This window comes from Rhynchophorus ferrugineus, unplaced genomic scaffold (genome assembly GCF_030347505.1).
Source record: "Rhynchophorus ferrugineus isolate W39M unplaced genomic scaffold, kcgeb_rfMv2 rfM3, whole genome shotgun sequence".
Classification (NCBI taxonomy): Eukaryota; Metazoa; Arthropoda; class Insecta; order Coleoptera; family Curculionidae; genus Rhynchophorus; species Rhynchophorus ferrugineus.
This window is the reverse complement of record NW_027472582.1, coordinates 60,541,972-61,540,005: the sequence shown is the minus strand read 5'-3', so window position 1 is coordinate 61,540,005 and position 998,034 is coordinate 60,541,972. Positions and strand designations below refer to the sequence as shown.

General features: G+C 30.7%; 40 protein-coding genes, 6 long non-coding RNA genes, 3 other non-coding genes and 1 pseudogene across 101 annotated transcripts; 24 read left to right on the top strand and 26 right to left on the bottom strand.

Moving 5' to 3' along the window:
• The first annotated feature begins 10,135 nt into the window (after window positions 1-10,135).
• On the top strand, window positions 10,136-82,446 carry LOC143192592 (protein Wnt-11b-1). Its single transcript, XM_076398024.1, has 7 exons — window positions 10,136-10,601; window positions 68,961-69,068; window positions 69,129-69,304; window positions 74,428-74,593; window positions 74,658-74,820; window positions 76,238-76,518; window positions 81,484-82,446. The coding sequence occupies exons 1-7, from the start codon at window positions 10,510-10,512 to the stop codon at window positions 81,656-81,658; spliced, it is 1,161 nt and encodes a 386-aa protein (XP_076254139.1). The 5' UTR covers window positions 10,136-10,509; the 3' UTR covers window positions 81,659-82,446.
• Uggt (UDP-glucose-glycoprotein glucosyltransferase) lies at window positions 82,231-88,942 on the bottom strand. Of its 2 annotated transcripts, none has more exons than XM_076398004.1 (24): window positions 88,752-88,942; window positions 88,441-88,698; window positions 88,160-88,389; window positions 87,918-88,106; window positions 87,691-87,863; window positions 87,440-87,635; window positions 87,187-87,385; window positions 86,898-87,133; window positions 86,597-86,845; window positions 86,360-86,542; window positions 85,952-86,179; window positions 85,729-85,899; window positions 85,441-85,632; window positions 85,138-85,384; window positions 84,802-85,087; window positions 84,515-84,724; window positions 84,232-84,456; window positions 83,992-84,159; window positions 83,766-83,937; window positions 83,525-83,707; window positions 83,326-83,467; window positions 83,012-83,262; window positions 82,482-82,647; window positions 82,231-82,418 (listed from the first exon to the last, which is right to left on the bottom strand). In XM_076398004.1, the coding sequence occupies exons 2-24, from the start codon at window positions 88,661-88,663 to the stop codon at window positions 82,390-82,392; spliced, it is 4,548 nt and encodes a 1,515-aa protein (XP_076254119.1). In that variant the 5' UTR covers window positions 88,664-88,698; window positions 88,752-88,942; the 3' UTR covers window positions 82,231-82,389. The 2 variants fall into 2 exon arrangements, with proteins under 2 accessions (XP_076254119.1, XP_076254118.1); XM_076398003.1 differs by having other exon boundaries at window positions 88,441-88,664.
• Window positions 88,890-96,690, top strand: LOC143192593 (uncharacterized). 6 transcript variants are annotated; one of them, XR_013004827.1, is made up of 4 exons: window positions 88,890-88,980; window positions 89,456-89,739; window positions 94,183-95,810; window positions 95,874-96,690. XR_013004827.1 is itself a non-coding variant. In XM_076398027.1 (4 exons), the coding sequence occupies exons 2-4, from the start codon at window positions 89,476-89,478 to the stop codon at window positions 96,020-96,022; spliced, it is 1,146 nt and encodes a 381-aa protein (XP_076254142.1). In that variant the 5' UTR covers window positions 88,890-88,980; window positions 89,456-89,475; the 3' UTR covers window positions 96,023-96,577. The 6 variants fall into 6 exon arrangements, 4 of the variants coding, with proteins under 4 accessions (XP_076254142.1, XP_076254141.1, XP_076254140.1 ...); XM_076398027.1 differs by having other exon boundaries at window positions 94,183-95,047; window positions 96,006-96,577; XR_013004826.1 differs by having other exon boundaries at window positions 88,906-89,077.
• Window positions 89,250-92,856, bottom strand: LOC143192596 (uncharacterized). Its single transcript, XR_013004828.1, has 3 exons — window positions 92,525-92,856; window positions 91,718-92,425; window positions 89,250-91,635 (listed from the first exon to the last, which is right to left on the bottom strand). It is a non-coding gene; the product is annotated as an uncharacterized LOC143192596 (long non-coding RNA).
• Window positions 96,691-96,934: 244 nt separating the features above from the next.
• On the bottom strand, window positions 96,935-111,680 carry LOC143192589 (MFS-type transporter SLC18B1). 10 transcript variants are annotated; one of them, XM_076398017.1, is made up of 14 exons: window positions 111,542-111,680; window positions 111,397-111,479; window positions 105,713-105,946; window positions 104,629-104,860; window positions 104,406-104,479; window positions 104,204-104,351; window positions 104,002-104,070; window positions 102,967-103,057; window positions 102,768-102,910; window positions 101,728-101,921; window positions 101,580-101,675; window positions 101,345-101,513; window positions 99,836-100,054; window positions 96,935-97,068 (listed from the first exon to the last, which is right to left on the bottom strand). In XM_076398017.1, the coding sequence occupies exons 3-14, from the start codon at window positions 105,925-105,927 to the stop codon at window positions 96,988-96,990; spliced, it is 1,731 nt and encodes a 576-aa protein (XP_076254132.1). In that variant the 5' UTR covers window positions 105,928-105,946; window positions 111,397-111,479; window positions 111,542-111,680; the 3' UTR covers window positions 96,935-96,987. The 10 variants fall into 10 exon arrangements, with proteins under 10 accessions (XP_076254132.1, XP_076254133.1, XP_076254134.1 ...); XM_076398011.1 differs by lacking the exon at window positions 96,935-97,068 and adding an exon at window positions 99,523-99,722 and having other exon boundaries at window positions 105,713-105,938; XM_076398014.1 differs by lacking the exon at window positions 96,935-97,068 and adding an exon at window positions 99,523-99,722 and having other exon boundaries at window positions 105,713-105,935.
• Window positions 111,681-116,790: 5,110 nt separating this feature from the next.
• LOC143194271 (MFS-type transporter SLC18B1) lies at window positions 116,791-140,982 on the bottom strand. Of its 4 annotated transcripts, none has more exons than XM_076400935.1 (10): window positions 140,766-140,982; window positions 122,154-122,361; window positions 122,026-122,099; window positions 121,823-121,970; window positions 121,689-121,757; window positions 120,381-120,471; window positions 119,372-119,508; window positions 119,084-119,277; window positions 118,931-119,026; window positions 116,791-117,314 (listed from the first exon to the last, which is right to left on the bottom strand). In XM_076400935.1, exons 1-10 carry the CDS (start codon window positions 140,864-140,866, stop codon window positions 116,969-116,971), a joined length of 1,464 nt encoding a protein of 487 aa, XP_076257050.1. In that variant the 5' UTR covers window positions 140,867-140,982; the 3' UTR covers window positions 116,791-116,968. The 4 variants fall into 4 exon arrangements, with proteins under 4 accessions (XP_076257050.1, XP_076257054.1, XP_076257053.1 ...); XM_076400939.1 differs by having other exon boundaries at window positions 140,762-140,915; XM_076400938.1 differs by lacking the exon at window positions 140,766-140,982 and adding an exon at window positions 137,699-137,913.
• Window positions 140,983-146,911: 5,929 nt separating this feature from the next.
• Mccc1 (Methylcrotonoyl-CoA carboxylase 1) lies at window positions 146,912-156,848 on the bottom strand. Of its 3 annotated transcripts, none has more exons than XM_076398005.1 (10): window positions 156,692-156,848; window positions 155,704-155,881; window positions 154,686-154,903; window positions 154,480-154,628; window positions 150,249-150,481; window positions 150,000-150,183; window positions 148,713-149,035; window positions 147,638-147,938; window positions 147,333-147,532; window positions 146,912-147,272 (listed from the first exon to the last, which is right to left on the bottom strand). In XM_076398005.1, the coding sequence occupies exons 1-10, from the start codon at window positions 156,721-156,723 to the stop codon at window positions 146,970-146,972; spliced, it is 2,121 nt and encodes a 706-aa protein (XP_076254120.1). In that variant the 5' UTR covers window positions 156,724-156,848; the 3' UTR covers window positions 146,912-146,969. The 3 variants fall into 3 exon arrangements, with proteins under 3 accessions (XP_076254120.1, XP_076254122.1, XP_076254121.1); XM_076398007.1 differs by having other exon boundaries at window positions 146,912-147,048; window positions 147,345-147,532; XM_076398006.1 differs by lacking the exon at window positions 156,692-156,848 and adding an exon at window positions 155,996-156,128.
• Window positions 156,849-160,355: 3,507 nt separating this feature from the next.
• On the bottom strand, window positions 160,356-164,578 carry LOC143192594 (uncharacterized). The gene is made up of 2 exons (XM_076398029.1): window positions 164,257-164,578; window positions 160,356-161,255 (listed from the first exon to the last, which is right to left on the bottom strand). Exons 1-2 carry the CDS (start codon window positions 164,387-164,389, stop codon window positions 160,411-160,413), a joined length of 978 nt encoding a protein of 325 aa, XP_076254144.1. The 5' UTR covers window positions 164,390-164,578; the 3' UTR covers window positions 160,356-160,410.
• On the top strand, window positions 161,485-164,093 carry LOC143192699 (uncharacterized; annotated as a pseudogene).
• A 1,712-nt stretch (window positions 164,579-166,290) lies between the features above and the next one.
• Window positions 166,291-167,125, top strand: AIMP3 (aaRS-interacting multifunctional protein 3). The gene is made up of 4 exons (XM_076398030.1): window positions 166,291-166,434; window positions 166,488-166,676; window positions 166,736-166,831; window positions 166,889-167,125. The coding sequence occupies exons 1-4, from the start codon at window positions 166,351-166,353 to the stop codon at window positions 167,036-167,038; spliced, it is 519 nt and encodes a 172-aa protein (XP_076254145.1). The 5' UTR covers window positions 166,291-166,350; the 3' UTR covers window positions 167,039-167,125.
• A 212-nt stretch (window positions 167,126-167,337) lies between these two features.
• On the bottom strand, window positions 167,338-170,631 carry TM9SF2 (Transmembrane 9 superfamily protein member 2). The gene is made up of 4 exons (XM_076398008.1): window positions 170,085-170,631; window positions 169,457-170,028; window positions 168,848-169,154; window positions 167,338-168,792 (listed from the first exon to the last, which is right to left on the bottom strand). Exons 1-4 carry the CDS (start codon window positions 170,211-170,213, stop codon window positions 167,830-167,832), a joined length of 1,971 nt encoding a protein of 656 aa, XP_076254123.1. The 5' UTR covers window positions 170,214-170,631; the 3' UTR covers window positions 167,338-167,829.
• Window positions 170,632-171,243: 612 nt separating this feature from the next.
• Acn (apoptotic chromatin condensation inducer acinus) lies at window positions 171,244-177,714 on the top strand. Its single transcript, XM_076400325.1, has 7 exons — window positions 171,244-171,384; window positions 171,552-173,004; window positions 173,064-173,628; window positions 173,768-173,924; window positions 173,979-174,135; window positions 174,189-174,307; window positions 176,912-177,714. The coding sequence occupies exons 2-7, from the start codon at window positions 171,564-171,566 to the stop codon at window positions 177,044-177,046; spliced, it is 2,574 nt and encodes an 857-aa protein (XP_076256440.1). The 5' UTR covers window positions 171,244-171,384; window positions 171,552-171,563; the 3' UTR covers window positions 177,047-177,714.
• A 1,254-nt stretch (window positions 177,715-178,968) lies between these two features.
• LOC143192591 (uncharacterized) lies at window positions 178,969-183,424 on the bottom strand. 5 transcript variants are annotated; one of them, XR_013004824.1, is made up of 9 exons: window positions 183,275-183,424; window positions 182,979-183,119; window positions 182,739-182,918; window positions 182,377-182,668; window positions 182,028-182,285; window positions 181,794-181,956; window positions 180,022-180,211; window positions 179,486-179,514; window positions 178,969-179,114 (listed from the first exon to the last, which is right to left on the bottom strand). XR_013004824.1 is itself a non-coding variant. In XM_076398020.1 (9 exons), the coding sequence occupies exons 1-8, from the start codon at window positions 183,299-183,301 to the stop codon at window positions 179,487-179,489; spliced, it is 1,293 nt and encodes a 430-aa protein (XP_076254135.1). In that variant the 5' UTR covers window positions 183,302-183,424; the 3' UTR covers window positions 178,969-179,114; window position 179,486. The 5 variants fall into 5 exon arrangements, 3 of the variants coding, with proteins under 3 accessions (XP_076254135.1, XP_076254137.1, XP_076254136.1); XM_076398020.1 differs by having other exon boundaries at window positions 180,022-180,225; XR_013004825.1 differs by lacking the exon at window positions 179,486-179,514.
• Window positions 183,425-186,031: 2,607 nt separating this feature from the next.
• On the bottom strand, window positions 186,032-188,716 carry Tpr2 (Tetratricopeptide repeat protein 2). The gene is made up of 9 exons (XM_076398001.1): window positions 188,578-188,716; window positions 187,952-188,167; window positions 187,618-187,890; window positions 187,431-187,563; window positions 187,185-187,378; window positions 186,979-187,125; window positions 186,762-186,920; window positions 186,527-186,705; window positions 186,032-186,450 (listed from the first exon to the last, which is right to left on the bottom strand). The coding sequence occupies exons 1-9, from the start codon at window positions 188,649-188,651 to the stop codon at window positions 186,353-186,355; spliced, it is 1,473 nt and encodes a 490-aa protein (XP_076254116.1). The 5' UTR covers window positions 188,652-188,716; the 3' UTR covers window positions 186,032-186,352.
• Window positions 188,717-188,893: 177 nt separating this feature from the next.
• On the top strand, window positions 188,894-189,748 carry LOC143192583 (uncharacterized). Its single transcript, XR_013004822.1, has 3 exons — window positions 188,894-189,136; window positions 189,191-189,417; window positions 189,469-189,748. It is a non-coding gene; the product is annotated as an uncharacterized LOC143192583 (long non-coding RNA).
• mRpL10 (mitochondrial ribosomal protein L10) lies at window positions 189,701-190,696 on the bottom strand. The gene is made up of 3 exons (XM_076398002.1): window positions 190,565-190,696; window positions 190,003-190,500; window positions 189,701-189,942 (listed from the first exon to the last, which is right to left on the bottom strand). The coding sequence occupies exons 1-3, from the start codon at window positions 190,584-190,586 to the stop codon at window positions 189,740-189,742; spliced, it is 723 nt and encodes a 240-aa protein (XP_076254117.1). The 5' UTR covers window positions 190,587-190,696; the 3' UTR covers window positions 189,701-189,739.
• A 31-nt stretch (window positions 190,697-190,727) lies between these two features.
• LOC143193695 (hydrocephalus-inducing protein) lies at window positions 190,728-264,605 on the bottom strand. The gene is made up of 61 exons (XM_076400010.1): window positions 264,485-264,605; window positions 264,229-264,426; window positions 263,929-264,127; window positions 258,430-258,725; window positions 254,644-255,003; window positions 251,256-251,493; window positions 250,529-250,733; window positions 250,411-250,475; window positions 247,930-248,081; window positions 247,637-247,876; window positions 246,624-246,748; window positions 246,386-246,569; window positions 243,949-244,304; window positions 242,736-243,001; window positions 242,026-242,255; window positions 240,246-240,440; window positions 239,878-240,184; window positions 239,641-239,825; window positions 238,310-238,528; window positions 238,017-238,256; window positions 235,298-235,842; window positions 233,680-234,042; window positions 233,376-233,618; window positions 232,413-232,468; window positions 232,181-232,348; window positions 231,835-232,029; window positions 230,296-230,829; window positions 228,234-228,352; window positions 227,970-228,099; window positions 227,655-227,917; window positions 227,358-227,466; window positions 227,005-227,304; window positions 224,430-224,956; window positions 223,404-223,588; window positions 222,880-223,125; window positions 221,707-221,858; window positions 221,413-221,551; window positions 221,064-221,361; window positions 220,137-220,373; window positions 218,695-218,998; window positions 216,902-217,050; window positions 216,521-216,844; window positions 214,636-214,814; window positions 214,396-214,582; window positions 213,710-213,851; window positions 212,643-212,979; window positions 212,127-212,582; window positions 210,868-211,063; window positions 209,947-210,171; window positions 209,726-209,895; window positions 207,492-207,905; window positions 206,151-206,282; window positions 205,929-206,094; window positions 205,707-205,876; window positions 205,512-205,647; window positions 201,774-201,919; window positions 201,574-201,718; window positions 197,475-198,020; window positions 191,321-191,545; window positions 191,111-191,256; window positions 190,728-191,056 (listed from the first exon to the last, which is right to left on the bottom strand). Exons 1-61 carry the CDS (start codon window positions 264,581-264,583, stop codon window positions 190,735-190,737), a joined length of 14,385 nt encoding a protein of 4,794 aa, XP_076256125.1. The 5' UTR covers window positions 264,584-264,605; the 3' UTR covers window positions 190,728-190,734.
• On the bottom strand, window positions 263,322-263,860 carry LOC143192584 (uncharacterized). The gene is made up of 2 exons (XR_013004823.1): window positions 263,633-263,860; window positions 263,322-263,551 (listed from the first exon to the last, which is right to left on the bottom strand). It is a non-coding gene; the product is annotated as an uncharacterized LOC143192584 (long non-coding RNA).
• A 948-nt stretch (window positions 264,606-265,553) lies between the features above and the next one.
• Window positions 265,554-266,958, top strand: PQBP1 (Poly-glutamine tract binding protein 1). 2 transcript variants are annotated; one of them, XM_076397996.1, is made up of 4 exons: window positions 265,554-265,710; window positions 265,768-265,984; window positions 266,117-266,407; window positions 266,476-266,958. In XM_076397996.1, exons 1-4 carry the CDS (start codon window positions 265,656-265,658, stop codon window positions 266,729-266,731), a joined length of 819 nt encoding a protein of 272 aa, XP_076254111.1. In that variant the 5' UTR covers window positions 265,554-265,655; the 3' UTR covers window positions 266,732-266,958. The 2 variants fall into 2 exon arrangements, with proteins under 2 accessions (XP_076254111.1, XP_076254110.1); XM_076397995.1 differs by having other exon boundaries at window positions 265,583-265,984.
• On the bottom strand, window positions 266,946-274,353 carry LOC143192574 (uncharacterized). 2 transcript variants are annotated; one of them, XM_076397991.1, is made up of 16 exons: window positions 274,125-274,353; window positions 273,701-273,898; window positions 273,509-273,645; window positions 273,281-273,443; window positions 272,996-273,220; window positions 272,747-272,938; window positions 272,431-272,538; window positions 272,280-272,378; window positions 271,383-271,539; window positions 271,146-271,259; window positions 270,790-271,025; window positions 270,545-270,732; window positions 270,291-270,486; window positions 270,066-270,233; window positions 268,894-269,126; window positions 266,946-268,825 (listed from the first exon to the last, which is right to left on the bottom strand). In XM_076397991.1, the coding sequence occupies exons 1-16, from the start codon at window positions 274,278-274,280 to the stop codon at window positions 268,321-268,323; spliced, it is 3,075 nt and encodes a 1,024-aa protein (XP_076254106.1). In that variant the 5' UTR covers window positions 274,281-274,353; the 3' UTR covers window positions 266,946-268,320. The 2 variants fall into 2 exon arrangements, with proteins under 2 accessions (XP_076254106.1, XP_076254107.1); XM_076397992.1 differs by lacking the exon at window positions 272,431-272,538.
• Window positions 274,354-274,579: 226 nt separating this feature from the next.
• On the top strand, window positions 274,580-275,437 carry LOC143192580 (small integral membrane protein 8). 2 transcript variants are annotated; one of them, XM_076398000.1, is made up of 3 exons: window positions 274,580-274,780; window positions 274,839-274,995; window positions 275,262-275,437. In XM_076398000.1, exons 1-2 carry the CDS (start codon window positions 274,685-274,687, stop codon window positions 274,992-274,994), a joined length of 252 nt encoding a protein of 83 aa, XP_076254115.1. In that variant the 5' UTR covers window positions 274,580-274,684; the 3' UTR covers window position 274,995; window positions 275,262-275,437. The 2 variants fall into 2 exon arrangements, with proteins under 2 accessions (XP_076254115.1, XP_076254114.1); XM_076397999.1 differs by lacking the exon at window positions 275,262-275,437 and having other exon boundaries at window positions 274,839-275,260.
• Window positions 275,197-287,160, bottom strand: LOC143193694 (uncharacterized). The gene is made up of 14 exons (XM_076400009.1): window positions 287,018-287,160; window positions 286,841-286,949; window positions 286,309-286,693; window positions 286,001-286,259; window positions 285,664-285,941; window positions 285,394-285,598; window positions 285,163-285,295; window positions 278,086-278,244; window positions 277,560-277,959; window positions 277,252-277,510; window positions 276,915-277,192; window positions 276,645-276,849; window positions 276,200-276,561; window positions 275,197-275,665 (listed from the first exon to the last, which is right to left on the bottom strand). The coding sequence occupies exons 1-14, from the start codon at window positions 287,116-287,118 to the stop codon at window positions 275,313-275,315; spliced, it is 3,486 nt and encodes a 1,161-aa protein (XP_076256124.1). The 5' UTR covers window positions 287,119-287,160; the 3' UTR covers window positions 275,197-275,312.
• Window positions 278,821-279,443, bottom strand: LOC143192579 (succinate dehydrogenase assembly factor 4, mitochondrial). The gene is made up of 2 exons (XM_076397997.1): window positions 279,286-279,443; window positions 278,821-279,233 (listed from the first exon to the last, which is right to left on the bottom strand). The coding sequence occupies exons 1-2, from the start codon at window positions 279,356-279,358 to the stop codon at window positions 278,977-278,979; spliced, it is 330 nt and encodes a 109-aa protein (XP_076254112.1). The 5' UTR covers window positions 279,359-279,443; the 3' UTR covers window positions 278,821-278,976.
• LOC143192576 (Fanconi anemia group D2 protein) lies at window positions 279,528-280,997 on the top strand. The gene is made up of 2 exons (XM_076397994.1): window positions 279,528-280,019; window positions 280,073-280,997. Exons 1-2 carry the CDS (start codon window positions 279,676-279,678, stop codon window positions 280,995-280,997), a joined length of 1,269 nt encoding a protein of 422 aa, XP_076254109.1. The 5' UTR covers window positions 279,528-279,675.
• On the top strand, window positions 281,096-283,826 carry LOC143192575 (Fanconi anemia complementation group D2). Its single transcript, XM_076397993.1, has one exon. It carries the CDS (start codon window positions 281,096-281,098, stop codon window positions 283,736-283,738), a length of 2,643 nt encoding a protein of 880 aa, XP_076254108.1. The 3' UTR covers window positions 283,739-283,826.
• Window positions 287,161-297,747: 10,587 nt separating the features above from the next.
• LOC143192981 (uncharacterized) lies at window positions 297,748-406,537 on the top strand. 8 transcript variants are annotated; one of them, XM_076398867.1, is made up of 16 exons: window positions 297,766-298,082; window positions 306,687-306,880; window positions 343,469-343,701; window positions 346,031-346,207; window positions 347,590-347,673; window positions 368,969-369,156; window positions 372,377-372,613; window positions 372,664-372,879; window positions 374,026-374,302; window positions 374,871-374,988; window positions 375,610-375,701; window positions 375,956-376,076; window positions 388,429-388,492; window positions 400,998-403,892; window positions 403,951-404,069; window positions 406,101-406,537. In XM_076398867.1, exons 2-15 carry the CDS (start codon window positions 306,699-306,701, stop codon window positions 404,026-404,028), a joined length of 4,962 nt encoding a protein of 1,653 aa, XP_076254982.1. In that variant the 5' UTR covers window positions 297,766-298,082; window positions 306,687-306,698; the 3' UTR covers window positions 404,029-404,069; window positions 406,101-406,537. The 8 variants fall into 8 exon arrangements, with proteins under 8 accessions (XP_076254985.1, XP_076254982.1, XP_076254984.1 ...); XM_076398869.1 differs by having other exon boundaries at window positions 403,954-404,069; window positions 406,101-406,240; XM_076398868.1 differs by lacking the exon at window positions 406,101-406,537 and adding an exon at window positions 405,229-405,338.
• Window positions 406,538-410,557: 4,020 nt separating this feature from the next.
• LOC143193600 (thioester-containing protein 1 allele R1) lies at window positions 410,558-445,693 on the top strand. Of its 2 annotated transcripts, none has more exons than XM_076399919.1 (20): window positions 410,558-410,866; window positions 424,627-424,819; window positions 427,516-427,749; window positions 429,037-429,287; window positions 429,346-429,676; window positions 431,862-432,050; window positions 432,108-432,285; window positions 432,343-432,521; window positions 434,484-434,756; window positions 437,320-437,374; window positions 437,433-437,951; window positions 438,008-438,168; window positions 438,225-438,409; window positions 438,467-438,679; window positions 439,533-439,752; window positions 442,696-442,889; window positions 442,946-443,285; window positions 444,585-444,760; window positions 444,831-445,111; window positions 445,169-445,693. In XM_076399919.1, exons 1-20 carry the CDS (start codon window positions 410,808-410,810, stop codon window positions 445,402-445,404), a joined length of 4,467 nt encoding a protein of 1,488 aa, XP_076256034.1. In that variant the 5' UTR covers window positions 410,558-410,807; the 3' UTR covers window positions 445,405-445,693. The 2 variants fall into 2 exon arrangements, with proteins under 2 accessions (XP_076256034.1, XP_076256035.1); XM_076399920.1 differs by lacking the exon at window positions 410,558-410,866 and adding an exon at window positions 415,092-415,189.
• A 700-nt stretch (window positions 445,694-446,393) lies between these two features.
• Window positions 446,394-450,815, top strand: ath (ATP-dependent RNA helicase DHX33). Its single transcript, XM_076400650.1, has 8 exons — window positions 446,394-447,044; window positions 447,097-447,342; window positions 447,394-447,578; window positions 447,634-447,903; window positions 448,115-448,515; window positions 448,576-448,841; window positions 448,901-449,029; window positions 450,223-450,815. Exons 1-8 carry the CDS (start codon window positions 446,589-446,591, stop codon window positions 450,421-450,423), a joined length of 2,154 nt encoding a protein of 717 aa, XP_076256765.1. The 5' UTR covers window positions 446,394-446,588; the 3' UTR covers window positions 450,424-450,815.
• A 9,832-nt stretch (window positions 450,816-460,647) lies between these two features.
• LOC143192989 (larval cuticle protein LCP-17) lies at window positions 460,648-465,379 on the top strand. The gene is made up of 3 exons (XM_076398890.1): window positions 460,648-460,784; window positions 464,527-464,645; window positions 465,014-465,379. The coding sequence occupies exons 1-3, from the start codon at window positions 460,776-460,778 to the stop codon at window positions 465,282-465,284; spliced, it is 399 nt and encodes a 132-aa protein (XP_076255005.1). The 5' UTR covers window positions 460,648-460,775; the 3' UTR covers window positions 465,285-465,379.
• A 5,356-nt stretch (window positions 465,380-470,735) lies between these two features.
• dysc (whirlin protein dyschronic) lies at window positions 470,736-817,602 on the top strand. Of its 3 annotated transcripts, XM_076398876.1 has the most exons (17): window positions 470,736-470,872; window positions 556,766-557,078; window positions 571,439-571,771; window positions 591,901-592,031; window positions 604,888-604,911; window positions 620,375-620,584; window positions 629,047-629,172; window positions 633,258-633,430; window positions 636,983-637,181; window positions 640,149-640,283; window positions 655,673-655,732; window positions 657,438-657,547; window positions 662,021-662,087; window positions 668,108-668,221; window positions 809,118-809,381; window positions 809,441-809,596; window positions 817,401-817,602. In XM_076398876.1, exons 2-17 carry the CDS (start codon window positions 556,784-556,786, stop codon window positions 817,464-817,466), a joined length of 2,463 nt encoding a protein of 820 aa, XP_076254991.1. In that variant the 5' UTR covers window positions 470,736-470,872; window positions 556,766-556,783; the 3' UTR covers window positions 817,467-817,602. The 3 variants fall into 3 exon arrangements, with proteins under 3 accessions (XP_076254991.1, XP_076254992.1, XP_076254993.1); XM_076398877.1 differs by lacking the exon at window positions 604,888-604,911; XM_076398878.1 differs by lacking the exons at window positions 657,438-657,547; window positions 662,021-662,087.
• On the bottom strand, window positions 505,956-513,013 carry LOC143193308 (uncharacterized). The gene is made up of 4 exons (XM_076399457.1): window positions 511,623-513,013; window positions 509,530-509,613; window positions 507,192-507,260; window positions 505,956-506,438 (listed from the first exon to the last, which is right to left on the bottom strand). Exons 1-4 carry the CDS (start codon window positions 511,861-511,863, stop codon window positions 506,206-506,208), a joined length of 627 nt encoding a protein of 208 aa, XP_076255572.1. The 5' UTR covers window positions 511,864-513,013; the 3' UTR covers window positions 505,956-506,205.
• On the bottom strand, window positions 522,884-548,043 carry LOC143192480 (uncharacterized). The gene is made up of 34 exons (XM_076397859.1): window positions 547,967-548,043; window positions 547,388-547,480; window positions 546,812-546,889; window positions 546,186-546,263; window positions 544,199-544,276; window positions 543,865-543,942; window positions 543,486-543,563; window positions 542,970-543,047; window positions 542,454-542,537; window positions 541,939-542,022; window positions 541,162-541,239; window positions 540,285-540,362; window positions 539,880-539,954; window positions 539,395-539,469; window positions 538,908-538,982; window positions 538,422-538,496; window positions 537,449-537,523; window positions 536,964-537,038; window positions 536,477-536,551; window positions 535,990-536,064; window positions 535,503-535,577; window positions 535,016-535,090; window positions 534,529-534,603; window positions 534,042-534,116; window positions 533,555-533,629; window positions 533,068-533,142; window positions 532,581-532,655; window positions 532,095-532,169; window positions 531,609-531,683; window positions 531,114-531,191; window positions 530,539-530,616; window positions 528,435-528,518; window positions 525,139-525,216; window positions 522,884-524,060 (listed from the first exon to the last, which is right to left on the bottom strand). Exons 2-34 carry the CDS (start codon window positions 547,413-547,415, stop codon window positions 523,804-523,806), a joined length of 2,670 nt encoding a protein of 889 aa, XP_076253974.1. The 5' UTR covers window positions 547,416-547,480; window positions 547,967-548,043; the 3' UTR covers window positions 522,884-523,803.
• On the top strand, window positions 525,219-526,595 carry LOC143192482 (uncharacterized). Its single transcript, XR_013004784.1, has 4 exons — window positions 525,219-526,197; window positions 526,253-526,276; window positions 526,327-526,415; window positions 526,468-526,595. It is a non-coding gene; the product is annotated as an uncharacterized LOC143192482 (long non-coding RNA).
• LOC143192990 (uncharacterized) lies at window positions 674,647-743,857 on the bottom strand. Of its 4 annotated transcripts, XM_076398891.1 has the most exons (4): window positions 743,716-743,857; window positions 723,395-723,460; window positions 703,355-703,407; window positions 674,647-675,517 (listed from the first exon to the last, which is right to left on the bottom strand). In XM_076398891.1, exon 4 carries the CDS (start codon window positions 675,500-675,502, stop codon window positions 675,290-675,292), a length of 213 nt encoding a protein of 70 aa, XP_076255006.1. In that variant the 5' UTR covers window positions 675,503-675,517; window positions 703,355-703,407; window positions 723,395-723,460; window positions 743,716-743,857; the 3' UTR covers window positions 674,647-675,289. The 4 variants fall into 4 exon arrangements, with proteins under 4 accessions (XP_076255006.1, XP_076255007.1, XP_076255008.1 ...); XM_076398892.1 differs by lacking the exon at window positions 703,355-703,407; XM_076398893.1 differs by lacking the exon at window positions 723,395-723,460 and having other exon boundaries at window positions 743,716-743,846.
• Window positions 750,161-750,253, bottom strand: TRNAY-GUA (transfer RNA tyrosine (anticodon GUA)). The gene is made up of 2 exons: window positions 750,217-750,253; window positions 750,161-750,196 (listed from the first exon to the last, which is right to left on the bottom strand). It is a non-coding gene; the product is annotated as a tRNA-Tyr (tRNA).
• Window positions 817,603-827,331: 9,729 nt separating the features above from the next.
• On the top strand, window positions 827,332-839,556 carry LOC143192985 (isocitrate dehydrogenase [NAD] subunit gamma, mitochondrial). The gene is made up of 6 exons (XM_076398883.1): window positions 827,332-827,617; window positions 833,400-833,572; window positions 834,508-834,667; window positions 837,122-837,281; window positions 838,897-839,168; window positions 839,231-839,556. Exons 1-6 carry the CDS (start codon window positions 827,437-827,439, stop codon window positions 839,461-839,463), a joined length of 1,179 nt encoding a protein of 392 aa, XP_076254998.1. The 5' UTR covers window positions 827,332-827,436; the 3' UTR covers window positions 839,464-839,556.
• A 669-nt stretch (window positions 839,557-840,225) lies between these two features.
• Window positions 840,226-844,230, bottom strand: Stam (Signal transducing adaptor molecule). 2 transcript variants are annotated; one of them, XM_076398880.1, is made up of 10 exons: window positions 843,998-844,230; window positions 843,513-843,673; window positions 843,205-843,444; window positions 842,543-842,651; window positions 842,289-842,480; window positions 842,047-842,163; window positions 841,820-841,993; window positions 841,550-841,755; window positions 841,199-841,488; window positions 840,226-841,145 (listed from the first exon to the last, which is right to left on the bottom strand). In XM_076398880.1, exons 1-10 carry the CDS (start codon window positions 844,044-844,046, stop codon window positions 841,007-841,009), a joined length of 1,677 nt encoding a protein of 558 aa, XP_076254995.1. In that variant the 5' UTR covers window positions 844,047-844,230; the 3' UTR covers window positions 840,226-841,006. The 2 variants fall into 2 exon arrangements, with proteins under 2 accessions (XP_076254995.1, XP_076254996.1); XM_076398881.1 differs by lacking the exon at window positions 843,205-843,444 and having other exon boundaries at window positions 843,998-844,221.
• A 183-nt stretch (window positions 844,231-844,413) lies between these two features.
• LOC143192988 (uncharacterized) lies at window positions 844,414-845,243 on the top strand. Of its 2 annotated transcripts, none has more exons than XM_076398889.1 (2): window positions 844,414-844,702; window positions 844,760-845,243. In XM_076398889.1, the coding sequence occupies exons 1-2, from the start codon at window positions 844,513-844,515 to the stop codon at window positions 845,197-845,199; spliced, it is 630 nt and encodes a 209-aa protein (XP_076255004.1). In that variant the 5' UTR covers window positions 844,414-844,512; the 3' UTR covers window positions 845,200-845,243. The 2 variants fall into 2 exon arrangements, with proteins under 2 accessions (XP_076255004.1, XP_076255003.1); XM_076398888.1 differs by having other exon boundaries at window positions 844,420-844,702; window positions 844,757-845,243.
• Window positions 845,244-845,337: 94 nt separating this feature from the next.
• On the bottom strand, window positions 845,338-851,020 carry LOC143192986 (tumor protein D54). Of its 3 annotated transcripts, none has more exons than XM_076398886.1 (5): window positions 850,861-851,020; window positions 848,735-848,984; window positions 846,550-846,609; window positions 846,268-846,397; window positions 845,338-846,209 (listed from the first exon to the last, which is right to left on the bottom strand). In XM_076398886.1, the coding sequence occupies exons 1-5, from the start codon at window positions 850,883-850,885 to the stop codon at window positions 846,096-846,098; spliced, it is 579 nt and encodes a 192-aa protein (XP_076255001.1). In that variant the 5' UTR covers window positions 850,886-851,020; the 3' UTR covers window positions 845,338-846,095. The 3 variants fall into 3 exon arrangements, with proteins under 3 accessions (XP_076255001.1, XP_076254999.1, XP_076255000.1); XM_076398884.1 differs by lacking the exon at window positions 850,861-851,020 and adding an exon at window positions 849,925-850,446; XM_076398885.1 differs by lacking the exon at window positions 850,861-851,020 and adding an exon at window positions 849,925-850,437 and having other exon boundaries at window positions 846,086-846,179.
• A 268-nt stretch (window positions 851,021-851,288) lies between these two features.
• mRpS26 (mitochondrial ribosomal protein S26) lies at window positions 851,289-852,208 on the top strand. The gene is made up of 3 exons (XM_076398887.1): window positions 851,289-851,502; window positions 851,564-851,811; window positions 851,872-852,208. Exons 1-3 carry the CDS (start codon window positions 851,357-851,359, stop codon window positions 852,129-852,131), a joined length of 654 nt encoding a protein of 217 aa, XP_076255002.1. The 5' UTR covers window positions 851,289-851,356; the 3' UTR covers window positions 852,132-852,208.
• Window positions 852,209-852,306: 98 nt separating this feature from the next.
• LOC143192983 (nose resistant to fluoxetine protein 6) lies at window positions 852,307-899,500 on the bottom strand. The gene is made up of 12 exons (XM_076398879.1): window positions 898,995-899,500; window positions 873,474-873,635; window positions 864,631-864,851; window positions 854,356-854,561; window positions 854,207-854,280; window positions 853,967-854,151; window positions 853,725-853,914; window positions 853,525-853,664; window positions 853,262-853,455; window positions 853,077-853,203; window positions 852,837-853,026; window positions 852,307-852,771 (listed from the first exon to the last, which is right to left on the bottom strand). The coding sequence occupies exons 1-12, from the start codon at window positions 899,272-899,274 to the stop codon at window positions 852,482-852,484; spliced, it is 2,259 nt and encodes a 752-aa protein (XP_076254994.1). The 5' UTR covers window positions 899,275-899,500; the 3' UTR covers window positions 852,307-852,481.
• TRNAG-UCC (transfer RNA glycine (anticodon UCC)) lies at window positions 873,702-873,773 on the top strand. Its single transcript has one exon. It is a non-coding gene; the product is annotated as a tRNA-Gly (tRNA).
• A 14,514-nt stretch (window positions 899,501-914,014) lies between the features above and the next one.
• Window positions 914,015-914,087, top strand: TRNAK-CUU (transfer RNA lysine (anticodon CUU)). The gene has a single exon. It is a non-coding gene; the product is annotated as a tRNA-Lys (tRNA).
• A 162-nt stretch (window positions 914,088-914,249) lies between these two features.
• On the top strand, window positions 914,250-916,164 carry LOC143192973 (uncharacterized). The gene is made up of 6 exons (XM_076398862.1): window positions 914,250-914,447; window positions 914,515-914,809; window positions 914,871-915,368; window positions 915,422-915,594; window positions 915,708-915,947; window positions 916,054-916,164. Exons 1-5 carry the CDS (start codon window positions 914,349-914,351, stop codon window positions 915,918-915,920), a joined length of 1,278 nt encoding a protein of 425 aa, XP_076254977.1. The 5' UTR covers window positions 914,250-914,348; the 3' UTR covers window positions 915,921-915,947; window positions 916,054-916,164.
• Window positions 916,165-916,229: 65 nt separating this feature from the next.
• Window positions 916,230-937,821, bottom strand: LOC143192971 (extended synaptotagmin-2). Of its 5 annotated transcripts, XM_076398856.1 has the most exons (21): window positions 937,631-937,738; window positions 937,468-937,573; window positions 935,754-935,960; window positions 931,205-931,399; window positions 926,907-926,948; window positions 926,730-926,855; window positions 925,584-925,660; window positions 925,446-925,515; window positions 921,839-921,975; window positions 921,661-921,781; window positions 921,448-921,606; window positions 921,305-921,390; window positions 919,149-919,287; window positions 918,542-918,628; window positions 918,323-918,488; window positions 918,123-918,265; window positions 917,839-918,062; window positions 917,022-917,108; window positions 916,844-916,940; window positions 916,640-916,774; window positions 916,230-916,555 (listed from the first exon to the last, which is right to left on the bottom strand). In XM_076398856.1, exons 3-21 carry the CDS (start codon window positions 935,952-935,954, stop codon window positions 916,469-916,471), a joined length of 2,379 nt encoding a protein of 792 aa, XP_076254971.1. In that variant the 5' UTR covers window positions 935,955-935,960; window positions 937,468-937,573; window positions 937,631-937,738; the 3' UTR covers window positions 916,230-916,468. The 5 variants fall into 5 exon arrangements, with proteins under 5 accessions (XP_076254971.1, XP_076254969.1, XP_076254973.1 ...); XM_076398854.1 differs by having other exon boundaries at window positions 937,468-937,821; XM_076398858.1 differs by having other exon boundaries at window positions 917,022-917,105; window positions 937,468-937,821.
• Window positions 936,217-963,833, top strand: LOC143192978 (uncharacterized). 3 transcript variants are annotated; one of them, XR_013004915.1, is made up of 4 exons: window positions 936,217-936,346; window positions 936,400-936,556; window positions 959,732-959,840; window positions 959,943-963,833. It is a non-coding gene; the product is annotated as an uncharacterized LOC143192978 (long non-coding RNA). The 3 variants fall into 3 exon arrangements; XR_013004916.1 differs by having other exon boundaries at window positions 961,754-961,893; XR_013004917.1 differs by having other exon boundaries at window positions 959,732-959,820; window positions 961,754-961,849.
• On the bottom strand, window positions 939,874-975,693 carry LOC143192972 (extended synaptotagmin-2). Of its 3 annotated transcripts, XM_076398860.1 has the most exons (22): window positions 975,429-975,524; window positions 975,343-975,366; window positions 973,304-973,391; window positions 973,043-973,237; window positions 971,272-971,454; window positions 970,723-970,796; window positions 968,003-968,069; window positions 967,798-967,943; window positions 966,059-966,179; window positions 965,791-965,961; window positions 962,111-962,196; window positions 961,153-961,201; window positions 960,804-960,893; window positions 959,381-959,470; window positions 959,134-959,323; window positions 958,957-959,078; window positions 955,991-956,063; window positions 955,784-955,892; window positions 948,692-948,781; window positions 942,535-942,622; window positions 942,238-942,372; window positions 939,874-940,165 (listed from the first exon to the last, which is right to left on the bottom strand). In XM_076398860.1, the coding sequence occupies exons 3-22, from the start codon at window positions 973,340-973,342 to the stop codon at window positions 940,082-940,084; spliced, it is 2,202 nt and encodes a 733-aa protein (XP_076254975.1). In that variant the 5' UTR covers window positions 973,343-973,391; window positions 975,343-975,366; window positions 975,429-975,524; the 3' UTR covers window positions 939,874-940,081. The 3 variants fall into 3 exon arrangements, with proteins under 3 accessions (XP_076254975.1, XP_076254974.1, XP_076254976.1); XM_076398859.1 differs by having other exon boundaries at window positions 975,343-975,693; XM_076398861.1 differs by lacking the exon at window positions 975,343-975,366 and having other exon boundaries at window positions 975,429-975,561.
• A 3,364-nt stretch (window positions 975,694-979,057) lies between these two features.
• On the bottom strand, window positions 979,058-979,460 carry LOC143192980 (uncharacterized). Its single transcript, XR_013004919.1, has 2 exons — window positions 979,324-979,460; window positions 979,058-979,269 (listed from the first exon to the last, which is right to left on the bottom strand). It is a non-coding gene; the product is annotated as an uncharacterized LOC143192980 (long non-coding RNA).
• Window positions 979,461-979,938: 478 nt separating this feature from the next.
• LOC143192976 (uncharacterized) lies at window positions 979,939-981,717 on the top strand. Its single transcript, XM_076398864.1, has 8 exons — window positions 979,939-980,101; window positions 980,166-980,286; window positions 980,426-980,628; window positions 980,682-980,735; window positions 980,790-980,943; window positions 980,996-981,184; window positions 981,241-981,455; window positions 981,512-981,717. The coding sequence occupies exons 1-8, from the start codon at window positions 980,040-980,042 to the stop codon at window positions 981,666-981,668; spliced, it is 1,155 nt and encodes a 384-aa protein (XP_076254979.1). The 5' UTR covers window positions 979,939-980,039; the 3' UTR covers window positions 981,669-981,717.
• A 156-nt stretch (window positions 981,718-981,873) lies between these two features.
• Coq3 (ubiquinone biosynthesis protein COQ3, mitochondrial) lies at window positions 981,874-983,278 on the bottom strand. Its single transcript, XM_076398865.1, has 5 exons — window positions 983,143-983,278; window positions 982,901-982,958; window positions 982,571-982,803; window positions 982,069-982,479; window positions 981,874-982,013 (listed from the first exon to the last, which is right to left on the bottom strand). The coding sequence occupies exons 2-5, from the start codon at window positions 982,948-982,950 to the stop codon at window positions 981,898-981,900; spliced, it is 810 nt and encodes a 269-aa protein (XP_076254980.1). The 5' UTR covers window positions 982,951-982,958; window positions 983,143-983,278; the 3' UTR covers window positions 981,874-981,897.
• Between the last annotated feature and the right edge of the window lie 14,756 nt (window positions 983,279-998,034).

Genomic DNA, 998,034 nt, shown 5'->3' with positions numbered 1-998,034 from the left:
AGTTTGGTTAATAAGTAACTAAAATATTGGAGAACTTTGATAGAACTAATTAAAAGTAAATTGTTTAACCTGAATCTGAAAATAAATTTAAATCAACATTTGGGAAAATTATTTATTACAGCAATGTGCACAAATATTTCCAAGAATTTTAAACGTTTATCATATTAAATGACTTTTATTTTCTTGATTATTATTCCAGATGCATCTATTCCTTCTAAGTGTTATTAACATATCATTGCAATAATTTATTACATAGCTCATAAATCACTTTTTGCATAGATAATCAGAAGTGTTATAGTCGTAGACAAGTTAATTTTGGTTGTTTTTCTTCGAATTTAAGTACATATAATTTGTTTTTGATGACAATCGGAACTTAATTTATTTGTCTACACGTTATTTTAGTATGGAGTACTATATATATTAGATATAGGAGAAATCAGTTTTTAAAATCGTTTTTGTTGAATCAAGTCGTAGATTAAACATTTGTAAAGAAATATTGAAGCCTGAGCTACATGTTGGACGCTCTATATTATTGTCACAATCAATTAAGACAATATATAATCGATTATGTACATTCAACGTTTTCAGAGGGTTATTCATTTGAGCTATTATTAGAATTCACTCAAAAACGTCTAAAGTTTATATTTTTATTTAATACTTCAATAAATATGTAGCATATTGCAAAGTCATAAAAGATTTGTCTTGGATTTATGCAGTAACATTATGTTAGACAAAAGGTAGAACAGTTCTTATTCAAAATCAAATAACTGGATAGGTACTGGTTAGTCGAACCATACTCCCTATTTAACACACGATTTAAGAATTTAGTTTTTCAATCAATTATAAAGACTTATAGAGTGAAAATATGGAGTTGCACTAAAATATCAAGCTCACTAGTAATACAAAGCTGCCAAAAGAAAGTTCTTTGATTAGTTACCAATGCATATCGCCAAGTGACCAAGTAAATGAAGAACCTCGTCATTCTTGTGTATTGATGCAAGTATAAAAAACGATAGTAATAAACTAATTTGTAGTAGGAGGACCGTCCGATTACCTTTAGTGCTGCGGGACCAAGCCGGTTACATATTATTTTATTTTCTCTACTTTTAAAATTAAAGGTGTTTATAACAAACTCTTCATGTTAAATTTATTATATTATAGATAATGAAAATTGTATCAAAGAATATTAATATGAATTTTGAGGGAAATTCTACATTAATCTGCGACTTCTAGATAATTTATTCTATGTATATTATATTCTTCAAATAAACGTATAATTTAAATGAAATGGCAACGTTGCGTACCAGGTATTTCAAAAATTAGGCTTGTAATTTTACGTTACTCAATTTATGACATTTTCTGTTGAGGTAAAGAGATTTATTTGTATACGTTATATTAAACGTTTGTTTTATATCAGCGTTGATTAATACACATTTTGTGTCGTTCAATCATCATATCAAAAGATCACTTACCACTAACACATTCGAATCTAAAATAGTAAGCTCCTGATAATATGATCGACAAGCATATACCGACACGTACAGTCTAAGTAAATTAATAAAAGAGTATTTGCCGATGTCCATTGTCTTTCAACAGGTTTTCCGTATAACGAGTGTTCTAATGAGTAAAACGCTTATTGATATTGCGTGTGGTAGATACACAGAACGGACAAATCTCTTAAGCGTTTATGCGTGTCAGGACCGTGTGTTCTCGTCTTCAGAAAATATGACTTTTGGAATTCAAACCGTATTACTTGGTTTGTGTTTTAAGTCATTTCAATATACGCTTCAGATATTTGATAAATATTTACAGAGTCGGTGAAATTATTACAGAGATAGGTAGACACGAAATTAGGGAAGGGACAATAAAAATTATTACATGGTCCCACAAGCAACAGTTATATAGTAACACGTTTCCATATTTTCTCTCAATTAGTCCAAGGGTAATTCTTGATATTGAACTTGATATCGTACATATGAATGGGTTCTTCATTCACTATATATGTAAAATAACAATTAATCAAAATATATAGTAGAAAATTCATAATTCGTATACTACAAAGTTTCACATCATTATTAGAATATAGATAATTAATATCTGAATGCAGTATTTAATTTCTGCCAAAATAATTTGTACAATTGGTAATGTGTCAATTAACATCCAAATATTCACGAAAATTTTCAAATGTTTTTGTCAGTTAATTAAATTCAGCAGATAGCTTGACAGTTTGTAGCACATTGTTGATTTTTTATGTTAATATTTCTTACGTTACAGCGGAGTCATGATACAAATAATATATCTGTCAAAATGAATACATATTGGTTTCTAAATCGAAATAACATAAGGCATTCTACATAAAGTTAAAAATCGCCTTCATAACCAGGATCAATCTCACAGCCTAATATTAAGTATAAATGATAGCTGATTGTTTGTAATTTCACTAATAATGATGTAACACATGGGCTGAAATGTCCAGGGCGTAACAAAGAAAACACAGTTTCTTTTTGTTCAAAATTAGCTTTACTCGACTTAATCTCCATAAAGAGCCACACAATCACTCAAGCGCTACTTTAACATTTCAATACCACTTTTGTAGAACGATTTATGTTTTGCCTCAAAATAGGCTTGTCACCATTTGCTGTCCACTCAGCTGACGATCGTGTGTGTTTGAATGTTTCATCCATTGTCACATATCGACGCAAAAATTACGGTTTGTTATGTTTAAACATGACCAAACACTGTTCAGAATCATCACCAAGTTTTTGTTTTTAGTTAACAGTGAGCAAACGCGGCACCCATTTTGAACAGAGTTTTCTCATAGTCAAACGCTCATGCAATATAAAACCAATACGTTATTTTGATATCTTTATGATGTTAGCAACTCATTTTTCGATTGTTCAAAACGATTTTGTGGATGTTTTAAAGTTTTCGGGTGTTCCCACCTCATTTGGACGTCCATTGTGTTCTGCATGATGGGTGTCTCTACGATCACGTTTGAAGTCAGCAAACTAACGTTTATTGTTGTTTCTGATGGAATGAAGCCCTAATAACACTTTTCAAGCCATTACTTCGCTTGAAAGGTATTTTTCCCATCAAGAAGAAGTGCAAAATTAAAACACGAAATTGTTCTTGATCTATTATTTTGAAAATATAAAAAGCAGTGTCACTCTTAGTACAACAACTCAGAAACTTATATATATTTTAACAGCTTTCTATTGAAAGTTCGTACTAACTGAAAAAGTGACTAAAGCAATAAAACTAGCGTCATCTATGTATAAGGCCCGAGACTTTTCAACCCATGTGTTATGTAGTCTATGATAAAGCTGAGACTATATGAAAATTATGCCAGGTTTCTTGCCGGTAAGTTTGATTAGATTTGACTTTGCATATTTTTAAATAAAAACAAGAGACTAAGTGGTGGCGTTGCAGGTTGCATAAAAATATATTAGCGTTATTTTTTCGAGATGCAAAAAGAATTTTTCGTGAAAAAGAAAGTGAAAAATTTCGTTAAAAATATTCGTTAGATACTTGACAGAAGAAAGAAATAATATCGACAATACAACCTGACAACCCAGTAAAAAAATTAATCGTATAAATTAGTGAATAAAAATACGAAATTTCACTCCATACTGCTTTAACTATATTAACTATATTTACTTTTACTTGACTTAACCCTGGGAGAGGTTATAAATGAATGGCAAAATACATTTCAAACCATAAAATCGTATTTTTCCTACTACCATAAGTCAGAATAATAGATTCAACAGTCAGCGATAGAATCAACTCTGATGTTTAAACTAATTTAACATTAATTAACTAACTTATATATTTAAACAGTTTTGGATTTATAAAACTGTTGATTTGATCAACTGCTCCCCAATAGTAAGGATAACCATGGAGTTTTTAAATATTGTTTTCAGTTGATAATCATGTTAATTAATACCTCTACATATTTTAAATTGTGTTACCAAATCAACTGTAGTTGGGAGCTCAAGGGATATTTTGAACGAAAATATGAGTTCGCTTCCTGATTTTCTTTTACGACAAATCAAAAATAGAATCAATCGAAAATCCGAATAGAGTATATATATCAGAATATCAAAATAGAGTAATTCAATTAATCAATATTAATTACGACAATTTTGCTATTGATGGATAAGCAATAACACTTTGGAAATATGTTGATCCTCAAGTAATACACACAATGTTAAGTCATCTGTAACAGTGATGCATTCGATTTTTGAAAAGTAATTATAAAAATATAATTTTGTATATTAGTTATGACATTTTATTGGTTCATACATCTGACTCATACATGAAAATAGAACGTTTTTTATTGTTTATTAACCACTGTATTACAAATATATTAATAAATAATGATATGAGGTTATATTATTTAATATTCATAATGCAGTTTTAATAAGAAAAGTGATTCGTGATTTTTTGTTATGAATGTATCTATAAATATAGTTTTGTATTCACATACTAATATACTTAAAAAAAACTTATTATTTGTTAGACCTAATTATTTGTTGTATTATGAAGTATATTCCCAATTAAGCGTTTATGTGGACTAGATTTAACATGGACTTCAATTGTTCTTCCTGCCGCGAATTGTACACCCTTGCCGATACTTGTTTATGCTCCTGCACATAGTAAAAACTAAAGTATCGTAGTAGTGGGAAGACCATAGAGGTGTCTTAATTACTACACAACTATTATAACGTATCGTAGAACAAACCAATAATAATTAATCTCCCAATAGCTAGAATTTAAATCCAATCAAATTTCAATAAAAATTTAAAATTGCTTCAATTTTCTAGCACAAAAAACAGACCAAAATTAGTTCGACTTATTTCAATCTACTGAAATACTACAAGAATAAACAAATATTAAGGGAAAAAGGCGAACGCAACAACATATCAGGAAATACTTCTTAGCATGTTAAATACTGCAACTCCTGGATAACATTGAAATAAGACGTTGACTCAAAACCAAACCGCTTGAACACGTGTAAAGCGTTTCTAATAGAAAAAGTGGCAATTAACAGGAAAACAAAGTGTAATTCCTTAAAAATGATCCATTCCTTCTAGATAAATACCGAATTTTAAGTCACTGTAAAGACAATCAAGGTAAAGAGCTGCTGAAAATTATTGAGTGAAAGTTATAAATTTAAAAGTAAATATAATGTGTATTAACAATGCTTGTATGGCAATATAATATCTATTAACAATGCTTGGAAATAACAATGTATAAAATAAAGTATTAAATTTACTAACAGTTTTCATTAGTTGTTTTTATAATAAAACTAGCGACCCGCCCCGGCTTCGCACGGGTGCAATGCTGATACTAAATTAAATACACTACAGAAAAAATATGAACGTTGTATATAAAAACATAGCGGCCCGCTCCGACTTTGCACGGGCATAAAATATATATGCCTATGTCACTCAATGAAAACATGATTAAAATCGATCCAGTATTTTTGGTTCATTCATTACTGCCCTTGGCCTGCACGCATTAAATTTGGAGTAAAACAATTCCTCTTCCCCTATACTTACTATGAAGATTTCCTGCTATCTTTGGAATATCTAAATTCATACAATTTTTATTACATTACACATTTTTAAACGCAAATTTTAAATTTGTAATATCTCCGAAAATATTTGTTTAATTTACATGCTGTAAGGAACCATATTGATCTATATTAATTGCACACTGTATTTAAGGTACTTAATTCGATAAGGTTTAATGCCGTATTGCTTAAAATAGCTTCGTAAATAAGCCATTTTCTCACGTAAAAAGTAAACAATAAAAATGGTTAATGTGGGTTATCCCTAAAAGATAAACATATACCATCGCGGACTTTTTGTAGACCTTTTTATGGTGTACAATACTGTAGTACATTAATTTGATCTAACTCGTAGGGTTAGGCAGCGTTTTTGCTAAAGCCTAAAAAAATAGGTTAATTTACGACATCACCTTAGAAACCTCTAATATTAGCAATGTTGCCTTAGTATATTATGCATGTATTATACATACAAACCTTCCTATCTATCTATTGAAATCTATTGAATCACTCTATCTATTGAAAAAAACCGCATCAAAATCCGTTGCGTAGTTTTAAAGATTTAAGCGCACATAGGGATATAGGGACAGAAAAGGCGACTTTGTTTTATACTATGTAGTGATAAATTACGATTTGTAGAAAATAGATAAATCGTTAATACATTTATTTAAGTTATAATAGTATTTTCGTTCCGTTTTGTTATTTTCTAAAAATATAATATAATTTCTCTAAAAACGTCCAAAATACATCGTATTATTAGGCGCTTGCATAGGTTCTGATCATTTTTCCTTTAAAATATGTTTCCCACCTTTCTGGTTTTATGGGGCTACTCTGGGTTCGGAAAAACTTTCCATTCTAATTGCAACTGTATTGTTCATAACTCTTGCAATGTTTGGCTGAGCGTGGATATCACATGAGGATAACTTGACGTTAGCTACTCATTACTGCTGGTCTTCTTTACAACAATACGTCGCTCAATTAATGTCGGTAGACATATAAAGCAATAATTTCTTTCGATTTTAGCAGCTCGTAATATATTACACCTTGCTGATCTCACCAAAATCACAGCAAGATTTTATAGTTATGATTATTCCGTTTCGGTGCCTATGTATATTGCTTGTATATGAAGATCAATTTCAACATACGAGATTTTTATGATCCATTTGATTTGAGATGAAATTTTCAATAAATTACTGTGATAGTCATACCTCTCCTTTTGGATATTTCCCATCGTAGATAAACATCTGTATTCATCAGCTGCTAAGCTATCTAAAAGTTTTTGAGCTGATTTTAGTGCAAAAACTTAACATCAAAGTTTTCACTCTTAAATCGTTCACTAAAAGTATCCAGAAGTGTTATTAGCACCTGTATACATTGTGTAGCTCAATAATATTAAACCTATTATTAAACTATTATTTTACACAAACAGTGTTAAATCAATTGAATTTGGCATTTAGAGTAAGTTATTTAATGTGTCTTTTGATGACCAATTCACCAACAGATTTTGCTGATTAAAATACATGCAAGCATGCGTAGTTTAATGTAACTTATGGTATAATAAAACTTCTCAAAACTGCATTTCTGTTTAAGCGAGTGAGTTTTAAGATAGTGAGTCTTATTCAATTATAATTATGAATATTTACGGCGATAATGTTCTATCAGAAACGTTGAGCACGTTGGCTTATATGTCTAGGTCATCTAGAAACATTTCAGGTTATTGAATTGCAAAAACTATTGAATACAAACGCTACGTAAACTCAAGAAAAAATGAGAGTTAATTTATTTTTATAACTCGAAATATAGAATATCATATTAGACAACTGTCATTTGTTTTTAGGTGATAAGCATCAACAGCAATATAGAATCGGATTTTGAAAAGAAGATAATCTTATATAATCGGTGGTAGCAGAAAGATATTCTGCAAATCATACAGAACTAAAGGCATTATTTCCATACCTAACTGGAAACTCTTTCCCCACCTGTCACATTTTCCAAGCTTGGTTCCTTGCGATTTTTTAAAAATAATTTGAATATTACTTGCTTTCATAATGCTGTTATATTTAAATTTCATAATGATGTTATGTTTTAATAATCGAAACCCTTTGAAATGGCTTGCAGTTTTCCCTAATTAGTGAGCCTAATTCAGAAAGAATTTATTGATTTATAAAAATACACCAATACATAACAAAAAAATCAAAAAGTTCAGTATCAATTATTAATATTGCAAATATTTTCGTAGGTTTTTATTAAATTAATTAGTTTACTCAACTTTCATTTTGTTTTATAAAATATTCATCAGCATGTCAATACTGGAATTATTTACAAACTAAACGGAACCATTATACGTATATGTATTTCTGTGGTTAAAAAACTCACTGCAAATATAATTTTTAACATCATATTTTATTCAAATAACATACGTGCTACGTTAAATTCTATTATAATGTTTATAATTCAAATTGTATTGATATTAATTCATATTTATCCATGATTTAAATTAGAATACATGTTTAATTCTACAGTAGATGCGCTAGATAAAACGTTAAATTAACTAGTATTACAATGTTATAATTTATAGAAATCAATAAGTACTTAAATGAAAACTAAAACGACATATGAACAAAGATATCAAATACAAAAAACAACTCCAAATATCTTATGTCTTTCTTCTTATTTATTATCGTGGATTACAAAATAATTTTGAGGTTCATAATTAAAAATTTGTACTGATACCAATATATATAGATATAGTTATTATTTAAATTAAGATCTATATTTTAATTATAGTAAATGTTTCATAAAAATTAAATGAATTTTTTATATAATTCTGTATTTTTTATAAATCATATTTATAATCATACTTACACACAAACAATTCAAAAAAAGTCTGAATTATTTTAATGTTTATAATTTAAAATTGTACTTATATTAATTTATATTCACCTAATTTTTTATTATTAAAATGTATGTTTTAATTTTACTATATATACCAAAAACTTAAAAATCAGAAGAATAAATATATCAAACACAACATATCAGTTGAAATTATCCTATTTCTTTCTGCCGGATATGTTTTTCTTCCGTGCATTATTACATGATTTTGGTGTTTATAATTTGAAATTCTATTGATATCAGTTCATATTTACCTAATTAATATGTTAACTAAAAATAAAAAAATAAAAAAATATATGAAATGTTAATGTAATTTTATAATATATACAAATTTATTAAAAAATTCCTATCTTAATAGAAACCTTAAGTGAAATAGGAGAAAAATGTATCAAACATATGAAAACAATTGAAAATGTCATATTTCTTCCTGTTAGACATTTCTTATTTTTGTGTAATACTAAAAGATTTTAATATTTATAATTTAAGATTATACTAATTTGAATTGAAAAAAATAGATACAAAAATATATTATTATGTATTATTATAATAATACAATTATATACTTTATAGAGATTAGTAATTTCTTTGACAGGAAGTTTTGTTGACAAAAATATACGGATGTTGATTTATATGCAAAATAAAGATTATGTTTAAATGAAGTAATAACTCTAATTTTTATTAAACTAATTATAATATTTGGAGTAATAAATAATTTACTAGCGTTTGTCTAGTCTGGACCTACTGTTTAACATGGGCTCCGAACCATAGTCATCGGCTTTATGCTAAGACTAAGACATTCTCTCTTTCCCAGCCTTACCCAGCCTTGTTACTGAGGTGGTTGTGATGATTTTCTTATTGGATTTGGCGCCTTATGGAGAAATACAATCATAAACAAACACAAACATATGTTTACGATCATATTCCAGTAGGATTTGAACCCGCAACAGTATGATATAAGAACGTTCTTCTCGCCTTGACTACTACGCCAAATAAATCGGCAATATTACAGTTATTATATTATATTTTTGAATTAGTAACAGTTGTTTAGCAAAAATTCGAAATCAATTGAAAATATCATTTTTCTTCTGGCCAAACATTTATTATTTTGGTCTATTACTGAATTATTTTAATGCTTATAATTTAAAATTATACTCATACCAATTCATATTTACCTAATTGTTTTTTAATTAAGTTAAATACATGTTTTAATTTTACTATGCATTACGTAAACAGTTAAATAAATTGATACAATTATATACTTCACATATATATTTGTATTGAAGGAAGTTCTTTAACAGAAGGAACATTTAAACGACATATGCGAACGAATATATCAAAGACAAGAAAACAATTGAAAATTTCTTGTTCCTTCCTGTCAGTCATATCTTATTTTTGTCTATTACTAAATGATTTTGAAGTTATAATTTAAAATTGTACTCATACCGATTAATATTTGTCTAATTATTTTTTTAATAAAATACCTGTTTGAACTTTAATATATATTGTATAGAAAGCTAACGAATTGTTAATACAATTGTATACTTTATAAAAATGAAGAATGACATACGAGAACGAATATATCAAACGCAAGAAAACAATTGAAAATATCGTATTTCTTCCTGCCAGATATTTCTTATTTTCGTCAATTACTAAACGGTTCGAGACCAACCAGTCAGTCACTTCGGTAACGCATCGAGTAAAAAAGCGCGCCGCTTCCTAAAAAGATACAAAACACCGGAGCTTTTCCCAGGTGATTTCCGCTCCGTTCCTCTCTTTCGTGGACTTTTTGGGTATAACGTCCCTTCAGATTCCACCTCGCATACCTCAGCGCCAGTCGAAGCCGAACACATCACCGCACAAGAAACGCTCTCGAGCCATGGCGCGTTTCTGATTGGGCTCAGTCACGTGTCGGTTGCCGGTCAGCATGCTTCCAATTTCGTGCGGCCAAAGAGTCGACTGATTCCACCGGAAAGACATCGAACATTATGACTGCGTACCGCCAAAACTATCCCGTATCCGAAACGTCGCTCTAAAATGTTTTCGATATAATGGATATACAAAAAAAGCCATGGATGTTCCTCGTCTGTCTACTAGTTTTTGCTGGATGGTTGATGGGGATAGCGGAGAGTATACGATGGCTGTAAGTGTTAATCCAATTTTCTTTGAAAACGCCGCAAACGGTTCGGAACTTTATCCTATTTTTAGTCAATTGGCGATTCTCGTTCGTTACAATTGCGTTCGGTAATATTTGATGACAAAAACAACTGTGTACAGTTCAATGAACATAATTAACTTCAATATAAACAAGATTATGCAAAACACCCGAATACATTTGCAATTTAAATAAAAATTATCGTGTAAATTTTGAAAGAATTCATTAATTCTTCATTAACAGTAAAATTTTTAAAAATCAAGTGAATTTTTGTTTCCTCTTAAAATTTCTTCTACACTATATTAAAATTCACCCGTCATATGTCATTATACAAAAACAATTTACACTTCAATTATATTATTTTAAAGTAGTCAGTTAATCGATTTTGCTAGTATTAGTTTCTAGAATATAAACATATAAAGTGTAACTAAGGAAATATTTGTTGAACTAAACTAAAATATATTCAAAACAACATATGGTTCATTTTATATGACTAAATCAGCAATTATTACAGCAAGCAAAATTAAATTTAAAAAAGTTATCGATGATTATTTCTTACAATCAATCTATTTACCTTCTTATTTATATCATTGCAGCTGTTAATATCGTTAAATTTGGAACATATTAATAAAGAATATTTTGATTAGTGTCAGTTTTAAGCTGTATTAATTCCCATTTATTCCTAGAAACGCATAATTAATAGGAACATATGTTTAAATTATATGAATTAATAAATTACAATTCTTAGAATATTCATTACCATGTATTAAACTTTGTTACCAAAAAAATTAATAATATAACACTCGATTGGTTGGTTACACCATGTATTATTAATTTATTTCATAGACTTTATCAGTAATTTTTCAATATGAATAACAAATTGACATTTTATTAGGGTAATTGCGTTTTTGTAATTTTAATAAAAATATATTTTCGAATAAAGGCAACTTTTGCCAGGGAAATGCTGCAACTAAATAAGTTTACTTGCCTTATAATAATAAGAAAGTAATGAATGATTTTAATGTTTATAATTTGAAATTGTAGTCATACCAATTCATATTTATCTAGTTATTTTTTAAATAAGAATACATGTGTTAAATTTGCTATATATTACGTAAAGTATAAAATGAAATATTAATAAAATTATGTTCTTTATAGATATCAGGAATTCGACTTAAAAGAAGGAACACTTAAACGATATGCGACAATAAACATGCTAAACACAAGAAAACTGTTGAAAATATTGTGTTTCTTCTTGCCAAATATTTATTATTTTTATCTATGAATGATTTTAATATTTATAATTGAATATGTATAATTATAAATAATTTAGAGTACCAGATAAACCGGAGAAACCATTATACAATGCTTGCTAAACTATGTCTATTAGTTATTAAGGAATTTATTAAAAGTATTTTGGCGAGCATAAATAATTTGGAATTTTAATATTTAATAAATGAGTAAAAACTGTAGTATCTCAGAAAGAGATTGGAAATAGATTGAAAACTCGCAAAACACTTTATAATATCCCGATATGATCATCGTGAATTCATCGACTATTTTTCGAGTTTTGAAGATACAAATAGATCCAAGCTGTACCGAAAGAAGTAAAACAATTGTCAAATTAAAATCTTAACATATACCATACCATAATTACGGTTAACTATATAGGTATTTCAACATCTATGATCTTTACCTGCAACATCAACCTGCTAAACTAATAGAGTGATTCTGATTCATTTCTGATTTTTTGTTCAGATAGAGAAATTAAAGTAAACCACCTTCAGTTATCTGCTCAGATAACACTTGTGTGAATTATTTGCTAGATAACCAGCCGAGAAAAACTTTATTTCAAAGAAACAGGCAAGTTCGGTTGAAATGTGGGAAAGACCATATTGAATCAAAAATTAGTGTAGTTTCCAATAACTTGATATCTCTACAGTGATAACAATAGCCAGTAATAAAAAATTATATTCCATATTAACATGGACATATTAACGATCACAAACCAGTTGCATTAAACAAATTTATATAAAATAAATGTTTCCGGTAGACTTATTTGCTAATATTTAATAAACAAATAATGTTAATAGAATTAATCAGTCTCGTGGATATCCAAGAAAAATAAAAAATAAGGTTGCATAAACAAAAATAGGGATATATTAAATCGTTTTTGAACTTCGGGTTTTAATGAATGATTATATATAAAAAGTATTAGTAATTTGTGGGTTGAATAAATATTATATTTGAAAGTATTTTGTATTTATCTAACACTAATTACTCTGCTTTTATTATCAACCAAGTAGTTATATAACTATATAATTTAAAGATTTTTTTGATCTATGAATGGTATCATATATAGTATCATACTATTTTTACTTTACATGCATATTTGCGATTGAGGAATTGCTATAACATTAAGCGCCTTTAACATTAGGTCTACCATAGCCCGAAGAAAAAGAAATTTATTATTTTTTCTTCATATTTTTCAAAGTCAATTTGATCAAGGGTCTTTTGCCACTTTTCTGGTAAATCTATTCAGTAACTGCAGAGAAACTAAAGTGATTTTAACAACACGATTTAAAAACCAACTTTACAGCATTAAGATAGATATGCAGAATTCAGAACAAAAGAGAGTCGCACCACACAAGATCGGATTCGGTGACGAAAGCATCAAAAAACTCCAGCCAATTTCTCAAGTATTTCTGAGTTACTTAAGATTTATATCTATTACTTAGTTTATTACTTATAATATTTAGCTTGATAGAGATGGAATTATGGCTGTTTTCTTCAAACATATTGAAGAAAGTAATTGTTATTGGAATACAAAATCAAACAACACATGAAACAACTCAGCCCATTCCACTTTTCACTTTTAGATCATGTAAAGACCAAATATCACGATTTTTTATTCTCTAGTTTTATGTAAATGGGTTTATGTTTGAATGAAAACAATTCTAATACTAGTGTTTATAATTTTAATATGTTTCCGGAAGAACAAAAGCAAAATCGATTTTCCAAACGAAATAACTTTTTTATAATAAATTTCACTTATTATAGAATGGCTTCATTGATTAAGCATCACTGCAAATTTTAAAGCAGTTGTTGGAAAAAGGCGAAAAGGCGAAACTACTTTTTCCCCAACCTTAATATCCTGACTTAACCATCCCAATATTTCACAACATATTTTCCATATATTTTTAATTTCAACTCGAATAAAAGTATACATATACGTATGCTAATTCTTATTCTTATTTACGATGTCTTAAAAACTATTAAATATCAATAAAATTAAAACCATAAAATTAAAAGGTAATCAAATCATGTATTTTAATTTTCTTAATTTCGAGAATATCTAAAATTCTAGCTGGACCTAGCTATAAAAATAATAAAAGAATATTTTAAAATAGTTTTTAAATGTTCTTAAATATTAGAAATAATAATACAATTGTGCATATATAATTACCAAATCATGTATAATGCTGAATCAGTACGGTACTAATCGTTAAATTAATAGTAGTCATGTTCCTATAAAATAAAAAAGGAACACAAAATAAAATTATAATATATAATAATTATCAATTTATAGTAAATAAAACCTACTCCAACAAAAATAGAGTCACTGAAAATTAAATTAAGGAATGGCTAAGGAACCACTATTTTTAATTAATCAATAAAATAAATGATCTCTCCTCAGAAATTCCAAGAGACTTATAGCTTTATAACGATAATAGATTATTATAGAGGTGAGTTCGAGAAATACCATCTATTTGTCAACAATGAAACGAAAATGTCGCCATTTTAATATATCATTTTTGATAAGAACTATTTTCTTTAATATATTGTTACTAGTCGTTGCAACCTAACTTGTTTCCAAAGTAACTTAAAACTAATACATATCTAGAAAGGCCGATTGACCATTACTTATTCTCTAGCGAAATACAATAAAATAAGTTAGTAAATTATGATAAGTTAGTAGTACTTTTCAGTGTTTTTAGAAATTAGAAAACTATACTACAGAACTACACAAGATCACATGGCTTGGTAATCTCGAGTATTACTAGTTCAGTGTTTTCCAGGAGCTACAGCACTTCGATGTTTTATATGTGCGTTGTCATGTCTTGTTGCGAATCTCTTAATGTCCTCAATAACAGATAGAATCCGAAAACATCGGTGTAAGTAATTGTTCCTCAGAACATTATTTCGAAATACTTGTAACATGATATTATCTTTCATATAAATATATCGAATATTTCATACAAACATTCCAGCGGATATTTAGATGAAAATCAGTGAACAAATATTGAAAAAACGACACTAGTATTTAACCACCATGGCCACCACAAGAATTAATATAAAATTTAAAGAAAGTTTAATTTTTCCGTTATTGCACAACTTAGTGTTAAAACTGTGGAATATTTATGCTTATTATAATTAATTAAAACAAATAATTTTACTGATGTTCTTATATCTGTTGTAATAACAGCATTTTTAAACATTTTCCGGTTTTGCAGATATATTCAGAAATTAAGTGGTTTATAAATGTATAAACGCACTTGTCATACGCTACCTATTTTTCAACCCACACTTTTCCTATTCTAAATTTGTTAAATTAGTCTTCATTATCTTGCATTCTTGCAGCTTTTATGTATCTGGATGTTAGTGGGTTCGTTTTAAATACTTCCGCAATTGATACAGATTTCAACGTAATTATTCGTATTTATTATTGATTAATTAATTAATTAAATAATTATGTATTTATGCGTATAATGTTTATTTCACCAAACATGTTCAAATGCATCTAATATGCAATTAACTACCCACCTAAATTATTTATGTGCAATTTATGAATCACTTCCCATACACGTTTCATTCATAATATGGAAATTTACACGGCCTACGTTAATTTTTTCCCCTAAAACAATTGCGCGTAAAAATAAATGATAAAATTACATGCGGTTAAGATTTCACGATTCGTATCTAAACGAAAAGTTTCCTTGTACTGAAGATATTGCATTGTGAATAAATACATACTGATTTGAATTGTATTTAATTTATATTTTAAAGATTTAGTTTGAGGAATATATGTGCACGACCATTAGCTGACATCATCTGAAACTATTTTAAGTTTGCGACTTACGGGATTGTTTATATCCGAATTATTGTCCTCCAGAGTGGTGTATGTTTATTGAATTTGTTCCATAGAAATACCATATAAAAAACAATATACCGTAAGGGATAATGTCTTGGATGCTCCATAATTCAAAAATCTAAGTTAATACAAGATAATAGATGTGTACACAGGCCTGTGAACATAAACGTGTACCTATCATTAGACAGCCTTATCCGAATACTAGATGGATACTGGCCACAACATACAGTTCAATCAAATCGTAGTTTTAGCCACTCCATAAGACTATTTTAAGAGAAAACATTGAGTGGGTTTTTCAGACAGTGGGAAGATTCATACACCAAAACAATATCAGCAAAGAGAACAATTTTGAAGAAAATGTAGAAGACAAATATTATAAAATGTATAATGAAAACTACATATTTTGCAGAATGATGTTTAATGAAGGAATAAGCATCAAGATATACTTGTAACATCATTTAAAATGTTAAGCATTTTTAGTAGATCACCAGTCAATCAAATTGGTTTATTTATGGTTAAGTAGCATATTTTCGAATGAATTGAATATATTTGATGGCACTTGCTGTACATTTTTAATTCATAAGTCAATTAAATATTACTTTAAATAACTAGTAATTAGACTTTAAAACTTTACCAAGTCAACCAACCACTTAGTCCAGCATTACATGTTTAGCCCATATAAAATTCCTATATCCTATAACAATTCAATTCTTCTTTTCCAGAGCGGATACTGTTTTCGCAATTTCTTTTCAATAACACAGTGTAGATTCGTTCTTAATGTATAAGAACCTCATAGTTCTGTTTAATCCTTAAATAGTACCTAGTCAAATATGCTTGAGCATCACTTTGTTCTCTCCCAAACATCATCCATAACAGGACAATTGAAAATTCCCCGGTCTGACACATAGATGGCGGTACTAGAATTAAATCCATATGTTTTTTGATTAGCCCTAACCCTCAAAAGATGCCTATATAAATTTGAAAGCTCTCGGATCATTAGTTTGTGAATTATAGCATTTTGAGTGAAGTAGCTTTTGTTACTGTGAAAAAAATGGGTAAAAAGGAATTAATAAATCCACAAAATGATTTTGAATGACCATAAATTGAAATTGAGTGAAATAGTAAAAACTTTAAAGATATCAATTGAACGTATAAATCATATCATTCATGAATATTTGGGTATGAGAAAGCTCTGTGAAACTGGGTGCCGTGCGAGCTCACTTTTAACCAAAACAATGATGAGTTGATGATTCGGAGCAGTGTTCATCATTTCACTCCGAAGTCCAATCGACAGTCACCCGAGTGACTGCACACGATGAACCCGCTCCAAAGCATGGGAAAACGCAATAGTCGGCTGGCAAGGTTATGGCGTCTGTATTTTGGGATGCCCATGGAATAATTTTCCTTGACTACCTTGAAAAAGGAAGGATCATCAACAGAGACTATTACATAGCGTTATTGGACCGTTTCAAGGACCGAATCGCCGAAAAACGACCCCATTTGGAGAGAAAAAAGAGCTGCTTCACCAAGGCAATACACTGTGTCACAAGTCAGTGAAAACGATGGCAAAAATCCATGAATTGTTCTTCAAATTGCTTCCTCATTCACCGTATTCTCTAGATCTGGCCCCAGCGACTAATTCTTGGTCTCAGATCTCAAAAGAATGCTTGCTGGGGAGAAATTTTCGTCAAATGAAGAGGTGATCACCGAAGCTGAGGCCTATTTTGAAGCAAAGGACAAATGGTACTACAAAAATGGTATCGAAAAGTTGGAGGGTTGCTATAATCGGTGTATCACCCTTGAAGGGAATGATGTTCAATAAAATAAAACTAATTTCGTCAAGAAAATGCGTTTTACTGCGGTAGACCGAGGACTATTCAATTGCCCTGTTATGTTGTCTTTCATTTCTAACATTTGTTTCCTTTCCCGGTTCTCCTAATAATTTATATACTAAATTTTATTACCTGTTTTAATCAATAACATAACTGAGTAGGTTTTATTATTAGTAACCATAAATGTGAAAAATCATAATTCTATATAGTGGTAGAATTGTTTTCGCCATTATTTTATTATTATATCGAAAGTCATAGTCATACACATATATACATATACAAATTTAACACATTATGATGATAGAAAATATGCTATTCACTTTTATTTAAATTTTGCATAGATTTCTTATATTAGAAATATTTCTAAAGTTTTCTGCCTTTTTTTCTATTTTCCTTCCATCACTTTATCATCACAGCGTCATTCGCTAATAATTTACATACTTTGTAAATCCCACGCAATTATTATATAGGTCAGATCATTCTTTTTACATAGTTGCCATCATATCAAATTCAATACAGAATTTTCAGGAACTCCAAATAATGTTTAAGGTACATGTATATTTGAGATTGCCACTCATACTCAAATGGAGTCTTCACATGTATGTTATTAACATTCTATGGGCAACGTCTTGTTTAACAAGAAATCTACGTATAGTATTCTTTGACAATTCAATTCGTAGGATAGACAATGTCTGTCCGTATGGATGGTTCTTCCTGTGGTGGATTAACTTGTGGATTATCTTTATCATCTCTTTATCATCATGTTACCACAATGCTAATGTTAAATAACGTTTTTAACATGTTTCCCATCTCCCTAGCAATATGCACCAATTCTCACACTTCATACTCCATACGGCATCGGTCTGGACAAGTGGTAATCAAAAGGCGTTATGTATGCTGGAGGTGGAAGAACATCCTATTGGAGCTGCAACAGTGTATTCTTCACAACTCTTGCAATATATGGTCAAACAACGTGTGTGGTGGTGATGTGGTTGTTATGATAGAAGATGACTTGCGTCTGTTGATAATGACTTTCTATTGATGGTCTCTTTTGCAATAAGACATTTCGCAACTTGTTCAACTGACATTATAGAAATAATAGTTTTAGCCTCTCATCCTCCTAATACAATACACCTTGCTGATTCGATGAAGGCTTTATATTTTTATGATTATAACGATATGCGATTATGACAATGAAAATCCGTTTCAGTGCCGATATTAATGACTCTCCTAGACTAACCCATAACTTTTTGCCTTTGGGATTGTGATAGCAGATTCCCTTTTTATTACTAGTCACAATAAACTACACGAAACTCCTCTTTATTTAACTTGATTTTCAGCAAATTCTTGCCAGTACCCCTTTTGAATCTTTCTTATTGCATGTAAATGTCCGAAAATAGTTGATTTGAATTGTTAAGCTGCCTGAAAGTTCTTTGAGAATTGGAGTTGGGTTGTCATCCAATAAATCTAGAAATTCGTTGTCTTCGAAATTTTGAAGTCCTCCAAGCTACTCTTTGTTATTGAAATCAAAAACAGCATTTTTAAATCATTGAAACCATAAGTTTTTAAAACCGTTTGATGGACTTGATGTCGAAAATAAAATTTTGAGCGTTTCATGACTAGCCTCTGAATAACTCAATAATATTAAATCGATAACTGTTATTTTATGTAGAGAAATTTTAAAACTATTGAATTTAGCAGTTAGGTTAGATTAATTCGCAGTTGATTTCATTGATATTTCACATTTTCACCAATACATAACATATGATCAAAATATATACAAGCACCTGATATCAGATAATAAAAGACGAATATTTTTATTTAAATAAATTTTACAGAATTAAAATAATAATACACCCTGTATGGCGATTAATTGACCAAGATACACAACCGAATTTTACTTTAAGTAGTTTAAATTGAGATTCAATTATTTTTTGGAAGTCTATCATTTCAAATGTATTATGACTTTATGACCTATTTCTAATTCCTGCCATACATTTCTCCTCGTTAAGTAAGCTTCGAGACAAATAGAATGTAATAAAATCATAATAAAGGAATTAGATAAATTCGTCCAACCCTGTTAAGCTAATCAACTGAAATTACGAAATATTTTCAAGCGAAATCGTTCTTTAAGATTCTCTCATAACAAAAGCTGCTGTTTATTTAATTCTCTTAGTGAATACAGTTATGCAAATGGGATATGGTCATTATAATCTCCAAAACGAGTCGTTTCAAAAACTTTAATTAATACATGTCTTATGAATAGGCGAAGAATTTCGAGTACACAAATAATACATTTTATAACACAGTGATTCAACAAAGAAAGATTCGAAAAGGAAGAATATTTAATTTTAACTGTTCCAAATAGTAAGTTATGAAACTTATCTTTTAGATACCGTAACTTACACAATATATGTTAAAGTTCTCTAATTACTTTTATTACGTGTAATTTTACTGTGCAAACAATATGTTGTTCTTAGTTCTGTTTTTGTGAAAATTGTGAAAATATACTTTCTATACAATTAGTTATGAATGTCCTGGTAAATTCAAAAAGTTGGAGTTAGAAAAAGTATTGTGGAAACTTGTTATAAATGATAGTTGATGTACTTGACAAGAAGATTAGAAGAAAAGCAGTGGTTAAAAATAACTTTTAATTAGTCAATTTTAGCAACTATAATAATGGCAGTATGAATATTTATGTTCACATTGTCTCTTCGATTTAGCTAATATCCTGAGTAGACGTTTTGTCGTTAGTTACACCATTAACAATAAATAAAATTGTATTTCAATTTTCGCCTTTAGTGTCGGTGCCCAATTTATAGTGCCTATCTGGTTGATATGTCAACATTTAATAATCCCGCAATTTTTTCTTATATTCGGCATGGACATTTAATTCATAAGTCAGCAGTAATGCTTTCAATGTATTCATTCATATTCATACATATGTTTCAAAGATTGTCAAAATTCATTTTCAGTAAATTGTCAGTAAATTGATACGAATATCCACCGAATGTTATCTGTTATCTATTATTTAGTTACAGCAATCTGTTCGGCACGTTTCACCATTCAGTCATCATTTGGTCAGTTATGCTTTGATGTTATTTTTATAATGGATAAATATATGTAACAAATCAATTTCAGTGAATAAACTTTATCAAACGCTTTTAAGACTTCTCTGACTATGCTGTGTTATACACTCACATTTGTTTCCATTAGGTCAAACGTCATATTAAATATTATGAGGCATTACATTTTTTTCCAGCAAGACTACTTAGAAGCTTGCGCGAATTTCTGACAATAAATACCATCGAATAACTACAGTATTCATTTAATATGAATCTACTCTTTTGCAGTCAATAGAAGACATAAAAGAGAATAATTGACGAGAACTAAATTTCATTGCAGAAAATTTGTCTAAAAAATACTAAAATGACCTATATAGTACAATGCATATAATATTAATGTATATAAAAATTATTTCTTATATTTTCATTTGTTATAATATATTTATTATACTGTGGAATTAATGAGAAATGAATATGAAATATTTCCGAGATGCACATGTAGTAATGTTTGTAGATATAAAAGTTAAATCAATTTTCTTTAAAACAAATACACAGCTAAGACAACTGATTACGCTAAGATTACGAAAAGTTCCAAACTATTTTTTTTATTAATCTCGTCGAACTTCAACAATCTGCCCGTGGGCAATAAGTATTATAGTATATGATTTCACACTACTAACATGTAGAAGATCGCTTCATTAAGTGATCTGCTGTACAAACTTAATAATTTGAATCTTATTCTAGATACTATTCTAACTTATTCTAAGCTCTATCTTTACTTATTCTAAAAACTATTCTAACTTATTCTAGAGATTATTATATCTCACTCCATGTGTCTGCTAATCAGTTTGTATGGTAGTTTACGTTTGAGCCTACACACTTCACTGTTATCACGTACATTTAACTGTTTGACGAATGAATTGGGATGCATTAATAGTCTTTCAGAATACTAACACTTCGAATCACACTCACTATAGGTTCTTAGGGAATATCCCGCTGAATCAGCTTGTTGGAGACTTAATATAGGACATCGATAATGACTCTCAACACTTTATCCTGGAACCTGAACCTAAACCTGAACCTGAGACATCATTAGTCTGATCAAAGTATTTGATATAAAGCAGCCTATCATAAAATTCGGCATTTGATAACAACGTAACATTTATGTGTTACAGGCTTTATAAAAACTTGCATATGTTACATATATTTTTATATTTATTGAATCCAAAGCCGAGTAAACCTCATTTATACCAACATTTATTACACTTCAATTAGAATTATTACGTGAGCGTTAAATATTCAAAAAGAACTATTATTATATAAATTAAAAATACAATAATGCGTGGATAGCCTCTAAGTATGAAATATTCTTCCGATATAGTATCTAGTATATAGTGGTCAGTAATAGATAACTTAAAAACAGGACTTAACTTTCCAGAACAGAAAGACTCATTCTCTCACAGTAAATGACCAACTTCTATTGGGAAACGGAGCAAAGCCATTTATTAAAACTTAATAATTAATGGATAAAAATTAAGATAAATTTCGATTAAACTAGTAGCACATTCAATTAAACGTCCTCAATAGCCGACGCTTTGTTAAAAACCCATCGACCGAATCACATGTCCGAATTTCCTAATTCAATTATATTCGTTTTGACCGAATTTCTTTCTTTAACTTTGAACGACCGGCATAGCAAAAGCTCAATAGAATCGGTAACTGAGGTTAACCGAAACTAAAGCACGCGGCAAACCAAATCAAAGTGAAACGTAAGGTGTCCGACAAAGGTGTCTAAACAACGTGCATCTAGTTTTGTGAGAAAAACCACTGCGTCCAATTAAAAACGTAATGCGGCATGACACGCCCCTTATAAACTGTAAAAGTCAATCTTGTAGATCATCATAAAGCTCGTCGAATGTTTTCTAATCCGCTAGGATGGTTCATTGTTTAAAACTGGTCTGTAGGAAATTGACCACAATTTCATTACGGTTTGATTGTCTGTGACTAATCGTCGCACCATTGAAAATTACTACGGTGTCATTAAACGTCCCTGCAACAGCAATCAAACACAGATTTTTAATTACGTATCATATAGCTATCACTACGCGAAGAACTACTAAATGACTGTCCATGGGGTTTTGATATATTATTATCTACCGTAAAACGTGGGACGTCGCTTACTGCTGGTTTTTTGTAATTATTTTTCGCGAAATTTTTCTTGTGAGAGAAAGTATGTTATAGTCTATTCAAAATAGCAGTGAACTCTCGTCATCTGAATTGATAATTTTGATATTTTCAATTATTATTATATGCTTTTAAAAATTATATTATCTTAAAAGCAACGTCTGGAAGTTCCATTTGACCTCTTCGTGGATTATCTTTACATCATTTAAATCCGAATCAGCCTGCCAATATATTATATTTCCAATTATATTTCCTAACAGTCCGCGAAATAAAGCTCTATATTCCTCCAAAGATCTGCATATCTCTAAGCCTTCTATAATTGTTGTTAACATTACCTAACTTCTAAGTTGATCATTTTGAAATTTCTCATTCCTTCTTTTCAGATCGGTGTAGCATAAGTTTCAAAATATTTAAAAAGCTCGAAAATGGATCGCTGCCAAACCAACATCGTTCTTTGACATCGCATAATAACAATGTTGCCTATAAGATGGGAAAGATTGTAAAAAATATTTTGATAATAAATTTATGGTGTATATTGTACCCATTGTTATCAGAAAATGCATTTATAAAGTGAAAAAATATCTATATTTATTTTTTTCAATTGTTTATCAATATTGTTCTCGATGAGGATCTATACATTTTACACACACTTGGAAAGGGACCATGTTTTTATGTAACTATATAATTTATTTAAAATATACCAAAAGTAATTATCTTCTTTATGACTTCATGCAGTTCACTAGATCTTGAAATTAGAATATCACTTGAATGTCAAGGACTATGGTTCGTGTCAAGCGGCCCACTGACTGATAAACCACCGAATTAAACCCTAGTTGGTGAAAAAGATACTCTTAAATATATTAGAAAAAATAGTTTATATCTTAACTACATATTGCACTTTCATACGACTATTAGACAAAAATAATTAGCTATTTTTAGTATCAAAATTTCAATTGATTAAACAGTAAGTCTTTAGGAAGTTTTCATAGCCTCATACCAACCGAACTATAGCTCATTTCAAATTCATATTCAAAGACGATTTGTATTTATATGCACGTCTTCTAAATTAACATCCTAAAGATAATTTTTATTAACAGTAAGTTATCAACATAACGTAATTAACCGTACATTGAAGATTATTCGATCTTTTAAATATAAAAACCTATTGTATAAGGTATTAACAAGTGAAGAATGAAGGTGCTAAAAGGCATTTCTTCAGCCACCCATATAAATAAAACTGTTAATTTTATGGCGAGGTATGCAGTCTATTGTTCAACATCTTCATTAAATGTTAAAGAGTACTGCTTTTACTTTATTATCTATTTTAACAGCTATATATTGCTAGCACATCGGATTGAAGATATTCGGTTTAAATAACATATCAAAGTTTTCATCTATAATTTTTTATTATCAATTAATTATTACATTGTTACTAGTCGTTTCCATCTAACCTACAATTTGTCTTTATGATAACTTAAATCGAGGTATATAACTAGGAGGACCCATCGACCCTATCTCAGTCTCTGATGAAATAATGTTTATACATGTCAGTGCTGTATTTTTTACTATATGCACCTTTCAACACAACACTACACAAGATCAGATGATTTGATTCTTTTGAGTCTGTGTCCTGTTCTGGTGGTATCCAAAAGCTGCAATACTTCAATATTCCCATGAGATTCCTCATGCCCCCTTGCAATTCTCTTGATTTCCGACTGACTGTGGGTATCTGAAGGTCTCGATGTAGGTAAGTCCTATAGTATTTGGGTGCATCCACAATAACTCTCAGGACTTTATTCTGAATCATTTATATTTTATTTATGTTACTTTTTGCAGAACATCCCCATAATTGAACACCGAATGTCCATATAGGTTTCAGTATTTGCTTATATAATAGCAATTTATTATGTACTGATAATTGTGATTTTCTTGCAATTAGCCGGTACAATTTCTTATATTTCAATTCTTTTCTTTTCTTACTTATATATTCCTTCGAGCGAAATTTTGCATCAAGATTCATTCCGAGACATTTAGCGTTGTTGCTATATGGAATTAATTAGTATTATTTAAGGTTATTGGTACTTATACGGTCTGTTTATAGGTGAACTGCACATGTACAAATTTACTTTCACTAATTCTTATTTTCCATGCTTGTGTCCAATTATTTATATTATCACTTGCCTGTTGTTAGTTTTGGTAAGGCGTCTTCACTATTGAGATATAATCGCAGTATCATCATCAAATGTAGCCATCGTAATATTTTCCCTTTGTGGTATATCATAAGTGGAGAGTAGATAAAGCATTGGTTCCAGCACACTTCCTTGTGGTACACCTGCTTTAGCTTCTTTTATTGTAGAGTAAGCTTCTTCTTGTTTGATTCTAAACATTCTGGTTGTAATGTACGATTTTAATAGTTCAATACGTTATTTTGATAAAATTTTCTGTAGTTTATGAACAAAGCCTTCACATGCCGAACCTTATCGAAGGCTTATTCTACATCTAAGAATATAGCTGAGCATATTATTTTTTACTTCGGTAGGCTTTTTCAATAACATCTGTTATTCTGTGCACCTGGTCAATTGTTGAATGCTTGTTAATAAATCCAAACTGGTGTGTTGGTATTAAGTTTTTTCTTTCTATGATTCATATATAATGATATTTTTTATATTTTCTGGTTTTAATTTATATTTAGATATTTTAGATATTCTCTGGATCTAGTTTAGTAGACCATGACTGAAATACTTGCTTTTTATCAATATCGCTATATAGTCCTCATTGGTTTATTGTTTTCTGGTAGTATTTGTTTTGTTTTTTGATTATATTTTATATTCTCTTATTTACGAATTAAGGTTAATCTGAGCTGAACCTAACAATTAACGTGGAATCCACATTAAACCTACCAACTGACAAGTGACCAACTTAAGGAACGATCCCAGAAGACATCCGGTCTTACCAGTTTGGCGTGACTGGGATGAATTTTGAATTTCCCTAACCCGCGGCTATCCCAACATTAGAACAGTAGGAAGACTGTCCCATCACCTTGACCTCTACAAATACCAAGTCAGCTTAGTGTCAAGTATACTTATTATAGAATAACAAAAATATGGTTAAACCTGTACAAAAATAATTTTTCTACATCTTGATTCTGCATCTGAATTGGAAGTGATACTTAGAGAAACTATTTAGTATTTAAACTCGTTATTATCGATCTTAAGAAGAATTCTAACTTTTTTAATTAACTAAAATTCTCATTGTCAACATTTACATTTCTTTTACTTGTGTATCTCCCATAGTATGTTGTGTTGCTTAGAATTGAACATCATCAGAATCAACTACGAATCATATATTACTTATGTTTAAGCTAATTTAAATAATAAAATTAATATAATTATTTTGCGGCAAAATTCAAGTAGGTAGGCTAAATTCAGTTCTGGTAATGCGATGTATTGAGTAATATAAGAAAACCTATGCAGATCATAGTCAAAATTAAACAGCACTACTGGTTAGTCAGAAGATATAGTTTATACAAAGTTTTTTTGTACATAGGTCATCAAGATGTTTAATGTTTTGCCTGTCGCAATTTGTAAATACGTTTTAAAATGAGAGAGTATTGTCCTTCTCGTTATATTCTAGTTAAAAAGAAACACAGTGCTATCTTATTGGTCCGAACGCGTAAACAAATGAGCCTGTCAAAGTCGTCCGGTTGTTAGACGTATCCAAAATTCTTGAAATCAATAGTGATAAGAGGTTATAACTCTAACATCTAAACTATTTTGACTATATAATTAACTGTAGTTTTTAGATGTACTATAATGTTACAATAAATTATATTTGATAATATTTTTGTTCAATTATTTTATTTAGATTAGAATTTTACTGTATGTCAAAGCCAAACTGAACAAAAACTTAGATGTGATGCGGCAAGATTGGGACGTTTTGACGTCACAAATTTATATGATGCATGTACAAAATAACTTTGAATAGACTATATTTCCAACTTGACATTAAATCAACTTGAGGTGCAACAACTCATGGAATTAAACTCTGCAAAAACAATTCTTCGAATAATTACCAATACTTATCGCTACTTAACCAACAACCTTTCACACAAATCATAAAAGAAGGTTACTACTAGCAACGCACAGAAATTAAAGCAAACTAAACAACACAAATTCTTTATAGAGGCTTGAGGGTAACTATTAACTTTAACTTAAGTTAGTTTAATTATACTTTAATTTATGTTTGTTTATTTATTGTTATGCTTTATGAATTGTTCCGAATACATCATAATGAAAAGTGCAATAAGTGTAATAAATTAAATTATATTATATATATTATATGCCCTGTATAATAAGGCTATTATTAGGCGATTGTATGTAAGTCCAGAAGTATTTTGAATGCTAATAAAATATATTATTATTTTTCAGGTAGGATCATTATTCGATTATTGTTAACCCTTATAACCCCTTTATTGTTATGTTTTATGAATTGTTCCGAATACATCATAATTAAAAGTGGAATAAGTGTAATAAATTAAATTATATTATATATATATATATATATATATATATATATATATATATATATATATATCATATATATATATATATATATATATATATATATATATATATATATATATATATATATTCAGGTAGGATCATTATTCGATTATTGTTAACCCGCTGGATAATTTGTGATTTTTGTAGACCTCAATTAACGTCAATTTTAATTCTTTAATGAAATTTTGCAACGATGAAGGCTATTTGACATGCAATATAAAGATATACCAGTCAAACTATTGGTTTTAATTTGAGTTCTCAACGGTGCTGGAGTTTTAGCGCTACTCCCATAAGAGAAAACGACACGCTTATTTAGTAATTTTGAAAGTAATTTATTAGAGATGATAAATATATCAATTAATAAATATTAATACTTATAACCATCGCTTTATCTGCATTAACTTACCTGTTATTAAATGTTTTTATTTGATAATATTATATGACAATATTTCCATTAATATATGATGTTTAACGTAGCTGTCTTGATGCAAATTTCTATGAAGATTATAAACAATTTTAATACAAAGCCCAAAAAATCTCGTCATATATTATTTACAGCCCACTAAAATGCCATACTGACTATACTACCAATCAATACTTTACGTTTGCATAAATAAAGCTGAAAGTCTAAAATATATGCAATCAGTTCCAAAACCGCGTTCTTCTAGTGACAGCTTCAATACGTCCCCATTGTTCGACGATTAGGCATGAACACTCGAAACACTATTCGACTCTCCTGGTCCGTTCTGAACGGCCATTTTACAAAAAAAAACGGTTTCTCATTGCGGATTTAAAAACCATTCAATAAATTTACGACGATCCAGAGGATTAGGATTGTTATTACAAACGTGAAGTATTGTGTTAAATCCTCAATTGAATGTGACGTAAATCATGTATCGTTAGTCAATCCGAATTTTACAGTGTGGTCATAACAAACCGTTTAGGTATATTATATATCTAATATTAGCATTCGTATCAAAGAATCACAAAACTATTGTTTTATAATAATAATATATGATAGATTCCAAAAATAATTTATTCTTGAATACTAAGTTTTTTAAAAAATATCCAAATTCGCCATATTAAATTAAGCACTAATCACCATCATTTCCGCATCCAATGTCTGAACAACTTGGCGCGCTTCAATTTTATTTGGACTATTCATCTCATGTTTTTTCTACCAACGGAAAGAAAAGATAACGAAAAAATTGAATTGAAATACAGTATAATATTGAAGAAAACCAAGTACAAAATATTAACGCTATCTAAAAAGTACTCAATGTTAACACAATCACCAATTGGGACCTGTTAGAATAGTATTATTGAAATCATATTTGCTAAAACATATCAAAATTGTATTGGTGGAAAATCTACTGAAAAATTTTGGAATGATAATTTTAAGATACGTATAAGATATAAGATAATATATATTTGACAGGGCTACCAAAATGTTAATTTTACGTAGTTCATAGTAACGACAATACAAATAAGTTTACATTATATCTATCTGATGGTGGATATTTGATTTTATGAAACTTTTTCCAGTTCTGTGGAACAAAAAAGTACATCCGGTATTATACCAAATTGCTTAGTTTCTTTTACTTTATTTCACCTCAGTGAGAATATTTGGGTTCATACATTGTATATACGTAAATATGGTTTGAAATATTTGTAATTTCTGTCTCTTTTAATCTTGATAAAATCACACTGTTCAATCCAATATGTAACTGAAGTATAGCTCGTTGAACTATTTGATGTACAAGAAATCAGATATTTAATACTAGCTTTTTGTAATCTATAACATTTGTCTGACACTTGTCGAAGGATTGTATTAAATTAATATTTTCCTTTATATGTTATTTAAAGAATAACACCATAGTAAAACACATTTTTTTGGCAAAATTAGTTTTTTTTTATTCAACATAATTCGCTTCAAGGGTTATACACTGATTATAGCGACCCTCCAACTTTTCGATACCATTTTTGTAGTAAGATTTGTCCTTTGCTTCAAAATAGGGTTCAGATTCGGCGACCAACTCTTCATTCAATGAAAATTTCTTCCCAGCATACATTATTTTGATATCTGAGAAGAGGAAATAGTCTCTGGGGGCCAGATCTGGAGAATACGGTGGATGAGGAAGTAATTCGAAGCCCAATTCATAGATCTTTGCCATTGTTTTCACTGAATTGGGACACGGTGCATTGTCTTCGTGAAGCAGCACTTTCTTTTTCTTCAAAGGCGGCCGTTTCCGCCGATTTCGTCCTTCGAAAGTTCCAAAAACGTTACGTAATATTCGCTGTTGCTGGTCCTTTCTTTTTCAAGGTAGTCAATGAAAATTATTCCATGCACATCCCAAAATACAGACACCATAAACTTGCCAGCCGACTGTTGCATTTTCCCACGCTTTGGAAAGGGTTCATCGTGTGCAATCCTCTCGGATAAACCGTCGATTGGTATTCGGAGTGAAATGATGAAGCCATTTTTCATCCATTGCCACTTATCAACTTGGGTTTATTACCCTTGAACATCTTCTAACACTGCTCCGAATCATCAACTAGTCGTTGTTTTTGGTCAAAAGTGATCTTGCTCGGCACCCTCTTTGCACAGAGCTTTCTCATACCCAAATATTCGTGAATAGTATGATGTACACGTTCAATTGATATCTTTAAAGTGTTTGCTATTTGATTCAATTTGAAATTACGGTTATTCAAAATCATTTTGTGGATTTTTTTTATGCTTTCGTCGGTAACAATTTCTTTTGGGCGTCTACTGCGTTCACCGTCTTCGGTGCTCATTTCACCATGTCTAAACTTAGCATACCAATCCTTGATGATTGTTTTTCCTGGAGCACTGTCCGCAGTTTTGATTCAACTGTATTTTTTCTCTTCAAAAAGCAATACTTTATCAACACGTGAAATTCCTTTTTTTCCATTTTTTTTCACAATAACAAAAGTTGCTTCATTAAAAATGCTATAATTCACAAACTAATGATTCGACCAATTACTGTCATCGACCAATTACTGGTTACGTGTCAAATTTATACACGAATCTTTAGAAAGTTAGGGCTAACTAAAAAACATATAGATTTAATTATTAGACTCATTTGGTCCATATTTTATTTAAATTTGTTTAAAATTTCTATTTGGTTCATCTAGTGTACAGGCACGGTTAACACACCGATAATTATAAAAACCTTCAGTTTCTTGAAATAATTTATTAGTAAAAACACCTAAATATCCCAGCAATAAAGAATGTTGGTTGAGAATCATGTTGGAATCATCAGAGCTTCGTGAACATATTACTGATTAATATATATTATTAGCTGATGATAATGTATGAGATCAAATCAATAAAGTTAATTATATTTCTTATTCGTCTACGTGTTATTAAATATTATATCCTAACTGTAACAGTTTCATAAAATAAATCTGATAGACCAGAATAGACACTTAACGGTAAAAGAATCGATGACCAAACAACCAAAAATAAAAGAGAAGGCGTAAAACGGTATTATGTTAATACACATGTATTGAGAAGACAACAATACAATTATCTATCTCGGAAAGCTCAGATTTTATTATTGGTAATCTACAATTAGACAAACAACCTTTTATCCAATTCAATAGGTAACTAGTTTAATATTATATTACTCACATATTGTTAGCAATTTATTTGCTTTTTCTATCTTATATAATGTTTAAATAACTTTTACAATACGTCAGTAGTTAAAACTAGCTATTTAGTACATTAAATACAATAAGTTTTGCTTATTTAAGTAATGTTATGGTCCATGACAATTTCTAATAATATATGATATATTAACATCATTGCAATGATGAAAATTGAACAAATTATTACAAAAAATAAAAATAACTGTAATACACAATGCCCAAAAAATATTTTCCTATATTATTCACAACCCGTCAAAATACTATAATAATGGTTAATATTTTTCAATTAATATATATAGTTAAAGCTAATATTCACTTTTTCAAAATCTAATACATTTGAAAAATGTCGGAAAATACTATATATTAAACATTAAATATACAGACTTTAGTTTTCAAAACCCTTTTTATAAATGGTTTCTGATATAAACCACCTCTTTCCATGAATTTATTTTATATATCTTCATTTGATTCCGGAGGGTATACCGCAGTTGATCGATGACTTCTGAAATAAATCGTGTGTTGTATTATTTCAGCCTGAAATGTGTCCACTAAAAACAAACAAACGTAGTCGTGCAAGCTCTTTAGAAGACAGCATATTTCCTAAAGCTAGAATAACAAGTATCCAGTGCAATATCCATCTTATTTCATATTTCCATTATGTATAACTTTCACATGATTTTTAGTCGATTTCGCTTACTAAAACGATTTTTAATCCTACATAACGATTTGCTAAAAGACACACAAATAAATACCATATATTAAAAAGTTATACTTTTACCCGAATTTGAATCCCTATAGATATTATAAAATATTGGTGTCCCATAAACCTATATCTATATATTCTGATCTAGAAGCATACATTTTTGTTATTTTGTTTTATATCCAACTATCTATCTAGATCTTCGCTCAATACACGAAAAATAATACCATAATATTTTATAAATATTTATAGATATCGTGAAACTTTACAAGACAAAGTGAAAAGAAAATGAAATAGCAAAGTATGAGATAAAATAAGAAAATACTACTTAATACCATAGAAAGCGATGTCATCTAAAACAAAAAAGATTTTTAATTAATTGTGGCTCTTATCTGAAATGGAAGCGTCCTATTAATATTTGTAACAGTAAAATAGTAATTTTGATACAAAATAGATATTGTGGAGGACTCTTGTTCCCATTTTTCTTGATTTGCTAAGTTTTTGTTATCGATTATTAACCTTCTTCATGCCCAACACTCAGAGAACTTTAGCCACCAAGAAAATCCATCTTTAGTGATTGACAGTAGCCATTGTCGAATATGAGATTAGCAAATAACTCCTATTATTTAGATAACTCCCTCTCTCTTGTTAAAATAATTTAAATATCATAGATTCCGAAAAAAATCTAAATTTAAATTATTTAAAATTAATGCGTTCGAAATAGATGCTACAACTAATATCTAGTTGAGGAACACGTTGCAGAAGCTGAACGGGTTTCTTACGACTTCTGTGGCAAGTCAAACAAAGACTTTATGATTGAAAACGCAACAAACATCCTTCATTCATGGTTCCTGATGATAACGATCTGAAAACCATCCAAAATTTTTTGGGGTCAATTGTCATCAGTGGCGAAGTTTGGTGAAGATAGCAACAGTAATGTATTGGATGAAAAATATAAAATTATCTCAACTGCCAGCTATGAATTGATACTGATGATAATAATCGAAATGGCTGTCACTGTAACTTTATCCACTAATATATTAAGGTCTGTTGTTATTGGAAACTACGTTACTTACGTCTTTCAGACGATATAATTTCAGATCTGTTTTAGGAGAAACTATTATAGCCCCTTAACCAGCTACTGTAAACATGCCTATTGACCTTCTATGTAGTGACATCTTCGCAATCACTATGGTTTTTCGAAACTAATGTTATTTGAAAACTAGTTGACCTACTGTATCGACATTAATTAAAAACATATTAATTAAATCCTACTAATGCAGGAATATATATCTATTGCAAGGTCACATTTTTGATACATTTTTACTAGAATAAATAATGAAAATAATAGTAAAATACATTGTAACATCAGCACTTAAATCTAATTTGGTATGGCGGCAAAGTTCTTTTCTCTTTGAACTAACAGTTTCTGATCTTATTTCTTTAACTCGTAACATTTTTTTTTCGTTTCTCTATAGGTTCTTTTGTAGGCTTTTACCCAAACTAATAACCGTATAATTCTATTTTCTTTGCGTAACAATAGTTTTCGCCTAGTAATTCTTGCATATAATGAATTCTTTTAAAAATAAATTTACCGTTATTGTGCTGATTTCCATTTGTTTAGAATGAATGATTTTAATGACTTATTTAGCATATAATTACATTTTACATTCAAATCACGTGATTATCAACAAATATGAATATTGTGAATGACTGACTATTATTGATAATTTACACTGATGTTACTTTTTTTAATTTGTTAGAAATCCCTTTTCTGATATCGTTCTTCGAGTATTGTAATTATAGATAAATATTTTTCTATATTGCAATGAGACTCCGGATATTGTAAAATGAATTTAAAATCTTCATAAGATTTCTAGTTGTTTATTTGCTTGCCTTACCCTTATATATTAACGACAAATTCTATCTTAGATTATTAAGATAGCAGATGTAGATGTCTTTACATTAAAGAAGTGAATTAAAAGCTTGCGCAAATAATAAGGTGAGTATCCGCAACAACTAAAAATGGAGGACTTGATATTATAAATTGAAGAAGCCACTAGAAACAATATAAAAAAATTGAATAGCTCTAAAAATGTAAAACAACCTTGTAGAAGTAATTAGGCTAAATTCAAATAAACAAATCAATACGACGGTTTCATCAAGCAAAATCCAATTGTATTTGAATACATAGCATATTAAAGTGATTCAGACAAAATCTGCTCACGCGACATCCACCCTTTGTAGAAAGACTTGACCCCAGTAAATATTATAAACACCCCAAGCAAAAAATGTCAAATGTCTTGTAATGCACTTGGATCGATATTTATTCATCGATATTAGGCATAGATATTGCTCTTATGGAGTCAGTTCTTACAACTATTTGGGTAGTATTAGAGAATCCAACATAACCATCCTTCCAAAAGTTTCCAAAATAAAGTGCTGGGTGCCATCGTTGAAATTCTATATCTCTAACAAACTAATTCATGCGTTTTCCCTCCAGAAGCAATAGCGAGTGTCGTTCAAAGTGACACCGTAAGGTACTCTGAAAGAGTATCAGTTCACAACGATGCTATCTAATTAAATGTGTGCGATGTTGGTGAAGTGCGTATACTAAACATATACTACCATCCGACCTTATTAATAGACACATGGAATAGTCTTTAGAATAGGATAAATAGTATGCTGAATTTAGATAATTATACATAATCCTGTCGTTCTAGTGCTTCCCGTAGTAATCGTTCACAATCCCTTACAAATTAATATTCTAACACCATTAAGAAAAAAAGTTGCGCGAAATAAAATATATCTTAAGGATAACAGATGGAAGTACCTTTATAATTGTATTCATAAATTTGAGCATGTATAAGTTGCTCTTGGATGCAGAATTTGCTCAAAACAGATTAAACAAGTCGAAATTCCTAGTGCTGTTCGCTCGAAGTAAAAATGATTTCACAATATCCCTGTATCAAAAATATTCTCTGCAATGGGGACATAATTTGATTAGACCGATACAAAAGGACGAAAAATAATTCGTAGTGAAGTAAGTAAGTAGTAAAAAGGGTCGAAAAAATTAGAGAAAAAAAAAATCTATAGTCTATTCAAAGTTATATTGTACATACGTCATCTAAATTTGTGTGTATCTTTAACATAAAACAAAATTCTAATCTAAATAAATTAATTGAACAAAAATGTTATCAGATATAATTTATTTTAACATTATAGTATACCTAAAAACTACAGTTAATTATACAGCCACAATATTTTATAAGTTGAAGTTATAAGCTCTTATCACTATTGCTTTGAAGAATTTTGCATACATCTGACAACCGGACGACTTTGACAGGCTCATTCGTTTACGTGTTCGAACTGATCAGACAACATTGTGTCTTTTTTTTAACTAGAATAAAATTAAAAGGAAGGAATACACTAGTACTATATAATTTTTTATTAAGTTATAATTGAAACAAAATCAATAAATAAAAACGTAAACAAACCCAAATTGTTTCCTTTAAAACAAAAAACAGATTAATATAAAAAGATTAATAAGATTAATAATATGTATATATATATATATATATATATATATATATATATATATATATATATATATATATATATACATATAAATAAATAATAATTACCTACTAGCCAGATTGTTGAACCACTAACAAAAGATGCAACGTTCTTATAAATATATTATATCATTAGACCCTAACTATTCGTAGGACTCTTACTAAGTCACACACGAAAATAATATTCTAAAATAAAGTAACACTTCATGTCTAATACCGAACCACCCTGTACGGTTAGGAATCATAACAAAAATGCAGCGTCCGAAGCTCGCCGTAAATAACAAAAGCGGAACGCGTGAAGACGCCACAGTCGGCACCTAATATTCACTGATCCGCCCCTAATTACTGGTCGCCCTCTTGATTTACCTGCTTGATTACAAGGGGAGTTTTCGGAACGACTTTAATTTATGGCGCCCGGTGTGAGATACGTCTTTATTCAAGATATTCTTCTTTATAAAGTGGTTTAAGGTCCCTTTGTAGAGTGAGCGTTTCCGTGGAAATTTTACCGGCGTTATGTAATATGACATGTCTGTATTTAATATATCTAGAAAAAGAGATAAACAGATTATAACATCTGCTGTTTGTATTTGCTATTATACAAATATTTTCTTTTTAAATTAACTAATTATATTATCAAATATCAAAAACTTAATATACATCAATCAGAGATTTATATTTTTAACTTTAATTAATTTAATTAATATAATAATATAATTAAGTTAACTAATATCATTGATGCTGGACTTTTAAACAACAGACAAGACCTGCAAAAAAATTTAGATTAATAAACAAGAAATGTGAATTGAAACCTAGTAGGATGAATCTAAAAGTCAGAGGATCTTTTATAAGATCAGAAATTATATCGTAAAATGGCAAACCAAACTTAATATTCCAAAATTAAGCAATTGCTGTAACAATATTTCTAAGCGTATACAGGGTATAGACAAAATAATATGAATACCATGCAATATAGTACATATTGAATTGCTCAATTTACATTATGTCGTATAGGTTAACAAGAGTTTAATTCTGGAGAATCATGGCATGCATACAAAGATTTGAATTTGCAACGTAGCCAGTGCTTACAAATTAATCGTATTTTTGAAGAAAGAATGTGAATAGAATAAAACATATTGAATTCACAAGTTTACTATTTATATTGAGACCTAAAATATAATCCTATAAAAAATGAAATATGAAGAACCTTTTATAAAAAATATTTCATTTTAAAATAATGTTGAAAGAAAAAAAGAGAAAATAATACAATATGTAATTATTTTTCAATATTATAAACATTACAAACATTACAATTATTAGCTAAGCTACCAAAGAAGTGGTGTAATGATCATAAAACTTGGACACTTGATGATTGGAAGAATGCAGTTTGGTTCGATGAATTATTGATTTACGTTCATTCCTACAAACGGCCGAGTTTTTGTATAGAGTACACTCAAAACAAGCCTATAATCCAGACAGCCTGCTTCCTACAGTGCCTAAGCATGGAGGAGGTTCCTCTATGATTCAACATCTTCCATGGTTAATTTCTTACACTACCATATTCCAAGTAATTATACGCCCTTGTACACAGCTAAAAACTTTTGGTTTTAGGAGCATCAGAATAGCATATCAAATACCTTACCTGGCCAGTACAGTGGCCAGACCTCAACATAATAGTTATGGGAAGTTTTAGAACAGAGAATGACGGGTAGAAGCAATTGGCGAATGTTTTGGTACAATAATAGAATAATATTCCGTCGGAAACTATTCAAACATTCTAGTGTTTGAAAAGCAAATTGCAAAAAATACCTGAAAACTACTCTACATGCACAAAAGTAAAGAAGATACAAAAACAAGGCACTATATTTAAGCTTAAAAAGAGAAATAATAAATTACCTAAAGTAGTATCATGTTTTAAAACATTTAAAATGCAAATAGTTGCTTATATATTAAAATAACTAAAATCCTATTTTGCTTTCAAAACTTTACCAAATATGTTAGTATGAACATAATTAAATGTCCAGTTTGATTAGTCACATCAATTTTTAATCGACTAACGAAAATTCACTTGATATACGATCATTAAGATACGTGTTTTATTTTTTAAAGAACAACGAAAATTACATTTTAACCGCGCAACCTTGAAACTTGTGTATTTAATGTGTTTTAAACTAGTTGATATATTATCTTCCGTGTACCTGTGAGTCAAATTAGGATAATACACAATAATTATTCCAGTTTTATATACTTGCGGTTAGACTACATAATTGGTTCAGGGTTCATTTAAATTATGTGTTATATTGCAGAGAAACGTTTTTTACGCCATTCTATATACTGTAAATAATAATCTTAAATTAATCTTCAATATAAAAATAGATTATGATAAGATGATAAAAATTCTATTATGTTTAATGTGGCTATAAATATTTAACTCAATGATATGATTCATGAAACAAAATATGATTCACCATATATCTTTCTTAGTTTTTTTTTAGTACCCATTACTGGTTTCAAAAAAAATTCTTGCTGACTTACTGCGACAGCTAAACCCATTATGTAGCAGTTTTTATAATTATTACAGTAATCTAGTTTAATGTCCAGTTCTTTTTGCCAATTACCGTCGTGGGTCATTGTCGTAAATTTATGTTTGTGATTGTTTAAAATTTGTGAATGTTCTAGACAAGAGAAAATGATCCCAGTCACGCCAGTAACCAGGCTGGGTAAGACCAGATGTCTTCTGGGATGATTTCTAAAGTTGGTCACTCGCCAGTTGGTAGGCTTAATGCTGAGGACCGTTTTTCGGAGCCCACGTTAAACTTTAGGCCCAGTCCAGATAAACCCATAGTTGGTAAAAGGAGACTTTAAAATACATATAAAAAAATTCGCCATATTTTTTAAATAGATACTACCAGATATTTTTCATCAATTTCTTTATTCTGCTAATCTAAAAGCTTGTAACAAAAATCTTATTTCATTTTCTTACCAATTCATACTAACCATCTAACTAACATCCTCTTGATCATTTTTACCGAATCTTTACCGTCTTGTTTTCAATCAAAACCATCCTAATGAAACCAAATCTCCTCATACTAATGAAACAACGTACAAAAATCCTTTTAGCTATTATTCATTGTATTGTGCCAGTTCCACTATGTAACCAGCATTCCGAAACTCTACATTTCAACACAAACTCATACCTGACACCTAATGTTTGAGGTGCTTTTAAATATATTAGGTCTGATGCCAAAAAGCAAGAGCTAAATTATAGGCCAAGCACCTCTTCGACCCTACATTATTTATCATTAAAATGATCTTTTGAACCCAGTTGTGATGTTTTAGGTTTTCATCCCAATATTTTTGACGCAATCATAATGACATGTCGGTCATAAATCTGATTTTCTCGCCATTCCAGATATGATCTGACGAATGATTTAAAATGACAAATTGATACCAACGATTTTACATCGGCGCTATATGTTTTTATTTCCATTTATTCAAATTTTAAGCCCAGCAAACATCAGTTGCGGAAATAAAAGGAAGAAGATGAAATGCTAGAAATACATATTATTTCTGACTCAACTGAAACAAATCGTCCCGAGCGGCTTCAAATCCGTTAAAATAGTGAATTTAGTATTGAAGGATAAATACGTAGTGTAAGGTAGGGATATATCGATATATGAGTATATCGATATTTTAAGAAATATTTTGAAGTATAAAAAATATCGCTTTTTTTAGCACAGTCAGGAAAAACTACTCCAAAAAAATATCGGAAAATATCAGCGGACCAAAAATTAATATATCGGCCCAAAATTACGGTATAAGGCCGAAAATATATGGAAACACAGAGTTGAAGGTTCATTTGAGATTGTTGTAAATTGAAATTAATATGTTTTAGTTGAATTTAAAATGAAAATATTTCAAATTCAATTGGATCATTTGAAAACAAACTGTTATTATAGGAGTAAGAATGCAATTAAATAATTTTGTAATATAGGAACCTTCTGTTACATATTGCAAAAACGTGAAAGTTGATATAGAACTCGTAATATTCTCCTCACTCATTGTATTCACCAGACATTGTTCCATCTTTCGGTTAATAACTCATTCTTAAGAAACCGAAATCCGCTGGATACTTGATGATATTGAAAAAAATCCGTATACCTCCTAAAACATAAAAAAGTCAGAGCTAATAATGATCAATACTTAATAAAATATATTGTACCAATTTCTCTAAATAGAACTTACCACAAAGTTATAAGAAAGTCACTCAAAATATCGTATTTAATTATATTGTACTCGGATATTTATCTAATTTAATTTATTAACTAAAAACTTTAAATCTAACTGTTAAAAGAAGACTCTAAGTTCTCGGGTAACTGAATTTCAGGAAGTCACACGCTATAATTCTTATAACATTGATTAAATCAAACTAATAGCAAACCAGTTATATGAATGGTAGTGCGTGTTACTGTTGATTTTCAAGGTTATCGAAGAAACTACAGGCGAAATAAATGGTTTCATTGCAGTCGGTAGACGTGTGCTGTATCATTTCTAACTCCGGTTAGCGTTATATTTTTATTTTCGAAAGAACATACGTGTAAGACGCATTATGTTAATAACCTAGTGTCTTTTCTAATATAGATACATTTTTGTAGACTTATAAATTGTAACAACTCAATTATTAATAATAAACAGAATTTATTACTAGTCGTTTCCATCTAACCTACAATTTGTCTTTATAATAACTTAAATCTAGATATATAACTAGGAGGACCCATCGATCCTATCTCAGTCTCTGGTGAAATATTATTTATACATGTCACTGCTGTATTCTTTATTATATGCACCTCACTACACAACACTACAGAAGATCAGATGGTCTGTTTATTTTGAATCTGTGTCCTGTTCTGGTGGTATCCAGAAGCTACAATATTTCAATATTATCATGAGAATGGAGTCTTTCCTCATGCCTCCTTGCAATTCTCTTGATTTCTTGACTGACTGTGGGTATCTGAAGGTCTCAATGTAGGTAATCAGTCCTATAGTATTTGGGTGCGCCAACAATACCTCTCAGGACTTTGTTCTGAAAAATTAGTATATTATTTATGTTACTCTAAGCAGAATATCCCCATAATTGAACTCCGAATGTCCATATACGTTTCAGTATTTGTTTATATAATAGCAATTTATTGATTGATACCGATAATTTCGATTTACTTCCAATTAGCCAGTGCATTTTCCTATATTTCAATTCCAGTTCTCTTCTTTTCTTCTTTATACGTTCCTTCCAGCGAAGTTTTGCATCTAGTTTCATTCCGAGATATTTAACGGTGCTGCTATATAGAATAATAGTATTATTTAATGTTATTGGTGCTTGTACGGTTTGTTTATAGATGAACTGCACATGTACAGATTTACTCTCATTAATTCTTATTTTCGAAGCTTGTATTCTGTTATTCTGTGGACCTTGTCAATTGCTGAGTGTTTGTTAATAAACCCCAACTAGTGTATTGGTATTAGGTTTTTTTCTCTCTATGATCGGTTTTATTCTCTTCAACAGGAGTTTTTCAAAAACCCTAGATAGGTAGCAGTGATATAGGTCTATAGGCTTTTATTTCGTTTGCTTGCATTATAATTTCCGCCATCTTCCAAATGTCTGGGACATGTTTTTATCTAAATGCTGTATTGATCAAGTTGGTGAGTTTTATAATTACCTTTCTTGGTAGTTTTTGCAGTAATTAAATTGAATTCATCATGTTAGACCTAAAGCCTGAGTAGGTCATATTCAAAATTAAACCACTGTACTGGTTGGAAGAATCTCCTAACTTGACCTATGATCAACTACATTAATTTACTAGTCAATTATAAAGTATATTTATAGCCTATAACCCTATAAGTAAATCCACAAGTTATCCAAGATGCACAGAAAATCAGAAGATTGAAACAAACTAAACGACACGAACTTGTATAATTAGTTACAATTAACACTACACAGTCTTTGAGACTTGTTAGTCTAATTAAGTTTCAATTTACCAAACTTATACTGATGTTTTTATTCCGCACTCTTCTGATCCAAGTACAAAGAAAACTATTACAAATTTATAATAAAAATTGTACTAAACAGATTTAGCAGGTCAATAGAAGTCCGCAACCTAACGTAGTAATACTTTTTTGGCAAAATTGGTTTTTTTATTTAACATAATTCCGTTCAAGGTTGATACACTGATTATAGCGAAATTTTTTTCTCAGCGAGCATTTTTTTAAATTTGAGAACAGGAAATAGTCACTAGGGCTCAGATCTGGAGAATAAGGTGGACGAGGAAGCAATTCGAAACCTAATTCATGGATTTTTGTCATCGTTTTCAGTGACTTGTAACACGGTGGATTATCTTGGTGAAGCAGCACGTGAGCTTGAAATGATCCAATGACTCTATATAACAGTCGCTGTTAATTGTCCTTCCTTTTTCAAGGTAGTCATTGAAAATTATTCCAGCGCATCCCAAAATACAGACGCCATAACCTTGCCAGCCGCGTTTTCTGTTGCGTTTTCCCACACTTTGGAGCGAGTTCACCGTGTGCAGTCCACTCGGATGACTATCGATTGCTCCATTGTTTCATCTATTGTCACATATCGACGCAAAAACTCGGGTTATTATGCTTGATCATCTTCAAGAACTGCTCCGAATCATCAATCCGTCATTGTTTTTGGTCAAAATTGAGCTCACGCGACACCCTCGTGTACAGAGCTTTCTCATACCCAAATATTCGTGAATGATTTGATGTACAGATTCATTTGATATCTTTAGAGTGTCTGTTATTTCATTCAATTTCAATTTACGGTCATTCAAAATAATTTTGTGGATTTTTTAAATGGTTTCGTCGGTAACATCTTATTTTGGGCATCCATTGCGTTCACAGTCTTGGATGGTTGATTTTCCTGGGGCTGTGACCGGAAACTCGCCGTCAAATCAAGTTTTTGCTTCAACCGTATTTTTTCCCTTCAAAAAGCAATACTTTATCAACATGGGAAACTCCTTTTTATCTATTTTTTCCACAATAACAAAAGTTTCTTCACTCAAACTGCAATAATTCACAAACTAATGGTCCGACAGCTGTAAAATTCTTACACGCATCTTTTGAGGGTTAGGCCTAACTAAAAAACATATGAATGCATTTGTAGTAGCGCGATCTATGTGTCAGGCCGACTTTTCAATTGACCTGTTACCTTCATAAGCTTTTTTAATAACTTTTTTTATTTTATGCATCTGATCAATCGTCGTGTGTTTGTTTCACGGTTTTTTCTCTCTATTATAATAATTAAAGATAAAAAAGTTCCCGTTAAAGAACTGTTTTATCATTCATTTCGACTCAATTATCTGTTGGGAAACACTCACGAAACATCAGATAGTGAGAAGGGAAGCGATTAAGCTTGACAACGAGCTCGACACAACGAAAATGAGTTTCGCGCCCATTAATAATACTTTGAGAAAAATTCGGAAACTGCAAGTGGATTTTATCTCAATTTTCCAGGACAGCGTGCCGCCGTAATTTACCTGAACGTCGACATTTCCAGCCCGTAAATTACCCCCACGTTTGGTTTTCTCCGGTCGAGTTTTAAATGGTGCGTTTGACGCTCCAACACAGTCAAGTCGCATGATGCGAAATTATTTTTAATTCACCCGGATGGGGTTGGCACGCAAGAGCCGCATTAGATACTGTCAAGTGTCCAGACAAGATGAATACTTACTGTTAAACAATAAAGATTTATTGCGGCCTAGATAGATCTAGACCACAGGAGGCGAATCTCTAATCGAGGGTGATTTATATATGGATACGGAAAACGGTGACGGGAACAAATGCTGATCCTCTGGGGGGTATCAAACGCCTCTCTCTGATTTAGCATATGGACAATAGAAAATTAACACTGAACTTTCTCGTTTAATATTAAGATATATTGTTCTTTCGCGTGATTAACAAGCAACAAAACTCGTTCCAACCTTAACCTACCCCAATTAACAATACGTGATTCATTTATTAGCTGGAACTTCTAGAATACAACAATATTTATGGAACTTATCTAAATTTTACTATATTCCTCTGGCACCGTGACTACATATGCTAATGACGCTACAATAATTTAAATAGTAGTGAATAAGCAAACCAAAAAACTGCAATATGTCTGTTGAATTATTAAAGAGAGACAACAATGTTGCAAATAAAATTAATACTCTCTATCTGACTACAGGCCCATCAGCCTTCTCAGTGCCATTTCTGAGCTTGCATAGAGGGTAATACTCTACGGTCTCAACTCTTTCACAAAGGAAAACAACATCATTCCTGATGAACTCATCCGTCCATCAGGTTACCCGTTTGGCCTCACGAATCAATCACGCTCGTGACCAACGTAAATAACTTGGAGCAGTCCTTCTAGGCCTAACTAAAGCCTTCGACAAGGTCTGGCATGACGGTTTGATCGCAAAATGCGTGCGGTTAGACCCCTCCTCATCGCTCCCATCAAGTCCTACCTATCGGACAGATCTTTCCACGTCAAGATCAGAAAAATACATTCCAATCGAAAACAAATCGATGCTGGCGTACCTCAAGGTTCCCCGCTGGCTCCAGCCTTATTTAACCTCTTTATTTCAGATCTGCCGAGAAAAGACCACATTGACGTCGCGTTTTACGCTAATGACACTGCTTTCCTCACGGCCGCCAAGTTTGAAGTTACAATTGATGAATATTTATAGAAGCAGCTCGATCATGCGGTCAAACGGTTCAAATTCTGGAGGTTGCAAATCAGTGCCCTGAAAACCCAGGCCATCATTTTCCATAAGAAGCTTTACGCACTGCGCTTCTCGTAACTTAAGATCGACACCGTAAGAAGGTTCGGGGATATCAAACCTGCTATCCTCTCTGATCTTCCCCTGTAGCAGACTTCCCATCCCCATCAAATGCTTATTTTACAAGATGTTAATTCGATCCGTACTCCTCTACGGATCTAATGTCTACTTCAAGTTTGTTACACCCAACCAGGTCAAACGGCTTCTAGTTTTTCAAAATAAGCTCCTCAGGCGAATCTTAAATATCAAAATCAAAATCAAAATCAAATTTATAAGGAAACTGATACTCCAGAAATCAAGCACTTCATATCTCAGTCTTTCCTCAAACAACAGCTCAAGTTCTTCTGAAAACGCGCTTGTTCGCGAGCTGGTCGACATGCTGGTAGCTTAACACCGCCTCGCCGCTAACCTTCTTCCCCTTTTCCAGGCTGAAACAACCTCATCCGTGGCGGTAATCATAACTTTTGCCTCCATACGGCAGTATCCAGTCGTGTGTTAACTCAAGTTCGCGAATCGCCGAATCTTCGTGCCTAAGAACGGCTGTCCGCTCAGCGGGTGCCATATCCCCAAATTTAATGCAGTAGCATTAGCGATCCACAGCGGTCAACTGTGAGGCGATTTTGGTTTAGTGTATTGGTAAGTCCAGAGGCAGTCCTACATAACCCGGTCCATCTTGTCACTCCAGGGCAAGTCTCCGCGACCACGTATGCGTCTTGCATTCCACCGCCTGGTTTTAGGCCAGAACAAAAAAAATACGAAATACTCAAAGACGAATTTGTTTATTTGAATGAATAATATAAACATATGTACCATTAAACATATTATATCGATACGTAATGGTGAAAGAATTATGAATTTGACGAAAATGACTAAATCGTCTGTCTGCTTTAGGATAATTCTGATTCCGTCATCGGACCCAACTGATAATTATATTCACGACATATAATAATTCTATCTGCTCTTGATTCCTAACATTCATTCTTGATACTTCTTCTTTCTTCCTAATTCTGATTATATCTATTATTCTCGTTAATTATGTACTTTTAACATTTTACGGTGTCTGTTCTTGCTTCTGTAACTATTTAATGTTAATTTTGTTGCAAATTATGTTGCTCTGTTTTTAGTCCTTTAATTATTTCTAATTATATTGCCAATTATTTAGTCAATTCCGATTCCAATTGTTGATGCATCGTGTTTTATCACTGAAGCTCCTCCATCAGGTTCTTGGTGGTGGCTAAGAAGGTTGGTTCAAGAATCCCCTTTCTGTATCCGGATTCGTTTAGAATTTCGGGAAGGGAAAGACTCTTCCAGCTAGGAACTTCTCACTCCGATGAAACACGTGCGTTACAGGCTGTTAATTAATGCTCGAAAACTCTACGATTTCGGGGCATTCCAGAAGAACCATAGAGAATTAAAAAATTATAATTTTCATAAACTTAAAATTAAACAAATTTTTTTAATATAAATAAACGTAATTATGTCGCAACAAGGTCTTTGGCCTTTTTTTAACAACACGTTATTTATTTTGTTCAATTTACATAGGTAGTTGACATATTCAATAATAGTTTCATTCAGTTTTAACAACTCGTTTAAATATTTTTATCGTCATAGTACATCATAGAAAACTCTCCTTCTCTACATGGAAAGCAATGCAGCCATGTTAAAAAGGAACAGATAGAATAGATTTTGCTTCCTTTTAAATATCACGCATTTGATGTATGGAGACGTATGGAAATAGATTATTTGTCAACCACTAAGCTGTCTGAATGTTCATTAAGAGATTAAGTTAGGTTTTGCTCCAAGTAGTCTTACATTCCATTGTCTTCGAACTGGAGAACAAATCGTTGAAACCAAAACTGACTCTTTGGATATGATAGAGTAGCATCACATAAAAATGATTAATAGGATTTGGCAGCAGATTTTTTAAAACTAACTACTACTGTTGCAAACTAAACAACAAAATTAATAAATGTCGATAATGTAATTTAGAGTGTTTCATGACTAACGTCTATATACAGTGAATAACTCCCTAATACTAAAAGGAGAATTATTCTTTAATGTAAATAAATGTCAGACCTTCGAATTTAACAGTTAAATTGTTGAACAGTTGTTGACATTAACGCTTTAACATTTCGCCAATACAGACGATGAATTAAATAATTTGAACACCTAAAATATACATATATTCATATATAAACGGATACATATACATATACTTTATTATTATTATATATTTATTAGTCTTGGGTAACCTTTTTTTTATACAGCTGTAATTCTTCTCGGAATATATTTATGAAATGTCAGTTGTTTCATCTTCAGTAATGTTCAAGATTAAAATACTCACTACCCCTCACTATCTTTTTCTAAAACGTCTGGCGACTGTGCATACCACGAAAGATGCTTGATGATATTCTGATGCTCTTCAAACCAAAACTTTTTGCTGCATTTGACAACTGAGTATTGCAATCATATGTGCTGTATCATTTACACAGCAGCAGTGTGGCCAACATGCAATAAGATGTACTATATTGCTGGTCTTCATATTATTTGTCTATACTACGTAGATATCATTAATCGAAATACATGTAAGCACCTAATTTTTCAGAATAAAATCCTTAGTAGTATCATGAATATACCCTGGCATTAGAACAATAATTACACAACTCGAGATCTTTGGGTTACTTTTATAGGTAATTTCTAAGAAGATGAACAGCGCTCAAAATGAAAATTGATTGAATTTATTAAAGTAAATTAATATCATCTAAAAAGTCACAGATTCAAACAAAATCGTAAAACCAAAGTTTGATTTTGTGTATTTGTATGATGAAATGTACTTGATAGGAAATTTTTAAAAAACTATAGAAGTGTTAATTAATACACTAACAAGGTGTTATTCCTTTAAAAATTAAGTACGAACGTATAGATAAATATATATTTATAAGTTATTGTAAAGACAAGTTTGAAGCTAGTCGGCAACGAGTAGTAACTGTATATTAACAATAATAAAAATATATTTCTCTGTTTATACAACAGTACTTTTCAACAATGCAAATGAGCAGTTCGAACAGTAATGAAAAGTTACATGAGTCAAAACAAGAGAAAATATTTTAATATATTTCTTACGCCGCCTTTAAAAAATAATCTGAAATATTGAACCTATACTTTCAACTTATAAGCTATCACAAGAACAACGATATATCTATTGATGTAATTATCAGCTACATTTATCCTAATAAAATGTTACTATTCACTTGTACAGTTAACAAACATTCACTATTTAACCATTGATGCAACAGTATAGTTGATATACTAAACGAATTTTCATAGTTTACATCATTGATTCCTACAAATAATTTAAGAAGTCAGTTTTAGGTTCATTTAACATCAGTTCAGGTTCAGTGATTCATACTAAAAGACATAAAGTCAATTAATCAAGCCATTTTCAAGCTATTTTAACCCCAAACTAAACCAGCTCAAAAGAAGCACTTTTTTGCATATTGACAAAGTTGAATTTCTTCCAGCTTACTAATTGATTTTTCTAAATTTAATATCTAATTCTTCTTTTTCTCTTTTACGTTAACTTTTTAGTGTGGCTTCGTATCCAAAGTCATTTTCAAGTATTAGCAAATGCATGTATTTATGTATTTATACTAACAGAGATATAGGATCTCATTTAGATTCATAGCAGATTTGATCTCATTCAATTTGATTCTCCATTGTTTGATCCAACCGTTAATTTTGTTTATTGATCTTCAAAAAATGTTTCTTGACCGGCTTCAAAAGTATTGAAATGAGTAATGATTTTTTCATTTAAAGGATTTTGCATTGTACTTTTGGCAATTTTTGTTATTATGTGGTATTCAATAGTAGAAGCAATAATTGGTAGTGATTGCAGTGGGTGTAGTAGATATTTTCAAACTCTATTATTGTGAAAAACACGTTTAAATCGCAATTGAAACATAGAACTATAAGAAAAATACAACGAACTAAATGGAACTAGGAGGAAGGAATTTAACATCATCTTACTTAACTAAACCCATTTTTTTAAAAGTATATCTTAAAGTTCTTGAGAATTTTCTATCCTGTATATGTCATAAATATTGTAGTTACATCCAAGAAAAGTAAATATTATAATATGTTAATTTAAATGTAAAGAAGTGCTATTTTATGGTATTTATTGGGTATAAAACTGTAACCCACTTTTTCCTTTAACGTATTGTTTGAATGCCGTAGTAAAAGACAGTAAATACATATACATATAAGTTTTATTGCTTTTTCTCTAGTCAGTGTTATATCCTGCCGGTGAATGTAAAGCAGAAGTAACGGTTCACATATAGTCTAATTTTCCTTTTAAGCTTTAAATTTCATGCATAACAATGGATAATTAAATAAACAAAAGAGTATTTAATAAATATGCTTGGTTTTTAAAATTGTACTGTAATAAAAAATTTAAAAATACAACCAATTTGGTATCATTAGCAATCAATAATGAGTAATATTTAGTGAAAGTATAATCATTGTGATGAATTTTTCGAAATATTGTATAAAAGATTTAGATGTTTTCAATTTTTCATTTTGGAATAATCAAATCTAACTGATCTATATGATTGAATATTTGATTTTAACAAGTCATGAAGAAGAATTTCATGTGATATGGTGTATTATTGTACTTTATATAAGAATATATAAAATAATATAAAAAAAATCGATATTTGAATTAGTAACGCCGAAAGACCTAACAAAAGTTATTAAAACTGACATTAACCCCAGGAAATCACCAAGCTACGATTTAATAACCGGAGAATTACTGCAAAAGCTACCAAGAAAGGGAATTATAAAACTCACCAATATGATCAATACAGCATTTAGATTAAAACATGTCCCAGACATTTGGAAGATGGCGGAAATTATAATGATCCCAAAACCTGGGAAGTCACCAAACGAAATAAAAGCCTATAGACCTATATAATTGCTGCCAGTAATATCTAAGGTTTATGAAAAATTCCTGTTGAAAAGGATAAAACCTACCAAAGAAAGAAAAAATTTTAAACACCAGTTTGGGTTTATGAACAAGCACTCAACAATTGACCAGGTCCACAGAATAACAGATGTTACTGAAAAAGCCTACGAAAGTAAAAAAGTATGTTCAGCTATATTCTTAGATGTAGCACAAGAGTTCGAAAAGATTTGGCATGAAGGCCTTGTTCATAAACTACAAAAAATGCTACCAAAACAACACACCGAACTATTAAAATCATACATAACAATCAGAATGTTAGAGTCAAACAAGAAGAAGCTTACTCTACAATAAAAAAGCCAAAGCAGGTGCACCACAAGAAAGTCTACAGGGACCAATGCTTTGTCTACTTTACACTTGTGATACCACAAATGGAAAATATCACGATGGATATATTTGCCGATGATACTGCGATTATAGCTGTCGGAGACAATAGTGAAGAAGCCTCACGAAAATTACAACAGGTAAGTGACAATACAAATAATTGGACACAAGCTTGGAAAATAAAAATTAATGAAAGTAAATCTGTACAGTTCACCTATAAACAGATCGTAAAAGCAGCAATAACATTATATAGTACTATCATTCCATATAGCAACAACGCTAAATATCTCGGAATGAATCTCGATGCAAAACTTCCCTGGAAGGAACACATAAAGAAGAAAAGAAAAGAACTGGAATTGAAATATAGGAAAATGTACTGGCTAATTAGAAGAAAATCACCATTATCAGTACATAATAAATTGCTATTATATAAGCAAATACTGAAACCTACATGGACATACGGAGTTCAATTATAGGGATGTTCTGCAAAAAGTAACATAAATAAAATACAAATTTTTCAGAACAGTCCTGAGAGGTATTGTGGGTGCACCCAAATACTATAGGAGGAATTACCTACATCGAGACCTTCAGATACCCAGTCAGTCACTAAATCAAGAGAATTGAAAGGGGGCATGAGGAAACACTCCATTCTCATGAGAATATTGAAATATTGCAGCTTTTGGATACTACCAGAACAGGATACAGGCTCAAAAGAATCAAACCATCTGACATGTATAAACATTATTTCACCAGAGACTGAGATAGGGCCGATGGCTCCTCCTAGTTATATACCTAGATTTAAGTTATCATAAAGACAAATTGTAGGTTAGACGGAAACGACTAGTAACATTGTATTAATTAAATAATAAAAAAAATATAAGAAAACTATATGTGCATTAAGAAATATAACAAAAGTAAGATGATAAATGTTATCTATATATAGACAAAACCATATAATTAGAAAATCTATAGAAATAATATGATTTTTAAAACAGTTGATAATACATTTTTATTTGTTTAAATTAATTATGTTTTGCAAAACATCTGAATCGGTTCAAGGAAAGGAATAGTGTTGCATCGGGATTATATATTGCCCATACAACAGCGGAAACAATTCTGAAAACAGAATTACTGTAATAGAATATCCTGCTGGATCCTTAGTAAGTTGGTAAAATTTGACTTCTGCCTATTTTTAGCTGGAACAATATTTACGAGGAGAATGTTTCTAACGAGAAAAAGTGATTAATATTTCCATTAACCTTATTTTGATACGAGTGTTTCTAAATACAATGTGACTGAACACTTTTAATATATAGAACAAAAATAATTATTCGTTTATTATATATACCAAAGTTTATATATAATCAATAACAATAACTTTTTTTTATTACTCTTCGTGAGTCCACAATCTGCCCTATTGGCAATAAGTATTTCTTATATCTATATAATATATACATGGCATGTAGAAAATCACTTCATTAAGCAATCTTCTGTATAAAATATTATCTTAATTAATTAGTCTTATTTTAAAGTCTACATATGTCCAGTAATCAGATCAGGTGGTGTTAAACCTTTTAGTCTACGCACTTCACTATCACGTCGCATATTTAGCTGATTAGTGAGTACATTGGGATGCACTGACACTCTTTCGAAGTACTTCACACAAACACGTTGAATTACACTCGTTATAGGTTCTAGAGGAATATCGCGAATAACAACAACTGAATATTCAAACATAGCAGCTATTTTAATCAATACTAAGTTCTTCAATAAGTCCACAAAAGAATAAAAATTAATTTTAATGATAAAAACTACTACATTTTTCATATTCATAGTAATAATACGTTCATTCATAGTAGTACTAATAGTAGTAGTATCTACAAGTGAAAATGCGAAATATCTATGTAAATACTTATTAACTAACCTGGCTACTAAATTAGATTGTTTTCACATTTCTCTGCATAGAGTGCCAATTTTGCATCTCGTATTATTTAGCTATTCAGTTTATATAGACATTAATTGTTTTTGCTGCTTATTTGAACAAGTAATATATCATCAAACTGATACCGGCTGCCTAATATCATCAAACACTTTTATAAAGTGGTGATTTTGATACCGTTGATGCTAAAAAATTGTGCTACTACAGCAATCTCAAGCGTAAAATGTCGTAGCTTGTCCAAGTAAGCCATCCAAATCGATACTAAAACGAAACTTCGTGACCATAAAATCTTGATTTGCATATGGTGAGATCAGCAAAGTGTGGTGTACTATGAGTTGTTAAATGCAAATCAAACTGTTGTTGCAGATATACACTGACACAAATTGGATAAATTTTACGATGTACTATTATACAAATACTAATAACAACATCCGACCACAAGTTCCAAAAGTAGTGATGGATACACGGCGACCTTAGCAAACATAGCGCCTTCTGTACCACTTATTAAAATATTTGCAACATAGCTTGTTAGAAACACGATTTTGAAATGCTGAAGAAATGCGATCATTGGATCGCTGCCAATCCAACATGATTTTTCGACACTTCATCGCCATATTGTCGCAAAGATAGGAAAAAGTTGTACAAAATTATGGAAAATATTTCGATTAATATATTTTGCACCAATTTTTCTAAATAAATGTTTTTTTAATAAGAAAAAGTGTTCAAAATATATGCAGCATCCAATATTTTATAATCGATTATTAAAACCACTCATAATTCTGCTACGATAACCTAAAACATTATAATATTACATGAAATGAAAATTATGTGATAAATATTTCTCAATAAAAACAATAATTATTATTGATAAAAGGCCCTTCATGTCAAATAATGTACCTAACATTAAATTTTACCCATATATGTACGTTTTCCATGATCTTTATATCACGAAGAAATTAGTTAACATTTAATCAAATACCCATCGATTACAACTTTTCTTACATTTAGTCGTAACATTAGCCTCCGGGGACTACCTAACATAACCCTTCGGGCCCATTAAATATTCCCTCATCCAGAATCAGCGTTCGAATTCGCCCTGGATACCGAGTCCAATCTAGACCGTTATAAATCGTTATTGTTTAACGCTAAATATTTATCGTCTTGACACGTGACAGTATCAAATGTTGTTTTCGCGTGCCACCTCCCTTCGGGGGAATTAAAAATAATTTCGCATCATGCGACTGGATTGTTCAAGCAGCGCTGACTGTATCGGCCATTTAAAACTGGGCGAGAGAAGCCGACCATGGGGGTAATTTATTGACTGAAAACGTCGACGTTCAGGTAAATTACGGCGGCATGGTGTTCTGGAAAATTGAGATAAAATCCACTTGCAGTTTTCATAACATTTCTCAAAGTTATATTAATGGTCGCGAGGCTTATTTCCGTTGTGTCGGGGCGGAAACCGGCTTCGGCTCTAATCGCATCCGCTTTCTTATTTATCTCAATACCCTTTCGCTGTAAATAATTCCTTATAGCTGAATAATTACCAGTAACGTTTTAAAAAATTATCATCAAATATTTCCCTATTAATCACTGAGGATTTATTTCAACAATGCCATAGATGGAATATACAATTAGGTGCCCGCGTATATTCTAATCCTCCCAAAATACTACTCCTCATTTTATACTACTTTTTCCCACATTTCTACCAACCTAGTGATACATTGTCGAAAGAATATTGTTGATTTAACAGCGATCCAATCATGGATCGATTTTCGCACTTCTTCAGCATTTGGAAACCGTGTGCAAAAGAAGTCATATTACATCGATCTGAACAAGTGGTAATCAGAAAGCACTATGTCGATTGCACTACACCTTACTGATACTAACACATACACAACAATACGTCAGTAGTAGAACTTTTCAAGGCCGGTCTCAATACGCCATAAATAATTGGTAGTGAGTTGCCCTTCTTTTAGATCATTTGCATCTTACGTAAACACTCGAAAAAATTCAATCTATCAACTGCTACATTGTATGAAAGTTCTTTGAGACTTTGAGCTGTATTTTCATTCAAAAAGTCTTACTATTCATTGTTTTCAAACCTTTTTGGTCTTCCAGGTCGGTTCTTTATCATAGATGACAAAATCATCACTAAAATCACAATTTAAATCGTTAAAAATAAAACTGATAATGGGAAAATGACAGAACAGCATGACACCACATGTTTTTAGAAGTGCTTGATGGGCTTCGGCAGTAGAGTACTTCATATCAAACAGCAAAAATAAATCATGTTGCGTTTATTGTTGAAAATGTAATTTTGAGCATTCCAGCGTCTGTATACGTCTAAATGGTGAACTGATATTTCATGTAATTTTTGCAACTTGTGGCCAAGTGTTGTACTGCAAGAAGGCGACTAAGGGTTTATTACTCGTTATTGGTCTTTTTCGCAGTTCCATTAGGTTTTAGTAGATCGTAATACACCACACCTTGCTGATATCGCCATATGCACAGCAAGAGACACTTCGGTATCGTTGTGGATGGCTCTCTTGGACTACTACAACTTTTTACACTTGGTATTGTTGTAGCCCATCCGTTTTTATCGTCAGTTTTTATCATCAACCAAAACCGACAATTAAGAAATAACAGAGAAGTATCATCACAAGTTTTTAAAAGTATTTGAAGGACTGTAATAGCAGATTTCTTCAAATCAAACAATAAAAGTAATGAATGTAATTAATAAGTCAGTAATACTAATTGGAAAATTGTTTTTTTATGTATAGTACTGTTAAAACCATTGAATTTAATAATTAAGTTAATTTAAAAAACAATTGTTTACGTTGATACTTTACATTTCCAGTAATAGATATCGATGATCAAAATTAATCAAAATAAACTAAAGCAAGAATATTTATAAAATGAAACTCCAACTTATGACAATGTTTGTTTGTTCCGAATTAAACACATAATTTTTTGGTATATAATAGAGATCGAAATCACAAGCAATTTAGTTTCGAAAAAGGTATATTTATTTCATCGCGTGTCTAATCCGGTACTGGATAACCTACGGAATCGTTATGTTAGCGCCTGCTTTAAAATATGACAAATGATGTGCTTATAAGATTTGAATCACCATTAAAAGAAAATTGGATCGGCAGTACAGCCCGTATGATCTATTTAACAAGTCGTCACTTTTCTTTCTTTCAAAATTATATAATTTTGAATAAACTGTTTTAATTCCTCATTGTATTAATCTCCTTTGAATTTACTCAGTATATCGGAACGGGCAACTGTTTTAGAAAAGAACACGTTCTACATTTATTCAAAGCATTCATCAACATAGCTTACTATAGTTTGAACATCAGTATCATAGTTCTAGATACAAGGCCACCAAAAGCGCACTAAAATAGTTCTTAGTACCTCTAACCGATAACTATTTGAACCAGAAAGATTGAAGCACTTAAAAACAGTGAACAATTTCGTAACGGAAATACCACCTATCATGGCCCACTGGAGTTTGGATTCACGCATCTCAGTTCACCTAAATCTCTTTGAAGTTACTCAAAATAACTCTAGCCAAAATGCCTGGACTAATGAGTTTTTGAGAACATCAAATTTTAGGAAATCACTATATAACATGAACACCGTGAGGTTTTGATAGAAGTATTGTAATTCAAAAAATCAGATTCGTATAATACGTACCTATAATACAAATAGTTATATGTGTTTGGTCGTTTCTTTAAGAAAGAGGTATTCATATTACCATTTTAATGCCTGTTTTAAAAGATGACCTAAAATAATAGGATATAGCGGTATTGAAATAATATTAGATATGTTATCTTTCTTTTAAAATAAAATAGATTCAAATTATTTCTTTTAACCTCTACGCATTTCAAGGCTTATATACTAATCCGAATCGCAAGAAAAGCATATGAAAAAAACCGTTTTACTGCGCATTTTTGATAATCGTTTCTTTACAGAATTGATTTTATTGTAAGTCTAATAAATTATAAAAAGTGTGCTCTGGCCAATATCTAAATAAGGTTCTCACAAAATATTTGCATGCCATTTTTTTAACAACGTCCATTTCATATCTTGAACCATTCCATATATAGATGGATACCTTATAATCACTAATTTTAACTTTAATATATTAAATATCTAATTAAGTACATTTGTTCTATTTTCCTTGGTGTGCTGTCAACTTGCTATCATTTTATTCAGTACTGCCTTACTAAATAATTATAATTTTTCTTATTGGAGGCAAATAAGTATTTCTTGGCGAATTTTATTTACGAAACAAACAATACTTCTTGATATTCTTGATTTTATTCTTTTTTTTATTTTCTTTCTTTTTCCAAACCTCGCATGCAATTGTTGCAAAATATTCTTAGATAATAGTAACAGGTCAATTGACAAGTCCCCGGCTTGCCATAGTAAAACACATTTTTTTGACCAAATTAGTTTTTTTTTATTCAACATAATTTCCTTCAAGGCTGATACACCGACTATAGCGACCTTCCAACTTTTTGATACCATGTTTGTAATACGATTTGTTCTTTGTTTCAAAATAGGCCTCAGTTTCGGCGATCACATTTTCATTCGACGAAAATTTCTTCCCAGCGAGCATTCTTTTGAGATCTGAGAACAGAAAATAATCGCTGGGGGCCAGATCTGGAGAATACGGTGGATGAGAAAGCAATTCGATGCCCAATTAATGGATTTTTGACATCGTTTTCACTGACTTGTGACACGGTGCATTGTCTTGGTGAAGCAGCACTTTCTTTTTCTTCAAAGGCTGCCGTTTTTCGGCGATTTCGTCCTTCAAAAAAATATAAATTATTCCATGCGCATTCCAAAATACAGACGCCATAAACTTGCCAGCCGTCTGTTGCGTTTTCCCACGCTTTGGAGCGGGTTTATCGTGTGCAGTCCACTCGGATGACTGTCGATTGGACTTCGGAGTGAAACGATGGAGCCATGTTTCATCCGTTGTCATATATCGATGCAAAAATTCTGGTTTATTACGCTTGATCATCTTCAAACACTGCTCCGAATCATCAACTCGTCGTTGTTTTTGCTCAAAAGTGAGCTCGCGCGGCATCCACTTTGCACAGAGCTTTCTCATACCCAAATATCCGTGAATGATATGATGTACACATTCAATTGATATCTTTAGAGTGTCTGATATTTCATTCAATTTAGATTTACGGTCATTCAAGATCATTTTGTGGATTTTTTTAATGTTTTCGTCGGTAACAACACCCTTTGAGCATCCACCGCGTTCACCGTCTTCGGTGCTCATTTCACCACGTCTAAACTTAGCATAACAATCCTTGATAGTTGATTTTCTTTGGGTCAGTGTCCGGAAACTCGGCATCAAGCCAAGTTTTTGTTTCAACTTTATTTTTTCCCTTCAAAAAGCAATATTTTATGAACACGCGAAATTCCTTTTTGTCCATTTTTTTCACAATAACAAAAGTTGCTTCACTCAAAATGCTATAATTCACAAACTAATGCTCCGACAGCTGTCAAATGTACACACGCATCTTTTGAGGATTAAGGCTAACTAAAAATATATGGATTTAATTCTAGTACCGCCATCTATGTGTCAGACCGGGGACTTTTCAATTGACTTGTTATTTGTAGCATATCATAAAAAGTCACAAAAACTAGGACTGTACGTATAACAATATATTCACTAGAATAACTAGAACTTGCTCTTTTAGCAATAATTAATTTTGAAATGTTAGATGTTGAAATTCATTTGTAATATCATACATAACTGAGAATATCTTTCATTGCTACTTTTTCCCGTTTTTAGGGCAAAAGATGAATCCTCTATCGAAATAATTTTCACTCAAAGAGCCATCTCATGGCTCTTTGTCATGATGTCTGGCATTCATGTCTTTCACTCTTTGCATAAATTGTAATTAGTAACGATCCCCAATTAAGGTGTCAATTGGCCTTAAGTAGTAGTAAGTAGGCGCCTTTACCCTACCATATTGACACATATTAGATTCACAACAGTATGTTATTTCGTCGGGCCTCACCCATAGCTCTCCAGATTATGGGATTATGGATTATTCCTTTTATCGTTAAACCAACAGGTCGCATATTAAAAAACACCTCTAATGACCCTCGGATTTAGTTCGTAAGGGAGCCATTTCTATTTTTTTTTAATCTCAAGGTTTCTATGTGTTTGACTTCTATAATAAAACAACTATTAAATATTAAGATAACTATCAAAAAATTTACTTGATGAACGTTCCTGTTGACTAGAACTATCATCAAGTATATTATAATATGTTTAATCAGTGATCTTTATTTATTGTCTTAAACTTACAAACTTGCAAATTATTTAATATATCGTATTAATCAGTGGTATTTTTAGAAGATACCGTTAAATGCCTAGTTTAAAAATACATTCGATATTATAAATTTTCCAAAAAATCAACCAGTTTGGTTACGTTATAGCACTGAAAACATTAAAAATTCATTTCCTGCATTTTTATCGATGAAAAATGTGATGTTTTTAATGATTTATGCAAATATAATTTTTTTAATATTAACGCCAAATAAATAAAAACATTTTTGCGCAAAATTGTGCTGGCATTAGAAAATGGCTATATAGATAATACAAAAAATCGATTATTAATCAGTTCAAATTTACAAGAAACTACAAAATAATGGCTACAATGTTTTAGGACCAAATGCACTGTTCAATATATTTGTTTATATAAATACAGGTACCAAAATATAACTGTAATAAATTAAGCCAGCAAAAACCACTATTTCATCAATTATTCAGCTATAAAAATGTTATTAGGATTGTTAAGAAACTAGAAAAAAGAATCGTATCTTTTAATTAAATTTAGACTCAATACCAAAAGTTTTTTTTTGAGAAAAATAGCAAAATGTATTTTGAATTCAGATAATATATCCACATGCTATGACGTTGAAGTTTACATATTATAACTAATTTAGGATTTAGGACGAAAGCAATAATAAATGATGTAGGCTATCTTCCAATGGAAGCTTTTTCTTATTCAACCTACTTGGCAACAATTAGTTCCTGCAAATATAACCTTGGCGCCTCTTTTGGCATATTTCATAGGCATTTCACAAAATATTAGTAACGCATAAAACAATATGCCCTTCTGGCTCTTCCAAATATATTAGTTTTGCAGACTATGCTTATCTTTTTTCCATCTAGGATTTTCCTAAATCCAACAATGATCTAAATGCAATAACATCGGCTGACATTTAACATCGGCTGACGTCTTCGTCTTGAATATTAGCCTTTATCTTAGCCATTTGCCCCGTCAAGTTTCTCGTGATTTTAACTTATATATTCATCTATAATTTTTCTCCAATTCTTCTGGCTAATCGACAGGCTAATAATAGTAAATCATTAAAAGTGAGCTCTCCTGCTCTTCGTTCCTTTAAAATCTAGACATATATGTATGTTATATATGTTCTATAATACGACCCATCCAACACTAATTATTAAAACTCTGTTTAGTCTGGCTGTGAGAGGTGATGAGTGAAGTATTTGGCGTTAAGCGTTTCGTTTATATTAAAATAGGATTGAATCAGCGGTATTAATTGTACCGTCATCTTAAACGAATTTTCTGTGAACTAGCCTAGTCCAGTGGAATTTGTAGAAACTTGAGGTGCATAATATGTTCCATTCCATGTAGGCTATATCATTGAAATTTGGGTAAAAACACTGTAATGCAGAAGAATGTTAAAAGCAAACTCTCGCACGAAGGTACAGTCGACAGAGATAAATAATTTTACTATAAGTGTAAGTTGTCCAGACGGAACTATATGCATACATATTCCTTTAGTCGTTTTGTCAGGAGGGAGATGCTAAATAGTGTGTCCAACGCTTTTTATACTGACATAAAAGATACAAAGATCTCTAAATATGACAAATATAAAGATGAAAAATAATAAAATACAGAAGTCAAAGATACATGATAATTATCACAGCATAAAAAATAAGGATATAAAGGAACATTTACTGATAAATATAAAATAGAATATCAACGGATTCTCATCACAATATTGACGTTTGGTTTTGAGACGTTTTTCGACATTACTACTGTATTCAAATAATATAAATATAAATTGTGTGTAATTGTCAAGTGGCGGATTTACCAAGAGTAATAACAGGAATACAGGCCAAAGGGGGGGAGATGGTTTGCTGGCGGAATTTGGCCCAAAAACATATTTGTTCGTACAAAAATAGAAAAATAAAACGTAGATACATACATTAAGAAAACGACTCTTGAGTTTAATAAAAATCAGAACATTTTAGCACTATAGAGCTTTTCAGGGATTTAATCAATTTAATCGATTTAAGTCAACAAACGCTGAACATCTTAACTCCCTTATGCATAAAGTCAAAACTAATGAACAGAATTTCAAATAACGATATAATTGATGATTTTGTATTTAAAATCGCGATAAAAGATAATGTAAAACCTTCCTAACTTATTATCATTATCAACCGCATTGTTAACAGATCATATAATAGGGATATTATTCCTATAACAGATCAGTTGAATATGAAAACATATTTTTTTATTCAACATAATTCCCTCCAAGGGTAATACACTGACTATAGAGAACCTCCAACGTTTCGATACCATTTTTGTAGTACGATTTGTCGACGAAAATTTCTTCCCAGCGAGCATTCTTTTGAGATCTGGAAATAGTCGATGATGCCAGATCCGGAGAATACAGTGGATGAAAAAGCAATTCAAGGCCCAATTCATGGATTTTTGTCATCGTTTTCACTAACTTATGACACGGTGCATTGTCTTGGTGAAGCAGCACTTTCTTTTTCTTTAAATGCGGCCATTTTCGGCGATTTCGTCCTTCAAACGGTCTAATAACGCTATGTAATAGTCGCTGTTGATGGTCCTTCCTTTTTTAACGTAGTAAATGAAGATTATTCGATGCGCATCCCAAAATACAGACGCCATAACCTTACCAGCCGACTGTTGCGTTTTCCCACGCTTTGGAGCGGGAAATGATGGAGCCATGTTTCATCCATTGTCACATATCAGCGCAAAAACTCAGGTTTATTAAGCTTGATCATCTTCAAACACTGCTCCGAATCATCAGCTGGTTATTGTTTTTGGTCAAAAGTGAGATCGTTTTTTTGCTCATTTCACCACATCTAAACTTAGCATACCATTCCTTGATGGTTGATTTTTCAAGCCAAGTTTTTGCTTGAACTGTATTTTTTTCCCTCCAAAAACCAATATTTTATTAACAAGCGAAATTCCTTTTTATCCATTTTTTTACAACAAAAAAAGTTGCTTCACTCAAAATGCTATAATTCACAAACTAATGATTCGACAGCTTTCAAATTTATATACGCATCTAACTAAAAAACATATGCATTTAATTCTACTATTCTACATAATTTGATATAAGCTGTATTGTATAAGTAATTTTTAGGCATGCCTTACCCCACCTTATCAATAGATCGAGCTTTTCTTAGCTCAGAAATATACTCAAAATCTATTTCTTGTGTAATCTTTACTAAATAATAGTTTGTAAAAATATTCTAGGAACTGACACAACCATCCCGTAGTTCATAATCAAACCAATAACAAGAAAAAAGTGATCCAATGAGGACGATAGGAGCACAAATTATAAAGTTGCAATTTCATTGGCGATTAGTGTGATTTTATACTACAGTTTCGAATTGCAGAGGTCATTAGTGTGGTAAAATTTGAATAATTTAATGGCGGCAAATGTGCAAATCCGCTATTTATAAAACATTAAAGAGTTATTCTAGTCTAGAAATTAAAAAAAATCATACTTTCAAAGGTTATCCCGTTAAGAATATACCCTAAGGACAATTCTTCAAAATTTATTTTCTTTTTTATTATCTATTTATTTTAAAGGCATTTTTCTCGAAACTGCTTTTTTCAAGAAAGCTGACATGATATCTCAAGTTTTACTGAACATATATCTTACATACGTAACTTATCTGCACATCGTACCAGAGTAAAAAGTTAAACAAAATGAATGTATAGAGAAGTCTCACACCATTTCAAACAACTCAACTATATCTCCGAAAGTAATTTAAATTTTGAAAACTCCCCTTAAGACCATATTCCTTAAAAGATTTTTTGAAATACTAGGGTGGAATACCTCTTTATGTCATCATATTCTGAATGCAGATTTAACTTTTATGTTATGGTATTTAACATTTTTTTAAAACCAAAAGTCTGTTAAAAAATATTTCACCAGTATGTTACTGGGGTGATGAACGAATACATATGAATGAAGGTAATTGTGTCCCAAATTGTTGCGTGCACTAATTGTATAATAAACTGGTTATGTCAACGGGTGATTTCGAGCCAACAAAGCATCATAAGTCACCGTGGAGACCTTTATCGCATATTTTTAATGGACACGTACGTCGATAATTATCCATCTAGACAGATTCTTCCCTCGATACTCTTCCTACGCGTCGGGACGTTGGGACGGGCCCATGTTTGCCCGCGAGTGTCATTGCTCAACGCCCGAGACAATAGTCGTACAGGAAACGTATCATTTCTGGCTTATTTGAAGAGAATAATTGCAGCTGTAAACCTGAATCGACATTTTTCTCCCCGATAATTTATTTGGATGTGTGATTTAGTCGATAATGCGTGTGTGGGCATACGTTCACGCCCAACTCTTTGATAGCGCAGTTTATGGATGTTTGCTTTCACGGGGCGCACGAGACCAGACTTCAAAGAAAAATCACAAAAACGAATTATTCCGTGTTTACGGTTTGCGTTTATGTAAATAATATCTTCACTTAAAAGTACACGAAATAAACATACGAGAAATTGTTTAGTGATGTTTATTAGTTTATTATTGACACTCTAAACTAACACGCACATACATACTTTATTGAAAAACTTCAGAATTACGAGATTTACTAAATATTCTGTCGGTTATTTTTAAAAACACAATATTTGCGTTAGTATTAGATATAAATAATCTTTATAATTGTTTTATTGTTACCTTGCAGATCAGTATGTTTTTATTATATTTTTAATTAACCCTAGTACTGTATTAATGTATAAATTAATTTATGACTATTTTTCTATTATATTTGGATCAATTTCGGTGTAAACATATCAGTATGTATTTTATAGATTATAATTAAAATTAATTTAGTCTAACTTAGCTAATATGAGTGGCGTAGCATAGTAGGGGCGACTGGGCGAAATTTCACAATAGCTACCAATAATATCTAGTAAATATTTTGTATTTTGTAATAATTTCAATTTTGTAATAATATTTTTGACACACGTATGATTCGGACCAATTGAAATAAGTACAGAAATTTTCATTACTTATTCTATGACGAAATTATTTATATTTGGATAGCTTATGACTAACATTCAGCGAAAATGACAATATCAGACTTCTATCATTTAAAAAACAGTATTTAAAATTGTAAAACAATTGGAAATTAGGTTACACTATGGGTAAGTCCCTACAGAGAGGTACATGAGTAATGCTGAAAAAATTCAATGTAATTTAATGTAAACTATGATTGTAGTGATAATAAGTACATGTTGTAATTCTTAAATGAGACCGAAGATGATAGTATCGTTAGATAGTATCATTGACTTAACAAATAATTAATATAATTAATTAATTATATTAATAATTATATACATGTATATTTATTCATTTATTCGGATGTGTTTTCGGAGATAGAGATTATCAATATTAAGGTTTCATCTTTCTAGACATACCGTTGACATTTTAACTGGCATGCCATCCTTTTTTCTGAGATATCTTCCTAAACGGTGATTCCTAATACCGCAATTTCCAAAGACGTATCACTACATAGTATAAAACAAAGTCGCCTTTTCTGTCCCTATATCCCTATGTGCGCTTAAATCTTTAAAACTACGCAACTGATTTTGATGCGGTTTTTTTCAATAGATAGAGTGATTCAAGAGGAAGGTTTATATGTATAATACATGCATAATATACTAAGGCAACATTGCTAATTTTAGAGGTTTCTAACGTGATGTCGTAAATTAACCTATTTTTTAGGCTTATTTAGCAATTAGCAAAAACGCTGCCTAACCCTACGAGTTAGATCAAATTAATGTACTACAGTATTGTACACCATAAAAAGGTCTACAAAAAAGTCCGCGATGGTATATGTTTATCTTTTAGGGATAACCCACATTAACCATTTTTATTGTTTACTTTTTACGTGAGAAAACGGCTTATTTACGAAGCTATTTTAAGCAATACGGCATTAATCCTTATCGAATTAAGTACCTTAAATACAGTGTGCAATTAATATAGATCAATATGGTTCCTTACAGCATGTAAATTAAACAAATATTTTCGGAGATATTACAAATTTAAAATTTGCGTTTAAAAATGTGTAATGTAATAAAAATTGTATGAATTTAGATATTCCAAAGATAGCAGGAAATCTTCATAGTAAGTATAGGGGAAGAGGAGTTGTTTTACTCCAAATTTAATGCGTGCAGGCCAAGGGCAGTAATGAATGAACCAAAAATACTGGATCGATTTTAATCATGTTTTCATTGAGTGACATAGGCATATATATTTTATGCCCGTGCAAAGTCGGAGCGGGCCGCTATGTTTTTATATACAACGTTCATATTTTTTCTGTAGTGTATTTAATTTAGTATCAGCATTGCACCCGTGCGAAGCCGGGGCGGGTCGCTAGTTGTATATAATTCTACTTTCTATTGTTTATAACAAATATTCTAGATGTTTAATAGTATTTAAAAGATTTCCTTCTAATCTGAAACTCCTTTATATAAATACACAACTGGCAATTATTATATTATATGCTTACAATAACCTGTCATCTGGACCAACTAATTCACTATGGGGAAAAACATGGTGAAACTATATCTATGTTTATTATCTCAGTCATATTTGATACAATTTTCAGGAATAAATACGCAATCAGTAATTCCCCAAGCGAGTCTTTAATACGTCGACATCTGACAGCGTAAGAAAGATTTTTTTTTCAAAATTGGCATTATTCATCAACGTAATCTCCATCAAGGGTCACACAATCATTCCAGTGCCGCTCTAACATTTCAATACCACTTTTGTAGAACGATTTATCTTTTATCTCAAAATAGGTCTGTCATCTGTTGCTGTCCACTCAAATAACAATCGTATTGATTACGGAGTAAAGTGATGGATCGATGCAAAAATTTCGGTATGTTACATTTAAACATGGCCAAACATTGCTCAGAATCATCAACACGTTCTTGTTTTTGGTCAACAGTGAACAAACGCCGCACCCAACAGAGCTTCCTCACTGTTAAATGCTCATGCAATATAAAATCAAGACATTCTTTTGATATCTTTACAATGTTAGCTAACTCACGCAACTTCACTTTCCGATCATTCAACGATTTTGTGGATTTTTTGATATGATTTCTGGTGTTATCACCTCATTTGGGCGTCCACTTCGTTTTACATTATCGCTGTCTGTACAACCACGTTTGAAGTCAGCAAACCAACGTTTTATTGTTATTTCTGATAAAACGGAGTTCTTATAATACTTTTCAAGACGTTGCTTCGCTTGAACCGTATTTTTCCCATCAAGAAGCAGTGTAAAGTTAAGACACGAAATTGTTTTTGATATTTTCTTTTAAAAATATAAGTAGTGTCACTATTAGCATAATAACTCGTCAACTAGCGTCATCTATGTGTTAGGCCCGGTAATTTTCAGTCCATGTGTTATTTCTTATGACTGATAAAATTTTTCGAAGGTATAATCGTATATAAAAGTGACTATTTAGTTATTTGGATGAATGATGGAGCCATGTTTCATCCATTGTTACATATCAGCGCAAAAACTTGGCTTTATTACGCTTGATCATCTTGAAACTCTTGGTTATTGTTTTTGGTCAAAAGTGAGATCGCGCGGCACCCACTTTGCACAGAGCCTTCTCATACCCAAATATTTGTCAATGATATGATCTACACGTTCAGTAGATATGTTTAGAGTGTCTGCTACTTCATTCAGTTTCAATTTACGGTTATTGAAAATCATTTTGTTGATTTTTTAAATGTATTCCTGGGTAAACAATCTCTTTTGGACGTCCATTGCGTTCACCGTCTTCGATGCTCATTTCACCACGTCTAAACTTAGCACACCATTCCTTGATGGTTGATTTTCCTAGAACAGTGTCCGGAAAGTCGGTATCAAGCCAAGTTTTTGCTTGAACTGTATTTTTCCCTCCAAAAACCAATATTTTATTAACAAGCGAAATTCCTTTTTATCCATTTTTTTACAACAACAAAACTTGCTTCACTTAAAATGCTATAATTCACAAACTAATGATTCGACAGCTTTCAAATGTATAGACACATCTAACTAAAAACATATGGATTTAATTCTACTATTCTAGTAATTTTTAGGCATGCCTTACCCGACCTTATCAGTAGATCGAGCTTTTCTTAGCTCAGAAATATACTCAAAATCTATTTCTTGTGTAATCTTTACTAAATAATAGTTTGTAAAAATATTCTAGGAACTGACACAACCATCCCGTAGTTCATAATCAAACCAATAACAAGAAAAAAGTGATCCAATGAGGACGATAGGAGCACAAATTATAAAGTTGCAATTTCATTGGCGATTAGTGTGATTTTATACTACAGTTTCGAATTGCAGAGGTCATTAGGGTGGTAAAATTTGAATAATTTACTGGCGGCAAATGTGTAAATCCGCTATTTATAAAACATTAAGGAGGTATTCTAATCTAGAAATTTGAAAAAAAAATCATACTTTCAAAGGTTAACCCTTTAAGAATATACCCTAAAGACAATTCTTCAAAATTTATTCTCTTTTTATTATCTGTCTATTTTAAAGGCATTAGTTATTTGGATGCCTATTTGGGTCAATTATAGACCAGAAAGGCCAAAACCTCTCTATTTATTTTTTGTCGTTTCTATTGATTATCAAAATATATCGATTATGACCAAATTCAAAATGTGGCATACCGTTTCACAATATTTGTATTAACTCTGTTACATGTCAGGTTGTTAGTATTAATCTAGTACAAAGTATTACCAGGTTTTGTTATGTGAGAAAAGCAAAGTACTTTGCATCTTCCATCAAACTACTTACGCGAGCTGATCTGGTCTCATGTGTTGCCGGCGGCAGTTTATATACGAGAAGTAGAGCACAAGGAAGCAAAACCTGAAGATGGCTGATGAGATTCTATCGACACCACATCAAGACATTAAAAGTTTTACAAGTCAAGAGAGAAAATTGTTTTATTATGCATCATTTTCTTATGTATATTTTCAGTTCTATAAGTAAAATAATTTCCTATAATATTATGACAACTATATTACATATACTTAAAGGAAAGGTTGTAACCGATATGATCCTATATCATGGACTTATTTGGGGACTTACCTATTACACAAATCGTATCAAATATAACTGAATAAATACTGATAAAAAATAATAAATTCCTATTATGTTTTCCCCAACGTGCGTTAGTTGGTATTGCTGACATATTAATGTAAACATATAATATAATAACTACCAGCTGCGTATTTATATAAAGGAATTTGAAATTAAAAAATTGATTGTCTAGTAACCTTTAAAATCTTGTTAAACATCTATAAACTATTTTCAATATAGTACCGCGAAATTAGAGTATTGCAAATAGCCGTTTACGAAAATATTTTAGATGAAAAGATTAAAAGGCAGTCGAATTATCAATTTTATGAGCTAAAAGAAGAAACCACAAAGAGTGATAAATAATCTCCATGTTCAAAAACTCTCTAATAAATCTGCACTGAACTAGTTAGTTAAAACTACTATTAAATGTCCAGGTGTTGAGAATAAGTAGACTATTTTGCATTCAATCAACTGAAAATATTCCAACAATAAAATTCCATTGCTTTGACAATTCGTGAAACCTAAAGTTTTATGTTGACATGGCATACATTATAATTCAATATCCAATAAAGTCAGTTTATTCAATCAGTTCTGGGTAAAAGGTATACGTTAAGTTAAAATTATTTTTGGACTTGAATTCAAATTTCAATTATTGATTAATAAAACAATTAATAATTGGCACAATTACCCTTCCCTAATATATACATTAAACATATATTATAGTTGTACAAATATAAGATTTTTAAGGGTAATGCATTTTTGTCAATAATTATTCCAACTAATAATATTTAATTTATTTTTCTTTTTAAAGGTTATCCAGTTTTCATCTCAAATGTAGAATTCATATATATTAACTAACCACATGTTACTAACTGTTCTCGAAAAATCGAGGTGGCATCAACGTTTTGATTAAACAACATTTAAATATTTTTAGCACTATTTACACTAATACCAAATTCTCACAAATTTGAACTCTGTATACGTTTAATTTTTCAAAAGCTATTGCAGTTTAGCGGATTTTTACAATTCTTGGAGATTAGAATAACACGACTAATTACATTTATACCTTAAACTGTTGTTTTAATGATTCCAGTAATTATTCTTATTTCGAAAAAACAATAGTAATAACTAATAATAATTTTGAGAAATCAGGAATCAAATTATTATCACACGTCATATTCATCATATATCATTATTTTTCAACCTATATATCAGAATTTTTAGACGTGATTCACATCAGCTTATTATGTTTATATAGTGTGTTTGCCCCTAAATGAGATAACGCAACTATTTTGTTAGTAAACAAAGGTACTTTCAAAATGAATTGGCTTCATATGGAACATGTAGATCGCATTAGCCAGCTATCATCATTGAGATGTTCAAAATGCGGTACCACTATAATTCCTGTTAATGGTACCGTTGTTTGTATAAGAACAATATTTTCGTTGATAGAAAAAGTAACCATTACGATTGTTATAATTAGTCCATAATACCATCAGATCAAAAAAATATATAACAAATATGGTTTAAAGGAAATGCTCTTGGTAATAATATAATATTGCAATCAGTAGTAAAAACTAATTATACATTCTGGGTAACCTACTTTAATGGTAGTTAATTCATCAAACATACAATCATCTTGTCATAAATAGTTATATTGATACAAATTCGGTATTCAATAGTATAAAATACAGTTTGTGATTTCTTGAAAGTAATTTGTTTTTCAGATATTGCTATAACCAAGAATAAACAAATAACAATCAACATTTTGTTATTAATCATATAATTAGTTATTACGGTATATTAATATATTTTTAAGAAATAAGGACGTGTAAAAATAACAAAAAAACAATATAAATAAAAAAATAAAATATGTTAAAAACTTATAACTTTGACAAATATTGATTTTAAAAAAAAGTGAGAATTAGAGAATATGGAATATATTAAGATAGGATAAATTAGCTATAAAATATAACTTATATTACATTCTAGCTTAATATATGTTAATGTGCTCATATATTTCAGATCTCTCCAACATTCCCATCTAAACTGGAATATCAGTTCCATGAACAATAACCACGGTCGTGGTATAAGGTCTGGTATCAGATCACCTTGCACCCTAGCCAGGCGAAGGTAACAAAACGATAGTAATATAATTATTAAAAGGAGTTAAAATTTAACTGTATATTACAGATATGGACTAGTCAAGATTCAAGCCAAGCTATGTCGAAACTCCTTGGAAACCATGCCACATATTCAAAATGCAGCACTACTGGCATCTGATACTTGCCGAAAAATGTTTAGTGACCGAAGATGGAACTGTTCCTCCATTGTTACCGCGCCTTATTTAACGCCAGATCTCACAAGAGGTAAGTAATTTTTTTACATACATTTTCTTTTTACTGTTTATCTCCACTGTTTTGAAATGAATTTTAGCTACTATTTTGTGACATTTTTCTGCTATCTCATGAAAAAATGCAAGTTTATTAACTTTAAATTAAATATTGTTAACTTAAGACGTTATAACAAACAATTATTTAGGTATATATAATTTATAACACTGAAAATGTCATTTCAAATAGTTTCAATATAGCGATTTCATTGTTTCACGGGCAAATCTGGAAGAATTTTCAGTGGTAAATTGTAAGTGACGATGAAAAATAGATTTACTACAGAATTCAAAGTGAAAACATTCATGGGTTAATCCACAACAACTAAGGACATCGACATCAAAGTAGAATATCCATGGCCATAAAACATTTCCTGGTATATTAGCAAAGTGTAGTGTACTACTAAAACTGACTGATGTCAATCGAATAAACTGAACTACGTATTGCTGTAAAATAGACCAGCAATAAACAAACTAAATAGCCTATTCTAAAACAGACATTGCAAGAATTGTGAAGGATGCACTATAGCAGCTCGAATAAAAAATTCTACCACAACCAGTGTATTCTACCACAACTAGCGATAACGCCTTCTGATTACCAGATCGATGCTTGGCTGGCAAACAGTTTCGAAATCCTGAAGAAGTGCGAAAGAAATATCGTTCTTTCGACAGATCACTATGTTGTCTGAAAGATGGGAAATTATAGAAAAGATAGAAAATATTCTTATTGATAAATATTGTACCAATTTTTCTTAATAAAGGTTTTTTTTAAGTGGGCAAATGGTTAGAATATATCCGCACCTAATATAAGAAAAGTGATCAATGTATCACTGATTAGTGTTTGAAATGTACATGAATAAATGAGCTTTAGAAAAAAATATCTGCTTTAAACTTCAAGAAAATTTAAGAAAAACTTTTTTATTAAAAAACAAAACAATAGTAGAACTTTGTCACAATGATTCAAAATGTATATACAGTGACCGATATAATATACCATAAATTATACCATTTTTTGGAAATCGTTTAACTCCGATTTTTATTAATTTATAAAAAAATGCAATACAATACAAAATACAACAGGGATAAATACAATTTTCTACAGTTATTATCTATTAATTATATACCCACCTTTAATTGTTTCGACTCTCATCTTGGAAATTGTCAGCACTGAACCATAATACCATATTCAGAAAGTTTCATTCAAGGAATAACTAAGCTATTAATTTCCAATCTATCTAACATTTGTTCACAATTTGATCATTTGTCAATTTCTTCTTCGATGTTTCTGATCGAGTTAATTCAAACCGAAGGTGTTATTAATCATTCCTGTTTCCAGCATGAAGAACAATATATCTTCAATGAATTATTAATAAATATTATGACTAATAGAACCTAGTCAATTGTTATTCCAGTGTTTACATTTTTCCATCAACATTTGTTGTTTTGACACTATTTTTATTATCATCTTGGCATGAGGGGCCATTTTGTATATTGGATCAATACCAATATAACTAATATACCAATATATATTGGACTTGTGGGACCAATATATATGGTGTGATATGCGGTGTAACAACACAATTAAAACCTTTTTTAATAAAACTACGGAAACTTATAATATTTAATATCATCAATACCTACCTCTGCCGACTTGGTTGGTGCAGTAGTAATGGCTACAGGTCGGTCCGCCTACTGTTGTGATAGTCACGGGCTCGGATCCTGCATACCGGTATTCTAAGATGTAGAATTCGACATGCCTCAAAGTAGCTACACTCTTATCTTAGCTGTTTTCTTGGCATGCTATAGTAAAACACATTTTTTTGGCAAAATTAGTTTTTTTTATTCAACTTAATTCCTTTCAAGGGTGATACACTGATTATAGCGACCCTCAAACTTTTCGATACCATTTTTGTAGTACGATTTGTCCTTTGCTTCAAAATAGGCCTCAGTTTCGGCTACTACCTCTTCATTCGACGAAAATGTCTTCCCAGCGAGTATTCTTTTAAGATCTGAGAACAGGATATAATCGCTGGGAGCCAGATCTGGAGAATACGGTGGATGTGGAAGCAATTCAAAGTCCAATTCATGGATTTTTACCATCGTTTTCATTGACTTGTCAAACGGTTCAATTCCGCTATGTAATAGTCGTTGTTAATGGCCCTTCCTTTTTCAAGGTATTCATTGAAAAATATTCCATGTGCATCCCAAAATATAAACGCCATAAACTTGCCAGCCGACTGTTGCGTTTTCCCACGCTTTGGAGTGGGTTCATCGTGTGCAGTCCACCCGGATGACTGTCGATTGGACTTCGGAGTGAAATATGGAGACATTTTTTTTCCATTGTCACATATCGACGCAAAAACTCGGGTTTATTACGCTTAATCATGTTCAAACACTGCTCCGAACCATCAACTCGTCGTTGTTTTTGGTCAAAAGTGAGCTCGCGCGGCACCCACTTTGCACAGAGCTTTCTCATACCCAAATATTCGTGAATGATATGATGTACACGTTCAGTTGATATCTTTAGAGTGTCTGCTACTTCATTCAATTTCAATTTACGGTCATTCAAAATCATTTTGTGGATTTTTTAAATGTTTTTGTCGGTAACAATCTCATTTGGGCGTCCACCGCGTTCACCGTCTTCGGTGCTCATTTCACCACGTTTAAATTTAGCATACCAATCCTTGATGGTTGCTTTTCCTGGGGCAGTGTCCGGAAACTCAACATCAAGCCAAGTTTTTGCTTCAACTGTATTTTTGCACTTCAAAAAGCAATATTTTATCAACACGCGAAATTCCTTTTTATCCATTTTTTCACAATAACAAAAGTTGCTTCACTCAAAATGCTATAATTCACAAACTAATGATCCGACAGCTGTCAAATTTATACGCGCATCTTTTGAGGGTTAGCGCTAACTAAAAACAATATGGACTTAATTCTAATGGCGCCATCTATGTGTCAGGCCGGGGACTTGTGATTATGATGAACTTGCATTATATTCTTTAGCAATAAAATATACCCTTAGAATTTATTATTCCGGCAAAGTTCGGAGCTGATTCGGCTGGTGCTACGAAATCTATAATCTTTTTTTGGGGGGTGGTGTTTCGTCGAAGACAACAGGAAATTACACGGTCATTAAACGAAAAAAAAAACTTTTCCAGCGAAACGCACACTTTACCGTTTCGTCTCACGTTCCGCCGATGTCGACGCAACAAAACGGCGGCGCTCGCAAAAAGTCCTTTATCATAGAAAACTAAGAAAATGCAGTTTCATTAGGCGCAAAACGGGAGAAAAGCCATGAAAGGGAGCCCGATTCATGTGAGACGGGATCTCTTTTTATTTACTTCGGTTACCTCCATTCAGGACTCGCGTGTCTGGAATTCGAGATGACTGACGATGGTGAAATTCGGGGAGACACGCGGGGAGAGTTATTTTAACCGGCGGTTGAAAACAGCTCGGTTCTCACTCACTGTCTCTCTCTCTTTCGTGTATTCTTTTTCGTCGGAAGATGGAACGTTAATTATATCGATGTGAAAGAAATTATTATGTGTCAGTATCTTTTGTTATACAGTTCTTAGTTCGTATATATTCCACAATTATATTGGGTATTGTAATTAATTCGTAGCGTTTTTCTTATAAATGAAAAAAGCTAAAATCCTTCCAATAAAACAGATAATTAACGAATTACGAAATTACAACGTTATAATGTTGCCGCATACACTTTAATGCATATATTATCTAATCATTTAAACTACAGTTAATTATACAGCCACAATATAAACTGCCGGCTTGGTTGGCGCAGTGGCAAAGGCGACAGAAGGGTCCTTCTATTGTTTCGATAGTCGCGGGTTCGAATCCTGTTGGGGCATGGTCGTAAATTTATGTTTCTGGTTGTTTAACATTTGTGATTGTCCTTAGGCAAGAGTGCAAAATCCGACAAGGAAAATGATCCCAGTCACGCCCGTAACCAGGCTGGATAACACCGGATGTCTTCTGGGATGATTTCTAAATTGGTCACTCGACAGTCGGTAGGCTTAATGCCGAGGACCGTGGTTCTGAGTCCGCGTTAAACTGTAGGTACAGTCCAGATAAACCCTCGTTGCCAAAGGGAGACTTTAAAATATTAAAAAAAAAACTATATAAGCAATTTAAGTTGGAGTTAATTTATTGTACTTACATTGCACTCTTTTCTAAACCACCTGTGAGGTAGAGCTCTATGCGCGTTTTTTTTTACGTAGTTGTATCCACTGGAAGCCTAATCCACCTAATTGACAATTGTATATCCACATAATATATTTTACTTTCATTAGAGAGCATATTTACATTTTTACGTTTAATTCTTGTTTCTTTTGTTGCAGTGTTTCCTTGTCAAGTAATTTTGATATTACTGTGTGTATCTTTGTGTCCTCTATTAGTATTTGTTGTACAGCTTTCTTTACAAAATTAGCAGCATCTTCTCTAATATACTTGCCATATCTGCAAAACAGAATTCACTCTCTCCTCTTACAACAATTACACACATATCTTTCACACCCTACAATGCGATTTTTTAAGTTATACTATATTAATTATCTATTCACCTTTAGTTGTTTCCACTCTCATTATTCTGTCTTGGTAATTTTCAGCATTAGAACATGATCCAACATCCCCAAAGATTTAATTCAGTTACTATCACTTTCTTTCTGAGTCACTGTTCAAGTCAATGATCTCTTAATCTGTTAATTTCTAATGTATGGGACCATTTGTCAATTTCATCTTCTCTATCTATCTAACGGAGTGTACCCAAATCGAAGCTGTTATTTTAGACATGCTTCTTTCTTGAGTGTGTCTTTTTTTCACGCTTATTTCTAAGAAAAGTAAATTATATAAGACGCAAACATTTAATTAATATTTATAAAGCGACAAAATATTCACTCAGCTCCTGGAATAAAGCCATGCTTCTTAATGTAACAACAGTAATACATATACTATATATTACAATTAATAAAAAATATTTTAATTAACAAAACCTAAACGTTATTTTTTTTCCTTAATGAAACTTACACTATCATTAGTAAAAGCACCAGCATATACTATATATCATAATTTATCTTATTATTCCAGCCACAAGAGAACAAGCTTATGTCTACGCGATCAGTTCGGCAGCGCTAATATACACCTTAGCCCGTGCCTGTTCTAGTGGTACGTTGCACCAGTGTACTTGTGCAAACAAGCCCAACAATGCACCCGCTGAAAATTTTCAATGGGGAGGATGTGGGGATAACGTTAAGTAAGTTCTGAAGGAATTACAAAGTTACACGTAACCAAATTATTACAATTAACCAATATTGCAGGTGGGCATCGCAATTTGCTAAAAGATTCATAGATAACGTGGAGAAACATGCTCTCTTAAAAAAAGAGACAACGAAAAGAGCCAAAGACTTAAAAGACGAGAACAAACTACAAAAAAACGAACTTGCCATTGTTAACTTGCACAATATTAGAGTAGGAAGAAAAGTGAGTATGTAAAACTTAAATTACTTACATCTTATCATTCATAAAATCCTTCTAATGAGGTGTACTGGTGGTACAGAGTACTATTTTATTACTAACTGTGAATAATAAAGTTTTCTTTTCTTGCCTTACAGTTATTTTTAGATTTAACTTCTAAAATAGCTGAACTCGCATTGCGCAAGTTACGCGCATTTGATTCTCCTAAATAATTATGACTGCTTTTGCTTTCAGACCGCTTTCTGTGATTTTAACCCACATCTTTCTCGGATTTTTTCACCCAAAAGATTGTTCCGCTTTCGTTCGACAGGCCATTGCTCATACCATTATAATCTACGTCCGTAAATTTGTTCCTCAACTACGTACTAATTGTTGTTTTTTAAAATAATGTCTTCATTTATAATGAAATCTTGGAGAAAAACATGTAGAATTTGCCTTAAGAATCGTATTTGAGTAAGTATCGCAGCTTCCACACGAACCATTTAAGAGAAGGACCAATTCCTGCAGCTTGACCTATTCGGCTTATTATTTCTGCAGTAAATGGCAGTCTTTCCCTGTATATTGGTTATCCAAAGTACATAAACTCCTGTACATGCTCCAACTGAATCCCGTTGAGGCTTACAATAACAGGCTATCCAATCTGTTGTCAATACTTGGGTATTTTCTTTCATTAATTTCCAAGCAGTATGGCTGTATACTGCGAATTATATCATAAATACATAAATAAAGGGCATATAACAACAACATACATATCAATATCAGATCGGTCAAAGAGTTTGTACCATCATATTAACCATATTATATTTGCTGTTTCAATTGTTAATCTCTAGTTTCTAACCCATACTCCAGTAAAATAATTGCTTTTAATTTCTAATAGTACAAATAGAAGCGATTTTTAAGGCCTTATAATTAGCTCTTTGAAAAATAAATTTTCCTTAAGAATTTTTCAATCAAAAGGCCAACAGTTTCTTTTTCTTTAATACCTGAACGAAAAAGTTACTATATTTTTTCAAAGGTAACTGTTTAGCATAATATACATCACATATGCTAAACTATAATTATGATGTACACAAATTTAAAGAAATAGAATACATAAATTCAGACAAGCTCATAACACTTGTTATGAGTTATTTATTGTATTACCTCTATCTGTACATTTTTGAGAAAGTACTATTCAGTATTTATACCATCTAAAATTAAAGCTAACGAAAATAAGCTAGTATTAAATAATCTTTTTATTGTTTTCGTTAAAACAGCTCTCGAATATAATTATTGAATAGCGAATGCATCATTTAAGTCCATAAAATGGCAGAACCATTTGAACCCTAAGTAGTATAATCGCTTAACAATAAAACCACTATCTAGTATCCAGTATTAAACTTTGCAATATTGCATATATACACAATTTGTTTGTTAATTTTAGCTAATTACGGCCAGTTTGCATACGCAATGTAAATGTCATGGAGTTTCCGGATCATGCAACATAAAAACATGTTGGAAGGCGCTACCATCCATGACAGACATAGGAAAAGCTCTTCTGGAGAAGTTCACTAAAGCGAAGGTGTTAACACGACACGGAATAGAACGCCTTGAAGAAAAAACCGGAAAGAAACAAGGTTTGTCTGACCAACTCGTCTTCCTATCCAAATCTCCAGACTATTGCACCAAAGATGAGAAATTAGGCAGCTTCGGAACGGTGGGAAGGTAACTTATAATTAAATATTAGTTTAATATAATATAACGTAGGCCAAACTGTCAATAACCTATGCATCAAAGTCAATAATATTTATTAATTAGATAACACGTAATTGTGTAAGATATTGACTAATTAACAAAATAGGTTTTATTAAAATGATATTTAAATATCTTAATGTTGCAAAATTGTTACCTTTTGAACAGGTTACTTCATACAGATTAAAGGAACTTCACAATAATAACACAAAAAATATATGCTGATTGAAAATCTCTAAAATTAAGGTTATGTTTTGAAAAATGATCAATCTTCAAATGACGTTTTGCATCAGACAATTGCAACACAAATTATTAAGGCGTCTTCTGAAGGTTGCAAAACTTATGTACACTTACCAATGTGTTAGGGAAAAAGTCAAAATTATTCAACTATGTCATACTATAGCGCAATCGAAAGTTTCATAAGTCATGCCATTCGTTTATTCGGTTAACTACATTTTGAAAATGAAGATTCCAGAAAGCAATTTTCGACACATCTTGCTTGTTACTTTCAAAAAAGGAGAAATACAGCACAGGCTCATCGAAAATCAAAATATATAGTCCTTCCAATAAAACAGCCAATGCACATTACAGATGACGTCTAATTTGCTGTCATATATAGTTTTGTAAGAATATAAAATTCGTTTTAAACCTGGAGCGGATTTTCCTTTATCATTTTACCCTAGTTAAAAAGAGACAGAATGCACTCCGATGCATAGGAACATGTAACAGAATCAGTCTACAAAATTCTGTTTGTGTTTATACTGTTCGACTCTGTTGCCAAACCTCTACAAAATTCTTCAAAACATTAGTGATAATAATTCGAGGATACTAGCCGGCAAACATTATGAACTAAAATTCTAAGTTAACGTGGCAACATTGCGACGCGCTGACAAATTTTAGTAACATGCATTACCTATTTTATCGGATAGACTGTATTTAAAGGTATTGAGTTAGACTGGCATATTTCATCTTGCGACTTTTTACATAGACCATAAAACAGTTTTAAACCATTTACATGAATCTAATCAAAAGAAACTCGTTCACATAAATGAACAGAGAACAATTTAATATACCGTATTTGAAAGAAATGGGATAAAAGGAAATCGAGCCACTTTTAAGGAATTAGTACAGGTATGATAAATAGATCATGTGCACGGAGAACATCCACAAACGGTTTTAAGGCCTAATGCCAAACAAATAGAATTTTCAAAAAATTGAAAAAAATTAAATTATTTCTTCCCAACCCATTATAATAGGCTAGATGACTGTAATAAAGAATTACAAAAATATTATAATTAGAATAATAATAATATACTATAGAGAGATTATTAAAAATACATTTACTTTAAAATTAAAAGTGGGATAATTATGATATACCGAAAATAAAAACAAAAAATTTCAAAATTCGCCATTTAAAATACAACTATCAAAAGCGCTACGAAACATTGACGTCACTTACCGTTTCCTAACTACCATTTCACAGTAACAAAAATGGTTTTGGGCAACCAACAGAAAGAAAATGTAAATGAAAAAATTAAACTGGGATTTCAAGGCAAATAAGCTAAATTTCATTAGAATCAATTCGTTGATAGTGACTGTACTCTGTGACCGTAACTAAAATAATAATTTTAAAAAGAATACTAGAACTTTTATAGAATTGAAATGAGTGAGTATTCCATGCATACTATCCATGAAATGTGGTAGAATAATGAAGAACATTAAGTAAAAATACTATCAATATAACACACTAAGGAGAAAAAAATTAATCAGTACAGGTAGTAACTCTAAAGAGTACCCAATAACTGTGAGAATAGTATTATTGAAATCAAATGTCACATATTTGCTAAGACAATTCCAAATTGTTTGGATGGAAAACTTAGTGAACAATTTTATGATGATATAGATGGAAATGTTTTGGACACGGCTACCAATATATCCATTATACATAGTTAAACAAAATTATTAGGACACAATAAAGAAATTAGACCCAAACTCAAATGTTATCAACATTGTTATTTATACCAGCACAAGAAATAGTTTCAACTATATACATTTGATGATGCATCTTCTTATTGTTTCAAATTACCTTGTAATATTTTGAAGTTCATTTTAATAATAGCCTAACAATCTTACAAGAATGTGAACTACAATACTTTGTCAAATACTTTACAAAATATGAGTTTAGACATGGTTTAATATATCAAGTAGATTTATAGATGATGAGATTTGATTGACACTTGTTGAAGGCTTGAATTTAATTAATATTCTTCGTTGTATTTGGCGTATATTTGGCAGTTATGAACAACAGTGAATGTTCAGTGAGTTCAGTTAGAAACCAATTTTCTTCTGTCTAGTTGGTATTCGAATAAATATACACAATAAAAAAACCAAATGAGGCTTAACCTTAAATGTTATCAATTGTGTTATTTACCTCGATATTACGTTAATTACACTTCAGACATAATTAAAGTTACTTAAAATAGTAAATACTAACATGTCGGAATTATACTAGCTGTTTCTCGCCTTGCAAGATTTTTCTGCCTTGGAACGAAAATACACAACTTGTTCACGACACAATACAAACCAAAACAACTACGTCACACGTAAATTTGGAGCATTTTAGCGCGCATTTAATATTTCATTATTTGAAACATCAATTTTTCTTTCAAATCGATTTTTTGCAGAAATAACTTTTAGTCCGGGTAAGGTAAATTCTTAGAATTGTTATAAAGTGGTTTTTCAAAAATTCTAACCTATTTCACACACTTCTGATAATAGAAATGTTACTAGTCATTTCTAATGATCCAAGTACTATAATACTTATCAAAAAGAAGGTCTACCGCTCTGAAACTTCATTAAAACCATTTCGAATAACCCAGGTATATACCGCACAGAAAAAGTAGGGCATACCTTTCCACAACTGCATTAAAGTATACACCTTTGGAGGTGTGCTGAGTGATTTTACAGAAAAAATTGTTGGTTTCGATAGTTTTTCTAAGATTTATTGCCGTTAATTACAGATAATAATCGTTTCGGCAGTGGTAGAGAAAAAAACTAGACGGTCATCCGTGGCGGTATGTATTTGTGTGGATGTGGCCAAATTAACATTCCTCGCCTGCGATTTGTTCTTTCTCCCAGAAATATCCCTTCACGGAGATAAATTAATTTCCCGAAACACATTATAAAGGCATTATAATAGGTATAATTTACTAAATTATATGACGTAGAAGAGATGCACCTGTTACAAAAATCTTTGGAGTGATTATAATTGTAGATATATAAATAAAAACAAAACGAACCTAAAATATAGCTTACATCCCCATATACAAAAAAAATAACAATAAATCCCCAATATAGATTGACTTAAAAATAATTAGTCTAATACGAGGATTGTATAATAGGAATTATAAGCCCGCCAACTTATCGAATGTTTTCCAAATAAGTCTCAAACAAACAAAACCTTCTGTGTCAATCAAAGATCGTTGAAAGTAAACATCAGTCAAAACAAAAATAAGAGTATATTAAACCCTAATATTTAATAATGTTAGTGCAGAAGCAATAACAAAACAAAACAAAGAAAATTGAGAACAAAAAAAATGAGAACCATTTTAGATCCAACAACATAGTAGAAATGAATACAAATGAGTGTAAAATTAGGGATAGGAGACTGGTTCACTTCAATAGCTTGCCTATCATATGACCAACTCTCTCAGTCATTCATTAATTAATACTTATTTGAAACCTGTCACAGAGCATTATGCCCTTCAGTCACCCTCTCGATTAGAGCTACTATCCCATATGAAACTTTGCTGTACCATTTTTTAATTGAACTCTAAAGAAATATTCATTCATCCCTTGAATCTAAATATTTTTAAAACTAAATCGTTTTAGCAATGATATCATTTTGTCAATCAATATCCATCAATTATGAATACTCAATGAATGCTTCTTTTCGTTTCAAACTCACTATATGGTTATTATTTGCTCTTTGGTGTGCTGAGATAAATTTATGTCCCATTATTTATGCCTCCAGCAATACCTTTGAATATGACCGCACGTATACATTTGTCAATTGTAAGCAAAGGCAGTAATCTTACACACAGTCGAAATACCTACAAAAACAACTTCATTTTCACCTGTAAGTATTTTCTGTTCAAAAATGCCTAAAACTATAAACCTGAAGGATCTTCGCAAAACATACTTATACTATGCAAGTTTGCAAGTGAAAACAAAAAAAACACCATTCTAATATCAATTTCAATCCATCATTTGTTCCCAAATTAACAAATCAACCAAAATTATTGTTAGAAGTATATTTACCAAAATTATACCTTTAATATAAAATTAGCAACTTCATCTATGCCCTGGTATGTATCATACAGCTTTAGTAATTTTAGATTCTAATTCATGCTTCAATTTTTTCCAATAAATAATGTTTAAACCAAATGTTAAACTTGGCGCTATGTTTTAATTTTAAATAAATATTAATTCATTTCAGCACAATTAAGCAACCGAATAAATAAATCAGTGTTACATTCGACTAACTGCCTTACTACAAGAAATACAGTTAAAGCTGATTGGCAACAACTGTCCCAATTTATTGATTCGATATAACAATAAAGCATCAAAGACCGAGACGCTGCCATAGTTGTTATTTATACACTTCCAATTTGTTCTGAACTCCACTGAATCTCTAATTAATTTAACCATTAAATGTGTTTAACTGGAGAGCCTGTCATTATTGCTAGTTAACTGATTAATATTTATAGGCTTTAATAACAACACTACACCACTAAACCAGGTTATTCATCGTTGCGAATGTAGAACAACCGTCTAAACTATTTAAAATAACGAAACGATTTTGTATAATTAGATATAAGATATTATTTATAAAAATATATTATTGTAATATAATTTAATTATGATTTACATTTTTAGACACTGCAACGTATCGTCACCAGGTTTGGATAGCTGTCAACAACTTTGCTGTGGACGAGGCTACAAAACCGTAGTGGAAGAGAAGATCGAAAGATGCCAGTGCAAGTTTTACAACTGCTGCTATGTGAAGTGTAAAATTTGTCGAACAATGACCAGAATTCATGAATGCTTATAATGGCATTTTTTTAACATTCAAGAACAAAATGTGTAGAGTGCGATTCAAAGCAATGATTTGATTCAATAAAACTACTATAATAAATATAGATATGTATATTATGTTTATACAAATTATATAAAATTAGTCACGTGTAATAGAAACAATATTCAAATATTTTACTTGATTTTTACTGGATTGTTGCAAGAACTAGAATTGTTTGTTTGTTAAAAATAATATAACAGTACAATTTATTTATAATTGTTAAATACTTTTTTACTGGTTCCTAAATTATTGTTTGTCTATTAACATCGATTGTTTTTTATTCCATATTAATCTCATCAAATAATCAATCTCGATATTTCTGTAGCAATCCATTTTTCAATTAATACAAATATTTTCGAAATTTAACTACACCAAACCTATTAAGAGACACTTAAAGCTTATACTTAGAACTCCATAAAGAGTATTTAAATTTTTTGGCATAGTTGCTTCATTGTGTTTTATTTGAAACCAAGACAACGAGGTAGTCATTAAAACATTCCATTATTTAGCACTGTAAAATAAATCATATTCGCAATTAAACAAAAAACGAGGGTTCCATGTATTTATTTATTACAAACGATGTAACACAATTGAACACTGTAAATAATAAGTCTTATCAACAGTTCGTGACAATTAATTTACTTAACCACATAAATCATAAATCTGTACATAGTTGAATTTACATTAATTTATTTTCAATCACTAATCTATAGTTCCGAATGTATATCAGTCGTATCTATAATAAAGCAGCAATAATTAGTAAAGTTTATTCTATATTTGTGTCCCGAAACAACCCTACCTTGATGGATGGCACTTTGATCATGACTTTCTATGGAATCATCATCAAACAATCCGGAATCGATTTTCTTCTGCAATTCACGAACTTCTTCATCGTAACCTTTCCATTCAGGCAATATTCGAATTGCCGCAGACAATTTCGCTTCTTTCGTTAGTGGATTGTTACACTAAAGTACCGTTGAAAAAACAATATTAGGGATGAAATTTTAGAGATTAATAAATGAACTAATTAAAATATCGTTAAACATTACAGCAAACCAACGTCTGGAACCTCTTGAAAGTTATTACAAATATAAAATACAGATTATAAGTAATGGCAGTCAGCAGACAAATTGTTTTAAATTGATAGTTGTTTTTTGTTCATACGCCTCCTTGTAAATTTTTTCTGGTACAAAATAAACAGAATAATTTTGATAATAATGACGGTAATTGTGTGCAAATGCCTGCTCTCCTGATTGTTTTCAGAAAATTATTGTTGTAATTGAAAAAAATACAGAAAACATACACAAAACAACAATCTAAAAAACTTACCAAATCAATAGTTTTAGCTTTTGCTTTCGATGCATCGTCGCACCAAGTTTCACACCATAACCATTCTTGTGGCAGAGATTTAATGGCTACCTGATGAATCATATTATTGGGCAAGTCTTGATCTAAGTTTGAAAGACTGTTTGGATCTTGACTAAGTGCCTGATATTGACCACGAAGCCTATCACCCGCTGCTATCCTCCTAAATCTCTTCAGATCGACAACATACAACGCGGAAATGTGATATTTCCTCCCTAATTCACCAAGATTATAAAATATGAGCCTTTAAATTAAGAATTCAATATTTGTTCTCTTACCTTGTAGGTGGTTTCGCCAATATCCTTGCTTCCAAAATCTGAAACCATCCATTTCTTTACGCGAATCGCAAAACGGAGTGTACCCATAAGGAGCCCCGCCCAAATCCAGATCTCGTAGTTCCTTAAGATCGGTCCTAACGACCTACCAAATTAAATCAGTTAATAGAAACCCTATTACACAAATATTCAATGATGTTACTTGATCAGCATCAACAAAAATTATCTTTTTAACATCCAGCGGGAACAAAACGTCAAGGAAGAGGATCTTATAGCCCCAAATAATTCGCTGCTTTTCAGTTTGTTGAATTAGCCACCTTGGCCACTTATATTGAACTAACTCATATTCGAAACCATATTCTTTGGCCATGTATGGCAGGAAATCCTTTAAAACATCATCATAAGCAATAACATCTACTATTTACTAAATATATGTAAAATACCTTTATTTGAGGAGATAAGTAGTTTTTCAAAAACCAAAATTTAACTGGAGTTTTTGTATTTTTTAATACAGATAACATCATGATTCTTAAAAAGCGCTCATACAAATGACCAGAAGCAACTGAAAATATATTCAGTTTCTCTTCCTTATCTTCTTCCTTACCACTAAATGAACTAAAAAAAATAAATGTGAAATTATATTGTTTTATGTTCGTAAGAGAAATTTACCTAGTTATTGAATTCCATATCCCAGCATTATCATCATCATCTGACAATAGATCTACATTATACTTATCTGGTTTCTTCTGTACCCTTAATTTTACAATATGTGATCTTAGTGAACTAATAAGTACTTTAATATCAGTTGAATTTTGTGGGCTATCTGTGTTATCATGACTGAAAAATTAATGAAGTCATAAATCCTGCTGTTCTTTAATATTAGAGAGGTAATACTGAAATATATCCTACCTTACAATATCATAAATCTCTGCACTTCTTCCTTGTCTTAATCTAAGAAGCCAAGCACCTGGATTGGCTTTCAACTGAAAGTATCCTAAATTAGCCATAACAATGGTATCAACAATAACAGGATTGCTTTCTGTGCCTAATGTTATTTGGAGACCTCTTGGCGGACTACCAGTAGTTTGTTCAAAGCAATGTCCTTCCAAAAGGAGATATTCTAATTCATATTCACTAAAATCGAATTTATGGTAATTAGTAAAGTAAGAATTATAATACAAGTGTGTAGTACCTGTGTACATTACTTTCTGCATTTTCTAGACGAATGTTATCCAAATCATATACTGATCTTACCACTTCAACCAACCAATTTTCAGGTACATGATAATTTTGTGTTAATAATGGAGACACAGGCATGTTATTAAACCTTGCCATTGGTCCAGCCAATTGACCTCCATCTTCTGAAAATTGTATTTCAGATTCCAGAACAAACCGATAGAAACTGTAATGAAAGTACACATTGTAGTTATGGTGATTATATAAGTATGAAATATGGTTTCCTATATTATAAAGGCTTACCTTTTAACTGGCATGTCGCTATTTTTTTCTACACTGTTCAGAAACACCTTTATATTGCAATTTAATATATCACTTAAGACTTGTAAAATAGGACCTAATTTTTGGGCACCCCTTGATACTGGATCGACAACAGCAACCAAGTCGAAAGCCACCCGATCGGGATGTTGTGCAGGAATTTTTAATACCGAATGTTCGTCAGAACTGTAAGAGATATCAAAGCGAGACTTGCTGGAGGATTTCGCTACTAATAGCGATTCGATTTTCAATATTGTGTCACTGGTAATCGCTAAAAATATTATTGATTTACATTAGAAAAACATTCTTATAACTACTTACTGTCCTCCTCATCATCAGCGGCTTGAATAACTTTATTAATTTTATCCAAATAGGTTGCACTAGTAAACCTCTCCAACAATGAAAAATCTTCTCCAGTAAAAGACTCATCATCATCCAAAGGTCCCAGCACTCGCCCATTAGCAACCACAGCCCTTTCTCCTTCTTTAAGATTTAAAACTCTTTGGCTGTATACTCTTAACATTTTTAAATTTAACTCCTGAGCATCTATTTTGTGCCAAATTTCAGACTATAAAAATTAGATTTATCATATTTACTTTAATAAATTCTTAGTAAAGAACTTACGGGTATATTCATGTGATCACCTTTCTCTAGATTTTCAATAGCATTTTTGTCTTTCAAAAGCGATAAAACTATACTTAATGAATTTTCGGCTGGCAATGATTCAAGTAATGCAAGAACGACCTTATTGAATAAATTTTTCTTATTGCCATTGACGTTAGGAATGAAACTAACCCTGACATCACTTTCTAATTTCTATAACAAAAAAACAATGAAAAATCCGTGTTTCTGTATTAAAATTTCTTAAAAACTAGAACAACCAGAAATTTAACATAACAGGAATAAACTTACCATATGTTGCAAAGCATCTAAAAGAAGCTGCCTGAATTTTGAACAATCTAAATCGCCAACAACCCAATATGATATAGAATGATATTTCCTTCCTTTTTTAGCTGAAGTAAAATATTTAATGTTTTCAACGGCAGTAGCGGTCATATCTTGATTATTTAATTTTAAGAGACCCTTAAAAAAACGGCCGTAACAACATTTATACAAAAAAAATGGTTTTCCTTACGTCTAAATTGGTGGTGCTGATCGCTTTACCAGACATATCCAAATAAAATGATTTGTCGCGATTCAATACCCTCTCATTTAATCTTGGCATAACATTTGGCTGATCCATAAGGAAATTAATGACTTCCTGACCTTCCGAAAGTTTTCCTTTATATACAGCTTTTTGAAGAAATGCTGTTTGATGCATAATTTCCTGAATAACTGCTTCTTCAAAATCATCAATGTTCACCTGAAAAAATATTCAAATAAACAACATGAGTATTTTTGAGTATTAATATTATATTATCAGAAAATATTATCTAAAATATTTCTTATAAAATTTTAAATTTATTTTTATTATCTTGAAATTAAACATCTTGCCCTTATATATTAAGTCAAGCAGGTGGGTTAAATATAAGTTAACAAATACCTTTTGTTGTGGTAATGGAATACCATTAAGCAGGGCTTGAGGAAAAACAGAGAGACCAGTTCTTTCAATAAAATCTTTGGAAAGCTGTCTACCAAAATCATAATCGGAATCCTCGCCTAATATATCATTGGGATCATCGCTGTATTGATTTCTTAATTCTCGTTTAATATCTTCAATAGCAACCTAAAATATTATCAAGTATAACATCTTGCTTGTATTAAATATTGAATATCCTACCTTTTTTCCATCACTGTCTTTTAATAAACCCCTTAAAAAGGAAAATGCTGTTAATGCGCCTTTATTTTGTTGAACATAATTGTAGGCACACAACATCGCTACACCTGCATCTTGTAAACCCGTCACTGATTTATCATCATTGACATTAAACACCACTCCCACTCGAATGGGTGAAACATGTACTACAAAAGATTCCAATAATTTAAATAACTGATTCACACTAGTATCAGCTGGATCAACAATAAGGACCTAAAAAACCATTTTGTAGTCATATTCTATGATAATTTTAAACAGATCTTACTAAATTAAATAAATTCCTTCTGATTTGTCTAATCATTCCTGGAAAAGTAGGCCTTAACAATTCCATTAAACTACTTGACCAATATCTATATTTTGAATCTTTTTCAATATCATTCAGCCAATTTATTGATGAGTCTCTAATATCAATAGCAAAATCAGAAGATGAACCACTTTCACTAAAGTCTAAATGTAGTAGTGATTTCATTATTTTATTGCTTAAGCCCAATGAATGAAGTCCTTTAAAAACAGTATTAGAAAAATTATGATGAAAAATTGAAGAAATGAGTTACCTTCCATTGTTCTTAACTCTTGCCTTAGTACATCTAAAATACCATAAATATCCACAACATCAATATCATAAAACATTCCATTAATGAACAGAGCTGTATCAGCAGGTTGGAGGTTTAAAGTGGATGCAAAAATATCAGAATTTATTTTCATTTCCCTTTTCAAATCTGGACTTACTATTGTTTGGACTAAATTTTTTGCCTGCAAAAAAAGTATCATATGATTTTAAATAACATACAAAATTTGTAAACACACCTGCATTGGAAAGTTTTGTGCAATATTAGTAAAAACTTTTAAGCTCTCTTCTTTTGGAGCATTCATAATTCTCTCAGCGGCTTGCAAACTGAGTTCTTGAAACTGCCAAACCTTTAAAGCTGCAAGTTCATTTGATGAGTCCTCTAAATGTTGCTTAAATTTATCCAACTTCTTTCTTAGGTCAGGAAACAATTTTCTTAAAGAAACCATTATTTAATTTTAAACATAAAAGCATAATTATCTAATATTACTTAAGTTTAGCAAAATCAAATCCTTCTATTTCAATATCCTCTTCCTCCTGTGATGTTTCTTCTGAAGCTTGATTATCTTTTACTTCACTGTCATCTTGTGATTTATATTCAGTAGACTTCATTTGCAATTCTACTCCATACCCAGAAAGTCTTAATCTTTTATCAGATTTACTCTATAAATGATAATGCAATATGATCTAAATATATTAAAATGAAAAATAATTTACTTTAATATTGTGCCTTAAAATGTAATCTATTTTTCTTTCCATTGCATTTTCTTTTAACAACTGGTGAAACTTTGAAAAACAAGCTGTTCCTAATTCTCCATACAAGATCACTGCTAGTGATATATTTGCTGAACCTGGATAATGATTATCAACCTTATATAACTCTGGTGTCTTATAATTTTCTGGAGGCTGTAATATACTTATTGTACTCTCATAATTTTTATGCAAAAATACTTAATTACATTATTAATAAAAGATAAAACTTCCTCTAAATTACAACTTAAGTTTCCTCCAAGTTCTGCAACACACTCACAGTCTGGCAAATTCCTTTCAACAGCCATTTGATTAAACATTTGAACTTTGGGTGAATATATATGTAGAGACAAAGAAAACTTCAAAATAGATAATTGTAAAGGTGTTAATAATGTTTCTGCATGTTGCAATAATACATTATATCGGCTTTTATCATTTTCTAAAAGAATAATATTAGATCAACATATTTTTACATAGCATAACTTAGTACCTATTGTATTTAATGAAGGATTTATTTCTGAAATAGAATCCACATAATCCCAAAAATATTGATGATTTTCTTCTGCTAAATATTCTGCTACCTCCAAAACTAGAGGGGTTCTTTCCCATTTAGCTTCAAGTAAAGTAGTTACTGATTTTGATTTTCTCTTAGTATTTACTATTAAAATTAAAGTAAAAATGATGAAAAACCTAAAAATTGCTATTAGGTCCATCCTGAAAAATAATAACACCTTTGATACGTTCCAACCTATAAATTACCGGAAAGTATGTAATTGCACTAAAATAAAATTTATATATTACCTGAATTTCTAAAAATCTATTACTTAATAATAAACGCAATGCAGATTGGTATTTAATTTAAAATAACATTGAAATTCATTTAAAACATGATTTAAAATTTGTTTTACTTAGAACGTCAACAAATCAGCTGTGTCTGTCAAAACTATACTTAACCAATAAGAAGTTGACAACGAGCTGATTAATAGCGCTCTGGATACCTGAATTAAAAAAACAATTGTTAATAAAGCAGGTAGATAAAGATTATGTTATCAATATCTGGTATAAATAAATTACAACATACTGTACAAAATGCATGTATATTGATACAGAATTTTAATTTATAAACGGTACGTATCGAGTGTATTTTTGGTTGGCTATTTATAATCTTAGGTAATATCTATAAGTCTATTGATAGCTTTGCCTAATAGAATTGAATTATTATGTTACTAAACTCAAAGTTTTCAGCAAAGTGAATTAAGTTTAATGATATATTGTGCCATATTATAATTTTACAAAATATACTAATTTTTTAATTAATAATCCGTTTTATAAAAATATAATGTTAGACTTTGGAAATACGTTATTAAAATATTAACTAAATGGTTTAATTTTTAACAATAAGCAAATATATTAAATTTAAATTGTTAATAAATATTTGATTTCAATACTAGTAAGAATTTTCTTTTCTGCTATAAATTATTATGGTGCTAACTTTCCTTTTACAGAAAAAAATATAACGAAAGATATGTCTGTTGGTGATATGCTTCTAGACGATAGTTGGTTTATCCAGAATACGCTACCTTATGTTTTCATGTGGTTAAATGCTCAGGATCTCTTAAGCTGCAGCATGGTATGCAAGTCTTGGAATGCGTTAGCGTTAGAAACGAGATTCTGGCAATCAGCGAAGTTTGAAAATTGTCTTTTAAATTTTAATGATATGGCTGAATTTTTGTGCAAACAAAAAACATGTCACTTAAATTTAGTTAATTGCTTATATATGCTGAATAAGGTAAGTGTATATAATAGTAAGTTTATAAATATGAATTTCATTTAATGAAGTTAACATGTTAGGTGCTTGCGTGTATTTTAATCATTTCTTGTATTTTAAAAGACATTTATTGTTAAAATATATATTAACACAACTTTTTGCATCAAATGTTTTTGATAACATGGCGATGCCTTGTCGAAAAAAAAAAACGATCCAAGCGGCGATAGAATCATTAATTTATTTTCGCACTATTTCAGCATTTCGAAACCGTGTGCCAGCCAAGCCATGCTGCATCGATCTGTATAAGTGCTACGAGGAAAGAATTTATGTTGTTATTTATCTATTACTCGCTATCACTGATCTTCCTGCAACAATACGTCTTTCATTTTATTCAATTAATGTCGGTAGACATCTACAATAACAGTTTCATTGGGTTTTACCACTGTTCTGAGCTAGCTTTTTGTGCTTTAAATTGTCCTAGTAGATCTGCTTTTCATATCGGGAAACGGTGAAGCCATGAAACCGCGATATTAAAACTGTTCGAAATGACATTTTCATTCAACTCATGTGGTGTGCATTTTTTCTCCATTTTGGACCTTTCCCATCCCATGTGAACGTTTGGAAAAAACAACTTGCTTCATCAAATACTCAGCTATCCGAAAGTTCTTTGAGAGTTTAAGATTCGTCCAATGAGTCTTGCTATTGATTGAGGTCATTATTTATCAGATACATTAAAATCACCACTTTTAAATTATTGAATCCAAAACGTACCATTGGTGTATAACGAAGTACGTATCATATGTTTCTAAAAGTGTTCAGGCTTTGGTAGCAGCTTCCTTCAAACCAAATAACGAAAGTATTGAATGTCGAAGCACTATTGAGCTTTTCATACAGACTAGCGCCTGTATATACTAAATCACTCAAAATATGAATACCGTTGAATTTAATAATTAGGTTAGGTTATTTAACAGTTGTCTACATTGATACTTAGCATTTTCATCAATGGATATCGCTGATCAAAATATATGTAAGCAGCTATTATGTTTAATACATCTTAAAATTAAAGAGTTTTTTTCTGTTATTGGCATATATGATGATGTTATGAAATTATAATATCTACTATCAAGCTACTTTAAAATAATTAATTATATTGTTAATGATGTAGCCAGAAGGCTTTCTCTATCCTTCTAAAAGTGGCAATGTGTGCAGCTTTAAGATCCCGTGGGGTTCTCTACGGACTTTTGACTCTGTAGTGTTGTTTCCCAAACCGATACAGCAACTCATTCGAACCGTAATAATTTGTCTTTCAGACTTCTTGCAAATTGTACCCAACCAATAAGGTCATTTCACGCCTCACAGAGAGATCTACATGAAGTATCTATTTTATTTTTTATGTATTTTTAGAGATACGAATGTTTTCCAACTATTAATTCAATATAAGAATTAAAATCAAATTTGTTTTCTTTAACTAAAACGTTCTAAAATGTCTATAGCATTACACATCTCTTGCTCAATAGACAAGATAACCAGATTGGTTAGCTTTAAACTCTCATTGTTGATCTCTTTTTTATATACATATTTTAAAGTCCTCTAAAGAGGGCTTATCCTGGACTGGATCGACAGTTTTACATGGGCCACGGTCGACATAGGCGAGTGAACAACTTAGAAATCATTCCAGAAGACATCCGGTCTTACCCAGCTTGGTTACTGGTGTAACTGGGATCATTTTCCTTGTCGGATTTTGCACTATTACCTAGGACAATCATAAATATTAAACAATCACAAACATAAATTTACGACCATGCCCCAGCTGGATTTGAACCCGCAACTATCGCAACAGTAGGTCGATCGTCCTGTCGCCTTTACCACTGCGCCAATCAAGCCGGCCACTGTTAATATTAAATAATGTTTGATTAACTTTAATTTTTTAAAATTATTTATTATAACAATCTAGCAAATTAATACTAATAATATATTTGTTTTTATCCTAATTTGCTACGATTTTAAAATTACAAAGTACCTATTCTACGACGAACACTTTAGGCTTAACATTTATGCCACTGTTTTTAATGTTCATTGAGTTTTATTTATAACTTCACTTAACTAGATAAAATGATTTACTCCTTTTAACCTTCTGGCTAAGCCATCAGTATCTAGGAGCTGGACAAACTCAACATCGATGTGCCTCTTTTTATGTTCATGTTCACAAAACCTCGAAATACCTTGTTTTGATTTTTTTTTGTATGATACTTCAATTGCTTTGGTTGGTACAACCAAAAAGTTGAGCACCATAAGTCCACACTGATTTTAATAATTGCTGGTAAAGCAAAAGTTTGTTATATAACAAACCGAAAGAGCTAAATGTCTAACTAAAAACCGCCACATTTTTTTATACTTCAGCTTGAGTTCTTCACATTTTTTCTTGTCATGTGTCTTCCACCTAAGTTTAACATCAAAGGTCATGCCAAGATATTTAGCTGTATTTACTACAGTACAACAGATAAACATTTGTCTCAATACATGTCCCTGTTGCATACCTGTTTGTATTTTCCTCAAAACAGAATAAGTATCCTCTTGTTTCACTTTGAATCATTCAGTCAGTCAGTTATATATGACTCTAAGATGTTTAAATATTGGTCAAGGAGAAGCATTTTAATCGTATGCTTTAAACCCTAATGCCAAACTTTATCGAAAGCTGGAGCAACGCCTAAAATATTACAGAACAAATTTTATTTTCTTCTAGTGATTTTCATGGCGTTGGTGATTCTGTGAACCTGATGAATCGTGAAATGTTATTTCCTGAAACCAAGTTAATAAGAAGGAATAAAATGAATATTTTTCCTCAGTGATTAGTTTTTATCCTTTTCAATAGAAGTTTTTCAAATAATTTGGACAATATCAGCAATAGTTGTCGGCTGGTATGACGCTCTTGCATGAGGTGACTATCCTGATTTAGGAATCATAATTACTTCAGCCACTTTCCACAGATGTGTTACGTAATTTAGTCTGAATGAAGCATTTGTTAAGTTGATGAGCTTTTCTTTTTTTGCGTTAATATTATTTTTTATTTCTTTTTTAAATTAATTTAGAGTAACAAATAGAATTTACATACTTTGCTGCTCAATGACTTAGGGTAATGATTCAACATCATCCATTCTATGGGGTTGAAACATTTTTCGAGGTAGCTAATTTTGTAGCCTTCTCCTAATTATGTTTGACCCAGCTTCCATCCTCATTTTTTATCGGAGGTGTATGCATGATATGTCTCTTTCAGTTTCTAGTAGCTCCCCACAGCAAATACTCAGCACTCAGTAAGTATTTAATTGTATGTCTTAGTTCGGATTTAAGTTTATTTAACTTATCTTGCTGAGCTCTGTAAAAATACCACCATCGTCGCTGTTCTTTTTTCTGATATCAATTCCGGAAATTCTTTAGGATAGCTATTACCGTTTAGTTTCCTTTTAATTTCTGAAGTATTTTGCCACTCTGAGATCTGAATATTCTTGATCAATTTCCCCACCACAAAATTGAGTTCTTCAATTCGCATCTCCTTCAATCGCTGTCTCCCAAGTTGATTCCTTCCTCCAACGTTACTCTAAAACTCATTTAATTGGTTTTTCTATTAACCATATAACAATTACTTACATTGCAATTGACTCATTACAACCAAGAGTAGGTAGTTGTTAAAGACTATTCAGTCATATCGTTGTGAAATGATTTCGAGAGGTAAACGCACATATTGCCCAACGGATCCAGATAATACTCCGGGCCTGGTGGATTTCTACATTATTAGAATTTTATTATAATATTGGTCCTGCCTGTCTATAAGAAAATTCATCCGCCAAATTCCATAGCCGCTGAAATCGCTCACAGATTTTCACAATGATTTCTACGATATATAATCTAAAAGACAAGTTAGCATCTCTGGTTTCGTCATCAAAATATCCCTTCTTGTTATGCGCCTCTGAAGTTCAATGTGAATGCCAACTTTTTCACATATATTTTTCTACAATTTACAGCGCTATCTGGTCATTCCTGTGGTGTATCTATCAGTACCATCTGTAAAGCTCATTCCGCAAAAAAATTCAGTGCACATTTCCATTGGCCCAAAAGTGTATATAAAATGTTATTGTCATTTCTTGTGAAATTTTGCCGCCTGCATTACGCTACGCCAGTTTGGCTTAGGGCCAATAAAACTTAAATTTTCTTATTCCCAAATAATTTAATTATCTCCGTCGTTCTTTAACAATAAGATCAAAATTAATTGAAACCAAAATCGATATCTTAATAAACAACAACCTACCGCAAGTCTTTGCTAAATCTAAGCAAGAGAATAATAAATTAAATAAAAATGCGGTTCTTTTTAGCGTGTGTTACAACAATAAATAGCCCTAAAATACTTTGTATTTACTCTACTGTGCTAGCTCTCTGTATATTTTTCTTCTAATTCATAAATCTTTTTAGAACCTAATAGAAGCATTAAAGACGCTAAAAAATCTCACCACATTAGAACTATCAGCAGCCACGCTGAATTTAATCGAACAGCTACCAGAAATCAACTCGAATCTACACATTATCAGAGCAAATGTCATATGCGGTGTAGTAGGGAGCAACCTGAATTTAGACTTCTTGAAACGTTTACCACGCCTGTACGAATTGAAGCTCCACTGCGATCGCCAACTGACGGGAGAATTTGAATACTTGAACTACTGTCGAAATTTGCGCCATCTCTGTCTGGTTGGAGTGAAGAACTTGAAATCGATGAATATATCGGAATCGGAGGCCACGGGATGCGAGCGTTTGAAGTCTCTGGCTTTGGGCGATTGTTTTCAGTTGCCTAACACTTTCGGAGAGTTGTTCATTAAAAAATTTAGCAACTTAGAGCACCTCCGATTGGAGAACTGCCGGGATTCTCATATAGCTAGTATTCTATATTCAATAAGCGACCTGAAGCTTCTTCGAACACTGGAACTGATTGAAATAAATGCCGACAAAAACTTCTCTGAATCGTTGGGTTACTGTACTCAAATTACCGACCTGGTGGTCGTTCCAAATCTCCATAGATATCACATGGCCACATATAATCATCGGATTTTTCTTGGGGTCGTCTCGCTACGAGACAACTTGAAGCATTTTACTTGGGGTTTCTCCCCAAAGTATTTGAGTTACGTAAACAAAGTACTGGAACAAGAAAACAGCATTCCGTTCCAGTGCGAATTATTAGATCCAATCAATACCAACATTTTCGTTGCAATAGATAATATGAATTTATTACTAAAACAAAAAATGAAAAATACTTGTGTTAAAATCGAGTGTAAAGAATATACAGGTGATGTATTTTTATAAAATAAGACTTAATAAGTTTAAGATTTATTTAACATTTAAAATTTTAATATTTTAAAATTTATTTAACATTGTATAACAAATTTTATTAACAGCTAAAATTCCAAGACTTGTTAGTAAAACAAAACTTTATTATATACTACCAGCGCTGAATATCTACCCCATAATCAATATATCTTTTTGTATTTTAGCTTGACTTCTTGACATTTTTTCTTGACTGGCTTATGTATTCTTTTGTTTGCGAAATCAATATGCACTGATTTATTTTTATTCATTTTGACGCGCCAATTGGCTGTCCGGCATTGTACTTCGGTTATAGCTATTTACAAGTTTTCGGTTGATTCATTGTTTTTATCTCCAATATCTAGGATTGTAACATCATCTGAAAATGTAGCAACAACATTTTCATTGTAAATCCCGAGCATACAGCAGATAAAGGACTGGTCCTAATAAGTGTATTAGCGTATGTATGGGAAGTGTCCCTGTGATACACCTGATTGTATATTACTCAAGTCAGAATAGGCATCTTCTCGTTTGACTCTGAAGTAACAGTCAGTTATATATGACTCCAACATTTCTGAATATTAGTCAGGGAGAAGCATTTTAATCTTATTCTTTAAACCCTCATGCCAAACTTTATCGAAATCTGGAGAAATATCTAAAATATTGCAGAACAAATTTTATTTTCTTTTAGTGATTTTTCTATGACATTGGTGATTCTAATCAATCGTGGAATGTAATTTCCTGAAGTTAAATTCATGACCCGGAATAAGATGATTTTCCTCAATTATTAGATTTATCCCTTTCAATAGAAGTTTTTCAAATTTGTCGAAATTCTGTCGAGTTGCGATTGTGTCGAAATTTGAGCAATATTTGCTTGGTTGGAATTGATTGGAAAAAAATTAAAGATACTTGTGTTAAAGTAAATTGTAAAGAATATAGAGGTGATTTATTTTTATAAAATAAGACTTAATAAGTTTAAGATAATTAAATTTTATAATAAGTTATATTCTGGCAGTTCTAAAATTCCAAATTAAGGTACTAACAAATAATATTTACATGCCTTAAATCCTTATCTTATTATTATTATTCATGACTTATATTAGACAACATGAACACATAATTTTTGTAATTTTTTAACACTTAGAAATTATCCTCGTTATTTATTAATAAGGAATAAAGAAAATGAAGAACTAAAGAGAAAAGGCATACCTGTTTTCTTGTTATGGATTGTTTTTGACCTTACAATACCCTTTGACTCTATATATTACATTTTCACTAAAAATAACTAAAATTATTATTCTAGTTTTTAATATTATTATATTTTAATAATATTTTTAATTTTAATATTATTAATTTTTAACCATTGTGTTAACATTTCTTTCTTTAATTATTTAATTTTTGTTGTTGTTACATTAGATTGTTTTAAAATTTTAAATATATGAAATTATTAATATTTTATTGCACTTGTATAAATGCTATTTTATAACAAATGTATAGTAATATATTATGTAACTTAAAAGTTCGAGTTTTAGTAAGTGATACAGCTTTTAAGACAATGCCTATTTTCAAATATCTTCATAAATTTCAGACGATTCTGTGTTTATTCAATAAAGCAAGTGAGATAGATCTAGGTTTTTTATTATAATGTTTTAAAACCTCCTTTTTACTAACTAGGATTTATCTGGACTGGAGGTACTGCTTAACGTGTGCCTAACCATGACCCTCAGGACTGATCCCACCAGCTGGCGGGTGATCAATTTAAATATCATCTCAGAAGACATCATTAAATTGGCAATATATTCAAATAACCATAAGTGTTTTCTCTTCAGACTGAAGAATTAATATGAATTGGGGAATTAACTAAAGACAATTATGCATTGATACGCTTATATTAAATCTACAGTGTAAATAAAAAATATAGTTTTATACTTCACAGGATCCTTTTGCTGTTATTGATACTGTTCCTCTTATATCTGTCACTTGATCTACATCTATATCTCCCAACTAAAAATCAGACAATATTAAATCTATATTTATATTAGTAAAATTAACTTTAACCAACGCATAACTTGTTTTTCGAAAAGTCGTTGTTTTATTTTGTATGTAACATTGTATAGTTTAGATAATACATCTATGTTAAGAAATATATTTGCAGAATCTTGATTGATTTTAAAACATGTTTTTCGTGACGTTTTGGATTTTTATTATTATCTAGACTCTCTTTTTACCAACTAGGATTTACTCGGACTGTATCTTCTGATGTGGGATCCGGTCTTCAGCATTAAGCCTGCCGAGGTGGCGAATGACCAACTTAGAGATCATCCCAGAAGACGTCTGGTCTTACCCAGCCTGGGGTAACTGAGGACACTCTTGCCTATGAACAGTCACTAAAATAAATTTATAACCATGCCTTGGCGGGATTCGAACTCGCGACTTTCATAGTAGTAAGGGAACTGTCATGTCTCATTGACCACTGCTGCTATCAAGTCGGCTATTTCGAGATATAAATAAATAATTATAAGTATATAAGTATTATTTATTTATTATTGTTGTTTTTCAAAATTTCTTCTTGAAAGCACTTTCAAAAAACCAATTAATGAAGTGTATAAAAATATGCGTTTTTGGAAATAACTACTAAAATTACTTCTTAAGTTGCAGAGAATAGTGAAGAAAAATATGTTTTCTGATACCAAATCAAGACATATGGCGGACAATCCCCCATGAAGTAACGATATTACTATTTTTCCGATATATTTATCATCATCATCTATGGAGTGAATATTTATAGGTAAGGTCAAATTATGTTAATCAGTTCTCACTATTAATAATTTAATTCATATCGGAAATAACAAATAATAATTGCTGGAGATGCTGATAATTTTCAAGTTAATGTTTATCCAAAATGCATTTACCTTGGAAAACTTTCGATAAGAAAACGATTTAATAATTTAAAATGTATTAAAAATGTGCTTTTTCGTTAAATCAAAATTATTGCTAACATATGAATTCTGTCAGATATTTTAAGAGAATTCAGCTAGAAGTGAAAGAAACTAAATCTGACAAATAGAGTGGCAATTTTAAATTAAAACTAAGCCGGGTTGGTGACGCAGTTTTAAAGGCGATAGGACAGTCCTCCTACTGTTACGATAGCCGCGGGTTCGAATCCTGCTGGTCCATGGTCGTAAATTTTAGTTTGTGATTGTCCTAGGCAAGAGTGTAAAATCCAACAAGGAAAATGATCCCAATCACGCCAGTAACCAGGCTGGGTAAGACCGGATATCTTCTGGGAAGATTTTTGAAGTTGGTCACTCGCCATTCGGTAGGATTAATGCTGAGGACCGTGGTTCAGACCCCACCTTAAACTGCAGGTTCAGTCCAGATAAACCCATAGTTGGTAAAAGGAGACTTTAAAATATATTTTTAAAAAAATTAAAACTATATAAAAAGATATTGTTGAAATTAATTCAATAAATTGAATTTACTTTCATAAATCAGGTCATTTCTCGTGAATTTTTAGATCCAAGTGAGCCAAATAGTTTCAATAGCCTAAGTTTATTGTTTTTTTATTTTAGAGGTAATTCACGTACAAAATATCTTTTACATTCCAAAATTCTGATAAAAACACTTTCTTGGTTAAGTTTTAGAATCTAATTCGGAACTTGGATAACTTACTAAGTAGAAGAAGTACTCATGCTATGTCATGGTGGTGGTCTCATCCAGAGTAATGAAATGTTACACAAAATCATCTTAAACCTTTTAATATTAGTCTTTTAATATTAATCGGGTTTTACTAATTTTTTTATTGAATGTTCCGAAGTTATCCCATAGAACAGCCAAAATATAGTTCATATTGCTTAAAGAAGTCCTTAAAGCTTCTATTAAATCTCACACAAACACAAAACTTATTTAATAACTACGTATTAATAGAAAATATGTTCAGTTTCACTATACTAGCTAAATAGCAACACTAATTTAACATAATCCCAGTAAATAAGAAGCCGCCATTATTTTAACATTTCGACAAAAGCAAAAGCAAACGAATCTATTAAAATGTCACTTATATCATTCTTAAAAATTATTAAAAGTAAACATGATATTTTAATTATTAATTTTTAAAAAATATATTATTTTTATTTAGGTATATTTATTCAGATTTCTTTACAATAACGTTAGATAAATAAAATATTAATTTACAACAAACTATATCAATATTCAATTGACAAATTAGAGAGCCAACTTAACGACAAACATTCTAAGTTCCAAAAGCAACATGTCTCTGAACTTATATTAAAGACAACATATATCATATAATTTGCACATATATCACAATATCTCAAAAGTCAAAGACATATAAACAAAATACTTCAACGAATATTAATTTAGATAACTATTACAAACAATAAGAGGACGGAAAAACACAAGCTAAATTTATAGTTAAAATCATTGTTATTATAAAGTAATTATTAAAGACTAATTTTAAATGGCATATTTAAATCTTACATATTTACAAATATCCAACAAATAAACTCATTTTAATTACTACAGACAGAGTCGAATTGGACTTAACATAGGCGCTCATCAATTTCTTTAGAATACGACTTTTCGAAAAACGGGCCCATCAAACGAACATCAAGCAGACCTGGGCTTAATGGACTTACCTGGAATAAATAAAAATTATGTTAGAAAAATAAAATTATTTTATTCTAATGGTTCATAATGCATTTTGTGGATAACACGCGTCTGTTTGTTAAATATATATGGAAATAAATACCTGGTTATCCTGTCTTCTGCTCTGTTCATAGTACTGGACTTTTTCATGCGTATACGCTCTATAATTGGATCCTATGGACGATAGTAAAAGGGGCGTTGATTCGGTACTCTCGGTTTCACTAACTTGACTTCTCCAAGAACCACTTATGCCACTATCCGACGCGTCCTCACTGTTCTTCCAGGCACATTTAAGTAGAAAGAAGAAAAGAGCTAAAACACCCTAAAAATTATATATTTTAATACGGTATAATAGCTTTTCTTAACGTGTTTATGACACTAATCATCATGTGAACCTTTCATGAAGATGAAGTTTATCAAATTCCGTGACATAACAGGTCGATTGAAAAGTACCCGGCCTACCATTATTTTTTTATTCAACATAATTCCCTTCAAGGGTGATTCATTGATTATAGTGACCCTCCAACTTTTCGATACCATTTTTGTAGTTCGATTTGTCCTTTGCTTCAAAATAGGCCTCAGTTTGGGCGATCACCTCCATTCGACGAAAATTTCTTCCCAGCGAGTATTCTTTTGACATGTGAGAACAGGAAATAGTTGCTGGTGGACAGATCTGGTGAATACGGTAGATGAGGAAGCAATTCGAAGCTCAATTCATGGATTTTTGCTACCGTTTTCACTGACTTGCGACACGGTGCATTGTCTTGTTGAAGCAGTACTTCCTTTTTTTCAAATGCGGCCGTTTTCGGCGATTTCGCCCTTCAAACGGTCCAATAAAGCTATATAATAGTCGCTGTTGATGATCCTTCCCTTTTCAAGGTAGTCAATGAAAATTATTCCATGCGCATCCCAAAATACAGACGCCATAAATTTGCCAACCGACTGTTGCGTTTTCCCACGTTTTTAAGCGGGTTCATCGTGTACAATCCACTCGGATGACTGTCGATTAGACTTCGAAATGAAATAATGGAGCCATATTTTATCCATTGTCACATACCGATGCAAAAACTCGTGTTTATTATGCTTGATCATCTTCAAATACTGCTCCGAATCATCAACTCGTCGTTGTTTTTGGTCAAAAGTGAATTCGCGCGGCACCCACCTTGCACAGAGATTTCTCATACCCAAATATTCGTGAATGATATGATGTACACGTTCAGTTGATATCTTTAGAGTGTCTACTATTTCATTCAATTTTAATTTACGATCATTCAAAATCATTTTGTGGATTTTTTAAATATTTTCGTCGGTAACAAGCTCATTTGGGCGTCCACTGCGTTCACCGTCTTCGGTGCTCATTGCACCACGTCTAAACTTAGTGTACCAATCCTTGATAGTTGATTTTCCTGAGGCAGTGCCAAGCTTTTGCTTCAAAGTTGCATCACTCAAAATGCTATACTTCACAAAGAAATGATTCGACAGCTGTCAAATTTATACACGTATCTTTTGACGGCTTAGACTAACTAAAAAAACATATGGATTTAATTCTAGTAGCGCCATATATTTGTCAGACCGGCGACTTTTCAATTGACCTGTCATACCGCAATATTACCATTAAAAATGTTGCTGCAGCCATTACAGTTGCTGACATTGGAAATCCATAATTTTGTAACATGAATCCACCAAGCAAAGGTCCTACTACTTCCCCGAGGGAGTACATACTGGACCATACCCCAGCAACAACACTATAAGTTGTAATTGAATCTACACATCCGCCATTGCTAAAGTAATAAAATGAAATCAATTTCATTATCGCATATTATATATAAAATATTATGTTCGCTTACATTGCACTATTTAAGACCCCTTGAAACGTTGGCATTAGCGCTAAAGCTACTGATATACCGAGGAGAGATAAAGCAGTCAAGTTCAACCACAAAGAGCTGCAAAATGTATCCATGTTTAACTTTAGTTATAATTATATAATATGCATACCTCTGAATACCAGGAATATATGGACAAGGTCCCAACAAAAGCAGCCCGACAGTGCACATGAAGAGTCCAATTACCATCATCGACCAGTGATTGCTAACTTTGTCAGCTAACCATCCCCAAGCTGGACTTGATATGCCATAAAGGGCAGAGAAGAGTAGAAATATCAAACCGATTTTTTCTGGACTTAAGTTAAACTACAGAAAAAAAATAGTTGTAGTCTTTTTATATACTTTGTCTATTTACAAGACAAAAATATTTTCAGTTTACGATCATTAACATGAAACATCAGAAAAATATAACTATTACTGACCTTTTATCAAATGTTTGTAGTAAACTACATCCAACAATTGTAAGAGAAAACCTGACAAAGCTCTATGAAAAAATTATGGACTATAATATGCTTATATATATTTTGAAAAAATAATAGGCTTGATGAAGAATTTATAATTTCATTAAATGGAATATAAAAATGTTAAAGATATGCAAAGAAAACATTTGTAAGACAAGACATTCTTAACAATGTGTGTAAACACAATAGTTCGATAAGATATATCTGTTCCTATTTATACTTCTGAACTAATTATGATAGAAACTGAATTTATTATTAAATATTCCCAGTGAAAATCAATTCACTTTCATACATTCGAATCAAGTTTCATAGCAGTTTCATCCTCTCAAATTCAATTAATTGCAAAACACGCTTCTTCATATGTATTAACTATGACTATTATAAGTTACTATAAACAATACAAATCGTCTTCAAATTACAAAATGCTCTGAAGAAGGTTGTGTGAAACAACTCCAATAAAAAGTCAAATCGTGTCTGACAATAGTTGGTGGGCTTGGTAGGGCTATGATGTTACAAGTAATTGTCATACCACCTGATGAAGACATCAGTTGAGTAAGAAAATGATGAAAATGAACTCTCAATTGTAGCAAATGAAGCAGAACCCTCTGTTAATTAAATTTTTTAACGTATATATTTAATTAATTTATAATAAATATTAGTTATATTTATATAATTAATTTTAGGTACTTACTTGTCGTAAATGTGGTTCCAAAGTTGGGTCTAAAAACGACCAAATACTGGAAACAATCACCACTACCAAGCCAGTGATTATTACTGCCGGTACTCTGATCAATTTAACCACAGATGTCTTCTTATTTGACACATTATCAAAATCTGATAAATTAATTTTTGTTTACATTAATTATATACTGGGACTATATATTAAATACCTTCAACACTGGGTAAAAGCCACAGGTTTAGCGGCACGATAACAATCATACTGATTCCCAAAACGAAGAATGGTAGATCGAAACCTCCTAACTATCTAGATCCAAATATTATTATTAGAAAACAATGAACATATAAAAATAAATATTTTCAACTTAAGATTATTTTGGTAAACAATTAGTTTGTAAATAATGTTTAAAATTTATATCATTAATATATGATGGTATAGTTGCTCTTTCATGATGATGATTCAAATTGTTCTAATTATAAAGTTCTATAACTCTGCTTTTTTGTGTTACTTCTCTGTCTTCAGTTCTATTGTAAAGATATTTTCAAATAGTCTGTCTTTTGTTAAAATTATTAGCATAATATTCCGCACACCTCAACTAAAAATCTTTCATATAGTTAAATGAAAATATGTGGTAAACTGAACAAAGACGTACATAAAACATGGCATTATTTGGTGTTTTTGAAACAAGTTTATGCAAAAACTGTAAGTACTATAAGGATAAGAAATATATTTATTATCATATCATAAAATGGTCCTAGTTATAGTTTATACGTGAATAATTTGGTGGAAATGAGAGTACACAAGCAGATAGAATCTATAATAAAACTAATTCTTAAAGAAAAAAGAAGCTCCATCATGGTGCTTCTTTCGATGAAGGTAAAAGTGGTATATCTTTAACATTATTGAAGGACATATTCTACTGTTAGTACGTATCTTTACTAAACAATAGCACCAACACTTCTTGAGCCTATATAACCGATATAACTTAAAATGTTGTTCCTAGTTCAAAAGAACAATAAAAGATCATCTGCAAGGTATGCCCAAAAAAAAAGGCAAATTATAATTGTATTGTATCTAATAATCTGAACTATATAAAGAAAGAATATTATCTTTAAAATGAGAGATAGAACTGTACTACTCAAACGTTGCTAATCACTTAATTTTTACGTTTGATTTATAGTATGTTAATTACTTATTGCTTAAACCATATTTCAAGATTATATTTCCCTACAATTATGGTATATACCGAATATAAAAAGCCTCCTAGTACTGGCCCAATACTCATTCCTAATCCCACGAAGGTTTCCAGAATTCCCTAAAAATAAAGTGCTTTAATAAAATTGAGAATACTAAATTTGATGTTATAATATATTATATTATTGTGTTATACCATAAATATTATGTCTAATACAAATCAGAAAATTTAAGAAATAGAAGCTGCAACTTACAATTACTGAACCTATATTATTTGGAAATGTATTTACTACAAATACATAACTTGCTGTTGAAAAGGCACTTGCTCCTAGGGCTTCAAATCCTCGAATTACCAAGCAAAGTACTGTAAACATTGTGTAATCATGAATATATTCCAGCATCCTTAAAGAGAAAGGTTATTAATGTTATTATGTTAACAGTATTTATCCATCTTACCCAAATAGCAAGTTACAAGATCCTGCAATAAACATGCCTAACAGGAATAAAAATTTTGCACCAAAACTTGGCAACTAAAACAAATTACATACAATATTACTATATAAGTATTTCAAACATGAACAATGTTCTTCATAATTGACACGAATATATATTAGGCACACAACTATCGAACGTATAATCTAAGAATAACAAGAGACTACATTAAATAAATATCACTTACAATTTTTCCAAAAATTGGTGAGGATATAAACATTACTAGAGCGTAAAAACTGAAAATAAATCCTGTGGTTGTCTCAGACAGGCCTTTCTCAGCAGCTTCTTTCGGAAAAAACGGTGCCATAATGGACATGGAACAAAAACAAAAGAAGTCCACCAACGCCAACATAGCTAGCGTCAACTTCTGAATTTTGGTGAAACTTTTGATCGCTGAGGTTTCCAAGTGAGATGTTGTCCTACAATAATTGATTATAATACTCTCACATATATCTACTCCATAATAAATATTCAAAACTAATTAATTTAAAGTTACTTTAATACCCTTCATCCTATGGCATAATTATTAAACCTATTCATTTCTAGTTTAGAACATGTCTCTTAAATTAAAGTAAAATTGAATAACGCAAGCAGACAACGTTAAATATCTGGGAATGCATTTCGATCGACGTTTGACATGGACAAACATATAGTTACAAAATGCAAGCAACTTGGGCTTAAACTAGACCAAATATATTGGCTGATAGGGCGCAAATCTAAATTATCATTAGATAATAAGGTTTTGCTGTATAAGTCAATACTTAAGCCCATTTGGACCTATGGTATTCAACTATCGGGTACTACTAGCAAATCTAACATAGATATCCTCCAGAGGTTCCAGAGTAAAGTGTTGCGAGTCATTGTCGATGCCCCATATTACGTGTCCAACAAACTGATTCAGTGTGATATCCCCATAGAACCCATAGGCTCAAACGCAAACTGCTATACGAATTGATTAATAGACACATAGAGTGAGATTTAATAGTATCTAGATCTAAGCTAGAATAGTTTTTAGAATAAGTTAGGATATACTTTAAAATAAGTTAGAATAGTATCTAGAATAAGATTTGGATTATAAGTTGTACAGTAGATCACTTACTGAAGTGATCTACTACATGTTAGGATAGTTATATTATATAACTGAAATCATACAGTAATACTTATTGCCCACGGGCAGATTGTTAACGTTCTGGGCGATTAATAAAAAAAATCTAGTTTAAAATACAAAAAGGAATATATTTATATATTTATAAATAGTTATAAAAACTTACCTCAATAATCTTTCTTTTATCCGTCTAATTTCTCCTGGTGTGTAGTTATCTACGACAATATTCGATAGAGATTTGCTCTTCCTGGATGTTGGATATAATCGGGGTTCGTCCATAGCAGAGAGTGAAGAATAAGCGAAACTGCTGGAACATGGACTGGGACTCTCAGATGATAAGGAGAGTGCCGATTTGGACGACGTATCTTCAATTTTGTCCATTGTTAATTCTACTACAATACTGTAATTAAGCCTTGTTTTAACTCAGTATGATTCTTAAATATTTAATATATCTTTAACTGACTTCAAAAAAGGAGAAGGTTCTATGTTCGACTGTATATATTTTTTTAATGTATGATCGCCGATTTGTCCGCCCATTATGGGCCAATTTTCAACATTTTTTTTTATTCTAAAGAGTGCACTTTTGTTGGAACCAAGTCAGGATCTGATGGGGGAAGAGGGTAAAATAGAGGAAAAACCTCAAATTTCAAAGGCACGTATAATGGGTTCACATTGAGTTTAAAGTGATCAGTTGATAGTAGTTAAAATATTATTGTAAATGGATAAATAGGTTTAATTAGGTATTAAGATAAATTTTGTGTATATAGTAGAATATAAAATACGTGTAAAAATAAATAAAAAATATTTTATTACACTCGCAATTTATTTTAGTTATTTATTTATAGTTAGCCATTAATGGCTACTCATTAATAACACTTCAAATGTAAATTTAAAAAAAATATATTAACGGACAAAGATCTCTTAGAAGGATCATTTTTCTAGAAATAACTGCACTACTAAATTATGTTCATTAAATATCAGATTCAAATCATTTCGAGTGTATTTTCTTTGCCTAGTAGGCGATTGAGGTCAACATCTGACATCGCCCAATCAAACCAAACAAAGCTCTTTAGCTTCAAACAAAGTTAGTATTCAAAAATCAGTCACCATTAGAGTAAAATTTTTGGTATGCAAAAGAATTTCTGTTTATAAATTACCTTCAAATCGATTATTAGAGTAATATTTTGGGCTAATTGTATATAAAGATCTATGAAAAAGACAATTTTCATCAAAAAAATAGATATATTTTACAGATTTAATTAATTTAATTTTAGATAGGGATAGGATCTATAAATTGGAAGATTGAAATATACTGAAAAATAAAGTCCCAATTAAAACTATAAATTACTCTTTTGCAATACCATTTCGGCATATTTTGATTTTATTTCTTCTTTGTTGCAAGTTTCTAAACTAAATTGTTGACACTAAAATTTAGATAACGTTGAAATAATCGTTTCTTGTTAAAACTTTCAATGATACTAACTTGTATTTTAATATGTAACTGGCGGGAGGAAACTAATAGAATTTTGATGTGAAAATCTTGGCCCTTAAACATAAAGGACGTATGATAATAAAATATAATTACCAATATCGACACCAAAATGAAAAATCCAGTTAAAATTACCGTATTTTAAACTAAATACCACATCTAACATTTTAGCAATTGTCTACTTTTAAAAACATTTAGAAAACTTTTTCAAAAGTAAATTAAACACAGGAAAAACCCTATTCCTAATATCGTGGAGAATTTCCACGTTCCTTATGCCATTTTTAGGTTCAGATTACAAAACTTTATTAAAAAAGGGCCTTATTAACTTAATAAAACTGTTTGTAATTAATATTCCAACAAGATGGTAAAGTATCAATAAGTAGTAGTTAATTGTTTAAGATTACTTTTTTACAGCTTTACATTATTTACAGCATCATCTCAATTAATTTAAATATAAAACAAATATTATTGTCTAAATATACGCTGATATGATAAATATGAATAGTTATTACTATTAATAAACCTTATAAAAAGTCATTATTTTATAATTACTTACAAATACTCGTCAATATTACAGCAGTCAATATAAATCAAAACACATAGTAAAAATAAAAATCGTTTCACACCACAAAAACGGTTCCAGACGAACTAGTATCAGGTATAAATGTTCTGAACAGAAACAGGCACCGATTGAATATGAAACTGTAGTAACACAGAAGTATAAACAAACGTAATCAAGTTTATCTCTGTTTTTATCGGACCTACAAATGTTCCCATAGAAATTAAACACGATTATAAAGAAATACTAACATTGGTTCTCGTTTCTTATTGTTTGTTTTATCTTTTCAAGGTATAAGGTTGAAACGATCTAGTTTTCTTATAGGCTCATTGCTTAAAAATTAATGTACGATATGGATTAATTTCTGGACATTGGATGATGGAGTAGTAGTAACGCAATTAGTGTTGGCCTACCATTCTAAGCGGAATGTTTTATCAAATTTCTAAATACAAAAATAATGTGCAACTTCGTGCATATTGATCGTGCTAAAGGTTATAAAATTATCTATATAATGTGTCGAAAGATATTAATAAATATTGGCGTTTATATAACATTTACCAGAAACTGTTTTATTTATATTATCTGTATTTTCTAATAACACATGGGCTGAAAACCCCGGGCCTAACACATAGATGGCGCTAGTTTTATTGCATTTACCACTTTTTTCACTTAGTACTAACATTCAAAAGAAAGCTGTTAAAATTTCGTGATATTCCACTCATAAGTTTGTTGAGTTATTGTGTTAAGAGTAACAGTACTTTTGTTAATATCAAAATAATGTGTCAAAAACAATTTCGTGTTTTAATTTTACACTGCTTCTTGATAAGAAAAAATACCGTTCAAGCGAAGCAATGGATTGAAAAGTGTTATAAGGACTCTGCTCCGTCAGAAAGAAAAATAAAAAGTTGGTTTGCTGAATTCAAAGGTGGTCGTAGAGATACCGATGATGCAGAACGCAGTGGACGTCAAAAAAATCTACAAAATCGTTTTGAATCATCGAAAAGTGAAGTTGGGTTAGTTAGCTAACATCGTAAAGCTATCAAAAGAACGTGCTGGTTTAATATTACATGAGCATTAGACTATGAGAAAGCTCTGTTCATAGTGGTTGCCGCGTTTGCTCACCGTTGACCAAAAACAAAAATGTTTTGTTGATTCTGAGCAGTGTCTGGCCATATTTAAATGTAACAAACTGCAATTTTTGCGTCGATATGTAACAATGGATGAAACTGAACGCTGAAACATGGATCTATCACTGCACTCCGAAATCAGAACGATCATCATCTGAGTGGACAGCAACCGGTGACCGGCAAAAGATAAATCGTTCTACAAAAGTGGTACTAAAATGTTAGAGCGGAGCTGGAATGATTGTGTGGCTCTTGAGAAAATTATGTTGATGAATAAGGCCAATTTTAAACAAAAAAAAAACGCATTTTCTTTGTTACGCCTGAGCCTTTTCAGCCCATGTGTTAGTTATCTTTCTACGCCATTGTAATCTGTCTAATCGTTACTTGGACATAACACATGACACAAAGAGCTCGAGTAAATATGATTTGACTGAAATGATCATCATCACCAATCCATAGTAATCTCTCAAGGACAATGTTAGTCGCCTGCTTTTCAAATCTCTTTCTATAATCTTGATCCAAGTCTTTTTCGGACCTATTTACTGAACCTTTCAACTAAAACATCGATTTCACCAAAAGTCTTTCCAAAAGTAAGGAATCGTCGTTCACTTTTCATACAACCGACATGTCCAAAGCATTATGTTCTGCCTCTCTGTATTTATTCATCAAATGAGCTCTGATTGTCTCATCTTAAATGAATAACTTCATTTCTAATGTCTTGTTTATATTTTTATTTTTAATTCATAATTTGTCTCAAATGAAGCTATTATTACCCAAAATTACTATTATTTCTTGTCATAATATTATAAGTAGTTATAAATGATTTTTCCAAATAATTTCAGTTTATTTTACTTGGTAAGAGAGAATAACAACAATTTTATTTATTTGACCTAAATATTTGATAACATATGGAACATTTTATGGTTTTATATGAAAAATATAATGAAAACCATAATAAAATTAATGGTAATAAACTAACAATAGATGTGAACATTTTTAAGGTTCGAGAGGATATGATTTACCTCATAATTCATTAAATTCCGAATCTATTCCGATCCTATTGATTGCGTCTTCTCTTGATTTTCGTAAACCTAGCACATAGCCTTCAAATTTCATAAGACTCTAGCGCTTACTTGAAGAATTCTAACTTTGAGACAACTCTTGTTGAAAGATAATAGTCTGTGTTCAAAATCTATGACCGAATTCAAAGAATTTAGCTTCGAATTGTTTTTATATGCATCGTATAGTTCACATCTAGCTCCCCGTATCTACTAGCTGTATGTAAATATCAAAATAATATTCCAGAGCGTGTGGTTTGGATTAAAGTTGTTAGATTGTTAATTAGGTCCGCTAAAACCGAAGGAAACCAAACTTTCAAGTTTTCAAACAAAAAACAAAATTGAATGCCATCAATATTATTATTATTATTATTTTATATATTTTAAAGTCTCCTTTTACCAACTATGGGTTTATCTGGACTGGGCCTAAACTTTAACGTGGGCTCCGAACCACGATTCTCAGCATTGTGCCTACCGACTGGCGAGTGACTAACTTTAGAAATCATCCCAGAAGACATCCGGTCTTACCCAGCCTGGTTACTGGCGTGACTGGGATCATTTTCATTGTTGGATTTTACACTCTTGCCTAGGATATTCAAAAATTTTAAACAATCACAAACATAAATTTACCACCATTCCCCAGGAGGATTCGAAAGCGCGGCTATCGCAACAGTAGGAGGACCGTCCCAGCGCCTTTATTACTGCGCCACCAAGCCAAAATTGTATAAATATATATGAAATCCATATGTTGTAAATATTTAAGTATATAATTTAATTATGTATAACATATAAGTAAAAACCAAATATATATAAACAAATAATCATAAATATAAATATACAAGGACACATACACATAACAATATAAATAATTTTACAAAAATATTAATAATCATGAATAAAAACAGGTGTTGGTTTTAATGTTTTCGATTTGGAATATAGAAACGGTTGACAAACAAAACAAATTGGTCAGTCAAAAAGTCCAAAGATGATAATATTAACACCACTGAAAATTCAGATCAAACTAAATCTGATCGATTATCGAAGATTATCGATTGTATTGATGCTTCTGTGCAAGCAATGAAATAAAGATATATTTATCTCTAAAAATTCTTAATTTTTAGTCCTTACATATAAGCATGTATAAGCAAAAGGCCACATATATCATTGATTAGTGATTGATTTAAAATTTTTATGAATTAAAAACACGAATAAGACTTAGAAGAATGCGTCTACTAATTGTTAAGCGTATCTGAAACATGAAAATCCATTACCAATCCTATTATCTTTCAGTATCAATAAAGATTATAATGTATTCTACAATAACTTAAACAACATACCAGTTATTGAATGAAACTTATACTTAATGTTGATTCTTATCTCATTTACTTGCATTGAAATTGTAGTTATTTAACAAAACTTAAAGGCATATATCTGAATATAATCTATAATAAACCTAATAAGTAAACGCGTAATAATTATGTTGCAAATATTTGTTCTTGTTCTTGTTGTTCTTTTTATGATAAAATGTTGTTAAATATATCATAAATATACTGATTATATATAGACGTAAACAAAAAATACATAAATGATCCGGGAATTTAGGATTTTATATTTAAATACCTTAATTTTTTTATTCTTAATATCCTATTGATCTAGTCTGTTTCTGTCACATTCAAGTATCAGAAAACAATCACGTACTGCTCCTGGAAAGGTAATATTGATGGAGGATTAACCGCACTAGATTCATTATTTTCATATCACCTACTTTTGATCACTCTACATTGAATAACTTTTTTTGTTGGTTTAGTAGGTAGATATTTGATATGGTAACTAAGTGACATGCTCTTATTGGAACCAGTGAACGCTAACATTATTTATGCTGTTATTATGAACGCGAATAAAAGATAGCGCGATACAAAAAAAGGGTATTGTGCGACGTTGCTTGTTGTTTTGATATATTTTGTAATATTTACAAATACAAGGTGTACACACTATATGCATGCATCTTTAGAAGTGTTATCAGTTTAATTCGACTATATTTCGGAGTTTACAGAAAATATAAGTAGAATTGTCAACGAAGTAAAATTGTAGGTAATATTAGCATTCAAACGATATAATGCAAGTGACCATTTGAAACGTTTATTTCAACATATCAAGTAATCTTTGTACCTATGATTTTGTTCTGTGGTTTAAAAAGTTACAATTTACTTAAAGTCCAAAAACTAGAACTGATTTTGTCTGAACCTAATATGTTTATATGTAACGACAACAATTTTTTTTACATAGAGACCTTTAGAGAGAAATATATCTTTATTTTATTGGTTGCAGATCATTTTCACAGACGCATCAGTACAGCTGATAATCGATCATGGTTTCATTTTATTTCAATTTCCAATGGTGTTAATTATCATCTTTGAACTTTTTGACTGACCAAATTGTTTTGTTTATCAACGGTTTCTATATTCCAAATCGAAAACATTAAAATCAAAACTGATATTTTTATGTTTAAAACTTAAACTTATGTTTTTATCCACGATTACTAATGATTTTTTAAAATTATTTAGTGTTTTAATTATTTAATTATTTATTAAGTATATAATTTTAGTTTAATGTCCTTTATATTTATGATTATTTGTTTATATTTTGGGTTATGCGTGTTAAATATTTACAAATCGATATCCATATATATTTATACAATTTTATTTATACTCTATAAAATCCAAGGTATTGATATGTTGTTAATAAATAATAATAATATTCTTTGTTGGTATTCAATTTTACATTTTGTTTGACCTAATTAACAATCTAAAAACTTTTAGATAAAATTTGTCAAATTATTATGTTATTCTAAATATTAGTTTACAGTATAAAGTTAAATATAGAAATAATAATAGTTGGAAGATTAAAAACTGAATTCGACAACTCGTCGTAATGAGAGAAATTGTAACAGGGAGTTACTTTATTGCGTTGCAGAGATTTGGAGAATCAGTGATGCAATAAAAAAGGACAGGATGAGAAGAAAAATATTAGAAAGGACCTCAACATTGAATCAGTGAAAAAATACATAGAAATGAGAGAACTTAGACACGCATGGCGGACACAAGACAATGAAGGTAATGAGCATATGGGAAGCGAGAACGGAGAAGAGAAACATCAGAGGGCGACCTAAGCGAACCTGGGATGCATGTATAGGAAAGGGAGAGAACAAAAACACCGATCGAAGACAAGACAGTAGACAATAAGCAAACTATGTGGTATAAAAGGCGACTAAAATGTCCAATGCCAGAATTCGTTTGCTCATATTATTTTCGGTAAGCTCGCCATTGATCACTGTTAAGATATTAAGAATATCATGTAATGGCCAAAACTCCAAGAATCTGAATCTCAGAGGCGGTTCAAAAGTTCACATGGACGCCTATGCAGGTGATTGTAAGTATTTGGAAGTATTGGAAAGGAATTTTTCGTCGTGAGCTAAAAATTATGAAAAAAAAATCGATATCACTTTATCCGGAACCTAACGTTAGACGATAACGTTAATTTAATTAATTAGTTTTAACGTCAATTGATGGTAGATATACCAAAACTAAACACTTTTATAAATTTTACTCAAAAATTTGACCGTCAAAAACTGTCAGCTAAGAAGTAAAAACCGCCCAAATATAACTTGGACTGAAAACAGAAATGTCCTTTTTGTTATCGGTCAAGGGATTTTTTATTATCTTAAGAAATGCAATTCTCAATTTTAGTACAATTAGTAAAAATGTTAGTGCTGATTTTCTAGGACGAATGTAGGACGATTTTTAGAGCACTTCAAATAGATTAATTAACTAAATTTAACAGATGACTAATATAATTTGATTCAGACAACTAAAACATATTTAGGTATTTGTGAATGTTGTGATATATACAAGTATTTTGAGGATTACTTTATAAAACTGTTATTTGTTTTTGTTGGATTGAAAGTTCTAAACATTCAAAGTAATGGCCACAAATCTACTCGTCAAAATGTAGCAGGAATGTAAGATTGAAAATGTAATCAGGTAAGTTACGCCTTTTTTGACGCTTGGTAGTCTAGTCTAATACAATTATTTGAATAATTGATGATCATTATGATGTAATCTGTATCTCTTACGCAACATTTTAAATTTTATAATAATATTAATATTAATAAAATGCTCGACTAGGTTGGCGTAGTAGTAAAGGTGATAGGACGGTCCTCCTCCTGTTGAGATAGTCGCAGGTTCTAATCCTGCTGGAGTATTTTTGAAAATGTATGTTTGTGATTATTTAACATTTGTGATTGTCCCTACGCAACAGTGACCCGATATCTTCTGGGATGATCTCCAAAGTTGGTCACTCGCCAGTCGGTAGGCTTAATGCCAAGGACCGTGGTTCGGAGCCCACGTTAAGCCGTGAATCTCCTTGAGTTGAGTGAATCCAAAATATTGATATAACTAAAAATCTATATATATACATACTCATAAAATGTCTCTGAAAAAGATGTTTAGTGGAAGCAAACGTATAAATTCGATATAAAAATCATCTGTAATACCTTCTTTTCTATGTCTATATTTCATAATGATATAAATTAGTCTCGACATATCGTACTTTTACAAACATATTAGTTACCACGAATTTGTATTTTAAATGAGTGAAATAGATTTACTGTATATGTGCGCAAACCCATAATAAACTTAAACTGTGCTGTTAAGTCTTTTTCATTATAGAAAGAGTTTTAAATCATTTTAGCTCACTTTTTCGCTACGATTCGCTTGATAATTGTTACATAATATTCTGAATATAATAAATATTCAATTCTAATAAATACTAAATACAATTAATTTAAATTTTCTGAAAATAATAAATCTTATTTGATTGAGAGTATCTGTCTACTTCCTAATGCTTCTAATACCTGCGACTTTTCACCTTATATTTTGATTCATTGTTCCATCATCAACTTAAACTTTCAATTAATTACATTTTAATGTATGAGTTTACATTTTATTATATAATTCTTGTTGTTTCTAAGATGAAATATGTTGTTATAAGGAAATGTCATCAATGTTCTATACCAATGCAACCTATTTAAGTAAGACTTGTAATATTATTAAAAGATACATAATGCACACTATCTGTTTGTGGGTGAATAGCCGCAACACTTCTTTCTTGTCTTAATTAATATGACTAACACAATATTGAATATTTACCAAAATAATTATTTGATAGTATTATCAAACCTTATATTGCAAGGCCGTATATTTTTATCTGGTCTTGAAACTTTTAACAATTCTAACTGCATTCCTAATACTAAATGTATTGATATAAGTAATTATAAACAGATTTTCTTTGCATTAAAGCACCTTCACCATTTCTAAATAGTATTCATTTTTGAAATTAAAGAATTATAAGAACTAATAATTCTATTTTTGTGGGCACACATAAGGTACCACACCCTGTCTGGTGCTACATACGTATTACCCATTATTTAAAATTATATATAAAAAGTATTAGTCATACTGGTCGGATATAATTATATTATTATCGTTTATATTTTGTTATATGAAACCTTTGTTAAACAACGTAAACAACGATGTACTACCATCAGTGCCGGATTAGCCCATGGACAATCACGTCATGGAGTACCAGGAACAGCTCCAAAAATGTGTTTAAATACGAGTTTCCTTATGAATAAGGGACCCACAGTCGTGGATTGCTTAATTTTAAGTCGACACTGACTGCTACAATATTCATTCTAGGTTAATTGAGATGGTGGCTACAGATGACGTAACCTTATGTGATACTGTACTGATTACTTCTCTAACTATATTTATATCAGAGATTTACTGTTGAGATTTTTACTCACCAGGATTATAAGGAGTAAAGAAAATACTCATTTTAAGACACCAGTATGTCGAAATATGAGTCAACAAAACACTATTTATGGAAAAGTAGATAAAAACTGTAAAATGTGAAAGTTACAAAATTATTTTGTAGCCTTTCTGCATGTAAAAAAGAAATTCTCTTGTCTTTTTTTGTTGTTAAAAGCATCATTTATAGTTCTCATCGATCTTCTACGTCTGTTTAATTTAGCTCGCATTTCGCTATTGCCTATATGCTATTGCCACCAAGACATTCTCAGAAGATCAAAAGATGATGAGAAGATGTTTCTCCAATCAATACTAAAATTTCATGTAACTTATGTATGGCTTTTAATCTCTTTATTTTGATTGTTCTTTCGACATTTTACTGAAAATAATATTATATATAATATTATTATACAAGGTTCTTCAGAAATAGTTGAAATTTGTTTAAATTACATTTTATTATTTATTATGAATACATTAATTCCAGTAATTCTATATTTATCCATTCCTAAACTAGTGGTTTTGATTTTCAATGCATTAATGTTTTAGCGCATGGGCCTAAAATCAGGGGGCACTAAACCTACCAAATAAGTTGCAATAATTCATAGCCCAATTCACACATTTCCGCTATATTCATATGAGCTGCCTAAAAAGGTATACTGTTTTAATGTAAATATATCTTATCTTGCTTTGTTTAAACGTCTGCTTTGTTTAAACGATTTTTTTGCATCCATTTAGCTTAAAAATTCTTCTTTCTTATCGATTTAGGGGCAAAGCGCGAACAAAACTGCTTTAATATCCCAAATATATTGGCATATTTAGAAGCCGATTCGTTTCAGAACCGGATTCATAACATTCCTAAATATATGAATATACTTCATTTCAATTAATTTTAATTCAATTAAATTTAATTCGGCTATATTACTAGCAAAAGCTTAATCTACTTTACAGAAAACTTTCTGAAAATCCACACATTAACCAACTTAATACACTGTTGGATGAGTTGTTCAAGGCGACATAATAGTGACTTTTAATCCAATCCAAACATAGTCTCTTATCAAAACAACAGTCATATTTCAGTTTAAGAGGTTGTTATTTTCAGGGACAATACATACGGTCATATTAACACATAATACGTTAATTAACTTACTAGCGACTTTGAAATAATAATTTATTGAAAAAATAATACATCAGTTATCAAAAATATTAAATATTTACAATAATGTAATACCGTTTCTTCATAAAATGAAGTTGTGTCGATTTACAGACAAAATAAGTCGAGTTATAACTTAATAATCTATTCGTAATTAAAACTAATATAAATAAAATTATAATCTACTACAGATATCTATACTATTCTCATGTGATATTGTCGAATCTGCCGAGGTTTTTACGTTGTTTCGCTCTATACAAAACACGACATTACCTATGCCTTTGGGGGGCGTGCTTTCGATCGGTTTTGATCTGGATTTCCCCAGTTTGAAATAAACCAGCGCTATGATGCCGACGATGAAATTTAAGGCAGCAAATACGGTCGAGACGGTAGGAAACCCGAAATGTTCCATTAGAGCTCCTCCTAATACTGGTCCGACAACTTCGCCCAGCGAGTATACGGAAGACCACAAACCTGCTATAACGCTGTGTGTTCCTAAACATTCTTTAAATCCATTTTTCCTGTAACACAGTAATTTTATATCACTTATCTCTAATGATAATCGGTTACGAAAAAATCATTTATTTAACATTATTGAAAGTAAATTTATTTATATGATGCCTAATATAATTTTGTGTTTAGTAAAACTCAAGAAGAGCTACATCGATTTAACTAATTTCTATTTTTAAATATTTGCAGAAGTCCATGGTGGGTTTATATGGTGAGATAATATGTTTTGTCATTGTCGTGTAATTTGGTTGTCATTGTCGTTGGTGCTCAAATATTGGCGGATGCTATCACAAATGTATTTTGTGACTAAAAATGTTGAATAGGGCTGGACGGGGTTATTCGATCAGGGTTTCGTTCAAGTCAGCGTAGGGTCGATTCAAATAAAAAATATTAGAAAGAAACTATTCCTAAATCAGTTGTTTATTTATTTTACCGCATATTAGCATGAAAAAACTTTAGTAAATCCGCTGTCTACTATACTAAATTTACTCTAAAATAAAAAGGCCACAGGCAGGGTCTATTGAACCAACTAAAGGAGTCACCTGAACCAAGGTGTTACCCTCCTTAACAAAAACATAAATGAAATAAACCTTTAATTGAAAAAAGTAACTTTATGCAACACTATTGACACCAGAAGTATATTTAATGTGATGTAACTAACGCATTATACCCACACTTCTCTTGAGGGACAATCTGCATAAAACTTGAGGCACACAAGATAAACATAATCATAATTTGCGATGTCTAAAGGAAGCAGAGTTTTTTATATTCTTCCTATTGACTTTTTTTATTAATTTTCTTAAAACCAACTTTTAAAAATTATTTTCTACCCTGATTTTTTTCTTTAATTTCTCTATCTTCCTGCTAGTTTTAATTTTTATTCCAAAATAAGGGGATTTTTTTATGACTGTCCCTCAAAACAGCACTATTTTCTCGTGTTTGTTACTTCACGGGCCCTTTGTAGAGATATGTTAATGTAGAAATACACAATTATTTAAACGTAGCGTGACTAAATATTATACATTAAAATCATATAACATGAAAGTACTGCAAGCAAACATCATAATAAAAATTAGGGATCGCTTGAACAACTATAGGTTGCTACCTGTATTATCTGCGAGGCTCAATAGACCCAACTTTATGGGCCAATTATTATTATTGGCTGTTATTATTAGGGACTGTTGTCGAAAGCACAATTATAATATACAATGTATTTAAATATTGAAGATAATTTGTAACCACTGGCCGTTTCATACTTTACCATGATTTATATTTTATACAAGTGTAGGTATATCGATAATGTAGTCTTATAATTGACCGATAAACCAATATCTTTGAGTTTAGGTCAAGTAAAGAGTATCTTCCGACTAACCATTACAATTGAAGTCTAATATGCTCACTTTTTTATTAGCATGATGTTTTCAATCTCTACAAATGATTGAGCAATCTGTTTTTAAACAACGAGAAAGAGACAAGAGAAATTCTCTGAAGAAAATGGAGAGAGAGACTCTGAAGAAGATGTATGCCGATATACATCGGGTTTAAAATATATATATATATATATATATATATATATATATATATATATATATATATAGAAGTCAAATTTTTATTTCAGTATACTTACATTGAACTGTCCAAAATATATTGATATGTAGGCATCAGCGACATCGCTATGAACACACCCAAAGCTAACAAAACAACAATATTTAACCATATCGAGCTGAAACATAAGCATAGAACTAATAAAATACACCAAATTTTACAGGGAAACACTTACTCGTCTAACCAGACAAACAAGGGCGACGGTCCTAGAAACAGTAAAGTCACCGAACTACAGAGCAAACTCGAAGTCATCAACCAAGTATAATTCTTCAACTTGTCAGTTAACCACCCTACTAATGGGCTGAATATACCGTATGTGGCAGCTAATAGTAGAAACATCAATCCCACTTGACTGGGGCTCAAATTAAACTAAAAATTAGTACATATTCAGTCAAAATGTTGCAATATATAAAGCATAATAACAATTTTATTACAACATTAAAATAAATATAGCCTGACTTACCTTCCTTAAATGGGGCTCGAGTGTTGGATCCAAATAAGAGTTTGTCATTGACGTAATAATTGTTATTAGACACGTTATTAATACTGAAGGTAGTTTTAATAAATTCATTAGTGATCCACTTTTTTCTAAATCGGTTTCTGAAAATTCAAAAACATATTTTAAAATTTTAAGATTAAGATTAAGTCATAGAGTATAGATAAACAATGTAGAAATGGGATTTTTTGCCTGATTTCGCTTATCTATAAGAATACAGATACAGGTTCCCAGATTCTCTTAATTTATCTAGTGTCTTCCTTGCACTGTAAGTGACCCCACCTTCAAACCCATTGTCTTTTTTCCTAATACTCCACTAATTTTGTTTAGTGTTTTTATCTATTACCTTATCTAGTGGTTCTCATCATGTTCGTCTTCTCACTTTTCTAAGATACATTTATATATTTTTTTAATACTAGTCTCGTCGCCGAACATTTTAGTTTATATATAGTTTTGTGTAAGTCCATTTTTGTTTCGCTTGATATCTCCTTTTGTTAATAAATTTAGCATTTACTAAAAAATATAAATCCATACTTTTCCTATTTCATCAATAATTTCCTTCTTCTGGTTTCGGTTGATTTAAATCTCTATTCTCAGATATTGAAAGGATAGAATACATTCTGACACTTATTAAATTTGGAGTTGCTCTACTAATAGCACTTTTCTTTTGTCTTTGTTCAATATCATTCCATATTATCATTATGATTTAGGACCGTAGTATATCTCGTTACAATTTTCAGTAGATAATATTAACATCTAACATTTCTTTATTACTATATTTTTTCAGTCCTGTAGTAATCTTGCGTGAATTCTAAAGATGTTTGGTTTGATTACAACACTTGAGCTCGTCATAGATATTTCTCTTCTACCATTATTCGTGTTAAAACTTAAAACCGAATAAGAAGTGGCTGACTAATTAATAGTAAATGAAAAAAGGCTTAAAAGAAAATAATTTGTTAAAGCATAAAACACTTACTCTGGGGCTTTTCCAATAGAAAGATATTCAGACATGCTATCAAAACTGTTGCAATTCCTACCACGTAAAATGGTAATCCAAACCCTCCAACCTTCCTAGAAGAAATTTTATTTAATTATATACTAAATACACATAAATAATAACAAACAATGTTTATTCTCGATTTCCCAATAAAGATGTTCTATAGGAACTCTATCTTTAGACTTTGGTTCTTTCAACAGCATGTTAGATCAAATATATAATATCAATATCAATTACCACATAGTAGAATCACGGTTCAATTTCATGTTAGTCGGCAGGATCTTTTAAAAATAATACTCATCTGCAATCGATTCTAAACAACGTCTTAAAAACAGTTTTTTAAATTTAGGAAATTTCCGGCGCTTTTTAAACAAAGTTGCGAAAAATCAATTCTTTGTGAAAAGCTACACTATCTTAATTAAAAAACTGGCCATAGTTATATTCTTTTGAGATGTATACATTCATATATTATATATTATTCAAATAATTGTTGAGAAAATAAAATGAAATTAAAATATTGTTGAGAGCTTAGCCTGGAGAAAGGATTTCGTAATAAACAAAACCACGATATTCATAAAAAATGCCAACAATTTTGATATTCAACTTCTTTGATGTGGTTTCAGTTTTGACTTATCATTAGGACAATATTCATTTAATTGGTTGGAATTTTCTAGGTCATATGATGCTGTTTGAATAGTTAAAAATCATGGTCATTAATTAGGTAACATGAAACTTTCTATGAACTATTTGAATTAGCTCAAGTGATAAGTTGGGAAAGTAACTAAAGTGTCTAATTCTTACTTCATATTGTGTACACCAACTAATTGATTTATATGATTTGGTTCTAATCTATAGAAAGAGGTTAAACATGATCTCTATAATACTCTACATATCATTTGGCGTCTCTAAATAATGTATGCTAACCAAAAACAATTGTTCTGTATCATCACCAAATATATTTTTTCAATTTCAAAGATTTGAGATAGTGAAGTTCACTTTTTAAAACGTTTTCACTCATGTTAAAAATCCAAAAATGTACTTGTGTTGCTGAACGATTTATGCGAACTAGTTTTTTTCGCTACTAAACTTACGGATTTCAAATTTATTACCCATTCTAACTAAATAACGAAAAATTAACGTGATTTGAAAAATAATAAAAAGTCTTAGTATTTTTTGATCAGAGTAAAATAAAAAGCAACCGCCTTGGTATGTTCTAAACAATATTATTTTAGTACATCATCAAATCTGTTTTATCCTAATTATTTTAAAATTATGAGAGTACCATACCGTATATAGCACTCCTCCGACAGCCGGTCCAGCACTCATTCCAAGCCCCACAAAAGTTTCCAAGAGTCCCTGAAACCAATATCATAAAATAATCATATCATATTAAAGAAATATGGAGATAACTAGAAACTTACCCTTACAGCTCCAGCATTATCTGGAAATATATTTATTATTAATACATATCCAGCAGTAGAATAAGCGCTAGAACCTAGAGCTTCCAAGCCTCTAATAAAAAAGGATAATACGACAAAAGAGACATAACTATCCACCTTATCTAGTAGTCTGAAACAAATAATAGGTTGAATGTTGTTAACAGATACGAATTTTGCAGACCTACCCAAAAATAATACTAGAAATCCCTGAGACAAATAGTCCGTAAATAAAAATATATTTAGCTCCTATTTTTGGTAACTAAAACCCAAATAAGTAGAAAAAATATTATAATATTCAGTGTTTCTTACTTACAATTTTACCAAACACCGGTGAAGATAAAAAAACTACCAAGGCATAGTAACCGAACACGAATCCTGACATTGTTTCCGACATTCCTTTCTTCATTGCAACAGCAGGATAGAATGGTGACATGATGGACATTGAACAGAAGCTCATAAAATCTGCAGCCGCCAAAATAGCCAGCGAAACTTTTTGTTTACATGTAAATTTACTTTTCTTTCTGGAACAACAAAATAACATGGTTATGATTTATCGAAACTATTATAAAATATAAACTAATAATGGAATGGTATATTCTCTGAATATACTTTAGTATTTATTTAAAGACTAATACAACAGCAATACAAGACTAATAAAGCAGGAAGCACATCAGTATAATTTTTTAACAGTAATAGTATGAAAAAATCGTGTTGGAACCAATCGAATGAAAAATGACATTTAAAATCACTTAAAAACTACAGCATTAAACAATAATAACCTAAGGTCAATCATTTGCTTAATCATGGTTTAACATGCATGTTTTTCATTAGTAACCATTTTTTCTAGAATGCATTTAAGAAAAATAGTTTCAGATACTAAGAATGAACTGAAAAGATAAATTTTTTATCAAGTTTATTTTTTCATAGAGTTTAAAAAATTAAACAAGGTAGAGTAAATCGTAATAAATAAAATATATTTCAAGCTATAGAAATAGTATATTCCTACTATCTTTTTGATAACAAATATATATTTTCCAGATAATTAAATACTAATTCAGCGGTGCGAAATTGTAAGAAAGAATATTTTCATATTCTTGCAAACACAAAGGAAGGAATGAACGCGGGAAATTTTAAAATTAACTTCATAGAGTAATAGAGAAGCAACTCAATAGGGGACTCTGGCGCAAAGTTTTGCTTTGCCCAACATCCAGAGGGAGCCATAATGGGCCATTTAAGTAATTTGATTGGTCAATTTAAATCTCTATTATAGGCACCTGTAAGAAAAATATTTTACTGTGAAGATATTTGATTGGCTCATTAGTAATGTTTGGCACGTGAGAGCCAGACAAACCAGTCTGCGTAATTGACCAATGAAATTTAAATAAAAACAATTTTTTTCTGAAATAATTTTATTAAATTAAATTCAATTAAATATACACATATATATAATATTTATATATATATATATATATATATATATATATATATATATATATATATATAAATATAAGCAAAAAACTTTGGTGCATTGCAAATCAAAATTATCTCTTCCATCTTTCCGTTAATACTTTTAATATTTTATCCGAAAGATCATTATAGAATGTAGTATTGAAGGGTTTTAAATTTACTTTTTTTTAAGAATTTGACAAAAATTTTGTTATATTATCTACGTGGCAAAATCGCTGAATAAAATAAGACATGGCTCAAAGACCTACTGACAGTATAATATGGGTGGGTCATAGAATTTTTCATTCTTTAAAATAAAAGGTGATAATTACCAAGAAATTGTTCAAAAATTGTGAAGCCTTATCAAATGAAGGTGATGACAGGTTTAATCAGAACATATTACATATAGGAAGACGCTACAATTAAATTAAAATGCATAAATGAAAATCTTGCCAACATTTGTTGGTGAATTCTAGTAATATACTAAATGAAAAAACTATAAACTAATTGTTGTAAAATAAAGGTTGTAAAATAAATGTTTAACAAAAAATAAAAATTATTATTATTTCAATTAAACTTAATATGAAAAGTATGTATACATTTTTTCTTGATCATTCATTCTTCTTTCTATATAATGTATTTCTAATCCAAATATTCCTTTTGTAGATCAGATACCAATTTATATAATGTATTTTTTGTTTTTATGTAGATGAAGACGTCGATTAAAATGATTATTTCTTAAAGCTTTTCAACTGCCATATAACACTTTCATATTGTTGTTTTTATAACACATCACTGAATAAGTTCTACGCCTGACATATAGATGACTCCACCCCTTCCTAAATATAACCTAGTGGTTCAATACAAGTAACCTAGTAGTTATAACCAAATTTACGCTTCGACGCTTCGAATTGGTTTGCTATCCACCATATAGCCAAAATTTGGCCTCCTGTATTAGTAGTTTGCAGACCTTAATAGAACGTTACAAGGAAAGAACTTGACAAATATTTGTTTTATTAGTTTATATAACTTCAAACCAACATCAAGAGTTCCATCAAACAAGAAATGACTAATCAAAGGTACAATTGCTTTTAATTAAGGAATAAAAGAAACACTTTCAATAGTACTCCAAAGTATTTATAATATCCCTTGAGAATACCAATAATTATCAAAATTATTGACGGTAACCCAGAAGTTTCTTCAAAACTATTTATTGATTTGTTGATTAAAAAACATCAAGTAAACGAAATTACGAAATACGGAAACGAAAGCAAACTAGGGAAAGGGCAGTCTAAATCCAGCTAAAGTGATACTGGAACAGAATCCAGGCTTAGAGAATCATCATTATTTCGTAGAACGCAGAGTGTAGAAAGAAAAACAGTAAAGGACACTCCAGTCACCAGTCACAAATAAAGACAACACTGTGAATAGGTTTGGATTAAATTTTTAAAAAAATGTTCCATTCTATTATTATTGTAACGTAATAACGCATTTTTGTTTTTACCTCTATTCAAAATGACTAATCCCAATCATAATAGCAATTATTATTTAACTAATTTGATATATGCAAACAACTCAACCACCAACGACATTGTTATTGCGGAATAACAAACAGAAACCTTATATAAATGATCAACAAACATGAAAATATTAATCGATCAGGGTTTATACCAAATGTTACTTACAAGGTTGGAATAAGAATTTTCAATAGTGCACATCAAGAAGAAAAATACGTTTTATTGACCATCGTAGGTCATCGAGAAAGCGTCTCAACCTTTCGACTGTATTTGTTAATTTTCATGTATCTATACAATAATTCAGTAGGCATAATTAAAAACAAATTAGTCAAGATATTACATTGATTCTAAATAATCATTATAACAGCATCAATGAAATTTAACAGGATCAAAAAAACTTCTTTAATGTATTTATTGTTATTTATGTACTTTCAGTGTAAATTTTTATAGACGGTTGCTAAAAATAGAATTTAATACTAGTGCTGGTTTACACTTAGATAAACTAAAAAACAAGATCAATGAGAGTTAAGTACTTCGCTACATATTTCGTAAAAAGTGTCAAAATCGTTTATATGCCATATTAATTATGAATTCAATATTGTACACTGGTGCAGTACAACAGATATAACAATCAAGCAATAAAAAATCACAAATTACCGAATTTCAGAAAAAAAATCAATTCAATATAAATATATCAATATGATTCAAACTCATAAAAATCAATATCCACTTGAATACGAAAAAAAATTAACAAAAAAAAATAAACCGACTTCAAAAAATAAATAAGGAACTCACTAAAAATTAAACGTTGTTAATTTTGTTTTGTACAAATTTTGTCCGGACAATAACGAACCCAACAAAAAAAGAATTATACAACCTGCTGCAGTGATTCTGAAATTATGGGCATACATACCTTTCGGCAATAAATTTTTATTCCTATAGATTAATCCGAATTCATTACGTGACAGCAAGTTATCTATAACATAGATCGGCCCCAAAATACTTACCAAAAGCCTGTGAAGCCCTCGGGAATATTTCAGGAAAGTACCAATGTGTACCGCAAAGTTATTACCGGTTTTTCTGCCAGATGTTTCTAGACTTAAGTATGCGATATTATGATTTAACACGTATGTCGTTTTATTCTACTGACGCCAAGCTTCAAAGTTATACATGTTATATTTTGAAAAAGTAAAAAGTGGTGATTTCGATGTGCACAACAAGAAACGTTTTGCTAGACCGAAAGGGTTTGAAGATATAAAGCTGCAAGAGTGATTGAATAAAGACCCAACCCAAACTCAAAAACAATCGACAGAAATGTTAAATGTGGTCCAAGAAATGATCAGCTACCGGTTACCAGCAGTGTGGAATATCCAAAAGATAGGAATATGGGTGACACATCAATTAAATGACAGGCAAATGGAAAATCGAAAAATCGTCTGTAAAATGTTACTTCAAAGGTATGATCAGAAGTAATTTCTGTATTAAATAATTACGGGCTATGAAAATGGAGTTAATTTTGAAAACTTTAAGCGTAAAAAATCATGGTTATCACCTAGTGAAGCCAGCCGATCGACTCCAATGTCATATCGTTTTGGTCACAAGACTAGAGTGGCGCAGTATGTTACGACCTAGTAAAACAGTTAATAGCGATCGCTACCGATAACAAATGATCAATTTGAACCATATATTGATCGAAAAACGTCCATAATAGGCCCGAAGACACGTTAAAAGCCTCTTACAGCTCGATAACGCACCGTCTTATAAAGCAAAACCGATCAAGGAAGCAGTGAAAGCACTTGGATGGAACATATTATCGCACCCGCCATACTCTCCAGACCTCGCCCCGTCCGACTACCAACTTTTCGCATAAATAGGACACGCACGTGCAGAGAAGAACCAATTTCGAAGAAGTTGGAAAATCGCTCAATAAATGGTTTTTCTCAAAGAACAGACAGTTTTTTCGGGATGGCATCTATAAATTGCCTGAAAGATGGGCAAGATATATAGAATCAAATGACGAATACTTTAAATAAATTAGTCTTTTTATTTTTTTTAAATTATGTAGTTTTTTCGAAAATCTAGCCGGTTATGACTTTCCAGTTCACATTTCAGTTTCAGTGTAAATTTTAAATATTTAAATACATTTAAATACTATATATAAAGATAAAATTAAGATTTTAAAATTCATTTAAGATTTTATGGATACTAAAATTACTGCTTAATATAAACAACAGACTTACAGTCAGAAACTTTATCGTGAACATAAAAACTTTTAGAACTGTTAATAGTATTAAATATAATATTTTAATAATACACATCAAATAGTGAATCTATTATTTTCAGACAATTATCAATAAATTATAATGATTTAAAACCTATAAAAATAGATAAAAAATCAACAAAAAAATCAGGAAATGTTTAACAAGTATTAAATAACTGCTAAAGTAATAAAAAAGGCATATTGATTCAAAATTCATAATATTGCTTTATCTGAAAAAAAAATATTTGAAAAACAATGATATGTGTATTTAACAATACATATACGCTCATAAAATTTTATGGCCAAGAACTGCAAATATACTTATATAACTTAATAATTAAGGTAATAGTGCTGTTTCAATTGCTCGTATTTCTTCATACGAGTATATATTACAGAAACATTCTTTTTCTTTTATTATGTTTCATTATTTTAATGTTTCTATAACAGTTCAAGCAAAATATTTGACTAAAAATTGAAATCTATATTATTATTTAAATTTGCTTATTTAAAAAGTCACGTAGTAATGATACTAAAGTCATTGAAGCAACTTGTTTCAATGAAAAGTCTTCGAAAAAAACTAAAAGATTAAGAGGAAATTGCCGAGGAACAGAAACCTGAAATGCTAAACGATTCGGCGTCGATAATTCAAGAATAACAAGAAACACAAATTGTTCCTGGTCCGGTGATAATATAATAACGTATGGAACCACTATATATGAAAGGCCTATGATTATTTACTTCATTAAATACTCATAAAATATTATCGTGGTATACAACAACATACAAAAGAGACGTATTCTCTATTTAACGTACAGAATACGTTTCTTTATAATGAAAAAAAGACAAATGTATGTAATGTAAAAAATTTAATAGTGTTAACGTATATGTTCACATAACCAAATACGTTTCAAAACAGCTTTAAGTAGTCATTTATTATTATCATTTAGTGTTATTTATCTCATAGGCTAGTAATTATTTACAATCAATCAATTAAAGTCAATAATTTCATCGTGTTAACTCCTACAACAAAATCGATAGATAAAGTTTATTTCGTCAGTTCATATTACTAATTTTATTTATCATCCCTTAGTTGCTGTCATTATTATGTTGAAAGTTCTAGATTATTACATAAATATATCGTAAGTCATGTAGTTTTATATCTAAATTAAATTATTGTTTAATTAAATTAAAATCATTTCGGGCCATTAAATTAAAATCATCTCAGGCCATCTTCAGGCATAGTTGGTCAAATAAATTGAGAAAATAGTTGCACTTCACCTCGACCACTTTTCAATGCATTATACGACTCATATTTCTCTTATATGCATTAAACTCTCTAGGCAAAATTTCAGACAAATTCTTTGTTCCGTATTTTAGCAGCAGAAAAATCGGCAAATGAACTGACAAAATCAAGCATTGCCAACAGCAAACTGAATAACATATGACGTTCAAAAGTCACGTCAATATTGAGAATAATTAGCGATATAAACAATTTTAACAATCTCTATTATACAACCAAATAATGTATAAAATGTACACCTTTAGACTATACGGTCATCCAAGCGATAAGTAAATGTTAAAAAGCTGCAAATAAATTGCAGTCTGTAACAACACGACGATTTGATATCAAGACATCAGACAAAAACAAATTAATTTATCAACTTTACAAGGAAAAATGAGCACCATACATAAATTAAAATAAACAATGGCCAGATATATTGTACAAATTTAACAAAAAACATTGTTATCACATCAAATACAAAACCTCGCAAAAAAAAACAAACTCTGGTATTGCTAAATGAAACAATAATCATTGTAATCCAACAATCATAATGAGAGAATAATAGTAAATAACAGTATGTAATTTAAAAAAAATTGAAGTTGAGTAAGACTCAAAAGATAAGTTACATGATTAACATTTGCTATAGGAAACATTAAATTATGGAATATACTAGAAAATGCTTTTACATACATTTAAATATATTTTATATTAAAATATATTAGCGGAATATTATATGGAGTTAAATCCATATGTTTTTTAGTTAGCCCTAACCCTCAAAAGATGCATGTATAAATTTGACAGCTGTCGGATCATTAGTTTGTGAATTATAACATTTTGAGTCAAGCAACTCTTGTTACTGTAAAAAATGGATAAAAGGGAATTTCGCGTGTTAATAAAATATTGTTTTTTGAAAGGAAAAAATATAATTGAAGCAAAAACTTGGCTTGATGCCGAGTTTCCGGGCACTGCCTCAGGAAAATCAACCATCAAGAATTGATATATTAAGTTTAGACGTGGTGAAATGAGCACCGAAGTCGGTGAACACAGTGGACTCCCAAAAGAGGTTGTTACCGACGAAAACACTTAAAATATCCACAAAATAATTTTGAATGACCGTAAATTGAAATTAAACAGACACTCTAGAGATATCAACTGAACGTGTACATCATATTATTCATGAATATTTGAGTATGAGAAAGCTATGTGCAAAGTAGGTTCCGCGCGAGTTCACTTTTGACCAAAAACAATGACGAGTTAATGATTCGGAGCAGTATTTGAAGATGATCTAGCGTAATAACCCTGAGTTTTTGCGTCGATATGTGACTATGGATGAAACATGGCTCCATTATTTCACTCCGAAGTCCAATCGATAGTCATCCGAGTGGACTGCAGACGATGAACCCACTCCAAAGCGTGGGAAAACGCAACAGTCGTCTGGCAAGGTTATGGCGTCTGTATTTTAGGATGCGCATGGAATAATTTTCATTGGCTACCTTGAAAAAGGAAGGGCCATCAAGAGCGACTATTACATAGCGTTATTGGACCGTTTGAAGGACGAAATTGCCGAAAAACGGCCGCATTTGAAAAAAAAGAAAGTGCTGCTTCATCAAGACAATACACCTTGTCAAGTCAGTGAAAACGATGGCAAAAATCCATGAGTTCGGGGACTTTTCAATTGACCTGTTATATGTTAAAAATAGTAAAAAGTGGAAATCGTATATTGTTCATTATGAATCTTTTGAGCTAAAGTGTTAACATTTATTAGGCCTTTTATGAGGCTAAAGCCACAGACATTGAAATTCCTATAAAAACTCTATAACTATCAAATAACCTGATTTGGCTTTGAAATCAAAGGATCTAAAATGCATTCAAAAATAAAATTCAACGATTGTTTTGAAGACTTAAAAAATATAAGGAATTGCTTTGAAGGGAACCAAATAAATTTGATTAAATAAATAATCAGTCTGCGTTTTATTTCAATGCCACAGTAAATAAAATTGTCAAAAACAAACTGTACTGTTGGTGGTAGTAAACATAACGTTAATAAAGCAACTAAATATTCAATACATAATACATAAGCACATTAACTATACAATATATATTTAAATGAATTTTCGAGTACAACTCGAGATTTATATTCATGGTCATCAATCACCTGTGAAGTAGTTAAATGCATTCCTTTAAATTATCGGTTAAATGAAGTTACTTAGATTATCTCAACTTGTATTAGATGCATATATATATTATGAGCATTATTTCACATAAAAAATGTATATATTGATAAAACAGATACGTAATATATTAACTAAAACATTTTCTATCGGTTTCTTCAATTTTTTCCATCCTTCTGGTATTATTCATCGATTTGATATATTTTAGCATTCCTTCAGTATTTAAAAACTGTAATCCAACCAAGTCATGCTGCATCGATCTAAACAAGCATTAATCCGAAGACACTATATCTGGTAAATATTCTTAGTGTCACAGAACTTCCCATTCGAGCTGCAATACTGTATCCTTCACTTGCAATGCCTGTCCAAGCGTTGTCGTGTCAAAAGATCACTTTGCGCCTCTTACCTACTATTGCTGATTTTCTCTAAAACACCACGCCACTCAATTAGTCCCATTGACGTAGATAAACATCTACAGTAACAGTCTCATTCGGTTTTAGCAACTCATAAAACACTACACTTTGCTGATTATAAAAGTAAAATTTTATTAGTCATGAATCGCTTCGGTTTCGATATGGATGGATCTTCTGAACTAACCCACGACCTTTTGCACTCGTTATTGTCGTACTAGATCTTCTTTTCATTTCCAGCCATAATGCGCCATAGAAAACTCATCTTTTCACTTGACAAACGTGAAAACTGTCATGTTGAAAAGAGTAAGAGGAAATTGCTGAGGATCAGAAGACATCAATATCATTAGTTTAAAATCATTGAAATCCAAACCACCAACTATAATAAAAAGGCGCAACATCGTCATAAGTATCTCAATGTGTTTGATGGGGTTAGGCAACAAATTACTTCAGATCAAACAAAAATTGTAATGAATATCAAAAATACCATTTGAAATTTAATACCTATATGCTCATAACATTTCATGGTTAACAACTGCAAATATACTTATATAACTTAATAACTAATGAGATAGTGCTATTTCGTTTGCTCATATTTCTTCATATATCTCTTTGCTTTTATTACATTTTATTATTTTAAGGTTTCCAGAATAGTTCAAGCTTTGAAAAATATCTTACTAAAAATTGATATCTGTATTGATTATTTAAATTTACTTATTTAACAAATTTCGTGGTAATTATACTAAAGTCATTGAAACAAATTGTTCATCGTAAGAAATGAAAAAGAGTAAGAGGAAGTTGCTGAGGATCAGAAGACATCAATATCGTTAGTTTAAAATCATTGAAATCCAAACCACCAACTGGGATAAAAAGGCGCAACATCATCATAAACTTCTCAATGTGTTTAATGGGATTAGGCAACATTTTTTTCATATCAAACAACAATTGTAATGAATATATAAAATGCAATTTTGAGCCTTCCAGAATTAGATGATCAAAATACATTCAAACACCTAATAGTATATGTACTTCTCAATTTAAACATTGCTTTTTTTAATATGGATAGATATATTTTAAAACTGTGTAGATAGATTATTAGGTTTAACATGTTCTAACAGTGTGTTTCTGTGAATAATCCCGCACAAAGTTTTCATACGTTGTAGCGCGACCTCCATCCTAGGAAGCGAAGAATTCTGAATTATTTGCTCATTAAAATGCCAAAATCTTGGTTATTAACATTTTTAACGATGCTAGTGTTTAAACTGAACAGGTGTTTCCAATAAAATAATGAAATATGCCCGTTCATACAAACATGTTTTTATTAAGATTATAACAAGAAAATGTGTATATTTAACTTAAAAGTTAATAATATATGATTATGAAACAACTATTTTAATTTCTTCGTATATTAAGTGATTAATTAAAACTAAATGTATATAAATAACACTATGAAACATAATTGATATATAATTTACATTATATATTTATTTATAACTCTTAATAGCAGTAAGTCAGTTTCAATTATATCCACTAGAGCTCTTCATTTTATTATGACTGGAAGCAGGAAACTTTTGATTACTTAGAAACATGAAAACTTTAGTTTCAAATGGCGATTGAAGACGTATATTAAAAAAACCTAACATTGAAAGATATCAAATTTATTCAAATATTTGGTGTTGAGAATGTTGCAATACTGATAAGTCCCTATGTCAATAAAGAACTGTTGACAAAACCTGAATACACTACAACTATTAGTAAAATTTTGAAAACGAATAACATAAAAAAACCTTAACCATCGAAAATGGCAGTAAATTTGTAGTAGACTACATTATTTACTTGATAAAGGTGGATTTTTGAATCGCAACAATCGACCAAGTGCGTGTGTTGTTACAGAGGTTCCATTCGCAAAACCATTTGAATAAAAAAATTGCTGCGTTGCAATAATTCTTGGACGTTTCACAGGCACTTGCTCGGATATGATATTTAGGACTAATCCACAACATGAACGAATTGTTAACGCATGTCAATTGCTGGGGTATACAACAAAGAACTGTAAGATGACCTCGACATCAAATGCATCTACGAAGTTATCCAAAATTTCGTTTTAAAATATGAAAGATAACTATAACTTGGTAGCAATACACTTACTAAATAAAAGTAGATAATTATAATTATATTATATCACACCAAACCCGATGAACTTGTAACATATAGCGTATTAATCTTAATTTTAGCTTAAGTAGCCTAATTTAATTTTAATTTGATCAATACATATTGATATATTTATGCAGCACCCGTCTTGCTTGAGTATAGATGCAAATATAACATAACATTAGTAACAATTAATTTGTAAATTAATATTGTATTAAGCATATCTAATATAAGATGGCAAAAAAAATTACTGAAATATAAGCAAAAGACCCTTTCTCAGCTCCAAAGACAGTGCCAATACTTAGTGCTTAATTAACTTAACGTAAGATAGATATACTTTATAGATACTGTGAATATTCTTCTCAAACAGTTAGCGGTGAATATCTGATGAACTTAATAAGAAGCTCAGTTTGAGATAAATCATACATTTCTTCAATTTAAATAAAATGGTCAATCCACATATAGAACGATAATCACAATTAATTAATACCAAATGATGTGTGCAATGGAAAACCTCAAAATGTCTGCCTATAACGTAAATGTAATTAGAATTCGTAGACCTAGTCTTCCTAACGTATAAATCGCAAAAGAATTATTAGACAACAATATGTCGAAGTAAAACCGGGATTTTAAAAATGGTTACTGGTACGTAATACGAACATTTAACTATATACAAACATAATTATTTTCATAAAATACTAAAAGGACTTGTATAGTCGCTTACGCACTGTATTTACTGACGATAGAATAATCTTATTCCAAATATACCAGACAATATATACTTAGCAAACATTATTTTAAAAGCCTTTTATTTTAAAAATTTAAAAATGTATTTAATTAAAATAATTTCATAAAGATACCTACTTTTTAGGTGGCGAATAAATCGGTTCTTTATATAAATCACCCGATTTGTGATAACTTAAAACATCCATAGCTAACTTTTGATTAAAACTATAACAAGCTAACAAGCTTAACAAAACTAAAGTTGAAATAGTTCTTAAAACCAGAGAGCATCTACAGTTACCAGTTCTAAAATGTATTAACCGTAAACTTCAAAAATGAATGTGGCGCGTGTTATAAAGGTCGACCCGCAACTGGTAGCCGAACTATAGTCAAAGAAAAAACGATAGCGACTAAATATAGTCTGTAGTAAGCTGTGATTTACGTTACAAAAACAACTTTAAGTTCATTTTAAGTTAAATCAAGCTTATTTTATTATCCATAAGAAAACACCACTGTCAAAAAATATGTTAGCTGACAATTGATACTAATCACACCAAGATATCACGATGTTTTCAATAAATTCATTGAAATTTTGTGGAAATATAACATACATTTAAAAATCAATCAACAAAGCAGCATTTTTCTTTATGTGTTAAAGACTTTTGATAAGGCCTAAAATGAGGGACTTCATTATTAATTAATAAAATTTGCCAATGCACTTGGCAAAAACAAGTAGTTCGTAAAATCTTACAGGCTTATAAATTAATTTTAAAGAATTTAAAGGAGATGGTGTGACTGTGAATCAATCGCATCGGGTACATTTGTAACGAACTTCATGTTGAATCCTCACTGATAGGCTTCACTTTTATTTCGTCGAAGTGTGAGAAAAACATTTTTCAGTTCACTGAAAATGTGTGAATTTGTACTAAGTAAATCGAATTTGCTGAAGGTTTTACTTTTTAATATATGGATTGACTTTTTGTTCTCAGTTGGCTTTATTCATCAACATAATCTTCATCAAGAGCCACACGATCATTCCAGCGCCGCTCTAGCATTTCAAGACCACTTTTGTAGAACAATTTTTCTTTTGCCTAAAAACAGACCTGTGGCCAATTGCTGTCCACTCAGATGACAATCATATTGATTCCGGAGTGAAGTGATGGATCCATGTCACACATCGTTGCAAAAATTCCGGTTTGCTACGTTCAGACATTACCAAACACCGCTCAGAATCATCAACACGATCTTGTTTTTGGTCAACAGTGAGCAAACGCGGCACCCACGGGGAACAAAGCTTTCTCATATCTCTTTTTCATCTCTTTTCGATCGTTCAAGAGGATTTTAATGTTTTCTAATGTTCACCACGTCCATTGCGTTCTGCATCATCGGTGTCTACGACCTCTCTACGTTTGAAGTCAACAAAACAATATTCTATTGTTGTTTTCGATGGAGCGGAGTCCTTATAATATTTCCAAAAAGTTGCTTCGCTTGGACGGTATTTTCCCATCAATAAGCATTGTAAAACTGAAACTCTCAGCAAAACCAGAGCAGCTTTCTTTTGAAGGCTACTACCCACTGAAAACGCATTGAATGCAATAAAACTAGCGCCATCTATGTGTTAGGTCGGGAACTTTTCAGCCTACATGTTACTTCAATTTTAATTTTAAAAAGGCGCCTGATGATTTTGACACAGAAGACATAGATCGTTCTGGACATCCAAAAAATGACGACGATTTCAAAATATTACATTACTACTACTAATTGATGGATTTGAACCCAGCACTGTGAGAAAAACGGCCCAAGTACGACAGATTACTCAACAGAATACAACAAGACACAAAAATATTACTCCTCAGCATGACGACAACGCTCGTAAATTTAAACGCTCGCACATTGTAAAACCATTCTTGGAAACATTAAAATGGAAAGTGCTACCATACCCGTTGTATTCTCCACACCTGTCTCCTTCTTTCTGATTACTAATTGTTCCAACATACGAGGCGTGAGCGTGATCTGTCGTGATCTGAGGCGTATCGATTCGTAGATAGCCCTAATAGATATATCATTCATTCGAAATAGAATCCGTAAATTACCTAAAAGATAGGAAAAGTAGCGACTATCGATGGACAAAAATTAAAATACTCGCTACCGATTTTTCACAATAAAACTTCAGATTAAAAAATATTTATTTCGGATAGAGCATCGAAAATTAAAGAAATAAAAGCTAGAGTTCTGAGGGGTAGTATGTTGAAAATGGTCCTTTGCTTGAAATACACCGGCTATGTTCCTTACTTGCGATATAACACAGCAGTTAATCAGTCATTGTTGAAGTTGTTGCAGTTATTAATTGATATACTAAAATTAGTTTTAACAAATAACTTTATTTAATACACCTATCTAAATAGTTAGATACTTTATATAAACGAACTAATGAATTAATCTATATACAATAACAAACAAAAACAACGTACAACGTGGTTTTTCTCTTGACTTACTCTTGTATATATCTGCCAACTATATATCTCTAAAGTTGCTAGAGAGACTAGTAACATTTCATTATTTTACTTAACACAGATTCCTTCTTTTAACTATAGAAGAAATATTTACTTTAACAGTCAGGTTTGCAAATAAAAGAAATTAACACATATGTCTTTGCGGATATCTTCATTTCCAACATACTATACTACATAAGTATTGGATCATACTGATATTGGATTTCTTTCTGCAACCCCATACTGACAACCACTGAGATATATACATATATATATATATATATATATATATATATATATATATATATATATATATATATATATGTATATATATATATATATGTATATATATATATATATATATATATATATATATATATGTATATATATATATATATATATATATATATATGTATATATATATATATATATGTATATATATATATATATATATATATATCCACTCAGTAATGTGACAGTTGTTTGTAATCTATTTACATTTGTTTCAATGTTGTTCTTTGAAGTGAGTAGTGCGAGTATCATCATCAATAGGGATAACACTGGTATAGAGTAAATACACCTTGAATATATTGTACCTTGTATGTCCGTATAGATGGGTTCCGTATCTGAATATTCAAGGCCGTACCTTATCCTAATATTACAATTATAAATATAGGATTTGAAAATCTGTCTGAACTAGCTAAGTATTTTGTTTGCTAATTTGTATTCTAGTTTCTTGTGCTATACTTTATCAAAGGCTTGGGTACCGTTGATATGATATGATATGACTAATAGCAATGATATTGATCGACATGACGCTTGATAATATTTACATATTTACATCGAGATAAAACCGTGATCAATAATTACATTAAAGTTAGGAACGTGCTATTGATTGAGATTGAATAATTCTGTCAACAGTTAACTGATGGTTTTTCTTGCAATTGAGAAACCAGCTTTATGACTATTTCGTCGTCGTTTGTAATATCGGCACTCTAATAATATTCAATTTAAATTGTCATTGCTTGTACAAACTGTTAATTTTATTTACTAATGTTTGCAATTTTATTGCCTCTTCTAAAGACACCAAAACACAAGTAAGATTGCTTGAATACAGAAACATTAAAGTATTCTAATTAATCAACTTTAAAATAATATAGTCATTAGTATATACATCATTAGTATACATTAGTGTATATGTGCCCTGTTTAAACATACATTTTTGAGAGTGCCAGAAAGACTACTTGTAATTTGTGTGCTATGTGTATAATAATTTATTTATTAATAAAATATAATAAATATACTTTGTTAACATATTTCGAAAAATATAAAATTGTAAATTGAATTAATTTAAATTAACGGAACAAAAATATTATATGAGAAATTCAAAATGTTACATATCTTACTTTATCTGAGAAGAGGTCCTATCAACAGCCTCAACGTCCAAGCCATTTTGTGACACATCCATTGTTTAAATATTGCAATTTCACTAGCTATCGCCAAAAAAAACTTTAATTTAAACGATACTGCTTCGGACAATTTAACGGATGATTCAATCCATATAACTAATTCAATAACACCAGATGTTGCGTCTAACAACCGATAATGTTTTTATCAAACTGGCCAAAAGTACGCAGACATCGCCAAATGCTAGTTACTGCACGGGTTATTCTCAAATATTTTGAAAGCAATTTTGATAAAGTAATCAAGAAGATAAAAGTCTTTATACATTTAACGAGCGTTGAAATTCACAAAGAATCCGACTGATTTAAGATTATTATTACTATATTATAGATATCACTTAACGGTATTTATACGGATATCCATTTTTATGTTTAATTACTATTTACTTAGGATTTCAAAGATTCGATATCAACTATTCTTAGTTACAGTATTTCAAGTTAAAACTAGAAGGGTCTATAACAATAGAATGACCGATTAGTTAAAGGAAGTATTTAGAATTCCAATTTTGAATATTGGTTTAACGAAAATATACTTTTGATTTTTTCCAAATATTTCCAAAGTCGAATATATTTATATACATTTCAAACATTAGTCGATGATATATTTGCCCTTTTGATTGATGACCTTTTACAACTTTCCCGAAAAAAAATATGATTCCATCATTATAGAACTTTTTTGGAAGAAGATTACTAGGCGAAACACTGAATAAGTGATCTTCACAAGCCTATTTTGAAACTAACTTTACACCATTAATTATCTGTCTCAATATTTGTCGAATCATTAAAGATATACCTTGTTCTAATGTATGTTAAATGTTCATCAACTCTTTCAACGCTGATCAAAGCAAAGTTCAACTTTAATATCCAAGTTTCCGAAAAGAAAAGGAGCTAAACAATTCTGATACTTAACCACCACTTTAGAGTCCACTTAAGTACTCTAAACTCACTGAAAAAAAAACTAAGCATAACGAAAATTACTTCTGTAATATCCATTTTCAAATTTCAACTTTTGACTAAGTAAACGAATGCTTTTATATCTAGAGTGCTCTTTGGACAATTACCTTTCAAACATGCTATATATATGGTATGTTTTCATTGAATAAGTATTACTAGAGATATAATACGTTAAAGTGACAATTACAATCACAAGTATAATTTTACACCAAGCCTACATTTTTAAGTTTAATGTTGCATAAAAATGATTCAGCATTATCAATTAACTCAAAAGCGTCAACATATTAAAATGATAAAATGTTTTTGGTTAAAACGTTAGTCAGTAACACCTCAATAAAAATATCAGTATGAACTTATTAACTTAATTTAACTTAACTCAACGTATGAAGCAATTAAGCATAATAGGCCTCATTAACGTAAATTTAGTTCTTGAAATTTTATTGTTAATTATTTAATGATAATAGGACCTAATCAATTATATCTAAAAGTAATGAGGGATATAAATAAACAATTCAAATTTTAAATTGTGATTTCGAAACAGCAACATATTTTGGTCATATGCGATCATATCATTATTTTTCAATTTATCATCCAAATGCTTATTCTTCATTGATTGTTGTGAAAATTATATTACGTGAATACCTAAAAAATAACATTATATTTCAATTTTATAAAGACTAGTATTTTTACTTCAATGGTTCTTTTAACATTGTTAACACATTCATTTAACATTATTTTAACACATTTTCATTTGACAACTGTCTACAAGATTTGTAAATTCAACCAACCATCCAATATCATATTGTAAAATTAAAATAAATTTAAAGAAACTGTAATAAAATCACATCGAAAATAAAATGAAGGTCTTGTATTTTATAACGATGTTAAAATTATTAATGAAAATCTATCAGGTATTTTTAAAAATTGTATACGTCAGAATATCACTAATGACAAGTTATAAATAAAGTGAAAATTAATGAGTCACAAACAACCGTTATAAAATTCAATTTAGATTGAATATAAGTAAAAACCCGTAAAATTACGAAATAACATACATATTACGTAAATACATTTTGAAAGATTTTATCATTTGATAAGAATTAAACTTTAAGAAAAAACAGGCGAGGCCAATGTCATTTATGAATTACATTAGTTGTAAAAATACTTGAAATTAATTAGTTATGTTAGAAACTTTTAACCTTATTTACACCTGAATAGATTTAAGAAGGCAGACAATATACATTGGTTAAAAAAAATTACACCGTATTCTCCAGATCTGACCCCAGCGACTATTTCCTGTTTCCAAATCTCAAAAGAATGCTCGTTGGGAAGAAATGTTCGTCGAATGAAGAGGTGATTGCCGAAACTAAGGCCTATTTTGAAGCAAAGGACAAATCGTACTACAAAAATGGTATCGAAAAGTTGGAGGGTCGCTATAATCAGTGTATCACCCTTGAAGGGAATTATGTTGAATAAAAAAAAACTAATTTTGCCAAAAAAATTTGTTTTACTATGGTAGACCTTCAATTGACCTGTTAGGTGGCATAAAACTGCTGATAAAGAGTGAGAGAGATAGATGATTCCAAAGAGTCATCCACATCGACATCATAACGCAATGATCATAGACATAAAGTCTTGCTGTCCATACGGTAGGATTAGCAAGGTGTAGTGTATTACGAGCTACTAAAACTGAATAAAACTGCAAATGTCTACCGACGTCAATTGAATAAATTGAACAACGTTTTGTTATCTAAAAAGACCAGAAATAGTAAGATGCATTAGACTATTGCAGCTCGAATGGGAAGTTCAACCACAGAGTAGTCACCAGGCAAAGCGATCAGAATGAAAATGATCAGAATATATGCAAGCACCTAATTTTATTATTTTTTAAAAATTTATATAAATAATCTAGGAATTGATTTCAATACCTAATAATACTAATAGTAATATTGTTCTAATGTTGTAAACAAATAAGTAATTCAAGAAAAGATTACAATCAAGATGTGCAGTACTAATTAAGAACATAATTTACTTGTGTTATATAATATACACTTACGTTTTGGAGCATGTGGAACATTTGATACCAATTTTCCCATTGTTCTCAGTATTTTCAATTTTCCTCGTCAAAGAATTAACGTTTTTATCCATAGTACTCATTATGCCCCCAAAACTATTTTTTCATAACTTTTCCACTATAATTCTTAATATAAATCAAATGAAAATATATTCTTTTCACACGTGCAAAAAGGAAAAAAGTTTTAGAACATCGAAGAAGCTATGTCTGTTATAGATAACCGATTTTAGAGAACGCAACACAATCGCTTTACCGTAGAACCAAGATAATAATATATAGGTAGTGAAAATGGTTGGTTTTATTTTGATATTACCTATGGTGGAAGGGAAGGACAGCGGGTAGATGTGCGGTTGGAATTTTTAAAAGCTCTACCTGTACAGACAGACAATAAAACCGTATTGGTTTTCTGTATAAGATAAAGCATATATTTATGAGTATAACAATAAATCAGAAACAAAACAAACAAATTTACCCAAATTATGAAAATACAAAAATTATACCTAGTATATGAATATGTATAAAATTGCTATTTAAAATATCGCATACAATACCGTTTACAATTACGAATGTAAAAACATATAATTTGTCATTCGTTATAATTAATGAATTTGTAAAATAAGATAGTACATTGCTTTAAAGAACTGTATTAATGCTGAAATATATACTTATATATGTACAATAATCAGTAGATACTAGACTGAATAATTTAACCACAAAATATACTAAGCATTTGAAATATACTAAGTACACAAAAATATTAAGCGTGGTACATATTCATAAAGGATTGTTGGATGGCATAGATGGGGTTAATAATGTTTTGGCAAGAAGTAAAAATGAGATATAGTCAAAAAGCGTCTGTAAAATGTGATTTACAGTAAAATATTATAAAATTATTATATGTATATTATATGTAATACAATATACACTTATGTGGGGCGTGGTATCAAAAATTCAAAAGTGGTGATTTCGATGCGCGAAGACTAAGAACGTTCTGGTATACCGAAATAGTTTGAAGATGCGAAACTACAAAAGTTACCAGTATCCAAACTCAAAAACAATTGGCAGAAGCGTAAAATGTAACCTCAGAAACGATTAGCGACCAATTACGAGCATGGAGAAAATTCAAAAGATGGGAAGATGCTACATCAGCGAATGACAACAAATGGAAAATTGAAAAATCGTCTGGGAAATGCTGCTTGAAAGGTATGATCGGAAGTCATTATCGAATAGTGCATAAGCGCAAAAAATCATGAGTATCACCTGGTGAAGCCGGTCGATCGACTCCAAAAGCGTTTTGGTCTCAAGACAATGCTCTGTGTATAGTGGGACCAGAGTGGCGTGGTGTATTACGAACTATTGTTTTTTTTATTATTATTTAATTATTACTTTTTTACTAGTCGTTTCCATCTAACCGACAATTTGTCTTTTCGCATCAATGGAACCCACGCTTGCAGAGTAACACCTCGCCAAGTTCGAAGAAATTAGAAAATAGCTCGATGAATGGTTCAGCTCAAAGGACAAACATATTTTTGGGATGGCATCCATAAATTGCCTGAAAGATGGGCAAGATGTAACAGAATCAAATTGCCAATACTTTGCTAAATACATTTTTTAATTTTCTTGAAAATCAGGTAGTTTTTTTTTTCGAAAAAAAACGGTAATGACATTCCGGTACACCTGATAAATAGAATGAATAACATTTGAATTTAGTTTGGTTATGTATGACGTTTTAATGGAATTGAAGGTTGAATAACGTAATTCAAAATAAAGTCATACTTGTATTAATAGATATTTTCTATGTTGATCAAATTTACTAAATTCGTTTCTTCTTCACTAAATAACTTAATAATATAAAAGCTTCTAACTGATGTGTTGAAAACATTAATGAAGATAAAAGAAACAAAACAAAGTTGATGTGAAATATGATGTATTTCGATATCGAAGTAACATCATCGATATATTGAATTTTAATTATATATTTCTGGTAACATCTATGTACTTTGTATACTCCAAACATGTACAATATTGTCTGCAACAATGACATTGCCCATTCATTACATATTCTTATCAAAAGTATATGCTTATACATTGTCTTTTTAATAGCCACTAGGAGCCATTACATTAATATTGATACATACAAATGTAGCATACCCTACCAAATAGTGTTAGATAACTAATCAGTCATTATATGAGCTATGAAGATTACCCTGTCCTGGTAACATCTCAACTCTCAAATTTCAGGTTATTCTCACTTTTAAAGTAAAAGGAAACATTAACTATACAACCAGCACATAATTCAGTTATTGGGTAGTTAAAATAAATTAAATTAATTCATTCTTATTTTAACAAATACTTCTCGTAAAGGTTGATATTAATTCCCTCGAATTAAACAAAATGTCAAATATATTGAATTGCAAAATGTAGTTCTAATGAATAAAAATCATATACTAGGAAGGAATTAATACTATTTATTTGATATTGTCAAAATAATATAAAATTATATGAGGCATTGAAAACATCTAAGCCCTTAAACTGGCAGTTTTTTACGATATACTTAGTAGCGCAACATCGGAAAATAATGCCCGTCATATTAATGTAAATTGTCTGAAAAAATATCGACTTTTACAGCTTTAAACAAATAAATTAAAAAATATTTGATTTGCCAAAAAAAGCGATATTATACTTATACATTAACAACTGATTTAACACTAATGTAATCAAATACTTTAACAGATTCTGATACTAGCATATAACATTTTTATATTGCTGTAAAATAATATCTTTTGCGGTGCCACTCCCAAAGCAGTAAGTTTCAGGAACTAATATAAATGTCTAAACATATATATGTATATGCAATATATTTTTTTCTATAACAAACTGATAATAAAAATAGCCCACTAACAATACGTCAAAATTAATTATAAGATCTTCTTTGTATAAAATTGATTCATTGTTATGTTACTCATATTGTTGTACAGATTGGAATTTATCGAGATTCTATATATTGGTTACTCATTCGAATTATTTAACCAACACTCCAAGAACTACGTACTTGCGTGTATGTAGTTGCGTATATCTGGGATATTATTACCTTTTATATGACAGTACTTTATAAAGTTTCTCCAATCACTCTCCATTACTCGTTTTATTACTATACTTTATTACTATAATTTAACCATATACCATCCACCTTCATTTCTAAACAGATAGAGCCAGTCAATAATTATTTTATAGATACTAGAGTAATATATGAAGATAAAACCTGCATCTAATTAACTAGGTTTAGTAATTCTGACTTATGATTTAAAAAACAATATTTAAACTTACTTATCTCTAGTCTACTTCCAAGTTCTCTCGCCATTTTCTAATACTTCATATCATTTCAATTTGTGATTACATTTCATCAGATTTATTTTCAGTTCGATACAGTAAAGTCATACATAGAGAAAATTATTTCATACATCAATTACGAATATAGAGATAGATTGAAGCAATATCAAGGCGGTATAAACATCACTACATAGTATAAAACAAAGTCGCCTTTTCTGTCCCTATATCCCTATGGGCGCATAAATCTTTAAAACTACGCAACGGATTTTGATGCGGTTTTTTTCAATAGATAGAGTGATTCAAGAGGAAGGTTTATATGTATAATACATGCATAATATACTAAGGCAACATTGCTAATTTTAGAGGTTTCTAACGTGATATCGTAAATTAACCTATTTTTTTAGGCTTATTTAGCAATTAGCAAAAACGCTGCCTAACCCTACGAGTTAGATCAAATTAATGTATTACAGTATTGTACACCACAAAAAGGTCTACAAAAAAGTCCGCGATGGTATATGTTTATCTTTTAGGGATAACCCACATTAACCATTTTTATTGTTTACTTTTTACGTGAGAAAATGGCTTATTTACGAAGCTATTTTAAACAATACGGCATTAATCCTTATCGAATTAAGTACCTTAAATACAGTGTGCAATTAATATAGATCAATATGGTTCCTTACAGCATGTAAATTAAACAAATATTTTCGGAGATATTACAAATTTAAAATTTGCGTTTAAAAATGTGTAATGTAATAAAAATTGTATGAATTTAGATATTCCAAAGATAGCAGGAAATCTTCATAGTAAGTATAGGGGAAGAGGAATTGTTTTACTCCAAATTTAATGCGTGCAGGCCAAGGGCAGTAATGAATGAACCAAAAATACTGTATCGATTTTAATCATGTTTTCATTGAGTGACATAGGCATATATATTTTATGCCCGTGCAAAGTCGGAGCGGGCCGCTATGTTTTTATATACAACGTTCATATTTTTTCTGTAGTGTATTTAATTTAGTATCAGCATTGCACCCGTGCGAAGCGGGTCGCTAGTAGAAACTAAAGTTTCAAAAATATTTTAAAATTTGGTTCGTGAAATCTTTATTACTTTCTGACATCTTCGGGACATTGATTACTCCACTTCATAGACATTTTCGCCGGATCACAACATTTGTTACTACTGTTTATAATTCAAAATACCAGATTGTTCACGTCTTGTTACGGATGTATTACCAGAAGTGGCTACTAAATTAAACAAAACTACCAAAAAATAATCCTAGAGAAATACCTATCCATATGTAGGAATATGCTAAGGAAAATTCTTACCATTCATTTCTACTATTGCTTATTATAATATTAATGCATTTAACAAATTCATAAATATGTAAATGATTTATTTATATCTTCTGAATTACTTTGTATTGAATTTTACATAAATATTTTATTGTACACTAACCTTACACTAATTATCTTTCAAGATAGTAGAATCTCTTCGAATACAAAAAACGCAATCAAAATAATTTTAATTCTTATATACAACTTTAAAATAACTATTCATTCATAATATGTGTTTAGTTAAAACAGTTTAACAACGTTTCGTAATATACATCAAAATGGTACATCAATAAAGCTTTATTGTTATGATTATTATAAATTATTATGAAGAACTTATGTAATACATTAAAATAACATTTGAATTAAGAGATTAAAACATCAACAAATTAATAATGTCCCGTTTAATAACGCGGATGAAAACCCAGAAAAACTCTGCATCATACAACATATATGCGTCATAGAGTCTCATATCAGTGCATTTATTGGTAATTACTGTTTTTGAGATCTTCAAACGATGAAAATCATTTTAATTCTCACGCAATACTCAAAAAGTGGAATTCCCTCTGTCATAAACAATGTTTAAATCAATTTAATCAAATGGATATGGTTATTTGCTACCGAGTTAAAAGTATTTTTCTGTAAATTTGAATAACTAATGGTATAATTTTAAAATGGTGTTGTCTATATTAAGTCATTCACATAAAAAATATAAATCTGGTACTTCACATTTTGTTTTAGATGAAAAAATAATAAATAAGGGGTTTTAAAAATAAAATTATATATTATGATGTGAAATATACGCACTAAGTAATTTAACAATATGTACCTGTATGTTCTTTATAAGTATACAATATCATTTATAAAATTGATATTCCAGAAAATAACAGAAAGGAAATACATTTTCCATTTAAATTTAATCAATAATTTTTTATAATATTATATATATATATATATATATATATATATATATATATATATATATATATATATATATATATGAAAGTCTCCTCTTTACCAAGACGGGTTTATCTGGACTGGACCTACTTAGCGTGAGCGCCGACGGTCCTCGGCATTAAGCCTACCGAGTGGCGAATGACCAACATAGATCATCCCAGAAGACATCCTGCCTGGTTATTGGCATGGCTGGGATCATTTTCCTTGTCAGATCCTGCACTCTTGCCTCAATCAATCACAAATATGAATTACCTATATATTAATATAATCGCCTTTACCACTGCGCCAACCAAGCTGCCCAGATATTATATTATTTTTAATAATTGTAGGTTGACCAGCGCCTACACCAGAAAATAAACAACTAAAAATACAAGATTGATATTTTATCATCATTTATTATTTAATGTAAATTTGTGTACCAAATCACTAATATTCAATGGTATACAAATCTTTATTCAAAATTTTTATTTATTTCTTTATTCCATTCAACATTCAATTTAAACAATCACTTATTTATTCGTTGATTCTTTATTCAATAAAAAAACAATATTTTAAACAAAAAACTCATTAAGGCAGCTGCTCAGTTTCTTCAAATAATATTATTGTGTCATCTTTCAACACGTTATCTCCTACTTTGAACGGAACACTGGATATTTTACCGTCACGTGCAGCCTTTACGACGTGTTCCATTTTCATAGCGATCAAAACAAAAAGAGAATCTCCCTTTTTGACTTCATCGCCTGCTTTCACCAGCAATTTATCTAATATCCCAGGCATAGGTGCGACGGCTTTATTTGAACTTCCTTTAGTGTCCAAATCCTCATCTGTTAAAAATGATGTAGTTGGTACTGAAAATTGAATTTTTCCAGTCTAAAACATAAAATAACGTTTAGACGTTATAACTACAACACATTACTATTTTTAACTAACATTATCAAACACTGTCAAAATAGTATTATTGCTAAAAATGTTGACACTGCTTTGATGACCATCAATTGAAGTTATTAGTGTTGAGCCGCCTGCCTGCACATTCTCTAAAGATGCAGCAACATTCTTCCATACATTTTCATCACCACACAGTACTTCAAATTGCCCTCTTTCGTTTAAAAATTTGATTTTAATTATGTAATCTGAAATATAATAAACTGTTAACTAAACATATATTATAACCATTGTCAACTATTAAAGAATTATATATTATACATCTATGATACTTAAATCTTCTGAATACCCACCTTTATCAAGAAACTTCAAGAAAACTTCTCTAATATGATGGTGGTTAACGCGGAAATTAGATTCCAATACAAAAGGGTTAAATGTGTCCTCTCTTAATCTAGCTTGCTCATCTTCCTCGGATTGATCTAGAAACATCAAAGCTATGGCTGCTTGAATCAGTTGCGTCTCGCTTGGAACCACTTGTCGAAATAGGGTACTTTCATTATCCTTGATGAAATTAGTATGTACATTACCATCTTGAAATTCTTTATGATTAGCCAGATCTAATAGAAAGTTTACATTAGTCTCTAAACCTGCAACCTAAAGTGATGTATGGTTAGTTTTAATGGACTGGAACTTTCTTTTTTAATCTATATATAGAATATAAGGTTGGGGAAAAAGTAATTTCGGTTCTACTCATCCGGCGAATGTATTCATAAATAATATTAGTCTACGATATATGTTCTGATCTGTTTTAATCGATGATCTTTAGACTCCTTTCTGATAAACAGCTGTAATTTCACCACTGTAGAACTTTTAAGATGTTTTGGCGAAAACAAGTTTCACAAGCGAATTTTACAGAGATTGACAAATGGTAATCGGACGATACAAGATCCGGGCTATATGGTGGATGCATCAAAATTTTCTTACTAATTTTTTTTTTAATACTTACCCTGTTAGTAATGATTTATCTAAAGTTGACCTCATGGAAGACAAACAATCAAGTCTGGTTTAAATCAATTCAATAAAGAACCATTGGTTCATCTTTAACACTGAAATTTGCAGAAACAAAACGGAAAAACAATTGACATTAGCATTCAGCTTAGCACCCATAGCCATAAACACATTTCGAAAATAAAAAAGCAAATTGTATAAGACAAAAACCAAAAGTACCGTCGGAGTTTCCATTTTCAAATAACCATTACGTTCGACTACTTAAAAGAATGACGCTATTTGTATAAATTGCTGTAAACTGTTATCTTTCAAGGCTTACTAGAGATATGAAACATTATGGCCACCTGTTAGAAAACACAGAAATTACTTTTTCTCCAACTATTATACACTGTAATATACACACTGTAATATTATACACACATTGTAATCCAACAGTTTTGTGTTAAGCTTAGCTAAGGCTTCCAGCCGGTCATTGCCCCATACCACCAACTTAGCTATCATTGGATCATAAAATACTGATACTTCATCGCCTTGTCTCACTCCAGTCTCGATACGAACATCATCAGATGGTGTTGGAGTTCTTAAATATTCTAGGGGACCTGCACCCGGTAAAAAGCCTCCTTGAGGATCTTCTGCGTATATTCGGGCTTCAAAGGCGTGGCCTCGCAATGGGATATCCTCTTGTTTTAAGGGTAATTTCTCACCTGATGCCACCCTAATTTGCCATTCCACCAAATCAGTACCTTTAAAAAATAGCTATTCATTAATGTTTCATTTTAGGATCACCTCCGCCACAGAAAAAAAATTTACATATACCCACATAAAAAAGAAGTTTGTAGTTAGTTGTAAACCTTTAATTAGTATCTGTACCAGTGTTTTTGAAAACAAGTTAATTATTAATATATTTTAGGTGGAAATTAATAATAAATATATATATATATATATATATATATATATATATATATATATATATATATATATATATATATATATATATATATATATAATATATATGACTTGTAAAGTACAAGGTCAAGTTCATTTCGGTCAAGAATTTCTAATATGGGCTATCACTATGGTACTAAATATGGGTTAGCCCATATTCAGGTACTAGTACTTAGGTGGCTAAACATATGTTTGTAATGTTTGTTTATTTTTTCAAAATTGTACCAACAAGATCAAAAGTATCAAGAAAAAATAGAAAGTAGAACAAATGGTTAAAGCCATAAAAATGTACCCTAAAATCAACAAAAACTTACAAAGTACTAAGAACGACTTTGCAATGTTTAAGATTGAAAATTGAGCTTACGTCAGAAGAACCGGCTGCCATAATATTAGACAGGGAAACAGTGTTAGGTACACGGTTGAAAAATGTTTTTGTGGAATAGCTGATCTTTGCAGAATGGGATATATGTTGGCAGAGCGTAACTACTTACAAAATCATGGTTAACATGGTTAAGACTATTTCTGAAATGACACAAAGATAAAGCTGTAAAGCTTGTGTGTTTGTAAAGTAAGTGTAACAGAGCGACTCAACTAAATCGAATGTTTTAATTGCCCCACTACCTTCACCAAATCGATTCTAACAATTAATAAAGTGTTGATTTTTAAATAGTTTTTTACTTTTTAACCAAAAACAAAATGGTAGCCCATATTTAGTTACATTCCTCCACTATTTTATCAAAAATAATCAAAATTACAACTCACCCGTAATCATCTCTGTAATGGGATGTTCTACTTGAAGTCGTGTATTCATCTCCATAAAGTGGAATTTGTGTGTCTTTCGATCCAAAATAAATTCAACAGTCCCAGCACCTAGATAACCGACTGCCAAAGCTGCTCTCACGGCTGCAGCTCCAAGTTCGCGTCGTAGATCCCACGATATTCCAGGCTAGTTAAAATATCAATTTTCATTAGCGCGTTTTTGAACGATTACCTCAAAGTAAAAATACTTACTGCCGGAGCTTCCTCAATTATTTTTTGGTGTCTCCTTTGTACAGAACAATCTCGTTCGTACAAGTAAACCGCACTTCCGTAACTATCGGCGAAAACTTGAACCTCAACGTGCCGAGGTTCCTCGACGAATTTTTCCAACAGTACCACCGAATCGGAAAAGGCTTTCTGCGACTCGGTTTTAGCAGATTCCAAAGCTTCTTCGAAGTCATTTTCGGTATACGCTATCCTCATGCCTGAAATACAGAAAAACAAAATATAAATTTGTCTGTTATGTATAAGTTCATCTATCTCAATATTAGGTAACCGCATGTTTTTTTTTGGTTTAAAAAACTTTATTGAGAAGAAATGGTACAATATATGTTGCAAGTTTTTCTCAAGTTTCCGACAACATGGCGATACGGTGTCCAAAGGACTATTCGTCATTCAGTCATTGATCAATATACGCACTTCTTTAGCATTTCAAAACCATGTTCCAGTCAACAATGTATCCTTTACAGCTTTGGCAACGTATGCAAGATGACTTTGGGTATGTTACTCATACAGTAACAGTTACATTAGGTTTTACCATCTCGTAATACACGACACCTTGCTGATCCCACTATATCAAATATCAACAGCAAGACTTTATGACAATGACTATTTCACTTCGATGCCGATGTGGATGGTTCTCCTGGACTAACCCATGACCTTTTGTTCTCATTATTGAGGAAACAAGAAGGTTTGACAGAAAACTCTTCTTTTTTGGCTGGAAAGCAATGAAATCGCGATGTTGAAACGATTCGAAAGGTAATTTTCAGCTATCAATATCAATACCTGGAAACAACATTTATCAATTGCTAAGCTAATTGAAAATTAATTGAGCTGAGTTGTCTGAGCTAAATCTTGGAATAATTCATTGTCTTCTTTAGTAAACTTCGGTAACCTCCGCCTGATTTTACGACGTTGTCGTTTACAAACAATCCAGATGTAGAATCTAACGTACTACAACAGCTATCTTTTATTTGACCCTGGTAGGAACTCTTTTTTTGTAAGGTTAAGAATTTTGTCGTTTTTAGTTTATTTGTTCTTGTACTGTTCGTATTTTGATTATAAATGGTAGGCAGTATAAATCATCGATTTGTGAATATTTTCAAAAAAACTACTATAACACTTTTAATCTGAACAGACATATAAGTACATTCCATCTAGATGTATATCCATTTCCTTTTTATTTTTATTTTATTTTTATTGGATTCTATACCAAATTATAGTATCAATATTATTCTATACCAAAGTAAAAGTACAGATATGACCCGATGTCCTTTATGTGAGTATGCCTCATTAAAATCACAGCTCATTATGTCATTCCACAATATTTAGATTTGACTCGGTTATTGAAGATTTTTAAGGTGAGGGGTTCCTATTTTGGTAGAAATATTACTACTTCCAAATTTGATCGTAATCGATCAGGAATTCATAAGAGTGTATCAAAGGGTGAGAGATGAAATTTATTAAAATCAGATAAAAATATTATTGCAACCAAACTAGCTGCTAAAATTAGCAATCGTTAATCTGCAGACTCTGTGCGTTCGGGTATAATCGGGTTCGGGTGTACTCATGGCCGATCAATTTTTTTGCCATGTCGGCCTTTACGATGCAGCATCCAAGAGAAGTAAATCGTTGAGGTTAGACTTCTGGTAATAAAAGTTGTCTGCTGTTTCATAATTTTTTTCTATGTTCATTATTGGATATTGCATGTTTACTAGTGGGTATTAGATTATTGATTGAATATTAATCATGTTTTGAAGATGCAAATAAGGATATTTTTAAATTAACTACTTGGTTATTTGATTTTTAATTAAAAAGTGTGATAATTTTATAGAAGAATGTTGATGAACAATTTTGTTAGAATATTTGTGTTTATGTTCATATCAGTTATGAACTAATTTACTTGTAAAAATAACTTATTGATACTGACTAAATTAGTAGAATTAAATATAAGTTAATATATGCTATATAAAATTAAAACAGTGAATTTGAATGTGATGGCAAAAGCAACATCTTAATCTGATTTTATTTAAATGTTTTTGATTTAGACATCGACATGAAGAATAAATTTATCAAATTGTAAACATGAATGGAAGTATATTAAAGTAATATGTACGTTGACTTGATTGTTATTTTAACTAAAGAATGATATATACACTTTTTATAGTTCACAAGGGTAGAATTATAAAAGTAAATGAATAACAAGAATAAAAACACGTATCAAATTGTAAATTTTTATTGGGATTTTACAAATATTCATAGAAAGTTTTATAGTAATCTGCAAAAAATTATGGAAACGAACAAGTTATTTTCACTTTAGTTGTTAGAATGAATCTACGAATCCTTTTAGTTGTATCTAATCTATAAAAGTAATTAAATGATTAGTCAAGACATCACTGGACAAAACATGAACTCATTACCTATTTTATTTTAAACAGAAAGACTCTTTGTTCCACTTTTCTACCTTTAGAGTAGTAGCTGTTAGGTCATTAGGGTATCATTAATAATTCATATTATGTGTTTTTATGAAACAATTTGTCAACTCTTGTCAGAATATTTATCCTTGGAGTATTATTCCTCTACCACTCTAGCATTCTGGAAAATCCTATCAGCAGTTAGACCTGCAGTCAATTGATTTTTGTATTTATTCTCTTCGGCTTTTGTCCATTTTTATAACAAATCTCATATTAATGCCCTGCATGTATCTCAGTATATTCAGACGATACTTTACCTAAAATAGATGTTATTACTAACACATATAACGATTAAAATATACTTCTAATTTTTACCAGTCAATGCAATTTTTGTTATTATTCTTGACGGACAAACTCCATTAATGAATTGACTACCTCTAGCTGGTACTGCAGATGTGTTTTCATAATGTTAGTTGAAACAAAGGATTATACCAAGGAATGTTTTCTCGCGGAATTGACACACTAAATTTTCTCTATAAATGTAATATTTATTTTAATAAATTTATTCAAGATAATTTAAATAAAATCAATCAAAAATAAAAGGACTTACTTTTGGGCTTATATTTTTAAAACCAATTGTTATGGCTTTTATTATTAAAAATATGCTCAGCGATCTACCCCACTCGCAGGCAGCGTCAAAAATGGCGATCATTTTCGATTGCAAAACCCGATTTTACCCGAACGCACAGGGTCTACAGTTTAACGATATGATAATACTAATTAACGATATGTTTAATGATACTTTAAAGAAGATTTTATGCCAATCATAATAAATAAAGAACAATATCAAATGTTACAAGAATATAGCCATGAATGTATACGTGTATATTCTGCACACAAGCTAATATGTATCGATTTGAATTGCATTCCTTGCTTTTGTTGAATGAATTGGGAGACCTGTTTCCATGTTGTTTTTGCATATTGAAGAGATTGGATGAGAAAGCAATGAAAGTATTTTTAGTGCAGTGCAAGATATATTACTGAGTATTTTTAAAGATTAATGGATGTTTGTGTTTTTATATATTATATTGATAAATAAATTATATTTGTTACCTTACACATGTTTTATTTTCTCTTCTTTGTAAAATTAAATATGTGTATAAAAAGTTAAATAACTTATACATAATATATAAGCATAAAATAAAAGACAGTAAACTTACTTAAATTTGAACTTGAGGTTCAAGTGAGATTTTAGGTTAATTTGTGAATTCCAGAATATATATTATACTCTTCAAGTAAACGAATAATTTACTTATTTTGTTGTATGTTTATTGTTGTAGGTTTTAAATCTTGATGAATAATTACAAATTGTTTTGTTTTCTCTCTCAGGCTCTTCATATTACAGTTTTTATATTATTCTATGATTCTATTATTCTATATAGATTCTATGATATTAGGTGAACTTGTGAATTCAAGACAATTTATTCTATTTATATTATATTCTTTAAATATGCGTATAATTTTCAACATCTGACAACGTGGCAAATACAATTCATTGTGCGCATGCGGTGAATCTCCAGAACTAGACTTTTGTCACTGAGTATTATAATAAGACTAAATATAAATTGTTCTTTTATGTAGAAAAATGTGAAAACCATCTAATATAATTGTTAGGTAAGATTTCTTAACAGTTGTTTACATATATATCATACTTCGCATTTTTACCAATAGATATATCTAATCAAGATACATACAATCACCTAATGATGTAAAAAAAACATTTACTTTACCTTTTCCTCCTCCTCCTCTGACAGCTTTTATCATAACAGGAAATCCAATTTTTCGAGCTTGTTCTTTCAGATGTTCGATGGTTTGGTCTTCACCATGATAACCTTCGATGATAGGCACACCCGCTTTGGACATTATTTGTTTGGAAGTACTAAAAAATGTTGTTTTCTGAAAGCACGCTCTGATTTCTTTATCTCCGGGATTTTACCTTTTTATTCCCATATCTCTAATAGCCGCTGCTGGAGGACCGATAAATATTAATGATTCTTTTTGACAGTTTTCGGCGAATTCAACATTTTCAGAAAGGAAGCCATATCCAGGATGGATCGCTTGACAATGAGATTGTTTTGCAATTTCTAAAATTCTATCGCCTCTTAAGTAACTTTGTGACGATGGTGAAGGACCAATATTGAATGCTTCGGATGCCTGAGAAAGAAGCGTATGAATGGGCCTAACTATTGCATTGTTTGTACAAAAAATCATAGTTATCGTAAATTAATTCATTCTAAATATGTTATCATATATATAGCCATCATACAACGATTCTAAAATAAAGTTTACTTTGTTTAAAATCAAGTGATACAACGCTATATTTTTATAGACCTAATAACGAATGTAATTCAACGTTTTTGTGTGAAGTACTTCGAAAAAGTGTTAGTGCATCCCAATGTACTCAATCAGCTAAATACGCGAAGTGACAGTGAAGTGCGTGGACTAAAATCTCTAACACCGTCCGATCTGATTATTGGACACATATAGACTTCAGAATAATCTTTAGAATAAGACTAATTAATTAAAATAGTATTTTATGCAGGAGATCACTTAATGAAGTAATTTTAGACATGCCATGTATTTATAATAAAAACATAACAAATACTTATTGCCCCTGGGTAGATTATGGAACTACTAAGAGTAATCAAACATTTTTATGTAACTTGGAAAGTATAAATGTCATTTTAAGTCTTGCAAAGTGGATCGTTCTTTCGACACGGTATAGTCATGTTGCCAGAAATAAAAAAAATATATTGTAGAGAATGATAGAAAATATTTTGGTTAATATATATTGTATTTTTCAATTTTTTGCGATTTGTAAAAAAATGAAGTATGTATTCATTATAAAGTCTTCCTACTAGATAAAACTGTTGAAAAGGAATATTATTTAATTATTATGTGTGGTTTTTTTTTATTTCAATAGTAAATATTTTAAGAAAATGTAAATATCTTACCATTGACACATGTAAAGAATTTTTATCAGCGTCGCTGTACAGAGCGACTGTTTTAATGCCCATCTTCTTAGCAGTACGAATAACCCTACAAGCAATTTCTCCCCTATTTGCTATCAAAATTTTATCTATTCGTTTAATAGTACTTTTCCATCTCACCAAACTAGGGTATATTGTATTGCTAAAAATTTAAACAAAATTATCCTATTATTAAAAAGCTAATAATCATTATATAAAATAATATATTTATGTATGTGATGACTAAGCAATGCAGAGGTCATTTCAGAATGTTTACCCAGTTTTGTTACAGACATGAGAAATTAATCCACGTTATACATTATTTAAATACATAAAAATAGTCATGAACATTCTTGGTGGTATGTCGAACTAACCAAAATAATTATATATAAAATACACTTTAAAATATTAAATATAAACTTAAAATACTTTAACATCTTTCATTTAGCATCTAAAAATATAGCATCTTTCATAAAAAAAATTTATAAAATAAGACAACCCACAGCGCCATCTAATATTAGTTAATAAAACTTTTATTTAAACATATGTTACCACAACTACACCTAATAACAAACAGAATAAAGTACAATTTCATAATATGTTTTTAGTCTACATTAATAATGAGCTATAGGTATTTCCATTAAGTAAAACATTATTCAATTAAAAATAATAAATATCGAATAAATCGAAACATCTTAAAAATTTAGATTAATTTGCATATTAATTTATTAACCTGTATTACTTTTTTAAAACATTGACTTTTGACGTCAGTCGTCTTGACCCATTAGATTATTATCAAGCATTATCCCTACAAACAAGATAAATGAATGTAATTAAAATTACAATGTTTAGATTAATGTAAACACCTATTATAATTTAAAAAATTATGTATATATCATTAAATATTTCAAATGCCAGAATTTTTTTTATTTTCGATTTTATCAAACCGGTTTATTTATTGACGTTAACTTACCGAGTTATAATAATCGTTAAATGTCTATACATTTTGCTAGTTTAACAAAACAAGGCAATAAAAATAACAAATTTCTACTTATTTCAACAACGTATCTATGTTTACTGACAAAAAATATTATGTATTGGGACATATGAATTAACAAAAGCGATAATATACGTTAGTATAGAGGATTATTTTATAGTTTAATTTGGTACAAAATATTTTGAAATAACTTTGACAATGATTAATATATTACAATAAGGATATTATCATCGGATGACCTCGTTTTCATTACTTAAGCCTTACTTTGTATATTTAGTTGCATATTATAAAAACAATTTATCAGATTTAATACAATGCTGACGATATGTTTATCTCTTTTCCATATAATATTAATAATTCAAATATGAATTAGCTACTATTTAAATTAAAATATGTTATTTTTAACATGAACTTCTAAAATATTTTGTTTTGTTGTAATAGTATAATTTAATATAACTTAAACTCTATAATCTTCCTATGTATATCATTTTTATCCGGAATATACAGTATAAAGTACGAATTAATAGAAGTGCCAAAAACAATATTGGGCTAGTTTAAAATTGTAAATCAAATTGTTATTTCTGAATATTGGGCAAGTTTCAGATTGTAAATGTTCCTACATTTATTTTCCTTCCTACAGCTTGTAAGAAGAACCACCTTTAAAATTGTGGATTGAAGCTTCAGACTAGTGTTAGGCTTAATCGATTACTCTTCAGTATAAACGGTTGCATGATAATAATAATAAATTATATTGCATGCCATACTAGAATCCAATCCTAAATTTTAATTTTATATTCATATAAAATTTACAAAATTCCATTTATACATGATTAAGTCCAGACGCAAAATGGTACGGAGATTGCTGAGGTGACGAAGTGAAGGTGACCAGGAGTATACGCATGATAAATCTGCCTGACGCCAAAACCGCGCAAATACAATTATAATCACAAAACACCGAGGAAATAGAAAGTATATCTCCCATATATTACCTGTGAACAAGTTTAGCGTTCATTTGCCACCAGAGGGCGCGTCTGAGAGTCTGCGATATGTGTAGCGGGAAATTTAAAACATTTTATTGATAATAATAGCAGTAACAAAAATGCAAGAAAAGTTTTAAAATATATTTTATTTAAATATATGTAAAATTTATATTGCAAATATTATTTCAGAAGAGAATTCTTAGAATTTTTTGTTTAATGACAATATATTATACTAACAATGTATTAAAACGTAATATAACAGATTAACACAAAACTTATACTTTTAAATATACAAAGTTTAATAAACTATTGAATATGGAACATTTTATATTATCTTAAATATAACTCGGCCAAATACAGAGTACAGTACAAGATATATGTTGAAGACTAGTTATTTTGAAATGTCTTGCTTATAACAGTTGATCATTTTGAAAAATACAGGTATTTGGTAATACAAAATATTGGACAGAGTGCTTGTTAAGTTTTGTGCATAATCTGGGAATTAAATAGAACAGAAGATATCATTTACCAACAAAGTAAAAAGTCCCTGGCTTTGTCAAATTACATCTATCAAACTGCCGGGCTTTTATAACTTCACTGTTCAACTTACATTTCCTAACATATTTGGATCAATGTTTTCATTCTTCTATGCCACAGCTAAAATGGAGGTTTGTTATATTTTACAAATCAGTTACATATAATTAACATTATAAAATACTTACAATTTAAATAACAACTGGAAACCGCATCTCTGTTAAGCAATGCTCTTCTACATTTCGGTTTGTAGGTATCCTGTGTAAAATGTACATTACAAGCCCTTTTGCTCTTATTTAAGACCTCACAAGAGATTTCCATCAGTTTTTCATTATTTATTGCTAAAAGCCATTTCTGGCATAGAGCAGGATCCCTAGAAAAGCTGGGTATTTTATTTGAAATGGTACTACATCCAGGGACGCAACACCTGAGATGTCTTAAGATTTAAACAAATCATTTTAACTAAAAAGGCACCATAAAAACACAGTTAACAAAAAACAATATTTAACACGTAAGTTTATAAGTTTTAAGTTTGCTTTGTCAGACATGTTAAAAAATGCTCCAATTCGAAAGAGACGCTTTCAAAAAGCTTTGTCGAAAAAGTTTAAACACACGTACACTATGTCTACTTATTTTTTAGAATAGTCTTCTAAAAGCAAAAAGTGTCAAAGTTCAGCTTTGCTACCTTTAATTTATACCTCGAGCCACCTAGCGGAAAATTAAGAAACTAAAACACCATCGCATGCGCCCATTTAAGATACCCTTCTAAATGCTCAATATTTTGTGATTACAATCTTTTTTCTATGATTGCAGTTCACAAGGCTCAAGTTCTGGAGAATCTGCACGTGCACATAAGGGTTTAGTTTGCAACGTTGCCAGTGGTTGAAAATTATACGTATATTTGAAGAATATAATATTAATAAAATAAATTATCTTGAATACAAATTAACCTAGTCCCCCTTGAAATTCGGTTAAAATGTAAGTTTATTGGTATATTTTCTATACTATAATAAATGAAATCTGAAATGTTTCTTATAAATATGTTGAATTTTAAAAGGAAAAAATAATACAAATATGTAAGATAACAAATATAATGTATTCGTCAGTATATAAAAACAAACATATACTTATATTTACAATTATTCAAATATATATTTTAGTGGCAAATTCTAGATGGTCCCAGTCAACCAGTGACATCAATTAAATACATTATCTGGTTTCTCATCATTTTGGAACGGAATGGATTGTTCAAAGATATTCATCTGTATTGTCTTTCTTAGAAGACTTTTTCTTTCTAGTAACAAATAATTTTCTCTGAGGTACAATACTGTTCTTCATATTATCTTCATATTAATTTGGCTGAGTGCTTCTTTTATATAACATTCTACAACCTTTAGTGGTGATTCAATTGTATCCCATTGTCACCCCTACAAAAAATATCTATATTTACCGAAACAATTCGGTACCGAAAAAATATCGATATTTAAAAAAAATATCGATATATCATTTTCCATATTTTAAAAAATATATCTATATATCGCCGAAAAAAAATATATCGTTAATTTTTAGAAAAAATAAAAAATAGTGAACTATTAGCCTAAACATTTAAAATTATTTTAAAAAAATATCGAAAAACATCAATTTTAAAGGTTTATAAAAAATTATGTTTAATATATTTTGAAAAAATATCAAAAAATATCGGTTAAAAAACATATCGATATATAGACCAAAAAATATCGACCCAAAATATCGATGTTTTTTTCACAAAATATCGATATATCGATATTTTTTCTGCATCCCTAATCCATTGCATTTTTAATTGCCTCAAGTTGTTCGATTGTAATTCGTCGAATCCTGCCTCTCGATCGCTTGTAAATGACAGAGTCGCAAAATTAGGCGGAAATTACCGAAGTTTACCGAAAGCGGGTGGGATTCTCCAAAACTAAACACTATTTTGCAGTTCTCGCTTTAAGACTTATGAATAATTTATTTTAATTAAAGAACTTAATGACGAAAAATTCAACAATTATTTTCGACTAAATCGTGATCAATTTAGAGAGGTGCAAGTTAATAAATTATGGTTTAATGCTACGAGGTCCGTTGACATTGAAGAAAAACTAGCACTATTTCTAAGGTAATCCATTTAATTAATTAGCAATTAATTTAACATTGTTAACAAAATTATTTTTTTGATAAAATATAGTTAAAAATACTATCTGAATTGGCCGCGTTGTTTTCTTGTTCCTCATGAATGTTGCCAACAGGGCTCAAAAGTGAATTATCCGAATAGGAATACGATGGGCTCGAACTTGTGCTGCACGATGAAGAGTATGGAAGAGTATAGTGTAGCAGCGGTTGTTTGTGTCTAGGCTGCTGCTGAATATGGTTGAGCTGATGCTGGACAGCATACGTAGAACTGCTCAGTAATTTGGCCTCGACCGTTGAAACCGTCTTGAAAACGCGGTTTTTAACAATGTGCTGATCTAAGGATGACATTCTTTTAGTTGATTGGTACATTGACATAAAGAAGTGAAATAGGGGATCATTTTGTGTAGATTTCAATTCATGTAACATGCTTTTTCGCTTTTCTGTTCTTGCTTTACCGCTTTTTTCACGTCGCTTCATAATATCTTTATATAGGGCAGTGATTTTATCTTCTTTAATCTTTTTCCTTAATTTTTTTTGGGTTACAGTTGATGCCGGAGTCGCAGCTAACGTCGAAGGCAACGTTTCTGGAAGTCCATCTGGTTTAGCTTCATCGTTTACGGTTTCGTATTGCGTATATAAATAATCTTCTTCTACATTTACATTTTCTTCAGAATCTTGGATTGCTTCCGTATCTTCTCGGAGGTTTCCTTCTCTCGATCTATTGGCCATGTAAGGCTGCAGAAATCCCATCTGTTTTTGAAATTTCCATTCCTTAATATATTCTACCGCAGATCCATTTTTAAGATATCTCTGTTGTCGCCGGATTGCGTCTCTTAGTGAATGTCTGAGTTTTTCCCATAGAGTCTTTGCTTCATTTCCTACAACAATGGATTAATTTCAGAGCCTTACCAATACACAATTTTCTAAAAAAATCTATCAATATTTATAAGAAGACCATTTTACAAAGTTTGAGGACTTTTAATAGTTATTTATATACCAAGTGACTTAAATGAATGTTTGTTCATGAGAAGAAAATTTAACTCAATTTAAGCAAACACACAGGGTCAATGAGTTAATTTATTCGAATGAATAAACATTTTTTAACTCATGTGGTGTATACAAATTATTGTCATTGTCAACCTTAATCAATATTGTAGCCGGTTGAAATTGGTTAAAATAAATAAGCATTTGTAATTTTTTGTCATCCGAAAAAATGTTTACAAACAATTCCTAATAATTTTAAAAGTTGTTTTATTGTTACCAGGTACTTGGCTACAGGAAACAGCTACGGAAATACTGCATCAAGTTACAGAATGGATGATCGAATGGTGTCTAACATTGTGCGCGAAATATCTGAAGCAATTTGGAAAGTAATGCACCCGATATACTTGCCGGAATCCTCAGCAGAAGAGTGAAAATCAGTTGCCGTTAGTTTTGAAAGAAAATAGCGTGCTTTTTCCATTGTACTTTCTCGTACTTACTCGCTATTGGCTATCGTCGACCCTAATTATATTGCTGTTCATGTAAGAGCGCAAGGAAGATTTAGTGATGGAAACGTTTTAGGAATAAGCGTTCTAGCAGAGAAAATGTGGAGGCATACTTTACATCTTCCAGCACCTGCCACTTGCGGAGCCAATACCATACAATCTATTCAAATAACAGTGAAATCACGTCATCAATATGTTTAATGTATTACCTGTCGTAAATTGTAAATTAGACAATATTATACTTCACATTTTATTCTATTTAAAAAGAGCTAAAATGATGTCTGATAAATTTGGACATGTAATTGAATCAGCCTGCAAAAGTCGTCCGATGGTCAAATAGACACAACAGACTGCGTACCTAGTTACAGTTACTTCGAACAGGAACGAAATAATGGAGGACTCCTCTTGCAAGTAAAATTCGTTATTTTTTTTATCATTTTTACTATTAAATACCGTTGTTGCTGCGGTTTTTATTTAAAATATTTTTAGGGTTTATTGCAGCTGCACTGAAGATTAGTATGGACACGGTCACTGAAATATCTCAAAAAAGAAAAATATAATCTTGGATCGACCGAAAAAAGACTGTCCTTATACGAAAGGTTGGTCACCCCCTCAAGAGCCAAGTTGGTCAGTTGATCAGCTTGATGTTAGCTCTATCAGTCATCAAATATATGAAATGTATAAAAAGGGTGAGTAGTGATTTCAATATAACATGATTTAATACAAATATTTCAAAGGAAACTGTTAATTTGAAAAGTATCCATAGAAAGCTTAGAGATACCCACGAAGAGGTCGAATGGAACTTCTAGACATTGCATCTAAACGAATGCAATTTTTAAAAGCATATAAAACAATGACACTTATTATTTCAATATGTGTATTTAGATGAAACCGAAAATTTGAATATTTCAGAATGGTCACTCAATCACTCAAGATGATAATAAATATGGTGTTAAGAGAACAAAAGTTGATGGAAAAAGGTAAACGTTAGAATAATAATTGATTAGGTTTTATTAGCCATAACATTTCGTAATAGTCCATTGCAAATATATTGTTCTTCATGCTGGAAACAGGAATGGTTTATAATACCTTCGATTTCGATGAATTCGATCAGACACATTGAAGAAGAAATTGACAAATGATGGACTCGTGAACAAATGTTAGATAGATTGGAAATAAACAGCCCAGTTATTCGCTTGAATAAAACTTTCTGAATATGGGATTATAATTCAATACTGACAATTTTCAAGACCGAGTGATGGCAGTGGAAACAAGTAAATGTGAGTATATAATTAATATACGGTAACTGTAGGAAATCCTATTGTAGAATGTGAAAAATGTATGTGCATAGATATGTGTGCGATTATTCAGAATAAACATGAGCATTTGGTTAAAATGTGTGATCAGGGAGGTAATAACTGTTTTGCAGATATGGCAAAATTTATTAGGGTGAATGCAGTGACTAATTCCAGTTTTATCAAGAAATATGTATACAGGTAGTAACAGAACAAACTTAGAAGAAATATGGTGATACTTAAAATTACTTTAGGACACTGAACTGAAGAAAACAAGAACAAAATGTAAAATGTAAATATGCTATCTAATAAAAGTAGAATACATTACTTGAATGTACTGTTATATTGTTAATTAGGTGGATTAGGCTTCCTGGCATTACTCATAGTTGGTACGGGAAAGAATTTAATATAATAAAACACAACTCTAACCTACAAAATATTATAACAGCATAATTAATTGTAGTTTTAAATCCTTAATAATATATGCATTAGATGTACTATAATGTTAAAATAAATTATGATAACAGCATTTTTGTTTAATTATTTTATTTAGATTGGAATGTTGTACGTCAAAGCCAAAATGAACCAAAACTCGGAGTTGATGCGGCAACATTGCGGCATTTTGATGTCATCAATTCAGATGACGTAAATTCACTGTTTTGTTGAACGGATGTGTCTATGTGTTGGTAGGCGATGACGCGTTCCCATTATGTGAGAATTTAATGTAACATTATCCAAAACGTAGCGTCACGAATGGTTATGAAAATAAAGTCTTTAACTATAAACTATCCCGAGCGCGCCAAACCGTTGAATGCATTTTCTCGGTCGTTGCTCGCGTTTTCGCGTTTTTCGGACACCTTCTGAAATTGAAGTAGAAAGTGTCATTAATGTTGTGAAAGCTGGTTCTGTATTCCACAATTATTCAAGGAGTTAATCAGTACCTCGAAGTGAAGACGACGGGAAAGAAATAAGCTTTTACGATTAGACAGAATTTTACTTATTATTCTAACTCTCCAGGGGCGATACCTTGGCAGAGGAAAAGTGTTATTCGAGAAAAATATTAACATACACAATGTATATAAAATAAATAAACATACCACTTTCCATGCCTATTTCTGTGGCGATTTCCTTCCATATTTTAGTTTTGAGTTTTGTCTTCATGTAGTCTACATGACTTGTATCGTACAAAACTTGTCGAATCCGCACAGCTTCGATTAGTTTTTCTTCCATTTTAAACACTAACCGAAAAACTGCGACAAGAACGCTACATCTCGCAGGAACACGTTAGCCAAAACTGCGTCACGGCATGCTACGAAGCAATATTGCGCGATAGCTATCGTTCACAAAAAAATCGTACCCACAAAATCTCGCCGTGACTCACGCCACGTCACCTCACTACAAAATAGGCAGGCTTAGAACGCGACCTCCTCTGTATAGAACTGTAACCAAGTTGGGCTCGTCCGTGTCACCAGAGGGCGCGCACATCGGGTTTATTTACTACAAGGGGAATTAAAAAATAGGTTTAAATTTATTTATATTATAGGAGGTAATTAAAAAATATAATTTTAATAAACTATATTATTTAAATACTAGTTAATATTTGTTTAATCTAATATGACAACTGATAACTTATTTTCTAATTGTAAATAATTACTGCCTTAAATATTATACGCTAAAAAACTATAAATTAAAATAATGTGTCCAAAATATAATTTAATTTATTAAAGATAGTAATTATATGTTACAATTTTGATTTGGAAACCTTTACTTTTTTATGTCTTTTTTATCGGTTTCGCGATACAGAATTTTTGCCGTGCAACCTTCACATTTAATTAATTTTAATAACTTTGGGGCAATAAAACCTGACATATATGTTCTGATATTCTTTGCTATTTTATTTTTTTAATAAGATTTAATATATATACGAACTGTTATGGAAAGCATGGATGATAATGTTAAGGCTGTTGTAGATTTGTTGCCAGTTAACAGTTCCGTTGCAAAAAAATTGCGTAAGTTATCCAAACCTCCATCTGATATATCCTCTTCCAGAAGAGAAAGAAAAAAAATTGTTGATAATCAGGCTTTTGAATGCCGAAACGAAATGGTCAGGCCAGGTATCAGAGAAACTACTCTAATCCCGTAACTTCTAATATTTCCAAACTATCCTGCTGAAATTGTCTGATCAATACGATTTTTTTCTTCTCTAATAATTTTAACCAATTATTTTTAATTAACAACCAATTTAAATAAATACTACATACAATATTTTATAAAATGTATACTCATATATACCATGTATACTTCTAATCGAAAGAATGAAATCTGTCATATCAAAAATACGTCAAATCAAAAGAGAGAAATCTGTAGTTTTTTTATCGACTGCCATCTAGTGACATGGACGAAAATGAAAATCCTGCTTAGAGGTGTACTAGAGATGCAGAAAAATTTTAATATAGATTATATCGATATTTTCTTTAAAAAATATCGATATTTTTGGGCTATATATCGATATTTCTTTTTAAATACTTTTCAGAATAAATTCAATACAATTTTTGATACACATCACTATTCTTTAAGAGATTTAGAAAAAAAAAATATTTTTTAGACTAATATTTCAAGATTATATTCACTATAACATTTCAGTATTTTTATTTTTGCTTAAAAATTTCCATATATATTTTGTAAAATATCGATATTTTTTATTCCTTTTGCAAAAAAAATTCGATATTTTTTTTTCCTCCGATATATCGATATTTTTTTAAAAATGTAGAAAGCGATCTGTTGATATTTGATCGATTAATATTGATATATCGAAATGTGGCCAGCATCCCTGAGTTGTACCCATTTAAGTTTGTTTATTTATGTTTGCTTTGTGCACCTCACTAATCAGCGCCCAGTTTTTTCAATAGTATACTATTTAGTCACTAGCGCTGAGCTTAGTCGAAATAACCATACTAAGTTTTAATTTATCGGAAATATTTTTATGTTACTCACTTTAAAAATTCAAAATCCCATTGTTTCAATGCTATATAATAATTTTTTTATTCCAATATTACTGCCCATCAACATATTATTTATTCAATCTACAACACCAAAGATTCTAATACTTCCTGTATTCGAATGTTCTATTAATAGTTATAATCGATATATTTCGATATAATACTTTGATTATCATTGCCCGCAAGGTAAACATGGCATCGATTTCTGTGGATTATTTTAATAATTTGGCAAAATTTTTAAAAATACCTTTGGGTAAAATTTCTATTAAAGATAACGTATGTTTTTTTGGGTGCTTGTTTTTAATTTTGTAATTTACTTTATTTTTCAGGTATGTATTCGAACACATGACAATAAGACAACTATAGGTGTAATTAATATAATTTTTTCACTGTTGAAAGAATCAAAATTATGTTTAAAGCCTAATAATCACTTAGATGAGGCACAGATGCGACAGTGGTTAGAATACACAATAATATACTTAATACATAATAATCAAAATCTTCACTCAACATTTAAGGTTAGTTAGCTTTCATAACTATGTTGATATTTAAAAATGTCCTTTTTTTTATTGCAAAGGATTTAAATGAACACTTGGAAACAAAAACTTACCTTGTAAATGAACAATTTTCTATTGCTGATGCATTCCTATATTATGTTCTTGTAAAAACAATGGTAAGTAGACATGTTTTAAATATGTAATATACTAATAAATAAATTGCTTTATTTTAGATTAATTTATCCCCTCTAGATAAGGAGAAATACATACATGTTTCAAGATGGTTTGACAACGTTCAACAAGATTCTACCTTAAGACAGAGTAATAATTTAATAAATTTCAACACCAATTATTTAGCTACCTTGGTCCCGGCTAAACATTAATAGATCAAAGTGGAATCACCAGTAATATTGAAAAAACCAATAGTATTTATTGTTTTAATTTAAAGCAAATAAAAGTAATCTGGATGATTCATTGAAGTCTTAATATAATACGCATATTTAACGTTGAACTATTCTAGACATTTCTACATCACCAAAATCTGTTAAAAATTTACTCTCATCTTTATTTTAACCATTCGTTACCCATAAACAAAAATTTAAATATAACAATTTCTAGTACCAACAATATAAATTAGATTATTTTTATGTTTTAATTAAATATAGGAAATAACTAAAGCATATTTTTAATACAAACTAAAGTTATATTACAGTAAGGACTAATATTTTACAGTAGCAAAAACTTCCAATCACAACGTAAACATTCTCTAAAATGTGCTTTAGACAAAATTGAAGTCAATACTGATAATTATCCTCATTCCATATAATAATTTATGTATCTAAATAAATAGTTCAGGAAAAACTAGTGGTAAGTTTCTCAGCTGTTGTTAACAAAAACTTACATTCCAATAAATGTTACATGTACGGTATAAAAAATATATGTTTAAAAAGTGAATGTACAAAGACTAGAGAACATTTTGTTATACAAATCAATTAGTTGTTAACTAATATTTGCACATTAACCGTTTCATAAATAATTTTTAAATTCCAGGAACCATTTAAAATAGTCCTTTACAAATAATCATTACTACATCTTTCAAAGAGATAATAACAATCATTTTGAAAATAAAATAAGACATGATAAAAGATAAACATTTATATAGTTTTTTTACACTTCAGTCAACTTTAACGACACTGTAAATTTTCCTGATGAACCAAAAGCAAGCAAAAAATCCTATGGAACCAGTGAGTAAGTTGAATAAAAAGACCATAATCGTGGTATATCCGAAATACAAAAATGCAGAAGCTGCATCTTCAATTTGAAGTTTGGTATAGAAATAATAGCAACAATATAAGAATAAGTATATAGCTGTAAATCCGGAAGTCAAATAGGATCGCCACCACCAATGATAGTCTTCAGCGCATAAGTGGAAATAACAAAGGAGAATAGTTGTTTCAGCACAAGTTATCACAAGTATTATGAACACCAAAAACAGAAAACCAAACATGTAATACATTTGCGAGGACCAAATGGAGTTTAGAATGAAAAACAATTGAATAAAAATGCAGCCAAATGGTAACACGCCTCCCATAATGATTCCTGGTAATGGCTGAGTGTATACCGACTGTTCTGGAATTAGGCGTGGTATTTGATTAGTACGTACTGGATGCTCAATAGTGCGTTTACTGAATCCAATGAAGGCACCTACGAACGTTAAAGGTACCGAAACTAACCACCATAAGGCCAATAAGCCAACTAGGGTACTGAAAGGTATGGCTGCGGAACTACCTTTAGCCCATAAAACTAAATTCATAATAAAAAATAAACCAAAGACTATACCAGGAGCTAACATTGAAGTTAACAAAATGTTTGACTTCCACTTTTCACCACCAAAGCTTTTATAAATTCTAGCAGACACATATCCAGCTGGTGAGCCTAAAAGAACGTACAAAACCATCGCACATGTCATGAGTGCACCTCGGTTTGCTGGACTTAAAAATCCCAAACATGCAAAAGCTAATGTAACAAGAGTCATACAAAATACTTGGACTCCTGATCCTAATAACACAGACAGTAACATCCCTTTGCGTGGTGGCCTAAATACATCGCCATGAACCAGCTTCCAGCCAAATTCTTCCTGTAAAATTGACAATTTAATGTCAGTATATACAACCGATAAAAAGAGATCTTACCTGTGCATCTTCGCCATTATCAATTTGATTATATCTGGCAATATCTTTATATAATGTTCTTAATAAAATCATTCCAACCATGCCCGATAAAAACAAGACAATAACAAGAGAATTTAAAATACTGAACCATTGAATATTTGGGTAAGGCATAGATTCCAAAATGTAATCCCATCGGGATGACCATTTTACTGTATTATCTTGTATAAAAGTTACAGAATACGTGTAAGTAATTTCAAACTTTTCATCCTTTCCAAGCGGTTTAGGTGGAAAACGTAATAACTTTGAATTGGGCCCATCACAAGTACCACTGAAAAACAATAATTCAATTTAAAAAAATTAATAATAATTAAATAATATTATGAATTTACACATCACTTTATAATTCTAATATTAATATGTCAAGTAAGATTTTATTAAACAAAAATCCTTATATTGCTTATCAATTATCTAATATCAAAAAACAAAAAAATTACTGCTAACAGAGTTATCAAATAATACTTATACATGTAGCTACTGAGATTTTCTGTTTGTTTAGATATAAAAAGATCTAAACAGGTAGAATATTAATACCTAACTAAATTTATTTTTTGTCAAATAAGATATACTTACGCAGAATGATCAACACTTCTCGGTGTTACTTTTACTGATATTATACGTCCACCATTACTTCCAAATTGAGATCCCCAATCTTCTTTAACACCTGAATGATAAGTAATTCGAAGATCTACATGGTTGAATATATAATATGCATCTTCTTCTGCCATTTCTGGATCACAAGTTGTACGTTTGTTTCTGGTATAGCAACCCATTTTAAACCCAGTTGTGCAATAAACTTTACTGTCTCTTCTATTATCACTACAGTAAGTGACAGGCATATTGTCAACGATCCAATGATGTTTATAACTTAGACTAATGCCTTTCCTTAATGTAGCTAATAACATGTTATCTGTTTTATCATTGCCTTTATATTCCTTTTTACAAACGTCTACACAACTAGAGTTTTTCATGAACTCAATTTTATAAGGTGAGGGTCTTATTCTTTCACCAAACACAACCTGTCCTAAATTTTCTACGGGTGATTTAGAATCAGGTTTAGGTAAACAAAAATCAAAATGATTATATTCATAAGGTATAACAGACTCTTCTGTATTTAATCGATTAACATATAGTGTCACCTCCGACTGTAATATAAAAATTACGTATATAAATTATATTCCTGAAATAAGTGACAACTTACCTGGCAATCTTTAGTCTCATCTTCTTTTTTACAATAATTTACCGGAGCCAAACCTGGTAAATAAAAACAATGGACATAAATTATATTAAATAAGAGTAAAACCAACAAATTCAACTTCATTTTGTACATTTTTAGTACGGAGATAACATGGATTTGATATCTACTGAACGAAATTGCCTTAAAGGATTTCGAACGAAAATATATTCCGAAACCGGATTAACCAATAAATTTAGACAAAATAAGTGTTCTTTTAGTTTTTCAGTTGTAGGCTATAAAATAATCGAAACTCTAAATTGTGAAATTGTAAAATATTTAAATTAAACACCGACTAGACACGTTCATATTGACAATTGTTCTGTGTCAAGCTGTCATCACTTGCTTGGTCATTAAGCCCCCTATTGAACTTTAGTTATTAATTCAATTAAACGTTCATTATGATATTCTTGATCTAATACATCATAGCATTTAAAGTAATAATATATGTCTTATAATAATTTTTATAATTATTTATACAGCATGTTACCCATATATTAATTATATAGTACTAGTTCTATTTAGCGATTATTTAAAAATAATGCCTATAATTTCTATTATTCCAAATAATCATATAATGTCTGTTTTTATTTATCGATATATTATGTCGCTTTAGACATTCCTACAGTACTGTTGCGTTGGGGTATCGGCTACCAAGAAAATAACGATATATCGTTTTCGATGTTTAAACAAAATATATCGATATACGGAGAAAAAATCGACTTACAAAAATATCTTTATATCGATATATCCTTCAAAAAAATGTTGGCAAAAAATATCGATAACGATAAATCTCAACAGTAGGGATGTAGAAAAACGCATCCCTACTGTTGAGGCACCTCCGAGAAGTAAAACTGAACAATGAGTACTGAACATATCAATTTTTAATGTATTAAAAATATAAGAAATAAGTTTTTTTTTTAAATGTTATAGAAATTTTTTTGTTCCGACATATCAGTATTTTTATTTTTTCTTGAAAATATCGATATATATTTCATAAAAATATCTATACTTTTTCTAGCTGTTGCAAAAAATTGATTGAGACTTATTTTTCTAAAAATATTGGTTTTTGATTGGTTTCAGTCGATAGTTTCTAACGCCATCAATTTTGTAATATATGTCAAAATAGTCATATTTTGGAGTTTCTTTGGCGTTTGTCAGTTATTCTGATTCTGAGTAAACTGTTATTTTAGTAAAGTGTGTAGTGAAATAGTTATACTGCGATATATTTAATAATATATTGCATATTATCAATAATTTTAAGAAGGTATTTAATAAACACCTTTAATACTATATTTAACTTATTCTAATACCCCACATTTTCATAAGCTTTGCTTTATATCTTTCATAACCTTAAAAATTTTAATTTTATTCTGGTTTATTTTCATATTATTTATTTTATAGACATATTTTCATTAATATGCTTTGTTTTAGGTATCTTGAATAATGGTTAGGAAAAGTACAAGGTCCCTAAAAGCAGCCGAAAAAGCAAAACCTGAAACTCCTCGTCGTGGAACTAGAGCTTCTACCCGTCGTAGAAAAGGTACACCAAGCGAAGAATCTGATGATGAATATAAAAAACAATTGAACCAATCACCAGATAGGTCTGATAAAGATTCTTCAGATAATGATTCTCCTGATAGGGATTCTAAGAAACCATTTAAGAAAAGAATTCGTGGTAGAAATCGAGAATCACCAGTAGTTAAGGTAGATGATAATGAAGAAGTAAAAGAAGGAAAAAAGGGTAAAGGTAAGTCTAAAGGTAAAAATAAATCAAATGATACAGATAATGTGGAAATTGAAAATGACAATACACAGGTGACAATTGAGTCACCCAGCGTCATTAAAGAAGAACAAATAGATGAAAGTAATTCAGAACCAATAACATCAGAAAATATAACTACTGGTGAAAATAATAATGGAAATTCTAACGATGGAACCAATGACCAACAATGCGCTGAAGAGTCCAATGAAAATGAAGAAAATAAGGATAAAGATCAGGATGATGGAAGGAACTTACAAGTGGAGTCAGAACAGATAGAAAGTAATGATCCAAAAGAAGAAGAATGTGAGCTAAGAAATGAAGAAAAACCTAAAACTAAAGATTCAGATAATTCTGATTCAGAACAAAATAAGGATACAAAGCAGAATATGTACCCTGAAACTGAAAATCCTAGTATAATGGAGATTAATAAAGAATGTGCAAAACAAGATCTAGTTTCTACAGAAGAAAATCAAGAAAGTCAAGATATAAAACAAAATGATGAACCAAAGAAAAAAATTACATTAAAAAGGATTTCTGAAGTGAATGAACCAATTCAAGAACAAAAACAATCTGATTTTAATTCAGGAGAAAGTAAAGATATAATAGGGGACACATTTCAAGAAAATATAAATCTCGATACTGTTGAGATTAATAAACTTGAAGAACCAAGTAAGGAGGGATCTGATACTATTGGAAAAATTATCCAAAATATAACACCAAATGAGAAGAAGGAAGAGCCTAGAAAAAAAATATCATTAAAAAGGATTTCTGAAGTAAAGTCGTTTCAAGAAGAATTAAAAATCAATAAAGAGGTTACTGAAGAACTTCAAAAAGACTCTTGGTCTTCTTCGTACGAATTAAACAAAAAAAGTGGTAAAGATGATAAAGATAATAGATCAGACACATATGATGATAAAAATGTAAGAAAAAAGATTTCATTAAAGAGAAGAACCACAGATGAAAAGAAAGGACAGAATGAAATCAAACACGAAATTAACTTGGTTAGAAGTTCTTCTGTTGAAGAACAAAGCCCAGAGAAACAAAAGAGGCATTCTGAAACAGAAACAAGTAGTCCAACAGATATTAAGAAAACTGTTGAACCATTGCAAAAGGAACATGAAGGTAAGTTGAGGGTGTGTAATTATATTTATGTTATGTGTGCAACTGTGTATTTATTTTAGAAAAACCAAGATTGAAAAAGCCTACAAAAAGAATTACACTTATACGAAATTTAGTTCAAAAAGAATCAACTAATGTGCTTTTAAAAAATAAATGGGGTAAATGTAATGTAACAGAAATAGGAAACATAAAACTAAATATATTAAAAGACATATGTACAAGTATTGACTTTCTCCCTGAATCTGAAGTAAATCTTGAAATTGTTATAAAAGAAAGGAGAGGTTCAGAGAAGGAACGTCAAAAATCATTCAATGAAATGGAGGCTGAAGAAATGGAAAAAATAGAAGCTGAGCTCAATGCAGAACCAGAAGATTTTGAAGAAAAAGAAAATATTATTGCAATGAATAGAAAAATCAGTATCGTGGATGATACAGCGAGCAAGTTGAAGCCGCCACCAAGCCCTGCGAAAAATGCTGTTTCTGAAGTTTTATATATAACTAACTTGGTACGGCCTTTTACTGTAAAACAGCTACGGGAATTACTTGAGAGAACAGGAAAAATTCGGGAAGAGGGATTTTGGACTGATAGGATTAAATCCAAATGTTATGTCCATTATCAAACTACAGAGTAAGTAAACAGTGACAAAAACAATATCATTTTGTATTGAATAAAAATTCTAGTGTTCATAACATAAATTACTTATATTATGTATGTACACTATAATATATTTTTATATGTTCATTGATATAATTAAATTGTTAATTAGGGAAGCTGAAGCGACACGAAATGCTTTACATGGAGTTCATTGGCCTATAGGGAATGGTAAGCAACTCATCATTGAATTTGCCACAGTAGAAGATTTGGAAAATGCTAAACATCCACCAATTGTGCGTAAGGAAAAAACACCAGAACAAGAAAATATTGTAGGTTATCGTAATACAGATTATAAGACATCAATTAATAATTAGTTATTTTAGAAAATGGAAAAGGAAGATACTGCTGATGAAAGGAATGGGGACAGAACAGGACGAGACCGGGAGTGGGATGGAAAGGACGCGAATTTATCTAGGAATTCAAGATCTAGGAGTAGAGATAGACAAAGGAAACACATTCGGAGATCCTATACTCCCGAAGGTAATTTGTTCACGCGTTTTTTATTGAATTAGTTTTTAATTAAGTTTGTTTAGACTATCAAAACAAACGAAGAAAACGGGACGAACCTGTACCGCAAAAAGCGATGGATGATTTGTTTTTGAAAACGAAAGCAACACCAAGTATCTATTGGCAACCCCTTTCCCCAGAAGAAGTAAGTTTAGAATAATATAATCCTTGTATTTTGGCCTGGGAAAAAGTTCGTAATGTTTTTGTTTCGTCGATAAACATTGTTTATTGTCGTTGTTGAAACTTGAAATTACGATGAAAACGTAAATATACCAATTACGATGAGTCATATTCTGGTCACTGAAATAAAACTCTTGAGAAGATTTAGCAACATAATTTGAAGCGTCGATATAATGTAGAGCAAGCGTAAGGCTCAAGAGGTGAATGCTGATGTTACTAGAAGTCAAGCAATTAAAACATTTTTGCTGAAAACGGAACCGAATATATTGTATATTGGAACTTTTTCCAATATACAGTATATCTAGTAAGAAAGTTGAAATTTCAGAGTGCTATAAATAAAACAAAATTAGTTGTAAAAATATATTTATTAGCGTTGAGACACATCGAATAATTCATTCGTGGCTAGTTTTATACTTATAATTATACTTATTTTTGGCGTTCTTGCTTAGCTGCCTCACTAGTGATGTGATATATAAAGTATATGGTTTTAAGCCTTGTTTGTATTATGTTAAGAAACTAATTTTAACCGATAAATACTGAAATACTTTTGATTGAAAAGTAGTAGAAATAAATTATTAATATAATTAGTAAAATTAAATTAATAAATAATTTATTAAGTTAATATAATAAGTAGTCCATTAATCATTTCAAGTAAAGTTCTAATTGAATGAATTGTAGAAGCTTCACGACTGACTGAGTTTTGTGGAGCGGTCTGTAATGAAATTATTTTTAATTAAAGTTCCCTTTGGTACTTGAATTGATTTTATTGCAAAACTGTTAGTTATTGCTCAGCTACAGGTACTTTCGAGACTGATTTTTAAGTTGGGAGATAATTTGGAAATAATTTCTCGTCGTATGGTGGAAGAAGTTTTTAGGTATTTTTAATTTGTCGCATACATGTTATAAATAAGGATAAGAAATCCCAATATTAAACAGACCTTGGGAGTGACTATGCTAAAGGATATTATCGCTCTTTTTGGTCGCAGCCTTGTTTTGCAGGTGGTAACACTTTCGATAAACGGTTTGCCTGAAACCACCTAAAAGGAAGTACCTAACTCTCATAACGTTACTTAGTGGCCTTGCAAAAACATGGCGTATATGACTCGCGAAACTCGCTTTAAGCTATCGATGATATTTTTCCTTACATCCGCTAGTGGTGCAGATCCTTGAATTGTATAGTCTGGTTATATCGCGATGAAACAACATAATATTGGTCTGGATCCCCAGCCACAAGGGCATACCTGGGAATGAATTGACCGATGACCTCGGCATAAACGCTATGACGAGTGGTCAACAAATTGTAAATATTATATATTATAAGGATTTTTACCCATTTATAGATGGTTGGTAAATAGGCTATTGCAACTTGATTGAAACCTGCTGTAAGAGGAAAACAAGCTTTGGCCCATTAAAAAGACTTCTTTCCCCTGTTACACCTTTAAGGAATAGAAATTTGCAAGTAAAATTAAACAGGCTACTGATTGGTCACTACAAATTCACCCATTCCTTCCTAAAGAATCCACCTCTGTGTCCCAATTGTGAGTAACCAATGTCAGTCTTACATGTTTTGGTGAAATACAGAAATGTATTAACTATTAGAAGAATTCATGACTTACCTGATTCATTGAAGGTTGTATTCTTGCCTCAAAACCGACCCAAATTGTTTAATTTCCTCAAAGAAATCGGTCTGTGATTTAAAGTCTAATTTTAACCTATACATAGCTTATTGTAGGATGAATTTTACCTATACAACATTTTATTATTCATTTGTTCGATGTTTCTTGTGCGAGTTTGGTTGTTTTGCTTCTTAATCCTTTTTTTTAATTCTAAACATTATAAATATTAATTAGCTTATTGTTTTGGAATTCCTTGGACATGTAACTGTCGGTATTTAGCATGGGTTGTCGTTAATAATTCTCTAAAAATGCTAAAGCGTTGAGGAGACTCTAAACCACTAATATTTAAGAGTGCATATATTTAAAACTGTGTTTTTTTGTCTTTGTTTTTTTTGTGTATTTTGCTTGCGTTTGTATTTTGTGACATAATATAGCAAGAAATGTATATTTTATATTTCGGTCACCCTTGTTAAGCTGCACCCCTTTATAACAAAATAGTTAAGTAGTATATTCGACTCTCTTATGAATCATATTCATTCTTACACACCACACTCCTCTGCATCAGCGTGTATCAATTACCTAGGCTGTGCAACAATATTTAAATCTCAATCTTAGAATATTGTCCCTTAATTAGGTTAGTTACAATAGCTGTCATTTTTCTTGTTTACATACACTATCTTCTAAGAAATGTGGGATTCGTGAAGAGTGGAGGTTACGTTATTTAGTGTGCGTTGTCTAGGAAAGACTTCCCACGGACTACAGTCTATAAGTCGCTTTTTATTTTTCAATCAAAAAACGCACTCTTCAACTATTAAACCCGCAGGTTGAGTCAAGATTAATCGATAGGGCGTAATGCAAATTTAAGATACTGACGCCCATTGTCAGGATTATCATAGTACAATTTTTTAATATGTCAATAGTCTTCAATGTTTCATAATTCATTTTTTTTCCAGATCGCCTTAAAACAGCAACAAAGACAGGCTCGCCTAGAGGAAAATAAACGTCGTATGGAAGAAATGAGATCCTCTGGGCGTAGAGACACAACTAGAGAAAGAGACCGCCGAGATCGCAATTTTAGGCGGCGTTAACTTCCGTATCGATTCGCCACGAACGCGTATTATTCATTTTTTTTCTTTTTGTAGATAAGAGCGTGTTACTTGCGAGATTGAGTGTGTGAATGATATCAAATTTCACGTTTTCCTCCTCTTTTAGTTAACCGTTTATAATTTGTTAGGGAACATTTAATGCGTAACTTTCATAATTTCAGCGGAATAATGTTCATAATAAAATTGAACGTCAAAAATTATTCTCGCGTTTATTAATGCATCCCGCATTTTTATTAATATATACTGCTATTTTAAGGCAGAGGAAGGGTATTTTTTGTAGGCTATTGTCGGGGTTTTTTTACGTTCTCATTTTTTATGACGGGTGTTACGAGTGAACGCAACATAGAGAGAATGGATTATGTAATCCTAATTTTTATAGGATTTCCAGTTACACGTCCGATCCATAATATTTCGTCGAGGGAGTTTATTCTTGTGAGGTTTCGCCGAGATTTGGTACTGGTCAAGACAAGCAGGAAACATAGTTATGGATCCATTTTTAAAAATTATTTACCTTCTAAAGGTCATAAAGCCGTAGCACGACAAAATACATTAGTCATGTAAAAGAGTACGACTGTATCCCCGCATTGAATAGAATGACTATTGTACAATATTATTTCCTTGGCTTAAAAATAAATGTACACTTACAGCAAGTGTTTTTTTTATTTACCTGAGCGAAATCAAGTACGTTTTCACACATGGGCAGTGATATACTTAGTCTTTAAAGTATCCCAACCTGTTCTAACAATTTCGTCGCAAAATTGAGGATAAAAGTATATCTGTCAGGATCTTCGGATAAATTCATTTTAAGTAAATATTTAAATTTAATATGCTGTATGACTTCTTTTCATATGGAGTCATCTTTTGCTTGTTTTTGTTAGCGAGTCATGTGAAATTTGAATACTTAATAATGTTACTCGGCAACAGATGGCGATAGACAGAATTGAATATGATTTCAACTTTTACATCACAAATTCGAAACAGCGGGGTCGTTGTGACCATATATATTTAAGAATTGGTGAGGTAGTATTCATAAGCTTGCATAAGTTGCCTACTGTGGAAAATAGCAGATTGTTGATTTTTCTTAGTTTCCTTGAACGATAGTGCGCTGTATCCAGTGTAAATTTTGCAACATACGGTGGAGTATCGTCGTACGAGGTGACTTGGCAAATATTACTCGCTATTACAGTTTTATTACAGTCGTTTAGTTTGTTCAATTGACGTTCATAAACACAATGCACACACAACCTCGGCAGCAAATTTTTTCAAATCAAACAGTAATGAATGTCGATATTGCAATTTTGTGTAATTGCAAAATTTATAATGCAACGTTGCCGCATGAAATTTAAATTTTCATTTACTTTGGCTCTATATATACTGATAAAATAATGAAACAAAAATAACGTATTAAACTACAGTTAATTAAACAGCCCCAATACATGTAGGTAGATTAAAGTTGTTTTATTATATTTATATTGACATAAAGGCAGTACAGTATCAACACGAACCGATTTAGTTACATGCTCAGACGCATTAGACTTCATTGTCTTTTTTTTTAATAGAGTAATGCTAATTAGTAAAATGAGGGAGAAAAGTGCTCCGAGTTTAAAAGGGATTTTACCTTTCTATAAACTTAATTTGGTAATACATCCACGGTGTTGACGTGCATTGGCTGTTTTATTGGAAGGACTATACACTGAATAACTCAATAATATTAAATGGAAGAAAACTATTATGTTGCGAAGTGTCAAAATTCAGTAATGTAACAATTAGGTTAGGTTCTTTAACATTTATTTAAATGTATACTTCGCATTTTCACCAATAGATGTCGCTGATCAAAATACACGTAAGCAGATAAAACAAGAACCTCTCGATGTCATTTACATTATAAAATTAAATACTGGACAGTGAAAATAGAAATTTATTAGTGTCTTTATGCTTTATTAAAAAGAAGCACAATTTGACAATGAAAGTACATAATTTTTGCATATATAATATATCATACATACACACCACAGCCGGTATTCTATTAGATTATACAATAACCTCGGGTCTGAAAAAATGTATGAACTGTATCAATATTTTATTATATATAAAGTTCAAATAAATTGATTAATGTTATAAAACATATAACTCTAGCGAACTACAATATGATACTAAACTAAAAGGGCCTATAAAAATACGTTTAAATATCTACAAGGTGGAAATATTGTAAGAGAAAAATATATTTCTGAAATAAAGAACATATCAGACTAAAAATCTAATATATAAATAAAAAATAATAAAAATAAATCAGAATTGTACTCAACTGATGAACGTTGTTAAGATATAATTTTGTCAATACATTTGAGTATAATTCTGTAAAATTATAACGCTTCGTATTTGGTTTCTTAAAACGCAGCATTTTCCTATAGTTTCTATTACCTCACAAGCGTGTAGTTCGATTGTAGCAGCTATGAAGATATAAACAAATTAATAACTAATACTATAATAACAACTATTCAAAACCTATAATTAGCAAAATTCAACAATAAATTATAGATTATTCGGTTAATTTATCAATAACTTTGTAGTACTTAAACTTAACGGAAAAAATGCCGAAAATACGCTATATGGTTGAATTTTTGTTCGTTAGTTTACTTTCATATTATGAACATTAATGCATATAGCTTTTCTGCTGATCAATTCGATAAAGTGGATAATTGAGGATTTTAAGGAAATGACGACAAATTAATTGTTTCTACTTAATTAAAGAGAACTCATAGAACTATAAAATTTCAATGATATTAAATCTTAGATATGTTATAATTTCAAAATAATATATATTTTTAAGTGATATCATGATAATGTCTATTATTAACCGATATGTCGTACTATATAGTCTTGCTCGTTGTATTTTGAACATCTAGATTGCTATATTAATCAAAATTCCTAATCGATATATAATAAAATAGACGTACCTTTCTAGCAGTCTTCGTTTCAAATCTGGTGGATACGTAACGTAAATGTACTCGTTATCTTTATCTCCTCCTAAGTAATCCTCCGAGTACACGTGATGTCCTTCACCTGATCCCAATTCGCCTCGTAACAAATGTGCAGGTGATGGGGTTGATCGATCCGTTATACTGGCGCTTGTGACACTCACATCGTCTGTGCTGAAAAGGCTAATGTAGATTTATGTAAATAATCAGTGGACCATAAGGGACCTTTGAATATAATATTAACGGTTAATTAAGGGGATAACCTTTTACAATTTTAAACATAAAAATATCACATTTTGCGAATATGTTGGTACGATAAATATAGTAAATATCGAAATATTTAAAGAGTTATCGCATATAGTAAACTAACATGTCAATTGAAAAGTCTCTGGCCTGGCACATAGATGGCGCTACTAGAATTAAGTCCATATGTTTTTTAGTTAGCCTTAACCCTCAAAAGATGCGTGTATAAATTTGACAGCTGTCGGATCATTAGTTTGTGAATTATAGCATTTTGAGTGAAGCAACTTTTGTTATTGTGAAAAAATGGATAAAAAGGAATTTCGCGTGTTGATAAAAAATTGCTTTTTGAAAGGAAAAAATACAGTTGAAACAAAAACTTGGCTTGATGCCGAGTTTCCGAACACTGCCCCAGGAAAATCAACCATCAAGGATTGGTATACTAAGTTTAGACGTGGTGAAATGAGCACCGAAGACGGTGAACGCAGTAGACGACCAAAAGTTGTTTAAAAAATCCACAAAATGATTTTGAATGACCGTAAATTGAAATTGAATAAAATAGCAGACACTCTAAAAATATCAACTGAACGTGTACATCATATCATTCACGAATATTTGGGTATGAGAAAGCTCTGTGCAAAGTGGGTGCCGCGCGAGCTCACTTTTGACCAAAAGCAACGACTAGTTGATGATTCGAAGCAGTGTTTGAAGATTATCAAGCGTAATAAACCCAAGTTTTTGCGTCGATATGTGACAATGGATGAAACATGGCTCCATCATTTCACTCTGAAGTCTAATCGACAGTCATCCAAGTGGATTGCACACGATGAACCCGCCCCAAAGCGTGGGTACACGCAACAGTCGGCTGGCAAGGTTATGGCGTGTGTATTTTGGGATGCGCATGGAATAATTTTCATTGACTACCTTGAAAATGGAAGGACCATTAACAGCGTTATTAGACCGTTTGAAGGACGAAATCGCCGAAAAATGGCCGCAAGAAAAAGAAAGTGCTGCTTCACCAAGACAATGCACCGTGTCAAAAATCCATGAATTGGGCTTCCAATTGCTTCATCATCCACCGTATTCTCCAGATCTGACCCCAGCGACTATTTCCTGTTTTCAGATCTCAAAAGAATGCTCGCTGGGTAAAAATGTTCGTCGAATGAAGAGGTGATCGCTGAAACTGAGGCCTATTTTGAAGCAAAGGACAAATCGTACTATAAAAATCAAATCGTACTACAAAAATGGTACCGAAAAATTGGATGGTCGCTATAATCAGTGTATCACCCTTGAAGGGAATTATATTGAATAAAAAATGTTTGCTAGTTTTGCCAAAAAAAGTCTTTTACTATGGTAGACCGGGAACTTTTCAGTTGTGTTTCAGATGTCCTTTATTCACCTCTTAACTTTCCTAAATCTAACCCAGCAGTTCTAACCTTCAAACAACTTGTTAAAATTTGACATTTACTTTAAAAAGCATCCAAAAGGTTTCCCCCTAATCTACTACTTACTCAAATAGAACCCAAATAACGTAATAACACAAACACACTCCAAGGGATAGCACCATAAAAACCATACATAGTAAACCCCATGGAAACGATCGGATATCACTTTGCGAATCTTCCCAATACCTATCACACGTGAGATACCAACATATAGCTCTGTTAAGCTCATCTGAAAATAAAACATAAATAGTTAATAAATATATAAAAAATATACTAAATATATATGATCATTTTGTTTACCTTCGACTTCTTTAAAATCTTTTATACTTAGTTGTATTAGTAAACTTGCTATACAGTCCCTAACCAAGATCTCACATTTTGTCTTGATTTTCTGCAACTCTTCAGGTTTACAGTTTGCTTTTAGTTTCTGAATTTCGTTGATACGTTGCTGGCGGTTATTGGGTGCCGGTAAGGCCGAGTCCACCAAATCACTCTGACATATATTGTTGGAGCTGGTGTTCTGTTGTGTTTTATCAGCTTGATTGGACGAGCTGCTATCTGTTGAAAAAAAAATCAGGATGAAATTCAGTCTGTCATCAATGTTCTTTTAATGATAATCATTATTTAATGTAATTAGTTTCAGCCAGACCTTTTATGCCTGCAGCTTCGGGAGCTTCGGTCTTTTGGCACCGTTTTCCAATCGGAGTTTTATCTGATTTTGCAGACTTCCGTAAAAAGACAAAATTATCACTTTTTACTGTATATTTCGCGACGTCTCTTGGACCTGAAGGAGTCAAAGCTTTTGAATATGATGAGGCTTCTCTCCAAATTTCTATATCGGTATTCTCATGGTCCGATGAAACTGTTTTAAGATCAAGCGTATTAATAACATCGCACCTCATTATATCACAATAATCTGCTAGACATACTGCATCTTCTGCCTGAAATTATCGCAAAACAAGTTAAGTGAAACTGTTACCAATCAGATAACATTAAATAATAAATATTCACCATATTTGTATACCCTTTATGTCGATTGTCGAAGTGTATGTCCAAGAATTTTTCTTCAAAAAAAGATTTGCCACAAATCCCACACGTCCATTGTGAGGGTCTATGTTGTTTTTTGGCAGCTTGTTGTGGACCAAATATATCCCTTTGCGGATGAAAGGGGCATTCAATTGGTAGTTTGACCTAAAATTTTAATTGGGCCATAATATTTACCATTTAAACTTCATATCAGTGTAAATTCACCTTGTACTTATCTAATACTGGTATCCATTTAGTTTGAACTATTTTTCTAACAATTCTGGCATTTTCTCTTGGACAAGATATTTTAAATATTGTTGGTCCTGGCCATGGAATCAACGATAGCATCAACAAAGTGATGGCTACCTAGAAATAAATCAATTTTCAGTAAATAAAAAAACCACGAAAAATTACAATTTAATTATAGATTTATTAAGTGCCAATAAATAAGTAAAAATATCGATTTATCTGTTTTATTACAAAAATTCTAGCATTTCAAATATTCACTTGGATTGTCTTACCGGAAAATTTAAACAGTTAGTCTTCATTCATACTGTTTTGCTATGACATGGGTTTTAAAGTATTTTTTTCATTTATCTATTAACATTTCACTCTGCGGAGTTTTCTGAAGAAAAATTACCGATGGCGCAAACGCCATTTGGGGGCGCATGTCGAGCAGGAATACGTCGATTCCCGTAGGCATAAACGGTAACTATGGTAACTATTGTACACACCTATTTGAATTTAGAAATTAGTGGAAAATTTAATTAAGAATAGTGTTGGGATATATCATTTTAATATAGATTAAAGGGACCATATATCGCTGCGATGTTTTGCATCTTGTTATATAAATCGAATAAAGTAGAAAAATCAATACAAGCGGGATAATTATACACTCCCAGTTATTATTAAAGTAGCTCTATTGTTTAATTAGTTAATTAATACACTAAACATTATAAAAACAATACGTTTATAAATAATTAATTGTAATATTAAATATGTTGGATTATTAAAAATATATGTTTTTGAATGAAGCCCAAGTGATTTTTTTATATATCTTGAAGCCTCCTTTTTACCAACGAAAGTTTATCTGGACTGGGTCTATAGTTTAACGTGGGATGCAAACCACGGTCTTTGGCATTAAGCCTACCGACTGGCGAGTGACCAACTTAGAAATCAACCCAGAAAACATTCGGTCTTACCCAGTCTGGATATTGGCGTATAGTTCGTATCATTTTCCTTGTCGGATTTTATAGTCTTACCTAGGACAATCACCAACATAAATTTACAACCATGCCCCAGCAGGATTCGTACCCGCGATTATCGCAACAGTAGGTGGACTGCCCTGTCGCCTTCACCACTGCGCCAACCTCTTAGAATTATTAAGACCAATAATATTTAACTAGAGATATGACTTTCCTTTGGAACTCTTTTTTTTGTCGATTTTAACGTCATTTCACGATTATACAATTGTGCTTTTGCGCTTGGAACAGGATATTCCATACAAAGCATGTGGACAAACACAATTTTAGAGCTCTTTAAAATATAATGACTAGAAATATTTTCTACGGTTAAGTGGAGGATATCAAAATGATTTTTGTGTTTCTCTTTTTTACCAACTAGGAGTTATCTGGGTTGGACTTACTGCGTAATGTGGGTTCCAAATCATTTTTATATGGCTGAAATGCTTTTGACATATGGCTCTCATTGAAGGAATAACACAATTAAGTATATTATATCACGTATTACGAATTTTAACAATTGGGACTAGTCCAATTATTATTTGTAAAAAAATCTTATTTTCTGAGGTGCTAACAAGTGCACGTAAAAATTAATTTATTTTCCAGGTCTATTTCTTTGAACTTGAATTGTGTCTCGAACTAAGTCTTCTGTTTTTCTTATATGTCAGCAATAAAATATGTTTATATACAATAAAAAATTCGTCTTTTTCGGGGTGATCTTCGCTTTTTCCTTGGGAAATAATTTTGAATACATATAGCATTTAATACTGCCGGCTCAACCTTAATCCAATGTAAAACAACCCTTGTATCCAGACATATTTATCATTCATCGTATCTTCCAGACCGATATAAACATACCGTTTTTATGTTACAGGTAGCTGATATTATCATAAAGCGATAAAAACATGTTACAAAATATATCAAGAGTCTAATATATAAAATTACTTGGGTTTAAAAATACTTTTGTTGCTATGAAAAAAAAACCCGCTCTACCAATTATGGTTTATCTACGTTAACTCGCTACTTTATGTGGGCTTTGAACAAAACCACTGAGCTTTATTTGCCCACAGTATGGTTATTTGGTGGTTGCATTTGCAACTTATTGGCACTCATTGAAAAAATAACTTAACTATGTTTAATAGTGCTTTTGTTTATTGATAATGAAATCATCTTTCGATCTGTCACACTAATTTTAGTAACTGCGACATAGTCAATCATCTTATGTATTAAAATTTATGATCTTGGGCGTTCCTCGTATGTCTATTCTAGAGGTATACAGGCTATGTTTTTTGTGATGTTAAAACTTGTTATTTATTCCTACCTTGATACAAAATTCTCGAAGGAACATGTAAAATGGAAAAGGAAAGAAGTTAAGATGTAGGAAAATGTATTGGATAATTTGCTATTATATAAACAAAACTTGAAACCTGTACGGATATATGGAATACAATTACGAAGATGTTCCGAAGATGAAGAAGAGGTATTGTACGTGCACCGAGATGCTACAGGACTGATTACTTACATCGAGACCTTCAGATACTAACTGTCTCCCAAGAAATCAAGATAATTGCAAGTAGACATGGGGACAGACTCCATTCTCATGTCAATATCAAAGTAATACACAATACTCTCAAAAGAATAAAACCATTTGATCTTGTGTAGTGCAGTTCATAGAAAAATAGTAGTGTTAATATATAAACATTACACCAGCGACTAAGATAGGGCCAATGGGTCCTCCTAGTTATATACCTAGATTTAAGTTAATGTAAAGACAAATTGTAGGTTAGTCGGCAACGACTAGTAAAAATGTAATAAATAAATTTTAAAAAAATATTGAGGTCATTCTATATTCTTCGATACATTTCTACTATGTAAACTTGGTAAAGGTTTCTATACACCACTGAACTTTTTAGTGGGACTTTTTACACTTAAAGAGTATTGTGTAAACTCAAGTCTTTTTAAAGCATCCGTATATATAAACAATATAATTTTGTAAATAAAATGTATGTTTGATGTAGGTAAGTTTATTGGACATAAATGTAGGTAAGTTTATTGGACATAAATGCAAGACTATTGCAAAACATTAATATATACAATTTGAATAGACATATTTATTGCAGTAGTGTATGCCTAGTAAGCTATAAATTTTACAGTACAGTAGACATATGGAAAACAATATTTTAATATGTTACAGATAACGGATATCAACAGCTTGATTGAAAGCAATGCAATAAAAAAGATGCAATAAAATATCAGTAAATGAAAAAGAATTAAAAGTCTAATATAAATTACTAGAAAATGATTGTTTTTAAAAATATCTTTGTTATTGTGGGAATGTGATTTAAACAAAACTAAAATTTAACGAAATTGGAAAGAAAAATCATTCGGGAAGCCACTAGCAAAGGTGAACCCAGCATTTCCGAACATAGTCTCAAAGACTTGTGAAGGGTCTATATCTGTAACAAAACATAATTTGTTAATTATCACTTAACAGTTTAGGAGGAATAACATAACACATCATTACATTCTTACCTGATGAAACTCCATCAAAATCTTCCAAGTCCTGTCCACTATCATAGCGAGCTTTCTTCTTTGGATCAGACAGTACACCATAGGCTTCTCCTATTTCTTTAAATTTCTTTTCCTGTGCTTTTTTTTCATCATCAGTAGCATTTGCATGCCTGTCTGGATGATGTACTAAAGCTCTCTTTCTATAATTAAAATGGTATCTATAATTTTTTAACCTATAATAATACTTGATATTTACCTATATGCTTTTTTAATTTCATCATCATTGGCATTTCTATCTATGCCCAAAATTTTGTAATAATCTTTTCTCTTACTTTTCTTCAGGGCTAGCTTAGCATCTTGAAGGAGTCTTTTGTTCTCTTTACTTTTATCCATCTTACAGGCCTTTTCATAGTCTCTGGTAATAAACAGTTTATTATTTAATGAAATATAAAATGTCAGAAATAAAAGCTTACTTCACAGCTTCTTCAAATTCACCAATATCCATGTAACATTTTGCTCTTCTTAATAATGCCTTTAGATAAGTATCGTCTAATTTAAGTGCTTCAGTGCAATCAGCAATTGCTTCCTTTGGCTTAGTGAGTCTTGATAGTGCTGTAGCTCTAAAAAATTGGTAATATAAAAATAATGTTATCTGTTAATTCATCATATAATATTGTACCTATTGAAATACAACTTAGCATTTGTTTTCCTGTTGAAAGAATCAATCTGTAAAGCCTCAGAGTATAATTTAACAGCATCTTGGAATTTGCAAAGCCTGAATGCTTCATTTCCATCTTCTTTCTTTTTTTTTAACTGTTTGGCTTTTTTATATTGTTCCATTGCTTTGACATGATCAGGTGCAAGTCTTAATACCTATAAACACATTAAACTGGCTTTTTTTCTCTAAAACTTATTTATAACATACTTGTTGAAAGTGACTAAATGCTTTATCAATATTATCTTCATAATAAAGACATAAACCACGAACATATATAGCATCTGCACTGGCCTTGTTAAATTGTAGAATGTCATTAGCAATTTCTTGAGATTCTTGAAACCTAAAATGTGCACAAAATATAAAATACATGTATATTTTGTACAATTTGATTTACCTTCCCAATATGGCTAAACACTCTGCTTTAGTTAATTTATACTTTTCACATGAAGGTGCTTCGTCCAAACATCTATCCATGCAATAAACAACTTTTCGGAAATCTTTGGATTCATTTGCTTTAACTGCTTCCTTTTCATTGTATTTTATTTTCTCAATTGCTCTCATTTCAGCTGTTGTTGAACCTGGCTGTAACTGTTCTGCTTGTCTAACAGCATTTTCTGCTGTGACTAGATCACCAAGGGCTATTCCGCATTTGGCAATGCGATTAAATCTATTATAATTAAAATAATGGAAGTTATATATTACTACTATAATTTGTAAAACAATAGTACCCTTTAACAAAGCGAGAATCCAGCTGTGTACTTTTTCTAGCATCCTCCAGAGCATCTCTATAACGGTTTAACATAATGTAACAAGCAGCACGATTTCCATAATATGCTGCCATATCTGGACACAAATTGATGGCTTCGGTGTAGAATTGTAGAGCAGAGCGGTATTGCTTAACTTTAAATAATTGGTTTCCATTTTCTTTCTTTAGCTCGGCTAACCTTAATAAAAAGTAGTTTTAGTTTACCTTATATTAATATATATTATAAGCGAATTATTATGCGATATAATGCGTCCTAAAATGTTATTTATTTTAACTCTAGATCTTTCTGTGCAACGAATTTACTACTGGCATACTGAAAATTAAATATACAACCAATATAAATATTTTGAAGGATAAAATTATAATTATAGTAAAATTGGCATGTTATCAATTTTATTACACTTCATGAGTACAGAATTAATATAACAAATAAATTTATCAATGTGTCAACTGTTTAAAATAGGAATATTAACAAAAAAACGAACAATGAACATTGAAAATGTTATAGCAAAAAGTGTCTTGATTAAATTATTTACTACTTGAAATTATGAAAATAAAAATATTATAATTATTTTAAAATGGACTTACTGTTCTGTTGTTTTAGGAAAAATTTCTTCATTGTCATCCGAATCCATAATAACATCTTCTACAACCTCCACCATCTTGAAAATTGTGTCTGCTTATGTATCTGTTCCGATTCTGTCTATCGATTTGACATCTGCGTGCTCTCCATCAAACAGCGCCACCACTTTCAAAATTTGGCGGATATAATTGGTTTTTCGACCGAAATAAATCTAATACTTCAAATTTAAATAATTACTAACGTTGAACTCGCTTGTCAAAATGATTCATTCTGTCATTTATTTAAAAATGATAAATCCTAATCAATTGTACACCAAAAAGGAATTAGCAAATCATATATCTACTTTTCAACAATTTAATCTACCTAAAGTAAATGATTTATTGTGCAATGAAAACAACTTATCGGTCTTACCGGATATTGAAATCACCAATAAAATTGTGGCTTTCAATATACCCACAATAATATTAAAAGAACCTAAATTATCACAGTGGGAATATCTTGATGAGAAAAGTATACAAAAATTGTTGAACATTAAAAATAAGGCAGATTTAGAAGAATTTATAGGTATTTTTATCATTAAAATAATGGATAATTATTAATGTTAGGCATATATTTTAGCACTTTCTTCTGAAAAGATAAAAGACAATAACACAAAATATATTTTTATTAAATTAATATCAGATGTTATAAAATTCTGTAAAAAATATAATTTTAATAATGAAAAATGCGGTTGCGTTTTATCGCAATTTTATCTCACACACTTATATTTTACTGGAAATATAGACGTTTCTCCATTAAAAGTATATTTATATTTCAAAAATATAATGATGTGCCATAGTTTGCCGGTAATTGTATTTGAATACAATAAATAGAATAATACATAAGCATTTTTGTAGTTTCCTCCGAGTAGTAAGAAAATATTTACCATTAAAGAAACAACTGACATATTAGGATATTTTTATAGAATTTATTTGAGAAATTTACTTCTTATCCAATATTTATGCAAGCCAAATTATGCCCTATATTTGAACTATGACATTCAGCCTCCAATAATTTTAAACATTAAAGAGAAAGAAAAAAAGCCCAAGAAAAATGAAAGGAAAAAAGGAAACAAATAAAATATACATATATTTTATACAATTGTATTTTATAACAATAAACATTTATTTATTCTGATTCCTCTAGTTGCTTGCTTCTTTGTTGTAAGTGAGATACAAGGGTTGTCTGATGGCTATTTAAATTGCTTAATAAGTGTGAACCTACATTATTTAATGTTTGCACAAACAATGCTTGAGCTGCCTGAAGATCTGGAATTTCACTGTAGTATATGAGTTCATCTTTGCTGATTAATTTATTTTCATAAATAGCAGCTAAAAAATAAAAAATGTATCACGGTAAATTCAAATGTAGGTAAAAATAATTTTTATTACCTAATGGAATCAACTGTGGAAACTTGCGTAAAATTTTTAATAGTTTTTTAATTTTTGGTTCTGGACTAAATATAATCATATTGTGTGATATATAAAAATCTAAGATGGTTTCATAATGTGTTCCTTTAACAGCAAGAGACACAGTCTCCTTTCCGACTTTCTTAAAATGCATTCCTTCCTTATGTAACATCACATAAGCATTAAACTCATCTTCTTTAGTCATTGGGTTATAGTGGCAAAATGTCACTAATTTTGAAGTATTTAAAGACTTGTATAGCTCGTGTGCTATTATATTTTGAAAGGGATTAAATTCTTGTTCGGCTTTTTTCTTTGTGTTTAATTTCTCACAAATATCTTTTCCTTTTTGACTTAAAAACCATGGTTTTGTTAATGCAAGATATTTGGCCCTCTCAAAATGTGGTGCTCTAGGTCTCTGAATGTTTATTTTTCCTCTAAATCTTTTTATTTGTATTAAGGGGGTAAGCGTACTGCATATTGCTAAAAATAATATGGATCAGGTAAACAGAGTCATTATGAACATTTATATTGTATTTAATTATACCTTTTCTAGCTATTAATGCCATTTTTTAATTAATTATAAAGTTGAAATTGTTTTAAAAATTAGGTTAGATGGGTAATCCTCTTCCTTTTAATATTTTGGGTTATATATTTTTATTGATCATATATATATAAAACTATAAAAAAAATATGATTCTTTAGGTTTGATGGTATTCAAAGAGATGTATCATCAAATTGTAAATAATAAGACCAATATACTGAGGGATGTTCTGAACAATAAATTATCAATTTCCCAGTGATCGTATTTTGTAAGGGTTTTTCCTTTATGTTTATTTTGACATATATCTTGCTGCTTTTTTTAGCTTTTACGGTCTCCTGGTTCAAATCAACAGAGAACAGGTCTGGTTGTATTTGATAATTAAAAATTTTATCTTCATAAAAGGGGTTCTTAAATTCGATAATAGTTGGGTAATTATATTTAATTACAAACGGACCTCTGGGGGTTGGAATAATGCCTTCCCCCATCAATTTGTAACTAAAAAGAATATATTTTAATTATTTTATTATAAATTATTTCAAGATTACTTACGTATATTCACCACTTATAGGAGAACTTAAATATAAAATGGATTCTTGTATACCAATGTGAGATGGTTCAAAGCAGATGATAATTTTTTCAGACTGGCCAGGTAGGATCGGTGGACATCGTGTTATATAAAATTCGGCATTATCAATCTAAGGATAATTATAATAATAGAATAATTATCGACATATATACCCGTAGATAGATTTGGTATACCTTTACAGAAAATTCCAGTAATTGGTCAAATATATTATTAAATAATATTGTTCTAGAATTTGATTCGCCTAATTCAGCTTTAATTGAAATTGTGTCCATTAATTCGGCAGTGTCTGATTTTAGTTTTACATTATACAAGTATGTTCCCAGTTCTTCGCAATAGGCAGTTAGTATTATTTCTTTTTCTTCGACTAAAGTTGGCTTATAAATCAGATCTATTTTAACCTTGAAATTTTCTCATTTTAGTTTTTCATTAATAAGGATTTCAGACGAAATATTAGCAGAGTAACAGCAATCCGGTTTTTAAACCATTTTGTTTTCTATCCTCAATTCAGTTCAGTAAGATTCCAGCATTTCGAAAAAATGAAAGACATTTTGGAATTTATATATTTTCCTTTTAAAAAGGTTTACTTATGAGAAGCATTAGTAAAAAATTTTTAGACATATTTTATATTGATTAAAATATATTAGAAAATAAAATTATATTTTTACAAATTGACTTAATCTTAAAAGCGAAAAAATGTACAGATTTTTGGAAAAATACCAACCGAGAGAAATATGTCAGTATCACCAGTATCAAATGTAGATGTTCAAATGCTATGCAAATAGGTATTTTCATACTTGAAGCTAACGAAAACTAAAGAGCGTTAGGTCCTGACTGATTCCCATATTGAATTGTTATCTTTATTAGGATATACACCTAATTATGATTCCTTGATTAGAGATATACAAACTGTCTACCCATTAACGTTAAAGCAACAAAGTAAATTCGAAATCTGCCTTTATCTGTAACCACTCTGAATTAATAAATATTGTTAATTATTATCCATGTTCTTTTCATTCCCTTAAGGGTGAGTTTTTTGGCCCTTTGAATAATACGAGGTGTACTCAGTGAGTTGTTGATAGATCAGCAAAAAGATTTTTTTGCATGGAATGCTGCTATAAAAGTTGGGTCTAGAAATGTATTTTCTTCAAGAGACTAAATCTCGAAAACTTAACAAATGATTTAGGAAATAAAAAGCAATTCATACTAATTTTGAATCTATAATCTAAAAAAGTAGCTGTTAACTCATGTTAAAACGTCGCAATGTTGCCGCACTTCACATTTCATTTATTTGAACTTTGATATATAACAATATTCAATATAAATAAAATAATAAATAAAAAAATATATACATTATAATTTATTTTAACATTTTGAATCAGAGTGATCATAAATATTAAGCAGCTATTTTAAATTTATCCAAACAAGCAAAGCGCCAGAACAACGTTTGCGGATTTATAACCTCTTATGAGCACTAAAATTTTGAAGACGAATAAAATAAACGAAGGGAAGGAAACTATTGTCTGGTATTAAAACGAATTTACAAATTACAATAGGCAATACATTATACATCTAGGTTACGTGAGTTCATTGCTACTTTGGATAGGCTATAATTAATAACTTTGAATACATATTTTATTAACATTTTATCTACCAATACCTCGTTGGAATTCACCGTATATTAAAAAATAGTTTTTAAACACAGTAAGCATTTAATACCCTTTAGAGTACGCATATGACAACAACTTGACCGTGACACACTTTTAGTCCTTCCAATGAAACAGCCAATGCGCATCATTAACACTGTGCTCGTATTGCGAAAGTGAATTTATAAAAACGTATAATTCCTTTTCAGCTCGGAGCATTTTTCTTTCCTATTTTACTAATTAGCATTACTCTAGATAAAAATAGACAGAATGGAGTCTGATGGGTTCGAACATGTAACCAAATCGGTCTATAAAATTCGATTTGTGTTGGTACTGGTCTACACTGTTGTCATATGTCAATGTAAATATAATAAAACAACTCTAACCTAGAAACTATTGTGGCTGTTTAATTAACTGTAAAACTCAAATAGTATAGTAGTTTCCTTCAATAAATCAATATTCAAGTCCTTCAATAAATATGCATTAATATGTTATAATGTAAAAATAAACTATATTTTATAACGTTATAATAAAACAACTTTGACTTATTTTATTTACATTAGTATTTTTTTCTCAGAGTCAAAATAAACGAAAACTTAAATTTGATTGACTTAAACAACGTTTCATTATAAATTTTGATGACGTGCATTGGATGTTTTACTGGAAGGACTATACAGAAAAACTGGCCACTCCTGGTCTATTAGATAATCCTGAAAATATATTGCTCTAGTTGAAATTTGTATATATTTATTTTAGAAAAAACAAGCATCATGGTTTTGTTGGTTTAGAGATATACAGAGACTGTTTAAAATTAATAGAACATATTAGTTGTCTAAATGTTATTCGAATATGGGATCTAATTCGACAATTCATTATGAACAAACTTTAGTGGAAGTTTTTTAATAATTAGACCTATGGCTTCACATGAATTACAGAGCTCAGTTACTACGTTACTATACCTCGGTTGAGAATGTATTAATCGCTGATAATTCGTTAATCTTACCAACTATCAACGTGTAAATACTGCATTGACGTCACTGAGGATTATTAGTTTGTATCAGACCATTGTCGTCAAAGTAATCCTATAAATACTGACAGAAACATCAATCGTTTTTTTTATTTAAAATTTAAAACCGTGGATTATTTTTTTACTCACATAATATATATTTATAGATGTAGCTAGATTATATAAGTATTATAGGATGTACAAATAAGTTTTAAGGGTCTTGATAAAACTGAATAAACTTCAAAAAAAAAAGAAAAGTAGTTTCATATATTTTATTAAATTCAAATTGCAGTCATCGCTAGCTACTTTTTAGCTACTTTATTAGAAAAGAATTGTAAAAACTCATGAATTCGTCAGGTGAGATAAGGAATTCCATTTAAGCATTTCCATCTAGATTACAGCGGTTGTTGAAAAGACATTCGAAAAAAAGATATGAAAATAATTTTTTGTTGCGGCGAACTGACAAAAACTTAATTATAGTACTTGACGGATTCCCGAATATAATCAGCTAAATATTTCGGATTACATCTCGATGGTAGGTTAAATTGGAAACATCATGTCAGACAAAAAACGGAGCAGATTAGACTCAACTCAAGCAACTGTAATGGTTAGTCAAAAGATACTCGCACTGAAACTGCACGATGACCTCGAAATCAAATGGATATACGAAGTGAGCCAACATTTTGCTTTAAAACATGAAATAAGGTTGCTAAATCACAGCAACGTGGAAGCGGTACAGCTATTGGACAACACGCAGGAAATCAAAAGATTGAAGCGAACCAAACTACACGAACTTGTTTAATGTATGAGTGTATTTTTAACTTTAGCTTAAGTAATTTAGTTTTATTTTAATTTGGGAAATACATACTGATATTAATTCCTTACTCACCTTGCTAGTTTATTAGTGCAAGTACAACATAACAGTAGTCATAAATTAATTTGTAAATTAAGATTGTACTAAGCATATCTAATGTAAGATGTAATTGATAAAAAAAAAAACATCTAGATGTCATATACTATTTCATTTGTTTTTTTTTGTATTTCAGATCTATATTTAATTCCTAAGTCCATAGTAATGGCCAATGTAAAAAAATGAAATGTGAAAAAATGTGAAAATAAATGTGTTTCTGCATGTAAATATTTTCTTAAATTTGATGTATCTGTGCCTTCAACTTCATGCAAATAGAAACCAATACAACACGAAGAAGATGAAAAACTGAGCGTATATTTGGTAATATTGCAAACAAGAATTGTTACATATCTTTTTACTATTTTGCCGTTGCTATTATGTTATATTATCTAAATGCTATTGAACGGTACCTGGAATCTACTTAAATTTGTTGGTGAATGATCCTATATCACGATTTTTAAATTAATGACCAAATTTTGATCAAAATGATATATCATTTTGCAGGATTTGACCGAACGTTCCTATACTGCAATCTCAATTTATAACGATCTATAAGGACGACTTGGATTGTTTGGAACTCATTGGTCAATTTCGCTTTCTTTTAAATCATCTACCTTTCATTATATTTTTTCCTTTCGATACCAAATTCACCGACTGTAATATTTTGAAACCCTTTCGACAATTTTTATCACCTGTGTCACCATTGTCATATTATTCTAATTACATAGAGAAAAAATCCTAATACCTACATACCAGTTTGAGTTTCTTAAGAAACATTCAACATTTGACCAGGTGCATAGAAAAACAGGTAAGTGAAAAAGCTTACGAAGGTAAAACGGTATGTTCAGCTATATTCTTAGATCTAGGACAAGCCTTCAATAAGGCATGACGGCGTTATTCATAACATTACAGTCAGTATGTTTAGAGTTAAACAAGAAGAAGCCTACCCTATAAGATAAGCTGAAGCAGGTGGACTACAAGGAAGTGTATTAGTCCAATTGTTTACTTACTCTACATATCCTGTCGGGTACAATAGCGAAAAAATAAGAATTACAACGCAATAGGCAGGAGACAATACAAATAATTGGACTCAAATCTAGAAAATAAAATAAAAATACGAAAATAAATCTGTGCATGTGCAATTCACGTATAATCAGACCACACAGGCACTAATAATAATAAATAATAATATCATTCCAAACAACAACGCTAAGTAACTCGGAATGAATCTAGATGCAAAACTTCACTGGAAGGAACATATAAAGAAGAAAAGAAAAGAACTGGAATTGAAATATAGGAAAATGTACTGGCTAATTGGAAAAAAATCACAATCAGTACATAATAAATTGCTACTATACAACGAAGTATTGAAACCTATATCGACATACGGAATTCAATTATGTGAATGTTTTGTGAAAACTAATATAAATACAACAAAGTCCTGATAAGTATTATAGGTGCACCGAGATACTACAGGACTGATCACTTACATCGAAATTTTCAGATACCGACTGTCACTCAGGAAATTAAGATAATTGCATAGAGACAGGAGGACAACCTTAGTTCTCATGTCACTATCGAAATAATACAATTCTTGGATAACACCAGAACAGGACACATACGCACAAAATAATCAAACCATTTGATCTTGTGTAATGTGGTGTAGTGATGTTCATTTACATTACTATAAACATTATTTATATTATTAAGAACATAAACATTATTACAACAGAGACTAAGATAGGGCCAATGGGTTTTCCTAAATATATACCTCGATTTAGCAAGATCGATTTACGAACCTCGATCGAGACAAGAATTCGTACATCTTCGTCTGACATCACGAATGGAAAAAAACAGTCGAACCGTGCATTTGATTGAAAATAGTAATTACCATTTTCAGTCACTACTTTTTTTTGACTGTCGACTGTTTCGACTGTTTTGCGACTATCGAGTGTTTCGACTGTTTTCAGTCGATAGTTCCCAACGTTAGTTAGAACGTTATTGAGAACAGATTGTCCTCTATATGCTTTAATTTTATGAATCGCTTATACTTGAAGGTTATATTGTTGACAGATATCAAATCTTACTATGGCAGTATTACTTAGCCGATGGCACACTCTTTTGTTGGATACTATAGCTTATTTGTACATCTCATAATTACAACAAACATCATATTTGACAAAAAGCAAAACGCATTAGAACCAAAATAAAACAACTATACTGGTTAGTCGGAAAATACTCTCAACTTGATCTAAAATCAAAGAGGTTGATTTATAAGACAGTCATAAAGCCAGTTTGGACCTATGGGGTTGCACTAAAAATTCAAATCAACTAGTCATCCAACGCTGTCAAAATAAGGTTCTTCGATTAATTACCGACGCCTATCGCTACGTAACCAACGAAGACCTGGAAATCGAATGGATTTGGGAAGTTATCCAAGATTTCGCGAAAGAAGATTACTAAATCATACTAACGTGGAAGCAATACAACTGCTGGACAGCGCGCAGGATATCAGGAGATTGAAGCGAACCAAACCATACGAACTTATATAAAGTGTATACCTTTAGTGTAAACTATAGCTATAAGTTATTATAATTTTATAATTGAGGAATATATATTGATGTATTTTCTCGCACTCGTCTTGCTTGTCAATTAATTCAAGTACAAATGTAATGTGGTAATAAATTAATTTATAATTAAGATTGTGCTAAGCGTATCTAATAAAGATGTTATAAAAAAAATTACAACAAATCAAAAAACAGACTTACTGATGTATAAGGTTCTAATTTTTTGACTTTCTCGAAATATAGGGATTTCTCTGAGCATTCCATGGAATAAGTAATCGGTACGTCTATTATGTTTTCGAGAAGTAGTTGTTGGGTCTCTGACGACCGAATTTTTGTACGGAATGAGAACGTCTTCAACGGCTGACATGGAAGGGCCTTTAGGTTAAGATCATAATAAACGTATTCTTTAGTTTCGGGGTTTGTGAAGGTTACTCTTAGTTGGATTGGCCCTTCGTTTATAAGCGTTATGCCCCATTTGTAGGTCTTTAATTCCTTAGCGTCGAGTTGAATGGATTTAGTGCCGGAAATTTGATACAGTGTTTTTGGTGTTACCACCGATAGTACTTCCGTTGTAACATTGAATGTTTGCTTTGTGTTCAACCAATTTTCTAGTGGAAGAAATTCGAAGCAAGGTATTTTGCAACTGATTTCTTTTTCTATGACCTTCTCGGCTAGAGGAGGTAATGAATTTCCTATCAATTTATAGAGCTGTATACTTCCATCAGGTAATTTTATAAAAATGTCTCCCTGTAGAGAAAATAAATCTATATTATTATTCTATATCTATATATTATTAGTAATATAATACATGGGTTGAAAAATATATTCCGCAACAAAGAAAACGTGTTTTTTGGTTCAAAATTGGTTTTATTCATCAACGTAATCTTCATAAAGAGCTACACAATCGTTCAATGCCACTTTTGTAGGACGATTTATCTTTTGTCTCAAAGTACGTCTCAGTTTCAGCAATAGCCTCTTCATTCGAGCGAAATTTCTTATCGGTGAGATGATGATGTGAGTAGATGTGGGATCAATTTGAAGTTCAATTCATGTAGTTTTGCGATTGTCTTAATTGACTTGTGACACGGTGCGTTGTCTCGATGAAACACATTTTTTTTTCGTTGCCATATGCGGTCGTTTCTTTGCAATTTCGGCCTTTAAACGCTCCAATAATGCTACATAATATTCACTGTTGGTGGTATTTCCCTTCTCAAGATAGTCGATGCATATTACACCACGCACATCCTAAAATACTGAGTCCATAATATTTTCAGCCGATTGTTGTGTTTTCGGGCGCTTTGGACGAGGTTCACCAATTGCTGTCGACTCAGAAGACGATAATTTTGATTCCGGAGTGATGGATCTATGTTTCATCAATTGTCACATATCGACCGACTTTGAACAGAGCTTTATCAAAAATTATTATATCATAAGTCAAATGCTCATGCAATATAAAACCAACACGTTATTTTGATATCTTTATGATATTAGCTAACTTACGCAACTTCACTTTTCGATCATTCAAAACGATTTTGTGGATTTTTTTATGTTTTCTGGTGTTTCCACATTCCTCATTTGGAAGTTTAAAGTCAGCAAACCAACGTTTTATTGGTATTTCTGAAGAAGCGGAGTCTTGAGAACACTTTTCAAGCCATTGATTCGCTTGAACGGTATTTTTCCCATCAAGAAGCATTGTAAAATTAAAACACGAAATTGTTTTTGATCAATTGTTTTGAAAATAACGAAACTAGTGTCACTCTTAGCACAATAACTCACAAACTTATGAGTAGAATATCATGAAATTTTAACAGCTTTCTTCTGAAGGTTTTGTACTAACTGAATAAGTGTGATAAAACTAGCACCATTTTGTGTTATGGCCGGTACTTTTCAGCCCATGTGTTATCTTAAATTTTAGGTGCTTGCATATATTTTGATCATATTTTCATTTTAATATTGCATTTTTATTGAGAAAAATTGGTACACAATTTCTACAATTGTTGTTATTCTTCTGACAACACGGCAATCAAATATCAATCAATCAAATATCGAAAGAACGATGTTGATTGGCGGCGATCATCAAGTCATCCACCTCTTTTTCGCATTTTTTCAGCATTGCGAAAGCGTGTGCCAACCAATGCTGCATTGATATGATTAGTAGTAATCATCGAAAAAATAGAAATTCGTTAATTCTTTAAACACGTCTTGCTCAGTTTTAAAAGTAAATGGCGCTGCAATCGGAACATCTGATTGTCTAATTTAAATTGTTAGAATAAAAGCATTTGATTGGTTCGGTTAAATTGTCTGAATGCAATCATTCTTAAGTTTGTTGTTGGAAGTGATATAGTCTTTGGATCCATTTTGGACGCCATAAAATAGAAGGAAATCTTTATTTTGCGTTGTGCATATTTTCAGTGGTACTTTAATTTTTACTAAATTATTAATCAATATAAAAATTGATTACATGCACTCGTGATAGAGAAAAATGTTGTGTGTCTAAAGCCGCTACAGAAAGGAGACATCGTTTAAAGTAAAAAATATATTATCTAGATTAAAAACAATACAAATTTATCATCGTTATCGTGTGTGTATCACAGACATTTTAGTGAGGAATTCAGATCTACCTTTCCTTCACGAACAGGTCCTAGAGTAAATCGCCATATAACATTGTTTTTACCAGATACATATGAAGTTATCTATCTATTGTATGCTGTTCCGAAGGTGTGATAGTCAATGTGTAAAAGGTTATAGTTATTTAAGATCAATTTGGATAATGAGTCAAAATCTGATCATCTGATCTGATCTCAAAATGAGATCTTTTTTTTTTCATTTATTCTTATATTTATATTTGTATAGGATATGTTTTATTTTAATAAATTTATTTCAAAAATTATATTTGGTTTTTATTTGAAACCCATTGGCTAATAAATGTGACGTCATAGGGTAGTCACGTAAAATGGATGACCAATCAAAACAAAATATTTTCTATTTACAGTATTTTCTATATAACCAATTTAAACTAACCAATTAAGTGTGGCGTTTTTATCGCCTCTACTGATTGAACTGGGCGAAACATTGCTGCAGAGCTTACTATAGGAGTTACACCCCTCTGGTTGTAATCAGAACGTGTTATGCCTGGTGAATGTCAGTGAGTTCCATTCCATTCGAGCTGCAACAGTTCTTACAAGATGTGGTCCAGCGTTATCATGCAAGAGGATAACTTTGCTGCTGGTCTTTGTTACAACAATATATCGTTCAAAAGTAGTTCAATTTTGCGAGTTCCATGACCTTCCACCGAATTTAACAGTTAGGTTATTTAACTGTTTTGCCTACTGCCGTTTGGAAACAATAACGTAGCTTAAAAAACAATAAATCAGATAATATTTATATGATGATAGTTATGATTCGAAGTGCGAAGTATTCGAAGTGTATTAAGACTTTCATTTATTTTGTAAGGATCTTCAGAACTGTGCTGAGCTGGATGGGCACATATTTTTCACTATTCTATTAAGTTAATTATTAATATTAATCGATAATAATTCATTCTGAAACTAGCTTTGAAATTTTTGATTTTTAAAAACAAATATTCAGGGAATTAGGGAATTAGACTCAATCCAGAATGAGTAGCATTTTCCATGAATCATTTTTGGATAGTCTTCTTTGTTTGGATTTCCCAACAATTTTAATTATATGGCCGGGTTTATTATTACCAAAGCATACCAAAACAATCACGCTATCACTACTATGCTTAACAGTATGTACAGTACAGACTTATGAAGATATACAGAACTTATCTTCCTGTGTTGTCCTAGATTTGGGACGTCCGGATCTCTTCGAGTCTTCGAACTTCCTTCAGTAGTTCATTTTTGCGTAAGAGTACATTAATATATTTACGTGGCGCTCCGTTATTTTCTGCTACTATTACTGATTATAAAGTCATAATTAAAATATTAAACTATATTCAATATATAAACAATGACTTATACCGCCAAATCCAAGAAAACAGGAACCGGTGTTCCGGTCTTATTTCAAATTAGGGGAAAATTGATAAAAAACTAGTAATGTTGTTGATTATTACTCTAAGCGCATTAAAATAATAATTTTCAATTGCAGAATGCTTAGCTAAAGATTTATTATGCAGTATTTTTATGTCAACTACAAATAGGATGTTTCCCTAGTATGCTTCGCATTTTCACCAATAGAATATTGCTGATCAAAATACATGCAAGCACCTCATATAGTGTTGTTGATAGTTTGGATGCATTAAAAACATTTTTAATATACAATAAATAGTACAAATTACCTTATGTGGTTCAGATGTAGTCATCGTTTTTGGAGCATACTTAATCTCTACTGGAGTATCTTTTTGTGGCAAAGCCACCACCTCCCTGATGGCAGAGAATACATCGTTCGATGTATCCAATTTAATGTCCCAAGAGTCAAACGAGCTGCAATAAATTGACTGGTAGTTTTAACAAAACGCAGACGTGAATATTTATTTACTTGTTGTTGATATTGATTGTTTGCACGGTTTCTGACCTAACATTACAAGTGAATGTTATGGTATTTAATGGCTGCGGGATTTTAACCGAAGTTCCTTTTAATAGTAATATAAGGGGATCCTTATGTTCCTTAATTAAACACTGCGCCTGTAATAATAGCAACATTATTTGTGTTAGATAAAGGGACTAACCATTTTTATTATTTTTAAATAAGCAATAAGCAATAGGAATAAGAGTTTATAACATAAAAATGGTCAGGAAAATTAGAAGTCAGAGGTAAAAAATTAGGTCCTATCAAATTTCGATATCAATCGACTCATTTTTTGGTATCTTCATCATGGCTCAGACAGATCACGATTTATGTGCCGGAACAATTAGTAATCAGAAAGAGCAAGGTTTAGAGAATACGGTGGGAGGGACAGTATTTTTTATTTTATTGTTTCCACATATTTATTCACTCTGTGGTCGAGCGTTGTCGTACTGAAGAATAACATTGTTTTATTTTTTATAGTATTCCGACCTCTTTTCCGTAGTTCGCGATTAACCTTCCCCATTGATGATTTCATCAAATAATGATTTCAAATCATCGTCTTTAAATTTGTTTTCCTGTCCAGAATACTCTTTGTCTTCGGTATCATAATCGCCACATTTAAAACGACGAAACCAGTATTCACATGTTGAAATCCATGGAACATGATTGCCATAAGCTTCGCACAGCATTCGATAACCTTCAACAACATTTTCTCCAAGTTAGAGTAAAAAATAAAACAAAAAACCAAATGCGATTTAGTTGGTAAAAATTAACATATTTTCAAGGTATTGAAAAAATGTCTTGTTTACGACAAAATGAGATAAAGTGAAAAGTGAAATCTCTGTCAGTGGGATTTCAACATGAAGTTGATTGTACCCGATCCACATTAATGCCATATGTTGTAAATCTTTTAAAATTAATTTATAGACATTCTGACAGATTCTCAAAATTGTGAAATCTATCTTGGGCTGATATAAACTTCATTTGCATTGCTTGAATATACATAAGATATTGAATAGAAAGTATATCTCTATTGTTTATGAGTAAAGGTCGCTTTTAGTTCGTATTTTTATTTAAAATCATTTTATAATTACAACATTTCAAACTTGATGATTATGTATTGTCTTTATTGTGTTTTATAGTCTCTAAAAATTAAATAGTAAAAATATTTTATAAAAATTAATATTAATATAATTATTTAATAAAGTTTATTATATTACAAATGTTGTTGCAATAAATAAAATAATATAAACAAGGTAACATTTAACTAAATACGAAACATTTCAACGAACATCAAACATTTTTCATATTCGAGAAATAAGTTTCTCTATTGTCTTAAAACCACCTGTATTGTTTGGGATCAACTGATCGTAGCTAAGGATGTTTTGTTAAGAACGCGATTGTTTGAACTACTCTTTATGCAACTAAAAAATTTTAATTCTAAAATTATTCTAATAATTTTTTTCTCATCCACTGATTCCTTGCGTATTATAGATAACGTTATCAAGAATAATATTACATCATTAAATAGCCTCTTATATTAACATTCAAGATTTTTTTTATTTCTAATTCTTCATATTTAATTGAATAGTATAAAGGTTTAATTCAATAGTAAATATATGTCTTCATATTGTCTGCCGCTAATTTCCTTCAAAATATTGTAACTGTAAAATTAACCTAAAAAATCTAATCTAACTACTTTTCTACACGACAGACACCGTTCTGAATAATATACGAGGAATAAATTTATGCCAGAAACTGAAGAGTAAACGAAGAAGAGAGAAGCCTGCTCAAAAAATAAATTGATAATCGTATGGTGCGTTTTAAGTATGGTGATATCAGCATCCCATCTTACACTAGTACAATATTCTCAAACGCCGTTTTCGAATCTTTAGTTAGTTACAATAAAAGGCAAAGGAGAACAAACTGTACTTAATGGAGCACATGTATGTACATCACCTCAGTAATAAGTTAGAATAAAATTTATATGATTTTATATAAATAAGGGTTCTTTGGTTCTTTGGTTCGAAGTGAGTGTTTACTCCTGTTAAAATGGATTTATCAGTGAAAAAGAAATCCGTAAAGTGATTAGATTAGAAGCAAGGATATTGCGGTATTAAGATTTTTATATAATAGTAAATAGTAATAATAGATATATTAGTCAATCGGTAGGCTTAAGGGCACGTGTAGGTCCAGTTCAGATAAACCCCTTGTTGATAAAAGGTGATTTTAAAATATATTTAAAAAAAATTGATAATAGTGGTGGATTAAACAGCTTATCTGCTACAGACAAGTATTGGGTGTCGCAACACGTCAAACGCGTTAGGAGTCGAAGGGACAACAGAAGGGAAACAGAAAGATATTCAAAAAACAACTGATGAGGAAAAATTGGGGAGGGCATGACAATGAGGACGGCATGACAAATAAAAAATGCAAAGTGAAAAGGAGATGACGAAAAGCACCATAAACTGACAGGTAGTGTTGGGTGACCGAAACAAGGGGTCATACATTTATCTATAGTAGAGTACAAAAAGCAAGGGAGCATTGACAAGAGTAGGCTGTATAATAAGTAAGAAACTGGAACAAGAAACAGAAAAATTGACAATATATTCAAAAAAATATTACTAATAAAGATGAAATAGAAAAATGAAACAAAAATTATAATAATAACATAAGTTCAAGGCTAAAACGATACGATTGTTAACAAAGAAGAATTTTTGGGAGGATCTAACACAGTTAGCTGATGAAGCTGAAGGAAAATTAAACATTCTATATATATATACTAGCGACCCGCCCCGGCTTCGCACGGGTGCAATGCTGATACTAAATTAAATACACTACAGAAAAAATATGAACTTTGTATATAAAAACATAGCGGCCCGCTCCGACTTTGCACGGGCATAAAATATATATGCCTATGTCACTCAATGAAAACATGATTAAAATCGATCCAGTATTTTTGGTTCATTCATTACTGCCCTTGGCCTGCACGCATTAAATTTGGAGTAAAACAATTCCTCTTCCCCTATACTTACTATGAAGATTTCCTGCTATCTTTGGAATATCTAAATTCATACAATTTTTATTACATTACACATTTTTAAACGCAAATTTTAAATTTGTAATATCTCCGAAAATATTTGTTTAATTTACATGCTGTAAGGAACCATATTGATCTATATTAATTGCACACTGTATTTAAGGTACTTAATTCGATAAGGATTAATGCCGTATTGCTTAAAATAGCTTCTTAAATAAGCCATTTTCTCACGTAAAAAGTAAACAATAAAAATGGTTAATGTGGGTTATCCCTAAAAGATAAACATATACCATCGCGGACTTTTTTGTAGACCTTTTTATGGTGTACAATACTGTAGTACATTAATTTGATCTAACTCGTAGGGTTAGGCAGCGTTTTTGCTAATTGCTAAATAAGCCTAAAAAAATAGGTTAATTTACGACATCACGTTAGAAACTTCTAAAATTAGCAATGTTGCCTTAGTATATTATGCATGTATTATACATATAAACCTTCCTCTTGAATCACTCTATCTATTGAAAAAAACCGCATCAAAATCCGTTTTAAAGATTTAAGCGCACATAGGGATATAGGGACAGAAAAGGCGACTTTGTTTTATGTAGTGATATATATATATATATATATATATATTTATATATATATATAGATAAATAAAATATTTTACAAACCTTAGCCCGATATTCACATATTTCCTTAAGGGGCTTGAAGCATATTTTAAAAATCGCATCATTCTTTGGTAGTACAAATCCTTGCTTTGGCTCAATTGAGAATAAGTTCCCTTTATCTTCCAAGACCCAGCTATAACTAGAAATTATAATTCACCAGTTTAGTTTTGGCGCTTAAACATAAACAATGACATCAACCTTTCGGGCACATCTCCGACATTGTTAAGTTTAATGGTTCTGGACGCACAGTTTCCAGAAACAATACCAGAAAAAACAACTTCCTTCTCGCTCAGGATACATTCTGTCGAAATAGTGCTGCCTTTGATGATACAAAATGGTTCATGATGATCTTGAATCTCGAAGTAGATCTAGATCAAAGCATAAGAGTTTATGTTGTGTGTAAAGGATATAAATCCTAACCTCTTCCTGGAATTTCATCTTTTTCAATGCAGTGAAAGATATCTCCATCCTGGCCTTCCCGTGAGGAGCTATAGTGAAATTATTCGGTGTGATCGAGAAACAACTCAAAAATTCTTTTCTCTCTTCTTCTTTTTGTTTCAATAATGCTTCCGATTTTTTTAGTAACCTTCCGGCAAGTCAACAAGAAATTAATTGGGTTTAAGAAAGATATGTAGCTCTTACTCGAGTTCTAAAGCAGAGTCGTTTTTTGCCCTTTCTTTCTTGTTTTTCTTTTCCTTGCTTTCTTTGCTGTCCTTATCTTGTTTTGGTTTGTCATCTGATTTCTTTTTATTCTCGCTTTTCTTTGTTTTAGTGCTGGTGTAGTGTTTCATAAAATAATAAAATGTTGAGTGTATTCAAAGTTTTTTTGTACATACGTCATAAATATGTATAATGTATTGCGTGCCGCAACTTGTAAATTCGTTTTAGAATCAGACAATATTTTCCTTCTCATTTTATTCTAGTTAAAAATAGACACAATGCTGTCTGATTAGTTCGAATGCGTAACGAATTAACCTGACAAAGTCTGCAAAATTCTTGAAAGTAATAGTAATAGAGGTTATAACTCTAACTAAAATGTTAAAATAAATTATACTTAATAACATTTTTGTTCAATTATTTTATTTAGATTAGAATTTTTTGGTTTAAAGTTTTAGTTTTGGGTCTCAAAGCCAAACTGAACTAAAACTCAGAGTTGATGCGGCAACATTGCGACGTTAATTTATTGGCACCTAAACCAAACTCAAATTTTATGGATAATATTAAAATAACATCCCTCCAAAATCCCATAAAATCCCCTCCAAAAAATGTCAGTAATCTCAAATCCTAGAATATAAAATGTTTAAGTAAGAATTTTGTACTTATATTTATAATTGCCAGAATTTTGAATAATATTTCCCTATTCTTAATTTTAATTCTTACTAAAATTAAAGCTTTAAACATATTGTAAAGATTAAGACATAAAAGACATATTTGAAGTGATAAACATATTGTGGTACTTTCACTTATATAAATGCCATTTCTTTTTATGCTTGGCTTAAACCAAATTCAAGATATTATTATATACACTTTAGCTATCATAGTGTAAAAATCAGATCAGCTGAGGTATTCCTAAATTGCTTCCTAAATTCCAAGTGTAACATATATTCATCCTTGGTCTCAATATAATATAAAAATATTACATTTTAGGCGTTAAATTCTTATATTCACAAATAAAAAAGCTCTATGATACATCATTTGGAGTCAACTCTTACGGTAGCGAATATCCTTGCATTTAAATCATGGCTAATAATTTTTAATATTTGCTAATATACTAACGCATTTATTCCTTTATATTTAAACGATTTACTGTGCCAAAACGTATTTTTTTATCATGAATGTAGAAATAATTATTTCTGGTTCAAATTGAGAAACATATTAACAAGAGTCCTGTGTATTTATGCTACAAACACTAATTAAGACAGACTTTCAAGACAGCGAGATCCAACATAAAACTAAAAAAAAATAACATTGTTAAATACTTACTCTTTCACGGGCGGTGGTGGGATTACCGGCAATTTCAATTGGGTATTCGACAGCTGCTCGATTTTCTTTTCGTGGAATTTCAGCTTGTCGTAAAAATCAAAATAGACATGCATTTTACTTGGCGTGTCATTACAAAAGTAAAGTCGGTGCTTCTTCGTCGAACCCAACAAAACTTCTTCGAAGTCCACAAATTTGTCTTTGGCGTTGACTAAAGACAACTTAATGGGTACACACTGGCCACTAACAGTCACCGAATGCCTGATATCGCTTAGTTGAAATGGTATTTTGGTTTCATAGAATCCTTCTTTGGGTGGATAGAAATCAATCTGGATGTTCAAGGATTCTCCTGGATGAGCTGTTGCCGTATTGAAATCGATCGCCATATGTTCGTTGTTGTCGAACAGACTTTCGAGTCTGTCAAATATTACTTTATTAGAAGGCGTGTATATTTAATTAAAAATGGGGTTGGGAATTAAATGTGATGGATTTACTGAATTGACGCTATATCGTATCGGATATTTTTATTATTATATTCTATCATTAGGATATTAAATTACGAACTAACAAAACAGCATTTGATAATTTAAATTTTCTGGTTTAAGTCAAAGAAAAATGTTACCGAAAGTAAAAAAATTACAGGTAACATAAAACGTGCCATATTCGTTGATTCTTTACAATTTTAATTTTTCCAGTTATATTTTATTTCCCTTTGTGTCTTTCAGTACAAGTTTAAATGTGCACAATTGTAAAAAATGTTATGACAGCATTTAATACAGATCGAATATACATATTTATAGAAATAGGAAAGCATATAATGACAGAGTAACGATGCAATAAATATAATATTCTTAGAAAATGATTCGGTCACATGTACAGTCCACGAAAACGTTTATGGATATATTTAATTGGCACTACTGTCGTATTCATTAATCATATATACATTTTATGGTAATAACTCAAAATGAGTTAATTTTCAAAGCACAAATAATAGTTTTAACAATTGTAATTTAATAATAAGCTTTAAATGTATTCTTAAAAATCTGTCATATTTAACTCATGAACCTTATAAATTGAAATTTTTGGTAAGATGAATTTTAAACATCAAAACTGATATCTGCCAGGTATATATAATAAAAGTTCTTTCAGTCAGTTTTCGTGAGCTATTTTTAAACTTTAGAATATGTTCTACAAAATTTGAAACAAAGTGTTTCCCTTTCGATAGTGATTATTTATATAACAAAATTATTTGTAATAATATTATAAAAATTATTTTTTATATTATATAATGTATATGTAATGTAATGTTTTTTTATATTTATAATTATGAAGGTTATATGATAAATACTTGGGCTTGAGAGAAAAAAATATATGAATGTATCTATTTATCTATATCTATGAAAGGTATAGCATTTTTTTGGCAGATCCAAAAAGTTTTTTTTCGATTATATAATTTTTACAACTCAAAGACGTAAGAATAAGTTATGTTTATGATTAGGAGAACGCTAAAGTGTAGTAATATCTGAAGTATTCCGATGGTAGATATTTTTTACTTTTCACAACTTATCTATCTGATAGACCCTTGTTGATAGATCATTGTTATAAGTGAATCCTTTATGTGAATTAGAATTTTCGGCAAGTCTTTACGTCATGAGCTTATTTCCAGCAATACCAACATGCGACGTCAGCTATATGAATACGATGTGTTTTTTGTTATTGTGGACCATGATGAGATAAGTATATGGAATCCAGGACAAAACATAACAATATAGTATTCCAATGAGTGGAGGAATGTGATAAGGTCTCTCTTAATTTAATAACTTTTAATGAATCCACATGGTTATTTCTTTTAACGCCATCAGAATAGATAAATATATGGTGACTTGAAGCAGAGTACTGTGGATTTTTTGTAAGTTTAAAAAGCCGAATGTCATTTATTACAAAATGATAGCATTAAACTCACTAAATCCTGTAACTTCTCATAATGATTTAGCTTTACTGACTCAGTAATAAATAATAGATCAAACAAACATCGCGAAAATAGTATGTCCACTAATTGCCTGCCCATTATCGACTTAAACTTGCTAGTAACAGCAGATTCGCGTTTAAATTCTGCTTTCATTTTCATTGCTATTAAAAATTCATAAAATCTTAAAATAACAGAAGAACTCCTTGACCAGATACTTTTCATAAAACCATTGTATTTACCATTATAATAGAAAAATCGAAAAACTTACATTATGTCTTTAGTATCGGTGTTTCTAAAAACCAAATTAGTTTGATAATATTTACTATGTTTCTTTTGTGGAAAACAATATCCAAAGTCGTATTCATTAAATGAGAATGTATATAACGGATTTTCGCAAGTAATATTCACGTATATAACATACGTAGGCCCATACATTATCTGCAAACATATATTTTTTGTAGCGTACATTACAAAACGTCTCTTTTATACCTTTAATAATATTTTGAACTTATTAAGTTTTCCAAGACGAATCGAACGAAATTTTAAAACTGTTTTAGTTTTGGAACAGCCTTTTAAGAAGCCTTTCTCGTTATCCATTGTGATATTGAATAGATGTGCAAAAGATTGGGAATTATATTCCCAGGAATAAAACAATCCTGTTTCGCCAGTATTTGAAATGGTGAATGTGACTGATTCGGTTTTGCCTTTGTTTATCTGAAATGAATTAAACATTAGATTTTTTATTTACAGTAAAATTATTTTTCATCAATAATCATTACGATTATATGTTGACGATATTAGGTCAGCAACTTTCTGTTAAGGTTAAATTATAATTGTTTTTATAAAACTTAAATAAATATTACTAAATCTATTTATAATGTAATTAATGTAAAACAAAAAAAAATAAAAGAAGGTTTATTAGGCAATTTGTATGGATTTGATGCTCATTTCATTAAGCATTAAGCAACTTGAGGAGATTATTATTAACCGCTAATAATTGCTTTGATCATTGGATTTTTCTGCAACTTAATTTGCAAAAATATGATAAAAGCTTTCTCTAGAATTCTTAAAATATTTATATCTTAATATATTTGACATTCTTGACTTGTCCAATTAGTGAATTAGTGCAAATAGAAATCGAAGTCTTCGCAGTATTGTTTCCATCAGTCTAAATTATTACTTTAAAGTCATATGGGACCAACAGTTTCGTATTGATCGGGATGTATGAAGATTAACAAGTTTTGGTTTTCTGTTCCAAGGTAAAAATAACGGAAAAATATATGGTTTATCTTATTTATTGCCATCCAGCACGGATATAATTTCCGTACGTGGTATTCTGATTTTATGATTTATTTAATTTCCAGATTCAATTGTATAATCTTAGTTCAATTCAATAATATAGACACTTACCTGTCCAAGATCGATGACATTGTCAATTTGTTCTTGTAAATTAATGACTTCGTCCTTTATCTTTGTATAGGAAACTGAAGGTTCCACTTTCTTACAGATTGTTGTAACATGTAGGAACAAGGATGATTTCATTTTTTCAATACAGCATTTTATGTGAAACTTGTTGGTTGCAGCATTCGTTGTGACGAAACATAATCTGAAATCAAAATAAAATATTTTTCAAATATCCCCTTTTGAAATAAAATGTGGACATTTCTGAAACTTTAATCATGTTTTGCTTTTGATTCAAAATCAAAGATGTTGGTTATCATACGAGAGAAAATTGAGAAATATTAAACGGTGACTTTGCATGCTCAAAAATGTGCAATTGTTTTAACAGTTTACTGATGAAAACCGTAAAATATAAGGTTGGAGAAAAAGTAATTTCGGTTTTTCCTAATATAAGTCACATATAAGTCACTAGTAGTTCTAATTTAATTAAGCCATAATATAGGAGTAGCTAATTCAGCTGAATTCTCAATTTTCAAATATCCAAATCACAATAGTTTGAAAATACTTCCGACATTCATTTTTTAGCAGTTCTAGTACAACGAAAAGACAATTGTCCCTGAAAAGTCTGTTCTCTTTCAGGCTAGGTCATAACAGCACCCATCCCAAAAGTTATCTCAGGTTTTTCCTGAGATAGATACACCTTCAGGGATATAAATGAGAAGATCTATCAAATGTGTGATGAGATCCAATACGTCTCATATATTAGAAAAAGAGACAGAGAAAAAATCTAAAAAGCTTTCCTTGTAGTCCTCCGATTTGGTTTTGGAAAATAACAGACTGTACTGCCAGGGTACGAAAGAAACGCAATATCAAAGTTGTTTTCAAACCAAATAAAATACCCCATGCACTAGCTAGCCCAGCCAAAATCTATCTGCTAAAAGTAAGACAAGTGTACAAGGTTTTCTGTGAGATGGGAGTATGTACATAGGAGATACTGGAGAGATTATAAGTACAGAAATAATAAAACATCATATATATGTGGGCTATGGATATACGAGAGCTGTAAATACCCCAAAAAGTTATATCAGAGAAAATATCGATTCATATCAGAACAAACATTACTCAGCAAACTACGAAAAGATTTTTGGTCGATCACGTGTGATAAAATTGGTACTTGCTTAAAAAAGATAACTTTATTACGAGAGCTTTGATCTCCATGGTCCCATTCTCAATCAGTTCTGTTCGTTAAATGTTAAATAATTACTTACTTTATTTCCACTTTATTCTGGGCTCCCAGTTTGCCCGTGATTGGAAATATATCAATTTTATCCGTTTGATTTTCACCAAAAATCGTCTTCTTGTTAAATCTGAACGTAATTGGAAATTTTTCGTCATTAACCAGATAAACAGACCTTGTCGACTTAACGTTGGGAACCGTCGGTTTCAGAATAACATTATCTTCAGTAAAATATACTTTCGGTTCTCTACATACACCGTTAAGCAGGAAATCTTCAGCGATATTCTTTTCTGGAATACGCAGCATAAATTGTTCTTGAAATTGTCCTAACAGTTGAGGAATAAACGCAAATGACAACAGAACTTTCTTGTTCTTCTTTACTGTTCCTTTGGGGGTTTCACAGTTAAAATATGCAAACTGCTTGTTCTCTACTGGCGTTATAATGTAGGAAAACTCATCGTTGCTTGTATTATATAAATAAACCTTCCTAAAAAGAAGCAACAACAATAATGAATGTTTAAATAATATCATTACTGAATTAATTGACCTGATATTTTCTCGTCCGCTACCAATGCTTTCAAATTCCATACACAAATTTTTATTTAAGCATTCTCCATTTTCATATTCAATATAGAATGGGATGGACAAGGCTTCAGCGTTAACGTTAATATTTATATTACTTAAGTCCGGATGCAAGGAACTAATGGACGATGTTAAAATGAAACCATATTTTCCTGGCTTATCAGGATTGAACGAAACATCAAAACTTTGAGATGCCTCAGATTCTATTGCCGTTATCATTGGATCTATTGCAATAAAAGTTTCGTAGTGGGTGGTTGATTCATAAGAGAGCACTGATGCGCTGGTACTCCTCAATGTTCTAGCTACGAAATAAAAATAAATACAACAAAAATATTCGCTAAGCATGGTTTGGACCAATAGATGTCGAAATAAGGTAAGTGAAGCCAAACTTGCTAATTCCAACTTCACATACCAGTACCAGTTAGCATAAATAATGCTTAAACCTTTTATGCAAACTCTGAAGAATAATTGGGAATCATATATCAATCAGTTGTGGGATTCTACCAAATGTTCAAGAAACTTAAGGCATCAAGTTGAAAGATTGAACTCATTCAACCTATTTTTATTATAAATAGTAAAATGAAAGGCATTCTTTTGAATTAAAATTAAAAACAAATCAATACGTTGATAAAAGTGGAATGAAATGTTTATAAAAATATTAGATTCCTTTGCAGAAAATAAAACACTTAAAAACATGAAGCAGACAATCAACACGAAACAATAAACACTTCACCATATTGCAGAAATATTCTCGAAAATTTCAATGCAGTAGAAAATGTCACGGAAGTGAAATTTCTGGAATTTGTTAAGCAACAATCAGTGTTAAATAAAGGGAAAATTATGTAAATAATGTATTAAGTTCAACGATCATAAGTAACCTAAATAACGTATTAATGGAATAATTAATTTTAATTTAAAATAGTTAATATTTCTTAAGAGGTAATGACATATAAGTAAAAAATTAAATAAGCAACCTCATTAAATATCAGTAACATCCAAATAAACTAAGCGATATGAAAAAAAATAAATTACCTTCCCCTGAACTACGCTGGATGAGAGCTATGGATGAAGACGATCGTTTAACATCAATCATTTCTTCTTTTGGTATAACACTCCATTCTATATTTAACAGCCCTTTTCCTGTATTTATTACATCAAAGGATATCATTTTCTTCTACAAATATTAATAAAGTAAAATTCAAAGAACGTTTTTTAAATGTATTAAGAGAATTGTAAATAAATTTTTAATGGGTATATGAAGTTATATTTCATAAGACATTTTTAATTAGAAATGGTGATTTAGGTTAACAGTAACAGTTAGCAAAGAATAATTTAGCCAATCAAAAAAATGTAGGAGATAATTTAGCAGAGGATTTTTAATCAATCTGTTGGAACTGACCACTGAAAGAAGAACAGTAATTGTAAAAAAGTAAGGAAACCTACCAGTGGAAAAGCTGCAGTGGGAAGTTATACCATTTTTAATGAGATCATTTCTTCTAGCTATAATGTGCATATTATGAAGAAAATAGAAATATTAATTTTTGGATGGTCTCAAAAGATGAGTTATTTATCCGACAAGCAGTTTAAATGATGCCAAAACACATACAAATTAGTCAGTAGTAATAAAATAGTAGTTTAGTGACGTATTTGAAAATTATAAGCAATCAATTTAACACCAAATACCTCAAAATTAATATCCATATATAGTTTTTTTATACCTCTTTGATGTATATTGATCCAAAATCAATATTTTTCGTATCACAAATGTATGTGTTATAGTCAGCAAATACTGTAAAATATATCGGTATGATTTCAGAAGAATCTGGAACTACAATAATTGCTGGTTCGATCCCTTCCGAGATTACTTTTCCTTTAACATCAGAGGTACTGTCACATGAAAGTTTACTAGGAAATTTTTCGTTAGAGCATTAACTTTATTAAAATGGGTCTATAATAACCTGGCGGACTTGTTGCGGTTCTCTTCCATGTTCTCATTGCATAAAGAACCGTCCCGACTGTTGTTTGATAGATCAGACTCGGGCAACCACTGGACGTATTTCTGTCGGTCATCCCATGACAGATCTTGGTTATCTGGAGCAACATACTCAATCTCGCAAATGTTACAGACAATTTCCGCCTGAAAGTATAATGTATAATATAATATTTGTCTTATTAGTTGTAGCTGGAGTATTTTATTATCTAGAATATTTTAATACTAAGATTATTTTTTAACAAAACCTAAGAACTAGAGACGAAATTCAAGTAAAGTGATTCTGAATTTAATTATTAATAAAGTTATGTTATTTTATTAACATTAACTCGAAATATTTAAATAATATGAATTCTGATTGAATATTGCCTCAAATAGTAACCGGTTGGTTTAAATTGAAGCAAAACGAAAAACAGCCTGCGGTAGTTTACTTCTTCATTCAAGTAAGAATTAAATTTGTCTAATTACAGTTCGACAAACAAGCAAAAGCTTTATTTACCATTAAAATACTGCTAAAAGTCATCGCTTTTCAAGAATTTTCAATTTTGGATTTGACGGAAATAAAAAGAATAAATATCGAAAATTTATAATGATCGAAAATTTTTATTCAAAAATCAAATAATTTAAAATTAAATATTGAATTAATTTACTGAAGAACCTATTCTGTTACCAAAAGAATTATTTTTTATAGTAGTTACAATAGTCAGTGGCTTTTCTGTTTTCAATCTTTCAAAATAGATGGTATATCAAAAATATCAAAATATATAAATCATAAAATTAGTATATGATATAACCGGAGAAAGGGAATTTAAAAGGAAAAAATGCTTAACGATATTAATGGAATGAATTTTCATTAAACATATTTAAATTTTAATGACCTTACGAACTGATAAAATATATAGTGTTTAGAACCAAGAAATTGAAGAAGGGATTGAACCCTTGTAGCTGATTACCATCAATTGTGATGATGAGGGTAATTAACAAAAATATTCTAATGATATTAAATTATTTATAAAAATTAATTTATAATCATAGGCTGATATCTAGTTTGATATTGGTAATTTATTTCATAATATATGAGAAAAGACAGGAATTCGCCATGATAAGTTGAACAGCAGTCAGAGTGAATTAGGTCAGTTTTTTTTGGCCCGGTACCGGGTAGGGGAATCCTGTTACGGATACCTGGTCGGGAAGACCCGCAAGAATAAGCGAGTTGGATTGGTTATGTGGAGACTGCCTTTGGGCTACCCCCTCTGAATTAGGTCAGTGTCTAATAATGGATCTTACGAGAATGTTGGAAGCATTTTGCCTCTATCTAGATACTATATTTTTTATGTATTTGATAAATTGACTAAAAGAAGACCAACAAAAAAATGTTTCTTGTGGAAAATAGATAGGTTTATCAAGAAGATGTTGTTTTAACACCTTTTATATATTAGAACAATAATATATGTTAGATACGTTTTTTATAATTTTTTTAGATATTTTGATATTATTTTAACAAATCAAGAATGCAAACATTATTTTGTTTTGTGCGAACTTCCGACAATCTCTGCTTTTTATCGTTTTATGTCCTTTTGTACAGTACCATACACTGGTACAGTTTAGAATTCTTAAATTATATTAAGCTCTTTTTCCTGGAAACATTTTTGTTCCTAAAAAAACTTTTGAAAGGTTTTTCAAAATTAGTCCATCAAGTTATACAGTGATTACATAATGCTGTCAAATGGAACTACACCTAATTAACCAAACTTAGAGTCTTGGATTACCGCTTATTGTTTTCATAAGGCAGTTATTGTTATATACAGTGAGATAAATTTAGCACAACACAAATAATGTTTTAATCAACTTACCTTTATTTTACTTAACGGTACAGTGGTTTTAAATACCACCAGTACTTCCTTCCAGGCTCCTGGTTTTAAATGTCCCACTTCTGGAATAAAGCTTAAGGTCGAATTAAAAAATCTGAACTTGTATGTCTTCTGTTTCGATCTGTTTCGTATAGTAAACGACGTCCTAAATAATCTGTTCATTTCCTGGTGACCCAAATCTAAAATATAGCCCGTCGAGCTCTTGGTAGTAAGGGACGAGCTGGATGAGTCTTTCGTTTCCAGTTTCAAAGCTTTCAGTTTTTCCATTATTACGTTTGAATTGTAACTCGAAGCATGTAACTCAATCTATAATAGAGAAATTACAAATATAATATACATCAGTTGTAGTGAAATATTATTTACCTTTACAATCTCATATGGATTATTCACAATATGTACGTTTAACTTATTATCAACACTTTGTTCCTTCACTGGTTTAAATATGATCCGAACTTCAGCCAAATCATTGGGCTTTAAATTAATCATAAGGATTCGTTTTGTTTGATTTTCATCTACAATTATTAAATTGACAAATTCTTTAAAATATATTTCAAATAACTTATTTACTAAAATATAATATAACAAGACAAAATAAAAAAAACATGGCTTTCAAAAAAGTATGAAAACCAAGTACGTTGCTATTTTAACTCGACGAGATTGATGATGACAATTGATCCATGATTATCTCTGGAAACCGTGAATTTAAGAAATTTATTTTTAAAAGTCACTATTCCCTCTCTAAAAAATAAAAGCCAATCGGGCTTCAGAAAAGGGTTTTTGAGCTAGCACCAAGAATCCGAGAGAACATCAGGGATAAAAGGAGATGTCTTCATCGATTCAACAGTTTCACAGTTCTTCTCGCACCAAACTACAAATTCAACTCATCAGAGACATTGTCATCAAAAATCATCTTTTATTCATAATTTTTCGTGAATTCTATTTATATTCTACACTTACCTTTATCAAATTAGATACAAAATTGGATTGTTTCAATCTGTAATGTAAGTATTTTAAATGTATTTTTATTTTAATTCTATATTTTTATAATATATTTGATAGTAACTGTTTTAGAATCACGTCTTTGCAGATTAATTTGCGCCGGGAAAACAGAAAGAGTGAATAGTGGATTTATGTCTTAAAAAGAAATATTTCTGATACAGACAGAATATTTGCAGAACCTTATTCAATATTAAATAAATTTTAGTTTCGGATAAAACATAGTGACTGCAGTACAGACAGATCAAGCACACCTTACAGCATGTTCGAGAATGAATAATTAATAATAAGTTCATTACATAACGTTCATCGAAACTTTCTATAGGTCTAGGAATATTTTAAAGGTAATGATATCAATCTCAAAAACAAGCTCAGCAGTATGCTTTTTAGTAGCTTTAAAATATTTGTATTAAAAATTAGATTATTGGGAGAACTTACATTTTTATATTTACAAAATTCAATTAATGCAAGCTTCAAAAAATATATTGAAAGAATATTGAAATAACGTTAGTTTCAGTGACGAAAGCCATTTTCATTTAGAAATGTATATAAACTGTAGATTTTGGTACGATATTGGGATAAGATTGTTACATGACCCTAAGATTACTGATAACTGTTTAGTAGTGTAAGAATGAATGAAAAACAATTTAAAGCTAAAAAATAAAATTCCCTGAAAATATAAAAATATTGTGATATTTAAATATTTTTCTATAATTACTTCTGTTTTATTCATAATACTTTAAATGTTTTATGTTTCAATGAGACCATTGTAAAGAAGATTTTTAAAAGAAGATATTGAGATAAATATAATGATCATTTATCAAACAATTCCCCCTATCACTATCGAATAAGATGTTGTTTTATTTTCCGGTATTTGCCATCCAGCAAGAAGTTTTTATCAATATGCGTAACAAAAAATATAACAAATGCTTTCAAACTTTCTTGTCATCACTATTTCATTTCACTGATATTACAAGTTTTATGATTATGATCGTCTTTGAATTTTTAAGAATGTTTTATTACGATATTGTGATTAATATAAAGGCAGGCAAGCAATAGGTGGTGTTATTAAAATTTATTAAAGTAAAACTTTTCAATTTTGCAATGTATTATTACCTTTATCCAGCTGCGGTACTATTTGTATATAAGAATTTACTTACATGGCTCGCCTTGAAGATTGAGGTATTCTTTCGAACTTTCGTGGGGTATCATTTCAAAGGTTTCATTATCGTCGACAACTTCCATAATAACATTGCACTTTATCGGCCCACTATTAACTAGTTTCACCATATTATCGGTCGAATAACCGACGCAAGTTGGATCGAAATTTAATGTTCCTCTGTTATGTTGAAGCATAGGTTCCAGAACGGTTATTTGTGGTAAGCATGGCTCTCCCATTATGGCCACCGTTAATTTATTATTGCTTAGAGAATTACATGAAATTTCCAATTGACCTTGCGCTTTCTAAAATATTATAGAGAAATAGTGAGATTTTATATAGTATAGTTTAATAGTAATTTTTAAATATTGATATTAGTCATATTAATCTACCATAATTTTTTTTGATTTTATAATACTTTTGTATTTGATGATGTTGCTGCATAATTATTTATCTATTTGCTTGGATTAATTGATTGTACTTTGTAGGTCAAATCAATTTTATCATTTATTTGTCAATGCATATTTGTTATTTACTGACTAATTATTTTAATATTGGATCGTTAACCTCGATGATTGTTTGAGATTTTTTAGCTATAATATATATGAAAATAATTCAAAATAATATTTTTAAATTTGAATGAAACGACAGAGAAATCAGTGTCAGCATTCATCAGAAAAAGAAGCAATATACCGATTTTATACATGATGATAAAGTGAAAAGTTCTCGATTTGAGAATGAAGAACTGCAATTTTCGTTTAAAAAATATTTCATTTTCCTACATACTCTTCATTGACTTCAGCATAGTTGAGCCAAAGTTTCTACAACATCAGTATTCTTCCCCATAAGCGAGACTCTGGAAAGCTATGAAAATACGTATGTAGGATCCTCTCTATTTCACAATTGGATGCGAAGCATTTTCAGAAGGAAACAGAGTCTGGGTGTGTCATATCGAGATAATAAGGGGAAATGGACAAAATTTGTAAGAAAATCGTAACCCAAACCCCACAGATTTCTTGTTGCTAATGCACGCTCGTCTACAGGCTCTTTATTCTACTAAAATATGATTATTTTCTTCTCCAAACTAGACCTCTTTTCGCGAACTTTGGCATCCAGCTAGTCAATAATAATGTTCTGTCTTTTTTTAAGTAATCAATTAGCAGGATCCCTTTCACGTCCTAAAACATGCTAGATCACCTGAGCCATCGGCTTTTTCAGTAATGGAATCATGTCTATTCCATGAACAACAAAACCAGTCCGATCCCTATTAAACCGGTCCAGATTGCTGCGAATATCCTTTGTCCATCTGCTTTCGATCGTCATTCAGTAAATGTGATGGGGATGCGAAATGATCGTGATAAATAATGTTGAAAAAATATACAAAAAAACTGAGACCCGTTTAAAACTTATTTAATAAATAAAAAGAATATGATAATAAATTACCTGTAAAGACTTAGGTTTGTAACTTATTTCAAATGAACACGATTTACATGGTTCTAGTCTCGTCGTAGTTGGGGATACAGAAAAGGCGTTCTTGTCGTCATACACTTTAGCTGTCACAATGGCATCAACGAATCCAATATTTTTTAAGTATATCACGGAACTTTTGATCAGATTTACACAGACCAATTTAAAGTATAATGTCATTTCAGACTCAACGAATAAACAGTAGTTCTCAATCTGAAATATATCTGATGAAAATAGGGTTTGAAGTGTAATGATTATTCAATAGAAAGTTAAATATAGTTAAATAATCAACAAACATTTAATTTATGACAACGATCCACAATCATTACTCTAATTCAATATTCATTACTATGAGATATGGTGGAGAAACCTGTTATTTAATTAATCTGTATTTTTTATTCATGGGGTAGATATTTATTGAATGGGAGAAGGAGAAAGTAGATGGTAACTCAAGACAATATTGTACAACACTTTAGCTTTAGAAACTGAATTAGAGGTAGATAGAATTTAGATGTGACAGCTATAAGTGTGTTCAAAAAGTTTTGATTAAAGTATCAATTAATTTTAACGATGATTTATCAGGGCTATAGACTCAATAGCTACTGCATCTACTACTAATGGAACGAAAACAAGTTCAAATATAACTTTCAAATAATTATATTACAGAGGTTGTGTTGAGAAGAACGGAAGTCTTCGTTAAGAAGGTGCTGAGCAAGATAAATGGCAGGAACGTTGAAAAGAGAAGTAGTAATTTATTACTGAAAGAAGAATAATGTTAGAATGATATTATGTTCGTTTTAGTTGAAAATAATTCGGCCGAATAACCTGACCAATGACTACCATCCAGCATATCTGAAAAATCAGTTATTTCTATTGAATAATCCATAACATAATTGTTTATACGTTTTTAGTTTGCACGAAATCACCATATTGCTTGACGATAAATTGCTCAATGAATATCTTGTCGTATTCCTTGAAGTTTATTTTTGGTTCACAGCCAGTTCCCTTTAAAGTTAACATTTTCTTTTTATTTTTCTCGCTACACTCTGCTACGTTTAGTAAAATCTCTTCTTTATAATCTTCCAGTTCGCGAGGCATGAAATCCACGGAAATCTCAGCAGTTTCGTCTGGTTCCACCGTACCACTGGAAGAAACCACAGAGAAGCCACGGATATCCAGTTTGGTAATTTTCACTTTTTCCCTATAAAGAAAAAGTTTTTTTTAAGAGTTAAAAAATTAGGTGTGTTATTACTTTTTGGACTGTTTATTATCCTTGCTGGATTTACTTTTTTCGGATTTAGTTTTTTCCTTTTTGTTTGATTTAGGCGAGGTATCTTTACCTATGGATTTCGTATCTTTTGGTGAACTGCCACCTTTTTTCTTGATAGGTTCTTAAAACCATATAAATCTTAGCCAAGTAGTTGTACAGATTAAATTGAAAATCAGATAATACAGATTAAATAATTAAAATCGGTTAAAACAATATTAAAATCAATAGAGGCAATTAATATCCCGTCTTATTTTACTATAGCGATTTTATTCCTACCTTTCTTTTTTCCTTCTACATCCTTAGCGTTATGTACAATGACATAATTAAACGAGAATCGCCCATTGTTTGTTAATTGCAAGTTTATTCGTTTTGTACTCATTATTTGTACATTTCCAAAATTGATATGAGAATGAGGGCAGATCTTGAAACTAGAATAATTTAATGACTTTTAATATTTAATTCTGCCAAATTTTGGTACATCTTTGTTCAATTTATTCAAGTGCCATAACTGACTGTAACGCTGGTAGTCCAACATTATTCCATCTAATAGTCATAAAAGTAGAAATGTATTTAACCTACAACCTTGGCCTCTGTCTATGCACTAGATGTCAAAGATGAAGTAGTCCAATAGTACTATATCAGAAAGAAAAGATGATTCTGACTTTTAATATTTAGATTCTATTCAGTTCGCTAATATCATAAAACTGCTCGAAGAGGAGTGAAGAAATTAAGTATTGACGATCATTTGACAAAAGAAATAATTTAAATATAAGAAAGCAGATTACTCAAATAAGGATTATCGAAACAAATCTCAAAAATCACTTACAGGAGTGCTCTAATAGTCTGAAAACGATTTATGACGATTTTCATTATTTTGATAAAATCCGGCATAAGAATTTAAAAATAAATAAAATTGAAGAACATGCCTTGTTATATAAACTTTTATTATTCAGTATAATCATAATATACTTCAGTAAACTTCTTCCAATACATTTGCTCCATCGAAAGGCAAATCTGGAAATTTTTGAGTATTTTATTTGCCTTCTATTGCAAAGTTTATCCTTTTATGAATAAAAAGGTAACCAGTAAACATTTCTTGACTAAAAAACCGATCCTAAGACCTTTTTGATTGATTTCTGTACTGTTGTTTTTGATTCAGTATTATGATGGTAGATATATTTCTAGGACAAGCTACATAAGTGTTTTGTTCCGAATTAATGAATGTCATGATTTTAAATGTGGCTTTCTTCAAGCCAAAGCTTCAACTAAAATATTGGAAACACCTAATGGATTGCCAGAGGTTCTACTATACCTATCTCTGTTAAGTGATTCAATAATCAATCAAAAATAAGACAACGAACCTAATGGAACTAACACTAGTAGCACCTGTTATATGTTAATTTGTTATATTAGGTATTTATATTTTAATTAAGTACTTTAAAAGTTTACCTTGGCATAAAAGCGGAAATACTAGTCTTTATTATATAAGACTTTACGAGTTTTCCTGATTGTGTATTATCCACCATGTTCATGGCGAAAAGATGAAATAATTTGACAGAAAAATTTATCGCAGGATGTACTGTTACCGCGATAACTTCGGTTTTCTGCGATCCTAAGTTTACTGCTTGTGGTTGGATTTTGAAAAAGCTTCTTAAGTGATTATTAGCTTCCAGTGGATTATCTATCATCTGAAATCTAAACATATACAAGAATAATATGTTCTCGACCTGATAATGAATCTGTATTTTTTTATCGTTATTTTATACTACTGTGATCAAAATTTAGTCAGAGCATATTTCTGAGAAAAATCTCTTGAACAGGCTTCTTCTATGCACACAATGTATAATATTAAAGTAACATTCTTTATGGACAGGTTTATACTGTACAATATCCCGATGTTTACATCTTTATTATTTTTTGGTCACAGTACTAAATATAAAATTGATTAATTTAAAGTATGATTAAATACATACTGAAAGTTAACTTCACATTTTCCTTTATTTGCGATAGTGAAGTCATATTTGTGCTCAATGCCACCTTTTACTTCACCATAATCAATGAGGTCTTTAAACTCTAGTATATATTCCACAGAATCTCCATGTACTAATATAGTTTCAACGCAAAATGGTTCAGGATTTTCATTATTTACATCGTATACCTGTAAAGAATATGATGTGTCTCAATCAATAAAGCTTAGTCACAATCATAAGTCCTTAGTTTTTTAGAATAGTTTCCATTGAAAAAGGAACAATGACCATGGAGATCTGAATAAAATTGCATTGAATATTGATAATCTTCATTGCTCAAAATTTTTCACATTGGATTTGTGATTACTCAAAGAAGAACTAAAATCAAATATAACAGCAACAAAAGTTCCAAAAGATATAAAGAATCTAAAATCATTCTAACACCATTAGTGATACATCGTATGAGGCTCGAAGTTCATTTCGAGTAATGCTCGAGTTTTGGTCAAGTAATGCTTCCAATTCTTTATATTTGAACCTTTTTAGATAACAGTCATGTCCAAACAACTACTTCTTTCAAATTGTTAAGGATTAAGAATATTCAGCATTCGTTATTATCAAAAAAATAAAATATTAAACATTTTAAAATAAATATTAAAATTCTAAAAAAAAATTATTAAAAAAAATGTGTTAGCCGGTTTAATGGCGCAGTGGTCAATACTACAGGACGGTTCCCCAGCCGTTGCCATAGTGGCGGATTCAAGTCCTGCTAGGGCATGGATGTACTTTATGTTTGTGATTGTATCTGTAAAGGTCTTAATAGACAACAATGGAAATTAGACAAGGAGTAAACCCTACCAGTCACGCCAGTAACCAGGCAGGGTAAGACCGGATGTTTTCTGAGATGGTGTCCAAGTTGGTCACTGGCCAGTCGGTAGGTTTAATTCCGAGATAAACCCTCGTTGGTAAAAATATTGAAAACATATGTTAAAAACTGTTTGCTAATATAAATTCAAGTAACAAAGTATACAGTACCTTTACATATAAATATTTCTTTGAAAAGACCATTTCTTCTCGAGGACTGAATCGAAAAGTTATATCGCTGGTTGAATAAAGGGCCAAAAAACCTTTGGTTTCTGAAAAATCCAGAATTTCATTCGCCCATTCGTATTCCTCAAATTCCCAGCGCAAATTGATGGGTGACGAGTTAACCAATTTCACTGTCCTCTTCGCCGTATAGTTGACTGGTACTTTATCGAAACTGATCGATTTCGGGGAGACGCTGAACTCCAATTTACAGGGGCTACAGGCCAAGGTAAAATTGCAAATTTTGGGGTTGTTCTTAACCGAGATGTAGATGGAGGCAGTGACCGTGCCGATTTTCGTTGGTTTTATGATGATCTTCAGTTTTTCTTCGCATTTCGATAGGACTGTGACTGTTGAGGTATCGGTGAAGAAGAGGTCATTGCTAAAGGATACGGATACTTCAGCAATGGTTGAACGAAGATTGCGGAGTTTAATGAAGCAGCTGTATGCTTGACATTTCTCAGCATTTGGATTTACTGAAAATAAGAAAACAATATTATTGTTTCTTTTAACGTTATCTCTCATGCCCCAATAACTTTTTAGTCTGACATTTAAATGATACGTATAGAGTTATATTATTCTAGTTATTAGTTATAGTGATTTTAGTGAAAAATTTTTTGTTATTTTAAATGAATAAAATGATAACGAAGAAAAAAGTGACTTGATAAGCATTTTGGAAAGTTTGTATTAAAAGTCAATTGTTGATGATTGATTTGCTGAATTTAACATAGACGCAAACGGACAACGTGGGGCAAAAGTTCCGCTATCATTTTGATTACCTATAACTTTGTCCAAAGAAAAGATAAGTAAGTTTAGTTTTTATAAATAGTTTATTTAGTTTATTATAACTGAAAAGTTATATCGGCTAAATCGTGACCACGATTCGCTATGAAACTTTCGGCTCTTTTTAAGGCTTTTTTCATGACATCCTGCAATATCTAAGGCTGAATTTCTTCAATTTTGTGACGGATATTGTTTTTAAGATATTGAATCGTTTGAGGTTTATTCACATAAATTTTTATTTTTAAAAGCCCCATAAGAAAAAGTCTGGTGCTGTTAAATCCAGAGAACTGGCTGGCCATGCTAAATCGCCAGTTCGCGAAAAACGTCATTCAATAATTGAATTGTTGAAAGAGCTATGTGTGCTGTGGCCCTATCTTGCTGTAACCACGTGTCCGCTAGTCCTTGCTCCTCCATTACAGGCACAAGAAAATTTCGGATCATATCATGTTCATTATCATGTGTTCAACAGTAATAGTAACTGCAACACCTTGGTCATTTTCAAAAAAACAGGACCAATGATATTTCCAGCATGAAATTGTTTTAAGTGAGTTTCAACTCGTTGATCAGGATCTCTAAGTAACAATTTTTGGTCTAATTTAATTTTATACGGGAACATTTTCAAATCAGTTTTCAAAATTAGCCTTAAACTGCGCTCAGAGATGTGTAACTGGAAAATACGTCTCCGAATTGATGTTTTTGTCTGCTGTCGTACCATACTGTCGAAAATTCGCGTGTAAACGATAAATTATGGTTTTGTGCACTGAGTGCCTATAATGGAACGATTATTTTTAATAAATATTGTCACTATTTCTGCTTGTTCTTTGGACGTTTATACAACACAATGATTAAAGCGAAACTGAGCTAAACGTCACATAAACAAGGTGGCGCGCAGTTAAAATGGTACGAGGATTTTTGCCCCACTTTTCACAAATACCAATATTGCTGCTGTCAAAATAGATTTTGAAAACAATAAAGGAAGTTTACGTTAATTAGCTGACACCTGAAAGAGAGATCAGAAGGCCTAGGCCTAAAATTATAATATATTGATGATTTCTAAAGCAGAGCGCTGTTTGGAGCTGTTCAAGTAAAATAAAATTCAATCATTGATGTGGAATCTAAACCTCCGATTAACATCTCTGATTTTGATCTTGAGCAATTGTAAAGTCCAATCAATGGCTAGTGACCAACGGGGGATATACAAAATATATGAAAGATATATGTGGGATATATGAAAGGTATATAGCATATAAACACTAACTACATTTACACCAATACTGTTTCAGTTACGAAACCAAAATTCGTTCAAAATAAGAACTTCTGCCTAATCCTTATATCTGTAATTAGCAATGAATCCCAAATAAAGTTTGAAGAATTTTAAATTCAATGCTTCACCTCATCAGTAATGCAATAATGTGATGATATCTTTGAATTTATAGCTATCTTTAATTTTACTGAGTCACTTTGATCCAGTTATTATATGTGCGTGAAGAATTAACATTGGCTTAAAAGATAATCTTAATACTATATAATACAAACTTTTATTAATTGTCAAATTTTATTAATTGTATAAATAATTTTGTAATTAATCCAACCTTGACAACAACAACAATTCGAAAAATAAATTCAAATATATAAATTATAATAATAGTTTCTTCACAAACATTATGGGCAATAGTAATTTTGAAATTTGATCACTTCCATAAATACATTTCAAAAAAAGTAAAATTCTAAACAAACTTACCTATAACCGAACCAAAATCCAAAATTTGTTGATTTTTGATATAAACAAAATGATCGTACGACGCCTTTTCTCGATAGTCTTCCAAAACCTTGGAGAACATAACCTCCGGAGTAAAATCGATATCAGGTAACTCGCAAGTACCCGAACAATTGATTTCGTACGATACGTTGTTATTCACGGTATACACATTATATTTGTGCTTGAACTTGGACGGTTTCTGAGGAGAGAACACTACTTCGTACTTTACGATATCACCAGGTTCAAGAGCAGCCCTAGTGGTAAACTCCATGTCATCTTTATCTAAAATAAGTAAGTTTAATCAAATAAAAGCTTTGGGATATTCAATAAAGTACCTTTTAGTGGTAGAATATACGGTTCTGTAGATTTTGAGCTAGTACTACCCCTCCTTGAGTTTTTTCTTCGTTTTGATTTGATGTCTATTGAAGCTGATTTGCTTCTTGACTAAAAAGAATGGAAATTTTACAGCTATATTTGATAGGAACTAAATTTAATTGTTTAATGAATAAGATAACCATTTTTTTCTTTACCAAATTGTAAGATAACTCTTAAATATTTTTTTCTACAAGACTATAAAAAGGAATTTAGACTAAATAAAAATGAAACAAACTGTTGCATATTTATTGTATTACCTTTGTACTTTCTAAACTGGAGCTTCCTATCACTTTAAAGTCTCTAATGGTAAACACATTGGAATTAGTGTTTTCTTTATATAAACAGTTAGATATAACTGAAAATAGTGTTTCTGATTCTGTCCAGACTGGTTCTAAAGAATTTTTCACATATTTAATTGCTTTCTGCAAATCTTCGTACGTTTTTATAACAGATCTTAACATGTTGCAGAAATCTTTTTCCCTATTCGCATCACTATTTGCCATTATCCATATATGAAATCCTATTAAAATGTTACAGTAAATCGTAACGACTGTAGGGGCAACAAGACTTACCAACATCCATAACATTGTCATTATCATCCATATTGACATCAGATGATCGCTTGTTTGAATTTTTGAGCGTTTTAATTGATTCTTTAGTGTTGGTATCTTTTTTAGAAGGTTGAGCTTTTCCCACAAATGGCTATTAAAGAAAATTAATAATATAAAAAATAAAAATATATTATATGGTTGTGGTGAAAGACAAGGTATATTATACATTTTCCCAAGAAAAATTAAATTAAAAAGATATTATCTAATCATTTCCTGTTTAATTACCTTTCTTAAGGTACCCGTCTTTCGGTCCCAATATTGTGAGACATGATGAACCTCTCGCAGCAAGAGTTCGCATTTTTCAAAATCTTCTTTCATCGATTTGGTTACCGTTTTGAGTATCTCTAAATGTGTATACAGCGTGAATTAATGTAAATAAAATTTAATAAATTCATTAAAAATTTTCTAATTTTAAATAGCAACGTCTTCTTGAAACATATTTTTGACTTTTTCATTCAGTTTTTTTCACATAAAAAAATTGATTGAAATTTAAAAATTGAATTGTTTTCGCCTTGCGAGTACTAAATGTTGTCAGCAGCAATCTGACGTTTTCATTGAGATTGTTTATGTATTATGTTGTTTACAGTAACTGGAAAATAATTTCGGCAAAAAATGCAATTAACTCGTAGACATTTTCATCCATCTCGTGGACAATGGTGTATCGATGCACTAATTCTTTACACGATGATAAAGCATTAAGCTATTATACTCTAAAAAAAACAAGTAACGCAGAAATCATCGATGCAGTTCATTATTTTATAAAGCAAGACCGTCATATGACATCAAGTGAGATAGTGGTGTCCTTGTGCTTTAATATAACAAACATCAATAATTTACTGTATAATTATTTAGCTGTAATAAAGATTTATTCGCTTTCGATCCTACATAATCTGACAAATGTTTAAAGAATGATTTGTTCGAAGAGGCAAATATTATCTATCATATTCTTGTCTTATTGTCTTGTAACATATCATCTTGTATCATTTCAGTCAGTTTTTCAAAAAATGTGTTTTGGAGTTACTTGATTCGGAGAGAAAATAGTGCTATGAAATCTGGAAAAGGAAAAATGCACCGATTTTCATGCATTCATTTTCAAATATCCATGAATTTAATTTCGATCAACAATATTTGTTTTTTTTATTCATTACTTTGTTAAAAATACAAATAGAGAACCTCGTAGTAACTTTATCAGGATAGTTGAATACCATATAGTGTTTACTTGTATTGAATTAATTATTGAGTCTCATTTGGATTGCTTTTGAACGTTTTATAATGATGGTTTATAGGGCAGAAAAAATAATATGAACAATATGCAATATAATAAATCAAATATAATAATTAAATACAAAAAACAAGCGATGATTAAAATATGTAATCTCTCAGATTTTTAACGTTTTACTAGTGACAGTATCTATGGTCTATAGTAACTACTGCATACAAAAAATATAATAAAATATCATGAGCGAAAAGGAGTAAATAGCTAAACCCAAAGTTAACTGAGAGCGAAAAAAACTACAGCAACACTCAAAACCCACAAATAATTAGTGGTAGCTCCACAAAGCTAACCTTCATGGAAGGGTTGCCATTGTGAAACCCTTTATAACAGACACCTGATAATTTGAAGAATGTGGCATAGTCCGATGAATCATTTTTTACATTGTTTCCTACAAACGGCCGGGTTCATGTATGCAGAACCACAAAAGAAGCCTATGATCCGGACTGTTTACTTCCTACAGTGAAGCATGGGGGTATTCAACTGGTCGTCTCATTTATGACACTGGCAGGACTCCTTTCTTTGAATATCTCTACAAGGTTAATGATGAAGTGCTTACTATGACTAGTATATTGCTGTCAAATACTGCCATATCCCAAGATTATAATGTTCCCATACACACTGTTAAAAAGATCCAGTCGGGATTTGAAAAGCTTCAGAACATCTTTCCTAGTTAGCACAATTGCCGGATCTAAACAAAATTGAACTGTTTTGGGGAATCTTAAAGCAAAGAATGAGGAGTAAATTTCCAACGGCAACACCATTGTAGCAAATGGCGGATGTTGTTTTACAAAAATGGGACAACATTCCGTTTGAAACTATTCAAACAGTCTACCATACGAATTTATTCTGCGAAGAATTGCAGCTGGTTTAAAATCAAATAGCGACTCAACACTTAAATACTGTATAAATGTTAGGTCTCCATATTATTTTGTCCATCCTCTATATGAAAATTCGAGTTTAGAATATTGAAAAACCCCATGTAAATTACTTATTACACAAAATCGTACTTACTTTTAGTCAGATCACTTTCTTTTTTAGACTTAGAACTCGATTTTGAACCTTTCTCTGAAGCCTTTTTCCCGGATTTCTTCTCTGGGCTCCGCTTCTCTTCTTCAACTGGCTTCTTGACAACAATAAGATCCGTGTTGTTCTTATTTTCCTCAGGTACATACTGTTTGGCTAATTCATTTCTTACGAAGTCGTCGATTGTATAAGAAAAATATATAAAGTGTATATACTTTGCGGGTCCTGCAGCTCTCAGTAAACTATACAATGCAAGATTTTCTTTGGAGAAAAAGGTGCTGGTAAGACTTTCGATAACGATATAATTAAATTTCGATAGTTTTAGCTTCAATAAATCAACAAGGACATCTGGCGGAAGATTCAAGAAGCAATCGGTTGATATGTTTGATTTATTCTTAGCTTGACTCTTGTCTGAGGAGGCTTTGCTAGCATTGTCTTTGGTGCCTGGCTTCCTGGGCTGTTTCTTCGGTTTGGTAGTTAAAATGACTGTAATCTTGTCTAATATTTTGTAATAGGCATTATCTAAAACCAAATCGCAATATTCCAACTACAAAACATATCAACAAATGTTATTTGGCCCTGGATATTATATTATGTTTTTAGTACAGAATTTATATTTGCTTAAATTGATTATATATTTTGGTTAATAATGTTTGCTTAATTTTTATCTAACACTGTTAATAAATTGAGTTTTCGTAAATCCAAAACAAGCATATGCAGTTTAATTAAAAGAAGTTATTAGATTAAGAATCAGGACTATAAGTTGGATAAACAATTAAATCGAGATTTTCATTGTTCGCGTATTATTAACGTGGTAAGTAATATGATAATATTGATCACAATCAATCCTTAAGCAGCCTTCTGAGTACTTTTTCGATTATAGGTCTTCTGAAGATCTTATTTGTGATGTCTGTTATGTATCGTAAACAAATTTTTCCGGCTGGTTTTTCTTTTCTTTCTTCCTGTTTAACTTTAATTTCTATATAATTTTTAATTTCTAAATATATTTTATTTATGGATTCTTCGTAACGCTTTCCTCCCATGCATCCTTATTTTAAAAATCATGCTCCACATATATGAAGCACAATGGTGTGTAGCTTGCTGTGTTTATTATTCTCAGCTGGAGATCTTCCATGAATAGGTTTGTTACGATCGAGGATAATAGTGAATTCCACTTGTTTCTATATAATTTTTTAAGATGGCGTAGGCATTCTCTCAAACATTATCAAATTTACTCTGTTAAGATATACTTTCTTTTTTTCCTTGTATAGTATAATATTCTAATTATGTCTGTTTAATGTTTTAATTTGTGATTCAGTTTATCTTTGCTATCAGAATATCCAAAATTTGACAAACAAAACCAAAACAAATTGGTGCTGTAATTTTTTTACATCAAGTAAAACAAATAGCGTTCAAATCACCAAGAAATTAGATGATAACCAAAAAATAAAATATTTGTTTACAATAAAAAGAAATTTAAGAATATATCAATTTTAAAAATCTCTAATAAACAAATATAAATCTTACCTTCTTTGTTAAGTAAGCTTTCTGTTGAGGCCGTAAGACCAGTTCGTAATTCTGAATACATTTCCTCGATAACATTGAGTACTTGTTTGGCACAATCTTCGGTTTGCTCGATCAATGCTTCGATCATTAATTTATCAATGCTGTATACTGGATATGACAAATCGATACCTAGTTCATTAGCAGCTTTAAAATAATCTAGAAAATATTAAATACTTTTTTTAAAGAACATAATTACAGACAATAAATAAAATAGAAGATGTCATACTATGCTATTTTTGAGTGTGTGTTTATGGGTTATCTTGTTATTGCAGCATCACTTTTGTTACTTCATATTAATATCTCGTACCTGTATTTTTAGCTCCATGAGTAATAATTAGCACTAAGTTTCTTTCCAACTGTGAATCAGTAAGATTCTCTTGGGGTTCTATAATTTCAATATTATTAGAATAATCTTCTAAATTACACAAAGTAGACTCGTTTAGCTCAGATTCAAATTCTTCAACTTCAATAAATTCTACAATATATAACGTGTAAAATATAATACATTATATATTAAAATATTATATATACACGTTTACCTTTTAATAAAGAAAATAATTTCTCTGGAGTGTAATTGGCTAATGGATCATCATTGCTAAAAATTAGTTTAATATATATATATATATATATATATATATATATATATATATATATATATATATATATATATATATATTAAGGCTACTTAATCCTACTACTACACTTTACTATTATTTACTATACCAATATTATTATATTGAAATATATAACATTCATAAGGATACTATTGTCCCTATGTCATCTGTCGTTATCCTATCTAATTCCGATCTCACTCAAAAAAGTAAAAAATATCAAACAGTTTTTTCATTAAATTACGACTGTTTTTTACCACTTTTGTTGGAATTTCCGAATTTTTTATAAACTGTACTAATATTTTATAGAGGAGGCTTAGACTTTAAATTTAGTAGAACTTGAGAACTCATGTCAACCCTCTCGAAAGAAGTGGTCTCGCGATGTAGAAACGCGTTTAATGTTTCGTTTTTAGATGCTGTGTCACCTAAAACAGCAAAATCTCTGAAAATAATATATTTTTTGATAAATCCTTTTAACGAGATATTCTTCAAGGGCTAAGCTTTGGAAATATGAGTTTAGTTGGAAAATCGATTTTTTCAAATTTCTAGACTGGAATATCCCCTTAATAGATCCCATTAAATTAATAAGATGTGAACATGCAGTAAATCTGTTGTATATTTGTTTATAAATTGTATTGGTCAGTAAAATATGACGTCAGATATCACATTCCGTGTCTGCGTGTAAATTCTGTTTAACAATAAATAATTTGCCTTTAAAACAAAACCCTACTTTACAAGTACCTAAACTGAAATTACAACTAGACAATCAAGTCCACTGAACGGCGATTATAGTACCATCTAGTTACTTAAACATATATTGTAGAAAATTGGAACTCATTATTACCAATATCTCGATATATAATTTGGATTTAACGATGACAGCGAACTCACCTTTGGATATTCGATACAGATTCCGATATATTTGTTTCCTCTTCTTCCTCACTGCCCTCATCCGCATCGCTTAAAGATTTAGCCTGTCGAATTTTTTTCCTTAATCGATCCACTAAATTATTGTATACCTCCGTGAATAGACTGGGCAATTTCTCTCCAGCTTTCCGATATGGTATGAAAACGTGATTTACACCTTTACGCTTTAAAAATATTTCTATTAACTTTCTCTCTGTATCTGCTTCACTGGAATAACATCAAACATTCCATTGCCCATTTAATTTGATTAAACTGATCTTTTACTTACGTATTGAATGTGGGGAAACAAAATTCCAAACCGACATCGCTCAAGTTTTCAATACAAAAATTCACGGTTTCATAAAAATAACTCAGGGTAGGCGAAAACTCAAGTTCTATTGGGGTTATGGTCAGCATTGGCGTAATACCTTCACCAAGCAACTGTACCTGTATGGGAGCGTCGTTTCTTTCCACTTCTATTTTAAAGGATTGCTTATATTCCCCATCTTGGGCAGGGTAAAAGTATATGTTTAGTTTTGATTTTCCTCCAGGATTTAGTTCACCCTCCTTGGGGAAAATGAAAAAGCTCGTGTTGTATGCCTTTTTCTGAGAGGGACCAAGTGTCAGGAACCATTTACTGGCAACGTTACCACTAAAATTTATCAAATAACTCTTTTAAAATACAAATTAAACTGAAAAAAAAAGTTACACTGTTATATTTTAATTTGGAAGTAAATGAATTGCAAGTTTTTATAGTATAAACGTAATTTAAGTAAATAAGATTTTTGTAGAAGAGTTAGGAGAGGTGAAATAGCAGTAGAAAATAATTGCTTGGGAAATATTATTGATTGAAAATGCTATTGCCAATTTGTACTATAATAAACCAAAATTAAAAATTCACGGATTAGTATCAGATATAGTAACAAGTTTTTGTTTGGTGATATCAACAAGTGATGGCGTAATGCAGCATTATTTGTTAATAATTTAAGTGAAGAATTATTGCTGAAAAGCTAATCAATTGTAATTAACAGACGCTAATTAACTCTCTAATATTAGGCCGATTTAGCGCCTTCTTATTATCATCTGTTCAGATTAAAACAGCAAGATATCTGAAGGAGATTTTTTCGAGAAAACGAAGGTGCCAAACATCTTTATTTCGCCATTGTAGCTCTGGCGTTAAGATATAGTTTTGAATTAGACTATGACTGTTTTGGGGTAGAGATATTTTGACGACGTAGTAGACAGTACTGCATACTGTTATTGCACATATTGCTAATATATGTTTTTTGGATATTGGGAAAAAACTATCACAGGCATACGAAGGAGAAACTTTTCCGGACAAATTGAGTCTCCTAGTTTTTTAAATACCTCTGAAAATAGAGAAGCAGAAACAGTGAAAATCAAAAGATCCTAGAAGAAAGTCAATTAAATTACCACCGTGATCAAAAAAAGATCAAACGAAATGTATTTCTAAGATATATCCAAGAGAAGAAAGTGTTGTACAATCACTGAAGAAACAAAAGCTAACACGTCATTTCTAGATTGAAGAGGATCAATCCTTGAAAACTTTTCTAACACCACTATGATAGTGAAAAGTATGTTAATTAATCATAACCTCTCATCATGAGATTTATTTATTTATAATATTATTTATTTAGTGGTGTGTCACAAAAAACATGATAACACAATAAGCGACAGAAAATGTGGTAATGTTTCCTGAGATATGAGAAAAGGACAGAGAGAAAAATTGAAAATATCTGAGAGTTGCTATAGAAATATAAGAAAATATTTTGATTACTATATATTGTATTAATTTTTCACAACAAATACCTATTAAAGAGAAAAAATATAAGAATTAATTGCTGGATCTAATGTATAAATTATCTTAACTAATATGCTGAACTCACTTGTTCGATAATATGACAGTTTTTCTTAAAGAACTTCCACAGTGAACTTTATTGAACTGTATCACTTCATGTTGCACCTCCACAGTAGGCAAAGTTACTACAGCTTTCAATTGTAGAGTAATTATGGGTCCATGTCGAACCCTGAGACACAGAGTATCCGACACTTCCGTATCTAATACCGGACATTTCCTAAGGGTTGGTGAATACACCACGTACAATTGTGCAGATTCTCCAGGAGACAACACAACATCTTTGAATTCGATCTTGAATTCGTGCTCTATGAGGGAGAGCTTATTATCCTCCATTAGTTTTACGTCGGTTTTTATCGGGCCATAATTATAGAGCGTTACGGTGTAGCAAACCGGAACATCACGAACGGTGTATCCAAAGTCGACCAAATATGGCGACGGTACAAAATCGGGTACGTTTATTACCTTCTTTAAAAAAGTATGGGTGTTCAGAATCTTCTTATTAGCAGATACATGTTTCCAGGCTTGAATTCTCTCCATTGACATGGATATGTCCATCAGATTTGGGTACAGTTCCTTTAAGTTGATTAAATTATTACTATAGTTTCTAATGAAATAAAAATACACTGATCTAAGGATTAGTTAATTTGAATAATGTAATTGGCCTATTATTAAAATCATATGAAATTTATAATAATAACATAGGTTTTCATCGATGTAAGCTCTACTTTAACCTTAAATTAATTTTAAAATTTTAATATAAGTGCTTTTTTTATTGTATTATTGCTTCTGATGACAACTGGATATACTACAATAATCTAAAGGGAAAAAAGTCGTACGTAATATTCACGTGTTAAAATTAATGCTCTGTATCCCGTTGGAACTAAGAAGTATATTGCGTTGTAAATAAAAGCGAACAAAATTATTCATTAATTAATTAGTCTAGATCTAGCCTCTTCTGATTAGGATTTGTTTCAGTTGGTAAAGGCTGGTATAGGTTTATTTTATTTGAAGCACTCAATAATAATAGTGAAAATTCAGAGTAAAAAATCTCTTGCATGCAAAGTTTATATTAAAATTTAATAATTAAATATTACAAATTAATTTAATATTTAAAAAATACAATAATTGGCGTATTGAAGCCACGGATATAAAACCTACCCTGATATCGATAGACTGAGATTGCTAAATATATTGGTATGCATCTAAAATGAAGTTTAACTTGGAAAAGACAGATACTAGCTAAACGAAAACAATTTGGGCTTAAAATACTTGTCGCACCCAAATCGAAGTTACACTTAAATAATTATATAATTTTATATAAATCAATATTTAAGTCTATTTAGCCATATTAAATCCCACTATGGGGTACTGTTAGCAAAGCTAATATAGCCATCATTTAACGGTTCTAAGACAAAGTGTTGCATACCATAGTCGATACTCCATACTACACATCTAATAAAGACATATGGTACAATTCAAGATGTTAACTTATTCTAAAAATTATTCTAGCTTATTCTAGAGATTATTAAATCACACTCTATGTGTCTATTAATCAGTTCGTACGGAAGTTTGCGTTTGAGCCTACGCACTTCACTATCATCGCGCACATTTAACTGTTTGGGGAGTACATTGGGATGCACTAATAGTCTTTCAGAGTACTTCGTACTAACACTCCGAATCACACTCAGAATATCACGCTGAATTAGTTTGCTGGACACGTAATATGGGGCATCGACGATGACTCGCAACACTTTATTCTGGAACTTCTGGAGGATATCTATGTTAGATTTGCTAGTAGTACCTCAGTTCAATACCATAGGTCCAAATGGACTTAAGTATTGACTTAGACAGCAAAGCCTTATTAACTAATGATGATTTGGATTTACGCCCTATCAGCCAATATATTTGGTTTAGTTTAAGCCCAAGCTGCTTGCGTTTTGCAACTATATGTTTTTTCCATGTCAAACGTCGATAGAAATGCATTCCCAGATATTTAACATTGTCTGCTTGCGGAAGTTTATGATTATTCGATTTTACTGAGGGACATGTTCTTTTACAAAGGGTGAATGTCACATGTGTAGATTTTGTCTCATTTGCTTTGATACGCCACGTTTTCAACCACAATTCGACTTTGTTAAGATGAAGTTGGAGGTTTCTTGGGGCCTATATTGGATCCTCGTGTGATGATAAAACCGCTGTATCGTCAGCATATGTTGCAACAGTAGTGTTTCTTGAGGTCAGTATGTCAACTGTATACATAAGATATAACAATGGGCCAAGAACACTGCTCTGCGGAACACCCGAATATATTGGGTGTAGACCAGTATATTCGTCACCCTGTTTTACAATAAAATATCTGTCTGTTAGGTACAGAGAGAATATTAATAGTTGCATCAGTTGGCGTTAATTTTTCTAAATAGTTTTGAATTCCATAATTTTGTTCCTTATTTATCAACTCTTTTAGCTCTTTTGTGGCCTTGTTGAATTTTCCCTTGTTATCTTCTGTTCTGATTTGTTGATCTGGCAAAGTGATTGAGACATAATATACTTCAATCAAACGTTGTAAAAGCCATAAAAATATCAATATATATATATATATATATATATATATATATATATATATGCGTGTACAACATATATAAGTATAAAAAGTTAGTCGTACATTAATGATACATATTCGATAAGAATCATGATAGAGCAATTAAATAAAAAGTTAAAAACTATAAACAGTTATTAAAAACACTTACATTTTGTGGTATTACAACCCAATCATTCGTTTTTAAAAAATCTGTAGGATCATTGATGTCATCGGTACATTCCATAGTGTTAGTACGAATACCCTCTAAATATTTTGGAGTAATCCAAGATATAGCTTTATAAGAATCTTCATGATTTAAATTCATATCAGTTCGTGGTACGTGTAGAAAAATTTGGCTAAGGACCGCACATCCGCAAACCTTAACTGTGATAGGGTCTAAATATCCTAACTGAAACAGTTACAATAAGATACGTGTGTGTTTAAAAAATATATATCATTTACCTCCAGTGTAAACGATTTTGAAAAATAGCCTGGAATTCCCGGAAAATACTCCACTGTTAAATCAACGCTTTCGTTGGGTTCTAATAATCCATTTTGAGGTGTTACGTTAAAATAATCCCAGTCAAGAGTGCTGAATTCGTCTCCAAGCACTTTGAAAGAGAGATTGCAAAGGCCGTTGTTTGTTAATTTCAGTTGGTCAACACAGGTTTCGCAAAATATCTGATAAAGAGAACAAAAATTCTATCCATAATAACATTAACACTAATTATGAATAAATATTTAATTACATTGAGGTTTTAGTAAGTAGTAGCAGATTTAAATATGTATTAAACCATAAGTATTCTACTTTAATCGAATATTCATCCGTTAAAAAAAACTGTGTTCTACGTTTATGACATACGAGGGTTGCTATTTATATTTTTACATGTGCTTGAACACGTTTATAACACATTTTCCACTCTGATTGAGGCACCTCCAAACAGCTTCTTCAGGCACCGAAAAACGTAGGCCACACATTTTATTCTTGGTATACGTAAATTGGTCATTCAAACAGGTGGTTGCTTCAGCCGATGTGTGAGAGCTTACATTGTCATGATAAAGAATGATTCTTCGTTGCCGCTTCTTTTTTCGTACTTCATGAAACATTTCTTATTAAAAAAACGGTTATGTACCACCACGGTATATATGGTGCATCACAATTCACCGTTCTACTTAAATTTAAGGAAATGGTTGTCTCATGTCCAGTTATTCGGAAGAAACAGGCGATCATAAGCTTCAAAGTGCTTCGCGTACGAATTACTTTTGTCGGATTTGACTCAACTTAGAAGATTCATACAGTAGGTTGTTGTTTTGTCTGGAGCTCATACGCATAGATCCAAGATTGGTGAGCTGTATAGATGTTATACAGAACTTTTGATGTACTGCGATTTTAATTCTTGGCAATTTCTTTGCACTAATTGACGAGCATATTTTTCAATTTCAATTGGTCAAATTTCCAATTGCAAAAGTCAAATGGAGCCTAACAACATTACACAATATTGCCAAGATTCAAAATGCTCAATATGCTGCGTCAGTAAATTGATCTAAATACGTTAAGATATTTTTGTTCGTCCATTCTATTTATTTTATTAATTATATTATAAATAGTATCTAATATTAGACTTCTATTCAATAGACAACAGAAAGATTCAAGATGAAGGAAAAGGGCTACCATACGAAATGACCAAAAAAATGCGATTGCGACATTGTTTCAAAACTCCATTTGAATCAATGAGAATAATAATCAAATAAGTAATACATTTCTCCTTGAATATAAAAATATATGCACTTACTTTATTCCCAAAGTCAACAATATGCTTATCAAGCTTGTAAGAGAGCCTCGATGACTTCCCACATATTTTTAACAGTTCTTCTTCGCCATCATAAACCTTGCATATTGCACTGACTTTTAACTCAACATTCGGGGGTGGGTTGAATCCTACAGTAACTAACGAGTATTCAGCTGGTTCCAAGACGCCTAAGAAAAGAGAAGATGTATGTTTGCGTCTTAAATACAACTTACCTCTTACCTTCACTAGGTTCAATGGATAACCATTTAGTGATGTCGTGCGATTTAAAAGTTTTAAGGGGCAAATCAAAAAAATCGTTCTTCCCATTCACTTTTAGTAGAGGAAACAATATTTTTCGCATCTCTTCTCTATACTTTTTACTATCATACGTCAGATTGTTATCGTCAATACGAACTGATGCTTCTTCCGCATCTTCTTCATTTTGGAGCGGTTCATCATACTCGAGTATATCATTGTCCGTATAAAACCACGACTGAGAAAATACTGGGGCTCTTTGGCAATGGCTCTTCGTATGATCCGCTGTGTTCTTAATAAATATAATGTGATAATACGATGAAGAGGCATCAGTAATGGTTTATTTAGGTTACCTGTGGTTCCAAATGAGTAATTTCGATCAAACTTTCAGACCAGTACCATTTAAATGAAACCATTAATGCGCTTATATTCTTGATGACTACTATTTTGTATTTAGTAGATCCGAGAGGAACACATTTGAAATTAATAAGATTCGGGAAGAGTTTTATGGTTGGGAACATAACTTCACCATGTAAGTTGATAACATCCTGAAAAGTGAATGACGTGAAAAGTGAAAGAAAAAATTCAACTAATTCAACTTTAATTTTAAACTGCTTTTTAATGTTATATGGACCCCGCTCTATCAGAAACAAAAATTAAACGTTGGTTGGGTGATTTCTAACGTGGCCGTAGAGACACCGATGATGCAGAATGCAGGACATCCAAATGATTACCACCTCACCAGAACTCATCAAGAAAATCCATAAAATCGTTTGAATGATCGAAAAGTGAAATTGCGCGAGTTAGCTAACATCGTAAAGATATCAAAAGAACGTGTTGGTTGACTATGAGAAAGCTCTCTTCAAAATGAGTGCCGCGTTTGCTCATTGTTGATCAAAAACAAGAATGTGTTGATGATTACAAGCAATGTTTGTTCATGTTTAAACATAACAAACTGGATTTTTTTTTTACAAAAGTGGCATTGAAATGTTAGAGAAACGCTGGAATGAATGTGTGGCTCTTGATGGAGAGATTGCGTCAATAAATAAAGTCAAAAAAGAAATACCAAAAAAAAAACGCGTTTTCTTTCATACGATTTTTCAGCCCATGTGTTATTTATTTATATATGAAGAATATACAAAGAGAGTTATAACCAAAAAATGTAAAATTCAATAATTTAAAGAAAGATAAAGCAAGGATCTAGTCAAACTCTAGTCACCCCAAATAGAATTAAATGTATGAATCAACCATCACCAGTAAAGATCTCGTTATTGACCTCGACGAAGTACAAAAAAATATTTAGACAAAATGAAGAGCATTTCAAAAAATTCTGGTAGAAAATATAAAGAGAAGGCATTGACATATAGAAAAGATTCACATAAAAAAAACAAATAAAGTAACAAACATGTAAAAGTGTTTAAAGTTTCCTATAAAATTTCAAAAAATATAAGTTATAAATTCCAATGTTAAAAAGCCCATATTGATGAATACGAAGATACATTGTTATTTCTTTATCAGCCCAAAAAAGCTATAAATCTAATTTCTCCAGTGGAAGTTGCCATGAAATGATGGATTGATAATATTTCACTTGAATTATTGAAATAATTTCCAAAAAACAACAATCGACCAAGTGCATAGAGGAACAATAGTTATTGAAAAGATGTTTGAATAACGCCTCAGAGGAATTTGACCAGATATGATGTTTTGTACTAATCCACAAGATCAGTCAAATGTTGCCACATAATTATTGCCAATTGCTCATGTCTCTGAGTCGTGCCTTTTCGAAAAACAATTTAGAATGTCGTATGAAGAGGCATTCCCAACATTCAAATCTATTCCAGCTGGAGTTTCGCAGAGGAGTGTCTTGGGACCACCCTTATCTCTCTAGACTACCGATATCCCAACAGCAAAAGAAACAGAACTTGAAACACTGACTGATGACACAGTCATTATAGCAAAAAATAAATCCCTACCTACAGCTAGAGCTAGTGTTAATATTGACTTTAGTTTAAATTAATTTAATGCAATTTTAATTTGGAAAATTCTTTTTTTATTTTCTATTTCGAGGTAAATTCTCAAATCAACCCAAACTAACTATAAACTATAAACTATAAAGTTCTGACTGATACTTACTGATTTCGGATGATTTTCATATTCGAAAATTAGCTTTCCGTGTTGTTCATATCTTCTTTTCTCTTTTATTGTGGGACAATACTCTATGGCCGCTAGGTTTTGTGAGTTATTTTTCAGGTCGTGAATTATCTCGCGCGATTTCTCACCGCTATATTCCAAGGAGAAACTGTTCTCCACCTTCACGTTAACCTGAAGATCCAGTCCTGTTTCGTTCTGATAATGTATAATATCTAAAAAATTAACTATTAACTATTAACTATTAACTAAACTAAATTAAGTTGTTATTTGTGTGTTAATTAAGGTGTTTTGTAGCAAAACATTATGCTCAGTGTGAGGTTCTCCCTAAGTGCCTTAGAACACGATAACAATCTGATTAAATCCCTCCCATCCATAAACACCAGTAGTTTAGTTAAGTATTAGTAGTAGGTTCCCTGTCGGCCGCAAAACCTTTCTATTCTAAACCCGAAGCGACATCAGAAAAATACCATTTGTTTCTAGCTGGGCATCTTGGTAAAAAAAAAACAACCCTCTCTCTTTTCTCTACCCCTTGTAACAGTATTACTTCCATAGCGTTTAAGGACATCCCTGGCCTATGCTAATATCCTGTCCATCCTCTGGTCGACCATATGTATTCAAATGCCACATTAAACAGTTTTGAATAAATCAGTTTTTCTCTTCCCAAATCAATAAAAATTTACAAAATGAGATACCTGAGATATTTCCACTTTGCTGCGAACCCATTATGTTAAGACTGAAATGCAAGTCTGTCCTGGAAAATGTTACTTTAGGGTCGACAAATTCGGCCACTATTGCTATTTCCTTGATCAAACTGATCTGCTTTGACAAAGTACTAACAGAATAGCAATAGAATTTCTCTTCGACATACTTCGTATGCTTACAAATACCCTTGATCGTTACTTCTTTCTCTTCCCCAGAATCCAGCTCAAATAGGCAAGGTTCAAATTTAAAGATATATCTAAAATATAATAGTAGAGATTATTAATAGACTAATTTTTTCAATAAATTAGAAAAAAATCATATACATGTTTAGTTAGAAAAACAAACAAAATTAACTAATGTACTTTTAGCAATTTATAAGGGAGTTTATTATTTGTTTTTATTTCAAGTTTAAAAATAATCACAAAAATAGTGTAAACCTCACGGTACCATACTGTTAAGTACATATTGCTTAGTTCTAAGGATCCTCAGTAACTTACATGCATCAAGCAAATGTCACAATGAAGTTATGAACATGCCATGGTTACACATTGGATGAAAAATTGCGTTGCAATGCAACTGCAATATTCAATCATTAATCGATTAAGTACATCCTGTCTTGACCAGCAATGGCAGTATTTATGACCAACATCTTATTCGGATCGAAAAAAATTCAGATCAGATTAAATCAGATGTAGGAAAGAAGATTTTTATAATCAATCTGGACTGATAATAAATAAAATCAAACGTTTTAAATCAGAAAAATATGAGCAGTTGACTCACGAATTTAACCTTCTGAGTGATTAAATACAATTTTATTTTTAATAGTCAATCATTTATGTAACCTTGAATGAATGCTGGTACTCAAAATATTTACCAAATAGTCTATACCAAGTCAAAAACCCCTTTTGAATCTAATTCATTCAGTTTATTACATTTTAGATATATAAAAGCAAATCTCATATTAAATAAAATCATAATAACAATTAATTAAAAATGCCAATAAAAATTAAATATAAAGTTAATATAAATAATCTTCTTCAGATTTAGTTTAAAGAAGCCGAATACAATTCAAAAATAAATGTAAACAATTTAGTAAAGAAAACGAAATATTTAAAAGCTACAAATATTTTCAAATACCTAACCAAACCAAACCAAACTAATGATGGTATTGACACGTAATAAAAGAAAAAGGAAATTACTCACGGAACACTGGATTCTCCTTCCTCCGACAAGATTTTCACGTTAGTCCTCTTGGAAAATAACAATTTGTTGTGATAGCTACCCCTGTTCGTTACTTTGACATCTTGAACGAAGAGCTTGTAGGTTAAAATCATACCTAGATTCAATTCCGGAGATAGTTCTGGATCGCAAACTATCGAAGTACCGATTCCTTCGGCAGATACCTTCACGGATAGGACGTCGCCCTGATAAATTTCCACTAGGATGATGTCTTTTATTTTTCCGGGATCATTGAAAACGACTGATATGGCTAGTTTTCTAGTTTCCTCGGCGGCTAATTCTAAAGTACTATCTTCGATATTGAACGATGTTTTGTTTTTCTGCAATAGAAAAACTGATTATAGAGTTATATTTTCAGTGCTAGAGTACTTTGTGTTAGAGCTAGAAAAGACATATTATATGACTCCTGAAGTGTTTAACTAAGCCAGCTTGGTAGCTGCAGTGGTCAAGACGAATAACGGACCATCTACTGCTACTATAATCTCAGATTCGAATCCTGTCAAAGCATTGTTATAAATGTATCCTTGTATTTATTTCTAATTGTAATTGTCGTACGGAAAACCACCTTAGTCACATTAAAATCAGTGTGTGTAAAACTGGATGTTTTCTGATGAAATGGTCCCTAAGGTGGTCACTTATGAGCCGCTAAGCTTAATGCAGACGGCCGTAATACAGAGCGCACGTTAAACAGTAGTTCCAGTCACTAGAAATTCAAGAAGAATAATAATAAAAACACATGTTGTACTACTAAGTGGTGTAGGTTAATAATTTTTGGTATTTCTTGTCTCATGTTCTGTATGCAAATTCATCCCATTTTATCTCTATCACCGATACATTCGTCCCACGTTTGCTTAGGTCTGCGTGGGTCTACTTAGATTTGTTTGTCTGGTCTGTTAGGTTTGCCTTGTTTCCCAAACTCACTTAACTAATATTGTCTATTCCCTAAGATATAAGAGGTTGAACCCATCATCTTTATTATTCTTCTTACTCCTTCAAGCTATTTCATATTCATTGCTTAATTTTTTATGGTACTTATGTCTCGCTTTACTTGTTCTGTCTCTACTTTTTCACTTTGCATATTTATTTCTTCTGGCTATTTCGACATCATAACTTTTGTTTTGCACTTATCCAATATCATCCATTTTCCCTGGTACAGCGTTCCATCTGCTTTATGTAAGCGGCCTGGCAAAAGACTTGACTTTTCTATTTAATATTTCTTTATTATTTAATCCACAAATATTCTCAACAAAATTGGGCATACATTTCAACCTTATCTTATTTTTGCTTAAGTTATAAAAGTATTTGATTGAATCTACTTTTATCATTTTATGACAAAATATCCCATATTCATGAATACGAAGATTTATTATTATTCCGATTTATCAGCCCAAAATAGCTAGAAATCAAATATCTCCAGTGGAAGTTGTCATGACATGATGGATTGATGATATTTCATTTCAATTATTGAAATAATTTCCACAAATCAGCCATCGTCCAGGTGCATAGAGGAACAATAGTTATTGAAAAGGTGTTTGAACAACGTCTCAGAGAAATTTGGCCAGGTATAATATTTCGTACTAATACACAAGATAAGCCAAAGGTTGCCACAGACTAATTGTAAATTGCTGTGGTCGTGTTTTTTTCGAAAGATAATTTAGAGTGTCATATGAAGAGGCATTCCTAACATTCAAACCTATTCCAGCTGGAGTTTCGCAGAGGAGTTTCTTGGAACTACTCTTATATATGCTCTACACTAACGATATCCCAAAAGCAAAAGAAACAGAACTTAGAACACTGGCTGATGACACAGTCATTATAGCAAAAGATAAATCCCTACCTAGAGCTAGACCGAGTGTTACTATTTACTTTAATTGATTTCTTATTCTCTCTAATAATAGGATTATATTTATTGTATCATTATATCATTTGTATTTAACCTATATATTTATTGAATTACTTTTAAAAAATTTAAGACCTAAATAGCCAGGTCATTATTCCTACTTCTTTCAATATTCATTGGAAATGTAAAAAGTCAATTTTAAGCCAGAATTTGTTTTAGAAATATATATTAAAATTATAAATTATATAATAATTCTTTATTGATTTGTAAATAACATTTAAATAAAGATATTTTTATGAATTTACAATAATAAAAAAGTTAAATATTGAACAGAAATAAAATAACTCTTTTGAAAAGGAGCACACATTACTATCAATTATAAAATATTAGACAGTCGAATCCAAATGCATATATATAAGTGTTTATTTATAACGGAACATTCTATGCAATAAATTTTCCAGAATAAAAATATAATAATGACGGTAAAACACGATTTAATCGCAACACATAAACAAATAAGAACAAATTAATATGTTAATAAAAACTTTTCGATATACGTACACAATAAATTCTAACTCTGGCTGAAATAGGGGAATCGTTCACCAGCGTGAGATATTTTTCGTACCTCTTTAGAACGTTCACCTTTCCGAAATTAACTTCATCGGGATAATATGATATAACTGGGCCTTGGCCGTTACAATTTATAGTACATAATGTTTGATTGATATTTTGTCCAAGGAGAAAACTAAAAATATTTTGATATTCATTGCTTAAAATTTATTTCTAAAACCATACAAACCTTAATGGCAACTCATGAGGTCCCAACTGAGTAACGGTTATGGTAAGAGTTAATTTTACGCACTGGCGAGCTTCGAGATACAACTTGGATTTTTCTAGTTGGCACTTAATAGCATGATTAGCATTCTAAAATAACATCATTGTGATAATGTATATCTGTGAAATGTTATTATATTTTGTATATCTTCAGCGTTCTAGTAGATCTCCGAAAGATTTGTATAACTCAACAATCACAGGGTGTCAGAAACGGTTAAACTGCAGTAAAACAAGGTTACTTGCGTTGACGCTGGCTTTTGATAGAGTTTAAGCCTTTGAAAAACTATTTTTGAGCATCGATAAATTCCCGACTGTTTCCAAGAAATGTCTGCTTTAAACTGTGATTATATTTTAAGACAACTTTTCGAGAAAAAAACTAACAATAATTATTCTTCCCTACACAGCTTTTTTACTCATATAATCTACTGATAAAATGACAAGAAAGTAATATTATTGTTAACACGTCCAAAGTAAAAATTGCCTCAGTCACAAATGGTGTTAATTTAAAACTAACTAAAGGATTTAGATGGATAAATTTTTAAAAATCTCCTGAAAAGAAACCCAAAATGTGATACACTTGCCAATTTCTTTAGTGCGATCATTCATTAGCAACAGTCAAGATATGGAATTGTTCGATGAATTTGCGCTTAATTGCAAATATGCCGCAGAACTGAAGACACTGAAGAAGTTTGGTGACGTTTATGCTAACACTTCAGTGGTATATATGATTTACCATTGAGTAGATTTATGACTTCCAGGAAGTAGAAATATTCAAACAAAATTTCAGTAATGATGTAACAGTAACATATAGACAAGTTGAAAACGCAGTTGAAAATTGTTGATTTCAAAAAAAAGTTAAGTTACAAAGGTAGAAAACCATGAAACTAAGGAATGCCTGCTTGTTCAACGACTGAAATATATTTCGGCTAGTGAAGATGTCTAATAGAGAATCAAAACCAAAGCTAAACTTTAACTTACTGCTTCTGAATTATATTCAATAAATCCAGGTAAATCCGTCATATTGGTAATGGCGATGACCCGTCTATATCTACAGTTCAAGAAGCAAAACTTTATCATTATATTAGTGGGAGAGCACACCACTTTAGGGCAAGAGCAGATGCATCGCAATGGAATGTTGAGCACATATTTGCTAGACTTCCACATGGTAACAAGTATGTTGGCTGCAACCTCCGATTCTCTCTCGGAACAAAATGTCACCTGTAGCATAAAGCAAACTATTTGTTAGATCGAATTAAAGTTTTCATAGTTACCTTTATTAAGATATCTGATCTTGGTTCCACCAATCCACCGCTAGGATCAACTTCTAATCGGTATTTCATGTTTTTTCCGCTAATTGATATGTCGAAACTAATGGCCACTTTGGAATCATTGATTAAGAGAAATGTTTTCTCATGAACTAATCCTGTGACAAAGAAATTTAAGATGTAGAGAAACATTGACTTGAGATAGACTGCACCTTGCAATACATATTTTTAATGACTTTATTATATATGCATTAATTGTGAAGCCAGTCCTAATAGAAATAAAGCTTGTTATTATATGAAAACGATGAAAGATCTAACAATATAGAAAAGAAGTTACAAGAGAGACCACGGTTTAAAACATGTGTTAATTATCGCTTATAGAGTAATTTTACACATTATAATATTTTATACAAAAAAATGTTTTTTAGGAAATCACACAAAACTTCATTTTCACCGCTCAACAGTTATCTCCAGTAAAAGAAACAGTACCGAAGAAACTACAGACTCAAGCAGAAATGTTGCTAAATCGTCATTGCTTGCTTAATATCTGTGCAAAACAGAAATGCAAGAATAATAAGAATGTCTATCTGTCTATATTCGTTCTAAAAACAATTTTTGTAGGATGCCAGTTTATACGAAAGTTCGGATAGAGGTAATGTTTCGTGTTCATATTGTAAATTTCATTCGCAACGTTATGCTGTAAAATTCATGAAGAATGCGTATTTTTTCTCCTGTATTTTTTCTCCTGTATTTTTTGCTCTAATTTATTACTATCGCGAAAATAACTCCAGGGCTACATTTCAAATAATTTAAGTCTTTAAATAAAACAATTGAAATTATTTTGTTTATTTTGTTTGTTTTTACTCTATATTTATTGATTGATAAGATCTCACAAACTTCGTGTTTTATTTCCTAAAAAGCTTATGGTGTGTCATAGTACGCAAAATTACTCTGAATAAATGGATTAATAAACATTAATTATATATCTTTAATTAGTTTTTAAAAAATTGTTTGATTTCGAATCATTATACATTTGTATCTATAACTTTGTGCTGATTCAACTGGACCGGAACACTTCGAAATGAACGTATTGAATATATTAAATAATCGAACATAAAAAATAATAAATTATTTGGTATTTACTGAAGCAGGTGATAGTGGAAGATATGCTGAATACTTACATTCAACCAGTTTAACAGAGCTAAACACAATACAATGCTTCAATGTTGTAAAATGGTGGAGCAAGTCATTATTGGATAAATAACCTTCACCAAGTATCGTTACCTCTAACGATTAACCGCAACTATTCTAGTCTCAGATATTGTTAATGTTATTGTTATTACTAATATTAATTGCTCTTTATGGGCAGATATGTATTTAACTGATTCTAATTTCTTCCACAACCGCCATCGAGAAAAGCGAAAGCTTCAAAGAAAGTACTTCACCTGCGAATACCCCCTACTACTGTATTAATGAGCACTTGCTCCAATAAAATACTAATAATAACAAATAATTTGAGCTGTATAATTCTCTTTTGAATTCATTCAATTAAAAATAAAGATAACTGGTCAATGTTTGATTTCCAATCTTTCCGAACTTGCTCAAAGCATTCCTTAAAATAATTTTACTGGAATTTGGAGAAAAGTTCAGGTTTTGGTAGAAGTGGTAGTTTAGGGTAGGGATTTCGATAGTAAAGATAAAATATCGATAGTTGTAAATGACAGTATCGAACTTTTAGTTGCCAAGTAAAATATCGATATTAAAAACCTGGCGATTTTGAAGGAGAGTAACGAAATTTTGGCTTGGGATTTCCATTCCTTTATACGTTTATGTTGAATTGAGTTAACGTTTCTTAATCTAATCTAATAGAATTTGAGCAAAAACTTGCAGTACAGTGTTCGCGGTCATAATAGGCTAATTAAACCAAAATAATTGTTCAGCCTTGGACTACTGAAATTTGACACCAATACTTAGGGGACCATTCTGTAATATGGGTAAACACAATATAATTCAGTGGATCATCAAAGTAAAACTGGCGAACGAAGGTACAATTGAGATTCAAACCTAATTTTATTACAACTGAAACTTATCGAAATGGGACAACGACCACCTATATGGTGCTTCCTTTCTTCAGAAGGAGGGTGTTATGTAAAGCCACTGCATCAGGTTTTATCTAATGAGTCACATGTTTACTGTGTAAGGGTTTCTTTTACATTAGAATAGGATTAAACTGGTAGAGTTCTCTGTACTGTGGATTGAACAAATCGCTAGTTCTTTCTGTTACATTTTTATGAGCTTTCAAGTTAGCTTCAAATTAATTTTTTAGGCTCTTAAATAATTTAGACGTCCAATTCTTATATAAATGCTAATAGTAAAAGATGAAAGAGATTTTGACGGGAGTGATGAATTAATAGAGTAATAAGAAATAAAACATATAAAATAGAAATAAGCCTGTCGTTTGAAACATAACAAATCTTACATACTTACCCACAGATAGACGCCAATCCAACTGATTTGGTATGCACTTTAACAAAGGACAGATCACTTTACCCCTAAAATTTAACAATGTAGCAACTTGATATTAGATGCTGTATTACTATTTTACGATAAAAGACTTTGAAGTGTATCTCCTGACTCCACTATCCGAAAATCTATAGTTTCTAGGAATTCTCCATGGACCTCCGAACTAAAGATGATTAAGAATCCTTTCGAATCATTGGGCTCTAGCTTAAGTGACCGGGGTAGACAATATATCGAGCCTCCAAAACTTGAAGGTTTTTCTATAAACTCAACGGTCGCAGCTATTATGCCTAGTATTACAATAAAATTTGTATGAGTTTGACTTTCAATATATAATGGTTTTAATATATAATGGTGGTCCAGGATTAAAGTTCAAATAGTGTGCATTATTTTTCAATGCATCCCGCTCTATCCCAAAAATAGCTTTTAAAATTAAACATTAAAAAAACTTTGAGCTATTGACTCAAATGTGTAAAAGCATTGCCTAACTAAGATGAAACTCCTCTATTCCATCCTAACGGTATTGAATTGAAATACATACAATATGTTTATTCACAGAACCTTAACCATAGCTTATCGAAAAGTAATATATCACCACAAATGCAATATTGGAATCAACAGAAATTGTTAAGTCCACACTAATATCTCCCAAGAGACTTAAAGGTAACTTTTTTTTCAAATGAAGTAACAAGAAGACGCACAAATTTTGGTTGCAATTTTACAGAAGAGACATGTATTATATGAGTGATATGGTGTCTTCTGTATGTCTTTATTTTATAATCCACCCATAATTTCATATTGAATTTAGATACCTTCGTTAGTGACATCTATTTCATACTGATGTTTGTCGGTTAAATAGATTTGATTGGCATCAATGCTAGCGACGTTCAGCGTTACCTTCGGACCCAAACCTCTGCCTTGTAAATCCACTTTTATCCGGTTTTCCAAACCCTCGATGTCCAGATACGCGTTGCAGGAATAATATTTGGCTTCTTTCGGGGTGAAGATGGCCATGAATTCAAAATCCGAATAAGGTAAAATTTTTCCAATCTGCAACAATCGAAGCAAATCTGAAGCTGTAGAAGTATTAGCTGGCACAAAATATAGCGATAACCATCGAGAGCTATTCTCGAAGGTCATCGAAACTTAAATGTAAATATACTCATAAAAAGGAACACATTGTATAGAAACAATTAAATGGAAAATATTCAGAACAAATTGAAGGCCATTATTTGTACCTTTATTAAATAAAAACCATTACATATTTATTCAAGGAAATACTGCTCAATATTTGTCACAACTTTGGTCCATCTCTCAGACAACATAGGGATTTCACATCGATTATTTTCGTGTCTTTTTCTTTTCTGTCCTTGGTAAAGTTGCTGACATGTGAAAGAACGCCTCTAGGAAGGTCTCTAGACTTTAATTCGTATGGTAACAAATATCCTTCTTTTTGAACCATTTCCAGTGGATTTAATCGATGATAAATTATTTGTTGAGTAACCTTTAATAAGTGGGTAAGTTCTTAATGAGTTTAGCAACAATATTCGTCCAATAGAGTCTCTAATTTCGCATGTTAAAACATATTTAGTTATCCGGCTATTTCATGCGAAAATAATCTAGCTTGAAATTCTGGAGTCAATCCCAGCACTGTCTTTCACTAATCACTCGCCAACATATGCCTCTGGGTATGACTTTTAGGGCTAGTTGCTGGCGCGGAACTATTGTCAACTGTTGCTGAAGTTCTATCTTTTCGAAAGAAACTTTAGAGTCCCGCATGAAGGGGCATTGTCAACACTTAAAACTATTTCGGCTGGAGTTCTGCTGGGCATCACACATCTATCTGCACATTGTTGATATCCCAACAACAAGAGAAACAGCTTTTGGAACATTTGCCGAAAACACAGTTATTATGGCAAAATATATATATTTATTTAAAGCTATAGAAAGAGTACAACTGGTTGTCAACAATATCTACAAATATTCTAGAGATTGGAAATACAGTTTAACAGCTCCAAATCTGTCCGTGCAAATTTTAACTATGCTCGACTAAAATCAAGGAGATTAGTTTATCAGTCAGTCACAAAGCCAATTTGGACCTGACAGAGAGAGAGACATACATACTAATCTATTTATCCCGTACTCTCTTTGCTTATATTTTGATGCAAGTACAACAGAACAGTAGTAATAGATTAATTTGTTAATTAAAATTGTATTAAGTATATCTTATGTAACATATAATTCCACATTCCACACTGCTTCATCTGCAGTTTTTTTTAATTAAAAGCAAAAGGCGATGTTTCCCATCAATGACGCTTGTCTAATTCCAAAGTAATCAAGTTTACTCTTTGAGTGTACATCACGCTCAGAAGTTATTGGCAAAATGTTTTGCCTTGATATATCAAATTGTCCTTTGTCATTTTTAAGCCCCAGTTATCGCTGGTGCCATCTTTAGAAAACTATGAGTTGTAATTTGTGGCCGTGATAAATGTTTCCCCACCATCGTACCCTAATAATGTCACTACTGTTTTGTAACCTATAATAACGTATAAATCTTTTATGCCATCAAGAAACGGATAATTTCTCAACATAGAATAGCAAAATAAAAATATACATGAAAAATAAAACTTGTTGTTGGCTCTTGTTGTCCATTTAAAGTAGATAAAAAGCCGTTCTCCGTTCAATTGAGTAAACTTTTAACAAGAAAAAGAATGGCACTGAAACTAATTACACAGCAACATGTTAATTACAAATAAAACTAAATTGTGACAAAAATGAAATTTATTAGTGAAACCCTCAATAAGTAAGGACGATGATCGACAGTAATCAATAGAACCAAGTAATATTTTAACTAGCGTTGGTAACTATCGACTATCGACTGTTTAGTAATTGACTACTTTTTACTATCGACTGTTTTAGTCGACTTTTTTCCGTCGCTATTTTCGGTCCGACTGATTTAATTACTATTTACTATCGATTATTTCAGTCGTATACTTTTAGTTACTATTTTTTCTTCTACTAGTTTCATTCGACTGATATTTAACGTTCTAACTCTGTCGTCCTAGCCGCGACCTTGACAAAAATGTATCCAATTTATGCTTACATAGACTTATATGTAATATATATAGTTTTATGATTGTTTTGGTAGTTTGCTTCTAGATAACAATATATTGTATATTAATATAGCAGCATTTTGGAACGATATTTTTCAATATTGTTAATGTAATAAGGTAATGTAAAAATATTATAATTGTGAATAATAAATAGTAAAATACTTTTGACTATTTTTATGTCAATAATAGGTAATATCTCGATTAATCTCTGGACTTTTGTTAACAAATATTTCCGTTCAATAATGAATAAAGCATTTACTTTATTTAAAAAAGCTCTAGTAGTTATTGTGCGATCATTTTTAATTATGTCATGAATTAGTCTTTTTAATATGATAAGGTATATGTGTAATTTTTATTTAGTATTTATAGTTATTGTACATTTGGTTTATAGGTTTTGTTTAAGTTCTATTGTATTGTCTACATTTATTATAGTATACTATTTAAAAATAACAATTAATATATTAAAATACGATGAAACAATTGTGGGGTATCATTTCATTCCATAGAAAAATTCTATTCCTTTTTACAAATCGACAGAACATTCAAATATAAAGGTAATTCTACTTCGTTTAAAATGAAATAATTAATTGCGGGTTAATAGTATTCAGTATTTTTTTCCTCTTCTTTTTTAAAGATAGTACGTGAAAGAGAACGTACAACTCCGTCTCGCTCATACTACGGTTGGTATAATATAAGCTCATATAAAATTAACTGCTCCAAGCAATTATCTACGTCCTTTTGTTTTTCACAATTTATACAAGAAAGGGTTTAGTAATTACTATATAGTATATTATATATACTATATATATTATAGTATATTTAGTTTAGGAATAGTAATTACTATTTTCAGTCGCTAGTTTTTTAACTATCCACTGTTTCGACAGATTTGCGACCATCGACTGTTTTCACTCGATAGGTCCCAACGCTACTTTTAACTAAATATGTGCTTGAAATAAATTACGAAGGACTCTCTCACCGAATAAGAATATGGAAATAACAAAGAGAGAATAAGATAAAGCAAGCGTCTGGAGAAAAGACATTATAAAAACTGTTTAAAACTAATTGAATTAATTTTTTTAAATATTACCTTCGGTATGATCTCGAAATAAGGCGATCGATAAGAGAACGTATCAATTTCGCTTGTTAATAATTCACATTCGTTTTCATATATTCGCTGGTATATATCGGAATGTTGCTCTTGATTAACTATATCCAAATATTCCAATTTCTTGCATCGCATTTCCTCGTTCTCCTTCACATTACCGTACAGTTTCAGCATTTTCTTAAGCTGACGGTTCTCCTCCTCGGCATCATGTTGTTTCCATATAAACTTCAACGGATACTTGCTATCATTTCGCAGTGTCAGGACTTGATTGGTTGAGAGTCCCATGTAGACGTCGTCGAAATCAAGCGAATATGTATCGATGTATAACTTGACTATTTTTACCTAAGGAAAATAATTAGTGTATTATTATTTCTACAAGAAGCTTGTACCTCAAGGAAATATACTGGGGCCAATGCTTTATCTACTCTACACTTGTGATATACCAATAACACAAATAGAGAATATTACGATGGCTACATTTGCTAATGATACTGCGATTATAGCTGTCGGAGACAATAGTGCAGAAGCCACATCAAAATTACAACAGGCAAGTGACAACATAAACAATTGGACACAAGCTAAATATTTCGCAATGAATCTTTATACAAAACTTTGTTGGAATCAGTATCAATACATAATAAATTGCTATTATATAAGCAAATACTGAAACTTATATGGATATACGGAATTCAATTATGGGGATGTTCTGCAAAGAGTAATGTAAAAAAAAATACAATTTTTTCAGAACAAAGTCTTGAGAAGTATTTTGGGCGTAGCCTAATACCACAGGACTGACTACCTACATCGAGATCTTGATATATGCACAGTCAGTCAAGAAATCAAGAGAATTGCAAGGAAGCATGAGGAAAGACTCCATTCTCATGAGAATATTGAACTATTGCAACTTTTGGATATCACCATCACACATCAGCAGGACACAGACTTAAAAGAGTCAAACCATCAGATCTTGTGTGGTTTGTGTAGTGAGGTGTATATAATAAAAAATACAGCAGTGACATGTATAAACATTATTTCTCTTGCGATATAATAATCAAATCAAAAAATACAAATTATAAAAAATAGTATGTCTTATACTTTTAAGTATAATATACTTTTTAGCCGTGTATTTAAAATATAAAATACAGTATTTCAACTATTTTAATTCAAAATTCCAATTAATCTAGCCAGCCTATTAATCAGTGAATGAAGAATTTCATTTCATGCTTTAAATGACATCTACTTCTGGAGAATCGCGGTGTGCGCACAAGGATTTGAATTTGAAACGTAGCCAGTTCTTGTTAATTATAAGTATATTCGAAGAATATAATATAGATTGAATAAACTATCTTGCACTTACAAATTAACCTAATATTTCCGTTGAGGCTCAAGTTAAAGGCTCAAGTTAAAGTCCTTTTGTACATTTTTCATATCCTATTATAAAGAAAATGTAATACGATGACGTTAATATACATATTTAATTTTTAAAATAATTTTGTAATTATTTATCAATATATAAACATTAAAATAACAAGTCAAAGCTATATTTTTTGTAAATTATTCGTATATTTGAAGAGTATAAATATGTTCTCGAATTCACAAATTAACGTACATTTTGCACCTTCTATAATGTAACAAATGTATTATGAAGAATATTTTATGAACATATTTAATTTTAAAGGGAAAGAAAAAATTAAACAATATGTAAGATAAATATAATTTACTAGCGACCCGCCCCGGCTTCGCACGGGTGCAATGCTGATACTAAATTAAATACACTACAGAAAAAATATGAACGTTGTATATAAAAACATAGCGGTCCGCTCCGACTTTGCACGGGCGTAAAATATATATGCCTATGTCACTCAATGAAAACATGATTAAAATCGATCCAGTATTTTTGGTTCATTCATTACTGCCCTTGGCCTGCACGCATTAAATTTGGAGTAAAACAATTCCTCTTCCCCTATACTTACTATGAAGATTTCCTGCTATCTTTGGAATATCTAAATTCATACAATTTTTATTACATTACTCATTTTTAAACGCAAATTTTAAATTTGTAATATCTCCGAAAATATTTGTTTAATTTACATGCTGTAAGGAACCATATTGATCTATATTAATTGCACACTGTATTTAAGGTACTTAATTCGATAAGGATTAATGCCGTATTGCTTAAAATAGCTTCGTAAATAAGCCATTTTCTCACGTAAAAAGTAAACAATAAAATGGTTAAATCGCGGACTTTTTTGTAGACCTTTTTATGGTATACAATACTGTAGTACATTAATTTGATCTAACTCGTAGGGTTAGGCAGCGTTTTTGCTAATTGCTAAATAAGCCTAAAAAAATAGGTTAATTTACGACATCACGTTAGAAACCTCTAAAATTAGCAATGTTGCCTTAGTATATTATGCATGTATTATACATATAAACCTTCCTCTTGAATCACTCTATCTATTGAAAAAAACCGCATCAAAATCCGTTGCGTAGTTTTAAAGCTTTAAGCGCACATAGGGATATAGGGACAGAAAAGGCGACTTTGTTTTATACTATGTAGTGGCAAATTCTAGATGGTCTCAGTCAAACAGCATGCATTCGAAACAAATTGCTTTATATAATGGTTCTTATTCATATCTTAGTTAATTGTTTCAATTCGTTCAATGCAAGCAAGGAATGAAATTCGAAAGCATACGCGTCAAATCCGAGCGTATAATCTACACATATACAATGATGGCGATGTTCTTTTAACATTTCATATTGTCCTTCATTCATTATAATTAACATAAAATCTTCTTCTTTTAATGGGGGTAGGTATGAATGTTCCACCCATGCTTCAACACTTTTAGCGTCACTTTTATGCTTTGTGCCTAGAATTTTGCTGAATATTTGATATTATATTTCCAAATATCAGAGGTGTTATAATAGCTTTTTTCACAATATTCACGAATCGATGATTTATCCATAACTTCATACTATTTATAATCAAAACATGAATAGTACAAGAACAAATAAACTATAAGCAATAAAATTTAACCTCAAACCCAAAATAGCCGTTGTAGTTCGTTGGATTCTACCACTCAATTGCTTGTAAATGGCAACGTCGCAAAATCAAGCGGAAACTATCAATGTTTATCGAATGCCGGCTATAATTCCTCAAAATTAGCCACCACTGTTAATTGTACTAACAGACAAGGAGCCTCTTATGGAGAATAACGTGGCCACAGAGTATTACGTCTTCTATTTATAAATGCATATTCAATCCAATCGAATTGACTTGAGTGAAACAAAAAATTACTAGAATGGACATGCAGGTCGAAAAGGATATTCAATCTAATGAAAGCAAAATAAATTACTTGGATATACAATTGTTAATTGGGTGGATTATGACTCCAGGAGTACCACTACATAAAAAAGGCGACTAGAACTCTACCCCATAGGTGGTGTGGAACAGAGTTCAATGTAAGTATAATAAAACAGCTCTAACTGTTATGGCTGTATAATCAACGGTAGTTCAAGTCCTTCGATAATATATGCATTGGATATACTATATATATTTATATATATACGTATATATATTGATTTTGTTTCTTTATTTTATTGACATTAGAATTATTTTGTTATACGTCAAAGCCAAAACGAATTAAAACCTAAAATTGATACGGCAACATTGGGATGTTTTGAGAACATACATTTAGATGACGTGAGTTCACTGTTTTATTTAATGGACAGTAAATGAAATATTCCAGCAGTATTAAATATACTTACTTCACATTCTAATTCGACAGTTAGGCTTATTTGGTTCCTAAATATATACTGCATGTTTCTTTTTATTAGGCCAGCCTTTTGGGAAACACATCGGATAACTTCTTCGAAAATCCCATCTGGTGGTACGGTTGCAGTTTTGATCTCTATTGAGAATGGACTCTCTGCGACAGCTACGAATTGTAGGGGTACTTCGGATATGTTCTTCACAATCAGTGCCTTTTCGGAAGGTAACCGGACCATAGTGGGAGGCAGTATAATTTTATCTGGAGTGGTACTTATTGGTCGTGGACCTAATCCTATTAATGTGAATTATATATAAATAATAATCTGCTTAGTGAAAATTTTTCCTCCTAGTTTGAGAAAAACGGAAGCACCTGAAGGCGTGAATTTTGGCGTGGTTAAACATATGTAACTTAATAAATTGTGGTCAAATTTCGACCACAGGCTGATCACTAGTACACATAACAGGTTATATAATTTTTGTCGTTCGATAACAGAGGGCGCTATCAGGTTCGTTACTTACAAGTATCTTTTAATCTCAAATCTCTATCAGCTTCTGTTAAATTCCTTGCTGAAAGCACTATTTGAAAAATACTGCTACTCATTTAGAATAAAATATATCTAATATACAAAGCTATAAAGGCTTTGAATATCATATGTCATTATAATATTAAGTCTGTAACTTATCTCTCTACATATTAATAAATTAAACCAAGATTTTAGCCCCTTTTTAAGAATATTGTGAGTACAAAAGAATTATATAGAGAAAAGTACATGGAACTAAAATGTATATATAATATGTAATAAAAATACATTATAGTAAATTAAATAAAAAAACCTATAGACAAGCAACGATCCATAGTTTTCAATTCTGCTCTCCATCCCGACCGATATCTTACGCAGTACAATTATAAAACGAGGCGGTGGTGCCAACTCTACATTTAATACAGTAGATTCACATGTAGTAGCACTTTAACAAAAAAAATGCAAGCAATGCAATCTGACACGAAAAGTGATGCTGCTATGGTTTTATTATTAAGAGACATTATTTAAACTTTAATGTAACATATTCATAAAACATAAAGATAGAACAACAAAACTTGGCCAAAACTTTATACATATAATTTTTCTAATAAAATAACCAATGCCAATGATGTCGAAGGCAGTTTGTAAAAATGTAAAGTACGTTTTAAACTAGCAGATATTTCCTCCTCATTTTACCCTAGTTAAAAAGAGACAGAATGCTGCCTGATGCATCGGAACGTATAATTGAATTAGTCTATGAAATTATTTGTATTGGTACTGGTCAACCATGTTGTCAAATATCTAAAATATTCTTCACAACATTCATTATAGCAATTAGAGGTTACTAACCTCAAATGTTGTAAAGCAAAATACTAATTTAATGCGGCAACATTGCGAGGTGCTGACGTCATAAATTTTAATGACGCGCATTGGCAGAGAAGCCAAAAAAAACAGCCAACGCAATTCATAGATTACATCGAATATATAGTCTATTCAAAGTTCTTTTTAGTAATGCGTCATGGATATTTGAGACGTCGAAATATTGCAATGTTGCCGCATCAACTCTGAGTTTTGAAATAAAATAGTTGAACAAAAATGTTATGAAATATAATTTATTTAAGTCACAATAATTTATAGGTAAGAGTAAAAACCTCTTAACATTATTGCATTAAAGAATTTTGCGACAAAAGTTATTTCAGCTCATCATTTCGTTTGAAAATACCGAAAACAATAGATAGTCAGGGTCATAAATTGATTGCGGCTTTAAGAAAATATTTCGAAAAGGAACGAAATAATGGAGGCCCCCTTTTGCCTATAATTTCCGTTACAGGAGTAATTATATTATTGATAATATTAAATAAGTCCCACCAATTTATTGAAAATGTTTTTTAACGGGTTGCTGCCGCGATAAATATTAGTATGGGTACTATAACCAAATAACATAGCTTACAAAATGAAGAATAATATGTTAGATTCGCCCAAGAAAACCCGTCTACATACAAAGTTGGTAAAGAATCTTGACCATCAGTTCCGTGCTAGCTCTCGAAGAGAACGGTCGTGCCCGGTCCGCCGAAACTACCTGCGCTTCCGAGAATTACCCGAAACTTTCTCTGAGACGGTCGGTCCGTTATCACGTTTCCACCAGAGTCTACGCCGAAAAGGCGAATTTACTGCCAAGGCAATGGTGTCATGTACATCAGAGCCGACGTCGCCTCCTCACCATTATCCCAGATTTCTTAATTCTAATGGACCATCTTCCGAAGACAGCCGAGAATTGCTCATAGAAGATTTAAGAAAACAGAATGAAGACCTGCGAAACCTGCAGATAGCCGAAGTGAAAATGTTCGCTCAAGCACAGACAGACGTCCTGAACAAGCAGACGGAAAAGCTGGAAAAGAGCGAAAAGGCTTCCGAAGATCTTAAAGAAGAAATCAAAATTCTCACCGCTACATTTAGAGACTTCATGAAGTATCAAAAAGATGCCATGGAAATAAAGACTCCCGTTGCCACAGAAACCCAGACCCAGACACCAGCTAAACCGGCACAACGGTCAGACCAAACTGAAGACCCAGACGACGGTTTCACCTTGGTGGGAAGAGAGGGCCCATCACGCCACCTCAGGAAAGCCAGCTGCCGACGGCCGGCAACAAGGGGAAACAGGCAACTGCTTCCCACCTGCCGAGGCGCAGGTAAATAGCCAGGCCATTAACCAAACCTTAACCTCCACAGCAAAAAGAGTGCCAACCGTTTCGGCGACTGTTTCTCAAACTCGCCAAAGGAAAAAATTCCGCCTATAGTGCTCCGTAACAAGAAGAGGTTCATGGAGCTCATTAGAATCACGAAGGCACAATCAATTGATATTATAATCCGAAACAAAAAGGAGGGCATTTTCTTATTAGTCGCCACTAGCGACGATTACCGGAAACTCACTACCCTACTCGAAGAAAGAAATTATTTACCATTCCTTCTGTTATCCAGAGGAGAGAGCATTCTGGGTAATAATAAGAAACATCCCAGAATCACTCTGCATTGACGAGGTACGTGAACTTCTCTTTGACCAAGTCTTCCACCCCAAATTTGTGCAAAGATGGAAATTAAAATCTGGGATAGAACTACCAATTGTTCAGGTAGTTGTCCCTAGCGAAGAGCGACAGATCATCTCTATGACCAAACTCGGCATCATCACAGTGAGGGGGAAACGGCCAATCAGTGCAGTGCTTCAACTGCCAGCTTTTTGGGCATTCCAGCTCGTATTGCCGAGCCATTGCGAGAAATCTTTTCATTCAACTATACCGAATACCGATCACTCCGAACGCCATCGTAGCTTTAAGTGCAAATCTGGGCTACGGTCTTGCTCTGCTAGATGAACCCACCCATCACAGTTTCTCAAGGCGGAGCAATAGTCTTTGATTTCTTTATTCTTTGAGACGTAAATCGCCCTTCCGAAGTTGGAGTTCTTAACGAACTAGACTCTGATCATCGTCCGGTCCTTCTCAAACTCGGAAACTGCTCCACCACTCAAGTCCCACTAACAACTTGTCACTCCAGGGCAAATCTCCGCTACCAGGTATGCGTCATGCATTCCACCGCCTGGTTTTAGGCCAGAACAAAAAAAATAATCTTGACCATCTTGATATTGGCTCTATTCGAGACTATATATAAGAACAGTAAGTACACAAACTATTTTATCGATACATAATTTAATAAAATTATTTTAGAGAAAATTGTCGGTCTGGAAAGTATATATATAGCTTTTTGAGGGATATAAGACATCCTTTCATACACTCTTACATGGCATAGGGTTTAAATGGCGTAAAGATAACTTTCGGAGAGGTTTAATTGAATTTCCAGACATTGGCTTTAAAAGAATTCAGTTTTTAAAGGGATAAAATAAGACGAAGGAAGATAAACTATTTGAATGTGTGTATCTTGATGAAACTTGAATATTTCAAAATGGTTCATTGTGGCACTCTTGGCAAGACAGCAACAAAAAAGTGTAAAAAGGACAAAAAATGATAGAAAAAGGCAAAAGTTACAATAGCATTCGATTAGGTTTTGTTGGTCATTATATTTATTAATTAATTGAAGATATATTGCTGGTCGAGAAGGATATTCCATCAAAAACTGTTTGGATATGTGGAGGGAAGCATTGTCAACCATAAAACTGTTGGTTTGGATAAACTCGATAAGACATACAGAGGAAGTAGATGATAAATGGTGGAGTCGTGAATATGTTTTAGACAGATTACAAATGACCAGTTTAGTGATTAAATTGGACAGTGAGTCGGAAAGTGAAAGTGACTTAAGAAAACTTTCTATGGGATATGTGATAATGCTGTAGAATGCTGGAAATCTCTGAGACAGAGTGATGAGAGTGGAAACAACTAAAGATATGCACATAATTAATTGAATATAATTATAGAAAATATGTTATTGTAGGGCGTGAAAGATTTGTTTGTACAGATTTGACTGTAATTGTTCAAAAGTAAGCATGAGCATTAGGTTAGAACGCATGAGGAGAGAATGAATACTAACTGTATTGTAGATATGGTAAATGAATTAGACAGAATTCAGTCATTAATTTTATGAAGAATGGCGTACACAGTAGTAGCAGTAGCAGAAAAAATAAAATATACAGTGATACCAAGATGACTTGACAAGTAAACACATCACCGAAGGAAACAAGAACTAAACGTAAAAAGGTAAATATGCTCTCGAATTAAAATAAAATACGTAGATTCTCAAATACGTAAAACTGTTAATTAGGTGGATTAGGCCTCCAGGAGGATACCACTACATAAAAAAACGCGCCTAGAAATTCTACTTCATGGGTGGTGTGGAAGAGTTTAATATAAATAAAACAAATCTAACCTACAAACCATTATACTTATGTTCTTAATTGTAGTTTTAAGTCCTTCCATAATATATGTATTAGATGTACTATAATATTAAAATAAATTATATTTGATAACATTTTTGTTCAATTATTTTATTTAGATTAGAATTTTTTGTAAGTCAAACCCAAACTGAACTAAAACTCAGAGTTGATGCGGCAACATTGCAATGTTTCGACGTCACAAATATCCATGACGCATTACTAAAAAAACTTTGAATAGACTATAGTACCATATTCAGTTTGCAAAAATGTAAAATTACATTAAAATTACATTAAAATTACTCTGTAATTAGTTATTATAAATTAATCTGAATTGTGATATAGGGTGGGGCAAAATTCCTGCTACCATTGTCTCTATTTCTGCTCGTTCTTGTGTCGTATATTTATCCATAATAAAATTTGAAGGTTTACACAGCACAGTGGTTAAAGAGAAACTGAGCTAAACGTCACATAGCAAAATGGCGCGCAATCAAAATGGTAGCAGGACTTTTGCCCCACATTAGTGTCAAATTAAAATGGTAGAGGGAGTTTAGTCCGACCCAGCTTAATGGTATATTTATGATTATTATAATAGTTACCAAATATAGGTATTTGAAAAGATTCATCACGCGAGGTAACTCGTATAACGTTAATATAATCCCGGAATTTTTCGGTGGGCCTGAACGTAACCTTGATATTAATTGACATTCCTGGAGCTATTCTAGATTTGACATTGTCCTCTATAGTAACCGTAAAATGTCTGGACGCATCAAAAAAAACTTTAATATTCTTAGAGACCTAAAAATAAAGAAATATATAGGACACCCTACCTATACGTTTTGTTCGCAACACTTAATGCACAAGCCGAGTATACAGAATACAATATTAATAATATATACCTTACTTTGATTGGTAATTAAAACAGGGAAGGTGTACGCTTGTCCTCTATCAAAATTCTGAAATATTACAGCTTCTGGTATTCTATTAAATGCATCCGTTCTCGAGACCATCTTAAACCGTCGTTTGGGATTTTTTAATTTTTCGATTCTTTCTTCTGTAGAACATCTCAATTCCTTATGGATTTCTGATGGCTTTATCTATTTATTTCGGTTAGTATTCGTATTTTTTCATTAATCTAATTTTTTTAATGCTTACCTTTCCGCTTATAACCTCGTTATACGATTTATCTAATAAATAAGGTGCTACTAGTTTCAAATTAATAACATAATTATCTCTATTTGTATCAATATTCATTTTTGTAAAAACAGAAATATACTTTGACAAATATAAGTAAATTTTTGGAAGATTTTGTAACCATGGATATAAATAAATATTTTTGTAACAATAATATATATATATATATATATATATATATATATTTTACTATATATATATATATATATATATATATATATATATATATATATATATATATATTACTATATATATATTTTACTATATATATATATATATATATATATATATATATATATATTACTATATATATATATATATACATATATATATATATATATATATATATATATATATATATATATATATATATATATATATATATATATATATATATATATATTTTACTATTAGAAAATATAGAAATATTGATAGCCAGCTTGGTTGGCGCAGTGGTAAAAGCGACAGGACGGTCCACCTGCTGTTGCTATAGTTGCGCATTCGAATCCTGCTAGGGCATGGCCGTAAATTTATGTTTGTGATTGTCCTAGGCAACACTATAAAATGTGACTGTCTTGGCAAGAGTGCAAAATAAGGAAAATGATCCCAGTCACGCCACTAGCCAGGCTGAGTAAGACCGGATGTCTTCTGGGATGATATCGGTTGGTCAGTCGCCAGTCGGTAGGCTTAATGTTGAGGACCGTGGTTCGGAGCCCACGTTAAACGTTGCTAATGGGTTTTGTAGTATAATAAAAATCGGTCAAGAAAAAATATCGATATTTTTTAAGTATTGTAAAAAATAATATTTTTAATAAACACTTAAAATTAAGTAACGAAATGTACTAAACTTTAAAATTAAGTAGCAATTTTAAAGGTTTATTAGAAATATATTTATATAAAATATTTAAATATATTAATAATATTCAAGAAATATCTAAATAAATCATTATTTTTTTAAATATCGATATACGAAATATCGTTTTTTTTTCTCTGGTGGCCGACATCCCTACTATGAAAGATTACAAAGTTTGGGAAGCATCTCATTATAACCTATAATAGTAAATATTTTATAAACAGTAGATGTAGAGATAGTTACAAAATCTAATTGTCGGTTAACTAATATTAAGTAAAGATGCCGTTACCTCCAGCTTTAGCAGCGAAATTAACGAAAAGGGGAATAATAGCACGTAAGAAACGCCAAACTTGGCAATTAATTATATATTTATTTTGCTATTTTATTCCAGCCAAACAAAAACCGTTAGATACCCTGAAGAAAATAGATTATAAGGGTTTATCGACATGTCCAAATAAAAACAATATTTATCATGAATGTACTCATTGGTGTGAAACACATTGGAAAGGTATACTTACTCCAGAGTCAAAATATATGCGCAACATGCAAAAGGTATTAGTAAAATATCCCCTACCAAATAATTGGACTGAAGTATTTGATAAAGGAATGTAAGTATATTTTATTGCTTTTGTTAGTTGCTATAAGAATATAAGTATATTTTAGTATATAATAGGAATATTTTATTGCTTTTGTTTTATGTTTTTGTATATTTTGTTATTTTCACTCAATTACAATTATAGAGGCCGCTATTATTATTGGAATATGGAGACTGATATGGTGTCATGGTTGCCACCAAAACATCCAAAGGCAGTATTGACAAAAAGTGCCTCTAAATTAAGGGAAAGAAGAGTATTAGACAATAAAGAAGACAAAACAAAAGATGATTCCAGGAAGGAAAAAGATGGTGATAGGAATAGTGACAAGGAAAGGGATAAGGACTCAGACGATGATGACAGAAGTTATAGATCCAAACATTCAGATAGAAGTGCGAGAGAACGAGGAGATAGAGAAAGGGATCGAGATAAAGACAGGTACTGTTAATTATAACTAAATACAATACACAACAGATACAAGTCATCATTTTTTCTTTTATATATAGAGATGACAGACGAAAAAGAGATAGAGATGACCGATATCGCAGAGAGAAAGAAAAGAGACAGAAAAAAGATGACCAATTAGATCCCATGGATCCTGCTGCTTATTCAGATATACCACAAGGAACCTGGAGTGATGGTCTTGAAACTAATAAAATTAGAGCTGACAATACTGCATCTGGGGTTTTGTTCCAGCAAAGACCATATCCAGCTCCTGGAGCTGTTTTAGCTGCTAATAAAGAAAAAGAAAGAAGAAAATAAGTGCATTTTACAAAAAATATTAAATAATATAAGTGCATTTTACAAAGAATATTCTTAAAGAATAAGACTATCACATTGTATATATGTGTAATTGGCTTGATTTACTGTGCATTCAAATCATTATATAAATATATTTTGATGAACATTACAATAATGTTATTTATAATTTACTGGGCATAAAATGTTAGTAGGAATGATTAATTAAAATCTTATTCAGTTCATAAATATGGTACAGTTTTATTTTCTCAGTTTTAAAAATAAGTACACTACTAAGCTGATTTATAAAATACAACACTTGTTTCTTGTTTAAAATACGAATAGATATTGAATTATATTTACAACTTAAATCAAAACATCAAAAAATATAAAGAAGGAAATATTATACATCAAAGTAATTCAAACATCTGCATATTTATTTATAAAATAAATATACTTAGCAAATTGTATTAAAAATAAATATGTATATATTTCTTATTATAAAAAGTCTTTAGTCAGATGCTTATATTCATATTTAACAGAATAGCATAAACATAAACAATGTACATTTTTTACATAATTATATATCTAATAAAAAGTTGTTAAGGGCTATTTTAATTATTATATAAATATACACAAGAAATGGATTTGGAGTGCAGCTAAACCATCAATTGAATATTATGTGATGTTACACCAGGTCATTCAATACATCTAATTATAAATATCCTACATCGAAGGATGAAGTATATAAAAGAAATATTTCCTGAAATAAGTTTAAATAACATGTGTGATAAATAAAATTCACACCTCGCAAGACATTTTAGAAAACCTCTAGCTTTAAGACCTGTCATTTAATTTTAATACTACTATGAATTAAACAATTGATTCATTCATTTTATAAATTTGAATATAAGTGTAGTAACCCAAAAATATATATAAAGACAAACCTTTAATTAACTAAACAGTTCCTAATAAAATGTTAGTCCAAGATCGTATAAACGCTTGACTTTTCTATGAAAGTACACTACTGCAAGAATATTATGAAACATCCGTCGTAGAGGCAAAGTGAGAACTGTCGTACTACAAACTGTATGATAATATGAGTTTCTAATATTGTCAAAAATTTATATGGCAGCAAATGCTTACTAAAAATGTTCAAGTTCTTAAAATTAAAATGTTATATATGTTACTAGGAAAACTGTTTAAAGCTATTTTCCAAGGAATCAAATTGTTTAGGTTTGATCTCCTGTAGTTTTTATACAAAAACTATGATCTTATTGGACTAGAAGTCGAGCGGAATCCTTGAAACTGTTTACTGAAGCAACACACTTATAAGAACTATTAAAATGTTACACACTTTAATTATTAATTCAAGCTAGTGCTTTTACCTTTGGCGCAGCCAACTTTTCATAACAGCTAATTTTCGTTACCTGTAATATTGTACTTTCATAGACAATATTTCAGCTTTTATAAAATATGTAACTATAAAATAACTCACAGACCTTGAACTATACATACCTGGTAAAAATTACAAAAGGAATGCAATATATCTGGTTTAGCTTTATCAATGTTTCCATTGCCAGAAAGTTAACCATAATGAGATCAGTTAAGTCTTAATTAAAGGTTTGAAATGTGAAATTTTCGGCTGAGGTATATGTTGTGGATGTTTGTACTGTAGAAAATGTAACAGAATCACCTTCATGGAAGGTACCTGAGGTACTAACTATATCATTTTTATCTAGCTCATCTACTTGCGCTATATTAAAACTACCTATTTCTGTTTTTAGTTTAATTTCTTCCCCATTAGCCCCCTGTATGACAGTGGGTAGGGTAACTAAACCTAATTGTCCACCTGGTAATTCCACCAACTTATTGCCATCAATTATCAATGGTTGCCCATCATTTGGTAATTTGATGTTACTCATAATGCCCATGAGTATCCTCTGAGGCTGGCCTTGTAAATGTGTCAGTTGAGGTTGCTGTTCTATTGTTTGTTCTACCTGCTGCTGTTGCAGTTGTTGTTGTAATGTATCATCCTCTATTTTAACGGGTCTATTTTTTCCGAACGTTTTAAATTTAATTGGCATTGGTTCCACTGCTGTAGTTACAGGCTCAACTCTGATATAAAAAAAATCATTGTAAATGTTAATGTCAAAAACATTTGACCAATGTTCAAAATAAAGTACCTATGACCACCCTTTAAATCGGGTTGTGTTTCCATCCAATGACCGGTGGCTCGACGGTGGTTTTTAAGCTGTCCAGATTGTATAAACCTTGCGGGACAAACTCCACAGGCATATGGCCGTGCACCAGTATGCCTACGCATATGCAGAGCCAAATCGTTGGACTGTGTAAAAGCTCTAGTACAAATGCTACATACATAGGGCCTCTCACCGGTATGAACTCTACTGTGCCTAAGCTGATGAGGAAATCAAAAGTAACTATAATATAGAATAAAAATTTTTTTAATATTTTTAAAACTCATTTTGAATGTGTCCTCTATGATTTTGATAACTTTTATTATTAAATGTGTTATACATACACATCTTTTTGTTTGTACGATAATATTGTTTCAATTAGATGGAAAAAACGATGATTATAGTACCAATCTGTCACACAAAACAGCTGCTGGAATATTTTCCGCAACCAATGCTTATAGTACAATAGACTACCCAATGAAGGTTATAATTTCTGCTGCTTGCAGTTCTGTTGCTACGGGTTCATAAGGGCTTTATGCTCTTACAGGACTTTTATGTTTAATGTTTTTTTTAATTTTCTTAATATATATCTAGAAACAACCAATAATGTCCGCGTTTCGAAGAAATTCGTCTTCAGTTTACCTTAATTAGGAATTAGTAGGAATACTAGATTCACTTCAAAGTTACATTAAAAGCAGCAACAAAATAAAGCCTTAGGTTCTCTACATAGGTATACATGATTGGCTGGATTCACTGATAGGGATTTCTTAGGTAGAATTATTCACACTTGATAAATAAACCTGAAGAAGTAAAACAACACAGTTATTTTCTATTTTTTGAAAAACTTCCTGATAACCAAGACTAACAGCAACAAATCAACTTCATTCCTACATGAAAAATATACTCGATATTTTGAAATTAATGTTTTACCATGAGATTCATTACCTGTTTTGCTCTAAGAAAAATATAAATGGTCACATTAAGTGATGCTTCAAAATAACAGATAGTACTGCCCATAATCAAAAAGCTGCTACCAAAATCTTAAGTATAAATTGAAAACAGTTTTATAATGAATGGGAAATATTTTTGCCCGGTAGTATAATATATACAAAAATACATTAACTTTGATATAAATTCGCTTATATTCGACAAACACCTACCAGTTTATTGCTCTTGTTGAAGGACTTTCCGCATAATGTACATAAGTATGGTTTTTCACCAGAGTGGGTCCTTTCATGGCACTTGAGATCATGAGATCTCGGAAATCCTTTACCGCATACATTGCATTTATACGGTCTTTCGCCTGTATGTCGCCTCATATGGACGATCTAGGATAATATAAATCAACGAATGAATGAAAAATAATAAAATGCCAATATAATTACCATATTGCTAGAATTGTTGAATTCTTTTCCACAATATACACATAAATGCAACTTTGAGTTGTCTTTCAGACCAGTGTGTATCCTCTGGTGGGTTTTTAAATTATCTAGTCGGTTAAAAGCTTTTCCACATTCATTACAAACGTGCCTTTTATCCTGCATTAGATGAGTTTTGGTATGTCTAGCTAATAGATCAGATCTATAAAAAAAAAACACAGGCAGTTCTAATACCAAAATCTAAATTTAGTGAAAAATACCTTGCAAATAACAATTCACATATCGAACACTTATGCTGCCCTTCATCTGTTAAGGCTTGATGGAGTTTTAAATGACGAATTAAATGTTCTCCTCTACTAAATGGCTTATTACATGTGGTGCATATATACGGTTTGTTAATATGTTGTTGTTCTATGTGTTGTTTTAGCAGATCTTCTGTATAGAATGCCTAATAATGGTAAGTATTACAAAACTAGTTATATAAATTAAATAGCTCAAACTCCACCTGATCACACCGGTCACATTTGTGTGTTAACACAGCTCTATGAAGTGTCATGTGCCTCGTAAGGTGATTAGCTTTGGCAAATTGAGCTTCACATACATGACAAGAGTGAACTTTCATTTTTCTTTTGGAATCGACATCCTCTACAGTGGAAGCAACAAATTCTTCATTACCATCTAATTTTTCTATTACCTCCACCAACGGTTCACCATTGGTTTCTCGATTTTCATCGTTTCCTTCTGTAAATGTATATTGCAATAAAATAAAGAAAATGAAGCTAAACACTTCATAAACATATTGCTGAATTAAATTCTAAATTTGTGTTTTAAATACTATTATCTAAAAAAAATATATATTACGTTTTGTACTAATGTCTTCAAGTCCTGGTACACCAAATTCTTCATTTTCCAAAACTTTTGTTAAGGATTGATTTGGTAATGAATCACCATTGTTTCGGCAATTCGTATTCATTTCTAAAATTATTAAAATTACAATGGAAATACACATCAATTTAAAAATGTATTCTATAAATATCCTTTTAGCACTAACTCTATTTGCATAATTGGAAATATATTTAAAAGCTTAGATATAAATACCTTCATGTATCCGTAATTCATTATGATTATTAGAAAATTCCAGTTCGCTTTTTTCTAATTCACTTTCTATATCTGACATTCCATGTTCTACTTGCATATGGTGTAGAAAACTTTTTTTGTATTTAAATTTCCTATCGCAAAATTCACACTCTCTAATCTAAAATTAAATAGTGAGATTATATAAAAAATAGAACACATACAGTAACAGCTGCTTAATCGCATTTCCCTTATTTGTGCCTTAAAAAATTTCTCACTTAATCATAAATTATATCATACTTTGAGTACTACCGACTGTGCTGAAAGATATTTAGAAAGTGTAACCAAATAAACGATCAAAGCATATATGTCTTGATGTCAACACGACTAAATTAGATGAGTCTCTTCCAAACAGGTCATCTTGGAGGCTTAAAACTATAATGACAATATTTTACCTTCTGAGAGAATAGCCGCTCTAACCCGTAAAATAATAACGAAAAACAAGAAGCAAGTAACTCTGGTCTGAATATTATGTATCTAGTTTGCACCTTGTGAAATGTTTTATCAACATAAAATTATGCTATAAAAAAACTGTAGCATGTACTGAATGACATGACGAGAATGTCTTAGAACAGGCTGAAATGATAGACAAGGGCTTCTTAAATCGCAAGCCAAAGATTCAATCGAAACTGACTTGAAAAGATAATGTTAAATACATATTGTGTAACTTTATAAAAATTGACCACTATATTATCAAAAGGTAGACTGCTAACATCACAGGTGTATATTAAATCTTTAAACCTTCGCCTAAATTACACAACAATAATATCTGCTAAGAATTTCTCAATAAATTAATTTTGTTTTGAATGTATTATGTATTTTGAAAACATGGAGCTTATACTATAGATCATAAAGCAATACCTTCTTATCTCCTTTTGAAACATTTTTGTTGCTTAAAATACCATGGGCTTTTAGATGTCTATTTAGATGACTTTGTTTTGTAAATGACTTATCACAGAGCTAAAATTAAAAGAAAACTCATAAGTTTGAAGAAAAATTAATTAGTAATCACCTTGCAACTGGCTAAATCTGCACCTGTATGCCTTCTTAAGTGTATTCGAAGACCACAGTAGGTGGTTAGTATTTTATGACATTCTTTGCATTCATATAATGTTGAATCCTATAATGAGTATCATTATATAATAAAGGAAAATTATCCTGAATTACGAATGATACCAATATTGTTATGACAATAAATTAAATGGTATTTTAAAAGACCAACAAAAATTACATTTACTCTATTATTATTATTTGTACTGAAGTTATTTTAATGTAGCATTTTTTGCCAGTGCAATAATAATTTACTGTCATTTTAATACATAACTCACCTTTTTCTTTGGCCTCCCTCTTTTCCTTTTTGGCTGGACCTCTGTAGATTCTTCATTAGTCTTGTCCTCATAATCCTTGTAAACAAAATCCACATCATCATCATTATCTTGTTCAATATGTTCATTATCATTATCATGATCATCATCACTAAATGGAAATTGACTAAGAGGAATGTCCATTGTTTCTTCATCCTAAAATGTATGTACCTCTTAAAATAGACAGAATTGATAATTAAGGGTATAGTTTACCTTTGACTTGATATTTTTGTCAATGTTATCTTCTTCTGGTTGAATAACATCAACTTCATCAATTGTATTATTGATATTATCATGTTGGTTCTCCTTTAGGTATGTTTCAGCTTCAAGTTCAATACTTCTATCTATCTCATTTTTCACTAAATCATCATCTTTTTCATGTTTAATTTCTAATATAATTTTTTCTTTTTCTTGTTCTTGTAAACACTTCTTTTGGACCTTATAAGCAGTTTACTTTAAAGCCAGATTTTAAAAATAACAGATTTTATGTAATCCTACCTCATCAATGTGTTTTCTCATATGCTTAAATAAATCTACAGCCAGTGAAAACTTTTCAAAACATATTTTACAAGATACTTTATTTCCTTCTTTATCATGTGTTTTTATATGTCTCATTAAATGATTTCCACGATTATATTTTGTGGGACATATAGGACAGTATCTACATAGATGAACTAGTTACAATTATTTCATAAACATTTAGATATAAATTGTATTTTTTCTAACCTTAGATTGTCTCCTATGTGTGATTTAATATGATTTTGCAGTCCTTTCCTGGAAGGTAAAACTTGCAAACAATACACACATGTTAAAGCTGCTATATCAGTTTTAAATCTTTTAGCTAGAGGCAAATCATCTTCATCCTAAAAATATTAATATCTAGTATTCAAAAGCAAAATAAATTGAAATAATAAATACATCTTCAAAAATGTCTTCATGTACATCAGGTTGAATAATGATACTTTCTTCCTTTTTTGATTGGGAATCTGCTTTATTAGCTATTTCTCTTAATGCAGAATCTGATTTCTCACATTGTTGTTTAAACTCAAATGCAGAATTTAACTTAGACTCACAAGTAATACAAAGTAAAAATGGTAATCCATCTCCTGCTACAACCTAAAACGTTAATGTAATATTATTGGAGCCTAATAAATTAATTAATTTAAATATTAACTAAATCATAATGCTATATGTACATAATATTACTAAACCGCTTATAATCAATTTACAGAAAAAACTTTTTATTTATTTGAGAAAAAATACTTTTAATTACTTATTCATGACTTAGCATATCATATATTGTTACTTTGATTTTATTACTATTATAGTTATAATTATTTACCTCCAAAGAGGTGCAAGCCGTCAACATATCAGATAGAAGTATTGGTTCATCAGTTGATCCCGCAGTTTTTTCAAAAACATTATACATTTCGGCACGTTGACACATACAGGATCGACAAATTTTGTCTATCATTAACTGAATATCCTCAGAAATCATTATGGATATTTAGAAAAATTTATCGCTACGATGAAAACATAACTACCTATATGCCTATAAAATGACAATCAATGACAGCTAAAGGCTAAAGGAATTTGACAGAAAACAATACAAAAATTCTATATTCGCCCTTATACCTATTAAGAAGATTTTGTTTCGACTTGAATTATATTCATAGAGTAGTACATCTTCATCTGTTATCACGAATAGAAAAACAGATGAACCCTGCATTGACTGAAATAGTAGATACTATTATATTTTTTTACTATCGATTAATAAATAGTCGATAGTTCACAACGCCAACCATAGACAGTGTAGATATGGAGTGTACCTTCAATTTTTTTTCCATGTTTTAACCACAAAGTATTTTTAACTGATATAAAAATATAAATATACTAATCATAATGACAAATAAAGAAGTTAAACCTGGTGATGGAATTCGGTCATTACGAACTAGTAACTTATTTCGTGCAGTTAATTTTGAACTCTATGCTAAGCCCGTAAAACCTGATTGATATAACAGTATTTTAAAACATACATTTTACACGTGATTTTTAGAATATGGTAATTATGGGGTTGGGGTTAACTGCTCTAGCAGGTTGTTTAGGATATATTGCATACATGAGACATAAATATGAAAGCTTAGGGTATTATGGAGCACTAAAAGAAGACGGCAGCGAAGAGTTTCTAAAAAAGAAATCCAAGTGGGATTAATGTTAGTATATTGTTTTAGATTATTGAAAACTATAATTGTTAGGAATGTTGTAAAAGGCCAATACAAAGGAAATAAATAGCTTTTACGATTCTCATTATTGGCCAGTTACACTAAAAAATTTTGATACAAAACAAAGTAATAGTACCATAGACATTAACTTAAAAAAAAACAGGTAAAGGTATAAATTCAAAGTAAAATATATTCCTTTAGAATTTTTGTGTTTAATTTCAATATAACATAACATTAATAAAATATGTAACTTATAGTTTTAGTGTAGTAATTGCTTCAGCTTAACCCAAACAAAAGCTGTAATCATACTAAAGGTGTCCACGATGATAAGGATCATATATATATTTATCAGTCAAGATTCTAGTTCCTTCAGTAACAGTTACTTGCCGATTATCATTCACACCATTAATTAAACGATTATCAATCGCAACAAGTCTGTTATCATTTATAAGAGTCCTACTACTGTCCTGGACTAATATTCTATTAGGTTCTACCACATTTACAACTAGCCTTGGATCGTTTATTACTACTCTGGTTCCATCTGGTAATAGTGCTCTATTATCTGGTATCATGTGAGTTGCTTCTGTCAATAATCTTGAGGCATCATGTGTGTTGTCCGGCTGTAGCATTCTCATTGAATCAGGTTGCAAAAGACGTGTATCTAAAATGGCGACAATATTATTTACAAAAATAGTCCAACATCCTGTGAAAACTAAACTAACATAGTTTTATAAAAACTTAAAATCTCCCTATGAAAGTACACTAGTGGAACAATTACTGTTATGAAAAGTAAAAGTATGTCTAATGCCTCTGAAAGATAAGATGTCAAAGTAACAATCATCATACTATAAAGTCTCATTTTTTCAATACTTTTTATAAGGTAGTCTGATAATTAACATCTTCAATTGCCAAACACATGGTAGGTGGCAAACCCATATACAAAACTATAGCAGTTTGGTATAGTTTTATAGGCGTACAATTTATCATACTACCTTAAAAATAATAACACCCAACTGTTACATCTCTTATCTGTCAAACCAACCACGATCGATTTCATTTTATTACAGTTTTATACAGTTTAGGCCAGTTTTATTACCTATAGTAGTGTACCTTTGTAGAAAAAAATCAGTTTTTATAAAATAACATTAGTTTGAAGGTCTAGGACTACAAAATAATGTGTTAACTTTTCAATTACCAGATTGGGTAAGCCTGTTATTATGATCGATAACAATTTGTTGCGGAGGCTGAGTTTGCTGTTGCGGATGTTGCATTAACACTGGTTGTGAATTATATTTAATATCTATGTATTTAGTTTCTTTTTCTTGACTATATTTATTAGCATTTGTATGTACTTTCATATGGGTATTCAATGTACTAGATTGTGAAAATGCTTTGCCACAGGTCACACATACATATGGCCTCTCCCCAGAATGTACACGCATATGTCGAAGTAAAATAGTATTGACAGTGAAGCCTCTGTTACAAATGGTGCAAACATATGGCCTTTCACCTGTATGATTTCTCATATGATACTTAAGTTTCATTACTGTCGTGAACCTAAAAATGTTATTCAGTTTATTTAGCCCTATAAATATTGATATATTAATGCAATACATATGTCCAAAATAAAAAGAAATTACCTTTTTAAGCATACATTACATTCAATAGGTTTGTCAGTTCCATGTAACCTTTTATGACTTGTTAAATCACCAGACTGTCTAAAAGCTTTTCCACAAAAGTCACATACAAATGGCCTTTCATTTGTGTGGGTACGCATGTGTATTTTAAGACTAGCTTTAGATACATAACCATTTTTGCAGATCTCACATTTAAATGGCCTTTCTCCTAAAATTAAAGGACATATACAATTTGGTCTAATTTTAAGCATAATAAAGTTAATTTTACTTTACCTGTATGTGTTCTTAAATGCAAATCAAGATTAAATCTTTGTGGAAAACATTTTCCACATATATTACAAACAAAAGGTCGATCCCCTGAATGCTGTTTAATATGGATTGAAAGAGATTCAGCATTTGGAAATTCTGTTCTGCAATAATCACAAATGTGTTTTAACAACCCTGGATCGCCCTCTTTTTTCTCATGTATCTTCATATGTTTTAGCAAACTATTTTCAGCAAAACACCCTTTGTTACAAATTTTACATACAAATGGCTTTTCACCTGTGTGTCTAAAAATATACTTATTTGTAATAATAACAATATTACTATGATAAAACTTGCTAAATACCGCATTAAATGTCTCTGTAATAATGTAGGATGTATAAATCGTTTTTTACAAATTGCACATTCATGGGGTTTTTCTTCTTCAGGAATGTGCGTCCTCATATGATTATTTAAAAAATTCTCTTCAGTAAAACTTCTAGGGCATTGTTTACATTTGAATGGACGATCTTCTATATGAGTGCGTAAATGTTTGCGAAAGGCTTTGAAGTTTAAAAATTGTTTTTTACACACATTACAGGTATGAGCTGGACGTTTCCTTACACCTACAATAGAATTAGTGAGCAGCTAAACATATTATGTAGGAATGGGTACCATTTTTATCTGTCTCTTTAGAACATAGTTTTCTTTTTCTATCCTTATTTTTTTGGAGTTTGACTATTTTTAATAATTGTTTCTGTGCTACTAACTTTTCATTATTCTCAGTATTGCCATTTTGAGAAAAAATTGTTATCTCTTCATTGAAATCATCAGGTTCACTATCACTAGAAGAACTATTGCCGTTAAGTGAATCTAGAAGTAATGAGTCACTGAAAGACACAGTACTTTGAATAGAATCTTCCCTTTTAGGCGCTAATTTAATTGTAGGTTTTCCCAAATATTGGCGTAAATTTGTATCTGATTGTTCACATAGTTGTTTAAAGGAAAATGCTCTGCTAATTTGTAAAATACATTGAAGACAAACTAATGGAGGTAGACCATCTTCATTAATTACCTAAAAAATATATTTGATGATTTTCAAAATAAAAGTGGCATATACAAAAATATTTAAAATACATACATATCCAAATTATTAAAAATTAAAAATTTTATAATATAGTAAAATATCAGTAAATTCTACCTGAACATTAGTAAAGTTCATGAGCATATCAGCAATAGTCATATTTTGCCCTGTTGATTCGTCCGGTACAAAGACAGATCTCATTTCATCATTTTCTGTCAAACAAGTTCTACAAAGTTTATTTAAGTCAATTTGGATTACTGCATCAGGCTTAATGTCCTCCATTCAAACACTTATTTGAAAACAATCAAAACATAAACACAACAAAAGATGCACAATTACAGTAAATAAAATGGCGAAAACAGATTCTTCCACTGGTCGATTGTGTGGGAATTCTGTTTCGTGTAGTCACTCAAACTAAATGTTGCAGGTATATGTCCCTTATGTATATTGCTTTTAAGGTTGAATTTTGAACAATATTTTATTGACCGCTTGTGATGTACCACAGCCTAGACAGGACAGTACTCGATTATTTCTTATTTTAATATTGTTTTCATTTAATACCATTGAAATTGTTTTTCTCAATAACAAAGCAAATATTCATTTTGTAAACTTGTTATTATGTCTTGAATATAATATTTTTCAAAGATAGGCCATCAAATGGAAAATTGTATAGGTAATCAAAAATAGGACACTGAAGTGTATATGCTTAATTTAATTTTTAATATGATTATGACAATTAATTTACTATAGGTTCAAATTAATGCCATATATTTTAGCATTATATTTATATTAACTTTTTTAATAACTTAATACTTCAATTAAGAATTTTCATATTTAAAAAAAAAACAAGTATTAACTTAAAAAGCCTTAATTATTTGTTAAAAATGTACGAAATTATAATTCTTGGATTTCTAACATTTTATATATTTAATACTCTTAGAAAACAAAAGATTTATACATATAACAACAAAGACTCTGGAGTATTTTCTCATTACATTTGAAAGCAATTTAAAAATCAGTTACTCTTCCCTTTCTTTCCCAATCACCATATCTAGTAGGTTCTGGACCTTTAGGGCCTCCAATTTCTCCAGTATGAGGATTTGTACTGTTCGGCCATGGTTCTAAAGGTTCTTTTTCTTCATAAGGGTGTTTAGCTAATGGTTCATCTAATTTACCTATCGGAGTTTTTTCTCGAAGTTTTTTTTTAAATTCTTCCATCCGCGGACTGAGTTTTTCGTTGGATGAATAATAAACACAACATATATCTGTAATATATTCAATAAATTAACCTCAATATAAACCAAAAACAAATCTTACTTTTAGGTATATAGTTTAGTATTTTTATTAGTTTAAAATGTCTCAAATAATAATTTGAAGATATAATATTCATTTTAAAAACGTTTTTGTAAAATATTTATTTGTGTGTGCGACTTTTCTTCTTTTCAGGTTAACTTTCAATATCTTCTTATAATTCAAGGATTTTTTAAAGTTTTATATAAATAAAAGATCGTAAGACTAACTATAAGTTCAAGATAGGTTAACTATAGTAAAATGAGACATATAAAACATTGATGAAATGTAAATATATTTTAATTTTGAAAATATTCATTTTACCCAAGTGAAGTTAGATATATGGAGTTAGAAAAGAAATAGCGCGAAAACGTATAAGTCAAATAAGATTTAATTTTATTTGTAAACATTACTTTAATGATAATGGATATAAGTTCTCAAGGGAATAAAACTCTTTCGATTGCATCATCTCAGAACTTAACGGCGGACATAAAAAAACTAGAGAAGTTGTTTGAAGATGTTGGAATAGTCATAGATTTCAGATCTGAGAAAGGTACATCTTTAAAACAGGAACCGGCATTAATTGTCAGAGATTTAATAAAATATTTTGATAATGAAAATATATATCAATTAAACTGTTATATAAGAACAATGAGAATTATATGTAAAAAGGAGAAACACTGCAAGAAGTTTTTATTACCAACAGAACTAAGAAAGGATAACAACACAAAATTAAACATATTTCAAGACTGCCTATTTCGGTAAGTAATTAAAGGCAATTTTTTAATGTATGGTACAGTTTGTTATTTTTAAGGATATTTTTAAAAGTTCCTTGTCTTCAACATGACATTATCAATATTTTGTTGGAATCATTAACTTTAGTTGCAATGGATGAAACTCAGGATACATCATGGTTAAGGAATCTTTTAAAACCTCTGAGATATCTACCAGAGATTAAAAACAGCAAAGAGTTAACCAAGAAGCTGTTAGATATCGTAGAGATATCAACACTTACTTGTCAACTTGAAATTTTAGATGTTCTTCCACAAATAATTCTAGATAGTGACTGTGCCATTGCAGCTAAACAACTTATTTCATTATTGGATACTAATGATGAACTATCTGGAGCCATAATTGATTGTTTAAATGCGCTAAAATTAGAATGTGATGTTCGATATCAAATTCAGGATAGAATATTAGCAGTAATATTAGCTGGAGCTTCATTAAAAATATTTCCTGTCCTGGTGCAGTTTTTGTTAAATGATACTAAATCCCCAGATTTAGTTTCGTTACTGTTTAAAATTAAAAATGCTTTGAATAATATAATAAATTCCAATGAGGATAATGAGCAGGTAGAATCTAGGAAAATTGTAATATTTAATAATTTACAAATGTTAACTATGTCTCAGAAAGCAATATATGATGGTTGGTTAATTACTATAACCAATATTAAATCGCCAAATGATCATAAGCCAATAGATTTGTTAATAATGTTTATGTTACATTATATTTCTGATGCTCGTAAACGAGTAATTGAGGGTATATTTAGGAAACGTGTTAGCATGGGACTTTTCAAAATAGAGCTTTTGGAACAGGCTTTTACAAAATATTTGGTGCACCAATTACTAAAAGACTATATACATTCAATCATTGAAATTGGATCTTGTCTTATGAAAGCATCACAAGATCCTCTCTTTTCAAACATCCTTACACTGGAACTGTCTATAGGGGAGAAATAATTTCCTCCTTGATTTCATTAACAGCTTATGCAGATCCATTTGTTATCAACAGTACTTTGAGATTGCTATTATTGCTTGCCACAAAGGAGAAGAACAAAATGCAGATGCATGTTGCTTTATTAATGCAATTGTTGGAAAAGCTTGATTGTCTGGATTTAAAGAATGTGAAAATTGTATTTGATATACTGTGTATTTTAACATGCGAAAATTCTCAGGATTCTTTATCAGGTTTCAAAAACGAGATTCACATATTTATTCGTAAGCTGTTATCAAGTTCTGAACGAACTGTCAAACATAGAGGCATCATAAGTGCTCTGGTCATGGTTAAGCATATGGCTTCTGTCGATCCTGACCTAGATACGAGTTGCTCGATAGATGAATCATTATCCATAATAGATATTCCAGAAAATAATGCGAAAGAAGCAGCTTTCTTAGTTGAACTGATCAATACTTGTACCGGAAACTGTCCTGAATTGTTAGGGTTGTTTTACGATCAATTAGCGTCTATATTGGCGAGCCCATATTATTTCGATAAATATTTCTTGTATTGGTTATATGATACCTCTACGAGTCATTTTAAAGAACTTTTTATAACAGACACTGTACCTGATTCAAAGAATGATTTCACTTTTACTATGCAATATGCGAGCTGCGATTCGGAAGAGATGTTTCCATTAGCTGTAGATATTGCCAGTTATACAATTTGGAAAAAAAGTGATACGATATTGCTCTTAGCTCCTTTTTTTCGAGTTGTAAGGTTATTACACTCTAGACAACATAATGAAAATCTTTCGACGCTAGACGATTTATTAATATGTGGAATAGTTTTACCTGATGTGAGTGATCCGGAAACTTTGGATTTTGAAGGTACCAAACAAGTGGTTGATTGTCTTTTCCATAGTGCCAACTGGATTAGGGAATTAATTAGTGCATTTGTTACGCAAAAGAATGTAACGACACAACTCAGAGTTGTACAAAGACTGAAGGATTTAATTCATATAGAAGAAAAAATTAACAATTTTTTAAATTATGTTCCAGGCCATAATTTGCCAGTTAGCTATTTTGAGTCTCTAATGAACACAAGTAAACAAGTAGTTAAAGCAGAAGTTCAAAGTAACAAGAATCCCCGAAAGAAGCTAAAATCGAGTTCTATTATAAATGAAACTGCAGCTACAACTGCTGGTACTCAGCCTGCTTCGAAGCCCAGAAAAGGCACCAAAGCCTCTAAAGTGCCTACTTCTAAAATTCAATACAGAGAAATTGATACAGATGTAATTATTTTAATGAAGTATCCGCTAATTATAGATAATGAAGAACGACATAATTCATCGCAATCGATATCTTTAAACCTTGAGGAGGTGAAGTTTTTGCTGGAGGATTTCAAAACTAAAATATCAATACTGACTGAGAATAGAGATATTAGTTTACGGCACTTGAATGACGTCATTCCTGAACATTTTATTAAGGACTCGGTTCACATATTTCCATATATCAATGATTATTTGGATGTTATAGTTAAACATATTGGATATTTAATGAAAAACATGGATGATCGTCAAGATTTACCTAGTTGGTTTACAGAAGAGGCTTTAAATGTGAAGTTATGTTTCGGATATTTGTTAAATATATTCTATTTGGTTTTTAAATGGCCGGGATTTCAAATGAGTTCAAATTTGGATTTACTAAAACAACTATTAAAGGCTTTAACTTCAAAAAATAGCCAAGCAGTATATTCTGTTGGTAAATTAATAACTGATTTTGTTCTGAGGTTGGGAATGTATACTAAAGAATGTTCACATTTAAGCCAAGCAGTACATTTAATTAGAACTATGGAGGTGATGTATCAAATTGTAATGCCCAACGAGGAAATTAAAAAGAAGATGGCCAAAACTGCCGAAATATTATTAAACAGAAGATGGTACTCTTATGATGGGAATTTGGATAAAGGAAAAGAATGCAATGAAAATATAAATATATTAATTAGAATTTCTTTATGCACTTTCAATGTCAAGAAGACTTATGGCTTAGTGGAAACCATCAGAGCGCAAGTTGAAGATCTTACTTCCAATACTGATTGTCTTACATCACTCATGGCGATAAATAAACAGAATTTTCATGTTTTTTACTTAGGATTATGTAATGTTTTATTAGAAAGTGTTAAAACTGAAGTACATCACTTAACCAATAAGCAACATTTAGAGTTATGGAACAATGTAGCGCACACCATGCAAAGCCTGAAGGAAATTGCGAAATCTATAGAGACGAGAGCTAATTTGGTGTGTTTCTTAAAGAAATCAGTGGCAATACTAAAAGTATTTCTCAGTCACGGAGTACCAATTCTTGAGATAATGCTAAAAAATAAACCTACAGAAGTGTCAGGAATATTTCGAACGCTTCAGGAGAGTACACGATATTTACATTCTTTATGTTGTGAATCGAAAGTGAATAAAGATGCTAGAGTGGTAACATATATTCCAGCTTTTAGACATATTTTAGAATCACTGGTATATCGTGTAAAAGCAGCATTAGTGGCAAATAACCTATCAGAGGTGTTCATTTTGGGATCTTTGAAAAATAAACGTTTGGATGGCAAAGAGTTATCTCAAGAATCGGAGTCATCGTCTACCGGTGATGCTGATGACACTTACGAACATTTACCTAGTGATAACGAAGATATTAGCATTATAGTGGACGAAAGTACTGTTGATACGGAATCCCATAACAGTGAGGTTTATAATTAATATTTTATTGTGCGATATTAATATTTATTTAATTTTGTTGAGTTATTTTATTTTTATTAACCTAAATATATAATAGGTTGAGGAAAAAGTAGTTTTATTTTCTTTCCATATTTGTCAAGGACAATTTACCCATATGTATTTCGAACACTAATAAATGATGTGACATCTTAATCCATTACTTTTTTTCAATGTTCTGATAATATCTGACTTAAACTTCAGGGACGAAAATTCAAGTGATTTTTGTAAACCTTTTTGAAGCCAGTTTTACATCATTAAAATAATTTTGTAGAGTGAAACAAAAGGTACGTGGAGGTCATACATACACAACATCAAAACTCCCCAGCCAACCTTTCTCAATATTTGTTAATATGTCAAATATAATTATGTGTTGATTGCGATTATAAATCATACGATAAAATAACTAGTAGTTTAGGATATGTATAATAAAACATTGAATCAATGTTCTATTTTTCATTTTATTTTAAAATTATCAATTGTTTTAGTGACGCTTTGACGAAGTTACTCAATTTTCAGATTTTTTAAAATCAAATTTTGAGTACAATTTTAACGACGAATAATAGATAAAATTAAAAAGAACTTATTCAGAATGGGTAACAGATGTTGGCTAACAATTTTTGATACTCGGTTGTGATATGCAGTTGATTAAATAGGTTCACTTTATAGGATTAAATACGGCCTAAATTTCAGGGAGGAAAATTCAACCAAGTGATCGCTCTGAAAATGCACATGTAATGATTGAAAAACTTCGTCTAATTTTAATCAATATACACGGCTTCACACAACTATCAATTTTAAAATATCGACTAATATCAACTGTTATTAATATAACGTTATATAAATGAAAGCAATTAAATAATCTAGTTTACAGGATTAAGGGGTGGGCACAATAATAAAACGTACGTGATTTATTATATAATTTTATGCATTTCAGTAAATATGATCTGATGGTATACAAATTAGGATGTCCTAAACGCCATTACTTATTGTGATTTAATTTCTCAATTATCATTCAATCCCATTTTGATCCAAATTGAAAGTGAATATTCGACTATCATTTTGTATAAATTCTTATTAAATATTTTTTAAAATAAATTTGTAACAAATTACTTTTTGTGACGATTTGGTGAATGAAAAAATTACACTCAGAAATGTCTTTTGTTGATTTGGTACTATACTATTGACAGAACCTTATTTCATTGAAAGTCATAAATGAACTAGTTTATTAGATTAGTGGGTTGGTCCATTGAAGAATAAATATAAATTTTTTTCTATGTAATGTATACATTCTTAATTTCTTTTTCTTGGCTATATTTATTACCCTTTATATGTACTTTCATATGGGCATTCAATGCACTAGATTGCAAAAATGCTTTAGCAGAGGTCACACATAAATATGACCTCTATCCAGTATATATACGCATATGACGAAGTAGAATAGTATTGACAGTGAAGCTCCTGTTACAAATGGTGCAAACATATGGCCTTTCACCTGTATGATTTCTCATGTGATATTTAAGTTTCATTACTGTCGTGAATCTAAAAACGTTACTCAGTTTATTTACTGCTATATATTTTGAAATATTAATGCAATACATATGATGAATACATTGAATACATGAATGAAAAGACATTACCTTTTTAAGCATACATTACATTCGATGGGTTTGTCAGTTCCATGTAATCTCTTGTGACTTGTTAAATCACCAGATTGTCTAAACGCTTTTCCGCAAACGTCACAAGCGAATGGCCTTTCGTTTGTGTGGGTGCGCATGTGTGTTTTAAGACTAGCTTTAGATACATAACCATTTTTGCAGATCTCACATTTAAATGGCCTTTCTCCTAAAATGAAATTACATATAAAGTTTGGTCTAATTTTAAATGTAATAAAATTAAATTTGGTTTACCTGTATGTGTTCTTAAATGCAAATCAAGATTAAATCTTTGTGGAAAACACTTCCCACATATATTACAAACAAAAGGCCGATCCCCAGAGTGCTCTTTAATATGTATTGAAAGGGATTCAGCATTTGGAAACTCTGTTCTGCAATAATCACAGAGATGTTTTAACAACCCTGGATCACCATCTTTTTTCTCATGTATCTTCATATGTTTTAGCAAACTATTTTCAGCAAAACATCCTTTGTTGCAAATTTTGCATACAAATGGCTTTTCGCCCTTGTGTCTAAAAATGTACTTAATTGAAACAATAACAATATTACTGCGATAAAACTAGTTAAATACCGCATTAAATGTCTCTGTAATAAAGTAGGATGTATAAAGCGTTTTTTACAAATTGCACATTCATGGGGTTTTTCTTCTTCAGGAATGTGAGTCTTCATATGACTATTTAAAAACTTTACTTCAGTAAAACTTCTAGAGCATTCTTTACATTTGAATGGACAATCTTCTATATGAGTGTGTAAATGTTTGCTAAAGGCTTTGAAATTTAAAAATTGTTTTTTACACACATTACAGGTATGAGCTGAACAATTACTTACACCTACAATAAAAGCAGTGAGCAGCTGAACATATTATGTAGAAAAGTATACCATTTTTATCTGTCTCTTTAGAACACAGTTTTTTTTCTCTATCCTTATTATTTTGCAGTTTGACTATTTTTAATAATTGTTTCTGTGCTATTAACTTCTCATTATTCTCATTATTACCATCTTGAGAAATTTTTTTTATTTCTTCATTAAAATCATCAGGTTCACTATCAATCGAAGAACTGTTGCCATTAAGTGAATCTAGAAGTAATGAGTCACTGAAAGATACATCTTCCCTTTTAGGCTCAATTTTAATTGTAGGTTTTTCCAAATATTGGCGTAAATTTATATCTGATTGTTCACATAATTGTTTAAAGGAAAATGCTTTACTAATTTGTAAAATACATTGAAGACAAACTAATGAAGGAAGACCATCTTCATTATTTATCTAAAAATATATATTTAATGATTTTTAAAATAAAAGCGGTATACACAAAAAGATTTAAAATATACAAATGTATTTAAATTCAGCTATATATCCAAAATATTTAAAATTATAAATTTTATAGTATAATACAATATCAGTAAATTCTACCTGAACATTAGTAAAGTTCATAAGCATATCAGCAATAGTCATGTTTTGCTCTGTTGATTCGTCCGGTACAAAGACAGATTTCATTTCATCATTTTCTGTCAAACAAGTTCTACAAAGTTTATTTAAGTCAATTTGGATTACTGAATCAGGCTTAATGTTCTCCATTCAAACAATTACTTGATTAAAATAAAAACACAACAAAAGATGCACAAGTACAGTAAATAAATTGGCGAAAACAGATTCTTCCACTGGTCGGTTGTGTGAACATTCTGTTTCATGTAGTCGCGCAAATTTAATGATTAATTCTGGAGAATCCTATCGGTATTAGAAAATCTTCCGTAGTATACGCCTGATTATTCGACGTTGCCATTTGTAAACAACCGAGAGGTTGAATATTTATTTTCATTTTTGCTTTTAAAATTAAATGCATTTATAAAATATTAAATAACTTAGTCATAGTAAATAAGTTTAATATAATTGGCAGTAAATTTTGTTAAATTTGAAGTTGAGCTTTAGGTGAGATTTTAGGTTAATTTGTTAATTCCTGAATCTCTATATTATATCTATATTATTCTCTTTAATGTGTACGAATAATTTACAAGAACTATAACTTTGGTTTGTCATTATAGTGTTTATGTACTGATAAATAATTGCAAATTGTTTTATTTTCTCTTTTTTCTATTTAAAATTATTTTAAAATGAAAGATGTTTATAAAAAGTTTTTCAAATTACATTTTTTATATTACAGGGGACGAAAAATACATAAAAAATTTAACTTGGGTCTCAACAGAAATGTTAGTTTCTATGCATAGAAAAAATGTTAGGTTATAATTTAACTTATATTATATTCAGCAAATATACGTATAATTTTTTACTACTGGCAATGATGCAAACTCATAGCGCAGACTCCAGAACTAAATTCTTCTCAAAATAACGCTGCAGGCCTTTGTCCCTTATGTATATTATTTGTAAGGTTGATTTTCGAACGATATTTTATTGAACACTTGTGATATACCCCAGCCTATACAGGACTGTACTCAATTATTTCTATAAAAATTATATAGTAATTTTTTTTAATACCACTATAGTTTTTTTAACAACAAAGTAAATATGCATTTTATAAACTTGTTATTATGTCTATGAATAATATTTTTTACAGATAGGTCATCGAATTGCAAATTTGTATAGATAATCAAAAATAGAACACTGAAATGCATATGCTTAATTTAATTTTTAACTAATATTTTTAATATCAATAGTATGATTATTTTATTATAAGTTTATATTGACACCATATATTTTAGTATCGATATTAATATTATCTTTTTAAATAACTTAGTGCTTTTTAATAACTTAATAATTTATACATATAACAACATATACTTTAGAGTAATGTGGTAATGTAAGTTGTATTAAATTTTATTTTCTTTTAATATTACTGTAGTTGTCTTTTTAATAACAAAGTGAATATGCATGTTGGTAAACTTGTTATTATGTCTGGAATATAATATCTTTTGAAGATTGATGTAAAACATAAAAGCTATGCTCTGGTTATGGTTAAACACATGGCTTCCGTTGATCCTGATCTAGACACGTGTTGATCGATAGATGAATCATTATCCATAATAGATATTTCAGAAAATAATGCTTATACATGTTCACTGGTTTCTCCGTCTATTGTGGACCGATTTTCAAATTTTTTTTTATTCGAAATAGTGCATTTCCGAGTTGATCCCATTGGAACTAAGTCAGGATTTGATGGTGGAGTCTGTGGAAATCGAGGGAAACCCTCAAATTGTGTATAACGAGATTGCTGAGCTAATGTGACTGAAGACACAACTCCTCAACGATTAAGAGTTAGAATATATTTTTTTTATATTATGGGGACGCGCAGACATCTAATTATATACTGTGTCATATACACAAAATTAAATTACCAACAAAACCAATCTAATTTGTTGCTCGCACCGACTTCAAAGTGATCAGTTGGTAGTGGTTAAAATAATATTGTAAATAGATAAATAGCTATAGGTAAGTATAAATTGTGTGTATATTGTAGAATATAAAATACGTGTAGTAGATAGGTTAAATAAGGTTTTTGTTTATTTTTATTTAGTTATTACGATTATTATGTACATATTTTATTTTAAAATGCTTTTTTTTGTGTTAAATGTCTAAGTTTGATTATTTTTTTACTTTTTTTAAACATATTTTAAAGTCTCCTTTTACCATCTAGGGGTTTATCTGGACTGGACCCACAGTTTAACCTGGGCTCAGAACAACGGTCCTCAGCATTAAGCCTACCGATTGGCAAGTGACCAACTTTAGAAATCATCCCAGAAGACATCCGGTCTTACCCAGCCTGGTTACTGACGCGACTGGGATCATTTTCCTTGTCGGATTTTACACTCTTGTCAGGACAATCACAAATTTTAAACAATCACAAACATAAATTTACGATCATGTCCCAGCAGGATTCGACCCCGCGGCTATCGCAACAGTAGGAGGACCGTCCTATCGCCTTTACCACGGCGCCACCAAGCCGGCATTTTTTACTTTTTATTGAGTTCCTTTTGTTTTAAGTCGGTTCATCTTTTTTGTTAAAAATATTTTACTTGACTTTTGACGATCTTAATAGGCAAATAAAAATAGTATTTTATATTTAACGTGTAACCAAAGTTGGTTAATATGGTCCATTATTGATAGAAAGTTATTTAAATGAAAGTCATAACTGAACTAGTTCATAAGATTTATGGGTGGGCCCATTGAACGAATAATATAAAATGTTATGTAATGTATAAATTCTTAATAAATCTAACATAATATTTAAATTATGGAACAATAGACGTCATTATTTGTGGCGAGTTAAAGTCTATCCCTCTTGGAACCAAAGCTATAGAAAGTTTGCTAATTAATTCTATTTCAGTGATATGGTATTATTATTTTCGTGTAAAAAAGAAAGTATCATTAATCGATTTAGCTTATGTTTCTTTTCTTATTTAAGTATGCAAATAGGTTGATGGTATATATTAAAACAGATGTTTTTATTTTAATGTGGCAGTCAAAAATATATATTTCGGATTTTTCTTTAATCATGTTATGCAATATATATTTTTTGGAAATGTTCCCTTGAATGAAAAAATCTATAATACACGGTAATCTTATTGTTTCATATTGCATATAATTATATGGGCTAAGTACAGAAACCTCACAGTCTAAGATTTAAATAAGAAAATCGTTTTATGAACCAGTCCTTATCAAAAGCCAAATTTTAAACTACATATGAATGCAAACGGGGTGGACTAGAAGGAAATTTATTGAAAATGGACCTGAAAGAAAAAATATATTTTTTAATATTTTAACAATGGAAAGTTAAACATAATATTTGGTGAATATTGAATCATCAATATGACGCCCTTGGCGGTTGCGAAACTCTTCCAATCGGTTATGAGAGTTTCGGAAAACATTTATAAGCATTTCTGTGAAGACACTGATTTCATATCCTGCTTAATGTTCAGCTTCCATTGCTGCAACTTTATCATATTTTTGGAGTATATCTTGCTTTTGAAGTATCCCCATTTTTGTGAAATCAGTATCTGAAGAAATATATCCTTTACTATGCATATACTTTTATACAAGAGTCTAATTTTGGAAATTCATGGCAAGGGCACAATAATTTAAATTTACGTCGTTGCGTGTTCTTGCAAAATATATGTTTATTTGAAGAATATAATATAAATAGAAAATAACCTTTAATTTCCTTCGAAACTTAAATTAACATTTTTTGATCCATTTTCTTCATTTTATAAACATATCTAATTTTAAAATAATTTTGAAAGAAAAAAGAAAATGTAGTTTTTTATCAATATATAAAAATTACAATTACAAACCAAAGTTATAGTTCTTCTAATTATTACCTTGAACCTCAACTTTAAATTTAGTTAAGCTTATTGGTGCAATGTTCCCCTATGAAAATATTCCCCTATATAAATGTAATAATGAGGAACCTTTTATCAATATTTTTAATTTTAAAGTATAACTGAAAGAAAAAACGAGAAAAAGCCAATATGTTAAAGCAATAAGATAAATATTAGTGTTGCGAACCATCGACTGAAATCGACTGTCGACTGTTTAGTAATTGACTATTTTTTACTATCGACTGTTTCAGTCGCTATTTTTGGTTAGACTGATTTTACTACTTTTTACCAGTGACTGTTTCAGTCGACTATTTTCAGACGCTATTTTTGGCCCGACTGATTTTGTTACTATTTACTATCGACTGTTTTAGTCGTGTTTTTAACCTTTAGTTACTATTTTTAGTTCTACTAGTTTCATTCGACTGATTTTTAACGTTCTAGCTCTGTCGCCCTAGCCGCGACCTTGACAAAAATGTACCCAATTTAGGCTTACATAGATTTATATGTAATATATATAGTTTTATGTTTTTTTTGGTAGTTTCCTTGTAAATAACAATATATTGTATATTAATATAGCAGTATTTTGGAACGATATTTTTTAAGATTGTTAATGTAGTAGGGTAAAAAGTTTAAATTTGTGAATGATAAATAGTAAAATACTTTTGACTGTTTTTATGGCAATAATAGGTAATATTTCGATTACTCTCTCGATTTTTGTTAAAAAATATTTCCGTTTAATAATAAATAAAACATTTATTTAAAAAAGCTCTAGTATTTATTGTGCGATCATTTATTGTGCGATGTCATGAATTAGTTTTTTTTTCTATGGTTAGCTTTATGTTTAATTTTTATTTAGTATTTATGATTATTGTACATCTTTAGTTTTTAGGTTTTGTTTAAGTTCTATTGTATTGTCTATATTTATTATAGTATATTATTTGAAAATAGCAATTAATATATTAAAATACGATAAAATATTTGTGGGGTATTATTCCATTCCATAGAAAAATTCCATTCCTTTTTACAGGTCTACAGAATATTCAAATATAAAAGTAATTCTACTTCGTTTAAAATGAAATTATTAATAGCATGTTAATAGTATTCAGTAATTACTTTTCTCCTTTTCTATTTTAAAGTTAGTACCGTCTTGCTTATACTAACGTTGGAAAATATTAGCACATATAAAATTAACTGGTTCAAGCATTTATCCCCGTCCTTTCCTCTCTCACAATTTATACAGGAAAGAGTTCGTACATATTCGTCTTACATCACAAGGCATTGTCCGATCTGTTGTAATCTTCGATTACATTGACCATCAAACAAAATGAAATTCTATCCCTGTCAAAATTCTGATTCTCTATTTTGCTTTTGACCTTACTTACTTTATTATTTACTCGTGCTTCAGCACTTGGAGCATCATTTTTATGCCTTGTACCCATGAGATTCGAACAATTTGCTTGGTGAATAATCTTGCTGATTAGTCAATAAATCTATCTTGATACACTCTTATGAGTTCTTGATCGATTACAGTCAAATTTAGTTGTTCTTTGGATATCTTCAAAAGTTCTATGTTTCTTGTTTAATTTTAATGTTGTGGAATTACTTTATATCATTAATGAGGTTTGATTTTGATGACATATAGTCACATAAAGGACCTCGGGTAATATTTATTTGTACTTTTAATTTCGCAGGGTCAAGTATACCTAAAATATAATGAATTTGGTATAGAATTGTTGCAACATAAAAATAAAAATTGAATAGATACGTATCTGGATGGAATGTCTTCAATTATTTGATAGTTTATTAATACGTTGATCTTAGCAAAGCATGTTACCAAATAAATATATTGCCGGCTTGGTGGCGCAGTGGTAAAGGCAATGGGTATAAATTTATGTTTGTGATTGTTTAAAATTTGTAAATGTTCTAAGCAAGAGTGTAAAATCCGACAAGGAAAATGATTCCAGTCACGCCAGTAACCAGGCTGGGTAAGACCGGATGTCTTCTGGGATGATTTATAAAGTTCGTCACTCGCCAGTCGGTAGGCTTTAATGTTGAGGACCGTAGTTCGGAGCCCACTTTAAACTGTAGGTCCAGTCCAGATAAACCCATAATTGGTAAAAGGAGACTTAAAAATATATATAAAAAAATATTATAGTAATAATATATTGATGATTAATTAATGATAAATCAGTATGAATCGCAACTTGACGTATACAGCGATACCTTGTGATACCGTACACCCTGTAGCTGTGGCACCCATCAATATATTGATGGGTCTTAGTTAGCATTTACATGTACTTAGTTTCAATATATTCTTTTATAATTCAAACATATTAATAGATTACTTAACATTATTATTGGGAAATAATACTGTTTTCCATATTTTTGTTAGTCTTTGAATTTCTTATTAAAATACGTTTCTTACAGTCTTTACACAAATCAGTTTATTTCTCAGCGTCTTCATAAGTGCTGCTCGGTTATGTCGAAAGTCCGAATCGAAATAGGTAGTGTTTTTTTTAAATATATCTTCGCCTATATCTCCATCAATTATGGATGTTGGAAATTAATTTTTTTTTGTTCGAAAGAGTGCTCTTTCCAGGTGGTCCCATTGGAACCAAGTTAGGATCAGATGGGGGAAAGGGGGAAATCGAGGGAAAATCTAAAATTTCAAAAGCATGTACAATGTTATCCCTTATTTTTTATCTAAAATAATCAGATATTAGTGTATAATGGTATTGCTGAACTGATGTGACAAAAAATCGGAAGTAGTTCAATATAAAAGTCAATCAGTTTGTTTTTAAAGCACTAACCATATCATATGAGAAATCGTAGAAACATAGCAGGCAACTGTTTCTATGGTGTAATAGTTAGAACGTTAAACTCAGGAGGTGGCGGGTACGACTCCCAACAGAGCAGCAACTTTCTTTTTTTTTCAGTTTGGTTGTAACATTTGTCAAATCATCTAGATTAGGTAGTGGGCCCCAGTGCTTGAAGCGCTCCTTATTTTCTATCATTGGTTCTTTATTCTAGTTTTCCCTCATACAGGCTGCACCTTTACTTGCTCTACCCATTGTAGTAATAAAATAATAATATAATTGTAAATAAATTTAATAATTGTATTAAATAAAATAACTGTGTGATGTATTGAGTAAATATCTAACACTAAAAAGAGAAAAATAAAATATTTTTACAAAAAAAATTGAACCGACTTCAAAAATAAGTAAGGAACTCACTAATATGTAAAAATTATCAAACTTAACACAAAAAAAGACAATATTAAATCAATTTTATTCCAGCATTTATATCTTTTTTCATCAAATTTTATTGCTTTAACACTTTTTACTATCATCTTGCCATGAGTGACCCAATGCTCCATTCCGAAATATTTAAACGTCTCATATAAATACACAAATTGAAATAATAGGTCTTTCTTGATTTTATTATATGATTTTAAAAATTGTGTAGCGATCCCGAGGCATGTCGAATATTACATCGTGGAATAACTGCGTATAAAAAACCCAGAAATATAATCCCAGATGTTAAACACGGCCGGTTTGGTCTGTTCAAGCCTCGTCACCAGGTAACACAGCTGCCAGCCTTTTTTCTACCACTTGTATTTTCACATTTTAAAATTATTTTAATTAATAACGGTCACATAATGTAAACACCACTGTTTCATTTCGCTTTACCACCATTCACTGAGCCATATCATTTACCCTAAAATTTATTCTTTTAAAATCAATGTCTGGAAGTTACATTAGACCTCTTCGTGAGAAATGGTATCTTTACACCATTTCCTATATGACTTAACAGTATACGAAGGGATGTTACATGCCTCAACGAATATATATCATAGCTCCAAGATATCTATAGATACTTTCCATACGCTGACTGTATTTATACATTTTATATATTTGATCTGTGATGGTGCTAACATTAAACTGATTTTGATTCGTCACCCGTTTCTTATGAGGACCGTTACTTTTCGGTGAATCCAAGATTATATTTTTCATTTTTTGAGATATTTTAATGGCCATGCCCATACTAATATTCAGTGCAGCTGCAACACGCTAAAATACTTTCAATGAAAACCGTCGCAACTTAATACTTAACTGTAAAAATGCTTACCTCTCTAACGAATTTTACTGGCAGGAAGGGGCCTCCATTATCTCGTTCCTGTTTGAAGTAACTGATTAGAGACGGAATCTGTTCTGTCTGGCTTCAGCATTTTCACTCAGAGTAATAATAAGCAGCGATTTGAAATTTGTTAAAACAAGCAAAGCGTTAAAACAACGTTTGCCTCTACACAAAACATGGGCGCATGCGAAACAGTGTTTTATTTTGTTCATTTGCGGCTACGTGGCGTGAACTTTGGCTTTGCTCCCAAATTTGACATATTCAGCTTTCAAAGGATTGGCCTAGAAGATAAGAAATCGTAGTGTACGTGTGTTTATATTTGGTGGAAATAATCAAGAAATTACTGGATATTATAGACTTGTTGGTAATTATACACTTCTTATAAAGACAATTCGATTAATATACAAAACATTTCGGTTTAATTTTTTGCGACAAAGCTTTTCTTGAAAGCGTCTCTTTCAAATTGGATGCATTTTTCAACATGATCGATAAAAACTTAAAAAACTTATAAACTTATGCGTTAAATATTTTTATTTTGTTAACTGTATTTTTATGGTTCTTTTTTTAGTTAAAATGATGTGTTTAAATGCGTCCCAAGATATAATACCAATTGAAATAGAATAGAAAAATATAATAGAAAAACTGATGGGAATCTCTTGGGAGGTTTTAAATAACACCAAAAGGGTTTCTAGTGTACATTTTACACAGGCAGACTACAAACCGAAATGTAGAAGAGCATTGCTTAACAGGGATGGGGATGGACAGGAGTCTAGTTGTTATTTAAATTGTAAGTCTTTTATAATGTTAACTATATGTAACTGATTTGAAAAATATACCATACCTCTATTTTAGCTGTAGCATATTGATTTGAACTTGTTATTGTTTTATTAAGTTATTGAAGCCCGGTAGTATAATAAACTTTTTTAGTTTGTTGGTAAATGATGTCTCGACTGTTCTATTTAAATCCCCAGATTATGCCCAAAACTTATCAAGCAGTCTGTCCAATATTTTATATCACCAAATGCCTGTATTTTTCAACATAATTAACTGCACTAAGCGTTCTCAACGAGACGTGATTAGAAAGATAATAGTTAGGTGTTATTTGTTTTGGTGAATGAGAAAAGTGAACAGAATAGCAAAAGACAAAAATGAAACATTTTTTTATTTATTATATTATATTATTATATTAAATTATTATTTATATTCAAAATTATATTTATTTTATCTAAATATAACACAGCTTATATGGATGCTGGATATTTGGTAAGAAAAAATATTTAAAGACATTTCTAAATAAATAGTCTTCAACATATGTATTGTACTGTATTCTATTTTTGGCCGAGTTATATTTAAAATAATATGTAATGTTCCATATCAAATAGTTTATTAAACTTTGTATATTTAAAAGTATAAGTTTTGTATTACATTTGCTATATTACGTTTTAATGTACCGTTAGTATAATATATTGTCATTAAATATAGAAAATTATAAGAATGTAAATTTTACATATATTTAAATAAAATGTATTTTTAAACTTTTATTAGATTTTTATTTTTACTATTTTTATTATTACTAGTATTATTAATAAAATATTTTTTTAAATTTTTTAATTGTTTAAATATATTTTAAAGTTTCCTTTTACCAACTATGAGTTTATCCGGATTGGGCCTAAAGTTTAACGTAGGCTCCGAACCACGTCCTCAGCATTAAGCCTACCGAGTGGCGAGTGACCAACTTTAGAAATCATGCCAGAAGACATCCGGTCTTACCCAGTCTGGTTACTGGCGTGATTGGGATCATATTCCTTGTCGGATTTTACACTCTTGCCTAGAACATTCACAAATTTTAAACAATCACAAACGTAAATTTACGACCATGCCCCAGAAGGATTCGGACCCGCAGCTATCGCAACAGTCCAGGAGGACCGTCCCATCGCCTTTACCACTGCGCCACCAAGCCGGCAATAAAATATTTTAAATTTCCGGCTACTCATCAATATAACATTAATATGACTGACAATGCAGTCGCGCCCTCTGGTGGCAAATGAAAGCTAAACTTGTTCACAGATAATACATGGGATATACCCTTCTAATTACTCTGTATTTTGTGAATCTATAATTAATATTTTGAAGAATTTTGCAGACCTTTGATAACTGGACGACTTTTGCAAGCTGGTTCGGTTACATGTTTGACTTATCAGACAGCATTGTGGTCTTTTTCACGAGAATAAAATGAAAAGGAAAAATTCTATTTGATTCTAAAACTAATTTACAAATTGCGACGGACAATACATCAAACATCTTGATGACGTGAATTTTGAATAGATTATAGATACCAGTGATCGAAATACATGTAGTACCAAATTAATATCCTAAACCTGATTCCCAAAAAATTTGAATAATGTTTCGTCTAGGAATTGTCTCGTATTAAAAAGAAAGACTGTTAAGTTACTGTGAGATAGTAGTGAAAACTGTTTTTCTCCTTTAAAGACGAATCCATTATAAATCCATCCATTAGACTTTTCACCTATTGACTGCCACTTTTTCCGGTACTTCACATGAACTGCCCACTTGTATTCATACTCAGTTATCTTTATCTTCGAAATTCAGAATGAGTTAATGTGAAAGTATCGCATTAAAGTGGTTTTAAACGAGAAAAACCCGAAGACCTTATCGCGACAACATCGAGGAAACCAGCCCGTAATCTTCGTTATATTTTCTCTTTCTTTACGGGTTATTGTTAAGCGTTCTCCGTCGATAACGTAAAGGATAATAAGAACAAATCGAACGAGAACGTTAATCGCCGTTTGAAATCAAATTATACGGAAAGCGAGGAATAACAAATCGATAATTACGATCGCATTCTCTGCCCCGGGCGGCACGTGACCGTTCGCCAGGGCACGCCGTACGCGAAGAAATTGATTCATAACAGTGGAAGACTTTCCTCCGCGAGTCAATTTCTTGAACGTCGGCCTGTCGCGGAGGAATCGCCACCGACCAAATTTCGTATGTGTGCCTTGTTTACATTCGCAAGGTCGTTGACGACGGCGTAGACGGTACGTCAGTTCAGGTGGAGTCAGAGTAAGGTGTCCCGTGATTGCGGCTTGGTCGCTTTTGTTTTGCGCGGGTCGAGTGAAAGTGCAGTGGTTGTTTTGGATGGTTAATTTTTGGTGGATCGAGAACGAAAAGTAAATATGCTTTTTTTCATACTTTCTTTAGTCCAATTATTTGTGCTACTATCGACGATCTTCGATTACATAACAAGCATTTAGCACTAATTATGATATTATTGTTAATAATATTCCTATTCATGTATCGAATGGAAATTTTTATGTTTAATTCTCAGAGGTTTATATTTGGTTCGATTTTTAGTTGATATTTGATATTTTGATATTTTTTAGTTGATATATAGTGTATAAGATAACATATAACAAATTGTGGGTTGCCAATTCAACAATAAGAAACGCATATCTTAATACAAAAAGAAAAATCTACGAAGAAAAAAATTATTCACTTATATACTTGGACGTAGAGCAAGCTAGTTACCGAAGCAATACGTTGAACTACTATATCTTAATCAGGATGTTTGCAGTTAAATAAGAAGAAGCTTACTGAACAACGAAAGAAACAGAAGCAAGTTTACCCCAAAGCAGTGCTTTGGGCCGTGTTCTATATTCTATACATGTACTACATAAAGTGTTGAGAATACCACTTCATATAAGACTCGATTATACAAAAGCTTGTGAGACGTCCGCGAATATTGGAAATTTCAACAGCCGCTGTCACTCTGCTCACTTGATATTTTGTATATGTGATATATCACAAATTGAAAATGTTACTATGGATACATTTGGCGATGATATGTAATACTTGTTATTGGAGGCAATAACGAAAAAGCAACCACAAAACTGTAACATGCAGGTAACATATATAAAGAATAAAAGAATAAAAGTCAACGAGAGTAAATCAGTACGTATTGAATTTACTTAAAACCAAACTGTCCATATATACACTACAAATTCTAAGTGCCCTGGGATTAATCTTAACGCAAAATTTCGTTGGAAAGGGCATATTGAAAAGAAAACAAACTAACTGCAAGAGTGTACAAGCAGATACTAAAACTTATGTGGGCCTATGGTATTTAGTTATGAGGTTGTCCTGCGAGATATAATACCAATATAATAAAGTATTGGAGAATGAATACTGACAAATATTGAGGATGCACCCAGATACTACAAGAATATTTACTTACACTCAGACCTTCCAACTGTCATAGACTAAATTAAGAGATTTGCAATAAGACATCCATTCCCATGTTAGAGGGAATCCATTCTCATGTTAACACTGAAGTGGTGAAACTCTTGGACAACATTGAATTAGGACGCAGGTTCAAGAAAACCAAATTATGTGATGTAAATTGTAAAAATACTGAAGAGTGATACTAAATTTTATTTTATTTTGTTAGAGACAAAGGGGCTAATAAATTAATAAATTAAATAAAAAAAAACAATCTGTGAATCAAATCATCAATTTTCTACATCGCCTAGATTTGAATACATTTTAGCAGAAAGTTTAGTTTTTAAACAATTTCTGTTGTTATCTGCAGTTGTGCTTAAGATAAGATATAAAAATTTTTGGTCTGCTAATTCCACAATAAGAAATGTATCATTAAATAAAAAATAATCTGTGAATCAAAGCATCAATTTTGTTTCATGTTTTCTTTCTAATAAACATTGAATTGTATTTGGTCATTTGCATGGGACGTGGCACAATGTAACATTCAGAATAAAAAGTAAACGGCACACGAGGCTTCATTTTTCAGATTGTTGACAAGTAACAGTACCGGGTACAAGGAGCTGAAACTCCCTACCTACATATTTAGATATAATTAGTAAGAAGTTTTCAATTTCCGTATGTAGTTATTTGTTATTCAATTTATCTATGTTTTAAGATATTCCAAGCATAGAAATTCCAAGTTGATATTTTCTTCAGAAATTTCAGACTTATTGCAAATAAAGCCTTAATTGATCAGGCTATAATCAGTATTATAACAGTATTTTTTATAGATAATAAGTTTCTTTTCGATTCATTTCTACTAATATTCTCGAGATCTTCAGAATATTAACGATTTCTTGCTTTGTGGGGATGATACGCCCTTCCATCCCGCATTCAATGCTCATTTAATTAACGGAACACAAAAACGACATTACAGAAAATCAAAAGATCGAAACATAATTCGTAATTCAAGATTTGCGCATTTGTGGTTGTGTTTTTCAATAATATTTGATTGGTTTATTCACATTCGTTCACAGATGTTAATATATTGTTCATATAAAGCTGTTTGTGGTATCATCTTTGAAATTTTTAACAAGTTTTACAAGTTTGAGGTGTTTATATTTTGATTGCTTATTACCTTTCAATAATATCTATTTAACTTAATCACATTCATTAGTGGTGTTTTTAAAATTATTTACATCATTGTACAACAATTTGTAATCATCGTAATTTCAGAAAAAAAATCGTTGATTTCAAGATAATAATATTTTATTATGTTTGACGTGCGTTTTCAAATGACGACTATGGACTAGGAGAATGACATACGTTAGATAAAAACGTATAATATAATCTAAGATAATCTCAGTACATTTATAGTTTATTACTTTACTATTTGATACTTAACAGGTTTTATATGCCTTATAATTAGAATTGATTAGTATTCCATGATATCTGATATTAATCCCATTAAATGTATTAATTGTGCCTTTAACAGGTCAATTGAAAAGTCCCCGGCCTATCATAGTAAAACACATTTTTTGGCAAAACTAATTTTTTTCATTCAACATAATTCCCTTCAAGGGTGATACACTGATTATAGCGACCCTCCAATTTTTCGATACTATTTTTGTAGTACGATTTGCCCTTTGCTTCAAAATAGGCCTCAGTTTCGGCGATCACCTCTTCATTCGACGAAAATTTCTTCCTAGCGAGCATTCTTTTGAGATGCGAGAACAGAAAATAGTCGCTGGGGGCCAGATCTGGAGAATACGGTGGATAAGGAAGCAATTCGTGGATAAAGTCCAATTCATGGATTTCTGCCATCGTTTTCACTGACTTGTGACACGGTGCATTGAAACCCCATAACAAGTTGTTTGATATCATTACATATTCTTAAATAATCTTGCTAATTTAATATATACTCGTCTAAAAATATTAGCTATTTGATAAGAGGATAACATCTGCGTCATTTATTGCTGGTGTTTCGTCGTTTATAAGCATCCAAATTGTTTAGATTCATTTGATTTCGTCACTTAGGTTTAACTAACGTTTATTTTTTTAATATTAGTTATTTGTTTTCTAGGATATGTTAACAATTTCGCAATTAAAAGATAACATTTATATAAAGAATGACTACTATTATATTTAATCGAATTGTACAATACTCGTTAAATAAAACTATATTTGTCAATCTTTGAACATAAATTACTTTGGTATACATTTAAGGTATTATGCGAGTAAAACGATTTCCTCTAACTTGGTTGTTTCCTTTTAAACAATGTACTTGCTGTCGACAAATAGAATCGTAAATCTTGTCATAAAGTAGTCGTTAATACAAAGATTAGTTGCTCTTATCAGATTGCTAGTGCGGCAAACAATCGAGAATTTTATTGATAGAAATCTACGTTCTACATGTAGTCGAATAAACCGGACGTCGTTGAGTTAGATTCGGATATCACAGAGGTGTATGGTATGTATAGTCTATCCAGTAAAACAGTAAACCTGAGTCATCTAAATTTATGACGTCAACCGTTAACTTTGACTTTTGGTTTATTTTGGCTTTCAATCGAACATTCTAATGTAAATAACATAATGAAATAATAATGTTATATTGAATCTAATAGTAGTATGTAGTACATCTAATGTATTTATTATCAAAGGACCTAAACTACAATTAATTTAACAGCTACAATAGTTTGTAGGTTAGAGTTGTTTTATTATACTTATATTGAACTCTTTTGCAATCCATCTAATGTAACTAACTATCTGGAAAAAAGTTAATACTCATTCTCTCCACATACATATTAATCTAATGCTCATACATATTCTGAACAATTACACACGTATTTATGCACATAAATCCTTCATACTCTACAATACCATTTCCTACAATTATATAAAATTAATTATATACTCAGCTTTTGTTGTTTCGACTCTCATTACCCTGTCTTGGTAAGTATTAGCATTGAAACATAATCACTGTCACTTTTTAAGCCACTTTTCCAGTCAATAACTAAGCTGTTAATTTCCAATCTAACAGTAGTTCACAACTCTACCATTTGGCTCTTGGTTCTTATTCTGTGTGTTTAAGTTCATCCAAACCGAAGGATGTTATTGTAAACAATCTTTTTTCCCACATATCCAAAGTGTTCTTGCTTGTATATCTTTCTCAATCTGCATGTCATCACCTAACAATTAGATTTGAATGAAAATGTAGTGATAGAGAGGAAGATGTTATACTCTCTGGCCCTATTGTTCTTCATCGGTTCTATTGTATCTTCAAAAATAAATTTATGTTATGCAAGCCAAACCTTAATTACAGCTTTTGTCAATCTACTCGCTGGGATCTTCTACACCAGTATGCTATGGTATGAAGCAGTATCCATAACAATAACTGATGGTTCCTCTTAATTCTTTAATAGACGATTTTCAAATCAGAGCAAAAAACTTATGGACTTCTTGGACTTGGAGGAAAACACTAATTCTGCTCAAGGTATAAAACCATTCCATAAAAAATTGATTATTAAAAAATGTTTTGATTAACAAAATATAATTGAATGTTATTCTATCTTTTATTTTTTTCCATGAACTTTACGTGGAACGATGTTGTCTTTATACTCTTTTTATAAGCGCGTTGCCAAGGGTGGCCTAACTTTTCATTTTGATATATTTATGTCTATATACAAATTGAAATAACAAATCTTCCCTAATTTTATTCTATGTTTTTAAAAATGTTTTCCTTTTAAAAGCAATGTCTAGAGGTTCAGTTAAATCTCTTCGTGGGTTTAATTTTTACACTAATAAATATTATATTTCCTAACAGTGTATTAAGGGAGGACTTATATAACTCAAGAACTGCATATCCTTAAATTGTCTAGATGGATTCTTTCCAAACATTTGACTTTGTCCTATGGGCAATGTCCAAGAGACGAAATAGTGAGAAACAAGTTGTAAATTTGTAAATTCAAATTTTTGGTAGCAGAAATTCAAAAATAAGAATGAGTTAGCGGTATATGATAGGCCACAATGGTTTTATTAGATCTTTGCATATTTTTCACTTGAAACATGTTTGTTGGAAGAAATTGGTAAAATGCATATTAATAAGAATATTCGAACCGCGTCGAAAGAAGGATATTGGTTTGGAAGCGATCCTCAATCATCGATCCAGCCAGCCAAGTTATGCTGCATCGATCTGAATAAGTGGTAATCAGAAGGCGCTGTGTCTGGCGAGTACACTGGGGCGACAGAGCTTTCCATTGTGCATGATATATTTTTATTTAAAAAATATTTCTTAGATAATAAAGTTTTTTGAGAGTCTGAGCTGGATTTTCGTGTTTGTAAGTTTTGTAATTTATACACTTTTTGGTTTTTTAGGTTGTTCTTTGTCACTGACATCAAATTTATTATCACCATGTTTCTAAAATTGTCTGATGGGCTTCTGCAAAAATTAAAAAAAAGTAAAATAATGAAATAACTCTTTTGAGAGTTGCTCATTGATTAGCGTTTCGATATATGTCAAACATATCGAATGAACAACAAGATTAGGATGTTTAACAGTTGTTAACGTTAATTGTTCGCATGTAAGTTTTGCCCAGTGGGTAATGCCAATACAACAAGAGCTCGTAGCTTGTATTTCACTGATATCCGGTCATAAAAATGAATTTTTGGGGAGTTTGTCATGTTTGGCAAAAATTATATTCTTTATGACAATCTTAATGCAATGAAGCTGTGATGTTGAAACGGCTCGAAATAACATTAATGCAAAAAACAAAACAAATGCATTAAACAAATATGCAAAGCACGAACGAGCACAGTACATAAGCAACTGAATTTTTATAATACAACAATGAGCATGCGATTGTTTAAGCAACAATATATACATTATACATCACTTATTACAAAGCAACTTGAATTTGAGGACAGCCTTATATAACACTATTAATTAATATAATTACCCATACTAATAATATTAGTATTAATATATAATAATTATTCATTTAAAAGAAATCAGTTATATATCATTAATTAATAATAATTATATTGTAATTATTAAACTAATATATATACTTGGAAAATTTATTCTGTAAATGTAAATATAATATTTATCTAAAACACAATTTTAATATTTTAATTATTTACGAATTAGAATTAAGCATAATTAGTTTTATGTGTTTTTGATTAATATAGCATCAAGTAAGTTAATTCGTAGCGATAATATTAATGTAATGTACTTAGTCTGTAGCATATACATGTTAATATTACACTGTTCAATCAAAAATAAAAAATTCCTTCACATCACGGATCATTTCTTATAAACTTTTGGGTTATTTTTGGTTAGAAAAACTTTATATTAAAATTATTAGCTATTGTTTTTCTGAAAATGTCAATATATAAGTGAAACACTTTAAATAAAAGAATGTAATTGTAATTCTTTTCTAATCTTCTCTTGCAGACAGAACCACTGTAGATTCCAACGTTGAACTTTTGCTATCAATTTCCTTTTTGATTGATAAATCAAATATATCTTACCAAAATAGTCCAGTAATATTTAAATCATAGGACCAAAAAGTTAAACACGTCTGTTATTTAGTGAACATTTACCCTTCTATGTTCTTATTATTTTGTGATAATCTTGAAAGAGCTAAATTATTTTTATTTTTATAATAAACAAACTGTTACTAACAAGAGATTGCGGCTTGTTTTTCACTGATTACCTGGACATAGTAAAAACATTTTTGTAGCTTTTGTAATGGACGATAAAAGTATATCTTTTATACTCAACCTCAAACTTAATAAACCGTTGGTAAATACCGAGCGTGACAGTTAATATTGGCGAAGAACTTCAGCAAAAAGGCATTTATTGAATAAATAAGTTACACTGCTGCATGATCACGCCCGCCTTTAATATGATAAGTTCTTTTACATGTGACTACCATTTGCTTCGTAGTTACATACACTTATATGATTCCGGCCTCCAAAGGATCAAAATGTTTCATCACAAAGATATTAGAAACAGTTCATATACCTCCTATTATGCACTAGGCAGTGTGTTATTATTATACAGGGTTATGCCTATCATCAAAATAGATTTGACATTCGTTGATACAGATGTCTCTAAATCCTATATAGGAGTAGGCGCAATTATAGGTCCCAAAATAAACTCTATAGTCTGCATTCTATTTTTACTGTACTTACAGTTGAAATGTTCGCAACAGAGGAAGCTCTAAACCTCATAATATCGCTTAGAAACCATGCTAAAACATGACTTATATACTCTGACTCTCGAAATTCCCTTCAAGCTATTGATGATATGTTTTTCTCACATCTGCTAGTGGTGGAGATGTACATGAAATGTACAGTCAGGTTATCAGGTCAGGCGAAACAACATCATATTCGTCTAGATCCTCAACCTCAACGGCATACCTAGGAATGAATTGGCTGAGGACCTTGTTAAAGATGCAGTTTCAAGTGGTCAGCAAATTATAAATATTTTATATTATAAGGATCTTTACCCATTTATAGATGGTAGGGTAGATAGCCTAGTGCAACTTGAGTGGGACCTACTGGAAGAGGAAAAGACGCTTTAACCCATTAAAAAGGACTTCTTTTCTCCTGCTATCTCCTTCAGGAATAGATATTTGCAAGTAAAATTGAACAGGCTACTGGTTGGTCACTGCCAATTCACCCATTCCTCCCTAATGAATTGAAAAGACCTCTGTATCTCAATTATGATAAACCAATATCAGTCCCTCATGGTTTGGTGAAATACAAAAAATTATTAACTGTTACAAGAATTCATGATTTTTCTGATTCATTGATGCATGTGTTCTTATCTCAAAACTTGCCCAAATTGTTTGATTTCCCCAAAGAAATCGGCCTGTATTTTTAAAGCCTAATTTTAACCTGTAGATATAGCCCTTATTTTAGGGTGATTTCTATTTATACAAAATGTTATTATTTATTTGTTAGTTCAGATATTTGTTTTGTCTCGATGTTTGTTGTGTAGGTTTGGTTGTTGATTTAAAGTAAATTCGAATTTTTAGATTTTGAACATTGTATCTGTTAATTGGCTTATTGTTTTGGAATTCTTTGGAACGCTCAACTGTCGGAGGGTATTATTTAGCCTCGGTTGTCATTAATAATTTATGATCTGCGCTGATAGTCTTTGAAAATGCTAAAGATTTGGGGAGATTCTAAAGCAATAATATAAATCAATCAGTCAATTTGTTTTGGTTAATTTGAATTGGGGAATTACCCGTTTAAAACATTATTGATTCATCAATTACTTTACTGCGTCGTAGTCTTCAAATTTAATTCATATTAGAGAAATGGCAATGCATACATATTTCAAAATTTACGTTCGTTATCTCTTTATTATATGATACATGTGTAAACATTAAATCATACTCTTAATACATTACCATTTTAGTCGATATAACTTTTTTATTATATTTTTACTATATATATTAAAATATTCTTGATATAAGTATTAATTTAATGTTGTTATTTCTTTTCAGCTGAACAATTTTATGATTCCTCTTAGAATAAACTATGACTACACTAGTGGTGTTTTTATTGTAACCGGTGGTATAATAAAACATAACATGCCGGACGTAGCAGCAGTGGTAACAACTGGACTGGGTGTGAGTGTATTAGCCGGTGTGTTATCTGGGGTCTGCTATATTCTTGTTAATGGATTTGGCAGCAGGAGGTAAGTGGCAGACAATTTTCTTCATATATATTAAATTAACATTATGTTTTTCCTCTTGTGTATATGCAACTCTTTAATCTTTTAGTACGTTTCATTAATTTTTTATGATATAATACTGTTTAAATAATCTTTTTCTAAATTAGTAAGTAAATTGGAAAATGGTGGTAATAGATATATAAATTAATTATTTAATTATATAATTAACTTTAGTAATAAATAGGGTAGAGATATTTTATGTCTGAAGACATAAAAATTGATGCTTTCATTTTTTAATAAACGAAACATTATGACTGCTTTCGAATGAAAAATTTTGATTATTATTAAACTATTAACGAAGATTTTCTTATTTCTTAAAAGTAGTTCATGTACAATTTTAAACGATTTAACCTAAATTTATTAACCTAAATTAATGAAAACATTGGTGAGGTATTTCTAACTAGAATTAGGATTATCTATTAAAAGTAACTAATACAATCAAAAAGTTATTTTATTTTAAAGTTGTATATCTTCTGTTGAATTGTTAGGTTTCGGTCATCTTTTTGTTTTGGAAACAATTTTTTAAGCTAAGCTTTTTTGGCTAAAATAAGTATCTATGGAAAGGAAAATCAATATCAAATGTTTGGGCTTGTAATGTAGATTTGATGGACGATGGAAATATATATACTGCACATATATGTTTGTAATATAAATGTTTAGTTTTGGTTTCGATGACACTGGGTAATCTTTTTCGTCATTTATAGAGTGTTTTGAATCACTCGGATCTGTGTTACCGTTAAAAGGCGCGATAGGATATTTGTTTTATTGCGTATATAAACCGTATGTATTTTAACCTTTCGAATTTTCGTCGTTGTCTCGTCTGGATAGCTTATAATTGCTGTAAAATGTGTTTTTAATGATATTTCCATGTTATGGACATAGTCTTCCAAGTTTTGGTTACTCTAAAGTTCAACAGTCTATAGCTGAGAAACTGAGCCACTACAATTTGTCTTGGTGGCTGTTCCTGTTCAAACTCCAGCGGACTATGTTGATTCACAGCAACTTTAGCCGGCCTTTGGTGGCCTTACACCTTGAACTGTGATGCATGTGCCGAGAATCCACAGACTAGGGATGTTTTTAAAGATTGAATGTTTCTTACTTGTTATTGTTTATGACTAGGGTTCTATGAATACCTTCGATTCACCTTTCGTGATTTTACAGTTTCAGCTGGGATACTTTTGCCCGAACTCCACTTTAATATCAGTACTACTTAACAGGTCAATTGAAAAGTGCTCGGCCTACCATAGTAAAACACATTTATTTGGCAAAGTTAGTTTTTTTTGTGATACACTGATTATAGCGACCCTCCAACTTTTCGATACCATTTTTGTAGTACGATTTGTTTTTTTTGCTTCAAAATAGGCCTCAGTTTCGTCGATCACCTTTACATTCGACGAAAATTTCTTTCTAGCCAGCATTCTTTTCAGATCCGAGAATAGGAAATAGTCGTTGGGGGCCATATCTGGAGAATACGGTGGATGAGGAAGTAATTCGAAGCCCAATTCATGGATTTTTGACACGGTGCATTGTCTTGGCGAAGCAGCGTTTTTCAGCGATTTCGTCCTTCAAACGGTTCAATAACGCTATGTAATAGTCGCTGTTGATGGTTCTTCCTTTTTCAAGGTAGTCAATGAAAATTATTCCATGCACATCCCGAAATACAGACGCCATAACCTTGCCAGCCGACTGTTTTGTTTTCCCACGCTTTGGAGCGGGTTCATCGCGTGCAGTCCACTCGACTGTGTGTACAACTGTCGATACAATTGTCGATTGTTTTTGGTTAAAAGTGAGCTCGCATGGCATCCACTTTGCACAGAGCTTTCTCATACACAAATATTCATGAATGATATGATATACATGTTCAGTTGATATCTTTAGAGTGTCTGCTATTTCATTCAATTTAAATTTACGGTCATTCAAAATTATTTTGCGGATTTTTTTAATGTTTTCAACGGCAACAACCTCTTTTGGGCGTCCACGGCGTTCACCGTCTTCGGTACTCATTTCACCACATCTAAACTTAGCATACCAATACTTGATGGTTGATTTTCTAGGAGCAGTGTCTGGAACCCCGGCATCAAGCCAAGTTTTTGCTTTAACTGTATTTTTCCCTTCAAAAAGCAATATTTTATCAAAACGCGAAATTCCTTTTTATCCATTTTTTTCACAATAACAAAAGTTGCTTCACTCAAAATGCTATAATTCACAAACTAATGATCCGACAGCTGTCAAGTTTATACACGCATCTTTTGAGGGTTAGGATATTAACATATTAATATATGGATTTAATTCTAGTAGCGCCATCTATGTGTCAGGCTGGGGTTTTTTCAATTGACCTTTTAACTACCAATTACTATGCATTAACAATAATTAATTATTTAATATTATTGCTAAAATGTTCACGGAATATGCATTATAATTATTTAAAGCTATTTTAACTTATAACAACTTACATCATCGTTCGTATTACACTATAATTATTTGTTACATTATAACTTTGAAACAGTATATCTATTACTATTAAAATAGATTGGACACTAAAAGAAAATAAACAAATGCAAATTAGAGAATGTACCTATACAATTAGCAGGAATAGGCAAATTGGTATTTGCATCGCATTCTAAAAGTATAAGGAGTCGTTGATCTGATGTGAACTATTTCGTAACGCATAATATGTTAATGCACAATCTTAGATATAGCTTTTATGGTATAAATGTGCTCACATAACTGCAAGAATTATTAAATTACACCGTGAGCTATTCGTTTTGAGTGCAATTAACGTGGTTATGTATTTTGGATAATTATGATGAATGAACCGATCTTGACAAGGCTCATCGTCGAAAGGTTGGTGGCTAATGGATTAATCTTGAGTTTAAACAATTATGTATTATATAAATATTTTTATTGTTTGAGAGAGATAGTTTGTGAAATGAGATACCAATGGGAAATAGTTTATTATTATTTAAAATAAAAATGAATATTTTTAGAAATATTGTTCGTCCATAACTCTTCTTTTTTCTTCCACTTCTTTTTTTCTTTTGGAGTAGATGTTAATATCCTCTCAAAAAATTTTTGTCTTTAGATGCTCCAACCGATGCTGCAGATATCCATATATATATATATATATATATATATATATATATATATATATATATATACATAAAGAATTATATATATAGAACATAATCTGGTATGATATAATTTGCAGGTAATGCTCATGGCTTGCCGAGGTTAACCCATGATTTTGTATCCTTGAATATGTAATAGATCTCGCCTTTCTCGCTTGAATTTTCACGGTTAGGCAGATTCTATCGATTTGGTGGATTCATGGTGGTACTGAAGGTTGGATCAAACGCCCCTTTCTACACTTTGATTTATTAACATTAATAGAGTATAATATAAATACCTACTCAATAGTTACTATTCTTCTTGTCTTGTTAGAGAATGTACGGCCGAAAATTCCGAGACATTCATGTTTTCAGGCTTTTTAAGTAGAACGCAGTTCTTCATATTGTTTGTTGTCACATCAAGATCTAAGTAAGCTAATATATTAGACTCCTAAATTGTCTACATTCACAAAAGATCATTCATTAAACACCAAAAAAAGAAATAAAATTGACAATACAACTAAAATATTATTGCATCGCAACAAGATCCATATTTAAATAATTGATAATAATCCTATGCAAAAATTGTATTAAAATAGCAAGTTACAAATCAATGTCACAACATTTGAAAATATAACAAGTAAATAAAAAATTTAATTCTATTTACAGAGGTAAAGAATCTGAATCAATTATCAGATAACAATACTAATTTAGTCTAATCTCGAAATATAATATACATCTATCCTAAAAGTTGTTAATTCTGACCATCTAACTGATATTTAAAGCAATAATAAAATTAGTTGACCAATATGTATTTATATTTTTTTTACAAATAGTAAACTTTAATGGTGAAATATCATATGTTACATTGTATTGTTAGAATGAGAATTGCAGTAACAATAACATCACCTCTAACAATAACTTGTTAATATGCAATAATGTGGGATATAGCTATTATGTGTTATACTGTAAGTATGTTGTAGTATGTTATAGTTTAGAAACGATCAATAGAACATAACAATTAGAAACATTACAACGATTGAAATATGAGTGAAATTATTATTAGTGCTTAACTTTTCAGGTCAATCTGGATGTACATAATTTAACAATTGTATTGAAAGATGAAAGGAAAGAAGGACGAATTAATATTAAACTGAACGTTAAGAAAATTGAAGTTGATAACAATATCTGCTGCTGAATTTATAACAGTTTATTGTTACATCACACATCTATAAACGTTAACATTTAAAAAACATTAATCTCTTAGAACTTCAACAATCTGCCCGTGGGCAATAAGTATTATTATATGATTTCCGTTATATAATATAACTATCCCGACATGTAGAATATCGCTTCAGTAAGTGATCTGTTGTACAACTTATAATCTAAATCTTATTCTAAATACTATTCTAACTTATTTTAAAGTTTATCCTAACTTATTCTAAAGACTATTCCAACTTATTCGAGAGATTATTAAATCTCACTCCAGGTGTGTATTAATGATGTTCGTATGGTAGTCTTCGTTTGAGTCTATGTACTTCACTGTCATCGCGTGCCTTTAACTGTTAACCTGTTTAACTGTTAATAGTCTTTCAGAGTACTTCGCACTAACATTTCGAATCACACGTTGACGTTGACTCGCAACACTTTATTCTGGAACCTCTGGAGGATATCTATGTTATATTTGCTAGTTGTACCCCACAGTTCAATACCATAGGTCAAAATGGGCCTAAGTAATGACTTATATAGCAAAACCTTATTATCTAATACTAGATTTCAGATCAGCCAATACATTTGATTTAGTTTAAGCCCAAGTTGTTTGCATTTTGTCATTTTACGTTTTTTCCATGTCAAACATCGATCAGTATGCATTCCCAGATATTTAACGTTGTCTGCTTGGGGAAGTTCATGATTATTCAATTTTACTTAGGGACAAGTTTTCATTTGTTTTGATATGCCACGTTTTCAACCACAATTCGACTTTGTTAAGATGAAGTTGGATTTTTCTTGTGGATGATATTAGATCCTCGTGTGATGATAAAACCACTGTATCGTCAGCATGTGTTGCAAGAGTAGTGTTTCTTCAAGGCAGGTCAGCTGTATACAATAGATATAACAATGGGTCAAGAACACTGCCCTGCGGAACACATTTCTCTTTTCTGCGATTATTTTGAGTCCAGGTAACCGGCTTATAGGACGATTAACGTTTAACACAAGTAAAATATTGAAACTATGATTAAAAACGAGCTATTTTTACACGATAACGCTCGCCCACACGTTTGTTAAATCAGTTAAAAATGCATTTGAGGAGCTTCGCTGTGATATACTAGGTCCATTGCCCGTCGATATAGTTCCCTTTGGTATTTATTTAAAAACGCGTCTGTATTGTTTTTCAGTCTTTTTCGGTCAGAAAGGAATCAAAATAAATTAATTTTTTTCCTCGAGCAACATATATATTGTCTAAAATAACGTTAATGATTTATTATTAGTTTAGTATATTAATTTAGAGCCCTGACGTTGATGGGATTTCTCGAAACTATCCCATGAATATTAATAAAACTGTTCTGGATGTCTTCAAGTATATAAAATATATTTTTACATAAATTTATAGATTCGAAAAGACCTCGTCGTACGCTTATTTTTTTTAAATTTCATTAATATCTACAAATAGACAAAAATTTAATTGATTTAAATTTTTTGTATCCTAATATTACAATTCCAAGGAAAAGTTTCAAAAGGTGTTTATTAAATGAGAAATTCAAAATCTAAGTTATATAATATTTCTAATCATCACTCATTTGTATTTTCTTCGCATTCTGTTTTCTTTTGAAGCTCTTTTTGGGTTCTGCATTTTTAAGAATTTGGTACTGTGTGAAGCTGCTTGGATTTTGAATGATATAAATCAATTAACTAAAATTTAACTAAAATTTAAATTTCAATTAACCATGAGTTGGGAATGTTTAATTTTAAAAGTCATTGTATGATATTACAGAGATGTTAGCTGCAATGTCGTGTGTCATTTCCATTCCATATCGCTTTCACGTTATTGACCAGAAAATAGCATTCAAAATTTCGTTGGTATGATTGCCAAATTCTTCGAGACAAGTTTTTTATCTGTTGAAATTTTATCATAGTTGTAGCATACTTAAGAATACCTAAAATGCTATAAAAGCAGATTTACATTTTTAGATATTCCGAAGGCTCAAGGGGGAAAATTTTAAAGTTGATTATTGATTTTTTTTTATTGAAGTTGTTTTCTACATCTTATTATTGTATTCTGCAAATTTTAACATATAATAATTGTAAATACTGCAAGGTAGTATAACTCCTGAAACAAATAAATAATAAGTTAAATAGTTTGAGGTATAAGTGACCTGCAATTGATTACTTAACTTCGAACTGTCATTAACCCTCATGTAATTTTTGTACGCTGTCAAAACAAGGTTCTTCGATTGATTACCAATGCCTATCGCTATGTAACCACTGAAGAACTGCACGATGACCTGGAAATCAAATGGATTTGCGAAGTTATCCAAGATATCGCCTTGAAACATGAAAGAACATTACTAAATCATACTAACGTGGAAGCAATACAACTGCTGGACAACGCGCAGGATGTCAGGAGATTGAAGCGAATAAAACCATACGAACTTATATAAAGTATATACATTTAGTGTAAACTGTAGCTATAAGTTAATAATTAATAAATAATTATAACTTTATAATTGAGGAATACATACTGATGCATTTTTTTGCACTTGTCTTGCTTCTTAATTAATCCAAGTACATAGGAAAAGTAGTAATAACTTAATTGTAAATTAAGATTGTACTAAGCGTATCTAATAAAGATGTTATAAAAAAAAATGTAATTTTTGCCACTGATATCAAAATTGCCCCTCTCAAATCGTTGAAATCAAAGCTGACAGTTGAGATCGCCATAAATTTTTAAAAGTGTTTGATGGGCGTCAAAGAAATGAATATCGAAAATGCACTTTTGGGCGTTCCATGTTTCCGTATATTTTAAATAACTAAATTGTACTAAATGATAAATTGTTATTTTATGTAGAGAAAACCATAAAATTCAACAGTTGGGCCGGGTTGTACAACAGTTGTTTACATTGATATTTCGGATTTAATTTAATGCAAAAGAACCTTCACCAAAATATCGTGAACAATTTCTGAGAATTCTTTTGCTTTGTTTCATAGTTTTTAAGTGTATATGGTATTAAACAATTTTTTAAAAGTACTATCTAAAGAACAATAATGGGGAAATGGATGTTAATTACACCAGTCAAATGACTTGAATATGTTTCCATTTTTTCCTCAAGTGGTGAAATAGATCAAAACCAATTAAGAATAAATTTATTTTATTTATATTTTGAGAACATATTGTATATGTATTTAAGAGTTTATTTACAAATTTTCTACAAGTTTTTTTAATGACACAATGAAGGTGGCTGCCGCGCGTTATTTGTCTTCATCCAAGTGCGTAATTTGTGTATATTCTGGAGGTCACAATTTTCATCTAAAATAAATTTTTACAAAAAAAATATATTTTAAGTAATTTTTTAACTAAGTAAATTAATTTTTTAGTGTCTCTTCTATTTGTACTAAGATTAAAAGATATTTACATGCATTAAAATAGTGGTAAAAATGAAAATGTTTCTTAGTTTCTAGTTCACAAATAAACTATATATAAAGAATATATGTGTAAAGTTTCATAACGATTTGTTTAAAACTCAAAGAGCTAGAACATACACAAATTCGAAAAACATATTTTCGAGGAAAAAGCGTTTGAAAATCAAAGTAGCAGTGGAGGTAAGTTTACGGCAGTAATTAATTAATTTAAACAACTTATTAATTACTCAGCTATCCCCGCACCATAATTCAGTCCCTCATTAGCTTTACATGCATTAGTTTCGACTTGCTGCTGTTCTTTTCGAGCTTTTTGAGTTTCTTTACTGTCCAGGGAGCTGTTGCGATTTTGTCAGATTATGCTTCGATCGTCGACTTCTTGGGTATAATTGAAACTTTTGCTACCAGCGGTATTATTAAGCTCGTTCAGAATGGTTAAATTACTGGAAGTTCTTTAAATAAGCATACAGCGAATTATGCCGAGACCTCAACGATTTTTAAACCAGAATGTTTTGGAGCCAATCGCAATATTGTTGAATTGAGGCTTTCGTATGCATTTTGTGTATGACCGTCTAAATATCTCTCGAGTAAATCATCTTTCCTTAAATCTTCATTTTCTATATCTTCCTTTTTTCAATCTATTCTCTCTTCTCTTCTTCTTTCACTTTTTCCTCTTGTGCTTCATTTTCACTACAGTTATTTGATTGCCGATTCGTATACCGATTTCCGTGAAATGATATTTTACAACGTAATACTTCTATAAATTTATATCCAAATTTTCAACAGAAATAGAAACAAGGTATTACGTCACGCCCTCCACCTATTAGACTAAAGGACTCTCACTAAAACGCCTATTACCATTAATTTTTTTATTATTTAATTATTACATTGTTACTAGTCATTTCCGACTAACCTACAATTTGTCTTTATGATAACTTAAATCTAGGTATATAACTAGGAGGACCCATCGGCCCTATCTCAGTCTCTGGTGAAATAATGTTTATATATGTCACTGCTGTATTTTTTATTATATGAACGTCACTACACAGCACTACACAAGATCAGATGGTTTGATTCTTTTGAGTATGTGTCCTGTTCTGGTGCCATCCAAAAGCTGCAATACTTCAATATTCTCATGAGAATGGAGTCTTTCCTCATGCCCCTTTGCAATTCTCTTGCTTTCTTAACTTACTGTGGGTATCTGAAGGTCTAGATGTAGGTAATCAGTCCTATAGTATTTGGGTGCGCCCACAATACATCTCAGGACTTTGTTCTGAAAAATTTGTATTTTGTTTATGTTACTCTTTGCAGAACATCCCCATAATTGAACTCCGTATCTCCATATAGGTTTCAGTATTTGCTTATATAATAGCAATTTATTATGTACTGATAATTGTGATTTCTTCCAATTAGCCAGTACATTTTCCTATATTTCAATTCCAGTTATTTTCTTTTCTTCTGTATATGTTCCTTCCAGCGAAGTTTTGTATCAAGATTCATTCTGAGATATTTAGCGTTGCGGCTATATGGAATGATAGTATTATAGGTGAAGTATTATATATGATAGTATTATATATGAAGGTATTGTAGGTGAATTGCACATGCACAGATTTACTTTCGTTGATTTTTATTTTCCAAGCTTTTGTCCAATTATTTCTATCGTCACTTGCCTGTTGTAATTTTCGTGAGGCAACTTCACTATTGTCTCCGACAACTATAATCGCAGTATCATCAGCAAATGTAGCCATCGTAATATTCTTCATTGCTGGTATATCACAAGTGTAGAGTAGATAAAGCATTGGCCCCAGTATACTTCCTTGTGGTACACTTGCTTTAGCTTCATTTATTGTAGAGTAAGCTTCTTCTTGTTTGACTCTAAACATTCTGGTTGTAATGTACGGTTTTAATAGTTTGGTGTGTTGCTTTGGTAACATTATCTGTAGTTTATGAACAAGACCTTCATGCCAAACCTTATCGAAGGCTTGTGCTACATGTAAGAATAAAGCTGAGCATACTTTTTTAGTTTCGTAGGCTTTTTCGATAACATCTGTTATTCTATGGACCTGGGCAATTGTTGAATCCCTTGTTAATAAACCCAAACTGGTGTGTTGGTATTAGGTTTTTTCTCCTTATGATACTATTAAATGACTTTTTTATTTTGAAATTTTCAGACTATATCCTTGAATAGTTGTACTATCGATTTATGAAACAAAAGCTAGCCTCTACATGTATTTCCCCAGTAAACCAGGCACGGAATCAAAACATATTAGACGTTCAAAAATTGTCATGAAACAATGTTTCGTTATGATTTTCTCCCTTTAGACTCATAAATCACGCGGGACAACAAAACGCAGGTTGCGTAAACGATGTTTCGGCGCTATCAGCAGGGACACCGACAGTCCGTTATTATACTAACCTGCATCGTGCCATTTCCGGATCAATGGCCATCTATTAATGGCGCGATTCCGGCCCCCATCAATGTAAAATCGCTGCCAACCTGAATATTTGTAAACTTAAACCCGCACGGTTCATGTGTGAATTACCGTTGTGCATCAAAACTCGTTATTTTAGTGAGTCTAGTGGTTTTTAGATTCATCACACTTTTGCGGAATATGCAGCGGGAGTAACATAATGGGTTTTACACACTGTGAGTTTTTAACATTTCAAATACTCGATTAAATATTCATAAAGTAGTGATGTCAGTTCGTACGGACATATATTTACGCATGGTTAATTATTTCTGGTTCCTAAAAAATATGTCTAGTTTAGTTGATGGTAATTCCTGCATAATATTTGTGTTTTTCAAGTTAAACTGATCACGAAACTATTAATAAAAACTGATATATTCATGATAATTAATATCGGTTCTTATAAACATCACCTTCTTCTATATTTCTGTTAATATAATGATTTTCACAAATTGTAAGTTTAAAATTAAAGCGACAGCGTTTTTAGCAAAACGGTTCGAGACTAATGTTGACGTTCAATAATAGGAAATAAAATAAAAAATCCCGTTTTATACGCTAACCAGGCGTTAATTAACATTATTTTCTATTAAAATTAACTAATGACGCTTTATTTCAATCAAGCAATTTGCAAAACCTTTTCGGATTTCTTTGTGACTAAAATTTTTAGATCGAGAGGTTATGCTCTATTAATTGAAATAAATCCGGGAAATATGAAGGACACTCCAACATAATCATAATCGTTCCAGTACATCATTAACTGATTTCACAACAGCTTGATGAGGTTTTCTGGTGTCGTTTCAGGTATATATCTTTTATATAAATAAGCGATTTTCGGTCCTTCTTTTTGTCAAATCATGTGGTGTCTACTTCTTTGGCTTCTTATATATTAGGTTCTTGCGTGCGCATTCTATTCTGATCAAAATTTCACTTTCAAAAAATCATTTATTAAGAAAAAATATGGCGGAACATTCTGCTACTGTTTCTGTTTCTGTGTCTGTTACTGGCTACTCTTGCTGGTCTGTTTGTCTTACGTCCTTCAATTTATTCAATTGTTCTCGATAGGCAATTATCAACGATTGGTATACTAAGTTTAGACATGGTAAAATGAGCGCTGAAGACGGTGAATGCAGTGGATGATTAAAAAAGATTTTTGCCGACGAAAATATTTAAAAAATCCATAAAATGATTTTGAATGACCGTAAATTGAAATTGAATGAAATAGTAGACACTGTAAAGATATCAACTGAACGTGTACATCATATTATTTACGAATATTTGTGTATGAGAATGCTTTGTGTAAAGTGGGTGCCGCGCGAGCTCACTTTTGACCAAAAACAACGACCAGTTGATGATTCGGAGCAGTGTTTGAAGATAATCAAGCGTAATAGACGCGAGTTTTTCGTCGATATGTGACAATGGATGAAACATGGCTCCATCACTTCACTCCGAAGCCCAATATACAGTCATCCGAGTGGACAGCTCATGATGAACCCGCTCCAAAGCTTGCGAAAACGCAATAGTCGGCTGGCAAGGTTATAGCGTCTGCGTTTTGGGATGCGCATGGTATAATTTTCATTGGCTACCTTGAAAAAGGTAGCACCATCAACAGCTACTCTTACATAGCGTTATTGGACCGTTTGAAGGATGAAATCGCCGAAAAACTTCCGCATTTGAAGTAAAAGGAAGTGCTGTCACAAGTTAGTGAAGACGATGGCAAAAATCCATGAATTGGGCTTCGAATTGCTTCCTCAGTCACCGTACTCTCCAGATCTGCCCCCCAGCGAAATTTTCGTCGAATGAAGAGATGATCGTCAAATCTGAGGCCTATTTTGAAGCAAAGGAGGACAAATCGTACTACAGAAATAGTATTGAAAAGTTGATGGGTCGCTATAATCAGTGTATCACCCTTGAAGGGAATTATGTTGAATAGAAAAAACAACTAATTTTGCCAAACAAATGTGTTTTACTATGGTAGGCCGGGGACTTTTCAATTAATCTGTTATGTATTTTTGAATTTATGTGATTAACAAAAATTATTCTGTAAAATAGATTTAAAATAATGTCAAGTTCTTTTTTATTTTTATTTTTTTAATATATTTTAAAGTCTCCTTTTACCAACTATGGGTTTATCTGGACTGAGCCTAAAGTTTAATGTGGGCTCCGAACGACGGTCCTCAGCATTAAGCCTATCGACTGGCGAGTGACCAACTTTAGAAATCATCCCAGAAGACATCCGGTCTTACCCAGCCTGGTTACTGGCGTGAAATATCAAGTTTTAAGTATAATTAAAATTTGAATTGAACGTCATTGTTGAATATGCTATATATTGAATAGCATAATATATCGGTGATACATGATAATTAATTTAAATTCTAAAAATTGTCGCCTTCGTGTTTATTGCTGATGGCTGCTATTTTTATTATTCGTGAAAAACAGTTAACAGTTTTAATCATTATTGTATTTGTGACGCATCTTTGTAGTTATTTTTAAAATTATATCCGGATTCTATTTAGGGTTATATATCAGTAATATACTTTAGTTATTATATGAGGAACACGAATTCATTTCGATGGTTTTTTTGGTAATTTAAAGTAAGTCTATAAAATATTATTGTTATTAGCCATCAATTTCACTAATAATATTTAAAATTCTCGACAAGAGATCCATTTTTGAAGCTATCTAGTGAGTGGGGATATTCTCGATTATCTTCAGCGAATGAAGAGAAAAATGTTTGTTCAGCTATATTCTTGGACGTAGTGCAAGCCTTCAATAAAATGGTACAAGGGGAACTCATGTAGAAACTTTAATCTCAGCCAGGACGTTTCGAGTTAGGGCTGTCGAAAAAATATCAGTATCAGTATCAAAAAATATCGATATTGTCGGCCGGTATTTTCTTGACCGATATATCGATATTTTTCGATATTAAAAAAATATTTTTTAAACTTTATAAGAAACCATTTAATTAAGTTTAATAAATCTTTTAAATGTGTTCTTAATTTTAAAGGTTTAGTATATTATGAAACTTAATTTTAAAGGTTTAGTGGTACTTAATTGTACGGGTTTATCAAATTCCCGATATATCGTTATTTTTTTTTAAATATTGATATAATAACGATATAAAAACGATATAATGATATTTTTTTAAATAAAATTAAAAATATTTAGATTAAAATTACTTACACCGAGACGTTCATTGGGAATCATATTAACGGATAAACTGTCATAGAGGAAATTGAGAAATTGGTAACATGAAGAAAGACTCTATCCCCGTGTAAACATCGAAGTGTTGTAACTCGTGAAGAATAAGACTGAAATACGACGGATACTTAAAAGAAGCAAACTATGTGAGAGTTCTTCGATGTGTCGAAATAAAGCCCGAGGTTGGACGTAAATAAAAACGAAAGAATAGGTCATGTAAACTCAGCCTTTTATTTTTTCAACAGTTCATAGTTACACTTGCCTAGTTCAATATATTTTGCAATTCTGTCTGTTAAAACATATGCGTATTCATTTTACTATCGTTAACATCAATTCATACATCTAACAACGAAAGCGTTTAAACAAATAACAATTCAGTTTACTCAAAGACATACCCAAATATGATTTTAATATTTTCGCTATCACTGTAAAAATATTTGATATTTTTAAAGCAAGTGATAACGTTTTACTTCTATAAGTATAATATTGTTTTTTTCCTATTAAATATTTATAATTCTACAAAACAATGGCATGTGATTTTAATTATAATTTAATTATTATTGTTAAAATACAGAATATATCAAGTTAATAGTATTTAGTCGTGTTCATAGTTTATTTTGTTCCCAAGTTGGTATTTAATTGTAAATAATTCATCATTAATTTTTTACGTCGTTGGAAGTACATGCGTATGAATATTGTTTTCTTCCAATATAAGACACAAACATTGCATTTCACCAGTGAGGGTTCTCTTTAAAAAAATTCTTCGCCTTACAAAAATTTATACTAAAGAGTGTTTTTTTAAGGATGTGTTAAGATTGTCGCCTTTAAAATGTGAAAATAATGTCTTTTCATTCTGGTATGTAATGTCGAGAACTACAAAAAGCATGACAAAGATTTGATTAGCTCGGGTACAAATTCACTGAAGGAATCTGTTTTGCCGATCTTAGGTTTTGGAAATGTATAAGTATTGTTTTTAATGCTTTACAGAACTTGTTAATTTGATGGACATGATGCACTGTAAGAATCAAGTAGCGTAGACAAACCAAATATTAATATAGCCATTATAATTTGTCAAATGTTTTTTTAATATTAATTGTTTAACACAAATATTTCAGAAACCTGCTACTAGTAGTGAACTTAAATTACAATAAATAATAAATTAACTATAATCTAACAGTTATATAATTAGCAATAAGATTTTGAAATATAATAATAAATGAACAGGAACTATTTATGTAAGAAATATAATTAATAAAAACGTCTGAAATATTAAATGTTACATTATTTATAGTATGGGAGTTTAATAAATATAAATTATATAAATATCAACGGTATAGTTTCGGTAAAAATACTACATCCCAGATATAATGTTGACTCAATTATCACAGCATTTATATATCTAAGATCGCAGAGGTTCATTAAAAGTTATAATTCTTATAGTTATCACTTCCAATGCACAGAATAACACTAACAACAAAATAATATCCAATTGGTTCGTTTCGATTTTGTGGCAGCCAGCTCTCTTGATTTCTTGATTAAACGTGTTACATAGAAACGAATCTAAGAACATCTTGTTAACAAAGCACACTTTTTAACGTAACGTTACTTATTGTTGATATGAATCGTGAATATAACTGTACTAGTTCGCGTATGATTTGCGTAGCGATTTTAAAGCTTACCGTTTACAAATGGTCTGCTATGGACGTGCGGCTGAACATGTTAAGCTTTATTGTTAATAGAACGAGATTTCGATTTTTCTGAAGAAGCATATAGTTCCCATTGGTAAATACCCACTTTCAAATGACTAATAATAATTTAGAGAGTCTTATTATATACATAATAAGTACAATATGATATTTTTATTTACATAATATAATTTTTATTAATAGAAATGTACTGAAAAGATAGTGTAAGATAAATTACTAAGTTTACCCAGACCTGAATGAAGATTCTAGAAATGAAACCTTTATTTTTTACTTAATTTATTATTTCCCAATATCTATTATAACTATATATAGTGTGGGGCAAAAGTCCCGCTACCATTGATTTTCAATAAATATTGTTACTATTTCTGTTCGTTTTTAAAAAAATATAAAATAAAAATAAAAAGTTAAAAAAATAGCTTTCCATTTACTGTTACGGATTCTTTTTTTTTTTTTTTTTTTTTTTTTTTTTTTTTTTTTTTTTTTTATTACTCTTCGTGAGTCCACAATCTGCCCTATTGGCAATAAGTATTTCTTCTGTTTATATTATATATACATGGCATGTAGAAAATCACTTCATTAAGCAATCTTCTGTACAAAATATTATCTTAATTAATTAGACTTATTCTAATGCTTATTCTAAACTCTACATATGTCCAGTAATCAGATCAGGTGGTGTTAAACGTTTTAGTCTACGCACTTCACTATCACGTCGCATATTTAGCTGATTAGCGAGTACATTGGGATGCACTGACACTCTTTCGAAGTACTTCACACAAACACGTTGGATTACACTCGTTATAGGTTCTAGAGGAATATCGCGTTGTATCACTTTATTTGAAATATAGTACGGAGCATCAACAATGGCACGCAACACCTTATTTTGGAACCGTTGAATGATGGATGTATTAGATTTGCTAGCGGTACCCCATAGTTGAATTCCATATGTCCAAATGGGCTTGAGTATAGACTCATACAGCAATACCTTGTTATCTAATGATAACTTGGATTTGCGCCCAATGAGCCAATACATTTGATATAATTTTAGTCCTAGTTGTTTCCGTTTAGAGAGTATGTGCTTCTTCCAGGTTAGGCGTCGATCTAAATGCATACCAAGATATTTAACATGCTCTGCTTGGGGGAGTTGACAATGATTGATATTTACTGGTGGACATGTTTTTCTACGCAGGGTAAACGTTATATGCGTGGATTTTGATTCATTGGCTTTAATGCGCCATGTCTTCAACCATAATTGTATTTGCTCCAGGTGGGTTTGTAGGTTTATTGATGCTGTGACTGGATCTTTATGGGTTGCTAAGATTGCTGTATCGTCTGCATATGTTGCCACAGTAGTTATTTTTGTGGTGGGCAGATCAGCCGTATACAGAAGATACAGTACTGGACCCAGTACACTACCTTGCGGAACTCCTGAATATATGGGATTTAATTCGGTATGTTCATCGCCTTGATTTACGATAAAATGTCTGTCAGTGAGATACGATTTCAGTAGCTGATAGTCCGGATGAGGGAGAAGTTTCTTTAGTTTAACCTGCAAGCCCGTATGCCATACTTTGTCAAAAGCCTGAGATATGTCTAGGAAAGCAGCCGAACAATATCTTTTGGCATTTAGGTCAGCGTTTATTTGGTTTACAAGTCTATGCACTTGTTCTATAGTCCCATGCTTATTGCGAAAGCCAAACTGATGTTCTGGAATAATTTTTCTTTTTTCTATTATATATTTTAGTTTTTTTATGTATAATTTCTCTAAAACTTTCGAGATTATTGGTAATAAACTTATAGGTCGGTAGGAGGTCACATCTTCTGGTATTTTTCCTGGTTTAAGTATCATTAATATCTTAGCTACTTTCCAGATACTAGGGAAGTAATTAATTCGTAGCATAGCATTAAAAATATATGTTAATAGTTTTATAGCCTTTTCAGATAGTTCTTTTAAAATTTTGCCAGTAATTAAGTCGTAACCAGGAGCTTTTTTAATATTAATCTCTCTCATTATTGTATGTTTAACTTTTTTGACCGTTAATTTCTCGTGCGGTAAATCCATTTGAAATGGCGAATCTAGAAAGCTAGTAATTTTATTTTCGTCATCTTTATGTAGCTGAGACTGGAAAGGTTTAAAAACATTTTTTAAGTGTTTTGAGAAAATGTCGGCCTTCTCTTTATTGCTTCTCGCCCAATTATTTTCGCTTGTTTTAATAGGTGGGTTATGCTGCTGGGATCTCCTAAGCTTTTTTGTTGCTTTCCACAACGAATAGTCTGTAGCCTCAGTTGATGTCAAGTTTTCTAGGTATTCTTGAATGCCTTGGTTTTGTTCAATTTGGATTAGATCTCTCAGCTCTTTTATGGCCCTATTAAATTTTCTTTTATTCTCTTCAGTCCTTTGCTGTTGCCAATTTCGTCGTAACTTTCTTTTTTCTGCTATCTTTTTCTGTATTGTACATGATATATGTGTATTTTTTCTTGGAAATGTTTCACTGTTGGGAGTCGCGGAATATGCTGCCTCCTGTATATTTTTTGTAAGATTTATTGCTGCTATTTCTATATCCATCTCAGTTTGTAACGGTAAGTTTAGAGAGATATTTTGGTCTAAGTTTTCTCTAAATGAGGGCCAGTTAGTTCTATTATTGCACAGAGAAGGGGGTTTATCTTTGATGGTAATTTTTGAAGAAATTGTTACTATTATTGGTGAATGATCAGAAGACAGGTCGAAACATGATTCTGCCTGACACTTTTTTGGATCAATATTTTTTGTAATACAGAAATCTATTGTATCTGGTTTTTTATTTCTGTCTGAAGGCCAATATGTTGGTTCACCAGTAGAGATATGTTGTAAGTTATCTTTCCTTATGGCTTTGAGCAGTTCTCTACCTTTTGAGGTTATTATTCTTGAACCCCACATTAAATGTTTTGCATTATAATCTCCTCCTGCTATAAATCTATTACCTAGCGTACTGAAGAATTCTTGAAATTGTTCTGCCTTGTTGTTATGTTTGGGTGGGCAATAAATCGCAGAAATTGTTAATGGTCCATGGGCTTCGTCTATGGTTATACTGGTGGCTTGCAGGTAGTCTTTGCGGAATTTTTCTTTTTCGAAATGCTTTATATCATCTCGAATTATTATGGCTGTACCTCCATGTGCTTTATCATCAGGGTGATTTGTATGATAAAGCTTATATTTAGGAACTTTCAGATAATTCTTGTCCGTAAAGTGTGTTTCGGAAACCATCATAACGTCAATATTTTGTTCATTTACGAACATTTTTAGTTCCCTGGCGTGTTGTTGAAGCCCATTGGCATTCCAGACGGCGATTTTGTAGCTATTGGTTTCAGGCATTAGGCAAGTTTGCTGACGACGGTTGTGAGTAGACCAAGCATCGTACTCATTTGATCCATTAGTTTGGCCATCATATTTTCTAATCTTGAGATGTTGCTAGTTTCAGTAGGTTGAGATATTGTCTCTCGTTTTTGTGCTGAACCATTTTCAACTATTTGGGCATAAGTTATGTCTGGTTGACTTGTTCTGGTGGGTAGTGGTAGATTGGTAGTAGTGGATTGTTTTTGTTGATGCCTTTTTTCCCTTAAGGCAGGATAGAGTTTCTGCTGTAGTTGCTTGTGAACTGCGCAACCCTTGTAGTTCGCTGGATGATTTCCGTTACAGTTAACACATTTCACTTTTTCATCGCGAACTTTACGAGTACAATCTCCTGTCTTATGTTCTCCTGCACATTTTACGCATCTATATGATTTGCGACAGTAAGTCTTTGTGTGCCCGTGCGCTTGACACCTTGTGCATTGTGGTATAATTCTTTTTATATGTGGTGGTTCGCATTTAATAATATTATTTTCCAATTTGGTGATTTCATACACCGCCTTATTATTTCCATTAGGTTTTATGTCTATATAAAACATAGGCAGAGGTTTTTTTGTCGTGTGATGTCGTATATTGTGAATATTTACGACCTCGTGGCCTTTTTCAGCTAGTGCTACCTTGATGGTGTTAAAGTCCGTCCCGTGATGTAATCCTTTTAATACGAATTTAAATGTTCTCTCGGATTTTGGCCTGAATGTATGGTATTGGGTATTTCTTTCATCCAATTCTTTAATAAGAACTTTAAAGTGATCCGCTTCGAACAATTGGATTTTAATTGTTTCATAGCTCACTGTTTTAATTGTGTAGTTCGTAGTAATGGTTTTCAATAAGTCATGGATATTTTTTATTATTCCTACCTTATAGACTGTTATTGGTGGTGGTTTCGGAACAACTTTTTCAGGGCTTGGTTGTATGTTCTCTTCAATTTCTTCCGACAGGTTGCTAAAACTGTTTTTTGTCTCTATCGGTTTCTGCAACCAATAGTCACTGATTCTTGTTTGTTTCCTCGCGATTTCTTCTTCTGGACTTCTCAATCGTTTTTTGTTAATGACTGTAGTCCATTCTGATGGTGGAGTTTGCGTTATTGCTGTTTGTTCTAATCTTATATCAAAGTGTGCAGGTGATTTGGTTGAATCGCTATGGTTTGCCATTTTTTAATTTTTAATATTTTATTTAATTTACTTCCAGAGGATAAAAAAATAAAATAAATACATTGTTTATTTCACGCACTTCATTTTTCACTTACGTTATTTTAGCACTAGTTTTTTACTATAAATACTATAAATGAATTTCAAAAGGACTGTTGTAAAATAAGATGAAATAATTTTAAACACTAATAAAAATGAGATGCAGTCCTTTTGTCTGGTCACGTAAACACGTATTCACTACACTTTAGGTCCACTGAGAGACGGATAGCCGCATCTGTTATGCGTTTTTAACACTCTATTAAATAACCGTAATAAAATACTGGGTTTTTTTAAAAAAAGGTATCCTTTTATAGCTTGGACCGTATTGAAAATACGTCTTCACCCTACGAAGGTTGGAACTGAACTTGTTACGGATTCTAAATATAGAACATATTTTGAATAAAGCTACTCCGAAGCCTATTAAATACTTTTAAAAACTTGTTGATGCTGCTCCGTCATATTCCAGCCGGTGGTTGTTATTTTAATACAAAAAATAGTCATCAAAAGACCATGAATTCCAAGATGTATTGGATGCCAGCCTGACTGGGGTTGAAAACTGAATTTACAATGACAATTCAAGCGCAAAGAGTTCTAAGTTATTCTAGAAGTGTCAGCCACATCGGCAGCGAGACGCAATATTCTATAAACGGGCTAAAACCGAATTGAAACTATTATCAGAAATAGCGAGGAACATAAGTAAAGCCATCTCTTGGATAACAAGGATGTAGCCTGGTTTGGGTGACATCGTTCACTAGTATTGTTTGTTTGACATGATGGGGATTTGTAGAAAGTGATGGACATTTTTGTCGATAAATGCTTGAATGAAGAAAATTATCATAATACATGCACCTAATATAATTTTTTCTAGGTTAAAGAGTGTTTAGAGAGTGAATTTAGTTATAAAGGAAAAGTACTTCAAGCCATTATATTAATAATGTTTGTATAACTTTTTAATAAAACAATTTATCTTTTTGTGCTTTACTCTTTCCTGATCATCACTTTAACCGTCAGATTTGGACTATACGGTGGATAACAAAGCAATTTGAAGAGAAATTCGTTCAGTTTGACCATCAACTTGTGACACTGCTTTGAGATTATAACAAGAGTTTCACTAAAATCACTGCGTTTGAAGGTTGGGATGACTAGGTTAGGTTTAGTTGGGTTTAGGTATATATTGCTACAATAAAAATAATATATTTGTTTGCTTTAATAATAATATTGTGCAAGTGTTAAAATGCTTCATATATTCGTACATAGAAGAAAGTACTAGATAATGCTTTGTACATATAAACCTACATTAGTTATTAACAAATCATAAATAAATCTTTATGGATAATGGAAACAACATGATTACTGCGAAAAAAAGAGGAAAGGAAAATATTTCCTGTAATCAACCTTATTGTGTATTCAAGTATTAGTGCAGATTTAAGCAATTAGCATTCGAAGGAATTTCTAGTGCGAACAAAATGGAAATATTTCTAATTAACTAAAATTGCGAAACTGCAATCGTCGCTAAAATGTTAGCATAAAAATATAACCATAGTGCATAAAATAACTTAAGTGACTGCTAAACATTTTGTTAGCCCAATATAATTAAATTAACTAATTTATTGGACAAGGAATTAAATTTAGGAGGCAATAGTTTTTTATAATTTTTTTTATATTAAACATTTTTTTAATATATCGATGTTCTTTCAGCTATCGATGTTCTTTCAGCAGATTTTTTCAATCACCAAACAAAAAAGAAATTAAAACTTTTAATGAGAAATTAAAAAATTACCAAAGTAATCTTAACTGTTATGTTTGTATGTTAAATTGAAATTCCAAATCTCTGAAAAGGCTTTATAGAAAATATATTTTATACTATAGAAATGATTGATTTCACTTATTGTAGTAATATACCAATTTGAAGGACAATGGACATGACCATATCATATTTAAACATTAGGAAATGTCCATATATTCCCAACACAAGTGTTGCTATTTATATTTTTGGCTTTGGTATCACTTAAGTCTTATTAGACTCCATATGATGTTTTCATTGGCATTGTGGAATATAACCTTTTACAGAACTTTTTGTAATTTTGGGTATAAAATTAAATTTAGTCGTGACAATTTTCATGCTACTATTTTTCATAAGTTACGTACGACATTCTACATTACTGAAGAAATACTTTACATAACTAATTCGCTGTACGGCGTCTTCTTAGAAAGCAAGATCCACATAAAATATTGAGGCATCCTTGGTATCAAAGCAAGTTGCAGACAAGTATCAACAAAATATCGCAGGCATCATTGGATCATAACAAATTCTCAACAAGGGGATCGTTTCGATTCGAGAACAAAGTTTTGCATGGTTACTTCGGAATTGTTTGTTAGAATTTTTCGAAGAAATTTAAAAAACTCGAAGAAGAGTAGAACCATTTCTGATTACGACAATGCAAGCGATCACACATTAGCTAAAGCAACGGAATCTTTAATCTGTTGTACAGTCCTGATTTGGTACCCAAATACTTTCTCGTATGTAATACGCACGTGGCGAATCAATTTTCTACATGGGGTGAAGCGTAATTTTAATTTTGTTCACCGTTTTGTTTAAGTAGATTGTTCGGGATCAATCAGTGTGAACGCTTTTATCTTTCTTATTATCCACGTATGGTGCCAAGTTTATTGTGATATTTCTTGTGGTTTCTTGTTATTTATATCTGAAGATTGCACCGTCTTAATGCATTTTTTATTTGATATTTTCTAGAATGTAATCTGGTGTATATTCTAGCTTCTTGCTGAGATCTTGGTGGACTGTCTTAGCCACCGTATTACACCGTATCTCATAGTCTTCTGTTATATAGTTTGAATATATTGTTGGATATAATGCAGTGAACATTGAACTATAACGTTAAAATAAATTATTCTATGTGCATTAGAATGGTGTAATATATAAAAGCTAAAATTAAGTAAAAGCCAAAGTTAACATTGCGACGTTTTGACGCAATTTGAGAACACTTGAGTTCACTGATATTTTGGATAGGCTATAAATTTTTTTTGTTCTGCCCTAAAACCAGATGGTAGAATGCATGACGCATACCTGGTCGCGAAGACTTGCCCTTGGGTGGTAAGTTGGACCGGGTTATGTGGGATTGCCTTTGGGCTTACCAATGCACTAAATCTAAACCGTCTCACAGTTGAACCCTGTGGATAAGTACTTCTACTGCATTAAATTTGGGGATATGGCACTGATAGGACAGTCGTTATTCGGCACGAGGACCCAGCGAAATAACAGATAGTTAAACTATAGATTCGCGAACTTGAGTTAACACATGACTGTATGCTGTTGCATGGGGTCAAAAGTTATGACTGCAGCGACGGATGAGATCCTTTCAGCGTGGAAAAGGGAGAGGTTATCAGTGACGCGGTGTTAAGCTCCCAGCATGTCGACCAGCTCGCGAATAATAACTTGAGCTGAGTTATTGTTTGTTGAATTATTGAGATATGAAGTGCTTGATTTCTGAAGTGTCAGTTTCCCTATGAATTTGATTATTTCTGATAAACCATAGAGCGTTTAAGATTCTCCTGAGGAGCTTATTTTGGAAAACTTGAAGCCGTTTCACCTGGTTGGGTGTAACAAACTTGAAGTATATATTAAATCCGTAGAGAAGTACGAATCGAATTAACATCTTGTAAAATAAACATTTGATGGAGATGGAAAGTCTGCTAGAAGGGACTAGAGAATCCCCGAACCCTTCTGGATTGCTTTCTGCATTTGGGAATGCCAACCGAACCGGGTTTAGTCTTTAACTATATTTTTCAACTACCTTCTGGTTTAGATGATTTGGTGTTTTACGACATTAACCAGTAGTCGGATCATACATTGTCGATTGTTATAGCTAACTTCGTCAAGTGATTTCCAAGAATATAGTTTTCCCTTCCATTCTTAAAGAATTTGTTGTGTTTTATCTTGCTTTATGGATTTTACTAAACCAATAGCTTAGAAAAGAGCGTATGCATAATTGGGTTTCTAGAGATATCTACAGTTGCGTAGAATTTTCAGTACTCATCTTAATATATTTATTATAAGAAAAAGTTAAAGCGTTAGGAAAATGAGAACCAAAACTCAAATATCACAATAAATCAGAATTATATGATGAATTTTTTCATCGTTATAATGAAACGCATTTACTTAACGATATATTTACTCTGATTGCTATTTCTATGGTTACACCATCAGAATTTATAAGTTCTTTGGGTTAAAAACCTTTTAGTTTATCGTCGTGTTTCTTAAAGTCGTTGTCTTGTCTTTACTATCTTAACTAACTGATAACCCTACAGTTAGATATGGGTTGCATTAATCCGTGGATAACCCTCGATGAATAATTACCTTTTCAACAAAACGTATTGTAAATGATTTTCGATTGTTGTGGATAATACCTTCTCCACAATCTCTTTAATAATTGCTTTCTTGTCACTTTATTACTACATTGATTTAAATATTTATGGTTTAAAATTATTAATACGAAATAAACGTTACCCAAGTTGCTTTCTTCTGTATTGTTTTACGTTAGCAACAACAGCTGTTAAATACTTATTATTAATTTATTAGAAAACAATAAATATACCTGTTTCTATTATTTGTTATTAATAATATTATAAATAAGTGAAAACTGTTTCTTTAAAATTCAGATTATTTGTTTCTGTCTTGTTATTTTGAAATTTACATAACATTTTTTGTTTCTTTAACCAATGAAATTTTGCCACTTTCAGGATTGCCTCGTCATTGTGTATATTCACATAATATGAGGTTTTTCTTAATGTTAATTTTAGTCTGACAAAAGAATCTTGCCTAAGATACATACAAATTATATTTTAGGTTTTCTAAATTTAATAATATTAATATATTAGTTTCTGTTTATTTAATAACATAGTTTTTTTATAAATTACATCTTACATTCAATATGCCTTGAACAATCTTAATTCACAAATTAATTTATTATTACTATTCTGTTGTACTTGCATTAATATACAAGCAAGGCGTGTACGGGATTAATATATTAGTATGTATTTCCCAAATTGATGTTCCCACATGATGTTTTTTGTTTAATCTATCGAGATATGTTCCGATGTATTTAGCTGATTCTGCTTGAGTAATCGGGCATCTGTCAAGTGATATAATTAAGTTTTTGTCAATTCGCCGCAACGCAAAATTAACATGGACAGATTTGAAACTATTAAGCTGTATTTTTCAGTCTGTAGTCCATTTGTAGATCTTGTTGACCGCTACTTGTACTTGTTCTATAGCCTTAGACAGAGATACATCTTTTGCCGTTATAACTGTATCATCAGCAAATGTTCCAAGTGCTGTTTCTTTTGTTGTTGTGATATCAGCAGTATAGAGCAGATATAGAAATGGACCTCATGTGAGACTCTAAATTTTCTTTCGAAAATATATGATTCCACTAGTCGACACTAATTCCTCCGTAGCAATTTGCTCATTTTGTAGATTAATCCCAAATGCCATACTTGGTCAAAAGTTTGTGAGACATCCAGGAATATTGCAGGGCAGTATTTCTTTTCTTCAAATGCCTTCCCAACAACCGCTGTTACTCTGTGCGCTTGGTCGATTGTCGAATGGTGATTCCGAAATCTAAACTGGAATTCTGGTATTTCTATAAATTGTTTAATACGTATTAACAGCAGTTTCTCAAATAATTTTAATATCTAATAATATAGTGCCTACAAATACATTTTAGATATTTTTGTAATTTTGAAGTTTTATTCGGAGAAAATGATACTTGGTAATTTTTGGCAGCTTCATAAGAACATCTACTGGAAGAAGCAACTTTTGTGTATATGGAGTTTGTGACCGAATATACTCATGTTGCCCATAACAGTGTTTATTCATGGCATTACTGAACCGAACATTACCGAACATTATACATTCTCTGTAATTATATGACTTATAGTTTATTCAAAGTTTTTTTAGTCCTGCATCGTGGATATTTGTGACGTCGAGGCATTACAATGTTGCCGCATCAACTCTGAGTTTTAGCTCAGTTTGGCAATGACATAGAGGAAAATTAAAATCTAAATAAAATAAATGAATAAAAATGTTATCAAATATAATTTATTTTGACATTATAGTACATCTAATACATATATTATCGAAGGACTACAATTAAGAACACAGGTATAATAGTTTGCAGGTTAGACTTGTTTTGTTTACATTGAACTCTTTTCCACATCATCCATGAGGTAGAGTTTCTAGGCGCGTTTTTTTATGTAGTATTATCCTCCTGGAGGCCTTTTACATTTTTACATTTAGTTCTTGTTTCCTTTGATGGTGTGTTTACTTGGCAAGTCATCTTGGTATCACTGTATTTTTATTTCTTCTGCTACTACCATTGTACAACATTGTTGATAAAATTAATCACTGAATTCTGTCTAATGCATTTAACATATCTACAAAACAGTTAGTATTTATTCTCTCCTCATACGTTCTAATTTAGTGCTTAATTTTGAACAATTACAATCATATCTGTGCCCACACGCCCTAGAATACCATTTTCTACAGTTATATTCAATTAATTATGTGCATACCTTTAGTTGTTTCCACTCTCATCACTCTATCTCAGGAATTTCCAGCATTGCACAGCATTGTCACATATCCTGAATGTTTCCTTCAGTCACTTTCACTTTACGACTCACTGTCCAATTCAATCACTAAACTATTAATTTCTAATCTGTCTAAAACATGTTCACGATTGCACCATATATCAATTATTTCCTTTGTATGTCCTATCGAGTTCATCCAAACTGTAGGTGTTATGGTTGACAATGCTTCCTTTCACATATCCAAACGGATTTTGATGGAATATCCTTCCCAACCAGCAATATAATAATGACCAACAAAACCCAATTGAATGCTGTTGTAACTTTTACCTTTTTCCATCTATTTTTATTGTTTTACACTTTATTTGTTACTGTTTTGCCAAGAGTGCCACAATGAATTATTTTGAAATATTCAAGTTTCTTTATATTATTTTATACCTTTAATTGAATTCTTTTTAAGGTAATGTCTGGAAGTTTCATTAAACCTCTCTAAGGGTTATTTTTACACCATTTAAACCATGCTCAGAGAGACAATTTTCTCTAAAATAATTTTATTAAATTATGGTTATATCGATAAAATAGTTTGTGTATTTACTGTTCTTATATATTTCGTATATTTGGTCTTGAATAGAGCCAATATCAAGATGGTCAAGATTCGTCACCCACTTTGTATGTAAACGGATTTTCTTAGGTGAATCTAACGTATTATTTTTCATTTTGTAACCGATGTTATTCACAGTAATCACTGTAATATTTAGCATGGCAGAAATCCGCTAAAACATTTTCAATAAAATTATAAGTATATATTATTTAATATCATCAATAATTAGGTCTCTAACGGAATTTACCGGCCAAAGGGGGCCTCCGCTATCTCGTTCCTTTTCGAAATAACCTATTAAAGCCGCAATCAATTTGTGACCCTGAATAATTATTGTTTTTGGCATTTTCAAATAAATTAATATGATATATTAAGGAGCGACTTAAAATTTATCAAAATAAAACGCTAAAATAATGTTTGTCGGTTTATAACCTGTAATAATTCTAACTAATATTTTGAATAATTTAGCGTACATCTGACAACCGTAGGGCGACCAGCTGACAAACTTATGCAAAATTCTTGAAAGCAATTGTAATAAGAGGTTTAAACACTTACATATAAATTATTGTGGCTATATAATTAATTGTAGTATTTAGATATAATATAATGTTAAAATAAAATTTATTTTGGTAATTTTTTGTTCAATTATTTTATTTTGATTAGAATTCTTTTTATGTCAAAGCCAAACTGTATTAAAACTCAGAGTTGATGCGGCAACATTGTAAATGTTTAGACGTTACAAATAGAATATAATATAATTTTTATTTATATTTATAATTCTAATTATGTTTCTTAATGCATTTTATGTGAGTCATATATAGTATACTAACAGATATTTGCTGTGATTAATATATGTTTATAAACTCAGTTTGTCGTACCAGCTTTGCTATAATTTTTTAATTTCCTCTATCACTAATAAAAGACTAACGTTTTGTTACTTTTTATGAATTTCATATATAAGAAGTTAACAAATCTGTAAAAATATAATTATATAATTAGTAAATAATAAACAATGGATTTATAAAATCAATATGAAAAAAAAATGCCAAGGAATATTATTGGAATATTATGTGCCATTTCTATGAAACTATTCATCTCAAGAGGCTGAATTTATTGGCTTTACATAACACCTACAATAATTCTTGACTGTTTTTTAATTGTAGAATAAACAATACATAAATAAATGCTTTTTGCAAAAATAAAACAAACTGCAATTTCTGAAATCTGACTTTAAAATTATGGAAAATTGAGAACTTTACATTGAATGGACGGATTACCATTATTCGTATTTCGATGCGTGTTACTATTTAAAAATACCGATTTTGGAACTGTTTAATGAATCATAATTCTTATTTATAAGCAAGGAAATATACGTGATCGATGAACATTTATTATCGAATGTTTATTCCAAAGTTATTGAAATATCAGTCTTTTATTATGCGTGAATAAAATTACTTCCTATAAAAGTTATTGATTTAAGCGATATCTCTTTACTTTCACAGAAAAATATTTTACAAGGACCCCCTGAATTTTCTGATAAATCTATCAATGAAAGTTATATGGACATAGATGGAAATAAAGCTCTATTTGCTAAATACATTGTCTTTAATAAACCAACCTTCCGGTTGACAAAACAATAATCAGTATACATAGCTTCCAAGTTACCAAGGAATCTGTTTTTTTTTTCGAAGAATATTTGATAATTTTTGGCAGTTTTCTGTTTTTTTTTTACTTAACTTATCTGCGGAAGCAAGGTACATCTTATAGTATAAAAATTACATATTTTTACTACAATTATGTTTGCTAAACTGTGTAATCCTTTACACTTTATACACTTTATCTCTATTTGTTAATCTTGCAAAGAAATGTAAATCGGTAGATCAAAATAATGGCTGTGAGTTTTAGCAGAGGACAGATTATATAAAATACGGAATTATAGCTAAAAATATAATTTCAAATTATATTAAGCAATATTATGGCGTATTTATTTTAAAATTTACTCAATTCTTTTCTTCTTATAATACTATAATTCAGATTCACAAATATTTTATATTCTATATTGAAATTTATCTACCCATATATTTGACAATATTGGTATAACTTTTACCAGATGAATTATAGTTATTTTCAGGAGAAGTATTAACAATATATCTAAAGGTATCAATTACATCTAATATCATATTCTGAAAATTTAGACAATATCCTTTATCTGAATATCTTTGAAGTCGATTTATAATGTTATTTATATTATGGACTAAACATTTATTTACCCTGTGTACCCTTTTGAAAGAGATCTGCGTTCAATATCAAGCATTGGTTAAAAAATTTAAGGCTCTGTAAAATAAGTACGTAACTTAAAGTTGCCTTTTTTACATGTTCAAAAGGAATGGAAAAAGCACCAATGGAATGGAAAACCATTATATGTTTGATGCTTCATATAAAACTCATAATATAATTTCATACATAACATAACAACATATAAACGTGAATTTGACATAACATTAAATTCATTAAAAAAATCAAGACTCTTTTATTGTTCTAATTACTATAACTCACCATTTATCTCTTCAGCAGGCATAAGGAAAGGATTACATTAGCTTTAGAATGCATTAGTTATGCTTTTTAATTATTTATAGAAAAGTGAACAATAAACTTGAAAATTATATATTAAATTAAGAATGTTTCGATGCATTTTTAATTAGATATTTCTTTACTCTATTACTGCCTAATTTTTATTTATTGATTGTTTACTGTTTCAGTGGTATTCGTGTTTTCAAAATAAAACAATTATGAACAAAGTTTTATTAATTTATTTACTTATCCAGAAGTACGAATATTTATTATATATTAGGTATCAATTATCATCATCTTGTCTTAATAACATGTCTTAATGTAACTTATTATCGAATGAAATGAAACTTAATTAATTATATCACAATTTGGAGTTACCTAAACCAAACGAAACGTTTTTACATAGACGTTTTCTAACAAAACTAGTCTCTGTCAAAAAACATTGCCATCGGTGATCTGCGCCTCGAGGATTGAGTTCCGTGCATCTCGTTCTCTTCTTCGTAGGTCAGAATCTTGATTACCACCACTTCTAAAGTACACAGCAGGAACAGCATCATGAAAATGTCCAGATGGGTGGTGTTGCTTTTGTAATAGGTCCCGGCGGTATCACCCCGAGCCTCCACGGATTGAATGCTGACCAAAAAGGGCAGTATCAACATCTCGATCGCGGGTCGCACCTTCACTTGACAACTCCGCTGGTTTCGGAGATAAACGAGCGTACCCTTTTTTTCGTTCCCATGGGAGCTGGCGCCGGATCGGTCAACAACGGCCGCGCTGGTCCGGGTACCGTTCGATCGTACGAAAGTAAGAGTACTGTCGTTCATGCGGCATCACGTTACCCACAAATTTACTTTCTCACTTGGAAGTGGCACAAGCACTGCTGCGTCGGCATGTTAGATAACACATTGTATAATGGTTGCTCAAGACCCGCTTATTAGGTTAAGAGATTTCAGCTATTATGGAACGGATAATGGCTTTTGATGCAACCGGTTTTTTTCGCCGTAATTGTGGTGGATGATATGAAGATTTAGCGGCACTTCGGAAAACTGACACGTAATTCACGTGACATTAAAATTTTTGATATTTATATTTGAGATATTGTGTTTTATGTAATCGGTTACTGTATTTGACAAGTCATTAAAGAAATCTAAGTCTAACTAAGAAAAATATGGGTTTTATGTAATTAATTATTCTATTTAACACGTCGTTTAATAATTTTCTAACTTTTTTTTTCGAAAATGGAGCACGAGACTAGATAGTCATTGAGACTTTTGAGAAAAATTGGTACATACAAGGGTCACTATTTATATTTCGGGAATAGGAAAAAAACCAATAGTTAAGCTGCGAATATATTTTTATTGTTTTTCAAAGTACTTGCCACGATGAAAATCGTTGACTACGCAGGTTATTCTTCACGGATGGGAACAAAAAGAAGTCATTGGGTGCCAAATCAGGGATGTAGAGCGGATGACCCATCAATTCAAAGTTTTGAGTGCTCAAAAAGTCTCTTGTTTCAACCAGTTATGTACCAATCAGAATTTACTGTTCTACGATACTCTAGAGGCACTGTTACAATATGACCAAGTTTTCCCGAAGAGACAGGCCACCATTTTCTTTGGTTCAGCTTGGAACGCCCATACAGTCGTCGACTGCTGCTTAGTTTCAGGCTCATACGAATATATTCATGATTCACCTGTCACGATTTTATAAACGTCTCTCGAAGCACCGTAATTGAATTTCTTAAGAATTTCTTTGCACCACGAGCCTTTTTTGAGCGATTGTAAAATTGTGTGGTATCCAAGGCGAACATAACTTTCGCACAGTTAAGTGTTCATGTAAAATCGCACATATGCTGGTGGAATTAATGCTTAGGGATGCGTCATTCTCACAATAGTTGATCTTGCTTAATCATTTCGCATACAGCATCGGTGTTTTCTGGCACAACAGCCGATTTTGGACGACCTTCACGAAACTCGTCGGACAGCGAACTACGACCACGATTGAATTCACTAAACCAGCGATACACGGTGGTTTTTGATGTCTAAAATCGTAAAAAATCATCGCACGAAAATGTACACGATTCAGTTCCATTTTTTGCCGAGACGAAACTTTCAACTAAATATAAAATAAACAAATAGCTTTCGTGCAACAAAATGTTCTGAGTACGTATATCGTCAAACATGTCAAACTTTTCGATGGAACTGTTAGTGTTGCGAATTCCCGAAATATAAATAGTGAACTTCGTAATATATTAATCAAAATATATTTCATAATTTTCAACAACGTTTTCCCATCATTATGGCAAATACTTTTTATTTTTCTTAACATATTTTAAAACCTGCTTTTTACCGACGATAATTTATCTTGACTGGACCGACAGTTTAACGTGGGCTCCGAACTACGGTGGGCTCCGAACTACGGTCCTCGGCATTAAGCTTACCGACTGACCAATGACCAACTTAGAGACCATCTTAGAAGTCATCCGGTCTTACCCAGCCTGCTTAATATAAAGTACAACCATGCTCGAGCAGGATTCGAACGCGACTATCTCAATAGTAGTAGGACCGCTCTATTGCCTTGACAACTGCGCCAACGAAGCCGGCATATTTTAAGACTGTGTACGACTAAGCCATACTGCATCGATCTCAGGTAACCAGAAAGCGTTATGTCACTGTATGCGGTAGGAACTTCTGATTCGAACTATAACTTTTGTATCCTTCATAAATATTGTAACGTGTAGCCGAGCGATATCACGCAAGAGCATGACTTTGTATCTATTACTCCAAATTACCGTTCTATTTTTGCCACAATACGTTGAATTTGTTCAATTGATATCATTTTTAGCATCTTGTAATCCGAGCCTGTCCCTAACAATACTTTATTAGGGCATGAATATTCCTCTTTGTAATCGATATGAATCACTTTTCGCACTTTTCACCTTTTGCAATTGTCGTAGCAGATCTACTTTTCCACCAGTCACAATACAACTCATTTTGTTTTTGTTTAACAAGTAATGAAACTGTGATCCACAATTTTTTACCTTCTCGAAGACCCCTGGGAAACCTCTAATTTATAAATGTGTTTTATATACTTCGGCAACAAAAAATCTTTAAGTCAAACAACTAAAAGTTATAAATATTATAAATATAAACTAAAGTAGAAATTCCAAGTTTTGAGTGTTCCATGATTAATGTCTTCCATGAAGTCGTGAAACAATCATTTATTAGCAAAAATTGCTTGATTGCTATAGTTTCACTGATATAAAATAAATTTAGCTAGGTAATTGAAGAAGCTTATGAATATAAACAATCTGGTTACGTATATTCCTCAAGACTCCGAAAGTTATAGGGTATATATAAGTTCTTACATCTGACCCAGAATACTTATAGTGAGATTACTGGAAGCTTACTCTAAAATAAAAGAAGCGAAAGCAGATGTACCACAAGCACTACTTTCGCGACTTTATATATGTGGTATACCATAAATATAAAATGCTGATTCTGTGATACTTTCTGTAGAAGACAATAGCGAAGACGTAATCAGATATTTACAACAGGCGAGTGACAACATGAACAAATTGACACAGACATCAGCGAATTTGATTTGGTGCACACTGGGTTTACATATGATCAAACTACATAAACAACGAAAATACTACTAATACTACTATAAAAATCTCATAGCTGAAGTGCTAAGTATCTTCGAATAAATATTGATGTATGATTAAAAAGACAAGGACTGGAAATATAATATATAAAAATGTATACGTTAAACCACAACTAATCGTATATTATTAATTACTGTGGTCCAAGCAAGTTTCTAAACCTATATACGGAATGTAGCAATGGAGATGCTCAAAGAAAGCCATAAAAAGTATCCTAGATGCAGCCATATACCGTAGGAGTTATTACTACATGAAACCTTCATGAAACCGATTATCACTCGAAAAACCAAAGAGAAAAAAGCAAGTAAATTGTAAGTAAAAATGCTTTCCATAAATAATTAATCTAAAGCAATCTTTTTCTGTGTGTTTCTGCTAATATATAAGCAGTATTAATCTGCATCCCAAAGTACTGAATCTAAGACTTATTTAGTATATATTTTCACGAGTGAAAGAGTGAAGAAAAATGGTTGACAACACTTTTAGCCTCTTATTTTAATTCAAGAATATGGCGGTTTTAAATTATAAATATTTTTGTTCCGTTTTTGTTCTAAGTTTGTTTACATGAAACATTAGATATCTGATAAAAGTATAAATATGTTTTCTACACGTACCAATACTGTTTGATATTATTTAGTATATTTTGAACTGGTGATTCATATAATGTAAAAGATAAATATAGTTTATGTGTGATAAATATCAGTCAAATGCAACAACAGCTTTCGAATGTTATCACAATATAGCCGACAATACTGTGAGATAAGACAAAGATCATTGCCGTGTAGCCGTGTAGAATAAATATGAACAACTGGTAATCAGAAGTTAGATGCTGCGTGCCTGAAGCATAATGTGACCTTTCCCATCATATATACATACGTTTGGAAACAGTTGAGTCAACTGCTAAGCTGCCTGAAAGTTTCTTGATAGTTTGCCTTAATACTTCATATTTTCAATAAAACATATGGCTGGTGTCATGTAACACTTTACATTTCACACATTGAATATATAATAAAATAAATCTAGTATATTAAAAAATTAATATAATATAAATTCTTTATGTTATGATAATATGATCAGTAAATTAAAATTATTTCCATATATTTCTATTTCTCAATAGCACGAACTATATCATTTCCATACCCTTCCACCTTGAACCTTAAACTTGTGATGTGTATAAATAAATTAACAAAAAATTTTTTATATTCAAGGCCTTAACACAGCTGCCACTACGGTGAATAAAAGGTATACATTGACATATGACCAATGTAGACAGTTTTTGGTAACAATTGTGATGTTGATATCATAAAGTGTTATATGCTGGCTACAGCCTTGATAAATCGGCGAAACGATATTAAAAAATTTAAATAAAACTTCTGGGTTAAAATACACAATGTTTATTCAAAATCGTCCTTTAGTTGAAACAATGATGAAACATTAGTTTAATATGGTAAATTGCTTTGTGTTTTTTTTCGGGTATAATTGAGATTATTGACATTTATTCTTCTATTATTATTGATTAAAATAACACTATTGTAGATTATTATAATTGATAAAAACGACTAAGAGCTTCCTCTATAATTTTGGCTCGCTATGTAATCGTATGCCATTCATCCAGGCAGTTGACTTTATTCAAGAAATTACAATTTTATTATTGTTATTACGGTATTATGTTATTATATATTGTAATTATAAAGCGGCCAAGGTAGTAGCCAATGGCATAATCGAATTTTATACCACAGTTCATTGCTGGAGCTTTATCTTTTTATATTATTATATTAAGAAGAAAAAGTATTCTTCAGTTTTTCATCTAAATATATCAAACACCTTTTTTTTTCATAAAATATTATATTAAAGGGTTCAAGGTAACTGGATTGTCGTCTTCATTGTTTTAACCAGCAAAATAAATAGTGTATGGGATGACTCTCCATAACTTGTTCCCCATCTCTTGATCTTGTTTTTACTAACGCAGTGAAATTAATCGCTCAGCAATTGCTAGGTAATACTAGGAATCTGTAATTAACCATTGCCTTCACACTCCTATCAGATACACAAGAGTTCTAAATAGGGAAATGCGTCAAAGACTAGGTTGTGTTCAGTCAATACATGTAGAACGTCCAATTTTTTGAATATTTTCGATTAAGTAAACTCCACTTCTGAAACAATTACACTAATAATTATATTTCATAATTCAGAACAACGATACCAAAACCGTTAGATATCGATATCCATAATTTAAAACATTTTTCATGTTGTGAAGATGATGTTTAACAGTCGCCTTCATTCTGTTACTGTCAAAGATTAGTTATCTCTCCGTTATCTCTTACGTTAGTCGTTTGGGGTAGAGATGCCGAAAAAATATCGATATTTTTTGCCAATATTTTTTTTGCCGATTTATTGATCTATCGATATTTTTGTTAACCGATATATTTCGATATTTTTTCAGAAAAATAAATATATTACTTAAACATTACAAAAAACCAGATAATTTAAGTTAAAGTTTTAATATACTTTTTAAATTGGTATTTATTTTTAAAGGACTAGTGTGTTTCGGTACTTAATTTAAAATATTTGGTGTAATTTTACTAATTATAAGGCTTTATTAAAATTATCAATATATACTGCAAAAAAAATCAATATTTTTTTTCTCCGATATATCAATATATCGATATTTTTATCGACACCCCTAGTTTTGTAATTTTGAAATCTTGAAAAACCACAAAAATTGAAACACCTGAGAAAGGCCAGAAAAATTGTGAAGAAGAATATATGTGTTAAATCCGATCGAGTATTTTCTTCTATTTTAAATTTTTAACAATATAATATTATATTTAAAAAAATCTCTTAATATAAGTACCAACAAAATATTTACCATCTAGGCTTTAGTACCTACCATATGGTAGTATTAACAATAAGGGATAGTTGTCGACATCCTACGATTTGGCATTTTTACGGTAAAATTATTAAAAAAGTTGAGTATATTGCAAACCCAGCATATATAATGGCTCCTTTTTTTCCTCTAAACTTATTATTAATATTAATTACAATTGTTAAAAATGTTGTGTATATTAAGCGCCCAGCATATATATGTATAATATATGACCTGTTTTTCTTCTAAAGCTATTGAAAGTTTTCCATATATGTTTCCCGGCTTTTACTATACTACAGGGCTTCCTTGTGTTTAGATGATATGTAATATAAAACTGATATTTCGATATCATATTGCCTCAACAGAAAATATGTGGTGGTGCAGGCTTCAGTTAATGATAAAAGAAACACATGTTTAAATCTTATTTCGCATATATTATTTCCTAAAAATAACAGTAATTTACAATTATTATACATATTAATAATTTTAGAGTAAATAAATTCATATTTTGATTTTTAATATTTAATTACTACACAATTTTATTACATTCTTTAATTTTATTTGCAGGTCCCGTCGACGAGAGAACCGCTGGTACTGTCAAATTTGTGGCGTCCGTTTAAATTCAACCAAACAAATATTGGACGATTGTATAGTGACTTGTTTAAAATGCGGAAGTCGAGTTTGCAAAGAAAAATGTGCCCGATATATTCAGCGCGGAGATTGGATATGCCAGAATTGCCTCTTACCAGAACAATCTTGGCTTCAGGGTATCGCTCAAACTATACGCTCTAGTACACACTGTAAGTATCATATTATATCTTAAACTATTAAACGAACAATTCTTGCATTAATATATTGAATATATTGTTGCGATCTTGCAAAGATTTCGACGAAAATCTAGGATTAAGGAACGATGAATCGCATTAGGGATTTCTGGTTCTAGAAGTCGATCTGTCAGGGTTTATCTTCTAATACATTCATTTTAAGTAGGTCATTTAATTGTATTGCCTCTTTACCTATGGTCTTTACCTCATTTATCGTACAGGACGTTATGAAAGATATATGCAAACTTGTTACCAAGTTTTGGGTTTGATAATCACCAGAGGGCGCGCCAAGCGGGGGATTGTTTATAGAAGGAAATATAAAAAAATATTAATAAAGTATCTTATTTAGGTATTAGTTAATACTTGAATGAAATATTTTTAAAACGCATGAATGATACTATCCGAAAGTAACACAAAATCTTAAATGACACTGTTTAAAATTAAATAACTTTGTTTAATAATGTTTTAACGACCCAGTTACTATTTTAACACTCACTTAATTTTAACGAACACTATCTTATCTTTAGGTTATAATGAAAATCTTATTATTTAATAAATTACAATTAGGAATTTGATCTTTTTCCAATGTGTTATACAAGTGACTATATTAAAATTAAAGTAAAATAACTAAAAAAAGTAAAAAGCAAAAAATAAATAAAAAAGAATAAAGTAAATAAAGATGTCCTGATTCTAGATGCTGTAGAGCTTTGGGACGGCAGATAATGCATCGACATGTTGTACTAAAGCTTGGAATTTTCGAAATTTTATGTATCCACTGTGAATTTTATATTTTGTAGAGCAATATATTAGTTATCGTGTACATCACAATTCTTTTTATTAATGTGGTTTGTACAGATGCATTAATTTAAACCCCCCTTTGTTTTCCAATGACTTAATTCGTTGCTTCTTAATCCACCATGATTTATCAAATTAATTTCATATCCGAATAAAGAACTTAAATGCATATTTTGTTCTAGAATGTTTTAATGCATGATGATGATTGACATGATAACAAAACAATTAGTTTTTGAAGGGAAAAATGCAGTTGAAGCAAAAACTTGATGCCGAGTTTCCGGACAGTACCCCAGGAAAATCAACCATAAAAGATTGGTATGCTAAGTTTAGACCTGGTGAAATGAGCATCGAAGACATTAAACATGTTTTTGAATGACCGTAAATTGAAATTGAATGAAATACCAGATACTATAAAGATATCAACTGAAAGGGTACATCATATCATTGAGGAATATTTGGGTATGAGAAAGCTCTGTGCAAATTGGGTGCCGCGCGAGCTCACTTTTGACCAAAAACAACGACGAGTTGATGATTCGGAGTAGTGTTTGAAGAGGATCAAGCGTAATAAACCCGAGTTTTTGCGTCCATATGTGGCAATGGATGAAACATGGCTCCATCATTTCACTCCGAAGTTCAATCGACAGTCATCCGAGTGGACTGCACACGATGAACCCGCGTGCCCAAAGCGTGGAAAAAGGCAACAGTCGGCTGGCAAGATTATGGCGTCTGTATTTTGGGATGCGCATGGAATAGTTTTCATTGACTACCTTGAAAAAAGAAGGAACATCAACAGCGACTATTACATAGCGTTATTGGACCGTTTGAAGGACGAAGTCACCAGGACAGTGTATCGCGTCAAAAATTCATGACTTGGACTTGAATCGTCAAAACTTGCTTCCTCATTCACCGTATTCTCCAGATCTGGCCCCTGCGACCATTTCCTGTTCTCAGATCTCAAAAGATTGCTCGCTGGAAAGAAATTTTCGTCGAATGAAGAGGTGATCGACGAAACTGAAGCCTCTTTTGAAGCATTGACCTTTGCTCGTACTACAAAAATGGTATTGAAAATTTGGAGGGTCTCTATAATCAGTGTAACATCCTTGAAGGGAATTATGTTGAATAAAAAAAAACTAATTTAGCCAAAAAAATGTGTTTTACTATGGTAGGCCGGGGACTTTTCAATTGACCTGTTATATATGTACAGTTCAGTCACTGGTAATGAACGACTAAACCATCTTTTAAATATTTACGTTAAAACTTATGATTTTACGACGTAGGGTGTATTATTATTATCACGTTGTTAACATTTAAGATACTCTTATTACCCTAGAACTCCCGTCACGTTCCAGATATATTCTTAGGTTAATTACCTCATCAAAAAAAAAAAAAATTGAATGATTATTGTATATAAATGGAAAAAATGCAAACCTTCAAATAATCTAAGCTAAGCTCGGTCACCTATGTAATGTATAATTATTTGAATAATTTCTGTTAATAATATTTTTTTTAGATTTTGGTGATCCATTTGAAACAATTATGGATGACGCAAGGGCAAGTTCAAATTTTGATTCATTGAGAGAAATGGAAAAGGAAGAAGTTAGAGATTTTATAGAAAAACTGGTCAATGTGATGCTTGGTGAAAATGTGGATAGTGCCAGTATATCAATGTTATACAACGATAAACAATGTAAGTTTTGTTTGTTATGTTATGTTGTATCTTTTAAATTTAGCATTCCTTGAATAAAATACAGATGTTGAGAGTTTTATAGAACTACTAATTTTAGAAGTATAATTTATGGACACGAAATGGTACATAATAAAATGTGTTCATATATGCAGTTGCTTACAAGAATATTACTAGAATTATTTAAATAATTTGAAGTGGCATGATGTTTGTCCACTCCTCTTAATAGTCCAGAAAATGTTATAAAGATGTAAAGGTAAAGGTTATCCGTTGAATAGTGCTATTTCAGAATGTGTCATATTTTGTATTTTTGCTTCCAAAAAGGAAACAATGCAGCGCTGGTTAACTTAACATTGTATGGTAAAATTGAACTGTTGAAAAATTGAACTGAATAACCGTAAAACAGTTTTGAACAATTTAAATGAGACTGGATATCAAAAGAAGATCGATATTTGGGTACCTTTAATGGGCAAAATTGAGTACTTTTTAAAAAGGAATGATACTGCCTATAATAGATGGATCACATATAGCTTCATAAAAGTTTGCAGAGCCTTTATTCATTTTACGCAAAGTGAGCTGCTCCAATCTGACCAATAACTCATCCGACTCTTTATAAAGGGAAAATGAACAATATTAGGCTGAAAAGTTTTGATGCATATCCATATTTAGTAACTTTAAAACTTTTTAATCTCAGTAAGCCTAAGAAAATTAGTTGGTTCTGTTGTTGGTCCAGAATTCTGAAGTGATATGGTTTTGGCAAAAAAATTTGGAAAAGATAGTCGATCAAAATGAAAATTTAATGAATTTTATATGAATAAATTTCCATTGAAAACACGAGAAAACCGAAATTACATGTACCCAAAACATTATATAAACTGAACCACTGAATCATCTAAATAGTATAAAATGGCGGCGGTTTTTAAACTGTGAAACTAACTGTGTTTGATATTTGGAAGACACAATTATTATGCTTCAATTATATTTAAAGATACTTCGAAATGAACTCGATAAAGATTTTGTTATTTATTTAAGATTATAAAAACTAGATAATTTGAGAGATTCTTACTTTTAATTTGTGATAACGTGACCCAGTCAATGAATAGGTTATTATGGAAGAAATGCATTTTCTTAATAATTTATTAACTGTTTGTTTGAAAATGGCGAATGCGCTTGGAGATGTACAAGACATTTTAAATAAAAGTGTTTTAAATAATATGTATTTACTATTTTAACAATATATCCTGTTAAGTACCTTATTTTAGCTGTTGTACCTTATTGTTTTGAAAAACTGATATAAGATATCAGACTTATCAGATCATAATTTTGGGCTTGTCCAATTGTCATTATTATCTAACTTAATGTCAAGTGACAATTTTATTTTATAGATAAGGAAATCTTCGACTGTTATCATCAGCAACTGAGCAGTACCCTGACAAACTTAGGTGCTGCTCTTCACGTTACTTTGTCTAGTAAGTTCAAGGATAGCACTTGAATATATGCACAGATGCACTTAAACTACATTGTCTGTATAATGATTGAAAATATTGCGCATTCATAATTATTCACCCTATACTTCAGACTAGAGAACCTAAGCACTTCACTTGATAGGACATTGTCGTTTACAAGGAGTCAACAAAATTATGTGTAGCACGTTATGAGTTATCATTAAACAGGCATTGAGATGAGTTTTTAATACACATGCACACTTTTGTAGAATACTATAGAATAGACAGTTAAAGTATCTCAATATTTGTACTGACACGGTTAATTGGTTTAAAGAGATTTACAGTAGATGACAAAACTTATACATGATTTTTTATTTTCGTGATTTTTCTTGGTCCTTATAGGTTGATTGAAAAATACAAGAAAACTTACATGGAAAGTATTAATTAAGAAAATCAACACCATCCACCGTATTCATCAGATATTGTTCTTTAGATTATCTTATGTTTCTTGTTTTGTTTTGTGGGTTGATTTATATAGCATGAAAATTGTTATGGAGGCATCCGATAACATGAGTTTTCTTTTAATGTTAACAAGTTCATTTAAGTTTATAAATTATTCAAAAAAAAATGATGTATGATTTCAAATAATATGGGTAGTATAAAACTAAATTTAGGGATAATCAGAAGGCGCAACGTCTGGCAAATACGATGTATAATATTTATTTTCACTGTTTAGTAATACGTGACTAGTCTGTTTCTAATAATGGATAAGAATACCAATTAATGTTAACAAGTCATAAAACAAAAATACTCTGTTTGTTGGGTCAAAATGATTCGTCAATGATTTATCGTATGACGTTTTGTTATAAATTGTTCATCTGACTAATTTCAAATATTGCTATCTGTTCACAAATTCCGAAAATAGCCCTAAGAGTAGCAGTAAAAAAGGGACCTGAAGTTAACTAATAATAAAACAGAATAAACTAACTAAGAGTAATCAACAATATCAATAATATTAAAGGGAATTTTAAAGAAAAGGAATTAAAGAATCTGTTACAAATTTATAAGTTTTATTGATATATTACGATTGAATTAATATGAATTTGGTAATGCATGTATGGATATTGTCGAGGCGTTTTTTGAGTTTAGAGAATATCCAGATGTTGAGGGATGTGGGTCATCTGAGTTGGGTGTTTGAAGAATGATTTGACACTTTTGACATTACCGGCCCATGATTCCTTTTCTTGACCGTTTAGAACAGTGGAAGGGATTTATAATGAATAATAACATGATTTTTCGTGTTACTATTTTTCGACTACAGTAGTATAGTACGCAAATTTCATGGAAGTAGCTAGAAAATAATCCTCCCTACATCATTTTCATACTTCTCACGGTTTATATGACACAGACGAGTAATCTGTATTATAAGGTAAAAATGCAATTAAAATGCTGGGTGGGATTATCGAAGAAAACATATATGTTACCATAAGTGTTTTAAGAAAGTTACACAATGTTTCCACGAAGTAAATACCAATGAGAAATATATTTCATTATTGTATAACCTGATTAAACCATGTCAAATGACTAAGAAGGAATTTTATCACGACCACAATGAACCGCTACTCAACAAATTTATATTCCGTGGTACACGCACAATATGGTTTAGTATCGATTCTTGATCGGCTTATTGTTATTATTGTATGCCAATTATTTTGAAAAATTTGTGATCATTCTTATTTTCGCTAACTATTGTCATATATTTGTAAATTATACATGAGTTTTGCACTCAGCATTTCAAATCTTATTGTCCTTTTAATTTACTTCTATGTATAATTAGAATTGACTAGATTATAATTGAATTAGGACAGGTGACTTAAACTGCGATATGCTCAAAAAGCAGTTGCTGCGATATAAGTGCTCAAAAAAGCAGTGGTGTCATGTCATAGATGTCTTAAATGTGTATAAGTAGTTTAATGGGAGAAGAAGTTTAGCTGGTCAGGATCACTATATCAATTGATTGATTTTACAAATATAATAAATGAATATGAATATACTGAAATTATTATTTTTAAGATACCCCAGACAATGAATTAGGTGTTGTAAATAGTTTTGGTAATAAATAAGAAATGAAGATCATTTATTAATGAATTAAAATCGATTTCTGGCCTTGGATCCATATTCTTCTGGTCTGAAATGCATTGAGCAGATATAGATAGTTGTAGAGTAAAATAGTATATTGAACATGTCTGTTAAAATTTTCGTTCCATTGTTTGGTTATATAATAAGATGATCGAAAGCCATACAATAATTATTCAAGATTTACTTGATATTTAATTTTATATCGCATTTGTATAGCCTTTTAAGACAACTATCATGTCATGCTCTATCACATGAATGATAATTACCACGTAGTAAAATTTGTTAGAACAATTCTCAAACAAAAACAGCAGTCCTCGTATCAATATCCTTTTGACTAAATGTATAATTTGTAAGTATCAAAGGACGTAAGTAATAATAAGTGAAAGCACATTCTATGAACATTTTCTTCATTACTGGATAATAACATAAGTCTCTTTTAATAATTGGTCGTTATTAATAAAACTGATTTAGCATTTACATTTCTGGTATTTATAATCGAGAACGCAATAGCCTATTCTATATAGTAAATAGTAGGTAGAAATTGGGCTTTCAAAATGTTAAAATTCAAATATACATCCTGAAGTCGGAAACTGACTTATATAGAATTATATTAGTGGTGCGTTACTGCTTACGAAGTATTAGTGGCTAAAGACTAACATATATTCAAAACAAACATACGAATACCTTGGAGAGAACAGCGATTAAAGATTTATTTACCAAGGAACAAATTAAACAGTTTCCTTTGAGAACAAAACCATGAAGAAAGAGAAAAATCACTAAGATGAATTTGCTTCGCATGCAACAGAAGCATTGAAGACAGGAATAATTCGACAAATCAAAAGACGCCTTGCATACATATTTATACCATCAGCTACTACAATTAAAATAAAACTATATTCAACTGTTACTTGTTAACCTTATACCTAAAACATGCTATCCTAAGTTTGATTGAGTTTTAAATGAAAATCACTGAAAATAAATAGTAAATTCCATGACTAAATTAAGTTTAAATTGAAATATGTAGAGTTATAACAATTTGTGTCTACAGAAACATATTCAATTGCAATTTTAACCGAGATTTTTGCTTTTTAATTACACCAATGTCAGCACGTTCTAGCACGGGATGTAAAACAAGAGTCTAACAAATCATATCCTAAGTAAACTGTAACTGTTCCAGAAACAGAGAAACGCAAAGAGAACACATTATCGTTACTCTAGCTAGTGAATGCCTAGGGCTCTACAGAAAATTTATTTCTCTGAACACTGCAATAATAAAATGATGTTGAGATGAAAATCAGTGTCGAATATCAACAATAAATAAGCAGGATAGGTCTAATGTAAATTAAGTAAGAAATAAAGATAACAACGTAACAGATTATACAACCAAACACTTTTTACTTTAAATATATACATAAATATTAAATTAGTACACAATTTATCATAATTTTTTGATATTACAATTTTAATAATGTAATCTGACAATTGTTGTGTTTAACAAATATAAAAAATGAATATGAATATGAATAATTCAACAAATGAAAAGACGCCTTGCATAAATATTTATACCATCACCTACTACAATTAAAACAAAACTAAATTCAACTGTTACTTGGTAACCTAATACCTAATACAGGTTACCGTAAATTTGATTGTATTTTAAATAAAAATCAAAAATAAACCAAAAATAAATAATAGATTCGATTATTAAATTAAGTTTAAATAGAAATATTTAAGGCTATAAAAAATATTGTCCGCAGAAACATATTCAAATTCAATTTTAACCGGGATTTTTGCTTCTTTAATATAGCACTGTGAGCACGTTCTGATGGTAATATGTTAGCAGTGGTTGATAATATTAGATTCAATAATTGTTATATCTTGGCGGATTTATAAAATTTGCGGGTTAGATGAACAACATGACATGACATGATGATTAACATGAAATTCAAATAGCTACTATAAATCAAATTAATTTAAGGAAGCGATTTCTCAATATAGTTCTGTTAATTTAATAATTAAAATTGAATAGTGTAGAAATTGATAGTATAACAGACAACAATTCGCAGATATTGGTCTCATCTGAGCAATCCAGTAGTACAATAAAAGTTTTCAAAATATTAGTAAAATTTGTTATATTTGTTTGTGCAAATATAAGGGAGATAATTTATGAACAGTAAATAGGTAAAATAGGTCTAACGTAAATTAAGTAAGAAATAAAGACATAACAACGTAACAGATTATACAACAACTTTTTTGCTTTAAATATATACATAAATACAAACTCTCGTATTCAATTAGTATACAATATTTTATTTATAAATGGAACATAATTATTTTACTATATTATTTGTCTAGGGAATCGATGATTTATGATAATTTTATGATATTACAAAACATAAATTGTCTAAAAATTCGATGTGCTTTTCAATATTTGATCGGCCTTGTTCTCACCGCGATGTCTACCACTACCTTGACCATCTTATGTTATAATTCAGCAGTAGTATAGTGACAAGTGCGTTTTTATGTCGACGTTGGAAATAACAATCATGTTGTATGAAACCGTTTAACTCGTTTAATGTTTGTGTTTTTAAGTGATAACACCGTGGATATATTTACGTCGAGCACATGTATTGTATGGTTATAATTCATTTAGTATTATTTTTACCTTTTGGTATAGATTATGTGCTTCCTTGCTTCGCTTATTTGACGGTTACGAAGAATCATTTAATTCTCAAGCAAGTCTATTAAAACATTATGCATATGTGTATTAATAATAATTAATCATATTATCTAAGACAGATAGCAAAGGAAATGAATCCATTACATTGTTGTCTTTTGATAGGTTCAAAATCTATAAAAAAATTTGAGATCTTTACGTCGAAGTGGATTTATTTGGTTTAACACATTTATGGTCTATAAACAATTTTATTGGTACTAATTGAAATAATTGTTTCAATTAAACAAAACTGTTTTGTTTCTGTTGTATCGCGATATATATATTTTATGATGATTGATTTACGATCATTTTTACTTGCGTTTTGACCTTTAAATTTGTTTATTTAACAATATTGTTATAAAATATATTTACAACGTTTTTATCGATACAATTTATGACCTTTAAAACATTAATAGATCAGATTAGGTTTCAAATTACTTATTAATTACATTATTCTCAATTAGATAATACATATTTTTTACATAAATTATATAAGTAGTAATGTTTTTTATTTCATAGTAAAACATATGTTTTCGATATATAATAAATAATGAAAATTATTAGTAGATATAGAAATTAAATCAATTTAAATTTTAATGGTTTAATATTTATTCTGGATCATACATCATCTTCCTCTTATTATTTTATTTTATTAGATGTTGGAATTAATTTGTAGTTTTTTTTATCGCATCAGTTGTAGTTTGTTAGCAAGTTTGAAATTAATTTATATATTTTTTATTTATTATATTGTTACTAGTCGTTGCCGGCTAACTTACAATTTGTCTTTACAATAACTTAACATTCTGAGAGTACTCATCGGCTGTATCTTAGTTTCTGGTGTAAAAATGTTTATGCGTTAATACTTCAGATTTTCTATTAATTGTATTCTGTTCTGGTATTATCCAAGAGTTGCATTACTTCGATATTGACATGAAAATGGAGTTTGTCCTCATGTCTTCTTGCAATTCTCTTGATTTCCTGATTATTATTCGTTATATGAAGGTTCTTCGCTCTTGTCTCCGACAGCAAGAATCGTAGTATCATCAGCAAATGTAGCCATCATGATGTTTTTCATTTGTCATTTATCACATGTGTAGAGTAGTTAAAGAATTGGACCCAATACACTTCCTTGTGGTAAACCTGCTTTACCGTCCTTTATTGTAGAGTACGCTTCCTTCTGTTTGATTCATTTTCAAACATTTTCTGACGCCTTTGAATAAGGCCTTATCGAAGGCTTGTGCTACATCTAAGAATATAGCTGAACATATCTTTTTGCTTTTCATAGGGTGAACTTCTATGTCTGATATTATTTTGATAGATCAATTTTTCCGCACTGGTGATAATTTTATGCAAATGTCCCTTTCTTTTATGTCTTATTTCTTAAGCAGTGGGTCATAAATCAAAAAACATTTCTCAATGTCTCTGTATTTGAATTAATGCAAGGTTTGTAACTCATATTATTATCGTAATCTTTTGAACTAATTTGAAGCAAAAATTCGTAGAAAAAAAAATGGTTTACAGAAAAAGGTAATTCTCCGTATCAAGATAAAAAAATCCAACGTCCAGCGTATTTATCAGATTTAGTTTCCTTAAATAGTAATTTGTTTTGTTGTGTTGTGAAAGAAATAACTTAGATATAAATTGTTTCATAATAGATTACTTCTGATCCTTAATGATTTACCGCACTTAATTCATGAATTTCTATCTTATAATAGATCCATTTTTTATCACCGGTGATGTATCTTTTGTCTCTGTATTTTCCAATCAATATGGATCAATAAGAAATAATTTTCTGTCTTATTTGTTATACCCAAGATTTTTAAACGTCATTCTACTGTGTATAAGCCAAATCTATATTTTTTTAAATTATTTTTGAAGTAGTTGGGACAACTTTTCATGGAGTAATTGTTCCAGTTCTTCATTAACACATTTTGTTGGCTGTTAGAGTCATTTATTGCCTTGCAAATAAAAACAGCACCAGATTAAAGATCTGCATTTAAATACCTTTAGTAATTTTTCATTCATTTGGATGATCGCCATAATTTACAATTTCTTTTAGCGTGTTTGGCTAACTTTACGGTTTTAAATGTTAACTCTTCTTTGAATCTTTTGTAATGTCCATTAAGAAGAGGGAATGTCCATTAGGAGTTTTAATTTTTTAATAAACAACATGATATCAAACTAATGATAAGTTCTGACTTTGTCTATTTGGATTATTTATATTCAGTTTTATTTATATTTTCAACATGTGTGCTAAAGGACTAAAACAAACATTTTTAATCGCAAAATATTTTAGAAAATCTTTTTTATTTATCGTCTGTATCATCAATCTATTATAGTTTGTGGTTGTTGTTGTGTTCAGAGATTGTGATTCTTCGATTATTTAGGCCATTTATTCGTTTTTGAAATTAAGTTTTGTACATTCGATTGAAAAAGGGCCCTTTGATATAGAACTGCACTATAACGGTACTTTTGTGTCCATTAAAATGAAAATGGGATTCATCCATACATATCAAAGAGTTCTTTATTTTTTTGATTACAAAGTTAGGCTTTTGACAGGTATTAATGATATTTTAATTATTATACATATATTTATATATATCTAAATTTTAAGTGAAGATTTTTGTACAAAATTTGGTGTAATGGCAATTTATTCTCATTTAAAGCTCTTGATTGCTTTCCCCAGAATCACGCTACCAGTTGACATATCTCTTTGAATCATCCTGTACTTTGCGTTTTAAAGTTTGAACACAAGTCTTGCATCAGTATCCACGAATTTCAAAATAATTATTCGGAAGAACTTAACTTTAGTTTTTCTCTTTGTTTCTCTCTTCCAAATGAGCTTTGATTTTAACATTAGTAGTGAATATTTTCAATTTATTTTCACTCTACTAACTTTACTAACTAACTTATCATTTTAGTCAGTGATGATGTGCTTGCCAAAATTAAAAGATTTGACGAATGAATATCTCGTAAATATATGCAAATTTTATTCGAGAATAGAAAGGAATTTAACTCGAAATTGCTTTTAACCCAATTGATTTTCTTTTATAAACAGATGGTAATCAAGGAAACGAGACCACGTTAAATGTTTGAGAAAACATATCGATTTCACTCGATCGTCAAAAAATTTCAGATATTTTATTGATGTGTTAACATTTAAAAAGTGAATTAGTCATTCCGCATATCTAAAAAATTGACAATACCATTATGCGTTTGCTTGTATTTAAATATTCCTGTAGGCTATTTTTAAAATATATTTAATTTTCGGACAAGATCAATAATTTTTAACAAGTCATCGTTTAATATCAAGATCATTTTAAGTGATTTATTAAAATATACCAATGTTTGCGTCATAAGTAGTTGACACTGAATACGGTATATAAAAGCTATAAAAAGACTGAATTTTAAATTGTTTATTTTTATTCATTAACGTGGTTTTATGTTATGACTTTTAGGATAAAATATCTTAATGACTGTTTATATTTATGTAACATATTGTACTTAAGAACATGTTGTTACTAATCTCACTGGATAATTAACTTTTAACAACAGATTAATATGCAGCAAATGATACATTAGTCAGTTTAACCAGCGAGTAGTTTCTGCATAATATAATATTATTATACATGTATATTATTAATGAATATATTGGTTAGATTTTATTAGAATTTATTTTCAATGATTTAGGATCTATGTACCGTTAAAAATATAATTAAATAGATATGCAGTTAATAATAATAATTAGAGATTTTATACCGTATATATTGTAATAAAACAAATTATATTCAATTAATTTTTAAAAAGTTGATATTACGTGGGTTGTTCAATAAATCTTTTGAAAATGGCGATCAAAACATCGATAACATGATTTCATTGAAATATTCATAATATTATTTCATTTTTATTATCAGCTGAATCAAGACACTTATTTTATTAGAAGAATACAAAAGAATAGTTTAGAGTTGTGATTAAAATTATTTATTTATAAGCTTAAGATAGAAAGAGTTGTATGAATGTCATTTTGGAAAAAACATTATCTTTTTTAATACAGACAGTGTATGGCTTTGGACCTGTATAGTTTGATGAGTGAAAGTAGATAATTAAAGTTCGAATTATAAATATGTTACTTGTATTTTTATCTGGGAATTATTTCAGTTTCAATCAGGCTTAGTTTCCCTTTATGTTACCGTGTACTTTAATTAATAACACTGCAACAACACTAGCGATATATACATATTTATAAGTTAATGAGTTGTTTAGTTAATGTAAGAGTTTCTGTGTTTTTTTAATATGATCATATGAAAAGTAAACATTTTATAGGAAAGTAGTCACTGTAGCAAAATTGCACTAATTATATTTATTTAATAGATGATGTTATTAATGCTTATTAAAATTATAATTCGAATGTTATAAGTTATAGATGGTTAATCACTTTGAATAGATTTACATCTGCCGTACTAAGATAAAAATATCTAATTATACTCTAATATGATTCCTTAAAATTGTCGTTTGCTTGTTAAAGTGATGTATAATAAATTATTGCATAGAGATTGAACAAGAATCGGTTCAGACCTAAGAAATATTGATTAAAAGAAGTATGAATATCCATTTATTTTGTTTGCATAACAGGTCTAGAATTAAGTAATTTTTTTGTATTATATCCTGAGTATAAAACAGGATATCAGAAAATACAGACCTACATAGGGAGACACGAGGAGTTTTGAGGATTTATCAAGTTTGAATCATCAACATTTGGTATAAAAGCTATGAAATATGTTTTGTGGTATCGGATGTCTATATTATTTCATCAACTGTTAAGTCTCTTGAAATCACGATAACCGATTATCAGAAACAATAATCAATTGCAATGAATTGAACATTCAAACAAAAATTCCTTGGATCTGTCATAAAACCCGACATTTTTCGATACGATAAAGCTAGAGGATGTGAAACTGTTTCGCCAAGAGTCTTGAACTCACTAGTATTCTCTAGAAATCCCTCCTTATGACAAGCCCTTGTTTTAGAAAGACATCTTTACTAGACAGTCTTATAAAATAAATAGATAGAAGGCTTGGTTGATTAAACAGGTTTTAGAAATATTCTTTTCCAAATCTATTCATCTAGGCGTCATTGCAATTTGTGAACTTTTTGTGAATCAGTTGTGAAAAAATTAGTGATTGGAGACGGAACTGCATGTTACCGGTATTTTACTAAAGAAAACTTGCTTGTAGTGTTCTTGGTGCCAACATGGTGTCTTGTGAAAAAGAAATGTGTAATTATTGTTTATCATTATTGGTCATTATTCATTATTATATGTTTCAAAAATGGGGTATGAGACAGCCTTGAATGTTTGAAGACATACAATTGCAAACTCTGTTGGATGAAGAATCAATACAAATACAAGAAGAACTTGTAACTCAGCTATATTAAAGTATCCCATAGTCTCAGAAATATCAAATAGGTATTTTTAAACATAAGCACCAAATCGAATATGCTCAAAAATTTGGAAGATGAGTCCCAAATGGGTTGATTGGTCTTGATTATCCGCTAACAAAAGTTAAAGCGATGAAAATATCAGGCAAGTTAAAGAAGGTTCTCCTTTGTATAGGGTAGGAGATGAAGGGGTATTTTATTACGAAATTCTGAGAATTGGCTTGCGGAATACTCCAGTCAAAAACCGAACAGAGAACTTCATTACCATTGAAAAAACTGGACAGTTACTTGATGACTTTAATAAGTCGAAGATTCTATTTCGATCTTGTTATGAAATAAAGTTTCTTGAAATATCTGTACAAATTAACTCCTACATCTGCTATATCAAGTTTTAATATTGTAATATAAACTAAACTAAATGCTTCAGGGATAAAAATACAATTCACTATTAACTCTAATCTTCAACATAATATACGATCGTAATTAAAAATAACTTTTTTTATGTACAAACGTGTGTTTTTTTATGATTAAACATGTTTTCACTAGTGACGTGACCGCTAAATTTACTTCGATTAATTAGAGTTCAAAGCATCAAGGCCGACAATGACAATAATGAGTTTGTCGGCACCCTGCTGCAAAAAACATCAAGGAAGGTGGAGATAAAACGAGACGATGATGGCGATGTATCGCAAATGATATCATCATGTTCCTAAGCCTGTTCAAATGTAGCATACTAAGATTAAGACTCATCTTATACGTTTAGAGTTACATAACTTAAGGACGCCTGGGGCTGTAGCATGATAATAGTTTTACATTGTTATAAGATACACACACACACACACACACACACATATATATATATATATATATATATATATCGAGCACATTCAGTGAATTTTATAACCTTAATAAATAAACTTAATCTTTGTTATCTATTTAGTTATTTGCGATAGATAAAACAAAAGTTCAAATGTTTTTTGTTAACCTTTAGATCTTTACCTTTAGAGTGATTCGATATATAACATATAAATATAATACTCGGCTAGTTTATAGCCAGTAACGTATTTACCTGTTTATCGAACAGGTGTGTGGTCGAGATTTGACTCTTGTTTTGAATTCGTATTACATTTAATCGATTAATTTAGTTATTGTTTGGATGCAACAACGATTGTTTCGTTGAGTGTTTTCCTTAATCCAAGCTCTGCTACCGAGAGAAAAATATAGTGCGTGGTTATGACAGAAATGCTATTAACCGTCTTTGTTAGTACGATTGTGACTTTGTATGTGTTACTGTGTGTAGGATTATACATTTTTCATTATATTGTAGAAGTTGTTTTGGGTAAGGTATCAACTATGTTTTAAAATTGTGTATCACGAATATTGTATTAAAGATATACAGTATCTTTATCTTATTTCTAAGAATATTTTGAAATGATTGATTATAATAAATATATTTACAATTTAAATTGCCTACTATGTCAATTTATACATACTTAAATACATCTACATTGATTTATTTGTATTTGATAAATATTATTTATGATTATGATTTACAATTAATTTTAAAATATAATATATTAACGTTATTCAATGTCAAATCATAATCAAAATAATGTAAATTCACCATTAGATATATATCCGAAAATAAGAAGTACTTTCTATAATTTAAGTTGTATATGTTTTACTAATTTAAATTTTACGCAATTTCATGTTATAACATTATTTTTTGTTGCGCTATAACTGTTGATTGTAGATTATTAATTACTAATCATGACGAATTTTGCAGGAAATTAAACGTTTCTTTATAAAGGTAATTTAACTTAAAACTTTTAATTAATATTGAATATAAATTAAATGGGATATAATAATTGTGAAATTAACAAGGAATTATTAAATTATTCTTATTAATTTTATACAGATACAATAAATAATACAATCAATAACATTTAAATCAATACACCAGTTATTTTAATAAAAGGCTACGAATTCAAAAATAGATTTTCTTTATCAAATGTGCTTTTTTTGAGGAATATGTTACGACGGATAAACAGATAACAATCAGAGTATTTCTCAATAATCAGATAATTTCTGTTTTGATGTGTGCTGCATCTAGTGAACTGAGTCTTGAAATGAGATTTATCAAATTTATATCAAAGTAGCAAGAAAATAAGCAATTCAGTTCTAAAGTACAGCGGCATTCAAGCATTGAATGATTTTATTTCAGATCTAGGGTTGTAGCAGTGTCTACAGCGATGTTGTCGCTCCAGTCAATTGGCTCATAAGATTTCTGTTGATACAAAGTGAAGAAAACATTTTAAAAAATGGTTTTCCATATGCAGTGTAATCTTGGTTTTTTTTCAAAAAGGTATTCATTGAAAAATATGTTAGTCATCAATATTTTTCATAATTTTCTACAATTATTCCTACATAGCTACATCTTAGATTACACCTCATAGTATGCTACGTCTTGCGGATCACACAATAAAAATAGCAACACTTTCAATATTCCTGCTATCAATATTCCGCTTCGGTGTCGATATGGACTCTTGGACTAATCCATGACTTTTTGCATTTGGTATTATCTTAGTAGGCCACAGAAAACTTTCCTTCTTTGATGAAACTGTAATATTGAAACAATTCATTTTCAATGGTAATGCAATTTGTCCTTCTTTTGAGACATTTCCATCACATGTAAGCCTGGAAACAGTTGATTGATTCATCAACTGTTAAGCTTTTATTTGAGTATTTGAGTTGGGGTTTCGTCTAATACTTCAATGATTTTTGATCTTCGATGCTGTTTTTCGTCACTAACATCGAAATCAAAAGTTTTTGATGGAATTCGGCAGCATATATTAAATTAAACCATAATATTATCGCATACAAAAAAAATAGTAACAGCAAAGCAAGTTAATAGAAGGAAAGTATAACAGGATAATATAAAAATAAGTTTAAATTACCAAGATGTAGACATAGATGAGTATCGAAGATATGGTAAAGAGATAGATCATAGATTTATTTTGTATACTCTAAATTTAGACTACACGATGAACAAATATTAGTATTTATCTCATGTCAACAAAGACAATGATAAAATCAAAGAAGATACAAATCACAAGTTCATACATTGCTTAAAAACCATGTTGACATTACGGTGAGTTATTTATTTTCTCCAAAATGTATATTATTTTCTACAGCAAGCTACAAAGGCATATATAGACATTATGCACAAATTGCAAGATCTAAATATTATAAAATATTATAAAAATAGATAAAAAAATTATAAAATATTAATAACAAGAATAATTTTAACAGGAATTCGGAAATCTTGTATTTGAGTAGCATATCAGAAACACAGCATCTTGCTATTAAAATGGCGCCTTAAAAAATATAATTTTTTTTTAATCTGCTTATATTTTTTGTAGTTATAATTAGGAAGATTATTTAACATTTTAAATATTTTTGTTTATTTCTATTATTTTCACTTGTGATTGATGCTCGATATAGATTTTCTAAAATTGTATATTTCAGAGTGAGAACGAAGCAAACTATGTTAATAGAGTTATTTGTGAGGTTTATTTTGAACATGTAATATATTTGCAATGAAAATTGTTGACTAAATGTAAATTTCATGACTAAAAGGCGTCAGTACACTTAAAAGAGCATGAACGAGAAGAGCATAGGAAATGGGTATAGTATTATTCATTCTGATTCTTGTGATGCGATGCTTTCATATTTGCTTTTCTCTTTGCTGAACTGAAAGAGCATACAAATCTATTTCTCTTTTAATATATAATAGTATATTTACGAATTTTACCTTAAATTTGTTTTTCGTGTTTATTAATATTAATTAGCCATAATATTTTATTGATATAATATTTTTGTTTTTGTTTTCCTAAATTTATTTATTCATTCATTCGTAAAATGTAAATTATAAAAATTAGATTTTTGTTATTGGATATACATGTTATTATAAATAAATGTATGTTATATAAAAAACATTATAAACATTCTTTCGTCCGATAGAAAAATATCGTAATATAATAAAAATCGATTTTAAGAAATATCGATATTTTTCTCGCCGGTTAGGTTGTCATCAATGTAATGTATTTGCATTAGCAATCTTGCTTATGTTTCGACTCGTATATTGGTTATTAAATATTTAACTTTGTAGTAATGTTAAACAGAACAGCGAATATTATTCATTTATTTACCTTTGCAATTTGGTTACGTTAAACAAAATGTTGTAAAACACACGGTTATAATATTGATAAGAATTTATCTTGATCTGTAATTATTTTCAAACATTAATGATTGTTAGTATTAGTCAGTTAAACCGTGTGGCATCTGAAGAAGTTGTAATTGAAATCAATTCGCAATGTCTAGTGAAAACTAGGTGCTATGTCTAGTGAGTAGGCTCGCTGTATCAGAACTTACTATTCGATTTGCTGCAACCGCTTCAACATGTTAGAGGTTGATGGTGTTAGTACGATTTCTCGCTTTTACTGGCATTTTCTACAATAATAGAAGTAGTAACAGTTTAATTTGGTTTTAGTGGTTCTTAATACACTACACCCTTTTGATCCTACCATATGCACAGCAATATTTTATGGGCATGAATCCACGACTTTTTGTGCTTGATCTACTTTGGGATCTACTAGTGGGTCTACTTTCCATTGCCAAACACATTCGTTCTTTTGGAACTTTGTTATATCATGTCTGAAAACAGCTGAATCATTAACTGCTAAACTATTTGAAAGTTCTTGGAAGATTTTGAGCTAGATTTTCGGCCAATAATAGTTGCGATTTATTATCGTCGATCTTTTTCAAAATTCAAAATCAAAATCGCTACTTTTACATCGTTGAAACCAAAGCTGACAATTGAGATATGGAGGAGCAGCATCACCTTAAATTTCTAAAAATATGTTTGATGGGCAGGCAAAAGTAGAACTATCATATCGCTGAAATTTTTTACACCGTCTATATATAAATTAATTCACAATCAGAATTTTGTTGTAATACGCATCAAATATAGTTTCTTAATTAATATCGAGCGAAATTAAGTTTATAATATATGTCTTTAATATCTAAAATAAAAATTTTTCAAACCTTTCTTGGAATTATATATTTTATTTCTATTTTTGATTAGTTATATTTTGGTTTTAAAGTTTATCGCTTGTTAGATGACAATACCAATTTAGTACAATCCTTGTGTTATCTCATTAGTCAACTAATAGTCATTGTCATCAATAATTAATAATTGTTTTTTGTTTTTATTGTAATTTATCATATAATTATGATTCCAGCCAATAATTTATTCAATATATCATAATAGACAATAATTATCTTCACATATTATTTTTTATTTAATGCTCAATCTTTTATTAATTTTGTTGTAGACATTTGACTTATATTGATATAAAAATAGCTTTATAATGTTAAACATGTCCCTAATATTTAAAAAAACCATAAAACATTTTCTTAAACTTATTTTAAACGCATATTTTATTCCATTATGCACAAATGTTCAGTATAAACTAATTTTCTAGTACATATGTTCGAAACAAGCGAGGTTCAAAGGTATTTCGTCAACCTTTAGTAAATTTGTTTTTTAAGTGCTGGTTTATACAAAAAATAATACTCTCAGCCACAACCAGACCATTTTGCGAAGTGTATTCACGCGGGTATCTCACTTTCAGTCGTGAATAATTCGAATTCAACAAATAAGCGAAGCAACAAACGCAGATTCACGCAGTAATCCAATATTATATACGAACATTAATTTATTAATGATTTGTATAAATAATAGCAGTTCGGGGTGTATGAAGACATTCTCCTGAGGTTGTAAAATGGCTTTTGTCGATTTCATTAGTGCGTTAGTGACAGTATATTTGTTAGTTTGTGTTGGTTTATTTATAATCCTATATATCCTAGAAGTTACTTTAGGTGAGATAATCTTTATTTTCATACAAAATAGTATATAAATATAGTTTAGTTAGTTTTATAACAGTTTTAATTAATCTAATCGAGATCTAATATTAATCAGTAAATTACTTATTACCATTGAGAGATATTTTTTAATAATAAAGTATTTTATTTAGATTAAAATTTAAACAATGTAAAAAATATTGGCCATCGGGTATTCCAAATTGGTAACTCTTCTTCTTGTTCTTCATCACAATCATCAATCACAGTTATGGATAGAATAAAATAATCCATTTTTAAAGTCTTTAAAAGATTAATTTCTTAAATTGTAACCAGACAGAATAGCTTATTTGATTGTTTTCAAGATGCTTTCAAATGTTTCGATTGATTTTGAGATAAGTGCATGAGAGTTAATGTGTTAAAACATGATTTTGTGTGACTGTTAGAGTATTTTCGACCATTGATATTTTACAGTTCAGCGCACTAATTGTTATAAATAAATAAATTCAGTTTGAATTATCGGATTCAACTTTGAAGCCATGATTGATTAAATATAGTACGCAACGCAATTACGACGTAACGCAATTACGAGTACCACAGATTGCATCTTTAGGGTAGGAATTTTTTATATCAATGGTCTTATAATAAGATATACAAGTAAGTATTTGTCACGACTGTGTGATTAACCAACAAGGAGTTAGATTTTTCAAGGTTCGTTGAATAATTAAGAAAGCTAGAGGATGATATGCCCTATAGGGTTTCTCAATCATTAAGTGTTATATTCCTTTGTCTCTGTTGAGTTTATTTCAATGTTTTCAAATATTAAAACCCTCTTAATGTTTCATCTCTCAAAATAGTCATGTTAAGTAGCTAAAACGTCGATGATATTTAACTGAACATAGCGGCAGTATTCATTCAATGTTAAGCCAAAAATGACTGGACCGTGTGTCACCATATTTCACACTTTTCTGCATAGTTATCGCTTTCCTCAGAGGCCTTCCAAACATGTTAACTGGCTTCTTTAAGATTTTGGGTTAGGATCTGCGTCATCTTCCTGAGCGATTTGAAAATAACTTTGATGTATTTTTTCAGTACCCTTTCAGTACGTTAAACAGTTGTTTATCGAAGAAACGGGATGACTGCTAGCAAAACTTTTGTTTCACTTTTGATGATCGAGCATTGGATTATATTGCTCATCTTGACCATCACTTATTTATATACTTCAAGATATATCCGTTTTGATAGCCTGAGTTCACTTGCCAAGGAATCTGTATGGATGTGATGAAGACTGTATAAAATAAGGATTACAGGGCGGATACTTTTTGGGATAGGTGATGTATGACGTAGTATATGGGTATCTGATTGTACGTGCTAGCTTACTGTGAATCTGATATACCTGTTAATCATTGTCCTTTTATCGACATCAAACTTCAGTCATAGTTTCATTATACTTCAGCATTTTACAGTCATTTTCAACACACATCATTGGCCCCAACATATACACAGATTTATTTTTAAATTGATTGTGGTTCGCTAGGAATATCAGTTTTTCATCATGGAACATAATCCATTTAAACATATAGTCCTTTCCTGTGTTGTACAGGCATAGACTAACAAACACCTGTTAATATATTTAGCATTCAATTTGTAAATGAATCAATTTTCCTTCTGCTTTACCATTTTCAACATATTTTGGACACGTTTGGTACAACTAGAGCATGAGTTCTAATAAAATACAATAACTTTCGATAATTTTCTCGTTTTAAAATGCTGAAATTGAAAATATTCTCCTAAAAAATCCTTCCTTGATTGTTTTATCATCGATTCCTGTGCTGGCCTTCTTTGTTTTTTTAAGTAGATTTTTCAATTCAATTTTTAATATCTTGAAACAGACAGCCACTTTCGGCAGCACTTTTTCGCATCAAAATAGTGACGTACACATCTCCACAAAAACGTTTTATTTAAAATGACCTGATAATTTTTTTGGGGGGAAGATACTCTTGGAAACAGGATAATATGCTGTGTTTTTTACGCTGTATCTTTTATAAAACTTTAAGAAATTATTAAAACCCATATATGTAAATACATTTCATCGTAGTACAATAATCAGATCTAGTGTTAACCACAATAATAACCATTTAGTAGTAACAATAGTCGTTTCACCAAATGTATGTGATTGACTACTCAGACGCCAATATAATTATTTATCTTAATATTTCAAAGTTAGAATGATTAAGTATGACATATCAACGTTTTAACACTAATTTATCTGACACATCATTCATTTTATGAGCGAAATTTCCTTGTCGCTATTTGAACGAGATAAGAGAACAATGATGAATTTACATTCCTACAATTCGTATTTACAAGAATACCCATAACTAACTAGATAAAATTGTCCTGGGAAAAACTATCTACATTGTTTAATTTTTCTATAAATAGCTTATTGCAGTTTTCTACGACAATATATTGCTTGAGAGGATTAGAAAAATATCAATTTGATAGAAATTTAACACGGAACAAATAATTTTTAATAGTTTTCCGTTTCTTATCTCCAGTTTATGATTTAGCTCGTTTACTTGAATAAATAGGCCGATAAAAATATTCTCTTCAACCTTGGGAGATTAACGTAAACCTAGTATGGTGTCTGACCTTGAAGTTGTACCTATAGTGTATTCAAAGTATTTTTGTACATACGTCATCAAAATTTGTGACGTCGCAAGGTTGCTGCATCAACTCTGAGTTTGAGTTCAGTTTGGCTTTGACATATAACAAAATTCTAATCTAAATATAATAATTGAACAAAAATGTTATCAAATATAATTTATTTTAACATTATTGTACATATAAAAACTACAGTTAATTATATAGTCACAATAGTTTATAGGTTATTGCTTTCAAGAATTTTGTATACGCCTGACAACTGTGGTCCTTTGATTCGTTTACGTGTTCGAATTAATCAGACAGCATTGCGTCTCTTTTTAACTAGAATAAAATGAGAAGGAAAACAATATCTGATTCTGAAACGAATTTACAAATTGCGGTAGGCAATACATTAAACATCTTGATGACGTATATACAAAAAAAACTTTGGATAGACTATAAGTGTTATAATGTTAATGATAAATTGAGGCGGTGGTTTTTATATTTTGAATTAAAATTAATTGTTTGTTAACTAATTTGTACATGAAAAAAGCTTATCTAGAGAAATAAAAATATGCTGTACCACACTACTGCAGGTTAGGGCTAAATCTTGTTGTCAAACCGATATCTTCGGTGTCCTAAAAACCCTTTCTTTGAGTCAATTTAATAATTGTTTTATGTTTTTGTAGTAATCTAAGATGATTGATAATCTCTGAAAATAATTTATTCAATTGCCGTCTATAGCGACAACATATTTCTTATTTGATATATTAGGTATAAAATAATATGGTTGTGCAACAGAGTGAATTTTCTGAAAAAGTGTATTTACGAAGAGTTACATCATTATTATTTTATATATCTGAAAGCTGCTGCAAGAAGACATCATACACTGTTGTGCAAGTTTATGAACAAATAGATCTATGTGATCTTGATGTAAATGACAGGAAACTTTCAGGCAGGTCATAAAAATGAGAAGATGGTGTTAAACAAGTACTGGATGAATTATATCATTTCAAAATAAAGAAAATGGATATCCCATAATGTGTGTTGAAAAGTTATTTTGTTGATTATTGCTTGTTCGTATGACGAATCAGATTGGCTGTTGTATTATGATGACAATAATTCTACAAATTAATCCAAGCATTTAGCGAAAAGCTGCTCGTAGACTAACTGGATACAAGAATATGATTTTTCATGATTTTAACTGCTGGATTTCATATCGTGCTCAGTTGAAACTATTTAAAAATAGGGTATAAAAAGCTATATTATCCAGGTTATATAGCCCAGACCTAACCCTTTTTGACTACCAGTTTTTTCAATCAATATTTATTATGGGGTTATGGTTTATTTTATTTTAAGGGAATAGGGAATAAAAATACCAATAAAATAGAAATAAATTAGGAATAATAGATTATTATCTAGTGTCTATGCTAGACGGTTTTTGAATAGTGACTGTGAGTGGGAGTACACATGGTAGAGAGAAGAGTTTTCGTGAGGCAACTTTAATTATGTCCAATATTAACGTCACAGGATTGTTAGTACTTCGTTTCCATTTTTCTGTTATTTACCAGCACCTTAAACGGATTAAATACCAGAAATAGCATTCTTGGATCATTTGTAGATTACATCAGGTTAGACACAAAACAGAGCGCACTCGATATCAAAGAACTCTAGTGGTTGTTTGGAAGTTACACCCATCTCTTTCTTGCCTAAAATTAGAAAGATTAATCTATCAGTCTGTGATAAACTCGATTTGGCCTTAGGAGGTTTTGGTATTGTACTAATACATTAAATCATGAAACAAGATTACTAACACACACTCACAGTAACTGCGAGGCAATACAGCTACTGGATAACACGGCGGAAATTGTGTTCAGTAATCTAATTTAATTTTAATTTGCGAAGTATATACTGATGTGTTTATTCAACACTAGCCTTGATTGCATATGCATGCAAGTACAATACAATAATAGTGATAAATTAATTGCATAAATTCAGAGTGTACTAAGCATGTCTAATGTAAGATGTAATTTTAAAAAATTCTAGACTATTATTATCATATTTCAAATTCAACATCCCCCAAGGTCGACACACGATAATTATAACATATTGATATTAAATTAAGCCAAAATTTTAGTAAAAACATAAACAATGAGAACTTTCGCATAAATCTGATATTAAAGTTTAATAAATGATAATTTTATGTCTTGCTGTTTTTCCATACAAAATTGGTTTTAAAATACTCAGTAACTATATTGATATTTCCGCATCTGTGTTCATATTTTATTACCCATTACCTTAATACCAAATTTGTGTTTGTTACATTGCTTATTCGGTTATATAAATGCATATATAACAAGCTCGTTTTCATTCTTATTATATCTTTTATTTCATTAATACATAGTTGAGAGAAATATGAGGAAATATTATACACAGTTATTTAATTCGGTAAACCGTTTTCAGATTTACCCGCTCTGGGCCAATCTCCATGCACAGCACACGCTGCATTGAAAGAGATTATCGAGAAACTTTCAAAACAAGCTGTTAATTTGCCTATGCTGGAGAAGGCGCATGCACAAGAGGCCAATACCGAGGAGGATAACAAGAATAAAACTTATGAGGATCTTTTAGCAACCGCTATCATCAACAAAGTAGGTATTAGTCATATTTTATACTTGTAAGATGCTATGAATTGACCATTGTTGTTAAGTTAGATATGTTTTATGTTTATTGATGAGCATGGCTTTTTTATTTTCGTGAAGAACTGAGGTTTCATCCGATGCTATTGACGTCAACTTGAATTCAGAGAATTCAAATATAGCAAAACAGGTCATAGTTTGGCTGTATTAATATTATTTTATATCTGTACAGTTGAGGATTCTTCTCTAGTAAAGTTCCATTTTTTTGTCTTGATGGTGTACGTACATGATCAAGTTATGTAAAAATATTAAAATCAATAGCGCAATTACTGACATAGTGAACAAATTAATATACAATAAACATAAATAAAACATCTAAATTAAGTAGTGTTCTAAATTTGGTAAAATTTTTATTAAAACGCTTTAGGCGATGAAAAACTGTCTTTGGTACTTTCGAGCTTCTTCTTTTTTTTTATCAACGAGAGTTAATCTGGACTATCTCTGTTGACCAACATACTTGGTTTTCAACATTAATATCCTTTCCCAGAAGATCACAGAAGCTTGGAAGTTTGTGAAAATATCCATCAATTAAACAAATTTTGGGAATAGATGTAAGTTTGATGGTGTGAGATCAGGAGAATAGGAGGGATGGTATAGCAAAATTTTCCGAAATCACGCTCAGTCTTCCCATCGTCAATGCCGCCTTGGCGTTGTTTTGGTGAATGACCCATGTCTTGTCCATGGTAGCAAATCTCTGAAAAAGATACGCATAACCCTATTGAATCGGTCCAAGGATTGTTGTGAAATCGTTTTGATTGGTACTCATCAGATATGGCACAGATTTTGCGTAGATTTTTGGTACCTCTAATGCTTTGTGCAAGATGACTTCTTGTCTAGTTGCAGTTTTCGCAGTTCAAGGATGTCATCTCCAAGGCACGCGCAGCTACCTTTAAAATCATCTACAGACTTTTTAAGGATTGATATAGAAGGAGCAGGTTCACCGTGAACTGTTATCAACTTCAGACGAATTTCTTTAGCGGCTAATTCATCCAAAACGGAAAGTTTAGTGTCCAGAATTCAAGTTGAATAAAAAATAATCAAGAAAAGTTTGTGTAAACAAAGCACCTAAAGGAACTAGTTGAAACATGTTAAACGAACAGTGACTGTTCAGCCCATCAGAAAACTAAGTAATATTTGATGGCATCATGCCTTGGTGGTGGCCAGAAACAGCAAAAATTATATGCCGATACTAGTTTACATATGCACCTAGACAAGAAACATACATTTTTGACGATTGGCATGCTGCCTCTGTTTCAGGTAGAGAATATATAAGTTTTTTTGCTTTTCACTCTGAACTCACCACCTCTAAGTGTTTGAAATCCACTTGGATAAATTGTTTCACCCAAGACAGCATTCCAACATGATCCAAAACAATTGACGCTTATTCATGTCAAGGCTTGAATAGAACAAAACCTTTATGATATCGATACAAACTCGTTAATACTTAACTATTGTCTTCTTGACAGATGTCCCAACTAGCTACTTAATTTGTGGCATCTTCTTTTGTTTTGCAAAAGATACTCATTTGTACAACCTAATATTAAATTTCTGTATTCATTTTCAAATGTTTTTGTATGTATTTATATATTTTATGTTAGTTTTTGCCATTGACGTTTTGAATCAATAATTACTCTTGGGTGCTACCTCATATTATATATTTTCACATATTCAGAGCACCACTAATGGTTCTTATTTTAGTTAAAATTATTTACGCAAATTATCTTCGCTCTTTATTTTTAAATGGCTAGAGAAACAAGGTCCGTTAATTTTGTTTTACAGTCAAGTCATACCTCACTTAAAATATCTAGCTTCATTTCGTATACAGCTTTTCACAAATTATTCGAAATCATGATCAATGTTCAGTATCGCAGTGCTAGCACGTCAGTCCTACGTTATAAGGATTTCTTCAATATACGCTGAGTAACATTCAAACTATCGTAATTCGACTTAATATTCTCGTAGTGCACTTTTATGGCTTTGTATGTGCACCCTTCAGTTTTACTTCAGTGTGGCGATATGGCGATCGTCTCAATTAAAATTAAAAAATCGATAAATAGAAAAACAACCAAGGTAAGCAATATGTGTTTCAGTAAATACAATGTGCTAAAATTTACGATATACAATATTGATAATCATGCTATTTGACGTTCCAAGCTTATTTAATTAAATTATGTTGTTTATATTTATTTTATTTGCTATCTAAATGAACCTTTATAATTTATGCTTAGTTGATTGATGTGTGTCTCTGTATTTATTATATTTTCATTATGCTATTTTCACCAAATTTTGTTTTTTTTTTTGAGTTTTTAGTTATTTCTTTCATTAGAATCTTACGTATTTTTTTTTATTAAATGAATTTATAATTATTTTAATTTTTAAAATCTATAAAGTAATTAAGTGCCTTCGCCATTTTGACCTGATTGTGTACTTCGTATTTATATAATGTATTTTTAGATATTCTTATAATAATTTTTTGTAATCTCTAATTAAAATACAAAATCATCATTTTTTATAGCTATGATTGATATGGATGCCGTATATAAGATTTTGGGAACATACGTCCATTTGATCTTAATAATCACCTTTTGGACCAACATATTTTTTCTTACTGAAAGTTGAGCTTGTTACTCATTCAAAGAATGTTGCTGTTTAGTGCTTTTAGATAGCATTTATTATAATTTTCGCTTTATTATCATGATATGTATAATGTAGCGACCTTGAGGCATGTCGAAATTTACATCGTGGAATAACGGTCTACAAAATACCCAGAAATATAATCCCAGATGTTGAACACTGGCGGGGTGCCAGCAGCGCCAACTAGAGCCCGATAATGAATAGCTGGAGGCAACCCCGTGACGTTTATCTGGGATGTTATTGAAGGGTATTTCGATTCATTCGTACTCGACTATCGTTTGGTTTAGACGTGTTACTATCTACTGCCCAAGCCTCGTCAACAGGTAACTCCGCTGCCATCCGGTTTATCATTTGTATTTTAAAATTTTTTTTTATATATCCAATAAATAACGGTCACATAATGTAAACACCACTGTTTCATTTCGTTTTACCTCATCAATTATTGAAATCGAAATAATAAAAATTCCTCTAATAGTTTATACTTTTTCGTTCTCCTTCACCGTTATATGATGAAACTAGTTTTGCAATTATGTTTTAGGTTGTTGATAGCTGCCAAAATAATTTGCCTGGCTCATCAGCAAACAGCGTATCCAGTCGTTTATCCGCTTCATCTCGATATAAAGATGATAAAGAATATTTCTTCAGTGAAGAAACCTTGTATAATAAATGGAAAACGACCGATTTGGATTCGACGTCCGTATCCAGTTTGGATGAGTGGGGCCACAGCGAGTCGAGTTTCGGGTCGAGGAAGTACGCGGAAAAAGTAACACTGATGGTAAGGAATTATTAAGTATTTTACGTTTTATATTACATATTTTGTTCCAGATAAATCAGAATATAGAGGAAGTCGATCATTTAGATACAGATCCAGAGAACGAGGATGATAATAATCTTAAAAATGATGCGGAATATTTTCGCTCGACGTCATCGTTATTTTCTGACAGTGAGTCGAATTGGCGGCTACAGAGGAGGAGCTATCGGGGTTCGCCGTCACCTGTTCCAGTACCGATGCTGGTACCAAATCCAACGAATGAGGCAAAGGTTAAAAAATTAAAAGTAACAATAAAATTTAACGAGTTTTTTTTGGTCTTCGGAAAATTTTCCGTTATAACATTATTTTTGAATAAACTATTCATTATTAGTGCTAGAATACAAAATTGACCAAAAAGCATACTGTAATAAGTACTGCCTATAATTCTCCAACATAATAGCTCTGATATTACAATTTTATAAATTAATAATATGTTATACAATTTTTAAATATTGTAGTTGGGACTATTTCGATCAAATTTCAAAACGTAATATGTAAAAGCTGGTATGCAAAGACGAGGTTGTGCTGATAATAGATGTTTGATTACATCTATTATCATGGAAAAAATAAATGAACGGTAGTAACAATATAGGAATAAAGATATCCAAAATGATTATACGATAGTTTTGAAGCCAAACTTTTCATTCTACTGATAAAGTAATTATTTTACTTAAAAAAATGAGATAAATATATCGCTTTCGATGTGGTAAAATTAGATGTGTGAAAAACTAATCTATGTTGACCCCAAAGAAGTAAATAAAATCAGTAAAGTAATCACCTATGGTTAAAAAAATTACGTTTTCCTAACAGTAACATATTTTTTGAAATTTTTTTGTAAAACCAAGATTAAATTTCAGCTTAATTTTTTATGGGCTTACAGGGATAAAAGTTTAAATAAATCTGTCTAATAATATATTTCCAGCAACTTTGCAATGTTTTCTTTAATATTATCAAATTCCTCTTTTACTTCTTTTACGTAAGATTTGCCTGGTAAAACCATTTAATATGTTCATATAATATGGCATCAAGCTTTTTATGGAAGACATCTTCGAGCCTGGTGTAATTAGGACAACCAAAATTAGAGACAATCACAAACATAAATTTAGACCACGCCATGGCTTGATTCGAACCCGCGACTATCGAAGTAGTAGAGAGATTATTGCCTTAACCATTGCGGCGGCCAAACCGGCTGTATCCTGTATTATTAACCACTTTTTCGAATGAATTCTCCTTTTCAATGGGTAGAACTTTGAACTTTTAGATAATAATCATCGTGTTTTTAAGTAAGATTTGTTGAATTGTGTTCTTAAGTTAATTGACGTAGTAGTGTTGTATAAATATAAACGGACATTAAATTCTATATTAATTCTTTGTAGGTACTTATTGGTGATAAGCCACTGGATGACACTTCTGATCTATCCGATATCGGATCAGATTTTGAGGATATGTGTCCAACGCAGACCACTTATTCGCTTTTAGTTCAGTCTAAAAACATAATTGGTGGGGGTAGTAGTCAATTGCAGTTACTGGAAAATGGCGATGAGCACAGTGAGTCATCTACAGACTCTGGTGTAAAAGAGGTTAACGGACAAGAAGAAAAACGGGTCGATTCGATGAAGAGTCATAAAACTGATATTACTGTGGATGACGATAGTAAGTATAAACAGGATTTTATTTTTCACCAATATTTCTAATAATATGAACTAAAATATACATAAAAAAGTAATCAAGGGTATTAATGAACAGCATTAGTGTCACTTGTTAATGATTACCTGACTTGGAAAACATCATCATTGACCATGGCATCATGAAGACCTGAATTACCATGACTATTAAAATATATTCGTTTATATTAGTAAATATTACACAAAATCTTCATTGAAATTGAAGAAAATAGAATTCATAGAACAAGATGAATATGGTGGAGCATTTCAAGCTCTCAGTACTCTCTGTTCACGCTTATATGAGAAATTTTATAGCCATTTAATTATCAACCTGTCACCGTATTCACCTGATTTAGCACTGTGTAATTTGTACCCATTCGGATAATTATGTTTGCCTGAAAATGTATAGTTAAACTGATAGGAGAATTATAATTTATGGTTCTTGACGCTTAAATGCGCTGTGTAAAGTATTATTTATTTTAGAATAACTTAAATTAATGAATAAAAATATTGTTTACTTTGAAATGCAATCTAATGTAACTATTTCCTTCTTTTAGATGTGGAAGATTCGTCATATATCTCTGTATGTAGTAATACGGAAAAGGTAGCAGAATATACAGAAAAGTACGCTTCATTGCCACGGCAAATACTGAAACAAACAAATGTTACAGCAAGGTATGTTTCTTTATTTTCGATAATACATTATTTGTTATTAACTAGTTGTCTTATTAGAAAAGTTTTATTATTTTTTGGTATATATGATATTGAAGAAGATATTTGATTATACATAAAAAAACTACGATATACAAAAAATAAGTATATTATTTAAGCTACATTAATTCTATGTAAACTCAACGAAAAAGGTAACTCTTAGCAACATATTAAAAATACAAATAATAATGGTCTATAGATATAAAATATATTTTATTGATAATTCTATAAATATACGTAAAAAGCGAGAAAAACTTGTTTGTATAAATCAACAATTGATTTGGCTTTGTTACTAAATTATTTGAAATTTAATTATATAAGTTTAAGTTCTTTCTGTTGGATAATTCTATCTCTAATAATTCTAATATAAAATTGGTTATATATCTATAATATACATGAAAATTTACGTTATTACTAATAATGCATTACAAAGTGCTTATATTTTAATTTATAATTTTTCATTGTGTATTAACAATTCGATATTTTATAAAATAACCTTTTCATTATTTAATTTATTTTAAAATTAAGCAGAATCATTTTGTGTGGTTAAATGTTTCATGTTTATTGACACTTTTTCTTTTGTAGCATAAAAGAAAACCTCAGGAATTCGTGCGAAGACGTGAGTAAATATGAACAAGAAGCTCAAAATCATAGCTACAGCGACAATGAATTTGTTGGTATGTGTAGTTGTTATAATATAGAGTAATAACATTAATTTATTAAAGCATGATCTTTTAAATTATGCGTCTTTGTTTTAATTTTTTGAAAAATAAATATATGTAATCATTATCATATTTGAAATATCAATAAAGAAACAAAGGTAATCAACCGAAAACCACGATTCAAGTATTGACAAGGGTTTATCTTGCAAACTATACCTTCGTTGATTACGTCAAATATTGAAAAAAAATTATTTACATTTTTTTTTCAGGAAATTACAGTAAAAAAGAGAAAGAAAAATGGAATCATGCAGTTGAAATGAAAAACAATCCTTATTCAAAGGAAAACATCGAGAAAAGGCTTCACAGATCGCGAAGTTCTGCAAGTTCACTGTAAGTAAATTTTTGTAATTATCCTTTTATTGTATAACGGTATTGTAGTGCACTCTTTTATTATATTTATCAAAATTATGGTGAAGCTAATTTGTATAGTGATAGAACAAAAACTAAAAAAAGGTTAATATGATGGCTTAGGTCAGACTGGTAACCCAATCGGTATTTTTTCTGTCGTCTGTTTTTAGAAATACTTTTTTCCATAGTAATAGTCGTTCGATACTTGGTAGTCGTAGCTATTCCATAGAGGTGTTCAATAGGTGCGGTTCTTTGTTCGCAGGCTGTGTCAGATATGTTGTTTTGGCTGGGTCTATTTAATCTATTAATTTAATTTATTATTCTGTCACTGATTGCCAGTGCACACGCTTATATTGCTAGCGTCTCAATTTTTCCGAAAAATAATGTTTAGTAATTAAAAAAAATTCTATCGATTTTGGAGCAGTTTGAGAGTTTGCCATAAACTTTTTTGTGGTTTTTTTGAAATCGTAGGTCTATATAGCATTCAATTTTGCCGGATCTATGCAGATTTATTGAAAATTGTACCACACTCTTCTATATTATGGTCATTATGTATGGACCATTCAAATGAAAAAACAATTTTGTTAATATTTTTTTAATGCCGATTTCTCCATCAACTGTGGGTCAATTTTTTTAAAGAGTGCACTTCCGAGGTGGTCCCATTGAAATCAAATCAGGATCTGTAGGGTGGAAGGGGGGGGGTTTAGTCGAGGGAAACCTTCAAAAACAACAACCACAACAACAACAAACAAAAGGAAACTTTTCAAAGACACGTACAAAATTTTCACATATTTTTTATCTAAAATAATCAGATATTTGTGTATAATGTTATTTCTGAGCTGATGTGACGGAAAATCGGAAGTCGTTCAGTGCAAGAGCTATTCAAACTTTTCAAGCACTAACTATAGCATATAAGACCTCGTAGAAATATTGCAAACAACTGCTTCTATGGTGTAATGGTTAAAGTCGGTGCCGAGCCCAAAATGTATAAAAATAATAATATAATTTTGTGACATATACAAAAAATTAAATTACCAACGAAATAAATCTAAATTAATATAACTGTTTGGGTTCGGTACTGACTTCAGAGTAATCGGTTGGTAGTAGTTAAAATAATATTGTAAATACATAAATAGGTTTAGATAGGTATTAAGCTAAATTGTTTGTATATAGCAGTATATAAAATACGTGTAGTTGATAGGTTAAATAAGGTTTTTGTTTATTTTTATGTAGCTATTAGAACGATTATTATCTACATATTTTATTTTTAAATGTTTCTTTTTGTGTTAAAAATCTGAGTTTGATTATTGCTCAAGTTTTAGTGAGTTCATTTTTTGAAGTCGGTTCAATTTTTTTTGTTAAAAATATTTCATTTAATCAGATATCAACATTGACCGGTACTTATTGAAAAAATCCCTATTTAAAATAAAATTTCATGCATCTGCTACCAAATTTTCCATTCTCATTAATCGTAACTCAACTACTCTATTTGATTATATTTCATAATGTCTCTATTTTCCACAGTTATCAGCTCATAATCAGTTTATTTCCACAAGTTACGTTATCTTCTTACAACAAAATGATCTTAGTTCATTTTATGTTTTATAGATATAATTATTGTTTTTCGTATTCTGTCAATGATACAGGATCTTTTTAAGAGGCGATATACACATAAGTGATAAACGAAGGTCGGTAAATCGAGTTTTTTGTTAATTTTGATAATGGTGAATTCGAGGAATCGTATTTGAATAATTTTTTTTGGAACGTGTTGTACTTAGATCACGATTACCTAAAACTGTCGATATAATTTATGTCAGATTATTGTAGAAATAGGATGTGTCTATCGATAACATGTAATTTAATGTTAATTTTTGTTTGTTGAGGAAGGTATTTTAATTTATTTCTAATAAAAGTAAAAAATAACGATGATCATGCTATATAGGTTAATATGTCTCATAATCACGTCATCTCAATTTATGACGTTAAAACATCGTGATGTTGCCGCATCGCGCGCTTTTAGATTATTTTGATTTGGAGATAAAACAAAATTCTAATATAAATAAAACATATTTTTTTAATTAATCTCCTACAACGTCAACAATCAGCCCGTGGGCAATTAGTATTATTATGTGATTTCAGTTATATAATATAACCATCTGCTGTACAACTTATAATCTAAATCTTATTTTAGATACTATTCTAACTTATTTTAAAGTCTATCCTAACTTATTCTAAAAACTATTCCAGCTTATTCTAGATATTATCAAATTTCATTATATGTGTCTATTAATTAGTTCGTATGGTAGTTTGCGTTTGAGTCTATGCACTACACTATCATCGCGCACATTTAACTGTTTGGTGAGTGCATTCGGATGCACTAATAGTCTTTCAGAACACTCCGAATCACACTCGTTATGGGTTCTATGTGGATATCTCGCTGAATCAGCTTGTTGGACACGTAATATGGGGCATCGCAACATTTTATTCTGGAACCTATGGAGGATATATATTTTAGATTTGGTAGTAGTGTCCCACTGTTCAATACCTTAGGTCCAAATGGGGCTAAGTATTGACTTATACAGCAAAACCTTGTTATCTAATGATAATTTAGATTTACGCACTATTAGCCAGTACATTTGGTTTAGTTTAACCCCAAACTGTTTACGTAATGTTACTATATGTTTTTCCATGCCAAACGTCGATCGCAATGCATGTCTGCTTGCGGAAGTTCAGGATTATTCAATTTTACTGAGGGACATGTTCTTCTACAAAGGGTGAATGTCACATGGAAATAAAATAATGAAACCAAAATAATGTTATCAAATATAAGTTAAAGCTTTATAGAACATTATATATATTATAACATTATATTTTTAACATTATAGAAAATCTAAGTCATATATTAACGGACTTAAACTACAGTTAATTATACTGCCATAATAGTTTGTAGGTTAGAGTTGTTTAATTATATTTACACTGAACTCTTTCACACACATACTGTGAAGTGGCGTTCTAGGCGCATTTTTACGCAGTATATTTACCTTTTCATGTTTAGTTTTTATTTATTTGTCAAGTCATTTTAATATCCCTGTATTTGACCTTATTTTCTTCTGTAATAATTTGTCTGCATTTTTCCTGATAAAATTGGAATTAATTACTGCATTCTTTCTAATACATTTGCCATATCTAAAAAATGGTTAGTATTCGTTCTCTCCTGAGACATTCTAACCAAATGCTCAACGTACTAATAAGGTATATTCTGGTACTAATTAAACTCAGTTTTCTCAGCCAGACAATTTCATCAATTTTTTGTTATATCATGCAAGTATAACGAGCGTTTCTAATTTGTATTGATGGTCTGTCTCAAACCTTCTATATACACGGTTTTTTGGTTGATCAAGGTGTTTGTTACCAGATGTATTGAAGTCACAACACATTTCTGTTGAGGGATTATGCTCATTGTGAGTTTCCGCTACCATTTTCTTTAAATTAAACAGGAAAAGTTAGAGATGTATTACTATCTAATAATTTTAATATAATTTTTATGTTTTTTGAGATTATATTTACAGATTGAAAATTGAATTACTTTTAAAGAGTTGAGTGAAATTACTTGTCTAATACATTTGATAGTCCCGAGTTAGTGTTGGCCAAGATATCGTCTCTCCACTGCTTTTCAACATGGTAGTAGATGCAGTCAAGCGAAAAGTATTGGTGCACTGTATTTGCTGATGTTTGGATACTGTCATTGACATGTGCAAACTTGAAATCTTTTAAATGATGCGCTTTGGGTAAATTCGACATGTTCCTTTCCGGTATTGTATTATAAAAGAAGTCATGTGATTAAGATTCGACAATCACACACGACGTGCACCGTTGAGAAAGAAATCCAGAGATGAATATTGTTTAAGTAACTTAAATTATTTTGAATACGTCTGTCGAATGAAACGTGCACTATTTACTTACAGATTTATTTACAGACAAGAAAGGAAATTTACATATGTTGTTGAGGTTATATAAAAATGCAATTGTCAAATATATGCTAGTTCACTGTATAAACTGAAGAATATTTAATCGACAAGACTTGATTCTTTGTACAATATTATATTTTTGTTTGATTTCTAATTCTTAAAATTGGTCTCTTCGATCAGCTATTATTTTTCTTGTATTTAGTCCTTATTCGGTATATTTCTTCCAGCGATGGATATATATATCAGGCTTCATATACGGATACGGATATTAGTATAGAATTTACTTCGAATTACTTGATAGTATCAGATAGCTTCATTTACGGATCTTTAGGGAATTGTAAAAGAAACATACAAATAGATAACGATTAGATTTTATTTATCATTTGGTTTTGCAATCAAAACAATTAGTCTTATAAGTGATTATTGTACCTACTAATTTTTAAGTGTTATCTGTCTATTTTAAAATTGTAAAAAATATTTTAAAATCGATATTATAATAAAGAAATACAAATATATTCTCGAAATTAAACTTGTCAAATTCTGTTACGATTATATCGATACACTTTTTTTTATATGTATTATGATCTGTTATTATACAGTTTCCAGTAGTTTAACCACTTTAACATCGTAAAAGTGTGTTTCTATTAAGTAAATTCATACGGGTGCAGCTTGATATCTTCTTTAATTGTAGATATACTCAAACTTCCATACAACTTCTTTTATATTATCGCTGTTATAGTTAATTTATTGTTGATGTAGATCTTTTTATTTATTGAATATAAAATTTTCTCCCAAGAAGAAAATTCAGCTTTAGTGCTATTTAAATATGGTCTCTTGTTGACAATTTGGTGCAGATTTCGTTAAGTTTTATCGTCCATTGTTTCTTATTTTGAATACTCGATATATAAAGAAATAATATTGCGTCAAATACCACCGAAATATTTTTTAATAAACGACTTTAATGCAATTCAATTTTTCAATGTATTTAAATAATTCCATTTAACGCATTGTAGATATAAATGACAATAAAAGATAAGATAAGATTAAGTTTTGCTCTATGCTCTTAGCTCGAATTCAAAATAGAATATCAACCGATACATCATTCTAGTTGTTAATAGGGTATGGTATCGGCTGAATAGTGATTTTGAATATGGCCAGTAAGGTGTACCAAACATCGTACGTGGAAAGGAAAATATATAAATCTGTTGATTCAGATCGGTGAGTGTTATTGTTATGTGTGACATATTTAAGTTTATTTTTAAGATTTCGTTATTTTGCAACAAGTATGAAACATTATTGTATTTAATATTTGAATAATTATATTTATAGTGTGGCCGGTAAATTATACTTAACGTTATAAAGCAGGGTTATATATTGAAAAACAACTTCTAGCGTTTTTATAGGGTGTTTACTGATTAGATATTAACCATAATCTTTTTGCTTGGCATTTTAATTAGTAATTTTAATATCAGAAATATAGTGCTTGTAAAAGCGTACCAAATTATTATTTGTCTTTGTTATTCGAAATATAATCATAATTAAATTAGTATTATCATTATTTATAAACACTTATGATATTTAGATGAGTTACAACGGTCTCTCTAAGAGGCTCCGTAACTAAAAGGTGGAAACCAACAATCACTTGTTTTTGGTTTATCAATATTATTGCCAATAGCGATTATTTTTAACATAATTTTCTTACAATCATAAGAGAAAATCATTTGTAATCTCTATAACTTTGGAGTTGAAAAAAATGATTAAACATCGCAATTGTCCATCGCTAGCTATTGATTTCTCTATTATATTAAGTAAAAGACAAATCCTGCGTTGAAGTATTCCCTTATTAAAATAACATCCATGAATCGACCAATTTTTTAAAGATCTTATCGTAAGTGAGTTCCTGTGTTATTGATCGGACTGAATGATAGTCTGATGCTGCCATATTCGGAGAATAGGGTACAAGATTTGGCAATTTGTGTGTTCCATTTTTTCCATTGGTTTTAAGACGTGTGGACAAAGTTTCATCATGAAATGATTAATACATCATTTGATGATCCCATTAAATATATGGATTGGAGTTACAACTATTTAAAAAATGGTTTTTATTGTCACTTTTATTATATTTGTTTTTTTTTTAATAATTTCCAAGGTTTCGTTTTTGTCTACTATTGATTAGTCAACTCCTAATGATATAGATAATTAATTGTCGCTTTGATGAAGCAATTCTTCAATTCAATGCAATGTCTGAATAATTTCCAACGAACTCTTGTTCCATTATTGATTCAATAATGTAGGAGTTGCAAATCTACTCATTCTGCTCTAAAACTTCCCATAATGGTTTAAATATGTTGAGGTCTGGCGTTTGTACTGGTTAGATGATATTCCTCCTCCAACACCTCAAACCAACACTGAATATTTCCGGCTGTGTGTCGGAATGGAACTTCACCATTGAGGATGTCGGGATACTCATTCGTAATAATCCGACCTTGTCAATGGGAGGACTAGCTGAATATTATGATATTGTCGCGCAAATTATTCGGAAACTTTTCCATGCTTAACATTAGAAAGCGGGCAATTTTTTGTGGTTCTTTATATATAGAACAGACCGTTTGTAGAAAGCAATGTAAACATTTCTTCAATTATAAAGTTTCCAAGTTTTATCATTGTTGCATCACTTTTTTTCGCAGTTTATCGTTGGCTTCTATTATAAACAATTTCGCAATCGCTGACCTTCCATGAATGTTGGATCTGTGTGATCGCTTGTTTTAATCAATGGCTAATCTAAAATATGTTTTTATTTCAATAACAATACAGGTTCAAATTCAACAATATATAAATTCCAGTAATAACTAACTATCTGTAATATACTTTATATATGTAAATATACATTAAATAATAACAATGAAATTGTTTATTAAAAAATGATTATTTAAATTTAAAATGAAGTTTTTGTGTTTTAAACAATAACGCCTTTCATTTTTACACTTATCTAATAATGTGCATAGTATTTTAACAGTTGAATTTAAGCAATCATAATTTTTACTAGGGCTTTATTTTTAAAATTTATCCACATTTATTATCTTATATAATCATGATATCATTGTTTATCATATATAGAATATAAGCAGACATACATTTATTTAAATTCTGATAATGCCGGTATAAAGCCCACATCAGTTTTTATTCGTTTATTATCTAATCTGATATGTGAATTTTATTATGTTAATATTTTCCCTAAAACGGCTTGTATAAAAACGTTTTTTAATTGTGCATTGTTTACCATCCTTCATCTCTTATATTATTTTTATTTCAATACCACAAAATATCTATTATTAGTCCATTATCTATTATTATGTGTAGTACTAATAGAATTAATTTTAATTATTATTGATCTTGGTTAGAATTTAGCGGGCACGTTATCTAAAAGACCCAAAAGTACTTTACCCTTTGATTATAATAATCGTGTAACTGTTTAAGTGTTTTTATAAAATCTTGTGTAAATTTCTGTCGATTACACCGATATTTATCGAGTTGTGGATTATTTAACAAACACTTCGATATGTTTATTTTAAAAATATACGATTCCTAGTAATTAGATTGTAAAACAATAGATATCTAACCAAACTTAATATATGGCTCTTGTTATTTAGCATTGATCAAGTATACAAAATGCGGTCATACAATATATATCTTTGATCAGTTTAAAAATAAAAGCTTTTAAAAACGTTTAAAAATAATAACAGGTCAACTGAAAAGTCGCCGGCTTGACACATAGATGGCACTACTAGAGTCAAATCCATATGTTTTTTAGTTAGCCCTAACCCCCAAAAGATGCGTGTATAAATTTGACAGCTATCGGATCATTAGTTTGTGAATTATGGCATTTTGAATGAAGCAACTTTTGTTATTCTGAAAAAAAAAGAGCATTTGAAGCAAGAACTGGGTTTGATGCCGAGTTTCCGGATACTGCTCCAGAAAAATCAACCTTCAAGGATTGGTATGCTAAGTTTAGATGTGTTGAAATGAGCACCGAAGACGGTGAACGTAGTGGACGCCCAAAGGAGGTTGTTACCGACGAAAATATTTAAAAAATCCACAAAATGATTTTGAATGACCGTAAGTTTGAAATTGAATTAAATAGCAGACAATCTAAAGATCAAGATCTCTGTGCAAAGTGGGTGCCGCGCGAGCTCACTTTTGACCAAAAACAACGACGAGTTGATGATTCGGAGTAGTGTTTGAAGATGATCAAGCATATTAAACCCGAATTTTTGCATGGATATGTGACAATGGATGAAACATGGCTCCATAATTTCACTCCGAAGTCAAATCGACTGTCATCTGAGTGGACTGCACACGATGAAACCGCTCCAATGCGTGGGAAAACGTAACAGTCGGCTGGCAAGGTTATGTCGTCTGTATTTTGTGATGCGTATCGAAAAATTTTCATTGGTTACCTTGAAAAATGGAGGACCGCATTTTAAGAAAAAGAAAGTGCTGCTTCACAAAGACAATACACAGTCTCTAAAGAATGCTCGTTGGGAAGAATTTTTCGTCGAATGAAGAGGTAATCACCGAAACTGAGACCTATTTTGAAGCAAAGGACAAATCGTACTACAAAAATGGTATCGAAAAGCTGGAGGGTCGCTATAATCAGTGTATCACCCTTGAATGAAATTATGTTGAATAAAAGAAACTAATTTTGCCAAAAAAATTTGTTTTACTATTGTAGGTCGAGCACTTTTCAATTGACCTATTATGTATTAATCATAATATTTTCAATAATTTTCTGCAAATTTTTATCATCTTTTTGTCAACATGGCGATACCATACCTAACTAACGATGTTGCTTTGGCAGCGATCGAATAATCGAACTATTTTTACACTTCTTGGCAGAACTTCGAGTCATCTTATTCAAGCTGCAACAGTGTATGCTTCACAACTTTGTCATGTGATCGAGCCTTGTCAACGAATGAATGAGATGTCTCGTAAGGTACTACATCTTGCTGATTCCACTATATATGTTACGTCATACGGTCCATCTAGTTTCAAACTACCTGAATGGTGACCAAGTGCGACGGGTTGGTCTGTTTTCTAATAGAGACTCAGTGTCGCTTTCTATCGCTGTTCAACTAGTCGCCACTTCTTAAGTAAATTCTTCTAGTAAATTAAGAGTTTTTCTATGTAAAATCCTTTCACATATTATAACTTGCATTTGGTGTTTTGCCTGTGGTGCATTGCCTTTGGAGTTATCGTTCTTCTTTTTGACTGACAGGCAGTGAAATGGCGCTTTTTAATGATGGTTCAAAATGATATTTTCAGTTCTAACGTCTGAACATAGTTGGTTCATTTATATCAGGAATGAAATTATCCAAATATTGTCTGAAAGTTTTGTCAGTGTTTGAATCCTTAATGGGTTATTATGGAGGTCAAATGAATTGTTCTTACCTAAAAATTACTACTTTTCAATCGTTGAAATGGAAACCGACAATTAATATACATCATATACTATATCGTATCGTGGCCTCACTATATGCTTACAAAAGCGATTGATGGTTACAATAAATAAAATAACAAAAGTAATGAATGTCGAAAAGGTAATTTTGAGCGTTCCAAGATTAGCACCTGTAGTAGCACTGATTAACTCAATAATACTAAGCAAAAAATGTTATTTTATGCAGGGAAATGTCAAAAAGATTAAATTTAATAGCTGTCTTAATTTTTCTAACTGTCTTTATTAATATTTTTTCACCAATAGATATTGCTGATCAGTATACATGCATGACTTTAATAGAATAATGATGGTTTCGTATTTATTCATTTACCCATTTTGCACTACCTTTTTTCCACATGATAAGGAAAGAAGGATGAAACTAACAAATAATAATAAAGATAAATTACAATATTACACAAGAACCAGACAGAAGATTACATTGAAGAAAAAGGGCCAGTAATAGAGACCAGTAATAGGAAATATTTTAAGCGAGAAGCCAAGGAAAATACCGAAATAAACGTGAAATAATCAATTAATATTGATGAAAACACAAAGAAAAATGATAAATTGCTTGAAGAAATCAACAATCAAAAAAAAAAACCAATACAAACTGACGAAATAAAATGACAAGGTACCAATAGTGAAGAAAATCTTTGTCAAATAATAACTGGTAATTGGACGGGGACCAATCGTTGGATAAGGCTAGGTTGTATCGATCTGAAAGTGACTATCAGAAAGCGCCAAGATGGGAATATGCGGAACAACGTCGAATCTTCTATTTATTTGGTAACAACTGATCTGATATTACATCTCTCTGATCTATAAACCAGTACGAAAATATAACCACATCATCTATACCTAAAGAATATCACACCCACTACTTATCCTTTTTAAAAAAAAGATAATTTTGTAGAGGGATTTTCATAATGGTATTTTACTTAGATGATAAATAATATAATACGTTTCAAAATTTTATGTATTATTTTTATATTGATGATACCATTTCGATTTTACATTTTAAGTCAGATAATTTTCAATTTTATCACTGTTACATTTGTAAACCATAAATTTTCTGACGCAAAACTGCGACCTAATATAATAGAATAAATAAGGATTCAATTTTTTTGTGATAATATATAGCAATAAAATATATTTTGTGTAATCACTACATAGTATAAAACAAAGTCGCCTTTTCTGTCCCTATATCCCTATGTGCGCTTAAATCTTTAAAACTACGCAACGGATTTTGATGCGGTTTTTTTCAATAGATAGAGTGATTCAAGAGGAAGGTTTATATGTATAATACGTGCATAATATACTAAGGCAACATTGCTAATTTTAGAGGTTTCTAACGTGATGTCGTAAATTAACCTATTTTTTTAGGCTTATTTAGCAATTAACAAAAACGCTGCCTAACCCTACGAGTTAGATCAAATTAATGTACTACAGTATTGTACACAATAAAAAGGTCTACAAAAAAGTCCGCGATGGTATATGTTTATCTTTTAGGGATAACCCACATTAACCATTTTTATTGTTTACTTTTTACGTGAGAAAATGGCTTATTTATGAAGCTATTTTAAGCAATACGGCATTAATCATTATCGAATTAAGTACCTTAAATACAGTGTGCAATTAATATAGATCAATATGGTTCCTTACAGCATGTAAATTAAACAAATATTTTCGGAGATATTACAGATTTAAAATTTGCGTTTAAAAATGTGTAATGTAATAAAAATTGTATGAAGTTAGATATTCCGAAGATAGCAGGAAATCTTCATAGTAAGTATAGGGGAAGAGGAATTGTTTTACTCCAAATTTAATGCGTGCAGGCCAAGGGCAGTAATGAATGAACCAAAAATACTGGATCGATTTTAATCATGTTTTCATTGAGTGACATAGGCATATATATTTTATGCCCGTGCAAAGTCGGAGCGGGCCGCTATGTTTTTATATACAACGTTCATATATTTTCTGTAGTGTATTTAATTTAGTATCAGCATTGCACCCGTGCGAAGCCGGGTCGGGTCGCTGGTGTATTTATAAAGTGTATAGGCAAAATAATATGAACACCATGCATTATAGTACATCTTGTTGCGTGTTGGTAACACTGCTTCCGTGTAAAACAATGCGAAGCGTATGTATTGCTCAGTTTATTTCAGTGTATTATACGCTTTGTTTTGCGACGCTTAAAACAAGCGATCGGTGAAATATGAGATCGCTTAGCCGTTGTTTAACCTTTCACAAGCGCTAATATAAACAAAACACAGTAAAAGCCCATTGACGAAGAGGAACAGAGGGGGAGACCTAAAGTTTCTGATAGAGAGACCGACGAATATGAAAAAGAATTGTGGCCAGACAACAAAAATTCACAGCTAAAAAAGTGACAATAGAACTCAATAGTCATTTGAATAACATTGTTTCGACAAAAACAGTGCAGCGGCAGCTCCACAAAGCTAACATTCAATACTAAGCCAATTCTAAGCTGCGAAAAAGATAGTGTACGATGACCTAAGTCAGGTCATCTTCTCCTTGGTACTGTTAATAATAAAAGTAAAGAGTAAAGAGTTAATAATAAAAGTAAGGAATAAAAGTTCTCGCGCTCTAAATTTGTAGCCAAATAATAACATATGTGAAATACATTTATAATCTCTTTATAATTTAGAGTCCGCATTAGTTGGACCACAGAAAACATTTCCTCGGTTTCCCGTATTTGAGTAAAACCTCTATATATGTGATTGGGGGAATGCTAATATCTTAGCTACACTAAAAACGTTTTATTAATGTATTGAATCATTTCTGTTGGTTTTATAAACACACTTCTGATATAGTTGTTTAAATTTTTATAGCTTGATTTATTTTATTTCAGAAATTCTTCAGACTGCATGAAGCTAGCCAGGTTACCGTCAGGTGGATCGGAGAGAGTTGCGAGGGTAAGTTTGGAAAACTTGGAGGAATTTACCACGTATTCTAGTTTGCCACGTCGATTGTTCGCCCCAAAAAATTCCAGTAGACATTTCGTTCAGAACCCGTTACTGTTCTTCCCCGAGATCGACAAAAACGAACCCTTGTGATCGTTCCATTTTTATTATTAAAGGGACAATTTTAAAACCGTCTTTATTGTGCCAGTTTATAGTTATTATTGGTGACCTGATTACTAAAATTTTTAAATGAATATTTAAATTTAACCATTAGATCCCGGATAGTCTACCGATGTTGGTTTGAAAGTTATAGTATGTTGTTGAGTATTGTTGATATTGTAGAAATAAACGTTATGGAAACACAATTCTGTATTTTTATTCCATGGTGGCTAGAACGATGTGCGTGATCTTCATACATGTATCTGATGCGTAATCATTAGGTGGCAGTGCAATACTAACAATACTCAAATTGACATTAATACGTTTGCTTTTTCGAAATAGCTTCATATCATTTATAAGCTTGTGAATTAATTTTGATGGCATTTTTGTACATAGCGATGATACTTTACTGAGATTATATATATATATATATATATATATATATATATATATATATATATATATATATATATTATTAGTTTTATCATCATCATAATTTAAGAAACTTTAAAACTTACCGCTAGAGAACTTTCTCATAATTTTCCAATGAGTTTTATCCAGTGCTGTTTTAATATAATTGCCCATATCTCGGTCTAGGTGTCCACGAGAACCTATAATATATATAACTTGAATAGCAACTTATCAACCAATAGTTACTGCCGAAGGACTTCGTTTGATATTCTTCACCAAAATCCGCAACTGTTCTGAGACTGTTCTGGCCTCGGAAAATGTTTCTAATAGTTTATTCTTCAGATCGTTTTCTATAATCTTGATTCATGCCTTTTTCGGAGCTGTTGATGCATCTCTCGCACAAGAGGTTGATTTTGCTACAGAAATGACTTCATTTTTAATACGATATTGAAGAGAACCGTGCAGAATTTGAGTTAGTCATTACCCAATTTCACTCCTCTGTTGAAAAGCAGTAGATATCTCCTTAACGAACACCGGATTGACCTTAACTAATCATTCGCCCTACAGCAAAGCTAAGGGAACCATGATCAGCCTCCAAAGCTGCCCAAAGTGAGGGTATACAGTCAATAGTAGAGTGCACATCAATATCAACAATAATTACATGCTTTCCACATCTAATACGATTCTCCATAAACTGGCGGTTTGTGAATATATTTTCTTCACTTTCCTCTTTGAAGACTTGGCGGAGACTTGGAAGGAGATGGCGAGTGACCAACTTCGAAATCATACCATAAGACATCCGGTCTTACCCAGCCTGGTTACTGGCCTGACTGGGATCATTTTCCTTGTCGGATTTTGCACTCTTGCTTGTGACAATCACAAATATTAAACAATCACAAATATAAATTTGCCACCATGCCCTAGCAGGATTCGAACTTGCGACTATCGCAATAGTAGATGAACCGTCCTGCTTTTACCACTGCGCTAGCCAAGCAGGAACATATTCATTTTGAATGATTGTTTTAAAACGTCTAAATTTTGTGTTTAACAGGTCAATTAAAAAGTCCCCGGCCTGACACATAGATGGCGCTATTAAAATTATCCATATGTTTTTTAGTTAGCCCTAACCTTCAAAACATGCGCGTATAAGTCTAACAGCTTGTCGCATCATTAGTTTGTGAATTATATCATTTTGAGTGAGGCAACTTTTTTATTGTGGAAAAAATGGATAAGAAGGAATTTCGCGTGTTGATAAAATATTGCTTTTCGAAGGGAAAACATAGAGTTGAAGCAAAAAGTTGGCTTGATGCCGAGTTTATGGACACTGCCCCAGGAAAATCAACCATCAAGGATTGTCACCAAGGACGGTGAATGCAGTGGACGCCCAAAAGAGGTTGTTACAAACGAAAACATTTAAAAAATCGACAAAATGATTTTGAATGATCGTAAATTGAAATTGAATGAAATAGTAGACACTCTAAAGATATCAAATGAAGGTGTACATCATATCATTCACGCATATTTGTATATGATAAAGCTCTCTGCAACGTGGGTACCGCGCGAGCTAACTTTTGACCAAAAACAATGACGAGTTGATGATTCGGAGCAGTGTTTGAAGATGATCAAGCATAATAAACCCGAGTTTTTGCATCGATATGTGACAATGGATGAAACATGGCTCGATCATTTCACTCCGAAGTCCAATCGACGGTCATCCAAGTGGACTGCCCAGGATGAACCCGCTCCAAAGCGTGGGAAAACGTAATAGTCGGCTGGCAAGGTTATGGCGTCAGTATTTTGGGATCCGCATGGAATAATTTTCATTGACTACCTTGAAAAAGGAAGGACCACCATTACATAGCGTTATTGGACCGTTAGAAGGACGAAATCGCAGAAAAACAGACGCATTTTAAAAAACCTTCTTCACCAAGACAATGCACCGAATCACAAGTCAGTGAAAACGATTGCAAATCCATGAATTGGGTTTCGAATTGCTTCTTCATCCACTGTATTCCCTAGATCTGGCCACCAGCGACTATTTCTTGTTCTCAGCTCTTAAAAGAATACTTACGGGGAAGAAATTTGCATCGAATGAAGAGGTTATCGCCTAAACTGAGGCCTTTTTTTAAAAAAGCATCGAAAAGTTGGAATAATAATGTAATAGTGATGTTATAATCAGTGTATCACCCTTGAAGGGAATTATTTTGAATAAAAAAACTAATTTTGTCAAAAAAATATGTTTTACTCGGCCGTGGACTTTTCAATTGGCCTGTTAAGTCCATATTTCGTTGCGATAACCAGATGAATTGGCGAATCTATATATAGGTTCAGGACTCATTCGGGTTCAAGTTAAATCTTCAACTTGGAACTAGATTTTCGCTGCTAAATATGGAATGATTAAGAAAGTTCACACAGAATTAGTTTATCTTCTATCGTGACAATTAGGCTGTTACTCACCTTATTCAGATTTTCGGATATATTCATAGACAGGATCATGTATCAAATTGAAAAGGAAGTTGACTGATAAATACAACAGGCGAGGTGCAACATATAAACCATATAAATTCCATGTTAATTCTATGAAGAATGACATACGTTATGCCTTTGATATAATTACCGATATTACGCCATTTACTATATATTACTCAAAATTAGTTCACATCACTAGTAAATGCTTAATTATATTGTTGTTTAATGCTTACGTTATTCTTATATTAATAATATTTATACCGTATTAATGTACAAAAACACAACAGCAGAATTTTAAATTTCGTTAATTATTTCAGTTTTATTTAACAGTTTCTATTTGCTTAACATTCTTTTATATTCTCATTCACTTTTTTCCCTCTCAATAGTTTCTTCATATTGTACGATGCTTTCATATTATTTTAGTTATATGTTAGATTTAATAAGATTCTACTGATACTTGCAATCTGCTTTCGTCTGTCATACATTTACCAATGTTAATCTCATTTATTTGCATCAACTGTATAATAAAACACTCTCTTATATAGGTTGAAACTGATTGCTTTATCAAAATTAACTGTTTTGATATAAAAATCGACAGTTAAACAGCCTGGATTTACATGAAAATGATTGATGAATCGATGGAATTGAACTTGAAATAACGAATATAAAGTGTTTCCATCCGGTATTATTATTTATTCACACCCATGTTAATTTGATTGAACTGTTTAAAAAGGAACGATATAAAAATTTTGATAATCAGATATAAGATGCAAAGGGATTTTTCCGGAAATCTTTAGATATAACGCTTTTTCGATATTCCTGTTGGTGTTAAGTATCGCAGTATTTTTCCATTTATAAGACTGGTAGTATTGTCTGAACATCGCGGTTTCATTGCCTATTATGTAAAAAAGAAGAATCGATAATTCCAAGCGCGAAAAAATAACCGGTTAATCTAGAAGGGCATCCATATCGTCCCATTTGAAAGGGAAACGTGAAAAATGAATATATTCAAGCACTTAATAATAAAAACATACGCCTTTATATGGCCAATTAAATACTTATACTCTTGTGCGTCTTAAAATCCAACTTACTAGTTCCTTATGTTTTATAAATAAATATATTTTTAATATCTAAGTTACATACCTAAGTTCTTCCATGTTATTTGTCGTTTCTTACATGACTAGTATTTAATATCTTTCTAACATGTATTGTATTAATAGGTATGAGATGTTAAACATATTTTTAATCTAATCTATATCCGCAGGCATCGGCATTTGTGTAGCGACACTTTTATCTGTGGCGTTTTTTAATCAGTTAATTTGTCGTTATCAAACGTAAATCTTTAGCTGCTAATTATCCATGTATTAGTTATGACAACAATTCCTTTGATGTTCTCGTATATAACATGTTTAAGTTATACATTAATATCATTTGTGCATGTTTATTAGCGTTATGTTGAAATATTACAGGGAATTATACTTAAATAATAATTCGTCTTAATTGATAAAGCCTGATTAACATTCATGAGTTTTATTAATTTGTTCTCATTATTATTGAGCGAACTTCAGTTATTTCAAGGGTTACATTTTTAATAAATCAAAGAAGTATTACAGTTTGAATTTTATATAGCACATTTGACGCCTTGTTTGTATAATGCTGATGTCATAGAGACCAACTTTTAAAAATACCAGTAATATATTGTTTTAAGTTTCTTGATAAAATTATTCGGTTTCATATCAATGAAATAATATATTACGAATAACAAGAAATCATCGATCAAAGTGGATTGAGGATTAAAATATATTTGCTGTATTGGATTAGATTTTACTAGACTTATCCTAGACTTCGATAATATGGCATTATCGGTTGATATTTGTGAAAAAAATTGGTTAAAAAGCACTATGTTCTGGTCTTAATTAAAATTATGATAATTTCTATAATGATCTCCTACTCCTCTCTTTCAAAGTGGCGAATGCTATTAAAATCAGACCTAACAATTGCTTGGCTGTTCAATTCAGTGCATCATAATAAATTTAATAATGATTTTGCCAATTGACCATTCAAACTTATTCCCTATTTTCCAGTATTCTAGCTAAACTGTTTGCTTCAAAAGAGGCTCTAATGATATTATGACTTAACTTAATCAGTTAACAATTTATCGCAATCTTGGCTGGTATATTTTTTTCTTTTTCCATCATCAATCAATAACTGTTGATAGGAAAAGTGTCTAGTTTTCAGCTAAGAGACTCTTATTGGTGTCCGAGCCGCTGCTCTGGTTTGGCATTTCACTACTCACTGATAGTCGGATCTTAATCGAATGGCTTCATTTTTCATACAATCTTGGGGAGATATATGTAGACTATGGCTTAAGCAGATAATTTGAATGACTTCAAGCTTACACATGTTAGGTTAATGTGGCCTAGGTATCTAAGATGGTTAAGTGTCTAAATTTCCGAGACATAAAGAAGAATTATCAAAATACTCGCTCAAAAGAGCCGGATTTTAGTTCTAGTGCTAACAATTTTTCTCTTTCGTGCACATGTTTCTGTATATTCATTGAAAATACCTTCTGCTTCCATTTCATAGTAATTCAAATCCTCGACCATACAACTTCTAGATAGAAAAAAATGTCTGTATTCTCAGTAACAAGGGAATTTTGGTATAGTCAAGTGGTTGTTTTGTGAGAGACTCATTGCCGAAGGGCCACCTAATTTTTGTTATCTTGTTCTAGAGAAAACTCTGTTCAATTATTGACAGTAAAATAATCGACATATTTTTTTGAATTAATTACATCTTACATTCGATATATGTTTAATACAATCTTAACTCATAAATTAATTTATTACTACTTTTTTGTTGTATTTGCATTAATATACAAGCAAGGCGTTACGGGATTAATATATCAGTATGTATCTGCCAAATTAGAATAAAACTAATCTACTTAAGCTAAAGTAAAAATATACTTATACCCTAAACTAGTTGTGATGTCTAGTAGCTGTATTAATTTTACGTTGCTGTCATTTAGCAACCTTGTTTCATGTTTTAGCGCGAAATTTTGGATCACTTCGTGTATCCATTTGATTCCGAGATCATGGTGCAGTTCTTCATTGGTTACCTAGCGATAAGTATTGGTGCGTTAGATCACTAGTTGGTTTGACGTTTTAGCGCAACCCCATATTTGCACCCCATTGGTCCAAATAGGCTTTATGATTGATTGATAACACTAACCAGTATAGTTACTTGACTTTGAGTCTAACTTGCTCTGTTTTTTGTTTCACATGATGTTTCCAGTTTAATATACCATCAAGATATATTCCGAGGTATTTAGCTGATTCTGCTTGAGGAATCAGGTATCTGTCAAGTGAGTTAATTAAGTTTCGGTCAATTCGTCACCACGCAAAATTAACATGGACAGATTTGGAGCTGTTAAGCTGTATTTTCCATTCTCTATTCCATTTATATGTTAGATCTTGTTGGTCGCTACTTGTACTTGTTCTATAGCCTTAGACAGAGATACATCTTTTGCCATTATAACTGTTTTGTCAGCAAATGTTCCAAGTACTGTTTTTGCTGTTGTTGGGGTACCAGCAGTATAGAGCAAATATAGAAATGGTCCCAAGACACTGCCTTGTAAGGCATCCAGGAATATTGCAGGGCAGTATTTCTTGTTCTCGAATGTCTTTTTAATAACCGCTGTTATTCTGTACACCACTTTATCACAAACTGAAAATCTGTTATTTCTATAAGTGGTTTAATGCGTTTTAACAGCAGTTTCTCAAATAATTTTGATATCGCAGGTAGCAGGGAAATAGGCCTGTAAGATCCAAGCTGTTCTGTCGGTTTGTCAGGATTTCTAAACATAATTATTCGAGCAATCTTAAGACATTCCGGAACATGGTTCAGTCTCAAACAGGCATTGAATATATACGTCAACATGATTATTGCTTTTCGGGGAAGTTCTTTTAATAATCCAGGTGATATATCATCAATTTTAGGAGTCTTTTTAGGATTGAGGTTGTTGTCAATTTCTGTGGTAACTTCCATTGGAGAAATCAGATTTATACATACATTGGTTTATACCTATTGTAGATTCTATATTATTCGGTTGAAATACGTTAGCAAAATGTTTTGTGAATAATTCAGCTTTTTCATTGTTACACCGAACCAACTCATTTTGTCCATTTTTAATAGGCGGTACTCTAATAATTGGTCTTTTAAGTATTTAAGTTGCTTTCCATAGTGAGTAATCTTTGTCTGCATCCGTGTCTTATTCACTTACATATTTCTTTAAGCAACTCTGTTTATATTCTTTAATTTTTGATTTGTCTGATTACCAATTCTATTAAATATATTCTATAAATATATAATTGACAATATATAGCAAATTATAAACTATTAAAAAAATTTCAAACTCCCGTTCTAGACAAAACAGAATTAACAGGACTATTAATTAGACACTACCGCTTGACACATTCTTATCTCATGAATCCAATTAATAAATTATCTGCAGCTAGATGTTTTAACGTTCCTCTTTGCATTAGCGTGCTCATTACTTTCAACTTAAATAATGTCTTTGAGTTTTTTTATCTGTACATGGTGCCCTTTTATGTATAAATACTATTGCATTACGTGAACAAAGAAGTCAAGGAAAAATATCCTCAGTATAAAAGAAAAAGATCCTCTTCTATGAAGTAAACCTACTTAGCATTTGCACGGTGCATTTTAATTGATGGATACAATGTTTCCTAAATTATCTATCTCTGTGCTATTTATCAGATTTGGTCCCCAGTGATTCGACAATTGATGTCGAATCAGACGTCAGAAGATTGTCGTAAAGTAGTTATAAAAGGTGTTGGAAAGTACTTCTTAGTTGCGTTTAAAGGATATTATGTTGAAAAATAAAAATAAAATAAATTGTTGTTTTACTTTTTCGATTGTTGGAATTATTGATCGACCCTGGTATATTAGCAGTGATTTATTTAATGTAACGGCCCGAATACACGTTATGATTTAAGAAGTACTCGTACAGGAACATAGAACGTCACCTTTAATAATTATTAATAAAACTAACAAGTAAACATGACGTGATAATTGTTTTTTATCTTTTATATTGCAATTCGGTTATCGACATTGATGTAGAACGTTTAAGTTTCTGCTGATAACCATTTCAGTCGCTGGGTACACCTTAGATTAGCAATTATATTTCGTATAAGCTTTGCTGTATTTCCTTGGTAAGAATAATTTCTATTAATATATTAACTTAATATTACAGTATTTTAATCATATCCATCAATAACAATTATTCGATAAATTATTTTAATCAAATATTAGCTTCAAAGTTGTACCAACAATAGCTTTAACTAATCTTTTAATTTGTTTGTTTTAAAATAAATTATGTTATGTTCAAATATAAGAAATCATATTTTTTGGGCGATTTTTTAAATCTACTAGGCTGAGTGATATTATCCAGCGGGTTAATTTATCAATAATTTATTCTCAGTTTTACGAATGTTGAAATGTATTTTGTTTAATTTTTAATATATTACAGTTAATATTAATTATTATCGAATCACTAGTTTTTTTTTCAACTTTAGATTTAGTTGTAATTCTTATTTAGTTCTTTTGTTCTAATATCTAATTTTAATCGTATCTTAAATGTGAAAATAACATGTTTAAGGCAAGGCTTTCGACGTAAAGAAGCTCTTAAAGATAAAATTCCCACATAATCTATACGGTAATTTTTTCTTAAGCAAAAACATCACACTTGTTATACAACAGTTTTTCAATGTTTATCTCTTATATCTAATTATATGTACTTATATTTAATTTTGATAATATTTTTGATTCCAATATATACTATGTAACTAATATATTATCTTTACAAAATATATTTATACATGTTATTCAATATAACATAACTTAATTGTTATGGGACCTAATTAATTAAAGAACAATTAAGTAACATTCATTTTATACATCAAAATTCTCCTTCTAGAGTCATACGTTCAGTCCAGTTTCTCAAAAAAATTTTATTCTGTGTCTGAGAGCGTTAAAATGTCTTTATTCAGAAGATCCATTAACGTCACATAATATTCACTATCAATAGATTTTTTTCTTTCACGGTACACTTTTAGAACTAATATATAAAAGGTATAATATTGCCAGGTAGGATTTGAGTTTTTGGTCATTTTGGACGGTTTTTACTGTCTGCTATCCACTCAACTAATAATTTTCTTGATTTAGACATGTAGTAATGGATTAATGCTTCATCCGTTTTGATAGATCTATGTAGGAAATTATTTGAATCGTCTGAATGAGTGTGTATATGTATTAGAATATATAAATAAAAAAAAGACACATAAAGATCTTTAGAGTAATTTGTATAATATATTTTTTATGCAGTACGATTTATTAAGCAAGTCTATTATTGCAAAGGGTTTAAAAATTTGTATAGTACATTTTTTAATTTTTATTTTATTTACATTTTTTGTAGCGCAGAAGGTTAATTTCGTTTCAACTCGATTCCAACTTCTGAAGTCCACATCACAAAATACTATCTTTCGTTTATAGGCCGTTCTTTGTCATTGAGATCAAAATCGTTACATCAGCATCACCATAAGTCTCCAAAAATATTAATAGGCTTCGGCATCAGACTTCTTCAAATCAAACAACCAAAGTTGTAAAGGTTTTCAGTCATTAGTGTCTGTGTATACTGAAAAACTTAATAATACTATATAGAGAACTGTTATTTTAACAGTTAGGTTAGTTTGTTTTACATGTATTGTACATAATTAGTTTTTTATCCTTAAATTAATTTTTTCAAAGAATTTTTGCTTAATGATAACATAATTTTATTACGAAATAATCATATGATATTTCTATCTATAGAACGGGATATCAAGTGTATATACGTTTTACATTTTGATATAATATATTCATATTATCATGTTAAATAATATAATAGGAATTAATTAATTTCAAATAATTTACTAAAATTTAATGCTACATTTTGAGGAATTGTGATTAACAATTCAGGAATTTCTATTATAAATGTATTGGTAATTATAGTTGTATATATAAGTTTGAATACTAATATAATTTTGTAACATAAGAAGATAATAATTTTTAAGACAATAATGATATTATCGCCTTAACAATGATACATTTTTTAGAACATATTATAGCTATGTTGCATCAGGCAATTGTTGATAAAATTACTTATACTAATATAAATTAATATTAAATCGCATTAATTTTTTTATGATGTTTTAATTTATCATACCAATAAATCAATTATACTGAAAAGATAAGAAAGTTTCCTTGTTCTACAATACAACTGAATGACCCTTATCATATTTCAAATTGTTTTTAAATAATGTTTAATTTATTAATGTTTTAGTTTCATTGGACTTCTAGTTATTCCCTCTAAATGCACTAAAAAATAATTTGAGTATATAGTTTTGAGTAGATTAAGCTGACCTTCGATCCGAAGAAGGCTCGAAATCATTACATCCAATGAGGGTTATTTTGTAAACAAATTAAATTCCGAAGACAAATAAGATCTTTCAGCTTATTGTTTTTAAAGTGCCTTAAAAGTGTTTCGATATTGACATGTTTTACTAACGAAGTGATATAATTTTATATAAAAATGGAACCATATAAATACAAAACAATAATAGCAAAATAGATAAGATAGGGGAAGTTCAATGTTAAAGTAAAAGGCATGATCACAAATTGCAACGAAACTTTGTGGTATGTAAAAATAAATACTATACGATCATTTGATAAATGTATTGATGCCCAGTGTCATATAAATTACACTGTATAACATATGGAGATATAAGGAGAGCCTGATTAATTTTTTGAGGATTATTTCCATGCCAAATATATCAACCCTGCATGTTAGATACGAGATATTTATTTTAATTAATTATCATAATTTAAAGACTTTTTTGTCAACAGAAAGTCAAACAAGTTAGGTCCAACCTATGAAGAAACTCGCGTAAAACCATCTCAGATTTACTCTCTATAGAAAGACAATATTTAAAAATATTGTTGTTTTAATAGCATAATTTAAATATACAATACATGGGACACTATGCATTTTTAGAGTACTAAATGAGTGTCAGATTGCAATTTTAGTGTTGTTAAAAACATGTTTCATTTATTTTAAAAGAACCTCTCTAAATTTTGTATCGTGTCATAAAGTGTATATAACTATTATAATTAATTAACAATTTTTGAGGTTTCCATTTCAAATATATCAATTCTTGCTGCACGTTTTTTTCTTCCCGATTATAAAAGAACAAGTTAAAATTACTTTACTTACTCTAAAGCTTCTAGTTACAAAGGTAGACGGGTATAGACCATTAGTAACAACAACCTCCGCACTCTCAAAGTGGCACCAACTGTGCGCTACTTACTTTACTACTGATTATTTAAATATTCTGTGTTTTATTTTTTTCGGCTCGTGCGAACACTGAAATTTGTTTGAAGCTTCTGAAGGCTGTGTTTAATTGGACGGATACATCGAATTTCATACCCTATTGCTCCCCCTTCTGTATATTGTACCGAGAAAGTAGGCTGGCTAAACTGTTCTTCTAGTCACCTGATCAGTAGTAATTTCTAGGGAGGGAAATACCTATCCAATGAGGATTTTCTTGTATCGGTAAAATGTATACACCCAAAAATCCCCTGATACTCACTATTCCCGCGGGTTTTCAAGGTCACTTTATTTACACCATCGGATGTCTTTCAAGGGCAATAAATGTTAACGTATTCCGTCTGGCTCTTGAGGGTCTATAATTCATCTTATTTTCCACCTAAATTTTCAGACTGTCTCTCATGACTGATATCTTAGAAATTAGTTTATCTAAATGTTCCGAACTAATGCATATGTGTTTTGAATATTTTTGTTGCCGTAAAAAAAACTGACATGAATAAACTTGATATAAATGTACACCAACTACATATAGTTTATTCAAAGTTTATTTGTGAATTTACTATAAATACATTGGATTAAACTAATGATACATTTCTGTATTTTTTATGTCCGAAATAGGACATTGATTTTTATTAATTTACAAACTTTTTTGTAAAATCCACTATTCAATAATAATTTACTGATACTTTCTGAAAAGGAATGTTTAAGCTATCAATAATCTCAAGTATTGAAAATTATCTTAGTTCTACTCTCTTTATAGTAAAACAACATTTAAATATAGTGTGGTTTTAATAGTACTACCAGAAAAATCTCATACGGGCCATTATGTATACTCATATATAAATACTAAATAAGTAACAGATTGCAATTTTATTGCTGTTGAGAATATTCATGTTTCATTTATTTCAAAGAAATTTCATTTTATATTTCATTATGTAGCTCATAAATTTTATTTCATCGCTATAACTGATTAACCATTATCTTTGTAATGTGGCATTCATTAATAACGTAACTAATACGCTAACCCTCTCGCAGATATCTAGCAATTGGCCGCCTTCCGATTCGACCAGGGAAAACTCGCCGAGTCCACCGCTGGTAGATTTCTCCCAGAACCAATCGCATTTATCTGGAGAACGATATCACTACCAGATCGACGGAGCTGTGCAACGGGTTGAAACGAACGATTTGTCAGTCACGCCGCCAATTTATTCTACTTCGCCCTCTTTGGAATTTTTAAAAAACGAACGTCTTGTATCCGGACAACCAATTAGTGGCGAATTTAAGAGAGAAGTGTCGGTAACTCTTAGAAAGGAATCATCGGCTTCTACGCCCATCTCCTCTACGCTCTCGTCGCTCGATCTTTTAAAGAACCAGTCTTACTTATCCAGACAGTCGTTTTTTGACGAAATTAACGGAGGAATACCTGCGTCTGGTGAAAAGGAGCTATCAATACCACCACCTATTTCATCCTCGCCGCCCTCACTAGAATTTTTGAAAGACCAGTCCTATATATCCGGGCAATCAGCTCACGGTGGAATAAATAGAGAAGTGACGGTAGCTGTTAGAAAGGAATCATCAGTTCCACCACCAATTTATTCCACTCCGCCATCATTAGATCTCTTGAAAAAACAGTCTTATATATCCGGACAGACAATTCATTGTGAAAATAATAGAGAATCGTCAGTAGTTATTAAAAAGGAGTCATCAGTACCACCACCAATTCCTTCTACTCCACCGTCATTAGATCTCTTGAAAAATCAGTCTTATATATCTGGACAATCAATCCAAGGTGAAATTAGCAGAGAATCGTCAGTGGCTATTAAAAGGGATTCATCAGTGCCACCACCAATAGTTTCTACACCGCCATCATTGGATCTCTTTAAAAGACAATCTTATATATCTGAACAATCAATTAATGGTGAAATTAACGGAGAAGTATCAGTAGCTGTTAGAAAGGAGTCATCTTTGCCACCATCAATAACCTCTACTCCACCGTCATTAGATATCTTAAAGAACCAGTCTAATATAGCTGGACAATCGGTTCATGGTGAAATTAACGGAGAAGTATCAGTAGCTGTTAGAAAAGAGTCATCCTTCCCACCACCAATATCTTCCACCCCACCATCATTAGATATCTTTAAAACACAGTCTTACATATCTGGACAGTCAATTCATGGTGAATCTAATAGAGAAGCGTCAGTAGATGTTAGGAAAGGGTCATCAGTACCACCACCGATTTCATCTACGCCACCTTCCTTGGATATCTTCAAAAAACTGTCTTCCATATCTGGAAAATCATTTTACAGTGAAACTAACACAGAAGCTTCTGCGGTTGTTGAGAAGAACACGTCAGTCCCGCCTCCCATTTCCTCGACTCCGCCATCATTAGATCTCTTACAGAACCGATCATATATATCCGAACAATCATTTAATGGTGAAATTACCAGAGCGGAACCAGCTGTCGTTATACCCGAAACAAATAAGATGTTCACCATCAGCAGCCATTCCAGCGTTAGCTCGCCAATAAGAAGCAAAGTCCACCAGTTTGCTTTAGATTCATACTCGCCGGAAATGACTTCCGACTCGGATTTGAGTTACGTGAACTCATACGACGTGGAGCATTCCCAGGTCATCAAAGAAACGAAAAACGGAAGCCTCCATATACCCATAAAGTCGGCCCCGGTTGGTTTATCATATAAATCATACAGTAATGAAATAAATAACAACAAAGAGGCCGATAATTACGTGGTGATTACGCACACGACCGAGGAAAGGATGCAGCCTCCTAAGCCGATAGCACGTGCGAGATCTTTTAAGAACATTTCGAAAACAGAAGATGATATAGACAAGCAGAGTTCCTCGCACGTAATTTCCGAGAAGAAAATGGTTAGACAAACGAGCGAAACTAATTTGTTGGACGACTCCTTTGACGCGCCACCGAAAATATTAAGTCAGAAACGAGATAATACCATCATATCGAAGATTTACAAAGATCCGAAAGTTAGACTGTTTGCCATGAAGAGCAGAGATGATTCTGTTGGAGAGCCGATTAGGTACCAAACACAAAGAAGCTTGGAATTGATCGATTCTTCTCACAAAAATGATTCATATCACCATACTAGAGATCGGGCATATCAGAGCTCCGAAGGTGGATTGTCATCTGAGTATGAGTCCGGCAAAACCGGTAAAATGTCTTTCTTTAGTTCGGACGAGGATTTACTCTCCGATTATTCCGATGTTAGCTTGGTAAATAATAACGTGGTCTCTAATGTTAATGAAAGCGCGAGAGTTGATGGTCAGATGGAACATGAGAAATATTATTACATTAAACAGTCTGCTCAAAGTACTCCAAAACCTGTATCAACAAGGAAATTCATCTATTCTTCCCAAGAGAACCTCCTAGCTATCGACGAAAATAATAGTCGTTATGACGCAACATTGCCGAAGAAAAAAGATAACACTTTAATTACGAAAATATACAGCGATCCGCGAGTTCTCGATTTCGCCCTGAAGACCCACGGCGATAACATGCCCATGGAGGCTATTACACCAACGCCCACTCCGAAACCTAACTTTTCAAGCACAGATGATACGTATTTCTTCCCGCAAAATATCCAGCCGAAAACAAGCAATACCCAGAAACTATACAAATCGTATGACGATTTGTCATCAGACAACATCAGTTTTGAGAGTAGCATTCAAAAGGAAACCCAGCTCAGTAAGGTACAAGACGGTTACAACTCGGAAGATATCGATATCGACGAGATCAGCAAGAAGCGCTTGGTGAGAAACGCTCTGGGACGCTTTTCAAAATCGGAGGTACATCTTAAGACTTCTATGGAGCGTCGTCAAACGGAAGAATCCATGACTCAGGAAGATGAGATTAGGGTGTCAGTTAGAGATCTTAGGAAAAAGTTTGAAAACAACGATGTATGTTCTTACCTGTTTTGTTCCAACTATTGTCCTAATTTTTTTTGTATTGTTTCAGAAGCGCAGTCATCAAGTAGTATCGAGTTTAACGGCCAGGAGCCTGTCGAAGAAAGTCAAAGATATTTTGAAGCTATAAGATGTTTAAGTTTCGTTTATGATTCATTTATCATTAATTTTGTAAGTATATAGACTTTAGGAACATTATAATTTTATTTCGTTATTTTTTATTTCAATTATAACCGGCGTGAATTAAATTCCTATTATTATCTCATGTATTATGTATTATTAGCAACTATTTTTCTAGTATATTATAATAAGATTATATAATATTGTTTGAACAATTAATAATTCAAAGCTATAATTTCGGGTAAATGTCATATCTGTATCATTTAAGGTTAAATCACAGTTATTATAAACTAGCGACCTGCCCCGGCTTCGCACGGGTTGCAATGCTGATACTAAATTAAATACACTACAGAAAAAATATGAACGTTGTATATAAAAACATAGCGGCCCGCTCCGACTTTGCACGGGCATAAAATATATATGCCTATGTCACTCAATGAAAACATGATTAAAATCGATCCAGTATTTTTGGTTCATTCATTACTGCCCTTGGCCTGCACGCATTAAATTTGGAGTAAAACAATTCCTCTTTCCCTATACTTACTATGAAGATTTCCTGCTATCTTTGGAATATCTAAATTCATACAATTTTTATTACATTACACATTTTTAAACGCAAATTTTAAATTTGTAATATCTCCGAAAATATTTGTTTAATTTACATGGTGTAAGGAACCATATTGATCTATATTAATTGCACACTGTATTTTAGGTACTTAATTCGATAAGGATCAATGCCGTATTGCTTAAAATAGCTTCGTAAATAAGCCATTTTCTCACGTAAAAAGTAAACAATAACAATGGTTAGTGTGGGTTATCCCTAAAAGATAAACATATACCATCGTGGACTTTTTTGTAGACCTTTTTTTGGTGTACAATACTGTAGTACATTAATTTGATCTAACTGGTAGGGTTAGGCAGCGTTTTTGCTAATTGCTAAATAAGCCTAAAAAATAGGTTAATTTACGACATCACGTTAGAAACCTTTAAAATTAGCAATGTTGCCTTAGTATATTATGCATGTATTATACATATAAACCTTCGTCTTGAATCACTCTATCTATTGAAAAAAGCCGCATCAAAATCCGTTGCGTAGTTTTAAAGATTTAAGCGCACATAGGGATATAGGGACAGAAAAGGCGACCTTGCTTTATACTATGTAGTGATATCATAGATTAGGTGCTTGCATGTATTATGTTACTTTTTTCAGAAGAGTTGGTAAAAATGTTTTCCATCATTTCCTGCAATTTTTTCCCATCTACCTCAAGTTAGTTTCTAACGTTGGTTCGGCAGCCATCCGCTTCGGCACATTGAAATTGTATGTCAGCCAAACCATGCTTCATCGATGTGAATAAGTGGTAACTAAAAGGCGCTATATCTGGTGGTTTCAATTGATATCAGTAAATATCCACATTAACAGTTTCATTCGATTTCAACAACACACAATACACTTTGCTAATCCCATCTTATACTTTATGGTTATGGATATTCCTCTTCAGTATCGATGTAAATGGTTTTCTTGGAATAACTAATAATATCTTTTTCTACTTGGAAGTGTCGTAATAAATTCACTTTCCCTCACCAGACTGACTGGTGAATAAACTGAACAAAGTGATATGGTTCGAAATGCAATTTTCTTTCTGTAATTGACATAAAAATCACCGCTTTGAAATCGTTCAAAACCAAACCAAAACCGGTATAGACGGTATGACATATAGCAGCATCAATATTAACAAAACTATTTGATGGGTTTTGGCAGTCTCCAAATCAAACTAGGCAAGAAATAAATACTGAAAACGTTATCATAAGCGTTCCTAACTAGCTAACATTAGTATATATGAAATATTTTCATAATTCTAAATGGGCAACTATGACTTTATGTAAATGAATGTCAGAACAATCGAATTTAACCGTTGTTACAATAATACATCGCTTTTTCACTAACATATATCGGTGATGAATATTCATGCAAACATCTAATATGTAAGTTTAGTTGCATTTCTTAAATCTATGTAAATGTTTTGTTTATCGCTTACTGTTATAGTTAGTTATTATTTACACTAATTTTATTGTTTGTTTCAGATATTGATTGGATGAATTATCATTATGTGCAAGCTCATTCTATTAGAAATATGTTTATATTGTATTGCAGTTTAATTTTCTCTATATATTTTTTTTGTTGATGAAGTTATAAGAACATATATTTATTGTTAATGCAAAATGCAGTATTGAACCGGTCAGTATTTCTGTGCTTTGCATTTTCCTGCGTTTATTGTTGTAAGACTGACTGATATTACCTTAATCCATTTAATATTGTTTATTATTAATAATAATTAGCATTATTATTGTCCTCCTACTTTTATGTTCAAGTAATATTAACGGTTGTATATTTTGTATCATTTTTGTATTTTATCAAGCATTGTAATTTGTTTTATACATATATACGTTATTGATTGTTATAGTTTAAACATTCAGATATATTACATATTCTTTAGTTTAAATATAGTTTATTTAAAATATTTTTTCTTTTAATATCCTTTCCTTTTAAACGATAGTCAGATTAGGAATTTATATATTATTAAATACTTTGAAAAATGTTAATACTTTATAACTTTTTTAATAATTTAATTTTTGTTTCCTTGATGTGAAAGATGAATTCCACATAATGTTTCAAACAAATAACGTACATAATATAGTGAAGATATCGGCGATTTATATATTTCTTAGTACCTGTTTGTTTATTTAATATTTGTGGAACATTATCTGTGATATTATCTATATTATCTTAAAACATCTGTAAAAATAGCCCAGAGTGGATTTTATCGTGGACATTCTGCTGAAGTTCTTTTTAAAATAAATTGGCGTGTAATAAGTAAATAATCAATATAATTACAATATTTCATATAAAGTGGAGAAATACATTTATAGTAGTTACAAGAAGAAGTAATGCTTGTTCCTGACAATATTAGCTTCAAAATTTTTTCAAATAATATTGTGTATATTAGATCAGTTTTGCAAATCAATTGAACCGAACAACCAACATTTAGCATAAACTAAAATATTGAACGATAAACTTAAATCTAGCTTCTTCTTCAAAACAAAACCCTTTAATATAGTATGAATTGTTCAAAATCATGAAATATAGACTTCTTCTAGAACTTTCAAGCCTCATAAGCCAATTTTTGTCTGAATTAATTCCAAGTTCTTACTGATTATTCTTTTTAATAATGGAGACATGTTCATATTGCAGTTACAAGAAGCCCTGCTTCATGTTATATTTAACATTCAGCATTTACAGGTGACATATCGAATATTCAGAATAAACAACTCTCAACTGACCCAAAACTATCAGCCATACCGTACTAGCACATCTTGGTCCCTCTTGGTCTTTATATCAATTAAAAATTAGAATGAAAATAGAGCACTATGGTGCTAAATAGTTTTATTGGCGTTGCTCATGCTGAGTACCTTTTATAAAGAAACAATAGTAGAGGGTTGACTGAAAAATACGGGTATGTTAATTTGATACCAACAGACCAAAAGACGAATTCGTTGGAATCGCGAAATGGGTATAAAAAAGGTCATAAAAAGTTGCTCCGCTGAAACTGTCTATGTATATCGGTCCATGACGTAATTCTTTATTTGAAGATCTACACGCTGGTCTTAGTCAGATTTCATATGTACATAATTTAGTAATGGATTAATAACTTAGATTTTTCTTATCTATAGAAACAGTCTCTTCATTATTTATTTATTTAATATGTTTTATTAAGAGAATTTAGGATACAATTAAATAAATGAAGTTTAATTAGTTTAATAGTGGTTTTAATTTGCGTCATTTATGTTATATTAATGTAAGACACCGAAGAGGAGTTTTGGAAGAATGGAAACCACAATTAAACATTTTTGGAAATAATTATGTAATTAAATTTGTTGACATTCTTTACGCGCTGTTGTTTAATATTACAAGTTTTTTGGTAATTTAACCTTTTCATTAATTATTTTATTTATATCATTAAGAGTCATGGCTTCCCAAGAATATTCAATGACATAGATCAGTGGCTTTAAAGTAGTCCCATGTTGGATTCTTAACTTTAGATTATCATATTTTAGTCCTTTTATAGACTCATGATTCATAACTAAATATCATTGCTAGTCTATAGTTTCTTATCATATATTTTTTCAACAACGCGGGTAGATGATGACGGCCTATGGTGGTTGCTCTGGTAACATCCGTTTAAACTTGTTATTCATTCACTGATGTCAAATCACTATGATAAGTTACATGATGGAGTAGTACGTCCAAATGAAAAAATATTTAGAGATGAAGCGAATTTTTAGATGAAAGGCTGTATTAACAAGTCTTGTTACTGTAAATAAAAGAACGCCCACTAGATGACAATTCATCCACAAAAAGTTAGTATTATGTCGTTATATCGCTTTTTGGGCCAATATTTTTGGGAGTCAATAATAACCAATTTCCTTGGCTCATATTGATACTTATGGACGCGGATGTAACATGGTTTGTGTAGGATATGACTATGTGATACATAACGGACGTCATATGAACATTCTATATCGATGATTTGAGGTTATGATTATCTCTAGCAGAAGTGATTTTACTAGATTTTACAACATTTTTCTTGTGAAGCTACAACTGAATGTCAATAATCGAAACCATGCCCTTATTGTCAACAAAATTCAGGTTATCGCTCAAAATCAGATGCGACATGCGACAAATCGATGATCGCTATGCGACAAAGTCATTTAAAATTGAATCACACGTTCATACCTCGAACATATCTTTTTCATTCCATTTCAACATAAACTCTTTTTTACTAAAAAAACATCTCTTATAGTTTTGTGAATGTGTACCTTCATTGGTTTTATAATTTGTTTGGTGTATATAAAATCTTTGTGTGTCTATATTACTCATTTATCACTTACTCCATTATTTATTTCTATTAACGTCACACTTACTCGTATTTTAATTAAATTAATTTTAATTTTGCGGTATTTGAGATTCGATCTCCTTTCGTCGCGATTCATTAAAAGAAGGCCTTAAATCAGTTTTGCTTCACAATGGCGGTTTTCATACTTACATTTTTTTAGATCATTCCATACACCTCAGGGAAACCTACAAGAACCCGTAATTGGTTTTTCTCAAACTAAAATATGAAAACCATGGTTGGCAAATGTGCGGCGATTTTAAAATGTTGTACATTTTACTCGTCTAACATGCTAGGTGTACCAAATTCTCTTGTTTTCTATGTCTATTGAATAGCAGAGGCCGTGTAAATCGGTGGATCAAAAAGAGTTGGCTGTTGAGGAACCTTAAAATTAGTGAAAAGAACGGCCTCCAAGAAACATTGCCTCTACGTAAAATTATTTTACCACCGCATAAATAAAGTTGATGAGGCAATTTGTAAAATCACTTCCCAAAGATTGAGATTGCTTCAAATACATAGTTTTAAAGTGTCCATGCCTTCCAGAAGTAAAGCTGAATAATTAATATTTTTATTAATTTTCGTTGAACTAATTATTAGACAGTTTCTGACTGGCCAATTCATCAAGACCATGATATGGATCTTCAAAAAGGCACTATAAAGACCTTAACTATAAACAAATTGTGAATATAACGCCAAAATAGACAAAAAATTACTAAAAGTGGATTTTCTCAATATTATCAGGCTAAAGTTAGATGCTTCGGAGAAACTTTTCAGATTCTTCAGACCTTCAGATGAATGTGAACTAACATTACATAATAAATATGTATGTTTAATGTTTTGTAAATAAAAGTGTATTTTTTAAGTCTGTTCTCTTTTATGTTAATGTAATAGCATTTAACTAACTCAAGAGTCGTGTCCTTCTTTGCAAACATTTTCGTATTTAACTTATTTAAAAACATAAAGATTAGCTACGTTATAAAATCTAAACATCTCCTAGATTCTTTTTGCAGACCTATGATATCTTTCCTTTCCTTTTATTGAGAACCTTTCCTCTTTTATTTAAATATTAGTGACTATTTTAAATGTTTATTTTTCTCGCTTTTATCCATCCTTTTTACCTTTGTCCCCTTTTTACCAACGATGGTTTATCTGGACTGCACCTACAGTTCGACGTGGGCTTCGAACCACTGTCCTCAATTTTCCACTCTTACCTATAAAGACATTTACAATTACAATTACAATTGCAATACTACTTGGATGATCATGCGTTTCGAGGTAAAATACTGAATATTAATAAGTGATAAATATTTTCTTCAAAAATTTTAGGAAGCTCCAAATGGAAGATATTTTATTGAATCAAATTTACTTGAAAGGCTGTTTTACTGAACACATTATAGGAACTTAAAATATTGTTCTTACAATCAAACTAGTTTTAACATTACACTATCCATGGTATAGGAATTTCATAAGAATGACGAAAACTTTCTTCTTGTATTGCTTTAGAAACAATTGTAATAGGATCGACTCCCATACTAAGATTCGTAGGCAGCAGGAAGGTCTCACCATTTAACAGTTGGTCGCGAAAGAAAAACAAGGTGAGGCAGGTAAACCGCGGTCTATACACAAATGCAGGATGGTGCAGTAGTCGTCGACGTGCTTAAGAGCGACCTGTTACGACTCAGCGTCCAGCAAAACTACGTAGATCTATCGATATCGAACGAAACTCGAAAAAATACAGATTCCGCTAAGAACACTATTCTTCTCAATCGTTGAACTGTGTGATTCTGTTAGTATTACGTGTCGACAGTGCTGAAAGTTGTGATGACCTTTTGATTTGAAGATGTGGCTTCAATTTGTTGTGTTGTTGATTGTTTTTAGTGTTTGTTCCGCCCAAAATGGGTAAGCAAAAACAAAATATTTTTAATAATTTATTCAGTTAATGACGTTGTCGTGAAAAGATCTAACACTCCTTAACTATAACTATAAAGTGAAAAATGTTTTTAATCATTAAATTGTTTACATTGAGTCACTTAGTCCATCGATATTTTTATGTACTTTGTTCGATAATTATTAACAATGTCCATATAAATATCACAAATTTTGCGAAATTCACTTTTTACCTTATATATAATGGTAATTCCGGATAATCTCTGACTAATACTACGTTAATTAAAAGGTTTAAATGTTGTTTCGTTGAAATCGATAGATAATCAGTAGGTGTGATTTTCTATTTTAGGAATTTTTCATTATTTTTACTTCATTTTAATCTAATTTTATAACAAGGTTTATAAACGCATTTTTTAAAAATATATTTTAAAGTCTCCTTTTACCAACTATGGCTTTATCTGGACTGGATCTACCAGTTTAACGTGGGCTCCGAACCACGGTCCTCAGTATTAAAGCTTACCGACTGGCGAGTGACTAACTTTACAAATCATTCCAGAAGACATCCGGTCTTACCCAGCCCGGTTACTGGCGTGACTGGGATCATTTTCCTTGTCGAATTTTATACTCTTGCCTAGAACATTCACATATTTTAAACAATCACAAACATAAATTTACGACCATGCCCCAGCAGGATTCGAACCCGCGGCTATCGTAACAGTAGGAGGACTGTCCCATCGCTTTTACCACTGCGCCACCAAGCCGGCTAACGCATTTTTTTGTTTTCGGTTTTAATACTACTCAAATTATAAGTACAAATAATTGTATATTGTTTTTTGTTCGGCGTTTCTAATTATTCGTTGCAAAAAAATTTAATTAAATTAAAATAACTAAATAATAAACCGGTAAATTTATTCGCTTTACAAATGTAGAAAACGTGATAGGTATCTGTTCCAATAACCTCGACATTATCTGCATCGCAATTCATTTATTATAATGCAAAGTAGTGTATGTCTAACAACCACAGGCTCAATTTAACTCTTTCTGTTTTGCGGTATATACAGTCAACATTAATGGAGATGAAAATTTCATGGAAGTCGTTATAGTCGCTAAGAAAATAAACAAATTGATTGTTTTATATCATTACATTACTGTAAAACGATATGTGGGGTAATATATGATATTACAAAATATGATACCTGCAATTTTACTTTTATATCTATCATTTAATTAGAATTTCTTATTTCCTTATTCTTGGGAGTTATTGCGGATTATGAAATCACGTGATCTTGGTTCAAACCTCCCACGATGTTTATAATGATAGATTTGGATATATTACTTTTATAGTTAAGATGTCTTTAGAGCTAAGTTCTTCCCTAAAACACTTTGTTGTGAACGTCGACTAAATTACATTTTCAAGATTTCAGTATTATCTACTAAACCCTATTCGTCTTATAGCTATTAAGGCTGTACATTTTCTAACGGTAAACCGCTGGATTTTTTTTAAAACCTACTAAGAAACATTTTAGGTGCCAAAGTACTAATAATATAGCAGAAGTCATCTCCATCAAATGCTTATTTTACAAGATGTTAATTCGGTCCGTACTCCTCTACGGATCTAATGTCTATTTCAAGTTTGTTACACCCAACCAGGTCAAACGGCTTCAAGTTTTCCAAAAGAAGCTCCTCAGAGAATATTAAACGCTCCATGGTTTGTCAGAAATAATCAAATTCATAGGGAAACTGACACTCCAGAAATCAAGCACTTCATATCTCAATCATTCCACAAACAACAACTCAGCTCAAGTTCTTCTGAAAACGCGCTTGTTCGCGAGCTGGTCGCCATGCTGGGAGCTTAGCACCACGTCACCGCTAAGCTCTCCCCCTTTTCCAGGCTGAAACTACCTCATCCGTCGCTACAGTCATAACTTTTGCCCCCATACAACAGTACCCAGTTGTGTGTTAACTCAGGTTCGCGAATCAATAGAATTGCCGGGCCCTCGTGCCCAATAACGACTACCCGATCAGCGGGTGCCATATCCCCAAATTTAATGCAGTAGCAGTAGTGATCAACAGGGGTCAACTATGAGGCGGTTTCGGTTTAGTGTATTGGTAAGCCCAGAGGCAGTCCCACATAACCCGGTCCACTTGTCACTCCAGGACAAGTCTTCGCGACCAGGTATGCGTCATGCATTCCACCGCCTGGTTTTTAGACCAGAACAAAAAAAAATATATAGCGGAAGTTCTAGGGTGAATAGTACATGTCGAAACTAGAGGTATATGGTATGAAAGATTCGAAGGTCAAAAGAGCGGTAATAACTTAATTCGTTCTGAGTTTTGACATACCTAGTACTAGATGAACTTTAATAAAACTAAAGAACCTGATTTTTTAAATACTTTTCATCTAAGTCTTCTCGCATTTCGTAAAGTTAAATAAGAGAGATGAAGCCGCATTCTACTGATATTGGAGTTAAAACTATCGATTTTAGAAAGGCCGTTCTAGCCATTTGAGATATAGCAGAAAATTCGTTGAAGAATTTTAAGCTCAAACCTTAATTAACTTGTCTGGAAGAGTGATGCTGTTAAATAGATATGATATAATGTTTGACTGTAGTCAAAATGGTAAAAATTTCAATACTTGTCAAAAGATCAAACATCAGAGATATCTCCAATTTTCTTTGATTGGGGTGGTTCCTGTAAATACTACTATTTCAATTAAAAAACTTTGTTGATTTCTATTTTATGGTGTATGTCAACTAAATGTAATACTTGTAATTGTGGTAGTGGCAAATAATGGCAAATTATTTAGAGAAAATTATTGGAATTAATATTGCTAGTGAAGTTATGGTTCCTAAGAAGTTTGAGTTATATTACAATCATATGCGATTTGTTCACAATATGACTTATGACCTCAATGTGATTTATATGTGGCTAAAAGAACTATTATGCTGAAGCAAATTTCTTAGAATATAATACGCTTATATAACGACTCGAAAAAAGGTCAAATTATATTTATAGCGATGTTGATGACTTTGTCTTAAGTGCTTAAAAAACTGGTTTCTTAAACTTTCTTAAAACAAAATATTATCAAATGGATAAGTTATTTACTTTATAAAGTGATAATTTGATTAAGCGATAAAAATCTCTATATGAAATGTTATATTGCACATTCTTATCATAAAATTCTAAGCAGATATATTTTGTACGCTTCAAAATGATTAAAATATAATACTTATGAGAATACTTATGAACAATATTTTGTTTTAAATTAATACAGATTGTTAACTAATTATTTTCAAATATGGCAAATGATTTTTACACAGCCATTTGCTCTTTTTCGCCAAATGTGGCGTTTACCTAAGCAATGATCATCATAAACAACACATAATTTTGAACAAGCCTGCATTACAATTCGCTATTATCAAAAAATTACCAAAGATAAACTAAACAATTATATTAATTTAGATTTGTATTGTTGGTAAATTATTTTTTTTTGTAAATGTCACAAAATTATATTATTATTTTTGTATTGTTTGAGCTCGGCACCGACTTCAAGGTAGTCAGTTGGTAGTAGTTAAAATAATATTGTATATAGATAATTAGGATTAGGTATTAAGCTAAATTGTGTGTATATAGTAGAATATAAAATAAGTGTAGTAGATATGTTAAATAAGGTTTTTGTTTACTTTTATATAGTTATTACAACGATTATTATGCACATATATTATTTTAAAATATCTTTTTTTGTGTTAACTATCTAAGTTTGGTTATTTCTAAGCTTTTGGTCAGTTCCTTATTTACTTTTTGAAGTCGGTTCAATTTATTTGTTAAATATATTTTTTATATTAATATGTTATTATTTTTTCTTCATAAATATTTTAACACTTTTTAAATACAACCTTGACTCTTTGGGTAGCGTTCAAAAATCACTTTTACTCAATTAGTTTACAGTGAAAGTATTGTGAGATTATTCGCCCATAAGTAGAAATCACTTTCTTTTCCCCTACATACGTTTCATATAAGATTACATTTTATTTATTGCCAATTAAAAAAAATTGTTTATCGATTGATAATATTTAAGTCAATAATTCTTACAATGCGATTAATTTAATTTATGCTTAGTTGACCTAACCTGTTGTTCTCGAACGTTACCTATTTTGGTTGGCCATATCATTAATCAATATTTTAATGAGGAATGCTGAAGTTCAAATCCCTACTGAGACGCGCATGTTTTATTGTTGCGGCTTGGTGTAATCTTTGCCTACCACCATGTGGTTCATTTAAATAGTTTTTTAGTGGGAAGTGTTAAGTCCTTGAGATATTTTGAATATTACGTAGGTAAATAGATTTCTGTTGTTAAATAGACATTTTTTAGGCCAATAGGCGTAGGATAAAATATTTTAGTGTTCCCAAATAGCGAACATTCTTACGACGAATACAACTATATACAACTAGCTTTAACGCTTATAAACTTCTTGTTTCCTGTCAAGTCATTTTGATATAACTATATTTCTCCATAATTTGTTCTGTTACTACCTTTAAACATTTTTCTTGATAAAACTTTATGAGATCATTGTATTCTCCAAAATGTATTTACAATATTTGCAACACAGTTAGTATTCTTTCTAGTATCTGATTTACCATGTAGTTTTTTCAGTTGATGAGTAGACTTTGAACAGACTATATATCTTCTGAGTAATTATTTAAAATAATTCACTCTTTAGCGTGGTGTCTTAAAATTTAATTTATTTATTGCAAGCCATTCTCTAATTACAGCCTTTATTGATGCATATGTTAGGATCTTTTCCATCAGTGTGCTATGGGTATATTTAACTAGGTTTAATGCTTATGAACTTCAAGATGTTAAATATAAACCTATATGTGATCAAGAGAAAGCATATATTATTATATAGTTATCTTGTAGCAGCATCATTTATTCTCGCTTATATCTTATATTCGCTTACTGATTTTATATCATTCTTTAGTAAAAGCATCCGACGGAATCTTCGATCAAAAACAATGAACCACTACCAATTATTTCTTCAGAACATAGTATTAAAGCTACTTCACTAATATTGTTATGGCTACAAAATAATTTGCATTATGTGAAATTATTAGTTTATTCAATTATCCAGGAGAATATATAGAATATAGATATAGAATCCAGGAGAATTTTCGAGAACTAAATTATTTCTTTAATTAAATAATACTATTATATAGTTTTTAACTACACATTGGTTTATAGAACATTATAATGCATATGTATTTATTTACTGTTATGATATAATGTTGCTGTATTTTATATACAGTTTTGTAATCAATAAATATGTCTGATACTGTTATATCGACAAGCTATTACATTGATTTAACATATGTTCAGATAAAATTTTTAAAAAATATATTTTTCTTACGAAAAGAATGTAATTATAATATTCATGTTTATACTGACTGAAAAGCAGTTAAATTCTCATTTTATAATATCAAGATTAATTTAACACAGTTATTTTATTAATATAAACAGTTTATGTAATTTATTAAATATTATTTTTAATTAGTTCTAGAAAAATGTGTAAGTTTTAAATAATTGATAGTTATAAATTGGGGTACAAAAATTATATTTATTTATAATATTTTACTTTTAGTTGGTTTTTGATACATTTTAAAGTCTCTGAATTGAACCTACTGTTTAACGTGGGCTCCGAACTACGATCTTCGGTATTAAGTCTACCGGCTGGCCAGTGATCAACTTAGAGACCATCCCAAAAGACATTCGTTTTTACCCAGCCTGGTTACTGGCGTGACTGAGATGGTTATTTCTTGTCGGATTTTTCACTGTTACTTATAAAGACATTTATAACTACAATCACAAGCATAAAGTACATCTAGGCTCCAGCAACAATCGAACCCCCGACTATAGCAACAGTAGGAGGATCGACCTATCGCCTTGACTACTGTCCCAACTTTTAAACTTTTAAAAATATCTTTTAGTAAATTAATTCTATAATATTATTTACAAGAATTTTTGTTAAAATAATGTTTGTTGAATTAGAAGCTATATTAGTTGGATGAAAGAACATCTGAACGTTGAGAAGCTGTATTAAATGATATTATAGATGAATGATATAAATTATAAAAACTAAAATGTTTTTAAAAGGTGATTGTTATTGGCAATGAACAAATATTAAAAATAGACAGACACTGTAGGAGAATTGCAGCTAAACTGAAATATTGATTGTTGAATGAAAAATGTTATGAGATGCAGAGACTATATGAAGACATTTATTAACAATGAAATCAACTATACCATAATGTCCATATATACATGACAAATTTATTTTATAGTTAATAGAGGTTATACAATAGTCTAGATGACGGCTTTTCTTGAAAAATCAGATGCCGAGGGAAAATTGTGATTTGTAATTTAAAAAAGGAATTACTTCAGATCATAATAAATTAATATTTCTTCGTATAAACCAACTCCTTATAATGATTTCTTGGCATAACATGAAAATACTTTGTAACATTTTGTATTCTAAAAGGTTCCAGGACCAATAAGCTTCAAAAACTTTAAATACTTAGTGATTTCGTCGGAATTGTTTAAAACTTTGACTGCAAGAAAATGTTGGTTGAAATATAACAATTTGGAAGGTCGCCACGGTTGAAGGAATTTTATTACAAGAGGAAACTGTTCAGACTGGTTTACGACCAGAGACAACACCTCAATCATCTTCAAGAAGGCAAGGGCAAGTTCCCTCGTCTGATTGCTGCCCCATTAAATGTTCGACAAAGCTAGAGTATTAGTATTTCGTTTAAGACGTGATGTTTAACCATCAATATTCTGAAGTAGTCAAGCAACATTTGTATGTGACGAAAATTTCCAGCGTCCAGATAGTTCCATTAGGGATTTATTACATTTATTTTTTAAGTTTTTCTTTGGAGTTGACTAACCATTAGAAACCATTAAAAAAATTCTCTTCTTCGTGAACTCAATTGTCGAGGCCGTATTCTTCTCTTTTAAATATTGACTGATTGATATATTATTTTTTAAAGATTAAGATAGTATATAATTTATTATCGAACATATCCATTTATGAGATCACAACTTATTTATATCCTACCTTTGTTTGGTTTTGAACCATAATGCATAAATATACATTTGATAGCTTAATAGAGACTAACATATTATTATTTATTGTTAGATCATTGTTAAGAATTTTATTGTTAAAAGAAAGGTAAAGTTACTTGTCTATAATTCATTTTAATTACTTGACTCAATGCATTTATGGCTACGTATTCTATACATATTCAGAGCGATATAATTGTTAGTTGTTTTCCAATCATAACTTATAAAGCGTAGGTTACATTATTATAGTTCGACTTAGTGTAAATAAACTCGATATCCTTTGCGCGGCCATTTTTGGGCTGTGTAGAAATCCAACAGATCGCGATATAATGACCGGATGGAGAAAACGTAGATAAATATTTTACAGGGTTACTAAGCGAACGTTTTCAGTGCTGATTCATAGAGGTCAGCTTAACGCAACACTGTTTTAGTACGTTTAGTATACCGATTCGATATAGTGAGCTTCATTAAAATTACAGTCAGACTCTCCACAAAACAATAAATAAATAATCATTACAAACTGTTACTGAATACTTGAATACTTAATAACAATAAAATAGTTCATGACTATACTTATACATTGTATCTATATTACTTAATTAATGGATACTCATAGCACTCTTGAACTAAATAACACAAGAATCTTGTTTCAAGAAACTAGTCGTGATGTGATACAGTAATATTTAAATTGGTTTTTCGCTTTTTGTAAGATAAAAGTTGTTATTTATAAAAGAACTGAGCGGAGTCATTTGTTTTTGAAGTAAGTTGGAATTTATTTAACATTATTTATATTTCGCAGATTGCCTGCCAAAGTATTATTCATAAATTGTGATCAGTAAAGAGATATATCAATTATAACAGATGTAAATTATAACAGATGTTTTAATCCTTCCACTTTAAGAATCAGAATAGGAAACAGGATAATTTCGCCAAAATTGTAACTGATTTTTTTGAAAAAATTGAAATTATTGAAAGAACATTAAAGGTTGGAGGTAAAAGCCGTAGTCGTGGCATTGAAACTTGGAAACATCAAACCTTAGTAAATCATCCCGTTGTCTGAGCCATGAAATTTTAGATGCAAATATCACAATGGTCATAAATATATTAATGAAGAATCACAAACATATTAATTTTTAATAATAATAATATAGGAAAAATACAATTAAGAAAAATAATTACAAGTGTAAATATTAAAACAAACCAAACCAAACCTGAGTCATGAAACATTGATGTCACTCCATCCAAAAATTTCCGCCGCATTCTATCATATATATATACGTTATAAACTCTTTGTCAGTTTAAGCGTGTCGCATAATTGCTAATCCATATCAAAATTTTATCAATGGTAAAGCTATTGAAAAAAAAAATGACAATTTTAATATGCAGATGCAAATATATTTAATAGTGATATCAAAAGGTTAATTTTACATAGTTTGTTAGCTACAACATAACAAATAATTGTTAACAACAACAACAAAATTTAAATTACATATATTTGATGATGGATGTCCTATTTTTTGAATATTTAGAAATTATGTGGTAAAAAAAAGAAAAGGTGTATCCGGTATTGTACCAATATAGTAATTTTGAAGTTTATTTTAATAATATCCTCGTACATTTATAAGAACAAACTCAATTATAAAACTTCAACAAGTACTTTAATAAAAATTGTGTCTTAAGTGTTTTCTCAACTTCTTCTCATATGTCCACTCTCGATCTTCTTAACATTAATTATTAAACTAAATATTTGATTAGTTTCTTTTGTTTTACTTGGCTTCATTTCGTTTCATTTCTTCGTTTTACTTGGGGTCATACACCATCATTTTTATGCTTTATAAAGGCCTGTTTTTAACTATCCTTCATTTTTTTAAGAACATATGATCGTTGACTATTATTAGAAGGTCATTTTCTTCTGTGTGCTTGGCATTCAAATATTATAGTAGCATAACTTCATGAATATATTAAATACAATACTTTACTCAATTGTAACAACTATAACTACATCACATACATATTTGGAGCTTCTTTGAAAGTATTTAAAATTATTTTATTACAAATGTCCGTTAAAGATTTTCTTTTAAATTCTTAATTTGTGTAACTAGTATTCTCAGTAACGTAAATACGTAGAATGATCAAGAAGCAGTTTTCCAGAAGCAGAAATTAGTCACCATGCATCTCATAGTAAATTTTATTACAAGTGAAAACTGTTTAGACCATACTATGAGCAGGGATAAACCCTTGGTCATCTTCTTCTTAAGCGAAATGTTGAAATGTCACTGTGTCTTCGACAAACTACAAGTAGGAGGATTATTATTTATATTTAAGTCCAATAATGAATGACAGTAATTTATAAATGAAAATGGTTTTATTGTTTTTCTAATTATATTCCATCGCCATTATACAATCCATAATATATTGTTGGATGATTTTTAATATTTAACAATTTTTTATAAAAACGTAGAATAACTGCACCAAAATCAATATAATTGAATGATTTTAGTGATGATGGGCAACAAAGATGAGAGTCTCCTTTAAGAATGTGTTTTATAGTTTTTTTTTTGTATAATGTGATAAAAGTAAATAACCGATGAGGAAGAAATCATAAAATCTAAAATATAACATAAAGTTCATGTAACTGAAGCGTCAACTTCAATAACTGTTACTATACCTTGGCATATTTTGTTGTTAATTGTTCATTTTGAATATAAACATAAAAATGGATTGATAAATTATATTCGACAACTAACTTTAATTGAATGAGAAAGGAAAATTTTCTATAAATTATTGACCTACATAGTCTAAAGATTAAACTAACATATACAGTATACAAAATCTGATCTATAGTATTATTGTTGTATTTATTATTGTTGTTCGTATCCGTTTTTCTTCATGATAGATATTAACACTGTTAAATATACTTTTATACTGTTTATAAATGATAATAAACTGTAACTGGTAAAAATATGCGATTAATTAAAAAATTACATACAGATACCTGAGAGAGACATAAAATAGCTAAAATAATGGAATATGGTAATGACCTACTTATAAATTTAATTTAGCTGCACAAAAACAAGTTTTTGTTATACAATTATTATAGAAATAAAACGAGTGCTTATTAGGACTTTCAATTAACAATATCAATTTACTTTTTTGTAGAAAATATGGGTTACATTTGTTATGCAATTTATTCCGCATCACTGATTTCATTGAGATTAATTAGAGTAATGATGAGAATACAAAACGAAATAGAAAGTTTTTGTGTAAATAACAATTACTCGACAAATCGATACACTATTAATGACTTAAACAATAAAAAAGTTAATTGGTTTTGTATCCTGTGACGAGTTAACGCTACAAACTTTCAATCGAGGTACTAAAACAGAATAGATCAAAAATATCTGTTAATATAGTGATGTTAAAAGGCATTTATATTAAAATGAATGAAATAACCGATTAGGTTCTTTCTTCATACTATTCTTAGTAAATCATTCTATGTATTTTTTTTACTTCTGGCATAATATATTCGGCGTCCTGCGCTATTTCATCCTGCCTTATTCCTTATCTCCAACTAATCATGTTTCCCCCTATTGTCGATATGATCTTTTTTTCTTTGGTTGGTTTTTATGCCTTAGCCAGATTACTGTATTATTTTATTTTACAAATTCTTCTATTTGTGTTGCTGCACCGGCTTTTATTAGAGCTAATTTTATATTTATAAGCTTTCTAGCTTAAGATGTATATCCTTTATTTCTTCCAAAACTGGACATGAACGGAATATATGAAGAATATAAGTTAATAAAAGCAGCCATTATATTGTATACTAGTTTACGGATATAAAAATTGCACATATACCAATAACAGTTAATCATACTCTACATCAATAACGTATCTGCGGATGAATCTTGATCGAAGAGGTACATTAAAAAGGAGAAAACTAATAAAATTAATTAAAAAATGAAGTGTTTCTAGTTTTTTGGGTAATTTTGTTGTTGTTACTATTATTTATAATTTGCTTAGTTTTCTCTATTGTAGCTTCATCTATTTATTCAACTGTCGATCCGTACGTTCGCCCATTTGTTTTATTTAACCTTGTTTTCATTGTCTCTCTTATGTCATTCATTATCTTAGCTGATTTTGTGAATTCATATTTCTGAAACTAAAATTAAAATCATTCATATGTTGGAAAATATGTCAAGAAATTAATAAATATGTAAATTTACGATTAAAATAAAAAATACATTTAATTATCCACTCGAATAAACATAATATATTATTCAAGCGTTCTCAGTGGGCGGTTAATTCTCCACATGCTTCAAAAATTCAACGATTAAATTATATAACACCAGAGTTTTAAAGTATTCAGTAGGAAAATCGAAAGTATCAATCAAAATATAAGAGATCTTTGACACACAAATCACACCGCGTTACGTAGGTGCTTTATACGAAATGTATCCTTAATAACGTATCCTATTTTCTTATAATATGGAATGCAATGTGGGTACCGAATTTAAAGTGACTTAAAGTTTTCATAATTTCTATATTAAATATCGTTCATATTTCCTTAATATTTTTGTTTGTGCGAATTTCGAAGGTTACCTTTCTAATTGACTGTTGTAGTCTCTTCAGTTAAAAATCATCTCTCTTATTTATTTATCTTTATTGCCAGTTTTGACTGGTGTTACTTAAATATAATTTAGTAAAATTTTAAAAATTACCTTGTGATTGTTTTATGACGGTATGTTTGGATATGGATGAGGAACTCTAAGAATTATGACTAAACTGTATTTAAAATTCTAATATGTTAGTCAGCTATAAAATAAAACAATAATCTCCTGAAATTGTGTAAAGAATATGTAAAGTAACATTGGAAAGTTGAATAAATTTAAGTGTAGTACTATTTTAGCATACTTTTTTTGTTTTGCAAGCTGAGGGATTTCGACAGATGTATGTAAGCGATGTTAATCTAATTGCATATGAAATTTAGTGAATCTATAGTCCGTTCAATAAAATAGTGAACTCTTAAACTAAAATTAATTATACAGTCATAATAGATTGTAGATTACGATTGTATTTTATTATATTTACATTAAACTCTTTTCCACACCACCTATGAGGTAGAGTTTTAAGCAATTTGTTTATGTAGATGTATCTCCAGAAATCCCAATCTGCCTAATTAAGAATTGTATATCCGGCTAATGTATTCTATTTTAGTTACTACTAAAAAATATCTTGTACGTTTAGTTCTTGTTTTCTTTGATACAGTCTTTCCTTGTAGAGTCATTTGGCATCACTACATGTCTCCTTGATTTGTTCTGTTACTACCTGTATACGTGTGTCATGATAAAATAGATTTAATAGCTGCATTCTTCTTAATGAATTTGCCATATTTACAAAACATTCAGTATTATTTCGCTCCCCATACATTTTAACCTAATGCTCATATATATTCTGAACAATTACACGTGTATATATGCACATAAAGTTTTCACACTCTACAATGCGATTTCCAATAGTTAAGGTATATGAAAGTATGTTAAATATGTACATAATCCCACATTCATAAAGTTTTATTCACTGAGTGTCATTTTCAGAATCACTACTCAAGTGAATAACTAAGCTGTTTATATTCAATCTATCTAATACTTGCTCACGACTCCACCATTTGCCAATTTCATCTTCAATGTATCTGGTTAAGTTCATCCAAATCGAAGGTGTTATTGTAGCATAAATCCAGATAGTTCTTGCTTGTATATCCTTCTCGACCTGAATGCCTGTTGTAATAATTTTTTGTCACACCCCATATCAATTGGATTGGATTGAATATGAAGTGATAGGGAGGAAAACGTAAGACTCTGTGGCCATATTGTTCAGCAATCTGATCTACCATGTATCTTTTTTCAGGCTTATTTCTAAAATAGTAAATTACATGAAATGCAGTTCAATATTTCATTTATATTTACGGAGTAACAATTTGAAATAGTTCATTCTTTAACATGGTTTCTACAAAACTTATTTTATGTACTGTCAGCCATTCCTTAAATGCAGCCTTTGTTGATGGACTTGTTGGGTTTTTCTCCACCAGTGTGCTATGATATGGTGCATTGTTTATAACAATAACTGATCATTCCTCCAAGTTCTTTAAGATCTAATTTTCAAACCACTGCACAAAACAAGTTATGGTTCAACCAACCCAACTGTATATGAAGAGATGTTCTACATTCCTCAAACAGCTGTATATCTTTCAGCTTTTTATGGGTAGTTTCCAGACTAACAGCTTTCTCTGTAATAATTGTATTGAATTATGTTTATATTGAAAAAACTACCCACTATTTTTATACATTTCATATATTTTATCTTTAATAGAGTTAATTTTACGAGCTGATCTTGATTTGTCACCCCCTACGTATGATAATAATATTCAGTGCAGCTGCAATACGCTAAAATTATTTCATTTAAATTATTATTAAAAACGTTTGCGTTATAACTAATATTTTGAAGAATTCGGATGACTTTGAATTGGGTATTTTGAAGCATACCAATGATGTGAGTTCACTGTTATTTTGAATAGACTATAGTTGGATTTAATTAATTAATTTCAACTTATTGCAGACTTAATATTTATTAAAGTATAACATACGTTAATTTACAGATACTACAACGTTATTGGACCTCGAATCATTAGACCTAACAGTGAATATCACGCAGCCATCAGCGTACATGCGACCTCTGGACCGACTTCTATCACGGCCACGTTACAGGGACAGTCCTCTGCGGGATCGCCACTGTTAATGCAATACAAAGAAGTCGTTCCGCCGTATTCGAGCGTCATATGCCGATTCGAGGTAAATTAAAACGTTCTTTTTTACGATGCGTTCATTTTCTCTTCGATTATTCGTGAGAACTGGGACTTTCTCTATTATAATTTTTCTTTGAAGGAAACATTGGTGTAAATTTTCTTCGTAACATAATGGAAATCATATCCCTTTGTTTTCATGTTGACATGCATAATATACCGTGTGAAAGATTAAAATAAAATAAAAAAATAATTGAGGAAGTAAGGAATATGTTTACTTAATATGTTACATAATTGTTAGAAAATGAAGCAATATGAAAGAAAGAGTATTATCACAAATATATGACACCAAAAAGTATCTTAAAGGATTAAGTATAATAGGTTGTTATTAAATAAATTATTAATAACGTAGATTTGCTGGAAATCAAAATTCTTGAAAAAAGTTTCATATTTTTCATCATGATACCTCTAAGCAGCTAGTCATAAAATTAAAATTCAAACTGTTGCAAATTGACTTTATACACCAGATTGAGTTCTCCACAGCTTTTGACTATTATACAATTACCAAATTACAGGAACATATAAATTTGAGGAATTTTATTGAATTGAATAATAAAAATTTTGTAATGCATCTAAAAGTGTATGTAAAGTCATGAAATTTGTATTCTATATATATATAAAATTAGTTTGTAATATATTCATTATTTACTTTATTTATTTTGGAATGTTAAAATAAATTTAAGATGTTTCATATATTATTCATCTGTTTCTTAAAAACTGTAAGCTTGTTGCAAATAAACATAAATATTATAGGCATTCAGTTTTCTGAACTAAATTAAGTGTTAAATAAGAATAAAAATTTAACATTACAAGACAATGCTAACAATTCTTATTAAAATCGTTACATATTGTAGATATATTAATCTATAGAGTTCTATAAATGTTTTATTTAAGGTTGGTGATATTAAAAATGGCGATTATAAATTAGACGTATCGGGGACGAAGGGATTGGAATTTGAAGCCGATTTTCTATTGGACTTTGTGGAAAAAAGTTATTCGGTGTTCATCCAGACTGACAGAAGCGTCTACCAACCTGGTTCATTTGGCATCACTTTATTTCTCCTTGTTTTGTTCTGTTGTTACCTGTATACGTCTGTCGTGATTAAATAGATTTAATAGCTGTATTCTCCTTAATGCATTGGCCATATTTACATAACATTTAGTATTATTTGACTCTCCATACATTTTAACCAAATTCTCATGTATATTCTGAACAATTACACGTATATATATGCACATAAAGTTTTCGTACTCTACAATACGATTTTCAGTAGTTAAAGTATATTAAAGATGTACTTACCTTTAGTTGTTTCCACTTTCATCACCCTGCCTTGGTAATCATCAGCATTGAATCATAATTCCACATTCATAAAGTTCAATTCAATGAGTGTCATTTTCAGAATCGCTACTCAAGTGAATAACTAAGCTGTTTATATTCAATCTATCTAATACTTCATCCAAATCGAAGATGTTATTCTAGACAGGCTTCTTTCCTCAAATCCAGATAGTTCTTGCTTGTTTATCCTTCTTGACTTGAATGCCTATTGGATTAATTATTTGTCATAAAATAAATTTAAGATGTTTCATATATTATTTATCTGTTTCTTAAAAACTGTAAGCCTATTGCAAATAAACATAAATATTAGATGCATTCAGTTTTCTGAACTAAATTAAGTGTTAACTAAGAATAAAAAGTTTAACATTACAAGACAATGCTAACAATTTTAATTAAAATCGTTACATATTGTAGATATATTAAACTATAGAGACCTATAACTGTTTTACTTAAGGTTGGTGATATTAAAAATGGCGATTACACATTACACGTATCGGGGACGAAGGGATTGGAATTTGAAGCCGATTTTCCATTGGACTTTGTGGAAAAAGTTATTCGGTGTTCATCCAGACTGACAGAAGCGTCTACCAACCTGGTTCCTTTGGCATCACTGTATTTCTCCTTGTTTTGTTCTGTTGTTACCTGTATACGTCTGTCGTGATTAAATAGATTTAATAGCTGTATTCTCCTTAATGCATTGGCCATATTTACAAAAAATTTAGTATTATTTGACTCCCCATACATTTTAACCAAATTCTCATGTATATTCTGAACAATTACACGTATATATATGCACATAAAGTTTTCATACTCTACAATACGATTTCCAATAGTTAAAATATATTAAATATATACTTACCTTTAATTGTTTCCACTTTCATCACCCTGCCTTGGTAATCATCAGCATTGAATCATAATTCCACATTCATAAAGTTCAATTCAATGAGTGTCATTTTCAGAATCGCTACTCAAGTGAATAACTAAGCTGTTTATTTTCAATCTATCTAATACTTCATCCAAATCGAAGGTGTTATTCTAGGCAGGCTTCTTTCCTCAAATCCAGATAGTTCTTGCTTGTTTATCCTTCTCGACTTGAATGCCTATTGGATTAATTCTTTGTCATAAAATAAATTTAAGATGTTTCATATATTATTTATCTGTTTCTTAAAAACTGTAAGCCTATTGCAAATAAACATAAATATTAGATGCATTCAGTTTTCTGAACTAAATTAAGTGTTAACTAAGAATAAAAAGTTTAACATTACAAGACAATGCTAACAATTTTAATTAAAATCGTTACATATTGTAGATATATTAAACTATAGAGTCCTATAACTGTTTTACTTAAGGTTGGTGATATTAAAAATGGCGATTACAAATTACACGTATCGGGGACAAAGGGATTGGAATTTGAAGCCGATTTTCCATTGGACTTTGTGGAAAAAAGTTATTCGGTGTTCATCCAGACCGACAGAAGCGTCTACCAACCGGGTTCGACCATAATGTTTAGAGTGATTGCTTTGAATCCAGCCTTAAAGCCGGCTGCCGAAGTGCGAAATGAACTTCTAAATATTCATATTCAGGTAAATGATCTTATTATTGTATATTTCTCAAATATTGTCAAAAATATTAATGAATTTATTGAGTTCTTGAATTATATTAAGTTTGAATATGTATTAAGTTAAATTTATGCCCTTTTGATATCTTCTATTTTTCAATAAATTTAATACATCACTGCACCACTCATTTGAATCTCAGTGTTTTTATTTTAATTTTGTTTACTGAATATCATATGAAAAAATAAGTATAAATTAACTTAGTCTTTTTCTTTAACTTTTAAAGAATATAACCTGACTGATATGTTTTCTACATTCGTTAGGAGATACTTTTTGTTTACCAGTAACATTCTTCAGTAACATCAGTTGAAGACACAAATTTCTCGTGTTTTTTTAATTACGTATTATAATTATAATGTTATTTTAATTTATGAAATGTATATTTTGATCTATCGTATATTTCTGTGTGGCTTTAGATCTTCAACATTAAACATGAAAACATCTGTTGATATACTCGGAAAATATTCATGAAAATGCTTAATGAAAAGAAACGGTTCTGGTACCAGTTAATTCAATGGCTTTAATAGCGTAAGTTAAAGAAATAGAAAATTGACTATTCGTGGATTGCTTCTGAATTAGTTCAATAAATATAAACTGATTTTCCGTTGAAAATAATAAAAATTATTTTTTCAATATGTTATTCGTACACTGACCCAAACATGGAAGAAGTAGTGGTGAAAATGGACATCATAGGCAGTCCTAGTTTTTTATTTTACGAAAATAAAATACTATTTTGATTAACTACTTTGCTTCTTAATTTTGAATTTAAATAATTTTGCAAAGAGTTGTTTTATTGATATACTCGGAAAATATTCATGAAAATGCTTAGTGGAAAGAAACGGTTCTGGTACCAGTTAATTCAATGGCTTTAATAGCGTAAGTTAAAGAAATAGAAAATTGACTATTCATGGATTGCTTCTGAAATAGTTTAATAAATATAAACTGATTTTACGTTGAAAATAATAAAAATTATTTTTTCAATATGTGATTCATACACTGGCTCAAACATGGAAGAAGAGTGGTGAAAATGGACGTCATAGGCAGTTCTAGTTTTTTATTTTGCGAAAATAAAACATTAGTTTGTTTAATTACTTTGCTTCTTAATTTTGAATTTAAATAATTTCGCAAAGAGTTGTTTTATGTTGGTCTCTTAATATTAAACTTATTATGTAATTTCAAGCTTAGAAAAAATCGTGATTATTTAATTATGTTTTTGTGAATTTAGATTTATCATACCTATTAATCTTATTATAGGATGGAAAAGGCAACAAAGTAAAAGAATGGAAAAACATCGAGGCTACGAAAGGCGTATTTTCGAACGAGATCAAACTCAGCGATAGTCCGGTGCTTGGAAACTGGAACATTTCGGTTAACATTCATGGTCAGACGTACAATAAATCCATTGAGGTTGCCGAATACATATTACCGAAGTTCATCATCGACATTAATGTACCTAAACACTTGACATTTAGGGAAAGAACTTTACCCGTAGCTATTGACACCAGGTAAGTCCGTAATACATGTTTATATACAATATCTAACATACATACAAAAACATTTTAGATATAGCTATGGTAAAAAAGTCAAAGGCGAAGCAACCATTACCGTATATCCGACCATTTACTCAGGAGTAATACAACCGATTTTCCAAAATCCCATTCGAAAAGTTGTTAAAGTAGAGGGCACCACCCGTGTTGATTTTGAAATTGAAAATGATCTCGCGTTGAATGATGAATATGAACGTACTGTTATAGTGGATGTTACCATTGAAGAATCTCCTACTGGAAGACGACAAAATAATAGTGCTGAGGTTCATATTCACAAATATAAATATAAAATGGATTTGGTCAAAACAGCGGATTACTTCAAGCCGGGATTAAGATATACAGCTTATGTAAGTAATACAATTCTGATTGAGATAATTCTACATTAGATATACTTTTACGTCGGATATCTCTACTCCTACTGATCGGTATTTATTGTATTGGTATTTGTATATATTTCATCAGTTCAAATTAGTGATTAGGTACAAGATATTTTTAGGTTAGGGTAGCTGTCATATTGTTAAGGTGATGACTAACTATCTCAATTATCCCTCTTGTTACTATTAAAGTTTTTTCATCGTTAATTGTCTTTTCAACATTCACTGTTTTTTGTTAATTTGCAAAGCTACATAAATCTATTTATTGGGTGCAGCATTTAGTTTTCTGCATTTACTTAGTACATTTGAGATGAGTTTGATATCATTTTCAAAATTTACTTAGAAAGATTTTAGCATCTATTACATTTTCTTCAATATATCGAGTCAATATCTAACATATTGCTCTCATTTCTCAAGCAAGAATATTTGTTCTGGGTTCCTAAATCATATGTAACAAAAATCTTCAAATTAGACTACTTAATATTTATATTTTTACATGTTTGTAGAAATCTAAATAGGTTAGAAAATTCTGCTCTTGTAGAAATATAGAATGGATTATTCTCCTTATATTGGAATATTGTTAATCTATTTCAGGATTCAATTTTTTCATATATTGTTTTCCCTTTAGCAGATAAATATATCTTTCAATGTAATTTGTAATTTTTTATCTGAACTTGTCTTTAATCTTCCATTTCCTTAAAAAGTATTTTAGTATGCAAATATTATTCAGTCAATATTAATGGTTATCCTATTAGTGTTTGCCTTAATCTTAGGAATAATAAAGTATGAAATCTATGTTCTGAATTTCTGTTATTTTTAAATATATCTATTTTCGGTTCGATTCATTTAATTAATCATATCACTTCTTTTAGTAAACATATATTCTATAAAAATATGATCGCTGTAATTCTTATATAATTCATATTAATGTTCAGATATTCTAAATATTTTTAATATTTTTTCTTCAACTACCAACTTTGTATTCTATTTTACAAAATATTGTCCGTTATGTGCTTAATTAGGCTAATATAGTGCATCTTGGTATGTTGACGTAAATTTGTGCATGTATTGCTTTTTTTCAAGGCAATTCCTTCATTGTGCTTGGCTGAAATTTATGATAAAGTACTTTTCGCTTTATATGACGTACTTTAATAGAAGAGATCAACTTTATATATTTACTTTTTGGTCTTTAACGTGTTGCAATAAACTCTTAAACAAACTTCTTCAGAGATCTTACGAAAGTACCGTTACAAACTCCTGGAAGCTGCTACATGACAGACAATTATTGTGGAAAAGAACAAAGTATTGACTGATCGCCTGCTATCATCTTTACTATATCAGCAGGTTCAAGTTAGAGCAAGACTTGGGATCAGTTTTAAAGGAGAAAAGCTGACATTCACCCATTCATTGCACGAGCTTTTGCTTCTCCAAGATAGAGCGTGTGGAAGAGAAACCTTATCTTTTCAATCCTTCTGTATGGATCCAAGACGTTAGAGCTTAACGTCAGTAAAAATGAACTCTCAAATACTTCAGGCAAATTCTACAAGTATATTTCCGAAATCGTATTAGAAATGTAACATAATCCCTTTAGGACGCGACAATCAGTTCACAACTGAGAAACAAATTCGGAGACGGATGTTACAACGAGTTGGACACGTCTGTCAAAGAAAAGGTTACCTAATTTCTCACAGACTTTCATAGCGAAATCAACATTTTCGATAGATGGAAAACACAGGGAATAGCTCCGTAAACAGACATAGATCAGGACCATAAAAAGATCTGAGAAATAGGAGACTAACATTGTTCATACGTTCACAACTGTGACGAGATTTAGTGAATGATATTCGAAGCCCTACAGCACGAACATCAATTCTAGTTATAGACTGATGATGAATACGTAATTTGTATTTCCTATATATCCTCAATATGTATATCGATAGCAATAGGGCAGTTTTTAGTTACTTCTGTGACTAATAAGTTATTTAAGTAAACGTTTATCATTCACGTACGTTGCTGAGAGATGTTATAAGTACTATTAGCTAGATTTTTTCACTAAGGCACCGTATCGTTTCATACTGGTTCTATATTACTTATATAGAATTTTTATATTTTGTCATTATATTTATATTTTGATTAAGTTAATTTATGTTAATTTCAGGTGAAAGTAAGTAATCATGATGGTACTCCACTTAGAGATGACGAACGAGATGTAGTAATCAGACATGGCTACTCCAGAACAGATGAAGTATACGAAGAAAGAACACACAGGTTAGACAAGAACGGCATTTTGAAGTTAGATTACATAACACCTACTGACGTTACGAACACTACGGCGTTAAGGATTGAGGTAAGCTTTGGACGAAATAGAATAATTTCTGTTCACAATTTGTTTTTAATGATTCAGGCAGAATACAAAGACTTGAAAGAGAGAATTTCACCAATACCAGCGGCGGTTTCTTATGGAAATATTTTCTTACAAGTTAACTTGGAGACGGAAAAGCCCATCGTTAATTTGGACGTGGATGTTGTAGTAAACTGTACTGAACCGATGAAGTATATTAATTATGTCTTATTTGCTCGGGGTAAGTATAATATTTTTCCCAAAAAAACTATTAATTTAATAATTATTCCATAATCAGGAGACGTCCTTCTGACTAACACTTTCCAAGTTGATAACGAGAAAGTTTTTCGGTTCCGTTTCACCGCAGTACACGCCATGGTTCCGGTATCTCATTTGATTGTTTATTACATCAAAGAGGATGGAGAATTGGTTGGTGATGTTGTTGACGTTGTGGTTGATGGACTCTTTGATAACTTTGTAAGTATTTATTTATTGATTCATCATTAATTACACTTTTTATATATAAAAATGTATAACTTACTATTAAATTAATTCATTACACGCAACTATATATGTTGGTAGAAGTTCTTATGTTAAGTTTATAATTTATAAAGATTCTTCTTCTATAAATATACTTCTTCTAAAAGTCAATAAACGGTCCTCAATAAGATACGTATTTTTATAAAAAAAATATGTTTCATGCATTTATAAATTTTCGTTTTATATATATTTTTGTTTAAGTATACTTTTATATATTTAATATATTTAAATGCATCCCATCCCTGTCCACTACCCCAATTTTCCCCCTTGGACCTTCTTTACCCACTTCATAAACATACCTTTATATCAAATTTATAAAAGAGAATATTGTTCTTACCTTATTCAGTCCAAGTTCTGTGAACTTCTCCATTCTTACCCTGGATGCAAGTACATATATACCGATGGCTCCAAATCTCGCAGCCCGCTCAGTAGTGCATTTGTGGTGGAGAACCGGGCATTCCATTTCAAGCTTCCTGATGTAATGCCCGCTAAATTCTTCGCTATATTCAAAGCTTTATCCTACATCACAACAGAATCCTTCAAAGAATGGGTAATCCTGATTGAGTCCCGAAATGCTCTCGAATGTTTCCTAGGACAAAAGTTTAACCATCCCCTGGTCACCGACTCACTGTCAATCATCCGTACCCTCTATCTGAATAGGATCAGGACAAGATTACTCTGGATCTCTTCTCACGTTGGTATACTGGGAAATCCGCTCCCCATCACGGATATTTGTGCCCATACTGACCTTATTCCATTCGTTTCTTGTTTCACAAAGAACGAGGTACAACGTCGTTGGACCCAGGAGGCCAACCACAATAGGCTCTTTGAGGCTAAAGCTGATTTTTTCTCCTCTCTTCGCGTTCCTTCCCTTCGTCGCCATTCCGTAGCTTTGAATCGACTGAGATTGGGCCATTGTCGTTTCTTGTATGGTCACTTGATGACTTCGAGCCCGCCTACTCTCTGTCAGTCCACAATTTTGTCATCCAACAATTTTGTCACCGTGCCTGCGTCACCGTCAGTCTGCCACATACTGAACGACTGTCCAGGGCTCACCCAGATTAGAACTAAGTATGGGCTGCAAAAGTTTAGAAACTCCTTAAGCTACAAAATGGTGCAGTGGTATTAGCTAACTGGAACTATTTTTTATACATATTGTTTTATTACAAAGTGATACACACCTAGCACATTACCTGGAACAAAAATATATTTTTCAAATTGTTCTTACTTTTTCACTAAATTTCATTGGCTTGATCCTAGTTATGGATCCTAGCCTTGGTCTAGTTATTTTAATGCAAAAGACTATAACTATAAATTATAAGAACTTGATACAAGTAGAAGAGAATATCAGTCTCAGTAGCACTTGGTACCGTTTGCTGCTTGTTTATTGTTAATTTAACAGTTATTATGGGATCCTTTAATTTCTCTACGATTTATTACTTTCATTTATACATAATTTAGAAAAATTATAAATTAATATCGGTAAAAACTACCAACAATTTCAGATAACTAAGAAATATCTCCCTAGAAGCCTAGAATAAGTATGATAATAATAATAATATGATACGAATTTCACTCTTGCCATAGTTCGTATACCGTTAAAAAAAATTTGAAAAATCGAAAGTAATATGATTCTTGAATTACTGCCATACAGTTAAACCACGGGTTAAAATATTCTGTGTAACTTAAAACTTCTGTAAAACTTAGTACTGTCGAAGCAATAAATGTCGTTAAGTTAACATTGCCCAAAATTAAGGTCTAAGAATAATATAAGGTATCAATCTATACCAATGTATCAGCTTCTGTATTTCGAAATTCCGATTGATCTAAGAAATATGTGACTATTACCACAATTAATTTTTAAATGTCTGCTTAAAAATAATTAATGTTATGCTACAGATCAATGTCGACATTAATACTGACGAGACTGAACCGGAACTTGATGTCGAATTGACAGTACGTGCTCGACAGAATTCTTATATTGGCCTGATGGCCGTTGACGAAAATGTGATGGCCTTACGACAGGGCTATGATATAACTCCTCGAGATGTCGCTGACGAGCTTCAAAAATATGACATAGCTCTCCGGTCGCCATATTCGCTAATTACGCAAAGTTCCAAAATACCATTTGTTTGGAAGCCTGGCTCCAGTAATCCACATTCAGCAATTTACGTAAGTATATTTGTTTATTATTAGTATTATATTTATGATTATAAATTATCGTATAGTATTATAATATGATATATAAATTAAAGATCAAAATTAAAGATACTAAATAATTCAGTCATATTTATTATAAATAGTTGTTGTTAATAAAATACCTACCTAGTAAACAACTAATTAGTTATTATTAATGTTTAAGCTTGTACAACTATTATTTCTTAACCATATGCTGATCTTGTTATCTTAAAACGATGAATAAACTCATTATGAATCGTATCATAATCAAATTGATCAAGTTCAAGTGATATTTGTTTAGGAATGTTTAAGATCTTGAATATATTAGCTTAAACCCTCTGTCCAATGTGACATAAACGAGTTCTCCGCAGATTTAGAAGACGTAACGAACATATCCAAGAAAGACATGGATCAAGATCATCGATCTGACCGATCTAAAAAATAGGAGAATAATATCTTAGATAAAATGTTAATTCACATCGGTCTTTTAGGTTTATTGATGATTTCTCTTTTGTTAACCATTTACTTTTGGTGTTCTTGTGGTTCCAATCTTGTGGTTTGGATTTAGTCCTTAATCTATATATTTTTAAAGGTAAATTTAAAGCGTTGTATATTGATAGTAGATTAAATCATAGAGTCATAAATAGAGTAATCTTCATTAGTATTATTAATATACAATCTAAAACTATCTTAAAATTTAAAAAAAAACTACTTTATTTTAGGAGCAATTCAATTTCAAGTTGGATATAATTTTGAGGTGTGATTTTATGATTCTCTGTTGATAATTAGCAGTTCATTGGTTATTGATAAATCTGCAATACATCAGAGTATCTAACACATTATTTTATTCCTTCATCAAAATCTGCTTTCTCAGTCTATTTACCAATTTAATCTCAAAACGCTATTACTTTGAGTTGTTAATTTTTTATGGAAAATTAAACAAAATTAAATGCTTACATTGTCATTTTGGATATAAAAAGCATTTTAGTTATAAGAAATTGGTACACAAAGTTATGTTTCAACGTTTAAAGCAGTGAATGGCTCTGAATAAATTAACTATTTTTGCCTTAAGTCATAAAAAAATAATTAAATAATGATTAAAACTTAAAAAGACGAAAGTTTAAATAAAATATTTTTTCTCTGGTTACATAATAGTTTAAAATGGTACAAACAGAACAATTACGATATTATCTACAACATGCGTTTTGATTTATGTAAAAAAAAGTTAGCACAAGGAACTACAACGTGAGTCAAAAGTCCCGCTACCATTTTGATTGCCTGTAACTTGGTTCAAAGAAAAGACAAGTAAGTTTGGTTTCCATAAAAAGTTTATCTGGACTTTACCAGTTTACTATATTAGTTATGATTGAAAAATTATATCGGCTGAATGGTGACGGCGATTCGCTATGTAAGTTTCGGTACTATTTAAGACATTTCTCATGACATCCTGCAAGATTTGAGGCTGAATTTCTCAATTTCGTGACGAGTATTGTCTTTAAGATGATAATTTGATTGGGGCTTATTCACATAAACTTTTGATTTTAAAAAATCCCATAAGAAAATGTCTGGAACTGTTAAATCCGAAGATCTGGCTCTCCATGCTAAATCGCCACTTCGCGAAATTAATCTTCTTGGAAAAACGTTATTCAATAAATGAATTGTTGAACGAGCTGTGTATGCTGTGGCCCCATCTTGCTGAAACCTTCCACTAGTCCTTGCTCTTCCATTTCAGGCACAAGAAAATTACAAATCATGTCTTGGTACCGTTCAGCAGTAACAGTAATTGCAACACCTTGGTCATTTTCAAAAAAAAATAGGGACCAATGATATTTCCAGCATGAATACCATAGAGTTGTTTTTAGTGGTATATGTTGGTTGTTGTTGTTGTTGGTTTTATGTGATGATACTTCATGAATTAATGGAGGATTCTGTGTTGGCCAAAACTAACTGTTCTGTTTATTGATGTGGCCACTGAGAAGAAAATAGGATTCATCGCTCATTATGAATTCAGACGAAAAACTTTTTAATTTTCAAATCAGTTTTCAAAATTCGCCTTAAACTGCGTGCAAAAATGTGTAACTGGGAACTACATCTCCGAACTGATGTTTCTGGAGACTCCGCAACATTATCGCGCACCAGAGCCGCATTTTCAGCGTTATGAGATATCCGTTGTCTTCCAGAACGAGGCATATCTGCTGTCGTACCGTACTGTCGATATAAACGATAAACTGTGGTTTTGTGAGGCACTGGACGATTAGGATATTTTTGACGCAATTTCCGCTGAGGGGAAATAATGGAACGATTATTTTCAATAAATATTGTTACTATATCTCCTCGTTCTTGTGGCGTATATTTATCGAGAATAAAATTTGGACATCTACATAACACAAAGGTTAAAACGATACTGTGCTAAATGTCACATATCCAAGATAGCACGCAATCAAAATGGCATCGGGACTTTTGCCCCACTTGTTATTACATGACTGGGTGTATTAGCGATAAAACTAAAATACTATTATGCTGTGTGACAATTGGTTATATTCAGAATTTATTTTAGGAAGCTGGAGCAGATTTACTTACTAACGCCCGCATCAATAGACATAAACCTACATGTAAGTTGAGTTAAGAGGTACGAACACAATTTAAAATTCATTCAATGATTCCTTACAGTGGAAGACATTTATTTACGTCCAGTATTCTATGGTTCCTCTACCGTGAAACCCGACAGAGGTTTTGGCGTCCCTCTTCACTCAGTTACACGACCACCTTTAGCAGGACCGTACGCCTTCAGCCGAATACCCAAACCAGTCTGGAATAAACCCAAGGTGTACCTCACAAAGGCTATTGCTCCTACATGGCTCTTCACGAACTTCTCATCTGGTTACGAAGGAAAAAGCTCTATAAGACGAAAACTTCCTTCAACATTAACAAATTGGTTGATCAGTGGTTTTTCACTGGATCCTATTAGGGGCCTGGCTCTGATGAATCAACCCAAGAAATTAAAAGTAGCGAAATCGTTTGTTGTTACTTTGGATTTGCCTTATTCCGTTCAAAAAGGAGAAATATTGGCTGTACCTGTCGTGATCTATAATTACATGCCCCAAGATATAGTTGCCGATGTCACGCTTCACAATACCGAACAGAATTTCGAATTTGCTGAAATTTCCAATGATGTCAATTTCACCAAGAGTAAGGAGTCAATATTAATCGCTTTCGTATACAGTTAGAGTTATTAACAATTCTAGAGATCGAGTTGTATAGAAGAAAGAAAATTTCCATTAGCAAAAATTCAGGGGCATCAGTCTCGTTCATGATCACTCCTTTGATAGCTGGTTCCATTGAAATTAAAGTTACAGCTAATACCCCTCGAAGCCAAGATATAGCTATTCAATATTTACAAGTAGAGGTATTTTGTATTGCCAGTTGTACAACTGAGATCGTTAATATAATATTAAATTTTAGCTCGGTGGAGAAACCGAATATTATTCAAAATCGGTTTTAATCGATATGAGACAAACCAGCAACTTTAAACGGTCAATTAACTTCACCATACCCAAGAATGCCATCGAGGAATCGGAAAAGGTCGAGGTATCAACGGTTGGTAACCTTCTGGGAGCCGCAATGATCCATCTGGAAAACTTGATAAGGTTGATGTGCTTTAAACTGTCGTAAATTAATATTCTATGTATATGTTGGTTTGTTAGGTTGCCTACTGGATGTGGAGAACAAAATTTGGTCCACGTAATGCCGAACATAATAATTTTACAGTATTTGAAGAATATCCAACAGCTAACACCGACCATTCAGAACGAAGCTCTCAGTTATTTAGAACAAAGTTATCAGAAGGAGTTGACCTCGAAAAGATCAGACGGATCATTCAGTCCATTTGGAGAAAGAGATAGTAGTGGAAATGTATGGTAAGTTCCGAATTGATTTGTTGCTATTTATATACAAGGGAGAAACAAAATTATATCAATACTATAGTACATGTTGTTGTTTCTTGATAACACAGCTTTCTTGTAAATAATTCTATTGCTCGGTTTACATGTCAAGTCTTGTAAGTTATATTTCAGTGTATGAATGTTTTACAAACGACAGTATTCACAGTAATGATAACATACACAAAACATGATGGAACATTATAGGCGAAATCCAAAACTATCGATCAAAAGTGACAAAAGGACTCAACATTCACTTGAGTAATGGTGTTTCGACAAAAAAGTACGACAGAAGCTCCAGAAAATTAACATTACTGGAAGGACAGTTATTTCGAAACTCTTTATAAAAAAAGGCATTTGATGATTGGGAGAGTATGGTATGGACTGATAAATCATCGTTTCCATTACCACTTATAAATTGTTGGGTTTATATATGAAGGAAACCTACAATGCGGACTGCCTGCTTCCTTCAGTCAAGCATGTTTCTGTTATGATTTGGGTCAAAATATCGCAGTATTCATTCATGGCTGAAGAACTGTGAATGAATATCTCGACATTTTTAATGACAAAGTTCTTATTTTGGCTAGAATATTGCTGCCAAATACTGCAATATTCAAAGATGATAATACGATATATATACAGCCAAAAAGGTTCTGTCTCAGTTTTAGTTTGTTCCCTTGTATATGTGCTTGTATTTATACTTGAGTTGTTTTAGTCATAGAATAAAGAAACTTTTAGAAAATAGAATAAAGAATAAAAAAATTCTTTATTCTATGGTTTTAGTTTGGTAGTTAATAGATTTAACTAACTAATACCTTCATTAATTTTTTAGGTTGACGGCATATGTCGTTCTGTCCTTAAAACAAGCCAAACAATTTATATATGTTGACGACCAGATTATTACCACTGCTTTAGAATGGTTGGCTAAACAACAGGGAACAAATGGCAGTTTTGTAGAAATCGGTACAATTATACACGATGATTTACAGAATAAGAATGGAAATAGTCTTGCTCTTACTGCTTTCACTTTAATGGCCTTCATGGAAAGTCAAGTGAGTAATAATATAATAAAGTAGTGGTATTATAATATTATAAAGTAGTGTATAAAATAATTCCCTCCAAGGGTGATTGATGACTCCTCTGCATTCTTGTAGTACGATTTGTCCTTTACTTCAAAATAGGCCTCAGTTTCGGCGATCCCCTCTTCATTCGACCAAAATTGCTTCCCAGCGTATTCATTTGAGATATGAGAACAGGAAATAGTCGCTGGAGGCCAGATCTGGAGAATACGGTGGAAGAGGAAGCAATTCGAAACCCAATTTATGGATTTTTGCCACCGTTTTCACTGACTTGTGACACGGTGCATTGTCTCGGTGAAGCAGTACTTTCTTTTTCTTAAAATGCGGAAGTTTTTCGACGATTTCGTCCTTCAACAGCGAGTAACGCTATGTAATAGTCGCTGTTCACGGTCTTTCCTTTTTCAAGGTTGTCAATGAAAATTATTCCATGCGCATCCCAAAATACAGACGCCATAACCTTTTCATCCGACTGTTGCGCTTTCTCACGCTATGGAGTGGGTTCATCGTGTGCAATCCACTCGGATGACTGTCAATTGGACTTCGGAGTGAAATGATTAAGCCATGTTTCACTCATTGTCACATATCGATGCAAAGACTCGGGTTTATTACGCTTGATCATCTTCAAACACTGCTCCGAATCACCAACTTGTCGTTGTTTTTGGTCAAAAGTGAGCTCGCGCGGCACCCACTTTGCACAGAGCTTTTTCATACCCAAATATTCGTGAATGATAAGTTGATATCTTTAGAGTGTCTGCTATTTCATTCAGTTTCAATTTACGGTCATTCAAAATCATTTTGTGGATTTTTTAAATGTTTTCGTCGGAGTCTTTTGGCCTTCCACTGCGTTTGCCGTCTTCGGTACTCATTTTACCATGTCTAAAATTAGCATACCAATCCTTGGTGGTTGATTTTCCTGGGGCAGTGTCCGGAAACTAGACATTAAGCCAAGTTTTTGCTTCAACTGTATTTTTTCCCTTCAAAAAGCAATATTTTATCAACACACGAAATTTCCTTTTCTCCATTTTTTTTTACAATAAACAAGATTGCTTAACCCAAAATACTATAATTCACAAACTAATGATCGGTCAGCTGTCAAATTTATACACACATCTTTTGAGGGTTGGGGCTAACTAAAAAAAAATATGGATTTAATTCAAACAGCACCATCTATGTGTCAGGCCGGGGGCTTTTAAATTGCCCTGTTATGTTTGTTCCATATTTATTATTTATATTTTATACACGACCATGCATTGCTGTGGCTCAATCTCGTTAAATGTAAATGAATAAAAATAAATTACATTTCTTATGGATGTACGTGTTTTACTATCTGTCGAGAAATGTAGATTATCTGGTTTCTCTTGAAAGTATAAATATCAATGTAAAAAGAAATTCCTTTTTAAATTTTAGCAATTTAAATTCGCAACGCCAATCTTTCTCTCTCGCCACTCTCCATTTTTTTTTCACTGAAGAATAGCGCTTCTAGTATTCAATTGATCGCCGACTATAAAAATACCAGGTCGTTTAGAATTACACTGAAGCACCTAAATAGCAATATTGTGTATTAGGTGATCATATGAATTGCTGCCTTGAATAAATGCATTAATTCATTTTAATCAGTAACAAGCCGCTCTAAAGAAGAATTTTGAATCGATAGACTTTATTATCTGCAATATCTATTCATTGTATCATTGTCATGAAGTGTATAATGACCAATGAAATTTGAAGAAAGTTATGTTAGTAGTTTGTGGCCGTGTCTAATGTTAATTAATTTTTTGAAGACTTTAGTTATTAAGGTATTGACAATTTGATTATACACATTTTACCCATCTCTCAGACAATTTATGGATGTCATTCCAAAAGCGCATTTGATTGATGCGTTCCATCAACGCGAATAGGTGGTAGTCGGCTAGAGCCAAGTCTGGAAAGCATAGCAGGTGTAATGGGACTTCAACTCCGAGTAATTTCTGTCCTTTTTTGATAGGTCACGAAGCAAAATCATCTTATTATGCCTCTGAGGGTGTTGTGGGCGTTTTTTCATCAATGCACTGTTCAAATTAATCATTTATTGTCGATATTGATCAGTGTTAACTGTTTCTCCCCCTGATACAGAACATGATCTTGCGAACAAATTAATTTGACCGGCTTGGCAGTCAATTGAGCTTCACCAGGTGAAAATTTGTTGTTTCGAAATAAATCTTATTTTTCATCATCCGTTACTATTGGATGCAGAAATTACTTCCTTTCATACCGTTGAAGTAGCATTTTACTGAAGATTTTTTGATTCTCTAATTGTCTGTCATCCAATTATAATCGTTCACCAATTGCTACTCTTTGAAAATGAAACTGAAACTACTCTTTGAAATTCTTTGTCTTGAAGGTGGAAATCACGTTTCACATGTTCTTATGGTTAAAGCAATCTCTGTCAGTTAATAATGAGTGTCAGCAGTTTTGTTCTTTTGATGAAACAAGAAAGGTAACGCGTACCGCAAATGTTAAACTGTTATTTTGACGGAACGTAAGTTTTTATGGTATAGCTTTGAAGTTAGTTTCAGTAAACCAAAATTACATGTATTGAATCCTGACATACTTATGGCATAGTGAAATCTGTTATAAATATAGGACCTAATGTATGATTACAAATTATAATTTAGTTAGTAATCACCGCCAAGAAAGAGAACAAGAATATGTTTTATTTATTCATACTGAGATTCAGCAACATGTGGCCGAGTATTATTAGGTATTATTGGGTAGTTTATTACACATTGCAGTACTGTTAGAATAAAAATGTAGATTCTCTATTGTCTTACGAAATTTGAAGATTATTGATACTTTAAATTATAATATTTGTACAAAAATTATTAATCATAAAAAAAATAAAAGAAAATAAATTGTTTTCTATTTTGATTGCTATTTTAGAGGAGCTACAGCACAAACTATACAAACACTATATACAAAGGTTTGGACTATATAACTCGTAACATGGATGAGTCAGAGTCCACCTACACCGTGTCCATATGCAGTTACGTTCTTTATTTAGCCAAACATACTTCACGTCAGAGCGTTTTTAATTTATTAGACAGTAAAGCGAAGGTCAAGGATGACATGAAATGGTGAGTATCGTTTCATTTACATTATTTCTAAACGATTTGCATACTTTTTTGAATAGGTGGGCTAAAGATGTTCCTAATAACGAAAGAAAGAATCCTTGGACGAAATTACCGCGTTCACTCGACATAGAAATGACTTCTTACGCCATTTTAACTTTCATGGAAGCAAACTTGCTGGACGACGCCATGCCTGCTCTTAACTGGTTGGTGAATCAACAGAACAACCTAGGAGGCTTCACGTCATCCCGGGATACGGTCCTGGGATTGCAAGCGTTATACAGAATGGTATTGCGTTTATCAGCACCGGTGAATTTACAACTAGAATTCTCGTATAACAAAGGAAAAACTGGAAAATTCAGTATTAATCAGAACACTGCCATGATACTACAATCTACAGAGGTAATTATATTTGTAAATTAGTTATTATATCGTCAGTAACAAAAAAATGATAAATAAGTTTGCTTTAAGTTTTGTTTAAAAAAAATCATTGAGTTTCTACTCATTTATTCTAAATAGTAGAAAAACTGATTTGATGATGATTATATATTAAAAGCAAGTATTTTTGATTGGTAAAAATGTTTAAATTAAATAAACCTCTCGAGTATATCAATTGCCTTAGTCCACAGAATTCATAGTACCTCACTCTGCGCTAAGCGGGTCTCTTATTATTTTCTTTACTTTCTACTGCCTCTGCTCAGAATGCATTTGTTTGATAAGCATCTACGGAAAAATATGTAAGATATATTATATTTACTATTTCTAACTTTGAATTCCTTTTGAAGATTCTCATGTGGATAAACAACTGCTTATTCTTATAGTCCTATTTTGTTTTTCGATATGTTAAGGAAAATAATCTGTAAATATACACATATTATATATTTCAGTTCAATTATCGATGTAGATTTTAATTTTTTAAATTAATTACATCTTACATTCGATACGCTTAGTACAGTCTTAATTGAAAAATTAATTTATTACTACTGTTTTGTTGTACTTGCATTAATATAAAACTAAGGAGTGTACGGGATTAATACAGCAGTCACTTATACACTAAACTAGATCGTGTGGTTTGGTTCGCTTCAATCTTCTGATTTCTTGCGTGTTGTCCAGGAGCTGTATTGCTTACACGTTGCTGTGATTTAGCAACCTTGTTTCATGTTTTAGGGCGAAATCTTAGATCACTTCGTGTATCCATTTGATTCCGAGATTATGGCGCAGCTCTTCGTTGGTTACGTAGCTATAAGCTTTAGCAAATAATCGCAGAACTTTGTTATGGGTGCGTTGGATTACTAGTTGGTCTAATGTTTTAGTACAACCCCATATTTGCACTCCATAGGTCCAAGTAGGCTTTATGATTGACTGATAAATCAATGTCTTTGAGTTTAAATCAAGTTGAGAGTATCTTTCGACTAATCAGTGTAGTTGCATGACTTTGAGTCTAATTTGCTCTGCTTTTTATTTCACATGATTTTTCGAGTTTAATCTACCATCGAGATATATTCCAAAGTATTTAGCAGATTCTGCTTGAGGTATCCGTCAACTGATATAATTAAGTTTTTGTCAATTCGCCGCAACGCAAAATTAACCTGGACAGATTTGGAGCTATTAATCTGTATTTTCCAGTCTCGAGTCCGACAATGTCTGCAAATTACTAGACAATTTTTTTGAATAATGCATTTAATGAATTGTTATTTCCAGATTGATAAACAATCAAACGAAGTTAACATTACAGCGAAAGGAAGTGGCATCGGAATTTTTAAAGTATCATATCAGTACAATATGAATGTGACTGGCCCATGGCCTCTGTTCACTTTAGATCCACAGGTGGATAAAAATTCCAATGTTGATCATCTTCAATTATCAATTTGTACAGCGTAAGTATTTGATTTTGAATTCATTATTAATAAAATTCGTCCATATTTAACTTTTTCTGTGTTAATTTAGTTTTGTGAGCAGAAATCTGTCTCGAACTGCATTAAGCAATATGGCGGTCATGGAAGTAACTCTACCTTCCGGATTTACTGCTGATAGGGATTCCCTTCCGAGTCTGGAAGTCTCTCAAAACGTTCAAAGAGTTGAAACCAGCCATGGAGATACAAAAGTCATATTGTATTTCAATAATTTGACGGTTTTCGAGTATTGTCCCACTGTTTCGGCATATAGAACTCATAAGGTGGCTAAACAACGGCCAGTACCTGTGGTAATTTATGATTATTATGACACATGTAAGTACCTTTTATATGAGTGGTAGTATATTAATAATAAATTTTAAAACGTTACAGCAAGAAGGGCTCGCGTTTTCTATTGGGGCCCCAGATCAACTTTATGCGATATTTGTGAGGCTGAAGATTGCGGAGATATTTGCTCGGCTAAGTTCCGTGCACAAACTAGTTCAGAAAGTGAAAATAAAAAAGATGGTGGGGCTAGTGGCGCTCTTTTACCTAACCAATCTCCAATGTTATTTATCTTCCTGATTTCGTTATGCATAACATTGATTCCTAAATATCTTTTAAAGTAATCTTTCCCAGCTAAATTATAATATATTGTAAATAGGTTAATAACATGTAAATAGGTGCCATTCTTCCCCCAAAAAAACTGTACATTCTCTTCTACATTATTTCAATTGTATCCGTTAACATACATACGAAGTAACTCATTCTGTGATTCTATTAATAGTACTAGATATGTCTTAACTTAGTTAAATAATTTATTAATCATATATTTTATTAACATTTTATATCATATTACCTCTCTGTATATTGATGTTAATTTTATTGCAATTGTTTAATAAAAACATTTTAATTCCATACCTTTTTTTACATTCACTTATATATTGAAAATTATTTACAATTATAATAGTAAAATTTAATTTATTATGTTAATATTCTAAAAGATTTAGTTTTTAAATTTTTTACTTAATGGTGGTCGTACCTGGAATTATTATTACAGTTATGATGTATATCAAATAATATATTATTCGTGAACAATATTTAATTTAAACAGTTAAAAGACAATTTGTTGAATTGTAAAAGGGATAAAATAATTGTAAAAAAATGTAAAATAATAATAAATCTCATTATGATCCAAATTTTTTAAATTTGTAGTTCATATTCTTTTGTAGTTCGGATGTCTTACCTGAGTCCGGCGCTGTGCAACCTAGGGATGTTGGTCAATTGAAAAATATTTTTTTCGATATATCCATTTATATAACAACCAGGAAAAATATTGATAGTTTACAAATATATCTATATAGATATTTCGTTATAATATTGATATATTGTCATCAAAAAAAATATCGATAAACTTTAATATTTTAAAAAGTAGAAATATTGAGTACCATTGTAAATGTTTATTTTAAGTAATTAAAAGTTTTTTTTATAATCTTCATTAAAAAGTTTTATTTTTTTTGAAATAATATCGACTTTATCATCGGTTAAATCGATATATTCTGAAAAAAAATTCGATATATATCGGTTACGATATATTTTCTCCATCTCTAGTATAAACGCGGTATCATTATCTTGACGTATAGTTGTTATGGTGTTTATCAAGTATTATAAATTTCTGAATAATGTTTGATAAAAATAGTTCTATAGTAAACCATCAATATAGCCGTATCTGCGTTATTATAAATTAGTGTGCTAACGTTTTAAAATAAACGAACATATTGATGTTTTCACGTGTATAACCTCAAAGTTTAACATGGATCCCGATTCAAAATACAGCTTGAATGGTAAAACTGATACATCGAAGATTTCAATGAAGCTGAAGCCAACGCCGGTTTATTTTGGAAACAAACATGTAGGCTCTCCACCTGCTAAGAGGATAAGGCTTTCAGAAAATGGGACAAATGGCATTGCAAAGAAAGCTATCACGTTTGGGAATATTAATGGTCATTCCTTGAAACCAAAAGTTAATTTGCAAGAACAGAGAAAAAATTTACCGATCTATGAAAAACGGAATAAACTAATTGAACTAATTAAACAACATAACACATTGATTGTATTGGCTGAAACTGGCAGTGGTAAGACAACTCAAATCCCACAGTATATAAATGCTGCTAGAATTATGGAGAATGGAAAAATAGCTATTACTCAGCCTAGAAGAGTTGCCGCTATAAGTGTGGCAATGAGGGTTGCACAGGAATATGGAAGTGGGGTAAGTATTAACACATGGTGCATAAGTTATATATTTATAGTTTCTGTTATAGATGGGAGTAGGAGATTATGTAGGGTACTCAGTTCGTTTTGAAGACTGTACATCAAAAAAGACTAAAATAAAATTTTTGACAGACGGTATGCTCTTGCGTGAGGCAATAGCAGATAGGTTACTTTTAGAATATACTGTTGTTATATTAGATGAAGCTCATGAACGAACCATTCATACAGATGTTTTATTTGGTATTGTTAAAAAAGCTCAGAGAATTAGGACAGAAAGGCATTTATCTCCATTAAAAGTAATTGATGCTAAATCTTATAAAGACTAAATAATATTACCTTTATTTTAGATAATTATTATGTCTGCTACAATGGATGTTGATCATTTGTCTAAGTATTTTAATAACTGCCAAGTAGTTTTCATTGAAGGAAGGACATTTCCAGTTAATATGTATTACACAGTAAAGCCACATGATAATTATCAAACAGCTTGTGTTTCAACATTTTTCAAAATACACCGCACAGCACCTCCAGAGTGAGTCTGTATATATTTATTTTACAACATAACATAAAATGCTTGATCATTTTAGCCATGATGTTTTGATTTTCTTGACTGGTCAGGAAGAAATTGAGAGTTGTGCCCATCAAATTAGAGTTCTAGTGAAAGATCCTGAAGTAGAAGGGCCTCCTGTTAAAGTATGTACTTTATATGCTGCTCAACCAAGTACTCAGCAAGTAGCAGTATTCCAACCAGCACCAATAGGAACAAGAAAAGTTGTTATTAGTACAAATATTGCTGAAACTAGTGTTACCATTAGTGGTATTAAATATGTTATTGATAGTGGAATGGTAAAATCAAGGTAAAAATAACTAATAACCCATAATTCAATTCCTAGTTTTATATACATATTAATAAAATATAAGAAGCAAATGCAATTACTACTCTCCTACGTAGAAGCATTGGTATATTGAGTTTTGATTAGACAAACATTTTAAAAGTAGTAGTATTATCCACATTTTAATTTAATTTTAGATATCTAACAATTTATTTACTAAAATATTTGATTGTAGAACATTTCATCCTTCAACTGGTATGGAGCTTTTAAAAGTACAAAGAATATCACAGGAACAAGCTTGGCAAAGATCTGGGAGAGCAGGAAGAGAGTCTGAAGGTCATTGTTATAGGATATATAGTAGATCTCAATTTGAGCTTATGAAAAAGAATAGTACTCCTGAAATTCAACGTGCCAACTTGAATTCTGTGGCCATACAGCTTTTGGCATTAGGAATTCACATGTTGCACTTCGATTTCTTAGACAAACCATCAAATGAGTCTATTGAAGCAGCTTTTGAGCAATTAAAGCTGCTTGGTGCCATAGAAGATACCGATTCAATAGCTCTTACAAGCCTTGGGAAGAAAATGTCTAAATTTCCCTTAGATCCGCGTTTCAGTAGAATATTGTTATCAGCAGGTATGTAAAAGTTTCTAGTTATTATCTTCAACTATTAATATTTTACATATACATTTGCAGATAAATATGGTTGTTTGGAGGAAGCTTTAACTGTTGTTTCCCTCCTTTCAAGTGAATCAATTTTATTAAATCCTCCATCTAAAAGGGAGGAGGCACTAGATGCTAGACAAAAGTTCAATTCTGGTTATGGAGATCATTTGACTTTACTGAATGTTTATAGAGAATTTGAAAATATCGGGCAGAATAACCGAAAAACATGGTGTCATGAGCACTTTATTCATATGAGAAATATACTTTATGTTAGAGAAGTGAGATCACAATTACAAGTAAGTTTTATTTTGTGATTATTGTTGTAAATTGTATGTTTACTATATAAAATTTACAGGAGATTTGTAAAAAATGTGATATGCGAGGATCGTCGTGTGGGAGTGAAATGGATCAGCTTAGGAAATGTCTTTTAAGTGGTCTATTTATGAATGTAGCAGAACTTCACAGAGATCGTCAGTACATCACTGTAAGTATTTTTAAATATAATCTAATAGTACAAAATGGACAATTTAATATAGACATATATATCGGTTTTATTGGCAAGTAATTATGAAATGAATAGAATATGGAGGTGATGCAATAAATTTGTGTCTTGAACTTATTCTCTGAAGAAAATGTATATAATGCTGATCAATCTTAGTTTTCATTTACAAACAATATTATCGCTATTTTACGGTATATTTCAATATTCTAAGATTTTTATGGTGATGCTAGATGGATTAAATGTTTCAGAAATGCTTGAAAAACACTGGATTGGATGATAAATTGAATTAAAATCATCATAAGAGAAAATTCAATCGATTACTGAGTAAAAACAGTCGTTTTAGAGGCAAGAACATGTGCGACAAATGTTATTACAAATTCAAGTCCACTTACCATCTCTTTTATAAAATAACTTATTACTTATAACGTATTAAGAAGTACAAATTTTTCATTTTTTTCACGCGATTTGATAGTAGCAAGTAACAAATGTTTCGAATGACAAGCTCGTAGCCAGTATTTCACAATAAATCTAGATATCTACTTATATTGGCATCTCCGGTCTCTGTCTAGTTCTGGTCTCTGTCTAGAAGGACAGTTCTTCAGGATTATTTATTTTTGCCAAAGAAAAATTGAACAATTTTAATTTCTGAGCAACTTCCAGCCATCATATTTATTTTAATTAATTTTATTAATTTTGAATTTTAATTTTAAATTCAATATCAGCGATTCAGTAGTCATTCATAATCTCAAGTTTTTTAAAAAATTTTAATGTTTTCATTTTGTCATTGGTTCTACTAGGACGACTCGTGTGTTTTTCATTTTCAGTGTCTTTAAAGTAATTTGAAAATGCTTATTACACTCATAAACTCCTGTTTCACTCCTAGCAGATTCACTGAAGCAATATTTATCGTGTATAAGGATTTGTTGCATTTTATAGCATCTTTATAAAAATAATTAATTCAGTTCACAGTTCCATAGTCTTGAACAAATTGGTATTTTAAGATTAAGCTTTAGAAAACATCAGCGGGATCAAAGTTTTACATTTGATTAAAATTTATGGATTGTTAAGTATTTAGATAATATAAATTTCTTTATTTTCTTCATATGTTATCTTTTCAAATTTAGTAATTATTTTGTTATGGTTAATATATGTTAATTATTATTTAATATTTTCAGCTTGATAAACGCCAGGTAACCCTTATTCATCCCAGTTCCAATTTCCATGGTCAACAGCCGCATTGCGTCATATATACTGAAGTCGTACAAACAACGAAATGTTACTTGAGAGGTTTGACGAGCATTGATAGTGACTGGCTTAATGAAATCGCACCAGAGTATACCAGGAATCACAACGTGAAATTCCAAAGAGACAGTTGATGCATTTCGATTCCCCAGGCACCCTGCGCTATAATATTGCTGACATTTGGTTTTACCAAACATTATTGTTCATATTTGATTCTGATTACAGAATATCAATTTATTTGTTTTCCTATTAAATTTAGTTTTTTTCTGGAATATTACTTTTAAGAGATTAATTATAAGATAGTTTGTATTGCTATTTTTATTAGGAAGGTTTAATGTACATATTGAATTTGTACAGACGTTTTTATAACTGTAAATATTTATTATGTATTATAAGAATATTTTTTAATTAAACTTGGTTTTGTTTTAATAATCTCTAGGAAATACAACTCGAATTTTGGCTATATTACCAAAATGGATACAAATTTTTTCTTTATAATTTTTAATTAAGAATAAATTTTGTAGTAGTCATGTTTGTCCTTTTAATTTTTTTTTATTTTATAGTAATAGTATTAGGATTTTGGGAATTAAATTTGAAGAAACTGTACTACCATAAATAGATCAATTGTATATTTCTTAATGACTTCTGTTTCTCCTAATCAGTGAGGTTTCATGCAATATAATATTTTTGTTGGTAGATTATTTTGGAATTAATGTGATGATATCCAAGATTTTTGCTTTATGATATAAAACTTGCTATGCTTAGTTTTGTCCACTAATTCATTAATTTATTTTTAAACTTTAAAGGTGTGTTGTTAAATAACTTTGTGCTTCCGCGGATTCAGGATCGCTTAAAAACACCTCTGTCGCTCCTAAAATCTTGATTTGATCACAGCAGACTCACCAAAAGTATTATTTCACATTTCTAGTATTCTGTTGGATTTTACACCATCTTGCAGATTGTCAAAAAAATGTGTTGGGGCTCATTTATTTTTAATGTATGTCGCCGATTTCTCCGTCAATTGTGGGCCGATTTTGAAAATTATTTTTTTATTCGAAAGTCTGCCCTTCCAAGGCGCTCCCATTGGAACCAAATTAGGATATGTTTAGCGGAAATCGAGGGAAACACTCTAATTTCAATGGCACGTACAATGTTTTCACATATTTGATGTAACGGAAGACCGGAAGTCGTTCAGTGCAAAAGCCGTTCAGTTTGCTTTTTGAACACTAACCATATCATCGAACAACCGTAGAAATATTACACGCAAGTGCTTCTATGTTCTATGGTAGCGTTCAACTCACACGAGGAAGTCGCGGGTTCGATTCCCGGCGGGGGCTTTTTGTTGTTGCTCTAGATTGGTTAGTTAGACACTTAGTTAGAACCCGGGACCAGAAGCGCTCCTTAATATCAATCACTGTTTCTTTATTCCTATTTTTCCTCATACGGGCTGCACCTTTACTTGGCTTAGCCATTGTAATATTACATAAAATAATTGCGTAATTTATTGAGTCAATATCTAACACTAAAAGGAGAAAAATAAAATATTTTAAAGTTAAGTGTGTATACATGAGGTCAAAATACAGAAAAATAACCTTAATAATAAATATTCCATATTTTTTTATCAATAGTGTATATTAAAAATCTATGATTAATGAAGTATCAGTTAAGATAATTAACGTAGCCTACAAATTAAAATTATATACCCTTTTTAATATTTATGTCTATCACCGTTTTTGGTATTTGAATATGGAAAGGTACATACACGGTTGACTCACTGTTCAAGAAGATATTTCTAATTAAAATATACATGCCGCGAGGATCTCTTACCTTGGCCTTTTTTCCTCGTAAAATTTATTTGAATTAATTAATGTTCTCTGAAATGTAAAAGCACAAAGTTGGTTGTAAATTCAGAATAATCCGGTGGAGATCAATTTGTTGGACGATTCTAATCACCTTTGCGTAATAGTTTAATTAAAGATATGATTCAAAGTTACTGCAGACTGCATAATAAGATTAATAAAAAGGAATACTTTGATATAACTGGATTTTTATTTTACAGGGAAGTACCAGGCTTTATAGATTGCAGCTGTACCTCGAAAAAAATAACAACCTTGGATGGTTTGAAAATCGACACTTTGCTATTTTATATAAAGCATATTGGTATTTATTTGGCAGCCATCAATAGTGAAAGTTTCCTATTGTTTTAATTTTTTAACACAGTAACATCCATTACTTATTTAATCAGAACCATACATAATTTTTCATCCATTTTCGATGTTGCACCTTAAATGAAAATTCTAATCCAATGTGTACATATGATGTACAGATTACTGTGAATTTAATTTAATAATTTTTAATAATTTACAAATGCAGCAGCTGCGTTTTCTAAAGATAAAAATAAGCTTACCTATTTATTTTTCAAAACGACATATGTTATTAATATCATCAAAATATTATATTACAAAAAGAGCAATCGACTCAGAAGAAGATTGATTTAGTGCCAGGTTATTCAGCTTAGTAGCTCTCACAAAACGAATGCTAATTAAGAATCTTAAAGTTGTTCGTCTCATTGTTTCTTATATCTTTTATGAGAACAGTCCCTTTACAGTTTTATCGTCAATCAGTGAACAAAGATGGTACTAAAATTCGACCTAGATAGATTGAGTAAGCATACTCTTTTTTCTAAAATTTGATTGAAATCGATATTTTTAGTCAACTGCTACATGATTGGAACAGACAGCTGATATTGTTTATAATTGTAATGTTCTCAGCTTTTATCGCAATGCTCAAAATTGAAATTTTTACAGTTTTTTTTTTGTTAATGTTATACACATAACAGGACAATTGAAAAGTCACTGGCCTGACAAATAGATGGCGCTACTCGAATTAAATCCATATGTTTTTCAGTTAGCCCTAACCTTCAAAAGGTGCATGTATAAATTTGATAGCTGTCGGATCATTAGTTTGTGAATTACAGCATTTTGAGTGAAGCAACTTTTGTTATTGTGAAAAAAAAAATGATAAAAAGGAATTTCGCGTGTTGATAAAATATTGCTTTTTGAAGGGAAATAAATACAGTTGAAGCAAAAACTTGACTTGATGCCGAGTTTCCGGACATTGCCCCAGGAAAATCAACCATCAAGGATTGGTATGCTAAGTTTAGACGTGGTGAAATGAGCACCGAAGACGGTGAATGCAATGGACGAGCAAAAGAGGTTGTTACCGACGAAAACATTAAAAACTCCCCACGAATATTTGGGCATGAGAAAGCTCTGTGCAAAATGGGTGCCGTGCGAGCTCACTTTTGACCAAAAACAACGACGAGTTGATTATTCGGAGCAATGTTTGAAGATTATCAAGCTTAATAAACCTGAGTTTTTGCGTCGATATGTGACAATAGCACACGATGGCGTCTGTATTTTGGTATTATCGTGTATACCATCAACAGCGATTATTACATAGCTAATAACGGTCGTTTGAGGGACGAAATCGTCGAAAAACGACCGCATTTGAAGAAAGAGAAAGTGCTGCTTCACCAAGACAATGCACCGTGTCACAAGTCAGTGAAAACGATGGCAAAAATCCATGAATTGGGCTTCGAATTGCTTCCTCATCCACCGTATTCTCCAGACTTGCCCCTAGAGACTATTTCCTGTTCTCAGATCTCAAAAGAATGCTAGCTGGGAAGAAATTTTCGTGGAATGAAGAGGTCATCGCCGAAATTGAAGCCTATTTTGAAGCAAAGTACAAAACTTACTACAAAAATGGTATCGAAATGTCAGAGAGCCGCTATAATCTAAAATCACACTAATCACCATAACCTAAAAAAATCTAGAAACTTTTAAATATTAGCGAAATCCTTAATATATTCACTTTAAATCAAACACGATCGACTTAGGTCAACTTTTCATATCGTCTAGTGAAGAGGACTTAAAATATATATGCCCGTTAAAAAACCACTAATACATGTCATAGATGACTCCGAATATATTGCCAATAGCAGTTTGTAAAAGTGTAACATTCGCTTTAAACCTGGAGAAAAATTTTCTTTCTCATTCTATTCCAATTAAAAAAAAAGGTATAAATAGATCTATAGTCCTTCCAATAAAACAGACAATGCACGTCATTAAAATGTATGACGTCGCAACGCTGCAATGTTGAAGCATCAAATTTAAGTTTTGGTTTATTTTGACTGACAATAAAATATTAATATAAATGAAATAATGAAACAAAAGTAACGTTATAAAATATAATTTATTTTAACATTATTGCACTTTTATTGCATATATTATTGGGACATTATTAAACTATTAATAATGAGTTAATGAAACAGCCAAAATAGTTTGTAGGTTAAAACTGTTTTATTATATTTACTTATGATTTACTTGTTTTATTATTGTCTTTATAAATACTTATCCCTCTAACACATTTTACTAGCAAGTAACTGATTAGAAATGCAATCAGTTCTGACTCTGACTATTTATGGGCTTTGACATTTTCAATCCTAGTTATCACAAATATTATACAGTAGTTAGAAATGTATCAAAAGAACGTTTGCCAGTTTATAACCTCTAATTATTATCATTAATGTTTTGAGTAATTTTGCAAATATATGATACAGTGTCGACCATTTAGTGGACCAACACAACCCGAATTTTATAGACTGATTCATGTGGAGGTTACATGTTCCGACGCATCAAACATCATTCTGTCCCTAATTAACCATTAAAATTGGTAATTAATAAAATGAGAAGAAAAAATCGCTACGAGTTTAAAACGAATATTACGTTTTCACAAACTGAATTCGACATCAACTATAACTTGCATTGGTTGTTTTATTAGAAGGACTATCGAATGCTGCTCGATGCATTGGAACATGTAACCGAAACCAATCTATAAAATTTGATTTTGATTGGTACTACTGGGCCATGCTGCCAAATATTTGCAAAATTCGAAGTTGATGCGGCAACATGAATTTTGATGAGGTGTATTGTTTTATTGTACTGGTTATATATGTACCGGTTTAGTTAAATTTCTACATTCAAAATTAGAATTAATTAACTAGAATTAGTTGAGTGTTGTAGAGTAAGAAAAATGAACTAAATCAACAAATGGACCGATTAATAACATGAAATAATCCCAATTGAGATTTACTTACGACAATTTTGCGTCTATTTTCTCATTACAGTAGTATTTTAATAATGTATGATGAATATATTTATCGATATTGTTCGCGTGTGGTGCAACAGATCAATGATATTTAAAACGGTACACTTGCATTCGGAATTTTATGAATTTCACGGCGTTGACTTTTTTAGGTACATCATCGTCGATTCGAGTGTTTGCGATTGGCTAATAGCGTTAGTAAATTTTGTTTGGTAGGACCGGGTGAATACTCCGCAATGATCCATGCATGTTATTAGGTAATTTTCTTTGGGGGTCTCGTATGATTAATTTATCGCAAAGTTCAACAATGTTCTTTGGACGTATGTGTCCTTTTATAGAATGGAGCAACGAGCTTCATCAAAAATACTACGAAATATTTTTATACGTGATATTTGGTAATATTATTGAAAAATACGAATGTGGCACAAGGAAATCTTTACGTATTCAAAATAGTTATTAATTATAAACAAAATACAAGTTCTACTACGATTTTAGGCAATATTGTTTTGAAGTTATGTTTTTATGTGTATTTTTCTGGGCGCTGATTTTAATTTAATTTAATTTCTTTAATATAACTGCCTATACAGGTTGTTGACAAAATAATACGAACACCTGACATATACAAGATATTTATTTATTAATAAGGTGATGAGACTTCATTTACTTTTTAACCGACTTCAAAAAAGGAAAAGGTTCTATGTTTAAATGTATTAACTGTATATTTTTTTAATGTATGTTCGCAAATTTCTTCGCCGATTATGGAGCGATTTTGAAAATTCTTTTTTTATTCGAAAGAGTGCCCTTCCGAGGTGGTCCCATTGGAACGAAGTCAGGATCTAATGGTGGAAGGGGGGAAATCGAGGGGAAACCTCAAATTCCAAGACACGTACAAAGTTTTCACATATATCTAAAATAATCAGATATTTTTTTATAATGTTATTGCTGAGTTGATGTAACGGAAGACCGGAAGTCGTTCAGTGCAAAAGCCGTTCAGTTTGCTTTTTGAACACTAACCATATCATATGAACAGCCGTAGAAATATTGCACGCAAGTGCTTCTATGTTCTATGGTAGCGTTCAACTCACACGCGGAAGTCGCGGGTTCGAATCCCGGCGGGTTTTTTTTGTTGTTGTTCTAGATTGGTTAGAATACTTGTCAAATCACTTAGGTAGTTAGATAGCGGACCCCGGGACCGGAAGCGTTCCTTATTTTCAATCATTGTTCCTTTATTCCTATTTTTCCTCATACGGGCTGCACCTTTACTTGGCCTACTAATTTTATACTGTTTCTCTTATTACATTAATCCATCCACAATCCACAAAAATCCATGCATTGGGCTTCGAATTGCTTCTTCATCCACCGTATTCTCCAGATCTGGCCCCCAGCGACTATTTACTGTTTTCATGAGATCTCAAAAGAATACTAGCTGGGAAGAAATTTTTGTTGAATGAAGAGGTGATCGCCGAAACTGAGGCCTATTTTGAAGCAAAGGACAAATTATACTACAAAAATAGTATCGAAAAGTTGGAGGGTTGGTATAATCAATGTATGTATCATAGTTGAAGGGAATTATGTTGAATAAAAAAACTAGTTTTGCCATAAAAATATGTTTTACTATGGTAGGCCGGGGACTCTTCAATTGATCTATTAATATGTGATAATGTAACTAATGTAAAAATAATGAAAAAATCAATGTTGAGAGAAGATGAATATTGTGATATTTCATTTGACACATTTAAATTTTCATCTAAATCCTATGAGACTCACAAAATACTCTTTAATTCCCTATTCGGCTTGATATCGTTACTTATGAAGAATGCAATCAACTTCTAAAAAAGAGCTATATTGATATAGAGTGGCTAGTAGAAAAATCTACATTTTAAAGTGTTGTAAATAAAACAAGAGTAAATGTAGACAAGTTTTTATAATAAAAAGTTATATTTTTTTTGTATAAAATATCCTCCAAATGTTTTCCATTTATTCTTCATAGTTTTCTAACTAAAAGCGCAAAAACCTAAAAGTCGCATCGAAGTTACCTTCGGACTGTGTAAAAAATGTTGATGTTTCTTGTTTAGCATAGTTGCGCCTCAGTACCTACAGTTTTGATGTTTACATAATTTTCTGAATTAAAAAGGTCTATGTCACTGAAATGTTTGTTATCTAAGGTGCGCTGCAAAGGAAAAATTGAAACCCATTCAGCGTAAATTTTTCTTCAAATATTATCACTTTCCTTGTGTTAATTCACTTTCATAGAAATGAAAATATAATATTCCTCATAATAATTAAGTGGATACTTGACAAGCATAACCCAAAATGACTTAATAGCAGAATATAGAGAATACTGTGGATCTGCAATAACTGAATTATTCCTTTGTTATAATGCTTGAAAACAATCGCACATGACGGGTACATGTTTTAAAACGTCTGCTCACTGCCATTATTGCTGTACAATCTAACACAATTAAAATTGCCTTTTTTGAAGAACACATTGTATGAAAAATAGACCCTCTTTCATCCGCCGTGAGTATCTCCTTCATAGAACGTGTTTGGTAATAAAAATAATAAAAAACTACCGGCAAATACAATTTTTTCATTAAGCGGAAGCCAGTTTCGTGTTGGCTATTGGTTTCGAATTACATTGCAACTATTATATATTAACTTGGCCATACATCCAGAAAAAAATATGAACGATGTTTTTACGGCATCGTCAATGCAATTATAATTTTCTTTTAAAAGTCAAACAATCGGCATAATCAGTGTCGAAAGGCGGCGTGAAAGTTGACATTATTAAGATGAAGGAAGATGTGACGATTTCGATACCTTCGAAGAAATTCGCTTGTTATTTTAATAAAATGTTACTTTATGTCCATCAGTACATTACATAGACAGACACATTATACTTCTTGTAAGATGTAAGACTGGCATTGATAGAGAACGAGCGGAGAATGAGGCAATCGTTTTGCGATTGTTGTTTGAAGAAACAACTATTTCGGGGCTTTTTTGAATACCCAAATAGTGGGCCATTGTTTTGTATCGCGCAAAACTTTTTACAGGCCAGGACATCTATGGTTTATTATGAGGGCAGTTTGATAAATCAGTAGCTTTTGGAATGAAATACTTTTTTTGATAAATATAGCTTTTATTTTTTTAAATAATCACTTTTTAAAGAGTTTCTCCACTCTCAAACTAGGCATTTTTATCAGTGATAATCGCTTCATTTGACCCAAAAAAATAATAAACATTAAATATGCAATTTTAAGCAATCCAATAACACTAAAGGAAAAACTGTTATTATATGTAGGGAACATGTTAAAACCATCAAATTTACCAATTGTCAACGTTGCAAGTTCGCATTTTCACCAATTGTTAATTAAAATAAAGGCAAGTATTTAAATGTATATGCGCATGAATGAACCATTCGTTTGATTGTCCTGGCAAGGTCAATCAAAGCAGTTCTGATATTAAAATAAATTTACTTTGATGGTATTTTTAGTGAGGGTATTAAAAAACGTCAGAGAAATTCAGTTCCGGTAAATTTTTCATTGAATTTGACGCGCATTTTTCAGGTTCAACGGTAATCGTTTTTCAATATAGGTCAATATATAATTATAATAATATAAAAGAAAACGATCTTTTCGTCCTATGAGTTAATTTTAAAGGATTTACAACAGACGATGTTACTGTGCATTAAATCGCATCAGGTACATTGGTAATCAACCTCATGTTAAAGCCTCGAAAAAATCGAAAAGAAAAAATTAACACTAGGATTTGGAGATGGATTAAACCACCAACGGGGATCGTTATCGACTATAATAGGTGCGCTTGAGCCTGAGTATTGCGTGAAAAAACGACCGGAATACGAGTAAAAACACATATTATTTTTTAGTATGAGACTGCTGTAAAACCGGTGAAAACATTCTTGGAAACATTAATATGAGAAGTATTCCACTCGACGCATTCTTCAGACCTTACTCCTTCTGATTACTACTTGTTCCGACATATGAGTTACTTGTCTGAGCACAGCTTTACTTCTCATGGAGATACCAAAAAAATAGATTAATAGATCGTTCTTTCGAGAAAGAATCTGTAAATTACTTGAAAGAAGAAGAAGAAATTACTAGAAGAAGTGCCAGATTTCCAGCTTGGCGGATACCAGATTTCTAAAGCAGAATTAGCTAAATACCTCGGAATTACACGTCAATTGAAAATTCTTCTGCCTGACAAATAGATGGCGCTACTAGAATTAAATCCATATATTTTTTATTTAGCTCTAACCCTTAAAAGATTTCTATAAATTTAACAGCTGTTAGATCATTAGTTTATAAATTATAGCATTTTGAGTGAAGCGACTTTTGTTATTGTGAAAAAAATTGATAAAAAAGGAATTTCGCGTGTTGATAAATATTTTATCCCTTTTAAAGGGAAAAATACAGTTGAAGCAAAAACTGGGCTTGATACCGAGTTTTCGGACACTGTCGTTAGACGTGGTGAAATGAGCACCGAAGAAGGTGAATGAAATAAACGTTCAAAAGAGGTTGTTACCGACGACAACATTAAAATGATTTTGAATGACCATACATTGAAATTGAGTGAAATAGCAGACACTCCGAAGATATCAACTGAACGTGTACATCAAATCATTCACGAATATTTGTATAAATAATAAATTAATTTATAAATTAAGATTGTATTAAGCATATTTAATATAAAATGTAAGATAAGATTGTGAAATAATGAATAAATGTAACAAAATCAAGCACTTTGGACTCTGTCACTTTATTTAACATCACTCGGTAGTACAAAATAAGTTTTCGGAGATTACTACTGAACAGTATAAGGAAATTTGAGAAGTTGTAGATAATCTGCTCGTTATAATGCGAAACTTCCGCTGGACATTTGTTATTTTTGAGGCAAATTCGCGATAAATCTCGACGGGATAATATTTCCGCCACATAATTTTCTCACGGACCATAGTCAAATAAATCAAAATCTAGACGTGGATCAGCAAGGATCACGGATGACGGCACGTGTCGAACATTTTCTTTGCGAAACGCCACAGAACGCAAGAGAAAAAAATGAGGCGTGGGTCTTTACCACTCGACGAATTCCGAGACGCTGCCGTTGTCCGTAATCACTGTTGCATAAAGTCAATTTTGCGTCAAAGGTTGTGTGTGTAGATCTTTTTGAATATGATTTTTAATCTTGCTCTTACGGGGGGATCATCTTCGTATAAATACGAAATCGGATGCTGCAAACCATCGTACTTGGTCCGCGTCCAATCGTGTGGTAAATTGTGTATTGACAAACAATCCTCGACAATATGAAACTGGTAAGCTTTTCGACTTAGTTGTATTTTTCGTTCTTTTTTGTATCTCTATTTTTTGTCTTCTTAACTTCAAACTTGAAAAAATAAAAACTATTATAGATCTTCTTCATCTAAAATTATATTTTATGTATTTATTTCTAAATATTTGTTTTTTAAAATTCTATTTATTTTCAGCTAAAATATAATAGAAAAACTATTTTTCGTTTCTAAATTTCTGTGGTTGTCAAAATTTATTTTCTCTAATTTCATTGTTTATACAACACTTTTTGTTTATTTCAATATTATTTAAGATGTATGTAGCTAGTATCATTAACTAGTTAACAGTTCAAAATTTTCTATGCAATAGTTAATACAAATATAGCAATTATGGAATATTTTTGGTGACTTAGTTGTACTTTTCGTTCTTTTTTATATCTATAGTTTTTGTCTCTTAACTTCAAACTTGATGATTGCAATTAACAACAAACTCTTATATACCTTCATCATCTAAAATTATATTTTATGTATTTATTTCTAAATATTTGTTTTTTAAAATTCTATTTATTTTCAGCTAAAATATAATAGAAAAAATATTTTTCGTTTCTAAATTTCTGTGGTTGTTAAAATTTATTTTCCCTAATTTCATTGTTTATACAACACTTTTTGTTTATTTCAATATTATATGGTATATTTTTGGTGACATAGTTGTACTTTTCGTTCTTTTTTATATCTCTATTTATTGTCTCTTAACTTCAAACTTGATCAAAAAAAATTTTGATGGCAATATTAATAACAAATTCTTATAGATTTATGTCTTCATTGAAAGTTATATTTTATATATTTATTTGTAAATATTTGTTTTTTTCTACGTCTCCCTCTATTTTGTGGTAAAATATAACAGAAAAAATATTTCTAAATATGTATAGCTAGTGTCATTAATTAATTAACTTTTAAGTATTTATTATTTTATGTAATATTTAAAACAAATATAATAACTATGGAATATTTTTGCAGAATAAAATAAATAAAATATGTTTTTTTAACTATTTTGATTTTCTTCTCAACTCTTAACTTTGTGATTAATACACTTTGATTTATGCCCTAATTAATTATAGAATAAAAATTTGTTTATTTTATTGTTACATTTTATATACAAGTTTCTAAATAATGTTCATTTGGTGTCCAATATTCTATTTTAATAGCAATATTTTAATTTTCATCAAATTTTTATAAATGGATAAAAATGATGATTTTTTATTGATGTTATTTTTATTCTATCTTTATTTTTCATAAAATATATTTCATATTAATATATTTTGCTTCACTTTTTAATATCTAAATTGTAATTAGCTACTCGACTTCTTAAAATATTTCTAATTTATGGAAAATATCAAAATTGCTGTATAAAAATAATAAAATACATTTTTTAATTGTTTAATATTTTTAGGAATATTCAATTCTTCTATTTCCATTTCTAAGGATTTTCAAATTTCATTCAATAATAATTATTCTTATATCTTTTATTTCAATTTTCCACACTTTTATTAATTTTATTGTAATAACATTTTGGTAGTTTTAACTTATTAATTGCATCTTACATTAGATGATATGCTTTGTATAATCTGAATGTATAAAATGAATATATTACTAGTCCTCTGTTGTTATTTACAATAACGTTTCATGTGTAACATAATTAGTGTTATTAATTAATTAATTTTTATAACTTATATATTACTTTTTATATATAAATATATTACTGAAGTATGCTTTTAAATAAAAGTACGTGTAAATATATTTTGAAAACAGTAAATAATGTTATCTTATCTTTCGCAAACTGCTTCCCAATATTACTTAGATATCTGAGAAATCTCCAAAATATTAAAAAATATTTTTTACGATGGGAATAAGCTATTAAACAGACAAAACATTTATTAAAACAACATATTATAAACTGTGTACAATGATAATTAACCGTCTGTAATTATATAATTTAAATTAATATATAAGGACGAAAACAAAGATTAGAGTTTCGTTAAAGAAGTAAAATAAAATTTCTTATTTATGAACTGTAATCTTACTTTGGATTTGGATTTATTTATTCGTTTGATCTTATTCCTTTGAAACCGTGATAATTACGTTTTTTTGATATAAATCAAAGGGATTACGTTAATGAATACAGGATGGAAAAATAAAATCGTAAATTATTAAATATTTTTGCAGAATTATTATTTATTTTATGTAATTGTCTGCTTCCTGAGCCTTTTGTTTATATATATATATATATATATATATATATATATATATATATATATATATATATATATATATATATATATATATATATATATATATATATATATGTAATATAGTGGAAAAAAGTATTTATAAAAAACAGGAAAATCTAGAATAACGAACTGACTTAAATATTAAAGACTTTCCTGGTATTTGGTACCATTTAATAGATACTATTCATTTTCATTTTAACCATAGTTTATGTTGTAACATCATCTATTGGTGACAATCCATAAATATAAGACCTTTAATTGTTTCATAATATTATTTGTTAAGAACAAAGTGCAACCCATTTCTTGAATTTATTTGAATGAAGGCCAGTTGGAGTTTGATTGTTGTCGATGGCCGTAGAAGACGACACCAGAGAAAGTTAAACATTGTTATTCTGCAACAAGATTTAAATAATTCTAATCTGATTAACACATTTAATTATTTCGGGAGATTTATGACGGATAGTTACAATCGGATTTGAATAGTTAACTTTCCGAAACATCAAAATTCTAATGCTACTTTCACAACACAAAAGGTGAATAGTATGTAAAAATTATGTACATTTTTTGTATTTTGTTAATGGTACGCCTACAGGTTATTGCTATATAACGACATTATCCGTTTGATAATCCATTCATTCATATTACTATTATGTTTAATGAAATTTTATTACGTAATTTTAATGAGTTTGTTTACATGTTGAAATGTTGTCTAGGATAAAAGAATGAAAACAAGCACATTATAATTAAAAAATTATACTTAAAATATTGGCTAATATTCATATATCATTTATTTATTTGAAATATCAATATAATACTTAATTTTAGTTATTTCTCTAATAACACTTTAGTGTTTCTATTATTCTACTATTCTACATATAAATTAGTATGTCTATGATATACTATAAATAAGTTTAAAGAACACACATTTTATAAAAAAACAATATAATTAGCCATCAGGTATTTATCCAATATACCGTTCAATGAGATTTAATATCCTATAAATTATGTAGAGTTATGTTGAATTGTTCGAGAATGAATGGAGGGTTATTAAGTTCGTATGTGCAGCGTATAAAAGATGCTTCAGCCACTTGTAAATTATCTGGTATCGTCTTCACCTTGATTAACACACCTAGGTAATCTTATTGTTAAACTATGGAAAAAAATCGATGGAATTCGAATATGACTTATATAATTAATGAAAAAGGGCAAGTTCGTGCCAAGACATCAGCCATTAATTTCATAAAAATTCCCTCATTTGTGGAATTCTTGATATTTGTAGGTGATTATTTCTTCTACTCATGAATATGAATCGACATTTAGTCAGCTTGAAAATGTCAAACAATTGAGTCATTTTCTTTTAGATGCACTTCTTGAAAATTACTCGTAAATTGTCTAGCTCGTTATTGAGAGTTAACAAGACAATATTTTAAATTGTATATTAATTGGTCTTGTACTTTTCGTGAATGGAGTTTTGGTTTCAGATTGTATTTGCTGCCTTGTTAGCGACATCTCTCGCTCTTGGACCCGGTGGCGATCCAAGGCAGGCCCAAATTTTGAAATCAGATTTCGATATTCAACCCGAGGGAAGCTATCAATACGCGTGAGTATAGTTTTAAGTGCTTTGGGTTTTTTTGGCTATTTTTACTTTGATCACATGCTGGCGTGACTTTTTCATATGGCATATGGTGTTATCAAAAATTAAAAAAAAAAACGTTTCATTAAAATTTATATATGTTCTACTCGTTTTTTCTTTTTTACTGTTTAACATTTGCTGTGACTGTCGTGAAAAGTATATCTAAAAGGTATAACTAATTATTTCCCTGAAGACCACCTCGTTGAATACTAAAACGAGTGGACATTTTAATTTTGGTGAATATACAAGAAGCTATTATCGGAGAAAGTTCAGTGTTCCAATAAAATGAGTATATATAATTTTGTATTAAATTAATCTTTATCTATTTTTTAAAGTTATGAAACCGATAATGGTATCGCTGCTCAAGAACAAGGCAACATTCAACCTCAGGGACCTGAACAGGCCATCAAGAGCGTATCCGGTTCGTTCCAATTCTTGACCCCCGAGAACGAACAGATCCAGGTTTCTTACATCGCCGATGAAAACGGATACCAGCCGTCCGGAAACGCTCTCCCCACTCCACCACCAATCCCAATTGCCATCCAAAGAGCTTTGGAATACATCGCCGCTCATCCACCACCACCAGAGAATCAAAAGAGATTTTAAACGCTTTGAGATTTAGGCAATAAATGATATTTATGATGTGATGTTACAATTTTATATTTTTGTATAATAAACATATATATATGGAACGTTAAGAACGATTTTTATTTTTAAACCGTGTCTTGTGGAACCGTGGAAAGGTTGTGTTGTTTATAGTTCTGGGAGCTTTCAATTGTGGAGCTTTTTTATGGCTCGGAATATGAATTTTGATTAAAAAATGTAAAAAAGTTATGATCAATATATATGATATATATAATGATAATGATGATCAATATTTATGGTATGTGGCTGTGAAATAGTTATTCATCAAATCATTTGAAACTAGTTGGAATTAAGTGAAATATATTTGAAAGTATATGAAGTATGAAATAATATTTATAAAGATATTGATAAATAAGATAATTTACTCCAAAGTGAACGTGGATGAATGAAAGTGAATAATTGTAGCAGATGGTAAAACATACTTATGTTAAATAAGAAGATAATATATAAAGCAAGATTTCGGAGGATAACTATTTCATACTGGAAGGCTGAATTTAAATTTGGTCTTAAGAACAGAAATGGTGCTGAACTCTGTGATCACTCAGAATGTATAACAGGTTAATTGAAAAGTCCCCGGCCTACTATAGTAAAACACATTTATTGGCAAATTTAGTTTTTTTTTATTCAACATAATTCCCTTCAAGAGTGATACATTGATTATAGCGACCCTCCTAAACAAACTTTTAACTTTCTGATACTATTTTTGTAGTACGATTTGTCCTTTGCTTCAAAATAGGCCTCAGTTTCGTCGATCACCTCTTCGTTTAACGAAAATTTCTTAACAGCGAGTATTCTTTTGACATCTGAGAACAGAAAATAGTTGCTGGGGGCCAGATCTGGAGAATATGGTGGATGAGGAACCAATTCGAAGCCCAATTCATGGATTGACACGATGCATTATTTTGGTGAAGCAGCACTTTCTTTTTCTTAATTTAATATATTTAGAGTTTTAATTTATAATTTTAATTTAATTTAAGTAGTCATTTATAATTTTATTTATTAATTATTTTTAATTTTTTTAGAGTGTTAGAGTATTTATTTCATTCAGTTTTAATTTACGGTCATTCAAAATCATCTTGTGGATTTTTTAAATGTTTTCGGTAATAACCTCTTTTGGGTGTCCACTGCCTTTATCGTTTTCGGTGCTCATTTCATCACGTCTAAACTTGGCATACCAATCCTTGATTGTTGATTTTCCTGGGGCAGTGTCCGGAAATTCGGCATCAAGCCAAGTTTTTGCTTCAACTGTATTTTTCCCTTCGAAAAGTAATGGTTTATCAACACGCGAAATTCCTTTTTATCCATTTTCTCACAATAACAAAAGTTGCTTAACTGAAAATGCTATAATTCACAAACTAATGATCCCACATGTCAAATTTATACACGCATCTTTTGAGTGTTAGGGCTAGCTAAAAAACGTATGGATTTAATTCTAGTAGCGCCATCTATGTGTCAGGCCAGGGGGTTTTCAATTGACCTATTAGTTGAATAGCCATAAAGTTGTCCGAAATAGCTGATACGTTAAAGATGATAGTATATTTGCTTTAGAAAGGTTTGTTTATCAGGCTAAAAACAAAGACGCATTGATGATTTAGAATACTATTTGGAACCGTTCAAGTGAATACATATTTTTTTTACGCCAGTCGATGACAAAGGATGAAACACTGATACACTACCACATATTTAAATCAAGAAGATCGCTAGCTGAGTGTTCCTCGAGTTGCTTGATATATATTATCTACATAGTTGGGTTTTAGACTATGAAGTTAAATAATTTATGTAGTTATAAATAATTATTCAATATATAATCAATTAACTGTGTTTTAAATACGAATTACTACTGACTCATAATGGACAATGATTCTTTAAAATTAATTCCAACTCCCCATTATAAATCTGACTTTTTTATATATTTTTATATATCGATTGAAAACAAGACAAATATTGACAGCATAACAAGTGCTTTATTCGAGCGGGACTATAGACATTCAGCAACTATTTGTTCTCTGACGTTACTTATCTTATATTAACGTACATTTTTTTCCGTACAGAATTGTTATTAAAATATAATGTCTACAGTTTAGCCCATGTTATGATGTTTTTTCACCGTAATCTTTCTTGTATTTAGTTCTTGGCTTTACATGTATCGAGACGATATTTTTAATTAATTATAAGACGTGTTAGTATGCTATTTTTTAACCAATTTTTTTATCATCATTTCAATAAATGTGGATTTAGTGGATTAATAGAACTAGCAATGTTATTTTTGTGTTATGATTTCGTAGCAATGTTTTCGTCGGTAACAACCTCTTTTGGCCGCCCACTTCGTTCACCGTCTTCGGTGCTTATTTCACCACGTCTAAACTTAGAATACCAATCCTTGATGGTTGATTTTTCTGGGGCAGTGTCCGGAAACTCGGTATCAAGCCAAGTTTTTGCTCCATGCGTATTTGTTCCCTTCAAAAAAGCAATATTTTATCCACACGCAAAATTTCTTTTTTTCACAATAATAAAAGTTGCTTCACTCAAAATGCTATAATTCACAAACATGTCTTTTGAGGATTAGCGCCATCTAAGTGTCAGGCAGGAGACTTTTCAATGGACCTGTTATATCTGATATATAATGATGGATTTATTATAAATAATTTTCACCAACATTTCAAAGAAACCGTTTAGAAGAGACTAAAGCTTTCTTTTTAATGATGGAAGAGTCTGCAAATCTAAAGATATACTGTACTTTCATAATAACATTCCAGACATGTGATGTAAAAGCGTACGAAAGAGAACAATATTAACAACAACGAAGTTGAGGTAGATTCAAAAAATACTATAAAAGATTTAAAAAATCCTTTATAATAAAAGATTTTTAAAAAAGTAAAGAGCAAAGGATCGAATAAACTAATATTTTTATTATTAGTTTTTAACTTGAAAGCTCGACCAGTAATGAATTGAATTCTTCTCGGAATCTTATGGGACTCGTTCCAAAAAAATCCATTCGGAAACACTTTACTATTCGGCGTTATTGGCTTTTTTTCTTCTTCTGCGTGTTCCCAAATAGTAACCAAATAGTTAAATATATTAGTTCGGAATAGTTTTTTTAGTTTGTGTTTGTTCGGCGTTTGGATTACTGTACAGGAGATTGTTATAGAATTTAGAACATGTCATTGTTTCATTTAGAACGAGATCATACAGAAGAGGCTGACGTTTTTAATTAACGATGGAAAAGTCTACAGCTCTAAATGAGCGTAGACCTTCATTTTCCTTTTATTTATTTATTATTTTATTTATTATTTATTTCCCATTTTCCTTATTTAATATACAAGACCATATATACCAATAATAATGTAGCTGAGGCAGTTTAAAAAATTCTAGTTCAATTCTCAACAAGCAACAAAAGTTAGGATGGTTTTATTATTTTATAAGCCGCAGACACTTTTTATAATCTATTATATAGAACACAATACCGAACGTGCTCTTTATCATTTGCCAATAGTTCGTTTAAAACAATATCATTCAGAGGAGTTTGAAGTATCTTAGTTAATGATGAATGAGTTTGCATCTGTAAAGAAACTTGGAAGTTTATCTTCACTTTGTGATAATATTAAAACCATGTAGCTCAAAGAAGGGCTTCGAATTAACTATGAAAGACAACGATGTCAACATCAGGGTAGTTGAGAAGATGATGTTTGAAAAATTGTAGGCCAATTCTCGAATTCGAAGGCACAATTTCAGTAATGAATAAAATCCTCCTTAGGATTTTATCGTTTTTACTAAAACGTTTGTGTCAATAATTATAAGTACCGTAAGACACAGTATCGGTACCAGTTGAAAGGCATTTTTAAATTGTTGGAATATAACATATATAGAAAGTAACAAAAATGTAGCGTTTATAATCAGTTATTATTAAATTTGCTGTATCAATAATTTTGTGATATTTTTGATACATAATGATTCAAATCCTATTTGTTAGTTATCGAGTGCTTTATAGTGAATTATTTTGCTCCATCATTACAATGCAACTATTCAGAGGCGATTGGAGCTTATTTTTTAATAAAGGCAAGGTGTGCACCTTTAAAGGCGCTTAGATATTTATCTTTCTTTTGTAATAACAATGCAGACATGTGGTTTAAAGATGCCCTTAAAGTTAACTATGAAAGACATCGATATTAACTACAACAAAGCTGACGTAGATTGAATAACTCTAAATCTATTTTCTTATTTTGTTGTTATATAAGAAGCAGAGTAATGATAAACTGATTTTATTGTTTTTAGTTCTAATTCTCAGCTCCAGTCAAGAATTAAAATCTTCTTAGAATCTTTTGGGACTGATTCCAAAAAAGTCGATTCTTAGAATTGGAATAGCAAACGCTTTACTATCCGACGTTATTGCCCGTTTTTCTTTTCTTATGTGTTCTCAAATGGTAATTAAATAGCTAAATATTTTAGTTTTGAGTAGATTTTCTCGTTAAGAGTAAAAGTTAAAAAGTTAAGTTAGGAAGCAGAATCTTTTTAGTTAATGATGGAAGAGTACACCTGCAACTTCCTTTTCCTATTTATCGTCCTTTTGTGATAATGTTCCCGACATGTGATTAAAAGTCGTGCATCAAAGGTATTAAAGTCAAAATATCAACAATAACGTAGCTGAGGTAATTTGAAAGGTCAATAACCAGCGAGGCACAAAAGGAAATGATGACTTTTTTGTTATATAAAAGGAAACGTATCGAATAAACTGATATTTTATTTTTAGTTCCTAGCCCGAATGCTCAACTCCAGTAATGAATTAAAATCCTCTTAGGATCTTACGGGACTCGTTCCATAAAAAAGCTTTCCGTTGTCACCCGATCCGAAACAGGAACAATCGGAAACGCTTCACCATCCGGCGTTATTGTCCTTTTTTTGTCTCCTGCGTGTTCCGAAATAGTAACCGAATAGTTAAATATTTCAGTCCGGAATAGATTTTTTGTTAAAAGTTTGGGAAGCCAGGTCGTCTAAAACCACCTTCATATCGATTGTGACGTCACGCCGCGGACAGGACGCAAGCCCAACATGGCTGCGCCCGAGACACCGCTCCGTGTGGGGGGGTTTCAGTTTTCAGTGCTCTCTCCAACCCCGCGTTCGAAAAGGGCTTCGCGGGGCATCGAAGGGCCGCGCGGTCGTCTAATTTCTGATTGGCAATAACGCGAAAACAACACCGGGACTGACTCGAAGGTCGATCGGGAGTTACGTGGGCGAATAGAGCGCGAAACGGTCTCCACGGATCGTTGTCGATGGTATAATCGGGATCTGCCGTTTCGGCGATAAATTCATAGAACCGGGACAGAAGTGGGTTTGGCAGCGTAAAAATAAATTCACCCGGAGCGGCGATCGGCGATCCATAGCGGACTGTATTTTTTGTGGATTCCCGTTTATGTCCCGAGCTACACTGTAGGCGTTTACTGAATGATTCTCTCGGTCCGCTATGGTGTGTAAGAGGAAAATGGACTCGAGAATGAAAAAGGTCTTTTGCGGAAAATTAAAACTGAGATAACATGAACATTTGCGTTCAGATTGTAAGTGAATGATGTTGCTAGATCTAAAATACTATTTATACACTTCCGGATATTCTTAGGGTAATTAGGTCAAACTGTTGAATCGCCAAGAGTTCTTAATTTTGTCGATATTTGTATATACATTTATATGTATTTCATATGTATTTTTATATGCATTTATATATTTCCAAAACAATTTAAACTGATCTTTATATAACAACACTCTATAGTAATAATTAAATAGTTGCTATATTTTTTAAAATAATATCACATAATATAAAAATGTTCTTATTATGTAAACAGTTTACTAATTCAGGAGCTTAAATAAAAGCTTATAAATCAAATATATTAACTATTCTTTATATGTATTACTATTAAATATTATTAGAATTTTTATAATAAAAAGGAAAACAATCTCTGCATATTTACTATGAGTTATTTTTTACTGACTATAACAACTAAGTCTACTAAATCATCCTATAATAACGTACAAGTATCTATAAAGAAAGAAATAGTGTAAACCAAGCAGTTGTTTGTAATTATACCAAATTATAATTTCAATATTATATAATGTAGTACAATATTTTACTGATATAACTCATATATTTATATATTCATTTAATTAATAGTTGTATGTTTTTATACATATTTCTGTATTTTTATTTACTATAATATATTTTAATTATCTTTATTTACAGTATATAAACTTTTTCTTCCAATTTAAAGATGTTTCAATGTTGTTTTAATGTTTATACTATTTATCTCTTATTTACTATAATTACATTGTAGGCTGACTATGGCATTGTTACTGAATGATTCGCTATGGAGTGTAAGAGGAAAATGGACTCGAGAATGGAAAAAGTCTTTTGCGGAATATTAAAACTGATATAACATGAACATTTGCGTTCAGACTGTAAGTGACTGATCTGTTAGACCTAAAGTACCATTTATAAACTTCCGGATATTCTTCGGGTAATTAGGTCAAAAATTTTGTGGTATATGACCATATTCACGATGTTAATAATAATTATAATATTATATGTCACAAAAACAGAAGAATCAATATATTATATTTAATTTAGTTTAATTTAATTAGTTATCATACAGTATCAATATATATATTACAGGCTGCTATTTTGCCTGTGCATATTTGGCAGCGGGAATATATATTAGTCCATAAACATATATTCATTCATTTAAGTGAGATTTGCACATATATTTTGGTATTACATGAATTTAAAGAACAAAATTTACGCATTTGAGATAATTCTATACAAAATAATTCAGAGGTGATAGTCGATAATGTAATGCAGAATAAAAATAACTACAACAAATATAGATTTTCTAAATATATTTAATTATTCACAGTGGATGTTATACATAATATATGCTAACGTATAAGTAAGTGTAAGTTGGTTTTAACATTAAAAGATATATACACGTAGTATCTAATTCTTAGGAAATACTTAAATATTAATTTAAAACTAAAAATAATTAAATACGTATAAAGTTTTTCATTGAAATAAAAATGGTGGATGAATCAAAATAATAATTATTATAATTATTACATTTTTTTCTAATATGATAATTAATATAAATTATATATATATCAGTACTAATCATGTTTAATATAAATAAACAATATTACATTGTAACAAATAGTAAAATAAATATGAAGAGATTTCTTATGGGAAATATAACCCAAGACTTATGTTATTCTAGAGACTGTAACATCATTACAAATAACGGTAAATTACACTTCAGGTTACGTAGTTCACTTTTAGTGCACTAAACACTAACGTTTTGAAGTACATTCTTGGTGGCTTCTAGAAGAATGTCGGGTTGAAACAATCAATGAAAATTTTATTTTGGATCTAGTATTCTAAGGGATCTTATATAACTTATTCTGATTCATTCGTTTTCACTGATTCATTCATTTGTCTTAATTTAAGTTCAGTTTATTTACGTTTTACTATCATGTCTAAATATTCACTGACGAGAATAATATCTACAAGTTAAAGCTCACATGAGTTTTTTTTTTCACTGGTTTTATTGTGTCAAATTTTCAGCTACAATTGTGTTTTAATAAAGATGAGGGAGACACCACTTTACTTTAACCTAAGGTCAAACAACTATAGTAAATATGTGTTATTATTAATAGTTATTTAAGAATATATCAAGAGTATTACATGGAACGGTGAGCGGAAGGATATATAATTAATAAAATAATTTCTGAGTAATTAAATAGTAAAACTAAATGGTCATGATATTTAAAAAATTAAATATTTACATCTATTTCGTTTTAGAGGTAATATTTAAAAGGTTAATTATTTACTACTTTCAATTATAATTACATTATTTAATAGTATTTTATAATAAACAACCCTAAATTTGCTTACAGAGAAGTGGTGTAACCACGGTCAACTTGTCTCTTGGATATTAGATATTGTGACTGAACGGTCGAACAGAAAGGACAAGATTATAGGATCTCTGGAATGATTTCTAAGTTGGCTATTGGTACAGGTTAATGAACAGATACAGTGTACAGTTCATTATTTCAATATTATAGCTTAAAAAGGAGGTTAAAACAGAAAAATATTTTATCCAGAATTAATTTAATTAAAGACCCTATTTAACACACAAAACAAATTATATTATAATTATATTTCCGACTGACATTAGTATTTGAAGCATTTAACAAGTTAAAAACCCGTCAAAATTAAAATAATACATGTAACTATTATTAGATTTTAAGTTCTTGAATCTTATGGGTCATTAACATTTTTTATAATATTGTTTGCGTATCTCTATAAAACAATAAATAGTGAAAAAAACATTCCTGGCAATTAAAATCAATATATCTTATCCTATTATCGATTTTAACATCTAGGTCGAATATTGATGCAATAACTAATTAATAAAGTGCTATAAATAAATTTTATAGAAATCGTATATAATACGTAAGTAATATGTTGCATACAAGCTACTATGTGTCATCTTATTGAAGTGTAAACGAGGTATTTTTTATCATCTCTAAAGACGTTGAATTAAGAACCAACAAAGTAGGGAAATATGTCCTTTGTTCTCTTTAGTACAATGAGAAACGGTGCTGTATACAAACATATTGATAAAAATATATGTTTAACAAGGGTGTTATGTTTTAAGAATATGTACAATATGATTACTGGTAATTCGAAAAAATTGAATGCAATGAATTGAAATTCTATAGATAGAGATTGTGGAAAACTCCTATCAAATGCAATTAGAAGCTTTGGGTTGAGTATTGGAAGAAAATGGATGCACTTCGGAGCGAAATGATGGAGCCATGTTTCATCCATTCTCACATATCGACGCAAAAACTCGGGTTTGTTACGCTTGATCATCTTCAAACACTGCTCCGAATCATCAACTAGTCTTTGATTTTGGTCAAAAGTGAGCTCGCGCGGCACTTTCGTGAATGATATGATGTACACGTTCAGTTGACATCTTTAGAGTGTCTGCTATTTCATTCAATTTCAATTTACGGTCATTCAAAATCATTTTGTGGATGTTTTCATCGGTAACAACTCCTTTTGGGCGTCTACTGCGTTCACCGTCTTCGGTGCTCATTTCACCACGTCTAAACTTAGCATACCAATCATGATAACCATCAACGTGAAAATCAACCGATTTTCCGGGGGCAGTGTCCGGAAACTCGGCATCAAACCAAGTTTTTGCTTTAACTGTATGTTTCCCTTCCAAAAGTAATATTTTATCAAAACGCGAAATTCCTTTTTATCCATTTTTTTCACAATAATAAAAGTTGCTTCACTCAACATGCTATAATTCACAAACTAATGAAGAATTAACAAAGTTTCATTCCACTCTCTTGTTTTCTCAGCAGATTCGCCAGATATAACCTTTTTCAATTATTATTTGTTCCAATTGGTCATTGCCTTCTTTTTTCTTCTTGCCTTCTAGTGATCATATTGTACAATGCCTGATGATTGGGCAAATATGATTCGTGTTGATAGAATAAATATTAGTATCAGTAGTCATACCTCTCTCGTGTGGTTGAAGTTGATACTATTTCATCTAAATTCATCTATCCATCATTCAAAATGATAAAATAATATTAAGACGCCTCAAAATAAAGTCAAAATCCCGTGATGAAACTTTCACTTATTTAACATTTATGAATATCTGGACACTGTCAAGGTTTTGTGGACTAAAACCTAAGCTTCTTTAAAAGTGATATTTAAGTGTACCTAGATATCTTTTACATATTTTTGTCCACGCAATTCAGTTTTCATGGTTGCTAGCCGTTTCAAAAATTGCTTGATATTGTTTCGTTTCAGCAGCTATATAAAAATGAACCGGAAGTCGATGCAATATATTTTTCACCGTTAACTCAATCATGAAGTAAGAAATAAGTATCCAATTCATATCTTCAGCTTCTTTTGGTATCCAGTCTTATGTAAATCCTACAAAACTGTTAAGTGATATGGTAAATGTTCAGTTTTGCAGCAATGTTACGAGATGAGCGTTGAAAATAACTGAAACGATAACTAAAACATACATTTCTGACATTGATGCTCATTTAAGTGCTCACCACAACAGAAGCCAAACAATTTTCTATAAACTTGTGCTGCTTTTATACCTTTCATAAGTGAAAAAGCAAAATATAATGAAAGTAACCTTGACCAAGAAAGATACATATTCTTTCGAGCTGTGTGAAGACTATGTCTTCTGAGTAAACATTAGCTTTTCCTTATGCGAACTAGATCTCTTACGAATATTTCTAACCAGTTGATACAAAAGGTCATAATAACAATGTGAGTTTGTTTTACTAGTTTGTATGCACATGTATTTCTGAAAACCAAAACGTCAGCCAATTTATTACTCGTAATACCTAAAAAAGTCTCCCGAAGAAAGAGTGTATGCTCTTCTATATTTTTTTCATTATTTTTAATTCATTTTATTTTATCTTGGATTAGGTCAACTAATATTTATCAAAATATGTATATACCATAAGTCCAAATATGCATTACTGTTGTGTTGTGATGTAATAGTGCAATATTTTTTAATAGTGTTATTGTTAGATTGAATGAATCAACAAACCATACATATGTATATTTCGGCAATAAATATTTCATAAACAATTAATTTGATCTATTACAATGCATACGGGTTTTGTCATCGCATTATACGATATGGCGAAGATGGTTCTAACAATAGGATACTCTAAATCATTTTTAAGGACGTCAGGTGTGCTTTAGTGAACATAAATATAGAACCAAGGTTTGTTTTTTGTAATAAACCATAATCGGAGAATTATATAGCTCTTAATCAAACAATGGCCTATGAGTTGTTAGAAATCGCATGAAAACCATTCGGGCCTACGAAAGTGTATTGTGGTTTATTATTTCATAAATTTACATAATTTGTTTGCATTTAATTCAACTTTAGTTATGCGTCATTTTGAATCGTTAAATTCATCATTGCCTTTGTGCAAAAATAGTTGTTTTGATCAATGCACTGTACAATTTTTAATTTACATTTAAATATTTTTTAAAACTATATCTCCATAAAGGGCCGTATATAAATGTGAAAGCCTGATGGACGTTATCAAGTTTATAGTAGTGCCAGAGGATGATAAGCCGCTTGTTGTAGAAACATTGCTGTAGTGACATTGCTTGTTGCAGAAAATGTAAGAATGAATAATTAGTTCAAATATGTAGTTATTTTATTGGGTTTGACATATCTGTGAATTCCGGATAATGTTTATGGAGACAATATTCCATAACTAACTAATAAAACAAATTTTAGATAAAATTCAATTTTACTCACTAAGGTATATTCCTTCAGGACCGATATATTCTGCTTTTTTAAAGTTTCATATATTTGTCCTAAAACAATTTGCTTTCAGAATAGGCTCCACGTTTTCAAATTTCAGGAGGCAGATCTGGACTATACGGTGGACGCAAAGCAATATTGATAGATTGTTGTTGTTTAGATTGTCAATAGATTGAACTATAGATTGTCATGAAATTTTGATACGTGTAATGTGAAGTTCATTAGTATTAGGTATACAGAGGAGACCCCGTTATGATATAAATAGTAATTTAAAACGATATATTGTCTCTATAAATAAAATAAAATATTCTGAAATTAAAAAAATATATCTTTAATTATTCAACAAGTGGAGATAAAATACAATGAGCAAGTCGTATATGCAAATAAAACTATTGGGACGTGATATATTTGAACAACTGTTGTTGTATAATGAATGATATGACTCAGAACCTTATGGAATTATAAATGAATACGAACTGAACTAGTATCAGAAGTTTTTCGACTCTATCTCTAATACCCTACTGAATTTGTTGGTCCAGTTTGGCCAGTTATATTCGATTGGTCTTTTATTAACGTAGCTTGGTGATAAAGATGAATGAGCTTGCCATAGAGACTCTGAGCCAACTGTAGCAGTCCCAGTCGGTAGGACTCAGAGATTTGGGGGGATGAGTGCTGTAAAGATCGAAAGGAAAGTATTGCAGTGAATATTTTTAGAAGACTTTTCATAAACGCAAGCAGGTTTATGTCTTCCATGAACCGTATATCATTAAGTAGCGCACAAATTATTTTCTTAGGCAGAAATATGTGAAATTGTTGAAATTATTTGTCGGAGACGTACTTGTACCAGACTTGGGACCTGTACTGGCATACTGATCTAACCAAGATTTTATACAGCATTCAGAGGGATTGTAAGTTTGCTATTTCTGTGGAGTAGTGGAAATACTTTATTTTTACGACTTTATTTTACGACCAAGACAATTATATAAATATTTCGTTGGTCTAATAAGTCTCCACTTCTTTCCCCATGCCCCAATACTTCTAGTTATATATTGTTCGTATTAGAAAACATTCATGTTTTCAAAAACACCTTTATTTCGTAGATTCCAGACACAATCAACGAAGTTTTGCACAAACAAGGCGTAGTGCAGTTACTGTGAATTAACATAGTCAATAGGAATTTGGATAGAAGCTTACACTTTAGGGTGGATGGCCATTAAAGGTAGATGCAATAGCTGAGTTATTTAACTGGAGACTATTTTAATTTAAAAACGACAAAATTGGGGAAACTATGCCATATCAGGAGTACCTAAAAAGAAAATTTGGTTCGAAGGTAGAGGCTATACCTAAAAATAATTGTACTAAAACTATATGGTGTTCACCTGGGATGACGACCACATACATCCATTTGGTCGTTTCTTTGGAAGGGAGATTCTGCCCTGGTTGTTCAAAAACCAAGAGGGCATATTTTTGTTAATTTTTTGATATAAGATTTTTTGTAATATTATAATATAATATGACATATATATTTTTTAATATTAATTCATCAGTCCAAAGTTGCCACTTGTTTCATTTTTTTAATTTAAAGTAACATATAAGTTTTTGATATTTTTTTATAATATTTTATAATTTTGAGGATATATTGTTTATGATATTGCCTCCTATTTTCAAAATATTGTCGAGTAGCCTATGCAAATGAGTGTATATATCTTTCAGATCCCAGTTTTCAAATATCATCAACAAATTAGTATACTATCGTGTTTTTTTAAAATCTAATTGTGGAAAAAGGTGAAAATAAATCCTAATTTACATGAATCTCATTAGACGGGTGAAGTAGTGCAATTTCCTCAGTATTCCCTCGTTTAGTCGCTCGGTGTGCTCAATAAAAATTTAACTTGCAAAGTTCCCACTCACCTAATTGCATCTTTTATCGATCATAAAAGATATAACGGAGAAAATGGAAGAAGAATAACGAAATCTGAGAAAGAGCTCGGCATTCAGTCGGGAGACGAAATCCATCCGCCGAGTAATTGTCATGCATGCATCATACCATTCTGCATATAAGGCGATTCGGCGACGAACACTTGTCTGGAATAGAACGAATAATAAGTTTTTCAATATCATATTCTTTCTTCGATCGAAAAGGGGGCTGAAAGTGGCTAAGGAAAATACGATTTTTTCTATTTTGTCGAATAAGGAGCTGTAAAAGGATATTTTTTGTTTGAGTGTGACTCCGTGTAATAAGCCTTAGAGAATTGAAGGCTTTGTCATTTGCTTTTGAGGTTTTTAGTATAAAAATCACAGCGTGGACGTTAAACTAATTCTTTGCCTGACCTATTTTCTTGGTGTACGATTTTGGTGGAGTGTTCTTTTGCAAGTTTAAGATTTTTTTGTTTGTAATAATCATAATAAAATTTGATGGAGGTTACTATTCTTGATGTATCATTTCGTTTTTCCGGAATTCCTTAGTAATTTTGAATAACCTGTATATATGAAAGATTAAAATATAAATCTTCGTGATATTTCTGGAGTATATAGACATTAGTTGATTTGCCTGGTTTACTAGCTAACCAGTAATTTTCCTTAAATGTTAGGTCCAGGAAAAGAAGTACGATTAGTTTGCACGAGACGGCACTAAATAAAATATGCATTGAAAGTTTTTAGATGATTGAATCTGTTTTATTTATGAAAATACGAGTAACAATGGGATTTCGAGTTGACAGTAGCTTCATGCCAGGTATTATACCAGAAAAGCTGACTGAAAACATGAATAGTATTTTTGGTTATAATCTTAATAATAACAGTCAGTCAAGTGCAGCTTCGGTTCCGTCGATTTTGTTTCGGTAGTTCATCATGGAAAATAGCCGAGTATGACCACCATTTAAGCACTATTTGTGATACCCAACTAAATATACAAAATGAAGTAGGATGTACAGGATGTGCAGGGAACAATACAAGTTAATCTAAAAAAATCTAATCAATACAATTTCTATTTGGGAATCGCTATGGAATCGTAACTATAATCATTTTGAAGCGGATGATCATTAGCGATGAAAAGTTGATCATTTATGTAAGTCGGTACAAAGGGTGGCTAATTCGAGAATGGCGGCTAGGAACGTTTTTCTGTGTACTTGCTATGATCTGTACCCCTACGGCTAAACTCTTAGTTCGAACCTGTACTTGTGAAGAATAGGAACGTCTGAAGGAAGCAATTGTCTAGAATGGTTCATCTTTGGCTACTAGGATAGGAATTCTGTTATTGTATTGTGTTACTGTATAAAGACAATGCCAGACACATTTATAATGACTTGTCAGTAGCTTAGGGAGTTTAGTTGGGATATTCATAATCATCCACCTTATAGTTTCCAATTGACATCAAATGTTTACTACTTCTTCATGCCCATGGAGAGATATTTTTCTGGTGATAAACTCACCTCAAAAGAAGCTTGTCAAAATCTAATTTCCCAGTTTATTTTCATAGAGACAAGGGTATCTATATCCTAAATGCCAACAAGTTATTGGCCGCATTGAATGATTCTGTCATATATAGTTTTACCACATTTATCACCATATTCATATAGTGATAATATTATATAACATAACTACTGCCTTCTTGAACCTAGACCTATACTACTGCCATCAAAAAATAGTTGTTGGGTAAAATAGTAGGTGAAAAAAATAGTATAGGTCCAAACTCTCAACAAACAATATCATTTAGGCCTCATTTGTGTAAAACAATTCACAAGTCGAATTGTGGGAAACCATATATTTTTTAAGGGTAGGAAACAACTTTGACATAAAGACATTGTATCAAATTTGAAGGAATTTGGAAAAATAATCTTAGTATTACTTTCTTTTCACTAAATTAGTAATTTGACTTCGACGTTATGTATGTTTTCTTGACTGCTGTTATTGAATCCATAGATATAAATAATTGAATGTATGAAAACTAATTTCGATAAGCTGTAGGCAAAATATTAACAAAAAATCGAGCTGTCACTATAGAAACCCGAACAATACAGTTTGGGCAATGTGAGCACGCAATGTGTTTAATTATATGGCTTTGGCTTTGTTAAATGTCTTAACGAAGATTGATTATTTTTAGTTCCCTTCGTTTATCGTAGTACAGAGTGCTAAACGTAATTCATTTATTATTATTGCTCAGTTGAAAATACATTTATCATTAGAAATACACACACGACACATAATGTGTCTTATACGAATTTGACTTCAGGCTAATTTTATCGAATAGTCGGCATTTGCTAACGAAGAAGACGCACCATCAATAAATGTTAACCTTCAATAATTGCCATTGGTTCTTATTGTGTAGTGTTTTAATAATATTTTTTAGATTTTCTTTTAGGACTGAAACAATCGATTTTTAACTGGCCAAGAAAGCAAATTGTTTGTTGTTATTTTATATGCTGTATTGGTATTGTAGTGGTTAAGTTAACTGGATAATCCTCCTTTTTGATCCTATTTTGCTAAGTTCATGGAACCTTCATGTCTTTTGTGATTGGCGATTGGTGAAAACGCGAAGTACTAATACGAAAATCTGTTAAACAATCTTACCTTTTTACCTTAACAGTTTTTCATGGAATGCTTGCAATTGTATTTTCCACATTTGTAACATTAGTTATTTAAATTGAAGTAATCTACTGCCAAAGTCCATCAAACACTTTTATAAACTTTTGAAATGCTGTTCCATCATGCTCCACTTGTTGGTTTTGAGTGTCAACGATTTAAATATGGTAATTTTGATGTTAATGACAAAAAAAGAACAGGAAAGCCAAAAACTTTGAGAACAATGAATTGCAAGACTTATTGGACGAATATCCAGCTCAAACTCACAAAGAAGTCTCAACAATGTTCAACAATAACTGCAAATTAATGGGTTAATCCAGAAGATCCATCCACATAGACACTGAAGAGGAATATTCATGGCTATAGTGGGATTAGCAAATGTAGTATATTGGCGGCTGCTAAAATAGAATGAAACTGTAACAGCACAGATATCTACTCATGTCAATTGAACAAGATATTAATGCAAAAAAGACAAGCAATAATGAGTAACAAATGTAGAGTCATTTTTTTACATGGTAACGCTCGGCTACACGTTGCACAAGCTGTAAAAGATGTACGGTAGTTCGACTGGGAAGTTCTACTGCACCCAGTGTATTCACCAGAGCTCCTTCTGATTACCATTTGTCCACATAGATGCACTATGGCATAGCTGAAAAACGGTTTCGAATGTTTTACAAAGAATTATTTTTTGAGTTTTTCTTTCTATATATGTGATTATGTCTTTTTTTTTTAATTAAAAAGTTACTATTTTTACATTATTATAAACGCATTATATGTTATACATTAAATTTGACTGCTTACAAAAATATTTATCAATTTAATATGTTTTTTATATTAAACACTTATTGCAACCTGTTAGAATATACTATATCCTTTTTTCTTCGACTTTTTAAGACATTATTTTTAAAATTAAAATATTTTTGCAGACTATTGCGATTTTCAAAGGATCAGACGGAATTTTGCTATTATTGTTAATTCATACTTTTTATTTGTTTTTTTTTCTATATTTTAAAGCCTCCCTTTACCAACTAGGGGTGTACCTGGAGTGGATCTACAGTTTAATATGTAGAACTACCGACTGGCGAGTTATCAATTTACAAATCATCCAAGAGGATATCCGGTGATATTCAGCCAGGTTGCTAGCGTGACTGGGATCATTTTCCTTGTCAGATTTTGAACTCTTGTCTAAGACAATCACAAATATTAAACCATTACGAACATAAATTTGCGACCATGTCCGAGCAGGATTCGAAATTTATTATTTTTATATTAATGCTTACACATATATTTAGCAGGTTTTATATTTACCGTACTTTTAGTTCGAATGATTATAAATTATTATTATTGTTATGACTACTAAGAGTTGAGAATATATATCAGTTACGGCAAGCTTTCTTTTAAGAAGGAAGTATAGATGCTTTATTAAATTCTCAACACACTAATAAAAATAATTAATTTGTTTTGGAAAGCGTTGCACGTTAACTATTTGGTTGAATGTACTAATGGTTGTCAATTATATTTAATGTGTATTTTAAACGATTGTGTAAAGTTTACCTGAACCTTGACCAATTTTTATAAAATATTATAGAAAAAAAGAAGTGATGGATATAATAATTCATATAAAAAGTTCTCACCAAGGATTGCGAAAGAAAAGCGAACAATGTTTCATGAATATTATTAGTGGGTAGTAATTTGAATTTTCAATTTCTTCCTCAATAAATTTACTGATAACTGCAAAAAGTTAGGTATTTACGTACAGGGTCTAGTTACCGCAATTAAATTAGAACATCAGAAGAAAATTATCGCTAACATAAATATATATGTATAATAGAATATAATAGAAAGCACAAGAATATCAGTATAATATAATGTCTTCTATAATTAGTATCACTGGTATGTCTATTATAATCATTTCTATACACATAATCACCTGTAGTTATATTCACTTTCATACTGTAAGAAAATCAATTTAATTTTAATAGTCAACACCTTTACATTGCTTTAATTTTATGACATTATTAATGATCCCTCCTAGATTAATCAGATTTGGTTTTTTTCTTTATTCTGTTCAAATCCTTGTGTTCGAAGTATTTGTATTCCTTTGTCGCATCTATTAATAGGTCTAAGCATTTCTTGTGAATTCTCTTTAGGCTTCCAGACTGTCACCTATTTTGGAATAATTTCTGTTCATTTTGAGTGAAAATGTGAAGTAGTATTGCAAATGACTACTAAATTCGACGATTTTGTCATTTCTTCATATAAAATAATAGTTTTCTCTTTGATGTTATTGAGTTATTTAGTGTATATATACATATTTAGAAACTTATGGAGATGCTACATCGCTATGTCTTAATCATATGTTTGAATATAAACAATTTAAAATTTGTAATTTTGATACCAATGATTAAAAACTGTTTGAAGGACCAAGCAGACCCGATCAGATTCCGACACAATGAATTGCAAGACTATTACTTGAACGAACACCCAGCTCAATCTTCAAAGGGCTTCTTGGCAGCTTAGTAGTTGATGATATTTCCAGACAGTTATATGCGATGAAAAAGAAGATCCAAAATGACATATCAGCCAAAAGAGACCAAATTGCTGTGATGTATTGTGACTGATGGTGAAAATTAGTCTACTAGGACAATTCTAAGTACAAAATATAATGAATTGGTTCATGAGGACCAACCATTATATTTTGTGCCATTGATCTACCATTTACTATTTTGCCCAACCATTGTAGTTTTTTTTGTTTTGTTCTGGCCTAAAACCAGGCGGTGGAATGCATAACGCATACCTGATCGCGGAGACTTGCCCTGGAGTGACAAGTTGGACCAGGTTATGTGGGACTGCCTCTGGGCTTACCAATACACTAAACCGAAACCTCCTCACAGTTGATCCCTGTGGATCGCTACTGCTACTGCATTAAATTTGGGGATATGGCAACCGCTGATCGGGCAGCCGCTATTGGGCACGAGGACCTGGCTATTCTATTGATTCGCGAATATGAGTTAACACACGACTGGATACTGTCGTATGGGGGCAAAAGTTATGACTGCAGCGACGGATGAGGATGTATCAGCCTGGAAAAGGGGGGGGGGGGAGTCTAGCGGTGACGCGGTGTTAAGCAAAGAAGTTATTCAGCATTCAGCGTATTCAACAGGCGTAGTGCCTTTTGATTACTATTTATCCAGATAGATACAGCATGGTTTGGCTGTTACCCAATTTTGAAAAATGAAGAAATGCTCAAATGGATCGATAGCTAGGTCCTTACCAACCAAAATTTTTTTTCGACACTGTATAGACGAATTTCCAGAAAGATCGGAAAAAGTGAATACTATTCTCAATAAATACCTTTATAACGTGAAAAATGGACTTTCTGGTGAATTAGGTCTAACTTCTCTCTTCCTCGCTAACTTACCCTCCTCTAACGGCACAACATTTTGGGAACAAAATATTCTTATCTAGACATTCACGCCGACGCTGTCCATTATCGAAACTCCAATAAATTTTATGACGTTTATTGTTATTTGACCGGAATATACCTAAATAATAGTAGATTTTTATATTAGAAACCGCTTTAGTGTAGGGAACATATAAAAAAAGGTATCCTTAAAGGGATATATATTTGTTTGTTGATCAAAAAAACGTTTTTCCAATATTTTTTATTGATATGTTTTTGAATAAAAATTCGCAACTATTAATCAACTCTTAACGAGTAACAAAAAATATCATATTTAAAAAAGAATACAAGATTCTCTCGTGTGTCATGGAACTCCATTTGGAAGAATTGTTTTTTTCATAACTTATATGTATCTAAATATGTGTCGTAATTTTATTACAGTAATTCTTTTAAGTTGTATTTTACAAGTCCAGTCAAGTTTGTTCTTGCCTTTTCTCAAAATTCGTATTAATGAAATCATCGCACTATTTGTATATATATATATATATATATATATATAGTCAATTCAAAATAGCGGTGACACGGGAGACTTGTAGCAATATTGACGTAGCTGCTCTGAGTTTTAGTACATTTAGGCTCTTTTAACATTATAGTACATCAAATGCATTTATTACCGAAGAAGTTAAAACTACAATTAATTTTACAGCCACAATAAACTATATATATATATATATATATATATATATATATATATATATATTTTGAGCTTTTTTCCGCACTCTTTCATTTGTCATGTTACTATCTGTATACATCTTTCTTTTCTTTTTTAATCACTGCATTATTTTTAACGAATTTGCCATATCTGCAAAACAGTTAATATTATTTCTCTACTCATACATATTAACCAAACGTTCATGTGTATTATGTACAATAACACATGCTCATAAAGCTTTCTCACTCTATAATACAATTCCCTACAATTAAAGTATATTAATTGTATAGTGACCTTTTGTGGTTTCCTCTTTCATCACCCTCAATAATAACCCAACATTCATAAAGTTTTATTCAATCATTGTCACTTTCAGAAATACTAGTCAATTTAATAATCATGCTGTTTATTTCCAATCTATTAAAAATTTGCTCAAGATTCTACCATTTGTCAATTTCTTCGTTAATATGTCTGATCGAGCTCATACAAACCGAAGATGTTATTTTCAACAATGCCTCATTCCATAAATCCAGGCAGATCTGATTTGAATATCCTCCTCGACCTGAATATCCATTGTAATATTTCTTTGCAATACCCCATATCAACTCAAGTGAATTAAAAATGCACTGATACGGGGGAAGACGTAATACTCAGTGGTTATAACATTCAGTAATCTGATCTAATATGTATCTTTTCTCAGGCTTAATTCTAAAAAGGTAAATTACATAAAACGCAATTAAATATTTCATTTATATTTGCCGAGTAATAATTTGAAATAGTTCATTCTTTAACATGTTAACATGATTTCTTCTTATTTTTTATACTTTAAGCCATTCCTTAATTGCAGCCTTTGTAGATGAACTTGTTAGGATTTTCTATATATATATATATATATATATATATATATATATATATATATATATATATATATATATATATATATATATATATATGGTAGATATATAGATACGTAACAATAACTGATGGTTCCTCAAAGTTCTTTAAAACCTGATTTTTAAACTACTGTAAAGACAAGGTATGGATCATTTCTTCATGCTAGTGACCCTTGGACTTGGAGAGAAACACTAATTCTGCACCAGGAATAAAACTACTCCTGTTTCTAGCATGAAGAACTCTATGTCTGAAATGAATAAATATTGTGACTAACAAAACCCAATCCATATTTATTCCAACATTTGCCTTTTTCCATGAACCTTTGTTGTCTTTATACTATACATGAATACACAGAGTACAGAAAGAAAAGAGACATGAATATTTCAGAATGGTATATTGGCTTGCTCATGGCAATGTGATAATATATATAGTGTAAAGACAATAAAGGTGTTAATATTGCGATGATTTTAGAGCGACTAAAGTTTTTGAAAAATAATTTTTTATTTATATCATGATACTGTTTAAGAAGTTGGAGGTATCTTGCCGTGGTATTAGTAGTGTAAAAGTTTCTAAAATGTATATAAGTTGTGTAAATTTAACATTTGTTATTTATATGCTTATTGACGGTTTCATCAATTACCGACATCAAGTAACGTAATGCGATTTTTCCAAAGGTAATCCTCGACAATATCAGACAGAAAAAAAAGTGAAAGGCGTATTTGCATAAAAAAGATTTGACCGACTTCGCAGAATGATTGTTTGCATATGGGACATGCGAATTTCGGCTGTCGATTTAGTGTCACAGAATCTAAACGCACGAGATTTATACGGCTGCCAATTGAATTCGTTATTTCCTCGGAGGTAAAGAACATGTCCAATAAATCATGTTTTTTTTTCTGAAGCTGCAGGATATACGTTTTCCAAGCAAATATTTGGAATTTTGAGTAAAGCACGATTTATTGTCAATTAGGTGATCAATTCGTCAGGAATTAAATGTTTGGTTTGTGATTTTAATTGGGATGAAATAATGGAATAATTTGTAAGAGATCAATCTAATATTAATTAAATTTGTTGATTTAATAATTATAGTTCATGTGTATTCGGAATGTTAATTTGAAGAACTATTATAGTTGTGAAAATTAATATATTACTACATTTTTTACCGGTTTTACATTGCCTTTTAGACCAATTAATCAAGAATATTACACAATGGAAAATCATCTTAAATACTGTTTGGAGATTTTTTGTATAATTAAAAGTCAGAAACAGTTAATTGGGGTAGGTTATTGTTTATTGTAAAACTGATCTTTTCCCATACGTTTTACACCCAGTTAGACCAAAATATTTGATTTGACAAAATTAAGACAATATCAACAGATTCTTTGCTAACTTGTAAATTTCATGTCATGTCGATAGGCCTAAGTCTGATTTATATTATTGCAATCTGGTGAGAAATTATGTTATTGAATAACCTTTCTTAATATCCTGTACATTTCCTAAAGAGATCGATCCTAAAACTGTGTAATAAATCTCTATAAGTTAATTGAACATCTAATAGTCAGTAATAATAATAATCATTAAAATGGCAATTCAAAAAGTGTCATCTCTTATTGAATTTGTAAATAGTAATTTCTTATTTTGTTTGTTATTTATATAGTATCATTTTTCGTTTATTCTCAAGTCCCACAAGGGATATAAACATTCTCCCTTTTTTAGTATTAGCCAATGCAACAAGTGATGATTTCAAGGGATATTGGCAGGATAGTAATAACTATTTAAGTATTTCCAAGAATGTTTTCATCGGTTTAGCGGTAAACATAACTTTATAAACAATACATTTGTCGCGCATTTACCTTTTTTTATATATATTTTAAAGTCTCCTTCTACCAACTGTGGGTTTATCTGGACTGATCCTACAGTTTAACGTGGGCTCCAAACCTCGGTCCTCAGCATTAAGCCTACCGACTGGCGAGTGACCAACTCTAGAAATCATCTCAGAAGACATCCGGTCTTACCCAGCCTGGTTACTGGTATGACTGAGATCATTTTCCCTGTCGGATTTTACACTATCGCCTAGAACATTCACAAATTTTAAACAATCACAAACATAAATTTACGACCACGCCCCAGCAGGATTCGAACCCGCGGCTATCGAACAGTAGGAGGACCCTCCTATCACCGTTACCACTGCGCCACCAAGCCGGCCATTCACCTTTTTAATTATATTTTTGGAACTCTGCTTATAACAAATTTAATTTTTTACAATTTAGTATGTCCAATGTTGCCGCATTAAATTTGATTTTTGGTTTACAACGCTTTCTGGTTTTAATCTCAATTATTTGAAGTATTTTACAGACCTTTAACTATATGATTCACTGGTACAAACCTAAATCGAGTTTTATAGGTTTATATAGGTTTATAGTTACATGTCCCGAAGCATCAGACAGCATTTTATGTCTTTTTAGCTGGAATAAAATGACAAGGAAATCTGCTATGAGTTTAAAAAGGATTTTGAATTTTTACAAACTGCAATACTTTTAGCCCAAAAACGAGAGGGATAAAGTATTAATATACTTAGAATGTAATAAATAAATAAATTATATTAAGTTAATATATATTGTTATGCGGTTTAATAAAATAAATAAATAAATCTTCCGTTGAATCTTTGAATTTATTATATTATTTATATTTTACTATATTATCTTAATGTTACCTTTTAAATATTATTAAATTACAATAAAGTCTGTTTGGTAGCCATTTTGGTTAAGGCAACAGGACAGTCTCCCTACTGCAGCAATAGTCACGAGCTTGAATCCCCTATGGTATGGGTCTATTTTATATTTGTGATTGTAATTAAAAATATCTAGACAACAATATACCAACAGTAACCTGACGAGGTTTGGTCTAATATTGACCAATGACTCGGTCAATAATTGTCTCTAAGTTGGTCACTGGCAAGTCACTAGGCTTAATGCTGAGGAACGTGTTTCCAAGCTGGTAAAATAAGACTATAAAATATAATACAAAATACAATAAAGATATCACTTCTTTTAACAAATGCAAAGTAACACCGTTCATGAATTGTTCTGTACACCACAATAAAACTACAATTGTCTTTTTTATTCTCTCAAGATCAGTATTGGGTGATCATCTCTTTTTATTTGATTTGTAAGAATGCATGCATTTGTAAGAATGACTAATGAAATAGTAATTGCTACCTTTATTCGACTACTTTTTTGACTATCGAATATTGGATAACACATTTTTTGATCAATAATAATATGAAGCTATTTAATCTTACTTAAAACTCAATTATATGAATAAATACGTATATATATATATATATATATATATATATATATATATATATATATATATATATATATATATATATATATATATTATTGTGATTTTATTACCTTTTAAATATTATTAAATTGCAATAAGGTCTGCTTGGTAGCCATTTTGGTTAAGGCAACAGGACAGTCTCCCTACTGCAGCAATAGTCACGAGCTTGAATTCACCATGGTATGGGTCTATTTTATATTTGTGATTGTAATTAAAAATATCTCTAGACAACAGTATACCAACAGTAACCTGACGAGGTTTGGTCTAATAGTGAGTCATTGGTCAATAATTGTCTCTAAGGTGGTCACTGGCAAGTCACTAGGCTTAATGCTGAGGACCGTGATTCCAAGCTGGTAAAATAAGACTATAAAATATAATATAAAATAAAATAAAGATATCACTTCTTTTAACAAATGCAAAGTAACACTGTTGTTTTATTCTTTCAAGATCAGTATTGGGTGATCATCTCCTTTTATTTGATTTGTAAGAATGCATGCATTTGTAAGAATGACTAATGAAATAGTAATTGGTACCTTCATTCGACTACTTTTTTGACTATCGAATGCATTGTGACTATCAAATGTTTTGGCCGTTTACGCTGGACATTTCCCAGTACTAGATGTTGTTTTGATGTTTGTGATTTTATTTGTGACTAGTAAAATAATTTGGTATGGCAATGACGTGATGAATCTAAAATAATTATGTAATTCTAAATTTAACAATTTTATTTTCCCTGTGATAAAAATATGAAATTTATATAAAGCAGATACTTAAACGAGAACAGAAATATAGTGAGTGCATACAATGAAATAACGTTAATATTCAACAAGGTAAATTCATTAAAATATACTTCTTACGATTCATTGTCAAAATAAACTGGTCACTTAGTTGTTACATGGCACTAAATGTCATTTAGATTGTGAATGTTCAAGCATGTGTGGACTTCCATTCATCCAACCCTGGTAGTTTATGTCGTTAAGTAAATTTTGATTATTATTATGTCACTCCAAATATAAGCAAACTAATCGTTATAAGATAAAAGTTATAAGATATAATTGTCATGATGAGAAGTTGTACTGAAAGAAGGAATGATGTTATTTCAAAAGGAATTTTAATGGTTTCTGAAATAATTGGACAAAGAATCGTCAGTGTTCGTATGAAGCGATGCTATTGTATATACCAAAACATTTACGTTTTTTTAATAGTAACTAAATTTAATGCATATTATGTAAGAGCGTAACTAATATTATTTTCTTGTATCGACCTTGACATTTATAACACTAATTCGCGTATGTTTTTGATATTCTATCATGCCAATATGCACCGAGGAACAATTAAGTTTTTTTTTCAAACCTAAGTATGGGTTTCAAAATTGATGAGTTCGCCGTCGTTAACATTTATTACAGTTTTTTCCTCGAATCCTTTAACACCGCTCTGTTGAAATCGATGATTGACGCGTTCCCGTATAATTAATGTTTTACACGATATTAAAAAAACAAATTTAGACGTTACTCTGCATAATTAGTTATGCGAAACATACAATTTTAAGAGATGCTTAAGGATATAATGAAAGTTATTTTCTATGTAAGCGGTCGCATAAACAATAAAAGTCGACTCGGTTTCCCAATATTAGGCAATACGTTTTATTATTTTATTTTATATATTTAGGAAATTAAATTAATATATAAAAGGAATATATATTTCCATTAATTTTATACGATTATATTTATGAGGATCTCGCAAGCTGCTGATGATTTCGACAATAATCTGTTGTAAGAATTGTTTGCTTCTATTTAAATACATTTAAGCCGACTTGGTTGGCGCAATGGGAAAGGCGACAGGACGGTCTATTTACTGTTGCGATAGCCGCGGGTTCGAATCCTGCTGGGGCATGGTCGTAAATTTATCTTTGTGATTGTTTAAAATTTGTGTTCTAGACAAGAGTGTAAAATCCGACAAGAAAAATGATCCCAGTCACGCCAGTAATCAGGCTGGGTAAGATCGGATGTTTTCTGGGATGATTGCTAAAGTTGGTCACTCGCCAGTAGGTAGGCATAATGCTGAGGACCGTGGTTCGGAGCCCACGTTAAATTTTAGGGCCAGTCCAGATAAACCCATAGTTGGTAATAGGAGACTTTAAAATATATATATATATATATATATATATATATATATATATATATATATATATACCAAAAATACATTCAATTTTTAATAGATTTTTAAAATTTTCATTGATTTATTAATATTAATTATAGCTAATTTACGATTACTCTGTAATTAATTAAAAAATAATACAGCTATCAGAGGGTATTCGATCCAATCCTCTTTTCAACATTTTGACTAAATCTTTGTGCTGACAAAGAAAAGTTGGTAGTGCTTGGGTAATATCTCAGTTCACTGTTGGATTGAGAAACCCAACGCCCATCAATTACTGCATCCAGATTTCCCATTAAATTAATTTGTAAGAATCGATGATAACGGTACTCCTAGTAAGTGATACATTTCTCCTTGTATATGTAAATGTTTAAGATTTTGTTAACTTATTTGTGACACAAATTTTGATGTCGACAAAAAACTTTTAGGGTATAACAGCTTCACAGTGGGCGTGAAATTATCCTATACACTTTTAGAAACAACTGTGATATTTCTGAATGTTGGCCGAAGAATGGGCGTAGTGGATCTGATGTTGGAAGCTACTGTGACATTTTAAATTTTCCATCAATACAAAATAAATTAGTAGACCTATCACTGAATTTTAATGCCTTACAATATTAACAGCCAATTCCTCAAATGTAACTGATTTAATGTCGCCATAATTTATTTCCTAATCGTAGTAGGATGCTGCTAGTTCCTGGATCATAGGAGCACTTATCTGCTGAGTCGTTCGATTACATTGGGTCATGCCCACATTTCATTGTGATTGAAAATATTGATGATAATATTGCGAGTATAGAGTTCAGAGTTAATTCAGATTATATTCAGAATTATTTTATGATTCAGAACCACTGTGTGTGACAGAGTTTATGGGCCTAGAGTAGATTAAATGAGTAACGTACGAACTAGTACAGACTAGAAGATAAGGTTAGATAAATTTTAGAAAGGCGGACTATACTAAAACTTGGTAGTATTCAAAATTTTTTTTTGGTAGTATTCAAAAATTTCATGTGTTAACTGTGGTGCTTTACATTTTTCAGAGATATATGTTAGTAACAATGTCAATCGTCATTACTTTGATTCCTGTTGTTTACGCAAATGAATCAAACTAAAGCCACCATTGTTTCCTAATGGATTAATGCGTTTTCTTTTTAAATGCACTAAAATTTATCTGTGCTCCAGAAAATTTAAATGCATTATGGAATAAAGAGTAAAAATTAATTTATATTACATATGCATCAATTGCTTTCATTTTTTTCAACTGTCACTGATTTTAATAATTTATAGAAAATTCATCAATAAAATGGTAGAGGTTTATAACCGTTAAATCAAAATGTTAATCGTTCTACAGTAGTCATATATTTGAATATAATAATAATATGGACATTCAAGGAAACCCAACCAATAAAAATGTTATCCAACCATGTCAAAGTAAAGCTTTTGGATTAATTGCCGACGTTAGCTGCTAAGTAACCAACGAAGAACCGAATGATGGCCGGAAAATCAAATCAATTTGTTTTAATAGTTATCCAAGATATTGTCTTAAAACATGAAACAAGGCAAGTCATGGGAAAAAAAGGAAGCAATACGGCTATTGGAAATTGAGCAGAATACCTGAAGGCTTCACCAACAAAACCACACGATCTTGTTGAGCCTACAAGTGATACTCTTTACCTTATGTCGTCTAATTTAGTGTTAATTTGGTAAATATATACTGATTTATTTAACGTATCCTGCGCTGGTCTTTCCTGAACAGAACAATAGTTATACATTTGTAAATTAAGATGATTTCCGGTTTTCCAAGTATATCTAATGAAAGATGTAATGAATATAGATCTATTTTTAAAAATTATTAAAATTAACCATAAAAACTTATTTTTTTATCAGAGGATGTGGATTATTGAACAAGCCTCATTATAAATATGGCATATTATTATACACACGTATAGGCCATATTTATATTGTATAAATAATTTTCCTATTATAAATGATAGATATTTTTAATAATCCAAAGTTTTGAACTTTAAATATTATTCCCTTTCAACTTATATAATTAGATTAGTTTTTACCCTGTTATTTAAGACGGTAATATGAAACCTGTCATAAGATATATCTCTGACACCCACAAAGTTATTTAATCTTACTTAAAACTCACTCTATTACAGGAATTAATACATATTGATGTGATTTAACCAAACAAGGATTAGTTAACATAATTTTCTAAAGAAATTTTATTTATTGTTGTTTTTGAAAGAAAGTTAAACATAATTTAAAGGTTTAATAAATGAATACATGAGATAATTATATGATTTTTAACTTAACCACTGTTTGATTTTTTTGTCTATGATAAATTTGAATTGTTTATATTTGAAATAATTAAATATTTATATGAAATAATAAGTATTACTATAATAAGCAGTAATAAATAATAACTATATAGTATAATAAGTAGTTGGTAATACTAAATAATAAGTTATTATATGTTCAGAATTCAGTCCCAATAACACTAACACGTTGGGATGACGTTAAATAAACAAATAATGAATTTTGAATTTGAATGTCTCTTGAAATTGTTGTCAATCTAAGTCTCTCTATGTCTATTTAATATAAGAAATGGTTGATTTAAAATTAATAGCGTATTTCCATTATTTACAATATTAAGTCTTAATTGAAGTAATTACCGGGATTATCCTGGAATATCACAACTGGCGAACGAAGCCTTTATAGCTACGAAGCTGTCCAAAGTAGTTCTAGGTTTCTATACGAAATTGGGAAGGCTGAGACTTTCAAGAAGACTCCTGCATTGTAAATTATTGAAATACAAAAATTCTACAAATTCTATATCAAATATTTACCCCATAGCAGATGTATGCAAAATATAAATTTTGATGAATTTTTGTGCAAAATGAAGCCCCACAAAATACAACAAACTTAGCAGCTAATTGATCTTAAAATTATCGAAATGTAAAATATCATTGGATACAATTGGGGACGGAATGGTGCATGCAGGGTATTAAATCAAAATATTGGTTCAAAAATTCACGAAAACGATTTCAAACAAAATTTGGTGAATGCGCCGAGGTAATTTATAATTTTATAAACAAATGTAAACAATAATTAACCGGGACTGAATAGTTTATTGTAGAAAACCCATGAAATATAAAGTGTTTATTAAATATGATCTCCAAAATAGTCAGTTTCCTCAATTGCTAAGTTATCGCTTCAACTCCGAATCAAAACATGTTACGTTAGTGCTGTGTATTGTTGTAGTAGTTATATCTTCTGGTGTTTCGTTATATACCAGTTTGCTATATGGTCTGCCCCCGGCATACCATAGTAAAACACGTTTTTTTGAAAAAATTAGTTTTTTTTATTCAACATAATTCCCTTCAAGGGTGAGACACTGATTATAGCGATCTCCCAACTTTTTTATACCATTTTTGTAGTACGATTTGTCCTAAATAGATTTTAGTTTCGGCGATCACCTCTTCATTCGACGAAAATCTCAGATCTGGAGAATACGGGGGATGAGATAGCAGTTCGAAGCCCAATTCATGGATTTTTATCATCGTTTTCATTGACTTGTAACACGGGGTATTGTCTTAGTGCAGCAGCACTTTCTTTTCTTCAAGTGCGGCCGTTTTTCAGCGATTTCGACCTTAAAACGGTCCAATAACGCTATGTAATAGGCGCTGTTGATGGTCCTTTCTTTTTCCAGGTAGTCAATGAAATTTGTTCCATACGCATCCCAAAATACAGACTCTATAAGCTTGTCAGCCGACTGTCGCGTTTTCCCATGCTTTGGAGCGGGTTCATCGTGTGCAGTCCACTCGGATGACTGTCGAATAGACTTCGGAGTGAAATGATGGAGCCATGTTTCATCCAGTGTCACATATCGACGCAAAAACTCGGGTTTGTTACGCTTGATCTTCAAACACTGCTCCGAATCATCAACTCGTCGTTGCTTTTGGTCAAAAGTGAGCTCGCCCGGTACCCCCTTTGCACAGAGCTTTCTCATACTCAAATATTCGTGAATGATATGATGTACACGTTCAGTTGATATCTTTAGAGAGCCTGCTATTTCATTCACTTTCAACTTACGGTAATTCAAAATTATATTGTGGATTTTTTAAATGTTTTCGTCGGTAACAACCTCTTTTGGGCATCCACTGCTTTCATCGTCTTCGGTTCTCATTTCACCAAATTTAAACCTAACATACCAATCCTTGATGGTTGATTTTCCTAAGGCCGTGTCCTGACACTCGGCATTAAGTCAAGTTTTTGCTTAAACTGTAGTTTTCCCTTCAAAAAGCAATATTTTATCAACAGTAACAAAAGTTGCTTCACTCAAAATGCTATAATTTTCAAACTAATGATCCGCTGTCAAATCCATACACGCATCTTTTGAGGATTAGGGCTAACTAAAAAACATATGGATTTAATTCTAGTAGCGCCATCTATGTGTCAGGCCGGGAAATTGATCTGTTATGTTGACGCTTTTTAATATTCAGCGAGAAAACGAATAATCTGCACAAGACTAATTAATTTTGCTTATAAATTCCGAAACAATGATTTTCTAGAAAGAAACGTAGGACGGGCCAAATTATTCTTTTATCAGTTTTAATTAAAACTTGTGATGTTTGAAAGCTTAGCGGAAACCGCCGTTGAAGTGTCCGTGTTCCTGTTTAATTTTTTTTTGAGGTAGTAAAGTCCCGTGCCGTTGAAAAGAAATTCACAAGGGGGAAAGTTTTTCATCTCGGAAGAAAGAAGACAAGCCGAATTATTTTCTCCCATTACGGACGTTTGGATTTTGTAATTAAACGTCAGGAATTGTTTCTAATTCTTATCAGAGTGTATTGCGTTTAGATTTTTTTCAATTTATGAAAATGCGAGAATATCCAATTTGGATTTCGGAATCACCATCGATAATGAACCAAGTGCACAGAGTAACAGCGGTTCTTGAAAGGGCCATCGAGGAAAATAAATACTGCCCTGCAATAATCCTAGATGTCTCATAAGGTTTTGTCTGGGTACGGTATTTTGGTTTAATTTACAAAATAAGCAAATTGCTATCGTGGCATTACTGTCGATTCCGACCGATTTTCAACACTTAAACCTATTTCGGCTGGGATTCTACAATGTAGTATATTAGGACCATTTCTATATCTGCTCTATACTACTGATACTACCAACAATAAAAGAAAGAGTGCCTGGAATATTTGCCGATGATACAGTTATAATGGCAAAAGATGTACCTCTGTCTAAGGCTATAGATCAAGTACAAGTACCGGCCAACAAGATCTAAAAATGGACTAGAGACTGGAAAATACAGCTTAATAGCTCCAAGTCGGTCCATGTTAATTTTGCGTTGCGACGAATTGACAAAACTTAATTATATCTCTTGACTGATGCCCGATACCGCAAGCAGAATCAGCTAAATACCTCGGAATATATATCAATGGCAGGTTAAAAAGGAAACATCATGTGAGATAAAAAGCAGAGCAAATTAGAATAAAAGTCGAGCAACTGTACCGGTTAGTCGGAAAATACTCTCAAATTGATCTAAAATCAAAGAAATTGGTTTATCTGTCACTTATAAAGACTATTTGGACCTATGTGATTGCACTAAAACATCAAACCAACTAGTAATTCAACGCACCTAAAACAAAGTTATAAAATTAATTACCAATGCCTATCGTTACGTAACCAACGAAGAGCTGCATCATGATCTCGGAATCAAATTGATACACGAAACGATCCAAGATTTCGCCTTAAAACTTGTAATAAGGTTGCTAAATCACAGCAACGTGGAAGCGATAGAGCTACTGGAAATCACGCAAGAAATCAGAAGATTGAAGCGAACCAATCCACACGAACTAGTTTAATGTATAAGTGTATTTTTTTAATTGTATTATGTGTATTCTAATTTGGGAAATACATACTCATATGTTAATCCCGTACACGTCTTAGATAGAAGACCGATAGAACATCGCAGGTATTATAGAAAAAGCCTACAAAAGGGAAGAAAGCTTGCTCAGATTTATTCATGGACTTAGCCCAAGCCTTTGATCAAGTCTGGCGTAAGGAACTCAACGCATAACGATATAAATTCCATAAAATATTATCGAAGCAATACGATGAACTTTAAAATTCTTACATGTCCGCCAGGATCTCAGGATCTTTAGATTAAACCCTAGTTTAACTTCTCCTAAGAAGCTTACTGAACAGCGAAAGAAACAAAAGCATGTTTATTGCAAGGCAGTGTTTTGGGTGCTTTTATTAATCTGATCTATACATAAGACATACATGTTGATGGCACTGCAATACTGGATTTGGAAATAATAGACAACCAGAAAACTGTTACACGCGGGTAACAATATAAATAAGTGAACCCAGTCATGGAGAATAAAAGTTAATAAAAGAGAGTACATTAGTGCATATTGAATTCATCTACTACCAACCTTAATTATTTACCTTATTTAACCTATCTGCTACACTTATTTTATATTGGCAAGCCACAAATTAGATTTTTTTTGTTCCTAATTTAATTTGTCACAAAATTATATTACTATTTTTGTATTGTTTGGGCTAGGCGCCGACTTCAAAGGGATCAGTTGGTAGAAGTTACAAGAAAATTGTAAATAGGTAAATAGGTTTAGGTCGGTATTATGATAAATTGTGTGTATATAGTGAAATATAAAATACCTATAGGAGATAAGGACAAATAAAGCTTTTGTTTATTTTTATTTAGTTATTACAAGGAATATTATGTACATATTTTATATTCTCTAATTTGGATGGTTGCCGACGAGCTGATTTGGTGAAAAATCGCGAAGAAATTTTATTTTTAAAGATTTTTTTCGAATATATTTGCTGTGTAAAAAAACGCAATATTATGATGGAAAACGCGAAAAAAAAAAATAAAAAAGTTATTGCGCCTTCATTCCAGTCTTTGGAAGCGAATAAATTAAGTCAACCAACGCATAACGATTAACTATTACTTCATAAGTAATGTTGACTTAATGCTCGAAAGGAAATAATGCATATTATAAAATGTTATTAAGAGGAAATAAATCGGGAAAATATGACTAACATATATGAATAAAACATGTATTTAAGTATTTAAATATTTATTTCTTTATTGTTTTATATTTAGGGAATATACGCAATATTATAATACCATTCTTATATACCCTACTCTTTTTCCAGTGAAGCTTTTCATTGTATATTTTTACTTGTGGGATAATATAAAGGGTCGCTCTGAAGCGTCCATTTTCCTATGTTGTTTTCTTACTTTTTTCCTCCATAGTTTAAAGTCCTAGTGAAGTCACCTGGTTTTTATTCAGTCTCCCTAATTTTCCTGAAAGTGGTCAAGGAAATATACTCTTAGACTCATTAGGCAAGCTAAAACATGAAATGATTTTAACATTCTTTTAATGATTTGTTTATAGTTGAGAGTTTATGATAGGGAGCAGACTTTTAATTTCCATTTTATTCTAGTTAAAAATAGACAGAATACTGTCTGAATCGCCGAAATATGCAACCGAATAAACCTATAAAATTTAATTTGGGTTGGTACTAGGGGGGATGCAAAATATTTACAAAATCCTATTCAAACAAAATTCTCTATACAAAAAAAGGTTATGAAGAGCAAATCAACCGTTATTTTACCTGCTGATGTCATAGATGTGAATTACGTACAAAAACTGTTTTAGTGGATTTTCAACTTTGCAAATTTTCAAAAATCATCAAAAACTTATGGCAATAAAAATAATTTCATTAATATATATTCTAGCAAGTTTTTGCAAAAATTAAGTATATTATCAGAATACAAGCACCTAATAACATGCCTTTTCTAATTTTATTATGATTATTTATCAATGGTAAAATTTTATAAAGTTAACGTAATTAACTTTAATTTATTGTGGTTGAATTTGAATTAATAAGCGACTTTTTACGTCGTATAAATATTGTCATTAATTAATTCACTTGTATTCTGATGGTTTTCAGAATTTATACATTTTTTTTTTGATGAATTACTGAAAGATTTTCTGGACTCAGAAAATTTAGACTAACTTCTTATTTGAATAATAAATATATACATACATGCAGACAACACCGGTTACATATTAGGTGTATTTATAAAAGCTTTGTAGCTAAATTGTTTCATATAAATATATAGAAAACAAAGACCATGATCTTGAAAATGCTGTTCATGTATGTGGTACATTTAGTTGACTATTTCCAGAGGTTATCAGCGTCTTACGTCTTACAGAAGACTCTAATCTCTCCACACACAAATATTATAATTGGTGTTTGTTAATTTCCACCATTTTAGAGACTTGTTCAAACCTGTTTCTCGGTCCAGTTCTGTTTGTTTACAGCTGAATATTTGTTGATTATTCCTCTGCTTTTTTAAGATTTTCGTCTCGAATCCGGGCCAGCATGTTAATATATTTTGTTCTGGATTTCATTCTCAATTCACCGTACATACGCTTCAGGTTCATCATGTCACATGGATATTGCGAAGTCGTATTGTATAGTTTAGTGATTATATACCAACACTCTCTTCTCTTGATTAGACTTTGCAGATCGGTAGATCGATCACGAAGTATTTTACCATGCTTTTCGGTTAAAGATACCAGCTTATAATAATCAGCTTCTGTAAATCTATAATGGCTCATCGTAACTTGTAATGAAAAATACACTGTTACTTTACACTAGTAGAACTGATGTTACACTGGTCCCTTAGAGCCTGAGTGAGGTACTTATTATTGCCCAGGTAAGGATTTCAGAGATGAAGGAACTAGTATAGTTAATTATAATCAATAAAATAATTTTTCTATCCTCAAAGGTCGTTAAATATCTATTAGTCCTATAATGTTATTTGAGGGCATTTATTGCTTGCGGCTAGTTTGCTATTATGTGTATATATTTAAAAGTTATATATATGAGAAATTATTCTTTCTGTAAATAAAGAACATTCTTTTCGTAAATAAATTTAATTGTTTATTGTACAAATATAAATAATGGGTTGGGTTTTCGTTAATATATAAAAAGGGTTTGAGGGATGATGGACGTTGACCATGTCTTATTTTTGAAATTAATATTAAAAAATAATGTATTTTATTTTATTTTTATTCTTACGTGACAAGTACTAACTACGGAGGTGGACTTATATTTATTTTTTCTTATATCAAGGGGTGATGTCAAAAACTGGTAAAAATATTTTCACGTAATGAAGTAGTGGCATATCAGACATTTTAATAACACTTTTCAGAATTTCTAGTTATCAATACATTTTAGAGCATTTCAAATAAGGGGTATCATACTGATGTTGTATTGATGGTGATGATTGATTGATGTTAGTTCGTTCAAAGTTTGCCTGAGAAGTTTGTTTTACATTACCTGAAGCGTACCAAGTGTTAAATCCATATAACATGATGAACCTGATAAGCAAATTGTAAAGCCAAATTTAGTCATCGGAGAAAATTTAGTTTTTCTGCTGTAGGCTGTAGTACTGTGGCGGCTCCGTAGCCTTTAGAGATTGTTTTATTTATCTGTGTTGGCCATATAAATCTATTGTCAAAGATGAGGCCGAGATATGTGGCGTTTCGTCGCCAGTCGATTCAGACTTTTTCCACTCTCAGCTAGTCGCCGTCGATGTTCCTCTGAAAAAAAAAGTGAAAGATTATGGCCTGTATATATATCGGAGCTTGTATATTCTTAGGTCTCTTTGTGACGGAATGCTATGGCTTGGGTTTTTTTGGGGGTTAATTTCTAATTTCCATTATCTGAGCCATTGAACGGCTGCGGATAGTTGTCTCTGGAATCTATTTTGTGCGCAATCCGATATCTATTTAAAATTTACAAATTAGAGAAAATATTGTTGCTGCAAATAAATGACATTAATTTTGCATTAAAGTAAATTGTTTACTAAGTTAAGATAGAAATAATGGTTTGGGATTTTAGGAGAATTCATAAAAACCAGGTAATGTAAAACAAATTCTCAGGCAAACTTTGAACGAACTATGGTTTGTCAGAAAAGCATAAATTCATATATATAATGTCATAATATAATGTCAGTTGAGAAAAGTATGCTTTGTTCACATGTTAATGAATCAATGATAATGAAAATATGCAAATTAAGAAAAAAAATGTTAATACATAAACATATAAAATGAAATAAACAATATAACTATTTATTTTAGCTAACATCAGTATGATACCCCTTATTTGAAATGCTCTAAAATGTATTGATAACTAGAAATTCTGAAAAAAGTCGTTAAAATGTCTGATATGCCACTACTTCATTACGTGAAACTATTTTTACCAGTTTTTGACATCACCCCTTCATATAAGAAAAAATAAATATAAGTCCACCTGCGTAGTTAGTACTTGTCACGTAAGAATGAAAATAAAATAAAATATATAATAAAATAAATTTTTTAATATTAATTTCAAAAATAAGACATGGTCAACGTCCATCATCTCTCAAACCCTTTTTATATATTAACGACTCCTAAAAACCCAACCCATTATTTATATTTGTACAATAAACAATTAAATTTATTTACGAAAAGAATGTTCTTTATTTACAGAAAGAATAATCTCTCATATATATAACTTTTAAATATATACACATAATAGCAAACGAGCCGCAAGCAATAAATGCCCTCAAATAACATTATAGGACTAATAGATATTTAACGACCTTTGAGGATAGAAAAATTATTTTATTGATTATAATTAACTATACTAGTTCCTTCATCTCTGAAATCCTTACTTGAGCAATAAGAAGTACCTCACTCAGGCTCTAAGGGACCAGTATAACATCAGTTCTACTAGTGTAAAGTAACAGTGTATTTTTCATTACAAGTTACGATGAGCCATTATAGATTTACAGAAGCTGATTATTATAAGCTGGTATCTTTAATCGAAAAGCATGGTAAAATACTTCGTGATCGATCTACCGATCTGCAAAGTCTAATCAGGAGAAGAGAGTGTTGGTATATAATCACTAAACTATACAATACGACTTCGCAATATCCATGTGACATGATGAACCTGAAGCGTATGTACGGTGAATTGAGAATGAAATCCAGAACAAAATATATTAACATACTGGCCCGGATTCGAGACGAAAATCTTAAAAAAAACAGAGGAATAATCAACAAATATTCAGCTGTAAACAAACAGAACTGGACCGAGAATCAGCTTTGAGCTAGTCTCTAAAATGGTGGAAATTAACAAACACCAATTATAATATTTGTGTGTGGAGAGATTAGTGTCTATTGTAAGACGTAAGATACTGATAACCTCTGGAAATAGTCAACTAAATGTACCACATACATGAACAGCATTTTCAAGATCATGGTCTTTGTTTTCTATATATTTATATGAAACAATTTAGCTACAAAGCTTTTATAAATACACCTAATATGTAACCGGTGTTGTCTGCATGTATGTATATATTTATTATTCAAATAAGAAGTTAGTCTAAATTTTCTGAGTCCAGAAAATCTTTCAGTAATTCATCAAAAAAGAAAGTATAAATTCTGAAAACCATCAGAATACAAGTGAATTAATTAATGACAATATTTATACGACGTAAAAAGTCGCTTATTAATTCAAATTCAACCACAATAAATTAAAGTTAATTACGTTTACTTTATAAAATTTTACCGCTGATACATAATCATAATAAAATGAGAAAGGGCATGCTATTAGGTACTTGTATTCTGATAATATACTTAATTTTTGCAAAAACGTGCTAGAATATATATTAATAAAATTATTTTTATTGTCATAAGTTTTTGATGATTTTTGAAAATTTGCAAATTTGAAAATCCAATGAATCAATTATAATGAAAATATGCAAATTAAGAAAAAAAATGTTAATGCTTAAACATATAATATGAAATAAACAATATAACTATTTATTTTAACTAACATCAGTATGACACCCCTTATTTGAAATGCTCTAAAATGTATTGATAACTAGAAATTCTGAAAAGTGTTATTAAAATGTCTGATATGCCACTACTTCATTACGTGAAACTATTTTTACCAGTTTTTGACATCACCCCTTCATATAAGAAAAAATAAATATAAGTCCACCTTCGTAGTTAGTACTTGTCACGTAAGAATGAAAATAAAATAAAATATATAATATAATAAATTTTTTAATATTAATTTCAAAAATAAGACATGGTCAACGTCCATTATCCCTCAAACCCTTTTTATATATTAACCACTCCTAAAAACCCAACCCATTATTTATATTTGTACAATAAAAATTTAAATTTATTTACGAAAAGAATAACTTTTAAATATATACACATAATAGCAAACGAGCCGCAAGCAATAAATGCCCTCAAATAACATTATAGGACTAATAGATATTTAACGACCTTTGAGGATAGAAAAAATATTTTATTGATTATAATTAACTATACTAGTTCCTTCATCTCTGAAATCCTTACCTGGGTAATAATAAGTAAGTAATAAGTAGTAATAAGTGAAGTAAGTCAAAGAAAGTAAACTAGTCAATTTTTAGAAGTATAATTGTATAATTAATCTAGATATGCAATTAATACGTCTCAACAATACGGTGCCTAATGTAGGCTTTGAGCTTCACTTGGTTAAGGCGACAGGACAGTCTTGCTGCATAGATGTACTTTATGTTTGAGGTTGTCATACGCTAGATATTTTTAACGTATATTGACAACTCTACGTATATGCTTTACCTGGAATAAAAGTTATTTCTGGAAAAAAAGGATTTGATCGAAATATAGACGTTTGAAATAGTGTAACATAACATGATCACATTTAAGGTTAGACTTTATTTTTCTGGTTTATTGTGTATATGAGTCTAACTATTTTTTTTAGTTATCAACTAATACAGAAAGTTTTATTTAACACAATGTGACTAGTTTAGTCATAAAAGTGTGCATCAGTATATGTTTGTACAAGATCCGAATGCCAAGTAGACAGAAAAAAAATGGGCTAAACTCACTGAACATTCACCGCTATTTAGTATAGGCGGACCATCTATTCTCATAAAAATATTAATAAAAACCTAGCCTTCAACAGGTATCAATTAAATACCATTGTGGTTAGATTAAAATTAAAGTCAATATCAAATGTCTGATTTCTTTTACATCAAGTAGTTCGGTGGACTACACATTACCAGGTTAAGGGTAAATGACACATATCACATGAACAATGTGATTTTATAAAATTTTTGGTATGTGCGTGATGACAAATAAAAGTTTTAAAGCTTTCAAACTTATGTACGTAATACTTACGTACAGAAAATATGTGAACACAAATATTGTAAATGATGTCAAATGAAGTAAAAAGAAATTAAGCAGAGATCGAATTTACGAATTCACAGAACCAAATATTTTTAAAGTATGTCTAAACACAGACTTTGTAAAGTATTCTAGTTACACATTCTTATAATATTATAAATCTATTATTAAAATGAATTTCAGAATTGCAATTGGCGCATTTGATTTACCCAAATTTTGGAAGGTAATTTGATCCAATACCGGGTATTTCTTTTTGTTCTACAGAACTACTAAAAGTTCAAGAAAATCAAACATTCATCATTTAATGTATATAATTTAAACATTTTTGTGTCGTAGTTACTATCAACTATGTAAAACGAATATTTTGGTAGCCTAGTTATATAACTACATTTGCATGGGCTCCGAACCACGATCCTCGGCATTAAGCCTACCGACTGGTGAGTGACCAATGTAGATATCATCCCAGAAGACATCCGGTCTTACCCAGCCCGGTTACTGGCGTGACTGGGATCATTTCCATCGTCGGATTTTGCACTCTTGCCTAGAACTATCACAAACATAAGTTTGCGACGATGCCCCAGCAGGATTCGAACCCTCAACTATCGCAACAGTAGGTTAATCGTCCTGTCGCCTTTACCATTGCGTCAACCAAGCCGGTAGTTTAACCCTTTGAATGCGGATTTGATAGTTAGGAAACGGTAACTAATGTCATTGCTTCGTAACGTTTCTGATTGATGTTTGGCTTAATATGGCAAACTTAAAAATGTTGTATTATTATTTCTGGTAAAATCTTAGTAATAATACTTTTAGTTTTAAAATAAATATATATTTAATAACACTCGTATACATTATTATTATAAATCAATATTTTTGGGATCCTTTGTACAGTCAGGCCTATTGTAAGTGTTTGTAAATTGTAATTATCTTTAATTTAATTAACCTTTCGTATATTATATATACGTTCCTGATTTTATTTTATAAAAACCTTTTTACTTTTATAGGACAATTATTAGTCTTCGGTCGTTTGAAAATAACAAAAACTTGATCATGATTCGTTTAACTCCTAGGAGGATAGCTTGGTTGACGGAAGTATTGATATTCATATGTTTTATCACTGTGGCATGTTCCTTATGAGATCGTGAATTTCGCCATTTATTCGTTCACCTTCGATGGAACTGTTATTTGCCAGGTCACTTTCGATACGTGCAATGTTTAGTCTAACGTCTGACGCGCGATGTAACAACGTCAATTCAATTATTTGTGACTCCATCAGCTTTTTCATTTGCACAATTGTTTCCACGCAGGACCTTTCTTGGCTTGTTGTAGGTGCGTAACGCGGGTCTGCTGAAATTAAGAAAAATGACATAAATACATGAATGGTGTATCGTATATACAGGGTGTTAATGGGGAAGGTTTGTGTAGTGTTTTATGTTCCAACGGAAGAAAATGATGGTAGAGTGCGTGAACACCCAGCTATTATAGGTATTCTCAAGTAAAGTAATCCTCAAAACATTTTTATAAATTGAAACATGTCAAAGAAAGTAAACTCGTCAATTTCTAGAAGTATAATTAATCTAGATGCAATAAACTGACAATACACATACAAAAGTACTGTTGGGTAATGATTTTGGGCCAGCGTCGCCATAACATCGTACGTTTCACCTCTTTTCATAAAACTATGATAAAAGATTTTCTTCCGTGTGAATGGTTTAAGGGTGCTGGTATAAAATGGCTTCAAATAAAAGAAATTAATACGTGGTGCCTACGGTGGTTTAAGGAGATATCTCCAGTGTTATTAAGATAAGTAAATTCGGCGAAATCGGTTCTGTGTTCATTGAATCAAAGTTGGGTCTTACATTTTATCGTTCAACGGAAGAAAATGATGGTAGAGTGCGTGAACATCCAGCTATTATAGGTATTCTCAAGTAAAGTAATCCTCAACCTATTTTCTCTTATCGCAGAATATTATGTAATAAGTAAAGGTATATATATTGGGTAGTAACTGACTCAAAAGAGAAATATCAGTAACAATTAAACGTACTTAAACGTAACTTAAAAAAAGTAACGTCTCACTGGATGTATTTTCTTTTAACTTACCTAGATCTATATCGCTATTCAGTAGTGCGGGATCTAACTTTACGGTAGTTGACATATTTTCATCAGAATCTGAAAGAAAAGAAAATTGTTTTTACAATGTAATTTTTAAATAAATATATTTTATCAAAATTTGCTTTAGCTTTATTACTAGTGGTATCTAGTTTTTAGTTTTTTAGTTTATTTTTTCTAATTACTGTTTTTGTTTTAGTTTTACTTTACTAAATATATACTATGTATCTGTAGATTTGGAATCACACATACTAAAATTATGCTTTAAAATGATTAAATTAAATCTGAGCCTGTTTGGTGGCGCAGTGGTAAAGGCGATGGGGCGGTCCTCCTACTGTTGCGATAGCCGCAGGTTCGAATCCTGCTGGGGCATGGTCGTAAATTTATGTTTGTGATTGTTTAAAATTTGTGAATTTTCCAGGTAAGAGTGTAAAATCCGACAAGGAAAATGATCCCAGTCACGCCAGTAACCAGGCTGGGTAAGACTGGATGTCTTCTAGGATGATTTCTAAAGTTGGTCGCTCGCCAGTCGGTAGGCTTAATGCTGAGGACCATGGTTCGGAACCCACGTTAAACTTTATGCTCAATCCAGATAAACCCATAGTTGGTATAAGGAGACTTTAAAATATGTATAAAAAATAAAAAAAATTTAATCTGAACAAAAATATATTATATTTTTAAAAAAATATTATTTAAGATTTGAATAATAGTTGAATGGGAATGAGGAATTAGGTTTTAGAAATTTAGACGATTTTTAATATAACATCTGAAATGCTCCTACGGAGGATAGAGGACGGACAATTTACAACATACGTGAAGGTATTGCAGACATTTCAAAGATATTTATTTGTTGGTATCTGATATGAACAACTTATACAGCTATATTAATTTAGATTTGATTTGTTGGTAATTTAATTTTTTGCATATGTCACAAAATTATATTTTTATTTTTGTATTGCTTGGGCTCGGAGCCAACTTCAAAGTGAACAGTTGGTGGTAGTTAAAATAATATTGTAAATAGGTAAACAGGTTTATAGGTAGGTATTAAGATAAATTGTGTGTATATAGTGGAATATAAAATACCTGTAGTAGATAAGTTAAATAAGGGTTTTAATTATTTTTGGTTAGTTACTACAGCGATTATTATGTACATATTTTATTTTCTCCTTTTTTGTGCTAGATATTTACTTAATAAATTACGCAGTTATCTTATTAAATAATACAATGGGTAGGCCAGGTAAATGTGCAGGCATTGTGAGGAAAAATAGGAATAAAGAAACAATGATTGGATCCGCCACCTTATGTATATGATTTGACAAATGTCCTAACTAAACAACAACAAAATGCTATTGTCCTCGCCGGGAATGGACCCGAGACCTCCGTTTGGGATCTAAACTCGTTAACCATTACACCATAAAAACAGTTATGTACTATATTTCTACGAGGCCATATATACTATAGTTTGCACTTAAAAAGCAAACTGACGGGCTTTTGAATTGAACGACTTTCGATTTTTCGTCACATCATCTCAGCAATAACATTTTATACAAATATTTGATTATTATAGATAAAAAATTTGTGAAAACATTTTATGTGCCTTTCAAAATTGAGGGTTTCTCTCGATTTCTCCCATTCCCCCAACATATTCTGACTTGGTTCCAATGGGACCACCTCGGAAGTGCAAGCTTTAGAATAAAAAAAAAGGATTTTAAAAATCGGCCCACAATTGACGGAGAAATGACGGAAAAAAAATATATACAGCCGAACATAGATCCTCCTCCTTTTTCGAAGTAGGTTTAAAAATATTTTTTTTTTACTGTGAAAATGATAGTTAACTTTGGAAAGCTGATATATCTAATGCTTAATATAAAACAATGTTTTAAAAATATATTTCTCTATGCTTTAAATTTTTCGAATCGTCGGAATGTGCAACCGAATCAGCTCATAAAATTTAATTTGGGTTGGTACTAGTTGGTATATCCAATATTTACAAAATTCTATTCAACCTGCCCTATCTGCTGATGTCATATATTTTGATTACGTACAAAGACCGCTCTAGTGGACGGGTTACAGAATATTCAAGATTGGATTTTCAACAATTTTTAATTTTTGCAAATTTTCAAAAGACCATCAAAAACTTATGGCAATAGAAAATATTTTTATTAAAATATATTCTAGCAAAAGTTTTTGCAAAAAAAAATGAAGTAAATTATCAGAATACAATGATCAGAAATCAAGTAAATTTAATTATTTTTTGTACAAAGAGAAATAACGCTTTGGGTTTTTAAGAGCCGTTAATATATAAAGAATGTAAAATAGAAGAACTCACCTGATTCGTCAGAAAATAATTCTTCTTCCTCTTCCGTGGAACTTCCTGATTCGTCGTTGGTCTCAATGAGGTCCAGCGGTAGGTCTGTAAAAAATCAAAATATGAAAAATCTTACTTATTGTATTGTCCGACTATGACTATTTGAAATATTTCATGGTGAATTTGAATTTAATTGAAATGGAAATCTGTCAGTAACATAAACAGTGAGTATTAGCAATTTGGTATCAACATCACTTTTATTTGAATTTTAAGTCAGATGGGAATAATATATAATAAGCTTTCAAGAATGATTTATAATTTTTGGACGCTCACAAATATATAGTAAAAGTAGTTGCCATCATTAAACAATATTTTTATTAGACAGAAATTTCCATTTTGTTACAATAAATATTTTGAAATTAACCATCAAGTCAATTGGTATTTTCAATAATTTCGAATATATTTTCTATTTTATCAAATTGAAGAGAATAAGTTACCTATTTCTTGTTGTTGCTCTATGAAATTATTCCACATATGTCTTGAATTTGGACCGAGTTGACTGTTAACTACAAAAATTACAAATTAAATTAACACAATTTAATTTGCATTCTAAAATTATGTAAAAGTGATTTATTGTTTTATCGGTAATACTGAAATTAACATCTACTACGTACAAATTACTTATACAATATGCTGTTAGCACTAAGATTCTTACTGCCAAAGACAATAGTGAAGAGGTCACACGAAAGTGACAAGTGGAAAATGAAAATGCATGTGTAATTCATGTATAATCAGACTTCACAATCACCAATAATAATATTAATCCATATAGCAAGAGCAGCAACAACTAAGTATCTTGATTATTGGAATTAATCTTGATGCAAAACTTGATGAGTTAAAATAGGGAAATGTGTTGTTTAATTGGAAGAAAACCACAATTATAATAATAATAATTACTTAATATATGGACTAAAAACCACTGGCCTAACATATAAATGACGCTATATTTTCAGTTAGTTTTCAGGATTCAATAGTTTTTCAGTTTTTCAGAAAAATTAAATTAACTTTTCTTTATTGTTAACAATATTCAACTGTTATTTTATATAGCAAGATTTCAGGTATAATATTGTGTATTGAACTAATCAGTCAGTTTATTGAACATTTAACCACAAATATGCTAGAGTGATAATAGATCAGTTGAAGAGTCTCCGGCCTCACACATGTTTTTTTAGGTGTTATTAATTTGACAGCAGTCGGATCATTAGTTTGTGAATTATAGCATTTTGAGTGAAGCAACTTTTGTTATTGTGAAAAAATGGATAAAATTGAATTTCGCCTGTTGATAAAATATTGATTTTTGAAGGGAAAAAATAGAGTTGAAGCAAAAACTTAGCTTGATGCCGAGTTTCTGGACACTGCTCTAAGAAAATCAACCATCAAGGATTGGTAGGCTAAGTTTAGACGTTTAAAACGTTTTAAAACCAGAGACAGTATGTGACAATGGATGAAACATGGCTCCACCATTTCACTCAGAAGTCCAATCGACAGTCATCTGAGTTGACTGCACACTGCGTCGGCTGGCGTTTGTATTTTGAGATGCAATATGGAATAATTTTCGTTGACGACCTTGAAAAATGAAGGACCACCAACAGCTATTACATAGCGTAATTGGACCGTTTGAAGGACGAAATCCCCGAAAAACGGCCGCATTTGAAGAAAAAGAAAGTGCTGCTTCACCAAGACTATGCACCGTGTCACAAGTCAGCGAAAACGATGGCAAAATTCCATGAATTTGGCTTCGAATTGCTTCCTCATCCACCGTATTCTCCAGATCTGGCCCCAGCGACTATTTCCTGTTTTCAGATCTCAAAAGAATGCTCGATAGGAAGAAATTTTAGTCGAAACTGAGGCCTATTTTGAAGCAAGGGACAAAACGTACAACAAAAATGGTATCGAGAATTTGGAGGGTCGCTATAATCAGTGTATCACCCTTGAAGGGAATTATGTTGAGTAAAAAAAAGTAATTTTGCCAAAAAAATGTGTTTTAATATAAAATGTATAAGCCGGTGACTTTTCAATTGATCTGTTAGAAGTAATGGAAATAATATACTTACCGATATCCTCAGTATTCTCAGAAACTACCTCATCTTCTACACTCAATGTGTTGTTTGTAGATTCACCGGAAAACTCAGAACTACTATTCACTCTTGATAATCCGCTGCCCATTATGTACGCCATTTCAGGTCTAGATTGTTCATTTTCTGATAGATTTTCTGGCCGCATTCTTCTAGAAAAACTAACGAACGTTTTTCTTGGTACGTTCTTCGCTTTGGTCCTTTTAGCTCTCAGTCTCATTACCGATACTAGGTATATGTTTAACTTATTGTGTTGGGATATCTTTTGATAGTAATCATTCTCCCTGTGGGTTTTTCAAATTATAAAAACACCCTCCTTCTACGTAAACCAATGAAATGGCGAATAGACGATCATAATAAAATAAAATTACAACAGAATTATTGTACAATAAATGCCATTATAAAGTATGCTATTTTGCTCAGGTACGAAATTCAGAAGGAAAATTAATAACTCTTTTATTGACGCTGTAATATACAGGTGTTTAATAGTCTACCTATATTTTGCCTTTTAACTAGTAACCAATTGATTGTAGTTGTAAAATTAATATTCAATGACACTTTTTTCTTATTACTCTTGTGTAAGCTATTTAAGCGTTTCTAGAAAACTTTTAGACATTAGAATAAACAATTGAAGTGTTATTAATTTTTTTGTTAATCTAACTGAAAAATTCTAAGAAAAATATTTCAATACTACACACTATCTTGTCTATTAAAAGTTTATTTGTATATTCTTCATCAATTTATTTAATATGTTGCCTGCCGCAATTTGTAAATTCATTTTAGGATCAGACAATATTTTCTTCCTCATTTTGTTCTAGTTCATTTTGTTCTAGACACAATGCTGTCTGATTAGTCCGAACACGTAAAAACGAGCCTGTCGAAGTCGTCAGAGATTGACAAACGTACGCAAGGTTATTCAAAATATGATATCTACCGGTTATAAACCGGCAAACCTTATTTTATGGGTTTGTTTTAGTAAATTTCAAATCGCCGCGGTTTTTATGGAAAATATTTTTTAGCATGTTACAGTTGTACTGAATATTAGTAGAAGAACGGTCTCTAGAATATCTCAAAAAAATAGAAAACAATATAACCTTAAATTCTCCAAAAAGAAACCGCCTTTATGCGAAACGGGTGATGAATCAAAAACAGCTTGATGTGAGCTGTATCAGAGTTCAAATAAACGAAATGTATAAAAACAGTAAATAGTTTTTTCAATCCAAACATAATTTAATACAATTAATTCATAGAAAATTGTTAGTTTTGTTAAACTATTATACCTGTGTTCTAAATTGTTGTTTTAAGTCCTTCGATAATATATGCATTAGATGTACTATAATGCTAAAATAAACTAAATGTGTTTGATAATGTTTTTGTTCAATTATTTTATTTGGATTATAATTTTGTTTTAAGTCAAAGCCAAACTGAACTAAAACTCAGAGTTGATGTGGCAACATTGCGACGTTTTGACGTCATAAATTTCGATGACGCATATTCAAATAAATTTTGAATTTACTATATGTATCAAGCACACAATAGATTTCAAGAACTTCTAATAACCAGTAATATATTTTCATACAAATTTATATATCTTGTTCATGTAGCATATATAGTCCATCTAGCTACAGATTAAGAAAAATCGTAGCAAGAAGTAGGTTCGATAACTGTTAAAAATAAAATAGTCTAATTTTAAACGAAACAAAGAATAGCAATAAAATAAGATACAAAAACGATAAGATCACGACTCAAATAGTCACGTCGAAAGAAGTAATCAAAGCTATTAAAGTTGACATTTCAAATCACCAGTCTGTGACTAAATAACAAAACAAATGCTGCAAAAATTAACAGGAAAGGTAATCATGAAACTATCAAACTTAATCAATGCAATATTTCGACTAATACACGTCCTAGACGTTTGAAACTTCTCGTGATTCCAAAATCCGGAAAATTACCTAATGAAATAAAGGCCTATATATAATGCATTTGAAAAATTTCTGTCTAAAACCCTCATTATAGGGAAAAAATATAATACCTACAAATGAGTTTGGGTTTGGTAACAATTGACCAGGTGCACAAAATGTAACAGATATAACTGAAAAAGCCTATGAAGGTAAAAAGCCTATCCGCTATATATTTAGATATAGTACCTGATAAGGTACGGCATGACGTCCTTGTTTATAAACTACAGAAATTTTTACCAAAATAACAAACCCAATTATGGAAAATTAATTAACCATGGAAAATTAAACTTAATGAAAGTAAATCTGTGCATATGCAATTCATGTATATTGAGACTGCACAATCACCAATAATAATAAATAATAATATCAATCCATATAGCAACAGCAATAACAACTAAGTATCTTGGAATCAATCTTGATGCAAAACTTGATGAGTTAAAATAGGGAGAGGATTTGTTTAATTGTAAGAAAACCACAATTTAAATAATAATTACTTAACATATGGACTGAAAAGCTCCGGCCTAACATATAAATGACGCTGGATTTTTAGTTGGTTTTCAGGGTTCAATAGTTTTTCAGTTAGCACTAACCTTCAAAAGAAAATTGTTGAAATTTTATGATATACTACTCATAAGTCTATTAGTTATTATGCTAAGAGTGACACTACTTTTGTTATTTTCAAAACAACGCATCAGAAACAATATCGTATTTTAATTTAACACTTCTTCTTGATGGAAAAAATAGTGTTCATGCGAAGCAATGTCTTGAAAAGTGTTATGAGGACTCCGCTCCATCAGAAACGACAATAATACGTTGGTTTGCTGATTTCAAACGTTATTGTAGAAACATCGATGGTTTCGAAAACAGTGGACGTCCAAATGGATCCAATAAAAAGAATAAAAAGGAATTTTGCGTGTTGATAAAATATTGCTTTTTGAAGGAAAAAATACAGTTGGAGCAAAAACTTGGCTTGATACCAAGTTTTCGGACAATGCCCCACGAAAATCAACCATCAAGGATTGGTATGCTATGTCTAGGTCTGGTGAAATGATCACGGAAAACGGTGAACGCAATGAATGCCCAAAAGAGGTTGTTACCGACGAAAATATTTAAAAAATCCACAAAATGATTTTGAATGACCGCAAATTGAAATTGAATACAATTACAGACACTCTAAAGATATCAACTGAACGTGTAAACCATATCATTCACGAACATTTGGGTATGAGAAAGCTCTGTGCAAAGTGGGTGCCGCGCGAGCTCACTTTTGACCAAAAACAATGACGAGTTGATGTTTCGGAGCTGTGTTTGAAGATGATCAAATGTAATAAACCCGAGTTTCTGTGGCGATATGTGACAATGGATGAAAAATAGCTTCATCATTTCACTCCGAAGTCCAATCTACAGTCATCCATATTAAATGTTTGATATTATTTTTTTATATATACTTATTACTGTTTTATATATACTTAATGGACTAATTAATTACGGTCACCAACAATATCTAACTATAGAAACATTTCTAAACGTACAGCAACATCTTGAGACATACGAAAGAAAACGTATAATATGCCTTTAATATTCATTATTGTATCTTGAGCGTTCTTTTTTTGAGAATGTTTCGAAACAGCGGTTTAAATAATGATGTTGAAGGGTGAGTGTATTGTAAGTTGGGGAAGTATACGTCTTCCAAACAAGCTATTCGATCCACTTCGTCGTGTATCTTATCTTTTCCATCTGTCACGAAGTGCGTTTTCGTGAGGGAGAACGGGCAAGCAAGAAAAACTTCTTGGGATTTCGTTTTTTTTCTTGTATCGATCTTTCTTTTGCTGCTTGTATCTAAATGTTAACATAGTTGATCGATTATCTATAATAATTTGACTTATTTTATTTTCATATATTTTTGAATAATAATTTGAAATTATTTTTTGAATAATAATTTTTCTTTCGCAGCTTGTATCTATATATCTACACAGTTGATCCATTATTCATTCAACAAATCTAGTGATATGAGTAAAAATACATATTATTAATCAATAAATTAATCAGACAACAACAATCAATAAATTAATTATTGAATTTTCAAAACTTAGGTATATAAAGTAAATAATTAAAATGATTGATACAAAATTCAAAGAATAAAACATCAAATAGTCACATATCTTATTATATTAATCTTTAAACACCCTAATATTTATCAGTGTTTTAAAATGTATTCAAATTTACTGTTAATAATTCATAATTCTTCTACTTTTCTTATTTGTTCGATATATGCAAATTATATAGTTAGTTTCATAATTAACTGCGGCATATTTTCAGTATTTTATTTATGTATTCATATAGTCTTTATCTTTCATCCATATTTTTCATCTAAAATATATAATGCAAAAATAATAAATACACCGGGCTAATTAAAATAATATTTTTAACCCAAATGTTAAATCAAATAGCATTGTTCTTCTTCTTATTTATTCCACTCTTCGATCTCACCCTTGCAGATGGCTCAGCTTTAATTTGCCTTCTTTAGTTTTTCTACTGCTTTCTACGTTTTTTATGCCTACTTTTTAACCCCTCACTAAGAAATGATGAATTAAAATTCTATGAGCCTGTTTTATAATTGTTGATATTTATTTACATATTTATTACCAGCAATATTTGGTTAGTGTTTTGCTAGTAAATGCTTTTAATAAAGAACCTGAAATTAATCGGAAGCTAATACCACTAAAATAAGAAATTGTATGAAGAATTAAAAGAGAAAAATCTTAATAACTTAATCGCTAGTGCAAGGATATACTATATTTCTAGAACTATATTAACTAATGTCAGTCTTTAAGCAAGAATAATGTCTTTTAATTGTTCTCTATTCTCCAGACATTCAATTAAATCAAAAGCTGATTTCGAAATTCGAAATATTTTATAAACAACGAGGACCGACGATTATTGTTATTCTAGATTTTTTTATATATATTTTAAAATTTTCTTTTACCAACTATGTGTTTATCTAGACTGGACCTACAGTTTAACGTGGGCTCCGAGCCATTAACAGCCTACCGACTGGCGAATGAACTTTAGAAATCATCCCAGAAGACATCCGATCTTAACCAGCCTGGTTACTGGCACGACTGGGATCATTTTCCTTGCCGGATTTTACACTCTTGCCTAGAACATTCACAAACTTTAAACAATCACAAACATAAATTTACGACCATGCACCAGCAGGATTCGAATCCGCGGCTATCTCAACGGTAGGAGGACTGTCCCATCGTCTTTATCACTGCGCCACCAAGCCGGCATTCTAGAATTTTGTTAATCTACGTTAGGATGAAATTTTCGCATATATCTGGTTTTCCTCTCATAGCTGCATATTACCTTCCGATAAAGCAGACATTAATTTATTCTCTCTACAAAAAATGTAAAATATAATTTTACGTGATCATGCTATTCTTAGTCGTTTTTTACCTAAACTTGTCATAATTATTTAATAATTACAAGAATACGAGCATAACCGTAAATAACACAAAATCTTCAATAACACTTCTTCTGGTAAAGTCTTCTTTTTACCAACCAGGGTTTATCTGGACTGGACCTATTGTTTAACGTGTGCTTCAAACCACGGTCCTCAGCATTAAGCCTACCCACTTGCGAGTAACTTAGAGATCATCCCAGAAGGCATCCCATCTTACTACCCTTTTGCATTATTGCCTAAGGATAATCACAAATGTTAAACAATCACAAATATACATTTACGACCACGCAACAGCAAGATTCTAACCCGCGATTATAGCAGCAGTAGGGGGCAGTCCTGTCTTCTTTACCACAGCGCTAATCAAGCCGGCCTAATTCAATATTGGCAGCCGCCACTAGGTGGTATAAGGTTGCCAGAATTTGATTTTAAGAATTAGGCGTCCACATTAGATTTACGTATAACAGAAGTGACAAATAATCTACCGATAAAATATTTTTTTATATATTTGGTGTCAACGTTCTGACTACTATACCTGGTTGTTTGACTTCCCTCAAGATGTGTCGCTATGCCGATTAATATATAAGATAACATATTTTTGAATATATTTCTTAAAGTAGTAAAAACTAGGTAATGAGAAAAACAATAAACTAAGGAGATAAAATTAATGTTACAAGGATCTACCAATTTAGTTGTGTGAAAGTGCATGACAAGAAATCTGGAGACAATAAGTAACAATGATAAGGCTATGAGTTAGTTCAAGATCAAATTTGAAATTGAAACTTCATACACAGTTATCATCAGAATAAAGTGAAGTTAATACGTTTGAGTTATGTATTACAAATGCGATATAAAAAAGTTTATATCAAATTATTTCATTGAAAAGCTCTACTTCACTCAATGAATTCATCTACAATTTCTCTTTTTGAGGATAATACTTTGAAGGAATGGATGAAAGGAAGATGTTCTCTGAAAATGTGAGAAAAAAACTTAAAACTAAATAACTTAACAAATGTAAACCATTTGTTTGATATATCTACAGAAAACATTTCAATGTTGGCAAAATCACGTTGAAAACTTTACTATAGAGTCATTTAAAAATTACTTATTGCTTATATGCAATTAACCGTAGTTAATAACTTAATGGCCACTGTAATGTCGCCAGGTCTTAACAGTGTCATCTATCGCAAACTTTAATCAACTTACATTGACTTGCTACAAGTATCTTAATTGGAAAACTTTAATTGGTTTGTACGGTAAAGCAAGGCTATATTGGACATCCCATTAGCTGTTATTTCTCGATAGACGTCATATATATAACGGATTTCAGGAAGAAACTCTTGAAGTGAACGCTATCTATAAAAACTATCAGTTAACTTTGTGCGAACTAATAGGTTCTTGCATGTATTTTGACCTTTTTTATTTGAAAATGGCACTAATTGAAAAAATATTGCTACGACATACAATAATATAGATATTTTCTAACTATTTTCATATTTCTCGTAATATGGCGATAACGCGTCGAAAGTCGACCACGTCGATTAATTTTAGCACTTCTTCAAAATTTCGAAACCTTTAGCATCCAATAATGCGATTCTCATTCAAGCTGAAGGAGTGTTTACAACTTTACAACTCTTCAAAGTGCGATCGATTATCATGAAAGAGGATGACTCACTTAAGTTTGTGGTAAAAGATTCAATTTTCATCATCAGTCACAAAACGTTATAAGAACATTTTTAATTTTTTGCTTAACTCAATAATATTACATAATAATTCAACAGTGGTTTAAATTGATACTTCCCATTTTAACCAATATATGTCGATAATGAAAATACATTCCAGCATATAATATAATAGATAAGGCAATTGATATTATTTATGTTAATTAAGCTGCTATGTTGTCATGCCTTTTTTTCTGAAATATAAAATAAATATATTTTATCATCTCTGAAAATCCAGTATTATGGCAATTAACTTTTTCTTTTTAAATCAAGAAACATGTTTCCGACTATGGTATTTTAGTGATGAGAACGTTTAGGTGTTAACTTTTACATTTTTGTAGTGGTGATTTTCATATAGTTTACAAGTAAGGTTCTGATCATCTGGAAACATTGGATAATGAAAAATTAACCACGATTTATATAGTGGAGTAACGTAGATATCTTTATATCATTATCATTTTTGTTTTCAATCAATGTCTGATTGAATAACATTTCTATTTTTATTAATATTTATGACAATAATTTAATTCCTGAGAGGCTTTAAAAAGCGTGTCTTACAATACTATACAATAATAAACATATTGTTTTTAAATTCGCTCAAAACTTAATTACCTTTAATTCTTACTTTCATTAATATTTATAACTTTACAAATAAAAACATAAATATTCCTTTATATTTGTAGGTATTTAGCAGTAGCTTTCTAGCATTACTTCTTTTTAACGGACCTCAAAAAGGGAGGAGATTCTATGTCCCTCTGTATATATATATATATTTATTAACGTATGTTATGGTCGTCGATTTTTCCGTTAATTATTTACCGATATTCAAAATTATTTTTTACTCCGAAGAGTGCTTAATTTCTTGTTCCGAAGCAGTTCCATCGGAATTAAGTTAAGGTCAGAAGGGGGACGGGGGTGGGTTGGTTAATCGAGGGAAACCCTTCAAATTTCAAAGGCTTGTACAAATTTTCTCTAAAATAATAATAATCTAAAAATAGGAAGTCATCGGAGTCATAAATTGCAAATTATTTATATATTTCTTAAGTATACACATCATCTCTAAATAATAATTCAAGTCGAGAAGATGCTAAAATGCTAATGCTAACCCTAATGCTAAAAATAAACCAAATTAATGCACAATATTTATTATAAAACATATTGTAGTATTATTCTATTTACTATGTTAATAGACAGTGAAAAAGGTATTAAGCATTCTTATTTAATTGAGTATCATTTCATGCATTTCTTGTCTGATATTATCTTATCTTTGTCTCCGTTATATTAAACCGCTGTCCTCCAAATACGCTCCGCGCCACTGTAAAGCTTGCATCAGCCGTCATTATGACATCGGTTTTAGGTGCTCTGCTGGTATCTATACAACATTTCTGGATATTCCAGTTTCTGTTTTGTGAAACATTTCCCGGAACGCTGTGCATGCCATTGATCGTACAGAATTTCCTACTGTCAAGACCAGTCGACCTAATTCCGCGTCGAACACGATAAATATTTCGATATCATTTTAATTAAATTTACTAGGGCAGATTTCAGGCGGGTCCGGTGCTTATAGTAACGATGTTCATTATCTAATGGCTGATCTTTTATTTTGTGTTACCAAAAACACGCGGATTTCTTACCACTGAAGTTAATTGTGTTATATTTAGAGTTCTAAAGGTGATTTGATTTTTCTGGTATGAACTGTTGAGTTTGACAACTATTTTATGTGAATAGTTGTTCGTTTGAGACTTCACGTCAAACGTTAGTAGGTACATTAAGAGTGAATAAAGTGGATCTTAGATGAACTATGTTAGGGAAAATATTGTCAATCGAATTTTGTTCTAGCATAGTTGAAACGTTGCATTTTGTACGTATCTAAGATGGTTCTCTAAGATGGTACCCATGGAAGAAACAAAATATTACAATTAATAACATATTACAGTTATTCTAAACATCCAATGAAATTTTATTCCGAAAATATTTTTATATTAAGGAAACTAAATAACATAAAACCATATGTTCGATAACAAATATAATTTATTAATTTATATATAAACGTTTCAATAATAAACCGAAGTTACTTTCCATATCTGTGTTTAAAGACATGGTTGTTGCCCTATTTTAATATATTGCTATGATTTGCGGTTAGAAACTTGAGAAACGGTGGGTATGCTCTAACTCTAAAACCGTGTGAGACATGGTTTCGAAAATTCAAATATGGTGATTTCGATGTGTTTATCGAAGTACTCCAAGATGCGAAACTGAATTGCAGTGAATGGAAGAAGATCCCAACCCAAACTCAAAACCAATTGAAAGAAGAGTTAAATGTGGCCCAAGAAATAATTAGCGACCGATTACGAGCTATGCGGAAAGTCCAAAAGTTGGGAAGGAACAAAAAGAAAAGGTGGGAAGGAAGAAGCCACAACAATTGAATGACAGGCAAATGCTACTTCAAACGTATGATCGAAAATGATTCTGCATCGAATAGTGACGGTAGTGACGGGCGATGAAAAGTGGATTTATTTCAAAATCCATAAACGTGACAAATCATGGTTATCACATGGCGAAGCTGGCAGATCCATTCGAAAGCCTAATAGTTTTTGTCGTAAGGTAATGCTCTGCGTTTGTTGGGACCAGTGTGACGCGGAGTATTATGAACTATTATGAAGAATGATCAATAACAAATGATCAATTTGAACCCTGCATTGAACTTCCATAATGGACCCGAAGACTCTGGACCGATTTTAAAGCACCATAACAAGACGTCTTATAAAGCAAAACCGGTAAAGCAAGCATTGAAAGCAGATTGATGGGACATACTTGACAGATCCGAGTGACTATCAACTTTTCACATCAATTGGACACGCGCTTGCAGAGCATCACTTCGCCAATTTCTAAGAAGCATATTGATTGTGAGGTATCGTAGCTGGGACGTTATCCATGGACGTAAGCATAAGTGATAAGAGGTTATAACTCTAAACTATTGTGGCAATGTGGCTGCTATAATGTTAAAATGAATTATATTTGATAACATTTTTGTTCAATTATTTTATTTAGATTAGAATTTTTTGTAAGTCAAACCCAAACTGAACTAAAACTCAGAGTTGATGCGGCAACATTGCGCGTTTTGACGTCACAAATTTCTATGACGCATATACAAATAAAATTTGAATAGACCATATAATATTTTCATGTATATTAGACTAAAAACTAAAGGGTCTTTTAACGGTATATGTAACATACAAAACTCGCATTTTATTATATTATATTGTTATATAATTATATTTACATTAATGTATTGTGAATCACAATAATATTATCAGGATCTCATCTAATTTATAATTTGAAATACTAGTCATCATAATTACATTTATTACATTTTATTAATTTCAAATGCAGGATATTAGACAGGGATTAGAAGGATTAGATCTATGCTAAGTGAAAAAGTAAACAAATTTATAAGTTTCTAGGTTCTCTTTAAAAAATTTAAATCAAATTAAGGAAAAGCCTACGAATTATTGTAATATTCATTACTCTGCATCTGTTAGTATTTTTAGAACTGACTAGTATTCGGGCTGCGCAACACCTGAATCTGAATTTTCTGATACAACTCAGAAAACCTAACTAAAAACTGATAAATAGCACATTTTCTATTTTATGCATTTTAAATTTTTTTGTTTTGAATGAAAATAAAATATTTTATTTAGATTAGAATTTTTTTAAGTCAAACCCAAACTGAACTAAAACTCAGAGTTGATGCGGCAACATTGCGCGTTTTGACGTCACAAATTTCTATGACGCATATGCAAATAAACTTTGAATAGACCATATAATATTTTCATGTATATTAGACTAAAAACTAAAGGGTGTTTTAAAGGTATATGTAACATACAAAACTCGCACTTTATTATGTTATATTATTTTATAATTATATTTACATTAATGTATTGTGAATAACAATAATATTATCAGGATCTCATCTAATTTATAATTTCAAATACTAGTCATCATAATTATATTTATAACATTTTATTAATTTCAGATGCAGGATATTAGACAGGGATTAGAAGGATTAGATCTATATATGTAATATTCATTCCTCTCCATCTGTTAGTATTTTTAGAACTGACTAGTATTCGGGCTGAGCAAAACACGCGAATCTGAATTTTCTGATACAACTCAGAAAACCTAACTAAAAAACTGATAAATAGCACACTTTCTATTTTATGCATTTTAAATTTTTTTGTTTTGAATGAAAATAAATTTATGTAGTTTGAACTATCTTTTCATGCAGATACGTTTTATTTGTTTTTTACACTGATTAAAACATTTTCTTTCTAGATTGAATTTTACTGTATTATTTATTTGGAGTAACTACAAGTATAGCACCAATTGCTATGTGCCAACCATTGCTTTTAATTGGTTTTCTAATTATTTATCTACTGGTAGTAGTTTTTGTGATTTTTGTTATATTTATTCAGCCATTAAAAAGATTACTTTAATATGTTTTTATTTCTTAAAAAAAACGTATGCACTTTGTTACTTAATTCTGTATATTTCGTTTATTTTGATGGAGAGATTGGTTTATAATCTTATGAACTCGCAAGTTTATTTGTATTATTTGTATTAGTTTTGGGTTTCAGCTTTTTAAATCCATTTTACTAGTTTTGTGATACCTACATTATTTATTTCTTATTACTAAATTTACAAATTTTAAACAAACAATATGGAATAAGTATAAAAAATAATATAAATTTTTGGTACTACTAGTTAAAACAAAACACAGGTAAAATTTTAGAATTTGACTATAAATTAATAAAAATATCAAGATATGTCAAGTTTTGTTAGTATTAAAATAGCAAACTGTTTGCTATATTATTTAACTAATAAAAACAAAAATTGGCAATACATAGTCGTTAAATCTTGTTGACATCGACATAATCTAAAATAATTGCAACGTTCTGTGCATAAAGTCACACATTTTAAAATACCAAAAGAATTATTTTATTTGTAATTAATTCCTAAGGTATCAGTGCATTTTTGATGATATTTTCGTTCTTCATTATAGTTTTCATTATAATATCATTATGGCTATTAATAAAATTGTTGATATATTCCTGTCTTTGAGTAATTGCCGTGTGGAGCTCTCGGGATCGCTTGATACTTGCGTTAAGTTCTTTTAGGAACTCTAAATTAATATTGTCGATTTTGTTGTTTTTGTCGAAAACGCCATGGGAATTAATAGGTCCTGTAGGCAGGTATGTACCTTCCATGAAACCTAATATAAAAAATATTATTAAGATATAAATATCTATTAAGATAAAAGAAGAGAAAAAGTAGATGTAGCACAAGCTTTCGATAACGTGTGGCATGATGGCCTTGTTCATAAGCTATATAAAAAGATAACATACACTGAATTATTGAAAAACATTAAGCTATGATATTAAGAGTCAAATAAGAGGTGACCTACTCTATAATAAAATAAACTAAAGCAGGTGGACCACAAGGAAGTGCATTGAAGCCAATTCATTAATCTCCACACACGATGTACACATTTGCTGATTATACCGAACTTTTACTGTCGGAGATAATAACGAAGAAGCCACAAGAAAATTACAACAGATAATATAAGCAATACCATAAAAGCACAAATAACAATAAATAATATTATCGTTATATATAGAAACAACTCTGAGAATCTTAGATTGAATCTTGCAACAAAACTTCTCTGGAAGAAACATGTAAAAAAGAAAAAGAAAGAACAGGGTTCAAATATACGAAAATGTATAGATTATTATAAGGAAAATTATATTTATTAGTACATGACATATTGATATTACACAAACAAGTATTGAATCCTGTTGACAACTGAACACTATTACATTAGAAACTAAAATAGGTTCTTCTAGATATATATCTAGATATAAGTTATAGTAAATATATATCTTGGGTTAGTCGACATACAATGTAATAAATACATCTTAAAACCGAAAGGATATAAATATTTTTAAGATGACTAGTTGTTGCGTTACAATCATAAGAAATAGTTCGGTAATATAAGATCAAACTGTAAATATTGCAAATAATCCCTTTGGCATGACATACATAAACGTTATGGTAATATAATAATAACATCCACAAAATATTGATACTACATCATATTCTTAACTAAAGTTCAATTTTTATTAAGGTAGTTTATAATAAATTGGTGGCAATAAAGGACGTGAAGATTTTGTTGTTTGTTTTCGAAAATGTGAAATGTAAATAGTTTTGGAAAAATGGCTGAAAATATGATCGAAAATAATTAATCATCTAATTGTTTTTTAAAATAAAAATTTAATTCAAAGTTAACTTACCATTCTGGCTTCTTTTATATTTCCGTTCGTCTTGTTTAATCAGTTCACGTGCCATATTTTGTCTGATTTGATTTATCTCTGTAAAGTAAGGAAGTGAAACTAATAACTATAAATAATTTTATGTTAATAGGTATATGAATTAATTTATATAGACAAGTTGATGTAGATTTATGAACGTAAGGTATTTTCATGCGCTCTTCCTTATTATATAGATAATATTTTCTGACCATCTACCTCTTGATAGTAGGCTATAAACTACTAGTATGTAACGCTACAAACGATAGTACTTGTCACCCTTTTTTGCCTCACCAAATATGTGGGAGAAGATTCGTTAGCATATATTAAAAATCATCGTGGTCTGGAGATTCGGCTACTTTCGGAATTATTCGTATATTGGTCGGCGCAATCTACTCGCCCCAAGCCGAAATGCTAAAAATTGATGTTGCCAAATTCACAGCTAGGCTATTTGATTTATGGATGTATTTTATTTTAGAGAATTAATATATTTAACAAGATTTATTACTATGTAGTACAATATGTAGTAGTGCCCTTAGATTTGGCAGCAGCTTTGGTTAAACGTTGGGCATTTATTTGTTGGCCTTTTAGTTTAACATTTCAGCATTTTAACAAGATTACAAATATTGTGAGGTAGGTTTAGTTTCAGTTGTTACAAATAGGACAAATTAATTAAATGACTTAAATTTTGCAGTGAAAGTAAATTATTATGTCAAGTTTGTAATATGACATACTTAGTAGCAAGAGAATGAAAAATATCATCATGATCTTGCTGCACAGTTAAAGCCGATAACAAAAAGAATCATCTGCCTTCTCTGTGTCCCCAGTTTAATCATTTTAGTATCCATACGTACTGAATTTGGGCAGCATCTTTGTCGGATCCATAATATAGATTTAAAACAATCTGATCTATATTTTAAGAATTTGTAAGGCTTTGAAAGTTGAAAGCCACAGGACGATAAAGAAAAAAAATGCTTAAAGAATGTCTTAGAAAATAAGAAATCAAGAAGTTTATATACCACTGTCTAAGTAAGAGTTATTAAGGTAGTATTTTCCATAAAACTATCCATATGATTATTATCTTACGAATGAATTTTAGGTAGGATCCGATAAGTCAAGAATGGTTACAGACAAAAAATTAATTTGAGTTTGTCCTATATAAGTTTTTTTTAGTTAAGAATGGTGTAAGACTCAATATTGAAGCAAATACAAGTATCCAATATAAATCCCAGAATAATATTCAACAATTGAATTTTGACGAGGTAATGGGGAATTATAAAATTAAGTAATTTCAATTAATCGTCCAGTTTATAGGCTTTGCAGAAGTGCAGGAAAATATTGCATAAAATTAAGCCTGAAAAGGTAGCTATTTAAAGAAGGATTGTACTTGCTAAGCTGTATGATTTTTTGATAAGGAAAATTAATCTGCCAAAATATCAAAGAAGAGAAAAGTACACCTAAGCAGAAATATATACTAAAATAAAACACAAGATATTAACATCATTTTTTAGTTTTTAGGTACTTGAAATTTTCTATTGCAACTTTTATTGTATTGTAATTAATTAGTGTGAGAAGTATAAAGGACTGTATCTACAAGGAAATTGTTATAAAATTTTATTTATATATAATACATTTGTAGTATTATATATTCAAATATGTGGTAATTTATTAAATAGTTTATGGCATAGTTAAGGTTCATTGTTTTATATCCTCTAATTTCTAATTTAATATGAATATTAAATTTTATAATATATAAGTGAATATAATATAAAATTTAGTATTATGCTGTATTTTTCTTTTTACCTCCTCTAAAATGTATCGCAAATTAATGTCATGTTCTTACTATTTTTTTAAAGTCATTTTTACTATATATGCATATGTATGGTATATATAGCTTAATATAAAACTTATGAACATTACCCTTTATTTTAATAACTAATACAGAGTATATTCTACGCCTCAAAGACTAACAGTATGCCGATATCAGAAGTTTGGTTATAGACAAGACACAATCCTACTCATGACGTTCCAAGCAATACCGAGAATATTTAAATATTTCTAACATTGGGGACGTGCGCGCCAGCGCAGTATGGTCGATCTACCAGACCACGATGATTTTTAATGCATCATATATTCGTTAAGTATATTGTTTTGAAGTCAGTGTACTATTATGCCTATAAATCAGTTTTAAACGATTTATTTTTAATTTTAAGCTATTTCATCCAAAATATTGTTCTCATATTTTGTAACCAATACGATTTTATATACTATAATACCATGTATTGTAAATACTTATAAATTAATTTAAAAAAGTTAAGTTAAGAGTAACGCTTATACACTATGTAAGTTTGTGTGGATTGGTTCGCTTCAATAAAATGATATCCTTTTCGTTGGCAAGTAGCTGTATTGCTTCCACGTTACTTTGAGTCAGTAAACTTTTCTTGTTTTAAGGCGAAATCTGGGATAAGTTCATAAATCTATTTTAATTCCAGATCATTGAGCAGTTCCTCGTTGGCTGTATATGGAAATGTACTTATAATTCGTCAAATAACTTTAATCTCTTTGACTTTAGGTCAGGATGGGAGTATCTTCCGTGCTTCTGGACCTAGCACAACTAACTTAACCAGTTTTTTCTATTTCGAGTCTGATTTGCTCTGCTTCTTGCTTAAGGTGATGAATAAGCTGGGGTTGTTTGAGGACTTTTTACGTTATCTTTGTTATATGTGTACTTTTTATCAGGAGTTTATAAGAAATACTGTTTAAGTTTTTAAGATGGTGTAAGGTGTAACTGGATCTTAATAGTACAGTAAAGTTTCTAGAAATCTATCATATACACATTTGAAGCTTCGGCACAAAGATATACTTCTGTAACTAAAGAAGATGACAAAATATATTATTTTTTTATAGAATAAAATTTTAAATTTTTACAAAGAATCTGCAATAAATATGTCATAAACTTAATTAGATCGTTAAAAGTAGTAGGGTACTTATTTATTTAACAGCATTAAGCCAAGATTTTGTGTTGTCTACATTTTTCGCCTTCGCAAAGTATATCTTGTGGTGTTAACCTAGTGGTAATTCACGAAACGTATACACTGGCGCGGAAATAAAACGGAAACCACCTGAGCAGGTATTTACCCATATTAGACCAAGTTACTAGGATTCGCTCATAACAGCAAAATGGGTGAATCAACCATTTTATCCAGTTTATCACCGATTATTTAAAGGCGCTAATATAAATATAAGATATAAGTTAGACAGATAATTTAAATATGATTTACCTTGGAGTTCCTTAGTCAGGTAAGAGGCTGGATAATAGATTGTGTCATAATTTGTTCGAGATGCTTCATAGTCATACAGCGCAGCTACATGGAAATAAAAGAGTATAATATTAAAAGCCAAACAAAAACAATTACTTCAGTAATACAAAACGGTTTTATTTTTTAATAGATAAAAATATAATTGCTTGAATAATAAATTAATATAGATTAGAATTTATACGAAATTATTGCTATTATACTTACAATGATCGAGCTATCATCCTTTTAAAATTATACAGTCTACTATTGATGATAACATGTGGCCGTTACTCATTTTATAAAAGTCAGAAAATTTCTTTTTTCATTTCGGTGAGTGTTTCTTTATCTAAAGCCTGTTAGAATCCTTCCTTCAGTTTTATTTTTATCAATTTTGATTCAAAATTGATTCAAATCAATTTATGGTGCTTTATCTTCTTTTCTCTATTCGTCCTAATTTTCTCTGCCATCAACATTTTTCACTTCCAGATCAGATGCTTCCCTTTCTCGTCATTCTCACCTTAATTTCTCCTAAATACTATCTCACCAACCCCTCTAACAGGTTAATTGAAAAGTTCCCGGTCTATAATAGTAAAACAAATTTTTTTGGCAAAATTAGTTTTTTTTATTCAACATAATTCTCTTCAAGGGTAATACACTGAGTATTGTGACACTCCAACTTTTTGATACCATTTTTGTAGTACGATTTGCCCTTTGCTTCAAAATAGGTTCGAGTTTCGGCGATCATCTCTTTATTCGACGAACATTTCTTCCCATTCATTCGAGCATTCTTTTGAGATCTGAGAACATAAAATAGACGCTGGGGGGCCAGATCTGGAGAATCTTTTCTTATCGCGCCATCTTTTTCATTGACTTGTGACATGGTGCATTGTCTTGCTGGAGCAGCACATTCTTTTTCTTCAAATGCACCCGTTTTCGGCGATTTCGTCTTTCAAATAGTCCAATAATGGTATGTAATAGTCTCTGTTGATGGTCCTTCCCTTTTCAAGGTAATTAAGGACAATTATTCCAAGAGTATCCCAAAATACAGACGCCATAACCTTGCCAGCCGACTGTTGCGTTTTCCCACGCATAGGAGCAGGTTCACCGTGTGCAGTCCACTTGAATGTCTGTATTGACCGTATTTATTTCCTTCAAAAAGCAATATTTTATCAACACGCGAAAATACTTTCTATCAATTTTTTTCACAATAACAAAAGTTACTTCACTCAAAATGCTATAATTCACAAACTAATGATCTGGCCGCTGTCAAATATATACGCGAATCCTTTGAGGGTTAGGGCTAACTAAAAAACTTATGGATTAAATTTTAATAGCGCCATCTATGTGTCAGGAGGGGGACTTTTCAATTGAGCTGTTTTTTTAAAATCTAGTTCCTTATCATAATAGCCCTAACTATTATTATACTTTATATTACTTTTTTGGTCTGAAAAATGCCATACGAGATTACCATTCAAAGTCCAAGAAGGTCCGTATCACATGAAGTCAAGCTTTATCAGGCCCCTGATCTATTTCTTGGTTCAGCTTATACAAACGTTAGAGGAATGCGCAGTCGCAGTATGACAGTGATTTCTAAGAGCAGGTAAGTAACACCCTTCTCAAGTTCCATCAGATCTTTATCTGATCCTCTTCTTAACATCTGGCTTTAAGGGTTCTGTGTTTTTAGTTCGATAAGTAGGAAAGTTCATGTTGATTATAGTTTACGTAAACTTATATTTTGATCAAAAATGTACTGTGACTGAAAATAATGACTGAAAATAAAGTTAAAGTGTACGATAAAATATGTGAAAGTAAATGTGTGGGAACAGTGAACAGACTTCAGCGATTTCAATAAGTCAAATATATAATTTATGAAAATATTGTATTTTATGCAGCTATTATTCTCCGATGATAGTATCGTTTATCTTTAATACAGATATTGAGACTTTGAACATTCTTCATAATACAGTTCGCATTGCAGATATATTTGCCTTGATAGTTATTGCAGTGTACGTAATAATACAGCAGAAGAAAATTATTTAAACAAAATATTGCACGTAATAAAGGGCATTCAACTTTAATGACTTACCTCGAATTACCAAATTGGCATAATAGGCAGTATTGTCTTGAGGATATTTATTATAATCGCTATCCGCTTGATTAGTACCTGCGAATTAAAAGTTGATTAACTAAATAGACATGATAAAGTAAAACTTTTCAATAAACTAACAATATGGTTTCATAAGTTAGTTTTGGTTTAATAATACTCTGATAACTCTGGAAGGCAGATTTATATATAATTTCAAATAAAATTTCAATTTCTTGTATATATATATATATATATATATATATATATATATATATATATATATATATATATATATATATATATATATATATATATATATATATATACCATAAGCCTAATGAATTTCTATTAAGATCCTGACAAAAAATGATAATTGGCAGATCCTCTATTATGATGTTGACGCAGTGCACTAAATATTCTCGTTAATAGTAGGTGAAATTTTTTATTCACATTTCAAATAATCTCATGAATATGAAAAAAAAGGTTGATATATTCGCTACTGAATAAACGAAGCAATGTAACGGAACATATGGTAAAGGTAATGAGATAATATATCATACCTAATTTCAACTTACCTTGCTTTTTCATTCCTTCAACGTATGCAGGAACATTTTGGGGCCGTATATGTTCATCATTAGCGACTTGACCAGGAGCTGTAAATTGAACATTATTTAAGTAAATAGGAAAGCAACTAATTCCAAAATATACTAAGAGCTTTAAATAGTAAGTCTCTTGTTTAAAATATATTTTGTAATAATGATACAAAATTTCTTTGGAAACTAGAAGAATAAAGAGAAATGAGAGGAGTAAGGAGAAATTAAAATACTTACCCAGAAACGACAGCAAATTGCGTTGAATTAAAAAAAAAGTTAATAGAAGGTTAAATTTCCTATTTCGATTTCAAATAGATACATTAATATGATAAAATGTCGCCATAGGATGTAGTGTATTCCTTAGAGATGCCAACAAATGAAAGATATGTTAAGGTAGAGTTGTGTATATTAAGTTGGTAATATCATGCCAAACATGTGCTTGTTGATAGTCCAATTCTCAAGATTTAATAATTTTACCTTGCGTCCTCATTCTGGCATTGGACGCAGCAACTTCTTGGCGGAAGAAGTTCTCATCAACAAATTGAGCAGGACCTGTAAATTGAAAGTGATTTAACTCTGTCGAAAAATTATTCATCTGAAATTCTATTAGGGGCTTGTAATAATAAGGCATGTGTCTTGAAACGTATTTTAGATATTTATTAAAATTGTCTCAGAAACGAAGGAATAGTAAAGAGAGACTGAAGTAACTTATCCATTTAGACATATCCAGGAACCAGAAAAATATATCTTTAATTAATAAATAATAATTTACCTCTAACAGAAGGTGAAATTTCCTATTTTGGAATTCAGATCGTGTCATAAGTATGAGAAAAGTTCGGAATCCTCGGTAAATTATTCCTTACAGATGCAACAACGAAAAATATTTTAAAAGTATTAAGTTGGCTTTACCATGCCAAACATGTGCGTGACGATAGTTCAATTCAAAAGTTTTAATAATTTTACCTTGCGTCCTCATTCTGGCATTAGACGCAGCAACTTCTTGGTGGCGTAAATTTTCATCAAAAAATTGAGCAAGACCTGTAAATTGAAGGTGATTTAACTGTGTAGAAAAATTATTCATTTGAAATTCTATTAAGGGCTTGTAATAGTAAGCCATGCCTATTGAAATGTATTTTAAATATTTATCAAAATTGTCTTCAGAAACGAAGGAATAGTAAAGGGAAACTGAAGTAACTGATCCATTTAACATATCCAGGAACCAGAAAAATATATCTTTAATTAATAGATAATAATTTACCTCTAATAGAAGGTGAAATTTCTTATTTTGGATTTCAGATAGTGTCATAAATATGAGAAAAGTTCGGCATACTCGGTAAATTATTCCTTACAGATACAACAACGAAAAATATGTTAAAAATATTAAGTTGGTTTTACTATGCCAAACATGTGCGTGACGATAGTTCATTTCAAAAGTATTTATAATTTTACCTTGCGTCCTCATTCTGGCATTAGGTGCAGCAACTTCCTGATGGTATACATTTTCATCAACAAATTGAGCAAGACCTGTAAATTGAAAGTGATTTAACTGTTTAGAAAAATTATTCATTTGAAATTCTATTAAGGGCTTGTAATAGTAAGCCATGTCTCTTGAAACGTATTATATATATTTATCAAAATTGTCTTCAGAAACGAACGAATAGTAAAGGGAAACTGAAGTAACTGATCCATTTAAACATATCCAGGAACCAGAAAAATATATCTTTAATTAATAAATAATAATTTACCTCTAACAGAAGGTGAAATTTCCTATTTTGGAATTCAGATCGTGTCATAAGTATGAGAAAAGTTCGGAATCCTCGGTAAATTATTCCTTACAGATGCAACAACGAAAAATATTTTAAAAGTATTAAGTTGGTTTTACTATGCCAAACATGTGCGTGACGATAGTTCATTTCAAAAGTATTAATAATTTTACCTTGCGTCCTCATTCTGGCATTAGGTGCAGCAACTTCCTGATGGTATACATTTTCATCAACAAATTGAGCAAGACCTGTAAATTGAAAGTGATTTAACTGTTTAGAAAAATTATTCATTTGAAATTCTATTAAGGGCTTGTAATAGTAAGCCATGTCTCTTGAAACGTATTTTAAATATTTATCAAAATTGTCTTCAGAAACAAAGGAATAGTAAAGGGAAACTGAAGTAACTGATCCATTTAAACATATCCAGGAACCAGAAAAATATATCTTTAATTAAAAAATAATAATTAATCTCTAATAAAAGGTAAAATTTCCTATTTTGGATTTCAGATAGTGTCATAAATATGAGAAAAGTTCGGAATACTCGGTAAATTATTCCTCACAGATGCAACAACGAAAAATATGTTAAAAGTATTAAGTTGGTTTTACCATGCCAAACATGTGCGTGACGATAGTTCAATTCAAAAGTTTTAATAATTTTACCTTGCGTCCTCATTCTGGCATTAGAAGCAGCAACCTCTTGATAGTACACATTTTCATCAACAGATTGAGCAAGACCTGTAAATTCAAAGTGATTTAACTGTGTAGAAAAATTATTCATTTGAAATTCTATTAAGGGCTTGTAATAGTAAGCCATGTCTCTTGAAACGTATTATAAATATTTATCAAAATTGTCTTCAGAAACGAACGAATAGTAAAGGGAAACTGAAGTAACTGATCCATTTAAACATATCCAGGAACCAGAAAAATATATCTTTAATTAATAAATAATAATTAATCTCTAATAAAAGGTAAAATTTCCTATTTTGGATTTCAGATAGTGTCATAAATATGAGAAAAGTTCGGAATACTCGGTAAATTATTCCTTACAGATGCAACAACGAGAAATATGTTAAAAGTATTAAGTTGGTTTTAACATGCCAAACATGTGCGTGACGATAGTTCAATTCAAAAGTTTTAATAATTTTACCTTGCGTCCTCATTCTGACATTAGAAGCAGCAACTTCTTGATGGTATACATTTTCATCAACAGATTGAGCAAGACCTGTAAATTGTAAGTGATTTAACTGTGTAGAAAATTTATTCATTTGAAATTCTATTAAGGGCTTGTAATAGTAAGCCATGTCTCTTGAAACGTATTTTAAATATTTATCAAAATTGTCTTCAGAAACAAAGGAATAGTAAAGGGAAACTGAAGTAACTCATCCATTTAAACATATCCAGGAACCAGAAAAATACATCTTTAATTAAAAAATAATAATTAATCTCTAATAAAAGGTAAAATTTCCTATTTTGGATTTCAGATAGTGTCATAAATATGAGAAAAGTTCGGAATACTCGGTAAATTATTCCTTACAGATGCAACAACGAAAAATATGTTAAAAGTATTAAGTTGGTTTTAGCATGCCAAACATGTGCGTGACGGTAGTTCAATTCAAAAGTTTTAATAATTTTACCTTGCGTCCTCATTCTGGCATTAGAAGCAGCAACTTCTTGATGGTATACATTTTCATCAACAGATTGAGCAAGACCTGTAAATTGAAAGTGATGTAACTGTGTAGAAAAATTATTCATTTGAAATTCTATTAAGGGCTTGTAATAGTAAGCCATGTCTCTTGAAACGTATTTTAAATATTTATCAAAATTGTCTTCAGAAACAAAGGAATAGTAAAGGGAAACTGAAGTAACTGATCCATTTAAACATATCCAGGAACCAGTAAAATACATCTTTAATTAAAAAATAATAATTAATCTCAAATAAAAGGTAAAATTTCCTATTTTGGATTTCAGATAGTGTCATAAATATGAGAAAAGTTCGGAATACTCGGTAAATTATTCCTTACAGATGCAACAACGAAAAATATGTTAAAAGTATTAAGTTGGTTTTAGCATGCCAAACATGTGCGTGACGGTAGTTCAATTCAAAAGTTTTAATAATTTTACCTTGCGTCCTCATTCTGGCATTAGAAGCAGCAACTTCTTGATGGTATACATTTTCATCAACAGATTGAGCAAGACCTGTAAATTGAAAGTGATGTAACTGTGTAGAAAAATTATTCATTTGAAATTCTATTAAGGGCTTGTAATAGTAAGCCATGTCTCTTGAAACGTATTTTAAATATTTATCAAAATTGTCTTCAGAAACGAAGGAATAGTAAAGGGAAACTGAAGTAACTGATCCATTTAAACATATCCAGGAACCAGAAAAATATATGTTTAATTAATAAATAATAATTTACCTCTAATAGAAGGTGAGATTTCCTATTTTGGATTTCAGATAGTGTCATAAATATGAGAAAAGTTCGGAATACTTGGTAAATTATTCCTTACAGATGCAACAACGAAAAATATGTTAAAAGTATTAAGTGGGTTTTACCATGACAAACATGTGCGTGACGATAGTTCAATTCAAAAGTTTTAATAATTTTACCTTGCGTCCTCATTCTGGCATTAGAAGCAGCAACTTCTTGATGGTATACATTTTCATCAACAGATTGAGCAAGACCTGTAAATTGAAAGTGATTTAACTGTGTAGAAAAAGTATTCATTTGAAATTCTATTAAGGGCTTGTAATAGTAAGCCATGTCTCTTGAAACGTATTTTAAATATTTATCAAAATTGTCTTCAGAAACAAAGGAATAGTAAAGGGAAACTGAAGTAACTGATCCATTTAAACATATCCAGGAACCAGAAAAATACATCTTTAATTAAAAAATAATAATTAATCTCTAATAAAAGGTAAAATTTCCTATTTTGGATTTCAGATAGTGTCATAAATATGAGAAAAGTTCGGAATACTCGGTAAATTATTCCTTACAGATGCAACAACGAGAAATATGTTAAAAGTATTAAGTTGGTTTTAACATGCCAAACATGTGCGTGACGATAGTTCAATTCAAAAGTTTTAATAATTTTACCTTGCGTCCTCATTCTGACATTAGAAGCAGCAACTTCTTGATGGTATACATTTTCATCAACAGATTGAGCAAGACCTGTAAATTGTAAGTGATTTAACTGTGTAGAAAAATTATTCATTTGAAATTCTATTAAGGGCTTGTAATAGTAAGCCATGTCTCTTGAAACGTATTTTAAATATTTATCAAAATTGTCTTCAGAAACAAAGGAATAGTAAAGGGAAACTGAAGTAACTGATCCATTTAAACATATCCATTAACCAGAAAAATACATCTTTAATTAAAAAATAATAATTAATCTCTAATAAAAGGTAAAATTTCCTATTTTGGATTTCAGATAGTGTCATAAATATGAGAAAAGTTCGGAATACTCGGTAAATTATTCCTTACAGATGCAACAACGAAAAATATGTTAAAAGTATTAAGTTGGTTTTAGCATGCCAAACATGTGCGTGACGGTAGTTCAATTCAAAAGTTTTAATAATTTTACCTTGCGTCCTCATTCTGGCATTAGAAGCAGCAACTTCTTGATGGTATACATTTTCATCAACAGATTGAGCAAGACCTGTAAATTGAAAGTGATGTAACTGTGTAGAAAAATTATTCATTTGAAATTCTATTAAGGGCTTGTAATAGTAAGCCATGTCTCTTGAAACGTATTTTAAATATTTATCGAAATTGTCTTCAGAAACGAAGGAATAGTAAAGGGAAACTGAAGTAACTGATCCATTTAAACATATCCAGGAACCAGAAAAATATATCTTTAATTAAAAAATAATAATTTACCTCTAATAGAAGGTGAGATTTCCCATTTTGGATTTCAGATAGTGTTATAAATATGAGAAAAGTTCGGAATACTTGGTAAATTATTCCTTACAGATGCAACAACGAAAAATATGTTAAAAGTATTAAGTTGGTTTTACCATGCCAAACATGTGCGTGACGATAGTTCAATTCAAAAGTTTTAATAATTTTACCTTGCGTCCTCATTCTGGCATTAGAAGTAGCAACTTCTTGATGGTAAACATTTTCATCAACAGATTGAGCAAGACCTGTAAATTGAAAGTGATTTAACTGTGTAAAAAATTACTCATTTGAAATTCTATTAAGGGCTTGTAATAGTAAGCCATGTCTCTTGAAACTTATTATAAATATTTATCAAAATTGTCTTCAGAAACGAACGAATAGTAAAGGGAAACTGAAGTAACTGATCCATTTAAACATATCCAGGAACCAGAAAAATATATCTTTAATTAATAAATAATAATTAATCTCTAATAGAAGGTGAAATTTCCTATTTCGGATTTCAGATAGTGTCATAAATATGGGAAAAGTTCGGCATACTCGGTAAATTATTACTTATAGATGCAACAAAAAAAATATGTTAAAAGTATTAAGTTGGTCGTACCATGCCAAACATGTGCGTGACGATAAATCAATTCAAAAGTTTTAATAAATTTACCTTGCGTCCTCCTTCTGGCATTGGACGCAGCAACTTCTTGGTGGCAGAAATTTTCATCTACAACTTGAGCAAGACCTGTAAATTGAGAGTGATTTAACTGTGTAGAAAAATTATTCATTTGAAATTCTATTAAGTGCTTGTAATTGTAAGGCATGTGTCATGAAGCGTATTTTAAATCATTATGAAAATTGTCCTCGGAAATGATGGAATTGTAAAGAGAAACTAAAATAACCCGTTTAATCATATCCAGGAACAAGAAAAATATATCTTTAATAAAAAATAATAATTTATCTCTAATAGATGGTGAAATTTCATATTTTGGATTTCAGATAGTGTCATAAATATGAGAAAAGTTCGGCATATTCGGTAAATTATGCCTTACAGATGCAACAACGAAAAATATGTTTAAAGTATTAAGTTCGTTGTACCATACCAAACATGTTCGTGATGATAGTAAAATTCTAAGGATTTAATAAAATTACTTTGTGTCCTCATACTGGCATTGGACGCAGCAGCTTCTTGGCGGCATACATTTTCATCAACTACTTGAGTTGACGAGTTGAACCTATAAATTGAAAATGATATAACTCTGTAGAAAAATTATTCATTTGAAAATCTATTAGGGGTTTGTAATAGCAAGGCATGCGTCTTGAAACGTATTTTAAATCATTATCAAAATTCTTCTCGGAAGTGATGGAATAGTAAACGGAAACTAAAGTAACTTATCCATCTAAACATATCCAGGAATAAAAAAATATATCTTTAATTAAAAAATAATAATTAATCTCTAATAGAAGGAGAAATTTCCTATTTTGAATTTCAGATAGTGTCATAAACATGAGAACAGTTCGGAATACTCGGTAAATTATTACATATGCAACAACGAAAAATATGTTACAAGTATTAAGTTGGTTTTACCATGCCAAACATGTGCGTGACGATAGTTCAATTCAAAAAGATTTAATAAATTTACCTTGCGTCCTCATTCTGACATTGGACGTAGCAACTTCTTGGCGGAAGAAGTTCTCATCAAAAAATTGAGCAAGACCTGTAAATTGATAATGATTTAACTATGTAGAAAAATTATTTATTTGAAATTCTATTGGGGACGTGTAATAATAAGGCATGTGTCTTGAAACGTATTTTAAATATTTATCAAAATTGTCTTCAGAAACAAAGAATAGTAAAGACAAACTGAAGTAACTGATCCATTTAAACATATGCAGGAACCAGAAAAATATATCTTTAATTAAAAAATAATAATTTATCTCTAGAAAAAGGTAAAATTTCCTATTTTGGATTTCAGATAGTGTCATAAATATGAGAAAAGTTCGGCACACTCGGTAAATTATTCCTTACAGATGCAACAATGAAAAATATGTTACAAGTATTAAGTTGGTTTTACCATGCCAAACATGTGCGTGACGATAGTTCAATTCAAAAGATTTAATAAATTTACCTTGCATCCTCATTCTGGCAATGTATGCAGCAACTTCTTGGCGGTATAAATTTTCATCAAATAATAGAGCAGGACCTGTAAATTGAAAATGATTTAACTCTGAAGAAAAATTATTCATTTGAAATTCTATTAGGGACTTGTAATAATAAGGCATGTGTCTTGAAACGTATTTTAAATATTTATGAAAATTGTCTTCAGAAACGAAGGAATAGTAAAGGGAAACTGAAGTAACTTATCCATTTAAGCATATCCGGGAACCAGAAAAATATATCTTTAATTAAAAAATAATAATTTATCTCTAATAAAAGGTAAAATTTCCTATTTTCGATTTCAGATAGTGTCATAATTATGAGAAAAGTTCGGCATACTCGGTAAATCATTCCTTACAGATGCAACAATGGAAAATATGTTACAAGTATTAAGTTGCTTCTACCATGCCAAACATGTGCGTGACGCTAGTTCAAATCAAAAGATTTAATAATTTTACCTTGTGTCCTCATTCTGGCAATATATGCAGCAACTTCTTGGTGGTATAAATTTTCATCAAATAATAGAGCAAGATCTGTAAATTGAATATGATTTAACTCTATAGAAAAATTATTCATTTGAAATTCTATTAGGGGCTTGTAATAGTAAGGCATGTGTCTTGAAATGTGTTTTAAATATTTATCAAAATTGTCTTCAGAAACGAAGGAATAGTAAAGAGAAACTGAGGTAACTTATCCATTTAAACATATCCAGGAACCAGAAAAATATATCTTTAATAAAAAAAATAATTTATCTCTAATAGAAGTTGAAAGTGCCTATTTTGGATTTCAGATAGTGTCATAAATATGAGAAAAGTTCGGAATACTCGGTAAATTATTCCTTGCAGATGCAACAAGGAAAAATATGTTGCAAGTATTAAGTTGGTTGTACCATGCCAAATATGTGTGTAACGATAGTTCAATTTAAAATATTTAATAATTTTACCTTGCGTCCCCATTGTGGCATTGTATGCAGCAACTTCTTGGCGGTATAAATTTTCATCAAAAAATTGAACAAGACCTGTAAATTGAAAATAATTTAACTATGTAGAAAACTTATTCATTTGAAATTATATTAGGGGCTTGTAATAGTAAGGCATGCGTCTTGAAACGTGTTTTAAATATTTATCAAAATTGTCTTCAGAAACGAAGGAATAGTAAAGGCAAACTGAAGTAACTGATCCATTTAAACATATCCAGGAACCAGAAAAATATATCTTTAATTAAAAAATAATAATTTAACTCTAATGGAAGGTGAAATTTCCTATTTTGGATTTCAGATAGTGTCATAAATATGAGAAAAGTTCGGCATACTCGGTAAGGTTCAATATTGAAAATTTGATCAACTTACCTTTATTAGTCGAATTAGCATGACGCACAGGAATTTCTTGAGGATATATATTTTCATCAGTAGGGACTTGAGCAGAACCTGTGAATTGAATATTATTTAACTATGCAGACGGATTAGCCGGAAATTATATTTAGTGTTTGCAAATGTAAACCGCGCTTTTTACAACGCATTTGATAAGTATAATCACTAATTAAGTTTAAGTGATAGAAGAATTAGGATATAAAGAGGAATTAAAATCAGTCGAAAGTAATTGAAGCAGGATCATTCATTTGAATATATATTTGTCTGTATCTGCGCATAAAACTTCAGAGTTTCAATAAAAACCTAAAAACTGAGCGAACTGGACTCAATTTGTATAGTTTTGACCATCGACTAGACGTACATTTCGTGAAATCGCTCTTTATTTTTATTTTAATTTTTTTTTGGAGTAATAATGATCTGATGCAATTTATTTTATTGGTGGAGTTATTTAATACAATAAAAATGGATTTGTATGATAACACTGAGACATGTGCACTTACCTTAAGCAGACCCTATTTGAAGAAATAATATAGTTAATATACCGTGGGCTATGAATTAAACACAGAATTTGTATTAAGTTATTAAACCAGTTACTGATAACTCTACTGTTATAAAATGGACGCAGTTCATTAAAAATTTACCCACAAACGAGAAAAATATATCTCCAATTCATGAAAATAATTTGTCGTTAAGGGAGGGTGAAAATTCCGATTTCGATTTCAGATATTGCTATAAATTTAAAAAAAACAGCATATTCGTTACAGTAGTCCTTACATATTCCAACAAATGAAAAATATTTTAAAAGCATTAAGTTGGTATTGTGTCTTTGGTGCTAGTTCAATTTTAGTAAATTTACCTTGTTTAGTCGAACTGGCAGAGTATGCAGGATTTTCTTGGGGGCGTATGTTGTCATCACTAGCGACTTGAGCAGTATCTGCGAATTGAGAATTCTATGACTATGTAAAAAGTAATTAATTTCAAATTATATTAAGTGCTGAAAAATATAATACTCGTTTTCGAAATGTATTTGATAAATATAATCACTAATTTTTTTGTAAATGTAAATTTAAATGTGTAAATGAAAACCAAGTTATATAGCAAACTACTACACTCTATAGTTTGTTTTGATCATCAACTACAACCACGTCTCATTAAACCACTTCATAATTCGGTTTTGTCTTAATAATCATCTAGTGATGATTTATGTATTGATAGAGAGTTTTCATAAAATAAAAATAGATAAACGTAAATTGTTTGTACTAGAAGACTAATCTTATACCTAAAAGAGCCATCAGTTATAAAAATGCAATTTTATTGTATTGCATGTTTGGTATAATTTTGTTAGGAACTATTTATTGATAAATTCTTTGTTATAAAATCGATACAGTTCACGAAATACATGCGGTTCTTATCCGGAGATGGGAAAAATATGTCTGTAATTAATGAAAGTTTTTCTCTTCAAATGAAGGTGAAGTTTTCTTGATTTGCATTTCAGATGTTGCCATAAATAAAGATGAAAGAGTACTCCTTACATATTCTAATAATGAAAAATATGTTAAAAATATTAAGTTGGAAATACTATACCGAACATGTGCTTCATGATAGTTCAATTTTAATGTTTTTATCAATTTACCTTGAGTGGTCAAAGTTATATGGTACATGGGAATTTCTTGAGAGCATATATTTTCATCATTAGCAACTTCAGCAGGATCTGTAACTTGAAAATTATTTAGCTATGTACAAAAATTATTTAATTTTATTATTTAATTATTAATTAATTTAAATAATTAAAATAAAATAATTAAATTAATTTTAATTTTTTTATTTATTTAAATTTATTAAATTATTTAATTTCAAATTATAATAGTGATTTAAACGAAAAATGCATTACACAATGATACAGTTCACGAAATACATGCGGTTCTTATCCGGAGATGGGAAAAATATATCTGTAATTAATGAAAGTTTTTCTCTTCAAATGAAGGTGAAGTTTCGTGATTTGCATTCCAGATGCTGCCATAAATAAAGATGAAAGAGTACTCCTTACATATTCTAGCAATGAAAAATATGTTAAAAGTATTAAGTTGGAAATACTATACCGAACATGTGCTTGATGATAGTTCAATTTTAATGTTTTTATCAATTTACCTTGAGCGGTCAAAGTTATATGGTACATGGGAATTTCTTGAGGGCATATATTTTCATCATTAGCAACTTCAGCAGGATCTGTAACTTGAAAATTATTTAGCTATGTACAAAAATTATTTAATTTTATTATTTAATTATTAATTAATTTAAATAATTAAAATAAAATAACTAAATTAATTTTAATTTTTTTATTTATTTAAATTTATTAAATTATTTAATTTCAAATTATAATAGTGATTTAAACGAAAAATGCATTACACAATGATACAGTTCACGAAATACATGCGGTTCTTATCTGGAGATGGCAAAAATATATCTGTAATTAATGAAAGCTTTTATTTTCAAATGAAGGTGAAGTTTCGTGATTTGCATTCCAGATGTTGCCATAAATAAAGATGAAAGAGTACTCCTTACATATTCTAATAATGAAAAATATGTTAAAAGTATTAAAGTTGGAAATACCATACCGAACATGTGCTTGATGATAGTTCAATTTTAATGTTTTTATCAATTTACCTTGAGTGGTCAAAGTTATATGGTACATGGGAATTTCTTGATGGCATATATTTTCATCATTAGCAACTTCAGCAGGATCTGTAACTTGAAAATTATTTAGCTATATACAAAAATTATTTAATTTTATTATTTAATTATTAATTAATTTAAATAATTAAAATAAAATAATTAAATTAGTTTTAATTTTTTTATTTATTTAAATTTATTAAATTATTTAATTTCAAATTATAATAGTGATTTAAACGAAAAATGCATTACACAATGATACAGTTCACGAAATACATGCGGTTCTTATCCGGAGATGGGAAAAATATGTCTGTAATTAATGAAAATTTTTCTCTTCAAATGAAGGTGAAGTTTTCTTGATTTGCATTTCAAATGTTGCCATAAATAAAGATGAAAGAGTACTCCTTACATATTCTAACAATGAAAAATATGTTAAAAGTATTAAGTTGGAAATACTATACCGAACATGTGCTTGATAATAGTTCAATTTTAATGTTTTTATCAATTTACCTTGAGTGGTCAAAGTTATATGGTACATGGGAATTTCTTGAGAGCATATATTTTCATCATTAGCAACTTCAGCAGGATCTGTAATTTGAAAATTATTTAGCTATGTACAAAAATTATTTAATTTTATATTTTAATTATTAATTAATTTAAATAATTAAAATAAAATAATTAAATTAATTTTAATTTTTTTATTTATTTAAATTTATCAAATTATTTAATTTCAAATTATAATAGTGATTTAAACGAAAAATGCATGTTTTTAAATGTATTTTGTAATTACAATCACTAATTTAAAAAGTGTTAGAAATTAACCAAAAATTAAAAGCAGATGATGGCAATGAAAGTAAGCACATCCATTTTGATGTTTTGATCAGTTTACCTTGTATTTTAGTATCAATATAGCATATAGAAGTTTCTTGGGGATCTATATTTCCATCACTAGGTTCTTGAGCAGAGCCTACAAGTTGAAAATTATTTAACTAGTTAAAGAATGGATTAAATTCAAATTACATTACATTAATTAAAGAAAATAATTTATTTTCAAAAGAAGGTGAAATTTTTCGATTTGGATTTCAGCTGTTGCCATAAATGTGGAAAAAAAGTAATATTCCTAATATATTCCAATAACGAAAAATATGTAAAGACTATTAAATTTTTATTACCAAAAATATATTCTTGATGATAATTTAATTTTAATTTTTTGACCAATTTACTTTTCGTTTTCGAATGAGGACTGTACGCAGGAATCTCTTGAGGGTCTTTGTTGGTATCACCTGGAGCTGTAGAAGGGTCTGCAAATTAAAAAAAAAACTAGGTAGAAAAATCGATTTTAATGTGGAAATAAAGCTATATTGATATCCCTTATACATGATAGAGGCAAAATGGGGGAAATAGAGACATGAGCTTGGTTCTGTTGTAATGAATGGGCGAATAAGAGAGAGGCTCTAACAAAAACAAAGGGACAATCAAGGACAAATTGTAGGGTCTTCAAGTTTGTATAAATTGAGGACATTTGTGAGAGATAAAAAAACCATAAATCACTTTTACCTAGTATTCCTCCACTGTGTGGCAACTATCAGGGTCCAAATCAAGCTACATGCAACATACTAGTTATGATTTGTAGCAACAAAATCGGTTATCTGTTCTCTAGCTTTATAGCTCTATACGTAGACGGAAATGATCATTCTCGAAAAATAGTACATTTTTATTCGCATATTTCCCAATGCACCTTGTGACTCGGGCAATGACTAAGGCTTTTTGTCGCACACTTATTGTTATTTTTGTATTAGCATTATTTCACATTTGGTCACCAGATGTTAGAGATATCTTACTGAGCAAACTGTTAAGCTTCATAATTTGTTTTAATCATCTACTAGAACCATATATCATAAAAGTACTTCACAACAGGTCAATTGAAAAGTCTCCGGCCTGCCATATTAAAACACATTTTTGTTGACAAAATTATTTTTTTTATTCATCATAATTCCCTTCAAGGGTGATACACTGATTATAGTAACCCTCCAAATTTTCGGTACCATTTTTGTAGTACGTTTTCCCATTTGCTTCAAAATAGGCCTCAGTTTCATTCTCACATGTGGATGCAAAAACACGGGTTTATTATGCTTGATCATCTTCAAACACTGCTCCGAATCAACTCGTCGTTATTTTTGGTCAAAAGTGAGCTCGCGCGGCACCCACTTTGTACAGAGCTTTCTCATACCCAAATATTCGCAAATGATATGATGCACACATTCAGTTAATATATTTAGAGTATCTGCTATTTCAGTCAATTTCAATTTACGGTCATTCAAAATTGTTTTATGGGTTGTTTAAGGTTTTCGTTGGTAAAAAACTCTTTTGGGCGCCCACTGCGTTCACCCTATTCGATGCTTATTCCACCACATCTGTACTTAGCATACCAATCCTTGAGAGTTGATTTTCCTGTGGCAGTGTCCGGAAACTCGGCATCAATACAAGTTTTTCCTTCAACTGTATTTTTTCCTTTCAAAAAACAATATTTTATCAACACGCGAAATTACTTTTTGCTAAGTTGCTTCACTCAAAATGCTGTAATTTACAAACCAATGATCCGACAGCTGTCAAATTTATATACGCATCTTTTGAGGGTTAGGGCTTACTATAAAATATGTGGATTTATTTCTTGTAGTGCCATCTATGTGTCAATCCGGGGACTTTTCAATTGACCTGTTAGTTTGGTTTTGTTTTAATAATCGTCTATTCATTATTGAATTATTTATCGAGTTGTCTCATACAACAAACAGATATTTTTCTATACTACTATAAAACAGTTTTATTCCTTAAAAAAACTCTTAGTTAATTAGATTTTGTATATATACTTTTTATTAACAGACGAAAAATATGAATTGATACTATATATATAATATATATATAATCTACTATAATGAAATTTATGTCCGAGTCACTCACCATAATGTCAGAGTTCACAAAGCTTATCCAAAAACGGGAGAAATATGGCTTTAATTAACAAAAATAATTTATCTTCAAAAGAATGTGAAGGTTGTTGATTTGTTGATTTCAGATGTTGCCATAAGTATTGAAAAAGACCAGTACTCTTTACATATTTCAACAAAGAAAAATATATTAAAAGTATTAAACTGGTATTATCATGCCGAACATGTACTTCATGGTAGTTCAATTTTAATGCTTTGATCAATTTACCTTCTGTTCTCAAATGGGGATAGTCCGCATCAATGTCATGAAATGCTATTTTGGTGTCTTTAGGAGCTGGAGGAATATCTGCGAATTGAAGCAATATATTAAGTAGAAAAATTAACGGAGAAATTAAGCGATATTAAAATCACTTAAAAATTGTAACAAAATCTGTTTTGTAGCTGTATTTGTTCACGGAAATGGTTATTGTTCATATTATTATGTATTATTATTGGTTATTGTTATAGTGTAAAAAAAACTAGAAAATACAGGCTAATAGCTCTAAAAGGTATATTTTTATGCACATATTTTCTAATGAACCGTTGGTGACTCGGTCAGTGACCTAGGCATTAACTAGGCTAAATGACCTACGGTTTTATAATCATCTAATGATAATTGAATTATTGATGGTACTGACAAACATATAATTTTTATACTACTATAAGACAATATTATGCCTAAAAGAGACCCTAGTTAAATAACATTTATTAAATTTTAAGTATAAATTAAATTTAAGGTTAAATTTGAATTTTATATTTTTAATGTTATTTTGAAACAGACATTTTATTACTATTATAACTATTAATAAAATAACTTATATGAGCTTGATGATAATTCGATTTTAATCAATTTACCTTGCATCATTAAATTGGCATAGTACGCAGCAATTTCGGGGTGATCTTTATTTGTAATAACAGGTATTTCAAGGGAAGCTGTAAATTGGAAAGTTGAAATTTTTAGCTAAGTAGAAAAAATATTAGATAAAAATTATGTTATTTTTGTGCAAAAGTAATTCACGAATTTTAAATTGTGTTTTGCCATCATAACCGTTAATTCTTTTGGAACTTGAGTTTGGGATCAATAATAAAAAAATTGAAAATATATTTAGTTAATGTACAAATCTACTGATCAATTGGGATCAATAATAAAAAAATTGAAAATATATTTAGTTAATGTACAAATCTACTGATATGAATTAGTTTTTAGCCAAAATAGAATTGTATATTGTATAATATATTGCATGAAATCATTGGTGTGTTTTACTATAGATTGAGCACACTTTTAGTAAACTTTCTTTTGAGAGATTAGAAATAAATTGAGAGCAAAAGAGGGGTGATATTACAACAATCAGCAACGTCAAAAAATGGAATATAATTTAAACAAATAACCTTTAAATAAACGTGAATTTCTTTTACAATATCAGGGCTTACTTGGCTTTACTTTGAAATCGCTTGGCATTAGGAATTTATTTGGTTCCACCGAACTGCAAGATGATATAGCAGGGCTTTGAGAACTGTTATTACCTAGAGTGGGAAGAGGAGGTGATTTTGTGATTTCGGTTTTTTGATATATTTGAACAACAGAAACAATTGTAGCTTAAACTGTCAGTTTAAACTTTTAATCCTCATTGTTTTTATTGTATAAATTAATTTTTTGAAAAATAAGTTATATTTGATGGAAAAATATGCAATGGCGTATTAATACAATATGTTCAAGTATTTTACAAATAAAAATTGTACGTATGTATGCTCGGCATATTTTTCACGTTTTGTAAAACAAATCCTACTCAATTTTTTTCTGAATTATTTGAAGTGCCTGTGTAATGAAATTGTCATATCTATAAACAAGTAATTAGAGAGAAAAAGTGGTAACAAACGATGAACAATATTTGTAAAAATAATGATGTATGCAATAATTGACAATGAAGCATGGATTTAAAATTTATCAAAATTTATTTTAACAAAAATTTACAATTTCTACAGACCTCTTGTTGATATCACTTCTTTTACCTTTGCTGCTTATATTGTTCTCACGTTGAATAAGCCTTTCTTTTGTCAATATTTGTTTGATTTCTGAAAGTTGATGATATAAAATTAGTAATTTAAATTAACACATTTTCTATTACTACTAAATTTATTTGGGTTTCATTAACAATTTGTCTAAAATTAAGGACTATCTGCCCTCTCTCTGTTTAAACTATAAGTGCCTCACATGACTCAAAAAAATTGTTTAAGCTCCATTATACGGATGATATTGTAATTATATATCAGAGCATCGGAGTTAATAAATTGTACGGTATAATCCACACCATAACAATGATTGTTCATATTAGCTAGCATTGTACCACCAAGATTTATGAAGAAAGGAAAAAATTCACACAGTTCACTAGTATCAGGAATGTGTAAAAGATATACTATGACTCAGATTCTAACCAAATAATGCCAGCCTAGAAGATGTCCATAGAATTAACTGGGTATGGATTCCAAATTGAAAGGAACTGACGCGAAAAATGGTCTAAATCTTCGTTTTAACATAAAATTCTGGTGAATAAACATCAGTGGTCAGCACTTAATGGACTTGTTTAATATATAGTCCATACAAAGTTTTTTTAGTAATGCGTCGTGGATATTTGTGACGTCGAAACTATAAGTTTTAGTGCAGTGTGGCTTTGACATACAAGAAAATTCTATTCCGAATAAAATAATTGAACAAAAATGTTATCAAATATAATTTATTTTAACATTACAGTACATCTAATACATATATTACCTAAGAACTTAAAACTACAATTAAGAACGCAGGTATAATAGTTTGTAGGTTAGATTTATTTTGTTTACATAGAACTCTTTTCCATATCACCCATGATGTAGAGTTTCTAGACAGGTTTTTTATATAGTGGTATCCCCCTGGAAGCCTAATCTACCTACTTAACAATTGTATATCTATAAACGTATTTTACTTTCATTCGAGAGCATATTTACTTTTTACGTCTAGTTCTTGTCGATGGTGTGTTACTTGGCAAGTCAACCCGGTATCACTGTATTTTTATTTGTTCTGCTAATACCTGTGTACACCATTCTTGATAAAATTAATCACAGAATTCTGTCTAATGCATTTACCATACCTACAAAACAGTTAGTAATTATTCTCTCTTCATATGTTCTAACTTAATGCTTATGTTTCATTTTGAACAATTAAAATCATATTTGTGCACCAAATCTTTCACCCCCTACAATACCCTTTTCTACAGTTATATTCAATTAATAATGTGCAGACTTTTAGTTGTTTTCACTCTCATCACGCTGTCTCAGGAATTTCCAGTATTGCACAGCATTATCACATATCCTAAAACTTTACTTCAGTCACTTTCCCTTTACGACCATTTGTCCAATTCAATCACTAAACTGTTAATTTCTAATCTGTCAGTTTTTGATGGAATATCCTTCTCAACCAGCAATATATCTGCCATTAACTATTAATAAATATAATGACCAACAAAATTCAATTGAATGGTATTGTAACTTTTACTTTTTCCATCAATTATTACTGTCTTTACACTTATTTTGTTACTGTCTTGCCAAGAGTGTCACAATGAACCATTTTGAAATATTCAAGTTTCTTATATTATTTTATTTATGCCTTTAATCGAATTCTTTTTATGTAATGTCTGGAAGTTCCATTAAAACTCTGCGAGGGTTATCTTTACATCATTTAAACCCTATGCTCTGTAAGCGTGTATGAAAGCTTATGTTTATATCGATGAAATAGTTTGTGTATTTACTTTTTTTATACCTTTCGTATATTTGGCCTCGAATAGAGCCAATATCAAGATGGTCAAGACGTATATTCTTCATTTTGTAAGTGATGTTATTCATATTACCCAGAGTAATATCTATCACAAGAGCGACCCGCTAAAAACATTTTCAATAAAATTGAAGGGACTTATATTATTTAATACCATCAATAATTATCTTTCTAACGGTATTTACTGGCAAAAGGGGGCATCTTTTATCTATCTTAATCGAAATAACTTAACCTAAGGCTGCAATCAATTTGTGACCCTGAGTATCTATTGTTTTCAGCATTTTCAAACAAAGTAATATTATATATTACGGAGCGACTTAAAATTTATCAAAATAAAATGCTAAAATAATGTTTGCCACTAATGCCATTATTTTATTTAGATTGGAATTGTTTTGTATGTCAAAGCCAACTGAATTAAAACTCAAGAGTTGATGCGGCAACATTGTAATGTTTCGACGTCGCCAATATCCACGACGTATTACTAAAAAACTTTGAATAGATTGCATTGCTTCTATACTTTGTGATATAATATATATGATATAATCACATAGAATGTGATCCTATAAGGACATGATGTACAGCAAGTAACTGCGGAAATGAAAAATAAATTGAATATTTGAAGATTATAATGTTCGGTAATAATTCAGGTGTGATGATTTTTATCAACTTACCTTCAAGCTTCAAGTATGCAGCAATTTCATGGAATTCTTTACTTCTATTAACAGGAATTTCAAGTGGAGCTGTAAATTGAAAAATTAATATTTTTTGAATAATCCGCGTTTTTTATATTGTGTTATGGTCTATATCATTAGCTTTTGAGGATCAACAAGCGACCACAAGAAAGGTAAAAATTTAATTTGTTTGAATATGCCGATATACACTACATTTTGGTCGACTGTATGTTGTGCATAATGTCGCTCTAAATCATTGCTGCATACAAAACAGGTTTTGAAAAATTTTTTTAAATATTTTTGATATGTTTAATAAATAAATTTTATATTAATTTTATTTCAAACTTAATATTTTATATTTGAGGAGAAAATATTTTCTTACTTGGCGATGATGTATTAACACCATATTGTTTTAAATACTTTACAAAAAGGAGGTAGTATAGATATTTTTCAAGTTTTATGAAAGCTATATTCAAACTAAACAAGAGTAAAAGCAGTGTTATATTTTCCTACATTATATTCTACAGAGTTTATTTTTTCCGATTATAAATTGTTTCGGAGGTCTGTTTGGGCAATACCTCTAATTTTATATAAATATTTGAAAATTGGCATATCCAACACCTCAAAACATGGAAGAATAATAATGTAAACTAATTGGTTATGAGGTATGTATATAAAATTTAAGTTCAATAAAGAAGTGTCTATAGACGCCTTCTGGCATATATATCAGTTCTCTTACCCTTGGTCCTTATGTTGTTGTTCCTGATGTTATTCGCATGTTGTTTAAGTCTTTTTTTTGTCAAATGTTGTTTAGTTTGTATATTCTCTGGAAGTTTATGATAAAAAATTAGTAATTGAATATAAAACATATTAAATATAAAATTAAAAAAATGAAATATAAATTTTATGTGCTTGATTTGTTTTGGCTTCTTTTGGATTTGGCTCCAGTGCATAGGCTGAAAATTTTTTGGCCAAAACACAGATGGCACTAGTTTTATTCTATTCACCACATTTCCATTTAGTACTAGTCTTCAAAAGAAATCTGTTGAAATTTCATCATATTCTACTCATAGGTTTATGCGTTATTATGTAAAATTAACTTCGTGTTTTACTTTGACACTGTTTCTTAACGTGAAAAAATACCGTTCAAGCGAAACAGTGGCTTAAAATGTGTCATGTGTAAAATGTGTGACTTCAAACGTGGACGTAGAGACACCGAATATGCAGAATGTAGTGGACGTGCAAATGAGGAGGCAACACTAAAAACATCAAAAAAATCTACAAAATTGTTTTAAACGATCGAAATCTGAAGTTACGTGAGTTGGTTAATATCGTAAAGATTTCAAAAGAAATTGTTGGTTTTATATTGCATGAGCATTTGCCTATGAGAATGCTCTGTACAAAGAGGTTGCTTACTGTTGACCAAAAACAAAAACGTGTTAATGATTCTGAGCAAACATGGACCCATTATGTCACTCCGGAGTCAAAACTATCGTCATCTGTCGACTTGGCATCGACGCGCTTATTTTGAATCAAAATATTAATCGCCCTACAAAAGTGGTATTGAAATATTAGAGCGTCACTGGAATAATTGTGTGGTTTTTGATGCAGATTACGTTGATGAATAAATCCAATTTATAACAATAAAAACACACGTTTTCATTGTTACGCACGGGACTTTTCAGGCCATGTGTTATACTGAAAATATTGTAATTACATATCAAAGCATCGGTTTAGAGGTGGTTGAAAATGCACTTGTCCAACATAAAAAGTTTTCAAATAATATCAATCAATCAATTACATTGAATGTCTCTGATATATATGTATAAGATTTAGTATATTGTTGTTGTTTTTAATTAATATGATTTCTCTGGCCACTTTGTTTCTATAAGTTGGGCAATTGGAAATAAAAATAAAAATGTTAAAATTAATTAATTAGTCCGTTGGGCGAATATCGCTTAGCACTACGAACTGTGAATGAAAAGGGTTGCAATAGCAATTAAGAAAACAATCAAACAAATAACCAATAAACAAATAATGTGTTCTATTATACTAAACGATTTGCAACTATTTAACAAATATATTAATGTCGGTTGTCGGATTTAAAATATTATACCATCATTATGTTATATAACGTTATTATATGTTACATCGGAAATATAATAGAAACTAAAAACAAAAATTCTACGTCAAGATGTTTAAATGGGGAGTCCTGCTTCACTGCCCACATTCACCAGACATTGCTTCTACCTATCAGGATTGATGCCTCATGACATTATCAAACATTAGTAGTTTCTATTGTAAGCTGCTCAAAGATGGATAAATGTCGTATCTAACCACAGACAATACTTTACTTAAAATAGATTTTACCAAATTCTCAAACAAATACATGGAATTTAAAAAAATACCATTCCAAATAACATATGTTTTGTTACCTTGAGATAGGTTAGCTGTGGTACCCATGTTTAAGAGTATTTCAGATATTTCAAAATTCGAACTGCGATTAAATACCACAATTTTCACAAATAATGTTTTACTATGTTTTCTGTATACTTCACTATATTTCAATGTGATATTGGGAAATCACTTACACTAACACTTTTAAAACGATACTTATATTACAAATTTGATATTATTATGTATATCAAAACAAAATATATTTAAAAATTGTTTCGTTATTTGTAACGAAAAATACAGAAGCACACATATATTATATGCGCGTATGGGTAAATAGACTTATACAGATTATTCTTTTCGACAACCGATACGATCAGTTTATCAACTATATTGTAAAAAAGGGAAAGAGAACTTTAAATTCCAACACAAATTCCTATATTCTAAATACATTAAATATTGACATGTTTTACACTCTACTAACAAATACGTTTTTTAATTTATATATATATATATATATATATATATATATATATATATATATATTATATATATATATATATATATATATATATATATATATATATATATATATATATATATATATATATATATATATATATATATATATATATATATATTTATATATACTAAAATCATTAACTCAAGTTTATATTTTTTATTTTATATATTTATTTATATTTATATTATTTATATTTATTATATATTATTTATTTATATATTTATTTTTTATATTTTATATATTTTAAAATCTTTTACCAAACAGAGATTTATCTGGACCGGTCCTATAATTTAACGGGAGCTCCGTATATACATACGATATATATATATATATATATATATATATATATATATATATATATATATATATATATATATATGCAGATTGACAGTATAAATATTGTTAAAATCATTTAATAGAAATATTAACAATAATTAATATTGATTTATATGAACATATTCAAAAGTTGTAAGTAATATATATTAATTAAAAATAAACATTTTCTATTTTTTTTGCAATCTATCCTCGTTCAATCAAACTGATGAATGTTGTGTAGTTGCAAGCTGTGCACATAAACCGATGTCATAACAGAACGATGTATGTTTTGATATTGCTGCATGACGGCAATCTGGATGTTGAGCGAAATTGATTTTAGGTAAATTGCGATTCGAAATAATCAGAGCACTATCAAGTAACCGCATTTGTTCCGATAAGTCAGCATTTATTTTTACATCATGTGCTTTTTACGTTTAATAGATTCAGTTATTATTAGAACTAAGAACGTTATTATAAAATATTTTATTAAAAACGGTGTAATAAATTAAGATAAAATAATATTAGTTTTAATTAAATTTAACTTTAATTTTTTTAAACTTTTTTTAACACAGCTTGGTTACTGCTGAGTCTCAGATAGATGTTTTTCTTCGGATTTTTTAGATTCCTCTTTTATAATCTCTCACAAACATAAATTAAAAATATCTGTATTTTGAGAGGATTTTTAACTTGTGATAATTACATCTGCAGGAAGAGATGTTGGTTTTTGTATGTAGATCGAAAAAGTAAGATATTAATTATATCTATAGTGTAATTAGCAGGTAGGTTGTTGGAGTTTCTCGCAGCTTTGCCACTTACTTGAAAGGCCTGATAAATTTTCAAGGCATTTTTTATTTTATAATTTATTCAAAATAAGTTAAATTATTAGTCATATTAAAAATATAGCAACGCTGTGAGTTCACTTATAATTTTTTAATTTGAAATATTCTATACCATTAATTTAGTTTGTTTCAACATTTCTGGCTCGTTTTGAACAGTCGTTAATTATTACGTTGTTGTGGATGAAGTTGGGAAAATGTAGCTATGCTTAATAATACCAGGGATAAGTTTATTTCATATTCAATATTAATGAAATGGTTGAATCCTTGTAGAGTTATGTTTATATGTCACATGAAATAATAAATATAAAAATGCATTTTATTGACTATTGATTTATGTTGAAGGTTATTATTAAACGACTCTGACAATGTGACAAAATTGCCGAAGTATTAATGAATTAATTATCAACGTTATTCAAACGGGTGCAAAAACTCCAAATTATTGTGAATCTCTAAATTAAATTTTTAACTATATGAAGATTTGTTGAAAATTAGCATATCAATCTACATTGATTAAGAGTCTGATGTTCTACTTTTTGAATTACGCGGCGACATTCAAATGAAAATTCATCTTGTATTTTGCGAGGGAATCGTTCATTCTTGTTTATTATGTGTATATATTAAAATTATTTTAATGTGCTACCTTAGAGAGCTGAACACTTATGAAGATAGGTTAATTTACCTTAGTACTTCATTCGAATAAGCCAGCATTTTCTTGTATTTAATATTTGTGATTGTTGGCGACCTACTAATATTTAATCCATACTTTGTTCTATTATTTATTCTTGGCTCATATTCAAAATAATTGATAATCTCAGAGTATTCGTATTATATAATAAATTGTTCATTATACTTTAATATTTTTTAAAATTCTTTGATTAAAGAAAATAGCAATTTTCAATTATTAGAAAGGTTAATACTACAACTACTTTTTCTTTTCTGTTTCTACAATTTTTGTCCCTAACTGATATTATCGATGACATTTACTTATCTGAGCGGGATATACGCAAAAAAATATAAGATTGAGGAGATAGCAATGTATGTTTTGCCTAATAAACGAATTTATCTAGAAGTACTGTTCTGCTGTACTTGAAAATCAAAACGCTTTTAGCACTCATTTTATGTTTTATCTTGGAATCGCGAATAACTTAGTAGATCCATATCCATATGATTCCATATGAACTCATCATGCAGCCGTTCGTTAGAAACATAGCGATAAGCATTAATTTAAACATAGAACGTTATTTTGGCACTGTTGGATTACTAGTTGGTTTGATATTTCAGTGAAACCATATGTATATATGCATCCCATATGTCCAAACCGAACTTATGATAGATTAATAAACCTATCTCTTTGACTTTAGGTTAAGATGAGAATATCTTCCGAGTATCCGATTTGCTTTGCTTTTAGTTTAACGTGTTTCATAATAGATGGTCGCTTAAGTCGATAAAGTCGCTTATCTCCAGTAATTCTCGCTTAATGAATTCACTCTATAATACGTTCGAAAGGCGCGTGAAACAGTTTCCTTACATGAATGTTATATTTGAGGGTGTGCTTTCAAAATGGAGATTCAATAAATCTATTTTCATCAGGTTTTTTTGCTTTTTTTGATTGAAAGGAGAAAAATGTACTATATGCTCAACGAAAAGTGTGTGCTACGGTACTATATATCTGCAATAAGATGTCTGTATGAATTGACAGAGAAAAATATAATGGATTATTTTCAAATTTGTGAATCGTTGCTGGAACCAAATCAAATAGAGCAATTTTTAAAACAAACGATTAGAGACTATAAAAACTGGATTACATGCAACAATAATATCTGAAAGAAATCAAAAAAATGTTGTGGGTGTAGGTGATTAAAAAATCGTTATATCATTATTGAGATAAGTTTTTATGCATTCATCGTGTAACCTAGGTCTTTGACTGCTATTGTTTCAATCTTTACAGAACTATTTTAAAGGCGTTAAGATGTCTTTTTCTCAATTAGTTGTTAAATATTGGACGCATACATATTAAACTGTATGTGTGCTTAAAAATAACATACATATTTTGTTTGGTTTCGTCAATAATTCAATAATATTGTTCCAATAGAATGTATGTTTAATTATTTGAATTGTTGTTGAAATATATAAAATTTCCACTAAATATTGTGGAAATGATCGTAAAACCTTTTAAACATATTACAATTTTGTTGGGCAAATGTGATGAATTTATATTATTCGTATGAAATAAAATTAATAGACGTAATTATTTTGTTTCAGCTCACCTACTCGTGAGGCATGCGTGTGGGGGGAGGCGACGAATACGCCGAGCTGGCTGAATTGGGGGGTTTCGGATCGAGCGCTGGGCCGACGCGCAACCGAAGATGCGGACGAGGTACCCCGGCGGAGGCGGAAGACGCGCTCGGTCCTCAAGGGAGCCCCCGCAGGCCTCGATCCGGTCTTTATTACTCGCCACCGGGTACCAGTTACACGATAGTCGAAAGACCCAGTTCGGCTTTGCATCATCATCGGGAATACAGGGAGAGGGAGCGAGACAGAGAACATCACTATAGTTCTTTAAGTAGTCCTAGAGGTATGTTGGTTCTTTTGATTTTTAACAGGTCAATTGAAAAGTCCCCGGTCTGACACATAGATGGCGTTACTAGAATTAAATCCATATGTTTTTTAGTTAGCCCTGATCCTCCAAAGATGCGTGTATACATTTGATAGCTGTCGGATCATTATTTTGTGAATTATAGCATTTTGAGTGAAGCAACTTTTGTTATTGTGAAAAAAAATGGATGAAAAGGAATTTCGCGTGTTGATAAAATATTAATTTTTGAACGGAAAAATACACTTGAAGCAAAAACTTGGCTTGATGCCGAGTTTCCGGACACTGCTCCAGGAAAATCAACCATCAAGGATTGGTGTGCTAAGTTCAGATGTGGTAAAATGAGCACCGAAAACGGTGAACGCAGTAGATACCCAAAAGAGGTTGTTACAGAAGAAAACATTACAAAAATGCACAAAATGATCTTGAATGGCCATAAATTGAATCTGAATGAAATAGCGGACACCCTAAAGATATCAGTTGAACGTGTATATCATATCATTCACGATTATTTGGGCATGAGAAAAGTTCTGTGTAAAGAGGGTGCCGCGCGAGCTCATTTTTGATCAAAAACAAAGACGAGACGAGATTCGGAGCAGTGTTTGATGAGAATCAAGCGTAATAAACCCGAGTTTTTGCATCGGTATGTGACAATGGATGAAACATGGCTCCATCATTTCAATCCGAAGTCCAATCGACAGTCATCCGAATGAACTGCACAAGATGAATCTGCTCTAAAGAGTCGGCTGGCAAGGTTATTGCGTCTGTATTTTGGAAGGCGCATAGAATAATTTTCATTGACTAGCTTGAAATAGGAAGGACCGTCAACAGGGACAACAATCACATAGCATTATTGGAGCGTTTGAAAGATGAAATCGCCGAAAAACGGCCGCATTTGAAGAAAAATAAATTGCTGTTTCACCAAGACAATGCACCGTGTAAAAAATCCATAAATTGAGCTTCGAATTGCTTCCTCATCTACCGTATTCTACAGATCTGACCTCCATCCTGCTCTCACATCTCAAAAGAATGCTCGCCGGGAAGAAATTTTCGTCGAATGAAGAGGTGATCGACGAAAGTGCGGACTATTTTGAAGCATAAGACAAATCGTACTACAAAATTTGGATCGAAAAATTGGAGGGTCGCTATGATCACTGTATTTTGAAGAAAATTATGTTGAATAAAAAAAACTTATTTGACAACAATGTGTTTTACTATGGTAGGCCGGAGACATTTTAATTGACCTGTTATATCCTTTTGTTTAGAATTAAAGTAAGTAATTTCAGTGAAAAAAAATATTCTAGAAGCTGATCAGTGCTTTTGGTGGGTCAAAATATATCAATAGTAGTCCGTTCAATAAAGCAGTGAACTCACGTCATCTGAATCGATAACTTCAAAACATGCAATGTTGCCCTATTAATTCTGTATTTTAGTTCCTATTCTAATCTAAATGAAATAACTGAACAAAAATACTGTTATCAAATATAATTAATTTTTACATCATTGTATATCTAATTCATATAATATCGAAGAACTTAAAACTACTTTTAATTATACAGTTATAATAATTTATAAGTTAGGTTTGTATTTTATTATATTTACATTAAGCTCTTTTCCATACCATCTACGAATTAGATGTATTGGCATCACCTGGAAGCCTAATATACCTAATTATCAATTGCATATCTAAGTAATATATTTTAGTTTAATTAGAGAGCATATTTACCTTTTACGATTGGTTCTTGCCTCCTGGTAAAGTCATTATGATATCACTGTATTTCCCCTTAGTTTTTCCTGTTACTACTTGCATACATCTTTCTTGCAGATACACATATAACTGTGTATATACATTTTTCACATTCTACAATAAGTTTTCCAATAGGTGTCTTATATTAATTATGTACTACTCACTTTTTCACTCTTACTGACCTGTCTTGGAAATTGTCAGCATTGAATCAGGATCCCATTTTCAGAAAGTTTCATTCAAGTGAATAACATTTGTTAACAATTTCATTATTTGTCAATTTCTTCTTTAATGTGTCTGATGGAGTTCATCCAAATCGAAAGCATTTTTAAGTCGTTCCTGTTTCCAGTATGAAGAACAATATATCTGCAATGAAATATTAATAAATGTTATGAATAACAAAACCTAATCAGGTGTTATTCAAACGTTTACATTTTTTATTTCATCCTTGGTACAACGATGGCATTCAACGACAATGCTCTGACACATGTTACAAAACCGGAGAAAAAACACTTGGAAACATTAAAATGGGAAGTGCTATTCCACCCGACGTATTCTCCAGACCTTGGTCCTTCTGATTACTACTTTTTCCGACAATTGAGGCGTTACCTGCCTGAGCAGCGCTTCAATTTTTGTGAAGATACCAATAAAAATTTGTCGATTCGTAGATAGCCTCAAAAAATATATCGTTCATTCGCATTGGAATCTGTAAATTGCTTCAAAGATGGAAAAAAGTTGCTGCTATCAATGGACAATATTTTAATACATTATAACGATATTAAGCGATAATAAAACTAAATAATCTATATATTATTATATTCATTACATTCATTGTATTAAAATATTTATTAAAAAAACAACAATATTATATTTGTTCTTTAGTCGCATTTTTTAAACAAAAAATTCATCACTGGATTGGGTTTAAGGTAACGTATTACTTATTTTTCCTTGAGAAATTCGTTCATAATGTTCCCGAAACGTATTTTTCCTTAGCTGTTTACTACAACAGTATCTCCATTTTTTTACAATGAGGAGAGGAATCTTTATAAGCGGAAAATATTCTGTTAAAATCGAGTATGCCGGTCAGGAAAATTTATAGCGATATGAAAAATATTTTAGGGCACTCATCCATTTTCGACGGTTTTCGGAGGGGCGCCTAAATTTATTCGCGGCTGGGAATGATTGGGAGATTATCCTCGTGGCGATCGCTCAGCGATACGTGAAATCGTTGTAAAGCTTCGGGATGGAAGTATTGGCACGGCAATGATGGAATATTTTTAATATACCGTCCTCAGCTTTTGTAATGTTCGAAAAGTTGATGTTTGGTCGTATAATATGTGCTTTTTATATGAAGATGTCAATTATACTGGGAGTGTGAACATATTTTTAGTTTAATTTCGTTCGAGGATTTTCAATAACAGCGGGCGAATGAAAAATTGATTTTTCAAGTTTTCTTAGTATTCAAAATAGTCTATTCAAAATAGTCTATTCTAAATCAAATAATCAAACAAAAATGTTATATATTATAATTTATTTTAACACTATAGTACATCTAATGTATACATTATCGAAGAACATAAAATTATAGTACAATGAACTTTTTTCCACATTAATATAGGTAGAGTTCTAGGGGCTTTTTTATGTAGTGGTATCCCCCGAAGGCCTAATCCACCTAATAAACAACTATATATCTGAGTAAAGTAAAGCTTTATCCAATCACTGTCACTTTTAAAAACACTAATCAAGTTAATAATTAAGCTATTTATTTCCAACCTATCAAAAACTCAAACTTCTACCATTTGTCAATTTCTTCCTCAATGTGTCTGATCCAGCTCAAACCGAAGGTATTATTTTCGACAATGCATCTTTCCATAATTCCAGACAGTTCTGGTTTGAATATTCTCCGACCTGTATATCAACTCAATTGGATTGAATATGCAGTGATAGGGAGGAATACATAATATTCTGTCGGCATAACGTTCAGTAATCTAATCTATGATGTATCTTTTCTCAGTCTTGTTTCTAAAAAAGTAAATTACATAAAATGCAATTAAATGTTTCATTTATATCTACCGAGTAACATTTGAAATAGTTCATTCTTTAACATGGTTTCACTTATTTTATGTATTTAATTAAGCTACTCCTTAATTGCAGCCTTTGTTGATGCACTTGTTGGGATTTTATCCACCAGTGTACTATGACATGGTGCATTGTACATAACAATATCTGATGGTTCCTCCGACTTCTTTAAAAGCTGATTTCCAAACTACTGCAAAAACATGTCATTATTCATTTCTCCATGGTAGTCATCCTTGGACACGGAGGAAAATACTAATTCTGCACCAGGCATAAAACCATTCCTGTTTCCAGCATGAAGAACTATAACATATGTCTGCAAAGAATTATTAATAAATGTTATGACTAACAAAACCTATTTGATAGTTATCCAACGTTTAGCTTTTTTCATCAGCTTTTGTTGCCTTTACACTATATTTATTATCACCTTGCCATGAGCGATCCAATGTACCATTCTGAAATATTCATGTATAATTTAAGTATATAAATTGATATAATAATTCTACCTTAATTTTGTTATATATTTTTAAAAATAGCATTCTTTTAAAAGCAATTTCTTCATAGGTTACCTTTACACCACTTAAATCCTACCAAAAGTGTATGAAGGGATACATCCCTTAAATAGCTGTATATCTTTTGGCTATTTATGGATACTTTCAAGACTTACAATTTTCTTTGAATTAATTACATTAAATTACGTGTCGATTAAAAACATTACTCACAGTTCTTATACATTTCGTATATTTGATCTTTGACACAGTTAAAATCAAGCTGACCTTGATTCGTCAACTGTTTCGTATAAAGACGGTTTTTTGGTGAATTTAAGGTTATACTGTTTTTTATTATTTGAGATATTTTAGTGCCCGTGCGGTACTCATTATTCAGAAATTCATTAAAACAAAACGTTAAAATAACATTTGTTGGTTTATTTTTGAAGAATTTTCTAGACGTTTGACAAACGGACAGCTTTTGTAGGCTCTTTCAGTTACACGTTCGAACTTCCCAAACAGCATTCTCTTTTTAAATAGAATAAAAAGAGAAGGAAAATATTGCCAGACTGTAAAACGAATTTACAACTTTCGACAGATACAGGTATTTAGCTCATTCTGCTTGAAAAATCGGGCGTCCGTCAACTGATATAATTATGTTTTTGCTGTTTCACCGCAACGTAAAATGAACATGGACCTATTTGAAGTTATTAAGCTGTATTTTCCTCTCTACTCTATTTGTATATCTTGTTAACCGCCATTTGCACTTTTTCTACATATCTAAGGAGATATATAATAACAGTGTACTGTTTTATTTGTTGTGGGGACAGCACATACAGGAATGCTCCCAAGATACTACCCTGAGGAACTCCAGTCGAGATACGTTTAATTGTTGGGAATGTCTCTTCAGGCGAGACTATAATTCTTATTTCGAAAAGGTATGAAACCAGCAATTGATAATAGTTCCGCTGTAGCAGTTTGTTCATCCTGTCGATTAATCCCAAATGCCATACTTGGTCAACACGTCTTGGGACATCTAGGAGTATTGCAGGGCAGTGTTTCTTTTATTTAAATAACTTTTCAACAACCGCTCTTACTCCGCGCACTTGGTTGAATGATAAGTGGTGATCTCGAAAAGTATTCTGGAAATACTTATTATCATCTTTGAACTTTATTACCTTTGAGGTACATCAGGCTGATAAACGGGAGTTGTATCTGCTGCAGATTCTAAATTTTGTGCGAACAATTCAATTTTTCCGTCGTTTCGTTGAACCCATTCATTTCAATTATTTTTAATGTTCACCTTAATATGCCTTAATGAAAGTAAATTTGCACATGTGCAGTTCACCTATAAACAGACCGTACAAGTACCAATAACATTATATAACACTATCATTCCATATAGCAACAACGCTAAGTATCTCGGAATGAATCTCAATGCAAAACTTCGCTGGAAGGAACATATAAAGAAGGAAAGAAAAAAACTGGAATTGAAATATAGGAAAATGTACTGGCTAATTGAAAGAAAATCACAATTTTCAGTACATAATAAATTGCTATTATATAAGTAAATATTGAAACCTGGAAGGTATTGTGGATGCACCCAAATATTATAGGACTGATTACCTACATCAAGACCTTCAGATACACACAGCCAGTCAAGAAATCAAGAGAATTGCAAGGGGGCATGAGGAAAGATTCCATTCTCATACTAATATTGAAATATTGCAACTATTGGATACCACCAGAACAGGACACAGACTCAAAAGAATCAGACCATCTGATCTTGTGTAGTGTTGTGTAGTGAGGCGCATATATTAAAAAATTCAGCAGTGACATGTATAAACATTATTTCACCAGAGACTGAGTTAGGGCCGATGGGTCCTCCTAGTTATATACCTAGATTTAAGTTAGCCTAAAGACAAATTGTAGGTTAGACGGAAACGACTAGTAACAATATATTAAATAAATAATATAAAAAAACCTTAATATGCCGTGCTTTCAATCACAATTAGATTTGTCCAACAAAGATCACAATGTGAAGGCGTTCCTGGCACCACGGACCTCCATACCGATTAATAGTGGACTGTAAAAATATTCACGCATTAATAGGTTATACACATGAATAAAAAAATGAACAATTTGGTACAGTTGGAGTGGGACTTTCTGGAAGAAAACAACAAGCTCTGATCTTCAAAGTTCAATTTTTACGTGACAATATCTTTTTATTTTACGCTGCACTCTCAAACGTACATCAATATACTAGTGAGTAGATTATTTATGTCGAGAAGACCCAAACACATATGCCCTTGCTACGGTGCACAACTCACAGTCGTCCGCAACATATGCGATTGTAGTCATCTGGGTGCTCTAAAGACCCACCATGGACTTTCAAATCAACTAAAGAACAATCTGTTAGACCGTCCACGATCAGTCCTCAATTCTCTGAAGGAAGTCAGCCTCTTCGCGCTTATTTAACTTAAACAAATCCTATAAACTATCCCAATAAACTTAACAACTAGTCAATACTCAATACTGTTGCCTGACTTCTCAATCCAACACCCCATATTCCATCAATACCTAAACATATTATTTAATTTATTATTGCAGTAAAATAATATAATGCAATAAATCGAATGTATTATAATACAACTTGCATCAAGTTACTAATAACGTTAACGCGTTGAATTGCCAATAATTAAAATAAAAAAGATCACCATGTGGTTAGCATATGTTTTCACAGCAGCGATTCTTCGGGTGGGTATGTCAGCTGTATATAAGACGTGTAATTGTAATAGTTGGAAGTACTGGTGGGACAGAACGAATGGTATGAAACAAAAAATATGTGAGACATTCATGAAATTAATTTTTAAATTATTTTCGTGTATTTATTATGTTCAGGCTTTTATTTGGAATATAAGATCGTCCCAATGTCCTCCGGAGCTTCCAATACATTATCATATCTCAAGATCCTGCATCCAATAAATCATCAACGTCGATATAGTTATGGTCGATATAAATTGGCAACTTTTTCTGTAGGGCTTCCAAGTTCCCATCATACTGAGTCTCTTTTTGTAGATGCATTAATATATCACTAAAATCTAGCTTTGTATGGAGAGACACCCCTCCAGATGCGAGAATTTATCCCAAATTTAGATAAAATTGATTTGTAACAATAATTCAATTTCACTATTTAAAACAGACTAATAAAACCATATATCTTAGATTCGGTTATAATTTTTTCAACCAAATTGATGATCTTGGACCGCTGTTTTTGAAGTTTGGAGAATAGCCAGAAGTGCGATGGAGCTAAATCAGCGAAATAAGATGGGCGCGGAATGATAGGAATTGATTTTTTTATTGAAATAAACAGATTGTTGACTAGCGCTTTCTTTTTAAGTAGTTTATAAATATTAACATAAATATAAATAATATAGTTCTAATTATGTATTAAATTACGTTTTTATTAATTTGTTTTATAATTCCTTACAAGGCTAATTCCAAGCAGATTAATTGATCGCATTACGTTATGAATGTGCAATATTATTTCAATTAATGCTAATGCTCGAACTGATGACATTACTATGGTCATATTCAGGGTTAAAAGGGAGAAAATAATCTAGATGTATAATTTTAACTGGCCTACAATGCCAAACCAGTAATCTCTCCAAATTATAGTACTCTTTCTGGCAAATTGCCTAGTTTGTTTGCTCGTGTGAATAACTTCAAGTTCTACTTTAGGATTCTTATCATAGTGGCCAAAAGTTTATAAAATATAGCACAGGGGAAGCTTAATCAATGACTGCATATTGAAAGAAAAATCTGTGTGTGTATGTATATTATTGTTATAGTATTTTGATGGGATGGTCAATATGGAAATGTGGACGACGATGTATGATTTCTATGATATTGTTTCGGATTTATAAAAATAAATTACGCTCTTCTTGATGTTTATTAAATTATGTTGATATCATTGTGTTTTCTAATATTTTGTACAATGTCTTAAAGGCATAGGTAAGAACGGACACCAAACTAACAATTATTGAGCTAGATAATGGTAGAAAGAATTACTACTGAAATAAGAATATATGTTGGGTTTGAGAGAGTCCTTATCTTTTATTTAAGAACAGTTTTTATATATTATTTTGTTTTCATTAATATTATATAAGCTATTGCAAAAGTTTGTGTGTTGAATTTATAAAAAATCGAAATATTTGATCATGTAGTTAATAGATAATTGTAGATTCAGAATGAAACCTAGGCTAAAACTACACAGACATAGCTCATGCTTTTCATAGAGAAGGTTTAGTACCTATGCAACTCATTTGCTATGCACGCACGAATAACATTTTTTCGAATGAGACTTAGAATGATTGAAGGAAAACAATTTTATTAATCATCGAAAGTGAGGTAGAATATGCTTTTCAATCAAATTGAAAATCTATTTGGTTTGGTTATCGTTTATTTAGGATCTGAGTAATGCGACTATTGTGCACTATTTTATCAATATTTTATTTATTTATCAAAAAAATGAAATTATGTTATTTCCTGATGACACGTTGTCCCATAGAGCAGCGGTAACTCCCGCTTTTATGTAGCAACAACATCCTTCTTATAAAAGAGAATATTGTTCTTACCTTATTCGGCCCTAGTTCTGTAAACTTCTGTACTCTTACCCTGGCCGCAAGCACATATATATCGATGTCTCCAAATCTTTCAGTGGGCAGGGTTCAGTAATGACCGCTGAACTCTTCACGATATTCAAAGCTTTATCCTACATCACAACACAATCCTTCAAAGAATGCCTAATCCTGACCGACTCCCGAAAAGCTCTCGAATGTTTCCTGGAACAACATTCAAATGTTCAACCATCCCCTGGTTACCAACGCACTATCAATTATCCGGAAGCTCTATTTGAATGGGATCAGGATAGTTGACTGTAGATCCCTTCTGACATTGGTAACCGGGAAACGAGCGCGCGGTTTGTGCGGCTAAATCGGCAGCCTCATGTCCCATTCCCCATCACGGATGTTTGCGTCCATACTGAACTTATCCCATTCGTTTATTGTATCACAAATAACGAGGTACAATGTTATTGGACACAGGAGGTCAACAAAAACAGGTTCTTTGTAGTTAAAGCTGATTTTGTCTCCTTTTTTCGCGTTCTTTTCTTTCGTCACCATGTTTTGGTTTTGTTACTGTGCCCCTATATCAGTCTACCACATACCGAACGACTCTCCAGAGCTCATCCAGATTAGAACTAAGTATGAGCTGCAAACTTTTAGAAATGCCTTGACAGGAGAAAATACAGACAGGGAGTCTTCTCGTATTTCTACGAGAAATAGATTTTCTCCATACAATCTAGCCTATGCTAAGTTTAGTGTTACTGATAAAATACCTTTACCACTTCGGTTAGGTGCTGATGTGTGCAGTTTGGATAGAACCTCTACTTCGTTATGGTTGTATTTGTAGTCCTGAATTTGAGTCCATATTTAAAATGTATATATACTATTTATACCTTTAACCACCCTGCTTGTGTTATTAATTTTATTAATTTATTATTTTATATATATACTTTATGTCTCTTCCCGTCCCCTTTATATCAACACCGCATTATTGTATAGTCGCGAAATGATGACACCCGTCGAAGTGAAAAAAAATTAACATCGTTCTTGATAGATTAAACAGTGTCGCTATTTTTCAAACCCAAAGCATTTATAAGGTAGAGATATTGCTCTTAAGTCTTATTTGATAATTTTTAATTGTTAAGACAGATGGATGAAGGGTCTAAAAAAATTGAAGAAGACAAAGATTAAAGCTATTATTTTGAATGGAAATTGTTTCGAACATGATACAAATTCCGAAATCTTACTATTTTTCTATTTTTAGAAGGTGAGAAATCTCGTAAAGATACGTTAAAACTTTTTTTATCCGTTATTGAACTGAAATTTCCTCTCCATCTTTCAGCAAAAATGTACGTAGGAAACTTAATATCAATATCAAAAAATATATCCTAACTCGAGAATATTTTTCTTCTATTATGTATTTTCTAGCAAACATATTGGATTTCAAACGATATAAATTGAATGTTTTTTCGGTTTCAATATTGACTGGATGAGGAGAGATGCGAAGCACTTTATGTCAATGGCCTGTGACGTTCGATTCAGTAGAAAAATACTTCTTCCGAAATGTTTTTCAAAACCATTCAGTCGCCCCGAATATTAAATTAAAAATTAAATGAGCCGTAGGTTTTCAGTAGGAAAAAAGGGCAATCGATAAATCTGTTGTGACAAAATCGGTAAAAAGCGACATTTTATGCCGGAGTGATTAATTGTGTAAAGCTTGTAAAGTTGTTTTTTTTGCCTGTCAGTATAACGACAAATAAAATACCCATCGAAATATTGCCATATTTTGCAGAACGTATTCTAAGCTAGTAAATCGAAATTTTATTATATTTAACTTGAATATTTGAGGTATTATTTAGTGGTCATGTCGAATTCACAGACGCAGAATCCCCTTACAATGCGCTGTCCTCTTGCGAGATATTCTCCATAGCTACCGTTGATTGACATACTTTTCGTGTCCTTCATTTTTGTTGAATTTACGTACTGTGCTAAACAAAAATAATATTTCATTTAAGCTATCTTTATTAATTTTATTATATTGTATTAGTACATAGGCAATTAAATAATACAAACACATGTGAGAGATATGTTACACGTATGGGAAACAATTTTTGTAGAACTCCAAAACAAGCGGTTTTTGTCCCTTAATTGCGGGAATAAAAAAGTAATTGGTTGCCAAGTCAGGACTATATGGTCGGGTAACCGATCAACCTTGTTATAATCAGTAGTGGATATAAAATATTTGTCACCGTCGCCAGTCAGCTATTCAAATTTTCCTTAATGACTTCTGCTATTCGATTAAATTAGAAGCTTTAGTATGAAAAATCTATCTTTCAAGCAATTTATGGTTACCATCTCGATAGCACGATTCATTATTTGATGCTAGCAACGAATTGACCTATTTTTTGGTATCTTCATAAGAACTCCCGCGTTTATGTAGGAACAACATCCTTCTTTACAAAAGAAAACATTGTCCTTACCTTATTCGGTCCTAGTTCTGTAAACTTCTGTACTCTTACCCTGGCCGCAAGCACATATATATCGATGGCTCCAAATCTTGCAATGGGCAGGGTTCAGTAATGACCGCTGAACTCTTCACGATATTCAAAGCTTTATCCTACATCACAACACAATCTTTCAAAGAATGCCTGGCAATTGCCTATGTACATTCTCTCAAAAAACAAAAACATGTGAGAGATATGTTACACGTATGGGAAACAATTTTTGTAGAACTCCAAAATAAGCGGTTTTTGTCCCTTAATTGCGGGAATAAAAAAGTAATTGGTTGCCAAATCAGTACAAATTCAGACATTTTCAATGCATTGAACATTTTCTGAAAAACACTTTTGTGAAATGACACGTACTGAAAAGTGAAGCTTAAGCATAAAGTTGAACACAGTAACACCGTATGTTGTAAATATTATAAAATAAATTTATAAGCCTATAATATAAAATAAATGATTCCTGTAATTCTTATTAAGTGTTTGAGATTCCTTTTCTCTCGTGGATGTATATAATAATGTTTTTTTTTACTTCTATAAGACAAAATATTATTAGGCCATATTTACCGCTCCTTAAATTTACCGCCCTGGGCTTCAGCCTAATCAGTCCGCTGTCAAGTCCACAAATTTTTGACGAACAAATGGTTGTACCCTCTAGAATTGAGCATGCTACGTCGCTCTAAAAACGTCCAGCTCTAACTCTTTGCTTCTTATATATATTTGCTTCTTTATATCTTATATATATATATATATAAACGCCTTCTGTGATCTTCTATATTCTTCCACCCAAAAGGTCGATTTCGCTACAAAAGTTCGTGAGGAATTCGTTTACCCTTCCACCGAACCATTACAATCAGCGTCTCTGAATTTGTTCTTTAACTATGTACTGATCGTCGCACCTTAAGCCTTCATTTCTAATACAATCTCGTAGGGAAACATGTAAAATGTTCCATAAGCATGGTATAAGACTACTTTCCCACTTATATATATCAGATTGTAACAGTGCCCCAGTTTCGGGATTGGCAATATATGCGTTCAAAATGGGCGGACTGTAATATTTCGTCTCTTCCACTCGAACCATTGGTGAAGCAAAAGCTCCTGCAGCATGGCCGATTCGGCTTATGTCAATTTATTCTTCTGTATTATTCGAGTACTTGAACACCTGCACTTTGAGATTTACAATAGTAGGCCTTCCTCCAGTTGTTTATACTTTGGTTTTTTCTTCATTAATTTTCAAGCCATATGATTTTGCAGTGAGAAGTAAATCATTGAGAATCCTAAAGGCCTCAAGATATGTATCAGCGAACATTAAATCCGTCTTGGCATGAATAATTAAGTTTATCAATTTATTCCATTATTCCAAAAAAAGTTTTAGAGTAACATTCGTATTGAATCTTTTGTTCAGCTACCTCTAATTGTTACTGTCTTCCCCTTTATCCCACTGTCCAAATCCAGATCCTGCCAAGTTATACTGGGTTGTTAAGCATAAGTCGCTGGGACAGAAAATATATTTACTCAGTCCCATCTTCTAAGGGGTGATCCTCTTTCTAAATGTCGTCTCTGTGGTTTCCAGTATGCCATTTACTCTTAGGATGTTACTCCTGGACTACATTGAGAATCGAACTTAATTTACCTCACTGCCTATCAGACTTATTCATCTCGGAAGACCTACCTAAATTCCCTAGATTGTTTAAAGTTCTTAATCTACAACATATTGTTGCTATCCAAATGTCATATACCTTGTACATATTTCTATATACATATATATGTCCCTTTTTACTCTGTGAAACTTACATTGTTGCATGTTGTTATATGTTATTTTTAATTCACACATATATATATATATATATATATATATATATATATATATATGTATATATATATAAATATATATACATATATATATATATATATATATATATATATATATATAAATATATATATATATATATATATATATATATATAAATATATATATATATATATATATATATATATATATATATATAAATAAATATATATACATATATGATATTTTACATTTATATTATCACATTTATTTATATTTTCATTTTTATTCATATATAAATTAATATACAAATAAAAAAGTTGCTTTAGCTTAGTAGTATTATGTTTGCAAAATATCATCTAATATAACAGTATAATATATATCACCTATTTAATATGTATGTCATATCAATGGCTTGCTATACATTTATTTATATCTTATATATTTTTATATTTATTTTAACAATATCAAAAAAAAAAGAATCTACTGCTTTCTATTAAAACACCGGATTAGAGCAATCAGTAATTTTCATTAAATTGTACCGGTTTACACGCCGGTACGGAGAAGATTTATCGTTAGCTATAATTCAATCAATAAAATTTATGTTTTGCATAAAGCGATTAAATGAATTTCCTCAAGTGTTGTCACATCAGTAATAGTTTACCTAATGGAGATTTAATTGCTTCATACCGGGTGCCCTAATATTGGGTATTTATGCAATACATACTCTTATTTAGCGTTTATTTTAAATCTAATTTTAATATGTTTTGGACTAAAATTTTAAACCACTAAGATGAATTCCTGAGATAACGATCTCTCGATTGCTTGTAATTGACAATGTTGCACTTGTAAATCACTTTATAAAGTTCGATTTGTTTTGATGTTAGTAGGCCATGATGTCAAACATCTACAAAATTCTCCAAACATTAGTGAACACTAATTAGAGGTTATAACTATCAAACGTTGTAAATCAAAATTTAGTTAAAAGTTAATGGGGCAACATTGTGAAGTGCTGATGTCATAATTTTGATGATGTACATTGGCACATTTATTGATTAGACTAAAATATATTTTTAATTGAATTATGCACAAATGATTTAATACCTATGTTGATTACAGGTACTTACCTTGGTTCGAATCCGAACTTCTCCAGCACTCGCACGCCTTCCAACAACAAGAAACGGCCCATCTCGCCCGAACAAGTGCTCCGATTGTTTGGCACCGCCAATCACAATGCCACGTTGTCCAAGTCGAATCCAGAACGATCGAGACGGTCGCCAGTTAGTAGCCCCCCTTCGACCACCCACAATTATCGAATGCCCATTTATTCGCCTTCGATTCACGAACTGGCCACCAGGACAGTAACAATGGTTCGCGATTCGCAAGACGGCACTCACGGGTTCGGTATATGCGTGAAGGGGGGCAAAGAAGCTGGTAAGTGTAAGAAAACCGGTGAGTCTCTTTCTATTTTCTTCTTCCTTCCATGTTGTAGTGTTTTGTTTGTGTAATCGTGTTGCTTTCTATAGTTTATAAACCATCATTTTACCAATATGATTATATCTGTGTTTTCAACATTTCTATTGTTAACTGGCTAGTAATGATTATGTACAGAAATATTTAAATAAGAATAGATTATAATGTTTATGAAGAATATTATTGATTGTTCAGTATGTAAAATTCCTATATATATTTAAAAAAGCGATCTATCAAGTCTGTTATTAAGTAGTAATATTTATTCGATATTCTTATGGGTTTCTACATTATTTTGATATAAAATATTGAAAATTGGATTCAATAATTAACCATATATAAACGTATAACAAAATAAGGTTACAGAGAGGAAATATATGTATACAAATTGTACACATGAAAAAAATATTTGTAAAAAAGTGTATATCATCACCACAATACTAATCTCTTCAGTGATTTTTTTTGCGAAATTAATTGTCGAGCAAGGAATATTTAAAACAGTTGAATATTTGCGTAGAGAACACACATTCGATGCTTGTTTCTTTCCATTGAAACTGTAGGCATCATAGCGTTTTAAGGATTATAGCGTATTAATAATCGCTCCTAAAATGACATATCGATCGAAAATCGCGTTACTTTTTACTAATCCCCTAAGTTGGGCATGTCGATCGGGATCTGTAATTTTAAACTTTCCTAATAGTCACCCTGTATTTATTTCTTCTGTGCGTATTATTTCCACAATTTTGATATCAGTGATATATCAATTTTAAGAAATAGACTGTGCAAATATTAACATTGTTTGGAGAATATTGAATTATTGCTAAAATATAACATCAATTTTTGTTATAAAAATAACATTATTGAAAAAAATTGCAGCATCTGTTACATGGTAGAGAAGTCTATTCTTCTTCATCTTCCTCTTCTTCTGCTACTTCCTGAAATAGTAAACCACCCCGAAAGATTACTAATTATTAACAGTTAGTGTTGTAGGTTGGTCAAGTGTTCAAGGCGACAGGATTTAGGCTTATGATTGTTTATAATTAAAACTCTTCATAAGCCAAAAGCCCAAAATAATATAAGCAAAATCGTCCCAGTCACACTAGTAAGAAGGTTAGGTAAGATTGATTGTCTTGGATCTGGGATGTTATCTAAGTTGATCACTCGCCAGCCGGTAGGCTTAATGTAGAAGTTCGGAGCCTATGTTAGGAAGTCGAGAAATAATCCTAGTTGGTAAAAAGGAGATTTTAAGATATTAAGAAGCCGGCTTGGTAGCGCAGTGGTAAAGGCGATGGGATGGTCTTCCTACTGTTGCGATAGCCGCGGGTTCGAATACTGCTGGGCATGGTCATAAATTTATGTTTGTGATAGTTTAAAATTTGTGAATGTTCTAGGCAAGAGTGTTAAATCCGACAAGGAAAATGATCCCAGTCACGCCAGTAACCAAGCTGGTCAGTCGTCAGTCGGTAGACTTAATGCTGAGGACCGTGGTTCGAAGTCTACGTTAAACTTTAGGCCCAGTCCAGATAAACCCATAATTGGTAAAAGGAGACTTTAAAATATATATAAAGAAAGACATTAAGAATACTATTAAAACGGTAAACACCATGCGAAACTGAAAGTTTGCTTATTAAACACATTGATAAAGGTTTTAATTGAATCATTTTTGATAGAACAGAAACGCGGTTTGTTAGGTTAGTTATCAATTGCGTTAAAGTTGTCTAGTGGCCAGCATTCAGCAGTAATTACAGTTACCTGTTGGACAAAAAAATTGATTGCTGTCAAACTCTCATAATAGAAAAAGAGCAGATTGCCAACCCAGTCCATTCAGAATAACACTTTATTTATCAAATATTAACTTTTTGTAGCAAGGCATTGATAAAATGTATATTCTAAGAACCGTTGATAAATCGTTGTTAAATAGATATCTCAGTGAGCCATGTTAATATATAGTCATTCAATAGATAAATTATTCATTAATATTCCAATTAGCTCAGACAATTTTGAAATACGAAAAAAAAAAATGCGAAATATCACTTTCATTGTACCATACAATAATAATATCATATTATGTAGTAATTGTGAAAACAACATAAACGTAACAAGCTAATAGCTTACAATATAAATAAAATAAACAATACCCATTTTAATTTCGATCCAACGTATCTTTATATTGAATTTTTTCTTGTTTGTTGAATAATGTTATGAGGATCATTCTGGAATAATAACCGACGAAAATTAATATTTACATAATATGTGTCCATAAGAAACACTTAAAGTTGTTATTATATATATGCTAAATTATGTTGACTGGATATTATAAATTGCTCCTATATTTTTTGTTTATTTGTTGTAGATATTAGAACAGTATTATATTTTCTTTTTTATACCATTTGCTACTGATATTACTTAAAATTAAAGGAAATTTTCTAGAGTTTCATAGATCTTCATAATAAAGCAACATGAACAACATACCGAGCACGTTTTGCAACAAATGATACTATCCGCCTAGTATTTCGCAAAAACCTTAAATTTGCCATGAATCTAGTAAATAAACTAAGAATGCCTCAAGGAAAGATGACTCTATAATTTGTATTAAGTGTATCGGACATATATGTATAGTATGTATTACTTTTTTAAAGATATAGTTAGAAATATATTATTTTTATATAACTAAAAGGTTTTATTAATTAATTTAAATGTTACTAATAAATTTTGTGATCCAAACTCCCTTTGTACATATTATTTCAAGTAGTTTTGAACTGAACATATTGTGTATAATGATAACGAACATAATTTAACATAAACATCAATTTATTTAGGAAATCGAACATTTCTTCTACTTGTTATTGGAACGAAGGGGCAACTGTAAATCAAAGAATATTACGGAACATGACAATAAATTAGAATACGTCAAACTTCATTGGTTGTAGTTTATTCAATCGATGTTCTATTTTCTGCTTTTTTATGATGAAACTTTTTGATAGCGGATATCAAAAGCGGGGAAACTTTTAGTCAATAAATGTTCGTTCTTACTTGACTAGCGTGGGTTTTCAAAAATAGTCACCGATTTATAAACGTATTCACATATATAATGTCATGTATTTGTAGTAGATGGTTATTAATTTTTTAATAAAATCTATATAATTCTCAATGTTAAGTTTCCGAGTTATCTACTTATATATGATTCATATATGTTTTGTCTAGTTAAATTTAATAATAAAGTAATTAACAGGCAAATATTATAAAATAAAACTGTTAAACTCTTGCTCAAATAGTCGATAAGATGACGAGAATACGAATAAATTAAAGTTGACCTATAGAAATCAAGAATATTGACCACTAGTGGACGTGAGGAGACATACTATAAACAGTCTGCAGAGGGTCGGATAATTTAGATCAGATTTCAGAATAACTGTTAAAAGAAATTCTAGTCTTTAATATGTTTTCTTTAAGTAATCATTTAGTGCGATCATATCAGGAAAGAGATTTGTTTAAGCAGATAGCAGTTTTATGAGAGTAATATCTAATAAACTGCGGTACCTATTCCGACTATCCTATATGACAGAATTAGAAGGAACACAAAAACATCCAACTTATTAGTGTTCATTCCTACTATTTTATCGCTAAACTAGTTAGTATAATAATAAAAATGCCCTTTTGTTATCTTTTCTGAAATTGTATTGAAACTCATGGCAATAGAGATAGTGATAATGTTAACTTTCTTTTAAAATTTGAAGAAATGAAATCAGTTGTTTTCCTGGATGCCTATTTGTTGACATAAAGTGGTCAGTAGATACGATTATATTTTTGTGCATTACCGAAATTGTTTTTCAATGTCAGTAGAGAGTCAAAGAAAACAAAGAGGCTCAAGATTAAGCAAAATCATTAAAATCCTCCTGTGACAGTGTTTTATATAATAAAGCTTACATTCAGAGGGACGATGCCGCCAAAATTAAAATTCTGGATTTGCCGAAACTCGAGACAAACTCGATATGGAGCCTTTAAAGCATGCCAATAATGTAAAACTATAACTATAGTTAAAACATAAATAAATTTACCATTAAAACTATTGCTTTAGTGAAAAGGGAAAAAATAATTCCATAAATGAATGAAACACAAAATCAAAATGTTATAATAAACAATAATTCCATTAACAAAATACAGTAAAATAGAATACTACCAGTTACAAGGGAACCTATGACGTAACATGCCTGGAGCTTTTTAGTGTCTATCGTGTCAAGTGAATGACTTGTTTTGTTTCTCGTTCACAATCAATAAAAAAATATATATATGACGTTTTTCCTGTTTGTTATTCTCGATGATATCACACAACGCTTGGAAAATCTTTTTTTATTATCTATGGAAATGAGCACTATAACTAGACGTAATAAATTTACTCGTTAATGTCCATTTTTATCATTGATATTAACCTATTTTCGTTTCTCCACTTTTAACTTTATTTAAAAAACTAAAATATGTTTTACAATATTATTTTTGTTAGTTTTAAAATCGAATGAATATTTTAAAGATATTTGTTTAATTCAGATAAATAATTTGTTTAAATATATATTAAGAGAATAAAAGATTACGCGACATTAAAAAAGTTAAATAAATTTTCAAATAAATTCACAATTTCGTTATACTCATAACTCGCCAGATTTATGAGTTCCTTGTATTCCCTAAATTAAAGAAACAATATCCCAAAGCGATATTGTTTTAATATATATTGAAACAATATCACTTTATATCGATTTTACATATTTATATTTTATATAAATATTAGGAAGATTGGGCATATTTCAGAAGATCTGAAATATATTTAAATGTTTCAAGGACTAAAAAGAAAAAGGTTAAAGTTGTATGTTAATGGAGATTACTTAGAACTGGAACTGGTTATTATTTTCTGATCTCTGTAGTATTAGCATTTTTCATTTCACTGTCAATATATATTAGAGTCTTATTTTTGTATTTATAGTACAATAAAACTATGCTACTAGTACTTGCATGTATTCCGATATTTTTTTTAATTTAAAAAGGCATTTACTAAGTAAAATTAGTACATATATATTAAAAAATAATTTTTTTATAATTTTCTACAAATTTCTTCTATTTTTCTAACAATCTAGCAATACCATGTCGAAACAATGATGTTGGTTTGGCAGCGATTCAATAATCAATCCGTTTTGGCACTTTCTCCGGACTTCTTCTTGTCTTCGAACTTTGTTGGCTTTCCAGGTGATCCTTGTCACTGACATCAAAATTACCATTTGTACATAGTTGAAACCGAATTTGATACTTGGGATGTAACGGAGCAGCATCAATATATGTTTCTAAAATTGTTTGATGGGTTTCGGTTGCAGATTTCTTCGAATCAAATAATAAATGTAAGGTCAAAAAACCTTTCAAGATTGGCATCTGTAAGATTAAATAACTCAATAATAATAAAAAAACACCCATAAAGTAATAGAGAGTCAACTTAAATGGGATCTCTGGCGAAAAGTTTTGCTTTGCCCAATATCCAGGTGGGGTCTTATCGACTATTCAAGTAATTTGATTGACCAATTTAAATGTACATTATAAGCACCTGTCAAAAAACATTTCTCTGTGAAGACATTTGATTGGTTCTTTGATAAAGTTTGCCACGCAGGTGCGGCACGTGACATCCCTGACGTCACGTTTAATTGATCAATAAAATTTAAATAAAAAACAATTTAATTTCTGAAATAAACGTATTAATTCAATAAAATGTTTATAATCTTATCATACCTTATTATTTGTAACATTCTATCTGGAAAATCATTATGTAGTGTACAATTAAAATATATTAATTTTACATTTTTTAAAGATATTTGACAAAAATATGTTATATTATCATATAAAAATATATTATCAACGTGACAATATCGCGGGATAAAAGAAAAGAATTTAAAATAAAGAGACCTATTGACAGTATAATAGAACAATTTTCTGGGTCATAAAATATTACCTTGACTCGTTTATTCATATAGGAACATCTGGAATTGAAGTTATAAAGTTATCCCCCGCTAGAATAGAATGTACACTATTTAAAGAGCCCACATGTTCTTCATCTGCATAATTTCCTAAAGGGCAATGAGATAAAATAATTAACTTATGTTGAGCGCTTCAAATGATTTCTAAAACATACTAGCCGAGGATGTATATTCCTGAATTCATGAGCTAGATCAAAAAAAAAAACTATCTTGGTTAAGTAGCCTTAAGCTATTACATTTATTTGGATAATCACCCTTTTTTGTCTTTAATGAAATGAATCCCTCAAGTTAGTTATTAAATTGATGAAACTTTAACAAATTTGTTCTTACTTGGGCAATAAATTTTACACCAAAATTCCTCGTGTATTGAATATCGGTCTTCGATCGTCCGTATCTTCGATCTATCGTCGGAATCCTCTCTTAATAAATTTGCATTCAGGAGCTGTTATTTTATTGGAGCTGTAACTATTGATTGATCCAAGGAGAAATGTATATAGCCATTTACATAGCTTTTTTCGGAAGGGTATTATTTTCTAAAATCAAAAAATAAATATTTGATATTTATATATATAACAAAACATGCTGTAACGATCACAAATTTCTTTTATACTCCAATCGGTTTAGGATTTTTAACATTATCAACCATTTTTTAATGACAAGCAAATACTTCTTCAAACGAAGTTAATTCTCTATTTCTCTGTGTCAACATCATCGAATATAATAGTTAATTTAGGTTGACAATGCTACATTGGCTAATAGATGTTACTGACATATTTTATATAAGGTCTGAATATATAATCCTTCATATTTTCTATTAATAATCTATAAATTGCTAATACAGTAAACAGACATCCAAATATCGGGTTTCCACGTACTCTCTTATTTGTGACAACCGGTCGATCATTACAAAGTGCATTGTTGACACCAGGATATCCATAACATCAGTCTGACATCAGTATTATTAGATTATTGGGCATGATGGATTGTATAAACTGTAAACCTTATTCATAAACCTGTTTGACATTTGTTCCACATTAATTGAAACTAATAATTATAGGCAAACTTCTGATTAAGGCCATCAAACTAATTATTTATGTTTAAATGATTTATGAACTTATATATTATCATTATGAAATATATTTTCAAGGTCTAATATTCGATAAATTCTTAAAATTAATTTCAGAATTTAAGATTATATTTGAGATTTAAATTTGTGTTTCTTTCAAATGTTTTTTCTTTATAATGTTCTTTAAAATTGTCTAAAATTGATATCATTTTAAATAGAAAATGTTTAGAAAATAGCTCTTGTATAATTTTATTCTATTTCATATTACTTTATTTATTGTCATTAAATATTTAATGTACTGTTTTATATTTAACCGTAACAATAAACGCCCGACATTATAATTCTTTCGCGGTTTCACCGGTAACAAGCCCAGCTATATATTTCTATAATGGATTTTTGAAGTCCGCTTCAGAATGGATTTTTTTAAAACGGTCTCTATCTGTAAGTTCTCAAACATAAGTGGAACGGGGAACATAATAAAGCAATAAAACGAAAATTTAGCGCAGGAAATCATTTTTCTCAATTCCGAACCATTCGAAACCGAAACGAAATATGTTCAAATAAAATATCGCATTTACCTTGGCAATTTTAAAAATAAGGAGAAGCTTTTCACAAAACTAATTTAAAATCGTCAATGAAATATACTTTTTTCGTCTTTTCGATTTTTTCATCATCGGATTATTTGAAGATGCGGTAAAACTATGTGACGTTACCAAAATTAATATAATGAATAAAATATTTTTCTATTAGAATTGAGATACATCCAAAATGCGATTTTAAATTATGGATTATCATGTACTTGATTTCTTGTCTTTTTTTTATTCTTTTAATAGTAGAAATCATATAATAATACTTATTGCTCACGGGCAGATTATTGACGTTCTAGGAGATTAATAAAAAAAATTCTTTTAGCTGTTTAACTGCCTCTATCTAGAAAGTCTAATTCTTATTTACCCCTATTTAATAACTATTTGAATCGCTTGATATGATTGGTAATACATCTATTGACTGGTAAGTTACCAATTTAGATAGAATACCGAAAAACGCCGAAACCAAAAAAAAATAATTGTAAAAAACATTCTCTATTAAATAGTCTTGTGATTAGCAGGATTTGGGTGGTTGCTTTTTCTCGATTCTTACATTGATGGCTATGAAATATAATAAACACCATAAATAATAAATAGACGAAAATAAAATAAATCATAAAAATAGACATCAATAAAAATGAAAGTCGGAAAATTATAAATCGCCGTCGTCGTACGTCGCTGTAAGTAGCAAATTCATTAATAAATAGGATGTAATAAGCAAAATTGAAATGGAGGTGACCAAAACAATTGACAGACATTCAGTGGCAATTCCTGGGAATTGATTGATCAAAGAGAGATAAAAGTAAAATACAAGCAGCAGAGATAAAATACTTCAGAATTCAGGAGTGAAACAAAAATAGACAGGATGAAAAATAAAGAACTAAGAAAATACCTTAGTTGAATCAGTGGAAGAATGCAGGAGAAAACTCAGTTGGTGGAGACATTTACAGCAGATGGAGGATATAAGACAGGTAAAAAGAATATGGGAAGAAACCCTAAGAGGAGAAAAATGAGAGAACGACCTAAGTAAACCTGGGATGAATATATCAGAGAAATACTTCAGAGGAGAGGAAAATTCCCGACCGAAGCAAGAGGACTAAGCAGCAGGAGAAAAATCTATGCCTAGAATGAATCGTAATTTAGTGTCATCATCACACATTATACTTTCCATTATACATATTCAAGTTTGGTAAGAATATGTATTTATAGAATTTTAAATGAAATAATAGATATTTATATTAAGTATCTGGTTGATTTATTGTTTCTCAAATTTCTTCCTAAATATTTTGCTATCTCTTTTGGTTGTCATAATGTTTGTTTCTCTATAATTGTAAGGATTATCATATTAGTTGTTCAGCTTTTATTAATCAATGGTAATTCGTTTTACACTCAGTGCAATAATAACCGGCCGCGAGATGAAATTGTTACGTATGTGTTAAGATGGCGGAGAGAAGTTTTACTCTCAATGAACAAACTGGGGGTTCTGCGCTTAGTGCTACAGTTGCAGCAGATATGTGTCGAATGAGTTACTTATTACAGACTTACGGCATTCTTTATCTAAACATTCTGCCATTTTAGCTAGTCGTTGCAAAAAGTGGAAGTAAAAAATGCATTTCCACCATTACGAAATTTTCATAGAATTTCGAAAGAAATTCATGAAAGATTATAGAAGCAACAAAAACAATATATATTGTCACACAATCCATACATGTTTCACAAGACTATTTTATATATCAAATAAAACTATTTAAAATTATGAACCCTTTAGCAAATAAATAATGTTCTAGAAATACTTCTCGCTTTTTAATAACTCCTTAATATATGAAAAAAAAGCCAGCCTGTTGAAGCATAACAGATAATAAAGATAATAGTTAATTTTTGCTATTTTGAGATGGGTTGGTCAACGGTTCAACAAGTCGCCTCCTCTTTCCTTGAACGATAAATGTTTTAAAGTAAATTGAGTGTTTTGTTTTTGAAATCCTCTCATAAATTTTAACTTACATGTTATCTTATTTAGAATAAAGGGAAAAATTATTGTTGTTGATTTTGTATATCTAAACGTACAAAACAAGCCTACCTTAGAAAACGTACAGAGTCTAACATAATTAATAATTTTGGGGTAAATAACGACATTTAAAGTACGACGACCAAACTTCTTCGTAATGTCTATATAAATCCATATTTACTAATGAGGTTCATTTAATATTAAATTTATTACATTATGATTACTGTTATTATTTCGATTAAATTCATCGCAAAGGGCTTTAAACCAGATAATAACATCTCCAATTCCATAAAGCAAACAAAAAACTTTTTAATAATGCCGCCGCGCTATCTTTCTCGGGATAGCGTCGCGCGGGATTAAAAATTCGTTATTAGAAGCGCCCATAACGAGGCCGTTTCACAAACACGATTCGGCTTTTAAATTGCATTCAACTTTCCATCGGCTTAAACGCCAAGACATTTCGGTCATTACTAGAGGAATAAAAATAACTCGAGTGGAAACGCCTTTATTACCGAGCACTTCGGTTTTTTTATGACTGTTGTTAATAGTTTTCATAATTTTGATATAAATGTTTCTCATACATCAAAAAACACAAAGTTTTAGTCGATGTATCGTAGAATCAATCGATGGTGTTTTGGTTAAGATCAGGTGATGATTGCAATAAATAAAAATATTGTTTTATAATAATATAGGATCGACAGTTTTAGAAGAAATGAAAGCAAAAAATTAAAAAATTTGCCATATTAACTCAAACACCTATCAGAAGCTCTACACGATATTGACAAAACTTAACATTTCCTGACTGAAATAACGATTTTAAAAAGAAGTGACTGAGTATCCCATGAAATATGGCAGAACGTTCAAGAAAATCAACCAAAACGTACTATCAGTATAACACTTAAAGGCAAGAAAATTCAAAAAGAGATTACAAGAAAAGTGCAGGTAATAAGTCTAAAGAGTATTAATTAATTTTGATGAATTTACAACAGACGGTGCATGCGAATTAATAGCATCGGGTGTATTTGAATCGAACTTCATGTTGAAGCATCACTTTTAGGCTCTCTAAAGTCCAAGTCCAAACAAATTTTATGTGAATACTGATTTCGAAGCTTTAAAAGTGGCGGTTTTGACCCCAAAGATAAATTTGTATTCTGAACAGCTGCAAAAAAATGAAGATGAAGATTTGTAGGCATTACTCGATGATAATACATGTTAATCTTAAAAAAATATGAGTTCTCTTGAGTAACACCAGAAACTATTCCCAATTGATTTGGGGTAACATGGGAGTGACCCAAGCTTGAATATTTTGTGGTGTCCGAAATGAAAGTCGTTTCAGTCATTTGTGTAATGTTGTTTCAACGACAAAATCGGAAACATGATGAAAAGTAGATCCATTACGATAATCTAAAGCGAAAAAAATTACACTAAAAAGACATCAAGGGCAAAGCGGATTGTGCATGTCCCCAAGCTAATGCCCTGTATTTGGTGGGATCAGCCTAATGAAACCATAAATGAATATATCTATCGACTATTATTGATACACTGGAGTCGAGTAAAATGCGTTATTCTTCAACAACATGACAACGCTCGACTGCATATTCCAAAACCGGTGAAAACATATTTGGAAATATTAAAATCTCTAAACATAGTAGCGTTTCGCTTCTTATGACGATACCAAAAAAATGTTGATTCGTGGAACCCCTCAAAAGATAATCCAGAAAGATGAGAAATAGTAGCGGCTATCGATAGACAATACTTTGAATAAAATACATTGTATGGATGATTCACAATAAAGCGTTAAATATGCTTTAAACTAATTTATAGGCTTAATAGTGTTATTGAGTGTCGTGTCGTGTTTTAATTAAGTATCCCATATTTGCATATTTGCTAAGATATGAGATATTCCAAATTATATCAAAGACAAACCGGTCGAAAAATTGTACGATAATAATTTTAAAATATGTAAATGTATTTGATAGGGCTACCAAAATGTTAATTTTATATACTTGATAATAAATACAACACAAACAGGTTTAAATTATATAAATTTAATGATGGATGTTTGATTTTTTAAACTTTTAGCAACATAGTGGAACAAAAAACCACATCTAGTATTATACTAAAATACTGTGTAATATTTGGGTAAATAAATTACACAAATTATAATATTGAACTATATTTCGTGAATAATTTCGTGAAATCACTTAGTAAGTAATGGTAATCAATAGAAGAAATCAATTATTGGTATTATTAGATTATAAGTAAATTTGACGAGATGGTGCAACTTGAATACAAATTTTGTTGATTTCAGTGTCTTGATTTGCTTTCTGTTGATTTTAAAACTGATATAATTCGAATAATAAATAAGCGGTGTTGTAAGTAACATCTTTGCAAGTTACAACTATTGAGATGGATTACAATGCATTTTGAGAAGCATACAGCACAAAAGTTACTACTAGTTATTCATTGTTCCTTAAAGCCTTGTTTTAAGATTTCAGACCAGAGGCTAATTAGCGTTAGCGTCCCTACTAATGTACTAATTTCTAATATACTATGGGGCATTAACAATACCGGAATAACTTTGTTTTGATAAATTTGGCCCATGTTGATGTTGGATTTCTTTTTGTAGCCCCATAGTTGCACCTCGTAGATCCTTACCGGCCTCAAAATTTGTTTATATAATAACACTGGGTAGTGGACTGCTAATTCTGATTGACATTCCAGGATCCACTACATTTTTGTGAGCCACAAAATTGAATAGCGTAGATTTCTAATCCATTTGTTAAGCTTGCTGGTTACCAATGATACTTTTTATATTATTTCAAACAGACGTATACTTTTCGTCATAATGATGTTGCTAGTAAATAGTCTATGTGTTGTTTTTTATTATTAAGATATATAGAGCAGATGGGTGTGATCTTAAGACACTATCTAAAACTGACGCCATATTATTACTAAAAATATTGTCAACAAGATTTAATTTTTATTCGATGAAGATGATCAATTTTAAAAATTAATAAGATTAAGAATTCTAATTCGGACATTTCAATCTATACGGTCACTATAGACGAATTAAGAGATTATTGGTCATTTTGGATTCGATGCACTCCATTAGCGGCAGTTTTACTTATTTATGTGTCCATTAGGATGGGAGTGGGCACCCGAAAACAAGATACTGTCAAATATTGCGTTAAACCTCTGAATTGGGGGTTTAATTCTTGCACTAATTCTAGTTTTAGATCATTTTTAAAAATGCAATAAAATATTTATCAATGCATATTTAAAGTGCTTAAGCGCTTCCGGGTATGAAATATATAAATAATCATCACTAAATACATGTATATTATGTAATACGACCCAAATCATCCGGCCATCTATTTTAATGACTATCTGAATAGTGAACGAGTGATCAGTTGGTATTAGTTAAAATGATATTGTAAATAGATAAATAGGTTTAGGTATGTATTAAGCTAAATTGTGTATATAGTAGAATATAAATTACGTGTAGTAAATAAAGTCAGTTTTTCTTTATTTTTAATTAGTTATTACAACGATTATTATGTACATATTTTATTTTAAAACGTGTTTTTTTTGGGATAGTAATCTGGGAGAAAGAGGAAGTTTGATTATTTTGTACTTTTTAATGTGTTCCTTATTTACTTTTTAATGTCTGTTCAATTTTTATGTTAAAAATATTTTACTTTTTTTTAGCATTAGACATTTACTCACTAAATTACGCATTTATTTTATTAAGTACTACAATGTAAGTAACCAAGTAAAAGTATAGGCCGTATGAGGAAAAATATTAATTAAGAAACAATGATTGAAAATAGGGAACGTTTTAGGCCCTTGGGTGCGCCACTTAGATGATTTAACAAATGTTTGAATCAAACTAGAATAAAAAAGTTGCTACCTTCTTAGGAATCGAACTCGCGACCTCAGCGTGTGAGCTTAACGTTCTAACTATCACACCATAGAAAGAGTTAGTGCTTAAAAAGCAAGCTGAATTGTTTTTACAACTGAAGTACTTCATATTTTTCGTTATATCAGTTCAGCAATAACATTATACCTAAATAACTGATTATTTTAGATAAAATATGTCTGAAAACATTGTACATGCCATACTCATTTTTCTCGACTATATCTAAGGTGCACTCTATCGAATAAAAAAATAATTTTGAAAATCAGTCTATGAATAACCAGTCCGCTGTATATTGAAAAAATATATAGCGGAACATAGAACCTCCCCTTTTTTCGGAGTCGGTTAAACATTCCTGGATTCTTATTATTTTCTATTGTAAAAACATTTTCTTTATTGTTCAACATAATTAGAAATAAAATGGCCCATTCTCATTGCTGCAATTTATTTTTCTAGAAATGTTGCAACACATTTTAAGCATAAATATGCTATCTGAATAGTTTAATAGCGGATGTTTGGTAATTGTTAGGACGATCTCTAGTCCTGATGGTAATTTACGAGCAAATATACGTGGAACTGGCGGAAGAAAACCTGATTTTCAACAGCATTAGGCAAACGAACACTTCGTTAATATCCGGGGCTTTAATTTAATGAGTATCGTGTTGCATGCTGTTGAATACAATTTACAGCCTACCAAGTTAAATTATTGTTTACAATAAAAACCGCCGCAGTACAGGCCCGTACTAATGTTTATTAATTATTTTTGTATTGTTTGCTTTATTAGTTTTTATTTACACTGGATGATATTGTACTAATTATATTTATTTTGTTGATTCACGTGCAACTAGTATTTAGCAATATAGATAAAAAGGAAGTCATAAGATTTAAAAATAACAATTTTAAAAATTAAGGAAATTGTCTGTTCAGCCCTAAAGAATTATACAATTGAAGTTTGCACTAAAAAATTGTTTTATATCAAAGAAACCACTACGAGGAAAGCAGTAAAATTAGTTTGATTGTTCTTGATTTAAATAATATTACTAATTTTTTTCGGTATTTGGAAAGACATTTTTATAAATAGTCGAAATGAACAACATTGAAGACGATATTTATGGAATTAATCCCATACAAAAAACCATTCCAAATTTCAGTTTTTTACCATTCAAAGTGTAGTTTGGACACTAAAAAGAATGACAGATTTTAGTGTTACCAGTTATCAGTGAACCTTATTCGACAGAATCTAATATTGAAGCTGTAACAATACACCACAGAAAACATTATGCGTGGCAAGCAAGGCTATTTTTTAGTCATTAGCATCAAAATTTCCACTTTTGAAGCGTTAAAACCAATATCGACAATTCGAATATAATGGAGTAGTATCTCCATAAGTTTTAAAATGTCAAAAAAAGTAATTTATAAAAAATCAAACAATAGCCGGCTTGGTTGGCGCAGACGGCCTCCTACTGTTGTGATAGTCCCGGGTTGAAATCGTACTGGGACAAGGTTGTAAATGTATATTTGTGATTGTTTATAATTATATTTGTCAATATGGCAAAGATACTTCAGTGTGTGTAAAAGAGCAATTCATCTTCTAGGATGATATCTAAGCTGGACGTTATGCCGAGGACTGTAGTTCAAAGCCCACGTTAAGCAATTCGGATAAACTGTGATAAACAGATAAAATATTATTACCCCTTAATAAACCCTTCGAGTTTAATAGTTAGGTTACTACCTACTGTTACATTTACAAGTTTAAATTTACAGTTGCTTACACAGATGTTTCGCATGTTCGCCTATAGAGATGGCTGATCAAAATACATACAAACACCTAATTCGCACTAGAAAGGAACCTGCTAAAATACAATTAATAATTTCACAATTAAAAAAAAAACTAATAAATTTATGTTACCACCCTATATGAAATTATGTATTATTTATTATAGTTATTGGTTATATTCGATTTAATAAGATATAGATACATTATGTGCTCGACGAGTTAAAGTTAATGTAAGTTAGAATGACTGAATGTTCGGATTATAGAGATAAACTCTATAAAAAATAAGCGGTCAACTCAAAAATATACCCGCCGGCTTGGTAGGCGTAGTTGTCAATGCGACAGGACGGTCCTTCTACTATTGCGATAGACGTGAAATCGACTCTTGTTGTGATTGTAATTGTAAATATCTTTATAGGCAACAGTGAAAAATCCGACTAAGAATGAACATGATCACGCCAATAATCAGGCTGGGTAAGACCGGACGTCACCCAGGAGATCTCTAAGTTGGTCATTGGCCAGTCAGTAGGCTTAATACAAAGGACCATGGTTCCCAGCCTGCGTTAAATAGTAGATCCAGTCCAGATAAATCCTTGTTTGAAAAAGGAGACTCTAAAATATATTAAAAAATATACCCCTTTACGTTTTTTATCCCGTGTATCAAAGTAATCTTTGCTTTATATATAGTGGTAATAAAAATAACCATGATACCGTTTATTTATTAATTATGAAAGAGATTTACTGAACATATGATGTGCAAACATTTGTTAGTAGTACCAAATATACAAATTATTTCTATTCTGTATATAGCAGTGGAGGTGTATGCGTTAAAATTTGCATTTTTTCCCTTAAAATCGTATTAAAGGCGCATTTATTTAAGCAATGAGCAGCTCCAAAAAAGAGATGAATCAAGATGACCGATCCATAGTGGCGAGATTTCAAAGTATTGAGACACCAACAGCAACGTATAGGTTGAGAAGTGAACACTCTGTAATTATTACCGTTTCTTATTTTCCTCTTTTTCATATAAGTGCTAACTTCTAGTACTTGGCTGGTAACGAATATTGTATTGAAATATTTTCACATTTTCATAGTTATACTGCTTCAAGACGTTTTATAGTAAAAGCCGGTACAATATATTTTATTCAATATATTGTCCATCGATAGCCGCTACTTTTTCCAATCTTTTACGAATTTTTTGCTATCTTCATAAGACGCTGCTCACACAGGTCATGACTCATATATGCGAACAAGTAGTAGTAGTAATCAGAAGGAGCAAGGTCTGAATAATGCTTAAGATACCACTTTTAATACCATAAGCTTCAGTGATAGCCTTCAACCGATCTTTTCTACAAAATGAAGTAAAAAGTAAAACATTCCGTAAATGCGATATACTCGGTACAAATTAAGAAATGTTCAACGCACTGGAAAATTTGTGTCACCCTTCGACGAAATGACACATACTGGAGAATGGAACCTGTCAATGAAGCTTCAACATGAAGTTGGTTACAAATGTACCCTATGCGATTTAATACACAGTAACACCATCAATTGTATATTCTTTAAAATGTAATTTATAAATTTTTTCTACATTAAATTTGTCTACTTTTGATTTGTAGTTGATAAAAAAGTAGCTAGTTTCCAGAGTGGTATCTACTTTCGTAACAGTGTTACGATTCTTTGAAAGCTCATTTATAGTAAAGTGAGTTTGTTACGCTCTGATAATAAAATTAGAATTAATATTGTTACAATTTTAAACTTTGGTCAATAAATTTAAAAATAAACTTGCCGAGCGGTAATCAACGCTCGAAATAGAATAAAACAGAGCGAATTGGCATCAGGAAACCCTTTTAGAAATTATGTATACATAAATACAATTTTAGTTCCATCGTTGTCTGGATTTTGCGGACTGGCGACACGTATTGTTAATTTATAAGACTATCGTGTTGCATGCTTTTGACCCAGCTTACACCGTATCGAACCGAGTTATTGTTTACAATAAAAGTCGCAGCAAAACAGGACCGTAGTTATTTCCGCTGAAAAACATTCAGTTATATAATGTTTATGTGGGTTGTTCTTGATCTGGCCGAAAAATTGTCATTATTTACGAACATATCACCATGTTTAAAAACAGTTTTAAATTTGAAGTTATTACGGGGTTTATTGTTTGACTCTAAACATATTTACCACAATTTTAATAATGTTAGTTTATATGAAAAAAAATATATAGGGGAGTACAATCACATAAGATCGAATTAAATGAAACTTTATGTTTTGACAATATCTTCAGCATACGATCGGAAATACATTGAACTTATAAAAGTCTTTTCAAAATTTAGGCCGAATTTAGTAAAATATTAAAACATTTGATAAAAGTTTCAAAGAATAAAATATCATATAGTGATAAATCTTATTGCATTAATCATTAAACACATTAATATTTATCAAAATGCTTTAAAATGTTTACAAAATTACTCTATAGTAAGTCATAATTTCTTGTATTTGTCTTATGTATTCCATCTCTACAAATTATTTAGTTAGTTTCATTTTAATTGCATATTTTTACTGCATTTATGTATACGTTTTAAAATAAAATTAAATCTTTTTTTTTCTTTTAGAATAAACAGCTCCTCGTTATTTAAAGCAGCTGTAGCTGTAGTTGTATTTTTTCCTGTCAGTAGATGTCAGTAGATTTCCTGTCAGAACAACTTAACGTATCTTTGTTACTTGATTTACCAGTGTTTTCGGATAATTTATGTTCGAAAAATGTTCAGTGTTGCGGTGTGCAATTTACTGGTTGGATTCGGGATTGTGGTAGGGAACGCCATAGATGAGCCAAGAGTGTTTATTAATATCCGGACAAAATAATTAGGAGATGAAGACCTTTTTTAATCTGTATGCTGTTGCAAACTATACCACAGGACATTATGGTAGCAGAGCGGGAGTGGATCGACTATTATACAACTTATTCTGATGACAACCATATTTCTCAATATATTTGGTGGTTTCTAATATACCATGGGACATTTAAAATCATCCTTAAAATCCTATTTTGAACCCCTTATAATTTGTTATGGTCTTACAATTTCTAGACCGGTTTGAAGAAACGAAAATATACTTGCGAACGATATAGGAAAACGGAACGCATCAGTGCGTGATATTGAAGAATCGAGAGTGGCAATTTACTTGATCCGCATAGGGGAGAGTACAGCGTTCTCGATACACCATATCTTTTCGTTCACCTCTTAGATGGCGTATAGATAAATGCATTTTTTGTAAACACGGAATTAGTATTTAACTAAACAACACCGTGGTGAGTAGGGAACACAGTAGATCTCCAGACTGGATGAGTCTTCTAGTCAAAGTCTAAAATAATAACAAACATTGACTTGGATTGACTTGGTTTTCTAATTATAACTGCATACTTAAAAGTGGAGTCACATTTTGTCAAAGGCCCTGTTTATAGTATTGGCTAACATACAGGTTTTTGTTGTTTACGGGATTTTGATCGACATGGTTGGTCATCTAAGATTGAAAATACTTTTGTTAACAGCTCGGCGTTTTCTTGACGTTGACTTGACTGTGACAAGTTGACCGTCGTGTGCTTTTAGTTGAGTGGAGTTAAATCAGATATCTGTTTCTGATCTACTCAATAAGTCTTTCGTCAACCTCAACAGGTTGCCAGAGTGCGATGTGTGAAGATTGAGACGTACGGTTTCTCATTTTTTTTATCTCCATGATTTTACCGCGTCTCTAACTATTCTGAGAGCTGCCAAGTCTATTTTGTTCTCCGATGAGGTTTTTCTAAATTTCAGAAAATTTCCGTGAACAATCGATTGAAAAATTTCGATCATTGGTCTTAGTTAGGTATATTAATTTGGACATCATTGGTAAGTTTGAAGATTCTGTCTTTTATTATTTAGTGTTCGTAATTCAATGATTATTTTTGTTTGTTTGAGTGGAGCTTCAAGTAATCTTCTATTAACAACAGTTAGTAACAGCTGCACAATCTTCATTATTGAAAAAATCTTTAAATGATGGGGTATTTCCTAGATCCGGGGGAATGATATTTAAGCTGAGATTAACAATGATGATTGCTTGTGAATCTTTGTGAGATGTAAAATATCTTCAAGGGGGTGGTGGATATTAAAATCTCCACGGATAAGTTAGGTGGACGCTTTATGGATTTTCACAAACACTAAAGAAATTTTTATATAACACTTAAACCATATTCACAAAATGAAAAAAAAGGTAAAATAAATAATGAGTAAAGGTAAAATGCTAAGCAATTAGCGTTTATTTTTGTAATTTAATAGTTGATGTAATTTTGTTCCCAATCTTTTCGTCTAAAGCGAAACATCACGAAAAAGAGCAGTCGCTCTGAAGAAAATAATTAATGTTTTATTAAAATGACACATCTGCTCAAACACTTTGTAAATCATCGCTAAAATAACTGAAATAGTGAAAACCAGTAAACAACCAGTGATTTATTTTAATTTTTATTACATAGTTCTGAATTCCAGTTTTCATGATTATGAAAATCTTATGAACATTTTAACATTAGTAGCACACTATGTTATTTAAAAGCACATTTTAATAAGATTTTTATCAGTTAAATTTGATTGCGTTTCATGACATCTAATTACATCCATTTAAGTTACGTCTTGTAGTGTCGTTCGCTTACTGTTGTGTGTTTCTGATAATTCAAGGAAAAAACTGCATATTAGTAAGATTTTCTCTTTTTTTCAGGTGTGGGTGTCTACATTTCACGTGTTGAAGAAGGTAGCGTAGCTGAGCGAGCTGGATTAAGGCCTGGCGACTCTATTCTGGAAGTGAACGGTACACCCTTTACTGGTATATCCCATGAAGAAGCACTCAAGGTGAGTTATACAGAACATTTATATTTATTATTGTATGACACACATATTTATTATTTTATATTACTCAAAGCAAAATAAAACTGATAATATATATAATTGATGAGTATTAAATCATTCAATATTAAAATGTTTCGTAAAAGTGGCCGCCATAATAAAAATCTAAAAATACTATATTATAATCAAACGAACATTTTAGAGCATTAAACAATAAGCTATAATACTAACTTAATAAAGATTATTTTAATTTTTTGTAATAAGTAATATGGTATAGTAATAGTACGGTATGTACGCTAGAACATATGATTCGAGTCACCACAGTGTATCTACAACTTTTACAAAGTGTAACCGCATTTTGTCATGCTAGATAATGAGTTTATGAAGGTTACTTATGATTGCTGCACTTTTTTCCACCGGTATGTCATTAAACAATTTGTTCAACTAATATAGTCTATTGTAACAATCTCATTCGGTTTTAGGAGCTCATAATACTGTTTGGATGTCGATGTGGGTGGCTCATCAGGATTAACCCATAATATTGTCAGTTTGCAATTGTCGTACTAGCAGAAAGCTATTCTTTCTTTGCCTAGCTATTTTCTCTTCTATTGAATATTTTCTATCGCATGCAAACGCCTGGAAACTTTTTGATAATGTGAGCTAGATTTTCGTTCAGTAAGTTCTGCTATTCATTATCTTCCAGTTTTTAAGCCCTTCAGGTTGCTTTTTCACACTGACTATAACCAAAATGGACAATTGGGATACGTCAAAGCAGCATCATTATTTCAAAAAGTGTTTGATGGTTTGTCCCAACAAATCTCGTCTAATCTAAGTAGCAGAAGTGATAAATGTCGAAAACAAAATTGTAAACTTTCCATGATTAGCCTCTATATACATTAAATAACTCAATAACTCTAAATAGAAAATTATAATTTTATGTAAAATAATATTAAAATAATCGAACTTAACAGCTCTATACATTGTTAGTATATAATCAAGAAACATAAAAAGATATAAAAAGAACAGATCAAAATACACGTAAACACCTATGGTAATTTATATTTATGTTATATCTTGTCCATAATTCCTACGTTCTTGAATTCCCTGATATATCAAAATTAATTTCATACTAAATAATTTATTCACAAGAAAACATATTTTCTTATATTCGCTCTTTGGAATAAAATTATGACTTTCCTTCTGAGATGGGTAACCCTCGGTATCCAGTTAGATCGATGAAATTTCAAAATAAAAGGCTTCTTTTAAAGCCCATACGTGGAAGAAGCTTACGATTTAATATATATTTTATGATAAATATTACTTGTCCTGCTCATATGACTTTATTAAAAGGAATAATCAAATTTTTATCTTTTTCAAATTCAAATATTTGCAACACGTTATGTTGAACTTCAAATGTATTCTCGATTAATATAAGTTTGCTCGACAAACATTTCAGATTAACGAAAGGTTCCTTCTGAAGCACTGACTTGACCTTTCCTTCTAATTTTTTTTTTGGAATTTTAAAATAATGAAGTTATCTAAATTCTATTAAAACCACCATTGTAGTTCTTTGTTTAATTAATTATGTTTGCTTCAAAGGCAATGTAATGATGATTGCATAATTTATTATTTATGTGACCTCAATAGTATCGTATTGTAATTGATATAATTTAGTGATATAATGAATTCATAAAACAACAAATTTAACGAGAAAGAAATCGTAGTTTTAAGTATTTTCCAAAATTGGGTCAACTAAACTTTATATTATTATGTATCTTTATATTTATATGTTGTAGCACATAATCAAATTTCAGATAATGTTTATGTCACTCTTTTCTATTTTTAGTTCATTTATACTATGTCGTATTTCTTGACATATATTTTTAAATAAATATATAAAGAATGAATCATAATAAGCTTTTCAATAAGCTTAAACGCCTTATTTATTTTCTTAAATTTATATAATTATTTCCCTTTGACTTGATCCTGAGTAAAGAGCTTTAGACTTGCAATGTCTAGTTGTAAAAGCACACTTTTATTTTATTAAAATATTTTATTCTCGGAAAAACAAATAACTGTACTTATTGGATGTCCATTAATAATCTTATATTTTGTTCATATCTTAATATATTAAAAACATATAAAAAAGAAGACTTTTGTCATTTCGCTACAATGCAAAATAGGCAGAGTTGGAGCTAATATCTTGTTGATTGCCACTTGTACTTTCAGAAATGCATAAATAACAAAGCTTTGCTTGCGTTTTTGTACCGTCTTTCAGTTACGGTATTGCATCAGTTTTTTTTTAATACGAATATCTACTTTATAAAATAATGAAAACTTCTTTAAAAATGCAAAATACTATTTCGTATTCTAATGAATCAGCTCCATTATTTCAATATTACTCTGCATATAAGGGTTAGAGTGAAAGGTCAAGTCATTTCTTGGCTAGCGACCTTTGTGTCTATCTGAAACTTTTGCCGAAAGAAAAGATGACAAAGAAAATGTGTCTCAAGTTCGGTCCGACCATCATTTTGCGAGCTTTTATATTCTAAAATGCCAACAAAGATATTTAATGTATGCTAGGGAACTTCGTTATAATAAATTTTGAATTTTAATTTTAAAATATACATAATGTGTAAAAAGTAATAGGGATTTAAATTTAAAGATGCGCTTAAAACGTTAAATTGATTTCTTTAGAGATGGCAACGCTGAATTGAAACCATTCCTGTTTCCAGCATGAAGAACAATATATCTGCAATGAATTATTTAAAAAAATATTGTGATTAACAAAACCTAATCAAATGCTAGTCTAACTTTTACCTTTTTCCATCAACTTTAGTTGTGTTTACACTTTTTTTATTAGGTTCTTTCCACGAGGGACCCAATGTTTAATTTGAAATATCCATATCTGTTCTAAAAACACAAATTTTAGGTATTTTTCTGAAATTATGATTATATTGAAAAAACTATTTACTAGTTTTATCTATTTCGTATATTTTATATTCGAATAGAGCTAACATTAAGATGATCTTTATTCATCATCCGCTTGGTATGTTGAACCCCTTGGGTGAATCCAGCGGTTCATAATTTTACATAAATATTTGGATATTAAAAGGCTATCCGGGGGATGCGCTCACAATTCATCACAACTGCTCCCACTTGACAATGGACTGGAATTGTGTGCAATGTTTGGTGGAGCTCAGTTCAGAATTTGTGCACCCTTTGGAAACATTGAACCAACAAAACCGTGGGTTTCTCCGGGTGAATGTGCATCAAAGGATGTAAAGTTGTGGCTATGGTGCCATTACCATCAATTATCTTGAAACAGGCTTAAATGACCCCTGGTGAATAATCTTCAGACCTCTTGAACAAGTTTGATATTGGTTTGGAAGCAAAGACAACAGCATTTGTGGAAAAAAAATTATTGTTCCATCAGGATAATGCTCAGGTTTACATGTGTGTAGCCATGGCAAAAATCCATAAATTGTGCTACAAACTGCTGCCCTATCTAGCACATTCTGTACATTTAGCCCTCTGCGACTATTAACTGCTTTCAAACTTGAGGAAATGGCTGGGTAGCCAGAGATTTGGGTCAAATGAAGAGGTAATCGCTTAAAGGAACGCCTATTTTGAGGGCCTTAAGAAAAACTTCTATTTGGAAGGAATAATCAGAGTGTTCTATTATAAAGATTTATTTCGGAAAAATCAGTCCAACCTGTGTGTTTTATTTAAGATTTTGTATAGGATTTTGTTGAACGTGAAATTTTTAAATAATTCACACAGATAGAATTTTTTAAAGATTCATATACAAATTATACAACAAGAAATCTAATTTTAAAATTGTTGAACATTGTTGACAATGACTTTATAATATATATCAAATAATGTTGTAATGGAATGGATTGACTTGAGAGCTTTGAGTTGAAAAAATTAGAAAGCACATAGAGCGTTTTCAATTGTTTATCTATTATACGGTATTTCATTGGTCGAAACATCGTTATTCTCAGAAAACGTAAATTACTCCTTCAGTATCTAAGTTTATACGTCTGACCCTTTCAAAAACAACCTAAATTTACCTAATAGCTAAGCTGCTGCTTTATGAACTAGCAGCAACCAATTTTATTTATTTATTTATTTTTATTAATTAACGACCCATCAGCCTCATGGACTCACGCCTTTTTAAGGTAGAAGTTTACTTATATTTTTTTAAAAAAGTTGTTTTGTAATATTGATAAATTATTATTATAGACTAAAATATAGGTAATATAACGATGTATAAATGAAATTAGACAAACACAACTAATTTTTTTTATATAAAGCAAAAATGTATTTATGAAAGGAGAAAAAATATATATATGCAAACACAAAATTATATAACTAATTGGTAGAACCCTTTTTGAAAGTAGGAGTTATATTCCCATGTAGAGACTATCCTTCAGGAATGATGTCAATCCATCCAAGTTTCCTAGTTCGAGGCAAGTCTCGAGGCTCTTCCCCAGCCTAAACCTCTTTGATCTGCATACTTTCTGATCATACATTCGATTAATATAAGTTTCACAGTTAGTGCTGGGCTACACTTCGTGCAAAACGGAGGGGGTTCATCTTTCGGACTTTTTCCTCATAATTCTTTATATTTAGTCGTTCATAGTATTTGCCTTTAATCTCTTATAGTTTATTTGGTCCATCAAATCCCAACGTAACTGACCAACCCCTCTGTGGAGTTCCAGCACATGACCATTTAGGTATTTGTACCAAAATAGGGTTTTCACTGTATATGATTCCTGTTTGTTTCCTGCAAGATAGTCGGTCCGCTCATTACCCTCGATGTCAGTAAAAGATGGTAGCCATATGGGAGAAACATATTTGTGTTTTAATCTTTTAATTTTCCTTACTATAGCTTCAGCTAGAGGGTGTTTCGATTTCACGGAATTAAGAATCTTGAGGGAGCTAATGGAGTCTGTAGCTATTACATATAATTGCGTATCGTTCCAATTTTAGTATATCCGACGCCGAAGGGAGTAAGTGATCAGTTTTGACATTCCTAAACAGAACCATTCATGCGTTTGGAGCATCAACAATAGACAATACCACATTTTCTATCCAATAGTTGTCAGTCTTCGAATTATATCAAAACATTTTTAGCTTCCATTCTTTCTACTAACGTAAATTTATAGTTAATGAAAGTTTAAATGAACTGGAACCGCTGCCTAAATTATTTTAAAGCTCTGAGAAGGAAGTCACACGGAACTATATCTGAGGAATCAAGCAAAGATGCATTTTAGACGATAAATATAATTTTGCTAATACATATCTCTCGTTCAAAGAGTCACTAACTTATCAAAATATCCTCGTATAAAGATACAGGAATAGTTAGTCTGCAGACCCTGTGCGTTCGGGTAAAATCGTGTACCCATTAGTACCCATGGCCGATTAGTTTTTATGCTGTATGGTCGGCATTTACGATGCAGTATCCAAGAGAAGTAGCTCGTTGAGGTTAGACTTCTGATAATAAAAGTTATCTGAGGTTTCATAATATTTTTCTATGTTCATTAATGAATGTTGCGTGTTTAGTAGCGGGTATTAGATTAGTGACTGAATATTAATCGTGTTGGAAGAAGGCAATTTTTTAATTAATTATTTCGTTGGTTGAATTTTGATTAAAAAGTATGACACTTTTTAGAAGAATGTTGATGAACAATTTTGTTAGAATATTCGTGTTTGGGTTTATATCAGTTATGAACTAATTTAGTTGTAAAAATAACTTATTGATACTGACTAAATTGGTAGAATTAAATATAAGTAAATGTATGCAATATAAAATCAAAACAGTGAATTTGAATTTGATGCCAAAAGTAACATCTTAATCTGATTTTATTTAAATATGTTTTTGATTTAGACATTGACATGAAGGCTAATAAATTTGTGAAACATGAATGGAAATTAATTAAAGTAATATGAATATTACTCCATTAATGAATTGACTACTTCTAGATGGTGGCTGACATACTGTAGGTGTGTTTTCATAATGTTAGTTGAAATAATGGATTATCGGGAATGTTTTCTTGCAGAATTGATATACTCAATTTTCTCTATAAACGTAATATTTATTTTAATAAATTTATTCAAAATAGTTTAAATAAAACCAATCAAAAACTCAAAGAATACTTTCTTTTGGACTTCCATTTTTAAAACTAATTGTTATGGCTATTATTATTAAGTATATGTTCTCAGCGATCGTCCGGCGATTATTTCCGATTGCAAATTCCGATTTTACTCGAATGCACAAGGTCTACAGTTTAACAAATACTTAAAGATATATCTGTTGAAAACGATTTTTGAATATGGAATTTTTCTTGTAATAAATTAGCATTCGATTTAAATATATAAAACAAGCGTCTAATTTTGTTCCGTTCGTGTTATTTGCCCTAGAGAAGATTCGCCGATTTAATACCACTCGTCGAGATTCCTTATGACGTATAGTCGTTTTTGTTCTTTCGAATTCCCGCCCCCATACACGCGATTGTCCTCGGCTTTCCCGACCGTTGGAACGGGGTATTAGGGCGTGAGCGAGAGCTTTCAACGAGAGCCGAGAAATATCAAGAAAAGCTCCGCTATTTGTACAACGGAGGAACTGTATTATGGACGGATAATATGTGAAATTGGAAGCTTAATGACGACCTTCACAGTCGAGACCAGGAATGAAAGTTCTCGGGCGGATTTTATTGAAGGAAAAAAGGCCGGGATACGACTGGAATAGGGAGAAACACTTTTTTTTTTCGAGCGTCGTTGAAAGACCGATATTAATGAACATTTAAGCTATAAATAATTGATATTGACTGTTATCATTTTTTGTTATGTTTTGAAGTACATTTCGTTCTTAGCCATTCTATATAAGAATTGAACCATTGAAACATTAGTAATATAAATTAATTTTTGTTCATTAGTCTTGCTAAACAGCATTTAAATTAAAACATGTTCCATTAGATTAAAACATAGCATTTGGAAGATGCCGGAAATTATAATGATTCCAAAACCTGGAAAGTCATCAAAAGAAATAAAACCCTATAGACCTTTATCACTGCTGCCAGTAATATCTGACGTTTTTGAAAAACTACTCTTGAAAAGAATGAAACCGATCATAGAGAGAACAAACCTAATACAAACACACCAGTTTGGGTTTATTAACAAGCACTCAACAATTGACCAGGTCCACAGAATAATAGATGTTATTGAAAAAGTCTACGAAAGTAAAAACCACCGAACTATTAAAATCATACATTACAACCAGAATGTTTAGAGTCAAACACAAGCTTACTCTACAATAAAAGAAGCTAAAGCAGGTGTACCACAAATAAGTGTACTGGGGCCAATGCTTTATTTAGTATACATTTGTGAGATACCACAAATGGAGAAAATTACGATGGATACATTTGCTGATGATACTGCGATTATAGCTGTCGGAGACAACAGTGAAGAAGCCTCACGAAAATTATAACAAGCAAGTGACAGTATAAATAATTGGACAAGCTTGCAAAATAAATATTAACGAAAGTAAATCTGTGCATGTGCGATTCACCTACAATCAGGCCATTCAAACACCTATAACATTTAATAATATTATCTTTCCATATAGCAACAACGCTAAATATCTCGGAATAAATATTGATGTAAAACTTCGCTGGAAGGAACATATAAAGAAGAAAAGAAAAGAACTGGAATTGAAGTAAAGGAAAATTACTGGCTAATTGGAAGAAAATCACAATTAACGGTACATAATAAATTGCTATTATATAAGCAAATACTGAAGCCTATATGGACATACGGAGTTCAATTATGGGGATGTTCTGCAAAGAGTATCATAAACAAAATACAAATTTTTCATAACAAAGTTCTCAAACCTATTGTGGGCGCACCGAAATACTATATGACTGCATCGAGACCTTCAAATACCCACAGTCAGTTAAGAAATCAAGAGAATCGCAAGAGGACATGAGGAAAGACTCCATTCTCACGAGAATGTTGAAATATTGCAGCTTTTGGATACCACCAGAACACGACACAGACCCAAAAGAATCAAACCATCTGACCTTATGTAGTGTTGTGTAGTGAGGTGCTTATAATAAAAAAATACGGCAGTGACATGTATAAACATTATTTCACCAGAGCCTGAGATAGGGACGATGTGTCCCCTAGTTATATATCTAGATTTAAGTTTTTATAAGGAAAAATTGTAGATTTGTCGGAAACGACTAGTAACGATGTAATAATTAAATAATAATTATAAAAAGGCTTGCTAAAACTCGTGATTAAGTCGATATGAGAAAATATAGAATAATTGCGAGAAAACAGTAAAGACAACAATTTTGTTTTCCCATATTGTGTACTGTATTACTGTCATTGTTATAAGTAAATTCACTATCGAGCCATCACAAAGGATTACTTTCCGTATTGGTTGTCAAATATTTATGGGTGCATTTCAGACATATGTAGGTATTTCTTGATTGGTACTTTAATCCGATAACGTGAAGATCAAGTGAAAAATAATATGTTATTATGATTTATTACGTGCTAGTGGTAATTCTAAGTTGTATTCTAATTGAGGTCGACTGAACACTTACCAAGAACAGAGTTGAATAAATGAATGAAGCATACCTTGTATGTATTTCACACTTGTTATTATTTTGTCGTAAATTTAGTGTTCGAGAACTTTACTTTTACTTATATAACAATACTAAGAAGACATGATTTAGGTCATCGAAGTCTATTAAATGTATAACCAGCTACATCAAATGCTAACCTCACTAATGACCAGCGGAAGACGGAAAAAGACAATAATCCTATTTGAATGACACAATTGTATACGAGAATAACTGGAAATGTAAGAAATTAGAAATTGGCTAGATAAATAGTTTTGCTCAAAGGATAAACAGTTTTTTTGTGATAGCATCCATAAATTACCTAATAGGTGGGCAAGATATATTAATGGTCACTGCTTTGAATAAATACATTTTTCCATTTCCTTAAAAATTATGTAGTTTATATATTAGATGGAAAGAAATTAATGACCAAGACATTTTCTATATCATATTATTTAAACTATATAAAGCATATACGCCTTAACTTGCTATACTTTTAAGCGACAAAGCTCCATCCTCTACTTCTGCGAGTAGTTGCAATAGTGTGATTAATTATTGTAACTATTATAGAAAGTTAATATTGGTTTGAAAGAATATCCATGTGCAATGTCGCTATTTTAATCTAAAGCCCAATAAAGCCAATGCCAGTGTAATATATACATATATATATATATATATATATATATATATATATATATATATATATATATATATATATATATATATATATATATATATATATATATATATATGTTAACATTTAATTCCAATATCCAATCCCTGTGCAACAATCAGATACTAATTCAGCATAAATGAGCGATGTCAACACCACGGAATGGTTCCAGAACAGTCTTCCTTGGTTATATATTGAGATTAACACATTGTCTGATCTTGCCTCTAGGACGAATAAACCAATATTTATGTGTCGAATAAAGACTTTTATTTAAACAAAACATTAGGATATATATATACTAGGGTATTAGTGGTATTAGGTAAACAGTGGTGGGGTGTCGCGTGAGACCTGTGAGACCTGAAACCGGAAAAGTTTTATTGGCAATTTGTAGTCAAAACTAGATGAAAAATAAAAAGAATTTAGTTAGAATGAAAAAACTTATTATTAGTATATCACAATTTAATAATATAATTGAAAAAGGAAAAACATGCTTTGTCGATGAGTTTTTTATTGTTATATCCTGTTTTTCCTCTAACGCTATAAAAGTCTTAGCTGCCATTATTGAAATATATCTTCCCAGGGATTTTGTCTCCCTATACTTAGTATAAAATATTTCAGTGTTACAAGGGTCGAATTTCTTGTGCTATTTTCTTTTACGACGACTGATAAAAACCAGAACTAGCCTAGCTGGCACCAAGTTTCCTGATTATTCGCCTTTCTCTCCGTTTTCGGATGATTCGATCGATTCTTCTGCTACTTCATACGATATTCCTAGAAAAACGCCATTCCATTCACGTTATTTAATTATTAAAACCTGAAATTCAATAGAAAAAAGTAAATTTATATGTAACGCAACATATACTATTTTCTATTATACATATACAATATATAGATTTTATTTTCCCGAGTTCTATTGAGTTAATTGTATGATAAAAACAATAGACCTATAAACAAGATTTACAATTCAAAGTTCAGAGTTCTGCAAATTTTAACATACATATTTATTAGATGATTCTGTATATATTTTATAACATAGCTCAGAATTATTTTGCTATAATTAGGAGTATCTGGATAAGTGATGAGTTATTCATATAACTTTTGTTCTTGCTAATTTATGGGAGACTAGAATGCATAAATATTACATACTAATGAATAATAAAGAATCTATTCAGTACCAAAATATTACGTGTTCTATTCCCATTAAATATTAAAATAATTTACCATGTCGTACTACCAACTCTTAAAAATGACGATGAGCAAATCCAAACTGTACAACAGAAGAACACTATATATCTTCCATGTTGGTTTTGAAGAAAATATTCTTGGCCAACATAGTGACATTGAAGGAGAATAAAAACATCAATGACCTAAACTACAGGAATATCAAATCAAGTGATCTAAATTGGATAAAGTTTTCATGGATAAGTTGACATATTATTTCCTTCAGACTCGATACTTGATAATCTTCCTTTATATAAAATAAATGCAATAAATAATGTAATATTCATTATTTTATAAAGAAATTGAAGGCTTTATTTAATATACTCAGAATTATCTGATTTAAGTCGAATATGGTACATTTTCTTCTATGTTATAGTTTGTTGTCATTTCGAAAGTAATTCCATTGTGCTTATTTCATAAAAGCCCTTGTCATAATGGTTTAAAATCGGTCTTTTAGTACGACAACGACCATATTTGTAATACCATTTCTAATTTACTAAATCCACAATTAAATCATAAAAATTTAAAACAGAAATAAGAAATTCTTCTGAAGACCCTTCGCCTTTTGATCGGTGCACAAAAATAAGTTTATTGTGTCCAAAATTTTGATATTATGAGATCTGCCTCTCAAACCAGTAGACACTGGAAGTCGTTTCAGAGCTGTAGTTGAAACCGGCCTTTCTTATGTTTCACGCAGCGGTAATTTCAAGAAAGAGTGTCGTGTGCACCTTTACACGAAGCACCAATCCTTTCTGTAATTTGGCGTATAGAATAACTATCAATTCGATCAATGTGGAGCATGAATTGATTGAAAAACGTCAAGAATGGGCCCAAAGACTCTCAGTCTCTTAATAAAAATCCGGTCAAGGAACCGTTGAAAGCATTTGGATGGGACATGTTATCGCACTCGCCGTAGTTTCCAGAGGCTGCCCCGTCCGGCTTCTCCATTATAATAGGCTATTGGCAAAAATGAAAAGGACAAGCAATCGACAAGGAGAAAAACCTATTTACCGAACGTTAAAAACGTTAGTAACCTGCAATTTGTTGATTAATTTTAAATCGCGGGATTGGGTCATTTAACTCTTGAAATACAGTTAGATATATCGCTTAAATTTTATACCATAAGTAATCCTTCTTTTCCTCTACAAGATATATTTACAACTAATTATTGACCAACAATTAATTTACATTACAGCAAACTAACAGATTGTATTAGCTTTTAAGCCTGCATAATTTTATAAAAATTATAACTCATTATTGCCATAATATCTAAGGCATATGCAATACACAAAATATATGATTTATACTATTGACAAACTATACTATAACATTTTATTACTAAATATATCATATTTTTTATTATATATTAATGTTGTTATAAATTCTAAGAATTTATTCTGCCGACCTGTTAAATTGATTTTGTTTAATTGCTTCAACGCATTTCAATAATATTTTTTAAAACAAAATGTAAGTGCCTCTAATGCATAATTATTATGTTTTTTTCTCCTTTTTTCCTTCCTTGTTCCTAAATGGTGAAAATTAAAATGTCATATAATTTATTTTTAATTATAACAGAAATTTGAACTACACATATGTAATGTAAAATCTCTTAATTGTTTAAAAAGCTTTATAAAAATGTCAGAGTTAACTATTTACGATCATATAACAGAATTAAATTAATAATTCCGGATTACAACAAACATTTTAAATTAATTATTTAAAACTAAAATATGAACACATATATATGAATGAATAAATAAACAAAGACCTAAAGGCTTTTGTTCATAACTATAACACAATATAATATTTTTCTGTTATTTATGCACGTCAAACTTCAAACATCAAAGATCGCCGCAAACAACATCGGATGAAATTGCTAAAGGAAATTCGGTATTAGCTCGTTCGCTATATCAAACAATGTTTGAGGTCGTAATGGCCCCGGCTCGACATTTTATGTGGCGTCGGTTTCCTGTTTCGGCTTTAGAATGAAGCTTGTCATGAAAATATTGCACGGCCCCCAATCTTCTTATGCTTCAAGTTTGCCGTTTTAAGTTTTTAAGTTAATTAAAGCGGCCTGTCGGAGACGTATTCCTCAAATTTAATTACTCGTTTACTGGTCATAATAAACTATTAACTGAGTTTACGACTTTGTCGTACAAGAGATGGCGCTAGCTGGTCGAAAATATCGTTTAACGGCCGGGGTCATTTTGTTCAAAACACAAATTGACACTCAAATTTGCGTTAATTCGCCTTTATTTTTTAGTTAATTATTTTGGGTATAATTAAAGAACGTTTCCATATTAATTTTGTTTTCATTTTAATAACACTCCAGAGTACAATGAGGGAAATAATGAAGGTAAGTTTTATTGTTCTTGATTGTTTTGCTTTATTATTCTTTTTATCATGCATTATATTATTTGTATTAGGTTATATACTCATATATTTAAAGTAATATTTTATCAAAGAATATTGTATATCCTAACATAAATACAATAGATAAATGATAATCATCGTTATCATAATCATTAATTATTAGCTGAGATTCGAGGAGAATATCCGTTTCTTACAAATTCTTCGCAAAATTTCGTTATATTTAATGATCAACAACAGCTATCTCGAGCTTAGCTATGATCCTTCAGATCATTGTCTTTAATATTTTTCTTTGGAGAAGATCGTTCAAGTTTTCACTGAAAATATGAATATTACTATGGAATTTTATTGTTAATATTAGCTTAAAAGAAAACTAATAACAATTTATTTCAATAGCTATTATTGAAACTAAATCTAGATTTTCTTTTAGTATACCTATTGATACAACAGTTTGTTCCAAAATATATGGCATGACTTTTATAGTATTATTTTCATGACATCAATGCTGACATCTATGGTACTGGTTTGCTTCCTTTCTATTCTTCTTGTATTTCCCTCGGTTCTCTTTTAAAATAGACTAATATTTCGCAAATCAAAGTGCTTATAATTTTTATAAATAACCAATATTTTTTGACAAATATGTTTTTGTGATTGATATCGATTCTGTCTATTTTCGAACTACATCTATTACTGTTAAACATTGATATGTCTTTAATAATGATGTTGGCTCTCTCAACCTCTTCAAAGAATACTTCAAAGGTCTGATTATGCCAAAATCCGGAGGATAGGGGAGATATCCTATATATATTATATAAAATCCCAGAATATTCTCAAGTCAACTTATTCTTTAAGTTAGTTATTTTAAGTTATTCTCTCAACAATTTTTTAAGTTAGGCCTCATCTTGCGAATTTTCGTATTCATTTGGTCAACAAGATCGAGTCTTGTCGACTAGTCGTCGATGTTTTCAGATTATGGTGGTGACCCACGTCTCATTTATAGAGAATATTGGTAGCAAAAATTGGATCCATCCAAAGTTTGCTGGAAAAATCAAATGTTGATTTGCTTTTCATTGATAACCAGCACACGCACTCGTCTGGTGCACAGCTTTCTCATCCCTAATTCTTTGAGATGTAGCACCCTTTCTTCCCACAGTCTCAGCTCTCATACTCACCTTCACTGTCGTCCCACTTGATATTATTTATTTAATGGTTTCCGATATACTTGTGGATTTTGGTCTTCCTTTACGTGGGCCATCTTCATATTTTACTGAATTTGCCAATTTTGGATACATCTTCCTAAGAATTAATCCATCAAAACCTAAGAATTTTATGTTCGCACAATATTCAAAGTTATGTATTGTAATTGAAAATACGCAGGAGGTCTATTACAAAAATATATATGTAAACAAACTGGCTAATTGAACAAGGTGAAACTAATGATAGGTACACCCAGGTGACAGGCAGGAAACAGTATTAGACTGAGAACATTTCACCTCAGCTTATCATATTAATTTACTTCGCGTATAGATATTCGTGTTGCTTTTCTTGTACCAACACGATTGGATTGCGAATTCCTGCAAAATCCGGGAACTTTTTTGAAAATATAACTCATTTTCTCCAAATTCAAATTATCATTTGCATCACTTTAGTTTTTTTTCAATGCAGTTGGATACGTAGATGACGAACTAATCAGTCTTGTGTCACTGTATTTGTTCTGAATGTAATATACTATTCATATACACTTGCTTTTAACACAGTTTCTGATTTCTGATTTTCAGTAATTCAGCATACGAAATTTTTCACTTGTATTAAAAATAGTAAAAACCACCACTTGAGACGAGCTAACATAATTAAGCACCATAAAAAAACTAAATAAAAGATAGCCTTCAAACGCTATGTCGATATGAAGGACAGTTATGTCAACATACTATTAAAAAACAGACAAAATATATAATCCTACGGATTAATATTATATCAAAATGAAAAGACTAAAAAGTTTCATATCCGACAATTTGCTTAAAATTTAGAAGATCTTGTAAAGTTTGACGAAGTGATTATAGTGGCGCAATTGTCCTCATTCGGGGAAGCAAACCATTTACACGAAAGCTGCAGTATGTACAATTAAATTTACGATATTATCATGCTTACAGTAAACCTCCGACTTTCAGTCAATAAGCGTTCGTTTAAACGGGCTCACATGTTTAATAACTGCGTGAGTTTGCCTATTTTCGCTACCACGAAACTTTATTTAGCCTATCTAACAGGTGTGCGCCATAGAAATGGCAACCAACCTATTTATATAAATTGCGATAGACGTGCTACTTTGGTTCTAAAAGGCAATTCAAATGAAAACATAAATATATTAGTCGGTAAACTTAAAACACGCTGATTTTGTTAGATTTTATTAAATTATTTTTTGTTGTAGCCGGTCCAATAAAAGAGCCAACAAACATAATAGGCGACGTCGAATGTATTGCCAATTGGATTATGTAAAAATGAAAAATTTATTTTAAACTCTAGAGCACTTTTCCTTTTCATCTTATCATGTTATTGTAATTATTACACTTACTGGCCCACCGACAAGTTATCTCATCTTGTATGTGCGAACTAGCATCTGATCACACATCAGTATTGTTAACACTGGGCGTAACAATTCTGAAGAAAAAACACAGAAGCTTAGTCTTACTATCAAATTTAGTAACCGGGTCAAGTTTAGATTAATAATACAGGAAAATATCTGATTAAATGTAACACTCAAAAGTTTAAACGATCTTGAGCAACAAATACGAAATATAATTGAACAAATTCTCTCAGTTGTAGAATAAGATACCTCAACATCTAGAAAGAAATTAAGCAATTGATAAAAGAAAGACGAAAATCTACAAGAATATGGCACAGAGCCGGAAATACTGCAGACGAAACAATGCTTAATATATTTGGTGACCATAATAAATAAAGCATAATATTAAAGAATATAAACAGAATTTCTTTAGAATTCTTATTAAGGTACTGTTAATTAAAAGTAATCGAAATTAATGGGTTCGACACAACGAAAAAGCAAAGTAATTCTCACGATATTTAGCTAACCTATCAGTGCACCTTTCAGTTACCTTTTAGAGGCCCGAAATAGAAGTCGAACTTGATACAAACCCAATTCTAATAAAAAGGGTCCTGGAATTGATGATATTTCACCTGAGTTATTGAAAAAGCTGCTACAAAAACAATCATCATTTTAGTATACAGATTTAATGCCTGTTTGAAATTGAAGCATGTTTCGGCACATTAAAATATGATAAAAAGATGGCTCCAATAATTATGCTTAAAAACCTGCAAACCGACAGATCAAGTCGGATCTCTTGCTTAAAATGTTAAAAAACTGATGTTAAAATATATTATATTGTATTTTGTTCAAAATATTATTCACTCTTAGCTGTAACTTTTCTTCATTTTTAAGCAATATTCAAATATTGCGCTGAAAAAAAATTATCGTCTTTTCATGCACTTTTTAACCGCTTCGTGAATAGTGAACGCCATGGATGTACAAGTGTTAATCAAAAGAAGCAAGGTCTGGTGGAGACAATAGATGGAACAGCAGATGACCTAAAAAAAAAATTTAATGAACGTTTAAAATTCACCGCACTTAAGCTTTCGAAACCACTTCCAATGGTTTGCTTCATCTCAGTCAACAATATTATAAGTATGTAGAGACAGTTGATTTATATCATATGCAGATTTCTTCTAGTTAAAGAGGCATAATTAAAGTATTTCACAAAAGAATTTGACAAAATGTTTGATGCTAGTAGAAAACCGCTAATATTAAAAGATCATGTTTTTAAAAGGTAGACAATTTTATTACTTTTGGCTGACCTCTTATTGAAATTGAAGTCAATGATACAACATCATTATCTGAATTAGATTAGAAGCAAAACTAGTTAAAGATAAATTCGCTTTGTCATGGTGCTCTTAAGATATTCACCTACAATTGGTATACTTGGCTGGTTCTATAAATACCGAAAATTGATATCCTATATGAAAACTGTACAGCCAGCTGAAAGTATTTATTACTGAAATTAAATATTTATAACACGAAAATTTTTTAGTTAATTATATATCATACTATACCACATCATAATACAAAATTTTCTACCACAAAGTTTTGAACTTTTAGAACCACTCTTCTTGAAATTACAAATAAAGAGAATATTACTATATAATATTGAAATTCTCGGTTTATTATTCTTATCTTAAATTCGCAACATTTAAATATTTACACTCCATTTCTTATACATTCGGTTGTAGAGGTGTATCAGCCATCAGAAAACATGTTAATGTAATACAACCCTCAAGAAAAAGGCACAGGAAAAGCAGGGTTAATTTGATTTTCGACATATTACTTTATTTTTCTAGTACATTAAAATCTGATTTACTTTTATATCCAAATCGAATTTTAATATAATTAGCTCTTTTTATCGTAGTATAGTAATAAAAATCCTACTTCGTTTTTTTTTTAAATGTGTATCATTGACTACCATTTGCGGATTGTTTTTTATTTCAATACACAAAATATATTTTATATCAATCTCCAGTAACAAAATTGTCTAATCTAATTGTTCCTTTATTATTGATCAAAATTTGAGTATTGCTTGTTCTTATAATCTGATTTCAGTTTTTATGCCAATATTTATGACGCCAATATGCTCTCGCAATGCTGCCGCGTCTACTTTTAATTTTACTTTGACACTCATTTTGTTGAATGTTGTCTAAACTAAATAAATTCATGAAACAAAAATATTGTTATTAAATATAATTCGTTTTAAAATTATAGTACATCAAATGCATATATAATCTCGTCCCTGTTTGAAGTACCTTATTAGAGACATTAATCTGATATATTTCTGACTCTGACTATATCACTCTAGCTTCGAAATTTTCACTTAGTTTTGGAGAATTTTGGAGAATGTTTCACAACCAGACGAATTTTGTAAGCTTATTCGGTTACATGTCCTCATGTATCAGATAATGTTGAGTCTCTTTTTAACTAAAATAAAATAAGAAGGAAAATACTGTACAAATTTCGATAGGCAATACATTAAACATCTTGATGACGTATGTTCACTGTTTGTTTGAATATACTATGCGGTAAAATTTCTTCTTTTAAAAAGCAATTTTTTAGATTTAGATTACACGTCCTAGATATTTGTGATCCAAGACATATTCATAGTTTTTTTGCGTAGCTTTAGCCTAGTAAATTCATTACTTAAACTTTTGTTCAATCTTTGATGTTACTAAATTAGTCCATATTCCGTCAGGTGTAATAAAAGAAAGAAAAGAAGAAGTTCAAGTTTGCAACATGTAACGTGCATTGTGAAATTAATACAAGAAAGTTATTTTTACCATTGTCTATGTGAACATAGAAATTATCTAGTTAGTCGACAGTAAGGCAATAATTCGCACTGCAGAGTCATATGACTTGAAAAATAACAAAGAAATGACCGAGGTATCTAACGAATCGCTTGCTTTAGTAAGTCGTAACGCTATGCACTTAGGGCAAGTGTAGGACTTATTAGAAAATATTACAATTAAGGCTAAAAATCGCCTCCTTTGGTCGCTCATCTTCCAATTCTTCTATATGTTTTCGAGAGTTGGACCTTCTGGCAGTCGGGCATATGTACGCTTGAGATATTTCAAATGCAATGCTTAAGACAAATTCTACATTTTTCTTACCAAAATTTGGAGAACAATTGAGAAATACATTCTGAGATGCAAATTACAATGATTTGGGCGTATAAGTCGAATGAAAGGTGAACGAATTCTTTACAGACTTGACTTTTGTGTAAAGATACAGCGAACAAATCGAAATGGGAATCTGATAATTTGGAGACTACTTACTATACAATACACTACATTTTACTACATTTTCCAAGGCCAAAAATGTCGCGGTTGGCATTAACTGTGGCAAAATTTTGTGAATTAATGAAAAAGCGCTGTGGGTCTAACAGCAGCGTATTGGTTGAAAAGTAGATTCTCTTTTCTAGCTTTGTAAAAGCCAATCAAATTGGAAGTTTCAATATCTTAAATAGATATACCAAATTCATTTGTTGGAATGATAGAAATGTGGACATGTTCACCAGTAGAAAGTTGTAATAAGATTATTCCGTCAAGAGAATTACTCATTCATTTTTTATGAAATTTGGGCTTCAGTTCAAATTCAAAAATTTGGTGGAATGGCATCGAAGATGTTAACTTTCTTCGACGTAGACATTTGTATAACGAGCATATGTGATCTTATATAATAAAACAGTGAACTCACGTCTATACTGAAGACGTCAAAACGACGCAATATTGCCTTATTAACTATTAATTATATTAACATTATAGTACATCTAACGTATATATAATCGAAGGACTTAAATTACAATTAATAGTCAAAATAGTTTGTAGGTTCGGGTTGTGTTTTATATTATTTACATTGAACTCATAAGGTAGAGTTCTAGACGCGTTTTTTATCCTTTGGAGACTTATTCCACCTATTTAACAATTTCATATCCAAGTAATGTAATTTACCTTCATTAGAGAGTATATTTATATATGTCATATATATATCATATTTCTCCACAATATCATATTTTGGAAGTTTAATTCTAGTGATCAACTAAGCTGCTAATTTCCAATCTATCTAATATTTGTTCACGATTTCATCGCTTGTAAATTTCTCCTTAAATATGTCTGATCGAATTCATCCAAATTGAAGGTGTTATTAACCATTCCTGTTTCCAACATGAAAAACGATATATTTTTGATGAATGAATAATAAATGTTATTACTAGTAAGACCTAAATATTTTATAATACCAACGTTTACCTTTTCCTTCAACTTGTTGTCTTATCATTATTTTTATTATCATCGTGCTATGACTGGCCCAATGTCCCATTCTGATATATCCATGTTTCATCTAAATACAGATATTTAAATAGTTAGTCTTTCTTGATTTTATTATATGCTCTTAAATATTGTATTTCTTCGTGGTTTATCGTTACACTATTTAAATGATATATTACCTAACAGTGTGTGAAAAGATATTTCATTAAAGAGTTCCAAATCTCTAACCTATGGATAATAATTCTTTCCCGATTAACAGTTTCCTCTGAAATGATTGTATTAAATCATGTTTATGGCAATCTCTGATAGAGCTGATATCAAGCTGATCCTTGATTCGTACCAAGATTATACTTTTAATATTTTGAGATCTTTTATTAAGCACTAGCGACCCCCCCCCCCGGCTTCGCACGGGTGCAATGCTGATACTAAATTAAATACACTACAGAAAAAATATGTACGTTGTATATAAAAACATAGCGGCCCGCTACGACTTTGCACGGGCATAAAATATATGTGCCTATGTCACTCAATGAAAACATGATTAAACTCGATCCAGTATTTTTGGTTCATTCATTACTGCCCTTGGCCTGCACGCATTAAATTTGGAGTAAAACAATTCCTCTTCCCCTATACTTACTATGAAGATTTCCTGCTATCTTTGGAATATCTAAATTCATACAATTTTTATTACATTACACGTTTTTAAACGCAAATTTTAAATTTGTAATATCTCCGAAAATATTTTTTTAATTTACATGCTGTAAGGAACCATATTGATCTATATTAATTGCACACTGTATTTAAGGTACTTAATTCGATAAGGATTAATGCCGTATTGCTTAAAATAGCTTCGTAAATAAGCCATTTTCTCACGTAAATAGTAAACAATAAAAATGGTTAATGTGGGTTATCCCTAAAAGATAAACATATACCATCGCGGACTTTTTTGTAGACCTTTTTATGGTGTACAATACTGTAGTACATTAATTTGATCTAACTCGTAGGGTTAGGCAGCGTTTTTGCTAATTGCTAAATAAGCCTAAAAAAATAGGTTAATTTACGACATCACGTTAGAAACCTCTAAAATTAGCAATGTTGCCTTAGTATATTATGCATGTATTATACATATAAACCTTCCTCTTGAATCACTCTATCTATTGGAAAAAACCGCATCAAAATCCGTTGCGTAGTTTTAAAGATTTAAGCGCACATAGGGATATAGGGACAGAAAAGGCGACTTTGTTTTATACTATGTAGTGATGATGCCCATACTAATATTGAGTGCAGCTGCATCACGCTAAAACTATTTTTCAGCTAGTTCATATTTAACAGTGAAATGTTTATCCCTCTAACGAATATTTCTGGCAAGAGGGGGCCGCCACCATCTCGATTATATACGTAGTAACTGATGAGGAACGCAAACTGTTATGTCTAGCTTCGGCAGTTTCAATCAAAGTAATAATAAACAACGATTGGAAATTTATAAAAACAAACAAAACGTTAAAACAACGCCTACAAATGTATAACATGTAGCATATAATATAATTATAACCATTATTTTGAATAATTTTATAGGAGTTTGACAACCCGACGACTTTTGTAGGTTGAATCGGTTATATATTCGAGCATCATCAATTCAAGTTATATATATATATATATATATATATATATATATATATACTGAGGCTATAAATAAACTTATCTGAATACTTTAATTAACATCTTACGTAAAGCTGTTGCTTTGACGAAAACAATATTTCTGCTATCGTCTCAAAAGCAGCATTAGCTCCGCAAACTCGGAGCGAGGATTTTCTCTTGCTCTTCTAAAGTGTAAAGTAGTTCGTAACGTAGGAAGTTCAGATATGCATGAAATTTTCGAGGAAAGTCAAAGCCCGAAATGAGGCGTAAACGAAATCCGCAAGAGATTGAGGTCTAATAACCCCCGAGACCATCGCTAGACCTGAATTGAATCATTCGGCGAACAAAAGGCATCAACTTTTCTTGGCGGGTGTCCTTTGTTTCGATCGACGCCGCCTCGAAAATATAGAAGAACATTTTTAATTGCATTTTAATTTGGTTGTTAATGATTCTGCCTATTGTAAATTTATTATAACGCTTGATTTTGGTACTTTTAATATTGTTTTATTGTTATTTACCACTGTACATATTATTATTACAAAAATTTAGTAACACAATTTAGTTAGTGACCAAAATATTAATTTACATACATATTATAATATTATTAATACCATGCTAAACACTAAGTAATGTAAAAGCAAATATTTATAATACCACATAGACAAAAATTATTGAAGAAGTTAGTAGCGTAATGCAGACCAGTGCAACACCTACTGTAATTTTTTGTGGTTTTTAAATACATTTAGACAATTTCACTTGAATTTATCTTTGTTGTATATAAGAGAAAGCTATTCACCAAGTTTCAGCAACTCTACAGCTAAACTCATCACTTGTGCAATAGACTCTAGAACAGTATTTTCTTCTGTTTTATGTGCACAGCTGGGTATTTTGCAGACCGTTATTCCACTATGTAAAATTCGACATGCCTCAAGGTCGCTACAATACTCCCCTGCCAGAATTTTACATACAATTATTTTAAGCAAATAAATATACAAAAATGTATGAAAAAAAAACAAATACAAAATTCTGATATAGGCTATGAAAAGGGCTTTGAAGCATATGATAAATCGAAACGGTTGCGGTTGGTACGGTTGCGATCTGCTACGGCTGTTGATATCTTCCGGTCCTACAGATACCGTCGCTTCATCGTCGCTTTGGTACTTGAATGTGGTCCATCGACGACGTTGAAAACAAGCTATTTTTCGGACAGGGCTCCCGTAATCGACGCTGTGGGAGGATCGATTGTTCGACGAGGTGGTAGCTTATTTTCTTCGAGGACGAGACATTGGCAATTCTGGTACCTCGGCGAAAACATGACGAGTCTACGGTGACCACAATTGGTATCTAGATTCTGGGGCTGCTCTGTGACTAATCCGTAGTCACATATGTTACCGTCGTTGAGAAAAAAAAAACAAATAACGATGGCATCCGACCGAAACTGCCCAAAGCCTTTCAAATCAAAATGTCTGCCACTATCACGGAGACGGCGAGCGAAGAAAGACATTATGATTTAAACATAGCGCCGAAAGAAATGTTTAGCCGAGAAGCTGATGATTATACAGTGATGTAAAAATCTCTAAGAGTTCAAAAGATTGTGAAAGAAATAACATTTGGACAAAAAATTGTTAAAAAATGAATTGGAAATAATGAAATGGAATTTAAGGTCCATTGTTCCAGCACTAAAATAAAATTTGATGAGGAACAAATGTTTGAGTGAATGTAATGTTGAAGGAATAACGGTAAAATCGAATTAAAAATATTGAAAATGTTGAAACGAAAAATATAACGGTCACGTAAAATATACCATGTTGAGTCCATTCACGAGTCCAAACCCAATTTTGCGAAAGATCACGTCGGGGTCACCACTTTAGGTTAAATGATGTCGCTCGGTGAATGGAGGCAAAACGAAATGAAACAGTGGTGTTTACAATATGTGACCGTTATTTATTGAAGTAATATAAACATGTGGAAAATACAAAATAGATAAAACAGCGGGGTTACCTGGAGACGAGGCTTGGGCAGTCGATGGTGGCAAGTCTAAGCCAAGCGATGGTCGAGTACTAAATGAAATGAAAATACCCTTCAATAACATCCCAGATAAATGTCCCGGGGTTGCCAGCTATTCGTTATCGGTTTCTAGTTGGCGCTGATGGCACCCCTCCCGTGTTCAACATCTGGGATTATATTTCTGGGTATTTTGTAGGCTGTTATTCCACTATGTAAATTTCTACATGCCCCAAGGTCGCTACACTTCTATTCGACTTCGATCATTATTCAATAAGGTCTCATTGAAATTGTCACTTTTAAAGTTTCTGAACTATATTCTACATAGTCCACAAAGCTCAAATTTCTTATGGTCATAACTAATATATTTTATTATTGCATAGGCCAAAATTGTGGCTTTTTGAAAACATTTGCTTTTTTTGTCGTTATAGTTTTTGTTGTTAAAGTTAATTGGCCCTTCAAGCTTAATGCACTAGTTAATTTCTGTATAATTAAATATTTGGTGAACCGAAATCGAGGATTATGAGCCCCAACGGTTTCCTTTGATTCACAGTCCTATTGCTAATTCTAAAATTTAAGACCGCGGTTTGATTTTTGTGGCCACTGAGTCCCAATACATTGCATTTTATATAAAAATATATTAGCCATTTTGCAATCTAAGTGTCTTCAAAATATAATCTCCGTTAAAAAGCAAATATCTTTGATTACATGATATTTTATTCGTGATACTCCTCCTTCAGATTCCTAGTGATGTTTCAGAAAGTTGAATCAAACATCCCCCGATCCTTTAGTTCGTTGAATACTTTCAAGGATCTGAAAATATTCCCAAATGTATCGTTCTTAACATGATGGAAAACGTGTGCTTGCAAATTCTCGAATGTTCGAATACCCAATGCAGCAGATCTTTCAATTTCTTCAAAATCATAAATAAATAAGGAATTTAAAACTTAAATAAACTGTTTTTGCGTCGTATCGGTAACACTCTGATATTTACTAAATAATATATTCGACGCAACAGCAAGTAAAATGACATACTTGGCTGAATGTGTTATCGAAAACGACAAAGTAAAATTCTCGTCGAACATTCGAATGCAACCTGGCCGACAAATAAGCTCGACATTACCACAATCGAGTATCGATATGTCACCCCCATCAGTACATTGGGAAATCGTGGAGCGCTATTCCAAACATTATTAAGGACGAAGAAGGAAATTTCAGTGCCAAACCTGAAACTCTATTATCATGGTGTATCAAAATGTCGATTATAAGAAATAGAGGATTTTTTGAAAGGAGTTTTTTTTAATAATTAGATAAAATCTGAGAGACTGAATAAACCGAAACTGCATTACACTATATGTTTTTATCAAATTTATGCTCAAAAATATATGTTTAGAAAGTTATGTGATATTTATACCATTGTCTATTGAAAAGTAATTAAAATGCCGTAAACTTTATATAGGATATAAAAAATTAACATATAATCATTCATAATATAAGTCAAAATCCTTTTATAATCCATTCATAATCATGCTTCAGTACTAAGATAAACTGCTGGATGAAAATAAATCATAGTCACAGGTTAACGTTTGCAAATAAATATAAATTTAAGAATTTTGTAACGATTGTCATTGTAAATAGACCAAACAATATTAAGGACGAAAAAAGTGATTTCAGAGTCAGACTCGGAAACCTATCATCTATACTATACTAACATCTCAATTACAAAAAAATAAAGGATTTTTAGATTGAGTTTTTTGTAGTATTTCGATAAAAATATCAGAGAACTGAATCAGAAACTGTATTATATTATATGTTGTTATGAAACGTACACTAGGAAAATATATTTTTAGAAAGTTATGTGATATTTATACCATTGCTTATATAAAAGTAACTAAATTGGTCTGAATAACATACAAATACGACTCCCCCCTCAGAAAATTCATCTGCCAGTAAGTTTTAAACTTAACTATTAAGCTAAAATACTAGATGGAAACAAATTTTACTTACAGGTTAATGTTTGCATATAAATATAATATTTACGGGTTTTGTAACCATTATGTTGCCGTTATTATATTGAAAATTCACTTTATGGTCTTTTTCTTTCAAGGCTAACATGTAATTTATGGAATTCGATTTAAATCTTATAATTTCTACACATTTTGTTATTTGCTATATTATTTGTCTCTGTGGTAAATTAAAAACAAACCACAATATGTTATTTCACTAAAAACAATCATATTACAAGTATTTCAGAGTATTCTTAAGATTCTGCTTCGATGATAGCAGATTATTGCATATTGAAGCAAACGTTTTTAATTGAGTTTAACTTTATGTTAGGTGCTTGCATATATACCGATAATGCATTCACTTTAAAAGACTTTATTGAAAGAAATTGATGTAATATATGTTCTGAAACTGTTTCCACTATTTCTAGCAACAAATAACGATGTTGTTTTGGCAGCGATCCAAAAATCGATTTATTTTCAGACTTCAAAGAAGAAGAAACCGAAATTTCATTTGAAACTGAGCGTCAATCAAGTCTTGGTGCATCGGTCTGAACAAGTAGTAATCAGAAGACTCTATATCTGGCGAGTATGTTGGGTAGGACAGAACTAACATTACTACATAACTACATAACTACACGCGAGACGATGGCTGTCCGTTTGTCACTTGTTATTGCTGATCTTTTTTGAAACAATACGTTATACGACATTTGCAGTAATATTTTTATTCATGAATATTCCATTAACTTATGCAAAGGAATGTTAGTATCAACAATTTAACAATTGTTTACATTGTTACTTTGCATTTTCACCAATGGATAAGGTAACTACTATTGAAAACGACAGCTTATTAAAATAGCCTCTAAAACTATCTGCAGGGAAAACAACAAAGCCAAAGTCGTAAACTTTTATTTAGAAGAAATGAAGAAAATAAATAAGAAATATTATAAAAATTGAAGGCACTGCATTACTGCAAGGACTGCTATGATTTACGGAAATGTCAAATTACATTAAACAATGATTAGGTCAGCTGTAACTGCAATTTTGTAACTAAATTAAAAAACAATTACGTGATATTTTAATAAAAATAATTTTTGTCAATATTTTTTAAGTTTTTAATAACTTCAAACTAAGACAAATACTTATAACTAAAATTGAAACACCTGATCCTTTTGATGCGAACAAACGCGCTCTTTTCCTAAACTACCTAAGGTAAGCTCTTGAAAGAAAATTGACAAAAGAAATTCGATTACCTCAAAATATAAATAATAAACAATTTTTCATTTCATTATATCTGTCACAATAAAAATATTTGGCATTTTGGTCAATATTTAGCCTTAAAGGCTTCAGAAATCAAATAACAAACTAAAAAAATATTGAGATGGAATAACAATATTTTGGCAAGTACCTTAGGTACAGTTCAAAATATTCACTCATTCTCTCTATGCCATATACATGTCAAATTGAAGACTTATTGAGTGATATGTCATATTGTAGAGTTAATATCGCCACTAATATATTTTTAATATTTAATTATTACATTGTTAGTAGTCGTTTCCGACTAACCTACAATTTGTCTTTATGATAACTTAAATCTTGGTATATAACTAGGAAGACCCATCGACTCTAATTCAGTTTCTAGTGAAATAATGTTTATACATGTCACTGCAGTATTTTTTATTAAATGCACCTCACTACACATCACTACCCAAGATCAGATGGTTTGATTCTATTGAGTCTGTATCCTGCTTAGGTGGTATCCAAAAATTGCAATAGTTCTCATAGAATAGAGTTTTTACTCATGCCCCCTTGCAGTTCTCTTGATTTCTTGACTGACTATGCGTATATGAAGATCTCAATGTAGGTAGTCAGTCCTGTAGTATTTGGGTGCCTAAAATACTTCTCAGAACTTTGTTCCGAAAAACTTGTATTTTGTTTATGTTACTCTTCGCAGAACATCTCCATAATTGAATTCCGTATGTCCATATAGGTTTCAGTATTTGCTTATATAATAGCATTTTAATATGTACTTATATTGGTGATTTCCTTCCAATTACCCGATACATTTTCCTACATGTCAATTTCAGTTCTTTTCTTTTTATCTTTATATGTTATGTTTCTTCCAGCGAAGTTTTACATCAAGATACATTCCGAGATATTTAGCGTTGCGGTTATATGGAAGTATTATTTAATGTTATTGGTGCTTGTACAATCTGTTTGCAGGTGAACTGCACATGTACAGATTTACTTTCATTAATTCTTATATTCTAAACTTGTGTCCAATTATTTATATTGTCACTTGCCTGTTGTAATTTTAGTGAGGCTTCTTCACTATTGTCTCCGACAGCTATAATCGCAGTATCATCAGCAAATGTAGCCATGGTAATATTCTCCATTTGTGGTATATCACAAGTGTAGAGTAGATAAAGCTTTGGGCCCAGTACACTTCCTTGTGATACACCTGCAATAGCATCATTAATATAAAACAAAATTACGAATCAATTATGGAAATTGATTTTAAATTATATTCCTTGAAATTTGTTTCCCAAATTTATAATAATAATAATAATATTTCCAAAGGAACTAAATGTATCCGTTTGATAGAGATACAAGGATATTGAAATAAAATGAATCAACCTAAAACCGAAATTAACTTAACCTATTTAACGAAATTATTGTTTAGACAAATTTGAACAAAATTTAACCGATCTTACCTTAAACCTCACAGTAAGCCTTTGAGAGAAAATTGACAAGAGAAATGCGATTACTTAAAAATACAAATAGTATATCATTTATCATTTCATAATTTCTGTCACAATAAAAGCATATTCGGCTTTTTACTCAATTTTCAGCCGTTGAGGCTATAGGAAACAAACAACAAACTAAAAGAAACCACTATAATATTTCTTTGTTCTCCATTTACAGATGCTGAAATCTTGTCGTAAACTGAGTATGACGGTTCGCTCGCCGAATTTGCCAGGCGCTGGAGCAGCTTGTGGCGGCGCTCCTTGGCAGATGCGACAGACTTGTTCATGGATGGACAGGCACGGAAGACCAGTATCTCCGCCTTTAGAATATACTAGAGGGAAATACGGTCATAGTCGAGGTTCTAGTAAAGACCGAAGCGTAAGAAGAGTAAGTATATAATCAATATATTTCAATGTTCGTATATTTTAAATATTTTAAAATAACAATAAAATATAACCTTAAAATTTACATAATATATTTTGCTTAGAAATTAAAATTATAGCACTTATGCATACATGTAAATCAAATTAGGATTGTTAGTTTTGTATAAATTGGCTATATTAACAGATAAAGGGTTTTCCAACAAAAATTACTTACAGTAAAACATCCAAAAATGTTAATTTTAATTTAAACGCTTTCTCGTGCTTTTTTAAATCGTCTTCTTTAGCTTTCCCTAATAGATTAGTAATGGTATTGTAACATCTGATTGTATTGTTCATGATAATCATATTGGGTCGTAAGCCAAAGTAATTCATAAATTTAGTAAAAGCATGTGTTTGTAGATAATATACTTAAGATTCGGGAAAATACATTGTCTGTAAACTGTATTATTATATTTTACATTAGATACGCTTAGTACAATCTTACTTTACAGGGGATAGACAAAATAATGTGTACATCTGACATACATATATAATATTTTTTTATTAATAAGATGTTGAGCTGCATTTTCATTAAAAAAAAGCTTGATGGTAATACTTGATGACATTTTGATGCGCTCCAACCAAGACTGAATCTTTTTGCACTTGTATATAGGCCCATTATCATCTAGAAATATGCTGGTCATCCTAAGAGCTTCATCATTGAAAGGGATAATCATTCGTAATAATCCAGCCAATGATGTGATACATTTTCTTATGATTTGAAGCTGCACTGAATCACATTAATTTATTAAACAACCTTGATATATTGATCGAAAAACCCTTGTAAAATCATTTAATTCGTAATCGTACTTCTACATTCGTATGCACTAGATGTTCTCTTTTAATATTATTCCTTTTTCAAGCCAAGATTACTTGGTGCACATACTTACAAGCTCAGACTCGTAGAATTATTTTAACAAATTTTGACAAATATGTATTATGGAATAATCAACATATTCTCATATGAAGCGATACATTAATTCCAATGCTATTTTTATTATAGAACAACTTACTTTTGATTATTTTTTCGTTTTCTATTAGCTGATACCCACTCAACTGACGACTATTTCGATGCAGATGTATAGTAATAGAACCATATTTCATTTTTAATTTTACATAAACGGCTCCAGAAACTGCTCTCAAACATGGACATCTCTTAGTAAGGTGTGAGCAAATTTACACATGTTAAAAATGCGACCTCTCCATCAACAACAAAAATTTAATAGCACAACATAATAAAAACAATGTTTAATCAGCCGGCTTCGTTGACGCAGTGGTCAAGGCAATAGGACGGTCCTGCTACTGTTGCGATAGACACGTGTTCGAATTCTACTAGAGCATGGATGTACTTTATGTTTGTTATTGTAATTGTATATGTCACAATGAAAATGTAAATATCAACAGAGGATAATCCGACAAGGAATAACCATCCCAGTCACGCCGGTAACCAGGCTGGGTAAGATCGGATGATTTCTGAGATGGTCTCTAAGTTGGCCAATGGCCAGGCGGTCGAAGCATACGTTAAACTGTAGGTACAGTCCATTTAAACTCTCGTCGGTAAAAATGAGACTTTATAGTATATAAAAAAGCAAAAAAATGTTTAACCAATTTAAAAATCACTTTGAATGTAACTTGCCCATGCCCAAATAAGATATAGTATAGTCGATCCTTATAGTAGAAACTTACTCCTTGCACCGTTAGTTTTTTTTTAATCAACAAAAGCATGTTTAATCAACTCTAAATTTTCTATTATACCTTGTATTGATAATAATAACATATATTTCAATAAAACTATTTAGAAAGTAATTGTTAAATTATAAAGTTGGAGTAACTCAAAATTTTGCTATGTATCGTAGATACAATTCAATATATTCATTCATTATCTCTGAAATAATGACATATACGTGTCAGAACGGAGATTTATTGAGTGATATGTTAAATTCTAAAGTTGATATCACCACTAGTCTAAAACAAAATGACAAACAAATTATGGGCAAATTGATTTTAAATTATATTTCTTGAAAATTGTTTCCGAACTGTATAATAGAATATTTCCAAAGGCAATAAATATACTGTTGCGTTTCGTAGAGATACAAGGGAATTTAAATAAAACGAATCAATTTGGAAGCGGAATGAACTTAACCAGTTTGACGAAATTATTGTTTAGACGTGTTACAATTTTAACCCCAAGTTAAAATGAAAATATATGAAGGTAAATTGAATGAAGGCGCTTAAAGTTCCATAAAGTATAATAAAATAATATATTTATGGCTTCAATTATCACTAGATGAATAATTATATAATAAATGATATAAATTAAGTGATAAAACAATGGGAAAATAAAAATCTTTTAATAGAAACCATTTTAGTGGATATAGTTATCGGTGTAAAAATGATTAAATAAAGGGATGGAGAAGGATTCTAGAATGAAAAGCTTTATTTTTTTTATTCTCTCTTCATTACCTACGTTTTTCAACCTTCCTGTTTCTTTAACTATTTTACTTGCAATCTTTCTCTATTAATAATCAACTTCTCATCGACAGTTATCGTTTGAGCTCGTTTTCCGTTTGTTTCTCTTAGATAAAATCCTCTCTAATTATGATTTTTAAATATATCTCGATTATTTATCTGCTCTCTCAGAATTCCAGAATTTTTACCTCAGCTCCTTTTCAAACTTATTTTCTAACATTTCTATTTTTGCTAATTTTGTAATTATAGTTAAGACGATTATTATTGCTTTCTTCAATTATTTGTGGTATATTCTCCGTCATATATTCCTCCATTTCTATTACAATTTCCAAGTTATTGTTTAATCTTTCATGTACTATATTGAAATTAAGTTTATATATTAAAAGCCGACTTTGGGGCGCAGTGGTTAAGGCGATAGGACGATCCTTCTATTGTTGTAATAGTCGCGGGTTCGAATCTTGCTGGGGCATTTTATGCTTGTGATTGCAGTTGTAAATGTCTTTATAGGTAATAGTGGAAAATCTGACAAGAAATAACTATCCCAGTCAAGCCAATAACCAGGCTAGTTAAGACAGCGTATTTTCTAGTCTCGCCAGCCAGTCGGTAGGCTGACAGGACAATTGTTCGGATCCCTCGTTAAAGAGTAGGTCCAATCCATATATATATCTATATATATATATACATATATATATCTATATATATATATACATATATAGTTTGTTTTTAGAGAAATTTGAGTTGTAAATAAAATAAATCAAAAATTTTTTGAATTTACAATTTGTGTTCGATTTTTGAGCAACTGAAAGAGTAGAACATGTATTAGAGAACCAGAGTAATGAAACCATATTTGTTATTCCAACGATTGTCTTTTTATATTAAATACAACATATTACGACCTGGAAGTGTAGAGTTAAATTCTTCTCATTTATGTATAATGCATATTTATTGATGATATTATTGATTATTTAAGCAATTTAAAATTAAAACAGAAAAAAATTAAACAATTGAACCAAGGAGCGTAATGTGAATTGAGAACTGATTTATGTATATTTTTACATTAGGTATAAAACACTTTTTAATTAATTATTAAAGCAGTTTTACTGTCTTTCAATATTATTATTCAAGAAAATTCATGCAACAGGTTCACTAATACTCTGAATCATAATTGAAATAATTCTTAAGGGTGGCAATATAAATATTATTCTAGTGAAGATAGTACTTCTTATTGGATAATCTGGACGCTGGCACACTTTAGCTTGCTTTTCAGAATTTTTTCACTCAATTCTATTCCATTTTCACTGCAGGATACATAAATGTCACAAAATTCATTTAGTATAGTTAGTCCCAAAATATAATAGTCAACTCTTGTAAATAAATATACCACGTGAAAAACCGTATCGTCAACTTATATATCAAGGAGTCAAAATTGAACCATGTTTCATAAAATATTTATATTTGTATTCTGATTGCAGGGGTCTGTCTTCAAACATATAGAATTATTAAAGACCACAAAGTCGAGTTCTATAAATGTATTAAGAAAGGAAGCATCCCGGAACAAAGAACTTAGTTTTGCTTTGATTGGATTTGGCCGTGGTCCGTAATTTTGTTCGGGAATTAAATTTGAGGATCGTTAATTTACGTTATCGCCAGTGCGAATGGGTTTTTGCCCTGAAAGATTTGCCAACTTTATATTTATTGCCATTGATACGATCTTGGAAGATGTTCCCTGTCGAGTTTTATTAGTTTGATCGCACTTTGTTATCGATAAAAAAACATTATATCTATTTTTTTTTAAATCTAAATTATAATATTCAGTATGCTATTTAAATATTAGGAAAACTAGAAATTGTTTAATGCCGTGTGAATTGTGTATCATTAAACGATTTTAAAACACATTGGTTTGTTTTCATATTCAGAGCGTTTACCGCTTCAAATGCCTATTTAATGCGAATAATTGCCGTTCATAACGATTGTTTTAAATTATTCTATCGTGCTTGCTGCTGATGTGTATAGCAGAGGGTTCTCTTTTGTAATTTGTCAGAATACATAAAGTTATGCTATAAATATGTTTCTTTTATATTTTAATCTAAAACTACACCAAGACTGGATACTTTTATGTATTAAGTTACAGAACATCAAGTTTTGTTCGTTTAAAATAAATCCTATGAATTTTTTTTATGATATAGTTCGCATTTATGCCTTGAAAATTAATGATAAAAAGAAAATAGTATTGGACTGCCTGCAATTGTAATCTTCATCGGGATCTAGTTAGAGCAAGTGCAATATTGGAGATCAGTAATATAGAAGAAGAAAGTAGCATTTATTGCTGAAGTCATAAGCCGAATCTACAAAGCTGCAGGATGGTGGTGAGAGTAGAAGAGAGGATATATTACAACCAAGACTAAAGTACGCATTTTTCAAAAGCATATCTCGCCAATACTTCTGTATGTCTCATATTGTTAAAGTCTGACACCTTTAAGCTTGAGGTGTTTCAAAAGGCGAGGCCTAAGCCTAAGGGTGTCTACATGCTTTGAGATCGAATTAGAAATGAAGACATTCGTTTATTATGCTAAAATCGGTACATATTTGAGGAACGAATTCAGAGACGCAGATTACAATGATTTAAACAGGTCTATCAAAGACAAGTAAATGTATTCCTCACAGTTTTCTACGGCGGAAGCCACCTTTTATAAAAAAGGAAAAACATAGTTCGAAGTCAGAGCAATTGTGATTTTTCTTTTTTCTCATATGTTCTTTTTAGTGACATTACTTTATTAGGCTCCATGAAAGTTCTATGATCTTGTTTACTTTATTGCTAGACTTGTTAATGTTGTTGGGGCATGGAACACTACATTGCCTCGATAGAATTTCCCAAAATTTGTTTTGCAGTGCTAATTATAACAGAATGTGAATTAAAATTGTATTTAACTTCTTTTCATTCAAACATCTATCTTTATAAAAAAATAATTTATTTTATTTTGTAAATAAATTGATCCCTTAGAAAAAAAAATATTCAATTAGTGGCACTTTAAAAAATATTATAAGTTTTGTTCATAATTAAATGAAAAACAGATTAGCTTTCCGTAAAAGTAATTTGTTTATGTATATACAAATGATCTATATACATAATTGCATACATGCCAGCATTCAGCTGATGGAAGATGCATTATAATGAACTTGATGATTAATTTAGTCATACAAATATCGAAAAATGCTAAACATACCCAATGTTATATACATATAGATCATTTACGTCTAAAATAAACAACAAAAATGTGCCATAACAATAAAATGTATCAATCATATGCCTTCGCGGCCTTAGTATATTGATTCAAACATCATTAAAATAGTCGAAAAAGGCGTTTGCAGTGTCATCTGAATTATGGACATTTCCAAACAAATCTTCAAGGTCATCTATAAAGGTATAAATATAAAGAATTCTGGAATTAAAAACAAAATGTAGTACATATACAAACAATATGTACAAATACATAGCGTAGAAAAAGAAGAAATTAGATCGTTAAAGAATATCTGGACAGATAGAAGACTGCTTAATAGCCCAACTTTTACTGGCGAATTTATCATTAATAAATAATATCCAAATTTAAAATACAATTTAACATTAAGGAAATTAGTAAATCAGGTTATAATTACTCCATTTTTCATGTAATTATACTCGTCATGGAATGCTTTCTTTCCATTTTTATCAAGTCATGGATCTTATCGAACAACTTTCCACCCATGGAAAGCCTTTGCGCTTTTTAAGATCACGACATACCCTTTGCGGAAAATTAATAATACTGACACGTACTTCCTTTAATGTAATAAACAGCATTATAAATTATAATAAACTTGTATAATCTAATGGCGTCATCTATTGATGTCAAATATCTCAGTTGGAAAATTAGTGCTTAGCTGACATTGTGTCAAAATATAGTCGACTGTTAGATTATGATGATGTACGTTTACTGTAACGGTATTATTCAGTTTTTAAACAGTTAGATCAGCGTACACGTATATGATATTGCGTTTTATAACTGTCGGTAGCATTCCAGGGTGATCGCAAGATTTTTCTCTTATAAATGCATCAAATTAACCGAAAACAAATAGATCAGTAACAAGAAAAGTATATTATGAACAGTCTATCAACAATAGAGGCTATCTGGCATAGTTTGGTGAAGACTGAGCAAAAGTATCGCAGTTTTGGCATCAAGGGTGGAATGAAGGTACTCAAAGTCTTTGAGGCATCAACTAACAGAATTATAAACTATTCATTCTTTGATAATAGATTCCTTTAATAGAGGTTCAGAGTGTAAGTCCACTAAAAGCAAGTATATAGTATTGTGAACTAACATAGTCTATTGAAATTTTGACAAAAACTTCGGCTTAGAATAAACGGCCATCAATGACGAAATACAGCAACTACTAATTTAGAGACATCAAAACGAAAACCTGGTATCTATAGAGTCCATACAAGTCCAATCCATACCACTCACAACAACTCTTAACAGTTTATAATATGAAAAATATATGGCAAAATCAGTGAAACCCAGAAGATCATCAAAGATAAATTGGCAGATGAGTATATAGTTAATACAACCAAATAATTATAACACTAAACTACCCAAAAGGAACATTTACTTCAGCAGACTGATTTTAGATAGTGCGATATAGGTAAGAGTTGCTAAAAAATCTGTCATATGGTGAGTGGGGTTTTAAAATTAGAGATTTCGTTTATCTAAAATAGGATTGGATTGGTATTCACTGAATAGTGATTGAACAAGTTGCCACTTATTTCCACTAAAGTAAAATTGCTTTCAATTAAAATAAAAATTATTGTTTTAACTGCACACTTTATATCTTGTGGATATTCGAAACATCAAGTTTTCTCATTCTGACTAAAGACTGTGCCTACCGAAAGAATCATCATATAGTAAACGATTTTTTTATTTGCAAACAATAGGTTTGTTACTTATTTTGGTCAGTTCTCTGTATTTTCTTGAATTAGCAGTGTATCGTTTCAATCGATATACTATACATTTTACTGATGTTTTTTAAATATTGTGGCAAAATTACCTTTATAGCCAAATTAAGAATGTCAACCTTGTAATCGCTGTGTAGAGTTTTGTAATTATGTAATTAGTGAAATAAATGAGATCTGCCAGGTTAATGGCTTCCTTCTCAGTCTGAAATATTACCGTTTAATTTGTGATTTATGTTAATTAATAGCTAATTTGGATATACTTTATCTGAAGTAACAGTATCGAAGTTTTTATTAAAAAGGACTATGACAGTGGTCTATAATAAGATAATAAGAATATAGCCGTATCCATTATAGTCCTAAAAATGTGATTGTATATTTTTTTAATAGTGTAAAGTTTTAATTAACAATAAAATAAACAACAATAAAATAAAGTTTTAATTTGTGTTAATATATATATATATATATATATATATATATATATATATATATATATATATATATATATATATATATATATACTAATTTAATAATATATATTTAATTGTATTGATGCAAGTGCAACACCACAACAGTAATACATTAATTTTATAAATTAAGACTCCGGTAAGCACTAATGTAATATGTTATTTTTGAAAATAAAGTCACTAAATAACTTAATTTGAGTGTTATGGGCTAAGGGGTAAATATTACTATTAATTCTGTATACTAATCAGCATTCTTGCTGTAGAAATACACCCGCCCTATTCTCCTGATTTAATTTCATTTTATTGCTTGTTAATCTATAAAGCCAAAAGACCATTGAATCGGAGAAAACTCAGACCATTACTTTAAAAAAGGGACAGTAATATGTACTAATCATAAAACATGTTTTAATATACACATTATTAGCTCTAAACAGTTTGTTAGTTATTGTTTCAGTCAGTATAAAACATACAGTGAGTAAAATATATTTAATGAAGCTCTTTGTTTGACAGGTCGACCTATGTATTGAGCCAGGACAAAGTTTGGGACTTATGATACGAGGTGGCGTCGAATATAATCTAGGAATATTCATAACTGGAGTCGACAAAGATTCGGTCGCAGATAGAGCCGGACTTATGGTAATTAGTATATTAAACTCTTTTATTATTTGCCTATAAAGTGGTTTTAAAGGATTTGTCTTAATTTAAAGTTTTAGTGTGACAAATTATTCAAGCTATTATCCAGTGATAGCCGCTATTTCGTCCCGTCTTTTAGGAGATTTAAAGACTCCGTCTCTAAAGAATAATATTTTATTTTGTATGTATTACCTTCATAAGCCCCGCTCACACAGTTCACGACTCATATATCGGGAAAAATAGTATTCAGAATGAGCAAGTTTTGAAGAATACAGCAAGTGGGGTAGCTTTTCCCATTTTAATGTTACCAAATATGTTTTCATCGGTTTTGAAAGATGTGGTCGAGCATTGTCATACTGAAGAATATCATTGTCGTGTTTTTGCTCGTATTCCGGCCGTTTTTTTGGGTAGTGCTTGGCTCAGATCCATCAGTTGTAGTCGATATCGAACCCTCTGATGGTTTCATCAAGTACTATCTTCAAATCCTCGTCTTCAAATGATTTAAGGCTGTCGGTAAGGCTTCAATATTGTTTGTTACTACGGATGTCGGTTACAAATGGATCTGATGCGATTTAACATACAGTAAAACCAGGTATTGTAAATCCATTAAAATTCATAGGTTGATTTAACTATATTTTTACATCTCATTTGTTTGGTAACTTTTTATAATAAGTAATAAGCCATATTAGACTTAGAAAACTGAACTATAACTTACAGTGATTTTTTTAAATTACACTCTTGAAATTACTCCTGTAAATGTTTTATTTGTTATATCAGTTTACCTGTTTTTAACCAACTTTTAAAATATATTCTCAATTTTTGATCGGTCTAGTTCATAAATAATCGACTATTTTATTATTTTCACTAGTACGAATACATACCCAACCGAGATGACCCATCTATGAATAATGATTTTGACTGGATTATGTAGACTTTTTTACTTCCGAAAAGAGATCAATGCAGATTCATTGAAAGCTCTATGGTGATGCGTCAGAATTGGTTGGCTAGATTTCGTTTTTTCGAAATGTTTAATATTAATGTGCCCCCAATAGTCGATAGAAATCCTTAAAATATCCAAGTATTTCATCTCGCGGCATCGCTATGGACCTAAATATCGACCATAAAATAGTTTTAAGTTTTTTGGTTAAGATTGGATACCAAAAGATGATCGATACTTGGCTTTTATATATACATGAAACAACGGTAAAACCTATAATCTATCGGGTTTTCATACATTTTTGAAACGATAGCTGCCTTTGATAAATGGATCGCGCACTACAATAATGTATGAAATAGATTGTAATTCAGCCCCGAGAAGATTCATAAATGGCTGCAAAAATGTTATTGGCGAAGATAATGCAAAGAATTGTTCATTATGGGCCAGGAACTTAGTAAAACTACTAATTGAGGTCTTTATTGTCTAAAATGTGTTGTTTTCAAGTACAATAATTAAGAGAAGATCTGCAAGGAAGGAAGGAAATTTTGATACATCTGAACCTTGCCTCGTTCTACTATCATTTGTTAAGATCTCTGAAAAAAGTCCTTTAATGGTGTAAAACTAGCTTCAAATGTGTTTATATAATGCACTCGTATTTTGCTTTTCACAGGTTATCATTTTTCTTATATCAGCTATACATAAAGAAATACTAAAATCATATAAAATTATCACAGATGTGTAGTGTATCACAAAGTTTGTGTATATTATTAACCACTCAAAATTAATTCCTTTTAACTCTATTAGTGATCATTATTAAACTTCCTAGCATTCAGTAATTAAATATCAACCGTTAGCAATTATAAAATTGTTCATAATATAGTATGTTCCAACAAGTAACAGTATATAAAGTTAATCTAATAATTTAGATTATAATTAACAAACGGCAAGCTAAGGTGCTTGAATTTTGAAATTATGAGTATATATATATATATATATATATATATATATATATATATATATATATATATATATATATATTATAACAAAAACATGATAAACTTTCTTCATATTACTATATATTAGTTATACTCAAATGATATCTAACGTGTAAACGAAATTAATTATATTTCTGGCACCACATATTAAGATTAAATTAATTAAAGCTGGTAGTTTTATTATCTAAGCCGAAGTTTTCTCCGGCTTTTTGTTGTAGTTTAGTTGTTAAGTGTTTGAGATTGGATATTAATTAATTTCATTTTGTCTGAGTAGCTGAGAACGTTTGTTATCCTATCAATATTATATTAGACTTAAACAAGTATAGCTCTCTAATTATATTTTATAGAAACTTATATTTAAATTTAATACATGTGCTCTGATAAAGTTTTCACTCTTAAAAGGTATCTATTGAAAGGAATATATATTAATCAAAATATTTTCCATCTTTTCTAAAAGCTTTTACCATTTTTCTGCCAATCATAGATCAATTTTAGCACTTCTAAACCGTGTGCTAACCAAGGCATGCTGTATTAATCTGAAAAAGTGGTAATAACAAGCCCTTATATATAGGGAGTGCGCCAACTGCAACAGAACTTCCCATTTGAGTCTAAAAGTGTATACTTTACAACTATTGCAACTTGTAGCCATTGTTATGTAAGAGGATTACTTTGCGCCTGTTATTCGCTATTCTTAGACTTTTTGTAATAATTCGTCGTTGAAAATATTTAAGTCACGGTGGCAAATATCTGCAGCAACAGTTTAATTCGGTTTTAGCAGCTTGCACGTCAATATACCCTGATGATTCCATGATATACTTATCAATAGATAACTTAGTATCGACATAAATGGCCCTCCTGGATGGACCTATGACTTTTTGCGCTAGCTAGTAATAATATACCCACATTTCAATTCAGGATACAGGCAGGCACATAAGATCTTTATATTACAGGTGAAACTATACGACTTCCTTAGAACCTGAAGTTACAATGACCCTATTTTATAAACGTAGAGTCATTATTTATGAAACTGAATTAATTTTTTGTTATATTCTATGAATTAAGTAATTTCAGATATCACTATTTAAGTAAGAATATCAGGAAGGGATTCTAGTTTTAAATTAATTTTTAGGATCTTATTCTGTATCTAGTGTTGTTGCTATATTGTGTTAAAAACAAATTATTTTCAAATAAGGTACTGGAAATTGTTTTTTTTTTCAGGGAAGGGAAGTTATTCGAAACTTCCCTCCCCTGAATATACGACCCAAAATTAATCACTTCTTTGAAAAGTTGACAGATTTGTCCTCTTTTTATTTTAAGCTACTTATTATTTTAGTATCAAAGAAAACCAAAGGGGAATCCTAATTATCTTTCAGTTTATGTCCACAAATACACGCTACAAACTGTGTAAAAATAGATTTCCATTAACATTTCTGTTCTATTAATAACATAATGAAAAAATTGCCTATTTGTTTCAATCAATATCTAAATACTAGTCGTATTTTTATATACTAAGTTATTAATTTTGTTTTTAAATGCGATTTTACTATATGGATTACTTTATATATACGTACATTTTATATAATCTATCCGAGTTTTAGTATGTTTCAAAACACCTTATCTATTCTTGTGGTGAGAATATGGATGAAAATTGATATACCATTCTATAGTTTCCTCAGACTTATTAGTCCTAGAAAAATGGGTTTTTATACATTAATTTTTTTATATTAGACTAAGATTTAAAAAAAAAATACGAATAACGTAGATGGAAATAAAACAGTTGTATATTCTTCTACAAACCAGTATGAATCTACTCCAACTGAAAACAACAGCTGTAATCCCCATACCATAAATCGCTTCAGAGTCGAAGTATTGTTTAGGTTAAATTGAACCTGAATTTTAAAGAAAATATTGAACCTGGAAAAAGCGGCAATACGTAACCTCTTTCTATTATTAATTTTTAATTCAATTTTTCAGGGAAGATTTCTCCGCCTATTCTCTTTCCTTGATGCAATATTCAGTTCAGTTGTCTGTCGGGTCGTAATCCAATTTTACACTCGATTTTTCCGGATTTTCCTTTAAAACGCTTTTAGATTTTTATTGAAGCTATATTGTATGCTACATGTTGCTAAATCGATTTATCCTTGATTTTGTTTTAGGTTGGCGACCAAATTTTGGAGGTAAATGGACAGTCATTTATGGATGTCACGCATGATGAGGCTGTTGCTCAGTTAAAGTACCACAAGAGAATGTCGTTGGTGGTACGTGATGTCGGCAAGGTTCCGCATTCTTGCACTGCCTATGATAGAGAATTTGATCTTTGTAGCCCTGGGTAAGTTAGATTTAATTATACGATTACATAATTTATATTATTTTAATATATTTTGGTATTACTAATACTCTATTACTAATTACTTAATTACTACACTTATCACCGGATATTCCTATTGAATGAATTAAATGGAATAATCTTAGAAAAATTATTGTTTTAGTTTATATATATAATATACTAAAATATGTAATTTCGAATCGTATTCTAATTGCGGTCGAGCAAAAAATTTATCAAGAATATAGTTAAATCATGCGTTCTAAACGCATTTTATATTTCTTCTATTCCACCACTACAGAAAATGGTTCCAAAAGATCAGTTATAATTGGAGAAATAAGAATATGTTGTGCCAGTAGAAAAGCAATGTTGCCATAATTCGTCCCACTTCAATACCAATTACGCTCATTAGTTTCTTGAATGAGATATGATTCTGACAGATTCTTCGCATAGTTCTTTACAAATGATGTCATTTGGTGCAACGCATAATGTACAAAAGATTTTTGGTAAAATAAAAAATTTGTATCACAACTTATTTACCAAAATCTTAAACAATTGCAGACACATGGAAAAATTTATAATAAATACTAAGAACGCTGTTACCACCCCCTGATGCCGATCTCCAGTTCTTAAAAATTTATTTTATATACAATCTCGATACGGAAATTAATGATCATTGGGCTTACAATCAGTGAATGGTGAACTTCATCAGAACAAAGATTTAGTAAAATTGGTCGAGATAGCGTTTGATCGGATGCTATCTAACATCGGCCATAATATCGTCATCAGACTGGACAAAACAACTGGTAGCCAAAGAGCCAAAGGTAAAAGATCATTAAATGTAGGTTAATGGTGATTTTGAAGCTGAATATTACTATAATTAATTTAAATTGTACTCAGTTTTACACAACAGCGTAAACATGACACAGTGAAAGATGTCTAAACATTTGCTGTAGCGTAGTGGTTGGGAAATCGCTCGGCTCAAAGAAATGAATCGTCGTAAATAACCACGCATGTTATATTACCCTCGGAAAAGCCCCAGTAAACAGCTTCAAAGATGTGAATCTCCGCGTGGTGAAATTATTACGACGCATTTCAATGAAGGCGGAGTGATTGCACTTAACGTAATTAGATCTAGCAGCGGGCAGAATAGGTTCTGAATTAGCAAGTGCGAAGGGAATTTCTCACCACGTCGCCGGCATAACGACACCAGTAAATTCAATTTCCATTTGATTATCATAATGCTTAATTACTACAAAAAATACTAAACAGGGTGATTTCTACAATGCACAATAAGATATATTAAATGTAAAATGTAAATACTGTTGTAAAATATTTAAGATTATATTAAAATATAGGTTATTATTAATAAATATTAAATAATCACAATAAATAACGACATTTGCTAGTGTTATAGAATTAGAAAAATATGATACATTGTAAGATACATTTCTCAGGCAATGTCTTCAAGTTAATCAATGAAGTCGAAGTTTTGAGCTATTTTCCGGGATAATGTGATACCATATTCATAATATGAGCTCATTCCTGTTTCGATAGTTTTGGACTCTATAGCTATAGTTTTTTGACAACCATATTTCTATAAGCCTCTTTCAAAGTCTTCCATAATTTGCATTGTGTTAACTAGGGATGCATTGACTATAACAAAATTTTAATGAAAAAAAGCCACGCAATTGTGAGTTATTTTATTACTAAGCATTCAATTAACATAAATAGTTTAGTCTTGTTGTTTGGTAACAGTCGAAATCGATAGATGAGGTAGTGAGAAACACAGTGGTGTAAATCTATCGTTTAATTTTGTAAGTAAAATGATACTTTACTCTTTTTCCCATATAATACTCATATTTTGATTAATAAATAATCTTGTTATATATAAGTTATTTTTAATTGTTATAATTAAGGTATAAATTCAAATTAAAAGTTTGAAATAACGGCATTTAAATAAGAGTTACATTCTTATGTTTCTTATCACCTTACATTGCACCAAATTTGATGAAATTCTTTAGAAACAGCGTTATTGTTACAATATGATACGTCACAGCCAATATCTCATATACAAGAATTAATAAAGTCCTCTTTGTATCACTAAATATTATTGCTTTTTCGCTATAGGTGTCTGTTCAGTCCATTCATTACGACATCTACTAATGTTCTTGTGTTTACCAGACTCTCCTATCTATTTTGTCTTCAAAATTTCCACACATTGTAAAAGATCCTATAAAGTTGATTTTGTCTTTTCTGTATAATAATCTAATTTTTCTTTATTGTGGTACTTAATTTTATGTTCTCTTTCGCTTCTTTTGCTATTCGGATTTTATTTTCTTCTTCTTAATAGTGCGCATATCTTGTAACCACACGTTGGTATTGATCTACACATTGTTTTCTATAATTTCATTTTCTTTCTGTTCAATAATTCATAGTTTTTCTATTTCTGGTGTTAATTTCCAACACCAGGCTTCCGTTATTTTCCGGTTCCGATAATGAGTTTATTTATGATACGAGCGCAGTGTTAAAGAGGTAAAAGAAAGAAACATAGAGAATGCAATCATAGACATTTAAATACCTTGTTCAATACTGCTAATCAACGATCATTGCTAACCATTTGACATGGTCAGATTTTTATAACGATATCAGGCAAACACGTAGCCCTTTGTAAAATAGAGTAATAACGAGCCGACAATATTGTCTTACTTAAGAAAATTAGTTATTGCAATTCAAATTGACAGTTGAATACTATATATATATTCTATTATTTATATTTTAGTTTATTATTTAAAATAATCAAACTGAAGTTAAATCGTAGATCCATATAAAGTCCAATCAATATCTTAATTTCTCAATTGTAAAAGCGAATATAATTTATGTTATAACAATAATATTGATTCGTTTTTCTAGGCATCAAGGAAGCAATGACTACTATTACTTAATCGATTCATGATTATACACCCGGGTTGTTATGAAAGTCGTTCAATAAGTCCTGAGAAAAGGATTAAAAAATATATAAAATTATTTTCCTCTCTATTTTATATATTGCTAAGATAACAGTACCAAAATGAACTCTGTTCTAGCTACATAATTAGCTGAGTCATTTTTAAGTTTTTAACTCTAATATACTTACTGGGTGTTAAATTTGGTGGATAAGATGGGCACTAGAAGAATTCGATTTTTTATTAATTGAAATTCAAATCATTTTACTTCGCAATATATATGTACAATTTGATGTATTATTTTATTTGATGTATTCATTTACTATTATCAGCTTTGCTTGTTTACATTTAACTATAAATGAAAACAGAAGAGCAAAAATGAAAATTTCCCCACTCACGACTAAGGAGAAGCTTCCATTATTTTTTCATAGTAATTATAAGAGAACTTTGTAAGGATACAAATTTAAATTTTGAACTTTTCCAATGGACTCCCTTTATTGAGATGTTGTTATATTTATAAAATAATTAATGACATTATAAATCATAACAAATTTAAGTTATCTAATTAATCTAATAATCTTAGTAATTCGTGTTTTTTGTATTGAATTTACAGTAGTCGTTTAGCTGCAGCTTCATGGGCTACGAGAAAATGGGCTGCTGCTTTACAAGCCGTCGAGGAAAAAGCTCGGGTCTTGTTGAGCCGACCTGAATTCGGAGCTCTCGTCTACTACACGGACGAGTACGCTGCGAGACACATGACCATAGATGCCTTCGTTGAGTGTATGACTGAATTACTTAATACACCAGATAAGGTAAAGACAAATATATTTTAAAAAGATAATAGCGCTAGACGCAGTATTCGATCTTAAATTAGTTTCTAAATAATTGTTTATGATCAGTCAAATTGCATTTAATAAAAGTCTATTGATTTCTATTTCAATCCTTTGCAGACTATAATATTCTCGCACCTTTCTAGAAATAGATAGATTTAATTAAAATGATGAATATAACAACTCAAAATATCAGATGTTTTTGTTAAGTTATTGTATAAAAGAGGATTCTTTTCTGTTTTAGAAAAACAAATATCTAAAATAAATACTGAGTGCGCTATTAACCTACATCCACCAAGTCAATATAAAACAATGAATCTTTACAGATGATTTAATAATGAATACCATAAAAATCTCACCAATTTTGGGAAATCCTGTATATTAAATCTAGATATTAAACAAAAACTAAAGTTTTGAGAAAGAAGCCTTCTAGAATAATGTGGATGCTAGAATGAAGTCCTTATATGTCTATGATAGTAACTTTACCTATATAATTAATTGCTTTATTTCCTGATGACGAGCCAACAATGAAAGAATTACAAAAGTATGATAGGATCATTGAAGTCGAAAACATTTTTCTGTGAAAATGATATATGTGGAATCTTCTAAGACTTCACGTTTTGTTGACGCCAATTTGGTAATCACAGAAAAGGGCAATAATTTTTAAAACATTGAAATAAGCTGATTGAGGTTTCTATACCCTTCTCATGATCGCTGATGGTATAGTTCACATATTACCTGAGAATTAATAAAGAAAAGACCAAATAATTCATTACTGATAGGTACTACTTGGAATCAGCAATACAGAAGAAGAAAGTGGAAATGTTTTTGAAATAATAAGCCAAATCGGTCAATCTACAGGAGCTGTTGCTTCTCTAAAATGGTGTGCTAAACTATAACCAAGACTAAAATATATCTTGATATCAAACTTGAAGTTGAACTTGAACATTGATTGAAGTCTTTCAAAAGCGATGCTTAATGAAAATTTTACATGTTTTTCTTCAGGAACTTGATAGAAATGATGTCGTTCGATGGTTTAAATATGTCCATCAAATTACAAAAAATCTGTTGAAGATACACATTTACTACTAATACAACATTTGTAGATGAATATTTCGCATATTTCTGCGATAAAATTGACCCTTTGATTAAAAATATAGAAGATTAACATAGCCTAAGACCAAAATGGCTTAAGACAATCACCAACAACGGCAAGATTTGGTGAAAAGTAGACTCTCTCACTCAATCAGTGTTTGTTAAATTAAACAGGACAAGTTTTATAGAAATGTTTCTAATATATCTCACTCATTTCACAGCATGCTCAGATTTTTTTTGTTTTAATTTTCTTGTTTAATTCATTAATAAGAAATCTGACTTCACGTTGTTTTTTGAAAATGAATTAAATTTATTTAGGATCAAATACCGTACCTGTTAGAATTTAATGATTTGATAAACTATGATTCACTCTATTCGAGCATAATAATCATACAATCATACAAATTGTGATCAAAAGATAGCAAGATCTTCTAAATTAAACTGAAACTGATTATTTTCATAATGTATATCATAATGCATTTCATATGTAGACAAAGTAAATTTATGTCAACTTTTTTCAGTCTTCATTATTACCAATTATCTTATTAGATCTTATTAGATTATTCTTGGGACCTAAAATAATAGTTTGCGTTTAATATTAATTTTAATTGTTTACCTTAGTATAGTTTTTGCAGGTAGCTAATAAATAAAAAAACAGATAGATATTAACAATAATTTAAATATGAAAATATATCGTAATGTAAATAACAGGCCTATACATTAACTTTAAAGGATTTATAGATGATGTTACGCATCGGGTATATTTGTAATCTATTTCGTGTTGAAGCCTCACTAAAAAGCTTCACTTTTCAGTATGTGTCATTGCATCGAAAAAGTCTAAACAAAAATATTGTAATTGCATTAAACATGTCAGAATTTTTACCAAGTAAATCATATTTGCGAAAAGTTTGATGTTTTAACTCTTCAGTTTGAAGAAAAAGGCGGCTGTGAAACTTATGGCAACTATTTTTCATCGATTTTAACATGTGAAAACTGGTCTCGACGCTTTAAAAGTGGTGATATTGGCACCGAAGGCAATGAGCGCTATATAGAGTCCAAAAATTTAAAGCCGAGTATTTGAAGGCAGTCCTTAATGGAACCGTTAATGAGAATCTATCGATTACAATTGATGCGTTTGAGTCGAGTACTGCTCGATAAACGGCCGAAATACGAGCAAAGACACAACAATGTTATTCTTCAGCATGACAAAGTTCGACCAGAACTTGTAAAACCGGTAAATACATATTTGAAAACCTTAAAATGTAAAGCTCTACCCGCTGTATTCTCCAGACTTTGATCCTTCTGATTACTACTTGTTTCGACATATGAAACGTGGTCTCTCTGAGCAGCGCTATGGTACCAAGAAAGGGGTCTATACGTATATAGTCTCAAAAGATAAATCCTTCATTCGAGATGGAAGTCCTAAATATCCTTAAAGATAGGAAAATGTAGCGGCTAACGATAATCAATAATTTGAATGGAATAGAAGGAATAATATACAATGTACGTAGCTTCAAATTAAAATAGAACCAATTTAAATTAATTTGTAGGCCTAATAATTAAGAAATTATTCAATTATTGTATTACATATTCTTCCTTTGTCAGATTATTTCTGAATGTATATGAAAAACATATATTCTAAAGGATGTAATAAAATATTTCGTATTTAAGTCTCCTTTATCTGCTAATGAAAAAATGTAATTATATTTTATTAGAAATGTCGTAGTAATGAACAAATATAATTCTACCCAATTACGATCTTTGATTTAATTTATCGCTTGACTTTTATTAATTACATCAAGAATTAGAGACGAACAATTGGCTTAATTAGATTTTCTCTCTTTTCGATTCCAGTACACCCTCATGACCGAATTACGAGAAATTGTAGCGATCGAAGATCGACAGAAGTTCGACGAATTAGTTTACAGGCGAAACGAGGAACCGCCAAGGGCCAGAGATCCTAGGGAATACGATTACCGACATTCAAGGGTGAGTGATTGAGACCGTAGTGTGAAAACGTCCAGATAATCTCTACCATTTAGAATCTCCGTCTTAAGCTCGGCGCATTGTTTGTTAAATCTAGGTCTTGTAGATTGTTATTGTTCAATTAGTTATAATTAATTTTAATACATTTTGCTTCAAAACTAATTTTAAAATAATTTATATTAACGAAATAAAGCTTTTGATGATTTAAGGGCATTCAATTTATGCCATTGAACTAAAACTAATTTCAAGATTATTCGAAAGACCCAATAAAATAATTAAAGTTATAAAAGTACCCACCATATACATATTTGCATTTATTATGATTTTTCTTGTATTAAAAAACATTTATTGAAAACATTGATATAATATATATTGATCAAAATATTTTTATATCTTCTCCTACAACTTTTCTCCATCTTTCTAAGAACATGGCGATACCGTGTCGAAAGAACCATTTTGGTTTAACTTCAAGTAGTTATTATCGACCAATTTTCGTACTTCTTCAATATTTTTTTTTGTAAACCGCACAGCAACCAAGCCACGCCACACGGAATTGAACAACGGATAGTAAAAAGGATTAAAATCGATAACGCCGAAGTCTCATGGTCAGAAGAAGTCACCTATCTCATTCATATCAAATTCAGGTGGAACTCCCAGATCCAAAGGTCCCTCCAGAAGGGTCAAGGTATTGTAAATTTGCTGTTCCCGCTCATCAACCGGGCCAACAGGCTTCCTCTTTCAACAAAATCTCTCCTATACTAGATGATGGTTCGATCAGTGGTTCTATACTCTCCAATGTCTATCTAAAATACGTCTCACCTAGCCAGGTGGAACGTCTTCAAGTCTTTAAAAACTAAATTCTCACGAGAATAATCAACATAATCAGTCAGGAATAATCAAATTCATAGAGATACAGACGTCCCCCAAGTTCTCGATTTTATATCCAAGCTCTACTCGAGATATTTCTCCACACTTCGTCTCTCGGACAATAGATGTATTACCGAGCTAGCCGATATTTTAAGCCAATAACTCATTCGGCTCTTCGTGGCCTTATTCTACCACAACCGAAACTACCCCATCATGCTCTAACTCCAAATTGTCTCGACCTTCTCCGGCGAGCGATTAACTCATGTATCGCAAGCTACGTGGTGTGATACCGACGCCATATCCTTCCCTGGCCCTTGTGTCTCTTAACTTGCTACGGGCATCCTCCTTACTAACAGTAAGAAATATCAGTTAGGTTCATTGGAACACTCTTAAAAAAACTTTGAACAATCATAGCCATCATACCAAATATTTAACAATCGTACCAATTATTTAGTTTTTTCTTAGGCTGCCAAACCTATATATGTATTTTTTTAATACATTTATTCCATGCTACTTGGTTGCCTTTATAAAATGGTATGAATTAAATAAAACTTGTCTAGTTAGTTACCATGCCAATCTTCATAACTTGCTCTTTCAAATCCGCTATCGCTTTATATTAGTCCATTGTACGTTTTGGGTTTTTAAGTATTGTTTTTTCAACTTTCTATTAGTTTATCAGATGTCTGTTTAAATCTAATCTCATAACTAACGAAAACTATATAAGACTGCATTCTTCTATATGGTACACTTTAAATTATTTCTCCACTTTTGCTGATGTTAAAATTAATTTCAATGGATGTTGCTTGCTATCTTCCATGTTTCCTCGAGCAGTCGTTAAATGATGAAGCTCTAAACTCCTCCTCCTTTCCTGGCTATTTTATTTCGATTAGAAGAAAACATCCGACTTCTGTTGTACTTCATAAATACTTTCGAATAAATCTGCTGTTTACTCTTCGTGTCATTTTATTAATGCATGAGTACTGAATATTACCGAATAATTACTACCCTGTTGTGAACAAGCAGAAGTCATATTTTAGTCTCACAAATCGTAACTTGTCCATCACTTGGTGAATTTCTTACATAAATCATTAGCCAAACCTAGGTCTGATTTAATTGTTGGTATCTTGTTTTAGTATTTAAACCCTCTGATTTCCTGATAGAGATATATTTATATATTGTTCCAGTTAAAAACACGATACGTATTAGTAACCTCAATTTGGTTTATCTTCCACTTTAGTTCCAGTTGTGTTGAATTTATATTTATATTTAAATTCTAATAGTTTGTAACTAAACTCTTCTCAATTTTTTTGTTATTCCTGAAATCCGATCCTGTTCTGTTGGACCCCATGTTTATAGTTTCCTAGTGCTTCACTGATCATTGTAAATTAGACACCGCTGCGTTACTAAGCTCTTCTCCGTAGATTTTAATGTTTCTTTTTCTTCTACCGATAACTCTTATCAAATGACCTAGTTTTTAGCGTTTCATTGATCACCGAGTGATCTAGTGCTCCATAAGTCTACCTTCCTTTTCCTACCTGTTCTTCACCAAGTGATGGACAAGTTACGATTTGTGAGACTAAATTATGACTCCTGCTTGTTCACAACAGGGTAGTAATTATACTTAATACCAAGAAATCTGGGCCCATAACCTGTTAAAAATCTCTTATACTTCGGGATGGAACAGAATTAATAACACCACTTATGGCATTGAAAAAAAGAGCAATTTTATTTACATCGCTGTTGTTCTTCATCATTTCTACATTGGCTGTTGTATCGACATAAATAATATATTTAATAGACTTTGGGTCTGTTGCTCGTTATTACTAGTAAAAGTTATCGAAATTATATTTTCGAAATTTTATTTCGTGTAGTAGATTTTTCTTCCTTTTGGATATTTCCCATAACATGTAAAAATCTTGAGGAAAAGAGTTGTTTGACTGCCAAACTAACTAAAAGTTTTTTAGAGCCACAACTGGGTTTTTGTCCACTAAACCTTGCAATTCATTCTCTTCGAATTTTTTGGTTCATCATGCCGTTATTTGTCATTTTGACACATCAAAATCGCTACTTATCGTTGAATCATTAAAATCGTTGAAATTAAACCCGATTAAACCCGACAACTGGGGTATGGGGGAGCAATATCACCAAAAATTCTTAAAATTGTTTGATGGTCTTCCACAACATATATCTTCAAATCAAGTAATAAAAGAAAGGGAAGTTGAAAATGCAAATTTAAGGATTCCGCTATTAGTATCTGTATACACTGAATAATTCGCATTCATTGATAATTCACCTTTTGACCTATATATATAAATATATATATATATATATATATATATATATATATATATATATATATATAATACATGCAAGATTCTTTTTTAGTTTTTACTACACCCTTTTATTTGAGCACTTAAAATTGTTATTTAATTTTGCTGCTATTCATAAGATACAAATCATATAATTATTGAATATTTATTCCTAATGTACTAAATAACTTATATGTTAAAATTAATTTGAAATTAACTAAATATCCAATAAGCAAGCAATTGACGAAGTAGAAGATATTAAACATTTACTGACAATTCCCTCTTCTCACCTAGGTTTACAACACTGTTTAACTTTTATTTATAATACTTTAGGAAACCATACAAGCTGTTTCCTCAAAACTATTCTGTTTTCAACCTCACCAAATAATTTGTTCACTAAGTTATATCATTATTGTCACTACCGTGGCAAAGGAAGTAAAGAGCATGGGAAACTACAAATACATGACCATTAAAAAGCATTAAAAGACATCATGAGTTGAACCGAAAATTCTTGTTTTATTGTTATTGATTCTTAAATACACAATGAAGCTTTCGCCAACTAATTTCACTGTCATCTAATTTATATGGGTCCCTTTCAATGTTAGTATACGTAATATTGTTTTTTGTTAATTTTCTTTTTTTAAATAGTAAAAATTATAGTATCTCAACAAATTAATTGAAGAATGATGTAAACTTAATAATGTAAAATTAGTTTAAAAATGATATCAAGCGCCAGGGCAATTTTCATTGAAATGACAGCTATGATTGCCGGAAAATTAGGGCATGGGTAAAGAGTAAATCGGCAATGCGTCTGGTGCAGTTTCATCTATACTATAACATGTTTATATTCAAATGTTTGTCCACTAATGGACGAGATATTTGTAACTAAAAATTGCTGTCAAAGATTTACTAAAATCTCAACTAAAAACTAACGACGATAAGTAGTGTTTTTGAAAACTTGTTAGCTTTTAATTATATAAGCTCGGCTGTTTCATTTTAAAATTACTCTTTACTTTCCAGATGATCTTTTAAAATTGATGCTGAGTTACCTAGATTGTTATCCAATATATAATGTTAGATTATATGATGCCAAATATAGTCAAAATTGTTTATGGACAATATTTTTAGACAATTCTAAAATGAAATGTTAGAAATGTTATTTTTAATATCCATTATATTACTGTAAATCGAATGAAAATCGGCAAATATCTGCGAGGGCGAATGAATATTTAGAGTAAATTATATGGCTCAGTGAATAGAGATAAAACGAAATAAAACAGTGGTGTTAACTTTATGTGACCATTATTTATTGGAGTAATATAAAAATATAAAAATACAAACGATAAAACGGATGGCAGTGGGTTACCTGGAGACGAAGCTTGGGCAGTCGATGGCGGCACGTCTAAACCAAAGATGGTCGAGTACTGAATGAATGGAAATGCCCTTCAATAACATCCCAGATAAACATCTCGGATTTGCCAGCTATTCGTTATCGGGTTTTTGTTGGCACTGCTGGCACCCCGCCCGTGTTCAACATCTGGGATTATATTTCTGGGCATTTTATAGACCGTTATTCCACTATGTAAAATTCGACATGCCTCAAGGTCTCTACAAATATATTAGTATTATGTGAATTAAGTCTCATTTATCTTGATCTGTCGAAAACGCACGTTTTACTTTTAATATTACAAATTAGACTTTATAAATATTATGTATTAATATTTTACAAACGCTTAATTAGCAATTTAGATGACCAACAAAATAAGGAGAATATACAAAACATTATCCAAAAAATCATGGCCCAAGTTAATTAATATAATAATCATTTCATTACATATATTCATTAAAGCTTCACATTGCATTGGCAACAAAACCATTATTACCCCGGTTATTAATACGCGTTAAGCGCTCGAAACGTAAATATGATGGAGCAAAGCCGAAAATCTAAATTAGAAATTAATAGAACTAGATGGTTCAGCGCCAAAACTAAAATGCTACGTGTAATGACTGGAAGCTATTAATATCGAATTACTCAATCATAAACATAATTACATCTCATTCACGTTCTCTCTAAAATATGAGGCGGATCTGTGACGCTCTAAATTTATTAATCCCCGTCTAATATATAATGAAATATATAGCATCACTAATAGTTCTTTAAATCATTTAAAATATGTTTATATTATCATATTATATAACTAGATTTTAATTAAACACATCATTCTTATTTAAACCTTCATTTAGAACAAACAATTCTTTGATTGACTCATTTTGTTACTATTATGGTTTAACTCACTCACCCTAAAGAAAAACAAACATTATATACAAGTTTTGCAGAAGAAGTCGAATGTTACAGGCCTATTTCGCTACTACCTGCAATATCAAAGCTATTTGAGAAACTGATATTTAAACGTGTTAAACATTTGGTAACAATACCAGATTTCCAGTTTAGTTTTCGAAATTACCATTCAATAATCGATCAAGTGCACAGAGTAACTGCGGTTATTGAAAGAGTGTTTGAAGAAAAGAAATACTGCCCTGCAATATTCCTGGATGTCTCACAAGCTTTTGATCGGGTTTGGCATTTGGGATTAATCTGTAAGATGAGCAAATTGTTACGGCGTAACTATTGTCAATTGCTAGAGTCATATTTATTCGGAAGAAAATTTAGAGTATCGCACAAAATGGCGTTCTCGACCTTTAAAAATATCTCGGCTGGAGTTCTACAAGGTAGTCTCCTGTATCTGCTCTACACTGCTGACATTCCAACAACAAAAGAAACACTTCTTGGAACCTTTGCTGACGACAAAATTATTATGGCAAAAGATATATCTCTGCCTAGGGCAATAGAACAAGTGCAAGTGGCAGTTAACAAAATCTACAAATGGACGAAAGATTGGAAAATTCAACTTAATAGCTCCAAATCTGTCCACGTCAATTTTGCATTAAGGCGAAATAATAAAAACTTAATTATGTCACTTAATGAATGCCCGATTTCTCAAGCAGAATCAGCAAAATACCTTGGAATCCATCTAAAATCTAAAATTCTAAAATCTTGATCTAAAATCAAAAAGGTTGATCTATAATACAATTATAAAGCCAATTTGGACCTATGGGGTTGCACTAAAAATTCAAATCAATTAGTCATACAGCGCTGTCAAAACAAGGTTCTTCGTTTGATTACCAATGCCTATCGCTATGTAACCATTGAAGAACTGCACGATGACCTGGAAATCAAATTGATTTGCGAAGTTGTCCAGGATTTCGCCTTGAAACACAAAAGAAGATTACTAAATCATACTAACGTGGAAGCAATACAACTGCTGGACAACGTGCAGGATATCAGGAGATTGAAACGAACAAAACCATACGAAATTATATAAAGTGTATACATTTAGTGTAAACTATAGCTATAAGTTAATAATTAATAAATAATTATAATTTTATAATTGAGGAATACATACTGATATATTTTCTCGCACTCGTCTTGCTTGTTAATTAATCCAAGTACATAGGAAAAGTAGTAATAAATTAATTGTAAATTAAGATTGTACTAAGCGTATCTAATAAAGATGTTATAAAAAAAATATACAAGTTTTAATTCACCAAAGTGACAATGTAAAAATGTGATTAATACTAAAAGAATGCTATTCAAGCCAATCAAATATTAGAAAGATTCCAGAGCAAGACTTCAAGAAACATACTCAGTATTCCTCAAAGCAACAAATGAAATAATAAATCAAATAATAAAACACTGCAAAAAAATTAAAATATATCTGCTTTAGCAATCAAATAATAGAGTTATATTGTGAGATGAGAAGGCAGGAAGGTTGAGCAAGTCGGGTAGAGGCTGCTTCAAGTAAACAAAACGACAGTTCAACCTATAAGAAGTCCAAAAACAATATATTTAGTTTCGTGTAGGTGTATCATCCTCCAGTAGGTCCCATTCATATAACATAATCTTTTTTTTTATTTCTTTATGTCTTCAAGGTGGCAGTTCTGATTTCTAAGCTCTCTTCATCGAACCTCTTCTATCCAAACAAATGCCTGTCATGGTTAAGTAATCATTGACCCCATTTCTTTTAAAGCTTAATAGATATTTGAAAAAATAAAAATTTGGGATGGTATTATGATATAGGGTTGGTCCCTTGCCTTTGGTTTGGTTTGGTTGTTCCATGAAAATGTTGGCTATGATAGGAGTGCGGCGCTGGTGGTTTTTCTCATAAGAATTATCATAAAACTGGGACTCTGTGGATAAAATACAGTGTTTTATGAGATAGAAGAAGCTGCTTAGTATGCTTTCTTAATTTTTCGATTTTTTATATGACCGATTAAGAGAGCTTCAACACCAGATCTCGACCCTGAAAATTCATGTAAACGATTGCAAAATATCATTTAGTTTTAGTCAATAAACGCTAAACTCCGAACCGGAAGACAATAATCCAGATAATCACGTTCATCTGGTATTTGCCCCACTGTACCCCCAAGTGTGATATGAATTTCAACCATTTGCCTACGTGTTATTGTGTCAAACGTCAGTTAACAGTGCAAACCAAATATATGTTAATACATTGAAAAAGAATTATATCATTTTATTACTAGTTTGATATAAGAAACTAGACATAATGCGCTAGGTAGTTCATTGCAGTTTTCTAGGTTTTTGATATTGGGTAACCAAATTTTAATTGAAACGGAACCAAAATCAAAATTCATCATAATATATTTATATAATACTTTTCTAAAATTCTATTTAAATTACTTAATAGATCGTAGAAATTTAATGTAATGAAAAACTCAAAAATCTACTTTATTTATTTAAGATTGTAATACGTATGTATAAATGCCTTTTAGTTTATAAAACATACAATGCACTAATGTACCAAGTTAATATTGATTGGTTTTGCATGTACCTCGACGCAGATGCGCTCACTATTAAATTTATCGTAAAATCCTGAGTACATAACATGAATATTCGATGGGTAGTTATCTTAATAGGCTAAACAAAATTACAAACACAAATGCAAATTTCGATAGAAATATATCGGTCTATGAATATTAGAAAACGTGATTTTTCCAAAAAAAAAAATAACTGCGGCTAAAATATTACTAGCTGTAATTGTCATGTAGGTACAATTTAAATTTATCTTAAACAAAAGTTGCTTCGTTCCCTGAAATATTTTACTGTACAACAATATACTACTGATTAGAATTAATTCGTATTGTTCGCAAAATATGGCACAGGCTTTATAACATTCCAATATTCCGTTATTATCTGAGCGAAAGCTTGAAAATATTTGTACGTTTTAAAAATTCAATGAGATCCACAATTGGACTAAGTTCTGGAAAATATAGCTCAATAACACGAAATCTGTTCATACCAATTCTGAATAGTAACGAAATGATAGAAATCAAATTACGTTACCTGAGGGATGTTCAATTGAGGTATATATGTCGATGGTAGATTAAATTGGGTACATCATGTCATATAAGAAGCTCAGCAAATCAGGGTCAAAGTTACTGTTACAGCTAATTAATTCGAAGGTACTCTCCACTTAACATAAGATAACTTAATAAAAATATTGATTTATCAGTCGCCAAACCTAACAGTAATTCAACGCCAGAACAAAGTTAGAATAGAATAGAATTATTTTGAATTAAAGGTTTCGTCTTACTAGTACGTAAACGATCAAAGAGATATACGTCATATCCGGAGAACTTACTATTATAATTAAATTATTATTTGTAAGCATCGCCTGTACCTTCCTGTGCCAGTTTGTCTTTGATAAACTTCTGAATAGTATTGGTTTTACCCAAGTTTTTATGGCATAACCTAATTGAGATAGATTACAGCTAGAAATCACTGAGCTTCTTCAGTTTACCTTTTCTGACCCTACAACTTCATCGGCCATACTTTCATCTGAAGTGCTACCAACTGTGGTAGTAATAATACGTGCAGGTTGAAAAACAAAAAATATATTTTGCTTTAAAGCTCATTTATTTTACGGGAGGATGTAGCGAATTATTGGAATGACCGATCAAACTATATTGCTGGTTTAATCCTATTCTAATACCTATATTTAAAGTTAAATTTAAATATGACCTTGTTGGGAATCGAAACAGTTGCCTACAACGTTTCTACGACGTCTCATATCAACGAACTGCTTCCTACTTTTCGTCACATCAGTACAGCAATAGCATCATACACCGAAATCTGATTATTTTAGATAAAAATTATGTGAAAACAATGTACGTGCCTTTGAAATTTGAGGCATTCCCTCTATTTTTAATACCCCCCCCCCCTTCAGCTTAATCAGATTCTAACTTGGCTCCAATGGAACCACCTCGGAAGAGCACCCTTTCGAATAAAAAAATTTTGAATTTGTTCATAATTGATGGAGAAATCGGCGAACATAACAGGTCGATTGAAAAGTCCCCAGCCTATCATAGTAGAACATATTTTTTGGCAAAATTAGTTTTTTCTTCAACATAATTTTCTCAAACATAATAAGGGTGATACACTAATTATAGCGACCCTCCAACTTTTCTCCTTTGCTTCAAAATACACCTCAGTTTCACGATCACTTCTTTATTTGACGAAAATTTCTTCTCAGCTATAATTTTTTCAGATCTGAGATCAGGAAATAGTCGTTTGGGAGCAGATCTGGAGAATACGATGGATGAGAAAGCAATTCGAAGTCCAATTCATGGATTTTTTCCATCGTTTTCACTGACGTGCACTTTAACGTGAGCAGCACTTTCTTTTTCTTCAAATGCGGCCGTTTTCCAGCGATTTCGTCCTTCGAACGGTCCAATAACACTATGTAATAGTCGCTGTTGATGGTCGTTTCTTTTCAAGGTAGTCAATGAAAATTATTCTATGCGCATCCCAAAATACAGACGCCATAACCTTGCCAGCCGACTGTTGCGTTTTCCCACGCTTTGGAGTGGGTTCATCGTATGCAGTCTATTTGGATTCCTGTCGATTGGACTTCGGAGTGAAATGATGGAGCCATGTTTCATCCATAGTCACATATCGACGCAAAAAGTTGGGTCTATTACGGTTGATCATCTTCAAATACTGCTCCGACTCTTCATCAACTCGTCGTTGTTTTTAGTCAAAAGTAACTCGCGCGGCACCCACTTTGCACGGAGCCATACCCATACCCAAATATTCGTGAGTGATATGTTGTACACATTCAATTGATATCTTTAGAATGTCTGCTATTTCATTCAATTTCAATTTACGTCATTTTGTATGATCATTTTGTGGATTTTCTTAATGTCTTTTTGTCGTCTTTCTTCTTTGTCGGTAACAACCTCTTTTGGGCGTCCACTGCGTTCACCGTCTTCGATGCTCATTTCACCACGTCTAATCTTAGCATATTAATCCTTAATGGTTAATTGTCTTGGGGCAATGTCCGAAAAGTCGGCATCAAGCTGTTATATTAAAAATATATATACATATTTAGGCCGAGATTATAATATAACATAGGAAAAATAAAGATTTCAATATTTTTAACAACAAAGTGAATATGTTATGAGTTTTTTTTAAACAGTAACTACTGTTATTGTCCAAATTATAGCCTTATTGAAGTCAAAACACACTTTTCCAATATAATTATGTATAATAGAAAACAACTAAAAATATATGGGTGTTAGCCGTCGAAATAAATATTTCAAGGCGCCATTGACTTCCCAGCAAAAAAAAAGAACGTAGTCTAATTTTCCTCTTAATACCGTATATCTCCATTAAAAAAAAGTTTTCATTTCCACAATAATACAGAAAGGGAAATAAAAAAAGCCACTTTCATTATATCTATTGTCATATTGGAAATTCAAGAACCTCAACAATTCGTCGTTCCGACACTAAAATAGCCCAGGTCATCACGTTCGCGGGCCAGAATGGAAGACGTCGAAATAAGACGTCTAAAAATAGCTCGGCTTTGTCCCGTCTGGCGCACCTGTTGTTTCGCCCCATGAAATTTTAGTATGGCGTCAGTGCATTTTCCGATACGTCGGTCCCTGCAAAAGCGCCAGGTTAGAGGAATAAATCAAAAGGCGTGCCATCCGCGACCGTAATCTACTATGAAAAATCGATTTCGTATTTATAACGGGTCACGTGGGTCGTAGAAATCAGCGTCAGCATATTTTCCGACGAGAAAAACAAAAACAGATCACTTGATTGATTTATATGGGCCGTTTGGATCTGAGAAATGGAGCATGTTCGAGTTGATTGATATCCTCTTGGGTCGATTAATAATTCAGTCGATGTTCATTTGAAAACTTATTCATTATTATCAAAACTAATAATAAACCAATATTACTTTTGTTAAATATTTTTCAGATATTGCATATATGTTATAAAATAACTCAATGTCCACTTTCTCAATTTTCTTTGAAATTATTATTTCGGATATATTCTGCTATAAAAATACAGATTTTCTGCCTCAATTCCTGTAAAATACCTTAAGAGAGATATAGTCTATTCAAACTTTTTTTAGTAATGCGTCATGGATATGTGTGACGTCGAAACATTGCAATGTTGCCGCATCAACTCTGAGTTCCAGTTCAGTTTGGCTTTGATATAAAAGAAAATTCTAATCTAAATAAAATAATTGAACAAAAATGTTATCAAATATAATTTATTTTAACATTATAGTACATCTAATACATATATTATCGAAGAACTTAAAACTAGAATTAATAACACACGTATAATAGTTTGTAGGTTAGATTTGTTTTGTTTACATTGAGCTCTTCCACACCACCCATGTCCTAGAGCTTCTAGGCGCCTTTTTTATGCTGTGGTATACCCCTGCAGGCCTAATGTACCTAATTAACAACTATATATTTGAGAAACGTATTTTACTTTCATTCGAGAGCATATTTACCTTTTTACGTTTAGTTCTTGTTTCCTTTGATGGTGTGTTTACTTGTCAAGTCATCTTGGTATCACCGTATACTTTATTTCTTCTGCTACTATCTGTGTACACCATTCTTCATAAAATTAATCACTGACTTCTGTCTAATGCATTTACCATATCTAAAAAACAGTTAGAAGAACAAAATTCATTCTCTCCTCATAAGTTCTAACTTGATGCTCATATTTTATTTTGAACAATTACCAACATATCTGTGCACACAAATCTTTCATGCCCTACAATACCATTTTCTGCAGTTATATTCAATTAATTATGTGCATACCTTTAGTTGTTTCCGCTCTCATCACTCTGTTTCAAGAATTTCCAGCATCGCACAGCATTATCACATATCCTGAAGGTTTCCTTCAGTCACTTTCCGACTCACTGTCCAATTCAATCACTAACTGCTAATTTCTAAACTGTTTAAAACATGTTCACGATTCCGCCATTTATTAATTACGTCCTCTGTATATCTTATCGAGTTCATCCAAACCGAATGTGTTATCCAAACAGTTTTTGATGGAATATCCTTCTCGACCAGCAATATATCTTATTATTATTAATTATTAAAAAATATAATGACCAACAAAACCTAATCGAATGCTATTGTAACTTTTAACTTTTTCCATCAATTTTTGTTATCTTTACACTCAAAAATCCGTATCTCCCTAACTCCCGTCCTACGTCATTTTTGTTCAATTATTTTATTTAGATTAGAATTTTCTTGTATGTTAAAGCCAAACTAAATTAAAACTCAGAATTGATGCGACAATATTGCGATGTTTCAACGTCATAAATATCCATGACGCATTATTAAACCTCGAATAGACTATATGTCTTTAACTTAAGTATATCCAAGTTAGAATAGATCTCGATTGAATTAATTAAGTTACTTAACCGTGGACTATTGAAATTGAAATGGTTCCCATCTTTCTAGTTTGGTGGCGATCAAATCATTAATGTACTGACGTAGTTATTCGGTATTTCGAGACTATATGCTAGCCAAAAATGGTGCATCGAATTGAATGGGTAATAATCAGGAAGCACTATATCTGGTGAGTAAGCTGGTTCCGGCAAAACCTACCCATTCAATTTACAACATTGTATTATTCAAAATGTAATTTCGATTTTAGTAGCTTGTAATATACTACACCTTGCTTATCACACTATATGCACAACAAGACTTCATGGCATAAATATTCCATTTCAGCCTGCCTTTCCTGAACTTACATCACAATACGCCATAGAAAACTCCCTTTTTTATTGACAGGTAATCAAACTGCCATGTAACAAAACATAATTTTAAAGTACAGTAAATGTATAGTTCATATTGCTGAATCCTTGGAAATTGTAAAATAATTGGAGTGAATTGAATTTTCGACTTGACAAGTGATTTAAGGAATCAATGTCGAGTAAAGTGGGTCCTCACAGCTTAGCATTCGCTGTTATAGTTCATTTAAGTACAATAGTGTATATTCTTGTATTGGGTCTTTAATATTATGGTGATATTGAAATTGGAAAATCCCCATATCTTAGGTAAATAACAACATCGAGTTTGAGAAACTTATTACAATACCCAATATATTATATACCCAATACACATTACTAAAGTAGTAATACTATAACGTTTAAAATACTAATAAATAATAATTAATATAATATAATAAATAATAATTAAAAAATGTCACTTAATAGCTTTTGTCTTGAGTATCACCTAATTTTAGTTACTTATGTAAGTTTTACTAGATTCAATTTACTACGTTCATAACATATTTGAGTTATTTGAACATAATGTCAGCTACTATAAAATTGCTTCTAAAGCAGTTTGCTTAAGGACTTGATATCCTTTTATACTTTGTTATTTCACATAACATTATGATTTCCATTATGTTAGTTTATATTAGGAAAAAGGATATCCTTAATATCTTATAGAAAAAATTAACGGTTTACCCTTCAGTTGTTGAAAAAAATGTATGGCGATGAATATTATGTAATTCTATTTGCATTACACAAGATGTGGTATGTATGGTTTATAAAATTAACATAAAGACATAAATGATAATCAACATAGTAACCATTCGTAACAAAAAAAAAAACAGTTTTCATTTTGAAAGCTCCTCAATCAAATATATATTATGTCGTTCATTTTAATATCTCAATCATTACAGTTCTGCATGTTGTCGAAGTTTTTAACATTTAAATCATCAAACATTTAAGTCATCAAAAGCCGAACTAAGCTAATTCATAACACTGAAAGAAATATCTAGTGATGAGCGAAATGGTGATGATTAGATAGTTAAGATAGTGATAGTTATGTTAAAAGCTCTAAGATTTCAAAATATTGTCGAAATAATAAAATTTTGAAAAGAAATTAAACAAATGAAACTAAATTTAATGAGATATAATTATGTGTTCTTATAATTATAAGAACTAATTCATGTAAAATGGTAAATATTGAAATAACAAATACTTGGAAACAAAATGTATGGAAATTCGAAGGAATTTTGTGTCATAAAAAAAAGTAGCGGTACTTATAATATACCATATTGTACGAAACCTCCATTCATGAGTTCATATACCATTTTGCGAAAAATTACGTCGGGGTCACCACTTTAGGGTATTTATATGGCTCGGTGAATGGAGGTAAAATGAAATGAGTTATGGTTACATGATGTTACCGTTATTTATTGATACTATAAAATATAAAGAAAATACAAATAGATGAAAAGGATAGCAGCGGTGTTATCTGAAAGCTTGTGCAGTCGATGATGGCGCGTCCGAACTGAACCATGATCAGTAAAATCATTCAAACTACCCTTCAATAATATCCGAAATCAATGTCTCAGGGTTGCCAGATCTTCGTAATCGTTTACTAATCGGCTCTGCTAGCACCCCGCACGTGTTCAATATCTGGATTAGTATTTTATGGGTATTTTGTAGCTATTCTAAAATGTAAAATTCGACATGCCTCAATGTCGCTATAGATATATCATTGAAGAAGAGATGAAACTCAATTTATTCTTCCCGTCATTTTACCATAATACCGAAATATAACAACTACCTTTGGCATATTTTATTATTTTATAACAGACTATAGAATATCTGTTAACAAAAATATACAGCAATCTATTAAGTATAACTAAAATTAATTTTTTTCCAACTTAATATAATATGACATAACATAGCTTAAAGAAAATTATACTTTAACGAACACAACACTAGTTATAAATAATTAATATAAAAAATACAACGTTAACCAATGTTCTGATTGGATATTTTTCATTATATATTTCAGAGAAAAGCCGGAATTCCTATACCTGAATCGAACCATTCGGTATATTCTGGATTCCACGAGGTAAGTCTGCTTCGTAGGTAGTTTCGATGGTGTGACAGATTTTTTGATAGACATATGTGGTGCTTGAAACAAAGGACTTTATCATTCCCTTACATATCTTATCGGTTTTATTGTAGGTATAATATTTATGCTAGCTCATAGATTACATTCTATTCACTCATGTAAATACAATCAATTTATATGCAAATGAGTGAGGTGTAAAACAAAAATTTCGAATTGTTTTAAAATCCTTTTCAATCGCTGTATATTACAGGAACTTAATATGTTTGTGTTACACCTCTGTCATTAATATACTGTAATTATTTCCAGAGAAACAGTTGCTACTCTGATAAAGTAATGATTGTTCGTGTAAAATTAATTCACACAAACAATAATAATAAAGTTAATCCACTAAGACAGAAAATAACTACTAAATCATACTATTACTTACAATTTCTGATCCCTCTATGGATAAGATTAAGGTTTTATTTTTAGACCATATTCTATTTTATGTGCCCCTTCCTGTTTTCAATCTTGCTGCTGTTACCTTTAACCCTCTCTACAACTAATGTTGAGAAAATTCACCTACCTTAAAATTTAAAATATAATATTCATTAGATCCCAAAATTGGTATGTTATAACCTATTACAATTAAATATTTTCTTCGAATGTATAAACGACTTGTTGAATAATCTCCAACTTCGTCTAGCAAATCATCCAATTTCATGTCTTAACAATTATTTACTGCTTCGGATAGTTCTCGTATTATGTCACTAATACACTGTCATTATATGTTATTTTTATCGTTCTACTTGGTCCAGTTACAGATTATTGAAATTAGTGGAACTTTCCACAAATGGCGCTTTTAAAACTAAACTAACTTGTTTATTCACATATATGTATATCACGCTGTGTCTAATTCGCAAATACAATGGTGAGGAACTGTGATCAAATGTCTTGATTTGACATATAAATTCCCATTCTCCATTTTGAACCATCGTTTTCCCCTGGTGCCATCACCACGTTTTCCAGTAAAACAACACTTTTTTTGTACTTCTATTCAACAAACTCCACCAGTTTCACTTATTGTTCTTAATCTTTGGTTTTCTAATCGACATTTTTGTATTCCATTGTATACTCGTTGATATGCTATTAATGTTGCATAGTCTAATTTTTTTTATCTTATTTTTATGTACTTCCTAAATATTACTTCATTTTCTTCATATTACCTTATTTTTGAATTTTCTTTTATATTCTTATAATATCAGTTAATAATACCAATATAATTAACACAATTGTTACTAAAATTATTATATACAGAAAACATTATTATATAGTTTGATGTCTCCATATAGAGTGGTATTCATATGATCATATACAAATATAAAGTATAAATGAACAAATTATATTATATATTACAAATTATATTATATATACAAGGTGAATGAATAAAAATAAAATGAATCAATAAATAAAGACAAATAAAACTTCAAATAAACACTTTAACAGAATCAAAACATTATGAACACACATAAATACCTTATTCAGAACAAAAATACCCGAAAACGAACGGATTTACAAATCCAGACATTAACAACATCATTATACGTTATAAATAAATTATCTACATGAAAAAACCGTGTAAAGCTGCTAAAGAAAATATTACATTTTCCTTTAGTCAGAGTAGTAAATGTTTATAATGGAAACTGAAAAGTAATCCTTTTAGGACTACTGTCACGGTGACCTTCCTCCTGGAGTTTATAAAGAGGAGGATTATCGTTCTCCCAGCGAAGACTCCGGGCTCGGAATGGGATTTGGAGATAAACAGATCCCAAGGTGAGAAATAGGAAAGTAAATTAAAATAAGACACAACAGAACTAGGCGAACCTAAAGTACAGAAAATCGACTTAGAAACGTAATGTGGTTCGAATTTTTGTAAGGAAGATATAATAATAATCAATATACGAGTAGATTTTTCTCTAATAGTATTTTTAATAATTAATAGAGGTATTTGTTTATTATAGAAGCGATTGCTAGCAATATAAATATTTTATTATAAATCATAAATAATATAATATATGGTATTATTATATTCAATATAGTAAATGAACACTTACAAACTATTTTGTATCCTAATTTGCTATGATCTTAAAATTACTATTATCTATTTAAAGTTTTTTTAGTAATGCGTCGTGGATATTTGTGACGTCAAAGCATTATAATGTTGCCGCATCAACTTTGAGTTTTTGTTCAGTTCGGTTTTGACATACAACAAAATTCTAATCTAAATAAAATAATTGAACAAATATATTTTCAAATATAATTTATTTTAACATTAAAATTATAGTACATATAATACATATATTATCGAAAGACTTTAAACTACAATTAAGAACACAGGTATAATAGTTTGTAGGTTAGATTTGCTTTGTTTACATTGAACTCTTTTCCGCACCATCTATAGGGTAAAGTTTCTAGGCGCGTTTTTTCTATTTAGTATTATCCCCCTGGAGGCCTAATCCACCTAATTATCAATTGTATGTCTGAGAAACGTATTTTACTTTCATTCAAGAGCATATTTACTTTTTACGTTTAGTTCTTGTTTCCTTCGATGATGTGTGTACTTGACAAGTCGTCTTGGTATCACAGTATTTTTATATCTTCTGCTACCACCTGTGTACAACAATCTTAATAAAATTAATCACTGAATTCTGTCTAATGCATTTAACATATCTATAAAACAATTAATATTCGATGTTTCCTCATACGTTCTAACCTAATGCTTATGTTTAATTTTCAACATTTACAATCATATCTGTGTACACAAATATTTCACGCCCTACAATACCATTTTCTATTGTTATATTCAACTAATTATGTGCATACCATGTTTCCACTCTCATTGCTATGTCTCAAGAATTTTCTGAAACACAGCATTATCACATATCCTGAAAGTTTCCTTCAGTCACTTTCATTTTACGACTCACTTTCCAATACAATCACTAGGCTCTTAACTTTTAATCTGTCTAAAACATATTTACCATTCCACCATTTATCAATTACTTCCTTTGTATGTCTTATCGAGGTCATCCAAACTGAAGGTGTTATGTTTGATAATGCTTCCTACCACTTTATACTTCTTTTATTACTGTCTTGCCAAGAGTGCCACAATGAACCATTTTGAAAAATTCAAGTTTCTTATATTATTTTAAGCCTTTAATTGAATTCTTTTTAAGGTAATGTATGGAATTTCCATTAAATCTCTCTGAGGGTTACCTTTCCACCATTTAAACCTTATGCCCTGTAAGAGTGTATGAAAGGATGTCTTACATCCCTCAACAAGCTGCATGTCCCTAATTCTTTTATGTATACTTTCCAGAGAGACAATTTTCTGTAAAATAATTTTATTAAATTATGTTTATATCGATAAGCTAGTCTTAAATAGAGCCAATATCAAGATGGTCAAGATTCGTCACCCACTTTGTGTGTAGACGGGTTTCCCGTTCCATTTCGAAATAACCTATTAAAGCCGCAATCAATTTGTGACCCTGAATATCTACTGTTTTCGGCATTTTCAAACAAACTAATATGATATATTACGGAGCGACTTAACTGTATAATATTTGGTAACATTTTTGTTCAATTATTTTAGTTAGATTAGAATTTTTTTGTATCTCAAAGCCAAACTGAATTAAAACTCAGAGTTGATGCGGCAACATTGTAATGTTTAGACGTTACAAATATCCACGACGCATTACTAAAAAAACTTTGTATAGACTATATGTACTTATTCTACGATAGACACATCATTGGGATTAACATCTATATCACCGTTTTTAATATGCACTGAGTTTTACTAATATGTTCACTAAACTTGATCAAATAGTTTTACTTTCTTTAACATTCTAATTAAGCCATCATTATCTAGGAGCTATGGAGAAGCTTAATATTGATGTGCTGATAGAGCCTCTGCTCATATCTTTAGTCTTACCAAAAATGTCTTTCTTCCGATCCTTATGCAGAGGGTTATTACCATGGAGCATCAACAATACCTTGCAGTACCTTGATTTGGAATCGTTGTAGGTATATCTATTGCTTTAGCTGGTACAACCTACGAATTGAACACCGTAAGTCCACACTGGTTTAAAGACTTGTTGATAAAACCATGGCGGTTTATATACTGACAAGGCAGATTATCTTCTAATCTTCAGTTCTTCACTTTTTTTCTTAACATGTGGCTTCCACCGGAATTATATCTGAAATCAAGTGTGTTGATGATGATCATCAATGTGATTACTTGCTGATTTATATATATATATATATATATATATATATATATATATATATATATATATATATATATATATATATATATATTGGCTTGTGCTTAATTCTTTTGTTGGTAAAATCAATTTGAACTCATTTATTTTGCTTCATTTTAAAAAAAAAGTAGCAAGCGCAGCAAAAGCGTTTTGTAACTTTTTGGTTGATTCAGTGTTGTTATCTTCAATGACCGGGATGACAGTGTCATCTGCAAATGTAGCAACAATATTTGTCAAAAAGTTCCGAGTATACAGCATCTAGCACTACAGTAAGCTAGAGTCGCTCACCACAGAGATTCTAATTTAAAATTTAGTTATACACAATGTTCCCAATGTTCCCAGCAACTAAGTTAATTATTAGTGTTACTAAATATGGCATTATAATATCATTATAGCGTCAATATTAGAGATGTTATTTTTAATAATCTGTAGTATTCACAATAGTCTGTCAATAAGTTCTTAAAATAGTAGAAAAATCTCCTTAAGGCCTTACGTCCTTTTTCAGGTATTTTGGAAATTAATCAAATTATTTGTATTAATATTATAAAATGTAGAATTGTAAATATTATATTGTAAAAGTCATGATTTCAACCGTGAACTCACAGCATACATTCCTGCAAAAGTACTGGGAAAGCGAATATATATTTATTTTAAGAGATCTTTCGTTGATTTCTTCGTTCAAACGGTTTAATGACGAGAGAATCCTCACCATTTATTATTATTCTTTTTTCAGTTTGCGCTTAATTTATCGCTCTAGTATGCAGTTACCGCGGTAGATAATTTTACAGTTTTCAATTGCTTATTAAATGCAAATTTCGCCATATCCTGCATCTCACTAAAAATTTATAGAAGAATTAAATATATACAAAATTAAACATAAATTAGTATAGTTAATGGTGTTACTTAGTATTACTATTTATTTTCATGAAATGCAAGAGACTTAGCATTATCCTGCAAAAATTCGAACCTACTGAAACCACATATTTAACAAATTGGAGCTTATACAATCAAAATGGACCTAAGATTCTTTCTATTGTTATATTATAATTTAATCTGTAATTGGATATAATATTTTGTCTAAAATATATACGATAAGTTACTTCAACATAATAAAATACTAATAATACGAATTACTATAAAATAGTTTGGAATTCTCGTATACCATTAAATTACGTGGTTTATATGGCGACATAAGAAGCATACACGAAGAGTTGGTTCTTCTGTAAATTCTATAAACCCTGAAGAAAACCCAGTTATCTATTCCAGAGGAAAGTTTATAATGAAAAGTCATTGTCGCAAAGAGAACAATATTGCATGAATATTTGCACTAGTTCATAATCTTTTGAATGATTAAAAATAAACTGGAACGCTGGAGATAATCAAACTTTTATTAGAATTGAAACTTAATCACGTAGGATTATTAAAATCAATTTTTGTGAATAAGCAACGATCAATGAAGGATTGAATGTTTAATAAATCAGTGAAGTTGCTGATAATGTACGTAATATGTTTAATAATAAATACGTACGTACAAGTAGCAAGGAAAAGAGTCAACTTGCTTTACTTAAATCATACCACGCAGAAATAAAATTCTTCTGTATTTCTGTGTTTTAGCGAAATTATATTGTCATGTTGAATCTATCAAATAGTTCTTATTAAAAAAAATTGATAGGAAAAATGTAGCAATCAGAAAAAATCATTAATATAGCTGATATATTATTTCAAAGACAGCTGACTGAAGGTTTGTAAATTATGGAAATTAATTTGATACCTAATTTTTATTGTCAAAAATCCTGATCACCATTATACAATTTATAAACAGTTTGGTATGTTTATATAATTTGATAGAAATGCATTATAACATTAATGATATTTATCTTAAATACGTATTACAAGAGCTCCAATTTGAATCTAACATAAAGACAAAAACAAAAATCAAACAATCAATATTCAATCAGTAAGCTGATCATGATTTCTCGGATTTTAGAATTCGACCACCTAGTGCACCCGGAAAAACAGTAACCGATTTAAATCAGGAAGATCACCAGAACCAGGTGAATACTGTTCTTGTTTGATGTGTGTCCCTTTCTGGTCCGACGTTACTCTTATACTTCTATCTTTTTCTATCTCAGTAGGCTTGTATATCGAACGCAAAATAATTCTAAATATTGTTTGTTTACCGACAGTTATTTTGCGTTGTTAGAGCACTAGCACCAACATATTTCTATCATAAACTTTCTTGCACTGTTACCTATTAGATCAACTAGTATGTGATGTAGACTCATATTACTATATATTAGCTACTGTAGTTCTTAGTAATAGAGTTAGGTTAGTTCTATTTTAAATTTTATTATTATAAACTCACAGCTTTATTTTGTAATGTTATGTATATTTGAGTTAATGTATTTGTGGCGTGAGAATATCGGATACTAAAGCTCCCGTAATCCATTTAAGCAAGTATCTGTCTCTAGTGAGGGATCAAATTTTACTTTTCAAGGGTTGTTTTGAATTTTCAAAACTGAAAAACCTGAAGGATGGTATGCCAGATAGAATTAATCTTATAGCCGTTATCATTGTTGAAATGATTGTGGTGTTTATAAATCTCCTAAATGCTCTAAATGTTTTCTCTCAAAATTATTATTATTTATTACTAAACTTTTATTATACTATTTCTGCTTTTATGATTACTACCCTTACTCTCCTTTGATTCCCCACAATCACTGGGAACCTTATACTTTGTCCAACATTATTTCATCTTTCCATCAATCCATCGATCTACAACGTGGGGCAAAAGTCCCGCCACCATTATGATTATCTATAACTTTACTCAAAGAAAATATAAGTAAGTTTGGTTTTCATAAAAAGTTTACTTGGTCTTTACTTTTTTTTGGTGAAAATGGTGACCATTTCGCTATACAACTTTCGGCTCTTTTTAAAGCATTTTTCATGTCATCCTGCAACATCTTAGGCTGAATTTCTTCAATTTTGTGATGAATATTTTCTTTAAGATGTTGAATCGTTTGGGGCTTACCCACATAAACTTTTTGTTTTAAAAAACCCCGTAAGAAAAAGTCTGGTGCTGTTAAATCTGGAGTTCTAGCTGGACATGCTAAATCGCCATTTCGCGAATTTAGTCTTCGTGATAAAACGTCATTCAATAATTGGATTAGTGAACGAACTGTGTGTGCTATGGCTCCATCTTGCTGAAACCACATATACTCCAGTCCTTGCTTTTCCGTTTCAAGCACAAGAAAATTTTGGATCAGGTCTTGGTATCGTTCAGCAGTACCAGTAACTGCAACATCTTGTTCATTTCCAAAAAAGACTTTTTTTAGTGGATGCAATAATGTTTCATGAATTAATTAAGGATTCATTATCAGTTTAGACGAAAAATCTCACCAGACAGCCTTAGGATTGCATTACTATACTCAACTTTTTGATCAGGATCTCTCGGTAGCAATTTTTAGACTAATTCAATTTTGTACGGGAACATTTTCAAATGAGTTTTCAAAATTCGCCTTAAACTGTGTGCAGAAATGTATAACTGGGAGCCACGTCTGCAAATTGGTGTTTCTGGAGACTTTGCAACACTATCGCGCGCCAGAGCCGTCCGTTGTCTTCCAGGACCAGGTCGTTCTATCGAAAATAACGATAAATTGTGGTTTTGTGAAGCACTGGACAATTAGGATATTTTTGAGGGAATTTCCGCTAAATGGCAATAATGGAACGATTATTTTCAATAGATATTGTCTCTATTTGTTCACGTTTTTGTGAAATATATTTATCCTTGTTTATGACGTCACTGAAGTATCTAAAATACAATTTGATGAGTCAACCAACGAGATTAACAGTAACACTAGGTTGTTTAAAAGTCTTTTACAGCGGATATCACTGATCAAAATATATGTAAGCATGTAATAATTTCCGATAAATTAACACATAGGCTAAAAAGTACCGGCTGTAATAAAGAAAATGCGTTTTTTTTAGTTGAAATTTGGCTTTATTCACCAACATAATCTCCATCAAGGGCAACACAATCATTCCAGCACCGCTCTAACATTTCAATATTACTTTTGTAGAACGATTTTTCTTTTGCCTCAATATAGGCCAGTCACCAATTGCTGTCCAATTAAATGAGGATTGTTTTAATTCCGGAGTAAAGTGATGCATTTCTGTTTCATTCTCTATCACATATAGATGCAAAAATGTTTTGTTTGTTTGTTATGTATAAACACGTCAAAACAGTTCTCAGAAACATTATCACGTTTTTGTTTTTGGTCAACAGTGCGTCACCCACTTTGAACAGACATTTCTCATAGTCAAATGCTCATGCAATATAAAACCAACACGTTCTTTTGATATCTTTACGATGTTAGCTAACTCACGCAACTTCACTTTTCGATCACTCAAAACGATTTTATGCATTTTTTATGTTTTCTGATGTTACCACCTCATCTGTACGTCCTCTGCGTTCTGCATTATCGGAGTCAGGAAACCTTCATTTTATTGTTGTTTCTGTTGAAGCTGAGTCCCTAAAACACTTTTCAAGCCGTTGCTTCGCTTAAGCGGTATTTTTTTCCATCGAGAGACAGTGTAGAATAGAAACATGAAGTTGTTTTTGACTTATTGTTTTGAAAATAACAAAAGTGGTGTCACTTTTAGCATAATAACACACAAATTTATGAATAGAATATCATGAAGTTATAACAGCTTTATTTTGAAGGCGATAAAACTACAGCCATTTATGTGTTAGGCCCGGAACTTCTCAGCACATGTGTTAATATTTATAGTTTCAAAATTGTTCATCTTCAATGAGTTACACTAAAATAACGTCCTAATATAGAAAATGAGAGCTTAATATAAATATATTAGAAAAAATCTTGCTTTTACCAACAGTTTTTGATAGCATCTGCAGCTACCATCTCGTAGAATTAACTGAAACTACTGAAGCGCTACAAAGTTTGTCTAACTTTGAGCTGCGCCATCTGTTGAAACTTTAACGAACTATGTTATAATACTTCATCAAACTATTTCGGTATGCCCAAGTTTAGTGTTTTGGTTGCAGATATACGTATTCTGAATACACGCAAAATTGGGGTGCGTTACAAATCAACAAATTACGGACGACGTACAGATAGGTCGACCCCGCCATTTTCTGTACAGTTTCGAAACGTGCCCGCTAACATGATTAATGCGCCTCAACTTTGTACGAGACGTGGTTAATTTATTTTATTAGCTTTGTTGCCTAAAATTCTTTGTTTAAATTTTGCTTATACCCGATAAATTCCCCTGCCGAGATAATCATTCCATTTATAACTCGTGACGTGTTCAATCAGAAACAGAAAAATATTTCAAAAAAATTTTTTTTTTCAGAACAGAAAGACAAATGACGATGGTGTTAATAAAACCTTATTCAGTTATTTTACTTCAAAATATAAAGAACGTACATTGAAAAGATAATTAGGAAACGTATTTTAGAATTAATATTTTCCATGCATCTGTTTCAAAATATTTGTGAGAATAACTGATACATGACATTTCAACAAGAAACTAATATGAAGCTCAGTCTATTATAAATATAGACCGCAATTACGTCTTACGTAAAACATCTTTGAACACTTATTCAAGAGCATCTTCAAAATATAGTTCTTATTATACTTTTCACTCTGATTTGGTGCTCCTAATATAATAACAAATTCAATGGATTGCAAGTTTCATGTTTCATTTTCATTTTGCTCCTTTTTCTTCTAATACTAGCTAAGGGTGTTGGCCACCGAAAAAAATTTCGATATTTAGGTATAAATAGGTATAAAAAATATCCATATTTAAAAAGAATACATCGATATTTTGGGAGAAAAAATAAAAACAGTGAAATATTAGCCTAAAACAATATATACTGTTTCTAAATCTCTTAATGGTGATATTTTTGATAAACATTTAAAATTAAGCTCCGAAATTCGCTAAACATTTTTTAAAGTACCGATTTTTACAAATTGTATTTAATTTTTTCTGAAAAAATATCGAAAAATATCGGCTAAAAAAATATCGGTGTATCGGCCAAAAATACTGATATATCAATACATCCATATTTTTTCTGCATCCCTACTAATAGCTGACAAACAAATATGTAGGTTTCTTTTACTGAATAAATAATCAGTTTTTACTAATTTTGGGTAAAATCATATATAAGTTTAAATTATATGTATTACTAATAGTAAAAAGGTGTGCCAACAAATTTATTAAAAATGAAGTAGTGGCAAAATAGAAAGTATATGTTCCGTTTATCTCTAAAACGGGAATAATCAGTGTCTTTCACGATGCTTTCTACATGAGAATAAGTTATTATTGAGACAGAAACATTTCTATTGTTGGGCAATGCAATAGTTAACATTAAAATTATTAAGATAGAGTTTTTTTTTGTCAAAATAACCGCCTTTGGTGCCTGATTTAAATCAATCAATATCTGCCTATCAGTCCTTTATTTCGAAAGTTTTTTTGAGAACAAATTTAATATATGCAGATCAAGACAAGTCGGTTGAAATATATTCTATTATATATAATTATTCATTTAAACTACAACTAAATATTATTAGCCAACAGGCAATGAAGAAGAAATTAAAGTCATCTATTATCGCGTTCAATATTGATTAAAATGCGGAAGTTTGTTATCGAAAATAATTTAACGTTGCTGCGGAATGAATACATCAAGTATGCAATAATGAACCTTAATATTTAGATACAAAACATTATATTTTCTTATGTATGAACGAGAGACAACATTAAAGATAAATAAATGAAAGGTTTTATATATGTCAACGAAACATAATATATTTTAGGGATTACCATGTTGACTATATATCTCGCACCATGTTGTTACTTTATCAATAACTTGAATAGAAAGTTCGAAACTCCAAATAGTTCCAAGTTTAGCATATAATTTAGCTAGTTTTATTAATGATGCGGAAAGTTTTGTATTATGTGTAATAGAAAAAAACAAAAAAATTAATAAACCCTATGTTTATGAGATATTATTAATATATATTAATGTGTATAACTTTTTTCTGCTAGTATATTTGAAAATTATTTATTTATTTAAAACTGATTATACATTTATAATATAAAATATTGTGTATCGTTGAATTTCTTCCATTTTTATAATATATGCATATATATCATTAAAAAAGTTTTTTGTTACATTTTAGTCTCCTTTTTACCAACGACAGTTTATACTGTCTAACGTAGGCTACTAACCACAATCATCGACATTACCGACTGGCAAGTGACCAACTTAGAGATTATCCCAGTGACATCCGGTCTTACCCAGCCTGGGTACTAACCACCCCAGTCAGATCGTTATTTCTTATCGGATTTCCCACTGCTGTACTAAAGTACATCCATACCCCAACATGATTCGAACCCACTACTAATGCAACAGTAGGAGGACCGTCTTGTCGCCTTGACCACTGAGCAAACTAAGCCAGCTAAATAATATCACTTTCATCATATTGGTTGAGGTTTTTGAGGCCATTCAATGAGCCTCAGCTAAATTTATTTTCTACGTTAAAGCAATAAATCATTAACTGCTTATGAGTGAGCATAGTTCTTGATGCGAACGAAAGGTTATATTGTAAATGTATAAATGTTATATCGCGCGTCTACATATATATACGGCTCCGTTTATTCGAAGAAATGAGACTGTATGTTTATGTTGAGCAGACGGTGTAATGAATGAGATGCCTCGATATATTGTTTTGTTTTGTATTAGAGTAGTTTTGAGCTGCCAGTATCGTTTCATATTATCGTTCAAGAAGTCGCCACTTCTTTCCTTAAAATAAAATAAATGCTTTTGCTCTACATCATAATATCAATATATCACATAACGTCTGATATTTTCATACCAATTAGTTCTTACTTAGTGACCTATAATAAAGTCATCTATAGGAAAAAGGCAAAACCAAAATTTTATACCTATTATCTATAATTATATTTTGTAAACTAGTAAAGTTGCTTTACCTGTTCGAAATAAGATTATATTAATTTAAGTTATTTTAAATCATGTGCGTTTTCGTTGTAGGAATTTGTCAGTGGCGATGAAGAACATACCGTTGGAAGCAGAAGACATTCCAGTCCAGGAGAGTCGAGATCGGGATCTACCACCCAATTACATCAACAGGAGTATACTGACTCGGTAAGTACCAAAACATATTAATAATATATATATTTTAACTTCAATATTACCACTATAAAACGATATCATGTCAAACGGTATTGGTGTGTAAGATCATGTTGGTTTAGCAGCATAAAAACATGTATAAAATTCCAGTAAAATTGTGTGTTGCATATATATCAAGTAAATACATAATATATATTCATTTAGACAACTTGTCCTTTCGTCTCCGTCATATTATAGCAAAACAAATTTTTGAAATAAATGCTGGTAAAACACGCAGCTCTAATATATACTACTATTTCAAGTATTTGGCCTTTTCCATGAGGTTATATCGAAAGTTAAATATAAAAGGCATTATTTTGTATGGTTTTAATTGATCATCATTATTATGTCAATCTAAATGATTTTTTTCTTCAACGTTACAATTTTTCACAGAAACTTAGACACCATACAGCCCATTAAAATATTATATTATATATAATAAGGATAGATATGAATAGTCACGAAAGTTTACGTTTCGCCTGTTACAGTTTATACCCTGTTTTGCAACCCTACAATAAGCGGAATTATTACCTACGGCTATTATATTCGTGACTATAATAATGAAAATTATCTAACAATAGATTATTGAAATTTTTCCTTGGAACGTATTTTTATCTCGGTATCATTAATAAAAAAATAGACAGAAGGAAAATCGTTACCTTGCGATAAAAATGCTATCTTGCTATGTTGTAAGTTTAAGAAATCGTAAAAGAGACATTGACGAAATAAATTTAACGGAAGTGAAGTATGAGGTTAATTAAAATTTTCAAAAACATAACCAGAAACATATGTTCACTTGTTTTATTGTTGAAAAACATAAAAACACAATCAATTGTTTTGTATAAATTATCATAGTATTTATGGATGAAATAAAAAAATGTATATTGGCTCTTTTCTGCTGTAAAAAGCTTTTAATTGAACAGGGTTTAAAAGTATTTATGCACGAGCCTCCCAGGTCTCTATTAAGGATTGAAGAAATAGCACTGCACGCACATAAGATATGAGAATACAAAAAATTCTCGGAAAGTATTGCCTTTGCTGATTATATAATGGTAACAACTGATATATAAAACCGGCTATAGCAAACATTAAGTAGATAGAACACCGTATTGGATGAATACGGAATGATGCCGATCAAAAACAAAAGAAGAGTTATGTCGAGGAAAGAGGGCCAAGAAATATGATTGTTTGAATTGAGAAAGTATTGAGGAAATTGAATGTAAAAAAACAGGAGAGGGAAATTAACGCCAGGATTGAAATAAAACTGAAAATTTATATTTCGCCATGAATAATTAATTTATTAATAAAATAGAGATATCAGGCAAATCAAATTTCTGATTTTTCATACTGAGTGTGAAAGAGTTAAGATAGTCTGGGGAGCACGTACAGAAATGAGAAGGATCAGAGGATGACTTAAATAAATCGAAGGACGAAAGTGTCAAAGGGATACTGCAGAAAGAACAAAAACTCCAGCTGAATCAAATATAACACGAGCAAAAGCCGGGGTAATAGGTATAATTTATATATGGAATGTAAGACAACAGACACCAAATAAAATTTACTTGCATCACATAATAACTAATAACGTTTAATCTTGTTAGACTCTCGAATTTCAATGTTGTCTAGCACTTAAGTCACATTTTTCTAACCAATTTAATGCCTTGTTCTGTAGTATTCGATACAAATCCTTGAACTTTGATAGAGTACAGGGGACATTATAGAAATTATTAGACAAATAAATATAGAAAGTTTATGTTACTTAAATTATTAAGCTATGCTATTTTTATCAATATTATGTATGAGCTACGTTCCATTTGCTACATAAGATTTTTTGCTACAATCATTTCTCGCTACAATCATTTTTTACTACAATCATCATTTTTCGAGAACAGTTTCCGTGAAATCTAAACAAATTATTTATGTTGTAGAGCAATCGCAAACACATTTCAACGAAATAAACTTTGTGTTAAAAAGTGCATTGCATGACACGAATTCTACTGAGTTACTATATCAACAGACCTGGTTAATTATTTTGTCAAATATCTGTATTATGTTTGCAGTGTTGTACTTTTCATCCTTCAACATTAGATAGTATTCAAATAAATATCAACACTACTGACCTACTTTCCTTTCTGACTAATATTACACTAGTCAGTATTTTCATTTGTAACATGAAATATTTATTATTCGTTTGATTTAACAGATATTCTGCAGGTTATCTAAGATTTATCTATATTAATATATCACATTAGAAAATTATCTGCATCACATTAGAACTTAGATTAAGTTGGCTCTTTGCAACTCTGTATATTTCAACTTGATTAATTTATAAAAGCGTCTTCATCAATCAAGTTTCCTTTCTGAGTCTATTTAAAAAGGTCATATCTTAGACCGTCTTCAATAGAGAATGCTCAAATATAAAGCAAAATACAAAATACTTAAATCCCAATAAATCCCCTTGAATTGAATCCCAAGTCGCAAAAGGAAAACTTCTTACAAAATATATGATACTACGCTTGTTCAAAGGCTAGCATTGGAAAATACCTGAAAATCAAGCAGCAATAATCATAAAATTAGGCGGTGCGTGTTTAGCCAGACATAGTTTTAAGTAAAGTAACCATAAAGGTGACAAATAGCAGTTTTAATTCCGTCTATGTTTCATTAGGTAAGCTTAAATATTTTTCCTGGCTTATCAAATGTTTAAAGGAAACATTTCACAAACAAATGTTTTATTGTTTCCTGATTTCAATTTTATTAACTATAATATTATCAGAAAAACTTTTAAAAATAAATTTCCCTTCCTACGTAATATATAAATAGTTAATTAAAATATTTAACCAGCTTAAACATTCGTACGATTATCTTGACACACAATATAACAAATTTTTTAATTGGTTTTTTTTATATATTGATACGTATTCTCTTTATGACTTTTCATATCTTAGCTGCAACTGCTGTTTTTATATTATTGAAAATAAATACTTTTAAATATAAAATCTTATTCGAAGCCATATTGCATTAAAATATACTGACATATATTTTGGTATCATATAGAATTTATTGAAAATCATGAGAGTTAATAAAATATGGTGAGGTATTGTGTAATAATTTGCAGGAAACTATATATAATTCACCAAGGACAAAGAAGATAAACCAACAACTACAAAATGAAAATTAATTATTTATAGTGTCTCTGCAATCACCAACTCTCTTCTAACTGAACTGTAACTAAGAATTCCTATTATTTCGAACCAAGTGAATAAGTGAAAATAATTATTTAAGATGATTTCGTCGTTTTAGAAGCAGTAAAGTCAGCCAAACTTCTTAAAAAGCTTTAAGATAATGGTGCAGTATAAATCTATTGTAATTGTTGACAGTTTTATAAAAAAATCATACAGTAGATAAAATGTAGGCATTTGATGTAGACCCTGAGGTTAAAGTCCAAACCACATCTTCGGCATTAGACCTACCAAGTGGTAAATAACCACTTTAGATACCATCCAAGAAGATATCCGTTCTTACCCAAACTAGCTACCGTTGTAACTGCGGTGGTTATTCCTTGGCAGTTTTTCACTAATGCCTAGAATCATTTACAATGACAATATCAAACATAAAGTACATGCAAGCCCCACCGGATTCGAAACCGTGATTCTTGCAGCAGTAAGACAACCGACTAATGCTACTATCAAGCTAGGGATTGATCAATTCATTAAAGCTCACTTTAAATGATCACCTATTGTCAAAAATAAAGCGATCAAAAGGAAATATGCCTCTGTATAGCTATGTAGTACCATGATAGACGTCATAATTATTGGAAACCTTCCAAATAGACTTAATTACCGATTGTAAGTTTGGCAACTATGTTGGTCTATATTAGTTAAATAGTTTATGAGTTCTTTGTAACATATAAACAGCATGATTCCATTATATCTAAAGTCTCATTGCTGTGGACTTTGGTAACATGGGAGACTACGTCAAAATTAACAAGACTGTTCCTTGGATTCGTTTGAGAGTCAGTATCTTGGTTTAGGTTTAGTTAATTGTTTAGAGAGGGCGTAGGTTAGACCTGCGATAATTACATTTTTATTGAGATTGTACCGCCATTACTATGAGGATTTCAACTTCTTTGTAATCCTATTTGTCCAGTGTGACCTTTGTTGGTTGATAGAATGGAGATGTCTTCATTCTGCTAAAGACCGCAGAGTGTTAGACGTTCCTTGACTCTCAGGTTGCGGTTTGAAAAGAAGAATTTAATATGGCTTGATATCTAAAACAAGATAGGTTGTAAAATTAAGTAACTTGAACAAAATTTAATAAGGTTTCGACTTCTTTAAACTGATGCTTATGGAAATGGGACGATATATCGGTTGACAAGTCATGATGTATAGGATATATGCACAGACCGATATTAGTTTCCTAATGTTTTTATCTGAATTTCAGATAGATTGTATTAGAAAACCAGTGGAGAATTTATAAAATCGTCAAAAAAACTGGAATCGCCTAGGTTAGGAGAGATGTGATAAATCGATTGCATCCAAGGACCGTCGTTAGTGAAGACACTTTATAAATAACATCTGCGAGCCATTAACACTTAACTGAGCGTACGGACTTATAACCCAATCAATAATGCCGTTAGGCATATTTTATTTAATCCCTCTCTAATATAGATAATATTAATTGGCAATTACCTAATTATAACATATATAACATACTCTAAAAAACTAATTGTTATGAATACAAATAATATTTCACCGTTTGATTTGAAAAGGTCTGTATTTGATAAGAGCCAATTGCTGGCATGACACTTTAAAGAAGTTGTTGTATAGTTTCAATATTTTAAAAACAAAACGCCGAAGACTTGCAACGTAGCGAAATATCAAAATGCTATGAAGACGAAAGGTTCATACCGAATTAAACCTAAAAAATAAGTTGAGTATTTAAATATAAAAATAAGTTGCGTATTGAAATAAGTAACTATTTTTCTTTGATACACATGACAAGGTTTGACGATGTAATGCATAATTTATAAAAACCAGATGAGAAACCTTATAAATAAAAATTAAATAACCCATTTTACCTTCTCTATATACCAAATATTACCTCTTCTAATAAAAGTTCCGTCCTTTTAGAAAAATGCTGAATTCTTATAACATATGGCGGAGAATTATTAATTGAATCAATACTTATATTTAAAAAATATATTATTAAGCTAATAAATAATATATAGGCTAAACATCGAATGCTCAAAATGACATTTTTGATAATCAGTACTTTTATTGTTTTATTTAAATAAATATGCTGCCGAAGTCCATCAAACACTTTTAGAAACTTATATCGATGCTGCTCTGTTATATCCCAATGGCCGACTTTAATTTCAAAGATTTAAAAATGTCGATTTTGATGTCAAATAAAAGGAACGGCATGGAAGACCAAAAATAGACAGAGACCCTGCTCAAGTTTTCAGATTCGGACTTTCACATTCATCAGTTGATGAATCAATGTTTCCAGTCGTTAACACGCGAAGCTGGACACTACGATAAATATAGGTACAAAAAATTTTGCGAACTATTAATGGTAATAAAGTATGTCTATGCAAAAGGTGCATTGTTGCTGAAATCGAATTAAACAGTTGATAACTGTTTCTGATTAACTCTCCCAAAATATTGAAGAATGGCGAAAATAGACCGATGATTGGGACACTATGAAATTAACATCGTTCTTTTAACACGGTATCACCATGTTCCCAGAAAAATTGAGGAAAAGGCTTTTTAAAGTGAAAAAGTGATCAGGTAGTACCATGGCATTTCGTGATAAATGGGTTTTGGATGATTAAAGAGTTACTACAGAGTTGAGTTATAAACAATAATTGAAGTAAATGCAAAAAGTTAATTTTTAATCAAGTGCCACTGCCAATGTATTAAATATGTTTTCGTTCCGATTGTGACTTCTTTAAATTATTTACACCATTGCAGATGGCTTCCAATTTATGAAAAATTATATATTAATATATATACTGTACATTAATTTATAGACATATATTAGTTTTCTAATAATCTATAAGATTTCTACGATTTTTTTTAAACATCCCTTTTTTTTAATCCACAGCTATTTTTTGATAATCAATGTCTAGCTGATTTATTTAATATCGTTATTATTTTATTTCTAACTAATACTGAATATTAAAAAAAATAATCACCATTTAGTTTTGTAATATTTATTAATATTAATATAATATAACAATTTATCGGAGAATTAAACCACCTTATAAAACATGATTTATGTTTCCTAATAAACGTACACACCTAAAAGTAACTCGGTCCAGTATTATAAAAAATAACTGTTAGTTATAATGTACTGTTAGATAAAAAGCGCATTTTTTCGCTTAAAACATATATTAAATGTGAAGTCTGTTAGTTTGTCTCGATCTACACCTGTTGTATATTTTTAAAAAAACTTGTTATAATATCACAGTTATTTACATATATTATTTATAGAGTTCTCAGATAATGTTGCCAAATTTATAAAGAGGACGATAAAAATTAACGCCATATGTGAATCTAAAAAATTATTGCATAAGGAACGTTTCTGCATGCGACTGTCAGTTGTTAGTCAATAAATCAAAATTACAGACTATTCAGCATTAATCATCTTAAGGAATATTATATAAGACATCCATAGAATCGAATCAGGTCACAATTAACTCACAATCATTGAAATAATGACGCAAGTTTCACATTATTAGTCACTTTTGGCAAATCAAAAGAATCCACATTATATCTAGTGTTATTCTAAATATAGCAAATTCTAAATAATACATACTGAGTAAGTTTATATAATTCTTGCAGTAATAGTTGGAAGAAAAGTGAAAGTGTTATTTACCAATAAGATTTTACGTATATGTGTTAAAACAAAATTATACACTATACATAAATAAACATATTGTATGTACAAATCTTACTGATTATAAACTAAACATTAATGATGAGGATTCCCACATAAAAGTAATAAGTCAAATATTAAAATTAAATCTACGGAGAGAGACATTTAAAGCTTTTCCTGGAAGGCTCGCCGTAAGTCTTCTGTCGCTTTGGATAAGTTCGTGCTTTGTATAGAGTTCTTTAACTTAAGATCCTGCGGATCTTCGTAGAGATAGTCCTTGGGTGGCTCCGTTGGTGGATAGACGTAACATCTTCCGCTACTGCCAAACTTTGGTCGGGGGATTCTTACGCGCTTGACATCTTCCAACCAGGATTCCATGTTGATGGATGATATCTGCATAAAGAAAACTCATTTTAGTTGTGAACACGGTATGCAATATATATTGTGCAGTATAATATTAATTTGGTCTATGTAATACGTTCAATGAAACAGTGAACTCACGTAATCTAAATTTTATTTTTTATCAAATATAATATATTCAATATAATAGTATATCTAATGGATATATTATCCTGTTCAAAAACATTCAACTGGTAATCGGTATTTTCAATCAGAGTAATAAGTAGTAATTTGAAATTTATGGAAACAAGCAAAACGCCAATACAACGTTTGCCGGTTAATAACTTGTAATAAATGTCACAGTTTTGAAGAATTTTGCAGACGTTTGACAACCTGGCAAATTTCGTAGGCTGACTCGGTTACATGTCTGAACATATCTTTTAACTAGTATAAAATGAGAAGGAAAATATTGCCTCATTTTAAATGGAATTTAAAAATTGGGATAAACAATACAGTTGACATCTTGATGACGTGAGTTCACTGCTATTTTGAATTGTCTATATGTCTTGTCATACTAAAGTTTCCTTTTAAAACTTAAAAACAAAAGAATTGTTATATCTTTAAGGGACTATTATTGACTGTTGAAGTGTTATAAGTTTTGGTTTAGCTGTAAAAATTGATGTCATTTCTAGACAAACTGTTTTCGGATTTGGAAAGTTACATTTGAATTGCTTCCTTACATTACCAAAAGTGCGACTGTCCCTGAACTAAGTGTTTTCGTTCCGATTGTGACTTCAATAAATTATTTATGTTATTCCAGATAGCTTCCAATTTAGGAATACATTGAAGAATTACTCAAAAACCGAATTATTTGGAATATTCAGATTTGTTTAGCCATTAAATCAATACAATATAATGAAAATTACATCGTCTATAGCAAAATACAATTCATGAACTATTACAATATTTTAATATGTAATAATATGAAAATCTGACATACACACAATATTAATTTGTTAAAAAGGTGTTGAGCAATAGCTGCAATTCTTCGCGGAGTAGATCCGAAAAGTGTCTGAATACTTTCCAATTGAATGTTATCCCATTCTTATAGCAAAACATCTGCTCATGGAAGATGGCTATGGAATATGTTTGATTATATCGTCAAACCAAAATCTTTTGGCTGTGTTTATGGGGTTATATTCATCCTGGAATATGACAGTGTTTGATGGACATATGCTGATCATAATAAGAACTTTGTCAATGAAGATTTCGAGATATTCATTCGATAGTAATCCGACTAGTGATGTGAATTTGTTGGCCAGCTGAATAACATAATATTGCCATTAAAACCACAAAGAATCCAGCCCCATGCTGGACCCCATGCTCTAGGAACCAAGCAGTACGGATAGCGATGTAAGCGATAATTTATCAGACCACCATATCGCCATATCGTATTCTTTCCACTCAGGTGTCCAGATTTTCTGATGGTTGTATCACTTTTGCGAAACTTAGCGTTGGCTTCAGTATTCTTCATGAAAAACAGTACTAATCAAGTGAATGTTGAGTTTAGGTGTAATTTTTCCACGCATTCATATATTATATTGTCTATGCTCTGAAAATAATTTCATTTAATATTATTTATTGTCACTATTAAGTGACCAATTAATAGCGTAATATTTACGTCATGAACAATATTGTGCAGTAACATTATACATCTCGGTCTGCCAACAAAAAGACTAAGCCCATACTGCTACTATAATAACGTTGATATTTAGTGATAAAAACCCTTTCATTAATCATCATGTACAACAATCATCAATCATTTTCTAATTAAAATCTAAGCTGTTGTTCATTTTCTCGTCAATCAACTGATTATTAACTAATTATATGCCGGATGGCTGTAGCTTTGACAGGGTTACTTGTACTTTACCTCTAGTTAATGTGAGTATGTAGAAAAAATCATAAAAAAATATATGCTAAATTTATAATACATCAAAAATAATTTCAAATATACATGCCGACTGATTGGTATTAAAATAATAATAAATACGTATACCATAACAAACATGGAAATTATTAAATGGTTTCTAAACTTATATTGGATTTAAATTTGTTATTGCAAATTTTATAGAAGTATTTTTCCATTTAACTAGCCTTTATGGTACTAAAAATAACATAAACAACAATATTTATTCTAATATAAAATAAATTTTAATTCTAATATAACTTTTAAATTATTTAGGTTTGTTTTTTAAAACTTTTATTTATTTTAAATCACTACATAGTATGAAGTAAATTTAGTTTTTTAGCAATATATTTAGAAATTATTTCCATAAAAATGCCATGTAGTAGAGCTATAGCAAAATCATAAAATCGATGCTATTTTAAAAATTTTTGACAAATGTTGTTATTTGAGAAAATATACCATTTAATTTTCAAGAATTGATATATTACTATAGATATATCTGTCTGAATCTAATCAAATTTATAATATAATTTTTAAATTATCAGCAGCCTAAAACGATACACAGGATGAGCTAATAATGTTTATGATTGAATATCATAACACGCAAATTCTGCATATATGACTATGGTGTTGTTCATACAGTGTTTTTTTCTGCGATTTTAATTAATTTCACTAGCAACTTTGAACATTTATTGCTTTTCCTTGGCCATTCATCTTTGGATGTCTTATATTTTCTAAAATAATTCAAACATAACCCATTCCCAGTAGCAACATTCCCAGTAAAAACAAATGGTAATCAAAAGAATGTGGGCTATAGGACGGATGCAGTAAAACTTCTTCAAAAATCTCTCTCAATTTTTACCGAGTCAATAAATATTTCTTTGGTCTAGCATTGTTTTCATGTAAAACAAAGGCACAATAGCATTAACTGTTAAATATATTATCGATGTCATATAAATCATATATTTAAATGAAACAATAGATAAAGATAACTATATGGAAATCTCTATGAAATCAGAGGGTTTAATTGCTGAAACAAGATACCAACAGTTAAATCAAGTATTGTTTTGGCTAAATTATATGTAAGAAACTGGCCAAAATGTTGGTATATAAGATTCAAATGACGAACGAGTTACCATTTGAAAGATCACTAGATTATTCCTTGTTCACAAAAGGTGGTAATTGCGATGCGTTAATAAAAGGACATGAAGAGTAAACAGCAGACTAAATCAAAAGCTCTCTTTTAATGGTAATAGAAAAGACAAAAAAAGTTTAACTTTTCATCATTTATCAACTGCTTGAGGAAACATGGAAGATTGTAACAATGATTGGAATTAAAATTAACATCAGCCAAAGTGGGAAAATAATCTAAAGTGTACTATATAAATTAAAAATGCAGACTTATATACTTTTCGTTAGTTACTAGTTCAGATAATGCATGTAGTATCTATTTCATATGTAAACAAATATTTGAAAAACCAATGGAGAGCTGAAAACAAAAACTTGGAAATCCAGAATGTACTAACGACCATGGACTAATGTAAGGAGATAGTGGACATGAAGGACCAAGTAATGAAGACATACTTGTTAGGTATAAGTTAGAAGGTAACCAACTAGAAAAATTTTTAATGGATTCTGGCCCATGCCATTTTATAAAGACCAGTGGCATGGAATAAATTCATTCGAAAGCAAATACATATGTATGCTTGACAGGCCAAGAACAATCTACATAATTGGTATTAAAAGTTAATAGTATTTTGGCGGATATTTCTATTATTGCTGAAAGTTTTTTATGAGTGTTGTGTGACAAAAAAATTGTTACGTCTGTTTATCACATAATTGTGCAGACTTATTCAATTAAATCATTAACTTCACCCAATTCAAGGATAGAATAGTTCTAAGTTTAAACAAACCTGTATGTAGAATGTAATAGTTTTCTTCTGGCAATTTAAATGTATTTTTGTAACATTTGTTTATAATGTTAAATTTTAATTCAATTTGAGATGGGGTGTTAAATATATGATCTATGTCGATAAAAGAGCCAATGTAGAAAAGAAGAACAACTATTAGAGGACGCTGTAATCTGTGTCAAGGTTTTCAAAAATGTGTATAGTCCCCGGCCTGACACATAGATGGCTCTACTATAATTAAATCTATATGTTTTTTAGCCCTAATCCTCAAAAGATGCGTGTATAAATTTGTGAACTGTCGGATCATTAGTTTGTGAATAATATCATTATTAGTATTTTGAGTGAAACAACTTTTGTTATTGTGAAAAAATGTATAAAAAGGAATTTCGCGTCTTGATAAAATGTTGCTTTTTGAAGGAAAAAAATAGTTTAAACAAAAACTTGACTTGATGCCGAGTTTCCGAACATTGCCCCAGGAAAATTAACCATCAAGGATTGGTATGCTAGGTTTAGACATGGTGAATTGAGCACCTAAGACGGCGAACACAGTGGACGCTCAATAGAGGTTGTTACCGACGAAAACATTAAAAAAATCCACAAAATGATTTTAAATGATCCTAAAATGAAACTGAATGAAATAAAAAACTCTTAAAATATTAACTGAACGTGTATATCATATCATTCACGAATATTTGGGAATGAGAAAGCTCTGTGCAAAATGGCTGCCGCGCCAGCTTACTTTTGACCAAAACAACGACGAGTTGATGATTCGGAGCAGTGTTTGAAGATGACCAAGCGTAATAAACCCAAGTTTTTGCATCGATATGTGACATTGAATGAAACAAGGCTCCATCATTTCATTTCGAAGTCCAATCGACAGTCCAAGACAGGTTATTGAACCCTATGAAGGACAAAATCGCTGAAAAACCGCCGCATTTGAAAAAAAAGAAAGTTCTGCTTCACCAAGACAATGCACCGTGTCACAAGTCAGTGAAAACGATGGCAAAAATCTATAAATTGGGGTTCGAATTGCTTCCTCATCCATCGTATTCTCCAGATCTGGCCCACAGCGACTATTTCCTGTTCTCATATTTTTTTCTTATTTATTTATTTTTTTATTTATTTCTTGTATTTTCGTCGAAAGAAGAGGTAATCGCTGAAACTGAAGCCTATTTTGAAGCAAAAGACAAATCGTACCACAAAAATTGTATCGAAAAGTCGGGGGTCGCTATAATCAGTGTATCGCCCTAGAAGGGTATTATGTTAAATAAAAAAACTTTTTGCAAAAAAATGTGTTTTACTATGATAGGCCGGGGACTTTTCTATTAACCTGGTATATCTAGACTATAACCTTTCGAACGCGCTATAGGATGCCTTTAAATATATAATAACATAATCTCATAATCTCGGGATATCACCGACTTTTGATTTATAATCTAATGTATTTGGAGAACTACAGAAGAATAATAAATTATTCTGAGCGAATAATTCTATTAATTCAGTAATCCGTTACAATAACAAGATAGTATATAAGCCAACATTATGATACAAAAAAATAATTTGAAATGTCAGCCAACACACTGCAATACTTATGTATTGATGGATTATCATCAAGTTACAGATGTCCTGAAATAAATTATGATGTTTCTATATTTGGAATACATGAGAACTAGTAACATATTATAGAACACTAATGTCCTAATCTTCAAATAATTAACTTTTGTTATAATATCTCCAAAAACAATGCAGCTGGGAACAAAATATTAACTATGGTATGTCAGATTTAAAAGAAAGCATTTAACTGCAATTATAGTATACAAATAAGTTTGTTGAAATTATCCTCTAGGACAGCAATAGTGAATATTAGTTTTAATAAGCTAAAGATATAATCAAAAAAACAGGTCGACATTTCAGATTAAATTTAACCAGTTCATAAAAAGCTATTTCTAGAATGTTACTACATATTCTGATATATCACTTATTAGTTATGGTATATGAGTTATGAAACCCATGGGATTTAAAACAAGAGAGCTTTTAATTTGCTAGAAAATTATCTTCGTTCAATGGAAATAAATGGCGACTTATTGAGTCCGGTATAAACCACCTCAATTTCTCAGAATATCCAGTGCCATATTCCAGATCAATTCAACCATTCATTCTCGCCAGCTTTCAATTTTATCGTATTGAATACCAAGTGTTTGTGCCCCAAAATCTAATAGAATACAGCAATCGTGGCAGAATAGAGTAGAAATGTACTATACATTGTAATATTCTGTACAAATTTCAGCAGATATCTATCTTACTCCTCAGCAGCTGTAGTTCCCATTTGGTGACCTTATAACCTAAACTATAATGCTTGTGCCAAAAATAGATAAACTACTCTGGTTCTCAAAACACGGTTGCTTCTTAATTGTAACAGTTTATAATTAGGAGACTTTGAACACTTTCAAGCCACCTTTGGCAAATTTATAGCATTAACTAGGATACTTTTTTCGGAACTACGTCAAGGAATTATTCGAGTAAGTAAGGAACGATTGCCAATCTCTTACTTCTTGGAATATGAAAATTAGCATCTTATTTATTCACTTGAATGAAACTTTCTGAATATGATATGATTCAATATGATCTGCCAATTTCTAAGACAGGGTAATGAGAGTGGAAACAAGTAGAGGTGAGTGTATAATTAACATATAATAACTGTGGGAATTGTTATTGTAAAGCGTAAAAGGTTTATGTGCACAGATATGTGCGTAATTGTTCACAATATACATGAGTATTTGGTTAAAATGTGTCAGGAGAAAATGAATAGTAACTGTTTTGTAGATATGGCAAATGCATTAAGGATACTGCAGTGATTAAATCTACTTTTATCAGGAAATACTTATACAAGTAATAATAGAACAAACTAAGGAGAAATACAGTGATATTAAAATGCCTCTACAAGGAAACACTGTACCAAAGGACACAAGAATTAAGCGTAAAAGGTAATATGCTCTCTAATGAAATTAAAATATATTACTTGGAGGTACAATTGTTAATTAGGCGGATTTGTCCCCCAGCGGTTACAACTACATAAAAACGCGCCTATAACTCTAGATCATAGAAGGTATGGAAAAGAATTCGATGTAAATATAATCAAACCCAACCGTAATCTACAAACTATTATAACTCTGCAATTAATTGTAGTTTTAAGTCCTTCGATGCATTAGATTTACTATAATGTTAAAATCAATTATAGTTGATAATAGTATTTTTGTTTAATTATTTTATTTAGATTAGAATTTTGTATGTCAAAGCCAAACTGAACTAATATTATTAGATGATTTTAGATGACGTATGTACAAAATTTCTTTGGATAGGCTATAATTTATTACCATTGTTCAGTTCATTGCTTTGGCATCGTTGAATTACTAGTTAGTTTAATGGTTTAGGAAACCCCATATTAGACTTCGTAAGTCTAAATAGGCCTTATAGTGGATATTCAATCCAAACTCTTTGGTTTTAGGTTAAGTTGGCAGTCATTTTCAAGTAACCAATACAATTGTTTGATTTTCAATCTGATCTGCTCTGCTTTTTCTCTGAAGTGATGTACAGAACTGTTAATGCTATTTTTTAATGAACATTTTTGATTGCAAATAAAGCTGCTCATCAAGCACCTAATCCATATTTTCTAATGGTAACTTGATTAAATATTGTTTTTATAAGAAACACTGATAGCCATATCATTATCTTCGCTGTATGTGTTAGTACTTTGGAAATATCTGGGACTCTTCAGCCGATGTAGTACTTCTAGCATTAGATTCAAGCATATATATGTATTAGCGATTAAATACTGACGCTGAATACGGGCTTTAAAGGTAAACATATGAATAATTTCTATTTTAAGAAACAATCGGCTCGTTAGCATTACGAGAGCGTATGGCGCAGTGTACCGATAAGGCAATGGCGACACGTCCGCTAAATTCCTGCTACGTAAGACTCCATTTTCCCAGCTTCGAGACATCTGTCTGGGTCACACTGGGCTAGTTCAGGTCAGCGGTGAAAATAAATTGCACAAACGACGCACCTGGCCGAAACGGTACTTTTACGACTTTATCTCGAACGCATCTTCGCAATTGTATCGGCTTGACGGTTTCCGGCAATCTCCCGACAGGACCGTAATGTATTTCGAGCTCCCAGTCGCTGAGATGTCACAACGGCCTATTGGTGTCGCGAAAATTATGTTGCAATTTTGTTGCCGTTGTTAATAAGAGGTTGGCGGACATTCTCGTCGTGTTTTATGCGTCGATGCAGAAAAACGCCCAAGAGAAACGTGTGAGAAGATTTTGGAACCAGAAGAATGTAGATGGGAGGATAAAAGAGGTGAATATAAGATTCCCAGAATGGAATTATCATACAAAAAGAACACTTTTGAAGAAATGAGCAAAAATACATTAAATATAATAAAATAGTATCGCTATTAAGTCACGCATTTCTGTGACCTGGTCTAGTTCAACAAAAGAGGAATAAAAAGAACATGTTTATAATATGTTTAATTTCACAATGTTTCTTGATAAGCATAATTTTTCTGGGATCAGTGACGAAGGAGAAATTACTAGCTGATATTTGACATTTTAAATATTATGTCAAAAGACTTAGGCAGCTGTTCTGGCCTCAGACAATGTTAGTCTCCTATTTTTCATATCGTTATCTCTGATTTTGTTCCATGTCTTTTTCGGAGCTCAGTTTGATGAAACGTTTATATAAAAGGACAATTTTGCCACAGAAGTCTGTGAGGAATTTGTTAACTTTTTACTCGAGAGATATGTTCAAACCATTGTAATCTGCGTCTCTGTATCATTTCATCAATTGTACACCGACTGCCGCATCTTAAACAAATAATTTAAGTTCTAACACGATTTCGAACAGTCATATGTATAAATTGCATCATATATTAAAGACCTCGAGCTTACAGATTTCATACCGTAACAATGCCCAAATATTAGAGATATACATAAGGGTTTGATAAAAAGATAATGCCATTGCCGTAATTAATTGATCAAACGTTTCTTATCGGTTTTATAAAAAAATATTTCCGTGAGCTTTGGACTGATTATCAAAATTCTCCTAAACTATAAGCATTGCGCATTAAAGACATGCCATCATTTATAACGTAAAAATCGAGTTCAAGAAGATAATGATAAATCATACTAATTAAAAAAACTCCTTCTTGTAATTTTTCTCTCAATTCAACAATTGAAAAAAAAAGTCTCCAACTAGCACAAATATAAAATAATTAGTAGCGATGTAGCATGCTATTAGTCTTAACAATACATAAACTGTTCTTGGTATACACTTTCACACAATTGTTGAAAATTGGAAAAAAGAAAATGATCTAACCGCACACAACCAAACAATATTACTGACAAACTACTGTAAAATTGATTCAACCTTACACGTAATGTTTCATGAAGTCTTCTAAAATATAATACAGATCTACAAAATGGCTTACTAAACGGCTTGTGGAACATGCTATATAAGCAATAATGTAGTTATATTGATACTCGTAATTACAGCATTCTAAACATAAAATCAGCCTGTAAGTCAACAACCTGAAAGTTCAACGATACTGTAATAAATTAAGACGAAGCTATATATAATCCGACAGAAATACCGAATTTTAGTGAAACACATAATGAATAACATCATAGAAGTTAAAATTTATAGGAGACAATATACTAGTAATACTGTCGTCACACATTCCAATGATTAGGAAGATATACCATTAGAATTCAAATACTTACAGTATATTTTCTGGCATACCTTGCGATACATTTTCGCATTTTCTCAATATTTCGAAACAATATGCCAGTTAATCATGCTGCATCGATCTGAACAAGCTTAATATCAAGGGGCACTATGTTTGGTGAGTACGCTAGGTGGGGCAACACGTCCCATTAGAGCTGCAACAGCATATCATAAAGAATCCTTGTAATGTGTGATCGAGCGTTGTCATTTAAGAGATTTGCATCTATTAATAGCAGATGCTGTTAATTATGCAACTATTCGTCATTCAACTTTTTCAGTTGAGGCTGATAGACATGTGTAGTAACAGAATCAATTGATTTTACTAGATGGTATTACACCAAATTTTACTAAATGTACCGCAGTATTTTTTGGTACATTCTTAGTAGAATATTCCCCCGCACGCCATCCCGGTTATGATAGTTATCCCGGACTGGTCCTTGATTCTTTGAGCTTCGGATTGCAATAGTAGATCCATCTTTCATGGCCAGGCGCAATTAAACCGCGACGTTGGAGCAATTCGATATGGCATTTTCAGTCAGTTAATGTTTGTGTATGTGGTGGCATTCTCCTTTTGGATGTTTCTCATCCCATATAAACCGCTAGAAACCGTTGATTCATTAAGTACTAAGGTGACTGAAAGTTCCCTGAGAGTTTAAACTAGATTTTCGTCCAATAAATATTAAAAATCACTATGTTTAGACTTTTTTAGCTCTTCAGGCTGTGACAGTTCTTATCAGTGACATTAAATTCATTACTTAAATCGTTGAATATTGACATATGACTATGAGATAACTATATGTTTTTATACGTGTTTAATAGTCTTCGACAGCAGTTTACTTCAAACTAAGAACCAGAGTAATGAACGTCGAAAATGCAATTTTGAGGGTCCATTATTATCATTTGTATGCACTCAGTAACTCTGTAATTTTAAATTGAAAACAATTATGTATCAAAATGTTAGACCCATTGAATGTAACACTGAAAATGCATGAAAGCACCTAATAAATTAATTACAGTCAATTAGTTCCTTTCACTTATTTAAAACAAAAATGCTGAAAACCAGTGTCAATCTTGCAATTCTCAATTATTGTTATAGCTTGACTCTGATACAATCAGTACCCCATAAATATTCTTGGACATTAAATAAAATCATTGGATCTATCTTATAAGAGGTCAATAACAGCAAAGAAAAAAATTATTGCTCGCTAAACATAAGCCCAAATATGTCACGTAAATAATAATAACGTTGTTGGAATAAGTCAATAGTCGAAGATTTATTGAATCAACGATCGAGGAGCATTTATATTCGTACTCGATAGACGTGACTCACTGGAACAACGAACCGTATTTCTAAACCGTTTCCAAACCAAACCAGGTATCAACAGCCTATACGCGTGTGTTACACTCATTTGTTATAATTGAATAACGAGAAAAAAGAGGTAACACGCTTGTCCTTGACATCCGGTCCGGCCTTTGAACAAATTGATCGTAAAATCGACCGCTGTCAGAAATGGTCATTGTTCTATCTCGATTACTCGGCGAAAAATGCTGTAACATTATGAGGTAACTAGCGAATATATAAATCAGATCGAGTCGATTGGAACAATAATGAACGGGATTAATTCAACAGCCGACAATAAAAAAAAATAACTGTTATGTACTGGACACGTAAATCAATTTATATGATGTATGTGTATACCATATGGTTTTGCTCAATATACGCTGGACAATATATCTTTTATTGTCTTGTTTTTAGTGAAAACATGTTTCTGTTGCAACTGTATTAATTAGAAACAAGAATGAAAAGGCGTGTAAATATAACAAAGAAACTCAAGACAAAGATATAGGAACAAGCAATAACATAATATATTGAATACCATTTATGACATACTTTTTAGATGTCTTTAAAAGAACCTTTGTTAAATATTACTCTATTACTATATTTTCCAATTGTATATGGATCAATTTACTAGCCAGACGAATGTAGGCTAAGATAAATATGTATTTACCAAAGTTTGATAATCTTCTTTTTATAAAACGTTGGTTTTGAAGCAGTTTGATCTCCAGATTTTGTTCAACTTGACGTTTTCAATTTAATCTATAATTTAGATGGATGACGAAATATTTCGTTGAGTCTATTTCTGGAATAGCGTATTCTTTAAGTGATGTAGTTAGATTTATATCTATTAAGTACTACTTTCCAATACCTAGACTTTTTGTAGATCTTGTGTACTACTTGATTTTACGTAATCTTTCTATTGAACATAACAATAACAATAACTTTACAGAATGAATGTAAGCGAAGTATTCTTTTTGTTGTTGTTGTTGGAATATTTTCTGTTGTTGTTGGAATATTTTAGCACAATTTAATAGCATTTTCTCGATAAATGTGAATAGGACAGTTAGCAGCGAGGTAACATTGTTAAAACTCAAGAAAATATCAACAAAATCCTTCGGAAGCTTTATAACATCGAAGATTTTTATGGAAACTTCCATTGGAGAAACCCTAACCTCTTAGCTATATGGAAATGATAAAAACGTGTTATATACATTGCAGAATTACCCTAGTCCTTTGATCTGCAAGTTGTTTTTCATAGTGAATAATCTTTGAATCTTTGTCTGCTTCCAAGCTTTATTCACTAATTTATATTTAGAGAAAATTCTATTTATATTTATCAATTTTTTTGATATCATTCGCTTGTTTCTGACTCTGTATCATACTCTTCTAGTTTTTCTTATTTATTTTATATATCCTTAATTTCTAGGAGGCAATTTACATCATGATGCGATTTCTATCTTCTTGCTGGAATAACTTTTTGTGTGAGTGACTGAAAATTTTCTAGTTTACGGTGATTTTTTCTCCATAATTAATCTGAACCCAAATCCGGACATCCGTTAGCAAAATTTTGTCCTTTTGACTTTTTTTAGGATTGAGTTGTGATCAGATTTTAGTTGCCAAACATTTTCAGTTTCAATTTGGCCTGTTAAGATATGTTTCGAAATTAATAAATCCGGTAGATCTGACCCTTTTTGTAATATTAATGACTCATAGGTTGAAAATAAATATTTGCGTTGTTTTTTACTCCAATGTCATTGTTTTCAATGCTAGCTATGGTAGCTAGTATGTTCGGTTTTTGGAAATGCTTAATGTTTATAGATATTACATGAATAAGTCCACCATATTTTTAAAACACATAAAGATAATTAAACAAAACAAAAAACGCATGGAATATTTTAGAAAAGCGAGATTTAGAAGCTTAGATCTTTAACCTAATATAAAAAATCTAGCTACATAGGAATATTTAAGTTATACAAGACATTTTGTGTTACATTTAGTTCCGCATTTTGATCTGATCTGGTTTGCTTTTATAGCATATTGGCACAATTTTTTTCAGTCTAAATACGTTTCATACTTTGTCTTCACACAATAATATCGTTATCCAAGAGTGACCTTATTTACATTATAGTGATACATATAACGTAATCAGTTTTTAAGTTCTATTTTAAATTCATCTGAAATTTTTACATTTAAAATTCATGAAGTATCCACTGAAGAAAATATTCTTTATATTAGCAGTAATACATTTTCGCCAAATATGTGTATTTTTATAACATTAAATCCGGAATATCTCTAGCTCAAATTACAGCTTTCCTTTTCTTTAGCATACCTGGTAGGTTATAAAAAACCTTGATTTCTACAAAAAATTAATATTATTCCGAATATATAGTGATATGTTTAGCTGAAATAAAGCCTTGAGCTTGAAAAGAACTTTTAGGAATAGAAATTGGATTGCATTTAAGTCGAAACATAAAGGTCAGAGAAACAATTTTATTACTACGTTATTTCAATTCACTGGAATATTATTTCTGCGACTGAAATTCTAAATATCATTGCATATTAACACAAGACTATCACATAGCGAATTAAAATTATTTGAAACCGCTGGTATATTCTAAAATTTTTTATGAAAAATTAGTAGCAAAGGCAATAAAACAACTAAATGTTTTTGCGGTTGTATTCATAATAATTCGATATTAGATAGCATATTTATTTTTCTCATTAAGGTAGTTTTTAAAGAATATCTTCCAGAAATAATTTAGTTTTTCACATATAGAAAAGGTGATTTAATTCTAAGTAATTTCTTTTGCAAATTATTTATGAATAGTTCAGTAACAGGTCAATTGAAAAGTACCCGGCCTACCATAGTAAAACACATTTTTTTGACAAAATTAGTGTTCTTTATTCAACATAATACCCTTCAAGGGTGACCCTCCAAATTTTCGATACCATTTTTGTAGTACGATTTGTCCTTTGCTTCAAAATAGGCATCAGTTTCGGCGATCACCTCTTCATACGACGAAAATTTGTACCCAGCGAGCATTCTTTTGAGATCTGAGAACAGGAAATAATCGTTTTCGTTTTCACTGACTTGTGACACGGTGCATTGCCTTGGTGAAGCAACATTTTTTTTTCTTCAAATGCGACCGTTTTTCGGCGATTTCGTAATAATATTAGTTGTTGCTTCAACTGTACTTGTTCCCTTCAAAAAGCAATATTTTATAAACACGCGAAATTCCTTTTTATCCATTTTTTTTACAATAACAAAAGTTCCTTCAGTCAAAATGCAATAACTCACAAACTAATGATCCGACAACTGTCAAATTTATACACGCATTTTTTGAGGGTTAGCGCTGGAAAAACATATAGGTTTAATTCTAATAGCGCCATCTATGTGTCAGGATGGAGACCTTTTAATAAACTTTTTATATTGTTGTTTTTCAAAAAATTGGATATGGCTATTATAAAAATCTGTTGTTGTATGTTAGTTAGCATAATAGCATAGAAGAACTCGTAATTATCAAGCTTAAACAGTTTTATTTACAAAGATATCCAATGCGGTCTATTATAAATCCTCAGCAATTTCTTGGCCATGTTTATATTGTTGACATATCATTTTATATCTTACTGGAAAATTCTTCTTTTCTATTTCCAAGAACAAGGAAGCAAGTAATTTGAGATATTGAATCGTTATAAGCCTCAGATGTTTGTTAAACACGCAAGAGTATCTTTTAAAGCGCCGGACCCCTTATGTATTAATTAAAACAAAGTTGATATAATAACAACGAGCACGCAAAACCACTTGTGGTCTTAAAGACAAATCAAAATCTAACGAGCCTGACTTACTGCATCCGCTATGTTTCGAAGAAGTTCAATAAAACTGTCTCGTACAAATGATTCAATATCGCGATACGAGTACTATTACTCAATCATTTATCATAAGCATGCATCTCCTGGTATAGTTTGAATAGATATTATATGTGAAAAGGTTTTTTATTGATCCGGCAATGAATTATTAGACGGCAGTATGTACGATAACACTAAATAAATTAACAACAATCTATAATTATATAACCAACCTAACAGTTAAAATATATTATAACAGGTCAATTGAAAAGTATCCGGCCTAAAATAGTAAAACACATTTTTTTAACTAAATTAGTTTTTTTTTATGAAACATAATTCCCTTCAGGTGTGATACACTAATGATAGCGACCCTCCATCTTTTCGATACCACTTTTGTAGTACGATTTGCCCTTTGCTTCAAAATAGGCCTTAGTTTCGTCGATCACCTCTTCATTTGACGAAAATTTCTGATAACAGGAAATAGTCGCTGGGGACCAGATCAGGAGAATACGGTGGATGAGGAAGCAATTCGAAGCCCAATTCCTGGATTTTTTACACGGTGCATTGAAGTGCACTTGGTGAAGTAGCACTTTCCTTTTCTTCAAACGCGGCCGTTTTTCGGCAATTTCGTTATTTAAACGGTCCAATAACACTGTGTAATAGTCGCTGTTGATTGTCTTCGTTTTTCAAGGCAGTCAATGAAAATTATTCCATGTGCATCCCAAAATACAGACGCAATAACCTTGCCAGCCGACTGTTGCGCTTTCCCACGCTTTTGATCGGGTTCATCGTGTGCAGTCTACTCGGATGACTGTCGATTGGACTAAGGAGTGAAATGATGGAGCCATGTTTTATCCATTGTCACATATCGACGCAAAACCTCGGGTTTATTAGGGTTGAACATCTTCAAACACTGCTACGAATCATCAACTCATCGATTTACAGTGTCTGATATTTTATTCAGTTTCAATTTACGGTCATTCAAAATAATTTTGTGAATTTTTTAAATGTTTTCGTTGGTAACAATCTGTTTGGGAGTCCACTGTGTTCACCGGCTTCGGTGCTCATTTCACCACGTCTAAACTTAACATATCAATCCTTGATGGTTGATTTTTCTGGGGCAGTATCCGGAAACCATGCCGGGTTTTTGCTTCAACTGTATTTTTAGCGCCATCTATGTCTCAAGTCGGGGACTTTTCAATTGACGTTACCATTGTGATTAAGTGAGTTAATTTTAAATTACATCAACAGAATCAATAAATAAAACATAAAATTATTCATAAATTAAACTTAAGGAATTATTTGACTTAATAACTATTTATATATATATATATATATATATATATATATCCAAGAAATATCAGATATTTTATAGCAAAACCAAATTTAAACACTGACCAACTGAATAATTCATAAATAGAGAAAATTTCAAAGTAGGTTTATAAATAACTAGCATATATATAATTCATATTTTCTTCAGTACAAAACTAGTTATTATAGTTAGAGTACTATTGATTTTTTACTACTTATTCTTATAAGCAAATTGTAGTGTTACAAATAATTGAAAGGAACCAGAGGAGAAAGTCGAAAGCATTAGTAATGAAACTAATTTTTTTGACAAAACCTATCAAACTATTACCGTTATGTTTGCTAACTATTTCACTGTTTTACACAAACAGCATTACAATAGAAAACTTGTAGAAAATCGTACTTGAATAGAACCTCATCAGTGGTTCTGAGTCACAAGCTGCTGTTAGTAAATTAATGATTTTTTTTGGAATGAGTTATTGGAATAGTTGTTAGCATTTATATTGCTCTAGCGAAATATTTTAAAATGTATGAGAAAGAATATCAGCAAATGTTTCATTAACTGTAAAAAACTAATTACTAATCCAATTATATTTTAAATACTATCTATTTTTCTAAAATTATCGATATATATATATATATATATATATATATATATATATATATATATATATATATGCAAGAAATATCAGATATTTTATAGCAAAACCAAATTTAAACACCGGCCAACTGAATAATTTATAAAAAAAAAGTTTCAAACTAGGTCTATAAATAAATAGCTTCTCTATAATTCATATTTTTTCAGTACAAAACTATTTATTATATTTAGAGTAGTATTGATTTTTTACTATTTACTCTTATAAGCAAAATTTTAGGGTGAGAAATAATCCAAAGCATTAGTAATGGAACTAATTTTTTTGACTAAACCTATACCAAAGTATTACCGTTACGTTTGCCAATTATTTTACTGTTTTATGCAAACACTAGTATAATAGAAAACTTGTAGAAAATCGTGTTTGAATAAAACCTCATCAATGATTCTGAGTCACAATCTGCTGATAGTAAATTAATGATTTTTTAGCATGAGTTAGAAAATAGAATATCAAAGTCAGTATTAATTATTTTACATTGTGGTCACATCTGGATTGGTATATAGAAAACACGCTAATATGTTTCCTAGTAAATCGCCAGATTTTTTGCCAGTTAATTAGCTATTGTGTGATAACACTGGACACGCGACTGAAAGGGACACAATTAAAAATAAAATAAGAACTAACGAGCATGACTTATGAGGACCGACGTATAAAAGAAGCGTAACAAAAATAGACTTTTCTTCGGTTTCGTGACTGGATTTTATACGAAATATAGTTTCTTAGGGGTTTATCGAGTACACGGATCTAACAGAGACACGATTTTAAGATATATGACTATCTCATTTTATTCCAGATGATAGAGTATTTTTTTGTAGAAACAATTTTGGCTTTGCTTGGTTATTTGGTAAAAAAACATCGATTTTGTATAATTTATAGTGTTAAAATTGTGTCGATTTCAATATTTATATATTAGTTTAAGAAAAGTAGAAATAGTGATGTTAAAGTTGAAGAGAATGATAATGCAAGGCAAAAATAGTTCAACAACTCAACGTTAATCGAATTAAAAATCTAACAGTAATAAAAGTGATTTGAAGCCACATAAAGATAGTTTTGTAAAATATTATGGCGAGATTTCTCTTGCGAGTGGCTATAACAAGAACTTATAAGATTTTTCTATGAATAGATTGACTATTGTGAAATTTTGGAGGCCATTGTTATAAATAAAGGTTAATCGGTTCAAAATATAACGAAAACCCATCATTAAGATTAATTAATTACCTTTATTTTATAACTCATAACCGAAAACCATTAAAAAGTAATCAAACATACATAGTCCGTCCAATAAAATAGCCGATATACGTCATCAAAATATATGGACGCAATGTTACCTTTTCAAATTCGACATTATGGTTTAAAGTGATTATTTCACTAATGTTTTGAAGAATTTAGGGACATTTGTCAACATAGCCAACCAGTACCAGATAATATGAGAATGAATGAAATGAGAATTAAAAAAATTAAATCCAAAAATGAATGAAAAATTCGAAAATCGTAGAATCCGAAAACGGTTTTATAATGTTTTAAAAGGCACAGTTGATTTTATACGGCCTTTTTATATGAAAAATAAAGAAAGAATACTCGGTGATTCTGGTATTCCCGTATTCTCCAGACCTTGCTCCTTTTGATTACTACTTATTCTGACATATGAGTCGTGACCTGGCTGGAAGAAATGCCAATGAAATGGGTGTATTCGTGGATAAACTCAAAAAATATATCATTCTTTCGATATGGAAACCGTAATTGGCCTGAAAGTTGGGTAAAATGGCGGCTATCGATGGACAATACTTTGAATAAAATACATTGTACCAATTATTCACAATAAAGCTTCAAATTTAATAGTAATTTATATATCTATATAGAAAATCGTTTTATTTATTAGACATAAAAAGAAATGTGTACTTGTTAATACTTACAATTTAATTACACATATTTAAAATTACAAGTTCACTTATCCGAAGTTATATATTTTTCGAAACAGGCTATAAGAAATATGGCTGTGAGGATAGCACACACGACTAGGAAGTGCAAATATAGAAAGTTAAATACTGGCGACATATTAATCTCAGCTTATCAAAAATATTGTTTTATCTTGATCTAATACTTTTCATGAAATTCTGTAACATAATATGTATAATACCATTCTTACTGTGGATAAAGTATATCTAAGATAAGGTTTTATTGAAAGTAAATAATGATAAAATGAAATATATTAATAGTGAATAGTAAATAAACTATTCATTTAAATTCTTCGCTCAAATCTTCAAATGCACTATCGAGTCAATACATTATTTTTAGTTTGATTCATAAGTGAGCATGCTATTTCTGGACAACGAAATAGTTTTCAGCTATTCAAAATTCCAGTAGGCATTATTAATTAAAACAGTACCAATAATAGTATTAGTATGTTAAAACATCCACTATGTTTCTTAGTTTAGTAAGCTTTAAGGGCCAAATTACTTAACATGCTAGCAAAAATGTAAACTATTACCGATTTACTAAATTATAATGATGATCTATAATTTAATCATTATAGTGGAATACATACTTACAGACTTTTAATGTGTTAGTTTTTCAATATCTGTAGTAAACTTAAAACTGTTTACGTTAAACTATTACTTAAAACTGATATTTATAGCGTCTAAAAATATTAATTATCTAATTAGATAATATTAAATAACATAATATATTAATAATTGACAATCAATTATATCATTTAGTAGGTGATGGAATTAATCATATTAAAACAGTTTATTTAAAATTAATTTAAAGAAAAATATTCTAAATATTACTAGCTGATATACATATTCCTATGTTTTGATAGGCAGGTTACATATCTCTATATGGGTAGCAACCATTGTCGTTCTGATTTTATTGATCAAATCATCGACCATTTAAATTAAGATTATTCTTTAACGTTCTCACAAAAACCACTTTTTGAACCCTTAATACTAAAATTCGTTTCGTTAAAAAAAATCACGTACTACCCGAAGTCCTCTTTTTATATCCTACGAATTTAAATCTATCCTCAATATAGAGTCGCCTTTACGATAAGTTTTCACCGGTGTTTTTTCATATTTTTTGGTATTAATATCGATAATAATATCCCAGTAGTTGATAAAGATTAATATCTTCATTTGGTAATAAATGGCAATAGAAAGTTGTCATAACTGCCTCTTTTTGTTGTAATTTTTAACTGAATAAGTGTTTAAAATAGCTTTCAATCTAAGAAAAAGGTTTGTTCCTTGCCCTTATCGCAGTATTTGACATCTAACATTATCTAAGTGCTTTGCAATATGTTTTAACTAATTAAGTTTACAATTAATAATAATTTATCCTACAAATAATATGATTCATGATAATATGATTGGAATGTATTAAAATATCTGTTGTTACAATTATAATCCATTGGAATCACATACAAATAATGCAAATCTTATAAGACATACCAATAGATAGAAAATCTATGTATATAATGCAACATAAAACGTATAGGAAATTATAACTCACACGTATAACAATTGTTAATCTAACACATGACTAACCTTTTTGAATTGTTACAGAAAAATATGAATTCAAAAATCTAAGAATTTACTAAAATCAAGAACATTTGCAAGAATTGAGCTAGTGCAGTGACGAAATAAATAGAGATAGTGAAGCAAGGAGCAAATGAACTTTTGAGGTTCAAAATTCACAATAGATGTTTTGCGTTAAAAACAAAAAACAAGTTTTTATTCGATATTTTAATTTTGTTGCCAATATTTGAAGAGTTTTAGGAAGAATAGTGAATGTTTTTTTGTATTATTTCATCAATATGAAATCACTATAATGCCAAATCAAAGAACAGGTATAGTATATCCAAAGTACCAGTAATCCAAAGTAATCTCAATATAAGACGTCGCATTTAGCATTGACTTTTAGTTTATTTATATTTTGTATTTTACAACATTCTAATTCAAATGAAATAATTCAAAATTAAGTAGATTTTACACTTAAATCATTTCAGATGTAAATGGGTAGCAACCATTGTTGTGCTGATTTTATTAATCAAATCATCGACCATTTAAATTAAGATTATTCTTTAACGTTCTCACAAAAACCACTTTTTGAGCCCTTAATACTAAAATTCGTTTTCTTAAAAAAAATCACGTAAGTCCTCTTTTTATATCCTACGAATTTAAATCTATCCTCAATATAGAGTCGCCTTTAAAATAAGTTTTATCCGGTGTTTTTTCATATTTTTTGGTATTAATATCGATAATAATATCCCAGTAGTTGATAAAGATTAATACCTTCGTTTGGTAATAAATCGCAATAGAAGGTTGTCATAACTGCCTCTTTTTGTTGTAATTTTTAACTGAATAAGTGTTTAAAATAGCTTTCAATCTAAGAAAAAGGTTTATTCCTTGCCCTTATCGCAGTATTTGACATCTAACATTATCTAAGTGCTTTGCAATATGTTTTAACTAATTATCTTTATAATTAATAATAATTTATCCTACAAATAATATGATTCATGATAACATGATTGGAATGTATTAAAATATCCGTTGTTAAAATTATAGTCCAGTAGATAGAAAATATATGTATATAATGCAACATAAAATGTATAGGAAATTATAACTCACACGTATAACAATTGTTAATCTAACACATGACTAACCTTTTTGAATTGTTACAGAAAAATATGAATTCAAAAATCTAAGAATTTGCTAAAATCAAGAACATTTGCAAGAATTGAGCTCGTGCAGTGACGAAATAAATAGAGATAGTAAAGGAAGGAGCAAATGACTTTTGAGGTTCAAAAAGCACAATAGATTTTTTGCGTTAAAAACAAAAACAAGTTTTTATTCGATATTATAATTTTGTTACCAATATTTGAAGAGTTTTAGGAAGAATAGTGAATGTTTTTTTATATTATTTCATCAATATCAAAGCAAGAGGTACAGTCTATCCAAAGTACCGGTAATCTAAAATAATCTCAATTTAAGGCGCCGCATTTACCATTGACTTTTAGTTTATTTATAACTTTGTATTTTATAACATTCTAATACAAGTGAAATAATTCAAATTTAAATATTCATGTTAATAGCGAATAACTCGTACTGACACCGCAGTATATACACTTTGATGGCATCCTAGAGCTTATATCCTTAGTTCAATGCAAATTATAAGATTGCAGGTTTAGATCTTTATGAAAAAATAAGTGAAAGCACTTCTGTGCTTACGGAATATATTATCATTTCGTTTAAGTATCAACTGATTAACACTGTCCTTCGATTATTGATAAACGTGGTCATCCGGATTTAGGTTCATCCAATGATGTGCCTGCCTTTTCAATATTTTTAATCAGCTTTCCAAAAAACCAAATTCACTGAAAAATGAACTTAATCACTTCAAAGAGATATAAGTATCATCCAAATCATCAAAAGATCGAATGTTTACCCACTACAAAAACGGAAAGAAGAATCAACAAAACGTATTGGAAGGGCATTAAAGAAACTAAACATCAAAATTCAAACTCAATAATAGTCATCAATATTCAAATTACATAGGAAAATATTACAAAGGAAAGTTCAAAGATTCACTGTGATGGTGCTCGCTGTGAAGTGATGCATCAACGAGGCAGATTCAAAAAAGGCGGAAACGGGCAAATATTACCCGACTTGAAATAAAATCGGTGGAAGCGCAAGAAAAATACACCTGACGACTAAAAGTGGGAATCGTGACTCGAGTTTATAAGAAACATAATTTAATAAATCGCCAAAATAATATCGTCCAAATGGAAATACTCCTGTTTATGGTACTTAATCTATCTAAAAGTTAATAACTCACACTGACATCGCAGTCCATATGCTTTATTAAAAACATCCTAGAGCCTATAGCCTTAGCTCAAATGCATTTTGTAATCATCTGGATATAGGTTCAACCAATGATCTAATAGTCTTTTCAATATTTTCTATCAATTTTATCAAGAGTCAAATTCACTGGAGAATTAACTTAATCACTTCGCTTAATCGAATCTGCTAAAGAAAATAGGTGTTTAAAAGGTTCCCTGTATGTGTGAAAGAATGTACATAGGATCAAGTGAGAGAGCGATAAGTATGTAAGAACCATGAATATGAGATATGGACATACTATTCAGTCAGCTTTGGCTGAATACTCACAGCATCTAATTCAATAAATTGGAGGTTTTAGCCATTCGACAAAGCTATTTTGAGAAAATCAGCAAGAAAATGTTGACATATATAATCTCAATAAAGACAAGGACCTATAAGGACAACCCTCTAGGATTTGTATCGGTTTATCATCCAGCTTCGACATTTGTTTAAATAGGACAGTTAGAGGATGTAATCCGTATCGATTGAGAAACGTTGATTAATTCAGTGGAAGCCCAAAATTCAAATTTAAACTTTCTTTTTATATCTCCTGTACCATAAAAAGGGAACAGTGTTATTAAGTGATAATAATTAACAAAAATGTGATGTAAGTTAGCTGTAATTTAATAGATCAATAACCTCTTCTCTAATAGATCGTCGATACCATTTAATCGCGATCATGAAATACGCAGAATCTCGTTTAACCGATCGTTAGTGATGCATCAACGAGGCAGATTTAAGAAAGGCGGAAACGAACAAAAATTACCCGACATGATATAAAATCGGTTGAAGCGCAACAAAAATAGACCTGACTTCTAAAAGTGGGAATCGTGACTCGAGTTTATAAGAAACGTCATTTCTTACTGGTTTATCGGGAACATGGATCTAACGGCGACACGATTTAAAGAAACACTGCAATTCTTCACTCGGCCAAGCGTTTCCATCAGATAGTACGTTTTGTGATGATCCCTTATCGGTCGAAGAGAAATACCCTATCTATTTCTAGAATAAATATAGTCGACTATTATTCAGCTGTTATTGGTTCGCGATATCTTCGCGATCACGGACGTGTATTTCTTTAATAATTACCGATTCGTTTAGACGATACGTCGTCCGATCTGAACGTATTGAGAATGGATGCCAATGAATGTTCAAAGGAGATATCCGTTGTTTTGCATTAACTTTGCTTTTTTTAATACTCTTGGTAGTTTCATAATCCATATAAATTTAGTCTATTTATGTCTATTTAGTGTATTTCTAAATATTCCATTTAACGTTCTGACATAAAGAGTACATCAGGAAACATCTTATACTTTGAATTATAATCTCTAGAAGTCTATTGAAATACATTTCCTCAGCTGCTTGCTCAAAATCGCTTTCTGTAAGAATTCTTTAAAAACTAGAAATTCCTGAATTCAATGGGATATAAATTTAGCGAGTAATGATCAAAATAGTAATTTGGCGAGTAGCAATAAGGGGTGGTAATAATAATAAGGGATTATAAGGTAATTAATATGGAAAGAGGGTAATTTGCTGTACATATGCAAATATATTTTTAGTTGATTTCCAGATCAACATGTCTGTTTTTTTGTTTTTCTCTCCAAAGTATTTAAAGTCACAAACTTCAAAAGTATACTCACAAACAAAATATATTTCACACTGTCTTCAATTAGATACTAATCTCCGTTAATTAATAGACAATTCAACCATGTCTATAATAGCATTATTATGCATAAAATATTATTTATATTTTAAAATATTTTATAAAACATGAAATGAGTTTGTTAGCTAATACGTCTAAAATGTTTCAATTTAATTCAACTCCTTTAGGGCATTCAAATCAAGAGTACTGTAGTCATTAACAAATGTTATTAAACGTTGGACTTCTGACCAAAAACCCTAAATATTATATATCAATTTTGAGCTGAAACATCACAATAGCCATTACAATTTTAAGATACCCAGATCACCATTTTCTAAAAGCCATTATATAATACTTCAATAGTCGATACTACTATTAAATTAGTTTGTTTCGTAACAGATAAAAATTTGAGTTTATCCTGATTATTTCTTCTTATCATATTCCTTGTCGTACTTTCAAAAATAACTACCACCATCTGCTATTCTGATTTTTATATCAATAGTTTTACATTTTTAAATTAAATTTATTTTTTCTTAATAGTTCTCAGCAGGAGGCAGTGGTAGTCCTTTTTATGCAAGGATTACTTCTATGGATTGAAATTATAATAAAACCTAAAAAAGTGGTACATATTGAACAATTAATTAGTAAAGCGAGTCTATAAATATTCACACTCTAATTCAGCGTGTTTCAAACAAAACTGAATCTTTGAGAGGAAATAAGATAACATTTAAAACTAATTAACGCATACGTGGTATTTATTTAATTTAAATTGTTATTTTATTTGGTAAAAATCGTTAAGCACTAAGACAATTGTTTTTCAGGATAATGTACATAAAATATAAATAAAAATAAATGAAATTGTCAAATTTCATATTTTATGCAGTTCACATTTTCAATTCTTTCTCTCTTTTTCTCACTATGATAATGATTCTTATCATTATTGTTACCACTATCAATATGAATACATTATTTTACTTATTCTAGATAAGGTGAAGCTTTGCTATCAAATAATTTAAAATTTAACACGTTTAATAATTACTATTAATAATAATTACATAAAATTGTAAATTCCAACAATTAATTATAAATTAATTCAAATTAATTTTCACTTTAAAGCCATTTGAATAAATATAATAATATAAAATTACTTTATTAAGTTGACTGGATACATTGATGCTATCACTAAATACGTAATAATTAATTATATGCATAACAAAGCGACTGGTTATATAACTAAAGTATACAGTTAAACTTTTACTCCTAAGATGTTTCTATAAATAATTTAATCTAATTATGGAGTCACATGTTCATTTACAATTATATTTACGATATGAAAGTACCATAAAAACATTGCGCTGATGTATTTCTCCTTTTATATTTGTCTGTTTATGTTATATTTTTCTAAACATTATATTGAATTTTTTATAAATAATACTAAGCAAACTTATATTTATATTACGTATGTTTAAGACATACATAAATATAGAATATGACAAATAAAGCGTGACCAAGAAATAGATTTTATAGCTAATATATAAACTTGTAATAAAGCTGGTTAAGTTTTAAGAAACAATATTCATTTTTAATAATGAAGAAATAAACGCTAATAAAAATAAATACGTTCATGAATATTTTCTTCTTTCATTGAAAGTACTTTGTAATTTTCTTATCAACATTATAAGAAAAATGAAATTAAGATATGAAATAAATGGAATAAAAAGTTTAAAATATATATTTATTTATTATGTGAGAAGACAAGCGCCTGGATTTGTAAAACAGAAATGTAGGAATCTAACATGTAGCTTTTTAAATAAGATGGTACACCTTATTGTATTTCCTTCCTGGAATTGTTTTACAACCAAAATAATCAGTGCACAGCTGAGAAAAAAATCCAGAGATGCAAACTCAAAATAGATCTATTGTATATAATAGACACAATCAAAAAACAAGATCATATACAGGAATTTGTAAAATGGAAGACTAACATTGTCTCGGACGAGAATAGTAGCTGAAAATCAATAGTGAAAAAAATAGGTGCAAATTCTAAGCTCCATCAGTAGAGTATTGGTTGAAAAATATACCCTCCACCGGAGTGATGACTATAAACTGATGATAAGGTCGAGCAATGATGAACTTTGAAGCACTGTAATTTACCATTCCAACAACAATAGCCAATATAGTAAACCCATTCAACCGATTGCTTCCTAAACAGCTAATGAACATTACTGATTCCGGATTGTCTTTGAAGGTCAAGTGTTTTACGACTGAATGGTATAACGACTGAGATTTCTATGAAGAATAATATTTTTTTAAATAAAATAGTTTACTTATTTACTACTGTTATTTACTACTACTACTTTACTGTTTACGTTTACTTACTAATTATTAAATACACTACAGAAAAAATATGAACGTTGTATATAAAAACATAGCGGCCCGCTCCGACTTTGCACGGGCATAAAATATATATGCCTATGTCACTCAATGAAAACATGATTAAAATCGATCCAGTATTTTTGGTTCATTCATTACTGCCCTTGGCCTGGAGTAAAACAATTCCTCTTCCCCTATACTTACTATGAAGATTTCCTGCTATTTGGAATATCTAAATTCATACAATTTTTATTACATTACACATTTTTAAACGCAAATTTTAAATTTGTAATATCTCCGAAAATATTTGTTTAATTTGCATGCTGTAAGGAACCATATTGATCTATATTAATTGCACACTGTATTTAAGGTGCTTAATTCGATAAGGATTAATGCCGTATTGCTTAAAATAGCTTCGTAAATAAGCCATTTTCTCACGTAAAAAGTAAACAATAAAAATGGTTAATGTGGGTTATCCCTAAAAGATAAACATATACCATCGCGGACTTTTTTGTAGACCATTTTATGGTGTACAAAACTGTAGTACATTAATTTGATCTAACTCGTAGGGTTAGGCAGCGTTTTTGCTAATTGCTAAATAAGCCTAAAAAAATAGGTTAATTTACGACATCACGTTAGAAACCTCTAAAATTAGCAATGTTGCCTTAGTATATTATGCATGTATTATACATATAAACCTTCCTCTTGAATCACTCTATCTATTGAAAAAAACCGCATCAAAATCCGTTGCGTAGTTTTAAAGATTTAAGCGCACATAGGGATATAGGGACAGAAAAGGCGTTGTTTTATACTATGTAGTGATATATATATATATATATATATATATATATATATATATATATATATATATATATATATATATATATATAATAAAACTTCTATAATCAGTTCAAATTAAATAATAACTGACGGTAGCACCGATGGTTTAACGTTACTTCTAATATAAAAGTCTACATTTACAAAATATGGCAATTTAGCAAGTTAATTTTACATCAACTAGTTTTAAGTGGACTTTCTCTTTTTACGAACAGTTCCACTTCATTCTATTTGGGCAAAATTACAACCACGATCATAGTGAGAAGTCGCTTTTTGTATGAGGATTGCGAGTACCGCGGTGCCAAAGCGAATAATCATCTCTATTTCAATGACCAACCATTTCAGAACACTCACCTGCTTTTTGTTTGCTTTATTTTATACACTGTCGCCCGTGTCCAAGCAGAACTCTGAAAATAAAAACAAAATCAGTCATGTGTAATGTAAGGCAACGCGTAATTATGAAAATGTTAATTGTTTTATTGCACCGCATAGCGTAATTATCTTTTTTTATTAATTAAGAGAAACTGCACCGTTTTTATTACTCTGTTATATTGCGAAGTAGATTTCTTAAATCTAAATAGAACAGTTGGGAAAATGCAGATATGAAAAGTCATTAGTTTTAGTCATAACTTTTACTGTTACCATAATTATTGTAGAGATTTTATATTGTGGAATATATTTAAATGTATGCCGCCATTTAGCATAACTAAACATTTAAATATTAAATTTCATAACATTTTCGAATTAGACTTCATAAACCAAACACGTATTTCAGTTTATAAATAAGTTTATATCTAAAATTAGCTTTATCCGACCTTGCGTTGCGGTTCAATTTGGCTCAATAAAAAACAGAGAAAAAACAATCGAATGTATCTATTTAATTTCGCAATGCTTGTGGGTGTAGAATATTTATACTTCCCACCCCTACAGCACGTAACATGTATTAGCGGTACATATGAGGAGAAAATCGTGTTTAGATAGACACCACACAGTTCTAAACGATTACTGTTCAATTGTTTTAAGCATACCAATATGAATATACCACCTCAAAGGCAAATTGGGGAGCTGAATCCAAATCGGCAGCCCGCTTTCTTAAATTGTTATAGTTTTTGAAATATTTAGTAAATTTATTATTTTACTATTTTTGACCATTAATTTAGAAGATAAGAAATTAACAGAGGTAATGAGTCTTTTATATCACTTGAATTCTGTCTCACTCATTAGAATCAACAGAAATCGCTCACCATGTATTTGTCCCCAAATCTTGAAGTACTTACTCTCCTAGCTCATCGCTCGTATCGCAAAAGTCTTGTGGGGAAAAATTAAGATCTGAATGCAGAAAATACAGATAATTTTGTAACAAATTGTCAATTACATGCTTGTAATCCGATGATTTGTATTTGCCAAGATAGTTGTGAGCCACGGTTTGAGGCGATACCCATGTTGCTGGTTCAGATTCAGACCAACATTCATAAACGTAACAAAAACACTTTAAATCGACCTTGCAAATTGCCTTTGCATTTCCAAACGTTCCGAAACGCTATTACAACACAAAAACAAGTGCCAAATGATAAAAATGCAATGTCGGCAACTGACAGCCGTTTTAAATGTATTGAAACACCATCTGAGTTCAGGGCATCAAATGATGCCAATAATCATTATCATTTATTCGAGTTGAAAAGCTGACCCAAATATGTAAACTTATATTATCAGCTAGGTTATACCTGAAGATCATTGGCATAGCGTAATTGCTGGATAAACAGATGTTTGTATTTACTTCTATGGTGGACAAAGTAAATACTTTTTGAAAACGAGAGAAATTTTAAGCTGCAGAATTCAGCTATTCGATACCCACATTAGCAAATAAATTACATCGATATATGAACCAGATTCTTAAATACTTAATTTCTAGTGTTATATCAAGTAGTATCTTTCCTTCAATATTATTCTGGCCTAATATCAGTGACATCAAATGTTGTCAAACAAAATTCAGCATGGACTTACGATTTAGAAGTATGGAGTGGATGTAGTGGGTAGATTTTCAGGTATGGATTTGGACAAAGAAATTCAACATCAATAAAATTAATAAAGTTCTTCGAAGCATATTAGAAACAAGGACAAATAAAAATTTCTACAGAAGCCATTAAATGGTTTGCGAAATTTTTTATCATTTTTCAAATATCAATAATTGGTTAGAATGTTAGAACTATAAAAGAATGTTGCCACAACATATAAAGTACTTTAACAACGTAGTTAAAAAAAGCTATTGGTGAGCCAAACAGATTTGAAGGAAAAGAACTAGAAGCACAAACTATTATGATGGACAGCTATCGATTGCAACTAATATATCTACATCAAACATTGAAAAAAAACAGAATGGTCATTATAAAAGCAGAACCTTAGCAAAGTTATTTTATCTGATGACAACGCTCAGAATATTACAAATATTCATGAAAACCTACATTAAAATATTTCATGTTTTCATTTCATTTTCCTCTCCGATTATTAACAGTTTTGTTTCATGCAGTGTGAATTAAATTAAATGCAGTTAAATCTCACCCATTTTCTGGTATCAGAAAATGAATCATCCAATACAATCCAACCAATTGTTATGAAGGACTGCTTATTTTACGTCATGACAAAGCGAGATCTTATTTTCAAGTTCTATACGAGCTTATAAAGCTAACAATCCAAGGTCTAATTTTATTATATATTCCTAAATTTACATCATTTTGCCCAATTCCTTATCACTCACTCGAGCCAAGAATAAACTTCGAAAGGAAAAATTGACAAAATTGTAAAATTTTCGACACCTGACAGGTCACTTGAAAAGTCCCCAGTCTACCATAGTAAATCAAATTTTTTGGCAAAATTAGTTTTTTTATTCAACATAATTCCCTTCAAGGATGATACATTGATTATAGCGACCCTCCAAATTTTCGATACCATTTTTGTAGTACGATTTGCTTTTGCTTCAAAATAGACCTCAGTTTGGACGATCACCTCTTCATTCGACAAAAATTTCTTCCCAGCGAGCATTCTTTTGAGATCTGAGAACAGGAAATAATCGTTGGGGATCAGATCTGGAGAATACGGTGGATGAGGAAACAATTCAAAGCCCAATTCATGGATTTTTGCTATCGTTTTCACTGACTTGTGACACGGTGCATTGTCTTGGTGTAGCAGCCAGGTTTCTTTTTCTTCAAATGCGGCCGTTTTTCGGCGATTTCGTCCTTTAAACGGCCCAGTAGCGCTATGTTATGGTCACTGTTGACGGTTCTTCCTTTTTCAAGGCAGTCAATGAAAATTATTCCATGCACATCAAAAATAACAGACGCCAAAACCTTGTGTAGTCCACTCGGATGACTGTCAATCGGATTTCGGAGTGAAATTATGGAGCCATGTTTCATCCATTGTCACATATCGGTGCAAAAACTGGGGTTTATTACGCTTGATCATCTTCAAACACTGAGATCGCGTGGCACCCACTTTGCAGCTTTCTCATACCCAAATATTCGTGAATGATATGATGTATACGTTCAATTGATATATCTAGAGTGTCTGCTATTTCATTTAATTTCAATTTACGGTCATTCAAAATCTTTTTGTGGATTTTTTTTTGATGTTTTCGTCGGTAACAACCTCTTTTGGACGTCCATTGCGTTCACCGTCTTCGGTGCTCATTTCACCACGTCTAAACTTAGCATACCAATCCTTGATGGTTGATTTTCCTGTGGAATGTCCAGAAACTTGGCCTCAAGGAAATTTTTTGCTTCAACTGTATTTTTTCTCTTCAAATAGCAATAATTTATCAACACGCGGAATTCCTTTTTATCCATTTTTTTTAACAATAACAAAAGTTGCTTCACTCAAAATGCTATAATTCACAAACTAATATCCTGACAGTTGTTAAATTTATACACTGATCTTTTGAGGGTTAGGGCTAACTAAAAAATATATTGATTTAATTCTAATTGCGCCATATATGTGTCAGGCCGGGGACTTTTCAATTGACCTGTTATAAAAGCGATTATTACAATCAAATAAAGAATTATATTTTGAAAATGCCTAAATAAAGAATTATAAAGGAGTGAGTTGATTCAAATTCGTCCATATATGGAATAATTGATATTTATATTTTAAACCTCCATTGCCAACTCTCAAATAATCTAAAATAAAAATGCGTATAGTATTTCGTAAATCCTTCCAGTCTATTTATCAATTTAAATATGCTTTTTTTATTACAATACTTTATACTTTATACTGACGATTTAAAATAAATTCAATGATTGCTATTTATGCAACACAGTAAGAAAAGACAAAATAATTTATAATATATCCCAGAAATACATATATTCTAGCAAAGCGTAGTAACTACCCCAGTTTATGGCAATGTTTTGGCTGCCTACCAAAATAGTTTATGCTAAACTACCATATTTCTAATTAATAAATAATTTTCACAGTTCCTATTCAAGCCAGATCTTAATTCTTGTTGAATGACTCAAGTAAATTGAATCAAGGAAACTGCATCGGTCTATAAAAAATAATGATTCAATATTAGTGTATGTATGACAGATATCTTACCTAGAATTGATTGATGATGTAATGCCAACAAAGACAACTTCAAATAATTTAATATAATTGTTAGCAATTATATATCGCATGAAACTGAATGTTAAAGTAAACGACGAAAAAAGCGAGTTATTACAAGAATTTACTTGCCTGGAATTTAAGAAAAGAAAATTAAGCATGTGTTTCTGTTGGTTTATGTTTAATTCATTATGTGTCTGCAGACCGATAAAATAAGTTTAAAGTCGTTTAATTTCATAAAAAAAGTCGTTTAATTTAAAGGTATTCCAGTTTGAATTATGTTCAAGAAATTGATCTTTTGATATTTATTATTGTTTTTATTTAAAGTTTATTAATAGTAAACTAATAAACATGGAATACATATTCACTGATAGTTTAAATATACCATAAACTGTATTTTACAATGTCTGTCTTATTCTTACAGCTTTTGATGCTTACAAGATATGATGTTTGGTTCTGCAATTTGTTCCTTGCTATATATTTTGTATTAAAATTTCACTATAGGTATTTGAATGTACTCTGGCCATTAAATAAGAAATATTGGCACAATATAATCTAAATATATACCATTATTTTCAACAAATTCCATTTCCATCCGTTTTGTCTAAACAAACACTGAACTGAACTAGTGATAATCAGAAAGCGCCCTCTGGATTTGCAGCAGTATATATTTTACTGCTCTAATGCGTGGCTGAGTTTTGACATATGAGAGCATGTCTTTGCAACAATCTTCTCCTGGTCTAACTCATGGCTTTCTATGCTTGTAATATAGTTTTTCTTTCTTATGGATGTTTCCCATCACATGTAAATTCATTGAATTTGTTAATTCATCAACTGATAAGCGGCTATTTCATAGCTTAAGATGAATTTTTGTTCCTTAATTTTACAATTCATTGTATTCGAACTTTAATCATCCCCTATGCTATTATTTGTTAAACGTTACTCAAAACCGTCACTTTTAAATAATTGAAACCAAAACCAGTCAGGATATGAGGGAGCAGCAAGTGTTTCATGTGACTTAGCAGCAAATTGCGTCAAATTAAGCAACAAAAGTAATAATTGTGAGAGTTATTAATTATTAATTGATAATTTACCTTATCACCAATCTATATAGCTAATCAAAATAAATGCAAGCACTTAATATTTGAACGATAGATAATTATCTATCTTATTACCATACATTCCTAAATCATCTGTAGATTTCCTTAAGAAAAAACAAACGAAAATGAAGGAAACTATTGAACAGAAATATATTTAAGAACGATACTGATAAAAAATTAGCGTGCACCGATAGATACCACGGTGATTATGTTCTATTGTGATAATATTGCACAATAGTTCACCCGAATACAAAGCCTGTTGCCTAATAAGCTATTAACCCAATTGCTATAAACCGTTTTTTCTCATTATCTTTTTGTCGGAAAATTAATCATTTGCTTTTGATCCGTGTGCACACCTGTGTGACCTCTTCTCGTCTACATCTCCGCTTGTCGAACCGTTTTACCGACACGATCGCCCGATTCTAGGTCGAAAACAGTCCATAAAGAATGAACTTATGGCAAAGGGTATTAAAGAGGTTTTCGAAAAAATTCCCAGTATGATATAAATCTTATAGAATCATGTAAAACGTATATAACAATGTTTATATTACAATTCAAATATTATATATGTATAATTTAGTTCATAGTACTAATTATCAATATTATTTTGAACCATAACTATCCCAAATATGATATCTCTTAATTTCTATAGCCTTCATAAACTTCAATCCTTCCTCAAACTGGACAGCATTTGATATCAATAAAAAGATCGCCTAAATGAGCAATAAGATCAAGATACATTTCTCCAAAAATATCTCCGGATTTGGCACATGCGCACTCTCCTGTGTAGAATAAACCATAGAAAAAAAACTATATTGTCTTCCTTTTATGCGGTATGGCGGTACATTATTTTCGAGTCGATCGATACAGTCGATCAAGTCAAAACAACAGCAAAATTTCGAATATTTAGATTTTGTGTTACATTAATAATTTTATAGTAATAACAATTATACTGCTTTGTTATTCTTGGTGGTTTAATATTTAAATTAAATATAATAATAATAATTTTTTTTTAATAATATTTGAACTTAAAATATTTTAGTAAAGATTTACATTTTAGTGTACAGGTGAGATGTAGCTAGAATTTGTTGAGAGTGAAAGTCGAAGAATGTGAAATTGAGAGAATCAGAGAAGATTTAAGAACAGTGTACAGTGGTACTATGAAATAATTATGATAATTAATTTGATAACAAAAGTAGACCTGGATCAAATAAACAAAATATAAAACAATCAACAACACCCTAATAATCCAATGACAAGGAAAATACAATGCATTATTATATAAGAGTATAGATAAATAAATTATTGTTTTGTAAATATAGTGATGTATTGATTGAAATTTCTTTCAGCTTAAGAATACGATAATCCATTCATTTCAGGCTAGTAAATGTACAATATATTAATCGAAAGCTCGAGGTAGTCAATTCATTAATGGGGTTTTTGGATCAAAAATAGCAGCGACCATTGTTGATCATATTTGGATATTTTTATATATAGTGGTTGTTTCGTTTGGTTTTTACTATATTGGCTGGGTTTGATCTAAATGATTATTGTCTTTTTTATGGTAATGTTTATTTATATAGTTCTTGGAGTTCTTGTTAATTGTTCCAATATGTAAATTAGTTTGTATCTGGTGTTTTTATAAAAATAGAAAGGCATATATAAATTATATATTATTTAAAAAAAAATTCAATGTTTATTTCCCTCTTTATATATGGTTTCAACATTAAATCAATTATTTATCAAATTTGCCTATATTTATTTATAAAAAATAATGATGATGTATAATATGATGTTTTTATAAAAATAGAATGGCTGGACATATATTAATTATATTTTTATTACTTCGTTTTATTCAATCCTTTTTTTAAATAAAATGTGTTATTTCTAAAAGTTTACCACTTATGTTTATCTCCTGAATCTATTTGCCTGCTTATATCTTATATATATATTCGACATATAATCACGATAAAAAAATTTATGTACGCATGCGCCACACTCGGATTTCTTAAATTAAATAAAGGAAAGTACCGCCGAAAGTCATCGTTTGATGGCAGAAATTTAGATGTTAAAGCCAAAGAAAGTTCTGGGATATTGAAAAATGTTGAAGATGCGAAACCGCAAGAGTTATTGGATACAGACCCAACCCAAACTAAAAAACAATTGGCAGAAGCGTTAAATGTTACCCAGAAAAGGATTAGCGGCCGATTTCAAGCAATGGGGAAAATCCAAAAGATGGAAAAAACAAAGATGGTCCTACAACTGGCCAAGGAACTGTTGAATGCACCTAGACGGGACATATTATTGTACCCGCCGTACTCTCCAGACCTTGCTCTGACATGCGCGACATGCACTTGCAGTGCAGAAATTTGCTAATTTCGAAGAAGTTAGAAAACAGCTTGATGAATGGTTTTGCTCAAAGGACAAACATGGGGTGGCATCCAAAAAATACCCAAAAGACGGACAGGATATATAGAATCAAATGGCCAATACTTTGAATAAATACATTTCTCCATTTTCTTGAAATTCTCGTTTTTTAAATTATATTTTTCAAAATTATATTTTATTTTAAAGACTACCTGTACACCTAGTAAATTGGGCTTCTTGATGGCTTATTTTAAAAAATTATTTAACTTTATTAATGATTAATACAGGAACTAGATATTTCAAACTAATTATTTATTCATTTCATATGCTACATAATTTCTGGACAAATCTTTGAAAAAAACTATGATGTTAATTGATCAGCAAGATTATGTAGCATAAGAATATGCAAAGAATTCATAAGCAATGGCTAAACTAATGAAAGTGATTTATATTATATGCTAATACTGTTGTAGTAGTTAATTAGTTAGCGGTTAATAGAAAAACTGCTTAAATATTTCACACCTTAATCATATAAAAAGAAATAAAGTCGATAAAATAGTTTCATTCTACCTAAATAAACTAAATTCCAACACCAGTATTTGACTTCTTCAATTCTGTTGTAATATCCTAAATCGACACACAATCATGTCCTGGAAATGGCTTTATTGATTCTAGTGAATAACCTGAAACCCCTCAGAGTTATATCATGTGAATATGGCGATTGTGGAATTATATAAGTTGAATATTTAATGAAATAATCGCGAAAAGCCACTACTCTGTGAGAAGGTTAATGATTCCGACCTTTTAAGATCAATAACTTGATGAAAAACGAAGCATAACACTCAAAATTGCTTCTTGACATTTTTCCGTATCAAAAATATACCAGCCCGATGTCTGAGTATTTTTTAAACAAAACAAATTATTAAATATATCATCATAATGTTTTTATTCAGAAATATCTTAACAAGCAAGTTTCATGAATTATTTAAACCGGTAAATGTATATACTATTACGGTGAAATTTTATGTAAAAAGATTTTGTCTTTCTTTTCTTTTAATAGAATTATATTATCTTCGGTTAACGTAAGTTGTTTGGTTCACGACCGTAATATTTATACTGTCACAGAACGACAATATAAAAAGGGCATTTATATTCCACAAAGAAAATAATATTTCTCCAGATCTGAATATTTTTATTTAAGTTTCTAAGTCACTTTGTAAAGTATCGTCAGAAAGTTTAATAAGGTCTTCTTCGAAGTAGTATTGTAAAAAAGTTAAACTTTTTATCGCGGTTTAATTTTTGTCATTATTCTAAAGATGTAACATTATTGTTTTTGATGACTTTAAAACAATCGAAGTATTGACTAATATTTCTAAATTAAACTGGTAGGATATAAGTAAACTAACAAAAATGATTGCGGTGTTGCTAAATAACTTTAATTATATTATACAATTATTGTTTAAATACGTCTTTAATTAACAAATGCAACAAACAAGCATTGTTAGGTTTTTATTATAAAAATGTCCAGCCATAAATGGAAATATAGAACTAAAAAATTGTTATGTAAAGTACGTATTTGTTCAAATATATGTATAAAATATAAGTATAAACAGTAAATAAACGTTAATCAAAAAAACTACTGTGAAAAAAATATTCTTCATTATATAAAAACGTGTTAAAATATGTCTCTTTAGAGAATATCAATTTCAGAGAACAAAATTTCATCCAATATATTCTAAAATAAATTTTTAGAGTTGTGGAGCCCACAAGTAAGCCATCTGAACTGTTAAGATAATCATCACAGAGAATAGAACAAGTTTTTATATCGAATAAAACAAAAACAGCTTTGTTTCGATTTTTCAATTGGTGTAGTGAAATTTGACAAAAGCAAAACACGACTTAGCAAAGATTTTGACTAATTTTTTGAAGAAAACGGTGGCACCAAGACATGTGAAATTTGGCACGATTAAAGCTTATATCGAGGAAGAATTTTTAGGCCTCATATATTTCTGCAATATGCGCTACAAATGAATATATTCCACTAAAACGAAAAACGCGCAAATAGAGCAACCAGGTATAACCATCAGATCGGTGAGACAAAATCGTGCAGCCTAAGAATTTGGCTCGCCGACAGTAACACTAGGATCGAATCTTGCTGGGAAAAAAGTTTTTTCTAAGTTTATAAAATAAAATAAAGGATAATTTTCCTTAAAATTAAGTAAATTAAGTTTTCGTTACATTTGAAACGATATTAAATTTAGAAGTAAGTGATAATAACATTATTAAATGAAGTTATTTAATTTTAAACAGTGGTTTGTGTTACTTCAGGTTATATATAAGTTTTCGGTTGTATTGTTGGAATTGTTAAAGACTAATGACAAGTTTAGTTAAAAAACGATTCAGACTATTATGCAAACTTTAAAATATGTGATGTTACTTTAGCATTTTAGTAAAAAAGAAAGTGTTGTTCCATTAAACAATATATTAATTAACTCATTGTGGATTTAAATTTATTCATAATTTTAAGTTGTTTCTCTGACATTATACTGATCCACTGTTCTCGAACTCTTCAGTTAAACTCTTATCACTTGGTTTTTGATATTCAGGATCACTGTTCTGGTAATAATTTCTTATAAAATAACTGTCTTAGATATTAAAAATAGTATTACGTTTTTGCATATATTTTTATCAGGTGTGTCTATTAGCGATAATGAAAAATGTCAATGTAAACAACTGTTAAATAACCTGACCTATCTATTAATTTCACTAGTTTTGGCATTTCTCTACATGTGTATATAGACATTATAGTACGGATGATGAAATTGATGCATTTTCAACATTCATTGAAATGATAAATCTTTAGAAACTTATGATGACGATCTTGTGTAATATCCACATTGTCAGTTTTAGTTCAAGGATTTGAAATTGGCGATTTTGATTCCACTTACTAACTTACTGAATAAAAGTCATTTTTCCTCTTTGTTTACAAGATATTTAGAATCAGATTTCGATTTAATTTAGTGCCGGGTAAACGGAGAATAGCTGGAAACATAGTATATAATTGTACTAGAGAGAATTCTAAAGTTTATTAAACATTTTCTGTGTAAATTTAGTGGTATTCCAGTGGTATTCTGGTTCATTTCAGGTTTCTTTGGTAAATGCATTTCTTAATCAAGCCCTGACTGAATGTTGTTGGTAATAAATACAATTAAGAGTTAAAATGAATGTTGCAAAGGATATTAACAAATCATAGAACATTAATTTCTTATTTGTTGTTAATTTGTTAGTTCCTATGTGGGACATAAGACAAAGTAGAAAGCACTAGCTAAACGAAAGCTATAGAAGGCAAATTTAAGATAAACTATCTGCAAGGTTGAGATCGAGGAGCGGAATAAAAAAGCAAAGAACGATAAAATTTAATTCAAAAATATAAGTAAATAAATAATTATTTTAATGAGTCTGGTGTATTTATTGTTTTTGCAATATATATTATAGACTAGAAATAGGATAAAAGATAAAAACTATATGAATACATAAATTATGTCCTGAAAATATGCAGCCGTTGAAATGAAACTAATTACATAATTTACATAGAGGCAACACTTAGAATACGAATACGAATTAATAACAATAAACATTTTAAAACGTTGATAAATATTAAGGTGTTTAACGACTAAATATAATAAGATATGTGACTGTATGACATTTTATTCTTTGAACTTTGTATCAATTATTTTGATTATTTAGTTTTAGACCTAAGGATTGAAAAATCAATAGTTAATTTTATAATTGTAAATACATTCCTTTAATATAATTTTCTAAATTGTAAAAAAATAAATTACCTAATTGTGTTGTTTAATATAGATGCTAAAGTCAAATATCGATTTCCAAATAGTTTTATTCATATATTCTCTGTTTCAATATACAAACTTGTATTACTTAATTTATTATTCCACATTCATGTTTGTAACATTTTTTTTATTAGTTACATCTTACATTAAATATGCTTAACACAATCTTAATTTACAAATTAATTTATTACTATTGTTCTGTTGTACTTGCATTAATATACAAGCAAGGCGAGTATGGAAGAAATAAATCAGTATGTATTTTCTAAATTAAAAAAAAAAGCTAAACTACTTAAGCTAAATTTAAGGATACACTTATACATTAAACAACTTCGTGGAGTTTGGTTATATATTTGGTGATATAGCAACCTTAATTCATGTTTTAAGCAAAAACCTGGATCACTTAGTGTATCCATTTGATTTCGAGGTCATCACAATAAGGAAGAGCTGCAGCTCTTCCTTGGTATAACATTGTTTTGTGTGCGTTGAATCTGATTTATGCCCTAACATGATGTTTCCATTTTAACCTAACATCGACATATATTCCAATATATTTAGCTGATTCTGTTTGAGGAATCCGGCATCTATCTAGTGATATAGTTAGGTTTTTGTAATTTCGCCACGCAAAATTAACATGGACAAATTTTGAACTATTGAGCTGTATTTTTCTACTCTTGTCTACTACTTGTTCTTTTACTACAGCCTTGGAGAGAGATACATCTTTTTCCATTGCAACTGTGCCGTCATCAAATGTCCCAAGAATTGTTTCTTTTATTGTTGGAATATCAGCGGTATAGAGCAGATATAAGAGTGGTCCCAAGACACTACCCTGTGAAATTCCAGCCGAAATAGGTTTAAGTGTTGAGAATGCCCCTTCATGTGAGAGTCTATATTTTCTTTCGAAAATATATGATTCCAGAAGTCGACAGTAATTCTGCGATAGCAATTTGGTCATTTTGTAGATTAATTCCAAATGCCACAACCAGTCAAAAGCTTGTGAGATGTCCGTGGAATGCGTGTTTATAACATGAAGATAAAGAAAAATCATGTATACTTATATTCGATGCTCTGAAATTTTTACGCTTCTAAAAATAATCTTACTTATGATATTTTATTATAATATAATTATTAAGTAATTTAAACTTATTAATAATTTATTGATTATTGAATGTTGAGTTTTAGTTCTTCAAACAGTTATTTTAATATGTTTTAATCTACAGACATTTGGTATTTTAATTGATGTTGTTGTCAAATAGTTTTTTTCATCTCATATTAAAAATGCTGTAAAAACAAGTTTCAGTGATATATCATTTTTAAATTATTCCCCTTAGTCTGTTATGAGATAAACATGATTAATTTAATATTGTGATTGAATTTTGACCACAGAGCGATCACTAATCGAAGTTATTGAGCATTATAGTAAAAATGCCTCGAGTTTAATTTTGAATTTTTAGAGTTGCCACCGTATAAAGTATCGAATTTAACGGAATCGCGAAAGTTCTCAGAGAAGAAGAATAATGACGGAGACCAGTTTCCCGCAGAACTCGATGGACAATGCGAACTATTTCGCGGCCCGAGCACACGGACCGACCCGGACGGCACTTTTAATTGGCGGCACGTCGTAAGAACGGGCCCGTTCCGAACACGAAAACTTTACAAAGTTGTAGAAATTACGAGCGGCGGTCGCCAATTAAAGTTGAAAAGATAACCGCTGCCGTTAATAATAAAGGCCCGAGCAGGCCATCGATAAATTATTAGTACCATTACGGAGTACAGGTCTCGGATCGGACCACCGCGACGAACGTGGCTCAATAAAGATGGGAACGGTTCACAAGAGACGGTACCCGGGTATCGGCGTGGATTATTTCGAATTTTTCATCCAGACGCGCGCTGCGTTCGTTACGAAAATGGGGTTGCTTATTAGACGATGACGGCACAGTAAATATGTCTGCCTCATTATATCGCGGATGGTTTATTCTATGCGGCCGCTTTACTATATATCGCTACATTAATATCGGCGACAACTCCAACCGGTAAACAAGTGCACTGTGCATTTAAATCGACGTACGTATATGTCAAGTCAATAACAATTCCAGGGGTGTAAATCTTCAGAGATCAATCTCCATCTTCTCCATGTAGTCCACATTTCAAATCTGTTTTATGTTTATCGAATTATTTATTTAGAAACTGTGTAGCTTAATCTTAATTCTGTTTTTCATGTACATCAAGAATATCCCATCCCATATGTATATCTCCATCAAGACATCTAAAATTCTGAGCAAATTACAAGAATGGAAGATAGGTGATAAAGCGTATCAATTTTTTTCATTCTTGCTAAGAGATCGAACTCTCAGGGTTAGAGTCAATGGCAAGATATCGTCATCTTTTCCACAAATAATTGGTGTACCTCAAGTCTCCAACCCTATTTTTATTTGCGTTTAAGTCTATCGGAGAACACATACCTGGGCAAATTAGAACACGATTTTTCTCTGATGACATTGTCATTTATCATGCTCATCAGGATTATAAAATAAGTCAGGAAATTCTGCAAAAATGCCTCAATGATACTCTCCCTTCTTGGGCAAAAACAAATGGTCTTCGATTCTCACCTGATAAGTCGTATAGCGTGTACTACTGCAGAATAAGGAATTGTCCCCGAATGACAGCTATTGATGGCGATGATATTAACAACAAACCTGAGCACAAATTCCTGGGAATTATATTTGACTCACATCTCAGCTGGCTTCCACACATCAAACATACAAAAAACATATGCCTGACTGATATTAGCCTAATTCGATCCCCCGCCTACTTTCACTGGGGTGCTCATCATAGAACCACTCTTCTGAACATCTATAGAGCACTGACTTTGAGCAAGCTGGACTACGGCTGTCATTGTTTCATTTCTGCGGCTCCCTTATATATATATATATATATATATATATATATATATATATATATATATATATATATATATATATATATATATATATATATATATATATATATATATATATATTATATATATATATATATATATATATATATATATATATATATATTATATATATATATATATATATATATATATATATATATATAGAGAGAGAGAGAGAGAGAGAGAGAGAGAGACTAAGTATGGGAATTTTTTCTCCATCAACGGCAGTATTAAAATAAAAGGGCAAACATACAAAAGGTCTGGCTATTGCTTCCAGAAAATCTGCAATCGCTTGTCATTGAAAATACCTACCATCTGTAAATTCACGAATAAAATACCTCCGTGGCAGAACGTACCTATTGCCATTGATCTTTCAATGAGATTTCTTCCTAAGGGTGCTCTTAACTCTTATAGTGCACGCTCCCTTTTCAAACAATTGATCTATGAAAAATTCCTTAAACACCATCATATTTACACAGACGGATCTAAAAATGATGAACATACACAAGCTGCATATACATCAACATTGAAGGAAAAACATTACAAATTGCCCTCTTTGACGAGTATTTTTACTGCAGAATTGCTTTAAATATATATATATATATATATATATATATATATATATATATATATATTAATATAAAACAAAGAAAACAAAGAAACCTATTAAAATTTTATGTTATTAAAAAAAGGTGCTTCGTACTATCACTAGTTATGAATTTGAACTCTTTATTAGTTGACTGGTCAGATGTTCGCTGAGTTAAGGTAAATATTGAGGCTTTGAATGTACTTCACGATATAGTTTCCATTGCAGACATATATGACTTTGAAATGAATAGAAGAAATCCAAAGTATTGTTAACATATGTAAATGCTGAAGTTTTTGATTCTGTAGGACAGTGAGTATGGAAGAGACGAAATATTATTAATTTTGGCAATCCCTCTATATAGCTTCAAGACTTGGACACAGTTACGATCTAAACGAAGCTTTAGGGAATTTCTACATATTCGTTCAACTCATTTAACTAAGATTAGAGTCAGTAATTCACTCATAAATTCAAAGACAAGTAAATGGCGAAGTAAATGGCTTGGACAAACCCATCGAATAAAAAATTAACGAAGTCCTCACCTACTTATTTGAATAAATCCATTTTTTGACGGAAAATGAAGCGAACACTGAAATGTTGACTATGGATAAATGATGACAATAGGGAAATAAACCGAAGCAAAAGAAGTTATCTTAGTTGAAATGAAGCCATCTTTTTACTAAACTAAAAGTAACCAGAACTTGATTCCAATTAATTTACAGAGAGCAATCAGGAAATTAGTTACATCCGTATCAAAATTTCATCTATAATCTCAATATTAATGAAACATTTTTAACAAAAAAATTGAACCAACTTTATTTATTTTATAAACTCACCAAAAAGTTAAAAATAAACAAACTTAAAACACAAAAATACGTTCTAAAATAAAATATGTACATAATAGTCGTTATAATAACTAAATAAAAATTAAGAAAAAACTTATTTCAATCCGAATCACGGTCTTCGGCATTAAGCCTACCGACTGTCGAGTGACCAACTTAGAAATCATCTCAGAAGACATCCGGTCTCACCCAGCCTGATAACTAGCGTGACTGGGATCATTTTCCTTGTCGTATTTCATATTATTGCTTAGGACAATCACAAATAGTAAACAATCAAAAATATAAAATTACGACCATGTCCCAGCCGGATTCGAACCCTATCGCTACATTAGATGGATTTGTTAATATATGGCAAAGTGTCATCATTATTTGAAGTGTACTTAGCTTCATAAAACTTTTTATCTACACATTAAACAAAAGGCCCGAATGAAAAATTTGTTCGGACAACATACTTTTATTTAAAAACGACCCCAAAACACTCAAAGACACTCAATAATCGGACTCCGGTCCCAACGGCTAGTGTCAGCGTCATTTCTGCTGAGCGCGTCCGCCAACATCATAACCGGTGTTTGCCTTTGGTTACCACACATTAATTATATCAATTTAATGCGTAACGCGTCGTAAAAGGAAAGTAGCGGGACCGGAGCAGCTTTAATGACGGACGAAAATCTTGCGGGATTCGCTAAACTTTTACTTTTCCGCTTCCGCCTTTGGCGCGCTTCCGGCCTTAATTAACATCGCAGTCGGCGTTGGTAAGCGATCCGGGGTCGAGCTTTTTATTCTTTTTCGCGTTCACGTAATTAGAAAACGATTTGCGTTATTTTTTGTGCCTTTAAATTAAGCTCGAAATATGTTCAACGTAATCATATAAATTGCGAGATAAAATCAAAACAATAATAGTTCCTGTTTATTCAGTTACTAATTATAATTGTCGTTTCTCTTTGAAATTAGGTTGATTACTAATTATTTATTTAAATACCTTGTTTGTTTTATTACAATGTTTTTCAAAGGCATTTTATACGAGAAAAGATATTAAATTATATCCTTGTCCTTGAGAAAAGGTAGAAAGAAAAAAAATTTAACATTGCAGTTCTTGGGAGCTCGATTGTCTTCATAAATCATCAATCACCATTCTTAACACATAAACTAGTTAAACTTTTAACAAACGAAGCACCATAAAACCTTGGAGTTGACCACAGAACTCTTATTAATTTTATTTACCACCCAATTCCCTTACAAAAATCATGTATATTTTATTATTATTACTCACATTATTTAAATAATAATTTAAATAATAAATAGTTTATGTTTATAAGTAGTAAAACTAGTAAAAGTACGAAGCATGTCTTTTATCCACGTGAAAGTCAATTTCCTTGTTTTTACATTATTTAAACTACTTGAAGTATCCAAAAATGGTTTACTGGTCAACCTTTAATGATTGGAGCAATTTTTCATTTCTGAATGATTGCGAAGAGGCTCCGTTTATTTTCTTACATTGCATAAAAAACTTTATACATTACAATATGTATGTGTTCTTAATTATTTTTATCGGTGATTTTACACGTCACTTCTAATGGATTATATTTTGAAATCATTTACCAAACTGTAAGAGTAAATACACAAGGCAGATATACAAGGAACTGGGTTTTGATTTCTTTCAGTATAAATATGTATATTTAGTTACCGCTCAAAATTCACTTTCTTCTATTTATCCATAAAAAAGCTTCTTGATTCAACCGACAACAAAATTAAACTATGTGAAAATAGAAATTATCCTAGACTATGGAAACTATAAAAAATTATTTTATAGTTTACATAAGTTCATACAATACTCGAGTTCTAAAATATATCACCTAATGAATATTACACAAGATATTATCAAAATTTAAGAGCATCTTACATCTAGTAACAGTTTTTGAGTTTCCCCAGTCTATGAAATATATAGAAGTTACAGTTCTATCCTATGGTACAACTGACATTTACAAAGCGTTTTAAATAGTTAGGCTTCGACAGGACGGCAAATGACCTGAACATGCCATTATCAATCAGTTGCATGTTTATTTGCTCGTTATTTGAAGAAAGAAGAGTTTAAAGTCTTGTAGTTAGTAATTAAAACTAGATGCTCTATAACAAACCGAAATCATAAATTCTATACCGTAAGTCAAAATGGATTATTCACAGTTACAAAATAATACATTAAAAAAAGAAGGGTTTGTCAAGCTACTGAAACCAGAAAGAAACTATTACTTTACCATTACTGTGAAAACAGCATGATTCGAAGTTCATATACCCCACGTATCCACAAGGCTTTGCACCTTCTGATTATTGTTTATTCATATAATATGCAGCATGGTGCGATTAATACGCGCTTTAGGAAAACCAACGAATTAAAATGGGTAAATGGATGAATAGTCTTAAAATCATCATTCGATCTACAATGTATTGTTATCTACAATATATCCATCAACAAAAAAGTTGAAAAATAAAGTGTTGAAGATATTCTCAATAAATTCATAGTCAATAAATTGTATTTATTGTCTTAACATTTATTGTATTAGCATTTATTCTTAGAATACAGACATAAACAATTCATGTGACACATGTTAAATATTTATTGTAAAGCAAACCTAATTATTAACACTATATATTTAGTGAAAAATCGATACAATATAATTATTATTTAAGGTACTTTCCTTATCTCATCTTACAGGAAATTTGCGGATTCAATCTCGAAAGAACAATGTATCTTTTGAGGCTATCCACGAATCGATCCATTTTTTTTGGCATCTTCATAAGAAGTCAAACGCTGCTTAAGCATGTCACGACTAATATATCAGAGCAGGTCGCAATTGTAGGAACTAAATGTTTCCAAGTATGTTTTCACGGGTTTTACAATATGTGGTCGTGCTTTGTCATGCTGAAGAATACCAGTGTTGTGTCTTTGCTCGTGTTGCAGCCGTTTTTCGTAGTACTCGACTCAAAGGCATCAATTCTAGTCGATAGGAATCCCTATTGATGATTTCATAAAGTAAGGCCTTTAAATAATCATCTTCAAAAGTTTTTACCTGTCCAAAATGTTCTTAGCCTTCGGTGGAAAAATCAAGAATTGGATTGACATGGAAATATGAATTTGTATATGTTGTAAATCCTTTAAAATTAATGTATAGACCCGATATTTTATATATCTTGCCTAGATATTTAACATAGGTAAAAGGAGTGTTAAACCATGAATATTCTCCGTAAGATGTTAATTAGTGGTTCGTGAAAAGGTGTGTTACATTCCGTTAATAATCTTAACACTTTTTTTCGATATTAATGATTTGTCGAGATTACTGTTCAATTTTCTGATAAATAAACATAGCATGATGCATTGCACAAATGTGTGTAAAATACAAGGTCGAACAACTTATGTAAAACGGAAAGTATAATATGCTGCAAAATGTTTGTTGTTTTCCGCTAGTAAACAATATTACGTAAAGTAGTTACTGTTTCTTGATATAACAAACATCATAAGTGTTTTCATATTATGCACGTGACTACTTATTAGCATTATAATATCGATTATATAATATATTGATACACAGAAATGATATGAATAAACTTCTAAACTAGTAAAATTGTATTAACTTTTTTATAACGAATTTTTTATATTTAATTATATAATATACCTAAGAAGATACTTATTTATTATTATTTTTCGTCATGAACTAATCATATTTGGCTAATCAATACGCGTTATCGGAATATAATATAATAAATATGATTCGTAAGTTCCTAAGTTTTATATACAACTCACTGTGCAAAACAAATATATGATGTAAAAAAACTTTTACCAAATATCACATTTGGAAGTCTCCGAATGTAATTTACTACTTTTATTTTATGTTATATGGGAATATATAGTTTCCCCCTGGATAAAAGCGGATACTACAAAAATTGATAATGTCTCCTTTTATATCTTGGGTAAAATAAAAATGTTCAGTCCTTCTGTTCTTTCTTTTTCTTATTTTCTTTACCAGATGTTGTATTGTGGTTAATATAATTGATTTATATATATATATATATATATATATATATATGTGTGTGTGTGTGTGTGTGTGTATGTACTTATATGTAAACTTACCAATTATTTATTTAATATAAATAATCTTGTAATTAGCTGTTTATGGAAATACCAATCAGGGAATCCCTAAAAAAAGGAAAACATTGTTATTAATGGCATGTAGTTATATAACAAAAATTTGTTTTAGAATAATATTATAAAAATTTATATTATTTAATATGAAATAATAAGAATATAATATCACATACACCTTAATAAATGACATCTTAAATTCTTCATCTAAATATTACTATGACATTTTAATAAATGACATATTATTAAGCTGAAAACTGTTAACTGAGAGTGCCTTATCAGAAAAAGTCGTAGTCATCCTAACAGGTCAATTGAAAAGTCCCCGGCCTACCATAGTAAAACACTTTTTTTAGTTATAGTTATACGTCAATCTCTTTCTTGTGACAGTTTCCAAATTATTTGAAAAAATTCAACTTCAAACATAATTATGTATAACATAATTTAAAAGTAAATAAAATCAGATTTATGCTCTTTGCCTACTATACAGTGCTGTAGAGTTGCAACATAATGCAATAGTTAATTTTGCTGACGATATTTCCATAATGGCTGTAGATAATCATAATGAAGAAGAAACAATAGCATTAGATTATAACTTTAAATAAACAAAATTAACAGTTGGACTATATACTGACAATAACTTACAGAATAATCAAATCATTCGCTAATATAGAAAAATATTTTAAAATAACATGACATATAAGGATAAACAAATACTTTAAACCCATATAAAGAAGAGCAATTTGGGTATAATTCAGAGCTTTCAAAGCAAATTATAGTGGGGTAGACTAATACTGCTTCAGAATTGCTATGCTCCAAAATCGTAGAACCTACAGCTATAAAAGTCGTTTCTTTTTAATTGCTACTTTTCCTATCTATAAATATATCAGCCTAGATCTAAACTTTGCTACGTTTTACTAACAAAAAATTAATTAATTTAATATGGATGTATATTAAAAGAACAAGGGAGGTAATATTTGTCATAAAATATACTTAACCCACCACTTATTTTACCAAGTCAAATATATACTAATAGATAGCTTTCAAATAATTACGAAAAGCATCCAAATCGTTTAAAAATATAATATCTATTCAAATCCGATAAAACTACTGGAAAGTAACTGTGAATTATACAAAAAATAAATTATTTAATAATACAATAAATAAATAAATAATATAATAAATATTTTGAAACACAAAACTTAATTTTAAGATTTCTACAAAAATTAAAAAACATATTCTAACAGAGGCTAATAGCGCCATCTGTTATCAACCTTCTATTAAATAATCTATTATATATTCAATGACTAAAACTATTGTGAAGCGATTTTAATTAACGATTTTAGGAATTTAATTAAAAAATAAACACAACCAAATATATATTAATTATATTTCTAAGTGTTTTTTCCTAAATAAAAACCTTTTTAATTTTATTTTCATAAATCTGTAACTTCAGATCAAGGTATTGACAGAATTTTAATAAACTGAAGCAAAAAAATAATAAAAATTATCCTTTCAAAAAAATTAGTTTTGTTAATATATTAATCCAGCCAGTAAAATGAAAAAAAAAACCTTATACTTCACTTTCAATAAATCTTTAAATGAATAATTAACTACTAAAATCAACGGAGTTATATATGTATAATTAAAAAAACCGTTACAGTAAACTTGTTATTTATTATCCGTAAAGAGCAGCAACAAAAAAAATCTATGGGAAAGTCAGAAACCTGATCTTATGCCATATATTAACTGTTATATATATGACGTGTACTGCAACGAAGAGACATATCACTTAATTATTAATAACGATGGTGTTATATTAGTATATGTACCGTTAAAAACCGTTAAAAAGATTCACGTTCACGTAATTTGAAGTTGCGTGTTTTTCTAAAAAATATCAACAATACATTTTTTCTTGTTAATTGACCTTTCCTACATTAGAACAGCGTATATAACAGAAACTATCATTAATATCAGATCTATTGTATGTTAATTAAATTGAGTAACAAATGAATACAATAAATTAAATAAAGTTTTATATTTTATTAATTATCTTAACTGAATTATTGCGGAAAAAACAACATTAATTTGGCATTATTTTCTATTGTAATAACGAGAAACAATTATTTTAATATGTTTTGGTTAAATAACGGTACAATACTTTCTAAATGTGAAGATAATGAATTGTACAACCATGCTATCTAGAGTAATGACTAAAGCATTATATGGTCATTTAGGAAGAACTATTATCATTAGCCGAATATAAAATAAAATAAATAAAATTAATATTGAAAAACTATGCTTTTATATTTAAAAGAAGTAGAAACAAGAATAGTTAGTTATTTCCTGACTGTCATTTATTTTTTTCTAAACTAACTAATTAAGAAATTACCAAAGTATTAATAACTGACGGATAGGTTGCTATTGAAAATATTAACAACATTCAATTAGAGGAATTCAAATGCAGAAATTGAATTGATTGGGTCCATTAAAACAGGAGAAAAGAATTACATTTACGGTTTAAGTAACAAGCCCACTTTCTCAAGCTTTTGCTTCTCTAAGATGGTGAATGTGGAAGAGAGGATATATTACTTACTATCAAAGGGATAATCTAGCTCTTTTCAACAATTTTTCAAAGGTGCGAGAGCTGAGAAAATTCCTCACTTCAAACTTCTGCGACCCAATCGACCTCTTGGATGAAATGGACAGCGAGCATTTCGGAGTCTATCACGATATTGCGGATGCGAATGGTCCAACGCTTAATGACACCACGCACATAGATACAGCTGAATTTGGGGGCATCGATTCATTGCATCTCATTAGCATAAACCGAATTCAAAAGTTCATCCGCTATTTTCACCAGATCTTGTTCCTTATATTAAAGTTATTTCGATCAATACAAAATTACCGCATCTTCAGTGTTATCAGGAAACTGAGAAATGGTTAAAAATCAGATTGCTTCTCTAAAGTTTTAAATGTTTCACTGAATAGTTTATACGTTGAAATTAATAAATATAGCTAATACATTGAATGCTAGAACAATCTAAACGAAAAATTCATTCATAAAATATTAAAAGGGAACACGAAAGTAGGCTACAATGAAGAAATTCGTTTACAATTCATTATATTTCCTGTAGAAATACTATATCTATAAAAAATATACGTCGGTTGGTCGAACTAGAAGCGAATGTTAATAATAAATAGCAATCAATATTAATTTATGTTCCATCGTAAATATAGAACTTTTACTGTCATGCTAATAAAATTATGCTTACTTTTCCCTCGAAAGACGATCAGACTTCATTATATTGTAACATCGTTTTTACGTTTTTATTATTAATATGGAATAAAAAGAAATGACATTAATATCCAAGTAAATATTTTATTGAGATAGGTGAAGTGCTAATGTTATATAATACATGCTTACATTACATTTTGTGTTTGTGATGTGTATAGAAAGATCAATAGATTTTTTTATCACAAAAAATACATTGTTGAGTCAGCTCTTGCATGAAACAATGCTACTGATCTAATATTATTCTAATAAAAACAAAAATTAATATCAAGACAATTTATTCTGATATATTGTCAACCCAATATTATTCTTAAAAGGTCCTAATAAAGCTATACACATCTTTAAATAATCTTCACATCCTTAACGAAAAACTGACGCTTGGATTACCCTAATTGCAGGACGGTTAATACGGCAATACTATTTAACATATATAAATCAATATATATAACATATTTGACAAAATAAAATCAAATTTTAGTAGAGCAAATACGCACAAAATCTCGTTTCATAATAAGTATATGATCATGATTTTTGTCGTATAATCATCAACATTCATAAAAAAACGAGATAACGTTTATGAACATTATTATTAATTATCACTAATCATATATTCACTCAAAATGTGATACATGAGTCTAATGTTTATTTCATAATGTGATTATTACATACGCATATTAACCAGCTGCTTGTTTGCTCATTATTTGAAGGAAGAAGAGTTTAACGAATTGTGATTAGTAATTAAAACTAGATATTCTATGAGTTAGAGACTTACAATATAATTCATTAAAAAGGAAGGGTATAAAATTCTTTTATAAAACATTTCTATCGATCCAATATTATTCTAATAAAAACTAGAAGTAATACCAAAACAATTCATTCATAAACCCGTGATTATTACATTTACGAATATTTATTTTCGATCACTAGATGCTGTAGAAGTCGCAGAAGTATATAAAAACACCAGAAGAAAGCTATAACTTATTATATTTTAATGAAATTATCTTAATTATCACAGGTCGTTCCTCCTGCATATACATACCAGAAGAAAAATGAATGATAATTAAGAATAAACCTTTGCACATTGAGGGTGTTTGAAAATAATTCGTTTCGGCCTCATTTCCATTAAATATCATCTTCAGGTCCTTTGATTTTATACGTGCGATATCTCACGACGCTAGATTGGTCGTGCTTAATCAGTTTCGCTGATTTCACAGTTGATTGATATAAATCACGGTGAATTAAAGCATAAAATTGGGTCGAAGATCTGTTCCATTACCTTCACTTTTGTGCTCAAATGCAAACAGATCAAACATGGTTATAGAGAAATAATCTGATTCCTATTTTAATTAGTAACTTTGATAATAAACGAGTAAACAATTAGTTTAGCAATTTACTTTTAACATTAATACAAAGAAGGTCTCTAGATATATATATATATATATATATATATATATATATATATATATATAAAATTAATCGAAATCGAATGCCCATGTTGGCAATATTGATTAAAATTATGATTATTGTCTCATTACACATATAGTAGGGCAGTTGCAGCTAAAGTCGCCTGGATGGAAAGTTTAAGGCTCCTGTACATTAATTTGTTAGTTAGTTTGCACTGGTATAAATATAAAACCAATTAACAAACAGTGATTAAGAATAAAATGAAGCAACATATCATTTAAGTTCTTTTATGGATTTAATATTGTCCAAAATCCCTACCATGCATGCTTTGGTCTCTGTTAATTGTTAAAATTGTTATTATTTGAACCATATTCTTTAGTCGAAACCAGGAAAAATGGTGCGAAAAATGTGGAAAATATGTGACCATGCTATTAGGCATTCGCTAGCAACATATTGTGCGAAGAAAACCGGGTTATATTTCAATATCCCCTAATAAGACATACCACATAACATACAATAAAACATGTTTTATAAAATAATTAATTCGAATATATTGATGTCTTACGGAAAACGTAGTGTATTATTTAATATTTTGTATTGTGTGACAACAAGAAAAAAATACAAATCAATTAATAAATAAACAAAAATATAATTGAATAAAAAAGCGGTTAAATATTATCTTCACTTCTTCTTTTCTTCACGCTTCATATATGTAGTAGTCAAGTCGAGGCGAAAGTCCTCTTACAGCTAAATTGTTATGATTTATTGTTGTTTACAATTATGATTGTCTTTGCTCAAAAGTGTAAAATCAAAAGCGGTTAAAAGAAGCTTGTAAAAAGTACAATGGGAAGTGCCATCCCACCCGACATATCCTTCCGACCTTCCTCCTTCTGGTTACTACTTTTTACGAAATATACATCAAAAAATGGTCGTGGATTCGTGGATAGCTTCAAAAGATCAAAGATAGGAAAAGTAGCATCTATCGATAGACAATACTTTGAACAACAACAACTGGAGTAACAAACCAAATTGCCCAAGCTGCAGTAACTTTTGCCACTCTAAGGTGCCCCTAGAGGATATGTTACAATTAAAGAGAAAATCTAGCTCTTTCGAACAATTATTTTGCACCCAAGGTGCGAGAGCTGAGAAAATCCCTCACTTCAGACTTCTATGACCAAACCGACTTCTTGGATGAAATACACAGCGAGCATTTCGGAATATATCACGGTATTGCGGATGCGAATAGCCCAAGAATAGATCTTGGCCTAGACCTATAGACAGAAAATAGATAGATATTCATAGATAGAAAATGACCTTTAACAATAGGATTTTTCGAGCTCTTACAGAAAACTGTAAGAACCCCGAAAAAGTTTAGATTTTTAAATGGATGCTAGAATTCTCGTTAAAGTTAAAAAAACCGAGGCAAATAAACGATTTTCGTTTAAGAATAAGTGAAAAACCGGATGATTTATTGACTGTCGGACATGTTCAAACTACAAAAACGCCTTTAGTGTTCTCCTTTATGCGTCTTGTACAGCGTTTTTGTTTCCATAATTAATGTTGAGTAAATTTTTAAAATATTCTGTCTCGACTCTCACTGCGTCCCCAATAGCCCACTTCGCGGCGTTAAAGTATAACGTTCGAGAAGAATATGTGGAACAACGACAAACAATGAGAGAAAACCCACTTATTGTTTGTCGATCTAAAGAAAGTCCCTCGATATAGACGGTAATTCTGAAGCAACAGATGGAGAAATAATGATAATTGCATTGGCAAATATACATCTAAATCACATGTTATTTTACCTGCAGAATAAATATTGATCATTACTGTAAAAACACTGTAATGGAAAGAGAAAATAAATAATTTTATGTTATAATCTCAAATATGTATGAGGTACTTTTTGTTTCTGTTTTTAAATCACTTATTAAGGACACTTTATTAATGATTTCGCTTAATACTTTTGATCTTAATAATTTAATCAACTAATAAGTCTAACTAATTGATTCTTAATTAAGATCGGATGAAAAAATAGCACATAATTAAAGTATGTTTGAAAGTGTATGGCCTAATTGAATACATCAATCAATAGATCTCCGGTATACCTAAGAGAATCAGCTAAACCTAAAAATAAAACTATTTTTAATATAATAAATCTCGATCACACTATGAAAACATCATATGCTTACACTGTCTTCGAATAAGTTAAAGACTCATGAACATTTAGTTAATTAAATAAAATAAAATATAAATAAAATATATATAATATAAATAAAATTTTAATTTTAATCTTATGAAAATATTATAACTTTTGATAGACAAATACAGTCAATCAATTACATCAAGGGATAATTGATCGACTTTCTAAGAAATAGTCTCAACTTTTGTAATTATTAATTATTGTAACTGTTTTAATTATGAATGCTATATTTTCGCGGTCAAAAGTTATTTACAGAAAATATTGTGAAAAATAATTAAAAGTGATAATTAATATTTTAGCATTATAAAGATTTAGCTATAAAAGATATTAGTTCTCGTTATATCCCACAAAAAAAATGTTACAAAGAAGGCTATGGTGCAAATAAATACTCTTGGTACAATTTTTTTTGTTAATTACATTTTATATTAGAAATGTTTAGTACAATTTTAATTTACAAATTAATTTATTAGTACCGTTCTGTTGTACAAGCATTAATACACAAGCAAGGCGAGTACGGGATTAATACATCAGTATTTCCCAAATTAAAATAAAACTAATCTACTTAAGCTAAAGTTAAGAATACACTTATACACTAAACAAGTTCGTGTGGATTGGTTCGCTTCATTCTCCTAATTTCCTGCGTGTTGTCCAGTGGCTGTATTGCTTCCGCGTTGCTGTGATTTAGCAACCTTATTTCCTGTTTTAAGGCGCAATCTTGGATCACTTCGTATATCCATTTGATTTCGAGGTTTTCGTGCAGCTCTTCGTTGGCTAGGTAGCGATAAGCATTGGTAATTAATCGTAGAAATTTGTTTTGGGTGTGTTGGATTACTAGTTGGTATGATATTTTAGTGCAGCTCCATATTTGCACCCCATAGTTTTATAGTTGGATGATCAACTAATCTCTTTGATATTAGATCAAGTTTCGACTAACCAGTACAGTTTCTTGAGTTTAAGTCTAATCTGCTCTGCTTTTTGTCTAACATGATGTTTGTAATTTAACCTACTATCAAGATGTATTCCAACGTATTTCACTGATTTTGCTTGAGGAATCGGATATCCGTCAAGTGACGTAACTAGGTTTTGTCATTTTGCCGCAACGCAAAATTAACATAAATAGATTTGGAGCTATCAAGCTGTATTTTCTAGTCCATTTGTAAATCTTGATGACAATTAATTGTATTTTTCTATAGCCTTAGACGGGGATACATCTTTTGCTATGATAAATGTTCAAATATCAGCAGAACAGAGCACATACAGGAATAGTCCCAAGACCCTGGCGAACTCTAGCCGAAATAGGTTCAAGCGTTGAGAATACCCTGAGTACCCGAGATCATGCGATACTCTAAATTTTCTTTTGAAAAGATATATTTCCAGCAATCGATTGATATACAATGATGGTGTTTGAAGTAACATTATGTTATATTAGATGAGGGATCTATGCGCATAAGACAGAGGTTTACCACCATTATATTATTGTAAATTAAATTCAATTAAAATTGAAAAAAAGGTTCAGAAATGGCTATTCGCAATGTTTTAAAACTTGAAGAATATGAAAGAAGTCTAAAACCAATTATAGAGGGGATACCTCTTGATCTGGTCGCATTAATCAAGTCTTCCTTAGAGTGCAGTTCGAAATTAATGAAAATCTAGCAACTAAGAAGGTAAATGGCCTAAACCCCACAGATAACTCTTCTAGCTGCAGCTTTATTCATTTATTCATGAGATAAATCTGTTCACTATCGATACAGCTCACTATTTCTTCAGCTGACAGCGCCAGATTGCAGCGTCAGTTAAATGATACAGTAAACTGGCTTAAAGCTAAAATACAAGCAATAGTCTTTCTATATAGACAGACCATATAAATATCCGAGCCTATTATAGAAAAAATCTCCACCCATTGGCTAATATTCCAATAGTCTGTGCAAATTTAAAAGGCGCTGTGTAAAATTAAACATGTTGCAGCTCCCTTGTAACAGAATATACATAGAAGACACTAGTCAGATTCGTGCATGTTTGGTATCTTCGTTTCAGCCCACCTAAAATAACTATTTGTGAGACAAAATATGATAATAAGAATTATTCCACTTCTAGTCAAGATTTTCAATGATAAATAGTATAGTGATAAGTGCGTAGTAGAAGTGAATAGTATAGAAAATAAGAATGAAATAAAAACAATACAGCTTTACTTTAATTTTAGGGTTATGTCACTTCATAAAAATATCTGGAATTTTGTTTACCATAATAAGTATCTGTGTGGGCATAGAATCACCAAAAAGAAAAACCAAATGCTAATAACTTGTCGGAAGTATTTTGTTAAATAAAGGAAATAACAATGTTTCTTTAAATTTAGTTATGACTTCTTATGACCATAGAAGCTGCTACACATCTTACAACTCACAACTATTTGACTACTCAATAATTTGAATACAATTTGATCAGTATAGATTCTATAATATAGATTATTCTGATTTGGGCACCTAAACTTATTTTCGTTCTCAAATTTATTTTGTTTCCAACATTTTCAGCAATAGCGCGGAAAACTACAATCATCAAATTATTCTGCCTTAAAAAACAGAATAAAATAAAACGCTTTGAAAAAAGTATGTTGAAGAGGATATTTTCAATGAAAATTCTAATTATCAGATATTATCAAAAAATTTCGAATTTTTTACTATAGAGCTCAAAATACATAGTAACTCCCATTTGTGAATGTTACTTATCTAAACGTTTAAATAATTACCTTGATTGATATCGTCAGTGATCTGACGTAAAATCCGTCAATGAAGAACAATCTTAGAACATCTTCTATGACGGACTCTCGTCTGAACATTCGCCAGTCACTAAACTTAATATTGAGGACCGTGGTTCGTTCAACAATAGGTTCAGCTCAGTTTAAATGATAAAAAAAGTATGCAATACTCTATTAAGATAAAAATTAATATTTTCCTTCACTTGCATCAATAATTCATAGTCCTACTCTGACATGCAAATTAACGAATACAAATGGCGTCCCACTTTTAATTATATTAATTAATATTCACGTCAAAATAATCGTTTTCTCGGGAGATCGAATAACAACAATATATTCGAAGAACCGTTTAACAGTGCGCACTCCTATGTATTAACGTTATACCAAGCTATGTGTCTTATATAATTAAAACTGTCAATGAAACGCTGGACAATCACAATAAATAACTGGAAACTGACCACAAACGGAATAAAGCTACTTGCATAATGCCGGTTAATGATTTTCTGTCAGCGATTGGTATTACCATCTATGGGATCACAATTAAAAGAATGACAGAGTTAATTGTATTAATCGCATTCTCCAAAAAAATAATTTTCCTTAAAGAGAGCGCAGTCTATTTTTTAAACGTTTTAAACATTAAACACTATTTTAAGAAATTCTCGAAAATTATATAATTAGTTAAATTCTTAAAAAATGTGAAACAAACACAACTTTCAATTAGTTCAGTATTATTTAAAAAGAAATGTTCAATATTACATGTAATTTCAATATATTTAACTATTTTATAACTAATAACTATTTTTATAACTTTCAACCTTTACAACAATGGCTATCGCAGCAGTAGGATGACTGTCCTGCAATTTTCACTGCTGTGGCTACCAAGGCGACACCATAATTCATAGAACCCAAAAATAAACATAAGAATCTACTAAAACTACTATATTTGATAATAAATTAAATTTCAAGTAAATTATAGTTTCTGTAGTTCCAGAAATTCATTTAAGTTATCTCTCGACCACAAAAACATCGACTCAGAAATTCACAGAAAAGTAGACTGTATAAAATATCGAAATGATGATATAATCTATAAAATTCCATATAAATTTTTAGATACATTAGACATTTAAATGCTTTTACTGAAATTTAATGACTGGTAAATTTTAATTCTTAAAAAATTTGTTTCATGTGTTTTATTTTGATGGTAAACTTTCCTTTGTATCAATTAAGGATTTTCCGGAGACAACCGATCTACTAGTTAATATTAATCGAAGACTAACGTGACTAGGATAATTAGTCTGTTCCCTCGACTTGACCGCTGCTCTATCGTATAGCAAATATTTTATTCTAAAACTATTCAACATCTTTTTTGTTAGAAAAATAGCATATAGTTGGTTATCCACCTTCAAATATCTTCCAGTAATGTAAGTCAATCATACGAAGCATCGATTCAAGCGAATGAAAATTGTGAGATATAATTTCTTGTCAATACGATGGGTAGAACAGGCAACATATCCAAATAGACTTCCACAATTCTTACTATATAACGCTAATTTTCATTTTTAGTAACCAAATCAAAATAAAAGCCTTTATTTATATCTTCAAAATTAATATTAATCAATTTTTAATATAATATTAATATAAATTTTCGAATATATAACCAATAATTGCAAATTATTTCCAAGAATGCATGGTTGCTGTAAGCCTTCATTGAAAATACTCCTTTGTTGGCATGAGTTCATATGAATGAAAGAGTATTCATCGTGTGAAGTTTATTAAACAAACAATGTTAATACAATGAGGAAATAATATTAGGATAAATATTGAATTTTTTTAAAACTATGTTTTTGTAATTTAAATAACGTGCTTTTAACCAAGATGCCAACATTTTAAAATATCCATATACTATAATGTTACGCGTGAGAAAATGTATACAAATAGGAAATAAATTACATGAAATATAATCTAAGTTTTATATATCTGACGAAGTCAGATCTGGTCAAAATATTAGGTTAATATAAACCTAATCATATAAATTAATATGTACATAAATTCGTGAATATATTACAAAATTCTAAGCAAGTACAAGGACGTCCATTATAATAATATTAGCAATAATGGCAATCATTCACAATCATTGGTAAGCGAACAACACTAATACAACGTATAGTTAAACATTGAAAGTATAATGAACTGAATCATACTTGTACAACGGAACAATCGAATAAGACATAAGTCCGTTGCGAAAGGTTCAGATTTACGTTTAAGGCAGAATACTACCTTGATTGCCATATCTGGCTGCATGTCAATACGAAAATCCTTTTAAGCCGAAGCCGGTTAATAGCACAAACGTACTGAAAGTTGCAATTATTTCGACGTCACTTCTTGTTGTTTTGTGCATTCAGTAATATGTACAAAATGTATAATAAATAGTTGCATTTTTTGTATTTTAATAACAATTACAAGTACTATTATATAATACATTTTTATTAGTAAATTATTATAATTTAACACCTTTTTATAACATCATAATCAGCAGCAACTAACATATAATCTCGAATTGATTTGTGGTATTCTAATTATATTTTTTTCACATTTTCGCATTCCATTAAAGTGCATTATAACATCTGAATAATATTAAAAATTGAAACATTTAGTTCTATAAACAGTGCTACTATTAAGCAAGATATATCTGCAAATTAAGTACGACATTTATATATTATATCTTTAGGGTGGGTACTCTGCTACGTTTCTTGATACAAAATTATCCTAATAAACTTATCCTCCTTAAGCAAATGCCTGGTGAAGAGCGTTTAGTCTATATTCATCCTACTTTTTCATACACCATTGATAAATTAAAAAAACGCAAGAAAGCATTACAGTAACGGAACAAAGGGAGTGAACCTAATCACCTCAAACATGTCTTTCCTCAAAAGAGATACAGCTTGAAGGATATACATTTTTTTAAAAATCCTTCTAATGAGCAGTAAATACCTTTAAACGCCTACCATCGAAAACAAAACCGACAATAGGACCGAAAACGTTTCTCTAACAGTCCTTCCCTTTATTCAAATAAGAAGAGATCGTATGGAAGGCTACTAAAAGAAGACAACATCAAAAATTCATATTTTAAAATACAAGAGGATGTCGGGTCCTCAACGATATGTGAAATATACCGTCTTCAACTATGTTTGAATACTACATGAATACTAGCCACAACACTCAGTTCAATAAATTCGAGATCTTAATCACTCCGTAAGCCTGTTTTGAGTGGAAACCTCCCGATCCATAAACTCCAGAATAACATCAAAGAGATCTGTGAGCCGCAAGGCTTATAGCAACATTATCTGGCATACCATACCACAAGGAAGCAATATTCAGTACAGAAATTACAATAATATGTTATTATGGAATTTCACAAAATTTCAAAAATTCATCTTTATATTTAATTTAAGAAATTCTCAGATGTTAATTACAAGCATATATAATTTCAAAATTATATTTAATTGATAGTATAGTTCTTTTTTAACATATTTAAATGAAAATTAAAGAAAACTAAATGGTAACCAATTCATTTAGAAATCTTACTCCTTTATAGGTACTACGTATAGGAAAATAAAAATTGAATTGACCTATTATAAGTATGTTTTGGAGTACTATTGAACAATCGCACTAATGAAAGCAATGTGCTAATGATACAAATTCTAGAAAGAGGATATTAAAATGTATTATTTACAACTCATTGTACATTCCAAACAGTAATGTTAACAAGAAACTAAAAGTAGGTTGAACAAACTAATACAGATATTCTTTTTAAAAAGACCCCAATATTAATACCGTTCAATTAGCGGACGTTCTTAAAAACAACTGAGTGTAAATCCATTGAAAACTATACTAAAATAGAACCACTTAATATTAACTAAAAACTTGTACATTACGTTAATTTTAATTACTTAACAAAATAAAAGCAGGAAAATTTTTACAATACTCACTTGACTTGAAGGAAAAAAAACAACGACGTAACCTTAAACCACAAAATTTCCAAATAATATTCTCGGAAATGTAGATCTATGTAAACCAAATGGAAACAAGTCAAAATCGTAATTTTCAGGAAGTTACAATAAAGAATACGTGCCCTGAATGAGCAACACCATTGTATATAAATATAAGCCTCGTGTAGACTTTTATTATGTATAAAACACGGCGAGTGAAATAAATACGATTGCATTGATATAGCAAGGCTTAAAGCCATTGATCGAAATTTCACTCTGTACGATTTCGTATCTGATATAGCGCAATTGTTGTTGAAACTCATTATAATCTGACTCATTTAAGAGAACATCAATTCAGCTATAATAGGTCACAACAATAATCTGACAACCATTGATATAAATGATACAAGAAGATATCGTATTGCTACATTTTTTTGCATAATAAAAGCATGAATGAAATAATAAATACTGTATATGATGACTGTTGATATTCTTATATGGTATTGCGCCGACTTATTTTGCAATATCATAGTCTATATTGAAGTTGTCGTATTAAGAACGATGCAGTAAATGTCCCTCACATACATATTAAAAATAAGATCTTTATCTCAATGTCTGTCTGAAAAAGTATATACCAATGTTGTGTGCAACTTAGAGGTTGCTGTTATTAATAATAATACGGTTTTTTTCCATTAATAATGTAATATTATCAGTGTCAAGATCATATACGTCATTATATGTGGTTAGATTTTTTAATACATATCGTTGCATTTTAAAACTATTTTAACTATGACCTAAGAAAGTAGAAAATCACCGAATAGAAATGGAAAACATATAGAACATTAGAAGAATACTAATTGTAAATGCATTACCTTCTGGAAGTGAATGAATAGTAGTACAGTAATAACAGGTGATAAAGTAGGCGAGAACTATAGATATTGTAACTAGAACAAATATATCTGTCATTAATTTCTATTAAAAAACACTTAGTGGAGCACAATTCATTCAGATATGATAAAACATTTCCATTTTCGACAGTTTTAACGGAATAATAGATTGTTCCTCCTAAAGAATGTTTTTCTTGGAATCTAGAAATGACTAGGGCATTGTGCTATTAATAATTTATTTTTACATTTTTAAAGATAACTGGTTTTATTTTATTCAATATTATACTTTAAAACGTTTATAAATCTTCATACTTTTAATAAAACATTAATTAACAAAGTATTAGATGTGATACGTAAAGGTAAATAACTTCTAATGCTAGTCTACAGTCTACTTTAAATAAAATGATCTATTATAACCTATTTGTTATTATGGACACTAATAGAACCTAAACATTAAAATATTAATTATATTCCAGCTAAGTTTCCCAGCATTTTTTTTGAAAGCATTTAATACTTAGTTAAAGATACTCACAGTTAGAAAAGTTGAGTAGTATCTTTGCGAAATTTTCTGATTAAATATGATTAAATTTCAATATATTGGATCAAAAGAAGCTATCCCGAAACTATTAAACTGAATAACAATTGAGGACTGAATAGCATATTGTTTCTACAAACTCTTACAGTCATGCCATACTATCATAACTCTAAACAACTGTGTAATATACAAACGAGATGTAATCACATTAATACAATACTAAAGTATCACTATTTCAATACGACAAGAGACACTTTTTTTGATAACTAAGAAATATTTGTAAAATAAGAGGAGTTTATAAAAAACCTGAATATATTTTAAACCTTTATTATTAAAAAAGGAAATATAAAACAATGCTAGTAAAAATATATAGATGTATTTAGAAAATGAATCAAACAAAATTAACAAATTAATTATAGCATTATAAAAATATACTACCCAGAATATATATTAATGCAATTCGTTTAATAAATAATATATAGTAATATATAAGTATAGATAGTAATATATTAGTAGGTATAGTATAAAAGTTGTTTAAATAAGGCCATGGGAGAATATATGCAACAAAATTACCTAAAAATATTATATTTATAAATTTTTCGTAATATAAAATATGAACAAACAAAATACGTTGGAATCAAAATGGTACAATGGCGTTCATACCCATTAATTGTATTGAAATTATTGTCTATTATTTATATTATAACAAACGACCTTTATCTGATAATTCAGCCAATAGCTAATTTTGAAATAATGTAATATTTTACCTAATTATATTTCAAAATATTCACTGAATAAGAGATTTGATAAAAAGTATTAAAATTACAAATTTGAAATACATTATTATTTTTTAATATAAATGAATCATTCATAAATCAAAAATAATAAAGTAAAAGAAAAGCTGGTAAGTCCGTTGAAACATAAAATCTTAGAAAAACAACAAAAATCCAGAAAGTACAGAGCATATACATTACTTAAGCTATGAGCATTATTTCATACAAAATATTTTCCATAATTTTCTACAAATATTTTGTATTCTCTGGAAATAAATCAAAACTATACCAGAAGAACAGTATCGAAGATATTATTCCATTAATTTACCCGATTTTCTACTGTATAAACCGAATCTCCAAACACAATTTTACATCCCTTGTGATATGACCAAGTTTTTACTGCATACAGTGATCTGTCAATTGTAACATAAACCTACATAAAATGTTTGTATCAACAAAACATATTTGCTTTTGACTAGTCAATATTACACTGAAAAAGTGATAATCGCTCACAAGGCTTGAAATCTGACAATAATAGTGTTATACTATACATATATACTATATATATACTATATATATATATATATATATATATGTATATATATATATATATATAGTAGCTATTTTCTTTATTTTTGATTTTTTCCTACTTAGAATATGTTGTTCCTTCCTGAGATAGTGATTCTTGATATTGAACTCGTAGCATTCATATGACATTCACATATAAAATAGTAGATTGTTTTTTGCATATATTCTCAAAGGAAGGTTAATTTTTCATGAACATTTACTGTTCTGTTTCTGATCTCTAACGTATGTTACGTGTATTCTAATTCAAATATACAGCAAATTATAGTAATATACGTATGTGGTTACTGGCTAGTCGATAGACTTCACATATTGCCAAAAATTAATAGCCAGTGGTTTTATTAGTTGATGATAGTTGATGGCCAAGGTCCGTGATTTTGAATATAAACTGAACTCTAGGCGAAATAACTCTATATATATATACCAAAATTTTATATAAAACAGTTTTAAGTAATAGGATAAGAAGTTATTGTCGAACTCTATTAGTCAAAACAACTTTTTCCTAGATTCTAGTCCAGCGTTATGCCATTAATAATCCAGTCCTGGAGTTCAAATCTTTTCTAGTAGGTTTTTATACAACATTGTATTACAAAATGTTCTGAAATTTGATTCAATTAAGTAATGTGATTAATGGATTTTTATCCTGTCTTAATAATGTCAAGGAAATTTCTTCACACCTACTGTCAAACAAAAATTACTAAAAAGTTTTTTTATAACAGGTATCAGGCGTTGTCTTTAAAATTAAAAGAAGTCTGTGTATTACTATAATGGGCAGTGTATGTTTATGCTGTATTTTTAAGTAAGCGTCAAACATACTGTAAATAATGCCACTAAATATTCTTATAATTGCAAATCGAAATTAAATAATTGGGTGTTGATTTTAATCTACAGCAGAAAAATGCTTAAATGTTTTGAGTATGAAAAACTAGAAAAAGAAATGGCTCTTGTACGAATCTTGGGAACATTGAGCAGTTTTCTTATTTGCAATGTACTAGCTTGTCTTTGAAAAACGCTATACATTAATTCCGCCCTTAGTATATCACTATAACTCATTATACGTTAATGAATTTTTAAAAAAATAAAGAATTTTTACATAGAATATTATATAAAAATAAAACGGAGGAAGTATAGCAAATCATATTACCAAAATTTCTATAAACCTGATTACAAGAATCAATAATATTGTTGACCAAAAGTTAAAAATACTGAGAATTAAATTATAGTAACAACATAAATAACGAAAAACGAAACCATTCACAGCGGTAATCGATTCATATTTTTAAAAAAAGAACAATACGCGAATTTATTTACCAATTTATTGGACCAAGACACATTCAATTAATTCCATTTTTTTTCGGTTTTTAGAAAGGACTATATTTTTATTTAATCAGAATGCGCTTCTAAAAACCAACCGAGACTTCAACGTTTTGCCGCTAATAAATGTTCGGGTTTTTCGACATTTTCAACAAATATAAATTATGCATTATTTATTGATGTTTTATTACTTTATTCGCCATCGTTCAGCTAACATTCACGTGCCCAACTTAAAGATTGTTTTATTTTATGATTGGCATGCTATCTCTAATGAAGGTTAATTTTTAACCATCCTTTAAGTTTTTTATGCGTTACGTGTTTCGAATCAGGGTCATTCTGCAGCGACTTGTATAAAATATATATGCAAAGCTGAATTTACCATATTTTATCAGCAAAACTATCTTTTTAATATAATCATGTTTATATATTTTATGTTTTTTTTTCAGTAAAAATAATACATGATTATTTGTAATATATTTTCAGATGGAAATAACGTGCGTTATTTATAACAATATTATTCATATAGCAACGTATTGTCTGATTTTTTTAGCAATATTTATACAAACTAAATATTTGGTTAGGACTTATTGAAAAAAATAATTTTAATTAAAATCTTTAACTATAAAAAGTAAATAAAGGCATTTGGTGCACTCTAAATAAGGTGCAGGTCATATGTTATATCTCGTGACTTATACGACCCTGCATATTGAACAGTTTTAAACAGTATTTTTCTGTTAGATTGGAGGCGTGATACATGAGCTTCAAAAATATAAGAGTTTCGTTTACATTAGAATTGGATTGAGCTGGCAGTATCGTTTTTCTCTTAATTTAATAAGTCGCCAATTTATTTCTTTTAATTCCCCAAAAAGAGTTTTATTTCTTTATATATTAAGTTAAGTGAGTCACAAAAGTAAGGTATTGAAGGCTTTCAAAGTCCTCTGTTCTTAACCACCTTCCAAAGAGAAAACTCTGATCCTCTCTATAATTGTTAAGTTTCCAAGAAATGCAGAAGATATTTCAATTTTCTTAATAAGAAAATTTTGTTTTCAATGCAGTTTCATCTGCAGGTGCAAGGCATAGCACTTTACACTGTGTATATACTATACACAGTTGTAACTTTTAAAAGATTCTACTACATAATATATTGAATAAATATAATTGTTTTTTTTATATAATATGTTATTGATATATGTTGTTGTAAAACAAATTAAAAATTAAAGCGAATAGGGCCCAGGGCATGTTTATAGTTATTTATAGAGATTGTTAGGCAATATTTAGTCATTCCATTTCCATTTCCAGTGCGCTTTAACTATTTAAAATTCGATGCTCAATAGAAAGTCTACGTGTTTATCTCTGAGCCCATGTTAAAAATCAAGATATGTAATAATCAAAAAACTTGTATCCTTTTATATATTAAGTGAAGTTTGGCCGCAAGTAACGCGAAGAAGCGGGTCAAAAAAGTCATAAGGGGTGGATTGAAGGCTCTTAAAGTCCCCTGTTATAAACTATTATAATTAGGAAACATTCATAGTTTGAAAAATACCTCTAGTTCGTGAATTCGGTGGAACAAGCATCACCGTTCAGGGTGTAAGGTCAGGAAAGACGGACTGGAGTTCATGAGAACTAATATAGTCTACTGGCATTCCATGTGTAGAATCACCAATGGCGAATTAAAGTAATTGAGTCTCTCACACATAGACTATAATAGTTTAAAGACATCAGAATTCGGAAAACCAATAGATACACCATGCAAATTTTGTGCTATTCAAAAAAACATCAAAGATAAACCGGCGGATGAAGGTACAATCAAAACTAACAAATAATTTTACTGCAACTATCAGCTCTCCAAACAGGACAACCACCACGTCCATCCCTTTGGATGTTTCTTTAGGAAGGAAGCGTTATATCGCGCGATTGATATGGCCCTTTTTGTTAAAATACGGTATGTTTATGTCAGACTAGAAGATATAATGAGTGAAGTGTCTACGCACAAGGGTTTCGTTTATATTAAAATAGGATTGATCCGGCAGCATTGTTTGTGCTTTCATTTCAATATACCGCTACTTGTTTCCGCATATACAATAAATAGTAGCAAAGTAAATTAAAAGTTTCTACTTTTAAAGGGTACACATTTCAAAATTTTAGATCTATTTATTTAAATTAGTTAATAAATTCAATATATGCGTTCCAATATATTTCAGACTAGCAAAACTAGCAATAATAAAATTTAGTTTTCAAATGAAACTATAATACGTATGTAATATTACACAATTTATTTATACATGAGTGAACAAAAAGAGAAATTACCTCTTTTACTAAAATAACAAAACATGTACATTTCTGGTAACTCTTAAGAATCTAATTCATACATTAATAATTAATTCATACATTAATAATTAATTCATACTAGATAGTGTGTTTAGTTCTACTTACAGTTAATTTTAGTAGATTTGCAGAACTAAATGTTCGATTCTTAAAAAATCCTAATGTAACACAACATAAAATTTAATTTAAGTGGCAAGAACTAAATAAAACAATATCCTTTTATGACCGATATTGTAACAATTAGTACACTTACCTTGAAATGCTAAGGCGCAAAAAACAATAGTTCACAACAAAACGTCGATACACCATGTGCGATCTATGGTGGCCCGCAAGCTAACACCAACTGATCGAACAAACCAAACCGCTGGCGATGGTATTCCGTCGCAGACTGACTTTCTTGGCCTGATTGTGCTTTGTTTTGTTTCACGCTGCCTTTGATCTCGACGTCGACCAGGATCAGGTGAGTTGATTTTATGGTGGTTCTGGGTGGTAGTTCTTAGTACCGCTTTCCTAGACGAGCTATAATAGAGCTGTTAGTTTCTAGTTTGTATTGAAGCAGAACATATAACGCAATCCCGCAAGCGATGGCGTATTTTTGTTTTATTCGTTTTTAGGCGAACCATTTAAGTGGCCGGAGATGTAGACGGTCGTACGTAGGAAGTATTTAGATGGCGCTAGATGCTAATTTATAGTCACCGGATGGTCGGAATTGATTACCCGTTGATGATTTTATTTTGTTCTCGTCGCCGAACCCGATAAGTCATTAATCCCCACCTGTTTTTCCATTAAACCTTAATATAAATCATGCTGTAATACTATATATCTAATGTCTCGGGTTCCCCTGTAGTGAGCAATAATAAATTTCGCATTTTAATTATCATATTTAATCCGTGCTCCGTGAAAGTAAGGATTTATGCGTTTTTGTACGATATATTAAACCGTTGAGGTATGACGATTATTAGCGAGCACACAACATAAAAATGCAAAAGTGGTTTGGAAAATATTGCAAAAATATACCGTAATTTTTTTACATCAATCTTGATTATTCCTTTCTTTGAAGGCATAGTTAAAGCAAGACCTTCAGGAAGTTAATATATCAATTATATATAACGATACAACGTTCTTAATTCAAATCCTTATGTAAACACATTATTTGATAAGCTACTGATATGGGTTGTGAAAAAAGTAAATTCGGCTTCTTCATGTTTTTCATATCGAATTTCAGTTTCGAATTCAATATTCAGATATATTTCAAATACTAATCGATGAGATATGTAACTTTTGTGATGTGTTATGGTAATTTCTAGGCAAAAAAAAATGAACAAAATGATTTTCCTTTCAAAAAGTCCTTTTTGCGACTGGCTTCGCACTGTTAAAAGAACAAAGGGTAATCGGTCTATATGATGAATAACTAAAAGTTTCTCACCAAACCTTTTTTAATTTTTGCCAAGTCGCCAAACAAATGTCCGATATAGCATTACTGTTGTGAAATAACAGGTCAAAAGTCCCTGTCCATGGCACTACTAGAATTAAATCGATCTGTTTTTTAGTTTGCCCTAACCATCAAAAGATGCGTGTATAAATTTGACAGCTTTCGGATCATTATTTTGTGAATTATAGCATTTTGAATGAAGCTACTTTTGTTCTCGTGAAAAGAATGGATAAGAAGGAATTTCACGTGTGGATAAAATATGACTTTTTGAAGGGAAAATATACAGTTGAAGCAAAAACTTGGCTTGATGCCGAGTTTCCGGACACAATCCCAGGACAATCAACTATCAAGGATTGGTATGCTAAGTTTAAACGTGGTGAAATGAGCACCGAAGACGGTGAACGCGGTGGACACCCAAAAAAGGTTGTTGCTGACCAAAACATTTAAAAAATTAACAACATGATTTTGAATGACCGTAAATTGAAATTGAATGAAATAACAAACACTCTAAAGATATCAATAGAACGTGTATATCATATCAATCACGAATATTTGGGTATGATAAAGCTCTGTGCAAAGTTGGTACCGCGCGTGCTGACTTTTCGAACATCGAATCGACAGTCATCCGAATGGACTGCACACGATGAACCCGCTCAAAAGCGTGGAAAAACGCAACAGTCAGATTATGACTGGCAAGATTATGACGTCTCTATTTTGGGAAGCGCATAGAATAATTTTCATTGACTACCTTGAAAAAGGAAGGACCATCAACAGCGACTATTACATAGCATTATTGGAGCGTTTTAAGGACGAAATCCCGAAAAACAGCCGCATTTGAAGAAAAAGAAAGTGCTGTAACAGAAAAAGTGTGTGCAAGACAATGTACCGTGTCACAAGTCAGTAAAAACAATGGCAAAAATCCATGAATTGGGCTTCGAATTGCTTCCTCATCCACCGTATTTTCCAGATCTGGCCCCCAGCGACTATTTCCTGTTCTGAGGTTGAACTGTTGAACATCTCAAGCAATCAATTCTGGTTTCTTCTCTATGCCAGATTAAGAATATTTGATACCCCACGCTATCTACGCATGTATGGGGGCTATCCATACATAAACTAGTAGCGGTTTACTAGTAGTAAAAAAATACGTATGTAATACATCCAGATAAATTATTACGCATACATTAATAAAAGCCTAAGTGCTGCTTCTGGTGCCCCAAAGATGTGATGCCATAACCAATTGCTTAAGGGCTAATCCGGTATCGTTTCTTAACAATAGTTAGCTTACTTGGTGATTTAGGTAGGTTCAACCAATGTACAATTTTACAAAAAATTAGTATATTACTACTATTGTGCTGTACTTTCATCAGTACACCAGTAAGATGAGTACGAAATTAATACATCTATTATATTTCGATCTATTACTGAAATTAAAATAAAACTATATAAGCTAAAGTTAAGAGTAACGATTATATACTATTCAAGTTCGTATGGTTTATTTGGCTTCAATATTCTGATGTCCTACGTGTTATCCAGTGTTGCTTTATTGCTTCCACGTTGTTGTATTTCATATAACCTTATTTCATGTTTTAAGGTAAAATGTTCGATAACTTCGTAAACCCTTTTGATTTTGAGGTTATCGTACAGCTTTTCGTTGGTTACGTAGCGTAGCGTTGGAATACTAATTGGTTTGACGTTTTAGTGCAGCCCCATATTTGCACCCCGTAGGTTCAAATTGGCTTTATGATTGACTGATAAGCCAATATATATGGTTTTAAGTCAAATGATGATAATAATTTAATATGATATATCCAATTTAATCTACCGTCGCGATGGGTGCCGAGGTATTTGACTGATTCTGCTTGATGAATCGGGCATCCGTCAAGTGATATAATTAGGTTTTATTATTTCGCCAGAACGCAAAATTAATATTAGCATACAGATTTGTAACTATTAAGCTGTATTTTCCAGTCCCTAGTCGATTTATAGATCTTGGTAGCAGTAAACCACTTGTATTTCTTCTGCAGCCTTAGGCAAACATATATCTTTTACCATGATAACTGTACCGTCGGCAAATGTTCCAACTGCTATTTCTTTTGTTGTTGGGTATCTCAAGCCACTAACCTGGCGAACTCCAGCCGAAATAGTTTTTATCTTGAAAATGTCCCTTTATTATTAGGGGAATATTTATTTTCTTCAAATGCCTAACAATTGTTTAACCGTTTACAAATACAAATACGTTTTAATAGCAGTTTCTCAAAAATGTATATCTCAGGTAGTAGCGATATAGGCCTGACGAATAAGATCAGACTTGTTCTGCCAGTTTGTTGGATTTTTTAAGACTAATTATTTGAACAACCGTAAAACATTCCATAACATGCTTTAGTCTTAAACAGGTTGAAGATGTATAACGGAATATATATAACAATATGATAATTGTTTTTCATGGCAGATTCCACAATTCCAAGAGCCTTTTTAGGATTGAGGTTGTTATCAATTTCCGGGACAAGTCCCATTTGAGAAATCAAATTTACAGAAGTTCTATATATTGTAAATTCTAGAGCATTGAGTTGGAATATGCTAAAAGTTGTACGAATTTTTTTTTTCATCGTTTTCATCTTTGCATCTAAATCTTTCAATCCAACCATACCAACCATACCATACCAACCAACCAAGTAACAAATACTACAGCAAAAAAAAACTCAATTTTGATGAGAACATCAAAATTGCCCTGGTTCTAACTGAAAACAAAAATATTTTCCTTCGAAATTCGACTTTATTATATAAATACCAACTCTTCAACAGTTAAATTCCCGAAGAATGATTTATCTTTTCTCTGAAAATGGGCATGACTTTCAGCAATAACTTCTTCATTTACCAATTTAGGACGACCAGAGTAAATAACTGAATTACCTGGTGAAGAAGCTCCACAATGTTTAGGAGCCCACTGTTTGCGCTTCAAAAATATTTTTCCGATCCAAACCTCAAGCACAAATCTTTTAATTATCAATTATCTTGAAAACATGTTTTGTGCTACTTAATTTCACAGTTTCCCAAGTAATTTTTGCTGCCGTTTAGATTCCCAACATTCATGAAATTATTTTTACCCATTGAAAGTATTCAGTAACTCATAAACTGTAATAGAATGACATGATGTTTTAATAGTTTGGGTATCTTTGAAGATTAGTACTACTGAGAAATCGTACCAATATGTACACAGTGGTGTAATCTATGTATGAAACAGGATATTTACTGAATGATGTACTGAAAATATATAGTGAGATAGGAAATGATTATTCTTTATTATTACTGGAAGATATACATTTTACAGACTAAACAATATAAACTAAACACAAAATTAACTAAATTTCAATATATTAAAAATGTAGAAAATTTGAAATGTATTACTATATTGCAAATATATTGTTTTCTTCTTAACAAAAATTCTAACGTTTTTCACTCTTCAGGACGTTACACATATAATTTCCATTTGTATACATTTTCTCATGATCAGATACACAGCGTTTTCTAATGATAATAAAAATAAGGCGTAATAAGGTATAGTTTGTGATTGTTTACAGAAAATAAAATCTCTCTTTCGCCAAGTTGTGAAGATCCAGAAATCTCCAAGGATTATTCTAAAGTTGGTTAATTGGCACAAAATGTTTTGCTAGTAATATATTTTACTCTATTTCATATCTATTTATGGGCTAACTCCAGTTAAAGGAAGCCATTAGTACTATTTATGTGCATTCTGTATATTGTGCCATCTATAAACTCTAGATAACTGTGACTTCCCTCACAACCATATTTATATTTTTTAATTATATTTATAAATATAAAAATATAAATAAGTATATAAATTCCCAAATGTTGTTATAATATCTTGGATATTGTACTCAAGAAAGACCAATTTATTTTTACATTTCTATATCAAAAACAAATTTTATGTTTATAAATGCCCCGCTTCATCTGATAAAATTGCCTTTCGTCTTTCTTTACCACATTTATGTTATTTTTTATAATATTTTAACTATTAATCATTAGTTTTTTGAATGCGATTTGTATTCTTTTCAAACACTTATATCTAGATAAACGTTTCGTACGTTATACTTTAAATGAATACATAATGAAGTTAGGGCAAATATTATTGACCTTTCATTGTAGGTTTTTCTGCAGTTTGTGCTATGTTATTTTCTAGATAACTACAATAAATAATAAATTATAAATAAAATCCGTAAAATCAAGTCACAGTTAATTTCTTATTATGACAAAATTAAAATCAAAGTCAAATTGATATAACCAAAAAATGTATACAAAGAAAAATGTCTTTACTTTTCTTGCAAACTACCTAATTACGCTTCGATCCTACTCAAGGAACTGTACGAAATTTCCATAACTCTCTTCCAAAATTGTTAATATCAACTATATACAGAAATTTTAGGAAATGGTCATGCAAATGATAGTAACTAACCTCACAGTATCTCTCATTCACAATCCGAAGCACCATGCTTATTCCTGTAAATAACTACTACTGTCAATAACTCACTCCATTTCGGTGTCGTCGAATTTATCTTGATACAAGCTTCTTGAAATGAATGCGTATTAACAAAACTCATTTGCTTTCTTCTCCGTTCCCAACATGCATACTACTAGCCCTACCTATCCTTTGATTGAATAACTGCTTCAATATTATTCTCTTATATTCTCAAGTTCTCTCATGATCTTCAAATCATTATTTCATGGCACAAATGATGAAAAAATATTTAAAAACTATATACATTTTAATTATTCATGGTCTAGAGAATTTGTAAAAACTGCAGAATTATCCAAAAAAAACAATTTAACAAGAAAGTATAACATATGTCTATATTAACCTTAAGAAACATAACAAAGATTCATAATAAAGTTGTTCCACTGAATAAGATCATAATATTATGCAACAGTTCTCAGACCCAAAAAACCAGATGACACCAGTAGGATAGTAAAGAAATTACAAAATTATAAGATTAGATCTAAATATATGGTTTAATTAATTTTGTGGTGTATTCAATCAAATTTGTTAATTTATGAAAACATTTTGTGGTACCCTAAATTAAAAATAAAATTTCATAGAGTTGTCAATAGAATTTTAAATGCTGAATTATTATAGAGAAAGATAGAGTGAATATTTTATAACCCAAAATTCTTAAATACACACAATAATTCCAAATAATTGATGGTTGAAAATTTTTCCGAAGTAAATATACAAACAACAAGAAAAAAAGTTTCCTTCGAGCCGGATTTGAACCAGCGACCTATGGATATCAATGATGTCTACAACCGCTACAGTCCACCGCTCTACCAACTGAGCTATCGAAGGCTGTTATAATTTTGAGATAATATTGGTAATAAAGATATATGATCTACTTCTTGATTATTCCTTATTTTTCAATTTTGAATTTTATTTTATGCCATTATCTACAGTTTTACTTATATATTTTTTTTATTAATTAAATCTTACATTAGATATGCTTAGTATAATCTTAATTTACAAATTAATTTATTACTACTGTTCTGTTGTATTTGCCTTAATACACAAGCAAGGCGAAGACATGATTAATACACCCGTATCTATTTCCGAAATTAAAATAAAATTAACCTACTTAAGCTATAATTAAGAATACACTTATACACTGAACAAGTTCATGTGGTTTGGTTCGCTTCAATTTTCTGATTTCCTGTGTGTTGTCTAGTAGCTGTATTGCTTCCACGTTGGTGTGATTTTGCAAACTTATATCATGTTTTAAGGCTAAATCTTGGATCAGTTCGTGTATCCTTTTGATTACTTGGTCATCTTGCAGTTCTTCGTTGGTTACGTAGCGATAGGTAATGGTCATTAATCGTAGAACTTTGTTTTAGGTGCCTTAGATTACTAGTTGTTTTGATGTTTTAGTGCAACCCCATAGGTGCATTCCATAGGTCAAAATTGGCTTTGTCATTGACTGACAAACCAATCTCTTTGTGTTAGGTCAAGTTGAGAGTATCCTCCGACTAACCAGTGCAGTTGCTTGACATTAAGTCTAATCTGCTCTGCTTTATGCCTTTAACCTACCATCAAGATGTATTCCTAGGTATTTAGCTGATTCTGCTTGAGGAATTGGGCATCCGTCAGGTGATATAAAGGTTTTTGTCCTTTCGCCGCATTACAAAATTAATATAGACATATTTGGAAACTTTACTTATATGACTTAACTATCTCGATTTTACTAATCCATTGGATACATTTAATACCTAGAATATATTGTGATTAACAGCTGAAAATTAATTAAAAAAATTGCGGCGGAAATAATTTTCTAGCAAAAATTCAGAACTACCCATCCATTATAACAACATTTTTTGAAAAATACACTAAAAAGAGGCCAATATTATTCACACTGTTAAAACAATTTTATATAATCGGATTTGTAAATTAAATCTTGATTGTTAAACTTTAACCAGGAACTGTACATTAGCTAATACGAGTATTACAATTAACCCACGTACAATTAGAGTACAGCAATAAGGAAAATAAAGAGCGTGTTTAAATGTAATTACTTACGAAAATACAAAAAATCAAGATTTAGAAATATGCCAAGCAACTGAATTATTCAGAAATCAAACTTTGTATCACGTATTTATTCAATGACTTCACTGCCGTCTCTTTCTCCATTTTCAACACATGTCTCGTTCGATAGATATTTCAACAAGGATTTTGTTGTACTGGATTTAAATTGTCAGTCGTAGATTAAATAAGTTCATTCATAAGCAAATTTAAGTTGTACACTTTGTTAATAAAAAAAGAATTGATAAAATATTCAGGTTTTGTATTTAAAAATAAGTATATTTTTATTACCTTAAATTAAATTTAATTTGTAATGTATTCTCAGACGTAATAAACTCTCTATAAATATGAATACAATCCAGAGATATCTAGAAGCAAACTTTTGGAAATTGAAAACGTATCTAGACACGCACGCTCTAAAAACTTTAGCAAAAAATTTCACATGTAGGTTCAATTGCACAAATGATATAGGATCATTAGAGAACGAACATTTCTTACCGCTTTATCTTTCTTATTATCGCCGAAAAAAAGAAGTGTGCTATAGTATTCGCCTCAAGATTGATACAGTTATCATAGCGACCCTCCAACTTTTCGATACACTTTTTGTAGTACGATTTATCCTTTGCTTCAAAATAGGCCTCCTCGCCGATTACCTCTTCATTCGACGAAAATTTCTTCCCAGCGAGCATTCTTTTGAGATCTGAAACAGGACATAGTCGCTGGGGATCAGATCTGGAGAATGCGGTGGATGAGGAAGCAATTCGAAGCCCAATTCATGGATTTTTGATACGGTGCATTGTCTTGCTGAAACAGCACTTTCTTTTTCTTCAAATGCAGCCGTTTTTCGTCCTTCAAACCGTCCACTAACGCTATGTAATAGTCGCTGGTGATGGTCCTTCCTTTTTCAAGGTAGTCAATGAAAATTATTCCATGCGCATCCCAAAATACAGACACCATAAACTTGCCAGCCGACTGTTGCGTTTTCCTATGCTTTGGAGCGGGTTCATCGTGTGCAGTCCCCTCGGATGACTCTCGATCGGATTTCGGAGTGAAATGATGGAGCCATGTTTCATCTATTGTCACATATCGATGCAAAAACATGGATTTATTACACTTTATCATCTTCAGACACTGCTCCAAATCATCAACTCGTTGTTTTTGGTCAAAAATGAACTCGCGTGGCACCCACCTTTCACAGAGCTTTCTCATACACAAATATTCGTGAATAATATGACGTACACGTTTAGTTGATGTCTTTAGAGTGTCCGCTATTTCATTCAATTTCAATTTACGGTCATTGAAATTCATTTTGTGGATTTTTTAAATGTTTTCGTCGGTAACAACCTATTTTGGGCGCCCACTGCGTTTACCGTCTTCAGTGATCATCTCACCACATTTAAACTTAGCATACCAATCCTTGATGGTTGATTTTACTGGGGCAGTGTCTGGAAACTCGGCATCAAGCCAAATTTTTGCTTCAACTGTATTTTTTCCCTTTAAAAAGCAATATTTTCTCACCACACGAAATTCCTTTTATCCATTTTTTTTCACAATAATTAAGTTGCTTCACTCGAAATGCTATAACTCACAAACTAATGATCCGACTGCTGTCAAATTTATATAAGCACCTTCTGAGGGTTAGGGCTAACTAAAAAACATGAGAATTTAATTCTAGTAGCGCCATCTATGTGTCAAGGCAATGTAAAATAACCTATTAAAAATTTCATATGAAAAAGGGGTAGAAGTGTCGCATAAGAATGAAAGCACTTTCTGCGATCTCAATTGATTTTTGTTCCTGAACTATTTCATAGGGTTTTTGTGGTCAGAAGAATTTTATTTTGAGAAATTTGTATCATGAGCAAATGTCATTTCTACTTCACATTCGTATCACTATTACCAGCAAAATCGATGCGAGGAAAAAATTAGATTTATTTTGTTCCTATTTTAATTTTATGTATATGAAACAAAATTTTATTATTATTTTTGTATTGTTTGGGCCCGACGCCGACTTTAAACTGATCATCATTATATTTTATGTTTTTTATTTTTTAGTGAGTTCCTTATTTATTTTTTGAAGTCGGTTCAATTTTTTTTAATTTTATTTTTCTCTTTTTAGTGTTAGATATTTACTCATTAAATTGCGCCGTTATTTTATTAAGTATTACATTGGATAAACCAATTAAGGTGCAGCCCGTATGAGGAAAAAATATGAATAAAGAAACAATGATTGAGAAATAGGAACGCTTCAGGTCCTGAGGTCCGCTACCTAGCCTAGTGATTTGACAAAGCATCTTCACAGTAACTTCCACTTCCACCTTCCTTCCATTCCTTCCTTCCACCACTTCACTTGATATGGTTAATGTTTAATAAGCAAACTGAACAACTTTTACACTGAACGACTTTGGTAAGCAAACCCTTACTAAACACTCCTCAAAAACCCCTGAAGGGTATAGCGGTCTGGTAACTGATTTCTTCATTACCTTACCTAATTGACTTCAAACTATACAATTAGTTGTCTGCACCTCCCCTAATATTCTAACTCCTAATCGTTAAGGAGTTGTGTCTTTCATCACATCAACCCCACAATAACAATATATACAAATATCTGATTATTTTAGATAAAAAAACATATGAAAACTTTGTGCATACCTTTGAAATTTGAGGGTTTCTCCCGATTTCTCTCTATTCGATCCTGACTTGATTCCAATGGGACCACTACAAAAGTGCTTTCGAATAAAAAATATTGAATGTCATATTGATGTATTTATCCTAAACTCGCACTTCTTGTATACTGATGCAAGTAAAACTGTACAATAGCAATAAATTCAGTTTACAAATTAATATTTCACTAAGTATATCTAATATAAGCTGTAATTAATCAAAACAATAATATAATTAGATTTGTAAATAAAATCTTATTGTTTGTTAAACGCTAACTAGACACTTTACATTGCCTAATAGTATAATTTGTACACGCGCAATAAAATTACAGCAATAAGGAAAATAAAGAGAATGTTTAAATATCATTATTTACGAAAACGCAAAAAATAAATATTTAGAAATATGTCAAGATAAATAAACCACAGTTGGTAAAAAGGAGGACCCATAAATTAAAATCAAATAAAAAAAGAAAATGATAATTATTTGATATATGTAATTTAATATAAAGTTCCATTAATTGCTCTATCATTTTCTCGTAATTACAATATTCGACGTAAAAACAATTAAATTTAACAACCTTTTCGACAACATCAAAATCGAAACATGTATACTATACATCAACAAGCTCTTTCACCTACAATATGAAAATAGAAAAGAGTACAATATCACTTTTATTTATTCATTTATTCACGTACAACGTCTTAAATAACAGGCCATAAAAGGAGCTAAAGAATACCGTGTGATATAAACTTACTAAACGAGAGATCTTATCGAAGTTGGCGGATCGATTTTACCAAACCTTAATAACTAGGGTTGGGAACTATCGACTGAAAATAGTCGAAACAGTCGATCGTCGCAAAACAATCGAAACAGTCAGTAGTCAAAAAACTAGTGATAGTAATTACTATTTTCAGTCAAATGCACGGTTCGGATGTTTTATTGCATTCGTGATGTCAGACGAAGATATACGATTTATTTCCTGTATAAATTGTGAGAGAAGAATTGACGGAGATAATTATTCGGAGCAGTATATTCTAAATGTGCTTATTTTTTCCAACGGTAGTATAAGCGAGGCGGAGATGTATATATTCCTTCACGTACGGACTTTAAAAAATAAAAGGAAAAAATTACTGAATACTATTACCATGCATATAATAATTTCATTTTAAAGGAAGTAGAGTCTTTTATATTCGAATATGTGTTTTGCTATTTTTAAATAACATACTATAAATATAGATAATACAATGGAACATAAACAAAACCTAAAAACTCAAGATGTACAATAACCATAAATACTAAATAAAAATTAAACATTTACCTAATCATTGAAAAAAACTAAACTATGACATAACTAAAAATGATCGCGCAATAACTACCAGAGCCTCTTTAAATAAAATAAATGTTTCATTAATTAATGAACGGAAATATTTTTAATCACTATTCAAAAATATAATATACTTAGCTTTTCTCCTGTGATGCGATTTCTTCCATTGTTAATAATTTGTCCAGATTTTGAAAAATCTCATTCCGGTGCTATAGATGTTGCGGGTCTCGGAGAATATTTTTAATGTAACTGATATAATTCAAGTAATATCATTTTATGACTTGGCCTAAAATCTAATGGGTTTTCTAAACCCCCAATAAGTGGCATTTCCAAATACTAGTTAATATGTAAAGTTGTAGTACCGGTGTAATTATTTCTTTCATTCTAGAAAGTTTTTTATCAAGTTGTCTTCAGATCTAATACATTCTTCGTCAGTATTTGTGTCTTGAATTTCGAGTTGTAGTACTGTATTTGTATTTTTTTTGGAGTTAAAATGAAAGATATCTCTTTTGTGATAATCTCTTGTATCACCTCAGCATTATTTGTAAAACCAAATACTGATTATTTTAGATCGAGATCGATTATTTTAATCGATTCTCTTTCAAAATATTCTCAATACTAGAGAACGTTTCGCGGAACGCATCGCTCTACTGAACAGTTATAAAACAATAAAGATAGATTGTAAAAAGATTGCTGTCTTGCTTGCTCTTAAAATAAATCTTAATGAAAAAGTGCCGCGACCATCCTTATTTCCTTATATTTTTTAATAGCTAGGAAAATAAATTGATTATTAAAGAAGAGTATTCCTATCAGAAAATGTATGAATATTGAATATAGTTTATCAGCTCTTTACGGTTAATATTTTTCAGGAAATTTAACTGCTATTGTAAGAACTTCTTCAAATGGCTTCGAATCCATGCAGTTTTTGAAACTTTTCGAATCTAAATTTAGTTTTCAAGATTTTAGGAAAAAAGTTTTGGTATTCAAAAGACTTGAACAAAACTCGAGAGAATAAGATTGATACGAAAAGGTCAGTCAAAAAAAAACCTACTGTTGCCTTAATCATATTATGCCATAATCTGTTTGCCCTATATCATTAATAATCTTGAGAAATAGCGTTCCGAAATACTGCTATATTAATATACAATATATTGTTATTTACAAGCTAACTGCCAAACAACTCATAGACTATATATATGGACAGAGCCAAAATATTAAGAATAGACGACTGAAACAGTCGATAGTAAATAGTAATAAAATCAGTCGGACCAAAAATAGGTACTGAAAGTAGTTGACTGACAGAGTCACTAATAAAATGTAGTAAAGTCAGTCAAACTTAAAATAGCGACTGAAAGAATCGATACTAAGAAGTAGTCAATTACAAAATAGTCGATAGGGAATTTCAGTTGAAAGTTCCCAACGCTAGTAATAACGAACCCGGGCCCGTTAGGTTCATCTGAACGAAAAGCACAGGAAATGTCACTATTACACCTAGCCGCCTCACACGAAATGAATGTGGGAACCTACGATTTTTTTAATTACCTTTTAAGAATGAATCTTAAATTATACGACCGGTCGCTTCGTATTTGGTACAGCTGCTTTTAACTGATGGTTTCGCCGGCATTTTTTTCGGTTTAGTTCGTCGAACATTCAAGTCCTGCTGGTTAACTGGGGAACTGACACACACGTGATAGGTTCTAAAGCAACATGTCTAATCTGTACAGTATTAGGCTCTTTTTTTTTGTTGGTCGGCATTTTTAATCTCCTGTTTTTATTTGTATCAATATTACCAGAAGGAATTATATATTCAAAAATAACGGTGTGTTTATTGCTTCCAGTTCTTGCTCGGTTAGTTATTAGAAATAATTAAAATCTGTTTGGCAACTAGTAGAAGATTCATTTCCGAGAAGTTACTTTTATATGTCAACGAAACCGGGCTAGTATACGTTATCGTAAAAAGAACAGAAGAAATACGGTAAATATTTATTTTATTAATTAATTTTTTCAGGCTATTATACGAAATTACATGAAATCTCTAAACTAAAGAAACAGGTTGCTCAATAACTTCAGTGTTAGATAAAGTATTGTTTTATTCTCGATGTATTACATTTTTATTTCGAATATTCGCTAGCAAAATATTAAGAAAAAGCCTAGTTTTGGAGAATCCCGGCAAGCGCAAAATGATTTGAATTTACGGCGTTGCCTATTGTTGAAAAATGATACGTACATCTGAGGGATATATTATAAATATAATAAATTATCTTGAATTCACAGATAAACCTTATAACATGTGTGACATTTTATTTCTGTTGAGACTCTAGTATAAATTTTTTGGTATATTGTTCATCTTGAAGAGTATAATATATATTCTCAAATTAACAAATTAACCTAAAATGCCACTTGAAACTCAAGTTCAAAATTTTTTAAGTTTACTGTCTGTTATTCCAAGTTTATATATTATATCTAAGTTATTTAACCTTTTATAAACATATTTAATTTTAAAACGAAATTGTGGAATGCACTTGGTGTTCTTGCTGAATATTATATAAATCCTTACGAGTCAATAAATTTAGTCAATTTAACACTACTTAAATTAGCTCGGATTCCAATATGGCATCCATTAGAATTTTAGTAGCTAGTGTGGCTGCAACTGTATTTTTATCTGATTTTAATAACTCTCACCTCTCACACTTTGATATATTCTTATGATGAACTTTCTATTCTTATGAATACATTTTTACAAAAATAGGAACGTCCAACCTTGAATATCTTCAATCCAGTCAAACTTAAATGTTTCTGTTTCAGTTTTAATGCTGTAGAATGACTAACGAGCCGTGATTTTGATAAGATATACTCAGACAAAGAACATCTACCATTTATATACCCAATTGAATTGAATCAAATTCGCAAAATAAAAATAAAAATTAAATGAATACGCCCCCCGTTTGGAATGTCCCCATATGTCTGTTCAGGTTAAAAATGTTATAATAGCCTTTTTGACAATATTCAGAAATCGGTAATTTATTCATTACTGCCTAACATAATCAAAATACGAACGGAATAAGAGTAAATGAACTATGAACAACAAAATTTTTAATCTTAAAAAACAGTATATCTTACCAGTACCACGGTGAAGTCCAAAATGACTGTTGTTACTCATTAGATTCTACCTCTTGATTGCAACGTCGGAGAATCAGGCGGAAACTATCCAAGTTTACCGAATACCGGTTGGGATTATCCGGAAATAGTCGCTGTTATAATATTATATTCCTTCCAATATAACCAATACATACGTCATAGATGATGTTGAATATACTGCAAAATTTAGTTTGTAAAAACGTAAAATTCGTAGCATATTTTTCCTATTTATTTCACTAGTTAAAGTCTCTTTGTTAAAAGAAACAGAATGCTATCTGATGCGTTGGAACATGTAACTGAATCAGTTTATGAAATTCGAATTGTGTTGGTACTGGTCGACTCTGTTGTTAAAATCCCTAAAACGTTGATGCCCTTAGTGACATGAATGCGTTGTTTTATTGGATAGACTATATATTTATATATTTGATGCCATTGTATGGAACGCCTTGCACATAATTGTATGAACGTCTTTTGTTATTCAAAAAGGATGGATTATTCAGATTTGTACATCTAATACGTTAGTTTCCTCATGATAGATCATGCCTTCTGTTTAAAAAGGTATTTATTGAAAAACCATTTTCCTATCCTTGACTGCGTCAGGCTACATGGCGGTACCGTGTCATGAATCCATTTTCGCACTTCTTCATCATTTTGAAACCGCGTACCGGCCGAACCATGCTGCATTAATCTGAACGAGTGGTGATCAGAAGACACCTATGATTGGTACGTACGCCTAGTGTGGAAGATCTTGTCCCATCTATACTGATACAGTCAATTCTTCTCTCTAGAACTCTCGCAACAAAGTGGTCCAGCGTTATTATGTAATGGATGCCCATTCAGTTTTAGTAGTTCATAATACACTACACCTGTATAATCCCAGTATATGTCCAGCACGATTTTATATCCATAACAATAACTACTAGCATTGTTTCATTCCATTCATGTTGTTGCAGACTTGAAATCAAACTTTGAACATCGATTTTAAATAGTTGAAACCAAAGCCTTCAATATTTCTAAAATTGTTGGATGGTCAGCGGTAACAGAGTTTTTCAAATTAAACTGCAAAAACAATGAATGTTAAAAAGGTATTTTTGAGCGTTCCATAATTATACACTGAATAGCTCAATAACAGTGTATAGAAAACTGTTATTTTATGTAGGAAAATGTCAAAACTATCGAATTTAACGATTAGGTTAGATTAACATTTGTTAAACAACTTGACACTTCGTGTTTTCACCAACAAATATTGCTGATCAAAATACATACAAAATCGTCGGAACTGTAGAAAGTAATCAAGAGACAAATATAAAACAGGAACAAAACTGTGTTGTCAATGTTTTACTTTTCTATAGAACAAATTTGATAAAAAGTTAAAATTGAAATTACATGGAATTGTTAATTTTGAAACGAATACCTTTTTTAAATTGGCGTCACGGTAACGGCTATCATAAAACTCTTTCTAAATGGTAGATTAAAACTGTTTAATTAGGTAGAGCTATAAAAAAATCTTAAAAATATTTAGCTGTAATTTAGAGAAGGCCGAATTGAATTGAAATAATTACTTCTATTATTTCCTACTAATCTGAATATAAACAAAATGTTGAATTATTTTTTAAAAGTGCAATAATAAATATTTCTAAAATAATATTTCTCTGGCAAGAATTATTACAACTTTCAATTTTCATGTAATAAACAATTTATAGGTGATGTTTGTAAAAAAGTACACATTTATTGTAATGCGAAAATTTCAAATTATTTTAAGTTATTTAGTAAAGAAAAACGTATACTGATTAAGTAAACATAACAGAAAGTTTTCTTATAAGCAATCAAAACATCATAGATAACCATTAAATTGAAATTTATTTATTTTACATCTTGTTCATCTTGTTCAGGTCAAAATACCTTCTTATTACACTAACACTATCTCTACTATTATATCTATATATAAGTATTTCTAAAGGACATATACTTTAATTCATATATAAAAATAGTTCTTCTAATAAAACAACCAATGCACGCCATAGGTGACAGCGAATATACTGCCAAATGCATAAGATTCATTTTAAATTCGCGGTGGATTTTTCCTCTTCATTTTATCCTAGTTGAAAAGAGACAGAATGCTCTATGATGCACTAGAACATGTAACCGAACCAACATACGAACCGTTAAATTTTTGTTGGTAGTGATGGACTCTATTGCCAAATGTCTACAAAATTCTTCAATACGTCAGTGATAATAATAGTTATAAACCGGCATATATTGTAAACCAAAATTTCAGTTTGATGCGGCAACATTGCGGCGTGCTGACGCCCTATATTTTGATAGCGTGTATTAGCCGTGTTATTGGATAGACTATATTTCAATAGCAACTTGCAAGAACATTGTCATGACAAACATCTACTATACTAATAGAAATTTTAATACTATTTTACAACTTAGGCCATTTGTTTCGGTTTCCTTTTCATAATACTTTTAACATTTCTTTAAGAGAATGTAAATTATAATTATATGTGGAAAATTATTTAAATAACTATCACTACTAGAGTGTTCGCTCTATTTTACGAATTGTTCCAGTCCAAATAGCAATCAAAATATCAATTAATCATATCAGGTATTGTACAGCTCGTGTCTTACTTCATTTACCAACTTTTTGATGAAAATGTTAGATTCCTGTAAAACTTAACTAATATAACGTTATTTTTCAAGAAAACGCTTGCAAATAGTATAAAAAGTTGTTTTGAAAGTTGATAATGAACATGTTTTATATGAGTCTGCTGATAGATATTACGTTCAATGCTCCAAAGGTGATAATTTTGACATGAAACATAATATACGCTTGGGTAGACCACAAGAAAAAAATATTGAACGCATTAATGGATGAATACATATATATCAAAAGCAATAAAAACCCATATAATTGTCTTAAGAAAGCTATTAGGCTGAAACAAAATCAAGAACATTACACACCACATATATTGAAGCCGAGACACGTTGAAAAGCAATTCTTGCATATCCAAAATATTACTTCAATAAGAAAAAAATTCACTCTACCAACTGCAGTTTTTATATTTAGTAGAATCAAAGGGAAGTATGGGATTATGAACTACTAAAACCAAACCAGATCATTAAGGAAAAATATAATCCTTCCTATGAAATAGCCAATGCCCATTATAGATGTCGTCGAATATACCGCCAAATGCAGTTTGCAAAAATATAAAATTTGTTTTACACTTCCAGCGGATTGTTCCTTCTCATTTTGGCCTAGTTAAAAAGAGACAGAATGCAGTCTGATGTATCGGAATATGTAACCGAATTAGTCTGTAATATTAGATTTGTGTTGGTACTGGTTGACACTGTTGTCAAATGTTTGCAAAATTATTTAAAATATTAATATATAGATTAGTCATATATATTCTAATGCGGTAATATTGCGATGTACAGACGTCCTAAATTTGTATGACGTGCGATTGCTGTTTTATTGAATAGACTATAGAACCGACAAAATATCCTTAAATTGAACCTGAACAAAATATCCTTGATTGAATATTGACCGAAAAGTATTTATATAAAGCAACTCAACATGAGACATTGGTTTTACAACAATGCAAACGTCAGTCACAGATTACGCAATCAGTTAATCGACTTCAAAATATAAATAAAGAACTCACTAAAAACTGAAAAATGATAAAACTTAGATTTTTTACACAAATAAAACGTTTTAAAATAAAATATGTACATAATAGTCGTAGGAATAAAGAAACAATGATTGAAAAAAAGGAATACTTCAGGCCGAGGTCCGCTAGTTAGCCTAAGTGATATGACAAATGTTCTAACCAAACTAGAACGACAACAAAATGTCACTGCCCCCGCCGGGAATCGAACCCGTGATCTCCGCGTGTAAGCTGAACGCTCTAGCCACTACACCAAAGAAGCAGCTGCCTGTTATGATTCTACGACTTCCTATATGATATGGTTAGTACATAAAAAGCAAACAGAACGGCTTTTGTACTGAACGACTGACTCATATCAGTTCAGCAATAACATTATACACAAATATCTCATTATATTAGATAAAAAATATATGAAGACTCTTTGAAATTTGAGGAAAAATTGAAAATTGACGGAAAAATCGGTGAAGATACACACACAAAAATACACTCGAACATAGAACCTCCTCCTTTTTTGAAGTCGGATAAAAATAAGTAGTGGTTGTATCTAACACTTGTTTTGCTCCATAGATTCCATACTTTATTAAAGCTAACATACTTTATTAAATTATGATAACTATGTTTTAATTTCCCGATCTCATTCTATTAATACTTTTGAAATATTCTTTTGGAAATATTATCCAGTATAATAATTTTTTTATCATTATTCAATTATTATTACATCGTTACAATTTGTCTTTATGATAATTTAAATATATGTATATAACTAGAAGGATCCATCGGCCCGATCTCATTCTCTGATGAAATAATGTTTATACTTATCACTGCTGTACCTTTTATTACATGCACCACTACACAACATTATACAATATCAGATGGTTTGATACTTTTGAGTCTGTGTCCTGTTCTGGTGGTATCCAAAAGCTGCAATACTTCAATATTCTCATGAGAATGGAATCTTTCCTCATGGCCCCTTGCAATTCTATTGATTTCTTGACTGACAGTGGGTATCTGAAGGTCTCGATGTAGGTCTCGATATTTTGTTTGTGTTACTCTTTGCAGAACATCCTCATAATTGAACTTCGTATGTCCATATATGTTTCAATATTTGCTTATATAATAGCATTGGTCCCAGTACACTTCCTTGTGGTACACTTGCTTTAGCCTCTTTTATTGTTAGCTTCTTCTTGTTTAACTCTAAACATTCTGGCTGTAATATACGATTTTAGTAGTTCGGTGTGTTGTTTTGGTAACCGTTTCTGTAGCTTATGAACATGCCTTCATGCCAAACCTTATCGCAGGCTTGTGCTACATCTGAGAATATAGCTGAGGATATTTTTTTTTTATTTCGTAAGCTTTTTCAATAACATCTGTTATTCTGTGGACCTAGTCAATTATTGAATGCTTGTTAATAAACCCAAACTGGTGTGTTGGTATTAGGTTTTTTCTCTCTCAGTATAATAATAATACGCATATTAATTAAGTTATTTGGAATAATTTTGTACGAAATAATGTTATTAAATAACACATTCAATATATAGACAATTATTGGATTAGTAATAAATATCGATGAAATCTTGGAAAATTCCAGCAATCGAACGAACAAACACGATATCGAAATTATAGTTTCCAAGAACAAAAAATAAGATTTTTAATAATTAATTACGACTATAATGTTATTGTTGTCTACCTTTTATACCTCATATTATTTATGACGTATTGTTATAATTCACCTTCGATATTGTGTTACATTACAATAACAAAGTCGTAAAAATGCCGATGGAGTTCCTGGTGGAACGGCAGAGAGGCGCAGTGAAACCCACTCCACGATGCAACCAAATACCTTGAAAAGAAATGCACTTAGTTATTGTTGACGATATACTTTCATCACTTTCCCCTTCACGAGATGCTTTTGATAGTAAATAAGTTTTTTTTGTCAGCTCGGACACTTTCACGTATCGCATAAAGGTTAGAGGGAAAGTCGAGAAGGAACCGTTTCTATATAATATTTTTTATTGTTAAAAATAGATATGACTACTATCCTAGTTTGCGAAAATGCGCAATGCGAAATCCTGGTTGGTTGGTTGGTTGGTTGTTTGGTTAATAAGGCAATATAAGGTAAGATCTGTTTTCTTTATATTAAAACGTACTTTGGATTAATTTTATGACGATTATCCATGGAACTAATAAGTTATTATGAAATTAACATTATGATTTAATAAAAACAAAACAAACACATAATCACGGTAAGCCATCTCTCTCGAGCTGTCCAGGTGTGCTAGCAATAACTGATGACTCCTTGAATCATTGTTATATCATTGTTATATTTTATAATTAAATTCTATTTTTATTTGCTACAAAAGTGACATATACAAAGTGCGTCTGAAAAGTCTTCTTTTTAATGTATTTATTACATTGCTCCTAATCATTTCCGACTAACCTACAATTTGTCTTTATGATAGCTTAAATCTAGGTATATAACTAGGAGGACCCATCGGCCATATCTTAGTATCTGATGTAATAATGCGGATGTATTAACATTGATATTTTTCTATTAAATGCACATCACCATCTACCATTAACAAGATCAACAAGTTGACAACCCATAACTGAATTCTGTGCATCCATATAGGTTTAAATATTTGCTTATATAATAGCAATCTATTATGTACTGCTTTCAATACATTGTCGTATATTTAAGGACAGTTCTTTTATTTTCGTTTATACATGTCTCTTCCAGCGAAATTTTGCATCAAGATTAATTCCGAGATACTCAACATTATTGCTGTATGGAATTATATTATTATTAGCATTGGGAATCGACTGAAAATAGTCGAAACAGTCGATAGTCAAAAAACTAGCGACTGAAAATAGTAATTACTACTTTTTAGAAATCTGAATATATATATATATATATATATATATATATATATATATATATATATATATATATAATTTCAAATATCTTAAATATATATATATATATATATATATATATATATATATATATATATATACAACTAATTTATTCAAAACTATATTCAGACTATCGAATTTTTAGAAATTGTTTATAAAAGATTGCATAACATCTGAATTTCTCTGACATAATATGTATATTATTTATATATATTTATCAATATCCAACGATTGAGCCATCTGTTGTTTTCTTTATAACACTATTGATATTATTCCTGCTTTATTTAACTTCCGATTTACAGTGCGAAACACGTTAACTCATTTTATGCTTAAATTGAGTGGACTCTACACCATTCCTATAGCCCGTCAAATAAAACAATCAATGCACGTCATAGATGAATCTATTTCGAATCGAATATCGAAATATCGAATATAATTCCAATTACATTCAATATTTACAATTTGTGTTAATACTCTATTATGTTAAAATGGTTGTATAAAACAGATAGAATATTGTTTGATCTTGTCTTATAGAACTTACAAAATTAATTTTGAGTTAGTACTAGTGGACCATTTACAAAATGATAGTAACCAATATTTTCAAATTAGCAAACCTTGTAAGCCCAAATTGTGAGTTAATGTGGCAATATTGCGATGTGCTGGTGTCATAAGTTTTGATGAAGTGCTTTGGCTGTTTTATTGGATAGACTATATGTAATAAAAATAATGTTGACGATAACATCGTAATACTCAAAGTAAAAACATTTTTTCCAAGAAAAAGAATTCAAAATCTAAAAGCTAAATCTGGCGAGTTTATTTTTTGTAATATATAAGTTTATATCCCAAAAAACTGAAAACTGAACACTTTATTTTCGAAACAGAAGAACCTGGTTCACACCACTTCTTTACATTATTCCTTTGATTCAGGATCATAATTGTTGGTGGACACAAAAATTCATGTAACTTCTACTTTAGATAGTACCAAAGTAATTGAGATACTTCGCAAAACTATAACAACTTAAAGCCCATTCGTTCTCTTAAATTTTTTGTACGAGAAGGCGTAAACATAAGAAAATTAGTGTGCCAATTACCTAATAATATTAGACTTACTCAAAGATTAGAGAGTTAAAATTTGTTAGGAGTTTTAAACATGTGTTTAAATAACAGTCAGAAAGAACATTATTAGATAGTGAAAACTAGTAAGGTTTAAATAATAGAGGATAAAATAAATTTATTTTAAATATCAATATCTAGTCAATATATCTATACTGTGCAATTTGGAAAAATCAAATTGAATAAAAAACAATGTTCATGTTCACACTTCCAATAAAGTTAATTTTAACCAAATGCAATAAACTTAAAAGAGAAGTGTCCATCCACGTATTTATTGGTGATACTCATTTAAATTCGAACTTTATGTACCTATTCGCATGCTATTTTACACACAAAACAACGGATTTATAGTAGTGAGAGTCCAGCTTACAACTTCAACATTTTTCGACGAGATTTAAGCGCATCGTAAAGAATGTCCTGAGGGACGGTGCCGACTCTTAATTTGCATATTATAAGGAGCCAAAATATATTGCGCCAATCATTCTTTCGCTTGTCATCTATACACCACAAATACAATCGCTTTTCCATAGCATCGTTGTATTAATTTCTTTTTTGGTGCCACGATCGGAATGGTAAAGTGATATTTACATGCGTAAATCAGACGGATTTGTGTTCGCGGGCTTGGTTTCGAAAGAATACGAATGCAAACACGATAATAAAATATTGAATAGAATTTTACGCAGCATTATTATAGTGAACATTCATATCATTTTCATTTTGTACAAATATATTTTGCCATCTTTTTTGGTTCATTTTGAACAACGTATTACTTCGACGGTAACAAGGCTATCACGTCAACAATGTTATATATGTTGGCTAAAGCTATCACATATATTCTTATATTAGGTGCTTGCATGTATCCTGACTATTTTTTCACTTTATCAATATATTTATTGAGAAAAATAAAAATTGCAAGTGTAAACCTAATTCATCATCGTCCCAACAGTTTCTGGAACTAGATATATAGTGGTAAATTCGATTTTATTTTCATAATCACGTTTATGTAAAATAACAATTTAACGTTTCTTACGCAGCTTCTGTGGTGGGTAAATTAGACTTACTTAATCACTGATCGCAAAATAGATCTGAAAAAAGTTGATAACAGAGTGTTCTCTATTCACAGCAGAAAATCAATATAAATAGTTCTTGGATTTGAAGCTTTAACCGGTTTACGGTTGGTTTAGCCATTATAATTCGATACAGTAAAAAAGCGATATATAATGAAGCGTTTTCGTTTCACTGATATAACTGGTATAAAGGTTCCCACGTACATAGTACTCATAATTTAACCAGATGGCCAATGTTTTTTTTTAACGATATATATTGACCGAAGAAACTCTTTAAGCTGGTAATTTATTGAGTTGCCATGGTGTGGTATTACAATGTATACATAAGATAATAAGAAGTAAAAATTTCCTTTTTCAATAATAATAAAGAAGGAAACGACATGTTTATTTTATTATGTTGTACAAATTCGACATAGTTCCTAGGATTTTCCTTCATAAATACGAGAATATTCAAATAGATCTAGACCAATTATGAATAAAGCTGTAAAAGTGAAGCTAATAGTAACAGAAACCCTAGAAACAAATACAATAGTAGTTTTACTATGTTTCCACACTATTGACAAGTTTCTTCATAAATCATCTCTTATATTAGCCTCTATCAATTCCTCGATGATATCTTAATCAGACCTAAACTATAAAGATAGATCTCCAACAATAATACGCATTTGATTACATGTAGAATATGTTACGTTAGAAGCCGCAAAATGAAACGCGTAACTTGCACGTCTTCCAGTATTATGCTAAATGAAATTTTGTGATTGAAATATTTATAAAACCTATGTCAAAAAAGATTATATCTAGTTAGATATTAGATAGATTTTGACTATATCTAGTTAAGTTAAGTTAAATTAGTAAAAGGATTGTATATGAACATTATTTTATTTTTAATATGTTCTCGGCGATAAACCTGCAATATTGCGTTTGCTTTTGTTTTGTATTTGTATTGCAATACATCGGATTTAATTTATTCGATTAAGATACTGCAAATCAATACACAGTTGAAGAACAAATCCGGAAAAGCAAATTACAATGATTTGAACTAGCGTTGGAAACAGTCGAAACAGTCGATAGTCAAAAAAGTAGAGATTGAAAATAGTAATTACAAATGCACAGTTCGACAGTTTTTTTCAATTCGTGATATCAAACGAAGATCCCTTCCCTGTATAAATTGTGAGAGAGGAAAGGACGGAGATAATTGCTTGGAGCAGTTAATTTTATATGTGTTTATATTTTCCAACGGTAGTATAAACGAGACGGAAATGTACATATTCCTTCACGTAATAACTTCACGTAAAGAAAAGGAAGGAAGAAATAATTGCTGAATACTATTAACATGCAATTAATAATTTCATTGTAAACGAAGTAGAATTACGCTTATATTTGAATGTTCCGCAAATGTTTTATAGTAATTTAATATGTTAATTGTTACTTTGAAATAATATACTATAATAAATATAGACAATATAATAGAACTTAAACAAAACCAAAAACTAAAGATGTATAATAACCATAAATAATAAATAAAAATTAAACATGTACCTAACCATAAAAAAACTAATTCATGACATAATTACAAATGATCGCGCAATAACTACTAGAGCTTTTTTAAATAAAGTAAAAGCCTTATTTATTATTGAACGGAAATATTTTTTCGAAATGGAGGGAGTAATCGAAATATTACATATTATTGCCATAAAAACAGTCAAAAGTATTTTACTATTTATAATTCACAATTTTAATCTTTTTACCCTATTACATTAACAATCTTGAAAAATATTGTTCCAAAATGCTGCTATATTAATATATAATGTATTGTTATTTACAAGCAAACTACCAAAACGATCATAAAACTACATATATTACATATACATCTATATAAGCCTAAGTTCGGCATATTTTTGTCAAGGTCGCGGCTAAGACGACAGAGAGAGAACATTAAAAATCAGTCGAATGGAACAAGTAGAACCAAAAATAGTAACTAAAAGTACACGACTGAAACAGTCGATAGTAAATAGTAACAAAATCAGTCGGACCGAAAATAGCGACTGAAACAGTCGACAATCGATTTCAGTCGATAGTCGATTTCAGTCGATACTTACCAACACTAATTTGAACATATCTGTAGGATAAAAGTGAAAAAATGCTGGCGAAATCTGAAAAATAGGCACCAACAGTATCATATTGGTTGAGAATTACTCTCGTTTGATCAAAGTTATGGTATACGCCCATATTAAGTAATAAGAAATGGGGATTTATAATTTAAGAATAGAAAATCAAATAAAAACCCAATTGGGTTATAATTTATAATTTAAATAATAAATCATAATTTAAAAATATATTTATTATATAAGGTTACAATAAAATACTTGAAAAATACTTAAAGCATGTATATACTACATACTTAACATACATATAGTTGTATAAAATAAATATATAGCTGTATTTATAAAATAAATAATGAACAAATAAATGTTGTACAATATGTAAAATAAATATTGATAAGGAGTATATATTATATGTAATGTTGAATATGCAGCAAAACAAATATTGCGGTTATAAATATTGTGAATAGTAATAAAATAGTAATTAATCTGATAAAATAGTTATTTCTATAAGTTATACGAATAAATACATAAATTAAGATAGTTCTAATTTCATTTCCATCTTTACGTCAGCTTCTTAAAATTGGCAAATAGCAGCTCAATTGAAAAGTCCCCGGCCTGACACATAGATGGCCCTACTAGAATTAAATGTTTTTTAGTTAGCCTTGACCCTCAAAAGATGCGTGTATAAATTTGACAGCTGTCACATCATAAGTTTGTGAATTATAGCATTTTGAGTGAGGAAACTTTTGTTATTGTGAAAAAAAAATGCATAAAAACGAATTTCGCGTGTTGATAAAATATTGCTTTTTGAAGGGAAAAAATACAGCTGAAGCAAAAACTTGGCTTGATGCCAAGTTTCCGAAAACTGCGCCAGAAAAATAAACCATTAAGGATTATGAAATTATGAATCATCAAATTTAGACGTAGTTTAGAGCACCGAAAACGGTGAACGCAGTGGACGTCCAAAGCGTAAATTGAAATTGAATGAAATAGCAAACATTCAAAAGATATCAACTGAACATGTACATCATATCATTCACAAATATATGGGTATAAGCAAGCTCTGTGCAACTAAGCTCGGTGCCGCGTGAGCTCACTTTTGACGATTTTGATTTGATGATTCGGGGCAGTGTTTGAAGATTTTTGAGTTTTTGCATCGTTATGTGACAATGGATGAAACATGGCTCCATTATTTCACTCCGAAGTCCAATCGACAGTCATCCGAGTGGACTGTACACGATGAACTCGCTCCAAAGCATTGGAAAACGCAACAGTTGGCTGGCAAGGTTATGGCGTCTATGGGATGCGCATGAAATAATTTTCATCAACTACCTTGAAAAAGGAAAGACCATCAACTGCGTCTATTACGTAGCATTATTAGACCGTTTGAAGGGAGAAATCGCCGAGAAAGGGCCGCATTTAAAGAAATAAATGTGCTGCTTCAACAAAACAATGCACCGTGTCACAAGTCAGTGAAAACGATGGCAAAAATCCATGAATTGGGCTTCGAATGGCTTCCTCATCTACCGTATTCTTCAGATCTGGCCCCCAGCGACTAATTCCTGTTCTCAGATCTCAAAAGAATGCTCGCTGGAATGAAGAGGTGATCGCCGAAACTAAGGCCTATTTTGAAGCAAAGGACAAATCGTACTACAAAAATGGTAACGATAATATCGATAAAAAAACTAATTTTGCCAAAGAAAATGTGTTTTACAGTGGTAGGCTGGGTGGGGTCTTTACAGTTGACTTGTCAATACCAGCTTTTGCATCTAAAAGCGCTATAATGTAAATGATTCAATGTTGCCAAAAGCTATAAATTTTATTTAATAAAGTCAAAATAAATTAAAAATATATAATGTTTCCTCTTATTATCTTTTTCTACTTGTAATGCATATAACAAATATTACAACTAGTTATTCACTATCCAGTAACCTGTCCTTACTGCTCTTAAAGTCCAGATCTAAAATGTCATTCTTAAATTAAAAAAAGAGCGTTTCTCTTCGTACTCCTACTGGTGCACTCCACATAAGTTTAGAACATCAAACAATCTTCAAAACCTTATTTAAATAAGTGTTAAAAGCAATATTTGGGTAAGTTCACTGTTGAAAACCATTAAATTTTTCACTGACCCTTCACTGATACTTTTAAGCCTTTATATTGGGGTCATATTGACATATGATTTCTTTATGCAATCCCACTACAAAATTTAATGAGATTTTATATCCTTCAAGTAACCTCCACATTTTATGAGCATCATACAACGTTCTGTACGTTTGTTTACCATGCCCTTGGTTTTGGTTGTTGATAAAAACTGCTTTGCTAAGCACTATAAAATTTTTAAACTTACTTATGATTCATAAAAACCAAATGAAAAAACAATGAAAATGATAATATATTACTCACTAAGAGACCACATTTTTAACAAATATGTTTCGATTATGCATTAACTGCAAAAGTAAATTCAAGATTATATATTGAACCACTAAACTTACATAATTTTCTAAGTATTTAACAGCAATTTCTAATATAATATTAAAGATCAACCCGGCTAATATCAACTACACTACGAAAGCCGTGACAATGACAATCAAAAATATTCCAGGAATTATTAGTATTGTCAAAAACTTCAGCATATTCGTAGAATTCAAAGAAATATGTTTCATTCTTTAGAAAAGAATTCAATTTCTACTTATATTAACTTCGCGTGACTTGCTGAAAACTTTAAGTGGCAATGAAGGAAAAGAGCAACCAATCGATCCAAAAAGTCCAAGAAATGTTAGACCCGATCATGCTATATGCCCGTCTAAACTCTAGCAATTACCTTTTGTCCAAACTTTTACGTTTATTTCTTGCCAATATGAAGAAGGTATTAAACTATAATTTATGTTAACAAAATACGTTAACGAAAAGTGTATTATGTAAAATATAAAATAAAAATAGTTTAAATATATAAATTAATGATTATCAAATAATTTATCAAAGTATCATTTAATGAGGACTCAATAAATATTTCAAGTTCGATAAGAGATGGCGTTATATTTTTGTATACTAATTTTTATGAATCCTTGTTACAATATTTTTACAATAAATAAGTCAGTATACCCAGACCTAATATCAACCCAAATCGGATTCAGCAATCATCCAAAGAGTTGCTAGGAATAATTTTTTGGAATAGAAACTAATTTCGTTCTCAGTTTACCTCAAAACTCATGAAACAGCAAAATAAGATCATCATTGTAATATTTTGGACCAATTAAATGTATTTTTTAAGAAAAAAATAGTTTACAGAAGAAAAGAAGACAATGCACACCATTAGCTCAAAAAGCTGGCTTGGTTTACGTAGTGGTCAAGGCAGTAGGGCGGTCCTGCTATGGTAATAGTAACGGGTTCGAATCCTGCTGGTGCGTGATCGTAAATGTACGTTTCTGATTGTTTACAATTCTGACAGTAGCCAGGCTGAGTAAAACCGGATATCTTCCGGTATGAACTCTGAGTTGGCTCGGAATCGCCACTTAATAGGCTTAATGCAGACGACCTTGGTTCGGAGACCACGTTCAGAAGTAGGTTCAGTCCAAATAAGCCCTAGTTGGTACAAAGGAGACTTTTTACCAATTTGGTTTTTTGTCTGAAACGTAACAGTTTACAGAAAATTTTAGACATAAAGGTACCCTCGTTTCTTTATTGAATGAAAGGTTGTATACCTTGAAAATAAAGATTCCAGAAGTTAATTTTCATCATATTATGCTTTTTTTACTTTGGAAAAGGAAGCCAGTGTAGGTTCAATGGGAGAATAGGTTCATTAGTTTCCATTTCGCAAATGTTGATGTTGAAAATAAACCTGATCCAGGCCTACTAAATGTTAAAAAATCAATAAAAAAGCAACCGAAGAAAAAATAGTCAGAAGTGATCAACGAGAAACAACATGCCAAAGTTAGACCACACACATTTTTAGTAAGTAGGTAAAAATATTAAAGGATTAGCTGGAAAGTTTTAATGTATCTACCGTATTCCGTTCTCTGCAAAATTTCTTAATATATAAAACTGACTTCAAAAAAGATTTGTGAAAATCACTTGATTCTGAAACTGATATGGCCCTATCACAACTGATTTTTTCACAGCATAGAAACGTAATTATGTAGATTATTTTCTCATAAAATCAAAAATCATTTTGAACAACCTGATATATTATATTTATTTTTATGGCGGTTATGTTATACAGAAAAAAATTACTCATACTTAACAAATGGAGCTACTACGAAAAATGACGAATTGAATTACTAATTATACATAAAATACTAACTCATTCAGTATATAATAAGTATTCTTGAATGAGCGTTTTCCGCATATAACCAATAGAACCACAAAATGTTTGTGGTTGACAAATTTCTGTAATAAGTCATTCATGCCAATGGGCGTTATAATAAGTTTTAACAATTATAACTAATTACAAACTGTAATGAACAATACCAGACAAATAAGTACTCCTAAAATAGAGAAATAACTAAAATTTAAGTTTAAAGTAAAATGTTCAAAAATATTAAACAAAACTGTTTCTATTTAACATTTTCTTGAATTTAAAATATCTAGTTAACAACAAATTTCCAAAATTAATCGCGCGTATAGGGTAGGCAACACTCTATACATTTTTTCAAACAAACTTGTTGATCGTCATACCCTATAGCTGAGCTGGTACCACCGTCACACCCCACACACACAAGAAATAAGCGACCAACCCACAAAACTTAGCATTCAGTACATTCGCTCGAAAGGAACGTAGTAACCGCATTTGTTTGAAGTCGTACCTTATTCGGTCGCGAATCAAACATTGTGGCACCAACTTATCAGGAACATATAAACGTGTTGCAGGTGTCTCATAATGGAAACGGTACCAAGTACAATATTTATTTTAAAAACGCTATCTTATCAATAGAAACCTCCGATAATATCGCTAGTTGACATATGTACAATCCACACCTAGTCTACATTGATTGATAAAATCTGTGTTTGTTAATCGATGGTTTATTAATTTTAAATCGAATAAATTAATTGACTTATTACAAAATTGCCCTACCCCCAATTTGATCGATCTACTTTTTATTGATTTAGTATTAATTTCAATGAATTAACTTCAATGAGTTCATTCAAAAAACAATTCTTTTATAAAGATATTATTGGTACTATCATGTGTTTGAACTAAAAGATTAGAATTCAAAAGGTCAGAGTCGATTGTCTATCGATTATCGTTATTTTATTTGTGTAATTCGTTGTACTGCTTATGTAGGTACAAATCGATTTATGATTCTTTTATAACAAGACTATAGAAATTGAAGGAGGTGAAAATCAGGTACCTATATACCTGTCGACAACAGGTAGAGAACCTGGTTACTCACCGAAACAAACCGTGTCGATACGCTGAACGTATTGTTAAATATATGAATGTATTGATAGTTTTTGTCCTTGTGAAACGTATAAATTAAATGAGTAACGATAAGTCTATTTCGCCTATCACAGACATAAAAATGGAATTAATTTTAAATATAACCATTTTATTATATTTATGTAAAGATCTGCTATTACTTTCAATTTAATGGGTACAAAGTCATATAAGAAGGGTCCCAAACGTGTATATAGTAAACCAAGATTTATTTGATTTAGTATATTGACCGCATCTATATGATCTAGGATATTTAAAAACATATTCATACTATTTCAGTAAGATTAACGTCTATTTTTTCAAACTTGTTGTGTTACAAACATTTTATTTATTTTTAAGCTATCCTACTAAGTAACATAAGTGATTCATATTTTTAATCAAAAATTTATGTTATAATAGCAGTGTTAACAAAAAATATTACCAGTTCTTGGACATTATAACATTTTCCATTTACAATGCCAAATCTATCTGGGTAAGGTATGTTGATGCATGCCAAAATAGGCAACTCGCAATTTAGAGCATGCTTAATCATTCTTCCCATTCACCTCATGCCATGGTAATGAGCATGATATTTCTATCATCTTCCATTTACCGTCTTTGGCCGTTTGTACTTGTGCTAAGTCTTTAGTAATACAGATTATACATATTACACTACTCAACAGAAGAAGATAACTGAATAGCCCTTCTGACAAGACATCCAGGGCAGTTTATGAAAATTTAAAATTTGTTTTAAACTCGGATCTGATTTTTTATCTCATTGTACAATAGTAGGAACATTTAATCGCCAGTTTATACATTTCAATTTGTTCTGACGTCATAAATGTTGGTGACGTGCATCGGCTGTTCCATTGGAAGAACTATAAGTTATGATCAATCCTAAGATCATATACTCGTGTGTTTTAGTTAAATAGTTTTCTATATTAAGAACATATCATACTTATACATCTAAACTCATTTGTATTATATACTTTGCTTTTTATTAACTTTTAGCTTTTAGATTTATTTAAAGAAAATGTTTTTATATTATATTAGAATTTATATTACTGCATCTAAAGAATGCATTTTTTCAAACTATAAAAAGTATTCTTCTTGTATTCCTTCTTCGTAACTTTCGGTTAATTCATGGCACTTTATGCTTTTATTGTTTTTCTATTTTAAAATAGATCACTATTTGTGCCCTATGCTATGTATAGCCATCATGCAATATTCATAAAATGGTAATATATGACTGTACACTGGAAGCTGGGATATCAAAGCCTGGTAAGCAATTGTATCATCAGATCAAAATTCTACTAAACAATTTCTCAACAATTGCTTCGAAACTTTTCAAAATAATATTGTTTTTCAAGAGACAAAATAAGACAAAAAACTCAATAATAAAAATAACCTAATCCAGTGTGAGTTCAGATAAAAACACTCGTTAACTGGCTACATATATAGAATACAGAAATCATTGAAAGTTATTTTGAAGAAAAAAATGCGCTCTGCTACTTTTCTAGATCCAGATAATCCCTTAGGCTCGAATGCTTAATACTTAAACTAAACAAAATGCTTCCAAAGTCTGAAATAAGTACGAGCAAGAGTTGGAACAACTTCCATCCTCCTAGTACCTATCTTCTATCCGCTCTATATAAGTAACATACCCAATGCTGGAAGGAATTACAATAACTACATTTGAAATAGATCGGAATTTTAGCAATGCACAATGACCAAATAGTATACATAAAGAAGCTTTAAGCAGTAAATCTTAATAAAGATACATCTATACAATAGATCAAATAGTGGAAACTAAAACTCAACAATGTCAAATGCGATCTGGAATGAACATTTTTAGTAGTGAACAAGAACCAAGAAATATAATACTTAAAGAAACTTCAAGTTTCAGCAATTGGCAATACAATAAAAAAAAGGTTACAATAATACATTGGAGAATAAAAGGGACATGGAAATCATGTCAGTCAAAGAAGATGTTAAAATATTCGATGGGAAATACGGAACCAAGGTTTACCACATCAGTCATGACATCAGTTTTCATATATTGAGTAAAGAGAAATTGTTGAAAAGGACGAAACATGCTAAAAATTATCACTTAAAAATGTTGTGCCGGCTTAGTTGGCGCAGTATTAAAGGCGATAGGACGGTCCACCTACTGTTGCGATTGTCGCGGGTTTGAATATTGCTGGGGCATGGTCATAAATGTTATGTTTGTGTGTTTGTGTTTAATATGCGTGATTGTCCTAGGTAAGAGTGGAAAATCCGACAAGGAAAATGATCTCAGCCACACCAGTAACCAGGCTAGGTAAGACCGGATGTCTTCTGGGATTATTTCTAAGTTGGTCATTCGCCAGTCGGTAGACTTAATGCTGAGGACCGTGGTTTGGAGCCCACGTTAAACACTAGGTCCTGTCCAGATAAACCCTAGTTGATAAAAGGATACTTTAAATTTTTTTTTGTTAAATTTTGTCTTTTACATACATCTGATAAATTAATTGATCAATATCAATATCAAATATTAACAAACAGGACCTGTTTTTCGAGTTGTCAAAGAAAAAGGAACTGTAAAATAAATTATTTGTTCAAATATCTGGCTCATTAAAATGTCGTAAAATATTAACCCCTAAAATGTGTTGACATTATTTAATAAGTTAATTGCTAATATGTGCTGAATTACTAATTGATTGATTTTTAATTTTATAAGAAAATTCTATAATAAAATAAGAAAAACTTAATGAAAGGCTACTTATCTAAAAAAATAAGGCTATAAAAATAAATAGGAATTATAAATTTTAATTTATATTATTATTTATATTATATTATTATTATTTATTTTTCCATATATTTTTCAACTAGGTTTTCTGGTCGAATGCTGGATTTTATGAATATGGGTGGAATTTTTATGAATAAAATTGAGGAACCAAAGCCGTGTGATCTCGATGGATCTCTGCGATAAAAAAACCAAGACTTCGACTCCACGGGACCTCTTACTTCACTCAAAGGATGTATACAACACCCAACAATATTCCTTGTTGATAGTTGTTTGATCTAGCGGCTCTATTTTTCACCGATGTTTATGTTTTATCATTTTGATCTCAGTATATTCGTACTTTTTCTAATGTTCTCATTTTTTAAATTACACCTTGAAATATTAGTTTTATTAGTTTGAGATTACCTCATAAAAATATTAAAGTAATAAATATTATATACATTATAATATGTATTTTTAAATAAATAGTAGGTTTCTCTATAAATTTGCAGCAATATTAATAAAATATTATATTTGCTACAATTCAGCTATCAGCTACAATACTGAAAGTATCGGCACGAGTAAGGAATATGTGTACGTACTACCGGTACCGTGTAAACTAAACAGGTAGGGATAAGGTAGTACTCGACTCTCATTCACCAAGCACTCATTTGGTACCGCGTTATCAGGTGAACAGAAAACGTAGAAAGGAAAATAAAACAGGTGTTTCGAACCAGGTACAACGGTGGGCGTTCCGGTAGGTCGGCATCGAGGAACTTCACCTGTCGCTTCGAACGAATCGCATAGGTACCTCAAACTAAAGAACGCCGATTCATTGTTATTCTGTGTTCCGGAAACACCGAAACAGTCCCGCATAAACGTACCGGATATCATCAGTTTCTGTTTAAAATATAAACAACAAACAAAACAGCAAATAGTTTCCAGTTTCTTTTCTTAAAATATTTATCCTTAGTAATAAAAGTTTACAATTAAAGTAGAACTGAAAAGTATATGTTGAATTAAACTATCAAAACATATATAATATCAAACTGTTGGCCACCGAGAAAAATATCGATAGTTTAAAAAATGAGAGTTGTTTGTTGAAAAACCAAGTTGTTTTCAACTGTCATACTCAAAGATTCAAATGCTAACGCAAAGTATACACACTATTTAACGCCTGATGAAGCAGCATCATTAACATCGTTTTAAAGTGTTGTTCACAACATTTTCTCTAATATAATACTTATAAAAGTATATCCCTAAGCAACAAACCCTAAGCCTTTATAGAGAATTGAAAATGATATTAACTCAGTACACGGTATATCTTAACTAAAAGCAACAAGGGAAACGAAATAGAAAAAGGCTGTAAGGCTCAAGTAATATGAAATTAAAGCCACGATAAGCTTCTGTCTGTCAATTTTTTATAAAAATAATATTTATTGTTACCGATCAATAATAATTATCACCACTAGAACACGGTTTCGTAATTACATAAAAAGGCGAATTTCTAAAAACAATCTACCCTTAATTGCTAAATTAATTTATTTAATTATTCGAGTTATTGTTGAGATAGTGGTGCGTTTCTAGAGATACCAAAGTGGTAGTTTGCAGATTGGTTACTTGCCTTTTAGTTCAAATATGGTATCTAACAATTCAATTTTGATTAACTATTTTTCTAATAAACAAAATGTTCTTTTTAACACAAAAAGCGATACATTTAAATAACTTTTCTTAATTATGGTCAAACATGTTGCCTATAAATTCTACATCGAGGCCATCTGAGCAGAAAGAAATTCAATGGCGCACTACACTAGAAAATCAAACTTCACTCTCGCTTTCGCAAGTGGGTATTTGGGTATACCAATATTAGGTGAACAGAGTTTTAAGAAGGTATCAAGAGAGCACACCTGTAGCACACCATTCAACAGGTAGAAAATTTAAGTATCTGCATATACCATCTAAATACGAAACTAAATAGCTTCACCAAAACGTTTTCACTAAACAAATAACTAATATTATTCTTAATATTTTCTTTTTCATCCAGAAATATGCGATAAAATACAATAAAATACAAACTCCCTTCCATTTCACATAGAATTTTACACTTCTTACTCCTAAATGAAAAGTAGGTACTGGTATTGATTCAGAATAGTCTGTTCAATTTTTAAATAGATTAAATTGAAAAAGCAGTTGGGAGCCATTTTTAAGATAAAAAATAAATTAAGCTTTTAAACTGTAACGTTAAAATGTAATAATACTAACTAAAACTAAACTAAATAATAAATAACAGTGGTTCAAGATGATAATGAAATTTTAGGGGTTCTATTAAATTCAAAAGGATACAACAAATTTTGATTAATTGATTGATTATTTAATTGTATTTGATGGTTCAATGTACAACTTATGTCATTAGGTAAACATAAGTTTATAAAGGAGAAACGCAAATTTGGAACCACCAAAGGAACCAGCACATAATCGAATGATGTACTATGATGTACTCAATTTCCACATTAGTTACAATCATAATTTTATGATTAGATTAAGTAAGGCCCACTGTATCTTAAATATTAATAAACGTCAATATAAATTATCTATTTATTAAATATTATCTGTAAAGCCGTTGTATTTATCTTCAGTCACCAGGTGAACATAAAATAATAAAGATATACAGAAATGCATGTCTTGTACGAAGAAATGAAGATATTAGTCATATTAACAATTTGTTTAAATTAAACTACTAATTTCACAGTCTTGATCTATTTGGAATAATACTAATATTGAAAATTGTAATTTTATAATAAATAATTTTTAGACTCTATATAAATAAATTAGTGGTTAAAATAAGATTAAATATTAATATTTTACTTTTCTTATGGGTACAATATGGTTTTAGGACATATATTTTTATGCACGTAATTAAAGAGAATTACTACTAAAGATGGTGATGCATTTTTTTTGAGAAATTAGTTTTAATAGTTTCCCCGCAGTTAAAATCATCAAATCATTCGCCAAAGCTCTTAGTCATGTAATCGATGTAGTAACACGATATTCAGTGAATTAATATATCACTTATACACCACAAACTGTTTAGAAACATGCGGCGTACTAACAAATTGCCTGCTGAATTTAAAGATGTCAATTAATAACTATATTTAGTATTGGTGGTTAGAAAAAAGATAATAATGTTCTAACCATCAAAGGCTTGTTCCCTAACTTGCTGTTTTTCTATCTCAGCAAGAACAAGTTGGGCTATTTTAAGAGTTAACTCAAATGTTGTAAAATGAAGAAAACTTGAAGCCTTTAGGAAATAGTTCGAAATAAAGTTCTACACAGTGCATTAATTTCCATTTAATCGTAATTTACGTTGATAAAGTAATATTTAAATACCTTGATTATATTTCCAATACAATGATACAATAAAGAATAGAGATGAAAAATACAATTCCAAATCTATTTATATTTAATATATCAGCTACTTAAAGATTTCTTTTTTCTTTTTATTAATATATTCTTAGTAATCATTGGCGATTAACCTACAATGTGTTTTTACAATAACTTAACTAAATACACACAGACGAGAACCATCGGACCTTACCTAGTATCTATAGTAACAATGTTCATATATTAATTTAACTCTTTTTGAATACTTAATTATAGTATTAACATAAGAATTGGAGTGTCCCTTCATGCAACTTTGCGATTCTCTCTATTTCCTGAGTAACATCTCGGGGTCTCGATGTAAGTTACTATTCCTATAGTACCTGTTCACATTCTTCTGAAAAATTGGTACTTTTTTCTGTATATTATTGTATATTATTTATATAATTTTTCGCTGAACAATCCTCATGACTGGATTCCATAAATTTATATCAATTTTAAAATTTGTTTAAACAACAGCCCATTAAACTTATGTATTGATAATTGTGATGTTCTTTCAATTAACCAATACTTGATGTACTTGATAATATTTCAAATTCAGTTCATTTCTTTGTAATGTGCTCCAAAAGTTAACTGAGTTTATAAACTTAATTAAATTACTTTAAAGTCTGGATTTGATCAACATTTAAATATTTTAAACGTTCTTCTTGTTTTCAGCATAAATCATAAATCATAAATCCTTCGTCCAATTAAGCCTCTAATTTTCAAATTAATAGTGAACAGAATTGAATGGGCCGGGTTTCTTTCCATTTGTGAATCGCTAGCAAATCAATTAGTAACTAAAACTTTATGAATAAAAATTATTTTTGAAAAACATGAAAATGTTACTTCTTCAATAACCTATTAATTGAATAAAATTCCGAGCTAATTAATTTGTTGCCATTTTACTTAATCAATTGAAGGTCGTAACGAACATTACGTGGTTCAATATATAGTCTGCCTTACCAGGTAAATATAACATCAAGGAGATATTGAAGAGTCACAAGTTTCTTGTAGAACTTCATGGGTTTTTATCGAAGAAATATATATTTTTAGTCAGGTCTTTAGTTGTGCTTTTATCCTTTCTTCACTACCATACCATACACACCATGATGGGAAACAATTTTTTTAAATCAAAAATTTAGTAAAGTTTAGCAAAAATTAATTGGGATTACAGAAGAGAGAGAAGATACAAGTTGCAATCAACTTATTCGTCAGGTGTACCTGCCTGCGATTCTTGGCTTTCAATTTAGTAAGGTAGTCTTGAATGGAATTTGTATTTTTTATGGTATGTGATTTGGTATTTCAGGTGTTTGTTCACAGAACCTGTGTATAAGGGAAACAGAAATGCGAAATGGATAAGAACTCACCTGTTGTACCTGTGTATATATTTTATATTATATTTAGATGAGTTTATTTATACCTTCTGTTATATATCTTCTATAATTTCAAAACTTAAAAGAATAAAATAATTACATTATTTGACAATATAAAATATTTGCAAAACAACCTATTTTCATTATACATTTAATTCTTCAATGTACCTACCATGAAAGTACTAGCATAACCAAACGAACCATGGTGTTCATATGACCAACCAATGGTACTCATGGTATTTGTATGGTACCATATGGTAACCATTTGCATTAGGAGAATATAACATCGAGGAAGTGTATTTTGACCATTGGTCATCGTCAAACGACTGCTTAAAATACGATGGTTCTTCCTTGGTAGTACCATTGCGCCGTTCTTCGATAAATGTTCCTTAATATTATACGATTTTCGAAAGCAGGTAACACCACGGTTACAGACACCATATTGATCATCAGGAAAGTATAAATTGAAAGAGTTGATATTATGGTAAAATAATTTTCATCATTAATGAAAACATTCTTTAAATTAATGTAGAAACTTCTGTGAGCTGTTACGTATAATCGCCGGTGTAATCGTTATACATAATAGTATAGTAAAGTTGTTTAATTTTCCCCTTTATGTAGGGTGGTGAAAAAATCCCGCTACCATTTTGATTACGTGCCTTCTTGGTTATGTGACGTTTAGATCAGTTTCACTTAACCATTGTATTGTGTAGACGTCTAAATTTTATTATGGACACGCCACAAGAACGAGCACAAATAGTGACATTATTTATTGAAAATAATCGTTCCATTATTGCCACAGAGCGGAAATTGCGTCAATGGTTGCGGGACTTTTACCCCACCCTCTATAAATAAAGTCCATAAAATTGATTTATTTGATTTATGCATATAGATAAACATTTATAATTATATGTACATTATAATTTTGTGTCATATATGTCGTTTACAATTTTAAATAATGCTTTTCTTTTGTATTTAACACGAAATATTTTTTTATTTGATTCCACATCTTTAGTGCTATGAAAAAATATTCTTAAAAAAACTTACTGCATATCCATAATATAGAATAGATTGACTTTTGATAATGCTATTGACGCTACTTTTTTACTAATCATCGTTGTCTTTATTTAATTCTGTTGAGGGTTGCTCTTGATTAACTTTTACAAGATATCGATTATTAATTTCTTATAATAAGTGCTTTTAAATCGCTGAATAATTACCCACTTGCCAATGGTCTTCCCTAACAATGAGCAATAAAACGACTAATAATACCTTTACTTAAGAATAAAATACCGCATACGTTGTCCTACACCAAGCTATATATGAGATCTATATGACACCAGTAAGAAGGAAAATGTTTATTGCTTTTGATATCGTTTGCAATACTTTTGAATTGCAAGTACCGTTTGTTTTAAATCAAGCCATGGAAAACAAGATACTGGAGAAAACACTTAATATTAACTGAAGCCGCATATCTGGAGCTTAATTTTATAATATGCCGTCACCAAACTCCTTCTCCCTCTAATCTACAGAAGTTTTCAAAGGCGCCAACGTATTTATTTCGGTTCATTACTAATTTTTATTTTGATTTCCTCCATTGTAAGAAAACCTATTCATTAAAATGTTACTTTTAATTAAATACCATAATAACACAGTTCTGCAAATAAATTATTAAATCTTTAGGAATCATGTTGACGCCAAGCTCCAAAGTTACTCTTGAAATGAAATCACAGTTTTACATATTTGATGTAGACATCGAATTGAACGAAAGCTTTTATTAAAACCATGAAAAACGGAAGGAAGTGAGTCTATTTTTGCGAATAAGTAATTAATTACTTTGAACATATTTGAAATAAAACTTTTGAAAATTATCTTTTTATTCACAATAATTTGTTGTTTTATCCCTTATACATAACCCAAATATCAGTTTTCATTCTTAGTTTGCAATATATAGTACTTGCCGCAAGCAATTAATTATGTGGAATGCGGTTGGTATCTCAGGTGTTTATAAACAAAACAAACCTAGCAGGAGAACATAATCGCATATAGATATATCTCACAACTTTCAGTATTATTGAATTTGTTTGAAACATGGTCATTCATATAATCGTCTCTGTTAGTCACTCTTTATTGTGTAATTTTACTACTTCTAGCATATATAAACAACTAATTGGGCATTATACAGAAAATGATGTTTCAATAATAATTAATTTAAAAAATATATTAAACATGAACCAAATCATACGAATTAAGATAGTCGATATATTCACAATATCCTTTAAGTGCTTGTATGTTAATGAATTTATCAATTTTAGTTTTAATTAATTTTATGACAAGCAAGAAACCTCATATATAAATGGTCGATTAAGTTATTTTCAAAAACTCGATAAGTCCCCAATTTGACATATGGATAACAGAACTACTGACAAGCTTTTATGATTTCAGAATGATAGGTGCCAAACTTTCATATCTTTCCAACGATTGACTTAATCAAAGTGACTTTTGTAAAACCATTTTTGTTATTTTCAAGATTATTCTTTAATTATATTTTAAAATCTAATTTTTACCAACTTGATCTACTTGATTAACGTGGGTTTCTAACCATATTTTCGGTTCCATCGGCATTAAACCTACCAACTAACATAGGGACTTTTACAATTACAGTCACAAATATATCCATATCCTGGTGGGTTTCGAACCTGCTTTTTTGTTACGTAAGCAACCTGTGGTAAAAAAGGTGCCTTATTCATCACGTTTGTTCTATAATTCTCTAAATTTTCTATTATTTATATTAAAAAGTCGTTTACTGCAAGTTTTGGACAAATTAAAAAACTTCAAAATCAAATTAAATTAAAATTTAAAAATTACTGAATTTGTTGAAATACTAGATCGATTAATTGATAATATCTTTAAATTGTGAAAAATAATTTAGTATTCAATCAAAATACTTTATTATACTTTTTATTTTTATAATTTCAAAAACATAATCGCAGTCCCAAATCATTGTTTTATTAAAATGATTTTAAATTTATTTGATTAATTAATTTGATTAACTACGATGATTTAATTGATGGTTCAATATACGACCGATATTATTAGGTAAACATAAGTTAAATAAAGGATTTAAGAACATTTTGGAACCATCAAAAGAACCACGATACAGATGAAGGAACCCAAGGCGCACACAATTTTAAAACTGTTTATCTATACTGTTGTATATGATTGTATTAATTGTAGGTAATATTATTGTTTATAAATAATTTTTTATATTAATTATAAATAAAGTTTATAAATTATTATTTGTAAAATATTATCTAGAAAGCCAGCATTTATCTTCAATCACCAGGTTAACATAAAATAATGAAGATACACAAAAAATTCTGAAACGAAGAAAGGTCTCAGTTATATTAAACTTTGTCATCATATCAAACTGTTTTATGACAGTGTTAATAATGGTATCAAATTTAAAAACATAGCATTTTAAATTAAGTTAATTTTAATAGGTGCTGAGATATATTTAGACATACAAATCTGTTTAACTTATTGACAATTATCAAAAAACAATTAATTGTTACTTAATAGTAATATTAATAAAAACAATATACGATTGTAATTAATAAATAGTAAGACTTACAAATCGTAGGATTATTCGTTGTGAATTTATTCCAAAACAAATTGCCAACAAAGAATTGTCAGTGTTCTATAAGTTGTTGATCTCAAAAGTTAATGAGTAACATCTTTTGGAATAATTGCAATAATAGGCCTTCTGAAACAGTATTAGTTTTTTTTTGACAACTTCGCCATTTTTTTTCCTTCTCGAAAATGTTGTCTTCCAGAAATTGAGAGGATTAGAAGCAGCTTTAGAGAATGTTGCACAAAAGCGTCTTATACATGGAAGATTATTTTAAAGAAGAGGAAATAAATAAAAAATAATAAACAATACATGAGATATAATTTTTTTATATTTGGATCGCCGTGGCATATTTTTATATTATATATCACCATCATGAATATTTAGCCAGTACTCAAGGAAAGTGTTAACTTTTTAATCAATAACCTGCTGTTGGTACTGCCTGATTTCAAATTTCGTCAACATTAGCATCAGCTGTAACTGTTCTGACATCAAAGACTCGTATATGTAATACTTAAATGTCTTATTTGTCAATTATTTCAAATGAAACGTTTGATTAAGACTATCGTAACTCGAATTCATCCACATCATGTATGAAATAAATTAATATTAAGTACTACTTGATAATGAAGTTATATGTTAAAAACGAAAGCTTATTTTTCTATAAAATAATTTTATCTTAAAAATCTAGCGCCAACTACATGAAAATTGTCTCTCCGTCCACTATTATTGTGCCACGCACAGGTACTCTCTGATTATAACGGCACTGTGCGAGAGCTGTTGAACCCAACCTACCGTGGTACCTTTTTACCTGTACCTCGATGGTACCTTGATGGTACATTTTGCCGAAGAAACTAACAAGCAACTAGAAAGCACAGACGGTAAACGAAGAACACTTCTGGCCTTTTACTATAACCACCATTCGTATTATGCTCTGTTATAAAAAATTTTGTTATCTCATCAAATAATTTATTTTATAATTCAAAATTTTATAGAACAGCATATACAACAAAATTTAGCGTTCAGTATTATGGTATGAAATTATGTCCTTTAAATTATAATAATTTATGTTTTTGTATAACTTGCTATAATATTGTTTTAATAATTAGTTAGCATCATCATTAAATATCCACAAAATCTAAAACAATGGTTATTTTTAAGATATTTCACTAATGTTTTAATTCTTTTTGTTTATTTTTCTATTAAATATTCGATTTAAAAAAAATTTAATCAGCTATTATAATTTAACTATGAATGTAACAATTAAAAAAAATTGATTTTATACTTAGGATATCCAGCGCTAATGAAAATTTAGACAAACTTTAGTTGGACTTTTAACAGTTAAATCGACCTTAGATGCTTAAATTTCAGCTTAAATTTTAATAGCCCTAGAGATATAGTAAAAGAAATAGATTAAAATTCTCGAAGAAAACTTCCCCGTTATAAAAGAAAGTTGCTATCGCATAAAATTAACGAACTTTGCACCTAAAAAGTTTCGTGTTTAACAAAATGTCTGTCCAATTCGTTGGAATTTATTTCATAAACACAAAATTGTTCGTTAAGTTTAAATATCTGTGATATGAGGGTGGTTAAATTATAGTCAAAATTTTATACAAATCAATTTGTTGATTTAGAACTGTTAAAAAGTTAATATATTGGTAACAAAGTTACACCTAATTTAATTTAAACTAATTTACATTTCACTCATTACAGTCTCTTTTTACCAACCAGGGGTTTATCTGTACTGGACCTACAGTTTAACGTGGGCTCCGAACCACGGTCCTCAGCGTTAAGCCTACCGACTGACCAGTGATCAACTTTAGAAATCATCCCGGAAGACATCTGATCTTGCCCAGCCTGGTTACTGGCGTGACTGGGATCATTTTCCTTGTCGGATTTTACACTCTGGCCTAGGACAATCACAAATATTAAACAATCAATCACAAACATAAATTTACGACCACGCTCCAGCAGGATTCGAACCCGCTGCTATCGCAACAGTAGGAGGACAGTCCTGTTGCCTTTACCACTGCGCCACTAAGCCGGCTGGCTACTCAGTAACTCAGATGAAATTCTTTCTATTTCTGGAACGTTTAAAAAAAATTAGAAATAGAAAAATAGCCCTCCTTTAAAGGATGACTCTTCACCGATGAATTTACAAAAAAAAAGGACAGAGAAAAGACTTACATTTTTTTATTGTCAAATACAAAAATTTATGTGCTGTATGTAATTTTTTAAATATTTTACTGTGAAATGGCGTTAAAGAAAAATTATACTATTTAATATATGTTTTGTCAATTCAACCTAATATCAGAATCAATTCAATAATAAAAAAAACTTTCCTGACTGATATCTATCTAACTTGAAACACATAAAAGGGATCGACCGACCTGATCAAACAAAAACAAAAAACCGAAAAACCCGTTGATATTTTGATACAATTCTTATTAGGACATTATAAACCACAAGAAGGAATGCACTTATAGTCAATATAAAGAGAGAAGATTGGGTCTTAGGGAATAACCTCCATACCCAACTGAAAATTTAACTGATGGAGGAACACACACTTACTCTTACGTACAAAACTGAAGAACGAAGCAAATGGAGGGGTTTCTTTCTTAATGAAGCGCACTGATCAATGTCTTTGAGTCTTGAAGATCCGTTGATCTTCAAATGATACTATACGTACAAGGAGAACAGAAAATTGCGATGGTACATTCTTGATTTTGTGGTACCCAAAAATCAGCCCGCCGATCAAAAAGACTGAGAGAAGTTTTGGTCGAAAGAGTACTGAGTTAACAGGTACCAAACAAACGCTCGTCGTATAACGAAATTATGTATTCGAATTAGTTGTATCAACTACGATTATAACATAATAATAATTATTATTTATTTTATTGAACTTATTGATCTTCAGATAATATCATTTGTATTCGGGTACCATAACCAATAAACAGGTATATTTAAACGGTATACGTCACTGTCAAGTCTTCGTTGGTACCACAGCTCTCCTACCTGTTTCGAACCGAAAAGTTTGGTTGAATAACCTTGTAGCCAAAAATTCGAACCGCAATTAGTGACAAAGCGTTGTAATATTTAAACCAGCCATATCATATAGATTTATTGTTTTCAAATATAGATGGCGATTTATGATAATCAGTCATGGAAATAATATTCATATAAAAATAAAATATTTTTCTTTTATTTAAGATTACATCTTTGTTCAATACAATTTGGTTTAAGTAATGTTAATTATTTGTTATTTCTAAGTTAATATATTTAAACTAAATTCCACATTATTTTTTATAATTTTATTAATTAGAAATTAGATTATGCAGAATATGTACAAAAAAAAACACCATCCGATGCTTTTTTAAGTTAGTTCACTAAAAACTATCTTAAATGTGTTGTTGAAAAAATCATATTACTTAATATTAATTTTGTATAATTTTATTGTAAGTAATTATAGAATATATACAGTAAATAATGTGTTGTTAATAAACAATTTTTATCAACATTTTAATTAATCCACGTGATGCTTGGAAATCATTCCATAACATTCTGACTTATTAGCTTTTTATTCACAATATATTATTTCTACAGGAAATAAAGATATTTAAAAACTCCGATATAGAACAGACTTTGCATCGTAGGCTTGTAATATCGATATATCTATAATGTCGATAAAGATATAACTATACTTTTCCAAATTCAAAAAAGATACTACAAACGATGATTTTTCAATAAATCGCTGTATTCTCCAGGGGGTTATTTTCCTTTCTTTTGGTCGTTAGGGTAACACATTTAGAGCCGGACTGGTTGGTGCGGTGGTCCGGTCAAGGCTAGAGCATGTTTCTTCTGCTTTTGCGATAGTCGCCAGTTCGAATCCTGGATTGTTTAACATTTGTAATTGTCCTTAGGTAAAAGTCTAAAATCTGACAAGGAAAATGATTCCAGTCACGCCAGTAACCAGGCTGGATAAGACCGAATGTCTTCTCTGATGATCTCCAAAGTTGGTCACTCGCCAGTCGGTAGGCTCAATGCCGAGGACCGTGGTTCGGAGCCCACGTTGACCTATAGGTCCGTCCGTCCAATCCAGATAAACCCTAATTGGTAAAACGGAGACTTTAAAATATACAAAAAAAACATTTAGTATATAATTTAAAATAATGGTAAACCCTATACTGAACTGCCACTGTCATATATTGATTGGTATTGAAATTGTTATTAAATCATTGGATTGGATTTCTAATAATATTTTACATTTAATTTTATTTGATAAATGATCAATATCGACCTAAATATGAAATCAAATCCATTTCTATAAATCAATTTTCAGATTTTGTTGAACTATTTAGAACATAATTAATTCTTTAGATATAAAAAAGCCATCGCGGGATAACGACAAGTTTTATCTGCATAATATGACAGAGAAAAATAGCAATGATCCATTTATTTGAAATAAAGTTAATTTTCAACTTTTCTAAAATACATTTCTTAGAAGCATAAAAAACAAGCATGTTTTATTATAACCTATAACGTTAGACTTAATTGTTTAACTCTATATCTATTCAGTATTACAAATTGTAACTATAATAGTTAAATAAAATTACTTATAAATTATTTTTAATCCACTGTTTTCAAAATAATAAAGATATGTTTCGGTAAATTTGAAGTAATAGTTGGAATAATACCGAATGACGTATCGTTTGAAGCTTAGTATTATCGTAATCTTATCCGTAAATCTAGAAATCTGTTAACAGTGGTACCATCTACGAGTTAAATTGAAAACATTTGAGTGATTCATTAAGAAATTCGGAAAAACTAAGATCCACTAGGGAAAACGCAGCGGGCAGTTGAAATATGTGAATGACCTATAATTCGGAAACTATAAGAGATAATTCAATTTGATGGTCATTTTCGTAATCAGCATGCGGAAGTGTACTTAATCAGCATGCGGAAGTGTACTTAGTTTGTGAACTCGAACAAAATCCATAACACATTCAAAACACTAATTTTCAATTTTAGCCAGTAAGGAAAAACGCAGCGGACAGCTGCAGAAAATATTTAAAACTCTAACAGTATACAAAAAATGGTATACAAACAACAGTTCTTTAAAAAATTTGGTTATATGAATAATAAAATCCTTCTGCAAAAGAAGTTTTAATTGAAAATTTAAAGAAATGATTTATTACACTGAAAAATATACCGTCAGTACAACTCTTCGTTAGAAAATCGTTTAACGAATGAAATTGTCCGATAACCAAAATGTTAATTATTGGAACGGGTCGATGACGACCCGAGAATAAAGCAAGTTCTCATAAAAATCGAAAATATAAGCCGCGTTGTTATACGTATCTCCATTAACCTAATTAAAAGCAAAGGAAATATATCGAGTCGAAAAACCCAAGCGATAAAATATATATTTTTACCGTCCACCTAATTGCAGTGCCATAACGTTCAGAGTGTTCTCTAGAAGGTATTTCTAAGCAAAATATAAAAATCAACTAAAGAATTAACTACTAATATTAAAAATATAATAATGTTTTGAGCAAAATATTGTTAACTATTAACACTAATGTATGTCTAGATGTGCAGAAAATTAGCTCAAATTCTCAATTAAATATTAAATTAAAAATGAAAAACTAAGAATATATAGGTTAGGTGCTTGCATGTATTCCGACCATTTTTTCATTCTAAAAGAGCAATTATTGAAAAAATGACTCAATACATATTAATCAAAATATTTTCCATCATTTTCTATACCTTTTTTCCATCTTTCGAGTAACATGATGATGAATTCAAACATCGATCTATTTTCGCACTTCTACAATATATTAAATTGTGTGCCAGCCAAGCCATGAATTTGAAGAAGTGGTAATCAAGTAATAAGGCCTTATATCTGATAAGAATATCGAAACCATATGGATACCAAACCATGCCACATCAACTACAATGTTGAAAAGGTTTGTAATATCATCTTCAGTCAATTTTCCTTTTGCTGGCCACATTTTATTCATTAACTGCTAAAAAACTGTATTAAAATGCCTTGAGAGTTTGAGCTCAGCTTGGTCGTGTTTTTAGTCCTCCAAGCCGTTTTTTATCATTATCATCATCATCATCATTTTTAAATCATTAAAACCAAAACCAACAGTAGAGACATGATGGATTAGCATTTCCATAAGTGTTTTATGGAGAACAAATATACAGAACAAAATATTAAATTTGTTTCTGTATATATGTGCTGGAGAAAAAAAACAAACTTATCAATTAAGAAGGGCTTCTTTACTTCTGCTAATTTTTTAGAAAATAGAGATATGCTAAAAAAGATATGCTAAAAAAACAAACAGGTGTGATTGGTCACTGCCAATTTACCCATTGGTTCCTAATGGATTGACTATTATAATAACTATTGATTTTTCAAAAATTAGGTATATAAAATAAATAATAAAATAATTGATATATATTTCAAACAATAAAATGTAATATAGTCACATACCCATAACATTAGTCTTACACAGGTTAATGTTTATCAATGCTTTAAAATGCTTACAAATTTACTGTTAACTGGCTTCATTGGTGCAGTGGTTTAGACGACAAGACGGTTCTCCTACTGTTGCGATAGTCGCGGGTTCGAATTCGGCTGGGGCATACTTTATATTTGTGATTTCAATTGTAAATGTCTTTATAGGCAACAGTGGAAAATCTGACAAGGACTAACCATTCCAGACACGCCAGTAACCAGGCTGGGTAAGACCGGATATTTTATCATTAGGCTTAATGCCGAGGACAGTGGTGCGCAGCCCACATTAAGCTGTAAATTATGTAGTTAGTTTAATTTTAACTGCTGTATATTTTCATTACATAATTTATGTATATACCACTCACTTCTAAAATACTACTAATCTAAATACTAATCTCACACCTAAAATATATATTATAAAAACAATAAATACACCAGACTGATTAAAAGAATAATTATCCTAATTTTGAAATAAAATTGCATTTTCTTCCTTATTTATTCCACGCTTCGATGCCACCCTTGCAGATAGCTCAACTTTAATTTGTCTTCTATGGCTTTCGTTCATCTACTGCTTTCTGCTTTGTTTTAGGCCCCACATAGGATCTAACAGCTCAACAACTTAAAATTCTCTGAAGCTATTTTATAATTGTTAATATTCTTTGCAACATTTATTTTGACTCTCGATGCACAAATTAACATATTTATTATCTTACTTTAGTACTTTGTTAAGAAATGCATTAACTAAAATCCTGAAATTAACCACAAGTTAATACCATTAAAATTTATTACAGATAAATCTTCAGAACCATATCAACTACTAATAGTTCTTAAACAAGAACAATTTTTCTGACCTGTTTTATGTTTCCCAAAGCAAAGGGGACAGACGATTGTTATTTTCGAATTTTGCTAATATACGTTGGGATGAAAGTTTCGTTTATGTCTGGTTTTTTTTTTCACAACTTTATATACCTTTTGAAAAAGTGTTCATGTGACACATCAATTTATTCTCTCTACAAAAAATATGAAACTTAATTTTACGTGATTTTGATCGTTTTGTATCCCAACTTGCCATAACTCTTTAATAGTTGCAACAGTATGGGAATAACCTGAAATAAATTTCCGATTCAAATTAGCCTGCCTGCATTTTGCGATACAACGTTGCCAGGTTTTTATATTAAAAATTATCAGTCTGTAGTTAATTTACGAACAACAGAAACGACGAATAATCTACCGTATGAGATATAATCTACCGTATAAGATTTAAGATATAATAAAATATTTACTTATATATTTTGTGTTCTGGAATTTATTGATTTGTAACGCATATTACACAAAAATTAGGACTAAAAATTATTCCTCAATATAAAAGGCTGCTGCTTAAAATTCAATAACTTTATTTAATGATGTTTTAACACACTTTCCATTTTCCATTTTAATATCCTGCGATACAACATTAACAACAACAACAACATATTACACAAAAATTAGACCTAAAAATGATTCCTCAATATAAGCTTCAACCATGCCAAATTTCACGCTTTGAAGAGCCCCCTTTTCCTCAAAAAAAGAGGCAAAATTTTCGCTAAGCCGAATAATATATAGATTATTATTGAAATGCATGTTAGTATAAATTGACATTTCCAAACCACTGGTGTATTAACGTGATTGCTTTTGCTAAAGCAGAGATTATTAAAACTGTTGATGTATTTATTTAATTTCTCAAATATTAACTTAACTCTTATTTAATGTTCCTTTACTACTCTATTAACAATATTGATCTATAAATGGTTATATTGATAAACTATTATAAAGGGCGTCTACCTCAATTTCGCGTATGAAAACACATCCCTTCACTGAAGCTGTTTAAAATAGCAGTGAAGAAAAATAATTTTGAGTTTAATATGGTTCTGTTTAGGACCCAGTACATTTCAATATGCATAAATGTGAGAGATTATACAACTATACCAAAACAGAGAATTAGCACCAACCAACGTCCTAAACTCTCCTTTTTATCCACCAAAAATTGTTGTGTTAAATATCACCAATTCCTCGTATTCTCAATGTAATTTTTGTGTACATGTCATTAAATTGGGGTCAAACCGAAGGAAATACTTTCAGCATTCGCACACACCGCAGCCGAAATGTGCCTATCGACGTTCACATCGCAAGATTCGTGGTGTTAAAGAAACTATGTGTTTTCCAGACCGGGTACCTGGGAGGACTGCGTTCGAGTTTAGGCGGGTGGACCCAAAAAGTGAAGTCTTGGTACTGGGGCAGACCCTTAGTAAGTCATCGTAGGTCCACATCTATCTATATACAGCACTACCAAATAAGCATGGCCTCGGATGATTTAGATTTATTTACTTTTCTAATCTGCAGAATGTACAAAGTTAATTTCTTGGTTTTACCTTTGAGCTAAATTCCTGTAATACGTTCAAAGATGCTTTATTTATTACTCATATTTTTTATGTAATGCTATTAATGACCTCCAAATATATCTCCAATCATAATTTCAAATAGTATAATTTAAAGTCGGTTTTATGTTTGTTTAAATATGTTTAATTATATAATTATTTGAGTATTATAACAAAGTAATTATCTATTAAAAAATGTTTAATCAACAAAAAATTATTATGAAATATCATTTGCTAGCAAATAATAATTTATTTCAAACAGGGTAACTAAACATAGTTATTGTAAATATTAGGGCTACAAATCTCCGTCATTTTTCTTGATCAAAAAATGGGCATTTAATGTAAAATAATAGAGACTATTTTCTATTGTAATCAAAATAGGCATTCACTAATCATTATTTTCGTCAGGATGAGAAGGAGAACTATTTGTTAAACTCAGCTGGTGGACCCATTTCACGCAAAATCACTTGATCTCCTTTTGAATTCTATAACAATTCTATTTCTTAGCTTATACAAATCGGATTCAATATATAGCAATCCCATGATGATTTAGTTCTGTTTGAGCTGTTGAGTAAAATATGTCTTCATACGCTTTCATACGCTTTCATACGCTTTCGTTCTTCCACTACATTTCTAGTCATCGATGTTAAAATAATCAAACCTTTAAAACAACTCATTAAAACTTAAATCGTAACTTTACTTTACCACTTAAAAGCACTCCTCTTGCGACATTTCTTCATATGGTTCAATATTCTAAGAATAAATAAACAAATATATAATGTTAAAACAAATTCATGAGTATTAAGTTGTTGACAGATATTCACTATTACAATATATTTTAGACATTTATAATATAACTTACTGACTGCCTCTTCGAATGGCAGAAACTTATTTGTATGTCTTAAAATTTTAAAAATATAATTATGAAGATATAATAATAAAAAAACTATATATTCACAATCATTTTAACAACAACTCAATACTTAATACTAAGAACTTATTTACTTACTTCGTACTAGTTCTTATTGAGAAAGGTCACTAAAAACTACTCAATTACAGCTTTGCTTAACTTACTGTGACAACCTAGAAAGACACAAAATGGTATACCATCTGGGACCTACCAATATATTGGTATATAATTAATTAATAAATTGTATTAGAAAATTACCACAGAAGTAACCGAAGTAAATTTTTATTATGAAATATTCATATAGGTGACCTATATAATAAGTTCTTGAATAAATTTTCGCTCGCTATTATCCCATCGTTTTTTATATTGTACTAAAAAACTGCACTCGTTAAACTGTACAGATTAAAACAACGAAGCTGAAATGTGTTGAAAATTATAGTAACATATAGTCTGTCGAAAATAGCATATAGTGATTGCTAATTAGTTTAAATGTTTAAAATAATGATCAATTATATCATATCATATAATTATTTAAATTATTGATTAAATTATATGTATTTTTATGAGCTAAGCCACACCATCCAGAAGGTTGCTAGTGATTAGAATAAATGTGTTTGAATCGATCATTAAACTATTTGGTCATATTCGGCATGAAAACATTTAAACACATGTTGATAATAACCTTGCTGCAGACTTAATTGAAATATTTTACACCATTTACCCAGTCTTAACCATAATCACCAGACAAAATGTTTTCTCATTATGTTTAGCCAATAAGTACATTATGATTGTGTTGAATAGCACCTTCTTCCGTACTTAGAAAGATATTAACCAACTAAAAATGTTTTAAAATGTAATGGTAATAGTAAAGTTCAACTTATATCAAATATAATATCACAAAAAAGAGAAAACTTATTCAATATATTAATATAGTACCCAATCTTGTATTATAGATACTTAATCAGCACAGTAATAATCTATAATTTTTTATTATAATGGCAAATTAACAACAGAAACTAAAAAAAAAGAGTTTGGCGTTAACAAAAAAAAAACTTTATACAAAAGAAAATCAAAGAGAACAATAGCAACATCAAAAAGGGATGCCGACTTATTTAAACAAAATCCACTGGTTAGGGTCACGGATTTCTGACTCAGTGAACTCTCCTATGATTATCTAAAAACAAACACATCCACAATCTGACACAATTTGATATTATGATATGGTAACCAAATCATATTTGAAAAAATTAATGAGAAAAATAATAAATTAATTTTGGGACACCCTATATAATGAAATATTATTGTATTTTGCAATTTTAATTGCCTTATCTTAATTGTCATGTTTGACTATTCTTGAAAATTAATTATATATATTATAATAGTCTTATAAATTAGTTACTTATATTTTTGTAAATGTTATAGTTTCTATTAAATGTTGCTTACTAAACTATATAACTCTTAATAAATATAATTGTTCTTTATACAGAGAGTCTTACCTATAATTAAAACTTTTGGTGGTGGTATACTAGCATAAAAATAGCTGCAACACGTTGCAGAAAAACAGGAATTTACCTTTAAAGTAAGACATGAAAATTAACACTCTCTACACTTCCTGGAGCACGACAGTTTGACATGAACAACACCGGATGGATATTTTTTCTTGGTTTGTCCCGTTCAAAGCAAAAGCTTGAAACAAAAATGGCACTCGCTCACAAACACAAATTGCATTAGTCCGCCCTCATTACATCAAACTTTTGCTTTGAACATCTATATATATTTTTTTATTTTGGTGAAATTGGCATTCGTATCTTTTTACATGTTTATTGCTGAATACACAACGAAAACACAAAATTCCATACATGACGTAAGGCGATCGATTTTCAGATATTACCTTAAATTTATTCAAGAAAGAATTTTCTACCAGACACTGAATAAATATTATGTCACGTTTTAGAGCTTCACCTTTTTTCCAATAGCTTTTGTGTAGGATATTTCTTCACCTTTTTTTTTCTTGCTACTTTTATCACTCTTGCTTTCCTCGATCTTTTAATAAACATAATGAGCAGTTTCATTTGCATATTAGATAAAATCTAGGTTCCTACAACAATAATCGATATAATTTCGAAGTATTTTCATTATATATCGTTTTTCTTTTTAGGTAGAGACTTTTTAGGAAATAATAGAAATATTTTTAGTTGTAGAATAAACTTATGAGGAGTCGTTATGTTATAAAAACTCACTCACAAAGCTGACCAAAAACTTTACAGGCATAGTGCAAGTTTAGTAGTGTTGTATACTATGTTAAAATGTTTATTTCTGTCCTCAATCATAACCGAACATCGCGTTGCTAATTAAATTTATTCTAAGAAGCAAAGTTGCCAATTAAATAGTCCTGAAACGGCCGCCATGTAAAAGTCCCGCCTGTTTTCATATTTCATTAATATTAGTTCGTTATTCTATAAATGTTGTTACTGATTAATTAAGTTTGCTCTAATAAACTTTGTTTCGTTAGACGTTTTAGTTTTAATTAGCAAAATTCATTAATTTCATCTCTGGTGTGTTTTAACTGAAGTAGTTCAAATTCGAAGTTTTTAATTAAATATTTTATATAGACATAATGTGTAACTCGTTCTGATATAGCCTGACATATCCAATTTATAATATTTGTTTAATTCTTTAAAATTATTTAAATTTCTCTTGACCAGTAATGAACATGATTTTTCCCAGATGAAAAAATTTTAATAGTATGCTGTGCTATGCATGATTTTTTATACAGTATTTTTAATTTTGATAATTGGCAATTTTGTTATTATGCTATGTAAATTCAATACAGGAAATGTTATTATTTAGTAAAAGAATTCTATTTAATTTATAAAATATGAAGGAGAGTTGTATGATATGTGCCTGTATGGCTTCTATTGAAAAATGGTAAAATATTGATGCTAGTAAAGAAGAAATTATTTTTGTCTTAGCATTTTTTGATCACACTAGAATTTTAAATATTGTGTAAACCATAATAAATCAATGTAATATAAATATGAATATCAATCGGCAATGATTTATAGTAAGAGATATTTATTTTCTAGAATTAAACATAGCCAATATGGATCCATAGTTGTCTTGACGTCAAACATCAACGTCTTTATTTTACAGTATGGCTAAAAGGATCCAAGTTATAGATCAATTAATATTTACTTACATTATCGCTTTGCTAATTTCATTTGCCCTGCAATTAGTAGTGGCTTTGCTCTCAATCGACTTCTTTGTCTCAGTTTCGTTTCGGAGAAACCACTATTTAACCAGTTATTTTAATTTCAAATATTCTCTGAGGAATCCAAATTTCATGTATAGTTGTGTACTTTTCTATTTTCACAGTTCTTTTAAACATTCATTTTAACATTTCATTTTTTATCAACATTTGTGAAAATGTATCATATCTAAGTAATTTCATAAACTTTTTTACATATGCCAAATCAGGATGCCTTTAGTAACTTCCTTATTTTAATATTTTCCATCAATTTATTTAATAAACACCCTTTTTGGAGGACCTAGACGATCTACATCAAATAAAAAATACAAAAATATATACTTCATTCTCTCTACTACTACTAATGTCTTCTAAAGCACATCGTTGAAGGTCATTGTAGTAAAAGAATCCAATAACAATTAAAACCAAATGAGTAATATTTTAAATTAATATCATACAACCCTTATAACTTAAAAGAAATACTCATAAAAACAGTATTTCCTAATTCACACCTCTACAGCAAAACCTTTTTAAATATGACCAAATCTAACAAACTGTAAAAGTACAGACAAATTATAATAAACATATATTCCAATTCCTCTATGTTATTTTAAATTAAATTAATTTCCAATTTTATTACATCAGATACTCTGAAAAATAAAACTGCTGTATTGAATTTAAAACTAAATAACGACTAGAACATTTAAGACTAACATGAGACAAAAATAAATACGTTTAACTTCATTTTACCTATGATCACTTACACAGAAGGCTATTTCAGTATCAAGAAATCTATTTGTCCACACAGCATGCGTGTCAGCATCTTGATAGTCCTGTTTATAATACTATTTGAAAAGCACGTAGATCTCTTAAAGGGTAAAATAATATATACCCTTTTTTTATAATCAATTGTGACGTCTAGATTATCGTTGATAATATTATATAAGACTAATAGTTTTACGGTATTTTCTTAGTGTCAGTATATTGTTTTACCCTCCTGGTTATTTCATTTTCTGTTTTCTAGATTGGTAGAGTTAGATTTTTCTTATATCCCCTTAGACCCTTATATAATGTTAGTGTGTATTGTATTTAATTTCTTTTTCAATTTAACATAGAACGTTATTTTTATGACTTAGGTAGGTAGTAGTATACTGGTAACAACAAAGAAATTAATAATGAACTATGATAATATCCATATGTAATTTGTTTATAATTACCATTAATTTATATCAGGTAAGTTAACATAACGTATAAGGATTGGAAATTACTTTTAAATGACCTTTTTGTAAATACAATTATGTAAAATTACTTACATTTATTTGCCATAAATCTAAAACTTTAATCAATTCATCCTAGTAGAAGTTGAGAATGGTATGAAGAGCAGCAATATAGACAAAATCGTCAGAAGTATAGGAATACTAAAAACCTGATCTCCAAGCCACTGGCAGTGTTGCTATAACACACGAACTTAAGGCTCAATCAAGGATAATATCTGCGATTTAACAATGATGTTATTACTATACAAAATTATTCATTATCCAGAAACAAAATTTTAAAATTGTATTGAAATATTAGGTGTTTTTTATTTTTCAGCAATATACTTCCGATTAAAAAATAGACAAAATCGAACTTGTCTCATATTTTCATGTAAATATTTTCATTTTTATGGCCTGGCAACAACTCTCAGATAACGATAAAAATATCGACGAATTTCAACTGTTTTATTGTCAAATTCTTCGCTTAGTTTGTTCGATTGTTAATTAGAGATAAAGCACTACTGCGCTGCCAATCAGTTTCCAAAAGTTTATAACAAAACACTAAGAAAAGAACCTTCTCTAAGCCGAGTATCTTATTTTGACCTCAATATACTGATTTCCCTGGTATGCAATCGCGGCTTTTTTTACGTGTGTATATACGGGAATTTGCTTATCATTACTCATTACAATTCTTGGTCAACCGGACGCTGAAAATAGCTCTAAAATCATACAAAGCCTGTATTGCAAAACTGTATTGGCTTGAGAATAGGTTAAAATATTGACAACTGACAGATGACCTGTTATTGTAAATATCAGCAACAGCTAGTAGTGACTAGATTAAGTTGTGTCAATCAACCCGTAATGGAAAAATTTGCTTTTGTCATTTTGCTGTCTAGATAGACGCAGTGTCGAGACTTACAAATTATCACAGTCCAGAGACTCGAACAGCAGCCTATTGGTTGAGGAGTATAAACCTGAAGCGCCAACTATAAAACCATTTTCCACAAAAATATTTTTTCGCTGTCCTAGTAATCAATATAAGCACGTATTCATGTGCTGACTTAAATCTAAAACTATAGAATTGTATTCGTAACTTATCGTTGTTTACGTTATCAATGTTTACGTTGCTTACATACACTATGAAATAGGTATTTTAACTGGGCTGCAAACTGGTGTATACAGAATAGACTTAATAGAACTTGCACTAAAATTCAAATTAGTATTTCTAAAATGTTTGTACCAATAATTACACATTTTATAAGACACAACGTCGACGCGAAGAAGACCATACAATTATTTCCATGTTTTAAAGATATTTCCTCCTTATAAAAATCAGAACTTTTGAGTCAGAAGCTTTCAAAATTCAAAATAGTGCGAATTATCTAACAACTATTAAACGATCTAGCGTAACTATGAAATACGATGTTTCGTTTCGGCGATCAACTGCTAAACCTACAGAGTTGGTGAGTCACCCAGGACCAAAGACCAAAGTTTGAAAATCATGACCTATTGCACAAAACTGAGAGTTCAAGCTCTCAAAGAGCTTTCAGACAACTTAGCTCTTGATGTGTCAACTATGTTCAGTTAATAGGAAAGGTTCTAAAGAAGGGAATATAGCTACCACAGGAACTGACTGAATACGCAATTTCGAACCTTTTTAACGTTGAGGCACCATTGCCTTGCAGGAAAAAAGAGCTTTCTGTGGCGTATTGTGGCTGACGATAGAAAGTTGATCTTCTACGATAATCACAAGCGCGAAAACTCATGGGTTAGGCCAGGAGAGCCATTCACATTATCTCCTCGGGATATGGTTCGATTAGCGAGGTACAGTGTGTTACGAACTGATAAAACCGAATTAAACTGTTAATCTAGATATCTACCTACCCCAACTGAATAAATTAAACAATGTATTATTGCAAAAAGGAACAAGAATATCGAGTAACAAACGCAATATCATCTTGTTGTAAAACTTGTGCTGAAGAAAAGCGAAAAAGGAAAAAATAAAATGGGTCGTTGATGATTAGATAGATGCCAAACCAAGATTATTATTTGGACATATTATTGCGACGTAGCACGAAAGCTAGAATAAAGTTGTAGAAAATGATGAAAATGGTTGTTACTGTGTGTTAAGTGAAAAAATGTATATACATTCAAATCATAATACATTAACAAGTACCTAATAACATAAGTTTACAAATTTCAACGTCAACTTTTGGACAAATGAGAATAAGCAAATGAGAATAATTCTTAACGTTATTTGAAACCCTGAACTGGGATCTTCAATCCGTCTATCAAGAATAGTTCTAGTTTTTGACTTCTAGCATGATGGCAGCACTGCTCTCATATAATGGCTGTTAGCTGACGATGTTGTTTTAAACATCATTTGGAACTTATGATTGTGCTTCAGAACATGTTAAAACACCGAGACAACGTTGCAAAGTCAATTCAAAGTGCTTTATTAGGTTTGAGGATGTTATATGCTTGGTAAACGTTGAAAAATCATTAACGTGTCTAAAAAGTTCGTCTTCGTTACCAGCGAGCAATTAAAGCGATTCCATTATGGAAGAAAATTTCACAAAGTTAACTGATGAATGGCAAAGTTTACAAATATTTAAGTTCCGATAAAGCAGCATCTACATTTTTTGTGTGACAATTTTTTGTAAAATTACCGCAAGGTTGAAGCTCAAATGTCTCTCAAAATACATTTTCTGCATTCACATTTTGATTTTTTATCAAAAAACTTGGGCGCTTGGGCGACACCAGCGACTAGCAAGAATAACGTCTACACCAAGATATAGCGAAAATCTAATGGCGATACCAAGGATTTTGGATTGCAGTCATGATGACCGATTACTGTTAAACTCTAATGCATGAAACAGATCACAAGCAGTAAAAACAATCAATTCAACCTCAGTTCATTTCTGATTATTTTATTGAACATTTCGAATATTAGAACCTTAAAATAGGTGGTCTAGTGGACTTTTAGTTTGGATTCAGTCCCCTAATTTACCTTATTAATAACTTTTGATTGCTCAGGTCCAAAACTTGGGTAACAGGAAAAACGCTGTAAAAATTGAATGAAACACCTATAATATAGATGATCTAAAACATGTCTAGTTAACAGGTTAACTGAAAAGTGCCCGGTCTGACATATATAAGGCGCTACTAGAATTAAATCCATATGTTCTTTAGTTAGCCCTAACCCTCAAAAGACGCGTGTATAAATTTGACAGATATCGGATCATCAGTTTGTGATTTATAGCATTTTGAGTTAAGCAACTTTTGTTATTGTGAAAAAAATGGATAATAAGAAATTTCACGTTTTGATAAAATATAGCTTTTTGAGGGGAAAAAATACAGTTAAAGCAAAAACTTGGCTTGATGCTGAGTTTCCGGACACTGCCCCAGGAAAATCAACGATCAAGGTTAGTATGCTAAGTTTAGATCTGGTGAAATGAGCACCAAAGACAGTGAATGCAGTGAACGCCCAAAAGAGGTTGTTACCGGCGAAAACATTAAAAAAATTCACAAAATGACTTTAAATGACCGTAAATTGAAAATGAATGAAATAGAAGACACTCTAAAGATATCAACTGAACGTGTACGTCATTCACGAATATTTGGGTGTCACAAAAGCTCTGTGCAAAGTGGGTGTCGCGCGAGCTCATTTTTAACCAAAAACAACGACGAGTTGATGATTCGGAGCGTAATAAACCCGAATTTTTGCATCGATATGTGACAATTGATAAAACATGACTCCATCATTTCACTCCAAAGTCCAATCGACAGTCATCCGAGTTAACTGCACACGATGAACCTGCTCCAAAACGTGAGAAAACGCAACAGTCGGCTGGCAAGTTTATGGCATCTGTATTTTGGGATGCACATGGAATAATTTTCATTAACTACATTAAAAAAAGAAGAACCATCAGTAGCGACAATTACATAGCGTCATTGGACCGTTTGAAGGATGAAATAGCCGAAAAGCGGCCGCATTTCTTAGATCTCAAAAGAATGCTCGCTGGGAAGAAATTTTCGTCGAATGAAGAGGTGATCGCTGAAACTTACGCCTACTTTGAAGCAAAGGACAAATCGTGCTACAAAAATGATATCGAAAAGTTGGAGGGTCACTATAATCAGTGTATCACCCTTGGATGGAATTATGTTGAATAAAAAAAATATATAATTTCGCCAAAAAATGTGTTTTACTATGGTAGGCCGAGGATTTTTCAATTCACCTGTTATTTACGATCTTTTTAGTAGGAACAATTACATACGTTGCGTTGGTTGTTTTTTCTCTATAATGAACATAAATGTTTCGAATATGATTCATCGATTAAATCTAATATCAGATCGGAAACAAAGGTACAATCAGGCACATTCGCAACGGCGAACGAGTGGGTTCCTGATAATCCACCTTGATTTTACAATGGCGGTCATAAATCTGCGCCAATTCAACGACTAGCGAGCGAAAAACAAAACCGCATAGAAATGGAAAAAATCGAATGGCGTGGGCCGAGAATCGTTTTCCTGATTGTCCATACGTAGGAAACTTACAATAAAGCGTTGTGTTATAATCTTTATTTGCAGACAATATGCGCAGCGTGATTTAAACATCTGTCCCAAGACGTAAAAATGCCCAGATAGTGCCTGCATTGTCTGATAGTTATTATTGTCTCTAGATTGCAAAGGCTGGAATGTACTATTCATCCTCCGATGCACCGGTTTATTAACAAACAAAGATTATATGAAAAGATATGCATCCTTCATAATGCAGCTAGTTTTTTTATTGGTATCTGTGAGCTATGCGTAGGTCGATGAAAACGTTCCTACCCTAATATAGAAGTAGACTTTACATCTAATTCAGTGCAAATTTTACTCTATTTATTTTTATCAATTAAACGTTTGCATGATTGAAAAGAACTATTCTGATGGACATAATAATTTGAACACTTGAAATGCACAACATGTATTTATTAATAAATTTCATTTACCATTTGCTCTTGACACAGCTGCAATTCTTCAAGAAATATAGATTCGTACAGAGTCTAAATATATTTCAACAGAATGTTGTCCCATTTTTGTACTAAAACATCGGCCTATTGCTGGAGATGATATTGGAGATGGAAATCTACCACTAAGTGTCTGCCCTAAAACTCCACATAATGGTTCAATTATGTCAAAGATTGGCGATTGTACTGGCCACGGAAGATGGTTAATGATATTCTGATACTCCTGAAACCAAGATTGAGCCTTTTTGACTGTGTGTGTGTGGGCGCATTATCATATTGGATTATGACAGTATTTGGGGGCATTATAAGTCTAGTAACAATCGCAGTATCAGATACAGTAGCAGTCTTAGTAAGAACTTGAGACGAACCTCTCTGATATCAGCCCGAATCATAGCCTTATTTTGAGATTAAAACATAAACCCGACCTTTTGGAGGAAGCAATGTACCGACAATTTATTGAACAATACCATATTCTTCCAATCATCAACTATCCAGATTTTGTAATTGTTGCACCATTTTTTTCACAGTTTAGCATTAGCTTCCATTGTAAAGCATTACGCATTAGCAGCCTTTTTATTTTTTTTAAATTAATTAATAACATTGTCCCCAGTCGTTGCCGAACCTACAATTTGTCTTTACTAATGTGACAGCAGTAACAATAACTGCAACACATTGGTCATTTTCAAAAAAAATAGGGACCAATGATGTATCCAGCATGAATACCACACCATGCAGTTGTTTTTAGTGGATGCAATGATGTTTCATAAATTAATTGAGGATTCTGTGTTCCCCAAAACCGACTGTTCTGTTTATTGACGTGGCCACTGAGAAGAAAATGGGCTTAATCAGACAGTCTTAGGATTGCATTACTGTACTCAACTCGCTGATCAGGATCTCTCGGTAGTAATTAATTGGACTAATTGAATTTTGTACGGGAACATTTTCAAAATTCGTCTTAAACTGCGTGCAGAAATGTGTAATTGGCAACCACGTCTCGGAATTGATGTTTTTGGAGACTCTGAAACACTATCGCACACCAGAGCCACATTTTCAGCGTTACGAGACGTCCGTTTTCTTCGATAAATTGTGATTTTGTGAGGCACTGGACGATTAAGATATTTTTGACACAATTTCCGTTGAGTGGCAATAATAGAGCGATTATTTTCAATAAATATTGTCACTATTTCAGTTCGTTTTTATGGCGTATATTTATCCATAATAAGATATGGATGTCTACACAAAAGGATGGTTAAAGCAAAACTGAGCTAAACATGACGTAACCGAGATGGCGTGCAATCAAAATAGTAGCGTGACTTTTGCCCCATTTATATATTACATGATATTCATATTATTTTGTCTATTGCCAATAAATATAATAACGGTATTACGTCAATACTTAATAATCACAATAAATCAAATAGTAAAAATATACATATTGCCATATAAAATAACTTCTACCTAGAAATGTACAAAATCCAAGCATTGATTCTTGAGAATAAAGGAAAACTTTTAAAGGCAAAAAATTATTGTTATATGCCATTCACTAGAAGGAGATATTAAACGTATCTTCTATAGGTTTAAAATATACAAAAAAAAAGTAACAGAATTATTGACTTATTATTGATTATTATTGATTGTGAATATAATATAATTTAAGGTATTTTGTGAAAATACTGGAAGTAATTAGTATTTAGTCCTAATGAACACTTCAAAACATATGTTATTGCAACAAGTTCCTTGAGGTTTCACTTCACGCTCAGCGACGAGAAACAAAGAAAAGAGTCATGATATATTGGATTTAATTTGGCAAAAAACGTGTAGACACTTGACAAAAAGACAGATATTTATTGGTATAATTCGTCAAGCTAAATTTTATGAGTTTCCTTTGGCAGTGCAGTAATAAACTTATAATAATTATTTTATCAGATTACTTAAGTAATAAAAAATATATAAGACTAATAAGACTAATGTATTATCATGTTGGAATTCATTAAAAGTTTTTGCTAACAGAATTAAAGGAATAGCTAAGGCCTTGTTGTAATATGTCAGCCCTGTTAGATTGATGCCATAGATCCATAGATGCCAAATAATTTCCATCGTATAGTCTGATATTTAGTAGCTTAATAGCAATAGAAATAAATTAATATAGTTTAATGCTATAAACACCTGTTTAAAGAGCTTTTATGAAAGCCATAGTATTACAACATTTTAATGTCCACATCTGTAATAAAGGGAAGTCTTTCAAAGTTCTCAAAGTTTATTCCAAGAGCATTACTCGATGTTTTCAATGCTCTTTTAATATATGTTAATTGTTTCTTATAAATATCTTTAAATAAAAAGTGTTCCAAACATTTTATTTTACGATAAAAAGTGAAAACCTATTTAGATTTTAATTCCCTTAAAAAGATTGAGTTCCAAAATGTATTACTATTATTATTGTCGATAACTACCACTATATTGAATTACTACATTGTGAATATAAATAATATAAAAAAGCAAGCAAAACAGTATGGGAAAAATTAGGTGGGCCACTATTTATGTTTCGGGAATAGGAAAAAAACAAATAATTAAGCTGCGAATATATTTTTATTGTTTTTCAAAGTACTCGCGATGATCGATACACTTTTACATACGCTTAAACTAATTTCAAAGCATTTATTCCATTCTGATTAAACGAAACCATGAAACTTCTTCTTCGCTTCAGCTTCTTCGGACGATGAAAATCGTTGACCACGCAATTTTTTCTTCACGGATGGGAACAAAAAGAAGCCATTGAGTGCCAAATTAGTGCTATATGGCAGATGACCTATCAATTCGATGAGATGTTTTGAGTGCTCAAATAGTCTCTTGTTTGAGCCGATGTGTGAACTCGCATTGTCATGATGAAGAACAATCCGGCGTCTCTTGTTTGTTTTCCTTATTTCACCGAAGACTTCTGGCACACAAATGATTGTGTACCAATCAGAATTTACTGTTCTATGATCCTCTAGAGGCACTGTTGCAATATGACCAGTTTTTCCGAAGAAACAGGCCACCATTTTCTTTAAAGTGGTTAGTGCGCGAACAACTTTTATTGAATTTGTTTCATCTTGGAACACCCATATAGTCGACTGCTGCCTACTTTCGGACTCATACGAATACATCCATGATTCGTCCCTGTCACGATTTTGTAAACGTCTTTAGAAGCACCGCGATTGAATTTTCTTAAACATTTCTTTGCGTCAATCGACACAAGCGATTGTCAAATTGTATGGTATCCAACGCGAATATAACTTTCGCACAGCTAACTTCATCGCCAAAAGCCAAATTAAGTTGATTAATGCATTCCTGTTGTGATAATCCACGTCGAAAATCGTAGAAAATCATCGCATGAAAATGTTCACGATTCAGTTCCATTTTTTGCCGAGACGAAACTTTTAACTAAATATAAAATAAACAAATAACATCCATGCGACAAAATGTGCGTATATCGTCAAAAATGTCAAACTTTACGGTGGAACCGTCAGATGGACTCACATGACAACAGTGTTGCCAATTCCCGAAATATAAATAGTGACCCTCGTATTTTATGTGATAATTATGTTTATTATTATTTTACAAATATATAATTTCATACTGTTAATGAATGTGTTTCAAAATGGTTCACAAACATAACTATTTATTACTAATTATTTTTACTTATTCACAGGAATTAGCACATAAATTATCGCGTAGTTTTGACATGAAGGAAGATTCGTCGATGCTGGAAGGCGACGGCATGATGCGAAGGCATCAGTCCATGCAACGGCTGACTAGAGACGGTAATTCCGAACCCAGAGAACCACCTCGAGTTCAACAGGACGAAGAAGGAAATCTGCGGGTAACCGTGAAGAAGACGAAACCGATCCTAGGTATTGCCATCGAGGGAGGTGCGAACACGAAACATCCTTTACCGAGAATCATCAATATTAATGTAAGTATGCTCGGGTTGTAAAAAGAATTAAATAAAATATTTTAAATATGTCTAAACAGGAAAATGGCGCTGCTTACTCTTGTGGTGGATTGGAAGTGGGTCAGTTGATATTGCAAGTAGATGGTACTCGAGTGGAGGGATTACAACATCAAGACGTTGCCAGATTGATTGCTGAATCGTTTGCGAGAAGAGATCGGAGCGATATTGAATTTCTGGTAAGATTATCATTGTTTATATATATATATATATATATATATATATAATATATATATATATATATATATATATATATATATATATGTATGTATATATATATATATATATATATATACCTATATATATAATATATATACCTATAAATATAATATATATACCTATAAATATAATATATATACCTATATATATAATATATATACATATATATAACACGTCAGTTCAAAAGACCCCGGCCTGGCATATAGATAACGCTAATAGAATTAAATCCATATGTCTTTTAATTAGCCCTAACCCTCATAAGATGCGTGTATAAATTTGACTTGCTGTCGGATCATTAGTTTGTGAGTTGTAGCATTTTGAGTGATGCAACTTTTGTTATTGTGAAAAAAAATGGATAAAAGGGAATTTCGCGTGTTGATAAAATATTGCTTTTTGAAGAGAAAAATACAGTTGAAGCAAAAACTTGGCTTGATGTCCAGCTTCCGGCCGCTGTCCCAGGAAAATCAACTATCAAGGATTGATATGCTAAGTTCCAATTAAATACTTTTACAGTGGATAGCCAAACTACTAAGCACAATATTGAGATTATTTAATTTTCTAGTTTAATTTTATTTATGTCTGTAATGTAGGATCTATTGAGATCATATAAACTACAAAAAATATATTCAAAAGTTTTATAATCTTCGTTTCAGTAATTTTAATATTTTTTTTATTATTATTTAATTATTACATTGTTAGTAGTCGTTTCCGACTAACCTACAAGTTGTCTTTATGATAACTGCAATCTAGGTATACAATCAAGAGGACCCATCCGCCCTATCTCAGTCTCTGGTGAAATAATGTTTATACATGTCACTGCTGTATTTTTTATTATTTGTACTTCACTACAGAACACTACACAATATCAGATGGCTTGATGCTTTTGAGTCTGTGTCCTGCTCTGGTGGTATCCAAAATCTGAAATACTTCAATATTCTCATGAGAATGGAGTCTTTCCTCTTGCTTGTACGGTCTGATTATAGGTGAACTGCATATGCACATTCGTTAATTTATATTTTCTAAGCTTGTGTCCAATTATTTATATTTTCACTTGCATGTTGTAATTTTCGTGTGACTTCTTCACTATTGTCTCTAACAGCTATAATCGCAGTATCATCAGCAAATGTAGCCATCGTAATATTCTCCTTTTGTGGTATATCACAAGTGTAGAGTAGATAAAGCATTGGCTCCAGTACACTTGCTTGTGGTACACCTGCTTTAGCTTCTTTTATTGTAGAGTAAGCTTCTTCTTGTTTGAGTCTAAACATTCTGGCCGTAATGTACGATTTTAGTAGTTTGGTGTGCTTTTTTGGTAATATTTTCTGTAGTTTATGAACAAGGCCTTCATACCAAACTTTATCGAAAGCTTGTGCTACATCTAACAAAATGGCTGAACATGTGGACCTGGTCAATTTTTGAATGTTTGTTAATAAACCCAAACTAATGTGGTAGTTTTTCTCTCTGTGATTTATTAATAAATAATATAGAATTAATTTTAATACTTAGAAATGTCACTCTTTGCTGCAATAAGACCTTATATGCCTCGGGGCATGCTCTCACTGTATCTTCCTGAAGTTTGGAGTTGCGATACCAATATCTGATGAGGCAAAATAGTGATTTTGTTTCATAAAACATGCGGCCACACATCTGTCTTTGAAACACGGTACCTGATCACGCATAAAGATGTTGTCGTCATCGTCAGCGAACCATTCATTAATCTGCAGTAGTAGCCAGGTTTCTAGTACTCGCTTGTATTGATTCCGTCTAAAACGTAGAGGCGTACCATGCCTTTGGCTGAAATAACAGACCATACCATCACATTAACTGTTAAGGGTTTTAAAGGGCGGGGAAATGTTTGGGAAAAAATGTTTGTCAAAATTTGGAAAGTTAATTCGTCGGAAAAACACACCTGTAAATTAACAGAATTAACACTCGAAAACCGTTATTTACCAATTGTATTGTTCAAAAAGTTATAATTGCTCGACTCCAGTCTGCAAAACTCATATTTAGATATTGTCTATCCACTTCGAGTCGTTTCTTTTTCATTATTTCCATTATCTATTAGGTTAATCTCAATCAACCTTCTCCGAAATCTTTACACACTCGTCTTTTATTATGGTAGTCAAATGAGCAATGCTCTTTTTAAGATTTTCGCCAATATTTCTGATTTTTTGATTGGTACCAGGCGTGGTGATTGTTTTTCTCCTTGATGATTTATCTCTCTCTGGGAATGTGTAGAGTGCGATAGTAACGTTTTTATCTGTCTATATTTTCTTGGAGACGTTTACAAAGCCTTAACCATCCTGAAAAATTGAAAATTTGAGGTGTCTATAAAAAGGCCCGATATAAATAAAAAAACATTTACACAAAACAGTACATTGGAACAATAAATAGGTGATAATATTAAAAAGGTAGTGCAAATGCCAACAATATTTATTACATAATATTACACACCAATATTACATACGGGACCAACAAAAATAGCAGAAATTAAATACCGAACTATGGCATAAAAATACATGTAAAGAAAATAATTAAAAATTCAGTAAAAAAGATTAAGATAACAAATGTTTGTGTTACCTCGTTAGAAACAAAAATAGGAAACATATTTCAACAATCAAATAAACTTTCAATCAAAAATTCACTGCTTTATCAAACTGCTCTCACACCCTCGTATAAAATATAGTAGACACTCATGAGTTTACATAATAATATAAGATCTAATAATGCTAATCTTATGTGATTAAAAATATAAAAAATACATTGATAATAATATAATATCTAAGCGGTAATATGGGATAAAACAAATAACCAGTACACGTATACACACGTAAATAGGAAATTTCCTTATGTATTGTGTAATTTATTATAGATAAAAGTAGGTAGTTCAACTAAATAAAATAAATATTCGTAAATAGACTAAATATAACACAAACTTTGACTAATGGAAAAGACAAACTGTTTCTTATTAATTAAATAGTCTGTAAACAAAAAGTTTCGTGATACACAAACGTGACTTAGTATTTGTTTTAGATACGGAAAAAATATTTTAAGACAATTTGAAGCAAATAGTCTGCACACTTCACCAAATCTCTACAATGACAACATAAAATCTAATACACGTGTAATTAATAGGCTTAATATTAAGAAGGTTTCAGTCATTAAATTTAAAGAGAAACACATATTCTACAGATACAGAAATGCTGAAAACTATGATTTAGTTTATTTTAATTCACTGAAAGCAATCCTTCCGAAAAAGAGTAAATTTCTTTAAAAACTAGAGGCCAAATGTCTATTGCTCCCAACCTGTAACAGGTTATTCATTACGATTCATTCAATCATTTTAATAAATTAAAAGGGTTTCCATTTTTCTGATTGTAAGATGAGCAAATTGTTACCGCGTAACTATTGTCAATTGTTGGAGTCATATTTATTCGGAAGAAAATTTAGAGTAACGCACGAAATGGCGTTCTCGACATTTAAAAATATCTCGGCTGGAGTTCCACAAGGTAGTGTCTTAGGACTTGTCCTGTATCTGCTCTACACTGCTGACATTCCAACAACAAAAGAAATACTTCTTGGAACCTTTGCTGACGGCACAGTTATTATGGCAAAAGATATATCTCTGCCTAGGGCAATAGAAAAAGTGTAAGTGGCAGTCAACAAAATCTACAAATGGACGAAAGATTGGAAAATTCAACTTAATAGCTCCAAATCTGTCCACGTTAATTTTGCATTAAGGCGAAATAATAAAAACTTAATTATATCACTCAATGGATCCCCGATTCCTCAAGCAGAATCAACAAAATACCTTGGAATCCATCTTGACGGTAGATTAAATTGGAAGCATCATTTTAGACAAAAAGCAAAACACATTAGAACCAAAATAAAACAACTATACTGGTTAGTCGGAAGATACTCTCAACTTGATCTAAAATCAAAGAGGTTGATCTATAATACAATTATAAAGCCAATTTGGGCCTATGGGGTGCAAATATGGGGTTGCACTAAAAATTCAAATCAGTTAGTCATACAGCCCTATCAAAACAAGGTTCTTCGATTGATTACCAATGCCTATCGCTATGTAACCAATGAAGAACTGCACGATGACCTGGAAATCAAATGGATTTGCGAAGTTGTGCAGGATTTCGCCTTGAAACACGAAAGAATATTACTAAATCATACTAACGTGGAAGCAATACAACTGCTGGACAGCACTTTAAATAACTAAAATTAGTCTAATTTAATTCTAATTTAAGAAATATATAACATACTGTATATAAGTTATAAAATGTGAAAGGGTTTGGAAAACAAAACTATTAATTTATTTTGAAAGCTGCTTTATTTAAATAAATAATAGGGGACTTGTTGAACGACAATACAAAGCGACACTGAGGGTTTTTATCTATTAGAAAACAGATCAAACTCATATTTACTCATCAAAACCAATCTGAATATATCATGGACGTGGATTGAATATTTTACCATTAACAGTTAAAAAAATCATCATATTTATTAATCTGTATCACATTAAGTTATTCTGTTATGCAGAATAATGTTAATGCAGAAACTGTACGATTTTCATATATAACAGGTCAATTGAAAAGTCCCCGGCCTGACACATAGATGGCGCTACTAGAACTAAATCCATCTGTTTTTAATTAGCCTCAAAAGATGCGTATAAAATTTGACAGCCGTCGGATCATTAGTTTGTGAATTATAGAATTTTGAGTGAGGCAACTTTTATTATTGTGAAAAAAATGGATTCTTGCATGTTGATAAAATATTACTTTTTGAAGAGAAAAACACAGTTGGCCCAAAAACTTGGCTTGGTGCCTAAATTTAGACGTGGTGAAATGAACACCGAAGACGGTGAACGCAATGGACGCCAAAAAGAGGTCGTTACCTACGAAAACATTTAAAAAATCCACAAAATGATTTTGAATAACCGTAAATTGAAATTTAATGAAATAGCAGACACTCTAAAGATATCAACTGAACGTGTACATCATATCATTCACAAATATTTGGCTATGAGAAAGTTCTGTGCAAAGTGGGTGCCGCGCGAGCTCACTTTTGACCAAAAACAACGACGAGTTGATGATTCGGAGCAGTGTTTGATGATGATCAATTGTAATAAACCCCAGTTTTGGCTCCATCATTTCACTCCGAAATCCAATCGACAGTCATCTGAGTGGACTGCACACGATGAAGCCAGTCCAAAGCGTGGGAAAACGCAACAGTCGGCTGGCAAGGTTATGGCGTCTGTATTTTGGGACGCACATGGAATAATTTTCATTGACTACCTTGAAAAAGGAAGGACCATCGACAGCGACTAATATATAGCGTTATTTGAACGGCCGCATTTGAAGCAAAAGAAATTGCTGCAGTGAAAATGATGGCAAAAATCCATTAATTGGGCTTCGAATTGCTTCCTCATCCACCGTATTCTCCAGGTCTGGCTCCCAACTATTTCCTGTTTTCAGATATCAAAAGAATGCTCACTGGGAAGGCTCACATTTTTTGAAAGTTTTATTTTGAAGTAAAGGGTCGCTATAATCATTGTATCACCCTTGAAGGGAATTTGTTGAATAAAAAAAACTGATTTTACCAAAGAAATGTGTTTTAGTATGGTAGGTCGGGGACTTTTCAATTGACCTGTTACCTTCTCAGCAATTGATAATTAAGTTTTATTTTGCAATAATTCTTAAACTCTATTATATATCTCAGATTTACTTAAGTAAAATATGACGTTGACCGTTGGAATATTTCGGCAACTTACTTGGGTAAATTCACGTTAATATTCACTTTTTAAATATTTCTCCAACATCTAATCTATTTTACTTTACAATATCAAAGCATCATTCATTATATTTAATAGATTTAAGCGAGGCAACAAGATAATGTTCTTATTTGGACACCATTTGATTTTAGTAGTACGTAGACTTATTTGGACACCTAACACATTCCCAAATTTACATTAACAAATAATCATCACTTAAAATAAAAATAATCAGAGTAATTTAAAAAATCTGTAAATATTAAACGTATTATAAATGTCTGGTACTAAATATTAAAATAAGTAAGTAAATACTTAAGTAACTTTTCTGTGGATTATATTTCTGCGTTCATTTGATATGTACTCTGTTCGATATGTACTCAAAGAGATGAAATCTATAATATATAGATTCAAAGATGTATACTCGATACACATAATCTAATCCTAATCATGAGCAAATAAGGAATATACGCAATATTATCACTTAGACAATTCAAGTTAAAAAACATGGCAGACCCAATTATAACATAATTACTCATACGTATATTTGAGATTTTCTGAAAACAAGTCACAAAATAGTTTTCTTTTCCTTTAACTTTGCCTTCAGTAGATAAGAACTGGGAAAATATTTATATCATCAAGATGATCTTGAAACTTGAGAAACTTGAAACTGCATCAGAAAAGTCTTCTTGTCCTTCTGGTAGTTACGAAGATTCCAAATACACTTTATGCCTTTTCCAAAGTACCTTCAAGAATGGCTGAATAATTGCGATTAAAATTTGTATGGACATGATGATGTTCCCGGACTTGGTTTACTATATTTTTACATAGTCTGGCTAATGACTCAGTAAAAGAATGTGTGCAAGCATCATATATTTAAAAAATCAAAATAAAAAACTGTCTTAACTACCAAAATTACCTTATTTAGACCAGATTCTTGATACCTGATTCCTGATTTCCAGATTCAGAGTTTGTGTTGCCAAAGTTGAAATAGTTGAACTTTTAGCCAACTGATTCTTAATTGCTGATCTTTTTTAGCTTCTGGATCTGGTAGACTGTTCGCGACCTTCAAGGTTATTTAATTTAACTTAATCATGATCAAAAATAATAATTTATTGTCTGGGTTTTTCCAGACAAAACTAGGTCATCCCCGTCTAAGTCTCCAGCCATAAGGGCATATTTAAAAATTAATGGGCTGATAGCTTTCTGAAAGTTTCTATTATTATAAAATATTACAAAATATCAACCTAATTGCAAATATAATATGTTACAAAGATCTTATTCCGTTTACAAATCATAAAGTAGACGGTCTGGTGAAGTTGGAGTGATTCCTGCTACAGCGGATAACAATCCTGCGCATAGAGAACTTCTTTTATCCTGCTATTTCTCTAATAAAGAATAAACCAACAAGGCTTATTATAATATGTAAATGATTGAACGCTGTCAAATTATTCATTTATTTTAAAATTTAGTTTTATCGTAGCTTCCTTTCATATTGACTTTTATCTATTCACAATTTTATTTGTTTCTTTCTTAATATATTTATTTGCTGCTTATTAATTCTGTTTTAACCATATATTTAAATAGGTTAATGAATTGATGTCTTATTGTTTTTAAAATTTGGTTTTATCTGAAAGTTGTAATATATAGAGACGCCCTTTCAACCTCTGAGTTTTTGTATACATGTCTTAGTTTATATAAAGAGTCTCCAAAAAATAATAACACTTTGGAAAGACGTTAAACCATGATATTAATCACTCAAAAATACAAAAATTGGAAAACACGTAATCTAAGTTTGAATAATTGAAAGAAAACTCAAAGTATTCCCAAAAAAAAAACAGATGAAATAAACTAAAATTAAGATATATTTTAAATAAATTAACAACGTCAGAAAATACATTAATAATAACCAGATATGAGATCAGGTTGAGCAGTTTTTGATGACAGAGTTATACCGAATTAATCAATTTTGATCTGATTTCTAGGTTGTTGAGGCAAAGAAAAGCAACATGGAGCCAAAGCCAACAGCGCTCATTTTTCTGGAAGCATAACATTTGCTGCGCCTCCCCCCTAGCGACCCTCCGGGGCCGATAATCGTCACCGAGGACACCGATCCGGAACCAGAGGACTGACAGTCCGTGCAACCGATGACCGCTGAAGAAGTACACAGATCAGCTTGCAGCTGGTGCCTATGCCAATAGCCAACAATATAAACCGTATTAACGCTAACAAAGAAAAAAGATATTTGTTACTTAGTGTTCGAGACTCAGTTGCAATAGTGTAGAACAATCACGTAACTTTTTTTAGATCTAATTCTACTGATTATACGTAAAATAACTAAGTAACGAATATACGCTCGTAAAGTATTTCTTCGGTTGGTCTGGGCGCTTTAAAGGACTGAAATCTACAACTACTACATATCATTGTTAATAACTGCAACGTTCTTACTTTTCTTGATGGTGAATTCAAGAGCCAAATGAATAAATTTTTTACCTGTTTGCCAAACGAGAAAGATTCTGACGTTGCATTAGTTGTGGTAGGAAATGGTATTGCTTATACATTTGCAAGAGATTTGTAGAGGCTGTTTCTTTTTCGATAAGTTATTCTATTACGTGGTTATCAAATAAGATGTTTCCTTTGAATCGAATGTCAATTATACAAAGCAATGTCGACGAAATCAATAACAATCCCTTGATGTTTATTGTGAATGTAATTAATAGCACGTTAGTATTGGTAGAACTAATTATATTTTGAAATAACAATAAGAAAATATTTATTTTTATCGTTATATCCATTATTTGAAAAGAACAATACAAGCAGTTCGTATTTTTAATTAGACGAAGCCCGGCTAATTACACAGCCAATTAATTAAAGAGAACAATGCTGATGCTTCGAATAAAATGCAGCACATATCGATGCAAATTGAGGGTGTTGAAAAGGTGCCAGCTAAACTCCGTGAAGATTATTTCCGAATAAGGCTAATTAAAAACGAACAAAATATCTGCGTAATGGATTCGGTCTCATTTGATAACCAAAGCTTTGTTAGCTTTTTGCATACGGACTACTTTTAGAATATAAAGGTAGACATTTTCAGTCACTCGTAATAATTATCGGTAGGTATGTGCTCATAAAGATAATCATAGTTCACGATATTTAATCAAATGTAAAAGCAATTACTAACTGTAGAAGACTTTTAATTACTATAATATGCATTCGAACCATTGTAAACAAGACATCAACCCATCAGTAAAATTGTTAATTGTTATTGATAATTGTTGTGTACAGCTTTAGTCAAGAGCTTTTGTTGTTCAAATCGCAAGCAAAATGGTTGTGCATATTATATATGTCGTATTTTAAATATAATTTTAATTTCAATCGATTGTGGATCAAAACTATTTTACTGATGAAAAGTAATCACTTCACACTATTATATTGCTTCTTTTAGTCAGTATAAACATCACATCAACCGGCTTAAAACAAACCCTTCACTTTTCAATTCATCTTCACTAGCTGAAGCCCGACTACTTCATTTTAAAATTTTCTTATTCTATCATCTATTCTATATTTTACCACAAAATGCCACAATTTAGTATTACGTAATCACTTTTTGTCATTTAATTCCACCACCCACTGAGATCTCTTAGATAATTAACTTGTAATTTGTTGCCATTGTATATTTTGTCTCTTATGTAATTCACGATTTATTTCACATTAATGTTTTGATGCCTGCTCGACCATATCGCATCATTATGTCCCATTAGGGAATAATATTTTTATCCTAATATATAATTTTTAGATTATCTCCAACTATTCATATCTATGTTATGTTCACATTTAATTTACGCCAAAACAAAACAATCATAAAATCTATTGGGCAATAAACCAACATACATCATGATTATGGTGATATAATGGCATTCGAATGATACACTAATAATTACTAATTCCATAAAACAATGAAAGTTACATATTGAGTTTGTTGGGCAAAGTATAAATAGCTTATAAAAAGTCTTAGCTGTCTAACCAGTGTACTAAATGAATTATTTAAAAAGCAGAAATTCCATTAATGGTTTCTGACATGAAGTATAATTGAATCTTGTAAAGAAATGTTGAAAATTGATAGGAAGAGATGGATAGCATCGGATTTGATTTTTGAACTGTACGAAACCGACATGATGCTGATAAATATTTTTAGATAAATCAACGATGAGTTAAAAAAATTCTCGTGAAAAAATACATACGAAATATGATCTTCACATTGAATCGTATAGTAAATAAGGTTTGAATCTAAAAAATAACATCACCAGAGGAAACCGAGGTAATATTCAAACTTTATTTAAGGGAAAAACCTCGAATACCGTAAAACGACTTGTGAAATTGATAAATGATGACTTTTTTTGTTAATAAATATTGTTAAAGTTAACAGTTTAATTAAATTTTAATAAACATACAACTATTATGTTATTTTAAAGTTTTTCAATCTGAAACAATGTGAAAAATACGTAATTTTAAACATGTACAAAGTATAAAATTAATAATGAAGGAAGCTCCTTAATAAAATGTTTTTGTATTTCTTTTTTACAATTTTTATCTTAAAAATGTCTATTATCATGTCTGTCTTGTCATTTATCAAAAACAAAGTGCTATTCCAAGTACATATAAGGAGTTTTTACCCTCATCAAAAAACTGATTTTATTCAATTTGTTGCCATTCCCAGACTCTACAAGAGGCTTTTGGAAGATACCTACAGATCTATTTTGCAGACATTTTGTAGTAAGTACCAACATTATACCCAATTTATTCTTAATTCCAACAACGGAGATAGTGCCGTCATTAAACATTCCAGCAGCAACGTAGATTTCAAAAATATTTAGCTCAGAATATTGATGCTTTAGGAATCAAATACCAAACTATTACGTTGAAACTTTGGTTCACGTTTTAGATGTGCCCATCCAATCGTCAACATTTTCAGTTGCACTCAAACCATATCCAGTACTAAACCCAATCAGTACCTATTTGTTAATTGAGTATATGTAGTATATGTATTTTAAAATCATTTTCAAGCTATATTATCTCACTACTTTAGGATAATTTGGAATTTTTGCAACTTTTCAGCTAATGTAATACAAGAATACTTCTGGTTCTAATATTATTAATGTTCTGCTAAAACTTATATAATAGGATAAAAGAGTCATACAAAGGTGTTGTAAAATAAAGCTGATTCTAAGCCAAATAATATATTCTCATTACGTTATACTTTATCAAAAACACATAAAACTATATTTTATAAAAACAGAAAGGTTTCCCCCCTTAATAGTGAATTTGAGAAATTATGTACATTAACGCAAATTCAATATGAACTACTTGACATTTGTATTTTAATAACCATACAAATATATAATTATATATAACGAGTAGAGTATCACCAAGTCTTCTGTAACTCATAATCTTACTTCGCCTATTTATTTTCTCAGCATTCTCTGCTCTAATTTCTAACCGTAGTCGTACCCTCATCAGATATTTATCTCATACCATTTGTCTACAGTACTTGGTGCTCCTCCAGATTCAACTCTCACTCAACCAAACCCAAATTTAGTCGATCATATTACATCATTCTTAGATTTAGTTTTAAAAACTCAAACTCTCAATTGTACTACACCCTTTTATAACATTTGGTCCACAATCCAGAGATCGCAAAACCATCAAACTCTACGGAAAATAATGTTTAAAATACGGCAGTCGGTGTCACATCCTGCAAAATCTAGAGGGAGAGGCAATTTAGATAAGTACGAAACAAAAAGAAAATTGAAGAATTGTAAATACACAAAAATATATATTTTAAAATAATTATTTTCTACTAACGCGCATTTTAAAGGTAGATTTTAACAAGACCTGTTTATATATTATTAAAAAAAAAATAATAATAAAACAGCTAATTGTATAGCCGTGCCAAAATCTACTCATTACAAGAGAATATAAATATGTATAACGCAAAAGTAACGATGTTCAATCAACATAACTATATACTCGAACACTGTTACGATAATTACTATTATTTTTAAAAGGGATTATGATTCTTTTCTTCGTTATTTCGTTGAACCATACGTTATCCATTACCGACAATGATCCCCCATATATATTTTTTTGAAGTAACATAAAGCCTTATGCTCGAATATTAACTGATAATAACAATAAATAATAATAATGATAATATTAAAACCTAAAGCAAAACGGAATGTTTATGTCTCGCTAGTATATATGTTTGTGATTAGACTTTACCCTAAGGATTTCCTCTTAATTTTCGTTCACTTGATTTCCTGCTGTTCAAGAATAGGTTTTGATTTGTGCCTGTCGTTGATTTAAACATGGAAATGCGTTCCTATCGATATATCTTTTGTTTTGAATTTAACTTAGCTTGAAAACAGTTCGTAGTATTTTTTTTTTCAGCAACATAACCTTTCCCTGCATAATAATATTTTTATTTAATAATAAAACCTTATACAAATATACAACAGTTTCATATTTTGTTAAATGTTTTTATTTGTGCCAATGATTTTATTATAAAACAATATCGAACTATTTTTTAGTTAGATTTTATAATGACCTTCAAATTCCTCGTAAAATAAGTTACGTATTAATTAAAAAATGTTCATAGTTTTAATTAATATTACTGACTACAATATATGTAAAGAAAATATTCTTAAACAAACGCTAACAATAATTGTATACAGTCAAAATATATATAAATGGTAAAAAGTATTATACAGTACAGGTTATGTTTTCGATTTATTTGCAATTATGATCAAGTTGGTCAAAATTTAGACTATATAATATTATTATGTAACCTATAGTAATAAATAACTTGTCTATATAAAAAAAATCATAAAATACAATCATTCAGCTAACCTGTTTGCCTATACTTAGACAATCAACCAACTGATTTTTCTACCGATTAAGATAACAAAACCCAATCATCTTATTCGAATATTTTCTTTACATATTAACGCTGTTTTTATTATCACACATTGCCCAGCATTATTCTTATCAACTCGCATTTTTGTAAATTAATTCCAACCTTTCTAACTTAAATATCAATGTATGCCTTCACTGCGTCCTGCAAAGCACTGTTAATTTTTAAGCAATGACATATTTAGATTAACAAGGAAGAATTAGAAGCATCTATAAATAATTACGATAAACAAAGGCTCCATTGAATTTAGACGTTGACTATGTAACTTAGGAAGTATAGAGCTTTTTAGAATAATCTATTTAAAATACGCCTCAATATTAACTTACAACTTTGTATTTGTGATGGTATATGTTCTCTAATCAAGTATTTCAAATATGGAGTCAGAAATTAATCAAACACGAAAACCAAACAGGTTTATTTTAAGTTAAAGTTGTTCATTGTAATACAGACCACACAGAACAACCAAATACAGAGTTGTCGGTAATAAATGAATCTACTAATCAATGCAAAAAAAAGTATATCTGCTAAATAAATCATAATTCTGTACATAGATAAATAGGTGCTACGTAAAACTTTGTTCCGGAATATTTGATAATTTGTACATTTTTAGGTTAATTTTTTGCTAATGTTAAAACATTGTTGTTGATAATGTGCGTAAAAATCAGGGATAACATTTAACAGAATAGAATAATAGATATCGATTATCAATTGTTTTTATAATCTGTTTGTTAGCAACAAATTTGACAATTTATTTCCGATTGTCAATGACCGGTTCTCCAAGGAAGAAAAAAAATCGTGTTTTATCTCTGTTTTTATCGATTAAATAACTGTATAATTAAATTAACACCTTTATAGCAACCAACAGACGTCAGTTCATTTATACTCAACTTGTTTTGAACCGTGAATTTTGTTTTTAGGGCATTAATATAAGTTAATAATCCCTGTTGTGCTGATGACAATCCCTGGATGTAAGTTAAAACGCGTAAATATTAATAAACTTACTGTCGTACGAAATAAATGAAGTTTAATTAATATTTTATGTAATAGGGGGCAAAGTAACAAACAGGATAAAATACGATTTAAACAATGCAACATAAGAATAAGTAATAAAACGAATAAATTAAATGAATATTAAGGAAAATAGTAGAAATATATTTACTGTTTGTTATTGTTATGAAACCAATTTCTATCTGCATTTTTAATTATTTGTGCCATATAATTAATTTATATTGAACGAGTATTCGTGTAGAAATACCAAAAGCATACAATTAAGGAATAATTAATCATACGTATTGTTTTGTTTGTTTCACTTCCTAAACAAATAAAAGAAAGCATAAAGTATGTGGTTGGTAATATTTAAAAATATATATAAATAAATTTAAATATATAAACAAGTTATTCATATCTTATGCTGGACGACAAGTTGATTTCACGTTGTTTTTTCGATTGTTACAAGTGACAATTCATCTTTAGAACACGCGATTTTATATATTTAGAGCAATTATTGTTTAATAAATAAATTGTCAATTTGTTTGGATTGCCTCTATATGTTTTATTTCTCACCTATCCGTTAGATACAAACAAAAATCCCGATACCATAGCAATTTCCTCCGATACTTATCAATAACGGTACTTAACAATCCGAGTTATTATAAATAACTGAAAAAATATTAATTATAAACATTGTATATCCGTTTTCCAATTATAAATGAAAATATTTTCAATTATTTTTTATTTACTTGCATGGACTCTAACTATTTTTCTACTTTGTTAAGGCATTTATTAAGAAAAACTGTTGTAATATATATTAATCAAAATATTTTCCATTATTTTCTACATTTTCTAATATTTTTTATATAAATATATTATATATAGAAACAAGTTATGCATATCAAACAGGACAAGTTAATTTCATGCTGTTACACACGGTTTTATATATCTAGAGCCATTATTTTTAATAAATAATCAATTTGGATTGCCCCTTTATTTTTTATTTCTGGCCTGTCGTCAGAAACAAAAAAATATTCATAAAAATTTAAAACTGAATTATACTTTTATTTGTCATCTCATCACTCGCCAGTAATTTCTAACAGTTAATTTAAATATTTCAATTGAAATAAAAATTGAACAGTTCAAAACTGAGATAAATCGAGAAACAGAAGTGCCAGATTAAAACTACTAGAAGAACTAAACAATCCACATCTGTAGGTTAGCCTATCCATAAGTACAATGACATATTTAGATTAACGAGAAAGAATTAGAAGCATCTAGAAATAATTACGATAAATCCATTGATCTTGATCCATTGAATTTAGACGTTGACTATGTAATTTAGGAAATATAGAGCTTTTTAGAATAATCGATTTAAAATACGCCTCAATATTAACTTACAACTTTATATTTGCGATGGTATTTGTTCTCTAATCAGGTATTTCTAATATGAAATCTAGTATGGAGATATCGATTATCAATTGTTTTTATAATCTGTTTGTTAGCAACAAATTTGACAATTTATTTCCGATTGTCAATGACCGGTTCTCTAAGGAAGAAAAAAAAATCATGTTTATCTCTGATTTTATCGATTAAATAACTGTATAATTAAATTAACACCTTTATAGCAACCAACAGACATCAGTTCATTTATACTTAACTTATTTTGAACCGTGAATTTTGTGAACCGTGAACCGTGAATGCTGTTTCTGTTAACACCCCCCCTCCCTCTACTAGACATAATGCTAACCCTGGCTGACAAATCGCAGCAATAACTATAACAAAATGTATATAAAATGAAACAACCTCCTGCTAAACCTACTACTAGTGCAACATATTGAAATATTAATTTTAACTATATCATCTACAACTGAACAGAAAATAACACATAAAACAATATTTAAACAATCGAAAAGAAAATTAAACTATAAAATCCTGGCTAGAAACAAAAACAAAAGAGACCAAGAGAAAATTCTAGGAGGCAAAAAATACAAGAAAGAGCGAATTAATGAAGGTTGGTTGGCGCTGTCGTAAAGGCGACAGGACGATCCACATTCTGTTGGGATAGTCGCGGGTTCGAATCCTACTGGAGCATCGTCGTAAATTAATATTGGTGATTGTTTAATATTTGTGATTGTCCTAGGCATGAGTGTAAAATCCGACAAGGAAAATGATCCCAGTCACGCCAGTAACCATGCTGGGTAAGATCGGGTGTCTTCTGGGATGATTTCTAAGTTGGTCACTCGCCAGTCGGTAGGCTGAATGTCTAGGAAAATAGTTCGAAGCGCACGTTAAACAGTAGGTCCAGTCCAGATAAATCCTCATTGGTAAAAAGCAGAATTTAAAATATAACAATAAATGAACAAAACCAAGGAATACTAGGACATTCAAAAAATCAAACGCCAACTGATGCAATAAAATATTCTCTATGTATAGATAGACATTTTACTGCGAGATACAGTGCAAACAAAAAAAATTCTTTTTTACAAAACGTCGCAATGTTATTTTTATCAAAACGTCGCAATGTTGCCGCATCAACTCTGAGTTTTAGTTCAGTTTGGCTTTGACATACAACAAAATACCAGTATAAATAAAATAATGAAACAAAAATGTTATCAAATATAATTTATTTATTATTTAACATTACAGTACACCTAAAAACTACAGATGATTATACAGCCACAATAGTTTATAGGTTAGAGTTATAACCTCTCATCACTATTGTTTTCAAAAATTTTTCATAAATCTGACAACCGGACGACTTTGAGAGCCTCATTCGTTTACGCGTTCAAACTAAACGGACAGCGTTGTATGTCTTTTTAACTAGAATAAAATGAGACAGAAAATATTACCTGATTATGAAACGAATTTACAAATTGTGGCAGGCAATATCTCAAACATCTTAAGAAGTGAAAAGGCACCTGAATTTTACTATGAAGATAGACATTTTACTGTGAAATACAGTGGAAACAAAAAAAAGTTATTTTTTAGAAAACGTCGCAATGTTATTTTTATTAAAACGTCGCAATATTGCCGCATCAACTCTGAGTTTTAGTTCAGTTTGTTAAAAAGTTATCAAATATAATTTATTTTAACGTTACAGTACATCTAAATTGTTTTCAAGAATTTTTCATACATCTGACAACCGGACGACTTTGAGAGCCTCATTCGTTTACGCGTTCAAACTAAACAGACATCGTTGTGTCTCTTTTTAACTAGAATAAAATGAGAAAGAAAATATTGTCTGATTTTGAAACGAATTTACAAATTGTGGCAGGCAATACCTCAAACATCTTAATGACGTATGTACAAAAAACTTTGAATAGAATATACCTCATCAACATCTGGCACACGAATTAATCTTGTTGGTGAGTTTTATTTAAATTTCTATTGGTTTAACAAAAATTGATGGTACGATAAATTAAAGTTACATCAATCTTTAATATTAGATACATCTTTAATGATAATATATCTATTGATTTTACAACAATAAAAGAGTCAGTGACACCAACTATTATCTCAATGTTTATAAGCAACTTATTTGAAAATTAACACACACTTGATATAACCAAATCTAGTAATACGCCAGATTCATATCTTATAAAAACACATAATAATTCTAATAAATTGGTGAAGGTAAATCTGAAATTAGCCCGTATCTGATAAAACAAATATGATCTTCAAATATTATATGTTCGAACAACAGGATTTTTATCATTGTCAAATATTAATATATATCGGTACTAGTACATTAAAATATCTTAATTTCTCGTCCCTTTTAATGAATTTAAAAGATTTTTATTTCAAACGATAAAAAATATTATGGTGTAACTACATAAACAAAACAAATTTTAAATCCGAACCTTACTTTAAAACCGATTCAACTTTCAAAATGCGCACGGTAAACATTATTAACGATTGAGATAATAATAAATGGGAATGTTTTTTAAAAATTATCAGTATCAGTTGGAAAGTGGCTGTCTTAATGTCACCTTCAAATCACTGACGTTTCCTAGATTGATTCATCGTGGTGTCGCCTATACAAAATTTTTAGTGATAAAATGGTGTTAACGGTAATAAGAAGATTATCGTCGCGTTTCAATGCCCGAAACTATCATTATACTGTTTTACCGGCTGATACGTTCGAAGGCAAAACAATAACAAAAGCCAAAGTGATCAAAAAACTGAAACAAACTGAACCGACACAGTATGGGGGAAGATATGTGGTTACAATGCTACCAGGTAATCGATATGAAGATATATTATTTTTCCTGACTTTATTTATACGTTATTACTAGTTATTGTCGACTAACTTACAGTTTTTCTCTACAGTTACTTAAACTAAGTACTTATCTAGAAAAACCATTGGTCCTAATATAATAAAAATACTTTTATCAAAAAAATTTAACCGACTTCAAAAAATAAATAAAAAAACTCACTAAAAGATAAAAAAACAGTTAAACTTAGATTTTTAAGACAAAGAAAAACGTTTTAAAACAAAATATGTACATAATAACTTTACCACTTAACTACTTAAACTTAACTACCTAACTACTATCTAGTATACACACAAGTCAGCTTAATACCTACCTAAATATATTAATCTATTTATAATATTATTTTAACTACTATCAACTGATCACTTTCAAGTCGGTATCGAATCCAAATAATTATAATATTAATTATAATATTAAATAATTATAATATTAATTTAGATTTGTTTTGTTGGTAATATCATTATAGTCGGTATATGTCACAAAATTATTTTATTATTTTTGTATTGTTTGGTCTCGGCACCGACTTCAAACTGACTAGTTTGTAGTAGTTAAAATAATTCTGTAACCGGCTTGGTGGCGCAGTGGTAAAGGCGATGTGGCGGTCCTCCTAATGTTGCGATAGTCGCAGGTTCGAATCCTGCTGGGGCATGGTCATAAATTTATGTTTGTAATTGTTTAATATTTGTGAATGTTCTAGGCAAGAGTGTAAAATCCGACAAGGAAAATGATCCCAGTCACGCTAGTAACCAGGCTGGGTAAGACCGGATGTCTTCTGGGATGATTTCTAAAGTTGGTCACTTGCCAGTCGGTAGGCTTAATGCTGAGGACCGTGGTTCTGAGTCCACGTTAAACTGTAGGCCCAATCGTGATAAACCCATAGTTGGTAAAAAGAGACTTTAAAATATATATAAATAAAATAATAATACTTTAAACAGATAAATAGGTTTAGATAGGTAATAAGCTAAATTGTGTATATATGGTAGAATATAAAATACGTGAAGTAGATAGGTTAAATAAGATTATTATAGACATACTTTGTTTTAAACCGTTTTTTTTGTGTTAAAAATCTTTTAAAAAATTTTAATGTTAAAATAAACGAACATATCATATAATTTAGTAAATCAGTCTTTAAATTCTGAACTAAATTGTTATCAATCTATCAGTTATACCTTATCAATAAAAAGATATACTACATAAATTATATATTATAGTAGGACTATTACTATTTAAAATTAATTCAATAAATTTGAATTAAACAAAGGTGAAATATTAAAATAAATGATCAGCAAAATTAATATTAAATGCTATATAACATTATTGATTATAAGCATTCCCAAGTTTTCCAAGTAAATATGAAAATGTAATAAAATGATTTTTCTTTTATTTTAATTTTTTTAATTTCAATTTATTTATTATGTACTTGCATGTATTCTGATAATGGTTTCACTTCAAAAAGGCGATTATCGAGAAGAAATGGTGCAATATCGTTCCGAATCTTCTCCATCATTTTCTAAAACTTTTTGCCATATTTCTGGCAACACGGTGATACCTTTATCGATTATTTCATACTTTTTCAGCATCTCCAAATAAACAGACATCTGCTACACCATTTTCAATCATGTGTCGTGTGATTTATAGTCTAAGCTGGGGTTTCGTTCAATAAATCTTGCAATTTGTTATCTTCGAACTTGGAGGACCAACCAAGTCGTTTTTGTCATTGACATCAAAATCCCTACTTTTAAAACGTTGAAACCAAAACTGACAGTTGGGATATGATGAGCTTCAGCAGCAGGATTCTTCACATGTATAACTTATGAATATAACGATCAGTATAACGTATGAATATAATAACATAACATATAACATAGTTAGGTTAGGTTGTTTAAAAACCAAACATATTCTTTAATAGATATTGCTGATCATAATACATGCAAGCACCTCATATTTACTTATAACGCATATGTTATATAGTCTGTTTAAAGTTATTTTGTACATACGTCATTTAAATTTGTGACAACGAAACGTCGCAATGTTGCCGTATCAACTCTGACTTTAGTTCAGTTCGGCTTTAACAAACAACAAAATTCTAATCTAAATAAAATAATTGAACAAACATTTTATGAAATATAATTTATTTTAACATAATAGTACATCTAAAAACTTCATTTAATTATACAGCCACAATAATTTATAGGTTAGAGTTATAATCTTATCCTCATAGCCGGGGACAACCGGGCGACTTTAACATGCTCATTTGTTTACGTGTTCGAATTAATCAGACAGCATTGTGTCTCTTTTTAACTAGAATAAAATGAGAAGGAAACTATTGCCTGATTCTAGAACGAATTTACCTTGACCTTGTATGACTTTGTATAAAAAAAAACTTTGAATATACTATATATAAGACCATCTGCATAAGTATGACTTAATTTGGTCAATGTTGTACTCAATTGTCACCTTCAAAAAGCGACGCTAACATCAAACTTCGAAATAACTCTTTCAGTAAATTTATTATTATATGACATGAAACAAGGAACACTAATTATTATTAGCCGATAAGCTGTATTTCCTTTTCTAATTCCAAAATTCACACTAAACAGTGACATATTGTAAACTAACTTATTTCTCAACCCAAACTTTCTCATCTGACTCAAACTTCAAGATGTATTTTTCAACTATACGATCAAGTAAACTATCACAAACTATCACTACTACCCGTAATCGATAGTAATTTTGTGACAATACCATTCTGGGGAGCTTCTCTAAATTTATCATTTATCTCTTCACAGTAGATGAATTTAAATTCACAGTATTCTTTTATATGAAAATATGCAAACTGTAATTAACATTTCTATTTATAAAAGTTATTATAAAAATATGTGGTAAATATGAATTAAAAATATTGCTCAACAATGAAAACGCGTCGTTTATTCCTTAGCGTTTCATATATTAATGATCCTGTGCTCTTAGCTGTCACGTAGCATTTTTTTATAAATAGCATGATATAAGGAACAAATATACTGTAATATTTTTAACAATATTTTAATACTTTGCACTAAACTGTTAGGATAATTAAATATGTAGTACATCTTGTGAAAGTATTACATGTTATATACGAGTGAAGAGGTTTTTTTTTCTTTTTTCTCAACGGATATTTACATGTATTCTTGTTTGTTTGTCCTATATAGACTTTGTTGCAGTCCTAATAGAGAATGGTGTAAATCCTTTAAATCCGTCTTAAAAATAATTTGAATCTAGTATTTCTTGAGATTTATACTTACCTTATCCCGGGAAAAATTTTCCTCCTTTTCTTATCTTCTTCTTGTCTTTCAATAAGTATTGTAAATTGGATTTTTCATTGAATATCCCATGTAAAATTATACGAAATATTACAATTCCTGACACAGTATTCGTATTTTATTTTATGGTTAGCACAATCTTAATTTATTACTATTGTTGTGTTGCTTCAATACACAAGAGAGACAAGTATGAGATAAATACGTAAGTATGTATTTTCCAAATTAAATTAGGCAACTTAAGTTAAGTTAAAGTAAATACCTATACGCTGTATAAGTTCATATGTCAACATCTGATTTGCTGCTTATTATCCAGTAGCTATGTTGCTTCTGCATTGCTGTGGTTTAATTCATATTATTTCATACTAGCGACCCGCCCCGGCTTCGCACGGGTGCAATGCTGATACTAAATTAAATACACTACAGAAAAAATATGAACGTTGTATATAAAAACATAGCGGCCCGCTCCGACTTTGCACGGGCATAAAATATATATGTCACTCAATGAAAACATGATTAAAATCGATCCAGTATTTTTGGTTCATTCATTACTGCCCTTGGCCTGCACGCATTAAATTTGGAGTAAAACAATTCCTCTTTCCCTATACTTACTATGAAGATTTCCTGCTATCTTTGGAATATCTAAATTCATACAATTTTTATTACATTGCACATTTTTAAACGCAAATTTTAAATTTGTAATATCTCCGAAAATATTTGTTTAATTTACATGCTGTAAGGAACCATATTCTATATTAATTGCACACTGTATTTAAGGTACTTAATTCGATAAGGATTAATGCCGTATTGCTTAAAATAGCTTCGTAAATAAGCCATTTTCTCACGTAAAAAGTAAACAATAAAAATGGTTAATGTGGGTTATCCCTAAAAGATAAACATATAACATCGCGGACTTTTTTGTAGACCTTTTTATGGTGTACAATACTGTAGTACACTAATTTGATCTAACTCGTAGGGTTAGGCAGCGTTTTTGCTTATTGCTAAATAAGCCTAAAAAAATAGGTTAATTTACGACATCACGTTAGAAACCTCTAAAATTAGCAATGTTGCCTTAGTATATTATGCATGTATTATACATATAAACCTTCCTCTTGAATCACTCTATCTATTGAAAAAAACCGCATCAAAATCCGTTGCGTAGTTTTAAAGATTTAAGCGCACATAGGGATATAGGGACAAAAAAGACTTTGTTTTATACTATGTAGTGATTATAAGGCGAAATCTTAGATAAATTCGAGAATCCATTTGATTCCAACGCCGTCGTGTAATTCCTTGTTAGTTACATAGTGATAAACATTGGTAATTAATCGAAGAACTCTGTTTTGACAGCATTGAATTGTTAATTGCTTAATGTTTTAGTGCAACCACATATATTTGAATCCCAATGAAAGTCCAAATAGGCTTTATAATTTATTGATAAACCAATCTTTTCGGTTTTAAGTCAAGTTAACTGCACTACTACTGGTTTGGTTGTTGTCTAATGTGACATAAGCATGATTATTAATAATATCCATTGTTTATAACCAAAAATCATTGTCAATTTGTGGTTATAACATACTGCCATCTACCTGGTGATAGATAAGTGATTCCGTTGGCAATACCGAATGCTTTTTTGATCAGCTTTTCATCCGTCCATGAGTAACATAGTTTCATATAATACAATAACATTCATATAATATCAAAATGAAACAATTTCTCAATTACCAGTCGCCAATACCAAATAAAAAATTTGGTATTTAATAACTAATAACTAACTAAAGTTAATTTAAATGCAGCATTAACGTACTATCTTAAAACTGAAGAGTGAAATAGAGATATGATGCATCGGCTTGAAGGACTTTTTAGGGTCAAAATAATATATCTATGAGAAAATAAATCGAATACCTTCTTTTAATAAGTAATAACCTAACACACTGATTTTCTTCGATAAATAAATATGTAAACAAATAAATAAGTAGGCAGGCAAAAAAGATATAAATAAACTCAAGATAAACAAACAAAAGTAAACATAAAACGTACTACGATAGAAGTAAAAATTAAATGAGACCTGTAGATGTGCACATATGCAAAAGAACAATTGGGTTTACACCTATAGTCTATTCAATGTTTTTTTGTATATACCCCATCAAGATGTTTAATGTATTGCCTGCCGTAAGTTGTAAATTCGCTTCAAAATCAGACAATAATTTCCTTCTCATTTTATTCTAGTAAAAAATTAGAATTTTGTTGTATGTCAAAGCCAAACTGAACTAAAACTCAGAGCGGCAACATTGCGACGTTTTGATTTCACAAATTTAAATGACGTATGTACAAAACAAATTTGAACAAACTTTATATAAATAGATAAAATGATCTTTCTTGGGACCCTAACGCTTGAATAATTCTAACATAACCTATATGAATAAATCTATATACCAAATCATATTTTAGGTGTAGATCCTGGCCCAAAACTCATGTCATTCGTCAAAGATATTTTCAAGACCGCCCATGTACCTGTAGATTTCGAAGAAATCGCTTATGATGGTACAGAAGATGAAGAGAAAACCGCTCAGTTTGGTAAATCAGCTGTCATTTCCATGCACAGAAATGGAGTGGGAATGAAGGTAATACATAATTAAATCGTAAGATTTATTTTGGCTCTAATATAACACAACGTCAATAACGCAATGAAAAAATAAATCAAAATAAAAAAACACATTCCGCAAAAATCATATGATAAAAATCATAATTAAATTAATTAGATATTGTTTTTTAACTCGTGTCCGTATGTTATCTGATAAGGTTATAAGTGTCAATCACACAATCTGAGCCAGTGTTTTATTAATTATATATAAAGATATAGACTTAATATTCTTATCACAACATTCTACGCAATGACTATTTCGGTGTATAAATTTGAAATAAATAGTTACATTAATTTAACTATTGTTGTATTAGTACTAGTACTGAAACATTTCTAACAGATGGCGTTACTACCTCGACTGAATATTGTTGTATAACCTATTAGACATTTTTTAACATACGCGAAAACAAAATAGAAAGCATTTTATTAGTTAAACAGTTAATAATCTCCAAATAAATAAAAAAAGCGACGCATACATTAAAAAACAAAAGGAAATGTGTATTTTGTTGAAATTTAACCTTGTTAATTTAAACTTAAAGTATATATTTGTTTTCATGGAACATTTCACTAAGAATTATTGAATAAATCAAGCATAATAACAACTTTCAATAACATTGATTATTAATTGATATTATCTAAATTGTTTAACGGAATGAATGTCACCGTCCAATCAAAATTTCAAAAAATAGATTGAAAATTGGTTTGCTTAAAATATTATTCAATATTTCCATAATGCAATAAAGCTGTTAACAGAAAGATGACAGAAAGAGACAACGAATGATTTCTTTAGTGGTCAGATGTAAAAGTATCGTCCAATCAGTCATTAAAAGACACAAAGTCATCGTTTATTTATGGCCAAATGTACTATTTCATATTTAATCTCATTGAAATTGTTTATAACCATTATATTTTCAGGGAAATATCGCCAGTCCACACCTTACAAGTATTCAACCTAACCTGATGCTGCGAAATGAATTGGACCTTTTCGTATATATAGTACATATCAAGAGTTATCCCAATGTGAAGGCGAAATATCAAAATTTGGATATGTTCATTTGCAGACAAAACACAGAAGGTAAGAAACAACGGGTGTTCAACATAAAACGACAACCACGTCTCTTATTTACTGACAATGTTATACTAAGCGTTATTCAAATAAGATATCATCTTGTTATTTACTCTTTTATCAAAAAAAATACGTAAATAGGAAAAAACCCCAACTAAACAATATATGATTTTTTTACGCTGTTTACTAAAAGAATATGCTATTTAATTCGCTCTTTATTGAGTTTTTTAAATAAAAAAAATGTTATGTTCTTATCGCCAGATGTTTATACCGGCTAATAAATATTTTGTTATATTGGGTTAATCGCAAAGAATATAAACAATCTATTTTATACTTTACATATGGTTATTCATAAAATACGTTTGATGAATATTTTAATCGGTCAAGGCGCCAATGTCCTATATTTTCTATATATGAATAACATCTGTATTATTATTTTACTAATTGTTTTTCTAACTCCTTATAAAAGCTATTTTATATGTACGGCATAAGACATCTTCTTAGAAATAATATATCATTATAATATAAATTTAAAAAACTAGCTAAAACCATTACATTGAAGTATAAATTGCTTCAGCATCCAGTCTATTTGCCATATTTAGATTCATCTTATTTCTAACACTTTCTATTTCATCTAACACCTCAAAAAATTATTTTGTGCAATGCAATTTTTACCAAACAAAGATGTAATAACCGCAGGAATATTTTGCAAGCCTTATGTTATGTATATTAAAAATAACAGAAGTTGTGCTGAGAATAAAGTAATTTGTTTCAAATTGGTTCTGAAATACCCACCAACTTTTTGAGTGGTGCTTTAACCCTGGTGCTTTAACCCTATTAACTTCTTTAAAATTACCTTGTTATTGTCACCATTGTTATGAAGCTCATCTGTAGACTTTATTTGCAGTAGTACTAATATTCAAGATCGTTTTAAGATTAGAGATTCAACACTTCATCCTATGGAAGAATTATATTGGATATATGAACATCAGGGCCCATGAGTCCAATAACACATTTTTTAGAAAGTTTCTAAATGCGTCCTATGTACCTTATAGTATTGTTGTATCATTTTGAAGATATCTTGACCTATAAACTACACGTCTGCTATATGATTTAGTTGTATAACATATTGTAAAATGTCCAAAACCTATAATTCTGTAGTTGTAATTTGTAGGTAAGTTGAGATTATTTGAATGATACATGACTGAACTGAATTGAATGGAATAGCTAAATGTGACTAGCCTTTATACTTTTGTAATCAGTTAAAAAATGGTATTCATCCATTGTGACATTTTAATATTTTTAAATTAAGTAGAGGTTTCATTTTGTATTTTCCTGAGATCCAACAAACATGTTTAAGTTACATATATAACATATGGGCTGAAATGTCCCGGGCCTAACATATAGATGGCGCCAGTTTTATTGCATTCGCCGCATTTTCAATTAGTACTAACCTTCAAAAGAAAGCTGTTAAAATTTTCATAAGTTTGTGGGCTATTGTGCTAAGACACTACTTTTGTTATTTTCAAAACAAATGCATCAAAAACAATTTCATGTTTTAATTTTACCCCGCTTCTTTATGGAAACAAATACCGTTCAAATGACAACGACTACGCTCCATCTGAAACAACAACAAAACGTTGGTTTGTTGACTTCGAACGTGATCGTAGAGACACCAATTGTGCAATGCAGTGTACGTCCAAATGAGATAGTAACACCAGAAAACATCAACAAAAATCCACAAAAAAAGTTTTTGAATAATCGAAAAATTAAGTCGCGTGAGTTGGCTAACATCGTAAAAATATCAAAAGAACGTGTTGGTTTTATATTGCATGAGCATTTAACTATTAAAAAGCTCTGTTCAAAGTGGGTGACGCCTTGGTCACTGTTGACCAAAAACAAGAACTTGTTGATGATTCTGAGCAGTGTTTGGCCATGTATAAACTTAACAAACTGGAATTTTTGCATTGATATGCGACAATGGATGGAACATGGATCCATCACTTTACTACGAAATCAAAACAATCGTCATCTGAGTCGACAGCAATTGGTGACATCCCTAGTTTGAGGTAAAAGATAAATCGTTCTACAAAAGTGGTAGTGAAATGTTAGAGCATCACTGGAATGACTGTGTGGCTCTTGATGGAGGTTATGTAAATGAAAAAAATTAATTTTGAACAAAGAAAACCGCGTATTCTTTGATACGCCCGGGAGTTTTCAGCCCATGTCTTATAATACAAAATATTAGCAGATAATATACAGCAACGTGATAAATCATTAATTCTTTTCTGAATTCGGAAACATACCGTATATCAAAAATTAAAAACGGTAAATGGTATAAAAACTGTTTCACAACACATAAAGGGATTGGATTACTGCGCGCTATTTTATCAAAGAATCTGGTTGTTGAACGTCGTAATTGCGACATCATACTGTAATATTAATATACATTATTTGATGCAGGTGAATACGCAATGTTAGAGCACGAAGCCAAACCCGGTGTGGTCGAAAGTTTGAAGATAATAACGCAAGAGAACACCGCTAGATTTGCAGAATGGTGTTTTGATTTTGCTATGAAAGAAAATCGAAAAAAAGTTACGGTCGTGCATAAAGCAAACATCATGTAAGTACTTATTTGCTCATTTCACTAATTGTATCTTTAATCATAAAACTAACAACAGTAATTATGTTAAGTATCAGGCCCATAAATTAAATTTAAAGGATTTGCAATAGATGCTGTTAGTGTGTATTAAATCGAATTGGGCACATTGTAACTAACTTCATATTGAAGTGTGAACAAAAAATGTGTGCCGCTTGCCGCGTTTATATTCGCGACTTGGCTGAAATTACGGATCTCGCGCGGGGTTACTAGGAAAAAAGCGTAAACTTGGCAACGCCCAATTTTAATATATAACATAAATAATGATGCTAACATATATACGAGACATGTATGCAAGTAATGCACAAATATTCGGAGAAAACAAACAAAAACGAATAGAAAAACTGTTTTGCAAGAGTTTACAACTTCTCAGCCAATCAATTTTTAAAGGTCTTTTTTAATCATCTACTTCTATCGCATAAGTTATTGACAGTAGATAGTCGAAACACAATCCAAATAGTATATTATAATCTAAAAATGTAAAAAATTTCAGTGCGTTGAATATGTCTAAATATGTAATGAATAAAGTGATTTCTGGGAAGATTTACATTTTTACTTCAATATGAAGGTCAGCGAATGCTGTGTGAAGCTTGTGGAAACCATGCTCCATTGATATTAACATATGAATACTGGTTTCAACGCTTTAAAAATGCTGGTCGCGACACCGAAGATAAACAAAGAGCGTTCTGCACAGCCAAAACAATTTGAAGGCATCACTTAATGAAACCTTAAATGGGGATCGCTATCGACTACAACTGGCGAAAAAATGGCGAAAAAATGGCCAAAATAAGAGAAAAGACACAATAACATTATTCCTCAGCATAGCAACGCTCAATCCCATATTACAAAACCGGTAAAAACATACTTGGAAACATTAAAATGGGAAGTGTTAAACCATCCGCCGTATTCTCCAAACCTTGCTGCTTCTGACTACTACTTGTTCCGCCGTATAAGACAAGTCTGAAAGGCGCTTCACTTCTTATGAAAATACCAAAAAAATTATTCGATTTATCGATTCGCGGATACAAAAATCAAAATATACATAATTTTTTTCGGTATATATATTAAATATTGATCAATCAGTTCGTGACAACCCAAATTTATTTTGAGAACCTCCAAATTTTACAGGAAAACCCAATAAAATTCAGTTAATACAAGAACTAAACCATCACTATGCTAGTCAGGGTTCTGTAAACCAGGTAAATGAGCACTTTTCAACGTTTACCAACATCTTGTTTTGCGATGAAGTTCATTTTCATCTTAGCTCACACATAAACAAACAAAACTGTCACTACTGGAAGAGCAAAGAATCTAAAATACAAGTATCAGAAACCCTTTCATTCGCTTAAAATAGCCGTGTTATGATGGTAATGGTAAAACCTATCAGCCCTACCACCTAGACTCAAAAGTGTCCCGAACGTTTGAACTATATCATTTTCAAGAAATACATTTTCAAATTGCATAATTCATAAATAATTTTTAATGGGCGCCTTCAATCCACTAATTTTTAATAAAAATCCTTTAAGATTAAGTGCCATATTAAATATATTTATTTTGCTAAATAGTTATTTTTGTTTAGGAAATTATCAGATGGATTATTTCTGAAAGTTGTTAAAGACGTAGCCAAACAGTACCCAGAGTTAACAGTAAATGATATGATCGTAGATAATTGCACCATGCAGTTGGTTCAAAATCCATGGCAATTTGATGTAATCGTCACGCCAAATTTGTATGGAAATATTTTATCAAACATCGCAGCAGGGCTGACCGGTGGACCCGGTCTATTATCCGGAAGAAACTACGGAAGCTGTTGTGCTATGTTCGAAGTTGGATCGAGGCACATTACCTTTGGTTAGTATTACTTAATAATCAGCGTCATATTCTTATCCTTCGTAACTATATGTTATTTACAGATAGTAAATTCATGAATCCAATATCTATGCTTAAAGCAGCCATCGATCTTCTCAGATATTTAGACAAAGATGAACATGCCGAATTAATCGATAAGGCCATAACAAAAACTCTAACAGTGGACAAAATTCAGACCGGAGATTTGGGAGGTACAAATACCACCGAGGAAGTCCTAAATAGCGTCAAGAATAATATTACCGAGCTGTTAAGAACTTCAAATGTACTACAATTTTAAAGTGTTTTTGTGTGTATTTTTATAAATTAATTGTAAATATATTTATTCTAAAAAAACTGCTTTTGATATTGCAAATAAATATTTATCAAATTTTAGAATACTTTCTTATCAGCAATCCTGTTTTTTAAAACAGATTTTCATTATCATTGCTATCATTATCAATCTATAACCAGCTATTTGGAAGAGTATCTCCTCAATCATACGCTACTGTTGGTGTCATGGAACTTCGACTATTCCTCATAAATCACATATCGATGCAAAAATCGCATATCGCACGGGTTTAATACGCTTGATCATCTTCAAACACTGCTCCGAATCAACAATTCGTCGTTTATTTTGGTCAAAAGTGAGCTCGCGCACCCGCTTTGCATAGAGCTTTCTCATACCCAAATATACGTTAATGATATGATGTAGACGTTCATTTGATATCTTTGGAGTGTCTGTTATTTCATTTGATTTCAATTTACGGTCATTCAAAATCATTTTGTAGTTTTTTTTTAATTTTCGTCACTTCGGTCATTTCACAACGTCTAAACTTAGCAGACCTATTCCTTGATGGTTGATTTTCCTGGGTCAGCGTCCGATGACTCGGCATCAAGCCAAGTTGTATATATAAAGTTAATTTTAAAGTTACTATTGAATATTTCAAAGTTATATTTACTTATTAACTTATTATCATTAACTCAACTTACTTATTTGGTAAAAATGATCCAAGTGCCCTATAACTTCAACAGGGTAGGTTACAACAGAAAAACAGAACACTTGTTATTTAAAATAACTTTTATGATATTTTTACAGAACAAAAAAGTAACCTAGAACAATAAATAATATTAATTTATCATACCTACATGTTATATACGAGAAATTGTAATAGACATGAAAAAAATAGTTTTACAAAAATTTCATAGTATAATGAAACAAATAATATATTTATGTTAAAATAAAATCATCTATAGGATATGGATAAAAATATACTTAAAACCAAATAACATTTAGTGATAAAAGCTCCAAATATCTGAAAATACTATAATGCTCAAATATATATATACCATTTTTCTTTGGACAAAAATCTCACATAACATACCTTTTTTACTCAAATCCTTCACTTCTGTACTTTAACTTAGCTCTTTACTAAAAGATCTCACCATTTTACCCACAACATGATCTGCTCATACATTTTCCATCGTTCATCAAAATCATTTGACTGACATAATTTTTGATATTCTGTATACTAATTTTTTTACATAGTGGTAAATAACATAAACTAAATAAATCACATTTCATTTTATATCTCATATTTACATCAAACCATTGTTATTTCAAAATGTGTCATCTTGAAAATACAACAGCAATATAAACAGCAGCAACAGCAGCAAAACTATAATTTTGAAATAGTAATGACCTGAATTTGTAAATTGTTCTATAAAAGAGGGAATGTGTAAAACAAGAGCTGGTAAACAATATATTGGTAAAACAGTTTAAGTTAAAATGATACCATCTTTCATAAGACAATTTACAACTTCAAATATCATATTATAGCAGATCACTGCATTATATGAGTACTTGAGGAAACAAATTGTGGTGGTTGATTAGGACCATTTTGGATAGTGGTTTGGGACACTGGACCACTGTTAGCAAACTGAGGTGGTGCCATATGCAGATGACCATAATTTGGAGGTAAACTAAAAATAATGTTTTAACGCTTACCATATTTTGAAATGTACAATATTCTTACTTTTGCTGAAATTGTGGAGGCATCATTGCTCCTTCCATTCTTCTATCCTCCATTACTGGGGGGAAGTTGGCAGGTGACTGATTAAATGCTAATCCTTGTGGAATGTTAGGAATACCTGGACCAGCCATTGGTGGCATCATAGCAGCCTGAGTATTAGGTGTGTTTGAATGCACATGTTGAGGCATAGGAAATTGGTGAGGACTAAAAGGTAAACTTGACTGCCCTGATACTTGGTAACCTAAGTGTTGTGGTGGATGTTGAGGCATTCCCGCCATGGGTATATTATTATACTATGGCCAAAATTATATACCAATGAATATTTTTGAATAACAGAAAATTTAAATATCTTACCATGCCATTTGGTGGTGGAATATATCCACCATAAGTTGGTTCATACCCAACTTTTCCAGCATTAGACAATAAAGGTTCCCTCATTAATGTATGGTAAAGAGTAAGAGCTTCAACAAGATTTGCACTTAACTGTGTAAGTTGTGCATGCTTCCTATCAACCCTTTCCAACTCAGAATCAATTAAAGGGCCCATAGCATTTACTTCTCCTAAAATAAAAATTAAGCAATATTATAGAAATTAACTCAAGAAAATCACATATGAAAAACCTACTTTCTAGACTTAATAGTTCATCTGTATCTGTTTCAGGATTAGTGGGATCAGCTTCATGCAACAAATGTAATAACCTGTCAATTTTATCTTCATTTACTTCTATTTCTTGCGGCTCTTTTTCTAATACTTTCACTTCTTCTTTAAACTGAACCATTTTCTTTGTTTTATCAATTACTGCAATAAAAAATAAATAAATAAATTAAATAAGTATAATAAAAATGTCTTACAAAATTTCTCAGGTTCTACTGTTAAATCTGCAGTAACAAAATTAGCAGGAAATAAACCTTCTCCTCTTTGATTACTTCCTTTCCACCAATTGGGATCTGAATCATCCAATATGAGAACTAAAGTAGATTAAAAATAGAGATTAATAAAAATTGTAGTACAAAATAAAGATATATTTGTGCTCAATCTATGATATGAAATATTAGAAAATGTATTAGATGTTAATATAATAATAATAACTTACTTATTTCACCAGAACTAAAGGTCAATTCATTATCTTCCGCAGCTTCAAAATCATATAATGCTCTAACCTTCCTAGCTTCTTTTGCTGGAGCTGGAGCTGCAGCAACAGTACTTGATGTTGGGGCTGGCATATTATTAACTGATGGATATAAAGATGTACTGCTTATACCTGTATTTGTGTTTCTCGGTGATCCTAGATTACAGAAACATATTAAACTATTTTTATTACATCCTTCTCTTTTAGATTTAATTTACCTGTTGTTTCTTTTAAAGATAATTCAATAGCTCTTAAAATATCATCTTCTTCTTCTTGGGACTCAACTACATTAGGATCTGTGCTCTTAGGAACTCCTTTTTTAACAGGCTAAAAGATGCATATTAAATTGTAATTATGCGTTTAATAATGACATAACTTATTCGACATCATTTTTATTTTATTTATTAGTTATATTGATTCCACTTATGCCATTTGACAAATTATAATTATATTATAAAAGTTTTATATTAGTATCAAACAGCCTTCATATGGAAATATTTTTCAGGATATTACTTGTTATCAACAAATAGTTATATAGATTTTATTATATACATAAAATGCTATATTAATATAACTACATGCATCTCTTTTATGCATAGTTCATTGACTTCATATTACAATACTCACGTAATTAGAGAAAATAATAAGTTCATTATAATTAACAAAATTGATAATACACACTGATAAAAGCATATCTCTTAATTAAACTGAGAATACTTAAAGATAGATATTATTTTGAGAAAAATAACAATGTTTTTATGCTTAATGTACTGTCTAGAATGAATCATATATTCAATTTAATGTTAATGTTCATCACAATGTTTGTCTTAGTCTATGAAAAGCCTATACATATTTTGCACTAAATATGAATGATACTTACAGTTTCAGAGGAAGAGAAGTCATAAGTATTTTTCAGTTGTTCATACAAAGTAGGTATCAGATTTAATTGGGCATCTGATTTAAATTCATTATCAGCCCATCTTTTCAACAATTCTCTCAGTTTCTTTGCAATATGAGGATGAGCTTTATGCATCAATTTTGTAAAATCATTTTCAAAATCCCTAGAAGCTACTTCCACATGAAAAGTTTTACCAGAATTTTTGACACATGCATCTAAAACCTAAATAAATCATCAAGCTATATTAATGAATTTAATTAGACTTTAGAATGGTAATTTGAAATACATACTGTAACAGCTTTTAAAGCAACATGGGGGTCAGAATTGTACAACTTTCTAACAATTGCTCTTAAACAAGCTTTTGCATTCTCACTAGATTTCCCTGCTTTATCACAGGTGTTCATTATTTTTAACCAGTTATCTTCAACTGACTTGTCACTAGTAGCTTCATCTATCAAAATAATAGTAAGTGAAAATTAAAATAGTAAGCCATAACATTAGCTGATTTATGTATTTGATACTCAATTTATATATAAAATATTCGATTTAATTTAATTTCAATAAGTTTTTAAGGTCAACAAATATGGCTAATAGAATATAATCAGTGATAACAAAATAGTTTCTGTTTTAGTTCCATTTACTATAAATATATACAATAGATTGCAAAATATATCCATACAATTCTATATAATTTAAAAATAGGGCTTTAGCCATGTTCATAACTTCACATTACTAAAAATATGGCAATACTTTTAACAAAAAAACAGTGACTCACCAACTATTTCTTGAATTGTAGAATCTGCTTTATTTCCAAAGAGTCCCATTGTATTATTATGGCAAAGACAAAATGTAAATGTAAAAATTTGATCAAGTTACGATAATTATTTAATTGTCGTCTGAATCATAACATCAACATCACAAACAACTATACAATCAAGTACATCAATAAATTGTTTTCCTATAGACGAAGGAATGTCATGATTTTTAGACATAAATTTTGATATGCTCGCAGGGTAACCAACATAAAATAACTTCTATAAACAATGATCAACAAATATTATAATTATCAATCTAATTTTTCATTTTAATACAATTAAGTTATATTTTAAATATGTAATATAAACGAACACAAAATGGAAAAAAATATACATATGTATAAATATTAAATAAATAGGCTTTATGCCATTTGCTATAAAAGAAGAAGAATGGGAAGTGTACCAAAAATATAAAAATTTTGTGAGGATTTATTTTTTTTGTATTGTAATCAGATTGTAATAATATAAAGAAAGTATGACAGAAACAGAAAATGAACCTTCTGGTAGTAATAGTCTTCAAAAAAATGAGAAAATACATAAACCATCCAAGAGAGGGATTATATATTTATCCACTATACCACCTTATATGAATGTTACTACAATAAGAGAATGCTTTAGTCAGTTTGGAAAACTAGGAAGAGTTTATCTACAGCTTTCTAATAAAGGTGAGTTATTGTTATTTTAAAAGAAAGCACATTTAAGACAGGTATTTGTTTCAGAAGTCAAGTATGGAGACATTAAAAAGAAGAAAAGAAAGCCCACTAAAAAGTTTACAGAAGGCTGGGTTGAATTTGAAAAAAAATGTGTAGCCAAAAGAGTTGCAGCTTTATTAAATAATACACCTATTAGTAACAGAAAAAAATCTAAACACTATGACTATATGTGGAACCTAAAGTATTTATCAAATTTTAAATGGACACATTTACATGAAAGGTTGGCTTATGAAAAAGCAGCTAGGAGTAAGAAACTCAAAGCAGAAATTCAGTTGGCTAAAAAGAAAACTAACTTCTTTACCAATAATCTGGATAAAGCTAAAAAGAAAAAAGACAGTGTCAATAAGGAGTTTGAAAATATTAATGATATCTCGACAGAAGCTACTGTCGACACTGCAGAAGATAAGAAACAAACCAGAAATGAATTTCTTCAGTCATTATTCTCATAATTTTAAGATTTACATATTGTACATTAAAGTAATATTTTCTGTAATTTATGATTTTATTTACCCTATTTTAAATTAATATATAATATAATTTGTACATACTACTGTGGCATCTAAATACTACCAATAAAACAACAAAGACATTTTAAAAGTGCAATTTTATTTCATCAATAAAAATAAATTACATTAAAAATGCTATATGAAAATATAATAAACTAAAGTATTTTCAAAATTATGCAAAAATAGTTCATTGAGCATAATATAGATTTTTCAACTAAAATTAATTATAAAATTATGATTGATGTAGATAAGTCTTAAGTTATTTATTATGTGTAAGCTCAACACAATTAATTTTTAAGCAATTAATGATAGGAATTTGATTCACATAGCAATAACTTTCTTCACAATACATCTAAGCAAATGCATTTAACGGCCATACATTTTTTTTAATCACAAGAATATGGGCTTTTCAATATATAAGATATCATTAAAAAATATATAATATCCAGTGAAAAGATGGCAAGTCTTTTAAAAAAATGTTCATAGAAAAACTATTAAAATACATATTCTGCATACTATGTAACATATATAAAATATATTAAACTGAATTCACGTTCACCCTTAGAAACTAAGAAACTATATGGATACTAACATTTAAATTAGTATGCTATAATTTCTAAGAAAGTTTGAAGGCCCTCATTGGTTGAGACAAATATTTAATTCAGTGGTTTTAATTCAAGTTTTGGTTACTTCTTTACTCTTAGTACAATTTTTGGTTAGTTTGTTTGGAACACATTAAATGCCTCCTAATATGGAATATGTTTGGTTTATTTAACCAAACATATTTTATATAGAGTAACCAAAACAAGAACGGTTATATCATCAAAGCTACTTATCACTTAAGCTATTGGTTTCTCCTCTGGAATAGTGGGGCTGGTTGCAACTGATCCTGACCTAGATCTTGCCTCTTCGTTGACACTTTGCTGAGAACCAGAACGAGAAACTACTTTACCCTGAATATGGATTGATTTATTTTATTATAAATTCAAACATCATAACCATAAAACTTACTTTTACATTTTCATATGCGGTGCCGACTTTTTCTTCAAATGAACGAAAAGAGTCAGAATGTCTCATTTGTCCAAGTTTGTTTGAAATATTCCCTGTTATTCCACCAATAAGAGATGTAGTTTTTTGATAGCTAAAATAAACAATTTTCATTTCATTTTAACGTTTCTATAAAGTAAAGTTGCGTTAATTCACAATAAAATGTATTATAATTTTAAAAGCATTAATTTATTATACCAAAACAACACCTGTAACAGATTTGGCTTTGAATTAAAAGCTACTTACAGTGGAGCATCTGCAACAGCCTTAGCAACCTGTTCTACTTTACTTTCAACAGTCTGATATCTATATAAATAAAAGGAAAATAAATAAAAAGGAGTGTAAAAAAGAAAACGTGTATGAAAATATGATGTCTATTTTTCGAATAAAAAATTACTGGTTAATAGAAAATTATGTAAACTATATTGTCAAAGAAACTATATAGTCCAAATAAATAAAATTCCGCTCAAATCCCCTTCACCTAACAACTAATTGTATTGTGCAGTACATTAATCTGGATTTAATAAAATTTATTCATTCGGATCTGCATTCCTTTTGAAAAGGTTGTTTGCTAACTCTCTAATCCTTTTGATTCAATAATGATTGTGATATTGCCTCCGGAGGCAGAAATACCTAATATTCAGAACCCAATATGTTTACATGTATGGATTTTTGATTAAAAATCAAAGAATGACCCAATTTCCTATAAAATTGTGATTGTAAGTGTGATCTGGATGTTTTAACAGTATATAAAGAATGAATTTAAGCCCATTTATGGAAGTGCTGTCAATATTTATCTATACGATCCCTAAGAGAAAATTAAACAAATATTCTGCCAATTTAAATATACACCGCAGCCCAATATGCTTTGTATGAAAGGTAATGAAATTGTTTGAACTGAAAACACCTTAACCTGATGGAAATTCCATCTTCAATCAAAGAATTCTTTATTTTGCAATTCTGGTCATAAAAACTTAACTACTGACATGAGAAGTAAAAATGGTGAATATAAGATTTGCTTATAACTATTAATAGTTATTTATTCCATCAAGTTATACAGAATTTTTGTAACAGATCAATCAAAATATTATTGAACTAACAAAAATTATTCACTATGAAAACTTTTAGGTCGACTATTGATTAAATTTTCCAAAAAAAAAATATGCTTTAAAAACATAAAATAGAGTGCCTGTTTAAAATGCAATACTCGGGGAAACATCTCTCTCGAGTTCTCATAAAAGCGCTACTGATATATCGAGCATTTTAACTACATTGGATGATTTTACTAAACATATAAAAATATTAATATATAAATAATGAACATGTGTTTCCAAAAATTCTGGCAAAGAAAGTAAAAAAAAAATAACAAGTGCAACTAAAGGTAAACTAAGCCTCTAAAGGCTCCCAAGGAGTTTCTAGGCATTTTTTATTTTATAAAATTTATAGGACAAATTGAAAAACAGGGCGCAGGTTGATGAAAAAAATATGCTCTGTGTATGGTGAGAATATTTAAATATTATGAAAATCTGTTACCCGAAAATGTTTGTATTTATTTCAGACTAATAAATAATCTAGTCACCGAAATTGATGAATATACGTTGAATATTAGCTTTGGGAAGTAACTGTAAGTTTGAAGAATCTGGCAAAACATCAATCGTAGAAAATTAGAAACATTGTATTTTATAATATATATTTTTTGTAAATCGCTCAAAATATTTAATAATTTATAGCTACAGTTATTTTAGCAAAATATGTATACAATATGATGGGAGCATGACTAATGCTTGAATAAAATAACGGGTGCTGATATTTTACTTTATCACAAAAACAATTTCTTTAAAGCTAAAAAAAATCAAGGTCAAACAAAGTATATGGAAACTAAACAGTATGGGCATGTACTAAAATACGACAATACGTAGATTTATACTGTACTTACTACTGGTAAAATGCATATGTTTCAAACAAAAATCAGGATTTTAAAATCAAGAATAAAAAAGAAAGTAGAAGGTAGGGGGATGTTGGGGAGAGGGACACATTTTTTTCTTATAAAACTGAGGAACTTATCCTCTTCATGATTTTTATGTAAAATCATAATAATGTGTTTGTATTATTAATTAAGTTTATAATTTCAAAAAATGATAGAGGGTACACCAATTCTTATCTTTTTTGCTTATGAGCGGAAAGGGACCAAAAAATTTATTTATGCAATAAATGGACAGCCCCTATGAGGTATGTTACCAATTAGAACTACTATTAAAAGTTCTACCACATCCATGTATCCCAAGCATTTAAAACAGTAAAACAACTTTTAATAACAATGTATCATGGCAAATGGTAAAAATTATTATACATTATAAAATATTTCAAATGTATTAATATAATAACAATTTTAATAAAAAAATGTATAATTATACAAATAATTATTACTTACACATTGCTCTCCTTCACGTTTTTAATGCCTTGGTTAATATCATCAGACACTTCCTTCAAGAAGGTGATGCCTAAGTTCTTCTTCAATTCTGCACTACGGCGCATTTTCGATGCCAAAACAGTTCGTAACGTGGCGATTTCATCTTCAATTTGAGCCAATTCCTCGCGCCAACTTTTTTCCTGCTGTTCTTTCTCTTCTGCAGTCAAGTGAGACAAATCGGGAGCGACATGATCAGCGGCCATTGCTTCCTCTTGAAAAATAGTTTAAATTGTTAAAATATTCTAAACTGTTGAATTTATATAGATGTTACGAAATTATGCTTTACCTACTAATAACATTGCTATTAATATTTAAAATAAACAAGCAATAATGTTTATAACAGTGGGCTATTTTAATTATCCAAAGAACATGATTCTCATTTAAAAAAGACGAACGTTCAGTAGAAATAAGGTCAAATGTTATTTTTACTTTCTGAGATTACAATATAAACAAGGTTTATTTTGAGATGACAGCGATTCGATAATTCTATTTGTATATATTCAGCCTAAATGTGACATATTTAGTAAAATTTATTGTCAATGTCAATATATTCAAATATAAACAAAATAAAATTTATATATATATATATATATATATATATATATATATATATATATATATATGTATATATATATATATGGTATAGTAAATTATTCAAAAGCTATTGCATCGCAAAATTTAATTACAATAGATTGAATTGCAAAGTTTACTCAAAAGTATAACCTGCGCTCAGATAAGGGCACCGCTACATGTTATAAAAGTAAAACTAATAAAATGTTAAGTTTATTGGTTAACTTCAAAACACTTATCAATCATTATCTATTTCCAAAATATATCATTAATTCGGGCTTATAAATCAGTAACCCTTTAAAATCAGCCCTTCAAATTAAGGACCACATATATAGGCAACCAAAAAATTTTGACACATTTTACAAACTAATAGAATAATTTTAAACAGTAACAAAAGTAACCCTTAATAGCACATACTATAATGAAATACATCCACAAATTACATAAATATTTATAAATCTACATTCAACATATTCTAGTAATTTAATAGTAGTAGATTAATTCAAATACATATATAAACATACTCTTAAAATACATTCATTATAATAATTTATATTCTCAATTTTAATTGGAGTACTTACCACTTTCACTTAAACTAATATCTAAATATTTCCTAAAACTACTGTCTTTTGGTAATTTCGCCAAATATGGCTTGGTCAAATCACTATATCGTACCCTGACTTGTTTTTTAACTTTGTTTCGGAAAAATGCCCTTATAATTGCATTAGCCCTTTTAACATTAAAAAATTCAGTTTCTACATTAACCGATTCATCATTGTGGAGACAAGTGCTAGTGACATCGTCAAATTCTAGCTGCCTTAAATCAAATATGTCAAGTTCATTTTCTAATAAATCATATTCGTCTAGAAAGTCATCGTCCAAATCATCTAAACTAGGCGTCGATGTACTAACTTGTGGATTGAAATACGGATCTTCTATATAATCCAAACTGGGAGTCTCACCCTCATCAGTCATTTTTTAAATAAACAACCCTTGGACTCACATACTGTACAGAAAATATGATAAAACTGTTGATAAAATTGTCAATCCAGCTGCCAAGAGCTGGTACTACGTTACCACATCACGCTACAAGAATCAGGAACAAAGTACCGTTTTATTTTTTATTATTTTACTTTCACCTGAGACAAAAAATATAAGATATGCAACCAAACTTGCCTCAATTCTTGCAACAAACTAAATAGAATTTCACAGATCCTTATTGGTATAAGCATAAAAATACAATAATTATTTTTTAAAAATGGTACAAAGTATAAGAATGTAATCATACATACGTGGGTGATATTTTTTTATTATACCTTCTCTTTGACACGTCACAAAACAATAATAAATCGGATATTGAATAAAATTACCTTTACGTAAAGTTGAAAGAAATATATAATTTGTTTCCATTAGTAGGAACTAATTACATGAAAAATATTGAGTAATCAACGATAAAAAATACACTTATGGTTCAAAAGCAAATAATTCTAAGTATTTGATATATATATCTGCCTTACCCGTACTAGGACTGATGTTACTCATCTTAATGATTGATTACTATAAACCTTTTCAAATGATAACCAGTATTTACAATCCGTCGAGAAGAAAAATTAATTCAAAAACATAAAACTTGTGACAAAGCTATTGACACAAAACCAATGCATTAATTCATCTGCGCCCTCTTCTGTCTTTAATTCGTACAAAATTTGACAGAGCATATGTTAAAAACATTTTAAATTATCTATTAATTATTTGAAAAAATAAGTATTGATTCTCATAAATAGAAAAATATCTATGTTTTATTTAATATGTACTACTCTGGTAAATAAATAAGTATATTTTTAAAATAATTTTTTATTTCCGTCTTTTTTTAATTTAATATATTAAACAAAATCAGAGACAATATGCTCACTAATATTAGGTATGGGGTGTTGCCTATAAACTGGATATACCTAACCTAAATATTTGATTCCTAATTAACCATAGATAAAATTAACACAATAAACTTTTGAAATGTTTCATGTGGCCCGAAAAATAAATCTATTAAATATTTCTACAGATAGTATTAATAGTTCTTACACAAATTTACAAACTATACGATGGCGTAAACCTAGGTGGATTCCAATAGCAAGAACCAAACGATTCCGTGTACCTGCAAGGTAAATTTTAATGTTTCGGTTTCCTTTTATATTGTGTGTTAGCGATACATTTTATTTTTAGAACTACAATTCCTGAAGATGAGGCTTTGGAAATTAAAAGAATATACAACAATTATCATACAGCTGTGAAATCATTAAGAAGGTATTTAAGCAACAAATACAGCACATACTTTCAAAGCAGTCTAGATCCAGAGGAGATATTAAAGGTTTTTAAACAGGATTTTGTGAGATGTTCTGCTATAAATGATAAATGGAATGCAGAACAGAAAATACTTAGAGAAAAAAGAGTGGCGGAGCAGTTAGAAGAAGGTAATTATCTTTATGTAATAAGGGGTAATTGTAGTATGTTATGTTATTTGCAATTTTTAGAATTGAATTATGCTAGGAATAGGATAGAGTTAGAACTTATTAAAGAAGAAGAAAAATTGGAGATAATTGAAGATATTGTCAGGAAAGAGAAAATAGCTTCCTCAGATTTTATTACACCAGAAAATATTGATTTGGCCATTGAACAGGCTATCACAAATGAAGTTGATTACAATTTTGCCATTGATACTAATGGTGAAAAAATTATTGGACGAGAAAATAGGCCAATAACTGAAGAGTCCAAGATTGCAATTAAACAGTGATATATATGTAAAAAATAATATTTCTACAATTCTGTGTTTCTTTCTTAATAGTATGAAATAAAATTGTTTGAAAACTATATTGAAATTTATAATTATTTTATATTTCTAGTATCAGCAATAATAAAATATTTTAAAAATCTACCTGTATTAAAGGGATAATATAAATAAAATTAACTTTACCGTAAAATAAATTATATTTTATTTACATGGCAACTATTACAATGTGTATAAAATTTTTGGCAGTAACTTAGTGATGAATTGTTTCATCTTTGTAATAAAAAAATAAATTAATTTAAACTTGTGACATAATAAGCAATATTAATATTAAATCTAAATTATGTTTGTTGATATCACAGGATTTTCTTTTCTTCAGATTTAATATCAACACTAGTATTTTTAAGATACAATGTTCTCAAATTTTGAAAGGGCATTTCAAATGTTAGTGTTAATACTGCTGATAAAGCTATGATCCATAGGGTCTCAGCGATGTTTATGGTCTTTGAGAAAAATCCAAATTCTTGTGGTGCTCGAATTGTTCCTACATTGTAAAAGAATATTGGAAATTGTGTAAGATATACTGTATAAGAAATTTTTGTCCACAAAGTCCAAACTGGATTCGAGAATATATAATCAGCAATTCCTAAAATTACCAAGATTCTAATCAATAAAAATGTAATTGAGGACAAAAACAGATAACAGGCATACCTTTATATCCTAGCTGGGAAGTGTAAATAATCCAACAAAATGAACCAACCCATAATATAGGTGATATAGCTGCATATAAAGCAGCATCAATTGGATTATAAATATAATCAATTTTACTCATAAATGATGGACCTAAATATGATATGAGAAAACTACATACAGCAATTGTATTTCCTATTCTAAGTTGAACCTAAAATATGTTAAATTATTTAAAATTGATAAACTGTATTATTTTAATACCTTTGTGAATGTAATGTGTTTGAAGTTTCTTAGTAAATACCCCATAATTATTCCCATAATATATACAGTTGCTCTATGAGGAGGAAGGATATACATATAATCTGCGGTTTCAAATAACTGTTTGACACTAGGAAAAATTGAAATAATTTCTTTATTTTTAAAAGAAAAAGTTTAATCCTACTTACGATGTGCCAAAATGGACATAATTATTTAATTTCATCGTATATGTCACGTAATATCTTGCTATTGTTGACAGTGTTGCTAAAGATGCTAATGTAATAAATCCTTTTCGTGGCCATTTCCACAAAATATAAACTAAGAATGGTGATGTGAAAAATAACTGAGTATCTATTCCAAGGTGATGTGTGTGAGTTAAACACTAAAAACGATATCAAAAGTTTGGTGGTTCAGTTTCGTAATAAATGGATATTTTTGAAAGAAAACCTACCATATCTTTAAACCCAAAATAATTATGTATGAATAATAAATTTCTCCACCAGTATTGTTTGCAAATGCTAGAGTGATGTGTCACTACCATATTCCACATAGGTCCATCGTTCATCCATGGCAAGATAAAGGTACAAAAGGCTAGTATTTACAATATTAATAAACAATGTCAACGGATTATTGTGAGTATATACTTTTTACCTATAAGTGCAGCAAATGTAGGAACTATTCGACAAATTCTCGATACGTATTCTTGAATGACATTAATGTTACCATTCTTATTTAATTTTCCAATTAATGAATATGATGTCAGCAGCCCTGATATCATTATAAATGGGTCGGTATATAAGCTTGCTGCTCTTCCAAGAACACTGAAAGGTCTAGCAAGATACTGAAATAAAGAAAAGCTAGTATTAAGCTAACACTAAAGTTATTATATTTACTTCTACAAATTCTGTCCTGTTGGAATATGGTACGAAGAATAGGGCCATGGATTTATGAGCTAATATAAGAAGGATGGCGTTTAGCATCCTGATTCCATGAATAATTTTAACGTCACCTGGTGATCTTTTAATCGTCGTTAATGACCCAAAATTTCTTTTAAGTGAGAAACACGTAACCCATTTGTCTAAAATAATACAGTAGAATTAAGATATTCTATAAGTGTAAATTAGAGTTCTTACTTTTTTCACCGACAGCGAAGAAGTCATAAAACGTCGCGTATAGTTCGAAGAATAGGATGGCGCCAAAAATAATTCTGGAAATGATGAAACATTATAAAACAATATTTATTGATGAACGTGTAATGTAAATGTGATTGGTTGATACTCACAACGCTATGTTTGTAGACACCGGTACGTCTTTGTTTGCACTTTGACACATTTCAGGATTTACCTCATAACGTGTTTCTAGTTCGGTACTACCCAGAAAGCGTCTCGTGACGTGTTTTAGGCCTCGTTCTACATCCTTTGACGTACAGGAACTTGGAACACAAAGAGCCCAGTTGATGCTTGAGAATCTCGGCACCCTATGACCGGGCTGCAAATAAATAAATTGATTCAATGTTATATATTTTATAGGTTTTATATTTAACTGCTTAAATTATAGTAAACGTTAAAGTTTTGATTATTAATTAAAGTATTGTAAAAAACGTTAAAAGACTCTTTTAATTAAAATAATTATTGTTCATAATTGCAAAAATAGTGAATTTTCATCAAAGTTTTAATAAGTTGTGTTTTTAACTTATATTTTATAAATTTTTGCTTATTCGGAATAAAAAAAATGTTTGCTATTTAGGTTCATTCAATTCAATCTATGAAAGAAAATGGCATGTCGGAGCCACAGAAAAAAGTTTTTTAAGTTTTAAGTTTAATTTTAATTTTAAATTTTAAGTTTGTTGTTTGAAGGTTTTGGTTTTTGTTTAGATCAAGAAATCTTCGTTTTACGTTGTACATATTTTCTGTTTTACATTAATTATTATGGAGTAATAATATAAACATTGATGACAATGCGTCAGTGTAGTAAAAGATGTAGTGTACCGGGGTAAAAATCTCTTACGGAAATTAGACATCGTTTCCCAAAGAATGATCTCGCTCCTTTCCAAAAATGGGTTGATCAAGTAAATAGTAGTAAGTTACCTGGATAAACCACAATGCAAATATATCAACGTTATGGTATCTGTCACGGACATGTTAGTGAAAAATTTAGAATTACCCTTCCTTCAGGAAGAGGTATTAGGGTAATTACATATCCAACATTGTTTTTATCAGGTACATATAAAATTATTAATCTACTACATGTCTGTTTATATATTGTTTGTTTACAGAAAATCAAAACCTACTTATGAAGATCTTAGTAGTAATAAAATTCAATTAATCTACCAAGTTGTTCCTATGCTGTTAGTGTGATGTCTCTACATAAAGAAGTCTTACAAGAAGGTAATAATTAAGATAACTGGATAATTAGTAGTAATAAATACTACTTTTAATTGTAAAATATCCCTAAAATATTTGTAATACTTTAACTTTGTAATACTTTGTAATCAATGTTAAATAATTTTATAGAAGGGCTATTGTATATTTAAATTTGATTGCCTTGTTAAGAAAATATTTGTTACGGTGCAATCAATTAAAAATACTTTTAGGGGATTTATTACCTTAAAGAAATCTATTTTTTGTCTAAATTTACAAATAACTACATTTGTTTAACAAATCTTAAATAAGATTGCTTAAAGAATTTTGTTGGATCTATTAGAGGTCATGGAGGTAGAAACAGCATTCTTCACCTAATATGTTCGAGAAATCTTTAAAAGGGCACATCATCACTTCAATTTTTTCACATCATTCTCACGGAGAAAATTGTGAAGAAGATGAACATGTTAGATAACTTATATTCTTTTTTAACGGGAGATCTAGTACCACTTGAGGTTGTTAAATCACCAGTTGAGTCTATATTTTCAGTTCCAGAGAACTTTGCTCTGAGAAAAACAACAGTCTAATATTGTATTTTAGTCTTATTTCAGGCTATTTAACATAACTTCTGAAAAAGAGACAACATGCAATATTTGTCTATATTCTATTTAAGTAGTTCCACAGATTAAATACTCTAAAATCTAAATATCTTTAAAAACACATAAATGTTTAGTGTTTCAACTGTCCAATCCATAATGATTTTCAAGACCAAATTTTAAAAGTAATTATGAGGTATTGTATTTTTGGTTTAATTAAGTTAATCTAATATCAACAGGGAACGATTTAAAGTTTACCTTCAATATATAATAGATCCCATAAAACTGATGGCACTAAACATATATGGGAAGGCGTTATAGAAGAATTATAGATATTTTAATTTTGCCTATAATAGAGTTTATAATTGTTTTTTTTTGCTTTTTGTTTATATATATTTATATTATTTACACTTATGTATATTTGTATAGGATTTTATTTTAATAAACTAATTTTAAAAATTAAATTTGATTTTCATTTAAATACTATTGGCCAATAAATGTGACGTCACAAAGTAATCAGGCGAAGTGGCAGACCAATCAAAGCAAAGTATTTTCCTTACAGGTTTCTACATAACTATTTTAAACTAACCAATCAAATTCACGTTGTCAGTGCCACCAATGATTGAACTAAGCAAAACTTTGCCCCACTACTTACTATTGAAGTTGCACACCCCTGGTCGGAGCTTGTAGCTCAAGAAACGTCAAATTTAGCGACAGCGGCAAAGATTTGCTTTTTTCTTTTCATCTAATCTATAAGAATCAATACTGCATAAATAGTCAACATAAGTAAAAAACCAACAAATATAAAGCAGGCCATCCTAGCAGGCGAAGAAGCACATCTAACTTCAATTAATGTTTAAACGTTTCAGTAACATTTTCATGACATCACTTTCGACATTAAGGGTGTTTTGGCACAAATTCCCGGTGTAACGTTATTGATTTTTATCATTTTAATTTTTGATTTCTATTTTTAAACAAAATTTACTAAATAAATGTTTATAATCTATAACACTAATGTGAGTAAATTACTGCCAGATCGGATAGTATCTATTTTCCTTCTTTCTGGATATATAGCTTCTTGGCACTTCTGGCAGTAAACATTTTTATCACAGTAAAATAGTAAGTACATTTTTTCAAAAGTATTAATTTTATAAGAAAACATAAATCATCAAAGTAACAATTTAATTTCACACAGAACTTTACACCTGTTGTTTTATTTGTTGCACTGGATATGTTATTACGAATACACCTAAGGCATTACATGTTATACATTTTAATTTTATTAAGGATTTATGTTATTACGATGAGTAAGTAATTCGAAATAGTATTATTTGGGGTCAAAGGAACTTTTAGTTACAATATACAGTTTCTAAGAAGCTTAAATTACCTAATTTCATAAGCAAATATTCAACAACAAACATTAAACATTGTCGAGTCAAAGGAATAATCTTTGAATAAATTACAAACTAATTAACATTGACCTCTAATAATTAATTTATTATATTATATAAAAATGGTTATAATCTAGTCAAATTATCTATTAAATAAATTAAGGATGTGTATAAATAATATTTCAATTAAGGTACCAAATCCTAAAATTTTAGACAAATAGACTTAACTATTAGGTTAATAGGTTTGAACTCATCTTTGTCTTCAAAATCGGTATTTATATCAAATTCAGACCTACTAGATTTTTACATTTCGAAAGGCATCTCATCAAATCAAATGCAAATCGAGAGCTTGTGCAAACTATCATCTGATCACACTCCAGTATTAACACTAGACGCGACAATTCTGAAAAAAAAACAATGAAGCCTAGTATTACTAAAAAATTTACCAACTGGGACACGTTTAGACTTATAATGAAGGAACAAATAAGTTTAAACGTAAAACTCAAAACAGAGCATCTTGAGCTGCAAACCCTAAATATTGAATAAATTCGGTCTGCTACAAAAGAAGCTAACCCAACATCAACAGAGAAATCAGAATATGAGGTAAATTACCCCTTATAAATTAGGGAATTGGTAAAAGAAAGACGAAAAGCATTCAGTATGGTACAGAACCAGAAATGCTGTAGACAAAACAATACTTAATAGAATTAGTAATCAGACAAATCAAAAGATTAAAGAATATAAACAATTAAAGAATATAAACAAGTTGCTTCGAGAAATTTGTAAGTGAATTAAACACGGATGCGGACAAAGATTACTCGCTATGGAAAGTAACTTAAATACTTAAAAGTCCATTTATTAGAGTACCGCTTATTAAAAATGATCAAAATGAATGGGTTCGACAAACGATGAACAAGCTGAATTATTCGCACAACATTTAGCTAACGTATTCGTATATTTTATAAATCCCGTTTATCAGGCCGATGTAGCTGTAAATCTGATTTCTCCAATGGAACTTGCCACAGAAATTGACAACAACCTCACTCTTAAAAAGGCTCCTGGAATTGATGATATTTCATCCGGGTTATTAAAAGAGCTGCAACGAAAACCAATAATCATGACTTATCTAGTCAATGCCTGTTTGAGGCTGATCCATGTTCTGAAATGTCTTAAGATTGCTCGAGTAATTATGCTTAAAAACCTGACAAACAGGCAGAACACGTTGGATCTTACAGGCCCATTTCGGCTGCTACCTGCGATATCAAAAGTATTTGAGAAACTGCTGTTAAAACGCATTAAACCATTTTTAGAAATACCAGATTTCCAGTTTGGATTTTGGAATCACAATTCGACAATCGACCATGTGCAGAGAGTAACAGCGGTTCTTGAAAACGCATTCGAGGAAAAGAAAGTAACGTTCAGCAAAATCTGAAAATGGACTAGAGACTGGAAAATACAGCTTAATAGCTCCAAATCTGTCCATGTTAATTTTGCATTGCGGCGAATTGACAAAGACTTATTTATATCACTTGACTGATGCGCGATTCTTCAAGCAGTATCAGCTAAATACCTCGGAATATCTCGATGGTATGTTAAACTGGGAAAATGGTTAAATTGGTTAATTGTCTAAATCATATTGTGTATTTATCCTCATGATCTACGTCACGATAAGAACATATATAACATCCCTATCTGTATATAATATCCGTAACTTCAAGCATTTAATTCTAATCCAGTAAGTGATCTATATATTAATAATAAATTTACATACAAGCAGAGCCAGAACTAGCTGGGAATTTTTTTTAGAAAAGTGTGTATGTTACTTTCCTTCTTCGAACTAGGGTTTATCTGGATTAGACCTGGTAGAGAACGTGGGCTCCGAACCTCGGTCCTCGGCATTAAATTTATCAATTGCCGAGTGTCTAGTTTAGAGATCATACTAGAAAACATCCGATCTTACCTAGCCTTGTTACTGACGATTTATTTATCATTTTTCTTTCTTGAGTTTTACACTGTTGCCATTTGGACAATCACAGTTATAAACAATCATAAACACAAACGACTATGCTGGATTTCAGCAGGAGGCAGGATTCGAATCGGCTACTATCGTCTATATCTCAATAGTCGCCTTGACTATTGCGCCAACCAAGCCGGCTGCATATAGAAAAATGAAAACTCTTGCACTTGCATCATTAAATAATTCCGGAGAGTCACACTGTATTCCAAAACCGTTTATAGCACCAGCCAACATGGCGAAATCCAAGGCATTGATTCAACAGTGTTAGAATGTGCTTGGATTATGGCCTGGATTTGTTTAATGTTCAATGATGTAAGGGCAATGCGAGAATTTTATTGTGGTTTCCATTTCTTATTCTGTACTTCCATTTCTTACGACTTCATCGGTCAAGGTTTAAAAATCGCATGTAATCAATCGCGCCTGAGGCCACTTGTGGAATTCAAAATATCAGGAGTTTCAAATTGAAACAATAGAACACCTAATCAGTGCAGACATTGACGCAACAGAAAATTTAAACAAATTGCACTGGTTGAAACCCAATGATTAATAATCAATATCACATTAGCTGTGAAGAAGTTGTTAACTTTTTATACGGATTACAAAATATGCGCAAATTGGTGAATTGTATTTAAGAATGAAAGGAAATTAAATAGAAGCTTCAAATATGAGAAATGTAGTAGTAACTAACGTTTTTCAATTTAATTTTAAATTAAACATTTTTTATAAGGTTACGAATTACTTTTCAGATCTAATAGCGTTAGCATCAGAATAATTCTCTGCTAATATCTTGTCGAAACAATTTTTTTTCATTATGGTGATGAATTTAACATCTCTAACACAAGAGATATTGGCAATTCATCCTTCGAAAATTGGTAGTTACTTTTGAAATACCGTATACGCTTATCTTATTAGATATTCGGTCTGTAGATCAGACCGGGTGCATCTGACGTGTTATACAGAGGATGGATAAAATAATATGAACACCTAACATACCTTTAAACATCTTTAAAACACCTTTAAAACTCTCCATAACAATTCAATTATGTTGACATGACATACATGATGTTTGATGATATTCTAATGCTTTTCGAGAACTAAACTAACTGAACCAAAGAACGAAGACAATTGGCAAGAATTTTTGGCTATATGTATGGACGCATTATCATATTGGAGTATGGCAATGTTTGAAAGCGAAGTGATGTGAATGATAGGACCATCAGTTGGTATCGTAGGCTTCTTTTGGTGTTCTTCATACCTAAACCCGACCATTTGTATGAAACAATGTAAATGATAATACACCATATTATACCATATTTTTCAATTATCACCTTTTATTAATTTCTTAGAACTTCAACAATCTGCCCTTAGGCATTAAGTATTATTTTATGATTTCTGTTTCCATACTGACATGTAGAAGATCGCGTCAAAAGGTGATATACTGTACAACCTTAAAATATAAATCTTATTCTAAAGTCTATCCTAACTTATTCTAAAGATTACTCTAACTTATCCTAGAGATTATTATATCTAACTCTATATGTCTATTAATTAGTTCGTATGGTAGTTTGCGTTTGAGCCTACGCACTTCAGTGTACATCGCACACATTTAACTGTTTGGCGAGTGCATTGGCCTGCACTAACAGTCTTTCAGAACACTTCGCACTGACACTTCGAATTACATTCGTTATGGGCTCTAAGAGGATATCGCGCTGAATTAGTTTGTTGGGGACGTAATAGAGATCTTCGAGGATTCTGAAGGATAACTATGTTCGATTTGCCTAAGTATTGACTTATGCAGTAAAATTTTGTTATCTCAGAATAATTTAGATGTACGCCCATACATTTGGTTTAGTTTAAGCCCAAGCTGTTTGTGTTTTGTCCCTATATGTTTTTTTCCATGTCAAACGTCGATCCAAATGCATTCTCAGATATTTAACATTGTCTGCTTGCGGAAGTTCATGATTATTCAATTTTACTGAGGGACATGTTCTTCTACAAAGGGTGAATGTTACATGGATAGATTTTGTCTCATTTGCTTTGATACGAACCACAACTTGGTTTTGTTTAGATGAAGTTGGCGGTTTCTTGTGGCTGATATACGTATCGATACTCGTGTGATGATAAAACCGCTGTTTCGTCAGCATATGTTGCAACACTAGTGTTTATTGAGGTCGGTAGGTCAGCTATATACAATAGATATAACAATGGACCAAGAACACTGACCTGGGGAATACCTGAATATATTGGATGTAGGTCAGTGTATTCGTCATCCTGTTTCACAATATAATGTCTCCCTGTGAGGTATGATTTCAATAGTTGAAAGTGCGTATGTGCACCTTTTCGAAGGCTTGAGATATATCGAGAAATGCAGCAGAGCAATATTTTTTATCATTTAAGTTTTTGTTAATTTGGCTGACTAATCTCTATCTTTGTTCTGTTGTCCCGTGTTTATTACCAAATTGATGGTCTGGAATAATATTTCTCTCTTCTGTGATTACTTTGAGTCTTTTACACAGGTAACAGGCTTATAGGACGATAGAAGAATCCATTCCAATTATTATGTGACCAGGTTTTATGAATTTTGCACTTCTTATTTTGCAGCTTATCGTTGACTTCCCTTATAAAGGATTTCGCAATCACAACCTTTCCATGAATATTAGCTCCTGCAGTACAGTTTTTGTCGAAACAGTATTACTCAAGTGCGTGTTGAGTTCTACTGTCACTTTTGCCAGGGTAGTTTATCGTATCAGGCCACAATCATTTTTAATATTTGTCGGTCGCTGTCAATTGGGTTTCGCCTATTATTCCTCTTCGCAGATTAATTTCTATATGTTCTGTGTATGCTGTGATTACCGTGGATGCCACTGTTCGTGAAGCCTTAAGTATTACAGCAGTTTTCGTCATAGGCGTTCCCGCTAACCGAACATCACCATTTTTTCTTCTTTCGAAGTGAGGGAGAACACACATTTCACTTATCGCTTGTTCTTATCATCACAAAACAAAGCGTGCTATAAAGTGAAATATAAGGTAAAAAATTTGGCATCTAAAATGGACTATTGTATGTATTATACGGATCGAATTATTTCCACGAAAGCAGTTCTGCCAACATGCAATAATATGTACTATTTTGCATGGTGTTCATATTAGTTTGTCTATCCCTTGTATATCTCGTATCTGCTATTTCAAAATACGATGATTTGAATCTTTTACGACATTTATAGTTTCGAAATATTGTGTTAACCATTCTTTAAACAGTGATAAAGAGACCTTGAAAATAACCCAAAACAGGACGAAAATATTAGAAACTAATTGACATTGACCTCTACAATGGTATATTATATATTGATATTTTTTCCTATTAGATTTGCAAATGAATCATCGTTTAATCAAAGATCAGTCGTAGCATCCATCTATTAACTATAAATTGTTCGTTGAACTGACTGAATTAATATTAACAAATATTAACGTTGATGAATAACGTATATGAATATTTTCGAATATGGACGCATAATTTTGAATATATATTAGGCTTTTATCTTCTTTATGTTGCCAAAATAGAAATGGGTTTGGCGATCTAACTGTTAAATCAATATAAAATATTTAAATTTAGACACATTATAAAAAGTAGGCCATATATTACACATAACCAATAATTTTTATATTTCGCTAATTAATATTCCTTTTGTGATATGAATATGTTCTTAATCAAGACTACATCAGCTCTAGATGATTTTAGTTACTCTGTTTCAGATTAAAATATTACTTTTTTGTGAAGGTTTCCACTTATCTGGGGAGCGCTTAAACGGATTTTCGAATAATATCTGTGATGGTGGTTTTCCGCGACCTCATCTTCTGAAGTCTCTAGATGGTCTATATCTATATCTAGATATTTAATTGGTTCGTGTCACTTTGCTTTGACGGACACTAAAATGATAACGTATAATAGCTGTAAATGTAATGGAACTGTAACGATCTATATAGCGATCGATGACATATTCATGAGTTTATCAACTTTAAGGTAATATTGTGCCATCTAATGAAATAATGACTTTTGTTTTAGAAAATCTAATCACGTCTCATCATTTTGGCATTCTTAACGTAATAGAACTGCGTAAACATTAGAAAGAAGAAACATGCATAATAATTGATGCACCTTAAACATTTGACCAAACAACATTTCAGAATACATTTAAAAAATATCGCAAACAAAAAATATAATATTGATTTTTTTAAATAATCACGCTAATTGTTCAATGGGCCAATGGACTGAAAGGTTTTCTTAGTAGGATAACAAAACTAGGCATATATATTTAGACCATGCATTGTCTTGGTGAAGCAGCACGTTCATTTTCTTCAAGTGAAATGATGGAGCCATGTTTCATCCATTGTCACACATCGACGCAAAAACTCCGGTTTATTACGCTTGATCATCTTCAAACACTGCTCCGAATTATCAACTCGTCGTTGTTTTTGGTCAAAAGTGAGCTCGCGCAGCGTCCACTTAGCATAGAGCTTTCTCATATCCAAATATTCGTGGATGATATAATGTACACGTTCAGTTAATATCTTCAGAGTGTCTGCTATTTCATTCAATTTCAATTTACAGTCATTCAAAATCACGTCTAAACTTAGCATACCAATTTTTGATGGTTGAATTTCCTGGGGCATTGTCCGGAAACTCGGCATCAAGCCAAGTTTTGCTTCAACTGTATTGTTTCCCTTCAAAAAGCAATATTTTAACAACACGCGAAATTCCTTTTTATCAATTTTTTTCCCAATAACAAAAGTTGCTTCAGTCAAAATGCTATAATTCGCAAACTAATGATCCAACAGCTGTCAATTTTGTACAAGCATCTTTGGAGGGTTAGGGCTAACTAAAAAAACATATGGATTTAATTCTAGTAGCGCCATCTATGTGTCAGACCGGGGACTTTTCAATTGACCTGTTATATCACGAGCAGATTTAAAGTGTTTTAGCGCGCATTTAAAACCTTCACTATTTCAAACGTCAATATTCCTTTCAAATTCATCATTTCTGCTTAAATTACTTTTATTCCGGGTAAAGTAAATACGTAGAATATTCATAAGATGGTCATATAGCCTATTTGATAGATGATTATTTGGCTGACAATCTGAAGATATACAAACTAATTGAAGAAACTAATTGAAGACTACAATAGAAATTATACTTACGTCCTCTAATTTACTTTTAAAGTGATAATGGCTCTGGATCAGCTTGTGTAGCCCTGCAAGATACGGACTTCGTGGTACGCTGATTTCCATAGACGCCAAACAGTACTGTCCCTGGACCGTCCTGTCTTCCGATATCGCTCCCAAGCACATGTCGAAATCTCCCAGCTGATTGATATTGCCGTTGAGTATTCCCGATGGAATCTTGCCAGACGAATCGTACACTGAAAGACAACGTCGTTACGTTATTTAGGTCCATTGTAATTTCACATATTCTCGCAAACAGGTCAATAATTACGTGGCACTTTCGTCACTCCGATTTAATAGTTTGGGCTGCACGTGATGTGCGTATTTTAATACGACAAGAAAATCAATAGCGTTGATTTAGTGTTTTCTTATAGTTGAATGGAATATATAATCGGTAATCACTAATATATTTCAGAAATACTAGCCAATAAAATCGATAATAAAAGTGACCAATGAATGTGTATGACTGTTTTATAAATATCCGATCAATATTATTACTATTTTAATTGTATTAGTATACTGCTATTTAATTTAAAAGAATTATGTTAAAATATTTTAGAAATATTTTATTTCAATAGTACAAATATACTTTTTTTATATATATTTTGAAGTCTCCTTTTACCAACGAGCGTTTATCTGGATAGATCTACACTTTAACGTGGGTAACAAACCTCGGTCCTCGGCATTAAGCCTACCGACTGGCGAGTGACCAACCTAGAAATCATCCCAGAAGGCATCCGGTCCCAAGCCTGGTTACTGGAGTGACTGGGATCATTTTCCTTGTCGGATTTTGCGCTTTTATCTAGGACAATCACAAATATTAAACAATCCCAAACATAAATTTACGACCGTGTTCCAGCAGGTTTCGATCATATTAATATTTATATTATATAACCAAGCGATAGCGTGGTACAAATTCTGCCGGCTTCAGATTAACCCGAGTAAAACTCAGGCTATTCTGTTCCACCGCAAGGAGGAGTTTCGCGCCTATCGCCTCCAAATCGATAAAGTCCCTATCCCTTGGCTTCGGAAAGTCTCATACCTCGGTCTCCAGTTCGACCGCAGATTTCAATGGTTTGCCCAAATCCAGCACGCCATTTGCAAAGGCAATGGCGTGTACAGCCTATTATTTCCTCTACTCTGCAGAAAAAGCAACCTCCCAATACCACAGAAAGCGACTCTGCATAAAATGCTAGTCCGTTCAATCTGTCTCAATGGAGCATAGCTGTGGTACAGGTATGTCTCGGAGAGACAACTTCAACTGCTACAAGTGTTCCAATCCAAAAAGTCCGTGCGTTACTCAGAGCCCCATGGTTTATGAGGAACGTCAACACACACTTCGAACCAGGCATCCCGTTTGTGAAAAATTTAATAAAATAATTTTAAATAAACATGCTCAGTGTGAGGTTCTCCATAGACACCTTAGCACACGATAATATCTTAATAAAATCCCTACCCGTCCACAAACCCCGGTAGTAAATAAACTACGGCAGTCCCAGTCGTAACCCAGGGTCTCTGTCGCCCGCAAAACAAATATATCCCGAACCTGAAGCGACGTCAGCTGAAGACCACTTGGTTCTAGCTGGTCAATCTAGAAAACGAAAAAAAAAAACCCAGATGGTTTAGACTGCGCTCAAAACTACAGAATTGTATGACAATCTGGAGTTTACTTTTATTATTTTCTAAACAATAAATCGAAATGCTTTGCTTCACATCATACATAGGTCCCATACATCATTTATATGAGTTTTATTCGACTTAAGAGTTCTATCTCTATAAAATTAACTTAAAGATATTTAAGAATTTATTACACGCAATATAAACTATTTATGAATTATTTACTCAAGTATTACTATAACTGATGTTTCTTAATAATTATATAGCAATGCTAATTATATTGTGCATTTAAATTAAAAGCTTTCTTTTAAGACAAGGGCAAAGAAATCATTGATTTATATTCTAAAACAGAACTATAGGCAGGATAAATAAAACGTAGAAAATAAACAATTTTATCCTTTTTACCTAGTGAAAGATATTGAATATTTAAATTACGAGTAGAACAAGTAATAACACTCCTTACACGATTTCCAAAGAGTAGTGATACATATTAAATATTTGAATTACGAGTATAACAAGTAATAACACTCCTTACAATCATAGCAAAGAACTTTTGGTGACGCTAAAACGCAATTTTAAAAATTGATGATGTCGGTTCATAACAATGTTCTGTTAATGAAACATGGTCTTATTATAGAACATCAGACATCAAGCAACTGTGGGTTTTCCGATGCGACATTGTACTAATGAAGGCTAAGGCCATTTTGTTAACTAACAAAGTCAGGGTTGTAGTATTGCGTAAAATATGTTTATTTTCTCAAAAATAGCACGTTTATTTTAGACGAAGAAAAACATTTCTTCCATTAGGGCTTCTGACACAAACCTTTTAAAATTATTTTTAAAGATAATACTAATTATAGAAAACAAGTGTAATAAACTGAGAGTAGAATTCCATGCTTGCTTTTTTCAAGATATGCGAATAGAGAGGAAAAATTAACTCTAGTTAACTCGTGAATAGTATGGATGTAACAATTCGAACTTTTATTCAACGTTCTCCACCATGTTTTATTTAAACTGGATGGATAATTTACCTATAGCTAATAGGTAAAAAATCTTATTTATTGACTAGTTTAAGGCAATCCAGGTACAAATATCAGTTGTTTATCTTAAAAAATCATTTCCTTGCTATATTTTAGAACCTTTATTTACTTACAAGCACTTGTTTATACTAGTTATTACCTTCTTGTCCCGAGACCCAAGTCTCACCAGACAGTCTGAACCGTCTCCACTTCAGGACTGTCCATTATTAACAAACACGACTTTTTGAACGTCAACTTCAATGTTCATACTGCCTAAAGAGATGCTTGTACTTCTATCACTCTCTCGGTTAATGAAGGGTGGAATGGTTTGATTGATGATTAAAAATACCAGAACAGTTCAACCATTTAATTTCGAAATCTTTGACTTGGAATATCATGAGTCTAACGTAAAAATTTAAGCAAGACAAGTTTACATAAAAAATCAGTGAAATTATTTTAATGTAGTAAATAAATCCAATACTTATTGATCCAATAAAACGAATTCCAAAGAGTTGTGTCAAAAAAAGTGTAAATAATAGTTCTGCTTCTTCGACTGCTTTCTTAATTTTTTAAATTAATAGATTTTACAGAAATTTAAACCGTTCAAAATCTATATGTTATATTATATAGATTATTCAAAATAACAGTGAACTAGCGTCATCAAGATGTCGAATGTATTGCCTATTGCAATTTTTGCAATTTGTAAAGTCGTTTTAAAATCAGAAAATATTTTCCTTCTTATTTTATTCTAGTTAAGAATCAGCTTACAAAAGTCGCCCGGTTGTCAAATGTCGGCAAAATTCTTCAAAACTTTAGTAATAATAATTACAGGTTATAAACTGGCAAAAGTCATTTTGGCGCTTTGCTTGTTTTAATAAATTTCAAATCGCTGCTATTATTACTATGATTCAAAATGTCAAAGCTATTATTCAGAGACAGACTGTGTCTCTAATGAAGATATCTAAGTATCGATACTGTAAAATTCTAAGTTGCTGTGGTTTTAATTGCAAATATTTTTTAGGGCGTTACAGCTGCACTGAATATAAATATGGACACTGCGACTAAATTATCTCAAAAAATGAAAAACAATATAATCTTGGATTTACCGAAATGAAACTGTCCTCATACGACAGGTGAAGAATCAAGATCACCTTGATATTTGCTCTATTAGAGATAAAATCTCTTTTATACAATTGTTTCAGGGGAAACTGTTAGCCTCGAAAGTCTATGAATATAGAAAACTTGGAGATATGCAGAAGGAAGGAGGAATGAAGAGGAATGCAGAAGAAGACCTTTTGTTTCAATTTGTTTATTTAGATAAAACAAGAATATTTTAAAATGAAACATTGGATCATTCAAGGTAAGATAATGGCAAAAATAGTATAAAGGCAACAAAAATTGATGAAGTTAAAAAGGTAAACGTTAAAATAACATAGTCATATTATTTATTAATGATTCATAGCAGATATATTGTTCTTTATGCTGGAAGCAGAAATGGTTTATTCCTGGTGCAGAATTAGAGCTTTCCTGCAAGTCTAAGGGCGACTACCAAGAAGAAATGAAACAATAAGTTTTTGCTCTGGTCTAAGAATTAGCTCTTAAAGAGGTGGTATGTAAAATAGTTCTATATAATTATAATAAAACACAAACCTAACTTAGAAACTATTGTGACTGTATAATTAACTGTAGTTTAAGTTCTTCAATAATATACGCATTAGATGTACTATAATGTTAAAATAAATTATATTTGAAAACGTCACTTTTGCTTCATAATTTCATTTAGATTAGAATTTTGTCGTACGTTAAAGCCAAAATGAACTAAAACTTAGAGTTGTGCAGCAACATTACGACGTTTTGACGTCAATTCCGATACCGTGAGTTCACTCTTTTATTGGACGGGCTATATATCCAAGATATATTACTCCACAACATCTCCGGATTTGGCCGACGCGCATCTTCTGCATATAATAATCCATAGAAAATAATAAATTATATTGTCTTTCTTTTCTAATGGCGGTCCATTCTTTTCGAGTCGTTCGGTATGATCGATCAGATCAAAACAACAAAAAAATCTAGAATATTTAGACTTTAGATGTTAATAATTCTATAGTAATAATAATTAAATTGTTGTGTCATTCTTGGTGGTCTAACATACATTGGATTTAAAATATGGAAGAACAAGGGTAAATGCAGAATGTAAGGTTACATTTTTAGAAGTTATAAATTCCAAACAGCATCAATTTTATTTATAGTGGGAATTTTAGCTGCCAAATGTGCACACATCAATTTCAACGACACCGAGAAGGTATCAACATATGCCAAAATTTAATTATAACAAGAACAGAGAAGAAAATGATTTTTGTTGTGTTGGAAGTAGTCAAGTCATTAATGAGGTTTATCCATCAAGAATTGTAGCAAGAACTGTAGTAACTGGTAACAGATTAGACAAACAATTAGACATTTATTTAAAACAATGTCCAAGAATGTGAAGTTCAGAGAATCAGAGTAGAATAAATTAGACAGCATTTTGTTAAGATGTAAGAACAGTGTACAGTGATACTTTGAAATAATTAAATTTGCTAACAAAAGTAGACCTGGATCAAATAAACAGAATATAAAACTATCAACAACACCCTAATGATCTAATGACAAGGAAAAGACAATGCATTATTATATAAGAGTATAGGTAAATAAATTATTCTTTTGTAAAAATAATGATGATGTCTTTCAGCTTTTCAGCGATCATTCATTCGTTTTAGGCTAGTAAATGTACAATATGTTAATCGAAAGCTCGAGGTAGTCAATTCATTAATGAGGTTTGTGGATCAAGAATAGTAGCGATAATATTTGGATATTTTTAGGGAGATTGTACTGCTTTCATATATAGTGGTGGCTTTTTCGGTTGGTTTTAACTATATTGACTGTGTTTGATCTAAACGATTTTGGTCATTTTTATGGTACTGTTTATTTATATGGTTCTTGAAGTTCTTGTTAATTCTTTAAATATGTAAAAAGAAATATAAAAGCCATATAGAAATTATTTTTATTATTTCGTTTTATTCAATAATTTTTTAAATAAAACGTGTTATTTAAAAAATTTTGAAATGTTTATTTCCCTTCTTATATATAGTTTCAACATTAAATCCATTATTTATCATATTTGTGTAATTTTATTTATAAAAAATAATGAGATATGTTATTATAAAAATAGAATAGCTGGACATATTTTAATAATATTTTTATTATTCCGTTTTATTCAATACTTTTTTAAATAAAATATATTATTTCCAAAATGATTTTTTTAAATTTTTATTTACTTCCTGAAATCTAATAATCGCGATAAAAAAAAGTAAATAGAGCTCTATATACGCATGCGCCATACTCGGATTATCTGTTTTAAAATTAAATGGAGCCAATACGCGCATGCGCCAAATCCGGAGATGTTGTGGAGTTATTTACCCTATATATCCATGTTTACAACTAAGGCAACAGATCAAATTCAAATAATAATATATGTAATTTAAAACTGAATTTTGATCATTAAAAGTTTTTTTTTAATTTTCTTTTTAACATAAAAAATAAACAAAATGAGCAAATTAATATCCATAAATTAAATCATCTATTATAATGATAGACATAACTGCCTTAGCAATATGTGAAAAATATCACATAACATACATAACTCCCGTCCTCGATCGACGTACGTTAAGTTGGAAAGCCCAGTCACTGTATCAGATGCTAAGCTCGTTTACTAAAATAGTTATAACATACCGGATGAAAATGTGCGTCAATATTCAACCATCCGCAAGAAGTACGTACAGAATATTAATCGATATAGATATATAATTTAAACGATTGGGGAATATGTATGAAATATTGTTATGAATTAGTCACAAGGGACCGGTAACAATTACATATTATTTTAACGTCAGTTATTAACATTTGACGTAGCAGACGACTGTAGGAACATTTTCCTGCTTATTGTTTTGGGGATATATAATGCGCTTATCAGAGATACGCATCAAGAGATAGTTTAGTTTTAGTTTAAATTGATTTTCCTTTATGTTACTCTTGTAAAACAATATATAAATACGAGTGTTATTGACACCCGGCTATTTATTATTTATAGAAAAAGAGAGCTTTATTTAAAAATTGAAACTATGAATAGTTTTTGCACTGGCATAACATTACATCAGCGCAAAGAGTTTGTTTTTCTTAAGTGCTCTGAGTAAGATGCGCATTGAGGAGTGGATATTACGTGGATATAACGTGATGAAGAAATCTCTGTTCATGAGGTAAATTCTTTAGTGGCTCTTTTAAGGGTATTCATCACAGGGTGTTAAATGCACAGTTCATTTTTCTTCTTAACATGGGCTTTCCAACATAACTTCGTTCTCATTGTTATTACCAAATACAGTGGATAGTCAAAATAATCTGAACACCATGCAATATAGTACATTTTGTTGGCAATACTGCTGCCACGTAAATAATACGACGTTTATGTTCTGCTGAGTTTTCTCAGTAGTTTTGCAGTTTATATTTCAGTATACGTTTTGTTCTGCGATTGTTGAAACAAGTGATTGTTAAAATGTGTGTTTGCGAAACAGGACAAATCGTTGGTGTTTGTTTAGTGAGCGCGTCTGTGATGAAAACAGCCGAATTGTTTAACGTTTCACGAGCGACAGTATCCACGGTGATGACAGCATACACAAAACATGGTAAAACGTCATCGGTGAAGAGAAGTAGTGGACGAAAGCCAAAGCTGACCTACAGAAACCGACGAACATTAAAACTAATTATGGCCAGATAATATACAGTTACCGGGGCAAAAATGACAACTCAACACTCACCTGAGTAATATTGTCTCGACAAAAGTAGTACAGCGGGAGTTCTACAAAGCTAATAATTATTGAAGGGCTACGAATATGAAAGCCTTTATGGTCTAGCTTGAGGAGCATTAGAATGTCATTAAATTCATCCTCTGACCAGAAAAATCGCCAGACGCTAACATAATTTAATTGTTATGCGGGTTTTAGAGTAAAAATTTAAGGAGTAGATTTCCATCTTCAACATCAATGAAGCAATTGACGGATGTTTTTTGGTGCAAGAATGGGGCAACAGTCTATTGGAAACTATTCAGATATTGTACGAATCTGTTCCGCCAAAAATTGCAGCAGTTTTAAAATGTTGGCTCAATAGCTTATTCATAAAAACATATTGTGTATACGTCAAGTGTTAATATTATTTTGTCCATCTCCTGTATATTGCTTTACGCGAAATCTCATTCAATATGGTTTGCTAATAATCAACCCAACTGTTAATTTTGTTTTCTGGCGTTTCTAATGTTATTACTTTTCGTGATATACCTGCAACCATTATGATGATAATACGCTGCAACATCACTGCTGCATAGTTTTGTTTTATTATAAGTGTTGAAATAGAAGCATGTGAGTAATTTGTTCATTATTCCTCCGATATGCTTAATCTACTGCAATCTACATCTTCCGATCTCTCTTGTGACGGTACATTGATTGCCGCAACGGAAATGCGCAGACTTTGTTTTAAGCATTGCATAAAGAATGTCTGTAGTCCAAATCAAGTAGCTTTCTAGAATAACTTATTTAAATAGATACAATATAATGCATTTGACCACAAAGAGGTAATAGAGACATCAGTCCATAGAATATTCCAGATATAGACTCTCTACAATCATCAACTAATTGTAGATTCAAGAAGCCAATTGAAAATGTATCCAAAAATTAATCACTTGGAAAGGTTATTTCTTCCATAACGACATATTTAGTAAATTGAAACAAGTTTTAAAACATTTTCTGGAAAGTTTTGATACGTCCACAGTATAACAAGAACATTGCCCCGTCCTATCTTGATGGTGTGATTAACAAAGAGACAAAAGGTCATCGATAGAAACCGAAATTATTTCTTCCCCAATCCGATATATAAGGGTATTTTATTTAGATATTATATTTACTAATACATTCATGATTTTGTCATTTCTCATACCGTTTCAGTTATATATTTTTTTTAAACAAGCATTAACTGTTTTATTTAATAAGCATTGGAAATGCATAGACCGTAACAGTTATATCTTTATATGTATTTTAAATAATCAAATATTAAAAAATGATATAGTAATAATATAGTATACATAATTAATATACTTACTTTTTAACGCCCAATATTTAAATTTTTTCAGATCATTGACATATTTCAGACTATCTCTTTGGCAAGATTGGCTTATTCCTGGGACCCGACTTAAATCAAAAGGCGGCAGTGACGTTGACAAATAATTAAACAAATTGTCGGTTGTTAAACGGTAGGTTATATCTGAAATATAAAAAAAACATATTATTTCTCAGTTATCTACTATTTATTGCAAACCAATGACAACGTGCGATGGTGGTGTAATGGTTAGCATAGTTGCCTTCCAAGCAGTTGATCCGGGTTCGATTCCCGGCCATCGCAAAACTTTTTTTTATTAAAATAGTAACTTTTCATTTATTTTTTCTAGATTTAAAAGAACACTAAAGTAAAACTGACTACAACATTTTGAATGCAAACCTTGAGTTAATTTTGTTAGTAAATGTGTATATGTAATGGAAGGCAAATATGTTTTAGATTGCAAGAACATCATTTGTAATGAAATAAACATTTAATTTAGTTTAATGTTGGCTATTCATATTCACTATTTCTCAATTATTTTAAATTCAGAATTCGATTAATTGAATTAGGGACACGCTGTACATATTAAATAGAAACGTTTAATGACATTTTCAGATATCAAGGAAAACTTTTACTAAATATTATAACATAACCCATAGTATTTTTTTTTAAATTATAGTCACTTCAACACTGTTGGTGACTTAACGTATATTTACTTTATTTGCACTGTGACTTAAACATGTATCAAATTCAAATACGATACAAACACAAATTGTATAAATAAAATAATAATCAATCAATATATAAAACGAGATAAAAGATAAATAAATATTATACATTTAAAATATATCAATAAATAGATAGAATATAAAAATAAATAAATAAATGAAATTAACTTAAAAACACATGTAAAATAATATCAGTATAAAAAATTATAATTCAGAATACATAATATATTAAAATATTGAAACCAAAGTAGTAGATAAAATATAACCTAAAGGTTATAAATATAAAATAGTTTGGTTTCTCTAAAATAAAATTAAATATGAGATAATAAATTAGATAGAATACTGTAAATGAATTTCATGTAAATAATGAAATATTTTATTGATGTGATTTGGAGTGAAAAGAGTTTTCAGATTTCTAGGTATGTTATGTCTAATTCGAATAGACCGTAAAGCCTCACATGATTGTAAAACAGGTCGGACTGTTTTTAATAGTCCACAATAATCACACAACGGAGGAACATCGCCAGTCATAAGATATGAATGTGAGAACTGACAATGCCCGATCATTAGCCTATTTAACAGGACCTGCTTATACCTATTAGCAGATAATGTCATAGAAGTAAAAAAATCTTGCTTTATAAACCACAATTCCTAACAGTAAGTCTTCAATCTCGTTAAAATATATATTGGGCAGTGGAGCTTTAATAAATTCTTCGCTAAGATGATGCTCATCTGATGCTATCATGGATATTCGTCACCCATCTATTATCTGAAGCAATTCCCGAAATTTGTGAACTGGGATTACCTTTCAGTCGCTTGATGCTCTTCCAAAAAGTGTCGGTAGTGGAGTTATATGAGAGGTTATTTATAAAGGTATTCCATGAAGTTCGTTTGGCTTCTTTAACCGTTCTTCTGGCAATTGCTCTTGCGTACTTATAGGCTATTAAATTTATTTGCGTAGAATTGACTCGAAAACTTTTTAGAGCCCTTTTACGTTTCTTAATTGCTTCTTTGCATTCTCTGGTCCACCATGGTACGGGAGGTGGATGGCGATTTGAAGAACTGATTGGGATTGATTCTTCTGCTGCAGATGTAATAGCTATGATAAAACGCTCTAAGTTTCCATTAGCATCGCCTTGAATAAATGAAGGAACGATGAATGAAAATTCGTATCGATGCCAGTCAGCTTCGGAATAAAGAAATTCAGGTGTATTTTGAGTTCTTGTTGAATTAGAAGAATAGCGATGTTTTGATTGTGATTGGATTATTATCGGAAAATGATCACTTCCATATAAATCATCAGCACAAGTCCACAATACTCTAGGAAATAAAGAGGGCGAACATAGGGTCAAATCAATAGAGGATTGAGAGCCTGAGGAAAGAGTTATATGTGTAGCGGAGTCCGAATTTAAGATGCTCATCTGTGAGTGGTGTAAAAATTTATTGACTAGAATACCTTTAGAATTGGGATGAAGAGAGCCCCAAGTCGGGTGATGAGAGTTGAAATCACCTCCAATGAGGCACGGAGCAGGTAGCTCTCTGAGTTATTAGACCATCAAGTTCATTTGGATCAAGAGAATAGGAGGATGGTATATAAATACTACAAACTATCATTGGAAAGTGGAAATAAGTTTTGACTGATATAATTTCCAAGTCTGTGTTCAATTGATCAATTTCTGAATCAATCGTTTCATGTACAGCAATAACTACACCACCCGTTGCGCGATCAGTATCAACACTGTCCTTTCTATATATTTTGTAATGATTTAATTTAAACTGGTCAATCGGTCTGATTAGTTTCCTGCAATAACAGGAAAGCTGGATTATATCTACCAATTATTAATTTTAATTCTTCATCTCTTGGTTTGATACCGTTAAGATTCCATTTTATGATTATTTGATTTGGACCCATTATTTGTGTAGTGTAATCTCACAAATTTCCATATTGTCATCTTCTAAGGAACTTATCCATGAAGTAGTAGTTAGTTTGTTTGTTTTCTTTTTCTTGTCTGGTGGTTTAACTTTATTTGTTTTAGGGATTTTTAAGGTAGATGATTGGGGAGGGTGAGTAAGAGGATGAGATGTGGATGGTTGTGGGGTATTACTAGAGGTAGGTATTTGGGAAGAGGAGTTACTGAATTTGGAAACAGGGCGAGGACGGGATGAATTGGATACGGGAGTGGTATTGGAAGAAGGAGGGGGAGGATTCATAGATTTGCCTCCATTAGCGGAGGAAATGTTCTTATAAGATCTAAGTTCATTCTCTAAATCGCACTGAGTGGCGCAAGATACTGTACTCTTTTTTGTGACGTTAAAAAATGACTTAGATTCATTAAATATTGGAGTACTAACCTTCCTTTTGGCTTCAAAATAAGATATTTTCTCCAAGACCTTGATTTGATTTATTTTCAGCTCGAGTTGATAGCTTGGGCATCCTTTGTATCTTGGAGAATGATTACCATTACAATTAGAGCATATCGTTGATAGAGAGCAAGTACCTTCATGTATATTGTGTCCACATGAAGGACAGATAGGATTATTATTACATGAGGCAGAGACATGTCCGAACTTTTGGCAAGAGAAGCATCTCAATGAGTTAGGATTAAAAGGCCTAACTCACAGAGAAAGTTAGCCAGCCTTAATCCTCGATGGAATAGAGGTTTTACGAAATGTTAATATTATGCTCGGTGTATTAATAATTTCGCCATTCTTTTTAGTTGTAATTCTTTTAATTGCTGTTACTCCTATAGGTTTCATATTTTCGAGTATTTCTTCAAGATTACAGTTCATGAGATGTGAGCTGGTTATTACTCTTTTGCAAAAGTCAAGCTTGGAATGTGGAGAGACAACAACTCCAAAGTCATGAAAAGATGTTCGCCGTAGCAGTGCTTCATGTTACAGTAACCCTAAATACTAGAGAGGGACGGGAGGTACTCTGTAGGCTCCGTTATTGACAATGTGATAACCCTCACTTGCCATTCAGCCATCGTCACGGGTCGCATTACAACTTGGCTTAAGGGATGATTCAGGCCCCGGGGGCGTCACTCCCCGAACTCAGATAAAGAATCTGAGCCCCGTAAGGGGTAACCCATAGTATTATCTGTAGTTTCCAAATATCTTATATAGTTCTATAAGAATAGTTCTTATAAACTGAGAAACAGAAACTGTTTTAAAAAATTCTTAAAATTCTTTTTTAAGTTTATTTACAGAATAATGCCATTAAGAAAACGATAATGGTTTGATATATAACAGCATGTGATACAAACGAAATAATAATAATCTATTTTTAGACTTGACCCTCTCAAATTTACAATAGATATGTCATAAAAAATTACAACATACTATGCCACTTACAGATTTCAGTTATAGAATTCTAAAATAAAACTGAAACTAGTAAATAAGCAACAATGTGTAAATTAATTGAATAATTAAAATAGTTTTGCAACACAATCCAGACACAACATGATATTTATGAATACGTACGTGATTGTTATATTAAATAAGAATTTTGAATAATTTTTTGTTCGTTTTTAAAGAGTTCAAACCTTTAAGAATATATCCGAAAAGGATTTTTCGAAATTCCGATTTATTTTCGGAGATATAGCGAGTTTAGCCTGGCCTGGCATCTAGATAGAGGTACTGACCTCTGACTACCTGAAATCAGGTTCCTCCATTTTCTTATTAATCTTTCTCCAGCTTTCTTATTAATATGTATTTAAAAATCGGATACCAGAAACACCAAACAATATAAAGTGCTTGAAAGTTTGTCCGAAGCTTGTGCTGGGCATAATCGATATATTTAAATAATCGATATATAATTCAATTATTTCTTGTATATGCAACCTATAATGCACTTTATATACACATAGTTAGTACCACTAAGTTATGTAGCTAATCCTTCCAATTTGTGATGTTTTCTCTCCTTTTTCCCTCTTTCCTTGTTGAATTTCTTTTTCTTACCTTTTTGAATAACTCCCTTACATCTCTCGATTTATTATTCAGAATTTTGAACTTCTGTCTTTCTTCCGTGACTTTATTTACTCTGTTCTTTAGATATATCCTCATGATTGTCTATTCTTTCTATCAATTTAACCAGTTTATTTTTATTCTTCATTATTAGTTGTTTAATTTTGGTACTTTCTATTTCAATTAGGCAACTGAAAATTGGGAGATAAAATTCCCAATTTTCTGTTGTTTTTTTACTGTTACTCTATACCCAAGCAGCATTGCGTGAAAGTTTGCATGTCGTTTTTCTATTCGTCCTATTGGTAATATTTACTGCCTTGAAAGTTAGGCTAATCAATTTTTAACCGATTTCAAAAAAGGAGTAGGTTCTATATTTCTCTAAATATATTTTTTTAATCTATGTTCACCAATTTCTCCGTCCATTATGGACCGATTTTCAAAATTATATTTATATGGAGAAGTGGAGAAGTTTTCACATATTTTTTTATCTAAAATAATCAGATATTTGTTTATAATTTTATTGCTGAATTGATATAACGGAAACCAAGAAGTCATTCAGAGAAAGAGCCGTTCAGTTTGCTTTTCAAACACTAACTTTATTATATGAGAAGCCGTATAAATATTGCAGGCAACTGCTTATATGGTATAGTGGTTAGAACGTCCAGCTCACACTCGGAGGTCGCGGGTTCTATTCCCGGCAGGGCCAATGACTTTTTGTTGTTGTTCCAGTTTGGTTAGAATATTTATCAAATCACCTAGATTAGGTAGCGGACTATGGGGCCTGAAGCGTTGCTTATTTTCATTCATTGTTTCTTTATTCCTATTTTTCCTCATACGCATCTTTACTTGGCCTACCCATTGTAATACTTAATAAAACAACTGCGTAATTTATTGAACAAATATCTAACACTAAAAAGAGAAAAATAAAATATTTTTATAATAAAATTGGACCGACTTCAAAAATTAAATGAGGAACTCATTAAAAATCAAAAAATTGAAAAACTTAGATTTTTAACATAAAAAAAAGTTTTAAAATAAAATATGTACATAATAATCGCTGTAGTAACAATAAACCTTATTTAATCTATCTACTACAAGTATCTTATATTCTACTATGTACATACAATTTAGCTTAATACCTACATAAACAGTAAAAAATAATAACATACTTTTGTGACATATACAAAACACTAAATTACGAACAAATCAAATATATTTTATTGCTCGTACCGACTTAACTTAAAATAATATTGTAAATAGATAAATAGGTTTAGGTAGGTATTAAGCTAAATTGTCTATATATAATATATAAAATACGTAAAAAATAAGGTTTCTGTTTATTTTTATTTAGCTATTACAACGATTACTATGTACATATTTTATTTTAAACGTTTTTTTGTGTTAAAAATTTAAGATTTATTATTTTTTAAATTTTTAGCGAGTCGGCTGTATTTTTTTGTTAAGCTAGAGTTAATATAACAGTCTATGGTTATTAGTAACGTTTGAAGGTATAATATGCTTCATTAAATGATACCATTGTTATCAAATGTTAAATTATGTAAAAGAAATCTATAAAATGAATTTCGAATTGTAGGTTGAAATATATAAAAATATCTTTATAATATAAGGATATAATATATGCCTTTTATATATCCGAATTGTACAAAATTAATGCTACCATCTGCCAACTTTTTTTTTTCTTTAGCACTTTTAGTTTACTCAAATATATGCCTAGAAATGATGTGGCCTGTTTCTTAGAAAATTCTTGTGGTAATATTTTGACAATGTCCCCATTTCATGTTTTTTTATAATAAGATTGAGATTGAACACGAAGAAAAAGGATCATATGGGGATAGAAAAATATTATCACATTTTCAATAAATTTGCGTTCATAACGATTACAATAACACTTGTTTATTATTCCAGACATGTTATTTGTACTGCAAGAGAATTGTATTTGGATCGCGTTAACCAATAAATAACTATTTCATCAAACAGGTTGAAAGTGTATTCAACTGACTGCTAGACAATGACGATTTTGTTTTCGCCATAATCAGCCTATGTAGAAGCTAATGGAATATTGAGACCGTACAATATATTTTAATGAAAGTAGTAATTAAAAAATATTTTTAACAAAAAAATTGAACCGACTTCAAATAATAATTAAGGAACTCACTAAAGAGTAAAAAAGTAGATCTGTCACGCAAAAAAGGTTTAAAAATAAAATATGTATATAATAATAGTTGTAATAAAGAAGAAAACCTTATTTACCCTCTCTACTACATGTATTTTATGTTCTGCTATATTTACACAATTTAGCTTAATACCTACCTAAACCTATTTTTCTATTTACAATATTATTTCAGCTACTACCAACTGATCACTTTGATGTCGGTGCGAGCAACAAATTAGATTGGTTTTGTTTGTAATTTAATTATTTGTATGTCACAAAATTATATTATTATTTTTATATTGTTTGGGCTCATCACCGGCTTTCAATTTTTTTGTTAAAAATATTTTATTATTCTCTTTTTAGTGTTAGATATTTACTCAATAAGTTAAGTAATTATTTTATGACCTATTAATCTTGTAAGTATTACAATGGGTAGGCCAAGTAAAGGAGCAGCCCATATGAGGAAAATAGGAATAAAGAAACAATGATTTAAAATAAGGAACTCTTCAGGCTCCGGGGTCCCCTACCTAACCACTATAACCTAGGTGATTTGATAAATGTTCTAAGCAAAATAGAACATCAACAATAAGTTGTTGCCTCCGCTGGGAATCGAACCTCCGCGTGTGAGGTGAACGCTCTAACCTCCACACCATAGAAACAGTTCTCTTCTCATTTGATGTGGTTAGTGTTTAAAAAGAACGAATTTTCTATTGAACGCCTTCCGGTCTTTCGTTGCATCAGTTCAGCAGTAACATTATACACCAATATCTGATTATTCTAGATAAAAAATGGGAGAAAATATCGTACGTGCATTTGAAATTTGAGGTTTTTCCTCGATTTTGCCCCCTTCCCCCATCATAACCTAACTCGGTTCCAATGGAACCATCTCGGAAGTGTACTTCTTCGAATAAAAAAATAATTTTGAAAATCGATAATTGACGGAGAAATAGGCGACCATACATTAAAAAAAATTTCAGTCGAACATCTTAACTGAATGGCTGTAGAACATTATATCAATTGATATCATTTAATTTATTAATTATCTTTATTTATTTATTTATTATTATCATTAATTTATATATTTATCATTTAATCAATTCATTTTAATTGGAAACAAAATAAGTTCAAAACAGAAGAAAACAAATATTACAATCAGAACTGTAATAATGCTCTTCGAATTCTCATCCTGTATATCTAGAAGATTTAAAAATTACTATAATCTGACATGAGGCAAATTCTATCTGTGTTTCTCCTGGACAAAGAAGAATATTAGAAATTACGTTATTCTATTTCGATGATACAAATGATTCTGAGACCGGAGTCATTCCGGGTTATGACCTACAATGTTACGGTTTCATGTTATGGTTTGATGAAGAATGTGCCAAAACTTACAGCACCAATAAACTTGCTTGCTTGGAACTAAATCCAGGAGATTTGTTTAGTCAGATCAGGATTATTAGTTATCTCTTTTATTATGTGTAAAAGCTTTTATGTTATATACGAACTTTTTATTATTATGTAAAGACAATCATTAAAATAGCTATAGTCCTGACGTAACCATTTTATTCAACTACTAGCAGTACTTTTCGATTTCTCATTACGCAGTGTTATAATTAACAAACAGAAGATGTTTTGGGTGAATAACACTGATGATGTATGTAAATGAAAAACATCGATGCGCCTAAAATGTATTTATTTATGTCACGGTCGAGTTAATGACCTGTATTCGTGAACGCTATTGAAAAATAGTAAAAATAAATATGCAAAATATTTTCGCAATTCCAAATTGTGTGTAAGTATAACAATTTTTTATATTACCACCCTAAGTTGTCGCTTATTGTATAATATGAATTAACTTCTAAGTTTCACGTGACTGTACATCTAATATTCAAGATCATTTCCTAATATAAAACACGACAATTCATATTAAGAGCAGAATTTATATTTAAACATTTAAATATTTAAATAAGATATTAAACTAATGCTGTTGTGTTATTGTATTAACAATTGTATAGACAATATTATACCCATATGAAAGAACTAGATTAGATTTAAATGACTAGATTTAAAATTTATTTAATATTCATATAATTTAGTGTTATATTGTATTCTTCTTCGAGAAAGATGATTACGTCTCCATGTTGCTCATTTTCTTCATTAATATCCCTATTGTATCACACACATTTGGTGATGAGAAAGAGTACAGTTAGCATAAAAGAAAGCAATAATTGTACCTGTCCTGAAAAAAAAAGGCGACAGTAAACAGTATAAGAACTATAGAGGTATAAGTCTCCTTTCAAATGTTGGGCAGGTGTTTATGAAGATCATACAAAGGAAACATTTTTCTACAGGTTTTATATCCAGTAGATGTTGCGTGTATAAGATTTGCACGCTATGCCAGCTGATGGAGGAACGTATTAGATGTGCGATTGTCGTTTTTATTGATTTTCGGTCTGCTTACGACTGTATAAACTTGCTTTCGCTATGGATCAGCTTTGGAAGCTAAGCATGTCCTAAAGGTTATTAAACTTATCTCTACGAGGTCTCTTACGATGGTTTTTTAGCTATGCGCGATAGTCCAGATTTATCGAATCCATCAACTGCTTTTCAACATAGTAGTAGACGCAGCCAATCGCCAACTGGGGCGGATTTTGACGAATAATTTTCGAGGTTTTGTGGCATCAACAGCAGCGTATTGGTTGAATGCATTGGTAGACACTCTCCCGAAAGCCAGCTATGGATTGATGATGATGATGGATATGTTACGTGAAGAACATTTAACTAGAACTAATTTATCATAATTCCAAACATACAATATTAAATTTGCTTATTTTAATTACATTAAATATGCTTAGCAAAATCTTCATTTGTAAAATTAAATAATTGCTATTGTTATGGTTGTACTTGCATTAATATACAAACTGGTGCAGAATAAGGACATTAGTATGTCTTCCCCAAAGTGCCATACCAAATGTCTTATAAACATTACAACTGAACAATGTTCTTTTCAATAAAAAAAAACAATTATTAACCTAAAAAGATAATTATAAACCAATTCTAAATTTATAAGATCAAAGGACGTGTAGTAAATCATTTAATGTTGGAAGTGATTGAAAATATATTAACAATGGTAAACGATTACCTTTGAAAGAATAAGGAAGAAAAGTTATATGATTAATATTTAAATAATTACAAAACAATTACAAATTAATTATAAAACTGTCTACTATTTCAAGGCCCGATAAAAATTTAGAACTTTCTTACTGGATGCATAAACGGTAAATTATGGAAATGATGTTACTGATTATTTTCATAACCATTTCTGTTTTTAAATGATTTGAGATAATTATAGCATTGACAATAATTTTTTATAGTACGGAGATGAATACTATAAAATAAATGTGCTTGTCTAATGATATAATGATTAACATAAAAACTTAATTATTCATTTTCGCAATGCTTTTACGAGTTGGTCATCGGGCTGACACGGTCAGCTGATAAGATATTTCAGCTAATCATTGAACCCTATCATGTAAGGTCGCAACTTCAAGGTGTTTTAAACACTAAACTTAATTGATCAAAGAAGCGTAATGAAAGAAGGCTATTAGTTTAATGACAAAATAATTTATGGTAAATAGATTACCTAATTGATTATTTATATCTTTGTGAACTAAATTAAAGGGATCTTATTAAAGTTTCCCTACTTATTGTTATTAACAAGAGAGCATATAAGGGAGCACACCAAAAAGAATATAATAGAATTGGAATTAAAATGCAAAAAATGTGTTTGTTATTTGGAAGAAAATCTAAATTATCTGTAGATAATAAGTTATAGCTGTACAAGCAAATATTAACCTTTATGTGGAAGCACCTAGATACTATAGGAACAAGTACTTACACCAAGACCTTTGCATTCCAACCATCAAGCCGTGTGATTTTGTGTAGTTGCGTATTAAAGTCGACTAAATAGTAAAAACACTGAAAAGTCCCAGTAACTATTGTTTTATTAGAGACTAAGTAAGCCAATGAGTCTTCCTAGAAAAATACCTATTTTTAAGTTACCTAGTTTAAGTAAGTTAGGTGACAACGGCTAGTATTAATTATTAATTATTTATAAATAAATTGTCGGCTTGGTTGGTGCAGTGGTAAAGCCGAGCAGAGTAAAGGACGGTTCTCATACTGTTGCGACAGTCGCAGATTCGAATCCTGATAGGGCATGGTCGTAAATTTATGTTTGTGATTGTTAAATATTTGTGATTTTGCTTAAGCAAGAGTACAAAATCCGACAAGGAAAATGATCCCAGTCACGCCAGTAACCAGGTTGGGTAAGACCAGATGTCTTCTGGGATGATTTCTAAGAGGGCCTCTCGCTAGTCGGTGGGCCCAATCCAGATAAATCCTCGTTGGTATAAAGGAGGCTTTAAAATATTCATAATAAATAAAAAAGCTTAAAATTATGGATTGAAAACTTAAATTCAATGGAAATATCATTGAAGATCACTGCCCATTATTGTGATGATGTGTTTTTACCGAGTATTTAGAGAAAAAGTATAGTTTTATAAGGAAAATCTGATAAAGGTATTAAATTTACTGTTCAAACTAAGGATGCTGAAAATATCGATATTTTTTTATGTTAATGTTTTTCAACAATTTTTCAAAACGGTATGGATAGTTATAAAAGAGAGTATCGAACTTTTTGCGTTTCAATACTAATTGTTGAATTATCGATATTAAAAACCTAGGGTTTCGAAGGAGAGTATCGCACTTTTGGACCGGCCATCAAAAATGTTTTTGATGGAAAGTAGGACTGGAGAGGAAAAAGTTCGATACCAAAACCTACTAGTTTTTGAAGGATTGTTAAAATAATATTGTAAATAGTTAATTAAATTTAGGTAGTTGTTAAGCTAGATTGTGTATACAGTGGAATATAAAATACGCGGATAGGTTAAATAAGGTTTTTGTTTATTTTTATTTAGTTATTGCAGCTCTTATTATCTGCATATTTTATTTTAAAACGTTTTTTTTTATGTTAAAAATTTAACTTTGATTGTTTCTTACTTTTTAGTGAGTTCCTTATTTATTTTTTGAAGTCGGTCCAATTTTTTAAAAATATGTTTAAATCACGACCTCTAACGTCTAACGTATCAACCCTTCTGACGGGCAATGGAATAATAACATAATTTGCCTACGAGATAAAATGCGAATGGAAAAAATAATAATAAAAGTAAGTAGTTATAAAGTTTTTGCATTCGTACTCTTTTTATGGATCCTTTGATCACTAGGTACCGCAGTATGAATAATTAATGTTAATTCTTCTATATATTTTCAAATTGAGGTCTAAAACATAAAAAAATAATTAGGTGCTCATTAAATGTTATGTGATAATTTTATATAATCGTCAGTTATCATTGAGCGTCCATATTGAACATTGTTTATAAACATAACTTGCTTGCATAGTTTTATATAGATTTATTTTCAGCACAGTGTGTGATTTTGCTGGTTAAAACGGTAGCAATAATGATTGACATCCTTTTCAGTCGCGTAAATAAATATCCTTTTGATAAGCTATTATTTTATACGGTTTTTAACCTTGGTGTAATTATGACTATTATTTTTAAAACGGCATCGCTGCCATTATTTGGATTAATTGTTTCCGGTTCGATGCCGTATCGATTCATATCATACTGTTAAAATATAAAATGATACTTTTTGTCACATGATCTACTTTGTTTTATAATATATTTTTGAATAAGCAAATCTTGTATTTCTGGTTACAACGTTCGTGCATACAATTCGAAGCTTATATTAGCTATTTTAGCTAATTCATTTTTTAAAATTCCTCATGCATTTAGCAATCGTACATATCGTACTATATGGTAAGGCATGGATAACATTTTAGCATAATTGTGATACAATCATAATCTATTTTTATCCTGTCACATGTTATTAATAAACAATTAATCAGGTCAGATTGATCATAAATTCATTCCATGTTGTTTCATTTCGTATAAAATGCTCTTGGGCTTTGTAAAAGAATTCATGCTATCATTTCTTAAATTTCTAACAAATTATTTTTCGTGACAATTTCAAATACTTTAGTTAAGTGACAAGTTAAGTTCTACAAGTATTCAATAATTCAATATATTAGGTGCGGAAGTTGGCAACTCTCCACTTGCAGTGGGTGCAAAAAGATGGTATCCATAGTCATCATAAAGCCAATCTGAGCATTATGACATTCAACTATGAGGCATAACAAGCAACAGCAATATTGAATTATTAGCAAAATTCCAGGTCAAAACTGTAAATTTAGATCTAGATCTTAATATAATATCAGGGAAGCAGGAACTAATCCTAGGAGGAGATTTGCACAACATATAAACGGGCTTGCATTGGAGTTGAGTGGAGTTACGTCAAAAATTGAAATTTCTCTCACAAAAACATATAATACATAATCTGTTTATCGTTTTAAGACGGATTACCATAGCGTAGAATATTGACTTGACAGAAGACAATGTTCCTTCCATTTTTCACTAGCATACTCATGATTCAGATTCAAATCATTATAACTATTTCTAATGCTTTTATTAACGGCATTTCTCCAGGTTGCTCTTCAACGTATTAAACATTAATTGATTGAAAAAATCTACTAAACAATTGACATGATGACTATAAGAAAGTGGCATATGCTTCGATTTTATTTATCTGATATATCATAGTCATAAAATCAGTTTTGTGTTATCAAATAATTGTACAAAAAAGAAAATAAAAACATATTTTTCTAGTATTCACCAAGGCAAATAACTCATATTTACCAAGGATTCTTTAATGTTGTTAGGATTATTTGCATCAAATAGCTGAAAAAATATATAATAATACAAGATAATAATATATTATTTCAAACTTTTTTCAACAAAAATATTTCCTTTTAAACCCATTTATTTCTCAGTAATATAATTTATTTCAGATAAAATAAATATCTAAGCATATACCTAAATATTCGCCCATTTCTCTGGAAATAACCAACTATTATTTTAGTATTATTTTCAAATATTTTTCATATTCGTACTATCTTCTTGGAAAGTATGTCTTTATAAAATAAATGAAATAATTCACAACAAAACGAATCGTTATGTGCAATTTCAATTTATCAATGAACATCATCATTGACCTATACGCGTTGTATATAAATATTTACTAATGTTATAGTAAAATATCATAATATGTTAATATTATTTATTATTCAGATATTTTTTAGAAGAAAAGATTTATTTTGATGTGAACTCCGGGCTGTCAAGTTCAACTGAGGGCATTGTCAAGGTAAATTCGCACTCGAGATAGTGCTTTACTGTTTACATTTCGGTCTGAAGATACAAACACATGCGTAAACCTGAAATACGTATAGTAAAATGTGATAATTGAACGGAGAGGATTTTACTTAAAATGTTTTTCAAAGATGATTATTAAACAATTAACATTAATCTCATGTCTTGAAACGAAATAAATTAGAAACCAAAATGAGAGCACTCGTATAGTCTATGTTCCATATCTTTCATTCTCTTATACTGTTGTGGTGACTGGAATGCCCTTGAAATGTAAAAAAGCAAAATACATTATGACGAAAACGTTACCCAACTGAGAACGAGTACATTCATTTTAAGCATATTTTTATTCATTTGAATAATTGATTCAAAAGGGGTGTGTAATATACACACATGCAAATGTAATCTGAAAAGTAGTTTAAGTAAATTAAATGCAAAAACTTTTTTTTATTGTAAAATATATTAGACACTAAACACCTGTTATATTTTATAATCAATAATTAAAAAAATAGTCCCCAAAAAATAACTCCCAGAAATATCATTATCAAAGTCCTGCCAAAACACGTACCATATTAGGTTAAATTATACTTTTGCCGCATATATTCTTTCAAATATTTACTTTCATTTTTGGAAATATTACATTATAAATGTAATGATCCTATATGTTGCTAAATTTCTGAAAACCTTATTCTCCTATTATAACAACTATATCATTCCAGTTATTACGATAGTACTCTGATATATGGTCGACAAATTGAGAGTAAATAGAAATAGCTAACAATGCACAAAGCTTCTTTCCTAAAAGAACTATCAATAGAACAAAAATAGTATTATATTAACATTATTTATAAAATAACAATAACACAAAACTCAACAAAATAAACAATAACAGTATGAAATGTAATGCAAGATGATCGTTTTGTCTCGATATTAATACATTTTGCCTTGAAATTTGAGAAATAAATATATGTGTGACCCATGCATATGAATGAATACATGTTTTTTGTTTATTTAATGTCAGTTAAGGAGAAAGTACATTTAAATATACCAAATATAACTGAAATTCGCCACACATTCTACAGAAATCAAAATGTTAGTGGAATACTCTAATATTCTAGTGTGTTTATCTTCGTATAAATAAAACTATTCAGTTAATAAGAATATATCTGCTTGGGCAAAAAGTAATTTCGGTTTTTCCTGATAGATGCTTTAATGTTGCATCAGTCTAGTAAAATGTATTCAATGAAATCTTGCTATAATACGTAACTGTCACATTCCATAAAACAACCATTTAAATACAAAGTTTCTATGAACCTCCTTTTATTGCTCTTACAGTTAGATCAATACATTTTAAATGGGTTCTTATTTTAAATATACTGATATAATAAAATACTAAGAAACTATTAAACGATGTAACGACATCTCATGTACTAAATGCTCATTACTCGCAATTACAAATGGTGAATTTTAATGCATTATAAGTAGAATCTATCAAAACTATTAATTAACTGATTATATTATTTTCAAATCAATGTTGGGATTAGTTCAATTATTTATTATTGTTTAACTGAGACATCATTCACGATGGACTGAATAGCAATAATGTTAGCTGTAGATTTAAATACTAAGAGAATTTAAAAATGAAAAGGGATTTTAATCGTAGCTAATATCCTCGCAAGTTTATTCATTAATATAAGTTTGTTTATATGTTGAAATATATTCGAATAAGTTATCTCTGTTTTTGAAGAATCGACCTGCTTGATATTCAGTAATTATCACTCACATACTAATTGTAATGATGTTTTGTAGTATTAAATATGTTATAGTTATCTCAATGTCAGAAAATGTATACCGTAAGATTGTCATATACTGACGCGGAAACTCGGGTTTATTACGCTTGGTCATCTTCAAACACTGCTCCGAAACATCAACTCGTCGTTGTTTTTGGTCGAAAGTGAGCTCATGCGGCACCCACTTTGCACAGAGCTTTCTCATACACAAATATTCGTGAATGATATGATGTACACGTTCAGTTGATATTTTTAGAGTGTCTACTATTTCATTAAATTCCAATTTTCGGTCATTCAAAATCATTTTGTGGATTTTTTAAATGTTTTCGTCGTTAACAACCTCTTTTGGGCGTTCACCGTCTTCGATGCTCATTTCACCACATCTAAACTTAGCATCTCAAATGGTTGATTTTCCTGGTGCAGTGTCCGGAAACTCGACATCAAGCCAAGTTTTCGCTTCAACTGTATTTTTCCCTTCAAATAGCAATATTTTATCAACACGCGAAATTCCCTTTTATCCATTTTTTTCACAATAACAAAAGTTGCTTCACTCAAAATGCTATAATTCTCAAACTAATGATCAAGCTGTCAAATTTATACACGCATCTTTTGAGGGTTAAGGCTAACTAAAAAAATATATGGATTTAATTCTAGTAGCGTCATCTATGTGTCAAGCCGGGGACTTTTCAACTGACCTGTTATTTGTGGCGCATTTAATTATAAAATGGCATTGATAAAATTATATTACAATTTATATATATATATATATATATATATATATATATATATATATATATATATATATATATATATATATGTATTTATTTATATTTGATTAAAGCAAGTTTAATTTACACACCGTATGTGATTTTTGTAATTAATTAACTCTCTTATGCCCTTGTGAAACAGTAACAGTAAAAGGTAAATGTTACAGTTTCCATTCGTGTCAACCAGAATAATTCGCTTATTTATCATTCAAGTACCAATAAAAAAAAACGGCTTCAATGTTAAACTAGATGGAAAAGCCAGTAGTTAAACCAAAAAAATTGCTGTTACATGCCATAGAATTGATTGTGGTAACGACAATTATAATAGTTTTTTACGAATGTAGGTTTATATTGACTGTCAATTATAATACCGCCACTTTCGTAAATTACTCCTTGTTATGGAAGACATTTTCGAGACACAATATAAAGATAATAATTGTACAATGTTTATTTTCTGATTTTGGAATTCTTCTTCGGATTATTATTGGAAGAATAAGCTTGATTCTCTTAATTATCAAAAACGATGTTTTTACTCAATCAACATTATTTAGCAAGTGGAAATGTTTTGTATTATGTTCTTTAAAAGCGTATTTGAGTGGATGAAACAGCATTTTATTATTTCCTGTCATAGTCCATAGTACACCAAACAGCTCTAATCACGATTAACTAGTCACCTGCAAATTTAATTATAGCTAGTGTTTGCTACGATCAGAAGAACTACTATAACCAAATTCTACCAATAAAGATAATAGTAGATTCTACCAAGAATAAAATCCTCAGGCCCACATGCCTTAAAATACATCAAAACATTTTAAAAGATTTAAATGTGAAGCCTTACCTCTTCTAGGAAGTGATACCTTAAAGATGTTGTTTTGTCTGAGAATCATTTGTTCCGGTCCGGTGGATTATGGCTACTTTTGAAATTGTTTAATCTAACAATTGTCTTTATTGATAAAATATTCTTTGGACAACGCGTTCTGCTTTTATAGCGACAATTTCTTCACTTTCTAATCAATGATCAATGACTTGATTGTTTTGATTGATGTTATCGTGTCACTTTCCTGGTAAAATAAAGATTTCATTATTGAACTGAGACCAAAGACTGAAACCAGACTTTTTCGCAAGCCCTTTTAAAGCTAGCTGTGAACCATTATGAGGATTTTGCATAAACTATGGATGCATCAAAGCTTCTCAGCTATTCTCTCAACATTATTTTCGGGGCACTAAAGGTGTGTGTGATCTAGTGTAGCCGTGATGGAAGAGAAGACCTTTCTATTGATGAATTCTAATCCTTTTCTTAAACCGCTTATTTCAGCAGCATTAGTTGTTGACAGTAGAGAGTTTAATTAACAATTCGAACAACTAGTGATGAACAATTTCTATCTAATTTTACCAAATAATTCGCATCACCTGCTTTTGGTATCAATGCGAGCTTTCAAATATGCGACGATGCGACTTTGAAAAATCGCTTTTTAAAAGTATGACAGTTTATAACAGCAATCTATTAGACAAAAATGAAATTACTTTTCCTCCAACCTTATATAATAACATTCCATAAGAGTATGCTATGAATTCACTGCCGCTCATCATGTGGTTGACTTTATTATTTAGTATTAATGAGACGAATATACAATGAGCAGCTATTTCTCTGGTATTTTACAGCATTATTTACCCACATTGTACTCCAGCTTATCCCAAATTACTGAAAGAATTTTAAACGCAGAGCACGTCATATACGAAACGACATTAATAATGTATGTTTTGGGGCTTCACTTTTTTTGCGCTTCAATTTTATTCAACCTTCACTAAAAATAATAGCATTTGTTTTGAATTCAAAATACATCTCTCTCTTCATGTGGTACATAGAACATCATTCATTTCTGTAATAAAATCATTTCGATTTTTTCAGGTCATGTTCGAGATATATTACATTACTGGATTTTTTTATATTTAAATGTCTTTAAATGCTAAGCAAAGTTTGCGTAATTTTCTATACAAAATTTGTTAGTCTCATTTAATTTCTACTGTTATATTTTACGAAAATATAATCTGTTCTATTTTACTAACCATTATGTTTTATTTCTAATTTATGTACATTTTTTTTATTGCTGTTTGTGTGATAGACAAAATAATAGAAATAACTAACATGTACGCAATATTTACTAATTACTAAGGTGTTCAGCTGTCATAAGTTTTTAAAATAGCTGCAGTTCTTCACATAATAGATTCGTAGGGTGTAGAATCCAATGGAATATTGTCTCATTATTGTGTCAAAACATTCTCCAATTATTTCAGTGACGTTTGAGATGGAAATTAACTCCTTATTCTCTACTCTAACACAATCCATACATGTTTGATAATACTTTAATTTTCCGCACACCATCGCATCATTCGCAGCAATCCGGACAGTGACTGAATGAGAGAACCAGTTGAACACCTCGATATTGCCAACTAAATCAAAACGGAACTTCCCCCATGCTTTATTATCGGAAGCAAGCAGTCCGGTGTCTAAATAAGTGTCTAGATTTTATGATCGTTGCACCACTTCTTCTACGATATAGAGTATTTTATAATCTCAGTTCTATGAATATTGGATTTGTGAAGCTCTCACCGTACTCTTTTTGTCGAAACAGTGTTACACGTTACTCGTTATTACTAGTGAGTGTTGAGTTCTTTTGAGTTGAGTTCATTTCCGTTGCAGTAGTTTTATGTTGTCTGATCACAATCTTCTATAATGTTCGTTGATTTCTGTCAGTTAACTTTAAATTTCGTCCACTATTTTTCCTCACTGACGATATTTTCCCACATCTTCTCAAAAAGGCTGAGAGGCCACACATTTTGCGATCGCTTGTTCGTCGCAGAGCAGCATATAACATACTGATAAGTACTGATTACTAAGTACGAATTATTTACACGGATGCAATGTTCTCTTGCCAACATGCAACAGGATGTAGTATATTGCATAGGTTATGTTGCCTATCCTCTGCCTATCTACCTTATTTTGTAGTTTAGATTTCCCTCTCAATTTTTGTTCACTACACCTTTTGAATAAAATGATATATAACAAAAGCTATATATCAAAGAAGACAAAAAATGACTATGTTTTCTAGTTGATTTTTTCTATAGAAAATTTTATTTAGAAAGTAGCCTATTTAAATAACGATAAATAGCTATGACATAAAATATATGTCAGATATTGACATTGCATAAGTATCGGTATTGCGGCTATCAAATTATTTTAATTGCCCTTCATTTGAGATTTTATTTAAGTAAGGTTCCTACTTTCTCGACCAAATTACGATTTTCTATTATATTATAATACTTCTCTATTAGTTACTGAAAAGCATATTAAAGAAGTTACTTTATATTAATACAACACAATTGTTAACGTAATTTGATTCAACAAATTTATTTCCTCGCATTCCCATTTTGTTTAATTTCGGAGGACGTAGACCCCAAAGTGCTTAGAAAAACTTAACAATATAATATATTAACAAGTTACCAGTCTACTGTGTTCTTAAGTACACAGAAAATTATATAACTGATATAAACCAAATTGTTACGTAATCAATGTTTAATTTGAATTTTTCACACTTGATATCTAACTGTATTCTAATAAAACAGTAAATACATGTTTTTTAAAAGTAACAAGGTATAAATTACATTGCAAAAATTAATTTCATACTAAAAATCGTTATGTGTTTTTTGGTTCTTGAATAAAAACAAAATAAACAAGAATATGATACAGATAGCCAAATACATCACAAAGAGGCAACATCTGTAGCAAGCAATAAACTTTAGTAAATCAAGTACCGTTGAAAGTCATCGTTTGTTTGTTGAATCCTACGGTGAACAAACTCTGTTAATTTTAAATATATGAACCGTGATTCACAGGAATGGCAATTTTAATATGCAAAACTAGGAACACAAGAACAGCTTGCCATATGATTAGGTATCATCGAGGTACTAAGGTAAATTCTTAATAGCCATGGGAACGTTTTAGAAAATATAGAATACAAGATGTTAGTTTTACATCGAGTTGTATCCAATGTTAAAAAATTTATCCATTGATGACATAATATAATGTCAATGTTAACACTAATTAAATATTCCTTCAACAATGGTTTTACTGATTTACTTGCTGGGATTAGAAATTATTGTTACTCAATGAGTTAAATATGGGGAAGTTGCATGTTGACATATTTCGTAAATAGGTTTTTTTCCTGATTTTTTGCATTTAATGTTTTCCAATAGCGTTTCTTCATCTTAAAAATCTAACACTTGGAACATTTTCTTGTTCAATTCCTGAAAATGAATTCAATTGAGGACTGAAGATTCTTAGACTCTTATTCTCATTAACACTCATGATAGTAGATCCCAAATGTGACGGTCTTGTCTGTGGACCCATGTTTTACAAAATCAACTTTTTCGTTCTTGAGTAAAGTTTTATTCTATAATTACATTTTATTACATTTTTTTATATTTATATTTGTTTTATAATTTTATACTTTCACAATTTATAATTTATATTTATATTTATAGTTTCATTGTAATTTTTCAATTGAATATGTTACATTTAAACGTCTTTCGCCGACTTCGATGGCGCAGTGGTTTTGGCGACAGGACGGTCCTCCTACTTTATGTTTATGATTGTAATTGTAAATGTCTTTAAAAGCAACAGTGGAAAATCCGGAATAACAACAAGGAATAAACATCCCAGTCACGTCAGTAACCAAGCTAGGTAAGACTGGATGTCTTCTGGGATGGTCAACTTCTGGGTCGGGTCGGTAGGCGTAATGTTGAGGACCGTGGTTCGAAGCCTTCGTTAAACTGTAGATCCAGTCCAGATAAACCCTCGTTGGTAAAAAGGACACTTTAAAATATTCAATTTTTTAAAAGTCATATTTATTTTATTCTGCAATTTTAGGTATTTTGATAAATAAAAACAACTTTATTGTACATATTCATAACATATTTATAACACAAGAAATCGTAGTTAGATTAGATTGAGAGTATAGTTCATATCATTAATTTAAGACATCATCATTTCTCTTTTGTTTTAAACTAAAATAATTTCAAGGAGCTTACAGTATTACATTTCATAATCGATGGCAGAACCCGAAAATATTATAAGGCTGTTCTCACTTCAATAGTCGAAATAAAGTTATTTATCAAGCAAACACAATATTCAAGAAGTCAGGTTTACATTGGGTTGACAATCGCTCCGCGGTTATTCAAAGGTTTTCTTAATATAGTTTATTAAATCCTGCCTAAACTAAACAAACTCACTCAATAAAATCAAAATGGGATTAACATTCAAATTGAATGGGTTCATTTCTTTGAAATTCTTTTCTTCTGAATTTTTTGATCGATAGGTGACTTAGGAAATTACTACCAAGGGAGTGAACAAAATGTAGTATATGATTATCTAAATAAGCCAATGCGCACTTAAACATAATGCATAATATTTTAATTTAGTTTGGTTATGTATGACGTTTTCATTGTTTACATATAAATCATAATACGATTAATTATCAATAGTTTAGGATAATTAATGGAATTGAAAAACTTAACTCAAAATAAAATCGAACTTGTATGAATAAGTACTTATTACGTTGCTCAAATTTACTAATATGCCTTTTTTCTTCACTAATTAACTTAAAATTATCCAAACTGAACTATTGAAAATATTATTGAAAACGAAAGAACCAAAAGTTAATGTCAAACGGCTTATTTAAATATTGTTCAATTCTATTATATTTCTATTATCGAAGTATCAGCATCGATATATTCAATTATGAATATTCACACCAATTGAGTGAGTGAGAACCACAATTTGAGTACCTATTTTTTACACATTCTCATCAAATATACATGCTTGCAATGAAAGTTTTTTTACCCCCAATGACAATTATATTAATAATTCCAATTTCCAATTTCCCGACCTTCGTAATTTTCAAATATATATAGATATTTTCGTCACGTTGATCATTTGAAAAGTTGCATTTAACTCGAACAAATAAAAATTGTCTTCGGCTAGACATTCTTAGTCGACCCTAAGTTATTTTTGTGATGCAAATTTAATTTATTCGTCATAACCAATGTCACTCCCCCCGTTCGGAACGTTTAAATTTGGCTTAATATTCTGAACTAATCTGGTTAATTTTTCACGACACGAACTCAGCATACACTCTGAATATATTTACACGTTCGGCTTGTACACCAAAAGGCTAAAAGAAACAATAATGTGTATTCTTTTAGCGCAACATTAAGCAATTTCTATCCAAAAACTATATGTTCAAGGTTACGATGTGTGGTAATGAACAGAAAAAGCGAGAAAAACATTTACGAACCGTTTAAACTCATTTAACATAACTCTAGTATTGCATTCATTAGTAAAGTCTTCAGTATATTCGTCTACAAATCAATAAACGTTCAAAAAGAATTACTATAATATAAAAAGTTATGACACATTATACAGAAGTATAAAATCCAAGATAAAATGTTAATATATGTACAATATTTGAACAAATATATAATTATGTTGTTCTATTATGAACTACATAGTCGAAATATATCGATTAAACCGATAACATCTTAATTTTAACATTTAATTAGATTAAAGTGTCACGTAGATCCATTCTTTTTTTATTTATTGATCATCGATCTTAATTAATATATATTAATATAATAGATTTTAATATGCGAAACGTTTTATTCGAACAGTTTTTGAAATATATCGATTATGCCCAACACTCTTTGACATATTTTATGATATTTGTATAACCGAATTTATTATGACTTTAACCATGAAGCAACCTTTTTTTCTTTTTTTGTCGTCAAATTAATACATTTTAATATAATTGATATAGGCGAATTGCAATTTGGTAATTTGAAACTTTTTTTAAAATTATAAAACGACCTTAACATAGATTAAATATAATTAAATAAAAATAGGAGTCAAAAATGAATATAAAACGACAGTAAACTGATATTTCTGTATGTTATATTTGATAATATGAAAAACAAAATTAATACGATATACTTTTAACCGATAAGATGTTTTTCTGATGATCAAAAAATGTTAAAACATAAGAATTGTAGTGGTATTTACTATCAGTTTATTCTGCCATATTTGATATTTGCCATAAAAATATTCGTGTAAATAAATCGGAATGATGAACCGAATGATTTTTTGTTTTTATCACTATATATATGTAGTCGATCATGTAGTCATAGAACGTCAAGTGGTTCTTCACGAATTTTTCATCAAATAATATTTTAAAAACGCAGAGTTAAAGAAGCATTTAAAAAACAAAAATACTGCAGTACACAGCAATGCTTAAGGAGACAAGACGGTCTCCTTACTGATGTAATAGTAGAAGGCTGTTTATTTATCTTTGTGGTTGTTTCTAATTGTGGGTGTAAATAGATAAGAGTCTAAAATTCAGCAAGGAAACCAATTCCAATCATGCCAGCAATCAGAACTGGATAAGACCGGATGTCTTCTTGAATGCTGAGAATATTCAAGATGGTTCAGAGGCCATGTTGTATAGTAAATCCAGTCCAGACAAAATAATGCTAAAAAGAGATTTTAAAATATTGCAAAAATATATATTTCAGATAGATATTCAAAATTGAGGGACCCATAATACACATATATATCAACAAGTATCCGTTAGTTAGTTAGTGATTCATATTCATGACATTCCAGCCCCTCAAAGATCACGCCAAATTATTGGGTTCGATTCCATAATGTAAAAATATAGAGCGTTAATATTTCTTGTTCATTATTTTTTATACAATGTCATGTTATAATTTCATAAACACAATCAATATGTGTAATTTTAAGCATATCAAGGACAGTTTTCATGAAGATGTTAATAAATTTATTCACTGATATATATTTTGGCTGAATTTTGGATAATTAACTCATTAAATAAAATGAATATAATATAATTGTTAATATTCTTATTAAGATTTAATTTCTAAATATTTTGTTAAAACGAACGATTAATACATATACATATATTTATAACAAAATAAACAAATATTTAAACAGCGATAATTATTTTTAAGTTAGATGAAAATTAATTTGCAATGTTAGTTAGTCTTAATTGACCAATATACAAAACTATTATTTACATTAACGCAAGGTTTCCACTATTGAGTATTTATGTTATAGAGCGTGTTTTGAATTATACACGTAAATCATTGTATTCCTATAGCATTATGATTTATATATCCTATATTTTTTTATATATCCTAGGTTTTTATATAATTTAATATAATGTCTATTTTCTACTGTTCTACAAAGCTATAATTATCCTAATGTAATTTTTAATAACCACTAAAACACTCGTAAAGATGATTTAAAACAAGACGAATAAATAATTAAATATTTCTTTAAATATTTGCTTTTGGTATTCACCATTCATAAAAATTCATAATTGTACATATGCAAATTAGAAAATAGGAATATTACTGAAATTCTTTCAAACCCAACACTTTAGAACTGTTCTTAAATAATCTGGGTGTGTGTTTTACATGAATATGTAAGAAATGTATATTATAATATGTCAAAATGATATTATATTTCACATTAGACTTAGAAACTTAATCAAGAAATATCATTGCTTTATTGATTTTTTTTAGTTTACGATTAGATTAGAATATTTATAGAACTTTTTTCTTTTTCTTTTTTATTCAACATTTTATTAAAATTATTTTTTAATATTATATATATAGTATTAATATAGATATGAATTATATTTAGCCTACCTTCTTCCATGCATTTTGTTATGTTGTTTAAACATTTCTTTCCTCTTTCCTCCTCACTCAAAACACTGTTGTCTAAATGTTCGTCTGTCTTCAGGGAAAACTCCTCAATTATACGTGGAACATTAGCAACCTCCGAGAGGTTGCTTTTATTCAAAATGTTCGTTATAAGCGTATCCAACTTGATGGACTTGCCACTATACAGGTTCGAATTTTCTGCACATTTTATATGGGTCACCACGATATATAAAATGGCGAAAAATGGAAACGATAACAATTTCATTTTGATGTTTTGATTTACGCTGCGTTATACTTCGGCCGAAAACATTCTTCGGGGACGCATCCACGGGAGATTTTTAAAAATTGTGCTCGATGTCGAGTCCGAAATATTAAGCGCGACGATCTATTGAAGTTTTGCCGGTATATTGATCACTTCGGTGGTCGATTCTGGTCGAGCGTCGACTTGGAAAACGCAACAGCAGAGGTGCGTTGGTGATTTTGTCGAATATATTGCATTATATTCGTGAACGCTGGTGGTGGGGAATTCTACTCATCCATCTAAGCGGGTAGAACTGAACTTTGAACTTGAGAATGACACCGGAGGATATTGTTATCTTGACGAGATACGGATAAGATGTCGGCGAAAGAAATGTCGTAACCGGACATAGCTTGATGTAAAATTCTATTTTTATACAAAAATAACAATTTTTAAATTATTACTCCTGGTAATAGTAGGGCAATAAGCATTTCTTTTTTTTATTAATTACATCTTACATTAGATATGGTTAACACAATCTTTCACACAATTTCGAGGTCATCGTGCACGTCTTCGTTGATTACGTAGCGATAAGCATTAATAATTAATCATAGAACCTTTTTTGGCTAAATTGGATTACTAGTTGGTTTGATATTTCAGTGCAACCCTATATTTGCACCCCGTATGTCCAAATTGGCTTTATGACTGACTGATAAACTAATCTCTTCGATTTTAGGCCATGTTGAGATTATCTTCCAATTAACCAGTACAGTTACTTGCCTTTAAGTCTAATGTACTCTGCTTTTGGTATAACAGGATGTTTCCAATTTAATCTACCATCGAGATATATTCCTATGTACTAAGTTTATTCTGCTTGAGGAATCGGGCATCCATCATATGAATAATTAAATTTTTGTCGTTTTTGTTGGTATATTAGCAGTATAAAACACACATAGGAGTGGTCCCCAGACACTACTTGTGGAACTACAGCCGAAATAGTTTGGAGTGTTGAGAATACTTCTTTATGCCACAATCTAAATTTTCTTTCGAAAAGATATGATTTCAGCAGTCGATTGTAATTTGCTCATTTTATAGGTGAAACACAAATGCCATACCCGGTCAAAAGCTGGTGAGACGTCCAGAAATACTGCAGGACAGTATTTCTTTTCTTCGAATGTCTTTTCAACAACCGCTGTTACTCTGTGCACTTGGTCGATTGTCGAGCGGTGATTACGAAATCCAAACTGGAAGTCTGGTATTTCTATAAATTCTTTAATACGTTTTAATAGCAGTATCTCAAATAATTTTGATATCGCAGATGGCGGCGAAATAGGCCTGCCTGAGTTCTGCCGGTTTGTCAAATTTTTTAAGATAGATAAGATATTCCGGAACAAACATTCTGGATATTCACCGTCAAACAGGCATTGAATATATATGTCAATATGATTAGTGCTTTTCGTCGCCGCTCTTTTAATAACCCAGGTGAAATATTATAAACTCCAGGAGCCCTTATAGAATTGAGATTGTTGTCAATTTCTCGGACAAATTCAGTTAGAGAAATCAGATTTACAGTTACATGGCGCTGATAAACGGAATTTATATCTATCGTAGATTCTATATGATTCAATCGGAATACAATAGCTAAATGTTCTGCGAATAATTAAGCTACTTCATCGTGGCGTCCAACCCATTCATAATGATCACTTTCAATAGACGGTACTCTAATAATTGGTCTTTTAAATCTCCGAGTTGCATGTTATATTTTGAATTCTCTGATACTGATTATTTGTCATACTATTTTATCTCTTCGTCTTTCTTTTACCAATTCCCTAATTTCAAGGAGGTAATTTACCTCATACACTGATATCTCTCTTGATGTCAGGGTAACTTCTTTTGCAGCAGACCAAATTTGTTCAACTAAATTTCGGGTTCGCAGCTCGTCTGTACTTTTGAATCTTACGTTTAAACTGATTTGTTCCTGCATTATAAGTCTAAACGAGTCCCAATTACTATTTTTTTTTAGTAAAACTAGACTTTTTGATTTTTTCTTTCAGAGTTGTCGCGCTTGGTGTTAACAATACTAGGGTATTATTAGATGATAATTTGCACAAGTTCTCATTTTGTATTTGACTTGATGAGTTGTCTTTAGAAATCCAGTAGGTCTGACACTTTATTACTGTCAGTGGTCCAGTAAATGGGTTTACGCCCTGAATTACGCCTGGAATATTAATATTCCAGGTGTTATGAAACATGAAGCCCAGGCTGCTTGTTTAACATTAAAGTCCCCTGCAAAAATAAACCTTGAGCCTAATTTTAAAAATAATTATCTGTTTTGTTGTTGTGTTATTTTGTATCTTGGTGGACAGTATAGAGCTCTTATGTTTATTTTAGCGCCGTTATTTTCAACGCTAAGCATTTATTATTCTATACATGACATGTAGAAAAACACTTCATTAAGTGATCTCCTGTGTAAAATATTATCATAATTACTTATTCTTATTGAAATTGTAATTCTAAAGTATATATATGTCCTATAACCTTATCGGCTAGTGCTTTTTTTAGTTTACGCACTTAAATATCATGTTGCACATTTAGCTGATTAGCAAGCACACTGGATACACTAACACTCTTTAAAAGTACTTAAGACAAACATTTTGATACTCGTTATGGGTTCTATAGGAATATCCCGTTGTATCACTTTACTAGAGATATAGTATATAGTTGTATATGTAGTATAGTTGGATCCCATATCACCAAATAGACTTACATATTGACTCGTATAGCAATACCTTGTTATCTAATGAGAACTTGGATTCCAGATTAAGCTTACTCAGTCTAGAAGCATACCAAGATATTTAGCATCCTAAGATTGGGAAAATTGATAATAATTGATATTCACGCCATGCCTTCAGCCACCGTTGTATTTTACCAAGGTGTCTTAGGAAGTTCATTGATGATGTTATTAGATCTCCGTGAGATGTTAAGATTACTTTGTAGATCGGTTGTATATATAGTATCGGCCCCAGTACACTTCTTTGCCAAACTGAATATATTGGTAGTATTTCATTGAGTTCATCATCATTGTTTTATAGTGAAATGTTTATCTGTGAGGTAAGATATTTACTAACTGAAAATCTGAATGAGGGAAGAGTTTCTTTAATTTAACCTGCAACCCTGTGTACCATACAGGAATATCATACAGGAGGTGACATTTTCTAGTATTTTTCCAGTTCGAGAATTATTGTTATTTTTGCTACTTTCCTAATAATGGACGAATATAATGGAATACTAGGGAAATAATTTTCATTCGTAGTATTATGTTAAATATAAATGTTAATAATTTTACATCCTTTTCTTACAGTTCCTGTAACTTGTTTGCTTATTGTAATATGTTTCCGCTTATCAAACCATATCTGAGAGCAATAAACTATCTCATTGTTGTTTGTTTATCTTCTCTGACTGTAATTCTTTAATATGGTAGGTCCATTTGTCCAGGAATATTATTATCTTCGTCTTTAGATAGCATACAAATAATTTCAAAGTTTAGTATATCGTTTAGTATTAGTTTTTCGTGCAATTCGCATTTAAATTAATTAAATATATAGTACTGTTATTCTATTGTACTTTACACAAGTTCTAACTTTCTGCGTGTTATCCTGTAATTATTTTATTTTCAGGCTGCAGTGAAGGCTGCAATCTTCTTTCATGTTTTACGGCAAATTATTTTCGCGACGTTTTTTTTATTGTTCGAGAGGTGTGCTATGATTTGATAAGTACCCTCTCCTCTAAACCCGGTCTGTTTTAATGAATTTCTTCATACAGATTTTGTTGTCTTACTGAGTTATAGGGAGTCCATGAAGATTTAAAAAAAAACCTTTTAACGCTATCTGAATGTTAGCTCGTTTTGGACACCAAGTACCTAGTTCGTACCACTCGGTAGCCTATTATTGCGTTTATTATAGAGTTTAGTGAAAACATTGCTTATAATATCTAATATTAATGTATATATAATTTTTTATATATTACTTGTTGAACAATTTAACAAGAAACACTTTTTAATAAAATTTATATAGGAACCTCTAAAACTAAATAACTGTGTCGTCTGCAAAACTGATTTAATGTTGCTAATTAAGTATCGTCACTTTTATTATTATTTAAAATTATTTTTATTATTGTTTATTTTTCTTCATAGGCCTGACTTAAATTTGAGTTGTATTAGCTTAGGTTATTTAATAGGTAAGATCAAAAATATCAAAATTGTCTGCCTGGAACTCATCTATTCTGCGGAACTTGCGGAACTATATCTGTACGTTTTTGGTTAGATATGATAACAAATAATTTAATTTCTGGAACTTGAAAACCATAATTATATAATCATCCTAGCAACCACATGTCGATCTTATTAGATAGCTGCCCAAATTATTTTAAATATTATCAAAAATCATATATATATCGAGATGATATCACCAACACAACTGCGTTTTAGAATTATACACTGTAGAAAAAGTTTTAGTAAATTGTTTGTGATTATTGCCAAATTTATTTAAAATAATTTGCGTGGTAACAATTTCTTTTCTTTTGGATCTTTTAACGCATTTTACCATCGCATTTCAACCTCTGGAGACTGTTGATTGCTAAGTTGTCACAATTTTTTTTTTCAACTAAGTTTTCGAGTCTTTTTGTTCCTCCAGTTTCTCCAAAATAATAAAATCGAATATATTTTTAAGAATAATGGAAAATAGAAAATTGCTATTTTATGTAGAGAAAAGTTAAAACCGAATAGGTAGTTTAGGCTATTTAATAGTTGTTTATATTGATACTTAATATTTTCACCTATAGAAAGCATTTATCAAAATACGTACAAGTACCTTATATATTGAAACCTAAAAATTAAGTAATTAAAATGAATTAAAACTTCTTCTAAAAACGAAATACGGATGAATAGTACCGAAACTGCCATATTAATGTCAACATAGTACATTATGATATTTCGTAATTGGTTAAAGTTTTTGAAGAACTGTTTTATCTTCCTTAAAGTAACAAGCAATTAGAGTAGTATGAAGTGGCATTTTCAAGCTTTTCAGGCATTTCAAGGCGCAACATCTCTAATGAAGATTACAGAAAACCATTCGATTGTGGAGAGTGCGGAGGCTCTATTTTTTTGAGAGATTTAAGATATCTATATTATTTTCATTTATGAAAAGTTTTACTTTTTATGTTCAGATAATGAATTTCTATTGAAGAGAATTATATTGAATAAAGAGAACAAAAAGTTTGAGTAACATGGAAGTGTACTCATTTCATTTATTAGTATTAATAATGATGATTTTGATACAGTTAATAAAGAGCGATGGCAACACGGACGAAGATTTTACTATATTCGGTAGTATATTGTATTTGGTAAAAGAGTAAATAACACTAATACCTTTGGGGGAGCTTTTTTACCTTGCTACTTTTATAAGAAGTGGCAAAAAATAAAAGGTATAATATAAGACATGAAATTATGATTTTCAATTCCCATTTTTCACCAATGAAGAATTCAGAAAAGTGCACCATTCTTGGACTATATAAGAAGGTATTTAGATAAAAAAAAGCTGTTCCAACAAGGGGTCTAGTGCCAGAACAATGGATAATATTTTCAATAGTATGTTTCCTCAATTTCGCTGTAAATAACCTAATATTTATCTAAAATATCAAAACTGCGATGTAGCTTTATTATTTTAAATTAATATTTTATTAACAACAAATTAAATGCAATAAAATTAAGATATAAGGCTAGGTTGATAATCGTTTCGCATTTATTCGAAGAATTCCCTGGAGAAGTGGAGTTCGGACAAAGTTATTGCAGTGATGCCACATAATTGACTTGACGGTGCTCAAAGACTTCTAGCCATAATCTATCGCAATTAGGAAACATTCAAGCTTCCAAAAATACTTCTAGTTCGTTAAAAAAGCTTGAAAGGAAGACGGATTGCAATAGCTTAATTTCTCAGTCGTAGACTATTGAAATTTGCAAATAATTAACAACAAAAGTTAACACTATAAGCTCCAGTTCTTTAGGAAGAAAGTGTTATATCTCGCGACTGATATGGTCCTGACTATGGACTATATATTCCAAGACACAAGGCTATGTGTTTATGTCAACCGTTGTAACCGAATGGTGTAAGTGAGATGTCTAGATAGGGGTTTGGTTTACGTTCCAATAAATTTAAACTTTCAATATTGTTTTCTATCGCTGTTCAACAACTGGCAAAACAATGACAATATTTTCCTTCTCATTTTATTCTCATATTATTTTAATGCTTGTTTTGATAAATTTCAAATCGCTGCTTAATATTACTTTGATAGAAAATTCCGAAGCCAGACAGAACAGATTACGTCTCTAATCAATTACTTTAAACAGGAACGAGGTAATGGAGTCCCATTCTTGCTAGTAAAAGTCGTTAGAGTGGTAAGCATTTTTAGAGCTAAATTTTTGTTTGCTCCAATTTGTATTAGAACTATTTTTAGTGGTGTTGCAACTGCACTATTGAATTAGTATCGACACGGTCACTGAAATGTCTAAAAATATGAATAATATAATCTTGAATTCACCGAAAAAAAACCGTCTTCATACAGAGTAGGTAACGAATCAAGATCAGCTCTATCAAATATTAAATATATGAAATTTACAAAAATAGTGACTAGTTTTTCATTACAAACATAATTTAATACAATTATTTTCAGACGATACTGTTAGTCTGAAAAGTATCGAAGAGGTTTAATATTGCTTTTAAAAATATACAATTTATATAGTTGATGGAAAAAGGTAAACGTTGAAATAACAATTGATATGAAAGGGATTCAACTACACAAAAAACGCGCCTAGAACTCTAACTCATAGGTGGCATGGAAAATATTTCAATCTAAATATAATCAAACACAATCCTACAAACTATTATAACTGTGTAATTAATTGCAGTTTTTAGTCATTCGATAATATATGCATTAGATTTGCTATAAGGTTAAAATAAATTATATTGGATAATAGTATTTTTGTTCAACTATTTTATTTAGATTAGAATTTTGTTGTATGTCAAAGCCAAACTGAACTAAAATTCAAAGTTGATGTGGCAACATTGAGACGTATTGACGTCACATATTTATACAAATATGACGTATGTAAAAAATAACTTTGAATAGATTAATTTTTAATATAATAATTTTTAAACATTATGCAGATTTTTAGTTTACGATTTATCTATTCTAGAAATGTTAAAAAACTGATGGATGATTAATGAATTATGACAAGGCATTATACAAACTAGTTGAATGCTATGCGATAGCGATTATTTCTAGAATTTCTTAATTCTTCTATTAGTTTTAGTAACAGGTAGATATTGTCTTTTAATGATTTCTTGGAAGACGAAGAACAAAGTTCATCGATTAGACGGATACAAAATAAAATTGTAGTGAATGCATAATATATAAACCGTGAGCATATAAATTAATATTTTTTGAATGATTTAAGATATATATAATAATTTCTTTTAGGAAAAGTTTTACTTTTTTGTCTCGATAAAAAAATGCTATTGAGAGAAGACAAAAAGTTTGAATAACATAGAAGAGTACTCATTTCATTTAATAGTTAATAATTTATTAATGGTGATGATTTTGATACAATTAACAGAGAATGATGGAAACGCGGAAAATAATCTACTATATTTAAATGTTTTAAAATAAAATAAATATAATATAAATAATAATCTACCAGTTTTCTACAGGATTGAAATTCAAACATAAGGAGGTCAAAATCTGTTGATCTTCAAAACCGTATAAATTGTGCAAAAACCTAAGATGTTTATCAACTTTTAAACAGCGAAAAAATGTCAACAATTGCAAAATTCAGGTTGGCTAATCGACTAAACCGTAATACTAAAAAGAAATTTAAAAATCGCTATTCAAATAATAAATAATCATTATATTTATTTGAATATGTATTATTACCAACCTGTTCATGTATAATTTCATTATAATGTTTTAAATTATATTGTGATATATCGAGCATAAACGAATTCATACTGTATAATTTATAGTTTTTAGAATATATAAGCATTTATTTGCATTTTTAACACAAATGTTATTTTCTAATATTCTAATGTTGACTTGGAAAATAAGGAACAAACAAAACAAAAACAGCCTTGGTTGGCGCAGTGGTAAAGGAAACAGGACGGTCCTCCTACTGTTGCGATAGTCGCGAGTTCAAATCCTGCAGGGGCATAGTCGTAAATTTATGTTTGTGATTGTTTAACATTTGTGATTGTCTTAGGCAAGAGTGTAAAATCCGACGAGAAAATGATCCGAGTCATGCCAGTATCCAGGCTGGATAAGACTGGATGTCTTCTAGGATGAACTCCAAGCTGTACCACTCGCCAGTCGGTAAAACACCTTAGCCCACGTTAAACTGTAGGTCCAGTCCAGATGAACCCTCGTTGGTAAAAGAAGACTTTGATAACTGTCTGAAATTCAAGAATAATTTATGTTCTCAAATATTTGTTATGTAAAGTAAACCAGGTTCTTATCTAATAAGTATAAATTATAACCTTGTTAAGTAACTTAAAATAATATGTGTTGTATGGAAATAATTAATCATAATCTCAATTAATTATAAAGTCAAAAGATGACATAACTACAGCTAATGGGTATCATTCTGCTACAAATATTTCAAAACTAGCCTTCAACTACTCTTAAAAAATCATCACATAATTTATATTTCTTATATTACATTTAGTGTCTTTAGTTTATAAAGTAATATGCTAATTCTATTAATAAATTAGAATCAATGAAATTTAGAAAAATCATTGACGACAATTAAAGAAATCGATATATATATATATATATATATATATATATATATATATATATATATATATATTAAATAATCAGAGATATCATAAACCTTCAATGTAATATATAAAGACAATAGTTATATATAACTAGATGACCCAGTGAACTTCGTATCATCTACATCAATTTCGTACATTGTCTCCGAAAGTAACAGCGGTTTGTCGTGTAGCCACCGAGTGTCAGGTCTGATAACGATGTTATAGCTGTAGATATTCGATTCAATGAAATTTTAAACATTTTTACTAAATAGTTGTTCTGAAGAAGAAACTTTCGAACTTCTTGAACAATTATTTTGAAAAAGAGAGAACTCTAATAGTTCCTGTTAAATTGATGGTATTAAACAAATATGAAAAAGGTAAAAGGTTGTTCTTGTATATGATTTTATATATGTATATTTATATTTTATGGATATCTTTATTTTTACAGATTATTTTATTACATATTTTTGTTCAGTAATAGTTTTTCAATTAAATTTCATTGGTCAATGAAACGTGACATCAGGACTGTCATGTACCGTACTTGTGTATCAAACTTTATCAAAGAACCAATCAAATGTCTTCACAGCAAAATACTTTTCTTACAGAAGCCTATAATGAATATTTAAACTGCGATGATAACTCTATCTAGATGTTGGAAGCAGCGAAACTTTTCTCCAGATACTCCCATTAAGTTCCCTCTATTACTCTGTGATCATAGATTTCACCGATCGCTTGTTATAAAGCAAATAATATACGCGAAATATAACCTAGTAGACTGAGACTGATACATATATATCGCATTATTTACAGAGAATCAGGGTTTTCAACATGCAACAAGATATTTCATGGTATTCATATTATTCTGTCAATCCCCTATATGTAAATAAAAATAGGCTGACACAGTAGCAGTTTACAAATTCTGTTTACGAAAAACTTAACCTCATTGTTGTAAATTCGATCGATACAAACAAATTGATATTTTTTATACTGTCATAATTTTCTTTAATGCATTATTATTGCTCTATCTGCTCATCAAGATATAATTAGACCGAATTTCTTACACAGTCAGCACCTAAATTATTTCTTAATTCGTCTTTAATATGGGCAATGTTTGATTTTTAACCAAAACCGTTGTGTAATATTCAAATAGGTTGTTAAAATGTGGACGAAACTGCCACCGAGCAAAACGTGACAGTGAATTTTGAATGATTAGACTGTTTAATTAGGTCCTCTGTCGTTTACATTCTTGGTTGCATGTTAACATTGGTTCGGCTCTTTTGCGTCTATTTGTCTGTATCTCTAAAAATAACAATCCTTTTGATTATTGAAATGATACTATACGTGTTAAAACAATCAAAACAGCATTTGTAAATAACAGTCAAAACATTGTTTTAATTATCTTATTTATTTTGGTTTAATTTATAAATGCTTAGCATTAAGTAGTGATACTAATTTCTGGAATACATTCCTGGAGCCTTGCTTGTTCGTTAAAAGTATAATTAAAAATTACACGCTGTTTTTATTATTTATCCTTCATAAATACATTGTCAAACAAAATTTCAAAGAACAACTGGAGTGCGACTCTTCACTAAAGATGTAACTTGGATCTATCATTATAATCTTGAATCAAAACAAGGTTATGGTTAAGGTGAAGAGGTTATTATAAGAATTCTTGTTCCGAAATATGTCAATATGTTAGAGAGTTTTCTAATGGTTCGAATTTTATTAGTTTGTAAATTTGTATTTAATATATAGCGTATCCTTTTTAGAGACATTTCTACCACCACCGCCTTGAATTCCCGAATCTTAGTTATTTCATGAAAAATACAACCCAAGTTTATACGTATTTACTGGGAACTTCTGTAAAACATTGTTGGGATAAGGTTCTTGGGAAATATAATATTCCCTAAAAGTGTCAGGTTGAGAAGACATCAACAAGTCATCGCCTTGATTCACTTCGATGTAAATAGCTTAATTAATAAATTAGTAGTACAGTACAGTACAGTGAATGTATTGTTTACATCTAAATCTAGATGAAATCGTCAGCTGTGAGCAATCGAGGCATATTGAGGTTAAAGCCAGTGTGAATCGCTGGCGCTAATTATTCAAATAAAAGGGCTCGAAAGGCAGTTACACTAAGGATCTATCGAAGAAGACCACCAACAGCAGTAGAATAACACATTCATATACAGTGTTGTCATAAGTTTTTCGGATTCAAAAGACATTTTGCTCGTATATTAACTCCAATGCTGGTAAGAAAATTAAAGCAGATTGTTACTTTGCAGAAGTAAAAAATCTAGGAAAAGTGCAGAGACTCTTTGCTTTCCATCCAAAGAAGATTTAATGTCTATTATTATTTGCACCTGATTCAGTGTTGAGTATTTTTGCAAAATCAATCCGAACTTTTAAATTATTTATTATTATTCCTAGGCTTTTGAGTAATATATTTTTATAGAATTGATTTGCTGGAAAAAGAAGCCCGTCAGATTGAATGTCAACAAAGTAGTATTAACACTGCTATTTTTCTTTTAAATTTGCATCTCACTACATTACGTTACACAAAATCAAATGATTTAATTCCTTTGAGTCTGTGCACAGTTCTGGTATTATCCAAGAATTATATTAGTTCGATATTGTCATGAGAATGGAGCCTGTCCTAACGCCTCCTTCTCTTGATTTCCCGAGTGATAGTTGGTATCTGAAGGTTTCGATGTAAGTAATCCATCCTGTAGTATATGGATGTACCTACAATACATCTCAGGACTTTATTTTGGAAAACTTGTATTGTATTTATATTACTTTTCGAGAAACGTCCCCATATTTGTATTCCGTTTGTCCGTATAGGTTTCAGTACTTGCTTGTATAATAGTAATTTATTATGTACTGATAATTGTGTTTTTGATCAGATTTGATAAGATTCATTATTCCGAGATATTTAGCGCAATTGTAAAGAATTGACTCCAATACACTTCATTGTGGTACACCTGCTTTAGCTTCTTTTGTTGTAGAGTAGGTAGTTCGGTATGTTGTTATAAAATTTTTGTAGCTTATGACGTTTTTCGTTGATTGCTGTGTATTGAATTACTTGTTTTATTCATAAATAATTTCCGGAACGCTGGTTCAATAAGGTAAAAAATAAGTTGTTCTTAACAACTTATTTTTCAATTAGTTTCTGGGTATCTTTCTTTAAATAAAAGTATACTGTTTCTTAATTACTTATATTACTTATGTATACAGTTACAACACAATGAAACACTATAAAATACCCAATATTGAACTACCTTCGATAATACGGATCGATTGTCTAATAACTCGACGTGAATATTTTCATGAATACTTTCTTATGAATTGGCCATGAATGCTTGCAAACCCTTTTTTTTCTAATTCCAGAATGACGAGCTAGAACGAAATGGTCTTTTGCTGATGTCACTTCGGGTTCGGGATAATGCGGGCGACAGAGACCCTGGGATACGACTGGGATTGTCGTAGTTGGTTTAGCTACCGGGGTTCGTGGATGGGTAGGGATTTGATCAAGTTGTTTTCGTGTTCTAAGGCACCTAGGGAGAACCTTACACTCAGCATCTTCGTAAAACTTTTCACGAATGGGATGGTGACTGTGGAATGTGGAATTCGAGGTGACTGTTCACGTTCCTCATAAACTACGGGACATTGAGTAGCGCGCGGCCTTTTTTCGACTGGAACACTTGGAGTAGTGCAAGTTGTCTCTCAAAGACGTACCTGTACCACACCTGTGCTTCGTAGAGGCAGACTGGACGGACTAGCATCTTATACAGAGTTGATTTCTAGGAGATTGGGAGTTTTTTTTGCTTTTTCTGCAGTGGAGTGGCAAGAGTACACTGTACACGCTATCGCCTTTGAAAATAACGTGCTGGATTTGGGCTCAGCATTTGAAGCTGCGGTCGAACTGAAGACCGAGGTAGGATAACTTCTGGAGCTAGGGGATAGGGACATTATCGATTTGGAGGCAATAAGCGCGGAATTCTTTATTACTCCAGAATTTGTACCACGCAATCGCCTGATTGAATTGGACTTAAAGTCTGTCGCGGATAGCATTGGGACTGTAACCGATGGTGAAGAAAGCTGTATCATCTGGATACAGTGCTGTGTGGGAATGTTTGTGGAGTAGGAAATCACTCATATAATGGTTGAACAGGGCAGGGGCAGTGGAGCATCTTGCGGAGATCTGTCTTCGAGAGGAGACTACGTCGCCGATCTTTACTTGAAAGGATCCACTATCCAAATATGAATAAATCAGGGAGATTGGGTCATTCGGTAGACCTAGCTGGTTCGCTTTGAAGATTAGACTCAAGTCAAGTTTGGCACGGAATCCGAATTGTTCGTTCGGGATTAAGTGGTGTTCGTCTGTGAAGCTATTTAAAACGTTGAATATCGCGTTTTCAAGTTTAGAAATCGAACTGATCAATCTGATGGGCCTATGGTCAGATGGTTTGGACTTGGCTTTCTTTTTTGGAATGATAGCGACAAGCGCATGTTTCCAATTCTTTGGGAGCTTGCGAACCTGTTGTTTCGACCTATTTAAGGTGGTTGAAACCCACTTTGAAACTATACGATATCTGATCATCATCGTTTCTTGGAACCAATAGTCCCTTTATAAGGGTTTTTCCTTTCCCAAGAAAACTAGAGGCCAGGCAATAAAATGTTCTGCCAGAGAGACCCAAAATACCTAAATAAAGCTATAAAAAGGCAAATTATAAAAGCGGTATTTTTGGGAAATAAATATAAAAATTTTATAAACATGTTTAACAATGTTTCTAATTTATGTCTCTGACATCCTGAACAGTGTGTGCCCTATTTCCCCATAGGTCTCTTAGAGGTGAGCTTCTTTTCAGCCTTTGGGTTATATTATTTAAAGTATGTTTATTTTCATGCATTCTATTTTGTTACCATTTTTTTCGTAGCTCTCGTTTTTCAGCTGTCATTTCTTTCATTTTTTTTGGATAACGATTTCCTTTAATTATGGATAGGAGGAAAAATTGAGAGAAATATGAATTTAATATCAGATTTTTAAAAGATATGTTGGCTTATGACATTTTACCTTGTTAGTGTAGAACAAATTACTATAGTATAGATAAACACTATTCAGTTGTTTCAGCTTAGGTAGAAGTGCTTGAGCATTTTCAGTTACTTATTTAAAATGTCTTTATATACCGTGTATTCCAAAATTTCTAATATAGCTACACTATAAATGTTTGCAACAATATTTCATACGATATGTCACACATCGGTGACATGACATGTCATCCACATAACATACAAAATATATAAAATGATTCAGAAACTGGGATTACCGTTGGCAAAATTGTCTATTTGTTGAACGTTCATAGAAGATTCTAAAAATGATTTGCAACTTTGGTCACGTTAGCAGAGTCTATAAAACGGGTTCTTGACTTTTTCGCAAACCTCAACCAATTTGTTTCATATTGTATATATTACATATTTATAACAGTATATCTTTATTTATTATTTTCTTTACCCAAATCCTTTAACGCTTTTTACATAAAATTAGCAATATGTTTAAATCTTAATATATCTAGGGTTTATTTATATTATCATAAAACCCATCCTATTAATTACAATTAATTACCCTACCTAATTTTTTTATTTAAATGTAAGTTACCTCATCCATTTTAAACAAGGAGCCGATATCCATCTAATTTAACACTTGTGTAATAGTTTATACAATGTTTCGTTACTAACATATTCGCTGAATAAAAGCAGGTCAAAGTCAAAGTCAATTTATTTCAACTTTTTATCTAATAATATATAATTTTTTATTATGTTATAAATAGTTTTAAAATAATTAGAATTAAAATATAATTGTTCTAGTATTAATATATAATATGCTAAAATTTCATAAACAAGCCCGGCTAGCTCAGTCGGTAGAGCATGAGACTCTTAATCTCAGGGTCGTGGGTTCGAGCCCCACGTTGGGCGTCAACTTTTTTTTCTCGAAATAATTTTTTTAATTTTTTAATATTTTTTAATTTATTATATGTCAATCATTATTAACCTTAACTTATAAAAATTTAATAAATATATGATAAATAAACATATCGAAGCGGAGTGATTTCACGGTTGCATAAAGTTTAGGATATATTATTTGTTTCTATAATATTATAACATAACCTAATAGTATTATTATTTACATATATACGAATCCACATATACGTGTATATTTAATTAAATTGTATAGCAATGGAACGTTGTCGAATTTGTTTAGATTCTAATAATTTATCAAACATATTTGAAACACCTGAAGTAGCTCAAAATATAACTACCATTGCTTGTGTTGATGTAAGACTTAAAATGTAGCTTAGAAAATGATATATATAAATATGTAAATATGATTAATTGTCTTTAGGTGTTACGAGACGATGGCCTGCCACAATATATTTGTATTCTTTGTAAACATGAATTAGATATATCTATCAATTTTAAGAGCAAATGTGAGTCAACATACAATATATTAAAAGAGCAATATTATAAACTACAAGTAAAAGATTCTTCTTTAATGAATATTTCTTCTGGTGGGAACAAAACAAATGATGTACTATCCATCAAAAGCAGTGCATATATTATCAACTGTGTGAAAACTAATGCAGAACAAAATGGTGATGTTCCAAATGAATGTAGGAATGAAATAAATAATAAAGTAGGTAAGGCATAGTTTTATTATTCTATATTAATACAGATTCTACATGTTGCTTAATTAAACAGATAATAGTACTGAGACTAGTATTAATATGTTCAAAGATTGTTATAATAGACATCAAATGGAAATTGTTGAAAGTACTGAAGATGCAGAAAGTATATCAGATACTGAAGATCAAATTACAGATGACCAATTAGTAGAAATAACAGAGTTTGACACAAAGTTTTTTAAAAATATTAATCAGTATATGTGCCAAAAATGTGACTTTTACTTTGCGAATAAAGAAAGTCTTATTCAACATCTGAATAGAATTCATCCAAAAACTATGACACAGTGTCATATGTGCTTAATGTACTTTCCAAATACTCAAATAAGCAAGGAACATATAAGGCAACATCATAGTGTTAAGAAAGAATATAATGATAAACTATTTAGATGTAAAGTTTGTAAAATGGGTGTTGAACAGCAGTCTGAACTCAACAAACATTTATGTTTACATTCTGTACAGAATGACTTTAAATGTGATCTGTGTAATAATTCTTATAAATTTCAGAAACAATTAGGTGAGCGAATAAAATAATATAATAATGGCTTAATTTTTAGAAATATTTTTTAGATAGTCATATTAAAACTGTTCATGCAATCATAGAATTCAAGTGTGAGTATTGCAATAAAAAATTTAGCCAACCTGATGTTTATAGAAAACACTTTCTTGATCACGAAAATGTGTTAGATACTACCGGTATTGCCAAATTTACAAGGAAATTACAGCAGTGTTTCAAACATGAAGTATGTTAAATTTAGAGGAACTATTTGTCATTATAATATAATCAAACTATTAAAAATTTACTAATATTTAGTTTTGTTTTGTGCCATTATTTACTTATATAATCTTTTTGTAGAATAATGAATTAACATGTAAGGATTGTAACCAAGTTTTCTCTAATACCTTACACAATGAAACACACAAAAGTACAAAACCTCATGTTTGTTCCATATGCCATGTGTCATTTTATAAACGCAATGGCTTGGAAAACCATTTACTAGAACATGATGATCTTATTAAGTGTACCAAAGATGAAACTTATATTTATGGTGATGATGGGGCCGATTAGTAATTAATGGATAAAGAAGAGTAACATGTAAGTAATAAGTTTTATATTATCACTTTCTTCTATGCAGGTGGTCCTGATTGCTGTAATTTAGATATGTTAATATTAATAATGAATAGTATTATTTTCATTCCAGATGATGAAAATCATTAACCCATTATTGGCTAAATTATATTTTTTTAAGAAAAAAGTATTAATGTACATTATAGTTCAATTATATTATATATATATTATAATTATATTTCAATATTCTTTTCATTTTCCCCTTCTCTTTAATGATTGGTAGTTAAATTTTAAATAAATTAAAAATACTCAAAAGCATAATTATAATTTATTATTATATCATATAAAAATAATTAAAATGTAAAGGTGCATTAATTTAGTATATGGAATATATCACCAATTTAGAATAAGACTAAAAAATATTTCAGTTTTATATACAGCCGAAAAAATGATTAAAACCCATATATATTTTTTTATCCTCAGATCTTAAATAGTCTCAAGTATTTGTACATCGACTAACTTATTCTCTTAAAGCAAAAGCATCCATATCAATCAGATTCTTGTTCTTCACCAATGTCGTACCAGTTTCGACAAACTGCTTCTCCCAAATTAAGAGTTTTCAAATCCAAAACAACCTGAAAATAGATTATGTATTATTTTAAGAAAAACGATTACTTTTCATTAAACCAAATATATCACGATAATCTCACATGTCTTACCTGTCCGATAATACTAGATAAGAAGAATTTTTTGTTTTTAACAGTAATAACGAGGCGATAGGAAGACAAATCAGATGCAGATAGCAGATATTGGAAAGTATCTTCAAACACTGGATCACAACAATCAACTACAACCTAAAATATAAAAACAATTCATGAAATTGAAAAGTTTAAAATTTCAAAGTTTCTAAGTTGCATGTTTACCTTGGTTCTCTTTTTAACACTGGGTGTTCCAGGACGAGTTAGTTTTAACTTTACGTATGGATCAGGTATGTGATTAGGATCTTTTAAGGGGATATTCCTGCAAAGTAACGTTACTAAAGCAAATTGACAAAATGTGCATTGTGTATAGGATGACATGATTCTTTTTAACATAACTTACGATATCTTATGTATTATTACAAATAATTTTTGTCGCAATTCACTATAGCTTAATGAAATTTCGATCCTTCCCAGTTGTTGAGGACTACTAAAATAAAAGTTTTGGAATTAAAAATATTTGGTAAATATAAATTTCTCAATATTATAGTTAATTAACAGAGTTATCGAATTGCTTAAATAATTTTGACTCTTGTTAACTTCTATCAAACTGAACTTCTGAACTTAGTCTGTTAAACTGCTTATTTGCAAGATTCAAACATCAAATATTAATTTCAAGTTCTTTGTCACCTGATACTTTTTTGTATCTCTTTGAGGACTTTATGGGATAAAAATGATTTATTTTGAAGTTGAAAATTATAACTTAGCGGTGAAAATATCAGTTATCATATCACCCAAAGTTTTGACTATTGTGATGTATAATAATGGCTCAAAAATCAAGAAGCTTATGGAAGCAAAATATGAAAATTCTCTAGATGGAAAAATAGAAATAATTGAAAATATATGTGGATATTTTAACAGAAATAACACTAATAATCAAGAGGGCGATTTTTAATACTGATACCCAGTTGGTGGAAGATAAATCTGGAAACGAGAAAACGAACTTGTCTGGACTCCGAAAAATGTATGGTGATATGATACTGCATTAAAGTAAATATATTTTGACGACAAAGTTATTATCGCTCTAAGATTACAATTTTAATGTGTTGATGTTTGTGTAAATTCCAAAAGCTGTGCAAGATTTTGATGATGTAATATCATACAGTCATCGTAGTTATTCTGGATTAACTGTGCCCAGTTCTGTTAATGGTATAACTTACGGCATAAAAGCAGATGTGTGTAACGTGGACGTATATGTAGTATTAGGTGTCTGATTATTCTTGGTTACTACACTTTTTATAATAGCATCTTCATTAGCATACTGATTTATTTTTCGTTCTTTGGGCATCTTGGCGCACATTCCCAAGTCCTCTGAACATTCAATGTCCGAGTCCTGACTATCTGAGTCGTTTTCATCATTTTGAATTTGCGAATTTCGGAGAATCTGTTATTAATTTAATCGTTGGTATTCTAATTACTTTATAGCAATTTAACAAAATCTTACCCTTAGCTGCAAAGAAAGAATTATTTTGCTGTTAATGTTTTCCTGCAGTTTGAATTCCTTTTTACTAATTTGCATTTCTTGAACATCTAGTAAGTCTCTTATATTATATACAAATTTGTCCAGCTTGGCATCAGACTGCTTATCTAAAAATCAATTAGTTATTTTCTTGTTACTTACTGTTCCATAGCGATTAATTTTACCCAAAATGCTAATTATTAAAGAGTCATTTTCTGGATTTTTTACTAATAAATAAAATCCTTGTTCCCATTGAGGATCGCATGTATGACGTTTTGTTCTACTTTTAGTTTGATTTTTTCCAACTGTTAGTACCATGTAAGGATCAGGATTCTTATAAGATTTATATTTCTAGAATGTTGAAATGATTAAATAACACAATAGTTGAATTCAAGTAAACTTACGGGTAGGTTATTGGCTGAATCTACGTAAATTGTTAATAAGGCTGTATGAATATTTTCCATTTGAAGTAGCTGAGTTTCTTTTGATGCCTGTAAATAAATTATGTTCTGGTTGTTAATTTGGTATGTACGTATGATATTTTGCATAAGTATTAGGAAGGTGAAAAATGAATTAAGTTTAAATTACATGTTCTACATATTTATATTATATTTCTGTTTTTAAACTTTTTTTCAATACAATTTTGGTATACTTATAATACTCATTATGAAGACCTTGGTTTTACGTTTATTTTCAAGTTTAAAATAGTATACTTTAATATTATAACGAAGTTGTTATTTATAGTTTTATCCTAATAATGAAAAAAATACTGATGACCAAAATTGAATTTATTGTTTTTCAAAATATTTTCAATGAAAATCAATGTGTCCATTGAAGAATCGATAACTACACAATTTGTCTTTAGTGTGTGGGAATTCGTTATACTGCTCACTTATATCTCATTTGAATAGTTATGCTGTTTTTTAAAATTATGAATACACCTTACATAGTCCAAGAGGCTGATGGGTTTTTAATAAACAAATAAATGGCACGCGTCTAATTTTAACTTACCGCTGAAATGCTACTACTATCTGAAGACAATGCCATCCAACTAAATCGCAGATGTAGTTTTCCATGTTTTACGTGTTCTAGCTGGAACCACTGATCACATTTTTCTGGCTTAATAACACTGGATATATTGACAGCACCGCTGGAAATAATTGATCCAATTTTGTATTGTATGAATACAGAGATAAAGAATGTAGTAAAAATATGCGTTGTAAAGTAATCAGTTTTTATTAAATGCTTGCAAGTATTTTGATGATTTTTCACTTTTCACAATAGGTATCATAACGTTCTAGCCATCATATACAGTGTTAAAAGAACGATGTTTTAACAACGATCATCAATCCATTTTCACCCTTCTTTAGAAATTTGAAACCGTGTGCCAGCAAAGTAATCAAACAGCGATGATAAAATGAATTTTCCCTCTTTTTGAATCTTTGCCATCGTATGTAAACGTCTAAAAACTGTTGATTCATCAACTGCTACGCACCCTTAAGATAATGAGCTGTGGTTTAATCTTGCTATTTTTTGTCTTCGAATTCTTTCAGTCATCCAGACCATTCTTTCTCGTTAACGTCAGAATTATCACTTTTAAATCATTGAACCAAAACTGGAAATTTCTATATATAAATATATGATAATATCAAAATATATGAAAGCACCTAATATTGAAATTGTTTTTTACCAGGTGTACCGGAAAGTCACATATGTCATTTTATTCTACTGATATCAAGCTTCAAGGCTATACATGTTATATTTTGCGGAAGTCACAGATTTATAGTTCTCAAGACATGTCAATGCCTGAAAATGTGCATTTGCGGCACGCATTAGGTGCTTTTGTTAATTAAGTTAAAGAAAAAGGCCGCTGCTAAGAGTAATCGTTTGATGGCAGAAACTTACGGTAAGCACGCTCTTAATCTTAAAAACATGTGGCGGTTTCGAAAATTAAAATGTGGTGATTTCGATGTGCAGGACAAAGAACGTTCTCGTACACCGAAAACGTTTGAAGATGCGAAACTGCAAGGGCTATTCGATGAAGACCCAATCCAAACTAAAAAACAATTGGCAGAAGCGTTAAATGTGACCCAAGAAACAATTGCTGGCCGAGCTATGGGGGGAATCCAAAAGATGAGAACATGAGTGCCATATCAATTGAATGACAGGCAAATGGAAAATCGAAAAATCGTGAAATGCTGTTTCAGTGGTATGATGGAAACTAATTTCTGCATCGACTAGTGACAGGTGATGAAAAATGGATTTATTTTGAAAACCTTAAGCCAAAAAATCATGGTTATCAACTGGCGACCGACCGGTTGACTCCAAGGCCAAATCGATTTGGTCACAAGACTCAATGTGTTTGGTGGGACCAGAGTAGCGTGATGTATTACGAACCGTTGAAATCTGGCGAAACAGTTAATTGCGATTGCTACTGACAACAAATGATCAATTTGAAATATTCATTGATCGAAAAACGTCCAAAATAAGACGGAAGCAAAATTGGTTAAGTAAACGTTGAAAGTATTTAGATGGGACATATCATAGACATTATCACAACTGTCGTACCCTACAGATTTTGCCCCAACATTTGATTTTACAGTCCATTTGTTCGACCATCAACTTTTCGCATCAATGGGATACGCGCTTGCAAAGCAGCATTTCACCAATTTCGAAGAAGTTAGAAAATGGCTCGATGAATGGTTGTGCTGAAAGGACAAATAGTTTTTTTGGAATGGCATCCATAAATTGCCTAAAAGATGGGCAAGATACATAGAGTCAAATGGCCAATACTTTGACTAAATACATTTTTCCATATAATTGAAAACTATGTATTTTTTTCCAAAAAAACAAAAACGGTAATGTTTTTCCAGTACAGCTGTTATATATAAACCATTTTATTCAAAATAGTTTAATTAAGCTACGTTTTGAAAAAGTGTGACGTAAATATTCTGGACATATTTACTCCCATTCTTATTTTAATGAAGATTTTAACCCTTGATAAATTTACGTACATTTTTAGTAGTAATTTTCGTAGTTTTAAAGTTTGTAAAGGATTGACGCCAACAGAAAAGAATGTTATAAAAGTTATATTTAGTTCAGAACGTATTATATTTATGCGTATAAGTATATGCTATCATTATTCTTAAAAATTACGAGACACTAACCTGCCCAAAAAGTCGTCTTCACTTAATTCATCTTGGTCAAATAATTTGAAATGCAATTGTTGGACTTCCGGATCTAAAATGATGAACTAAACGAAGCCAGTATAGACGACTCGTGTATATAAATATTTAATCTTGGTCATTACTTCACAATAGTGATCCCATTGCGGATTTAGTTCTCTGTTGATCACCTTGGTTTTCTGTTCTTGGGCGCCGACGTTCAAAACTGCGTATGGATCAGATTTCCCGGTCACATCTTTCTTCTCCAAGTCTCTGGCTTCGAATACATGAACCCTCAGGATACCCTGCCCACACCAATAACAATATTTAATATGGTCTGATAAATAAACGTTACTTACTTCAGCCTCGATCGATTTTAGCTCAACAGCATCAACTGATTTCGAAAACCTCTTCGTTATCTTGTTGGGGAAAACTAGTTTTTTATTAATTAATTCTTCTATCTTTTGTCTTGCGAAATAACTGAACAGGAACAAAAATATGTTTCTTGTGATAATGATAACAATAACTAATCCTCACCTAAACCCAGGGATGCTTGTGATACCCTCTAATTCGAAATGTATGTCGGGTATGTTCAAGAAAAACATCTGCATTCCGCCGACGATCGGTAGTTTGTAAAGAATAGGTTTCAGAATAACTCTTATTTCGACGCCCATCTAAAATGTGTTTTATTTTTATAATTATTTAGGAAAAAATAGATGCAGGGGATAGACAAAATAATAAGAATATCACGCTATATAGTACATATTATTGTATGTTGGCAACACTACTTTCGTGTATATTATACGACGGGTATACATTGCTCAGTTTCCATAGCAAGTCTTGTAGGTTAAATTTCATTGGAACTTTGTTTTGCGACGACTAAAACAAGCCATCAGTGAAATGTGTGGGTTTATCGACGATAGTATCTATGGTTATGAAAGCATACACAAAACAGTGTAAAACATTGGCAAAGAGGAACAATGGGCGAGACCCAAAGTTAACTGACAGAGACCGACGAATATTAAAAATAATTGTGACCAGATAACATAAAACTGCCGTAGTAGAAATGACAGCAGAACTCAACGCCCACTTGAATATTACTGTTTCGACAAAAACGATACGGGCAGATCTCCACAAAGCTAACATTCATTTAGGGCTAAGCTGCCAAAGAAATGGTGCAAATATCATAAATCGTACCAGATATACCGGACATTTATTACCGGTTTTTCTAACAGCTGTCGTTAGTCTTAAGTGTGTAATGTTATGATTTGAAATATATCTCATTTTATTTTACTGATATCAAACTTCAATTTATATATTTTGCGAAAGTAATACAATCATATATTTTTACCCCTTTAAAAATGTCAAGTTTCGTACCTGGAAACGTGCATTTGAGACACGCATTACTTTTCTTATTTGATCAGAAGAAGAATACCACTGAAAGTCATTGTTTACTGGCATGAACTTACATTATATGACATTATATGAGGTGTGGTTTCGAAAATTCAAGACTGATTTCGATATGCAAGACAAAAACGTTCTGGTAGACCTAAAATTTTGAAGATGCGAAACTGCAAGAGTTTTTGGATAAAGACCCTGTTATGTTTTTCGTTAGAAACTAGAGATGTGCTCTCGACAAGACGCAGACCCTGGAACAGACCTAACCCAAACTCAAAAACAATTGGAAGAACATTTTACAGCTAGCAGAGGCCAAACAACAAGTGTTCGACCTAAAAAATTAAATGAAAGTTCTAAAACTTCAACCACCTAAAGGCAAAAAAGAATCTCACGGTCCAGAAACTATCTCAACCCCTGCAATTCCGATTCAAACTGCAACGGTTTCATAGTGGTGAGAAATAGGAAGAGAACCCTATCACCCCACATCAACCAACCCAACTAACGAAGGCCGCCAACAAGGCGAAACAGGTAGCTGTTTCCAAACCAGCCCCAAAGCCGACTGCCAGACCGGCCACTCAATCCAGCCAATCAGGACCTAAGGCTAACATACGGCCTTTCTATATCTAAATTCGCCGTCAGACCAGTACAAACTAAGCCGGTTGTCAGGAAGGTCCCACAGCCACCACCTAAACAAATCACTACTAGACCAGCCCAGCCGGCGCAGGTAAGTAGCGAGACTGCTAACAAACCTTTAACTTCCACAGCCAACAGAGTGCCACCACCTTCGCCATTATTTCCCAAACACCATCAAAAGAAAAAATTCCAGCTAACATGTCAATTGAACAGTTCCCGGCCTACCATAGTAGAAAATTTTTTTTGGCAAAATTATTTTTTTTTATTCAACATAATTCCCTTCTAGGGTGATACACTGATTAGAGCGACCTTTCAACTTTTCGATACCATTTTTGAAGTACGATTTGTCCTTTGTTTCAAAATAGGCCCAAATTTCGGTGATCACCTCTTCATTCGACGAAAATTTCTTCCTAGCGAGCGTTCTTTTGAGATCTTAGAATAGGAAATAGGGGGCCAGATCTAGAGAATACGGTGGATGAGGAAACCATTCAAAACCCAATTCATGAATTTTTAGCCATCGTTTTCACTGACTTGTGACACGGTGCATTGTCTTGGTGAAGCAGCACATTCTTTTTCTTCAAATGCGACCGTTTTTCGGCGATTTTGTCCTTCAAACGCTATGTAATAGTCGCTGTTGATGGTCATTTCTTTTTCAAGTCAATGAAAATTATTCCATGCCCATCCCAAAATACAGACGCCAGCCGACTGTTGCGTTTTCCCACTTTTTGGTCAAAAGTGAGTTTGCGCGGTACCCACTTTGCACAGACCTTTCTCATCCTTGATGGTTGATTTTCCTGCGGCAGTGTCCGGAAACTCGGCATCAAGCCAAGTTTTTGCTTCAACTGTATTTTTCCTTTCAAAAATCAATATTTTAACAACATGCGAAATTCCTTTTTATCCACTTTTTTAACAAAAGTTGCTTCACACAAAATGCTATAATTCACATCTCTCGAGGGTTAGCGCTATCTAAAAAAATATAGATTTAATTCTGGTAGCGCCATCTGTGTCATGCCGGGGACTTTTCAATTGACCTGTTATAGTGATCCGTCATGGAGCTCCTTATAATCTCCAAGGCACAATCAATCCAAATCAGAAAGACACCCGAACCCAAAAGGAGTGCATCGTCTTATTCGTCCACACAAGCGATGACTACCGAAAACTCAGTACCCTGCTCTAAGAAAGGAATTATCCTTAGTACTCCTGAAATCTGGAGGAGAGAGCATTGTGAGTAATTATAAGAAGCATCTGAGAATCACTCTCCATTGACGATGTACGTGAACTTCTCCTCGATCAACGCCTCCATCCTAAATTTCCAGCCAGCCTGTTCCAACCTAAACTCCTACTCCTGCCACTACACCGGCCTTCAACTTCCCAATGCTCGCGTTCACTGACACATAGGATTTTCTGTAAGTGATCGCCCTGGCTCACCAACTCACTTATTCCCAAATGTCACCGCCTAAGCGGTTCTTAGCGCGTCACCGTTAATCTTCCTTTTTTTTCCATACTACAACGACCTCATCCGTAGCTGCAGTCATAACTATTGCCCCCATCCGATAGCACTTAATCGTGTGTTAACTCAAGACTGCGAATCAGTTATTTTCACTAAACCTACAGGGGTGAGCTATGAGGCGGTTTCGGTTTACTGTATTGGTAAGTCCAGAGGCAGTCCCATATAACCCGGCCCAACTTGTCACTCCAGAGCAAATCTCCGCGATTGGGTATGCGTCATGGATTCCATCGCTTGGTTGTAGGCCAGAACAAAAAAAACAAGCCTTTGATCCGGACTGGCTGTTTCCTACCGTCAAGGAAAATATGCACACCTAAAAAGGTTCAGTCTTGATTTAACGAATATCAGAAACATCTTCCCTGACCAGAACAATCGTCTGACCTCAACATAATTGAAACGTTATGGGGAATTTTAGAGCAGGTAATTAATTTCCATCTCCAAAATCATTGAAGCAAATGGCGAATGTTTCTGAATGAAACTATTCAGACTCTCTATGAATTTATTTCGCAAAGAATTGCAACTATTTTAAATGCAAATGGTGGCTCAAAACCATATTAATAAATTATTATTATATTATTTTGTCCACCCCTTGTATTAAATACGTACTTGGAAGTCCTTTATTCTACCAATTTGCGTTCCTGACATCGAAAAGTTTATATCGCAATCTCCATCATAACTAAAAATATAAATAATGAAAAAATAACCGCGGTTTATAATATAAATAACCAACTGATTAGTACTTACAAAACTTCGAAATCTATAATAATAGCATCTTTAGAGATTGATTTGTTATATACTTTGATTCCATCAATTTTCGGTGGCTGAAAAATTAAACATAATTTTACTTCTTTAAAATTCATCTTTGTTTTAATATTTTTTTTTAAATATCGGTTTATTAAAAAAAAACATTATTTTTCCAAGAAATGGCGTTGATAAATTATTATTATATAAAGTCTGACTGGTTTGCACTAGATGATATTGCAGCTTGACGTTTTGTACTTAAATAACTAATTTGGCAGATTGTGAATGGTTTTGTTTGAACTCACGTCAAAGATGGACACCAAGTAAGGAGGAAATATGCTATATTTTACAGTGTTTTTCTTTGATAAAGGTAAAAACGTAAATCAGGCAATTGGAAATAGGAATAGTTTTATGATACTGTACCTGCGTAAGATAAATCAAGGAGAGTTTTGGTTTCGTTCATTTAGATGGCAAAGGTGCACCATATTTTAAAAAGTCAATTGGCGAAAATGTGGATAAAATCATGTTCAAAAACACTGTTTCCATTAGTAAAAAGTTATAGATTACATAAAAAAGAGTTTGGTGTTCCAAAGAGCGTGAACTGACTGAATACACAAAGAAGCTGTGGATACCATATAAGTTACCAATGAGCCGAATTTCCACCTGCTGAATCGCAACCGAATCGATGGTGACTGATGATGATGATGATGAAAAATGGATCACTTGTGACAACATCAGCACATATATATTGGGCAGTGGTAGTGCCAACTCGCCACCCCTACCTTATTGTAGTCTAAATCATGTGATTACCAGGTGGTACTCCTTCCCATAGCAAATATTTTGCCGGTGAAAAATTCTCTGCAAGACAGGCTTGTAAAAAACCATTGTTCCAGTTTTTTTAAATAGGGCCAAGAGAAATTACATTCAAACGGCAATAAGTTATCAAACAAAATGGCGAATATTTGACTTCATACAAAAACAATCAATTTCTTTTTACTACATCTTTTAAATATTATATTATTCATTTAATATAATATTGCAACAAAATAGCCAATATGGGGACATTTTCGTTCTTAAAAACCCCATCATCTATATAGATATATCATGAAAACTAACAAAATTAGATATATTATTATAACAAAATAGTACCTGATTTCCAAAATCCAGTTCCTCGAACCTAAAGCTTTCGAATTTTTTCTTGATTTTCGTTTGAAGTTTTCCTCTGCAATACTTTATAATATAACAATTCAAACTTGGCCACAACTGCGCGATAATCTGAAAACACCATCCTAATTGATGTAATCGACTTTTAAATTACCTACTTACCTCATTTAACCATTCAGCTTTTTCTTTATCTGGAAAAGTTACCTAAAAATTGTTTACTATTGCATATCATTTTAGTTTATGAAATTAAGGTGAATATTTGTAAAAGCAGTCTTTTTAGAAGTGGTATAATAATTTCGATAAGGCTGGCAATTGATTGGTATAAGACTACTGGATTAGTATTGGTAGTTAGTTCAGGTTTATAATGAAGGAAATTTTAACAGAGTAACATAATACTTAAAACTATAAATGATCTTAAGTAACAAACCCGAAATCTTATAGAACAAATTCGATCTGCTGTAAAAGAACCCTCTGGAAATCACGGACCTTCTCAATCTTAAAGAGATGCATTATTGAAAGAACAAGCCACTCAAAACAATTATCATGTTGATGCACAGTCAATAATAATAATAATAATAATAATGCACATAGTGTTGATATTTACATTTGGATTATTTACATGTTTTAAAATAGCACAAATAATTATGCATAATAAAAACCTAACTAACCAGCAGAACCAGTCAACTCTTACAGTCCTATCTCGCTCTTAACAGGTCAATTGAAAAGCTCCGGCTGACACATAAATGGGGTTACTAGAATTAAATCGATATGTTTTTAGTTAGCCCTAACCCTCAAAAGATGCGTGTATAAATTTGACAACTGTCGGAACATTAGTTTGTGAATTATAGCATTTTGAGTGAAACAACTTTTGTTATTGTGAAAAAATTGATAAAAAGGAATTGCACGTGTTGATAAAATATTGCTTTTTGAAGGAAAAAATACAGTTGAAACAAAAAATTGGCTTAATGCCAAGTTTCCAGACACTGCCCCAAGAAAATCAACCATCAAGGATTGGTATGCTTAGTTTGACACGGTGAATGTAGTGGACGCCCAAAAGAGGTTATTACCGACGAAAACATTTAAAAAAATCCACAAAATGATTTTGAGTGACCTTAATTGAAATTGAATGAAATACCAGACACTCTAAACATATCAACTGAATGTGCACATCATCTCATTCACGAATATTTGGGTATAAGAAAGCTCTGTGCAAAATGACCGCGCGCTCACTTTTGATAAAAACAACGTTGATGATTCAGAGCAGTGTTTAAAGATGATCAAGCATAATAAACCCGAGTTTTTGCGTCGATACGTGACAATGGATAAAACATGGCGACATCATTTCACTCCGAAGTCCAATCGACAGTCATCCGAGTGGACTGCACACGATAAACCCGCTCCAAAGCCTGGAAAATGCTACAGTCGGCTGGCAAGGTTATGTGGTCTGTATTTTGGGATGCGCATTGAATAATTTTCGTTGACTATTTGGGCTTCGAGTTGCTTTCTCATTCACCATATTCTCCAGATCTGGCCCTCAGCGACTATTTCCTGTTCTCATATTTCAAAAGAATGCTCACTGGAAAAACAATTTCCTCGAATGAAGAGGCGATTAACGAAACTGAGGCTTATTTTGAAGTAAAGGACAAATCATACTATAAAAATGGTATTGAAAAGTTGGAGGGTCGCTATAATCAGTGTAGCAACCTTGAAGGCAATTATGTTGAATAAAAAAAACTAATTTTGCCAAAAGAATGTGTTTTATTATGGTAGGCCGGGAACTTTTCAATTGACCTGTTACCTCCATTATCCACATTATTCAAAAAAAGTACAAGTGATAGTCAACAAGATGCGAAATGTATAAGGCAAATACAACTTGATAGTTCCAACTCTATCCATGTTGATTTTGCCGTGCAGCGAAATGACAAAAAATTAATTATACTCCATAGCGAATGTCCAATTCCTCAAGAAAAATCACCGAAATACCTCGGCATCCATCTCGATGGTATATTGAGTTGGAAATATCACGTTAGACGAAAAATAGAGCAGATCAAGTCAAATCATCATCAGACTCATATTCAAAGAGCACTGCTGATTAGTCGGAAGATAATCCCAACTTAACACAAAATCAAAGAGGTTGGTTGGAGACAATGGAGTTGCACTAAAACATCAAACTAACTACTAGTTGGATTACTAACGCACGCAAAACAAAATTTTAAGATTGCCAATGCTTATCGCTACGTAACCAACGAGAAACTAAACGATGACCTCGAACTCAAATTGATTTACGAAGTTATCCAAGATTTTGCCTTAAAACATGAAACGTGGTTACTAATTCATAGTAATGTGGAAGCAATAAGCTGGCTACTGAACAACACGAAAGAAGTCGGAAGATTGAAGCGAATCAAGGTTCACCAACTTGTATAGTGTATAAGTGTTTACGCTTAACTTTAGTGTCAGTCATAAAATTTAATTTTAATTTTGGAAAAATATACATTATCCCTCACTCAGTTTTCTTGCATATTGATCCAAGCACAACAGATCAATAGTAATAACTTAATTTGTTATTTAAGATTGTATTAAACATATTTCGTGTAATATGAAATAAAAATATATGTAGCGGTGTTACCTTTGGAATTAAAGCTTCTCAGACATTGACTTTAATTTCATTACTTTCCCTGTATCTCTATGTGGTATCATTCTTTGAGAAGTCATAGATGTTACCGACTTACGAATGAGCTATTCTACATCTCTATCCATCGCACCATTTCAATCATATCAACTCAAATATTCAATTCATTATTTACTTACAATAAAAAATTTTAAAAAATTATTGCACTAAACAATGTATCGAAATAATTTTATAGAGAAAATTTTTATGATCTATATTTGCCATGTTACTGTATCCATGTTACTGTGTCCAATAATATGTCTAGATAGCTGTTTTAAAAATAACATATTTTTTTAATAGGTCGGAAAAAAATTTAGACACCGTTAAAAAGTGAAAAAGTACATTGGATGCTAAAATACAACGGTTCCAATAACAATGGATTTTGTTATAACAATGAATTGAGTTAAATAGTTTATTTTATATTATTGAATATTTATTGTTCAACTTACTATATAACATGTATACCTTGTTAATAGAGAGTCTTTATTTACATCTTTGATGCCAAATACAACGAATTCAATAACAGTCGTTTTTTAGAAGAATGAATTAACTCAAACAGTTAATTTTTAAATATTTAATATTTATTGCTCAAGTTGTTTATAACATATATAGCTTGATAATAATAATAGAGAGCTAATTTAATTGTAAGCTTCATTGTGATATTAAACAAATTTATAAAATATTATTGTTAAATGTTATTAGCAAAAAAATGTTTCGACTTTTTTGGTAATATTTTAATTCCACTTTGGAACAACAACGCATTTCTTAGGCCTGTCTAAGAACATCCCATCCATTTAGTTTCAAGTTAAGGGTCTCAGTAATAACCTTATACTATATATGCCAGATTGTTATGTCTTGATTAGTAGAATATTATCTTAGACCTGCAACTTTAACGAACCTAACAGAGGAAAGTTTAATCGATGTTTTTAGTTGCCAATTTAGGTCTGTTTTGCCTCAAAACAGGCCTGTCACCAGTTGCTGTCCACTCAGATGATGATCGTTTTGATTCCGGAGTGAAGTGATGGATCCATATATTATCCATTGTCATATATCAGTGCAAAAATTCCGGTTTGTTACGTTTACACATGACCAAACACAGCTCAGAATCATCAACACGTTCTTATTTTTGGTCAACAGTGAGCAAACGCGGCACCCATTTTGAACAGAGCTTTCTCATAGTAAAATGCTCATTCAATATAAAATTAACACGTTCTATTAATATCTTTGCGATGTTGTCTAACTCATGCAACCTCACTTTTCGATCATTCAAAACGATTTTGTGAATTTTTTTGATGTTTTCTGGTATTACCACCAGATTTAGACGTCCGCTGCGTTCTGCATCATCGATGTCTCTGCGATCACCTTTGAAGTCAGCAACCAATGTTTTATTGTTGTTTCTGATGGTGAGGAGTCCTTATAACACTTTTCAAGCTATTGCTTCTATTGAAAGGTATTTTTCCCATCAAGAAGCGGTGTAAAATTAAAACACTAAATTATTTTTCATCCATCCTTTTGAAAATAATAAAAGTAGTGTCTCTCTTAGCATAATGACTCACAAACTTATGAGTATAATATCATGAAATTTTTTTAACAGCTCTGTTTTGAAGATTAGTACTAACTGGAAAAGCGGTATATGCAATAAAAGTAGCGCTATCTATATGTGTTAGGCTTGTGAATAATGATTATTAATTCGTATTAAAACATAAATGCAAAAGTACTTCATACCAGTTAGGTGATTTTTCTTAAATGCTTCAAAATATATTTACTATGAGTTAGTATTTGCTTAACTTACCCATGATGGCAACTCCTTTACAATGTTTAGTACATCGCTTTTCGTCATTTTACTGGCTTGTATCTTTTTTTGGATTCTCTCACCACTCTCAGACTTCCAGTTTTCATACCACACCAACGAGCATATTGCTATAAGAGGCAATATGATTGAAATGCTGCAATAACATACTAGGTAACCAAGAAGAAGTAGGGATATCTAAAAGGAGTAAAAAGACATAATACTATAACAAATATCAAGATAACTACTAATGTACAACTGTCATTATATTTATAATTATTTGAAAATATTGAGTATAGAAAAAATATAATTCAATATACTAAAATTTATATCATATATAAAATAATGAGTTCAGAAAATCTTTTTCTTGTTTTTTAAAGCAAATTTTAAATAGATTTGGATACATTTCAAACATAATTCAATGATGAATCAATGGCCATTTTCGTCGTCTCTTTTCTGGTAAAATCGCTATTCGGTCACTGTAAGACTTCAGATATTTATGCGCGAAAAACTAATCCAAGGTAGTTTTCATAAGTCTTTTGAAAGCGGCTTTAAACCACTAAGAGGTAATTTTCTATGGTATGTTACCTTTCAAACTTGCTATATCATGGCTTTATTCAATAAGTATCACTAGAGATATACGATTTCAAGCTGTCCATTAGGAAAAATAGAGATTGCTATTTGCCTAAACTAATGTTTTTAGTGTTTAATTTGTATTTAACAATTCAGAGAAATCCCTAATGTGGCAGTACGTATAGACGACATGGCAGTCTCATTATACGAATATCCAATAACAGCATCTAAGAACCTCCGAATTCACCTTAATAAACTACAACTGTGGCAGAAAATATAGGGAATCAAAGCAAATGAAACTTCTACTTTGCCTAAAACAACATGCCCACTAGTGAATATAAATAATTGGCAAATCCCTCAGGCGGTGGATTATAGATATCTTCGCACGCATATAAATTAAATTATTATTATAATTATTAATTATAACTTAAAGTTGGATTAACACATGGGTTGAAAAGTCCTGTTCTAGTTTTTTTTGCATTCACCGCCTTTTCAGTTAATACTAACCTTCAAAAGATAGCAGTTAAATTCAAATTTCAAAAAAGTATGATATTCTACTCATACATTTGGGAGTTATTATACTAAGAGTGACACTACTTTTGTTATTTTCAAAACAATGGATCAAAAACAAATGGTTGTTTTAATTTTACACTGCTTCTTGATAGGAAAAATACCATTCAATCGAAGCAATGGCTAAAAAAATGTTATAAGTACTTCGCTCCATCAGAAACAACAATAAAACGTTGGTTTGCTGACTTCAAACGTAGTCGTAGAGACACCGATAATGCAAAACGCAGTGAACTTCCAAATAATCGAAAAGTCAAGTTGCGTGAGTTAGCTAACATCGTGAAGATATTAAAAGAAAGTGTTGGTTTTACACTACATGAACATTTCACTATAAGAAAGCTCTGTTGCAAAATGGGTGCCATGCTTAAACGTAACAAATCGGAATTGCTGCATCGATACGTGACAATGGATGAAACTTCACTCCGAATCAAAACGATCGTCATCTGAGTGGACACCAAAAGGTGACAGACCTATTTTAAGGAAAAATATAAATCATTCTACAAAAGTGGTATTGCAAGAGCAGCGCTGGGATGACTGTGTGACTCTTGATGGAGATTACGTTAATGAATGGAGCCAATTTTGAACAAATAAAACTGCGTTTTCTTTGATGACACTTCGAAAAAGTATTAGTGCGTACCAAAAAGCCTAGACCAAAACATTTATATATTAACTTTAGGGTATGATTTAGTATAAGATTTAGAAGAAATAAAAAATCACTTCATGAAGTGGTTTTCTACATGTCATGTATATAATAGTTATCATAAGATATACTTACTGACCACTGACCAGATTATTGAACCACTAAGCGTAATAATGAAAACACAGTTAACATAAATTCAAACAAGTCAAACAGCCAGCCATTTGAGCCAGTGGTTTCACAATTGATAACACTACTCTACACATTTGCAAAAAAAGAAATAGTGCACAGAGTTCGCTAGGAATAGTGTGAACCTAGCCATTCGGTTTCTTCTTCGGATGTCACCACCAAAGCAGTATTTTGTTGAATTTAACTCTATTTATATTTAATCCGATTTAAAAATAAGTGTAAAAGAGGAAAATAATAGAAGAAATTTTTTTTATCTTGATAACGCAGCTGTTCACATAGTTCAAAAAATGTTTCTAAAATCTATGAACTAGAGCATGCATTGTTCTAACAAGCAACTTATTTGTAAAAATTAACGTCTTTTAACTTTCTGATCAGGCAAAGAGGTAACAAATGCCATAGAATGGTATTTTGCAGGGTTTGTGAAAAAACACTATAATGATGGGATTCAAACATTGTAAAACTGCTGAAATAATTGTGTTGAATTCTAAGAAAAGTCTTGATAAATAAAGTCACTTTGGACACTAGTATGTCTAAGTTAACAAATAAAAAATATAGCGCCATTATGAACAATTTGCCACGAAAAGCATTGATCATGTTGACATATATATTCAATGCCTATTTGAAATTGAAGCATGTTCCAGTATGTGTTGAGGTTATTCGAATAATTTTGCTTAAAAAAAACCTGACAAACCGGCAGAATAAGTTGAATATTACAGGCCTATTTCGCTGCTACCTGCGATATCAAAATTATTTCACAAACTGCTGTTAAAACATATCAAACCATTTAGTGAATTACCAGATTTCCAGTTTGGATTTCGAAATCACCACTTGACAATCGACCAAGTGTACAGAGTAACAGCGGTTGTTAAAAAGGCATTCGAAAAAAAGAAATACTGTCCTGCAATATTCCTGAGTGTCTCAGAAGTTTTTGACCAGGTATGGTATTTGGGATTAATCTACAAAATGAACAAATTGTTCAAGGCGCACTCTCAAGACTTAAACCGGAGCCACTCCTAAATCTGCTCTATAATCAATGCACCCAAAACAAAGTTCCAGGATCAATTACCAATGCTTATCGCTACGTAACAAACGAAGAGCTGCACGATGACCTCTAAATCAAATGGATACACGAATATAAAGTTGCTAAATCACAGCAACGTGGAAGCAATACAGCTACTGGACAACAGGCAGGAAATCAGAAGATATAACACAAACTTGTTTAGGGTATAAGTGTATTCTTAACTTTAGCTTAAGTGGCTTAGTTTTTAATAATCCAGTACTCGCCTTGGTTGTGTATTAATACTAGTACCACAGATAAGAATAAATAAGAATAGACAGAATAAATTAATTTGCAAATTAAGATTATACTAAGCACATCTAATGTGAGATGTAATTAATTTAAAAAATATGAACAATTGCCATGTGCCTATATTATTGAATGAAGCTCATTTTTGTCTTGAAGATCTTTTAATAAGTTAGACTAAGAGCAAGTATTGAAAAATTCAGTGCATTTATTTGCGTTGTCGAACTTACACTCATTTCATCGCCATGCTTACTCATTGGAGTATTGAAGAGCCCTACTAAGTTATTTTTGTGACCTCTGTTAGAAGTTTTTGACCTGAGTCAACTTTGGTTTGAATAGTAGTTTTAGCGATCGATATAACTCCAATAATCCACAGACATTTGGTGCATTTAATAAAAATATCCATCGATCTATTTATATTATGGATCAACAACGAGTTAATTGAAATTGCTTCCGCAAATAATCGGAAGTTGATGCTCCCTTAAATAGTTAAGGGTGTAATTATCTAAATTTATCTAAACAAAAACCAAGAGATACCCCACCCTGATATCGATGAAAATTTATTGGGAGCGGCTAGTCTGTTTAGTTTGTTGACCATTTTAACATATTAAATTTTGTCCTTTAACAATTCAGTACTATGTTTTTATTACGGCATTTATTCAAGATTTTTATTTTTAACATAAGCTTAACTATCGTTAACTTTTTGGTCAAATTAACATTTTTAAATCTAACGAGGTTTTTTTTTTTCATGGCATCATTTCATTCATGAAGTTGTTGTCAAACAACAATTTGTATTAAATACAAATGACAGTATCATTAATGTAAAATTATTCGGTATTTTTACGATATAATAATTTTAACATGATAAATATTCATAATATATTCTTGTTTTATGGATTTAGGTAGCCCACTATCGAGCTTTAAAAGTTTGTATTTATTTTGTTGTCTTTTGATATAATATATTAATAATAATTTTCTGTCACACCTATATTAATTTTAATATTATAAAAATGGTCCCGTTATATAACTCGATATATTTTGTTCCATTTACATGAGTTTATTTACAACTATTTATAGTTATTTTAAACGTTTTCTATCAGTTACCATGAATTTATTTAAAACATAATGTTAAGATTTACTATTGAGTTTTTTTCGCTGGCCAAATATTAAATTGAATACTATAGATTCGTAATATATGTTTTAATATAGCAGATAACTAGGCATATGTTTTTCATTTTATCGATCCTGTCTATGTGTAAAGAACACATGTAATAAGCACTCACCCGTTTGAATAATATCACAGCTATTTTCACATGCATGTTTTCTGGTTTTCGTTTCACAATAATTGGACTATCATCATCACTATCATCAGATACATCCGACTGCTGGTTTTCTGTGAAGCTGTCGGCATCGACCGAGTCTGCAGGCGTCTGCTCGTCGACTGGTTTATTTTCCATTGCGTTTTGAATTTCTTTTCCGTCCATAGATAACTAAAAATAATCATCATTCACCTATTAATTTAAATGACATAGGTCTTAAAGTCAATTAGTCTACGTTTTACTAATAACAAAATAACGTGTTATTTTTTTAACGCTAATTTAGTATAAAATCAAAGTCAAGGTTGTCTAGAAATCTGTTTGACCCGTACATGTTTTTTTTTGCAGGTTGTGGTTTGAATGCAAGCCATTATAACTAAGATGTAACAAAGGCGTTATATAATATCAATGATTAGTGATAATGCCACCTAGTGAAACACATATTTTAAACGGTGTTAATTAAAAGAGCTTTAGAATAGTTTTCTTTAATATTATAAAATTGATAACTAAATTAACATTACTGAACATTACATAAATATATTTTTCAATGATAAAACAAAGTTAGTAAAAATTCTAATTAATTCTTGAAAAAAATTGTTCTGCTATATTTTAGGGTCTCCTATTTACCAACCAGGATTTATCTGGATTAGACCTACAGTTTGACGTGGGTTCGGAAAAATGGTACTTGTTATTAAACCAACTGACTGGCGAGCGACCAGTGGAGAGACCATCCCAGAAGACATCCAGTCTTTCTCAGTCTGGTTAATGGCGTGAGTAGGATTATTTTCCTTGTCAGATTTGGCACTGTTGTCTAATGGACATTCTCAATTATAAACAATCATATACATACATTTTCAAGCTTATCACAGCAACTAAATTAATGTACCAAAGGCGTGATCTAATTTATTACCTATATTAATTTTTAAAAGCCTCAATCAGATTCAGCTGATTTATTTCTTTCATGTTACTAAATATAATGATTAAACGTTGAGATACTGATGACCGAATATAGAAAATTAAACTTAAATTATTAAAAAAATTAAATCATTCAGTAGGCTTTCATTTAATAAAAGGTGTGTTATGTTATTTTAATGAGAACATAAATAATGATTACTGACCTAGTTTATTGACCCTTGTCTAGAACATCGCTAATTTTTATTTTTATTTTTCGTACAAAAATTATACTAAAACTAAATACAATAGGCCGCGTTCTGAACCTCTTATTTTAACTATTCGACAACAAACTGCCTGCGTAGAAATCGTACCATTTTCCCATCGACATGCCGTAACGCAAATGGAAATAAATATGACGTAACATGTATTCCTTCGGCGATTAGAAAAATGACGCATGATGAAATGGCGAAGGAGCGAGAGAGACAACACAATGCTGTTTTCATCGATCGCTCAAGGTGTAACAAACAATTAAATGACACTTATGGTAACCCTAATCGTTTTCTATTAACTTGAGTAATACCTATATATAACAGGTGGTAAAGATACAAATTAACATTTGTTCATGTATATTAACTATTATATACGAATAATGAAAATTAATTCATGGTCATAAAACATATTTATAACAACGGATATATCAACATTTTATGTTCATCCTTCAGTTTAGGAGGTCTAACAAAACAAAAAGGACACCTAATTAACAAAAATAATATAAAGCTTCACTTACAAAATATTGTTCAACTGGATCACCGTTTTCACACAAAGCTCATGTAACATAGGCACATTCAGTAATAATTAACTAACGTGCATTATTTACGGTTAATAATATAAATCTGAATCAATCATTTTAATATGTTGATATAGCTTTATACATTTTTATCTTTATTTACCATCAGATGTAAGATGGAATTAGTAAATTTTTGGAACGAGTATTAGAGCAAATTTGTTCGAATCAGTTATAACCTGAAAATACGGCAATAATAACAAAACATTCACTGTAAACAATACAATATTAACATAATTTTTTACAAGGGTTGTTCCAAGACTAAAACATTTCATGAATTACAATTCCATTCAACTCAGGTTATGCAACTAATAAACAAATCATCAAAGCAACGGCGCCATCTCTGGGCCGATACTTTAATTACAAGTGACTCGTGAATCAATTCAAAGTCCTTGTGGATAACAAAAATCAATGATTTTTAAAATTATGTTAGTTAAAACTATTTTTTTTTTGAAAAATAATATTATGAAATACAACATATAGACCTTTATACCTTAATATATTAGTATATAATATTATATCGTATTTATGCAACTCATACATATTATTCGATTTACTGGCTAGCGCCATCTATCGATATAAAACTTATAACATAAATAGTTTATAACAATCTTTTTTAACGAAATCAAATTCCTTTTAGGCAATTTTTTATATTTGTATTAACAATTTTATTTTATTGTATATTTTGTCAATTTATTGAAGAAAAATATGGGGAGCGAAATTTGTACTTAAGAAGTAAATATTCTATAAGTAATCTACGTATTAGCTGCAGTAAAGCAGGTTTTGGTTTGTTCTCAGAATGTACTTTAGTACTGTTTTGGCTATACTATTATAATAGAATAAATTAAACAAGTCCCCAAATGAACAATGGCGAAGCATTCGAAACAGTTGGCTCATCAAATATTGAAAAAAGAAATCAATGAATTAGACGCAAAAATTGATAGACTAAATAAACAGAATGAAGACGTCATCACGGAGACATTATCCATGTACAAAACGGCACAAAAAAAGAAAAGAAAAGCCCAAATTATACATATGAAGACTCCCAACTACAAAAAGGGAAAACTATTCAAGAAGATCAGATACCAACTGGTTACAGATCACTGGAGAAAAAAAACACTTCGGTACAGTCATTAGAGGGATTATCGAACGAATCCCAACAGAAGAAATGAAACAAGATCTCATCTTCCAAGGATTCTTCTCCATTTATATTGAATTATGGTCAATGGTCCAGGCAGTATTCAACCTGTCATCAATCTATGTAACATTCTCTACTCCAAAACCTGTAAAGAGTCTTGTTTTGAAACTAGTTTTCCATGTCCTGTTCTTCCTTTTTACTACCACAGAATATATATAATTATCAGTCGGTGCGGAGCCCAAACAATACAAAAATAATAATATAATTTTGTGACATATACACAAAGTTAAATTAAGAACACAACAAATCTAATTTGTTGGTCGTACCGACTTCAAACTGATCACTTGGTAGTAGCTAAAGTAATATTGTAAAAAGATAAATAGGTTTAGGCCAGTATTAAGCTAAATTGTGCAACATACATAGTAAAATATAAAATACGTGTAGTAGATAGGTTAAATGAGGTTTTGTTTATTTTTATTTAGTTATTATAACGATTATTATGTACATATTTTATTTTGAAATATTTTTTTTCTGTTAAATAAGTTTGATATTATTTTACTTTTTAGTGAGTTCCTTATTTATTTCGGTTTTAAGTCGGTTCAGTTTTTTTTGTTAATATATTTAATTTTTATCTTTTTAGTGTTAGATATTTATTCAATAAATTATGCAGTTATTATATTAAGTATTATAACGGGTAGGCCAAGTAAAGGTGCAGACCGTATGAGGAAAAATAGGAATAAAGAAACAATGATTGAAAATAAAGAACGCTTCAGGCCCCGGGGTCCGCTACCTAGCCTAGGTGATTTGACAAATATTCTATTAACTAAACTAAATCAAAAAGTTATTGACCCTCCCAGGAATTAGAACGCTCTAATCATTACACCATAGAAGCAGTTGTCTAGTATGTTCTTACGATGTCTTGTATGCTATGGTTAGTGCTTAACAAGCAAACTGAATGGCTTCTGATTTTCCGACACATCAGCTCAGCAATAATATTATACACAAATATCTGATTATTTTAGATAAAAAAATATGTGAATACTTGGGGCATTCCCTCAATTCCCCGCTTTCCCCCATCAGATCTTAACTTGGTTCCAATGGGACCATCTCTGGAGTGCACTCTTTCGAATAAATGCTATGTATTATCTTACTTTCTATACTGTAAATAATCGAATAATTCCATCATGTCCAATACCAAAAAAAAAACACAATTTAATTATTTAAAATTTTTATTTAACAAGTTGCTATAAAGTAAACAAAAACAATTAAAAAAAGCTACAATTATAACGGATTGTTCAGCATTGAACACATTTTTTCAGAGAGGCATGTTCGTATAACACGGAAATATTTAATTATAATTAAAATACAGTTCTGAAATAAGTTTAGTTTGACTTACATATATTATTAGACATTTTTATCTTAATTATCCTCTGATTTATGGTACAGTTTAAATAATTTCGTATGGGATAGCACTAGACTCAATTTGTCCAAATCAATTATAACCTAAAATGAATAAAATATAGACTAATTAGTATAATTCACAGCAAAAAATAAATAATGTATATAAAACTATTTATTAATTAAAATTCAAAATTATTTTGATGATATATTATCAAAGATTATATGTTATTGATATCGAAATTTTTATAATGACTATAAAAATTAAAATATTTTATAATTATTGTTCTTGACTTTATTATTCTTTTCAATTCATTTTTATTTTCGTTACCTGAGATATGCTACTATTAAATATTATTCCGTAATATATTTATATATTAATAATATAAAAGAGAAAATTAAAATGATGACGTACGCAACGATCACAAAAATATTGTGTATATTGAATCAAACCGGATTAACGTATTTCATATAAATGATAATTTTTATAATTTATTTGGTAAAATATGACCGCAAAATATAGCAGTTCGCTATGATAAGTTGAACACTAATCAGAGAAAATTACGTCAGTGTTTAGTAACGGATGCTGTATATTGTTGTTTTAAAAATGTGTTAAAAAAGGTCCTTGATCTGGAAAATATATCGATTTCCTAAAAAAAAACACGGTTTTTGATGTTCTTTCTTTTTATAATTAGATATATCGGCATTTTTGCAAGGAACTTAAGATTCAAACTTTTCGATAATTTCTAAATTTCTTGATTGTTTAATCATATTATCAACTTGTATACATACTATACACTTATTATATTTAGTCATTATATTTCACAATTCGCAAAATAAAGCGTTCTGATACTTTCTCGCCCACTCGTTTGATTGTTTGCTAATTGTATATTGACATCATCTGATAACGGTGAGCATTTTGGCATGAATATAATTCTTAAGCCTTATTCTTTGAGAAATAATGTAATTTAAGAATAATCTATTCAAAGTTTTTTATACATACGTCAAGATGGTTAATGTATTGCTTGCCGCAATTTGTAAATTTGTTTTAGAATCAGACAATATTTTCCTTCTCATTTTATTCTAGTTAAAAAGAGACACAATACTGTCAAATTAGTTCGAAAACGTAAACGAGTCAGCCTGTCAAAATCGTCTGGTTGTCAGACGTATGCAAAATTCTTGAAAGTAATAGTTATAAGAAGTTAGAACTCTAACCTATAAACTATTGTGGCTGTACAATTAACTGTAGTTTTTAGATGTACTATAATGTTAAAATAAATTATATTTCATAATATTTTTGTTCAATTATTTTTTTAGATTAGAATTTTTTTGGATGTCAAAGCCAAAAAGAACTAAAACTCAGAGTTGATGCGACAACATTGCCATATTTTGATGTCACAAATTTATATGACATATGTATAAAATAACTTTGAACAGACTATATCTCCTTAGCCCTCTAATATTAATTTTAAAGGATTTTTTTTAATTTGAAGCTTTATTGTAAAAAATCGGTACAATGTACAATACAATTCAAGGTATTGTTCATCAATAGCCACAATTTTTTTCCCATCTTTCAGGCAATTTACAGATTCGATCTCGAAAGAATGATATATCCTTTGAGGCTATCCACGATCAAATTTTTTGGCATCTTCATAAGAAATGAAGAACGGTTTAGACATATCGTAACTCGTATGTCGGAACAAGCAGTCATCAGAAGGGGCAAGATCTGAAGAATACGGCGGTGAAATGTTCTCACCGGTTTTGCAATATGTGGTCGAGCGCTCTTTCTCACATTCGATGATCATTCACCTTTAAAATTGAAATAATAAAGTTAAACTTCCTGTATATGTGACTTACTAGGACCAAATTCAAGTATTTTTAACGCACTGAAAAAAAGTTTGTTCACACTTCGACGATATGACATATTTTCATCATATGTGATGCTTGTCAGTGAGGTTTCAACATGAAGTTAGTTACAAATGTACTCGATGCGATTTAATAAACAGTAACACCTTCTATTATATATCCTTTAAAATTAATATATAGGCTTAATAAATTATTATAGAATTTTTCAAATTTAGTGTCATCGCAATCGACGTGATCTTCAAATATATAATTAAGAAGAATTAAGAATCAATAGTGGAATATTATTTATGGACCATACAGATTTTACTTACTTTCTCAATCGTTTCGTTCTTAAGCATTTTTTCTTCACAAACTGATACTTCCAAGTGCTTTCTGTTCAGTTCATCGTTGGAAATGAAGAATTCAAAGGTTTCGTCAAAAATAGGATCTTTTCCCGTTCTTATAACCTGAAAACATTTTGATACTTATTGTTGAACTATTTATTTTAAAAATTATGTAAGACTATTTTAAATAAGGCAAAAATTTAGAGTACAAACTGATCTCTCTTGTACATTTCTTAGAAAATAGAAGTACTTGATTTCTAAAGGGTCTATTGTTTTAATACATACCTCCGTTTTTCGTTTGTTATCTTTGTGTCTATCTGGTAAAAGATATAGTTTAACGTATATGCTTTTGGTTTCATCAAAATGTAAATCTCTGAAACAAAAAGAAAATAAAGAAATAAGAATTTTTCAGGATTTAAATTTAAATTCTTTGTTTCCCATAGAGAAAAATATATGTATAGTCCAAGATTGTATGAAAGTTAGACCTACATTATTTAAGAAAAATGAAATATATGTTTTTAAACTATGGACTATTAAAAGAGCAGTTTAGACGAATAAATTTTTTTTATATTCTAAAGTTTCCTTTTTACCAACGACTTTGTTACCAGTTTGTTACGAGTGACCAAATTAGAATTCATCCCAGAAGACATTCGGTCTTACTCAGCCTGGTTACTGGCGTGACTGGGATCATTTTGCTTATCGGATTTTGCACTCTTGTCTAGGAGAATTACAAACATTAAACAATCACAAACATAAATTTACAACCTTTCAAAGTAGGATTCGAACCAGCGACTATTGCAACAGCAGGAGGACCGTACTGTGGCAATTACCACTGCGCCAACCAAGCCGGTAATAGATAATTTTAAACAATTATATTTTTCACCTGTCAAAATTATTTTTGTTATAACATTTTAATAACTGTGATAATGATTTTTTTAACATTATAAGTGCTTCAATTAAAGATAAAGTCGTCGGTGACAACTAAACAAAACAAAATCTAAAGTAAATATATTTTATATTTTAGGAGCATGATCTAATTGTTAGCAAATTTCATATAAAAAAATAAAAAATAATCTTAATCTAGAATTCTTAACCATTGGTTTCTGTGACTGGTTCGTGTTTCGTGAAGGAAAAAACTCAGATTTTGGGGCTATAGAGTCATCTAGGATTAATTTTGGCAAATGTGCCAGCTGCGCAAGTCCTTTATGTTTTGTGTGACAGGATGATTTGCCTACTTCTTCAACCAGTAATTTTAACTATGTGAAAAGAGATAAATAAGTCCAAAGCAAAATTGAAAGACAGAAAATAAAGCTCTCGTATCAACAAAACGTAGAACAAAAACAAATGACATACAATTGAAAAATTCACCTAATCCAGAGTTCACCATGTGCCAAGACTTTATGGCCATGAATATTCCGATATAGATGAATCTTTTAAACTAACATACAACTTTTTGCGGAGTATATCCCCCTTTTCATCGCCGGTCATAATATGCCATAGAAAACTCTTTATTTTCCCCAGGCAAGGAATCCAACTACAACACTGAAATAGTTCGCAATCGAATCACACTTATTGCGATCAAAAAATAGTAGGACTCTTAAGGCTTAAAATTTTAATTTCTCTAGTATTATCAAATCGAATTTGTTATTAACCGTTTTTTGTTTACTATAAATTTGTAATACTAATCGATGATTTCTCATTGAATTAAGCAAGAAGAATGTTAAAAAGAAACTATGCAAAAGGAGGATTACTAAAAAACTAGTGTTTTGTAGCGTATCGTATCGTTTTTATTGCAATTAGGAATCATCCGAAACTGTGAATAATAATTGTTGAATTGACAGGCAGTAAATGATAGGCAGCCGTGTTGTTTTGGTGGCTTCTGCTAACCTATTGTTTATTATAAAAAGTCTGATGCCAAATCTCCATTACAAATTACGCAGATGAGTAGCACGTACAAATTATAAAAATTTGTTATCAGGATAAGGATCGTTATGATTCCAATTTGGTACTAAGTCGTAATAACATAATGTAAAAGCCTTCAGACAAATACGTCATTCACTATTTGCGCATGTTCTAATTTTTCCAAATTTCCGGTACTCCTAGCTGTCACTTCACTGAGGTGACACGCTTTGTTGTTTACGAAAGTAATAGTTAGATGATATTATTTAGATTAATTTTACGCTATTTTATAGCATTACTCAATTATTTTGTTGACATAATATAATTATTTATTATTTAATAGAGAAAACAGGAGGCAATATGAAAACTCGCGCGTAAGATATGGATTATTAGTAATATATTATAATTTAGTAATACTAATTTGTAAATTGATATTGAACAAAGGGATATTTATGCTGAAATGAAATGACATGAAAGTAGAACTAGGCAATGGCCATCAAGAAATAAATCTAATAGTTAGACAGAGAGTGTAAAAGATTGATGCGTGGCTGTTGGAAAGACAATTACTGAACTAATCATATTATAAACATAAGTTGTAAACGCTTTTTCAAATTATATAACTTTCAGCTCATGAAAATAATAATAAATCAGTGTTCAGCGCCAGAATTGTATAGAGATATGTTCGTTGATATACTGAACTGACAGCTAAGGATACCGGAAATTCGGAAAAAATGGAAAGGAAAAAAAGAGTAAAGTGTCAATGTGCGTTTTAATTTATGCTCGAAATGTGACTGAATCGGAACAACTGGTTGACATTTAAACGAAGTTACATTCCTTATATATATAGTCTATCCAGCAAAACAGCCAATGCACGTCATCAACATTTATGACGTCAGTACGTCGCAATGTAACCTCTAATTACTATCACTAATGTTTTGAAGAATTTTGTACACATTTGACAACAGTGTCTACCAGTTCCAACACAAATTCAATTTTAGAGATTGTTTGGGTTATATGTTCCGACGTATCAGACAGCATTATTTCTCTTTTTAACAAGGATAAAATATAATTTTAATAGCATCAACCCACTCCTTACGCGTAAGTAGAACAAGTCAGATATGCGACTAAAATCATTTTATCAGTCTGAATCATTATTGATTATATCAATAAATTTTACAAAAGAACACACGGAAATTAGATCATGATAGTCAAAAATTAGTCAAACCAGGTTAAAGACATAATTTTAATTTACTATTAATCAATTGGCAATACTTATTGGTAGTAATATTTGAGATCCGATCATAATATTGACATTAAGATATGTTTTATATAAAACGTGAGACCTTGGCGGTAGGTGATTATGATTGTTCATAATTTTATAATCTCGTTTATATTGTTATCTATATATAACATATATTTTTGGGATTTCTACTTACACGATGAACTAATAATACTATAAATGGAAGCGTTAACCATAAATGCTTTATGGAGTAATAAATCCAATTAGAAATTTATAGAATATATCATATCAATTCGAAAAAGTATTTATGTGTTATACTAACTGATAGTGTTCTTCCACTATAAATGTTTCATTACTCATTATCATTATTTATAATGTTGGGAAACATAAAATGATAAATAATAATCATGAAATTTTCTGACTGTTTTTATACGTTAATAGTTTTGTTGTTACTAATTTGACGTTTTCAAACTAAAAATTAAAGATGTATATTCTTTTGTAATAGGTTAAAAGCCAATTAACATATAACTAAAATTACACCAGTTCTATTTATTCTATAAATAGTCTTAAAATACAATTTCAAAAAGTAATTTTACTGTCTTTCTTAATTACATCATCAATATATTAAGTCACCAAATTAATAAAACAAGATATGGTGAAGATATACCTCGTTATTTTCCAAATATTATTAAAATACGATAAAACGTAATTTTGCATTGCCCTTTGTAAACTAATATTGTGTGGTTTATTGGTGCAAGCATTTTAGTTATGTCTAGAGCTTCTATTTGACGTGGACTCTGATTCACGGTCATCGGTTTTAACCTTATCAACAGTCCAATAACCAACTTGGAGACTATCTTAGAAGATATCCGACATTATCCAGCCTGGTTACTGATGTAAGCAGATTTTTTTGTTGTTGTGATGATGCGCTTGGTGTTGATTTAATAGTGGGAGAATATAGTTTCTCTACTGATGAACAAGGTCTTGGTGAAGTTTGACTAAAAAATATTTCATTAGTATATGTTGACATGTAATGAGAATAGTTATCATCATTCACACGTTTTCTACTTTCTTTAAAAATATATATTAATCAAAAAGATTTATTCCGGACAAAGCATCATAATCCTTTTAAAACTTTTTCATTATTTCGAATGTTTGAACAAAAGGGTATTTATATAAAATAATATTTAATTTAAGTTTTTGCTTTTTTTACGTGTATTGAAATATACCTCTGCTGTTGGAAGAATGTAACCGAAATTATTAACGCTTACTCATCACTATCAATTCATAGTTAGTACTCGGAGAAATGTTTGATAGTAGCTGCTAGATCTTTCATTTTGATCAAATGTTGATTTCGCCACTGAAGATTTTGAAGAATTCGTCCACCGTTTATTGAACAGACATGTTCAAAGCATTGTAATTTGGGTCTTAGGATTTGTACCCCAACTATACATTAATTGACGTTATAATTTCAAAGTTTAACTCGATAATTAAGGTTCTACCAACCTAATGAAAAAAATTAGTCCGATATGTAAGATTTCAATGAAGTTTGCCAAAAAGTTTCAACAGTATTATATAACTTTTCACTGAATTAAGCAATATTTAAATTAAATAAACCGAGGAGAGAATATAAATCTCAACTGATATCCATTACACGTAAGCCAAAATCAATATGTTTATTAATTGTTTATAAAATATTCAAACTACAACTGGATAATAAGAAATAGAAAATAAGAAAAATAGATCGTTACAGCTATACGTTTCGCTTTTAATCACTATTAATGATCGCTAATAGATACTGAAAAACATTTATCATAATATTGACATGAAATTTCTTATAAAACGTGCGACCTTGACGGTACGCTGGATTGTTTATAAGATTTACGACCTGACTTCTATTATTAACTATAAACATATTTTTAGTGCTTTACTTATATGATCGACGAATATCACTATATGTGGGTGCGCCAATCATAAATATTTTATGAAGTTATAAATACAATTGGCTATTTACAAAATAGAACATATCGTTGGTAACAAATACTTTATGTATTAGATGTACTATAAATATCCTCATACCAGTTTTTCATCATCCATTATTATTATTATTCGTTTGTATGAAATAATTCTTCATTTTATTCTAGTTAAAAAGAGGTACAATGCTGTCTGATAATTTTGATTGCTTTTGAAAAAATACATTTAAAAGCATATAATAAAATCAAAGAAAACTTATTATTTCAATTTATGTATTTAGATGAGACATAGATATTTCAGAATCGGATCAATATACCCATATACTCATGGAAAGATGATAATAAATAATAAAAATAGTGCTATGACCACAAAAGTTAAGGACACAAGAACTAATCCTAAAAGGTAAATATGCTGTTAAAATGAGTTGTTAATTGGGTGGATTAGGCCTCCTGGGGATACAACTACATAAAAAGCGCGCCTAGAACTTTAACTCATAGGTGGCATGGAAAAGAGTTCAATATAAATATAATCAAACACAACCCAAACCTGCAAACTATTATAACTGTGTACTTAATTATAGTTTTAAGTCCTTCGATAATATATGCATTAGATCTACTATAATGTTAAAATAAATTATATTTGATAACAGTATATTTCTTTAATTATATTATTTAGATTAGATTTTTGAACAAAAAATAAAGGCATACATCCATACAACAATATATCATACAATTGATCAGATTTGTAATTTAAAAGTGAATCCTGTTATTATAAATTGTGAAAAACATCGTTTTCATTTCAAATAATTTTAACACTATGGTGATCACAAATAAAATGAACTTATAGTTATATAGATTGATTTCAAGCAGTAAGGTAGGGCTAATAATTTAGAGGGATGGATCTTAAGCTCTGAAGAGGGTAATGTATCTTCAGACATATTTTTAAATGCCTTAAATAAAAACTATACATCGACAACAAATAATATTACTTTAGAAAAGAACATCTACAATGGAGTGCCAAAAATTATAGCTCCACAGCTGTCATTAAAAGATCCATCATCTATATAATGCGGCTTTAATAAAACCAAAAAAATCATTCAAGTTAATGAGTACTATGTTTGAAGCTTACCCTACCCAGTTAGTCTATAACTACGAGATTATAAATCTGCAATGGTTGTTCAAATCAAAGATCACCATCACAATTGACTCACAAAATTGTATTTGTAAAGATTAATGAAATATTCGTTAATCCAGATTTTTAATTTATATATATATATATATATATATATATATATATATATATATATATATATATATATATATTACTTACTCTATATGATGCACAACTACTATGAGTCTTTGTCTTTGAACACTGTATCGAAGAGTGAGCTTGATTTTCGCTGATGACAATATATCAGACCTGAAAAAATCAAATAAAAAATTTATTAAAATTATGACCAGATTAATAATTATAAGTTTTTGAATCAATGAAATTTAAAAGAGCATGTGTTGAAGAAAATATTGTTATTTTCAGAAATTAAAATTATTCTTCTTCACAAAGAACGTAGTTCTCATATGTAGTCTTGAACTTTTCTGTCTCGTTGATGATCTTATAATTATACGTTCCTATATATTTATAATATACGGTGTAAAAAATAATATATTTTTTGGTTTTAACCATTTAAAAAGCAGTGGTTTTAATATCAGTGACAAAAACTTTCAAAGAACTTTCAGACAGTTTAGCAGGTGACTTTTAGATTAAACTTTTACATGTGGTGGACAAGACACAAATGAAGGAAAAATAGCTACCACACGAGCTGACTGATGGTATTTCGAATTGTTTCAACATTGCGTTTTTATTGTTTTGCAGGCAAATTAGAAGGATTTCCTGTGGTGTATTGTAACTGGCGATAAAAATTAAATATACTTCGATAAACTTAATACGATATATCTTAAGTAATGTATTACCACCTACAAAAATCAAGTGAAACTGTAACTGTAAATATCTACCGACGTTAATTAAAAAAACTGAACTTTGTGAACCTGCTGCAGTAGGAACAGGAAATTCTATCACGTACAAAGCACCTATTAGACATAACACGTTCTGATTACTTCTCAAATCAGCATGGCTTGGCTTGCACACGGTTTCGAAATATTGAGGAAGAGTGAAGGAGGATCGATGATTAGACGGTTAGATTAGATGGTTGCGTTATCAAAAATATGGAAAGAGTTGTAGAAAATGATGGAAAGTACTTTGGTTAATATATATTATAAATTTTTTTTTCAAAAAATACATTTTCAAGCGAAAGAATGATCACAATAAATACAAGCACCTAATATTACGAAGAAAAAATATATTAACTGACATTTTCATCAAACAGAAATATTGAAAAACATGTTAATTGAAATCCAGATTCTATCAGATAAATTACGGAACTATTTTTCTCATATTTGAATATTCAACACTCGACAATCGACCAAGTGCCCAGAATAACAGCTGTTGTTGAAGGCCTTCAAAGAAAAGAAATACTGACCTGCAATTTTCCTGGACGTTTGACAAGATTTAGACCGGGTGTGACATTTGGGATGAATCTATAAATTGAGCAAATTGTAATCGCGGAATTACTGTCGACAGTTGGAATCATATATTTTCAAAAGAAAATTTAGTCTCACATGAAGAGACATTCTCAACGCTTATTTCGGCTAGAGTTCAACAGGATAGTGTCTTGGGACTACTCCTATATTTGCTCTAAATTTGTTGTTGGGGTATCAATTCCAACAACAAAAGAAACAATACTTGGAAAATTTACCGACAACACAGTTGTCACGACAAAAGATGTGTCTCTATATAAGGCTGTAGAAAAAGTACAAATGAACTAGAGACTTAAAATATAGCTTAATAGCTCCAAAGTTGCGGCGAAATGACAAAAACTTAATTATATCACTTGACGGAAGCCCTATTCCTCAAACAGAATAAGCTAAATACCTTGGAATATATTTGGATGGTAGGTTAAATTAAAAACATCATGTTACAAAAAAGCAGAGCAAATTAGATTCAAAGTCAAGAAGCGGTACTGATTAGTCGAAAGAAACTCCCAACTTGACCTAAAATCAAACATATTGGTTTATCAGTCAATCATAAAGCCAATTTGGACCTATGAGGTGCAAATATGGGGTTGCACTAAAACATTAAACTAACTAGTAATCCAACTCACCAAAAAAAATTTTTACTCTATTCGCTACGTAATCAACAAAGAGTTGCACGATGACCTCGAAATCAAATGGCTACAGGAAGTGATCCAAGAGTTCGTCTTGAAACATGAAATAATGTTGCTAAATCGTAGCAACGTGGAAGCAATACAGATAGTGGACAATACGCAGGAAATCAGAAGCTATTCAAACTACACGAACTTGTTCAGTATATGAGTGTATTCCTAAATTTAGCTTAAGTAGATTCGTTTTATTTTAATTTGGTAAATGCGAGGGCCACTATTTATATTTCGGGAGTTGGCAACACTGACGGTTCCATGGTAAAGTTTGACATTTTTGACGATATACGTACTCTTGTCGCACAAACGCTATTTGTTTATTTTATATTTAGTTGAAAGTTTCGTCTCGGCAAAAAATGGAACTGAATCATGAACATTTTCGTGATTTTTTACGATTTTCTACATGGATTATCACAACAAGAGTGCATCAATCAACTTAATTTAACTTTTGGCGATGAAGCACCATCAAAAATCGATAGACGGTAACTATCGCTGGTTTAGTGAATTCAATCGTGGTCGTAGTTCGCTGTCCGACGAGTTTCGTGAAGGTCGTCCAAAATCGGATGTTGTTCGAGAAAACATCGATGCTGTGTGCGAAATGATTAAGCAAGATCGTCATGTCATCTATTGTGAGATTGAGGCATCCCTAAGCATTAGTTCCACCAGCATATATGCGATTTTAGATGAACACTTAGCTGTGCGAAAGTTATGTTCGCGTTGGATCCCACACAATTTGACAATCGTTCAAAAAAAAAGGCTCTTGTCGATTGGTGCAAAGAAATGCTTAAGAAATTTAATCGCGGTACTTCGAAAGACGTGTATAAAATCGTGATAGGCGACGAACCATGGATATATTCGTATGAGCCCGAAAGTAAGCAGCAGTCGACTGTATGGGTGTTCCAAGATAAACCAAATCTAACAAAAGTTGTTCGCGCATGAAGCACTTCAAAGAAAATGGTGGCCTGTTACTTTGGGAAAACTGGTCATATTGCAACGGTGCCTCTAGAGGATCGTAAAACAGTAAATTTTGATTGGTACACAACCATTTGTTTGCAAGAAGTCTTCGGTGAAATAAGGAAAACAAAGAAGAGATAGACTATCTGAGCCCTCAAAACATCGAATTGATGGGTCATCCGCCGTACAGCACTGATTTGGCACCGAATGACTTCTTTTTGTACCCATCCGTGAAGAATAAACTCCGTGGTCAACGATTTTCATCATCTGGAGAAGCTATTGAAGCATTCAAAAATCATGTTTTGAGGATACTTCATTCGGAATGCAATAAATGCTTTGAAAATTGGTTTAAGCGTATGCAAAAGTGGATCGATCATCGTGGCGAGTACTTTAAAAACAATAAAAATATATTCGCAGCTTAACTGATTGTTTTTTTCCCTATTCCCGAAATATAAATAGTGATCCTCGTAAATACTCGCTATATATATTAATCCCATACTCGCTTTGCTTGTTTATTAATGGAACTATAACAGAACAGTAGTAATAAATTAATTTGTGAATTAAGATTGTACTAAGCTTATCTAATGTAAAAGGTAATTAATAAAAAAAATATATGTATATAACACTGAAATATTACCCATTGATAATCTCCATGTCCAGGTCGATAACTTGTAACCGTGAAACACTCAAAACACGAATAACTATGCCGGCATCAATTTTTATTTTGTGAAACAATAAATGCCTTTACGAGCGTTAGTACAGATAACTAAATTTTTATCTTAAGATTTGATAAAACGATTACCAAGAAATTATGGTCGTCGTCAAACATACATAACATATTTGGTACTATAGATCCTGTTACAGTTCTAACAAGTTTTAAGCTATCGCAGATTAATTTTTAATATATGAAAGTAATCTCTTGATGCTTAAATAATATCATATATAATGAACAACCTTGTAAAATTTTAGTATTTTTATCAATGATGTTTAAGAGAGGACAACTAAATACTAGCTATTAAAAGTGATTATTGCCTAGAAAATAGTTTGCGGTAGGTAGCTATTGATAACATATCATCTTAAACAATCTATAAACAAACATTGACAGTTCTGTAGTTCCTGAAAATATGTCTTTAGCGGTCAACTACCTATCTCTTTGGATTAGTAGTTCAAAAATATACTAAGATGATAATTTATTTTTATCTCATATTATATGAAATATTTCTCTTACGTACGTCTTTATTCCCGGAACAATTCAAATATATTCAAATTTGTCACCACTTCAATGTCCAGTAATTACAATATATTTATACTATATAAATATATTATATTACATTAGTTTAGTATAACGTTTAATTTTTAAAATATATTTATATTACATGTTGAAATCAGTTCGTTGTTTTTATTTTTGATAAAAATTTTTTTATAACTTTTAAACATCCCCTTTAGTTATCACTCCCGAAATTCCCAATCATTTAGATAAGTCATAGAACTTGATCATCTTGTCATCAACCAACACTTTTATATATACTAAAGAGAAATACCGAACTATTCAATTGATTATTGACTGTTGGAAATGGTAGTTAACGATATTAGAAGCACTTCTATAAATGTTTCTTCAATAGTGTGTAAAGGGAAAAACTAACGCTTGATTAATACTTTATTTTATTTATTTATAATTTAAGTCACTTCAACGTCACTACTGCGTTATTTAATGATCGATAATGATCTTTGAAGCATTGCTATACAATATATGTAGGTAGAGCTGAATAAAATACATGCTTTGCTTTAGTTAAAATACAAATTACAAAATACTATCTTGCGTGTATCTAAAATACGAAATGCAAAATAAATTTTAGTCGTGCATTTAAAATATAAAATACAAAATATAGTATTTTAACTAATCCAGCCTGGCCGAAAATTTGACGTCCAGTACTAGTGCAATGTTGCTAACTTTAAAGGTTAATATGATTCAGCGGTCATCATTTTGCTTACGAAACCGAGGGTTGTTTTCCACAGAACGCAGTTATATATTTATGTTGTAAATATATTTATGTGTTTGAAATACTAACTAAAAATTATATTTTTTAGAAGTAATTGAAATGTCGTGTTTTGTATAATTATGTATAATTTGTAATTCAATTGTGTATTTCATTTACAAGTAATTCAAATACTACCAAACGCAATATATGAAAGCAAAATTTCAAGATACACACTTTGATAACTAACTATTCAGTTCAAATATTCTAATAAACTTAATATTGCTAAGTTAAAATATTCAAATATACGTCACGACTCTAAAAGCAGCTAAACAAAAACAAACAAAGGGCTTACATTTTGGAAGCTTCTAATTACTCCAGAAATAAAATAAAGAGAAAATCAGGAAATAACAGGTCAATTGAAAGGTCCCCGGCCCGGCACATAGATAGCGGGATTAGAATTAAATCCATATGTTTTTTAGTTAGCCCTAACCTTCAAAAGATGCGTGTATAAATTTTGTGAGCTGTCGTGTTTGTAATTTATAGCATTTTGTGTGAAGCAACTTTTGTTTTTGTGAAACAAATGGATAAGAAGGAATTTCGCGTGATAAAATATTGCTTTTTGAAGGGAAAAATACATTTGAAGCAAAAACTTGGCTTGATGCCGAGTTTCCGGACAGTGACCCAAGAAAATCAACCATCAAGGATTGGTATGCTAAGTTTAGACGTGGCGAAATGAGCACCTTTGAAATGAGCACATGCATTTCACGCATGAATGAAAAGACGGTGGACGTAGAGGACGCCCGAAAGAGGTTGTTACCGACGAAAACATTTAAAAAATCCACAAAATGATTTTGAATGACCGTAAATTGAAACTGAATGAAATAGCAGACACTGTAAAGTTATCAACTGAACGTGTACATCATATCATTCAGGAATATTTGGATACAAGAAAGCTCTGTGCAAAGTGCTGCCCGAGTTTTTGCATCGACATGTGACAATGGATGAAGCATCGTATCATTCCGAAGTCCAGTCGAAAGTTATCCGGGTGGACTGCACATGATGACCGCAAAAGCGTGGGAAAACGCAACAATCGGCTGGCAAGGTTATGGCGTCTGTGGTTTGGAATGCGCATAGAATAATTTTCATTGACTATCTTGAAAAAGAAGGGACCATAAACAGCGACTATTACATAGTGTTATTGGACCGTTTGAAGGACGAAGTCGTCGAAAAACTGATGAAAAATGATGCTAAAAGTCCGTAAATAGGGCTTCGAATTGCTTCCTCATCCACCGTATTCTCCAGATCTGGCCCCCAATGACTATTTCCTGTTCTCATATCTCAAAAGAATACTCACTGGGAAGAAATGTTCATCGAATGAAGAGGTGATCACCGAAACTGAGGCCTATTCTGAAGCAAAGGACAAATCGTACTACAAAAATGGTAGCGAAAAGTTGGAGGGTCGCTAAATCAGTATATCACGGCGGATATGAAGGGAATTGTGTTGAATAAAAAAAAATAATTTTGCCAAAAAAATATGTTTTACTATGGTAGGCCGGGGATTTTTCAATTAACCTGTTATTCTCGTTGAAACTAGAACTTCTAATTAACTAAAAAGATGTCTGCTGAAATTCGTCGCCTACTGTTGAGAGATGTATTAAAATAATATACAGATTATGATTCTAATAGTTGAGAGAGTACTCCAAAAATTCAATAAGAGAGATATTAGTACCGATAACGTCCGATTATATGTTGCAAAATTTGTAAAAATCTATATAGCAACTTATTTCAATATTCACCGACATTCTTTCTTTTCATTCTCTTATAATTCCATATATATTTGTCTCAACAAAATACCCATTTCTGATGAATATATTATCTCAAAAGCCGTGTCCCAGAAAGATCATTAAAATATATTGATAATATTTAAGATAATAGTTACATTTGTCATAATAGTTTTGAATGTATAACAGCAAACTTAAAATTAATTTAAAGGTTTTAATAATTCTAATTTGCTGATAAATCTTAATGCGCAATAATTATCACTATTAATAAATAAGAAACAAATATTTCAAAAACCCAATCAGTTATTAATCGCATTTCAGTTAAGAATCATTGTATTAACACGCACTTAAACATTTATAATTTCGGCGAAATATTTTATAAAGCAGTATTATTAAAATTAATCTCTAAAATTATAATAACATATGAAACTTATCTTACTTGACACTATCTGTATCGCTGCTGTCACTCGATGTCGACGAGCTTGATGAGATGGTTGAATGTTCCGACAAATCGTTTACCAATGATTCGTCACCAGTAATCTTCTCGGCTACAATTAAAAGCTTTTTAGAAATAGTCCAGTCCAAGGCAACATAATTTTCAATGAATCGGTATCCTTGTGTAATATATAATGAATCGATAACGTACCTAGAGAAAATCCTGGTTTGGTACCATCAGATTCTTGACTTTCGGTATCCAAAAATGAATCATTTTTCAATATCTGAAATGAAAAAAAAAATATATATCATTATATTTGTAACATTCATAAACAGTTTTATGTAAATGTTCAGAAAAGGTCAATATTTCAGATATTTTGGTAGTATACCATGAATTTCGTCATTTGGGGGAGGGGGGTTTGGTTAAATTGAAGGAAACGCTGAGATTTCAAAGGAACCTATAAAGTTTTCAGATACATTTTATCTAAAATAATCAGATAGTTGTGTATAATGTTATTACTGAGCTGATGTGACGGAAAATCGGACGTCATTCAGTACAAACGCCATTCAGTTTATTTTAAGCACATATTATAAGTTGTACTTAAGATCTCATAGAAATATTATTTCCATCAATTTTTATGGTGTAATGTTAACTCTAAATTGGAGGTCGCAGGTTCGATTCCTGACGCGGACAATTTTTTTTTCTAGTTTAATTGAAAGATTTGTCAAATCACCTAGGCTAGGTACTGGACCCCGGGGTCTGGAACCGCCCTTTATTTTCAATCGTTGTTTCTTTATCCCGAATTTTCCTACCGGCTGCACCTTTAGTTGGCCTACTAATTCTGATATTAAATAAAATAAATGCGTAATTTAATGAGTAAACATCTATCACTAAAAAGAGAATAATCAATACACTATCTCAATACATTTCAATGTCTTTTTTCCTTCCAGAAAATAGGCTTCTTCAAGGCTCTCAAGATAAGTATTTCTATCAGCCATCTTTTCAGTTCAATTTATGTATTTTTGCCATGGTGACACACTTGCGTGTATTGTCTTGATGAACAACATTTTCTCGCCAAATGGGGTCGTTTCTGATTCAAATTAATATCATCATCATCATCATCAGTCTATAGCCGGCACATGGAGAAATGTCTACTTTTCAACAGGTGCCGAAGGGCTTTGAACAATCCTCACTAAATCTCTTTATAATTGGCTTTTGACCGCACCTGTTCTGGCTTTGCACAACTAGACTCTTATTTTTCAGATGGCTTAGTTTCTTTTCTGACAAAAGTTCGATTTAGCTACCGTTTGAACATCGTCTAATATCATTACAAGGATTTTCTTGAGGATGTTCAGCGTCATTTGTGCTGGTACGACTGGAACACCACGAGCCAAGAACAAAACCACTTCTTAACAAATGAAATTGATGTAGCAGAGTCCCTATAATATTTAGCAAGCCTTTCCCTAGTTTCAATAAAGTTTTTTACATCAAGATTCTGAATAGGAAGGTATATTCTTTACATTTCAGGCCGATCAGTTGATTATGGACCCAAATATGAAGATCATTGCTTAACCAACATGCAATTCTTAATTGTAATTTTAATAGTAAGTATTTCATTAAACTCTATACCGATAATTGAATTTGACTCCCAATTGGTTTTATTACCGATGTTATGATTTGTAAAATGTTACTAATTAATTCCAATATAGCTGCCAATCAGAATACATTAACAACCATATTGAGAAAGTAAATATAGAACAAATAAGTTAATTTAAATAAATGATAATAAAAATTTAGAGGTAAAGGAAGCCAGGAGAAGGAAATTAATATTAATTAATTAAAAAATTAAAATATAATTAAATTATTAATTTTATTATTTAAATCAATTTTATGTTTTAAAAAAAGATCGTAAAATTATCATCAGGCTGGTACCATCAGATTCAAAATATTTTTTATTAATAACACAGATATTTTTAAAATGAATTAAATATATAAATAATCTAAAAATGAGTATCGGGTTTCAGTTAATTGAAATGAAAAATCATTTAATATGAAAGTTCATTTAAACATATGATAATAGAAGTTAGAGGTAAACCACGAGAAAGAAATTAATAACGGAATTGGAAAAACTTCAAGATTTATTAGCCAAAAAGAGATATCAAACAAAATGAAAATGGAATTATACAAAACTGTATATATACAAATTGCAATGTCGGCAGTAAGGTCTGAGCACTACCACAAAAAAAACAAAACTCATGTGGTTGAAATTAAATATCTTAAGTGAGTGAAAAAGTGAAAAAAGTAACGAAGATAGACGAATTCAATATAACTTTTCTTTGAAATGTGTGGTCTAAGGAAGGACTTGGGCAGAAGCTTACAGTTGAGAGAGGACGGCTACCAAAGGCGGATTAGTTTCTAAGCCATAGATTACTGGAATCTGGAGTAATCCAAACTTGTGAAACCATTACGTAGAGGGATACCAAGAAAAGTTTAGTAGAAACACTGCCAAGGCAAACTGGCAGACAAAAGTATAATTGATACTCAAAAAGCAAACATTATTTTGACTTTTCTTGAGCCGTTCTGTATTAAAATAGATATATTTGTTCACTCAATCAATATAGATTATTTCAGAAATTAACTTGTTTAAATAATATTTACTTTACATTTATACATCATATTATACATTATCACCCATATTTTACATAACATCGAATAAGCTCTGGCGCTCAAATGAGAAAACGAATTCTGAAGTTGAATAATATTTTGAAAGCGAAGACAAGTTGTTAGAAAAAGAATAGACAAGATATAATAAATTAAAGGAGCACTAAGAATGAATCACTTCCAATTGACAAATAAAGTTGAATTTTGCCTAAAATGTGTTTTATTATTTGCCCTTAGGACTTAATAAACTAATATACTTTCATAATAATTGAATAATAAACACTTTTCTAGAATAGAAATAAATGGTAATCTGAAGGTGATTTTCAACTGAAGCAACAGAAGACCTGATATTGTTACTTTGTAAAATTAATTATATTTTCAATCAATTTTCCTTATATTGAAGATAAATCTTAGTCAATTGCTTATGTTCTTAAACCTGTTAAATACAGGGGCAATCAAACGTAGTCAATAATTGTATATAGAACGTAACAATCCAAACTATTATAGAAACTTACCCTTAAATTCATCGATAAATTAATTTCACTATCAGTGTCACAACGGGATAATCTGAATGACTTCTTCTCGAAGGTATAATCTTCTTCATTAAAAAGCTCATTGATGCTGTAAATAAGAGTACCTGAAACAATGAAACTATTTTGTTAGTGTTTATTTAAAGCTTCATTCAGTTGAACCTATAACTGTTTCTTCCTTTTCATTGAAAACGGTAAATATCACATAATCGTCTTCGGGATTCGGCACCAAAAACGTAAAACCCTCTTCCCAAACTGGATCTCGAGGCTTCTTAAAAGTTTTTGTTGTTTTCTCTTGTTTTCCTACTTCAACTTGGACGTACGTATAAAGTTTTTCAGTTTCTTTGGATGGCTGAAACATCATATTATGAAAATAAGCTCAATAAGAGTTCTTTATAAAGTATTTTACCGCGAGATTTGTGATTGAATCTACAAATACGGTTAATACTGCTGAATGTAGAGTCTGTAATGCTTTCAGTTGCTTGTTTTCAGTCAACATCTGGAAATAAATTTAGTCTTAACAAACGTTATTATTACATAAAAAGAGGCTCTTATTATTGTTATTTTCATTTCGAATCAGGGAGTATAAACCTCAGGTATTTAATCTAATAGTTTTTAACGAATGCATTGTATACTGAATTTAAAAACTGAATATTAGGTAAATTTTTTCACCGTAAAAAGGCTTCTGTTGAGAAAAATATATTAATAATTTGATTAATAAACTTCCAATCATATTTTAATTTAACAATTTTATTTCTAGCGACAAGGCGATATCTTATCGAAAGAAGTTAAGTCAAGCAGTCAAGCAATGCTGCATCGATCTGGACAAGTAGTCAGAACACGGCAGAGGTCAGAAGGGCTTATGTCTAGTAAGTACTCTCTATTTCTGAGATTTTTTTGCAACAATACGTCGTTCAATTCGTTCAATTAACACCGGTAGACATCTGCATTAACATTTTTTTTCATTTTAGCAACTCGTAATATGCTACACCTACTGGTATGTACAGCAAGGCTTTATGACCAAGAATATTTCCCTTCAAGATCGATTTGGATGGCTCTTCTAGACTAACCCATTAATTTTTGTTCTTGGAAATGTCGTAATAGGTCCACTTTTTATCAGAAGTCATAATATGTCGCAAAAAACTCTTTTTGCTTGAAAATCAATGAAATAGTGATGGTGAAAAGGTTTCGACAAGTATTTGGACTGCCTGAAGGTTCTATATAGTTTCGCAATTCATTATCCTCTATTTTTTTTGACCCAGTCTACTGAATAACCGCATAATTCTAAACGCAAAACTGTTATTGTATGTAGAGAAATATCATATAGAAACAAGATAGACAAGTTTTTGTAATCTACATTCGATGAACAAAGAATGTTAGTTTCGCCATGTAAGAAAGAAAGTTTAGAATTGGTAACTGCAATATTGATAAGAATTAAGATCCAAGAGTACTTTGCTATTATTATTTTAGTACTTCATTGACTTTTATGAATCAAAAAAAAATTGTAAAATTCTCATTACAGGATGGGCTAGTAGTTTATAATAACAAACAAGAGAAATTGAAAGGTAAAAAAGAAAGGTTCTAATAATTTTTTTATTATTAGCACCAGATAATTTTAAAATTTACTAAATATATAAGTAATCTAAAAATGAGTATCTGATTTCGGTTATTTGAGATGAAATATGTATTAAAATTAAATACCATACTTAATATACTATCTATATGACATATCAAATATTACCCAAAATTAGTTGTTAAAATGATAAGATAACATTAATCAATTATAATAATACCGAAAGCAAATTGCATTCAAATCTGAATAGAAAAATTACCTGTTGTAGGTCCTGAATATTCGACGTAAATGACAACCATGTGCCTCGCATCTGAATTTCTCCATGCTTAACACATTCTAACGTAATCCACTAAAAATAAAGAAGTGAGTCATTCCAAAATACATGTAATCTACTTTTTATCATTAAAAAAAGTTAAAAAAAACTGTAACGCTAATAAAAATCGGTATACATGTACACACGGTTTTGATATCAATATGATAGTCACGCTAGTTGCTTAAAATTCCAATATATTTCATAAATGGGTAAATATAATTTTGAAATAACCACTTTCATATTATATTTGCACATATGAAGATCAATAAAAAGCATAATATAATTAACAACTTACCATGTTTGCATTTTGTTTACTCAATATCTCAGTTAACTGAACTTTTGCTCTAAAATGATAATAAATATAAATATGCTTAGAATAAATTATCTTCATACAAGTATCCTATAATTGTCTAAGGAGATATTCTGGTCTAGAATTTTGAAAAAATCAATTTTCTATAACTAATACATATAAATAAAACCAGTTAGTATATAAAAGAATATATGGTATTAACCATATATATTACATATAACATCAGAAAAACGACACATTATTCTAAATTTATTACTTAGGACTTTCATCGAAAACAAATAACGAGATACGGAAAATTGAACATTTTAATGAAGTTCGAGTAGTTGAATAGTTGTTGAATTGTTGAGCTTCTGCTGTTTCTAAAGAAACCAAAACAGGTCGAATAACTGAAAGATATTTTTAAAGAAAGAAACTACTAATTTTGTAGTAACAGAATACCCAATGTAAGTAAACGTTACTATTATACACCATTATTTTCATGGCTTTCAACTCTTGAAACATTTTCTAATCTATGGACACACTATCTCAAATTTTACTTTTTAATGATTTACTTGATATTTAGATAATTTTTTTTATTTCCGATAAGTGCTCGTCTTTCGCGACTAGACAAGAGAACAACATGTCAATGCATATGTATGGGTATATCAACAAACAAGAAGTACGGGTACAATTCAAACGACGAATTATACGAGAGTCCGATTATAGATTCTGGATTCTTTAAAAAATACCGAACGATCAAGAAAAAAGACTAGAACTAGAACACATCTTTTTATAATTCTACTTCACCCGACTGTAAATAATATTTTTTGTGTTCTTGAAATCTCGATAAATATGTTCTAAAAAAATGGATAGTAAAGATGTTTTTTTAATTTTTCATCCTATTCGGAAAAACTCTCTAAAATTTAGCGCTCTAGATCAGACTACCACCAAAAACTCTACTTACTTTCCTAAAGGTTCATCTTCTTGTATCGTGTCATAATCCCATAAGCTGATGAACAAAAATACTCCTTTTATCTCTTCCACGACGAACTAAAATTATAATACATTAATTTAATATATATTTGTAATTATTATTGTACTTAATAAGAGACTGAGATAAATTTAATTTAGTCCCTATTAATTCAGGCACCGTATCACTAAATAAGTTGGGACATTGAAATTGGTTAAAACGATAGAACACCTCTCTTACTGTCGCGATAACTGCGATTTCGAATCCCGCAGTGTATGGATGTACTTTATGTTTGTGATTGTAATTACAGATATGTTTAGGCAATAGTGTATGTAGGTGTTTTCTAGTTATTAAAAAGATAACTTTAAAACACAATTTTAAGAAGCTTGAACTTCTAGAAGTTCTTTTATTACATTAACTGAATTCAGGGCTTAAATGACGTGTCGTGTTAGCTGAAGTTTTGAGATTCAGAGAGCTTAGTCTGGTATTCGCTGACAATGCAACAAAAGATACTAAAATTCAGATAAAGAATTGAAAGAATGTTTTAAGTCATTTCGTTACTATGGATATGGAAGACTTGAATACAAGCATGGTGCTAAATCAAAACGAAATTCTAGTATATAATGCCAACATAGTACTTCCACTCTAAATACAGTTAAGGCCTAGATATTAACCAAGAAGATGATGCTTCAGATGCAAAAGCAACTATAGTCTATCCATAGAAGTTATGAAGATACGTCATCAAGATGTTTAATGTATTGTATGCGACAATTTGTAAATTCGTTTTAGAGTCAAAATATTTTTTCTCATTTCATTCTAGTTTCATAGAGAGAAAAAACCAGATACTAACACGTCAGTTTGGGTTTATTAAAAAGCATTCACCAATTGACCAGGTCCACAGAATAACAACAGATGTTATTGAAAAAGCCTATTACTTTCGTAGGCTTTTTCAATAACATCTGTTGTTATTATATTAAGTATGCTCAGATATATTCTTAGATGTAGTACAAGCCTTCGATAAGGTTTGGCATGAACGCCTTGTTCATACACTACATAAAATGCTATCAAAACAACACATCCAACTATTAAAATGATACCTTACAACCAGAATATTTAGAGTCTAACAAGAAAAAGCTTACTCTACAATAAAAGAAGCTAAAGCAGGTGTACCACAAGCAAGTGTACTGGGACCAATGCTTTATCTACTCTACACTTCTGATATACCACAAATGAAGAATATTACGATGGCTACATTTTCTGATGATACTGTGATTATAGCTGTCGTAGACAATAGTGAAGAAGCCTTACGAAAATTACAACAGGCAAGTGACAATATAAATAATTGGACACTTGGAATATAAGAATTAATGAAAGTAAATATCTATATGTATGGTTCACCTATAAACAGACCGTACAAGCACCAGTTAATATATAATTAAACATTAAATAATACTATCATTCCATATAGCAACAACGCTAAATATCACCGAATGAATCTTGATGCAAAACTTCGCTGGAAGGAACATATAAAGAAGAAAAGAAAAGAACTGCAATTCAAATATAAGAAAATGTACTGGCTAATTGGAAGAAAATCACAATTATCAGTACATAATAAATTGCTATTATATAAGCAAATACTGAAACCTATATGGACATACGAAGTTCAATTATGGGGATGTTCTGCAAAGAGTAACATAAATAAAATACATATAAAAATTATAAATAAAAATTTCAGAACAAAGTCCTGAGAGGTATTGTGGGTGCACCCAAATACTATAGGACTGATTACCTACATCGAGACCTTCAGATACCCACAGTCAGTCAAGAAATCAAGAGAATTGCAAGGGGGCATGAGGAAAGACTCCATTCTCATGAGAATATTGAAATATTGCAACTTTTGGATACCACCAGAACACTACACAAACTCAAAAGAATCAAACCATCTGATGTTATGTAGTGCTGTGTAGTGAGGTGCATATATTAAAAAAATACAGCAGTGACATGTATAAACATTATTACACCAGAGACTGAGATAGGGCCGATGGGTCCTTCTAGTTACATACCTAGATTTAAGTTATCATAAAGACAAATTGTAGGTTAAACGAAAACGACTAGTAACAATATATTAATTAAATAATAAAAATAATAATTTTATTCTAGTTAAAAAAAGACACAATGTTGTCTGATAAGTTCGAACGTGGCAACCGAAATGGCCTGCCAAAGTCGTCCGGTTGTCAAACATATGCAAAATTCTTTAAAACAATTCACTATTGTTTTGAACAATAGATATATAGATAAGAGGTTATAAACCGACAAACGTTGTTTTAATGCTTTGCTTATTTTGATACATTTCAAATAGCTAATTATTATTACTCTGAGCGAAAATTCCGAAGCCAGACATAACAGATTAGGTTTCTAATCAGTTACTTTTAACAAAAACATCATGGCAAGGTGGTAATAAAAATAGTGTTATGACAAGAAAAGTTGATGGACAAAGGTAAACGTTGGAATAACAATTGATTAGGTTTTATTAGTCATAACATATATTAATAATTCATTGAAGATATATTGTACTTCATGCTGGAAACCGGAATGGTTAATAACACCTTCGGTTTGGATTAACTGGATCAGACACATTGAAGAAGGAATTGACAAATGATAAAATTGTGAACAAATGTTAGATAGATTGGAAATTAATAGCTTATTTATTCACTTGAATGAAACTTTCTGAATATGATATGGTTCAATGCTGTCAAATTCAAAACAGGGTGATGAGAGTGGAAACAAGTAAAGGTGAGTATATATAATTAATATATGACAACTGTAGATGTTATTCTAGAGTGTAAAAGATTCTTTACAAGAAAACACTGTACCGCACGATACATCATTTAAGCGTAAAAGGTAAATATGCTCTCTAATGAAAATAAAATATAATACTTGGGATATAACTATGTAAAGAACGTGCCTAGAACTCTAACTCATAAGTGGTATGGAAAAGAGTAAAATGTAAATATAATCAAACACAACCCTAACCCACAAACTATTATAACTGTACTTAATTGTAGTTTTAAGTCCTTTGATAATTAAATCTACTACAATGTTAAAATAAATTATAAATTATATTTAAATTATATATTATATTTGATAAAATTTTTGTTTAATTATTTTATTTAGATTAGAATTTTGTTATCTCTCAAAGCCAAACTGAACTAAAACTCAGTTATACTGATACGGCAACATTGCGACGTTTTGACGTCACAAATTTAGATGACGTGATGTTCAAAACTTCTTTGGATAATGTATATGTTGATAGATTTGCTCAAATTGATAATATAATAAACTTAATATAATAAATTATAATAATAAATATTTGTCGAGGCTATATGGAAAAATTCGAGACAAAATTCGATACATTTCAAAAATCCATTGTAAAAAATCACTGAACTAAATTATGAATGTTATAACACTCATCCTGCTCATCAGACTGACATTTTTTTTTTGATATTTGGCATGAGAAACACTGTTTTTAAAATCAAATCTCAAAATCGAAATGAATATACTAATATTACAATTTGGAATTTTTTACGTATAACTAACGAGTATATTGATATTCTGAGAGATTTTCAGTAATTAAAGCTTGAACAATCTTTTACCTGTATGTATGTAAATCTTACCTCACACCAATAGTCCCATTTTGGATTGGATGTTCGTTCAATAATTTGTGTTCTGCATTCTTGATCCCCTATAGATAGCACTGCGTATGGATCAGACGTCAGCTGACCTGTAATTGTCAAATCTCTTTTTACAAGCTTTCTTGCTTGAATCACATGAATACGTAGCACACCCTAAAATATCATGAAGTATTATTTATTTTATATATAATATATATTTTAAACATAATTTAGTAATTTGTAATATATTGCATAATATTGATCAAGTTACCTCTGGCCGTGGGATTTTAATAGCCTGTTTCGAAACTTTTTTGCTAAATCTGATTGGATATTTATTAGGTAACACCAGCACTGATGAGATGGTATCAAGGATTAGTTTGTTTAATAACACGCTGCAATATAATGAATATATTACTAGTAAAATATGTATAGTCTATCCAAAGTTGCTGTGAGCATACGTTATCAATATGTTTATTACAGACAATATTTTCTTTCTCATTTTATTCTACTTAGAAAGAGATATAATGCTGTTTGATACGTTCGAACAAATTCAACCTGTCAATGCCTTCCAGTTGTCAATCGTATGCAAAATTCTTCAAAACAATAGTGATAGGAGGTTATAAATCGGCAAACGTTATTTTAATGCTTTCCTTATTTTGATACATTTTAAACCGGTGCTTTTAAGCATTTTTACTGTTAAATATTAATTTGCAGCGGTTTTATTGAAAATATGTTAGCGTGTTGTAGCTGCACTGAAGATTAGTATGGACACGGTCACTGAAATGTCCCAAAAAAATTAAAAACATCTTGGATACATCGAAAAGAAACCGTCCTTATACGAAGCGGGTGACGAATTAAGATCAGCTCTACGTTAGCACTATCAGAGATCAAATATATGAAATGTATAAAATCCGTGAATAGTTTTTTCAATACAAACATAATTTAATACAATTATTTCAGGGGAAACTGTTAATCTGAAAAGTATCGAAGAGCTCTAATGGAACGTTCAGGCTTTGCTTTTAAAGTTTAAGTTTGCTTTTTTGCTTTAAAAATTTGCTTTTTTGCTTTAAAAAAATACAATTTTTAAAAGCACATAATAAAATCAAAAAGTTATTATTTCAATTTGTGTATTTTAGATGAGACGTGGATATTTCAGAATGGAACAATATACCCAACGGCCATCCATAGCAAGATGATAATAAAAATCTTGTTAAGACAACTAAAGTTGATGAAAAAAGGTAAACGTTGAAATAACAATTGATTAGGTTTTATTAGTCATAACATTTATTGATTAGGTTTTATTAGTCATAACATTTATTAATAATTCATTGCAGATATATTTTACTTAATGTTAAACAGGAAAGATTAATAGCATCTTCGGTTTGGATGATCTCGATCAGACACATTGAAGAAGAAATTGAAAAATGGTGAAATGGAATCATGAACGAACGTTGGATATATTGGAAATGAACAGCTTAGTTATTCACTTGAGTGGAAGTTTCTGAATATGGGATTATGTTTCAATGCTAATTATTTCCAAGACAGGGTAATGAGGGTAAAGAGAAAATATGAGTGGTCAAACTGGCCTTGAATTGCTTTTCTATCTATAGTACAGCCCAGATCTAACCAGCAACAACTACTGGCTGTTCGTAGACCTCAAAATAATGCTTTAGGAAAGAGGTTTGGACAAATGAAGAAACGATTGCCGAAATTCAAGCCAATTTTCAGAGCCAATGCAAAGAATAGCCTGATAGGTAAAGTTGAATACTGTTTAAAAGTTGTTGATGTGTTAAATATGTCCGATACTTACTCAGTGATTCATCAAATTCAACATTCTAAAATCAAAACAATATACGATTGTAGACCTTTTAGCCACCATTATTGTAATATCTACGGTCTTTACTTTGGCTTCAACAACATTCTTCTAAATCAAACACTTCATACTTCCAAGCGATCAATATGTGAAAGTTTAATATGTGTATGAGTTTGAGAACAAACAAAAATATTTACCTGAATCCGGGAAATTCTAAAAGTCCTCCAACGCCATCTAGATCGAAATCAATCTCGGGAGGATTTAAAAAGAATATTTGCAACCCGCCAACCAAAGGAAGGATATCGATTAAGGGTTTTATTATAATTCTTAGCCGGCCGTATAACTGTAAGAAGTGTTTACTCAATATATGAAAACATTTACTTGCTTTTACTTATTACTAACCTGGAAATCTTTGATGTTTCCTTTCAATTTTCCATATTTCAATATGATGTGACAGTCTCCAGCGTATCTACAAATATAACGCGCATATTGATTTTCAGAATTATGTTTAATATTAAAAGCCAGAATTAACGCTTAGTGGTGCTACTTTTTTGCTTATAGATCTAGTGGAATATGTCCTATATAAGTTGGTGTATATAGATACACTCCTTATTTTTCTCATTTAATTGAGACAAGTTCAACTTTGAATCCTATCAAATATTTGTGAAAATTTATGGCAATAATGATATGAATGCACTAGTCGACCAAAAAAAGTTAAGGATATGGCGAAGTATAAGCTTTCCTATACATAAATCCTATTCAAATATTTAAAGAACCCTGCGGTGCCAAACTAAGCGTTGATAAATCAACCATTACAAAACGATTGATTGACAATGTCATTTCAAATCGGTTTCCCATACCGATTTAGTTGACTATCAAAAAAGAAAGAAAGATTCTTGCCATATTATAATTGGCGATGAACAAAATGAGAACAAATGATTGGTTCATTTTCTTGACAGAGCTTGGTATAAATGTTGAGTTCTACCAAAGTAACACCTTTTAATTGTTACTTATCTAGATTTACACAACATGCAAAAAAAAAGGCTTTACAACAGATGGGGTTACTGTCTGTTAAATTACATCGGGTACATTTGTAACCAATTTTATGCTGAACTTCACTTCAGTATGTGTCATTCACAGAGAAATAAAGATTTAACTTTATAGGAAATTTTAGGGAAATGTTTCGTAACCTCCAATATCCAGATGTCGCTACTTAAAAGCCCCGACGGGATCTGATTGGCTTACTATTGTGCATTTATTGTTTATTTATTTCGGGCGCTATTTTCAGTATGCCTGACAAAAGGAATAGCGCGTTTATATTTTTATAAAGTCTAGAGATGAAGTTATTAGTTCATTAGAATATATAAGTCGGTAGTATAATAAGTAAAATGAATTTTCGATCTAGGAAGTGTTTTGTACCCGGATGCACAGATGCAAGTAAACAAATGCAGAATAGTTTTACTTCCAAGAAGTGTTTGGTTATCTTTAAAAAATGGTTGAAAATGTTAAAAATCCCAAAATGACTGGATTAAATACCAGACATCATAGTTACAGCATGTCTTGTTGTAAGTTGAGATAAGTTTATTTATATTAATAATCATATAAAATATTAAATATTTATTATTTAATTTTAGAAATTAATCCACTTCCGAAAGGAGCTATGCAGACGGCGATGTACTTTTATTCTTGATTCAACAACCACTGAAATAATAGCTACTGAATGCAAACCTTTTAAGAGAGGATTTAAGTTCAACACACTCGGAATTTTGGTCGGTGCAAAACAGTTCAGGACTTAAATAGTGCTTAGGAATAGTGTTAAATAGTGTTAAAGTGCATCAATCAAAATTTTAATAACAACCTTGAACCCCTCATTGCACTAAAGGAAAAAAAGTGTAATTATCCGAATAAATATATTGGCATAAGACTACTTAACCAAGATAGTTTGAATTTTTTTCGATCTATTGGAGCTCTTGGATAAATTGAAACAAAAAATAAATTAAAGAAAACATCGAAAATTGTTTCATCATATCAGTATGTCTTTCTTTTATTTTATCCCGCCAGGTCAATAATGTATATAACATATTTTTTGTCAAATATTTTTAAAAAATGTAATTTTAAAACTTTTTAACTGCACACTATATAATGATCTTCCACATAGAATATTAATAATAATAAGGCGCGAAATATACTTTTGGATAAAACAGGTAAACAGAACTCAACGGGAAGGGAAAGACTCAAAGTTTGCTTTTAGTATAAGAAACCAAAAAGGCAGAACTCTAATAGATATCTTTACTTTTACATTATATTTATATTTTATATATAATTTACATTATATATTTATATATTTATTTTTACAGATTATATTTATTTAATTAACTTATTACAGAAATTAAATTGCTTTTTGTATAAATTTTATTAGTCAGTGTGACGTCAAAGTTGTCACGTACCAAACTTTATCAAAGAACCAATCAAATGTCTTCACAGCAAAATTTTTTCAATGCGTTGAATATGTCTGAATTTGAACCGATTAAATAGCATTTGCAATAATGTTCCTTCGATTTTGAGACTACAATTGATACGTTTGAACCAAGCACAGTGCGAAAAACGGCCCGAATATAAGTAGAGACACAAGAATGTTATTCTTCAGTATTATAACGCACGTTCACATGCTGCAAAATCGGTGAAAATGTACTTGGAAACATTAAAATGGGAATTGTTACCCCACCCGCCGTATTCTCCAGACCTTGCTCCATTTAATTACCACTTGTCCCGATATATCACTTGTGACCCATCTAAGCAGCGCTTCACTTCTTACGAAGACACAAAAAATACGATATTGTAGATATCCTCACAAAACACATCCTTATTAATAGATGGAATCCGTAAATTGCCTGAATATTAATTTATACGTTTAGAATATCCTTTAAAATTAACTTATAGGCTTATACAAAAATTTATAAGAGATTAAATTGCCTCAATATCGACATCGTTCTATCTACATGGTTCACTGTGGTGCTACAAAGTTGGAGAACTGTTATCATTTTTTCTCAAGAAATACCAATTTAAATGAAAAATTGATAATAATTAATTTAGATTGTTTACATCTTATAATTATCACTTACGCTATATCCATATCTAAAACGATCTCATTTCTTGAAAGATCATCATATGCTATTATGCCACCTACACGAAAAGGCTAAAATAAATAAACTTAATATTATTAACATATACATATAAATAATACTATAAAATGTAACAAGTTCAATTTTTTTTCATTTACACAAAACTTTTTAAATTTTAATTGTTATATAATTTATATATAAAAATATGTAAAAGGGATACGAAATAATTAATATATAATCACGCACACTACTGTTTATTCCTCTAGAACGTTTATATATTAATTTATAACTTTAAATTCAATTATTTTTCATTGAATATTCAGAATTATTATATTTCACGTTTTTTAAATTAATTTTATTGAAGGCACAATACACTTACAGAAATATTGTTATAGATCAAGTTATATGACACATAAATTCGGTTATATATGATATATACCATAAATTAGTATGGACACTGTGGCCACAAATGATATATTAAATTGGGGAAAAAATTGTTTCTAATTACTTAATGTTCTTCAAAGTGACTATATAGATAAAATAGCTTACAACAGATCCGACTACTAATTTTTCGAAAACTAGTCCGTCTAGTTTATACTTCGCAAGTTTTTTGTTCATCTTTGCCTCAACAATATCCTTAATTATGTCATGTACGTAATTGTTCACATTCGGCCATAGTTTTTTAATTATTCTGTTCACCCATTCGGACCGTTCCATATCCGGAAAACACACCTAAAATATTAAAACCGTTACGTCACCATAGTAATGTGTCAATATTTTGTTATATATATTAGGTGTACAAATAAGTTTCTAATATTTAAAAAAATTGTTATGTAAAATTGTCTGAATTAAAATGTAATGTCACAAGTTTTGATAACAGGTCAATTGAAAAGTCCCCGGCCTACCATAGTAAAACAAATTTTTTTGGCAAAATTGGTTTTTTTTCAACATAATTCCCTTCAAGGGTGATACACTGATTATAGCGACCCTCCAAATTTCGATACCATTTTTGTAGTACGATTTGTCCTTTGCTTTAAAATAGGCCTCAGTTTCGGAGATCACCATTCGACAAAAATCTCTTCTCAGCGAGCATTCTTTTAAGGTCTGAGAACAGGAAATAGTCGCTGTGGACCAGATATGGAGAATACGGTGGATGAGGAAGCTCAATTCATAGATTTTCTCCATCGTTTTCACTAACTTCTGACACGGTGCATTGTCTTGGTGAAGCAGCACATTCTTTTTCTTCAAATGGGGCCGTTTTTCTGCGATTTTCTCCTTCAAACGGCCCAATAACGCTATATAATAGTCGCTGTTGATAGTCCTTCCTTTTTTAAGATAGTCAATGAAAATTATTTCATGCGCATCCCAAAATACAGACGTCATAATCTTACCAGTCAACTGTTGCACTTTCCCACGCTTTGGAAGTGGACTGCACACGATAAACAGCAGTGAAATAATGGAGCCATGTTTCATCCATTGTCACATATCGACGCAAAAACTCGGGTTTATTACAATTGATCATCTTCAAACACTGTTCCAAATCATCAACTCGTCGTTGTTTTTGGTCAAAAGTGAGCTGGCGCGGCACCCATTTTGCACGGAACTTTCTCATATCCAAAATATTCGTGAATGATATGATATACACGTTCAGTTGATATCTTTAGAGTGTCTGCTATTTCATTTAATTTACCGTCATGCGAAACCATTTTTTGGTTTTTTTAAATGTTTTCGTCGGTGACAACCTCTTTTGGGCGTCCACTGCGTTTACCATCTTCGGTGATCATTTCACCACGTCCAAACTTAGCATACCAATCCTTGATGGTTGACTTTCCTGGGAAACTGTCCGGAAACTCGGCATCAAGCCAAGTTTTTGCTTCAACTGTATTTTTTCCCTTCAAAAAGCAATAATTTATCAACACGCGAAATTTCTTTTTATCCATTTTTTTCACAATAATTAACTTTTGTTATTGTGAAAAATGCAATTCATAAATTAATGATCCGACAGCTGTCAAATTTATACATGCATCTTTTCAGGGTTAGGGATAACTAAAAAACATATGGATTTAATTCTAGAAGTGCCATCTATGTGTCATGCCGGGGATTTTTTAATTGACCTGTTATATATCAAGAACATAACCTTCAATTGTATATTTAATTGGAGATATTCTCAAGAGCTCTGGAATAGAATTGGCTCTTTCTAGTGAAGTAAATACAAAATATAAAATATCGACCAAGTAAACTTATAAAGGTATTTGTACACACTCTGTTGAACACATTCTGGTATTTTGGTATCGTCGTAGATTAAGCAAAATAACGTTACCCATGACGGTAGATTCGATAAAGAACCAATCACATCTTTTTCATCATTCGCCGCTATTCTTCGATGTAAATCCCTTCGCTTTAGTCTCGATTTTAGATAGAATTCTTTAGCAATGTCTAAAACTATTGGCAAAATTACCCATAATACAGAAATCTGTAAATAACCTATACAGTACGCAAGCAGTGCTAAAAGAACCTAAAGTAATAATATGAAAAAAATCGAATTAATATTTATATCATAGTAATTATTATTTGGACTCACTTTTTTTAAGAATATTATTGATACATCTCCGTAGTCCATGTTGGCGAGATAGGTATTTACTTCATTACTGGATAAATACAGTCTGAAACTATAAAATGCATTACATTTGTTAGTCATAAATACTGCTATCCTTTGTTTATAAATATATTAGATATCATTGTGACATTTTGTTATCACTTTGATACCGAATCTGAGTTTTAAGTGTATCCGCAAATTAAGCATATTTAGATTACAATATAATACACTGTTAGTACATTTTGTTGTTCCATAACAGATGGCGTTATTAAGTTTGTTGTTCATTGTTTTATCTTAGGTGATCTTAGTTGAAGACTTAAAAAATACCAAAGCCTAAACAAATTTTGACAAGTCAAAACTTTTACGAATTACTTATGATTCCTTGGAATGGAGGACCTTGGAACAAAAGATAAAGATTTATTTTAACCCTGGTGTTTTTCTGCCGACTCGATACAAGTTCCCGCGCCCTCTTCTTACTCTTCTTCTTCTTTTCTATACTGGCTCTTGAATCGAGACAAGTCATATATTTAACAAAAACTACCATATTTCATAGGTGTTTTGATTAAGATTTATCTAATGTCTTCGGAAAATAAAAGTAATAATTTTTACTACTTGATTCATTAAATATTACATAAATATTAAAAAATTCCCTTCTTTTGAACCTTTGCCACTACATGAAAACATTTGATCGATCAACAGCTAGTAAGTATCAAAGTTCTTTGAGAGTTTTACCTGGGTTTTCATCCAGTCTTGAAATATATGTTTATCTTTAATTAGTTTTGATCTTCGAGACCGTTTTTTTGTCATCAAAATTACAATTTTTCTGAAAAAATCGTTGAAAGCTAATAAGGAAATTGAGATATATTGGAGCAGTGTTTGATGGGCTTCGGTAGCAGAATGCAATTTTGAGTGGTAGATGATTAGCGTACGTGTATACATATATTGGGAGTATTTCCAATAGCTCTATAATAATATTATTTTATGTAGAACAATGTGAAAACCATTAAATTTAATAATTATGTTAGGTTTTTTATAGTAAGCCTTCGCATTTTCATCAATATCGCTGATTAAAATATATGAAGAAAGCATCATTAATACAAAAAGTATACGTCAGATCTCTAACCTCTGTAGCTCTCATAGTTAGTGTGGAATAAAGTTTAGTACAAACGCAATATATCGGCTTAAAGTATGTCTCGATATATTAAAACAAAATGTACTCGATAATAACTTATTGATTAATTGTTTATTTTCTAACAGCTTCAAAGAGAAACTGACAAATTGTAATTTAAAACAGAATGAAGTGAATCGAGACAGATGTTGGACGAATCAGTTGGGAATAAGGAGCCAATAGTGTGTTATCGCCACTTTCATGTAATGTAGAAGGTGCTCTCAAACAGCTTAAAATATTATTCTAATAGATAATAAGTTAGAAGAATATTCTGTGTGTGATTTTCTTAGAATTATTATGTATATATCAATATTATTATGTCCAATATATGCTAGTTAATCAATCTAGAGCTAATAATTTTATTTTTTTCGATACTTAGTTCAGTATGATTTTATCAAGTGCAGAAAATATTTTAAAAAATTGATTTTTATGGTGTTGTTTTCTTTATAGAAAAAAATATAGAATCTGATATCGAACAATTATCTCAGTTATCCATCATTCAATAACTTTTCTAATAATTAAAATAATAAAGTGTATTTGCCTTTTGTTGCAACCTACAAAATCAGTTTTCAAAATCTTTCTCATCAACAAATAATGCTTATTCAACAATGCAAACTTTAAAATTATACTATTTGCTATAATTTAAATTTTAAATTGTAAGTATGTATGTATAAGTTGAATAATGTCAGTTTTTATTTGGAGAAATATATTATTAGTTACTTTAATAGTTTTAATTAATATTTAATTAATTAAAAAAAATGAATCATTCAGTTGTAAAGCAAAATATAATATAGCGTTAAATTCCTGATATGTGCATAAATATTTGGTGAATGACTAAAACAATAAATATACATACCTTTAAAAGATTCACTTTCATTCACTGATTTAATTTAAGAAACAATTATATTTACATTGATTGCAGTGAAAACTAAATAAACACACCTAATCTATTGTGAGAGACAACTGTCAAAACTAAAATAAATAACAAACTTTGATTTAACCACACAAATACACGTTTTACATCTCACACGCGATGACGAATGTTTGTTTGTTCGTTTCGCACACTAGATTTGTAACCGATGAGTTCCAAGTTGCCGTGGAAACGTAGAATCATGACGCCAACGGGAGAACAAAATCGTTCCATTGGCCGAACATAAGCGAAACAACATATTTAGATTGTGAACGCTGCTTGGAATGTTGCTATACTATTTCAGTAATGTCTTGAGGGGGGAGCTATCAGGTTTAGTTCTAAAATATTATTTGGAGACTTTTTTCGGGATAATTTGGAATATGTAAATTATTATTACGGATTTTTTTCTCTATATTGTTGTTAATAAAATATATTTAACAAAAAAATTCAATCGACTTATTGACTGAAAATAAATAAAGAATTCACTAAAATGTAAAAAATAATCAAACTTAGAATTTTTAGGTTTCTGCTGGCCCTTGGTGGCAGCGTTTCTAGCATGTGGCCATTGGCTAGTGTCAGAGTGAGAAGAAGTGAGTGCACAATTCCAACAGAGTTACTCATTTGTTTATTTATTTACGAGTATTTATAGTGAAAATTTTAGCTTTATCCTATCAGGTACTAGTAACCCTAATAGCAGGATCTCGTACGTCTGCTTCCCTTGATCTTATTGCACGTCCATTATTGTTAGTATTAAGCTGGTACGCCGAGCGTTACTTTCCCTTCGTACCGTTTGCACATGTCATAATTAATCCTAACATAGTTTATTATCACTATCAGTTACCGTTATTGCCTTTATGATAATCATTGTCCATCAATATTATTGACTACTATGGACTAGGATTATTATTTACAATTCTAGTTATTTCATGACTCTTATTGCATACCAATGTTATCGTCTTTTATGGAGATTATCAATATCATCAATTACCCGTACATTTAGCTGCCAGTATTTTAACTGTCAGAGCCGTTATATTTCAATATTACCTGACATTAAAAGTATCTATATTAATAAACACTGACCATTTCATTATATTTCATATATATTTTTAATTTAACCCTTGTCATAGAAAATTGGTTGCTCAGGTACGTTCTCATTATGTTTTCATATACTAACCACCTCGATATCAAAATGTCGCACGCTTATTTGTTTTATTAATTTTGCCATTTATTGAATACTAGCGACCCGCCCCGGCTTCGCACGGGTGCAATGCTGATACTAAATTAAATACACTACAGAAAAAATATGAACGTTGTATATAAAAACATAGCGGCCCGCTCCGACTTTGAACGGGCATAAAATATGTATGTCACTCAATGAAAACATGATTAAAATCGATCCAGTATTTTTGGTTCATTCATTACTGCCCTTGGCCTGCACGCATTAAATTTGGAGTAAAACAATTCCTCTTCCCCTATACTTACTATGAAGATTTCCTGCTATCTTTGGAATATCTAAATTCATACAATTTTTATTACATTACACATTTTTAAACGCAAATTTTAAATTTGTAATATCTCCGAAAATATTTGTTTAATTTACATGCTGTAAGGAACCATATTGATCTATATTAATTGCACACTGTATTTAAGGTACTTAATTCGATAAGGATTAATGCCGTATTGCTTAAAATAGCTTCGTAAATAATCCATTTTCTCACGTAAAAAGTAAACAATAAAAATGGTTAATGTGGGTTATCCCTAAAAGATAAACATATACTATCGCGGACTTTTTTGTAGACCTTTTTATGGTGTACGATACTGTAGTACATTAATTTGATCTAAGTCGTAGGGTTAGGCAGCGTTTTTGCTAATTGCTAAATAAGCCTAAAAAATAGGTTAATTTACGACATCACGTTAGAAACCTCTAAAATTAGCAATGTTGCCTTAGTATATTATGCATGTATTATACATATAAACCTTCCTCTTGAATCACTCTATCTATTGAAAAAAACCGCATCAAAATCCGTTGCGTAGTTTTAAAGATTTAAGCGCACATAGGGATATAGGGACAGAAAAGGCGACTTTGTTTTATAGTATGTAGTGAAGTTGTTGTTATATCAATTATCTCTCTGTTTTTATTTATTTAAGATATTAAATTGTTTATTATTGTTTTATTAAATATAATCTTTATGTTACGCCTTGGGTTTAAAAATGACCCAATACATTTATTTATATTTAAGAAAACTGTTTAATTTTAAATTTAACGATAATTATTTTTTCTATTTTATAGTTAATGGGTCTAATTTATTGGACCATTTCACTGTTTTTGTAATATTTGTGACGGGAAAAGAGTTATGACTTAAGAAAATATAAAATATCGCATCGTATAGAATATCTGGTGGACCGACACCTGGCACCGACCAAACAGAAAACACGTGTCTAGCAAAAAGGATGTCCCATCAGCTCGTTGTCAGAAGCCTGTCAGAAAGTCGACCTGGTAGAGAACCCTTTAAGATGGCTATAACTATATATACATCAAGAAGGCCCGACATCGTAGAATTTTCGAGCATTCCTAGCTGGAAGAGTATTTCCTTTCCCTAAGTTCTGAGACGATTGATAATACACAAAACTAGAGGAAAAAAATCAATTTGTCGGTTGTTTTTCCTTTTATATCTTCAGTCCTGTGATTACTTGGAAGATTCCTTGGAACATGGTTATAATAGCTTCCATTTGCCTTCCCTTTCTATATTTTCATTTTATATACAGTTCATTAGTTATGTAATCACTGCATGCTGTGGTAGAAAAGTTTTTATTTAACACATGGACTGAAAAGTCCCGGGCGCAACAAAGAAAATGCATTTTTTTTATTCAAAATTTATTTTATTACTTTATTAACGCCACCCAATCATTTCAGCGCCGTCACCAGTTGCTGTCCACTCAGATGACGATCCTTTTGATTCCGGAGCGAAGTGATGGACCCATTTTTCATCTTATTGTCACATATCGATTTCTTTCCAGATTAACACGTTCTTTTGATATCTTTACGATGTTAATTAAATCACGCAACTTCACTTTTCGATCATTCTAAACGATTTTGTCGATTTTTGATGTTTTTTGGTGTAATCACCTCATTTTTGTGGTGTTATCACCAAGGTTTTATTGTTGATTCTGATAGAACAAAGTCTTTATAGCACTTTTCAAGCCATTGCTTCGCTTAAACGGTATTTTTTCTTATCAAGAAGCAGTGTAAAATTAAAACACAAAATTGTTTTTGAAAATAACAAAAGCAGTATCATAACTGCACAATAACTCACAAACTTATAAGCAGAATATCATGAAATTTTAACACCTTTCTTTTGAAGGTTAGTGCTAACTGAAAAATCGACGAATAGAATAAAACTAGGGCTATCTAGGTGTTAGGCGGGAGTTTTAATGGATGTGTTACAATTTTGGAATATTTTGTTTGAAAATCGAGCGAACTATTCTGAAAGACTTGCTGGGCTTTTTTACTATAGTCTATTCGAAGTTTTTTTTAGTAATGCGTCATGGATATTTGTAACATCGAAACATTGCAATGTTGCCGGATCAACTCTGAGTTTTAATTCAGTTTGGCTTTGATATACAACAAAATTCTAATCTAAATTAAATAATTGAACAAAAATATTTTCAAATATAATTTATTTTTACATTATAATCCATCTAATACATATATTATCAAGTGACTTAAAACTACAATTAAGAACACAGGTATAATAGTTTGTAGGCCAAATTTGTTTTGTTTACATTGAACTCTTTTTTACACTACCCATGAGGTAGAGTTTCTAGGCACGTTTTTTTATGTAGAGGTATCCTCCCCAATTAACAATTGTATATCTGAGAAACGTATTTTACTTTCATTCGAGAGCATTTTTATTTTTACGCATTTACCTTCAGTCACTTTCAGTTTCCGACTCACTGTCCAATTCAATCACTAAACTGTTAATTTCTGATCAGTCTAAAACATATTCACAGTTCCACCATTTATCAATTACTTCCTCTGTATGTCTTATCGAGTTCAAATATCGTCACAAATATCCATGACGCATTACTAAAAAAACTTTGAATAAACTATATGGAGTTTTGATTTATACTTTATAATCAATGAGACGAATAAAGTCTGATAAAATATTTCAATGAATCTCACAGCAGAAGAAATATTTTAATTTTGAACAGTTTCTTTTTTGTTTCTTTCTTGTTTTGTTTGTGTTAATTAACTTTATGATTTGTAAACATTTGATTTGAGCTACATGTGATGTGTACTGCTCCCAAAGAGAAATTATTCAAGAGGAAAAATAAATGTTATATTTAAGTCATCTTATTAGTTACTGTCATGGTGGTTTTTGTCATCAACCTATGCATATTTTGTAAAAAAACTATTTTAAGCTCCATACACTTTAATTATTGCGCAATGTAACCACTAGCATCAGAGCTTCATATTTGAATCCGCTATGGTCTGAGCAGCGATATTTTTTGATATTGATTTTCACTGGTTCTAATAAAATTCGTTTGATCAATATAAATTTCCTTGCATATTTTTCACCGATCATCCTCAATTTATAAAACAATCAGTTTTTTGACACCTTTTTACATCAACTAAAATAAATATGTCAGATATAAATATTGAATCAGAAACAAGTTTAAATAAAAGCGACGATGACTCTACAGAGTAAGTAATTATATTAATATGAGTGTTAAAATAAACCCTAACAATATTTGCTGGCTAATTTTAGTGCAAAAGAATCAAAGAAATGTTCTAGAATCATTTACAGAAACAAATATGAGAGAAATGATCCGGAATCTAAGAATTGGTGGGCCACATTGTTTAAAATATTAGAGGAAGATGCTAAAATTGTTAGTACATATTATATCGATTACTGTAATATTGTATGAGAAATAATAGTGGTAAAACCATCTGACTTCCCGCACCAATTTATAAAAACTAATGGGATGTTTAATTTTTCAATATACAACTAAATAATGTCATTTTCAGCCACCCGATAAACAAAAAGCTTTGCTGGAGGAGGTTTTTCCTATACGACTTTTATATAAAGTACTATCCAAGCTTAGTACTCAGAGCAGAAAATTTCAAGGGAATATCCCGGAAATTCCAAAAAAATATGAACCAAAAGTAACCCAGATCCAACGTGTGCCTACCATTACTCGTACAAAAACCGACAAACGATGCTCAGAAAAGTATTTTATATAAAACATAGAATAATTATATTTCGATAACTTGATAATTTTAGATCTTATGAAGATATGAAGGTCTTGAAATCACCTAATATGTTCGAGAATATTTTGTAAGTTTTAGTATTACAGTTAAGTTTTTTTTATACTACATTAATGATTAATAGTGAGCCAGTTACACGACCTGAAGCTATAAAATCCAAGATGTACATTGACTTTTTTAAGAGAAAACCTAGCCGAGCAGCTGTATGGCGCACATTACCTCCATTATCTCTTGATGAAATGAATTTAAACCAAAAAGCCGAAGCGATAACTGAAAAGGTAGTGCCAGCCATATTTTTTTTGTATGTAAAAACTTAATATCCCATGGTAGATAGCTACCGATTTTATAGAATGGCTTAGAGACTTAGGCGGTGATGAAGAACTATCCCTAAGCGTTCCAGCTGTTATCGAGATGTTTGAGATTGGCTTTCAAACAAATTCCGCTACCTCCTTGAAAGTAGATGTAAAAGAAATAGCGTCAGTACCTCAAAAAGTTGCTGAAGCTCGAAATCTACCACTGGTAAGTTGTTCTACTTTTAAAATATACTACTTATACTACTTATAAAATACGGTTAGAAAGCTCAACGAGCCTTCCTGCATGGAGAGATAATGAAAGACCTGAAAGCAAGCAAGAAGAAAACTACATATGCCGCTTTCGGTCGTCGTTTGCCTTCGGACATGCAAGTCAGACCTCCGGCAGAAAATTATTTCAAAAAATGGTTGAGTTGCGACAAAGTACCGGAAAGATTAGCTAGTATGGCAACCGTGTGGCAGGGAATAACACATTTAAGGTATGCCCAGTGGAGATTCCAACAACAAAATATATGCTAATAAACATCTTTTTTAGGTCTACTAGGGCATATTGCGAGTTTTTAATTGAAAGGCCAGAAATAAAACCACCAAAATATTTACTGGACTGTGGGATGTTAAATTTGAAAAACCTCCGTGAAAATAAATCAACCGAATTTTCGGAATTATCACTGCCCAATTTATTTTCTGAATAACATGTATAAAGCATATTAGAGCACTCTGATTAAATATACGCTTTTATATTTATCTGTTTTTTTAAACACAAGTGAGCATTTTATGAAAATTCTCATTATATTTAACAAACAAAAGATTAATAATTTTATAATTGGGTTGAGACTATAAATATACTTTCTATAAAAATATAATGATGTTCAATAAACAATTTAAAAAACTACAAAATATTACCGAATTTTTAATAATAATTTATTTATATTTCACGCCATGTAATGCATAATTCACTGAAGTATCTGAAGTCCAGTACCACCAATTAGTAAATACATTGTATGCCATTCCATGTATCAATTTTGTCTGTATGTCATCTATAAGACATTTATATTAACATACGCTGCTTGAGTCATACTATATTATACTTACTATCTTCAAGTAATCTTTGTAATTTTGTGGGTGATATAAATTTTTCATGTTGGTGAGTACCTTTCGGAACCACCTGTAGAAGATTTTCAGCAACACATACAGCTAAAATATTTGCTAAAAAGGTTTTATTTATTGTTGTAACAAATAGTGATCCACAAGGCTTCAAGCAGTTGGCACAACTCTTGATAAATTCTTCTTTTTCAGAAACATGCTCTATAATTTCTGATGCAACAACAGCATCATAAAGTACACCTTTCTCTTGATGGTGATTTTCAATTGTACCGAAGCAGTAATTTATATTCAATGAATTCTTTTCTGCATGTTTTTGGGCTAATCCAATTATGTCAGGATTTGCATCAATGCCAGTTACATTGGCACCAAGTCTAGATAAACATTCTGAAAGAATTCCACCTAAAATAAATTATTAATTATTGATTTTAATCAGTTTTTTTTTAAGTATATAACAGGATACTAATTCTAAATACTGTTTATGAGAATTTACCACCACATCCTACATCTAGTACATATAATCCTTTTAGTGGAGTTGATGTATTTATATCTGTTGTATTCACAGAACTCTCATTAATTAAACCATCTCTGATAAAAGGAATACGCAGTTTGTTCAAAGAATGTAGCCCTCTGGTGGGACCATATTCATTCCACCACTCATCACTATATTTCTTGAAATTATTTATTTCTTGCTGATCCACGTTTGCATTTAAAGATGTAGAAAAGCTTAAAGAAAAATTGTATTTATTATAATTTGATGATTGATCTTTGCTCTCAGTTCTTTTATAAAGTATATTAGAAAATCTATAAACCAAATATTTACTATTTATGGAGACATTGTATCACATGCCTGTTTTTTACCCTAAGGGCCATATCAATACCTGAAAGTAAAATAATACAGTTGTATTTTAATAATTTGGCGTTAGTTAAATATTTAATTAAAATTAAAACATATAATATATGTAATATATTATAACTATAATACATCAATACTATTATGTACTTTTAACTTATTATAAATAAAATACACTCCAGCAAATGTTTATATATAAAATATATAAATACCTATATATTGCAAAAATTACGTCTAATGCTTATATTATTCAAATTTCTGTTGTATAATAATTTGATTACTTAGAACATAATTAACTCTTTAAATAAAATTGTTACATATAAATATACAAAAAATAAATAGAACCCTAACCTATAAATTTAATACAAATAGATATAGAAATCTTTACTATTAAGTTCATCCCAATAATTTTTAGAGTCCCTTAACAGATGGTTCTAAATTAATATAGAGTTTTCTACTTTTATTCGTTATCATTCAGTGTATTAACAGTTGCATATATTTAAATATAAAAGGTGAGTTATATTTTATATATAGTTAATGTTTATATAGATGATTATAAATGTTTGGAAGTAAAATGGTTTTAGATAATTTTTGAAAAATAAATGATAATTTATAACTTGTTGCAGATGCAAAGCTGCTAAAATTACGTTTAGATGGAACTAACTAAAAAGATATATAACCGTTCACATCTTTATTATTCTATCTCATCATATCCATTCTATCATATCATCTTTAGTATTACTGGTTGCATATCTTTAAACATACACATGAATATAATCAATAAAATCAATTGTATTAAATTCAATAGGTTTAATTCTTAGGAATCGAAAATATTTTAAAACTATACCTTAAAGCGAAGAAACGTGATAATTACAAAAATAACAAATAAACCTTAGAGCAATTAATAAATAACAAAAAATAAATAAGCTCAAGCCAAGTCTTAACTAATAATGTGGCCCTCAACAGATTTCACTAGGCGAGGAATCTCGTTTCAGAAGTTAAGGCAGTACCAAAACAAACTCTGGGTTGTGCAAGGCCAACAACCTCTGGTGCATCAGTGCGTGTCGGCCGTTGACCTGCCGAAAATGCATTTCGGGTGTAGGTATCGTTGTCCTTTCGTGAACTTCAAAAAGGTTGTTACTTTATGAACTATAAGGCTTTCACTTAACTTACTTGTTGCATTGATTCAATCTGATTGTATAAAGCAACGAAACAATTTGAAAGAGAACATTCTTTAAATCGTACAAGATATTGTTTGGATTGAATTTATTCAGTTATACGTAGGCTTTTAATAGTATCGAATGGTATCGATTCCAAACAGATTTCGTTCTATATACATTCTTTTACAGAATTGTGGTTAAAGCTTTTTTAAAAATATTTTTTTTTTAGTTTTATGCATTTCAAAATTCAACGCAATGTTAATTTTTAGACAGTATTATTAATATTTTATAGTATATGTATAATTAAAGCTATACATAGGTGTAGAAATGAACCTCTTTCGTGAAACAAAACAATGCTTAATAAAATTGGATATCTGTCAATCACATAATCTTCAACCATTAGGTTCCTTTGGCGAAAATATTAATGTAAACAACTGTTAAATAATCTTAACTTAACTGATAATTTCGATGGTTTTGTCATTTCTGTAGGCAGCAGAATTAATTTTTTAGTATTATTCTATTGGTTAATTTGAAGAAATCGGCTGCCGAGGATCAAAATATTTTGTCGTTTTTGGTTTCAACAATTTAAAAGTGGAAATCTCAGCTCAAGGCCTCAAAGAACTTTCAGACAATGAATTAATTGCTTCTAAATGTTTATATGCGAAGGGAAAGATCAAATGGAGAGAAAAATGGATGCCATATGAATTTACTTGAAATGACATTTGAACCGTTTCAAATTCAAAACAATTACAACAAAAAAGAAAGTTTTCCGTGACGTTTTGTGATTGGCCATGATAAGTGAATCTTCTATAACCACCCCTAGCCCAAAAAAGTTATGGGTTAGTCGAAAAAAGCTATCCACATCGATATCAAAGCGGAATATTCATTTATTCATTATTCATTATTACGAGCTGCTAAAGCTGAAATAAATTGTAACTGCAAATGTCTATTGACATCATTTGAATAAATTCAACCATACATTGTTTGAAATATATTTGCAATAGTAATACTAGGACAATATAACTGACTGCAAGTTGTAAAAGTTGTGAAGGAAACGAGTTAAAATATGTCAAAGGGAATTTAAATAAAAGAAAACTATCAATTTACTCGAAAATATTATTTTATTTAACAGAAAGAAAGAAGAAGAATAAGGAGGTGACACCGAGGGTAAAAACAGATCATCTCGTCTCACTCGTTCGCCATTTAGGTAGTCAAAAAAGCAGATGGCCAGATTACATAACATCTCCCTGGGATGTACGTGGTCGTTATTCCGCCTGGACAGCTTATAATTGTTGTAAAAATATGTTTGAGTATCGCCTGTATCTTCGTTCATTAGTTTGCCTTTGAAGATCTTCGAAATTCTAATAGTCTCTTCCAGATTCCAATAGTCTACGGCTAAAAGATTGAGCTTGTGCAATCCGTATTTGGTAGCCGTTCACTTTGAACTGCAAGCTTCTGTTTAAATTGTAATAAATTATGTCAATTCACAACAACTTCAGTCGGTGGCCTTACGTCTTGAAATGTGATGCATGTGCCAGGAGTCAACGTACTAGAGGTGTCTTTCAAAGCTTGAATGATTCTTTCTTGGAATAGTTTATGTCTAGGGGCCGTTAAAAAAAGCTTCAGCTGTGATACTTTTGCATGAACTCCCTTTAATTACATCAAGAAACACTTAATATAATATTATAATTAAATAGAATAATTGAAATAGTTTATGGCTAGGGGTTATTGGGCATCTTCAATCCACCACTGGTGACCTTACAGTTTCAGCTGCGATACTTTTGCACGAACTTCACTTAACTACATCAAGGAATGCCCTGAGTAACTGTGGAACGATTGCCAATCCAATGCCAATCTGTCTTCTTTTGTTGATAATGATTTCGATTCCATCATAATCCATTTGAACAAAAAAAAAAAAAAGAAATATAGAAGAAAGAATAGAAACAATACAATTTGAACAATAGAAGGCCAAGATGTAACAGGTCAATTGAAAAGTCCCCAGCCTACACATAGATGGCTCTACTAGAATTAAATCCATATGTTCTTTTAGTTAGCCCTAACCCTCAAAAGATGCGTGTAAAAATTTGACAGCTGTCGGACCATTAATTTCTGAATTATGGCATTTTGAGTGAAGCAACTTTTGTTATTGTGAAAAAATAGATAAAAAGGAAATTCGCGTGTTGATAAAATAGTGCTTTTTGAAGGGAACAAATACGGTTAAAGCAAAAACTTGATGCTTGATGTCGAGTTTCCGGACGCCTTGATGCTTGATGTCGAGTTTCCGGACGCTGTCCCAGGAAAATTAACCATCAAGAATTGGTATCCTAAGTTTAGACGTGGTGAAATGAGCACCGAAGGCAGCAAACGCAGTGGACGACCAAAAGAGGTTGTTACCGATGAAAACATTAAAAAAATTCACAAAATGATTTTGAATGACCGTAAATTGAAATTGATAAAATAGCAGACACTCTAAAGATATCAAATGAACGTATACATCATATCATTCATGAATATGGAAATGAGAAAGCTCTGTGCAAAGTGGGTGCCGCGCGAGCTCAGTTTTGACCAAAAACAACGACGAGTTGATGATTCGGAGTAGTGTTTGAAGATGATCAATGATAATAAACCCAAGTTTTTGCATCGGTATGTGACAATGGATGAAACATGCATCATTTCAGTCCGAAATCCAATCGACAGTCATCCGAGTGGATTCACACGATGAACTCGCTCCAAAACAGTCGGATGGCAAAGTTATGGCGTCTGTATTTTGGGATTCGCATGGAATAATCTTCATTGCCTACCTTGAAAAAGGAAGGACCATGAACAGTGATATTACATAGCGTTATTGGACCGTTTGAAGGACGAAATCGCCAAAAAAACGGCCGCATTTGAAGAAAAAGAAAGTCCTGCTTTACCAAGACAATGCACTGTGTCACAAGTCAGTGAAAACGATGGCAAAAATCCATGAAGTGGGCTTCGAATTGCTTCCTCATCCACCGTATTCTCCAGATCTGGCAACAGAATCCCCCCATCGACTATTTCCTGTTATCAGATCTCAAAAGAATGCTCGGTGGGAAGAAATTTTCGTCGAAAGAGGTGATCGCCGAAACTAAGGTCTATCCTGAAGCAAAGAACAAATCGTACTACACAAAGGGCATCGAAAAGTTGGAGGATCGCTATAATCACTGTATCACCCTTGAAGGGAATTATGTCGAATAAAAAAAAAACAATTTTGCAAAAAAAATGTGTTTTATTATGGTGGGCCGGGGACTTTTAAATTGACCTGTTATAATTGAGATACATTTTTGTATTCTTGTTCTTTTACACCACTGCAGGCTCTAGACAAATGCAGTTTAAATATGCTATTACGAAATACTTAATGCAACATATTGACAGTTGTTGGTATATTACGTATATCCATATTTATTTTATATTTTTGCTCTTAAGCCGACAGCTGTAAAAATATCTCCAGATAATCTCGCGAAGGTGTTAAATTCATAGAGGCGTAATTGTAGCCATCATCAGTCGACACTTAATAAAATCCGAAATAGATGTGGGAAGAAATACTTGCGCTTATCAAATAGTTATTCAAAACAAATGGGTCATCGACCGAATAGAGTCAACTTAAATAGAACCACACCGCATACTAAATACAGTCCATATGCCTCGGATACTCATCATTTAATTGAACATTCAAACTGCATTATTGAGTCGTTAAATGACGATAAAAAATGAAATAAATACCGATTATAGAGACTCTTATGTAGTGACGTTGTCATTTAGTAGATCTAAATATGTGGCAAGTAAGGAGATACTAAATTGATTTTGTGGTTAGGGAAAAATAGTGTTTGTTATTCCATTTATTTGATCATAAACTAATAATTATTAATAATAGTAGCAAATTAATGACACAAATATATACGGTTTTGAACCTGAATAACCAAAAGTCCATTTTTCAACCAGCAGTCCGTTTTTCAAAAGTGGTTAAATAAATTCATTATTTTTCTATTTTTGAGCATTAACGGTCCTTTATTGAATTAAAAACTATAAATCACAGATGGACAGACGTTCATCTTTCTCATCACTTGCGTCGCCCAAGTTTTATGGAAAACTAATCAAGATATGAGCGCAAAAAATGTATTTTGATCGATATTCGAGCGTCAATATTATGGAAATATTGCATGTTATCATGAAAATGTTGCTACAAGTTCTCTATTAATTTCAATCTGGTGATTTCTGGCTACCGAGAAACACTTTGAAACATTTTTTTAGACTTTGCGTCAGCCATTAGTTCTCTAATCCTAGGGCCAACAACTATTCTTGTAAGTTTTGCATATGACAATTTTGGAGACAATTTGGTTAAGTACTGGAAAACCGGCCTTTCGCGATTGAGCAAAATTTGGTCAAAGTTAAGATGAAGAGGTGGCAATATCCTTCATATCCGAAGGCTTCACAAGTCGTACAGAGCAGCAAAACAATTTCGCGAAATGAGATTGCATCCTAATCAATACCCATGGCTTGTCAGTTTTTACTGTAACAAACACGAATTAATGCAAATACGCATTTTTGAGTGCATTTGTCACGATTTTTCTAGGTTTACTAATCGTATAACCTCCACAAACATAACCAATACACTTTGAATCGATTTTGCAACATTATCATTGTATTTTCATACATTCCGAAGCACAACCATAATGTAAAACACATTATCCAGATGTCATTACAGGTAATAACTATTATCAATAAAATACTTTTAACAAAAAAAAAATCGCATTCAAAAAAGAAATAAGGAAGTCACTAAAAACAAAACATATTCATACTTGATTTTTGACACAAAAAAAAAGTTTTAATATAAAATTTGTATCTTATAATCTTTGTTATAACTAAATAAAAATAAACAATAACCTTATTTAACATGTCTAATCCATGTATTTTATGTTCTACTATATACACACAACTTAGCTTAATACCTACCTAAACCTATTTATCTATTCACAATTGTATTATAACTACTAGCAACTGAACACGTGCTATTGCAAATGCAAATTGATCGGTTTTTGCACTGAACGACCTCCGGGCTTCCGTGACATTAGTTCAGCAATAACATTATACACAAATATCTGATTATTTTAGGTATATAGTCGAACATAGAACCTCGTCCTTTTTTGAAGTCGTTTAAAATGACTCAATTGAATTTCGTCTTAGCAGGAATTCACAGATGTAAATTAGGTCCATTATACTCTTCACTGTTACTTGGTAAGACCCAAGTATGAATGTACTTTGGTATCCTTTTACACGCTCTATGTTATGGGTTCATTGAATAAGTATTACCACAGTTATGCGACCTCAAAACTAGCCACTGAGAAACCGAAACTACTTTTTAACAACTTTATACATTTTGTAATTACAGTTTGTTGTTTTCACTGCTTTCTCTAGTCACTTAATGTATTGTATCTATATGTATTATACTTTCGTATCATTTGTTTTTTCAACAAGTTCTTCAAACTGCTTGTACCAATTTTTATTTTTAGATCTATATTTTAACCTCTTTTTGTCACATTGTGATTAAATTGTTAGCACTTATATTTTGCATTGAATTAAGTCCTTTTATAACACTTTATATGTACACAAATGTGTTAAGAAGAAGGCTGCATAATTATTTATATATAGTATGCAATACTTATCAGAATTTTTGAGAATAACTAACATACCTAGATAGATTTGTTAAAACAATAATTATGAAATAATGTTCAAAAATCTTCACAATCATTAAGCTGATTTATTCTCTAATTTATCATTAATTTGTTTAGTTTCTTTTGTCTTAATATTTATATCGCTTGTTATTGGGGTAAGACATATATTTATTTTTTTATTTTATATAAAGATGATTCTTTTTTAATTAATTCAATCATTTGGAAGATGGTTTCAATATTTGCACTGTTTTTTTTCGTAAATATGTTATATACGTTTATACCAATTTTTAATGACATTTGTGTTTACAAGAGCTCATTTAATAATTAAATCAAACATAATTGGCTACTCTATGAAGGCGTTATTACAAATTTTGCTGTCTTTTGACAAAAGTCTCCAAAACATCAGCTGGATTAGTTCGAACCAACGTTATCAATGATTAAAACTGTATTTTTATCTGTGGAGCAACGAGCATACACATGAATCAATCAGGGTGCATGCTTTCAGCGCCCTTTTTATTATATCGTAAACTAGGTCGATGCGCATTGGTCATCAGATTATTCTAGCAATAAGCCTCTTAAAGTTAACGAATATTTCCTCTCTTCTCTTCTTAAATGTTTAATTAAAGGAAATACGTTGAAAAAACATTCTATAATATTCTGATGTATTTGCTATTTCTTAAAAACAAAATATTTCTGTAGCAAATAAAGGTTAAAAAAAAGCTATTATACAAGCTATACAGTAAGTAAACATTTACATAAACAGTGTAGTTGCGCGTGAAAGAGTCAACATTTTTTGGCGTTTATTTAAGTAGTGTATGGTCATTAAAATTATCAAATGGCCAAAAACTTTTTCTAGACTAAGGACCTATTAAGGAATTTTTAATACAGGTTTTCTAAAATAACGAGATATGGATACTTCAATATTTGTGAACACTTGTAACATCCCAATAGCATCCATTACTAAACACTGACGTAATTTGTTCTGGTTATATTTTATAAAATAAATTAACAATCACAATCCTATATCATAAACATCAGCATCAATACATAACCTTCTTCTATCGTATTCTTTTATCAACATCTTTGTTATATTTCATGCATATTCTTAATTTCACCCTTGTCATTGAAAATTGGTTGCTTAGGTACATTTTCATTAAGTTTTCAGAACTGTCACCCGACAACCTCGACATCTTATTTGCAAGATCTCGCAAGCTTATTTACTTTATTTGTTTTGCTATTTATTGTGCAAGTAGTTGTTATATAATTTATTTTGATAATGGTTTAGTGTTGTTTGTTAATTACCTAATGTCTGTACTTAGCTCTTTACTGTTATTTCGATTTATATTAGCAGGAAACACAAAACGAAAAGTGTACGCACGATTCCTGAGGCTGAACTCCATCGGTCGGCTCGATATCAGTCAGTTCTACGATCCGACAAGTCAGTCACCCGCCGAATAAAAACGCATCGACGTGACATGCGTATCCGAGGGCCTCGCCGAAGCCCCACGATGATGTTATAACGTGACGTGCATCAGTGCTATCGGTGCGTTGAACTTCCGAATTTGTGGGGGGCTACGCACCGGGCCAAGATCAATTATTCCCGAAAGAAAAAAAGTCGAAAACGGGGAGTTGCCACGGGAACGAGAAACTCCCTATGACCACGGGAATTGTGCGCCCTAAAACTTGGCGTAGGACGACGAAACAATCGTTTATTCGGTTGGAATTATTGTTATGCATAGACTGTGATTCATATAAACTGAATACGTGTCTCCGTCGCTGTACAAGCGATGGAATTCAGTTTCTCACGAAAAGTGTTCAGATTAAATATAACATTTCACTGCATCAGATTGTATCGTTTGGGCAACGTTGAATAATAAAGAAATGGCTGAAATATTCTCCAATTACGTCAAAATATATATGTGAGCATCCATCTTGTATCAGAAGAAATAGCGATAATAACTATCTAAATTTAAAAAAAAGATCGTTTGAGCTATGACAAATAAAGAATAGACCCAAAATTTTCGCCAATCATGTCAAAATATATATTTAAACCAATTTGCTCCAATTTTGCCCTGTCATCAGATTGACCTCTGGATCGAATTAGGAACTAGAAATGGGACAAAAAGGTTTTGGCGTCAAATTTTGATAGCGTTAAAAGAATTTTATTGTGGAACTAATTTTGCTGTGGTAAAAGAGTAAACTAAAATTTATATTACAGCTTTTAAGTTAGTAAATTTAAGTTGTATTATGAGAATTTGACGTATTTAGATCTTTTCGGCTTTGGATTAAGTACACCATTGGGATAAGCGTGTTAAATAATTGCAAATCGTAAAATCGTGTAAAGGCTAGTTTTATTTGTTTATATTTTCTTGATATTTATTCTTCTGAAAACACAAAGAAAATGTATAAATTACGGAAATCATAAATCATTTCAAATAGCCATGGTACTTGGGTTTCATCTGGTAATTCGATATCTCATACTGAAGCGACAGAATTCAGTTTCTTACACAAAATGTTCAGATTAAATATAATATCTCAGTCCATCAAATTGGACCGTTTGGGCTATAAATAATAAAGAAAAGGCTGTAATGTTCTCCAATCACGTCAAAATATGTATTCAAACCCTTCCCGTTAGAGCTACCTACCGATTTTTTTATTACATCATTATGTACTTCCCAAATTAAAATTAAATTAAACTACTTAAGCTAAAGTTAAGAGCACACTGATACACTATGCAAGTTTCTGTTGTTTGCTTTGCTTCAATCTTCTGATTTCGTGTATATTACCTAGTAGCTCTAGTACCTCCACGTTGCTGTGACCTGGTAACCCTCTTTCATCTTTTAAGGGGTAATCTTGGATAATTTGCTTCTATAACAGTCGGTCAGTCGATCGAAATGTGTGGCTGCCGCTGCTATTATTTGTCAGAACACTCACTACTATTTTTGGAAGGAATTTGCACGAGAACTGAAAACACTGGTTGATGAAACACTGTTTATTTCAATGTTAAATGATACATGTGGTTAACGGGAGAATTGAAAGGATATTAGGTTAGGTAGAGGAAGTACGGTAGCGCTGTGGAAGTGGTACTATTACAAGGGGATTGAGAAAAGAAAAGAGAACGAAACGTCGTCATGATGGTCTTTTATCGCCTGGAACTGCATGGTACCAATCCACCGGCATTGTCAACCTTTGTACTTGCTGGTGGTGAATTCGTAGTAGCCTAAAGGGTCGTGGCGGTCGCCACATAACTCCCCTCCTAGTGAAACTGCTGTGGAACGTACCTCTATGTGTTGCAGGTTCCGGAGTGTACCCGTAATCACGCAAACAAACGTCCGGAGACTGCTGATGAGATGGGGATCCCAACTTGAGCGGGGAGTTTTACGGGATCAGCTGCCATCGGAGTTGTAGCAGGACGTCGTTCGTCTTGGGGCGTTTAGCTTTGTTTGAGGGTACCTATAAGTATGTTACGGGTCGTGGCGGTCGCCACAAGCCTATTATCAAAAGTAATGTCGGGGTGTTTTGTATACCTCTCAAGGTGTACAGTTAGGTTTTTTAACTTATTTTCATCACAATGCAAAATTAATATTGACAGATTTCGAGCTATTAAGCTCTATTTTTCAGTCGTTACTCCTTTTATAGATCTTATTGACAGCTACTTGTAATCTAAATATGAAGAATAGACATTGCCGATTTTCTAAAATCTCAATATTAGATGCATTATTATTACATGAATAAATTACTGCCCATGAACTTAGTAATGAGAAAAATATACTGCTAAAAATCCTCCAATATGATTCAATAACTAAAAAATAAATTAAAAATATTTATATTTAATGAAATATTACGAATGAATTAGTTTCCTTTTATTTGTAAAGTGGCCAAAATCACTATGATTTTCAAACCTGTATAAAAAATGCCACCTTTTCTGGCTTATAAATGTGTTACTTACAATCTCCAAGATTTTTGAGACTGTTAACTGTTAATTAAAAGTCTCAATAAAATAATAGAAAAATGAAACCAAATAAATAAAGACCTAAAGGGTAAAAGATATCGCTCGCCTGTGTTTCTGGATGTGTCTCAGACTTTTGATAAAGTGTGGCATAAAAAAATCCAGGTTAAACTAAAGGAGCTTGTCCTTCATTCGCATCTTTTATTGCAGATACACGGTTTATTATAAAACAAAGTGATGACCACATTGAATTGCATAGAATATACACTAGTGTTCCACAAAGTAGTGTGGTTGATCCAACATTATACCTCCTATATACAATGAATTTAACGTTAGCAAAAATCACTATTGTATTGGCAATATACACAGACGACTCGGCTGTTACAATATAATATTACAAAACCTTCAAAATCATCTCAAGAAAATACTGACAAGAAACTGAGACTCAAAATTTATTAGACTAAAACAAAATTTTCTAAAATCAAAATCTCATGTAACTTTTTTACTTTGCGTAAAAAAATATGACCACCAGTAAAAAATAATAAGTGCCAACTGGTCATTTGGTCATATAGAATACAACTATGGGGAACTGCTAGCAAGTCTAATATAGACATCCTTCAACATTTTGAACCAAATATTCGCTTCTTGAATCAAGAGACCCTAGATGTTTATTCTTGATATACATGAATAACAAAAATAATTAGACAACAGAATTATGTGGTGAAATATTCCATTAAATTGTACAAAAATTAGTTGTCGTGAATAGTGATCTATTCCTTGAAGATCAAATATTTCTAAAATATCATCCATAAACAGTAGTAGTACATGTGGCTCAAAGGCTGAATGAAGGCCTAGTTAAGTTCGATGAACTATTCAAATAAATATTTTTAAGAGTTGTGCTAGTGGTCAATAATCTGTAATCTTTATTTCTAGCCCATATAATACTAATAAGATTTGTATGTTTGTCAACATTTTCAAAGATTTAGGAAATACATACTCATATATTAATCCCGTAGTTGCCTTGCTTGTGTATTAATGCAGGTATAACAGAACAGTATTAATACATTCATTTGTAAATTAAGATTGTACTACGCATATCTAATGTAAGATGTAAATAAAAACAAAACAAAAATTCAGTCATGTTTTGTGATAGAAATGTTATTTTCATACAGCAATACTAAGTCCTGATCAAAAATTTAGATCAACATCAAGAATTCCTTGCTTCAAGAGCTTAATTATGTTACCTAAAAAATCAAGAAGTGTTTTACATATACATTTATGTGATGTTCAAAGTTCATCATAACTACTTACAACGTTGATGAGATTGATGAGAGTTTGGTCATTGGTTTCTAAAAATACTGATGAAAATAGGTGAAATTTGTAATAAATTTTTAAGGTTAAATAACTGATCAGAATACAAGCAAGCACATTCCGGAATTTTTGGACAGTATCACTCTTGTTGGAAAATTCTCAGAGCTCTTGAGAATATATTTTATTTGAATGCATTTAAGTGTCTAAAGTAATATGAAATGTTTCAGTATATATACTGCTTTAGATGATAAAATTTCTTATTACACCAGCCATTTGATTAACAAAATACAAACTGAGTTGCAGATGAGAATAATTTTCCAAGTGGTTTAAATTCTGGAGGCAAAATTAAAATTGATCAGATATTCCTTTATATAACTTTATCTTTATTTTGACGAAAGATTACAATTATCTGAAACGGAGATTTCGATTAGTTATGGAATTAAACGTATTTTTAGAACCACGATCTTCAGCGTTCTGGCGAGTAATCAACAGAGGGATCAACCTAGAAGATATCCAGTAGTGTTGGGAACAATCGGCTGAAATCGACTATCGACTGTTCAGTAATTGACTACTTTTTACAATCGACTATTTCAGTCGCTATTTTTGGTTCGACTGTTTTTACTAGTAACTGTTTTCAGTCGCTATTTTCGGTCCGGCTGGTTTTATTACTATTTACTATCGACTGTTTCAATCGTTTACTTTTAGTTACTATTTTCGGTTCTACTAGTTCATTCGATTGATTTTTAGCATTCTGGTCTTCCGTCCTAGCCGCGACCTTGAAAATAATGCGCAGAATTTATGATTATATAGATTTATTTGTAATATATGTGGTTTTATGTTTTTTTTTTGTAGTTTGCTTGTGAATAACTATATATTGTAAATTAATATAGCAGCATTTTGGAACGCTAGTTTTCGAGGGCAAAAAAAATTAAATTGTAAATGATAAATAGTAAGATACTACTATGAGACTGGCTTAATAGGTAATACTTTGGGCTGTTATAATATGTAATACTTTTTTGATAAACTTTCACGATTTTTGTCCAAGCTTCTTGTTTGTCGAAACTTTTTTCCTAAAATCTTGAAAACTAAAATTAGGTTCCAAAGGTGTCAGAAATTGCATAGATACAAAAGATTTGAAGAATTTTTTACAGTAGCAGTTGTTAAATTTCTTTTAAAAATATTAACCGTAAAGAGGTGAATTAAATATTTGTAATAAATATATTTTCTGATAGGAAAACTCTACTTTAATATTCAACAATTTATTTTGTTGGGTATTAAAAAGAGCACCACAGTTTTTATTTGTTAACGAATGGACTCTCTTAACAGAATGTGTTCAACTTTTAAAGCCCATTGAAATAATAACCATCGAGTTATCTGGTGAAAAATATCCAAACGATGTCTTTAATTATACGGTTAATAAGAGGACTGCAACATTCCATAAAATCCAGGAATTTAACAAGTGAATGGGGAAAAAATATCAATAAATGACTGGAAATTTTAGAAATAAACACGATATGCGCGAAATCCATATTTTTAGATCCTAGATATAAAAAAGCAGGGTTTGGTATTACAAATAATGTTGAGGCGATACAAAAGTTATCACAAAATAGGTATCTTCTATTCTAACTTCAAAAAATACAAATATAGTTCCACAACTCGAAATTCAAGACAAAACTACTGACCAAGAATGAATTGACATCTGGAGATATTCTGATTAAAAAATGGCTAGAATGAAAGAAGTAGTTACTCCAAGTACAGCAGCAACTTTACAGATTTAGCAGCATTTGGAAATCCCATTTATAGGGCGTTTAGAAAACCCATTGGATTTTGGCAAACCCATAAAATGAAACTATCTAAATTATATCAGTTACACGTAAAATATTCCTCTATACCCAAAACATATATCCCCTGAGAACGAGTTTTTTCAAAATCTGGGCAAATAATTACGATAACGATCGAAGAAATAGCCTCACGGGAGAAAAGTAGAACATAATATTCACAGTAATTTTAAAAAATATTTCCGTTCAAAAATAAATAAAACTTTTATTTAAAAAGGGTTTGGTAGTTATTGTACGATCATTTTTAGTTTGATCATGGTTTAGATTTTTCGATGATCAGGTATACGTTTACATTTTATTTAGTAGTTATGGTTATTGAAAATCTTTAGTTTTTAGGTTTTATTTAAGTTGTATCGTACTATTTATATTTATTATGTTATGTTATTTAAAAATAGCAATTAATATATTAAAACGCGATAAAACATTTGTGGTGTTATTATTCCATTCCTTTTCACACATCCACAGAATATTCAGTCAAAAAGTAATCCTACTTCCTTTAAAATCATATTATTTATTACATGATAATAGAAATTAATATTTTTTTCCTTTTCTTTTTTAAAGTTATCAAGTGAATGAATATATATATATATATATATATATATATATATATATATATATATATATATATATATATATATATATATATGTATATATATACCATTAGAGAATATAAGAGACATTTAAAATTAACTGCTCCAAGCATTTATCTCCGTCCTTTCCTCACATTTTATACAGACAAGAATTCATACATCTTCGTCTGACATCACTAATGGAAAAAAATAGTCGAACCGTCCATTTGACTGAAAATAGTAATTAATATTTCCAGTCGCTATTTTTTTGACTATCGACTGTTTTGCGACTATCGACTGTTTCGACTGTTTTCAGTCGATAGTTCCCAACGCTAATATCCAGTATTACCCAACATGGTTACACCCGTGACTGGGTTGGTTTTCCTTTTATTTTGCATTTTCGCTTGTGTACAATTACAAACATAAATTTACAATCGTGTCCCAGCGGGATTCAAACACGCGATTATCGCAGCAGAGAGGGTAGGTAAGGAGAATAGTTCTGTCGCCTTGAAAACTGCGGTTACTAAGTTAAATATAAATTTAATTTAAATTAAATGAGTATTACACAGAATGATCCATATTCC

Coding starts and splice junctions, on each gene's coding strand:
- LOC143192576 (XM_076397994.1), top strand. CDS start 279,676: ATGATAATGGATATAAGTTCTCAAGGGAATAAAACTCTTTCGATTGCA. Junction 280,020..280,072: donor TTTCAAGACTGCCTATTTCG/GTAAGTAATTAA, acceptor GTTATTTTTAAG/GATATTTTTAAAAGTTCCTT.
- LOC143192988 (XM_076398888.1), top strand. CDS start 844,513: ATGACAGAAACAGAAAATGAACCTTCTGGTAGTAATAGTCTTCAAAAA. Junction 844,703..844,756: donor TCTACAGCTTTCTAATAAAG/GTGAGTTATTGT, acceptor TATTTGTTTCAG/AAGTCAAGTATGGAGACATT.
- LOC143192972 (XM_076398859.1), bottom strand. CDS start 973,342: ATGGACTACGGAGATGTATCAATAATATTCTTAAAAAAA. Junction 968,070..970,722: donor GTTTTAGATATGGATATAGC/GTAAGTGATAAT, acceptor TTATATTTGTAG/ATACGCTGGAGACTGTCACA. Junction 942,623..948,691: donor GTAGTTGTGCATCATATAGA/GTAAGTAATATA, acceptor TTTTTGTTTCAG/AGATTTACATTTTGATGAAA.
- LOC143194271 (XM_076400935.1), bottom strand. CDS start 140,866: ATGAGTACTATGGATAAAAACGTTAATTCTTTGACGAGGAAAATTGAA. Junction 121,758..121,822: donor ATAATGCTGGAGCTGTAAGG/GTAAGTTTCTAG, acceptor TATTGGTTTCAG/GGACTCTTGGAAACTTTTGT. Junction 119,278..119,371: donor TCGAGCCCCATTTAAGGAAG/GTAAGTCAGGCT, acceptor ACTAATTTTTAG/TTTAATTTGAGCCCCAGTCA.
- LOC143192592 (XM_076398024.1), top strand. CDS start 10,510: ATGGATATACAAAAAAAGCCATGGATGTTCCTCGTCTGTCTACTAGTT. Junction 69,305..74,427: donor AACGCCAGATCTCACAAGAG/GTAAGTAATTTT, acceptor TTATTATTCCAG/CCACAAGAGAACAAGCTTAT. Junction 74,594..74,657: donor GGATGTGGGGATAACGTTAA/GTAAGTTCTGAA, acceptor CCAATATTGCAG/GTGGGCATCGCAATTTGCTA.
- LOC143192593 (XM_076398025.1), top strand. CDS start 89,476: ATGTCTGTTGGTGATATGCTTCTAGACGATAGTTGGTTTATCCAGAAT. Junction 89,740..94,182: donor GCTTATATATGCTGAATAAG/GTAAGTGTATAT, acceptor AAATCTTTTTAG/AACCTAATAGAAGCATTAAA.
- LOC143192480 (XM_076397859.1), bottom strand. CDS start 547,415: ATGCCAAGCGATTTCAAAGTAAAGCCAA. Junction 540,363..541,161: donor TGCCAGTTCGACTAAACAAG/GTAAATTTACTA, acceptor TTCAATTCACAG/GTTCTGCTCAAGTCCCTACT. Junction 528,519..530,538: donor TGCCAATTTGGTAATTCGAG/GTAAGTCATTAA, acceptor ATTTCCATGTAG/CTGCGCTGTATGACTATGAA.
- LOC143192575 (XM_076397993.1), top strand. CDS start 281,096: ATGCAGATGCATGTTGCTTTATTAATGCAATTGTTGGAAAAGCTTGAT.
- Mccc1 (XM_076398005.1), bottom strand. CDS start 156,723: ATGTATAGACATTTAACGATTATTATAACTCG. Junction 154,629..154,685: donor AGAGATATGGGAATAAAAAG/GTAAAATCCCGG, acceptor AACATTTTTTAG/TACTTCCAAACAAATAATGT. Junction 147,273..147,332: donor TTTTGACAGTGTTTGATAAT/GTTAGTTAAAAA, acceptor TTTATGTTTTAG/ACTGGAAAAATTCAATTTTC.
- dysc (XM_076398876.1), top strand. CDS start 556,784: ATGCGTGTGGGGGGAGGCGACGAATACGCCGAGCTGGCTGAATTGGGG. Junction 620,585..629,046: donor AAGACCGAAGCGTAAGAAGA/GTAAGTATATAA, acceptor TTTGTTTGACAG/GTCGACCTATGTATTGAGCC. Junction 640,284..655,672: donor ACGATTACCGACATTCAAGG/GTGAGTGATTGA, acceptor TATATATTTCAG/AGAAAAGCCGGAATTCCTAT.
- LOC143192989 (XM_076398890.1), top strand. Junction 464,646..465,013: donor GAGGGAAGCTATCAATACGC/GTGAGTATAGTT, acceptor TATTTTTTAAAG/TTATGAAACCGATAATGGTA.
- LOC143192580 (XM_076398000.1), top strand. CDS start 274,685: ATGACAAATAAAGAAGTTAAACCTGGTGATGGAATTCGGTCATTACGA. Junction 274,781..274,838: donor TTGAACTCTATGCTAAGCCC/GTAAAACCTGAT, acceptor CGTGATTTTTAG/AATATGGTAATTATGGGGTT.
- LOC143192579 (XM_076397997.1), bottom strand. CDS start 279,358: ATGAATATTATATCTTCAAATTATTATTTGAGACATTTTAAACTAATA. Junction 279,234..279,285: donor ACTAAACTATATACCTAAAA/GTAAGATTTGTT, acceptor AATATATTACAG/ATATATGTTGTGTTTATTAT.
- LOC143192971 (XM_076398854.1), bottom strand. CDS start 935,954: ATGGACGGAAAAGAAATTCAAAACGCAATGGAAAATAAACCAGTCGAC. Junction 926,856..926,906: donor AAGCTGAATGGTTAAATGAG/GTAAGTAGGTAA, acceptor TGGTGTTTTCAG/ATTATCGCGCAGTTGTGGCC. Junction 918,489..918,541: donor ATTCAGCCAATAACCTACCC/GTAAGTTTACTT, acceptor TCAACATTCTAG/AAATATAAATCTTATAAGAA.
- LOC143192981 (XM_076398867.1), top strand. CDS start 306,699: ATGATTCCTCTTAGAATAAACTATGACTACACTAGTGGTGTTTTTATT. Junction 306,881..343,468: donor AATGGATTTGGCAGCAGGAG/GTAAGTGGCAGA, acceptor TTTTATTTGCAG/GTCCCGTCGACGAGAGAACC. Junction 346,208..347,589: donor GTTATACAACGATAAACAAT/GTAAGTTTTGTT, acceptor TTTATTTTATAG/ATAAGGAAATCTTCGACTGT.
- LOC143192983 (XM_076398879.1), bottom strand. CDS start 899,274: ATGAAATTGTTATCGTTTCCATTTTTCGCCATTTTATATATCGTGGTG. Junction 853,665..853,724: donor TACATTTGCTGCACTTATAG/GTAAAAAGTATA, acceptor TGTAAATACTAG/CCTTTTGTACCTTTATCTTG. Junction 853,456..853,524: donor ATTTTGGGTTTAAAGATATG/GTAGGTTTTCTT, acceptor TATCGTTTTTAG/TGTTTAACTCACACACATCA.
- LOC143192973 (XM_076398862.1), top strand. CDS start 914,349: ATGGAACGTTGTCGAATTTGTTTAGATTCTAATAATTTATCAAACATA. Junction 914,448..914,514: donor CTACCATTGCTTGTGTTGAT/GTAAGACTTAAA, acceptor AATTGTCTTTAG/GTGTTACGAGACGATGGCCT. Junction 915,595..915,707: donor AGCAGTGTTTCAAACATGAA/GTATGTTAAATT, acceptor ATCTTTTTGTAG/AATAATGAATTAACATGTAA.
- LOC143192990 (XM_076398891.1), bottom strand. CDS start 675,502: ATGGAATCCTGGTTGGAAGATGTCAAGCGCGTAAGAATCCCCCGACCA.
- mRpS26 (XM_076398887.1), top strand. CDS start 851,357: ATGTTTCATGTGGCCCGAAAAATAAATCTATTAAATATTTCTACAGAT. Junction 851,503..851,563: donor CGATTCCGTGTACCTGCAAG/GTAAATTTTAAT, acceptor TTTTATTTTTAG/AACTACAATTCCTGAAGATG. Junction 851,812..851,871: donor GGCGGAGCAGTTAGAAGAAG/GTAATTATCTTT, acceptor TGCAATTTTTAG/AATTGAATTATGCTAGGAAT.
- LOC143192574 (XM_076397991.1), bottom strand. CDS start 274,280: ATGATTTCTGAGGATATTCAGTTAATGATAGACAAAATTTGTCGATCC. Junction 272,379..272,430: donor CAGATTTAGCCAGTTGCAAG/GTGATTACTAAT, acceptor TTTTAATTTTAG/CTCTGTGATAAGTCATTTAC. Junction 270,234..270,290: donor TCAACAATTCTAGCAATATG/GTAATTATATTG, acceptor ATATTATCCTAG/ATCGTCCATATGAGGCGACA.
- LOC143193695 (XM_076400010.1), bottom strand. CDS start 264,583: ATGAATATTGATACAAATAGAGATAATTATGTTATTAATTTGAAACTA. Junction 224,957..227,004: donor GGATTTTGGTTCGGTTATAG/GTAAGTTTGTTT, acceptor TCTTATTTTCAG/TAAATCCAAATGCTGAGAAA. Junction 201,920..205,511: donor TATGTGAATATCGGGCTAAG/GTTTGTAAAATA, acceptor CTATTATTACAG/GCGCAGTGTTTAATTAAGGA.
- Acn (XM_076400325.1), top strand. CDS start 171,564: ATGGTTAGGAAAAGTACAAGGTCCCTAAAAGCAGCCGAAAAAGCAAAA. Junction 174,136..174,188: donor GAGATCCTATACTCCCGAAG/GTAATTTGTTCA, acceptor AAGTTTGTTTAG/ACTATCAAAACAAACGAAGA. Junction 174,308..176,911: donor AACCCCTTTCCCCAGAAGAA/GTAAGTTTAGAA, acceptor TTTTTTTTCCAG/ATCGCCTTAAAACAGCAACA.
- LOC143192589 (XM_076398011.1), bottom strand. CDS start 105,927: ATGGACAAAATTGAAGATACGTCGTCCAAATCGGCACTCTCCTTATCA. Junction 104,861..105,712: donor ATAAAAGAAAGATTATTGAG/GTAAGTTTTTAT, acceptor CAATTATTGTAG/GACAACATCTCACTTGGAAA. Junction 101,922..102,767: donor TGGAACCACATTTACGACAA/GTAAGTACCTAA, acceptor TTTTTTCTGTAG/TTTAACTTAAGTCCAGAAAA.
- LOC143193694 (XM_076400009.1), bottom strand. CDS start 287,118: ATGAAACAGAATGTTCACACAACCGACCAGTGGAAGAATCTGTTTTCG. Junction 286,260..286,308: donor TAAAGAGACAGATAAAAATG/GTATACTTTTCT, acceptor CTTTTATTGTAG/GTGTAAGTAATTGTTCAGCT. Junction 285,296..285,393: donor TGTAATGTATGCTTAAAAAG/GTAATGTCTTTT, acceptor TAACGTTTTTAG/ATTCACGACAGTAATGAAAC.
- AIMP3 (XM_076398030.1), top strand. CDS start 166,351: ATGGCATCGATTTCTGTGGATTATTTTAATAATTTGGCAAAATTTTTA. Junction 166,435..166,487: donor AAATTTCTATTAAAGATAAC/GTATGTTTTTTT, acceptor TTTATTTTTCAG/GTATGTATTCGAACACATGA. Junction 166,832..166,888: donor ATGTTCTTGTAAAAACAATG/GTAAGTAGACAT, acceptor GCTTTATTTTAG/ATTAATTTATCCCCTCTAGA.
- LOC143193308 (XM_076399457.1), bottom strand. CDS start 511,863: ATGAGACTGAGAGCTAAAAGGACCAAAGCGAAGAACGTACCAAGAAAA. Junction 509,614..511,622: donor TGAGAATACTGAGGATATCG/GTAAGTATATTA, acceptor GATTTTTTACAG/ACCTACCGCTGGACCTCATT. Junction 506,439..507,191: donor GAATAGCGATATAGATCTAG/GTAAGTTAAAAG, acceptor TCTTAATTTCAG/CAGACCCGCGTTACGCACCT.
- Stam (XM_076398880.1), bottom strand. CDS start 844,046: ATGGGACTCTTTGGAAATAAAGCAGATTCTACAATTCAAGAAATAGTT. Junction 842,164..842,288: donor CTTTAGTTCTGGTGAAATAA/GTAAGTTATTAT, acceptor AATCTACTTTAG/TTCTCATATTGGATGATTCA. Junction 841,756..841,819: donor TGAACTATTAAGTCTAGAAA/GTAGGTTTTTCA, acceptor TTTTTATTTTAG/GAGAAGTAAATGCTATGGGC.
- PQBP1 (XM_076397995.1), top strand. CDS start 265,656: ATGCCGTTACCTCCAGCTTTAGCAGCGAAATTAACGAAAAGGGGAATA. Junction 265,985..266,116: donor GAAGTATTTGATAAAGGAAT/GTAAGTATATTT, acceptor TTACAATTATAG/AGGCCGCTATTATTATTGGA. Junction 266,408..266,475: donor AGGGATCGAGATAAAGACAG/GTACTGTTAATT, acceptor TTTTATATATAG/AGATGACAGACGAAAAAGAG.
- LOC143192591 (XM_076398020.1), bottom strand. CDS start 183,301: ATGAAGACTAACTGTTTAAATTTTCCG. Junction 182,919..182,978: donor CAGTATTAGATAAGTACAAG/GTGAATTTACAC, acceptor TTAAAATTTTAG/GTCAAACTACCAATTGAATG. Junction 179,515..180,021: donor AAACGAAGACTGCTAGAAAG/GTACGTCTATTT, acceptor ATATCTTCATAG/CTGCTACAATCGAACTACAC.
- LOC143192594 (XM_076398029.1), bottom strand. CDS start 164,389: ATGGAAGAAAAACTAATCGAAGCTGTGCGGATTCGACAAGTTTTGTAC. Junction 161,256..164,256: donor AGAAATAGGCATGGAAAGTG/GTATGTTTATTT, acceptor CCATTGTTGTAG/GAAATGAAGCAAAGACTCTA.
- LOC143192976 (XM_076398864.1), top strand. CDS start 980,040: ATGTCAGATATAAATATTGAATCAGAAACAAGTTTAAATAAAAGCGAC. Junction 980,944..980,995: donor CCGAAGCGATAACTGAAAAG/GTAGTGCCAGCC, acceptor ATCCCATGGTAG/ATAGCTACCGATTTTATAGA. Junction 981,185..981,240: donor AAGCTCGAAATCTACCACTG/GTAAGTTGTTCT, acceptor AAATACGGTTAG/AAAGCTCAACGAGCCTTCCT.
- Uggt (XM_076398004.1), bottom strand. CDS start 88,663: ATGGACCTAATAGCAATTTTTAGGTTTTTCATCATTTTTACTTTAATT. Junction 88,107..88,159: donor TTTTATCTTTTATTAATAAT/GTAATTAAGTAT, acceptor AGTATATTACAG/CCTCCAGAAAATTATAAGAC. Junction 87,864..87,917: donor TTTTAAGGCACAATATTAAA/GTAAATTATTTT, acceptor TATCATTTATAG/AGTAAATCTGATAAAAGATT.
- Coq3 (XM_076398865.1), bottom strand. CDS start 982,950: ATGGCCCTTAGGGTAAAAAACAGGCATGTGATACAATGTCTCCATAAA. Junction 982,480..982,570: donor ACTAGATGTAGGATGTGGTG/GTAAATTCTCAT, acceptor AATTTATTTTAG/GTGGAATTCTTTCAGAATGT. Junction 982,014..982,068: donor ACAAAGATTACTTGAAGATA/GTAAGTATAATA, acceptor AATGTCTTATAG/ATGACATACAGACAAAATTG.
- LOC143192985 (XM_076398883.1), top strand. CDS start 827,437: ATGGTGTTAACGGTAATAAGAAGATTATCGTCGCGTTTCAATGCCCGA. Junction 833,573..834,507: donor GAAATGGAGTGGGAATGAAG/GTAATACATAAT, acceptor TTATATTTTCAG/GGAAATATCGCCAGTCCACA. Junction 834,668..837,121: donor TTGCAGACAAAACACAGAAG/GTAAGAAACAAC, acceptor TATTTGATGCAG/GTGAATACGCAATGTTAGAG.
- TM9SF2 (XM_076398008.1), bottom strand. CDS start 170,213: ATGTACAAAATGAAGTTGAATTTGTTGGTTTTACTCTTATTTAATATA. Junction 170,029..170,084: donor ATGAGACTAAAGATTGCCAG/GTAAGTTGTCAC, acceptor TTTATATTACAG/TCGGAGGTGACACTATATGT. Junction 169,155..169,456: donor AGAAGTGTTGATCATTCTGC/GTAAGTATATCT, acceptor ATTGTTTTTCAG/TGGTACTTGTGATGGGCCCA.
- mRpL10 (XM_076398002.1), bottom strand. CDS start 190,586: ATGGCATTAATAGCTAGAAAAG. Junction 190,501..190,564: donor GGCATTAATAGCTAGAAAAG/GTATAATTAAAT, acceptor TATTATTTTTAG/CAATATGCAGTACGCTTACC. Junction 189,943..190,002: donor TCCACAGTTGATTCCATTAG/GTAATAAAAATT, acceptor TTTATTTTTTAG/CTGCTATTTATGAAAATAAA.
- Tpr2 (XM_076398001.1), bottom strand. CDS start 188,651: ATGGTGGAGGTTGTAGAAGATGTTATTATGGATTCGGATGACAATGAA. Junction 188,168..188,577: donor TTTCCTAAAACAACAGAACA/GTAAGTCCATTT, acceptor CTTTTTATTAAG/GTTAGCCGAGCTAAAGAAAG. Junction 187,891..187,951: donor GATTCTCGCTTTGTTAAAGG/GTACTATTGTTT, acceptor TAATTATAATAG/ATTTAATCGCATTGCCAAAT.
- LOC143192986 (XM_076398884.1), bottom strand. CDS start 850,318: ATGACTGATGAGGGTGAGACTCCCAGTTTGGATTATATAGAAGATCCG. Junction 846,610..848,734: donor AACGTGAAGGAGAGCAATGT/GTAAGTAATAAT, acceptor TTATTTATATAG/ATATCAGACTGTTGAAAGTA. Junction 846,210..846,267: donor CCGCATATGAAAATGTAAAA/GTAAGTTTTATG, acceptor ATCCATATTCAG/GGTAAAGTAGTTTCTCGTTC.
- LOC143193600 (XM_076399919.1), top strand. CDS start 410,808: ATGTGGCTTCAATTTGTTGTGTTGTTGATTGTTTTTAGTGTTTGTTCC. Junction 432,051..432,107: donor CTACGGCGTTAAGGATTGAG/GTAAGCTTTGGA, acceptor TTAATGATTCAG/GCAGAATACAAAGACTTGAA. Junction 432,522..434,483: donor ATGGACTCTTTGATAACTTT/GTAAGTATTTAT, acceptor GTTATGCTACAG/ATCAATGTCGACATTAATAC.
- ath (XM_076400650.1), top strand. CDS start 446,589: ATGGATCCCGATTCAAAATACAGCTTGAATGGTAAAACTGATACATCG. Junction 447,904..448,114: donor AGTGGAATGGTAAAATCAAG/GTAAAAATAACT, acceptor ATTTGATTGTAG/AACATTTCATCCTTCAACTG. Junction 449,030..450,222: donor GAGATCGTCAGTACATCACT/GTAAGTATTTTT, acceptor TAATATTTTCAG/CTTGATAAACGCCAGGTAAC.